The sequence below is a fragment of the Mastigoproctus giganteus genome, chromosome 5, assembly GCF_048544385.1.
Source record: "Mastigoproctus giganteus isolate SK-2022 chromosome 5, ASM4854438v1, whole genome shotgun sequence".
Taxonomy (NCBI): domain Eukaryota; kingdom Metazoa; phylum Arthropoda; class Arachnida; order Uropygi; family Thelyphonidae; genus Mastigoproctus; species Mastigoproctus giganteus.
Genome location: NC_143579.1, coordinates 212,284,622 through 213,438,054, shown reverse-complemented (window position 1 = coordinate 213,438,054; position 1,153,433 = coordinate 212,284,622). Strand labels below are relative to the sequence as shown.

Here is a 1,153,433-nt window from a genome sequence, read left to right as displayed (position 1 = left end):
TAAATCCAAAGCCTTCCCTCTTATCTCCATACTACTAAAAACTTCGTGGATATCCAACCTAAAAAAGTTGATGAATCCTCCCAAACCGAAAAATCTTCAACATCAAAGAAATTAACCTAATTGTATGATCTTTTCTCACTTACAAAAACCGATATCTCTTAAAAAATCAACTGATTTAAGGTGGCGCCACCATCAAAATGGACAAAGGCAAGATATGAGTCAAATGAAGAATATTCTTTGATATCTTATAAAGATGAGTTATATAGACACAATATTTATTATATGAATATTGTGTCTTTATATTTTTCTTAATGTTCCTAAACCTCTCCAACTTCTGGATTGTGACTTACCAAGTTCTTCATCAACGAATCAACTCAAAACAACGAGGATTTTTCAAATATGCAAAAACGTGCATACCTGACAGGTCTTTTTCTAAGTCTTGCAGGAAGGATCCAACAGATTCTAATCTTTTCAATGAGATGCCAGAACTCTGCATTGGATTTGGTTAAACCCACTTCCCTCACTAAATTATCTAATTCTTTCTGATTAGAGAAGTGGCGTTTTACTTAGATTGTGAAGAAGTGTAATCCAAGTTATCCTGTTCACCCAGATTCATCATCGAATTCCGAAGATTCGTCTCTAGAAGATGGGTTGGGAATTATTAGGCCTTGATCTGTTGATTTATTATATAAATATTGCTGTTTCTTATATCCAACGATGCTGTTGGTTCATCTTACATATAAGAAACAGTTAAATTATACTCAACTGTTTCTTATAAACATAACATTTTAGCTACATAGCGTTATCTATAGCTAAAAAAGCAGTACTTACATCCACAACCATCCTACCCATTTCAACAACATGCATGGTTTGTCTCATGACTGTTGACTTCTATCTCCATATTCATGACAAGCGATTATCAAATAAACATTAAAATATAATTTAAATCATATCTGAAACATTTTGCTGAGATTTCGATTTTAAATGCAGTAATTTTTACTTCAAAAGCATTTCGGTAACATTAATTTCCAATGAGATCTGCATTATTTTATTTTTGAAATTAATTTCAATTTTTGTACTATTATTCTTTGTCGCTAGAGGGCATTACAGTTCTGTAATGGTATTATATAGCAATCAAAAATTCTTTTTTTGAAAAAAAGGTTGTAAATGTATATTTGGAAAAATAATCTCCCCTGCTAAAGTAAAATTTAAAAAAAATAATTAAAAAATACAGCAAAATAAAATATATATAACTAAATTATTAAATAAATAAATATGCAATGTTTCTGATAATTCTCATAGGATAATTAATCAACAATTAAAATATAATTTTTATTGAAGCATGAAACTGACAATTGAAGAAATTTATGGAAGCATGAAACTGACAATTTTATTGAAGCATGAAACTGACAATTTTATTGAAGCATGAAACTGACAGGCACGTGAACAAAAATGATTGACAAGGCACATGAACAAAAATGATTGACAAGGCACGTGAACAACAATGAAATTTTCGCTCGCGTGCATGCTGTCAACAATTAAAACAATCATTGAAGTATAAAATCAACAATTTAATGGATTTTCATTCAAGATCGCTCATTTTACATGCCAGAAATTAGCAATTCTTGTGTTGCTAAATTAAATGTGATTTTTTAAACAAAAACCGAATTAATTTGTGATCTAAAATACTCTTAAATTTGTACGAATTGAAACGATGTTGTAAATTTAAAAACAAAAAAAAAAAGCTGTCTTTAACGGTTTAAGCCTATCTTTTGGCATGAACGCGCAAACTGCTGTGATCGTTCAAAGTGAAATAAATATTCAACAGTTTTAACTAGGAGATAAGAGACTTAAAATGGAGAGGGGAAAAAAGAAAAAAAAAAAGAAATTTCCTTAGAAAACTTCACGGCTACCGGCTTGTCATCCTCTTCTAATAAAATGTTTTCGGCAGACAGATTCGGGATTATGAAAAACGCCAAAATTAATGCCGTGCTAAAGGATTGGAGGAAGGGTGTGTGTGTGTGTGTGTGTGTGTGTGTGCCGGCGCGTACTCGCGCCAGTTTCCCAGGCCCTAAAGTGAAAATGAGAGCTGGCTTTAATCAACTAGGCCTAGCATGCTATTAAAGCGGACGTCAGGCTTCCTAGGAACGATCAATCCAGTAGAGGAAGAAAATGAACTCTCTATTCTCTCGTCTTTAGATATTCAGTGACGTTATTTGTGATTGCCCAATCTCGCGCTCTTCAAATGTACATTACGGGCTTCGTTTTATCGCAGCCTATTAAAGTAGAAATACCGAACCACTCGCTTTTTTTTTTTATTTTCTCCCTTCAAGTAGCCAACATCGATGCATTCCAGCTAATACTCCCAGAGAAAGCTAAGCATGGAATAGAAACTAGGTAGGGGGTGTGGGGGGATAGAACGCTGGGGGGGAAGGGCGTATGAGTGAAGTGAGAAACAGCGGAATTAAAGTCATGTAGGGTTTTTCTTTATACATCACTCAGAGGCGTTGATAAACTGGGGACACTGCGGAAAAAGCAAGCTAAAAGAATCCCATTAAGATGGCAATGGAAGGATTCCTAGAGGCACTTTTACGAAAAGGGAGAGAAAGAAAAAAGCGATTCTACTTCGTTTTCAATTATTTCAATACTGTTTTCACTGAGCGTTTTGAAAAGAAGGTGAGATAAGTTTACGGACTGGGAGACTTTAATCCAAACCCATTTTCCCTTCATTAAAAGCCTTAATACAGTCCACGCCGTCTCTTAAGTTGGTAATGGTATAATTAAGCAGATTTAGCGATGGAGAGAAAAATGAAATGGTTAATTTTAAAATGAATTTTAACATGTGTACGAGAGTGGGATGTTTCGGTTATTAAGACGTAATTGTAAAAAAAGAAAAATTGAAAGATTTTATAACAGTGATAATCCTTAAATACTTTAATTATAAAATAAACCTGAATTGTGCCCGGGACCCTGGAATGACCAAATTCCCTGCAACTCGAATATTAAACTGTTGGCAATAAACAAACCCTTTAACCTTTGGTTCTTTCAATGATTTTAAGGGGACTACCCAGCAGCTAATTACTGAGATAAAAAACGCTACTGCAAAGCTAAAATGGATCACTGTTTGTTGTTTATATTCAACCAAACTGACACATCGCGCCATCTATTAAACAAGTTTTAAACTATATTGCGCAAACTCTGTCGAGAAATGAAATTAAAATTCTGGATTTTCGTACTTTTGTGCCACACTGTATATTTACTTAAATTAGAAGCACTGCTTTCTGTATCCATTATTTTAAACACCCACTGGATCTTTACTGACATATCAACATCCCTTAATCATTTAAAAACTATTTCAAGCAAACCATTTTCTGGTATGAATGTGGTGTCCAAGACAATGCTCCACTGCATTTTTAAACATTTTTCCTTAGCTCCATTACCAACACGATCCAGTAATTAAAATCAGTTGGTGAATTAAACCATTTCTTTAGTGGAACTTTGGAAAAATGTTCTAAATTTAGCTGATAAATCCCTCAAAGAGATGACACGGTCCATCTTTGTTAGTAGTCAACAAGGAGCTTAAAATAAGTTGATGTGCCTAGATGAGTAATGCGAAAATTTTCAACTACCAACATTGCATACGTTCGTTTCATGGCCAAGCTTGGTTGTATTTCCTTCCTACAAGATCCACACAATTAACCGTTCCCTTTGTTTTCATCAAGATGACTAATAGATAGTGTCTTGTATAATTTGTTTAATTATCATCTGCGCATAAAGCGACACCGGACAGTATGTTTAATAACCTGTATTAACTCAGTTCCTCGCTTTAATTTGCTGTGGCTGGAAAGCATTTATGAGAAAATAAACGTTTCTTATAATTGTTGGTACGCGAAAGCAATAATACAGATTTAAATAGTACATCGCGTGCTGGTTAAATCCCCTAGAAAGTAGTCAAAGGTGATAAACACTGTTCATTAATAACGTTTTTAAAAAGTGCGAAGCAGAAATCTTTTAATATTCAGAACATTTTCAGTTTATAGTCAACTGTTAATTAAATGTTGTTTGGGTCGTCATTGCAGTACTTTTGTAATTGCAATCTGTATTAAATTCCAGTATAAATGAAACTGCGCTCAGAATTGTCAAGTGATCTGAAGTATTCATGATGTCACTAGGTGATTGGCTTCTGGTTTCGGTGCTCCAATGCTTCTTTGTACATATAAATTAGTCAAAATATCTTTATACCATCAATTTTGCAATGATTACTTTAAAAAAAACTTGCAGGACAGCCAGTTCGTGGCAAAATTGTCAAAACGAGCGTATATCTCTTAGTATTAAAGAGAAAGTGGAGTTGTTGTTGGATTTTAAGAGCATCGGCAACTAAGGCCATATCGCTCCGTGTAGATTGGGTGTTTGTGGTCGATTTTCTGTTTGCTGGATGAAAAACCATGTTCCCCTCTACTGAGACCGACTAAATGAGCCACAATTTGAAAAAGGCCCACAGAAATTCCTCACCTCATCAACCGGACTCGAACTCCGGTCTTTTCCACCCGATGTGGGGAGGACAGCGATTCTGCCGACTGTACTACCAAGAAACAAAGAAAACCTTAATTTTTTTTATGGTGAGAGTCATTTACCCAAGTTAATGGAACACATTACACCAGACATAGACAAGGTGTTAATGGAGTGGATACGACAGCGCCAAAGCGAAGGATACTCACCTACTCGCTCTCTCATCATGTCATAAGCAAAAATATAATGGTCTTCGTATCCGAGCATTTGCTGGTGAAAAGTCATTGGCTGATTATGAAGCGGCAGAAGCATATTTGGATGAATTCGCAAAATTATTTGATGAGGCAAAATTGACTTCACAGCAGTTATATAATGCTGACGAGACTTCTTTATATTGGAGGTTCATTCCTAGAAAGCTGTTGTAGCACCAGAAGAATCAGCGCCCAGTTGGTTCAAGAAATCCAAAGAGAGGTTAACAGTATTAGAGTGTGCAAATTCTGCAGGATCATATAAAACCAAATTGCTCGTTTTTGGAAAAAACAAAAATCCAAGAGCTTTAAAAGGAGTTAAAGTCTTCACAGTAAACAAATAAATCTTCATTGATTGGTTTGAAAACCAATTTGTCTGCTGGGCTTCTCAGTGACAGCAACATAACGTTAATTCTCGATAATCGTTCAGCACACCTTGCTCCTGAGCAGCTGAGCTCCTGGAATGATGAAATTTCAAAGAGATTTTAATATCAAGAATGCAATTTGGATTGCTCAAGGCACTGAATCATGATTAGCCTTATCTATGGACAGCCATCGATGTTTTTGATGAAGAACCTGATTTACTGGATTTAGGATATCTAAAGAGAAGAAAATTGTTGCTGAACTTGATGAATTATGCTACAGATTTCTCATGCCCTGACGCCCAGCTGTTGGATGAAAGTGAAGTGGAAGAGTGCCTCCGTATTAATGATGATCATGCTTCATTTACCCTTCAGCTAACAGACAGTGAAATCTATGATATTGTAATGAAAGAAATAATAGATAATGAGAGTGATTATGGTAATGAGAATGATGCTACTGTTGAAGAAACAATCTCTATTGATCTAATGAAGAACTGATTCGGGGAATAGAGCAGAGAATTGTTGCTACAGAGCATCAAGTAATGTCTCTCTCTATAAAATTCAGGAATTGCTTATAAAAGAAAGATCAAAACATCGAAACAAACTTAGCTTACAAGAAATGATTCAGAAACTGACTTCGAAGCAAACCTATGCAGGCACTTGGACAACATTTATCCCTGAGCTCCAGACATCAACATCTGGTGTGTGTCTATCCCATCAACTGCATCTTTCTCAATCAGTCAAGATATTCTCTCTGATGATGGAGCCATACAACTGATGTCAATAAATTTAGGATACGTTCGTTCCGAAAGCAGAACAAGAGCATAAAGATTCGTTATTTTTTATATACATCAATTTTTTCTTATATTGTTTGTCCATTTTAAGCTTGGCTATTAAAAACCCCATATCCGGCAACTCTCAGATCCCAAGAATACCGGATAAAATGTTGGACGGGATTTGGTTAGTGTCTTTGTACGCAGGAAACCTTCAGTTACCCAAAAAGTTTCCACAAAGCTATTTGAAAGCCTGCCATGCCTTTAGTTCTAATACATTTTTTAAAGCGTTTATCCTGCAGCAGCTCTCTGATTCGAGGCTCCAAAGGATGATTCCGTCTTTCACTTTCGCTGCACTGGTCAATAGAAAATTCTCACTCGCGCAATGAAAATCTCTCGAATTCACCTTATCCATTGCGTTCACAAAAGCTCTTAATTAGGCCATGTTTACTGTGGAGAGGTGGAAGGAAAATCTTCGTTGGATCCATAAAGGAACATACTTCACAATACTCATTCTTAGCTTATATGGACTTAATTGAGACCAATCATGTTGATGTAATCATTTGCGGTAGAAATGCTGTCCCATATGCATAGGAAACAACAATGAACCCTTCTTGTATGCCCATTAACATACCAATGAATTTGAGGTAACGTCAATATTCCATTGACTAGTGATGTGTTTAGTTGCTTCGAGTAGTGGCACTTCGTTTAATGGTATGTCTTCTTTAGATGAACAGAATGGACAATGAGGATTGACGGATTTATGCTACCCTCTCCTGAGACCGATTAACTCAGCCACGTTGTGAAAAAGGCCCATAAAAATTCTTCGCGTTATTCACAGGATTCGAACTCTGGTCTTTTCCACCCAGTGTGTGGATGATGATGATGATTATACTAAGTGCGCAACTGACACGGAACATGGAGAATATATTCCTTGAAAAACAGCTTTCTAAGAAAATTAAAACAGCATCCACACAACGCATAGGGTCCTAAAATCATTCGTGCTCTTCTATTAAAAATGAAGGAGCATCGCACCATTCTTAACGATTTAAAATCGTACGTGTCTTCCACTATCGTTAATCTTCCCTTGGTGTCATTAGAGACAATTTCTTGGGTTTTGCAATTATTTTGCTAGTGCAGTGTACATGGAATTCTAGAAGACAGATGGCTGTCTCGTGCAATGCCTGACACGCCGGAATACGAATTCACTGACTCAAAAACACGACTGCACCCTCAGTTCGTGAATTCTAAAGAATTTAGTGTCGGATGACGTCTACATGAACACCCTAGATCCAAAGGGGGAGGTGATAAATTGCTTCCCCTAGTAAAGCACTGTAAAGCCAATGGTAATTGGCACTTCATCACCCCTCACTTCAAGGATTCTACTTGGAAGTCTTCAGGTAACCTCCACAATCCAATTTCTTTTGAGACAAATTGTATTGTCACCTAGCTTCGTGCTTCTAGCCTCTCCATCACTTCGCATAGATAATGTAATTTGTAGGAGAACAGGCTTCAAGACACGCGCACACACATTAGAATAGGCTACCAACAGACTCCTCTCTTAAACTTACACACTCGATAGTGTATATTATTATTTCCTTCTTTTTTTAATTCGTGTCTGGCAACGCTAACGACCTGGAATGAAGTTAAAAAGAGAAAAAAAATCGAATTAAATATTCTTCTTTTACTTTCTGAGTCATCTGAAGGCTTTACTCCCACAGTTCTCCCATTTAGGTTAATTTATATTTGGAGTAGGAGTTCAATCAGCGCTATGGGCATCTAACGAACCTTTATTTCATAGTTGATGTATTTCTCCCAACTATTACTAATGAATACACAAACATCCAAGATATGTGGGTGTTCGCAAATATTAGCTCTTTCCAAAATGAAGAGATAAATCAGACAAATGTATCTTAGTTAAATCCAGGAGAGTGGACACACTTGAGTCATTCTAGAATCTCTTTAACACAATGGTAATGGTTCTATTACTGAAAGAGCACTCCATTTCAAGAAAAGGGTAGGTGTACCTAATAAAGTAGCCACTCAGTGTATTACAAAAACAAGATTTGGTTAAAAAATACTAAAATATGAAAGCAGGATCTTATTAAGGTTAAAAGTCTTTCTTATTAAGTCACCGGAACTTCTTATATTTGGCAAGTTCAAAGATTCCCATGGCCTTCAGAAGCAATTCAATATTCGTTGCTTTTCGCATCTTTCTCTTCTGAAACTCTAGAAAATCATGAAGCAGGTTAATACATCCACAACCTGTGATTACCTAAAAATTCTAATTTCGATCAATCATCCCCATCTGCCACCTTCATAGTTATTGCTTTTGAGAAAACAGCTCTTGCAGGAAAATGATTTATTAGTGGCCAACTAGAAGAAGTATTTCGTGTTTTTTTCCCCTTTTTCCCAGCGCTTAAAATGAAGTTAAAACAAATTCAGGAAAAGTTTTACAATATTTTTAATAAACAATCAATCAAAATTATCCAAAATTGAAAGGAAATGGTTCTAAACTCGAAAAATATTTTATATAATTTATTTCCTCATTTTTAGTTTCTCTAGAATAACTGCGCATACTCAACAATGATGTATTTTTTCCATGACGTCATTTCCTTTGTTACTTTTCACTTGAAGACATCCTGTTTTATGTTTAGTGGAGAAAGAAGTGGTGTCTAAAAGAAAACTTATATTTTAAAACTAAATATCTTAAAAATATAGAAAATTAATTAATTAACCAAAACTTAAATTCTCTTGTCAAATAGTTTATTAAAAATAATTATCATCAGTAAATAATAAGTATATATTGTATTATTATTACACTAAACAAATGTATTTTTTAAAAGTAAATTAAAATGGCCATTTTTAGCTATTTTGAAAAGGCTGTTAAATTTCGAAACTGGAAAGAGATAAAAGGTAGGAATTACGAGGTGTAGAAATAAAGTTTCAGTACTGGTTCTGCTGGGGCCATGTTCGATGAGTTTAAAAATAATCGGATGTGTAGGTTGTAGTTCAAACTTCCTCAAGCAGATGGTGGCTCAGAGGTTGACAGAGTTGAGGACAGAGTTGCAAAAGTTCAGGGAATTGCAGAAAGAGATCGTCCTTTGACCCTGAGAATTATGGCTGATGAGTTGAATATCAATACGGAGACAATTCGTCTAATTCTGAATATTTAGGGAAAAGATGGACTGGGGAAAATTTCGAGACAGTCCTAATTTCCTGGACTGAATTGCCATTGGAAATGAATGTTGGGTTTTCAATACGACCCACAGACAAAGCGTCAGAGCATGAATTGGACTTTATAATCATTACCCAAGCCCAAAAAGTGTCGTTTACAGAAGTTCAGAATCAAGATGATGTTAATCATGTTTTTCGAAAAACGGGATGTGATTCACAAGGAATTTGTACCTGAAGGGAAAAGAGTGATGCTGCGTTCTACGTATAGGCGCTTCAGAGACTGTTGAAGTTCATTTCCGGGATGAGGCCGCAATTTTGAGAGAGAGAGAGAAAGAGAGAGAGAGGACACTGGTTCTTGTTGCACGACAAAGCTGCCACCCATTGCGCACTTGTGACGCTTTCTGACGAAACATGGCATTGTACAGGTCAACCATCCACCCCAATCTCCTGAGTTACCGCCAACCGACCTTCTCCTCTTTCCCAATATGAAAACTGCCTTCAAAGGAAAGAGATTTAATGTTTAAAAATATACGCAATTCCATTTCCACTCGGAGCGCAGAACTGAACCCAACTGAAGACCTTTGGATAGTTTTAGAATCATTGAGGATCAGAACATGACGTCAGAACAGCAGTCTGTAGTTTATTTTCTTTTGGACCAAAGATCTACCATAAGTGGATGAGGTGATTCTTGTGGAGTCACAGAATGTTTTTATTGGTTTCTGTTTTGCTTCTGTGCTTTCTCCAAAACAGAGGAATATTGGACTTTCCTTTATCTCTGGTTTCGTGAAGGAGAAACAGAAAGTTGAAGAGGAGCGTGAGAAATAAAAATTAGAGTAGAAAGCCAGTCTCCATTTTATTGTTTTAGAAGGAACAGTCGCATTTCTTAATAAGCAATTAACAGAATAAATTTCTTCATCAACACTTAAATAGTTTGCAGTTTTATGTATTTAATCGGTAGTATTTGCTGGACCAAGAAATAGCTCGAACAGCGTCTTATGCGAGACATTTTTAAGAAAGTTTACTTGCCTATAAATATTTCTCCCATGTCTTAAGAAAGCACGCTCCCATACAGAAAGGTTTGCATTTTCGACGCGATTCAAATTCCTCAAGAATAAATACAAAACAGGGCGGGGAGTTCGAGATGGCACGTGGAATGAGAGGTCCGCGGGTTATATTGTTGGTAATTAATTTTCCGCATGAGTCATATCCGCGGCCATTGGAAGTGCTGTGTTTCTTCACACAATCTTCCTTTCGACTGAGGCGTGCAATGGATTATCCCCGTGACTACATCGGAAATAACTGGCTCCCAGAATTCCAGCAAAAGATGAACACAACATTGTGCTCACAATTTTTAATTAAGAATTTTCTTGGCAAAGGCTACAGGGTCCAGGGCGTCTAAGAACTGGGACTTACGATCACGTGAGACGAACATTAATAAGAGCTGAAAAGAAAGAAATGTGTTGGATGCCGAAAAGGTTATTATTGTCCTGTCCTCAATATCAATTGCATTTTTTATGACTGGTGGTGTGTACTTAATAATTACAAATGCGTAATTAATGTTCAAAAGTTTGAGCCTATTAAAATTAAAGTACATTTCCAACGTGGAGTTGTACATTCATTTATTTTGATCCCGCTGTTTTCGAAATGTGCATATTTTTCAGATCACGCGGCTAATAAAATGTACACATTTTTTTGTAATGAGGCCTCATCACTAAAATATGAACGCTGGTTTTGAAATGTGCATGTTTCGAGAAAATGTACTTACATTTTTAAATATAAGTACATCTTTTTGTGTTGATCACACAAAAAGATGTACATTTCCAAACCAGATGTGCCCATCTCAAAACATGCGTGATCACAAAAACTTGTACATTTCAAAACATGCACATTTCCAAACGAGAATGATCTCATACAGATGTATATTTTAAAACCAGCGTAACTTTAAAAAGCATATACATCTCAAACCATGCGTGATCTCAAAAACTCGTACATTTTAAAACCAGCATAATCTCAAAAACTTATACATTTCAAAACCAACCTGATCACACAAACAAGTACATTTCAAAACCAACCTGATCACACAAACAAGTACATTTCAAAACCAACCTGATCACACAAAACATTTCCAAACCAGAATGATCTCAGAAAGATGTACATCTCAAAACATCCGGGGTTTGATAAAACTTTTGTACATTTCAAAACCTGTGTGATCTCGAAAACTTGTACATTATAAAACCAGCATGACCTGAAAACATGCACATTTCATAACCATCATGGTCTCAAACACTTGTTCATTTCAAAACCAGAATGATCTCAAAAGATGCACATTTAAATCCAGCGTGGTCTCAAAAACTAGTTAATTTCAAAACCAGGGTGATCAAAAAACTTTTACGTCTCAAAACCACAATTATCTCAAAAACTTGTGAATTTCAAAATCGGGCTTTATCCCAAAAATTTGTGCATTTCAAAATCGGACTTTATCTCAAAAATTTTACAAGTCAAATCCAGCGTGATCTGAAAAAGATGTACATTTCAAAAGTGGCGTAATTTTAAAGTGTATATCTCAAAACATTTCAAAACCAGCGTAATTTTAAAGTGTACATCTCAAAACCAACGTTAACTCAAAAATATCTACATCTCAAAACCAGCGTTTTCTCAAACACATGTCATCTCAAAACCAGTGAGATCTCAAAAACATGTAAAGCTCAAACCCAGCATAATCTCAAACACATGAACATTTAAAATCCAGCATAATCTCAAAATATGCACATTTCATAACCAGTATGACATCAAAAACTTGAACATTTCAAACCAGCCTAATCACACAAAACAATGTACATTTCCAAACCAGAATTATCTCAGAAAGGTATACTTCTCAAAACACGCATGAGTTGAAAAAACTTCTACATCTCAAAACCTGTGTGATCTCAAAAATTTGTACATTTCAAAACCAGTGATCTCAAAAACTTGTACATTTTAATACCAGCATGATCTCAAAATATGCACATTTCAAAACCAGCGTGGGCTCAAAAACTTGTACATTTCAAAACCTGTGTGATCTCAAAAACTTGTACATTTTAAAACCAGCATTATCTCAAAACACACATTTAAAAACCAGAGTGATCAAAAAACATTTACGTTTCAAAACCACAATTATCTCAAAATCTTTTGCATTTCAAAAACCAGCTTGATCACAAAAACGTTTACATTTCAAATCCCACATGATCTGGAAAATATGTACATCTCAAAACCAGCGTTATCTAAAAATATGTACATCTCAAAACTTGCACATTTCATAACCAGTATGATCTCAAAAACTTATACATTTCAAAACCAGCGTGAACAGAAAAATATGTACATGTCAAAACCAGCGTGAACAGAAAACTATGTACATGTCAAAACCAGCGTGAACAGAAGAACATGTACATTTCAAAGCCCGCTTTATCTCAAAACATGTTCAGTTTGAAACCAGTGCCATCTCAAAAAGATGTACATTTCAAAATCAGCATGATCTTAAAAACTACATTTGAAAAGCAATGTAATCGAAAAAAAAATGTATATTTCTAAACTAGCTCGATCACGCAAAAATATATACATTTCAAACCAGCATGATTTTAAGAAACATGTACATCTCAATACCAACATAATCTCATAAACTTGTACATTTCAAAACCTGTATTATCTCAAAAACTTTTTCATTTCAAAACCAGCATTATCTTACAATCTTGTAAATATTAATACAAGCATGATCTCAAAAAGATCTACATTTCAAAGCCATAATTACCACACAATCTTGTACACCTCAAAACCAGCGTTATCTAAAAATATGTATTTATCAAAACCAGCATTTTCTCAAAAATATGTACATATCAAAACCAGCGTTATCTGAAAAAATATGTACATCTCAAAACCAGTGTGATCTCAAACAAATTTACATTTAAAATCCAGCATAATATCAAAACCTGCACATTTCAAAACCAGCCTGATCACACAAAATTATGTATATTTCCAAACCAGAATTATCTCAAAAAGATGTGCATTTTAAAACTTGGTGATTTCAAAAAACTTGAACATTTCAAAACCTCTTGAGCTCAAAAACTTGTACATTTTAAAACCAGCAATATCTGAAAACATGCACACTTCAAAACCAGTTTGGTCTCAAAAACATGTACATTTAAAAATCATTTACATTTTGGTCTCAAAAACTTGTACATTTGAAAACCAGCGTGATATCAAAACATGCACATTTACAAACCAGCATTATATCAAAACATACACATATAAAAACCACAGTGATCAAAAAACTTTTACATTTTAAAATCACAATTATCTTAAAAACTTGGCCATTTCCAAGCCAGCTTCATCTCAAAAACCTATACATTTCAAGTCCAGCTTGATCTGAAAAATCAATGTAATTTTAAAAGTTTATATTTCAAAATATTTCAAAACCAACATGATCTCAAAATTATCTCAAAAATATGTACATCTCAAAACCAGCGTTATCTCAAAAATTTGTACCTCTCAAAACCAGTGTGATCTCAAAAACTTGTATATTTCAAAACCAACATGAACAGAAAAATATGTACATTTCAAAACAAGCTTGATTTCAAATATGCTCAGTTCAAAACCAGTGCTATCTCAAAAATATGTACATTGCACAATCAGCATGATCTCAAAAATTTGTAAATTTCACAATCATCATGATCTTAAAAACATTTGAAAAGAGATGTAATTAGAAAAAATGTACATTGCTAAACCAGCCTGATTACCCAAAACATTTCCAAATCAGAATGACCTCAGAAAGATGTACATCTCAAAACATCCGGGGTTTGATGAAACCTTTGTACATTTCAAAACCTGTGTGATCTCAAAAACTTGTACATTTTAAAACTAGCATTATCTCAAAACACACATTTAAAAACCAGAGTGATCAAAAAACATTTACGTTTCAAAACCACAATTATCTCAAAATCTTTTGCATTTCAAAAACCAGCTTGATCACAAAAACGTTTACATTTCAAATCCCACATGATCTGGAAAATATGTACATCTCAAAACCAGCGTTATCTAAAAATATGTACATCTCAAAACTTGCACATTTCATAACCAGTATGATCTCAAAAACTTATACATTTCAAAACCAGCGTGAACAGAAAAATATGTACATGTCAAAACCAGCGTGAACAGAAAAATATGTACATGTCAAAACCAGCGTGAACAGAAAACTATGTACATGTCAAAACCAGCGTGAACAGAAGAACATGTACATTTCAAAGCCCGCTTTATCTCAAAACATGTTCAGTTTGAAACCAGTGCCATCTCAAAAAGATGTACATTTCAAAATCAGCATGATCTTAAAAACTACATTTGAAAAGCAATGTAATCGAAAAAAAAATGTATATTTCTAAACTAGCTCGATCACGCAAAAATATATACATTTCAAACCAGCATGATTTTAAGAAACATGTACATCTCAATACCAACATAATCTCATAAACTTGTACATTTCAAAACCTGTATTATCTCAAAAACTTTTTCATTTCAAAACCAGCATTATCTTACAATCTTGTAAATATTAATACAAGCATGATCTCAAAAAGATCTACATTTCAAAGCCATAATTACCACACAATCTTGTACACCTCAAAACCAGCGTTATCTAAAAATATGTATTTATCAAAACCAGCATTTTCTCAAAAATATGTACATATCAAAACCAGCGTTATCTGAAAAAATATGTACATCTCAAAACCAGTGTGATCTCAAACAAATTTACATTTAAAATCCAGCATAATATCAAAACCTGCACATTTCAAAACCAGCCTGATCACACAAAATTATGTATATTTCCAAACCAGAATTATCTCAAAAAGATGTGCATTTTAAAACTTGGTGATTTCAAAAAACTTGAACATTTCAAAACCTCTTGAGCTCAAAAACTTGTACATTTTAAAACCAGCAATATCTGAAAACATGCACACTTCAAAACCAGTTTGGTCTCAAAAACATGTACATTTAAAAATCATTTACATTTTGGTCTCAAAAACTTGTACATTTGAAAACCAGCGTGATATCAAAACATGCACATTTACAAACCAGCATTATATCAAAACATACACATATAAAAACCACAGTGATCAAAAAACTTTTACATTTTAAAATCACAATTATCTTAAAAACTTGGCCATTTCCAAGCCAGCTTCATCTCAAAAACCTATACATTTCAAGTCCAGCTTGATCTGAAAAATCAATGTAATTTTAAAAGTTTATATTTCAAAATATTTCAAAACCAACATGATCTCAAAATTATCTCAAAAATATGTACATCTCAAAACCAGCGTTATCTCAAAAATTTGTACCTCTCAAAACCAGTGTGATCTCAAAAACTTGTATATTTCAAAACCAACATGAACAGAAAAATATGTACATTTCAAAACAAGCTTGATTTCAAATATGCTCAGTTCAAAACTAGTGCTATCTCAAAAATATGTACATTGCACAATCAGCATGATCTCAAAAATTTGTAAATTTCACAATCATCATGATCTTAAAAACATTTGAAAAGAGATGTAATTAGAAAAAATGTACATTGCTAAACCAGCCTGATTACCCAAAACATTTCCAAATCAGAATGACCTCAGAAAGATGTACATCTCAAAACATCCGGGGTTTGATGAAACCTTTGTACATTTCAAAACCTGTGTGATCTCGAAAACTTGTACATTTTAAAACCAGCATGACCTGAAAACATGCATATTTCATAACCATCATGGTCTCAAACACTTGTTCATTTCAAAACCAGAATGATCTCAAAACATGCACATTTAAATCCAGCGTGGTCTCAAAAACTAGTTTATTTCAAAACCAGGGTAATAAAAAAACTTTTACGTTTCAAAACCACAATTATCTCAAAAACCTGTGCATTTCAAAATCGGACTTGATCTCAAAAATTTTACATGTTAAATCCAACGTGATCTGAAAAAGATGTACATTTCAAAAGTGGCGTAATTTTAAAGTGTACATCTCAAAACCAACGTTAACACAAAAATATCTACATCTCAAAACCAGCGATTTCTCAAACACATGTCATCTCAAAACCAACGTTAACTCAAAAATATCTACATCTCAAAACCAGCGATTTCTCAAACACGTCATCTCAAAACCAGTGAGATCTCAAAACCATGTAAAGCTCAAACCCAGCATAAGCTCAAACGCATGAACATTTAAAATCCAGCATAATCTCAAAATATGCATATTTCATAACCATTATGACATCAAAAACTTAAACATTTCAAAACCAGCCTGATCACACAAAACTATGTACATTTCCAAACCGGAATTAATCTCAGAAAAGCATACTTCTCAAAACATGCATGAGTTGAAAAAATTTCTACATCTCAAAACCTGTGTGATCTCAAAAATTTGTATATTTCAAAACCAGTGATCTCAAAAACTTGTATATTTTAATACCAGCATGATCTGAAAATATGCACATTTCAAAACCAGCGTGGTCTGAAAAACTTGTACATTTCAAAACCTGTGTGATCTCAAAAACTTGTACATTTTAAAACCAGCTTTGTCTCAAAACACACATTTAAAAACCAGTGATCAAAAACGTTTCAAAACCAGAATTATCTCAAAATCTTGTGCATTTCAAAAACCAGCTTGATCACAAAAACGTTTACGTTTCAAATCCCACATGATCTGGAAAATATGTACATCTCAAAACCAGCGTTATCTAAAAATATTTACATCTGTACATTTAAAATTTACCATAATCTCAAAACTTGCACATTTCATAACCAGTATGATCTCAAAAACTTATACATTTCAAAACCAGCGTGAACAGAAAAATATGTACATGTCAAAATCAGCGTGAACAGAAGAAGTACATTTCAAAGCCCGCTTTATCTCAAAACATGTTCAGTTTGAAACCAGTGCTATCTCAAAAAGATGTACATTTCAAAATCAGCATGATCTTAAAAACTACATTTAAAAAGCAATGTGATCGAAAAAAAAGTACATTTCTAAGCTAGCTCGATCACACAAAAATATGTACATTTCAAACCAGCATGATTTTAAGAAACATGGACATCTCACAACAAGCATGATCTCAAAAACTTGTACATTTCAAAACCTGTATTACTCAAAAACATTCATTTCAAAACCGTGATCTGAAAATATTTTACATTTCAAAACCAGCATGATATCAAAACTGGAAAACTTACAAAAACCAGCATTATCTTACAATGTTGTAAATTTCAATATCAGCATGATCTCAGAAAAATGTACATTTCAATATCAGCATGATCTCAAAAAGTTGTACATTTCAAATCCATAATTATCTCACAATCTTGTACATTTCAAAATCTGCATGATCACAAAACTGGAAGATTTCAAAACCAGAATAATTTTAAAGTGTACATATCCAAAAATTTCAAAACCAGCATTCTCAATATATATTCATCTCAAAACCAGCGTTAATTAAAAAATATGTACATATCAAAACCAGCGTTAATTAAAAAATATGTACATATCAAAACCAGCATTATCTCAAAAGTATGTACATCTCAAAACCAGGGAGATCTCAACAACATGCACATTTAAAATTTAGCATAATCTCAAAACATGCACATTTAATAACCAGTATGAACTCAACAAATTGTATATTTCAAAACCAGCCTGATCACAATGATCTCAGAAAAATGTACATCTCAAAACATACATGATTAGAAAAAAACTTGCACATTTAAAAACCAGTGTGATCTCAAAATATGCACATTTGAAAACCAGCAGTGTATCAAAAAATGCACATTTAAAAACCAGCATTATATCAAAAAATGCACATTTAAAAACCAATGTGACCAAAAAACGTTTAGATTTCAAAACCACCGTTATCTCGAAAACATGTACATCTCACAACCAACATGATCTCAAACACATGTAAATTTAATATCTAGCATAATCTCAATATATGCATATTTCATAACCAGTATGATCTCAAAAAGTAGTACATTTCAAAACCAGCATGAACAGAAAAATATCTATATTTCAAAACACTCTTGATCTCAAAACATGTTCAGTTCAAAACCAGTGCTATCTCAAAAATATGTACATTTCAAAATCAGCATGATCTTAAAAACTACATTTTAAAAGCAATGTAATCAGAAAAAATGTACATTTTTATAACCAGCCTGAACACACAAATATATGTATATTTTTAAGCCAGCATGGTTTTAAGAAACAGGTACATTTCAAAACCAACATAATCTCATAACCTTGTACATTTCAAAACCTGTATTATCTAAAAAAACTTTTTCATTTCAAAACCAGCATGATCTCAAACATTTTAAATTTAAAAATTAGCATGATCTCAAAACTGGAACATTTCAAAACCAGCATGATCTCAAAAACTTGTTCATTTCAAAACCAGCATTATCTTACAATCTTGTAAATTTTAATACAAGCATGATCTCAAAAAGGTCTACATTTCAAAGCCATAATTACCACACAATCTTGTACATTTCAAAATCAGCATGATCTCAAAACCAGAGTAATTTTAAGTGTACATCTCAAAACCAGCGTTATCTAAGAATATGTGCATCTCAAAACCAGCATTATCTCAAAAATATGTACTTATCAAAACCAGCATTTTCTCAAAAATATGTACATATCAAACCAGTGAGATCTCAAAAACATATAGAGCTCAAAACCAGTGTGATCTCAGACAAATTTACATTTAAAATCAAGCATAATATCAAAACATGCACATTCCAAAACCAGCCTGATCACACAAAATTATGTATATTTCCAAACCAGAATTATCTCAAAAAGATGTACATTTTAAAACTTGCGTGATTTCAAAAAACTTGAACATTTGAAAACCTCTTGATCTCAAAAACTTGTACATTTTAAAACCAGCAATACGTGCGCACTTCAAAACCAGTTTGGTCTCAAAAACATGTACATTTAAAAACCATTTACATTTTGGTCTCAAAAACTTGTACATTTAAAAACCAGCATATCAAAACATGCACATTTAAAAACCAGCATTATATCAAAACGTACACATATAAAAACCAGGGTGATCAAAAAACTTTTACATTTTAAAATCACAATTATCTTAAAAAATTGGGCATTTCCAGGCCAGCTTCATCTCAAAAACATTTACATTTGAAATCCAGCATGATCTGAAAAATCAATGTAATTTTAAGTTTATATTTCAAAATATTTCAAAACCCACATGATCTCAAAATTATCTCAAAAATATGTACATCTCAAAACCAGTGTGATCTCAAAAAATGTAAATCGCAAAACCAGCATGATCTCAAACACGTACCTTTAAAATCTAGCATAATCTCAAAACATGTTAAATTCATAACCATATGATCTCAAAAACTTGTACATTTCAAAACCAGCATGAATAGAAAAATATGTACATTTCAAAACATGCTTCATTTCAAAACATACTCAGTTCAAAACCTGTGCTATCTCAAAAATACGTGCATTTCACAATCAGCATGATCTTAAAAACATTTGAAAAGAGGTGTAATTAGAAAAAATGTACATTTCTATACCAGCCCGATCACACAAAAATATGTATATTTCCAATCCAGCATGATTTTAAGAAACATGTACATCCCAAAACCAGCATGATCTCAAAAACTTCTACATTTCAAAACCTGTATTATCTCAAAAATGTTTTCATTTAAAAACCCTGTACATTTCATGACCTGTATGATCTCAAAAACTTGTACATTTTAAAATCAAAGTGATCTCAAAAATTTTAAGTTTAAAAAGCAGCATGATCTCAAAACATGCAGATTTGAAAACCAGCATTATATCAAAACACATAAAAACCAGTGTGATCAAAAAATTTTTACGTTTTAAAACCACAATTATCTCAAAAACTTGGGCATTTCAAAGCCAGCTTGATCTCAAAAACTTTTACATTTCAAATCCAGCGTGATCTGAAAAACCAGTGTAATTTTAAAGTGTATTCTCAAAATATTTCAAAACAAACATGATCTCACAATTATCTCAAAAATATGTACTTCTCAAAACCAGCGTTATCTCAAAAATATGTACATCTCAAAACCAGTGTGATTTCAAAAATATGTAAATCTCAAAACCAGCATGATCTCAAACACATGTAAATTTAAAATCCAACATAATCTCAAAACATGCACATTTCATAACCAGAATGATCTCAAAAACTTGTACATTTCAAAACCAGTGTGAACAGAAAAAGAGGTACATTTCAAAACCAGATTGATCTCAAAACCTGTTCTGTTCAAAACCAGTGCTATCTCTAAAAGTCTCTATCTCTTAAAATATGTACATCTCCAAACCAGTGTTATCTCAAAAACATGTACATCTCAAAACCCGCGTTTTCTAAAAATATCTACATCTCAATACGAGTGTGATCTCAATCACATGTACATTTAAATTCTAGCATAATCTCAAAATATGCACATTTCATAACCAGTAGGATCTCAAAAACTTCTATATTCCAAAACCAGCATGAAAAAAAAATATGTACTTTTCAAAACCAGCCTGATCTCAAAACATGTTCGGTTTAAAACCAGTGCTATCTAAAAAGATGTATATTTCAAAATCAGCATGATCTTGAAAACTGCATTTGAAAAACAATGAAACAGAAAAAATGTACATTTATAAACTAGCCTGATCACACAAAAATATGTACACTTCCAAACCAGCATGATTTTAAGAAACACGTACATCTCACAACCAGCATGATCTCAAAACTTGTACATTTCAAAACCTGTATTATCTCAAAAACTTCTTCATTTCAAAACCAGCATATCTTACAATATTCTGAATTTCAATATCTGCATGAACACAAAACTGAAACATTTGAAAACCAGAGTAATTTTAGAGTGCATCTCAAAACATTTAAAAACCAGCATTATCTCAATATATATACATCTAAAAACCACAGTTATCTCAAAATATGTACATTCCAAAACCAGCGTTATCTCAAGATCAGCTTTATCTCAAAAATATGTACATATCAAAACCAGCATTTTCTCAAAAACATGTACATATCAAAACCAGCGTTATCTGAAAAAATATGTACATCTCAAAACCAGTGAGATCTCAAACGTAAAGCTCAAAACCAGCATGATCTCAAACACATGTACATTTAAAATCCAGCATAATATCAAACCTGCAAATTTCATAACCAGTATGATCTCATAAACTTGAATATTTCCAAACCAGCATTTTCGCACAAAATTATGTATATTTCGAAACCAGAATGATCTCAGAAAGAGGTACATTTTAACACATGTGTGATTTGAATAAACTTCTACATTTCAAAACCTGTTTATCTCAAAAACTTCTACATTTTAAAACCAGCAAAACCTGAAAACATGCACATTTCAAAACCAGTGTGGTCTCAAAACCTTGTACATTTCGAACCTGTGTTTTCTCAAAATCTTGTACATTTTAAAATCAGCGTGATCTCAAAACATGCACAATTAAAACCAGCATTACATCAAAACATACTCATATAAGAACCAGTGTGATCAAAAAACTTTTACGTTTAAAAATCACAATTATGTCAAAACCTTGGGCATTTCAAAGCCAGTTTGATCTCAAAACTATTACATTTCAAATCCAGCGTGATCTGAAAAACTAGCGTAATTGTAAAAAGTGTATATCTCAAAATATTTCAAAACCAACATGATCTCAAAATTATCTCAAAACCAACATGATCTCAAAAATATGTTCATCTCAAAACCAGTGTGATTTCAAAAATATGTAAATCTCAAAACCAGCATGATCTCAAACACATGTAAATTTAAAATCCAACATAATCTCAAAACATGCACATTTCATAACCAGAATGTTCTCAAAAACTTTACATTTCAAAACGAGTGTGAACAGAAAAATATGTACATTTCAAAACCAGATTGATCTCAAAACCAGTGCTATCTCAAAAAGTTATATATTTCAATTTCCTCGTGATCTTAAAAACTACATTTCAAAAGAATGTAACGAAAAAATGTACATTTCTAAACCAGCTAGATCACACAAAATTATGTACATTTTCACAGCAGCATTATTTAAGAAACATGTACATCGAACAACCAGCATGATCACAAAAACTGATCACAAAATCTTTTAAAACCCAAATCAGCATGACCTCAAAACTGGAATATTTTAAAACCAACATGATCTCAAAAACTTGTTCATTTCAAAATCAGCATTACTTACAATCTTGTAAATTTCAATAGCAGCATGACCTCAAAACTGGAACATTTTTGAGCATGACCTCAAAACTGGAGTACATATCAAAACATTTCAAAACCAGCATTAATATATGTACATCTTAAAACCAGTGTTATCTCAAAAGCATGTTCATCTTAAACCAGCGTAATCTCAAAAATATGTACATATCAAAACCAGCATTTTCTCAAAAATATGTACATAACAATACCAGCGTTATCTGAAAAAAATTTCATAACCTCTCAAACCCAGTGAGATCTCAAAAACATGAAGCTCAAAACCAGCGTGATCTCAAACACATGTACATTTAAAATCCAGAATAATATCAAACCATGCACATTTCATAACCAGTATGATCTCAAAAACTGTTACATTTCAAAACCAGCCTGATCACACAAAATTATGTATATTTCCAAACCAGAATGATTTCAGAAAGATGTACATTTTAACACATGTGTGATTTGAAAAAACGTCTACATTTCAAAACCTGTTTATCTCAAAAACTTCTACATGTTAAAACCAGCAATATCTCAAAACATGCACATTTCAAAACCAGTTTGGTCTCAACAACTCGTATATTTCGAAAAACCTGTATGATTTCAAAAACTTGTACATTTTAAAACCAAAGTGATCTCAAAAATTTGTAAATTTAAAAGCAGCATGATCTCAAAACATGCAGATTTGAAAACCAGCATTATATCAAAACACACATAAAAACCAGTGTGATCAAAAAACTTTTACGTTTTAAAACCACTATTATCTCAAATACTTGGGCATTTCAAAGCCAGCTTGATCTCAAAATCTTTTACATTTCAAATCCAGCATGATCTGAAAAACTAGTGCAATTTTAAAGTGTATTCTCAAAATATTCAAAACCAACATGATCTCAAATTTATCTCAAAAATATGTACCTCTCAAAACCAGCGTTATCTCAAAAATATGTACATCTCAAAACCAGTGTGATTTCAAAAATATGTAAATCTCAAACCAGCATGATCTCAAACACATGTAAATTTAAAATCCAACATAATCTCAGAACATGCACATTTCATAACCAGAATGGTCTCAAAAACGTGTACATTTCAAAACCAGTGTGAACAGAAAAAGAGGTACATTTCAAAACCAGATTGATCTCAAAACCTGTTCTATTCAAAACCAATGCTATCTCTAAAAGTTATACATTTCAATTTCAGCATGATCTTAAAAACCAAATTTAAAAAGAATGTAATCGAAAAAAATTTACATTTCTGAACTAGCTCGATCACACAAAAATATGTACATTTCCACACCAGCATTAATTTAAGAAACATGTACCTTGCACAACCAGCATGATCACAAAAACTTGAACATTTCAAAACCTGTATTAACTCAAAAACTTGTTCAATTAAAAACCGTGATCTCAAAAGCTTTTACATTTCAAGACCTGTGTGATCACAAATTCTTTTAAATAACCAAATCAGCATGACCTCAAAACCAACATGATCTCAAAAACTTGTTCATTTCAAAACCAGCATTATCTTACAATCTTTTAAATTTCAATAGCAGCATGATCTCAAAACTGGAACATTTCAAAACCAGAGTAATTTTAAAGAGTATATCTCAAAATATCTCAAAACCAGTGTTATCTAAAAATATGTACATCTCAATACCAGTGTGATCTCAAACACATATACATTTAAAATCTCGCATAATCTCAAAATATGCACATTTCGTAACTAGTATGATCTCAAAAACTTGTATAATTCAAACCAGTGTGAACAGAGAAATATGTACATTTCAAAACAGCTTGATCTCAAAACATGTTCAGTTCAAAACCAGTGCTACCAAAAAAGATGTGCATTCCAAATCAGCATGATTCCAAAACTGGAATATTTGAAAACCAGCATGATATCAAAAACTTGTTCATTTAAAATCTGTGATCTCAATAGCTTTTACATTTCCAGACATGTGTGATCTCAAAAACCTTTATATTTCAAAATCAGCATGATCTCAAAACTGGAACATTTGAAAACCAGCATGATCTCAAAAACCTATTCATTTCAAAACCAGCAATATCTTAAAATCTTGTAAATTTCAATATCAGTATGATCTCAAAAAACTGGGACATTTCAAATCCAGAGTAAGTTTAAAGAGTACATCTCAAAACATTTCAAAACAAAAATTATCTTAGTATAAGTACATATCAAATCAATGTTATCTCAAAATATGTATATCTCAAAATATGTATATCTCAAAACCAGCGTTATCTAAAAATATGTATATGTACACATGTTCATTTAAAGTCTAGCATAATCCCAAAATATGCACATTTCATAACGACTATGATCTCAAAAACTTGTATATTCCAAAACCTGAATGAACAGAAAAATATGTACATTTCAAAACCGTGAGCACAAAATCTTTTACATTTGAAGACCTCTGTGATCTCAAAAACTTTTATATTTCAAAGCCAGCATGATCTCAAAATTGGAACATTTCAAAACCAGCATGATCTCAAAAACATGTTCATTCCAAAACCAACATTATCTTACAATCTTGTAAATTTCAATATCTGGATGATCTCAAAAAGATATACTTTACAAAGCCATAATTAACTCACCTTCTTGTACATTTCAAAATCAGCATGATCTCAACACTGAAACATTTCAAAACCAGAGTATTCTCAAAACAAGAGTACATCTCAAAACAAGCATTATCTCAAAATTATTTACATCATAAAACCAGTCAGATCTCAAAAACATGTAAACCCCAAATCCAGCATGATCTCAAACGCATGTACATTTAAAATCCAACAATCTCAAAACATGCACATTTCATAACCAGAATAATCTCAAAAACTTTTACATTTCAAAACGAGCGTGAAAAGAAAAATATATATATTTCAAAACCAGATTGACCTCAAAACATGTTCAGTTCAAAACCAGTGCTATCTCAAAAAGATATATATTTCAATATCAGCATGATCTTAAAAACTACATTTTAAAACAATGTAATCGAAAAAATGCACATTTTGAAACCAGTTCGATCACAAAAAATATGTACATTTCCACACCAGCATTATTTTAAGAAACATGTACATCCCACAACCAGCATGATCACAGAAACTTGTACATTTTAAAACCTGTACTAACTCAAAAACTTCTTCATTTAAACAACGTAATCTCAAGAACATTTCAAGTACATTTCAAGAACTGTGATCTCAAAAACTTTTCTATTTCCAAATCAGAATGATCTCAAAACTGGAATATTTGAAAACCAGCATGATCTCAAAAACTTGTTCATTTCAAAACCAGCATTATCTTACAATCTTGTAAATTTCAATATCAGCATGATCTCAAAACTGGAACATTTCAAAATCAAAGTAATTTTAAAGGGTACATCTCAAAACATTTCAAAACCAGCATTATCTTAAAATATGTACATCTCCAAACCAGTGTTATCTCAAAATATGTAAATCTCAAAACCAGTGTTATCTCAAAAACATGTACATCACAAAACCAGCGTTTTCTAAAAATATGTACATCTAAATACGAGTGTGATCTCAACCACATGTACATTTAAAATCTAGCATAATCTCAAAATATGCACATTTCATAACCAGTATGATCTCAAAAACTTCTATATTCCAAAACCAGCTTGAAAAAAAATATGTACATTTTAAAACCAGCTTCATCTCAAAACATGTTCGGTTTAAAACCAGTGCTATCTAAAAAGATGTATATTTCAAAATCAGCATGATCTTGAAAACTACATTTGAAAAACAATGTAATCAGAAAAAATGTACATTTATAAACCAGCCTGATCACACAAAAATATGTACACTTCCAAACCAGCATGATTTTAAGAAACATGTACATCTCACAACCAGCATGATCTCAAAACTTGTACATTTCAAAACTATTATCTCAAAAACTTGTTCATTTCAAAACCAGCATATCTTACAATCTTCTGAATTTCAATATCTGCATGAACACAAAACTGGAACATTTGAAAACCAGAGTAATTTTAGAGTGCATCTCAAAACATTTAAAAACCAGCATTTTCTCAAAATATGTACATCCCAAAACCAGTGTTATCTCAAAATATGTACATCTCAACACCAGCATAATCTCAAAAATATGTACATATCAAAACTAATATTTTCTCAAAAATATGTACATCTCAAAACCAGTGAGATCTCAAAAACGTAAAGCTCAAAACCAGCATGATCTCAAACATGTACATTTAAAATCCAGCATAATATCAAACCTGCACATTTGATAACCAGTATGATCTCAAAAATTTGAATATTTCAAAACCAGCATTATCACACAAAACTATGTATATTTCGATACCAGAATGATCTCACAAAGATGTACATTTTAACAGATGCGTGATTTGAAAAAACTTGTACATTTCAAAACCTGTGTGACCTCAAATATTTGTACATTTTAAAACCAGCAAAACCTGAAAACATGCACATTTCAAAACCAGTGTAGTCTCAAAAACTTGTACATTTCAAACCTGTGTTCTCTCAAAATCTTGAGAGAACACATTTTAAACCCGAGTGATCTCAAAAATTTGTACATTTAAAAATCTGTGATCTCAAAACATGCACAATGAAAAACCAGCATACATCAAAACATACTCATATAAGAACCTGTGTGATCAAAAACTTTTACGTTTTAAAATCACAATTATCTCAAAAACTTGGGGATTTTGAAAGAGCCAGTTTGATCTCAAAACTTTTACATTTCAAATCCAGCGTGATCTGAAAAGTCAGCATAATTGTAAAAAGTGTATATCTCAAAATATTTCAAACCAACATGATCTCAAAATTATCTCAAAAATATGTACTTCTCAAAACCAGCGTTATCTCAAAAATATGTACTTCTCAAAACCAGCGTTATCTCAAAAATATGTACATCTCAAAACCAGTGTGATTTCAAAAAGTTGTAAATCTCAAAACCAGATGTAGATCTCAAACACATGTAAATTTAAAATCCAACATAATCTCAAAACATGCACATTTCATAACCAGAATGATCTCAAAAACTTTACATTTCAAAACCTGTGTGAACAGAAAAATATGTACATTTCAAAACCAGATTGATCTCAAAACCTGTTCAGTTCAAAACCAGTGCTATCTCAAAAAGTTATACATTTCAATTTCAGCGTGATCTTAAAAACTACATTTCAAAAGAATGTAACGAAAAAATGTACATTTCTAAACTAGCTGGATCACACAAAAATATGTACATTTCCACACCAGCATTATTTTAAGAAACATGTACATCGAACAGCCAGCATGATCACAAAAACTTGTACATTTCAAAACCTGTATTAACTCAAAAACTTGTTCAATTAAAAACCGTGATCTCAAAAGCTTTTACATTTCAAGACCTGTGTGATCACAAAATCTTTTAAATAACCAAATCAGCATGACCTCAAAACTGGAATATTTGAAAACCAACATTTGAAATGGAATATTTGAAAACCGGAACATTTCAAAACCAGAGTAATTTTAAAGAGTATATCCCAAAACATTTCAAAAGCAGAGTAATTTTAAAGAGTATATCTCAAAACATTTCAAAACCAGCATTATATTAATATATGTACATCTCAAAGCCAGTGTTATCTCAAAAACATGTACATCTCAAAACCAGTGTTATCTAAAAATATGTACATCTCAATACCAGTGTGATCTCAAACACACATACATTTAAAATCTAGCATAATAGCAAATTATGCACATTTCGTAACTAGTATGATCTCAAAGACTTGTATATTACAAACCAGTGTGAACAGAGAAATATGTACATTTCCAACCAGCTTGATCTCAAAACATGTTCAGTTCAAAACCAGTGCTATCTAAAAAAGTTGTACATTTCCAAATTAGCATGATCTCAAAACTGGAATATTTGAAAACCAGTATGATCTCAAAAACTTGTTCATTTCAAAACCAGCATTATCTTACAATTTTTGTAAATTTCAAAATCAGCATGATCTCAAAACTGGAACATTTCAAAACCAGAGTAATCTCAAAACCAGCATTATCTAAAAATTATTTACATCTTAAAACCAGTGAGATCTCAAAAACATGTAAATCTCAAATCCAGGATGATCTCAAACGCATATACATTTAAAATCCAACATAATCTCAAAATATGCACATTTCATAACCAGCATGATCTCAAAAACTTGTTAATTCGAAAACCAGCATTATCTTACTCTTGTAAATTTCAATATCTGATCTCAAAAAGATGTAAAGCCATAATTATCTCACCATCTTGTACATTTCAAAATGAGCATGATCTCAACACTGAAACATTTCGAAACCAGAGTAATCTGAAAAGAAAAGAGCACATCTCAAAACAAGCGTTATCTCAAAATTATTTACATCTTAAAACCAGCTTGATCTCAAAACATGTTCAGTTTAAAACCAGTGCTTTCTAAAAAGATGTATATTTCAAAATCAGCATGATCTTAAAAACTACATTTGAAAAACAATGTAAACAGAAAAAATGTACATTTATAAACCAGCCTGATCACACAAAAATATGTACATTTCCAAACCAGCATGATTTTAAGAAACATGTACATCTCACAACCAGCATGATCTCAAAAACTTGTTCATTTCAAAACCAGCATTATCTTACAATCTTGTGAATTTCAATATCTCCATGAACTCAAAACTGGAACATTTGAAATCCAGAGTAATTTTAGAGTACATCTCCAAACATTTAAAAACCAGCATTATCTCAATATATATATATACATCTCAAAACCAGTTATCTCAAAATATGTACATGTCAAAACCAGTGTTATCTCAAAATATCTACATCTCAAAACCAGCGTTATCTCAAAAATATTTACATCTCAAAACCAGCATTATCTTACAATCTTGTAAATTTCAATATCTGCATGATCTCAAAACTGAAACATTTCAAAACCAGAGTAATTTTAAAGAGTACATCTCAAAACATTTCAATACCATCATTATCTAAAAATATGTACATCTCAAAACCAGTGTGATCTCAGTAAAATCTAGCATAATCGGAAAATATGCACTTTCATAACCAGTATGATCTCAAACACGTACATTTCAAGACCAGCATTTACAGAAAAATATGTAAATTTCAAAACCAGCTTGATCTCAAAACATGTTCAGTTCAAAACCAGTGCTATCTAAAAAAGATGTACATTTCAAAATCAGCATGATCTTAAAAACTACATTTGAAAAGCAATGTAATCAGAAAATATGTACATTTATAAACTAGACTGATTACACAAAAATATGTACATTTCCAAACCAGCATGATTTTAAGAAACATGTACATCTCACAACCAGCATGATCTCAAATTCTTTTACATTTCAAAACCTGTATTATCTCAAAAACTTGTTCAATTCAAAACCTTGATCTCAAAAGCTTTTACCTTCCAAGACCTGTGTGATCTCAAAACTTTTATATGTCAAAACCTGCATCAAAAGCATCAGATCTCAAAACATGCACATTTCAAAATCAGCATGATCTCATAATATGTAAATTTCAATATCAGCATGATCTCGAAACTGAAATATTTCAAAACCAGAGTAATTTTAAAGGGTACATTTCAAAAGATTTTGACACCATCATTATCATAATATATATACATCTCAAAACCAGCGTTATCTAAAAATATGTACAATTCTGAACCAGTGTAATCTCAGTAAATCTAGCATAATCTAAAAATATGTACATCTCAAAACCAGTGTGAGGTCAAACACATGTACATTTAAAATCTAGCATTATCTCAAAATATGCACATTTCATAACCAGCTAAAAAAGATGTACATTTAAAAATCAGCATGATCTTAAAAACTACAATCGAAAAGCAATGTATTCAGAAAATATGTACATTTCTAAACTAGCCTGATCACACAAAAATATGTACATTTCCAAACCAGCATGATTTTAAGAAACATGTACGTCTCACAAACCATTATGATCTCAAAAATTTTACATACCAAAACCTGTAATATCTCAAAAACTTGTTCAATTATTTCAAGAATTCAAAGAACTTGTTTCAAGACCTGTGTGATTTCAAAAACTTTTATATTTCAAAACCAGGTTGATCTCAAAACATGTAAATTCCAAAATCAGCATGATATCAAAACTGGAACATTTCAAAACCAGCATGATCTCAAAATCTTGTTTATTTCCAAACTAGCCTTATCTTACAATCTTGTAAATTTCAATATCTGCATGATCTCAAAAAGATGTACATTTCAAAGCCATAATTATCTCACAATCTACATTTCAAAATCAGCATGATCTCAAAACTGGAATATTTCAAAACCAGAGTAATTTTAAAGTGTACATCTCAAAACATTTCAAAACCAGCATTCTCAATATATGTACATCTCAAAACGAGTGTTATCTCAAAAATATATACGTATCAAAACCAGCATTATCTCAAAAATATGTACATCTCAAATCCAGTGAGATCCCAAAGTCATGTAAAGCTCAAAACCTGCACGATCTCAAAAACATCTAAAACTCATAATCTCAAACTCATGAGATTATGATAATCTCAAAACATGCCAATATGATCCTAAAAACTGTATATTTCAAATCCAGTGTGATCAAAAACTTTTCGTTCAAAAACCCCAATTATCTCAAAAACTTCTGCATTTAAAAACCAGCTTGATCTCAAGAACTTTTACATTTAAAATCCAGCGTGAACTGAAAAATATCTAAATTTAAAAACCAGCATAATTTTAAAAAGTTTACATATCAAAACATTTCAAAACCAGCATTATCTCAATATATGTACATTTGAGAACAAGCGTTATATCAGTAATATGTACATCTAAAAACCAGCGTTATCTCAAAAATATGTACATTTCAAAACCAGTGTGATCTCAAAAATATATACATCTCAAAACCAGCATGATGTCAAACATGTACATTTAAAATCTAGCATAATTTCAAAACATGCACCTTTCATAACCAGTATCATCTCAAAAACTTACATTTCAAAACCAGCCTGAACAGAAATATATGTACATTTCAAAACCAGCTCGATCTGAAAACATGATCGGTTCCAAGAATTATCTCAGCAACATTTACATTTCAAAATTACTGTGATCTCAAGATGTACATTTTAAACCAGCTTTATCTCAAAACATGCGCATTTGAAAACCACCGTGATCTCAAAAACTTGTTCATTGCAAAACCAGCATTATCTCACAATCTTTTACATTTCAAAACCATATTTATCTTTAAACATTCATATTTCAAACCACCATTAAGTCAAAACATGCACATTTCAAACCCAGAATTGTCAAAACATGCACATTTCCAAACGAGAATGATCTCAAAAGGTTGTAAAATTCAAATCCAGAGTGAAGTCAAAACATGCACATTTCAAAACAGCGTGATCTTAAAAACATGCACATTTGAAAACCAGCGATATCTCAAAAACTTGTACATTTCAAAACAAGCATGATCAAAAATATTTACATTTCAAAACAAGTCTGATCAAAAATATTTACATTTCAAAACAAGTCTGATCAAAAATATTTACATTTCAAAACCATAGTGATCACACTGAAATGTACATATTTTTGTGATCCTGCTGGTTTTGAAATGTGCATGTTTTGAGATAATGCTGGTTTTGAAATCTGCATATTTTATTTTGGTGTTGAAATGTGCATATTTTGAGATTATGCTGGTTTTGAAATGTGCATATTTTGAGTTTATGCTGGTTTTGAAATCTGTATATTTTGAGATTATGCTGGTTTTGAAATCTGTATATTTTGAGATTATGCTGGTTTTGAAATCTGTATATTTTGAGATTATGCTGGTTTTGAAATGTGTATGTTTTGAGATTATACTGGTTTGGAAATGTACATATTTTTGAGATTATGCTGGTTTTAAAATGTACATATTTTTGAGATCATGCTGGTTTTGAAATGTAAAAGGTTTTTTAGATAACGCTGGTTTTGAAATGTGCATGTTTTGAGATGAAGCTGGATTTGAAATGCACAACTTTTTGAGATAATTCTGGTTTTGAAATATATATAATTTTACAATCACGCTGGTTTTGAAATGTACAACTTTTTGAGATAATTCTGGTTTTGAAATATACATAATTTTACAATCACGCTGGTTTTGAAATGTACAACTTTTTGAGATCATTCTGGTTTTGAAATGTACAGTTTGAACAAGTCACGCATGGTTTGAGATGTACATGCTTTTTAAAATTATACTGGTTTTGAAATGTGCACCTTTTTGAGATCATTCTGGTTTGGAAATATGCATGTTTTATCATAATGCTGGTTTTGAAATGTACAAGTTTTTGAGATCACAATGGTTTTGAAATGTGCATGTTTTGGCATAATGCTGGTTTTGAAAAGTGCATGTTTTGAGATGAGATCATTCCAGCTTGAAAATGTTCATCGTTTTGAGATCATTCAGGTTTGGTACATCTTTTCGTGTGAACAAGCTGGTTTTCAAATGTGCATGTTTTGAGATAACGCCGGTTTTGAAATGTATATATTTTTGTGATCACACTGGTTTTGAAATGTGCATGTTTTGAGATTATGCTTGATTTTAAATGTACGTTTTTGTGATCAAGCTGGTTTTGAAATGTGCATGTTTTGAGATAATTTCTGGTTTTCAAATGTCCATATTTTTGAGATTATGCTGGTTTTGGAATCTACCTCATTTTGAGGTTATGCTTGTTTTGAATTGTACAACTTGAAATACCACTGGTATTGAAATGTACAAGTTTTTGAGGTAATTCTTGTTTTGAAATGTACATATTTTGGTGATCACACTGGTTTTGAAATGTACAATTTTTTGAGAAAATTCTGCTTTTGAAATGTTCATATTTTTGGTGATCACACTGGTTTTGAAATATTCATATTTTTGTGATCAGGCTGGTTTTTAAATATGCATGTTTTGTGTTTATTCTGGTTTTGAAATATGCATGTTTTGAAATGTACATCTCTTTGAGATTATGCTGGTTTTTAGATAATGCTAGTTTTTAAATGTTCATCTTTTCTAGATCTTGCTGGTTTTGAAATGTACATGTTTTTCAGATCTTGCTGATTTTGTGATGTAAATAATTTAGATCATTCTGGTTTTGAAATGTACATATTTTAGAGATTATACTTCTTTTGAAATGTACATCTCTTCGAGATCATTCTGGTTTTGAAATGTAAATGTTTCGAAATCATGCTGGTTTTGAAATGTACAAGTTTTTGGGATCACGCTGGTTTTGAAATGTAAACGTTTTTGAGAACATGCTGGTTTTGAGATGTACATATTTTAAGATCACGCTTGTTTTGAGATGTACATCTTTTTTGGCTCAGTCTGGTTTGGAAATGTACATATTTTTGTGTGATCAAGCTGGTTTTAAAAAATAAGTGTTTTTTAGATTACATTGCTTTTGAAATGTACATGTTTTTGAGATCCACCTTGTTTTGAAATATACCACCAATGTTTTTAGCTTAATCTCAAAACTAAACTTATTTCTGACAAGAATTATTAAGAACAGATATCAAAATACATTTTTTAATTATTAAGATAAATTGAAACCTGCACTTCCAGACAAAAAACATTCGGTTAAAATATTTTAGAGTTCAAAAACATGTATAAACTCCCTGCGAATCAGGATTTATTGTTTCCCCAAAGAAAACACAATCTTAAGAAAAGTTTTAAGCCTAAATATCGATAAAAAAATTTGCATTGTTTTCAGTTCGAATCTTCTGCAGCCTGTAGTGCCCTCTATACTATCCCATTAACTTATTTTTGTGTTCCGGAAGAAGGAACTCATTATTCACTACACATTGGCCGGCCAATGGGAACTCTCCTTTGTACTTATCACAACACAAACGACTTTTGGTGAACAGAGCCGAAATCCCAAAGATAACGAACAGAAGCTGCTATTTAAGACGTCTGGGGGCACACACTTTGATCCCCCAGCACTTCTTTCCGGGTTGGAATTAATAGACCATGTTTACTTAACAAGTTTCAGGAAAAAAAGATGGAGTACCGGACGTTTCTCCTTCGGGAAAAGGCGCGCTTCGGTCTTGACGGATGGTCCCGAACTGACCTGTACACAACTCTGTAACGAACTTCCTTCCGGAGATGATGGGGTCATGTTTCAGTGACTCCGAATGACCATCGCTGCAGAAAGCATCGCCCATGGTGGAGGTCGACTCTCTTTACGATCAATGAAGACTGCTCGGTGCCCTAATAAAGTACCCTGTCGCTACACGACCCTTTTAAAATACGCATCATTGACTTTGCAATGACATGAAGTCGGAAACAAAGTATTCGCTCTTCTCCTTCAATCGATTGATTTAGCAGTTATTGTCTACAGAGTTCCCAACTTTTGGAATGTAGTGTACACTTTCTCAAATTTTATTAACTTAAGAGCTAATAATATTTATAAACAGAAAGGTTAGAAGAATTTTATTATTATTGCTGAACAACTGCTTTGAAAATTCAGTGTCTTCTTTATTATTCGGATACAGTGAAATCCGCTTAAGTTGTTTTGGGAAGAATGTTCTTTAGTTTCTTAAGAGGAAAAAGAAAATTGAAAACGGTGGAGCCAACTAGTTTTTGAAGTCCCTTTGATTTGCAAATTACGTTGGAATTGGAACATTTTAAATAAATAAATAAATGAAAGCTAACTTTTAGAAAAGAAAATCAGAAAGATTCTTATGTACGTTTCTTCCATTTCCTCATATATGGAACTCCTTCGCCTGGGACCGACTAACTCAGCCATATTATGAAAAAGACCCATAAAAATTCCTTGCGTTATTGACGAGATTCAAACCCAGATCTTTTCCACCTGGTATGGGGAGTATCGTGATTCTACCAACTGTGCTACCCACGAGGTCATATTATAAAAAGAAGTACTGTTTAAAGTATGCAATACTAAGGCAACTCGTTGTGAAGATAGAGCATTTATTGTCTAGAGAATTACTATTTAACTAGTTCAACCCTAGCAAAACGAGTTGTAAAGGTGTTGGGTGAGCCATAGCGAAATGCGTCTCAATAGGGAAGGGTTGTATAAAGATTAGAAGAGTTATATAAAGTAGTGCAACATCAAGGCAACTCGTTGTGAAGTTTGAGAGTTCATTATGGAGAAGTACCGTTTAAAGTACTGCAATACTTAAGCTACTCGTGGTGAAGCTGGACAGCCCACCGTATGAGAAAGATTTAGAAATAAAAATCTTTTTTAATAGTTTCAATATATTATGGATAGAATAGAGAATAAATATCCATAAATAAATGTTAAAAAACCGGAGACTCAGAGATACTTTTCGACAATTTAAAATATGTTTTTAGTTTATTTTCTTAACAAAGTCAGACATAAAAACAAATACGTCTTCTTTGTGTAAAAACAAATTGTTCTCAGGCAATTTTTACTTAATAAACAATCCAATACACGAGCTTTCAGCCATATTGGATTTTCTATTCGTTAACTAGGAAACTGTACACCTAATGAGCGTTCGCAGATCGATAGCTTCATAATATTTGCGCGTAATATTTACCAGCACATCCTTGCTGATTAAATTTTAATTTCTTTTGCGATTTCAGCAATCCAATAGATCCAGGTGGTGGTGGGTCTTTTTAATCAGCGATTTTAACTTTCTTTACGCCCCTAAGCGCTTCAGATAATGATCTGCAGTTAAAATATGATTTCTCATAATCTTCGTGTTCCTGGCTAACGCCGAAGATGCTACCATAGAGGTGTGATTTAGAGTCGCTTTTCCTTGACTTTTATTGTTTCTAGCCACCCCATCACATACCTCCTGGCACCAATTCTTAATAACTAGAAAATATCACGCAGATACAAATTACAACATATTTCTAGTCAGCTAGAAACGTTCCCAAATGAGATTTCTACTACTCAATTATTTTTTCCTTCTTTTTTTTATATAAAAAAAATATCTATAAAGCAGAAAAGTTGAGTTTGAAAGAATCTTCCGTCAAACATCAGATGGAAGAGGCTAATGGCAGCACACTAACTTGGCAAAATAATGGAAAAACACGAGCATATACTGCCCTACCAAAACGTTAGTGACTTTATATACGAGGGGCGTTCAATTGATTGTCTGCCTACCTATGAAGAAAATGAGACAGACTTTAGTTCATTATCATCAGCAAAGCGATGCTCACAACGTTTTTCTTTAGGTGTCGAAAAGGGAAATAGTCAATGGGGGCCAGATCCGGTCTGTAAAATGGATGGGTAAGTTCTGTAAATTCACAGTCTCTCAAAGTAGCAGCAACAGTGACCTGTGCACTGGTGCGTTGTCGTGAAGAAGCAGCAGCACGCCTCTGGAAAGTTTCCCACGGCGTTTTTCCTTTATGACATTCAATAGGTTGTAGAGTAGGGATGCATATGGCTCTCTAGAGACTGTCTTCTTTGTTTCAAGTAGTGAGTGTACAAAATTTCCTCAGCATCCCAAAAAAGGTGGCCATAATCTTGACAGCCGAAGGTCGTATCAGAAATTTTTTTGGGTGGCGAGCATCCTTGTGCTTCCATTGCATTGGTTTTTGCTTAATCTCAGGATCCCAGTGATGAACCCATGTTTCATCACCCGTACCAATTCTGCAGATGAAAGTTTCAGGATCTCTTCTATTAAGCTCTAAATTCTCCTCACAACACCGTACTCTGAATTGCTTCTGCAGAGGGGTCAGAAATCTGGGAACCCACCTTGCACTGACCTTATCATCCCCAAATGGCACATATCTGGAGTGGTTGCTGTCACAGGCCTTCCTGGACGTGGATTGTCTACGATGGACTCTCTATTCCACTTAAATTGTTTAGACCAGAATTTCACTTGAAGATACACTGTTGCCATAAAGAGCTACCATCCTTTCATGAATGGTCTTTGGCCCATTTCCTTCTTTGGTGAGCAGCTTGATGACTGAACAATGCTCCAATTTCAGCAAATCCATAATTTGATACAATTGTCTGTGTCCCTTCTTTCTGTTACAGCAGCACAATCTTTGATCCCACATAGTGGTATCAAAATTAGTACGATTCAAGTTGAGACATGTAGGAACATGATGAATCATGAATCATTGAAATATAACTATGGGAAGTACCAAATATAGATAATTCGTTGAATGTCCTCTTATGGTGTTTATTGGAACTGGATTGACTGGATTCAAATCTTTCGAATATGGGGCCAAAAATCATTCTTCTTTTTGCACGGTGGCATGACGTTGGTGTGTTGGAACATTCCATTGACCTCTACGACCATCACCACTGTTACCATTCACTACACCACAACAAATTGGTATCAGACACGAAACACGAAGTATCTATGGAGACTTATGGACTTATTAGTGCTCCGGTGGGCAGGCAGAAACCTTAGCTCCCTGGGTGGGCCAAGTTGTTTACAATTTTCCCGAGGCAAATAAGGATACGAGGCATTACTATATGGCATATGTACATTTGCACGTATTCCATAGTCAGTTCACCTGAGGAACTAACCAATCATCTCGCATACTTGTATCCTGGGAGTATAGAGGGCCCTATACTCTGGGGACAGAGAGCGCATTCTATTCTTAGATCTCTTCCTTCACCTGTTTCAAGGTTCATTTCTTTTAATGTATGGAAGATAATCGATCAATTTTCATCTTTCCTCCTTATGATTCTTTAACTTTCTTAATTTTGAGTGCTTTCTTATAGTAAAGAGGAAAGAAGAATGAAAGAGTTAAGTAGGCACCAAAGTGAAGTAAAAGAAAGACTTCACCATATTTCACCTACAAACTATTTCGGATAGTAAGAGAATATTTAAAAAAACACGCTAAGATCTTCTTCACTCTGTCGTGGAGATTTAAGTAAGTTCTAGAGAGTTTTTTAATGTTTTGATTCTCTCGCTGGTCGGTCCATTTTTTAAAAAGAATACTTCTGGAAGTTGTCAGAAATACTGGACTAACTCAGCTTTATACTAAATCTGGAAAAAGGAAGAAAAAAAAAAAACACTGAACTTCTTATTTTTAACTTTTCGCTGGCCAAAGTCTGACTTGTAAGATTTTTATTTCTTATCTGTGAGAGCTGTAAGTGTGTCGCAAAGATTTTTATTTCTGCCACTACTTTTCAAAGAATTGATAGTCTCATTGGCAGTTCCTGACGTGGTGTTTTTCAGATTCTGTTCGTTGATGTCAAGAAATTCGACTGTCTGTGGTACAGTTCGCTTTCCGTAGCATTAATAAACGTTAACCCCCCCCCTCGATATATTTATATTGAGGGGGGGTTAACGTTTATAGTTTATATTCTATATTTAGGGTAATTGGATCCGGTTGTTGCTAAATATGCAATTTAGCGATAACTGGTTAAATCCTTCACCATAGATCAAATCTATGGCCATAAGAGAAATTCCAGACATTGAGACCTTTCTATCTCAGCTACCATTTTCTCATAAATAAAATTAATCTTTCAAAATTGCCAACCGTCATGTTTATATGTGCGGTGAGATTCGTTTTTGTCACTGCAATTTGTTCCAGTTGAATCTCATTAAATCTTGCTGACAGAACACACCCCCAAGAGATTATCTCCACCCACCCCGATCCCCGTCAGTTGATATCCAACAATTTATAGAAGTCGACATTGTTACGCTGTTCTCCACCAAGTTGAACCCCGGGTCACTGCCGAGCAGGGAGATTCATGTACATATCACAGATTACCGATTTGTTAACCCTCTCTGTCTTTTTCTCTCCAATCCCCCTTCTTTCCCCATTCGTCCCTGGACTACTGGCGATCAGCTCATGACTCATCTGTCTGACTCATCGCAACTGTAAACCACAGTTTTCTTACCCTCCTCTCCCCCACAGATCCCCTAATAAAAAAAATATCAAAATTCAGAGGACCTAATTTTAACTCCAGCTTCCCAAGTGCTCCTAACACAAATCAAAGAACTTTAGAAGACCAACAAAGATCAACAAAGAACAGCCCGCATACCAACATTGAGTTGCGCTGTTTGTCTTGGGTAGATAAAGATCAATCTATTTTCTCTCTTGTTTTGTTACAGACTTGGTAAATAAACATTTTTCTGACCAAACTTAATATATTGACATATCGACGAAAAGGTCAAACAAGTAGAGAATTGATTACACCTTCTGTAGCTATCCCCGGTGTTGATAATAATTTCATAAACTCTGCAGCTGGCTGAGTTGCTGATGACCCTAACCTTGTAAACAGCTTCGTTAGTGGACTCGCCAGGTTTCTTTGATCGTCTGATCGATTATCCTACGGCAAGTTTTCGCCACACTCCTAAATAGCTATCAGAAGACGAACGAAGCCGTGTAATAAAACGGGGAGTAATGTACGGCCCCCTCCATATAAAAGAGGCCCAAACATCGTTTATTCTAACCTCAAAGCCAATTGCAGACCTCCACGTCTGTTGCTGGAGAACTTTCTTTGATGGTCACTTGTCTGTTGCCACTACGCTAACAGACTGCCCTAGACGTTGTTCAAGAACACGCAAAGAACGAATATAACGAAGAAACGTGCTTCTAAGACTCTTTCCTTGAAGTGTAACCTTAGCAACAAGCCAGTGATACACACCCCGAAAATCCTATTATCTCTGACTCTTCTGTATCCGAGATATTCGGTTTTGGGCGTTATAAATGTCATGGCAAAGATCACTTTCGCGGTAACAATAATTGAGGGAGTGCGGGGAAGTTGGTGTTATTTTTTTATCCACCCTCTTGGTCTTTAAAACAAACCACCCATCCACGATTGAAGTCTGAAACTTCTCTATAATAACCGGCAATTTTAAGCACAATCTTCGTGCTACAAATGCAAATAAAAACGATTTATTGAAATTAATGATCTCTGTAGTCGTTAGAGGGCGCGGTGATGTACATAGATTTTTAAAAAAGCTTTTATAAGAACCAACCACCTTATCAGTTATGAAGGAATAATATTGTACAGCACCCTCTGCCGTCAGCTCTGCATTTCATTTGTGACGTCATATATTATAAATAAATTAAATTGACATTTTTTTCTCATATTAGTCCGGTAATTTTAAGTACAATCTTCTTACTAAAAACCCAAATAAAATGATTTATTGAATTTAATGAGCACTGTCGTCGCCAGATGGCGCAGCCATCTATGATTAAAAAAAAATTTTTTAAAGATTTATCTATAAAAATTTATGATATAACAACCACGTTCAGTTTTGAAGGAATATTATAGTACAGCGCCCTCTGCCGTCAGCTCTGCATTTCATTTGTGACGTCATGTATTATAAATAAAATAAATTGACATTTTTTCTCATATTAGTCCTGCAATTTTAAATAGTCTTCGTACTACAAATGTAAACGAAAACGATTTATTGAAACTAATTGACATCCCCAGAGGGCGCAGCGATCTAACATATATTAAAAAATACAGTATTTATTCAACTGAAACATAAGCACCACCTATGAGTCTACCAGATTTAAAAAAAGGCAGGATTTATTAAACCAAAGGATAATATAAGATCCATGAAAAAACACTATAGTACAGCGCCCTCTGCCGTCAGCTCTGCATTTGATTTGTGACGTCATATATTATAAATAAAATAAATTGACATATTTTTTCTCGTATTAGTCCAACGTTGTAGATATATCCGAGACTACTTGGGGTCGAAGATATTCTTGCGTGATGGTAGTTTTATCTGTTAAACTGCAGTATTTGTGAAGAAAAAAAAATTAACGCCATGGTTCCTGTTTGCTATTTTATGTACCAAAGATTTTTTTTGACATTTCCTTGTTCGCGATAGTTTTCAGTAATAGTTTATCAATAGTGTCTCCATGGTTATTTTCAAAAGCGTTCCACATCAGCCTACAAAGATTATGATCATCCGAGTTCTATTACCTCTCTGTCAGCCAGAAGGCATACACATTCTTCGATGGTCAATCACAGACAGCTTTAAAATTTGAGTCTGTATGGACTAAAGGTAGTCTGCGGGTCTGTCAGATATTTTCTACCAAAAGTTCGTTTCTAACTACAAACTTTTCTACGGGTTCGGGTGGTAGTAAAAATAGGTAATGTAAGACATCTTTTTACTTTATAGTTGAGAAATACCTCCTTCAGACTCGTTTTTCTAGTAGGAGGTCTTCTCCTACTTGGAGAAGCTAAAAGTCGAATTCCAGGCGATTGTGCCATCAAATTTAAAACTGTAAACAATATTATTATTGCTAACCCATAAAGAAACTGACGTTGTATGCACTAGATGCCAAAAGTATAGGAGCATCACATTTTTCGTTCATGTAGCGAGCCCTCAGAAATGACCGATTTCCACCATTTCTTAAAATGGTAATTTTTTAATTAGGGGGTGCTCCTGTGCCACAAATAGCGGTTCTTTAGATTTAGCATTGCTTGAAGATAGGTAGTTGTTGCTCAGAACTTATCCTAGGTGTTGTTTTTGGATTAAAATCCCAAATCCAGTGGTGTTTCTCGTAGTTATTAGAACCAGGTGTTATTCAATTATTTTTCGTTAACAATTTAATTATTTGTAATGGTGGATCAATAATAGACTTTATTGACCAAATGAGCAAAGTTAGCAGGGATGGCAGCGTTTCCCTTTTGAAATAACCGAGCACAAATCTTACTCGGTTAATGGCCCACATGTTTCTCCCATTTTTGTTAGAAATAAAGTTTTACATCGTGTACGAGCTACGTGGGAACACGCACCTGTCAGAAGCACGCCCTCTGGTGAGAGGGAGCTATTAAAGGATTTGTACGGCGGCGTGTTTTATTCAGCATCATTTTTAGAGCCTTTCCCACTGCACAGTGGTGCATGATGGACCACCCATTCCGTGTTTTAGTACCGGTTTGGGAGATAAAACTCCAAGTTTCAAAATAGGAATTTCGCATGCACTCGCTGAAGGGAGGCGCTGCGATCTGTTGCTGCCCTCAGACGAAATCTACAACGTGTTTAAATCTGTTGTTGGAAATTTACATTTGTCTCTAAATGTCCGTCGTCCACAAAATGGCCGTCACAAATGAAAATTGCAAATAGGGAATGCTTAATGTTTACATTTATTCATGATAGATGGCGCTTTTTCCTGTAATATGAGATTTCCACCCCCTCCTCCTCGTCCTCCTCTTTCCGTATTACAATTTCGTCCAAAATTTAATCTTCGAAATAAAAATAAGAGGCAGAAATGAGATTCTGGAGATCATCTTCTTAATGTATTGAAAAAAATGTAAAGTTAATTCGCATCAAAAAATAATTCCGTTGTTATTTTATATCAATAAATGCGTGCGTCGCATAATGTGGATAGGTACCGCCCCTTTACTATTCTGTGGAAATACTTTTTCTGTTTTGCTTGAATGTAATGAGCCAGAGAATTTGTCTTGTTGGATGTATGACCATTGCTTAAAATTGGTAGTTACAAATTCGAGCATCAATTTCTTCTCTTCAAATTTTATTATTATTTTTTTTTAATTCGTTTTATGTTAACTGTACTGGGTTCGCTTGTTCTACTTTTGTCCAATGACGTCCATAGATTTAATGATGCAATTTTATTTACTTAGATATTTTATTAGTTCATACAGTTTAAAAATAGCATGGAATTCTAAGGTGTGTGTCTTCCCAAGAGGAGTTTTCTGGAGGTAACTTGGAGGTGTATTATGCGAGGCACTTTGCATTCATTTGCTGTAAGAAGTTATTTAAAATACTTCTTAATGGCAACTTGATTTTTTATATAAATTACTGCGTGACGCCCTCAGAATGAAATACAACATGAATATACATTATTCACAGAGAGAGAGAGAAGGGGGGTGGAGGAAAAGAGAGGAAGAGACAGAGAATTAAAGAGAAAAAGACAGAGAGGGAATGATAAAAACAGTAAGGTTCGTGTGAGTGAGAAAGAAGGAAGAAAAGATAAATATAGTGAGAGAAAAAAGAAAGAAAGGAAAACAGATAAATATCAAGAGAAAAAAGAGAAGGAAGGAAACAGAAAAAAGGAAGAGAGAGAGAGAGAGAGAGGAAACAGAAAGAACAGAAACAGAGGAAAGAGAGAAAAATGCAGAGACAGAAAATGAAAGCTAAAGAAAGATGATAAGAGAGAGAGGCTTCGTGTGATTGAGAATAAGAATAATAAAGAATAAGAGACTTCGTGTGATTGAGAAAGACAAAAAGAAAGAAAGGAAAATGGATAAACGTTCGGAGAGAAAAACAGAATGAAGTAAACAGAGAAAGAAAAAAGGAAAAGGGGAGAAATAAAGAAAGGGAGAGAGAGCGAAGAGAGAAAGAGGCAGAGACAGAAAATGAAAGCGAAAAAATAAAAGGTGATAAGAGAGAAAGGCACTGAGAGAGAGAGGCTGAGAGAAAGAGTGAAAAGCTTCGTGTGATTGCGAAAGAATGATAGATAAATATAGAGGGTTTGGAAAATAAATAAAGAAAGAAAGAGAAGGAAGAAGAGAAAGGAAAATCAATAATAGAGAGAGAGAGAGATAGAGAAGATATGCAGACAAAAAGTGAGAAAATTAAACAGAAAGAAAGATGATGAGAGAAAGACAGAGGAAAAGAAAGAAAGAATGGAAGAGGAGGAAAGAAAGGAAATGAAGAAAAAAGCAGAGGTAAACAGAGAAAAATAAAGACAGAGAGAAGAAAAGAAAGAGGCGGAAAGGAAAGGAAAAGAGAGAGAGAGAGAAGAAAGGAAAGAGGAAAAAAGAGAGAGAGATAAAAAAGATAAATAGTGAGAGAAGGAAAGAAAGAAAGAGGAAAAGAGATGAGAAAGAAAGAAAACGAAAGAAGGAAAAGATAAATGTGTTCAATCTTTGGAAAAAGCAATTTAAGACTGTCCATATTTTAATATGATTACGAAGTGGCAGGCTGTACCATTTAAACACCAAGGGTTAAACACAAAATTAAACATCAATAAACAAATCTACCCCGTAAATATTGTTTGTATCCAGTAAGGGAATATTGAGGTTGGATATCAGGAGTCTCCGGTGGCAAACCTGTTGGCCAAAAATTCTCTCGAGTCAGCTTCAAGTCAACCTAGTACCCAAGGACCATTGAAGTTTTTCTCTTCCACCTGATACGCTCCAGAAACATTGAGTTGGGCTCAATAATTATTCGACTGTTATCTGATTTAAAACGAAACAGTTGGTTGTCGACCAGTCTACTCCTTAGAGAATTGTGATAATATCAAAGATCTGTTTTCCCTTCTAGATCCAGGGATCCCTTCTAGATTCTGTCTACTGAATATTGAAAGAACTGAATCAAGATATCAAGTTTTTTTGTGTTTTTTTTTTTTGCGTGAATATGTTTTGGCATTGGCACAATGAAAGCTCTTGCCACCACCATTTCTGCTACTGGATTTAGAGTTTAAGGTTTACTACCCACAGAGATCATATCTCGAATCTGTTGAAGTCTGAGATGGAAGGTATACGAAGACAAATCTGCTTGTTTTTACATTGGCAAAAGTAATTCACAAGACCCAAAAATTTAGAGTCTGAGAGTCATTTGTAAATGCTGTTCTGTACAGAATCATGGTTGCTCCTTTCCCCTTCTTTCAACTCATCCAATCTCTACAAAATTTGTATTCAATGAGTTGGCCAGTATATGCAGTTGAAGAGCCAAATGAAATCTAAGTCTGTAATCATCCGGAAAACGCCTCTAGAAGATTCTGGGGGGAAAAAAGCACGCTGTCCAAGTTATTCCCTGCCCTAAATCGGGGGTTGATTCCTGTTGTGTATTTGTACAATAAGTTCCAGTGCTCTCTTCTGCCTATCTTTATATAGTTTACAAAGCGATCCTGGCAGCCAGATTGAATTTTACAACAAATAAGACTTACCCTTGGCCATGGGAAAACCAAAGTTGAGCAAGATGGACGCGCTTTTTTTTTTTTTAATTAGTGAACTCCAACCTTCAACTAGGAGTCCAGCTTCAGCGTTCTCTCTCCCTCTCCCTTCCCTGGCTAATTACTATTTTATTTCGATCGGAAGGGATAATTACTCAGCTACTTATATATTTATGGGGTTTCAGAGGCCAAGGGTCCTCACAGTGGAGTCGCTTAAACATTTACCACATACGAGCGGAAAAGTGCTTGTTAAGGAAGTGAGAGATAAGACACTAAAAACTTCGGACGTCTCGTTTCCAAAGAGCTAATAGGAGAATACGGCTCTGTAGAGGACAATTAAAAATTGCATTAAAATTTCAAATGGTGCTCCGGAACCGAGAAAACTTTCGCAAAGCGTAGCCGTGATGTCATTCCACCAAGTTATTTACACCGTGTAGTAATTAGAAGGGAACTAGCATGGGGAGAGAGAGAGAGGGTGGAAAGTAAAGGTTTCTCATCAATAAATTGTTTCCTCAGCGCCCCCCCCTCCCCCACTGTTTGCTATTCGCAATAAAGGGAAAATAATTAAGCTGACAGGAGAACTGTTTTCGGTCCTGTTGTCCGTCTGCTCCAATTAATTCCCGACATTACTTCACCTCTTCTGTCTTGGTTAAGCTTCGAGCAGTACAAATTCAAATTATCAAACGAATTACGTGTACACATAATTCATTTGTCCTTTTTCATTTTCTCACTTTTTTTTTGCAAATTCGGTCAATTAAGACTAAAAAATTAAGTTTTTATATAAGAAAAAAAATAAAGAAATCGTAAGCGGTGTTCTGGAAGACGAACCATCCGTAAACATTTTATCGAATTGGCAAAGTCGCTTCCTCAGTTAACGCTTCTGTTGATTAGCTGCGAAGATATTAAGTTACCAAAAGTCGAATTCACTTTGCTTTCTGAATTTTAGCAATATATACAAATACAGCAGAAGCTGAAAGAAAGAAAAAAAAATAGATAATTCCGTTCACGTGCAAAATTACTGCTTTTGAAGCACGTGCACTTATTGTTGCCAGCGAAAAAAAGAAATTTAAAAAATATTCTGTCATTCACGTATACGATTTTTTATTGCCCAGTGAAAAACGTGCGGTTATTTTTGTCAGTTAAAAAATAAAATGGAAAGTTCATTCATGGGCAAAAGTTCTGTTGCCTTGGAAACGCCCGTGAATAAAAAAAGTTCATTTCAGTCGTGCGCAAAATTTAATTTCTGTTGCCTTAGCAATGCACGTGAACAAAAAAAGTTCATTTCACTCGTGCCTAAAATTTCTGTTGCCTTAGCAACGCACGTGAATAAGAAAGTTCATTTCACTCGTGCTCAAAATTTAATTTCTGTTGCCTTAGTAACACACGTGAATAGAAATGTTCATTTCAGTCGCGCGCAAAATTTAATTTCTGTTACCATAGCAATGCACGTGAACAAAAAAGTTCATTTCACTCGTGCCTTATGTTGCCTCAGCAGCGCACGTGAATAAAAAAAAAGTTCATTTCACTCGTGCCTTATGTTGCCTCAGCAGCGCACGTGAATAAAAAAAAAAGTTCATTTCACTCGTGCCTTATGTTGCCTCAGCAGCGCACGTGAATAAAAAAAAAAGTTCATTTCACTCGTGTGCAAAATTTCTGTTGCCTTAGCAGCGCACGTGGGTAAAAAAAGTTAATTTCACTCGTACACAAATTTCCTGTTGCCTTAGCTGCGCATGCGGTAATCGTGAATTTCTGTTGCCACATTCCCATGATAAATGCGTTGTTGCCGCGTACAGTTCATTACCACACCAAACTTTCTAAACTCGTCGCCTCCCCAAATAGTTGTAACTATCCGTCTTGTCGCCCAAACAGGGGATAATTGCAAGGCTCTAGTTATCTGTCTACTGAGGTCTTCATAGTATGAGCAATCGGCCCCAACTGCAAGTAACCCCGCATTTCATTCTGTTTAGAGGATATGGCCGAGCTTAAAATGACAAAGTGATGTCGTAGATGGCTGTGTCGTTTAATTTTCTGCAAGGTGGGGTGTAATTAGCCACATAATGGTGATGAGTACGACTAGTCTTGGAAACCTTTTGCTGACTTTGCTTTCGAGAGAGGGAAATATGGCAAACCATCGCGTCAACTCGTGTCTCCGATATATGACTCAGCTATGGTAATGAGCCTGCAGCTAAGAAGTGGGATTTCGAGCGTGGACAACTGCTAATCGTCCAGTTGCCACCTTGACATTTAACATTTCACTAAATAAAACTTACACCATTTAGTTCTGCGATAGTCAGGTTTTAAAATTTTTCAAAACTTGACTGAAATTAAATATTTGAAAAATGTGTACTCTCGTATACATCGGGTTCAAAATTGACATCAGTTTCTGTCCATCTTAAAGATTTTCGAAAAGTGACATATTTTTCTAATTTATTGAATACAAGATGCAAAAACCATATTGTGTTTTCCACTGATTGCTGGTTTATTTGTAGTCAGACGCGAACAGAGAACCCTCCAAGTCATGGCTCTTGATCATGGATCCCTCCATCATAGCTCTCAAGTCCATAAAGGTAGTGGACTTCCTTGAATAACTTCTTTTTCCCAACCTCCAAAATTCCCTGTGGTTGAAGTCTGGACGTAATTCGCTAAAGTCATATGGGTTGAGTTAGTAGAAGTAGTTAATCTTCCTGCCATTAACTACTGACGGGAAGATAACAGACAAAGACCTAGATTTTCCTAGAAGATCTTGGCTCTGTTATCGTGGGACGAAAAGAAGAAACCAGAAAAGGTTGAATCCAAACATAATGGCAAATTACTGCTGGATTTTTGAAAAGGAACACACCTGGCTTAATTCATGAAGGAAAAAAAAGAACACAAATCATTTTGGAGAACAAAAGACTTGAAACTTAATCCAAGAAATTAAATTTTTCCGCATGAATATTTCTCTTTTTTCTTCACTGAAGTTTTCCATTATATTACAAAAAAAATCAGCGTATCAAATTTAGGGAATGGAACATTACAACGCAAACTGCATCTTCAAGTTCAAATTTACTTAGGTCTTCGTTTTAAGAGAGTGATTCTGCAATCTACAAACGAAGTGACAGAAGATGTTGTCTAAGATTAATGGACCTTTATAACGACCCACAAAATTGGTATGGCATGCTTCAGATAAGAGTAGATTATATTAAGCATTCCCACCCCTTTCCAAAACTTGTCATTCCGTGGGAAGATTAATAACATTTCTCTTGAACACACACACACACACAACTTCGGCCATCTTGGACTTCTTTCACTCCTTCCGTGACGCCCGATCGTGAAACCAATATCTGCACAAACATATGACTGAAATTTGACCTCTAATCCAACAGTCGTGATTGCCCTAAATGTGTACAGGATTAGGGGGTCTAAACATTAAGCCCCCGATCATTTACCTCGTCACGTATTCTGGAGATGTTTCAATATAACCGGTAATTCCTCACATTAAACAAGACCCGTTGCACATGTTGGTTCTTCTGGTAGCTTCTGCCCGGATTTTTGAATTTATTTAGTTTCCGTGGATGTTTCTAAAGAATCCTGTTGTGGTAACTTCGTCTTCTTCGTCTTATGTCAGCCAAAACAATGAGAAAAATTGAAAAAAAGCGAGCAAAATGATAAATGGCGTTATAGAAGGCATCGCAGAACATTTTTGGTTCACCAGCATCCCATTACGTCGCTTGTCGGAGGACCTGTAAATTATAAATGTGACACATCTACAAGTACTCAGGTGTGGCTGTCTTCCTCCACTACCAGCATTTGCCCTCTTTTCCTCATCTGTCATTGCTTGGTGCACTACCAGAACATTCGAAAGAGCCAAGATAAATTTGGTGCGCTGCTTGGAATAGAAAACTTCTGCCTTGTAAAACTGTCACAGAAACAAAAGACTGATGGGCATTTGAGGGAAATACTTTTACTGTTTTTTTTTTTCCCCCTCTTTCTTTCTTTTTCATTCTCTCTGCAGAAACCGTTACACTTATGGACATGCTTGTAATTCTTCAATGTTACGTTTATGCACTCACAGATGGTTTTGATGAAAAAAAAGGGGCATTTACATATATTTAAAAAAAAACAAGAACATTTAATATTCTTTGATTTATAGCGAGTTAGCGTGGAATTCAAAAGTGACAGTTTCTGTAAAAAAAAAAAAAAAAAATAGTGAAAATTTTAAAAATTGCGGGAAATTGTAAATTTCAACAAACGAAACAAGAATGTAACGTCAACAATGAGAAGTGAGTGATGATTTCAACAATGAAACAAAAGGTCATTGTTGTTTAATTATTAAAACAACAATGTAATATCAGCAATTGTTTAATTATTAAAACAACAATGTAATCATTGATCACTTGAAATAACAATGCACGATTGAACAAAGAAACATTATAAGTTGTAACAATGAAACAACATTATAAGTTGTAACAATGAAACAACGTTGCAAGTTGAAACAGTAAAGCAAGTGTGCGTGTCAGAAATGAAAGAACAGTATGTTGAAACAGTGAAACAAGAGTGTGTGTGTGTGTGTGTGTGTGTGTGTGTGTGTGTGTGTGTGTGTGTGTGTGTGTGTGTTTGAACAATATGTGTAAGTTGAAACAATGAAGCAAGAGTATAAGTCAGAAATGCAACAACGTTGTAAGTTGAAACATTTAAGCACAAGTGTATCCGAAATGAAACAGTATAAGTTGAAACAGTGAAACAAGTGTGTGTGTGTTAGCCGTGTGTATGTGTGTGTGTTTGTTTGTTTGTACGATGTATGTAAGTTTAAACAGTGCGTGCAAGTTGAAACAATGAAACAAGGGTGTACAAACAGTGATACGAGAGTGCGTTAGCAGTGAGACAACAGTATAAGTTTAAATAATGAAACAAGAATGTCGACAGTTGAACAACTGGACATTTCGAAAATGGAACATTTTGAAGATGCACTTCCAAAAATAAATTACAGTGAGCTAGATCTGGTTAGTATGGAGGGTCGGCTCCCCGAGGCTTCCCTATTTTCATCAGATCTAACTAAAATCTTGGCTAAAAATCATTTATTATTGACTAAAATTTATAACATAGAGGGGTTGAAAAGAAAAGGAAGAGAAATCAATTTTATCTTAATTGTACATAGAATGTACAATTAAGATAAAATAAAGAGACTTTCGAGAGAAACATTTCCACTTCGGGAAATTAAGACAATTTCTTGGTATTTGATCGCTCTTCTTAATATCACACTTTAAAGGTGATTGACTCTTCAATGATGGTGAAAAGGTGCCCGGCACTGTTCCATTCCCTGTTAAGACGTTTTGAAAAATCCTGGCCTGTGATGGTGGAGTTCGAGAAGAATTTTGCTTTCTCCGTTGGCTCCATTTGCTGATGTGTCAACAGGAGGCATGGCATCCCTGCGTCTTGTGCATTATCCTGCTGCTTGTGTATTTCAAGTTGTCAATGAAAGTCTTCGCGGCAATGAATAAGAAGTTGTACTTGGTGTGGGTTGTCTGCTCAGAGTGAAGCAGGTGCCAGTAGTCCTTCCGAGTGTGGGCGTAGTTGCAGGCAAGCCTTGCAGCATCCAATGCGCACTCGAGCAGTTTGTTGTTCACAGGACAAGCTAGGTGTGTGTTCCAGAGTACCTGGAGTGTTGCAAAAAAAAGATAGAACCAAGTACAAAAAGGTAGTTCGGAATTTTTGCAACCAAAACAGGTTGAAAAAAATCCGAACCTATGTAGTTTGATTGGGGTGGGAAGGATGTTGTGCCACAGTCTCCACTGGATGTCTGATTCAGATCTGGAACATTTCGTCCTCTACGGAAGGTTCCACTGAAAGTTGGATGTCGGCTTGTGGTTTATGGAGGAGGGCGGAGGAAGAGTTTGGCTAGCGGATGCGGAAAAATCGTGACTGTCTGGCGTGACATAATTAGCTGATATACACCGATGAGCCAAAACATTATGACCAAAGATGATGTTGGTCCTCCAGGTGCAGCCAAAACGGCGCGTACCCGGCGAGGCATGGACACCACAAGATTTATAAATGTGTCTTGTGGTATCTGGTACCAACACGTAACCAGCAGATCCTTTAACTCCTGTAAGGTCTGTGGTTAAGACGCCGCAGATCGGAGTTGCTGTTCCAACACAAACCACAGATACTGGATGGGATTGATGTCTGCGGAATTTGGAGGCCAGGGCAATACCTGGAAATCTTCCTCATGTTCCGCGAACCAGTCTCGAACAATCCGGGTGGTGTGGCATGGCGCATTATCCTGCTGAAAGACGGAAATGCCAGAGGGGAAGACTGTTGCCATGAAAGGGTGTACCTGGTCAGCAATGATGTTTAGGTAGGTGGTAGACGTCAGAGTGCCCTGCACATGGATGACTGGACCCAGTGTATCCCAGCAGAAGTTGGCACAAAGCATGACACCGGCTTGTTTTCGTCCCACGGTGCAACCAAGCGCCATCACTTCCCCAGGTAAACGAAGCGCACGTACCCGGCCGTCCACATAGTGCAAAAAATTATGATATTAGGGTGCCCTGTAAACGATTACATCTACCCATATATTTATTTTGTCTGTAAATTGCATGTGTTCTCTAGTCGATTTGTCTGTTAGCTAAATGAAAAAAACCCCAGTTTCTGAGGAATAAAACCTGCCTGAGACCGACTAACTTAGTCACCGAGTGATAAAAGCCCACTAAAGTTCCTCGCGTTATCGACGGGATTCGAACCCGGGACTTTTTCCACTCAGTGTGGAGAGAACGGTGACAATACCACTGTGCTACCCGCGCAGAGCCACATGGTGCAGCAGGAAACGTGATTCTTCAGACCAGACGACCTTCTTCCCATGCTCGCTTGCCCATTGTAGGCGCTGTCGCTGGTCAACCGTGGTTAGCATGGGCACTCGGAGTGGCCTGCGGCTACATAGCCCCATTTTCATCAGGGTCCGATGTACTATGTGTTGTGACACATTACTCCCGTCACCAGCATTCCAATTACCAGCGAGTTGTGCCATAGTCGCCCTTCTGCTGCCACGTGCCATCCGGGAGAGCCTTCGCTCAATTCGGGCATCGATGAGCCGTGGTCGTCCAACACCCTGCAGGCAGTTCTTGGGTTTCCCCTTCTCGGACCACTTTCGGTAGGTACTAACCACGGTTGACTGTGAGCATCCCACCAGCCATTCCGTTTCGGATATACTCTGACCCAGTCGTCTGGCCATTACAATTTGGATTTTGGAAATTGCTTAAGTCCGCTGCCTTTCCCATCTGAGGAACAAGAGTAGCACTGATTAACAGAACTCAGTACCAGGTGTTTTTTATACCGTGTCCCGACTCGTGTCGTAGTCCATCTGCAGTTGCTTCGATTTGCATAACGACTTTCTTGTCATGATATTTTGGCCCATCGGTGTATAGTGTAGGCGACAGAAGTACCTTGGCTTCTTGCGATGTGATAACATACATTGGTACAGGTGAGGATCCGGTGATATTTTCAAGCCCTTTTCTTGTTGTGCTGTCTGGAAACGCATGTGCGATTGCTAATTTTAGAAGTCTGTGTTGCTGCTTTGCTCTTATGGTTTCAATGGGCAAAATCTTCTGATCCTTTCCATTCGAGGCGTGGTGTCAGGAGGTCGTCTATGATCCTTATTCATGCCCTGTCCCACGTAGGAAAAATGAGATGGTCATCTGTTGTAGCGTCCATTATCTTTTTATTACAGAAGAGGGGTTCTGAAAGTACGGCAGGAAGTGATGTTCCCTCGAAGGTGTGATGAAGGTTTAACATCTTCCAGCGATGCAGTGCGTCTTTAGAGAAGAAGGATAATTTGAGTGGTGCTGGCGCCACATCCATTCTTGATATTGTTGATAGAATTTGCCCTCTGGTGGCTGTTGCTATTAGTTTATCCGCAGTGAAAGAATATGAAGGCTTTATTTGCAGTTTTAGAAGAAAAGTGATCCTGAAAGTTGTGATTTTGTCTTCAAGAGAGACCAACCACTTTCCCCCCCACCCGAGTGAGCGGCTGGCAGAATTTCAAGAAGGATATCCAGTTGGTTTTGTTCCATAGGAAACTTCAGATAGATGCTTGGATTTTCTGGAGGAAGTCAATAAGCGAAGTTAGAACTTTATGGGTGTGCCAAAGAACATTTACTAGATAGAACGCTATCTGGTTGACAACTTGCATTCACCCTCTCAGTGAAGATATAGCGGACGCTCTTCTCCATTTCCCTAGTACTCTATTGAAGCGAATCAGCAATTCGGGCCAGTTCTTTTGGGCGAAGTTTGGTGCGTTGTCTAGATACACTCTCATATATTTCTGTCCCTCGCTGGACCAGGTGCATTCAATGGGGGAGTCGGTTCTGAGTTTCCATTTGCCAGCCCATAAACCGCTGGTAATTGGAAAGTGGTTTACTTCTGCACCTGATGCTTCAGCTTAGAGATTGCCTTTTTGGATGTCTTCAAAATCACTCTCGTTGCGTATAACGATTGTGACGTCATATGCTTATGCTGAATGGGTTATTTTTAGGTGAGGATCTGGTAGCAGCGTTTGTTGACATCGTAGACTTGTGACGACCTTTTTCGAGAATTTGTCTATGACTAGTATATAAAGTTGCCCAGAGAGCGCGCAACCTTGTTTTATCCCTATGGAGAATGGCAAAGTGCGAGTGAGCTGGTTATTCTTTTTATAGCAGATGGATTGGATGATGTATGGTCCATATCCGAACGCTTTCAGGATTTCAAAAAGGTGGCTGTGCTCTACTCTATCGAAAGCCAATTTTCGGTAGGTATTCCTGTTTGCTATTTGCAGTGGTCACGGATCACATGAAGATTGTTGTGTATCGATCTTTCCTGGTACCGAGTATGTTTGTTGGTGATCGGCGATATCAGGGAGAGTGGATTTCAATGGACTGGCGAAGTCTTTGGAAATTATTTTGCAATCTGTATTCATTAAGGTTATTGAATGCGATCTCCTTTCTCGTTGATTAATCGTACTGGTATTGGCATGGGTGTTTAAGAACACAAGGACAGCTGAGGCCAAAATGCGCCATTTCCTATATTAAGGATTAGTCGTGCCACAGAGGCAGTGACTGAACCTGGTAGTCCATGGGCTTGTGCTTCTTCAAGCATTCGTAAGAGTAGCACTCCGAGTTGATCTCAAAAGAATCGGAAAAATTCAGAAGTCAGTCCGTCCAGACCCGGAGATTTGTTCTTTGGAAGGGCTTTGCACGCTGCTGTCAGTTCTTGTTGAGTGATTGGTTTTTCCATACTCCATTGAACCATAAGGAAGATTTTTTAAATTCCTAAAAGGATTTCCTCGGTTGCCTTTGTAAAAACTTTGGAACTGTATATTTCTTGATAAAATCTGGTTACTTCAGAGAAGATTTCCTTTGGGTCTTCAGTGATGTTTCCATCTTGCAGCTGAATGGCAGTGGTGGTATAGATAGATAGATATAGACAGTAAGAAAGAGAGAGAAAGAGAGGAGAGAATGAATTATGGAAATAGAATGCGAGAAATAAGCACTCAGAGAAGATTATTATAAAATTGTTGAAAACAGAGATTTAGAAATAGAAAGAGAGAGAGAGAGGGATAGGCAGAATGGGACGGAATAGGCAGAAAGAGAGAGAGATTGGCAAAAAGAGACAGAAATAGATGGATAGAAGAGAATAATGATAGAAATAGCAGACTGGCCAGTGTAGAAGCATTTGAACAGAGCACAGAACCCATCTTACTTAGCTGTCACCATAACAACAACTTTATGACGCCATCTATTGTGTAATTAGCTAAGTCGCAGCCACGCGACAGTTGCGAGCCCTCGTATGTGGCTATTTGAATTATGTTCACGTCGAAATCCTGCCAGTGCGAAAACCCCCTCTCTCTCCTCGCCAATAAAAACCCTCGTTAGAGCAGAAACCCGTGAAAGCGTATTTGCAATGCCAGAGAAGACGTCAACCAATCCAGTGTGTTTAGGCCTAACGTTATGATCTCAATCAAGCTAATCGCACGCTAATAATCGCCCAAATCTGGACTTTAATGATGCACGACGTAAACCGGGGCTTCATAAACTGCGTAACACCTTGTGGAAATAGCCGTTGGGTAGTTAAAACACCCTTTATCGACCCCCTTAAACTCACATTCACGAACTCAGTCGTAATGTTTCCCGTTTGTCAATGCAACTGATAACAGGGCCGGTGCAGTGGTTGAAAGAGGGTACTAATGGACGTGCCAAGGGACAAACACGTCCCCTAATGGAATCACACATAACGGAGCATTCCGTATGTGCGATAGTAGATGCCACCCAAGCCACAGACCTCCGCGGGTGCTGACAGGTGAGGGGTGTCCGCCTTAGTGAGCACGAAAACCTCCGGGCCGGCTGTCTGCTTCTTCAAGAATTGGTACACAGCTTAATGCACGCAGTCTCGTTGTGCCTTTCAACGTTTTGTGCCCGTCGATGAATGGGGTTGGCGTCGCAAGGTGGTGAATCAAAGCGGTCGACAATTCTCTTTCACTGCGCCCCATCGTGGTCATTAAGTGAGCCATGAGATGTCGCTTAACAGTTCTATTGACGGTGTCAAGGGTGAATGCTGTGCCTCGCCAGTCCACCCCTGCTGTCATTGGAGGAAGAAGAAATTCTCCATCTTTCTGTCGGTTGTTTTCTTTTTTTCACCTTTCGCGGGGCGATAATCTCTTCGCACAATGAGTGTCATTATTTCCGGTGACGTCACCCACAACCACTTTTTCCTCTCCATCTTCCCCAATAAAACCATCTTTTGTTTTTACCACTCCGGCTGCTTTTTGTTTTCTTTTTTCAGGACAATTTCAATTCTCTTTGGCAATTATCCTTAATTTTATTATCTGGCTGTAATTGATTTACCATTCCCTTGTGGATTTGAAGGACTTCAACGTGCGTCCACCTGAACAAAGTTTAATCTAGTTAGCCAATTAACATATTTTAGCTAATAGGAATTCGGTTGAGTTACAGTCAATTGCTGATGTCGATAATGCATTTTTTGCGTTCCTTCCATTTTGTATAAGGAAAATCGAATCATAATGGTGGATTCGATGGAGTAAACCCAATCCCACATTTCGAGTTCGACCCACTTTCAAAATGGCGCCCCAAGATTATTTAAGGGTGTAATTTCAAAATGACTTTTCAATTTCCACAAATGTGGCTCCCCTTTGGAAATATCCCGGGTTCACAACTGGGTTAGATCCAAATTTAGACACATATCTTCAAACTCAAACTGGATTCACATTTGAAGCTCACTCGATTCCTAAACAAGTGTCGTCATTTCTTTACGTTATTTTTTCTTAACTCACCTTTAACACCCTTAAGAACCCCTCCCCCGACAGACATTCTACATCTTACAAGATCAAACCCGGGTTTACATTTTTCAACGTACTGCGTCACATACATTTCATTCTATATTTTTTATTCCAGGATGAAACCCGAATTCACACCCGGGTTCACCCTATTTCTAAACAAGAGTCTTCATTTCTTTACATTACATTTCTTAACTTCCATCCTTAACTCCCTTAAGTAATTTCCCCTCCATTTTCTACAAGGTCGAACCCGGTTTCATATTTCTCAACATGCTGTTTTATACATTTTGATGAGGTATCGTTCATCGTGATAACCTTTATCTTCGGATATTTCTAATGCCAATTCCATGTTACTATAGTAACGCATCTCTGCGTTGCCATAGTAACCAGAGAAATTCCAATACGTAAGAATCATATTTACAGTATATGTCAATGTGAATCTCAACTGATACCCTAAGATGTCTGAGATTTAATAAAATCAATAATCGATTTTAATAGTCAATTATCGTCAAAAACTATGCGCATTCGCAAGATTGATAGAAAGAAAAAGGATTAGATGGATAGTTCTTCCAACAATATTTTTTAAAACAATTAATGCGATTTGGTTTGAAAAAATTAAAATTTCGCCACTTCCTGCAGTGGGTTGGTTTAGTTTTGGTAATCCCTTTATTTTCCCACCTCAGTCAGTCTGCGTTCTCGTGCAATATTCTGCCACAGGACTTCCCCATTCACTAATTACTCGCAAATTAAAAATTTCTTAAACTTTTCGTTAATTAGTGGGATTTAGTGAACTCTACCACGGACGTATAAATAACACTTTGGCTCGTTTTGCCGCCTTCTTTCCCTTTTGATTTTTAATTACTTTGCGCTTTTCATTAGAAAACTTTTTCCCAAAAGACAGAATTTTCAGTTTTTAAATTTTGTTTTAAAGGCGAACAGAAAATGGGTTTTTAAAAACAAAGATAAACCTATTGAGTTAACTCAAATCCTGGCTTAACCCCTTCCCTCCCGAGGGGATTTAAGAATTGCAGGAGACTAAAAGAGAAAAGGTTGGACAAAATGTGAAAAATAGCGGTCGGTTAATAATTTTAAATTTCCCTGACTTAATCCAAAAAAAGGAACTTCATTAAAAACACTGTTGCGCAGAATCGGTGAAAAGTGCAACAAAGTGGAATTTTTATTTGTAGTCATTTAATCTAACAATACCGACCAAACGAATGACTGAAGTAAACGCATCTCTGTTATTTCATTGTTGAAATTAACACTCCTGTCTCATTGGTGAACTTTAGTCGGCCTTATTCCATTGTTGAAATGTAAATGATTGTTTCATTGCTGAAACGAACAGTGTCGTTCGCTTTCGAAATGAAAAACTTGTTTCATTATTGAAATCAACGCTTGTCATTGACTGTCTTTAATTGTTGACATTAAATTGTTGTTTCATTATTGAAATGCGCATTCTCGTTTGTTTTTTATTTTTGACGTATGCATTCTTTGATTGTTGTTTCACAGCTAAAATTAACATTCTTGTTTAATTGGTGATATTAACATTCTTGATTCATTGTTGAAATGAACGTTCTTATTTAATTATTGATATTAACATTGTTGTTTCATTGTTCAAATGTAATTCTTGTTTAATTGCTGATATTAACATTTCTGTTTCATTGTTAAAATGTGCATTCTTGTTTAATTATTAACGTTAACATTGTTGTTTCGTTGTTTAAATGTGCATTCTTGCGTCACTGTTGAAATTGACTTCATTGTTGATATTAACATTATTGTTTCGTTCTTTAAATGAACATTCTTGTTTAATTATTGATATTAATATTATTGTTTCATTGTTTAAATGTATATTCTCTAATTGTTGTTTCATTCTTGAAATGAACATTCTTGTTTAAATAAATAATTGAATAAATTTTCTGTTCATAGTTAGTTAGTTATTTGGTTTTTAGGAGCATTAGCAACTAAGGCCATATTGCTCCGGGATATGCGGTGGTCATTCCCTGACCTTTCCGTATCCTCCGTATTTGGTGGTGACGGGCTCGAACCCCGGTCTAATCAAGAAGCGTGTGCTACGCACTGCTGCTCCTTCCCACCTGGCTACGGAGGCGCCTTTCTGTTCATACTGTGGGACGACCAAACGGTCAGAGGAGTTCACAAGATAGACAGAATACAAGAAACAGCACCGTATTCAGCAGTCACGGGCTTGAACCCCGGTCACTCAAGGCACGTGTACTTATGCACCCGTGCGCCTGACCACTAGGCTACGGCGGCATTGCTGACATTAACATTATTGTTTCATTGTTGAAATGTACATTCCTGGTTAATTATTGACGTTAACACTGCTGTTTCGTTGTTTAAATGTGCATTCTTGTTTAATTGTTGTGTCACTGTTGAAATGAACATTCTTCATTGTTGATATTAACATTGTTTCGTTCTTTAAATGTACATTCTTGTCTAATTGCTATTTCATTCTCGAAATGAACATTCTTGTTTAATTAGTTTCATTGTTGAAATGAACAGTTTTGTTTAATTGTTGACATTAGCAGTGTTGTTTAATTGCTAACATAACAGTGTTGTTTCATTATCGGAATGTACATTCCTGTTTCATTGTTGAAATGTACATTCTTGGTTAATTATTGACGTTAATATTGTTGTTTCTTTCTTGAAATGCGCATTCTTGTTTAATTGTTGATATTAATATTATCGTTTCATTGTTTAAATGAACATTCTTGTTTAATTGTTCACATTAGCATTGTTTAAATGAACATTCTTGTTTAATTGTTGACATTAGCATTGTTGTTACATTGTTGAAATGAACATTCTTGTTTAATTGTTGGCATTAGCATTGTTGTTACATTGTTGGAATGAACATTCTTGTTTAATTGTTGACATTAGCATTGTTGTTACATTGTTGAAATGAACATTCTTGTTTAATTGTTGGCATTAGCATTGTTGTTACATTGTTGGAATGAACATTCTTGTTTAATTGTTGACATTAGCATTGTTGTTACATTGTTGAAATGAACATTCTTGTTTAATTGTTGACATTGGCGTTGTTTCATTATTCGAATGTACATTCCTATTTAATTGTTTACATTAACATTATTTCATTGTTGAAATTCTCACTTTTGTTTCATTATCAAAATGTAGTCTTGTTTCAATTTTGGAAACGTTTCATTGTCAAATCTAACAATGTCGTTTCGCTGCTGAAATATACCCGCGTTGAACTTTTAACATCAGTATTTTTATTTCATTTCGAATTACAGTATGTACTATTGCTTCATTGTTGAAATTAATCGTTGTTCCATTGTTGAAATTACAGAATCATTTCATTGTTGAAATTAACAAAGTCGTTCCATTGTTGAAAATTAACACCTTTTTTTCTCTGCCGAAATGTATGCTATTATTTCATACACTATTAACCAAAAAAAAAAACTTGACTACGTTCCAGTTTTATCAGAAAATTTTGGGTTTTAAAAAGAACTTCTTGGCACGTAAATACATGCCGAGAGTTTCATTTACATGCGTTTGTATTTACAAAGGGGAAAAAAAGGAAAAGTAGTTGGATTAGGACCAGAGTCACCATTTCACATTATTCTCTGCCAATTATGCAAGGCTTTTGTTCTGTGCGCTGTGATGTTCATTTACTGACGTTGTGGGAGTGACAACTGGCGGCTGCGAGCATTTTCACGGCCAGACTATCCTCATCCTTTTTCTCTGTTTCTATCGTTGGCGTAATGGATCGCGTGACGTGACCAGACAGGTTGAAATTTAAATTTCGACATAAGAGTTGGTAGAATTTTAAATTGCTGTCAAAATAAATACCTTAAAAATCCTGTAGAATTGTAATTTTCCGTCTGTTTCCAAACTCGATGTACTCATGATTCTCGAATCATTTGCATACGTTGACAATTACTTACACGCTTCGTAAATGGTAAAATTTTAAAAACCGCCAACTATCACTCCCCTTTTGAAGTTCAAACATACTGCAGGCGTCTATCGGATCATATTCACGGCTGCATTGCCATTCGTCTGGTAATTCGTCGCTGTTCAAACATACCAGACGTCAAAATATTAAAGCCGCTCTGATTTATTTAAATATTCCTCTCTTATAAACCACGGACATTCCAAATCTCGCCGCCCGTGAACGAGAATACAATGCGTTCTCGAATATCAGCACGTCTCCGCTTACACGAGCAGATGGCCAAGACCAAACGGCCTCATTTGATTACTGGCAGTTCGTCGCCACCCTCGGACCCACTTAAGCTCAGGAGGATCAAGGGTTTTGCCGTTTGTCAACTGTTGAAGTACCTAAACGGATCCGCGCGTTTATTACTAAAGACAAAAACTCAATTGAATTGAGATGGAAATTTACGGTGGAGACCTGCGAGGGAAGGGGAAGATTGGGTGGGTGAAAGAAGCGCCAGGAATGTTACGAGGGGGAGTTTATAGCCCTTGTTTATTTATTTATCTCATATTCGGAGCACATGCTGAGATTGGTAAAGAGGGAGACGCATCAGAGTCGATTGACGTCAATTTACGCGAGATATACGACTTTGGAGAGCTGCTGGAATAGGGACAAGGGGTTGAGAACACTAGTGGGTGGATGGTTTAATGTTCGCAATTAACTGGAACGTCCCCAGCACGTTTTACCTATCCGATGTCAACCTGCGGGCGTTTGGTGTAGTAAGAGAGACCAATAATCGACACATCACGTCCGGCCATTTTCTTCTGTTCGAAAAGTGTGTCAAAACAGCGGGAGCCGCACGCGCGCCTGGAGACATGTGGATCCAATGAGACGCGCGTGCCTCGCCTGTAAATGCATCCGCGCTCACCTCATCAGTAGCGAGTTTGTTAAATTTTAATCAGACGAGCGGCAAAGCGAAGGCCCGAAAACTTTACGTTGGACGCCATTAAAGCCCAACTGGTGTCTCTGGGAGCGAGATTATTAAAAATACGTGACGTATATCTGACAGGCCGAGACTATAAAGAGACCCCAAGTGTTTTCTTGGATCTTTACGACTGCCAAAGAGCCCTACACCACTCCCTCGATAATCCTCTCCTCTTCCATCCCGCCCCCCCGATTCACATTTATCTCCACAGCTTACCATACCTCCCCGGACCCCCTAAAATGTGACCTCTCCCCATCTTGAGACAGCTGCTGCAGCGCGGCCACGATTGCTGATCTGAATTACACTCACGCAAAGAAAATATTTTACCCGTCATCCCCTGGGCGTCTGGCCTACAGCTGCCCCATAATTCTGTAATCTTGTTACGTACACTACTAAACCTCTTGGCACTACAAATAGATTTTTTCCCCTACGCCATGGCCCCCAACAAGAAATGGCCGCATTTGACTTGTGCTCTATCGCTTTTATGTGTCTGCAGTGTTCCAAGATGTATAGGTGGCGTGCGTGTTTGCTTCTTAATGGCTTCATTTCTCGTTGATAGACGCGAACACTCTGGGTCTTCATTTCGGGGTTTGTAACGGCTTGTTTTTATACCGGACTTCTGTTTTATAGGCTGGGATGGTTAGAAGGAAGAATGGTTGATCCGCTATTGTCACGTGCTACTGCTCTTCGGATGATTTAAGACAGATAAACGACTATAAACACGAGCGGTAACTGTTTTCAACGGTACAAGTGTCAGGTGAGTAAGGGCCCCCTCCAAAAAGGCAGACGAATTCGCTTAAAAAGGAAATTTTCTGTTCTTTCTCTCATTGGACACATTTTTTTTTTTAAATTCTATTCCATAATAAAATGAATAATTTCGTAGAAAAATATATTTAGAAATTGTTCTTACCTTTTTTTTTTTTTTTTAAATGTTTGCTTTCAGTTTCATAAATGACCGACAGAGGGCGGCTATTCACCATAAGGCGTTCATTATATTTCATTTTCAACTCAGAATACGCAACTTGTTTTTTGTGCTCATAAGAGGGTTTAACGTCTGTCTTTCCTTTCTTCTTCTGTTCTGCAGCAAAAGAAATGTGAAATTGCGTGTAAATGAGATCGTTCACTTTGTTTTTAACATGAATGAACATTTTTTGAAAACGCAAACTGCATTGATTTCTTTACAAATGGACATTAATTAGGCGAGAGACAGAGAGAGAGAGAGAAAGAAATGCACAGAAAGAAACACAAAAATAGAGAAATATACGCAGAAAAACAAAAGTATAGAAAGAAATAGAGGCACAGAGAAAAATACAGAGCGAAAGAGACACAGAAAAGAGAGAAATATACAGAGAAATAGACACACGAAAAAAAGACACAGAAAAAGAGAAAGAGACACAGAAAGAGAGGAGATACAGAGAAAGAGAAATATAGAAAGAGGAGACAGAAAACAAAAGGGAGACAAAGATAAAGAGAAAGAAAGAAAGAAAGAAGCAGAAAAGAAAAGACAGACAGGCGTAGAGACAGAAATGTACATAGAGAAATAGACAGAAAAACAAAATATACACAGAAAACGAAAGAGAGACAAAGATAAGGAGGAAAAATGACAGAAAAGGAAACAGACAGAAGTAGAGACAGAAGGAGAGAAATATACAGGGAGAAAGAGACACAAAAAGAGAAATTGACCCAAAGAGAAATATACACAGGGAAATAGACATAAAAAAGAGAAATATATATACACAGAAAATGAAAGAGAAACAAAGATAAGGAGAAAGAAAGAGACATAAAAGCAAACAAAGACGTAGAAACAGAAAGAGAATAAGCACAGTGAAAGAGATAGAGAAAAAGAGAAATTTACAAAGTGAAAAAGACAGAATATACACAGAGATATACGGAGAAATATACACATGAGAAGGCGACACAGGAAAAGAGAAATATACACAGAGAAGGAAATATAGAAAAAAATAAAAATATATACACAGAGAAAAAGACACAGAAAAAGAGAAGGCGACAAAGAAAATGAAATATACAGATAAAGAGATGAAAAAGAGAAATATACAAAGAGGAGACACAGAAAACGAAAGCGAGACAAAGATAAACAGGAAGAAAGAGGCAGAAAAGGAAAGACAGACAGACAGACTCAGAGTGAGAAAGAGAGAAATATACAAAAAAAACAGAAATATACACAGAAAATGAAAGAGAGACAAAGATAAGGAAGAAAAAAGACAGAAAAGGAAATACAGACAGAAACAGAGAAATATACACAGGGAAAGAGACACAAAAAAGAGAAACGTATACACACAGAAAACGAAAGAGAAACAAAGATAAGGAGAAAGAAAGAGATAGAGAAAAAGAGAAATTTACAGAGAGAAAGAGACACAAAATATACACAGAGATACACGGAGAAATATACACACGAGAAGGCGACACAGGAAAAGAGAAATATGCACAGAGAAAGAAACATATAAAAATATATATATCGAGAAAAAGACACAGAAAAAGAGAAGGAATACAGAAAATGAAATATATAGAGAAAGAGGTGAAAAAGAGAAATAGACACAGAGGTGAAAAAGAGAAATAGACACAGAAAAAGGTAAATATACACAGAGAAGGAAACAGAAAAATATATATACACAGAAAAGACACAGAAAAAGAGAAGGCAACACAGAAAATGAAATATACAGAGAAAGAGATGAAAAAGAGAAATAGACACAGAAAAAGAGAAATATACACAGAGGAGACACAGGAAACGAGAGAGAGAGAGAGAGAGACAAAGATAAAGAGGAAAAAAGAGGCAGAAATGGAAAGACAGTCAGATTTAGAGACATAAAGAGAAAAATATACACAGAAAACGAAAGAGAGACAAAGATAAGGAGGAAAAAAGACAGAAAAGGAAATACAGGCCGAAGTAGAGACGCGGAAAGAGAGAAAATGAAATACAGACAGAAGTAGAGACAGAACGAGAGAAAATGAAATACAGACAGAAGTAGAGACAGAAAGAGAGAAAATGAAATACAGACAGAAGTAGAGACAGAAAGAGAGAAAATGAAATACAGACAGAAGTAGAGACAGAAAGAGAGAAAATGAAATACAGACAGAAGTAGAGACAGAAAGAGAGAAAAGGAAATACAGGCAGGGATAGAGACGGAAAGAGAGAAATATATAGAAAAGAGAAATAGACAGAAAAAGAGAAATAAACCCAAAGAGAAATATACGCAGGGAAAGAGACACAAAAAAGAGAAATATATACACACAGAAAACGAAAGAGAAAAAGATAAGGAGAAAGAAAGAGACAGAAAAGGAAAGACAGACGTAGAGGTAGAAAGCGAGCATATACACAGTGACAGAAATACAGAAAAGGAGAAATTTACAGAGAGAAGGAGACACAAAAATAAGAAATATACACAGAAAAGATAATTATATACCCAGTGAAAGAGACACAGAAGAGAAATATGCACAGAGTGAAAGACAGAGAAAAAGAGAAATATTCACAGAAAACGAAAGAGACAAAGATGAGGAAGAAAGAGACAGAAAAGGAATAAGGATACAGAGGAAAGACAGACAGACAGACGTAGAGACAGAAGAATGAAGACATCGAAATAGAGAGACAGTCAAACAGAAAGGGGAATACACACAGAGACACAGAAAATGACAGAGAGAAGAGACATGCAGGAAAAGAGAAAGAATCACAACTGAAGATAGAGAGATACAGTAAGTGACAGGCACAGAAAATAAAGACCAAAGAACGGCAAACAGACACAGAGAAAGAAGAGTCACAGAGAGGAGGGACCGAGATAGGAAAGAAAAGACAAGGTAGACGCAAAGAAGGATTGGGAAACATCAACATAAAGAATGAAGAGACACAGACATATTTCGACAGAAGAAAAGAAAAACGCCAGACGTAGAGAAGAAACAGGGGGAAAGAGAGAGATGCAGAAAAGAGAAAAAGACACAGACTAAGACATTGAGAGAAATCAATTCAACAAGAGGAAAGACACACCAAAGATAAGGAAACACAGGAACGGAGGGGCACAGCTGAAGAGAAAGAGAGACGCAGAGGAAAAGATAGTGAGAAGAACATAGAGGGTTTAGCGGGCTTTATTTAAGAAAAATTAAAAGAAAAGAAATAAATAAAGTGGCCCTAATCACCTTCTCAAAAAATTAAACAATCAACAACAATTTTCCAGCCATTTTTTTTCCTAATTATAATAAAACGACATAATAAGGAGTTCACAGAAGAGAAATTAAACCTCAGTGCCCATTTAAAACGCCACCACTTTATTCTATTTTAATTTTTTTCCGCAATTTCAATTCCTTGCAGAAACTGAATTTCCCCGCGTAATTGTGCCCTGTTAATCACTAGTATTGTTGCGCTGCTATTTCGCGCCTATTTTGGGGCTCCCCATTGTTGCAATAAACATTAGGACAGCGTTTCATTAGTACACAAATTCGTCTGCTTTTTCTTATTGTTGAAACCAAAGTCGAAACGTCTTTACAACACCAACAGTTGAAAAGCCATTCCGATGTTATTAATTGTTACATTCTTTCTTTCAAAACGTCCCCTTTTGTTTAACGCATAATAACAATTTATTCTAGGCGCCATTGTTAAATACAAAATGGGAATTAAATTCACAGTTGCCTTATTGCGCAAACTAATTTCACTTTGTTAAGCCGACTACAAAGAAAACACAAACGCCGCGTTAATTTTAAACTCTTAAAAGTTACCAAACGATCCAAGTAAAAAGACGAGTGAAAGAAGAGCGTATTTACGCCTACGTTTCTTATTTTAACGCGGTCAGCGTCCTAAAAGCAGTTTTTCCTTTGTTCTGATACTTTTCGTCCGGTCCTATACGTATAATCGAGAAGTTGTGACGTCACGCAGAAATTAAAGAAAACGCAGACGAATATGAAATCTACAAATATGGATGGCGCATGCGCAGACGTTGCCCTGATGGGCAGATCGCGTTTCATGGTCATAAACTATAATATCTGAAAGCAATATTTCGTTGTAAGGAGTGCAGATTCGGGATCAAGATGGTTTAAATATGATCCTGAAGTCTTGAGTAATGTAATTCAATATTTGATGAGTCTTCGATGAGATGTTATGGAATACAGAAGTCTTTCGTTTGTCAAGAAAGCGCCTGGTTTATTGGGACCGATCAATACCAACTCTCTCTTTCATCCCCCCCTTGGAAGACTCCTTCATCGTCTGACATCTGGATTTCCAGTAAATTGAGCAACGAGTAGAGTTCGCTCAAGAAGACCCTGCTGTCGTTAGCAGACGATTCCATCTTTATTACATCCATATCTTCCTTTTCCATCGAAATTCCGACAACATGCGACACTATTTTACGATCAAGCAATTCGCCTTGTCGTCTGCCATAAGCCATTTTTATGACAGAATAAAAATTCGCTTTACATCAAACGAATCTTTAATTTCTTTACGGTTTCTCAAGTTAATCGTCTGTTTATGAATCAAAGTTTATTATACGCACGCTCATCTATGTTTTCAGTGCTACGTGCACCGAGTTTCCGAAATATTAGGAGTTTTACGTTAATACTCCCATTCGAAGAGTATTGCTCCCAATATTTTGACTACGCAATATATATTTTGACTTAGTCCTATGGGAGGTGTACTTGTTTATCGAATAAATAAATACACAAGCTCATTATTGGTCGTGTCGTTTGGCCTGTTTTACGTGAAAAGTACATACAGTTTCCCAAATATTAGGAGTCTTACCTTAATACTTAAAGAGTGTTTCTTCTAATATTTTGGCTACGCAGTATATATTTCGTCTTGTTTATGGAATAAATAATCATTATTCCTGTGGTGTCGTTTGGAGGTAACTGAGATGTTGTAATTGTAGTACGCGCAGCGTTTTCTTTCCTTTTTTTTTTTTTAAGCGAAAAGTACACAGAGTTTCCCAAATATTAGGAGTCTTACCTTAATACTACCATTCCAAGAATGCTGCTTCCAATATTTTGACTATGCAGTATATATTTTGACTTTGTCCTATGGGAGGTGTACTTGTTTATCGAATAAATAAATACACGCAAGTTCATTATTCTTGTAGTGTCGTTTGGCAGTAATTAGAGATGTTCTAATTATAGTGCACGCGCTGTTTTTTTTTTACGCGGGAAGAATTTCCAAGTATTTTTCTGTAATGTTTCCAGCATTAGTTTGTGCCCCTGCCAGTTTGCGTTAGCATAATTTGCCCGGCCAACGCTAATGGCAAAAGGGCTCATCAAAGACGGTACGCCACCACGAGAATACCAATGAGGAGTTGTTAACATGACACAAGATGAAGGAAGGATTATACCTGTACAACGCGCACCATTCCTACGACACTTTAACTACATCTTAATCCACTGATTTGCGTCTAAGAAAGTTAGCGTCTGCTCTTTTTCTGACAGCGTCGTTTATATTCAAGGCTTTGCGCAACTTCCTAGAATATATTAATATGTGTGAGTATTATATACGATGGCAGGAAGAAAGTTTCAGTTTGATGTAAATTGTTTGTTGTGAAATCAGACGCTTTCCATACAGCAAAGCATCCGTAATGATAACTGAAGTAAGAAGCAGCATGTCAGCCGAAGCTTGTGGTCTAAATTAGAAGCTTTATTGTATGGAAGGAGACGAAAAGGATGCTTTGCTGTATGGGAAGCTTGTAAAATTAAGCGATTTCCATACAGCAAAGCATCCATAACAAACAATTTACATCAAACTGAAACTTTCTAGCCACAGCTTTTGGGATATTTTTTGTTTTGAAGAATAATGTGATAAATCCGATATCATAATGATATGGGATTTCTGCTTCCTCTGGAAAAGGATGCTTTGCTGTATGGAAAACTTCTGAAATTAGACGATTTCTTATAGCAAAGCATTCATGATGATATCAGAGGATAGAAGCAAGGAGTAGCATGTTGGCCGAAGTTTGTGGTTTGACTAGGATGGTTTATTGAATGGAAAGAGACGAAAATGATGCGTTGCTGTATGGCAAACTTGTGAACTTAGACGATTTCCATACAGCAAAGCATCCATAATGATATCGGAAGTTAGAAGAGAGAAAGAGCCTGTTAGTCGAATTTGTGGTTTGACCAGTATGGTCTTAGGATGGTTTATTGAAAGAAAAGAGACGAAATTGATGCTTTGCTGTATGGAAAATTTGTGAAATTGGACGATTTCCATACAGTAAAGCATCCATAATGATATGGGAAGTTAGAAGCGAGAAGTAATATGTTAATCGAAGTTTGTGGTTTGACTACGACGATTTATTGAAAGGAAAGAGACGAAAAGGATGCTTTGCTGTACGGAAAACTTGTGAAATCAGACGATTTCCATACAGCAAAGCATCCATAAAGACATCAGAAGTTAGAAGCAAGAAGTAGTATATTAGCCAAAGCTTGTGGTTTAGCTAGGATGATTTTTGTATGAAAAGAGACGAAGATTATTGCTTTCTCTGGTAAAGGATGCTTTGCTGTATGGCAAACTTGTGAAATTAGACGATTTCCATACAGCCAAGCATCCATAAAGAGATTGGAAGTTAGAAGAAAGAGGTAGCATGTTGGCCGAAGTTTGTGGTTTGACTAGGATTTCATTGTATGGAAAGAGACGAAGATTGCTGCTTTGTCTGGAAAATGATGCTTTGCTGTATGGAAAACTTGTGAAGTTGTGTATTTCCAATATATTAAAGCATCCATATGGCAATAGAGCGTGTTTATATAAGCGGCGAATAGTATATTAGATCACGTGACCAAGGTCTGGAACCCTGCCGACTGGGAAGGCTGGGAGGGCATCAAACAATGGAGGTTCACCCAGCAGACAATTAGTTTCTGTTGTCAATAACTTGGCCACGAAGGTACATGTTAATCGGTCACATACTTCAATGAATCACACGTTGATTGATATTTTAAGATGATAAGCGATAAACAACGTGGGGGGAGGTCGGCAGACAGATGCTGGCAATTTTCCCAGGGATATAAACACACCTACTTCACCCCCCCCCCATGTATGCGCCGCTTAGACCTACAGTTGGTTAACTCTCTTGCATGAATGCGATAGCGAAATGTAATTACAAACACGGAACGCGGTCGATATGGACAGTTCGCCCACAATATTCGGCCGCTGTTCCAACAGATCATCAAACGTGGGAACCGCTCTCCGTCTGACTCATTCGGATCTTGTCGTAGCGCATGACGTCGTCTGCTACCCATCTATTCAGCACCGAAGGATTACCTCGTTCGTTCAGGGACGGAGCAGTCCCGAGGGTGTGCAAAAGAGCACTTTTGCCCCCCCCTTTCGCTCCCTCTATTAACGACAAAAAAAAAACGTAATGAATGCACTGACTTAAACGCCACCTGGCGTGAAACGCGAGAATTATTTCAAGATCATCTTAAAGAAAAGCATCGGGGGAAGAGTTTACTCGAGTTGCCACTTAAGGGGGAGTCCCACAAGGGTGGTATTTCAAGGACTTCTGCATAAATGCACCCATTCAGAGCCGCGTTCCACTTTAAAATGCTGAGAGCCGGCTTGGGGGGCTTCTTAATTCGCTTACTCTCCTCTCCTCTCCCTCTGTCTCGTGAGCTCCTTCGTTCCAAACCCCCTAGGAGATCCGGTGACATCTTGAATGTCGCTAAGGAGGGAATGTCTGACAGCACGTGCTGACAGGACTTTCTGTTTCCGCAGTGGCTATTTCACTAATGTAACGAAAGATTTATATATTTTGTGTGGCCGGAAAAGTACCCCCAACCTCCAGGGGATGGTGTGGGTCCCTCGTGAGTGGCACAACCCAGTCCCAGTATCTCTCTCTCTGTCATTTGTATGGTGCTTCTCAGGAAATGAATGTCTCCACTGGAAGTTGAAAAATATTTCTTCTTTCTTTCATTCCAGATCGGGGTCTGTCCCCACTCTTAAACACAAATTTAACAAATTGCTGTCTGCTTAAATTAAGCAGTCTTAGTTTCATCCCATCAATAAATCAGCTTTGATTTATTTATCACGTAATTATCATTATTTTAAATCGATATCAATTAGGCACTGATTTGTTTAACCGAATATCAATGTACAATTATAAATAAAATAAACGTAATTAATTATTTTGATTTATCTCATTAAATCAAGAATATATCAATTGCTATTGCTAAAGTGGTCTTATACTTAAAGAACATCTTTTTGATTTATGATTTCATCTTTTTGACTTATGATTTTTGATTTTTTTTTTTTCTACACTGAAAAAGAAGAGTTTATTTCATTTATAAGTCACACCTGTGATTGTTTTTGATTTATTAAGAATAAACATCACCCACATATAGAATTAGTCGTATACTTAAAGACCACTCTTTGATTTATGATTTTCAAATTTAATTTAAGATTATGAAATACGCCTATCATTTTTATGTTTTCAATGACTTCCTTTGAGTTATCATTATACACAGCCATCAGTAAATCAAATAATACACATATTTTTTTTATTTATAACAAGAATACAGAAATTAATTATTATGAATTGTTTGAATTAATCGTTTAATGAGCGTTTCAATAAGAGTGCATTTGATTTATCAATCACATCTTTTGATGTCACGTTAATATCGAAAACTAGTATTATCCATCTACTTAAAACCACCTTTTGAATTACGATTTCCACCTTTACCTTATAGATTTGATCTATGATTACTTTTGAGGGAATACAATAATCATTCTCACGTAGCACGTCTTCATTTAATTTCATTGGCTTGAAATGTGCGCCAAGTCACGTGTGACACATTTTGATTTATTTATTATAGTCAACTTTATAGAATTAAGTATATCCTTCGGGATTTTTGATTTATGCATTTCGATTGGCATTTAAGATTTTTTGAGTTATTCTTTCCGACTATTGATTTTTACCATTTCAACTCTCATTTAGGATTTTTGATTTATGCATTTCATACTTTGGATAGAATACAGCTATTTGCCATTTCCACGTTCCCAATGACTTCCTTTGATTTATCATGATATCTGGCAATCAACTACATTTCACTTTTAACGAGCCTTAATTAATTGAGTTAATGAATTCCTTGATTTATATTAGTTAATCCTTGATGTATTTTACTTTTTAATAATCTGATCAATAGGGAGCTCTGGGGATAACCAAGAGCACTCATTTCCAACAGGTGAATTGCAGCATCCTTAAGAAATCTCTCTTTGGGGTTAAAAAGCAACGAGTGGGGAAACAAATCCTACCCATAATTCTCCCTTACTTGCCTTGCAGTGGTTATACATCTTAAGTGGACTGAGACCGGGGTTCCTTTAAGCGCTCCCCAGCCAAATTAAAAGTTTGTTCGAACAAGACGCATATTTAAATAGACGCTATTCGAAGATTACTCTGTTTCCTTAGCAACGCACGTGCTCCAACTTTAAAACGACTCCTTTTAAGCAGTGCCCCCTCACTCCCTCCCCTCCACCCCGTCGTCTTACCTTCGTTATCCCCCAGCGAGTTCACAGATATATAAATTAGAGGCCGTACACATGACGAGGGTGGGGTGAGGTACTTGGTGGGGGGGGGGAGTTTGCTCAGAGAGAAAAAAAAAAAAAAATCCGTTGAAAATGCTGACGAATGTGAAGTATCAGAAGTGGCGCAAATCAGATTGCAGTCAATAACCTCGGCTGGCACGTGCAGGGTGCCTCCGGGGATATGATTGCCGCATTAAAACACGAATAAAATTTCCATGCGCTTTTATATTCAATCCATAAGGAAAATGGGTTGTTCGTGCGGCCAACCAAAGACCAGTAGCCAAACGATTTTCATAACTGCTTCTCGATTGATCCCAGATGCGATCTCATTCCGCCCGCGGTTAGTGCCACGTGATATTCCATCGGAAAAATATCGAATGACGGCGAAATATGCTCCGGCAACCTAACAGCGCTGTTGTTTCGAACGCCGGAAATTATCGACTAATCAGGCATTGCTGAAATATTTTGTGATGTTCAGTAACAGAGAAGACCTAGCACAGAACCCTCCCCACCCACTCTAATCCACTAACAAAACTCCAGTGGCCCTTAAACAATTCAACTTTTCATCAATCTATATCTTCTGCCATTTATCCCATCTCTTCTCTAACAATGCGCAGTGGTCGACTAACTCTTCCTTCATCTGTCCATCCACCTGCTGATGTGCGCTCGTGTCTTCTGTAATGAAACAATCGTCTGCTTCATATGATGTTTCGAGCATTTTTCTTCAAACCGGAACGAATTCTTGACATGACAAACCAAAAGACAGCCGCCACTTCTACCAAACGACTGTCTGCCACGTGTCAAAACACGTTATCTGAAGACGCTGTCCCAAGAACGTATTGATAAGGAAAGGTGAGTGCACGGCGCTTAAGAAGCCAATACACACCGTGGTGACGTTATTTTTTAAAAATTTCCGACCCCTTTAGTGGCTAGTCTACCTGCGCGCGCAGTGTGGTAGCCCCTTTATCCTCCACAAATACTCCTCTATCTTCGTCTTTTATCACGTATATGTATCTCGCTCTTTATGTGTTCATAAGGGCCTTGAGGTTGTCACAGACATTCTCTCAGATATGCCAAACAAGCTGTACTTGCTATCTGGGAGTCCAAAACGATGATGGAACTAATATTCGGGTGACACTCAAGTCAAGTGGACCTAATTTTGGCAATGTCCGGACGGTCTGTGACAGCCAAATCCTCTGCTTCAATCTTCACGATGGTGGGACTGTTAGTAATCCTGGGTATAACCTCCATGCACATGTACATGGTTGGTGACCACCCAGGTGTGAACCAACGTAAGCAGGGGTTGAGGTGTGGTGTCCACATCACATGGAAGAATGCCACCCCTCTATGTTACCAGGCAGTACTAGGTGGTAGATGACTCTCATCAACCGGTGAAATACCACCACTTTGCTTATTGGAGGCTTGAAGTGGTGGAACCCATGTTTAGTGTCTAGAGCTAGGTTCCGGTCAACCCTTCCCCATCTCTTCCATCATGCAGTATGATCGATGACTTTTGAGGTTATGATGAACATCATGGCAAGATCCAATCTTCCTTACATTTCGAGGGTACAGCTTTAAAACGGTGTTCGTAGGCCGCTAGTTAGTACACCGGACCAAACATATTGGTAACTCTCTAGGAGGCTTCCAGACCAGCTAGTGTATAATATTGCTACCTCTACTCTGCCAGATAGTGACTGGAGAGAGTTCGGGGTAAAAAGGTCTAAATGCTCCCCCCATACACATGGGGTGTGTTGTCCATGCAACGTTACGTCAAGGATCTGGTTATATTCTTACCATGTGTACGCCATATCGAAAAATTTCATTACTTCATACAGCATGTCCCACCCACTTTTTCTTACTATTCAATACACCATGAATTGTCAAAATAATAGAGCAAGCTTATCTGCGAAAAGATCTAAACCTCCCATGGACTTCCTATTTCATTTCACAAATATACGTGGTCTCAATTCTAATCTCAACGATGTCCATTTCCACTTGCAGTCTTCCAAACCCCATGTACTTTTTCTGACAGAATCTCAGTTATCGGTTGATTCAACTACTGCTCATCTCAGAGGCCCAAATTATTCGCTGTATGATTCCTCTCGCCTCAAAGGTGGTACTTGTGCATATGTCCATTCTGATATTCCCTGTTGCAGATTTGGCAATTTGGAATCTCCTCTTTTCGATCTTCTCTGGCTTAAAATCGCTCTAACTTATTCTGTCAAATTCATCTGTTGTCTCTACCGTTCTCCCAACTCCACTAATCACTTGGAGATCTTTGACTTCCTCTCTTTACAACTTGACTTTCTCCAGTCCAATTTTCCTTGGTGATTTTAATGTTCACAACTCCAGCTGGATTCCGTTTTCTAGTCACACCGACCCAGCTGGTCGAGATGCTGAGGCTTTTGCACTTACTAATGACCTAGCACAGATTGTTCATTTACCTACAAGAATACCGGATAATCCTAATCATACAGCCAATACGCTTGATCTTTTTCTCACAAACAACCTTTCAAAGTACACGGTCGAAGGGAGTGGTCCTTTATTCAACTCAGATCACAACTTGGTGATTGTCTCTTCTCCAATGGCGCCTCTGACTCATGGCCATTTCCAAAAGCGTGTTGTTTTGGCATTACAAAATGGAATGACCCGTGAGATTTCTTTTCCTTGGTCGAATTACTGCTTCAAAACTTCTGATGTCAACGTTTGCTCAGATCGTGTCAGTGAAATTATTCTTGCAGGAATGGAATCCCACACTCCACTTTAAAATCTCGTACTTTAAATAAACCTTGGTTTTCCAATCAATGTGCTAAGGCTGTTCATGAGAAGAATGTTGCATATCGTAACTGGCTTGTTTCTAATTCTTCAGTTTCATTTTCTGCCTACACCAAAGCTCGCAACAATTGTAAAGCAGTTATTAATCAGTCCAAACTAGAGTTTGAACAGGCTAAGAGTAGAAAACTTGCTTCTTGCCCTAATGGTAGCCGAGCATTCTGGTCTCTTGCCAAAGCTATTGGCCGCAACTTTTGCCCATCTCTGCTCCCACCTCTGTCCAAACCAGATGGTTCTGTTGTCACTTCAGCCAAGGATAAAACTGATCTTCTAGCATCCCATTTTTCTTCCAGCTCATGTATTAATGATCTTGGTAAAACACCTCCCACCATTCCCAACACGTTCCATTCATTGCCTCCTGTGGTCTTCCGTCAAAAGGAGGTCAGGAGGATTTTCATGAATCTTGATGCTAAGAAAGCTCCAGGTCCTGAAGGTATTTCTCCACTTGTTCTCAAAACCTGTGCTCCTGGACTTACTCCTATTCTTGCCGCCTTTTTTCACTTTCTTATTCCAAAGGTGTTTTTCCTTCTGCTTGGAAATTTTCTCATATCCAGCCAGTTCCTAAAAAGGGTGACAAATCCCTCCCATCCAATTATAGTGCCATTGCAATTACTTCTACTCTTTCTAAAGTAATGGAGAAATCAATTAACCGCCAACTCTTAAACTACCTAGAAACCTTCCGTCTGATCAACGATCGCCAGTATGGATTCCGTCAGTGTCGATCCACTGGTGATATTCTGGCTTATGTTACCCATTTATGGACTAACTCAATGGAAAGGTGCGGTGAAACACAAATAGTTGCTCTTGACATCTCAAAGGCTTTTGATCGTGTTTGGCATAAAGGTCTTCTAAACAAGCTTCCATCTTATGGTTTGCCAACTGTTTTTAGTAATTGGTTATCCAGTTTTCTCTCTGATCGCTCACTGAGGGTGATGGTAGATGGCTCTCTGTCTTCTAACTTCTCCACTAATGCCGGTGTCCCCCAAGGTCAGTTCTTTCCCCCACTCCTTTCCTCTTGTATATCAATGACCTTCTTCCATTGACTGGAAATCCTATCCATAGTTTTGCCGATGATCGCACATTGCATTCAACTTTCCATTTTGAGAAATTTTGTCCTGCCCAATCAGCTTCAACTTCTCGAAAATCTGCTACCAATTCCTTAAATGCCGATCTTCAGGTAATTCTCCAGTGGGGCAAAGACAACTTAGTTGATTCCAACCCTTCTAAAACTCAATCTTGTCTTATATCTCGCAAAAAGGATTCTTCTGCTCCTATGCTTATCTTTAGTGACACTCCAATTTCTAGGCAAAATGATATATCTCTTTTGGGGATTACCCTGACTTCTAATCTCTCTTGGCACAAGCACATTACAAATATTGCTTCCTCTGCATCCAAAAAACTTGGTTTTCTCTTTCGCTCTCGGCGTTACTTTTCTTCCAAACAGCTGCTCACTCTGTATAAATCGCAAATCCGCCCTGCCATGGAATATTGTTCCTACATCTGGGGTGGTGCCCCCAAAACCTCTCTCAGGCTTCTTGATTCCATTCAGAAGAGGGCAGTTAGGTTAATTAATGATTCATCTCTAACAGAGTCTCTCCACTCGCTGTCTCATAGACGTACTGTTTCTGTTGCATGCCTCTTCTACAGATACTTCCATGGGCACTGTTCTTCTGAATTGGCTTCTATAATTCCCGCTCTCTCTTTCAAAACAGTCCGAACATGTCCCGCCACCAGCCAACATCCATTTACCGTCCAACTTCAAACCCACAGAACCAACTTTTCATCTTCCTCATTTATTCATTCAACTGCCGTTTTCTGGAACAACCTTCCTTCATATGTATTTCCTGAAAATTACAATCTACAGAAGTTCAAGTCCAATATCAACAAATATCTTCTTTCTTCTTTTCAACCTCCAACCCAAAGTACGGTACTAAGTACTGTTAGTTCTAATAGCTCTCGTGTTTGGGGTTCACATAAAAAAAAAAAAAAAAAAAAACATTCGTCTGCTTCATATGAAGCAGACGACGCCACATTTACTCGATAAACAATTAAAAAGACAACAAAGCCAGAAATAAACGCTGTCCAGTAATTACTAACGATAAGTAATTTACTAAATGAAAGACAAATTACAACAATACAAAACGAAATTAACAATTTCCGGTAATTGAAGAAGCAGACGAAGATGCGGTGACTGAGAAAGGAACTCACACAGCGTTTCGAACGCCGGAAATTATCGACTAATCAGGCATCACTGAAATATTTAGTGATGTTTGGTAACAGAGAAGACCTAGCACAGAAACCTCCCCCCACCCACTCTAATCCACAAACAAAACTCCACTGGCCCTTAAACAATTCAACTTTGCATCAATCTATATCTTCTGCCATTTATCCCATCACTTCTCTTACAATGCTCAGTGGTCGACTAACTCTTCCTTCATCTGTCCATCCACCTGCTGATGTGCGCTCGTGTCTTCTGTAATGAAACAATCCCTGACACGCGGAATCGGGTTTGATGTTTCCAGCATTTTTCTTCAAACCGGAACGAATTCTTGACATGACAAACCAAAAGACAGCCGCCACTTCTACCAAACGACTGTCTGCCACGTGTCAAAACACGTTATCTGAAGACGCTGTCCGAAGAACGTATTGATAAGGAAGAGGTGTGTGCACGGCGCTTAAGAAGCCAATACACACCGTGGTGACGTTATTTTTTAAAAATTTCCGGCCCCCTTAGTGGCTAGTCTACCTGCGCGCGCAGTTTGGCAGTCCCTTTATCCTCCACAAATATTCCCCTACCTTCTTCTTTTATCACGTATATGTATCTCGCTCTTTATGTGTTCATTACTTAAAATAAACATATTCGTCTGCTTCATATGAAGCAGACGACGCCATATTTACTCGATAAACAATTAAAAAGACAACAAAGCCAGAAATAAACGCTAACGATAAATAATTCACTAAATGAAAGACGAATTACAACAATACGAAGCGAAATTAACAATTTCCGGTAATTTAAGAAGCAGACGAAGATACGGTGACTGAGAAAGGAACTCAAACGACCCAGCGTCCAACAATATAAAGCTTGAAATGAACAATGTGCAGTAATTTACGAAGCAGACGACACTACGTCTGATGGATTTATTCAAAAAAAAAGATTTATGACTTTCAACAATGAATCCATTATGGACATGCGCTCACCTACAGACGTTCCCCCCCCCCACCAATACGCGTGTACTCGAAGTGTATCTCGCGCATCGAAGCTCATCATTAATAAAACTATTAGCCGGCCCTTATGAGCAGACAGCACACCGCAACTGGGTTATCTGCATCTTCTGCAGCATCCCTCTACCCTGATTAATTAGCCTCAATTTCTGGAGGACATGTCATGTTTCTGATGCGGCCAGAGGTCTCCTGGGTACGAGTCTCGTGGCGTCACTTCGCCATGTCGTACAGCGGAGTAGACAAGTGTAACGTTGTAGCGAAATGGACACACGACACTAAGCAAAAGCGAGACGGATGGATCAGCGGATATTTTCCGCTCCCCGTCACACCAAACGACTTATTGATGTAGGCCATGTGGAAACTCTCGAATCTCTGCTACTCCAACTTAATCAACCCATAGATCTACCTTCCCCCCTACATTTCTGGTGTCATCTAATTCCTCCCCATCTGTTCCGGTAACATCCAACAGAAGCATTTCTGGTACCGATTGTGACAGTACTTGCAACAGTGACCACCCCCCTCCCCTACTCCTATACCACCGCAAGGATCGAATTACCTAGGAGAAGCCTAACTTGGGCACAATCTGGGTAATCTCCCCTCTTATACACTAACATTGAGATAATGGCCGAATTTTGGCTATTGTCCTCCACTAAGGGGGTCCTCCTCAATTTTTAGTATCATCTTCCACCTTCTTTATTCCCTAACAAAGAATGCTCGCCGACAGACGGCAGCACCAGTGCTCTTTAAAATCCTTAACAAACTTCCATTATAATTTGTACCAATTTTTACCCGAGGAGATCCTCCTCAATTTTTAGTATCATCTTCCACCATCTTTCTTCTCCAACAAAAAATGCTCGCCGATAGACGGCAGCACCAGTGCTCTTTAAAATGCTTAAAAATACACACTTCCAATGTATAATTGACTGTTGCTCATTTTGGGCCAATTTTTACCCGATGGATTCTTATTGGTTTCAAATTAATTGTGCGTTCCCTTTCCCCCCCTCCCTTCCTCCCTCCCTCCCCCTTGTTTTTATTTCTTTTAAGGTAACTTTGTTTACTTTAAGTGCGCGTTTATAATTAAGTTGTTAATTAATGTACTGTTGTCATCTAATATTTTAAAGCTCCCGTTTTGTATGACTTTTTGTCGATGATAGCTTGTTTAAGTAGACAGGTTAATTAGATTTTATAAGTCTAATCATTAATCATTTACTGTTAATAATTCACACCTTGACGCTTTAAGCCACACTGGCCAATATCTCCGGGCGCTCATTGACAAGAGCCGTACCTTGTTATAAAACAGATTTTTTTTTTTTTTTTTTTTTGTTTCTTTCTAGCACCAGGATTCGTAGAAGAAATTAATAACGCTCCTTATTACGCACAACTTTAAGCATTATTTATTTTTTTTTTATTACTATTACCAAGCGCAATTTAAAGACTTTAACCTCAGCCTCATTAAACTGCGAGTTCGAGAAAACTGTTAAAATAGTTTACAATTTATCATAAAAGGTAATTTAAAGTTAAATGCCGGTAGAGGGCGTTAAATACAGTAATTTGTAAAATAAGTGATTTATGTTGTTTGCTAAAGCGAATGCGCTGGTTGGTAACGCGAGTTTAGGTTTAATTATATCGAGTAATTAATCGGGTGGATAATTATTTAATATATTATCGCTTAGAATTGATAAAAATGTCAATCTTTGCTTATTTTAAAGAATTTATAATTGATAAAAATATCGATTTTTGCGTGCTTTAAAGAATGCGAAATAGGGCTATTTTTATCGATTATTTCGATTAAATTCATATTATTTGAATGATTTATTCGATTATATTATTATTATTAGCTATATCATTCGATTACGAAAAATTATTCTATTTTATTCCTGGATTATTTCATTCGATTATATCGTTGGAATGATTAAAATTTTCCATGATTCAATAATTGAAAATATTTTGATTAGTTTACTATATTTTACTCAATCATTCAAATGATTCATTTGATTATGAAAAATTATTCCATTATTTTCCTCGATCATATAATTGGAAAGATTTTAATTTCCCATGATTCGATTATATCATTCTAATGATTCTAATTTTTCATGATTCCATCCACGATTAGAATTTTCATAATCGAAGGAATCATTCGATTATTTGGCTCAATAATAGCACTGAAATTATTCATTATATTACTCGATTATTCCAATTGAATGATTCCAATTTTTCAGGATTCGATAATGGAAAATTATTCAATTATTTCATTCAATTATATCATTCAAACGATTCATTTGATTATGAAATTCCATTATATTCCTCGATTATATTATTCGAATGAGTCCAAATTTCCCATGATTTGGATTTTCTCTGATTCCATCCATGATTAGAATTTTCATAATCGAAAGAATCATTCCCGTTACATCATTCGATTATTTCCCTCAATTATATCACTGAAATTGTTTCATTATATTCCTCGATTGTGTCATTCGAATGATTGCTAATTAGTAACCAATAATCGTCCCATTATTGAAATTTATCAGTTATGTTCATCACTAGCTAAGAGTAATATTGTGATTGGACCATTACAGAGCATCCACTGTTGGAACGAAAAACAAATTTGAAGCAATAAAATGCAGTGGTGGTAAAAAATATAAATAATGAAAATCAGCAGCCCTGACAGGGAGCAGTAAGGGGAGATTTGTCTGAGGCGAAAAGGCTTTGTGAGGAAAACCGCAGAAGCAGATTGTATCCATATGGATGAGGTGCTCTCTGCTTTCCCCGGTTTCGTGACAAGGTGTCGAAATCCATTCTCACGTTGTGCTGCCCTTAAGGTACACTACAAAAGGGGTGGCGATTCAATTCTTAAACCCGGGCAATGGAGAATTGATCCACGCTGCATTCGGTACACTCTTGTAGTTCTATTCGAATTGCTTTTTGTAATTCATATAAAAACGTAACAGAGTAAGTTGGCAAAAATATGTTATGACTTTAAAATTTACATATTTCGTTAACATTTAAGAGTGAAACACTACCTGAGTTCTTAAGATTCAGAAAATATGAACAACAATTGTCTTTCAGCCGCTTTCATCTTAATATACATGGTCCATAACTCTTGAAGACTCCTACTCCCTCCACCCTAGATCAGATAACTAGCCCCATTGAAGAGGCCCTTAAAATTTCTTCCGGTATCCGTTAGAGCACAGAATTCTAAGCGAATGATCAGTGGTGGGAACATTTTATTGTTATTAAGGACTTCCTTTGTCCTTAATACTCTTTGTGGTTGTCCTATACCTTTAATACTTTTTGTACTAAATTCATAAAGCATTGAACCTTCATTAACCACTTTAAAAAGTAAATCAACGCCCTCCAAGCTTCTTCAAACTTTGGCAGAAGGTTGTTGAATTAGAAACCCTTGACTATAAAGCCCAGCCAGACATCTTTCTAGATATTAATCCGCTTATAGCAACCTCTTGAAGTTTTCTTAGAAGTTTAGCGGCAATTCACCTTAATCACCATGGTTCTGAACCACATGGGTCCCATATGTAATATTTTTGTACGTGTTACTAGTAGTTTGCTGTTCAGGGACGAGTCCATAATCCTGGATATAAAGTAGATGGACCATAGTGACGTTTGAGAATATTAAGTCATTCAGAGCTGTGTATCCATCAACAGAGTAGAACACGGTGTCAATTGACCAAGCGTCCAGTACAGTGACCTTTAGAGGTCATTAATTACAGAGTATCGGACTCAGCTGCTGAGCAGACAAACTCGCAGATGTATTCAATATTCTAGCCATGAGTGTTAAGGATATGTTTGTTCCTCTGCAGATATTCCAGGACGTATCTACAGTATGTCTTTTTCTCCTTTAATTCTCCTGCATCAAAAATTCTGAATAAAAATAAATCAAAGCACGTTAGGGTTGCAGCGATTGCACGGATATAACGGTTATTTTAATAGTGCGTACTTGAAGAGCGTCGCTCCATGAGCTAACCAGCTGTCTAAATACCTGCAAGGTCTCGTTGAATAGATCACTATAAATGTACAATAACATCCCCTAACTGTTCGTGTTTTTCTCTTGCGTGTTATGAATATATTTAATATATTGTGACGTCACAGTACTCCTTTCTGGAAGGGTGCGTGATAGAATGAGAAAATTTAGTTGCAAATTACCAGTTGTTTCTCCATCTCCATGCTCAGGAAATTCTCATCGATCCGAGTAATTTCTTTGATGAGGTTATAGACATCTTTTTTTTTTTAAACGATCTGGATGCTGGCCCATTTGTTCATACATTAGAGCTTTAAAAGGAGGCTAGTAGCCTCTTGCATGCAAATCAAACACCGAAAAAAATAGTAACTCAGAATAAAGAATCTAAATTACACCAAATATTTTTAAAATATTCCACGCCTGATTATTTTCCCCTCATTTCTTATCTATTCTGCAGTCATTTATACGAGTAATAGCCTACAAAACTAGCTGGATGTCTAATCTAACAAAAGCAAACGCATATGAAAGAAAATAAAATCAATTCCCGGTTCTGCAAGTACATAAAGGACTGTCCTAAATCTCCAACATTAATAACAAAGGATATTATTGACAACCACTACACTTTCCTTCGAAAATATTAGTGTCTGGATGGAACGGCTCATTTATGAGCAGTGGTGCTGTGAACGGCAGCAGTGGTCATTGTAACAGTGTATACAGGAACCTAAAAAAGGACTTTATCTTTTAGATTATGGGTAAAGGTCTTTTATCCTCAAATCTCCACATATTAAGGATAATTAATTTTTTTTTTTATCCTGCGTATTTCTACAGAATCAGATATTTCGATTCTAAGATCAAGCGAAATCTTTGGCCCTGTCTACATTTCCTGAAAAAAAAAGGAATGACAGGCTGAGTGGACACAATTCTTTCTTTTTTTAAGTGTTTCTAGCACCTAAAATAAAATAAATAAAGAAAGAAAACTAACCCTACTTAGAAAATATTTATTATAAATTCTGCATATTAAAATTAATTCCTCTAGATGGCGCTGATAACTGTTGCACAACTAAAATGGTCTCTGCGGTTATGTAAACACACACAAAGTCTAGTATTAGCTGCATAGATTATCCTTTCAGCGTACTAATCCAGCAAAAGCACTCGGTGAGCTTGCTTTACTTCATCAGCGTTAATTAAATTACTTAAGATTGGGAATTAAGAGATTATACCTGTAACCTCTAACCAAAGTTTGTGGGCGATAGATGAACACCATTGTTTCATCGATGCGAAATTTCTAAAGGAAACTGGTAGTGGATTTTGAAAAAGAGTCCCGTTAGCTTAAGGTATTTGGTTTCCTCTTCATCCCATTGTGATGTTGTAGTGATGTGGGCGATGCCTGCACCATTCGAAAGCTCTTTGATAAGCGACTTCCTTTAAAAATCAACAAGTTGAAGGTGATTCTTCAACTTGTTCTTCAATCTTGAAAGTGATTCGCCTCCAGAAATTAATTTATTTTTACCCATTTTAAATTACACTGCACGTAAGGATTTATCAATTTCTCTTTCTTATGATGTTTTAAAAATATAATTTCTTTTTATCATGCTTGTAAACAGATGGTTTACCTTAATCAATTCCTAATATTCCTACATAAAAATAAAATAGTTTTCCAGGTGTCATTGATTTATAAATCTAGCTGAAGTGGGATTGCTAATCACTGCTTTTTTTTTTTACTGCTTACAGAAAAATTAAATTTTCGTTTAATTTATTCCGAGTGAAATTGGAATAAATTAAATAAAAAAGTCATCCCCAATTGATATTTTTACCTATTGGCAGTTTCAAAACTTCATTTTAGTATAAAAAGGTGTATAAAGAAATTTGCATTTTATTAATGAAATTTTAAAAATATCTTCTTTCGATTTCAAATATCAAAATTAACTTTAAGTTTACTAAACTTTTATATTAAATAAAGTAAGAAAGGTTTAAAATAATATCTGTTATTAGCTTTAATACTGTAACTTCCTCTATTTCTTTAGTAACAATTCATTTTAATACTTCGTGCGAACTGCATGATGGGAGAGTTATTTTCGTATTTGCTATATATATACAGAATTGTTGTTCTAAATAAATTAAAGAATAAAACGCATTATTCTTCCTAAAAACATTTAATTTTATATTTCATTTTCTTCTAGCAATTATAATACTACAAAATATTTTTTTTATTTTCACTTTTAATAATAAATTCTAGCAACAGAAGACACAGCCATTACCTCTTTACTTAAAGCCGGATGAGATAGTATTCTGCCGCTGAAGAGGTGTACAAATGCCTAGCAGTTGTGCATTAATTTTTAAAATTGGGTGAAAATTTTTAAAATTTTTTACCGTTTATGAATAAAGGTGATTATTCCAAGGTACTGCAGAAAAAAATACGGCATATTTCTGGACATTTCCTAAGTTTACATCGCAAAATCAGACGGACTATTTTAATCAGGAAATTTATACGCAGAAGGTTTAAATAATGGATTTTTTTATGACTAAGAAAAATCATTTCTTATGGTTGGAGATTTGTAATCATTTTAAGGTAAAAATAAATGGAAAAAAGAAAGACGCCGTGTCTATAAAGATAAAAGAAAAAACCTCGAATTGGAAAATATGTTTTTAAGGCAAGAACTAATATTTAAAGTGTATCCGCGTGATGTGGCCATGGTCCAGCGTGCAAGCATCATCCGAAGAGTTCATGGTCGGATGGAGTGGAAGAAGAGGAGCCCATCTGGGTGTCACGAGATGCTCCGACTGCTGTATATATATTACCACCCAACATCTGGATAATGTCAATCAAATTGCTCGTAGATGCAAAGAGGAGCTGCTTGGGTGTGGGGGGTGTTCTGTTTTTGCTCGATCCTATATAAGAAAGAACATCGGAGCCCCGAGATACAACGGAAGCCGCGCAGCATCCAGATAAAGATTAAATGTAAGGCGACTTCTGCTAAAGAATGTGTCATTTATCATTGTCACGGTGGAATGCATTATAAGTTTCCGGAGGTGGAAGACATCTCATAAAATATTAATACGGAGGAAACCTTCCGAACGCTGTTCATGCTGATTAGGGCTGCGAGGGAGGACACCTGCCTAATCAGAGCGTGATGCAGCTACTAGAGGTGGTTAATGTATTATGTAAATGACGCCATTGATGGGATTCCCTTTATCAGCATCTCTCTCTCTCTCCTTATTTTCCCTCCTGCATTCTCTTTCTCTCTTTGTCTTGTATCTCTTTCTTTTCTTTCTCTCTCTCTTTCCTTTCTCGCTTTTACGACTCTTTCTCTCACTTTTTCTGTCTCTTTTTCTCTCTCTCCTTTCATTTCCTTCTACCTCTCTCTTTTTCCTTTGTTTTCTCTTTCTTTTCTTTCTCCCGCTCTCTTTGTTTCTTTCTTTTCTCTCTTTATCTTTTCTTTCTTTTTTTATCCCTCTCTGGATCTCATTATTTCATTTCCTTTTTCTCTCTCTCTGTCTTTGTCTCTTTCTTTTCTTTCTCTCTCTCTCTCCTTTCTCGCTTTCACGACTCTTTCTCTCTCTTTTTCTGTCTCTTTTTCTCTCTCTCCTTTCATTTCCTTCTACCTCTCTCTTTTTCCTTTGTTTTCTCTTTCTTTTCTTTCTCCCGCTCTCTTTGTTTCTTTCTTTTCTCTCTATCTTTTCTTTCTCTTTTTTTATCCATCTCTGGATCTCATTATTTCATTTCCTTTTTCTCTCTCTGTCTTTTTGTCTTTCTTTTCTTTCCCTCTCTCTTACTTTTCTTTCATTCTGTCGCTCTTTCTCTTTATCCCTCGCTTTCTTTTCTTCTTCTCTTTCTCACCTCTGTTTGCCTTTCTCACGTGTCTATTATTCTTTCTCAATAACCCTTATTTATTTTCAATCTATTTTTCCTTTTTATATTTCTCTTTCTCTCTCTTTGTACCTTTCCTTTTTATTTTTCTGAAAACACCAAGCAAGAGAGCTACACTGCTCGACAAAATTAACAGACCACGTAGTTAAAACTTGCGATAAAGCTGGATAAAATTTGTTATGGTGGTGTACCATAGAATAACGATGGAATGAGGAGACAGCAAGAAACTTCGAAGAGATATAAGGGACATTTACAGGTGTTATACAAGAATTGCCAAAAGGTCGCATTACAGAAGTCGATACAAGATGCTTGAAAATATGGTCACGACATCAGTACGGCGTGCGATCCCCTCTAACGGCTAATAATGTCTGACAACTGTGTATCATGCTCAATTTAAGGGCGTCTATAAGATTCTGTGCCAACAAATACCATTCTTCCATCAGCGCAGACCTTAACTCACCTTAGTTTACTGACCGAGGAGTTGGCTGTGGCCGTGCAATGCGATTCCCAAGGGTGTCCGATACATGTTCAATCGGATTTAAACCTGGCGATCGGGCTGGCCAGGGCAGTCATTGGATATCCTCAATTTCAAGACAGTCCTCCACCACTTGAGCTCAATGTGCAGTGGTTGTCGTGAATTAAAAGAAAATCTGGACCAACCGCGCCCCTAAAAAGTTGTACGTAGGATTCGAGGATCTGTTCTAGGTACCTCTGCGTAGTTACGGTACCGCTATCAGAAACATGAAGAGGAGTGCGGCCGTTGATCATTATTCCGCCCCACACGAAAACATCACTCCCACTGTAAGTGTCCCTTTCTCTGATGGGGGGATGGTTCCACATTCCTCGTTGTCTCCACGTCAAATAACGTCTAGAATCTGTGTAGGCTGAAACGGGAATCATCAAAGAACAGAACTGTACTAAATTTGTCAGGGCTCCAATTCACATGTTCATCACACCAGTTTTCACAAGCTCTGCAGTGGTTTGGCGTTAATGGGATACAAACTAATGGCTTCCTTGAATCCACTTGAATTGAGCCTTCTGAACACAGACCGGTTGGAAATGTTTCGCCTGTGGGCAGCAACAACTTCAAGAGATAGTTCATGACAGGACATCGCAGGGTTCTCTCTTACTGTTAGACACAGATAGCGGTCTGTTCTGGTTGACGTAGCCATCGCAGGGTTCTGTCTTACTGTTAGATCCAGATAGCGGTCTGTTCTGGTTGACGCAGCCCTCCGGAGAACTTGACCAACTCTGCTTGTAATGATTCCTGTCTCCCGAATATGATCCCATAGTGCCAAGACAACACTGCGTGACACATTAAGCCAACGTGGCCCCTCCGCCTGGGTGGTAGATCGATTCTATCGGATACTTGGAATTTGCATTCCAGGATGCCTATTATATCAAATATTCGCCTTAGGCAACACTGTTCATAATAAAATATTCATGAAAAACATTTTTTTTCTCTATTAATTTTGTCGAGTAGTATATTAGAACGTATAGTACTTAGTACCATGTACGAGAAAGAAAATAATTGTTAACATTAGACTTGAATTTCTGCAGATTGAAAGTTTTCTGGAACAACCTACATTCACTTTACAGAAGCCAATTTAGAAGAACAGTGCCCATGGAAGTATCTACAGAAAAGCATGCAGAAGAAACAAAATGTTTATGACACACAGAGTGGAGAGACTTTTAAAAGATGGGTCATTAATTAAACTAGCTGCCCTCTTTTGAACGGAGTCCAGAAGTTTGAGAGAGGTTTTGGGGCCACTGCCCCAGATGTGGGAACAATATTCCATGGTATGGCGGATTTGAGATTTCTAGAGTGAGCAGATGATTAGAAGAAAAGTAATGCAGAGAACAAAAGAGAAAACCCAGTTTTTTTAGATGCAGAGGAAGCAATATTTGTAATGTGCTTTGTTCAAGGGAGATTAGAAGTCAGAGTAATCTCTAAAGAGATGTGTGATCTTGTCTAGAAATCTGAGTGTCGTCTAAGATAAGCATAGCAGCAGAAGAATCTTTTTGCACGGTATAAGAGAGGATTCAAATTAACGGAGTTATCTTTGATTCACTTGAAATTTGCATGGATATTAGCATTTAAGGAATTGATAGTGGACAGTCCAGAAGTTGAAGCCGTTCGAGCAGGACAAGGTTTCTCAAAATGGAAAGTTGAATGCAATGTGCTGTCATCAGCAAAACTTTGGATAGAATTCCTAGTGAACGGAAAAAGGTCATTAAAATACAAGAGGAAAAGAGTGGGAGAAAAAACTGAACTTTAGGGAACACCAGCATTAGTGAAAAGGTTAGAAGACAGTGAGCCATCTACCATCACCCGCAGTGAGCGGTCAGAGAGAAAACCAGATACCCAATTATAAAAAAAAGTTGGCAAACCATAAGATGGAAGCTTGTTTAGAAGACTTTTATGCAAGACACGATCAAAAGTCTTTGAAATGTCAAGAGCAACTGCTTGAGTTTTGCCAAACTTTTACATTGAATTTTCCACAGATGGGTAAGTAAGCCAATTGATTGACACTGACGTTAATCCACATTGGCGATCATCACTGATTACATGGAAGGTTTCTAAATAGTTTAGGAATTGGTGGTTAATGGATTTTTCCATTACGTTCGAGAGAGTAGAGGTAAGTGCAATGGGACGATAAGTGGATAAGTAACTGGATGTGTTAACCTTTTCAGGAACTGTCTGGATATGGACATGCAGAAGAAAAAACACCACGGAATAAGAAAGTGCAAAATGCCAACACAGAACAGGAGTAAACTCACAGGTTTTGAGAACAAGGGGAGAAATACCATCAGGACGTGCAGCTTTCATGGCATGAAGATTGTTCAAAATTCTTCTGGCATCCTTTTGACGGAAGAACAAGGAGGCATTGAATGAAGTGTTCTGGGAATGGTAGGAGATGGTTCACTAAGATCAATCAATACAAGAGTTAGAGGAAAAGTAGATTGTAAGCAAATCGGCTTTATATTTAGCTGAAGTGGCAACAGAACCATCAGGCTTTGACAGAGGTGGAAGTACAAATGGTAAAATGCCATGGCCAATAGCTTTGGCAAGAGACCAGAATGCTCGACTACTGTTTGGACAAGGAGCAAGTTTTCTATTCTTAGCCTGTTCAAAATCTCTTTTTGTCTGATTAATAACGGCTTTACAATTGTTGCGATCTTTGGTCTATGTAGAATATGAACCTGGAGTTTGGATGCACGCCAATTACGATATTCAAAATTCTTATCTTGAACAGAATGCAAAATGGGATGACCTGCGTGATTTCTATTCTTCTTTTTCTTGGTTGGATTTTAAATCTTTTGATGTCAGTGTTTGCTCAGATCATGTCAGCGAAATTATTCTTGTAGGGACAGTAAAATAATAGCACAGCAAAAACATAGCACTACTCACATTTCTGGCTTTTCTGCAGAGTTTCTTTATCATCACAGTGTGTTGAACTAGCTTTTGGTAGCCACCTTATATAAGATACTAAACATATTTATTCTTGTAGAGATGAAATCCTTTCTTCTACCCTCCACCTTAAAATCTTCCTTTATCGAAAACTTGGTTTTCCAATTCAACCACAGTTTAAATGTAAAAGGCGATTCCATTGGAGAAGAGACATCACTAAGTTCTAATCTTGTGCCTGGAGAACCACGCACTTCAACCCTGTACTTGGAAACGTTGGTAAGAAAAAGATCAAGAGTATTGGCTGTGTTGTTAGGATTGTGTGGATTCTGGTAGGTAAATAAATAACCTGTGCGAGGCCATTAGTAATTGCAAAAGCCTTAGCATCTCGACTAGTTGAGTCTGTGTGACTAGAAAAGAAAACGGAAGACAGCTGGAATTTTTGGACATGAAAATCTCAAAGGAAAATTACCTGACTGTTAGGAAAGTTGGATTGGAGAAAATCAAGTTTCAAAGAGAGGAAGTCAAAGAGTTCCAAGTGATTAGAGGACTTCGGAGGATGACAGAGGCAACAAATGAATTTGACAGAACGGGAAAGAGATTTTAAGCTAGAGGAGATTCCAAATTACTAAGTCCCTGAGAAGCGAAAGGACTCATATAGCGAATAATTAGATCAACTGAGACGAGTAGTGTAGAATCAACCGATAACTGGGATTCTGTCAGAAAAAGTGAGCAGGGCTTGGCAGACTGTAAGTGGAAATGGATTAAGACCACGTACATTTGTGAAATGAACGAGGAAGTGTTTGGGAGGTTTAGATCTGTTCGCGGTGCATTCAGAAGATAATGTTGAAGTGGGGAGGACACATTGTGGGAATTAATGAACAGTTTGGATGTAGCGTACACACAGCAAGAATATATTCATATCCTTGATAATGCCCCCCACCACATACACACTACTCGGACTCCTTCCAGTCACTATCTGGCAGGGTAAAAGCAACAAGATTATACACTATCTGATCCGAATGCCTCCAGGCCAGCTAGTATATAAGCTTGTTTACCAATAGATTCGGTACAGTGGACTATCTAGCGGCCTGCTTGCGAACATCCCCTTTAGAGATGTAACCACGAAATGTAAGGAAGATTTGATCTCGCCATGATGACCATCGTAAAGTGAATCATACTGCACGATGGAAGAAATGGAGGGTTGCCGCAGCTTTGCTCTAGAAACTAAACGTGGCTTTCACCACTTCAAGCCTCTAATAAGCAAAGTGGTGGTATTTCATCGGTTGATGAGAGTCATCTTCCACCTGGTAACACAGAGGGATGGCATTTCTCTGTGTGGTGTGGACGCCACACCTGAACCCCTGCTTACGTTGGTTCAGAGCTGGATGGGCACCTACAATGTGCTAGGTGCTGTATTTCAGGATTTGCATACGGGGGATTTGGTTGTTGCAGAACAACCGGACTTGAGTCAGCTAGACCAAAATGTGGTTAAGATGACCCAAATTTTACCCGAATATCAGTTCCATCAGGGTTTTAGACTCCAAGGTAGCAAGCTTAGCTTTTTCATACCTGAGAGAATGTCTCTGACGCCTCAAGGACCATTCATTTCTCTTTATTTTGTCTCACTCTCTCTTTCCCCCCCTCTCTCTTGTCTGTCTATCATTCATTCTCGATCTCTTATTTTCAATCTGTTTTTTCTTATTTCTTTCACTCTTTCTCTCTCCCATCTATTTCCATTATTATTTTTTCAAATTTTACTCTCCGAAGCTCTCCTTTCTGGTTATCTGTCTCTCCTATTTTTCTGTTTCATTCTCACGTTTTTGTTTCTCTTTCTCTCTATTTTCGATCTCTTTGTCTCTTTTATTCTCTCTCAATCTTTCTCTTTTTTTACCGTCTGTTTTTTTTTTCTTTTCTCTTTGTCTCCATTCTTTTTCTCTTCCATCTGTTCCCATTTCTCTCTCTCTCTCTCTCTCTCTCTCTCTCTCTCTCTCTCTCTCTCTCTCTCTCTCTCTCTCTCTCTCTGTATGTGCACTTCTCTTTCACTGTGCTTCTAACAAAATCTGAATTATTTATCGAGCTGTCTAAATTGATAACTTCCCCTTTTACTTTCCATAGAAAATGTCCTTTGCCTTTCGTGTGTGTGTGCGTGTGTACGAACCACCAGAAAAATATTTATCTATGGTCGGTCCATCGACTTGTTGCCTATAGCGTTGTGAAGCTAAACATTTAGCTACTGGTGGTTCCTCACGTGAAGACCAGCAGCAGCAGCAGGAGCGCAACGTACGTGTTTTCTGTAAATAAAAAGCATTTCTGGCAAAATTTATTGGCACAGAAAGCATTGGAAGGGTGTGTGCAGAAGAGAAAAGATATCTTTAGGGTTTCAGCTGGTGTAGGATCATCCAATCTGTGCACCTGACGAAAATAAACATTGAAAAGAAGCGAAAATGCTATGGGATGTACACCCGGCCACGCACTCCTCCTACAAACCCATTGCTTTCCATTCCGTTTCTTTTCCTCTTTGTAAAATTGTTGTTTATCATGGATAAGAGAGACTCATGTGGAGAGAAACGCACACAGAGAAGAAGGCCAGCCATGTTTTGTGGCATCTGTCAAACACTATTACCTGTCCGAGATGGTGCGCCAAATACGATCTTCTTACTATCGAAACTGTGACGTGAGTTTGCCTCGGGCAACATTCTAAGTATGTGGATGTGGGCCAGAAAACATATTTCTTGAGAAATGTAGCGACCTACGTGGATGTCTTGCAGGAAATGTCAGTCAAAGATGACACCGTATCGTGGCAGATAAGGATACCACTCTCGATGGTGCACTGGGGTAGTTTATCAGCCATCTTTCGATCGATTTTTTTTCTTTTTTTATGGTTGTTATCATCCAACAATTCATTCCAGACTTACACGAGGGTGTCAAACACCAAGAGATAAGCCAAACCTCGGATATTACATGTCATTCTCATTTCTGCCTGGATGTCGAACAAAGACACGCTCCCTCAGTGTGAACACTCAAAACCAAAAGTCACAAATAATTCTCTGCATGTGTCGGCTGTAGCTGCCCGGCCCTCGTGTTTGTTCTGAGAAGAGTGGGAGGTAAGAAAGCACGCGACAAAACAATGGATTATATTTTTCGTGACATCTACTGGTTGTTGAACTAATGCCAGTATCGTTCATTTTTCCGAAAAGCCAGGGGTGTCCGGATATTTTTGGCAACAGTGTATACAAGGAATTTACATGTTTTCAACTATTTCAAACAAATCAAGTATAAATTTTCTCTTTCTCTTTCAAGAAATCGAAATAAAATTGCCTAAATTGAAGAAGACACCATCTGGATGATTGCAAGCGACTGGAAAGTTATTGGATGGATAAATATGGTCCCATCGCATTAATCGTTCAATGGAAGTTAACGACTGTTAAAAAAAAACTGACTTCCTTTTCTTTTGCCCATCAGTGTAGTCAACAACCAGCATACCTTCAACAGATGCCACGCCTATGAGCTTGAAAGAAGGCCATGGATAAAATCAGTCGAGAGCACTCTACTAAACAAAACAACACAGCTATTCAATCGAAATCTGGATGGATATACACTCACCTGCCAAATTAATAGAATCATCCGGTCTGAAAACCAGAAGCGTGCTTAAATCCAACAATATTCATTTGTATCACGTAGAAAACATCAAAAATCTTTTATTATACTTTCTATTACAATCCTTTGCAAAGTTTTAGATGAAAGACGGGTCTTCTATCCCAGACGAATACACTAATGAAGTCCCGCTGTTCATTGATTTATGCTAAGTACACTGGCTTTTATTTCTCGAGCAACCATGATTTTCTGTTCTTTAGAGGATCTTCTATATTTGCATCTCTATACCTCAGTTACATATATGTCAACAACGGATTTTGCATGTCTGGCTCGCAATGAGCCACCCTATTTTATTCTCCGTAGTAATTTTCTTGCGCACAAAAATGAAAACGCTGAATGGATTCTTCATCTGCAGACTAAATATGAAACAAGGCGATACAATAGCCAACTGGGATTAGGCTATTCAGAGATCCCTCAACTATAATTCATATTATAGTAATTGGAAAAACAGAAAATAAGAAATAAATCCATCTATTTTTACGTCCCCATTAACGTTGAAAGAAAAATGTTTTTGTTTGCGCATCATCCTCAGATGGAGTTCACTTTCTGGTAGATATTTCCTAACGGTTCATTTATAGTAATTTTTTTGTATTTTCTAATATTTTGATAACGACTGTATATTTGCCCACAGTCTAACTTTGTTGTAGCTCATTAGTCTAAACTGTCAGCTTCCATTCGTATCTTATAGAGGTGGCAGCTCTTATCGATTTTAGGATCTAGCTAATATCCTATTAATCATCTTCTTGCCAGCCAATATCAGGAGTGTTTTGTCTTCTTAAAGATTTTTTCCTCAACCAGTGGTTGAGCAATTAGGGGAAAAGTTAATCATATTACCTACTTATGCCTGAAGATTCATCACGGTGAAGATTTAGGGCAAATTAGATTCATTCTACGTCCAGACAAAAAGGTATCAAACCGAAATTTACTGAAAAATTTAATCGAAAATACTTTCGCTCACTAGATGGCGCTTTACTCGACCTGTGGGTATAATTATGATGTCCCATAGGTAGTGTTCAAGCTTACAAATTCATAATTTACTTTGCTGCCATCAGATGGCGCTGCCTTTAGAGAGATAATAACTCTGTCGGGTTTAAAAGTTTAAGAAGCCCTTAAGGTTTGATACGTCCTGTTTCTGAACTGCAAGTCTGGATTTCAAATGAGAGCCGATAGTTGGTGTCACACAGAAATGCCATGTTAGAATTTGTATCTTTCTTACTTACAGTTTTAATTTAAAATTCAAAGTAAAATAAAAAATATATATGTACAGTGTGTACTAAAAGATTTGCGACATGGGAAATAACCAATGTTCAGTTTTTTGCAGGTTCCAACCATAGTAATTCAACAGCTTGGAGTCTAACAAGATGAAATGGAATCAGTTCCTTTCCCTTAAGCCAAAACTTGGTGATTTTCAAAGCTTCACATAGAATGCAAGAACATAGCCGAATTTAGCAGTCACGTGGGCGTGTACCACTCTACACTCTCGTTTTACCATTCGTCTATGGCTCCATCGACCTGCAGCTTCATAATGGAAAATTCTACCAAATGCAAATATTTTGAACTTTGAAGTCTTTGAACTGTGGATCACGTTTTCGTTACATTCCAGGAAAAGGTTTTTCAAATTGTAAAACTTCTATGCCATGTTACTCTTTGCCTTTCACTTACTTATATTGAATTTTCAAAATAAATTTAAAAATATGTACAGTGTGTCCCAAAAGATTTTCAACATGGGATTATAGATGTTTCAAAAAAATCTCTTTGCCTGTTTCTTACAGGTACACACGCGCAAGAAACAGGCCTGGTCTGGACCAGGAAGAGAGAAAGGGATATTTTTGATGTGAAAACATCTATAGCGGCGCATAACAATGGAATGTAACGAAAACGTGAAACGAAGAACACAATTGTTGACAAATATTTGTATTGTTACAATTCTACTTGCGGTAGTAATAACTGCAGGAAGTATGACTGTGAGGCCATACTATTCAACAAATGGCTGCAATCATGCTTTCAAAGTCACTAACGTTGATTCGGTAGAGTAAGTATCGGGTGTGAGCATAAAACGTTACATCGTTCATGCTAAATATTTCTGACTGAAGCAAAAACTGATTGGTAACGAAAATGCGAGACGGAAATGAGTACGTCACTTCCGTTGAGTCACTAACTTGATTCGGTAGAGTAAGCAGCGGCCATTAGAATAAAACGTTACATCGTTGATAACTTCGGTTCTAACTGTTCGATTTTAAAAATTTAAACGATTTTGATTTTTGTCAAAGGTGTTTTAATACAAAAACAGCACCGAATCTAGCAGTCACGTGATTGTCTACTTCATTCGCCTATACTCCATCGACCTACATCTTCATAATGGAAAATGCTACCAAGACGAACATTTTGAACTTTAATAGTTCTAAAAGACAACTAAGACATCTAGTCATTTGTTGAAGTGAAGAGCAATCCCTGTACCTCCTTTGTTCGGAATCTGTTTCATTTATTTTGTTAAACACATGAAATTCAAATTTATTATTAAGGAAGAAATCTTGGTATGATCAAGAGTCACTGATTTTAGAATCCAGTATAGAATATCTTCAACATAAGTAACTGTCGAAGTTAATCCACAACCTCATATCCCGGATGTAAAAACAAAATTTCCACTCACACGCTGAGAACAAATAGCTAAGAAATAAAATCGAGACGTAACTTCTAGCTGAAGAAAATTTTTCCCATTTGACATCCTTCGAAGATGCTTCGTGTTCTTCCATAATATGCAGGCTGGATGAAAAGTACCTTTTTCCTCTGCAAGACCAGCTAATCAAAAAAAGTCTCGAATTGCCTGTTAAAGCCCGCGTCAAGTCTAGATAGAGATAATCTAATGGAATGTACCCCATAGATGCAAGGCTGCAGCTGGAACTAGTGGACATAATGAACTCCAGTCGCCAGATCAATATTCACATTCCACAGAGAGTTAACTAATAGTTCGTATGTCGTTGGATTGTCCTTTCTTAGCAGTAAATACTTATTTCTTGAAGACTCCTTTCTACGATCTTGTCTTTGGCGTGCGGGTGAAGTCGCTAAGTAAATCACACTGATGTCGATGTACAAATAACACTGAGCGCAGATTTAACGTCTTCGTCCTAGAAGCGTATGTGGAATTAGCATTTTGGGACCACATGAGCAACCTCCGAATATCTTATAGATTCAAGATTCTGTGAACGAGAAAAAAGGTTAAGGTGTGTTTTGGAGATTGGGGTTGACACTAAGTTCCCGTCTATGGTGAATACGAAAACAGCAAAGTTTTTGATTATCTTTCCGAGTTGAATTGACCTTTCTACTTTTTTTTTTCCTCCGTTAAAGCAACCATTCTTTTACATTCCATCTTTTGTTTTAAGTCCAGTTTACCATCAAAATGGTAAACTAGTGGTTTGTCTTTAAAATGAATACATTATTTAGTATTTCTAAAATTTTAATGTTCTTTTTCCAAACTAATCAAAAATATAATTTAAATTTCCATAAAATATTTATTTTACTTCAAATTAAATAATTTTATGATTTAATTAAAAATAAATTATAAAATATGACCAGAACAATATTCCCTAAGCAATTTTTATTATCGAAAATATTTATTTTCAATTCATTAAAGTTCTCTGGAGGTAGGTGGCGCGTCGATAGCTACGTTCTACTTTATCCTTGAAATTATGGACATTTACGCAGTAATTTTCACTCTTTAATACGAATTTAATATAGTTTAAACCAAATTATTTCACTTTAAACTTTAACTTTAAATTAAATTAAGCTAAATTATAAAATGTACCCTGAATTAGCAATTTTTACTGTCGAGAAATATTTATTTTCAAGTTGGACGATTAATTATGATATAAATTCATTAAAGCTTTCTGGAGATAGGTGGCGCGTCTATAGCTACGTTCTACTTATCCTTGAATTATTATGTAGATTTTCGAAATAATTTTCACTCTTTAATACAAATCTGATTCAGTTTAAACTTCAACTTTAATTTAGTTTAAGCTAAATTATAAAATGTGGTCAAATAATATCGGCAAAGCAATTTTTATTATCAAAAAATATCTTTTTTCAAATTTGACGTTTAATTATGATATGAATTCATTAAATATCTCTGGGGATAGGTGGCGCGTCGATAGCTACGTTCTAATTATCTTTGAAATTATCTAATTTTATGAAGTAATTTTCACTCTTCAATGCGAATTTAATTTAGTTTAAACTTTAACTTAGGTTAAACTAAATTATAAAATGAGGCCAGAATAATGCTTAAGTAATTTTTAGCATCGAAAAATATTTATTTTCAAGTTTGACGTTTAATTATGATAAATACAATTATTATATAAATTCATTAAAGCTCTTTGAGGATAGGTGGCGCGTCGATAGCTATGTTCTACTTATCCTTGAAATTATTATGTAGATTTTCGAAGTAATTTTCACTCTTTAATACGAATTGAATTTTGTTTAAACTAATTTCTAAAATGTGGACAGAATAATATTACCTAAGCAATATTTTTCTAAAAATATCTATGTTCAAGTTGGACGTTTAATTAAGATATATATTCATTAATGCTCTCTGGATATAGGTGGCGCGTCGATAGCTACGTTCTACTTATTCTTGAAATTATTATGGAGATTTTCGAAGTAATTTTCACTCTTTAATACGTACTTTAATTTTCATTCCGCTTTTTTTTTTCTTTTTTTTATCATTACACTCATTTTCGTGTCGTTCGAAATAGATGTTATTTTAATTAGGAGCAAATGCTGTTAAGCGTTTTGAAAATGTCTCCCTCATTACACGCAAAATATTCATTTCCTGCGTCTTAACCGGGAATTTACTGCTAGACAGATGCGAAGAAAAGATGGAAAATGTTGCAAATCTGAATTAATAAGTGCAGGAAAGTACGACTTGCCACGTGCAGCTCTTTAAAACATTAGCTACCATAAATTAATGCGTAGGACTGTAATGGTTGAAATTGGGGGTGGGTGGAGTGGGTGGGGGGTGAGTGCTACCTACAGCGCTTTACATGCAATGGACTTCTGCCAATGCTACTGCTGATTTAGAATCTGTGTTTTGGTTTGTTTGTTTTTCTTCTAATTATATTATTCTGTATTTCTAAAAGATACTAAATTATCAAGTAATATAGGTATCGGTTTTACCTATTGCAGTTTTTAGGCCTGTAATTTCGTTGTTAAAAGTTACAATAATAATATTAATATTTATTAAATAATTTTCAGTTAATCGAGATATGTAAATTTTCACTTACAGAATCATGTAACGCAAAAAAATTGTAAATTTCCTCTTGCCAAATCATGTAACGCGAAAAAAAGTGTAAATTTCCACTTACCAAATCATGTAACGCGAAAAAAAGTGTAAATTCGCACTTACCAAATCATGTAACGCGAAAAAAAGTGTAAATTTCCGCTTGCCAAATCATGTCACGCGAAAAAAAGTGTAAATTTACAAATGCCAAATCATGTAACGCGAAAAAAAGTGTAAATTTCCACTTACCAAATCATGTAACGCGAAAAAAAAGTGTAAATTTACACTTACCAAATCATGTAACGCTAAAAAGTGTAAATTTCCACTTACCAAATCATAAATTTCCGCTTGCCAAATCATGTAACGCGAAAAAAGTGTAAATTTCCACTCATGTAACGCCAAAAAATGCTTAAATTTCCACATACCGAATCATGTAACAAAAAATATGTAAGTTTTTATCCTACTGATCAACTTGTAAAATGATTTTTAGATAGCAATTTATAGTTCTGAATATAATTTCTAATTGAAAATTTACAAGCTGAAACAGCAATTTATAAAGATACCAAATCATAAGCTTACTATAAAAAAATAAAAGCATTTTAGCACCCGCTTTTATACCAGATGTGGTAAAACAGTGGATGAGTGTTCAGATTCCACTCCTTAAGTTCTAGCTCAAAATTTCTAAGAATACCTCTTGTCGAAGGCAGTTGACTTTTATGCTTATTAATCTATTATAGTTTATCATTTTTGCTGATTTTACTTCGATGTGGGATTACTTTTGTCAGGAAGCTTTATTAAGAAACTTATTATATGCTAATAAGCTATTTGCGTGTAAATTCCCCTCCTCGGATGATGTCTCTTCATTTATCACGCGGCCACCTTCTTCTACCAGATAACGAGACCTAAATGGAAGGTGCAGATGGGGTGCAGTTGAACAAATTTCCCTTTTACGATCAAATGTAGCGCTAAATACGGTCATAAGAGTTCACTTTGACTTCATAAGAATAAGATCAGGGTTTTCGCGGACACAGCGACAAATAAACAGCAAAAAGGAAAGAGGTTAACTTGGCACTAGTGAAACTCTAAGAACAGGTGATTATCAGCAAGGAGATTTCGTGACTTGTCGCTATTTCCAGGAAAGACGTGTTCACCATTAAATTTACAGGAACCTGTGTACTTACACGCGTCTTCTTAATGCTTGATCTTCACATTACCGGGTCTATTTCTATCCAATAATCCTCGCGATTGGTTCGTTGGTCCCCGACCGCTTCTAAACTCCTTCTACTAATCAATAATGGAAAGTACTTGATCAATAATATAGACGGCACGCAGATGGGGGCTACCGGGGGTGGAAGAAGGTTCCAAAATTGAATTAGAAGTAGAGTTGCGATCAAAATCTTTAAGGACACATTAATCAGGGAAATTGCGTGCGTGTTGCGCCCATTACGATTTGAAGAATCCCCTTCTGCAAAATAATTAATTCACAAAAAAATGTTGTTATCCAAATCCATAGACTCGCATATATTCGTAGCTACTGACCTCATTACTCATATCACCTCCGAGGCCAAACTACTTTGCAGTAAGAAGCGAAAGAGGAAGAAAAAAAGCCTTAAAAGACAGACAATCCCTCCTCCCCAGTCTCCTAACCTACCGATGGAAAATTAAATGGGAATTGTTTCGTCTTTTGCATTTTGACCCACTTCCGACTTCTTAAAATATCCGTGAACTTTTCGTTCTTTGTATAATTTATCTCCGAAAATTAAATTTTTCTCTTCCTTTGTAAAATAAATTAAAAGAACCCCATTTAGTTTAACTATGACCTGTTTCCCCCTCACCCCCGTGCCCTTTTCTACTAACTGCAAATGAAGTTCTGGAGTTACGCCAATAATAGCTTAAACAAACGACTGTGCACTGCACTGGTGGTGTTAATTTGAGTGAGCATTTTTCTCAATGTCTGGAGTACACCGGGACTTGGAACAAAGAATTTTTTCTTCTGACCACTCTTTTGTCGGAAAGGGCCGGAACATCTATATTCAACGAAGACTTTAGGTTAAGTACATTTGCCACTTTTCTTTAACTTGAAGATTTAGAAACATTTCTGTGTTAGTTCTATCGATTGACTGGTGAACGGATGGATTGGTACACTAAGTTAAAAAGTAAGGATTGATGTGAGCAATACGAGTAGAACTGTGATTAATTTTCACGTTTTAGCAGTCACTGTGATTTTAGTAATAAGAACAGGGCCAGAAGTCTAATCAGAAAAGGAAAAAAAATGTCGAAATTATTTTTATTTCGAATCGAGGGATTTGATGAAAACTTTCACATTCTGCTTTTGTTCTTGGCTGAATTTTTTGGATGGAGAGAACGGAACGCTGTTCGCACGATGACAGGACTACGCATATTCCTTAGCAGAGACAACCAAGAGCACCTGCAGCACGCATTTATACTTATCCACCTACTATAACAATTTATTCATTTACATACGCATGAAGCCGCTGCTGCTGCTGTTCTAATAATTGTAATGGTCCCAAGTAATTCTTGCTGATGAGAGAGAGAGAGAGAGATAAATAGAAGAAAGAAAAAGAGACAAAGAGAAATAGAGAATGAAAAGAGAGAAAGAAGATAATGAAAATCAGTAGGAATGAAATAAAATGGCAGAAGAAGAGATAGACAGAATGGCTGTAATGAATGACAGAAATACAGAGAGAAAAGAAATAGAGGGACAGAGCAAAGAAAGAAAGAAAATATGGAGAGAAAGAAATAGGATAGAGAAAGACAGAACAAAGAAAGAGGATAGAGAGACAAAGAAATGAAAGAAAGAAAAAAGAGGATAGAGAAATAGACAGAGAAAAGAACGAGGATAGAGAAAAGAAAAAGAAGGATAGAGAAAGAGACAGAGAAAATAAAGAAAGAGGACAGAGAGAGAGAGAGAGAGAGAGAGAGAGAGAAATGAAAGAGAGAAAGAAAGAGGACAGAGAGACAGAGAAATGAAAGAGAGAAAGAAAGAGGACAGAGAAAAGAAAGAGCAAGAGAGAGAAGAGAGTAGGAAGAGAGAGGCTGACAGAAGAAAGAAAAGAGAGAAAGAAATGAAAAATAAATAGAGAATGAAAGGAAAGAAAGAAGGGAAAAAAACAGAGGGGAGGAGAGGGAAAAGCAGTAATGAATGGCAGAGAAATAGAGATAAACAGAAAAAAAGAAAGAAACTAAAGAAGTGAGAATAAAGAAATAGAAACGATATCTATAAAAGACAGAGAGAGAGAGAGAGAGAGGAAAGAAAAGAAAGACATGAGAAAAAAGGAACAAAGAAAGATAGAATGAAGCAAGAGAGAAGAAATCAAGAGAGAGACAAGGAAAAATGAACACAACGCGACAGACAGAAGAATGAAAAGATAAAGTGAAAGAAGATAATGAGACAGGAAGAGAGAAAGAGAGCGAAATAGAGAGAGAGAGGGGGAGAAAGAGAAAAAGACAATGAAAGACAGAAATAGAGTGAGAGAGAGAGAGAAACAATGAAAACGAGAGAGAAGAATAAAGGAAAAGAGAAGAAAACGTGAAGCAGAGAGGATAGAGAGAGAGAGAGAGGAAAAAACTATGAAAGACATAGATATAGAGAGAAGAGAAAAAGATGATGATGATGATTTGGTTTTTCATGGCGCATCGGCAGCTGTGGAGAGAAAAAGAGACCAAAAAAATGGGAGCGAAAAAAGAAAAGAAGGGAGGGAGAGAGGGAGTAAGAGAGAGAAAATTTGTGAAAGATACGAAGGTTGGAAATGCGAAAAGCTGTCCATTTAGTTTCGAGAGAATGGCCACGTGACAACTTTGAACACAGAACTGCAGGCGCACACACTTAAAAATGATCGGTAATAGAAAGAATAAATTATAACGAGCGAGAACTGTGAGATGGACGCATTTTGCAAATTGTACATTTCAGCCCAAAATATGCGCGGGAAACGAAAATCCCACCCTTTATTGCCACCCTTCATCTGGTCATCGGGGGTTCTTCTCCGTTTCCTTTCGCCATTACCTGCGACAGCCGACGAAATACGCTCGACGCAAAAGAAGAAAAATCCCATTTAAAGGCATTGCCGTAATTCGCATCGTTACCAACATCTAAAGACGACAGGAATGGCGAGCAGACGATACATACATCATTCTTAAACCTTTGTCGGAACTCGTCTAAGTTCCGTCATAAGAGGTGGCTGAAAATCTCGTGATGCCGCTGTCCACAAGATGGAGATTTATGAGGGGTCGATTTCGCCGTCCGCAACAAGAAAAACTTCAATAAAACTCTAAGTCCCCCAGTTTACTGGAAAGAGAGGGGCGCCGAGCCGAGGGGGGCGCAACAGAAGGAGGAGGATATCGGTCTTATTCATATGTTCCTCATAAACAGCTGTCTCCATCGATCAGAGACTTGTGGGTAAGGAGTGTGACCCGGAGAAGCGCATCACGTTTTTGTACGGGGGTGAAACGGGGGACACGTTTAAAATGGGGGACGCTACTGTCGTACAACGCCACCGTGATTTATCAAGGACGTGTGAATTTTTCATCAACTTCGCCCGCAGGCTTAGAGCAGCGTAGAACTTTCGCCCGCAGCCATACATCGATCCGAAGGTAGGCTGCTCTGAGGAGGGGGGGGCGGTCACTGACCGGGACTATTGATCCGGAGGATCAGCGTCACAAAACTGTTGCACTCGTCAAGCTTGCCGGCCACTAGAGCTGGGGGGAAGAAGCTCGGGGGCGGATGATCTTGTTGATGACACGATTGGAAATGGGAGCTCGCGTTTAATGTATGCATAGCGTTGGAGAAATGCAACAGGTCGCTGCGAAAGGGGTCTCTTCTGGGAGGGGGAAAAAGTTTATTCACTACTGTCGATAAAAATGCAACTGCAGACGATTGCATTCTGCGTTAGTACATCCGAAATTATACGTGTAAAGGAGTAGAACGTTTCGGAGATCCCTTCATTACCCTTCTTCAAGTAAAAGTTACGTTTAATTCAACGCATGGTTGCAGACGACAATTGCTTCACTCGATGCTATTTTTCGCAACTGTTATTGATTGTCGTTTGCATTTTATTTGAATATCTTAATCTAGTCCGGGTTCGAACCGAATAAAATTGGAACTCGCTACGTTTCAGAAAAGGTGAGGTGTTTGTGGAGAAGCCGGTATGAATTGTAAGCAATATTCTCATATTTCTAATACACTCATCTGTTTAGGAATCCGGGTCAAGCAGATCAAGTACTGAACAATCAGCCAAACGCAGAGAGAGAGAGAGAGAGAGAGAGAGAGAAGGGGGGAAATCTTTCATAACCACGTGATAGAGTGATATTAGTTGAAAGGTTAAGAAGAGCACAAAAAACAGTTTGAGCACGGGAGATTAGAGCCCTCCACAATTAGCACTGATGAAACGAGATGGGTCTAATTAGAAACAGTGCAAAAAACCGTGCGTTCAAAAACACGCACATGCGCTGAAGTAGGTGACACCAGGAACGAGGCATTTCGGTCTAATTACTCACGAAACAAAGAAACTTGAATGGCAGAGAGAGAGAGAGAGAAAAAAGGAAATTGGAATCACTCTCCGATGTTCTTGTGTTTTTCTTTCTCTCTCTTTTTATTCTCTTTCTCTTTTTACCTTTGCCTATGTGTCTCTCTTCCCCTTTCTCTCTTTTTCTTTTCTATTTCTCTTTCTGCCTATCTCTCTTCCCTTTTCTCAGTCTCTTTTTCTTTATCCATCTGTCTTTTCCCTTTCTCTCTTCCCCTCTCTTTTTCTTTATCTCTCTCTTCCTCTTCCCCTTTCCTCTCTTCCCCTCTCTTTTTCTTTATCTCTCTCTTCCTCTGCCCCTTTCCTCTCTCCCTCTTTTTCTTTATCATTCTCTCTTTTCCTCTCTATCACATTCTTGTTCTGTCTGTGTCGCTCTCTTCGTTCTATCTTCCTTTCCTTCTGTGTCTTAAAGAAAAGACAAAGTTCATATTTTTCTTACTCTCTCTTTTTCATTATATATCTCTCTTTCTTTCCGTGTCTCTTTCTCTCTCTCCTTTTCCATTTTGTGTCTCTCCATTTCTTCGCTTCTCTCCTTCTATTTTGTCTTTTTATTTTCTGTTTATTTTGATCTCTCTCTATTTTTCTTTTCTTTCTCAGCCGTCCTTTATCTTTCTACTTCTCTCTCTCTCTCTCGTTCTGTCACCCTCTTCTCTCGATTTTTCTTTTTGAATTTTTTTTCTGTCTCCCACTTCTTTATTTTTAACTCTGCCTTTCTCTTTATTCACTTATTTCTTTCTCCTTTCCCCTTTCTCTCTTTTTCTTTCTCTCTCTCTCTCTCTCTCTCTCTCTCTCTCTCTCTCTCTCTCTCTCTCTCTCCCCCTTTCTCACTCTTTTTCTTTATCTATCTCTGTTTTTTCTCTTTCTCCCTCTTTTCTCTCTTTCCCTTCTGTTTTTCTTTATCTCGCTCTTCCCCCTCTCCTTCCTCTTTATCTCTATCTTCTTCTTTCTCTCTCTCGCCGTGCTCCTCTACTCTCTTTATTATTCTCTGTTTTCCTGTCTATCACATTCTTGTTCTGTCTGTGTCGCGCTCTTCGTTCTATCTTCCTTTCCATTTGTGTCATAAAAAAAGAAAGTTTGTATTTTTCGTACTCTCGCTTTTTCATCATTATCTCTCTTTTCTTTGTATGTTTTCTCTATCTTTCTCTCTCTCTCTCTCCCCTTTTCCATCTCTCCGTTTCTTCGCTTCTCTCGTTCTATATGTCTCTTTATTTTCTGTCTCTTTTGGTCTCTCTCTATTTTTCTTTTCTGTCACCGATCTTTCTCCTTCTCTCTCTCTCTCTGTCTGTCTGTCTCTGTCTCTCTCTCTCTCTCTCTCTCTGTCACCCTCTTTTCTCGATTTATCTTTTTGAATTTCTTTTTTCTTCTGTCTCCCACTTCTTTTTCTTTATTTTTCACTCTGCCTTTCTCTTTCTTTCTCTTATTTCTCTCTCTTTTTCAAAAAAAAAAAAAAGAAAAAGAAAACAAGAGAATGAAAATGAGACAAAATGGAATGCTGGATAGAGAGAGAGATGTACAGAAACAATAGAAAAATGGCGAACTCAGAAAGAATAATCGCAACACACATGAAATATCGAGATTGAAAAACAGAAAAGAAAACGAATGAGAAAATAAGACTGTGAAAAAAAAAAAAAAAAAGGAAAAGACGATAGAGTAAAAAGTCGAGTGGATAGTGTGAAAGAAAAGGGGCAAACAAGGAAAAGGAGAGAAGGAAAATGGGAAAAACAAGAGAGAGAGACTATCTGACGAAAAACAAAACGAAAGAGAGAAAACAGAACGAAGAAGACAAGCGTGGTACAGCATGGTGGAGAGGTTGGGCCCAAATACAGCTGTGAGAGTAACACTTGTATTAGCGAGACCATTTGTCTGGCGGGTGATGTGCCAGCACGTGGATCACAATCTCTCATCAATCCCCCAGAGGAGAACCAACAACTGGCAGGCAATGCTACACGAACAGTGATATATGTGAGATCTCCCACCTTTCCTTCACCTCCAATGGCGGCTATATTGCTAAGCAAGCTATGCATTACCTTCTTCCCCCCCCAGCTGCCCCCGAACAGGTAGATCAAGGGAAAATCCTCCATTTGGACAGCCAGTAGGCAAACATTATCAGCGGGAGAATCGATATGCCACCGCGCATTTACAGAAGTACCAGGAAAAAGCGGCGCTATTGATCTCTGCTACTTTTCACCTCTCCCTCTCAAACCATCCCCCGACTGCACCACTCTCCCGATAACTGAATAATTCCAGCTTATCGTCTGGTTGCCGTTTCCCCAGAAATTGTTTCTCAGTTACGCTTTAATTGTATTTCACGCTTTCTTTACGTTATTTTAGCTTTTTATCCAAAGTTAAAATTAGAAAAGAAACTGCATAATTATCACTTCGTTGCAGACGTTAAATATTAGCTAAATTCGTCTGTCACGTAGTTCAGAAATCGACAGTCCCTTTTACAGCTCCTTTAACTTTTTCCCCTAAGTTAAAAAAGCAGACGAATTTAAAACAGCAGACGAACCCTCAAAAGTTCAATTCACTGTAGAGGTATGGAAATTGACGATGTAACCATGACAACCTAATCGCGTGAGAATCAAAATCGTCAATTTCCATTTTTTACGTGACATCAAAAAAAATAAAAAAGTATTTGTTTGCTTATTTACTTTTTCAAGTTGTTTATTACCCACTTCCGGAAGATTTTTATTTATTTATCATGGAGCAGACGATTGTAAGTGTGTGCGTAGATTCTTCTGCACCAAAACGCTCACGTCATGATGGAGCATTACTTAATTACTCACATTATTAATCATGCTTAGCATTTGTACAACAGCATATTAACATCTCATTACGTAATTACCTACTTGGTAGCCATTTTTCTTTTAGCTGCCATTGCTGGCTGATTAGAAGCTTACCAGAAGAAAAGTTGCATTGCTCGCCATGATAAGAGACGCTAATGTTTGTGATGAAACAATACGCCGATCATTTGTTAGAAGGAAATTTGACAAATAATTAATAACTCGTGACCGCCATTATAGTGTTTGTTGGCAAAACAGTTGCGTGCCACGGGCCTGATCAGCACCTCTCCGGAATTGAACTTTAGTGCAATGCCGAATCGTCCAATACAGACATCTCTATGCGCACCAATCAACGGTTTAAATACAGCGATAATGAGAAAGAGAAAACAGTCGTCTGAAAATAGGCTAATAATCGAATTCAGCTTGCGTTCTATTTGTAATTCGGTATATTTGCAAAGAATTTTAAGTAACAGCTACGCAGAAGAAATAAATTGATCTCGTTAATTTTTAGTTTCGTTAGAAAAGCGCGCAAAAAAATTTTGATCCCGTTGATTTCTACTCTTAATTGATAGAAAAGCGCGCGCTCAAAAATCTTCATCGCATTAATTTTTAGTGTTAAATGTTAGAAAAGCGCGCCCAAAAAAAATTTTGATCGGGTTATTTTGTAATTATAATCATTGGAAAAGCACGCGAAACGATTTTGATCTCGTTAATTTCTAGTCTTAATTGTTAGAAATGCGCGCGCAAACAGTTTTTGATCGAGTTCATTTTTAGACTTAATTCTCAGTAAACGCTGTCAAAAATTTTAATCGCATTAATTTGTAGTCTTAAATGTTATAAAAGTGCGCGCAAAAATTTTGTTCTCTTTAACTTTTAGTTTTGTTAGAAAAGCGTGCCAAAACAATTTGAACGACTTAATTTGTAATTGTATAATTCTTAAGCACACAATTTTGATCGGGCAAACAAAATTGTGTGCACGCGCACACAATTTTGATCGGGATAATTTCTAGTCTAAATTGTTAGAAAAGCGCGCGCAAACAATTTTTTTTTTATCGGGTTCATTTTCGATCTTAATTGTTCTTAAAGCGCGCGCAAAAATTTTGATCTCATTAATTTTTTGTTAAAAAAATTTGATCGGGTTAATTTCTAGGCATAATTGCTAGAAAAGTGCGCGCAAACAATTTTTGATGGAGTTCATTATTAGTCTTTAAGTGTTAGTAAAGCGCACTCAAACATTTTGATCGCATTAATTTTTAGTTTTATATGTTAGAAAATCGCACTCAACAATTTTCATTTTTAGTGTTTCTAGAATTGCGCTCCAAAATTTGATCTACTTAATTAGTAATTATATTTCTTAAAAAAGCATGCGCAAACAATTTTGATCACGTTAATTTCTAGTTTTAATTTACAGAAAAGCACGCAAACAGTTTTAGAACGAGTTCATTTTTAGTCCTTATTGTCAGTAAAGCGAGCTCAAAAATTTTGATCCCATTAATTTTTGGTTTTAAATGTTAGAAAATCACTCAAAAATTTTGACCGCGTTAATTTCGACTCTAAATTGTTAGAAAAGCGCGCGCAAATAGATATTGATCGAGTTCACTTTTAGCCTTAATTGCTAGTAAAGCGCTCTGAAAAACTTTCATCGCATTAATTTTTAGTTTTAAATGTTAAAAAAGCGCGCTCAAAAATTTTGATCGCGTTAATTTTTAGTCTTATTAGAAAAGCGCGCCAAATATAAATTTGATCGGGTTAATTTGTAATTATAATTCTTGGAAGAGCATGCGCAGAGTTTTTATCGCGTTAATTTCTAGTGTCAATTGTTAGAAAATTGCGCGCAAACAGATTTTGACGAGTTAATTTTTAATCAATTGTTAGAAAAGCGCGCGCAAAGAAATTTGCGCGCATTAATTTCTATCTTAATTGTTAGAACAGCTCGTGAGGAAAGGCGATTATGTCAATTTCGTGTGATCTCATAGATACGTCATCATAATCACATCATTATACGCTTGCGCAGAACGATTCTGCGCTGCTTTCACGCGCTAATTGTTAGAAATTGCAAATTATGTTTATTTCTTGTTTGATACTTACACTTGATGTGGAAAAACACCGAATTTTGACCAATTGCATTAATTGCAAATACTGAAAGAAATTTTTAAATGTTTTCCTCGACATTCTGAATTTGCTTTTTCTGTGTTCATTCATCAGATTAAACTTAAATGTTCGCTTCCATCTTTCCAAAGCAATGTAAACAGAAATGATGTATTTCGATGACAAAGAAAAATAAAAACAATCTACCGAATGGAATTTCATTTATATAATATCAACAACGAACGAAAACACATTGAGGCAGAGAGAGAGAGAGAGAGAGAGAGAGAGCGAAATTCATCAGAGAATACAGCGATGCCGTTGTTCCAGCAAACGGACACTGGAACCATGATGAACGACTCGCCCATTACCAGCTTTGTGTCATCCCAGTTAGACTAGTGAACTGAAAAGGGAGAAAGATTTAAAAATATCCGATTTGTTTCATTGTATAGATTACAAATTCCTATGAGTCGCCTTTCTTTCGTCTGGTTCGCGTGGCGCCATTGTTGGGTTGACGGTTATAAATCACTGGCGGAGGGGGTCATCTTCGCTTTTGCATAGACAGTAATTAATTACAAAGCCAGCGGGGAATTGGGAGGAGGGGGTTAGAAACGCCAAGAGGTTTACGTGCAGTCCGAGAACTTTTGATATCTTTTGGACCTCTTCATGGTTTGACCGACTTTACAAGCCATAGAATTAAGAATTCTAAATTGCTCTGAACTAAAAGTTCTAAAAACTGTTCTACATTAAAAAAAATTAAGGATTATTTAGCTAAAAATAGTTAGAACTGTTGTGTCCAGAAATTGCAAAACTTATTCTAGTTGAAATTCTAAAATAATTCTAATTATGAAAACTGAAAATTTTTCTAACTAAAAATTTTAAAAAACTGTTCAGAATAACTAAAATGTTCATATCTGTCAAATTTAAAAGTTATTCAATTAAAAATCCTAATAAATTCCCAACAATAAGGGTATCAGCAGAATGAACGAGGGAGGTATATTTTCACTAGTGCATAGCAGAAAGTACAGTAGTACAAGCATTTGAGTACAGTAAACTCAAATGCATGTACATGCAGTTGGGTCGTGTACAGGAGATATAGAAAAAATATTTTATTTTATTAAAGTGATAAGCACCAGAGGGCACGAATATGGTCTTAGGGAGTGACAGAAAACTGGAACTCGTGATGTTTTAACTTTTGGCAGAGATGGAGAGTTTGGTAAAGTCCAAAACGTAGAAATAATGAATGATTGTGTTTATAAAGCGGTTGCAACTACAAATTCTATAACCTGTTCACGTTTTACTCAATTTAAATTGTTGAATTTAATTTTTTCATTTGTTGACTTTAAATTGCTGAGTTCTTGTTCAATTAAAATTTTTCAATTGTTGATTTTCAATTGTTTTGAGTTTTTGTTGAATTTAAATTTTTCCATTATTGAATTTTGTTGAATTTAAATGTCATTCGTTGATTTCAAATTGTTGATATTTTGTTGAATTTAATTTTTTCAATTGACTTAAAATTGTTGAGTTTTTGTTTAATTTACAATTTTCAGTGCTTGATCTGAAATTTAGTTTTTGTTGAATTAAAATTTTTCAATTGTTCAATTTTTGATTTTCAATTGTTTTGAGTTTTTGTTGAATTTAATTTTTTCCATCGTTGAATTTTGTTGAATTTAATTTTTTCAATTGACTTCAAATTGTTGAGTTTTCGTTGAATTTAAAATTTGCAGTGCTTGATCTAAAATTTAATTTTTGTTGAATTAAAATTTTTAAAATGTCTAATTTAAATATTTACTTTTTTGAATTTAATTTTTTTTTTCGTCTGAAAGTCAGAAACTTATTGAAATTCTAATGGCTTCACAATTTCTAAATGAAATGAAACAAATGTATATCGATAGTCGAAAAAAATTGTGTTTCGTAATAGGGGTTGAATGGCTTCTTGTTTATTTACATAGTTGGAAAAACTTGCTATCGACTACTCACACCATGCGTGCATGCTAGATCATGCACGCATATTGTGGCACACCTGAATTCTGTGTTTGTGTGTGTTACTATGGTTGATTTAAATCGACACCCCCCTCTTGAAGAGACATCTCCGAAAACTACTGTTAAGTGCATCGTTGGTATTAGGTAAACAAAGTTGAAAACACGAATAGGAAAGTATATGATTGACTCTTTTGTTGCATCACGGATCCATCTCCTTAATGGAAGAAAACGGGATTAAATATCTTCAAAATAAGTCCCGGGTACGTCATTTATCAAGGCAACACGGTAATGAGATAGAATTTAATGCAGATAGACTTGGGGAACCAGCGATATCAAAAAATTGCTTGCAGTAATAAGTATTAGAGTTCATCGCTGAATAGATCTTCTGATAAAACACCATTCCAAAACGTCAATGATATCGGGCTGTTAGAGGATGTGGGCTGACCATGTCATGTCGAACACAAACCGAAATAATTAGTATAAAAGCACGAAGAGACCATTAGAAGTATTAACAATATTCTGAAAGCAGGCTCTGAGAATACATCTTCAGATATTGACTCAATGCTTTCTTCAACCTAGATTGTGTATAAACAGCAAATGTCCAAAAATTCTAAAAGTGTCATCACCTAGGATGAATTTTAATCTCCTTTATGGCGATTAAAATTAATGAAAAAGCAGTTTTAAAAAAGTTGGATTTTTAAACAACCACTATTGCCAACTTTATAGCGCAGAAAATAAAAAATACACGTTAAGATGCACCTTATTAAGAATAAGTGGTCGTAGGCGTATAACAGGCACTTATGATGGTAAAAAAAAATTAAAATTCGCTTTATTTAATAACTCCTCCTTGCGTATTTTGATTCAACTTCAGCCGTTATTCCAACTGAAGACGATATTTCAACGTAGATGGAAAGAACATGGAAGCAAACTTCCGTTTCGCTGTTTACCATAGGGTTTATTGACTTTTTTTTTAAAAAGTAAATTGTATTGAAAGGGTGTGCGACAGAGAGGAACTTTAAGGGAGAGATACACAGAGGAGCGAAGATATGGAGAGACCAATATACCCCGTCTGACAAGATATCGACTTCAGATTCAAGAGTAAAAAAGAAAGAAGTTGCTTGCTTTTGAACACATCTTGACGTGTGCCATCTCTGCAAAGAAGCCCATGATTTCCGAAGTGAGCTACCTCTTATCCCTCACCGCTGACTATCCATCGATACAACTAAGTGACATTTATTTGCTTCTATGTCACATTCCAAAAAGGAATCATGTCAACCAATGGACGTTCGCGATAGACAGCTCGTAGAAGATAGAACGAAAAGTTCTGATTTGTTGTACTGTGCAGTTTCTGTAAAGTGACGTGTATATATCTGCATCCATCCACCTCCCCTTCTGTAGCTACCCTCCTTCCCCCAGCTCCCGTTCACTTTCTGGTATAAAGAGGGAGTGTGTTGCTTGGAGAGGTAGATCAACATTGCTTAAAATGATGTGTGTAGGAGACACAGTTTATCTTGCTTGTCCCAGTAGGACTAGATGCATATTGGACATTTTTTCACTATCTCTGCAGGCGGGCATAAAACATCATTTAGATCATGGAGAGGATGAAAAAGGAGGTGTGGAGGAGAGGGATCGCCATCGGAGATATCGAATGTCTTTGACACATTTGAATAGTTTGAAGGGAAATCCTGGGCGAAGATTTTTTCTTTTTTTTTTTTTTTCCTCTTGAGGATCGATTCTTGGTTATGTGTGAGATGGGAAAAATATTTGCCAGTTCAGTAAGAGGGGAGAAAGTTTCAATTTCCATCTCTGTTTTGTATGGTTATTACGTTCGATCCTCTGATACCGTAGCAGTTATAGAAAGTCGGTTAGAAAGTACAGGACCTCGAAAAAAAAATTGGAACAAAACAAATATTGAATGAAGGTAAAAATAGAAATAGGCAGATACTGTTCTATGATATTTCAGCTTTTTGGTTGTAAACTTATACTGATAGACAAGAGTTGATGATTTGAGAAGAATGAATGAACAGAAATATTTGTTGAAGTTTCACTATGGTTTCAAATCTAACTACAAGATGGTTTTACTTGGGGTGATGAATCAAGAATGAATGTGTAGTTAGATTTGAAACTGTAGTTAGACATCGTTGTGGTTTCAAATGAGAGCAAATTAAAGATAGAGAAATAGAGAAGCGCACAGATGTAAAAAAGAGATAGACGAAGACAGAGAGTTGGAGAAAGTTATACAAAATGTAGAACGATAGAAGGAGACAGAAAAAATGCAGAGAGATACAAAAGAAGGGGATACAGAGAAAAAAGAGAGGGAGAAGGAACAGAGGCAATATTCAGAAAAAGCGATGAAAGAATAAGAAAGAGAAAGACAGAGGTAAAAAAGAGAGAGAAATATTAAAGAGCAAAGAGAGACATAAAACAGAAAGAGAGAAGAGAATGAGGAAAGACTTAAAAAGAGACAGTGGGGAATAAACGGAGGAAGAGAAAGAGAAAGAAAGAAAATGTCTGAGAAGAGAGAGAAAGAAAGGTAAAAAAACAGACAGAAGACAAAGAGTAAGAAAGAGAGAAGAATAGACAGAAGGCAAAGAGTAAAAACGAGAGAAAAAACAGACACAAGACAAAGAGTAAGAAAGAGAGAAAAACAGACAGAAGACAGAGCAAGAAAGGGAGAAAACAAAGAGAAAGAAAGAAAATGTCTGAGAAGAGAGAGAAAGAAACGTAAAAAAACAGACAGAAGACAAAGAGTAAGAAAGAGAGAAGAATAGACAGAAGGCAAAGAGTAAAAACGAGAGAAAAAACAGACACAAGACAAAGAGTAAGAAAGAGAGAAAAACAGACAGAAGACAGAGCAAGAAAGGGAGAAAACAAAGAGAAAGAAAGAAAATGTCTGAGAAGAGAGAGAAAGAAACGTAAAAAAACAGACAGAAGACAAAGAGTAAGAAAGAGAGAAGAATAGACAGAAGGCAAAGAGTAAAAACGAGAGAAAAAACAGACACAAGACAAAGAGTAAGAAAGAGAGAAAAACAGACAGAAGACAGAGCAAGAAAGGGAGAAAACAAAGACAGAAGACACAATAAAAAAGGGAGAAAACGAAGACAGAAGACAGAGTAAGAGGGAATAGACACACAAAAGGAAAAAGAAAGACAGAGAGCAGGATAAAGAGTAAAGCAATGAGAGGCACAAAGAAATAGTACGAGACATTAAAATCATGAGAGTAAGAAAAAAGATAAACAGAAAGAACCCGAGAGAGAGATGAACAGGAACAAACAGGGGAGAAAGAGACAGAAAAACAGACGCAGAGAGAGAGAGAGAGAGACACAAACAGACAAGGTTAGGCAGTGAGCACAAAAGAAAAGACAGAAAGAGTGCAACAGGAATTGGGAGAGTGAAACAGAACACAGGGAAAAGAGGGAAATATACATAGAGAGAAAGAGGAAGTAAGAGAGAAAAAAGAAAAGTAAAATGAGAGAAAGAGAGCGTGAGGAAATCAGAGGGAAAACAGAAAGTAAAAATATAGAGAAAATAAAGAGTAAAAAGGAGAGACAAGCGAAGGAAAAAACAGGCTGAGGAAGAGCCAGAAAAGAGAAAGAACCAAGAAAGAAAAACAGACAGAGAAAGAGAACGAGGAAAGAAAAACAGACAGAGAAATGGAAAAAGAGAAATTAACAGAGCCAGGCAGAAAAATATAGAAGGGAGAAAATGAGACAGAGCAAAATACAAAGAAGAAAAGTAAAGGAGGGGCACAGAGGAGATAGTGTGTGTGAGAGAGAGAGAGAGAGAATGAAAACAGAAATAAAGTGGATCAAAACAGAAAGAGAGAAGTCACAGAAAGTCAGAAACAAGGCGAAAGAAATACAGATAGAAAAAGACAGAGAAGGAAACAGAGAGAGAAAGAAGAGGTTGTTGTGGGTAAATTTCTGAACCCAGTGTGGGTGGAAATGTGTGCACATTTCGACTCGGTGTCCATCTATTTCTTTTTTTAGTGTTAACTTAATAAAGTGAGAGGAATGGACAGAAAAATAGATTTACAGCGAAGGAAAAGCGGGATAAATAATAAAAACAGCCAAAACTCTTGGCGCGAAGTCGGAAGCAGAAGAAGGAAGGAAGGAAGAAGGCAACCATCTAACAAAGCCATAGAAACGAAGCCCAACATGGTCGTTTCTGAGAAAAGATAAGAAAATAAACCATTAGATTTTATAGTTCATTCCGATGATTTATGTGTTATTACCACACTTGTAAGGCAGACCCCTTCCTTCTAGCTATTTCTGTGATCTTTAACTGTTTCCTTTATGCTTCCTACAGAGGTCGTTACAATCACAAACATCTAATGGCCGCGTTATTCGCATTGTAAAGACCCCCAAAACAAACCCCCCAACTTCAATATCGATAAGGTCTCGCCCGAAAAACAAAGAAACAGTTGGGATGAAATTCGTTGATTTTGCAATAGAAAACGTGCTGGTAATCTCAAAACTGTGACACATTGTAAGCCAGTCGACGAAAACTTGATTGGTTATGGACGATGTTTACATCAAAAAAGACGAACCCTCTCGCTCTGGAAACAACGCTCGGCACGCTTCACAAATCTAGTAGGTCTTAAGAGAGATTCGGAAAACGGAACAAAATAGTAATTTGTAGCGAAATGACATTGCTAAAAAGAGTTCATTAATATTGATGAAAAACCGGCTGCAGCTCACAGTTCGCATCTTATTATACCTTCTTTCTATTTACTGTTGGTAATTTCAGTCGGCAGGAGATGAACCGAACTAAATGTAGTCGAACAAAGAGAACATTGTAGAAGCCATAATTAGAAACTCACAGAAAATCCCATTAACAAAGTCTCCAAAACCAAGTGTCCCGAAATTGCTTTCATAAGTAATTGCAGCTTCGAGAAAAGCGAGTCAAACATTGTTAGCCAGGACTGTAAACAGGATTCATCAAAAGAAACAGTATTTGAAAACCCAAATAGACATTGCTCTTTCCAATGTTTTTGTCCTTACCACGCTCGCGTGCTCCTCAAAAGTATGGAACCGTACACAAAGCATTTCAAAACCATTTCGAAATTGAACAAAAGAGACTGATCCAGTACCTGAGCTCTTTGGAATCGATGTTTTACCACAGGGAATACTATACGACCATCTTTGATGGTCGTATAATTCAATTTACATTTCCAGAATAACTTGATCAACAGGGAATCAAGTAGTGCGAACAGCTCTGGACTTAAACTTTATCTACATCCAAATCATTTCCATACCGAAACTGTATTCAATATTATCTGGAGAGCCTGGACTTAGCAGACTCGGGCACTAAACCTTGCTCTATTCTTTCGACATTGAGAGCATATATTTCTTTTAAAATGAGTCTCTTTTTTTATTATTCTTGATACAATGGAGTCTCAGAGTAGCAGTAGTAATTTCTATGTTCAGTTTCATGTATATTATGCCATTCCCGATATCTACCATATACAGTTTTCTTTAATTATGAATATATAATACTTCATATCCTTGTATACACTCAGATGGCTTTGCATTAGCCACACCTAGCAATACTTCATGGGCCATTATACGAGTAAGACCGCCCATACACGTATTTCCGTTGATTCCAAAAAGTGTTACAGGATGTCCTGTGGTAGTGCTACCCATGCGTTGCTCAATGAGTCCAGTAATGCATACACATTGTCAGGGACGTGGTCGTAGAATCGAATATCCTTTTCCAATAGATCCCAAACAGTTCCCAAAGCCGAGTTCCATCCTCGCAGAAACTGAAAAACTGCGATTATCACCTATGCAAACTACAGTCTTGCACCAGCCGTTCTTGACTTGAGTCTTCATCAGGTCACAGAGTAGTCCATTCCAACAAGGGGATGTTGTTAATGTAACGCCAATTCAGTATGTGAATCTTGCATATTTGTTTTACAACATCCTGCACATATAGCCACACTCCATAATCTCAATCTCAATTAGGTGTTTATAGCACAGTCCTAGTGGGCAACTCTCCTGGTACCAAATACTAAACAATTAGAAGTAATTACAGGGACAATAATATCATACAAGAGCCTCCTGCAACTTGGAGTCTACACGATGGCTTTATTTACGGGGCTGAACCTGGATTGAAAAGGAATATTTATGACCAGGCCAGACCCTAAAACAACAATTTCAGACCTTCAAATTGTTATACCCGAAAGAACTGGACTAGCATCATACATAACGCAGCTGCGCAACAAACAATCATCATACCCTCATTCGAAGTCAAAGCAATCCTCAGCATTGTAGCACCATAAAGCACCCCAAATATGGCCTTTTGGATATAGAGCAAAAACATTCCAAGACGTAGATACTCATGACAAACATCAGCAAAAGATAGCAACGGAAAAACATGGCGTCGTGCACAAATTCAGCAGATGTCCTAATGGTTTTCGTGTAGAACGTTAGAAGTATTAAAAAGAAGCTTCATTCACTGCATTCATTTCTATTGGATATCGGCTGCTCTCGATCCCTTCATGTTCGTGGAGTACATATCTGTCAGGCTGCAACACGCCAGATTCAGACCTTGCAACTCACCTCAAATCTATTGGCTTAGAATTAAATCCCATCAAGTCCGCCCAGATTATTTTTTTCAAACAAAAAGAATAAAAATGGCATCATAATCCTTCTAGATGGTTTTCCTGTCAACAGAGCCACGCATCACACAGATTTAGAAGTCATCTGGGATGGGAAAGTGCAAATCTCGCGGTACGTCTCAAACGCCAAGAAGAAGTCCGTTGCAGCTCTCTAGAGAGCAAAGAAAAAACGCATCGGTGTTTACCATCTTAGCCTCATAATGCACAATGTCCTGAGATGTGTCTCCCCTTGCATCTATTGTTGTTTGATCCTCTGCATTGTCTACTTGACTCAAGAGCTTCCTTAACATAAAATACGGGATCCTAAAGTGGCTAGACAGGACACTTGGGAAACCTTTCACAATCTCAAGAAGCATCCTATATACCACCTTTAACTGGACCCTGCCTGGAATTAATCGTAGTCAGGACCAATATCATCACCCTGGAAAAACTGCTTGTATTCAGAATAGATGCACCAAACATTTCGGAAATTATTTCTTAGCCAGAAGACCAGCTCAGAAGCCTACAATGGATTGTCGAATACAGTAAATCTTGTGAATCTGGTCAGAACTGTTATTTTCAGTAAATTTACCAGCTGATGGAGACTCTCATGACAGTCGTAGTTGTGTACTTCAAATAGAGTAAATAAAGAAATAAAACACTCCTGGATTGGTATTCATAGTGATCCCACCGTATCTTTCTCTGGACTTTGGTCATTCCTGTACTCATTTGCATAATTGCTAATTTTTTGCTTAACTGTCTATATTTGCTTATTTCGAGTTAGCGATTCTTGCTGCATAATCACAGTTCTATGATTACCTGTTGTGGTATTTTCCTACTCTTCAGGTCTTCGATACCTTTTTTCCTTCATAAATCCTTTAATTCTCCACCCTCTTTTGCTCACTCCCCAATCAAATCTGACTTTCCTGGGAGCTTTAAAGCCGTCCAGATTCGTGAAAAGCGTACGAAATGGTCCCACCAACTTGTTCATTCCAGACCATCTATATTTGATCACCTTTTAAAGTGCGCTGAATTTTTAGACGGAGTAGGTAAAAGCAATTTCTTCTCTGAACCATTAGCATCTTCGTCTCCTCCAGAGACAAATTCTCTCGTCATTATTGCAAGAGAAATATTCACAAGCGATTGGCTATAAAAAGCCTACGTGAGAGGATTACGCACAAGTGCAGTGGAACGTGACCCAACAAGAACGCAGTTCCCGTCCACTGCCCTTTTCAATAATTAAACTTCCAGAAGTTCGCTTTAGATTGGATAGAAGTGCTTGATATCGAAGTTAGAAGTGAGTTTTTGGAGTCTTACTTTCCTTCTGTCATTTTCACTTCCAATTTCTATTTCCTTTCTCCAAACAGACATAATAGCATCCATCTTTTTTAATATCTCCTCTGCACATGCAACCAATCTGTCGGATTGTTGAGTTTTTCACAATATTTCACTTCTAAAATCATATTTTAGAAGAATGATCCAGAAAATATCAAGATTCAAAGAAATGTTGACCTATCAGGCGGGATCGTTATATCAGAGATTTAGAATTAGCCTTGGTCATTGTAGCCAAGGTTTTCTGCAGAATCACATTAAGATCAGAAAGACCAGTAAGTGTGGCTTCGTTCAACATAAATTCAACCAGCCTATAAAACGGCTTTGGATACCATAAGTTAGGGTTTTAATAGCGTTGGTATAATCCTAAGAATTAAAAGGTCACAGAGTATGACAATCCTTCTTAAAGATAGCCAATCCAATTGCCTTGATCAGTATAAACACTGACCAGAGATCAGACAGTGAAGAAATTGGAATTTATGAAATTGTAAGACGGTTAGAATTTCCCGAGACATCAATCTTTAGATCATGGAAGCCCACGTGCCCCCAAAATGTAGCCTTTCACTGGGATGGTCTTCCACCATCTTCAAAAAACGAATGAACTTTTGTTTTCACTGGAATGATCGACATAGATTTAACCTGCGTTATAAAACTGAAAATACACTCGCCCCGGGGTTTTCTACCCCTACTCGAAATACCGAGGCTGATCTAAAAGTATTCAGGCTGAATCCGTGAGCCCAAATTTTGAGTGCATCTTGTGTTGTTATAATTTAATTGACTAATGACATCAGAAAGTGCTTGTTCATGCGTAAAAGTCTGTTTGCGCGAAACTTGTACAAGAAAAATTCTGCTGCTGTGGGAACTTGGGACATATGTCTATCACTTCATAAGGACTGCAGTCCTATGGTTTCATTTGAAGTTTAGAAGCCATTGTTAGCAAGAAAGTTTCTATGAGAACTGATATAATAGTATTCCATGGTCGGTTTGAATATTTTGCTGGATGAAAAACTCATTCTTCAAGAACCACTCCCTCAACAAATTCTGGTGATAATAACCACTTCGTTAGCCACGAAGGGACAACCGGGACTTGCATAAATCCCAGAGGATTGGCAGCCAGAAGTGAATAAAAATATTCCGGAAGTGAATCGAAACTGGAAGTGCAATAACCTAAAGAGGAAATTAAACTGGATAAACTTAAACAGGAATTTAAGCAATTTAAACTGGGAGTTTGTTTTGTAGTTTATTGGCGCGTGAGCAACAGAGGCTATAATTCCCCAAAAATGGGAGTGAAATGACCTAAACAATAAGTGAATCGAATTGAACCATCACTTCGTTTAATAAGTGAATCGTTTCGATTGGAAGTGAAACAATTTAAAACGGAAATGAAACGGCCTGAACAAGAAGTGTATAACTTAAACAGGAAGTAAAGCAATTTAAACTGAAAGTGAAACGACCTAAACAGAAAGTGAAACGTTTTGAACCGAAAGTGATGCAATTCAAACTGGAAGTGAAACGGCCTAAAGGGGAAGTGAAACGATCCAATCTGGAAGTAAAACGGACTAAACAGGAGTTGGATTTTTGAGTGGACATGATCCCGCCAAGACAGAAAGTATATCAGGTTGAACTGGAAGTTGAAAAATTTAAACTGGAAGTGCAACCTGCTAAACAGGGAGTGAAGCAATTTAAACTGATAGTGAAACGATCTAAACAGGAAGTGAATCATTTTGAACCGCACGTGATGCAATTTAAACTGAAACGACCTAAACAGGAAGTGGTTTTTTATTTTATTATTTTTTTTATTTTTTTTTATTTTTATTTTTATTTTTTTTTTTTTTTTTTTTTTATTGCATTACTTTCGGTTCAAAACCGAAAGTAATGCAATTCAAACTGGAAGTGAAACGATCCAATCTGGAAGTAAAACGGCCTAAACAGGAAGTGAATCATTTTGAACCGAATGTGATGCAATTTAAACAGGAAGTGACACGGCCTAAACAGGAAGTGGATTTTTTTTATTGGAAGTGAAACGACCAAAACATAAAGCAGATCATGTTGATCCGGAAGTTGAGAAATTTAAACTGGAAGTGACTCATTTCAAATCGGAAATGAATCTTCCAAACCAGATGTAAAGCGTTTTAAACTGAAAGTGAAACGACCTAAACAGGAAGTGATGCAATTTAAACTGGAAATGAAACGGCCTAAACAGGAAGTGGATCCTGATGAACTAGAAGACATGAAATTTAAACTGGAAGTGAATCGTTTTGAACCAAAAGTGAAAAGCTGAACTGGAATTGAACTAGATAAAACAATTCATATTTGAAGAATGGCTTCAGTTAGTATGGTCATCCTTACAGCTTCCATTGACCTACTCTGTACATGACTACTGAAAAGTGACTTTAGTAAATTTCTTTATAAAAACTTTCCTTCCTTCCATTCATTCATCTTCTCGTAACGATAAACTGTCTCCTCACAAATTTTCATTTATGTACCTTGTGGACTTAAGACGTTACTGTTGCTTTTGCGAGCACCTTAATTCTGTCGGCCAGTGTAGCAGCAAAAGTTACATTTTCACGAGGAACTGAGTATCTTTGTTGCTACGGGCATCCGATTAAGGACCCCACTATTCCGACGTTGTTTGAGTCATGGGGTGCATTATGTAATACGATGCATATATATCGGTGGACGTAGGCGGTCTGATAAGCTAAGCACACTTGAATATGCACAAACATCGTGGAAAAAATTGCCAAAAGAAAGAAGTTACACATTGTATTTTGTGATTCGCTTGAAGTAGTGGTGGCTGCAGGAATCTCCTGGAGAGATCGATGTGTGCCTCTCTGACTCTCATACACACGCCGCCGTACGAATCCCTCCTTTCCACCCCCACCGGCCACCCTCACCTTACTTTGCATGTATTAGATAGAGTGTAAGAGCATTTTTAAGGTAGCTCATTCTGTTCTTGGAGGACGGAAATTGTTGAAAAGATTCTTTTTCTTTTTTTGGGCGGGTGGAAGATAAGTTCACAGAGAGAGAGAGAGAGAGAGAAAGCGAAGGAGAGTACTCTAAAATAACGAGCCACAAAAATACTCCATTGTTGTCTGAATGTTAATGTTTTGCATACTTAGGCACACAGAAAGCTCCTTAGACGGGCTCCACATGCAACGGGAAATTCTTGTCTGCAACCACTTTGCATTTCATTCTGCAGATCAATCACTTTTTCCACCTTTCATTGGATGCCTCAAAACACGACAGAGTTTTTAAAAGTGTCCGAACTGGTACATTTTATTACTGCCCTGTAAGTTTTTTGATTATTGGTCTACTTCCGGTGTGTGCAGACCTACCTGCATAAATCTCTATCAAAATCAGTTTTACTTCCGGTGAATGTAGCCTTACTTCTTATGTAGCTGGTTTAACTTCAGATATGAGACTTTAGCTTCCATTGCTAATATATTTTGGGTTTACTTCCAGTGTGATTGGTATACTTCCGGTATTTTATGAACAATCGATATAACGCCCTTCACATATAAAAACCGTTTTCTCATTCCCTGGGGCGTAGTTATATAGAGCTTCAACTGTACAAGTTTACCACCATTGGGATGGTTTTATTACCGGTATGTACAAGCCTTACCACCAGTATGATGATTTTACTTCCGATATGATTCGCCTCAGTTTCAAAATATTTCTATTTTTTTCCATTGCTTCCATGATTTTGGTATACTTTCGGTATGTACAGCCTTACTTCTACTTTCATTGAATTTACTTCCGGTATGTACTCCTTACCATCAATGTTGTTTGGTGATAAAGCTGATGATTTTACTCCCGGTGTGCATAGCCTTACCACAAATATGATGTATTCTCTATACTTCTGGTGTGACTGTTATACTTGCAGTCTGTACAACCTCATCACCAGGGCGATTGATTTTATTTCCGGTGTTATTGGCTTATTTCTGTGTACAGACTTACTACCAATGTGATTGATGGTAAAGCTCATAATTTTCTCCCATTGTGTACAGCCTTACCACAAATATGATTCTACTTCCGGTGTGCACTTTACTTCCGGTTTGGTTTTACTTCCGATATGATTAATTTACACCAATAATTAGTGTTAATTCTGATATGATCAGCCTCACTTCCAACATATTTGTATTTACTTCTTTTGCTACTATATTTTTGGCATATTTAGTACACTTCCGGTGTGCACATTACTTCCGATTTGGTTTTACTTCCGATATGATTAATTTACACCAATGATTAGTGTTCCTTCTCATATGATCAGCCTCACTTCCAACATATTTGTATTTACTTCTTTTGCTGCTATATTTTTGGCATATTTAGTACACTTCCGGTTGGACCAGTCTTATTTCTAAGGCGAAAACTATATACAGGAAGTTCGGTTTACTTCCTGATCTTTGTTCTGCTTGAAACATCACATAAAATGATTACTGTTGTTCGCGCACGATGAAACATGTCAAAACATGTCTGAACATGACTACAGACGACCTGCTCAATGAAATCTCTCCTATTTCCTGAGCAGATGCGGTTCTAAAACCCATACTTGATGGCATAAAATCTGAAAAATACGTTGTATCTATTCAAATGATTATCCAATTCTAGTGATGCGATTTTCAGCTATTACTGAGATGTAAGAAGCTTAACCTTAAAAAAAAAAAAAAAGAAAATTTGCCGAGATAGTGAAATATTCGACAAAAAAAGGCTTAAATAGTCTTTAATTCGATTTACTCCTAATGTACCAAAGTAGACACTTAATAGTTGGTATATTTCGATCCAATTCTTCTCCTATCTCCATGAATGACTTTCAGATGTCATTAGTAATCTCCTACCCAGACTCACCACTTTTCCACTGATATGCAACATTCCGTTCTAGTAATTGATTACACGATATCCACATGTCTGCAGTCATCTCTTTAGCGCTTTTGTCTGTCATTAGAAGGGCTGGCATCTGGTTTCTTTAAAAATGAGACGCTCCTATGAACATCTAATAGGAGAACATTCTAATTTTGAACGTCTTCACACCAGCTGACGCATAAAGATTTTATTCTGGATAACTGATTCCCAACATGTGTCGTTTGTAATATGTAATCCAATAGCCAAACTGAGAGGTATAATTATCGAAGAAAAATATACGCTGAGTGTCCAGAATATTAGGAAACAACTCACTGAGAGCCGTACGTTTATTCATTGGTATTATTTTTCTCACTCCTATAGCTCCTATTTCGTAGGCGATTGTAGCGCACTGATTACGTCTAAAAATAAACTAGAAATAGAGGGAAGGCCCCAAACAGAGGGTTGTAAACAACTTTTCCGATGACCCAACGAGGTACATTAGTCGAAGACGCATTCGAGTGTCGCGTTTCGAGGAACGCTGCGTGCTAGGAGATATGAAAGACACCTCGGTTCTCTATTCAGTAGCAAAGAAGTGCAGAATCGCCCCGTTAGGAGGCCTTGTAATTAAAATGCCAAACAAGTGGGCACATTCGCTAAATGCGGAGCGGAGGATAAAATCGATAGGAGAGAGTCAATCACGGCTCCGCAGCTGAACGCAGCGACAGGGCTTTGTGAACACCTCCCAGGATCATTATTTAACTGCGTTCTAACAGTTGCTGGCGTCTCTTCTAATAAAAATCCTTGTGTTTCGGCTCGGTGTGAGCCCTCGTGTTACACGGTCGGGCACCATTGTCGTGCACCACCTTGCCAATGTGCTAATGGGGTCTTGTTTTCGGGGAGCTGCGTGTAAGCTGTGCCAATTTGTGAAGTCGTTAACCTGGATTGGGTTTCCCCAAACTCTTTTCTTTCTTTCTTTCTTTCCTTCCCCCGAGAAATTCTTTAATTCTTCACGCCTTTCAAGTATTTGACAGCATCTCATACGTTGGCCACGCTAATCACAAAGCAGATTCATTTAAGAGCGTTGCTTGCCAGCCTGCCTGCGAGTCCACACCAACCTCTCTTCAATCTTCACATTCTTTCAAATAATCTCTTTTTCATCTATCTATCCTGCCACTTTCTCTCAGTCTCTTACGGGTTTATCTCTCTCTTTTCTTTCTCTATTTCTTTCTCTCTCACTCTCTCTCTCTCTCCCTCCCCCTTTCTTTCTTTTCTTCCTCCCATCTATTTGTCTTTACATCTTCCCCTCTCTCTCTCTCTCTCTCTCTCTCTCTCTCTCTCTCTCTCTTTCCCATTTCTTTCTTTTCTTCCTCCCATCTATTTATCTTTACATCTTCCCCTCTCTCTCTCTCTCTCTCTCTTCCCCCTTTCTTTCTTTTCTTCCTCCCATCTATTTATCTTTACATCTTCCACTCAGTCTCTTTCGGGTTTATCTCTCTCTTTTCTTTCTCTCTCACTCTCTCTCTCTCTCTCTCCCCCCTTTCTTTCTTTTCTTCCTCCCATCTATTTATCTTTACATCCCCCCCCTCTCTCTCTCTTTTCTTCCTCCCATCTATTTATCTTTACATCTTCTCCCTCTCTCTCCCCCTTCTTTCTGTTTCCCTTCTTTCTTTCTCTCGTTCTATTTCCCTCTCCGTTTATTTTCCTTCTGTCTTTCTCTTTTTATTTCCTTCTTTCTGTCCATCTCTATTTGCCTCTGACTTTCTCTTTCTGTAGCTCCCTTTTCTCTCTCTCCCAGTCTGTCTCCTTTCTATTTCCCTTCTTTTTTCTCTTTTGCAATCTCCCTTTCTTGCTTGTTGTATTTCTCTCTCTCTCTCTCTCTCTCTCTCTCTCTCTCTCTCATTTCTCTCTCGAGCCTTTTCTCGCGGTCCAGAGAAGAAAGAGAAAAGAGATGTCTTTTCTCTTTCTTCTCTTCTTGCTTTCTCTTTCTATCTCTCACTTTCCTTTTCATCTTTCTTTCTCTCTCTCCGTCTGTCACCATTCTCTTTCTATTTCCCAACTTTTTTCTCTTGCGTTCTCTCCCTTTCTTGCTTGTTGAATTTCACTCTCTTTAGCCCTTTCTTGCAGTCCATCTCTTTTCTTTTTCTTCTCCTCTTACTTTTTCTTTCTGTCTCTCATTTTCTTTTTCTATCTATTTCACCTTTTCCATTTCTCTCCATGATTAATTTGATCATGGGCCTGGAACACAACCCGAATGAATTGCATCTTCTCTGATCATAATCAATCGATCGTAAAATGGTGATCATTCGCACCAGTTTGCGCACCAGTTTGCACCTTAGCAGACTTCCTTAATGTACCACAAAAGTCACGAAAAAAAAATGGAAGTCGAATGCGACAGCCTCATCAGCCATGAATTTCTTCCCTAATAGACGTCGCCCCACTAGTCCAAATCGGTTTTTTATCGAAGAGAAAAGGTCTGGACTATGCACCTAAACCTTCCACCGATACCACTGCAAGGTGTGCATGTGTGTGTGGCGCTGTCATTGAGAAAAACAATATATTTGTACAGAAATATACACAGGACTTCCGGTCACGCGTGAATATGCTTCCTCCCACATACAAAAGCTGTACCCCGATCGTACTTCAATGAATTCTTCAATTTTCACGTTGCCATAAACAACTGAGATCGCAAGCGCAGCAATAAAGGAATCCTTATACCAGCTGCTACCGCACAGACCGTTAATTGGTTATAATATTAGGAAATGACGCTTTCTATTGTGCGCACCAGTTTGCACCTTAGCAGACTCCTTAATGTACCACAAAAGTCACGAAAAAAAAAAGTCCAGTGGTGGCCATACCCTCAGTAACATGTTTTTCTTAAAAAAAAAAATTGTACACTTGTGAAGGAGAAGCCAGTTTCCTGCTACCCACCAACTCGTCCCCTAACCGCCCTTGCGTTTCAAAAAATTTAACGAACCTCGACAGCATATTCAACGTTTCTCCAATAAGTAACAGTAATCCAACACAGAAACCTTCCAACTATCTCCCGAAAACTAGTTTTCAAAAGCAGATCAAGATTTAATGACACGGGGCATTGTCATGATGCAAAAACCATCTACCAAAATCGTTCTTACTGTTTCTTCGTCAATGTAACTGTTCTGCGATTAGTCGGATGCTCATCAGATGGTCCTGGCGCACATCTCCATCTGTTCTGCACCATTTTTACCGCGTTTCACTAAAAATTCAATAACAATTCTTCGCTTTAAATTACAATCACCCATTTTTCCACCAAAGGATTCAAACACTTAAAGAGGCACAGTTCAATCAAAACTTACCCGATTGCAACAAAATAAAAATAGATCTGAACAGGAATAAACACGCTACAACATGATATGAATGTTGACATGCGCAGTAGTTTCTTTTTTTTTACTGATGTGAAAACATCCTACTAAAAATTTATGCGGACTGAAGTAACACCAATTGGTAACGAAAATGCGAGAGGGAAATAACGTCACATCCTAGACGCTAATTCAGTCACTAATGTTGATTTGGTAGAGTAAGTAGCGGGTGCGAGCATGCAGCATTACATCATTCATACTAAATATTTCGAACTGAAGTATGCAGTAACTCAGTCACTAACGTTGTAGTGACTGAGTAACTGTATTCGGTAGAATAAGTAACTAGTGTGAGCGTAAAACGTTACATAGTTCATACTAAATATTTCTGATGAAGTAAAACAGGTAACGAAAATACGAGACGGAAATGACTAAATAAAGCTAATGACGCTAACTGAGTCACTAACGTTGATTCGTTACAAAACCGATTGGTAACGAAATTGCGAGACGGAAATTTCACAAATTACACCACTTACTAAATGAATGACAGGCGCTAACTCAGTCACTAACGTTGATTCGGTCGAGTAAGTAGCAGGCGTGAGCATGAAACGTTACCAATCTGTTACACTTCTTTTCATTCCTAAACCCCTTTAACCTCGTCCAAGCGAAGGATATTTTAATTTTTTTACCCCTTCATTCTTCCACCAACAAAAAAATAATTTTAGAAACAGCAGAAAACAAATTTATTTCTCTTTCGTCTTATTTTATAACAGATTAAGCTGTCAAAATAACCTAATTTATTCAATCTACGTGTATTTTAATTCTTTTTCTACTATCTATATTTTATCTGCATCTATATTTACCAGTCCCTTCCAATATTTGTGTCTGTATTGAGCATTTCTCCGATTTTCCTTTTTTTTTATTTCAGATTTTTCTCGCCTTATTTTCCTTCCTTCTGGCCGGTCATTCATGCCTGCAGTCTTTCTTTGAAGCCATGTTCGGTACTTTTTGCTGCATGTTTTTCGCTCTGACAGCAAAATTTTAATAATTCAGTCTTCTGTCGAAAGTCTCCTTCTTACTTCTGCTTGGGAGAATTGCTGACAACCAAGTATTGCGTCCCTGCTGCTCCATACCATTACTTATTCGGGATCTTAATAAAACATGCCACTGATTTTTAGTTTTTTTTTTTCCTTCCTTACGTCTTTCCTAGTGTCATCTCCGTGTCACACTGTCAAACTGGTGCTTATTCGTGCAGAAATATTTGTTTCATTCTGCGCTACATCACATTTCTCAGAAGTTCCGGGGGGGGGGGGATAACTGGCTGATAGTAATTACAGCTATTGTCAGTAGGTAGCGACACTGATTTCAAATCCTCGTTTTAAATTTTGATTTGCTTTTGCAAACTAGTTTGGAGAAAAACTGGTATTGATATGAGTATCGATTGTGTAGTCACCGAGTTACCATTCGTATATTTCCAAGCTAAGGCTGCACGCAACCGATATGGGAGATCCTCGCATAGTTCGAAAGTTAACGTTAATGATTAAGCGTTTTAGGTAATATAGCGTTTGAAATTCTTGAATTGTTTTGAGAGCCCGTTGAAATATAACAGCGCATCTACTGTGTAGATGTCCTCAGACTGTCCCTCAAACCAACACTCGACAGCAGAAATCACCTCATGAAAAATGGACTTCAGGGCAGGAAAGAGGAAGATATCTGAGGGTGCAAGGTCAGAGGAATAAGCAGGTTGAGGAAATATTTCAAACCCATATTCATAGGTACACCTCACTGCAGCATGCGAGGAATGAGCAGGCGCACACCTTTTAATCTATAGTTCCATTTAGAACAGCACGTAGTTTTGTAAGGAGGTATACTGTCCATGATATTTATGGACAGTATTCCCTTTGGACGCCAAGATATTCCACCCTCTTAGGAAGGATTTCTACCAATCAACAAGCGCAGCAGGTGTACTCCACCATTTCTCGTGCACAACAGTGACCAATCAAGATACCAATAAGGGTGTACTAGTATGCTCTCACCCAACGTTCCAGTTCCATTGGGTAAAAACCTTAATTCTGGCAAGTCATTCCAACTTTGGTAGATTCATGTGGTACGGTATGGAACATGGATCTGTACTAAAGACTGCCACACCATATGCAGCATATAGTTGTCCAAAATGTTAAGGAAGACATTGACGTTCATGGTCCTCTGCACAACCAACAAAGGTGATAGAATATATCATAAGAAAGAGCTTCACACCATAAACGCACTTGCTCCTGACTCCATTGTTGGCACAATGCACTCCAATAGTAGATGTTATCCAGACATCATCCACACCAGCCTATCTGATCAAATAGGGCGTATAGAAATTCGCCACTCGATAGAACCAGCTTCTACTACTCAATGGATCAATTACAAGTACTTTGCACCAGGCGATACCACTGAATGCAGTTGGTGATATTTGGCTTATCCGCCACAGCTCTTCCATGAAAACCGAGGCTGTTGAACTCCGTACCTAACGAATTCATACTGACCAGGACCCTATAGATACCCTAAAATCCTAGATTATATTTTGCTGGGATATCTGGATTGAGCTTCCGAATCTTCACTCTTCCATTTCATGATAACATCAGAACAGTCGAATTTGGATGAAAAAGACTGAGGAATTACGCGAATCGACACCCCAGCAATGTGGCATCCCTCTCCAAACCAACAAAACGATTCAATGGACTATGAAAACTGGGGTGTTCCATACTTTTGGAGGGTAGTATATATAAAGTTTTGGTAGAACATTCGGACAGCAACTGCTCATTGAAAGACAAATCTGAGTATTAACTGAGCAGTACTCAGGCTTGTTAGTCCTGTAAGTTTTCCAGACCTAATGACAACTTTTCCAGTTGTCATTAGACAACAGGAAAAGAATCGAATCTACGCTTCGATTCTTTTCAGTTCTCTCTCTCTCTTTTTGTTTTCTTCAAAGAAAAAGCCTCGAATTCTAAGAATCTTCGAAAATATACGATGATTTGAGAAAGGTCAATAAATCTCTTGTCTAATGACCACCATCACGAACTGGGTTACATGATAGCTGGATAAACATCTGAGAATGGTAAAGAAACATCCTGTGGTTTGATCTAAGTAGAAGATGTTACTTCCGTGTGTCTTATTGCATTTTTTAACAATGTAGCGGAAGCGAAAAGAATGGAGATAAAAGGGAAATTTCTTCTTTAAAAGAAGTTCGGTATAAACGATTTAGTTGGGTAGCAGTGACCCCTATTGGGTAAATTGAAACAACTGAGTGAACAATTTTGAAGAATTGCTTAGATAACAGAATTTTGTTGTCCCTTATTTAAGGAGATTGCAAGGAGCTTGACGTTGGACTTAAATTTCTACAGATTGATAGTTTAGGAAATACATATGAAGGAGTTTTATCTTTTAAATAAATGGCAGAACTTTTCAGAAATTATTTTATTTAAGTGTAGTGCAATATCAAGGCAACTTGTGGCAAAGACAAAGTTCGTTATACTGTGAATATGATAACAAAAAGGGGGGGGGGAAGACACCACCCTACCATTCATATCAGGACGCTCCTCCTTAGATAGTTGGTCAGAGGTTGTCATAAAGGCTAATGATATTAGTTTGTTTTCTTGTAAATAAAGGATATTGAGTAAGGCATATTGAGTAAATCAAACATTTGGCATCTGCATGTAGACAGATGGGGAAAAATTTTCCTGAAAGCTCCTTTAAGAAATATTGAATTTAAACAGAGTTAAACAAACTGTTATCAAAAATCAAGGAACACTCCTTTGGTCCTTTCTTCATCTTCATTAATAAATCGTCAATGGTGTGCGTCCTGCATTCATGTCTTTTTCTGTGTGCCAGACTGTTTTCTGCCTCTTTGCCCTTCCACACGGCCGTGATCGGTTCTACGAAGCAAGGATTATACAAGGGAAAAAAAACCCATCGGAACACTGCAGAGGCCAGCACTAATCATAGATCTCAGCCCAAATGGCGTTTTTGGGATGAACGCAGAATTAGGGTAAGAATATATCAGCCATCTTCGTTACAAATGTATTAATGAAGTGTTAGAGCAGCAAAGCATCAGCTTTCTACCACAAAGGACGTGTCCCATTACTTTTCGTAGAATAGTAATTAAACTCCATTGCTTCCATAAGGTCCATCCTCCTTATGTACGGCTTGTTTCATCTCTCTCTCATTTTCCTCTCTCCTGACTTCTTTTTCTTTCCTTGTCGTGACAAAGACTTTGGCCAGCAACACCTTCTCTTCAGTTATTCTTCGTGATTCATTACCAAGTTAATCAATGATGGAGGCTATCTACTTGTACTCATCCCCCTCCCCCCACATCCCTACATAGATGCTCAGACACCCTCGTGCTATAGTCTCGCATATTTGTAATATGTCCCTTTAATGAGAAGTGTCACGTTAGAAGCACATTTTCATCCAAGAGGGGACGATTTATCTTAAGTTTCTGCCAATAGATCAATTCGCTCTTCCATGGAAGATCTACGTATGCCAGCGTCACTCCATAAAAATAATCAGGTAGAGAGAAAGAACGAAATCAATTTTCTTCTCATACTTTCTTTATCTTGTACAGAGAATCATTCCAGCATTTTCACCTTCCAATATACGTGGCTCTTTGGAACCCAGGGCATCCCTATCAGCAAGAAATGATCCAACTCAAAAGAGCTTCATGTACCTCAAATTATGGAATATCTATCATGTCTAAGCAATTATTTAAATCAGATAATCAATATCACTGCATTAAATAAAAGTAGTATTTTACCTAATCTAATATTTATTATAAGTATAAAAATATTTACATATTAAAAAGTTTTGGCTACCTGTTCCTTTGGGCATTCCCTGCCCTCCAAAAACATTTCAAGCTCTCCATGGGCAACGTTTAGATTCAAATTTTGGACTCCCCAAATGTACTTTTCATTGCTATATAACGACAATTAGCAGAAAACGAATGAGAACCATGAAATAAAAAATAGTAATAAAAAAATTGGTAATCAAAATCAAAATTTTAAAAAATTAAGCAAAATAAAAAAAATATATAATCAAAATAAAAATATAAAAATCAAAAAATATGTAATGAAATTTTAAAAAATCATAAGCAAAATCAAAAATATATATAAGCAAAATCAAAAATATATATAAGCAAAATAAAGTCATAAAAATCAAAAAGTCATCGAAATAAAAAATATATATAATCAAAATAAAAAAATTATAATCAAAATCAAAAAAAATACCCAAAATAAAAAAATTGGTAATCAAAATCAATTTTAAAAAATTAAGCAAAATCAAAAATATATATAATCAAAATAAGTCATCAAAATCAAATATATATATATATATATATATATATATATATATAATCAAAATAAAAAAGTTATCAAAATTAAAAAATTATAACCAAAAATAATAATAAAAACCGACATTTTAAAAATTCACAATAAAAACCAAAATTTCAAAAATTCATAATAAAATTTAAAGAATTTAATTTTAAAAAATCAAAAATCGACACATTTTTAATTTTACATTTGCTGATTTTTGGTTAACAAGAAAATGAAAACTTAAATGAACAAAAATCGAAAATAAAAAAGGAACAAAATGGAAGACTTAAAATAAAGGACCAAAAATTGCAAAACAATTGAAAATAAAATAAAAATAAAATTTTAAAATCAAATATTTTTTTAAGAAATAGCAATTCTTAAAAAATAAAATTCTTTAAAAGAATAAATTTTTAAAAATAAAAAAATTAAAATAACAGCAAAATAACGATTAGAAATTTATTAGGCACACCTAATAATATGGCGAGTCATTGCAAAAATCGCGAAGTAAGTTTTCTTACATAAATATGGCCTCTCCCACACATTTGTCCAGGGAGTGTATATGCTTCTATAAGTTTTCACATCTTGTAGCCAGCAATAATTTTTATATCTAACTGTGAAATCCATTCGAAGTTTGGAGATGGTCAGCTCCAATTTTTCACATATTTCTCCTGACAGGGCCGGGGCTTAAAAGGCAGTTTGCCATCAGAGAATGTTTGATTGCTATCTGTATGCATAACGTGGCAGGCCCATCAAGTTTCGTACTCCCTCTGCTTAATGCTAACACTAGACCTTCGTCTTTTTGTCTCCTCTTAATCCTCTGTAGCCTTCATAAGTCTCCCATATCACAGGATGCAATAAACATAAAGTCTCCTAGGCCGTAACATTAAGATTATGAACACCCTGCTAGGAGAAAAGGGGGTCTCTTAATCCCTATTGGGATGGTGGTAGCCATTTCTTTCCCCTCGGTGAGATACGGATGTGACTACCACATCCGTATCTTATAGTGGATGTGGTCTGCACATTGAAAAAAAATCGTAAAAGAAATACATATCTTGCACTTAACAATTGTATGCTCTTGACTTAAGTAGATTTTTTATTGTTATGTTTTTCTTATGGAGTTTTCCAAGACAAGTTTCCCTCGATAGGAAGAAGTTGAAGGAAAAAGAAAAAAAATAAATAACAGACGCCAAAAGGGGGACAACGCTGGCTTGTTTGATTGATTATCCTCGTGCTCTTTCACGCCCTACCTTCTATGGACCCCCTAATGGCAACCATTCCAGAAGTCTGAAAGTACTGCAACCAGGAAACTAGAGAAATAAGGACACAGAAGGAATATTCTTGTTTATTTTATAGAGATCTCCAATCTATATTACGCTAGCAAACCACAACAAAGTTGTCTTTCTCTCTTCAGCCTGTAAACAAATTAATTTTTAAGCAGAACAGATTTTTTTTTTTGTCGTTTGATTAGCAGGTACTACTTTTCCCAACCATGAAATTAACTTTTTACTTTAAATTTTGTAAATATTTTGTCTTTTGATGTTTTCTTTTGTTTAATGCAAGTTTTGTCAACCGTTTTCTTTTTCCTTTAACAAGTTTTTATTTTTTTTTTGTCATTTTATGTTGTGAACCGATGTTTTTTGTTGTCCTTTAATGTTTTTTTGTCTTTTGATGTTTTCTGTTGTTTGACGTAATTAACTTCATAAAAGAAGAAGCAACAGAAACTTGTCGATTCATGAATTTTAGTGGTTTTTAATGTTTCACTTTTCTTTTAATTTGTTTTAGGTTCTGCTACCTTTTCTTTTAAAATTTGTCTTCTTATTTTTTCCTTTGTTTCATATCTGAAGTTGTTTTGTTCTTTATACAGTTTTTCCTTCTGTTTTTCTTCTTTAAATTAACACTCATCTTGTTAAATTTTGTGACTATGAATATTGTTTTGTCCTTTGTTTCTTGTTATTCAATATTTTTATTTTTTTGTCATTTAGTGTTTTGTCCTTTAATGCTTTTTTGTGTTCTGATGTTGTTTGTTGAAATTAACACTTTTTCGCTTATTAAAATTTGTCACCACAAATAATATTTTGTTTTTGATATTTTCTTTTGTTTTTGATATTTTCTTTTGTTTAATATAATTAACTTTTTAAAAACACGCAATAGAAACCAGTCGATTAACGGATTTTAGTGTTTTTTTATGTTTCTCTTTTCTTTCAATGTTTTCTTTAGCTTCTGCTACATTTCCTTTTTAAATTTGTCTTCTGATTTTTTCCTTTAATGTTTCATGTCTTCTTATGTAATGTTTTGTCCTTTATACAGTTTTTTTTATATTTTTTTCCTTCTTTAAATTAATACTCCAGCTTATTGGATTTTCCAACTATGAATAGTTTTTTGTCATTCGATATTTTATTTATTTATTTATTTATTTTTGTCAACCGACGTTTTGATTTTTCCTTTAACATGCTTTTATTTAGTTTCTGTCTTTTCATGTTGTCAACAGATGTGTTGTCCTTTAATGTTTTCTTGGCTTCTGGTGTTTTGCTTGTTGAAATGAACACATTTAGCTTATTAAATTTTGTCACTGTAATTAATATTTTGTCTTTTGATATTTAATTTAATTAACTTCTTTAAAAAGAAACAACAGAAACTTGTCGATTCAAGAATTTTAATGGTTTTTAATGTTTCACTTTTCATTTAATTTGTTTTAGCTTTTGTGGCCTTTTCTTTTAAAATTTGTCTTCAGATTTTTTCCTTTAAATGTTTCATGTCTGCTGATGTTATGTTTTGTCCTTTATACAGTTTTTTTTTTCTTTCTGATGTTTTTCATGTTTAAATTAATACTCATTAACTTGTTGGATTTTGTGACCATGAATAGTTTTTTGTCCTTTATTTTTTTTTGTCATTTCATGTTTTGTCAACCGATGTTTTTTTTTTGTCTTCTGTTTTTCTTGTTGAAATTGACACGTTTTAGCTTATCGAATTTACTAAAACTTTTCAATTTCTAGAGCAGTTTTTCTTTTCTTTTTTATCCTTTGTTCATTTTTTCCCCCAAACGAAAGGAAACTGACTTATCCTGAAGAATCCTAAAAATTCTCTATCACTGAAAAAACCGAAGTTATTTCTGTGTGGCCAACCAACTTTCTCAGAGTACGTTTAAAGAAATCGTTCCCAACATTTCTCAAGTGTTCCTCTTTGGAGCAATATTTTACTACTGTGGCAGTTATGTCAGACGCGTGGACCTCAATTTCCCTTTATAACCTGTGGATATCAGGCCCGACTTCATTCTGTTTTCGTTGCCGCTCCTTTGTGTAAGAGTCAGCGCATTTCTGTACTCCTCAAATTGTGATGTGTTTCACAATTTTAATAGGAAACCTGTCCACGCTTTCTTCTGAAATAAAAGCCATAGAGCGAATTCTAACATATACACGTTCAAACATAAGCACATCACCATATTGATTTTCGATAACGCAACAGACCTGCCACATGTAGCTAACTTCGAAGAAACAACTCTACACGTAGAATGTGATTATGTGGGGTGTAAACAGTTTTCTTTCCAACTGGATTTTTTCCTTTCTTTTAGGAGAGAAGATTTTTGAGTTCCTCGAAAGAATTCAAGTGATCATTGTGGGGAACAGAGGAAGATATTGTGTAATGAGTTTATGAATAAGTGATCCAGTTAATAAAGAAATAAATTTGCTGTGGAAATCGGGAAAAAAAATTCTTAAGAAAACGAGTGGGGGAGGTCACGTGATAGGATATCTTAGCAACAGCTAATCGTTACAATCCCGGTAGTCCCCGAAATCAATTATTTTTATTACGTTAGAGACATAACTGTGGTACAATTCCAGTTCCTTGATTAGCTAATCTCGTTCAATTTTAATAACATTGTCCTGCGCATGCGCAACTTTGAGATTTCTATCGCGCGTATTGCCGAATAACGATCTTTCCTTTCGTTTGTTTTCTTTTCTTTTTTTTTTTTAAATACAATAACTAGAAATTGAAAATCTGAGGGACAGACCATGGCCTCGTGCAACTACCAATAATCGATTGTCCTGCAGGCTGTAATACAGTGTGTAAACTCATCTTTCTCTCTCTACTTTTCTCTGCACACAGAGATCTTGTTACATGGAATTGGGTGCCCGTCCGCTAGCGATCGCAGTTAAAGACACCAGACACTTCCGCTCAGCTTCAACGGAACTTGACAATGAATTCGGAAACCAAAGACGCACACACAAACACGCTCGTGTCTTTAATGTCCAAAAATACGCTCATTACTTCATATCCAATAATGAGCACACTTGATGAAGCCCGAAGACTGGAAAGGTTCCAATTAAATCCCACATCGCTCGCCCAGGAAAGGACAAATACTGTAATTTTCCAGGGATAGTCAGTAATAAAATAAAATGCCATCATCACGTGTGCGTACATTTCAAAGGAAAGAGTTTAGAAAACTTCTACACTGCCTGGAAAAAGCATAGGAGTTGCTGACCACAAAGACTGATTTCATTGTGAGTTAATTGATGGACTGGACTTTTACAAATTCCATAACCTCTGAGATTGCTTTTTCTGATTGCAAATTCTGTTAGTGTCCTTGAGGAGGAAACTCCTTAGCCGTAAGACTGGCCAGAACATAGTCAAAAAGAGCAGATTCTATTCTAGTCGTGGGAGGTTTTCAGAGATTTTACTCCAGTAAATTGGGATTTTTTTTTTCGTCATGAAAATTAAAAAGAAATAGACCATGGAGTAATGCAATTAGGAGACAATATGCGGATACTTCACGGCCTTAGCTACCTTAGCATTCTCTGAATATCCCATAATTCAAAATTTTGAAGTAAACATTGAAAATTTGGATGGTGAATCCATTTTATTCACTGCAGGTGAACTAGATCGAATGATACTTATAGTTTCCTTCTGCCTGCAATCAATTCCAAATAACCTCAAAGATCCAATGCAGTTTCTATTTTCTTTCCATCTTCGATAAACTCCAAGAAACTTTGAAGATTGAATAAGGTTTCCATTTTCATGCCATCTAAAAATATCCCCAAATCAAAGAATCCTTAGGATTCTTTTCCGAGAAATCCTTTGTGGCTTCTTGGAAGAGGTACCCGTGTGTACTGACTATTGCTTCCAACAGTTTGCTTCACTTTCTTTTCCCCAATTTCGTGATGTTCCTATTTCTTCTTTTATCTCTTCTTCTACTGTCTTCTCTGTCAAAGCATCAATAAACAGTGAATTCTTACCTGACAGTCGCCATGATTTTCTGCTGGCCAACGCTACAGTGAATGTGCCTACATACATCACTCGGTAACCGAAGAACCAGTGGCAATTTTCCTATGCTACCATAGTAACGAAGCTGACACTCAGATCTCTGCAATCCGATTAGGCTGGTTTATCTGCCACCGCGTTGGTAATCATGATAGTCTCCCCCTCTTGAACGTGGCTCGTGATGTAATCAGATCAAAGCGGGCCAACGTCAGGAGGAGGCAGAAGAAGAAACCAACTGACACAGAACGCCTTCTGCCTCTCATTTATACACCCTGTCGCCAGTCACACATCGGACTTATTTTTTCGCCTTTCTTTTAGGATAAGGCAGCAAGCTTCTTTTTATCTGGTGTTTGGGGGATAGACATCTCGTCTGTTGTTGATAATATCGTGCATACTGAAGGAGGCCATGGATAAGACAACCATCTATTGATTGACACCAACTTTTTGCAGCCTATGAGACAGCCGATGCCTTTTGTTTTCTGACAAACAAAAGGCAATCGTTCATTTCCCATTCTAACCTAATGCATGCATAATGGCCAATTGCTTATTCCAGATCTCAACTAATATATTGCGTTTCCAGAGCGAACCAAATTAAATTTAGCTTCCTGTATACAGTACATATATTAGACCGAATCCCTTTTTTTGGAATAATAAGTAGCATTATGCATTTGAATGTAATATGCATCTCCTTCCATTCTCTACGCATTGTAACTCTGCAGATTGCAGACATAAATTGTTCTAGCTGAACACGTTTTAGCGGGGGCCCCGGAAACGAATAAAACTTACCATTAAAATTATTTAGACTGTTCGAGAGAAGACGCATGGCCGTTCAGGGGAGGAGGAAGCAGTTAAAAAAATGATTTATTGCATTCTACACGAAGATGCAAGCACATCTAAATATGCATAATAAAACGATTTATGTCTTGCAAGACCACTCCAAGATAAGCACCTCAGGGAGTTCTATCACTGCAAATTAATCACTGGGCCATCCGCAAAGGTGTATACGTGAACGAAGGTCTCCGTGTTCCAATCGTCAAGAAATACAGCGGGGTGGTCTACGCGTAAGATTTCTATAGATTTATGTGGGAAAGAATTTAATATATTTCCACCCTGCCGATGTGTTGGAAAAAAAATGAACAACAAATGGGGATGAGAATGAGAAAGAGAGAGAATGGGCAGCAGCAGTAGACGTAGAGAGAGAAGAAAGAGAGAAATTTCCACCTACTGTATTCATCTATCTAAAGCATTTGAGAAAGATTCTAAAGCATTCGAAAACAGGTCCATGTCTAAATCATTTAAAAAAAAGAATCTTCACTCTCCATCTAAAGCTCCTGAAAACAGTCTCGATCTAGAAAATTTGGAAAAAAGTCACTGAAGCATTTGAAAAAGATTTCTCTATCGAAAGCACTTGGAAAAACGCCTATAACGAATTTGAAAAGTCTATAAAGCACATTAAAAAAGGTCTCGATCTAGGGAATTTGAAAAAGTCTATCTTAGATAGCACCTGAAAAAAAGCATCTAAAATATTTGAAAAAAAGAAGTGTATATCTGAACATTTTTAAAAAGTGTCCATCTAAAGCACTTGAAAGTCTCGTTCTAGAGAATCCGAAAGTCTAAAAGGTTTGAAAAAGAAGTCTATCTAAGAAACTTGGAAAAAAATATCTCGACTTAGAGAATTTGAAAAAACGTTGTCTCGATTTAGAGAGGTTGAAAAATGTCTTTAAAGCATTTGAAAAAGAAGTATATATCTAAAGAATTTGAAGAAAAAAAGAATCTATCTTAAGCACTTCAAAAGTGGCTCGCTCTAGAGGATGAAAATCTGGAAAAGATTTGAAAAAGTCTATGTAAAGCACTTGAAAAAAATTGTCTCGATTTAGAGCATTTGAAAGAAGTCTCATTCTAGAGAATTTGAATAAGGCGTATATATCTAAAGAATTTGAAAAATCTATCTAAAGCACCTGAAAATGAATTTTTGAAAGTTTCTCGCTCTAGAGAATCAGAAAGTCTCTAAAAGATCTGAAAAACAAGTCTATCTTAAGCACTTTGTATAAAGGTCTTCATTTAGAGATTTGAAAACGTGTCTAAAGCACTTGAAAAAGAAGTACATATCTAAAGAATTTGAAAAAAATCTGTCTAAAGCACTTGAAAAAATGTCTCACTCTGGAGAATTAGAAAGTCTCTAAAAGATTTGAAAACGAAATCGCGATTTAGAACATTTGAAAAAAGTCGTCTTGATTTAGAGAGGTTGATAAAGTCTCTAAAGCATTTGAAATAGAAGTATATACACTGTGCCACTTTATTAGGCACACCTACTTATTAGCGTATTGAGCCTCCTTTAGCTTTCAAAACAGCCTGAATCCGTCTAGGCATGGATTGAACAAGAGGCTGAAAACGTTCTGCAGGAATGGAGTACCATACAGACATGAGTGTGTCACGCAGTTCTTTGAGATTCGGCGGAGGTGTAGGCCTGCAGCGAACAGCCCTTTCCAGCTCATCCCAAAGATGTTCAATAGGATTGAGATTCAGGGACTGAGCGGGCCACTGCAGCAAAGAAAAGTCATTGTCATGTTCCTGGAACCATTCCATAGTTCTTCGGGCTTTGTGCTAGAAGTAACCATCTGATTGAGGATAAACTGTGAACATGAACGGATGCATTTGATTAGCAACGATGTGCCATTCAGACGTGAATCTATGGGTATCAATGGACCCATCGTATGCCAAGAAAACGTTCCCCACACCATAACACTGCCCCCACCACCTTGTACAGTAGTCGTCAGACATGATAGGTCCATGGATTCATGTTTTTTTCGCCAAATTCTGAGCCTTCCATCAACATGATGCACCAGGAACTCTGACTGGTCAGACCAAGCAACTGTTTTCCAATCCTCGATAGTTTAGTGCCGGTGTTGCTGCGCCCACAGGAGGCGCGCTCTCTTCTTCTTCATTGATAACAAAGGTAGGCGATATTTGAAAAAGTCAATCTCTTTGAAAAGAATACGGCTGTTGTAGCCCATTCACGACAAAGTGCGACTAGTGGTCCATTGCGATATTTTGTTCTGCGCACCAAGGTTGTATTCTGACGTCATGTGCGATATTGTGACCCGTCTCTTTGCTTGCACAATTCTAGCCATCCTCCTCTGACCTCTCTCATCAACAAGCGATTTTCTTCCACAGGAGTGCCTTTGAGAAGATGTTTTCAGTTCGTTGCACCATTCTCGCTACACCCTTGAAACTGTGGTGCGTGAAAAATTCAAGAGAACTGCCGTTTCAGAGATGCTTTGTCCAGCACGTCTTACACCTACTACCATGCCACGTTCGAAGTGCGTTAGATCACTCCTTTTCCACATTCTTGCTACGGTTTGTACGCTTAACTGATACTAGAAAGGTTGTTCTGCTGCATTTATATCCACAACTGTGGTCATGTGACTTGCAACGTTGTGGGACAAACCATTTGTTTGTATAGCAGGAGTACCTAATAAAGTGGCAGCACAGTGCACATTTGAAAAAATCTAAAGCATTTGAAAAGTGGCTCGCTCTAGAAAATAAGAAAGTCTCTATCTAAAGAAAAAATATCTTGATTTAGAGCATTTGATATGTTTCAATCTAGATTCAAATAAATCGTATATATCTAAAGAATTTGAAAAATCTATCTAAAGCACTCGAAAAGTGTCGCGCTCTACAGTCTAGAGAATCAGAAAGTCTCTAAAAGAGTTGAAAAACAAGTCTATCTTAAGCATTTGGTATAAAAGGTCTCGATTTAGAGCATTTGAAAAAGATGTACATATCTAAAGAATTTGAAAAAACAAAAATCTATCTAAAGTACTTGAAAAAGTGTCTCGCTCAAGAGAATCAGAAAGTCTAAAATATTTTTAAAAAATAAGTCTCTACAAAAGGCACTTGGGGAAAAAAGCGAGATGTAGAGAATTTGAACAAAGTGTCTAAATCACTTGGAAAAAAGCATATAAAGTGTTTGGAAAATAGGTGTACATCTAAAGCACTTGGAAAAGTCTAGCTAGAGCATTTGAGAAAAGTCTCTAATGCATTTAGAAAAAAAAACATTCTCCATCCAGATCATTTGAACACAGTCTGTGTACAGTATGGGTCAGAAATCGGACTCATTTTGTAAGTTAAATAAAATTAAAAATATCAAGTATTTTCTCTTAATCATTGATGTAATTAAGCACTAATAACACAATAAAAATGCATACGGTATACAACCTCTGTCGGGTTTATTCTTTTTGAACAATCCTCTATTTTTTGCTACTTCAAAAGTTTACCTTTTTGTTCGTTTTTTTCTAATTTGACTCTCTTATCGACAAAAAAAGAGAAACCGTTCTCGATACCCGACCTATAAAAAAAAGTTTGACAAAACTTTATTTGAAAAAGTCAATCTCTTTGAAATATTTTAAAAGGCCCCCCTCTCTCTCTTTATATGTATCTTAAAAGATTTGGATAAAAGCTGTCTGTACCTATTTAAAATGAATCTATCAAAAGATTCAGTTCCATCTATGTATCAAAATTAGAAAAAAATTGTACACATTTCCTTTAATTTTTCTATATATATATATATACGTTGGGCATTCAGTTTTCCTTTTTTTCCTTTCCATTTTCCTCCCTAACATTGTTTATCTTGTTCTTCTATCCATGATAATGTTATCTATTCGGGCAAGCGCTAACAGAATGACTCGCTGTACATTTGTGTACGTATATACACAGATGTACCCATCAGACGTCTGACATACCGGCTACTTGCCACTCCTAACGAATAGCCTCGCTATTGAAGAGTCTCCGCAGGATTTCTGTTCAATGTGCATGGACACACACCACCTCTTTTTTTTTCACGTCTGATCGATGAAGGCTTTCATCTTGGCTTTTCACACAACCTCCCTTTTCAGATTCACTTCGCCGATCTCACCATCTTAGCCCATGGGTTATAGCTTTCTTGGAGCTGATTGATTTGTCGACAGGAAGAATAATGATAGCAGAACCACACTCTCAAATATTCTTGCCCTAGCAGAAATATGTCTTCCGTTATGCGTTCGAGGCGCATTCCATGTATTGAACAGCCGACTGCTTGTATTTGAACTCATGGAAGTTGGTATTTCTTCGCGGCTCTACTGCTAAGTTTTATTACAAGAGTGGCCATTACATTTACCGATTCAGAATACACATTTAGATAAAATAAAAAGGCAAATATCTTCTAAATACAAGGGTTCTTCAGCCCTAATGACACAAACCCCCCCCAGTGATGAAAATAAGGAGTAGATGGGCAATATCGACTTTTTTTCGCCACCCATCCAGTACGACAATGGCCTAATGAATCCCTGGTGAAAATCCTTTCTAATCAGCTAATGATGCAATTACAATAGCTGTATTTTGAAATCGATGAATACCAATGGATGCACAATGTCACACCTGGCATTTTTTTTGAAAAGAATACTTTTTTTTTTGAAAAAAATCAGTTTTTCTTATAACAATTATAAAATGCTCAACTGTAAGGAAGAGACATTCTAAATACGCCTTTGGGATAATCTTTTCATGTTTTTTTTTTTTTAGAGGAGTGTTTGTTCCGCCCCTTAAAACATAATTATCAAGAAGAACAGTTGGTTCTCCTCTAGCGCTAATCATCTAAGATATCCCATCGTGGATTCGTAGATATCCGAGTGATAACCCTTCCGCACTACATTCAGAGTCACCTCTGATATCTCCCCCATCTAAATCACGAATACCTATTTGGGATTTCAGCTGAGTATAATTCCAAACGAAAAAAAGAAATGCAGCCGAATTCACCATTAATAAGAACTGCAAAGCAATCAGAAGTCCATGCTGTTATTACAGACGAGCGGTCCACAGACAACTTCTCCTAATTATGTACCATTGAGCCAGCAGTCACGAGAATAAAATTAATATCGATTTGAGCAGACAAGTACTGCTCATAAGCAATCATTCCTGTTGCTCGCAAAGAGAAGTTCGTAAAAATGCCGCTAGGGGGAAATTCGAAGTGTTTCTGACATTGAAAGGCTGTGGGTTTGCTCTCCAAAAGGAGGTAACGCCAACTTTAGAGATTAAGCCTAGTAGTTGGAGAAGAAAAAATACATAATCTGCTTACTGCTAATTTATTTGAATATTTTATATTTTTTTTTGTATTTTAAGACATTGCCTTGTATTAATGCAATCTTTAGACACCACTCAATTTTTTTTTTACCGATACCTATAGGAAAAATTTGAGATTAGATATTTTTTGAATAAAAGTCATATTTCCATGAAAAACCAAGATTTTTTGAAAAACTCTCTAAACAAGGATAGAAAAGAAACAAGGAAAGGAAAAGCTCAAAACTTTCAGTTTTTGAGATTTAATTTATACATAAAAATATATTTGTAGAGAAAAATCGAGCTCAAAATTCGAAAGGAACATCTATTTTGGGAAAAAGATATTTTGTGGAGAAAAATTGAACTCAAAATTCGAAAGCTCATTTTTTCTCGTGAGAGAAAAAATGTTCAGCTCAAAATCTTTGATTTTGAGCTGAACAATTTTGAATTTTCGAATTAAAAATTATCCGGAGGAAAAACATTAAGATTTTTTTGATATTTCGGCGATTTTTTGAAAGTCTGATATGTGATAGTAAAAAATCAGTCGGTTATTTGTCTAATTTGTAAAAATCTTCAGCTTTTAGAGTGAAAAAAAGTGCAATCTAAAAAAAGCTCATGATCTTATTTTTGAGTTTTATCTATGTACAAAAATATATTTGCAGAGAAAAAGTCGAGCTCAAAATTCGAAGGGAAAAATCTATTTTGAGAAACATTATTTTGCAGAGAAAAATCTTCAGCTCAATCGAAAGAAGACATTTCTCTCACAAGAAAAAAAATGTTCAGGTCAACATCAAAGATTTTGAGCTCGCATAGCTTCCGAATTTTGAGTTTTCGAATTAAAAAATATCCGTAGGAAAAAAAATTGAAATTTTTAAGAAAGTCCGACATATGATAGTAAAAATAAGTCAGTTATTTGTCTAATAAAGAAAAAAAATCGATGTTTAGAGAGATATTATATGCAAAATGCTTTCTAATATGAAATGCATGATCGTTTCAAGAGTTAATATGGAGTTACTTATAATGAATATGACAAAATGAAGATAAGAAAGGCACCTTATGAATAAACCTCTTCAATGGCTCCCAAACTCTTGCGATCAATAGCTAAGGTAGAGAACGGGAGAAAAAACGAAAGAAAAAAAAGGAGACCACGAGGGGGTTTTGTAGAAAAACGCAACACTGTCTGACGTCGGTGGAAAACTTCGATTAACCTTGTAAAAGGCGAAAAATGAATGGGGCGTGTCTTTGCAGCGGGCATCTTTAAAATCGGAAATATGACGTTACAGCTTGCTCTGACACGTGGTCTACGCTCGAACTTATGTCTACCACCTTAATTAAGTGTTGGATGGCTTCCACACCACTACCCATAAGGCGATCACATCTGAAGAACCTGTAGTAGCTGCTTTCCATTAATCTTCTTTGTATGTGTGGGGGTACGTGCGTGCATGCTCGAACAGAGGGAGCGAAGATGGGAGAAGAACAAGTGTGTGTAATTAGCATATTAACAGAGCACTTGTAGCATGAAAATCTAATTTATTTTTGCACTGTCATGCCGAAAACGAAAAGTTCTATTAAAAGTGCACCCAGCAATTTGCTAAAGTTGCCTCCATGAGTATTGGCACATTTCTGATAATTCTCTGCTCTTTTCAGCTTCCATCCAAATGCGCAGAACTTGAAGCCTTCTCGGATGCCTATTAAACGAAAGAAGGGATGTTAATGTTGGAGTTAATGACAAGTCTTCGTCTTTCTTTATCTTATAATAGATAGAAGAAAAGATGTAGTGGCTCAGAAGCAGAGTCTATAGGTCTTATGATGTTATAACCAAATTTTCACTAAAATGTTGAAATTCCCGCCACTTTTACTCTACTTATTTTCAATGTGTTTATAACAGATGGACAGTCATACAAAGTAGTGGTCAAAAGAACTCACAAAGGAAACAAAAATCCGAACGCTCTCCTTTCCAGTACTCTTTCTCCAGAAATTAATGTACGTCTTATATTCCATAAAATACGGTAAAGAATATTTCACTATTAACAACACTAAACACGACCTCTGGTGTTCTATATTTGAACTAATGAAAAACTATCGATTTAATCAACTGTTTATTTTCAGTAAACTTCGTAGCTCTTTTTCTGTTTTCCTTTCATCCTATATATTAAGAAAAGAAAGAAAGAAACGAAGTAAAAACCATTATAAGAATTACTTCCATATTCTTAGGGTTTTTTTTTTTTTTTTAACAACTTCTCTTTCTCTTTCGACTTGGCTAAGCTGAAGGCTGCAATGTTTGTCTTCAAAGTTTCTTGCTGGGTGGGAAAAACGTACGATATTTCTGTCACGGTCCGTTAGTCTGTAGGCCGTGAAATGAGGCGTCCATTAGAAACACCAGAAGATTTCAGTACCCAAGGGAAGTTGAACGTGAAATGTTAGAGAGTTTGTGACCCACAAGAGACTTTCGAAGATAAACGGTTCGCAGTTGATTTCTGTATCAACTCCTCAGCAAATGTGCAGACGCATTTGTAAAACAGAGGTTAAAAGGATTCCATCGACTTTGGCATGGATACGTTGATGGCAACTTATGGTAGTTTAGCTTCGATACTTGCAGGATCACAACCACTGAAGAGAGATTTATTATCTCCCCAAAATTGCATCATACCCAACTGTCAAGACAATCTGGAAGACTTTCGCTCTTCAGTTATCATTTTAGAGAGAAAACACTTTAAAACTTGGTTTTAATAATTAAAGAAACTATTTTAATTTACAGATGCATCTTGTAAGATTGGCTCTAATTCTAAACAACTCAATCCTCTTCAAAAGAAAGACTTCTTTCTGAAGAACAATCCCACATCCAATGCGCTACTTTTTATGTATTTGGTCTTTGTTTCTCAAGAGTTTCTCTAACTGAACATTATCAAACTGTCAGATGAGGCTGCCATGGCAGCCTCATCTCCAACCTCATTAGGAAGTGTAATTACACGTGCGTTTCTGTATACAAACACAGATGTTTATAAACAAAAGTACTTTTTGTAGGATTAGCACGAAAGCTACTCGCAGATACTAGACCATCTGAGAGACAGAAAAATAATGGCTGTCAATTTGGCATGACAGATGATGTCTACAGTTCGCTGCAGTGGTTTCTTTTTGGGTTGCATCGTAGTATCGGTGTATTTTTACCTCTTAAGACAAGGAGTTTAGCCCATAAATAAATTACACATTTCAGGATGTATTCGTGGATGAGAGAAACACCATACAATCGATAGATCATTACCTAATTGTATGTCCTTTGTGTCTCTGTGCATGTGTTGCAGATGTTAGGCCACGAATGATGGATTACAAAAAGATGATGTATAAGTGGCTACTGGAAGTCATTATTACAACAGTAAACAGCTGATCTGTCACTCTAGGCGAGAAGGTTTTCATCCGAGAGACTAATAAAGAAGTACATAGGAAGTGATAGAACGAAGAGAGCAGACAGAAGCAAATTCGAGAAGTGGAGCATCATTTATTCCAATATTTTCGATTATTAGTTGCTGATGAGGCCGTTAGGTCGCGCCACCTGAACATATTAAAACAGTTTGGTGAGTAGAATATGTGACGTCATCTGCAGAGGTGGGGGACACAACCAAGGGATGATAGACGAGTTTCCTTTGAGCCAGCATAGACTTCTCCATGATACTATGTTCCAGGTTGTAAAAACACACTTACGCTATTGTCTGCTTTGATCCGGTAGGGTGAAGTCCCCCTGTGCATGTGACAGATGTCTTTTTTCATCCAGACTGTAGCCAGTAAGGGTTGCTAGGCATGTCTCATTAAACTGCCGCGCGCCCTATAATGGTCGGTGCTTTATGACTCTCTATTGTGTCATTTCTACAACATAGGGGAACCTGCAACAGAACACTGAGGCTTATGACAACATTAAACAATCTTTTCACAAGAGCCCAGAGGAGCTGTATGTGTTGTAAGAGTGTCCAGCTGGGCTACATCATTAAACGATGCCTACATAAACGTGAGCTGGATCAACATTACTTGTGGATTGGGTGAATGCCAGTGTGGTTAGGTTATAATACGTCGCTCTGGGGAAAAATAAGTCTTTGGGGTTACAAATTAAACCACATTCTAAACTGCACGCGAAGCGAACAAGATGGAACCCAATAAAATTATGCTTTGGTCATACAAACCCTTAATAAACATAAAATTTACCATCAGGTGTACCGATATTAATATTCAAGACGACTACAATTAATAGTAATTCTTCAAACACTAAAAATCTGACATTTAACACTAGTCCCATTAATAATTCATTGTTCATGTTGACATTGGAAGAAGTTATTCAAAATTGCTTCTAATCATTTGGTGCGTCAGTGTATACTAGTTAACTTACGTATTTGAGGAGCAAAGTTACCAAGTGGTCTGCCAAGTTGTTTCATTTCTTGAAGGAAACATGCTCAGAGAAATCAATGATACTTGAAACAGGGCATCAGAGATTCTCCATGACACCCTGTTTCAGGTTGAAAAAAACCTTGAGTCATCTGCCCTGGTCAGTTAACACCATTGTAATATCTGATGCCTATTACACTGTATCTTTAACAAAGTACTTCAAAAGAAAGCAAGTCATACGTTTCGGGGATTTTTTCTCTACTCTTTCTTCAGTGATTGTAATCCTGCTATTAACGCCTCAAAGAACACCAAAAGACGAATCTAGCAAACTATTTGTCAGTTTTGTTTCTTTTCAGATTGCCAGTTTGGTCTTTTGGTGTTATTTTGTGCCTATGTAACATCAGGATTAGAATCATGATGTTACATTATCGCCAAATTGTTCAGACAGTTAATACCAGCTTGCAAATCTACTGTTAAATTGTTATTAACAATGCCAAAATGTTTCTAACTGAGATAAATTAACAATTGTAAACAGATGTCGATTCCTTAGCACTGTTAACAGGGAAACGTTTTATGATTGATAGATATTGTTCTTTTAGCATTGTTAATAGCATTAACAATGTTAAAACATTCCACTTAACAGTGCTAAGGAATCGACATCTGTTAACAATTGTTAATTTAAATCAGTTAGAAATTGATTTAACATTGATAAATATCGTTCTTTTAGCATTGCTAATAACATTAACAATGTTAAATACCTTTATAGCTGAGTTAGATTAACAATTAACAGATGCCGATTCCTTGGCACTCTTAACAGCTAACGTTTTATCATTGTTAAATGTTATTAACAATGCTAAAAGAACAATATTTATCTTATTAGCAAATCCATTTCTAGTTGTTAACAGATATCGATTCCTTAACATTGTTAACAGGAAAAACTTTGTGAAATGGTAATATTATGGTTTACAACAATAACATTGATAATTACAGTTTTCTTTATGAAAAATTGTTAATGTTACTGTTGTAAACTATAATATTACCATTTCACAAAGTTTTGACTGTTAACAATGTTAAGGAATCGATATCTGTTAACTTTTAACATCAACTCAACTAGAAATGGATTTAACAATGATACATATTATTCTTTTAGTATCGTTAAGAACATTAACAATGATAAAATGCCCCCTGTTAAGTCTTAAGGAATTGATATGTGTTAATAATTAACAGACATCGAATGTTAACAGATAAACATTAGCTCAACTAGAAATGGATTTGTTAACATTAATAATTAGTTTAACAATTATACATAAACAAAACTGAAACTATCAATGTTAACAAATCCATTTCTACTTGAGCTAATATTTATCTGTTAATTATCCGTTAACATTCGATGTCTGTTAATTATTAACCGATATCAATTCTTAAGAGTTGACAGGGGAACATTTCATTGTTAATGTTATTGGTAAATATTGCTCTTACCATTGTTAATAATATTAACAAATTAGCAATAATATTAGCATCATTTGTTAATGTTATTGGTAAATATTGCTCTTAGCAATATTTAACAAATGATAAAGTGTTCCCCTGTTAAGTCTTAAGGAATTGATATCTGCTAATAATTAATAGACATCGAATGTTAACAGATAAATATTAGCACAACTAGAAATGGATTTCTTAACATTAATAATTAGTTTTATTTATGTATAATTGTTAATGTTATTAACAATAATATTACCATTTTACAAAGTTCTCCTGTTAACAATGTTAAGGAATCGATATCTGTTAACAGAAATGGATTTAACAATGATACATATTATTCTTTCAGCATCGTTAAGAACATTAAACACTGATAAAATGCTCCCTGTTGTCTTAAGAAATCGATATGTTAATAGTTAACAGATAATTAATAGATAAATATTAGCTCAACTAAAAATGGATTTGTTAATATTAACAATTATGCATAAAAAACTATCAATGTTAACAAATCCATTTCTAGTTGAGCTAATATTTATCTGTTAATTATCTATTAACATTCGATGTCTTTTAATTATTAACATATCGATTCCTTAAGAATTAATAGGGGAACATTTCATCATTTGTTAAATGTTAACAATGCTAAGAGAGCAATATTTACCATTGTTTAATCCATTTCTAGCTGAGTTAAATTAACAATTGTTAACAACTTAATATTATTATATTTCACAATCTTAACTTATTATATTGTTAATAACGGCGTCTTAAAGCGTCTTCTTCGGCGTCTCTTCTTCTTAAGACTAACATAATTCGGCCATTTTCTGTTAATGTTAATTACTAGATTCGAAACGAAATGGGATACAAATGGAAAATCGTGTTCTCTGTTTCCACTTGTCATGGCGCAACCCACGCAAGTGTTGAGACAATTGATAGAAAGAAAGAATGTGCCCATCTAGCAGGAGTTGGGGGGAAAATTAATGGGTGTTGGAACACCAGTTTACTGTCCATTCTTTCTTGCTATCTAATAACAGGGTGCTATAGTCTTTGGCTAGGAAACTTCAATCTACGAAAGTGGGGTGTTTTTGGAAATTCCCAGTACTGCGAAATTGTTTGTTAAAGATTCCCTGTTTGTCTTTGCTTGAAAGCATCCACAGAATAGCTCCCCAGGGATGATAGATGGTAGCCCATCTGCTTTGTACGTACGGATATAGGTTCGCTACAGTCTTTGGATTTCTCTACTTTGTTCAATTTAATCTAAGATGGCTAAAGGGGAAAAAAACGGTTTAGTTTTTCACAGAAGGCAGGCAGTCGTAGGGATGCTTCAGAATTCACAATTAAGGAAACAACTCCATTAAGGTCTTTGGACGTTGGCAAAGTTACGACCACATCTTACGTTTAACACAAAAATAGGCAGTTGACTCTCGATTATCCCAGAGTAGATTGTTTGGTTCACGAATTAATCATGCTGGTCAACCAGGGAATCGCACCTGGTGTGCTATTTGAGTTGACCTTTGAACTACATTCCTGTGGTTCTCAATCTTGTACATATATCTTAATTTAATTATAATTCACCTTCTTGCTGCTGAGAAAATCTTGTTGTGTTTATCATAAAAAAAAATTGAACAACAAATGAGCTTTGGACTTTTAAATCTGGAAATATAGTACATCTCGTAGATTCTGATGAGCCCAGCACCCACAGATAGCTAATTCTTTTTAGTTTCGTTTTTCTTTGTAATCATCAGGTGTCTTCTGGTCAATACCTGGCAATAGGCATGGTAGCAATATCTTGATGAAGATGTTTACCATGTTCAAGGCCATCTGGGCAAAAGTCCATAGCAAAATGTTAAACAAGCTGTGCACTACATCCAAAAACTCTGCCTTAGATTTAAATCACTCGAGTTGTGGCACTGGTATGGACTGTTTCCTTTGAATATCTGTGTTTGCTCTTCAAATTACCAGGTTTCTGAAAGAACAAGAACAGATAGTTGTTCACTGTGACTCACTGGTCTGGCTGTTGTAATATTGGGATTTTTTTCTGTCTTTCCTTTTACATCCTTCAGTTTGAGTTATGCAAAAACAGACGACTGCTCCCGGTTTAGATATTCACTGGAAGTAAAATGACCTAACGGATGAGCGGACCCAGTCCAATAGAACATGTCCCACACCAGTCTGGATGCATATCTTCATGAAGTTTATGCTTCATTTTCATCCCACCAGGTGGTACAAAAGTGTTAATCGAGACTCGTCAGACCCTATGATCCTTTACCACTGTTCCAGTCTGGAGGTTGGCGGCACCATTCCAGTCGAAATTTTTTGATTTTTTACAGAAATAAGTGGGTTAAACACACGACTATCAAATCCCAGATTCTTCTGTTCCCGCCTCAGAGTTTGGTTGGAAATGGGTCTTTCTTTACCTAAATTTGATTTTTCAGTGGTCTCATTCTTGAAGTACCGAATTTCTGCTGCATTGCTTCCATTTAGAGCTGAATTCTCCTTTCGTTTTCCCCTCAGTGTATACTTTTGAGATGGTTGCTTTCAATCCACCAGCGATTTCCTTTGTTTTCTCAATTGTGCTTCTGCTAAACGGGCTCCAAGAATAACACCATTTTGAAAATCGGAAAGATCACTTATCTTCCCAATTACCGGATTGAAGAAGCTCCAAGTAAACGTATACTATCTGATACGAAGGAATTTATGAACATACCATGGCACAGCTTAGATTTGCATGCCTTCCATTTAATTATCCGTTGATGCGTATGCAAAAGTTTCTAATTTTTTGGCCAGTGAGCGTAAAATGCAACAATGCTAACTCATGCATTTATAACTGCGGCTGATTGATCTGTCTGGGAATTTGCTTTGGATATCCATCAAAAGAGCAAGTGGAGAGAGAAGAGTCTGGAAGATTCTGGAACTGGCCATTGCTGCAAGATCTAGAAAACTGCCGACTCCAGAACTTCCCAATGAGCAGTCCAACTTATGCCAACTCTTGTTACCAAACTCTAACTGAAAACTAAAACATAGAATATCTTACCAAGTGAGGGCCCTTGGGAAAAAAAAAAAATAAAATACTAAGCCCATATTTTTATTGAAAAATTTGCGAATTACATGGAAATTGGACTCTCCCAAAACAAAAATTTGGATCACCTACACCTCACTGGTCACGAGCGACACCTAGCAACAATCATATGAACTCTGCTCATTGGACAACCTACAGTTAACAAAAAAGAAACAAAGGCGAGTTGTACTAGAGCGTGTTAAACGAAGCTGTTCATTGTGAATACAGGTTGATCCACCTGGTTCCTTCGCATCGCCTGTTCGTTAACCGCTTGCCATATTGTACTATATTGTTTTATCAGTTGGGTGGAAAGAGCTTCGCTTTGTGACTTTAATGAGCTCGGCAGAACACCTGCCACCTTTCAATGAGAACATGGATGGCAATTAGAGCTCCTATAGCAAGTACTGCACCAAATCAAAGCAATTAGTTAACCACTCGCTCTCAATTTCAGAGATAGTTAAAAGAAAAATGATAGACAACATCCATTTACATCCAAATTCCCTTATCTATCTCACAGGAATGGCTTTTGTGACAAACTATTGTCAATTCATGAAGTGCTGCGCTTCCTAAACTGGCCACCAGGTGGATCCACTCCAAAAGTTCAAACTTGAAGACTGACGATAAAAAAAATCATTTACAGTGACGTCACACCCCATATTTCTAACCATCAAAATCCACGGTTTCAACCACACAATTAATTCTGGCATTCCGATCATAGCTCCACCTGGCGGCTGCCTTAAGTGACTGTAAACTCGGGCATAAATTAGTAGATTCCTGCTATAAAGATCAGAATAATGCTAACCTTTAATAATTATGCACGCATAAGGCATACGTGCGTATAAAATGCGTTGCACAAAAGCAGGAGACGAAGCCATGGCATTGGAGGAGTGCCAAGGACCCAAACACGCCTCTTGTCGTCTGAAAGTTTCGAAACTGACAGTGCGTAGTCATCTTTAGATTGCTATGTTTACTGTGTATATGTAATAGGTAAACGACACGTGAAAGGGATTCGCCATTATAGGTGAGCGCGTGCACCGGTGGTACCACGGTCGGTAGTCTGTCATGACAATGTGTGTGGGCGCGTGCGGCAGCCGATCACGAGGCTGCGGGAACTGCGCCAGCTGTACCATGCACCACTTTCATATCTTGGCTATTGATGATGCGTCGTAAATCTATTCAGTCATGTTGGGACAAACGACAAGTTTGCATGCACGGGGAAAAAAAAAAAGAGGGAGGGAAATGGGGGCCCCGCACCACGATGATCGGTTGTAGGATACTTAGCCTACATGAACGAATGTACGGTTGTTTGGCAGTGAAGCATCTTTGGCTTCCGTGTGTCTCTGATGAATATTGAATGCTTCCAAACCCAGTAGTGAACTGTTGCATGTGATACCGAACGGGTCATGGGAGGAACGGATGGAAAATCTTTCTTCTTTCTTTTTTTTTTTCCATGCATATGACAATGCACGTGCTTATTAGTAATGGAAAACAAGGGCTAATATTTTACATCGCAATTTTGAGTAAGAAGATGGAAGTTGCACTTTATTAATTAACATGCTTATTTGAATTTCTTGTTAGACGATTTTATTGATAGTATTAATTACAGTGAACAAAAAAGAAACATTTGACGAATATTTGTCCTTTGTTTTCAATGTCAGATAAAGGGCAAACGTGTCAATTCTTGTCAATGTCAAAAAAGTGCAAACGTGTCAATTCTTGTCAATGTCAAAAAAGGGCAAACGTGTCAATTTCTCTTCAATGTTAAGTAAAGGACAAACGTGCCAATTTCTCTTCAAATGTTAAATAAAGGACAAATGTTTTTTTTTAGATCTAGAGCATTGGAAAAATTCGTCTCCATGTTTTCAATGTCAGATAAAGGGCAAACGTGTCAATTTCTAGTCAATGTCAAATAAAGGGCAAGCGTGGCAATGTCAAATAAAGGGCAAACGTGTCAATATATTTCACTGTCAGGTGAAGGAGAGGGGTGTCAAGTTCTTTTAAATGTCAAGTGAATGACAGCTGAGTCAATTTCTTTTCAATGTCAAATGAAGGTCGTGACTGCTAATTTCATATCAACTGGTGGAAAAGAAATGCCAGTTTCAACTCGCTTTAAAGGATACATGGTTTCAAATCAAATCCGTAACCTATAGAGGATACAAAAAAACAATAATTTCACCTTCTTTATAAAGTACCATTTGTCCGTGGTCTTTTAACTAACTGCTTGTGGACACCAAACAAAATGGCTTCCTATATTTACGTTAATTTCCTTTATTTTGTATGTTTAATTCTAATCTTTCTCGACCACAATCCCTACTGGTCCTACATCGAACAATGCCACAGTATCAACAACCACGGACATTGTTAGACCCCTTACATCAATTATAAGATATTTCTAACACAAATTCGGGTCTCATAATTCAGAATGAATACCATCTTTAGACTTGTGGCAAGTTATCAATTTTTCCTTTCTGTGTGTGGCTTAATCGGTGGAAGTTCTCTTCGCTCTCTCTCTCTCTCTCTCTCTCTCTCTCTCTCTCTCTCTCTCATTGTTGGCAGTAAGCCTTTATGAGTCCCAACAGGAAATCATGTCTCCACTTATTGTTAACTGTGGCCATGGATCATTCTACAGCTTCGTTTAATTGTGCTTATGTGAGTTCTGACTTTCTTTCTCTTCTTTACATGCCTTTCCAACCCCCACCTCTTCCCCACCATTTTCTGTGCGTTCTTGTATGGTGTTTTGTCGTCTGTACAACAGCAAACAATTGGCATTATATGTTTTTATTGCAAGACCTTTCTTAATCCATCAATTCTGGCCATTTCGGCTCTCTTCTCCGTATCTTTTCACTCTCAAGATATATTGTGTCTCCTTTGTGAGTTTGGTAGACTCGTCTGCTGCAAAGAATATCCCCCAATTGTAGCTTTTCTGTGCTTCATTGCTCCAATAATGTTTTCTTTGCTTGTATCCTAAACAAAAGAAACGTTGTGTACACACTGTCATCAGCGTATCCAATTGTCGCCAGTTGTTTCTAGTTTAGAATTTTTCTCCTTCAGTACGATAACAAGATGGCGGCTGTTTATATCATATTTTCGAGGGCCCAATGATGTCCTTCAAGTTCGTGTGCAAATCGTCTGTTATTCTACTACAGATTCTCGATAATAACTAAAGTTATTCTTTTTATTACCATTTTCTTTTATTTTTGTTTCTTAGAAACCATTTTCATCTGTCTTACTAAGAACTGTGCATGACCCATTTTAATATTTTCGATATCTTTGCCTACATTATTGATCAGCAGATGAAGCACAACTGTGTTTTCTTCATTCGACCCACCACACACTGAATAATTACGAAACTTCGGCCTGCCTTATCGAGTCTTTCATCTCATCCCCTCCCACCGACCCCTTCGTAACATATTATTTCTTCGAATATCTGTTGAGAATAACGTTGGCCGTATTTTAATGTTAAAGGGTCCTGTCAACTGGCATCTCCACCCCAATAATGTCGTATTGTAAAGACGTCACAGATATTTGTGTGCTAAAGCGACACACAGATCTGCTTATAAAGAGGGGAAAACTGATGGACATTTTCCAACTGAAGTAGAGCATATCTGTTTCTTTCTAAGTGGACAAAAATATCCTCCTGAATACCCAACCACATCAAAGTAAAAATCCTCAAGAAGTATTAGTGAGATTATTTATTCTAATAAAGGAATTCCTTGAGGTTCAATCAATTAAAATATTTGCTGAAAAAAATCGATACATACACCCGTTAATATTCAGACACCCCTCCATGGATGGGGAAACAGGTCATATGCACACTGGGCTTCGAACAGACAATTGAAAAAGTGGGCATGCAAGATGACACATTCAATTGATCACCTCAGCAAATGCTGGACGCCTATTAACATGGTGTAAGGAGCGCGAATCCTTGACTGTAGAGCAGTGAAAAACAGACGAGTCGAGGTTCGCACTCTACCAGTCTGATGAACTTTCCTGGGTGTGGAAAACGTCAGGGGAACAGTTCTTTCCTGATTGTGTCCTCCCAACAATGAAGTTTGGTAGAGGCAGTGTCATTGTATGAGGCTCCTTTCATGGTTTGGCTTGGTCCCATTAGTCGTTATCTACAAAACCATAAATGTTGTGCAATACCAGGACAGTCTGGACAATTATGCACTTCCAACATTATGGCAATACTTCAGGGAAGGCCCATACCTGTATCAACAAGAAAACGCGCCACGCAATACTGCTCGGGTCGTAACAGAGTGGTTTGAGGACATTGGTGTGGAAAAGTTGAATTCCCGAATACTGATCTGAATCCTAACGAGCATCTTTGAGATGTATTGGATCGTCGGGTATGCACGTCGATATCGCCCAAAGGACAAGGACAAACTGGTGGCTGCGTTAAAGAGTGGAGGAACATACCACCTGACATTTATAAAAAGCTGGTTGAGAGTATGCCTTGAAGATTGAAGGCCGTCATAGAAGCAAAAGGTTTCAGCACAAAATATTAAATGACAGAATAAAAGTTCTTTTTATGTCTAAAGGCAAGTGTCCGGATAATAATGGTAGGGCAGTGTATATCCATCCCTTCCAGAAGAGAGAGAATTTATGATTATCATCATAAAAACTCAACTATTTCTAAATTGCGGGATAACCACCCAGTAGCTAGAAGAGTTTACAACTTCATTGTTATGGCATGTTAATACAAGACCTCAATTCAAAGAATGGGGCATTTTGTGATGTTAAAAAAAAATGTGTAGGATCCTAAGAATAGCTTATCAAAGCTGGACCCATTTTCATTTTAAAAATACCTTTTTTGCGTGCATAATTTAAGAGAAACGGCTCACGAGTTTGTCTTGGCCTAAGAGAAAAAAAAGATTGCATTCCGATTTCATCGGTAAGTTCATGTCGAGATCAAACACTTAATTCTGAGACTTTTCCAAGTTTGTTCAGGTGAGTGGAAACGTAAGCTCATATAAACCTATGTGTTGTGTTGAGTCTTTGGAAATTCCAAAGTTGTAATCCTGAGATCTGCTTCCAGAAAAGGTAGCAGTCATTTAACAACGATCTCGATGAGTGTAACAGACAGATTAATTAGGTTGAAAAGTTCCCAAATTGAAAACCACTGCTGACACCATTGGAGATTCACGTTTGGCTCTTGCTTGCATTAAGTTCCAGTGCAGCTAATACCATGTTGTGTAAGTGTCTATAATTGTGCGTGTTCTATGGTATAGTTGGCTGTTTTTAGGGATGAAAAACACCCATTTCCTGTAGAAAAACATAGAACCATTACTAATACTAGTAATAAAGATATAAATCCAAGTTCTCACCATCAAGAATGGTATCAAACCCGGTTGCTTTCCTCCAAGTAAATTGTAAATTTACACTGCGTAGAGTTTGATAGTAGCTCTGCAGTTCATTTTTGAACTCAGAACATGAGGTAAAGCGTATGAATTTTATCCAAGGTTACGAAAGAGTGCCCGACTTTGTCCTCGCTCACTTCTCTTTAGGGAAACATAAAAATACGAATTCATCAACGTACGTTTTTAAAGTTGCTGAAGACGCCATTTGAAAATATGAATTAAAGCAGGGAGGAAAATGTTACTTTCCAATTTTTTTTCTTTCTCTTTTTGCTTTGTGAAGTTCAGGATATGAAATTGCAAACTTTCATATTTCAAAAAGTTCAGGTGAAGGACAAAATGGATCGGTTTCGATTCAAAGTCAGTTGCCCCCGTGGGAAACACAGTTGGTAGACTGACCGTCCTCCCACACTGGGTGGAAAAGGCCTCAGTTCGAGTCCCGTCGATGAAGTGAGGAATTTTTATGGACCTTTTTCATAAAATTTCGGTCTCAGCGAAGATAGCATGGTTTTTCCTCCCAAAAATTTGAGTTTATTGTCCAGAAAACAGAAAATCCACCACAGAATGCACGCAATTTACAAACAGTATACGCACAGCAATATGGCCATGGCTGCTGATGCTCCTTAAAAAAACCTTACTACAACAACGTCGGTTGAAGGACAAAAAAAAGTGTTGATTTCGATTCAATGTCAGTTGAAGGACAAAAAAAGTGTTGATTTCGTTTCAATGTCAGTTGAAGGACAAAAAAAGTGTTGATTTCGATTCAATGTCGGTTGAAGGACAAAAAAAAAGTGTTGATTTCGATTCAATGTCGGTTGAAGGACAAAAAAAAAAGTGTTGATTTCGATTCAATGTCGGTTGAAGGACAAAAAAAAAGTGTTTGTTGATTTCGATTCAATGTCGGTTGAAGGACAAAAAAAAAGTGTTTGTTGATTTCGATTCAATGTCGGTTGAAGGACAAAAAAAAAGTGTTGATTTCGATTCAATGTCGGTTGAAGGACAAAAAAAAAAGTGTTGATTTCGATTCAATGTCGGTTGAAGGACAAAAAAAAGTGTTGATTTCGATTCAATATCGGTTGAAGGACAAAAAAAGTGTTGATTTCGATTCAATGTCGGTTGAAGGACAAAAAAAAGTGTTGATTTCGATTCAATGTCGGTTGAAGGACAAAAAAAAAGTGTTGATTTCGATTCAATGTCGGTTGAAGGACAAAAAAAATGTGTTGATTTCGATTCAATGTCGGTTGAAGGACAAAAAAAATGTGTTGATTTCGATTCAATGTCGGTTGAAGGACAAAAAAAGTGTTGATTTCGATTCAATGTCGGTTGAAGGACAAAAAAAGTGTTGATTTCGATTCAATGTCGGTTGAAGGACAAAAAAAAGTGTTGATTTCGATTCAATGTCGGTTGAAGGACAAAAAAAGTGTTGATTTCGATTCAATGTCGGTTGAAGGACAAAAAAAGCGCTGATTTCGATTCAACTCTGTTTAAGAACAAACATGTCCAGTTGACTGCACACTTATCGGCACTATAAGTAGCTGTTAATTTACCAATAAGATGTTAATGGAACTGTTAATGAGTGTTAATTATTGCAACTTGGTAGCCCTGCAGTCCCCGTGAATTCATAAGTCGTCCATTTCCACAGCCCAACCCTTTTTTTAACGCACTTTTATTTCAGTAATGCTTTATTGCATTCCATCTTTACTTGTTTTGCTCCACAAAAACGCATTTAGCAAATGAAACTCGGGCAGGTTTCTCCACGTCTTTGTAACGACGCATGCGCCTTGGATTCCGCACCGAGTACGCTCTCATTTCTCCCCACTTCACTTAAAATTTTCTGTATATATTGCGCTCCTTACGGCTACTTTATTTAGATCAATACTCCGCCAGAGCGAGGCAGCCCCGAGCAGGTCGTGGATATCAGTAAAGATACACGTCACCATGTAGGTAGCCGCCTTATTTCCTCGCTAGTTTAATATATCTCACGATTTCAGCAAGTTCCCATCGTATCCTATATTAAACTGCAGCCTTCGCACTCACACAAACACTAGATTACATGAATAAATTCTGACACTAGCTTTCACCTCTAACTAGGTGGTTAAAGCTGCAGGAAATGCAGAAAAGTAGACTGGAATTGAGGATAAGGCGTGAACTCACAAAACGTACTGGCACTTGAAGGGTGACTAGTGGAAGTTCGACCGTAAATTCACCTTAAAGTTTGAGACCATCTGTTGAAGAATTATCGTTGGAGTATATTAGAGTTTTCCTGTGACCGGAACTGTTGCTAAAGTTACTCTTCTCGCTGCTGGATTACGTGTACAAACTTATTGAGCTTTTGTACACCAGCATGTTGCGTCTTTCGAAAATGAAAACGTTCTGTGCTCGGTCGAACCACAGCAGTCAAAATGAAAATGTATAATTTGTAGACGAACGCATCCCAACTACGTAAATGAAATGTTCTATTTATTACGTGACGCAACAATGGGAATGAAATTTACAATTTTAGTGCATAAACCAACAATGGGAATGAAATTTACAATTTTAGTGCATAAACCAACAATGGCAAATGAAATTTACAATTTTAGTGCATAAACCAACAATGAAAAGGATATTTACAATTTTTGTGCATAAACCAACAATGAATAAGAAATTTACAATTTTTGTGCATAAACCAACAATGAATAAGAAATTTACAATTTTAGTGCATAAACCAACAATGAATAAGAAATTTACAATTTTAGTGCATAAACCAACAATGAATAAGAAATTTACAATTTTAGTGCATAAACCAACAATGAATAAGAAATTTACAATTTTAGTGCATAAACCAACAATAAAACCGAAATTGACAATTTATTATCGCGTAAAACAACAATAAAAATGAAATACAATTTATTTTGCCTAATACAACAATTTAAATGTAGATTAGCATTTTGTTGCTAATTATGCAAAAAAATGTGCGCAGTTCTGTTTATTAATTATTCTATTTTAATGAACGTTGAATAATTTAAATGTATTAATTTAAGTGTTTATATAAGTGTTTTTTCGAATTAAAATAGTCTTTTCCATTTTCTGTTATGCTAAAATATCTTTTGCAATTGACATTCTCCAGCTTATCCCTATCTTACACTGATAAAAGAAGCAAATAAACAGAATTAAGCAGTTCCAGCTAATAAATAATTGTCAGGGCCAATTACCACTGATCCTTTATCATCTTGCCTACTTAAGGGTAGCACGGTAAAGCGTCGCCTTTGCAATAGCGAAAACTCTTTAATTGCAGAACAACAGCTTATCAAATGTCACCAGGAACATGTCCCATCAGGGAACTTTGCCTCATCATTTTCTGCTACTTTAAAATTAATTAAGTCAGAAACAAGAAACTATTTAATCCCGGACTGTCAGTCTATCCCTTAAACCGCTCATAAGGTTGTCTGTTGAAAGTCCCTGTGGAGCTAGTGACGAAACAAAGAGACAAATACCATCTCATATGAGATAGCTAAATACGACAGAATAATTAAAAGTTCTCTCGACATTACCATCATACAGATTATCTCTGCGACTGAATAGAAGGGGGAGTTCAAAATGTCTTCGCATACATTTCGAAAGAAGGAAAAGAGCTTTATTAGAGTTAACAGTGGGTGATGGAAGTACCAAGACTGTAATTACTTATTTTAACAAATGGGTTTCAAATATGAATGGGAAAAGCGTGTTAGTATGGTAGGAGATATACAAGGCGCGTGGATGCCCACGTCATGTATCATACATTGCTGGCACGTGATGGGAGTATCAAATGTACGTTTTTCTTTCTTTCTACGAGCCTATTAAGTGCAGGGGAAGGTCCAGATATGTTATTTCCCCCGTGAACTGCATGGGGTGCGGAGAAACCGGGGGATTTTTCACGTAACTCATATAATAGACCGGAGATATTTATTGTGGGTTTTTTGAAAATGCTTCAGGGAAAGAAGCAGACTAGAGATGATTTTTTTTAGCATTTGATTAAGGTTTTGATGAAATTCGGAAGATGTGGGATAAAACTTGCCACGTGATCCTAATAAAGATGGCGTTTTCTTTGCCCTACTCAAACTAACAAATTCGAAAACCTGATATTTGTAATATTAGTTTATCGTTCTAGAATTGACAAATGCATATATAGAAACATAAAAAGTAGAAAAGATGCACCCACGTTAGATATCACTCATGTTGTCATGGTTACATACATTTTAACAGCATTAAATGTTCTTATTACCTTCAGACACTGTTTTCCTTGGAAACAAGAAAAGCAAATATTTCCCGAACACGGGGGTTAAAAAATTAAACCTCTCTGAATCCCCAGGCAAAACTTCTCCCATTTCAGTTCATCCGAGACCTAAACATTATCATATTACACTAAAGATAATATCACATTCTGATTTCTTCTTAATTTAAGAAAGCGTAAGAAGGTATGGTGGGGGAGGGAAAGCAAACAAGTTATTCTTTGGAGGCAAGGCGATGCTACATTATTTATACATCTGAAAGGGGAAATTACTATTGCCCCAAACACCGCAAAAAAAATATTAGCTCCAGGAAGCGCTGTTTTGAATTATTCATCATTACTGCAAGCGTTTTTTTTTTTTGTTTTTTTTTAGCAATCGAATTCTCCTGGGTGTGTAAAGAAATGAAGCTTTAATTAAACCTAATTTCATTTTTATTCGAACTGTGAATGTGCCGGGGAATATTTTTCATTTGCCTTCATTGGTCTCATTTTACTCAGATGGAAGTTTGAACTGTACATGCGGGTTTATTAAAATTTTAATACTCCTTTGCTGATTTAGGAGGGTATTTAGCTTAGATGTGTCTGTTTATTTGTCTTAATGAGAAAGAATTGATTTCTTTAAGTAATTTAGAACACAAGAGCGAACAGGATGGTTTACATTGAGAGAGAGATTCACACCGGAGGCCACAGTTTTGCTTTATTTCCATAAATAATAGTTTTTATGGCGATGAAGAATTTATTTAAAGTATTCCAGGAGATCGAGAAAGACACATTTATGTAAATAAAGGTAGACTACACAAGTCTTCGTTCTGTAATTGCGTCGAGACATTTTAAAAGATCAAATTCAAAGATTTAAGGCTTTGAACCCAAAACCACACTAAAATAAATATTTCTAAATATTTTGGGATTTTTAAGTCGCTAGTCTGCGCCGATACAAGTGTCAACTCCCTTGTTGTTCCACTTTCAACATTTTTTGAAAAGATCCTTTAATCTTCCTACAAAAAAAAAAAAAAAAAAGAAAGAAAAACAGCACGTAAGAAAGGTGAAGATTATAATTACCAGATACCTGACAAAAGCATTTTTTTAAAAATACTTGCAGTGTGTATACAAATATTAGCTTTTGATCGGACACTTTTAAAGCAGTCTTGTGTTAGCCGACCAATCACAATTCGCGCGTCGAAGATAAACCCTGGCGTTTGATGCCTTTGCTGACAATGCCCTCATCTAATCAACAGCCACGTCGCTGGAGTTCAGTTGACCGTGCACATTATCTGGATACGTTATCAAAACAAGACAGTCCAGAACCAGAATGCAGCAGGTAAAAGAGGTCAGAGCAGTGCAAAAAGTCAACAGCGGCAACTTGCCTCGACACTGCCTCTTTGACATCCGTAACGTGATTAGCAAACCGCGGGGGAGGAACAGGGGTGAGGGTAGCCGTCAAACAAGAGGTGCTCGTCAACAATCTCGATGAGTTAGGCAGAGGAAAAATAAAGGTTTAAAATGTCAGGAGTTGAGGGGGTTACCATGACGACGGGCAGGTAAAAACTTTCTCTTCTCATTGAAGCGGCAAAGGTGTCACGTTCCCTTAGTGTCCAAAATTATGACTTGAATTGCTTAGATGGTGCCCAGCTTTACTAAGAACTAGTCCCTTGAGAAACCAGAGAAAGAATCTGTAAAAATCCATTTCCACAGGAACCAGATTTCGAAAAGCATTTATAGCTAATTATTAAAATTGTACAATATTGATTTTATGCCATAGGAGAAGCGTAAGTAATTAATTAAACCGGTTAATTACAGTTATTTTAAATTTTTTATAGATAGATTTAAATTTGTTGCAATCGGCTGCAAAACCAACTGTCCAATTATTGTAAATATTTCCAACTTGTGATTAAAACCATACATTCATTAAAGTTTACGTTTCGTGTCCTCTTCTGCGCTGCCTTTTGTAATAGTTTGCTGTCTGTCCGTTCACGTATAAGTGTCGTTCCAGCTGAAATGATTTTGATGTATCGTATATACTCTTAGGAAGTCTGACAAAGTGGGCCAACTTTTTTTGTGACGTCAGCATGAGTCAGCGGTATTGTGATATACGAGTCGTGCGGATTCGGTTTGTTTTGTGGTGGCAGTAAGTGTTTTATCGAAGCAGGATTTTGTTTCTAGTCAAAAAATGGTTGATGAATCGTTAAAGAGAGAGAAAGTGAAAAACCAACTTCAGACTTTTAGTGAAATTAGAGAAAAATATAACCGGTTAATGCAGACTTTTATTTTCTTTCATTTATTGTATTAAGCGGTACCTACCAACCTTTCTCACCAAGAATAGTCAGATTGGTTCCAATATGCAAAACATGGACAGAGATTATGGTCCATTGACTGTTCAAAAATTAGCAGAAGGGAACATTAGAGAAACTTGGAGAGAGATTTTCGATGGCATCATATTGGTACCAAGGAGTAACAGTACCAACTTGGTACAGACAATATGGACACAGACCTTCTGGCCAGATGTTTGGTCAAAATCATCTCGAAAAGAAAACATTTAGTCCTTTTAGAAAGGACTGAACATTTTGGGAAAATATTTAATCAGGAACTCTTTTTCAATACCAAATATTGAAAAAAAGAGATTGATAATACTCACTCTTTTTCGATTCTTCTTGCCCTCGTGAAAGTTAGAACAGAAAAATTAAGAAAACCAAGAAAGGGGAAATTAAGGGAACTAATCTCGAAGAAGTGATACCTGTGTGGGAGTTTACTAAACTGACCAAAGAGCAAGTTACAGCTAAGTGGCACGCGCGTAGGACAGAGATCCTTAATGGGATAAGTGCAAGTACCATTAGGGATGCTGGAACTTCCTCCATATCTAAACGGAAAGTTTCATCTCGCGATAAACCTCAAAACGTTATTAAAACCTGAGAGGACGTTATTTTTCCCAGCATAAATCACCCGCAAATCTCCCTCCCCAGTCTCGCATTAAGAAGGTGATTTATGCAAATCGGGCTTTTCACTAAGTAGAGCAGACCAAAGCAGGCTACCAGTCGAAGATAGCCACAGGCAGTCATGCACGGCGATCGCCGGGTCCTACACCGAGACGCTACCGTCGCAAGACGATAAGTACTCTGTAGGGACAGGGTTTCTGCACGCAAGTTCACAAGGTGTTGTTTAACATCATTACTTGTGCCTTATGACAGCTAGATGCGTGGTAAGATCACATGGGCTGCTTTTTTTCCTCCTCCCTCTTCGCGCTTTCTGTGTCTTCTTATCCCTCTCTCTGTTGACGTTCAATAGATGTACAGCCCAGAAGAATTAATAGGATGACGCAAACATCTTGTTGGAATCCTTCGAGTACTGCCCTTCCAATTAAGGAAGATTCTGTTAACCTGCAGGCTATGTAGTTTTCATTTCTCGGTTGATTTTGTGAAGCTTCATATTTTTTTCCTTAGTGTTTACATTAACTGGACTGCCTTGTTTTCTTTTTTCTTTATTTTATATTTACTTTGCATTGACCTGATAGCTTTTACCCACCTCTTCAGTTGGTTTTCATTTCAGAGAAGATTCTAATTCACGTATTCTGTTTATAGCTTCAAAACAGATTTTTTTTCTATATTTTATGTTTACATTTCCAAAAAAAAAGTTTATTTTTTACATCTCGTGTAGTTTTAGTTTACATAACTTTGCGCAAATAGATACAAAAAAATTTAATTTTTACAGCTTGTGTTTACATAACTTCACATAAACATTAACTCCAAATGAAGTTATCATTTTCAGTTAATAACACGGAATAAAAATTAATTGATTTTTTATACTATGTTTACAAAATTTCATATAAATATTAATTAAAAATTAAGCTATCGTTTGAAGCATAAAACTTGCCATCTTAATGTTTATATTTCTGTTCGCATAACTTTGTGCAAATAGACAAAAAAAATATTTAATTTTTACAGCTCGTGTTTACCTAACTTCATATAAACATTAACTCAAAATGGAGTTAGCATTTTCAGATAATACAAGATAAAAATTTAAATAGATCTTTTTTATACTATGTTTACACAGTTCATGTAAATATTAACTAAAAATGAAGTTATTGTTTATAATTAAAGTAAACTCAAAAAGTAGTATAATTAATGTAATGTAAAATTTATAATTAATGTAAACTCAAAATATTGTTAGTAACAAACTAAAAAAAAGAGAAAAGGTTATAATCTTTCTAACCCATGTTTACTTCCTATGAACATTAACTTAATCATTTTTAGTAAATAGCCTCGTAATGTAAACATTCAATAAAAATAGTGAAAATTTATTTTTTATATATTTTTGTGTATATATAATTTCGTATAAATATTAACTTATTTTTTTAATTAATGTAAACAGGAAAGGGAAAAAATACAGTACTTATAGCTAAAGTTTACCTAATAATTTCGTATACACTAACTGAAAATTAAATTATAATTTTAGTTAATAATACAAGATATTTAAAAATAATCTTTTTAATCTCATGATTATGTAACTTCGTGTTTATCTCGAGTTAATGTAAATAAAAGACATCAAACGTTGTCAGTTTTTGAAATTATCTGTTGTATTTATTAACTTTAAAAGAAGTTATGTATAAGAAATGATTTTTCAAAGAGTTAAGTTTCAACAAGTAAAAAGAAAAGTTGTTTACATATCTTCATAAACACATTGACTGAAGATTATAATTTTTAAACAATAAATATCTAAAAGTAACCTTTTTTATATCTCATGATTATATAACTTCATGTTTATCTTGAGTTAATGTTAACGTAAGTCATCAAATGTAAGTTTTAGCAATTTTATCTGTTATATTAATTAACTTAAGAAGTTATATTTATGAAGTTATGTTTACGTATCTTCATATGCACATTAAGAATTAAATTATAATTTTTGACTTAATATGATAGCATAGCTTAATTAATTATGGTGCTCACTTTTTTTTTATAATCTGCAATTGATGTTTGAATAGGGTGGATGATAATTTTAATTTAAATTAGGAGTAAGTAATTTGGGGTTTAAAAACAGAAGTTAATATATGCGCAAGGAAGTAGAAGTGCACGTCTTCGTCCTTGGTTGTCAATATTAAAGTTGAAAATAAATGGTTAATACTGGAGGCCAATACTGGATTTTAATTTGATAATGGAAATGGCTGAGTCTACTAAGGGGGTGTGATTGTGAGATTGAGCATGTGATGCTAGTTCTGTGTTGGTTTGGCCTGTCTTAAAACTATTGTAGTGGTAGTACGCACGTGTGTTTGATATTTTAATAGAACCATATTTTGAAGTTGTTCTACCAATGTAACATGCATTGCAGTTAGTTTGACATTTTATTAGGTAAATAATATTGTTCATATCGCTGATATGATATTTTTGTGTGTCTTTGTATGAATTAAATAATGAGCCAAGTTTATTATAAGTTGAGAATGTGAGGGTGATGTCGGTACCTTTGAATATGCGGTGGAACTGATTGTAAAAATTACTATGGTATGGTAGGATAATACGTAGATTATTATTAGAGGTGTGTTTGGGTGGATTGTTAATATTGTTCTGGACGGTGAAAATGGTTTGTTGAATAAATTGAGTAGGGTACCTTCTAGATATGAATTTTGTTGTAAGATATTGAAGTTCATGATTGAGATCGTTTTGTGTAGAACTGTATCTTATAGCATTGTAAATCTGATTATAAAGAACGGCTTTTTTTTTAAGTTAAGGGGGGTGGTGCGAATCAAAAATGTAAGTACTTGCCAGTATGGGTATTTTTTCTAAAAATTCTTGTTCCTAGTTTGGTGTCATTCCTATATATGGCGAGATTCAGAAAATTAATTTGCCCGTTTACTTCAAGTTCTAGGGTGTATTTTAATCTATCGTGTACTGAATTGAATTTAATGAAAAGATCGTCTATTATGGATTTTGGTCCTATTAAAAGAATGTATTATCTATGGGATTGGGGATCTCAGCCCCCCCTTCTGAAATTTACCTAGCTTCAATAGAAAACTATGTACTACAACCATACCCCCTCAGATATAAAATTATTTATAAGATATGCAGATGACATTCTTAAAAATGATTTAATTTAAATATTTTAAATTTATTTTACATTAATGTAAAAGCGATAAAAAAACTATGTAAATATTAATTATAATTAATGTAAACGAGAGATAAATGATGTGAGTTTTACCATGATAAACAAGAAATTAATGTTTCTTATTTTTAATAAGAATCCAAAAAGTGTAAAACAGTTTTAAATCATTTAGTCTTCATGTAAATCGAACTGGGAAAAAAAAAAAAAAAAAAAAAAAAATATATATATGTTTATATTTCGTCAGCTGTTTGACTTAAAAAGAATTTAAAGTTTCTTAAAAATAAAATTAAAAATTATATTAAAAAATAATTAAAAAATAAATTGAAATTAAATTTAAAATAAAATTTTAAAATATTAATTTAATTAATTAGAATAAAATTTTAAAATATTAATTTTCAATTAATTAAAATAAATTGAAAAATATTAAAAATTATTTTAATTAATTAAAAATATCATTACCATATTAAAAATATTAATTTTAATTAAAAATTAAAAATAAATAAAATTAATTAAAATAAATAAATAAAAAATTTAAATAAAATATTAAAAATTTAATATTTTAGCCAGCGAATTATAAATTACTGGAATAAGTTACCTACATGGGTGGTAGAGGCTGACAATTTGGGGAAATTCAAAGGTCAGCTGGATAATTACTACGGGAGGGGAAAACAGTTGTCTATTTCCTTTTTGTTTATTATTTATTTTATTTAATTTTTTATTAATATTGTTTTATTCTTTAGGCTTGTGCAGCATAAGCCTTAGGCCTCCTTGCACCATGTGAACATTACTAATACTAATAAGAAAAGGAATTTTATAGGTTAAATCCAAGTTGCTGAACAATGAGGATTCTTGGAAGAGACAGGGTTTTGGGGAAATCCCTGTTTGTTAAAAGGAAAGATGCATAACAATCTCTCTCTCTCTCTCTCTCTCTCTCTCTCTCTCTCTCTCTCTCTCTCAGAGAGCGCAGTGTCGCAGCTCTTCTCTGGTAACTCTTTATCATGAACTCAGTCATGCAAGAACAAAGAGGAGGACATAATTACATCTTGGAAAAGAGCAACTAGACATGGAAAAAAGCATTGCTTTCATAAGACAGGTTAAAGTTGAGAGCACATAGTGTATCTTAATAACGACAGAGCAGCGTCTGTCGGCTCTTTACCGAGAACCTTTCTTAATGCTCGCTAATAATGAGAGTTCTTTAAATGTGTCCACTTGGTTAGGCGTCGTATTCACAAGATTCAAGCTGCACGCAGCTTATTTTTAATAATACGCTCGTGGATAATGAAGTATATAGCACTGACAGTAAACAGTCCACCATTGTTTAAAGACACGCGCCATTTGTTACAAACGTTTGCTGTGACATCACAAGAACATGCTTGTCGCGTGCTTTGCTCGAGATGGTTCGCCTAATGAAATGAACATTATGCGTCATGAACATCAATCCTCGAGCTTGTGAAAGGAAAGCGCATGCTTGGTTTTTCTTTTAATGGTACATTTCTGAGATAGTGTACCGGCTAAGCCTAATGCTACGGAAAATTAACAAAAAAAAAAAACCCAAGTTTTTTCACAAACTTTTCTAGACTTTAGTTCATCTCTTTTATGTGATTTTAAAAAAAAGTTGTCTCTTCGAAGAGATTTAGTTCACCTTTCTTGTATTAAAAGTATATTTAATCTGCCTATTTGACCTAAAAGCAAACATTAAACAATCTTCGGTGAAGCGTTTCTTTACCTGCAAGACAGTGCTATGGTTTTATCCTAATTAAAAGTTCTCCAATAGCTGTGTCATTGCAACCATATCATTAAACAAAGTCCGGACACCAAGGCACAATTACAATACTTCCAGTGGCACTTAATAATTTTCGCCTGTAAATTGTGTTGATTATATGTTAATAGCCACTCTTGGTTGGGGATATCATTAACCGAGTCGTTCCTAAATCTAGACCTATTTTCGTTACTTTTAATATGTGTAATGAGTTTGCCGCGATGAAAAGAAGATTGGAATCAATGAAAAACAATCAACTGGGTTATCTCTCACTGCTACACTTTCATTAATGACTCCATGATTACTGCTTACATAAATTAAGCTCAGAAACAGGAAGGTTGATACGTTTGAGAAGATTCGTTTCCTCAAATAACGCGAGCCTTGTTTTTTAATTTATGTAGTTTTGGAAAATTACTGTTTATAATCGTACGAAATTGTGAATTTTTTTAATTATCGATTGCACTTTTCAATTTTGGTTTACTTTCATTTTGAATTATGCACCAACAATTTTGTTTTCGTTTTGTTATCTTTCGTTCATGGCACGGATGGATAATTTCGTGTAATATATACGCTGGCTGGCCATCTTATTAAAAACACGCCTGGATAATTTTTCACCATTTTTGACTGGGTGGACCACGTTATTAGAAACACGCACTGACAGAGAGTGTTGGGTTACCACTCGCCTGAATAGAATCAACAAGGTTGTCAGGAGGAATATTACAGCAGAAAGGTAAATAAGAGATGGATGTTTATGAACACCATGGTTTTGGTTAATTTTGTACATGTTCAACTAGAACTTGTTTTTCTTTTTATAATTAATAAATACAATGCTGTTGTTCGGTGGAAACAGTGTGCAAGGTTTGGGCATGCATCTGTTGTCTGCAACTGCAGTCATGAAAATTGCATCAATTTTGCCTCTGAAATTATTCGTTCATTTGTGGACCTGTCAACTCTGGAGAATACACTTGTGACTAGTGTTCCGTCAAGCCCCCACTGCTACTGACCAAGAAAACTCATTAACCAAACGCAAGACAACAGGCCACCTAGTGAGCCGAAGCAGTCAGTGGACCATGGTCTCCGACCGCAACGCTGCTCACTAACCTAGGAAATCATTTGAAAATTAACAGCGGCACACGAATTTACATGAATCATTGGAACGTGGAGGGGAAGTAGGAACGCCAGTAATGTATTTGTGGAACGGATTAGCCAAGAGAAACAAAAAGCTAGGATTATATTGGAAGGCAAGATTCGGAGGAGGTAAAACAGAGTCTGGTTATGAAATTAAAGCAAAAGAACATAATCAGGATCCATGCCATGTATATACTGTATCTGCAATGATTCTTGATATCATTTAATGTATGTTCTTTTAAGAATTCGGAGCATTTATACATTGCCCTAACAGAATATTAGACAACCTCTGATTATTCTTGTTCTCGAATCAATATAGAATTTACCGTGAGTTCATTATTTATGCAAATGAGCTTGAAGTTGCATGGTCTCGGTTAAATCGTTCGCTTTAATAAACGCAGGCGACATCAATGAGACTACGAGTCGCATAACTGTTGGCGCCGGCGCAATGGTAGAATCTCTAAACGCAAGAAGATAACACAAGTATCGGGGTAGTCTATGTCGAGAATCTTTAATCAGTGGCTACAAGTTGTAAACACCTCTGTGCTTGCAGCTGACATTTTCATCTGCAAGCATGAGGCTGGAAGGAAGTTCTCCACAACTGGAATTTTTTTAGTTCCGTCTCACTGGGGAATCACTAAGAAGACTGTATAAAATCACGGAGGCGTCCACATCAATCAGAGCTGCAAATTGAGGACTGAATTCAATGGATCAACCGTGATGCACTCTAAGCCTCCTATGATGAGAGAGGTGGTTAAGGCCTTGAGTTAGTATATTTTCTACAAATTACGTGTATTCTACGATATATTTGCTTGCAGTACGAAAACCTGACATTTTTGTTGGTGTAACTTTCAGTCCTCCTCTCACAGAAGGATTTCATAAAAGTTCCTCCCATCCTGATCAAGGTCAGTGATATATGTGCCTTGTAGAACTAATACCAACAAGGATTGGCGCTTTCATCGCTTCTAAAAAAAAGACTACTTGGTTAGTAACTCGATCTATTCTGTGATATTTTGGTAGGTCAGTGTACGCTGACCAGCCACTCCCAAGTACGCGTGATCCAGGATATTAATCAAGAATTCAGAATACTGTATATCAAAAGAAATCGTAATTAATGCAAATTGCAGAGTTACTATTAATACCCCTAGATGTCACTTCATTGAAAGTCAGCACTGACCGGCGTTTCGGTCATAAAATATTGGTCCAGGGAAGTGAATGACAACTGGAGTTATGAGCGAATTCATGAGGGAAAAAAATCGCCATAAAAAATGGCCGATTGTACTTTCAGATAAGGCGTTATTGTTCAAATTATACGAAACATCAGTAGCACCACAGAGAGATGAAAAATGACCCTCCCCTGTTCCCCCTTATCTAAAGCAATGCCTTCAGAAGCGAAAGACAAAACAAAGAAGAATGATACGGCCATTGTTCACACCACTTCTCTATCGGCATCCCGAATGGATAAAGGTAACCTCTCGCAGTTCCCGGCGAAGCCAAGAAAACCGAGTATATTAACGACCCTTTTTTTTTTTAGGGGTAGGGGGCGGCGAAGGGATGATCCGGCGCAAGACGGCTACACACAGGGATGATGGTAGAGTCACTCTTCTTTATGCGGCGCTCATCATTTTGCCATCTCTCCACACCCGACCCATCTATGGGCAGACGTTTCAGTGTGCAGCTATCTTCCATCCATCACCCACACGTCACGAGCCTCTTCATCTTTTCATCAACGTCCAATTGCGAAATCACGTGAAAATATCGACTTTTTATTGTTTTTTTATTCGTAGCGCCGGTCCGAAGTTATTTCGCGATTTTTCATCCCAATTCCAATAATGTAAATCCATCCAACCTTCTTTCGCTGGACAGAAATGAATATAAAACGAAATGAAGTGAAGATTTTAATTTCTTTATTTTTGTGCCGGATTAAAAAAAACTTTTTGGCACGAATTATCCGGCGAAGAAACACATGGAAAAATAATAAGCAATTTCCAACAGAATGATAAATGAATTTTCTTCTCTTGCTTTTCTGATCTACTCTCCTAACATAAATTTTCCCAAGAAAATCGTTAATATTTAAAACTGGATTTTTCTCTGCAGAAAGCCATCATCTGTCACCGCTCCCAAAACGAATTTGGATGAAGGAGAAAGGAGTTTTCTTAAACAAAATGTTTCTCGAGGAGGGCACAGCATAAAAATGAGTAAGTATCCCATACGAACTAATCAGGGTCAACCAGTTGTATTGTGGTACAGTATATATTAAATATCCATCTTATAATCGCTTATTTCTTCACACTACACCGGCGAAGGAGGCTCCACTTGTCCTGATTAGAAGAAACGATAGGTTAAGACGCCACTGGCAGCTTTTAATACTTATCTATTAACCCTAACAAGAAGTTACGACATACCACTGTTTTCTTAAGCCCTCACTGTCTTTGTATGTCAAGTCTTTATACCCTCTATTCCGGCAGACATGATATGTTCTCCAACCTGTAACACAACTTCTTTTTAAATTGGTAAAAAAAAGAATCTCCACTAGAAACTTTACTCTGTAGCCGCAAGGGAGCGCTAGTGATCAGAGCAGATCTGAAAAACTACATATATACTGAGTGGTCACTGAATTATGACCACCAACCCAATACCACAAGGATAGCAGCATCCATTCGCCTAGGCATTGATTCCACTAGATGACGTCTGCAGCCATACCTGCAAGGCTTTCCACAGTGGTCAATTGGATTGAGATCAGGCGAATTTGGAGGGGATATGTTCACTGTGTTCGTCGAAACCACTCGTGCCAATGACACGCGCATTGTCTTGGAAGATTCTGTTTCTGTCCGGGAAAAATTCCATCATGGTCTTCTACGACCTGCCGGTAGACCTTACCAGTGAAACGTTGATCAATACACACCAGAGGTCTTAGTTCTTGCCAGCAAAACGAGCCCCATATTAAGCGACCACTTCCCTGGATAGTGGGCACCGTACACGATGGGACCATGGACTCTTGTTGCTAGAACACACGAAGTCGTCCATCGATGTGTTCTACCAGGTATTTGGACTCATCCAACCAGCGACACCTCGGCACTCACCGTCGACGATGATCAGCAATGAGGAGAGGGTCGTCTGCTGTGGAACCCCATACGTTTGAGTGGGCGGTTCACCACCATTTAGGATCCTGTCCTTCCATTGTGGCATAGTCCATTACGGATGAGGTGGTCATAATTCAGTGGTCACTGAGTGTATATATACACATTAAAATTGATCATAAACGATTGAGACAGTTGAATTTAAAAACGCAAAATATACGAGTTAAGTAGCCCACGCCATCTATAACTGCCGCAGGGCCTGTGATAGCGCCATCTGGTGGGCAAAATTAAAAACTTTTTTTTTAAATACATTATTTCACGTAATAATCAAGAATATTACTGAGAAGTATACGAAAGAGAAACCGAATTAGTAGTTATTCTTTCAACTGATAATGGAACCTCTCTCTCGCTCTCTCTTTTTTCTTTTTCTCTTTATGCATCACCAGAGTTCCATTATCAAGTGTGTAGTTGCACAATATCCTAACTTCCTGCCATTTTACAGAAAGTGGCAAAGAGGAGGAGGATCAGACAGGGAATTCCATTTACCGGGATCTTTATCTAGAAATAGGTTTTGGGTAAAACGATCATTTTCTTTTTCTCTCTCTTCTTTTTCTTCCTCCAGTGACGACAGATAATTTGCTTCGACTATACATTGTGGATAATTAGAGAGGACGCACTTTACACATTGGTAAAAGACTTGATTATGTTTTTTTGGGAGAAAAACATACACATGTGATAGAAAGAACGTAGCAGAAGTCATTAAAAGCAAGAGGACTCGCGCCAAAAGAGTTTTTTTTGCTCTTCTCTTCCCCTTCACTCCAAAGATCCAATTAGAACAGTCACTGGACCAGAGGGGTGTTCAATTTGGGTTTTATAGAGACAGATAAACAAAATGTATGCGTTTTAAAATAACTAATGACCCCCCAACGACGCCCCCTCAGCTCCCCCTAAAGAAATATGAGACACTAGCTTATTTTTGTTGCAGTAGATATTCAGGAAGACACTTTGCATTAATTATATCCTAAGAAACCACTTTGGAGGGGATTTCTCATTAACTTACAACTGGCTGTAACCAAGTTGCACACACTCTGCTATGATTAAACCTCCCTCACCTTAAATCTGCTTCGCGTCGTAGAACGCGCCGAGCGCGCACCGAAGCTAATTTGCTTCAGTTAACCATCGTAATGATAAATACGGAGGTCATTAATAAGTAACTGAGGGTCTCACAGCATCGGAGTTAGCTAAGATATTTATCCTGGAAGATACAAATTTTTCAAGATGTTTCGAAGCATCTTCATCAGGGAATGTATCAGTCTGGAAGAAAAACTAGTTATTTTAGGGGGAATATATACATGTATGTCACTTTCAAAGGTAGTTAGTATTCTAACCAGTAGATGGCAGTGGTGTACGTGTTGTTTATTTAATTGCTGCTAATAGTCTCCTTCTATAAATTATGTTGATCAAATTACAGTGTCCAAACACTATGTGCAGAGAGACTTTGTACTAAGAGGATATATAAAGCAGGGGCAATTGTCCATGCTAATGGAAGTTGTTCTAATAAGCAGTGGTCATTATTTCAGCAATTTAGTGGTGGTTTAGTTAACTTGGGTTCGGTTTTATGTACTGTGTTCTCAAGAAAGGAGAAATATAATCAAATCATTTGTTTAAGTAGTCGTTTTGGTTTTCTTAGGCCTTTGAGGACACTGGTAAGATTTGTAAATGCAAAAATATAAAATTTACATAATCGTCCGCTTGGAAAACAGGTCGACGTTGTCGCAGTATATACAGTGAGATGACTAGGAAATGTTAGCAACGGTAGGGTGTTCAGGATGGTGCATGATATAGGTTACCGAGGTCTTCATAAACCACTAATCACGCCGACTAATGCCAGACTGTCCCCCCCCTCAAAAGAATAGAACTGAATGGTGGAAAATATGGTCGAATTTTTTGGTAGGAATTTTCCCAGCCATAAAGTGTGGTTCAAGGTGTCTTGGTCAGTTAAACCTCGGGCTGTCATGCACCCCAGTACTCCATCCATGTCCTCCTAGGTCTTCCTCTTCTCCTTTTTCCTGGAATGGAATAGATACCTCCAGGTATCCATTCCATATTAGTTTCCCCACCCCTAAATAAAAGCTTTTTGTAAATATGCTGGTGTCCTGGTATTAATATAGGATAGTGTAGTCTGGAAGTCATTCAGATCCACTCTAACGTCACTTCGGACTTTATTTAAGCACTCCACATTTTGCAGCTTGACTAGATTTTGCAATACAGATCTTGAAGTCTAAACTTCAGGTTGAACCATCTATAGATTCAAATTTGTTATTTCCAATCCTTGATGAAGTACAATCGTTACACTGGGGACTTTTAACCACCCCCTTATAGAAAATGAACTACTTTATGAGGACACGTGACTTTTTTAAATTCAGATACTCCTTAATGGGGTTTCCCGAGTCTATGACCTTTAAATCAAATGAAGCAATTGTAATAAGAGCTCTCTCTCTCTCTCTGAGACTACAGCAATGAACAAGAAATACAACCCGCCTTGGTTGTAAATACAGAATTATTACTCGGGCCTTGGGAAAGTAGGGGCCGACGGCCGGACACAATCAAACGCTCCAATCTGGTTCCGAAAGCTGTAAGATTCGAATGACCTCCGCTTTTACCGGGGGTCATCCGATCCTTTAATACATTTTCTTAGAGCAAAGAGAAAGTCTATCCCACGCATGAATTCAAACGATAATAAGAAGGCGAACGCGATTTCATTGCCCATTTTATAGGCACTTTAACTGCCACCAGAGTGCGCCCTCGTTCTAAGAACTGTCATTGTTCCAGTGGTGAAGACAAAAGCCTTTTTCCATGCCCTTAATTGGTTGCACCGATGAACTTATGGAGAATAGCACGTTGGGATGAGATGGAGAAGGGGGGGTTAATGGTATAGCCCCCTAAATTTCTCGGAATACGTGTCATATATGTTTCTCATCGAACATTACTGTAAAGATGACAGTTTCTGTCCCATCCAGCCTAACAAGATGCTATAAAAAGGTAGTCGCGCGCAATTAGATAGGAACACAATTAGTTCCCACCCAGGAACCAGTCTACGTGGCGTAGAACACACCCAGAAGGAACACCGTAAGTATCAATTATCTCTATTGGTCCTATGGCGGCATAGTTGTTTAAACAATCAATAGCTACACCGTGAGAAAATCAGGGGATACCAATTACCCTCACAATGAGGAGAAACCTATCAAAATGCCACAGGGAATAGGGCTATGGCCTTTGAATCTGCACAATGTCCCAACTGTAAATAGATCAGCCATGCTATCGTGTTTTCATTCTTCTGAGATGAAGGGGAAGGGGGGGGGTATGTTTCATTGACATAAAGATACACACGCACTCAGTTTCAGAAGGGAAGTATTTAAATCGAAAGGTGATGTTTCGCGGTTAATGGGGAAATTTCAAGAGAGATTCAAGTATTTACAACTTTGTTTCTTATCACTGCAAAAATGCAGTGCAGAGTGTTGACTATCCAGACAGGGCAGAGCGTTAATTATCCAGAATCATTGGGGGAATTGATAAGAACTGAAAAAAAAAGTTCCAGTCAATCTCCAGCGAAATTCCATTATTGGACACGCCCGATATTTCGTATAATCGAAGTTTCGGATAATCGAATTCTCACTAAGTCTAGTCTATCAGAATAGATCATCTACTTTCTCTTTATAAAATTGGAATATTTAAATAAACAAAACATTTGGATACAGAAAGAAATAAATAAAATCGATAGTCATAAATATAATCGATAGTTATACAAAAATCCATATAAAAAATCGACTGTTAAACTTAAAAGAAAATCACTTTTAAGAAATCGATAAATAAAATCAAGTGCAAAATTGAAAAACATTTGACAGACTTTTAAATCGATATAAAAAACTCGATATTCCAATTTAGCACTTGATTTTAATCAACTAAAAATGGGTGAAGATCATCGACTAAAAATGGGTGAAGATCTTCATCGACTAAAAATGGGTGATCTTCATCGACTAAAAATGGGTGAAGATCTTCATCGACTAAACTCGAAACTGATAAATAAAATTATTAAAATCTTAAATTGATAAATAAAATCGATAGTCATCGTTAAGAAATCTATAAATAAAAATAGAAGAAATTAAAAAATCGATAATTATATTTAAAAAAAAATAATAAAGAAAACTAGATAAGAAATAAAATCGACCATTAAATAATAATCGATTAAATTTTTAACTATCGATAGTTAAAGTTCAAAACATCGATTAATCGAAATAAATTTAGTCCAAGGTTAAATTTCAAAAATATATACATAAAATTTAAAGAAAATTTAAACAAACAGATGGAAATAGAGAGCGAAGGGGAGAAATGAATAATAAGTAATTTGAGTGACAGAATAATGGAGAAACACAGACTAAGAAACCAATAGATGTATACCGAAGCAAACGTGACTTCTTGAAAAGCAAGTGTGTGGTATCGAATCATAAATTATTTCGCTCGACGATTTTCCGTGTAGAGTTACTCAACAATTCACAAGGTCGAAATCAATATTTGCTACAAACCTAATTACAATCGGGAACGGCTATTGAAAATCCTTTGCAGCAAGATGATAGATTGAAGCACAAAAATAGATTCATTAGGCATTCCATCCGGTTGGATGCGCTGTGGACAGACGTCAGTACTTGCTAATACCAAACAGACCTAATCCGGTCACTACAATGCTCCCGATTGAGTTAAGAACACAGATACAAGCGGGAATTTATTTAAAAGCAAAAGTATTGATAGATATCGCGAGTGGAATCAAAAGATAACTCTTCGGCATTAGTTTCTCAACTACTCGTTTTGGAGTTCCCAGAGTAAAACTACCAATAAACAGTTTAAGATGTAAATTGGGGAACTAGAGAACGAAGTCACCCGGTAAAACACTTCGTGCCATTAAACTATTAATGGACTTCTCCCCAATATCCGCGCCTGGGGCTTCAGGGCCCGTCCAACTTGTCCTCAAGGTACCCACCACTAATTGTCTTTCACAATTTCTGCTCATTTGTTTGTGTATTTTTAATCCGTCCGATCTTTGATGTGTTTCTGTAGTCATTAGAGTTTTTAACTTCGACTTGACCCGGTGTTTTCACTTTTTTTTCCTTTCTTTCCCTGACAGACTTTTAATGGGTTTCTTAATGGTATGCTAATGCTGTTTCCCTGTAGTTTACGTCATCAGAAAAGACAACTTTGCTCGCCTCTTTTGCAAGCTCCAAATAACACTTAATCTGCAAGTAGTATTCCAGAATCGATCTTGTAGCCATTTTCTGATCGCTGCCGAAATTATTACTCTTTTCAGCGACATCTATTGGATGGATTGAGTCAAGAAACCGCAGGTGGGTTCGATTCACTTATTGATCTCTCAGGCCGATATTCATCCTCCTTATATTGTAGGATTTTTAGAATAATACTGTGTCGTAATTAGTGTTTAATGGAAACTGATGTCAGCGAAGATTTCCTTAACTGACTCATCCTCAGAGTGATAAATGGCCCAACTCACCTTGGAAAGAGAGATGCGAATTACTCGTTTTTGCAAGGACGAATTTCTATAAAAATGAGGTTGCGAAACGGCTTCTTATTCTCCGGAAGTGAATGTTGTTATGCAAGTGTTTATGTAGGTCGACAACATTGGTATTGGTGACAAAAAAAAATAAATAATAATGCAAAACCATGTTATTCTCAATGCCAGTAATGAGGTCCCACAGCGAGACAATGTAAATGTCTCTGGACCGGATCAAGCCAAAGATAGGAAGGATTAGGCGAAACAGATAGAAGCTGTTAGTTCTCTTTGATATAGAAGTGTTAGATACAAAAGTATTCGCATAATAAAGAAGGGCAGAGATAAAAGAATGAGAGGTCAACAAAAAAAGATTGTAGCTCCACCTGTATTTCCAAGTAGCAAATACTGTACTCGTTGCACAAACTAAAATAATGAATCAAACTGAATTTACGTTGGATATTCATTTACTTTGATGTAACTGAAATTTTTTTGGCTTACGAGGGCTGTTCTTAAAGTAATGGCACCCTGCATTGATATGGATAAATGTAAGTGGATGCTGCTGGTGTAAGTTTGAAGAAATGTATGATGTACGTCAAGAAGTGTAATTATTTATTGTTTGACGCGAAAACGTACTGAAACTCAGAATTAAGGAATTAAATTAAACAGAGTTAAATTGAAAATAAACAGTAACATGTCAATTTTTTATTACTTTTACCCTCATAGATGCACAACTTGTCCTATAACGCAGTTTAATTTCAATCATGGGTTTCAGTTTAATTACAATTGTAAGTTTTCGATGGAAACTTGCAGTTTTCAATTTCAGTTTTCAAGGGTAAGTTTCAGTTCAATTTCAGTTGTAAGTTTCAATTTTCGAGGGTAAGTTTCGGTTCAATTTCAGTTGTAAGTTTCAGTTTTCGAGGGTAAGTTTCGGTTCAATTTCAGTTGTAAGTTTCAATTTTCGAGGGTAAGTTTCGGTTCAATTTCAGTTGTAAGTTTCAATTTTCGAGGGTAAGTTTCGGTTCAATTTCAGTTGTACGTTTCAATTGCAGCTGCAATTTAAGTTTATTTCAATTTGCTCGCGTTGAAATGCACCTACACTTCAACACGAGCATGCGCAAACACTTCTTAGAATGCATTTCCTCATAAAAATGGCTCCGGTTTTTATTTTTTGCGAAATTCAAAAGTGCCACCGGTACATTATAACGGTCGCGCACATTTTGGACAAATATTACGCGGATAATATTTGCATAAACATATCCTTTTAGTTTATTATAAAAGTTATTTTGACCATAAGAGTGCTCTTTATGGATACTTTAATGGGTTTTGTAATGGCGGCGATAATGGTAGACTGTGACGTGTGCTAACCTCTGGCGAGAGTGTCGCGCAAGCATCAACAGGGGCATTAAAAGGGCCTTACTCAAACAGAAGCGCCACAAACGAAATAAGCTTCCATTTGATATAATTGTTGCATTATCTTAACAGAAGAGATTAAGGCGGGTTTAATGGGATAAACCGCTATTAAAACGAACGTGGAAAAAACATCGTTCAGGAAGGGTCCATTAAACTCGCGTCACACACGAGGCAGTTTGTATTGTACATATGCAGCAGATCAATCTTCATTCTTTCGTCTTGCCAGCGACTTCGCGCGCACATACACACACGCAGGGTCCGGCGTCGCTGTGGAACAGCACGTGTTTAGAGTGTCGTATATTCGAAAGCGAACTTTAATTTGTATCACCTTTTGCGTCCAAGCATCTCTGGTTTCTCACTAGGTGGCGCTACGGTAGCTCTGTCCGGCATTCCTTCCCGCAAACAGACCGCTATAGAGTGACAAATAAATGTGCCCCCTCCAGCTTTCGTTTTGACTGAGGTGGTTCCCCTCCCCCTAGTGGTGCAGTTGGGAAACTGCGTGTGTTTATGGATGCTTCAGCAGTTTTTTTTTTTTTTTTCGCGGCTGTGGTTTTGTATACAGAGAGACTTGCATCTGTCGAGTGATGGGGCTGGGAAACTTTAAAATAGATTCCTTTATTGGGGATGGGACAGGGGTAGGTAAAGTTGAGTGTGGAGGCCCACGAGTGAGGTAGCTCTTTGTGCGACTGTCCACTCCCATTAGGAGCCAGCACCGAGTGAAAACGGAGATAATAGTTGCTATTGAGAAGTGAGTACCCATATCCAACTCTACTCTCCCCCACCCCTTCGTTCAATAGCGGTTACGTCTCCCTTGTGTGTGTGTGTGTGTGTGTGTGTGTGTGTGTGTGTGTGTGTGTTTTGGGATCTCTGCCTTCGAGTCCACTCCCCCTCAAACGTCTCAGCTGCCTCGATTTCCCCTCAAAAGGAATCCAGGTAATTAATTAGAAATCGAACCACTAATGGTTGTAGATTGGCCCACTGTTAAATGCTTCCGCCATTTTACTGTCTGTCTGTTCATTATTCTATCTTTCTTTCTCCTTCTGTTCGTGTTTCTTTTTCATTATCGCTCACCCACTCTCTTCATCTATTTTTTTTCTATTTCTGTCTGTTTCTCTCTCTATCAATTTTTTCTTGCATTTTCTTCCCTTTCAGCCTCTCTCCTTTCTCTTTATCATTCGTTGTCTCTCTTTATCAGCATTTTTGTCTTCATCAGTCTTTTTCTTCATCTTTTCGCTCCTTCCGTCTGTGTGTGTGCGCGCGCGTGTCTCTCTCACTATATTCCTTTGTCTTTATCAGTCTTTTTTCTCTATCTTTCTCTTTATCAGTCTTTTTTTCTCTTTATTATTCTTTTTCTCTATCTTTTTACTCCGTGTGTGTATATCTTTCTTTTTATCAGTCTTTTTTCCTCTGTCTTTTTCTCCTTATTAATCTTTTCTCTTTATCAGTCAAAAAGACTGTTTATCAGTATTTTTTACTCTTTATCCGTCTTGTTCTCTTTATTAATCTTTTGTCTTTATCAGTCTTTTTCTATATTTTTTTCTCTTTATCAGTGTTTCTTCATCTTTTCGCTCCTTCTGTCTGTGTGTCTCTTTCTCACCATCTTTCTTTCTCTCTGTCTCTCTTGCTCATGCTTTCCTTTTCTCTCTATCACTTTCTCTTTGAGTCTCTATCAGTCTTTTTCTTTATCATCTTTTTCTGTCTCTCCCGCTGTATTAGTCTTTTTCTCTATAGTTTTTTATTCTCTTATTGTCTCCATCAGTCCTTTTTTTTTTTTTTCTTTTTGTCTCTCTGTAATTACACTCTCTCCCCCCTCAGCCCCCCTCTTGATAAGTATCAAATAATTGAACTCGGAATGTGTATGTGTGCACAAATGTTTCCTGAATCCGGGTTCGTTGTCGTTCTGCTATAGACTTGGGCCACAAAGTGGAGCATTAGACAAACTGTTCAAACATCTGGTAACTCCTGAGGGACATGGTCAGTTGGTCGTTTCCACCGAGAATGGTGTTTACAGAGCTTTTTTCAGCGAGTGATCCACAATTCAGCGATAGAATAATTTTCACTTATTCAATCACCCCAAAACGAATGGGATTATTTTTTAAAAAAAATAATAAAAATGTTTAAATAAAACGTTTTTAATTAAGTAATACAGACAGGTAGCGCGACTTTGATAAATAGATTAACATAAAAATAAATTGAGAGAGAGAGAGAGAGAGAGAGAAGAGAAGAGAGTAAATAGGTTGCAAGACAGATGTGCGCTCTGTGAAGCTCACGAGAGGGATTTCGTTTCATACTGGAAAACCACACTTTTTCACTGTCAGGATCTTCTAAACAAGAGGTGGCTTGGAAGCACGCACTTTAATGCCAGTTGCAACACAATCTCCGGTTGCCGAGGGGAGGGGATAATAGGGGGAGACGCTCTTGAACGCTAAAGAGGGTTTCCGATCACCCGGCACAAAAGTATTGGAGATTTGTTTTCAACATTTTCATGCTATGCCACGCGACACCACCCCTCCCAATCACGTACGCATCAAAGAATTAACATCGCGTCTGTGCATCGCACCCGCTTGTCTTCATCTTCTCTTCATAAACCGAGGTATTCGCTTAGCACGCGACTGTTGTCTCGTACACGCATAAGGTGTGCGAAAACAGCTCGCCCTCCGTTCCCGAGCACACAGCTGTGGCCTTCGAGGCGATTCTTGCGCCAGGAGAGGAGGGACTCGCGAAGTCTACCCATCCGGCGCTGTGCACCAAGCAGTCTGACCTCCGGAGGCCCGGCATTCCACCTTGCTGCAGCAAGACGACTCCAAGAGGTCAGTCGACTCGTAAGGCATAAAAGGGTTAGGGCAAAAGGCGCAAGGACATATATCCTTATTTCTGGGAAAAATCTTGGCACACATACGAGAGGTTTTCGTCATTAATAATAATACTGTAGGCAGCTGGCGGGATTTCTTTTATTATAAGGCAAGCGGCCCTTTATTTCTACTGCCTGATGTAAGGTGGACCCTTAAATCCTCATAAACGACCCTTGTCAGTTGCCTCTTTGACCACTTTATTTCTCACATTAAAACTACCCCTTTGCTGAGTGTTCTCTATAAAAAAAAAAAAAAAAAAAAAAAATTTAGTTTGTCGGTCGGATACATGAAAGAATTTACAGTTTTTTTTTTATTCAGGAATTGTTTTTGAATTATTTCCTGGATTAAAAGGAATATAGATAAATATGAATTTATACAAAATTTTGTGTACAAATATATACAAAAAGAAAATGTATATATTGATTAATAAGACCTTGCTACTCTCAAAAAGTAGCATTTTTAATAATTTTCGTATGAAATCTGCATTTTTTTTTCTTTTTTTCTCGATTGTCTGCAATGAAATCTACATTTTTTGAGGATCGCCTGCAATAAATGTACAAAATAGTTTGTAAAAAATCGTTTGCAGGAAATTTACAAGTTTTTGAGTCAGCGGTTGCCACGCAATTAAACAATTAAAATAATTCATTACGCGCGCTGCTCAAAAAATATATACCTGTCGATTTCATCTAAAAAAAATGCAGCAGATATTGTTTTACTTCGTGGCACGAGCTGTCCCAAAAAAAAAAATTGAAATACTCAAAAAAAAAAACAACAATTGGAGTTCGTTTGCAGGAAGTCTCCAAAAAAGTTTTTAATCAGCCGTTGTAAAAAAAATTCAGACCTCACTGTTTACTACTTGGAGTGAGCTACATAAAAAAAAAAAAAAAAATTTAAATACTAAAAAAAAAACTGCATCTTTTGCATAAAATCTACAAGTTTTTGAGTGAGCGGTTGCCATGCAACTAAACAATTAAATTTAATTAATTGCACGTGCTGCTCAAAAAATATATACTTGTCGATTTCAGCTAAAAAAAAATGCAGATCTCATTGTACTTCTGGCACGAGCTATCTCAAAAAATAAATAAATACTCAAAAAAATTCCATCGTTTGCACAAATCTACAAGTTTATGCGTGAGTGGTTGCCACGCAACTAAACAATTAAATTTAATTCATTGCGCGTACTGTTAAAAAAATATATACCTGTCGATTTCATCTCAAACAATGCAGTAGATCTCATTGTTTACTTCGTGGCACGAGCTGTCTCAAAAAAAAAACAACAATTGTAGATTTTATTGCTGGAATTATATATGATTTTGTTTCTTCATCATCTGATACATTTGTGGGAATTGTTTTTGAGCAAACTACTCTTGTCCCTTGCAGTAATATCGTTTTCCCGCTGAAAAAGCGCCCACAGCATTCTGCTTTGTGACTTTAAATCTTCTTTTTTTGAATGTGGTTCCCCAACTGCGCACACAACCTTCAGAGTCTTTCAAAGTATTTTTTTTTTGTTACGTTCACAGAGAGGGGCGTTCTACTAACGGACACACCTATTACTGAGCATTTTTCTCCTTCCGTCCACCTTCCTCAGAGGCATTTTTCTCTTCGGCTTTCTATACCATCTTACAAATACCAAAACGTCTTAATCTTCCTAAGGTGACGCGGGAAAACTACAGTCATGTAATCTCTCTCTCTCTCTCTCTCTCTCTCTCTCTCTCTCTCTCTCTCTCTCTCTCTCTCTCTCTCACATTCTTTTTTCTCTTTTGCGTGCGTCCTGCACTTCTCTTCGATGTGACCGTGATTGATCTTCGCCTTTCACCGGTTACACTCTTCGTAAAAATGAAGTCTGCAGCTGGCTATTTCTCGGCCTATGAGTCTTTCTCAAAAGGTGACACCGGGCGCACGCTCCGAAGGGGAGGGAGAGTGCAGACATGCACACACCGAGGTGGCCATTCAGACATGCCTAAATCGAGAACAATGAGCCTAATAACACGTACAGTCCTCACCTTAAAATATTGACTGCTAGCCTCGTTACCAGTATTAAATATGCGCTCCACACAACTTTATTGAACTCGTTCAATTGTTGTGCTCGAGAGGAAACATGCTTCAGCATTATGACGTCCATTTCTAGCATGATGTGTTTGTTCAAGTTGCCTAGTAACAGCAACAATGCTCCGAAAGAAAAGTTGTTTGTCCTGAGAGTTTTATTAGGACAGATCTATGCAAATGGTAATTTGCATAAATACGTTATACGTGCCAGAGCATGGCGCAACTGGAATTTGGAGAATGGTCCAGTATAAGTTTTTACACTTTGTCTTGTAGGGAATATTCCAGTGAGAGTTAAATGTGGTCTTAGTAGAGGAACTGTTGCTTCTGCTAATGTGAATTCAGAGGTCGATGATGGTCAAATTCTGGTAATATTTTCAATTCATTATGCTGCTGTGATATCTGGAAGAGCATTTGTTTCGGCTGATTTCTGAGGATGGTGTTGGGGTCTTTCCTTCAGGATTAATTTAGCAATCCTTCTAAAGCTTTTCATCCCAGGTGTGGTTTCAGACTCCTTATTTCTGTCCATTTCCTGCAAAGTTCGCTTCTTGTTATGAAACAGGGCTCTGAAAGTTATGTCTCATCAAATGTATTGAATTTCAGCTTCTTCCAGAACTATAGTACATTTTTATAGATGGACAGTTGGAGTGTTGTTAGCGCCATGCTCATTCTTGGGAGAGTAGATTTGAGTAGAGCATAGGTTCGTCAGCAGTGTTTTTAAAAGGAAAATTATCCCAAATTTTTGTAATTTAGTTAGAGTTTTGGAGAAGGAAATCCAGTTTGTTTTGTTCCAGAGAAAGGATCGGATGGATGCTTGCATTTCATGGAAGATGTCGGCAGGTGGGAATAGTACTTCGAGAGTGTGCCAGAGCACACCTTTTGCAATTGATTAGCAATGAAACTAACGCTTTCAGTGGCACATGCTCTTCTCCATTTTCCAAGTAAAAGTTTGAAGAAGTTGAACAATTTGGACCAGCTCTTTCGAAAGAAGTTCAGGAAAAAGCCGAACTACACATCTAGATACGTCTGTCCTACCACGAACTATCTGCACTGGGTGGGACAGTCGGAACTGGGGCTTCAATAATGTATCTCATAGGTCACGCGCCCTTTGAATGTCTTCGAAATCTGTATTATACATAACAATCACAACATCGTCTGCATACGCTAAATGGATTATGGGTTGGTGCGTAGAATTGCATTGAGAACGGACGTCCTTGTTTTTGTATATTTTGAGTACGATAAGGTATTGGTAAGCTGACTGTTAAGAGGAATTTGCATCTTTGTATAACACGTGGATTTTCCAGTTTATACAGGAGCCACATCTGAAAGCTTTCAGGGTTCCAAACAGGTTGCTCTCTACTCTGTCAAAGGCCTTTGCTGATTAGCCCTGCTACTGGCTGTTTGCAGTGTACTGGATTCACTAATTAAACAACCATTGTCGTGTATGGATGCAGCTGAAGGTATTAGACGCCAGTTTGAGGTACGTGTGATTCAACTTTTTGGAAATAATCGCGCACCACAGGTTGTGTTTGATTCTCTAGCAAATCTTTTCAAGAGAGAGAATTGCTTCCAATCTCTAATTTCTTACTTTCTCTTGTGTCTGTCCTTCCCATGACTTCTTTCTCTCTGTCTATATATATCTATCTCTTTCCTTCCCTCTCTCTCTGTTGCTTACTCTTTATGCGTATGGGCGGGTTTCACGTGTTCCTTTTATGAAGCACTTTCATTGTAAAAGCAATCCATCGTGCTGCGTACATTTGTATGCTGATGCAAGTCTGGAGGCATGCAAAATTCATGCTCGAGTGCGGCTACAAAATGAAGATCTTTCTCTTTGCCTGTGTCGCGGGATGAAAGCATGACATTTTTCATGGCATATTTTAGCATTCACCTCTTCCACATACACTGAGGCGAAAGTGAAGACGTCTCTCGTTAAATAAGCATTGCAAGATGTGGTTTGGTTTTCTTTGAGGTACGAGCGCACAGATAGAGATCCGTATCAGCCAACAGGCACGCGCTCTACCAATTGAGATGCGAAATTAAATTTTAGGTGTGTGTGCCTACTGTTGGACGGTTGCGAAGAAGGTAACGCGTTCAGGTAGATGGTTATTTGCCCACTTTCGGTACAAGAATTAGCTGGAGCAGATCTCACAAAAAGGACAGTAGAGCAGTTTTTAATTTGTGAACGTTGTCACTGCGAATAGCCTACTTCTAAAGTTCAGGTACAAATCGAGTAAAAGAAGAATATTTCTTAAATTTATTTGTTTAATTAATAAAAGCAGTTGCCTATTGGATAAATGATCACATAAATATTGTATAACAGTAAATAAAATTAATTTTATTATAAACATTTACGCAGGATAACTTCAAACCAGTTTTTGGCTACACTGCTTGAACACGGAGTCAAATTTAACGGAAAATAAATCGAAAAATTAACTAAAAAGGGAAATATGGGAAAATACAATCATAAAAGAATGAAGTTTCAAAAAAAATTAAAGATGATGAAAAAATAGTCAAAAAGATTGAAAAAAAGCTTTTAAGATTTATGAAGAAAATAAATTTTAAAACCGTAATAACAACGAAATGGAAAAATAAAGCTCAATTCCTAAGAAAATGATTAAAAATAATAAGAAAAAAAAGTAGCCAAAAACTACTTTTTGACTTCTTTTTTTTTTTTTTTTTTTTTTTTTTAATAACGAAGTCAAATTTCTAACGAAAAATTCAAAAATTGAAAAATATTCAAAGAAAGTAAAATTTCTCAGAAAAAGTTGGTAAAAAATAGCCGAATATCAATAAATACCGAAATTTCAGCAGATTAGTCAAAAAATTTGGAAAAAATAATCAAATTTCTAACGGGAAAATGCTTAAAAATAATGAAACGAGACTAAAAAATAACAAATAAGAAAGAAAAAAACAAACTAAAAATAATTACACGAAATTAAAAAAAAAAAAAAAAAAATTATCGAAGTTTCAGAAAAATAGTAAATAAATTTATAAAGAAAATAAATTTTAAAAAGCAATAAAAACGAAACGGAAAAATAAAGCTTAATTTCGAATAAGAAAAAAGTAGTCAAAAATAATAAATAAATATCCAGACATCGAAAAAATTCTAGATACAAAAAAAAAAAAAGGTCAAATTTCTAACGAAAAAAAAATTCAAAAAATAGTAAATAAAAAAAAATTCAAAAAAGTAAAATTTCTAAAGAAAAATTAATCAAAATTAGCTTTATATTTAAATAAAATAAAAAAAATCGATATTTCAGTAGAACAGTCAAACAATATGAAAAAAAAAAAAAAATTGTAATCAAATTTCTAGCAGAAAAATGTTTAAATAATGAAATGAGTCAAAAATAACAAATAAGAAAGCCAAAACAAAAATTCTAAAAATATCGAAATAAAAAAAAAAGCTTAAAAAAACAATCTATTTTTCTAACGAAAAAAAAAGTCATATTATAAAAAAAATCTATTTTTCTAACGAAAAAAAAAAAGTCATATTATAAAAAAATAATTCACCAACAAAAAAAAATGAAAAAAAAATTTTAAAAAAAACGAAAATTAATTTAACAACGAACCAAGTGATCAAAAATTATGAAAATTTAATTATCAAAAAAAATAAATTAAAAGGATATCGAAATATCAAAAAACTGTGGGCTCCTTTTAAAGAGCACCCAGTTTTGTAAAGCGAAGTTTGAAGTTTTTGGCATTTTGCCAAGTTCGTCTAAAACAAGGAATTTTTAATTATCCGATGGTTGATGTGCAGTTTCCTCTGTGCCAGTCGATGGAGTAAAGCTATGGCCAAGTTACTGCAGACCTTTTTCCACTTACCTTCTGCAGCCCTTATACGATGTTGGAAGATTTATATGGCTGCCCAGATAAGTAATATTCTTGGCGCCGACTCGAATGAAAGGAAAGGTAGTGTTTACCTCGAAAATGGTCCTCCAGAAACTGCGTGGTCTTTTCTGAATCGCGCAATAATCAAACTGAAAGCGCAACGGCAACGTTTAAAGAGCGTGGAATCCAAACTTGTCTCAATGAAAGTGATTTACACACCGGACAGACTACGTACAGAAAATATCTCCCCCTCCCTCCCTGAATTCAACGCTGCATCTAAATTGTCTGCATATATTGCGGACATAATACCCACGAGCGTAAATGATTTCTTAGATATAGTTAGCTATATATCCTTGACCAGGATACTCTCGACCCAAGGTGGATAGATTAAAAATAGGGTTAGGAAATTTGAAGGTATCAGACCACGTTGTTTGCATTCGAAAATTAAAGCCGAAGCTAAAAATTAATAATTAAATTAAAATTAAGCAAATAGACGATTTGAACAAATTTATTTCAGTTTTGTAGTTACTGAAGAAGCGGAAGGAAAATAAATCCACGAAACGTATGGAATTCTACGTTAAGAATTAATTTTTAAAGAGTTGCAAATCTAAAGTGCGTTTTAGGAGCATTATGGATACACGTATAGTGCGCCTATTGCCTTCATCGTGTCCGTTCGTTCGTCCGCATGTAATAACTCGACTCAACGTGGACGGATTTTCATAAAATTTTATATTTAGGCTTTTTAAAAAAATGTCGATTCATTACATATTTCATTAAAATGGGACCAATAGAAATCTAGCAATTATTATTATTTATTTATTTTGTTATGGTTTTTTTTTTTTTTTTTTCATACATATCACATAGGCTCTCCACGTATATCGTAACTGAAACTGGACAGTTTATTGCGGTGGTTAGACAAATGAATGGGCAATATGGCAGAAACGAAATTTTCTGGGTTCACGCATAAAATTCGTTGCTGTTTTTTTCTGCCTTTCAAATATTATATCAGCTGGTTTTGTGAATGTTACCATCAAAGGACAAATCCAATCCACTCTTAACTTGGGAAATGACTTCATTACTAGATGAGATCAGAACGTCTCTTTCTCTGCATGCCTCCGAACAGCCACAGGAGATGAGATGCATCAGCTGTTTTAGCTAAATCGTGAGCAGCTCTCATTAATCCAATTAAAAATCCACATATCTGTATACAGGACCTCTGAAAAAGTATGAACAGCTCAATAGCTACACGGAGATAACAGTGACAAAATATAAATTTAAGATTACCCAAAAGAGAAGATTCAAATTAGGGAAGGATGATCTCGTAGACTGTACATTATTGCTTTTAATCAAAGGATTGTCAAGTATTGGAGCAAGTAACCATCTATACTTGTACAGTCAAAGAACTTATCTAGATACAGAAAAAATAAAAATCTGAAGTGTTATAGACCACGCCTCACCACTCAGGTTAGTGTCGAGTTGATAACCTCAGTCACCTTTGCGAACTTTGAAACTTCGAACATTAAAACTAATCAACCAACTCTTCGTCCTCCTGTCCCCTCACGTTTTCATTTTATATCTTACGTCTCTAATCTCTCTGCGCCTGTACGCTAAACACCATTAGCTGATAATGCATTCCTATAAAGGTCCAATATCAGATCCCCGATCATTCCATTCGTAACTTGGATAACTGCTGTTCAATCGATCCGCTAGTGGCGGTAGTTGTATAGTCGACAGCACCCAAACACGTGGCACAATCCAACACTCCAAAAGGCAGATTACTTGTGACAGACTGACAGGGTCTACCGTTGTAAGCGCCACTGGTGCCAGGCTGTGGCTAATTGATTGGGCAGGAAACCTGTCAAAAGCAACCCGTATTGGAAGTCTGGTTCACGCGCCAACCTCCACACTTCCGTCAATAATTGGATAACTGGCGAGGCAGGATTGTGGAGAAATTTTACACCTTCCGATGTAAAAATTATGCACCCGCAAATGTCGCCCAGTTTAAGAGAGGAAAGTCAAAAGGAGAGAGGCGCTGTTTCACGCCTTCCGTGTAAATATGTTCGCCACCACCTGCTCGCTGTAAACAAGATTCCCAGCTGGCTTCCTACACGATGGATTAAGTGCGAGCTGAAAATTCCAGAGTAAACAAGCGATCCAAAGAAAGCAACACGAGGAGTGCTCGCATTTTTGTACCCAACTTAATAGCTTTGGCAAGCACGCTGCAGAAAACACTTGGGGGACAAATGTTGCGGGAAAACACTGCCCTTTGAGCTATCTGCTTCTCCAAGGCACAGTTTGGAGGTGACTGGTGAGAAACAGAATTAACAAGTTCGCCTTTTTAATGTCTTCTGCCGTAACTAGAATTAATTTTGGACTCTGATTGGCTGAAATCCAAGAGTCTTCTTTTCATTGAGGTCTCAATAAAACAGTCAATAGTTCATCACTAGACCTTATGTATCAAAGGTTCTTTGAAAACAGCAAGTGTCTCGTGGCGCATTTGCCTTTTCCAAATTCCTGGTTGAATTCGTAATTTTGGTAAACCCATAGCCTCTTTTAACCATCTTTCCTTTATTTAGAACCACTCTTGTTCCTGAGTTTCTTGGATGATAGTGATATGATCCAAGAAACTTAGAAACAAGAGTGGTTTTAGGTCTGATTAGATTTGAGCTGTCGGTTTACCAAACTTGTGAATTCAACCAGGAAATAAAGTTTTAATGTTGAAATTTTTCGGATAAAGATTGGAAAAAGAGGGACATATATACAAATTATTCAGAAAAACTACTAGACTGTACCTAAGAAAAATCTGTTTGATCAGACTATCTACCATCGGAATAATCTGTCTTACTGAGGTTGACACTGGGATGAAATTTAAAAGCTCGATCGGTATCTTCTACTTCTGCACACAATTAGGTCTTAAATTTTACCCAAAACGAGTTGATACTATATCCAAATTGCCCTTCATATTCACCGGGTCTCACAAGGCTCATCCCTGGGCCCACTCATCTTTATTCAACTCTCATAAATGACAAAGTATCTGTTAGTTGCTTTGGATTTACACCAAGGCAGCCAAGATGGCGTAAATCGAGATAGAAAAGAAAAACTCCAATTTTTGTGGTTTTATGTAGTGGACTTGAATTTTGAAAAACGCGTGCCTCCACTTTTTTCTCTCTTCTTTCTTTTTTTTTAATTGCACGTGAGCGGTGAAAAACTTTGGCTGCATAACCCCAGACGCTGCGCACTATTAATAATCAAGCCAGAGTCAATTAAGAAATGTTTGATTAAATGTTATACTGTTAATGGCTTCGACACGTTTTCCAAGCGAGGCTCAGATTTTTAACGTGTACAGTGCACTACGGCTGACCTTAGGGGTCCTTTGGAGAAAAGGGATTATTGAAAAATTACATAGAGCTGAAAGCGCAAAAGGTGTTGGGACAACGGCTTCTTGAAGATGAAGTTCACAACAGGTCAGCCGCGTGAAAACAGGTTAAATCCTTTTTTAATTAGGGAACGGTGGAAAAAAGAAGTTGTCAGGGTATTCGGGTGACGTAATATGAAGCCACACGAGGCTTAGATTTACCTAAAGCACCGTCTCTCCATGTGGTCTGAAGTCGCTTTTATTTTAGGCTTAATAGAAGACAGCCAGGTAGATGGATGGAAGAGATGAGTACAAAAAAAAAAGGAGCAATTTTGTATACCCTGTGGGAGCTTGCAGGTGCTGAAGAGAGAAAATCACTTTCTATTAGTTTTGCCTAAAATATGTGCATACCATCTACATATTCAGATTGCCTTCGACTGAAATCATTTCGAAGATGGCCCCGCGTTTGCTTTTTACCCATTTAAAATCTTCAGGTAGGATTTTGAATTTCTAAAGTGAAGTTTTTTCATTTTTGGTTTTATTTTATTTCTTTAAGTCGCAATGAGGTCTCCAATGTCTTAAGAAAATATGACAGCGTCTTTGAGTTTTAGCAAATGGACTTGTTGCTGGGAATCGACTCAAAAATTGCTTGCAGGGGCATATTATAAACCCACTCTTATTACATCAATGCAATGTCGATTATCTTCGCTCCTCGGGAGTCTCCTCCCCTTCAAATAACCCCCAAGTTATCTACTACAATGTCCTTAAACATTCCTCTGGTGGGTGGGACAGTTCGATTAGAAGGGGAGAGTCAGGTGGGTTTTTTTCTTCTTCTTTTCCAAGGCATCATTAGAATCCGATATCGCTCGAGCGATAAATTGCATCGCTTGAGTTTCGTGTTGGATAGAAGTGAAATAGCGCACTTTGAAGAGACGAATGTAGTAAAAGAGGATATGCAGTGTGATAGTGTTTTCGGCTACCGAAGCCCGGGAATCCTATCTCCAGAAAGAATCCCGATCAATAGTCGAATTGACACTAAGCCTACTTCTTATAGCAATACATTAGCAAACGAACTTAAAAATCAGAATAAAATTTTCTGTCCTCTTTAGCTTTACTTTTACTGCCTCCAGCTCTTTCTCTCGCCTTTTCCGTTTTCTTGACAACACTCCCCTTTTCCTCCTCCCTACTTCCCCCCCCCCCAAGAAGGAGGTTTTCCTTTACTGAAACTGGCACTAATGGTCTATGATTACCTAAAGTGCTTTTTCTCTCTTTCTCTGGGTAATTAAGTTTCAAATAAAGATCTGGATGTTTGGTAGTTGTGGTAAAAGCCAGGCAAAAGTAATCGCTCTGTATACTTTGTGGAAAGCATTATCAGCAGACCTCCCGGAACATTTAATGAACGTTTCAACTTTAGAAAATGGACTATTCCTTTTCGCCATCATCTGTTCTCCACCCCCAACTGGAAAGGGAGCAAACTATCAGCTACTAGTTGTGTCTGTTTTACCTTGTGGGAGTCCTATCGGACACACCTTCCTGTACACCCTCCCACAGTAGAGCAGATATCGTGGAAGCCTTATCGTTAAGACACTTTCAATGTACACTGTGTCACCAAAAGTTGGGACACTATGAATAAGCGCATTTTATGCAAATATTGTAAAAAGGGACTGGGGCAGTATTATGGCCGTTTAGAATATTGAGATTGTGTTACTGGGATGTTATTCCACCGGGGAACATCACCTGTGACCTAACATGTTATGTCCATGTTGCTGTACTCCTATAAAGACATTCGAATTAGAATACTCATTGGACAAAAAATTAGTATCTAGTACAAGCCGTATATGTCATGGCATGGATTCTACTAGCTATCTGAGAGAGAGTCTAGCTCCAGATTTGGTCATTCTTCCATCAGAAGATTTGTCAGCTGCTGTATCATGGTAGGTAAAGGAATGCAAAGCAGAACTGCTCTTTCTAACCTATATCAAACATTCTAAAATGCAGTTAAATCTTGGAGATTTAGGTGGCCACATTGGACGTTGGAAATCTTATGAATGTTCCTCGAATCAATAAAATGCAATTTTTGCTCGATAGATAGTTGCGTTGTCGTCTTCAATCTTAATCTTTAAAAATTAAGCACTGAAGAGTGAAGTTGGTCTGATACTACAAAAGGTATTCATTAGAAATAACACGACCTTCTGATGGAATTTTGAAAATCACTCCACACGTTCATCCTACCATCGGTGCAAAAAAATTAAAAATCGAGATTCATCGGACCACATGCCCTTTTCCATTGTTCCATAGTCCAGTCAGCGTTGATAGCATCACCCCAATCGAATTGCCCTCTTGGGTAACACAGTTGGTATAATCGTGATCCTCCCCACATTGGGTAGAAGAAACCGGAGTTAATCCTGACGATGACGTGCGGAATTTTTTCACAACGTGGCTGAGTTAGTCTGTCTCAGGCGAGACAGACCAACTCAGAAAGGGAGGCACTCCACTAACAAATCCCAGATTCTTTAATTCCCGTAGCATAGTTTGGTTAGAAACGGGTTGGGTCTTTCTTTGCCTAAATCTTTCAGTCATTTGCTGTATATTATACCTTCTATTTGACGCCCAACCGCTTTAAATTCCCGCTGTCTTGTTCTTGGAGTATCGACTTCACCCTGCTGCATTTCTTCCTTTTAGAGTTGCAGTCTCTTTTCATCTTCCATTCATTGCATACTTTTCAGATGGTTGCTTTCGATAGCAACCTCATAGCTAGTTATGAGGAAGACCACCTGTCTTCCTCATAACTAGCTAGTCTAAGAAGTCCCAGAAAAGCGTGCAGTATTTATCAGAGAGTACCAGTAATAGTTGCACTACCACACTCACCGACCAAAAAAATAAGAACCGAGGTGCTCTCTGAAAGACGAGGTACTCAAGTTTCTTGAGCACCACAACTGCAGACAGGAGTGTTACATAATGCTAATAAGAACAATTTAGAGTTACGACTGCCATGATTCAATCCTCGTAAGCCAGGATTAAACCAGTCCATTTTCTTATCATAATCAGCAACTCATTTCTCATTCGTTTAATGTCTACATTTTGTTGTAAGTCAGTATTACAAATAAAACCATTTACAACAACAGGAATATTTTTTCTTCTACAATATAAAAGATAGTGTAACATTACTTCATATTGAATTGGCAATCAATGACTGGGGACCTGGAGAGCAGCTGTAGAGACCAAAAGTACTTTTGGTAATTTTGAAGGTTATAGCTTTTATTTTCTGAAGTACATGTTTTGCATGATAATTAAGATGGTCATCCAAATAAATTCTTAAGTATTTATGCTGCCAAGTACTCCTAATCATTTCTCCATTTAGCTTAATAACAGGTGGTCTATTCACGTCAAGGAAGCCCTTTAGCAATATTTGTTTTGTTTTATTAGTCGAGATTTGAAGTTTGTGTGTTTGACACCAGATATTCAAGTCCTCGAGAACTTCATTTGTTCTGTGCTCAAGCTCCAGCCGGGAATTACCAAAAATCAGAATAAAAAGGTCCTCTGCGTAAGCAAGCTGAAGGATGTGGTCTCGATCAACCGAGAGCCACCCATCAAGGACCATGTTCCAGCACACAGGGCCAAGAACAGAGCCCTATGTGCTGGAACGGAACCCCTAGAAACAGATCTGGAGACAGAGCAGAATCCTGAGGAAATTGATTCTGCGAGAATCAAAATAATTCGAAAGGAGACGGTAAATAGGAGCAGAGACCCCCCCGCCTCTCTGGACTTCGCCAGGACACTCTGCCACCATACAGCATCGAATGCCCCTTTGAAGCCAACAAAGAGACAGATGACATATTTAGAAGTGGAATTTTGAACAGTATTCAAAACTTGACAAATAGCATCGACAGAAGACCTTTCACGGGTAAAGCCGAATTGAAGTGGGGAACTTAGATTTCTATCTAAATGGAAATGTAGAAAACGAGAAACAATTTTTCTAGAACTTTGCCAGGGATGGGCAGCAGAGAAATGGGCCTGTAAGAGGCCGGATCATTGGAAGGTTTGTCAAAGGACTGAAGCAGAAGTCAAAGTCTAGCCTGTTTCCAAGGCAACGGGAGTAACCCCAAAGACAGACAAGCATTCGTAAGATTCAATATTATTAATGGGCAATTTTTCCAAAGTTTAACAGAAACCTCAAGGAGGTCCTGTCCAGGACACTTTTCATCTCTTAAGGTTGAGATAGCAGATTCCAGCTCAATGTTCAATTACTTTATTTTCTCAATTGTGGCTTCTCCTACACGTGATCCAACAATAACAGCTTTCTGAAAATCAGAAAGGTCACCCAGAGAAGTATACAGTATTTATCTGATACCAAGAAGCTTTAAATCATATCATACAACTTACATTTGCCTACTGTACATCTAATTACCTGTTAACCCTGGTGGGTAGCACACTTGATAGAATTTGGCTTTTTTTAACAAGGTGGCCGAGTTAATCGGTCTCATGCGAAGGTGGCATAGTTTTTTCTCCTGGGAATTGTTTTTTAGTTAACAAACAGAAAATCTACCACAGAACACACGCAATTTAGAAACAATATACACAGAACAATCCTTCGTTGCTGGTGATCTTAAAATCCTACTGCAACAGCACCACCTGTTAACACCACCAATTTCAAAAGCTCTCAATTTTTTGACCACTGACAGTAGTTTCCTTAAACAGAAAATCCTATATTTATTTAAATTAATATGAATTTTAATTAAATTTTGCTTCTTCGGTATAATAATTATTCGTGTTCGAACTAGATAACCACGTGATCTGTTACTAATACCTTAAAAACTCTGGTTTCTGGATACGTTTGATAGGCGGTCTCACATAATCCCATTTTAAATGAACTTGGTAAAATAAACAAGACAAGACAGAGCAAGAAGCAAAATTATTAATCATAAACAGACAAATTCCAGTTTATGGTTTCTTCAAAAAGCAACCGATGACTTATTATAAACATCCACACTCCTCTGTTCAAGGAGCTAAGTACCCCAGCCTCTTATCACACCAGAACATTAAATTATCTCCAGAGATCCGTAAGTGGAAACTTTTTATAAAAAAAAAAATAAAAACTACTTTAATCAGCTTAAAGGCATTTCAACCAAAAGAACGGCAACTTCCATCTTAAAAGAGCGAAAAATAAATTAGATTCTAAATATTTCTCCAGTTATGTTTTCTTTTTTACCTCGCTATAATTAACTCGGTTTTTAACCAATATTTTTTAAAGTGTGACGTCACTATCACAGCTAAAATAATCTTGTTATAATTAATTACTTATCTGGTGACAAAATATTTTATTTTTCAACAATTTCCAAGGATTAGCGTTCAGAGTTTGTTGAGAAAACTGAAAAATCCAGCTTGCATTCAAGACTCCAAAATGTGGGGATACGTTTTGGATTCTTGAAGCTCTGAATAATGTCTTTTGTGCTGGTGTCATTACTAAAAAAAAGGGAGTTGATGGAATTCTCCCCCCTAGTCCATCCGGTGTCTTCCCATAACCACAAAAAAACATGGAACACAGAAGCCTGGAGGGGAGAAAGATCCGTTTTGTTGAAAACAGTATATTTCTATGGAAGCATTAAAATTACAGTCCTTGCCACACCCCTGCCGATAGCAGAACACAGTGACGTTGAAACCAAAGACGACACCTCCCAAAGGGACTGCAGAAGACAACCAAACTAGTCGCCCTCTCATCCATATGGATGCATCTATTTAGTGGTGTACGAATCTAGCCGACAGCCGCGGGCGACTGTCGGGACTCTTGATCTGCATGCATATGACTGTAGCCAACTTCTTTTCTGTCCTTTCCTCCCCATTTATCCCTGTCTGCTTCTCCCTCTTCTTTCTCCCTCAACGAATTTGTTTGATTTCGTTTTTTTCTGTTGTTGTTTTTGTCTAGGCGGGTTTCCTAAAGCAGTTGGGCAATCCGCGGAGTTCGTATTTCTAATGTTGTTATCAAGGTGACCCCCGTCAACAGGATTAATTTAGGGACGTGTTGAGATTACCACGAAAAGTGGTCGCCTACGCGTGCCTCTAGTTAGGGCGTAAAGCAACTCCACCTGGCAGTTAATGATAGAATTACATTGAAGGTGACAAATGGTCCGCTGGTTAGGACAGCAACACATGTTTAGAAGACTTTTAACCCTCAGGTGTGGCTTACAGTTCGTAGGTGTCAGAGGTGTCTACACGTCACGGGTTTCATTGGCAACGCACTAATTGTGGCAAAGAAACTTGTTTAAAATTTAAGATATGCCGAAACTCGGTTTATGTATAAACATCTTGGATGATTTTGTTTTATTGCCCAAATTGTTGAGGAGAAGTCCCTGTCCGAAGCCGATTAAGCAGGCCATCGTAATAAAATAAGAAATTATTAACTACTGACCTATCAAAAAAATGAAAGGGGTAGTCTGACTCTCAGCCAGATATTTTAGACTCAAAATTCATTCATTGGTATGCGTAGGGCCGGCTCGCCCTCATTTCTAACTATCCACAGATCAAATAACATTAATTCATTATAATTTATATAGAATTATTATAAATGATACAAAAATAGAGCATCAAAATGAGGAATGGACATAAAATCGCTTTGATAGCGAAGTAGTGTAGTATTTAGGGTCGGGCGCCACCGGTGGTTTCCCACATCTGCGCCTTGATAGTAAAGTATTAGACGTTAGTTGTGTTGATATAAAATTTCCCTTGAAACAGAAAAAAACTGACACTACAAGCGTGATTGTATCAATTCTTCTAAACGCCTGGATGCAAACAGACAACTGCCGTTGTTCACTACACTCAGGGCCGGCTTTAGTGGGAAGTGACGGGGGCGATACTAATTTGATCCATTTTTACCACACACCTATGGGTAAAATGGATCTGGTCTTGGCAAGACCGTTAGAAAAAATAAAACCTCTTTATATTATTATACAATAATGTAAAGGGGTTTTCTATTTATAAAAGTTGACAATTTCAAATCAAAATAAACCTCAGTGGATATTGAAATTAGGTTATGATATTTTGAATGTCTTCAAGATTTATGGTACAGTTGGACAACGTCCAATTCTGTTCCCAAATCTTTCCAAGTACAGTTTGAGAAGAAGAAAGAAGACTTCAAGCATCTGCTCTAGCTAGCTCAATCTTCGGATACCAATCCCATTGAATGAACTGAAAAGGTGGGTTCGTTGACCAATCCCCTCCCCACAACAGTAATTGAGGAAAATTTTCTCATCCAAAAAAAAAAGGTCCAATATTCTTTGTGTTACTTTTCACCACCTTGACTCAATTCCACGTAGTGTTAGAGCAGTGATTCAAACCAACGGGAATGAAGCATGCCATTAGCTAGTGATGGACATAATCCAGAGGTCCAAATCGACTATACTAGTATCATCTGAGTGATTCATTCGATTATGGAAATCTCTTGATTATTAAACATTTGATTATGCCCATCAATACTAACTCATGGTCCTATTAAAGTAGACAGGTAGTGTACATAATTATCAGCGTTTGTTGTTCTGCGCGCAATGTCCCCATCATGCCTTTCGCTTACCAAGTTAGTAAAGGCATACCCTTTTACCTTTATGCTCCTAGAAATAAAAATTCGGAGAAGTGACTGAAATTTAAAATAGTGTACTCTTCTTCTCCAATGGCCAAAGATCGCGTGGATTCATTTTACGTTTCAAATGAAGTGTGCACAGACTACCACTTCTGTGGTGCATTGTTCCTTGGTGCTAATTCTCTTAATATTTATGCTGCACTGTGCGCAGAATTTTCTAGCGTGATCCGCTCTTTTTTGGAAGATAAACGGTTCACGGCCGACTCAAATGCCGTGCTTAAAAAGAAAAAGAAAAGAAAAAGTGGGGGAGGTTGGGGGGTATGCAACCCTATAATCATAAAAGACGTCGCGAAAACGCTAGACAATAGTTGTTACAGCTGCTATGATAAATTAGAGAATGGAAAGTACCGCTGGACTCGCACTCATACACAACCAGAGGGGAGGGGGGGTTAAGATAGGTATTAGCTAGTCACGCGACAGTCAACTCCGAAGAGGCCGTGACAAAAAGGCCCAAATGAAAACAATATTTTGCAATAGTCTCGGCTTAATTATGGTAATCCTGGGATGGAAGAGAAACTGTTAACGTAAACCAGGACCATGGTATCATTTGTTACAATACTTTGGAGTTTGTGTATATAAATCATCGTGCCAAACACGAAATGTTAACCCTCAACCATTTTTTAATCCTTAGAAATGAGGTTAGAAAGGAAAGTATCGATCTGGCAGCGAAACAGAAGTTTAAAGAATAAACCTATGACGTCATTGACCTTAGATTATGGCCAGCTGTTAAGCATGGAAACAATATTTAACAGAAGATACTTGCGAAGATTCGCAGGTCAGTTTGGAAGCAGCTTTCTTTTATAAGATTGATTTGCTTTTATTTTGTCCAAATATTCCATCGCATCTCAGTCGGCATCAACGGTTGTCATCTGTTCACATGGACCACATGTCCAGCAGGGTAGACAGCTGTTTTCAGTCGCTGTGTCCTACTATAGCGATTGCTTTTGGTTGGAGAAAGTTACGAAGTCAATATTTGCTGACAGCATACGTCTTGGAAATTCTAGCCCCAATAGGGCAATCTTTCAGAGTGAGATTTTTCTTATGCTTTTTTATTTGTGCGTCTGTATGTGTGTAGTGTCGACACGGAAGGTTCTTGAAGACGAAGAAAAGAAAGAAAAAAGGAGAGTGTTCGGGTTTTATTGTACCACGCTTGCGAGTTAAAGATTTTACGAAGTTTATAACTTAAGAAATAAAATCTGTGGTTATACCACAAGATTAGGAGCTTATAAAATTTTAAAACTAAAATTATTTTGTAAATTTTAATAGCCCGGGCATCACAGAGATGCTTGGAGATTCTTGAGACAATGTAAAAGAAGTATGCAGAAATCTAGACTATTCTCCACCAGCGGACATGGATCGCGGTAAATGAGAATCTATGATTGGGTAATTCCAACTCCAGAATCTTGTTTTTTAGATGATTCTGGTTTCCAGATCTCCATACTGTGTCCATCGACATACAGAATGATGGCACTCTTCATCTTTGGTTAAAGCACCTATTGATGAACTTTGTCTACCATACAACTACCTCTGCTAACCTATGACCCTTTTGCATCTGTCATGCAGTCTAACGCAACTGGAAATAGCTTCTTTAGCGAAAGAACCCCCACCCTCGTTTCTAAATGATCCCACTTAATGTTTTAAGTCTGAATAATGATCTTTGTTATCTCCACCGAACTCTTGAGTCTCATCATCAGTTGATAACCCTCAGACAATATCTGGAAAAGACTCCTAACTTTTAGAAATGTCGGCAATTCTAATAACGCCGTTGCCTGTCTACACACAATAATGGACCCTTGTTGGAGATGACGTTCAAGTAATAATGAGCTCACTACGAGATGGAAAAAAGAAAAAAAGAAAATTGGCAAAAATTCCTACAAGAGAAAAATGCTCGCCAACGGAAGGCATCTTTGAATAGGGCATTCCGAAGCACGCTAATTTAGCGTAATATTACAGAGAGATTGACAAAGGCAAATCTTTGTCACCAGGGGAATAAAGTGAAGAAATTAACTCCAAGATTTGAAGAATGGCAAAAATTTTAAAAATGCATTACCTTAGAAGCCATAGATAATGAATAGCGAAGTCTCGTTTTTTTTTAATCATTCAAAAATTTTTGGAACAAAAGAATAAGGGTTGTTAAAAATTAATACAGTAAAGTCCTGTACTTGTTAAAATATTCTTTCTCTTTAGTTACTCCCTTTTTTTCTCCTTCTTAAGATGTAGTCAAATAAATTTAAAAAGATGCCCAAGAAAAGTGATTTTAAATGTTTATCTAGAGAGGGAAAAAATGGTCTATACCGAAATTTTACATTATCTTTCTATCCACCATTCATTCATAAAGTACAATCAAGATGACTGTGGTTTATGAACGAAAAAATGCGGTTTATGAATGAAGCTCAGAAAATAAAAAAAATTCTACTAAACTACGTGCAGGAATGAACAAAATAGAATTTTTTTTTTTTAATTCTGGTTAAATTTATTTGGACTGCAGCCCACAGTTTATAGTCACTGGTCTTCCAACTCTTAATATATTACATCTGCCATCTTCATCTCTAAAGAGTTGCGTTAGCAGAACACCAGACGGCGCTGCAAAGAAAGATTAACAGTGACAAACATTCATTCGTCTGCTCTGTTGCTGATGCGACCCCACAAAGATTGAAATTACAGATAAGAACAATCCCACAATTTAAAGTAGCTGGATTTCTTACATTTTCCATAGAAAGACAAGAGAATTAAAAAATAAGAAATTTTTTAAAATTCGGAAGATTAAACTGACTACACTTCCCTTTGAGGTAAGACGCATTAGCACTTTTTCCTTGAATACCCTGCCCGGTGTTTACCATACAATTGATCATCCAGACGTCGGATGCTTTATACAAACAGCATAAATTATAACAGCATGCAAATAAGACGTTGGTCACATCCATTTCACCACAGTATAAGAAGAGGGCCGGGTATAGTGCCTCAGGGTCTAAGACAAGATAATTGTAAATGGTTTTTTTTCTTTATTATTTATTTTTCTTACATAAGGAAACATTTTTGGTTTATTTAGAAGACGATATATGATGTTGAACGTGCGGATTTATTTCCACACTTTGTTCCCGCGAGAATGGGATAAGAATTAATAAAGATATAAATAAAAACGGAGCAAATTAAGTTTCTCATAGAAAAAAGGAAACGAATAAACACTTCATTGTAATTTGGTGTTCGTGGCTGACAGTACGGTTTGAATGTAGAAATTGTGTTAGAAATTATTTGTTTGAATACAGAAATTGCATGGCGCAAAATATTAAAAATCTTTATCTATCAACAGCTTGTATTTGTGAGAAACCAGAGGCAATCCCTGGGGGCGTGGCCTCCTTGGCAATGCTCAGATTAAACCCCAATCATGCAGCTCTCCCGACGATAGAGAGAATCATCCTATGAGGTGCTATTAAACCCCAACATCTGCACAATTGGGGCTTAACAGTACCCCAAAACAATGATTTTAAGTGGGGTTTAATACATTATTAAACCCCAATTAAAATAGGGGAGTACTGGGAACCTCTGGATCATAGGATGATCTGCATAATTGGGGTTTAATATGCTATTAAACCCCAATTAATTGCATATTAAACCCCAATTAAAATAGGGTAAATGGCTTTCTCCTGGTCTTAACTAGGAGAAAGCCGAACAAGCAAACAATTCATGCATGCTGTAATAAGTAAATTACTATCTTTGTTTTATGGTGTTTCTTCTAATTTTGCCATTCATTCTTTTTGTACTAAAATTTCTTTCTAAACTACGTTATTTTGCTTTATTCTATTTCTTTCTTAATTGTTATATAGCCTTTTTTTCTTATTTTTATTGGTTATATTGTGAATGTTTGAAAAATACAACTTCACCCTTCAAATTGTGCCTATCTGTCATAATGAGTGTAACCGAGAAGAAATATTCTGAAATTCTTAAAAAAGCATGGTAAAAATGGAAATGCAGTATTGATAAATGAAAATAATAGAATTTCAGCCGTTTGAAACCACCACAGAATAGCCCATGTAGGAATAGATAAGTGAAGCTTTTGAAATAGCAAATCTTAATCTTGCATGATTTGATATTTGACACACACACACACACACACTGCCAACAAATATGGGGAATTTTGGCGGTGACTCATCGGGCTGAAAAATGATCATGAGCTTTCCTGTTCCAGTTCATTGGGCGCCATATCTGTTGTCACAGAAAGCTGTCAAATATTCAAAATGATTTTTTTTTTTTCTGCAATTTCGATTTTCCTCAACAATTGGGATCACTCCTTGGATTTCTCTTATTTTGAGCACCCTAAATTCTGAAGTTACTCGCGTTTGGTCCCAATATTCGTTCGAAGTGAGTTGGGCTAGTTGCAGTACAGGTTCTAAGACGACCTATAGAATACGAACAACAGACAAGCCTTAATACACTCTGGCCTCCATATAATTAAAAATGAACCACGTAACCACCCCTGTTAGTCTGTCTTAAGGGTTGAAGTAAATAAGAAAAGAGCGGCAAAAATCTAAAAATTAAAAAACCTCTTAAGCCACCCCCACATCGACAAAAAGTACTCCTCACCCACTAATAGCAACATTACTTACCGGCAGACTTCTCACAGGGAAAGAAAATGGGATGTTATTTCTTCCCCCTCCCCTTTCTCTTCCCCTGGCGTCCGTCAGGCGCTAAGTACTAGCAGCATCCAAGCCGTGTTGTGTTACTTAACATCACAAGGTGCACTGCTAGATATCCACAGTCATAATAACGCGTCCTCTTATAAGTACCCCGCGTGAGTCATAAAAACACGCTCTCTGCAACGATACTGAAAGTTTCCGGGAACTTCAACATGAGGTGTGTGGCTTGGCGTCGTTAAAAATATCCTCAACCCCATACAAACCTTAAAAGAAAAACGCAGCAAAGATTTGAGCATCATTTTTAGGCTTAATATTTAGGCTTAACAGAAACTTAATAATTTAGGCTTAACATCTATGGAAGAAGGGCTGGGGCGTCTGGGATGCAGGATTTACAGCATTACTGGTGATTTATTGATATATTCACTGCAGATCCCCTCTTTATCTTCTTTCTTAAAAAAAGAAAAATTAGCAATAAAGAATTTAAATTAGAAAAATGGATATTCCTTTTTAAATAAGTGGACCAAACGATCAAGTTGCAACTGCATGTTATTCTGCTTGCAAGTACAGATGTTCGCTTTCGGAGCATATAATGACCCCCGCTTCCCGCCTTCTAACTCCCGCTGCGTCTTGCATTCACGGGAAAAATGGAAAAGATGTACATCTGCCTCTCCCCTCATTCTCTGATCTGTACTTAGAAGGCAGATATTGGAAATCTTGCAGTGTATGCAGCACTTCTATCTCGGCAAGTAATTATACTTACAAACGCAACCCCTCCTCACACCTTCCGCTGCACGAGCACACAGCCAAGCACAACACTAGTTTTTCTACGTGGCTGCGTTCTCACAGTTCGAGGTGGTACATTCGTTTCTTTTACAGCAAACCAAGTGAGGCGTTCAGGCAGTCTGAGAAAGTGTGCGCAAAATGAGAGCAGAAGAAAAAAAAGTGTCATTCACATATGGGACCGGCAGTTCCACAAGACTGCGTATTACTATCAGTTCTTATTGGCTGACTTATCTTAATATGCTCTCGGGTCTGCCTTTTCCGTTTCTTCTCCGAAATCTATTTAAATTTTCGTGTGAATAACGATTAGGTGGCCACCAGACGAATGAAAACGCAAACGAACCCAGTGAACAAAGAGAAAACTTGTCAATGCGCAGGAAATGTACCTCTGTCCCTCATAAATCTCGCGCTTTTGTCGACATTTCCTTTTCACAGTTACCTGTAAGGGCCCTCGTGAAACGCCTACTTGTAATAACAAGCGAAATGATCGTCTTTCTACACCCAGAAGACTGCAATCGTCTGCTTAAAGCAAACGATTAAAACGGGGAAATTAATTGTTTGTCATTGGCTAATACGGAAACAACATTGTTGGCCACGCCCACTCGCGAGCATGTAATTTTCAAATCATGCCATCTCGTGAGCATGAAGCACGTTCTTTCACTCACTAATTGTCAATTTCACCTCTAGCTATACGCAAAAAAAAGAAGAAAAAAAAAATTCTATTTTCCTGTCAATTTCACTTTTTTGCTGAACTCAAAAAAAAAAAATAGAATTTTTTTTGTAAATTTCACCTTCAACTGCCCTCTAGAAAAAAAAAAAAAAAAAAAAAAAACCTAGTTTCGTTTATAATCGCACAAAACAAAAATTTTATGATTTTTTTCTTTCCTTTTAATATTTTATTTATTCTGAAAAAAAAGAGGCAATATGGAAATGGCTTAAAATCTAGTATTGCAACAATAAAAGCGCAAAGGTGGCAAACAATTCTAGACATTTTTGGACGTTTACCCGTGCCTTTTTGACCTTACAATCGTGACCTGTAGGTTAAGATCTGTCATCGCTAGATGAAAGACGCTGCGTTCCCTGACACAACACCACAGTTTGAGAATGGCCTCTGGACCACATAGGCTAAATGGAGACAGACGATAGAACTCCAGGCAGGACACGGATGCTCCATTAATCTTACGTCCTAGCAAAAGGTTGGTGCGGGGTCACAAAGCTCCGGAGGTGGAATTGTGGTACGAATGCCGAGGAAAGCCCGAACAAGTTTGCTCATTGGAGGAGTGTCATGGGACAGACACATGCTACGAAACATGAAAGGAAGTGGGCGGGTCCAGATGCCACGAAAAAACTGGAAGGACCGCTATGCGGTGTACTCCTTCGGCTGTTAGGTGCCCCTTCTAGAACGCGGAGGTAATTGTTGGGCCCTCGTGGTGACGACCCACTGGCCTTCCAGCTATTAGTGACCGGGTGATGTTTTAGTGTTTTTTAATCATCTGAGACATCCGAGTCTCCTATTCAGCCGTCAGACCTTCATTAAGCGCGCAAAAAAAGAAACATGGAAAGTGAGAGTGGACGAAGGGTTTTGGCACGCACTTTGAACCAACCAAAAAAAAAAAAAAGAAAAAAAAAAAGGCAGCACATTGTCAGCGCACATGCGGTCGAAATTACAGGAGCATGTTATAACGCACGAATGACAAATTGTACTCTTTATCCCTCTAATTTATTTCGGAAGATCTGGCACCGCTACCTCCAGTCGAAATTGGAATCCGGGGTCCCGTCACTTGACACCACACGGCGCACAGAGGACAGAAAAATTACTACGCAGGTGGCAAATAAGATGATCACGTAGTTTCCAACGATTCCAAGAAGGTCAGAACCTACTGCTTGAAATTCTATATCTCGAAATGCGTATTATTTTGCAGGAATAATATATTCGACAGTTATCATAAGAGCTGAACATACATTCGACAGTTATCATAAGAGCTGAACATAGCTCATTACAATGAGCCTTCCCACAATTAATTTTTGACACAAAAAAGCGACGTGTACTATACTTGCCTGATCTTGCCCCATCAGCTTTCTTTTTATTAATAAAACCGTAAAACTTGGAATTCGTTTTAAATCAGCCAAAGACATTAAAAACAGTTACTACTAAAAGAACCAGAAAAGTCCTACCAACAAAGTCAAACAGGGGTGAAGTGGCCCAAGCAACTATCCTCTCCGCGACCAAAATCTGCTGGTGGAGAGTTGGTAACTCTCTCGTGTGCAAAGTCTAAAAATACTACGAGTGCTTAAAGTTTCATGTTTAGCTCCACAACAATGCTCCAACAATCCCCATCTCTTCTGAAATGGGTCATATCTTTTGAGGTAATGGACAGCGTGGTCATCACTGGACAGAAACTACCGTATTGGTTTCTTGCTTTGCATGAAACTACCCAGTTCTTGCTTTGCAAGTTCAAGAATTCCATCAATCGTTTTCCCCTTCTTCAACTTCTTTCGTCTTAATCAAGGATTTGAATAGTCAAATTGATGGAAGTTCATTCGTGAAAGATCAACTTTCCAAAAACTTTCTCATCCATTTGTACCCTACACAAATGCATTTGATCCCAACATTGTCTAATGCTTTTCCATCCTCCACATAAAAGCGGTACGTGTATATATGTGTCCTATGACCTAAAATCTTTACCCCCATTCACCTGTTCCCTCTATCATTCTCCCAAATCTACATACTCTAAACTTTGACTTACTTTAGAAATTGGAGTCTTTCCAATCTAACAACTAAGTAATTTTCCTTCTTGATTTTAAATGGACCAATCTGGAAGCGATGCTGAGGCTTCTGCCATTACTCGTAACTTCGCACAACTTATTCCTTTAATTAGTAGAATAACAAAAACGATCCTGACCTCACACCTAGCCCTCTTTATCCTTTGTCACCAAAAAATCCCATAAAGTACGCAGTCAATGTCAGTGCTCCTCTAGGCACTTAAGTTCAAAACTTGGTGAGAGCCTCTTCTCCAATGGAGCCATTCTCAGCCTCGTGTTTGGCATTACAAGAATGTAAAATGGGATGATCTGCGGGAATCAACTCTGTTTTAAATCTTCTGATCTCGGTGTTTGTCCAGATTGTGTCAGTGAAATTATTCTTGAAGGGATGAAAATCTTATCCTGTATTCCACCCTGAAATCTCTTCCTTTATCTGAGCAGGTTCATTTTCTGCTTATACTAAAGCTCATAGCAATTGAAAAAGTTATTAACCGAGTTGGAACCACTTACTGTCCAAATGACAGCTGAGTCTTCTGGTCAGAGTTATTGGCCTCAACTTCTGTTCATCAATGCTCCGTTACATCGCGGTGGTTCGATTGCATATTTCGTGCCAATGCAACCGGGCCGGGGAGCAGCTATTCAGAAGTGCACTCGCCTCTCTTCAAGAAGTAATCCAATCCATAATAAACTTACACCATTGACTCTCTCGTCAGAGACTCTGAGCGCTATCCATCCATGGTAAAACTAATATTGAATGTTGAAAAAGAATGGAACATGGAAATCAAAACATCTCGAAGAAGCGTCATTTTAAAACTGCCAGTTCGGATAACTGAACTGGTCAATCCATAATTCTTTCTGATAATCAAAGTCCTTAAAATGGTAAAAGTCCATAGATTAAGTTGATAACGAGGACTGTATTTAAAGAATTTAATCGGAAAATCAAGGATTCGTGTCACTATTCAAGCGAGAACCATCACCCATTCATTACCCACACGTTAGCCAACAGATGGAACATTTTCACTAGATGTACTCCTCTGAATCAAGTACGTTAAATCTTCGAGATCAAATCGCATCTATATTTCCGGGCACCCTGTACAACTGCTCCTGTAGTAGCGGCCAAGTGGTCTTCTGATTGTTTTAATGTCTTGCCTTGATGGCCGACCAGTGGCAAGGAGCATTTAGCGAAACAAGGAGGGCTCGCTGAAGTGTACTCCATTAAACTCGTGTCACGTCACATCGTTAGGAAGTTAAGAATAACTCTCGGGCGTGCCCGCTACCACTCCTTCTGTCATCTACGAACTGTCGGAGTTCAGTGAAAAGAACGACCTCAAATGGTCCGCTGCCGTGTCAAGCGTCCATATCAAACCGACACTGAAGTGTGAGGGGTCATAATTATCCCCGTTATAAATAATACGTTGTGTATTGTTAGAGTGGTGGGGGAGGGGAGTTAAGGGGTGGAATCGCAGGAAGTTAACTAACAGCTGTTATTTAGAACAATCATGACTCTCGAAATGATCTCGTAAAATCTCGCGCTTTAGAGGCCCAAGAATCTAACTCCCCCAATACCCTTCGTCTGCTGCGCGCGCGCTCTGAATTCCCGCCATTTAGTATGCAAGCAAACCATCGCGGTTCATCTCCGAGTCATTTCTTCGACCTCCCGTTGCGCGTTGTCAATCAGAAGAGAGGCCGAGCCATGATTAGTTTCGTCTGTCAGTTTCTCTCATCTCCCTCGATGACCAAACCCATTCTGATTTCAAGCCTTGGTGTCCTTTAATTATATCCGTTTTTTTCCTTGTCCAGTTTCTGATACGACAGCTAATTTTTCCATCTCTCTAACTGGCATCTGACAGCATTCTTCTCTCTCTCCCTCTTAGGAAGCTGTTTCTGTTCGTGTCATCATTGCAATCAAATAAATCCATCGCGGCTGATGGTCACAAATAATCGATGAACTTCACGTAATAATATATCTTTTTTAAATAGAAGAAATTTACCAGATGCAGAGTTCACTCGCTGGAAAAGCTGACAGCCGGCAGGTGGCGCTAAAATCGTTGTCATGGTTACTGCTCGTGTCTGAACAGTAAATTTTACTCTTTTGGAGTGTTCATTGTTGTCAGTTTCGTAACAGTTAACTCACAATTAATGCACGTGCGATTTTCCTATCCCCCCCCAAGGCCAGAGCTAAACGCATGCGCAGTGTAATATCAATCACAGGTGACCTCGACCATCAGCAGTTTGATTTTTTTTTTTTTTTTTGATTTGATAGTTGTTGGCGCATCGGCTTCTGTGGCCATATTGCACCTCCCAAGGTTTTTGCAGTACGTTGATCCAAGCCCGAGGCGGGAATCGAACCCGCGACCTTTGGGTTGCCGGGCAGGTACTTTACCCACTCGGCTAGCCCGGTCGGCTCAGCAGTTTGCAGTGGGTTACTGAATCCATTAAATGCCATTTTCAGTACTAAACTAAATGATGTCTTCATGGCCCCTGTCAGTGGGGTCTTCGCCCTCCCCTTTGTAACCAGTGGGCTTTTCTTTATAATTAAGCCTCTAAAACAACTGCTGCTAATATCGTGTCCCGTGAAAGGTTACGAGAATCCAAACAGTTCGAAAGAGTCACGCGAATTCGGGGTAAGAATCCTTCTCTTCCCCACTCACCCCTTTCCGGAACCCCTTTTCTCTTATCCCATGTTCTATTTTAAATCGATTGCCAATTAAATGGAGATGTAAACCTCTTGGGAAAGTCCATAGGGCAAAGTTGGCGTTTTATTTATTTTTTTTTGTTTTTTCAGATAATGATGTGTATAGATCGGACGCCTTCAGGGATCCAAAGCTTTCCCCTCTGACCTTCGACACCCAGTAGAGTCTCCTAAAAGTCTAGACCACCAACATGTAAAATTAAGAAAAAAAAAAAAGAAAAAAGGCCCAGCAGGATATTATTTATAACAATTGGCAAATATGATCAGAGTTTTTGGTTGAGTTAATTTCAGGTTCTGAATTTAAAAAAATAGGCAAGTAGATTAGGGACTGTGTGTCATCTAAGATCAGAAGTCTATAAAAAAAAAATAGGCAGGTAGATTAGGGACTGTGTGTCATCTAAGATCAGAAGTCTATAAAAAAAAATAGGCAGGTAGATTAAGGACTGTGTGTCATCTAAGATCAGAAGTCTATAAAAAAAAATAGGCAGGTAGATTAGGGACTGTGTGTCATCTAAGACAGGAAGTCTTTTTAAAAAAAATAGGCCGGTAAATTAGAGCCTGTGTGTTATCTAAGATAAGTTTTAAAAAATAGGCAGGTAGATTACGGACTGCATTATCTAAGATAGAAAGTCTTAGAAAAAATAGGCAGGATATGTTGAAAGCCTATATATTGAGCGATTGAAATCAGCATTTGCGTTATGATAAGACCATTCTTTCTGGCAGGAATATTTGATTTTGCGTAGAGAGATAAAGGCAATTTTTTTAATAATTTTTGATTCGACAGGGGTACAAAAAAAAAAAAAAAAAAAAAACTTCAGGAAACCGACGAACGGTATCCCTTATTTGTCAACACAGACAAATAAGGGATTTGATATGTTCCACTGGAAAATTCAACAGTCAAATCCCATAGCTTAATCATGGTCCTTGCATCCGGGATGCCTTTGTGCTCATCGCTACTGTTAATTAAGTACCTCGTGGGGGACGGCGGGGGTCAGTAGGAGGAATAGCACCAGTCAGGGGGCACTCAGCTGCGTCGCAAAAGTATTTCCAACAGAAGGAGGTAAAAAAAAGAAAAAGCGCTTATGAAATTTTAATATGGAAACCCAGAGTAGGTAGAGAGGGTGACTTTTTCGGATGGGGTGGAGGCATAATAGGAGCCCGCTGATTACGGCACGTGGCGCGTATGAGTAGATTGATTCCAAAACAGAAGGCTTGGAGGGAGAGGGTGGGGGGGTTAGATAAAGAATGAAGATTTTGCATAGTCGGTGAAGGGGGGGGGGTAGGAGTAACAATTGAAATGGTCGTATCGTAGCGGGCAGACGAGCTGCTGACGGTCCGGACCGGCAGATCACGTGATATCAGTCGGGGATTAAGAGAGTATTGCGCGCTTTGGCTCCGATAAATTAGCATTTGTTTTATTAATATCTCGCAAGAACGAAGAATAAATCGGAATGTTTAACAAAAGAAGCAAAGTGTCCCAGCGGACAATTGTTTATTTGCATTAGTTCGTGGCTAATTGGAACAGTGCGATCCATCAGTCCCTTATTGTGTCTGACTCGAGCGACACCGATAACTGCGATATCAGACGGTACCAGGCCCCACTGGACTTTGTCACTGTGTGTACAGTAAATGGGAGACACAACATACGGGGAATTGACGACGCGTTGCTCATTTACTTAAACAAACATTGTCGCGCGCACGGTGGGAAAGACGCCAAACGAATCAGCCAAGGACGAACGCACGTTTTATTACCGCCAGTGTACTGCGACTTGTTTTTGGAGTTAAATATTGAGATGTTGAAGTGGAGGAAGAAACGATTGTCAAACAGTGGTTACAATACTCATAAAGACAACTAAGGAGTCATTAGATCGTCTTTGGAAATCGTGTGTAGCCAATGTTCGCTTTGCGGGATGAAAAACCAGGCATTCATTTGCCTGAGCTCAACTAACTCGGCCACGTGCAAAAAAGTCCATTAGCTGGTCTCTCTTCTTTTCTTCCCCATCCTCTTTTATGAAACTCCAATCACGAAAGGATTAGAACCTGTAGTATTAGTACCACGCGTGGGTTAAAGGTTGAGAAGACAGAAGATACTGACTGCTTTATGAATAGTCAGGAAGCTTGAGGTTTTGGGAGCACCACCCCAGATGTGGGAACAATATTCCGTGGTAAGGTGGATTCAAGATTTCTACAGAACCAGTAGCCGTTTACAAGATAAGTAACGGTGATTGAGTAAAAGTAAACCAAGTTTTTCTTATTATTATTCAGCAGAAGCAGAATTTGTGATGTCCTTGTATCAAGAGGGATTGGAAATCGGGTAATCCATGATAGAGATATGCAATCTAATCTAGAAATCCGAGTATCGTCGAATATAAATAAATTCGAATTACGTATTTGAAAAATTTTATTTATTTTTAAATAATTATTTAAAAAATGATTGGATTCAACAGAATCAGCAATGTTAAATGAATACCGATAGAATTTGTTGCCCAGAAGACACCAAGTACCCGGAAAAAATCCAACCAACTCGCAATGTAGACACAAAAATGAGAGAGTATGTGCGCGTGCGTATCAGAGACACTTCTTACAAGTTAGGGCGAACCCTCTTCCAAGGCCATGCGAAATAATAAGTAATCAAATGTCCCGAAGACACAAAAAAACACAAAGCCCCAAGCGTCAACTACCGACACAGCCATGATCTCAATCATCACCTTTACGCACGCAACCTCTTCAAGATGTCGCCAGCGTCTGAAATATTAAAAAAGAACATTGAAAAAAAAATTGGATGAAAAATTAAAGCCTGTTCATTACTTTAGATCTCAGAGATGATAAGAAGCAGCAGACAGTATTCTTAATATTATGCGTCCTACCCAGAGGACCGATTGGTTAGATATTTTCCCCTCCTTTAGTTAATTTGCCGCTTAATCTTCAGCAATTCAATCCAAATGAATAGCTTCTCCGGCCCTGAATAACAAACAAAGCCAATTTGACTTTCATCCCGGCTATGAATTATCAGTGCCATACACTAAGCCTGAATTTCGATAAACATGGAACACAATTTGAAAGGAAAGCCTCTGTCTCTCTTTGGGAGGAAATAAGAGAATAAAAGATCCAGCGAAGTAATTTCAAGGATTCTTCGAGGTCTAGCGCCAGCATTGGCAACACAATCTTCCGCTAAGCTTCTCAGAATAACTGTATACATAAAACCTTGTCGCTGTTTATAATACAGAAAGGCAGAGGAGAGTCGAATGTACGTAAGAAGGATAGCAGTCTCTAAAATCCCCTGCCGGTCTGATTTCCTGCAGCCTCCAGAACACAATAGAAACTGTGCGCCCACCTTTCGTCCATAGAATATTCATGGAAAGGTCATTCTAAGAATCATCGAATATAAGATGCACGGAAATAATTCTTCTTCAAGGTATAAGCATTTCTACAAACTCTTTAGGTGAATGTTAAGGTACTTTCGATTCGAAATGGGCTTTCTTGTCAGAGAGGTTCAGTTTATTGTATATGTTTTCGTGTTGTTGGACAAACAGAGATTAGAAGAATCTGTTTGTCATTGGATACCGTGCCAATGCATTTAAGCCCAGTTAGGCTTTGCCTGCTTAAGGTGACCCACTTTAGCGAAGTGGTTTGTTAGTTACGTTATTTTGCCAAAAAGGTATCCCCCCTTGAGATTTGGGATAAATGAATCTTCTGCCATCCACGTGTCAGGATGAAAAAAGGAAGGCCCTTTTCTCTGGTAATGAGTCTGAAGACATGGGCATGAAAAAGCTTTATTGGCCTTTGACTAGCCTGTCCACTGAACACCTTTTGATAAACTGGAATGTCATCTTGGGACCAGGCCAACAACCAGTAGCTGAAACATTCAGATGGCCAGTAATTTTGGCAATAGAGTATACTTCATTTAGGAAAAACGCGTCTAAAATAAGAAACTGGAAAACAGGGCTAGACCGACAAGTTATTGAGACATCCCTAACACGATACTTCGCAACTTCTCCATTCCTTACAAATACGAACCTCTCCTACATGCACTTTAATCCACGAGTCTGTTAGTTTTATTCCTCTGCATATAAGTGCACCCGACTGTACTCATGAATTGCAAATAAATTCACCAATTGTCAGAGATGCTGGTGCTGATTACAGATGCTATGCATCTCTTGTAATTTTTCTACCAAATATCATTATGCAACTGTACACGTGCAATCAATACGCCCAACCACTCTTGTAGCGTTAATATTTTGTCTGCCCGGTATGCTAATTTAAATAGCTACATCTATAACCAGCAGCCATTTACTCAATGCTGTTTATGCAGGATCCTAATAATTACCAATGGGACAAGATTAGCAATTCCAGAGGATTAGCGTCACGGACTGGAGAGGATTATAGAACTGTTAAGCTTAGCTAATTAACCAAGGCTTCCAGTTAATTAATCATCTTTCGTTAGCCGATTGTTAATCACGAAACAGCCATTTCTAACATTCTTGCAAACCCAATACAAGCGCAGGAACTACGTTGTATTTCAGATTAAACAAACTGATAAAGAGCCGATTGTCGCGCCACCTGTACTCTGAAAGTTTATTCTCCAACGAGTTAGAGAATAAACATATACAATGTTGGTTGATTATTCGTGGTAGTTTTGTATAAACCACAGAATTCATTTCGAATATATTTGTTTATATTTATTGGAATAATTTAAGTAGTTCCAGGGGGACTGGGCTGGCCATGAAGATTTCAATGTCTTTCCAACAGTTTCTTGGACAACTTCAGGAAGAAAATGAAGTTTGTTGATTTGAAATAAGGGTTGTTCATTTGCAAACTGAAATCATGTGGTAAGGTTGATATGATCCGTAGAAATTGGAGATTCTTTGTGGAGAGCTCGATGAGTTTAAAAGGGGTTCTGCTACAAAACGGGGAGATGTCACCCTCAATTCCAGTTTCCTGTTCTATACACTTAAAGAAAACTTATGACAGTTTGAAATTCTTGTGGATGAGAGGAAACATTTTGATGATGAGTTTTGAAGAAGGCAATGAACACAAGAAAGCACAAATCCATCCATGTGACAGTGAAACACCTGTCATCTACTAAAGTACTGATTTAGTGAGATCATTGAGTACCTGTTTGCACAACCAGCAACAAAAAACTTCTACAAGTTCACTTATCTGAATTAAAAAACAGAAAATGTTTTAATAAATGACCAGATGGATCATATTTCCTTTGCTGGTCACAGAAGCGAGTTTAGGATGGGAAAACAAACCCTAAAATACTTTAGAATAATTAATTGGCATAGTGTTTCTGGTCCGAAAATAGTTGTACAAGTGCTGGGCGTGGTTTCTCAATAATGGGTACCCTGTTATACACTACACCCAAGTGACGTAAGGGTTGCTAAAGAATTGAAGGTCGAGACCAAAGTGGCACGACTCATTTGAAAAAGGTTTAATTATTTGGGCATTTTGAAAGTCTGACGTACTGCCCTTCGCACCCCAAACGGACTCTCCTGGTCGATGGGAATCACCTCGCTTTTATAGCCTTCTTTCCGATGCCCTGAAGAGCTCACTATCTCCATTAGGTTGGGGAAATATTAAAAGCTTCGGGAGAACTTGGGCTAAATACACACATAAATGGCAAGCAGGACTTCGTTGGTTGAATATTTATGTCTGATCGCCTATGGTCGGGTGTGCGCTATCATGTGGGAAACATTACCGTCTCTAAGGGGTTAATGCACCTCGTATTACCCCTCGTGAACTTAAGTCTGAGGGGGGGAAAAAAGGATGAAAATTCTGAATTTAGAAGCTTTAGGAGTTCAAAGTTTCCGACTAGAAACACATCTAAATTCGATTCTTCTAAAAAAAGAAGGAAAATGGAGAGAGCTTGGCTGTTATTATTCCATTATTCAATCCCAACCCCTATTTATATCCCCCCCAAGCACAGGCGACTTCTACTTTCATGGATTATACATTTCTATCTCTCTCTCTCTCTCTCTAACAAGTGATACAAAAACGTCCGTTTACAATAGCCCTGTCAAAACCTGTATCGGGACCTACGCTTTCAGGCACATGTCATTAAACAGATCCTGACAATCGCTGAACCTTCAGTAAGGAGACAGATAACCCCCCTCCCACTGACCTCCCCTTAATCCTCTTGCAATGTGTGTGTAGACGTACTTTCTGCGCAAATTAATATTACAATTAAAATTAGCATAAAAAAGGTCCTAACTCTGTTCCTTCCCCCTTCAGCAGCTCCCCGTGGGTTCCTGCAAAGAAAGCTATGAGTCATAGAGGCTCTCACCACCACCACCAGCCCCTTTTCTCTGCGAACGTCGCATATTGTATCTCTCTCTCCTACATAGTCCTATTGGCATCTGTCTCCTCCAATAGCGAATACCGTTGATTGTGTGAAAGTCTGAAGGGTAGTTGCACTGCAGGTCCAAAGTAAATGGGCTATTATTTGATTCTTTTTAATCCTAATAGAGATTGTACCATGGTTACCTAACTGGAAGTTTAAGAAACGTAATAAAATTACTTTATAATCAGCTCCTTGGAAAATTTTTTCCAAGGAGCTGATTATAAAGTAATTTTATTACACAACAATCTTATCTAGGAGTGGATTCATTAGCTTGTTTTGGCCTCCAGACAAAAGGAGAGTCCACAGAAAACTAATCGAATAGAACTTAGCGACAAATAGAAGATGTTAACTATTTCATTCTCAAAACAAACAAACTCCTTTTTTTTATTTTTAATCTTAAAAGCAAATCGAAGTCGGCGAATTTTACGCTTAATGACATCGATAGAATTACGAAGTTCTCGCTGGTGACTTCGCCAAGAAAAAGATATTCAAAGTATCTTCTGTCATTCGAAATTCCTGCGAGTCTCCAACAGTTTTAGCACATAATAGACATTGGAAAAATCTGAATTTCTACGCTTGCAGGGCTCCTTCACTTCCTGTCCACCCCTCCTGCGTCTTTCCCCCACACACAACATTGTGATCTACTAATTATTTCTTTCTCCCCAAGCACAAATTACTGAAACTTAACTCCAGCAATCTCAATCACCAAGTTGGCCCACGACAAACTCCTCCCAGTTCATTTGCATAATTAAAATGCAAATATCGTTGTTACTGCTGATTGCTGTATCGAAACAGCGTTCATCGCTTGGCACATATGCATACCAGGTGCAGTAAGTCTAATACAATAGAATTAAGGGGGAGGGGGGGTATAAGTAAGCTAAAACAAGTTTTTGCTTTGTTTTTTGTGTTCATCTATTATAAATTCTTGGTTGGCAATATGCTTCCGTATTTGAACTGCCCATCCAAAGGATTTCAGCAAAGATTAGCAAAATTGGTGCCTCTATTTTTTTTCATCTTCTTATATTCACATTTCGGAAGAAAATCTGCCTTCCAGGATGGGCTATACCCACTGATTATCAACAAAAAACAAAGGAAAACATCCTAGTGTGCCAACCACAATATTTGAGGATTATCGGATTTTGGAGAAGGGATAATTCTTATCCTCAGCTTAAAAAAACTTTAAGAAGTTTCTGGGTCAAAAAAATTTCTTATGTAGAATAGTTAAAGAAGAAACTTCTAAAGAAAATACTTGGGAAAAAGAGTTCTAAATGGAGATGAAGGTAAACAAAAACATTCCTCTAAAATTAACCCAATTTATGATGGGTAGATTTGATAGACTAATTCGATTGGATAATAATACAAACTATGGTCTTCTCAGGATTCATACTATTTTAGCTATTGGAGTTAGATTATCTTCCTCTGGAACCTACAAACCTCAAAGTACATCTTAATCAAAGCCTCAAAAACTATAGTTCTTATTAAATCTGATAAAATTCTAACCACCTCTAACTTCAGGACAATAACCACTGCAATTTCAATCAGGGCGGTCCAGCTAGCGAAGCTTTGGTCTATGAGCAAATATACCATGGTCCCAGAAGAGGCTGAAATCCGATGGGAGTTCTCTGAATATCTTTCCAGTAATCAGCCCTCTTGAACTAAGTACAACTGTAACCAACGTCGATTATCCAAACGAAAATTTCGAGACCATCACCTTTAGTTGGGATGGATTTCGATCTGCAAGTCATGTACCATGGTCCCAGAAGAGGCGGAAATGAAAGGATTCATAGGATCCCAAAATGCTAATTTGAGATCCTATGAACCCTTTACATTCTCCAAATGTTTATTTATAAAGATCTGAAGGTATTCTCGAATTGTAGCCATTTTGAGAAGAATTTTTATTCTACTTCGCAAAAGTGGAAGCCAATAAATTTCATATTTTTCGTCTGAATTTCAAACACCTCCTGCATCCAAGGGAGTTTAGTGACAAGAGACTGTAATTTAATACAACGAATCAGATGATTTTATGGCTTGTCCAATATTTTAATCCCAACTATAATTTTATTGTGGCCCGTTGCGAGTTCCAGTATTCTATCTGTCTTAACATAACTTATACGCATGTCGCTTTGCAAAAAGCCAATAATAGTTTGCATCTCGCGGAAAACAATTTTTGGTGCATAGTATAAATCACGTAGCAGACGATACACAAGTATCGTCTGCTGTCGTTTTATTTGTTTTGAAGACTAATGCAATTGCAAATTGGTCGCTGACTGAATATTCTTTTTAAAAAAACATGAAATTGCTTGAGAAAACCGATGAAACTAAGTTGAAGAATGAATATTTTATTAAGATCAATCATTTATAAGAAATAAAGAATATTTTATTTCTTTTTATATTTTGAATTTAAAATTTTCAAACATCAGAAATTATTTCAAAAATAGAGAGCAGACGACAAATGTTTATAACGTCTGCTTTCATATAAACTCTTGCAACGGACTCCAATGCCTCCACGTGACGTAATACATGGATGGTCCTTTACTGAATTCAACGATAATTGACATCACCTTTCGTCTGCTGTCTTGCATTACAACAGACTCCGATATCCTTAAGCTATTAATTATTGTAATTTGGCATGACATCTAACAAAACGGAAAGCAAGCAGGAATTTTCTCAGGGTTGTTACCCCCGACGGGTACACTACCCCGCTGTACATACTTTGGGGGTGGGGAAGGACCAGTCTTCGCAGTGCTATTCATCATCTGAGAAACCTTCCGGGTGTACTTGAGTAGACCAGTGCGGGCCTTTGATATTCAAGTTCCGTCTGCTTCGAACTGTACGCCTGCTACTCTTCTTATAAACTCAGAAGTGGGCGAATGCTGTTCTTCTAATGCTTGGAGTAACAATTAATATATAGCAATGATCAATTCTAAAAGCTCATCTCAAGGAGTTAATGATACGTTATAATTAATGTAAAGTTCATAATTGCATGGTAGAGTGTCTTCGGGGACTGTCTAATGAGTTTAGAGTAGGGAAGGACGTTTATTCATTGGAGCATTTGCGTTTTTCATCGTGGATACCTACAATTACCCCAGAAGATTTGTGTATCAGCATCTCATGTTTTTATAAAATAACCTTTATTCCTTTTCTCATGAACTATGGAGTTCATCTTGATGACAACTGATTCCAATAAGATGGCGCAAGTCCTCATACCCAGACATTGTAAACAATCTGGGGCTCGTTCTTTAAAAGGACAATGTTCTAAAGTATATGCAAAACAATTCATTGAAATTATTCGATTTAAGGGTGTTCAGTATACATTCTGTCTCAGAGAATACCATGGTTGTTTTGGTATCTTAGGATTCATTTTATTTAAAAATGATCTAAAATTTTGTGGTACTACACCCTTACAATGCTCTCCTGCAGCTGAATCTTACTTGTTGGCTTCTTCTGAGCAATTGTAGACTACATTATGTACCAGCAATTTGCAATAGGGTTCAAATTTGGATTGTTGCCGGGCCAGTCCCACACTGTAATGCCAGCATTTCTGAGGTATGACTGCACCTTGAGAGAGAAAAGCATTGGTGTAAGTATGTTTCAAGCCTTGTGAGACAAGAGAAGGCAGCGACCCTACCAACTGTGCTACCCACGAGGGAACTATTAAAGTAAAATTAAAGTACCGTAATGTGTTTGATAGCAGTAGACGTAACCATTGTGTTAGAACCCCTCTAACTGTTAGGAATTGAGATATAAGATGGTAGCGAATAAAAGTGCATTACGAAATCGTCCCTAGATAGTGGAGGGAGAAAAGTTCTCTAGGTGTGTGTGAAATTTGCGTGTATACTGTGGTCGGTTTGCCTGAAAAATCACGATATTCTCCCGAGACCGACTACATCGGCCACGTTGTGAAAAGCCTGTAAAATATCCTCGTGTCATTGATGGAATTCGAACTTGGTCTGGTCTACCTAGTGTGGAGAGGATAGTGATTATAAAACCACTACTCTTCTTATAATTCAGACATGGGAAAGTTATTTTTTTCATACTATTACGTTAATCCTTGGAGTAACTTAAAAATGGTAATATTTAGATATGGTAGTAATTTGCTCCATTTCTAATAACTCCTTCCTTGGGCAGATCCCCCACTTCCCTACTCCTTTTATTCATCTTCCATATTCGTTTTCTTTTCTCCTTTTTCCATAGTCTATTAATCTTCCACCCATGCCCACCCATATACTTAGACACTATTAACCACCCCAGTTTTGCTTATATCGTTCAATGCCCTCTATTTTGATGTTGAAATTTATGCTCACAGCTTGCCTCAGTACTTTATTAGCAGAGGACTGCTTTCTATCTTAATTAGAAAGTCTGTCATAACATTATTCTTTGCCTTTTCTCACTTTGGCTTTCAGTCCCTCCAAGTAATTTAAATTAAAATTACATAGCGTCGAGACTGCTCACCAAACAACTGTTTCTAATTTTAACTGTACTACATCGCCAGATGCCATATATTTGTTTTTACTGGTTTTGTCTTTGGTATGGAGGAAAGAAACAGTTATCCCAGATAGATTTTTTACAGATGTAGTCTCCTGATGATGTACCTTCAATAATAACATTTTCTCTCGATTTATATTGATGTTTATATTATTTATGAATAACACAGTTGATATATCACCACTTTATACGGGAAGGAATCATTTAAGTATTTTGAAAAAGATGCTGACCGAGCGAACTACTTGAGAATAGATACATCAAAATCTTGCATCTCGTGCTAACCCAAGATTCATAGATTGCAACGTATACCAGAAAATTTGTTTTCCCACTCTGAAATAGAAAAAAAGAAGAGGTTTAATAGATTATGGACTTAGGAGATAAATGTAAAAGGCAAAAGAAGTTAGTGCAGTGCGTTATCAAAATGGTTCCCCCGAGATTAATTGAGCTGGCTAAATACAGTAAATCCGCCACCAACGATAAATGAAACCCTAAAAGACAATGCCAATAATAAATCTCAAAAGATAGCATAGGGGTAAATGGAACATAGGTAAAAGACTTCCTGCAAATTTGAACTTCACAGGTATTATTCCCTTCTTTTAAATTATACCATCTTTTAATTATATTTTCTGCTTGCTGGATGAAAACCCGAGTTACCGGGAGACAAAACCATGCTACCTTCGCCTGAGTCCACTCAACCACGTTGTGAAAAAGCCCCATAAAAATTCATCCCGCCACCAACGGGATTCGAACTGAGGTCTTTCCCACACCGGGTGGGAAAGACCTTGTACAAAATCACAAGTGACCATCTCCAAAAATTCAAGACATTTACAGCACACAACCAACCGGACATTGAGAAATGGGATTGGTAATTTTTGATTTATGGACTGTAGATGGAAGATTGTGACAATACCATCTAAGGATTCTGATGAAAGGCACCTGGAAATGATTGTATCAACGAATGAATCTTTAAAGATTGTAGAGGGGGAGAAGGATCCCTAAAGATCGTATAACACATTACTAAACATCTCGAGAGATTGTAGATTGAAAACACTTCCCGACGATCGTATCGCGCGCGCATTACGAAGCATCTCCGAAGATTGTAGCAATTATTAAACGCATCCGAGGGACCTTAGCCGTGATAAAGGCGTTCTTTAATGATCTCCCATAAACCCCAAGCGTCACAATGTCAGTGAACGGTGAAATTAAAAGCGCATGAAGTCCATCACACAAATTAACCACCAGACACAGAACGGGTTTCTATCGTCAGCGATACCCTCGGACCAGTCACGCTCCGTGTCCAGATTACGATCATCCCCCTCAACAAACGTGGGGGGAAAGCGCCCAATTCGGATGCCGATATCAACTAACGGCACCAGGTCACTCGAGCCTTCCTCGGATTGTGGCACGTTCGAGACGCGATTCTGATTGATTTCTCTGTGTGGAGAAGGGGGGGGGGGTGATGTCGTACACGCGCGTCTTGGATGTACCCACCCTCGCAAACTGTTGCACACTTCGGGACAGCTTTTTACGGCACCTAAGATGTATTTTTTTACCTTCGTTCTGTTCATCTCCACGCGAACATACACAAAGCAGCTCGCGTAGCTGTGGGAGAGGGTTGTTCCCATTTCGCGCAGGGGGTGGGGAGGGTGGTTGACTCGGAGGGGGAACTGTGAGTCAGTTCAAGCGGCACGAGCTCTACGTTTGGAAATAACGCTGTCAACGCGGCGAATAATGACATCGGGGGATGTGCAAACCACGTGGTCGGGGTTTAATTGTGTTCGTTTGTGAATGGGCGCGTTATTTTAGGAGTTCGTAGTGGGTCTGGTCGCGTGAGGGAAGAGTTCGAAGCGGGAACCAAAAGGAGGACACGTGACTTCGTTGCTCTTTTTTTTTTTTTGTTGTTGTACTCTCGATTTTAAATTAAACACGTGGTGGGGAATTTGGCAGACAGCAGCGGGAGCGCGTCGGAAATTCGCCAGACCCAGAGGTGAGTACGTACGGTTTCTCCACCTGGGGTTGCTTTATTAAGCGCTTGGCTGTTTTGTTTCGCGCTCAGAAGCGGTGGCTCGATGCTTCGGGAGCGGATGTCACGTGTCGATGGTAGTGAAATAAATCGGACGGCAAATTTCATTACTCGTCTCACGCGACCGCCATATAGAGAATTATGGTTGGCTTCCCCCATCCCCTTTCCCCTTGCAATACTCCAAAGATGTTTTATTCGTGGAGGGGGAGGAGATGGTCTCTTCTCAGCGCGTATCTTTGGAGAAAACAAGAGCAACATTGTTTCCCTTCATCAGAGCAAACTAACGTTCGTTCATTTCATCATTACAAGTGCCCACACTGTTTCACAACGATTCGGTACACTCTCACTCTCTCTCCTGCATTCCCTCTTTCCCATCATTCACTCTCTTGCATTTCTCCCTCCATCCTCATCATTCTGCGTCTTCCTCTCCTTCGTTACCTTTTTGTCCATCATTCTCTGTGTCTTTCACACACAGCCTGTAATTGTGCCTTTCTTTTTGAACCACTCTGCACCTAGCAAACCCCACACAGCAAAGAAGAGGCAACAGATTCTTCATCCTTTTTAAGAAAAAAACTATCCGTACCCATCACACCAACAGTTTTTCAGCCAACTTTGGCGTTACTTTCCCAACCTTCAACCCCAGCCAAAATCTGAGGCACAACAACTCGCTTCCAAGGAGAAGACCTGATCAGGAACACAGTGACCCATCGTTGCCGATATACACAAAAAAAATTCTTGTAACATTATTGCGCGTGACTTAAACATGTCACGCCCTTATATATGATCTACAGAAAAGAGAGACTTAAACCTCGAAGCAACCCCTCAGGCAGGAAACAACTTCCTTTCCCCGATCCTCCATTTCGCAACCTGTGGGTCTTAAAGTTGACCGAAAAAAAGTTAACATTTTAACTAAATCTTCAACCCCAGACTTCACCTGAAGGTAGATACCAATTCGAAGAAGGATGTAAAATGGCTTACACACTCAACTACAAGTAGATGGAACGAGAAGGAGGAGACCATCAGTCATCCATGGGGCAAGTTTATAGAATTGTAATGTGATGGCACAGGCTTGTTTTAATTGTTTCCACTTGGTCCACCAGTTATGGCCGATGAAACCAAAGTGAGCTTTCCACTGTGGAAACCTCTGCCCTTGTTGGTGCACAGTGGATATAATGTTAATGTTTTGTCATTTCACTGAGGTTTTGTTGAACAATTGAAAACACTGCATCTTACATGGCAGAAATATTTGAAGTTAAGACTGTACTAAATATTACACTTCTTCAAAGAGTCCTTAAGAATCAACGTCAAAATAAAAAACAAGAAATAAGTTTTTGGCAACGTTTTAAAAATGGTCTTTAGTGGATATTTGCTTCTAGTTTGATTCCTCAAAAAGAAGACCAGAACACCTCTTTTGGGACTCGCTCTCTTCAGACTGGCAAACTCCTTTTATGGAAGATCGAAACCCAATTGAATGATATTGGTTAAGTGTAGCACAAAACTGCCGGTGACCGAATCTATAAAATTGGCCTACGGGTTTTCAATGTTTTGTGGCCCCAAGAAATTGAAATATACATTCAAATACACAAAATCGTACAACGCCTTAGGGCCCCCAAAAGATTTAAATACGCCATTTATATCTTGGACAATACTGCATAATAGAGATTCCAAACCTTGCAGATAAAGTATGATTGATCAGGTAATAAGAAGGGGGAACCTATTGGTTCAAATACTAGAAACTCCCTTTACCGGGAGATTATTATGTTTGTTACAATCATTAAACGCTTAAATGATTTGACTTGGGAATTCACAGAATGATCACAGTTCTTTGCGTATTTAGAAACCCAAGGTCCTTGCTATCTGCCTAAGAGTTGGAACCAGGATTCGTGAGGTCATGGACTCATTACTGGTGTCCAGATCTGATCCACCAGGAGCGCGAAGTAAATGGTACAGGAAAGGGACCTTCTGCTATTGTGTCCAAGAAATGTTTCTGGGAGAAAGCCAAAGACTGTGACAACAACCCATACAATTCTTTCCACCTGTGATGGGATTCGAACCCAGATCTTTTCCATCGAGTTCTGAACCACGGTGAACTCAGCCTTTGCTACTCACCTGCAACGGTACCCCTGGACCATAGCTAGACTTCCGAACTGACTTTTGCTCTTTCGTATATGTACCATAAACGCTGCAAGTACGTTGCATTCCTCGAGAAGAAGCAAAAAAGCGTTCCTAATAAATTACCCAGAATACATATACTGTACAGTCAACATCCCTAACGCGCCAGCAACCTTATATAAAAACCGATGTGGGGGTTGATAAGACTTCCTACAGCAGAAGGCATGCTTCCAAGCCAAACGATAATTTGTTAAAAATTAACATTGTAAAATGAGGCAGGGACACGAGATATTTGTTAAATGTTCACTCACCCCTTTCACACACTGCTCTTACTCATTTTATTCCGCCCCCCCAACTTCCTTCCAATTTAGCTGAGGAACATTGTGAAAGTTTTTTTTGGCAGCATTTAAGAGCAACGATCGTGTGTTGAACTGGGGGGGCGGGGGTCTATCTAAATAGCAAAACGAGGCAGACAGGCGTTCAATTAGGCACTTGACAAAGAGTAATCATAATTAGCCAAAGAGAAAAGATATGATACGTCAGTAGCCGTCCTAGCAAAAGCTACCCAATTATGGCGTCCCCATTATGATTAACTGGGCACAGGGTATGAGAGAGAGAGAGAGAGAAAGAAAAAAAAAACTTGTGTGAAGTCGAATATTTGAAATTCACGGATACGAGTGTTAGCACGGTAATTAAAATGGAAAATAGAAGGCCCTCATTAACCTGCCTTAACTGAAATATATGCTGCGTTTGGCTTTATAGGAACCTGGAGAGCTGCAGATGAATGCGTTAATTGCCAATTTGAAGCACCCCTGAGATTTCTGGAAGTGTTGTGCGCCTTCAATAAAGCCACTGGCTTCTTAACAGCCCTCTAAATCATGTCAAATTAAACAAAAAAAAAAAAAAATCCACGCTCATGGAATCCATTATATTAGTTCAGTAAATATCGGCCAGCATATTTTCCAATCATTCAGTAAACATAAATCTCCCCCCTACTCCCATCTACCCCCCCAATTTTCTTAGCGCAAAGTGAGAATCCATTTCTATTTTTGCTTTGTGCACCGCGCCTTATTTATATTTTTGTTTTGATTATTAATGCAGTTCGTGTCGATTTCCTGAGCAAACACGATTCTCAACCACGCATGCGTATTACATTCTCTCCCACAATCACCATCGCAACGAGTGAATTGTAGATTTCCTTTTAACAAATGTTCATGAAAATAACGTTTTTTTTTTTTTTGTTTCTTTTGCTACATCATTTCCGGTAATGAGATTTTCATCCTAAAGATGGTGTACATCTTCAGGAAATTCTATAACCGAGTTGTTTTTTTTATTTATTTCTTTTTCAGCGCACTAAAAGTGCTTCTGCTTGATTGGGTTTTTTTTTTAGGTAAGGGCCATTTCGCCTTCTCGCTTCTGGTTTTTCTGCTGAACCACCTAAATTAAAGCATACAACCTTTTATGGTATTTTTATCTCAAAATTCAATAATATAGAAAAAACTATAAGCATTTCAATGGAGGCCCTGGCTCGTTCTTTTAGTATTCAAATTGGTCTACATTATTCTCGTGTAAGTAGCAATAACAGACAATGGATTGGTTAAAAATTTATTCTTCCTCTACCCCATCCGTGCCAATAGCCATTTATGGCGTATACTAGAAAGAATATCAAAAACGAAAATATAAGATTAGTTTCTAAACTACATTCCATCAACTAGATCGGTTCAAGAATTACAGTAATTAACCATAATCTGAAATTCGCGCATGCGTATTACAAGTCTACGTGTGTAAGATTGGAAACTGTACACTTAATGCGTTCTTTACCAATGATAGCTTAAAATTAACGCGATTACCTCCTTGCGGAGAAGCGACATTTACAGGAGAAGCAGGATACCAACAAAACCGATTCTACTATCCTACGTTTCAAGAGATGGTTCTGCCATCCTTCTTCAGGAAAATCGGAGTAGGTTATCAAAGATATTAATATTTATTAAATAATAAAAACCGAATCTTAATATTTGATTTTCCAGAAGAAGGATTGGACAATATATCCGAAACGTATCATTTTATTGGGTGCAACGTAAGTCAGTGGCCTTTCTTCTCTCAACCTCTATGAAATTAAGAAGTTCACGAGGGCATTAAAAGAACTGAACTCTATTCTTCGTGACGTCATGCAGCCATCCTAAATCCGATAAAAAATAAAACAAGCATGAACAAAGAATGCAGGAAGAAAGAAAATAAGCTGCAGAAAGTCAAAAAGGCTATCGGCTGGAAATTTAAAAAAAATGGAGCTAGAAGATAAACCGGAAGAAGAGATACTCCACGATGGAAAAAGGTTTTCAACGGGAGGGAAGCATAAAGGTGTACTCTAAATAAACAAAACAGATGCTTACAGTGGCATGGTAAACGGCAGCAGTGGTAGCAGCGACTGTGGAAGTTCTCAATGAAATAGTTTCATGTTTACTTTAAAGGGGTGTATATTGAAAGGAAGCAATCGATCCACGGGTATACGTGTTCTCCTCTAGCCCTTGGTGGTGGAAAAATGTAGACCAAGATGTATATCTCAAAATTGTAGGTATTTATATAGGTACTTTCCTTTTTTAAAAATAAAAAAAAAAAAAAGGTAGATAACTGCTGTTGTATATTATCCAATGAAATTTCCCCATCAGCTGTATTATTCTACATAACTTCCTTAATTATCTATTCTTATCTACAGAGTTTTCATCAAAGGCCACTTAATAAACAGAAAATATCCTTGACGATTTCCTGAGAACTCTTTTATATAAAACTCAAAGGCTCGCTGGGGCCGGTAAATTCCAAAGGGTCCCTTGTAAACAAGCAGTAGACGGAACTAAAAAAAAAGTACCAGTTTGTTGGCTTGTACTTTTTAAAAGTCTTTTACCTTGTGAGCAAGGCAAACTGCTTATCTATCTTGTCCCAATGAAATCCTATCTAAGCAATACATTTGCAATTTTCCTCTTTTCTTTTTTTCCATTCCTCCGAATGTATTGTGACAAGTAGCTTGCTCATCGAACCGAGTCGGCAGGTGTCTCAGAGACTGTTCCACACAACCGGACCTACAGGCGCACCAAACATGTTTCTGCCTCGAGCCAATCGTATCCCTTCTCTGTGATCAAAGCCAGCGCCTAGACGTCATTACCCACAAATACTTCATGTCAGCATTGCCTGTAGCTGGAGGCTGTTTGAATACCTATCTGGACAGAACTGGTTATTTGGCCACTACGTATGCTAGTTAAGCACCCCTCTCTTCTCCATAACTCCTCCCCCAGTTCCAATAACCTCCCCCCCCCACCAAATATACCAGTTTTCACCAAAAACTGACATTAGAGATGAAATTGCTTAACAGCATCTCTAGATTTCATCCTACTCCTCCGTGCATCATTAACCCTACGACAGCCTGATGATTACCATAGCAACCAGGTAAAATTTAGAATCTACAGAAAATTGCGCGCAGAATTTTTAAAAACGAAAAATTAAAAAAAAGTCGGATTTCCAACAATGGGTAATGTCTTTCTATTGTTGCGTCACAATGATCGTACGATTGTGACGCAACAATAGAAAGATTACTATTGTTGCGTCACAATTGTACTATCATTGTTAAAACTCTGCATTAAAAAATAACGCCGATATTTACAATCTTTTGCGTTTAAATTTCAGTTATAAAATGGGGAAAAATAAACAAGTTCCATTGATAAATCGGATACAATTATGTTAGAAAAAAAAGGAAAGAGAAAATGAAAAACGCTTAACAAGAAGCTATCCTTAAGTATATGAGGGTGCAAGGGCAGTGCTTTCGCCGTCAAGCAAGATATATCCCAGGCCTCTCTCTCTTTCTCTCTCTCTCCAATGGAGTGGTCACGCTCTGCAAAGCAACGCTACACAGACAGAAGCAGTTCCACACGCATTGCCTGTCTAACGAGCAGCTTTTGTGTTCCTCATTTCTTCTAAATCTCACATGGGGCGCTGGTGCAGCTGTGGCCAAACAAGGTAGCCAATGAAAAGCTAGCCTTGAAAAGCTATTCATCTCAGTCACCCTAAGCCACTTAGAATGTTCTGTCGCTAAGGGAAGCAACATCAGACGGTAGAACAGACGAGTTAGCGTGTATATGTGTGTGTGAGAGACACCTATGCGCCAACGTACCATTACTGAGAGATATCTTGTTGCTATCGCACGCGTCGCTGTGGCCGACCCTTCATATAATCCACGTCTGTCGGCACGGCCTAGAAATCCAAATGTCCGAGGAACTTAATACAAAAGTCGTACCTGTGAGAAGTTTCATTTCGTCTTGATAAAAAGGAACTTCGTGAGAATCGGCGAGGGCCCTTCCCGCTCTGTCGGCGAGCTCTTCGTACTTATGAGAGCTTTTGAAAAAGAAACCGTTGAATATAGCGAAGGACTCCGTCAATGAAATGAACGTGCTTGACTAATCGGCCCTTTTTCATGTGTGGATTTAGAGGTACTTAGAAGTGACAGAAGAAGCTATACCCTGATTAAAAGGGGGTAAATTTTTTTGTCACCAACGATCCACAAAAGACACCGAAGACTCCTTTAAGTCAATGTGGTAAGTGGTTTTCTTTTAAAAAGTTCTTAGCTTTAATTGGTTTCCTATATAGCGATAATATTACAGTTCTATTTGAACTGTTTCATTGTCCAATAAGAACTCTTATAAAGCGACACCTGAGGTGAAAAATGAGAACTACAGAATTAATTAAAATTTGCACTGGGAAGGTCATCCATAGACGGTGCGTGGTTATCGTTTTCTAAACTAATCTTCAGCTCGCGTTAGTTTGATGATCACGTGACACTGGGTCAATGAAAATTAGGCCAGCTTTTATATTTTTTTAAAGTTGTGGAATACAGTTCTTTCTCACGGTCTTTTCTGCTGTAAATGGGGTTTCCAGTTGGGTTCAAAAGGCACTAAGTTTTATAGACACATGATTAGACCAGAACTTCCCAGAACAAATCGAATCTGTTTTCGGCACCTGTAAAGCGACTTGATGTCATTATTGTTTAAGGGCACCGAGGGGTCGGGACCATCCACCAAAGAAACGAAGCCACCACCCAATAAAACCATAAAAAGGGTGATTTAGGACCATTCAGTAAAGAGAAAACAAAAAAAGTCGGGATGAAACAAAGGCTTTTGTCTTTTCGTTATTCGATCTTTTTGTTTCTCTTTCCCACACATGCATCCGTGTTTCATAGTCACCCCTCACTAACGACCCACCTGTAATTATTCAGCTATTTTTCCTCGTCATCTACCACGATTAGTTCCCAATGCTTATATCGCTATCTCTCATGCAAATAACCTTCCTGATACTCCTATCGCCGGGTCATTACTGAAACCCGTTGACAATACTAACCAGTCCAGTTTTGTATTGTCAAACAGCTGAGCTTCGAATTAACACACAGTGCTAATTGCAAACACAATTTAGTATTCGCTTGCGTGGCGAGTTTAGCAGATAGTGAGCCCATGCGTCTCAGGTGCAGTTAGGTCACCTTCTCACATTCAACCGGTATTAATAAAGCTAAGAAAAAACTAGCAGGTTCGCTTAGTGGCGTACAAATGTCGTGAGAACCCAATCCTACTTTCTATAGATAAACTAACTGGATTCAGGAGCCTTTTTTTTTTCTGTTTTAATCTCCATTAGGAAGGGATCTTGCATGGCACACATCAGAAATAATCAGATTTCCAAACTTCCTCGTCTACAGTCAGAGGGACTTTAAGAAGCGACTTCTATATTTCTCAGGGAAGAAATTAAGCACCTGCAATGATCAGGTAATTAATAACCGTTTAATGTTTGTTCCCTATGCTTATATCGCTCAACGAAATACGTCCAGAAGGTTATTCGACCTTTTGATGGTTGCCCACAACATTTTGAAATGTTCAGGAAGCTAAAATATCCTATCTGTTCTCTTCAAAAAGGATGTCAAAAACACCCTCACAGATTCTGAATTTAGGGACGGTTAAGCGTTACAAAATACCTTAAGCTAGGTCAGACCAAGCTTCCTTGGAATTTAAATATCTATTTTCTTTCTTTGAGTTACAATTTTTGGTAACCCGACCCTACCAGAGTTAAACAAGGTTTGATAAAGCTGCATATTCAAATATTCGAAGTGTTTCGGCCTCAGATATTCAAATTGAATACCGAGTTTTTGTTTTCACACGAAAAATTTTGGAGAGCTCGTTGGATAAATAAGAACCAGTCATTTCCAATTCCCAAAAACAAATAAGAGAATCACATATAAGTTTCCTCGAAGGCCCCTGATGTGGTGCACCTATTTTAATTCATTTCCAATTTATATTCCAAGTTAGCTGTGTAAGAGACATTGTTCAAACATCTACGTAGAACTATCTTCCTCTTTATTTACCCTATACATCGAGAGGTACTCGTACCATAAATTTTAGAGGCGACAGTTTCCATAGCAACAATACCGAAATATGTTGCATAATTTTTAAGTTTAATATAAACTTTTTGAAAATTTATATTTAAAAAAAGCGGCGGATCTTTGGAGAATTTGAAAGGGAGAATTCGTATTTCGCTGTTTGCCCTCCTATAAATGGAAAAGTCCTGAGCAAAGCTACCACCGTTATTTATTCATAAGAGATAAAAGAGGCAGTGGAGACATTAAAAACTTTACTTGCTCCAAGCACGCTATTTAAATTAATCAGAAAATGAAAACTGAAAAACATTGGCCTGGCAAAGAAACAGAAACGCAACCTCTTTTGACGATGTCTCCAGGGACTGGTTACTGGAATATTGCGGCAGTGCGACCGTTTTATTTTAGAGCCCCAAGCATGACCCTTTGGCAAGGGTTACCAATGCTATCCTGGGTGTTCAATGCCACCAACGTCCCATACGTTCATCCTAGAAGATACATCATTGGTTTTTTCTTTCTGAATTTATAATTAAGAACATCCGATGTTTGTGTCTTGGGGACAGAATCTGTAATGGAGTCTAATAATTATTCTCTTACCGGTCCTCAAGTATGTATTCATTTAGCCCGCCCGACTAATCATTTGTAATCCGCTTGGAGACATGTGCATATTACGTCTTTCTTCACGCTCAAATATTATCTTCAACCCTGGTACCTCTCCAGCGAGAGGGATAAAAAAGGAGAGAGAAAAGGTTACTGACATTTTTGCTGATTCGGATTCTCTCTAAAGCTTCCGTATAGCGCGATGCTCACTGGGGTATTGCCGACAGACAAGCAGCTAGTTGCGTCCAGAAACGCGCTACGAATATCAAAAGGAGTGCGTGTGTGTGTATGCCGTAGATGAGCTGCCGCAAAGGACACTACTCAGCCAAAAGATATTCAATATTTCATGGGTCTGCAAGAATTCTCCTGAAATTCTACTGAAACATTACTAATCGACGCTAGCGGCCATCTTTTTATATTCTGTCGCTCTTTCTCAAGATGCCTGCTCCTAGATATTGGACTGTTGTATCCTGCTGGATGTGCTAAGAATACTTGATGACCACAGACAGGGCAGGAAGAGAGTTTTATCTACGTCAAAGATCTTTGTATACATCTCAAAGCGAAAAGAATACCAGAGAAGGAAATCGCCAAAAAAAAAAAAAAAAAAAAAATCTCCCAGCTTCCCTCAGTATGGTCTCTGTTAAAAATGCAGGAAAGACAAAAATGCCACTGAGGTTTCTGCAGGTAGAAGATCCGTCCATTTTGGAAATATTTTAAGATACGAATAAGGAGTCGAATTGGAGAATGCCAACACTGTTTTGCCACAGTGATTTCTCTAATCCTACACAAGCACAAGCGAGTATTACGAACCAACCAGAATGTTGCCAAATACATTATTGCTGACAGTGGAAGTGGCAAGCAAATCTTGTTCACTGGAAATTATATAAGTGTTCTCGGTAAGAGAGAGTTGTGAACTGGTACCGTGTCTTGTACAAGCACGTAGCGGAGTTCATTTAGCGTTGTATTACGAGTTAATTACTATACAATCGTTGCTGTAAACTTTAGTAGATTCAAACGAACTCAATAATGAAGAGAACGAAGCATGAAGGCAAGCGATTAATGTGATTGGTTGCGCCATCCCACATAAGTATTTGATTGCTTACAATATAAAGGTACATTGTACCGCGATAATATAAATATCACTTATCCGAATTAATCTAGAATATTCTAGATTACTGGAAACAAAAGATAGAACAGCGATGTGAAATATTTTAAAAGCACCAGAAGTTGATTTAGAAGTGGACATCCAAATTTACTACAGATAAGAATGTCTATAAACAGTATGATATTTTTGTTTCATCTTTCAGAGTGCTGCCCTATATTCCTGACACGAATACCAAAATAAAAATGAATATTTGAAGTGGTTTTCGTTCATATCAACAGAAGGGCCACTTCTACGCAGTCTTAAGTTAGCATTAGATGGGGAAAGCTGATCTATGTGGTTCAATCTCTTTTGTAAACAGGATACAGATAGAAACGCAAGTTGACAATTGTCAAGGTTAACTTGGAGATTAACTTCAGGAAAGGTAAACATACCTGCATATCATTGCTAAATGGAAACGCAAAAGACAAGCCAGTATATTCCAAGATATAGTAGTGGTTTATTCTAAATTAAAACATACGTTTCAGACAGGATGTTTTACAGGCCTTCTTCATTATATTAAATGTTAATCAAGTTCCCTAGAATCCACCTAAAACATCTTAAAAGCATTATGTCATTGACATCAACCATGGGGGGTGGGGAAAAAGTTGATTCTCCTGCAAAATTATCATTCATCTTGAGCGATTACTAGTTTTCCTATTTGCACTATTGGCTTCCTCTTCCACTCCCCCCAACGAAAATCGCGGAGACCCACTCCCGCGATGACAAAATCATGATTTAAAGTTCATTAAAATTTATGAGATTAAAAAAAAAGAGCCAATTTTCAAACATTGATCTCTGAAGAAAGGGATGGAAAACACTAGCGACATCTGTTGACAATTTTCGATGCATAAATACGATTCTACACGCTTTATCTCCACTCTCCCTTCGCTTGTCTTCCAGATTTGGTGCAGTGTAAGAAGATGGATTACCTGCCCCCTCGTCTGTTCAAGCAAGAGACTGGGTGGCTAAAATTACACTTGCAAGTCTAGCGTGGTTTGGGATTAAGATTTTCAACACGGACAAAGAAAGGTCAGGCCCCTTCGATATTTCTTCACCGAGTCTTCCACTCTGCTTCTTTTGTCACGTAGGCATTCTTTGGCGTCTGGTTTACCCTTGCAGAAAAATTGCAACGCTTCTAACTTCTCCTATTCTTGACAGCCTATAAGTGATTTGGCTAATTCCATCCCCTCCTCCCTAAAAAAAAAAACTGCGAAAAGATCAGTGGTGCATAAGCGTCGGTGTTAACAGCAGAAAACAGATGTCTTTTGCGAAACCCCATTAGGGCGGTAAGAAGATGAGGAATGACTCCACTTACTGCAATTACATTTAAATGTAATAAAGATGGAAGAGCAAATGTGCTTAACTTCATAAAAAGAATCCCACATAATCGTTTTTGATGGCTGCTTATATAAATGTCTCTTTACCATTTACACTGATGCGTTTATGATTTGCATTATTGGTTTGCATAAGTCACCATAGAAACTAGTTCTTCACCTTCACAAACAGTTGATGTTAGCTAACAGTCCAACTGACAATATAACAAGTCGTTGCTATGGTGATTAACATAGCGGCAATCTTGAATGGTTCAATAATGAATAATGCAATGAATGTTCCCATTTTTGTAGATCAACAACAGAATTGTCAAATATGCATAAACGCCTACAGACAAATTAGCCGCCTTTAGTTCAAATGCTTTTCAGAAGTTTAACTTAGATTTGTTTACCTGGTAAACAAATTTTGGAAATGTCCGGCTTTATTCTTCTCTGGACTGCCTTCCGGCGGTTTAATTTTGGTCCTGTTGTTAGTGCCGCCCAGTTCCTGGCCAGTTTTATTAAGAGGAATAATCCTATTCGGCACAGAAAGGAAATTTCTCTTCCCCGCCTTAAACTTTGAGATGAGTTGATTGGTTCTGCGGATTATGTTGTTTGTGGGGACTTGGGTTTAGTGCGGTTGGCTATTGACTGGGCCACTTGGGATTTAGAACGAATTCAAGTGGGGGTTACAGTGAGAAAGAATCTTTGTTCACATCTTTGGTGGGTTTAAAATGGATTTCTGAATACTTCGGCATATTTGCGGTAAAATATTTAAGGGACTGCTTTGTCCATTTGGGAAAGCAAAGGAACCAAGAAAGCAGGAAGGGGAGAAACTCCCCCATCAAGTTTCTACAAAGATGTAAACCGCGTTGCTCAAATCATGCCCGATACACAAACAGCTATACTCCATCCATAGAATTTTTGGGACAAAATTAATGAAATTAAAATACAATTAATAGTAGTTATTAGCAAATTGTTATAAAATATCACGCCTATTTTAATATAGATTTAAAAATAATTTAAACTTTTTTATTCTAAAACTAGGATTTTAAAATTTGTTCCTACTTTATAGTTCTAAATAAACCAATTTCTAAAAGCAGACGTTTAATCGAACAAGAAATAAAATAACTGTTTAGTTCCAACAACTGAACAAAAATTGTAGGTGGCACAGTAGACTGTCCTTGATTTTCATTAATAGTACAGATATTCATTATTAGTACTGCAAAAGCAATTTAAACTTTTTAAAAATCTAAAATAATGATTTTTAAAATTTGTTCGTAATTTATAGTTCTAAATAATTAACCGATTTCTAATAGTACAGCGAGATTTAATCGAACAAGAAATAAAATACTGTTTAGTTCCAAGAAGTGAATAAAAATTGTAGGTGGCACACCTACAATTTTTATTCACCGCCCTTGATTTTCATTAAATAGTAAATTACTGCAAAATAAATAATATTTAACTCTTTTAAAATCTAAAATAATGATTTAAATTTATTCGTAATTTATAGTTCTAAATAATAAACCAATTTCTAAAAGCAGACGTTTAATTAAACAAGAAATAAAATACTGTTTAGTTCCAACAACTGAACAAAAATTGTAGGTGGCACAGTAGACCGTCCTTGATTTTCATTAAATAGTAAATTACTGCAAAAGAAATAATATTTAAACTCTTAAAATCTAAAATAATGATTTAAATTTATTCGTAATTTATAGTTCTAAATAATTAAGCAATTTCTAAAAGCACAACGAGGTTTAATCGAACAAGATAAATAAATAAAATAAAGAAATAAAATATTATTTAGTTCCAAAAACTGAACAAAAATTGTAGGTGGCACATTGTACCGCCCTTGATTTTCATTAATAGTAAATTACAGGTACTGTTGTATAAACTGCAGTCTTATGACATGACTGTGATATACGAACAAAACGTTATTGGTTTGCTAAGTGGCCAGTAAAATGGCTATTATTTAACTGACTTCCTCTACTACCATTAGATACAACCTCCAAAGACATGCGAAACGGCTGTTCGGAATAATTTATTGCTTTGGCCGGTTTTCTTGAAAGAAAAGCCACATTTGAAAGGTGCACAATGAATTTAATCCTCCTATTCATTATACACCAGGATAATTTGGAATTCAAATAAAGCTAAAAAGGATTCTTCACTTTAAATACTTTTTATTTTTACTTTGTGCTTTTTATTTCTTGTCTCGAACAAATGAGGAGGTCGGTTATTAAAAGCCACCAAGAAAGACAAAAACAGTTTATGTACAGTATTAAGGAATAAACAAAAAATAAATTGTCCTCATTTGAATTAAGCTATTAGCAATACGTATATTTTCCCGAAATTATTTGCGCGCGTGTGTTATATAAGAATGTTAATCTTACACTAATAAATAATACTTTTATGATGAATGCTGATTATACGCGAGTTTTTTTAATCTTTGCTTTATTATATGGCTGTTTGCGTAACGCAGATAGTAGAAACGTAATCTCTCGTCTTATGAGATGACGTAGGGAATGTCATGTGACTTTAGTTACTTCCGGTAAGAAATATGATTAAACTTTACTTTTCTCTTTATGATGAATATGAATCCAATAAGAGATTTTTCTGATTTTATTTTTTATAATAAACACTCGCAATATAAAAAGAGTTGAGTTACAATATTTTAGATGATATTTAATAAATTGAGATTCTCAGACACCTTTTTAAAAAAATCCTAACTTTAATACACCCAAAATCACGTGACGTTGGCTACTAAAATGGGTGTGTTGAATGTTGCTTGGGTTGACTGCAGGAAAAATAAATAAATAAAAATCACGTGCTCTCTACGAATAATATCTATAAGACGGGATATGCAATTCTCCTCACGTTAGCTCACAAACACCAATTATTTATTCTAAACCTATACCACACACACAGGGACACCAACTGCTATACTTGAATAGCACAGGGATTGCTGACTAGTGGAACTTGTTCTCAAGGTTTCTCGGATAAAAACAGGTCACCACTCTTACGTCAACACACGTTTGCTGGCATTAGTCGGCGTAATAATAGTCAGCTCCATGCAGTGACATCGCTGGGCGACCAACTATGACCGGCTTGACCCTCGATGGGGAAGTTTTTTTTTTTGCACTTAACGGAACAAGTACCTGGTCACTGTTACTTTCTTTCATTCAAAGCAAGATGAGATGTCTGTAGGTAGAAATGTTCGTTGTTACTTCCTACGAGAAGGGTGAATAACCTTAGAAGACCCATAGGTGACAGCACGTGTATGTAATTTATATAATACTGTGGGCTAGGATGGGGGGAAAAAGTGCTGACTGTTTTCTGAACCGTATCCTCCAAGACAACAAGCTTACAGTCTTTGTTCAGTGATTTTAACCACCCACAATGGCAAAGTATCGTAGAAAATAAAGAATAAATATCACACGAAAATTAAATATTTAGATTAAAAACAGAATTTGAGTACGTTTATGTTTTACAAACTTCGTGACTGTTGACTAAATAATTGTAAAGTTTTTAATTTCAATAATGACTTCCTTCTATCAGCTACGTGGTTTTAATTTCGATTTTTTCAGCTTTTTAATACCCATTTGCGTCAAGTTTGTTTGAAAATCATAAAACTCAGTAGGCCATCTTTAAAAACATCACTGTAAATAATTCTTAGAATTCGGAGTTGGCGTGTACAATCTCTTTCCTATCCATGTACCCATAAACCAGTTAGAGTGCTTGCCGTTTTTTTGCTAGAAGTGATTTATAGCGTACTTCTGTAAGGCCCGACGATCTTGAAAATCTTTCTCTGAGGAATATTTTAGATCTCTTCTTTGCTGCAGACTAACTTTATATGGGTGATCGACAAACTCGAAGTTTTGTTTTGTTTTTTTGGAAGAACAGCAAAGTGTGGCCATAAAGAATTACAGGGATTGGAGTATGGATATTTTGAGAAGTATTTCAGGGACATCTAACCTCGTATTGTAGAAATTCTTAGACATGTCCAAACTGGTATATTATTAGATGCTTGATTCTTTCATTTTCAACTACTCTCTCTGTCTCCTGACCAGAGAAGGATATTGGAACAAGATCTCTTTCTCCCTTTTACTGCTATTAGCAAGAAATATCCCTCGTAATTAGGGTTAATGACAATCCATCTTCGTGGTTGCCACTCGCATATCAGTAATGAGTTTTGCATCGAAACTGATGCAGTGAATTATTTTAATAACATCCTATTTTTTAGAAGATTTTAAACCTATTTGGCTTAAACATCAGCTGAAAGCAATTGCCTTGATTGGTGTGTGGGTGGCATCTTTTTTCCGGCTACGTTAAACAAGCCATGGTTCGTTGAACACTTTAATTACGATCTATTCAAAACGTACTGATATCTAAGCCTTCCTCATTCCAGATAATTCTTTAATAATACTGACCAAGGAGACTTAGTTAAAAGAAGAAAAAAAAATCGGTCTCCTTTTCTGTCTGTTTAGGTCCGAGATTTACGATGCTGACCTCATTCTACCGATGCTGAGGAAGTTATTTAAGCTTTTTCTATCTTTCATGATCAGACCAAGATTGTCGTGTGTTGTTAAGAGTAGATCGCAAGTAATAACCAAGACACGAAAGTTGTAGTCCGTTCCCATAAGGGGAGTAGGTAATAAAAGAGGTTAACAACAAGAAGAAAAGTAGACTGTAAGGACAGGGTATTACCGCTATCAGAATTCACCCATTAATTTGCAATGTCTAACTTACTATACTTGTTGATAATGGCTGTACATCGATCTACAAAATTTTGTGAAACAAGAAAAAACCGGCCTTCTACAAGTTACACGACAGGGCAGACAGTAGCAAAAATCCCCTTGTCTAAAGAGGGGTTGGGACAAGGGGATTTTAGTAGTAGTATGCCCACTTAAACGTGATGGAAAAAGCAGATACGAAGGTAGGAAAGTTATTTCAACGACCACTTCCTTTGCTTCGAAATTTCTGTAAAAGATATATCAACCATTGAGGGTCTAATCCTAATTAAATGGTGGGCATAGACAGTGATTGACCATCTTTCTTTTCGTTTAAATTCGCGATTATTAAGTGAATGTACTCGAGCTATCCCTTGCCATCAACTGGCGTGCATCATGATAATATAACATACACTGAGTGATCAGTGTATGTTATATCATCATGATGCACGCCTCAGTACACCAACTATCCGACGTGGCATTGTGATAAAAATGTGGGAGTATGGCCAACCAAGCTGTGTGTAATGCGGTCAGCAATGCAGGTATGGTGTATCCAGACGGCTCATATGCCTTTCCATAGTGTCCCACAAGTGCTCTATGGGATTGATATCGGATGCCAATCGATATGCTGGAAGTCAGAACTGAGTTCCTCAAACTATTCCTGCACAACAAGTGCAAGATGGCTCGGCGCATTGTCATCTTGGAAGACACATTCGTCATTTGGGAAAAAGTGTAACATAGCGGGGTGTACACAGTCAGCTAGCATTTGAACATAGCGGAAACCAGTGATACGTTGTTCCACATGACACCAAGTTCCTTCCAGTGAAACATGCCCCACACCATACAACCACCCCCACCGGCCTGCACTTTTGATACCATGCATGATGGATGAAGAGCCTCATGTTGTTGACGCCAAATGCGTACACAACCATCCACGGTGTGGAGTAAATAACGTGACTCATGCGACCAGCACACCTTCTTCCAGTCTTCTAACGTCCAACTTGCATGCTCTTTGCACCAGGCGAGTCTTTTACTCCGAAGAACCTTGGTTAGGAGAGGATGCTGTAGGGGTCTTCTGCTGGGATAGCCCATACGTGCGACGCATGGTCATGCCAGATATTGTTCCAGGTTGGCCCATGCTGTATTGGGTAGTCAACTCTTCAACAATGCTGCGCCTGTTCGCCTTGTACGAGTCGTCGGACCCGGCGCTCACCTCTAACATCAAACTTTCGCTGACCATTGCAGTTTTGCCGTCGGGTCCTTGTTTGATCTTTTTGATGCCAGTTCTGGTACGCTTTAAACTACGGCGGCTCTCAAACACTCCACCAGTTCAGCCCTTCGGGAAATTGAGGCACAAGCTCGTCGAGCACCTACAATCTGTCCTTTATCAAAGTCCGATAAATCCTTCTTTTTACCCATCACGCTACCTAGTGAGCCGTTGACACCTTCTCTATGCCACGTAGGTCAACTAACTCCGCACTCTCGTACCTCACGAGGTCAACGGGTCGCATTCAGTTTTCATAGGGGTGGTCATAATTCAGTGATCACGCAGTGTATATCCCAATGATATATGTTAAACGGAAAGAAAAACAAAGAATTTAATGTTTATTACTCTCAGTAATTGTCTGAAATTTCCATCTTGGATTTCTCCTTTTTTAACCTCTGCTATCCCCACTAAACAGATGGATATATAAAGCTTGTAGCTGTGGCAGAGGGTAACATGGAGATGAATCATCCACAACAATCCAACGCATTGGATAAACGTAAGATCCAGTTTCGCCTAAACCAGGACTGCGCATACAATCATGGATTCTAATGGCTTGCCGCAACATCCTGGACAATTCTGTGAAGGGGAAGTACATTCGTCCACCCTGTAATTCCAAGCGGATTAAAAACAACCCAGAATTTTTCGGACTTAGGATAGTGGCAAATCGTGTAGTTTTAAATAGATTTCCTGGATATAAAAGAGTTTTCTATAATCCTAAAATTAATTAAGATTGTACTATTTTCTTTTAATCCTTTCTATCTCAACACGTAAACATCTTAGTGTTGGTACGAAGGAAATAGGCGCATTTGAAGAATGCTCTCTGATGGTTTATTCGTTTCCGGAAACCACCATCCAAATACTTCCGGTTGGTAGTGAAGTTGAAAGCAAATGCTATTCTCACAGATATCTACGTTAAACTAATTTGTCACTCTCCCTATAGAACAGGCAGTTTTGCAAGAACGTATATTGTCTATTTTTCTTAGAGCCTCCAATACAGAGTGCCTAACATGTAAGAAAAGACTTCTAGTAGGAGTCTTTCCATTATCTTTTGGCCTGGACACCAAATCAAATCAGAAATAAAAACATCTGCTAGAACCAGGCTTTGATGCGTTTCTAGAGAGGGGAGTGTTGGGTAATGTAGACTTCCACGCAATTTGTTTGTCCATAGACTTGGTTATCTTCTCGGGGACGGGGGTGGGAGTAGAAGAAGGGGTGGAAATAAACCTAGCGAGCCTGATGTAGAAATAAATTGAGTTTTCCCCGAGTTCCCATAGTTGTGGGTGACTCTTATTGCCCAGAATAGAGGTACGCTTCGCTTCATCACCTAAGTACCGATGTTGTAGCGTTCGTTTGACAGAACAAAGGTTGTCGTAATTTCCTGCGGAGCGAGCGACGGAACAGCATCCTGTTTCTTGTTCCGTTCTCGTCCGCTTCTAGGGGCCGTAATGAAGGAAATTAGCAGAAGCCTTTATTTATATGTACGGTGTATGTATTAGCTATTCGCTGGGAAGAAGATGGGAAGGTGGATAAAAAAAGATAAGAATCAACTGAGATAGACCGATCTATTTCTTCAAATTTTCGGATCGGATTTTCATCATGTCACCCGTATAATGATTGCATCCAGTCCATCGGTAATGATGAAGTTTGATCTTTACGATTCGCCCCAGTTAATCTTCTTTGAGCAACGTTTCAGTCTCATTAAACTGTAAAACAAGAAAGAGAAAAATGGTAGTTTTTAAGCAACCTTTTGATTATGGACTTTGAGGACATTAGAACCAAACAATAAAGAAATGTGGTTGTAGGTTAAAGTAAATAAGAAATGTTTTGTGCAATGTTTTTTTTTTGGAAATGGTTATTTAGGGTTAATAGACCCATGCAGAGCATAAGAATTGTCAATGGCGCTAGTAATGATCGTCCATTGGTGTCTTGTGGTACCATGGATTTTCAATTTATATAAAAAAAGAAGCAAAGTTAAAATTTTGATAAATAGGAGAAAAATTGCAGACATTTTTCTAAGATTAGATATTTTTTTATGTAATCTTCGCTTATGGTTTCTATGGAGACCATTTCATTGTTTGATTGACATGGGTAGTGACGAATCGGTGACTATCAGAAATGTTTCCACCAATGAATGAGCATTATTCATTGGTGGAAACTTTCAATCTTTAATAAATTCTGGATCTATTTTACCAATAATCTAACAATAGATCAATATGTCTTCCATGACAGTTTTGCCAATTCTTTGGAAAGAGCTAGATTCAAAACTAGTCTGCTATCCCCATAAAAGTTACTCAATCATGGATTCAAACCCAGGACTTTTTCACCCGATTTGGGAAGGACTGATTATAACCACTGAGCTAGCCGTGCAGACAAAGGAGGTTGGAAAGTTTGGGAAACCACGCAAGTTGTGAGGGGAGGAAAATCATAATAGGTTCAGAAGCTGTTAATAAGAAAAGTAACCCAAGAGCCAACCTAGTTTTTTGAAGCAGAAAAAGCAATATTTCAAATATTGCTTCTGCCAAGAGAGGTAAGAAATTGGAGTTCTCTCTAATAAAGAGATCTTGTCTTAAAATGTGCAGGACTGAGTTTTGGAAAGATTGAAGTTAACCAAGTTTTATGTTCCCCATTGGAGAACCATATAATGCAATGAAGCCATAGCCTTTTCTGCACCATCAAAAAATAAAGAAAAAGTAGATAAGAAAATACAAAGCAAATTATGCGCTTCCCTCCTCACCTACGCGAGGAGGGAAGATCCCGTTCACCTCTGAGTTCATTCAGAGCTGTCAGCCTCAACTACCTGAGAGGGCAATTTGTTCCAGCAATCAACGACTCGCTGGCTAAAAGGAAACTTCCTACAATCTAGTCTAAACCTCTTCCCCTGTAATTTGAATTTATGCCCCCGCATTCTGGAATTCTCTAGAACAGTGAAAAATGCACGTTATTGGTCCCTCTCAGTGCCTTATAAACCTCAATCAGGTCACCTCTGAGGAGTCTAGTTGCCATGCTCTATTGGCCACATAATCAAAATCTTGCTTCCTACTGTCGCCCTTTTGCCGATCTCCCCATGCGAGTTGCCAGTCTTTGGACCCTTTCAAGAAGCTCTTTTTTTTTTTTTTTTTTTTTTCATATGAGGTCCTCATACTTGGACAGTGTTCCAAATATGGTCTCACAATTGCCTTGTCCAGTGGGATTATGACCTATCTGTACAGGATATTGTTCGATAAATCATCAGGACCAAGGGATTTCCTACTTATGTTGCTCAGAAAACTTCATATCTGCCCGTAACTCCCAGATCCCTTTCTTCCTCTGCTATTTTTAATTTAACCCCACCAAATAGGTAATTTATTTTGGGGTTGTTATTCCCCAAGTGTATTTTGCTGCATTAAAACATAGCTGCCACTTTTCTGACCAATTTTTGAAGCCTGTTCAAGTCCTCCTGCAATAGTGCTGCTTGGCACTAATGATTAACGATTTTTCTTGTCTTTACATAGTCTGCAAATTTTGAAATGACCTTTATCCCTTCTCGATGTCGTTTATGAAAATCAGAGACAATAGCACCCCAAAAAACTGACCACTTCTGATTGCACCAATCTGAAGAATATTCGATACGTTAAGGCTGATTTGTGTAATGTTTATCCCCCTTCAAAGTACTCTCCATCCGCGCCTATGCAGCGCTCCATTTGTGATTTTCAGGATTTAAAACAGCAGCGGAAGTCCTCAGAAGGTACCGCCTTTAATTGCTGCATTCTAACAAGGGTTAGATAGTTTTCCAACTCTAGAACACAAAATGGAGAAATGCTGTCAAGAGCTGGAAACTTCTTAGTAACAAAATTGTTCAGGATTCTATTGTCGTGCTGTTGGAAAGCCAAAGGAGGCATTGAATGGAATGTGACCAGTTAGGAATAATTTAGAGGAAAGAGGATTTAGCAAGAATATCGGTGCAAGAGACCACAAGGTTTGACTGCTACTTGGACAACAGACAAGTTTCCTATTCTTAGATCTTTACAAAATGGAGCTGGAAATTTAGTTAGAAGACAATTCTTTGGCACATTTATTGCAGAAGCAAGGTTTAGATAAAAGACAAGATTCCAGGAAAGAGTGGGGAATAAAGGATTTCATCCCCACAAGAAAAATTTCACTGACAACACGATTTGAAAAGCAAATGCAGATTATTTCGCATTCGTGTAATGACAAACAACCTAAAACTGAGAATGGTCTTGGGAGAGAACGGTTCCATTGGAAAAGAGAGGATCACCAAGTTGTGATCCGAGGTACCTACCGGGAGGATCGCTGACATTAAGGAAACCGATATTTGAGATACTTTCACAAATAACTTGAGCTTGGCAGATTGAAGGTGTAAAGGAACGTCATTGGGTCTGGAAATGACAGCCCGCCTAAAAGGTTGGAATAACGTTTCATTTTTCTTAATTTTCAAAAAGTTTTTATTAAAAAAAAAGGACCAACTTGTTCACCAATTTTTATTAAAATATTTCTGTTATGCATAAAAATAAAAAAAAATAAAAAAAAAATGATAATTTGCAGAAAGGAATATTCCCCCGAAAGATTCCTAAATGTGATGGAACGTTGGAATAATTCTATACGGGATGGTGGGGGAAGACTGTTTGAATATTATAGAAAGTTGTAGATGATTTTAGAGTATTTTTCAATAATATAAACTGTTTATAGTGTAACTTATAAAATTGAATTAAGCTGGGAAAAAAAAAGAAAAAAAACTAGGTATTTCATTGAAAAAGAGTACAAACTACCATTCCACGATTCAAGGAGACTGGCAGTTTAAAGAACAAACCACGATCAGGACCACCGCCCATAACAACCAAAGCACAAGATGAGACCACAACACTGATTTCTAAACGCAATGGGCGACTTACAACACCAGAAATCCAAGCTGAGTTCAACAGGAACAGAAATTCTCCGTCTAAATCCATTGTAAAACTTGGTCTTAAAAGAAGCTGGACTTCATGGTCGTGTAGCTGTCCGAAAAACCCTAATTAAAACCGAAAGAAATGATTGGTTTGGGGTAAGAGCCATCAACATTTGACAATTAAAGAGTGGAAAAACGTACCATGGACTGATGAATGAAATTTGAAATTTTTGGATCCAAGCGTAGAGTTTACGCGAGGCGATCAACTGAAGAAAAAAGTGATGTCACATTGTTTAGTGGCTACAGTCAGGCAGGTTGGTGGTTCCATCATGATTTGCGGTTTCTTCTGTTTTTTTGGAGTGGGTGACATTGCTAGAATTAAAGGAATTAAGAAAAGAAGGCTATAAACACTGTTGAACATAATAGAAAAAATGTGGACTTGGACTTCGTGGATCGAATACGAATACGTGGATCGAATCAAAAACGCTTTGGATACCCTCATTTACCTCTTCCTAATAAACCAGTGAAACACCAATCTACGCAATGAATATATTAATCATGGAATTTTCTTTTAAGTTATTCAAACGTGATGATAACCGACAGTCTAATACTGTATAACATTGGTAACATCTGCAATTAATTTTCCTCTTTGGTGTACCCGGTTGCGCGTCTGTGACGTAATTTGTGTAGCTATTGCATTACGTGACCTCGAGCGCAGATGTATAATATTTGTTTTATTTAAATCTCATTGGATATGCTCTAATTTAAAAAAGGTTAGACAAACGGAGCATTTATAGTTATGTTGTATTCGTCATGAATATTTAGGGATACGAAAGCGTGGACAGCAAGTTTACGTTTGCCACGAAGACGTTGGATTTGTAAACCAGGGAAAAGGAGGCGAATATCGATAACCCCAAAGGAACTGGGAACTCTGGAAACTTCTGGTTCACTGGTTAGGAATAATTAGCACGTTAATGTAGTCTCAGTATTGCTGGGAAAACTCTACCCAAGAGGCATAGCTAGCCATGCGAAAGAGATTTTCACACTTCACCTAGAATGAACCGAACTTCTCTGCATTGTGATGTACTGTGGCGTCCGAAAATGGGAGGGGAGGAGGGGGTAAAGCGCTGACGACATCGTTACAAAGCATTGTAAATGCGTATTTAGTTTCAAAAAGTACATGTTTATCAAACAAGGCGCCAAAGGAGTTAAGGAAGAATTCTTTGTCGTTTGAAATCTCTTCTGAGAATACTTGGAGGTATTTGTTGTTGCAGTTTTAAGCAGAACAGCTATCCAAGCTAATCACACTCCCACGATGAAAAGGATGAACACCCAGTGTGGTGCTAGAAGCGATCGTTTCAATCGTCTGCCAAGTAGAATCGCCATTATCGACGGCAAAGCGCCAACGCAAAACTGTGAGAACCTCCCACAGTGTCCCCAGGGAAAGAAATGTCTTAATTCTCACAAGAAGGAACACAATTCATGTTTCTGATTTTTTATAATTCATTTTTTAAGCATTCAACTCAACAGATTCACGTAATATTCGAGATTTATTTACTCGAAAGAAATCGGGAAGTTTTCTTGAATCGATTTGTACACAAGTTTATTTTATTCTCCTAGAAAATTGTTTATCAACATTCACTTTTAGATTTGTGTATATAAATAAACGAGAATGGCTCAGTCCTCCTGTTCTTCTTTACCAGATCCCATAACACTGATGTTCAGACATGCGCGCTGAGTGAAATAATTTAATATATTTACTGAGTGTCAACACTTTCTCGTGTAAATAAACTTCAATCTTTTTGTACATCAAACGAACCAATTAATCCAAATAACTGGTAGCAGAGAAGATATTTGCTCAACTCCAGAATTGGTCAAGGAGCAATTCTATTGAGTAATTCTCAGTAGGATTGCTCCTTGAGCCATATTCTAGGGTTGCATATCTTGATTTTCGTTGCAAGACATAACTCTTGTGTTCAACTCGGTTTGGTTACTCCAAAATGAACTTGATGGGACATTTCTCATTTGAGATCCTTTGAACGTACGCGAGAAAACAACATTATCAGAAAAAACCGTTTGATATTTCCACGTGCCCCTCAAAAGGACTCGCGTTCTTTTGAGGGGTTCGCATACTGACGACTGACACTGCCCTAAACCACACACCACAATTTAAGGACCATTGTCCTAGTATAATGACAGCAAATGACCCGTGCCCTTAATGAATTATGCATTTTGTAATACTTAGACCACAAATATAGCCAAGGGTAGAAAGACGTGATGTACATAATAGGAAAAAGTAGAGGGGCAATATCAACTTCCGCGTACCAATGCCTGTCAATATAATTTTACTTTGGAGAAAGAATATGGTACCTTCTTCTCGCTTAGGGCTAGCAGTATTCAGTGTCCCCGCTTACCTGACTGGAGTTGTTAAGGATAAGATGGCCCTACGCTAATTGCACGAACCACCCTGTACGACCTATATCCTCCCTACCAAATTTTTAATTATGTTTTTGTAACAAAGTCCATGATGGCATTTGTCTTTCAAGATGTTTGTAGAATTATCTTTTCCTTTAATGTGTTTCCGTGGTCAACAGGATTTAAATTGCGCTGGCAATCAATGGTCTTAATTCTCACAGCAGAAGAAAGTTGCCCGTTTAAGGAGTTGCATTGGTATTGAGCTACTTTCAAACAGATGGCCGCTCCAAAAAGGTTAAGTACGTTTGTTCAAGATGAGATTGCTGTGACAGCCAGCTTCAGGATTAACGAGCTAATCTCTTTAGATAGCAGATGGTCTTGGCAAACACTCAGACGAAACAATTGTAAAGAAATTGTTTCATATGAACTTCCATTCCGTATACGAAATCAATTTTAAAAGTTGTAATGTCTGTGGAAATTAGTGCATTACCACGCAACTGGTTACACAAGCAGTTTGTTCTTCTGTGAGAATTAAGACCATTACATTATCCATGTAGTTTAAATCCTGCTAGTCGCAAAGAGTGCAAGATAATCTTATAAAGATTTACAGATGTGCCTCCCCAAAACTACTCCAACACCAAATATACTTCTCTAAAATTGGGCATTTTTCGATCCCAGAAGATGCTGGATTTTATAGAGTATTTAAAAGAGAATGTTATTGCTTATCTGCATGCTTTGCCTATGCACCACTTGCATACGACAGTTGAATGTGTACATCAAATGCACACAGTTCGAACTAGTGCAGAATGGTATCTTAAGTAGATCTCAGCAATGATTTGTTAAGGGGCGGTCATGCCTAACCAGTTTGGTAAATAACTGTGATGTAATCATTAAATAGTTGGATGCAGGTAAAAAATGTTGACATATAGCCTTTGTTACTCGCCCTCATGGAAGGCTGTTGTATAAACTTAGAACATATTGGGATTGGTGGATCCATTAATGATGAGGATAAATGGCTGCACGTATGAAGAACGGCTAGACATCTAAAGGGAGATCTACACGAGGTGTTTAAAATGAATGAGGAAGGTGTGTTTTCTCTTGTAGATGAGACAAGAACCAGGGAAGAAAATTTATAGAATCTCAAGTTCACTGATGGACAGCGGGTTGAATAATGGAATAAGTTGCCTTCCCATGTGGCAGAGTGAGTGACTCTGGCTAAGTTCGAGTTGTGTGGACACATTGAGAAGTTGCTGTTGTACGTATATGAAGCACGGCCTCATGACGTCACTGCATCAGCGCCCCCATCCGGTGACACTTAGAACTAACATTTTGATTGCAGAAACCATGGAAATTATATCCACAGTTTTTGTTTGATGAGAATGCCCTCAATTTTCATTTGACCAACAATCGCTACAGAAACTTAACTTATATAAATCGAATCGGGAACCCATCAAAAGTGATATTTCAGGATCGCTCTGGAACCAATGAATTTTTGAAATTGAGTTAACGAAACCCTCTGCTGTTACTTATCGAAACTGGGTGCACTCAGAGGGAAAGCAGGGATTTTCGAAATACACTTAGGGAGTCTTCGCTTCGAAATTAAATTGAAAAACGGGCACGCCTGTCTGTCTTTAAGTCGACCTTCGCAGCAACCATGTTGGGATGGTTAACGAAACATTGTGGTGAAGCCATTCTGAGAAATCCCGAGTACCGCCTATAGCACTAACGCTGTAGGTTGTCAACCCCATTCTGAAATATCCACCAGTCCCTTAACAACATCCTTTTTCCGGCTAGGAGGTGGCATAAACTGATTGCAATAAATGTCTACTTCTGTTTTCAGTGATCTTTAATGTGTTTTACCATCTGCAAAACTCGGAGAGTCGCTTCCATTCCTCGCCCCACCCCTACGTAAGATTATGAAACTCATTAAAAGGAGGGTATTGAAAATTTAAAACAACTTCTTTTAAAAGCTATAAAAGGATAATTTAGTTCTATTTTTAGCCCTTTCTATCTCCAAATTAAAAAAAAAAAATCTTGCCAAGGCGCCTTTCCATGAATGCTGCAGTGGCTGAAATCTGACCCCCAAGTCCCCTGTTCTATTTATTTATTTTATTATTTTTTTTCACCTAAAATTACTTCCTGAGTTTCTACACGAACTTGTTTTCTTCGTGCTGAGAAAATGTCCTACGAAAGTGTGTAATTCTATAACCTTCGCTTCGTTCCAGACACCCGATCTTTCGTCCACTTTTGCCACTTGACATTAAGTTTTCTTTTTTTTTTTTGTGTCTTGTGTTTGAGGAAGAGGACGTGTCGAGTTTACGACATTGTTATCCGTGTAACTTCTGGGTTCTTGGAATGCCTTCGTATGAATCCTTCTTAAGTAGCGCTGTTGGTATCTGTAACATATTCCTCTTCGTGGGCGGATGGAGGCAGAGCAGAGTCGCCGATGACTTTTTTTTTCTCTTCTTTTTGTTAAACGTTTCGCTAAAACCGCAATGAGACGGTGGTAAACCAAAAACCAAGGCGACACTACTGCTCGAATCTGCCTAGGGACTAGATTTTAGTGGACTCCCAAACATGAGCAGAGTTCTGAGTGAGTTTCAAAACAATGTTTCAATTCAGAGGGAAAGAGATGGTGGAACAACATCCAGATTTAAGATCAGTCAATGTTAGAAGATGGTATGACCCCGAAAAGTCTTTAAAGTTTTAGAAGCAGTTGGTGAATAGGGAAAGGAAAGCTTTTGATAAATCTAAGGAGAGTAGTCAAGCCAGAGACATTCAGAAGCTGTAGTTGAACTAACAACAGATTCCAAAAGGTTTTTTAGATAAATCTTTGAGGGAGAAGACAACACAAAGAGGGTTGGCATTAGAAACTAAGGCACCACATATAATATATACGTAAATAATTGCGCGTGTTCTGTGGTCGATTTGCTGTTTTACTGGACGAAAAACAGTTTCAGGGAGGAAAAACCATACTGTCCTCATCTGAGACCGAATAACTCAGTCATGTCATTAAAAAAAAAAAAAGTCCATAAAAATCCCTAGTGTCATTGATGGGATTCGAACCGGGGCCTTTTTTTTTTCCACTCGTTGTGGGAAGGATGGTGTTGATACAAGCTGTTCTACTGGAGAGAGAGCGGGTAAGAGTTTCGGAGAGGAATGATAGTTGGATTGATAATGTGGGAAAGATGTCTGTGAGTGACACTGAACATTCCCAAGAGGACAGTTAACAAGTTTTCAAAAGAATTGGATGTCCAGAAATGACACTAAACCACGAATCCATCAGCTATTATAAACCATCAGCTTAGTCAAGTTTCATTGGATCCTGATGGTGAGGAACCAATGGCCCTTGGAAATGGACCTTGATAATGCTCCATGTCACAAAGCAAGGACTGGGAACGAGTGATCAGAAGAAAATAACATTGGAACATTTGACACTCAGCCAATAAGCAATATCCAGTGCCTTTAATGCAATGTACTGTATATGGATAGCCTATGTGAGATGTGTCAAAAAATAAATAGTAAATTTACAGATTTCTATTGGTCCTATTTTAATGAAGTTTGGGATGGCTCGATAGCGTTTTAAAAAGCCCAAATATAAAATTTAATGAAAATCAATCCACTAGTAGTCGAAGTACTACATGTGAACGGACAGACGGATGGACATTAGACGCACATACGCCTAAAAATTAAAAGCTACAGAAATTTCCATCCCGTATTTTAGAATCCATCCACGCTGCTGGGTTTAACAACCCTTCTTGTTTGCGTTGTGTCCACTAAGAAACAGCAACACTGCTCACGGGCTACGAATTTAATTTTTTCATAGCGGCCCCGATTACTAATTTAAATAAGAAGAAACGGCTTCCAAAAAACTAGAATTACTGACAGCGCTCAGAACAACTCGGGTGTGATAGCTTGTTTATTATCTTCCCCCCCCCCTTCTTTTAATTTTCCAACTGTTTTTTTTTTTTTATTATATCTTCCCCCATTTTTGAGAGCATGTACTGCCTAGGAATATACAGAACAGCCGGTCCCCAAACACTATCTTTTTATGTGCAAGTAAAATCTCGCATAAAATTGCAGCGTGCCCTGGTTTGGCATCGTTGGCAGCCATCTCTGAACAGCCTTAGGGACAACAAAGTCCCAATTTTATTGTTATTACTCATATCCTCCCATGCTTCATTTGCCATGTTTGTTATATTACTTTTTCTTTTATAACGTTCTTTTCGGATATGGGGATGCGAAGTTTATGTATCTCGGCACGTTTATACTTGAGCGCAATGGTTACAGCTTTCGGGACAAAGATTGTGTTAACCACTTACGCTAATTTCGCCTACAGAATAATTTTTCAAAGGATTCATTCTTGCAATTAGAATTGTCAACAAATATTTTGTTATACACCCACTGGACAAAACAATTAAACATTTATTCAATATACAACAGGGCCACCTAACCGAATAACAAATCTTATACGTCGTGGTACAGATTCCACTAGGGAGTCTGGTTCCAGATTGGACCATTCTTCCATCTGGATGTTTGTCAGCCGCTATTTCCAACATCTAGGACATTTAAGTGGATTTGGAGAATTATTAAGACAGGGTAGAGCTAGGAATCTTTGAAACGTACCTCGAACCACTCAAATATAATTGCATGGTAGATGGCCAGTTCCGTTTTCGTTTTGAAAGAATCCATTGCAATACCGTTGGAGGGAACACGACATTCTAACGGTATTTTCACCATATCGATTTCCATTGGAAACTAATGTACATTAATATTTTAATGTACACCAGGAGGCCCATTGTAACTTATGGATCCATTTGCATAGTATGCCCATTAAAGACATTATCTTAACACAATGTCCGACTATTAAAAGTCGGATAGGGCGTCCCTGTAATAGGACTTTCGGTCCTATTACAGGGGCTGTTTGTGTTGATTGGAGAACTTCTAGCACCCGAAGAGTAGCTCGTCACTAGTTCAGATTACGTCACCTTAAATAGGTATCCTATCCCGTTAGAAGTTCAACAACACAAGGGTCTTGGCATGATGGCAATGAAAAGCTGAACAGCTCACATACAAAAACGAAAATCCTATGGGACACTGGCGTATCTGATGAGCTCCTGTGAGCTCATCAGATATGGTATTCCACATCATGTTCCAGTATCTCTTACTGAAGGTTAATCTCGGGGGAAAATTATTGAAACGAAACCTTGGAAAATCGTTGGCCATCTAAAAGGTTTCTTGAGATGGTTAAATTCATGCTAGCTTTGATTAGAACCCTCTGCTATTATCAAACATTCCATTATTGAAAAGCTCATCACAAATGAATGAGAGAAGAGTCTCAGTCGAATTTTCCATTCGAACCTTCCCATCTTGGACCATTTTTGCAAAGACAATGGCTTACCAGTCTGAAAGAGTATTCAAATTACGTATATTCCCGTTTCGAAGGATGCGGAAGAGAATTAAAGTTCCATAAGTTACCACCACAGTGCCTCGTATGTTAATGAATTAATACATGGGATACTCCTATGCAGGGAACATAAGGAATATTAAATGGTGGATGCTCTTCTGTTCTTTATGGAACACCAAAGAGATGTTTTCCACTGGTCTCACCGAGAGTGGCTACTGCGAGCATTTATCAGAAGTACTTCCTTCTGTGTACAGCAACCACTTCTTTCGAATTTAAGACAAATGGTCTTGTATGTAAATTTGTCTTACAAGAATCAAATCATTGGAACCGAAGCACTGAAGTTTCGATGGATAACGAGTTGAGACAAGTTCCGAAATTACACCGATAGTGTGGATATATTTAGACTACAGTTTCCCAAATTTAGGAAATATTTCAGGGGGACGCAAGATGGAAGTTTGAGAATTTTTACTTTAAGACTAAATTTTTAAGAAAGGTGACATTCCTCTTTACATCTTTTAAGATTTTTCGGGAATGCTGAAGACCCCCCAATCTATCATTGGTTGAGGGACTTCTGCATTCCCGAAAAACAAAATTCGGGACTGATAAACATTTTTTTAAGTCTCGTTTTCTGTTGTTTCCCTCCCCCTTGGTATAACAAGCCGAAGTGGAGATTCAATGGGTTGAATCAATGGAGTGGTGCCACAACCCACTCATGGTGTTGTGGCATCACTCCATTCATGATTTAGAGCTTCCAATCAAAAAATGCTCCATGGTACCTTTCCCATTAAATAACATACTTGCAGAATGAGGCAATTCCCTGCTTTTACAATAACAAAAAGAAAAGCAAATTTAATTTATATTTTCTGTACTTTTGGACCCGGGCGGTTTCGTGGGCCTCATCATATGTTATAACAAATTAAAACTCTTAGGGGTTCCTTTGTGTCTTGGCCCTGAGTGCATCCTACTCCATTTCAAAGACTGATCATCATACAACCCAACTAATGATCTGTGGTGTCTTCCATTAAAATTTTAAATTAAAAAATCACCCACAAAATGGCGGCTTACATCCCCAAAACAAACTGTACAGCCCTATCCCATTCCATTGTCATTTGAATGGTTTGACTACTCCCATAGGCGGTGGTAGGTTTTTGAGATATCACGTCCTCCCCCCTCCACATCCCTTTATTCAAGTAGAATTTCTCAGATCGTCACGAGATCAAATACCAAATCTTAAGAAAAAAATAAACGAGCATAATATTATAATACAGACAAAAAAAGGACAATAGAAAATCCCACATTTAAGACCTCTGGCCCGGCCCTACTCATTTCCGTCTTTCATTATTGCAGCGAAACGTGTCTTGTATGGGCAGGTCCAGGAACATCTAAGCCTAACCTACGATTTCGTGGGGAGCAGAAGCTTAAAACGTCTATTGTGCAGACGCCTGTCTGTCTGTCTCCAACATTACTGCGCACGTCCACCCTGGGTAATTTTGTCGCTACTGTTCCTTCGTTAACCTTGAAAGCGTCTATCATCCCAACACTCAAAGAAAAGCAACTGGTACACAATGGAAGTAACTCCCAATGATGGGAGCAACAACAACAAAAAAAGAAGATTACCACCATCGCTAAATAGTTTGGGGATACCACCGTAATTAGAATACAAGAGTCTGATTAGGCACGCTAAATGAAGATAACAATCACGTGATAGCTAACCTCATTGAACTAGAGAAACCAGGATCACAGAAAGAAAGAAAAAGACACAGGCGATTTTTTCTATTTCTCTTTTTTCCCAAATACTGACAAAATGATCATTAATTGGAGACTGTCAGGAACACCCTGTGTAGGTGTACCACAATAATGGTAGAGGATTGGTATAAATACCCTTAATGCGCGCATAAGACACTGGATTATTAACTGTGGTTTGCAGAAGATCGTGTCCTTCCCAATTCTTTTTTTTTTTTAATTAATTAAAGCCTTGTTTATAAATTAAATTTAGATTAAAATTCTTAAAAATCTGAACAAACAATAGCAATAATCATCGTGTTAAAAAAAAATAATTTAATTGACAGCGTTCTGAGATCGTTTGGTACTTTTAGTGTACCAAACGAACTCAGTACACTATTTTTAGTGTACCAAACGACTAAAAATAATATATAATAAAATGTAAAAAAATTCACTTGCCTGGTTTGAATTATCGGCAAGGTAACTAAGGCCATGAAGCGTCAGTTTGTCTCTAAATTGACGTGATCTAAATGCGGTGGTACTTTTATTTTTTGCAGCTACTGTTTCTGTTATGTAACGATTTTTTCTACAAAGAATTTTATTTTCTTAATTTGGCTTTTAATTTGGAATCACAGCAAACTAATTGCAAATGCTGTTTTCGAGTGTTTACCGATTGTAAGTTTTTGAACATAAAATATATTAGCTGAAATGTCAAAGAATATTTTATTTTTAAACTTTATAATGACAGCTTGCGATTTTGTTGTTTTTGTAAAAAAAAAAAAAATTAAAAATTGGGCATTTCCTTCTTTTATATTTTGCATCCATGAGCATTACTGACAGATTTTTTATTAAATTTTGTTCACGTTTATATCGAAACAAATCTTTTGCTAAAGATTCATTAAAATCTATTTATCACAACAGACATATTTTGAGATTTTTAACTCTCATACAGTACTGAGATTTATGCGCCATTTTTTTTTTTTTTTTTTTGCCACAAGACCACGTTAATTTCCAAACGATCTCAGAACGCTGTCAATTAAATCATCAGATTTTTTTACGTCTGCCTTTGGAAATTCTGCGTAACCATAGCAACCGAAAAAGCAACAGACTGCCAAGTTGTCCGTTTCAGTCATAAAAATCAATATGCTAGTCTTCCAACAAATTCGGGTTTTTTTTTTTTTATATAAAAAAAAAAAAAAAATGGATCTGCCCATCTGCTTACTGTAATAAATAATTTTAAAAAATCGATACCCTCGTTATCACTTCAAATATGATCGTTGCACCCATTAGCTATCCCGATAGCCTACAGACGATACGAATGTTTAGAGAAGCCAAACGATGTTTACACTAAGGTTTTTATACGTCTTCCTTCTTCGTAGTGCGTGTTACAGGTGTTGGTAGAAAAGCTTCTTGGAAAAAAACTTCATCTTCTTGAGCGTTTGTATACACAGAAAGCGATAACGAGAAATGATGGGGTGAAAGGCTGTCTTAGGAGGAAATAATACACGAAATGAAGGAGAATTTCAATGTTTGCGCAGCTTTTTTTTTTTTTTATATATCGTCTGTTGACCATTATGATCTTTTTTGGCCCTTGGAAACCACTTGAGATCAGTCCAGAAAATGCGAAAGATGCTTTAGTAATGATTCAAGTTCACATCGTTAAAGTGCTATGAATTTTTCGAACGCCGAAAAGTTCTCAACTCGCTGATCTAAGGAAAAGTTCTTTGACTTCTGTCCACTTATGTATTTTTGCAACCAGCAGATTTTAAACTTGCAGCGAATATCGCTTTGGTTTTAGTATTCGCGCTCAAACAGCTCCTTTACCACGAGCTGCCTAGGTATTGCACTTTCAAGGAGCCAACATATGTTAATAATTTAAATAGAATATTAAAAAAAATTATTCAGTTTATAAAGTCACGAGATTAGTTTATAACAATTCTTAAACCATCCTTTTCGTAGGTAGAACTGAAAAGATGGCTTTAATTATTTACCGTATTTTTCCGACTATACGACTCACTTACATAGAAAATATTGCCAAAATCCCCCTTTGTCTTATGGTCCAGATGTATATTAGGTGCACGCACTGATTTGAATACCTTAAATATAATTAAAATATTCTTAAATAGTAATTAAATTCTTAATTCAATTTTTTTTAAAAATTGATAGAATATTTTAATATTCTATTTAAGGAATTTTGAAGATATGTAATAAACAGCACAATTTTTTATAAGTTGTACTTCTTAAATAATCATAATTAGAATTATGATAATTATTTTATAATAGTACGAAAGAGGGCGCTAACAACGCTAATTAAAAGCAAAATTTGAAATATCCTCATCAGTTCGCCTAATTTAGTTTGACTACTTGGACAAGATGTAGTCGTTTCTAAAGAGTAATTCCTAACACGGTCACTGGAGGGACGCATACTCCCTTGGGAAGTATGCCCCAATATTCATAAAGTCATGAGGTTAGTGTATAACAATTCTTAAGCCATCCTTTTCGTAGGTAGAAAGAAATGAATGGCTTTTATTTACCGTATTTTTCGGACTATATGACTCCTTTTTATGGTGGAGAAGATTTCCTAAAATTCTCCTTCGTCTTATGGTCCAGATGTATATTAGGTGCACGCATTGATAGTTCTTCCCTATCTTCTTTTGCAGATCAGACTATATTGTTACCTATCATATCCTAGAGAAGCCTTTTGCATGTCTCACTAGAACTTACCCTTTATAGCCAAGAAAAAGCTCAGTAAAACCGTACTTTCTTTTTAGTAACTTCAAATCTCTCGGGAAATCTGTAATGAGCAATGCCTTCTTTGAAGAAATTGCAGATCATAACATAGATAATGACGAGTAACTGTGCAGAGCTTCAGATTCTACGAGTAAAAGTTGATAGTTTTTCAATAAGCACTTCCGAATTTGTACTTCAGACATATGCAATAAATTATATTTTTGCGAAAGTTTATTTTCTAAAATCTGGGTTCTTCCTATAGTCTGAAACATACGGTAATTATTAATCAACAAAATCTTTCTTAAAGATTTTTGTGTTATGAGAGACTTGAAACTGGGCTGATAGATGCACGCCCTGTCTTCTGCTTATACGATAGCCAAGTGTCAATACCCCAAAGCTGCAACCCTCTCATAATAAACATGAAATATAAAAATAACACTTGCCAACGAATCCTCATTCTTCTGAAAATCTATATCGTAAAAGTGCGTGCTTTCAGGCAGTAAATTTTCTGCCTACTTTTTATTATTGAGTTTCTATCTCCTTCCTCTTCTCGCATTGTTCAATTTTTTTTCTCTCTCAGTCACTTTTATTAGTTCCTTAAAATCGGCTGCAGCCGTATTTAGTACGTGAACATCCTTCGAAGATATATTCGGCCCGTTTACCAAAAATACAACACATATTGAGGGCCCTGTGGCGCCACACTTTCTTCGTAATAACTCAAAAAATCCACTTTTTGACGACAGTAATTTCGTTAAAACTTTTCTGCGTTAACGCGTTCACTCGGGGAACCACTGGTTGACTATATTTATATCTCCACTTAAATTTTAAATCCTGAATAAACAGCAAATTTTGCATAAACAGAATTCTTAAATCTTTGACAGTAAACTCTTGCTTCAATATCTCTTATTATTTATCTTTAAGATAGATTTTGTTGGTTTTTAGTAATACCGTATGTTTCAGACTATAAGAAGAACCCAGATTTTAGGAAGTTTTCGGAAAAATAATCTTATTATCACACACACAAAAAAAAAAAAAAAAACCGCACTTGCTAGCACTGACATGTTATACTATTGTGTATAGTTTTTCTGTATATTCAAAACAATTTCCCTGCAGATTTAATCCGCTTCTTCGAGAGTACACAATTGTGTACTTTGAAGGCTTTCATATACCACCGAATTAAAAAGCAAAATTAATTACTTATAACTATTCCAGTAGCGTGCGTGTAAAACGTGCTTCATCGCACGCGTTTGTAACAACGGCTAAGGTTTATTGTCGTATGTTTAGCGGCAACAGCGGACCACACGTAACAGCTAAAGTCCGTATTAGTAAGCAGACGACAATTTTTTCTTTTGGAACTTCTAATACAACTCACGCACCGACAAGAGCGTCTATGCGTGACATTTATTTATGTATTTCTTATAAAAAGGTATATTGTAAGGTGCTCTGTTTAGGATTTAAACCCTTAAATATTAATTAGTTATAGTTAAAACCCTAGGTCGAATTAGTTCAAAAAGAATTACAGTTCCAGTTATCGAGTGAAAGAATTCGGTCACATGACTTATTTCAACTGTTGATTTAAAATTCCAGCAGTTATAATCCATTCTGAGATTATATTTGGGCATGCGCCCAGTGTAGGGTATTCTATTTAGGAATTAAAAACCCTTAATATTACTTATTAAAAAATATTACTTATAGCTAAAACCCCAATCCGAATTAGTTCATCGAAAAGAATAACTAACTCACTTCCAGTCCTTATCGATTGAAAGAATTCGGTCACATGACTTATTTCAACTCTTGATTGAAACTACAGTTATAATCCACTGAGATTTAGGGCTGCTCTAGTTAGGATTTAAAAACCCTTAAATATCAATTACTTATAGTTAAACCCCAGGTCGAATTAGTTCATTGATTTGGTCACATGACTTATTTCAGCTCTTAATTTAAACTACAGTTATAATCCATTCTGAGATTATATTTGGGCATGCGCCCAGTGTAGGGTGCTCTATTTAGGAAATAAAACCCCTTAATCATGATTATAGTTAAAACTTAAAACCCCAGGGCGTATTAGTTCATCAAAAACATGACTAACCCAGTTTTATCGATTGAAAGAATTCGGTCACATGACTCATTTCAATTTTTGATTGAAACTACGGTTATAACCCATTGTGAAATTTAGGGGTGTTCTATTTAGGGTTTAAAAACCCTTAAATATTAATAAAAGCATAATTAAAACCCCAGGTCGAATTAGTTAATCGAAAACAGTTCGACTAACTCAATGGATAAATAACAGATTGTAAGAAATCAGTCACATGATTTATTTCAACTCTTGATTGAAACTAGTTACAATCCATTCTGAGATTATATTTGAGCATGCGCCAGACAGGAATTAAAAACCTTAAATATTAATAAAAATTTAATTACTTGTAGTTAAAACCCCAGATCGAATTAGTTCATCGAAAAGAACTTTACTAACTCAGTTCCAGTTATCTATCGAGTGAAAGATGTCGGTCACATGACTTATTTCAATTCTTGATTGAAACTACGGTTATAATCCATTATGAGATTTAGGAGTGCTCTATTTAGGATTTAAAAAACCCTAAAATATCAATAAAAGCATAATTAGTTATAGTTAAAACCCCGGGTCGAATTAGCTATTCGAAACGAATTCGACTAACTCAGTTTATCGATTGAAAGACCTCTTGAAACCACAATTATAATCGATTCTGAGATTATATTTGAGCATGCGCCAAGTGTATGGTGTTCTATTCAGGATTTAAAAACCCTTAAATATTAACAAGAGCATAATCAGTTATAGTTAACTCCAGGTAGAATTATTTAATCGAAAAGAATGACTAATTCAGTTCCAGTCCGTTATTTATCGATTGTAAGAAATCGGTCACAAGACACCTCCTGAAAGAACAGTTCCATTCTGAGGTTATATTTGAGCATGCGCCAAACATGAATAAAAACAATTATCCTTGGGTGAAGCTTGTCATTACAAAACCTGAAAATGAGCTTTAATATTCAAATAAATGAATAAAAATGTTATATAAAAAATTTTATTCATTATTTCTTCATTTATAGATTTATTTTAATTTCAAAATTTCCCGTTTTTATTTGTAAATTAAACGTTTTTTAAAATACCATTTTTCATAAATAATATCACTTCTATTTTATCTATAGTCAAAGAGTGCACCATTTTGCATCTTTTTTCTCGCATTTTTTATTACTTTCAGTATGACTAAACTTTCAAAGCAAATTGTGGATGGGTATTGTTGATAATTTCAAGATGGCTGCTAGGAGTTAACTTATACCAAAGGATTTATTCTTTCTCTATTCTATGCTTTTAAGTTCTTTTTCTCTGACCCTCATATCCGGGTATTTACTGGTCGCATTTTTATTTTATTTACTGGCTGTTTTTTTAAGTTATTACGCAATCCCAGGTGAATAGCTGTTGATACAAAGGACACGATGAGTCACATGCTGCTTCTGTGGTAACTTGTAGCCTAGCTGCCATCTGCTGTTTGCTAACTATTTTCATTGTGGGATCAGCAGGCATCTGTTCAAGTTTATAGATCATTTTATGTGGCCAGTGTACGTTTTTTCCTCTCTGTACCAGTCAGTGAGCCGAATTAAAATTATTTTAATCATAAGGAGGAGAAGGTTAGTGCCCCTTCAGCCCATACTTGAGACCGCCCCTATAACTGATTAATTTTAATTAATAAGGAAACTACGACCAACACTTAAAACAGTTTTGGGTATGTCCTATGTTAATAAAATAAAGTGTTTACAATTTAAAGTAAGCAGAACCAAATTTAGAATAAAATCAATATTGACTGTTAGAACATCAGCATTGCGAATGTTTACAGGCTTGTTTGGTGTGCAGTTAATTTAAGACGCGATGACTTTTCCGATTGAAAATTCCTTTTCTCTCCTTCCCCTCTGAAAGAATTTTTAAATAGCTTACATTTCTTTTCAATCTAAGCGAAATCTTGTAAACTGGATGGAATGTACGCGTGCTAATACTGTATACTGGCATTCAGTAGCAGCGTTTCGTTTATACTTTTAAGGAATAAGTCTTAAACTATTCGCTAAGTACTCGATTTACATATATATTGCACAGTCAGCTCAATCGTGAACTTGCCAACACTGATTATTTCCATTCAAAGAAGTCATTTTCCCCCCAAACGTTTTAAAAATACTGTAAATAAGCATCTATTAGATTCGAGACTCATTTTAAATTTTGCGTCGAAGGTTTAAGAGATGATCCTTGTAATTCTTTGTCTCTGACATCCTTCAAAAGGCGTTAACAACTCCTAAAATAGCTGAGGAAACTCGAATGGAAAAGTGATTTGAATCGAGCAAGAAAACATCCAATAGGAATGGATTTCTGTAGAACAGTCATAAGGTAAGGTAGACCCCGTGTAGTGTTTTCGCACTTCAATAGTCCAATATTCTTCTAATACCAGAAATAATCCCCAAAGAGTGCTCTCGACCCGATTGCAACAACATGGCCTTCGTGCCACAACAATCTAACTACTGTTATTAAAATTAAGAGCCACAAAAGTGATTTCCCTCACCCCCAAAGTGAATGTGCATATGAAGTTTAATAAATAAGAGGCAGGAAGGTTGCTACAAGCATGTAATCCCGGTGCATTATGAATATTTTTCTCGCGATGATACAAAGGAAAGGTAATTGCTTTTGGTTCTGTTTCTGCAATGGGTAGAAAGATGGAGAGCAGAGAGGGGTGTGTGTGTGGGGAGGAGGTCGTGTACTGAGAAGGTGGGAGATTTCTGTGAGAGGTCATTAGCGACCACTCTTTCCATAAGTAGCCGTTCCTTCGCTCCAGCACTTCCATTACTGCCAGATTAACTGTCGACCTAAGCTACCGCTAGCACATCCCAAACACCCAACACTATGGGGAATTGGTGATTCAGTCCACTTTAGAATATCGACAAGTTCGTCCGTTTTATCGATCTGTGCTCTCTTCGCCACAGCCAGCAATGTTATTGCCATCAAGTTAGCCTCATCTTTTCTGTTTATTTTCTTTGTTTCGTTTTTAGAGAGGGTTTTAATGCGCGTGTGTTCTTTTTTCTTTCTGTACGCGTTGGCGTGATGAATGCCTAAAAATAGGTTACCTTCAGGCATTTAGCTATTTCTTATAGCTATTTATCCAGTGCTGCGATGCAAATTATGTTAATCCATGGTAACATCCTCAAAAAACTTGAATCCGCGTTTTGATTTCTGTTTACTAATTAATGTTTGGGTACAGACAGCCTCTGACAACGATCCATCCATCCTCTGGTGTATCTCAAATGATTGGTACGGTTTTTATTGAAATATGAACGCGTATGTTGCATATTAACGTTGCATTGCTTTTTCTGCAAGTACAGGAACTCCTTAAAAAACTGATTTTTCCGTTGTCCTTTTTATTTCCTATTATTTATTTTACAAAGTTTTCCAATCGAATTGCATTTAAAGTGATCAAACCATCCATAATTCACATTAAACTTTAAATACCAGGCGTTACTGCTCGACTACAGGCGTTATTGCAAAAGTCAGAAAGAAGAGCGTAGCCGTATCAGTTTCTTCCTGGACATCTAAATCCTTCCTCGACTAGCTGTCAACCGCATCAGCATCTGTGAGGAAGCTAAGATTGCCCTTCGTTCATGTCTGCTGATTTTAGGTGACAGTTGGCCCCACCGTATGTCAACGGGGATATTTTTCCATCAAGGCCAAAGCAATGACCGACACAAGTGCGGTGACCCGCACTTATTTGGATTCTTACGATACAATGAAGAGGATAATAAACAACATTTTCGTTTAGTGTTGGAATAAAACAAAGATTCTATATGAGATTTATTATTAATCCCACAGACATGAAATCGTAATTTAATCTAATGTAAAAACAATATAAAAATAAAAAAACTGTGCACTTTAAGTATTGAGATTTTAAAGTGGTTCAATTTTTTTCCTTCTGCATCACAAGACATCAAAAACAATTTGCACCATAATTACAATTTTATTATTATAGTCATTTTTATGATTTGAAAAATATATTAAGGCCCAAATAAAGGTAGCACTTTAAGTTAATTTCGTGAAATATCACAAAGATTTTGTTCAAATCCTTTAAAATTTCACAAGTTTCTAAAAGATGAGAGAATCTTTCAAGTACTCAATCAGAAAAACTCTCCGATCAAGAGATTTTAGAGTCAGGGAATCAGTTGAAAGAAAAGGGAGCCCTGGCTTTGATGAAATATCTCCTTCTTTGCTGAAAAAGTCCCTTAGTTCAATTCTTACGCCACTGAAGTATATATTCAATCTCTCCTTTCAATCTGGTAAATTCCCTTCTCAATTCAAAAAAGCAACAATCATCCCTGTTCCAAAGGGAATCCGTTGGAACTCTATCAATAACTTTCGCCCAATAGCTTTACTCTTCAGTTTTTGCAAAATTATTCGAAAAAAATTCTTCATAGCAGACTCATGGGTTTTCTTGAAGGAAATCAGCTCATCCAGTAACAACAGTATGCTTATCGCTCTAAAAGATCCACTGATCTTGCAATTGTTGACTTCTGCTCAAGGATCATTGATAGTCTTGAAAAGGGTCACTATGCTATAGCACCTGTTTCTTGACTTATCTAAAGGTTTTGATTGCATAAACCATAATATTCTACATAACAAACTCAATAACCTTGGATTGAGAGGGAAAATTAACCTTCTCCTTAACATCTGCTATTTCTCCAGAGGAGTACCTCAAGGCTCACTTCTTGGACCTATCCTATTTGTTCTTTACATTGACGAATTTCTCTCTTCTTCCATCTTCTCACCTAGTAGCGCATGCCGATGATATTTCCATCCTGATCACAGATAAAGACCCTAATGAGCTTCAACTCAAAATCTCTGCCTTGCTCTGTGATGCGTAGTTTGCTTCAAAAGAATCAGGTTATACTGCATCCAGAAAAATCAAAATACATGGTGTTTAGAACGAAAAACAAACCACTAAATATTGATTTAGACGTAACCTCGCTGTAAAGCCGGCCCTGGGTATATTTAATTCGAATGATAAAATTTACCTTTTTTTCAGCGATATAATAGAACAAAAATTGGGAAGGCAGAAAGGAATTTGCGAATAGTTCAAAATGAACTGAAAAACCACACAAATCAGTATTCTATTTTTATCCAATTGTAGTCTTAACACACCGCACCATAAAACATCATTTGGGCTGCCCATCTAAGACGGTTAAGCTGCACGCGTTCTACTGTTTATTGCTTTGTAATTTGTGATCTTACTGATTACCTCGCGACTTCTTTTTACCTTCGCGAGTTTTCGTTCGGCGCTCCCATCTTTCGACAAGTCCTAACTGGATGGAATCAAAGCCAATGGTCTATATAAAGTTGTTTTCCAGCAAGCATGGTACCTACAGGCTAAACAGGTACACTAAGGCAGGTTTACTTACCTGCCGCCGCTCCTTTCGCTGACCTGCGTCTCTGTAATTACTTAATTGGGGGTCTTCCAACGAGGGGACCTGTGATTTGCAACAGGGATAACGTAGGATAGCGTACCCTGCTATTACCGTTACACCCCGCTATCACCTAAGGACTATACCGCCACTGTTAATGGCTGCAATCCCCCACCCCTTTTACCAAGGGCTAGATGGGTACTTTCTATAGAGTATAAAAGTGTTGGCTTTTCTATCCGTGTTCGTTATTACCGGACTTACCTATTTATCGAGTTTTATGGTTTGACGATGGTCGTTATTGGGACATGGATTGATGATGTAACTTTACGACAATCCAATAGATTAATCCACGATATTAAAGGACTTGCTATGAGGGGAATATAAATATATTTTGGAGAAGCAGGGCCAAATAAATTGTATACAGATTGTAGGACCATGTGACCCTGACGTAATTCTGATAAGCAATTCTAGGGTTTAGCAGTAAAGATCTGATTCTATTGATGTATAGGGTTCGCTTCTTTTAGATATTCTCTGACCGATCTTCTGTTGGGCAAGATTATTTCCATAGCTTATGATGGAGTGAAGAGAAAAAGAGGGGAGGTGTATGGTTTAGTAATTGAAAGAAATGGGATTTTTATGCCATCGTGTGCCCCTCGTGGTAGAATCGCTGTCTTACCCACAACAATGAAATACGGAAAAGATGGTTGAGGATACTCCAGTAGAACCAAAATGATTCTTCATGAGAAATAACATCCAGCTTGTTAAGCACATACGAACATCCTGGTTAAACATAGCTGTAATTAGCTTGTTGAAATAGAAAGAATGAACTTTATTTACTGCATGTTTTGTGATTATTTTGCTCTATTCACGTCTACTACATGGGTGGTCCTGCATCCACTAAATTGATAGTTCTTTTCACAAAATGCCGTCTATATTTTTTGAGAATTTGAGCGATTATCCGAGGAAAGATTAATTGAGATTAGCTGTATTTTCTCCATGGGTTTCAGTCATTACAGAAAGGATATTTTGATATTAATGATCTAATGATGCGCGCTTTTCTTTTATATAGCAGTTGTTCTGCATGTTTTTTGAGCATCTGAGCACATAGTAATTTGTAGTCCCTCATGTGAGCTCAAACACCTGATTAATCGAATAACCTCACCCCCTTCCCCTCAAGCCCTTCAGTTTTGTCGAAGTCTGTTTTAGATAATTTTTCTATCCAAATAAAAAACCTCGAAGAGCAACTTTAGTTTAATCGTTTACATTCACCTGGTGGCGAGATACGCAAATTCAAAATTTCTTGTTGACTATTAATCAAGAGGAAATCATGGCTTAAGGTGGATGTACCAGAAACAAATCCACTTTAATAAGGTAAACTTGCATAAATTTACTAAATGGATTTGTTATTCCGAATATAAGAACGTTGCTGTTAAGTTTTCCCAAAAATTTAAACATCTCCCAAGATCTTCCCAATTCATTTCACAAATAAGTGGTTTCAGCTCAGACCTCAATGATGCCCATTTCTATCTCCAATCTGCCAAGCCCAACTTATTAATTCTGGCACGATCTCCATTATCGGTTGCCTCAGTCACCACTCAACCCATATTATGGTGGGATTTTTTACTTCAGAAGGTTGGGCATGTTGCCTCTCCGATATTCGTTAATGGAGACTTCGTAATGTTGCATTTCATCTAAAGATAAATAGTTGTCTTATTAGCGCCTCATCTTTCTTCTAACTCCTTCATCGATGATCTTAGTAATCTTCTGCTATCACTCAGGCCAGGGGTGGCATTCCATTCGATGCCTTCCTTGTCTTTCCAGCAGAAAGAAAGAATCCTGACAGCCTTGATGCCGAGGAGTCTCCAGATCCTGAAGAAATCCTGTCCATAGTATCGATGTTGATGGTGCACTACATCCAACATTATGCTCTACATGGCTCCAACTTCTCTAGTATCTGCCACCACAAGTTTAAAATGCCATTTGCCAACTTTTGGTGAGCAGAAGAAACCTAACAACAGTCCTCCTAACTGGAGATTATCCTATAAATTTCCCATGTAATCATTTCCCAAATATTGCTGGGAAACTGGGTTCTTTCTCTCCTGGCGTTGCTTCTCTTTAAAAGAATTACTGACTACAAATGACATCCGCCCTGCCATTGAATATTGTGCCCTCCTGGAGAGGGTCCCCGTAGCCCTCTCAGTACCTACACTCTCCAAAAGAGAAAAACTTTACGAGGGGTAACGATCTTTTATTTCAGGAAAGAAAAAGAAATTCCAAATTAAAGATTTAATTTATTTCATAATTGAGATTTAATAATTCAATTTAAAAGCATTTATGTTTTGGATATAATTCGATGTTCTACTTGAACTAACGACCGCATTTGTATATACAGCAGATCAACTGTTGGAAATCAGAGGATGGTTTTTAATTTTCTAAAGGTGTTATTAGATGAGGACTTCGTTTGTCTCCACTCAGGCAATTTAATTTGGATTTGAATATCTCAGGAAGGATAAGGGCGTGCTGAGAAAGCTACAGAGAAGAATGCGATGAGTAGTAATGGGCAGAGGATATTCGTACAGAATTGCCTTTACAGCAGAACTAGCTTACAAAATAAATAAAAAAATACAAATCATGCACTTCCCCTTCATGTAGGTAACCATGCAATTCACCTTTGAATTTCTTCAAACCGTCAACCATCTGAGAAGAAAACTTTGTTCCTACAATCAACAATTCTGTGGTTAAAAGGAAACGACCTACAGTCTAGTCTAAATCTCTTCCCCTGTAATTTGAATTTATGGCCCCTAGTTCTGGAACTCTATAACAGTGAAAATTCTGCCTTCATTTTACTAACCCCTCTCAGAGCCTTATAAACGTCAGTCAGGTCCCCTCTAAGGTGCCAGATTGCCATGCTCTATTGCTTATAAAGTCTTTCCTCGTACGGTCGCCCTATTGCCGATCTTACCATGCGAGTTATCCATCTTTGGACCCTTTCAAGACGCTCCAAAGTAGAGGGTTTTTTTTTTTTTTTTTTTCAGATGACGCTTCATACTTGTACACAGTATTTCAAATGCGGTCTTACAATTGACTTGTACAGTGGAATTATGACCTCTTATCTCTACAGCATCTTGCTCGATGTCATCTCCTGTTTACATTGCTTAGAAAACTTCATATCTGCTCGTATCGTAACTCCCAGATCCCTTTCTTCCTCTGTTTTTAATTCGATCCCAACAAGTAGGCAAGTTATTTTGGGGTTGCTATTTTGCCAACTGTAAGACCTTGCATTTTGCCACATTAAAGCATAGATGCCACTTTTCTGACCATTCTTGAAACCTGTTCAAGTCATCCTGAAGGAGCGCTGCTTGGCACTTATCATTAACGACTCTCCCAACCTTTACATCTGCAAATTTTTTCATCATGCCCTCTACCCCTTCGTCGATGTCGTTTATGAAAATCTGAAACAGTGATTCAAGAAACAAATTTTTGGAGACACCAAATCTGAAGAATGCCCATTAATGACAACCCTCTGCCTTCTGCCCTGCAATCCATTTTAGAATCTTTCTAGTAATCCTAACGTGTTCCATCTTATACACTCGCCTCTCATTAGGGATTGAGCCAAATGCCTTGCTGAAATCCAAAAAACCAGATCGAAATTGTTCCCTACGTCTAGCTCATGAGTAACTGTCTCAAAATAGCTTATCAGGTTAGTTAAACATGATTTTCTCTCAACAAAACCGTCTTATGTGCTCCTGCCATTTCTATCTAAATGTCCTTGGACTGCACTCTTGATCATTGGATTCAAAGGAATCTCTCCCAAGTCCAAAGATTCCCTCATAATTAACCCAAATGCTTCAATACACTGTTTGGTCGCCTCCCCCAGAACTACAGAGTATATGCCATCAACTCCAGGAGGCTTAATTGCCTATAAGATCGAAAGTCTTTCTAACAGATCTGTAATTTCGAAAGCACTAATTTCAAATGCCTCAGCCTCTCCTCTGTATAAAGGATCTTTTGTCAGTAAAGGCAGATGCAAAGAGCCCATTCAATTCATCAACGATTCAATTCTGGAGTTCTGCTCAAGATATTTGATTGAGTAAACTCACCAGGGAGGTATAGTTTCTCTTTTTTTCAGGCCACGAACTAGAGGGGACAAGCAAATTTGTGTTTAGTACAACAGTAATGAGGTACTGGACAAAAACAAACGCACGTATGTGGAACTGGAAAGCTTATGCAAATTTAAAAGAGGATTAAAATCATACTTGGATGACATAAATAATAGTTAATTAGGTAGTTCTTACCATTATAGAGAAGAATTATTATGTTTTAAGCTGATACTACATACGATTTTCATTTTTGCATCAGTTTGCTAATACCAATACTTAAATACGCATAGTTTACCAGAGCTTGAACAAATTTGGAGAAAAAAAAAAGAGTCAAGGAATGAAGTAGGGGACTTCATGTAAGTTTATTTATGGATTTCAAGTAGCCTTTCTAGCTCTTATTTAATTATGAATTGTGTATTCTATAGTCCTGCCCTACCTGCGTGTCAGTTTTTCTATCTGCCATCTGCGAGACTTATAAAGTCATTATGTGTGTGCGGTCCTGAAGATTAACGGTTCACGGAAACTTCTGACCTTTTTGACCTAACTGCACGGACTACCGTTAATGGTGGGATAGACGAGAATGCTCATTAAGAGTTAACTGTTCAGTGGTGGTGGGGGAGTTCGTCTTAATGGCGAACACAGCCACACCTTCCGGTCTTAAATGCTCTTCTTCACCTGCCATCGGTAGCTGAATCTCATTTGCAATGTGGGTCACTCGACTCTTCTTTCCTCGCCCACCTACCCTGTCCCCTAAGTGGTTAACGATCGTCACAAGAGACCGCTGTTCTACCAATTCCGCTGTCTCCTCGAAACAGAATTTTTCTTGTAAGCGATCGCGTCTTTCGGTGGGTCATTTGTCACAGTGACAACACTGCTTAACGTGGCATTGGTGGGATAACTCATTAACGGTCAGTTGGTGATCTTTGGTGGACGGCCGGAAGGGATCGGGCGAAGTGATGCTGTTGCTGCTTCGTCCCGCTACTGTGAACTCCGACTCCGCCCACAACGTTGGAGTTCGGGGCCATCTGGTGGTGAGTGTGTCAGAGCGCACATTTTGGCGTGCTGTAGTTTCATTCGGGTTAGTGACAGTCAGAGAGAGACGGCAATACACGGTGAACTGACGGATAGGAGTTCGGATAATACACTGGCTGGCTTCTAGTGGCGTATCTCACAGAGTTCGCTGGCTTTTGGTGTAAGTACCAGTTATCCTTCTTAGATCAAAAACAGTACTGTAATTCGAATGTAAGATTTGATCAAGGACCAGACGAAACCGTAGATAAATATGCGCAACACATACCTTAAAAATCTAAGTTTATTGAACTAAAGCATGCAAATAATTTAATTTATAGTGTATTTAACTATTTTAAAAATAAATCTAAACAAAATCAAATATTTTATATTAATCCTATCTATTTTCTTTCATGTTTAATACGTTTTAAACATTTTATCATATTAGCGTTTATCATTTAAGCATTTTATCAAAAAAAAATACGAATTTTTTTTGTACGTTCTTAGTGACAACGACAGGGGGCGCTCAGGTGCTTCCGGAATAGGAATACTTAATTTCTTTTTGTGTTAAATCAGAAAGTGACAGCTTTATGGTGAACTTTGTTTTGTTTGTAATACAAAATTTTGTGGAATCTGTTTAATTTTGAGGAAATTAATTATTTTAGAGGAATTCCATTGTATAGACATTCCTAATTTTTCCCCGAGTATAAATAAATGTTTTATGATTTCTAGCTAAAAAGAAAAAAAAAAAAAAAAAACAATTTTAAACTCACTTTTTTTTAAAAAATATAAAATGAAATGTTAAATTTCTTAATTGTTAAAGCTTATGATTTTAGTGTATTTAATTCAAGTCTTGAAGTCATAACAGCATTAAGTATATAAAATCTATCAATGCATCGCTAATATTTCCTTGCCAAATTAATTTACACTTCAGCAGTTCTCCAAAGTGTGGGGTGCGCTCCCTGGGGACACATTTGCTTTCATGAAGCACTTTTTTAAATAAATATGAATAAACCATTCTACTAATCCAGGTACGAAGCGATTTTTTTTTATTTCCATTATTCGTATTTTATTTATTTGAGATTAAATGTTTTGAATTACGTTAATTAATACAAGTATGTATATTCATAGCTTAAGACTTTATTTGCGCTTATTCTGGAACTTGGTGGGCGCTTGAAATTTATGAAAAATTAAGGCATAAAAGATTGGGAACTAGAGCGATTAAAAAATAAATTTACATAAATATTGCTAAGCTTAAAATATAATTATCAGGTTTGTTACTTAGATAACCACAAATGATCGAAGATAATTAAACATAAAGCTGCCTTTTGGCCTTTATTTATTATTACCAATATTCCAGATCTTCAATGCCCTAAAATTTTGAATTCTGTACAAAACCTTTATGTTCACTTGTGGATGTGACCTTGTATATTTGTAGATGTCACTATGTACATTAGGGAAGATACAAATATGCATATTTGCAGCTCTCCTAACTAGATGGCTGTATTAAGTGCAGCCTTTGAAGTAATAAACCGATTTAATAACGATATTATTAATGAATTTTATTTATTTATTTTTTGCTGTTAATATAGCGAAAGGTTGGCTTCCAACATTAAGGGCAAATACTTTAACGGTGTTCCTTTTTGAATGTAATTTCAAAGGAGAATAAATTTGAATATTTATTATCCGAGAATTATCGGTAATAAATTTATCCCTAGGATTTAAAACCAGTTAATTATCTTCCGGATATTCAGAAAACCGAAGATATACTCATTTAAAAATAAACAAGGCGTGTGGGAGATGGGTACTCGACATTCCTTCTCTTACAAAACAACCAAAGTTCCCGGATATAGACATCATCAGTTATTCACACCGCATCTCATTCCATCGTCTAAAGCTCAGAAAGCGGATGCCAAAATATTAACATTTGAACAGACAGAGCAATGAGGAGGTAGTTTATCCCCCGCCCTCCCCCCAACTTTATCACGGACCTTAATGGCCTCCATTCCAAATTATAATTTCAGTAACAGTTGCACCGTGACAAAATGACATCACCACGAATAAACCCGACGCCATGATGTCGGCCGAATTCCCTAATTAAAAGAGCTATACACTTCCGAGCCATTATGACTAAACGTGAAATTCTGCCATAAATATTCACCTTTTTTCCCCCCGCGCGCGCACACATTGATGGTGGGTTTAGGGTTATGTTCCGAACAACGTGATTGCATGCCTGGAGGGGTGAGGGGGAAGTAATTTTAGTGTACGATAATTTTGTCGATATTAAGAAGTGTTTGGGACATTGCCCATTTCGTATTCATTATTTAAAAAATAGAGGAAATATTATTACTGTATCAGCCAATCTTTTAGCAAATTAAAAACTAAATTCTAATCGGTGTTAACTAGACTCCATGAGTCTAGTTAGTGGAGCAACTGGTAGCGATGACAGCCAATCTAAGAGTAATAGAACCACGGATTGCCACCACGTATCAGCTGTTTGGGTAGAACTTTGGCTAAAATATAAAGGACATTCACATCGCTTTAAGAGCTGTGCAAATAGTTAGATTAGTTAAGAGATTTCCCTTTGAACTGTACGCTTCCGATTTTAAGGTAAACCGATAAGACACTTATCACAAGATTCCTAAGCTGTTTTCGCCCAAATCTAGTTGAATACGAAACTAAGCAGAAACACAAACTTAAAGGTTAAGTAGAGGACACTGTATCAATTTCTCAAGTGAATATCTCCCATTAGGGGTGGATCCGATACGTTGTACTTGGCTTTGCAACCCCGTACCTCCCTAAGTCTGGCTATAGCGTTCGATCTTTCATTTCATTTTTTCCTTCAACTACCCTCTAATCACGCTGCTCAGCCTACTAGAGGGGTGAGGAGTTTTGTGCATCTTCATGATAAACTACACCATAATTTGAACATCAAGGTAGATGCTGGGGGGATTATTTATGACCTCCTGCTACATCTCGGTGGCGTGCTGGAGGTCAGGTTCGCTGTAGATATGAAAAGCAACAGTGCAAAGTTTGAAAAACAAATGGATGTAAAGAGATAATGATGGAAATATCTTTATGTATTCTACTTTAATCCGGTATGTATACATCGATGCAAATGAAGGTTTGCAATGTTGGTGCTGGGCTTTGCTTAATGAAAACAGAAAGAACTCGAATACCTGCGGACGTCGTAATTACTGAGTAGCATTATAAGATTAATGCGTAGTAAATCGAATGTCAGTTGATATAATTTCTCAATATGTCTGGCCACACTGTATTGGACATGAATGCCGCGAAATCAAGGCCAGATGGACAAAAGCGTATTGGACAAAAAGGGAATTTCAACTTTGATTCAAGTTACAAATGCGGTTTTTTCGAACTTTGATTTCTTTTATAAAAATTGAGACAATAGGAAGTATTTCGCACCAAATCTGGTCTCTAACAAAGATTAAAAATTCAATTAAAAATTGAATTTTTAAAAAATTAAAGAGCAGACTCCACTTCTGATAATATATATATGAATTTACACTATTTTCGAGGTGCCTTTTCCTCCCTAGAGGAAATTTATTCCAACATAACGGGGATTGCCATTCTAATTTTAAAAAAAGTCGCTTAACATCGACAATCTTAGAACTAGAATTTTTGCCTCATCATTCGACCTGGATTTTCTTCTCTTCTAAGCATTGAGGTTTTTCTTTTCAAAGCAGAACCCCGGGAGGGGAGGAGTTATCGGGGAAACCGCCTCCTTCAGTCAGTGTATTCATAGTCAGATGAACCATATGTGGAATGTTTTGTCCTGAAGATAAGTATCTTTGGTCAGAAGACCTGGCTGCTTCTTTTCTAGAACTAGTGTCGGAGAGGTTTAGGCAGATCCCAATATTCGCCTCTTATTCTATGAAAAGTAACGCCTTTAGTAACCCCAAATATGATGGCCATGACCTTGTTTGAGGAAGCCACTCTTGAATTTTTTTCTGTGAAGGTGAAAATGTCTCCAATCGATACGGGAACGTTTCCTTAAGGGAATAAGTTGATGGCCCATCCGGAGTTTGCGATGGGAGTCCCTTTCTTTTCCCTCCCTGAAATCGCTCAATCAGAACCGATTAAATGCGAACTGGAATCGCCAACTCTCAATATGGACTGCAATTACCTAGTGCATCACTTTGTATGCGTTCTGGACCTTCCCTGGGTGTTTGAACTTCGAAAACCAGATTGACACGATTCCCTATATCCCATACTTTACTTGAAGCCACTTAAGAATTTCCAACCGTTTCACTATGGCCAGTACTCCTAATGGGTCATAAAACCCTCCAAAACAATAACCCTTTCGCACTTTTCTTGGAAAAAGACAATGCCTTGTTCCATCGAACTGGAAATGCGTACAGACACCATCTTGTTTCGTACTGCCATGGATTGCTTTGACAACCAAGCGATAGCTGTTGAGTAGAGATCGAATTATTTGAAAAGAGTAGAGATCGAATTATTTGAACTTCCACAACCCTATAATCGTAGATAGGAAGTCAAATGGGGAATCTATCGAAGATAATTTGTCCCGATACGTTCCTGAAGTCTACAAGGACAATATTTACTGGGAAAACTGTATGAGCGCGAGTTTTTTTGCACCCTATATAAATCTGGGGAAATGAAAAATGGTAGTTTTTCACAGGTAGTTCCAAGTGAGCTCGAAAGCACAGGAAGCGATAATAAGCTGATTGCCTCTGGACCTCAACCCAAACAATGGGGAAGATAGTTGAACACGCTTCGATATCTAAAGTGCAAAGTTGAAGGATATCTCTCGTTACGCGCTGTCTGTACTTATTTCCGGTGGGGAGGGGGGAACAGAGGCGGGGAGTTGCACGAAAATAACCTCTAGTAGCAACACACGCTACCTCTTAAGTAGTTAATGATTATTCATATGTCTGAACACTGTGCACATGACCTGCGTGTCATCCTCAGAAAGTATCCAGTAATTAATGGACATAGAACTTCGATCAGAAATAATTACTTGCGCTGCAGCATTTAATTAGGTAGCCTGGGCTAGCTAAGTAAGCGTAGTATGAATTTTGATGGTACTTACTTTTATTTATTAACTCCCAGTAAGATTTAACTTATTCAAAATTTCTTATAGAATCTAGGTTGCATTAGGACTAACTTTCAGAAATCCATCAGGCTGTCCCAAGGTCTTGATAACCATGGATAGTGGTAGATTCATTCATCCGCAAATTTTAAGGGCCGGTGCCCCTATTGTTGAATAGGTATTCATTATGACATCTACATGGACTTGCACTCTTATATCCAAATATATTATTAGGATAGTTGGAATGAGGTCCCCCAGGATGTCAACCAGTGCCAATTTTAGGTAATCTAGTGCACATATTTGCTCTGCATCGATTGCAATTCCGGACCCTTCGCCGCCTTAAGATTCTCGAGCAATTTTGCCCTGCACCGCAGTAAATCCAGCCTTGACCGCCATAGATATTCGATGGGATTTAGTCCAGCGACCTCTGTCCACTCCATTCTTTTGATTTCAAGTGTCCCTACATTAGGTAAGTTCTGTGTGGAGAGGTGTCCTTTATAAGCCTGGGAGACTGTTGAACAAATTGGAGCAATGTGGCATTGGAGGCAAATTGCTGCTATGGATAAAGGGATGGTTGAGTGGGAGAAGACAGAGTGGTAATCAATGGACGCTGCTCTTCGTCGACTAATGTTATTAGTGGAGTCCTTCAGGGATCAGTGTTGGGTCCATTGTTTTCTGTACTGTATTTATAAATAATATTGATGATGGTATATCAGGCTTAATGTCCAAGTTTGCAGACGATACGAAGGTTGGCAGGGTTGTTAATGACAGTAAAGAATCTATGCTACTGCAACAGGATCTAGAAAATTTGAGCAGATAGGCTGAGAGGTGGAAAATGAAGTTTAACATTGACAAACGTAAAGTGACAAACATATGGGAAGCAGCAACCCCAGAGTACCGTATCGACTCTGTGGTACAACACTGACAGTGGTAGAGAATGAAAAGGATCTGGGGGTAATTGTGCAGGCAGATATGAAGTTTTCTGAGCAGTGCAGATGGTCTGCAACAGTAACTCATGGTGTCTTGTCAATGATATACAGGAATTTTTCTAGCAGGGATAAAGAAGTGATTATCCCCTTGTATAAGGCATTGGTCAGGCCACACCTTGAGTACTGTATACAGGTCTGGAGGTCTCATTTCAAGAAGGATGTAGAGCTGCTGGAACGAGTACAGAGAAGGGCAACAAGATTAGTGAATGGAACCAAGGGTTGCTTTTACGAAGAAAGGCAGATTACAATGTCTGGAGACTAGGCACCTGCGAGGTGATCTGATTGAGGTGTATAACGTCTTGAATGCCGATGGGATTCTTCCTCTTTCTCAGAATCGCCTGAGAGGGCATAAATTCAAATTGAAGAAAGATGTAGGATAGATGTGCGGAAGTTTGCCTTTAGCCAGCGGGTAGTTGATTGGTGGAACAGACTTCCATCTTTTGTTGTGGAAGTTGATAGCCTAAATAAATTTAAGGCTCAGCTGGACAGGTATTTTGAATGAACGGAGGGGTGAAATGTGAGCGTTTTTTTTTTTTTTTTTTTGGCTGATGCTGCAAAAATTTGCTTTCTTGCATCATATGCCTCTACTAATGAAAAAAAAAAAATAAATGTAATATAATGCAATCATTTAAATTTCTGATCAATATCATATGTTTTTCATTTTGCTTTACAATTAACAAAAACAAACAGGAAATTAGGACCAATAACACTCCTAAAGACTCCCTCAGGGCTCATGTTCCTCTTATCGTACCTATGGTCAGTCAAAAAGTTGCAAATACATGATGGGACAACGGCCTTTGAAAGTGATACCAACCTGAAGACATTCTCCACCGGCACTGGAGCTCACCGATTCCTTGATAGTCAAGGAATGGTGTTTTTTTTTGTATCGAGATAATGACATGGAATACAGCTGTAGAACGAATCTATTCACTGGACAGTGAATGCAATTGAAACACACTGTCCACCAAGTAGAGGCAAACAGGATGCAGGCTACTTACTGGCTTCAGTCACAAATGTGTCCTTTTTCGCCTTCCTGTCATTCTGAACTGTTGGAATGGCTGAATTTAGGAACGATACCGTGTTTCTAAGCACTTGAACCAAATAATCAGAATACTAAGAGGTCAAAATTAATGTAAAAAAAATTGTGTAAACTCGTTTGCACCTTACAGTCTAAAAGTTAAGATTTTAAAATGCTACTCCTCGTGAACTGAAATCTGATTCACAAAAATTAAACGAACATGAAGCTGTCTCGTTTAAGACAAATCCAAAGTCCATCGTACTAGTTGAGGCTAAGGTGCATAAGTTTAAGGCTAACCGAATTATTAAACTAGGACAGCATCGTTATCTTTAAACCGCTTTTATTTTTAAATGGATGGACCTCGGCTTAGCAAGGCAAAACCAAGGCCCATCCTGCGAATTTAAAACTATCCCAGTGTGCACAGCTTTGCGATTTTATTAAAGGCTAAATTGCTTGTTTTCGTTGATTAAAGGGTGCATCTTATTCGATATATTTTTGTTTTCTTCTGTGGAATGGATTGTCCTCTGTGCCGGTGACATTTAATTGCCAATCGTATCCTATTTCAATGCATAGATTATCTTCAAAATTAATTCTATTGTTTTGTAAAACAGCTCCGCACGAGAAAAAGAAAAAACAAGAGACAATTTATTTATATTTCCCGATGCGAAATAATGTAAATGTAACGGAGTAATTTTCTTCGATTTTTTTTCCACATTTGATTCATTTTCTAATCCAAAAATGCGTGTTTTTTTGTTTTTTTTTTAAACTAATACAAAAATTATTCATTATAGCCTTTATCTGAATTGGTTACCAAAGTGCTTTTTGCGCATTGTCTGACAGCTGAGGTAAATTTGAATTACAAATACATTTTTTATCTTCTCTTAATTTGTTTATGTTCGTTTAGTTTTACGTCTAATGTGAAGCAGGTTCGTAATTATGTGTATATACTCCATTTTTTCTCTTTTTTTTTGCTCTCCATCGGCTTTAAATCACTAGATTTTAATAACATTCTTGGAAGTGTTGATTTTATTACCTTTATTAGAGTTCGATGTTAAAAAAAAGTGAATAAATACATCCATTGAAGTGCATGTTTTCTTATCTTTGCGTTTATCGATCCATTTGTGTCTTCAGTTGTTCCAGATTTCCCCCGTTAGGGTTTGTTTTTTAAAGCTTCTGCAAAAGGATAGATTTGTAGCAACCGGCAGACGGCGCCACATGCCTACCTTCAATCTGGCCACAGTTAGAAAAGAAGCTTGATCCAAATGAAATTAATACCAGTAATTTCAATTTTGACTGCAAATCCAGTGTTTGATTTTCGATCATTCCTAATAATGTCCACATTTCTGAAATCTGTCCTCTCTGGAGAGATTCTACTGCCATTTTTTGTCCTAAAAAAAAACTCGTCTGTAAAAAAATATTACACCACCAGGGGGCGTTACTGTCTGTCCTCTACCGGCCAATCAAGGAAGAATCCTTTGAGATTGTGTTTCACTCATTTTGTATAATCGTTTGGCAAAATTAACATTTTACCAAACGATTTTTGACCAAATACTTACTCAGGAGTAAACTGGAAAGAAATCTCGAGCTATTCCCCATCATATCACTGGAAATCAAGGGTTTTGATAAAAAAAAAAAATTATTCTTCTGTTCCCTTAATGTCGCGTTTTATCTTTCAAAAAGGGCAGACGAATATCCTAAAAACAATTGTTACCTCGTTCTTAATAAGGTAAGTGTGCCGACTGAGTAGCACATTAGGTCATACTTATACCCCTATTTTACTTCCCAGATTTTTCTCTTTTTTTTTTTTTTGTAATTGAACTGTTGTCTCCTTTCTTCCCCCTTCGCTTGCTCCTTGAAACTATCGCGAAAAAAACCTGTCGTGATTTTAACGATCTGTTATCTTTATTCCAGTTCTAAAGGAACACCTGCCTCTGAATAACTACTGTTTTTAAAAAAAAAGAAAGAATCGCTTTTGTTAACATTTCCAGGAAAATGGCGCCCTATAATTTAAGCTGATAATTTTAGCTTATAATGCCAGTGCTTGAATATTACCTTCCCCCTCCCCTCTTTAATACCTTTTTAACATCTGCTCCGATATTTCATCATCAACAAAGGTGCATTGTACTGGCCAATGGAATTAGCACAACTAGCAAATTAACATTTTACCAAACGATATGAAATGAACAATTTTCTAGCACGCGACATGAAATGAACATTTAACAATTAGAACGCAATTTAAGCGGATTTTTTCACGTGCTGGAAAAAAAAAATAAAAATTCAGCACGTGATATGAAATTAACAATGATATGCGTACTTTTCTAGCAAATTAACATTTTGCCAAACGATACGAAATTAACAACTTTTTTAGCACGCGACCTGAAATCAACATTTAACAATGAGTATGCAATTTACGCATTTTTCATTTCAGCACGTGACATGAAATTAACATTTTAACAATGGTACGAATATTTTTATAGCAAATTAACATTTTTACCAAACGATTCGAAATTAACAAAATTTTTTCAGCACGTGACATGAAAGTAGCATTTAACAACACATTTTTTAATTAAAGGCCAGTTTTATTTTAATGAAAGTGACATTACGGCCCTTAAAATGTCAATTCCTTTATAAAATTGGCCTTTCAAAGATCTTTAACGACTAATACGTAATAATGTTACTATCCTTTATTGATCGATCTCTCTTCCAGAACACTTTCCAGAGATCCGTATGTATATATTTATCTTCCTAGAATTTCTAGGGTTCCTTACCGGCGTTCATATCGATCGGTATAAAGTTAACTTCTCCATTTCCGAAATGTCATATTGCCTGCCTAGTTTTAGATCCCCCCCTCCTCATTGAAACAACGTTTGTAAACATCCATCTGCTATTTGTTAATGTCAGGCGTGTTTAAACTGCCTCTTAGTTCCTACCTTGCTTCGCTACCAAGTGTGTTAACCTAATTTTGTATAATTAGCAGGTAAGCTAAGTGCAGCCATCTCTGTACTCGTACCGTTGCAACATTTGCAAGCTCCGCGAAGCGAAAGGTCGGAAAACGCTACGGCAGAACAGTTAGGTCAACACGTCAGTAGACGAAGTAGTGATGCAAGTGGGGTTAGAAATGTTGGGGTTTTTTTTAAGTGTTTTTTTTTTTTTTTTTGTTAATTACGTTACGCACTGTACTGTTCTTAATTATTGGAAGTTTCAGAGATTTCTTCTTCTTCTTATCCTGACAAGAAATGTTATTTTTAACATTTAAAGAAGGAACCATCCCCTCCCCTCGACGAAGAGATTCCCTTCACCTCGTACATCCACGTGGGAAAGTTATCGTGGCCACGGGCAATGATGGATCGCTGTTCAGCGCCACCTGCCGTGAGAGTTTCGAGTTATTCAAAAACAATCATTACGGAATCAATGCAGCGTTACTACGTGTTTGCGTCAGCTGCTACCCTGGCCCCGGGACAGGAGCAGATGTTATAATCTGCCATTTTCGATAAACACGCTTCTATAAAATATCGGTAAACGTTAAAGGGGGCACAAAAAAATTGTGGAGGAAGCGTGGAACGCCAGGTGCATCTATTTGATCGGGTTCAGATCTGGCACAACACGAAAACCTTATAAAAGTTCCAATGCAAAGTCTTCCACTTCCATTTGCAACATCCCGTCTGGACTTCTGCTTTGGAACTTTCGGTCCAACATAAAAAGAGGTATCGTGGGGGTGCCCAGGCGCACGAATTAAGTAACAACTTTGCTTCTCATTCCATTTCTGTCAACAAAGTGAAGTTAAATGCATTTTAATGTTTTATACTTTATAGATGAATATTTATCGTTTTTTTTCTTATTTTTTCCAGCTGTATGGTAGCATCCATTATGGGACAGTGGCGACATCTACTGAGTATCAGCGTAATCTATAGTCTGCTACTAATAGCTGCCAGTCGGAGAGGAGGTAAGATATTTGCATTCTTAAGTACACTGCGCTACCAAAATATTAGAGGACTTACCTAAATCTGTAATGATGGGTCATTTTGTCCCATAGTAACCACCGAATGACCTTGGAGGCTGCATCGATACTTGGGTGAACTCCATGATTAAACTCCAACTTTCGACACGCATTTGATGCCATGCACAGGTGTTTACTGTTATGGCTTTGAAGCTACCAAAACTTCTTATAGAGCTGCCATGCCACGTGCATGGGATGATTCATTTGCCTACAGGGGGGGGGGAGGAGCATATTGGATCTCAAATAAATTGGTAGCGCAGTGTGAAATAGGACAAATATAACTATGCAGTGCTTCATTTTATGAAAACTGTTGAAGATTAAAATCCACGCGCGATTTCTTTGAATTCTAAAGACCATTAGAAACCGTTTCTACGCAGCATTTACCATCGTGCCCCGTTTATTAATTATTTACCGTTATCGAATGTGCAGAGTTTTAACTGGCATTGTTCCCGAGAATAATAAACTAACTGCATTTAATCCAAAGCATTTTAAACTATACCGAAGGCCTCCATTGGGAACTGCACCATGACACAGTAAATAATCAAATTCATAGCGCGGATGTCTGTGAATACCACACACGGCCCGAGACGCTGTAAAGTGGATCGGTTACTGTTAGCAGAAATAATTAAAAGCAGTTAAACATTATTGAAATGGGAGCGGTTGTTTATCCAAGTGGGTGCATTTCCTTACCGAACAACTGTGATCCTATGTCAGTGCAGTTGGCCAAGCTTAAATGACATCGATTGCTTTGAATAATTTATAATCTTCGCAAAGCGTGGATGCTTACGAATGCTAAGTTGCCAATAATGCTATTTATTCAACCGTAGTTCGTTGTAAACATGTTCGCTATAATAACCACCCGAAACTTTTCTTCAACCTCTAAAACTGTGATCATATATTTCCTACCATCATTTGGTTATTTTCGAGCTATGGCTTGGAATTGTGGGGTTTTGGAACATTGCTGAATTCGATTTCTGGAAAGGTCACGTGGAAAATATACTGCCTTCCCCAAATGTTAGAATAATACGTCTCGTGTGAAACAGACGAATTATGAGAAACAGACGATATCAGTGGTGGATCTGTCTGTTTGTGGGAGCAAAATAACCACGAGTTGCCGAAAGAAGTAAAATAAACCGTCCCAGAAAATTCTGATTTCTAGTTGGTGTGAGAGCATCCTTAAGAATGAAGGTGACAGGTGTATCGGCGCAGACTGTAGCTGTTAAAGTCGCGATCGGAATGCTCACGACCTCTTTACCATGCTTTGTAACTAAGAACCCCCCCTCACTATTTTTCCAGCAGAAGAGTTCCATAGAGGATCCAAAACGTAGCGCATAGTTGTAAATTGAGATTGCGTAGTCAAGAGCATTGTACCTTCTAATATGCTTCAATAGAATTAAAATTTTGTTACCAGCACGTAGGTTCTTCATTATTAAAAATACTTTAAAAGCTACAACGTAATGTCCTTTAGTAATTACACTACCAATAGGCAACAGTCTATAAAATCACGGACACCTTCACAGCTGGACGTAAGTACCCATATCAAATTGGGCAGTATGGCTCGCTGAAAGCAACGAGGTGTACTGAACTCCAAGAATCCCTCTTGTCTGAGAAGATTCTTTTACAATGGCTTCGTTGAGAGTGGTCAATGGAGTTGAAACTTATAATGGGTCTGAATTCCGTTCGCACTGTTTGCCACTGACGAAGAAATGAAGATGTAAGATGCACTGTCAACTTCTGAGTCTATGGTAGGGACACTCAGTAGTAACCATGAAAAGTACCCTGGAAAGAGGAATAAATTTTCTGTTCATAGCCAAGGATGACCACACGGTCAGATGGGTTCACAGGATCGAAAGAATACAACAAACAGCACCGTATCTAGCAATCACGGGCTTTAATCTCGGTTATTCAAAGCACCTGTACTCATACCCTTCACTCGGCTATAACGACCAATTAGTAACGCTATTAACTGTATTCTCTGATATTCTGATAGTTCACTGTAGGTGGATCAATATGTAGACATCGGTATTGCCTCCACAACTTTTGGGAGATTAGTGTAGTCGATCATTATGGTCCATAGCCATCAGATGAGCGTCTTAACAACAATCATATACTTATGATACACGGGGGTCTGCCCCTGCCCATTATCGCACTGCTCCATCGGATTTCTAACGCAAACATTTTGATGAGAAACCCACAGGCAATTTAGGAAGCACGATAACTTAACCGGGTTTCGAAGCGGGATTCAACTTAAGCTTGACAACGTACTTCCTGTTCCTTGATTGCCCCATTCCTTCACCAGCACAATATAGTTGTCGGTCAACCATAGATAGCCTGTCCATTGTTGAACTGTTCATTGTGGCAACCATTTTTTTAAGCTTACCGAGGCGTATTCGCCAATCTTATGAAGTCGAAACCGGAAAGATTTCTTAATGTACATTCCCTTGGGCGTACGTGCTTCTAGTTGACACACCATCTCAAGCACTTCCTCAGTTATTAGATTGCCTGCTTGGTTGGAAAGTCATCCACCCACACGGTTGAGAACACACCTCCCCGAGACTAACGCACTATGTGATTTGTGCTATAATCCACCCCCATTTCCCTTTACATTTAACACACGCCGAGCCATGTGCGCCCTCCACGGCGCAGTCTTCTGCCGTACGAACCAAAAGAAACTAAAGAAACATGTAAGGAGAGAGAGAGAGAGAGCTGAAGAAAAGCAAAAGCCCTATAGGCAAGTTCACCTTAATGGCCACATTCCAGCGACTGGTGATTGCCTACCACCACCTTGCGTGCCCTGTTCTTTCCCAAGGCGGTTTGAGCTCTGCTTTAATGTGAACCTTTCCCGTATTCCCCAGACTTCATAAATCTTCGGGGCCATCCGCAACAAATGACCTGTTTCCGTACGTTCAAAATACATCTCCCATAGCCCGAAAAGGGCTAAGGATATTGCCTCTTAAAGATATGATACCGTTGTTCGTGTACGAGGTAGATACCGCACTGCCGTGGTATTTATTATACCTGCCTCCCTCCCCCTCTCTACATGGGGTGCAGAGTACTCACTTATTAGAAACGTAGGGGGCTGTGCTCACCTGCAGACTAGCAGTTCGCGATTTATCACCGACATACACAGGTAACCTAGCAAGTCTCCGTATGCTCATTCGACTGTTAATTAATAAAGTCAGGTGCATCGGATGGATCTGCCCATTTCTTGTGTGTTCAGGCATGCCTTACTTGCCCCTTGCCGATTATGTTAAATACTGTGCTCAAAAAACATGGTTAAGTGAATTTATAAAAGGGTTAAAAATATCCTACGCAGTGAAAATGCGATTATCTTTCATCGTGACGTGTTTTATGGAATAAAGACCTGTTTGACGTATCGTTTAGCAAAAAAAATCCCATCTGTGACGTATCGTTTGGTAAAAAAGAAAAAAATCCCATCTGTGACGTATCGTTTGGCAAAAAATTTTAAATCCCATCTGTGATGTATATTTCACAAGAATAATCCGGTCTGACGTATCGTTTGGCCAAAAAAAATCCCATCTGTGATGTATATTTCACAAGAATAGTCGAGTCTGACGTATCGTTTGGCAAAAAAAAAATCAGTCGGCAGCAGAAATATGACGTGATGGTTTGCGTATTTAAAAATCTATTAATAATTTAAAACTGAATAATTAGAAAATAATTGCGAATTAAATAAATGTTTATTTAATTAAATAGTAATGTTAATTTTAAGTTTTAAGAAGCTAAGCAACAGTTTAAGCTACTGATCGAATAAATGTAGCGATGACTGTTGAGGAAACTAAGGCCATGAGCTGTCAGTATATTGCCTAAATTTTATCTAGGTGTTGCTCGAGTGGGTAGCATAGTGGTTATAATCACCGTCTTTCCTTACACCCGGTGGAAGAGAGTGTGGGTGGGGGAAGACGTCAACAGGGGGAATTTTTATCGGATTTTTTTCACATTGTGGCTGAGTTAGTCTGTCTCAGATGTCAGTTGCATGGTTTTTCTCCCCGTTGGTCATAGAAGTTACATGCATTTTAATGACCCCTTAGTTGAGTTCGCTCTTAATGCACACCTCTGGGTATTTTGCGAGATGGAAACCAGAATGTTCAAGAGATAACCCATACAACCCTTCATCGAGGCCGGCAAACTTGGCCACGATGTTTCTTCCATCTAAACAGAACCCAAACTTGGAAGTGTTCTCTGTTGTCCACCACAGAACCCTGAAATTTCGAGTGGGAAACTTTGAATTCTCACTTACTCTCATTGGATTATTATTTTTTTTTCTAGTTTTGAAATTTCTTTTTCGCAATAGCATGAAAATAAGCAAAATTACTTTGAAAAATATTTTTCCTTAACTTTTTCCTCTCAGAATCATTGATTATAAACTCTCAACATTCCTGAACAGAGAGAAATCAGATACTACGTAACCCTATATTCACGTTGCCTTTGATCGCAAAAATCGCTCTGAAAATGTCTCGAACGACCTTGATAGAGGCTACCAGCAACCGATGACCTTGTCCTTAATATGTGAAGAATTCAGTCCCTTGCTGGAGCGAACCTGCAACAAGTAGACGTGTTATGAGAGTAATACAGGTGATAATTTAAAATAAAAACCCATGAAAATGCGAATAACTTCGAGTAAAAGAGTGATAGAGACCACTAAGACTGGCTGACACCCTTCTGGTCAGTTATTCAAAATTAAAGACGGTATTATTTTTCCTGATGGTAAGTTTGACGACAGGAAGTTTTTCCTTTACTTCTGCCAGCACAGTGTACACACACACACAATCGAAGGGTGCCAAGCTCTCCAAAGAGGCACGACCTAAAAGGTACGTTCAAGAATGTTTGAAGATGGAACGCGAGCTTGGACGCTCACATATACTCTTTTTTAAAATAAAATCTTCTTTGGTAAACAGTCAATTCCGGGTAACTTTAAGTGCGTGTCATTCTGCCATTGATGTCTGTTGCATGCATTTTTGGTTCATCTTTCAAGAGTAATGGAAAGTCATGCATTGGTAACCAAGCAGATTTGCGTGCAATAAGAACGCGCTTCCAGAGCTGCCATGAAAACGGAGTTATTTTACAAAACAGAAGAGGAGATTCGTTTGCTTAAAAATAAGTTTTAGGATTCGTTTACGTAAAAGTCTTAACATGCTAAACGACCTAATACAGCGTTCAGAATAGGAAAACTTTAAGAAAAATTGCAGCCATTTAATGCATTTATTTTCTAAAGTTACATACCTGTTGTAATGTATCTAATATCACTGCGCGAAAGGATACAGTGCTACACCCTAGCGGGAGAATAACACATTGAATGATTCCTGTACATTTATTTCAATGATTGTTATCGCTGTAAAAGTCGTAGGAAATTTTCTATAGGGGGCGGTAGTATGTTTTTCCTTTTCGACTTCCTTTCTTCTATTTTTTGGTGCATAATGGCCTATTGTCTTCACCATGTCCGTCCGTCCGTCTGCCTGTCTGCATCTAACAGCTCGACTCCCTGTAGATGGATTTTCATAAAATTTTACATTTGGCCTTTAAGATTTGATATTTGGGTTTTTTAGGAAGATCTAAGAAGCCATTCCAAATTTAATTTAAATCGGACCAATTATTGGTCTGAAACCCGGCGATTATTATTTCTTTGTCCGTCCATCTGTCCGTCCGCATGTAATAACTCGACTGCCAGTGAATGAATTTTCATGAAATTTTATGTTTGAGTATTTTAATTAGCTATTCCAAAATTTCACCAAATGAACAGAAACCTGGCTATTATTATTATTATTATTATTATTATTTCGTTCTCATTTAATAACACCACTCCTAGTATATGGATTTTTATGAAATTTGTGTCTTTTAGGAAGATTTTAGGAGTCATTCCAAATTCCAGTATGGATTTTCACACCGATAGAAATCAGGTATTATTATTTTTGTCCGTCCGTCCGTCTGCAAGTAATAACTCGGCTCCCATTAAATGAATTTTCGTGAAATTTTATATTTTAGTCTTTTAGAAAGATTTGATTAGCTATTCCAAATTTAATTAAAATCTGAGCAGAAACCTGTCAATTATTATTTTATATATATATATATATATATATATATTATTTTTTTTTTCGTTCTCATTTAATAACACTGCTCCTATTATACGAATTTTTATGAAATTTGATATTTGGGTCTTTTAGCAATATTTTAGGAACCATTCCAAATTTCATTAAAATTGGACCAATATAAATCCGGCAATTATTATTATTTATTTATTTTTATTTATTTATTTACTTTTTTTACTTTTTTTTTTTTTTTTGCCCATCAGTCCGTCCGTCTGTCCGCATGTAATAACTCGACTTCCACTGAATGGATTTTCATGAAATTTTATATTTGAGTCTTTCAGCAAAATTAGATTAGCCATTCCAAATTTCATTAAAATCTGAACAGAAACCTGACGATTATTATTTATTTATTTTATTATTATTATTATTAATTTATTTCGTTCTCATTTATTCACACTACTCCTATTATATCGATTTTTATGAAATTTTATATTTGGGTCTTTTAGGGAGATTTTAGGAGCCACGCTAAATTTCATTAAAATCGGACCGATAGAAATTCAACAGTGATCATTTTTTGTCCGTCCGTCCGCATGTAATAACTCGACTTCCACTGAATGAATTTTCATGAAATTTTATATTTGAGTCTTTGAGAAAGATTTGATTGGCCATTCCAAATTTCATTAAAATCTGAGCAGAAATCTGACGATTATTATTATATATTTTTTTTTTTCATTCATATCACCTAAGCTATTCATATATAAATAATGAATTGTTAATATCTAAAGTGCCTGAAATGTAACGCACATTTCAGGACCTGTCCTTTATTTTATATTTTTTTCTTTCTGTTTCTTACTAGTTCCATCTGCAGTGGCCACACTCAGAATAAAATAGACAATAGCAGTGCAGCGAACTTACATTATTATCCCTCCATCTTTTCTCCCCAGTGAAATGCTAGCAATCAGCAGTAAAAAGGCTTGCTTGCTGTTACGAGTTTTTCCTGTTGGGTAATTCTGTGTCACAATGCCCAAGGTCTGTTGTATCAGTACGTGATCTCTCTCAGAGCCCTCTATGTTTTACGTGAATATAAAGAAATTACCCACAGGAAAAATTTCCCTAAATGAGTTTATTACAACAAAAAAGCATTTATAAGTAGGCCATGTTTTTATGTAACCTCAAAACACCGATTTTTGCCAAGTTCAGATTTTAAACTATTTTCTTTGTCGCTGTTACTGAGATTAGGTTTAAAGTATGTTGGGTTGAACTGTCTCACATCCGTTTCCTTTCTAAATAGCTTTCTGGGAAATCCTGTACAGACGAAAATTATTTGTACGATTTGGTAATCTCTTCGAGTAGGTGACGATAACTTTGTCTGCTTACCTTCTGCAGATGCGTATCTCTTCGTGTTTATTGAAAATATTACCTCACTGCAAATTAAATTATTGTAAAAGTGAACTGGAGTTTTTCCAGCCAGTTCGACGACTTCATTTCCGAATGAGTTCCAACCTCAATTATGTTTTTGGGGGGCATCAGCGACTAAGGCCATATTGCTCCATGTATATCTTTAAATTGAGTGTGTTTTGAGATAGATTTTCTGTTTGCGTGATGAAAAGCCCAAGTTTCCGGGATAAAAAGCCACGCTACCTCGACTGGGACCGACTAACTCAGCCACGTTATGAAAAGGTCCCATTAAAATTGCTCCCGTCATCGACGAGACTCGAATTCAGGTCTTTCCACCCCGTGTGGAGGACGCCGATTCTACCAACTGATGTTCATTTCCATCTGCAATCTACCAATCTGATTCAATTATTCGCTGTATGATTCCTTTCGCCTCAAGGGTGGAACTTGTGAATATGTCCATTCCGATATTCCCTGTCAGAGACTTGGTAATTTGGACTCTCCTCTTTTCGATCTTCTCTGGCTTAAAATCTCTCTACCTCATTGTGTCAAATTCATCTGTTGTCTCTACCGTTCTCCCAACTCCACTAATCACTTGGAGCTCTTTGACTTCCTCTCTTTGCAACTTGACTTTCTCCAGTCCAACTTTCCTAACAGTGAGGTAATTTTCCTTGGTGATTTGAAGGTTCACAACTCCAGCTGGCTTCCGTTTTCTAGTCACACGGACCCGACTGGTCGAGATGCTGAGGCTTTTGCAATTACTAATGACTTTGCACAGATTGTTCATTTACCTACAAGAATACCGGACAATCCTAACCATAGAGCCAACACTTGATTTTTTTCAAACAAACCCTTCTACGTACATGGTCTAGATGAGTGGTCCTCTAGGCACCTCAGATCACAACTTTGTGGTGGCCCTTCTCTCGTGGCCACTCAACCTCGTGTTTGGGGTTACAAGAATGCAAAATGGGATGACCTGCGAGATTTCTTTTCCTTGGTTGGATTACAATTTCAGTATTCTGATATCAACGTTTGCTCAGATCATGTCAGTGAAATTATTGTTGTAGGAATGTAATCCTTTATTCCATACTCCACCTTAAAATTTCGTCCTTTATCTTGGTTTTCAAATAAATAATCAACATAAGAATGTTGCATATCTTAATTGGCGTGCATGGTTCTATTACATCCTCAGCTAATGACGTCAACTGTCATTAGTATCAACTGTCATAATATTGACTTATTAGTATCCTACTTTTTTTCTAACTCTTATATATTCGATGTGTTTGTGATTTTTGGAATTAATTTTGATTTGAGTAATTCTCGTCAACAGTCGTCAGAGTGCCTACCAAACGCCATCCTTTCCTTACTTTCCTCAGCAGTTGCAGCAGATAAACAATCTCTACCTTCTCCCATTTACGCAAGTGTATATTTCAACAATCAAGATGAAATAGCCACCAGTGTATCAACAATAACTCCGCGCCACATTGTTTAGATGTACTTTTCGAAAACTACATTTGTTTTAGTGTGTATTGTTTCAGCCATAAGCAGACGAACTGAAAGTTTCCAAAGAAGTTTCGTAACAACTGCAACTGCTTCTGCTCTCAAGGGCTCAGAGGACGGAGTTTAAACTCGGATTTATCGCATCGTCAGAGTTAGAAGTTTTCTCGTATCTGCAAACTGCGTGTCTCTCCTGTCCAACAAACAATCTCCCGGATTACCAACAATAGCAGACGATCTCCGTGAAATTAGAGATTTCGTTCGAAACCTCGAGGCAACAGTACACCGGAACTGATTAGGAGCCAATGAAGAGGCGAGCAATAACGTTTATCAGAATTACAAGCTATCATAGGGTGACATTATGAAACTATCAGTTAGGTGGTATTGACGTTTACACTTCTGATAATGGCTTGTCGTTGATTAACCATACTCTTTAATACCCTCTGTATTCACCAGCCATTGCGCGTTATCGACACTCTAATTGAACAGTCACAGGGGGATGACACGGGGAACAACATATCGTATCTACGACCGAATCTCGCCGCCGTTCTATCATAAAATGTTCCACTAAAGTGATTATACGATGTGTCGATTTTATCTGTTATTTTCAGGTTAGCTTTGCTGGTTTCTGCTGAACTGCTTTAACGAGGTTAAGCAGAAAGCATTAAAAAAAAGAAAAAAAGAAGTAAAAGTATCGTGTAATATTGGATGTAATCTGTGCACTACATTTGGATTAATTTATCTATTAATAAATTTATATTTAAATAATGAAATACACATTATTTTCTTGGCGTGTGGTGCAATATTCGTGTAAGTTATTGAAACGTACACGTCTCGTGGCGCGTGAATGCCATAATCGGGTAAGTTAAACAATGAAATGTACGCTTCTCGCGGTGGCACGTGCCACTTGTGTAACTTTAATGAAATGTACACGTCTCGTGGCGCGTGAGTGCCATAATAGGGTAAGTTAAACAATGAAATGTATGCTTCTCGCGGTGGCACGTGCCACCCGTGTAACTTTAATGAAATGTACACTTCTCGTGGTGGCGCGTGCTGTGCCATGTTCGTGTAAGTTAAACAATGAAATGTACGCTTCTCGCGGTGGCACGTGCCACCCGTGTAACTTAATGAAACGTACACTTCTCGTGCTGCCACGAGAAGTTTATCGCGTTCTGCAAACGTGTTCATTTCTGTGTTTAAGTTGTTCGTTCTCTTTGCTTATCACTCATAAAGTTAAGCTTTATTATAAAATTTTTTTCACTATCTCTGGGTTTCAACCTTGACACTACTTTTATGTACACAGTGCCTCAGTAGGTGTGACCCTGACATCAAGTTTTATGTCGGTTCCAAGGGTCCTCAGTCTATTCCATACCATCAAATCAAAAGTGCAAAATTTTAGTGTTGCTAAATTCAGTAAGCAGGTTTCATTTTAAAAATAAATATTCTTCAAATTTCTAATTCTGGACAATATTCTCTTTAATCTTTGTATAATTCTGGAGAATGTTCTCTAGAATTTACTTGTCGGAGGAGAGCTTCAGAAAGTCCGTGACCTTTCCTGGCATTACTAACGAACGCGTCAAATTTCTAATTAAGATAGTGTGCATTTTCGTTTAGCCATCTATAAAGAAATTGTTGGACTTATTATATGCGGAAATAATTGTTGAGATCTGCTATTTGCCTAAGTTGGTTCTAATCCTTTATTTCAGCGTTCACTTCGCTGGCTAACTTCGAAACTTTTCGGATTCAGTGGCGAGGAATAGTCGATAATTCCATCCCTTTGTCAGAAGATTAGTAGTGTTCTCCAGAGAGAGAGAAGAGTGTACGCTAAAAGAGATGACTGTGATTATTAGAGGGTGTAAGTGTTTCTAATCTCCCGAAGCCTTTCTTTAGGGTTGTATACACACATACGCTGCTAGTTGAATCGCACGTACTCCCACTGCTAAACACCACCGCAAAAATAAATGTCACACACTTGCTTGAGTCTTGTCACTACCCAAACACAAGACCGGGCTGCTCATTAGTCAACATTAAAGCCTTACTCGGATAGGAAGAAAGTATAACAACGTCTGGCTGATGTTAAGTGTTTACGAAGAGGAGGGAACGAAGGGGGATGCCGCAGATAATTGCGCGATCCTAGGTCTCAGCGGTGAAGCTTTAGTGTACCGCTCATTTCGCTGGCTCATTATTATACCCTATCCAATGTAATTGAAGTCAAGACTGGAGGAGTGGATACGCTATGATGTTGTGATGCGGAACGAAGAGATGCGCATCTCTTTCACCAGGGAATAGGGGGGACATTTTGCGAGCCTTCCACAATAACTCAACTCTTTCTCCCTGACTCTGTAATAAGACTGTTTATCCGGATTGCCACTTTGTGGTGTTTCCTTGACGCTTCGCTGAATTTCGTTTTCGTCCGCAGTTCATCCATTATTGTGTCGGTTGAACATCGCTTTCTTGTTCGTCTCTTGTGGCCCATCCGACATGCCGGGAACTTCAGGTAGCCCTGATAGGTACACGCTTTCATCCTCGTTCGTACAGGGGTTAATTGGGAAGGGATTTGTCTTTCCGCTAGTGATGGACTTCCCAGTGAGAAGCCATCTATCAAGCCTTTTTAAATACGTACGTTCTAGCATTTATTACAAACCAGATGGTTGGTGCAATATTCGTAATAAATTTATGCGCGTGCCTTCCCAAACAATCTCCAGTTCAGGTGAGGGAAAACCACCAACTGTTTCGTTAGTGGAATATTAATCTCGAACACATTTTGGTCATACCCTTCGATTAATCGTAATCGAAGGACATAAAATGTTTAAGCAATTGTGGAATTAATGCCTCTCAAGGTATTTACACACTACCTGGCCACTTTATTAGTATCATTAACTAGCGATTTAGCTCGAATCACTCGGACTGAGTTAACAAGGTGTTGAAATAGGTAGTTTGTCATCTTTGTACCTCTGATCTTAAGGAAAGGGCACTTTCAAGATAACATTACGCCTTCTCCAGCAGACTTTATTTAAATGCAGCCGTATTTTCCAATTGGCTGAGATCAATGGATCCGTGCGACTCTGTCCATTCCCGATGAATTGATTTGGGCACTATTGGGTCATACTGCTTTATAGAGCTTTCCTACATGCAATGAAACCGCTTCAATTTGCATATTTTTGAATAGATTGTTGTTTATAGCAGAAACCTTCATAATCCTAACAAAGAGATGTTTCAGGCAGCGTATGAACTATTCAGGAACTGTGCATATTTTATATCTGAGAAGATTCGTATTATTGTGGTTAAAAATGCATAAATTGAGTTGGAAATGGGATGAATCGAAATATTTTCGACTGCCAATTGCTTTAATACAAAAATAACCTAAAGCTTTTACACTGGATTCGTGAAAACCCATTAATCAGTGTAAATACGCGACATCCTTTCTTTATTAACTTAGCTCTTAACGATATCAGTTACCAAGAAATACCCGGCTGGGTCTTAGTCAACAGGTGTGCTATTGGAGTGACTAAGAAATTGGAACACCTAAGACAACCAGTGGTACTTTCTTATTCAGACAGGTGTGTTCTGTTGAGTCAAAGCAGGTGTCAAGTTACGTCTGTCTCTCCCTCTGTAAGCCTGCCAGCTTTTCCTACTAATGTACTATTAGGCAATTTTTGTAGAATACAAAGGTGACCTACTTCCCCGTACGCTATTTACAAGAGGGGTAGAGTTTTGGGGTGGAGGAGTATCGTATTGTAGTTACCAAGGCCTTGTTAAATATGACATGAATTCTCCTGAATTTAATAAGATCGCGTACACTAGGAGTCATAAAATTTATACTTTGAAGGCAGTGAACCTTTTGTTCTCAAGAGAAAGCTACATTTGCCTTTATCATCCATCTTACAGCAGCCAATGCGGAGATTTCAGTAACAGGCAACGTTGTATTCCATGGGGAAAGAATGGTTAATATATTTCCAGGGGCGTAGTAGAGATCGAGAGCCTTGTCTAAACAGCCACATTGTACAATACATTTCCCACTTTTTCCTATCCGTCCTTCTACCACCGCACATCACACTTCCTGTCATGTAAGGTGATAATATATATGTAACATCCAAAGAGGTCGAACTTCGCCGTCGGATGAAGAACGCTGGGTCATTTCATATTGACATCATCCAAGCGTTTCGCCCGTCTCCGACCCCTCATGTGTTTATGATATCCCCCCGAAGAAGAGTTACGGCCGTTGTCTCTTATTTCCGAAATAGCCATTTCACGGCTGAGGGACCTTCAGAATGGAGGGACTCTCCTTTAGCGGTACGCAACGATAGTACTAGGTGGGTTGCCAATGCGGGAGTGTCATGGACGGTAGCACTCGAACTAAGAAGTTTCTTAGGTAGATGAGGAGGGGAGAGGATAGGAAGTACCCCAGTGGTGGAGGGCAAAGAGCATTTTGAGGGCTCACTTCAGTCAGCTTATGTTGGTACTAGGAGTCGGTAACTCTTAATTATTGTTTTGGAAAAGAAGGGGGACTTGTATGACTTGCCATAAGCCTTTCTGCACCAGTGATTTCTTCTCGGATTACAAGCAGTTTTTGTAGGTCTGGGAAATGTTCATGTGCCCTGTATAATTCTAAGAAAGAATGAGAAAACAGGAAATAATATTTCAAAGTAATTTTCACCAGAAAACCAACTGCAAAAATTAGCATTCTTCAAACAGTTTCGTTAAAAAAAGGATCCATTTAGAGTTATATATATCAGAAAAAAAGGTGTCCTTTAAATTCTTTAAAAAATATAAGATTTAAAGAAAATATTTAAATCTTCGAAAAGTTTCTTAACTTGCAAATAGATAATATCCAATTTTTATATTTTTATTCTTCTAATATAATAACAGATCAATTTCTGTCTTTAATAACTGTTCTATCTGTCACGAGGTGGCACTACTAAGTGAATTATATGCATTTATCACCAAGTTACAGCCCAAAATTCGCTAAACAAAATCGCATTTGAGTTTGCCACTGGGTTGCCCTTGAGGAAACTAGTTGTTAACATTGTACGCTTCTCTAGGTTATGTGTTAACTTTTGAAGCTGGCAGAGCTCCACTTGTAGATGACATTTTAGATGTAAGAATTTCTTATTTACTTCTCGTATCTTCTTTCTTTCTATCCCATCAAGCCCTAATAATTGTAGACACCTGTTCAAGTATGCAGTGCGTGCTTATTTCTTTAAGCCCCTGCTTGTATTTTTCTTTGATGTGATCACCCATCTCCGATAGAATCACCCTTGTAGCAAACCCATCTTTGAAGAGGGGAGCCTGGAGACGCGGAAAGTGGTTTGATAACCAATCACAGACGAGCGATAAGTTGGGTAGACTTCATTATCAAACGCTATCTTGCTGTTCTTAGTAGAAACATTGATGGTCGGCTAGTCAGCATGCCCCCTGGCGGTGGCTGATGATTATACACTAAGCCACACAATCAGGTGGAATAGACAGATCAAGGGAGGGTTATAGCGAAAGGGGGATAAGAGAAGGGAATTAGCGAAACATGCAGAACCCTAACAGCTACACCTGCTTAGATATATTTGCATCTGCTGCTGCAAGCAGTTAGGCGTATTAGCTGGCATGAACTCAATTTCTCTCAGATGTAGGATGTTAACGTCTGACTGAGAAATTGCTCTCCAGTTGGCATCCAATAGACATTGAAGCTGTCATCTATCTTTGCGTGTATTGGTCTATTTTTTAATTTTTCTTTTTAGATTAAACAGATCAAAGGATTGATTGTTCTATTTTGGTTCGATTAACGTGTAAATTAAACATGACTGGAGAATAAATATGCAATTTCTGGTTCAGGTATTTACAACTTTGTTCCCAAAATAACTGCATTTCTGTCTACAGTGATCCAAGAAAGTTGAACTATATGTTCAAGTAAATGCACTAAGAAACTTAAATAAAAAAATGATAATAAATTAAAAAGCTGAGTAGCCTTCCATTATTTTAAAATTTCTTGACTTGCGAACTTTATATCTTGCTATCACTCTGCTTTTGAAGTCTTTTCGCTAAAGCAAAGCCATCCACTAGATGCGTATATTTTTACTTTTAAAATTCAAACCCTGTAAATATTGTTAGGAAATCCTAACCCAGCAGAGACAAGTTTAGCTCTTCACATATCCTAACTGCGATTCGCTGTTCTAACTTCGGATGCATTGGATTTTAATATACACGGAACATGCAGCGCACCAACATCAAATATTTACCACAACTCTATTGAGATTCCAGTTTTGACCGTGCGATGGTCAACAATTTATGACTGAAGTGCTTCCTATCTATCGCTAACGATTAAGTACCTTTCTAGAATTAAGGCAGCGAGGCATCTTTGAATGGTGGTACGTTAGCATTTCCTTACTCAAGCTAACGCAAAAAGAATTCTAAATAATCCTGCAGTCCTTCTTGAAAAGAAAGAAAATGGTCTCCGTGTTTATGTACTTGTAATGAATCTTTAAGCTGAAGGATGGAGCGAGCACTGGGTATTTCGAGCTGGTTTAACTGTCCTTCTTATATTAGGTGTTCCATGGTGTTCCACCGAGATCAGTTGTATAATCAAGTGTTCGCTTTCGTGGCTACTCGGTAATCTCTGTAAAATGAAGAGGTTGTAGTTAGAGTAAATAGTCAGCATTTTCCAGACTGAGATTGTCCTGGAATGTCCGCGGTGTAGCGTTATTAGAGTGAAAATGCCACCCACCTTATTTCTGCAGCGAATGTCACGATGTGACATTGATTACAGAAATTACAGCCATTTTCCTCTGTTCTATTGTTCTGTTTTGATTATTACAATTAAAAGAACAAAATTGTTGACAATTTTAAGTATAAAATTACAGTATTTGTTTTTACTTGTACACCCACGTGTATAATTTGAAAGTTCGTGACTTGTAGATTTGCACAAATGTCAATCGTGAATAATTTTTAAATTGGCTGACAGCAGCTGGATCCTGGATATATATAACTGCCCATGAGTCTAAGTAAAACACCGAGCCAAGAACTTCAAGTTGAAGTTCTGTAAAAAATATTCTAGTTCCAGACGGAATTTTTTATGTATACACAATATATTCACTGGCCAGAAAATTAGAAATCTTTACTCAATATCTAGTAAGATCACCTTTTCCCAAATTATAGATCTAGACAACGCGGAATAGATTCCACAGGGAGGCTGAGGAAGTCTAGCTCGAGATTTGACCATTCTTCCATCAGGATATTTGTCAGCTGCTGTATTGTGGCCGATGAGAACTGCAAAGCCGAACTGCCCTTTCCAACATATCCCAGACATTCTTAATTGTATTGAGATCTAGAGAATTACATAGCCAGGATAGATGTGGAAATATTGGGAATATTTCTGGAACCATTCAGATATAATTTTTACACGGCGGAAAATGAAGCATTGCAGGGTGATGATGGTCCGATAAGACAAAAGGGATATTCATGGGAGGTAACACCATGTTCGAACAGTACGAGTGGATCCAGTCCATACCAACAGAATATATCCCATACCACGATGCCATCACCAGTCGCTTGAGTGGTGGACACAAAGTCTGAATGCATGAAGTTCATGGCTTCATGAAGTTCACGCCACAAAAAAGTGTAAATCGAGTCTCATCAGACCACATGATCTTTTCCCACAGTCTAGTCTTGCAGTTGACGGCACCATTCCAGTCAAATATCTAGATTTTTTATAGAGAGAAGTGGCTTTCACATACGACATGACCCAGGTTCTTCAACTTCTGCCGCATAGTTCTGTTGGAAGTGGACCTTGCTTTGCCTAAGTTGAATTATATATCACTGTTCCACATTGTACCATCTATTCTGACACTCAATTCGCTTTGTTTACTCAGTCGTTACTCCTGGTAAACGTACGTACTCTAACAATAGCACCTTTCTAAAAATCGAAAATATCACGTCTTTCTCATGACCGTATCAACTGAGAAATTCCAGCAAAGCTTGCAACATTTATCCGCCATCAAGAAACTTGTGATCCTACCACGTGACAACTTCTATTTGCGTACCCTACGTTTAATTATCTGTTGAAACTGCAAAGGGTTGCTAATTTTTTTGCTCAGTCAGTGTAGTTCTAGATGCAGTAGGTCGCGTATTTTTTCAGCTGAAGTATTGGGCCCCTCAAAACGGCGGGAGCTCTGAATAACCGCCTTGTTTGCCCTACTCTTTCCACCCAATTACTGAAAAGGGTCCTAGCAACAAACTAATTTCAATTTCTTTGATATCTACGCATGCGCATTGATCGTCAACCTTCAGAAAGTGATTTCTTCTGTTCCAGCTGGCGTGTTTTTCGTCCCACTCCTCAAACAAATAATAGGTCACTGCTATTCGGATCCAAACTGCCGTGACCGTGCTGATTGCTATTAATTGGGAAGGTGCTTCCGGATCTGCTTCAACGACCTTCAACAACCCTTGGAACCAAATCAACGAAAAGGAAAGACGTACTTTTAAGAGAATTCAAACCGTTGCACACGATTCTGGAATAGATGAGAGATTTCTTCGCGTTTACTTCGTTTTCCTTTCGATGTCCAAACCATGCGGACGTGTGATCTTCCAGGACTGCAAAATACCTTGCAGGGAATGTAGGACACAGTTTTGATGCCTCTCTATCTTCTTCCATTGTTAGCTACTTAATGCTTGTATATGTACATGACGAGTTACTTGATGCAAAGAGAGAGAGGCAGCGTTGCCTTGGAAACATGTGACAAACGTGTGATGCAACTGCACCCTGTCTGAATGTCGCTTATCATGGGTGACCCACCACCAGCGCTGCTCAACTCGAGTTATCGTGAGATGACAAAAGCTCTTTTGTCATCCACCGGATGGCTATTGTAGCATCCCTGTCAGCGTCTTTATCGCTACGGGTTACGCCTATTGTCCGAGCTACGTCGGGTGAACGTACTACTTCAACCTAATACCTAACTTCCCGACGCCCACAATATGTAACACACAGTTGTAGAAACAGCGGAACAAAGTGACACTCTTTGGGCTGATATTGGGCTCCACTGGACTTTTATTAGTTCCGCCTGCATATTCTTTCTCTTTCACTCCGACATCAGTTCGTTCCGCTTCCTGCACCAAACAGAACTCGGATTGCATTCTCCCAACTGGCAACAGTGCAGAAAATAAAACCAAGTTCAACAATATTCATTAAGTGTGGATTAGACTTCAAGAAGTGCAAAGATTGTACGATAAAAAGTGAGAGAGAGAAAAATCCACAGTCACTGGTGTGTAAAACTGCCAATACAGTCTTATTTCAATCTACTAATACAACAGATTCGCAACAATGGTTTCTTTTTTGTAACAATAGTCGTCTTCTGCTCTTCAACAATGTATTCACGCTACTGTAACCTTTCCATAGTTGATTTTTAGCGTGAAATCCTAAACAATACTTTTAAATGAGCCAGAAAATCGTCTGCCTACTAGCTTTATTACGTTTGTCACACTTCCTGTCGTCTGTCGGGTGTAAATTATCCTATCATACAAAAAATTAATAACTTCTGTTTTTTTTTAACATTTCCGGTATGGTTGTTAAAACTGCCCAAGGTAAAACGGTAAGATGGTGTCAGGCATAAAATTCTCTTCCTTTATTAATAATAATAGAATTCTAAAGCCTGAACATAAACTATTTTCTTTACATTTATAGTAATCTTCGACTATTAGATAATTGTTAATCAGAGTCGTCTTGAGCAATTTGTTCCGCGTAAAAATCTTCTTTTATATTTTATTGCTCTAGCTAGGAGAAATTCCAAACTTTTCTACAGCAATGGGGGAACTGGTTGCCTGTTCTTTTTGCCAGCGGGTGGTTAGTGTAGTCCATTCAACAGCGGGGACTGTGATTATGGCCTGCAGTGTGTAATCACTGGTGAGGTATATCAGGAATTTTATGCCCCTCTTTCCCCTGCTGTTCCAAGGAAAGTGGTTGGTTTTTTTTATATATAATCCCTTCGCAGTCTTTTCTTCCAATTCCCCCTTTTGTGTCCCCCTAACTCTTAGAAGCCTTTTAACAATTGGTGAGAATGTATTGTTTGACTGGGCACTTTCCCTACCTGTTGGTAGACTCTTAAATACGTCTTACAGCTCTCCATCTGAAACTTGAATTTTGTATTTCGTTGCAAGTTGATAAGAAGATTATTCGTGTTTGTAACATTTCCTTTTTTTATGGCACGAAGCAAGCCAACGTTTTCAGTCTTCTTCTCCACCCTTGAGGGCAAAAAAACAAACAAACTATAATGGCTTTTATGTTTGGTATAAGAAAGCGAAAAGGGTGCTCTTTGTTTACGATTGCTGTTTGCATCTGATGCATCCATAAAAATTGAGATTTTTTAGAGGTGTGCAACCGCAGATATAAACAAGTCGGCTCTAAGGTTTTAAGACACGGAAAACAAAAGAATTTGAAATCCGTCTTGAAAATAACTGAATTCTAATACATCTTCGTGGTTGTATCTTTTGACAGCGATGACTCTGCTTACTGAGTTTTTATGCCAAAAATTGTACTTTGGATTGTTTTATGAAACATATATGAATACGAAAGGTTTATGAAATTTTAATGTGGTTCTCTTTCTTGTTGGAGAAACTTTAAATTTCCCAGGTAAGGAGACTGAAATTTAGAGAAGATAAGTCTCCTTAGTGTTCAGAAATCAACAAAATTTAAAAAAATCTTTTCCATACGCTGTTACATTGTGACTCTCCCTCTGTACAAGACCATAGTCCATATTTGGAATATCGTATTCATGTCTGAAGATCATCCACAATAGACCGTCATAGAGTGCAAATCAATACACATATAATACATGTTGCTGTTGTTGTAGTAGGATTTTAGGAGTATCAGCGACTAAGGCCATATTGCTCAACTGTCTGTAAATTGCCTGTGTTCTTTGGTCGATTTTCTGTTTGCGGGATGAAAAACCCAAGTTTCCGGAGGGGGAAACCATGCTACCCTCCCCTAAGACCGACTAACTCCAGCCATTGAAAAAAGCCCATAAAAATTCCTCGGGTCATCGATGGGACGCGAACTCAGGTCTTTTCCACTCGGCGTGGGGAGGACGGTGATTATACCAACTGTCCTACCCAGGAGGACTTATAATACAACACGGAAAATTCATCCCATCTGTTGATCTCCTTCTTCTTTTGACTGAAGACAGTGGTTCGTCCATAATTGGAATGTCGTATTCAGGTCTTGAAATCACCTACAATAGATAGGAATTCTGTAGATGGGGTGTATAGATTGGTAACGAGTGCAAATCGATGCACCTATAATACAGGACAGAAAATTCATCCCACCTGTCGATTTTCTTCTTTTGACTGAAGACAATGGTTAGTCCTTATTTGGAATGTCGTATTCGGGTCTGGTGATCATCTACAATAGACAGAACTTCTGTAGAAGGGGGTGCTTAGATTGGTAACAAGTGCAAATCCATGCACATATAATATAGGACAAAAAATTCAACCCATCTGTCGATTTTCTTTTTCTTTTTTTGCAATTACCGTTTAACAATGGGATATCTATTCATGCCCATCATTTGCCCATTCATTTGGTGTAATCACTTGTGGGTGTTGTCCCGAAAACACCTTCAGACTTAAATAACAAAAGAAATTGACGTCCCATCTTTGTTAAGTAGTCTTTTCTTCCAAGAGGTTTTCAATCTCAATCCGTTGTGTTCTTATAATCCTCCACTCTTTTATGACACCAAATTTTAAACAATAACTTTAAAAAAAAATTTAAAAAAAAAGAGACACGAAAGGTCAGAAAACTTGTTTAATTCTCAACTGTTTACCCATTTCTCTTGTTGCCCGCACCTAAAGAAAGCCGGGTGGTAGGGGGTTGACTAAAGACCGGTCCCACGAGTAAAGCAGGGGTCATACACCCTAATTTGCTTATCAAAAGGTGAAGAGCCTTTATATTCCTTCGATGGCTAAGCAAAGGCGCCATCTGTGTCTATACCTCGGCATCAGCCCAACGATGCTTACATTAATTAACGCTTGTTAAAAATGAGTTCAGATTTTTCCACTCTGATTTTTTTGTATGCATTTATAATGAGGTGTTTCCCGTCTGTCATCGCCAGTTTAATTAGGAAGATGCTTATTTTGATAAATGTTAGACTCCGGCCCTCTTTGCAGCCGAAAAAGCCGAACACTCAGTTGACTGACTCTGTCACGATTACCTGTGGAAGTGATTTTTGACCCCTTTAACCTTCCTTGAGGTAGAAAGTTGCGTCTAATGCAAACGGACGAGTTAAGGTTATTTCCAGCTAACGTAACCTCAAAAGTAAATTCGTGTTCGGTGACATTTTAGTAAAACAGAGACGGAAATTTTACGCTTCGCCTATTTGTTTAAAAACCACATCCGTCTGCTTTAATGACTCATTGTAAATGTAGGTTAGACGCGTGACGCACGTCATAGAAATGAAACCACCACTGAAATCTAATGTAGGCTGGACGTGTGACGTCATGTCATAGAATAAACGAAATCTACCATTTAAATCTAATGTAGGCTGGACGTGTGACGTCACGTCATCGAATAAACGAAATCTACCATTTCTAACAATATAAAATTCAAGCGCGTGCATTGTTGCAGAAGACTGAAATGGACATTGTACATTGCTAATCAGCTGTCCACTGGAAATTTTTTTTTTTAATCTCTAACTAGGCTTATTATGAGCGCATTTTTTTCTTTCTCTCTTCAAATTGGAATGTTTTAACGTGAAAAAAAAAAAAACTGAAAATGGAGTTATTTACTGAAGACCGGTCGTAGATGAGAAGGGAGAGTGCTAGTGAACTATGTAAATCACATTGGCTAGCTTTCTCCAGTTCTAAATCCACTAGATTTACATTCCAGTTTGCTCAACCAAGGAGAGACGAGAATCTTTGCCTGTGTCTTTGTGAAAATTTACGTTTATTACCATTCGCTGATCAGTTTGTTTTGCTGGATGTCTGTGGGAAGGCTCTGCTATTGGTTGCGCTTGGGCGATAACGCGGAAACACTGCAGTTTATCCTTCTCTTGTGTTTCTATCCCCTACCATCTTCTCGAGTTTCTACAGAATTACCCTTCTCTCTCTCTATTTCTCTATCCTCCTCTCTTCTGCCATTGTTCATAGCTGATAAGATAAATGATGGCTATTCTAAGTTCGGTAAACTTCTATGGAAATAACTTGATGGGATTTTTTTTTTTTTTTAAGAATTTTTGTAATTTAACAGAGATCGGGTATAGAGATGAACCTAGAAAGAAGTGCTTTGTTAATAATTAGGGAGGGGGAAAAACTCGTGATATGCAGAGTTTGGTTATTACACCATTTATAGTGCTTCATTTAAAAAAAAAAAGAAAATAAAACAGAAAAATAAAGAGTGGATTTAATAGGAAATTTTTCGAACTTTGCCAAATTCGCCCTCCTTTCTCTACCCTATAAGGAGCAGGGGGGGGGATAGTAGAAGAAAAAAGCGGAATTTCTTTGGTCCAATTTTAATGAAATTTTGAAATGATTCGACAAATCATTCTAAGGAGGAAACAGCAACACATTAATTCCATCCTTGACGCTTTCATCTTGACTGATGTGTATATTACTTTATCTAATTATTACAATTATTAATACCAAGAAAATGTAATAGTTTTTGCAATATCATTACGTGGCCAATCTGCCAATTACTCAGCCCCAAAACCAACGTGTTTTCCAGTAGCGCAATACTAAGGCAACTCGTTGTGCAGACGAAGTTTGTTCTACTGTGAGCGTTAAACTATACAAAAAAGAAGGGCAGTTCTCCTAACCCCATACGATTTTAATAAGACTAAACATTAAGCGAATTAATATAGTAATACCATTTTAGAAGAGAAAAATGATGTAAACAAAAAATAACAAGAATCCTGCTTTTATTGAGATCTCTGACATCACCGACGTCATATAATGCTTAAACACCTTTCTCCTTGTTTTAAAAATATTACATTTGTTCCGATTCAATTTAAAAATGTTTTTAGAATACCTCTGGTAATTGTAGCTAACTCATTAAATGACGCTGTTGCGATTGAAACAACTTCTTTGTCTAGTTGGCCTATATAGAAGCTAGTGGTCTGGTAGCCCAAATAAACGTGGACCCGAGAATCAGTTGGAGTAGAGCGACATTTATCCCAACCGCAAGGAAATAAGTTTCGTAATTACAGGAACTAAAATTCCGCAAAGGGTTCATTTGGCATACGTGAGGTAGCGTTTAACCATTCTCCTGGTGCATCCAAATGTTTCAAAGTGAGCCTCATTCTACACACTACGTAGGTGTCGTAATGTGTGGCAAATAACCTTTTCTTTTGTTATTAGGTCAGCCGCACCTTGCTATTATCCTGCCAAGACCCGATCTCTGGCCCCGTCGCCAAAATAGAGACGTCAGGGACCGTTGTCAAAAGACCAAAAAAGAAAAAAAGGAGGAGAGAAAAAGTCCCGCGCAGAACAGCCATTATGACTGCCAGCCGACAGCAAATGATAAACCTTACTGAGCACAGTTGGAAGTTGGTTCCGCAGTGGCTGTTGGCAAACAGTTGGCGGGTCGTTTGAGTGTCTTCTACCATAACGTCCCTTCTCTTCCCTCCTCCCCCTTCTCCTGGTCCTACCCCCAACATTTGTGAAGTAGGGTTCGGTGTGTGAAGGCTGCTCATAAGCACATCCCATCCTCTTACCGGCGGGAGGTGGAAAGTCTTTGGTCTCCACCATATGGACGCTGAAAAAAAACCATTGCCGAAGTGACAGAGGCTATAAAATATGAGCCGCCAACCGTACGATGGTTAGGTAACCTGCTGGCGATGACAGATGGATTGCCAGGGATTTCTGCGCGGGAATGGACTCCCGTGCAGAATTTCCACCCACTGATAACGTTTCATGCTCGTCCCACCCTGCAGTAATGACCTGTCTCTTTAAAATTAATCTCGTCACACATTGTAATGATTGGGACATAAAAGAAATCCTGTTTTTCAAACTACTTTCTTTGAAATGCCAGCCTTACAATATTTTCTCAGTTGTGATTATTGGAAGTTAATGCGATATTCTCCAACAGCATTTCAAAATGAATACATTTATTTATTTGTTACCAGTTGACCAATCTCAGTCACATACTGTATTGCCAAAAATCTCAGCCTTCCTCCCTAGTTTCTACTTTCCTCATCTTTCCGGCTGTATAAAATGCTATAGGTTAGAAACTGTTGCTAACATAAATAATGCATTGAGAAAAAAACTTACATTTTCAATATTTCATTACTGTTAATTAAAAAAAAAAACACTGAATAAAAAATAAATAAAACACGTTTTTTTAACTTTTCGATTCAAGCCCGAGTCCAGTGGAGAGCTAGTTTATTACACTTCATTTTTCAGTACAATTTTAAAATTTATTCATTATTTTTAATATAATATTAATATTTAAAAAAAAACGATTAAAATTAAAAATAATTACCATAAAAATTAAATTACTATATGTAAAAATGAGACTGAAATACAACATGCGCACGCACGTCACTTACAAAAACTAAACCACTTCCTTATAAACATGACGTACACACCTCACCATCACAAAATCTAAATCCCTCCCTCATAAACATGACGTACGCACGTCACTATCACAAAATCTAAATCCCTCGCTCATAAACATGACGTATTCACGTGCGTCACACACGCACGTGAACTATCCAACAACTGTCCATTTCATCGGATCATGCACAAAATCTAAAGATCATAATTAATAATTTGTACAATTCCTCTTAGTTTTAATAATCAGTCGATATAAAGCAATCGATTGAATTAAAAGGAATTGTGAATCATCCGGTTGTCCCCAGCTGTATTTGTTCAACAAAGAATGTCTTCACTTACCATGTTAACATGTTGATAACACAGTACATTAAATAGCACTAATGAACTTCGTTTGGCTTCATTCGTTTTAAACGTACGTGAGAGAAATATTCATGGTTTCTGTGACCTAAATGAAGATTCATTTCCATTCTCCTTATATAGCTTCTTGCAGCTGTAATTTTGTTTCCGAAATGAACTTGTATGCATCCAGAGAGAAAGAATCCGTGCAAATAAGGCATACACGTCTCTCTCTCTCTCTCTCTCTCTCTCTCTCTCTCTCTCTCTCTCTCTCTCTCTCTCTCTTTCTCTCTCTTTTTAACAGCCAAAGTAATGCCGCAATCAGGTGAACCATAATTGGTTCTGCGAAGCTTGGCAAATAAACCATACTTGCAATGTCCGGGAAACACCATAGAGCAAATTTGGATTGCCTTCTGCTCTGGCTTCTTCTGAAACAATTGAATTAGCTACTACTTCATTATAGGGCTGAAATTTTCATTCTAGCGGAGGGATTTTTCTCCCCTGCTTACAAATAATCGTAGTCACAATGATTACGTTTTTTTGTAATAAAAAACTATGTGAAAAATAAGAACACAGAGCCATATGCTACTTGATTCTAAGTGCTAGAATTCTAAGTGAAAGAACGGGTTCAAGAACGTTACGAAGCTGATTTCCTAATCAAATAAAAAAGAAGGATATATATATATATATATATATACACACACACACACACACACACACACACACACACACACACACACACACAATAATAAAGAAGTTATTTCTTGCATTTCATACAGAACTGTGAGCCACCCGATGCTTTAATTTGAAAATATTGTGTTTAGACTTTGATCTGCGTTTTAAAAATTGTTGAAATTGTTGATCAAGTAATAGAAGTCCGCTTAACTTCTTGTACCGCACTTAGAGCTGTGATAGGACTTAAACACTTGGATGTAGACAAGAAAATGATGCTGTGATCATGACACGAAAGATTCCAGTAAGATCTATCTCTGGCCCACTATATAAATAGGTCCCGTTGAAAATAAGCCTTTTTTTTTTTCCATCATGACAGCTGACGCCTAGATGCTCGCTTTCAAACTTCCATCTTTAACATCACTCTACAGTGTGTGTTTAAAAATTCCCCATTTTCTACTATATTTTCAGTGTAGTTTCTGTTTCTCTTGATTCTGGGTTTGGTACAATATTTCAGCAATGTTTGAAGATGGTAGATCAATCGAGGTACAGCGTTGATGAGCGAATAGTACTGAACACATGGATATTTTTTTGAACATACATTTATAATAATATTCTTGTTTATACTTCGGTACAATCACCAACTCAGTGGAGTTTACAATAAATCATCGATACAAATGTTAATCGTATTTAGCAGTCCGGTCCACTCAAACAGCGCGTGCTACTGCACTCACGCTCTTGACCACTCGGCTACTGTCAGGCCTAAATAAATACGTTGCTCGATTAAATTAACAGAACACGTAGAAAACGTGGTGTAATTCGTGCAGCTTACGATGAAGTGGAACAAAATTTGGTATGGTGGTGTACCATAGAATAACAATGAAATGAGGAGACAGCGAGAAACTGCAGACAGGTATATAAGACATTTATAGGGGTCGCATTACAGAAGTCGATACAAGATGCTCGAAAATATGGTCATATGACATCACTACAGCGTATGACCCCCCTGCTACGTCTACGCAGGCCTAACAACGGTGAACCATGCTCGATATAACGGTGTCTATAAGATTCTATAGCAACAAATCCCGTTCTCCCATCAGCGCAGACCTTAACCTACCAAATGATCGAGGAGTTGACTGTCGGCATAGAATGCGACGCTCAAGGGCACCGTGTTCGATTAGATTTAAGTGTGGTGATGACCACAGCAATCATTGGATATCTTTTCAGTTTCAAGATATTCCTCCACTACTTGTGCTCTAGGTACAGTGATGTTGTCGTGTATGAAAAGAAAATCTGGGCCAACCGCACTACTAAAATGTTGCACATAGGTTGGAGGACGTGTTCTCAGTACCCCTATCAAAAACATAAAAAGGGTCCGCCTCCACCGTAAGTGACTCTTTCTCTGATGTTGGAGGGATGGTACCGCATTCCTCGTCTCCAGATGGAATAACGTCTAGAAACTGTTTGTAGATTAAAAAGGGACTCATCAGAGAACTGTACCCATTTCTTAGGCCCCCAAGTCACATGTTTATGGCACCAGTTTCGACGAGCTCCGCGGTGGTTTGTGGTTAATGCGATACAAACCACTGGCTTCCTGCGTACAATCCACTTGAACTGATCATTCTTAACATAGTCTGGTTGGAAATGTTTTCACCTGTAGCCGCAGCAACCTCAAGAGATAATTGATGACGGGACAGCGCAGGGTTCTAACTCTTCTTGTAATGGTTCCTATCTCCCGAAACTGCTTCCACAGTGCCGAGACGACACTGTTTGATACATTAAGTGCCATCTCAAAGAATCATCTAAAGTTCTAAACAACGATGACTTGCTATCCTGAGTACTGGAGATGGGGCTATCCCACTGGACAAGCTTGGATATTCAGAATTTGCATGCCAGGGTGCCTATTATATCAAATATTAAGGGAAATGTATTTATCTAATTCTTATAAATAGCATTTGATGTAACAGTGACTTTAATTTTTTTAAATAACTTTAGTATTCTCCATTTAATAATGCTATTGAAATAAATTAATATGAATTAATAAGTAAATTATTATTAGTTAAAGAAATATTATTTATTCACATTTATTATTAATTATTAACAGTATAGATATCAATTTATAATTGTAGTTGGTTTCGTTCTTAGTTCCATTCACACCACGTGGGGGCAGTGCTGTGCAGTATTTAAAGAAAAATATAAATTGACTATTTTAAAAATAAATATACTTCGCTGGTTTTATTATCAATGTTTGGAGGAATATTTTACTTTAAAAAAACAAAAGATATAGCCTCCTTATGTTAATTAAAATCAACCAAAAATAATAAATAATAGGTGGGCGTGATTTAATTAAATTTTATTTTAAATTACGTTAATTTCTATAAATTTGCAAATATCGCCAATTGTGCTGCCATCTGGTGGCTTGCTATATTTATCGATAGAAAATCGAAAATTTTCTGGAGAATGTTTTCAAAACCATTTTGGCTATTATTAATGAATGCCAATAATGCATTTTTATTCTTCAATACATTTTTCCTACTCCTTTGTTATAATTTTTTTTATTTTATTTTAAATTCTACTTAAACGCAGCTGGAATCACTAGATATTGTCTCATGGGATAACAGGTATTATTTAAAGTAAACAAAAGACATCGCAATTATACATTCTCTTTATATCAGAGATGAGAACCGAATAAATCAGAGTAGTCAGCATCGCATAATATTGTCAAGGGAAATGGGCACTGTTTCTCATTTATTACATATCTTAATAATTAAGGGAACAAAAGCATCACCTGGAGACTTTAAATTACACATTGAACACATTATAGATTCTGTTGTTAATGGTTCTTTATCACAGTATTTATTGCTTCTGAAAACCAGTTTTTTTTCGCATCGTTCGCTTTTCTTTCTTTCATTCTCTATAAACTGTACACTGAAACACAATTAAGGGAGAAAAAAATGTTCTATAGGATCTTCCCGTGTCTAATTACCTACAAATTTTATATATAACGTGGTTATGGCTGAAAAGCAAACATTGCCGGGAGGTAACACTTGATAACAAAGAACCAGTTAAAAATATAGCTACTTTAGGTGCATAATCCTTAAGCAGGAACGATGAGGCTATTTCGTTCTCAACCCTTCTGAAATGGTGCTGTACAGGTCTAAATGGGTTATTCTACATGCTTGTGACCAGTTAATTAGGGATGAATACCTCAAGAAGAGTGGAAATTATACGTTAACGATGCTAAGTATTTGTTTTGGATATGCAAATATCAAAGAAAAGAATGAAAATTAGGTTATTAGTTTCTTCTCGAATACTGTATATCTGACAACTCAAGAATGTCAGAGGTGTATGAGTAGGGAAATTTTTGCATGGAGACAAAATCGTCCTTGGACCATATTTAAATAAATGAATCACGCTTTATATTTCTGTAATTATAATTTTATTTTCATGTTTTTAGTGAAATACATAGCTACAGCTACAAAAGGGTGTTTTTTCTATTACAAGGTTGAACTTTTCGATAGGTTTTGTAAACATCGATTGGTGTGCTCATAAATATTGTTTTATAGCTGCAGTCTTGATCTAAATGGTTGGTCCATGCTGTTCATTATTAGTCTGGGGTGTAGCCACGTGCAAGTGAAACTAATTCCAAACAAATAAGGCACACTGTTTTTCTGTTCACTTTAACTAATTGCATTAATTATTTTTAACAAATCTTGTGTTTGATTCAGCATTCACACACTGGCCAAAAAAATACGAATCATTGTATTAAGATAGTCACAGAGAGGAGAATAAATGCAAATAGATGCAAAGAAAACCGACGTGGGGTGATGACGCGTTGTCTCGTTGAGTATAAAGATTGCACAGGCTGTTCGACTGCAGTAATCTAAAGTCAAAATGGGGAAAACACGTGATCTATATCAGGCTTTGAAAAAGGTCTCATTGCAGGTTTAACAGGAGCCACGATTCAAGAAAAGAAAGGCATAGCTGGTTTCTCAAAAGTTTTTAATGATTGGAAAGCAAGCGGTTCTTTCACAACCCAAAGGCGTTAATGTGGTAGAAAAACAATACTTCAAGAGCGAATCCTTCGCACTCTAAGGAGGACTTTACGGAAAAATAGGACATCCAGTGTGCAGCAAATTACATCTGAATTCAACCAAGCCCAGAACTGCCCTACTTCAACACGTGCCATGCGCAGGGAATTGAAGAAATTGGGTATTAGCAATCGCCTGCCCGTTTGGAAGCCACTTGTTCCAGAGAGAGAGAGAGAGATGGGGGGAACCAGAAAAATCCGCTTCAAGTGGTGCTGAGAACGTCAGCAATGAAAGAAAGTCATGCAGTCAGACGAATTACGATAAACTTTGTTTTTCACTGATGGTAAGCAGAGAGTGTAATCAAATCAGGAGCAAGCGGATATGCACTTTATGTACGGTTTGGCGGACGGCAATGCTCTGGAGGCTCGTCGTGTACCACGAAAGGTTCCCAGAATGAAGATGTCCAGACAGAAAAACGTTTGAAGGTATCCATTGCCGCCTTTGTGAACATGGGACCTTTACACCTCGTGCTGCCGATAGAGGACGACCAAGATCTACGACTCCTGAAGTAGAGGAGGAGATTTTGGACGTTGCCCATGCCACTCCTGGAATCAGCACACGCAGAATAGCAATGCAACTGGCTGTTCAACGTTCGACTATTTGGAGAGTGGTGCGAGAACACCAACTGTATCCTTACCATCTGTAACGGGTACAGGCCTTGTCACCAGCAGATTACCCTGCGCGAGTAATGATCTGCCAGTGGTTCTTGCAGCAGTGCGGTACAACTCCCCACTTTCCTGCCTTAGTGATATTCACAGATGAAGCACAGTTCACACCAGACGGAATCCAAAACTTTCACAATCAGCATGTATGGGCTGAGGAAAACCCACATGCAATTCTTCCATCACATCACCAACAGCAGTTCAGCCTCAACGTCTGGGCGGATGTTTTTGGTGATAAGTTATTTGGGCCCCATGTACTGCCAAACAAACTCACAGGCGTACAGAAACTTTCTGGAAAGCAACATGCCTGATTTCTTGGACGACACCGCCGCTGATCATTCATCAACAAGCACACTTCATGCACGATGGCGTTCCTGCACATTTCAGCCACCTAGCCCGCAATTACCTGAATCGAAGGTTTCCTGGTCGGTGGATAGGTAGAGGTGGACCAACTGCCTGGCCTCCACGCTCACTGATTTAAACCCGCTAGATTTCTTCTTATGGGGCCATTTAAAGTCATTGGTGTATTCGACTCCAGTAGCTGATGTGGAAACTCTCCGCAATCGAATTGTGGCAGGTTGTGAGACAATACGAAAAATGCCAGGAATTTGGCATCGTCTTCGTGAGTCAATGAGATGTCGATGTGAGGCCTGTATTCAGGTAGAACGTGGACATTTTGAACAATTACTATAAGGTAATATGAACAGTTAAGTGTCATAGACAGACCTTCAAAACTCGGAAACCAAGCATTTCCGGAACTATGTTGATATAAAATATTTTTATTGTCTACATATGAGGAACTCATTCCTGAAGTTATGCCGTGTATTTTTGAGACACCCTGTAGAAAGGCACGCTTGCTGCTATTCGAAACAAAGGCGGTCTGATTCGATACTGAATAAAGGTTCGTGTTTTTTTGGTCGGTGTTTATACCTATTAACTCTTACAATTCATATGTGTGTACATTCTTAGATAAGAAAGAAAATATTTGTTGTGTTGTAGTAAGCATGAGATGTACTGCCCACATCTAATCCATGTACAAATAGATACAACGTGCATCCGCCATGGTTAGGAGACCAGGGACCTGACAAAAGTTAAAGGAAGAGTAAAAACATGTATAAAACATGAATAAGGATTGTATGTGACGACAATGTACGTGATCATTTAAATAAACGTATATAAACATAAAAATATAGTTGGGATATATACAAATTAGGAGATGGATAGGACACACAAATATTTAGATATATATTAGAGTAAAATTTTCACAAACACATCTAAGCTCATCAATCAGCATATTTCTCTGATCCTACATGTCACAGACGCATCGTTAGAGGTGCTGTTTGTGGCCTCAGATGACAGGTGGGAACATCATTTGGATAAAGACATAAGAACGGAATTAGCTCAACTAGTGAAAACCTGTAATTGTCCTGCGAATTCTTGGAGGTCTATTATTTTGATCCTAAGAAAGGATCAAAATAATGAAAATAAAATAATAAAAAAAATAATAAAAGGATGAAATCTGTAGCAGATTTTAAACCTGTTATTCTTTACCTGAAGAGTAGGAGTACCTTTAAGGGTGTTGGGATGTGCCGTTGGTAAATGCCCCAAAAGTCGGACATTTGTCATCAACAACTGATATCAGATGCGACTCTGACAGTATCGTTCTAAACATTTTCTTCTGTTCATTCTTAATTTATACGTGCTTCTGCTTTCATTTTTAAAAATATTTTCCCTTTTTTTTAGCCTGTTTATCACTCTAAATAAACAGACTGTTTGCAGCCACCTAAAGTCAGACTGCGAATAGAGGTACTCGGACCTCACTTGCCAATCTCTGCCTTAGAACGCCTCGCATGACATCGACTCTTAGTAAAGGAGAATTTGCTAGGAAAGACCGATATTAAATCGGTGTACCTTCAAACTGGTGCACTTCCTCCCCTCGCGTTTGAACCCTTAAAGCGTATTCGCGAACGTCACTAAGTAATTGAGCTCCGGCGATATTCATATCGATGATATGCCATCTTTGCATAGTGGTATCCTCACCAAAGCTATCTTGAAAGCAGCCCAGAGAGGTATAAGTCACTTACGTGACGGAGCTGTTGTTCCTGTTTCTACAGATCAAAGGTGTTGAATATCTCTATTGACAGCTCCCAGCATATTCCCTTCACATCTTTTTCGATATCCTCTAAATGCGTCAGCACTTTAGATCCATTGTAGTCTCTCTTCCCCCTCTCTCTCTCTATTTCTCTCCCCTACCCCTTTTCCTGATGTCATCTACGACTGTTGAGGAAGGAATGCAAATTAATAAACCTTTCTTAGGATAATTTTAAAATTTATTACAAACAACCATGGCATAGTCATAGAGATTCACGATTAGTTAAATTCACTGCATGCAAATATAGTTATTTTATTAAATATATTCATTCGAGAAACTTGCTGGGTATGGGCGTAATAAAACGCAGATTTTTTTTTTCATTTTTTTTTCATTTTTCGGAATCAAAAAGTGTTAACTTTTGACTGCTATCAGATGAATCTAAGTAGATTCACCTTCAGTGTGTGGGTATGCGCATACACGCAAAAGGACTAAACATTACATTTAAAATACAATGTTTAGCAACTTACTTAAACCGAATATTTAGATTTTAAAAAGCCTAGCAATTTTGGTCTTGAAATCTTTTAAATTATTAATTATTTCTTCCTGGATGCCTTAACAAAACTACGCAGTAGCTGTAGTTTTTAGCTTTGACTGGCAATATCGTTCATTGCATCAGAGCTGAAAATAGTACATTTGATAATTCTTAGTCTTTTTATAAGAAAACATTTTCAATATGGGACCATCCTATTTCTACCATCCTTTGTGAACGAATAGCAGAGCTCTCCACTATTGCAGACAGCGTCTTCATCAATATCTTTGATGACAGCTTCAATTTCCGCTTATAACTGTTGAAAGGCACATGGAAGACATGGTCCTTCAGAAATTCCTACAGAACGCAATCACAAGGAATAAAGTCCAAGCGAATACGGTGGCCACAATCATTCGAACAGAAAGCGTTTCTGGAAGGCGATTTCACAATACACGTTTGCCAAAATTTTCGTGAAGGAAATGCAATAAATGCAACACTTGTTGAAAGAATGATTGGACTAAATTTCCTGATCTTGAAGAGCAGGTATGATGTCATCACAAGTAAGACGTAAACAATGAAGACGTCAGCAACAGTTCGGTGGAGCCCATGTTTTTTTTTAGATAACAACAAAACTATAAATTATGCTACCCTTGTGTCTTTTTGTAAAGATTTCGTATGTCAGAGATTGACTTAACATGAGGTAGCTGTCCAAATACTCGTTAAAGTCGGAAGAAAAACTCATCTTCAGAATATTTACATATTTTCTGAAGTTCATCCGTTGATGATTGTGCACTGTGTGCGTCCACGTGCATGAATGATACTCTAAACCTTAAAAAAAATCTGTTTAAGAATAGATAATTGGAGAAAGTGTGAGGCAATGGTGTAACTGAAAATTCTGCTCCCTCCCCGGTGTCTTGTAAAAACCATGCAGAAACAGAAGCTGGGTCCCTCTCGCTGTGGTCTTATTGACAGTTTGGTAGTTTTAGTTTCATGAGTGGTATGAGGATAGTTCTTATGCTCCGGCCTTTCTCTGGACAGCATTCTATAGAGCTGATATAGGATAGATATTTACGCATCTGACTGTATCTATGATAATTAATTGCGCAAAAACTGAACTTATTACATTGCATTGTGCAGGATGAATAACAAAGCAGACCCATTTTGGCTAACTTTGTTTCAAAAGAGGGAAAAAAAAAAGATTATTGCCTAAAGGGGAAACTTTTGTCGACTGGATTCATTTTAATCCAAATATGTGGTTACGATCCGTGATTAGGATTGACGCGTAGATAAAAACTTTTCTTCTTATTAATTTGAATAATAGACTATACTTTCTCCGAAATTTGATTTGGTAGTAGTAGGTTTTTTATTTTTTATTTTTAGGAGCATCAGCTACTAAGGCCATACTGCTCCATGTATATTGTCTGTAAATTGCATGTATTCTGAAGTCAATATTCTGTTTGCTGGACCGAAAACCCAAGTTTCCAGTAGAAAAAAAAATCTATGCTACTCTCGCGTGAGACCGACTAACTCGCCAAGTTGTGAAAAAGTCTCATAAAAATTCCTTTCGTCATCAACGACGAACTCGAGTCTTTTCTACCCGGTGTGGGGAGCACGACGGACCTACCAATTGTGTTACCCACGAGGGCCTTTGATTTGGGAGGCGACCATAATTTGGGTCTGCTGAAATTGCCATCCCTGCCAAAGGTCCCAATTGGAAGGAGGAGGGTCATCATTATAGATTAGTTTCTCAAACCATTGTATAAATTGATTTCCCAAACTAATGAATAATTTCGTTTTATTATTCATTTATTTTACACAGTATACAACCAGTGCCGATCGTCAAGTTCTAAGTCTTTTATGACAGTAAAGTGGTTTCGCCACTTGTAATTGGTTTGGAGGTGTTTGAATTCGACTCTCGTTTGAGAGTGAGATTCCACAAGTCTCTTCAATTAGGGTAGTCAGCCGATCTCAGGCAGCAGCAGTAGTGTATGTTATTTCGGATTTCTCAGTCCACACTGCCCATAACAACACTCTTGTACAGACATGATAAAACACTAGCGCCTTATGACCTAAATTTCTAATACACCGTAATATCAACAAACAAACAATGCTCTAATGAATTTTTCATTCAAAAAGCTGAGTTTGTTAGAACTTCGCCTATTGACTACCTGTTTAGATTTCGGTGTTTGTCTTCTACCTTTTCATATAATAATAAAATAGTATCCATAGGGAATCTGAGATAGTTTCATCTCAGGCGAGGAATCTGAAATCCTCTTTCTAGCTTAATTCTTTAGGGCTTTACCTTTGCAATATGGCTGTTTACGCATAAATTTCAGCAACGTTCTATTTGTACTATTTCTATTTAAAACTGCTTTTTTAATTCTATATTGAGATGATATTATCTGTTTATTTAATTATTCTCTTGATTACATATTATTTGAATAAAGATAATCTCAAAAGGCTAACCTAATTGAATATTAGCCATCAGTGGAATGATGAGTTTGGTAGCGTGGAAAATAAAAACTTCTAATTGTATCCGGTCGCCGAGACCTTACTATACAATATAAGGCATTGTTCTTTGTTGAATTTCAATGTAGGAAGCTTATTAATACAATGAATACTCATTTCATTTGGTCCGCACAGCCGAACCAAGAAGTTAAACTTGACTATCCCGCAAGTTTTTGTGTAGAACGATGTTTTATGACCACTTCTGTCATTTGACTATCCTGTTTAATATTTTAAATGGAAGCATAAAAAGTTAAAACATTTTCTTTTGTCATAAGGGTAATGCAGTGTGACTGCTGACTCACTATAGCACTACTGCCACTTCGCATAGCGCACTTACGTTTCTCTCCGATCTGCCTCATTTAATCTTTCTCCCACTTTCTCTCTCTCCCCTTTTCTCTCCACAAAATAAAAAAAAAATGTTATCGTTGCTTAAAAATGCAGCCTGTCCAACTGTTTTTGTTTTATTTCTCATTTAATCCACTGACATCAATCAACTTTCCCCCAGCCGCAGTGCGGAGAACCCATTAATCTAAAAGCACGTGACACTTCAAGACACCCTCATGTCAGGACGAACTAAATAAAAATTATCACATTAGGTTAAATGTAATGCATACTTATCGGCCTACCGCTTGTTTTCTTTTATTGTTTTTTTTTTTTAAAGTACATTGAAAACACCCCAACTTTTCTTTCTTTCTTTCTCTCCGTTAACTGAAAATACAGCATTTGTCTTTAAAACTATTTAATTCAAACTGTATACAAACATAAATTGCTTGAGATGCGAAATCTTCGACCTTAACCATTTAAACATATTGCAAATTAATGTTTTCCTTTAGAAATAAGGCACAAAAGCACTTCGTTTCGTTATTTTAAATCCAATTTTTTAAAAGTCTTAGAAATTTTTTCTCCCTTTAAATTGCATTCAATGCAAAAGTCGCATTACCATTACCGTAAGTCATTCCACTCCGATAGACCCCATCCAACGCAACTTTTCTAATTTCCCATTTTACAATGACGCGAATTATTTGATTTCTTGGAATTTTAATATCCCTGTTAACCTTGATTAAAAATATAACGCAATCTCTGAAGCTATTTGTGGCCATTTGTACATTAAATTTCCAAATATGTGTTAAGGGCATTTGCAAAGGATAAGAAGAAGAAAGTTTTATCGAATAAACGAAAGATATTGCCTTCTTTAAAAGGGTCGGACTTTTTTCCGAGGGTAATTAGTGGCAATTTCTCAAAGGCTTCACTTTGTTTGCGAGCTATTTTTGATTTTTTTAAAGGATATATTTTATGATAATTTCTTTACACTCCACAGACCTCACAATTTCAGCAAGAACGGTTTTGTTGTAAGAAGGTACACACATGAGATCTCGTGTCCACAGACATTTTTGTATTTTATTTATTTATTAATTTTTTTTTTACTTAATCAGTAAATTCTCTTATCGATGATGTTTTTTTTTTTTTTAATTTGCATCTCTCATTTATATAATTTCGCTCAATTTTTCTGTTAAAAAATCTAGAATGGTTAGGGAGAAAAAACCTTTCAAAGCAGAATGAATCTTGTTAGAGTATATTAATCATAAACACTTTTAAACAGCTTATTCTAAAATTATTTTCTTACAAGAGGTCAGTGCATAGAGTGAGTCTGTGGTTTCTTTAATGATTTCTTTTCAGAGTAGAATAATTTATTTTAATGAAATCATGAGATTCCTATGAAAGATTGGACGTGGAACTCTTTGAACACTCAACGGCTCGGATCATTAAATTATTTAGTTACATTAGTCGATTTATTGAATCGAATCACTAGCCGTTACCGAAGACTTATAAAACTGGCAAGCTTCATAAAATCAGAAACAAATTATAAAAATTCCAAATATAAATAAAAACAACAAACAAGATATTTGTAATTATTCAGTTCTTCCGTACTAGTTCAAACAAATTTTATTAGCATTAGTAGAGGCATACGATGCAAGAAAGCAAGCTTATGCATCAGCCTTAAAAAAAAAAAAAAAAACCTCCCAATTCATCCCTCCATTCGTTCCAAATGCCTGTCCAGCTCAGCCTTAAATTTATTTAGGCTATTTTATTCATTTTATTATGTATAGAGTGATAGTAAAGCAAGGCCCCTAACTGTCCACATCTCATTTAATGATGGAGACTAAGCTATTTTTTGAATAATGAGTACGGCATTAATGTTTTAATGTCCATACTAGTTTTTATATTATCTACATATCAATAATATTTTCACATTTATTAGTTATGTAATGATAGTAAAGTGTTAAGTTTTCAGGAAAGCTTAGAACGTTTCGCTTTAACGACTGGTTTCCTAGGAACTCAACTTGGTTATTAAGCGGAGGTACAATTACTAACTAACTTAGGTATTAACTTTGTTAGTACCTAATTTAGGTACTAGCAAAGTTAATCCACATTCGTGGATAAGACCATATTGCGCCATATATATAAGACAACGGCTAAAACTCTACAACTACGACAGCCTGTAGAATTAACACACAAAATCAAAAATAATAACGCTTTTCCACTACTTGGCAGTCTCACATTTCTACTGCAATTATAAGGAACTCACTGATGATCTAAACTTACCCTTTGCTGAGTCATATTACAAACAGAAAGGTTCAACAAATAAACCAAACTCCCCTACTAGCTCCAGAAAATACAGTAAGAACCACCCATGATTTCCAAGATCGACTAAATTATATTTAACTATGTGCTGTATTAAGTTATGCCGATCGTGTGCTATGAGAACGGGCGCCATACATCAGCAAAATTCGGTGATAGGGCTGAATTCCTTTTAAATTTTTGAAGGGTACCGGTTAGGCATGACTGATATAGACAGCAGCACAAGGACATTACCGTATTAATCATGATCTCAAAGTACGGTCAACTCAATGATGTCTGATTTCTAATATTTTCACAAAAAAAGTGAAAATACGAAATCTGACGCTCACTAGAGTCTGTTGCTCTTTTGCGATCGTGTGCAGTGGTAAGCTGTTATTTTTTGACCAACAGGTTAGTTGATTTTAGAAAAAAACGACTTAGCAACAACAAAAAAAAATGTAATTTTTATTTCTCCTCCAAACAAAAGTGTGTGAATCTGGCATGGTATCAACGGGGTTGTCAAACCCACGATTTCTTACCAACGATATACCGAACCTCATGCTGTCCTACATTGATCTTGTGTGTCACTGAAAGAGAAATTATTTGTAATGCGATTTCGAATTAGAATCGAGGCCTGTTTGACAGGTGCTAGAGGAGTATCGCGTACTCGCGTTCGCATTGAATTCAGAGTTTCATGTTTTTTTAGGCTGAACATAAAACATATCAAAGAACCATAATTGTATCTAATTAGTATCATAATGTGTCTATTATGATACTAATTGTCCCTTTATTTAATTTTTATAAAATAGATACTTTCAATATTAATCATCGGCCAAGCGCCAGCTATTTTACATCTGGTCTACCATATACAGGCATACCTCGAATAACGAATAGGATGCGTTCCACGAAATTACTTCGTTAAGCGAAACTTCGTTTTCAGAGGTAAAAATACTATGGCCAGAATAGGGATACGTTCCCACTTAAAGAAAATGAAAAGCTTTTTTTTCGAACAAAGAAAAGTTTTATTAAATAAACAGTCAACTTACATACAAAGTGAAATCTCATTTTAAAATATGAGTCTAAAGTTGATTGCTTATGCTTTTTTTTTTTCATTTAACAATTACCTATACGGAGTTACTGCATTTAACACTGATCGCTTAACAATAAAACTTCTTCCTAAATCAGGATCATTTTCACTAAAAAAATTTAAAACCTTTTCAATGTCATTTAAGCACCTTTTTAAATCTTTGGTTGTTAACACTTTTTCGGCAGGAACTTCTTTAACTTCGTCTTCATTATCTTTGTCTTCGTTGCTAACAAGATTTTCTAAATCTTCCACTGAAAAACCATCATCTTCTGCATTCAATAAATTTCTAACATCCTCTTCATCGACATTTTCGAAACCTATTGATTGAGCCATCTGGATAACTTCATTTCTAATTTCTTGGATGTTATTTTCTTCTTCTAGTACAACTTCTGGACATATTTTGCGCTAAACTCCATTTAAGCATTTCTTAGTGACTTCTTTCCAATAACTATCAATTTTTTCAATTGCGTTTTTAATGGTGTAGTTTTTCCAAAAAGTTTTAACTGTCATTTCCTCTTTATCCTCTAGTTCAGTTAAATTGCTTAATGTTCGACGCAGATAATAAGCTTTAAATGATGCTATTACTCCCTGATCCAATGGCTGAATCAGGGAAGTTGTGTTTGCTGGAAGAAACACAACTTTGACAGGAATGCATGTGTCCAACGTGTGAAGATCAGTAGGATGTCCCGGAGCATTGTCTAACAACAAAAGAGCTTTTTCTTCAAAGTTGTTTTTTTGACAATACCGTTTTACTTCAGGACAAAAGTGGTTAACAAACCAATCAGTAAATAACTCTTGGTAACCCAAGCTTTTCTATTTGCTTTCCATATTACAGGTAAATTCATTTTTATGTTACCTTTTAACGCCCTCGGATTTTCTGAATGGTAAACTAATAACAATTTTAATTTATAATCGCCAGAGGCATTTGATCCAAAGAGTAACGTTAAACGGTCTTTGGCTGCTTTGAACCCAGCAGCTGATTTTTCTTCAATAGAAATAAAGCTTTTTGTTGGTAGCCGTTTCCAGAACAAACCGTTTTCGTCAACACTGAACACCGAATTTGGTGGAAAATTTTCACGTTCAGTTATTTCCTTTAGTTTTTCTGGAAACTTATTTGCAGTTTCTCCTGTTAATTTTACACTATGAATCCTGGCCCGTTTTTTAAATTTCTCGAACCAACCACGAGAAGCCCCAAAGGTTTCCGTAATTTCTTCAGTTTGTTTAGATTTCAGGTGATTAAACTGGAATATTTTTTTTTTATGTTAAATGGGGCTTGAAATTGCGGACTTCGTTATATCGAAGCTTCGTTATCAGAGGTAACGTTAACCGAGGTATGCCTGTATATATATATATATTTTTTTTTTTTTTTTTTTTACTCTGTATTGTAAACTGCCCTGGAACCAGAACTGTATAATTGGATGGTAAAACTGCTCCAACGAAATTAAGAAAAGAATATTGGGCATTTCCTTCTGAAAGCAAAATAATAGAAATGCATTTTGCACCCACGATGTACAAAATGCCCTGGTTATTCTTTGTTATCTTTATCTTTCTGTTATCAAAACTGAGTTTTTGTTGCTCGTATACCTTTTGGTTTCATCCAATTGCAAAATGAATTTTTGTTACTTCAGGTTTTGGTTTTTAATTTCTTTTATAATTGCTTGTTTTTCTTAAGCACAGGGTTCTCAAAAATGAGCAGTTCTTTGTACTATGAGGACTACATTTTTGTATTTTTCGAAATCCTGTTCTATTAACAAAAGGATCAAAGATGTACGCTGAACATAGGCCATTACTAAGAATGAAATGAAATTACATCATAAGTTGATTTCTTGGTAAAAAAGTTAAAGCAGCCTTTTTCTTGGACTATTGCGTTGGCTTCAAAAAAAGTGGAGGTAGTTCATAATTGAGAATATGATAGCTAATATAAAATGTAGGTAGGCGGAAAACAAGAACACTCTGGAATAACTCTTCCCAAAGAAATAATAAATGAAAACTGTAATTATAATATTATGATGTATAATATAAATAAATTCCGTTCTGCTTGTAATACAACTTATGACATGTTGTTTATACTCTAATACATGTATACAGTACTAATAAATGTAACTTTATGACAGCACTGAAATCATATGTTAAATTAATATCATTCATATACAACTATTTAACACATTAAATACATTTGTGCATAATTTTATAACCTTCAAACAATAATTATAAGGACAAAAATGTAAAATATTATAATGCAAACATCGAAAAGTACCGTTAACACAGAAATTCAAAACTTTTCTTTATAATAATTAAAATTTTCATTTATTATTTCTTCGAGAAGAATTTTTCCCGAGGGTATATTTTTCAGAGGTATTTTTTTGTATTATTTTTTCCGGGATTCAAAATGTTATACTTGAAACAAATTTTCCTTGAAATAAAAGGGAATTAAAACAGTGATGAACAGAATACATTTTGTGTTGTACCATTTTTCTTTTTTCTTTTTATTTTTTATTTTTTTATTTTTTTTGACTTATAGTATGTTTACGTTGTATTTCAACAAAACATTTATTTTGTCTTGTTGAAATGCAACTTTAAAAATTCAAGTACAGTATATGTTGCTTTATAAATATAAATACATAAGGACCGAACCAAGATTAACAAATTTTCGGTTTATACTCCGGGATGACCACACGGTCAAGGGAGTTCACAAAATAGAAAGAATACAACGAACAGCACCTTATTTAGCAGTCACATAATTGAATCCTGGACACTCAAGGAACGTGTGCTTATGCACCCTCGTTACTCACCACTCGTACGGCGGCTATCTGAGATAATAAAAGGCAGAGGTTCGACTATCCGTTGTGAAGTACATACTAGATTCCCCTCTGACAAATAACTCATAGAATTTCCATTCTTGATCGATGGGTTGTAGTGAACAATAATTACCCTGGGATGAGTGTAACGCCTAAATTCACCTAAACTTGTCTCTACTCACTACTGCACGAAATGAAATTGCTGTATTTCAATTTTTATAAATTCATTTAAAATAGTGTCTTGTTTTCATTTCAGATAATTTTTCGGATTGTCAGTCTTCTCTTAGGAATTTTTCGCTTTCAGTGTTGTACTATATTTATTTTATCAGCGATAATTTTGAAAACAAAAGTAATATCAAGGCCAATGCTAGTCTGATTGGTATCCCGGGAGAGACGCTATCTTTAGTGACTCCCGAGCTGAGCTCTGACACATCGATGCGCGAATATCCGCCCGTAACTCTGGCCCAGTTTACTTTGAACGATGCTTTTGCTTCTCCAAAGTTTACAATCAAAACTGCTTATTGTCTACAATTTGGAACATGATTAGGACCATCTCCACCCTTTCAACTGTAAACTACTTTTTTATAAGCAGACGACTGTTGTGCGTCCTTACGCACAATACAAGTGTGGTATTTTTAACAGATTGTTCACCAAGTATATCATTTTAAAATAATTGCATATAACAAGGGTGTAAAACTACAGAGAGGCTGTTTAAACGTAATGCTGTTAATGAAATTGATTATATATTTAAGTTGCTCACTATACAACTATATCTACATAAATTAAATTATAAATTAAATTAAATGTGTAAATACATTATTTTTATTTTTTGTCACATTTAGGACGCAAGTTCCAAAATTAATACAATACACTGTGTTGTTATCTATTAGAAACGAGGGAAAAAAAAATTGGATAATACCAGTTTAGAACGATCGAATTAACACTTGAACAAATAGGGCAACTAGGGCCAATAACTTGGTTGAGCCATGATTAGTGGATCTCAACTCAAAAAATATATTGTGAATCAGTGGATTTTATATATGGATTGGCAAAATAAATAATTTTATAGGTTTAATAATAATAATAAAGAATAGTTAGAGAGTTCCTTGCCCAATAATAGTAACCGGGTTTCCCGTGTAAGTCTATAGAGAACAATGAGGGGGCCCTCGTCTCTGTCTAACGAAAATGCTGTTTTTTTTTTTAAAGGCATTCGGTTACGGGTGCTGACCAACTGCAAAATGTCGTCATCATTAGTATCAAAAAGAGTGGAATTTCCATTAAAACTATTCATGCGTTATTGACTACCATGTCGTCATGCACTGATCTAATTTTTTTGATTTAACGACATTTAACATTTGAGCAAGTTAACCATTACCATAAACTTCATTTTAAAGGAAGTTTATCGATTACTGGCATTATAATTTAGGACTCGATAGAAATTCTCATAATCAGACGAAATGAATAACTCTAAGAAGACTTCTTTTTTAATAATTTTCTGAACGATTCTAAAAGACTTTGATGACTGTGGAATCAGCCGATAATTAAATTTTAGTAAACTTAAAAAAAATGTCAACATGTAAATAAATAAAAGCAACACAAAGTTTGAAGGAGAGAGAGAAAGAGAAAAAAAAAAATCCAGATTTCAGAAAATATTTTATTTTTAGGGGAGAGGATGAAAATTCGCTCCAAGCGGCAATATAGTGCTGCATATATTTAAACTGTCGCTCCATCTACTGGCTTTCTGGCGAACTATATGAATGAAAATGGAATAAATGGGTAGTTATTGACATCCAATATGCTAAATGGAGCTAAGTATGGCATTTATTATTTTTTTCTTTCTATATCGCATCAGGTAATAATTTAGCATGTTAATGACCTCAAAAATGCTATGTGCACTAGCGACGCTTTCAAAATTTCTTTGCCTTTGCAAAGTTTGAGCGCAACAAAATTTGCTCTTCCAAGTTTTCTCAAAATCTAAATTTTCTCTATAGAAATTTTCTGTTTGCAATTGTTTTTCATAGAAAAAAAAATCAGATTTCCCTTTACATCTATTGTGATAGTATTAAATATCAAATTTAATACATGATTATTATCTGCGGTAAGCGACTGTAAGTGAAACTCAATTTTTTATTTTATATTTGTTTCCTGTTTGAATGATTTGCGTATTCAAAAATATTTATGAAAATAAAATAAACAAAAACTCCTCGATGTCTTCAAAATCGAAAGCTATAATCAAAGTGATGGGTAGAGAAATGAGAAGAGAAGGGTAAGCAGCTTTTCAACTTTCATTTTTTGACAGGACTAGGCCGATTGCTGCTGTACTAGGTGCTGCCAACAGCGGCTCCGAAATAAAAGACCGGATTCGCACGTTGACCCGTTGCCGACGTAGTGAAAGCAGGCTGACAGTCCCAGGGGCGATCTGTTGTCTCGCTGCACCCTCCTGAGTTCCGAAATAATGGTTGAGTAATGGCCACTGCCGTGAATACGGCGTACATGGGTCTTCTACGGGACCGCCAAGAGCGGAGCGTGCTTTGTGGCTGCCCTGTAGGGGGGCCAGGGTTGGGGCCAAGATAAAGCGGCGTGTTTTCGTGACATTCTATTTTTATGGCTAGCGCACTTAGTTGAAGTGTACTTCACGTTCTCGTAGCTGTCAGGATTGCGCGGGGGTGGCAACAGTCCAGCAGCACTGATGGGAGGCGGTAAGTGGCACTGATTGACATTTACAGAAGGCATTATGTCCTGCGGTAACAAAACAAAGCAATTGCCTTAAGGGATGTAATATAATGGTCGTCTCTCAATGCCACATGATTTTGGAGCCTTAATTTCAATATTGGAGATAATGGAGATTTTAAATTAAGATTACACGACCTTTTTTGGGGATGATTGATCAGCCCATTCAGCCAATGCATGTAATCAGAATATTGAAAGTATACCAGATTTTAATAGAATGGATAGAGGGGATTTTTTTTTTTTTAAAGAAATTCCATCTGTTGAGGATGGAGTAAAATAGAGACATAAAAGGGAAAAGTAAAAATGATGCATGCTTCACAAAATCAGTTATGATGCAAAATATTCACAGAACATATTATATTTGACAATTTACAGTGTTGACAGACATAGAATATAATTAATATCCCATTATGTGTATGCATACAGATGTTAGAATTTGTCCAAAGGCATATTTTTAAATTAGTGGGGACCTAGACATACTAATCTTAATTTCCTTTAATCTGGAAGGCAGTTTAATACTGTAGATTAAAAAAAAAAAAACAACAACTTGCATAGATTTAGTAGTCCTTTACAAGTATATTTAAATTTGATTTCTCTCTCTTTTTTTTTTAAAACTAAACAAAAATGAGAAAACATGATTCATTACATTTTATATTTCGTACAGAATTAAATTTTATTTGTATGCTTGAATTAGAATTATTTTATGCTGGACAAGTGGGTCATCTGTCCTGGGCCAAGGCATTGCTTTTTTTGGGGGAGGGGGGCAGGACAACTGTCATAAGTTAGAGAAAGGAGAATTGGAAGGAGAAGGCAGGCATGATGAGGCTTTTTTCCCAGAAAACCTCATATGTGAAAGTTCATTGTTCCCAAAGATACTTCTGTCTTAGGGGCAAAAAAAAAAAAAAAAAAAAATAGTCTGCTCTCAGTCCACTGGTGGAGGGTACAATGTGGAAGTCCAAAGTATTCTAGTACCCTAAATTCTACAAAAGAATAATTTGGAGCAGAACTGAAGGGAACAGTACAGCATTGTATCCTTTATGGCAAAGTGTACTTAAATCGTTGATAATTTTCATATAGAACTTGTTTTCCCGAGAGCTGTTTGGGTGGGATTCATAGAAAGCTTGATGATGATTGCTATCCTATTAGCTGGAAACAGTCTGCCAATGCAGGGATTTCTAACCTTTTTATGACTCGAGGGGACAAAACAGATAAACCACTAAAGGACTGCTTGGATTCTTGTGGGAAGAGGATAATGGCTATTCCTTACCACTAATTATGCATTTTTTGAAACATACCATATTTGACAGCATATAAGACACATGGGCATATAGAATGCACCCCCATTTTAGAAAGGAAAATTAAGGGGAAAAAGTTTTAGTATATTTAGGTATTTAATATTTATTCTAATGTGTATAGTAGAAAAAAGCTCATCCTAAACATATGATCAGAACAGCAAGAAAAATACTAATACTGTATAATAATATATTATTTAATTATTATTATTAATTTACCAATACAGCAATATAAAAGAGAAATAAACAAATCTTAGCTACATTAGAAAATATTTTATATGAAGCAAACTAAGACTAGAATTGAAAATGAACAAAAAGACAGTGAGGAATGGTAAAAAACATTAGTGTTCTGCAAACGGAAAGTTCAGTCATTTTGAAAACCAAAAAAATCATTGCCTTCAAATCCCAAAAACTCTTCCTCGCTAATGTTGGTATCACTATCATCAAATAATGCAATGTCTTAGTGCCATCAAGGGCATTACTAATTCCGGTCTTCTTGAAAGACTTTATAATTATTTTACCACTTATATTTCTCCAAGATTCCTTAACCCATTCACACACCTGTGCAGTGGTGGGCTTCTTCATTTTTCCTGTGGGTGCGAGGTCATGGTCAGGTTCTCCCATCCATTTGTTCAACTGTTCTCTCATATTTTGCTTAAATGGCTTGTTTATGGACACATCCAAAGACAAGCCGATTGCAGGCTTGTCAGTCCACCGGGAATGACAACTACCTGTGTATTCAATTTCCTCACCCTCTTTTTAATGACTTCAGTTTTATGGGCTCTGAATTGGTCCCAAATGAGAAGAGATGGTTCCCTTAAGATGGACCAGCACCACCATTTATTACGTGAGAAAATTTCCTTGATCACACATTCATATTTTCCACTATCATGGAAAAACTATTGCAATTTTCAGAGGTTTGAAAGTTTTTCCTCTAGTATAGAGCTAAGATGAAGCTCCGTGCAAAATTTCATTAAATTTGGTCCAGTAGAAGATAAATTAAACTGGAATAAATTTTCTTAACGCTTTTCTCATGGCAGTTTTCATTACAAACTTTTTAGGAATAATGCCAGTAAAAACGTTTTTAACGGCAAAAATGGTGGTAGTTTTGTGCCATCAGCACAACAGGCCAAAACTGGTATACTAATAACACCGATCTTTTTTTTTTTTTTTTTTTAGTCACCCACAATGATAACAATTCATTGTCATGATTATAGTCACATCACACACAACTAAAGTACACTACCATACACAGAGACACTCAACATCACGAACGACTTCACAGAACTAACTGGCCCGCCGATCAGCAAACTATTGAGAAACCTGAAGAAGAATCTTGAAGCCTCCATTGCCTTCTAAAGCTTTTCCTGCATTTTCCTGGCTTTTGAAACTTCTTTGAACTGATTCCAAACAACTCTGCGAATACAAAAGTATCCTAGGATGTCTCGTTATCCTCCAGAAATGAAAATATTCTGACCAAACGGCAAAATACAGCCTGTCCACTCACCTCGATGCCAATGAGAGAGGGCTGACTTCCGCGTATAGGACACAGGGTTATTTTTCTAGGCATTTTTTTGGAAAAAAAGTGCCTCTTATATGCCATCAAATACAGTAATTGAATTTGTTAAATTTAGATATTATTTAATATGAAAATCCAATTAATTCTTAACATTAATAACATTCTTACTACAGTGAACTCCCATTATAGTGCTTTTGAAAGGACTAGCCCGAAAGAGCACTAATAAGCAGGACATTCCACACTTCACAGGATTGATCATGGGACCAGAAGAAAGGAGTGCTCTAAGTGGGAGTGTTATAATGGAAGTTTATAGTTATAAACTATATAGTTATACTGTTAAATACCAAAGATATTTTTAAAAGTCAGTGTGAAACTGTATTTTGTGACATTGTAGTTTTAAACTTGGTGTGAGGGGGCACTTATGCCTACATGGCAGTGAGCTGGGATTAGATACCCTGTGCCAGTGCATCCAATGATGTATTTAAAAGTTAAGATGCTGATTATATCTTATGATTGATATTTTTGTGTCATTTTAAGAGCTGTAGACCAGGAGTGAAAGGGTAGGCAACCATTTTGCCTAGAATTTGGATTTTTGAGATATTTCCACGGAGGGCTGCTGATAGTGCATGAAGGGCACCTTTTAAACTTTATTCTGTTACCTTAAGATCTAGTACTCCATACCAAGAAGCCTCTGAATATTCAAAGTTGGGGCAGCAGACCAGATGATGTATTTAAGAGTGAAAAGTAATGGAATCTTGAAAATGAATTACAACAGTTTTAATAGAAAAGTATGAGCTGCCAAGTTATAAACTCTAAAAATCAATATTAAGCTAATAAAACAGACAGACACCAGAGCACAAGATTCAACAGTTTGTCTGACTTAGCACATGCACAGTCTATATATTATCAGTATGTGCAATGTAGCAACTATATTATTGAGCCATATTGCATAATAATAAAAATATTCCTTAGCTTTGTGGATATTTTATATTAATGAGTAATTTATTTCTTTAACAGAAAGACCAAGGTATCGAACAGCTTACGAATGCGAGGGTGGGACATTACATATATCTTGTGAAGAGGGCCATCTAATACATTTGATCCGTGCTAATTATGGACGATTCAGTATTAGTATTTGTAATGAACACGGTGTCTTGGATTGGAGTGTGGATTGTATGTCTCATCGCTCCTTTCGAGTGATGCAACAAAGGTAAGGTTCAGTGGTAATTATTGAGTATTCACAAATTACATGTTTTGTATTTAAATGTTAAAACTCATACTTATCTTTATATTGTATTCCTCAAACTAAATGAGTATATAAACAAGATCATAATTTGACATACTCTTCCCACTTCCACAAGCTCCTCACTATTTGTATTATCAATTCAATTATTCATATTTATTTGGTGGATTCAGAGTTTCGGAACTTTTGAAATAGACACCAAAGGATGTAGTACTTGTATGCATCTTCATATCTGTCTGTGTGCAGATACACGCAATATACATTGTAATGAGTGACTCAGATAAAGGATGCTCAGCTTGTGAAGCCAGTAAAGGTATGCAAGATTTGTTTAATTTTAAACATAGCGTTCCTGTTCCTTTACAGCTGCTCTGCTCTCCAGATTTAGATCCTACTGATTACTTCCTGTTTCCCAGAATGAAACAGCTCCTTAAGGGATGCAGGTTTAAGTCTGCAGAGGAGGCAGAATATTCAGGGATGGCTTGAGGCTGTAATTGAAGTGAGCACTGCACCTGTAATAAGTAGGTGCTATAGTGACTGCTTATTATAGGTGTCGTAGCAGAGGTGTGCTTCAAATGGAAATTGCTTAGGGAAGATAGCATACCTGTACTTGAGGTAGAGTTATCCTGATTTTGAAAGTCTATAGAAAGCCATGCACCATCGCAAACAATACAGTTCCAACATAACTCACTTAAGATTAATTTCAAATACAATGTTTTGCATTAATATTTTACTAAAAGTCGGAAAAAATACTTTAAATATTTCAAGTGAATACATTTAATAACTCATTTTTTCATCATATTATTTTACAAAAACACTGTCATCACTACAGTAACTTCATATTTCATAGAGCCAGTGTTAGAAATATGCTGTGATGGAGTTATTGACTGAAAAATTATAGTATTTGAAGGACTGCTTCCAAAAAGTAGCACTTCTGATAGAAGTACAATGAGAAGAGAACTACTTCAAAGGTGGTGTGCATTAAAGCATCCCCATCACAACAGCTAACTTTATACCAACATGTGTTCTGTAATACTTTGTACTATATATGATACCGAAGTGAGTGACTATATACATAAGGGGCTACGGTCAGTGGTATCAACTGATTATAAATCATTGATACCTGCTGCTGTGTTTATCTCTGCTTTTGCCCTTAACCCTGCATTGGCCCCAATTGCAATTAAGGAGATACTGCAGCACCTGTAAGGTGACAAAAACTTTTTTTTCAGTTTCTGAGAAAAGTTTTTTTTTTTTTTTTTTTTTTTCCTTCTTTAATTCTGTTCAGAATATACCAACATTTTATCTTTCCTTGGATTGCAATACTTATATTTATTAAAGTTATTTATTATTATATGTTATACTTATTTTATTAAAAATAAAAAAATATTTTTTATTAAATTAAATATTTAAAAAATGAAGTGTTTTTTAACATTGTTTTATTCTAATTTAATTATAAATTATTAATTCTGCTGAAAATTAAAAAAAAGGATATTATCGAAAAAAACTGTAAACATAACTATTAATCTCTTCTGTTTTTCAATTTAAAAAACCATTAATTGCATGACATTTCGAACGTATACCTGTATATATATTTCTGCTTATTGTGATCTTGAGTAATGTCATCTCTTTTATGAAATCCCAGTAAGATGTATTCATGTACAAATTACAATAAAACAACCGATTACAATATAAAAACACTGAATGAAACAAATTTTATTGTAATCAGTGCTTTGGTTTTTGTTATTGCCCTTTTGTTTTATTGCAGTTTTACTCACATGCAGTGGATGATTACATAACATCCCAATTTGTTCTTAAACTCTGACACGTTGCATGTTTAGTTACTGCTGTTGTTTTGTCTAGTTTATGTAGTTGTCAGTGTAATTACTCCATGAAACAAAGTACTGTATTCTGTACCACTTTGATTGTTTTGCAGTAGAGCATTGCCCTTTTCTAATTCTTAATTTTAATACTTTATTTGTTTTTAATGGTTCGTATGAATTTACAGAAACATTTCGACAGTGTAATTTTTATTGATAACATTCATGAAGAAATAGTGTACAGTGAAATTAAGCTGTTTTATGTTGTTTGATTTCACTGTTTTTTTTTCTCTCTACTTCCACCTTTATATACACATTTCCACTCTGCATCAATAAACAATTCTAAACCACTGCATCCTTGTTTCATTTGTTATTGTTATTAAGTGTCCCAAAGTGATCACAATAAGTGATGTCCACTGCAATTTTTAAAAAAAAATGTAAAAAAGAAAATATATGTATTAGATATTATTATCCACTTCCATTTTCAAATTTATTTAAAAATTTCTGTCAAATTTGGCATGCCGTGAAGTGTGCAAAATCTGAATGTTGTGCATGTTGCTAACTCATTATTCCAAGTAAATATCTCCTTCCACATTTCCATCTTTATTATTCAAAAATAATAAAGATACAGTAGATATTTAATGATAAATAACATCAGAATTCCGTCATGGAAGAGTAAAAATAAATAACTTTAAACTAAAAATAAACACACAATTCCAAGTTTCCTAAAAACTTCGTAACAGTTGATACCTGAATGGGTCTCATGTGTAATTACTCTGGGAAAACCATTAAAATCACTTAACAAACCACACAAAGAAATTCTGGAATGTACAAAAAAATTGCAGATTTTTATCTTCAACCAGCGGTTATCATGAAATTGATATTTTTGAGCAGAGCCTGTCAGGTCCGGTGCTACCACCAGAAGGTTAAGAATGCTCCCACTTCGTGGGTACTGACAATCATGCATCTTGTTAGTTTTGGATATCACCAACTTTTTCTATAGCAAAATATTAATGCTGACACCAAAACTATGTTAGCCCTACTTATAGTAAGCTGGTTTCCATGCTTTACTAAGTGATGGGCTATTCTACACAGACTTGCCAATCAGAATATTAGATTTTGTAATATTTCAATTACAATGTAGATGAGGATGCTTTTGGCTTAAAACACAACTTACAGTAAATTACATAAATAAATGGCTTTTGGAATAGAGGGAGATATAAATGGATTAAATTAAAACACACAATAAAAAATTGTAGTTTAGCAAAAAAAAAAAAAAAAAAAATTTCTGAAATATTAATTTACCACTTATATTTAAGTTGTATTTGTTGAAATACAGGGTGCAGCACTGCAAACTAGTGATTTTATTTTGCAATATCAATGAGCAAATTGATATATTTTGTGAAAAAACTTTATTTAAAAATATAAATATGAATAAATGTGCTTTCTTTTTAGTTAAGTACTTTCTAATCTATGCTGAAAATTTTCTGTTACATAACAACATTTTTATCAGTTTCTCAGATTTCTTGTGGAATTTTCTCTTTTAATTCAATGGACACTGAATGTTGCTTATATCAAAGGGCAATTATGAAAAACTTTCCTTTAGACATCCCCACAGGGAAGAGTCATTTGCAGGACCATGGAAGCTATGCAGTTTTGAAAAATTCTGAAACATGATTCAGAAAAACATGTCCTTAAGATTTGCATAGTGTCACAGGTTGTCTGGATTGTGCCATCTTACTTGATAAAACTGCTCTGTTCCGTACAGATAGCACAATGCATATAAGCATCATTCTTCCCACACCAGGTTAAAAAGGCCTGGGATTGAATTCCATCTGTCTCAGACAAGGGTTGCATGGTTTTTTCTCCTGGAAACTCTGATTTTTCATCCAGCAAACAGGCAAATCAGCCACAGAATACATGCAGTTTGCAAATATAATTATATATACAGTAGAGTGTATATATAATAATTTTGTATATATAATTATATATGCAGTTATCTGGAATAATTAATGTCAGATCTCTTCCGGATAGCCAAATTTTCTGGATAAATTGAACATAAGGTAAGATTAAATAAATTCTGTTATAATGTATTAAAGTAAAAGAAAAAGACTTTGTTCGATTGTTTTTTGGTTTGTTTGTTGTGACTTTTTTTTTTTGCTACTAAATCTCTCAAGTTCCTTAATATCATCACTTTGAGATTATATTGCATTTTTTCTGTGTTTTTCTGCCTATTTTAGTGCTATTTCTTTTCATTGACATTTTACTGTAAAAAAAGAGAGAAAAATGATAAATTGCACAGTTTCAAGCTCATATTATTCTTACTAAATCTGGAGCTAAACTAAACATAATATGAAATGAAGAGAACAAAATATGCCATGGAAAATTGGGTTCACGGAAGCGAATGAAAAAACTATCACTCATGGTTTGCTAATTCAACATTTTATCAGATATGCGAAGTAAAATAACAGACAGAAATACTTTCGTAACATAATAAACATTTGTCTCAAATACCACCATTAATAAAAATTAAAAAAAAAAGAAAAGAAAAATCAACCTTACAAATTATTCTGGATAACTGACATTCCAGATAACCAACGTTCTACTGTGTGTATATGTATGTATATATATATACACACACACACAGTAGAACCATATACAGTAGTCAGCATATATATAGTACCATATATATATATATATATATATATATATATATATATATATATATATATATATATATATATATATATATTATTCTTTTGTCTTATCTTTGTGGTTTGTTATTCTTTTGTATTAATTTTGTTAATTACGGGTGTTTTTAACACATAGGTATTTTAGTAAATACACAACTGTTCTTTACGATAGCCTAATCTCGGTTATCTTAATTTACCATGGCCTATACATTTATGATTTTACAACTTGTTACGTATTGCTAAAGAAATTGTCAAACAATTATTAATGAAAAACTGTAGCAATAAGGAAATTATCAATACTACTTTATAATATTATATTAAACATTCTTATACATTTCAGTATTACATCACATGTACGTCAATCCCCTACTTCATCGGGGGCTTTGAGAGGATTGACAGTCCATTCGATGTAATGCATTTCTTACTTACCCGTTTCTGTTTGTATCTATCACAGCTTTGCTATTTTTTCAGTACTAAATTCTAATTTTTGAACCCCTGTTTATATTATTCCTAATTGTTATTAGTTAAATTCGTTTTTTATAATTAACCAAATTAATTTCCCATCATCTACCCAGCAACTGTGATAGAATACACAAAGCCCAACGGGTAAGTTTTTTAATAAAAATATTGCAATAACTTTACTCACTTGATGTGTTTAAGTGGAGGTCGTAGTGTCGAAAAAGGAAAGTTTCCCATCCTACTTGATGTGTTTCTGTGGAGGTCGTAGAGTCGAAATAAGGAAAATTTCCTACTTTTAACTGGTTTTATGGATGGCCATCCCTATGGCGCTGTTTTTATGGCCCTGTCGCGTTAACGTTTCACATATGTGCAGATGGTGTGTTGGCCGAAGTCCCCGATATTAAGGCCAAGGTCTATTATTGTGTTTTGGTGGTTGGTTCAATGAATTTACTTTACTTAACTTAGTTGTGTATTTACATTATTGTAAAAATAAATGTAAAAATAATGTAAATACACAACTAAGTTAAGTAAAGTAAATTCATTGAACCAACCACCAAAACACAATAATAGACCTTGGCCTTAATATCGGGGACTTCGGCCAACACACCATCTGCACATATGTGAAACGTTAACGCGACAGGGCCATAAAAACAGCGCCATAGGGATGGCCATCCATAAAACCAGTTAAAAGTAGGAAATTTTCCTTATTTCGACTCTACGACCTCCACAGAAACACATCAAGTAGGATGGGAAACTTTCCTTTTTCGACACTACGACCTCCACTTAAACACATCAAGTGAGTAAAGTTATTGCAATATTTTTATTAAAAAACTTACCCGTTGGGCTTTGTGTATTCTATCACAGTTGCTGGGTAGATGATGGGAAATTAATTTGGTTAATTATAAAAAACGAATTTAACTAATAACAATTAGGAATAATATAAACAGGGGTTCAAAAATTAGAATTTAGTACTGAAAAAATAGCAAAGCTGTGATAGATACAAACAGAAACGGGTAAGTAAGAAATGCATTACATCGAATGGACTGTCAATCCTCTCAAAGCCCCCGATGAAGTAGGGGATTGACGTACATGTGATGTAATACTGAAATGTATAAGAATGTTTAATATAATATTATAAAGTAGTATTGATAATTTGCTTATTGCTATAGTTTTTCATTAATAATTGTTTGACAATTTCTTTAGCAATACGTAACAAGTTGTAAAATCATAAATGTATAGGCCATGGTAAATTAAGATAACCGAGATTAGGCTATCGTAAAGAACAGTTGTGTATTTACTAAAATACCTATGTGTTAAAAACACCCGTAATTAACAAAATTAATACAAAAGAATAACAAACCACAAAGATAAGACAAAAGAATAACAAACCACAAAGATAAGACAAAAGAATAATAATATGTACTCTGTTTGTACCCATGCATTGCTAAAACAGCTACTGGGACAACAGAAAAAGCTAGTAAGAAATTAAAATAAATAAAACTACTATAATTATAAATAAAATACGGCATGAACTATCATATTACAAAAGAATAATATATATATATATATATATATAGCATTAGCATTAGCATTAGTAGAGGCATACGATGCAAGAAAGCAAGCTTATTCAGCATCAGCCCAAAAAAAAAAAAAAAAAACCCTCTCCCATTTCACCCCTCCGTTCGTTCGAAATACCTGTCCAGTTGAGCTTTAAATTTGTTTAGGCTATCAACTTCAACAACAAGTGATGGAAGTCGGTTCCACCAACCAACCACCCGCTGGCCAAAGGCAAATTTCCGCACATCTATCCGACATCCGTCCTTCCTCAATTTGAATTTATGCCCTCTGAGGTGATTATTCTGAGAAAGATGAAGAATCCCATTGGCATTGAGCATGCTCAAACCATTCAAGGCCTTATACACCTCTATCAGATCACCTCGCCGGTGCCTAGTCTCCAGACTCTGTAATTTGCAAAACTTAAGCCTTTCTTCGTAAGAGCAACCCTTTGTTCCATTTACTAATCTTGTTGCCCTTCTCTGTACCCGTTCCAGCAGCTCTACATCCTTCTTGAAATGAGGCCTCCAGACCTGTATACAGTACTCAAGATGTGGCCTAACCATTGCCTTATACAAGGGAATAATCACCTCCTTATCCCTGCTAGAAAAATTCCTGTATATCATTGACAAGACACCATGAGCTACTCTTGCAGCTCGTCTGCACTGCTCAGAGAACTTCATATCTCCCTGCACAATTACCCCCAGGTCCTTTTCATTCTCCACCACTGTCAGTGTGGTACCGCAGAGTTGATACGTTGCTCTGGGGTTACTGTTTCCCATATGCAGTACTTTACATTTGTCAATGTTAAACTTCATTTGCCACCTCTCAGCCCATCTGTTCAACCTTTCCAGATCCTGTTGCAGCAGCATAGCGTCAGTAGTGTCCTTGACGACCCTGCCAACCTTTGTATCATCTGCAAACTTGGACATTAAACTTGATATCCCATCATCAATATCATTCATAAACACCGAAAACAACAACGGACCCAACACTGAACCTTGAGGAACTCCACTAATAACATTAGTCCACGTTGAGCAGTGTCCATTGATTACCACTCTCTGTCTTCTGCCACTCAACCATCCCCTTATCCATAGCAGCAATTTGCCTCCAATGCCACACTGCTCCAATTTGTGCAGCAGTCTTCCATGTGCAACAGTATCAAAAGCCTTTCTAAGATCCAAATATATAATATCAAAGTTATTCCCTGCATCCAGTTCTTTTGTGACTACATCATAGTATCCAATCAAATTGGTCAGGCAAGACCTGCCCTTAACAAAACCATGCTGCGTCTGAGCTATAACTGAATTCTTGTCTAGATGATCCTGCAGTGCTTCTTTAACCAGTGCCTCCATTAATTTACCTGGAACAGAAGTTAAACTAACAGGTCTATAATTACTTGTGTCAGCCTTTGATCCTCCTTTGTGAATTGGGGTTACATTTGCACATCTCCAGTCTATGGGTACCTCCCCTGAGTCCAAAGAAGCTCTCATAATTATGGCTAGGGGTTTGCATACTTCCTTTGCTGCCTCCTTTAATATAACTGGATAGATCCCATCCACCCCAGGTGCCTTTTTTATGTTTATCCTCAACAATCTCTCCTCCACTTTCCTCTCAGTTATTACAAAATCATCCAGCTCACTGCCAATGTTTACTTTACCTACATCATTCTCCTTCCTGAATAACTCCTCATGCGTGAATGTAGATGCAAAATACTCGTTTAGATTGTTAGCCACCTGAGCAGGATCCTCAACTGTTGAACCATCAATATCCAGTGGACCAATCTGATTCATCCCTTTCCTTCTCGAGTTCAAGTATGTAAAGAACTCTTTTCTGTTTTTCTTTGCATCCTTTGCCAAGGATTTTTCGTAGGCTGCCTTTGCCTGCCTAATCTCCTTTGTGACTTGGTTACAGACCAACTTATATCTATCATAGGCTTCCATGTCACCCATTAATTTATATGTATCCCATGCATTTTTCTTCTCTGCCACATGTCTCATTAGTTCATCTGACAACCATTTAGGCCTAAACCTTGAACAATATTTCTTAGTTGGTATGTAAAGCCTGGTAGCCTCCAAGATTAGTTCCTTGAATGCTTCCCATTTTGAGTTTGCTGTTGGTAACATCATCAGTTGGTCCCACTGTATAGAATTTAAATACTGTCTCAGACCATCATAGTCGCCTTTACGAAAACAAAAACCCTTCCCTTTACCTCTGATGGTAGTTACCTCCTTGAGTAAATCCCACTTCAACACACTGTGATCACTGCCACCTAGTGGTTCATTTATCTGCAGGTTCTTAATGCATGAAGAGTCACTACTGATAATCAGATCAAGAGTATTGCTCCCTCTTGTTGCCTCACGAACATGCTGGTGTAGAAAACAATCATCCAATAAATCCACAAAAGCCTTGCTAGTGTGCGAGTGACCAACCCACAAATTCCAGTCAATATCTGGGAAATTAAAATCCCCCATTATAAGACTCTCTGATTTACTGGCCCACTCTATTTCCCTGTACAATATCTTATTATACTCATCAGAGTCATTAGGCCTATAGCACACTCCTACTCTCAATTTTGATTTCCCTATGCTTATGTCACACCAAACTGATTCGGCACTGCCCTGTCCATCGATGTCGACTGGCTTCACTTCCTTGGACTTTATGTGTTTCTTAATTAATAGCATAACCCCTCCTCCCCTCCTGTCCTGTCTATCCTTTCTATACACATTGTATTCCCCAAATTCCAGTTCCGCATTACTTATATCTGTGTGACACCACGTCTCTGATATCCCAACAATAATATATATATATATACAACAACATATATATATATATATATATATATATATATATGGTACTATATGGGCTAAGTTGCTTATATGCCTAAAACCCCATAACAAAGACTGTTCCTAGTCTTGAACCTTATTTTGTGAAAAAAACTGCGATAAATGAATGTATTTTTCTGCATATTCTCCGTTACCATTTGATATTTCTTCAAAAAATATATATATAGCTTATAATTGAATGTTGTAATTTTGCAGCATTTGGACTGTGCAGTGTTTTTTTTTTTTTTTTTTTTTTTCTTCATTTTTTTCTATGATTTCTCTGAGACCAATTGGAACAGTGGGGATATCTGAAGAAAACAGTTTTTCATAAGAAATCAGAGTGATTGATAAAAGTTTGTTATACTGTGTTATGAAAAGTTTTCAACATAGATTCGAAAGCTGCATAACAAACAAGAGATCAGGTTACCCAACTTGGTGTTTAATAATGCAGATTTAAGAATGAAATCTGCATTATTAAGTAAGTTGATGAGTAACAAAGTTTTGTTACTCATCAACTGATATTGCAAAATGAAAAACCACTAATTCACAGTGCCACAACTTGTATTACTGTATTTTTAATGCCTGCATTATTATGAATTATTAATTTATGTAAAATAAATTTGGATTCAAAAGTTTGTAAGTTAGTATCTTTCCACTTTCTATTTTTCATTTAGAAATGAAATATATATAAATCATTTTAAAGTTTTTAAAGGCACTTAGAGCTGCTTTAATTAAACATGCTATTACGGAACCACCTTACATCATCTTGTGGTTGTCTTGGTGTATTGTCTGTATGTTTGCAGTGGACATGGATGTTGTTAAGTTGCATGTTTATTAATGTATGTATATATATTCATGATGGAAATTTAAATTCTTCCCAGTGACTGTATGATATAATATATATTCCTGCATATATGGTACACGAATACAAAGTAATACAAATTTATTTTGTGATATATAATATTATTCATATTTACAACTTTGCTTTATAACCAAAACACACAGTTATATGGAGAAAGTCAACTTCTTGAACTAACTTCAACTTCTAGTCCTCTATAAGGTGTAGTGTCTTTTCCACCTTTCAATCATTTCAAAAGGTTTGTGCTTGATTCCTGTCTTTATCACTCGAAGCTGTAGTTAGTCAGCATTAAGCTTAGATGTACTCCCCCTCCAAATCCCATGGTTTACTGTGAATTTTTCATTTCACAAATATGCAATGTGAAGATGCTTCTACAGAGATAATATACACAGGCTCCTTGCAGTTTGTGGTTTTATTGCTGTTTGTGCTATTGATTAAATAATAACAGCTGTCAGTAAGATTATTAGAAAGAAATGAGGGACATATCACAAAAGGTTTATCAGTAAATCATCCAGTCATATCATAGCATGAGTTTGATTTTCATTGAAACACTTTATAGTTTGGAGAGTTGCAGCAGGTTTCCTGTGACCACATTATTATTAATATGGTTTGATTTAATCTAAATGCCACTGTGACAGTTTTTTTTTTTTTTTTTCTTAACTTAAGGCTAAGAAAAACTGGCATTCAAGAATGTTCTGAGAGAGAGATACAATAATTGTCAAAATGGCAACATTACTTTGGCATTGGAATGTCTTATCTTTTTTTCAGTAGGTGATGATTGCACTTTACTTGGTACTAGCAGAGCCATATAGAACTAAATTTCAAACATGTGGAATTTAAAAAAGAAATCCAGCAAGGGTCATCTTAATTTTGCTGAATATGAGGTTTTCTTTATTTTCCAACTACCTTGCTTCCAACATGTACTGTAGTCATGCAGGTACGAGAACCGAAAAACTGAAACCAAAACTCAATAAGAAAATAATATATGGGTGGATTGTGCATTTTGTATACCAACATGAATTCTTTATGGATTTTTTTTTTTTTTTTTTTAGTAGTGGTAGATGACTCTCATCAACCAGCACTTTGCTTATTGGAGGCTTGAAATGGTGAAATCCATGTTGTCTCCAGAGTAAAGTTTCCAGCCTCTCATGCACAGTACTAATACCTTTCGTGTTTGGCATTTTCATAAAACAATTAATTAATTAGTGATGCAAATTGAAATAGCCCATACTCAAACCATGTTTAAATTTATACTGGCATTTAAATAAATACAGTAAACCCCTGCTATTCGCGTATTCGCGATCGCTGATTTAATATAAAATGAAACCTAAAAAAATGTGAATTTTAAAGCGCCGGGAATATTTTTCGCCATAAAAAAACATGGGGGTGGCTAAAATTATCTTTCCCGGTCAAAACAGTGCTCAGTGGGTGGGGGGAGAGGGGTGACAAAATCGCGAGCGTGGATGTTTCTCGCTAATCCTTGTTCAGTATGTGTTATGCGCTTGTCATGGAAGGTTTCGTCATTTGCTTTTAATTTATATGCTTATAATTTGAATAAATTTATCAATTTATAAATTGATATGCTTACAAAAGTGATAAATCTACCATTTTGCAGTGTAAAACAGACTTTTTCGAGTGTGTTAACGGAAGAAAGTGACTTTATTGTGGAGAAGTTCTTTCTGACTCGTACAAAAATATGGCTACGAATAACAAGAGAAATGTGAAAATATCAAAGAAGGTGATTACATTAGCGAATATAATTGAGTTATTAGACAAAATTTCTAATGGTGAAAGTGTCTCCTCAGTGGCAAAACATTATAAAATCAATGAGTCAACGGTACGATCAATCAAAAAATCGGAAGAAAAAATCCACCGTAGTGTCCGTGAATTCGCGCTAATTGCTTCAAAAATTTGCTCTGTAACTCGTGATGTTAATTTAGAAAAAATGGAAAAAGCTTTAAATCTGTGGATGGAAGACCGAACTCAAAATAAAATTCCGTTAAGTTCACTCATCATTCGTGAAAAGGCAAAATTCCTTTATCAACACTTTAGCGAAACTGATGATAGCACTGGCGGGATAAGTTTTTTAGCTATAGTAAAGGCGTAGATTGAAAGATTTGTTCGAAATTTCTAATAAATATTACATTTAATATTAAATTGTTTCTTATTTTCATTTCGATGCTATATGCTTGCATTTAACTATGTACTGTCTATGTACATAGTCATATTATGAAGGTACATATAATACATACATAGACAAAATTTTAGACTAGTTTTTCTTATATACTGTATTTCATACTTTGGAACGGAACCCCTTTATTACTATGGGAGCCATAACTCAGTATTCGTGTTTTCGGTATTCGCGACATTTCTCAGGAACGTAACCCCCGCGAATAGCGGGGGTTTACTGTACTTTAAGATTTATTTAAATTTAAGTGGTTGTGGTGAACTGGGTTTGACAGTATGTCCATCGCTGGATTAAAAGTTTATATAAAGTAGAAGTGAATATAGGCAGCCCTCAATTCATATGATAGATTAGTTACTGTACTTTGTTGGGCCATCCTTGATAGATTTGTTGTTTAGTCATTCCATAGTGAAGATCTGAGGTGAAATTTCATACATTTTTATTAACATAGATTTGTAAACTGAATATACTGATTATTTATAATTTGAAATGCATTTTTATAGACATCATAAAGTAATTTATAAAAACACGAATATATGCATGTTGACACATACAGTTATAATATTCACAACAAATTATAAACCCTTCCTGCACCTTTTATTTTGTATTTATTATTTTTATTAATTTTTATTTTTACAAATAATATAGAGGACTAAATAAAACACTTGCAAATTTAAATTTTTTTAAGTAAGCATTAAAATAGAAAAGTTTTTTTATTTAATTTTTGTACCCTGTTTTTTTTTTTTTTTTTTTTTTTTAGACAACATATAGTTACAGATACTCATTTTTATTTTTCCTTGGGATGTCAATTTTATTTCAGATGTTATCTCATGTCCACCTGCAACATCAGCATCACCAGCAACAATTTCGGTGATCCCTGTCCAGGGACTTTTAAATACTTAGAAGTGCAATACAGATGTGTACTAGGTTGGTTCCAGCTCTTTGTGTTATACCATGTGCCAACCCACATGTTGTATGTGGCTGTCCTTTTAGTTTCCAGTTAGCTCGAAGTAAATTTTTTAGATTGTTAGCTTAATTATAAAAAGTGTAATTCCTATCTCTTCTAGCTTTCTGGAACTAAATTAATATTAAAAAAAAAGTTTAAAAGTTTGAAGCAAATTTTTGAAATATTTGACATTCTGTCACCGAGACTAAGATTATGGAAATAGCCACTTAGATTTCTCTGTAAATCTTATATTTCGATTGGCATAAGATATTATTTTTCTAACAGTTTATTGGATGAAGATATAATATAAATCCCATGCATGGAACTCAGGAAGGATTAAAAAATTAAGTATGGCTGTTATTGAAGTCACTGTGGAAATTTAACAACCCTTAAAAAGGGTTATCAAATTTTTTCTGTCATACTTATGTATTAGATCATATTTCAGACAGATATTGGCACTATTTTTCCACATTCAAGTCAAAGATTAGATATCTTCAGTGTGAAAAATTCTAGGAATTCTTAAAAGCTAAGTGATTTCCTTCAATTTCAGTTGTTTAATTTACAGTTTACATTAAAATATACTTTGTAAATTAAAGAAATAAAATGCAAAATTTGCTTCAAATTTTTTTATTTAAAATTGTGGTTTTAGAAATATAAAATAGTTTGCATTCTTTTTAAAGCTGTGATAGGAAGAAAAGCTGCAGTCTTCCTGCCTCAAGTACTGTATTTGGGGATGCCTGTCCTAGTACACTGAAATACTTGGAAGCCCATTACCAGTGTGTTCCAGGTATATGATAAAATATCACTTATGTGTAAGAGTACAAAAAATAGTGTGTGTGTGTGTGTGTGTGTGTGTGTGTGTGTGTGTGTGTGTGTGTGTGTGTGTGTGTGTGTGTGTGTGATAACATTTTTCACAGTGGCAGCTCGTGGTATAAGAAAGTGGTGTTTAGAACATGTGCTTTGATTTTTGAAATTTTTTAGTTTCAAAAATCATTAGTTATTATAGGTAATGTTTTTAAATTTAAAACTAAACTATATTCATAAAGCTGCAATGATCATATAAATTTCACTTGTCTCATCTGCATGAAGGCACAGCAAAACAATGTCTTTTCCGAGCCAATGAGTTACAGATGTTCTGCAGCTCACCCAAACCAATTACTGTGTGGCTCTGACATAATGTAGTTGGTCTCCTGCATGCATGGAAACGACATTGAACATAGGTCTCCGTGCTCATTTGCTGGCTGAGCAAAGAACCCTGTCCATGCTGGCTGACTTCAACCTTTTGCACCAATAGTATGAGATTGCAAAATTACATTATTGCCATGTTGGTGTGTTGTACTGTTGTGTATTAGTAAACAGTATTGTTTAATTAAAATTATTTATAATTATACCTGCAGCATCAAGGGCAGGTATAATTTGAATTAATGAAGTTAATTATAACTTCATTGGCGCCTCCGTAGCCAGGTGGGCAGGAGCAGCCGTGCATAGCACGTGCTCCTTGATTAAACGGGCTCAAGCCCATGACCACCAAATACCGAGGATGTGGAAAGGTCAGGGAATGACCACTGCATATCCCCAGAGCAATATGGCCTTAGTTGCTAATGCTCCTAAAAACCAAATAACAACAACATATAACTTCATTAATTCAAAAAAAAGAAAGAAACATTATTACATAAATTTGTGAATTGGCCATGAGCTTTCAATGATTTATAATGATTAAACTCTAAAATAATAAATATGAAAAATATAAAATAAAGATTAATATATTTTCCCTTTTTGACTTTAAATGTTATATCCTACTTAATTTCTCTTTTTGTATATTAATTAGTTTCCTCAGCTAGAGAAGTTCTTTTTCAGTGATACTAATGTTTTATAAATATGACTTGAGTACTGAGTCTTTCAGGGGGATGCAGAAAATAAATTTTCATCAAAATTGTTTAAGTTGACAAATCATTTTTGTGCTACATATCAGAATGGGTGGCAACTGTTTCTTCATTCCCTCCCTGTTATAATGACTTGCTACTTTGCTTTGTATGGGCATTATAAATTGCTTATATATACAGTTGGACAGTTGCTCCCATGGTCTACTAGCTTGGGGAGTAGTAGTGGTAGTAGTAGGGACAAATGAAACCAAAAGAAGCAAGCTTGTATATCATTAGCCAAAACACACACACACACACACACACACACACACACACCACCAATCCCTACCCTCCAAGAATTTGCCCAGTTCTTCCTTTAATTTATTTAAACCATCCACTTCAACAACAGCTCTCTCACTAAAGGCAAACTTCCACGCATCTATCCAGCAATATCCTTCCTCGACTTAAATTTATGCCTCCTGATGTGTGTGTAGTCTTACCAAGAGGAAGAATTCCATTCACAATCAACATACTCAATCCATTCAAGGCTTTAAACACCTCAATCAGATCACCCCACAGGTGCCTAGTTTCCAGATGCTGCAATTTTCAGAACTGAAGCCTTTCTAGGTAAGAGCACCATTTTGTTCCCTTCATTAATCTGGTTGCCCTTCTCTGCATTTGTTCCAACAGATCTACATCCTTCCTAAAGTGAGGCCTCCAGACCTGTATACCATACTCTAGATGTGGCCATGGCCAAAAGAACTATTTTAGACTGCATTTCACCTTCTTGCTGATACTTATTCCTCTAGATAAGCAGTTCCCAACCTTCTTTTACTCACGAACCACTTTCAACATAATATTTTTATTGCAAACCACTAAGCCTATATTCTCTGAAATCTTATAATAGTTCTGAATTTTTATTATAAAATATTTCAAGTACATTGAAACTTCTCTTTAACGGACAGCCATGGGGAACGAGATTTGTCCGTTAGAGAGAAGTGTCCGCTAACAAGAAGTCTTGGGGAGAAAAAAAAAGAAAGAAAGAAAAATCGTTAAACATTTAATGTAAAATTAAATTAATTTATATACAGATTTTGCACAATATTTTTGTAAATAATATACATACAATTGTGCTATGCATATTATGACTTTATTTTAAGTAAAATACATACAGTAATCACTTATTTTCTTCTGCACCTTCTTCCAGCTGATAATTTTGTTTTCAACATTTGTTTGAAATGTTGAAAGAAACCATCGAAAGTCCTTCAGTATCTTCTTCAGTGGCGAAAATCATTTTTAAATGATTGATTTGTATGAGCGCTTCTTCCATTTTCATCAGTGGTTCGTCATTAATATGTTCTTCAACAGAAGAACATATTAACCTCCTTCCATTTCTTCATCGTCATGAGGAACTTCTTGAACAATATCGATGATAATGTCGTTGATATCTAGAGCACCATCTTCTGTAGTGAGGTTCGAGTCTATATCTTTGTAGCCTGGGTCACTTGTAGCTGAAGTATCGTACATTATCAATAGATGTTGAAGTTCTTGTTCTTCTTGTTGCTCCACATTGCTGTTCACAACTTCAATTTTTGCGTTTGAGAAGCCAGACTTTACAAAACAGTTCATGAAAGTTTGTTTTCTAATTGCATTTACTGAAGAGGAAATCCACTGAATCGCATCTAGGATGCTGATTTTCTTTTCAAGGTCACTCACACATGTTACATCGTTCATATTTGCAATGAGATGTCTTAAAACACGTTTTCTATAGTGAAGTTTAAAATTTTTTATTATCCCTTGATCCAAGGGCTGACACTCTGCAGTTGTGTTTGGTGGCAGAAAAACAATTTGAATGTTGGACAATTCAATGTGTGGGTGAGATGCAGCATTATCCATGAAAAGAATAATTTTTCTGTTTTGATGAATCATGTTTTGGTTAAAGTGACTTATCCATTCACTCATGATATCTTGTGTCATCCACGCTTTTTTATTAGACTTCCAGTCAACATTCAAAAGATTCAACTTTATGCCCTTGAAATAACGAGGATTTTGTGGTTTTCCAATAACAAGAGGTTGTTCAAAGTCTCCCAGCATATTTGTACACAATAGTACAGTCAAGCGTTCCTTAGAAATTTTTCCGCCCTGGCACTTTTCGTTTTTTAGACTCATTGTTTTTTCAGGAAGAGCTTTAAAACACAACCCTGTTTCGTCACAGTTGTAAATATCCTTAGCTTCAAAATCACGACATAAATCTTCCAATTTGACGGTCCACTCTGTTACAACTCCAATATCAACAAATCCACCTTCACCACTTATGGTTTTCCAAGAAATTTTATGCCGAGTTTTGAACTTGTCTAGCCATCCCACAGAAGCTTTGAACTCATTTACTCCCATAGATTTCGCAACCTCCAAAGCCTTTTCCCTAATAATAGGCCCATTAATGGGAATTTTTTTTTAGCATGTGCGCGACAAAACCACTCATACGTAACATTGTCAATTTGAAGTCCAACAGTTTTTGGGAATGATTTTTGAACCTGATCATTTCCGTGTTGCCAAATTGTTTGAGCAGTTCATTTTTTTCCCTTTAGGATGTCGCTTACCTGCGTCTTCCCGATTTTGAATTTTGCAGCGAGATTTCGAACACTATTTTTTTGCCGATCATACGCATTAATGAGTTCGACTTTATCTTTTAAAGTTAAATGTTTACAAGAAGACATTGTACACTTCACACGACACTGAAAACTGAAACTCAAAAGACGAAAGGCCGACCAAATTCCCCCCCCCCCTGCACACACCAAATTCATCAGAAGTTTTACACGTGCCTTAAAATTCTTGAAAAAGAGTTTAGAACTGCGACGTAAACCTTGATAAAATTCAGAGAAGCGGAAATAGAAAATAAACACACGATTGAGGCAATACGTGGAAGAAAAGTTCCTAGAAAAAGGGCCGTGAGCTCGCCCGCTGTCCGTTATGGGGAGAACAAATTAAGTGCTAATCTAAACGAAACAGTGCAGATTGCCTGTCCGCATCCGTTACAGAGAATGTCTGCTAGACAGAAGCTGAAAACACGTTAAACCAATAGAGGAGAGTTGGGGAATTTGAAAATGTCCGTTGTAGAGAGATGTCCGTTAGGAGATGTTTCACTGTATTATGTTTTTTTAAGTGATATTGCGTAATAATATAAAATTATTATTAACTACCTATACATAACAGTGGTCTTTGAGAATGAAAAAAAATTTAGAATGGAAAACATATTTTTTTAACACGATATACTGTAATATAGTAAACTGATTATAAGGAATTGTGGGATATGTCATTTATTTCGTTGCTAGCTATGTAAGAGTGCATTACCCAAACCATAACTAATTATAAATTTTGAATCGAACCACATAAAGCATAAATTAATATTAAACTATCTTGTAGTTTATAAAAATATACTATGTAAATTTAAGCAGATGCCATTACAGAATTTTTAGTGCTAACCCACTGGAACACTTTCACAAACCCCTGGGGGTTCATGAACCACCAGTTGGGAACCACTGGTCAAGATGAAATTTCCACTGCAGCTGGACCATCCACAGCATTGCTTATCATCTCCCCCCCTCCCAATACATGATTTTCAATCTGTCTTAATTTGCAATCTGTCTTTCTACAATTTTACGTCAAAGCATCATGGCTTTCAAAGAGAAAAGTTGACTAGCAACAAGGCCAGGCAGTTGGGAAAGGCAAAGAGGCAACTGTCTTAGAGTGCCACATGCACAAGATGTAGAGCATTTAATGTTTATTTAGAAGCAATGTATATATACATATATATAAGGGATATATCCATATACATATACACTATGCTGCAACTTTATTAGGTACACCCCTATTGCAAACACAAACGGTTTGTCCCACAACATTGCAAGTCACATGACCACAGTTGTGGATATAAATGCAGCAAAACAACCTTTCTAGTATCAGTTAAGCATATAAACTGTAGCAAGAATGGGAAAAGGAGTGATCTAACAGACTTCAAACATGGCATGGTAGTAGGTGCAAGACGTGCTGGACAAAGCATCTCTGAAACAGCAGTTCTCCTGAACTTTTCATGCACCACAGTTTCAAGGGTGTATCGAGAATGGTGCAACGAACAGAAACCATCCTCTCAATGGCATTCCTGTGGAAGAAAATCACTTGTTGATGAGAGAGGTCAGAGGAGGATGGCTAGAATTGTGCAAGCAGATGGGCCACAATTTCGCACATCATGTCAGATTACAACCTTGGTGCGCAGAACAAAATATCGCAACGGACCACTAGTCACACTTTGTCGCAAATGGGCTACAACAGCTGACAGCCACATCATGTACCTTTGTTATCAATAAAGAACAAGAGAGCATGCCTCCTGTGGGCACAGCAACACCAGCACTGCAGTATTGAGGATTGGAAAACAGTTGCTTAGTCTGACGACTCGAAGTTCCTGGTGCATCATGTTGATGGAAGGCTCAGAATTTGGCAAAAACAACATGGATCTGTCATGTCTGATGACTACTGTGCAAGGTGGTGGGGGTAGTGTTGTGGTGTGGGGAATATTTTCTTGGCACACGTTGGATCCATTGATACCCATAGATTCATGTCTGAATGCCACACCTAAACATCGTTGCTGACCAAGTGCATTCATTCATGTTGACAGTTTATCCTCAGATGATTACTTCCAGCAGGATAATGCACCAATGCACAAAGCCTGAATCACTATGGAATGGTTCCAGGAACATGACAATGACTTTTCTTTGCTGCAGTGGCCCGCTCAGTACCTGGATCTCAATTCTATTGAACATCTTTGGGATGAGCTGGAAAGGGCTGTTCGCTGCAGGTTGCATGGTACTCCATTCCTGCACAACTTTTTGAACATCTTGTTCAATCTATACCTAGACGAATTCAGGCTGTTTTGAAGGCTAAAGGAGGCTCATCACGCTACTAGGTAGGTATACCTAATAAAGTGGCAGCACAGTGTATATAAGGGATATATCCTTCAGGTAGAAAAATATTTTGGCTTGGCCCTGATGACCAGTTTTCTTCCTGCATAGGCTTGTGTCAGTATTAGTGTATTTCATCTATGGAACTTGATCAAGTATTGCCATTGCAGTGACTTTTGAAATCATTTATATTTCTATTAGCATTAGCAGAGGCATATGATGCAAGAAAGCAAACATATACAGCATCAGCCAAAAAAAAAAAAAAAAAAACCCTTCCCATTTTATCCATCCATTCCTCCAAAAGTTTGCCACTTCTTCCTTGAATTTATTTAAGCTATCAACTTTGAAAACAACAGATGGAAGTTTGTTCTAACTATCAACCACCCACTGACTAAAGGCAAATTTCCGCACATATATTCTACAATTGTCTTTCCTCAATTTGAGGCATCAATGCTGATGAGCATTGAACCAACTCAAACCATTCAAGGCCAAATCATAAGATTCTGTTTTAAAGTCTTCTCAGCTACAAACAAAACTGATGTAATATTAACACCATGCTCTCAGTACATGACAATAGTGATTATTTGTGTGCACATTGGGCGTTTTTGTTTTTTGACACCATACTTTCATATTTTAATGGTTCTCTAGATGTTATAAATGAAACATCAATAGGGCTATATATTGATGTCGTATAGCCAAATACTGATTAAAAATCCTTTTCATTGCCTTGTATTTTCCAATAGAACAACTCAAGTTATACTCAGATTTAATGATATGTGACTTAGATTTATTTGTGCAAATCAGTAAATCTGGACTTCAAAACATAATTGATCTTGTCAATCGAACTGCAGCAGATTTAGCTGAACCATTTGAATATGGCAATGAATGCACATGATAAAACAAAAGTTTCTTTTAATAGTCTAATTTTAGCCCTCCAAGGGTCAGAGGAATTTACATTTTCATTGTATCTCTTTATGGCTGCTGATAAGCTAGCACCACAGTTAACAATGGGTCTTGCATGTTTTGTGGCAGTTTATGAATTTGATTATGCAGTATGCTCATTAGTGATCATGTACATTACCCCAGCACTATAGCTACTCCAGAAGGCATGATTTTATAGACAGTTACCTTTGTCCCCAGTTTGTCATCAGAAATTTGTTGATTATGGTCATTGTGCTACCATGCATAATTTACTAGTATCCTCAGTATAGCTTTTTTTCTGTTGGTTTTCAGATTATTTAATTTTGTTTGCTTTGGGCTATATCTACACCATTGTCTCCACCAAGACAGTGCTTTTTCACAAGTTTTATATTAAAATAATTTTTCTCACAATAAATAACATTGCAAATTTTTAAAAAATATACAGGCGGGCCTCGATTAACGTGATTAATTCGTCCCATGAGCGCATCACGCAAAACGGAAACGCATTAATTGAATATAATAACCAATAGGAAAAATTATAATTGGTTCTTGACCTTCTGGAATTTCCATAAAGAATTTTAAAAATACCTTTTAAATAACATTTTTAACTGTATAAATGTAAAAGATAACTTTTAAATGTAAAAGATAATCAAAATAATTATGGAAATAAATGTTTATTGCATAAAACAGCGGTTCTTAAACTGTGCGCCGCGGAATATTTTAAATTTTCGAGGGAAACACAGCGATACTCGACATCTGTTGGACACCGCGCGAACTACTAGCTCGAGGTAGTTCACAGTTTCAGCATTTCTTATTAAGTTGTTTGGACCTAACTACTAAACGAAACTGTTAGGTATTTCTTTTGGTCTGGGCGCACCTTGAAAAAATTACTGAGACATTAAAGGCACCGTGAACCGAGAAACTTTGGGAACCTCTGACATAAAATACACAATGAAGAAATTACTGTTGCGGAATATTTGAACAGTGTTGACTTTCTCTTTTCATCAATCAATTTCCGATAGCCGACAACAATCTTCTCTGGGCCCTGGCGAAATAAATATCGCGGAGAACATCAAACCTTTTGTTTGAGGTTCTATGTGATACGTAAGATTTCATCTAATTCTTTTACCGTTATCTCCTTCGCAGTAACATTTTCATCTGGCTCATTTAAAAATTTGAATTTTTAAATGCAAGTCGGCATTGATTTTATTAGCAGGAGACAAACACGTCTTCTTCCGATGGTTGATGGAACATACCGAGGCGGGCAGCAGGCAAACATTTGTTTATTGACCGTACAACTCGCGGTAAGCTTAACACACGATTCAAATCTTTTTCAACTATAGCATAAAAAAAAAAAAAGATCACGTTAACTGGAAATTTGCATCGTGTAAAGTGAAAAGTGGTATCATTTTTCAAATAGTGTTGAATATCATGTTAATCGAACTCGCGTTATGTGAGGCCTAGCTGTACACACATAAGATTTACTATATTTTCAGTGGTGACTCTTAGTATAAGCAAGCAATGTTTCCACTTGGAGCTGCACACTATATAGAATTGTAAATCATATAACGTTTTTAGCAACTTGATGTTAGAAAATTAAGAAAATAATTTAATGTAAGTGCCATATTACTATTATTATTAAGTCAGAGGCATAAGTCAGGAATCATATTGATTTCAGTGCCATAATCTTGCTTAGGATCACACAGGCTAAAGCCACCTCTGTGTATATTTAATATCGGTCATACAATATTGTTCAGAGTTTCTCAATTCAGTGTCACTTAAAACGATGATAATCATTAAATATCAAAGAAATAGTTAATTTAATTCCCTGCATCATTTAACAAAATGTTAAATTTTACTGTAAATATTACTGTTATTAAACCAATATGAATTTATAAGTGCTTTAAAATGAACTTTAAAAATTTAGTTTAATCATTTACTTTAAAATTAGATTATAAAAGCACCGAATTACTTTCCAGAGTCAACAACATCCTCTGTTCGTCAGCCACCACCTATCATAATTCCTTCTCCTATGCCACCATCTTCCAGTAGCACATCATCTACAACACCAGTAAATAGGCGATTGACTCCTGCCTCCACTACATCAACAACAACCACTACTACTACTTCCAGCACCACTTCCTCCTCAACTACCACATCAGCAACTACATCTGTCTCTCAGGCAATTTATACTCCAGAAGCAGTATCAGTTTCTAACGTTATCTTTGTATCTGAAACTTCAGAAAAACCTACAAATAAAGATGACAGCATTCCTCCAGGTATGTGTTATTGGTTTTTAATCTTATTTATTTATTTATTATTTTTTTTACTACATTAAAATAATATTTATAAAATAACTCTGACACATACTAATCATTCCAAGCTCATTCTTCTTTTTTTGGTGGAACGGGGTGGGGAGGGGACTTAACTGGATGATTTAGATCTGGGTTTTGGAATCATATTGATAACAAGAAAAACTTCTTGAAGACTTTTTAAGCAAACTGGTTTATTTTGAAAATATAGGATTTTCCCAAATTTTTTCATAACATAGATGCTTGCTTTATATTCAGGAAAATATAAAGAAACTATTGATGTATTATAGCTTTTTTTTAAAAAAATTTTTAAAATTATCTTGTCCAACTGAGCCCAACCCATTTCTCAAGGTACCACACAGAACCATAGAGTTTGAATCCTTTCAGAGTGAATAGCAAGTGATATAGAGCATATTAACTACAGTAGCACAAGCCTCAAGTAGAAGTAGAAATGCAGCATTTTTCCATCCTGTAAACAGATAAACTGTTTTCCTTAAAATTTGCAATTTGCAGACTGGAGGGTATTATAGCTAACCAGCCAATAATACATGGAGGAGGAGGAGGTATTGGATTTTGTACATAAGTGATTACACAATGTGAAAAATCAATTTAAAAAGTGTAAAGTTTTATGATTGTGAAATTAAGAATACAGTGATTATAATTTTTTTTCTTAACAATAAGTTTAAATAAATTTAAACATATGTAGTAAACTCTGTAAAATCCAGCACTTTAGAGTCTGGAATACTTTAAAACCCGACACATTTTAGATTAAAAAAAAAAAAAAAAAAAAAAAAGGAAATTTAACAATCTGGAAAAAATTAGGAAAGTAATCTAGCACTAATATCAATGATTGCATTTATCTTTAAAAATTCATGCAGAAGGGAGAAAAAAATTGACATCTTTTTTTATAAGATTCTTGCAAGACTTCTCATCCTTTAATCTGTTTTTGCAGGATTTACGCTGCATGGATAATGCAGTGGTCTTAATTCTCACAGCTGAACAAACTTGCATTTACAATTAGTTGCCCTGGTATTGCACTGCTTTTAAAAGATGGCTTTCCAATAGCTTAATTGCTAATTTGTTTAAAAGATCAGATTGCTATGATAGCCTATTTCAGGACTAACTGGTCCCTCATCAGATAGTAGGTACTCCAGTAATAATACTCAGGCAGAACAGTTGTTCGATGTGAGCAAGAAGTTGTTCGATGTGAGCTGTCGTAAGGTATATGAGTTTTCAAAATTATAATGTAGCTAAATCTATCTGTTGAAGGTAGTGCAATACACTAATATCAACTACCCTAACTTTCCCAGAACAACCCATTAAAAAGGCAAGTTTGCTCCATTGTGAGAATATTCAACATATTAGAATATTCAACATTCAGAACTTCTGTTTTTAATCTTAATATTTTTTTTGCTGTCAGAAAATCCTGTCATTCTTAGTTAACTGATATGATATCGTAATAAAGTAGTTCATAACATTTAAGCAGCTGCAGACCCTCCTTTAGTTGTAAAACATGGCAAGCTCATCCAAGCATATTGATATTGTTTGTAATTTAAACTTTGAATTGAAAAATTTCTAAATTTTTAAAAATTTCAGGCAGTTTGATAAATTTTCAATTTAAAGTTTAAGTTTTAACCAGCATGTTCTTCATTTTTTCAGTTGAACTTTTTCTGTAAAATGATTTTATGCAATGAAATTGCATAGTAATGCTTGAAATCATTTCATGAAATGATTTTGTGCAGTATCAAAAAATGCTTTTTGTAATTTTTCTGTAGGAATTCATTGACTCCCAGAAGCACATTAGGATTCTCTACAGCAGTGTTTCTCAACATTTTTTATAGTGATCCACCTAAACTAAAAAAAAAAAAAAGTGTGGCCTACCTAACTGTAAAGGAACTGTACCCCATCATTTTAGAAGTTGTATTTACAGATTTAGAAAAATTCATCGTTATATATTATGTTTTATTCTATTTTTAATGTTGATCCTTGTGTTTTATAAAAAATTTTGCAACCTGCTCAGCTTTTTCTATGACCCTACCAGTGAGTGGGTTACGACACACAGGTTGAGAAATGCTCCTCTGTGATATTCTATTTTTGAGTTGTATATAGCTGTAAACTCTAGTTTTTTCCTGTTTATAATTATTGCCATAATTGTAAATTGGTTACAGTTAATTTTACATGTTATTGGGATAATCATTCTATTAATAGCATATTAAATGGGTTCTGAAGAAAATTAAATAATGGAAGTTATGCATTATTATCAATTCCTGTACATTACAGGTATTGTATTCTAAAAATAACTCATGCTTTCAAAATTTTCATTAACAGTTTTAGAGAAGTAACTGTGTTAAGTAATATTCACAGTATATTTTATATCTGTGAGATTATCTGCGATCCTTAAATAATTTATTTTGCTAATTTAATTTAATTTAATTTTGCTAATTTAATTTAATTTAATTTTGCTAATTTAACATTAGAACAATTCTAGTGTTCTACAGAAGATAATAATTAGTTATCTTTTTGACTATTAATTTGTTTCCAATAAACAAGTACAGGATATTTTTATATTTTAAAATCTTATTTTAATTTTATTTTAAAGTTTATATTTTAAAATCTTATTTTAATTAAAAAAAAAAGGCTACCAGCCGGAAATGCGAAGACTTCAGGCTGATCAGTCTAATGAGCCAGGTGCTAAAAGTCTTCCTCAAGGTGATTCAGCAAAGGATAAGATGTAAGTGCGAAAGTGCACTAGGAAACACACAGTTCGGATTCTGCAGGGGACTAGGCACCAGAGAAGCAATTTTCTGTTTACAAATATTGCTACAAAGGTGCTATGAACATCAAAAAGACGTGTATATATGTTTTATTGACTACGAGAAAGCCTTCGATTCAGTAGACCACGACCGCCTAATTGACCGACTGAGAAAACTTGGGCTTGAAAACAATGATATCAACTTTATTACAACTCTCTACTGGAATCAAACAGCCCGGCTTCGCTATGACAACGACCTGACAGACCCAATTCCAATAAAAAAAGGCGTCCGGCAAGGCTGTCCATTATCTCCCATTCTTTTTAACATCTATTCGGAAATGATCTTCGACCAAACACTGGCTGACAAGAACATCGGCATAAAAGTTAATGGACACTAGATCAATAACTTAAGATATGCCGATGACACAGCACTAATAGCGGATTCAGAACAAGATTTACAGACCATCTTGAACGAAGTGGACATAGAAAGCCAAGCATGGGGGCTACGAATCAACAAAAAGAAACAAAGGTGATGAAGGTCAGCAGGACTGCAAGCAATATCACGATCAAACTAAACAACGAAAAATTAGAGCAAATACACCACTTCAAGTATCTCGGAGTACTCATTGATGACCAGCTGAACCATGAGGCCGAAATCAAAAGCAGAATTGAACAAGCCAGGCAGGCATTCACCAAATGGAGAACCCTCCTCACCGACAGAAGCTTGAACATCATGCTCAAATTACGCACATTGAAATGCTACATCTGGCCAATACTGCTCTACGGTGTAGAAACCTGGACTCTAACATCAGCCACTACAAAAAAGCTCCAGGCCTTCGAAATGTGGCTCTACCGAAGAATGCTGAAAATTCCGTGGACAGCCAAGATAACCAACGCACAGGTCCTGCAGGACATGCACACGGAACGGGACCTGCTCAAAACCATCATCAGCAGGAAATGCAAATACCTAGGTCACATCGCTAGGAACCAACAAAAATATCACCTACTACCACTCATCCTGGAGGGAAAGATCGAAGGCAAGAAACGCCCAGGCAGACCGAAAATGGTATGGCTAGATAACATCAACACCTGGCTTCACATGACAACAGCACAAATTCTACATGCAGCGCTAGACAGAGAACAATATCAAAACGAAGTCGCAAACGCCATTCGGCAGCATTAAAGAAGAAGAAGAGAAGATTTTAATTTTATTTTAAAGTTTATATTTTAAAATCTATTTTAATTTTATTTTAAAGTTTATATTTTTAAAATATGAAACTTTAATACTACTCATTTTTTATATGTTTCATATTATTAAAATGTTTATTTAGCAATTTTGCCAACCAAAGAATCAAGCATCCAGACTACAACAGCACAGAACCTAGACTTCTTTTGCAAACCTATTAGGTTTCGTAACATGATGTGGAACTGGACGAAAAATGGGGAAGTTTCAAGACAGAATTGTCCTGGTGGATCTAAAGGTAAAGCACTGTTTTTCATATAAGATCATCCTCTTGTACAATTTTGTTCAGTGAAGCAATTAAAAATTTGTAATTTAGCATGTAAGTGGTTTTGTTGGAGGTTTGATATGTCTCCATTAACACAGAGCATTCCTACTTCCCAACCACCATTGCTCTTCCAGCTGTAACTCATAGCATCTTTTAGAAGTACTCCAATTTTAGTTTCTCTATTAAAAATGAAATAACTATTGGGCACATAGGTTGAAAGTTTGATATGCTTGTAGACATACTTGTGGCAATGAGTCAAATTGCTGTTCTAATGGTTTAATTAATTTATGGCCTGAGTAAGTATTTATTATTAATTACTTTTGGAGCCATTTCCTATTGGGAATTAACTGTTCTTTGTTTATTGTGTCACAGCTGTGTATAGCATAAAGAGCTTTGGCCACATTACTAGTATGCTCATGAGTGGCATTATATTTCATTGTAAACATGGATCAAAATGTGCACTTTTTTGTTTTATTTAAATAAATTTTAGAAAACTACATTATCATAGCATTCTTCTTTTATTTGCTTTTGATTAGAAAATGAGAGCAAATATTTCAATGTGAAATATTTGTTCACAGCTGCATTAATATCTATTTGTTAATGGGTCAGAAAATCAGCCCTGTCCAACTAATATGCCTACATTTTGTAAAATGTTTTAAAAATAACTGTTGCCAATATGAATATGATCATTTTAATTTTGACATACTTCATCATCAGCCATTTGACATACTTATAGTATTCTAAACAGGAAAAAAAAATCAAATGCATGCACATGCTCTTAAATTTTATGGATCATCTAAATTAGTATTTCTCCTTTGAGAAATGCTGTTTTTTTTTTTTTTTTTTCTTGAGGACCAGTCCTCAGGCCAGGTCTCAAGGGAAAAAAAATATACAAATAATTGCATGATCCTATTATTATAGGATCATGCAATTATTTGTTCATGAATGTGGCAAGTCATGACATAGTGAAACTAGTTTCTTGTCTTTGGTTTTCTTCAAAAACAAGTGTAGAAATAAATTGATCATTGAACTAGTTTTAAAGAAAAAATTGTCTTCCTCTGCTCCCAACATGATGTTATAAGATTAAATAGAGTGAAAATTTATTCATTTTTTATTTTATTTTATTTTTTATATATACATTTATATTTTTGGGCTGCAAAAAAAAAAAAAAAATACTGAAAAAGAAAATCTTTCTATATAAAGTTTGAGAAACACTATGATCTGAATCATCATTGTGTGCCACCAGTATTCCACAATATGTGACTACTATCAGGTTAAACTGTACAAAGATTTAAAACATTAGACAGTATTTATATTGTATAAATTTGCATCACAGTGGTTTTTCTTCTTCCCTCTACCATAATTCATAGTACAAATTTAAGTAATTTTATTTAAGTAAAGAAGCTGGGTACAATTTCAACTCAGTAGTATAAGAAAATAGTGCTACTCTGCATTATCTTTTTTTTTTTTTTTTTTTTTTTTTACTGCTTGGAAACCATTGTCCCTCCTCTGACAGTGACAAAGCTTGAGCCCTTTAGAAATGATTACATTTATCCATAAGTCAACCTAAAGATTACTAATATCATTCTTAACTGAATAGTATCACCCAGAAGGTGAACCTGTTAGTTTTTAATGGATTCATCTTCTGGGTGGTGCTATTCAATTCCACAGTTTGCCACAGTCATCCTTGGGCCACTAAACACATATACAACAACACCAGTGTATTCTTATATCCTCCATGACAGTATAGTGGTTTCTCCACTTGTTACTCAGCTGCTGGAGACTAGGCACCTGCAAGGTGATCTGACTGAGGTATATAAGGCCTTGAATGGGTTGAGCATGCTGAATTCTGATGGGATGCTTGCTCAGATTATGAACCCGAGGGGGCATAAATTCAATTGAAGAAAGACAGTTGTAGAATAGATGTGTGGAAATTTGCCTTTAGTCAGCGGGTGGTTAATTGCTGGAACAAACTTCCATCTGTCATTGTGGAAGGAAGTTGATAGCTTAAATAAATTCAAGCAGGAAATGGACAAATTTTTAGAGGGAATGGTTGTTTGAAATTTTTTTTTTTTTTTTTAGCTGATGCTCATCTGCTTGCTTTCTTGCATCATATGCCTCTATTATTACTACTACTGCTATATTTGGAGGAGTTTGGGTGTGAATCTCATCATAGACTGGAGAAATTTCTGAAATCCTCTTCAATCAAGACTGTAGTTACCTGATTTCAGATATTGGGGGAGTAGGTTGTTGTTGTTATTTGGTTTTTAGGAGCATTAGCAACTAGGGCCATATTGCTCCAGGATATGCGGTGGTCATTTCCTGACCTTTCCGCATCCTCCGTATTTGGTGGTGACGGGCTCGAACCCCGGTCTAATCAAGAAGCGTGTGCTACTCACTGCTGCTCCTTCCCACCTGGCTACAGAGGCGCCGGGGGAGTAGGGATCTTCTCCTGAGTTATTCTTGGTTTTTCAACCTGCACAACATGCAAATTGGCCCATGAACATATATTTGTGCAGACATAATATACAATGATGCCTTATGGTCTAATAAGTTGCTGATATACCTAAAACCTAACACCAATACTAGCATGCTCTCACTGCTTTGCTTGAAATTATTGATTATATGCAACCAATCCCCAGGAGCTACACCTCTCTCTCTCTCTCTCTCTCTCTCTCTCTCTCTCTCTCTCTCTCTCTCTCTCTCTCTCTCTCTCTCTCTTTTGTGTGCAAAGGATCAATGTGAAGTACTTTGGCGGTGTGAATTTTTTTTTTTTTTTTTTGGCTTATGCTGCATAAGCTCATACACTACTTTCTTGCATCACATGTCACTACTACTACTACTGCTTGTTCAATTCATCAATGTTGATTGGGTTATCTGCAACTTTCCCATATCCATTATGTGATGATCCAGTCTTCATATTTTTTTTTTTTTTTATTCACATACCTGAAAAACCTGTTCCCATTCTTTGCTATTTTGGTGATTTCTCACAATCAGCCTAACTCTTTCTCTGGTACTCTTACTGATCAACTTATATGCTGTTATAGGCTTCAGTACTTTTTGCCTCTCTATTACTCACCCATCTTCTGTTAAATTGGCCAGCTCTTTTCACTCATCTTGGCATCCTCCCTGTGCTATATTTTCTTAATGGTATACATACATTCACAACATGGCTATTTATTTAAAGGTATTCATAGTTCCCATGTATTTACCCTCCATGTGCTGTCGAGTTTTTCAGCATGAAAGGGAGAACTAGACAAACTATTGGAGGCAATGGATAGGTGAAATGGGAAGTGCTTTTCTTATTTATTTATTATGTTTTTTTTAACTGATGCTGTGTAAGCTTGCTTTCTTGCATCATATGCCACTACTAATGCTAATGAAGCTGTTATTAGCATTAATCCATTAAAAAGAAGCTTTTTAATTAAAAAAAGGTATTTAATAAAAGAAAAACATTTGTTCATATGACTTAAATTTTTCCTCTTATTAATTACTGGCAGAAGATCCCATGTAATAATGAGGTTGAGGAGAATGCTATGTAGTTTGGAAGTTAATTGAAAAATAAACATTTGCTAAGTGTGAAGTTGTATAAGTTGCTTATTAACATGTAATCATATCAAGATATTTCATAAAATAATCATAATCATAATATTTCATAATCATAAAAGATATTTTAGCGACATTTGAGATTTCAACTAAAACCTGTCTAATATTAAGTGCTGCCTAATAAAGTGCTGGTGAAGGGAATGTAGTCCAAGAAATCAGTTTCTGCATCTTAGTCCTGTCACTTCATTTACAAGTATGGATGTGAGCATTTGTACAGTGCATAAAGTGTGCCACCACTCACATAACACTTTAGAATTTGGCCTATTTAGGCTTAAAATAATTTTTGTCATTGCTTTTAAGGAGAAATACGTCTGCTCATGTAAGTCTTTTATGTGCCTTCTGAAGAATTAATACAAAGTTCTGTGCATAACCTTTTATCTAAACTTTTTTTCTGTTATAAAAAAAGGATGATTATTATGAAAAGGGGGAAATTCATTTTTATGACTTTGAATTTTTAGGCTGTCTTTCTGTAATGGATACTTTTTATGCAATCATCTTCAAATATCTTGTGACTAAAATTGATTATTGAAATACTTGTTAAATTAGGATTTTAGAAATGGTAGTTTTTGATTAAATAAAAAGAAAATTAATTTTTTAATAGTTTGATATTGTTTAATCTTTCAGGAGAGGCAAAATGGAGGTGTGATCCAATTCGTGTTCAGTGGGAACCAGATCATCCTGATCTAAGTAATTGTAAATCCCTTTGGGTTACCAGCTTAGAAAACAGAGTAAGTAATGAAAAGGAAATTTTTGTAGCTGTCAGCTTAATTCTGGACCTAAGCATAAGCTCATTTGCAGCTAAATGAACACATAAGTGAAAAAGACAAAGTGATCATGGTAGGCATTAATCTCTTATGTTGCAGTGATTTGCCCTAATATATAACCTTCTAATAGGAAGTTGTTTTAACAGAAATTATTTTAAAATTTATACTTCACATCATTTGGCATCTCTCATTTTGCAGTTTAAATTATCAGCAGGTTGCCAAGTGCTACATTGTATGGAGCGCCTGGTAAATTCACCAAAGAGATGGCAGTTACGATCTCATTGGTAGGTGAAGGCATTGCCACCATGCATATTGCCATATGCAAGGTGGAAGTGCATTATAAAAAAAAGTTATACTTCTCATATGGAAGGTGTTATTCATTTATAGGGCAGTATCATGACAACTTCTTGAAATTTGATCAGCTTCTGAGAGATGAAAGCGGTGTTTTTTTTTTTTTTTTAAGGTAAGGCAATCTGACTTTAATTGAAGAGTAGTATGGATTCATTTTGAGTCAGCTTTTTATTAAAGTCTGAACTTTTTTTTTTTTGATTTTGTCTGCAACACTAGAAAACAATTTATTTTTTAAAATAATTGTAATTTAAAAAAAATCAAATATTAAATAAAACCTTTTATTATAACATATAATTTTGCTTCCATTTGAGCATAAATTAATTTTTATATTGTAAAACAAACTTGCATGTTGCAAATAGTATAAATTAATTTTTATATTCTAAAATTAAACTTCAACATGTTGCAGACAAAATCAAAAAATGTGTTGAATGTGAATTGTAAATAATTAACACTTGCTAATTCATTTTATGTTGAATCAGTTCTAAGGATTCATATAGAAAGTAATATCATACCAGTAAAAACAGCTAAATTTGGAGAATTAATGAATTGTTCCAAAAAAAAAGTGACCAAATTTACATTATTCACTATGTTGAACATAAAACTACAAGTATTTAAGAATCTTTATTGTTTATTTTTGAATCTTTTAAGAAATAATTGCAAATTCCCATTATCAAAGCAAGAGATTTCAGCACTATGTCTGTTTATATAAAGTCTTTAACTAAACAGATATAACTGACAATAGGAATTTGCATTGTAATTCTTCTGTTTATTTTAGTTTAAAAATTCTTTAGGCAGTATCATCCATCGTATACTCATTGAGCAATTATAATTGAAGTATTTTTCCATCACATTCTCAGCATAATATGTGTGAAATATTAGTGCAATGAAAGAGGATTCTAATCAGTATTTAAGAACTTATATTATATTAATGATTCTTAATATATAAATTTTCTTGTCTATTTAGCTCCAACATGGAGATTCTGTTGTCAGTATTGGTGCTGAGCTTGAATTGATGGCTAGAGCCAAGACATTATATGGAGGTGATATTTTGCCAATTATAAGTATATTGAGCAGATTAGTTGAGCAGATGGGACAAAGAATAATAGAATTTCACCATAACAAACAAAGGCATCAAGTTGTTAAAGAACTAGTCCAGGTTAGTTGATTTATAATGTTATGCACAACAGATGCATAGTTTTAATCCTCTTTTTAATTAAAGCACACATATTCCTTATTTCTTGATTTTTCCTGCTTGGGTTTTTAAGGAAAGGAAAGTTTTTTTTTTCTCTAATTTTCTGTTTATTTTAGTTTAAAAATTCTTCAGGAAGTGTCATCCATCGTATACTCATTGAGCAATTATAGTTTAAGTATTTTTCCAGCATTATCTATTATTTACATTCTGAGCATTATATGAATGAATTCATACCGGAAAGCTAAATTAAGATTTGCAATGATAGTTTTTCTGAGGAATTCTGTACACTGTACACATTGTTAATGATTTTGTGATTTGTTGCCTTAGGCTTTCTTATTTATGCATTCAGACTCAAAGACCTTTATCATTGTCTCTTCCAAATAGTTTAAGACAATGCAAAAGTAGCTACTTTTAAGGATCTAAAGAATATCCTCAAAGAATATTAAAGAGTTATAGATTTAAGAGAGGCCCAGAAGTGTAAGAGGCTGTCACAAAGTGTTAAAAGATATTAGATATTGTATACCTTTTAGTGTCATGGTAACACTTGTTATAGGTGTACACGAGGCCAGGGACAAAATTCTTCTCCTACTGTAGTACTGCTACAGTAGGAGAAGCTGAGACAAAATAATCTTGTCAGTAGTTTTGTATTTAAAAGTTATGCTATTATATATTATTTGTTTTATTGTACTTAGTTTTGAAATAAAATAATCTTGTGTCAATATAAAATTATTCTGTGAATTTTTCATTAATTGCTTAAATATTCCACGTTCAAGAATTATATTAGGAAGCGTGCACGTGTGTGTGTTAATGGAAGGTAGGTAAAAACGTATGTCCTTTTCTATTATTGTACAAGAAAAATTTGACCCTTTATGTTGCAGTCACTTCTGGACCTCTTACAATGAGAGAGATTTTTTTCTGTAAACTGATATTATATATGTGTATGATTTTTATAATAAAAAAAAAAAAAAAAAAATTGCTGTTGTTTATTGATCATTTTATTCTTGTAGTCTGTGATTGATGTTGGTAGCAGCCTTCTGGATGATTTCCAAAATGAAGCATGGAATGATCTCTCCCATTCCCAGAAATGGTCGGCAGCATCAGCTTTATTGTTCAGCCTTGAGCAAAATGCATTACTTATGGCAGATACTACAAATCAAGAAAGTCATTTCCTTAGAGTTCACCGACAAATGTGTAAGAAATGTTATATAATAAATTCTGAACATTAGTGATGCTTTTGAATTTTAAATTTGGCAGAATTACTATTAGCATTTAGTAATATTTAATATATTTCATATACATTAACACAGTATAAATTATTGATATAATTAACAAAAATTAGCATTAGTAATATATAAAATAAATTATATATTACTAATCCGTCTTCCCCACTGTTGGCATATTAAATAAAATTATCATTTTATTTAATAATAAGTGTTAATATGCAGTTATATATACTATAATGTTATTACTAGTGCATATTATATCATATTTTTGCTGGCAAATATAAAAGGAATTTTCTAACCATATAATGATTACAATGATTATTTTTCATTCTTGGATTAAAGTTATCTTTATAGCATTATTTATTTTTTAGCAATTACTTTTCTTCTTTAAAGTCAGGGTTTTGATTGTATACTGTATGTAATATGAAAACTGATTGTTTGATGTTGAAACTATGTGGCTGAATATCAATACCATCTGCTGTGTTAGTAAATAATGATACTGTTTAATTTTTCAAAATAGGAAAGATGCAGTTAAAATCTGAGAAGCTTTCTAGGTACCTTAAACAGCAATTTTCAGTTATCGTTTAGCAGAATCTCCTGCTTTCCTCTTGGTTTTTTTTTTGCAAAGAACCCCTCTGCTTTTTTTGAGAAGCCTTTTCACAAAAAAAAAAAAAAAAATCAGTTTTATTTTTTGCCTGTTTTGGAAAAAATCAGTTTTCCATCCTGTTTACAGTTATCTGATCTCTAGATTTTTGAAAGTCAAAAGTCTGCAGCTGTGGCTTCTATCATTACTTTGTGAACCCTACCCCCAGCAGGTCTTGGATGCCCTTCTTGCTTTTCAAGCCACTGTATATCACAATAGAAGGAGAGGTGAAAACCAAATTAACAGTTTTTTTGACTGACTTAATGCTGCTTTAATACCATCAGCAAATATCCTTGCACCTCTTGTAATCAAGTGTTTCCCATCTCTATAAAAATAGCTGGTATTTGTTAACCTTCTGCTAACCATCCAAGCACCAGCCATACCAAGTAAAATTCTATCCCGTGAGTCTTTCGGCACCTCCGTAGCCAGGTGGGAAGGAGCAGCAGTGCGTAGCACGCGCTTCTTGATTAGACCGGGGTTTGAGCCCGTCACCACCAAATACGGAGGATGCGGGAAGGTCATGGAATGATCACCGCATATCCCGTAGCAATATGGCCTTAGTTGCTAATGCTCCTAAACAACAAACAAAACAAAACAAACATGAGTCTTTCACAGTATCTCCAGAGACAAATTGATTGACGAGGCCCTCACCATAAACTCCTTATGTCTTGGCAGAATTCCAGACACTTTCAAATTCAATTATAACTTGCAACTTTTTCTCAACATCACCTTGTACTTGTTAAGTAAAGCCCCAGATTGTCTATACTTAACATCGTTTGTACCAACATATACCTCGCCTTTTGTACTTAAAAGATGATAATTGTTCTATATTATCACTAACTTTTGCTTATGGCAGACATACTGTGGACTTATTTTACCTTTCCTTATTGCACAAAATATTCTCTGTTTCCCTGAAAAGCATCTCCAAGAATAACTACCTCCTGTGGTGATCGTGCCATGCAGTCAGATACATGACGGCTTGCTCTAATGTTAAGGTGGGCAACTGAGTACCCTGATTTAATTCCTTTGAGGAAAATGGCACTTTACTTCAGGCAATCAGATTCACCCAACAGAATTCTGAAATTTCATTTAATTTTCTCTCTCTCTCTCTCTCTCTCTCTCTGAACCTAGCATGTGCAAAGGCATCAGCTGTGACATTATGTCTAGCTAGTCAGGTCTGCCATTACATTTGCAAACCAGTGGATGCAGTAAGGCCCTAATTCATAGTAGAACTACATTTAGCAGATTATGGGATTCTTGTTCTGCAGTCTTAAATTTACACAAATCAAGTTTTGCATAAATTTAAGATTATAGAACAAGACCTTGGTAAAAGCAATCATGAAATTTTCAAGAGATGCGATAATAACATAATATTCCTTTTGAATAATTTTTGATTAAAATAATTAAAATGAAGATGTGCATTAAAAATAACTGTGCTGTTAGAGATCAGATAATCATAACAATTGTATAAATAGTATGAAATTCGTTGTTTTCAGTGGTTGCAGTGCACATTTATCAAATGAATAGAGTTAGTGATGTGAGACTACCTCGTCCAAATGATGTTAGTGGGACTCCTTGGATGAAAATGGATGACTCCATTTTACTTCCTGCACAAGTGCTTCTTATGAATGCTAGAAATGGTAACTATTCGTGTGCTTAATCCACTTATTAAATTTTTAGAATAATTGTTATCATAAATAGAGTACCCAATAGTTTAAAAGGTCTTCCTTGAATTTATTCAAACTGCCCACTTCCATAGCACCAGATGGAAATGTTACTACAGTCAACCACCTACTGGCTAAAGGCCAACTTCCACACATCTGTCTTGTAACTACCCTTTCTCAAATTGAATTTGTCCTCATGTGTGTAGTCTGAGCAGGAGGAAGAATGCCACCAGCATTGAGCTTGCTCATTCCATTCAAAGCCTTAAACACCTCAATCAGATCACCTCACAAGTGCATATTCTCCAGACTGCAATTTGCAGAACTGAAGCCTGTCTTGGTAAGACTACCCTTTCATTCCAATGGTCAAATTTTTATACTTTTTTACATCAAAATTAAATTTTATGCACTCTGTTAGCTGACCCTGACCACCATGTACCAAGAACCAATGTATGGATGTAAGCTATGGTTGTGATCCTGTGGTATTGTACATGATCACTGGTATACATATTGAGTCTGAATCTGTATGGTGCCATCAAAAATGTACAACCCATTGTTAAACTGTGTCTATGATATACTGTTTGCTTACAATGAATTTGTGAACTCTTTTGGCTGCAGACAGCTATGCCAAGTATAAAAAGAAATTTATTTATTACTTTGACTGAGAAAGATAACTGAAGTGGATATTTGAATATTTTTGTATTTATGTTTAAAAGTATGAATATTAAATGTTTATATTATATTCATCATCAGCCATTTTCAATCCACTGCAGGATGAAGGCCTTTCCAGCAAATTTCCAGTTTGTTCTGTTTTGTGCAATGGCCATCCATTTACTACCCACAAACTCATGAATTTCATCTAACCATCTCCGCCATTGTCTTCCAGGTTTTCTTCTAGCTCCTCTTGGGTACCATTCTGTTATTTTCTTAGGCCATCTGTCATCATGTGTTCGACTGTGTGTCCTGCCCAAGACCATTTTAGTTCTTTAGTTTTGATAAGAATGTCCTTTACTTGAGTTTGCTGCCTAATCCATGTGTTTTTCTTCTTATCTAATAGTCTGATTCCCAATATAATTCATTCCATTCTTCGCCATGTAGTTCTCAGCTTCTCTTCCATTCTTTTGGTGAGTGCCCAAGTTTCACTTCCATAAGTCATGGTGGGGGGTATACATTGGTTCATTATTTTACGTTTCAGACAAACTGGGATATTGCTCTTCAGTATGTGACTATATTTCCTGAATGCTATCCATCCAAAATTTATTCTTCTCTTGACTTCCAGCCATTTATCATTATTACAGCTAATAACTTGTCCCAGATAAGTATATGACTCCACCTTTTCAATTACTGCTCCTTCAATCATTATGTCCCTTTCTGTGGCATACTTGTTCATTATTACTTTTGTTTTAGCCATATTCATCTTTAGTCCAAAATCCTTACTAACTGTGCATAACTGATTAAGTTTTTCCTGATTCTTTGGGATCATGGCTTATGACCACAATATCATCTGCAAATCGTAAATGGTTTAGGTACTCTCCATTCACATTGACTCCTTTCTGCAACCAGTCTAATATTCTGAAAGCTTCCTCAAGGGCAGCAGTAAACAGTTTCGGAGATATTGTGTCTCCTTGTCGAACTCCTTTCTCGATTTTAAATTTGCTACTGTCTTTGTCTAGTCTAATAAAGGAGGTAGCATTCTTATATATTTTCTTCAAAATCATAATATATGGGGTATCTATGCCTTGTCTTTCCAGTGCCCGAAACATTGCTTTATGCTGTATGGAGTCAAATGCCAGGCATAATGGTCTTTTATATTCATTTGCTTTCTTCATTAGCTGTGATATTACGTGAAGGTGATCCATAGTTGAGAATCCTGTCCTAAAGCCAGCTTGCTCTTTCGGTTGATTTTCATCAAGTATTCTTACTAATCTGTTAGTAATGACCCCTTGTGAACAATTTGTAGATGTGGGATAACAAGCTATTTGGTCTATAATTTCCAATTTCTGGTTTATCTCCTTTCTTATGCAGCAAAACTATGATTGCATTATTCCACTGCTTAGGCATCACACCTTTTCTAATACATCTTGTGAAAAGCCTTGCCAGTTTGTTGTCTCTTCCTCCCAATTTTAACAATTCTACAGTAACTTTATCTTCCCCCGGGGCTTTCTGATTCTTCATTTTCTTCAACACATGTTCTACCTCATCAGGAAGAATATCGGGTATGTCGCATGAGTTGCTAATTTGCAATCCGTCTTCCCCACTGTTGGCATCATTCCCTTGCTCCTTGTATAATTCTCTATAGTAGTCTTCTGCTATTTGAATTATGCCTTCTCTGCTATTTATAAGTATAAATGATACTGAAACTTCAGTTTCAGTATCATTTGCTTTTCTGTATTACTGCTCATGGCTGCTAATTTAAGTCCTTTGTTTTCCCTTAATGCTTGTTTTACTTCTCTTGTGTTAAATCTTATGTCCTCTCTGAGTCTCTTTCTAATGGCTTTGCATAACTCAGTATACTCAATTTTCTCCTTGTCAGTGTTTATCTTGCTCTTCATTTGTTGCCTTCAGTTCATCATAACAAGTGTTTCTTGACTAATTTTTTCTTCTTTGGATTTCTTTTTCCTTATAGGTTTCTTGGGCTTTATCACTTTCAGAAAGTTGCAATATTCCTCATCGATATCTTGGTCCTGAGCACTCTGCAGAAACTTAAACCTGTTCTTAAGTTCCAGTACATACTGCTTTTTCTCCTCTTCTGTTATCTCAAAGATCTTCGTATATTATGTTAAATAATATAATATAATATTAAACGATTCTCTGTTATATAAAATATATACCTTAAAATGCATCACTTTATTAATCATAAAACTATGTCGTTTCAGTGAGTTTCATCTCTTTTTGAATAAACTCTATATAATCCTCATAACTCGAGAATTTATTTCAAATCAATTAAAGTAGATTCTGCCACTTACTGATTACTGATTATTTTTATTTTTTTAACAACAGCATGTGAAAATAATATAATCCTTGTTTTCTGCTATATAATATTGAATGAATAAACTATGATGTCTTATTCTAAATAACAAGACTGGAATAGTAAAACAAAAAAAAAAAAAAAAAATAGGGAGAGTATTTATATTTTTTATAATAACAGTAACATATTTTTATGATAATCATCATCCAAATCTGTCATTTCAGTGTGTGTGTGTGTGTGTGTGTGTGTGTGTGTGTGTGTGTGTGTGTGTGTCACTATGCAAATCAGTCATCCTGGATTACTTTTATTCTTACTATCCTATTTCCCATTAGATCTATAGCTTCAGCCAGAGTAAGCTTAGCCCTCGTTCTTTTAATGCTTGCTTGACACCCCTATCTCTTGTTCCATCTCTGTGCCTATTTCATTTTTGTTTGAAATATCTGTTTAGTTAATCTCCCTTCTCCCATCATTTCTAATATGCCCATATCTTAAGTTTACTTCACTTACCTTTGATTATATTCTACCCAAAGGTTTTTTCTTGTTTCCTCATTCATAATTCCATTGGCTTTCCATTGTCCCTGTTTCCATGCATCAACATCCCTGCTTCAGCAGGGATGTTGACTCATGCAGCATCTGAGATGGTATGAGTGTCAGTTGCTTTGTCCCACCATAGTGATAAATTTTTATGCAGCTTAATTGAAATTAAGAAAGCAAAAGGGTTGAAATTGGAATATTTTAATTCTAAAGAAATGCATCATTGGTGTTAATAAAATCTGTAACTAGCTTTTAGCTGGTAATAGCATAATTTAATTTTTTTTTTTCCAATGGACTGTGCATTCCCCCCCTCCCTACCCAAATTCATAATGTCTCTAAGATCATGTTTGCAAGCTGTTTTGTATCTTTTGCAGTTTGAAACATCTGATATGCCTGGTGAGGGTGGGGGGGAGAACCCACACCTCTGCCTGAAATCAGCTGATTACAGTCCTAAGTGAAAAATTATATACATCTGCAAATAATTCTCATTACTTGAAGTCATCCCAAAAATATATTAACTGAATATATAATAAATTTTCAGCATTTTATTTTTCAAGTTATTTGCATTAAAATTGACAGGCCTACATTAAATATAAATACATTAGGGTTAAAAAATATGATATTTAAAAAGTGCAAAGACATGTTTCTACAATGTGGAAATTTTAAAGATTTTACTAGAAATTTTTTTTTTTTTTACAAAACAAGTTATTTAGTGAAATAATGTATATTGATATTTAATTGCCTCTTTGATCAAGATTTTATCCAAACTTTCTTTTGTATATATTGCTGTAGGTCTTGCAAAGGTAGTTTTCTTAGCATACAACAAAATAGATGATTTACTAGATCCAGAAGTTATTACAGATTCAGAAAGTAACAGGGAATGGAAAGGAATACAGCAAATTATTAATTCTCGAGTTCTCACTGTTTCGCTAGGCAACCAACACATCTTGAGATTGACAGAACCTGTAGTAGTAACTTTGAAGAATATACAGGTTAGTAAAGCTCTAATATGTTAAACTAGAATTATTTAATTTCAGATTAGTCTGGACAAAAGATTATCGGAGTGAAATGACTAATAAAATGCAACTACTATATCATTCTGATCAATCACTAAATTAATTTCTCCAGTATGCACCGAAAATTCTGATAATGAAAGTAGCACCCTAAATTTTGATATGCTGATTTCAGTTTTGACAATCTTACCCTTTTCTCATTTTTGTTTTATTTTATAAATGCATAAACGTCTCTTAACTAATCAAAATTGGGTTCTTAATACTCAATTATTAAAAACAAAATTAAAGAGGAGAATTAAAATTAAAGGTATTATAGATTCATTTAAATCTAGTGGTAAGAGAGAGAATTCAGTTATGCATATTTCATATTAATTCAAAGAATGAAATTAAGCAATTTGTGTCTAATTTTATTTCTGGTATAACAATTGGATCAATAGTGTTAATTCTTTTTGAAATTTAATATATAAAATTTATTAGTCAGTCAAATTATTACACTCGCTGAATATAATTGAATTTTGTATGAATATAATATTCCTGTATACAAATGGAATATAGCATAGTAGGCACCATTTAATGTGATCACATTTGTAATTGTATTCTGTTTCTACTACGTGCCAATTCTGTTAACCACAAATTTAGGGAATAGTATAAAGGTGAAAGATGATAATAGTGTACATTATAAATTTAGTGCATATGATCCAATGTGTGAAACACCCTTGGTGTTTTGTGCATGGGTATGAAAGTGGAAATAATTTTCTGTGCTGATTTTAAACCTTTTGGATTTGCAAAATCTAAGAGGAAGAATGAAGGAGAAAACAGCATGTGTGTACATAAAAATAAGTTGTATGATGTGCAAAAATTCATCACAACAAAGCTTTATTCTTCCAGCAGAATTTATGGTAAGAGTTGATGGCACTGTATAACAGAAATTCCAGCTCAGCTTGAGACCCCCCCCCTCCAGGACTGGAACAGAAATTAGTAGAGTAATGTCTCCAACCTACAGCCATCTCATCCAGTGAATCCATTTGCAACTTTTTCTAAAATGTTTTCCTACCAACTGCAAGACAATGCAACTGCATATCATCAGGTACAAAGGAAGATTTTTGGAAGATTTCATGTCTGAAATTCATTTCATAACCTAAACTCATTCCCAACTTTAGCTTCCTGGTACTGTATTTCCAACTTATTTTACTTGCTTTAATATATGAGTGCTAGAAGAAAAGCAGTGATAGACAAACACGTTTAATTCTTATAACTGAAAATCTGATTCACTAAGTAATGAAAATGGAGTGCAGTTTAATAATTTCAATCTGTTCTCTGAAATCTGATTTGAAAATAATACTAATTGTAATAACTAGTGATCATGTTAAGCAGCAACTGTTTTTCAAAAAAATAATATTTTAATAGTTTAATTTTTTTAAATTTTTTATAGGAAGAAAATGTTACTAATCCAAGGTGTGTTTTTTGGAACTTTCAGATAAAGTAAGTATTCGGTATCAGTTCAGTATTGGTATATATATATTAATAAAGTAGTAATAGTTGAAGGGTATTATTGAAGAGTTGTACACAATTTTCAGATTCATTTTTAATAACTTTTATTGTCAAAAAAAAAAAAAAAATTCAAAATTAGGAGCATGTAATGTAACCATACATTATTACTTTTTTGTTTCTAATCACTGTTATTATAATGAATGAGTGGTAGAATACCCAAATTTATATACTATGGTGGTACTTATTATTATTATTTTTTATTTTTTTTCACATTTTATAACCTAAACTCATTCCCAACTTTAGCTTATAATTGGTCATATGTGAATATTTCTCATTGATTTTTCAGTTTAAAGATTTTGCAATGTCTTCCAAAAATTGCTAAAATAAGTTAGCAATTAATTGCTTAAAAAAATTAGCAAAAATAAGTAAGTCTAGAACAGGGGTCAATAACATTTTAGAGGTGCTGAATTTACTCACATGTTTATGTGGGTGCAAGTTCATTCTATTCTGAAGCCTATAATTCCAGCAAAGAACTTTTGAAATGAGAGAGTCTCTGTGTATGGATATTTGAATGCATTTAGAAGACTTCAGTTGTTGGAAATTAAAATGAAACACAGGCACATTTGTCTTTGTCGTGACTTTTGTGGTTATGCCTTGTTTGGAATGATTAATGTAATTAGTTATCTTCTGGTGCCATTTGGAATGATCTCCAGTTTCCCTCCTTTGGCATCAGTACTATAGATTGCTGATGCTTGATTTAGAAAAGTAATTTTGGAATTGTTCTGTGTAATTTTTCAACTAGTATTCTAAATTTAATGTAATTGGATACCATGTATTCAATTACCTATACCTAAAAGCTTGTGGAATGCAGTCTTATGCCTGCAGTAACATTATCAACAATTTGTTAGGAAGCATAATTGGCTATACTTTGAGTACTTTAATCATTGAGTGGCAAGTACTTTAAGTACTTGCCACTCAGTGGAAATAATTTTCTGTGTTGATTTTAAACCTTTTGGATTTGCAAAATCTAAGAGGAAGAATGAAGGAGAAAACAGCATGTGTGTAAAAGCTGCCAGTACTAAAAGTAAAGTGCAGTCAATATCAACCCACTGCAGGACGGAAGCCTCCTCAGCAATTCATGCTGAGGGAAATGGACCACAGTCTGCCAAGCCGGTCCAGTGCAGGTTGGCAGATCGATCGTATACAGCAGTCAGGGGCTTGACCCCGGTCTACTCAGAGCGTGTGCTACTGCACTCCCGCTCATGATCACTCGGCTACGGGTGCCAGTACTACTGAATTATTATTGATTTCAGCAGTAATACTTTTGAACAAAGTATTTTCATCTTCTTTTGTTCTTATAAAATATTAATAATTTAATGTACTAATGAATTACTCACTTTCTGAATTTTCCTAGGGATTGGTCTGATAATGGATGTTGGGTTCGATCATTCAACAGAAGTCACACAGTTTGCTCTTGTAATCACCTCACCAATTTTGCTGTTCTCATGGATGTGCAAGTTACAGAGGTAATTCTAACATGAATGGTTTTTTGTCAAACTTGGCTATAAAACAGAACTTACTTTTTTTTTTTTTTTTTTTTTTCCTTTTGAGAATTAAAATTTTGTATGTTACTGTTACGGAAATACTTTGCTGCTGAAAGTAACCTCAGTTCTGTAACAGTTTTTTCCTGAATTGTGGTATTATATAAATGTGATTGATCAGGGTTCTCTGACAACAGATAACTAGTTTTAAACAGTAACTAAGTAATTTGTTTAATTTAGTAATTGATTAAAGTGTTAATAGCCTACTTGGTGTGAATAGGGTTAATAGTGTCAGTTTGAATAGGGCATTCGTCACTTTAAGAGGCTATTTGAATCATAAAAGAAAAGTTAGAAAATCATTAATTCAAAGATAATAGGTCTGCTTCACTGTTGTATAAATCATTTAGACTATTGCACAATTACTTATACATGCTGAAAATTTTCTTCCCCCCTCATACTACTTGAGCCAAAGCAAACATGTCAACTTAGTCGTGTAATTTAAGTCTCATCTTTTCATTTCAAAATTAATGTCTGCTAGACTAAGTGCTATAATTTAGAATACATTTTATCTGCTCTTCATTACATAATCTGTTGTTATAATAAATGCAAAGTGTTTTTCAATAATTTTGTTTATTTCAGCTGTCATTTGAACATGAAGTTGCACTGCGTGTTATTACATATGTGGGATGTATTGTGTCCATTGCTTGTCTCTTTCTTACCATCATAACCTTCCAGTGCTTTAGGTAATCTATTTTCATACTGCTATGAATTTGCATGTTTTGCTTTATATCTTTAAATAAAAGGAAATACAAGGTTTTATCAAAAAAAATTGTTAGTGAATGTTGCAAAAAATAAATTTCATTCAGTGCTAAATGCTTACATTGTTAGTATTCTCCAATATAATCTCCTTCTGTAGCCAAAAAACTCATTTCATCATGTCTGCCACTGAATAAAACCCAAAAGATGTTTGAAAGTCTTCTTTTGTGAAAAAATTCGCACAAGATTTCCAAAATGGAAGTCTTCTTTTTGTAAATGTTTTTATATAGCCAGCCATATTTGATTGGATTAGTTGAATCAACCGAAATCATTTTCCTTAAGTGTCCTATTTTAATTTTGGGCGTAGCCAAAAGTTGCATGGTGCCAAAAGATGAATAAGGTGGATGCAGAATGATGGGAATGTTTTTGTTGGCCAAAAATTGCTAATTGCTAGATGATAAATGATGTGTGACCAGCATATTGTTATAGGAGAGGAGCCAACCATTTTACAATATTTTGGATCATTTATGGTGGATAGCATCTCTTAATCATTTTAAAACTTCTCGGCAGTAGGTTGCACTAATAAGGAAACCTGTCAAAAAATGCAACCAGCATGATCTTCACATGCAGTTTTGACTGTCACAACTCTTTTTGCCTCTGAAACCATTTGAAGCCTTTTTTTTTTTTTTTTTTAATCAATTTAATCTGTAAATTGAAAAAAAAAAGGGGTTCGCCTGACACTTTCCAAGTTTAAAACAAAATATGTTTTCACATTGTCCAGATTTTGTCATTTTCAGTACACACAACAAATATGAAAGACAGCTATTCACTCAAAGCAGCTTTCTGTTAGACAACGATATAGCAACAAGTTAATTTGTGTGCACTTGTTCAGAAGGTGTCATTGTAAGTCCCACTCACAATCTTTTAACTACCGCTATGCATTCAGGAATTATAAGATCATTCACTGAACTTTTTGATCAACCACTGTACCTCTCTTCAAATGCGATATGAATTAATGATATTAAAAGTTTTTTTACTGATATGCTGTTTGAATGAAATCAAAGATTTAGCTGTTCTTTTTAAATTTAATCTATATGGAATTATTAATTTATTTGTTGGCTTGACTTGTCTGTAAAACAAAAATTGGGCTATCAGTTCTTTCATGTTTTGATCTTAGACAGTTATGATCATAAAATGTGCTAGAAGTCTGATAATCTAGCTTAAACAGGACTCAATGGTTACTGGTTAAAACAGATGTGTGATATAGATCAGTAATACAAGGTGAATGGTGTTAGCATTAGTAGAGGCATATGATGCAAGAAAGCAAGCTTATGCAGCATCAGCCAAAAAAAAAAAAACACTCCCATTTCACCCCTCCATTCGTTCCAAATGCCTGTCCAGCTCAGCCTTAAATTTATTTAGGCTATCAACTTCCACAACAAAGGATGGAAGTCTGTTCCACCAACCAACTACCTGCACATCTATCCTGAATCTGTCTTTCCTCAGTTTGAATTTATGCTCTCTCAGGTGATTATTCTGAGCAAGAGGAAAAATCCCATCAGCATTGAGCATGCTCAAACCATTCAAGGCTTTATACACCTCAATCAGGTCACCTCGCAGGTGCCTAGTCTCCAGACACTGTAATTTGCAAATTACAGTGTCTAGAGAAGACTTTCTTCTCCAGCTGTAAGAGCTCTTACGAAGACTTTTTCTTCGTAAGAGCAACCCTTTGTTCCATTCATTAATCTTGTTGCTCTTCTCTGTACTCGTTCCAACAGCTCTACATCCTTCTTAAAATGAGGCCTCCACACCTGTATACAGTACCCAAGGTGTAGCCTGACCATTGCCTTATACAAGGGGATAATCACCTCCTTATCCCTGCTAGAAAAATTCCTGTATATCATTAACAAGACACCATGAGCTACTCATGGTGTCTGTGTCAGTCAGAGGTTCTTAACAAAGGAAGCTTGTCTCTCTAGAGGAGATGAGAAAACCTCCCAAAACTTAATTTTATTATTGTGCATGTCATTTACGAGTTCTGAAACTAGAATAAGGGAGGTGAGGTGGCAGAGAAAAATTTGAAGTGAAGTATTTGTATAAAAAGGTTAAGAATTCCTGGTATATATATAATAAAAATTAAAATTTACCCTAAGTGAGCAAAGTATCCCTATGTTTTAGACAGTTTTTAGTGTATATTTAGTATAATATGGCCCATGACATTGCACTATTTAACTGTTGTTAAATCATTGCATTAACTATTGGAGATGATGATGTGCAGCTTGTGAAAATGTGAGAATTTCTGCATTCTCACAGATAAACAAAACCTCAAAGGAAGCATTCTGACAATAGTGAGTCAGGTAAAAATGTTGTAGAGATTACATGATTAATTGTTTAGCTTAAACTACATAAGTTTGTGATTTGATTAGTAAATAGTAGATATTCATAACCTTTTTGGTGAAAAATAGCTATAGTTGTATTACAGTGCAATTAATAACTTCCCAATATATCTGTAATATTATTAATAGCATGTGTAATTCTCACTGCTGCTAATAGTTCTTTATTTATAATTTTATTTTATTAATATGATGAGGGTGGTAGTTCTATATTGATTAGTTTAATTTCTTCATAAGAATTCAATATGCATAGAAAACAATATCAGAAGGAATAATTTTTTGTTTTCTTTTAAATTTCAGGAGTCTGAAGAGTGACCGTACTACGATCCACAAGAACCTCTGCATTTGTTTATTGATAGCTGAGGTTGTATTTGTTGCAGGAATTGATCAAACTCATTTGCGAATTGTGTGTGGAGTTGTGGCAGGACTTCTCCATTACTTTTTCTTAGCAGCATTCATATGGATGTTTCTTGAAGGCTTCCAGCTCTATGTTATGCTCATTGAAGTGTTTGAATCAGAAAAGTCAAGAATTGGCTGGTATTATGCTCTGGCATATGCTGTTCCAGCAGTAATTGTGGGTATAGCTGCTGCTGTTGATCCTAGAAGCTATGGGACTGAACGCTACTGTTGGCTGAGAGCTGACAATTATTTCATCTTTAGTTTTGTGGGACCAGTTATAGCTATCCTTTTGGTAAGTGACCTATGAGCATCTGAAATGTAATTTTTGAATTTAATATTTAGATTGTTATTGTTGTGTTAGTATTTGAAATTGTAATAACTCTGTTTGTGTTTCATTCTTCATTTTAAATTTGCTTGTTTCATAAATTAAAGTATTTCAGTATAAATAAACGGTGTGAAAACCACTGGAGACAAGGAAAATATGCTGGCGATTCTTTGCTCTTTCAGAAATTCTTTGACTGCATCAGCTCTTTGTGGAAGAGCATTATCATTCATGAAAATGAAAATATTTCCAGTAGTACTCTATAAGTTTGTGTACAGTGATTTATTCATGTATGTCAAATCATCAATGATTCTCGTGGACACATGGAGATGGAGATCAGTGCACACATGTTCTGAGATTCAGTGTACAAAAATATTTCATAGCTGGTTCTTGGTTTCTCTGAATGACATATCACTTTATAGACTTTAAACTGCATGATCTTAGTTGAATTGGCACTTACTTTAAAAAACCGATTCTCTCCCAAACAGAATAAATGTGGTTATGAGTTAAAGGGGGTAAAATTTGGTCACAGCATTAAGCACTATTGATTTCCATTGATGCTAAGTCCAGGTGGCATTATTTCAGTTCCAAATGAAACATTGCTATGTATGTTCATAAAAATCAAGCTGTATTTGTTAGAGGAGCTCTTAATAGCTTTCCATAACTGGTCAATCTGTCATCCCTGTTTTAGATTGTTGCAGAGGTGTCACCTCTAGGACATTCTCAAATATGAGTCATAATATAAAATAAATTTAATGATTACATTAGTCTGTCAGTATTTCTGATTTTGATGGCATACTGTGGTGTTAGCATGACATAATAATGATTGACAAAGTTGCTCAGCTACATTGGGAGAAGTGTAGACTGCATTGCATTTTAAACCTCCACAAGTACTGTTGAAAAATCTATTTCTGTTGTGTAAATGGTGTCTTTCAAATAGCCCCACAACATATGGTTTAGATCTGGTGAGAGGTAGCCAGACAACAAACTGCCTTAACCTATCTATTGTCAAGAATATGTAGTATCCAAAAAAAACTTAACTGTGTCACTAAAATTGCTAGAGCCACTTGCTAACAGCATGTTTTTTAAGTGATTCAGGAAAAGGTGTCTTGAGAAACTAGTATGAAACTCCTACAAGTTGCATGGGAAAGAGATATGGCCAAGGGGACACTCTCTGAATTTATTCTGCCTACACGTTGACTGGAAAACACTGCTTACCACAGCTTGTGGTATGGAATCTAGATTTTCCTGGGCATGCAGTGTGTATGAGTATGTTATTGAAAATCCATTAGCAGAATCTGTTACTGGGATGTAATTTTCTAGGAAAGATTGCACCTGTTGTGTTGTAGGAATGCAGCAGATATTCACAAAGCATTCTCCACAAGAAGTAAACTGTCACAAAACAGCAGATGTTCTTTGAATTCTAGTTCTAAGATCTGCTTCAGCTGAATTCAGGTTATTCTCTTTCATCAGTTACGTGTGACTGAAATATGCTCTTTCAATGTCCAAATGACAAATACAACTGAATCTTTCCCCATTCATCATCTTTTACACAGTTAATGTTTTGTAGTTAAGGGTTTGATAGTGAGGATAGTTTTCTGCATAAAGCCATTGAATTGCAGCTAAATTTCCTTTAGCTGCATCCAGAATGAGATGAACACCTACCATTTTGATGAAAATTAACATCACATTGTATAATATGCTGTCATCTCACAGTTAAAATCAAATGTTTATTGAAAGAAAGTGTTCAGAATAAGAATTATATTATTCCACTTTTATCACTTGCTTATTACTTTATCATTATTACCATTACTTAAGTACACTCATGTTGTTTTCTGTCATAAACTTAAAGATTTAAGCACAAACAACCTGAAGCTACCACATATCAGTAACAGAAAGGCTTATATTTGACTGCTGAATAGTCACTCTTACTGTGCTGCAGTATCAAAACATCCTGTAATGCAGTTTAAATTTGACATTTACAGGTGAAACACAATTTTAACTTTAGAAATGAAATGCAAGATACATTTGTGTTTCAAATGTAACAGTGAACATCCCATGAAAAATGCTTGGCCACTAGTTAACTAAGTTTTGCTGTGTAGTTACCACAAAAAAATGAAAAGAATTTGTAAATTCTTGTCACTGGAATATAAAAATGGACACTTCTTGAATTTATTATTCATTTACAAATGAGTTAGGCTTAATAGCTGAATGTTTAAATAAACTGCACGTGCATGCATGCTGAGCATTTTTCATCTACATATAGAACATAATTTAACAAACATCCCTCTTTCAGAAACGGAATTTTACTAATTGAATTGGTAAAATATTGGCTGTTATAGTTTTAAATGGAAGCTATCATTCGTTGATGCTTTATTATTTAATTATTACATACAAAATTTTCAAAAATCTTTTAATATCCTTAAAAGCTTTTGATTTTCAAACTTTTTTATTTTGTCTGATACATTTAATAAAGATTTCATTGATTTGTTTTTGTAGGCTAATACTGTTTTTCTTGGTATGGCCATTTACATGATGTGTCGTCATGCTAGCCTAACCAGTGCCATGAAGAGCAAGGAACAGACTAAACTGACGAGCCTCAAGTATGTATTTTTAAAAATATAAAGTTTATGAATTTTCAATTATAAAATCAAATTTTACAATTTGCTGTATTTTGTGGATTTGGAAAAAGAAATAGCATTTATTTATTATTATTATTTTTTTCCATCTAAGCTAAGAGTTTCCAATATTCTTATACCATACGCAGTATTACTAAGCATGCTTAGACAAGGGCTAATTGGGTGGCTACCCTGTGTTTTGTCAATCTTGGAATAATTATTTCATAATTTATTTTAAATGGAAAAAACCAACATATGTTGGTCATCCATAAACTAAGAGGCTGAATGGACATTGATTGAACACCCATTATATCAGTTTAAAGTGAAATTGTAAAAGATGCAAATATTGAGATATGATTTTTATAACTATAAAGTGCTATATGTGGACATCAAATGAAAATTAGCAAATTTTATTTTTGTATTATCTATTTTAATTTGTTAATTTGTACATATTTCTTAAACACATTAGTAACACTTGCTCCTTTTGCAATATGTTTTTTCAAAAGTTTTTAATGAAACATTAATTTGCATATTACAGATTTCAAATTACATTTACGAATTTCAGTGAAAATTATCTAAGTTATTTACTGTATTAATTGTTATAAGTGCCGTGTTCAGTTTTATTTTTTCTATGGAGTGTAGAAAATACATTAAACTATTCATGCACCACTTTCTTGGAAATCATCATCAAAGCAGAAGTAGATAGTAAGGGTAGATGTTCACCCTTAATGTCTCTTGAGTGGTTTGTCAACTGGGGCCATGTTATGGGAATAAAGAGAGTGTAGTATCATTGCAAAATGCAGATCTTGAATTGTGCCAGTGTGGGTGCTGTCATATTATAAACAAACCTTTTTTTTTTTTTTTTGACATCAGTCATAGACGTTTGGTCTGGACTGCAGACTTACATAGCAGCATGAAATGCTGTTGACAGTTATCCCCTTCTTAATGTAATTCAAAAATACAGTTATCATCACCTCTCCTGCAGATGGCATGGCTTAGAATTTCTTTGAGGTTGGGGAACTGGAATGATAATTCTCTTCACCTTTGGGCTGAAAATAATGCACCCATAACTTGCCCAAATCATTATATGAGCTAGAAAAGCTTCATTCTGAGCCAGCAGCACAGAACATGCATCAACTTTTCATTGTGTCAGCAGGGAATCAATCTTGTGCACAATTTACTGAATTGTACTTCAGTGTAGACAATTATGAACAAATCCAATGCTCATTGAGTTCTTCACTCACATTTTCATTTTGTGATCACAATCAGAAATGTTATTTGGTTTGACAACATGATTTACCTGGCCAGGTTGAGCAGACTTACAGATCATGGATGCCATTTTAAAATTTTTGGACCCTTTATATATGCTTCCTTGTGACAAACAGTTCTCACCATATACACTAACCATCCTACGATAAATTTCAATGGGTTTTACCACTTATGCATTCAAAATTCATATAACTGATCTCATCACATTCTTTGTACAACTTTCCAAGCATGAAATTATTTTTGGTTGTGTGGCTGCAGGGGTGCATGCTGTGAAAATAGTTGTGCTTGGGATGCGAATACAAAACTTCTGCATCGATAATTACGATAAATGCATAGTTGCAAATATGACCCAATTTTACCGTTTTCATCTGAATTACCTTCAGCACTAGTATTTTTGTATGCTCATTATTTTTTTGGGGGAAGGGGTAAAAACCAAAAATAGATAGCTGCACATTGCTGCTATCTATTTGATTTTCTCTCCTTGTCACTTAACAAGCACTAACCAGGCATGAAGACGTGTGTGTGTGTGTGTGTGTGTGTGTGTGTGTGTGTGTGTGTGTGTGTGTGTGTGTGTGTGTGTGTGTGTGTGTGTGTGTGTGTGTGTGTGTGTGTGTGTGTGTGTGTGGATTTATTATTAGTGCATTTTTGCAAAGAGAACTAATTGTATAAAGCACTGACCACTAGTCATAGTCATATTTTATTTTAATCATTAGTGTACGTACATAAGAATAAGTCATAACTTCTTTAAAATTGCAATAAAAGGAAAAATTTTAAGCATTTTCTGAAAAGACTAATTTTGTTTTTAGTAATGTGCTCTTTTTATGCTTTCTTCCATGCTCACTGTTGTCTGCAGTGATGAAGATGCTTACTCACACCATAGAATTCTTGTTATGTAAGGATGCATCCATTTTTACCTTTTGCTTAACATTAAAATTGCATGTAATGGTGAAGGACTATCATAATAAACTATTCTTAACTAATATTCTGAATGCTTATTGCTACTTTCTATATAACTGGGGCTGATAAAATGAATATTTCAGTTTAATTAATGCATATAATTATGCTTCTAAAATTTTAACGATTATTTTCTGCTTTTTTTTTTTATCTGGCTATTTTAACTGTCTTGCTTTGCATATGAAATTTGCATTCATTTGATTGGTAATAAATATTTATATAACATTATTTTACCTTTGAGACTAACAGCATTGCTCTAATATTCCAAAAAAGGGGAAAAAAATGGACTGCCTATTATTATATTTATACTGAACCAAGTAGTGGTGTAAATCATGTATAGTTAGGAAATAAGTAGCTTTTGTCCAATCCAAATGTAAAGTGTATCCGGATATAATATCTTTTATTTAAATTCTGCATGTTATATAAAATAATTGCTAATAACATTTCTAAAAGAAGCTTATAGTTCATATTATCTATGCTTGAAGTAAATATGGAACATAGACTTTTGCTTCTGCTTTTCCTGCACTTTCCAGTGTCAGCAGGAAATGGAAAATTACTAAATTACTGTAGCATTAATTTTTCTTGAAGAAAAAATTCTATTTAATAACTTATTTTTCTTTAACCCATGGAATATGGATTAATGCTTGAAAAATTTTGTATGGACAAGTAAGGTTTGGAAACTTGTACTTTTTATATTAAATTAGTGTGAACAAGCTAACAGTGATATATAAAAGTCAAGAATTATAAAGCTGCATTTGAAGATTATCCAACATGGGGGTGTAGAGATGAGAAAAAAGTCAAGATTGGCTTAATTGTATTTACAGTTACACTACACACGATGTGTGGAATAGTAGCATCGCTCAGCCTTGATGAGAGCTGGTTTCTGTGGTGCTTTATTGTAGCCAGATTAGTCTGTATGATGGTTAAGATTTTTGAAGTCCTAATATAGGGGTTAAAATAGTTGCAGGTATGAAGTTGATAAGGTCACCACCTTGCAGTAAACAGTCATGGATTCAAATTGTGCCAAAGGATTGAATTGATATTCAGACAGGGTAATAGCTGTGGATTTAAGGCTATATTTGAAATAAAATAAATAATAGGTAAATAACCATATTTGTGCTCATAATAGCAGAGGCTGACCGGGCTAGCCAGGTGGGTAAAGTGCCTGCTTGGCAACCCAAAGGTCGCGGGTTCAAATCCCACCTCGGGCTTGGATCAAAATACTGCAAAAACCTTGGGAGGTGCATTATGGCCACAGAAGCCGATGCGCCAACTACCAAAAAAAAAAAAAATAATAATAGCAGAGTGTGAAAGTTATCATCCAGTTCCTATTTAAATCTATAATTAATAAGGCTGCTAAAAGCAACCTTTGTTCAGGATATATTCTTATTAAATATACAAACTGATAAATAGCTGAACCAAATTTTTATCATAAATATTTTATCTATTTGAGGTATACATACCATAAAATAAGCCTTATATAATTATACAACTTTTCTTATAAAAATAAATTTTATATTTTATGAAGGGTTTGGATCAGAGGAGCAACAGTATTAGTTTTCCTGCTTGGACTAACTTGGGCCTTTGGTTTATTATATTTAAATGAAGAATCTGTGGTTATGGCCTATGTGTTTACTGTATTGAATAGTTTCCAGGGACTGTTCATATTCATATTCCACTGCATAAGGAATGAAAAGGTACTTATTATTTATTTTATTATAAATACAATTGAAAAATGAAATGCTATATAGTCTTTTTTTTTTTTTATTAAATTCATTTCTGTTAATCAGTAGACCTTCCCCCTCCCCCGCATATCTTCTTAAACATTTGGCTCTTTTATCACATAGTGGTCAAAATGAAAGCAGACTAAATTATGTAAAAGACGATAGTGAGATCACTCACTATTGTCTTTTATATCATGCAGATGGGTCAAGTGCATCATATTCACATCGTTGGACCCACCTTGTATGTTGAGGATATGACCTGCCAACAGCAACACTTGCAGTCTTGGGCTGATTTGTTGGGAATCCACTGTATTTCTCATGTGTAAAAAGTGAGATGTCTTTGTGGAGTATCTAAACATCATTCCAGATTGGTAACCCAGTTAGTAGTTCTAACTTTTCATATCTTTATCATAACTTTCCATAACTAAATCTTTATCTCATCAGATGAAATGTATAAAAAGTCATATACATATTATTTGACATCAAATTATTTTCAAAGTCCACCTATACCTAAAATGTACAAATGTACGTTTGTGTGAAAATTGCGAATGACAATATATAATGTAAATATGGGTATGGGAGGATGTGATCGAAGTGAAAAACTGAAGGTTTTTAAAAGATGCAGCAAGAGAACTGAGTTTTCTACATTTTTTAAATAATTATAATTAAGTCCAATTTGGTGCAACTGGTACCGGTACCTTTTACCCCCCAAGTAAATGATGTGAGTAGGCAATCTGTGAGTTACAAATTCCATAACTATACTAGGTTTTTTTCTTTCCTTTCTTTTTTTTTTTTTTTTTTAAGCAGGAGAATAAAAGATGTCAAGATATGCTCAACTCGTTTGTTGAAAAAATGATTTAGAAATAGTAATCTAATTTAACTTAATGAATTTGAATATACATTTCTGATTGCACTAAAGCAGAATTTTCACATTAATTCCCAGAAAAAAAAATTTGAATATTAAAAATAATAACCTTCCCATTTCATCCATCCATTCACTCCAAATGTTTGTCTAGTTCTGCCTTGAACTTATTTAAAGTTGTTGATCTCCACTACAACAGATGGAAGTTTGTTCCAACTCTCAACCACCTGCTGGCTAAAGTCAAATTTCTGCACAGCTATTCTACAATTGTCTTTCCTCAATTTGAATTTATGCCCCCTCAGGTGAGTAATTTGAACACGAGGAAGAATTCCATCAGCATTGAGCTTGTTCAAACCATTCAAGGTGTTATACGCCTCAATCAGATCACCTCACAGGCACTTAGTCTCCAGACATTGCAGTTTGCAGAACTTAAGCCTTTCTTGGTAACAGCTACCCTTCGTTCCACTTACCAATCTTATTGCCCTCCTCCATACTCATTCCAGCAGCTTTACATCCTTCCTAAAATGAGGCCTGGCCTCCAGACTTGAGTATACATTACTCAAGGTGTGGTCTGACTATTGCCTTATACAAGTGGACAACCACCTCCTTATCATTACTAGCAAAATTGCTGTATTTCATTGACAAGACACCATGAGCTACTCTTGCAGCCTGTCTGCACTGCCAGAAAACTTCATATCTGACTGCACAATTACCCCCAGGTCCTTTTCGTTCTCCACCACCCTGAGTGTAGTACCACACAGTTGATATGTTACTCTGGGGTTACTGCTACCCATATGCAGCACTTTACATTTGCCAATATTAAACTTCAGTTGCCATCTCTCAGCACATCTGCTTAATTTTTCTAGATCCTGTTGCAGTAGTGTACTATCATTAACAACTATACCTTCGTATCGTCTGAAACCTTAGACATTAATCCTAATATACCTTTATCAATATCATTGATAAATACAGAAAACAACAATGGGCCTAACACTGAACCCTGGAGGACTCCACTAATAACATTAGTCCACAAAGAATAGTGTCCATTGAACCACTCTGTGTTCTCCCACTCAACCATCCTTTTATCCATTGTAGCAACTTGCCCTTAATGCCATACTGCTCCAATTTGTACAGTAGTCTTTCATGTGCAACAGTGGCAAAAGCTTTCCTAAAATCCAAGTATATGATATCATTATTTTTTGAATTCACTTCCTTTGTGTTCACATCATAGTATCCAATCAAATTTGTAAGACAAGACTTCCCATTAACAAACCCATGTTGTGTCTGAACTGTAACTGTGGTCTTGTCTAGACGATCCTGCATTGCTTCTTTAACCAGTGAGCCCATTATTTTCCCTGGCACAGAAGTTAAACTAACAGGTCTGTAAATTACTTCACCTTTTGATCCCCCTTTGTGAATTGGGGATATGTTTGCACATCTCCATTCCATGGGGACCTCACTGAATCCATAGAAGCTTTCATAATCATGGCTAATGGTTTGCTTACTTTCTTTGCTGCCTCCTTTAATATAACTGGATAGATCCCTTCCACCCCAGGTGCCTTTCTTATGTTCAATTTCAACAATTTCTCCTCCATGTTGCTCTCAGTTATTACAAAATCATTTAGCTCCCTTTCAGAGTTGGCGCCTCCATAGCCAGGTGGGCTGGAGCAGCAGTGCGTAGCACACGCTTATTGATTAGACTGTGGTTCGAGCCCGCAACCACCAAATACGGAGGATGCGGAAATGTCAGGGAATGACCACCGCATATCCCTGGAGCAATGTGGCCTTAGTTGCTAATGCTCCTAAAAACCAAACAAACTTTCAGAGTTTGATAAACTTCTGGCATTCTCTCCCTGAATAACTCCTCATCTGTGAATGTATATGCAAAATACTCATTCAATTTGTTAGCTACCTGAGCAGGATCACCAACAGTCAAACCATCGATATCAAGTGGACAAATCTGATTCATCCCCTTCCTAAAGACGTCTTTGCATTCTTTGCCACAGATTTCTCATGATCTGCCTTTACTTGCCTAGCCTCCTTTGTAACTTGATTACAGAAAAGCTTATATCTACCACAGTCTTCTTTGTCACCTGATAATTTATATGCATCCAATGCATTTTTATTCTCTGCCACGAGTCTTATTATCTGCCATCTATTTAGGACTAAACCGTGAACAGTATTTCTTAGTTGGTATGAAAAGCCCAGTAGCCTTCACTTATAACTTTGCACATATTAATAAGTTACATTCACTCTACCATATTTTTGGAACCGTGGTTATTAAAATTTTATATGATACAGTTTCTTTTAAATATGATAAGATTTCAAAGTGATGATCCCCGAACAAATATTTTTACTTTTGTAGTGTGTATTTTGTCCATATATTATTGATTTTAAAGTCAATAATTGTTACATCTTTGTAGCAGAATTTATTTGAACAAATATAAATAATCCATTTTAACAAAATTTTTCAAAATTCAACATTCAATTTTGTTAAAATGAAATTTTAACAAAATTAATTTTTCCAATTATTTTATAATGAATTTCAGTGAAATTTGTTATAATGAAATTTTGGTAAAACAAAATAATTCCTGAATCTGCTAGAAGGTTCATTGTAATGGGGTGGAAGGGAGTGGAGTAAATTTTTTCCTCTGTGTACAATTTAATAAGTATTTTACAATAAAAAAAAAATATATATATATATATATATATATATATATATATATATATATATTTATACAGTCAAACTTCCCTATAACAATTCAATAAATCCAGTGAAAAAATTCATTATAGAGAAATTTCGTTATACAGAGAATATCTTTTTTATTGGAAATTGTTATCTAATTAGAAAATGAAAACGAATCTACATTTATTTTTAATTTTTTTTAATTTCAAAAATGCAGTTATTTAAATTACGTTTACACAATTTTCGCCGATAAATATCACAAATTAAAAAAAAAAAAAAAATCGGTATTTTTAAAAAATGCCTCATTCTCAAAGAAAACCTCACATTTATTCAGAGCATTAAAATTTCTATAAAACTGTAGACCCAGACGAACTGCTTTAAAAGCATGAATCATTTCTTCACAAGCTGGCTTTTGTACAGGTTCTAATGCGTCTTCAGCATCATCATTAACTTCTTCATGATCATGTCGCGTTTAACTGTTCAGCAGTATTTCATCTTCATTTGGATGTTCTGTTTTAGCCAGATCTTGATCTACATAACCATCCAGTGTTATATCATTTTCGATGTTTCCGGACAATTCTAATAATGTCCAAAAGTTTTTCAGTTGTGAAATGGGCAGTTCATCTTGTTCGTCCAACTTCTGTATTCAATGCAAATCCCGTTTTCGAAAAACAATTTTGAATGGTGTATTCACTGACACCGTTTGTCCAAACTTTTGCCAGTTCAGAGATGCAGTCTCTAAGGTTAATTGTAACCTCCAAGTTTCTATTTTCTTGTAACACATTGACAATCTTCTTTATTATTCTCTTTCAATAATGAAATTTAAAATTTTTAATAATACCTTGGTCCATTGGCTGGAGTTTTGAGGTTTGGTGGTAAAAACAACAACTTCACACTTTTAGTTTGGCAGAAATACTGGCATGATGTGCCGGGCAATTTTTTTCTTTTGTTATTCGCTTGTCTAGTTTTAATATCCATTCTTCAAAAATATCACTTGTAATCCATCCCTTTTTTTTTTTATTAAAGGTGTAGTCAACTTCCAATGATTTTGTGCCTCTAAAACATCTTGGGCTTTTTGATTTTCCGATGACTAAAAGTCTTAATTTTTCACTTCCTTGCTTTCTGCCAAAACATTATTATCCTTAAAAGAAAGTGTTCTATTAGTTAAACATTTAAAGAATAAACCCATTTTGTCAACATTAAAAACATCCTTAGATTCTTATTCTTCCAAAATCTTTAAGGTGTTGTTCCTCCAACTGTTGCAATCTTCTTCACTTACATTAACACTTTCTCCACAATTCTGTGGCACTTCTTAAATTTACCTAACCACCCAGTGCCCGTATTAAATTCTGTATGTCCAAGGGACTGTGCAAATTTCAGAGCTTGTTGCTTAATTATTGGACCTGATATTGGTATATTCTTTTCACGTATTATTTGCACCCATTTTAGAACAGCTTTATCAACATCTTCGTATATACACACCTTAATTCGCTTCATGTCTGCTCCTCCTTCAATTGCATTTAAAATTGATTCCCGATTTTTTAAAATCGTAGATAAACTGCTTGCAGACATACTAAATTTCTCCACAATATCTTTTTTCTTAAAACCCTGGTCAACATCATGAAGAATCTTGACTTTATCATTAATACTTAAACACTTTCTTTTTGACGTTGTTTCCGCAATAGTGAAAATTACTCGGCTGCAGCTTACGCCAATACATACACCGTGTAGCCACTGCAAACTTCGCTACACTGGCTATATAGCAAATCGTTAGTACTGCCTACTCAATGATGATCACTTGTCCTTTCCTATCAATCACCTTGGAGAAATATACGACTGTGAATTCCTTTTATTCTGCTTTCATACACGAAAGAAAATTTATGGTTAATGTATGTTACTTTTCAGGAAAAAATAACATAAGCATATAGTCTGTGATTCAAGACAAATCGTTCTAAAAGAATGAAATTTAAAAAAATTTCATGAAAACCATCTACTGTGAATCGAGATAGATGAGAACAGATATACAAAAACAATCATATAATGATTGAGAGGAAAGTCGTGATATGGTTGAAGTGAGAAGTGAATGTCACTAAAAACTGACTATCGAAGCATTCTATGTATTGCTGCTGCAGCGCGCTAGAGGTTTACCCGCAGCGAATTTTGTTTTTCAACATCAATTTACAAATCTACCCTATTTATTACAAAGTTTATGACCACTTTTAAGAAACCCATTTGGTTTTATAACTGTAACAAAAATGAAACAAAGACCCTCCTACGTCAATAGCCACAAGTGTTCGTTAAAAAGATGATTAATTCTAGATGCCAATGAGCAATTTCGGAGGGAAGAAGGCCGTATTATATTTGAGCGGCTGTTTAGCAGTAAATGCTTGAAAATCTTTAAAAATGCTTTTGCTAATTTTTTTTAAAAATTCGTTATAGAGAGACTAACACTTCACTATATGGGGTTAATTTTACATGTAATTTCATTTCAAGGTGCAATGTTTTGCGAAAAAATTCGTAAGATAGAGAAATTCATTAAATAGAAGTTTGCAATACAGACATTCCACCGTATGTATGTGTGTGTGTGGCAATAATGTTCCCAGACTGGTGCATTATTAGGTTGTGGCAAATGATGCAAGAAAGAAAGCTCACACCATCAGCAAAAAAAAAAAAAATCAACACTTTTCATTTCACCTGAACATCTTTGCATTAGAGTTTATCTAGTTCATCTTTGAATTTATTCAAACTACCCACTTCCACAACAGATGGAAGTTTGTTCCTACGATCACCCACCCTCTGGCTGAAGGCAAATTTCCACCCATCTGACCTGAAACCATCCATCCTCAATTTGAATTTATACCTCCCCCCATTGTGTTTTATCTGAACAAGAGAAAAGATTCCATCAGCATTGCGATTTTCAATCCATTCAAAGCCTTAAACACCTCAATCAGATCTCACAGGTGCCTACACACCAACTTTTCTCTGTTTCATACATGCATTTAAATTAAAGGTTAACCAATCTAATTTGTTGTCTTATGTTAAATTATGTATTTCAACTTCCAATTCTCAATAAATGGAACTCATAATTTCATATTTACAAATTCTTACAGCTTTACTGAATTTGATGCACTTATTAAGCAAATAAATCTTTTTTTTTTTTTTTTTTCCAATCCATATAAATATTTCATATGTAATAATAATTTTTCTACATGAAAATCCTTGACATAATTCTATCCATAGTCTGCATTTTTTTATAATTTTTGGGATTAATGATTAAATACTGCTGAAAACAAATATCTTCTTTTTATTTAAAGTTAAAACTTATTCATGCTGAATCTGTTTTAACAACCAAATTTTCATTCTAGCATTGAAGTTCGAATCCATCTCATTTTAGCCAAATAAATTGAATTTTGGCATCATTTTAATTAATTTGACCTATAGCCTTATTTATTCTATGTTGTCTTGTCTATCTCATGCCTGTTTTATTTGAAGTCCTGGGAAAAACATGTTGGTCAACATTTTCATAGGTATAGGTTTCTATGAAGTTTTAAATAATACCTATTTTCATAGGTATAGTTTTACCTTTCCCCCATTCTTTTGCTTCCATCTTTCCATACAGCCATGAACAATAACAAAGTCCTGCTAGTCCAGAATAAAATAAACTTTGGCTCAAATTTATAGTTAATGTAGAACTCATTAACTGTTATTAAATGATTGAGAAAAAAGTGAATATTAAGTACTGTAGTTGTTTGTGGTACATAAAGGTGACATCTAATTTGTTGTCTAGTTATCATTTCTGCTGCAGTCTATCTTACTTTACCACCATTACTGATCCTTACCTCTTGGCTGTGGCACTTCATTGAACATTTTTTTTTTTTTTTTTTTAAAGCAACAGATCGAATGATTCACAATCTAGGAATTGGAGTATCAGCAACATCAGACTTTTGTTTTACTTTGAGGATCTAAAATTATCCACCTACCCAGGACTCCACTACAAGTTTTAAATATCTGCAGTTTTATTAGTGATCTTTTGAACTGTTTTTCTATTATTATTACTTCTTGAGTACATACTGCTATGGTTATATGTATAAAGAAAAAGTACCTAAAAAAACAAATTTGATTACTTTCAATTATATATAGCAAATGGATTTTGTGATTATTCCATTTAGCTTTATAAGGAATACTCAAGTTGCATCTAAAACAAAATGTAATTACATATTTCAGTTAGTTCAGCATTATGAGAATTTTGGGTACAGTGAAAGACAATATTTAATATGTGTGAAAATTAAATGTTTACCTTTGCCTTTGTGCAGGTTCAAAAAGAATACCACAAGCTTCTCAGCAGGAGTCCATGGATACCAAACTGTTTTCGGCATCACAAGGGTGGAGACCGTAGATCCAGTTTCTATGTCCACTCCAATGGAACATCTTCTGCACCTCATTCTTCAGGCCAACACAGTGTGGGTACTTCCTGCCCTCTGCCTTCTTCCTCTATTTGTTCTCTTTGGCCAGGTATTGCACTCTGTGTTTGCACTTTTGTGTTTCGAGCACATATTCTGTTTTCTGAATTTTTTTTTTTTTAATCCTGTATGCTCTACCAACCCTGCACAGTTTACTTTTCTGTCTTTCTCTGCACTATCTTTGGCTGAAGCTTTGGTGTTCCTCTTGATATTACTTTTAACTTATTTGCTTTGGTGCTTTTTGTGGCTTTTGCTTTACTGGCAACCTTTTTTTTTTTCCCCTCCCCTTCCTAGTCAAAGCGTCTGAAGTATTAAATTTCTGAAATATTAATTACTATCTGAATAGGTTATACAATGCTAAAATTACTCCATTAAAATTAGAGCTAAATTTATCATATCTTTATTAATGTTATTTTGTGCTAACCCATTGGATTCTACAGCTTATAAATATTCATTGAATGATACCTTTTTTTAAATAAGCTCTTAACTTCCTTTCTACACTCATATTAAAAATAAGTATAAAGGCAGAATGCTTTCTTTAAGTGCTGGAGTATAGTTTTCATTCATTCTAACAAAACTTTAATACACATTGAAATATTCACTTTTACTTTCATAATGATTTCTCCAATCTGTAGGCTCTTAACTTCCATAAGGGAAACACAAAAATTATAAACATGATATCATTTTAAATAATATTCAGTTGTCTGTAATTTCTTGTAATATGATAGTTCAATTTTATGTATAAATTACTTTTTTTGACACATTTTTAAACTTAAGTTAATATAGCATCATTAAAAAATCAAATTTTCTTCAGCTAAGAATATTCGAGGAAAAGTTTAAATTTCTGTTCTTCGTTTTGATGATTAAAGCATGTTTATTCAGAACATGTAAATCTCATAGTCTAGTTTCTATATTAAAATAGCATTATTAACCTAATATTAAAAGGGATAGCTTAAAATTTTTATTAAATCAATATTTTAACTGCAAGTTATACTGTTGTGCAGTTGGAAAGATGCATTAAAGTTAGGACATAAATGAGTGTGAGGAAATGTTATTATATAGTATATTACTGGATTAGACTCTGACAATGTTTGTAACTGAGTTCAAATCCTATCCATGACTTGGTTTTTTTTTTTTTTTTACTAACTTTTTCACTTGGAGTTGTAGTTAACTGGTTTCCATTGGAAGTGTATTATTTCTAATGCGATGTTTCAGGTTTCTCATTCTGAAAAACCAGCTTGTGAATAGGAACTTAAATATTGATATGTAAATTTGATTAAATGCAGAGGATGTATATATTCCAGATTCTTTTATAATTTTTCAGTTTAAGTCAAAATTTCATTAGAATAATTTTGTTCGCTTTAAATGTTATTCTGATCATCATGATTATTTTTTGATACAAAAACTAGGGTCCAAGATGCAAAGAAACTCTACTGACAAACTTGAACAGGTGATAGATAGTACCAAACGAAACATTTTTTGTCAAGTAAACATAGGTCATAAATGAGTCGTTATAGCAGCAGAAGCTATTAAAGGGTTGTAAAAATCGGAACTCATTTAATGCATACAAATAATTTGCCGTTGCACACAAAATAGAAAAAACAATCCATAACATAGTGCTCGAACATACGACTACCATCAACATTAACGTATGCATGCATTGAGAGGTCCTCTGAGTGGTGCATATTTGCAGATTTGCTGCCGCTAATAGCATAAAAGTGTAATGTCATTATGATCAGTACGGGTACAGATATGGAGCATTTCACTGTTGCAGAAATGGCAGATATCCATTTAATGTACGGCACAGCAAATGGAAACGGAAGAGAGGCTCGCAGGATTTATCAAGAACGCTTCCCAGACAGAAGGTTGTCTCACCATACATTTGCTGCGATACACCAAAGATTGCGGGACAGTGGCTCTTTTGGTGTGAATATGCATGATACTGGAAGTCGATGCACTGCTAGGACACCTCGGTTTGAGGAATAGGTTTTGCAGAGCTTCACTAATACTCCTTCTACCAGCACAAGAGCTTTTGCACACAGATTGGATGTGCAGCATTGTTTGGTGTGGCTCACGAAGCCAGACTACATCCTTTCCAATGCCAGAAAGTGCATGCACTAGATTCTGTTGACTTTGCCTACAGTGTCCAGTTCTTCCACTGGTTTTTTACGGGGAACCAACATGCAGCCTGATTTTGCCAATAATATGCTTTACACTGATGAGGCATGTTTCACCCAAGAGAGAGATTGTTCAACAGCTGCAACAGTCATGTGCGTGTGCAGAGAATAATCCCCATGCAGTGGTTGAACATGGCTACCAACACAGGTTTAGTGTCAATGTATGAGCTGGCATTGTGGGAAACGTTTTAGTTGGATCATACATGTTGCCTGCATGTTTAGATGGATGACTTTATTTGCGTTTTCTAGAGCACACACTTCCACAGTTGTCAGAGGATGTTCCTCTGATTGTCCGAACACAAATGTGGTTCCAACATGATGGCGCACCACCACATTTTGACAGACGTGTATGCGCACACTTACATACAACCTTTCTAGGCAGATGGATTGGCCGAGGTGGACCTGTAGCCTGGCCAGCAAGGTCGCCTGATCTGACTTGTTTGGACTTTTTCTTTTGGGGATACATGAAGACTATTAGTAGTAGTGGCATGTGATGCAAGAAAGCAAGTGTATGAGCTTATGCAGCATCAGCCAAAAAAAAAAAAATCACACCATTCCCTCCAAATGCCTGTCCAGTTCCTCCTTAAATTTATTCAACCTATCAACTTCCACGACAGATGGAAGTTTGTTCCAGCAATTAACCACCCGCTGGCTAAAGGCAAATTTCTGCACATCTATTCTACATGTCCTTTTTTAATTTGAATTTATGCCCCCTTAGGTTTTTAATCTGAACAAGTGGAAGGATCCCATCAGAATTCAGCGTGCTCAACCCATTCAAGGCCTTATACACCTCAATCAGATCACTGCGCAGGATTAGTCTCCAGCCACTGCAATTTGCAGAACGTAAGCCTCTCTTGGTAAGAGGATCCTTTCATTCCCCTCACCAATCTTGTTGCCCTTCTCTGTACACGCTCAAATAAATCTTCATCTTTCCTAAAATGAGGCCTTCAGATTTGGACGCAGTACTCAAGGCGTGGCCTGACCATTGCCTTATACAGAGGGACAATCACCTCCTTCTCCCTGCTAACAAAATTCCTATATATCATTGACAAAACCCCATGACCTGCCCTGGTAGCCTGTCTGCATTGCTCAGAAAAGTTCATATCTGACTGCGCAATTACTCCCAGGTCTTTTTCATTTTCTACCAACTTAAGTGTAGTACCACACAGTTGGTACATTTCTCTGGGGTTACTTCTACCCATATGCAGTACTTTGCATTTGTCAAGGTTAAACTTCAGTTGCCACTTCTTAGCCCATTTGCCCAAATTATCTAGATCCTGTTGCAGTAGCACACTGCCATTACTGTCATTAACAACCCTGCCAACCTTTGTATCATCTGCAAACTTCAACATTAAGCCTGATATACCTTCATCAATATCATTGATAAATATACAAAACAACAGAGGACCCAACACCGAACCCTGTGGGACTCCACTAACAACATTAGTCCACGAAGAGCAGCACCCATTGATTACCACCCTGTCTTCTCCCACTTAACCATCCTTTTATCCATTGTAGCAATTTACCCTTAATACCATTCTGCTCCAATGGTATTAAGGGTAAGTTGCTACAATGTGTATGAAACGCCAGTTGACACAGTGGAGGAACTTATAGCACGGCAAGATTGTGTTGTATCTATGCAGCAAGTGCAGAGATACAAGACAATCCTAGGAGCTTCCAATGATGCGTCAGTGTGAGTTATGCATTGAACATCACGGTCACCAGTTCGAGCACTTCTTATGAATTGTTTTTTCTATTTTGTGTGGAACAGCAAATGGTTTGTATACATTAAATGACATTAAATTGCTGAATGTGTTGTTCTGATTTTTACAACCCTTTAATAGCTAGCTTCTGCTGCTACAACAACTCATTTACGAACTGTGTTAACTTGACAAAAAAATGTTCCTTTTGGTACCATCTATCACCTGTTCAAGTTTGTCGATAGAGTTTCTCTGCGCCCTGTATATACATACATTTTCTGAATAAATACGTGCGCTTGAAAATGAATAACGACAAATTTTGCTCAGTCCTCAATTTTTTTTGTTTTTTTGAACAAGCGATATGAATGCAAGCTGAGTTAAAATATTAAAAATTAAATGTGGATTAACACGATTTCTTTTTTTGTTTTATCGTATGAATTTTAAACTTCCAGATACAAGGTACAGTCACTGTGAAATTAGTAGTGTACTATATACCCGATTCAAATGTTTTATATTAGAAAAGTATGTAATATTTTCATGAAAACATTGATCAAAAGAAATGATTTCTCCAATCTGAAGGCTCATAACTTCCATAAGGGAAACACAAAAATTATAAACAGGATATCATTTTAAATAATGTTCAGTTGTCTGTAATTTCTTGAATTATTGCCCTAGTATATATTTTTTTATTTATAAAAGAAATTGTCAATCTGTAATATTCTGATATTTTCAATTTAAGCTTAATTAAGTCACTGCTTGCAGATGTCATTATCTTTGTTTATTTTACAATTTATAATGGTGTAATAATACTTCTGTCTAGAAAAAATTGTCCCTCTTTCATTTCTTTGATATGCTACCAATGGACATTTTTACACCTTCTTTGCATACATTACTCTGTTTGGTTCAGCAAATTTAAAATGACTAAATGATTCCTTCTGAACTCATTTAGTCTACCACTTGTGTTATTTATTTTAATATCCAACCTTTTTCCTAGCATTCAGGGTTAATATCATTTATAACTTGTTTACATTTGGGTTGCTACCAGATTGTTCGTTTGCTTTTCTCTCTCTCATTCAAAAAAAAAAAAAAAAAAATATATATATATATATATATTTTTGTATCTATATTAGAAATTGGGAGAAGGATCTCTTTTGATTTTTATCAAAATTGGGTTGCTGGTTGTTAAAGACATTTCATAGGCAGTGATTATCTACTTAACAGCTTTCCAAATCATACTAATTGTATTAATTGAGAACAGACAAAGTTGCATCTTTGTCTAATTGATTATGCTAGACAAATATGCAACTTGACCTTTAAGAAGTAGCTTAAAGATCAATGGGTTGTATATTTGTATCACTTCTTGTCGTCATTGGTTTAATTTATCCAAATGAAACTTCAGCTGTACAGTATGAAAGATGCTATAACAACCAGTTGAAACTTGGCTTTGTTGGTGAGATGATAAATATATTAGAGTTTGTCTTTCAGTTCAGAAGGAGAAAATTGCTAAATTGGAAAAGGTCTGGGTTGAAATTCTATTCATGACTGAACGAGTTTTTTTTTTTTTTTTTTTTTTTAACTAGCCATTGTTTCATTTTTGCTAATAATTGCAAAAATGCAGTGAAATGCAAATAGTATAGGACCTGGATTTGATACCCTGAATTTTGCTCTTTACGTTAGCCATGTAAATTTTGCTGTTGAAAATTTCTTCTGTTTCTTTCATTACAAGTATCTCCATATAAGCTCCTCATCAGTTCCACAAGGCTATCTGTGACTCATTTGTCCTGGTAGTAAATTTCACATCAGATATGTTGCAGACATTAATTCTTGGGAACATGCTTTAATTCTCATCATACATATGCAAAAACTGAAACCCCAGAAAAGGTTTAAATCTTGACCCTAGACTTGACTGTCTATTTTTTCTTACTGCACTATCTTGTATCTCATATTGTGGATATATCTTGTCACTGGGTTGCTCAGATCTTCACATTGCCTACTGATGAGACTCCAATCAGATTTGTTGGAATTCCAGTCTGGCTAGTGGCATGCACTTTAAATAAAAAGCAATATACTTCTCCACTGGAGTTGCCCCTTTTATTTAGAGTAGTACAATATCAAGGCAGCTTGTGATAAAGTGCCTCATATGAGATCAATGCACTAAGTGCAAACTCAGTTTTCTCAGAGCTATTTACAGAAAGAGTCTATTCTTGTTGCGCATATGGGAACCTGTTTTAAAATATATAGTAGACAACAGAATGAACATTTACATTTCACACATTTCTCCAGTAGATTCTGCATTTATAGTTATTTGGGTAATATAAAAATTATGATGCATTTTAAACTGTTAAATATATTTACTTATTTTACGGCAAGCAACTCATAAAAACTTTTTTAACAGTTAACTTTTATTATTTCAAATATAGTGCTCCAGTTAAATATAATTGGTATGAGGTTTTTTTTTTTAATTGACATTTGAACTGCTCTATGGTTCTAACTAAATAACATATTGTGAGTTAAAAACAAGAACTAAAGAATAGTGTCATTTCATTAAAAGTTAATGTGATTTGCTTTTTCCTAGAAAGTTCATAAAATTCTGTTAGAAGTTGGATATTGTTCCATGCTATCAAAGCACACATTTCAGGAGAAAGGGTAATTTCTTCTCTAGATATTTGAATGGCATCCTTTTTCTCCCTTGACTGCATAAGTACTTTTAATGCAGGTATTAATGACTGTGTGGTTGCATATTTGTTTTTAAATTTATTATCTTTAAATGTTCATTTTTACTTCTATTTAACTGCAGTCTCATCTTCAGTCTTGGAATTCTCAAAAGAAACAGAATCCATCGACAAGCAGTTCATCTCTTCTGAGATCCAGCACACAAGGTCAGTTTTACTGTATACATTCCTACTACCAGTAATGTGAAGTAGCTCATAATGTGTACGTAATAGTATTTACTATATTGACTGGTGATAGCAGAAACTTTTCCAAAAAATACACACAATTTATAGACATTACATACCAGTGTTTCATGGGCATAACTGTCTAATTCGTTATTTCAAATAACTAACCAATCTTTTTTAACTTAGATGTTTGTCAGATATAAAGATTCACTAAAAAGAGTTGTGGAAACCCTAAACAACTACATTCCTCCCCCCAACCATATCTTTATTGTAAAACATATTAAACTAATTTCATACCATGCTAGACAGGATTGAGACATTAGACCGGTGGTTTTCAACCTTTTGTTTCAATTTTCTGCCTGTTAGATCCGATTCTCTCCCTCTGTGTGTGTGTGTGTGTTATAATAATTATATGATAATTTTATTCTTTAATAAAATAGAGGTACTAAGTAAACATCAATTATAGATCACCACAAAAGTAAAAAGTTACTGTACACCTTTTTATAATGAAATAAACATATAAATTTTAAAAAATAAGTTTATGTAACTTAAACCCAAATTATATGGCACCCCTGGAATGTTGTTGCGTTGCGGCACCCTAAGGTGCCGTGGCATCCCGGTTGAAAACCACTGCATTAGACCATTATCGGTACTCAGATGTATAATAGTGAGCAAAAAATCAGTCCATCACAGAACTTTAAAAATGTGTAAACAAATTTCTAACAACATAATAAGATAAGATAATTCAAATAACATAATAAGAATAGCCCCTTTTTTTACACAGTACTGTACGAAATATGCTTTTCCTAACAGCAGCTTGATGACATCACAAAAGTTTAGTGCAGGACACAGGCTTACACGATCATATTTGAAAGTGTCTGCAATTATGCCCAGACACGATAGGAGCGAATACATGATGAGAGCCTTGTCAGTCAATTCAGCCCTGGAGGGAATGTGCAAGGCTCAAGGGGTAGAATTGTTTTCAGCGTGGTCTGTGCTTGTTAACAGGAGAGACTGCTTCTACAGGGATGGGATACACTTAAATAGAAAGGGTGCAAGAATATTTGCTGATGCTATCCAGGCAGTGTTAGGTGGGTCGGAACACTGCTAGCTTGGGGGGATTCACAGACTACAAGGTTAAAAGTAGCTGCAGGCAGAGGTGAAGGTGATTCTTCCACAATTTCTATTAGAATAAGTAGCGACCTGGAGTGAGGGGTGCTGGGGGTTTCAGGGACTGATGACAGTCATCGTGAAACAGGTGGGTATATGGGATGTGTTAGGATAACTAATAATAAGGATAGGTACATTAGCATTAGCAGAGGCATTTGATGCAAGAAAGCAAGCTTATGCAGCATCAGCCAAAAAAAAAAAAAAAAAAACCACTTCCACTTCACCCCTCTGTTCGTTCAAAATACCTGTCCAGCTGAGCCTTAAACTTATTTAGGCTATCAACTTCCACGACAAGGGATGGAAGTCTGTTCCACCAACCAACCACCCGCTGGCTAAAGGCAAATTTCTGCACGTCTATCCTACATGTGTCATTCCTCAATTTGAATTTATGCCCTCTCAGGCGATTATTCGGAGCGAGAGGAAGAATCCCATCAGCATTGAGCATGCTCAAACCATTCAAGGCTTTATACACCTCTATCAGATCACCTCGCTGGTGCCTAGTCTCCAGACACTGTAATTTGCAAAACTTAAGCCTTTCTTCGTAAGGGCACCCCTTTGTTCCATTCACTAATCTTGTTGCCCTTCTCTGTACTCGTTCCAGCAGCTCTACATCCTCCTTGAAATGAGGCCTCCAGACCTGTATACAGTACTCTAGGTGTGGCTTGACCATTGCCTTATACAAGGGAATAATCACCTCCTTATCCCTGCTAGAAAAATTCCTATATATCATTGACAATACACCATGAGCTACCCTTGCAGCCCGTCTGCACTGCTCAGAGAACTTCATATCTGCCTGCACAACCACCCCGAGGTCCCTTTCATTCTCTACCACTGTCAGTGTAGTACCACAGAGTTGATATGTTGCTCTGGGGTTGCTGTTTCCCATGTGTAGTACTTTACATTTGTCAATGTTAAACTTCATTTGCCACCTCTCAGCCCATCTGCTCAACCTTTCCAGATCCTTTTGCAGCAGCATAGTGTCAGTAGTGTCCTTGACAACCCTGCCTACCTTTGTATCATCTGCAAACTTCGATATTAAGCTTGATATACCATCATCAATATCATTTATGAATACAGAAAACATAATGGACCCAACACTGAGCCCTGAGGGACTCCACTAATAACATTAGTCCACGATGAGCAGTGTCCATTGATTACCACTCTCTGTCTTCTCCCCCTCAGCCACCCCTTTATCCACAGCAGCAATTTGCCTCCAATGTCACACTGCTCCAATTTGTGCAGCAGTCTTCCATGTGCAACAGTATCAAAAGCCTTTCTAAAATCCAAGTATATAATATTAAAGTTATTCCCTGCATCCAGTTCTTTTGTGACTGCATCATAGTATCCAATCAAATTGGTCAGGCAAGACTTCCCCTTAACAAAACCATGCTGTGTCCGAGCTATAACTGAAGTCTTGTCTAAATGATCCTGCAGTGCTTCTTTAACTAGTGCCTCCATTAATTTTCCTGGAACAGAAGTTAAACTCACAGGTCTATAATTGCTTGTGTCAGCCTTTGATCCTCCTTTGTGAATTGGGGTCACATTTGCACATCTCCAGTCTGTGGGTACCTCCCCTGAGTCCAAGGAAGCTCTCATAATTATGTCCACCCAGGGTGCCTTTCTTGTGTTTATCTTCAACAGTTTCTCCTCCACTTTACTCTCAGTTATTACAAGATTCTCTAGCTTACTGCTAGAGTTGCATACACCTCTGCCTTTTCCCTCGCTAAATAACTCCTCGTGTGTGAATGTCGATGCAAAATGTTCATTTAGTTTGTTAGCTACCTGAGCAGGATCATAAACAGTTGACCCATCGATATCAAGTGGACCAATCTGATTCATCCCCTTCCTTCTAGAGTTTACATAAGTAAAGAACTCTTTGCTGTTTTTCTTTGCATCCCTTGCCAAAGATTTCTCATACTCTGCCTTCGTCTGCCTAACCTCCTTTGTAACTTGGTTACAGATCAACTTGTATCTATCATAGGCTTCTGTGTCATGTGTTAATTTGTATGTATCCCATGCATGTTTCTTCTCTGCCATATGCCTCATCAGTTCATCTGACCTCCATTTAGGCCTAAACCCTGAACAATATTTCTTAGTTGGTATGTAAAGCCTAGTAGCTTCCAAGATAAGTTCTTTGAATGCTTCCCATTTTGCATTTGCTGTTGGTAACATCATCAGTTGGTCCCACTGTATAGAATTTAAATACTGTCTCAGTCCATCGTAGTCACCTTTACGAAAGCAATAACCCTTCCCTTTACCCCTAATGGTAGTTACCTCTTTGAGTAAATCCCACTTCAGCACACTGTGATCACTGCCACCTAGTGATTCATTTATCTGCAGATTCTTAATGCATGAAGAATCACTGCTGATAATCAAATCAAGAGTATTCCTCCCTCTAGTTGCCTGCCAAACATGCTGATGTAGAAAAACAATCATCCAATAAATCCACAAAAGCCTTGCTAGTGTGTGAGTGACCAGCCCCCAAACTCCAGTCAATATCTTTGAAATTAAAATCTCCCATTATAAGACTCTCTGATTTACTGGCCCACTCTATTTCCCTGTACAGTTTCTTATTATACTCATCAGAGTCGTTACTCCTACTCTCAATTTTGATCTCCCAATGCTTATGTCACACCAAACTGACTCGACACTGCACTGTCCAGCGATGTCCACTGGCTTCACTTCCTTGGATTTTATGTATTTCTTAACTAATAGCATAACCCCTCCTCCCTTCCTATCCAATCTATCCTTTCTGTAGACGTTATACTCCCCAAATTCCAGTTCTGCATTCCTTATATCTGTGTGACACCAAGTCTCTGATATCCCAACAATATCTGCCTTTGATGTTTTGAGCAATACCTCAAATTCATCAAATTTATTTACTAAACTCCTAGCATTGGTGTACACGCAAGTATACATGCACCTATTTCTATTCTTAGCTACCCTAACACAACCCATGTGTTTACTTGTACCGCCGCAATGACTCCCAGCAGTCTCTGAAATATCCTGAATCTTGTTTTTCAGGCTACTGCTCATTCCAGTAGAAGCAGTGCAAGAATCTCTTTTCACCTCTACCAGTGGCTACTGTTAATCTATTCGTCTTTGTATCCCCCCAAGCTAGCAGTTTTCCGACCCACCTAACACTGCCTCGATAGCATCAGCAAATATTCTTGCACCCTTTCAATTTAAGTGTATCCCATCCCTGTAGAAGCAATCTCTCCTGTTAACAAGTACAGTCCAGGCTGAAAAAAATTCTACCCCTTGAGCCTTGCACAATCTTTCCAGGGCCGAATTGATCGACAAGGCTCTCATCATATACTCCCTCCTATCGTGTCTGGGCAGAATTGCAGACACTTTCAAATTCAACCCTATTTCACGGCTTTTTTTCAACAGTGACCTGTACTTGTTAAGCAATTCTGCCGGTCTCCTACTCTTGATATCATTAGTGCCAACGTGTACAACTATATCACCTTTTGTGCCCTTAAAAGATGATATCTGCTCTACAACGTCATCAACCTTTGCCCCTGGCAGACATACCCTGGTTCTGTTCCATCTATCCTTTTTTACATGTAAGGATAGGTGGTCCTGTTCCACCTATCCTTACATGTATACCAATGCTAGAAGTATAGAAAATAAATTTGAATTTGAAGTGTTGGTCAAGACACCAAAGGCAAATATTGTTGGGATAGCAGAGACATGGTGTCACACAGATATAAGGAATGCAGAACTGGAATTTGGGGAGTACAGTGTGTACAGAAAGGATAGACAGGGTAGGAAGGGAGGAGGTGTTATGCTGTTAATTAAGAAAACCTGAAAATCAAAAGAAGTGCATCCAGTTGATATAGATGAACAGTGCACTGTTGAGTCAGTTTGGTGCGACATAAGCACTGTGAAAGCAAAAATAAGAGTAGGAGTGTGTTATAGGCCTAATGACTCGAATGAGTACAATGAACAATTGTACAGAGAAATAGTGGGCTAGTAAGTCGGAATGTCTTATAATGGGGGATTTTAACTTCCCAGATATTGACTGGAATGTGGGTTGGTCACTCACACACTAGTCAGACTTTTGTGGATTTATTGGATGATTGTTTTCTGCAGCAGCATGTTCAGGAGGCAACCAGAGAGAGTAATACTCTTGATCTCGTTATCGGCAGTGATCACTTGTGTATTAAGAATTTGCAGATAAAGGAACCACTAGGTGGCAGTGATCACAGTATACTGATGTCAGATTTACTTAAAGGTTTAATTACTATCAGGGATAAAGGAAAGGGTTTTAGCTTCCGTAAATGTGAGTACAGTGGTCTCAGACAGTTTTTAAATTCTGTACAGTGGGATCAACTGACGATGTTACCAACAGTAAATTCTAAGTGGGAAGCATTCAAGGAATTAATCATGGATGCTACTAAAAGTTTCATACCTATTAAGAAATATTGTTCAAGGTTTAGGCTTAAATGGTTATCAAATGAACTGATGAGACTCGTGACGGAGAAGAAAAATGCATGGGACGTATATAAATTATCAAGTGACTCAGAAGCCTATGGCAGATATAAGCTAATCTGTAATCAGCTCACAAAGGAGGTTAGGGAGATTACGAGAAATCTTTGGCAAAAGATGCTAAGAAAAACAGCAAGGATTTCTTTACTTATATAAACTCTAAAAGGAAGAGGATGAATCTGATTGGTCCACTTGATAGCGATGGTTCAACTGTTGATGATCCTGCTCAGATAGAAAACAAACTGAATGAGTATTTTGCATCTACATTCACACATGAGGAGTTAAGGTTTGAAAATGGCAGAAGGTTATCAAATTTTAGCAGGGTGCTTAATGATTTTCTAATAACTGAGAGCAAAGTGGAGGAGAAATTTTTGAAGTTAAACATAAGAAAGGCACCTGGGCTGGATGGGATCTATCCAATTATATTAAAGGAGGCGGCAAAGCAACTAAGCAAATCCTTAGCCATAATTATGAGAGCATCCTTGGACTCAGGTTAGGTCCCCACGAACTGGAGATGTGCAAATGTATCCCCAATTCACAAAGGGGGAATCGAAGTGTGACACGAATAATTACAGACCAGTTAGTTTAACTTCTGTTCCGGGTAAAATAATGGAGTCACTGGTTAAAGATGCATTGCAGGATCATCTAGACAAGACTGCAGCAATAATTCAGACAGCATGGGTTTGTTAAGGGAAAGTCTTGTCTGACAAATTTGATAGGATATTATGATGTGGTTACAAAGGAACTGGATGCAAAAAATAATTTTTATATCATATGCTTGGATTTCAGGAAGGCTTTTGACACTGTTGCTCATGGAAGACTAATGTATAAATTAGAGCAGAATGGTATTAAGGGTAAGTTGCTACAATGGATAAAAGGATATTGAGTGGGAAAAGACAGAGGGTGGTAATCAATGGGTGCTGCTCTTTGTGGACTAAAGTTATTAGTGGAGTCCCACACGGTTCGGTGTTGGTTCATCTGTTGTTTTGTATGTTTATCAATGATATTGATGAAGGTATATCAGGCTCAGGCTTAGTGTTGAAGTTTGCAGATGATACAAAGGTTGGCAGGGTTGTTAATGACAGTAATGGCAGTGTGCTACTGCAACAGGATCTAGATAATTTGGGCTGATGGGCTAAGAAGTGGCAACTGAAGTTTAACCTTGACAAATGCAAAGTACTGCATATGGGTAGAAGTAACCCCAGAGAAACATACCAACTGAGTGGGACTACACTTAAGGTGGTAGAAAATGAAAAAGACCTGGGAGTAATCGTGTAGTAAGATATGAAGTTTTCTGAGCAATGCAGACAGGCTGCCAGGGCAGGTCATGGGGTTTGTCAATGATATATAGGAATTTTGTTCGCAGGGAGAAGGAGGTGATTGTCCCTCTGTATAAGGCAATGGTCAGGCCACACCTTGAGTACTGCGTACAGGTCTGGAGGCCTCATTTTAGGAAGGATGTAGATTTATTTGAGCATGTACAGAGATGGGCAACAAGATTGATGAAGGGAATGAACGGATCCTCTTACCAAGAGAGGCTTAAGTTCTGCAAATTGCAGTGTCTGAAACTAAGCACCTGCGCAGTGATCTAATTGAGGTGTATAAAGCCTTGAATGGGTTGAGCACACTGAATTCTGATGGGATCCTTCTACTTGTTCAGATTACGAACCTAAGGGGGCATAAATTCAAATGAAGAAAGGACAGATGTCGAATAGATGTGCGGAAATTTGCCTTTAGCCAGCGGGTGGTTAATTGCTGGAACAAACTTCCATCAGTCATTGTGGAAGTTGATAGGTTAAATAAATTTAAGGAGAAACTGGACAGGCATTCAGAGGGAATGGCGTGATTTTTTTTTTTGGCTGATGCTGCATAAGCTCATACACTTGCTTTCTTGCATCACATGCCACTACTACATCACTCAGTTTTTATATTTAAATTCTGTAACAGATTTGTTTATTTTTTTTGCTATTAATGGATAAACATTTAAAATTAATATCATGTAAAAAAGGGCACCAGTTTCTCTTTATGAGGAAGGTTAATTGCTTTAAAAAAAAAAAAAGCAACCTACAATTTTACCATTTGCAACTAAATTTCAAGCAGTGCAAAGAAAGTGGTAGTAGTAGGGGGGATTAAAAACATCCACTCCAAATCAGGATGTTTATATAAACTTCTACTTAAAAATCATGGCACAAGCACCAAGAATTCCATGAAACATTTTATCTGAAGAGCTTTTGCGATACTTTCTTCTAAATCCCATTTTCCTTATTTTATATTACAGTATCTCTTTTGCACTACATGAAATGGCTCTAAGGAACATACCCATGCAGACTGCTTTGTAGAATCACAAAAATGCCAAATTGTAGTAGTAGTGGCATGTGATGCAAGAAAGCAAGTGTATGAGCTTATGCAGCATCAGCCAAAAAAAAAAAAAAAAAAAAAAAAAAATATCACACCGTTCCCTCCAAATGCCTGTCCAGTTCCTCCTTAAATTTATTCAACCTATCAACTTCCACAACGGCAGATGGAAGTTTGTTCCAGCAATTAACCACCCGCTGGCTAAAGGCAAATTTCCGCACATCTATTCTACATCTGTCTTTTCTTAATTTGTATTTATGCCCCCTTAGGTTCGTAATCTGAACAAGTGGAAGGATCCCATCAGAATTCAGCATGCTCAATCCATTCAAGGCCTTATACACCTTAATCAGATCACTGCGCAAGTGCCTAGTTTCCAGCCACTGCAATTTGCAGAACTTAAGCCTCTCTTGGTAAGAGGATCCCTTCATTCCCCTCACCAATCTTGTTGCCCTTCTCTGTACACGCTCAAGCAAATCGACATCCTTCCTAAAATTCAGATATATAAAATAAATACTAAAGTACTTTATCAAGAGGTTAAGAAACTGATGCCTCCAATGTCCAAACTTATCCATGAGAAGCTAAAGACACTGTAACACAGTTATTCAGTCAGATATTTCTGTCCCACCCGAAGATGTAATCAACCATACAGTAAAATGAGATAGAGCCATAAGTACCCCACTCATCAGTTGATGAATCCTATAAATATGGGTTCATTACTAAAAACACCTTAAAATGCACTTAATTTTGAAAAAGTGAAAAGACAGATGCTTCCTTAAATATAGATGTGCAAACACCTCAAGATGACTTGATACTGGAAATACATGCAAAAGATGACGACACAGACTTAGCTAGGCTTCCAAAAACAATGGAAACAAATCAGTTGCATATCAGAAATATGGAGAAGCTTCTACCAAATCTGAATAATGCATACAATAATTTTCTTGGAATTGTCCTACATGGTAATCTTAGTGATGTAAAATATTTCTTGAACCCCATAAACATCTACCTACAGGAAATAAAATCTCACTTCCCATATTCCATTTTGGAACATAATTATGATAATGATGAAAGCATAATGCATTTTAATGATTTGAATTGGTAACTAATACAATTTACATTTTAAAACGACATTTTAGAGAGATAAACAGCTTAGTTATATAGAGAAAATTTCACTTTCGAGGTCTTGGAACGAATTACCCAAAAAAAAAAAAAAAAAAAAAAACGTATGTTATTGGGTTCATATTATGATAATTTCACGATACAACGGTGTCTCTGGAACCGATTAATATCGTAAAGTGGGGTGCACTGTATTGTATAGTTACAAACATGGTTTGAAATGCGGTATTCATGAACGTTTAATATTCATTTCTTGCAATTAATCTTTATATTTTCGATTTTGTTGATACTTTGGGGGGGGGGGACTCGTAAACCTGGGAACTGCCTGTATATATAAACGTGTAAAATGCTGTGCAACTGTGGTGCACAGTTCACTGGTATGAGTACAGGTGATTTATTCTTCATACTTCAAAATAAAAATAAAAAAAGCAAGTGTTTGGTACTATTAGATTTCAAAAGACCAGACAAACAGTAAATTGTGTGTGGGGGGGGGTACATTTCATTGATAAAAAAATAAGTGAAAGTTGTGGTATCTGAAAGTTTAAAGTATCAGATACCAAATGAGGGAATTTTAAGACAATTAGTGTGGCTGGCTTGCCCTACCTATCACTAATTCTGTATTTAATAAAATCCAGTTTTTAATGCAAATAAGTAAGTTTTATATAATGTGGAAATGAAAGTAAATTATTTCTGTGAATATTAAAAAAAAAAATTTTTTTTTTAGGTCCCCCATCTATGACATGCCAACAGAAACAGGGACATGAAGGAAAACTTCCTATGAATATAAACACATCTCATACTAAAGGATCAGAAGAACCTCCTGACCGTGGAGATATTAAAGGTGATCTTTCCATTGCTGACTGTTCGGTCATTGATTCTGATTGCGTAACAGAATACTGCTGTGAAAAACTTGCACATTCCACTGTTCCTGTGCCTCAAGACCCTCGACATCCTCCTTATGGCCATTTAAGAGGAAGTTCACCTTACATTGACCATATTTATGAAACAATTGATGATGAACCTGTGGTGAGAGCTCCTATTAAGTACCCAACTCTTGGTCGTCATACTTCAGCCCTTGAAGGTCATATGCGAAATCATTCAGATGTCAGCCACCAGTCATCTTCAAGTTTCACCTGTGATCATCGCCCTCTCATTCCTCCAGCTCTACCTCAGAGAAATGATGTGGTACTTAGCTGTACTCCTAGGCATTCCTCTTTGCCTACAGCTAGAGACCTACACTGCCAGCATAGCCCTAGACTTCACACAATACACAGGTCAACAGATACTGGACGAGGTGCTAGCAGTCTTACTAACTTAGAAAGGCCAGGTTTGTGTTCCACACTCCCGCTTAGAAATCCAGTTATCTGGGATCCACAAAGTGGAGATGTAGCAGTGCAAGGTATGGTATGGAACTCTTGCAATAGTCATCTTGTTCCTGACAGTGCTGTCATGATGGCAGTTTTAGATGGTGAACGTGTTGTGTGTAGACTGCAGCCTGAAAATACTTCACCCCCTAGAAATCAGCATTGTCATGGCTCAGGTCATCTTAGTACAGACTGCTGATTCCTTAGTGTACAAGGGACCAAGGACCATCAGATATTCTCCTGCTCAAGTTGAGCTGCTTTACAGAACATTGTTTATACGTGATTGTACCGACCCTTCTGAATAATGCAGCTTATTGAGGCAAACTTTGCTTGTGTTCAGCATCTGTACAGGTCATAAATGTGCTACACAATCGCTTTAACATTCGCTACATTAGCAGGGGGGAAAAAAAGCTATTTTTGTGTTAACTTTCGAGTTTGTTTATATTTTTTGCCGTTAAGAGTTGAAATTCCTATTCCATCACTTAGCAACAACGAGGAGCCAAGTGATATTGTATATTTCCAAAGATAAAAGATTTAGTGTAATAAATTAGATTTCTGTTCCATAAAACAAAAACATTGCACTAAAAGTTTTGCCTTGCATATTTGGATACATCTGAATTCCTGCAGTCAGTTTTATCGTGTGCTGTTAAGAACTGCATCCCTCCTGTGAATTATATTTATTGCCTCTAAGTGCATTGGTGTTGAAGTGAAACTAATGATCAAAGACATCTGTATCCACAAATTTATTCTCAAGTATTGTTTATATTTGTGAGGAACTTGTAAAATAATCCACCATGCTGGTGTAGTATGTTTCTAAGAACTAGACTAGCACCATTTTGAATATAATGTTCAGTGAGCTTACGAGATACCGAGAAATGGGTTCAAGTATGGTCAGAAAAAAAGAAGTCTGATTTCCTTGAAAAAAAAAATTTTGTTAACCTGCTTATTAGGATACCTGCAATTTTTTTAAAATTGAATCTACATTACTAATGCAATTCTTGTTATATATGAGGATCTTAACTACTTGAAATTTGAGGATAAAAATATCCAAAATGAACTTCCAGTTACAAAAAAAAAAAGTTTTCTACAATATTTAATATAATGTGAATATGTATTTAAAAAATATTGGCATTTCCAGTGTTAAATATATATATGTAAAAACTGCAAAGTTCACAATTGATTGGTAATTGCTCAAAGGAAAGAGGCAATTTCTGGTGCTATAAGCTGTTTTTTTGTTTTGTTCTCGTTTTTGCGAACATGACATGCTCACTCCCTAATATTAGTCAGTGGGGAATGTAATGGAACACAGAAATCAATCACCACCTACATAATGTCTGTTTTTTTACAGCAGTTTCTATTCTTGGCACATTGTAGATTTAATGTCATATTGATGTTTCGAGTTCGTGCATTTGTATATCATATTTAAGTATGTACGTCCACAGTCATCTCGTTTCGTGTTCTTAAAATAGAAACACTTCATAATTTGCACCTGATGTTGACAAATTTATTCACTTGAAGGTAAAAATTGCCATCTATTCATTAAGAGATTCATTTAAATATAGAGGCCAAAGCAGCTTGTGTAAGTAGCTCATTTGCATAACAAGCTATATATATATATATATATTTTTTTTTTTTTTTTTTTTTTTAAATAGATCATAAATGTTTTGGTGCCAAGAATAGATGGTATAATAAACACACAATGTAATTCAGTCAGATGCTTGTGATTCAATTTTGACTGCATCTGGAGAAATTACTTTTTTTTAAAACCCTTTGACTTTTTTTATGGTCAAGTCTGAGGCAGTCTTGTGCTTCACATTTCCTGCATTCTAGTCCAGGTCAGATAAAGGACTGATGGAGTTTTTTACCCATTTAAAAATGATAATAGCCAACGTTTTTTACCTTTTACATAACATGGACACAGTGCCATTGCTACTGTTATTTTTTTATTTGTTGTGAATATCCTGAAGGTGTGGCAAACCTCAGAGTCCTGTTCATTATGTTCAAAAAAAATTTTTTTTTTCTAGAATACGACATAAGATCTGTTTCTGCTCAAGTTACATTTTCCCACATTGAACTTCTGTAATAATATGTATATTTGTGATATCCAGACTTGTGATAAGGTGGAAGTTAGTTATGTACAGCTATTTTGTTTCCTATAAGGCCTACAATGTGTTCCACCTTCCTCACCATGCATGTTAATGTCACGTGCTAATGTATGTCATGTACATAAATTTGCTAAACCTATTTTGAAAATAAAACATACATTCCAAGTTGGACTTTATAAAATTTTGTTGATGCCTTTTTGAATCTGTGACTTACAAACATAAATCTCAAAAACAATGATTCAATTTCCATATAAACATGTGCATCTACAAAGGGTCACTTAGTGGATTTACCAGTAATACTGTTATTTTTTTTTATTTTAAATTTTTAAATATTTGAATGAATATTTGTGATATTGAAAAAGCCAGTGCAGAAATGTGGAACAATTATAATGCATTTGGTACAAAATGAGCACAAAATTGTCCTATGAAATACTGGAATGGATGTGCTGAATGCATAATTTAGCAATTATAATTTTATATAAGCAAATAATCCATTACTAATGCATTGAATCATATCATTTGCTTCAAATCAGTTAAAGATCCATCTTGAGAATATGTTTTGGTGCAGTTTAATTTTTCACAGAAATAAAATGTGCATGCTAATTTATAATTTACAATTTGACTTCCAAAACTTGGATAAATGGGTGTTTTGTAATGATAATAAAAAAAGTATATCATTCACTGTTATAATATTAGTAGTAGTAATGGCAAATGACATAATAAGGCAAGCTTATACAGTTGGTCGTCGACTTACGACCGACTTCTGTTCTGACTGACAGGTCGTAAGTTGATCTGGTCGTATGTCGGCCATATATTTATTAACAGTATTTTTTAACCTTTCTATCATCTTTATAATTTATTTTTATAATCTTTTAAATTTTTATCATCTTTTATTTTTCATTTTAAATACAGTAATGTTTTCATCTTTTACTTAGCAATACTGTACATACCTTCGTTTCTACGCCTAGGCTATATCTCTCTCTCTCTCTCTCTCTCTCTCTGAGGTTAAATTCAAATGTTCTCTACATTTTAATTGGTTTATTATTCATACTGTTTATAAAAAAACAAAACTACAATCTATAATTATATTGTACATAATGTGAAAAATAATACTGTACATAATGTACTGTAAACACAAAAGTACAATCTAAAATTAATGTAAAAATTAATACAAATGAAATTTACAAAATCAATTTTTAATCTTTGCTTGTGCTGGGTTGTGCATCGTCAGGGTCATGTTCTTGGGTTGAGGTAGGAGTTGTTTATTTATAAGAGACATTATGCAAAGCAAATCTTTTTTTAAAACGCTTAAACCACCCAGTACTAGCCTGAAAATCTTCTGCGTAATCGTCTCCGGCACGTGATTTTAAACTCTGAAACAAACTTCTAGCCTTTGCTTGCACTGTGTGAAGACTCATGGGTGTAGTTTTTTGTATTAAATCTTCCATCCACACAAACAACAATTTCTTCATTTCATGGATGGGTTCCTGTCATTGTTTGGTTAAAATTGTAGACTTAATAGGTGCAGAACCCTTAACAGCTTCCCGAATTCTTTCTTTGTCCTTAAGTATCGTCGATACCGTGGAATGTGATAACTTCAAGTCACGTGCTATCGTATTCACTTTCTTTTCGTCTTCATACTGCTGGATAATTTTCATTTTACACTCTAAATCAATAGTTTTCCTTGACTTCTTAGCTGGCGTATATGTAGATGAAGGCATTTTCCTTTTACTAAACATTTTATGCGTATTTCAGCAGAACTTTAATTAATACACCACACGCAACAGATGCTTGAAAGCGACTGGGTGTATGTGAGAGAGAGAGAGAGAGAGCGACTGAGTGTATGTGCCTGGTGCTGTCCTCAGGCCTCCCGTCATCAATGTGCCTCCTCACCTGGGTTATGGGTGTTCTCAGTAGTGACTTCCTGATTTATTATTATTATTTTTTTGTCGTCATAAGTGCGGCCGGTCGTAAGTTGCATAGGTCGTAAGTCGATGACCAAGTGTATAACATCAGCCAAAAAAAAAAAAAAAAAAAGTTCACCAATCTATACCCTCCAAGAATTTGTCTATTCCCAACTTGAATTTATGCCCTCTCATGTGTGTATAGTCTCAGCAAGTGGAAGAATACCATTATCATTAAGCTTATTCAAGGCTTAAAACATCTCAATCAGATCTCCCCACATGTGCCTGGTTTCAAGACGCTGCAATTTGCAAAACTGAAGCCTTTTTAGGTAAGAGCAGTGTTTTGTCCCCTTCACCAACCTGACTGCCCTTCTCTGCACCTGTTCCAGCAGATCTACATCCTTCCTAAAGTGAGGACTCCAGATCTGTATACAGTACTCAAGATGTGGCCTAACCATGGCCTTATACAAAGGGATAATCACCCCCTTATCCATGCTAGCAAAATTTCTGTTTCTATCATTGACAAAACCCCACGAGCTGTCCCGGCAGCATGTCTGACCTGCTCAGAGAATTTCATATCTGACTGCACAATTACCTTCTTTTTCTTTCTCAACTACCCTGAAGGTAATACCACACAGTTGGTAAGTTACTGTGGGGTTTTAACATTGACAAGTGCTGTACCTGCATTTGTCAGTGTTAAAACTTTAACTGCCATTTCTCAGCCCCTCGACCCAATTTTCCTAGATCTTGTTTCAGTAGCTCACCTTGATGACTGTTGTTAACGGCCCTGCCAACCTTTGTATCATTTGCAAACTTAAGACATTAAGCCTCATATACCTTCATCAATATCATTGATAAATATTGAAAACAACAATGGACCCAGCAGTGAACCCTGGAGAACTCCACTAATAGCATTAGTCCACAAAGAGCAGTGTCCATTGATAACCACACTGTCTTCTTCCACTTAACCATCCCTTTATCCATAGCAGTAACTTGCCCTTAATGCCAAATTGCTCCAGTTTGTACAGCAGTCTTTTATGTGCAACAGTATCAAAAGCCTTCCTGAAACCTAAGTATATGATATCAAAATTATTTTTTACATCTAGTTCCTTGGTCACTGCATCATAGTAACCTATCTGATTGGTTAGACAAGACTACCCCTTGACAAATCCATGCTGTGATTGCATACCTGTCCAATATATCCTGCATTACTTCTTTAACCACTGATTCTAGATTATTTTCCATGGAATAGACATCAAGCTAACAGGTCTGTAATTACTCATGTTGCATTTTGATCCTCCTTTATGAATTGGAGATATATTTGCACTTCTCCAGTCCACATGAACCTCCTCTGAATCCAAGGATGCTCTCATAATTATGGCTAAGGATTTGCTTACCTCCTTTGCTGCCTTCCTTAATATAATTGGATATATACCATCTGCCCCAGGTGTCTTTTTTATGTTCATCCCCAACAATTTCTCCTCCACTTTCCCTTCAGTTATCAAAGTCATTAAGCTCCTTGTTACAGTTTAATAAACTTCTGGCATCCCCTTCCCTTCCCTAAAGAATTCCCCACGTGTGAATGTAGATGCAAAATATCTATTCAATTTGTTCACAACCTGAGAAGTGTCATCAACAGTTAACCTATAGGCATCAAGTGGCTCAATGTGATTCAACCCTTCCTTGTACTGTTAATATAAGCATAGAAGTCTTTGCTTTTTTTTTTTTTTTTTTTTTTTTTGCCAGAGACTTCTCATAATCTGTCTTAGCTTGCCTAACCTCCTTTGTGATTTGATTACAGGCTAATTTATATCTACCATAGGCTTCTGTATCATCCTTGATATGCATTGCATGCACTTTTCTTCTTTGCCAAATGTCTCCATAGTTCATCTGTTCAAGGCTTAGACCATTTAGGTCTAAGCCTTGAACAGTATTTATTTTTTTTTGTTGGTATGATAAGCTTAGTAGCTTCTTTGATTGCTTCCCTGAAGGGAAATAATATACAGGAGAGAAAATTTTGGATTGTCCATATATCAAGTAATAATATTAATGCATATACTGTATATGGGATAGTGATTGTGAGGCTAGAATCCACATTTGGTGCATGCGGGCACATAATATGATATGCAAGTTTGCACATGCTGTGGGATGAAAAACCTATAATAATTCATGAAGAAAACACGCTTGTGAGACAGGCTAATTACATCCTCAAGTAATGAAGGCTTAAAAAAAATCTTCCCTCTTATAAATGTCAACATGACTGAAAGCTCAATGCAATGGAACTGAAATCAGACCTTTCTAAACAAGTGATAAGCAGTAAAGCCACGATGCCATCACAGGACCCCCAACATTAATACATAATAATCACTGCCTACTAGTGCTACCTTTATAAAATTTAATGTCCTTTGAATATTTGGTAGTAGCCTAGTCAAGAAGAATATTTTTTTCTTATAACATTTGTAATTTCCTGTTCATCTCTAGAAAATTAAAGTTCTGATATTGAAACACTCTTATCTACATAAAGAATGATTATTAAAATAGTGTAAAACTAATTGGACATTTTCTGCTGTATTATGGGTGTTTTGTTTTTTTTTTTTTTTGCTTAGATCTTATAATTATTAGCCTACAAGTGGTTGCTTTAAAGCAGAGAGGCAAATTTCTTTTTAGTGATGTGAAAAAATATAAATTCATGGACATTAAAAGTATAGGCCCAGCTTTGGCCCCAATGACAGCACTGATCCACCTCTGAACACCACTTGTGTGTTCATTTGTTGTTCCAGGTGAATTACTGTACTTTGCAGTAATCCCAGAGATGTGATGGAATATTGTGCTGGACCACAGAGGATGGCACCCATTTCCACAGAACTGTTAGAGTGTGCGCTTACACCAGAGAATTGTCCAACATAGGAGTTGGTTTAGAATTGATGATTGTTGGCACTACAACAGATGGGCCAAGTCTGAACTAAATCACCAAAAACAACCTCCTACAAACTTCATTGTTGTCACAACATGCTGTGTAGAAAATGACACTTCCCAGGTCCTCTCTCACTTCAGAGCCTTCTAATTTAAAGACTCCGAAGCTTCACAGGACCTCATTACCACTGTTCTGTGGTCCAAGAAAGATGACATGTCTGCCAATCACTGGCATGGTGTAGAGCTCAAAAGAAGAAGCTCTATTATGAAAATCCATGCTATGTAGCTACCTATGGGCTGTTCATGGAGCTTTGATATGACTTTTCCAAGGATATATTGGAAGAATTGGAGGTTTACTTTTATCACTTTCTCAAGGCTCTATTAGTTATTTTGGCCTACCTTGCCAATTTCACAGACTTACATAACCCTCATTCTTCCATATTTTCACTACAATGGCCATGGTTGACTTTGCAAGATTCAAATCTATGGCTGTAGCACACGGTGACATTATGCTGATATGGTATCTGATGATTAAGCCTCTGCATCTCCATAGCTTGCCACATTAAAACCCTGTTTTTGCTTTGTATATATCTTTTAAGTGCACCATTCACAACATTGGGAGGGACATCCAAATACTCTTTTGATAGGGTAGTGTATTATTACTGAAGTTGGTCAAAAAATTGAAGGTTTACTCATTTTTTTGTCTAAACATAATGCAAACTTGCAAGCTACATAAGGTCTGCAAGTTGGACAGCCCTATTAGATAATCTCTCAATGCTTATGTCACACTAGACTGATTCAATAATATACTAATATGCTTTTTCATATATATATCTTTTTTCATCAAAAAGTATCACATGTCTTTTCTGTGCACATGTACATATTATATTCAGATTCTGCTTCCCTTGTATCAGAAGAATGCATGTTTAACATTCTTATTACATCAGCATCTGCTAATATCAACCAACTTTATGCATGATATTGGATGGCCTGTTGATAATTAAACTCTGTGAAAATTAAAAGCTTTTAAAATCCTCTTGAAAACAAATTGTAAAAGCACAAATGAAAAAGAAAAAACCTATCCATCCCCTCCAAAAAATTATCTAGTTCTTCCTTGAATTTATTCAAACTACCCACTTCCACAACAACAAATGTAAGTTTGTTACAACAATCAACCACCCACTGGCTGAAGACAAACTTCTGAATGCCTCTCCTACAACCATCCTTCCTCAATTTGAATTTATGCTCCCTGAAGTGTGTAATCTCAGCATGAGGAAGAATGCCATTAACATGAGCTTACTCAATCCATTCAAGACCTTAAAACACCTCAGTGAGATCTCGCAGGTGCCTAGTTTCCAAAAGCAGCAATTTACAGAACTGAAGGCTTTCTTAGTAAGAGCACCCTTTTGTTCCCTTTGCCAATCTTGTTGGCTTATCTACATCCTTCCTAAAGTGAGGCTTCCAGATATACAGTACTCAAGATGCAACCTAACCATGGCCTTTACAAAGGGATAATCATTCCATATCCCTGTTAGCAAAGCACTTGTATATCACTGACAAAACCGTGTGAGCCGTTATAGCATACTGTCTGCACTGCTCAGTGAATTTCATATCTGACTGCACAATTATTCACAGACTTTCTCATTTTGCACTATGCTGAGTGTAGTACCACACAGTTGATATGTTAATCTGGGATTACTGCTATTTATATGCAGTATCTTGTATTGCATATGAAATGTCATGGTGTGGCACAGCCCATGGATGCATATAGTAACACTAAATTATAAAGCCAAATATACAGGCACCTGATTTCAGGAGAATGAATCAGTGGAGTAACTTTAGGATGAGCTGAAAGTTGAATCAGGCCAAGAGAAACATATCCTCTTCAATCTACTGAAAAAAAGGAGCAAAATATCAGTTTTTTGCTATTGTAAACTAGTCAAAAAAATATTCCCAGATGGATCACAGTTGTCATTAAGGATTGCACATCAGCAAACAATGGTGACCCCAAATTCTTTCGTGCACTGCTATTTTAAGAAAAAAAAGGTGGTGCTGGACCTGATGTCAATTTTCTTTTTAATTCTACTAAGTGTATACTATACCAATATTTCAACCCTTTCTTAATGAGTTATAATAATGTAATTTTTTAAAAATTTTTAGTAAAAAACTTAAATATTTAAAAACACACAACTATTAATTCTGCAAATTAAAAAAAGTTAGACAAAAAATATGAACACTGAAAGTTAAGCATGCTGCTACTTATCTATTCAAGAGTGAATATTGCATTTTGTGCTTATTATGAAAATAATAATAAATCCTTTAAAAATAACTCACGTAAGACAGTAAATATTTGTGGAACTAGTGGAGAAGTACCTTGACCTATAAAAACACAAAATTTGAAACACAGCATCCTACCGGTCAGGTTCCTGTGCCACTACTCAGGAAAAATAATTGCAACAACTTTGGCACAGCACCTTGTGTGCAGTTACTCTGCAAAAACTAAAAATCCATTTAGAATTTAGGTTTTAATAATTAATTTAAAATTGAATCAACAGTTGACAAGGGATTTTTATTTTGGAGAGGCATCTCACAGGTCTGGTACCTCAGAGTGGTAGCACTGCTAGGTTAATAATAATATTATTAACATTCATTTTTTTGAAAAGTATGAGTCTGAATACAGTGAAACTTGCTCATAATGAATGTATATGGACAGCTAATATTTTATTGGTAATTCGTAATTCCAAGAATTATATGCAACATGGGGAGGAAAAAGGGAAATGAAAAAACTACCCATGTCAATTGTGATCTTGCAAAATTTATTAAATGGCAGGCAATTTAATTGCATTCAAGAAGAGTTACAATCATGCTGTCATTAGACTTTCATGATGAGTATTGAATTAATGTATTAAAACATGCTACCCACAGACTGCCATTTATTTTTATTTAAAGTTTCTGAAAGCAACATTGTTACCACATCTTGTTTTGATTTGTGTTTGAGTGAGAGCAACAAAAACAGCAAAAAAGTAACTGCAGTAAAGAACAGATATAAAAATAATTTTAATATTTGGTAATAATTTAATAAATTAAATGCTATTTTGATTGTAAAATATTGGAAACATTGTTAAAACCAATTAAACAGTGCTGTTGTGTAAAGGACTAAACAAAAGCACTCTGTCACTGCTAAATATGAAACCATGAGGTTTGCTACACACACACACACACACACACACGCACACACACACACACACACACACACACACACACACACACACAGTGTTACACCGAGAGGAACTGGTTTGAAAAGATCAGTGTGTGGCCACCAATGGTTTTAACAACTGCAGTAATCCTGCAGGGAAGGGTTTCAAAACTGGCAGGAAGCAGCCTCTGAAGGAGATTTAGGTGGGTTGTTTTAAGATTGGTTAAAAATATTTAAAAATAATTATTAATAAATAAAATGATTAAAATATATGCAAGTAAATTGCCATATTGATTTTTAATTATACATATATTAGAACCTCAAGAATATGACAACATTAGGACGTAATCCTTGCTGGAATAATGGAAAAAATGTAACACTAAACCGAAGTGCTAGAAGTAAAGTGCAGAGGTCATTATCTATTGTAGAAAGATTGCAATGTTCCAATTGATCAGCAGAATAATGCTGCCACTGTAGCAATTATAGCATACCACGCTACAAAAACACATCTTTGAAGGAGTCTTATTTATTTTCCTCATTTTATCATTCTTCCATTTTCTGCTCCTAATTAATCTAGTGTCCACTTATATTACCTTTGATTTATTCAAAAGTACTGCTAGGATTGAAATCAGTAAGACAAATATTGCAACTGATTATAACATTACAACTCCTAAAACACTGCTCCACCATCTCGGCTTAACACTACTGTCAACGTCTCTATCATTAAAATGTGTGCCATTTCTTGAAAAATAAACCACAGTAATCTGATATAACCAATTATAAACAAATACAAGAGCAATTTGTGTATGGACTTTAGTTGTTAACAATAGTTTTTAACATAAAAACAACCTTTTTGAAACTGATTTGGAGTTTTAACTCTATCAAAGCAAGGATATACAACAAATAGGAAGACTATCAGAACTGTTGTATAATATACCAAATAGACACCTCCATTTACCCACTGGGTGTAGTGGATATTAAAAGTTGACATTATTGATAAGTTCCACAAATTAGATATGATAAATGGCCAATGAATATTAACTTGTAATTAAGCTGATAAATACTAAAGTTTATGAACTGTAATTGTTCTATTATATTTACTGTCTTCTAACATATCCCTCAAAATCAGTATTCTCAGCAATCTAAACTAACATTTCATAATAATACATGTTGGAGGACAGCGTATGTGTATGTATGTATGCATATATAGATATTCAATTCTGCAGCAAAATACAGTAAACTCTATAACACTTTTTAGACACTCTAAAGAGCACTATAAGCAGGACTCCTTTTTTTGGAAACTATTTTTTATATTTCACCAATATTTTGATAGATAACAGTGATATTTCAGTTTTGTTTTTTGCAGTGCTTAAGGTGAAGCAATGGTTTACTCATTAAGCTACCTGAACACAATGTACTATACTTTGGGGTTATTTTTTTTCCAATTCTTAGGAAAACAGTTTTCTCAGAGAGAGAGAGAAATATAACTGTAGTCTCACCCTGTGAATATTACTATCTTTTTTATATGCAATTAATATAAACTGTGATTAATAATTAATCATAATCAAGAAAAATAACTTTTCCTTGATTATGATTTGATAAAAATATTGGGGCAAAATATAAATTTATCCTAGATAAGAACATGTCTAAATATTACTTTTAGCTTTCCATAGAAAATTCTGATGTGAGAATTGATTATCACTAACAGTATTCACTACGTGCTAACATATGCAATATTTGTAAGCTAGTAACTATACTAAGTATAGAAAAATATGCCATACTAGCTAATGGTGATGCCAATCCACATGTTTTGTTTGTTTGTTTATTTGATTTTATAGGAGCATTAGCAACTAAGGCCATATTGCTCCGGGATATGCGGTGGTCATTCCCTGACCTTTCCGCATCCTCCGTATTTGGTGGTGATGGGCTTGAACCCCGGTCTAAATCAAGAAGCATATGCTACGCACTGCTGCTCCTTCCCACCTGGCTTCGGAGGCGCCCACATGTTTTGTAAAAATTTCAAAGAGATAATTGCAATTATGCAAAGGTAGCAAGCCCCCAACCCCTTCAAATACAGTGTCTAATGAGCTGCTGCAAAGCTGCTGTCAGCAAGGCATTTATAGATTGGTAAATTGAGAGAAAAACAATTAGCCATCACAGGAAGATGAAAAGTGATGTATTAAGTGAGAAAATTAGTTGCAATTACATAGGTCAGTGATAATGTAAATACACCTCCAAATACAATGCATTGTATTTACAACACAATAATGCAATGTATCCTTCACCAGTTTGAATATAATATGTGCTCAAGTTGATATGCTGGCTTACAGCTGTCAGTGATGTCACTAATAATTGTGAATTATGTAGTGCCAGGAACAATGCAAATAATAATTGGAAAAAGGTGTGTTTTCTGTCAAATTAGATTTTATTTTGTACAATATAAAGATAAGCACTGGTTGTGAAGAAAAACCTCACGAGACTACGGGCTCAACATAGACAGTTCAAACATGGGATGCTGGAATGCAGTGGTGTGCATAATCTGAAGAATGTTTTGTGGGTGGTGGACACCAGTATACCTATCAATGTGACCCAGTGGAGATGGCATCTTTCAGTAATGCAATGTACCATGATAAATGCATACAGATAAGGTTTGCAGAATATTTTTAAAAAACTCCAATCCCACTGAACATTTCTGGGACGGGATGGAATGGGCTGCACAATTTGTGGATGTGCATCACCATTAGCTAGTGTGCCAGAATTGCAGGACACTAGAGAACTTTACAGACCATACAACCAGACATGTTTTGTAATCGTATTATATCTATGCCACATGTTCCAAGCCATAACTGTTGAAGGGGAAGCTCAAAACACTATTAGGCAGGTGATTATATTTCAGTAGCCACTAAGTATAAAAAATATTGTTATCAAGCTAACATTTTTTTTCCAAGTCATTCACGTGAATCATATTAATGGTGTTGTATTAATATCATATTAATGAAGGAGGGTGGAAAGATGTCCTCAATGCCATGGTAGAGCAAAAACCTGTATGAAATGCAATCTAACATACATGCAACAGACATTAAGGAAATATGGTCTAGCTTACTGAACTGTTAAGTGGTGTTCCAAGTTTAAACATGTCAAAGCTTTATGTAAAAGATACTGACCAAAATAAGCACCAATCAATCTTTGAGGAAACTGTAGGGAAAGTATGTGATTATATCATAAAATTTACTGATTGAATACCTGTTGACATATTAATATAAATTAAAAATTTCTGACCTTTATTACAAAATCCATTGTGTACAAGAAAACATACAATATACAGAGGTGAATCATTAAATTAGAGTGAGACTTAATCCTTTCAGAGATCATTTAATATTCTGACTAATTCTAAAGCTTTATCTTTATTCTGGGGGCTATCAGCTGACAGAGATAGTAATGCCTCTTTCAAGTGTGAAGTCTCAACTGCTGATAAAACATGTTCCTTGTTTGCATCTAAAATGAAAAGAACAGAATTTTATTCTATTTGTATAACACAAATACTTCATGCTGAATTACAACAGTAAATGAAAAAGAATATTAAATTCTAGTTTATTAGCTCATATAAACTAATTGAATAAAAATTTTTAAGAAACAAATAGAAATGATAAAATATAGCTGTGTGGATAAAAATTGAATTATGCCATTATTCTGATTGAAAACTGAAATAATCAAACATATTGAGACATTTCAATCAGTTCCACATCACGTTTAGCATCCAGTAAAATATGTAGTTAGATTGAAATAACACATTTGAATAGATATGCAGCAATTTGCCTTTAGCCAGCGGGTGGTTGATTGCCGAAACAAACTTTCATCTGTCATTGTAGCAGTTGACGGCTTAAATAAATTCAAGGCTAAACTAGACAAACATCTGGAGTTAATGGATGGGTGAAATGGGAAGAGGGTTTTTTTTTTTTTTTTTTTTTTTTTGCTGATGTTATAAAGGGTTTTCCAATAGTAACGCTCGATGTTTGGCAACAGCGCATGACGAAGTCGACAGTCACACAGGTGGTATCTTTGGTAGCCGTATTCAGTTAGTCTCTGCATTTTATTATGGAGCGTTACACGACTGAGCAACGAGTCGAAATTGTAAAAAATTATTATCAAAACCAATGTTCTATTCGTCAAACGTTTCGTGCACTCCGTGCAGTTTATGGTGTCGACGAACGTCCTTCAGAATCCACAATTCGCCGTTTAATAAACAAATTCGAAGCAACTGGGTCTGTGGCAAATCTGAAAGTGCCTGTACGTCAGCGAAACGCAAGATCCGTTGAAAATATTGCTGCAGTCCGGGAAAGTGTGCGTGAGAATCCGCAACAGTCCATTCCGCGTCGGGCTCAAGAACTTGGCCTGTCTTCGACGACAACTTGGCGAATCCTGCATAAGGACTTAGGGCTTCACCCTTATAAAGTGCAATTAACCCAACAACTAAAGCCCAACGATCATGCGCAGCGGCGTGCATTCGCTGATTGGGCGCTAGAGCAGTTGGAGGTCGATCCTGATTTTGGGCGAAAAATAATGTTTAGTGACGAGGCTCATTTCTGGTTAAGTGGCTTTGTTAACAAGCAAAATTGCCGAATTTGGAGCGACGAAAACCCACGGGAGATTCATGAGGTCCCACTACATTCCGAAAAAGTTACGGTATGGTGTACACTTTGGTCCGGCGGAATAATCGGTCCGTATTTTTTCGAAAACGAAGAAGAAGTGGCACTTACGGTCAACGGTGAGCGATACAGGGCTATGATAAGAGATTTTTTTTGGCCTGCAGTGGATGGAATCGATCTAACAAACATTTGGTTTCAGCAAGACGGTGCTACGTGCCATACGGCACGTGATACAGTAACACTATTGCATGAGAAATTTGAAGGTTCCGTTATATCGCGAAATGGTGACGTTAATTGGCCGCCCAGATCCTGCGACCAAACGCCACTGGATTTTTTTCTCTGGGGCTTTCTAAAATCCAAAGTCTATGCTAACAAACCACGGACGGTTGCCGCCTTAAAGGCCAACATTAGGCGCGTTATTGCTGAAATTGAGCCACTTTTATGCGATAACGTCATCACCAATTGGGTATCCAGGATTAACCAAACCAGACAAAGCCGCGGCGGACATTTATCTGATATAATTTTTAAAACATAATGTTAACACATATACTTCATAATAAAAATAAAAATAGATCACTATCACTCTCACAATTTGTTTTATTGCGTTACAAAAATCGAGCGTTACTAGTGGAAAGCCCTGTATAAGCTTGCTTTCTTGCATCACATGTCTCTACTAATGCTAATGGTGACTGCTCATATGACTTGGCAGGAACTTTGTAAATTTCATTCGGTAGCTTAAATTTAACTTCTTAGTGATTTAAGTTTCGTCAACAGTTTCATTTCTGTAATATTTTGGTAATTTAAATTCCTGTAATATATTGTAAATTTAAATTCTGCAATCTTTCTGAAGTTAAATTTTACCTTAATAATGGTTACTACAAGATCCACTTACAATATAAAGTACAAGAATATAATGACCCACACAGAAATTCATGTGGGCATTTCCGATGTGAGTCACGAGTTTGTCATTTATATAGCCTGTAGCATGTATTCTGAGGTTGGTCTAGTGAACAACTCTAGCTCAACTGACAACTGTTATCTTTGCACCTGATGTCAGGAGCATACCAATCTCAAATTAAAACTTGTGCATTATGAGAAGAATTTGAGTCACTGAAGAAACAAGTGTAACTGGGAGCTCGTCAATGACTCAAGTATCTTGTGAACTGTCAAGTGATGCATCTCCAATTTGGGTCCCAGATAAGAATAGTCAAGTGCATACTACTCTGGTTGAAGGTGATCTAGTTTTATTGAGAGAATATTGCCAGGGAAATGGGTGATGATTTTTTTTGTAATAAAGATAGCTGGACCAGAACCAGGTGTATGTTGGGAGCAACAATCGACAACATCACAATGCTTAAAATACAGGAACCACTGACAGGTAGTGATCATGAAGTTGTCAGTTGGAAGATGAAGAAAGATGTTGCAGTAGTTAAAGGTAGAGGATAATGGGTTTTAATTTCAGAAGAAGGGACTTTGACAGTTTAAGGTACTATATGGCATTCAGTAATTGGGTAGATTGCAGAGCGAGGGAAAATACACTTAAATTATGGAATAGCTTTAAAGCAAAAAGAAACTATTAACGTATACATACCATTAAGAAAATATTGCAGGAGAGAGATGCAGAAATGGATGAATGCGGAATGGGCCAGTCACATAGAGCAGAAAAAGATAGCATGGGATAGTTACAGAGTGATAAAAAGTACTGAAGCCCACAACAGCTACAAGATGATTTGTAATAGTACCACACATAAGGTTAGGAAGGCCAATGCTGCAATGAAAAAGCACTAGCTAAAAGAGCAAAGAATGGGGACAAGGAAATTTTTATGTATTGAATACAAGGAAGAAAAAGGTGAATCAGATTGGACCCTTGTGCACCAGGTGTGGGAAAGTCTTAGACAACCCAGCTGATTTTGCAGATGAATTGAACAGGTACTTTGCATCTGTCTCTACTGAAGAAACCCTTCATGCTAAGAAAAGGCTGTGCAAATGAGGCTGAATCATACGAAATCAGTTATTTTGAAATTACAGATGACTGCTTATTAGAAAAACTTTTGAGCATAAAGGTAGGTAAGGCTTCTGGAGTTGATGGCATATACCCAATAATTTTGAGGGAGGCTGCTAGCAAATGCATTGAACCATTGAAGTTAATTATGAGGGCATCTTTGGATTGGAAAAGTTCCAATGTATCACCAATACATAAAGGCGGTTCTAAGAGCGAAGTTAGTAACTACAGAGTGGTTATTCTGACCTCAGTAGCAGGGAAAATCTTAGATGCAATGATTAAAAGTCCAATTTAGGGACATCTAGATAGGCATGGCACTCTGTATAACAACAGTTCTGTTCAGGGGAAAATCATGTTTAACTAACTTAGTAAACTATCTTGACATAGTTACTCATCAGCTGGATGTAGGAAACAATTTCTACATAGTTTATTTGGATTTTAGCAAGTCATTTGACTCAGTCCCTCATGAGAGGTTACTGTATAAGCTTGAACATGTTCGGATAACTGGAAAAATTCTAAGATAGATTGCTGTGTGGTTGCAGGGCAGAAGGTAGAGGGTTGTGATTAATGGATATTCGTCAGATTGGTGTAAAGCCAGAAGTGGAGTCCCCCAAGGTTCAATTCCTGGACCATTGTTGCTTTTCATAAACAACATTAATGAAGGGAAAGAAGGCATAATATCAAAATTTGTAGACAATATAAAGATTGGTAGAGTGGTTAATAATCAGTGCCAAGCAGCGCTCCTTCAGGATGACTTGAATGGGCTGCAAGAATGGTCATAAAAGTGGCAGCTATGTTTTAATGGTTTTAATGCAGAAAAATGCAATGCACTTGGGGAATAACAATGCCAAAATAAATTATATGCTTGGTGGGGTTGAATTAAAAACAGTAGAAGAAAGGAATCTGGAAGTTACGATATGAGCAGATATGAAGTTTTCTAGCATTATATCAGCCTATGGTCCTATCAATGATTTATCAAACAATACCCTGTAGAGACTGGAAGGTCACAGTCACTGCATAAGGCAATTGTAAGACCACATCTGGAAACTGTGTTCAAGTATGGAGAGCTCATTTGAAAAAAGACATTCAGCTCCTTGAAAGGGTCCAAAGACAAGCAATTCGCATGGTGAGGTCAACAAAAGGGCAACCATATGAGGAAAGACTCCTATTATGTGGGCTACAGAGCTTTGCAACCAAGCACCTCAGAGGTGACCTGATTGAGGTTCATAAGGCTTTGAGAGGGGTTAGTAAAATGAATGAAGGCAAAATTTCACTGTTATAAATAATTCCACAACTGGAGATCATAAATTCAAATTACAGGGGAAGAAGTTTAGAATAGATTGTAGGAACACGTTACCTTTGCAGGTAGGTGAGGCTGAGAGTTTGAATAAATTCAAGGGTCAACTGGGCAGTTACCTATGCAAGGAGAGAAGTAAATAATTTTTATTTTCTTATCTACTCAGGTTTTTTTTTTTTTTTTTTTCCAATGTAGCAAAAGCCTGTGACTTCCTTGCACTACATGGCTATTGCTATTACTAAACACGATCTTTTTTTAAAACCACATGAATTGTTATGAAGTGACTTTTACTCTACACAGTGGAGTTTATCATCAGTGAAATAAAACTTCCCCAAAGTCCAACCACTTAACAACTGGCAACTACTTACCAACTATTTAACAACCTTAAAAACTGTTTTTAGATTTATAATGCATTTTTTCATTAGGCCCAATCAAACAGGAATGAAAGCTGGAACAATGTGTGTATGGGAGGGTGATCCCCCTCCATACACACACACACACAGTTCCATTCTCCACTCCCATACACAGCCAACAAAGAGGAAATGAGAAAATTCAGCATGGAATTCAAAAGCTTAAATCATTTAATTAATTTAATAATTTATCTTTTTAAATAGTTTCCACAGAAAGAGAAGTATACTGCTATTTATTTTTAGTAAGTGCCATTACCAAGATAATTGTTTAAAGGATTATTGTTCCTTTATTGGTGGATAGCTAGACACCCTCAGCATGCCAAAATTGGTTTTATCATTTGTAAATTAACTAAAATAATTTTAAATTTCATAAAGGCTCCTCTGAAACCACAGATTTCCTTCACTTAATAATTTGCATTTTTCACAAACTTCTAAATCAAATATCTATTTTAATCTATTATTTATTTGCTAATTTATTATTCTTTTTGTCTTTTCATTGCAGTATAAATGAGTTATAAGCTATTTATTGAAATGCAAAAATCATGCAACTCATTCTTATATTACTTTACAATATAAGATATATAATGCTAAAAAGCATTATATATCTCATATGATTAAATTACCTCATATTATGTGGAAAAATTAGTTTTACCATTAAAGTTATACACAAAACTTTTGCAAGCACTTGTACTTAATGCATTATTTCAAATCATCTGTCCTCTCATTTGTTTTGATCGCATTAGCATTATTAGAGGCATATGATGCAAGAAAGCAAGCTTATGCAGCATCAGTCAAAAAAAAAAAAAAAAAAAACACTCCCATTTCACCCGTCTGTTCATTCCAAATACCTGTCCAGCTCAGCTTTAAATTTATTTAAGCTATCAACTTCCACACTTACTACCCAACTACCCGCTGGCTAATGGCAAACTTCTGCACATCTATCCTACATCTGTCTTTCCTCAATTTGAATTTATGCCCTCTCAGGTGATTATTCTGAGCAAGAGGAAGAATCCCATGAGCATTGAGCAAGCATGCACAAACCATTCAAGGCTTTATACACCTCAATCAGATCAACTCGCAGGTGCCTAGTGTCCAGACATTGTATTTGCGAAACTTAAGCCTTTCTTCATAAGAGAAACCCTTTGTTCCATTCACTGATCTTGTTGCCCTTCTCTGTACTCGTTCCAACAGCTCTACATCCTTCTTGAAATGAGGCCTCCAGACCTGTATACAGTACTCAAGGTGTGGCTTGACCATTGCCTTATACAAGGGGATAATCACCTCCTTATCCCTGCTAGAAAAATTCCTGTATATCATTGACAAGACACCATGAACTACTCTTGCAGACCGTCTGCACTGCTCATAAAACTTCATATCTGTCTGCACAATTACCCCCAGGTCCTTTTCATTCTCTACCACTGTCAGTGTAGTACCATAGAGTTGATACGTTACTCTGGGGTTACTGCTTCCCATATGTAGTGCTTTACATTTTCCAATGTTAAACTTCATTTGCCACCTCTCAGCTCATCTGCTCAACTTTTCTAGATCCTGATGCAGCATCGTACTGTTAAGGACATTAATGACCTTGCCAACCTTCGTATTGTCTGCAAACTTGGACATTAAGCTTGATATACCATCGTCAATATCATTTATAAATACAGAAAACAACAATGGACTCAACACTGAACCCTGAGGGACTCCATTAATAACATTAGTCCACGATAAGCAGTGTCCATTGATTACCACTCTGTCTTCTCCCCCTCAACCATCCCTTTATCCATAGCAGCAATTTGCCTCCAATGCCACACTGCTCCAATTTGTTCAACAGTCTTCCATGTGCAACAGTATCAAAAGCCTTTCTAAGATCCAAATATATAATATCAAAGTTATTCCCTGCATCCAGTTCCTTTGTGACCACATCATAGTATCCAATCAAATTGGTCAGGCAAGACGTTCCCTTAACAAAACTATGCTGAGTTCAAGCTATAACTGAAGCCTTGTCTAGATGATCTTGCAGTGTTTCTTTAACCAGTGCCTCCATTCATTTTTCTGGAACAGAAGTTAAACTAACAGGTCTATAATTACTTGTGTTGCCCTTTGATCCTCCTTTGGGAATTGGGGTCACATTTGTACCTTTCCAGTCCATGGATACCTCCCCTGAGTCCAAAGAAGCTCTCATAATTATGGCTAAGGGTTTGCTTACTTCCTTTGCTGCCTCCTTTAATATAACTGGATAGATCCCATCCATCCCGGGTGCCTTTGTTATGTTTATCATGTAGCTCACTGCCACACCACCGAATGCATTCTCATAAGGCTGAAATCCTTTAAATAAGCACTTTACATTAAAATGTTTTGTTAATTTTTAGCATTAAAAGACTATTATACCAACACGTTTCATTTATTTGATTTCTAGTATAAATTAAAGACATAAGTAAGGTACAGATGAATTTATAATACATTTTTAATAATCAGTTTTTTTCCCTCACTTGAATATTTTGCACAATTTCTAACTCAAATATCTTTTTTTAACCTATTTTAGCTAATTTCTTATTCTTTTTAACTTTTCATTGCAGAATATAAAAAACCATGTTGGCTTTTCCACATTGGGAAATTAAAAAATTGTGGAAATTTAGGCTAATAAGCATAAACCCCATAAAAAATTCTATGCACCACAGATCAGGGTTAGACAACCTTTTACTACACAGACACCAAACATGCCATGGACCTACAAAAAAAAAGCAGGTAAAAAGCAACTAAGATTTCCTTAATCAACCAACATGTTAACCATGCCATTTGAAAAAAGTGTTATCTAAATGATAAATTTCAATACCTTTGAGCTTCCTGAGGATTTTATCAGCAACCAGTAATGCTTCACACCTTAAGGATATATACTTCTTCATTTCTGAAAAGCATCAAAATTTAATAAATAAATTCTTTGTGCAAAATATAATAAAGTAAGATAAGAAATTTTGCAGGATTACTAATAACAAGAAACTCTGCACTTAATATTTTTAAGAAACAGAATTAGGGATATACCTAATTAAAGTTAACAACACATAACAGCTTTTACACTAAATATCAATTAATAGATACAAGACAAATTGATACGTTTTTAAAAAATGAAAGCTATTAAGTCGTGTGTACTACTAGGTTCAAACTGCCAGGTTCAAATGGCCTGACTCATTAGTGCTTTTACCAAAATCTCTCTATCCCAAATAAAGAAAAATATGACAATTTGATAAGAAATTAAAGATTTATTAACTAAGATATCAAACTGTGCCATTTAATTTGGTAAATGAATGAACACTATTCTGTTTAAATCTTAAATTAGCCTTTTCATTAGAATGGTAGAATGTGAGAGTTAAATCCAAAAAAGAGCAAAAAGTCTTTCAACAATTGCGATTGATCTTTCCATTTTTTAAAACAAATAACTCTTCTGTAAGCAGTATTATCACGCAAAAAAAATATTTACAATGTAGAGAATTGAAAACAATTTAACATCCTCAATATTTATTATAATGCAATTTTTTTTATGCTGACCTACAATGATCCAATAATTCCTGCATCACTCATATGTTCAGTGAGCAGAGAGCTTACTAAACATATGGCAATGCAGGAATAAAAAAAATAACTAGATTCCTCAACTCCTAAAATATAAGGCAAATGTTGAAAGAACTTAATGTTTCATCCATGGTTCCAATACCAGAAAATCCAAAAAAAAACCTTAATTCTTTCAAAAATATTACAATGTGAAAAATTAGGAACACAGTTCACTGAATCATACAAGCAAAATTCTGCTATGACATTTGAATATAATCAATAAGAAATCTGAGGAAACAATCAGGACCAAACAACTGAATTTTGTTCAGAGCTGGAGTAGGTCCCCTTCAGAGGTCTCAAATAGCAGAAAAGGCAATGGAAATGAACAATTTTAGCTGTTTCTCTGTTTGGCAGATTTTGAAAGGCATTTTATAGGATAAAAGATAGCAAACCAAGGAAGATAATCAAAAAAATCAGATCAGCATCAATTCAACTTTTATAATAGAAGCCTATTTGAATCAAAGCAAAAGCATAAGCAGGAAAGATTAGACTGAAATAAAAAGGGGAACAAGAAGAGGAGCTGTACACTTTCATTAATTCTATACAATATCGATTATAAAAAATTGTCAAAGGACCTATAAAAAATAGAAAAGAAATCAAAATTAACAGAATGGCAATAAAAAATCTAAGACATACTGTGCTACCATTAATATTCGGACACCTGCATATCTACAAATATGCCTTTATTTACAGGAACACTCCCCACCAAATTTTGTAAATGCCCTCTGATATTTTCTGCCATTGGATCTTCAAAGCAGTGGCCATTTCAGCCCAGAGGTTCTCCATAGGATGGAGGTCAGAACTCTGAGCTGGCCAGTCTGACTTTTTGATGTTCACGTGCTCAGACCAGTCTGTCACAATGAGCAGTATGACATGGAGCATTGTCCTGCTGATACAAGTTACAGCTGTGCTCCATGTGCTGTCACAACATAAATAATGCATTATTGTCCAGGACATCTAGACAGACCTCAGCATTCATGGTTTTGTCCAAAACAACCAATGACCCCAGGCCAAACCATGAAAACAGCCCCAGACCATTTTTTTTAAATTCAACATTCAGTGCAAATTATTTTTACACTAAATATTGATTATGCCGTTTATTCTATTTACTCAAATTACTTTGGTTTTTATTTTGGCCTCTGCCAAACTTCACTGTTGGAATGGTAAAGATGGCAAGTAGCTTTCTCTGGACATCCACCATATCCAGGCACTACCATCATCATATGTACCATAGCTCTTTACTCTAAAGCACAGCTTACACTGGTTTACGGTCCAAGAACAGTGGGCCTTATACCAAGCTAGACAGTGTCTGGCATTAGTTGGGGTGATTAGTAGCTAGTAGATGGCTGCACAACTATGTAACCCACAACATGAAGCATCCCGTGCAGTGTACTAATGCTGACATTCCCAATTGTCTAACCAAGGGCCTGTGTGTGTGTCATAACAATATTGACCTGCTTTCCAAGTGGATGATTCTCTGCAGGGCTCCTGTCACTTTTCATCAGCTTCTGAGGATTTTTAGGTTGTTTTGTGACAGTTTCAGCACCAGTCTGTCTGTTTGCAAATGGCATCATCAATTGGTGATCTAGAGATATTTAGTGCCGTTGAAATTATCACATACAAATCTATTGTTTATGCAGCATACCAATAACATTCGGTGATGGAAGTCTGTAAACCCCACTGATTGTGGCATTGAAAATTTGTCATTTGAAATCACACTTACTATATCTTCAAAGCCAAAGAAGCATATTTATAGTTGTGTCTGACACATGGTGCCTGGGTAGGACATAACCAACTATCAGCAGAGGAGTGTTAGGACATTAATGGTAGCACAGCGTACATGCAGGATATGATTCTGATTGTAACTACGAGGGTGGTTCAATAAAGAATCGCCCTGACCTAGCTGCAGAGGTGCTAGCCTGTTGATTCTTGGCACAGGTTTTAGTCCTCCTCTACATAGCCACCATGCAGATTTACACATTTTTCCCATCAATGGATGAGGCCATGGATACCATTTTTGTAGAAGTGGTGAGTTGGTCTTTGAACCGTGACTGTTGCAGAAATGAGTGTCTTGTCATCAGGAAAGTGGGTCCCCCAAAGAAATGATTTGAGGGAAAGAAACAAGAAGAAATCCGATGGTGCAAGATCGGGTGAATAGGCTGGATGGGGCAGTATTTCATATCCACAAGTGGTCACTTGTGTTGTTGTAATTTCAGAAGTGTGAACTGGGGCATTGTCTTGAAGCATTCTCACACCTTTGGACAGCATGCCACGCCTACATGTTTTGATTTTCTCCCATAATTTTGTGAGTAAGTTGGCATAATAGGCACCTGTAATCGAAATGGTGTATCCAACTTTCATCTTGAGTGATTAGACGAGAGAAAAAGTCTTCTTCATTTTTTTGGCACAGGGCTAACAACCCTTGTGATTTCTGTTGTCAATCAGCCTTCTGGAAACCAGTCAATAATCAGGGAATCCATCTTGCACTCAATTTCCGTAAATGAAGTTGGTCATGAAGGACTGTTTCAACAGAGCCCACACTAATCTTCATCTCCTGGGACAATTCATGCACAAATATCCAGCAATCTTCCATGATTAACGACTACACTTTTCTGATCGTGCTGTCATCAATGGCTGAATGGGGGCGACCTGGAATGGTCTCAGATTCTACTGATGTCCAACCACACCTAAGCTGTCTACACCAATGCTTCACAATGCCATAGGATGGGGCTTCATCTTTATATACAGCAGTCATCTCCTTGTGGATTTCTTTAGGAGATTTCCCCTTCAAGAACAGATACCAGATTACAGTTCTGGCTTCAATTTTGTCCATGATGCTACTTCAACACACGTTCAGCTCTGTAAGAGAAAAATAAATTAAGATACAGGGCTAAAATTTTACACCTCTAGTAAAGAGATATGTATGATGCTACACACAAAATATCATGACTCTGCAATATGTGGAAGTAGATGAGGGCGATTCTTTATTGAGCCACCCTCGTACATGAAAAAAACTACAAAAACTAGTAGAGGAAGAGAAAAAGAGAAAGGAAAAAATTGGACTAGTTTTAAATGTCAAGCTTGTTTGTTTGTTTGTTTTTTAGAATTTTACTAGTGCATCAGCAACTATGACTATACTGCACCATACTTATGGTGGAAAATGTCAAGAAAACCAAAATAATGTGAGTAAATAGAATAAACAGCATAATAAATATTCAGTGTAAAAATAATTTGCACTGAATGTTAAATAAAAAAAAAAATTAAGTTTGGAATAGATACACAATTGCTGCTATTGGGAGGGGGAGAAAACTTTTACTAAGAAATTAACCAGACCAGATGTGAGAAATGGAATGAGCAAAGCATGCTACAGCAAAATGAAATTAAACCTACAATTCCATCTTATTTATAACCTTACTTCAGCCCTTTAAAATATTTAAAGATCCCTTTAAGGAAGAGACAGAACAGACATAGTTAAGTCTGGGAAAAAGCCTCAAGCTATAAAGGCTATAAAAAGTCATCGTACACACCAAGCATAGCCTTTTTCAGTACACAGCTGTGAGCAAATTGGGTTTGCTACTTAATGCATTGATCTCATATCGTGGAGGCACTTTCCACGAGTTTCCTTGGCCTTCAACATCATCATCAGCCATTTTAAATTTACTACAGGATGAAGGCCTCTCCAGCAACCTTCCAGTTCCTTCTATTTAGTGCAATGACCATCCATTTACTGCCCATGAACTCTTGAATTTCATCTGTCCATCTCCATTGTTGTCTGCCAGATTTACTTTTAACTCCTCTTGGGAACCATTGTTATTTTCTTAGTCCATCTGTTATCATGTCTTCCAGCTTTGTGTCCTGCCCAAATCCATTTCAGTTCTTTAGTTTTGATAAGAATGTCCTTTGCTTGAGTTTGCTGCATAAATCATGTTTCTCTTCTTATCCATCACTCTGATTCCTAATATAATTCGTTACATTCTTCGCTGTGTAGTTTTCAGCTTTTCCATTCTTTTAGTGAGTGCCCAAGTTTCACTTCCATAAGTCATGGTAGGGAGTATACATTGGTTCATTATTTTATGTTTCAGACAAATTGGGATATTGCTCTTCAATATGTAACTATATTTCATGAATGCTATCCATCCAAAATTTATTTCTTGGCCTTATGCTACCCTAAATACCTGTTCCAGTTCCAATATAAAATTATATTGCTTTTTATTTAAAGTGTATGCTACTATCTAAAAAAGTTGGTAGGCATTGTGAAGACCTGGACAACCTTGTGTAGCTGTTTGTAGCCGAAATATAGATCACAAAGGTTTTTGTGAAAGACAATTTGCCAATCTGTACTATGGCTGTTTTTTGTATGTTCACAGAAAATGTCAGGTTTGCAACTATATTCTTCTCTTTTACAGAGGGTATTGAAGTATATCAGATACCCAAATTATTTGCTGTATGATTCCTATCACCTCAAAGGTAGTACTTGTGCATATGTCCATTCCGATATTCGCTGTCAGAGACTTGGTAATTTGGAATCTCCTCTCTTTGATATTCTATGGCTTAAAATCTCTCTACCTCATTGTGTCAAATTCATCTGTTGTCTCTACCGTTCTCCCAACTCCACTAATCACTTGGAGCTCTTTGACTTCCTCTCTTTGCAACTTGACTTTCTCCAGTCCAACTTTCCTAACAGTGAGGTAATTTTCCTTGGTGATTTTAATGTTCACAACTCCAGCTGGCTTCCATTTTCTAGTCACACCGACCCAGTTGGTCGAGATGCTGAGGCTTTTGCAATTACCAACGACCTTGCACAGATTGTTCATTTACCTACAAGAATACTGGACAATCCTAACCATACAGCCAACATGCTTGATCTTTTTTTCACAAATAACCCTTCTAAGTACACGGTCGAAGTGAGAGGTCCTTTAGGCACTTCAGATTGCAACTTGGTGATTGTCTCTTCTCCAATGGAGCCTTTATCTCATGGCTATTCCCAACCTTGTGTTGTTTGGCATTACAAGAATGCAAAATGGGATGACCTGCGAGATTTCTTTTCTTCTTTTCCTTGTTTGGATTACTGTTTCAAAACTTCTGATGTCAACGTCTGCTCAGATCGTGTCAGTGAAATTATTCTTGCAGGAATGGAATCCTTTATCCCACACTCCACTTTAAAATCTCGTCCTTTATCTAAACCTTGGTTTTCCAATAAATGTGCTAAGGCTTTTCAAGAGAAGAATGTTGCATATCGTAATCAGAGGGCGCTGACTCTATTTAAAAGTTACAGCTGACAGTTACAGGCTCAGCAAAAACGATAAGTGTTTGCCTTTTATTTACATGATTGTTGTTTTATATTGTACTTAATACGTAGTCATATAGTTATAGTTACGCTGGTTATTTTTTATTTTAATTTAGATAAAGAGTTTTTGTGGATTTTACTTACGATAGGTAAAACCGTTATTTTTGTTCGATTTTTGTAGCCATTGTTTTTGTATATAGGGAATTCAAAGTTTTTGTAGGGAATTCAAATTTTTTAATTGAGGTAGCTCTAACGCATAATTATATAGTAATACGCTTCACTGTTTCTATTTCATAGTTTCTATTCAAATACTACTGACATTTAATTTATTGATTTTATTAATTTAAACTACCATGCCCGAACTAGAGCAGCAAAGCAACGGGCACAAAGTGGCAGGAGTGTTGTGACTCGGGGGAGAACTGAGGGGGGCGATTCTCCAACGCGTCACAGCCTAAAAAAATGTGCAACTTGTGAAATGTTTGCCGAACTCTCTGGAACGGAACATGATATTGCCATGGGGGATGTCTTTGTGTGTGCGCGATGTAAGGAGTGTAAGGAAATCAGGCGACAACTCAGCGTTGTTATGGGCCTATATGAGAGTTTGAAGGACAGGGTGGATGCCCTCGAAGGAAATAAATTGAGGGGCCCATCAAGCTCTCAGCTGCCCACATCAACGCCAGAGCTTGCACTTGGTCATCACGCAACACAGCGGCAACCCCCAAGGCAGAATGCGCTGGTCCCACAGGAACTATTAGTTGTTGGTGATTCTATTGTCAGGGAAACGGGGAACATGCTATGTAAAAAGGATAGGTGGAACAGGACCAGGGTATATCTGCCAGGGGCAAAGGTTGATGACGTTGTAGAGCGGATATCATCTTTCAAGGGCACAAAAGGTGATATAGTTGTACACGTTGGCACTAATGATATTAAGAGTAGGAGACCGGCAGAATTACTCAACAAGTACAGGTCACTGTTGAAAAAAAGCCGAGAATTAGGGTTGAATTTGAAAGTGTCTGCAATTCTGCCCAGACACGATAGGAGGGAGTATATGATGAGAGCCTTGTCAATCAATTCGGCCCTGGAAAGATTGTGCAAGGCTCAAGGGGTAGAATTTTTTTCAGCCTGGACTGTACTTGTTAACAGGAGAGATTGCTTCTACAGGGATGGGATACACTTAAATAGAAAGGGTGCAAGAATATTTGCTGATGCTATCGAGGCAGTGTTAGGTGGGTCGGAAAACTGCTAGCTTGGGGGGATACAAAGACTAATAGTTTAACAGTAACCGCAGGCAGAGGTGAAGGTGATTCTTGCACAACTTCTATTAGAATAAGAAGCGACCTGGAGCGAGGGGTGTTGGGGGTTTCAGGGACGGATGGCAGTCATCCTGGAATAGTTGGGTATATGGGATGTGTTAGGGTAACAAGGAATAGGCATAGGAGCATGTATGCTTGCATGTATACAAATGCTAGAAGTATAGTAAATAAATTTGATGAATTTGAAGTGTTGGTCAAGACATCAAAGGCGGATATTGTTGGGATAGCAGAGACGTGGTGTCACAAAGATATAAGGAATGCAGAACTGGAATTTGGGGAGTACAATGTGTACAGAAAGGATAGACAGGACAGAAAGGGAGGAGGTGTTATGCTGTTAATTAAGAAAAACATAAAATCAAAATAAGTGCATCCAGTTGATATAGATGGACAGTGCACTGTTGAGTCAGTTTGGTGTGACATAAGCACTGCAAAAGCAAAGATAAGAGTAGGAGTGTGTTATAGGCCTAATGACTCGAATGAGTACAATGAACAATTGTACAGAGAAATAGAGTGGGCCAGTAAATCAGAATGTCTTATAATGGGGGATTTTAACTTCCCAGATATTGACTGGAACTTGTGGGTTGGTCACTCACACACTAGTCAGACTTTTGTGGATTTATTGGATGATTGTTTTCTGCAGCAGCATGTTCGAGAGGCAACCAGAGAAAGTAATACTCTTGATCTGGTTATCAGCAGTGATCATTCGTGTATTAAGAATTTGCAGATAAAGGAACCACTAGGTGGCAGTGATCACAGTGTGCTGAAGTGGGATTTACTCAAAGAGGTAACTACCGTCAGGGGTAAAGGAAAGGGTTTTTGCTTCCGTAAAGGGGAGTACAGTGGTCTCAGACAGTTTTTAAATTCTATACAGTGGGATCGACTGACGATGTTACAAACAGTAAATTCTAAGTGGGAAGCATTCAAGGAATTAATCGTGGAAGCTACTAGACTTTTCATACCGATGAAGAAATATTGTTCAAGGTTTAGGCCTAAATGGTTATCAAATGAACTAATGAGACTCGTGACAGAGAAGAAAAATGCATGGGATGCATATAAATTATCAGGCGACGCAGAAGCCTGTAGCAGATATAAGCTAGTCTGTAATCAGGTCACAAAGGAGGTTCGGCAGGCAAAGGCGGATTACGAGAAATCTTTGGCAAAAGATGCTAAGAAAAACAGCAAGGATTTCTTTACTTATATAAACTCTAAAAGGAAGGGGCTGAATATGATTGGTCCACTTGACATCGATGGTTCGACTGTTGATGATCCTGCTCAGATAGCAAACAAACTGAATGAGTATTTTGCATCTACATTCACACATGAGGAGTTAAGGTTTGAAAATGGCAGAAGGTTATCAAATTGTAGCAGGGTGCTTAATGATTTTCTAATAACTGAGAGCAAAGTGGAGGAGAAATTTTTGAAGTTAAGCATAAGAAAGGCACCTGGGCTGGATGGGATCTATCCAATTATATTAAAGGAGGCGGCAAAGCAACTAAGCAAATCCTTAGCCATAATTATGAGAGCATCCTTGGACTCAGGTTAGGTCCCCACGAACTGGAGATGTGCAAATGTATCCCCAATTCACAAAGGGGGATCGAAGGGTGACACGAGTAATTACAGACAAGTTAGTTTAACTTCTGTTCCGGGTAAAATAATGGAGTCACTGGTTAAAGATGAATAGCAGGATCATCTAGACAAGACTGCAGCAATAATTCAGACACAGCATGGGTTTGTTAAGGGAAAGTCTTGTCTGACAAATTTGATTGGTTATTATGATGTGGTCACAAAGGAACTGGATGCAAAAAATAATTTTGATATCATATACTTGGATTTCAGGAAAGCTTTTGACACTGTTGCGCATGGAAGACTACTGTACAAATTGGAGCAGAATGGTATTAAGGGTAAGTTGCTACAATGGATAAAAGGATGGTTAAGTGGGAGAAGACAGAGGGTGGTAATCAATGGGTGCTGCTCTTCGTGGACTAATGTTATTAGTGGAGTCCCACAGGGTTCGGTGTTGGGTCCACTGTTGTTTTGTATATTTATCAATGATATCGATGAAGGTATATCAGGCTTAATGTCGAAGTTTGCAGATGACACGAAGGTTGGCAGGGTTGTTAATGACAGTAATGGCAGTGTGCTACTGAAACAGGATCTAGATAATTTGGGCAGATGGGCTAAGAAGTGGCAACTGAAGTTTAACCTTGACAAATGCAAAGTACTGCATATGGGTAGAAGTAACCCCAGAGAAACGTACCAACTGTGTGGTACTACACTTAAGGTGGTAGAAAATGAAAAAGACCTGGGAGTAATTGTGCAGTCAGATATGAAGTTTTCTGAGCAATGTAGACAGGCTGCTAGGGCAGGTCATGGGGTTTTGTCAATGATATATAGGAATTTTGCTAGCAGGGAAAAGGAGGTGATTGTCCCTCTGTATAAGGCAATGGTCAGGCCACGCCTTGAGTACTGCTGTTGTTGTTGTTGTTATTTGGCTTAACGACACAAGGGCTACTGAGGCCAAATTGTGTCTGCTGATAGTTTATTTAGTCGAAATAGAACACTGTTGATGTTAAATTAAATACTCCTATATAGGCCAATACGTTTTAAAAATATTACAAGTTCATTTATGTTTGCTTCATTTCCCAGGATATGAGTTAAATCATGTGAGAGGTTCAACCTAGAGACCGACTGAAAAGTGTTTGACCGTATGGTTGAATATAGGGGACAATCAAAGAGGAAATGCCTAACAGTAAGTTGACTGTCACAGGTTGAACACTGGGGTGGATCTTCTCCCAGTAGCAGGAACAGATGAGTATGATGAGTGTGTCCAATTCTGAGTCTTGCCAGTACTACTTCCTCTCGTCTGTTTTGTCGAAAGCCTGAGAGCCACAGCTTTGGTTCTTGTTTTATCTGGTAAAGTTTATTGTTGGTGTTACGTTTCCAGATCTGTGACCAGTTATCGTAACTTGCTTTGCGAATAACAGGCTTATAATCAGTGTAAGGAACCTGAGGATGTTCTGGGACAGCTGGTTGAGGATGTTTAGCTGCAAGATCCGCACTTTCATTTCCCGAAATACCAGAATGGCCAGGGATCCAGCAAAAACTGATTGATTGATTAGACACACTGCAAGAAAATAGCTGAGAATGAATGTGTTTCAAGGTAGGATGAGAAGATGAAAAATTCTTCCTTATGGCAGAAACAGCACTGAGCGAGTCAGTGTAAATTATGACAGGTGAGATGGAAAGTTCAATAATTTTACTGAGTGCTAATTTGATGGCATATAATTCGGCTGTGAAGACGCTGCAGACTAATGGTAGTGAGGCAGTAACCGTTAGAGAAGGAAAAACTGCAGCTGCACCAACCGCAGTAGCTGTTTTGGATCCGTCAGTATAGACTTTACAGGCTTGGGAGTTCTGAGTAGTGTGAGCTAAGTGCAACTGCCTGATATTAAAGGAAGGTACATTATTCTTTCCCCACTCCAAAAAATGTGTATCGTGGGAGGAAGAAACGTATGTCCAAGGTGGAACAGGTGCAGTTGTGTTCTGAAAAATATCGCTTAAATTGATATTCCAACTCTGAGAAAGCTCTTTAATCCTGAGTGAAGCAGGTCTGTTTTCATTTGGCTTGCTGTCATATAACAAATCCCACCGAGTATTATAAAGATACTCCCAACTGGGGTGAGATGGAAGACTCTGGATCTTAGCAGCATAGTGGAGCAGTAATGATTTCCTACGAAGATGTAATGGAGGATCATGTGCTTCGATATAGAGACTCTGGATTGGAGAAGTCCTAAAAGCGCCCAACGCAGTCCTGAGAGCACTGTGCTGGACAATATTTAGACGTTGTAAAGTAGTGCTCCTGGCAGAGTCATACACCTGACAACAATAATCTAGCCGTGACCGGATTAAAGTTCTATAAAGATGCAATAGTGTATACCGATCAGCACCCCATGACATAGCCGAGACTGATCGCAGTATATTCAGATGCTTTAGACATGTATTTCTTAAATGAGAGATGTGAGCTTGAAAATTCAGCTTGCTATCTAATATCACTCCAAGGAATTTAACGGTACTTACAAGCGGGATTGGAATATTGTTTATTTGTAATTCCGGATCGGGATGGAGAGCTCGTTTCTTGCAAAAGTGGGTGAGAGTGCATTTCTTTTCTGATAGTCTGTAGCCATTCCGTGAAGTCCACGATTGTATTTTGGTAATGGCAAGTTGGAGCTGCCGTTCGATGGTGTTCATACTTTGAGATTGACAAGAAATTGTAAGGTCATCTGCATACATGTAAGTTTCAACAGTTTTTGGGATGTCTCGTGTTATGCTGCTAACTCGGATTGAAAATAGTGTTGGACTAAGTATGGATCCCTGCGGGACTCCTTCTTCCTGAATGTGGGATGCAGAGAGTACATTTTTATATCGGACCTGAAAAGAACGCAATTGCAGAAAATTTTGAATTATTTTCGGCAAATGGCCCCTAAACCCCAAGTGGTAAAGGTCCATAATAATCCCATGACGCCATGTAGTGTCAAATGCCTTTTCAAGATCTAGGTTGACCATGACTAGATGTTGTTTCATGATAAAGGCATTGCGTATATGAGATTCGGCTTTGATAAGCACGTCCAGCGTTGATCTATTCTTCCGAAAGCCATACTGATGATCTGGAAGGAGATTTTGTGACTCCAGGATGTAAATAAGCCTAGTGTGAACCATCCTTTCAAAAATTTTACCCAGGCAGCTCGTAAGAGATATTGGCCTATAGTTTTCAACACAGGAATGATCTTTTCCTGGTTTTGGTAAAGCAATAATGAAAGAATGACGCCAGGAAGAAGGATAGGCATTTTCGGAGAATATCCGATTATAAAAGATTAACATGGTTCTCAAATCTTCTTGAATTAAATGCTTCAGCATAACATAATGAACTCCATCTGGGCCTGCAGCACTGTTTGAAGATCTGTTTAACGATTCTTGAAGTTCTATGAATGTAAAGGGTTGGTTGTACGGGAAAGAGCGGTGCATGAAAAAGTTGATTTTATATCGTTCTGCACTAGCTTTGATGTTCTGAAATGTGGACCCATAGGAGGCAGAAGCAGAGATTGTAGCAAATGATTCAGCAAGTGCATTAGCAACTTCTTCAGCTGTAGATAGGTCTTTCCCTTTCCAATGAAGTATAGGAGAGGGCATACGAGCGAATTTCCCATTTAGTGCCTGTATTTTTTTCCAGATGAGGCGTGTGTCGGTGTCTTTTGTGATTGTTGAGGCAAAAGCGATCCACGAGTCTCGTTTCGCTTTCCGTCTAATTTGCCTTGCTTTTGCTTTAAACCTTTTATAAATAATGAGGTTATTAGTGGTGGGATTCTTACGGAAATTATTCCAAGCTCGGTTTTTTTCCTGTTTGGCAGTGAAGCAATCTGCATTCCACCAGTGATTTCGGTGATTGTGATATGTCTTGGATTTTGGAATGTAGGTATTTGCTGCAGTCAGAATCTGATTGGTGATGTAAGTATTTACATCATCAATAGGTTCTTTTTTAACGTAAAGTCTGTCTAAAAGTATTTGAGCAGAATAGCCATCCCAGTTCGCCTTTTTAAACTTCCAAGAGGATCGTTTATCAGGATTTGGTGTTACTCCTGTTTGTAAGGAGCAAATGATCGGAAAGTGATCACTGCTAAAAGGATCAGTTAATACAGACCATGTCATGATTGGAAAGATGGAAGGTGAGCAAACTGACAAGTCAATTTGAGAAGTAGATCCTGTAGGTAGGTGGATGTAGGTAGGAGATCCAGAGTTTAATAAATTTAGGTCATTATTATTTATAAATTCCTCGATCAACTTGCCTCTTCTGTCCATTGTAGCTGATCCCCACAATGGATTGTGTCCATTAAAGTCACCGAAAAGACAAATTGGAGTTGGAAGTTGTGCAATGAGGTTGTCAAGTTCTGATTGGGCAAGTGATAGAGATGGTGGAATATAAATCGAAACAATGGTAACTGAAATACCAACTGCAATCCGAGCTGCCACAGCTTCTAGGCTGGTTCTTAATTGGATCGGTCTGGACGGTATGTTAGTATTTACAAGAATGGCTACTCCTCCACGGGCAGGAGACTCTGAGCTTCTGTCTCGTCTGTATATCATAAAATTTGAGAATTTCGGCGAAACTTGGGGTGACAAGAATGTTTCCTGTAGGCATATACCTATGGGATTAAACTGAAAGATTAAATCCCTTATGTCATCAGAATGGCTGCTTAGTCCTCTACAATTCCACTGTATGATGTTAGGCATTATTTTGGTTTGGCTGAAGATGATTCATCTGACTGTTTTTTATGTGCAGGGCATTTTTTTCGGTCTTTTTTTGGGAATAATGGACGTCCAGTATCCATAGTATCATTGGCATGGAGTTCTAGGATAGGGTCTTCATAATTTTGGTGTATATCCACTTCCATAGTGTTGGTTGGTGGATCAGTTTCCTTAGAGTCTTTATTGGGTTTCAATCTTTCTGCGTCATTTGAGACTGTCAGAGTATCAGTTGGGATACTAATTGGGGTGTTGGTGGCATGGCTGGTTTTAGAATTTTCTTTTCCAGTGGTTGATAGGGTTGTTTTAACCCAATTAGCTAGCGAGACGTTGGGCGGTATTGAGACATCTGTTTGAATTGCAGTTGTATGAAAACTGCGGGTTCGAGAGGCGTATGATGGACTTGGCATGGTCAACATTATTTGTCTGCGTGCCTCAGGATATGTGACTTTATGTTCTACTTTGTATTTTTGTATTGTCCTACCTGTTTTCCACATCTCACATGATTTAGAAAAGGCGGGGTGATTGCCTTTGCAGTTGGGGCAAATGGGAATTGCGGCTGGACAATCTGCCTGTGTATGATCTTTTGCTCCACAAATAGGACAGATGGCGTCACCTCTGCATGCCTGCTGTGAATGGCCATATTTCTGGCATTTAAAACAGCGAAGTGGATTTGGGATGTATGGACGAATTCGGCAGTTTAAATATCCAGCTTTTACTGAGGATGGCAAATCAGGAGTACTAAAAGTTAAAATGATGGAACGAGTTGGAATGAGATTTCCATATTTTTTTGTCATAATTCTTTTAGCAGCGATTACCTTTTGATGGCTAAGTTCTTGGACTAATTCCTCCTCAGACACTGTAATTAAGTCCCATTCTGTAATGACTCCTTTAGATGAATTTAAGGTATTGTGAGGAGTAACAGACACTGGTAATCCACCAAACGTAGTTGTTTTTAATAGCCACTCAGAATGTTTGGATGTGGCTGTTTCAACCAGGAGATCTCCTGATTGTAGTCGCTTCACCATTTTTGGTGATCCTGCAATAGATTCTAGATGTCTTTGAATCATAAATGGTGATAACTTGCCCACGGGCTGCGTGGACAGAGAGTGTATCACAAGAAAATTAGGGATGTCTGGACGCTGTGCTTCAGTTCGAAGCCTTTTTGGTTGATTAATATCATGAGAGGATTCATGTCTTGAGCTTGAAGGCTCTAAGGGTGGAAAATTGTTTGAATCCATGATAGCTCCTTTTGGCCCTGGGGGTTTATCTTTACCGCCCAGGTTTCCGGCCCCGCCACGGGGAGGCAGGAGCAGTGCCACGAGGTGACCAAGCGGCTGAGTTAGTAAGTTAGTACTAATAGAAAAAAACAGAAAGGTGGTTTCCCTTTCTGGGCTTCTGCCTACTTCTTGTAGTGCGAGAGAGCTACTATGCTATAGAAATCAAGAAAACGGTTTTTCAAACTAAAATAGAAACTGTTCGCTCAAATGTTCTTTGTAGAACTTGAGTACTGCGTACAGGTCTGGAGGCCTCATTTTAGGAAGGATGTAGATTTGCTTGAGCGTGTACAGAGAAGAGCAACACGATTGGTGAGGGGAATGAAGGGATCCTCTTATCAAGAGAGGCTTAAGTTCTGCAAATTGCAGTGGCTGGAGACTAGGCACCTGCGCGGTGATCTGATTGAGGTCTATAAGGCCTTGAATGGGTTGAGCACGCTGAATTCTGATGGGATCCTCCCACTTGTTCAGAATACGAACCTACGGGGACATAAGTTCAAATTAAGAAAGGATAGATGTAGAATAGATGTGCGGAAATTTGCCTTTAGCCAGCGGGTGGTTAATTGCTGGAACAAACTTCCATCTGTCGTTGTGGAAGTTGATAGGTTAAATAAATTTAAGGAGGAACTGGACAGGCAATTGGAGGGTATGGTGTGATTTTTTTTTTTTTTTTTTTGGCTGATGCTGCATAAGCTCCTACACTTGCTTTCTTGCATCAAGTGCCACTACTACTACTACTACTACTACTATTGGCTTGTTTCTAACCCTTCAGTTTCATTTTCTGCCTACACCAAACCTCGCAACAATTGTAAAGCAGTTATTAATCAGTCCAAACTAGAGTTTGAACAGGCTAAGAGTAGAAAATTTGCTTCTTGCTCTAATGGTAGCCGAGCATTCTGGTCTCTTGCCAAAGCTATTGGCCGCAACTCTTGGCCATCTCTGCTCTCACCTCTGTCCAAACCATATGGTTCTGTTGTCACTTCAGCCAAGGATAAAGCTGATCTGCTAGCATCCCATTTTTCATCTAATTCATGTATTAATGATCTTGGTAAAACACCTCCCACCATTTCCAACCCCCTCCATTTAATGCCTCCTGTGGTTTTCCATCAAAAGGATGTCAGAAGGATTTTGACGAATCTAGAGGCTAAAAAAGCTCCAGGTCCCGATGGTATTAGTATTAGTAACGGCCGCATGGTGCAAGAAAGCCTATGGCTTATGCTGCACCAGCCAAAAAAAAAAATAAATAAATAAAAAAAAAAAATAAAATAAAAAAAAATATAAATCCGAACAAAACAATGATAAAAACAAAAAAAAAAAAAATAAATAAATAAATAACTAAATAATAATAATTAATAAAATAAAAAATAAATAAAAAGGAAATTAAACCTATCATCCTATGTGCTTCCCTTACCCGAAAGTACTATCCAGATGACCTTTGAATTTCCCCAAACTGTCGGCCTCTACCACCCATGAAGGCAACTTATTCTAGTAATTTATAACTCGCTGGCTAAAATAGAACTTCCTGCAATCCAATCTAAACATTTCCCCCCGTAACTTGAATTTATGTCCCCTAGTTCTAGCATCATTTGTAATCTTGAAAATTTTGTCCTCATTCATTTTACTGATGCCTCTCAGAGCCTTAAACACCTCAATCAAATCTCCTCTAAGGTGTCTAGTTTCCAAACTCTGCAACCCACATATTCGAAGTCTTTCTTCATAAGGACGCCCTTTTGCCGATCTCACCAGGCGAGTTACCCTTCTTTGCACCCTTTCAAGAAGCTCGATGTCTTTCTTCAGGTGCGGTCTCCATACTTGAACACAGTATTCCAAGTGTGGTCTAACATAAGCCTTATATAATGGGATTATCACGTCCCTATCTCTACTTGCAAAAGTTCGATAGATCATTGATAGGACACCATGGGCCTTCCTTGCAACCTGTTTACAATGCTCAGAGAATTTCATGTCTGACCGTATCGTAACACCCAAGTCCCTTTCCTCCAGTACTGGCTTTAGTTGAACTCCACCAAGTGAATAAGTTATTTTGGGATTACTGTTTCCCAGGTGTAATACCTTACACTTTGTTGGATTAAAGCACAGCTGCCATTTTTCTGACCATTCCTGAAGTCTATCTAGGTCTCTCTGAAGAAGCTCAGCTTGACAGTGATCATTAACTTTCTCCACTTGTTCTCAAAACCTGTGCTCCTGAACTCACTCCTATTCTTTGCCGCCTTTTTCACTTTCTTATTCCAAAGGTGTTTTTCCTTCTGCTCGGAAATTTGCTCATATCCAGCCAATTCCTAAAACGGGTGACAAATCCCTCCCATCCAATTATCGTCCCATTGCAATTACTTCTACTCTTTCTAAAGTAATGGAGAAATCAATTAACCGCCAACTCTTAAACTACCTAGAAACCTTCCGTCTGATCAGCAATCGCCAGTATGGATTCCATCAGTGTCGATCCACTGGTGATATTCTGGCTTATGTTACCCATTTATGGACTAATTCAATGGAAAGGTTCGGTGAAACACAAGTAGTTGCTCTTGACATCTCAAAGGCTTTCAATTGTGTTTGGCATAAAGGTCTTCTAAACAAGCTTCCATCTTATGGTTTGCCAACTGTTTTTTGTAATTGGTTATCCAGTTTTCTCTCTGAACGCTCACTGAGGGTGATGGTAGATGGCTCTCTGTCTTCTAACTTCTCCACTAATGCCAGTGTCCCCCAAGGTTCAGTTCTTTCCCCCACTCTTTTCCTCTTGTATATTAATGACCTTCTTCCATTGACTGGAAATCCTATCCGCAGTTTTGCCAATGATAGCACATTGCATTCCACTTTCCATTTTGAGAAACCTTGTCCTGCTCAATCAGCTTCAACTTCTCGAAAATCTGCTACCAATTCCTTAAATGCCGATCTTCAGCTAATTCTCCAGTGGGGCAAAGACAACTTAGTTGATTTCAACCCTTCAAAACTCAGTCTTGTCTTATATCTCGCAAAAAGGATTCTTCTGCTCCTATGCTTATCTTCGGTGACACTCTGATTTCTACACAAAATGATATATCTCTTTTGGGGATTACCCTGACTTCTAATCTCTCTTGGCAAAAGCACATTACAAATATTGCTTCTTCTGCATCTAAAAAACTTGGTTTTCTTTCACTCTCAGTATTACTCTTCTTCCAAAACAGCTGTTCACTCTGTACAAATCACAAATCTGCTCTACCATGGAATATTGTTCCCGCATCTGGGGTGGTGCCCCCAAAACATCTCTCAGGCTTCTTGATTCCATTCAGAAGAGGGCAGTTAGGTTAATTAATGATTCCTCTCTAACAGAGTCTCTCCTCTCGCTGTCTCATAGACATACTGTTTCTGCTGCATGCCTTTTCTACAGATACTTCCATGGGCACTGTTCTTCTGAATTGGCTTTTATAATTCCCGCTCACTCTTTCAAAACAGTCCGAAAACGTGCAGCCACCAGCCAACATCCATTTACTGTCCAACTTCAAACTCACAGAACCAACTTTTCATCTTCCTCGTTTATTCATTCAACTGCCGTTTTCTGGAACAACCTTCCTTCTTACGTATTTCCTGAAAATTACAGTCTACAGAAGTTCAAGTCCAATGTCAACAAATACCTTCTTTCGTCTTCAACCTCCAACCCAAGCATGGTACTAAGTACTATAGGTTCTAATACCTCTCATGTTTGGGGTTTACATAAAAAAAAAATATATATGTATATATAGTGCATAGTGTTAATTGTAATGTGGCTCCGGAGGTCCCCTCCAACTCCGCGAGAGGGTACTGAAGTGTGGAAGATGAAAGATGGCAACTGTTGAGAGAATCAAGCACCATGCAGTCATTGAGTATCTTCTTCATTTAAAGGGAATGTTGCCAAAACAAATTCATGAAGACATGCAGCAAACATTAAGGAAATTTTGTCCTTCATACATCACAGTCAAAAACCTAGCTGCAGAATTTAAATGTGAATGAGAGAGCATTGAAGATTCACCCCACAGTGTGAAGCCTGTTACAGTGTTAACACATGCAAATGTGAATGCCATTCATGACCTGATCATGCAAAACTGCAGAATAACACTGAAGTACTCTGAGACAACATTCAACAACTCCCACAAGCAAGCTCATAATATTGAGGTGAATGTTTTAGGAATGTAGGTTTCTTCGAGGTGGGTCCCTAAAGCACTGAATGTAGATCAGAAGTGGGAAAGAGTGATGTGTTGTCATGAGATTGTGCAGCACTTAAAAGCTAATGAAGCTCAGTTTTGGATGGTTGGTGTGGGAGAAGGTATATCACTATGGACAACACATGGGTGCACCACTTTGACTATGAAACAAAAGGACAATCGAAACAGTGGAAGCATTCCTCTTCTCCCGTTCCTAAAACATATTGTGTGCAGAAGTCAGCTAACCATGACATCTGTCTTCTGGGAGAAAGAAAGAGTGATCACGGTTGATTTCCTGGAACAAGGTGCTACTATCAGTACCAAGCATTATTCTAAACTATTGAGATGTTTCCAAAGTAATTGATGCTCAAGAGGCATGGGAAATTGGCCAAAGGAGTCATTTTGCATCAAGCCCAGCAACAAAGAAACTGGATGCAAAAAGTAATTTTCATATTATACACTTGGATTTCAGGAAGGCTTTTGATACTGTTGCACATAAAAGACTGCTGTACAAACTGGAGAATGTGGCATGAAGGGTGAGTTACTGTTACAGATAAAGGGACGATTGAGTGGGAGAAGACAGAGAGTGGTTATCAATGGGCACTGCTCTTCATGGACTAATGTTATTATTGGTGTCCCCTCAAGGTTTCAGTGCTGGGCTCGTTGTTTTTAATATTTATTAATGATACTGATGAAGGTATATCATCTGCAAATTAATGTTTAAGTTTGCAGATGATACAAAGATTGACAGGGTGGTTAATGACAGTAATTGGGGTAAGCTACTGCAACAAGATCTAGAAAAATTAGGCTGGTGGGCTGAGAAATGGCAGTTGAAGTTTAACGCTGACAAATGCAAGGTACTGCATATGAGTAGCACTAATCCAAGATTAATGTATACCAACTGTGTGGTACTACATATGGGTAGCAGTAATCCAAGATTAACATATACCAACTGTGTGGTACTACTATGGGTAGCAGTAATCCAAGATTAACATGTACCAACTGTGTGGTACTACACTCAGGGTAATGGAAAATTAAAAAGACCTGAGGGTTATTGTGCAGTCAGATATGAAGTTCCCTGAGCAGGGCAGACAAACTGCCAGGACAGCTCATGGGGTTTAGTCAACGATATACAGGAACTTTGCTAGCAGGGATAAGGGGGTGATTATCCCTTTGTACAAGGTCATCATTAGGCTGCATCTTGTGTACTATGTACAGGTCTGGAGGCCTCACTTTAGAAAGGATACAGATCTGCTGGAATGGGTGCAGAGAAGGGCAATGAGATTGGTGAAGGGAAAAAAAGGGTGCGCTTACCAAGAAAGACTTCAGTTCTGCAAATTGCAGCATTTGGGATTAGGCACCTGCGAGGAGACCTCACTGAGGTGTTTAAGGGCTTGAATGGATTGAGTAAGCTCAATGTTGATGACATTCTTCCTCTTGCTGAGATTACTCACGAGGGGGCATAAATTCAAATTGAGGAAGGATGGTTGTAGGATAGATGTGCAGAAGTTTGCCTTCAGCCAATGGTTGGTTGATTGTTGGAACAAACTTCCATCTATTGTTGTGGAAGTAGGTGGTCTGGATAAATTAAAGGAAGAACTGGACAAATTCTGGGACGGTATAGATGGGTGAAAAGTATAGGGTTTTTTTTTTTTTTTTTTTGGCTAATGCTTTATATGCTTGCTTTCTAAGTACCAACAGCATTGGCAAATGATAAGCTTGCTTATCATTTGCCACTATTAATACTAAGACACTGCACTGGTGCAAACGCGATTTGTGACTCAGGCAGCACTGTGTGAACGTGGGTTCAAGCTATTACAACATCCACCCTACCACCAGATTTGGCTCCATTGGACTACTTACTATTTCCAAATCTCAAAAAGGACGTGGAAGGACAGAAATATAAAAGTGATAATGCTATGATGGATGCAGTCAACAACTGGATTGTGCCAGAAAATGTGTTGATTTAAGGGGGGGGGGGACCATATTGAAAAATAAATGGGTTTTCACAACTTTCCAGCATTACTTCTATGAAAGGCTAGAAACTTTTCAACCTTCTCTTGTATGTGAGGTGGTGCACTAAATGAAACACACACAATTAAGTTCAGAGCAAAAGAAGCAGGCTATGAAAGCTACAGAAAGTCACTGTACAATGGCTTTTTTATAGCTTTAGTCATTGAACTTTTTATAGATTATAGTTATTGCACAACTTGTGATGAAGTATGTCCACAATATGAGATCAATTTACTAAACAGCAAACACAGTTTGTTTGCTCACAAACTTTTGCTGTAGTATTAGTAGTGGCATGTGATGCAAGAAAGCAAATGTATGAGCTTATGCAGCATCAGCCAAAAAAAAAAAAAAAAATCACACCAGTCCCTCCAAATGCCTGTCCAGTTTCTCCTTAAATTTATTTAACCTATCAACTTCCACCACAACAACAGATGGAAGTTTGTTCCAGCAATTAACCACCCGCTGGCTAAAGGCAAATTTCCGCACATCTATTCTACATCTGTCTTTTCTTAATTTGAATTTATGCCCCCTTAGGTTCGTAATCCGAACAAGTGGAAGGATCCCATCAGAATTCAGCATGCTCAACCCATTCAAGGCTTTATACACCTCAATCAGATCGCCGTGCAGGTGCTTAGTCTCAGACACTGCAATTTGCAGAACTTGAGCCTCTCTTGGTAAGAGGATCCATTCATTCCCTTCACCAATCTTGTTGCCCTTCTCTGTACACGCTCAAGCAAATCTATATCCTTCCTAAAATGAGGCCTCCAGACCTGTATGCAGTACTCAAGGTGTGGCCTAACCATTGCCTTATACAGAGGGACAATCACCTCCTTTTCCCTGCTAGCAAAATTCCTATATATCATTGACAAAACCCCATGACCTACCCTGGAAGCCTGTCTGCATTGCTCAGAAAACTTCATATCTGACTGCACAATTACTCCCAGGTCTTTTTCATTTTCTACCACCTTAAGTGTAGTACCACACAGTTGATACGTTTCTCTGGCATTACTTCTACCCATATGCAATACTTTGTATTTGTCACGGTTAAACTTCAGTTGCCACTTCTTAGCCCATCTGCCCAAATTATCTAGATCTTGTTGCAGTAGCACACTGCCATTACTGTCATTAACAACCCTGCCAACCTTTGTATCATCTGCAAACTTCGACACTAAGCCTGATATACCTTCATCAATATCACTGATAAATATACAAAACAACGGAGGACCTAACACCGAACCCTGTGGGACTCCACTAATAACATTAGTCCACGAAGAGCAGCACCCATTAATTACCACCCTGTTTTCTCCCACTCAACCATCCTTTTATCCATTGTAGCAACTTACCCTTAATACCATTCTGCTCCAATTTGTACAAGTCTTCCATGCGCAACAGTGTCAAAAGCTTTCCTGAAATCCAAATATGATATCAAAATTATTTTTTTGCATCCAGTTCCTTTGTAACCACATCATAATATCCTATCAAATTTGTCAGACAAGACTTTCCCTTAACAAACCCATGCTGTGTCTGAATTATTGCTGCAGTCTTGTCTAGATGATCCTGCAATGCATCTTTAACCAGTGACTCCATTATTTTACCTGGAAACATCCATCCGGGATGCTTTACTAAAACGCGAACACTTGGTGTCAGTGTTCTTTGACATGGAGAAGGCGTATGACACAACTTGGAGATTTGGCATTTTAAAAGATTTGCATAGCCTTGGTCTTAGAGGGCAACTCCCCATTTTTATAAAAAACTTTTTAGCCAATCGATTTTTCCAAGTTCGTGTGGGATCCTCACTCTCTCGTCCCTTCTGCCAAGAGGAGGGAGTACCACAAGGATCAGTTTTAAGTGTCACGCTTTTTGCCATCAAAATAAATTCCATCACTGAACAACTTCCTCCAACTGTAAACAGTGCCCTCTATGTTGATGACTTTAGCATATTTTGTCAGTCATGCAACATGAGGGTTATTGAAAGACAACTGCAACAAGCCATCAATCGCCTTAATTCCTGGGCACTTGCAAATGGCTTCAGGTTCTCGCCGGAGAAGGCCATTTGCATACACTTTTGTCGTAAGCGTAATATTCATCCTGAACCTGAATTAAGGCTCGGACAAAATGCTATTCCAGTAGTGTCAGACACAAAATTCTTGGGACTTGTGTTTGATAAAAAGTTTACCTTTCTCGAACATATTCGTCAACTTCGTACAAAATGCACGAGGGGACTAAATATTCTTCGCTCTCTCTCCTCCATGCGTTGGGGAGCAGACAGGTGCACCCTACTACGTATTTACCATGCACTTGTACGATCCAAATTAGACTACGGGGCCCAGGTATACTCCTCAGCTAGAGATAGTGTCCTTCGATGGCTGGACCCTGTCCACCATCAGGCTATCCGTATCGCTACTGGAGCTTTTCGAACATCTCCTGTCCAGAGCTTATACGTCGAAGCAAACGAACCATCGTTATCCCTTCGACGTAAGCAGTTGTCTTTAAACTATGCTTTAAAGTTGAAATCCCTGCCAGACCATCCTACGTGGACATCCGTTTTTGAGCCACGTTGGGAAAACTTGTACAATACCCGTCAGACTGCCAACCGACCTTTTGGTATTCGTGTCCAAGAGCTAATCAGAGAGTTTAACATCATGGTAGACAATGTTGCACAAACACCAAAAGAAACTCTTCCACCCTGGCATGCTCATACCCCATCGTGCGACTTTCCCCTTAAGAAATGGGCAAAGCCTGAGACCTCATCATCTGTCTACCAGCAGCTCTATTCTGCACACCGAGCTTAGTACTCAGACTTCCTTCCCGTTTACACAGACAGCTCGAAGTCTGAATCGTGCGTAGGATCTGCTGTTGTGTTTTCGGACACTATAATATCTCAGCAGATTCTTCCTGAATCCAGCATATACACTGCAGAGCTGTACGCTATAGAGCTAGCCTTGGATCACATTCGAACTTGTCAAAGCCAAAGTTCAATAATATATTCTGACTCTTTGAGTGTATTACAGGCTTTATTATCTCTGAGACACAACTCTCATCCAGTTCTCTGTCGGGTTCAGCAGAAGATACATTCTCTTCATGAATACAAGTTTGATATCCGCTTCTGCTGGATTCCTAGCCACATTGGGATAAAGGGAAATGATTTGGCTGACACCGCAGCCAAATCAGCAACACCCACTAATAATCGTTGCCTGTCAGTCCCCTATACAGACTACAAGCAAATAATACGCAACAAGATGTATTTCCAATGGCAAGAACTATGGCATAGAGAGAGAACAAATAAATTATACCAAATAAAGCCTGTAATAGAAACATGGCAGTCTAGTCTACGCAGGAATCGGAGCGAGGAAGTTGTTCTTGCTCGACTCCGCATAGGACACAGTCATCTGACACATTCTTTTCTGCTGAGGGCGGATGACCTTCCAATGTGCGAGTCTTGCGACACCGTTTTAACTTTAAAGCATATTTTAATAGATTGCGTTCATTTTACCCATGTTCGCAATATACATTTTACCGCTTTTACTCATCCAACTGAGCCTTATGCACTCAGTCAGATTTTATCAGACAACGACCACGTGTCGGCAGTTTTTAAGTTTTTACAAGCTATTAATATATACATACATACATATATAAATAACAATTTGACGAGGTAACCTTTTTAAAGGTTACCAGAATTTATCTTTGATGATATTTTAATCGTTTCCTGGCGCAGTATAACCTTAGTTGTTTTTGCGCCAATAAAACCAAAATCAAATCAAATCAAATCAAATCAACCATTATTTTACCCGAAACAGAAGTTAAACTAACTGGTCTGTAATTACTCGTATCACCCTTCGATCCCCCTTTGTGAATTGGGGATACATTTGCAATTCTCCAGTCCGTGGGGACCTCCCCCGAGTCCAAGGATGCTCTCATAATTATGGCTAAGGGTTTGCTCAGTTGCTTTGCCGCCTCCTTTAATATAACTGGATAGATCCCATCCACCCCAGGTGCCTTTCTGTGTACAGAAAGAGGCTTTGCCCAACATGTAAAATGACTTTTTGTAGCTTTCATAGCTTGGATTTTTGCCCTTTATTTAACTATGTGTACAATGATTACTGCACTATCTCACATATTGTAGACATATCTCATGGGTTGTTCAGGTCTTCACAATATCTACCTGCTCACTGATGAGACCCGCCAAAAAAAAAAAAAAAAAAAACGATCAAAACCTGGGTTGGGTTGTGGCATGTCCTTTAAATAAAATAAAAAACAATATACTTCACCACTGCAGTAATGCCTCCAGAATATGAGGTCAGTGCACTAAGTAGAAAATTCACTTTGCTCATTTGCTCACAGCTATGTACAGAGACTATGCCCACAAACCAAACAAACAGATTTGCGGTTACTGGATACATACCAAGAAGAATGAAGAAGATTATATGGGGGGAAAATACAAATAAGGTAGGTATTAGAATAGCTAAATGATATAAATTCTCTGCCTTGGTTGCCTCACCAGATAATTTATTCCAATGATCCACAATAATATGCTGATGCTGCATGAAGGTAAACTTCTTGAGATCTAGCCTTCTGTTACTCCTAATAATTTTACATTTGTGCCTCCCAGTTCTTGTCTTTCCTACCAGTGAGCATTTGTCTCCCTCATTTATTTTACTGATCCCTTTCAGGGCTTATACGATTCAATTTTTCTTAGCCTACGGAATTGAAATTGCATAGAAAAAGCTATGTTCTTGATACTTACAGCAAAACAAACTTAATATAACCCAGAAAGGGTAATTCGCTATTTAAAATACAAGACGACCTGTTTTTACATTTAGTGGTTTCTAATAAGAATTCTCAACAAGTCACTTGGATTCAATCAACTTCAATCTCACTGGCCTGTCACTGGAGCCTGCCTGCCTGCTATCTGATGACAGATTGCTTAGTCCTGAAACAAAGTAACACAGCAGTGGCTCATCATTTAAATAAATGACAGATTACCCTTTTGGGGGACACATTATCAAAGCAACTCATGAAAATCTGAAATCTGTTCATGAAATTTGTTCTGTTGAGAACTAAGACTTTTTTCCTATGCATTTTAAACTCTACAGGCTGAAAACGCTGGAGCACAATGGAACTATGGACAAGATCCTAAGGTATACTGAGGGATGGTTGAAGGACAAGTGAAAGAAGGTTTTAAATGCTTATTCTCAAAAGTGGACTAAGGTTAAAAGTAGGGTCCTTCAATGCTCAGTGTTGGACCACTCTTGATTCTGATTTTATTAAATGATACTGATGAGGGAATAAGGAAATGATGTAAAGGTTTGGTTAATAGCACAAGTCAGGTTAAACAAACATTTGGAGTGAATGGATGGGTGAAATGAGAAGGGTTTTTTTTTTTTTTTTTTTTTTTTGCTGATTCTGTATAAGCTTGCTTTCTTCCGTCAATATGCCTCACTAATGCTAAATGCTAATACTAAAAAAAGGTTTTTTGGATTATTTGGACAAGTTTTGCGGATGGTTGGAGAAATGGCAGTTATGTTTTTATGCTGCCAAATTTAAGGTTTCTACATTTTGGAAATAACAACCAGTGATTAACTTATGTATATTGAGGGAAAGAAGCTGAAAAATGTAAATGAAGAGAGACAGACTAGGGTGTTACAATACAATCAGACATGGTTACCATACAGTGTAAGCTTGTTTTTTTTTAGGAGCATTAGTAACTAAGGCCATATTGCTCCGGGATATGCAGTGGTCATTCCCTGACCTTTCCGCATCCTCCGTATTTGGTGGTGACGGGCTCAAACCCAGGTCTAATCAAGAAGCGTGTGCTACGCACTCTGCTCCTTCCCACCTGGCTACGGAGGCGCCTTACAGTGTAAGCAGATGGCCAAGAAAGCGTTCAGCGTCTTATCAATGATTTACTGAACCTTTGCTTCCTGCAAAGGTTCAGTAAATACAAGTCCATAGTGAGAACACATTTCGAATATTGTATTCAGGTCTGAAAGCTGCATCCAAAGTGTGATACTGAGTTCCTTGAAAGGGTCCAAAGATGGGTGACTCATCTGGCAAGACAATTAAGGGATGTCCATATGAGCAGACTGTGAAGATGGGTTACAGAGCTTAAGCATCTCTGAGGATAATTTTTCTGAAGGGTATAAGGCAATATGGGAGGAAAACAAAATGAACGGTGGTGGAATTTCACATTGAAATGGAATGTAAATCCATAGATCAAAAATACAAACTACTAGAATAAACAAGTAGACAGGACTTCAAGAATAATTTCATCAGATTGTCAAAGGTTGTGATGAGACAAGGAGATGATTATCCCTTTGTATAAGGCAATGGTCAGGCCACACCTCGAGTACTGCATACAGGTCTGGAGGCCTCATTTTAGGAAGGATGTAGAGTTGCTAGAACAGGTACAGAGAAGGACAACAAGATTGGTGAGAGGAACAAAGGGGTGCACTTACAAAGAAAGGCAAGTTCTGAAAATTGCAGCATCTGGAGACTAGGCACCTGCGAGGTGATCTGACTGAGGTGTATAAGGGCCCTGAATGGTTTGAGCAGGCTCAATGCTGGCACGATACTTCCGCTGGCTCCTCAGACTAAGAACCTGAGGGAGCAGAGATTCAAATTGAGGAAAGACAGTTGTAGAATAGATGTGTGGAAGTTTGCCTTAAGCCAGCAGGTAGTTGATTGCTGGAACAGACTTCCATCTGTTGTTGAAGTTGATAGCTTAAATAAATTTAAGGCTAAACCAGACAAACATTTGGAGTGACCGGATGGGCAAAATGGGAAGGCTTTTTTGGCTGATGCTGTATAAGCGTGCTTTCTTGCATCATATGCCTCTGCTAATGCAAATGAAATTTATTTAAAGGGCAAGTTTTTTTTTTTTTTTTTTTTTTAATTTTGGCTGATACAGCAAAAGCCAGGTTTCTCAGCATTTTTTGGCTTATACTAATACTAATAAAATATACAAGGATAAGGTAGGTAGTTTCTGCTTTTGATTATTTTAAATAGGTCAAATAGTTTAATTATTTTATAATTTTGTAAGTTTTTTCTTTTTATTTCATAATCAGGAATAAGTAGGCAAAATAAAGAAAATGTAATAATCCCGAATAAGAATTTTGTAACTTACCACAAGCCTGAGAAACAATGGTAAGTAGTTGACTACAAATTGAAATTAACATCCTGTCATCTATGCCATCTCCTTCTTCATTATCTGTTATCTGTAGCCTTGAAAACGTGAAAACAATTTTATAGTTTTTCTTTAACTAATGACTGAAAACAGAATTCATTTCAAACAAATAAAAAAAAAAAAAAAAAAACACACCAGTTTGACTCATCAATATCAGTAAATTTATGGAAGCTTACAAAACATTATTCCATCAGTTTTATCCAAGTTAAAAGCAACTCATGGTAGAGCTTCAAAATTAAAAGACAGCATTTGTTAATGTTAACTACATTTTATATTACTGGTGGCATCACTAGCATTTTATGTTAATGGTGCTTCCTAGTTTAATGAAATTTTGATTGTATCCCAGTTATTCATGCTAAATAATTTTTGCAATTATACTTGTGTGATTTAAAGGACAGACAGGAAACTGCTAGTTGTCAGTTGTTGATTTTTAGGTGCATCATCAACTTTGGGCCATATTACACGATCATGTATTACTTCTGAATGTAGTAGGTGCTCATTGACAGATTTGCATGTTATGCAGGATGAAAAACCAGGAGTAGCTGTCAGGGGAACTCTACATCTTCTGCTTGAGACTGACCAACTACAGGCCTGACTGACAAAGCTTTTAGAAAGCATTAGCATTAAATTAAAGCATTAAATTAAAATCCCCCATTATAAGACACAATGATTTACTGGCCCATTCTATTTCCCTGTATAGGTTCTTATTATACTCATCAGAGTCATTAGGCCTATAGCACACTCCTACTCTCAATTTTGATCTCCCAATGCTTATGTCACACCAAATTGACTCGACATTGCACTGTCCAGCGATGTCGACTGGCTTCACTTCCTTGGATTTTGTGTGTTTCTTAACCAATAGCATAACCCCTCCTCCCTTCCTATCCTGTCTATCCTTTCTGTATACATTGTACTCCCCAAATTCCAGTTCTGCATTCCTTATATCTGTGTGACACCACGTTTCTGATATCCCAACAATATCTGCCTTTGATGTTTTGAGCAATACCTCAAATTCATCAAATTTATTTACCAAACTCCTAGCATTGGGGTACACGCAAGTATACATGCACCTGTTCCTATTCTTAGCTACCCTAACACAATCCATGTGTTTACTTGTACCCCAATGACTCCCAGCAGTCTCTGAATTACCCTGCATCTTGTTTTCCAGGCTGCTGCTCATTCCAATAGAAGCAGTGCAAGAATCACTTTCACCTCTGCCAATCTATTAGTCCTTGTATCCCCCCCCCAAGCTAGCAGTTTTCCGACCCACCTAACACTGCCTCGATAGCATCAGCAAATATTCTTGCACCCTTCCTATTTAAGTGCATCCCATCCCTGTAGAAGCAGTCTCTCCTGTTAACAGCTGTCCATCTATGACAGGATTTGAACCTAAACCTCCAAACAAATGACAAAACTTGATATACTGCCACAGATGAGTGCCTAGTGGTAAGAAAGAAGAAATCCTGCAGCCATGCACAGAGAAAACATTTTTCTTCCTCTAGAATGAAAAGGAACAATACACAACAGTCAGAGCTACTAACTGACATGTAAATTGAAGATATCCATAAGGCACAAACAAAGTGATGCAACTATATCATATACTGTATTATGTACTCCATCAATAAAGATGAAATTTACATAAAATAGGGTTAAAATTACCCACATAAAGTTATAAATGTACACACAGTATGACAAACAAACAACTGTAGCAAGGAACAAAAATAGTTTTCAGGAGAGTTAGGGAACAGCATGATGAGGGGTTGTCAAGTTACTGTTTTATGTATACTGCATACATCATCACTTTCCAGTGATGATATATGCTATACAATATTCTTTTTTTCTTTTTTTTTTCATTTATTCATTTGTTGATTGGCAGAATCCAGGGTTCTCCCCCCATTAGCTGCTGTTTAATATCATGTGGAGAGAGCAGAGTAACTATGTTACTACACAAAATTATCTACAGAACAATCAGCAATATCTGTAGTTCTATATAAAATTTCTAATAGGTTAACACATAAAATAAAAGATCATCTTAAGCGAACAACTTAACTAGCCAGATGACCAGAAAAATGGCTAAAATATATTTAAATACATCTTCAGGTCGAACACAAGGTAGAGCAAGAAGTTAAAAATAGAGTATATTACTCAAATCTCAATAACAACTTTATCACAACAATCTCAGTGTGATCAGAGCTAATTAAACATAACCATCAAATATTATCGAAGCATATACAGCACAATTAATTAGTACTCTATAAGACTTGGTACAAAGTCCTTGAATGTTGAATGTTAATTTCTTACTTTGTACTTGGAAACAGCTGTATAAATAGAGAAAATATATTTATAAATTCATTTACAAAAAAGCTCATTTACTCATCTGTGATGATCTGATGATCTGACTGAGACATATACACTCAGTCAGATTTTATCCGACAATGACAATGTGTCTGCTGTTTTTAGCTATTTTAAATCAATAAAGGTTTTTAGTTGTATTTAAAATTTACATGTTATTGTTATTTCTTTATCGATTTATCTTTTCTACATTTTATACCTTTGTTATTTAATATCTTGACATGGTGACCTATGTAATTAGGTCAGTGAAAGTTTAAATTTTTTATATATCACCTGGTTTTGGCGCATTATAGCCTTAGTTGCTAATGCGCCAATAAAACCCAACAACCAACCAACCAACCATCTGTGATGAGCAAAAAAAAAAAACACATTTGGTGGAAAATATGTTATGTGATGTCTAAGTATTTATGCAGATTAACTTAAAATAGACATTTTCACAAAAAAAAAAGTTATATATATATGTATATATATAACGATATAATTAAATCTATTATGCCATTGAAATTATTTGAGTAATAACCTATAATATATGCCAGAGATAAATTATAAATTGCGTTCATGTACTACCAATTACTAATACACATCTAAGGGTAATAGTAATAGGGATATTAACATATTGAACACAATAAATATTTGTGTTCAATTATAGAATTAACCCAAAGACATCCTTATCATAGGTAAGGACATATTTGGATTAATTAAAAATAACTAAATTAATAAATAATTAATTTCTTATAATTAATATGTATTATTATTTCATTTTTAGACTATTCCATTCTAATTTTCCAAGTATCTTCAACCTTTCTGTCTACAGAATTTAGTTATTCTAAATATAGCTTCCAGCTTTCTATTTTCCCCTATATAATTCCACTGTATATTACTTGCTCCTTGTCTATGTTTCACTTGTGTATCTCTACACACATTTTATCAAAAACAACTATAGAGGTCATCAATTCTATCCCTTTTTGCAGCTTTATTTTAAGCCCACTTTTCAATATAAATTATTATGAGTTCCAGGCACTCTTTTTAATGTCTTACAGCTTTAGTTTCAGTTATACGAATCGATTCAACTGGATATTTTCCTGCCTCAACTATTTACTATGCATTACTTGAAACTTCCAAGTATCTATTTTATACTCTATATTAGCAACTATCTACTTTTTCATGTCTTTCGGTTTTTATTTTCGGCTTCTTACAACACAAGCATTTGGTATTGGTCTCTTTTTTCCTACTAACTCTCAGTCCAGGGCCCCTTACTAAAACGATGGGCTTTACGATCCCAGCTAGCTCCAGTAATCTTTATTATAATCTTTATTATTATTTTCTTAGCTTTTTATCTTTATACTTTCTTCTACTTCTTTTTTCTTGTTCATAAAGCTAAAAGTGCAATACAAAGGTGATACGAATGTTCCCACTGTCCTTGATCTCTCACTAGCTTTGCCTTTTTTAACTCCACTTTCATCCCTTCCCTCTCCTAAATTCACTTCCTTGCCTTATACCATTTGCTTGCACTAACTTCATATACATAGTCTCCTTAAATTTATTCTAAATTGCATAATCTGCTTTTAACCACTTATTTTTGCATCAAGATTACACTGTAAGCACTTATTTCAATTTTAATTTAATTTAAATAGAATTTTATTTTATTTTACAACATGCATGCATTGGGACTGTCTTGACCATACTTTTGTGAAAGTTCTACTGCTTTATCCCCCTATTTGATCTCAGTTTTATTCTTAAATTTGCTTTTCTTCCACAGGTATGGACAAGTATAGAAATGCAGTCTTTGATACATAATCAGGTGTAGTCTCCTGATGAAATACCCAATTATGTATCAATATTTATTTTTAGCTAACATCAGATTTTAATTTTATACTTTCTCTACCCTCTTCTTGGACTTATAACCAAAATTGCCCACCCATATCTGATGCTGGCCATTACTCCATATATTAATTTAATCATTTTTTATTTATAGTTTTTTTGTTTTACAGTTCCCTTCTCTCTAATTGGCTATCCAATTCAGCTTATAATTTTGCTTGATTCATTATATCATATAGGATATTCACATTCTTTCTCTCTTTCTCATGCCTTCAACATCTTCAATTTCTGCTATCCTTCTCCTATTAGTTTTGGCATTTTGTATAATTTACACATCCATCTTCACACTCTATATTAGCAACTATCTAAAATTTTAACCACGGTTCTGCATTATCCAAGGTGAACTGTCAAAAAGTTGTATACACTTTGCCATCAAAGACGAGTGCATAGTTCAACACAGAGCAGGAACTCACACCAGTTGACTGTTAAGCCATGCTGATCTTTTGTTTGTTGATTTCATGACTTTTTACTCTCTAATTTTAAAGATTTAATAAAAAAGATTTCAAAATTTTACTCTATTTTTTTTTTTTTTTTTTATTTGTCATGTTTCATCTGTTATTAGGATTAGTGTAAACACTATGAGTGGAAAATGGAAGCATATTGTGTCTTTAGATATGAAGTTGAATGCAATCAAACGCTTGGATCATGGAGAAATAATAATAAAAAAAAAAAAGTGACTAGTGACTTATGTGTTGGTGAAGTGACTGTAGGGGACTGGAGGAGAAAGAGAGCAAAAATTGAAAAATGGTGTTCACAAAGAGCATCTGTATGTCATAGAAAAAATTTGAATAGAAAACCAATAAAGAAAGGAGAATTTGAACAAACTTCTGAAGCTCTTTTTTTGAAGTTCACACAGATGAGAGACAAAGGAAGCCCGATTTCTGGACCGATTTTACAGGCTTAGGCTTAGAATTTCATATGCATTTTAATAAAGGGGAAGAACAATTTACCACAAGTATTGGTTGGTTGGAAAAAAAGATTTGCAGTTAGAACATTAATTGGGGAAAAATTATCAGCTAATTGGCAAAATTATTCAAGAAGAAAATCTGAATTTGGATCAAATGGAAGCATGAAAGCATTCAATTATGACAAAACAGGCATGAATTATAAAATTCTCCCATCCAAAACACTCGCAGCCGGAAAATAAAAATCAGTTCCTGATTATAAACAAAGAGAGAGAGAATGATGGTACTACTGGCATGTTCAAATTTATTGGTTCATAAGCTTAAATTAACTCTCATTGGAAAGTCAAAGAACCCCCAAGCTTTAAAAAATGCAAAATGTTTGCCTGTTAACTACACAAATCAAAAGAAAATGCGTGGATGGATTCAAGTTTGTTTAAAATATGGTTTCATGAAGAATTTGTCCCTAGCACAAAAAAAGATTTGAATGAAAAGAAAACTTGCCCATAAAGCATTTTTAATTTTAGATCCAATCCAGACAAAGTGAACTAGTTTTTGGGGACATCAGAGCTCTGTTTTTGCCACCTAATGTGACATCCCTTCTTCAAACTCTAGGTCAAGGTGTTTTGGAGACTTTGAAATGCAACTATAGGAGACGTCTCTTAAAACATCTGCTTCAAAATCTTGAAACAGGAACCAGTGTTGTTGAGAATCTTAAAAAAATAAACATCAAAGATGTTATTTACTGGTTGCCTGAAGCACAGAACAATGTTAAAACATCTATTCATTAAATCTTTCATTTCCCAAAATGAAGCCAACAAGAACGAGATGATAAATGAAGATGAAAGAGGTGAGGAAACCCTTTTAGAACTAGCCAATAACCTTCCTGTTTCAGACACTCTTACTACAGAGGATATTAAAGAGTGGATGAATTCTGATGAGCAGTTGGAAATGACTGATGACATGATTGTAAAGCTTGTTGATGAACTAAAAGATGAAAGTGAAGATGACGATGAAGCGTGCACAGAAACTACAAAAAAAAATGACACACACACAGAAGGTCTAAATGCTATTGAGTCAGCTTTACATTATATTGTACAGAAGAAGGATACCATGCCCACAAATGTTTTGTTACTTAGGTGCGTACAAAATATAGCAGCTAAAAAGCAAAGAGCTTCTATGAAACAGAAGCAGATTAAGGAAATTTTTATATTAAGGTTTAGTACTAATGACTGTAACAAGTGCACATTTTTCTTATCTATGACTTGTAATTTTTATATATGTACTATTTTTTTTTTTTTTATAATTTTTGTAATAAAACAGTTGTAAATAAAAGTTTTTATTGTATAATTTAAACATCATTATGTTCAATAAGTAGGTTTAACCTGAAGGTAGAGTGTACATAATCATGTTAATATATTTAAATCCAGTTTATTTATTAATAATTTACCAAACCTTCCCTGTTATTCGAGGTTCCCTTGGTCCACGTTACCTCAGATAATTGGGACTCTACTGTATACTACTGTATAATAAAAAATATACTAACCTTGATATAAATTTACTAGAACACTTTAAGATTGAAAGTCGAATTTTCCAAGTGCTCATTCTAAAGCCTGCCATTAGCAGTTCACACATCAGCATTCTATATTTTTCTGGAAAACAAAAAGGTTTTGAAATAAAAATTTATTATCTTAATATCAACAAAAATATAATGAGTTACAAATGGGTTCAAAAAATACCTATTTATTATAGGCCTAGGGTTATTTCAGTCCATGAGTAGGAAAGCTTATTGTGAAGGAATTTACAATGTAAGATCCAGTCCAGTCCAGTTGTTGTTAGGTTTCAGGCACATCTGTGGCTTAGACCACATTGCACCATAATATGAGACATAAAATAAAGTCTTGTACATAAGCTTTTATTTTTGTTTCATTTACATAGCTAAGTACAACATTATGCTTAATGTACTAACGGTATTTCAGATGCACAGGGAAGTGGTTCTTGACTTTTCCAAAGCAGTGCACTACTTTTCAGTTGAACAAATTTGACAGATTGAACAGATTATCAATCTTTTAAACCTCTAATTATATTAATGTAATAGAAATAACCTTAATTTATTGTTATTGAAATAAAATATTATTAACATGAATGTGGACAGATATTGACCAAAGAAAATATCTTCATTATAAAAATAAAGTTATATCTATTTTCTTTTAAAAAACAGAATCAATTTACTGATCTCTAATCAATGCACAAACCACCAGGCCAGTGTTCAAAGGCTACAGGTTAAAAAACACCGATCTAAAGTAGCTGTTATTGGTTCTTCACGTGCAGTTGTTCATATTCTTTAGGCAGCATCAGTGTCTTCCCCCCCCCCCCAAAGGATGAACTAATGAATATTAAACTTGGTTCTAAACTTGGAAAATATATTGATGCTGTTTATATTCAGCTTTAGGTAATCCCAAGGATACTGCTATTGTTTAAAATTATTTAACCTTTATCTAAAAAAAAGTTGAAATATTGGAAGTATTGTTGAAATTATGGAAAAACATTAATAATATAATTTTATTTTGCAAAATACAGACTATATTGACACTTACTTATATAAAATGCTAGTCTTGTCTGGCTGACAGAAGTTTATGAATGTATGTTTCAATGCTGCAAAGTTATATCATGAAATCTTGTTCTATGTACCTCTTTTTCCTATATTTAGATTTCACAACTCAAAATCAACTTTATCAGATACACCAAAATGTTAGATGCAAATGGCTTATAAATCATGTGACTGTAACTCATAACTCAGGCTATATATATCCCAGAAGAATCAAATCATCCATTAGCAGCTACAGAAAAGACATTGTAGGTAACATATTACGAGAAACCAACATGACCTCGGAACGTGGAATGCTTGTAGTGCAGAAATGCCCAGATGGTATTTCAGCAACAAATACAATCATGGAATATGTGAGAACAACATTTGGTAAGGGTATAAAGGAAAGACAGATAAACCAAAAAACAATAAGCAACATATGTTGAAAAATCAGTATGTGATATCCAAGGAGAGCAGAGATATTTCTAAGATTATACAAGCTAACAAAATTCTACCAAAAAGGAAAGAACAGCCCAGTTCAATCAGGGAACACAGCAGCAGATCGGTGTGTATTTAATTGTCCAGACAATGCACTGCTTAAATTACAGCAATATACAACCTCACTGAACACAATTAGTTTCAGATCTACAAAATGAAATGCCTACAGTGAGCTTTTGAGCATTAGAACTAGATGCTAGTGGAGCAAAAAGGAGGTTGATGGCCCAATAAATTTCAGTTTCTAATAAAATTGTGCTGGCAGCAAGATTAGGGTATGGCAGCAGCATGTTATCGACTGGTGGTGAAAGTGTGTATATGACCACACAGTCTGCAAATATATTGCAGACTGTACGTCACATCATCATCATGTCGACTGCCTACTGCCTCGGGTAATGTAGAATAACAACTGTATCACTGCACTTGCATCATGGCAGATTGGTTCAAGGAACGTAATGGCAGACTTCTTCCATATTCAGTGACTCTTCAGTGGCTGAACCTTAATAACAGTGATAGGGCCATCTGGCATCAGGACCACTGCTATCCACTCTACAGGAATTGTAATATGCCATCCAGCATTCAAGGGCCAGTATTACTATCAGAATGAAAGATAATGAAATTCATAACAAAATAGCTCACTGCTGTGTTATAAGCAAGAAGTCCTATAAAATATTAGATAGGTGTACTTAAAGTGAGCATTGAGTGTATGTATAGAAGCCACTATAAAGCTTTTACACATGAGATGCAAGAACCAGCATTAAAATCTTCCATGCTTTATTTGACAGTCTGCACAATTAATTTATTTTTATATGTAACCAAAAAAATCAACATAATGAGGTTTTAAAATTGATTTCAGGGAACAACTGCAAGAAACCTCTACAAGGTTATTTTTCCAAAGCTACTGACATCAAAGTTAAATAAATATTAATGCAATTTTTATTTGAATCAGGAATAGGAAAATAGTTGTAGAAACTGATTGTCTTTTTGTTTGCAGGTGCTGGATAAAAATATTACACTTTGTCAAGTAGCATTCAAGAATTTTTTCCAGAAATTTCAAAAGTGCTGGAAATGAATCATATTTTTTGGTTTGAAATATGATTAGTCCAAAACTCAAGTTTAGTCTTCTACATGAATGCAGTTACAAACTTTGTATTATTCTTGTAAGCTGAAATTTAGTACATTTAAATGTGTGAAATTATCAGCAATATGTGCTACCAAAACTGCAAAAAGTTGCTCCCTTTACGGAAATGGTATATTCATGAAAAATATTTGTATTTCTCTTCACAGCTAAAACAAGCATGTAAACACTTTTCCACATTTTGCTCTTGGCACTTCTCTTCAAACAGATACTTACTCTAAACAAATCACAAATCTGTCCACATCAGAGTAGTGTCTCCAAAACCTCTTTTATTAACTCCTAGACTCTATTCACAAGAGGGCACCCAAGTTAATTAATGGCCCATCTCTTAGAAACTCTTTCACATAGGCATTCAGTTTCTGCTGCATGCATTTTCCAAAAATATTTTTATGGGCACTGTTGTTCTGAATTAGTATCTGATTCCATCTCTTTCTTCCATGCACTTCAACTAGTCAACATCCATTCAGGCTTCAACTCCAAACTTACTGAACTAACTCTCTCGTTCTTCATTTTTATCTTCTATTTCTGCTCTTTCGAACACCTTTCCCTCATATGTATGCCTGGATTATACAATAATTTTCAACTGATAATCAATTGACAGTGATACCAGATTAACTGTTTCTTGTTGCTTTATCTACCAACACTGAACATGACACCCTTTTTGAAGTTTGTAAAATAAATTCTTCTGCTAAGTGTAAGGCTTCCTCCTCTTTTGGTATCAGTGGAGTCAGTATAAAGCAAACAGAATTTTTGTTGTTGCTGGTGGCATTTTCTTGCATCATTATTACAGAAAGTAGATAGCATATGCCTCAAGTTTTTAGATACTTTAAATTTTTAAGTAGATAATTTTGCACACTATAAAATATACATTTTACATAAAATATACAAATTACATTGACAAATGTAAGGTACTGCATATGGGTAGCAGTAACCCCAGAGTAACATATCAACTGTGTGGTACTACACTCAAGGTGGTATAGAATGAAAAGGACCTGAGGGTAACTGTGCAGTCAGATATGAAGTTTTCTAAGCAGTGCAGACAGTCTGCAAGAGTAGCTCATGGGGCTTTGTCAATGACATACAGGAATTTTTCTAGCAGGGATAAGGAGGTGATTATCTCCTTGTATAAGGCCACGCCTTGAGTACTGTATACAGGTCTGGAGGCCTCATTTTACGAAGAATGTAGAGCTGCTGGACCGATTACAGAGAATGGCAACAAGATTAGTGAATGGAACAAAGGGTTGCTTTTAAGAAGAAAGGCTTAGGATTTACAAATTACAGTGTCTGGTGACTAAGCACCTGCGAGGCAATCTGATTGAGGTGTATAAGGCCTGGAATGGTTTGGGCATGCTCAATGCTGATGGGATTCTTCCTCTTGCTCAGAATAATCGCCTGAGAGGGCATAAATTCAAATTGAGGAAAGACAGTTGTAGGATATATGTGCGGAAGTTTGCCTTTAGCCAGCGTGTGGTTGACTGCTGGAACAAACTTCTATCTGTTGTTGCAGAAGTTGACAACTTAAATAAATTCAAGGAAGAACTAGACAAACATTTGGAGTGAATGAATAGGTGAAATTGGAAGGTTTTTTTTTTTTTTTTTTTTGGCTGATACTGTATAAGCTTGCTTTCTTGCATCATATGCCTCTACTAATGTTATCTGAGACTTCTATAGGATTTCACAGTGTTCTGCTATACATTTGGTGACTGCTCTTATCATTCTTGAGTGCATAGTAGTAGCTAAAAGATTTTGAGTGGGGCGTAACACCTTTTGGGCATTCACTCACCACGTTTTGACTTGCTTTTAAGTGCCAGTCTAGTGGAAAGTTGCTTTATTGGACATTTGTTTTTCTCATTTGTCACATGTAATAAAAATGAGAAAATCTGAATTAATAAACATTAAACTTTCTTAACTTGGAAAATAAGCCTGAAATGCTCATTATAATTTACAGAGAAAATACTACAATGAAAAAAGGTTTTGAAAGGTTTCACGAGGAAAATCTTTGACTTAATGATGAAGAAATAAATAACCCTGAAATGATCAAAAAATCAATGAAGTCCACACCATCTTTTTTTTTTTTTTTTTTTTTAAATGAAAACCTCAAACATGAGAGGTATTATAACCTATAGTACTTGGTACCGTGCTTGGGTTGGAGGTTGAGAAGATGAAAGAAGATATTTGTTGACATTAGACTTGAACTTCTGTAGACTGTAATTTTCAGGAAATACGTTCCAGAAAACAGCAGATTAATGAACAAACGAGGAAGATGAAAAGTTGGTTCTGTGAGTTTGAAGTTGGACAGTAAATGGATGTTGGCTGGTGGTGGCATGTGTTCGGACTGTTTTGAAAGAGAGAGGAAGAATAATAGAAGCCAATTCAGAAGAACAGTGCCCATGGAAGTATCTGTAGAAAAGGCATGCAGCAGAAACAGTATGTCTATGAGACAGCGAGTGGAGAGACTCTGTTAGAGAGGAATCATTAATTAACCTAACTGCCCTCTTCTGAATGGAATCTAGAAGCTATTTGATCAGACCAACAAGTGACCACTCAAGAAATTGTCGAAGAGAAATTTCTTTCATTTGGTTTAGTTCACCTTTTTTGACTGAGGATTTGGTCATGAGATGAGCAAGCAAAGTTTATTCTATGAATTTTCACTTTAAATCAAAAATAGCATCGAGTCTTCATTTCATCTGCGTTGTTCAAACAAGATGTATTGGTTCCTGCATTGTTAATAAAAAAAATTATAAAATGTTCATGGATATAGCCAGAAACCAAGGTTCAGAGCTTCCAATGGAAAATGTTATCAAGGCGAAAAAAGTGCACCAGTCAAAATCATGTGAAGGCTATGCTTCTGACTGTATTTTTTGTCAACAAGGGGCTAGCATCATCAAAATTGCTTCTTCAAGGTGTCACGTTAATGCAGCCTACTACTAAAAAGTTTAACACTGTGTGATCAACAAGTTCAGGAACTAAATAATATTTGAGAAATGATGAAGCTTCCCAGCTATTTAGTTGGATTGTCTTCGAAGTAGTCTACTTAATACCATATGCACCAAATCTAATGCTTCTGCAACTTCTGGAAGTATTCCTGATAGGGTTTTTTTTTAAATTGCTAATAGCTTCTGTGTCACATTCTAAATATAATTTGCTCAGTCAATGCAAATCTGTCCTTCTGGGGGGGGGGGGTTAAGCTTGGAGGAACAAAACATAGGGAGCTAAATCCAGTTAGTATGTCATTTGTGGATCCCAGTGATGGAATGCTTTGCAAGAAATTTTTCAACGGAAAGCACAGAGTGTGCAGAGGTACAGTCATGATGCAAGCACCAATTCCCTAATGTTTACTTTTCTGGCTGTTTTCTATGAACAGCATCACAGTTTCTGTAGAAATGTTTTGTAGTATTTCTGGTTCACTGTTTGACTATGCAGGGAAAATTCATAGTGAATAATGAATTTGAATTTCACAATTATTCAAGATTGTCTTGTATTTTTTAAGCCTCAGAGAAGAGAGAGCCTTCCAATGGGAGGTACTGAGCCTTTTTACTGCTCACTCTGGTCATCAGTAAGAATGCTAGGCATAAACCTGGCTGAAATGCATGGCATTCCCAAATATTGTGTTACAATGATTGACATGTTCCCAAAGAAATAAAAACCTCACTAGCAAATTCACAGATAGTTAAATATCACTCATTCCTGATCAGATCACAAATGCAAGTGACTGAATCATTGGTTTTTGAAGTTGAAGGTGGCCAGAGTAAAGATCATATTCAACACACAAACAACTCTCTTTTAAACTTTTCATATCCCTAAAAAAGTCTTCAAATGACACACATCTTCTCTGAAAGCCATTTTTAACATTTTGTGGGTTTCTGCTGCACTTTCCCTAATTTGAAACAAAATTTCTCTGATCAGTAAAATCATTCATTTCAAAATGTGAAAAAACACATACAACCTATTAAACAAGCATTAATTCAGACTGACAGATAGATAGATTGGTGATTCACACATTACTAAACAGGAATGCAATTATATTGCAGTCAGAGCATGCATTTGTTAAGGGGTGGGTCTTATCTAACCAATCTGATAGGTTACTATGATGCAGTGACCAAGGAACTGTTTGCAAAAAATAATTTTGATATCAGGAAGGCTTTTGATACTGTTGCACATAAAAGACTGCTTTATAAACTGGAGCAATGTGACATTAAGCGAAAGTTACTGCTATGGATAAAGGGATGGTTAATTGGAAGAAGAAGACAGCGAGTGGTTATCAATGGCACTACCCTTCAGTGGAGTCCCCCAAGTGTTCAGTGCTGGGCCCATTGCGGTTTTCAATATTTATCAATGATATTGATGAAGATATATCAGGCTTAATTTTAAAGTTTGCAGATGATACAAAGGTTGGCAGGGTGGTTAACGACAGTAATCAGGGTGAGCTACTGCAACAAGATCTAGGAAAATTGATTCAATGGGCTGAGAAATGGCAGTTGAAGTTTAACTGGGATTACTGCATATAGGTAGAAGTAATTCCAGAGTGCGTGGTGCTACACTCAGGGTAGTGGAAAATTAAAACAACCTGGAGGTAATCATGCAGTCAGATATGAAATTCTCTGAGCAGTGCAGGTTGCCAGGACAGCTGATGGGGTTTTGTCAACGATATACTGAAACTTTGCTAGCAGGGATAAGGAAGTGATTATCCCTTTGTACAAAGCCATGGTTAGGCCACATCTTGAGTACTGTATACAGTTCTAGTTGTTGTTGTTGGTATTGGGCTTAATGACACAAGGGCTACTGAGGCCAAATTGTGTCTGTTCATAGTTTATTCACAAGCAGCATATTGTTAGAGATGCCACCACAAACAATCTGAAATATGGCACAATGGTTGGCTCCTTTGCTACAACAGTGCACTGTGTCACATGTCACTTGCCATCTGGAAATTTTAAATTGATGAAACATTTCTGCTATGCTGCTTCTAACCTATAACCTGATGTGATACCATGTGAATTATGGCTATTCCCAAAATTAAAACATGACAGGAAAGGAAGATGATCTGAGTTGATTCAAGAAACTGAATCAAACACGAAAAACCACTTTAAATACCTAACACAAAAATACTCTCAAAAATGTTTGGGAGGCATGCTGTGTGGTTGCAGAAGGACATTATATTGAAGAATATTAATGATACAAATATTAATCATTGAATAAAGTAAATTTTTTGCAACATTTGCTGAACTCTGATCAAATTTTGTATAGAAATCTGCTTTATAATATCTTATTATGCTTTGCATTTTTTAACAAAGTTTATTTTTAATGGAAAATATATACAATGCTTACCCTGGGTGCTATAAACTGATGGCCAAGCTTGTCCTAGTGTTTCATATGCAATTCCTCGAAACTCTAGAAATTCCGTTAAATCTGTAGTTTCATTTTCACTTTCATTTTCTTCACCATTTCCATTTGGATCCTATATATATGATAAACATGAAAATTTGCATGCAAAAAGTTTGAGAATATCTTATTACAATATTTCCCAAACTGTGGTGTGCACACTCCCAGAGATATGGAAGGTGAGAAAAATAAGTAATTAAAAATAATAATAAAACATTCACACATAAGTATAAGGATGAAGAATCCAGTGATGTTTGCCTCTGTAGTTTTGTGCAAGCAGATACTGTCTTGCACAAAACTACAGAGGCAAACATCACTGGAACATATAATGTATTTCCTGGACAATAAGATGCACTCATGCTTTAGAAAGCAAATTCTGAGAAATTTTTTTTTTTTTATTGCATATGCCTGAAACAAAAATTCACAAGTACTTACTAAACAAAATATCAGTGTAAAACGAAGCTTTTACCCATCCTATAACCCAATAATGCATCATAGCTACTGTCACACTCATCATTGTGAATGCTATCTATGGCGATCTAAACTTTCAACTTTCTTCAAAGACATCATCTTCAGGCTATCAAAATCATTGCTGATTCCATCTTTCTTGAAAAACATGCCAACTGACTTGTGTTTACTAACTCACACTAATTTTTCTTCCATTTACAACACCTGGGAAATGGTTGGTCACTTCATTCATCCTGATGGTATCAAATCATGCTTTGGTGCATCCATTTATTTAGTCCACTCATCACATATGAATACCGTAAAGAGTTTGTTAATTGGGGTGTTCAATTACTTGCAGCTGGCTAAGGCTTCCTAGAATTACAGCTAACTCCATGTTAAATTCAGAAATCATCCTTTCTGCTGCATCTCTTATGTGATCTTAAATGATAAGACAATAAAAGAGAAAGCTTTTTTTTCCAAAGGCTACCTGTACCTTTTGGCCATACAGTCTCTAGTCACAGCTAAAGATAACATCACTGTGTGCACTTAGTATAACTTTAGAAAATTTTAGCAACATTTTCCAAGATATGGTCCAGAAAATATGGTAATTCAAAATAAACAAACAAATGGTAAAAGTCAGTGTTCAAGAGTAAGAATAAGGGTGGATCACCATGGATATAACAACAGTACAGCATAGAAACAGAAACAAAAAGAATTATAATAAATTTTATAAAAAGATTAGAAGTCCAATATGAATGTCTAACCTTTAAGCCATGGAGGAGAATGGCTAAGGTGAAATACTACACAGGTGTGATGGAAAATTGGTTAGAATGACAAAGTGTGGGAAGTCAAGAACACACAGAAAATAAAGTTAAAACAAAAATTGTAAATAAGCTGGGAAAAAAAGGGAACAACAGTGAAAATAAACCAAGCAAAGGTATGACCAGATAAATATTTTAAATTAATTTATAATGTAAATATGCTAAGGGCACATAGTGGTCATGGTCAAAAGTCAAAAAGTAAATAGAAATAAATCAACTCCTGCTGTGAGCCAAAGCCAGAAAGTGAAATGTTGCAATATGGAAATCCAATGGTAAATAACATCCAAAGTAAAAGAGCCAGGTTATAACAAGAAATATAGATTGAATGCAGAAGGTTGTTGTTATTTGGTTTTTAGGAGCATTAGCAACTAAGGCCATATTGCTCCGGGATATGCGTGATCATTCTCTGATCTTTCCGCATCCTCCATATTTGGTGGTGACGGGCCCGAACCCCGGTCTAATCAAGCGTGTGCTACGCACTGCTGCTCCTTCCCACCTGGCTACGGAGGCGCCAGAAGGTTGTGAGGAGATAAATAAAAACAGATCACCATGGATATAACAATATAGCAAGAAAAAGAATAAAGCCCATCGTAATTATAATAAATGCCAAAATAAAATCAAAGGACTTCGATGGCCACTAGCAATAGACATCAGAGAAAGTGTGAAATATCACTACAATAATCATCCAATAGTAAAAGGAAAAGAAAAAGAAAGCCAGCAATGAATCTATTCGTCTCAGAAAACTACTAGATCCATAACTGATAACGCAATATTTCAAAAACCAGAGAACTAAGCAGAAATTCTACTTGTTTTAATGTCTATATCTTCTACGCTGCATATAAAGGAAAGGAAAGGAAAGAACCTATACTACAACTGGAAACAAGAATACCATACCATATAGATTAAATGTAAATACTGAAAATATTAACATCATTCAGTTTTAACCTAAGCAGAATCTCAGTAGGTAATGATATGCATAAAATTATATCAAATGCAGGAACTCCCTGACTTACGTAAGGGTTGTGTTCCGCAGAACGCTATCTAAGTTGGATTTTATGTAAGTCAGAATTTCCCTAAATAAGCATTTACGGAAATTCCACACTCGCAACTATGCACACTGAATTTGATAGAAGAAAAAAAGAAATATTCGATGAACATTTAAATAGAATTTTTCAATTTTTTTATATCTCATGTGCAGGAAAAATTACAGAAGTGTACAAAATTACAAAATTTTCAAAATTATAAAATTACAAAAAGAGAGAGGAGACAGGCATAATATCAGCAAGTTTTACCTTTCGAACATCATTGCGAGAATTAATTCTCAAGCTGATAAGTACGTCGCTGCGGAAGTTGAGGGCTGCGGAGATTTAGAAGGGGTTTTTTCCAACACACCAAATCTTCTCTGCAGCTGCAGAATATCGGCACTGGCGACTTCACCGCATAATTTAATGTTTTCGAAACCAGTGTGATGCTTAAACCTATTAAATCACCCATTGCTTGCCACGAACTTGGCTTGGGGGTTTGCCGTACTTATCGTACCTTCATAAATACTTCTTGCTTGAATGCCCGTTACATTCAGGGGCACTTGCTTCTGAATCTGATTTTCCATCCATATTATTAATAGCTTTTCCATCTTCGATATAGCACCTGAACGCTGTTCCGTGATCACTGTTGATCTTAAATGCATTGATCCTTTAACATGTTCTTTTATACGTGCACTGTCTCTTAAAATAGTATTCACTGTTGAAGCAGTGAGACCTAATTCCATGCAATATACGACAAACTTTGTCCTGCTTCATACTTCTTAATTAATCATCTTCATTTCTAAATCAATTTTGTTTCATTTCCTTGCACTGCCAGCACTTGCACTTTCTGCTGGTCCCTTTCCCTTCACCATTGTAATAAGTAAATAGGAATGACAAGATGATTCTGAAATTTTATTTATGTTTTTTATATGACTGAAAATTTCAGTGAAGGGGAACTCATTTCATCATAACAGCGTAACATAAAAACTCACACATTTCCAGTTATCGGTATTATTGCAAATACAATAAGATTGAGTTTACTACCCGTTTATAACAGATTGCACTAGCAGAAAAGCCCAATAAACTGGAAAGTGCAAATTGTTTTTATTGTTTTATGGTCGTGACCTCCAGAAACGTGTTTTAGAAAAATATCACAAAGGCATTCAAAATTGATTCTTATAATGGAATATATGATAACAATGAAAGTATAGCACAATTTCCATTACAAAAATTACCTTTTAGAGAGATAAATAGCTTAGTTATATAGCGAAAATTTCAACTTCCGAGGTCTTGGAATGAATTAACAAAAAAAAAAAAAAAAAACGTGTTATTGGGTTCACAATACCTCCATTTATTCCTACGGGATGTAAAATATGTTTCCACGATTTTTTTAAGTTTGCACTGGCTGGCAAAAACTTATGTAAAGCCGAATTTGCATAAGTTCGAGTATTATGTAAGTCGGGGAGTTCCTGTACCATCGAATACATTTTTTTCACTCTGACTTTCGACCATGGCCACTATGGATCCTCAATTAGGATTCTAAATTAATTTAAAAAAAAAAAAATATACCATGATCATATTTTTGCTTTGTTTGTTTTCACTATTGTTTCCTTTCTTATTTCCCCAAGTCCTATAGACATTTTATAATATTTTACGAGAAGCACAGAACTAGGGCATTTTGAATAGATCATCAACCAAGTAGCATTCAACACCACAAAAAAAAAAAGAAAACAATAGTAAAAGGAAGAGAAAACAAAGTGAGTCAGCCGTGAATCTATTCTTCTCAGAAAACTGCTAGAACCATAACTGATCCAGAAAAAAGAACCAGAATTCCACATAAGCTGCATCTCATTTTTATTTATTTCTTTAAGTATAATACTATTCTTTTTTTAAATCCTTACTCTCTTGACTGCCTCTGATATTTTGTAAACAAAGAATTTAGCTTGACTCTGAAGCAACTTGTCACACAGCTGCCAACAAAGGAAAAAGTTGGGCACTGAATAGGTTAGCAAAGTTCATTTGTATTTTGAAATCTCTTACATTTTTTGGTTTTGGCTATTCTTTGGGTCAATCTACTGTTGTTCTAACCTTCGCATAGATTGAACATATACAAAAATCACCTAAATCAACTAATAATTCATAACAAAAAGTGTTTATTTTTTTATAATCTTCATTACATTAATTTTATTTTTAATTAATTATGCAAAAAGGTTTCTTTGACCACAGTTTTAAAAGTTAAAGTGAAATATTAATATTTGAAATGTTTAAAAATGAAATTTATTTTACAAGTGGGCTAATCAATTCTAAGCAAAAATAAAGATACAGTGGAATCTTGATTATTCATGCTGGGTTTTTTTATTTTTCATTATTTAACTTGTTTTTTGTCTTAATAGCGTCATTATTTATTTATTTTTCTTATAAACTAGTGAACAGCTGAATATCAGATTACACAATGAATATCGGGTCCACAATGCACAAACTTCTCTTCCCTGATTGTTTTCATTAAAACAGCAGTAACATGTCACACTGTTTTTGTTTTTTACTCTGCATGGATCTTTAAATTACAAAATTTTGGCTAAACATAAACATTACATTTCATATTAAGAGAAAATTACAAACAATATATGTGTAGGGAATTGTTGCCTTAGGAAACAACAAAAGTTCCCACAACAACTGTTGTGCCTTATTCACACTATGTTTTACTGTTCAGAAAGACAAGATTTGTCTCCAAAATATCTGTTAGTTTATTTTTTGAACAGACTTCATAGTTTAAGTAGCCCCTAATGAAGACTGTATATGAAAATTATCATAAAAATTCAACTATAGTTATTTATTTATTTTTTTAATTTTCAGTATTTTCCCTGTCACTTTACAACAGGTTATATGACAGTATTTTTATAAAAATACTATTGTATAACCTGTTATAAAACGACAATATGCTACACATATTGGCCAAAAAAATATGAACCTTTATTCAAGATTAAATCGAGCTGCTTGATTTAATTCAAGATTAAATCAAGCAGGTATGGATTCTATAAGGTGTTTTAGTGCATTTTGGTCGCATTAAAACCATTCTTCCAGCAAAATATTGTATATTTGCAACAAAGTCAAATACAGAGTAGTAGGCCTCCAGTAGCCGAGTGGTCAGGAGCGGGAGTGTAATAGCACACGTTCCTTGAGTAGACCGGGGTTCAAGCCCCTGACTGCTAAATACGGTCAATCTGCCAACCCGCACTGGACCAGCATGGCAGATTATGGTCCATTTCCCTCAACATGAATTGTTGAGGTTTCCATCCTGCAGTGGGTTGATAATGGCTGCAGTTTACTCCCCCCCCTTTTTTTTTTACCAAACAAAGAGGACTTTGTTGCCAAATAGCTCTCTCCAGCATATCCCACACATTCTCAATAGGATTGAGATCAGGTGAGAGTGGGGCCAGCGAAGATGGTGGAAATCCATGTCATGTTCTCCGAACCATTCTTTCATGATTCTGGCACGATGTGCTGTTGCACTCATCCATAAAATGGCCATCATCTTCGGGATAAAAGTGTAACATTGCAGGTTGCAGTAGATCTCCGATAAAAAATTCAGGTAATCCCTGCATGACATTCGACCTTCCACAGGTATCAACAGATCTGGTCTGTAACAACAAAACATTCCCCATACTATGATACCATCTCCAGATGCTTGGGTTGTCTTAACCAGGCAAGTAGGGTCCATCGCTCTGGGAGGTTCTCACCACACACTCTGCCTATGATCAGTGTAAAATAAAGTGTATCGTGATTTGTCTGACCACGACTCTGTTTCATTGTGCCACTGTTCAATCACGATGTTCTTGGCACTACTGGAAGTGGATTTTTCTGTTTTCTTCTGAAACAAGTAGTTTCCAAGTGCAGCAAATAACATTGGGTATTGGCAACTGCCAATACCCAATGTTATTTGCTGCACACTGTACGTCCTATTTTTCAGTACTGTCTTCCTTAGAGTATGACAACTTCACTCTTTTCCTTAGAGTATGACAACTTCGCACTTGAAGTATTGCTTTTCTACCACATTTATGTCTTTGAGATGTGGAAGAACAGCCTGGATTCCACTCATTAAAAACCTTTGAGATGAATACTTTTCAGAAACCTGTGATGTCCTTTGTTTCTTGAATCATGGCTTCTGCTAAATATGCACCCATGACAACACCTTTTTTCCAAAGTTTCATAGATCACACATTTTTCCAATTCTGGCTTCAGATTACTGCAGTCAAACAGCCTGTGCAGTCTTTATACTCAAGGCTACATATTATCACTCCACTTCACAGTTTTATTTTCAGCTATTTGCATTTCTTCTGTTTATGACTGTCTTAATACAAAGGATCATATTTCAATTGATTTTGAAATGATTAATTTGAAAATAAATTTTTATCACATACAGGAATGTAAATTTTATTTAATAAAATTCACATATGTAATTCAAAAGACTATGGCTCTGAAGCCTTCAAAAGATTATCTTGTGCAACTCTCATGCCTCAGAAGCATATCTTGTGTGGCTCTCAAGTTTACAAAGCTTGACAATCCCTGATATAGATATTATTATACATACAAACTGTGCATTGTATTTTTTTGATTAATTGGCACCTGCACCCTGTTATTAGCATTATATAATTAAGGTTCCATTTTATATATATAAAAAACATCATACTTACTTTTCTTAAAGAAGGTTCCAAAATTTCATACAAAACAGAAAATTTATCTAGTTCATACTTTTCTAAAACTGAACCAGTTCCTTTAAGAGCGTCTTTCTTGTATTGCAGTTGTTCTTTTTTACATTCTCTAAGAAAGACTTGAACTATCTGAAATATTTTCAGACCACTACTTATTATATAGTACTACTTAAAAAACATTTAATTATATTTTAACACAAAAATATTTAAATTATTTTATTATATTTCATTTTACAAACAAAACATTTAACAAAATATCAAAATATATTTATTTCATAATGGTTGAAGAGCTGGTCACAAATATAGCAAGTTCATGTTCTTAATGCAGCATTACGACAAAATTTTGATATTCAGTGTTAATTAAATAAAAATGCTAATTCCTCCATCCAAAAACATACACTGCTCAACGTTTCAGAATACAGTTTTTTTTTGTTTTTTTATTTTGACAAACACAGCTGGTATTTAATGCATAAGTGGATATCAAAATTTTAAAAGTAGGGCAACAACAGTCACCTTCTAGATGTCCAATAAAAAAACTTTTAAAATAGTATTATATCAAAAAATTACAAAACAACCAATTACAAATGGGCACAGAAACAAAAGGTGGTAGATGACTCTCATCAACCGGTGCAATACCACCACTTTGCTTATTGGAGGCTTGAAGTGGTGAAACCCATGTTTAGTCTCTAGAGCAAAGTTTCCAGCATCCCCCTTCCCCCAAACTTCTCTTTCAACCCATGCATGGTACTAAGTACTATAGGTTTTAATACCTTTCGTGTTTGGGGTTTTCATTAAAAAAAAAAAAAAAAAAAATGGACTTCTAATTTTCTACAAAAGAATGACATTTGAGAGGACTCCACAAATTTATAAATAGGTTTTTATTACTCAACGTTTTTTTTTTTTGCAAAAATAACGAAAACTAACATACATTTTAACAAAGCCTTACCAAATTAAGTTTATTGTATTTTTTCCAAATATATTTTTATTCGGATGACAATTATAATTTTAAGGGGTGATGCACTTTCTTTGAACACCAGTGTATATACATATACATTGATGAAAAGTGTTACAATAGGAACATTGGGACGATGAATGGAAAGAGTAGAGAGATTGTGGATTTGATGCAAAGAAGAAGAGTGAAGATCCTATGCCTACAAGAGACAAGGTGGAAGGGAAATAAAGCAAAAGAGCTCAGTGAAGGGTACAAGTTGTTCTTTAGGGGAGCGGATGAGAGAGGAAGAGATGGAGTAGGTATTGTAGTTGATAAGGAGTTAAAAGATAGAGTGTGTGAGGTTAACAGAAGGAGTGACAGGATTATGAGCATCAAACTGGAAGTGGGTGGACACTTGACCACAATTTTATGTGCGTATGCCCTGCAAGTAGGATGCGGGGAAGAAGTAAAGGACAGTTTTTGGATGGAAATGGATCAAGTGGCCATGGAAATACCTGAGAAAGAGAGGTTGATTGTTGGGGGTGATTTAAATGGACATTTAGGAAGAAGCAAGAAACAGAGAAGGGGGGGGATTGTTATTTTTTGGTTTTTTTTTTTTTTTTTGAAGCATTAGCAACTAAGGCCATATTGCTCCGTGGATATATGGTGGTCATTCCCTGACCTTTCCGCATCCTCCGTATTTTGGTGGTCAAGGGCTTGAACCCCGGTCTAATCAAGCAGTGTGTGCTATGCACTGTTGCTCCCGTCCACCTGGCTAGGGAGGCACTGGGAGGGGGGGGGGGAAGAGAGTAGAACATGCAGTGGCATTCGACCTGGCGATAGTTAACTACTTCGAAAAGAAAGAAAGCAAGCTAATAACATACAAGAGTGGGGAAAGGACAAGCCAGATTGACTATATCATGTGCCGTAGGAGGCATCTAAAGGAAATGAGGAACAGCAAGGTGATAAACGGAGAAAGTGTGTCTGCACAACATAGATTGCTTGTGGTCGATTGGAAGGTTGCAGCAGACAAAAGTAAGAAATATTCAAGACAGAGGGAGAAAAGGATAAAATGGTGAAGATTGAAAGAGAAGGGTTTGAGGAAGGAGTTTAGGGAAAAGGTGCTAAAAGGAATAAAGTTACTGGAAGATGTGCAAGAGTGGTGAAAGTTAAATAGTTGTATTATAAGGAAAGTTTGAGAAGGGGAAAACATCAGGAAAGGGGGTGCCAAAGGGAAAGGAGGCTTGGTGGTGGAATGAGGAAGTGCAATCGGTGATAAAACAAAAGAAGGAGATGAAGAAAAGATGGGATTTAACAGGTAGCCAGGAAGATAAAGAAGCATATAAATTAGCAAATAAGGAGGCAAAAAGGGCTGTGGCAATAGCAAAGGTGAAGGCAGTGGATGAGGCCTATGGGGAACTGGAAAGGAAAGATGGAGATAGGCAAGGCAATTGATGAGAATAACCAAAGCGAGAGACAAGGCATCAAAGGACTTCTCATCAATAAAACAGATAAAAGATGAGAGGGGAGTGGTTATACAGGACCAGGAGAAGGTTAAGGAAAGGTGGAAAAACTATTTTAAGAAATTATTAAATGAGGAAAACCCAAGAGCATTATGCGAGGATGGAGAGACAAATGAAAGAGTAGTGGAAGGCATAAGCAGGAAAGAAGTGGAAAGCGCACTCAGAAAAATGAAGAGGGGGAAAGCAGTAGGTGTTGATCAGATACCAGTAAAGGTACGGAGAAGAAGGGATCGATATCTTATGGGACTTTATGGAAAAACTGTGGCAGCTGGAGAGGATACCCAATGAGTGGAGGGAAAGTATACTAATGCCAATCTATAAAAGAAAGGGTGATGTGCAGGAATATGGGAACTACAGGGGAATAAAGTTAATGTCTCATTCGATGAAGATCTGGGAAAGAATTGTGGAAGGAAGGATAAGGCAGGAGAGGAACAGTTTGGTTTCATGCCGGAAAGAGGAACAACAGATGCAGTTTTTGCTTTAAGGCAGGTGATGGAAAGATACAGGGAGATGCAAGTAGAGTTGCACATGGTGTTCATAGACCTGGAAAAAGCATATGATAGGGTGCCCAGACAAGAGGTATGGGGATGCATGAGGGAGAAGGGTGCATCAGAAAAGTAAGACTTGTGAAGGAAATGTACGAGGGAGCGGTGACTAAGGTTAAGAGTAGTGCATGTATGACTGAGCGGTTCTCTGTAGAAGTTGGACTGCACCAGGGATCAACTCTCAGCCCATATCTGTTTTATTTGGTAATGGACGTGTTGGTGAGAGAAGTGAAGAGTAGAGCACCATGGAGTATGCTGTTCACAAATGATATCGTACTGTGCGACCCATCCCAAGGAAAGGTAGAGAAGAAATTGGAGGAATGGAGGAAATCATTGGAAGAGAGAGGCATGAGGATAAGTAGAACAAAGACAGAATATATGAAAGACGATTACAAGGGCCCAGGAGAAGAAGATGGAAGTGGCGGAGATGAGGATGCTAAGATGGATGTGTGGTGTCACAAATGATATCGTACTGTGCGAACCATCCCAAGACAGGATAAGAAATGACATCAGAGGTACGGTTAAGGTAGGGCCTCTGAGTAAAAAAATGCAGGAATCTAGGTTGAGGTGGCTTGGACATGTGGAACAAAAAAGTGAGGAGTATGTGGGGAAGAGGTGTGAAAAGTTGGAGGTGATAGGGAAGAGGGGAAGACCTAAGCTGAGATGGAAGGACAAGGTGGCAGATGATTTAAAAGAGAGAGGATGGAGGAGAGAGGAAGCCCAGGATAGAGAGGAATGGAGGAAAAGAATTAAGGATGGAAATGCCAACCCCATATAAACGTGGGAAGAAGGCAAAGATAAAGAAGAAGTATATACATATATATGAAGTAAAAGTAATGATTTTTTTTTTTTTTGATTTGGTAGTTGTTGGCGCATCGGCTTCTGTGGCCATATTGCACCTCCCAAGGTTTTTGCAGTACTTTGATCCAAGCCCGAGGCGGGAATCGAACCCGCGACCTTTGGGTTGCCGGGCAGGTACTTTACCCACTCGGCTAGCCCGGTCGGCGAAGTAAAAGTAATAAATCTATTGAAAAGTGCAAAGATGGAGGCGTAAATTACATAAAATGCCAAAACTAATAGGAGAAGAATAGCAGAAATTGGAGATATTGAGAAAGAATATCTCCAATTTCTGCCGTGAGAAAGAATGTGAATATCCTATATGATATAATGAATTAAACAAAATTATAGGCTGAATTGGATAGCCAATTAGAGAGAAGGGAAGTAATAGTAATAGTGGCATGTGATGCAAGAAAGCAAGCATATGCTTATGTAGCATCAACAAAAAAAAAAAAAAAAAAATTCACACAACCATTCCCTCTCAAAGATTGTCCAGTTCCTCCTTGAATTTATTTAAGCTACCAACTTCCACAACGACAGATGGAAGTTTGTTCCAGCAATTAACCACCCGCTGGCTAAAGGCAAATTTCCACACATCTATTCTGCAACTGACTTTCCTCAATTTGAATTTATGTCCCCCTTAGGTTTGTAATCTGAGCTAGCAGAGGAATCCTATCAGAATTGAGCATGCTCAACCCATTCAAGAATTTATGCACCTCAATCAGATCACCTCGCAGGTGCCTAGTCTCCATGGTCTTGATGGAAATGTTTCTGGCACCTCCCTCATTGAAGTCGGTGGTGATTCATGCCACTGTCACTCTCCGGTTGGCTGAAATAATGCAAGACAGACGGTGATGGCCACGTTCATCCACCACCTCTCTCTGCCCATAGCACCGTACACGATGAGATGATATTCAGGAAATAGCATATTCCTGATACACTCTTGATACTATCAAATGGGATAGTGCAATTTCTGTACCATCTCCGCGATAGAGTGACCCATGCATCAGGCACCCACTATCATCCCTTTTTCAAAGTCGGTTAACTCATGACATTTATCCATACTGACATCGAATTACCATCTACATGAATGCAGTGATGTGGTGTACCTATATACTTGCCAAGCGGTGGGTTCATCCACTAGCGAGAGGGTGACAGCATCGCATGCATTGCCCAGAAACCAGATATCCCATGAATTCTGTCCTTTCAATGTATGTTCACAAGCTAATCTGTATGTTGTGCATGCTGAAAAATCTAGAATTGAAAAAAAAAAAAAAAAAATATATATATATCTGATAATTAAAATAAATATGATATTTAAAATAAAAACATCAGCCAGTAGTACGGCAATAATGCAGAGCGAAACGAAACGCAAAATAATATAAAATAAACAAACAGGGAAGGGAAAGTTGAGATAATAGGACAAAAAGGTAGTCGATAATCCCCTGTATAATTTAGTCAATTAAGTCATTAAACCCAATTAATAAAATGATGTAAATTTAAAATAATGCCAATTATAAATAATTTAGCGGTACCCCCCTCAAAGGTACCAGTTCCAAAAGACGTGAAATATCACCAAAAAAGGGTTAAAGAAACTACCAAAAAACTAAAATATCAAAATGATAGACTGACCATCATGCCCCATATCGACAGAGGACCACGAGGCCAATATTCTATGACCATTATTCCATGACCATTATTGGTCATGGAATAATGACCAAGGTTCAAGACCAATGGTCAAGATTCCACGACCATTATTGGCCTCGTGGTCCTCTGTCGATATGGGGCATGATGGTCAGTCTATCATTTTGATATTTTAGTTTTTTGGTAGTTTCTTTAACCCTTTTTTGGTGATATTTCACGTCTTTTGGAACTGGTACCTTTGAGGGGGGTACCGCTAAATTATTTATAATTGGCATTATTTTAAATTTACATCATTTTATTAATTGGGTTTAATGACTTAATTGACTAAATTATAGAGGGGATTATCGACTACCTTTTTGTCCTATTATCTCTACTTTCCCTTCCCTGTTTGTTTATTTTATATTATTTTGCGTTTCGTTTCGCTCTGCATTATTGCCGTACTACTGGCTGATGTTTTTATTTTAAATATCATATTTATTTTAATTATCAGATATAATTAGGCATCATGTGGAGGATGTGCATTTGCTGCCTCTAATGATAGCTACATAGCTATACTTATTTATTTATTTTTATTACTTTTGCCTAACTTTTACCTCACATAATATATATATATATATAAAAAATACAGTAGAACGTCTGTTATCCAAAATAATTTGAAAGACTGATTTTTTTTATTATTATTTTTTTAATTAATGGTAGTATTTGAGACAAGTGTTTATTATGCTACGAGAGTATTTCTGTCTGTTTTTTTATGTCGTATATCTGGTGAAATGTTGGATTAGGACTGATGTGTTTTCTGAGAAACAATGAGTGATAGAGTTTAGTCATTCGCTTCCATGAACCCAATTTTCCATGACATTTTGTTCTCTTCATTTCATATTATGTTTAGCATTAGCATTAGTAGAGGCATTTGATGCAAGAAAGCAAGCTCATGCAGCATCAGCCAAAAAAAAAAACCACTTCCGCTTCACCCCTCTGTTCATTCGAAATACCTGTCCAGCTAAGCCTTAAACTTATTTAGGCTATCAACTTCCACGACAAGTTTAGTTTAGCTCCAGATTCAGTAAGAATAATACTGGCCCGAAACTGTGCGATTTATTATTTTTCTCGGTTTTTTTTTTTTTTTTATTGTAAAATGTAAAAAAATGTCAAGGAAAAGAAACAGCACTGAAATGGGCAGAAAACTAGAAAGAATGTGATGATATAATCAAATTGATATTATTAAGGACCTGAGAGATTTAGCAGCAAAAACATAAGTCACAACTACAAACGAAACAAAGAACGATCAAACATTATTTAAAAAAATTACTTTAAATTTTTTCCACATAAAATTTGTTGTAAAATACCTATTCGAATATACATACATTTGTACATATGTAAATGTGCAAATTTTATGTATAAGTTATTATTATTTTAATTAAATAAATTTGTTTTTTTCACACCATTTAAAATCTTCTTTTACCTTAGTATATCATAACAGAATTTATTTAATTTTACCTTACATTCGATCATTCAGAAAATTTTGCTATCCGGAAGAGGCCTGACATTAATTATTCTGGATAACCAATGATCTTCTGTACATATATATAAAAAATCCAGAGTTGAAAAAACCAGTTCAGGGTTGGATAACCACAGCTATGAGTGAAATGTTAACGTTGTTTTGAATTTTTTTTTTTTTTTTTCCATGAAGCCTTGTTGTGAATGCACTAAACTGTTTGTAACAAAGGTGAATGCATTATACTCACATGCAAACATGGTGCCACGGGTCTAAGAATAACTTACTTTTTCCAAATTTGGTTGTTCCAAATCACTGCTTTCTCGTATTAAAGACCTGAATTGAAAGTAAATATGATAAAAAGTAAGACAAATGTATTTATTTTTAATACATTTATTTTTTCCATTACAAAGTTATATATTAGTATAAAACAAATACCAATTTGTGTAAATAAGTAAAAATTTTAATTCAATGAAGTTTTCAAAATATATTTTATCAAACTATTAGAAAATGCTTTGCTCTTTGTTTATTATGCAGTACAGTACCTCAATACAACTACAACCAGGAAGGTTCAGAAAAGAAATAAATTTTAAATATATGAATAAATACAGTACAAACTCCTAAATCAGGCAAATTTGGGTCCTAGAACACTGCAAGATTTCAGAATGAAACCTTCCAACACCCGCATCACCTTGTTTATCAGTATAACATATGAGGGTTTTTTTTTTTTTTTGTAGTTGTTGGCGCATCGGCTTCTGTGGCCATAGTGCCCCTCCCAAGGTTTTTGCAGTACTTTGATCCAAGCCCAAGGCTGGATTCGAACCCGCGACCTTTGGGTTGCCAGACAGGCAAACAACATATGAGGTGTGGCAATCAATTCCATGGACTGGTGCTGTTGTGGTCATGTTCGATGGGTTCAAAAATAAATGGAAGTGGTATGCTATAGTTCAAACTTCCTCCAACAGATGGTGGTATAGAGATTGTCCAATAGGCTGCCAAGTTGCAAATAACACCCAGTTTTGTTAGTAGCATTAACGTTCTGTGTCACAATTTTGTGATGGAACAATGAACGAATATCAAATTTTGCTTTAAATTAGAAACATATGAAATGTTAAAAACATAAATTTATGGTAATGAAGAAATGTTAAGTTTTACCAGTGTGTTTGAACAGTATAAGCAGTTCAAAGATAGATGTGAGGATGTTCGCAATGACCCAAGAAGCAGACATCTATCAACTATGTATTGCAGTGGTTGATGATAATCAACCAGTGCAATACTGCTTTGTTTATTAGTGGTGAAACCCATATTTAGTCTCCAGAGCAAAGTTTCCAGCATCTTCTCCCTCAACTTCTTAAACCCACGCATGGTACTAAGTACTATAGGTTTTAATAGCATTCGTGTTTGGGGTTTTAGTAAAAAATAAAAACTTCTCGAAATGAGGACAGAGTTGCAAAAGTTTGGGAAACTGTTGCAAGAGAACATCATTTGACCCTCAGAATGATGGATTGGTTATGAACAAGGAGACAATCTGTCAAATTCTGCGTGAAGATTTAAGGGAAAAGGAAATTCTATATAAAATTTGTGCAGCACAGCCTCATGAATGAGCAGAAGCAACAAAGAATGTCATCATGCAGACTTCATTCAGACAGTCCTAATTTCCTTAACTGTACTGTCACTGGAGATTACTGTTGGGTATTTCAGTATGACTCAGAGATGAAGTGCCAGAGCATGCAGTGGATTTCAAAATCATCACCAGGACCCAAAATGTTTTGTTTACAGAAGTCCAGGATCAAACCAATGCTGATCACATTTTTTGAAAAACAGAGTGTGATTCACAACAAATTTGTACCTGAAAGGGAGAGAGTCAATGTTGTGTTCTATGGACAGGTGATTCAAAGATTATTGAAGTGCATTTCCTGGGTGAGGCCGCAATTCTGAGAGAAAGGCAGCTGATCTCGTTGCATGAAAATTTTCCCCACCTATTCTGCAATTGTTGTGAAGATATTTAACCCCGGGGGCTCACATCTGGTGAGTATGGGCTTGGCAAACCCAGGGTCCTGAGCTGGATATCATCATTCTTCTCTTTCTTGGTGATTCCTTTCTACTTCTCTCTCTCTCTCTCTCATGGTAACTCAGGATTTTTTTTGGCTGGTGCAGCATAAGCCTCAGGTTTCCTTGTACCATATGGCTAATAATAATAATTTCTGACAAAACGTTTCACTGTACAGATCAACCATCCATCCTACTCTGCTGATCTAGCACCAGTAGACTTCTTCCTCTTTCCCAAGGTGAAAACTACCCTCAGAGGAAAGACATTTCAGGATGTTGAAGATATAAAGAAAATCATCTTTGGATGCTGACTCTTTGCAGAAACTTTTAGAACAGTATAATAAGTACATTCAATCAATATGATTACTTTTGAATAAAAATAAAACCATTTTTGAACTCTCTCGCTTTGTGTTCCTTTTATTGCACCAGTCTGGGAACTTTGCCATACCTGGTATCAGTATACTGTATTTTGTTTTTACTCTGATAAAATGCTGTAGTATTCATAGAAAATAAAGCAATTCTTTAATCTATGCATTAAATAAAGAATGCACCAGCAAAAAGCTTCCTGCATTATTTGTCCATCCTAACAGTAACCATACTGTAATAACAAGGATGAAAAAAAAAAAAAACAAAATTGCATGCACCCTCCCATAATATGTACATAAATTGAGAGATTTTTCTCTCACTTTTGACTTAGGAACTTTACTTAGGAATATGCAGTGTTTGTAAATCATAAGATTACTGTATATTCCTTCCTTCTTCAGTACTAACCTTTCATTAGGATTTGAATTAGGATAACATTAGCCCAACTAGCTCCAACGAAGAGCACATACACCCTGGAGTCTAGCCTATTAGATGACCCTAAGGTGATTTTGGAAATGAGTTTAAAGCACAAAATAAAATAATGTTAAAACTTACGTCATTAACACATTTATTTTATTTCACTTTAATAATTAAAAATCTGGTAACAATGTTTCGTAGTTAATTTTGAAAATGTCTACACATGGCACAAATAGTTTATTTACTGCACCAAGATTAAACAATACTTAGTAATTCATTTTTGAAATGTGTAAGAAAAACTTTCAAAAATCTAGAAAGATAAAAGCATTTTGATCCAGAAAAAAAGAGAAATCATCAATGAAATGGAGATAATCACAATCACCATTATCTAAAACAGCATGAACTCGGCAATCTGTATGTAAAGTTTTAATCACAATTTTTGGAATAATTCTGGTCATATTATAACTATAAATTTTTTTTTAAAACAAAATAAAAGAATTAACTTTATCATAATATTTTTTTAACTGAACTAGATTAGTAGTATCACAATACTTAGTGGTATCAAAATAAAAAGATATGCAGATGTGATATGCAGAGTAAAGGAAATTTATTTCACCACAAAAATGTTAGGTCAATATGTATGTCTTGTAACATAATAATACCATTGTAAAAAACTTGGACTTTAAAACTTAGAATATCCCATTTATATATATATATATATATATATATATTTTTTTTTTAAGACTTAAAAAGCATTTCAAGAATTTGTCCTTTTTTTTTTTTTTTTTGTATTCAACAATTCATTAGCTTAACCATAATAAAATAAATTCTTATTTCTATTATAGTCTTCTTAGATGTTAATTTATTTTTGAAATTTCATAAGTATTATAGTAGCTTGAATTAAAGCTTTAGTATGGTTTGAATTAAGGCCATAAAAAATAATATATTATTATTATTAGCTATATAGTGCAAGGAAGCCTGAGGCCTATGCTGCACCAGCCAAAAAAAAAAAAATATACTAGTCATATTACTTTATAGTTCATGTTACTTTATAGTTCACTGTATTTCCACACAACATAAAAACATTTTATTGAATTCATAAATATTATTTTTCATTAATAATTTTTATTTGAATGACAATGTTTTTCAAAAAATTTTCTTTCCTGAAACATGGATATCATTACACAATTCTGAATGTGTGCTCATTATTTTCACTCAATAAAACTACAATTTAAAAATACTAATTACTTCGGTAGGATAGCACATATCAAATTCACTATTAAATTAAAAAGGAAAGAAAATTTATATACTTACACACAACTAATGCAAACAGAAGTTAGGGCTTGCAAAAGTGATTCCTAAAAATTCAAAAATTTAATTAGTTTTAAGAAAAGAATAAAGTGTCGATTAATAATCTAAATATTTGCAATAAATAAATGGGCATCCCTCACTAGTTACCACTTCAATTAACAGTTGTATATCCAATATTTGTTAACTGCTACAGATCAATCATCATTTTGTGCAATAAATCAGGAACCAGTTTTGGATGAATGAATGAGAAGCTTATATGCATTTTCATCTTTAGACTATTTTTAAGTGATGCTACTATAATGGCAGTTAAATTTGAATGCTATTTGCATGTATGTATATTAAACTTAAAGCCAGCCCCAAAAGTGAATCCTAACGTAAGCAAAAATAATGTAGCTAACTAGCCAAGAGTAGCCACCACTCTATACGTAAAATTGAAAATGATTAAGTTATTTGAGAAATACAAAACAACTAACGTTATTAGAGAGTTTGGAATTCTTGCAATCACAAATAGGAAAATTGTTGGTGATGCTAAGAAATAAAAAGAAGTGGGAAAAAAAGATTATTCCTGTATCTTTAAAACTAAGAGGACATTGTGGTGAACACAGAGAATCTGTTACTACTGACTAAATCTGAGGATGAAAAAAATAAATGAAATCCCCCCCCCCCCCTAATAAGTGCATAATTCAAACTAGGGTCAAGAAAACTTGACGACTTTAAAAGTAAGGAGAAGGGTTTCAGGAGGGAAAATCATTTAATCCTAGAAAGGAATGGTTTGCAAGATTCAAGGCTAGGACTGGTCTGCAAAACATTAGGCTGCCAATGCAGATCACTAAGCTGTTTGTTAGCATCTAGTTACTTTCAAGATCATTATTGTGTGTGTGTGTGGGGGGGGGGTTAACACTTCTAAACAAGTTTTTAATGTTGATGACACTAGTTTGTTTGAAAGAAAATGTCTAAAGAAAGCTTCTTAACCACAAAGAAAAATTCAAGTTAGATTTAAACCATCCTAAGATCAACTAATTCTTTTGTTTGCAAGAAATGCTGTTGGCAAACTATATTTCATTTCACCTCCCACTTCAACATTCATGTCGAGGGCTACCTATATCCAACACTCAAGCAGATAATGAATGACTCAACTCACCTCAAGAATTCTTGTTTGGTGGTGCAACAGTCAAGACTGGCAAGATGTTCTGAGAATAACAATGTTTCAAATGACTGGGATGACAAAGGTAGGGAAACAAGCCTAAATAGCTTCAAGGGGTGTGTCAGGGTAGTAAACTATAGAAGAATATTTAGTCTTAACTGTGTCTACAATAATGTCAGGAACGTTGTCAATAAAATGGCTGAATTTGAACTACTGGTTAAGACAACTAATGATGACATAACAGGGCTACCACCCAGAAACATGGTACCACCTGGAAATTGGGGAGGAGGGGTTCCATTATGATATGTATAATGTATTTAGGAAAGACAGGGAAGACAGATGGGTGGTGGTGTCATGATTCTTATCAAAAGCAGCCTGAGTGTAAAAAAGAGCTTTTGCTGAGTCTGAAGCCACATCTACCAGCATAGAATCTGTGTAGTGTGAGTTAACTGGAAGCAAAATTATAATGAGAGTGGGAATAATCTACAAAGCAGAAGATCATGAAGAGTATGATGAAAGTCTCTATATGCAGATGGAATGGGCAAGCAAGCATGAACGTCTTATTATAGGTGACTTCAATCTGTCCCAGATTGATTGGAATAAGTGGGATGGAAACTAATCTTGTGGAAAAATTTTTTTAAAGTAAACTAGATTATTATTATTTGTAGTAGCATGTTACAGAAAATACTAGGAGTAAAAATATTCGTGACCTCATCATTACACATGAATTAGATGACATCACAGGGCTCAAAATACAGGAACCATTGACAGGTAGTGATCATGCAGTCATCAATTGAAAGATGAAGAAAGATGCTGCAGTAGTCAAAGGTAAAGGTTTTAATTCAGAAGAGGAGACTGACAGTTTAAGGGGTTATATGACATCTATTAATTAGATGGATTGCAGATTTGAGGACAAATACACTTGAATTATGGAATACCTTTACAGCAAAAATTACAGAAAATATTGCAGTAGAATGGATGAATGTGGAGCTGGTCAGTTGACTGATTGATTTTGGATTTTATGGTGCATGAGTGACTATGACAATAATGCGGCAAGTCCAGTGGAGCTGGCTGGTCAAATAGTGCAGAAAAAGATAACATTGGATAGTTACAGAGCAATAAAAATACTTTTTCATGTATGTGAATACAAGGAAGATAAAAGTTAATCATATTGGACCCTTGTGCACTGGGTATGGGAAAGTCTTAGACAACCCAGCTGATTTTGCAGATGAACTGAATAGGTACTTTGCATCTGTCTCTACCGAAGAAACCCTTCATGCTAAGAAAAGGTTGTACAAATGAGGCTGAATCATGAAATCAGTGATTTTGAAATTACAGATGACCGTTTATTAGAAAAACTTTTGAGCATAAAGGCTCCTGGGAGTTTATGGTGTATACCCAATAATTTTGAGGGAGGGAGGTTGCCAGCAAATGCACTGAACCATTGAAGTTAATCAAGGGCATCTTTGGACTCAGGATAGATTCCTTTGGATTGGAAAATTTCCGACGTATCACCAAAACAAAAAGGCAGTTCTAAGGGTGAAGTTGGTAACTACAGACCAGTTAGTCTGACCTCAGTGGTAGGGAAAACCTTAGAGGCAATGATTAACAGTGCAATCCAGGGATGTTTAGATAGACATGGCACTCTGGATAAGACACAACATGGTTTTGTTAAGGGAAACCATGTTTAACTAAATTAATAGGATATAAGAAACAATTTCTACATAGTTTATTTGGATTTTAGCAAGGCATTTGACTCAGTCCCTCATGAGAGGTTACTGTATAAGCTTCAACATGTTGAGATTACTGGAAAATTCTAAGAGAGAGGAGATTGATGTATGGCTGCAGGGTAAAAGGCAGAAGGTTGTGATTAATGGATATTCTTCAGACTGGATATAAGTCCTCCAAGGATCAGTTCTTGAACCACTGTCATTTCTGATTTTCATACTGAAAAAATTATAAATTGGATTGCTGGGTGGCTGCAGGGCAGAAGGCAAACAGTTGTGATTAACTGATATTCTTCAGACTGGTGTAAAGTCAGAAGTGGGGTTCCCAAAGGATCAGTTCTTGGATCACTGTTATTTCTCATTTTCAAAAGACATTGACGATGAGACAGAATGTGTGATATCAAAATTTGCAGATGATGTAAATATTGGCAGAGTAGTTACTGATCAGTACCAAGCATCACTCAATGATATGATCACCTGAACTGACTGCAAGAATGGTCAGAGAAGTGGCAGCTGTGTTTTAATGCAACAAAATGCAAGATCTTACACTTGGGGAATAGCAAACTCAAAATTAATTATACACTTGGTGGGGTTGAATTAAAAACAGTAGAGGAAGAAAGGGATCTGGGAGTTATAATACAGGCAGATATGAAGTTTTCTGAGCAGTGTAATCAGGCAGCCATGAAAGCCCATGGTGTCCTATTGATGATTTATCAAATGTTATCCTGTAGAGATAGGGAGGTTACAGTCCCACTGTATAAGGCAATCGTAAGACCACATCTGGAATACCATGTTCAAGTATGGAGAGCTCATCTGAAAAAAGAGACACTGAGCTCCTTGAATGAAAAGGGCGACCAAACGAGGAAAGACTAATAATTTGGGTTAGAGAGCTTGGCAACCAGGCAACTCAGAGGTGACCTGATCTGATTGAGGTTCATAATTCTCTTAACGGGGATTATAAAATGAATTAAGGCAGAATTTTTACTATTATAAAGAATTAAAGAACTAGGGGGCAAACAATCAAATTACAGGGAAAGAGGTTTAGACTAGATTGTAGGAAGTTTTCATTTCTGAAATTCATTGATTACTGGAATGGGTTAGTCATGTTTGCAGGTAGTTGAGGCTCCCAGTTTGAATAAATTCAAAGATCAGCTGGATAGTTACCCATATGAAGAGGCAAGCAAGTAATTTTTATTTTCTTATTTACTCAGTTTTTGTTTTTTTTTTTTAATGAGTACAGGAAAAGCCTGTAGTTTCCTTATACTATGTGGCTCTTACTGTTACTATAACATACTTTTGTTGAGCATTTTGTATGTAGCCTTTTGTCCTGCAGTCAGCAATTATCAGAAGAGGGAAAATTTAACCAAGAAGCTGGATAATGCATCCAGATGCCCTACTAACTTTAACAGCATTTCTAATCGTCAATGTTGTGTGTGCTTTCCAATACCATCCCCATTTTGTAGCCATGTATAAGGAACAATAAGTCAACTTCATCCAAAGCCACTGAAGCAACTTAGGGAGATACACAATCCAACAGCAATTTCAAAGGATTATCATATCAAAAAAAGCTATCAAACACATTGTGGATTGCAACACATGAAATGAGCTCCAACTGCATGAATGGTGTGTTGAAAATTGAATGGCCAAAATGCATTTGTACATTCAACTGAACTGAATTTGAAGAAGCTTTCAAGAAATGGAAAGAACTGTGACTTAAAATGGTCTTTAAAGATAAAAAAAAGTCCATGGCATTCAAGATCTCTTTAAATCCAAAGAGCAACCTTTATCTAATGAGAGCCAGAGCAGCTAGATAAAGTAAGACATATCCCACAAGAGGAAGAAGAGAAGACTCTGAAATGACAACCAAAGCATAGTATTAGGTCCCCTTGAAAAAGAATTTCAAAACCCGGGAACCTTCAAGAAAAATTTGATTTAAATAGGTCCTAATGAAGAAAAGAGCTCTAAAGTCATCAGTGATTTGAAAAATGAAATGAAAAGCTATAAGGAGATCATAAAGGAAAGATGAAGTAAACCAAGCAGATCAAGCAGGAATAATTTAACTCCAGGAAAACAGCCACCTTTTAAATTCCATCATTAATTTCTCCCCAAGGCAGAAATTTTAGTCTTATTAATTTCATACACTATTTATATTGTTGATATATTTTAATTTTTGTTTCATATGATGTTGGGTAGATCACATTAACAGGTTTTGATTTAAGTCCTTAATTAGGACTTAAATCAATGAAGTAATATAAAATCCATTTCATATGTTGCAAATTTAGTCACCTGTAACTTACAATTTTTATCAACATTTCTGGAAAAAATGGTTTTGCTTTGCTAACTATTGCTATACTCAAGGCTGCATTAATTGTTTAATGCACTCTAGAATTATTTAGTGAGGTGTGTGTCCTCAAAAAAAAAAAAAAAAAAGTGCATTTGGCAGGTATTTATATGCAGTCAATAATCACATTGGATCAATAACCATATTTATTTCTCAAGAAAATTAAATATGGTTATTGATCCAATTAAGTACATAAATTTGAATGAGCCCCCCAGCAGGTTTTAAAAGCAGACTCAATAAATAAACACCATTACTCTCAGAATGTACTATACATGCCATATACTCGCATATCAGAAAGGGAAATATGCAATACACACACATTTCTGTAATATACCTCAATGTCAAGTTAAAAAAAAAAAAATTATACCTCCAATAAAGTTTATTATATTACAGAAATTTCTTAAAATATTCTGTTTAAAAGTATCTCAGCATAAAAATATTCCAAATGAAGGACTTTAAATAACATTTAATTGTGCTCTTGGTAACAATTACAGTTAAATTTAATTATTCAATCATTAAGTTACAATTTTTTATTATTATGTCTGGCATCATTTTTTTTCCCCTCTGATAAGGTACACAAATGACATTGGCATAAATTAACAAGACATCTGTTACATTATAAATTCTGATCATTTGTAAAAAAAAAAGCAATATAACTAACATAGTGCAGTGGACCCCCCTGCTTTATGATTGGTTCACACTATACGATCAAATCATCTCTCCATTCACTATATATTGTGGTAAGCACCAGTTATTGTGATCACATTTGTGAATTGAATTTAATTCTATTAAACGACAATTCTAATAAGCGAAAATAGGAGAAATATTATTCACAGGCTATAAAAGTAAAGATATAAAGCACAAATTTATGCTTTATTACCTTGCCAATTAACAAAATTAAACGATACATGAAAATCTGAAAAATATTTTCCACAGGTTAGCAAAATAAAAATAAATTTACACTTACATAAATAGTTTAATTACTATTGTAATATATACATGCTAACTAATTGATATTTCTGTTCAATGACATTTTTTTGTTGTTGTAAAATTTAACAGTTGTAAAATGCACAAATTTAAACTAACAGGATAGGTGCAAGTGAGATACAGAGTAATAAGTTTATGAAGCTTAAAAAGTAGGAATGAAGAGAAGATTCTGAAAATGTTTTTTATTTGATTGAAGAGGAAGGGGAAACATTCATTATAATAACGTAAAAACCCACAGAATTCCAGCTATAGGTATTATCGCAAATGCAATAAGATCGAGCTTGCTACCCATTTATAATAGATTGCACTAACAGAAAAGGCCAATAAATCGGAAACTGCAAATTGTTTTTATTGTTTTATGGTAGTGACCTCCAGAAATGTGCTTTAGAAAAATATCACAAAGGTGTTCAAAATTAATTCTTATAACTGAACATATGATAACGATGAAAGTGTAGTGCATTTTAATGATTTGAACTGGTTTTCTGAAATTTGATTCTAGTAAAGGGGATAATCCTACTAACCAGTGACCATGTTAAGAGGCACCTAACTTATTTCACTTTATGATGGGCTTGGCTTACAATTGTCTCCAGCTGAACCACATGATCCTTCCTTTCAGCCAATAGCAGCCTTTGTAAATGTGTTGCCCAGTGTTCGGTTTTTGCATCCTTTAGTTGAAGTGATTTTTTGTGTTGTGCGATTAATCAATTTTTTTAATCAATATGTACAAGTTCCATTATAAAAATCCCCTTTTAGAGAGATAAATAGCTTAGTTATATAGCGAAAATTTTAACTTCCAAGGTCTTGGAACGAATTACCAAAAAAACAATGTGTTAATTGGTTCACATTATGATATTTTGACAATACGATGGTGTGTCTGGAATGGATTAATATCATAAAGCAGGGGTCCACTGTATTAGCAATGGCAAAATGATCAACTCATCTCGCTGCTTCTGCTAACATTTCTAGAGTCATGTATGCAAACTCTCTACCACATCAGAACACTCCTTTAAACACAGTTTGCTAATGTGTTGTATACCCTGTTAACAAGTGGCTACATGTACCTCTCTGAAGTTTTTGTAGCAAGCAACTTTGGGTATGGGTCTTTTGCCATTTTGTCTATGGTCTGCTATTTTTACTACTTTGTTTATATTTATATTTCATACCTTTTCCATAACTTTATGTGTGGTTTCAATTACTGTCCTAATTTTCACTCTGAAGAGAATGAAAGGACAGTTCATCAGAAACATCAGCTAGTTATTTGATAATTTGGGATACTTTTAAACCAGCAAGTGGCTTTTTAAAATTTTTTTGGGCATTTTAATTAAGATATTTAGAACTTTTAATGAATTTTAATGAGGTAAACTACCAACTCGAATGTAGATTATTCCATGGTCTACATTCAAGTTGGTAGTTTCCCTTATTAAATAATTTTATAACAATAAGGCATGTCCATCTGTTTCTCTTCAAATTTAAAATATCTTCCTATGGTATCCCATTTAAAGAACATACAGTCAGTCCTCGTATAACACGTGTTTACATTACACGAATTCGATCATACACGATTTATAAATAGGGGAACGATATCTTATATAACACGAACCGAATTCGCTTATGCACGATCCGCCTTTGTGTTTACAAGAAATGGCAGTCGAACGCAGCACGATAGGAATGAAGAGAAGATTCTGAAAATGTATTTATGTTTCTTATATCAGTGAAGGGGAAACACATTTCACCATAATAATGTAAAAACCCACACAATTCCAGCTATCGGTATTATCGCAAATGCAATTAGATCGAGTTTACTACCAGTTTATAACAGATTCCACTAGCAGAAACGCAACTGGAAATTGTTTTATGGTAGTAACCCCCAGAAATGTGCTTTAGTAAAATGTGAGGTGTTAATAGTGTATCTCTGCCTTTACGGTGTTGTTTATTCAGTTGCTACACGCGCGCAGCTTTGTTTATGTGTATCAAGCGTGCCTCCTCGTTCTGTAATTTTGCTTTATTCCCTAAAAATGAGTGAAATACTTAAAAGGTGTGAAAAGGAAGCATCCTGGTGAAGACACTGCAGATTCAGAGAGAAAAAGAAAAACAATATCGATAAACAGAGGCAGACTGGGTCAAAAATTCTTACCCAGGAAAATTTATAGTGGCCTCATACTATGGTTTATGGCCAAAATCACACCGGCCTCCGGCCCACCGGGGTTTCCCCAGTAAGGCTTATGGCCAGTCTGCCTCTGTCGATAGAGAAAAAATATGAAATTGTGAAACGCTTTGAGCAAAATGAAAGACCATGTGATATTGCCCATGCTACAGACCTAAATGAGGCAACGCCGAGAATTACAAAGAATGCAGAGAAAATAAAAACAACTTTCATAGCAGGAACAACTCAAAGTGTAATTAAAATCCATTAGATCAAGACACAAAGAATTGGAAGAGATGGAACGGCTGTCATCTGTTTGGATAGAAAATCAAACAAAAAACAAGTTTGCTTATGATAGAAGCAAAAGCATTAGCAATATTTTATTACGTAATAAAATACTTACGTATTTTATTACGATTATTTATTGTGTTTGGTAATGTTTTGGTTACAAATGTGTGTTCAATCTTGGGTGGTCGGCACCTAACCCTATTTTTCCCATAGGGCCTGTTGTTCATATTGCACGATTTTGCATTGCACGAGGGTTTCTAGGAACACAACTATCGTGCTATACGAGGACTGACTGAATAAGATAAAGAACATTTAAGTGTAACAGACTTTTTGTACTCCAAAAGAGAGGAAAAGTAGTGCTTACAGAAGAATGGAAAGAAAATATATAGATAAACTGTAATTAGGCAATTAAACTTTATTCTTTGTAATCCTTGTGACTTTTCTAAAAATGTGCGAACTTAATTTTGCTTACCTTCCCAGTCCAAATTCTTCCTGACAACCCAGATAGAAGAGAATTCAAAACTGTTCCAAGGTGAGGAGGACCAAGCCCATCACCTAGAGTTTCTGCTATTGTTGCCATGGCTACAGCAGCTTGCTTCTTTATATGCCAAAACTGGGAATCCAAACCTTGTTGAGTTAAGCTTAAAATCTCAGTAAGGTAGGTTTTTATACCAGATTCTGTTCCTGCAAGAAAACAAAAGCATCTTCTATACCATAGTTATAATTAAACTGAATCATTTTGGAAACCTCTAAATGGAAAAATAATCATATAGAACTGAAATTTAGAATGGATAATTTCCATATCAGGGGAAAATTAAAGGCATAAAATATAAAATTTATTCTGTTACAACAGGGTGAAAGTGTAAATGTTCTCTGCTTTTTAACAGGTTTATTCAGATTGCTATATGGTATGGTACATGCCACAAGTTATTTTCATCTATAGAAAAATGGCTTAAAGAAAATTAATTTCTCTAGTAAATAAAAAAAATGCACTGTAATATGCGCAGGCATATTCAGTTAGTCTAAGGAGATACATTTTATAAATTTCATATAGTGATTGTGAACATTAATATATGTGTAACAATTACTTGTAAGTCTAAAAGGTTGTATTGCTAAGATTACTGATATTAAAACAAAAGAAAAATGTCATACCAATAATTTACTATTCCTTGTAATACTCGTGACTTGTCTAAGAAAATTGGATTGCAAACTTAATTTTGTAAAAAGAAATATCAAAAAGAAAAGAAATTAAGTCATCTGTAGCTCAGTCACAAAACTATCATAACTAGTGCACTTGATGATGCTGTTTTCCAGTTATTTACATAATTCACATGATGCACATCACCAAGTGACTTAACAAGTACTGTGTTAATTTAGAACAGCTGGTGACCAGAGAAAGAAGTAAAAATGAAGTCTTATATGCTTATAGCAGTGAATTTAAAAGTTGCAAATACAGTAAATCCTTGCTGATCCAGATTAACTGGGAGAGAGGTCATCCAAATTAAGTGATAATCTGGATTAGTGAAGAAAAAAATTGCCCTAAAAGACAAAAAAAACTTAGAACACAAATAAATAGAAAATTTAATGATAGTGCTGATGAAAATAAAGAAAAAAATATCACTGTAGAGTCTTTATTTAAAAATTATAAAAAGACAATACATTTATCCATCGATAGAAGACTCAGAAGTTGTACAGCAGACTCAATTAACCAGGACACTTCAAGATTCCAAAGTTAAAAAAAAAAAAAAAAAATATCCACCACAATAATAAAATTCAAGTAATAAATAGAAAGGTATAAACAGATGTTTTGCAAGTCATAAATAAGCAACAATAAGCAGCATTATAAGTAGTGATTGTGAGATGAATGTATTATCCCGCAACAACTGCTGTCTTCACACCAGCCACTCAAAAAAAACGATGGAAAGAGAACAAATGTTTAGTTTGTTTTAGTGCGTCGCATGGATTGTTGTGCTCCATCAGATCAAAAAAAAAAAAATTGTTTCATTATTTGTCAGGAATGTCGAATTTTTAAAAATTTTTATAGTAAATATTTTTTTTGTTTAAAAATCACAAAAATGATGAGTAGACACAAAAGATTTGTACTTTCAATTGAACAAAAACTTGAAATTATTCAAAAGTTTGAAAATGGTGCATCTGTTAAATCTTTAATGAACTATTATAATGTTGATAACCAAACCATACATGACATCGTAACAAATAAAGGGAAACTATTAGATTTTGAAGGCACATCTGATAGCATGACTATCAGAAAAATGATTAAACCGTCTACATACAAGGACCTTGACAAGGCAACGATGTTGTGGTTTAGCCAACAATTACATAAACCCATAATATATAAAATACGTTAACTTATGTACATATATACGTAAGTGAAGCGATATAAGCAATTACACCCGTCCGACTCAGTGTCAATAACAATACTGAACAACACACAAGACAATGTGATGTATGTTCCGTCTCTCTCTCTCTGTGCAGTCAGAGTGACTCATCTATCTTCCTAAATCCCGTGTGTCTTTCAAAAGTACAGTACAGCTAGGCCTCGCATAATGTGAGTTTGATTAACGCGATATTCAGTTAATGCTATTTGAAAAATGATACCACTTTTCACTTTACATGATGCAAATTTCCAGTTAACGCGATCCTTTTTTTTTTTTATGCGATAGTTGAAAAAGATTTGAATCGCACGTTAAGCTTACGGCGAGTCGTACGGTCAATAAACAAACGTTTGCCTGCTGCCCGCCTTGGTGTGTTCCATCAACCATCGGAAGAAGACGTGTTTGTCTCCTGCTAATAAAGTCAATGCAGACTTGCATTTAAAAATTCAAATTTTTAAATGAGCCAGTTGAAAATGTTACCGCGAAGGAGATAACAGTAAAAGAATTAGATGAAATCTTTCGTATCGCATAGAACCTCAAACAAAAGGTTTGATGTTCTCTGCGATATTTATTTCGCCAGGGCCCAGAGAAGATTGTTGTCGGCTATCGGAAATTGATTGATGAAAAGAGAAAGTCACCACTGTTCAAATATTTCCGCAACAGTAATTTCTTCATTGTGTATTTTATGTCAGAGGTTCCCAAAGTTTCTCGGTTCACGGTGCCTTTAATGTTTCAGTAATTTTTTCAAGGTGCACCCAGACCAAAAGAAATACCTAACAGTTTCGTTTAGTAGTTAGGTCCAAACAACTTAATAAGAAATGCTGAAACTGTGAACTACCTCGAGCTAGTAGTTCGCGCGGTGTCCAACAGATGTCGAGTATCGCTGCGGTGCACAGTTTAAGAACCGCTGTTTTATGCAATAAACATTTATTTCCATAATTATTTTTATTATCTTTTACATTATATACAGTTAAAAAGTTATTTAAAAGGTATTTTTAAAATTCTTTATGGACATTCCAGAAGGTCAAGGACCAATTATAATTTTTCCTATTGGTTATGATATTCGATTAATGCGTTTCCGTTTTGTGCGATGCGCTCGCAGGATGAATTAATCACATTAATCGAGGCCCACCTGTACTCAACTGTAAAAGAATTTTCATATTTTGATTCGGATTATCTGACATCTGGATTAACTGTAATCAGATTAGTGAGGGCTTACTATATTAGTATTAGCAAGGGCACATGATGTAAGAAAGCAAGCTTATATAGCATCAGCCAAAAAAAAAACAACAACACACAGACCCTTCTCATTTCACCTATCCACTTGCTCCAAATGTTTGTCCAGTTCTGCCATGAATCTGTTTAAGCTATCAACTTCCACAATGACAGATGGAAGTTTGTTCCAGCAATTAACCACCCACTGGCTAAAGGCAAGTTTCCGCACATCTATTCTACAGCTGTCTTTCCTCAGCTAAATGAAATCACCATAATTTTCCGGTTCTGCTGTCTTTACAGTCACTGAAGAAGTGGTACAGGGTGTATTACGAAACATCTGTAAATAATCAGCAATTATTTAAAAAATTAAAGCCAGATTACACTCCACGCAGGCTTAAGTGCTCACTATTTCACCAATTTCCAATTTAAGAGTGTGTGTGGTATGGGTGTTTAATGGCGCACAAGCTGCTGTGGCTATATTGCGCCTATTCATAGGTATGTTGAAAAGATAAAATAAATAATTAATGTGAAGACGGTTCAATCTCATTTCATTCCAGAAACTAATCACAGTCGCTTATACATTCCTATTTGTTTTAAATAACAGAAAAGTTCATTAATATTGGCATTTTCACCAATGATATCATTTAATGTTATTCGTTCACGGAAATTAGCCAGAGATTGAAATATTGAAGTTCGATGTTGTTGAAAATGTGGACAGTCAATCAAAATATGTTTGACTGTTAGATGCTCAGAGCACTGTGAACAAAGAGGAGGATCATCGCCTGTGAGTAGATGGAGGTGCGTTAGATGGGTATGACCTATTCTAATCCGCGCGAGTACCACTTCTTCTCGCCGAACTGTCTGAATGCATGAGTGCCAAAATTTTGGGTCCTGTTTTATCTGGAACAGTTTGTTATTTGTTTGTTTATGCCATAGCTCTGTCCATTGTGCATGAAAAGCTGTTTTAATTATAATATTATAATCAGAAACCGGAATAAAGGCAGAGGTTAAATCTGCTGTTGATGGATTTTTAGCCGAAATATCAGCCAACTCGTTCCCTTTGATGCCTGAATGTGCTGGGATCCAGCAGAAGTTCACTCGTTGCTGGCGATCTTCAATTTTCAACAGTAAATACTTGATTTGATTTAGTATAGGGTGATCCTTATAAGAGAAATTCTGCATTGCTCTAATTGAGCTGAGAGAGTCGGTGTAAATTAAATATTTTGCAGATGAGTGAAGACTCAAATTTTCTAGAGCTAATTGAATTGCATATAATTCCGCTGAAAAGCTGCTGTACTCAGGTGGAAGAGAGGCTGATATGATAGCAGAGGGAAACACTGCTGCTGCTCCAACAGTTGAATGAGATTTGGAACCATCAGTATATATCGGTAAGAAGTCAAAACAGTTTTGAATATGGCTAGCATGGAGTTGTTGCACATTCAGAGTTGGTAGACGATTCTTTCCCCATTGGAGAAAATAATTATCACAGGCTGGTTGAGGAAATGGGGTCCATGGTGGGCAAGAATCATTCTTTCTGTGCTGCCTACTCTGGAGAGGAACATTCCAATTTTGTGCTATTTCAAGGAGCCGTAGGCCTGCTGGGCGTATTTTATTTGGTTTATTTCTATAGAGATTGTGAAATGATGGATTAAAGAGATATGGTTGGATGGGGTGCGAAGAACAGTTTCGTATTCTGACTGCATATTTAAGTAGTAACATTTTTCTGCGGAGGTAAAGAGGGGGCTCATGGGCTTCAATATATAGACTATAGGTTGGTGATGTCCTATAAGCACCAAGAGCAATCCTCAGTGCATTGTGTTGTACAGGATCGAGCCAGCGTAATACACTCTTTCGAGCAGAATCATAAACTGGGGCACCGTAATCTAACCGAGATCTAATCAGTGCTCTATATAAGAGCAGCAAAGTTGTACGATCTGCTCCCCAAGACTGGGCAGATAGAGCTCTAAGCATGTTCAGCTTTTTCAGACAGGTAGTACGTATTACTTTAATGCGCTCAAGGAAATTTAACTTGCTGTCTAATATTAATCCCAAGAATCTAATACTGTTGGTAATCGGGATGCTGGAATTTGATATCCGGAGTTTGGGGTCTAAATGTAATTTGCGTTGGTTACAAAAGTGGATAGCAACTGTTTTCTGATGGGAAAGCCGATATCCATTGAACTCAGCCGATTTTTCAATTTTATTGAGGGACATTTGCAATTGCCGTTCAATAGATCTCATGTTCTGAGAGTGGCAAGAAATGGAGAGATCGTCAGCATAAAGATAGGCTTCTACAGTATTTGGAAGTTCTTTGGAAATGGAATCAATTCTAAGGGCAAATAGGGTTGCACTCAAAACCAACCCCTGTGGTACTCCTTCTTCCTGCAAGAAAGTAGAAGAAAGGGAGTTTTGGTATCGAACCTGGAAAGAGCGGATCTGGAGAAAGTTCCTAATGAATATAGGCAGGTTGCCTCGTAGACCAAAATTATGTAGGTCACTGAGAATGCCATACCGCCAGGTTGTATCGAATGCCTTTTCTATGTCAATGGAGACCATGACATGGTGTTCATTTTTCACAAAGGCATTGCGAATTTCAGATTCGGCCTTGATCATCAGATCTAGAGAGGACCTATTTTTGCGAAAGCCATGTTGACAATTACTCAATAGTTGTTCAGTTTCAATGATCCAGCTGAGTCGACTGTGGATCATTTTTTCAAGAATTTTACCAAGGCAACTTGACAGAGAGATTGGCCTGTAACTATTAGGACTGGAAGGATCTTTTCCAGGTTTCAAAAAGGGCAAAACTGTAGCATGGTGCCAAGATGTTGGATAAGTATTTTCCAGGAAGATCCGATTAAAGAAAACTAGCAGCATTTGTAAGTTTTGCTCATTGAGATGCTGCAGCATGACATAATATATGCCATCTGGCCCAGCTGCACTGTTTCTCGTTGTTTTTATGGCTTGTAGAAGTTCACAATATTCAAGGGGCTGATTATACGGAAGTGATAGCGAGGTTCTAAAGTTAATGGGCCTCTGTTCGGTGGAGGTCTTAATTTTTTGGAATTTCGGAGTGTAATTTGATACAGCAGAGACTTCGGCAAAGGTTTTACCCAAGGCATTCGCTATTTCTAGAGGACCAGAGAGTTCTTGTCTATTGTATGAAAGAATTGGGGAAGAGATGATTGGAAACTTCCCAGAAAGCTGTCTAATTTTCTTCCATATTATTCTGGAGTCGGTATTTCTGTTGATAGTACATGCAAACCGAGTCCAAGAATCTTTCTTGGCTTGCCTGTGAATGAACCGCGCTTTTGCCCTTAGCTTCTTGTAGCTAATTAAATTAGCTGTTGTCGGAAATCGACGGAATAAGTTGAATGCTTTATTTTTTTCCTTCTTTGCTTTTGTGCACTCTTCGTTCCACCAGTAGTTGAAGTGCCGTCGGGTTGGGGGGTTTGATAATGGAATTGAGTATTTTGCTGCATCTAAAAGACTGGATGTGATATAATCGGTTACTTTATCTATAGGTTGTAGCTGAATAGTTTCTTTGTCCAGAATGATTGCTGATTGAAATTTGGCCCATTTGGCTTTAGAAAATTTCCATTTTCTGCAGGGTTGGTCTAATGGTAGTTGTGCAGTGAGCAGGTTACAGACAATTGGAAAATGGTCACTTCCCATTGGATCATCCATGGCGGACCACTGAATTACTGGAAACAGTATCGGAGAACAAATTGAGAGGTCAATTGCAGAGGTCTGTCCAGTAGGTAACTGTATGTGGGTGTGTGTACCAGTATTAAGAATGGTAAGGTTTTGTTTATCTAGTATAGTTTCAATCAGTCGGCCCTGTCTATCTAATTTAGAGGATCCCCATAAAGGGTGGTGGCCATTGAAATCCCCTAGCAAGCACACTGGTGACGGCAGCTGTACTAAAAGTTCTTCAATATCTTTGAAAGAGTAGGAATTGTTTGGTGGGAGATAGACTGAGACTAGCGTAAATGCAATCTCAGCAATCAGACGCACAGCAACGGCTTCAATTTTGGTTTGAAGAATGATTTGACTAGCAGGGATCTTTGAGTTAATCAAAATGGCTACACCACCACGAGCAGAGTCAGATGTATTCCGATCTCTTCGGTAGACTGAGTAGTTATTTATAGAAACAGAAATTTTAGCAGTTAAATAGGTTTCCTGCAGACAGAAACCCACTGGAGAGTAGCGTCTAATTAAGTACTGAATGTCATCAATGTTGCATCTAAAGCCTCTACAATTCCACTGTAAAATATAAGGCATTATTTGAGTTTAGAAGAAGCTGTACCTGACGTGGCTGTCTTGTGGCGTTCTGGCTTTGGTTTATTTCTTTTTGGAAAGGTGGGGCGACCTGTGTCCATATCTTCTTCTTCTTCTTCTTCTGCAAATATTTCAAGAATTGGATCTTCCTGTTTAGAGGGGTACTCTTGATCGAGTGATGTTTCCTGAATACTCTGTTTTGAAGTTGAACTGGGATTATTTGGTGTGGTAGCAATCATTGGCGAAGGAGGAGATTTTGCTGGAATCGTAAGAGGCGTATTACTTGCTTGATCTGAGTGCTTCTGGATATTGGACTGTTGCTGAGAAAGAACAGCTCGGGCCCAGTCGGAGATTGATATGTTGGATGGAACAGTAACATCAGTTTGTGTGGCTATTGTTTGATATTTTTTTGCAATACTGGCATAGCTACGGTTAGATATACTGGGTGCAATTCATTTTCTTGCTTCCTGATAAGTAACTTTGTTTTCGACTTTATATTTTACAATTTTTTTCTCCATTTTCCACTTCTCACATGTTTTAGAGTAAGCAGGATGGTTACCCTTGCAATTAGGACAAGTCATTTCTTTTGCCGAACATTCGTTTTGACTGTGATCAGAAGATCCACAGTTGGGACAAGCTGGGTTCCCTCTGCATGCCGTCTGAGAATGGCCATACTTTTGGCATTTGTAGCATCTCAGCGGATTAGGAATATAAGGACGAATGCGACAGAGTAGATATCCTGCTTTTACTGTTGAGGGTAGATTTGGACTGTTAAAGGTGAGAATGATACTTCTGGTGGGTGTGAGTATATTGTCCCTTTTAGTCATGATTCTTTTGACAGCAATTACATTTTGTTCATTTAGCTCTTCTTTAATTTCTTCTTCTGTCACATTCAAAAGGTCCCAACTAGATATAACACCCTTAGATGTATTTAGGGTTGCATGGGCAGTTACCTTTACTGGAATTTTTGCGAAGTTTGTCACTTTCAGGAGTTTTCAGAATGCCTACAGTTGACAGTTTCTACTAGTAAGTCCCCCGATTGCAATCTCTTAACCATCTTGGGAGACCCTGCAATACTTTCCAAGTGTTTTTGGATAAGAAAGGGGGATAGCTTACTAAGAGGCTGTTCTGATAATGAATGCATTAATAAAAATGCAGGAAACTCGGTCGCAGAGGAAATGGTTTTTAACCTCTTTGCTTGCGAAGAGTCATGCTCATGCTCTGTGTTTAGCCGACTGCTTGTCGGTTCTAAACAAGGAAACATATTTTGTTCCATCTTGGCTCCTTTTAGCCCCTGGCAGATGAACTTTTCTGCCAAGGTTACCGGCCCCGCCACGGGGAGGCAGGAGCAGTGCCTGGAGTGACCAAGCGAAATTAGTAGGAGTAAGTCTATTAGATATGAAAAATAAAGAAAGGTTACTTTCCTTCCTTGCTCTATACCAGTACTTTTGATACAAGAGCTACTAAATTAAAGGATTTCTCAAAGAGAGGAACGTAAAAGAGAACGCAGAATTCACCTATCAAAAAGTCGCAGTGAAAGCACAAATAGAAATCGCTCAGTCAATCGCTTGGCACCCGGGGCCTCCAATTTAAGAGTATGTGTGTGCAATGCAAAAAGGTAAATCATTCAGTCAAAAAAAAAAAAAAAAAAGAGAGAGAGAAAATCCATGATTATAGAAGTTTTTCCAGTCAAGCAGAAGTCCGAAATCAGTAAGTAATGAAGTACACAACCAATTAAAGGTGCACATACACATTAAATACACATATTCTGCAAAGTCAAATAAGAGAAGCTTTACATACCTTAACAGGTATGTAAAACCTTTCTATGTGTGCAATTGATATGGATGAGCTGTATTGTCTGATATTTTTGTTCAAATTATTGAAGTTGTTTATTAGTAAATGCCTACCTTGTCTTGTCTATCCATCAGTTTCAATAAATCACATTATGCAATGTAGATGAAATTTTCTTCCAGATTTTTGTCATTACTGAAGTTCTGTTTAGATATTTGTACAAGGATTTAACAGTGCACAACAGATAAATAAACCAGCTTATTTTAAGTTGAAAAGTGTCTTTCAGAAAGGCACAGAGTAACTGGTAACAGGACAGTTCAGCTAATTAGTTTTCTGAAAGACAGGCATTTATTGCAGTTATGAAAATAAGAAGAATATATGTCAATAACTGAGGTTGAATTTTTTAAGGTAGTTTGTTGTCTTAAGTATATTTGTGGACGATGCCACTACAAGCTACAGGCTTGTTTTAAGTTGCAAAGTGTCTTTCAGAAAATCTATTTCTTTTGAAATTAGCTCAGAATCTGAATAAGAGGAAAGAAAATAAAAATTTATTGCTGTATTAGGTGTGCATACATCAAATAATTCAATGTAATGATCACTGATACCAACCAACAATATGCTGGAGGAGCAGAACTACATTGTTAATCATTGCTTACAGAATTTCCTATGGTATATTCATAACACACCTTGTAATGCTATCCTTGAAGTCTACAAGGTTTTGAATGTTTTTCTAATGAACTCTGTCCTTGAGATACTCCTGCTACTCAGTGAGATGTATTCAAAGAACAGTTATTTCCTAAACATATGAGGAAACAAATATAGTCATTGAGAAATGTGACATGAAGCATGTGTGTTACATAAGGGCAGACAGTATGTGTGGTATCCCATTCTGCATGAAAACAGTTGTATCTAAGAAATCTCTCGTTTGAAGATTACAAATAACATACTGGGTTATGAGTTAACAATAACATGTCATGGGATCACAAGTTTGACCTTCCTCAAAAAAAAGTTGAGCCCAGGACAAAATTAGTGATAAAACAGAACTATAAAGTAACACTTCAAAGAAAGCACAGGAATTCTGTGGATGACATGTGGATAAATGGATGTGGGGGAGGGAACCATCTTTCACAAACTTCAATTTCATATCACCAATGAACCATATGCTTTGCCAGTCTACATAATGTTTCATAGCTACATATCAACCTTTATCCTTGCAAGGAATTGGCAAACCAAAATCATGTTTATGGGAATCAGAAGCTCTGTCACTAAATGAAGAGAAAATAATGTCTCCTGTCACTAAAGATAAAAAAAACATAACACGGAGTAGCATTATTTTCTCAAAATATTTCCACTTTTTTAAAGAATAATTGTATATTCTCATAATCAGATATTTGCATTTACAGGTCTTTTGAAATAATAAACAGTTTATTTTATTGTTATTCTTATTGGACCAAGTTCTGGAGCCTACTCCAGAACTTGGTACAATAAAATACATTAAGTCTTAGAATACATATATTAAGTTTAACTGGAATACAAAATAAATATTTACCTGGAACAAATTCAAGCCATATTTCTTCCCATGATTTTGCATTAGTATTACTGGCATTATCTGTAAATCAAGATTGTAAGCAAACATATAAATAATAGGTAATAAATTATGTGCATGTATTATTTAGAGAAACTGCACAAAATGTTAAGTATCACAATCAACTTATCAGTTATTCCATCACTATCTTTTTTAGATTAGCTCAACAAATAAAGAATACTACTGCTGAACCCACTATAGTTTAATAGATAAACCATTAATTAGGGCAAGTTACTTCTTAAAAGAAATGTAAAATTACCAAAAAAAAAAAAAAAAGCAGTAGAATACATTTTTTTACCTGAACTAGATTTTGAATGCATTGCAAAAAAAACCAGTGGCAAAATCTTATCCGAATGAGCTCTACAAACATCAGGGCAGTGGGTGGAAATAGCATGCATTGTATATGCACAGACAGACTGGACTGTTTCATCTGTTGAAAGAAATACAGAATGTATGCCTTTTTAAAAACTAATTTATACATTTTTGAAAAATTAATCACACCTTTGTGGTGTAGGAATAAACTAAGTTTAAAAACAATTGTAATATACCTTCATTTTCCATGTACCACTTTTGCAATTTTGCTATAAGTTTTTCAACACTGCTATCTTTTGCAACCTATAAGAGAAAAGAAAAAACACTGAAAGCAGAAGTAAAATATATCTGCATATCCCATTTAAATATGTATAAAAATTACAAATTACCTGATATAATATTATAAACATCAGCTAGTTTTACAATATTTTACTTGTAATTAATAGATATATTTATATATAATTTTTTTTCAGTCTTGTCTATCCATCAGTCACAATAAATCACATCATGCAATGTAAATGAAAGCACAAACAATGTTTGTTGGCTCTGTGTCCATTATTTATTTAATAACACAAAACATGCAACATTTAGGGAGGCCTAGAGCACTACCCTCAGAATAACAAAGCCTAAAAACTGGATTCAGCTTTGTTTCTGACACCATCGCTATTCATATAGGTTCATGTACGTATAAGTGTTTTTCATCAATAATGGTTAGAAAGTATTGCATTCCTAGGTGTCAAGGTAACAACAAAAGGACTAAGGTGCACATTTTTAAATTTCCTAACAACAAAATTTACAAGAAAATGGATATCAGCAATTCACAGATGAATTTTTTTTTTAACTTCAAAGCATTCAGTGGTAAGTTCCACACAAAACATTTTGTCACTTGAAGTTATTTAAGTGGTTCCCTTGTAATTTTATAATGATTACTTACTGGAATATAGGATCATAAACAAAATATAATTTATTCAGTAATAATTTCAGATAATGCAGATTTTTATTTGTGATAAATAATGAAGTACATTATCTGAAATTATTACTGAATAAATTTTCAAAGAAACAATATCCATTATCAAATTTTAAAATGCAAATGGCCAAAAAGAAATGCAGGTGGTTAAAAAATAATCTAACAGAGAAACTTAAAATTAAGATTTTTCGATTATATTTCAAGCTACTGACAGAAATTAATATTGTTGAATACTGAGATAAATTAATAACAAGCATTTAAAATATCTTCCAAGAAATGCTCTAACCATACTATATTTAAACTTTAAATTCTAAATATGCCATATCTAAACTCTATGTTTTTTTTTTAATCTTATTATCACATTTGAATAAATTGACTGTAGATTTTAAGTTGCAGATTTACTCTATAGCAGAGGATGATTCAAAATTTGCCCAATCAAAATACTAGTAATTAAAAATCTGTTACTATCAATTTCATTATCTGATAGTAACAGAATTAACTATCAGATTATAAAATGAAGTAATCATAATAAAAAAAAATATTTCTATATTTCTATTTGGAAACATTTGGAAAATGTTTCAGAATCTTAATAGAAGTTTCAGTTGCTTCTTTTGGACTGCACATGCATTACCACATAAGTAACTGTATTCCTGTTTGAGAATCATCAATCCACATAATTTAACTGATATATGCATTAATTGGTATTTAAATATACAAAAGTGGAACAGACAGAAATAAAAGGTGTAATATATTGAGATTTTTGCTTGGTGTCATTTTTGACACAAAGTTGAGTTTATAGTTGTAGTGTGCTAAAGTTAGACTTTCCCTACCGCGTCCCTTTTCTTTAACGAAGGTTGACCTTCCTGTCTCCAGCACTGAGTATTATGAGAAACTTCTAGATATATATATATATATATAACTCCTCTTGGTTTTATCCTTATTTTATTTGGTCAGTGGCCAGCAAGGCCAAACATTAAACAAATCCATGCTACTGAATGAATTTACAATATATAATATTTTGAAGTGGATCAACTATAAAATGAAGAAAGCTCCTGTTTTTTTGCAACACTCATTATATTGGATTCTCAATGTTACATCGCTGATACTGATTGAACATCGAGATCACTGTTCTTCTTGTCAACTAACTGGCAATTTGGATTTTGGCTTCTGTGAATAGTTTGTGTCCTGAAGAACTTTTTGACCAAGCTCAAGGTCTGTGCCTCAGATGGCTCCTTCTGTTATACAGAATTAATAAGATGGACTCATTTTTCTTAATTTGGAAATCAAGGTCATTAACAATCTTAAGACTGACTCAGTGTTATGGTGCAAGTTCTCTTCATACTGTCAAGACTTTTTACATCAACTGGAACTGTAGTGCTGTTTTAATTTTGTAATACTGTTAATCACACTACCAAATGCAATGTGTAAAATTTTGTAAACTCCTCTAGTTTATTATGTAACATGATAATGCTTTTTTTTTTATATTTTGGCAATAAAGGATTTTGTGTGTGTTTAATCTTTTATTAATTATATATATATAATTAACAAAAATAAAAATATAACTTTTTTTTATTTGAGTCACTGAGCTACTTGACACATTAATCCCATTTTCTGAAATAAGGTAAGACAACTAAAAAAATGCACAAATCATATAAGTATTCATATGTGTCAAAATAAAATATAAAACTCATATCAAATAATAATTTTTCAAGATTATTACCTTTACAATATGTCCTATGGCAGTTGCATAGCTTTTTCTAACTGCTGAATTTCTGTCATTTAAACAGCTAACAAAGGCACTAAGTAATTTTCCTATAAATAAATTTTTAAAAATTTAAATATGCAAAGAAATTATTATATATAGGGATACAAAAACTTACCAAAAGTGCTCAATCTTAAATTAACTTCATTCAGTTTAACATTATTATATATTTTTTAAATTATTATATTTCTTAAAAACTACATTCATTATCTCCTAGTCATATTTTTCTTTTTCAAATTATGTACAATGTACAGAGGATTCAGGTTATAAATTTCTAGTTACCAATATTTTAAATCATCATACATATATACAGTAGTACTGTACATCTTAACTATTCAGAATGGAGATGAAAAAAATTTTTAAAAAACACGGGTTATCATCACAGATATAAATAAAAGTAAAAATGGTATAGGCAGTTTAAGGAGGTAAAATATTCACAAGTGTAAATGACAATTTCCTTACATTAGTCTGAGGTGGAGTGCATTTCCTGCTACTGTACTGATGGAAAATTTTCAGGGACATTTCCATTCAGTTTCAAGTTATGTGGACCATGGTCTTGAACGAGACTGCTCCAGTTTTCCCTTGAAATTTTATGAATGGTTATATAGCTATGATTAGATTATTTACACAGAAGGGACACCTAATAAGAAAACTTTTGTTCAGTTCCAGTCATTCATCAGATCCCATGAAGTCTACAAGAAATATCAGAGCAGCACATTGATTTAGAAAACCAATGTAGATAAAATAAGTATATGACCTTTCTGATTTTTAAAAGTATAAGGAAAATTTTTCCTTTGACTAAAATACAAGAAGGCTGGCAGTACAAACAACAGTGTGGATAAAAAGATCCAATAAAAGCCATTTTTATCCGTAATATAAAAAAAGTAAAAATAAAGTGGTAACATCTCTGATGCACCCATATTAGAAGGATATATAACTGCTTGAAACATTTGAGCACAAAGCTATTCTATGCTTCTACATGCTTCTAGTGAAGAACAGTTCAGATTGCTTTTCTTTCTTCCATTTTTGGGATGGTTTTCATAAATTTGATGTTCAGAAATTGAAAAAAATAATAATGCATCAAAACAGCCAACAGAACTGGGAATCTTATTTTAAATAAACAGAACTATATTTCTCACATGAGATGTGATATTTATTTATAATGCACCACTAAAGCAACTCAGAGCTGCTATACAAAATGAGATCAGTGCTTCTGCAAAAACATCAACTAGAAACTATTAATTAACTCTTTTAACTTTATAAGTTCTCAGTACTTAAATAAAATACAGTAGAAACTCAAAATCTGGCATTTTTTGAATATTTTTCTGAGGGTAGTCAACTATACAAAGACAGAGAGGAAATAGGCTAGCCAGACTTGCAAAAAAAAAAAAAAAAAGCACCACAGGTGCCAGATTTATGCATTATGATCGATTACTAATTTACAAATGCCAATTTCTTTCTGTCTTACATATTTCCTAGACTGTATGCCATTGTTACTGTGTAATGTATACAATCATTTATTTCCAAGACATAGATTAGTTCACAAGTAAAATACTTAATAGTACAGTAGCATATATTTAGTTTTAAGGTGAGTCATTATTGCAATCATAACACATTTTTGAGGTTCTCCTGTAATAACAAAAAATTTCTCATAGAACAATTACACTGTATGATCAAAATTGGACATAAGCAAGTAGCTGCAGAGAAGGCTTTTAATTTAAAAGTTGTTTGGTTTTTAGGAGCATTAGCAACTAAGGCCATATTGCTCCGGGATATGCGGTGGTCATTCCCTGACCTTTCCGCATCCTTCATATTTGGTGGCGACGGGCTCGAACCCCGGTCTAATCAAGAAGCGTGTGCTATGCACTGCTGCTCCTTCCCACCTGGCTACGGAGGCGCCCCCTTAATTTAAAAGGATAACACACAGGAGGCCTACCTTTAGCCTGTACAATAGCCTCAACCTTCCTGGGAATATTTTCTATCAACTCTTAGTGAGAATTTATCATTTATCCCATTCTCCTGCAAAGTGGCTGACAGATCCAGTTCAGAAGGCAGCTTTGTAAGCAGCTTAATTCAGTGGACCACTTCCTATGGGGGTTCAATGGAGTTAACATCTAGACTCCAGTCTGGCCAGTCCAACTTTTTCAATGTCATTGATTGTACAAAAACAAATAGCAAACAACAGAACAATGCTGTATGACATTAACCACTGTTGTGCTGATACTGACAGATTCCATTTCCTTATTACTTCCACAGTGAAGATAGCAAATAACTGTCCAAGCAGGTCATGAACTTCATAGTTTGAGGCATTACCACTAGCTGAATGGAGCAGATTTGAATTAACTCAAACAGTCCCATACCACCAGAACAAAAAGTTCTACCAAACTTCATGGTAGAGATGATACATGCTCAGAGGAAGCACTTTCCAGGCAATCTCCACACCCAAACACATCCATTGGAAAGAAACACTGTGTAGTGAGATTTTTCACTCCATAATACTTTCTGCCACTGTTCTGCCACATCCATAAATGTCAGGAATGACACAACTCCGAGCAGCTTACCACTGAATACAAGGTTGTACAGCTCTCTGTATGGACAGCTGACATACTGATGAATGTTCCCATTGTGTCTTGCATCTGCTCTGTGAATTGTCTCCAGGTGATGTGTAAGGCACAAATCTCATTTAATGGTTTTTTGTCAAATGTGTTCCATGAGTTTCTGAGACTTCAGATCTTTTTTCATTCCAGTGTCACCTACTGCCTCCTTGCTTTGAGCAGTATCCACTACAGTGGATTTTTGAAAGGCTCAGATTAGTTACAGTGGCTGACACAGGAAATTACCATCCCATGTTGAATGTCTGTAAGTTCTGATCCATGCTAGCTTCTAATGTACTGCTACTACACCAGCAGACTCACAAGTGGGAGACTTCTGGCACAGTACACAATATCTGTGGAGGGGTGTCCAAGTACCTTGGGTCATTTAGTAAAATATTTATAGTAATATTATTATTTGTATATCAGATAATATACAGATATTAATTTTACAAATAAAAAATTAAAGCACATAATAAAATGATATGTAACATTACAGCATATATTAAAATGCATATACAAATGAACTACTGTTAATAGATATTTTCAACCAGCAGTATAAGAATTATATTTCCTAATAAAATCTGAAGTTTTCATTTCCACTCACCTGAAAATGGCTGTAAATCTTTGGAACATTGGTGACTTAGAATAATCACTAAGTGAGAACAACCAGCCTTCAAATAAAATTAATGATAAATCATATATATATATATATATATATATACACACACACACAGAAATTCACTGAAATAATGTGACAGAAATCTTAAGAAAGTAAAATGTGAGAAAATCAAGTTGCATTCTCTGCAAGTATATTTATTAAACATAATACAAAGATTAGAATTTGATATACTTGTGATATATACTTGAGTCTTTTGTTACCACTGTAGTCACATGAGTTGCTTTCGTATAAAATGTAACATTGTGGCTGTTGCTAGATTTGATTCTGATTTATTCAAAGCAGCAGCAAAGTGGTCCCTTGTTTAAAATAATCATTATTGACATATTGATGAAGACATAATAGGTATGTTAGGATGTTTTGAGTTATGAATTTTTGAGTTGATATCAAAGTTTGCTAATGATTAAAGAACAATATTCTGATTAGGCAGGTAGTTAATGGTAGCAACATAACCACCAAGACTTGGTTGGAAAAATGCCAAAGTGCAATATTGGTAAATGGTTCTAGATTGCAGTAATAGTAATTGCAAATTATCTTATTATTTGTGGAGTAACCAACTTTAGTAGGTTGACAATGAAAAGCACTAAAGAGTAACTGAATAAGTTGAAAAATTTAAAAAAAAAGTTCTCAACAATGCAGACAGACTGTCAGGACAACACATGGTGTTTCATCTGCAATGTACAGAAATTCTGTTAGTATGGACAAAGAGCTATTTATATTATATAAATTATATAATATGAGGATTACTCAAAAGTAATGTACAAAGGCAATTAATTGAAAATTAATTTATTTTAATTTTAAAACATGGTTTACATTAAAAATCTTCAATGTAGTCTCCATCACACCTTATAAGTGCTGCTGAACATTTGGCTAATTTTTGAATTCTGTTTAACTGTTTGCTGAAGTTAAGCTACATGATGCATTGGGTCATGGCTGGCACTCAATATTTCTGGAAACAGAAATCTTTACCCAAACAACAGTTCTCTGAGTTTGGAGAATAGATCATACTCTCATATCAGGACTGGGGGGGGGGGGATGAGATAGTGCTTACTTGTAACTGATGAAAACAAGCTGTACAGACTGTGATATCAGGCATTACATTGCCATGAAGTATGAGCACCCACCAGCTTCAAACATCAAGCTCAGCAAGCTCAATGCTGATGAGATTTTTCCTCTTGCTCAAACTATGCACATGAGGGGGCATAAATTCAAATTGAGGAAGAATGGGTGCAGAATAGATGTGCAGAAGTCTGCCTTTAGCCAATGGGTGGTTGATTGTTGGAACAAACTTCCATCTGTTGTTGTTGTGGAAGTTGATGGAGGGAATGAATAGGCAAAATAAGGGTGGGTTTTTTTTTTTTTTTTTTTTTTCTTCTTTTTGCTAACATTATTATAAGCTTGTTTTCTTGTATCATATGTCACTACTAATGCTAATGCTAAAAAGCATAGGTCATGATGACTATTTGTTTCATCTTTGATTGTTGCTGACAACGTTTAGAAGGGTATGGCAAAGATGGCTGCTTCCACTGAGCTGATTGTGACTTCAGTTCAGGTTCAAAGTCCATGTCTCATCATGGCAACAATGCATTTTGAAAACTCTTCAACTTCTTGTCAGTAATATGTGAGTAACTGCATTGCAACTACTTTACACTTTGCTCATTGTTCATCTGAGAGTAAATGCCGAACTCATCAGGTAGCAACCTCTTGTTTTGTTTTTGTGACACCTCGGTTGAAATTCAGTGAACAGGTAATTTTTGTATTCCAGATTTGTTGGCTAATTCTTCACAAGTCATATGCCTGTTTTCCTCCAAAATGGTGTTAATAATGACTTCTGAAGTGTTTGTTGTTCGTAGATGTTCTCATTCTACCTGAGCAGTGCTTATTTTCAACACTAGAATGACCTTGATGAAAAATTTGAGACCAACATGAAATCAAGCTACAATCTGTTGACTCACCACACACTTCCCACAACAATTCACAAATTTGTGTCAGCAATGATGATATGTAAATTACATCATATATTAAAACTAAACCACGTAAACTTTTGATTTTGATAAAAGATCAGATCTTTGATCTGAAACTTTGATCTGACTTGCAGCAATATCACCATCCATTTTTAAAAGCTTTTACATTTATTCAACATGGGAACTGTTTCAAACCCAGTAATGTCGAAGTTAAACTTCAAATCATTATCCTGATAAATGTCAGTCACAGAGATGTATGGAGTAAGGAGCATGGGTGAAGTGCACATTACATTTTGGGACAACCTTATATTCCATTACATAAAGCCATGGTTAGGTCAAACCTTGAGTATTGTATGAAGGCTTGGAATCCCCATTTCATGAAGGATGTGTCCTGCTGTAAAAAAAAAAAACCATTAACAAGAGAACCATTTCTTATATATTGAAAGAGTGACTTTTCAAATTTGAGTTGAAAAAGCCTTGAGACCAGATGTCTGTGTGGGAATTTGATTGAGGTATTTATACCTCTGAAAGGCCAGAGTAAATGAAATAACAGCAATTTCTTTTCTTCTCCAGGCAGCAGCACAAAATAGATGACATGTACTTAAATTAAGGAAGGATAGTTGTAGATTTAGATATTAAAAATTTTTGTTTAACTAAAATTCATTAACTGGTGGAACAACTTACCACCAAATATTACAGAAATAAAGCTTATACAAATTTAAGGAAGGGTTGAAAAAAAATAATACCTGCCGTCTTTTGAACAGTCTAGGCATCAAGATTGTTCAAATTTTTCCCACATCCTTCTGTCAGAAGACTGCAGTAGGAATTGAATGGTGTGTATTGGGTATGGTTAGAGGTGATTTACCAAGAACATAAATATAAGAGTTAGAAGAAAAATAGGATTTTAGAAGTCAGCTTTATCTTCATCTGAGGATGCAACAGAACCATCAGGTTGTAACAATGGTGGGAGTATAGGTGGACAAAAGTTGTGGCCAACAGCTTTGGCAAGTTACCAAAATGTTCGACTATCTTTTGGACAAGAAGAAAGTTTGCTACTCGTAGCCTGTTCAAATTGAGTTTGAATCGATTAACAATTGTTTTACAATTGTTGGGTGTTTACATATTATGCATAGTGTAGGCAAAAAATGAAAACACTAGAGCACTTACAGTAAACATCTAGAAGTTGATGCAAATCAGAGACTGATTTCATCAATCTCATATTGCTTTGAGATTGTGGCATTCTGTAGCAACTTAGATTTCTTTTTGCTATATTCACAACCAAGACTTTTTCCAACTCATTTACAGTAACTATCATAAAGTCTTAAAGAAAGTTTCTAAGATAGTGACAACAATAACATGAATGAAATAATTTAGGTTTCTCACACATTTTTTTCCCTATACTATGATAAATATGAGTATTAGCTCGCTCAAAAGTTCATACATGAGAGATGAAAAAAAGTTAGTGGTGGTTGGGGGAAGCACATCTGCTCCCAATCAATGAAAGTTCCATTTCCATCTGTATGCTTGAGCTATCTCTATTACACATAGTGGTAATGCATTTTTAATATAACAGGCATTTGTGATAGTTAATATATAAAAATGTCCTCATGACTAAAAAAAATTAGTATAAACAATTTATTTGTCATATATGCACTTATAACATTAATATTACAACAGAAAAATGTCATTAGTATCTTAAGATATCAAGGTTTGTTGGTTTTGTTTTTTTAGGAATTTATTAGGCGCACTGGCAACTATGGCCATAGTGCACCAAGACAACAAGGTAATAGTGAATTATATTTCACATTTTAAGAGTTTAGCATGATCCACACTAAATGATGGAACATTATTTAGTGTGGGTCAGGCATTATTTAACAGAATTAAAAGAACATGTGAAAGCTATAGCAAAAAATAAATGTTCTACTATGCATTCTCATAAACAGCAAATTGCAGTTTAATGCAAGAATTGATATTTGAAAAATCATAAAGATAATATTCATTCAGTTCTTACCTTTGTTCCAAGGCCAATAGAACTACGAATAAGATCAATCAGACGTGGTACTAGCTCCCGAAGGACTTCTTCATCCATATATTGCACACACTACAGTAAGATATGTCAATTTAATTAAGCTACTTATTTTGGAGTATGTAAAAAGTGATAAAATATATAAATAATAAATGATAATAATTTTGTTCATGCTTAGATTATGTAATGCAGTGAATAAACAAATTTTTGCTCTATTTAAAAAGAAAGTGCTAGTCAAAAAATTTTCAGCTGCCAGGAATAAGTATTTTAATAATCCTGTCATTTTATTGACCTAATTGTCATATCGACTTAATTGCCATATCTATAAATAGCTTTATAGTCCTAGTCATGCTTGTTAGTTAATTTTTAAATTTAGCTAGAGATTTTGTAGGTTACTACTTAATATACGTAGAATCTTTGTATTGTTTGAATTTTTTGCTACTGTTATAGTATTATAGAGTGAGTAGTAGAGGAACTTCTGGTGTTTTAATTGTGGTAATAGGTAACTTGAAAGTTCAAAACATGTAGATTGGTATTAGTTAGATAATTTTTTTTTAAATATTATAATTAACTCATAACTTTCAAGCAGAACGTTATAGTCTGATACTTATGGCATAAAATTGGTATCATGGTAGTATTATTGCTGCGTAACTGGTGAATTGGAGTAGGATTATTATTGCATTTAACTTTCGATTTAAAACTAGAAGTGTATTTATTCTTTGTGATTCTCTAATTACATTAGTGAATTTGTTTGTTACTTATCACCGGCATTGTTTTGTATCAACAAGAACATCTGAATTTTGCCACCATTATTAGTATTGTAATAGTATTGAGTGAGTGATAGGAGCATTCTGATTTTTTAATTGTGGCAAATAGGTACTTGTAAGTTTGAATCACATAGGTTAATGCTAGTTAGATAAATTTATTATCTGTTATAACTGCTTAGAACTCATAAATGTAATGGTATAGTGTAATACATATAACTTACATCAGATAGGAGATACGAAATACATATGATATAAGCTCAATATTGCAATATGTGTATATATATATAATTAATAACGTCAACTTTACAGCATAACCGGTGCACAGTGTTATTACTGCATTAAGTATATTAGTTTAGCGTAGTATTTTTAATTATATTGAATCTGAAAGAAAGTCATGTCTCAGACAAGAGTAGCAACAGAGCAAAGGGCTCAGGGGAGCACCCAGTTGAAAAGTGAGGTGGAGGGGCAGTGTCCTCCAAATCACAGCTTTATGAAATGTACTGTTTGTTTGAAGTTTACGGATTATCTGGAATAGAACATGACATTGCCAAAGGAATAGAACATGATATTGCGTGTTTGATGTAAGGAGTGTGAAGATATTAGGCACCAACCCAGCATTGTTATGGGCCTTTATGAGAGCTTGAAGAACAGAGTGGATGCCTTCTAAGGTTTTAAATTGGGGGGGGGGAGGTCCCACCAAGTTCTCAGTGAAATATATCAACGTCAGAGCTTGCACTTGATCATCTGGCACTAACACAGTGGCAACTCCCAAAGCAGAATGCACTGGTCCCACAAGAGCTAGTTGTTGTCAATGTCTCTATTATCAGGAACATGGGAAATATATTATGCAAAAAAGATAAGTGGAATAGAACCAGAGTATGTATGTATACATTGTTTCGGTGGCACCTAGAATGTTAGTTCATCTCCGCCTCATTTCATTGTACAGATATAGAGCACTGTAAAATGCCAGGCAAGTGAGAATTTGTATGTGCCAAATGTGCGAGCTGAGAAGCAGAGCAAAGCCGGCTGAAATGCGAAATCCCCTAGGGATGAAAGCCCAATTGCCCCAAGAGGGACAAAAACCAACAAGCTAGGGCAAAAAAAAAAAAAAGCCATAGAATATACATAGTAACTTAGCAGGAACATTTAACTAATTAGTGTTAACAAAATTATATGCAACAAGCTATTTTTGTATGAGTGAGCACAAAAGGTAATGATACATAAATGTAGAGCCCCAAAAATTTATAATTCACATACCCAAATCATATGTATATGTTGTTGTTTTGGTTTTTAGGAGCATTAGCAACTAAGGCCATATTGCTCCGGAATATGCGGTGGTCATTCCATAACCTTTCCGCATCCTCCGTATTTGGTGGTCCAGGCTCGAACCCCGGCCTAATCAAGGAGCGTGTGCTACGCACTGCTGCTCCTTCCAACCTGGCTACGGAGGCGCCTCATATGTATATGCACCAATGCAAGATAACAGACAGCAAAAGGTCAAATTATCATAAATGAACTATTACATATATTTCAACTTCACTCCCATAACTTATTGACATAAAGGATTTTTCTTTTGTAAATATCGATGCAAAGTAACTGTTGAGTTCATCTGTAACATCAGTTGAGGTATCTAATACTATCCCATGTCGATTACATAAGGGTCTAGTAGTATAGTATATGTGTCTGATGAATATGGCAGCACCTGGAACTTCATCCAACTCTGTTATCATAAATGGACTAATTGCATTTAAGGGCAAAGCCTCAAGTTATGTGGTAGTAAGACTAACGTATAGGTTAGTGCAAGTGCATAAGATTAACACATGGCCATCTACCAAAGTAGATGGCTGCGAGTGAATCAATAAATTCAATCAATAAAGCCTAGTCAATGAATTTTGCACTAGAGAGATTGTGCAAGGCTCGTAGGGTAGAATTTTTCTCAGGTGGTCTGTGCTTGTTAACTGGAGATGCTGCTTCTACAGGTATGGGATATGCTTAAACAGAAAGGGTGCAAGAATATTTGCCGATGCTATCAAGGCAGTGTTAGGTGTGTCAGTAAACTGCTAGCTTGGGGGATACATACAGTTAGATCAACAATAGCCACAGGCAAAGGTGAAAATGGTTCTTGCACTGCTTCAACTGGAACTAGCAACAGCCTGGAAAGCAAGGTGCTGGGAATTTCAAGGACCATTGCGAGTCATTATGGAACAAGTAAATACATGAGCTGTGTTAAGGTAACTAAGAGTAAAATAAAGTGCAGGTATACTTGCATATACACCAATGCTAGGAGGATAGTAAATAAATTTGATGAATTTGACGTGCTGGCAAAGACATCAAATGCAAACAATGTTGAGATATCAGAGGTGTGGTGTCACTCAGCTATAAGGGATGCAGAATTTGGGTATGGACATTACAATGCATACAGAAAGGACAGACAGGGTAGTGGGGGGGTTATGCTTTTAGTAACTCTTAGTTAAGATCACATAAAATGGCCAGTGCAATGTTGAATCAGTCTGGTGTGACATAAGCAATGGGAGAGCAAAAATGAGAGTATGGGCGTGTTATAGGTCTAATGACTGAAATGAGTACAATGAACAAGTGTACAGAGAAATAGAGCGGACCAGTATATCAAAACATCTTATAATGAGGAGTTTTAACTTTCAGATATTGACCGGAACTTGTGGGGTGGTTACTTGCATGCTAGCAAGATTTTCGGAGATTCATTGGATAACTGTTTTCTACAGCAGCATGTTAGAGAGCCAAAAAGAGGAAGTAATACTATTCATATGATTATCAGCAGTGATTATTCATGCATTAAGAATCTGCAGATAAAAGAACCACTAAGTGGCAATGATAACATGTACTGATGTGGGAATTACTTAAATGTGTAACTACCATCAAGGTAAAGGGAAGGGTTTTTTGCTTTTGTAAAGATAACTACAGTTGTCACAGAGTTTTTAAATTCTATACAGAGGAATCATCTGATGACATTTCTATCAGAAAATTCAAAATGGGAAGCATTCAAGGAATTAATCATAGAATCATAGAAATACCCTTCAAGGTAATAAATGGATTTGCCTAAATGAATGTCAGATGAAGTATTGAGACCAGTAGTAGAGAAGAAAATTGCATCGGATGCATATAAATTATCAGGCAATACAGAAGCTTATGGTAGATATAACCTAGTCTGTAAACAGTGTCACAAAGGAGGTTAGGCAAGCAAAGGATGCAAAGAAAAACAGCAAAGACTTCTTTACTTATGTAAACACTAAAAGGAAGAGGATAAATCAAATTGCTCCACTTGATATTGATGGTTTGACTGTTGATGATCCTGCTCACGTAGCTGACAAACTGAATGAGTATTTTTCATCTACAATCACACAAGGAATTCTTTAGAGGAGAGGAGGCCAAAAGTTCATCAAACGCTAACAGAGTGCTAAATGAATTTGTAATAACTGAGAGGAAAGTGGAAAAGAAATTGTTGAAGTTAAACATAAGAAAGGCACCTGGGATGGATGGGATATATCCAATCATATTAAGAGAGACAGAAAGGAAGTAGGCAAATCCTAAGTGATAATTATGAGAGCATTCTTGGATTCAGGGGAAGTCCTTGCAGACTGGAGATATGCAAATGTTTCCCCAATTCCCAAAGGGAATCAAAGGGTGACATGAGTAATTACAAACCTGTTAGTTTAACTTCTGTTTCAAAGAAAATAATGGAGTTACTAGTTAAAGAAGTAATGCAGAATCGTCTAGACAAGGTTGCAATTATACTTCAGACAAGCAGGATGGTTGAGTGGGAGACAGCAGAGAGTGGTAATAAATGGACACTGCTCTATATAGACTAATGTTATTAGTGGAGTCTCCCAGGGTTCGCTGCAGGGCCCATTATTGTTTTGTGTATTTATTAATGATATCAATGAAGGTACATCAGGCTAAATGTCCAAGTCTGTAGATGATACAAAGGTTGACAGGGTGGTTAATGGCAGTAAGCTACTACAATGGATTTAGAAAGTTAGGCACATGGGCTGAGAAATGGCAATTGAAGTTTAACATTGACATATGCAAAGTACTGCATATGGGTAGCAGTAACCCTAGAGTAATGTACCAACTATGTGGTAATGTAATCAGTGAATTAGAAAATGAAAACCGCCTAGGATAATTGTAGTAGTAGTAGTAGTAGTGGCATGTGATGAAAGAAAGCAAGTGTATGAGCTTATGCAGCATCAGCCAAAAAAAAAAAAAAAAAAAAAATCACACCATTCCCTCCAAATGCTTGTCCAGTTCCTCCTTAAATTTATTTAACCTATCAACTTCCACAACGACAGATGGAAGTTTGTTCCAGCAATTAACCACCCGCAAGCTAAAGGAAAATTTCCGCAGATCTATTCTACATCTGTCTTTTCTTAATTTGAATTTATGCTGCCTTAGGTTCTTAATCTGAACAAGTGGAAGGATTCCATCAGAATTCAGCGTGCTCAACCCATTCAAGGCCTTATACACCTCAATCAGATCACCTCGCAGGTGCCTAGTCTCCAGCCACTGCAATTTGCAGAACTTAAGCTTCTCTCGGTAAGAGGATCCCTTCATTCCCCTCACCAATCTTGTTGCCCTTCTCTGTACACGCTCAAGCAAATCTACATCCTTCCTAAAATGAGGCCTCCAGACCTGTATGCAGTACTCAAGGCATGGCCTGACCATTGCCTTATACAGAGGGACAATCACCTCCTTTTCCCTGCTAGCAAAATTCCTATATATCATTGACAACACCCCATGACCTGCCCTGACAGCCTGTCTGCATTGCTCAGAAAACTTCATATCTGACTGCACAATTACTCCCAGGTCTTTTTCATTTTCTACCACCTTAAGTGTAGTACCACACAGTTGGTACGTTTCTCTGGGGTTACTTCTACCCATATGCAGTACTTTGCATTTGTCAAGGTTAAACTTCAGTTGCCACTTCTTAGCCCATCTGCCCAAATTATCTAGATCCTGTTGCAGTAGCACACTGCCATTACTGTCATTAACAACCCTGCCAACCTTTGTGTTATCTGCAAACTTCGACACTAAGCCTGATATACCTTCATCAATATTATTGATAAATATACAAAACAACAGAGGACCCAACACCGAACGGCGTGAGACTCCACTAATAACATTAGTCCATGAAGAGCAGCACTCATTAATTATCACCCTCTGTCTTCTCCCACTCAACCATCCTTTTATCCATTGTAGCAACTTACCCTTAATACCATTCTGCTCCAATTTGTACAAGTCTTCCATGCGCAACAGTGTCAAAAGCTTTCCTGAAATCCAAATATGATATCAAAATTATTTTTTGCATCCAGTTCCTTTGTAACCACATCATAATATCCTATCAAATTTGTCAGACAAGACTTTCCCTTAGCAAACCTATGCTGTGTCTGAATTATTGCTGCAGTCTTGTCTAGATGATCCTGCAATGCATCTTTAACCAGTGACTCCATTATTTTACCTGGAACAGAAGTTAAACTAACTGGTCTGTAATTACTCGTGTCACCCTTCGATCCCCCTTTGTGAACTGGGGATACATTTGCACATCTCCAGTCCATGGGGTCCTCCCCTGAGTCCAAGGATGCTCTCATAATTATGGCTAAGGGTTTGCTTAGTTGCTTTGCTGCCTCCTTTAATATAACTGGATAGATCCCATCCAGCCCAGGTGCCTTTCTTATGTTTAACTTCAACAATTTCTCCTCCACTTTGCTCTCAGTTATTACAAAATCATTAAGCACCCTGCTACAATTTGATAACCTTCTGCCATTTTCAAACCTTAATAACTCCTCATGTGTGAATGTAGATGCAAAATACTCATTCAGTTTGTTTGCTATCTGAGCAGGATCATTAACAGTCAAACCATCGATATCAAGTGGACCAATCAGATTCGTCTCCTTCCTTTTAGCGTAAAGAAATCCTTGCTGTTTTTCTTAGCATCTTTTGCCAAAGATTTCTCGTAATCTGCCTTCACCTGCCTAACCTCCTTTGTGACCTGATTACAGACTAGTTTATATCTGCCATAGGCTTCTGAGTCACTTGATAATTTATATGCATCCCATGCATTTTTCTTCTCTGTCACGAGTCTCATTAGTTCATTTGATAACCATTTAGGCCTAAACCTTGAACAATATTTCTTAATAGGTATGAAACTTTTAGTAGCATCCACGATTCCTTGAATGCTTCCCACTTAGAATTTACTGTTGGTAACATCGTCAGTTGATCCCACTATACAGAATTTAAAAACTGTCTGAGACCACTATACTCACCTTTATGGAAACCAAAACCCTTTCCTTTACCCCTGATGGTAATTATATCTTTAAGTAAATCCCACATCAGTACACTGTGATCACTGCCACCTAGTGGTTCCTTTATCTGCAAATTCTTAATACACGAATGATCACTGCTGATAACTAGATCAAGAGTATTACCCTCTCTCGTTTCCTCTCGAACATGCTACTGCAGAAAACAATCATCCAATAAATTGTGTAGATATAAAGTTCTCTAAGCAGTACAGACAGATTGCCAAGACAGCTCACCGAGCTTTTCAGTGATAGGCAGAAATTTTTTTAATAGAGATAAGGATATCCCATTGTATAAGGCAATGGTCAGGCTACATCTTGAGTACTGCATATAGAAGGTCTGGAAGCCTCATTTTAGGAAGGATGTAGAGCTGCTGGAATGAGTACAGAGAGGGGCAACAAAATTGGTGAACAAAACGAAAGGGGTGCTCCTACCAAGAAAGTCTTCAGTTTTACAAACTGCAGTGTCTGAATACTAGGCACCTGGAAAGTGATCTGACTGAGGTATTTAAGCAGATGACTTTCTACATCTTTCTCAGGCTATGCATACGAGGGGCAGCATAAATTCAAACTAAGGAAGGACAGTTGCAGTACAGACATACAGAAGTTTGCCTTTAGCCAGTGAGTCTCACAAAATTTCCATTTGTTGTTGTGGAAGTTGATAGCTTAAATAAATTCAAGGAAGAATTAGACAGACTACTGGAGGGGTTGGGTAGATGAAATGGATTCTTTTTTTTGGCTGATGCTGTATAAGCTTGCTTTCTTGCATCATTTGCCTTTAATATATTAAACTATGCATTTAAACTATATTAATATATTAAATATATTTAATATATTAATATTAAATTTAATAATTAATATATTTAATATATTAAACTATGCATTTAATATATTAAATGCATACGATCTTTTATTGGTATTTTTAAGGGTACTTAGAAAAGGTTATTTGCGTAAGGGTGAAAAACTGGGAAGGAAGCAGATCAGAGGAACAATATCAGCACTATCTGTAGTAAAAGATTAATTAACCTCAAGAAAAAAATCTTACAAAGATTAAATAAGTAAATTTTCCTGGATGTAAAAAAAAAAAGTAAAGCCGAGTGGGCAGGAGCGGGAGTGCAGTAGCACACGCTCTTTGAGTAGACCGGGGTTCAAGCCCCTGACTGCTGAATACGGTCGATGTATACAACTTCAATGCAAGAAAAAAGAAATTAGTTTAATATGATTAAATAGAATGTTAATCACGTCTCAAATCTTTTGTATCAGTTTATTACAAATCAGTTAACTACAAATTTTATTATGTAGAATTTTTGTATTATACTTACAATAATCATTTTATTACTCTCTTATGAAAATTCACCTCAAAATAACTTGAAATGATAGAAGAGGAAGACCATCTTTTCTTCTAGAATTTAAAGTTATTATTTTATAAAAAAATAATTTAACTTGTAAATAATTAATATACAGCTGGTCCTCAGATATACAACAGGTTATGTACCTAAGAAAAAAACTACGCCATTAGAAATCAATTTTCCCATAGAAACAATGATATAATTGAGGATTACCTTCCTGTCCAAGGGCCAGAGACAAATTTTTATAGATATAAATACAACTTTTACCAAAACAACCAAAGTATACAATAGTGCTCATTATATTATAAGTATTATAATTAATTTGATAATCCGCTTAACTAAGTTAAATGAATATTCTTTAAAACACAATGTCACTTGGGCATTCCCTTTTTAAAAATGCAATAAATCAGAAATGCTTAGAAATCGCTTTTACAGCACCTCAAGAAGAAAATTGACTGTGTGATATACATCTCTGTATGCAGAACTAGTCAGAAACATACCATAAGTGTGAGTCAGCCTGCAGTAAGTACATTTTTAAAAACTTTAAAAAATTCTTTTTGTTCGTTTAATAATATTAAGGTCTGATTTTGTAAATGATTTTTTGTGCATATAAATTTTATTCTTAATATATATAATTTTTTCCTTATTTGTCTGGTTGGTGACAAACAAACTGCACACTGGTCTGTTAAGGGTGCAGCACAATGACAAGTGTTTAAAAAATAGTGTAAAATAAAATGCCTCCAGAAATACTGCAGGCTAAGAAATATTGCTTGATTGTTATATCAACTAGAAACAGTGAATTTTTTTTTTTTAGGGAAACAATCTTATTGTATAAAAACATTAAATATAAAAAAAAATAGATAAATTTAACACCAAGACTTTCTGGGAGTTAAATTTATAATCATCTTACAGTATTAATACCATTTATTCATTACTTATATCCTTAACAACTTAAAATATGCACCTACTAGAGTAATTGTTTCCATCATTGAAGATGATTTTGTAGCAGCTATCCTTGCAGCATCAAGCTAAAAATAAATATAATCAAACAAGTGTCATAACTTGAAACCATTAAACAAGATTAATTATACTTTTCTTTTACTTTTAACATCAATTATTAGAAAACTTATTTACATATCAGTTATGTAAACATCATGTGACACATAAATAGTACCATATCAATACACTTTTTCATAGAACCAAAAAAATTGAGCATATTATGAAGGAAAAGAAGCAATAAGAAATGTTAATTACCCTTAACCTGATATTTTAAATGCACATTCTTCAGACAGAAAGTGAGAAAACAAATCATGCACATAATCTCATTAGAAAATTTATCAGGTACTATTTTTGGATACAAAGTAATACCATTATATAATTTAGGTTAAATTAAATGAAGTCAACATTTCAAAAAGCCATCTTACCATCTTCTTCTTCTAGGCTGGGGTGCATGAATACACAGAAAGATATCACTGGCCTACTACACAAGACACAAATTTAAAATAATTAAAGGACCACATTAGTTTTGCCCCTAATATAGGTCAGTAGATAATATCTTTCTGTAACCTATTTAACCCAGTCCAGAAGGCAAAGTGACCTTTGAAATGTAAGCGTCACTTAACCTAAATTACTTAAGTAAAATTATTTTGTATGTAAAAACTACATAACAAACTTCCTAACAACATTATATGCAGTGGTGTGTTTCCTCACTTTCTCTCAGATAACCTGCATAACTCAAAATATGCTCAAAATATAAATAACTTTACCTGCATATTCTTCTGTTTGCAGATGAAAAAAAATTGCGAGTTACTGCTAAATTTTTACACCTTATTGCTAAATTTCTAGCAGTATGGTATGTGAAGCATTATGATACAAATGAATATGACATGTCCAGGCATTAAGTACATGTCTGTTATGCACTAAATATCTGAAAAACACCAAGTATTCAATGTGATATACACTGAGCGATCACTGAATTATGACCACCCCTATGAAAACTGAACGCAACCTGTTGACCACGTGAGGTACGAGAGTGCGGAGTTACTTGACCTACATAGCATAGATAAGGTATCAGTGATTCAGTAGGTAGTAAAATTCTGAGCATGATGGTTAAAAGGAAGGATTTATCAGACTTTGATAAAGGACAGATTGTGGGTGTTTGATGAGCTGGTGCCTCAATTTCCCACACGGCTGAACTGGTGAGGTGTTCAAGAGCTGCCGTAGTTAAAGTGTACCAGGACTGATGTCAAAATGGTCAAGTAAAGACCCGACGGCAAAACTGCAAAAGGTCAGCAAAAGGTTGATGTTAGAGGTGAGCGCTGGTTCTGATGACTCATACAGGCAAACAGGCACAGCACTGTTAAAGAGTTGACTACCCAATACAACATGGGCCAACCCGGAACAATATCTGGCATGACCATGCATCACACGTATGGGTTGTTATTTTACTTGACATTGTTATTTTTTTTTTTTTTTTTAGGAGCATTAGCAACTAAGACCATATTGCTCCAGGGATATGCGGTGGTCATTCCCTGACCTTTCCGCATCCTCTGTATTTGGTGGTCACAGGCTCGAACCCTGGTCTAATCAAGAAGCGTGTGCTACGCACTGCTGCTCCTTCCCACCTGGCTACGGAAGCGCCCACGTATGGGCTATACCAGCAGGCGACTCCTACGGCATTCTCTCCTAACCAAGGTTCATTGGCGTAAAAGACTCGCCTGGTGCAAAGAGCATGCAAGTTGGATGTTAGAAGACTGGAAGAAGGTGCGCTGGTCGGATGAGTCATATTATTTACTCCACACCGTGGATGGTCATGTATGGATTTGGTGTCAACAACATGAGGCTTTTGATCCATCATACATGGTATCAAAAGTGGAGGCCGGTGGAGGCAGTCATATTAGTATTAGCTGCATGGTGAAAGAAAGCCTATGGCTTATGCTGCACCAGCCAAAAAAAAAAAACCCGAATAAAACAATGATAAAAAATAAAAAAAAATAAAATAATAATAATAATTAATAAAAGAAAAGGAAATTAAACATATCATCCTATGTGCTTCCCTCACCCGAAGATACTATCCAGATGACCTTTGAATTTCCCCAAACTGTCAGCCTCTACCACCCATGTAGGCAACTTATTCCAGTAATTTATAACTCGCTGGCTAAAATAAAACTTCCTGCAGTCCAATCTAAACATTTCCCCCATACCTCCCAAATGCTTCAGACATCTTGTCGAATCAATGCACTGACTACGAAGTATTAGGTAGGTGGTCATAATTCAGTGATCAGTCAGTGTATTTTAAACATAGAAAAATAATGATTGGTAGTTCAAATTGTGACATTACATCTCAACTTTATGCCTCATGGATCCACAGATAACTGTAAAATAAGGAAAAATTTAGGAAGTCTGTCAATGGCAATGAGTGGCATTAAGGGTTAAAAAAAAAAAGTGTAATCTGCAGCCATTATCAATCTACTGCAGGATGGAAGCCTCCACAAAAATTCATGTTGAGGGAAATGAACCATAATCTGCCACGCTAGTCCAGTGCAGGTTGGCAGATCAACTGCATTTAGCAGTTGGGCTTGAACCCCAGTCTACTCAAAGAGTGTGTGCTACTGCACTCCCGCTCCTGACCACTTGGCTATGGAGCCCTCTTTGCCACTAACGGTACTAAGTTTAGAGTAGCAAAGCAACATGCAAAAAGTAGCAAGAGTGCTGTGGCACGGGGAGAACTGAACGTGGGCAAATTCTCCAACACACCACAGCTTAAAAAAAATGTGCAACTTGTGAAATGTTTGCAGACTTTCTGGAACAAGGCATGATCTTGCCAAGGAGAATGTCTGTGTGCTAGGTGCAGAGAGTGTACCTAGAGACCAGAGGATATTCAGAAGGATAACACAACTATCTCATCAGAAAGCTCTGAAAAACATCAACAGGAGTTGAGGTCTACATAAACATAATATGCACGGAGCTCCACAGCCTTGGTTTTCATGGGTGAGCAGTAACTTTTATGTACTACAACTCTCCCATGAAAACCAAGCTCAATCAGAAGTCTCGTCTGGTTATTGGGTGGGGAAACTACAAACAGCAATGCCTACTTTAACAATTTGGACAATTCCATGCTCCCTACTATGTGGCAGCTCTTTGATATAGCCCCAAGTTTGTTTCAACAGGAAAATGTGCTTTTTTGAGAATGCTTCATGCATGAATATTCAAAAGTTGGAATAGCCAGCACAGAGTCCTGATTTGACCCTATGGGACTTTCTGGAACAGTGGGTGAAGGCCAAACCAACACATTTCGCATCAGTAGATCAAATGGTCACAGTTATGCAGGAGGAATGGAGGACGATTCCTATTCCTGCTGCAGCTTATTGTTCACTGGTGGAGTGGAGTAGGTCAGAGCAGCCAAAGAAAAGCTGATATGCTAATGAAGTTAGTGGTAGTAATGTCAGTATGAACTGGATGTTTGTGTTTGGATATATTTGGAGAGCAGTGTATATAGCTCTCTACAGTGCAATAATTACATGAATTTAACTTACATTTAATCTAACACAAGTTGGTTGGTTGATATGTTGTTTAATGGCACAAGGGCTGCTAAGGCCATATTGTGCCTGATTCTATTTGGTAGTGCAATTACCAGTTAAAATCTGTAAAATAATCCAGTCTGCTTTAAGAAATAAAAGAACTCAGCTAGATTTGCATTCTCTCCAATCAGATGAGGTAATGTCAAAGGTTCTTGCAGATGTATATAGCTCTCTACAGTGCAATAATTACATGAATTTAACTTACATTTAATCTAACACAAGTTGGTTGGTTGATATGTTGTTTAATGGCACAAGGGCTGCTAAGGCCATATTGTGCCTGATTCTATTTGGTAGTGCAATTACCAGTTAAAATCTGTAAAATAATCCAGTCTGCTTTAAGAAATAAAAGAACTCAGCTAGATTTGCATTCTCTCCAATCAGATGAGGTAATGTCAAAGGTTCTTGCAGATGTGAAAGCGATTTGAAAATTTTGTTTCGATAATTATTATAATGATTGCAATTTATTAGAATATGCCTCACTGTAAGTGTAGTCTGACAAAATGTACAAATAGGCGGATCTTCCCCCTTGAGTAGATAAATATGGGTTAGATACATATGCCCAATACGCATCCTAGCCAGGATCACCTCCTCTTGCCTATTTGATCGCATGCTTGATGGCCACAACTTAGGTTCCTGTTTAAATTGAAGCAGTTTATTGCCGCACCGAGCCTGCCAGATTTGCAACCATTGCTCTTCACACACGTTTTTTATGACTGATTTCATAAAAAACAGTGTTTGTTTTAAACATAGCAATTTCAAATTTAAATGAAAGGTGGTCAGGTAAAAAAATAAAAAAAATATATATATATATAAATAAATTCACAGAATTTAATAAATTACTGTAAATGCCTTACAGAGAGCATCGAAAATCCAAATGACAATAATTCAAAACGTCAATAATCCGAACAAGCCAACATTTATTTTTTTTTTTTTATGCTAGTGCCATAAAATAATTGCCGTAAGTGCCAGTTATTGTGATCACATTTGCAAATTGAATTTTGATTCTATTAAATGGCAATTTGTAATAAGCAAAAATTGGAGGAATATTATCCATGGGCTATAACAATGAAGATATAAAGCACAAATTCATACTTTTATTTTTCCTTACCAATTAACAAAATTAAATGATATGTGAAAATAGGAAGAATATTATCACAGGTTAGCAAAATAAAAATAAATTTTTGCTTATATACATATTTTAATTAATATACATACAGTACTAGCTAAACATAACACTTTGTAATCTGATATTTCTGATCACTGACATTTTTTTGGAGGTTGTAAAATCTAAAACAAAAAAAGATAAGGGTAAGTCAATAATAAAGAAAATGGCAAGCAGAAATTGCAACTAACACAATATGCGCCAGTGAGATACGGAGTACAAAGTTTACAAAGTTTAGATATAGAACTGAAGAGATTATAAACATTCACAGTTTTATTTTACCGTACTGCAGTTATGGTCTTCTTTGTCTTTTAAAAGGAAGCAGAACTTTTTGCCAATTAAATCGAAGATTGAGATTTTAAACAGCCTTTCAAAAGAAAATATCAAGTCTTCATTAGCTAACAGCCCATCCCGAGAAGATGCTGTTCACTGTTGTTGAGGTTGGGTTTTGAGAGCATCAGCAACTAAGGCCATATTCAAAAGTTGAAATAGCCTTCATGTATATCGTCTGTAAATTGCATGTGTTTGCTGGTCGACTTTCTTCTTTCCTGGACAAAAAAAAAACCCAGAGTTTCCAGAAGAAAAAAAATGCTGACTTCACCTGAGACCAACTAACTCAGCCACAATGTGAAAAAGACCATTTAAAATTCTTACTGTCATCGACAGAGCTTGAACCCGGGTCTTTTCCACCTGGCGTAGGGAGGACAGCGATCCTACTATTTGTTCAACACACAAGGGCGAAGATGTAGTAGTAGTTGTAGTAGTGGCATGTGATGCAAGAAAGCAAGTATATGAGCTTATGCAGCATCAGCCAAAAAAAAAAAAAAAAATTCACACAACCATTCCCTCTAAATGTTTGTCCAGTTCCTTAAATTTATTTAACTTATCAACTTCCACAACGACAGATGGAAGTTTGTTCCAGCAATTAACCACCAGCTGGCTAAAGGCAAATTTCCACACTTCTATTCTACATCCGTCTTTCCTTAATTTGAATTTATGCCCCCTTAGGTTCGTAATCTGAACAAGTGGAAGAATCCCATCAGAATTCAGCATGCTCAACCCACTCAAGGCCTTATACACCTCAATCAGATCACCGCACAGGTGCCTAGTCTCCAGCCACTGCAATTTGCAGAACTTAAGCCTCTCTTGGTAAGAGGATCCTTTCATACCCCTCACCAATTTTGTTGCCCTTCTCTGTATACGCTCAAGCAAATCTACATCCTTCCTAAAATGAGGTCTCCAGACCTGTACGCAGTACTCAAGGCGTGGCCTGACCATTGCCTCATATAGAGGGACAATCACCTCCTTTTCCCTGCTAGCAAAATTCCTATATATCATTGACAAAACCCCATGACCTGCCCTGGCAGCCTGTCTGCATTGCTCAGAAAACTTCATATCTGACTGCAAAATTACTCCCAGATCTTTTTCATTTTCTACCACCTTAAGTGTAGTATCACACAGTTGGTACGTTTCTCTGGGGTTACTTCTACCCATATGCAGTAATTTGCATTTTTCAATGTTAAACTTCAGTTGCCACTTCTAAGCCCATCTGCCCAAATTTTCTACATCCTGTTGCAGTAACACACTGCCATTACTGTCATTAACAACCCTGTCAACCTTTGTATCATCTGCAAACTTTTGATACTAAGCCTGATATACTTTCATCAATATCATTGATAAATATACAAAACAACAGTGGACCCAACAGCGAAACCTGTGGGAATCCACTAATAACATTAGTCCATGAAGAGCAGCACCCATTGATTACCACTCTCTGTCTTCTCCAACTCAACCATCCTTTTATCCAATGTAGCAATTTACCCTTAATACCATTCTGCTCCAATTTGTACAGTAGTCTTCCATGTGCAACAGTGTCAAAAGCCTTCCTGAAATCCAAGTAAATGATATCAAAATTATTTTTTGCATCCAGTTCCTTTATAACCACATCATAATAACCAATCAAATTTGTCAGACAAGACTTTCCCTTAACAAACCCATGCTGTGCCTGAATTATTGCTGCAGTCTTCTCTAGATGATCCTGCAATGCATCTTTAACCAGTGACTCCATTATTTTACCCGGAACAGAAGTTAAACTAACTGGTCTGTAATTACTCGTGTCACCCTTCAATCCCCCTTTGTGAACTGGGGATACATTTGCACATCTCCAGTCAGTGGGGACCTCCCCTGAGTCCAAGGATGCTCTCATAATTATGGCTAAGGGTTTGCTTACTTCCTTTGCGGCCTCCTTTAATATAATAGGGATAGATCCCATCCACCCCAGGTGTCTTTCTTATGTTTAACTTCAACAATTTCTCCTCCACTTTGTTCTCAGTTATTACAAAATCATTAAGCACTCTGCTACAATTTGATAACCTTCTGGCATTTTCAAACCTTAACTCCTCATGTGTGAATGTAGATGCAAAATACTCATTCAGTTTGTTTGCTATCTGAGCAGGATCATCAACAGTCAAACCATCAATATCAAGTGGACCAATCAGATTCATCTCCTTCCTTTTAGAGTTTATATAAGTAAAGAAATCCTTGCTGTTTTTCTTAGCATCCTTTACCAAAGAATTCTCATAATCTGCCTGTCTGTTTATTTGTGGGTCACACAGATGAAGTTTAGGAGCACCCATATCTGGACTTTTATTGTGTGAAAAGGCACTGGATTTTAACAAAAAATTAGGCGAGATTGGAATATACTGAAAGTCACTGCCGCAAAAATCTCTTGCATGTCACCGTGAAACAGCTGCTCCCGGGTTTAAAGTGAGTAAATAGAGAGTTACAGCTATGGTTTGCACTAATGCCAAAGATACTCATACATTGTCATTGATGTTGATAGGAAAATCAAAGACACCTTGTTGTCTTAAAAATGTCTCCTGCCTCTCTGTGTGCCCTCATGCGTAAAACGGTTGGTAGAATCACAGTCCTCCCCACACCAGGTGGAAAAGACTTGGGCTCGAGTTCCATCGATGATGAGAGGAATTCTTATGGGCCTTTATCACAACGTAGCCAAGGTAGTCAGTCTCAATAGAGGGTAACATGGTTTTTCTCCCGGAAATTCGGTTTTTCGTCCACCAAACAGAAAATCGACTACAGAACACACGCAACTACAGACAGCATATATAGAGCAATATGGCCTTAGACATTAATCTACCTAAAACCAAATAACAACCACAACAACAACAGCCTTCCTGTGAGTTATGAAGCACAAAAAAATGCATGGATGAACTCAGAAGTGTTTATCGATTGGTTTACCAACGATTTTATTACAAATATCAAAAAGTATTGTGAAAGAGAATGCAATATGGGCAAGGTCTTGCTTATCCTAGACAACACAGCATCACATCCTTCAGTGTAAACATTAAACAAAATATATGATGGACTCAAGGTCATGTTTCTTCCACCAAACGTTACCACTCTTCGAATTGATGGACCACGGAGTCATCGAAAAGAATCTACAAAAAATAAGTCTTGCATTATTTAATTTTAGCAGAAGCAACGAAGAAATCATTGTAGGTTTTTGTAAAAAAATCCAGTCTCAAGGACAGCTGCTACATGGGAATCACTCACTGCACAGAATTTAAAAAATGCTTGGAAGAAACCATAGGAGATGAGCAGAATTGAACTGAAGGAGATGAAGGACAAATACTGAATGAGATGTCAACTTGTTTCAGTTGATCCCTGGGTTTAAAGATTGCAATGAAGGTGATGCAAGGGTGTGGTTGGAAAATGATATTGATGCTACAGGGTTTCCTATTTTAAATAGAAATGAAATTGTGAGTTGAAAGCTTCTGTAAATGACATTAATACCAGGCCTATGCATGCCGAGGCATTCGCCGTGCTAGAGACGGTGATGGCTTGGTACGAGTTGTTCTAGTAGGGTTTTAGAAGCATCGGTGACTAAGGCCATATTGCTCCGTGCATACTGTTTGTAAATTGCATGTTCTGTGGTTGGCTTTTTGTTTGATGGATGTAGAAACCACAGTTTCTGGAAGAAAAACCAAGCTACCGTCGCCTGAAACCAACTAATTCAGTCAACGTTGTGAAAAAGGTCCATAAATTTCCAACCGTCATTCACAGGATTCAAACTCAGGTCTTTTCCATCCAGGTGGGGAGGACCATGATTCTACCAAGCTGTGCTACAAACTAAATGCTGTCCAACTCAACTACTCTTGCTGAAAAGAGAGAGAGATCTGGGTGCAAAGAAATGAAGTTCAAAAATGTGCAGCAAAAAAATAAGTAATTATTTTTGTTAAATTCCTATAAACGTGTTATTGTGGCTGAAAGTTCCATTTGTTTTAACTATGAATAAAAATACTTATGTACAACTTAATCTTTTTATTTCTAAACTTATTAAACCTTTTTTTAGTCTCCAGAACAGTATTTTTGATAAGTTCGAAAATCCGAACAAAGCAGAAGTCCAAACTACCCCCCTGGTTCCAATTAGTTTGGATTTTCAATGCTTTATTGTACTGACAATCAAGATTCAGGCCAAAACAACCTTTAGGAGCAGGTATTTAGACTTCTATGAAAAAAACTCCAATTGGAAATTTTAGGGAACTTCAATTCATTCATAAGTTGAATATGGTTAGTGCTTAGGAAAATCATGTTTTAATAATAATTTTATGCTTTGATTAAGTATTACAAACCGTTTCATTACTTGTTGAGGCCTCCTTATCATTTATCTTTCAACAACTGACAAATTAAAATTATTGATCTTGATATATAGTTGTCAAAAGTGCTATAATAATACTTGATTAGTAAGTAGTCATAAAAAAAAAAAAAAAAAATTGTATTCCTAGGACCCTCCCACCAGAAATGTGTTTCTGATGGAACACTAGGTTCAGAGGTGCTATTTAGCTAAAAAATCGAAACAACAACAAAAAAAAAATAATAATAATAAATGGCTATAAAACATTATTACAAACTCACCCTCTCCTGGGATTCCTGATTAGATTCTAAACGTACACTTAGATAGCTCAACATTTGGGGTTCAAGACCACTAAGGGCTTCAAGAAGAGCTACAATCAAAAGTGGCAAATGAGGTTTCAGCATACGCCCTGCATTTTTGCTTATCTGTACAATAGTTGACAAGCTGTAAAAATGTATCAAGCAATTTTAATTGAATTATAAAATAATATAGCTTGAAAATGAATTATAACACGATATTTAAATGTGACAATGTTTGCAAATACATTTTAAAATAATGTGTTTCAAGACTAGAGCCTGATTAAATTCACTTTGTTTTATACAATAAAGATTTCATGTGATGACGCTTACTACTTATGAGGTGTGGAAATAAAAAGAGCACAAAGAGAAGGAGCTCAAAAATAGTTTTATTTTTATTCAAAGTAATCATCAGTGGCAGCTCGTGATGTATGGGGGTGCTGCTTCTTAAAGTTACATTAAATTGCCTTGGTTATAAGACATGTAGACATAGATGGTAATAATAATAATAATAAGCAAGTTAAAAATACTACAAAACATTAACTGGACACTTATCATTAACAGACTTGGGTGATCTCGAAATTTTATTTAAAAATAAAATTCATTTTCGGTTTTTATTTGTTGAAAATAGATTAATGACTTTTTCATTCGAGTTTGGTGCACTGTTCAAATCGGCACTGCTCGCTCCGCAGTTCCTTTGACTCATTTTATCACCTCTAAATTTGTGTATTGGCAACCGGTCAACTAAGCATTGACTCAACCACTGGGGCCTAAACGTGGAACTGCATGGCGCACAGTTCCAGCTACGGTTAAACTTCAAAGTTGAAAACGATCTTTTGTGTTTTTATTTGTTTATTATTGAAATGATTATTGGAAATAGAGGATGGGTATACTATATGCAGGACCTGTTAATAAAAATATTCATTGCATTGCTTCTTCACACAATTTCATATAACTCTGTTGACTGTATATTTGGATTTAAAAAGCTGGGATGCTGCAGTTTTGCAGTGACTACCAACTAATCGCCACCTGATTGAATGTACTTTTATTATTATTAGTCATATGGTGCAAGGAAGTCTTGCACCATATGACTTATGCTGCACCAGAAAAAAAAGAAAATTTTGGTCAGACACGATTGCCCCTGCATTACTTCTTTAATCAGTGACAATTCCATTATTTTCCCTGGAACAGAAGTCAAGCTAACAGGTCTATAATGCTCATTTCTCCCTTTGATCCCCCATTTTTAAATTGGGGATATATGTACACATCTCCAGTCTGTAGGGACCTCCCTTGAATCTAGGGATGCTCTCACATAATTATTGCTAAAGGTTTGCATACCTCTTTTGCTGCCTCCTTTAATATAAATGGATAGATCTCATCCAATCCAGGTATCTATTTTACATTTAGCTTCTACAATTTTTCCTCCAATTTCCTCTCAGTTCTCACAAAATCATTCAGCTACCCACTAGAATTTGTCCACTTCTATCATTCTCCATCCCTAAAAAAAAGTCTTAATTTGTGAATGTAGATGCAAAATACCCATTCAATTTATCTGTAACCTGAGCAGGATCATCAACAGTTAATCCATTCATATCTAGTGGACCAATGTGATTCAACAAATTCCTTCTTTGTTTACATAATTAAAAAAAATCTTTGCTGCATGTTTTTTTTCATTACCACAAGTCTCATCAGTTCATCTGATATCCACTTAGGTCTATGCTTTGAACTGTATTTCATAGTCAGGTCAGTATAAAAAGCCTAGTAAATATGATAACTTCCCAGAATGCTTCACATTTAGAAATTTCTCTTGAGAACTTCATCAATTGGTTCCACTGTATGGAATTTAAAAAATCTGTGAGACTGTTGTGCTCTATGAAAGAAAAAGCCCTTTCCTTTGCCTTTAATATAGTTACATCTTTAAGTAAATCCCACATAGATATATTGTGATAAATGCTAGCTAGCTAGTGGGCCTTGTATCTGCAGGTTATTAATATATGAAGGGTCACTGCTTAATAATCAGATACTTATCACATCATTCTAAAAATTTCTGAAAAGAGTCAGTGAAGGTGTCCAAAGGGATGATGTTCAGTTCAGTGGTTATATTTTTGTTTACCCCCTCAACATACTGAAATCTCTTTCTTTCGAGGGCAGTTTTCACCATGGAAAAGAGGAAGAAGTCCACTGGCACTAAATCAGGGGAGTGGGGTGGATGGTTGATCTGTACAATTCCACGTTTGTCAAAAATATCTTCATAAGAAGTATGGAATGGGCAGGGGCATATCATGCAACAAGAACCAGCTACCTTTCTCTTGAAATTGCAGTCTCACAAGAAAATGTAATTCAATAGTCTTTGAAGCACCTGTACATAACACATAGCAGTGACTCTCTCTGTCAGGTACAAATTCCTTGTGAATTACACTGTTTGTCAAAGAACATAACAAGCATCGTCTTCATCCTGGACTTTTGTAAGCAAAACTTTTTCATCCTTGGTGATGATTTTGAAGTCCACTGCATGCTCTGACACTTCTTTTCTGGGTAGTACTGAAACACCCAACAGTCATCTCTAGTGACAATACAGTCAAGGAAATTAGAATTGTCTTGACAAGTCTGGATGAAGCCTTCACTGCTTCTGCTCATCTATGAAGCTGTGCTGCTCAAATTTTGCACAGACTTTCTTTTTCCTTAAATCTTCATGCAGAATTTGACAAATCGTCTAATTCAAATCCAACTCATCATTTTCACAATCAAACAATGATCCCTTGTCACAATTTCCCAAACTTTTGCAACTCTGTCTTTATTTAAAGAGGTTGACAGATTTCAAGAGGTTGACACCTACTCCTTGGGACACTGCAAACATCTTCACATCTGTCTTTGAACCATTTCATTTATTCATTTGATCCAAATACACTGGTAGAACTTAATGTTTCATCAGCATAAACAGTTTTTAATGTTTTATAAGTTTCTGTTGCAGACTTTCCCAGTTTAAAGCGAAATTTGTTATTTCGTTCATTACTCCATTGCAAACTCATGACATGGAAAGTTAATGCTACTAACGAAACTGATTGTCACTTGCAATCTGTCGGCCTACTGGGCAATTTCTGTAGGAAGTGTGAACTACAATGTACCACTTCCATTTATTTTCAAATTCATCAAAGATGACTGCAACATCACCCGTCTGGGAATTTATTTCCATGCCTCATAAATAACAAATGTGTGCATTAAAAAATAAGAAAAATATTAATTTTTTGGAACTTAAGTTCACAACAAATCTTTACCAATGAAAGTTAATAGGAATTCTTTACCGATATTTTAAATAGTCACTGGTTCAACGTTGTGCCATTTATAAACAAACTGCATCCTACAGAGTGGGGAAAAAGTCAGGCACCATAGAGAATTTTACTAACAATATTTGTTTTTTTTCAGGTACAAATGGTGACTAAATTAAGTATTAAAGAAAAAGTTAAGTTGATTTTAATGTATGGAAGAGAAAGATCCTCAATTCATTCATTTTAACAGTCAGAGCCAATATATATATATATATATATATATATATATATATATATACATAACAAACACATTATAGCATGATATAATGATCTATAAAAACATTATAGATCATTATATATATCGTGATTGTACAGGTAACACATAGCTTTATTTTATATCTACCATTGAACAAACTAGGTTTGTTACTAAATGAAATGTATCAATCTCATGTTGTGGAGGCATGCAAGTCCACATTCAGGGACGTGCATGTTAAGTCTAAGAGCATCCTTTTAACAAGAATTATCTAAGTTATGCACACACAGCTGCAAATAAAATTAAATCATACTATATCATATCATTCATTCAATAAAAAACTGCATGCACTGTCAGAGGTTTCTAATGCTTTGACCAACATTTGTAGCTTTAATATATACACTTATTATACAATAATTCTAATATATACAATATATACAATAATTCTAATAACTTTAGTTATTAGAATTATTTATTTACTATAAATGTATATAATAGAATTATTATAGCTGGTTAATCTTTATAAAAACCTGGCAATAATTTACATAAATTATGTTATCATCTTGTTAAAATTGATTTCTTATCATCTGAAATTACAAGACCCAAATAATGGCAAATGGGCATAGAAAATTTACTATAGTAGCAATTGTAAATAGTAACAGATATAAAAGTATAATTTATTCAAATTTTAAACAATAATTTAAATATTCTGAACTACCTGTTGTTTTTAAAATGATTTAATTTTTGAATTTAATTGCTTTCTCTTCGTAAAGTAAGGTTTCTTACCTGATAGCTCGTACTTCACTTACAGTACTACCTAAACCTGACTTCACTAAACAGGGTAGAACAATACTCAGAGCATGTTCTCCACTTTTTCCAGAATTGACATCACATAACCGCACAGAAACCTAATTTAACAACAGGATATATACAATGCTTTAAGTTGTATGAAGAAAATAATTATGTGAACTAAGTGTAGAGTTTGCTGTTTTATCAATTAAAAATACAGATAGCTCTTGATTTATGCCAGGGTTAGGTTCCAGGGGGGAGAAACAGGTGCAAATGGAACCCTTTATATCATGGAGTCAATGGGAAATCACAGGGTTCAGTTCCAAGCACCAAAAATTTTACCTACCACTTTGCATCGATTGTTTTATTTTATCAGCATTCTTCTTCATAATTGCAGTAACAGTCAATGGAGGCATATTCATAGCTCTACACACATTAGGATAGCTTTCACCAGCTTCCATTCTCCGAATAACCTCCATCTTATTTGCCAATGTGATAGATCGAAGTGCATTTCATGCTTTCATTTGCACTAGGATTCATTGAACTTCTTTTACCAGACATGGCATCTCTTTATTCTATTAAATTAAAAACTGTATAATATGATTGGCAAAAACTGCACACAACTATCACTATTATATCACTTAAATAAACAATTAATAAAAAAAAAGTTAGTGTAATAAATTTCCAACACATGTAAATGGCATAAACAACAACCAACTGAATGCTTCACTGCATGGACCTTTACCACCCGCATCCATGAGTGGCTACTTTGAGGGTGGGAAGCTTTCTAGTCTCTGATTGGATATGATATGAATGCGCTAATTGCTGATTGGCTCTGATTGTCCTTGATCAGGTGAACAATGCATGATACATAGTACAGTATGATGCCAATAAAATTTGTCTGATGATTTTATAAATAAAAATGGCCTTGTGGCCATGTCGCTATTGAGAATCGGCACAAAACAAGGGCTACCTGTATGCCAAAACATATGGAACTCAATTTTGTTAAATTCTCAGAAAACAGGTAAAAAAAAAAAAAAAAAAAAAAATTAAGTTTCATGTAAGCATAAGAATGAACCTTACAACTAAGGAATATTATAAAATGCTAGAAAGCTGTAAAGTAATATGCAAATTACTTTATGTCTAACCATTCTAGTTGTAATGAATTTCCTTGCATATTAATGCATGAAAACTCATTATAACTATAACATTATGCCTCAAGCAATCATGATAACATTATTAAGAAGCATATATATAATTGTACATAAGTATACATATCAGATCTTACAATCAAGTGATATTTATTATTATGAAAATATAATAATCAAGGTTCACATATAAATCTCGGAAAATGCATAAGAAAAAAAACATGAAATACTGAAAAAAAAAAAAACCAAATAAAAAATAAAACAAATTCGCAATCATTCTAAATTACATATTTTTGACTCAGAACAATTGATTAACAAGACCACGATCTTGAATGGAACATTGTTTTACTGATGGCTGGAGGCAGCAGTAATCAGATATAGTGGAGAACAAAAGCTAAGGTATCAAAAAAAAAGTGTGACAATTTGCAAAATAACTGATACAAGTCAATGAAATCTGAATTAGAGTACATTATGTTATGACAAAACAGTACTGTGCATGAAACAGGTAAAGCATGCTGTTCCTGAAATATGAAAATTAGCTCATGTGCATATGAAAATGAATATCCAGCAGAGGAAGTTACAGCCATTACTAGAGCAAGGGGAAGAAGATAATTACCCCTGAGAGCTCCAACACTCTGAATGCACTCTCATGTTGTTAATGAGCATGTTCAAGAGCCCTGGTATTGAAATATTTTCTACAAAGAGAGAAGTTCATAAATAATATAAAGTTCTGGAGAAGAGAAACATTCATGAGAATAAGACTTTATATCCAAGTGGCCACTCCATTTAGAAAATATCCTCATTCTGAAGAAAGTCTTCCACCATTTGAGACTCTTAAATGAAGCCAGCAATTATATGGGGGTGTTTCTAAATTATACCAATGAAATTATTTATACATATTAAAAGAAGTAGAAAAGTCTATATGAACATGTATTCAAAAATAAGTGAAAATGTTCTTAATAGATATGATCTGAGATAAAGGAAGGATGGAAATGCATGTCTTTAATGTGGGTTTTCAAGTGCCCTTTCATCATGTTCAACAATCACAGAAGCTGATTGAAGTGGTGACTCAATCTTGGCAACACACTGCCATGTCACTGATTGGACTGTAACTCAGAAAGGAAAAATTTCTGTTTGTAAAGTTTATATAAATGAACACATTTATATGAACTTTATTTATTTTCATAAGTAGAACTATCCTACAATTTTATCGGCATAATTTAGAAACACCCTGTACACAAGTAAAACACTTTACACTACATTTCACAGCAAATAATTAGTTTATGGGTATTTCATTAAATTCATACAAAATTTCAAATTATCCAGATCACTTACCTGCTTTGGCAATCGAAAATAGGCAGGTTAATGTACAAGAAATTTTCACAGTACTCTGGGAGTAGGTTATCTATATAAGAAATTTTCACAGTACTCTACAAAAAATTTTTAAGGTATGTTGTGACTGAAAAGTGATGAACTGTAAATTGAAATATTGTGTGCTACATATGTCATCAAACAGCAGATACTCAGGGAACTAATTCATCAGTGAAGAGCTAATCATAAGAGGTCTGGCACCAAATTTAAAATAATTTATTTGGTGCTACCTGACCAGTATTTTATAATTATAATTAAATATTCTTAAAAAATGCCTAATTATTGAACAGCCAGTTTTGAGATACCATAACACATGTGCTCAAGCAAATATGTAGACAAACTTTTTTGTTTTTATAATTTTGAATACACTGATTTCTTTCATTTCTACTTTCACATTGCACATTGATCTTCGCAATTATTGTTTGGAAATCACTGCTACAAATTATTCTTTATAATTTTTTTCTATAAATTTTTCTATTTTTTTTAATGTATGCAAAATATCTGCTTTATTTACATTTGAATTAAAATTTATATGCATGATGTTTTGCAATTTAAAGGTACCCAATGCTTTCCCTCGGTCCTTGCCTGTTCCAGAACTAATTCCTTATTAGATGAATATTTTCAAAAATAAGGTTGTTGATAACCTCCCAAGGCCGAAGTTAATTTAATTTCAAAGCTAAGGTCCCTAAGGTCCCTTATAATAATATTTCATACAAAATAGGTTTTTCCTGTCTAATATCATTTAAGCTTCAGATGAGAATACTTTGCATTCATCTCATTCTAGTTTCCTGCTAATGCCACTGATGACATACACCCACTCACTGACAGCCTATGTCCACGTCTAATCCGAATTCAAGCACTGGATTCCTTGACTATCCAGGTCACTTACCTTTGACATCAGTAGATCATCAGCATAAAAGGAGGTTCACGGCTCTGCTATTCTCTGGTTTGCTTACTCATGGTGTTAAGTTTCTAAAACCCTATTTTCCAGATCATGAGCAGCTTCTTTGTCTACTTGTGGCACTCGCTTTGATCATACTCTGCCCATCAGTCAGGTGTGTTCACTATTCTAACCTTGAGTAGAAATTGTCAGTTATATGCAAACATAAGAAACTTTGTTGCAGCTATGCATACATTGGTCTGGAAGACCAGTCAATCAATCACTTTCCCAAGTGATTTTACTGTTTTGTAAAAAAAAATTTTTTTTTCACAACTAAAATCAAAATTTGCAGATGGCCACAGAACCATTGACCAATGAAAAAAAACAGATCTTATAGTTTTAAAATTACACGTATGTGAAGAAAAGGCTTTTGCTTTTGACCTGCTATTGAGTCAATCTGGATTGGGGAGGGCAGAGATATTTTTGGGTTTTCTTCTCACTATGACTGGATTATTCAGCCTCTGGTGAAGGTTGAATGACAAAGTATCCAGTTTTATTTCTGTAAAATTGGAAGAAAAAGTTCAAGTCAGGTGGTTTTCCCCTCCGAGGGGATTAAAAACCTGATGCAGTGAATGTGTTAGAGTGATTTATAATTACACTTTTATTCCTATAAGCAGGGCATCACCTTGAATTGTTGGTCAAATTTTGCAAAACTGCTCTGGTTTTCTTACATGCTGGGTGAGCACAGTGTCTAACATTTCTAGACGATGGAGTTTTTGGGTAGGTTAAGTTAATTTATATCAAAAACTCCATACTCAGATAATTTATATATTTCTATTCAGTATACACTTGGAAGAATCAATAACTAATCAATATGTATAAATTATATTAATCTTCTTCTTCCTCACGTTTGTCCCACATTGGAGCAGGTTTCGCTTGTCTGAACTTCGTTCTCCACTTCATGCGATCTGCCCCATCTCTTGGTTGATATTAGTAGTGCACATATCCTCCTTCAGTCGGTCAAGCCATCGCTTCCTTGACCATCCACGTGGTTGCCAGACTTCTGGGCTTATGTTTAGTGCCATCTTTGCTATTGAGTCATCGTTGCTATGCAGCACGTGACTGTACCATCTCAGGCATGCTTCATGCATCTTTTCATGTATAAGTGCAATGCCAAGAATTCTTCATACATCTAAGTTTGTGGTGTGGTCCAGTCTAGTCAGGCCGAGTGACCACCTGAGCATTCGCATTTCCATGACATGCAAGGTCTGTTCATGCTTCTTTGTTGTTGGCCAGCATTCTACCCTACAATGCCACTGGTCCAATGATCGTCTTGTAAACTTTTGATTTTAAATATGTTGGGATTTTCCGCCACTTCAGCCAGGTGCACATTGACCCACATCTGAGAGGCTTGTAATGTGTCACAATCAGAGGAAACATATGAGCCCAGGTATTTGAACTGAGTGACCTTATTTATTGTCTGGCTATCGATTGTAATTGAGCCATCTGTCTGGGCACCACATTCTAGGTATTTTGTCTTCTTGATGTTCAGTTGCAGTCTGAACTTATCCATATGTGCTTTCCATTCCTGTGTCTGCTGTTCAAGGCATGTTTCATCTGCCAAGACAACATCGTTGGCATAAAGTAGGGTCCACGGGTGGAGAGTCTGGATGTCCATTGTCATTGTGTCTATGCAAAGAATGAAGAGAAGCGGTGATAGGTCCTGGTGTACGCCAACACGGATGGCAAATGGTAGCAAAGTGCCAGCAGCACAGCAGACTGTGCTGGTAACATGTTAGTACAACAGCTGGATACAGTGGACATAGATTTCAGACACTACATGGGATCGTAGTGCATACCATATGAGCTCATGTGGCACCCTGTCAAAGGCATTTTCTAGGTCTAAAAACACCATGTGAACCACTTTTCTCTTTTCATAGTGTCTTTTCATCAGCAAACGAGCAGCACGAATAGCATCTGTTGTTCTGTATCCCTTTATGAAGCCACACTGGTTTTGCAAGATTGTGATGTGTTGCAGATGTGTGCATAGAGTATGTGCTCAAAGATCTTCATTGTATGGCATAGCAGACGTATTGGCCTGTAGTTCGAGCAGTCATTAATGTCGCCTTTTCTCTTCCAAACTGGGATTGTGATGCTTGTTTTCCAGCTTGATGGCACTTCATTTTTCTCAGTGATCCTATTAAAAAGTTCTGCTAAGAATTATCAATTGTGTAATTAGTAACATATCAAGTGTGTGGCACTAGACTCTGGGTGGTAGAGAATGAAAAGGACCTGGGGTTATTATGCAGTCAGATATGAAATTTTTGAGAAGCTCTTACGAAGAAAGGCTTAAGTTTTGCAAATTACAGTGTCTGGAGACTAGGCACCTGCAAGGTGATCTGATTGAGGTGTATAAGGTCTTGAATGGTTTGAGCAAGCTCAATGCTGATGAGATTCTTCTTCTTGCCCAGTTTAATCGCCTGAGGGGACATAAATTCAAATTGAGGAAAGACAGTTGTAGAATAGATATGTGGAAATTTGCCTTTAGCCAGCGGGCGGTTGATTTCTGGAACAAACATCCATCTGTCGCAGAGGTGGACAGCTTAAATAAATTCAAGGCAGAACTAGACAACCATTTGTAGCGAATGGATGGGTGAAATGAGAAGGGTTTTTTTTTTTTTTTTTTTTTGCTGATGCTGTATAAGCTTGCTTTCTTACATCATATGCCTCTACTAATGCTAATGTCCTGGGTTGAGCAGTGGCGTGATGCAGCTAATTGGTAAATCTTGTTCGTGACTCCAGGTGTGTCAAGTTCATCATACAGGTTCCTGTAACATGCAGTTTTGGCTTGCAACTTCTCATTTTGCTGCAGCTTTCAGCTCCTTGTATCATTTGAAGTCATCACCATTTCTTGCCTTTAACCATGTTTTGGATGCACATTTCTTCACTTTAATCACTTGCTGTACATGGTCATTCCACCACCCGACTTGTTTGTCAATGTAGCATCGGCCAGGTTTTGTAGTTCCTAGGAAGTTGCAGTGCAAGTGCTGATGTATGCAGCCATGTTGTTCCATATGACCAGGCGCCCCCATAGCCAGGTGGGCAGGAGCAGCAGTGCATAGCACACGCTTCTTGATTAGACCGGGGTTTGAGCCCATGACCCACCAAATACAGAGGATGCAGCAAGGTCAGGGAATGACCACTGCATATTCCCGGAGCAATATGGCCTTAGTTGCTAATGCTCCTAAAAACCAAATAACAAACAAACAACAACCATATGACCATGGGCATTTTGCAAGGGTGCATTTGCAATGTGCTTAGCATTGTTCTCATCTGGGCTTGGTGCTCAGGTAGCTTTCACCACTTCATGCACTCTATCATTTTTGAGAATAAGCTGGGTTGCAGCTGGAAGTCAAGGACCAGGAGTTGGTGTTGGATGGCAATGATGGCATGACTTTTCCATTAGTCATTAACTTTAGATCTTGCAGTTGCACAAGCCAGTAATCAATTTGTATGATATGACCACCACTGCTGTAGGTGATGAGGTGTGATGCTGCTTCTTGAAAAAGATGTTTGCAATTGCCAAACTGTGGGCTTCTGCACACTCTAAAATGCGGGTGCCATCATCACTACACACACCATACCCATGTCCGCCGCCAGGGGCTCATTCGAAGCCATATCTGGTGTGGCCTACATGTTCATTTAAATCTCAACCTATAAGGAGGGTCTCATTGTTGGCAAATGTTTGGAGGTGTGTCTAAAATTGTTCCAGAATTCTTCTTTTTCCTCGTCTGGGCACCCTGTGTTTGGCGCATAACATGAGATGATTTGTAGGAAGCTGGATCCAGCACTGAACTTGACTGACATCAGGCAATCTGAAATCCGCTTGACTTCAGTGATGTTGTCACTAGCCATCTACAGAAGAAGATAAAAAAAAAAAAAAAAAAAAAAAAAGGAGACACAGAACACGCGTGGAGATGACTCAAGGAGAACCTCGCCCAGGAACCTGCTTACTACTAATCATCTAAAACCAGCGATCGCAAGAATAACCCCATGGAGCTGCGGATCTTTCCATGATGAAGAGAACCACAGCCATAGCTAACAGACCAACAATGGACCCGACCAGTGTTCCTAGCTGAGGAAAAATATGGCTATCAATGACAGAGAAGACCAACGAAGATAGAGAAACTCCAAGTTGCTGCCTCAACGGAGCCATATTGGCTCTATGCTCTGCACTCTCTTGTGCAGTGCAATTCTTTTACTCCCACTCCCGGCAGGGGAGGGAGGTGACGGCTTGCTGTCGCCTCTCTTCCCTGCCACACCATTTCTTCCCTCTGGTGGGGCATGGGCATGCCTCACTGAAAAATTGGGGGTCACCTACCCTATCGACCCTCTTCTTCCTATTTCACCCCCCAGCCTTCACTCTCCCCTCCCAGCACTTTTTCTTGCACAGCGTATAGCCCTACACGTCCAAATTTAAAATACACCAAAAATTTTCGCCCAACCTTTTAGGCACTTTAGAAACAGGCTTTCAGCGTCAAACCCCATATTAGTGCTTTAATGTAAGTGATTTAAAATCAACCGCGGTCGTTCCAATTTTATTTTAGGTCCTAGCCACTAAAATCCCAGGAAAGTAAGTGGCAGGACCTGCCAGAGTACAATTGACTCAATGGTAACACCCGGCTAGCCTCCACGTGGCGAGGTATGGGCAACGTCTGGTCCCATTAGGGGCCTGGCGGCCAATAAGCCGGATAAACAATGGGCACAACATATAACACTACTCATGACCCACACACTTCTAAATCTCTGGCTTTGACAGGGTACTGTCACCGATACATAGAACATTCGCGGAGATGGGAGAAATCCCAGGAGCCGCTAGACCCTCAATACCTCATACCTGATGTTGTCACAGTATTTTCTGACCGATGATCACAGCAATGCCATTTTAACTGGCTTTTCTTCCATAATGTAGCACTTTATATCCTTCTCCGACATCTCTAGCTTTCAATCCAGTCCACTTTGTCTCTTGCACACAAGCGATGCAGATGCAGTGTTTTATCAAGGCATCGGCTAATTCGCAGCTGCGGCTGGTAAGTGTGCCAATGTTGATTGTTGCTAGCCAGATAGGGTGAACTTGCTTCTTTAACCTACTCTATTCCTGAGCGGGTAACCCTTGCCCACTGTTTGCACTACTTGGGCAGCACGCATCGTCTATTGGGGACGACTTAGCATTTTGCATAAAGGTTTGTGATTTCAGTGCTTGAGATGCAACGTAGGTTTTCTTCAATTGGCATGTCGCATTGCCTGACTTGAGAAGGCCATATTGCTCCGGGGATGTGCGGTGGTCATTCCCTGACATTGAAGGACATCACCGTTAGCCGAGAGCCCTTGCCCGGCCGGCACCATGTGGAGGTGGTGATGGGACTCAGCCAGCCCCGTAAAAAATGTATAAATTATATTAATACTATACTAAATTATACTTTATCCAAAATTATCTTGAGAGAAGAGGACCTAACCCCACTTTTCCCACACACCTTTGATCTTGCTGTTCATGAATATGTTTCAGGGATATCTTTGGGAATGTAACCCTATGAATAAAAAGTCTCTACTGTATAACCAAAATTACCCAACAGCTTGTTCTAATCCTGATATATTACCAGGTTATAATAATTTATTTGCATAGAACAAGTATCTATATTTAATTATGGTGTTATTATTATAGTGTTGGATGTTCATAAACACAAAACATTAGCAAAGGCACATGATGCAAGAAAGCAAGCTTATATAGCATCAGCCAAAAAAAGAAACCCCTTATTTCACCCATCCACTCGCTCCAAATGTTTGTCAAGTTCTGCCTTGAATCTATTTAAGTTATTAACTTCTACAATAACAGATGGAAGTTTGTTCCAGTGATCAACCACTCGCTGGCTAAAAGCAAACTTCCGCACATCTATCCCACAACCGTCTTTCTAGATTTGAATTTATGCCCTCTCAGACGATTATTCTGAACAAGAGGAAGAATCCCATCAGCATTGAGCATGCCCAAACCATTCAAGGCTTTATACACCTCAATCACATCACCTCGCTGGTGCCTAGTCTACAGACACTGTAATTTGCAAAACTTAAGCCTTTCTTCGTTATTTGGTTGTTTTTTTTAGGTGCATTAGCAACTAAGGCCATATTGCTCCGGGGATGTGTGGTGGTCATTCCCTGACCTTTCCGCATCTTCCGTATTTGGTGGTCATGGGCTCGAACCCTGGTCTAATCAAGAAGCGTGTGCTACGCACTGCTGCTCCTGCCCACCTGGCTATGAAGGCGCCTCCTTTCTTCGTAAGAGCAACCCTTTGTTCCATTCACTAATCTTGTTGCCCTTCTCTGTACTCATTCCAACAGCTCTACATTCTTCTTAAAATCAGGCCTCCAGATCTGTATACAGTACTCAAGGTGTGGCCTGACCATTGCCTTATACAAGGGGATAATCACCTCCTTATCACTGCTAGAAAAATTCCTGTATATCATTGACAAGACACCATGAGCTACTCTTGCAGACTGTCTGCACTGCTCAGAAACCTCCATATCTGCCTGCACAATTACCCCCAGGTCCTTTTCATTCTCTACCACTGTCAGTGTAGTACCACAGAGTTGATACGTTACTCTGGGGGTTACTGCTTCCCATATGTAGTACTTTACATTTGTCAATGTTAAACTTCATTTGCCACCTCTCAGGCCATCTGCTCAACTTTTCTGGATCCTGTTGCAGCAGCATACTGTCATTAGTGTCATTAACAACCTGGCAACCTTCATATTGTCTCCAAACTTGGACATTAAGCCTGATATACCATCATCAATATCATTTATAAATACAGAAAACAACAATGGACCCAACATTGACACCCTGAGAGACTCCACTAATAACATTAGTCCACGAAGAGCAGTGTCCATTGATTACCACTCTGTCTTCTCCCACTCAACCATCCCTTTATCCATAGCAGCAATTTGCCTCCAATGCCACACTGCTCCAATTTGTGTAGCAGTCTTCCATGTGCAACAGAATCAAAGGCCTTTCTAGGATCTAAATATATGATATCAAAGTAATTCTATGCATCCAGTTCCTTTGTGACTACATCATAGTATCCAATCAAATTTGTCAGACAAAACTTCCCCTTAACAAACCCATGCTGTGTCTGAGCTGTAACTGAAGTCTTGTAGAGATGATCCTGCAATGCTTCTTTAACCATTAATTTCCCTGAAACAGAAGTTAAACTAACAGTTCGGTAATTACCTGTCTCCCTTTGATCCTCCTTTGTGGATTGTGGTCACATTTGCACATCTTCAATTCATGGGTACCTCTCCTGGGTCCAGGGAAGCTCTCATAATTATGACTAAGGGTTTGCTTTCTTCTTTTGCTGCCTGCTTTAATATAACTGAATAGATTCCATTCACCACAGGTGTCTTTCTTATGCTTATCTTCAACAATATCTCCTCCACTTTACTCTCAGTTATTACAAGATTATTTAGCATACTGCCAGAGTTTACATAAGAAAAGAAATCTTTGCTGTTTTTCTTTGCATCCTTTGCCAAAGAGTTCTCGTAATTTGCCTTCGCCTACCTAACCTCCTTTGTGACTTGGTTACAGACCAGCTTATATCTATCATAGGCTTCTGTGTCACCTGCTATTTTATATGTATCCCATGCATTTTTCTTCTCTGTCACATGTCTAATTAGTTCATCTGACATCCATTTAGGCTCAAATCTTGAACAATATTTCTTAGTTGGTATGAAAAGCCTAGTAGCTTCCAAGATTAATTCTTTGAATTTGCTGTTGGTAACATCTTCAGTTGGTCCCACCGTACAGAATTTAAATACTGTAACAGACCACCATAGTCACCTTCACGAAAGCAAAAACCCTTCCCTTTACTCCTGATGGTAGACTGACTTGGCGCATTATGGCCTTAGCTGCCAATGCGCCATTAAAAATCAAATCAAATCAAAATCAAATCAAAACCTGATGGTAGTTACCTCTTTGAGTAAATCCCACTTCAGCACACTGTGATCACTGCTACCTAGTGGTTCCTTTCTCTGCAGATTCTTAATGCATGAAGAATCACTACTGATAATCAGATCAAGAGTATTACTCTCTCTAGTTGCCTCCCGAACATGCTGCTGTAGAAAACAATCATCCAATAAATCCACAAAGACCTTGCAAGTGTGTGAGTGACCAACCCACAAATTCCAGTCAACTCTGGGAAATTAAAATCCCCCATTATAAGACACTCTGATTTACTGGCCTACTCTGTTTCTCTGCACAATTGCTCATTATACTCATCAGATTCATTAGGCCTATAACACACACCTACTCTCATTTTTCCTTTCCCAGTGCTTATGTCACACCAAACAGACTCAACATTGCATTGTCCACCAACATCAACTGGATGTACTTCCTTAGATTTTGTGTTTTTTAACTAACAGCATAACCCCTCCTCGCTTCCTGTCCTGTCTATCGTTTCTGTACACATTGTACTCCCCAAATTCCAATTCTGCACTGCTTATGTCTGTGTGACACCAAGTCTCTGATATCCCAACAATACCTGCCTTTGATGTCTTGACTAGCACTTGAAGCTCATCAAATTTATTAACTATACTCCTAGCATTGGTATACATGCACCTTTTTCTACTCTTAGTTACCCTAACACAGCCTGTGTATTTACTTGTTCCACTATGACTCCCAGCAGTCCTAGAAATCCCCTTTGCCTTGCTTTCCAGGCTGCTGCTCAATTGCATTTCAATAGAAGCAGTGCAAGAATCACTTTCACCTCTGCCAGCGGCTACTGTTAATCTATTAGTTCATGTATCCCCCCCCCCAAGATAGCAGTTTTTCGACCCACCTAATTCTGCCTCGATAGCATCAGCAAATATTCTTGCCCCTTTCTATTTAAGTGTATCTGATCCCTGTAGAAGCAGTCTCTTCTGTTAACAAGCACAGACCAGGCTGAGAAAAATTCTACCCCTTGAGCCTTGCACAATCTCTCCAGGGCCGAATTGATCGACAAGGCTCTCATCATATACTCCCTCCTATCATGTCTGGGCAGAATTGCAGACACTTTCAAATTCAACCCTAACTCACGGCTTTTTTTCAGCACTGACTTGTGCTTGTTAAGTAATTCCGTTGGTCTCCTACTCTTAATATCATTTGTGCCAGCGTGTACAACAATATCACCCTTTGTGCCCTTAAAAGATGATATCTGCTCTACAATGTCATCAACCTTTGCCCCTGGCAGACATACCCTGGTCCTGTTCCATCTATCCTTTTTGCACAATATGTTCCCCGTTTCACTGACAATAGAGTTACCTACAACAACTAGTTCCTCTGGGACCAGCACATTCTGACTTGGGGGTTGCTGCTGTGTTGCGTGATGTTCAAGGGCAGCTGACAGCTTGATGGGCCCCCTCAATTTAAATCCTTCAAGGACATCCACCCTGTCCTTCAAGCTCTCATATAAGCCCATAACATCCAACTCCTAAAGCTTCTTGAGAAAATATACTAATAGTTATACTGCATATCTACTTCCATCACAGCCACCACAGATTCACTATACTAAAAAATAGGTCCATTATAACTAATCAACTCTATACCATCATCAGAGTAATAGAAGGCTTGGATGGTTTATTTAAGTTTCCAGAGGGCTTATTTAATTTTTCTGACCTACACAACAACAGATGGAAGTTTGTTCCAACCATCAACCACCTGCTGGCTAAAGGCAAATTTCCACACATCTATTCTACAATTCTTTTTCCTCAAATCTGAATTTATGCCTCCTCAGGGGAGTAATCTGAGCAAGAGGAATAATCCCATCAGCATTGAGCTTGTTCAAACCATTCAAAGCCTTATACATCTCAATTAGATCACCTCACAAGTGCCTAGTCTCCAGAGGCTGCGATTTGCAGAACTTAAGTCTTTCTTGGTAAGGGCAACCCTTTGTTCCACTCACCAATCTAGTTGCCCTTCTCTGTACCCATTCCAGCAGCTCTATCAGTATGCAGTACTCAAGGCGTGGCCTGACCATTGCCTTATACAATGGGACAATCACCTCTATATCCCTGCTAGTAAAATTACTCTATATAATTGAAAAGACACCATGAACTACTTTTGTAGCCTGCATGCACTGCTGAAAAAACTTCATATCTGACTGCACAATTATCCCCAGATACTGCATTCTCTACTACTCTGAGTGTAGTACCACACAGTTGGTACGTTACTCTGGGGTTACTGTAACCCATATGCAGTACTTTACATTTGTCAATGTTAAATTTCAGTTGCCACCTCTCAGCCCAGCTGTTCAACTTTTCTAGATCCTTTTGCAGTAGTATACTATAATTACTGTCATTAACAACCCCGTCAACCTTCATATCATCTGCAAACTTAGACATTAACCCCGATATACCTTCATCAGTATCATTGATAAACACAGAAAACAATACTGTGCCCAACACCGAATCCTAGGGGACTCCACTAATAACATTAGTCCATGGATAGCAGTGTCCATTGATTACTACTCTCTGTCACTAAACCATCCTTTTAAACATTGCAGCAACTTGCCCTTAATGTCATACTGCTCCAATTTGTACAGTAGTCTTCCATGTGCAACAGTATCAAAAGCTTTCCTAAAATTCAAGTATATGATATCAAAATTATTTTTTGATTCCAGTTCCTTTGTGACCACATCATAGTATCCAATCGAATTTTTCACACAAGACTTTCCCTTAAAAAATCCATGCTGTGTCTGAACTATAACTGCAGTCTTGTCTAGATGATCCTCCAGTGCTTCTTTAACCAGTGACTTCATTATTTTTGCTTGGAACAGAAGTTAAACTAACAGGTCTGAAATTATTTGTTCTTTGATCCCCCTTTGTGAATGGGGACACATTTGCACATCTCCAATCCATGGGGACCTATCCCGAGTCCAAGGACGCTTTCATAATTATGGCTAAAGGTTTGCTCACTTCCTATGCTGCCTCCTTTAATATAAATGGATATATTCCATCGACCTCAGGTGCCTATTTTATGTTCAATTTCAACAATTTCTCCTACAATTTGCTCTCAGTTATTACAAAATCATTTATCTCCCTACTAGAGTTTGATAAAATTCTGGCCTTTCCCTCCCTGCATAACTCCTCATGTGTGAATGTAGATGCAAAATAATCATTCAGTTTGTCAACTACCACAGCAGGTTCATCAACAATTGAACCATCAATATCAAGTGGACCAATCTGATTCATCCCCTTCCTTCTAGAGCTTACATAAGTAAAGAAGTTTTTGCTGTTTTTCTTTGTATCCTTTGCCAAAGATTTCTCATAATCTGCCTTCACTTGCCTAAGCTCCTTTGTGATTTGATTACAGACTAGCTTATATCTACCATAGTCTTCTCTGCCACGAGTCTCATTATTTCATCTTTTTTTTTTTTTTTTTATGAAAACCCCAAACACGAGAGGTATTAGAACCTATAATACTTAGTACCGTGCTTGGGTTGGAGGTTGAGAAGATGAAAGAAGATATTTGTTGACATTAGACTAACTTCTGTAGACTGTAATCTTCAGGAAATACGTATGAAGGAAGGTTGTTCCAGAAAATGGCAGTTGAATGAATAAATGAGGAAGATGAAAAGTTTGAAGTTGGACAGTAAATGGATGTTGGCTGGTGGCTGCACGTTTTCGGACTGTTTTGAAAGAGTGAGCGGGAATTATAAAAGCCAATTCAGAAGAACAGTGCCCATGGAAGTATCTGTAGAAAAGGCATGCAGCAGAAACAGTATGTCTATGAGGCAGTGAGTGGAGAGACTCTGTTAGAGAGGAGTCATTAATTAACCTAATTGCCCTCTTCTGAATGTAATCTAGAAGCCTGAGAGAGGTTTTGGGGGCACCACTCCAGATGTGGGAACAATATTCCATGGTAGGGCGGATTTGCGATTTGTACAGAGTGAACAGCTGTTTGGAAGAAGAGTAATGCCGAGAATGAAAGAGAAAACCAAGTTTTTTAGATGCAGAAGAAGCAATATTTGTAATGTGCTTTTGCCAAGAGAGATTAGAAGTCAGGGTAATCCCCAAAAGAGATATATCATCTTGCCTAGAAATCAGAGTGTCACCAAAGATAAGCATAGGATAAGCATAAGAAGAATCCTTTTTGCAAGATATAAGGCAAGACTGAGTTTTAGAAGGGTTGAAATCAACTAAGTTGTCTTCGCCCCACTCGAGAATTACCTGGAGACCAGCATTTAAGGAATTGGTAGCGGATATTTGAGAAGTTGAAGCTGAGCAGGGCAAGGTTTCTCAAAACAGAAAGTGGAATGCAATGTGCTATCATCGGCAAAACTATGGATAGGATTTCCAGTCAATGGAAGAAAGTCATTAATATTCCTTGGGGGTCACTAAACCTTGGGGGACACCAGCATTAGTGGAGAAGCTAGAAGACAGAGAACCATCTACCATCACCCTCAGTGAGCGATCAGAGAGAAAACTGGATAACCAATTACAAAAAACAGTTGGAAAACCATAAGATGGAAGCTTGTTTAGAAGACCTTTATGCCAAACACGATCGAAAGCCTCTGAGATGTCAAGAGCAACTGCTTGTGTTTCGCCAAACTTTTCCATTGAGTTTGTCCATAAATAAGTAACATAAGCCAGAATATCACCAGTGGCTCGGAATCCATACTGGCGATCATTGATCAGACGGAAGGTTTCTAGGTAGTTTAAGAGTTGGCGGTTAATCGATTTCTCCATTACTTTAGAAAGAGTAGAAGTAATTGCAATGGGACGATAATTGGATGGGTGGGATTTGTCACCCTTTTTAGGAACTGGCTGGATATGAACAAATTTCCAAGCAGAAGAAAAACACCTTTGGAATAAAAAGTGAGAAAAGGCAGCAAAGAACAGGAGTAACTATTTCATTTAGGTTTAAACCTTGAACAGTATTTGCCGACCGGGCTAGCCATGTGGGTAAAGTACCTGCCTAGCAACCCAAAGGTCACGGGTTCGAATCCCGCCTCGGGCTTGGATCAAAGTACTGAAAAAACCTTGGGAGATGCATTATGGCCACAGAAGCCGACGCGCCAACAACTACCAAAAAAAAAAAAAAAAAAAATTAACAGTATTTCTTAATTGGGACAAAAAGCCTAGTAGTTTTCATGATTACCTCCTTGAATAATTCCCATTTAGAATTTGCTGTTGGTAACATCAGCTGATCCCATTGTATAGAATTTAAAAACTGTCTGAGATTACTGTAGTCACCTTTACGAATTTTACCTTTACATGGTTTTGTTAAGGGAAAATCATGTTTAACAAATTTAGTAGGCTATTTTGACAGTTACTCATGAGCTGGATGTAGGGAACAATTTCAACACATTATTCAAAATTTAGCAAAGCTTTGACTTGGTCCCTCATGAGGGTTTACTGTATAAGCTTGAACAAGTTGAGATTACTGGTAGATTCTAAGATGGAGTGTTTGGTGGCTGCAGGACAAAAGGCAGAGGGTTGTGATTAATGGATATTCTTCAAATCAGTGTAACATTTGGAGTGGCTCCCCCAAGGATCAGTTCTTGGACCACTGTTGTTTATAATTTTCATAAATGACACAGACAAAGGGATTAAAGGTGTGATGTCAAAATTTTCACGATGTAAATATTTGTAGAGTCGTAAATGATCAGTGCCAAGCAGCGTACCTTCAGGATGACTTGAATAGGCTTCAGGAATGGTCAGAAAAGTGGCAGCTAAGTTTTAATGCAGCAAAATGCAAGGTCTTACTTTTGGGGAATAGCAATCCCAAAATAAATTATGCACTTGATGTGGTTGAATTAAAAACAGTAGAGGAAGAAAGGGATCTGGGAGTTATGATATGGGCAAATATGAAATTTTTCTGAACAGTGTAAACAGGCATTCAGGAAAACCCATGGTGTCCTATCGATGATTTATCAAATGTTATCCTGTAGAGATACAGCAATCATTTAAGACCACATTTAGAATACTGTGTTGAAGTATGGAGATCTCATGTGAAAAATGACATCGAGCTTCCCGACAGGGTCCAAAGACAAGCAACTCAAATGGTGAGATCAGCAAAAGGAAGGCCGTACAAGGGTACTCTGATTTTGTGAGCTGCAGAACTTGGTAACCCGGCACCTCAGAGGTTTATAAGACACTGAAAGAAATTAGTAAAATGAATGAAGATGGAAATTTCACTGTTATAAAGAATTCCAGAGCTAGGGGCCATAAATTCAAATCGCAGGGATTGAGGTTTAGATTAGATTGTAGGAAGTTTTCTTTTAGCCAGCAAGTTGTTGTTGTTATTTGGTTTTTAGGAGCATTAGCAACTAAGGCCATATTGCTCCGGGAATATGCGGTGGTCATTCCCTGACCTTTCCAGCGAGTCATTGATTGCTGGAATAAGTTGCCCTCATAAGTAGTTGAGGCTGACAGTATTAACAAATTCAAAGGTCAACTTGATCAACTGAACCTGTATAAGGAGCCAAGTAAATAATTTGAATTTTCTTATCTACTTGGTGGTTTTTTTTTTGTTTTTTTTGCCAGTGCAGCAAAACGCTGTGGCTTCCTTACACTATATGGTGAATACTATTAAAACCTAAACATTATTTCATTTGGAAACAGAATTAACCAACCCAGACTGAATACTATAATTAAGATGATATAAGGCATCACACAGACACCTCCCTCTGGGAAACTTGCAATTGGATGATCCCAATTCCAGCACTGAGGCAACTCCTCTGGGAATCAGCAAGATGCTACTAGAAAAACTCAAAGGTTCATCTCATACTAGTTGTTGCACAAGTTCAGGAAACTGACACTGATCATCGCAGATATGTGATTTTGATACCTTTCCAGAAACATAAGAACAGTGTTAAGATCAAGCTGAATAAATAGGAATACACTATCCATCACTTTTGTTAATAAAATATTTGATTAGTGCAAATCTTAAATAATAATAATAAATAATAGCAGTGTTATATTTAGACAATATATGAATTATGTCCAATATCAATTATTTAACCAAATATCTCCATATCTCGATTGGAGATATAAAAAGTGTAGCCCCTCAAAGCAAGTCCCTGACCAGTAGGCCATAAGTAGTAAATGTATAACCAAATGATGTAAAATAAAGATTATAAATATATAACAAAATTAAAATTGCTAAATAAACAACTCTAATAATTAAAGTCATAAATTACCTTATTTAGTGACTTTAATGCAGACTCTGCAGCTTTTCTTACAGTTTCCTTAAAAAAAAACGAAAATGGAGATAAATAATTATCACTTAACCAACAATAAATTAAAACTTCTCACACAAAAAAATACTATACAATTCACAGATAAATTTATTTAACAATTTTCTTTTTTGACCAAAGTTTATATTTAATTTTTTCGAATCTAAGACCACTAGAACTACAAAATGATCTCTGAATTTGGTACTTAACCAAAAAAAACTCTGAACTAATATTACAATCTGTTAATGATTACTATTAGTTCTATAAATGTAGAACTCGTGCTACTATATAACATGCAAAAGCCTGAAAACTAGACACCTTGAAGTAATCTGATAGATGTATATAAGACCATTAAAGAAATAAACATAATGAATTACTGTAGTTGTATAGGGTAATTGCATCACAATTACAATTGACTGTTTGTTTAGGCATAGGAAATTACAAAGTGGCCAGGCTAGAATAATTACTGTGAATGTTTATAAATATCTGAAGGAGAAAAAATGTGGAGAGAAGAAAGATGCTCTCCCAAAGTACTTCCAACAACGGGTATGAAGTCATCACGAAGAGTTATTTTAAACTGATGTTGATGCTTTTGATCTCTGTTATTTGAATGACTGTATATGAAATTTTTAGAGAAGATAAAATATTCAAGTATGATATTTTAAGAAGACTGAGAGAAAAAATAAATTTTGAAGGCAGTGAAATATCATTTGATTGGATAATAAAAGACAAAAACTTTATGTGAGCTATGAAAAGAATTATTAGGACAAAACTTAAGTGCCACCTATATACTGTATTACCTGCACCATAAAGCTGAGGATGTGGCTAACTGGAAAAATTAAAAGTATGCATTTTGCTGTTCCTATGGTATGGCAAGAACTGGGCAACAACACCGACAATTGCTGTTTCTAAGTAACAAAAATATCAACATTCAGAAAAAGTAAGCACAGCATTAAACACAGTAATATACCATCTGTAGTAAGGCCTGTTCCACATAATGAAGACCTGCCAATACCAGACCCCCCCCCCCAAATCATGGGATAAATGAAGCAGTGATGAATATAGTGAGGATTCTTGTGTTGCAGACTTTGCTGGACTATCAGCCAGAAAATTATGATGCGGCACACTTAATTAAGCAAGAGCTAAATGTCTTAGCTCGTGATTTTAAAAATATCTAAGGAGCAAGTGGCACTTCTTTTGTTTTAGGTTCTATAACAGTGGAGGTTACTTAAAGCATGAACTAAAATTACAGTATATCGAAAACATCACAAAATATTTAATTTTGGAAGACAGTATGTGCTTCTATAAAGATATCATTCGTCTTCTGAATGAACTGAACATTGAACACAATCCTAATAAAGGGCATATATTTAATGATGCCTCAAAATTAAGCTTAAAAGCAGTTCTGTTTTAAACTTAATTGTAATTTTAATTTACATCTCATTCCTCTGCTTCATGCTGTTGACTTGAAAGAAATGTATGTCCAAGATTCTGAGTGCAATAAAGTACCATGACTTTGCTTGGGATCTGTGCAGTGATCTCAACATGATTCACTAGTCTAGAAAGATTTCACAAAATACTGCTGTTTCCTATGTTTGTGGGACAGCTGTACAACAGAAAATCATTATATTGTACAGCAGTGGGAAAAGAGGAAGGAATTTTTACCAGGGAGAAATAATATAGAATAAGCTTCACCTGTTGAACCAAAGAGAAATTCTTCTTCTACCTTCACAATTTTTGCACTCTGCTTGAAGTACAGTAGAACTTCGATTGTCCATCACCCTATTTACCATCAGTCTCTGTTAACCATCACTTAATCCCACTACACTGTAATGCATTGTGATATTAGCACCATATGTCATTCAGTCTTTGTTTACAACTCACTGTATATGGTTGTACTTTAACCTCTTGTTTCATATTTTAGTAATTTTTATTTAGTAAACCCATTGGAATGACAGAGAAACATAAGTGGGTAGCATTAGGATTATCACAAGAAATTGAAATAATCAATTATCTAAGAAAAGTGAAAGTGCTACAAGTATAGCATCGGTTTATGGACTAGGAAGAACAACAGTAAATGATATAAAGCATGATGCAGATAAAATTGAAAACCACTTGTCTGAAATGGAAATCACTGACGATAATGTTAAAAGTTGAAGAAACAATGAAGCTTGCTAAAATGAACAATTGGATACTGCAATTTTTCAATGGTTTGTTCAAAAACGTAGCCAAGGAATTCCATTGTTGGGACCTATAATAATCGAAAAAGCCATTGAAATCAATAAAAAACTAGGCAGAAATCCTTCATTCAAGGCTAGCATTGGATGGTTGAACAAATTTAAGTTTCGCTATGGTATTCGACAGTTGTCAATCCAGGGTGAGAAGCTAAGTGCAGATAGCGCAACAATTTTTGTTTATCGTGAAAAACTACAGAAGGAAACAGCTGATCAAAGTTTGGTTAAAGACCAAATATACAACTGCGATGAGACTGGCCTTAAATGGAAGGCACTACCACAAAATACACTGGCCTCAATGACTGAACATATGGCACCAGGATATAAGATGCAAAAAGATCGCATCACTATAATGGTATGTGCTAATGCCAGCAGTAATCATAAATTTCTTTTGATTGTTAGAGGAAAACCAAAAAAAGCCTAGATCGTAAAAATTTAAAAATATTAATTTAAATGCTTTGCCAGTTAAATATTTCTTACAAAACAATGCATGGATGAGCCAAGATATAGTTCATGATTGGTTTCATAAAATATTTGTACCATGTGTAAGATCACATTTGGCATCAAAAGGTTTACCACAATATGCAATGCTACTGATGGACAATGCACCTACTCATCCCATACATGTGTGTGATTTAAAAAGCAATGATGGCAAAATATCATGCCACTTTCTGCCAGTAAACACAACATCTACAGATATACAGGAATTTTTTTTAGCAGGGATAAGGAGGTGATTATTGTCTTGTATAAGGCAATGGTCAGGCCACACCTTGAATAATGTATACAGGTCTGGAGGCCTCATTTTAGAAAGGATGTAGAGCTGCTGGAGCGAGTGCAGAGAAAGGCAACAAGATTAGTGAATGGAACAAAGGGTTGCTCTTACGAAGAAAGGCTTAAGTTTGGCAAATTACAGTGTCTGGAGACTAGGCACCTGCGAGATGATCTGATTGAGGTGTATAAAGCCTTGAATGGTTTGAGCATGCTCAATGCTGATGAGATTCTTCCTCTTGCTCAGAATAATCGCCTGAGAGGGAATAAATTCAAATTGAGGAAAGACACTTTGTAAGATAGATGTGAGAAAGTTTGCCTTTAGCCAGCATGTTGTTGACTGCTGGAACAAACTTCCATTTGTCATTGTAGAAGTTGATAGCTTAAACAGATTCAAGGCAGAACTAGACAAACATTTGGAGCAAGTGGATGGGTGAAATTAGATTTTTTTTTTTTTTTTTGGCTGATGCTTGCTTTCTTGCATCATATGCCTTTACTAATGCTAATCTCTCATTCAACCGATGGACCAAGGCATGATTGAGAGTGTGAAATGTTGTTATCACAAAACCTTCATACATTCAAAAACTTGTTTCGGCAGAAAATAAATTAAATGTGACAGAGTTTTGGAAAGGTTACACTATAAGATGCAATTTTCAATGTTTCTGATGTCTGGAATGATGTTCCAGTTCAAACAATACAAAGAAGCTGGAATAAGTTGTGGCCAGAAATATATTCAACTGATACAGAAACCATTTCAAAAGAAACTGAAATTTTGCAGTTATGTTTGAATATTCCTGGTTTTAAAAATATTTCGATGGAGGAAGTAAATGACTGACTGGATAGGGACAAAACGGATGTCACATCTGAAATTTTAGACAATAATGAAATTGTGCGAAGAGCGATGGCAATTTCGGATGATTCTGAAACTGAAAAAGATTCTGAAGAATAAAAAACTGCTGCTGCTGGTGGAACAACAAACATAATTAGCTGCGTGAAGCTGAACAATGCGCTTTGACAACACTATGTTGTCGAAGAGCATTGAGTGGTTCGAGGTACAAGAAGAAGCAGATGCTATGCAATTATTACTTTTGCGCAAAATTCGTAACGTTGCCTCCCAAAAGGCTTGAGGGGTAATGAAGCAAAAGAAATTGACTGACTTTTTTTAAAAAAGAAATTTAATTATGTAATATTGTTTTCTTTTAAATTTCTTTAATGACATTAGAACAATGTTGTATGTAATATTTTTTCTTTTAAATTATTTTATGACATTACTAAACCAATGTAAGTCAAAATATTAAAAATAGGTTATGTATGTATGTAGATATCTGTATAGACAGTTCTCGCTTTACGAGTTCTCAGGTTTACAAGTTTTTTTTTCCCAAGTATCAAGCATCAACAAAATCGAAAATATGAACATTAATTGCAAAAAATGAATGTTAAACATTCATAAATACCGCATTTCAAACCACGTGTGTAGCTATACAATACAGTGTACCCAGCTTTACAATATTAATCCATTCCAGAGACACCATCGTATCGTTAAAATATCTTAATGTGAACCCAATAACACACTGTTTTTTTGGTAATTCGTTTCAAGAGCTCGGAAGTTGAAATTTTTGCTGTATAACTAAGCTATTTATCTTTCTAAAATGTCATTTTTAAAGTCACGAGCGTGACCTTAAGGCCATATAAAAGATCGTGAGTGCAGTTTGTACATTATATTAGTTACCAATTCAAATCATTAAAATGCACTACACTTTCATCGTTATCATATGTTCCATTATAAGAATCGATTTTAAACACCTTTGTGATATTTTTCTAAAGCACATTTCTGGAGGTCATGACCATAAAACAATAAGAACAATTTGCACTTTCTGGCTTATTGGGTTTTTCTGTTAGTGGAAGCAATTATAAACAGGTAGTAAACTTGATCTTCTTGCATATGCGAAAATACCGATAGCTGGAATTGTGTGGTTTTTTACGTTATTATGGTGAAATGTGTTTCCCTTTTACTGAAATCTTCAATCATATAAAAAACAAATAAATTTTCAGAATCTTCTCTTCATTCCTTTTTTTTTAAGATTTGTAAACTTGTTACTCCATGTGAATTGTGTTAGTTGCAATTTGTGTGTGCCATTAAAAAATGCTTATGCATGCAATCGTGAAATTTATAATTAAAAGAGATTGTCTTGGAAACAAATGCCTCTTGAAACATTTCTGAAGAAGATGACTGCTTGTGCAACAAACCCAACAAGTGCCAAGCCAATAACGAGTGATCAACGAGTGTGCATCTAGTCTATGATGATGACGAAGAATAAACATTCTTTAACATTTGTAAATCATAAATAATTTCTCTATTATTATAATTTGCTTGATTTTACAGGCTACGTTTTCATTTCTTTGGATAAATCAATCATTGTTTAAACAAACTAATTAGCTAACTAATTTCATTGTTGAGAGCGTAACCGCTATTTTTAACCTTATATCTATGTGAAATAAATTCCCACTTTACGAGTGCGCGCTAGGAATGAATTAACTCGTAAAGTTGAGAACTACCTGTACTATGATTTTCTGATGACCTGGTAAAAAATAAATACTAATTAAAGTTTAATTAAATTTCATTAGGTTATGTATTACGTAATAAAATAAGCAAGTTAGATGACCTGGTCTATTGTATCTATAATGTTTTTAATGTACACATTCTATTATCTGTCTATTTGATTATACATCATGGTCTCAGTTCCATTCCCTAATGCATAATTGAAGTTCTAAATTTTAAGCTAAATGATGTTCTAAATGATGTATATCAATACATCATTTCTTAATTGAGTTTCAAAATTAATTTATCTAAGTTTTTATTTTTTAATAAGAAAATTAAATATTTAAAAAATGTTGTATTTCTTACATGTTACTTAAATATGAACAGGAATTAGGCACTTCCATTTTAGAGCTGATAGGTCATTCAGCAGTATTCACACTTCAGTTTGGTGCAATGGGGTTGCACTACCCCTGTCAAGTGACCAACTTTGTTTTTAATTTATAGGAGAAGCTTTTGGTTTTTGAATTCTGCTTGCAGTATACCAGTATATCATCTTTTCTTAGTTGACTTCCATACTTTATTTTATTTCAATTTTTATTTTTTAATAAGAAAATTAAATATTTATAAATGCTTTTTTTTAAACATTATTTTAAAAAAAAACAAACAAAAATATTAATTCTATTAAAGACAAAAAAAATGTTACAGCCATGATGGTTTCAAATTATGTGACATTAAATTAACAATCTCTTCCATTTTCCAGTACATACAATAATAGTAGTTAGTGTTAAATTTCAATTTTGCACATGTCCATATACATTTCTGCTTAAAAAGAAAAAAAACATTAGTGTCATAAAATATAAACATGAAACTATTAGGCACTTTGATTTTTAAGTTGATAAAATCATTCAAGGAAAATTCAAATTTACACAAGCACACATATTTCTGCCTTGCAATCATGCTTGAGCTTTTTTTGCACTTAGTATTCTGTTTGGAAGATTATCTATGATATATATTTTACAAAATAAATAAATAAATCATAAATAAAAACCTTTTATATAATAAATGAAATATAAAATGACTAGAATCTGATTTACGAATATAAAAATATTATTTTCAATCAATCAAAGCACTCATCACAAAACTAATTAAAAGAACGATTGCAGCAAAAGAGCAATTGTTTTCTGGAAAGATTATTCTACCAAGGATGCTTTATTTAGAAATTCCAAAAGATTAGAGCAGAGCATGACTGGTATGTCTGAAAAATTTTTGAGAAAAACTTTTGAGCTTAAAAAAACTTTTTTTTATTTTTTTAGAAAAACTTTTGAGCTTAAAGGCAAAGTAAGGCTCCTGGAGTAATGGTGCATATCCAGTAATTTTGAGGGAAGTGGTTAGAGAGTGTATCAAATCACTGAGGTTAATTATAGGGCATCTTTGGAATAAAGAAAGATTCCTTTGGATTGGAGAAGTGCCATCATATCACCCATACATAAAGGAGGTTCTCAGAGTGAAGTTGGTAACTACAGACTACAATTGTATCTACAGTTGATCTGACTAAGTGGTGGAGAAAATCTTAGAATCAATGATTAAGGTGCAATCCAGGACATTTACTTAGAAGTGGCATACTGAAGTATACACAACATGGTTTTGTTAAGAGAAAATATCATGTTTAACCAAATTGATAAACTATTTTAACATAATTATTATGAGTTGGATGTAGAGAACAATTTCAACATAATTTATTTGGATTTTAGCAAGACATTTAACTGAGTCCCTTATGAGAGGTTACTGTATAAACTGGAATACGTTGGGATTACTGGCAAGATTCTAAGATGGATCACAGGGTGGTGGCAGTACATAAGGAAGAGGATTTTGATTAATACAGTCTTCAGTTTGGTGTAATGTCAGAAGTGAGGTCTTGCATCAAGGATCAGTTCTTGGACCACTGTTCTTTCTGATTTTCACAAAGAACATCAACGAAGGGATAGAGAATATGAGTTCAAAATTTTCAGATGATGTAAAGATTTGGAGAGTCATTTATGATCAGTATCAAGCAGTGCTCCTTCAGGATGACTTGAATAGGCTTCAAGAATGGTCAGAAAAGTGGCAATTATGTTTTAATGCAGCAAAATGCAAGATTTGTTTTATCTTGCATTTTGAGTAATACACTTCCTCAGGAATAGCAACCCCCAAAATAGCATTAGCATTACTACAGGCATTTGATGCAAGAAAGCAAGCTTATGCAGCATCAGCCAAAAAAAAAAAAAAAAACCCACTACTTCACCCCTCTGTTCATTCAAAATACCTGTCCAGCTGAGCCTCAAACTTATTTAGGCTATCAACTTCCACGACAAGGGATGGAAGTCTGTTCCAGCAACCAACCACCCGCTGGCTAAAGGCAAATTTCCGCACGTCTATCCTACATCTGTCTTTCCTCAATTTGAATTTATGCCCTCTCAGGTGATTATTCTGAGCAAGAGGAAGAATCCCATCAGCATTGAGCATGCTCAAACCATTCAAGGCTTTATACACCTCGATCAGATCACCTCGCTGGTGCCTAATCTCCAGACACTGTAATTTGCAAAACTTAAGCCTTTCTTCGTAAGGGCACCCCTTTGTTCCATCACTAATCTTGTTGCCCTTCTCTGTACTCATTCCAGAAGCTCTACATCCTTCTTGAAATGAGGCCTCCAGACCTGTATACAGTACTCTAGGTGTGGCTTGACCATTGCCTTATACAAGGGAATAATCACCTCCTTATCCTTGCTAGAAAAATTCCTATATATCATTGACAATACACCATGAGCTACTCTTGCAGCCCGTCTGCACTGCTCAGAGAACTTCATATCTGCCTGCACAACCACCCCCAGGTCCCTTTCATTCTCTACCACTGTCAGTGTAGTACCACAGAGTTGATACGTTGCTCTGGGGTTGCTGTTTCCCATATGTAGTACTTTACATTTGACAATTTAAACTTCATTTGCCACCTCTCAGCCCATCTGCTCAACCTGTCCAGATCCTGTTGCACCAGCATAGTGTCAGTAGTGTCCTTGACAACCCTGCCTACCTTTGTATCGTCTGCAAACTTGGACATTAAGCTTGATATACCATCATCAATATCATTTATGAATACAGAAAACAATAATGGACCCAACACTGAGCCCTGAGGGACTCCACTAATAACATTAGTCCACGACGAGCAGTGTCCATTGATTACCACTCTGTCTTCTCCCCCTCAGCCACCCCTTTATCCACAGCAGCAATTTGCCTCCAATGTCACACTGCTCCAATTTGTGCAGCAGTCTTCCATGTGCAACAGTATCAAAAGCCTTTCTAAGATCCAAGTATATAATATCAAAGTTATTCCCTGCATCCAGTTCCTTTGTGACTGCATCATAGTATCCAATCAAATTGGTCAGGCAAGACTTCCCCTTAACAAAACCATGCTGTGTCCGTGCTATAACTGAAGTCTTGTCTAAATGATCCTGCAGTGCTTCTTTAACTAGTGCCTCCATTAATTTTCCTGGAACAGAAGTTAAACTCACAGGTCTATAATTACTTGTGTCAGCCTTTGATCCTCCTTTGTGAATTGGGGTCACATTTGCACATCTCCAGTCTGTGGGTACCTCCCCTGAGTCCAAGGAAGATCTCATAATTATGGCTAAGCGTTTGCTTACTTCCTCTGCTGCCTCCTTTAATATAACTGGATAGATCCCATCCACCCCGGGTGCCTTTCTTGTGTTTATCTTCAACAATTTCTCCTCCACTTTACTCTCAGTTATTACAAGATTCTCTAGCCTACTGCTAGAGTTGAATACACCTCTGGATTTCCCCTCGCTAAATAACTCCTCATGTGTGAATGTCGATGCAAAATATTCATTTAGTTTGTTAGCCACCTGAGCAGGATCATCAATAGTTGACCCATCGATATCAAGTGGACCAATCTGATTCATGCCCTTCCTTCTAGAGTTTACATAAGTAAAGAACTCTTTGCTGTTTTTCTTTGCATCCCTTGCCAAAGATTTCTCGTAATCTGCCTTCGCCTGCCTAACCTCCTTTGTAACTTGGTTACAGATCAACTTGTATCTATCATAGGCTTCTGTGTCATGTGTTAATTTGTATGTATCCCATGCATGTTTCTTCTTTGCCATATGCCTCATCAGTTCATCTGACATCCATTTAGGCCTAAAACTTGAACAATATTTCTTAGTTGGTATGTAAAGCCTAGTAGCTTCCAAGATAAGTTCTTTGAATACTTCCCATTTTGCATTTGCTGTTGGTAACATCATCAGTTGGTCCCACTGTATAGAATTTAAATACTGTCTCAGTCTATCGTAGTCGCCTTTACGAAAGCAATAACCCTTCCCTTTACCCCTAATGGTAGTTACCTCTTTGAGTAATTCCCACTTCAGCACACTGTGATCACTGCCACCTAGTGGTTCATTTATCTGAAGATTCTTAATGCATGAAGAATCACTGCTGATAATCAAATCAAGAGTATTCCTCCCTCTAGTTGCCACCCGAACATGCTGATGTAGAAAACAATCATCCAATAAATCCACAAAAGCCTTGCGCTAGTGTGTGAGTGACCAGCCCCCAAATTCCAGTCAATATCTGGAAAATTAAAATCTCCCATTATAAGACTCTCTGATTTACTGGCCCACTCTATTTCCCTGTACAGTTTCTTATTGTACTCATCAGAGTCATTAGGTCTATAGCACACTCCTACTCTCAATTTTGATCTCCCAATGCTTATGTCACACCAAACTGACTCAACACTGCACTGTCCAGCGATGTCCACTGGCTTCACTTCCTTGGATTTTATGTATTTCTTAACTAATAGCATAACCCCTCCTCCCTTCCTATCCAGTCTATCCTTTCTGTAGACGTTGTACTCCCCAAATTCCAGTTCTGCATTCCTTATATCTGTGTGACACCACGTCTCTGATATCCCAACAATATCTGCCTTTGATGTTTTGAGCAATACCTCAAATTCATCAAATTTATTTATTAAACTCCTAGCATTGGTGTACATGCAAGTATACATGCACCTATTTCTATTCTTAGCTACCCTAACACAACCCATGTGTTTACTTGTACCCCAATGACTCCCAGCAGTCTCTGAAATATCCTGCATCTTGTTTTTCAGGCTTCTGCTTATTCCAATAGAAGCAGTGCAAGAATCTCTTTCACCTCTGCCAGTGACTACTGTTAATCTATTCGTCTTTGTCTCCCCCCCAAGCTAGCAGTTTTCCGACCCACCTAACACTGCCTCGATAGCATCAGCAAATATTCTTGCACCCTTTCTATATTTAAGTCTATCCCATCCCTGTAGAAGCAATCTCTCCTGTTAACAAGTACAGTCCAGGCTGAAAAAAATTCTACCCCTTGAGCCTTGCACAATCTTTCCAGGGCCGAATTGATCGACAAGGCTCTCATCATATACTCCCTCCTATCGTGTCTGGGCAGAATTGCAGACACTTTCAAATTCAACCCTATTTCACGGCTTTTTTTCAACAGTGACCTGTACTTGTTAAGCAATTCTGCCGGTCTCCTACTCTTGATATCATTAGTGCCAACATGTACAACTATATCACCTTTTGTGCCCTTAAAAGATGATATCTGCTCTACAACGTCATCAACCTTTGCCCCTGGCAAACATACCCTGGTCCTGTTCCAAATAACTTATATACTTGGTCGGGTTGAATTAAAAACAGTAGAAAAAGAAAGGGATCTTGGGTTTATGATACAGATGGGTATGAAGTTCTCAGAGCAGTGCCCGGAAAGCCCATGGTGTCCTATTGATGAATGTTATCCTGTAGAGATAAGGATGTCATAATCCCACTGTATAAGGCAATTGTAAGGCCACACTTGAAATATCCAAGTATGGAGACCACATCTAAAAAAGGGCATTGAACTTCTTGAAAGTGTCCGAAGCACAGATTGGCATTTCACATAGCGAGATCAGCAAAAGGGTGACTGTACTAGGAAAGATTGATTATGTGGGCTGCTGAGTCGGGAAACCAGGTACCTTAGAGGGGACCTGACTGAAGTTTATAAGGCTCTGAGAGGGGTTAGTAAAATGAATGAAGGTGAAATTTTCACTCTTATAAAGAATTCCAGAACTAGAGGGCATAAATTCAAATTACAGAAAAGGTGCTCAGATTAGGCTGTTGGTAGTTTTCTTATAACCAGCAAGCTGTTGATTACTGAACAAGTTGCTTCTGCAGGTAGCCGAGGCTGCCAATTTGAAGAAATTCAAAGGTTAGTGGTTGTTATATACATGAGGAGGAAAGTGCATAATTCATCTATTTTCTTATCTATATTTCATTTTTTTTTTTTTTTCTATTGGTCAGTGTAACAAATGCCTGTGGCTTCCTTGCACTATATGGCTAATACTATGCAAAGACACAATTCAAAATTACATAGCAGCATTGGCACCTGTCTAGTCTGGTGTCACTCTTCAAATAAAACACCAAATTGTTGCAAACACAGTGATAGGTCACCTGACAAGTTTTTGTAATGATTTTTTAATAGTGCAAAAAATATTAGAATAAAAACTTTACCTATATTTAGGGAGCTAGAAAAATTTTCAGATTTCTAATCATTAAGGAATAGAGTGTGTCATTTTCAAGGGTCAATTGTCAGGTGACCAGCACTGCTACCAGATTAAAAAAATAAATGGAACTAACAGCAAGATCATAAGAAAGAAAACATGGGATACCAGATATCCATTCAGAGGTGAGTGAAGCAAAGAAGATTGTATGGGCATGTAAAAAGAATGGGATAAGAAGATTACATGAAAAGATGTGTGAAACAAAAATGAATGGTGAGTAACAGGCCTAGAGAAGGCCAAGAGGAGACATATTTATGATGTTGTGCAAGCAATAGAAGAAAAAGCACTTACTCCAGCTAGGGCTAAACATCCAACAGGATATAATATAGCATGGAAGAAAATGGTGAACAGAAGGCTGATAGTCAAGAAGGGTTTGTTTTTGCTGCCATAATGGCACCATTTGGATGATGATGATCTCTTGCAGAAAATTTGCAAATTTTTAACTCTATGCAATAAGTACTATAGTTAAAGAGACAGAAAACCATATAACTTTATAATCACATGGTTAACAGAGATGAACACATCTAATCTAATTTATAATTTCCTTATTTACTGTATTACAGTCAATTACACAAATCTTTTCACCAAATAAATAAAGCAAAGAGTCTGATTGAACTAAATTAAATAAAAATTAATTGCAAGGTTTCACTATGCATAACAAGGAATTTAAATACTGGCTTTCCAATGACAAATGAATCACTCAACTGCTATCAAACCCACACACACACACACACACACACACCCAATACCTTTATGTCATCTCTAACACGGAAACATGTCTCCCATAACACTGGCAAATACTCGACAAGGTCTGCAGCATTTCGTCCTCTTAAAAGGTCACTAAGAGCCAAACAGCTAAGGAGGAAATAAATATTAATTTCAGTTTCAACCATATTTCAGATTTAACAATAACTTTCAGATTATTAATATAGACAGCCATTATTCATCAGAGAGAATTATTTGGCCACACAGAGTTCAGTATATAAAATACATTAATGCAGAGAAAATTCAATAAATAGAAAAGAATGTTTAACTAAAAGAGGTTAAGAAACTTGAAGCTCAGAATAGCTCAAGAATATTGATAATTCAACTTATATCCTTTAACTATTTTCAGCTAATTGTTGTACCTCTCGTATTGCGGGTTTCATTATTACTGTTTTATAAATGTATACTTCTATGGTGTGTGTGCTGTACCCTCTAATGATATAGCAATACCATCAGAAAAGCTATATGGATAGTGGCATTTATTACTTAGAAAGTCTGCTCTGAGCAGACAGCTGAATTATAATAAAATTTTAAAATGACAACTGGCATTTTAAAAACATTCTTTAATATAGGGTACACCCTATGTCAATTTACCATGAAATTATTTACATAATTTAAATCTCAATGAACAAACCATTTTTGGTAATTTACTTCTTGGTTAATTGGAAATTTTCTTGGCAAAGAGGCATATATGGATTAAAAATATATGCAAAAACATTAAAATACTATTTACAGGCCGAAAAAGTTAGTGCAAAGCATCATATTAGTTCGTAGTAAATCGCCGAAGTAGGTGAAATGGCACTGTTTTTGTTATATCTCATATTGTGAATGCCTTCACAATGGGTGTCCCTGATATTGCACTACGTTGAATAAATAATGCTTTGCCCGTGAAAAGACTAATGTTACTTATTCTCGTTGGATACCACCACTCAGATGGAACCGTTTCGAAGCTTGTTGGCCTCTCATCAGTGGATGGGTAGGTACCCTGGTAATACAATGAGTGACAACCCAGATATTCATAACTGGTTTGTCACTCATTGTACCACAAGGATACCCACCCTCCCACTCACCGATGAGAGACCAACAATCTTCGAAAGGGTACCATCAGAGTGGTGGTATCCGCCAAGAATAAGTAACATTAGTCTTCTCTACTGGCGAAGCGCTACTTATTCGAAGTAGTGAAATATCAGGGCAACTCATTGTAAAGATGTTCACAATATGAGATATAACAAAAATGATGCCATTTCACCTATTCTGATGATTTACTACAAACTACTATGACACTTTGCACTAACTTGTTCATCTAGTAATTTCCCATAGTCTGAGGCTTTCAAGCCCTAAACCCCTTTTTAGTAATACTATTTACAATAAAATATATATAGTTAAAATTTTCTAAAATGTTATTAAAATGACTAAATGAAATTAAAATTGGCTGGATAAAATACAGTACATGAAACTTTCAACAGCTGCATACCATCTTTCTCAACATAGATCTTAAAATATGGATGGCCTTTAAACAACAGAGCATTACCCAGACATGCATAGAGGGAGATTGATCCCTGATGAGCAACTCATGTAATGGTGGGCAAATTTATGGTTATTATTAGAGCTATGCAAATACTTATCATCTGAAGTTGATATAATTCTTGTACAACTTTGTCACAGTCTCTTAACAATAGTTAGGCCAATAGCCTAACTTGGCCAATAGCCTTGAAACATGTCTGGGTGGTGGTGGTACTCACCGAGAATAAGTAACAATAGTCTTCTCTATTAGTGAAGCGTTACTTATTCAAGGTAGTGCAACATCATGGCAACTCGTCGTGAAGGCAGAGCACAATATGAGAAAGAGCAAATGATGCCTACAACAACTACTTTGTAGTTTTTAAGAGTTGTCTATGGTGTATCTACACACCGATATTATAAAGACTTAACAATAGTATCCATTTCTTGAAACTGTAACATTTCAACACACTGTCATCTCTTAGAATCAGCCCCCGCAAGTGATAGCCTTGAAATTGCTTCAGTAATTTTCATAAAAAAATATGGAGAATAATTATTTTCTGCTTCATGATTATTAGAGTTAATATAATACTGATTAAAATGTTACCTAGTGAACAGCACAGTTTTGTAAGGTAATATAATTATTTATCTTATATTCCAAGTAATAATAATCCAACTGACTGATCAAGTTAGTATTAGCCATGTAGTGCAAGGAAACCACAACCTTTTGCTGCACTGGCTGAAGGAGGAAAAAAAAAAAAAAAAAGAAGACAAGAAAATACAAATTATGTGCTTCCTCCTTGCACAGATAACTCTCCAGTTAACCACTGAATTTCTTCAAGTTGTGAGCCTTGACTACCTGTGGAGGCAACTTGTTACAATAATCAACAACTCACTAGCTAAAAGAAAATTTTTTACAATCTAGTCTAAATCTCTTCCCCTGCAATGCGAATTTATGGCCCCTATTGGAATTCTTTATAGCAGTGAAAATTCCACCTTCATCCATTTTGCTAACCCCCTCTCAGAGCCTTATAAACCTTAATCAGGTACTCTCTAAGGTGCCTGGGTGTCAAACTCAAGGGTGTCCACCCTCAAATGAAGTGGTGCCCACACAAATGAAGTTTTTCCTCATATGGTCACCATTTTACTGATCTCACCATGCAAGTTGCTTGTCTTTGGACCCTTTCAAGAAGCTCTGTCTTTTTTCAGAAGAGGTCGCCAACACTTCAACAGAGAATTCCAAATGTTGTCTTACAATTGCCTTATACAGTGGGACTGTAACCTCTCTATCTCTATAGGATAATGTTTAATAAATTATCGATAGAACACCGTGGGCTTTCCTGGCTGCCTGATTACACTGCTCAGAAAACTTTATATCTGTCTGTATTATAACTCCCAGATCCCTTTCTTCCTGTACTGTTCAGCCCCCACCAAGTGCATAAGTTATTTTGGGGTTGCTATTACCAAAGTGTGATACCTTGCATTTTGCTGCATTAAAACATAGATGCCACTTTTCAGACCATTCCTGCTGTTCAAGTCATCCTAAAGGAGCTCTGCTTGGCATTGATCATTAACGACTCTCCCAATTTTTACATTGTCCACAAATTTTGTTATCATGCCCTTTATCCCTTTGTCAATGTCATTTTTGAAAATCAGAAACAATAGTGGTACAAGAAACAATCCTTGGGGGACCCCACTTCTGACGTTACACCAATCTGAGGGCCTTCTGCCCTGTAGCCACCCTGCAATCCATTTTAGAATCTTTCCAGTAATCCCAACATGTTCCAGCTTATAGAGTAACTTCTCACGAGGGACTGAGTCAAATGCCTTGCTGAAATCAAAATAAACTATTTCACAATTGTTCCCTTCATCTAGCTCATAGGTTCCCAAACTTTTTTGGGCCACCACCTACTTTGCAAGACAAATTTTGTAACGCCCCCCCCCCATTATAACAGTTTTCCGCGTTCAAGCCATTTGATATTTTCAACATAAATAGCAACTAATGATACATTACTGCTTATGCTGTTAAATTATTGAAAAAGTAGTGGCCAATATGTGCTTCATCTTGAACAGTTATTGCTATTCCGATTTTGATGAAACATAGCCATATGTAAAGACTGTAAAGTGCATGCTCGAACAACATTATGCAGTTTCATACAATGGTTTAAATATGAAAATTCGGAATACATATTAGGAGATTGTATTACATTAGTAAGAATCTTATTGTAATAATTAAAACACCATCAAATGTATTAGAAAATTGTTTATTTCGAACTTACAAAGTAAAAATACAAAGAAAAAATAACAAATTAATGTGAAGGATGAGCCTGATGCATTTTTAAAAGTTTGTTAATATCGGGTTTAACTTTCGTTAAAAACAGTTGTAAATCGCCACGCTCAGTTATATGCAATTGGTTCCTTTTCTTAGATAGTAAATTCGCTACAGCACTAAACCCACGCTCAGCCAAATAAGAAGATGGAAATGCAATTAAAAATTTCTGCACTATTTCCCATAATCCAGAGTACAGTGTCGGTATTGATTTCTGAAGCCAGAACTCTTGGTATCCACTTTTGAATTTTATTTTTAGTTCTTCATTTGTTGTGAGTTCTATGAGTTCCTCTTCTAAATTTGATGATCCTGCTGTGTTTACATGTGAGAAAGGATCTAGAACCCAATTTGGTATATTCATGTTTAGAATATCCTTGAATCGCTCATTAAAATCAGCATGGAGAACCTCCAAGTGTTGGCAGTATGTAAGTAAATCTTCCTTTTTGAGAGAAACTGCTGATAAATTTGAAAAGTGGCTATATTCCCCTCGGCCTAGATTCCACTTTAACAGAAGAAGTTTCCCCACAAAAGTGGCAATAATGTTTTTTGTTTTAAAAAAATTCCATTCAGCACCTTGTAATTGTAGATTGACTTCATTAAATATTTCATAGAGGTCTGTCAAATAAGCGATGTCATTTTTGGATGTAATCAGGTCGGCCCGCAATCCATCGTCTCTGTTTTCTAGGAACTCTAGTACTGAATCAAACAAATTGTAAAATCGATTCAGACAAATACCTTTTGAAAGCCAACGAACTTCTGTGTGAAGCAGCAAACGATTCAAATTTTCATCGTTTTCACTACAAAGTTGGCTAAACAATCTGTCACTCAATGAATTTCTTCTAATCTTGTTGACTGCTCTAATAACATAATGGAGCGACATATGCAGGCGTTCACTTAAATTCTTCACAACCAAATGTTGATGATGAAGAACACAATGTATAGTGAGTGCATTTGGTACTGCTTGTTTCAAATGCGCTATGAAACCCTTGTGGTGCTCAGTCATTGCTGGAGCACCTTCAGTAGCAGCAGACAAAATATTACGAATAGGAATGTTTTTCTCTTGAAAAAAACTTATTCATGGTATTAAATATAGATTCTCCCTTTGTATCCGCTTCCAAATTTTTAGCAAATAATAATTCTTGACAAACTTTTTCTTCTTTTATGAATCGTATGTATGATAAGAGTAGTGCTTCATTATTTGGGAGAGTTGATTCATTGAGTTGAATGGAAAATTGGCATGTCTTCAAATAATTGCACAATGATTTCCAACATCTTCAGCCATTTCATCGATTCTTCTTTGCACTGAATTATTGCTCAAAGGAATTTTCCTGATGATATCTGACACTGGCTTATGAAGCACAGTGTTTATTACTTCTTTTAATGCTGGCAAGATTAATTCCTCGCCAATTGTGTGTGGTTTTCCCGCTTTTGCAATTAATAATGAAATATTATAAGAAGCTTGTAATCCATCATTATCTTGTTTAGTGGACGACACAAAAAGTTTTGATATAATTGGACGTTTAAAATATTTTTCTTCTATTACTTGAAAATAGGACAAATCTTTATCCTTTTCATCGTCATGCATTTTAGTCAAATGCTCTTGTAGCCTTCAGAAGGCTTCATTTGAAAATACTTTTTGGCAAATCAAGCACATAGGTAATAATTGGTTTGTAGGAGACTGAATAAAGCCATATTTCAAATACTCAATACTGTACTGTCGACATTTCTTCTTAGATTCAGACATAATGAAGTAATAAAATTTGCAACAATATTCACAAAATAAAAGATTTAATTTACACTTTGTATGACTCCACTTATCTATCACACTTTCGACTGATGATTGTAATGAAACTTATTCCTAAACAGCAAAAATGTACGATCACATATCAATTTATGAATTATTACGTCGGCAAAACGGCCTTGGAAGCTTTGAAGATGAAACGCGCTACAGCATTAATTAAAAATTCGCGCCTAATCTGTCTCAAACGAATCAACAGACGCGGAGATATAATTGACTGGTCAAGCTTACGTCATTAGCATTACCAGGGTGATCCAAGGAGAAAATAAAACTGTAAACAATTTTCGTGGAAAACAAACAGTTGAGCATCATTACTTGCGAACGATATTTTGCATTGTCGCTCTGTCACAACATTTTGCTTTTACTGCTTTTCGTAATTGTTGTACAAATGAATTGCAACGAATTGGTTTTGAAAAACAAAAATATCGCATTTCCTTTCTTCAGTATGTATTGTATCTATTAACAAAAAATATAGAAAATTCATCTATTGGAAGCCATACTGGAAATAGAAGGAAAAAAATAAACTGTCGTAAAACTGATCACTACAATGCCCATTTCATAAAAAAAAATTTCACTTTATTGTAATTGTTTCTAGAGGACTAAATCGGAACAGCAGTTTCATGGATGTATATTTGATCTTCTTACGAACGTTCAAGAAAATATTTCTATTCATAGCTGCATTATAAACTTCAAAAACTGATGTCGAAGGAACTTTGCATGCATCTTACCTGGTGTGCAAACGAAAAAAAAAAAAAAAAAAAATATATATATATATATGCTACGAGTAATGGATTGTTTTATATGCATTTAATACCATCAAAGAATTTGAGGGAAAAATTGAATTTTCATTATCACACACACACGCCCGAAAAATTCACCATAAAGTGTCATATGTTTGCTTGCTTGAATTCCATTCTGAGCTGCAAATGTAATTTCACTTCTCTTGCGCCGACAGAGCTGCTGTTTGCCGAATGAAGGAAAACAGGGTTCATTTTAATGAAATTTCCACTTCCTTTCATTCACTTGGGGAGAAAAAACTCCTTAGGGGAGGCAGTTCACCCTTTCTAGTCTGATCCTAAGGGAAAGAGACAGAGAGAAAGAAATAAAAATACTCTTTTGGTGGGAGGAAGGCCAGGAGATTGTCAAAGGTCCACAACTGTAACTTTCATCACAGATGCTGAAGTTCTAGTACGTCAGTTTCATCGTGGATTCAAAAGTATATCTTTATTGCATTCAGTTTCACAACAGATGCTAAAGTTCTAAAAAGTCGGCTTCATCATAGGATGCTTAAGTTCAGATTAGTCCGATTTTTGTCCGGTGTGCATTCGATAAAAAACCCTCTTTGCTTTATTGTAATTGTTTTTCAGAACAATATTTTGAAATAATCCCCCTGGAAATATTAGCCAGTGAACTGCATTATACATTTCAAACATCCGTATAGCTTGTCCTTGAATACAAATAACTACAGTTACTTTCCTTTGAGTGACCACCTTGTACAGTTGTGGACACTTCCTTCCAGTCAGTAAAATCATCAGTAGTCATCCTTTACTGTACGTAAAGTAATTCGTTACGTTGGGGAAAACTGTTTTTGCTCCTAATTGAAGTAGCACTTTTGAATTTTGCCCAAGTCGATTATCTGCACATATTGAAAATTAGAAGGACAGTAAAAGAGTTGATAATTGGTGCCATTCGTGGGCAGCATTCTGACTAACAAATTTTCTGTTTATACTCCAGGATGACCACACGGTCAGAGATCCCAAGAGAGAGAGAGAGAGAGAGAGAGAGAGAGAGAGAGAGAGAGAGAGAATACAAGAAACCACATCGCATTTAGCAGTCACCGACTTGATTGTGTGAAATTGCTCGCCAAAAACCACAGCAAAGCAAGAGAAATGATGGGGAGAAAAATCTATTTTTCAGCGGGGTTTATCTGTTTATTGCAGTTCAGAACAGCATTATGACCGCGGATAGTGAATTTATTCGGCTTCTGTACTAAAACAGAATTTCTTCCTTTGCGATGACATCAAAGCGTAACAAGCAAATATCTTCAAAGAATACTTTTTGAGCAACCGTTAGTCACAATCTGTTAGCTTTGTACTGTTAGAAAATATTGCAGTGTTGTGAAGAATACATATTTCAAGAAACAATCCGTTATTCATAGCAGATGATTTTTTTTTTCTTCTTTTGCAAACCAGTTTTCGAAGTTTATAACGCAGCTACAAATAGAAATATTTTCTCAAAATTTCGTTAGAAGATCAAACCCAGGAAACTGCTGTTCCAATATTGTTTACTAAAAACAATTACAATAAAGCAACCTTTTTTTTTTTTTTTTTTATCAAATACGCATTGCAGTGTTATCAGTTTTACACCAGTTTTTCTCGTTTCTAAAAGATGAATTTCCCTGATTTTCTGTTCGTAGGAGCAATACACGTTGAAGAAAGGAAATACGATCTGTTCACCTTTCAAAAACAGTTGTTGCTACTGTTTCGCTTTATTGCTTCTTATGTCAACTCACAGTAGCTCGTGTTGTCGCATTTCAAAGGTCCTAGGCTAATTAGGGTGGGTTTTGAAAAATAACAGAAAAAGGCCTAAAAAAATGCACACTTGATGTCACATTTTTGTCATTTGCGTGAAATTCAATAGAAGGTTTTGAAAATTGAAGTGGGAAAATTAAAGAAAACAGTTTTGGCTTCACCTATAGCGAATTTCAGCTGTGACCATAGAGTAAAAATGATAGAATTTATTAGTTGACCTTTGAACTGGGTCCACTGGACCCGAGGAGATAAAAATACGGATAAGGAGTCACCAACCCCAAGACCGCCTGAACGCCCCCCAATTGCTTCTGAACCCACTATCGTCCCCCTAGAAGGCTTCAGCGCCCACTGGGGAGGGGCAGTACCGCCCACTTTGGGAACCTATGATCTAGCTCATGAGTAACTGTATTAAAATAGCTTACCAAGTTAGCTAAATATGATTTTCCCATAATAAAACCATGTTGTGCTTCAAAATGCCAATTGTATCTAAATATCCCTGGATTGCACTCTTAATCATTGCTTATAAGATTTTCCCTACCACAGAAGTCAGACTAACAGGTTTGTAGTTACCAACTTCACTCTCTGGACTGCCTTTATGTAGTGGCAATACGTCGACACCTCAAATCCAAAGGAATCTCTCCAGAGTCCAATAATGCCCTCATAATTAACCACAATGGTGTGATACACTCTCTAGCTACCGCTCTCAAAACTACCGGGTGTATACCACGAACTCCAGGTTCCTTACTTGCCTTTAGGTTGAAAAGTTTTTCTAATAAACAATGATCACTAATTTCGAATACCAAAGCCAATGTTTTTCAGCATTACTCACAGCTTTTCTAAATTAAATTTATTTATTTTTTTTTTTGCATTTTACTACAACAAATAATATTTCAGCATTTTTAAAAAAATTAATATTGATAATAAAAACAGAATCTGAGAATATAAGTTCAAATTAATTCCATAACTAAGTGTAAAAAAAACTAAACTCTTAATTAAGTAACTTGAATTTCTTCTTACTTAAACTGCTACTCTCATACCTATTTATGTATTTACTGATGCTATATAATAAAATTTCTCTATTTTTAATAGAAAAATAAGATTGCTAACTTACGAAGATTCTCTTACTCTCCACTGGGGATTTGTTAAGTTTTGAATTAGATCACCAATAATTTCTTTTAAATATTTGTCAACCTATAAAACAAATGAAAATAATAAGTAATATAAGCAGTTTTTAGTTAAATATCCTATATTTATGTTTCAAAAAAAAAACAAAAAAAAAACTAGAATCAACTGAGCCTGCCGACAGTATAGGTAAATACTGACTATATAACAGTTGATTTAGGGATTTATCAGGCGCATCAGTAACTATGGCCATAGTGCGTCGCCAACTATATAACAGTGAAGTCTTATTACTATGATTAAAATCTGCACAAAATAATTTGATATAAATCAATTAATTTCCCTACAATATGAATAGCTATGAGTATTTTAATTTTAAATAGACTTATTAACTTTTCAACAATTTAAAATATGCAAATACACAGCTCTTTTGTTCAATGCCTTCGGATTTTTTTCAAGAAAAACTTGACAGGAAAGATTTTTTTATCATGACAGTATTTTCCAGTCATCCTCAAAACTACCTTGAGTTATATTCTCTTATTCTACTATAAGTTTATCTGTGGCATAGCAATTTACCCATAAGAAGAGAAAAAATTGCAATATAACTGCCATTCTGCATTCAATTTACAAATTATTTTAATGCTTGTATTTAAATATAATCATCCAATCTTTACTTTAACTGAATTTCCTTTAACGATTTTAAATGAAATTGAGAAATCGTTCATAAACCACTTTTTACACAACTCTGAAACCACCTACATAATTAAATGCCAATAAAGATTTCAAACAATCAATTCATGTGAGGTTTTCCTGTCTATAAAATACTCAAACAGGCAAACAAGAGAGTGATCAGAAAGTAAGGTTACAGAGTTATGTGCAAAGAAATTTTTATTGAAAAATTTAAAATGTTTTATACAACTTTTCACACATTCATCAAAGCAATGCAGGCATTTAATTTAATCAAACTGTTTATACCAATGTTAAAGAAACTTATGATCTGTGCACATAACCAGTTGCAAACTGCTCACTGAACATCAACATTACTTAAAATTGCACAGAACAAACACAGAAGTATATATTCTACAGCAAAAATAAGGAAAACAATTCTTAAAAACATGTCACAAAAGTCTTTATTTCTGGGATATTAAGTATTAATCATAAATTATAAAAATGAAGTGAAATAAACCTCTAAAGGGAAATCATCTAGAGCAGTTCAAAGTGATTTGCAATTTTTTCAATATTTCTTCTGGCATGTCTTACTGTTAGAGACCTAATGCTTCCAAATGCTTCCAAAATGCAATTTTTCAGTTCAGCTTGTGTGGTAATATGCATAGAATAAACAGATTCATAGATTTCATGTGACTCCACCACAACACAGACTATCTTAAAGATATTTAAAATAAAGCTGAAGACTTAAAAAAAACACTACAAGAGGATAATTAAATAAACATGCACCAAATAAAAAATAATTCATTACTGTTTTTTGGGTGTCTTGTACAATGGCATGCCATATAGAGGTAAAAGAGTTTCTAACTGCTGCACTTGGATCATACTGGTAGCGATACAGTTTGGGAACAATAACAGGCAAATGTTCAGACAGCTGTTCTCCAGCTTGCTGTACTATGCTTCCAAATCCGTATGCAGCTCCCTTAAAGAAAAAATAAATAAATAAAATGAATGCTTATTTCAGATATCAAAAACTATAAATGTATAACTAAATTTTAGTCAAAGCTTCTAATGAAACAAAAAATGAAAATGGTATATACATATACATGTATATAAGAATGTATATATATATATATATATATATATATATATATATATATATATATATATATATATATAAATATATGGTATGTAGAAAGTGTGAAGAAGAAGTTTTTTTTGTTTAGACCTATTGAATCTACGGTAACGAATGGGCCTGGTGTACTGGGTTAAGAAAAATATATACATACAATGATAACCCAGTTTAATATAATATAATAAAAATATATAATAAGTAGGAGTAGCTTTCAAGACTAACGATAGTCTTGAAAGCTACTGCTACTTATTATATATTTTTATTATATTATATTAAACTGGGTTATCATTGTATGTATATATTTTTCTGAATCTACAGTATATACCAAAAGTGAACTCAACTAAATGGATAAGGAATGTAGACAGGTTGTAGGCAAGAAATTAAAAATAAAAATAAGAAATGAAAAGGCGACCAAAATAAGATTACATTGCAGTGTTTTTCACAATTTTAGTGTCTTCATCAGAGGCAATGTCCTTGCTTCTGTTTCTGACATGTTCTGTTTGCTATGGTACACGTGTGCTGTTGCCACGTATTGAGAACAAAATTTTAAAATTTTGCGGTAAGAATAAGGTCTAATAAATTGTGCCAATAAATTTAATTATATTACATAGGGCATACAGGTCATGGATGACCTTACAGAAGCAAGTAAAAAGAATTGAAAAAACTAAAGTAATGAATATTGGAATGTAGGAATAGATGGAAAGAAAGGGACCGTTACCTTGTAAGACTGAAACTGACCAAACGACCAAGATGGCAGCGTGCCAGTATATTTATGTGTAGGTACACTAGCAGCTCCTAGCACTAGAAAATGGTGTGGGGAAAAAAAAAAAAAAAAAAAAATTATGGTATGGTGTCTGTATAAATTGAAATGAAATATGTGGTGATGAACATTGTTAAATACATGGTGCCCAAACTGCCCAGGATAGTTGAGAGATATAATAGCAATCAAAGTAGCAGTGAAAAGCAGCTAAACTTTGTTAAGGCGAAAAATAGATTGGGTAAAGTAAGAAGGTAGTATCCCGCATACTGCGTTCGGTAAACTAATGGCTCACAGGACATAAGAAGTAGGGGCAAGTAAAGCAGAAAGATGAATGAAGTAGAGATAAGCAGTTGGACTCGGGTAGTTCGGGGTTGCAAACCCGTTCCTATAGTTAGGACCCTGAACGAATGTCTGGGAGTGAGTGCATCATGTATTTAAGGTCAGTTGTGTGAGTGACAAAAATATATGGTAGGTATATAATGAAATGAAAATAAAAATAAAATTAAATTAAATTATATACATGGTCAATACACTGTGTTAGGCCAATTGGTGGGTACAGGTTTTCTAATGCTGTAAGACACCACAGAGGCCTAGTGTATTGTATACACACTATTTACAAACTTGGTGTATATGGGTTTTTTTGTTATCAATTATTGATTATGCTGTCTACATTGATGTCCCATAGTTTTTTATGCTTCACGATGTTGAAGGCTTTACAGAAGTGGTAGAGAAGTTATGCTGTAGGAAAATGGTTGTTTGTCAGTTTTTTGTATAGCATCTTGATGTTATTGATAGTTATTTCCTTATTGCTGCAGATGGTTGCTATTCTGATGCTTTGCGCTAGTATAACGTTGGCATGCACTCCTCTAGATATACTGGAATGCCACTGTGTGAGGTTGACCATATTAAAATTAAATGCATCACATTTGTTGTACAGGTTGATGGTAGCTTTGTTGTTTATTATTGTAATTTCAAGATCCAGGAAATAGTCTGTAGTATCATTGTTGTTTGTTTTTTCTAGTTTCAGTTCATTGGGGTATAAGTGTCCATATTCCTTGATGAAGTTTGGGCAGTTAATAACTATGAGGTCATCTTTATATCTGTAGAAGTTAAGGTCCTGTGGAAATAAGTTTTCAGACAAATATAGATTAGAAAACCTGTACCCACCAATTGGCCTAATACAGTGTATTAACCATGTATATAATTTAATTAAATTTTAATTTTATTTTCATTTCATTATATACCTACCATATATTTTTCTCACTCACACAACTAACCTTACACCAAATACGGAGGACATGGAAAGGTCAGGGAATGACCACCGCATATCCCCAGAGCAATATGGCCTTAGTTGCTAATGCTCCTAAAAAAAAAAAAAAAAAAAAAACAACTAACCTTAAATACATGATGCACTCACTCCCAGACATTCGTTCAGGGTCCTAACTATAGGAACGGGTTTGCAACCTTGAACTACCTGAGCCCAACTACTTATCTCTACTTCATTCATCTTTCTGCTTTACTTGCACCTACTTCTTATGTCCTGCGAGCCATTAGTTTACCGAACGCAATATGCGGGATGCTACCTTCTTACTTTACCCAATCTATTTTTCGCCTTAACAAAGTTTAGCTGCTTTTCACTGCTACTTTGAATGCTATTATATCTCTCAACTATCCTGGACAGTTTGGGCATCATGTATTTAACAGCATTCATCACCACATATTTCATTTCAATTTATACAGACACCACACCATAATTTGTTTTTTTTTTTTCACACCATTTCTAACGCTAGGAGCCGCTAGCATACCTACACATAAATATACTGGCATGCTGGCATCTTGGTAATTTGGTCAGTTTCAGTCTTACAAGGTAACAGTAAGTCCCTTTCTTTCTGCCTATTCCTATATTCTAATATTTATTACTTTAGTTTTTTCAATTATTTTTACTTGCTTCTGTAAGGTCATCCATGATCTGTATGCCCTACGTAATATAATTAAATTTATTGGCACAATTTATTAGACCTTATTCTTAAAGCAAAATTTTAAAATTTCGTTCTCAACACGTGGCCACAGCACACATGTACCATAGCATACACAACACATCAGAAAGAGAAGCAAGAACATTGCCGTCTTTCTCATAATTTCAGTGGATGGCCTCTGATGAAGACACAGACATTGTGAAAAACACTGCAATGTAATCTTATTTTGATCACCTTTTCATTTCTTATTTTTATTTTTAATTTCTTGCCTACAACCTGTGTACATTCCTTATCCATTTAGTCAAGTTCACTTCTGGTGTATACTGTAGATTCAATAGGTTTAAACAAAAATCTTCTTCTTCACACTTCCTACATATGATATATTTATATATATATATATACACACACACATTATGGCTGTAGGGTACGTTTTGCTAATACAGTGTCCCTGATCCCTAATCAACGTTATCTTCCTTTTCGTACTGTTACACTCCACCCTCCATGATTACTTAGCTTCTTAATACTATTATTCTTTTATTAAGTATTTATATACTATACAAAAATTTTAAAGAGGGGAAACTATTAGCTAATAACTATACAATAAAGTATCAAACAAGATCAATTCTGTCAAGAATCAACTGAACATTAAAAAAGTAGAAACAAGCTGGAATGCAGGAATAAACTTTCCAGATAAAAAAAAAAAATACAAATGGCTATTTCTCCCTAGGGCATTACACTTGATTTTGACCATATTAGATTTAAAATACAAATTATAGCTGGAATAGCCTCTTGCTTTCCTTCAAATTGCTCTAATAGAGTGTAAGGTATAAAATAGAAACAAGACAGTAATCAACACATTAAAAAAGAAACAACCAGAGATATAACTGCTTGACCCATAAGATGAGGTCATGGTATTATAATATATAGTCACAGATAATAATTTTCTCCTTAAAGTGGTTGGAAAGTCATTCTGACTGAAGGCACATATACTTAGCATTTGATTTTTTAGCCAAAAAGTTATTCCTTCCTTCCAGCTGAAGAAAATGTGTTTGTGCATGCACACGCGCACAGAGGATATTTCATAATATGTGTGTTGCAGTTCCAGGATTAATTCAAGATGCGAGAACAGTAAAAATAAAAAAGAGTGTGTGTGTGTGTGTGTGTGTACATTGAATAGAATAACAACAAGAAATGGTAAACAAGAAAGCAGAAAAATGGAAAAAAAGAGAAAGCATCAAGGATTTTGGCCATTTGTATCCATGTGAACTTACTCTAGAAAAACTAATTATTTGGACTTTAACATTAGTATTGTTAATGATCATATTTCAATTGATCTTTACAATAAAAGAGAGACTTTCAAGTTATTAATTTTCTCCCATTGGTTTTCTAATATTTCTAATAGTGTCCACACTCTAATGTCATTACTTCCAGTGGTGAGCTGCGAATATTTTAACAATGGGCTCGCACTTTTGCCGACTTTTTGATGTGAAACATCCTTTGGGGTTGGGGGGAGGGTACCAACCGAGTAAATCTGATTGGTCACAGAAGTGACGACACCCATGGTGTCTGCCAGAGGCGCTTCCCACACTCAAACCACTAGTCTGTGTGGAGCACTCACTAGTAGTATGATTAGATTAGAGCGCATGATGCATTTTTCGTGACCAGTATGATATCTCGAGTTCTAACTTTTTGGAATTTTTGAATAGTATGACATCACAATCGTACTTCCTGCAGTAGTAACTGCAGGTAGTATGATTGCAAGTATTTGTCATATGACTGCAACAATACAAAGATTTGCCAACAATTTCTTATTTTTGCCTCGCATACGCAGCTGTTCGCCTCACATTTAATAACTTGTCATGAGGTAATTTTGCTGTTCTCACTTTCATTCTTACAATGGAATGCTAGGTGTCGGGGCACCTAACATTCCATTGTTAGGTGCCCCGACATTTAGATATGTTGCAATAGCAAATATACGTCTCTTACTTTAGTTATCATAAATCCATTGTATATTGTCTTCCAGAAATTATGGAAATTTGCGAATGATCAATAAAATATTTACAATACAAAGACTTTTTTTTATTTCGTAATCAATATATACAGGGTGGCCACTGAAAGACTGAAGAGTTTGAAAAAGTCATAACTTGTTCATTTTCAATCTTTTTTTTTTTTTTTTTTACAGGTTATAGAGGATCCCTTGGAGATTAAAATGGCTACGTACGATGTCCAGCAACGAGTAAAACTCATTGGGTTTTTCTATTCCAGTGAAAGATCAATTATTGAAACTCAGAGAAAATACCGGCAACATTTTAAAGTAAGAGTATCTCCTAGCGATAACATGATTCGGAACCTAATCGCCCGGTTTGAAAGAACTGGATCAGTCGGCGATCTTCCAGGAAGAGGTCCTAAGCGCACTGACGCAGCAGTGGAAGCTGTACAGCAGAATGTCCTTGAAGATCCATCTGCCTCTACCCATCATCGCTCTGCTCAACTAGGCATCACCAGAACATCGCTTCAGAAGATTCTGAAACTGGATTTAAAAATATTTCCATACAAGATCCAAATGGTCCAAGCTTTACTACCCCAAGATACTCAGCAGTGCCGCAGTATGCCATTCGATTTCAACACCTAGCCAGAGATAGCAACAACTTTTTGAATAACTTGATAATGAGTGATGAGGCCCATTTTCATTTAAATGGGTACATCAACAAACAAACTGCAGATTTTGGGGTACTGAGAATCCCAGGGAATTACATCAGCATCAGTTGAATCCCCAAAAATGCACTGTTTGGTGCAGTGTTATGGCTGAAAGAGTTATCAGCCCCTATTTCTTTGAAAATGAGGAAGGTCAGCCAGAAAGAATCAACGGGGCCTATATAGGACAATGCTTGAAAATTTTTTATGCCCAGCGGTCGAAGATAATCAGGAGGTATGGTTCCAACAGGATGGAGCTACTGCGCACATTGCGAGGGCGACGATGGAGCTCCTGCGAGAAATTTTCGGTGAAGAATAATTTCAAAAAATGCTGAATTTGTTTGGCCTCCACATTCACCTGATTCGACAGCTCCAGACTTCTTTTTGTGGGGCTACTTGAAAGAACGGGTTTACGTAAATAAACCTTGAACAATTCAAGAACTTAAGGAGAACATTCGAGCCAAAATCCGACACTTATGACTTGAAACCTTGCGTACGGTCATGGAAAATGCTGTGGAAAGAGCCTGTATTTGTGAGCAGGAAAATGGTGGTCATTTGAGGGATGTTGTTTTTCACACATAATACTAAAAAAAAATCCATTAATTATATTTCCAAATAAAATAATAAAAAAAAACGTGTTTGTAAAAGTTATTTTTGTTTCATATCATTCAGTCTTTCAGTGGCCATCATGTACGAATCAAAATAACTAAAAGAAACGTGAAGGATGTTTCACATAAAACCATCTACTGCGCGTGCTCGGCAGATGCGCGACTTTTTTATTTTTTTTTTTTTTACAACTAGGGAAATAAAACGGATACTTTTTTTTCATGATCAAATTTTAATATTGCGAATAAAAAATAGCAAAAATATTTCCCATATTACAAATAACGAATTATCACAAAACATTCTACAATATAAAAACAAATATTACATAAAGAACAAACTGTTCTAGAAAAGGTACACAAAAATCACAGATTACATGAAAAAAATATTGCACAAATATTCAAGAAAATTTCATTCCAAAAATTGCCATATGCAATTTACTTCTTTATTAATATTTGTTTTCGATCTTCTTCTTTGCTCAATAGCTGAGCTATTATTATGGAGCAATGATTTGACATAACAATCTGGATCAAATTGAAGCGATAGTTTTCCATTTAGATGTATGGTCATACATAATATGCAATGGGTTTAACTGTCAACATTATTCATTCATTCTCATGATATTATTCATTATGCTGAAAGCTCGCCCAGCTTCAGCACTGCTAATCACAGTGGTTTCAAAGATATTTCTGGCTTTCTTAATTGAAAAGGGAATTTCACTCGATTTTAAAGATAAATTGTCTTCGACAAAATATCTAAAATCATTAATTTTTATTTCATATTTTATCATAAAACAAATTTCTTATTCGGTTTTTGCAGTCTTGCCACCGAGAAGAAAGTTCTTTCATATTCCACGATTTCCAGTAGCATATGTTTAAAATTTCTTTCAATGGTATCATTATTTTCTTTCTTTAATTTAAAATCACTCTGTTGCATTAATATTTTATCTTATCCTTTAAGGATAAAACATAGATTTAATGACTTGTCACGAGGTAATTTTACTGTTCTTACTTTTGATTTTGATTCCTTCAGATTCATCCCACTTCAACATGCTGTCAATTTTAGCTTCATAATTTCTTTCAGAATTTTTCAAATTAGCGATAGCACTGATAGTTCGAATAATTGATTTATATGCTTTTACCATATCAAATCTCTAAAGCTTCTGAAATGTAAGAAAGCTCCTGCAGGATTCGATCATTAGTGCTAAATGGTTAATAAATTCCAGATTTAAAAGTCGATTTAACAATCCCGAATATTTAACTTCTGATTCAAAATGTTTGCACAATGCAGGATCCATAAAAGCTATTCCCTTAACCCGCAATTACCATCCGCAAGCTGCTCTTCGTAGCCCGAACACACGACCGATCTTTGTAGTTTCCACATCAAGTTCTTTAGCAATCATCTTTAATTCGCACTGGTTTTTTGGAGATTGGTGATATGATGGACACAGTTTTTTTTTTTTTTTTTTTTAATTATTGCCCCTATTCATTATATTTTAGAACATTTTCTACACAGTGAAAGCCTTGACAAAATTTCAAAATCTGCCAACATTTCATCTTCGTAAAGTTTATATAATATCTTAGTTGCCTCAATCCTCCCCACACACTACGTTGCTACTGTCACTAGTTCTTTCTTTGAATACTGTGCAAAATATCGGAATCACTCAGATATTCAGCTACTGTGACCGTGTAAAAATATACGGAGAAATTTACTGAAACGCGTGGATCAGTCACTTTTCCAAAAAACATACGCCCATTTGTCGGAGTAAAGGGGAACCACAACACAGGTTGACCAGAGGCTATATCAATGTCAGGAATCTTCTTAATCCTCTGACTGGCTATGGAAAGCGTATTGACTAGGGAGACTTCTCGGAATGTGGCTGCATAGGTTTTACAGACACCACTAACAACATCACTTAATTTGTGCTTTCTAATTACGTAAAGGCCAGAGGTGAGAACAATACATACAAAGTTGTCTCTCCTAATCCATTTGTTACATGGAAATTATTTTCATTCAACGGAAACTACTGTATTTTAAATGTAATTACCAAGAGGAATTTTAAAAAATTCGGTATAAAGAAGTTGGTTAAACAGAGGTACAACTGTAATTAAATCAAAAATTAAGCAATTTTAAAATACATAACTGATCGAATGCACCGTTAAAATGCTGGGAATGGGGCCCCGCTTGCCCCACCATACTTTTGGCTCTGGATACTCAATAATTGCATCAAGGATTTCACTTGTAAAATAAATGATCGTCTCAACAGTGGGCTCATAAATTTTCAAAAAAAAATAATAATGGGCTCTTGCGAGCCCACTATAGCTCACCACTGATTACTTCCCAATGTGTTAGAATTGCTACCGTATGTAATAAGTACAATATTCCTATTTCAAACTTTGAAAATTTTTTCTTAAACTAACTGGAAATTCTTTTCCTTTATCTTATTTAAATTATCATTTTCATAAAGCTCTTAATATAATTAAGAGTTTTATATTTCATAAAGCTCTTAATTAATATAAGCCTAATCTTAATATAACCATAAATTTTTTTTTTTTTTTCAAAATTCACTAACTTACTTCAGATTTCTCATTATTTTTATTTTTGTGTGGTTTGCATTGTATCTTATTGTGATTTTTCACACACTTTTGGCCTAAGCATTACTGCCAGGCACCACTCTAAATTTCATGCTTTTTGACTTAATTTGTAACTTTATTTATTTCAAAAGACATACAAACCAAAGTTCTTGATTTAGTATATACATGGGTAGAACTGCAACATCACAAGGAAGCTTTACCATTCAATAAGAGCTACCACACCTATATGGCTGCGACAGGTTTGGCAGATTGGAGGCTTAAATTTATTGCCTTCATAACTTATAATTATGCAAATAACTTACGTTATTTGCATAATTATAAGTTATTGCCACAGCACTACTACTCAGCTCTACTGTACTGAAGCAGTCTCTTCGAAATCATACAGTAGATATTTGCCTGCACTACAGCAGGAATGCCTATAACATTGCAGGAAAAGGCACTATTAGTGAAGCTGTACTATCAGAACAACAACAATGCAGCTGCGGCTATCAGAGAATTTTGGCATCAGAAGCACATAAGGCGTGGACCTATGACTGTTTGTGCTATCTGCAAAATGATTGCAAAATTTGAAGCGACAGGACATCTTGGTGTTCAACCAGGTAGAGGTCGAAAACGAGTGGACTCCTCTCATGTTGAAGATATGGCAATGGCTGTCGTGGATTTATCAAGTCAATCTCCATGTGGTAGCGCAAGTGTGGCAGCTGTTTCTCGTGAAGTGGACATGCCGTATTCCACTGTAAGGCTAGTAATGTGTTAGGTGTTGCGGTACTATCCTTACAAGATGCACATGCTACAGCAGCATGGTGATACAGATATTCGTTTCACATACGCACTTCAGTTTCTGGAGCGAATGACAGTGGATATCACTGTCATTCGGCCACTGGCCATGGAACATCTTTTGGAGTGATGAAGCCCACTTCTGCTTAAATGGACAAGTGAATGCGCACAACTGTCATATTTGGGCAACAGAAAACCCTTGAGTTATCCAAGAGGTCCTGTTGAATTCTCCAAAAGTAACAGGGTGGTGTGAATTTACAGCCACATTCATGATTGGCCCATATTTTTTTGAACAGGTAACACTGACTGGACCCCGCACCTGTTCCGTCACTGGACAGCGATAATACGAAATGTTGGCAAATTTTGCAATACCAGAGCTGCAACAACATGGGTGCCTTCAGGATACCATATTCATGCAAGATGGTGTGCCACCCCACCACTGTGTCCAAAGTTTGCTAAGGCAACACTTTACAGACAAATGGGTCATCAGCCATTGTTTCCAGACATATTGGCCACTCACCGGACCTCACCCCATGCGACTTCTGGTTGTGGGGTTTTTTGAAGAACCAAGTGCATCAGGAAGGATGCCAAACTCTGGCAGATCTGAAGGACAGTATTAGATGTCATGTGCTGGCGATTCCAGTTGACATGTTACGTTCTGCTGTAGAAAATGCTGTTATTCAAATGGAAACTGTTGTTGACCAAAACGGAGGGCACATTGAACAATTGTAATGCTGTTCAAGTGATTTGTATTTGCCACAGCACCATATAGTGACAAATTTTGTAACTATTTTTTTTCCCAATAAATGGCGAGCACAATCTTTATTGTACCTGTTGTCCAAATTTCTCTTCAGTACAAGCCTTAGAACTCCAGAGCTCTCTACATAGAGATACTTTAATTTTAACAGCCCTGTACATAAATAGGAATGAAGAGAAGTTTCTGAAAATTTGTTTTTTATATGATTGAAGATTTCAGGAAGGGGAAACACATTTCACCATAATAGCATAAAAACCGATATAATTGCAGTTATCGGTATTATCGCAAATGCAATAAGATCGAGTTTACTACTCATTTATAATTAGATGCACTAACAGAAAAGCCCAGTTAAACCATAAAGTGCAAATTGTTTTTATTGTTTTTTGGTTGTAATCTCCAGAAACATGCTTTAGAAAAATATCACAAAGGTATTCAAAATTGATTCTTATAACGGGAACATATAATAACAATGAAAGGGTAGTGCAATTTCCATTATAAATATGAGAGAGATAAATAGAGAGATAAATAGCTTAGTAATATAGCAAAATTTTCCAACTTCCAAGGACTTGGAACAAATTACAAAAAAAAAAAAAAAAAAAGAAAAGTGTTATTGGGTTCACATTACGATATTTTCACGATACCTCCATTTATTCTTACAGGAGGCAAAACACGTTTCCATGATTTTTTTAAGTTTGCACCGGCCAGCAAAAATTTACGTAAAGTTAAATTTCCATAAGTCAAGTATTACTTAAGTCAGGGAGTTCCTTTATTTTGCAGCATGATGAAAGATCGCAAGCTTATAATATGGAAAATGTACATCAGCCTACTTCCACAGAATCCGACAGCTGATGTTTTGTCTCCCCTCCCTTCGCAATCTGCATTGGTTTGTTGTGTATTCTAACAAACCTATTAATGTATGTCATACTACTCGTCTTCTAAGTTGGCAAAGGGACATATCACTCCGAAAGCTTCTTAATATATATTTGTTCTTATTGCTTTTAGTACTTTTATCATTTAACTGTATATATTTTTATTTCTATTTTTAATAATCTTCTATATATTGTATTTTATTTTTACTATATTTTTAATAAAGTTTTATTTTATATGTTTACATTTTGTTGGTAGCAACAAGATTTGTTTCAGTATTATTTTGTACTGTTGCATTAGTCATCTAATGCAACAGTACAAAATAATAACTTTGCTAATGATCAAACATGTTTCCCCATCACTATTTTCATTGTCAAGAAAATTCCCCCAACCCACTAATGCATAACTATCGATGAAAAATGTTACATAATATTGTAAATAATGCAATCTGTAAATAAATAAACAAATAATATTGTAAATAAATAAACAATAATATTGTAAAATATTATATTAACCATCTAGCTGACACAGTATTTGACACATCAAAAAATAAATGAATAAAACTTACGAATCTAAATATTTACTAGAATCATGTGTGACTTCTAGTATTCCTCCAGCATGCAATCACTTTTGATCTCCATTAATAGTTTTTAATTGGAAAATTTTAGTCCTCAAAAAAAATTCTTTATGAAACTACATACATTTAAAAACACTGATGCTATGGTAACTTAATGTAAGTTTCGTTTTTTTTTTTAATAACAAGGTTGCTGTTCTTTGACCTTATGATAACCATATATTGTCAGAATTAAGAATAACTTTAAAATTTCCCATTTAAAACTATTTCTTATCATTTTTCCCAAAAAAAACTGAGTGGTGAAGTAAAAACAACCATGTGCCCGCTTTTATGTTATTATTATTATTTTTTCTGTATGTTCCTTAGAGGGTTAACATTTATTTATAACAGTAGCTAATCAACTCTAGTGATAGAAATAGGGATTCTGGTTAATCTAACATAGAACAATCAAAAATGAAAACAGCCTGTTTTTATTTTTGCCTTATTTGTCTATGGCAATTTGAACAAAAAAATTTTTTGAATATTTTTTGCAACAAACGTTTCAAAAAGAAATTTTAAGAAAAAGGTTTAAAAAATATTCACAATCCACAAGGCAGTTCCATTTACAGAAGCACCCCTTACACTCTTACAAAGGAATAGTATTATAACAAGATAAACAAATATGATACTGGTGACTTTACCTTTCGAGAGTTCCAAATAGCATGGTGATTTGCTAAATGCATAAATTTATAAACCAAATCTGGTTGATTGAGATCAGATGCCAATGAACACAATTCTTTATATGTTGTAAGGCTTCCTCTGAAATATAAGCAATTAAATGAACAATAATCAACAAAAGATAATATTTAAAATATTATTAAAGTACATATTCCATAACACATGTTTGTAAATAAGTTTGGTGCAATACATCCTTCTTTTATGACGGCTGTTCAATAAAGCATGATCATAATTTTTTTTTTTTCACAACATACCCTTATTAATGATCCATATTTTGATGGTCCTTTTCAAAGTAGCTCCCAATTCATGAAATGCACTTACTCCAGCTTCTGACATTCTTCAAAAACATGATGGAAACAATTTTTTGACATGCATTTGAGAATCGCCTCCAATGTCTTTACAATTTCTGATGACAGGAAACATTTTTCTCACAGCTACTTCTTTAACTGGAAAAATAAAAAAAATAATAAAATAAAAATTCTATGCGGGGGGGGGACTGTAGGGGTAGGGTAGATGAGAAACATAAATTTGACATTAATGCTGGCTAAGTACTACTTGATGATAGTATGAGCAATTCAAAGTCTCGCAACATTGTGATGCAATGCAGCATCCATCCACCTGCATGCAGTTATGGTCGTCTGCAATGAATGTGATCCCACAAAGTGTGCAGTCAAGTTCTGTAGTAAGGTCCTGTAACAGTCATATGACATAACACAATGTGCTGGTAAACCATTCCTTGAATGTAAAAAAAAAAAAAAAAAAAAAAGATGACCATAACCTTTCCTGCATAAGCCAAAATTTTACTTTTTTCAGTGTTGGTGATGATGTAGACATCCAAACAGAGCTTTGTTGCTTACTCTCTGAGTTGAAACGATGAAACCACATCTTATCCACCATTATTACCTTGTGCAGAACCTCACCACCTTCAGTAACCATCTGTTACAGCTCCTGGAAGACCTCCATGTGAACTTGCTGTCGCTCAGGTGTGAACAGTCTAGGAACCCAGCATGCATACACACACAGTGTGATATGCAAATGGCCGTGAAGAATATTGTGCATGCTTCCTACTGATATTCTCAACATCTCTGGCAGTTGCCTTACTATTATAAGATGATCTTCTCTCACGATTACAGAAGCAGTGTTTATGGTTTCTGTGCAAGCAATGGCTAGAATTCCAGGACCACCGACTTTTGTGATTGAATCACACCCATCTTTAAACATTCTAAACCATCTGCAAGATGTGCTATATGAAAGCATAGATTCATGATAAGCCTCTTAACATTTCATACACTTCAGCTGTTTTATTGAGACAAAAACAAAATTTAAGAGCAGCATACTGTTCCTTGCTTGTCATGTCCATTATTAAGTAGGTGAAACTGAACAGGATAAACTTGACCAACCATCAAGGTCACACAGTGTGCACAAGTCAACTGTGCAGTTACTATGCGATGCAGCTTGGTATTAAATTCTGCAGCTTAGCTAGTAATAGTAAGCAGTATGGTTGTTCACGAAAAATTATGATCATTCTTTATTGAACAGCCCTCATATCTATCTTTTAGATCTTCAAAAATTCCACAACTCAATTATTGCTAACATTTTTAATTTTTTTGCTGTTTGTTTGAAAGTTATTAATATCTTCAAATGTGGATCATTCAATAAAGATTTTACTCTGGGATATGTCATTAGTTTGCCAAACACAGTGAGGTAATGCTGTAGCTTCACATCAACCCTTCAAAAAATACACAGTTAATGTTACTGGACCCTTAGCACCTTATGGTGCCAGTCATCCCCCCACCATCATTTCTCTCACACACATGGCTATTCTCAGCCTCACGTTGTTCAGGATTACAAGAGTGCGATAATCAGATTATTTGCATTTTTTTCCATTCCCCTTTTCCTCCACTGGATTACTGTTTTTAATCTTCTGTTCCCAATGTTTGCACAGATCATGTAATTATCTTTGCAGGTACACAGGGGCACAAAGGTGATATAGTTGTACACGTTGGCACTAATGATATTAAGAGTAGGAGACCGGCGGAATTACTTAACAAGTACAGGTCACTGTTGAAAAAAAGCCGTGAATTAGGGTTGAATTTGAAAGTGTCTGCAATTCTGCCCAGACACGATAGGAGGGAGTATATGATGAGAGCCCTGTCGATCAATTCGGCCCTGGAAAGATTGTGCAAGGCTCAAGGGGTAGAATTTTTTTCAGCCTGGTCTGTACTTGTTAACAGGAGAGACTGCTTCTACAGGGATGGGATACACTTAAATAGAAAGGGTGCAAGAATGTTTGCTAATGCTATCAAGGCAGTGTTAGGTGGGTTGGAAAACTGCTAGATTGGGGGGATACAAGGACTAATAGATTAACAGTAATCACTGGCAGAGGTGAAAGTGATTCTTGCATTGCTTCTATTGGAATGAGCCGCAGCCTGGAAAATAAGATGCAGGATATTTCAGAGACTGCTAGGAATCATTGGGGTACAAGTAAACACATGGGTTGTGTTAGGGTAGCTAAGAAAAAGAACAGGTGCATGTATACTTGCGTGTACACCAATGCTAGGAGTTTAGTAAATAAATTTGATGAATTTGAGGTATTGCTCAAAACATCAAAGGCAGATATTGTGGGGATTTCAGAGACGTAGTGTCACACAGATATAAGGAATGCAGAACTGGAATTTGGGGAGTACAATGTCTACAGAAGGGATAGACAGGATAGGAAGGGAGGAGTGGTTATGCTATTAGTTAAGAAATACATAAAATCCAAGGAAGTGAAGCCAGTCGACATTGCTGGACAGTGCAGTGTCGAGTCAGTTTGGTGTGACATAAGCATTGGGAGATCAAAATTGAGAGTAGGAGTGTGCTATAGGCCTAATGACTCTGATGAGTATAATAAGAAATTGTACAGGGAAATAGAGTGGGCCAGTAAATCAGAGAGTCTTATAATGGGGGATTTTAATTTCCCAGATACTGACTGGAATTTGGGGGCTGGTCACTCACACACTAGCAAAGCTTTTGTGGATTTATTGGATGATTGTTTTCTACATCAGCATGTTCAGGAGGCAACTAGAGGGAGTAATACTCTTGATTTGATTATCAGTAGTGATTCTTCATGCATTAAGAATCTGCAGGTAAATGAACCACTAGGTGGCAGTGATCACAGTGTGCTGAAGTGGGATTTACTCAAAGAGGTAACTACCATTAGGGGTAAAGGGAAGGGTTACTGCTTCCGTAAAGGCGACTACGATGGACTGAGACAGTATTTAAATTCTATACAGTGGGACCAACTGATGACGTTACCAACAGCAAATGCAAAATGGGAAGCATTCAAAGAACTCATCTTGGAAGCTATTAGGCTTTACATACCAACTAAGAAATATTGTTCAAGGTTTAGGCCTAAGTGGATGTCCAATGAACTAATGAGACATATGGTAGAGAAGAAAAATGCATGGGATACATACAAATTAACACATGACACAGAAGCCTATGATAGATACAAGTTGATCTGTAACCAAGTTACAAAGGAGGTTAGGCAGGCGAAGGCAGATTACGAGAAATCTTTGGCAAGGGATGCAAAAAAAAAAACAGCAAAGAGTTCTTTACTTATGTAAACTCTAGAAGGAAGGGGTTGAATCATATTGGTCCACTTGATATCGATGGGTTAACTGTTGATGATCCTGCTCAGGTAGCTAACAAACTAAATGAATATTTTGCATCGACATTCACACATGAGGATTTATTCAACGAGGGGAATGCCAGAGGTGTATTCAACTCTGGCAGTAAGCTAGAGAATCTTGTAATAACTGAGAGTAAAGTGGAGGAGAAATTGTTGAAGATAAATACAAGAAAGGCACCTGGGGTGGATGGGATCTATCTAGTTATATTAAAGGAGGCAGCAAAGTAAGCAAACGCTTAGCCATAATTATGAGAGCTTCCTTGGACTCAGGGGAAGTACCCATGGACTGGAGATGTGCAAATGTGACCCCAATTCACAAAGGAGGATCAAAAGGCGACACAAGTAATTATAGACCTGTTAGTTTAACTTCTGTTCCCGGAAAATTAATGGAGGCACTAGTTAAAGAAGCACTGCAGGATCAATTAGACAAGACTTCAGTTATAGCACGGACACAGCATGGTTTTGTTAAGGGTCTTGCCTGACCAATTTGATTGGATACTATGATGCAGTCAAAAAAGAACTGGATGCAGGGAGCACAAATGGGAGCAGTGTGGCATTGGAGGCAAATTGCTGCTATGGATAAAGGGGTGGTTGAGGGGGAGAAGACAGAGTGGTAATCAATGGACACTGCTCATCGTGGACTAATGTTATTAGTGGAGTCCCTCAGGGTTCAGTATTGGGACCATTATTGTTTTCTGTATTTATAAATGATATTGATGATGGTATATCAAGCTTAATGTCCAAGTTTGCAGACGATACGAAGGTTGGCAGGGTTGTCAAGGACACTACTGACACTATGCTACTGCAACAGGATCTGGAAAGGTTGAGCAGATGGGCTGAGAGGTGGCAAATGAAGTTTAACATTGACAAATGTAAAGTACTACATATGGGAAACAGCAACCCCAGAGCAACGTATCAACTCTGTGGTACTACACTGACAGTGGTAGAGAATGAAAGGGACCTGGGGGTGGTTGTGCAGGCAGATATGAAGTTTTCTGAGCAGTGCAGACGGGCTGCAAGAGTAGCTCATGGTGTATTGTCGATGATATATAGGAATTTTTCTAGCAGGAATAAGGAGGTGATTATTCCCTTGTATAAGGCAATGGTCAGGCCACACCTAGAGTACTGTATACAGGTCTGGAGGCCTCATTTCAAGAAGGATGTAGGGATGCTGGAACAAATACAGAGAAGTGCAACAAGATTGGTGAATAGAACAAAGGGGTGCTCTTACGAAGAAAGGCTTAAGTTTTGCAAATTACAGTGTCTGGAGACTAGGCACCAGCGAGGTGATGTGATTGAGGTGTATAAAGCCTTGAATGGTTTGAGCATGCTCAATGCTGATGGGATTCTTCCTCTTGCTCAGAAAAATCACCTGAGAGGGCATAAATTCAAATTGAGGAAAGACAGATGTAGGATAGACGTGAGGAAATTTGCCTTTAGCCAGCGGGTGGTTGGTTGGTGGAACAGACTTCCATCCCTTGTAGTGGAAGTTGATAGTCTAAATAAGTTTAAGGCTCAGCTGGACAGGTATTTCGAACGAACAGAGGGGTGAAGTGGAAGTGGTTATTTTTTATTTATTTATTTTATTTTTTTTTTTGGCTGATACTGCATAAGCTTGCTTTCTTGCATCAAATGCCTCTACTAATGCTAATGCTAAAAAAGGTATGAAATCATTTATTTCTCATTCTGCTCTAAAATCTCACCCTTTACCTAAACCTTAGTTTTCCAATAAATGTGCTAAGGCTGTTCAAAATAAGAAAGCAGCTTGTATCCTAACCTCCAAATTTGGATACAAGCTTTTTCAACACAATTTCTGGAAACTCCAGACACTGACAATTTAAAGAAGTCTTGATTTATGTTTGGCATCATGAATTGTCAGCAGATTATAACCAGAAACTACTTATTCATACTCAGTTAAAAATAACTTTATTGAAGCACCATTTTATTGAAAACCAATAATTTTATTAGTTTCAGTTAATTTTTCAAAATAAAAAAAATTATTTTATATTTAAATATATGGCTTTATACCTTTACCAACTAAATACTTTGTGTACTAGCATTTTATTATACTAATTTCAATAAGCAAACAGCCTGAAAATATCAAAACACACTGAAAATTTCAGTATCATAGTAGCATTTGACACTACTAAAAATGAACATTTTTTGTGTTGTAAACCATAGCAAGATAGTCAATTAGTTTTGTGAATTGTACTAGGTGTTGGGATATATATAAATATTTTTTCTCTATTTCAATCAATCAGTGCACAATAAATTAATTACATAAACAAACATGGTGTACAGATGTTTCTATTATTTACTTTTTGAATTTCTTTTGTTAATTTTTTCACTAGTGTCTATCTTTATCAATAAGCCAGAGTTTATTCCAGTATACAATAAAATCAGAAACAAAAAGAGCATTCAGAAATAAATAATATTTAAGTTAATACACTAGACAGAACTTGAAGATCTAATGCAATTTTTTTTGATTTCATTTCTTTAATTCAAATTAATGACCAAAATAATTTAGCTGAAACAATTTTTACTATATTAAAATGCGATTTACCAAGCACAGCAAGTAAAATCATACCCCAATGGAGATTCTCCTAGTTCTCCTTGAAATAACTGTGTTTCACTTGTGACTTCAACACCTTGCCTAGATAGATTTAAAAAGCAGAATTAGATAAATAAAATTTCAGTAAATTTTGTATTAAAGTATATGGCATATTAAGGTAAGAAGGACATATGAGAACTGAACCTCGATTAACACAAACCCTATGTATTCCAAAACTGCAATCTGCCAAAACAGAAAAAATCTTTGTAAAGAGCAGCAAAGACCAGAGATGATGATGATGGACACATTTCAGCACATGAAATATTTTGCAAGCTATGATGCATTAACATTTCACATGCTTTAAACAATATAAAACTTTTTGGAGATACTGGTCTTTGACAATCTTTACAAAAACATTGTTTCAGCAAATTTTAATTCTGAGGGACATAGGGTTAGACTTAAGTGAGCTTTGGTCCTCTTATTTACTGAATTAGATATAAAAGGAGGCAAAATAACAAATTTAATTCAATAAATTTTGTATCAAAGCATTATGTATATTAAGACATGAAGAGAAGTTTACTGTACTCTAAAACTATTTCCTTTGAGGAAGGTTATTGAAGAGAATGACCAATGCATTTGTGATGGCATGTGATATCCTAGTTCTATTCTTAAGATAAAATTGAGCTGTTCTCATATTCTAATGTAGGGTCAATCATGAAATAAAATCTCAGAAACCTTTCAAAAATGAGTAAACAATTTTCAGAGACAAGCTAATTCACTTACTTGTTCTTATTCAAAATCCAATTTGAATAACAGAGGAGAATAACATACGATTATTCTAAAGATGACACGGAATGGGATGATGTCATAAGTTTAAAAAATAGCACAATATTTTATTTTTGTCAAAACTTACAATACTGCTGATTAGGAAAAAAGTATTCCTGTCAGAAATATCTATTCACTGCCACATTATAAGTTTCTAAATTTTAGATAGCATGATTTTAGGAAAAAAATGTTTTTTTTTTTAAACTAATTATTGCTATTATGAATATGGCATTTTATTTTGGAGTTCTTATAGCAATACTAGCCTGAAAAAATAAAAAATAAATAAAAAGATTATTCAGAAATATGAAAATACAACTGCATTATAAACCTTTAAAAATTGGATTAAAACATCTTGCAACCACTGTTCAATGAAAGTTACATTTTTTTAAACAACTTTTTCCACTAAAAATGTTATAGCTTGTAAAAGGACTGGTATGCAAAAATCAGGATTTAAGCTATGGAAATTTTATATGTAGAGCAATTATTGTATTGTTCACTTAAAAGAATGAATGAGAACTATTCATAATGCTAATAAGGAGCATGCAAATACAACTATGAAGTTGAAGCACTGCAGGATCATCAAGACAAGACTTCAGTTATAGCTCAGACACAGCATGGTTTTGTTAAGGGAAAGTCTTGCTTGACCAATTTGATCAGATACTATGATGCAGTCACAAAAGAACTGGATGCAGGGAATAACTTTGATATTATATATTTGGATCTTAGAAAGGCTTTTGATACTGTTGCACATGGAAGACTGCTGCACAAATTGGAGCAGTGTGGCATTAGAGGCAAATTGCTGCTTTGGATAAAGGGATGGTTGAGGGGGAGAAGACAGAGAATGGTAATCAATGGACACTGCTCATCGTGGACTAATGTTATTGGTGGAGTCTCTCAGGGTTCAGTGTTGGGTTCATTATTGTTTTTATTTATAAATGATACTGATCATGGTATATCAAGCTTAATGTCCAAGTTTGCAGATGGTTGGCAGGGTTGTTAAGGACACTACTGACACTATGCTGCTGCAACAGGATCTGGAAAGGTTGAGCAGATGGGCTGAGAGGTGGCAAATGAAGTTTAACATTGACAAATGTAAAGAACTACATATGGAAAACAGTAACCAGAGCAACATATCAACTCTGTGGTACTACACTGACAGTGGTAGAGAATGAAAAGGACCTGGGGTAATTGTGCAGGCAGATATGAAGTTCTCTGAGCAGTGCAGACGGGTGCAAAAGTAGCTCATGGTGTCTTGTCAATGATATACAGGAATTTTTCTAGCAGGGATAAGGAGGTGATTATTCCCTTGTATAAGGCAATGGTCAGGTCACACCTTGAGTACTGTATACAGATCTGGAGGCCTCATTTCAAGAAGGATGTAGAGCTGCTGGAACGAGTACAGAGAAGGGCAACAAGATTAGTGAATGGAACAAAGGGTTGCTCTTACGAAGAAAGGCTTAAGTTTTGCAAATTACAGTGTCTGGAGACTAGGCACCAGCGAAGTGATCTGAGAGAGATGCATAAAGCCTTGAATGTTTTGAGCATGTTCAATGCCGATGGGATTCTTCCTCTTGCTCAGAATAATCACCTGAGAGGGCATAAATTCAGATTGAGGAAAGACAGATGTAGGATAGATGTGCGGAAATTTGCCTTTAGCCAGCAGATAGTTGGTTGGTGGAACAGACTTACATCCCTTGTTGTGGAAGTTGATAGCCTAAATAAATTTAAGGCTCAGCTGGACAGGTATTTCAAATGAATGGAGGGGTGAAATGGGAGTGGGTTTTTTTTTTTTTTTTTGGGTGATGCTGCATAACTTGTTTTCTTGCATCATATCATATGCCTTTACTAATGCTAATAAGGAGCATGCAATATAAGCAGTTAAACTTTTGATAAAATCCATGTCATATGTCCAATCACATGTTATGAGAGCTATGCCTGCTGAGTTAAATATATGATTATACAGAATTCCACTGAGGTGATACAACCTATTTTGAGTATTTTACTATTTAAATGGGAGAGTTTAAGCAATGAACTTTTTTTTTTTTTTTTTTTCATTGCATCTTATTTTATAGTTAATGTGATATCAGAGCAACCAGAATATTATATTCAGTAAACAAGAAATTCATGCCAAGAGTGTCATTTATGATTTGAAATTTGGTTTCTGTAATCAACTCCAAAAATTTGGGTTGGGTTTTTAATTATTTAAATTAATGCAAATACAACTAATGTCATCGGAATATGTCTTTTTGTCAGCAAATTAGTGATGTTCTAAGTGTATTGTGCATTTTAGGGAATAGAAATAAAAAATGAAAAATAAACTAATAAAAAACTGGTGTTCCCCAGCAAAAAAAAAGCTATGCCATTTTCACTTGAGATCAAGTAACTCAACCATAAGCTACTGCTCTCCACTGGAAGCGGATGTCCAAAGGATGTCCCAGTACATGATAGTAAATTAACACCACCATGACAGTTGTCAAGACTTACTGGTCTCTCACCATGATAAAAGACCAGTAAGTTTTGAAACAACTGTCATGGAAGTGCCTTGAATTTTATATAAATAGTGGAGTCATATCTTTTGATGAAACTCTTTATATTAAAAAGACATCATAATTTAAGCTCACATGTGGATAACTCCCATCTCTTCGTGAATATAAGGCCAAGAAGCCAAAGTTTACCTCAGTCACAAAAGAAATCAGAATAGTCCCAAGACAGAAATTAAATGCAGAGAATGCATACAATTTTCAGATTATTTCAGTTAGTCGGTCGGTTGAGATCAAGTAACTCATGATTGAGTTACTTGTTCTAAACCAACTGACTGACAAATTGATTGATTTTTTTTTATGGTGCATCAGGAATTATAATCAGTAACTGGGTAAACTCCGTAAAACTCTCTTTGGTACAATCTGCCTAGCACAACACCTACACATAGAATAGATAAAAGACTACTTCAGTTCTACATTATTTTATGTTTCTCAAAACCATATAAAAACATGTTTCGATAATGTCCATTTAAAGGGTAATCTGCCCAGATCTAACAATTTGCCTCGTAACGAATAGATTTTTGTGAAATGTTATATTTGGCTCTTTAGAAAGATTTGTTGAGATGCTGCAAATTTCATTAATATCAGAAAAATATAAAAATTTTTTTCCCATAGATAAGAGTTATTCATATACAGGGTGTTTCAGTTAAACGTTTCAGAACTTCTAAGAGGGGTAGGGTACATCCTGACAACTCGAAATCATATAGCAATGTGGGGTCGGAAATGCTTTCCTGAAGCGGTGTTTTACACAGAAGCACCATAAAGAAAAGAGACCGTAAATGAGAAATCGTTTTAATATAATACATGAAAAGAAGCAAAAGGTACATGGATTATCAAGTAGATAGGTCTAACCGGACCTATCTACTTGATCTTTCTGCAGCAAGTATTGCCACAACTTTTGAGAGATGAACAGATTTCTGCATCGACACAACAGACAATGTGGTTCCAACACGATGGAGCCCCTGCCCATTATAGCGGAGATGTTCGTAACTACCTGGATGTCACATTTGGTCAACAGTGGATCGGACGTGGTGGTCCCGTGCGTTGGCCTGCTCGGTCACCTGACCTATCATGTCTTGATTTTTATTTCTGGGGTCATATGAAATCGCTAGTTTATGACACCCCTGTTGACAATGCTGAGGAGCTGGTTGCAAGAATCGCAGTAGCTGCCGAAGAAATTCGAAATTCGCCTGGAGTATTCCAGAATGTTCGGATGTCCATGCGTCGGAGATGTGAGGCGTGCATTGTAGCCCGTGGAAGAAACTTCGAACACTTACTTTAATCCATGTACCTTTTGCTTCTTTTCATGTATTATTAAAACGATTTCTCACTTACGGTCTCTTTTCTTTATGGTGCTTCTGTGTACAACACCGCTTCAGGAGAGCATTTCCGACCCCACATTGCTATATGATTTCGAGTTGTCAGGATGTACCCTACCCCTCTTAGAAGTTCAGAAACGTTTAACTGAAACACCCTGTATAATTAGCTGAATGCTAAAAATTTTGTATGCAGCAGAGGTGCAAAAAATAAAATATCTTAATTCAAGCACAGTACACCTACTAGAAAGATGCTTTTTTGTTATTAATTTACTGAATTACTGGATTAAAAGTAATGAATTATCAGTATTTATTTAATCTATTAATCAGAAAAAAGTCTGAAATATGTACTGTATTTCAATTTTTATTAAAATCTAAAAGAATATAAGTAATGTACATTATAAAATGTTGAGTGAATATTATACTGTGAGGTACGTGCAAAGAAATGAAAGCAATTATTTTTTAACATAGTATTAAATTTGTGAAGTCTGCTGTCCATTGAAGAGGCTCCCTCCAGAGAGGGGTTAATATATGTGGTTTAGGCACATCCGTAACCAGGTGGGCAGGAGCAGCAGCAGCAGTGCGTAGCACACACTTCTTGATTAGACCGGGATTCGAGCCCGTGCCCACCAAATACGGAGGATGCGGAAAGGCCAGGGAATGACCACCGCATATCCCCCGGAGCAATATGGCCTTAGTTGCTAATGCTCCTAAAAACCAAATAAAAAACATAACAACATGTGGTTTAATAAAATGCTCAGCCTGTGTGTGTTTGGATTCTATAATAATTGATTGTTAAAGTAATTAATTATAAACTCTTTTGATTAATAGTAGTCATGCAGGAGTATAAACAGGAACATTATTTATGTAGCGAAGTGTAATTTTTCTCCATTCTAACAATTAAAAAAATAAGTTATTTTATATTAAAAAAAACTTTTAATATAAAATAACTTATTTTTGTATTATATTTAAAGTTAAAAATAAATAGAGCAATGTACTAATAGCTATGCAAAATCAAATAAAAGTAAAGTCGCAAAACATATTAGAAGATAATCTAAAGCTGTGCCATGAAACTACAAACTGAATTTTACTCTACATATAAGTGACAGCTTTTCTTCATTTCACATGAAATGTGTCATTAACTGTCAAATATCCATAACTTATTTGCAGTGTCATTGGTACACTGCAAAAATTATAAAGTATTATTTTTAAATAAGATGAACACATCAGATTTACCTTCGTCCTACTGTTAGAGTCTCAACAAGTAAGGAAACAAGTTCTTTTTTATCTGCTTCATCACATAATTCATAAAGTAAACTTAATCCTTTGGATGCTATATCCTGAGTTACATCTGAAAAGATACATAAACAGAAATAATGTAGGTGTGTATATGTCAATCAATTCGGCCCTGGAGAGATTGCGCAGGGCTCATGGAATAGAATTTTTCTCAGAATAATCTGTGCTTGTTAACAGGAGAGATTGCTTCTACGGGGATGGGATACACTTAAATAGAAAGGGTGCAAGAATATTTGCTGATGCTATCGAGGCAATGTTAGGTGGGTCGGAAAACTGCTAGCTTAGGGGGATTCGCAGACTAATAGATTAACAGTAGCTGCAGGCAGCTTCTATTGGAATGAGCAGCAGCCCAGAAAACCAATTGCTGGGAGTCACGAAACAAGTAAATACATCGGCTGTGTTAGAGTAACTAAGAGTAAGGACAGGTGCATGTATACTTGCATGTACACCAATGCTAGGAGTATAGTAAATAAATTTCATGAAATTGAGTTGCTGGTCAAAACATCAAAGGCAGATATTGTTGAGATATCAGAGACTGGTATCACACAGATATAAGGAATGCAGAATTGGAATTTGGGAAGTAAATGTATGCAGAAAGGATAGGAAGGGAGGAGTTTGGGAGGAGAAAGGATAGGAATTTGGGAAGTAAATGTATGCAGAAAGGATAGGAAGGGAGGAGGGGTTATGCTGTTAGTTAAAAAACACAAAATCTTAAGGCAGTGCATCTATTTGACATTGGGGGACAGTACAATGTTGAGTCAGTCTGGAGTGACATAAGCACTGGGAAAGCAAAAATGAGGGAAGGAGTTTGTTATAGGCCTAATGACTCTGATGAGTACAATGAACAATTATATAGAGAAATACACTAGGCCAGTAAATCAGAGTGTCTAAATAATGGGGGATTTTAACTTCTCAGATATAGACTGGAACTTGTGTTTGGTCGCTCGAACACTAGGAAGGCTTTTGTGAATTTTGTGAATTTTGTAAGGAAACAAGTTCTTTTTTATCTGCTTCATCACATAATTCATAAAGTAAACTTAATCCTTAAGTTTAATCCTTAATCCTGGATGATTGTTTTCAATAGCAGCATGTTAGAGAGGCAACAAGAGTGAGTAACACTCTTGATCTGATTATCAGCAGTGATTATTCATACATTAAGAACTTACAGAAAAAGGAACCACTAGGAGGCAGTGATCACATCAGTGTACTGATGTGATCACTGTTGTGGGATTAAGTAAATTAAGTAAGTAATCCCACTTACTTAATTTACTTAATCCCACAACAGTGATGTAAAGGGAAGGGTTTTTGCTTTCATAAAGGTGACTATAGTGGTTTCAGAGATTTTTTTAGGTTCTATACAGTGGGACCAACTGATGATGTTACCAACAGCAAATTCTAAATGGGAAGCATTCAAGGAAGTAATTTTGGAAGCTACTAGGCTTTTTGTTCCAACTAAGAAATACTGCTCTAGGTTTAGACCCAAATGGATGTCAGATGAACTAATGAGACTCGTGGCAGAGAAGAAATGCATGGGATGCACATAAATTGTCGACGCAGAAGCCTATGGTAGATACAAGCTAGTCTGTAATCAAGTCACAAAGGACGTTAGGCAAGCGAAGGCAGATTATGGAAAATCTTTGAAAAAGGATGCAAAGAAAGAGAGCAAAGATTTCTTTACTTATATAAACTCTAAAAGGAAAGGGATGAATCAGATTGGTCTACTTTGATATCAATAGTTTGACTATATGATCATTCTAAGATAGCTGCTGAACTAAATGAGTATTTTGTATCTACATTCACACATCAGGAGTTATACAAGGAGAGGGCCAGATGATTATCATACTCTAACAGGGAGTTAAATGATTTTGTAATAACTGAGAAAAAAATGGAGGAGAAATTGTTGAAGTTAAACATAAGAAAGGCACCTGCGATAGATGGGATCTATCCAGTTATATTAAAGGAGGTGGCAAAGGTTAATGGAGTCACTTAGCCATAATTATGAGAGCATCCTTTAACTCGGTAGGAAGTCCCCATGGACTAGAGATGTGCAAATGTATTTCCAATTCACAAATGGGGATCAGAGGGTAACAGGAGTAATCACAGACCTGTTAGTTTGACTTCTGTTCCAGAGAAAATAATGGAGTCACTGGTTAAAGAAGCATTGCAGGATCATCTAGACAAGATAGCTGTAATAATTCAGACACAGCATGGGTTTGTCAAGGGGAAAGTCTTGTCTGACCAATATAATTGGATACTAATGATGTGGTCAGAAAGGAACTGGATGCAAAAATAATTTTAATATCATATATTTGGATTTCAGGAAAGCTTTTGATACTGTTGTACATGGAAGATTGCCATACAAATTGGAATGGTATAGCATTAAGGGCAAGTTGTTGCAATAGATAAAGGGATGGTTGAGTGGGAGATGGCAGAGAGTGGTAATAAATGGACACTACTCTACATGGACTAATATTATTAGTGGAGTCTCCCAGGGTTCTCTGCTGGGACCATTGTTGTTTTGTGTATTTATTAATGATATCAATGAAGGTATATCAGGCTAAATGTCCAAGTTTGCAGATGATATAAAGGTGGGCAAGGTTGTTAATGGTAGTAAAGGCAGTATGCTACTGCAACAGGATCTAGAAAAGTTAGGCAGATGGGCTGAGAAGTGGCAACTGAAGTTTAAGATTGACAAATGCTTTGATTGCATATGGGTAGCAGTAACCCCAGAGAAATATTACAACTGGGTGGTGCTATACTCAGGGTAGTAGGGAATAAAAGAGACCTGGGCGTAATTGTATCAGATATGAAGTTTTCTGAGCAGGCTGTCAGAGTAGGTCATGGAGTCTTGTCAATGATATACAGTAAACCCCCGCTATTCGCGGTATCTGTATTCACGGTTTCGCGATCGCTGATTTAATATAAAATGAAACCTAAAAAAATGTGAATTTTAAAGTGCTGTGAATATTATCCGCCATAAAAAAACATGGGCGTGGCTAAAATTATCTTTCCCGGTCAAAACAGCGCTCAGTGGGTGGGGGGAGAGGGGTGACATAATAGCGAGCGTGGATGTTTTTCGCTAATCCTTGTTCAGTATGTGTTATGCGCTTGTAATGGAAGTTTTCGTCATTTACTTTTAATTTATATGCTTATAAATTGAATAATTTATAAATTGATATGCTTACAAAAGTGATAAATCTACCGTTTTGCAGTGTAAAACAGACTTTTTCAAGTGTGTTAACGGACAAAAGTGACTTTATTGTGGACAAGTTCTTTCTAACCCGTACAAAAATAGGGCTACGAATAACAAGAGAAATGTGAAAATATCAAAGAAGGTGATGACGTTAGCGAATAAAATTGAGTTATTAGACAAAATTTCTAATGGTGAAAGTGTCTCTCAGTGGCAAAACATTATAAAATCAATGAGTCAACAGTACGATCAATCAAAAAATCGGAAGAAAAAATCCGCCGTAGTGTCCGGGAAAACGCGCTAATTGCTTCAAAAATTTGCTCTGTAACTCATGATGTTAAATTAGAAAAAAATGGAAAACGCTTTAAATCTGTGGATAGAAGACTGAACTCAAAATAAAATTCCGTTAAGTTCACTCATTATTCGTGAAAAGGCAAAACTCCTTTATCAACACTTTAGCGAAATTGGTGATAGCACTGGCGGGATAAGATTTTTAGCTAGCAAAGGCGCTGGTTTGAAATTTCTAATAAATATTACATTTAATATTAAATTGTTTCTTATTTTCATTTCGATGCCATATGCTTGCATTTCACTATGTACTGTCTATGTACATAGTCATATTATGAAGGTACATATAATACATACATAGACAAAATTTTAGACTAGTTTTTCTTATATATTTCATACTTTGGAACGGAACCCCTTTATTACTATGGGTCCATAACTCAGTATTCGCGTTTTCGGTATTCACGACATTTCTCAGGAACGTAACCCCCACGAATAGCAGGGGGTTTACTGTACAGGAATTTTGCAAGCAGAGAGGAGGAGGTGATAAGAATGGTTAGGCCACACCTTGAGTACTAACTGCATACAGGTCTGGAAGTCTCATTTTAGGAAGGATGTAGAGTTGCTCGAATTAGTACAAAGAAGGGCAACAAGACTGGTGAAGGAAACGAGGAAGTGCTATTATGAAGAAAGGCTTAAGTTCTGCAAATTGCAGCACCTGGATAGTAGGCAACTGTGAGGTGATCTGATTGAGGTGTATAAGGTCTTGAATGGATTGAGCAGGCTCAATGCTGATGGGACTCTTCCTCTTGCTCAGACTACAAAACTGAGGGGGCACAGCGTCAAACTAAGGAAAGACAGTTGTAGAACAGATGTGCAGAAGTTTACCTTTAGCCAGTGGGTAGTTGATTGCTGGATTCAAGGCAGAACTAGACAAACATTTGAAACAAATGGATCAGTGAAATGGGAAGGGGTGTTTTTTCTTTTTGGCTGATGCTGTATAAGCTTGCTTTCTTGCATCATGTGCCTCTACTAATGCTAATGCATGTATGTGCATGCATGCATATGTAAATTTAATAATGTACTGGAAAAAGGTTTGGTGTTATGTAAGTAAATTGCAAAGCCTATAAGGTAATAGAAAAGTAAGAAGGATGAAAAAGGAAGTAGATAGAGAGAACAGAATAGTAAATTATTTCAAATGCAGAGTTAAAGACAAATAATAGGTAATAATTAAATTCCATAAATGAGGCATGAATTAGCATTAGTCAAGGCATATGATGCAAGAAAGCAAGCTTATAGAGCATCAGCCAAAAAAAAAAAAAAAAAAAATCCTTTACATTTCAGCCATCCGGTCACTCCAGTGTCTAGTTCAGCCTTAAATTCATTTAAGCTATCAACTTCCACAACAACAGATGGAAGTCTGCTCCAGCAATCAACTACCCGCTGATTAAAGGCAAAAACTTCACACATCTATTTTACAACTGCCTTTTCTCAATTTGAAACTATGCCCCCTCAGGTTCTTAATCTGAGTAAGCTGAAGTATCCCAACAACATTGAGCCTGCTCAAACCATTCAGGGCCTTGTACACCTCAATCAGATCAACTTGCAGGTGCCCAGTCTCCACATCTACAATTTGCAGAAATTAAGCCTCTCTTGGGAAGAGGATCCCTTCATTCCCCTCACCAATCTTATTGCCCTTCTCTGTACACGTTCAAGCAAATCTACATCCTTCCTAAAATGAGGCCTCCAGACCTGCATGCAGTACTCAAGGTGTGGCCTCACCATTGCCTTATACAGAGGGACAATCACCTCCTTTTCCCTGCTAGCAAAATTGCTGTATATCATTGACAACACCCAATGACCTGCCCTGGCAGCCTGTCTGCATTGCTCAGAAAACTTCATATCTGACTGCACAATTACCCCCATGTCTTTTTCATTCTCCACCTCCCTGAGTGTAGTACCACACAGTTGATATGCTTCTCTTGGGTTACTGCTACCCATATGCTTTGCATTTGTCGATATTAAACTTCAGTTGCCACTTCTCAGCCCGTGTGCCTAACTTTTCTAGATTCTGTTGCAGTAGCATACTGTCTTTACTACCATTAACAACCCTGCCAACCTTTGTATCATCTGCAAACTTGGACATTAAGCCTGATATATTTTCACAAATATCATTAATAAATACACAAAACAAGAATGGGCCCAGCAGTGAACCCTGGGGGCTCCACTAATAACATTAGTCCATGTAGAGCAGTGTCCATTTATTACCACTCTCTGCCATCTCCCACTCAACCATCCCTTTACCCATTGCAGCAACTTGCCCTTAATGCCATACCACTTCAATTTGTACAGCAGTCTTCCATGTGCAACAGTATCAAAAGCTATTTTTAAATCCAAGTATGTGATATCAAAATAATTTTTTGCATCCAGTTCCTTTGTGACCACATCATAGGTCCAATCAAATTGGTCAGACAAGATGTCCCCTGAACAAACCCATGCAGTGTCTGAACTATTGCTGCAGTCTTGTCTAGGTGATACTGCATCACTTTGATAACCAGTGACTCCATTATTTTCTCCATAACAAAAGTTAACCTAACAGATCTATAATTATGTGTATCACCCTTTGAATCCCCTTTGTGAATTGGAGATACATTTGCACATCTCCAGTCCATGGGGACTTCCCCTGAATCTAAGGATGCTTTTAATGGTTGGCTATACATTAATTTACCAGGAGGAGTAGGATTTTCATGTAACTATCAAATATCACAGAAATAAAGATTTAGTCGCATCTAGAGAATAGAAATGTATTAAAACAAAATATATTAATACAACATGTCATAAGATAGATTAGTGTACTTTATTGTTTTAATACATGTTCCCTTCTTTATACCTGACTAAATCTTTATTTCTAAGATATTTGGCATTCATATGCAAATCCTAACCATCCGTGAGTCTGTTCATCCAGTTGGGGAAGACAGTCTTCCCCAACTGGACCAAGAGACTCCATGCCCAGATCACATTAACAAGCCTGAAGATGGGAAACAACGAATTTCCAAAATGTAGCCATAATAGTTTAAGGGTATGGCATTAAGATGGCTCAATTCCTTTAAAACTGCATCATTTTGATAATAAAATACTTAATCTACTACATGATATAAGTGTAGTGTCTATCGATTCATTAACATAATGAGTAATCATGTAGATCCCATCTTCCAAGTAATTAATAATTATTAAATTATAATATAATTAGTTTATTATAATAATTACATAATTACATATATAACATTTAATTATTAATATGTTATTACTTAATTAAATAATTAAATTTTAAACAGGCACTCAGTATTCTTCCAGAGATTCTTGTTCCGGTTAGCAGATAATGCCACTGAAAGCATCCATAAATTGCCAGTTCTAAAATCAACCAAATTTACCATAATAGTAAGCAAAGAATACTTTGCTTGCTATTTTTTTTTTATAAATTATAATGACATAACAATATGGAATTTATTCAATTTTTTCTTCTTAATTATTTTCACTTTGTGACTGCTCATAATATTATATTTCATTTTACAGTGTTTTCACACCACAGTATCTCATTTCCAAATAAGAACCAAAATGAGGTATAAAAATGACAACAATAACCACATATTTTAATAAATATTTTTTTACACAAGAGAGAGAGAGATACATCACATATATAGCTTGAAAGTACATGTCATGCCATATTGTGTTACTGTAATCTATAATACATGATAACTTGCACACCATTCACAAGTCTGGGTTGATAGGAGCTCTGAAAAGGCTAAGTTAATCAACTTTGTTAAATAATATTCTAATTGAGTGATTTAATTTCTCAAGTTTGTTAGGTTGGAAAAGACCAATCACCTTCTAAATTTTTTTTTGATAATGGATAACTACTGTTGAATATCATTATTAAGTATACTTAATAATATTACAGTATACTTCATATTATTTATATTATGAAGTATAATATATTATGATTTATATTACAGGTAACCCTCGTATAACACAGTAATTTGGTTCTACAAAAGCTCGTGTATTGCGAAACCATGTTATATGGGACTAAGAACCAGTACAAAAAGGGGAATTACGTTCTAAAAGCTAACAAAAAATATGTCATTTTGTTTTTTATAACTATCGGAAACTTAATTTTTATAGCAGGAGTAACTTAAATAGTAATAACTGAACAAACAACTTACCTTACAAACTGTGATATTTATATGTGAGATAATGTGCGTTCATTTAATTTTCTTCTTCTTCTTCACTGCTAAGCACAATCTCTTCTGCAGCATCTAGATTTTGTGTACTGTCTGCTCTCTTTAAAAGTCACAATTATTTTTTATGGTCTCAAATAAGCACAAGTTCAATAGCACAGAACCTAACCCAGGGATCTCTTTAAATGATATGTGAATATGCGAAGAATATTTTCCAGTTAGCAAAATAAAAATAAATTTATGCTTACATGCATAGCTTAATTAATATGTTGTGTAATATGCATTAAAAAGTCAGTGAACAGAAATATAAATACTAATTGATATTTCTGTTCACTGACTTTTTTTTTTTTTTTTTGTTGTTGTAAAATTTAAAACAGTAAAAATGATAAGAAATTAATAACAAAGAACACAGCACGCACAAGTTGCAACAAACACGATACGGAGTAATGAGTTTCTGAAAATTTATTTATGTTTTTTATATGATTGAATATTTCATGGATGGGGAAACACTTTTCACCATAATAATGTGAAAACCAACAGAATTCCAGCTATCAACGCTATACCAAATGCAAGAAGGTCACGTTTACTACCCATTTATAACTGATTACACTAACAAAAAAGACCAATAAACCAGAAACTGCAAATTGTTTTATGGTAGTGACCTGCAGAAATGTGCTTTAGAAAAATACCATGAAGGTGATAATGACTACAAGTCAACAGCAGGGATTCACAAAAAGGAATGGAAATGTTGAAAATTACATAATAGCCGGGTTTTCCCAGCACAAAAGCTCAAAAATACTGTGTTATGCAAGATTTCCAGCAATTCTCAAACTGTGTTGTGTAAGGATTGCCGCAATTTATCAATCATGTTAGAGCGAAACCGTGTTGTAGAAGTACCATGTTATATGGGGGTTGTCTGTATATTAATATTATTTCTATTTTTCAGACTCAATAAATCATTTAAAACTGCAAAGAATATAATTTATTTGATTATTATTAAATTAAATATAATTATATATAATATATAAAATTTAACTCCCTTTCACACTGCTCTCTCTCTCTCTCTCTCTCTCTCTCTCTCTCTCTCTCTCTCTCTCTCTCTCTCTCTCTCTCTCTCTCTCTACCCTAGCTTTAAACACAAATGCTCAAAGTTATTTCAAAATTCAAAAGATAAGAGCGATGAAGCCAAATTCTTCCTACTTTAAGTAATATTGTTAAAATATAAGATAGATTATCATACTTTTTGTAGGAAATTTCTTCACCTGACACTCACATCAAATTGATCCGGTTAATATAATAAAATATAAAAGATCTAAGTTTATAACACGAAAATATCCTTATTAAAAAATTGTAAAATTATATGGTTTTTTATAAAATTAATCTTGTCTTCAATTCCCATTGTCTACTTACAACTTACCAAGGAAGAGCAAAGCATAGCCAATGTACATCAATCTACCCCAAACTAAACCCAACAGCAATGACAGACTAGAAACAGAAGACAATTGTCAAACTATATTAAAAAACTATTAAAAATGTATTAAAATATTTTAGACTAAACTTCTTTATACATGACGAGGTATTTCGGTTATGAACCATTCTCACAAGAAGTAAAGTGAAAATTTAAACAATATCCACTCCCTTATACTTTAAACTTCTGTTTCTAGTCTATCACTGCTGTTGAATTTAGTTTGGGATAGATTGATGTACATCGGCTACGCTTTGCTTTTCCTTGGTAGCAGCAAGTAGATAATTTTATTTATCTACTTGCTGGAATTTTACATATAATTATAATATTACAATTTTTAATTTAATTTTACATATAATTTTACAATTTTTTAATAAGGATATTTTCACATTATAAACTTGGATCTTTTATATTATATTAACCGGATCAGTTTGATGCGAGCGTCAGGTGAAGAAATTTCCTACAACAAGGTATGATAATCTATCTTATATTTTAACAATCATAAAGTTATAAAAAGACATGCAAAAAAAATAATAAATTAAATAAAGCATCAATTTTATTTTATTTTTTTTGCTATAATACACCAGTTTCATTAAAATAGAAATTTCAATACCAACTTACCATTATTGTCTCCTAATAAATTCAAAAAGGACTTTTGAATGAGTCTGAGCTTTGTTTTAACAGCTTCTTGGCAGCCACATTTCTTCAAAATTGCCAACACCCATATACAAGCAGCCTGCATAAAAAACACACTTTAACCTATTGCTGGTTGCATGATATCATACACAACATAATGAAGATAAAAAGACTACTTGGCATGTTTTCAACCTATTGAACAAAGACCTTCAATTTTTAATAGGAACTGTAGTGAAAAAATTACCTTGGAAAGCACTTGGAAATTACTAACCCAAAACCATGACACATTCATGCCATGTCATCAAATTGTAGATGTTCTAATTGATTTGCTGGTTTTGGATGGTAAAAATAAATGGAATAACGATACTAAATCATTGACCAAACTTGGTAAAAGAATAACTAAAAAACAGTTTCCAATCATTGATGGAATTTAATTTTATACCCTTCCACTGAATCATATCATCTTTAACCCTAGAACAGGCATGTCAATTTCCTTCTAACTGATAAGCACACCCTGTGATAAAGTGTACCATTTTATAACTTTAAAATCGGCAAGAAATAATTCAGGACTGTTGACTTTTTTGATACCATCCATTATTGTAAAACTACAGTAGACCCAGCCATGAATAAAGCATTTTTAATATCAAAAACATATATTTTAAAATAATTTTTTGATGTGAAAACACCTTTGGCGGCACCTACTAAATTTTGGATTGAAGTAAAACCAATCTGTCACAAAATGATAATGTAAATGATGCAAAATAAGTGACACTAATAATGCTACTCAGTCACCAGCATTGATTCAACATGGAAATGATACGTCACTGCTGCCATTTCTGTATCATTACATCACTTCTGCATCAAAATGCAATACGAAATGATGGAATTTACGTGACTTCCTAAATGAAAACTACTTCTAGGTCTTTGTGGGCTTCGTGTCAATATGCCTCTCTATCAACATCATCAACAGTCAATGGTTCGACTGTTAACAATCCTGTTCAGACAGCTGAAAAACTGAATGAGTATTTTGCATCTACATTCACACGTGAGGAATTCTTTAGGGAAGTGGAGAACATTAGTTTATTAAACTCTAAAAGGGACCTTAATGATTTTGTAATAACTGAGAGCAAAGTAGAAGAGATATCATTGAAGTTAAACATAAGAAAGGCACCTGGGGTGGATGGGATCTATCCAGTTATATTAAAGGAGGAGGCAAAGGAAGTAAGCAAACCCTTAGCCATAATTATGAGAGCATCCTTGGACTCATGGGAAGTCCCCACAGACCGGAGATGTGCAAATGTATCCCCAATTCACAAAGAGGATCAAAGGATGACACAAGTAATTACAGACCTGTTAGTTTAACTTCTGTTCCGGGGAAAATAATGGGTCACTGGTTAAATAAGCACTGCAGGATCATCTAGACAAGATTGCAGTTATAGTTCAGACAGAGCACAGATTTGTTAAGGGAAGTCTTGTTGTCAAATCTGATTGGATACTATGATGTGGTTCCAAAGAACTGGATGTAAAAAAATAATTTTGATATCATATTCTTGGATTTCAGGAAATCTTTTGATAATGTTGTGCATGGAAGGCTACTGTAAAATTGGAGCAGTATGATATAAATGGCAAGTTTCTACAATGGATAAAAGGGTGGTTGAGTGGGAGAAGACAAAGTGATAATCAGTGAATGCTGCTCTTCATGGACTAATATTATTAGTGGAGTCCCCTAGGTTTGGTGTTGGGTCCACTGTTGTTTTGTATATTTATCAATGATATTGATGAAGGAATATCAGGCTTAATGTCCAAGTATGCAGATGATACAAAGTTGGCAGGGTTGTTAATGACAGTATGCTACTGCAAAAGGATCTAAAAAAGTTGGGCAGATGTGCTGAGAAGTGGTAACTGAAGTTTAACATTGATAAATGAAAAGTACTGCATATGGGTAAAAATAACCCCAGAGAAACTCACCAACTACACTACACTTAGGTTGGTAGAAAATGAAAAAGACCTGGGAGTAATTGTGCAGTCAGATATGAAGCTTTCTGAGCAGTGTAGACAGGCTGGCAAAGCAGGTCATGGGGTATTGTCAATGGTATACAGGAATTTTGCTAGTAGGGAAAAGAAGGTGATTATCCCTTTGTATAATGCATTGGTCAGGCCAAGCCTTGAGTACTGTGTACAGGTCTGGAGGCCTCATTTTAGGAAGGATATAGAGTTGTTGAGCAAGTACAGAGAAGGGCACTAGGTATCTGTGAGGTGATCTGACTGAGGTGTATAAGGCCTTGAATGGGTTAAGCAGGCTCAATTCTGATGAGATTCTTCCTCTTGCTCAGATTATGAACCTGAGGATATAAATTCAAATTGAGGAAAAGCAGTTGTAGAAAAGTTGTGCAGAAATTTGCCTTTAGCCAGTGGGTAGTTGATTGCTGGAACAAACTTCCATCTGTCATTATGGAAGTTAATAGCTTAAATAAATTCAAGAAAGAACTGGACAAACGTTTAGAGGGAATGGATATTCAAATTTTTTTTTTTTTTTTTTTGGATGATGCTACATAAGCTCGCTTTCTTGCATCACATGCCTTTACTACTACTACTGCTACTCTATCATGATTTGATACAATTGAGATAGAGACGTATCGACCAAATATTGAAGCCATGTTCTAACCACTCGCTTTCTTACTAAGTCATGAAAGAGCTGGACTTTCGTGAATATTTCTGCATTTTCTTGCATTGCGTTTTATATGAACCTTTATACAACGATTGTTGACAATCTCCCTTGGCAAGCAATGGACATTGTGTTGACGGAAACAGGCACAGAATCTTGGAGAGGAGAAATAAGCCTCTGTCACTATATCTAACTTCAGCAATTGTGATGGAAATTCTGGGTAGACAAAGATAGTTGACTTAGATAGTGCTGGAATGTTGTTGTTGTTCTTAAGTGATCGTCTACAGCTATTACACACAGGGATCCCGTCGACTTCAACATCGAGAAATGCAGAGCGTATCAATGGTGTATCTTTAGCAGCTGTTTTCTTTGTGTCATTTTTGAACCATAGACGATCATCGATGTACAGAACAGAAATCATTTTTCATAACCATCCATTCAAACTCTTGATGTGCATTCTTACGTAAATAGTAGTCAGTGTAAGGAAAAGGAGGTTGATCGTTTAAACTCATCTGCTTCACAATTGGAGAAATGTTCCATTGCACAAAATTAATACTCACTTCGGGTATATCATTGTTAGGTGGAGCTGCATTGCTGGTTGAAGGCACTACTAAATCTAATGCTTGATTTTCTGTTTGTCTTTTACACAATCTCGAGAGTCTGTTGTTCTCACGCACTTGTTGTTAGATCTTCTTTATTTTCTTAGGTTGGCTTGCTCGATACTTTCGACAACACTCTGCATTTGACTTCAGCATCGTTGAATGCTCAGTCACAGCAGTGTGGCATCCAGTCCCTTTCACTAATCATAAAATTAATGATGTGAAAACATCTATAATGGCACCTAATGATGGAATGTAATGAAAATGTGGATTGCAACAATACAAATACTGGAATTGTTGCAACCATACTTCCTGCAGTTACTACTGTAGGAAGTATAGTAGTAGTAATAGTAGTAGTGGCATGTGATGCAAGAAAGCAAATGTATGAGCTTATGCAGCATCAGCCAAAAAAAAAAAAAAAAAAAAAAAAAACACACCATTCCCTCCAAATGCCTGTCCAGATCCTCCTTAAATTTATTCAACCTATCAACTTCCACAACGACAGATGGAAGTTTGTTCCAGCAATTAACCACCCGCTGGCTAAAGGCAAATTTCCGCATATCTATTCTACATCTGTCTTTTCTTAATTTGAATTTATGTCCCCCCTTAGGTTAGTAATCTGAACAAGTGGAAGGATCCCATCAGAATTCAGCGTGCTCAACCCATTCAAGGCCTTATATACCTCAATCAGATCACCGCGCAGGTGCCTAGTCTCCAGCCACTGCAATTTGCAGAACTTAAGCCTCTCTTGGTAAGAGGATCCCTTCATTCCCCTCACCAATCTTGTTGCCCTTCTCTGTACATGCTCAAGTAAATCTACATCCTTCCTAAAATGAGGCCTCCAGACCTGTACACAGTACTCAAGGCATGGCCTGACCATTGCCTTATACAGAGGGACAATCACCTCCTTTTCCCTGCTAGCAAAATTCCTATATATCATTGACAAAACCCCATGACCTGCCCTGGCAGCCTGTCTGCATTGCTCAGAGAACTTCATATCTGACTGCACAATTACTCCCAGGTCTTTTTCATTTTCTACCACCTTAAGTGTAGAACCACACAGTTGGTACGTTTCTCTGGGGTTACTTCTACCCATATGCAGTACTTTGCATTTGTCAAGGTTAAACTTCAGTTGCCACTTCTTAGCCCATCTGCCCAAATTATCTAGATCTTGTTGCAGTAGCACACTGCCATTACTGCCATTAACAACCCTGCCAACCTTTGTATCATCTGCAAACTTCGACATTAAGCCTGATATACCTTCATCAATATCATTGATAAATATACAAAACAACAGTGGACCTAACACCGAACCCTGTGGGACTCCACTAATAACATTAGTCCCAGAAGAGCAGCACCCATTGATTACCACCCTCTGTCTTCTTGCACTTAACCATCCTTTTATCCATTGTAGCAACTTACCCTTAATACCATTCTGCTCCAATTTGTACAATAGTCTTCCATGCGCAACAGTGTCAAAAGCTTTCCTGAAATCCAAATATATGATATCAAAATTATTTTTTGCATCCAGTTCCTTTGTAACCACATCATAATATCCTATCAAATTTATCAGACAAGACTTTCCCTTAGCAAACCTATGCTGTGTCTGAATTATTGCTGCAGTCTTGTCTAGATGATCCTGCAATGCATCTTTAACCAGAGACTCCATTATTTTACCCGGAACAGAAGTTAAACTAACTGGTCTGTAATTACTCGTGTCACCCTTCGATCCCCCTTTGTGAATTGGGGATACATTTGCACATCTCCAGTCCGTGGGAACCTCCCCCGAGTCCAAGGATGCTCTCATAATTATGGCTAAGGGTTTGCTTAGTTGCTTTGCCGCCTCCTTTAATATAACTGGATAGATCCCATCCACCCCAGGTGCTTTTCTTACATTTAACTTCAACAATTTCTCTTCCACTTTGCTCTCAGTTATTACAAGATCATTAAGCACCCTGCTACAATTTGATAACCTTCTGCCATTTTCAAACCTTAATAATTCCTCACGTGATTGTGATGTCACTATTCAACAAATGTCTACAATCAAATGGGTAATTAGGCTACTGTCTTGGATTTTGTTAACATCTTCCAAACTTTGATCCGGTAGAGTAAGTAGCTGGCGTGAGCATAAAACGATACATTGTTCATAACTTTGATTCTAGCTGTTCGATTTTAAAAAGGTTCTGATTTTAATCAAAGATGTTTTCACATAAAACATCTTTTGTGCTTACAGGGTACACATGAGGTTTTATAATCTATACTTCAACTGCATACTTTATACATAGACGCATGACTTTTTGTGAAACAAAATTAACGGACTTCACTCATAAACAAGCACATGCATACTTTGGATAATGGATGGAGTGAATAGGATGTAAAGGAAGAGAATATTTTTAAACATGTATATATTTCTTTTATTTTCATATATACATTAAATACAAACCTCCTCCTGGCTGTAATATACTAATGTAACAGTGAAGGACTGCAGTTACAAACAGAATAATAAAATGATAACGTCTAAAATAAATGATGTCAAAATAAAAAAAGTGGGCTTAATTAAAAAGCTTAAACAAAATGCATGTAAAAAAAAAAAACACCCTTCTAGCCTGGATGCCATTTAGAGAGCTAGTTTGTAACTCTAAATTGAATAAATAATAATAAAAGCTTTTACAATAATATTGTTTCATTATACATATTTTTCATCAAATGAGACACTAAGGGAACAGCTAAGTGACATATATGAGAAGTTAGGATGATTTTTATACTGTAGATGTATAAGCATGCGATCTTTCTACATCACAAGATGGAGGTTCATTGCATGTAGTTTTGCTATTAAATATAGCAAAAGTTGACCAATGCCATGGAATATAGATTTTAAAAAAAGTTTTTTTCATGAATATAAACTTATCTTTTGTATACCATGGTGAAAGCAAACGATATATATAAAACGTATTGTTTCCTAGTTAACACAGTCAGTTTTCATCGTTTTGTTTCCATTTGCTAGCCATAAAGCGATATGCACTCATCACTCCACACCTAGGCACTCTAAACCATGAGAAGAGAAGGAGGATGACGAGAATCACGAAATACAAAATTGCTGAGAACTTTAATTTCGGCTGCCTCCCTGCTGTGTGTCAGCAGATTTCACTACTGTCAATAGGAAGTTCAAAATTTAATTTGAAGGTATTGGGGATTTCATATTAGCCGATTCAAACCAGCCAAAATGTTTTTCGTTTTAAAGGGAGGGACTAAAGCAGTATCCAGGTGGAATCATTAAAATTTAATCATGTAACAGTAAAAAAAAATCACATTATTTTAATCATATGGAGGGAGGCTATAGCCCCTTTAGTCCCTACCTGGAAACACCACTCTAAATACATATAAAATGGTTTACTCGTGGCCAGCAACCAAGCTGTTGTCTGGTTTGCATAGTAATATCTCATTCATAATCCTTAATTCTTTTATTCAAATAATATGTGCAGCACACAGACAATTTTTTCTACAAATTCTGAAAACATTTTACTGAGAGTTGCACCAGAAATCCCCACATGCCTATGAAAAAAAGCGAATGTGTTGCTACACAATGACTAGTTCAGCTGGGCAAAGCAATGCAATGGGAATGTAGTGAGAGATAATTCATATTTCGTTTGCTATTTAAATTCATATTTCATTTACTATGGAAATGTGGTGAGCATTAGGAAACATCTTAGGAAAATATGAAAATAATTCATATTTTCCTAAGATGTTTATGTGAAAATCAGCTTTACAGCCACAAGTGCACCTTTGTACAACATATGCCAAACTGAAATTAAGCCTGAAATTAACTTATCTGGGATAAAACTACTTCAATTCCAACACAATTAATAATGCAGATCATTAATTGTGTTGGAACAATTAATTGTAATGCCACAAGCTTAGTCTATCACCCCAGCTCCGGACCACCACTATGACCAACACACTCAACATCCCAAGACTCACGTGGCTCATCAATGAAAGGAGACTCGTCATAATGGTCAAACTCATGACTGACCTCATCTCCTCTCCCTATTTCTGGGATAACTGTGCATGAAGGATCCCAGAAGCACATCTGCAAGCAACTCTGCAGCTATGCCCTCTTCAAACATGCCTTCACCTGTCAAACTGGTTTCTTCTTCCAGAGATATTATCACACATCCAGGATCTAGATGTCGACTTCAAAAAGTTGTCACAATCGACAATATAGAAAAAGAATACTTCGTGGTGGGTGGCCAAGGCCACCACTATTGTAACCCAAGTTTCAATCAATGTATACTCTTACTCAATTCAATTCAATGTATATAATTATACAATTCAATTCAATGTATATAATTATACAATTCAATTCAATGTATATAATTATACAATTCAATGTACAGTAGACTGTCAAAATAACAGCACCCCAAATAATGGAACATTCGAGCTAACAGCAAATTGAGATTGAATGTTTACATACACTGCAGATGTCTTGCAGTGCTGAAAAAAGAAAACGGCTAGTCATGTGATTACTCTATTTGTTTATGTTCACAATTTTGAAAGTGAATTCTGTACTGATACACTGATTATACCACTGTTTTACATTTATTTTAAATTACAAACCCTCACTAAAGTTAATAGAGTTAATAGTAACTTTAGCTCCTAAAGTTAATAAACCTCATACAGAGAAGAAAAGAAGAACGACATTAAAGCTAAGTGACAAACTTGATATAATCCAAACTATTACATTAGGGTCACCCGGAAAGTTAATTCATAAATCCCATGTGTATTTGTCTGTAAATTGCATGTGTTCTCTGGTCAATTTGCTTGCTTTGCTGGACGAAAAAACCCTGGTTTCTGGTGAAAAAACTTTGCTATATGTGCCTGAGACAGACTAACTCAGCCACGGAGTGAAAAACGCCATAAAAGTTCCTCTCGTTCAAGTGTGGGGAGGACAGTGACAATACCACTGTGCTACCCATGCAGCCTAAACTTGATATCATAAAGAAAATAGAACAGGGCGTAAGCAGGAGTGTATTAATGGCAGAATATAACATTGGATCGTAAACATGTTTATGTTATTTTATGTTCGATTAATAAAATTGCATTCTTAATCACTCTGTTTCTTATTTAGCCTCATTATTTCTGCATTAAATATATTAAAAAGAAAACTTTCCAGATAACGGAAAAATCAAAATAATGGCACCTTGAATCCCCGAAGGCACTATTATTCTGAAAGTCTATAATTATGCAATTCAATGTATATTCTTATGTTATGTATCTTGTAACTTATGTTCTGTACATTCACCTAATGTTTTCCATATATTGGTATACTCGATTTGTTTCTTTATTTTCTATTACTTTATTTTATTTATATATTATTATTTTATTTTATTATTTTTGGTTTATTCAGGCAACCTTGTCTTTGTATTACATTATTAACCCCTGGCCACTGTGCTATGACGGGCAGTTGCAACTACATTACTACGTAAAATATCATCTCTGCATTGCAATAAAGATTCTTCTTCTTAATTGAGTAATACTAAAATTGACATTGATGTCAATCTGACAGATTTTTTGTTTTTTATATTTTAACAGCTCTGCCATACTTTATACAAGGGATGCACCTTGTTGGGTTATCAATATTTAGGTTTTAATTACAATCATGATTTTAATATATGGTAAATAATAAAGCACAACATATATATGTTATATTAACATATGTCAATATAATATAAAGAAATCTTGTACTTTATAATAAAATAACATATTATGGATACATATTAGTCATAATGATGGCAATAATTCAGAGCAACCTATTATGGATATATAGTAAGCTACCAATTATCCAGGCATTTCCCTACCCACCATATAAAATGGTGGGTAGGGAAAGCACTGATAACTTAAAATTATTTTTAATTTTTCTTTTTAGTTTTGATAAAACTAAAAAGAAAGAAATAAGAGCAACAGCAATTATAACTTAAGTATATATGTGAATAAAGTATATGTGAATAACTATAAATTATCAATTTCAAATAGATAAAATTAGAGAAATTAGCATCGGTTTTCTCCTTACTTTCATTATATTTTCTCATGGTATTGATATTTTTAAATACAATTCTAAAAATCGATTACAAATTATCATTCTGATTACTGTAATTTCAGCCAAAGTACAGTAAAGCTCGTTGCATCCCAGAGCGGCGCCTCCGTAGCCAGGTGGGCAGGAGCAGCAGTGCGTAGCACACGCTTCTTGATTAGACCGGGGTTCGAGCCCATGACCACCAAATATGGAGGATGCAGAAAGGTCAGGAGATGACCACCGCATATTCCTGGAGCAATATGGCCTTAGTTGCTAATGCTCCTAAAAACCAAATAACAACAACATCCCAGAGCAATTGATAGTAGAAAGTATTTCCCCTCCATTATAAATAAATACATTTTCTGTATTACACTGTTAGAAGGTTACATAGGATTAGAGAAGTTTTCAAGACAGATACTGCAAGAAAATATTACAGTATTGCATGGATTTGAACTGCTGCATGCTAACTCTGTATGAAATGTAGCATGCTGATGACTTGGCTACTAAAAACTTGAAAGAAACCATAAAACTAGCCTTTTATGAATTAAATGGGTGGAAAGAAATCATAACCACCTGTGCCAGTGCATTTTCAGAACCCTTCAATTCTTCAAGCAATGATTAAAAAATGATGATTAAATAATGAAATACAGTAATCAAATGTTGATTTTAAAAAAAAAGCAAAATAGTGAACTAATAATCCCTCTTACTCTCTGTTACTTGGAAAGAACCATAAAATTTAAAAATTGTTGGAAATAGAAAACTAGAAGTGTGAGAAATGAAAAAAAGAGAGGTGAAAACTTAGTTGTTTATAGACAATATAATGTTTCATAAAGATTCAATAAATTTATTAAGTAATGAAAATTAAAATGAATTTGAAAGATCATATATCTTCCATAACAGAAAAATTGAGTAATTTGTTTGAATGCATTTATACATTAAAATTATAAAAGATCCACATATTATATGTGTAAAATAGATACCTGTCTAATAGTAGATTTGCTGTGGAGAATGTAGTTGTCTAATATTTCAGTAAGTAACCAGTCTAGGTCCTTCTCATTTGGTTTCATTATAGGTGGCTGTAAAGATATTAGCAAATTAAAGCAAACACTAATGAGCCTTAACAGATGGTGTTTATATAACTTTAACTTCCATCATATCGAATCAGACATTCAAATAAATTTCTCTTCCCGATATTGATTATTTTCGGAAAATTATACTATTCATACCTACAACCATAACACTAATTATCAAAAATTTTCTTATTTTTGCCCTAAGTACTGTTTGCAAACAACTTTTAAAAAATAGATTTTATTCTTTATATGGCTGTTTGTTCTCTTGACAGCCATGTTAATTTTGTTTACTTTAAAGTTTTTATTTACTTACCCTTTTAAAGAAGTTAATTTTGTTCACTTTAATATCATCAAGAATTGAGAGTGTATATAAAATATTATTTGTAAAATAATAAGAGGAGTTTACCTCAATATAATACCTAGAACACTTCTGTATGATACTCTCCAGAAATTAAAACGAAAAAATCGAAAACTTACATTAGAGTAAAAAATAAATAATTAAAAACCAATTTTTAACACAATTTAAATCAATTTAACACAATTAAAAATTAAAAAGAATCTAACGAAAATATTCAAAACGATTTTCCTTCCTGAAGCTGACAACGCTTTTCGACCGTATGTCGTGATCACAGGAATGAAAATTACCGAATAAGATTGAACCTGAAACTGAAATAGTGATTATTTGTCCAATGCATGGACCTTTGCGCATGCGCGTAAATTGGAGATCAAATATGGCCGCCGAACATTAAAGTACAGAATTCTCGTGTAATTTAACTTCTACGGTTTCTGAAATTACGTTGAACATTAAATATTTTGGCGTCGTTAAATAAAAAAGTATGTTTTTCGTTAAGGGCATGAAAGGCTAACTCTGACGCTGCTGAACGAGAAGCACGAACTGAGGCTTCATGTTGATTTACATGAATATTCAGAGAAAATCGTGTCGAACCTTGGTTAGATGAGTCGCAATCACCGCAAGAAATGTTGTATACCAGATGATTAATTTGTGTTGCAAATGAGGAAAGATAATGTTCGGTGGCCATATTTGATCTCCGATGTGTGGACCTTTACACACATGCGCGAAGACAAATAATCACTATTTAAGTTTCAGGTTCAACCCTATTCGGCAATTTTCATTCCTGTGATCACGACATACAGTCGAAAAGCGTTGTCAGCTTCAGGCAGGAAAACCGTTTTGAATATTTTCATTAGATTCTTTTTAATTTTTAATTGCATTAAATTGATTTTTAATTGCGTTAAATTGATTTAAATTGTGTTAAATTGGTTTTTAATTATTTATTTTTTACTCTAATGTAAGTTTTCAATTTTTTCATTTTAATTTCTGGAGAGTATCATAAGGAAGCGTTCTACGTACTATATTGAGATAAACTCCTCTTATTATTTTACAAATATTAATATCAACGTAGAACGTATTGAGTATTACAGCTCTGATTCATACTATCTAATAAAATATTATTATATTTTAATAGTAAAATTTAAATTATAAACATAAAATCATTCTAATTAAAGTGTTCATATAGACTACTATTTTTAATGAATAAAATTCTAAATACATGAAACAAGAAAAAAAATGTTTGTAAAGAATGACATCAGAGTGAAAATGACACACTATAAGTAGATAATTGGAATCTACACAACAGAACAACAAAATAGAGTTTAGTAAATGAAGCTTGACATTTATTCCAAATGCAAAGATATTCCATTTGTCAACTGCAATGGAGTGACCAGCATGGCAACCATTAGTGTCTGCACAATATGCTGAATGTGAAGAATGCTGTCAATGTCTGCTCACAGTATATATATCCTGTAAAATGTTGAAAATAGGTTGTGTAATACCTTATGTATAGCTATCCTTTAAGCCATCCAGAAGTTGAACATTTTTTGATATATACACTGAGTGGACAGAAATCACAGGATACCTACCTAGTAACAGGTAGCCCCACCTTTCATCCGGATAATGGCAGTCACATGGCGAGGCATCGAGTCCACTAGTTCACAAACACGTTCCACAGGTAATTCCATTCCATGCTTGCTGCACCACTGTCCATAATTCTGTCGCATTCCTGGGTGGAGGATCCAAAGCTTGAACAGACCTTTCCACAGCATCCGAAAGATGCTCCACAGGGTTCATGTCCAGTGAACAGGGAGGCCATTCCATGTTGGTAAAAATCTTCTAGTCACCAAAGCTCTGTGGGGAGGCGTACTGTCCTGCTGGAAGAGTCCATTGCCCTGTGGGTGCATAACGACCATGAAGGGATGCAGATGGTCTGCAAGAATGGACATGTAACGCGGACTATTCAGAAAAGCATCCAGACATAGCAAAGGTCCCAATGTGTGCCAGCTGAACACACCCCAGACCATTACCGACCATCCACCTGCCCGAACAGTACCTTGCTGACACGACGGGTACATAGCTTTGTGCAGTTTCCACCAGATAAGCACCCTTTCATTCGCTCAAAATAACTGGAAATGGAACTCATTGGACCAGGAGACCTGTCTCCAATCAACTAAGGTCCAGTGCCAATATTCTTTTGCCAAGTTGAAGCGTAGAGTCCTGCATCATGGTGTTAGCAGCGAGACTCTGGTGGGTCTGTGGCTCCCATAACCTACTGCAGCTAACGATCGCCTGATGGCCTTGGTGGAGACATTTCTGGCACCTCCCTCATTGAAGTCGGTGATTTGTTACACCGTTGCTCTCTGGTTGGCTGAAACAATGCAAGACAGATGTTGATGGCCACGTTCATCCACCCACAGCGCTGTCCACAATGAGATGTTATTCTGGAAATGGCATATTCCTGATACCCTCTTGATGCTGTTGAATGGGGATAGTGCAATTTCTGTACCACCTTCACAATAGAATGACCCATGCATCGGGCACCCACTATCACCCACTATCACCTCTCTTTCAAAGTCTGTTAACTCAGAATATTTATCAACACTGACATCGAATTACCGTCTACATGAATGCAGTGATGCAGCGTACCTATATACCTGCACCGCGGTGGGGTTCATCCACTAGGGAGAAGGGTGACAGCATCAACATTGCCCAGGAACCAGGTAACCCATGAATTCTGTCCTTTCAGTGTACTGTCCTTCAGTGCTTTTCTCATACATCACCCCACATTGCTTGATCAGCAAGATTTGCTTTGTGCAATGTGAGCCATAATTTACATAATTTCTCAAACATGTCATCTCATTCACCTGGCCACAGTCCATGTGATTTTATATATAAGAATACTGCATGAAGTTGGTTGCACCAAGGCACCCTTGCTCTTGTTCTTGAAGAGCAGAATAACATGGGTCCACATCAATTCATTGCAAGGCCATCTGATGTTCAACAGTTCAGTGTACAAGACAATTTGCTTAATTACATTTCATTGTATGTGACAAATGAGTGTATGACAATTTGGTAAAAAAAAAAACAATTGGTGGCTATGACAATTCAGTGAGTACAACTATTTGGTGTTGCACAGAGATCAGAAATTAACCAAATTAGTGAAGTAAAACCTTTAGGAAACAAGAGAAATTCTTGTCACTTAGAAAGGGGGAATGCAGAAATTTAGAAAAAAATAAAATAACATATTTTTATCCATTTATTTTGTACAAAAGGATTCAAGTTAATTCCTCTCATGGCTGTCAGGTTGGAAAGTGAGCACATGCCTATTTCAGTATGACTCCATGCATATTTTAAGACCTTTCATACAGATAAGATTATTTATTAATTTTTTTCTTATCATACCTACTCAGTTGAAACCTATGCTTTTCCAGAAGCATGAACTGGTTGAGGATTGGGAAGCTAGAAAAAATTATGGGTGCATAAACCAAGTAAAAGGAACAGAAATGAAGATTATCACTATGAAAGTTGTTAAAACCATATGTTGCTTTAGTAACATGAACTGGTTGAGGGTCGCAAAGCCAGAAGAAAACACAGAAATCACAGGAAAGGAAAGTTAATAAAGGTAGGTTCCTTTTTCTTTTACAGAGAACTCTAAATCCTGCTCTATTCTAGCAACATGGAATTGTGAGGGATGGGAAGTTGAAAGGAATTTACTGAGTGACACAGAAAAAAAAAAAAAAAAGGAAGGTTATTAGGCTGCTATTTTTTAATTAATTTTTTTTTTTTGCGGCTGACAGAGCCTGTGCTGTTCTAGCAGGTAGAGAATCCAGAAGAAAAACCAAAAGGTTCTCTTGTATCCCAATCTTTAACCTGTCCCTGGCACTCTTTTTAACAGGATCCCCTAAAAAATAATAGCATGTGCATTAAAAACCAAAAGTGGATAGCAAACTCCATCAAAAATATAAAATATCAACAAGGTATCATCACTAAATTTATCATTATTTAGAGCACATCGTGTTAAAAATTTGCAATTTCTATCTTGCTTTGCCACACACTGAATTCTCCCAAAGAATTCACAAAATCGTTGTACTAATCGAATTGTTGTAGCCACCAGCTGTCTTTCACCAAATTGTCACATACAGCGAAATGTCATTCACCAAACTGTTTTGCACCAAACTTAATGCCACAAATTATCTCCCACACTGAATTGTAATGCACCAAACTGTCATGCACAGAATTGCTGCATATAGTGAACTGTATGCAGCATATGCACCAAACTTTCTTGCAACAAAATGAAGTGATCCCAAATAACACAATTACTGAACAAAACTTCATAATGTTTCTGATGTGGAAACTGTCACCAGCCTATTGCTGATTATGTGAACTTTTTTTTTTTTTTTTTTTTTTTTTTATTTCCTTATCTAATTCTCTTTCACATTTAGTTGTAATTTCCACATTCTGAATATCATTACTTAAGAGAGATTATTCTGTGTACTGTCTGGAGTAGGCCACTCCCAATTCTGTTCATCCTGAACCATACATATTTTCTAAATATATGTTCAGAACTAGAAGAGCCATGAAAATAAATAACTGGAGCATAAAATCATCTTTAAATTACCATAACTTTGTGAATGCAGAACTATAAGAAATTCGGTAAAAGATTTCCATTGCATATAAGAAAAAAGCATCTTACAGTAAAGCTGTCTTCATTAGCAGTCCATATATCTCTTGCAGAAGATGAAGTAGGTCCAAGGGCAGCATTACAGAGAGCATCACCAATCACAAAACTAATTTCAATATCTGTAATCTACAAAATAACAAAATAAATTTAAATTAGATGATGCAAAGAAAATGGTTTTGTCAAATTAAAAAATAGTTTAACTTTCTCAACAAGGGTGTAAAGCCTTCCGATTCGTTCATATAAGGAAATCGGTTGCATTAATTAATTTCATTTAGTTTAACACCTCTTTCAGACAACAAATATAAACAGATATTTAAAAGTACCATCAGACAGAAATTTCACTCTAACAGTATCATTCTCATTAGTTATTTCATGTGCATAATAAATATGCACATTAAATATACTAAAATGTGTATACCTATACTAAAATGTGTATAAGTCACAAAGCAGTTACTAAAAAAATCAAATAAAAAAAAATTGTCTGATACAAGGCAGGTATATGTTCACTAGTTTATTGTTAATGTTATCGGTTGTTCTGTTCATTCTTTTTTTCTTTCATTTGTTTTGAAATATTGTTAAAAAAAATTAACTTACTAATCTTTTCATTTTTCACTCCAGTTCTTGAATTTGTTATCTTGTCAAATCATTTATTAGCTTACCATAAGTTCCACTTAAATATCTTTCTTTCTAATTTTTTTTTTTTTTTTAATCCAGAAAGGGATCAGAACATTTTTGACAATCCTGGGATCATTTTTTTTATTTATTTATTAATAAAACTACTCCAGATTTAATTTTATCTTGTATTGCCTTTTACATTTGCTCCACTATACTTTCAGCCCATTTACAGGAGAATTATAACCAATACCTGAGACAGTGTCCTTATTTTGCCCATTTTTTAAAATGATAGGTTTCCTACCTATTCTCAGCTTTACTTTCCACTAGAATAACTATTAAATAAATACACATAAAAAATTACTCAGTTAATTCTTCTCCATTAGACAAAGTGCTTCTATATGCTTCCAAAAATCAACTTTAATCAGTAAAAAGCAATTAGATTAAATTAATGATTCCTTTCCCTTTCATCAATTTTTCAACTGGGTGCACGTCCTGATAATATCAGACATCAAGTAGGATTAAACAGTATAATAATTAATATTAATAGAGGTAAAGCATTTAAAAATGATTTTAGTTTATTAAATTTAAAGTAGAGTCAGAGGTTCTTTATTAAATAATAAATATTTATTTTATTATATAATTCATTCATTAAATAATAAAATTTAACCATTAAATTAAAAATTAAATTATTAAAAAAAAATGGTAAAAATGGTAAAAGAATGGTAACAACTCCCAAAACTGGCAATCCATTTTCCGGCACCACAGGAGAATGGCAAATTTATTCTCAGATTAACCATTTGCCAAACAATACACAGAAATGAATGTGATGAATGGAAGTTTCATCTCAGAGCCATGAAAAATTTTACCATACATCAACCAAATGGAAAAATTTGTTAGAAGGCTATGGGATTGTCTACTGCTATTTGTGAACAAAGTTAGCAACTTGTCTAACAATTAGTCATGGAGAACTCAGTTCCTGGATCCTGCAATTTATATATACATGAAGCATTAGGCTGGTGAAATGTATTCACCAAGCACTAAACCTCTGAACTGTTATAGTTCTGAAATGACAGCAATATCATCCATTGGCATTTGAAAAGAAAAAAAAAAAAGATTTCATTTGTATACAATATTTTGAAGTTGTCCTATAATAAAATTGCATAACAAAATAATAGCAGTGTAAAGGAAGTTTTTTCACTGTTCACATGCTATGAATACTTCAGGAAATACCTATATATTCAACCCATATTTAAATATGCTGACTAAAAGAAAAGTAGCCAGCCTAAAATTGTAGCAGTTCAAAATGCAAACACCGGTCATTATCTATTGCATAAAACACCCATTTGGAAAGGAAAATAAAATATTTTTACTTTACTGTACAATATTCTATGTAATATATGCTATTTTTCTTTCAACATAGCATACATTTGAAAAGTAATAAGTTCGATGAGGTGTGGTATACAAATGCAGTATTTTTATTTTGTTTTTAAGAAATTCCAAAACTTGGTAAATCCCAAGGTTGCTAAATTTGGGAGATTTGAATGTACAGGTAGTTCTCGACTTTAGGAGTTAATTCGTTCCTAGTGTGTGTGCTCGAACTACAAGCACACACACTAGGAACGAATTAACTTCTCACAAATGCAAGAAGATCAAGTTTACCACTCGTTTATAATTGCTTCTTGCAGTAACAGAAAAGCACAATAAACCGAAAAGTGCAAATTGTTTTCATTGTTTTATGGTTGTGATCTCCAGAAATGTGCTTCAGAATAATGTCACAAAGGCATTCAAAATTGGTTCTTATAACAGAACATATGATAACGATGAAAGTGTAGTGCATTTTACTGATTTAAATTGGTAACTACAATTCAAATTTTAAAAACGACCTTTTAGAGAGTTATATAGCGAAAATTTCAACTTCCATGGTCATGGAATGAATTACAAAAAAAACAATCTGTTATTGGGTTCACATTACAATATTTTCACAATATGATGGTATCTCTGGAACGGATTAATATCGTAAAGCTGAGTACACTATATTGTATAGCTATGAACGTGGTTTGAAATGCAGTATTTATGAATGTTTAACATTCATTTTTTGCAATTAATGTTCATATTTTCAATTTTGTTGATTTTTGATACTTTGAAAATAAAAATAAAAAACTTGTAAACCCGGTAACTCATAAAGCGAGAACTGCCTGTACTTGAAAAAAACCGTAAAATAAAATATACTTCATAATTTCAGGATATGACATCAAATAAATTTCAATATTTCACATGAAACTTACCTCCTTTACAAAATTCAGCATTCCCTCCATAATTACCTTACAGCGAGGAAACTGAGGGTCTCCAACACAAAGAAATCCTGAGGCAGTGGCTGCCCTTTCACGACACTGAAAAACAAAAAAGTTTTCTTCAAAAGATTATTCACAAATAATAGCTGATAAAAACAGATAGTACAAGTAGTACAGAAATGCATTATATAAATCAATCTGATATAACAGCAAAAATTTGCCTAGCAAAATGTCACTGAATGAATATTAAATGAATACCATCATACTTCTTAGAAAACAACTTATAGACAATAAATTAATATGACAACAAAATTATCAAAAACTATCCATTTGCTGGAGCTGAAAAATCTCCCACACATGCTTGGCCCTCATACCAAGGTATATCAATCATGTTCTGAGAATTTTTTTTTTAATTTTCATGTAAAAGGATGTCTTCTTTTCTTTATATTTAAAGAAAGGATGTCTTCTTTTCTTTATATTTAAAGAAAAGAAGACATCCTTTTACATGAAAATTAAAAAAAAATTCTCAGAACATGATTGATATACCTTGGTATGAGGGCCAAGCACGTGTGGGAGATTTTTCAGCTCCAGCAAATGGATAGTTTTTGATAATTTTTTGTTGTCATATTAATTTATTGTCTATAAGTTGTTTTATAGTTCTCATCATGCTCCTTAGTTTATTTTGGATTTAGATAGAGATTTTGTAGGCTACTACTTAATATACGTAGCACCTTTATCAGTTTGAAACTTGCTGTCATTATAGTACATTAGATCGTATGGTATAGCACAGCGTTTATCTCGAACTTGATAGCATAATGTAAGTGCAAAACTAGATGGCAAAACATGTATTACTGCATTTTGGAATCTGGTAGCTTAGTGTAGTGTTGTCAATTGATCAATTAAATTTATTAATTTCATTGTCAATCAGTTAAATTGAATTTAAACAAATATTATGTCCAGACCAGACAGCAAAGCAACGGGCACAAAGTAGCTGAGTTCTACCCTGAGTGCTATGGTTCAGGGGACAACCGAAGGGAGAGATTCTCCACTGCATCACAGTCAAAAAAAAATGTACAACTTGTGAAATGTATGTAGACCTTTCTGGACCAGCACATGATCTAGGACATGACAAGGAGAATGTCTTTGTGTGTCTGTGTGTGCCAGGTGCAGAGAGTGTCAAGAATTAAGTGCCAACTCAATGTTCTGATGGGCATCTATGAGAGTTTGAAGAGTAGAGCAGATGCCTTTGAAGGAATTAAATTGGGGGGGGGGGGGGACATTAAACTCTCAGCTGCCCAACTCAATGCTACAACTCACTCTTGTGCAACAGGCAACACAGAAGCAACCTTCAAGGAAGAATGTGCTGGTCCCACAGGAGCTAGTTATTGTAGGTGACTCAATTGTCAGGGAAACAGGAAATATACTGTGCAAAAAGGACAGGTGGAATAGGACCAGGGTAAGTCTGCAAGAGCCAAAACACCACTTTCCTGTTATATAGGCCTAATGACTCTGATGAATATAATAAACAACTATATAGAGAAATAGAGTGGGCCAGGAAATCAGAATGTCATATAATGGGAGATTTTAACTTCCCAGATATTGACTGGAACTTGTGGGTTGGTCACTCACATGCTAGCAAGATTTTTTTATTGGATGATCATTTTCTATGGAAGCACGTTTGAGAGGCAACCAGAGGAAGTAATACTCTTGATCTGATTATCACCAGTGATTATTCATGCGTTAAGAATTTGCAGATAAAGGAACCACTAGGTGGCAGTGATCACAGTGTACTGATGTGTGACTTACTTAAAGATGTACATTATTAATTTCATTAAATTTCATTGTCAATCAATTAAAGGGAAGGGTTTTTGCTATTGTAAAGGTGAATACAGTGGTCTCAGGCAGTTTTTAAATTCTATACAGCGAAACCAACTGATGATTTTATCAATAGCAAATTCTAAATGGGAAGCATTCAAAGAAGTAACCTTGGCAACTACTAAGCTTTTTGTTCCAACTAAGAAATACCGTTCAAGGTTTACACCTAAATGGATGTCTGATGAACTAATGAGAGGCGAGGCAGAGAAGAAAAATGCATGGGATGCATACAAATTATCAGGCAACACAGAGGCCTATGGTATACATAAGCAAGCCTGTAATCAAGTCGTAAAGCAGGTTACACAAGCAAAGACAGAGTACAAGAAAGCTTTGGTAAAGAATGCAAAGAAAAACAGCAAAAACTTCTTTACTTATATAAACTCTAGAAGGAAGGGGATGAATCAGATTGGTCTACTTGATATTGATGGTTCGACTGTTGATGATCCTGTTCAGATAGTTGGTAATCTGAATGAGTATTCCGCATTTACATTCACACACGAGGAATTCTGTAGGGAGGTGGAGGACAAAAGCTTATTAAACTCATAACAGGGAGCAAAATGATTCTGTAATAACAGAGAGCAAAGTGGAGGAGAAATTGAAGTTAAACATAAGAAAGGCAAATGGGATGGATTGGATCTATCCAGTTAGCATTAGTAGAGGCACATGATGCAAAAAAGCAAGCTTATACAGCATCAGCCAAAAAAAAAAAAAAAAAACCCTTCCCATTTCACTGATCCATTCATTCCGAATGTTTGTCTAGTTCTGCCTTGAATTTATTTAAGCTATCAACTTCCACAACAACAACAAATGTAAGTTTGTTCAAGCAATCAACTGCCTGCTGACAAACTTCCACACATCTATTCTACAACTGTCTTTCCTCGGTTTGAATCTATGCCCTCTCAGGTTTGTAATCTGAGCAAGAATCTCCTCAGCATTAAGTCTGCTCAATCCATTCAAGGCCTTATGCACCTCAATCAGATCGCCTCACAGGTGCCTAGACTCCAGAAGCTGCAATTTGCAGAACTTAAGCCTTTCTTCATAAGATCATCCCTTTGTTAAGAGTAAGTCTTAGTTAGTTAGTTATTTGGGTTTTTAGGAGCATTAGCAACTAAGGCCATATTGCTCCGGGATATGCGGTGGTCATTCCCTGACCTTTCCGCATCCTCTGTATTTGGTGGTGACGGGCTCGAACCCCAGTCTAATCAAGAAGCGTGTGCTACGCACTGCTGCTCCTTCCCACCTGGCTACAGGGGCGCCAAGAGTAAGTCTTGTCTGACCAATTAGGCTGGATACTATGATGTGGTTACAAAAGAACTGGCTGCAAAAAATAATTGTGATATCATATACTTGGATTTCATGAACGCTTTTGATACTGTTGCATATGGAAGACTACTGTACAAATTGAATCAGTATGACAATAAGGACAAGTTGCTACAATGGATAAAAGGATAGTTGAGAGGGAGAAGACAGAGAAGAGAGAGTGGTAATCAATGGACTCTGCTCTTCATGGACTAATGTTATTAGTGGAGTCCTCAGGGTTTAGTGTTGGGGCCATTGTTGTTTTGTATATTTATCAATGGTATTGTTGAAGGTATATCACGCTTAATGTCAAAGTTTGCAGATGATACAAACGTTGGCAGGGCTGTTAATGACAGTAATGAGTATGTTACTGCAAAAGTATCTAGAAAAGTTGGGAAGATGGGCTGAGAAGTGGCTACTGAAGTTTAATGATCGTTTTCTACGGAAGCATGTTTGACAAATGCAAAGTACTGCATATGGGTATAAGTAACCCCAGAAAAATGTACAAACTGTATGGTACTACACTCAAGGAAGTGGAGAATAAAAAAGACCTGGGGGTAATCGTGCAGTCACATTATTATTTATTTTTTATTATTATTATTATTAGTCATGGCACCTCCGTAGCCAGGTGGGCAGGAGCAGTAGTGCGTAGCACACGCTTCTTGATTAGACAGGGGTTCGGGCCTTGATCACCAAATACGGAGGATGCAGAAGTTCAGGGAATAACCACCGCATATATCCAGCCCAGATAAAGAGTGAGGGTTGGCATCAAGAAGGGCATTCAGCCATAAAAATTTCATGCCAAAACAATAAAAAAAAAAAAAAAAAATGCTGACCCTATATATATAATGGGAAAAAGGAGAGAACAAAAAAAAAAAAAAAAAATAGATATTATTCGCCATATGGTGCAAGGAAGCCTGAGGCTTATGCTGCACCAGCCAAAAAAAATTCCCAAGTTACCCTGAGAGAGAGAGAAGTAGAAAGGAATCACCAAGAAAGAGAATGATGATGTTATATCCAGCTCAGGACCATGTGTGTGTATGCCAAGCCCATACTCACAAGATGTGATCCCCCTGGGGTAAATATGAAGTTTTCTGACAGTGCAGACAGGCTAGCAGAGCAGGTCATGGGGTCTTGTCAATGATATATACAGGAATTTTGCTACCAGGGATAAGAAGGTGATTATCTGTTTGTATACAGCAATGGCCAGGCCACACCTTGAGTACTGTGTACAGGTCTGGAGGTCTCATTTTAGGAAGGATGTAGAGTTGCTAGAGCGAGTACAGAGAAGAGCAACAAGATTAGTGAGGGGAACAAAGGGTTTCTCTTAGCAAGAAAGGCTTAAGTCCTGCAAAATGCAATGTCTGGAGGCTAGGCATCTGCAAAGTGATCTGATTGAGGTGTACAAGGCCATGAATGGTTTGAACAGGCTCAATGCCGATGTGATTCTTCCTCTTGCTCAGATTACGAATCAGAGGGGGCATAAACCCAAACTGAGGAAAAACAGTTGTAGAATAGACGTGCAGAAGTTTTTCTTTAGCCAGCAGGTAGTTGACTGCTGGAATAGACTTCCATCTGTTGTTGTGGAAGTTGATAGCTGAAATAAATTCAAGGAAGAATTGGACAAACTTTTGGAGCGAATGGATGGATGAAATGGGAAGTGTGTGCACGTATTTTTTAAAATTTTTTATTTTGTTTTGGCTGATTGCTGTATAATATTGCTCTCTTGCATCATATGCCTCTACTAATGCTAATCACTAAATATACTCATAATTATGAAAGGTTATCATAAGCACACAGCTAAGTCTATTACATTAATATACAGAATGGCACTTTTAAGTACATTCAGACATCATTTTAAGTACATTCAGACATTATTTTAAGTACATTCAGACACTATTTTAAGTACATTCAGACACTATTTTAAGTACATTCAGACACTTATCTTCTAAACAGCAATCATTAAAATCTCTGATTGGTTGTTATGTGTTTTTTTTTTTTTTACACCAACTACTTTTGTCATAGTAAAACAATTTGTGGTCTTTTTCATATATTTCTGTATAAGTGCATGTCTGAATCTAGAATAACTCAAACTGGAATCACAAGGGGAACCTGACTCTCGCTACCTGAGATTATCAAACTATAGCCTAGATTGATGATGAATTTCAAGACTGCCGCAGTTTCCAAAAAGAGCTGAGCGCAGACTTCTCCAAATGAGTGATATGTGATGAACATTGGAATTATGGTGATTATGAATGATATTATTAAAGGGAGGATGTTCTTTCCAATGGTGAACCCTAATGGTTGGCATATTTTCAATCTCTCTCTCTCTCTCTCTCTCTCTCTCCCTCCATCCATCCCTCCCTCCACCTTGGGCGCCTCCGTAGCCAGATGGGAAGGAGCAGCAGTGCGTAGCACACGCTTCTTGATTAGACCAGGGTTCGAGCCCGTCACCACCAAATATGGAGGATGCGGAAAGGTCAAGGAATGACCACTGCATATCCCGGAGCAATATGGCCTTAGTTGCTAATGCTCCTAAAAACCAAATAACAACAACAACAACCCTCCACCTTCCTCCACTCAAAATCTGTAGAAGAAAGAAGAAAAGTATCAGTTTTGAAAACCTATCGATCTCAATCAAATAAACATTTTCTGCACAAATTAATCTGATGTAAAATTAATGGTATCAATATTATAGGAACTGCAGGCATTTTTCAATACAGAAGCTGAAATAAAATCAAAATTTATAAGCGTTACCTGAGTTTCATTTTGATTATGAAGTGACATTCTGCTCTCACAGAAGATCAACTGGTGGTAAGGTGTGAGCTTACATTCAAATTAGACAAACAATTATCCAAGGTTCTGCCTAAGTTGCTAATATCTTTTTTTAATTGTGTAGCATCATCTGAATAGGTTAATCTGCAACACATTTAAAAATCTAAGATACTGCCACACTGTTGTTTCAAAGCTTACTGACTTTTCTTCAACTGGTGGGTAGTCTTTATTAATGAATGTATTACGAATCGATCTTCATTGAGTGGAGAATCTCTCTCTCCATGACTGCAATCAAGTGATGGTAATTTATACAAATTCTGATTTTATTTCAATTATTGCATTAAAATATCCCTGCAAATGACTTATTCATGATATACTGTACATTATTCAATAAAGACAAGTTACAGTATTAAAAATACTGTAACTTGTCTTTATTGTAACTTGTCTTTTTTTAACCTGAAAGGTTTTTCTTTCAGGTTAAAAAAAAACCTTAAAGGTTTTTTTTAAACCTGAAATTTCCATTTATTTAATGTTAGAATGACCTTGTATAGGCTGTTTCATTTAGCACTTCATTTTCTAGGAACATATCCTGAGTGTTAACCGGGGTATGCAGGTATATTACAAGTATATAAAATAAATTTCATTTTCAGTTTGCTGAACAAATTTAAAACATAAATGAGTGCCGCATTTATCTCTGCAGGGCCAATTGTTGTTGGTATCGTTAAATTGGACTTTTTGGTGCAAGAACTTTTTTGGCTATTTTCCCCTTTTACATTGGCATTATTTGCTACTCGTTCAAATTTTATCTTTAAATGCTATATTATATTTGGTGATAGAAGTTTATCAATTTTAAGTAAAGAGCTTACTGGAGGCAGCTGAGTTTGTAAGTATAATTTGCATGATGCAATGGGAACCGAATGATATGACATATTATAGGAAAGATGGAAAGATGATTAGTCTTAAATGATAAAAGCCACATTTAAAAGTGATAAAAAAATACTCACATCATATATGCTAAAAACTAGTCTATCTAAGGAAAGGAGACAAAAGCAATAAATAACAACAGTGCATGGTTACCACATTTTCACTTCATTCACAATTCTTCACAATCATTCGAATGAATGAAGACAAGTTTAATTTGAATCTTTTGCACTTGTCATTTTTCTCAGATGTTCAAGTATTTTTGTTTACACACACACACACACACACACACACACACACACACACACACACACACACACACTTCCATGAATATAGGCCAAGTAAAATTTCAGTACAGGTGCTTTAATTTCATATAACTGAAATATGAAAAAAAAATTGAAAGAAAATATTTTCTTAGTAAACCGCAAGTTTTCTTATGTATGTATGGTTGCCTGCTAAATTAATTTAGCAGAAGCCAGACAACTGTATCAACTGTTAACAGTACATGTACATTTTTTTTTTGTTTTTTCTTAAAATTTAGCTAATACATAATTTACCTTCAGCTATGAGCAAAAGAAACAGTGAAGTGATCGTATAAAGAAGAGTTGAAAAGCTATTTCCTTAGAAGAAAAACTAGAAATAATAAAAAAACCATGAACGCGGTGATCATAGAGTAAAAAGAAAAAGGTAAGGTTGCGCCAAGTTCCAAATGTATGCAAACAACTCGAAACAGAAGCCTTACAATGACTGAAATGGAGCGACTGTTGTCTATTTGGACCAAAAACGAATCCCGCTAAGTACCGATATTATTAAATCAAAAGCATTAAGTCTCTTCTCGTCTTTGAAAGAAAAGGCCACAGAAGATGAAAAAGGGGACAATAAAGAATTCAGGCTAGTTCTGGATGGTTTGAGAGGTTAAAAAAAGAACCAGCTTGCATAATGTTCAAATCACAGGTGAAGCTACAAGTGCAGATAAAAAGGCAGCTCAAAAATATCCAGACACTTTGAAGGAAATTGTGAAAGACAGAGGGTATAGTGATCAACAAATATTTAATGTTGGTGAAATCAGATTGTTCTGGAAGCGAATGCCTTCTAAGACTTTCTTGGCTAAAACAGAAAAATCACAACCTGGTTATAAAGTCGCCAAAGATAGATTTATATTTTTATTAGAGGATAATGCTGAGGGAGATTTAAAATTAAAACCCATGCTCATTTATAGCACACAGAATCCTAGGACTCTTAAAGGCTTAAATCAAGGATAACACTCAAAATTTGGAGATCTAACAAGAAAGTGTGGATAATCAAAGCTCTATTCAAAACAAATTTGTTCACAGGCTATTTTTGCCCAACAGTTGAAAATTATTGCAGAAAAAATAATCTTGATTTTAATGATTTATTAATTTTGGACAATGCTCCTGGTATGGAGTATTGTTCTTGATTCCTTGTGTGAAAATATCAAATATATATATTTTTACCACCCAATACAACTTCCTTGCTGCAACCAATGGATCAAGGGCCTATCGCAAATTTTAAAGCTTACTACCTGAGGACTTTTAAAAAGGTAATTCAAGCCACATCTGGAGAGAATGCAATTTCATTGATAGAATTCTGGAAAAAGCATAGCATCAAAGATGCCATTGAAAACATTCATCAGTCATGGCTTGAACTTACATCAAGCAATATGAGAGCCATGTGGAAACAACTTCTTCCTCACTGTGCAAATGAATTTAAAGGCTTTCCAAAAGAAATGGAAGGAGTTGTTGAAGAAACAACTTGCATCGGAAAGGACATTAGTTTTAATGAGTTAGACAACCAAAATGTTCAAGAATTAATTGAATCCCATTCCAAAGAACTGAGCAATAGTGCTCTTCTAAATTTAGATAGCCAATGAGCGTACAAAGTTGCCAATGATTGTCAAGGTGATGCAACTCCTACCCACATGGAAGAGGTCACTCGAAAGGAGTTTGATGAGAATTTTCACACTATTGATGTTTTTAAGCAGCAATGCTTAGATGCTGACCCTGATGTAGAATGTAGCAGTCAAATTTGTCAAAAAGTGGAAGTTTTAATTCCTTATTGAGATGTGCAAAATTGGAATGAGAATACACATCAAACTACACATTAAATTTTTTTTAAAAAGTCAAATATTTTCCTTTATTTAACTTTTAATTTTGTTTAATTTTTATTGTGCTTTGTAATTATAATTTGTTGAAAAAAATTTTTTAAATACAGTATTGTATATTTTTGACAATAAATAAAAAAGTCACGGAACCAATTACATTATTTTCCACAGGTTATTAAGTTCAATTAGTGTGGCACTTTTGTGAGACGCATTAAGTGCACTAATCGAGGAATTACTGAAATTCCGACTTACATAGCGTTCTGCAGAATGCTACGCAAATTGGAATTTCCCCCATGCTTGTGCAGCACTTGCAACTGTGCTCGCTGAATTGATTGAATCAAAAAAGAATGTTCAACGAACATGTAAACAGAATTATTTATTCAATTTTTTTATCTCATGCGCAAGAAAAATTACAAAGCTTGCAATTTAAAAAATTTAACAATTATAAAATTACAAAAAAAAGAGAGGAGACAAGCATAACGTTGGTAAGTTTTACCTCTCAAGCACCATTGCCAGAATCGACGTCATCAGCTGATAAGTAAGGTGCTGTGGAGATTTAGAAGCGGTCGGCCGCTCAATCTTACGAAAGAACATATTACTGGATGACTGGACGGTGGCTTTCTTCTTTTCATCGTAGATTTCTTTCTAGTAAGCAAGCATATCATTCACCCCTCTGTTAACTTTTAAGAATTGTTCGCTGTCAGGATTCATCTTCTCAAACCTCGCCATTACCAATGCAATTTCACAAAATGCCATTGCCATCTCTCTGGTGATGAAATGTCTCTGCTCATTTAGTTCATCTTGAGCTTCATAAGCATTTTCTTCTTTCACTATCACTGCCTGCAAGTCAGTAAGTTCTTTGTTAGATTATTCCTTCTCTTCTTCCTCTGTTAACTCCCCCATGTCTTTGGCAAAACCTCCAACTGAAGTTGCTCTGCAACCTTTACAATCTTATCTGTAACCTCTTCATATGATTCATATTTTTCAAATCCTTCGAAGCCTTTTACGTGCCGTGGGCATATTTTCTTCCATGTGCCATTTAAACAACTTTTAGTAATTTCCGTCCAGGCCTTATTAATGTTTAAGATGGTGTGGTAAATGTTGTAAGATTTCCAAAAGTCTCTTAACATAAAATTTTTCTCATTGTCTACTGCAGACAATGCCTGAGCAAATGTTGTACGTAAATAGTATGTTTTTAAATTCGAAATAACATCCTGATCCATAGGTCGTGTTTGGCAGTAGAAATATGACACTCATATTCAAATTGAAATCATCTAGATGCATAGGATGTCCGGGAGCATTATCTAATAGAAGCAAAATCTTGAAAGGAACGTCGTTGTCTTTACAAGATTTTTCAACCTTGGGAATGAAGCAGCATTTAAACCAATCCTCAAAGAGAGATATTGTTGTCCATCCTCTCTGGTTCGATTGGAAATGCACGTGTAGGGTGGCTTTATTGATGCCCTTAAATGCACGAGGATTTCCAGAATGGTACACAAGCAGTGGTTTTAATACGTAATCTCCCACTACATTACCCCCAAGCAAGAGCGTCGCCCTATCTTTTGATGCCTTGAAACCTGGCATTGTATTTTCCTCTTTGGCAAGGTATGTTTGATTCGGCATTTTTTTTTTTTCAATACAAAGCAGTCTTGTCAACGTTTAAAATTTGCTGTGTTGAATTTTGTCACTCAAAATTGCCGCCTTCATCAATATTTTTTTCCAACATATCACAAAATTTCTCTGCAGCTGCAGAATCGGCAAAGCAACTTCACCACATACTTTAATGTTTTGGAACCAGCGCGATGCTTGAACCTATTAAACCACCCGTTGTTTGCCACAAAACTGGCTCGGGGTTCGCCATACTTATCCTTAATATCTGTATAAATATTTGTTGCTTTTGCTTGAATGGTCATTAAACTCAGGGGCACTCGTTCTGAATCTGATTTTCCATCCATATTATTAACAGCTGTTCCATCTTCGATATAGCACCTGAACATTGTTTTGTGATAACTTTTGTTGATCTGAAGTGCATCGATCCTTTGACGTGTTCTTTTATACAAATGCTGTACTTTAAAATAGTATTCACTGTTGAAGCAACGAGACCTAATTCCCATGCAATAGATGACAAACTTTGTCCTGCTTCATACTTCTTAATCATGTTCATCTTCATTTCTAAATCAATTTTGTTTCGTTTCCTACCACTGCCACAACTTGTACTTTTCATTGGTCGCTTCCCTTCACCATTCTAATACGCAAATAGGAGCGAAATGAAGTTTCTGAAAATTTGTTTTTTATATGATTGAAGTGTGAAGTGGAACACATTTCACATATTAACAGTGTAAAAACTCACACAATTGCAGTTATCAGTATTATCGAAAATGCAATAAGATCGAGTTTACTACCCATTTATAATTAGATGCACTAACAGAAAAGCCCAATAAACCAGAAAGTGCAAATCGTTTTTGTTTTTTGGTCGTGACCTCCAGAAATGTGCTTTAGAAAAATATCACAAAGGCGACAAAGGCATTCAAAATTGATTCTTATAACGGGAACATATGATAACATATGAATGGGTAGTGCAATTTCCATTATAAAAATGACCTTTTAGAGAGATAAATAGCTTAGTAATATAGCAAAGTTTTCAACTTCCAAGGACTTGGAATGAATTACAAAAAAAAAAGAAAGAAAAAAGTGTTAATACCTCCTACGGGATGCAAAATATGTTTCCACGATTTTTTAAGTTTGCACCGGCTGGCAAAAACTTACGTAAAGTCGAATTTCTGTAAGTCAATTCTGTAAGTCTGTAATACGTACAAGTATTACGTAAGTCGGGAATTTCCTGCATTTGTATTGAAATGATTACTCTGTATAAATAAATAAATAAAAAAGAACATTTAATTTTATACCATTATTTTTATCTTAAAATGCCAATGTCAATATACCTTTATGGGCATTTTACTATTTTCTACAACAGATCTTAGAGTTGCAACAACTTCTTCTTTGCTGAATGGTTTTCCACTATTGGGTAATGGAAGAGGACCATTTCGAGCTACTTCACCAAGAGAAAGACAGGCAGCACTACAGAAAAGTGGTTCTTTGCTTGAAATATGAGATACTAAACGGAATAAAAATAAATTTAGAATATTTTAACAGAATTAAAATATTCATACACATAAAACTTCAAATGGAACAATTATGAAAAAATTTATCAAAATCCAGCTTTGTAACCCTTTTTATTAATACAAGAATATGCAATATTGTATAATACAGTGGTGCAATACACCCTTAGATGCTAATGCTCCATAAAATACAGTAAAACATCATTAAATTGAAGTTCAAGGGACCAAAATACAAATTTCTATTTAAGTGAGTTCAAAGTAGATACAAGATAAGAATGTCAGTATAAAGAGAAAATTTTAAGCAGATACACTCATTAACACTTAATGAATTTTCCTAATTCTCATTTAAAATGTTAAGAATCTTTTAGTTTCATTTTGATAGATGTCTGTGTCTTGGCAATTAATGTGTTTATTTATCAAATATAAGAAAGATAATTTGTACCATAGGGAAATTCAATCAATTTCTTGCATGTAATAACACACTACTCAGTTCTGTTTTCATTGCCAATCATACAGCCTAATGCATACAAGCTGTATGTTAAATTGCTTGTAATCCATACAAAAAATGGTAATATTCTTTTTTTAGTACTGTCGCTTATTCAGTGAACTTCATTAACTTAGTGTTAGTGTGCACTGCTTTTGCAAATGACAGCTAAATAACTTGTCATACAGAGTTTGCAGCAGCCAGTGTCATTTAACACAATATTAGAACAGCAGGAAAAATTACAGTTACTTACAGCTGAAAATTTTTACCTTGGTTGTGTAAATTAAATGTATTTATTAAATGCATAAACCAAAAATAAATAATAATTAAGTTTTGACGCCTTTCATGTTTTAACTTGGCTTAGCCACGTAATATTGAAAACAAGAGGAAAATTTCTTGAGCAGCTTCCAAGGGCCACTCTCCTCTTAATCTCTTCTGTAAATAGCGACTTAATTTACATGCACAAAATATGAGGGCTGTTCAATTAAGTGATCATAATTTTTTTTCACAATATACCTTTATTAATCATCCATATTTTGATGGTCCTTTTCAAAGTAGTCCCCATTTCATAAAAGGCGCTTACTGAAAAATTTCTACCATTCTTCAAAAACATGACGGAAATAATTTTTTGATACGTGTTTGTGAATTGCCTCCGATGGCTTTACCATTACTTCTGATGAATGGAAATGTTTTCCTCATAGCTCCTTTAAAGTTGGGAAAAAAAAAATATATATATAGCAGGGTGTCAGGGCTGTAGAGCAGATAAGGAGCATATCTGACAATAATGTTAGCTAAGTACTCAATGACAGTATGAGCAACGCGAGCTCTTGCACTGTCACGATGCAGTATCCATCCACAAACACGTGTCACGTGCAAATGGTCAGGGAGAATACCATGCATGCTTCCTACTGATACTCTCTCTCATCTCTGCCAGTTGCCTTACTATTATACAACGATCTTCTCTCACAATTACAAAAGCAGTGTTTATGGTTTCTGTGGTGAGCAGTGGTTGGAGCTCCAAGACCACCGATTTTTGTGATTGAATCACATCCAACTTTAAACATTCTAAACCACTTGCCAGATGTGCTATATGAAAGCATAGATTCACCATAAGCCTCTTTTAGCCTTTCATATGTTTCAGCTGATGTTTTCTTGAGCCTGAAACAAAATTTTAGAGCAGCATACTGTTCTCCACATGTCACATCCATAGTTATGTAGGTGAAACCAAAGAGGCATAAACTTGACCGACCTCTAAGGTCACAACCATGCATGCATATGAATCAGCTTGAATGGCCTTTGTATAATTTAATTCCACATAACCAAAGAAAAATTCACACTGTAATCAAAAGTACATTTTTCTGGCTGTACCCCAAAACAAGGCATTTTCTATACTCTCAACCATTTATTTAAGTCGAATAAGTCACCAGATCATAAAGCTGTAGTTTGTAATAGCTGCCCACGATTAACAGAGTAAACAACAGTGGTAAAAAAGGGGAATGTCACTTTTTTGCATGGATTCCAAGCATTAAAAGATAAATAATATTCCAAAATAGGATATTCTCTCTTTAGCAGGTAAGAACAATATATACAGGGTGATTCAAAAGAATTGAACACTTTCAAAAATTTCTTACTCAGTAACTAGGTTATATATGAATATGTAGTCAAAATCAATTTGTAAAGGAACTATCACAATTATTTCTATAATCTTACAAATGCTCTGAGGATCTGAGTGGCCACTGTTCCAGAGGCAGGTCAATATTTTGAATGGAATACCCAATCCAGTGCCACAGAAGATGTTCATTAAGGATCCACCAGACTGCATGATGGAAGGGAGATGGAGCCCCATCCTGCTGGAAAATGAAGTTGTCAGAGACTTCCTGTAGCTGTGGAAAAGCCACTCCATCAGCATGTCCAGATATGTGATTGCTGTCACTGTGTAATTCAATTATTTTTGAATCACCCTATATAATAAACAACACAGCTCTTTTTTTTTTTTTTTTTTTAAATGTACAGCTTGTATACATTGAGTTTCATGACTATTATTGTGGCAAAAGAATGAAACTCAGAAATCTTTGTTATTATATGCAAGTAACTGAGAAATCACTTGTATATAATAACAAAATTTAATTTAAAATTTAAAGGTGACTATACAGTAGTATATTTTCATTATAGTTACATTCAACTTTTTCATAACAACACTTGACTGGAGTTAGTTTTGGCAGTCTTTTTAGAAAAGCTATTCACAAGTTGCAGGGAAGCCCAATTCAGATTTTAAATTTCATTGTAGATGTATTTCAAATTATCCATAATAAAATGCATATAAAACTATACTGTTAGTTGGGAGAGAATGGTAGTAACTTTGAAATACATTATGTTTTGAATAATCCAATATATAGTAAAACATCAGTTATCCAGAAGTCAGTTAACCAGAATAATTTGAAAGGCTGATTTTTCTTCTCTTTTTTTATTAATGGCAGTATAATAATTTGAAAGGCTGATTTTTCTTCTTTTTTTTTTTATTAATGGTAGTATTTGAGACAAATGTTTATTATGTTATGAGTATTTCAGTCTGTTTTTTTTACGTCGTACATTTGGTGAAATGGATTACGACAAATGGGTTTTCTCGGAAACCATGAGTGATAGTTTAGTCATTCGCTTCTGTGAACCCAATTTTCCATGACATATTTTGTTCTCTACATTTCATATTATGTTTAGTTTAGTCTAGCTCAGATTCGATAAGAACAACATCAGCCCGAAACTGTGTGATTTTTTATTTTTCCCAGTTTTTTTTTAACCGTGAAATGTCAGTGAAAAGAAACAGCACTGAAATGGGCAGAAAACCAGGAAGAATTCAATATAATCAAATTGATATTATTAAGGAACTTGAGAGATTTTGCAGCAAAAAAAAAAAAAAAAAGGTCACAATAAATAATCGAACATTATTTTAAAAAATTACTTTATTATCCGGAAGAGGTCTGACATTAATTATTCCGGATAACTGATGCTCTACCGTATTATAGTTGTTTCCATTAGTGGGTTTTAGGCACATCAGCTATTCAGGTTATGTTGTGCAATTTATATCTGTAAGTGTAAAATATATCTGCAAGTTCACAGGCCAATGTTAGCACACACACACTCACATATATATTTCACATCTTGAACCAACACACAGTGTAGGTTCAAGATTTGCAATAACTCATGGGGAAGGCCCCTACTTTTTCCAGTTGAGATTGGTTTAGTATCAGTAAATAATTCAGGAAAGCAAACTTAAACAGCATCAGCCAAAAAAAAAAAAACCCACCCACCCTGTCTTCCATCTCCTCTATTAATTTGTCTAATCCTTCCTTAAATTTAATCAAAATACTCACTTCCATCCACAAAAATCAATTACTCTGGCTGAAGGCAAATTTTCACACATCTCCTTTTTCAATTCATGTCTCCTTGTGTGTGTGTGTGTGTGTGTGTGTGTGTGTGTGTGTGTGTGTGTGTGTGTGTGTGTGTGTGTGTGTGTGTGTGTGGTCAGAGAAAGAGCAAAGTTTCCACTAGCATTTAGTTTACTCAACCCATTTAAAGTCTTAAACACTTTAATCCGGTCTCATAACTATAGCCTCAAATGAAAAGGGATTTAGAAATTCTTCCAGTCAGTGACAGATGTTGAATCCAGGCCTCTCCTAATAGGGGACAAGTGACAAAATCACTATACAATCATGGAGGATATTAGATATCCATTAACAAGGATATACAGCCACTCCTTGGCTAACATAATACTGGACTTACGGAAATTCGACTTCGCAAGTTTTTGCCGGCCGGTGCAAACTTAAAAAAATCATGGAAACATATTTTGCATCCCCGTAAGAATAAATGGAGGCATCATGAAAATATCGTAATGTGAACCCAATAACACACTGTGGGTTTTTTTTTTTTTTTTTTTTTCAGTAATTCATTCTAAGACGTTCCACTGCTTTTTTTTTTTTTTTTTTTTTTTTTAGTAATTCGGAAGTTGAAATTTTCACTATTTAACTAAAGCTATTTATCTCTCTAAAAGGTCATTTTTATAATGGAAATTGCACTACACTTTCATCGTTATCATATGTTCCATTATAAGAATCAATTTTGAACACCTTTGTGATATTTTTCTAAAACACATTTCTGGAGGTCACTATCATAAAACAATAAAAACAATTTGCACTTTCCAGTTTATTGGGCTTTTCTGTTAGCGCAATCTATTATAAACGGGGAATGTATACTCCCCACCACGACTTATGATGTTATTGTTATTTGGTTTTTAGGCGCATTTGATACTAAGGCCATATTATATTGCTCCAGGGATATGCGGTGGTCATTCCCTGACCATTCTGCATCCTCCGCATTTAGTGGTCAGGGGCTCGAACCCCGGTCTAATCAAGAAGCATGTGCTACACATTGCTGCTCCTGCCCACCTGGCTACGGAGGCATCCCATGACTTATGGAAGTGAAACTTGGGCACTCACCAAAAGAATGGAAGAGAAGCTGAGAACTACACAGCGAAGAATGGAATGAATTATATTGGGAATCAGACTGTTAGATAAGAAGAGAAACACATGGATTAGGCAGAAAACTCAAGTAAAGGACATTCTTATCAAAACTAAAGAACTAAAATGGTCTTGGGCAGGACACATAGCTCGAAGACATGATGACAGATGGACTAAGAAAATACAAGAATGGTACCCAAGAGGAGCTAGAAGAAAACCTGGAAGACAGCGGCAGAGATGGATAGATGAAATTCATGAGTTTGTGGATAGTAAATGGATGGCCATTGCACAAAACAGAAGGAACTGGAAAGTTGCTGGAGAGGCCTTCATCCTGCAAGTGAATTGAAAATGGCTGATGATGATGATTATAAATGGGTAGTAAACTCAATCGTATTGCATTTGCGATAATACCAATAACTGGAATTCTGTGGGTTTTTACTTCACTGAAATCTTCAATTATATAAAAAACAAATAAATTTTCAAATTTATTTGAAAATTTATTTGTTTTTTGGTGAAAGGAAAGGGACCAACGGAAAGTGCAAGTGCTGGCAGTACTAGGAAACAAAACAAAATTGATTTAGAAATGAAGATGATTAATTAAGAATTACGAAGCAGGACAAAGTTTGTCATCTATTGCATGGAATTAAGTCTCGCTGCTTCAACAGTGAATACTATTTTAAGTGACAGTGCACGTATAAAAGAGCATGTTAAAGGATCGACGCATTTAAAATCAACAGTGATCAAAAAACAGCATTCAGGTGCTATATCAAAGATAGAAAAACAATTACTAATATGGATGGAAAATCAGATTCAGAAGCAAATGCTCCTTAGTCCAATGGCCATTCAAGCAAAAGCAAAAAGTATTTATGAAGATATTAAAGGATAAGTATGGTGAACCCCAAGCCAAGTTTGCAGCAAGCAATGGGTGGTTTAATAGGTTCAAACATCGCACTGGTTTCCAAAATATTAAAGTATGCTTGAAGTCTCCAGTGCCAATTCTGCAGCTGCAGAGAAAAACCTCTTCTAAATCTCCACAGCTCTCAACTTCTGCAGCAGCGTGCTTATCAGCTGGAGAGTTAATTCTGGTAACGATGCTTGAAAGGTAAAACTTGCTGATGTTATGCCTGTATCTCTGTCTCCTCTCTCTTTTTGTAATTTTGTACACTTTTGTAATTTTTCCTGCACAAGATAAAAAAAAAAATTGAATAAATAATTCTATCTACATGTTTGCCAAACATTTATTTTTTGCTTCAATCAAATTTGCGAGTGCTGCATAAGTATTTAGGGAAATTCCGACTTATGTAGAGTTCCACAGAATGCAATCCTTACATAAGTCTGGAGTGGCTGTACTGTAAAAAGAATGCAAACATCAATTTTTATGGAACAGAATAAAATATCTACTATATATATTTTTTATCCTATTCCATTCAAAAATGATAGAAGTCACATAACAAAATAGTCAAAAACCATCATTAATTTTTACCTATTAAAACCATATTTCTTCAAACTTTCATGGGAAGAAAAGTACCATTTATTCACTTAAAGATTTTACAAATTGAGTAAGTTTTTAATTAAAAATCTGCTAATCAAGGATTTAAAAACCTGATTTTATATTATCTGTTTTTGGTAATTGGCAATTTACACAAATAAATAAATCAACCTAAAAAATCAAATTCTGACAATATAATTAAATACAGTTAATTACTAACTTCATAAATTATTTTCTCTTCAAACAGTAAAATTTTGACTTTCCAAAGGAAGGTTAACTAATATTTGTCAACAGTGTGATAATCTGGTTTCTAGTTTGAAGTAAGTAGTCCTGGCAGTAAGTGGGAATATAATATATATTATGCATTATATTTATAAGTTGTGTGTAATTAAGATAAGCCTGCTTCGCAGGATGAAAATTTTATAATCTTCAATTAACCAGCAGGTGGTAGATGACTTTCATCAACCGGTGAAATACCACCACTTTGCTTATTGGAGACTTGAAGTGGTGAAACCCATGTTTAGTCTTTAGAGCAAAGTTTCCGGCATCCCCCTCCCCCCATACGTTTCCTTCAACCCATGCACGGTACTAAGTACTATAGGTTTTGATACCTTTCGTGTTTGGGGTTTTCATAAAAAAAAAAAAAAAAAAAATTCAGCATCAAGTAGAAAACCTACAAAAAATTCCTCTAGTCATTAGTAAGAGTTAAAATCCTAAACTTTTCCATGATAGCATAATGTGTCGTTAGAACTAAATCAAAGTGCTTGAATGCAATGAAAATTTTCAACTGCATGTGAATTTCAATCGATCAAATATCTGCCTTTCTCAGGTGTATACACAGAATATGTTAAACACCCTTTTACATAATCCACTGTTGCACCTATTTATGCATCTCTAACACATGCACATAGAATATCTGCACAATTCAAACCAGCTTTGAGGTCAGATGTTCATACGAACAAAAATTATGCAATCAAATTAAAATAGGAATGTTTGAAAGGTTGATGTCATGTGTAAGCTTTGTATCCTTTTAAATCAAAATGCCTTATCTTTAAGGTGTGTGATTTGTCAAATACTAATTCTGAGTTTACTAGTTCTATACTAATATAATTCAGACACTTACTAATTAACTTTATAGCTTCTAGAAACCACCCTTCCTTAAAGAGTAGATCACTTTCTATGCCAGAAATTTTCAAGAGATATAACTTCCTTCCTAAAGTAAAGCCCAGTGCCAACAGAGATCCATGTTGAGCTTCAAAATGCTGGGAGAGGAGAGGTGGGAAAAAAAAATAATAATAAATAAAATAAAAATGAAAATTTAAACAAGGGAAAAAAAACCTACAAGACAAAGATGGCAATCACTGTTTTAAACACATTTATATAACACAATTACTTTCTTAACAGCTCCAGTTGTTCCATTAAATTACTATATTATTCTTAAAATACACTGCCCGGCCATTTTATTAGGACCATGGAGGTTTATGCATATTTAAATATGCAGCTATCTATGTTTTTGCATAAATAGTTGCATATGTAAATAAGAGTTCACACAGTTAAGTCATGTGACGACTAGTGCCCAAATCAGTTTACCAGCAATGGGGAATGGACAAGATGTCAAAGACTTCCAGAGAGGTATGATTGTCAACACACATTTAGCAGGTGCCACAGCAAAGAAGACAGTTGTATTTGTTGAGTGTTCAAAGACTATTGTCACTCAAGTTGTTAATGAATGTACAAACACCCAAAAAACATCAGTGAACAGATTTCCTACGTGAAAAAAACCCTACAAAAAATACTATTGAAGCACTGACCTTCATATCTCATCTTGAACTAGAAAATACAGATGCACTGGACAGGAACACAAAGGATGAATGTAGGAGGACAGAGGATAATCATATGGTACAATGAGTCCAGAGTTGAGGTTATCATAACTGATAGAAGAGTACACATAAGAAGAACATCAAATGAGGCACAGGAACTATCTTGATGTCTATTGACAGTACAGGTTGCTGGAGAAGGTGCAATGGTGTGGGGGATATTTCAGTGGCATGCCATTATTCCCCTGATCTCACTGGAGGGCACTGTCAATGCAACCACCCTTCAAGCCAAATCTGTAAATATGGTTTGAGGAACACGAGGAAGACTTCAAACATCTGTACGGGCCAGCATAATCCTTGGATCTCAATCCTTGAGCATCTGTTGAAAGTCATGTTGAAGCAGTGATTCAGACTATAGACTAGTAGTGATTCTAATAAAATGAACATGCAGTGTTCATTTTATTAGAATTTATTATCTTCAGGATTAATATTTAAGAAAACACATCTTAACCTAAACATAAATCAAGCTGATTGCCTCTTTGGAAATCCGAAACTATTGCAAAGGAATAGTATTTAAAGATCAATTCATATTAATCATGCCAGGATTTGAATATATGTATTTTTTAGTTGTAGGACACTGCTTTAGTTATTACAACTTCCATCTAACTTTTATATGCTTCTCAAAACCATCAAATGAAGACTTCCCTTTTAACCCAAATGTAAGCCAGTCTATAGTTCTGATTACCTCTGACATTATCCTGTATTTGTTGAAATACAAAATAGTTTACTTTTTTAAAATGACCCTTACTGGTAGATATTAACAGTAAGTAACATTTTTCAGTGTGGTTTATAGGTTTATATTTTACTGCTGGAAAGACTCCCAGAAAGGAGTTGCTGAATATAGTTTATTCCATTTGTAATGCAACAAGTGTCATTTTTAAATATTACTCATCCTACATAAAAATGGCTTTTAATATATTAGAGAATAGATTACCTTTTGAGTGATGGAAGTCATAAGTAAATTTAACTCTTGTAAAAACAGTGCATCTTCAAGGCCACAGGCTAGCAGAAGAGCAGCCAACTGAGCTGCATTTTCTCTAACTTCTTCAACACTTGATATCATTAAATTCTATGTAAAAGATAAAGAATCATCAATTCAGGGAATATTCAAAATATATCTTCTAGAAATCTAAAAGAACTAAATTTTAAAAGTTCATTAGCCTGAAGATTTATCAATTCTTTTTCGCATAATCTTTGTATCACACTTTTTTTAATTTATTTTCTAATTATTATATACGAGGGTGTACCAAAAAGTTCATACCCTGACCTAGACAAAATATTAGTAGGAAGATGCCGTTTTTAATATAAGTTGTCTGCATATTCAATAACTAACATGTGAAATTTCATTCCCGTAGGTACACCAGAGGTGGAGCCCGAAATCTGAGGAAGGACACTAGGGTTAACAAAGTGGAGTATTGAGAAGTGATCAAGTTCCTGCATTTGAAGGGCAAGAAAGCTCAGGAAATTGACGAAGAAATGAAAGCTGTGTATGGACAAAATTGTCCATCCTATGACGCTGTAAAAAAGTGGAAACAGGAGTTCCAGTGCGATCAGACAAGTGTCTTTGACGAGCCAAGAGAAGGAAGGCCATCAACATCCACAGACAGTGAGATGGTTGCAATGGTTGAGCAGCTGATGTTGAGTGAATGTGTGACAATTCATTTCATCGCAAATGCAGTGGGAATTAGTTATGGGTCTGCCCACAGCATTTTACATGACCATTTGCACATGGCTAAGTTCTCTGCATGATGGGTTCCAAGCTTGCTGACACCTTTGCAGAAACAATGTCAAATGCAATGTTCTTGTCAACTGTTGGATTTGTGTAATGCAGATGTTGAGAACTTTTTTGATTGGTTGGTGACAAATGATGAATGCTGGGTGTACTAGTACGATCCGGAGACTAAAGACATATAAAAGCAGTGGAAGCACACCTCCTCCCCACCTCCGAAAAAGGCAAAGGCCACTCCATCTGCAAAGAAGGTGATGTTGTCAGTCTGTGTTTTGGGACAGAAAAGGGGTTATCCTGACAGATTACTTACCTCACGGTTCCACACTTACTGGAGAATACTACAGAAATCTTTTGAAAAAGTTATGCAATGCCTTAAAGGTGAAAAGGTGTGGAATGTTAACCAAAGGTGTCCGTCTTCTGTCAGACAATGCACCAGCTCACACGGCCATTGCCACCACCAATTTTGTTGCCCAGTGTGGCTATGAACTACTGCAGCACCCACTCTATTCTCCTGACCCAGCACAGTCAGACTTCTTCTTGTTTCGAAAAATGAAGAAACCAATGCATGGATGCCGCTTTGATTCATCTCAGGAAGTCATCAACGAAATTGATCATAGAAGTAGGGACTTCTATTATCAAAGCATTAAACAACTGATCCATAGATGGGAGAAATGTGTTGCTATACATGGAGAGTACACAGAAAAGGATTAAAGTTCCTGTGAAGTCTCACCTTTCTAGGGCTATTATTTCTAGGTAAAGGTACAAACTCTTTGATACCCCCTCGTATCTTTTAACATATGATTCTTCATGGTTTATATTGATGGTTTATCATGTATGTATTTCACATACAATGTGAAATACATACATGAAACTAAAACATATTACTAAATAGATAAATGACATACACCAACTAACATAATTTTTGACTAATTAGGTTAACTGAACCTTAAAGTGAAAATAAATTGTAGGCCCTAAATGAAATCAATTCAACTAAATCAATGTATTCAGGCATGAGTGATTAGGTTTAAGGCCTTGCATCTTGCAACATATTTTCACTTAAGTTCATTAAACTTAATTAGACAAAAATCGTGCAAGTTAGACTTCATTTATTTAGACATTAGTTAGAAATTAATGTCTTCCAAAGACACAGCTGCACTAGAATAAGTATATTTACTATGGGGTAATTACTACAAACTAACAATCCCATGTGAATCTCACTCTATCTATAAAAATAGGCAGATACAAGGTTGGTTGTTTTAGGATTTTATGGTGCATTAGAATGAAGGTACAAGGAATAAACTTCCATGTATATATATAATTTATTTTCATAATACTTATGTATCATGACCAATGTGTATTATGAACTTTTGTATCAAGAACAAAATGCTTATTTTTATACTAAAAAATGATGAGAGTGTTCAAAGCATATATGATATAGGGCTCAGCATTCAGCTTCTTTGACCTCCACAAAATACACTATAACTTAAATGAAAATTTTAATATAGGTGACATAACAAAATTGTAATTTAAAATATTTCATCCTTACCTTAATTACTGGAAGGTAATTTAAAAGATATTGGGGAAGAACATCAGGTGCCACAGCAGTAATTTCAAGCAAATTGTAAACAACACTTGAATCTGTATACATAAAAAATATTTATATTTAATAAATTTAATTTAAAATAAATTATTTAAAACAAATATACTGAAAATGTAAAAATAATTCCACAACTAAAAGAACACAGATTTCACATTTTCATCGAAAGATCGTTCACTTTTTTACCTTTTTTTTTTTTTTTTGTAAAAAATCAATTAGTCCCTTCATATGGTAAAAGTTTTTTTGTCAAATAAATATAAGAAAAATTAGGGCAAACATGTAGAGTGAAAAGACAAAAAAAAAAAAAAAAAAAAAACCAAAACAGAGAGGAATGCTACTATTTAGGCAGTTATATTATTACTTAGAAAATCAAGTCAATACCATGGTCACTGGTTTCATAATAACTACAGAGTTAATTCCTCCACTATTTTCTTCCTGTTGGTCTGAACAATACAGCCTTCCATTTCCCAATCACACTACATATGATTGCAGCACATTTTGTCATTAGTCTGCTAGCCTTTGTACACCATGAAAATTTAAATGGTAGCTTATCATTCATACTGTGTCATTATTGGTGGCACCTGTTCTCCTAGCCACCCATGATCATACCCATTTAAAGTCTGATTAGCACTCACTAGTACGTACCATGTTTTAGTGATGCTTACCAATTACTGTTATATCTCACACCGCACAATGTAGTTAGGTATGCCTACTGCCAAATCTTGTCCATGGTAATACAGTTATTCAAAGAGGCAGGGTGTTCAATATATAATTTTAAGTTCTCAGGTCAGTTTATCCATTTTTGAATATAAAAAAATTAGAAGTTTTTAGATGGAAAAACTCTACAGTAGCAGATTACTTTAAGGCACAGAAATCCAGTCCCATTTGAAAAAATGGCCAGAAAATCTTCCTCCTTCAAAATCAAATTAGTGATGACAGTCAAACCTGGTCTTTTTTTTTTAATGAGTGGAAAAATAACATCTAGAGCCACTGAAATTATGACAAAGAATGCCAATGGGACTAAGAAGCTCGTATGAAAGCCATGGTTTTCAGCCCAATCACTTAATGTGCATCATTCCCTAACAAGTAGTTTCATAGCTCAAGCTTCTATACACTGCTCGCTAAAAATTTATAAATGTCTGTTCAATTCATACATGACTGGATATTTTATCATCTGTCTTTCTTCAATGAGCATGAGTTGCTTGCTACCTTTGAGATATACTTATACTCTTCTGAGCACCACAATTAATAAAAAACAATGATCAGAAAGAAAAGGCTCACCTTAAGTGAGTGAATAATACAAAGGTCATTCAAATGGAAACCATAAAAATTGTACTTTGCAAACAATAAGAAAACTGTGAATGTCAATCTTCAATGCAGTCGCTATTACATTTGACACACTTCCTCCAAAGCTACATTACCGCCTGTCTTCCTCAAGACAAGTTTTGTAATTGGTATTGAAACCAGTCATGCACTGCAGTCTTGACCTCGTCATCTGATAAGTGACATCCTCTTACTCCAGCTTTTAGAGGACAAAAAAGGTGATAATCAAACAGCGCAAAGTCTAATCAGTGAAGGATAGTTGAAACAACACTAACCTTACATGCCATGGCAATTTCTTTGATGGTACTGAAAGAAAGTTTCCTTGCATGAGTTCTTCCACTGCCATGACTTCCGGTACCACAACACAATGTGCTTGTCCCAGCTAAGGGGGTACCCTCAACACTTTCAATGCTATTCTTATGCTTATTCACCTACTCACAGACTTGCTGTTGACTCATACAAGCTTCACCACACTGAGCCAACATTCTGAAATTAATTTAAGTAGATTTTATTCCTTCTTCAATCAAAATCAGATTAAAGATTACCTTGGTGCATGATACCAGGGGTGTCATGTGAGCTCAGCATTGTTAAAAGACTTCAATCAATAACCTGACACAGAATTATCATTGCAAAATATGCATTTTGTGTTAATTTTACAGTTTTAATTTGAATGATCTTTGTACAATGGATTTCTTGCACGAACTATTTAAATTACTTTCAAATAGAGGAAATGATCAGGAGGACATTCTACCTTCAGATTACTCACACTCACCTCCAAATATACAAGAACAAAAACAAATTTCTGCCAGAAACATTAATTTTTCTTCATGTGCAATGTTGAATACATATTAAAAAAGGTAAATTTATTAAACAAACTATTATTTAATAAATATTTTACATTTAAGAAGTTTCTAATAAACAATATAAAAAAAAAAAAAAGATAAATAAATTATACATACCAGTGTATGCAGGAAGAAGTTGAATATGGAAGTTAATATAGTGGTGAACTGAAGAAGGATCTAGTTTCTCAGTACATAATAACAAATGCTTTACATAACTAGATATTGCTGGAGCCTGATCTTGACGTCGTTCAGATTCCAGTAAATCCACAGGAACTGCAGCACTGTCTAGTAAACATCTCCTCATATAATACAGCATCTAGAAAAGAGTAAGTACTGTATTACTTTACAAATGCAATTACCAATTGTTGAGATCATCAAGCATAAAAATAATGAGCATGTTTTTGTACCATAATAATTAAAGAACAAAAAATATATATAATTACAGATTATCTTGTATGTGCATTCTATGCACTGTGAATTTTAATCTGTGCTGCTGAATTTATTTCCTATAATATAAATAATACCATATCACAAAGCCTAATAATTTGACTAACAGTTATTCTACAACCTTTAGCTTGAAATTATCCATAAATGTGTTAACCTGATATAATCCATGTGTTATCTCTATTTTTGAACATTATTATCCTAAATAACTGACTGTATTTCATTTTTCAAAATTTTCTGACTTCAGATGCAGAAATCGAAGGACCTTTCCTTCCATGCAATGTCTTTGGGGCTCCTCCGTAGCCAGGTGGGCACGAGCAGCAGTGCATAGCACACGCTTCTTGATTAGACCGGGGTTCGAGCCCGTGACCACCAATTACGGAGGATGCGGAAAGGTCAGGGAATGACCACCGCATATCCCCGGAGCAATGTGGCCTTAGTTGCTAATGCTCCTAAAAACCAAATAACAAACATCTTTGGTAATACAATAAATGTTATTCTACATTAAATTTAGTGCTATACACTTCTTATATTATAATATATTTTCCACATTTGTCCAAATATTAATATTTTACCATGATACACTATTAAAGATTAGATAATAAAAAATGGAGTAACAAATCAATTAGGCATAATATCTTTTTCCATATTTATGAAAATTAAGTAAATAAGTTTAAAGTGATGTATGCTAGGACTGTGCACCACTTTAATTATATTATTTACTCCTCTCCAATACTCATCTTGCATATAGCAATTGTCAACAAATCTGGCAATTTTTTTTTTTAATGGTAACCACAAACATGAAAGCAATTGGAACTTACAGTACTCTAGTCCAATATGGTCTTAGGGTTGAGAAAACAGAAAATACTTGTTCGTGGTGAGCTTTAATTTCTGTAGATCATAATTTTCAGGAAATACATATGAAGAAAGATTGTCAGAAAAGATAAGTGAAGAGGATTACTTTTCTGAGTTGAGGTGAACTGTGAATGGATGTAATTATAAGTACACATTCAGACTTGTTTGGAAGAAAGAGGTGGGAATTACAAATTCCAATTCACAAGAACAGCACTGATGGAAATATCTGTAGAAAAAGGAATGAAGTAGAAAGAGAGTGAACAATGTGTAACAAGAAGTGAAGTGAGCTTGTAAATTGAAAATCATCAATTAACCTCAGTGCTCTCTTTTGGATAGAGTACAGGAGTTTAAGAGAAATTTTAAGAGTGTCACAACCCAGGTGGAAACATAACATGGTAGCGAATATTTGTGATTTATACAGAGCCAGAAGCTGTTTAGAGGAAGTGCAAAATAGAAAATTTAGCTTTTTTCAAAGGAAGCAATACCTGTGATATGTTTAAGCAAAGAAAGGTGAGAAGCCAGGGTAATTTCAGTAAAGATATGTGATCTTATCTAGAAACCTGAGTGTTAACGTTCGTCGTCCATATCTAATCTCCGATTCGTGATCTTTTGTGTTCATGTGTGAAGACAAATAATCATGGCATTTCACGAGCATGCGCAAGGATAAATAATCTCTCTATTTAAGATTCAACCTCGCACACTCCGTAATTTCCATTCCTGTGATCATGACGCAGTCAAAAAGCATTGTTTGCTTCAGGAAGGAAAATCGTTTTTCAAAATTTGTTTAACTCCACTTGATTTTTTAATTAATTTTTTAAAATTCTATTTTGAATTTTAGTTAATTTTTGAATTGTGTTCAATTAATTCTTTAAGGTAATCATTTTGCGTTAATCTTTTATTCGTTTTAATTTCTAGAGAGTATCATCCAGAAGTGTCCTACATATCTGAGGTAAATTTCTCTTATTCTTCTACAAATATTGATATCAATGTAGAATGTATTGAGCACCATAGCTCTGTTATATATTATCAAATTCATATTTTAAACTCTTGTTGACCATTTCATTCACCTCCTTAAGATACTAGGCCCAAATTTACCATGTTTCTTTTCTAAAATATTGCCTTCAAAACAATATCGTTCTGAAATTTGCCAAGGACAAATTAAATCATAAAATTTTGAGCATAAAGCAACTAGCACTTGACACATCGCATAATGTAGTTAAACTTGCCTTAAAATCTCGGTATTCGAATAAACAAAAATAACTTCCCCAGGTTAGGAAACTTCACGGCAAATTAAAAAATTATCTACATCCAAACGATTGGTCTGTATTGAAGACCTCCACAGATTTGTGACGTGAAACACAAGCCACAGAAATAAAAAACAGACACACCAACAAATTGAATACATTATCACAGGTATTCATACATGTTCATACAAGTTCAAACACATGCTCACAAGCTTTTGGCCAAGTGCATATGAGTTCGTATCAGAATGCTTCAGTTGGTGCTCAAATGCCCCCTTGCCCAATGTGTAATGTATCTGCATATCAACAGGTTACAAATCTTTCCTCGTATACACTATTGCAGGACCAAATTGCACTTTTATCCACAGGATTAAATTATAATTTACCACCTCGCAAGCTACCTAAAAAACAGTTCATAACAGATACTGAATTTGATCTTCGTAATGGTCCACAAAAAGAGTTATTTATTCAACAAGTTAATCAAGTGGTGAATAACATAAAAGACACGCGACTGCCTAAATTGAATACACATGAAAGTACAGCTTTACGTGAACTTCAGGAAAATAAAGACATTATTATTCAGAGAGCAGATAAAGGAGATACAGTTGTAATACTCAATAAAACTGATTATATAAATAAGTTAGATTCAATTATATCAGATACCTTTACTTATCTTAGGGTAGACCTGGTACTATTACCAATCTGGCCAATCAGTACAATATTAACCACGTACCGAAAAAAATGACTACATTACCATGTCTCAGTTAAAGGAATTGAAGGCCAGAACAACATTCCTGCACTTTGTTTCTTACATTATTTGTAAAATAATAAGAGGAGTTTACCTCGATACAGTACGCAGAACACTTCCGTATGATACTCTCCAGAAATTAAAACGAAAAAAATCAAAAACTTACATTAGAGTAACAAATAGTTTAAAAAATAATTAACAATCAATTTAATGCAATTAAAAATAAGAAAATTAAAAGAATTTTAACGAAAAAAATTGCAAAACGATGTTCCTTCCTGAAGCTGACAACGCTTTTTGACCGTATGTCGTGATCCCAGGAATGAAAATTACCGGATAGGGGTGAGTATGAAACTTAAATAGGAATTATTTGTCTTCATGCATGCGCTTACAAGCCCACGAATCGGAGATGAGATATGGCCAACGAACATTAACAGAATTTTCGTGTAATTTAATTTCTATGGTTTCTGCAATTAATAGTCGTGTATAATTACGTTAGACACTAAGTATTTTAGCCTCATTAAATAAAAACATACGTTAATGAAAAACACTTTTTTTATTTAACGAGGCCAAAATACTTAAGTGTCCAACATAATTATACGCGACTATTAATTGCAGAAACCGTAGAAATTAAATTACACGAAAATTCTGTTAATGTTCGTTGGCCGTATCTCATCTCCGATTCGTGGGCTTGTAAGCGCATGTGCGAAGACAAATAATCCCTATTTATTTCATACTCACCACTATCCGGTAATTTTCATTCCTATGATCATGACATATGGGCGAAAAGCATTCAGCTTCAGGAAGGAAAATCGTTTTGCAATTTTTTTCGTTAAAATTCTTTTAATTAATATTCTTATTTTAATTGTGTTAAATTGATTTTTAATTATTTTTTAAACTATTTGTTACTCTAATGCAAGTTTTTCGATTTTTTCGTTTTAATTTCTGGAGAGTATCATACGGAAGTGTTCTACATACTATATTGAGGTAAACTCCTCTTATTATTTTACAAACATTGTTATCAACGTAGAACATATTGAGCATTACAGCTCTGGTTCTTACTATTGTTTCTTACAGAAACTCAGCATTTTCATTCTTAGCCACATGTTTATAATATTATAAAACCCTTTACACAGGCAATACAATTTGGGTAAAAAACTACAATACATTATTTAATAAACTTAAGGACTGTAGACTCGGCGATAATGATAATTTATTCTCACTGGATGTAACTTCCTTATATACAAATGCAAACGTTGAATACACATTAGATATTCTTTGGGATATATTAAACAATAACTCTATACAAAGCTTTCTATTAGAGAAATTTTTCATCAATTAAACTTTTAATTGAAGCCAACTTTATCACCTTTTGAGACAAAATATATAAACAAATTTTTGGTTTGCCAATGGGATTGAGTCTAAGCGGCTTAATATCGGAGGTCTATCTCTCAAAGATTGAGTGTATACACTTGACGCCTTTTCTACCCCATGTCACATACTACAGGAGGTATTTAGATGATGTTCTGGTTAGTAGCACTATTCAAGACATTTTACATTTGTTTAATAATATTCATCCTAGATGCAATTTTACATTGGAAAGGAAATATACAGATACTAAGTCATTTAATTTTCTAAATTTCATGCTTACTTGGGACACAAATAAAATCCAATTTAACATCTGTCGTAAACCAACAAACACCGGTATGCTTCTACATTATAACAGCTATCACCCATTCACCTACAAAAGGACTATTATCTTTAATCAGTGCCTATAAATATCTGCCTATAAATATCTATAAATATCTGCCTATAAATTTCTCAATGCCTATAAATATCTGCTTTAGACTCAGAAATGCAAAAATATTAACCAGCAGATTCTTAAACAGGGGTTACCTCCTTGCTACAATAAACCGAATTGGGGTACAAGCTAAGGATAGTAACATCCAACAATAGTAACATCAAAAAATACTTTATTTCTGTCCCATACATTTAACAGTGGCTCAAGCAGCTTGACAGATTCTTTAAAGATACCAAATTTAAGATTGTGGCCAGGCCACTATGGAAATTACATGCTATACTGAACAATCGCTCAGTCCTTTCCTCTTTTGCAACACAAACAAATGACTTGGTATACATTTCTTGCAGTGATTGTGACTTGTCTTACCAAGGATCTACACAATTTCTGCTCATTGTTCATGTAAAACAGCATGCATCCTGAGTTTGTGATTCTCATTCAGCAGCGTCAGAATTGGCCTTTCATGCCATTAACGAAAAACATACATTTTTATTTAATAAGGCCAAAATACTTAGTGTCCAATGTAATTATATGAGACTATTAATTGCAGAAACCATCAAAATTAAATTACACAGGAATTCTATTAGCGTTCGTTGTTCATATTTAATCTCTGATTCATGATCTTTTGTGCACATGTGCAAAGACAAAACAATCGTGCCGTTTCACACATATGTGTGAGGACAAATAATCTCTCTATTCAAGATTCAATCTCTCACACTCTGTAATTTTCATTCCCGTGATAACAACACATGGTCAAAAAGCATTGTCTGCTTCAGGAAGGAAAGTCGTTTTTCAAAATTTACGTTTAACTTTATATGATTTTTTAATAAATTTTTAAAAATTGTTTTTTGAATTTTAGTTAATTTTTGAATCGTGTTCAATTGATTTTTAACGGTAATCATTTTGCGTTAATCTTTTATTCGTTTTAATTTTTGGAGAGTATCATACAGAAGTGTTCTACATATCATACTGAGGTAAATTTCTTTTATTCTTCTACAAATGTCTTTTGGAATAGAAAATTTATGTGAATTTAAAAAGGGAGAAATAAAGGAAGAATAAGTAGATTACATTTATCAGATGCATCACACATCAACAAATTTAGTTACCAATACAAAATCGAGGCTATTTCTTTAATTTGTACAATAACAATGATCAAGAGTTAATTGTATATACAATTTTATTCAATCAAATGATATTTATTTCATTTTGACTGATTTTTTAAAATCATTTTTATTCATTATTTGGGTTGATAAAACCCTGTTGTGTGTGTATTAAAGAAATGTATTTTTAATAAACTTAGTAACAAAAGCCAATTTTATGATTAATGCACAAATTAAAATGTCTGATATTAAAATTCAAATATAGCAGTGGTTCAGCAAATCAGTGTTTCAGCAATATTCTGAAATTATATTTAAATTATGTTGTGGAAACAACAACAAAATTACCAGGACAAACTAAAAAGAGGTTAATGGCAAATTTTAGAATATGTATATATATATATATTAAAAAAAATGTCAATTATGAATTAACATAATGGAACACTATTCTGACATGGCTTAATATTAACACAAGTTAGGATAGTATTCCTTTATCTTATCTTCATTCATTTATAATGAATAATCATGTAATGTCCTTCTTTCAACAAATTATGTAAATTATCAGGGGGAGAAACATCACTTCTTTTTCAAAATTAATTTTTATCATTCATCAAGCTTACTAAAAATAAAAAAAACTCAAAAGATTAGAATGCAATCCAATAATGTTATCAATTAAAATTAAGCAAATCATTCAGCTTGTGTCCTCCATGGCAGTATAATGATTATTCCAGTTGCCAATCATTTGGAAAGGTCCAATTGATTCTTGTCACCAATCAGTAAAATTTCTAATGGTGTTTTTTTTTTTTCCATTCAGGGCTGATTTAAGTGATCACAGGAGGAGGAGGAGAGCTTTCTCTGGGATTTCTTTCCAACCATCCTGCAAATAGCCATGAAGATACACACAGGAAAAGCAGGAAATAGCTGCACAAAAGAATGCTTATTATTTTTTTCAGAGGTAGAGGGGTAACATATGTGCAGTAAAAGCCAGCAGTTTTCCATATGTACTGATAATTATGTGATGTTAGTAAAAAGTATTAAATATTTATATATAAGTTAAATAAATTTGCAGCCATTGTCAATCCAATGCAGAACAGAGGCCTCCTCAACAAGTCATGTTGGGGGTATGGACCATAATCTACCTCACTAGTCCAGTCAATGGCTTGAATCTCAGTCTACTCAAAGAGTGTATGCACTCCCACTCCTGACCACTCAGCTACTGTGGCCTCATATAAATTAAATATTTAAATAAAAAAAGATTTATTATAATAATAAAAAGCATTACATTAGCAATGGCAAATGATGAAAGGGAGCCAACTTATACAGCATCAGCAAAAAAAAAAAAAAAAATTCCTTAAATTTCATGTTGTGGAAGTTTGTTCCAACATTCAATTACTCTCTGGCTGAAAGCAAATTTTCACTCATTTATCCTACAGCCATCCTTCCTCAATTTAAATTTATGTTTGTCATCTGAGAAAGAGTAAGGATGCCATCAGCTCAAACATGGCATCAGTAAAAGAAATGGGGTCAAACACTGAAGTACAAAGTCATCCATACTGGATAAAGCAAAGGACTGTTCAGTGAGACCAAGAACCACTGTTATTAAAATGCATGCTCCATGACAATGCCACAATAAACACAATTATCAGACCTGGTAATGGATTATCGTTATTCAGTCAGGACTAAGTCATGCAGTGCATGTTTCAGAGCTTCCCGAACTGACATTGACATAAAGTTATGAAACTGTTTGTTGTTTATTTGGTTTTTAGGAGTATTAGCAACTAAAGCCATATTGCTCCAGGGATATTCGGTGGTCATTCCCTGACCTTTCTGCATACTCCATATTTGGTGGTCACGGGCTCAAACCCCGGTCTAAAGTTATGAAACATCCACTGCACAGAACAAGACTTTTTTCTTTAAGCCTATCACCTCTTTGAGCCACCAAAAAAACATCTGCGGTAAGAAATTAACAAATAACAAGAATGTCATACAGGTCTAATTGCAGTTGTTTGACTCTAGTTTCTCTGAAGCAGGTATCCATGCATTCATACAGTGCAAATGACTAGACTGCGGTGGCACTTACATAGGAATATAATGTTATGATGCCTCTATTATCTATGATTTCTCAACATCATAAATACTACTAAACTGAAATGACAAAACAAAAAATTAAGCATTAAGTAATAATTTTAAGTGGCACTCACCTCTTGAAATGTTAATACACTGAAAGGCAGTATTGTATTTCCAATTACATACTTTGCTTGGCTTTTAATTCTATCCTCAGCCTATCAAAGTTAAACATAACAAATACATTATTGCTGTAAAACAAATTTTTGTAAACAATTACAAAAATTAGCAAATGAAATATTTTGTAACCAAGTTTTCAAAATGTGTGTTCAGCACACCAGATATACTGCAATAATTTTCCTGTAAAAGAAACAAATGACAATACCACAAAATAATCAATGACAACCATACTACACTGCTTCTCATCACATTTGGAGATCTTGGTTCAAATCCTGTTGATGATGAGAAGAACTTTCCTTTGTATTTGGGATTGCAATTAGCTTGTCTCAGGTGGAGGTGTATGTTTACCGCCTGTCAAATATTCCAAGAAAATTTTTCATTCATAGAAACATGAAACTGGACCATAAATACATGCTCCTACAGTTATAATACTAATAATAATCTCAATTAGCTTACTTTACAAAAACAAAAAATAAACCAATGAGACCACCATGTGTGTGCACATTCCTAATAACTTCTGTATTTGCGGTCCAATCCAAGCTAAGTTTACAGTTCACAATGGCAGAGAGTAAGAATTTGGAATTGAACGAATTGCTGGTGCATTTAGGCCCAAAGTATCCTCTATCTGTTGGTAGGTCACTCGCCTGTTTTCGTCAAGCATTTTCCTCACAGCAGTAACGTTTTCCTCCGTAACTGACATTCGTGGCCTTCCCGGCCTCTCAGAATCCTCCAGAGTGAAATTTCCCCTTTGGAATTCTCTATACCACCTGAATATCGTTGTACGATGTGGACAATCATCATCTAGTGCAAGAGTCATTTCTTCTAAGCACTGGTCTATGGTTAAACCACGCACGAAATTATACCGTAAAACTGTCCTTATCTCATTTCGTGACCACGATGCCATCGCAAGCACTTTACACTCTCACTACTAATGAATAACTGAGCCCATCGACTTGGCGCAGCGGCTACTATGCACATATGAACATGTCTCAACACGCAGCAACAAGCAGCTTCCTGTGATTCATTGTTGCGTCATATTGCAAAACTTTCCTAGTACCCTTTATACTTTATACGTAGTCTTATAGTAACGCTGGTTATTTTTATTTTTAATTTAGATAAAAGGTTTTTGTAGATTATTTCTTAATATACGTAAAACCGTTATTTCGTTCGAATCTTGCAGCCATTGTTTTTGTATAGAGTAGTAGGGAATTCAAATTTTTAATTGTGGTAACTAGGTAGCTCTAACGTATAATTATATAGCGTAATATGCATCACTGCATTTAGGATTCTATTAGATAGCGTAGTATTGACAATTAATTAATTGAATTTATTGATCTTATTAATTTAAAATATCATGCCCCAGACTAAAGCAGCAAAGCAATGGGCACAAAGTGGCAGACGTGATGCGACTCGGGGGAGAACTGAGGGGGGCGATTCTCCAACGCATCACAACCTAAAAAAATGTGCAACTTGTGAAATGTTTGCCGAACTCTCTGGAACAGAACATGTCTTGAGTTAGGGTTAAATTTGAAAGTGTCTGCAATTCTGCCCAGACACGACAGGAGGGAGTACATGATGAGAGCCTAGTCAATCAATTCGGCCATGGAGGGAATGTGCAAGGCTCAAGGGGGTAGAATTTTTTTCAGCGTGGTCTGTGCTTGTTAACAGGAGAGACTGCTTCTACAGGGATGGAATACACTTAAATAGAAAGGATGCAAGAATATTTGATGATGCTATTGAGGCAGTGTCAGGTGAGTCGGAAAACTACTAGCTTGGGGGGGGATTCACAGACTAAAAGGTTAAAAGTAGCCGCAAGCAGAGGTGAAGGTGATTCTTGCAGAACTTCTATTAGAATAAGTAGCGACCTGGAGTGCGGTGTGCTGGGGGTTTCAGGGACCGATGGCAGTCATCGTGAAACAGATGGGTATATGGGATGTGTCGGGGTAACTAGGAATAGGTGCATGTATACCAATGCTAGAAGTATAGTAAATAAATTTGATGAATTTGAAGTGTTGGTCAAGACATTAGAGGCAGATATTGTTGGGATATCAGAGATGTGGCGTCACACTGATATTAGGAATGCAGAATTCGAATTTGGGGAGTACAATGTGTACAGAAAGGATAGACAGGATAGGAAGGGAGGTGGTGTCATGCTGTTATTAAAAAAAAAACATAAAATCAAAAAGAAGTGCATCCAGTTGATACAGATGAACAGTGCACTGTTCAGTTCAGTTTGTTGTGACATAAGCACTGTGAAAGCAAAAAATAAAAGTAGGAGTGTGTTATAGGGCCTAATGACTCGAATGAGTACAATTGAACAATTTGTATAGAGAAATAGAGTGAGCTAGTAAAATCAGAATGTCTTATAATGGGGGATTTTAACTTCCCAGATATTGACTGGAACTTGTGGGTTGGTCACTCACACACACTAGTAAGAGACTTTTGTGCATTTATTGGATTGTTTTTCTGCAGCATCATGTTCGAGAGGCAAGCAGAGAGGGTAATATTCTTGATCTGGTTATCAGCAGTGATCATTTGTGTATTAAGAATTTGCAGATAAAGGAAACCACTAGGTGGCAGGGATCACAGTGTACTGAGGTCAGATTTACTGAAAGATATAATTAGAATCAGGGGTAAAGGAAAGGGTTTTTTGCTTCCGTAAAAGGTGAGTACAGTGGTCTCAGACAGTTTTTAAATTTTGTACAGTGGGATCAACTGACGATGTTACCAACAGTAAATTCTAAGTGGAAGCATTCAAGGAATTAATCGTGGACGCAACTAAAAGTTTTCATATACCTATTAAGAAATATTGTTCAAGATTTAGGCCTCAATGGTTATCAAATGAACTAATGAGACTCGTGACAGAGAATAAAAATGCATGGGATGCATATAAATTATCAAGCGACTCAGAAGCCTATGGCAGATATAAGCTAGTCTGTAATCAGGTCACAAAAGGAGGTTAGGCAGGCGAAGGCAGATTACGAGAAATCTTTGGCAAAGGATGCTAAGAAACACAGCAAGGATTTTCTTTACTTATATAAACTCTAAAAGGAAGGGAATGAATCTAATTGGTCCACTTGATGACATCGATGGTTCGACTGTTGATGATCCTGCTCAGATAGCAAACAAACTGAATGAGTATTTTGCATCTACATTCACACGTGAGGAATTATTAAGGTTTGAAAATGGCAGAAGGGTTATCAAATTGTAGCAAGATACTTAATGATTTTGTAATAACTGAGAGCAAAGTGGAAGAGAAAACTGTTGATGTTAAATGTAAGAAAAAGCACCTGGGGTGGATGGGATCTATCCAGTTATATTAAGGGAGGCGGCAAAGCAACTAAGCAAACCCTTAGCCATAATTATGAGAGCATCCTTGGGACTCAGGGGAGGTCCCCACAGACTGGAAATGTGCAAATGTATCCCCAATTCACAAAGGGGGATCGATCAAAGGGTGACACGAGTAATTACAAAACCAGTTAGTTTAACTTCTGTTCTGGGTAAAATAATGGAGTCACTGGTTAAAGATGCATTGCAGGATCATCTAGACCAAGACTGCAGCAATAATTCAGACACAGCATGGGTTTGTTAAGGAAAAGTCTCGTCTGACAAATCTGATAGGATATTATGATGTGGTTACAAAGGAACTGGATGCAAAAAATATTTTTGATATCATATATTTGGATTTCAGGAAAGCTTTTGACACTGTTGCACATGGAAGACTATTGTACAAATTGGAGCAGAATGGTATTAAGGGTAAGTTGCTACAATGGATAAGAGGATGGTTGAGTGGGAGAAGACAGAGGGTGTGGTAATCAATGGGTGCTGCTCTTAGTGGACTAATGTTATTAGTGGAGTCCCACAGGGTTCAGTGTTGGGTCCACTGTTGTTTTGTATATTTATCGATGATATTGATGAAGGTATATCAGGCTTAGTGTCGAAGTTTGCAGATGATAAAAAAGGTTCGCAGGGTTGTTAATGACAGTAATGGCAGTTTGCTACTGCAAAAGGATCTAGCAAATTTTGGAAGATGGGCTAAGAAGTGGCAACTAAAGTTTAACCTTGACAAATGCTGTTTGTTTGTTGTTTGTTATTTTGGTTTTTTAGGAGCATTAGCAACTAAGGCCATATTGCTCCGAGGATATGCAGTGGTCATTCCCTGTCCTTTCCACATCCTCCGTATTTGGTGGTCACGGGCTCGAACCCCCGGTCTAATCAAGAAGCATGTGCTATGCACTGCCACTCCTGCCTACCTGGCTACAGAGGCACCATTGACAAATGCAAAGTACTGCATATGACACCAGAGAAAACGTACCAATTGTGTGGTACTACATTTAAGGTGGTAGAAAAATGATAAAGACCTGGGAGTAATTGTGCAGTCAGATATGAAGTTTTCTGAGCAATGTAGACAGGCTGCCAGGGCAGGTCATGGGGTGTTGTCAATGATATACAGGAATTTTACTACCAGGGAAAAAGGAGGTGATTGTCCCACTGTATAAGGTCAAGCCACGCCTCGAGTACTGCGTACAGGTCTGGAGGCCTAATTTTAGGGAAGGATGTTGATTTGCTTGAGCGTGTACAGAGAAGGGGCAACAAGATTGGCGAGGGGAATGAAGCGATCCTCTTACCAGGAGAGGGCTTAAGTTCTGCAAATTGCAGCAGCTGGAGACTAGGCACCTGCGAGGTGACCTGATTGAGGTGTATAAGGCCTTGAATGGGTTGAGCACGCTGAATTCTGATGGGATTCTTCCACTTGTTCAGATTACAAACCTAAGGGGGACATAAATTGAAATCGAGGAAGGGACAGATGTAAAATAGATGTGCAGAAATTTTGCCTTCAGCCAGCGGGTGATTAATTGCTGGAACAAACTTCCATCTGTCGTTGTGGAAGTTGATAGGTTAAATAAATTTAAGGAGGAACTGGACAAAACATTTAGAGGGAATGGTTGTGTGAATTTTTTTTTTTTTTTTTTTTTGGCTGATGCTGTATCTCATACACTTGCTTTCTTGCATCACATTCCACTACCAATACTAAATCACCTGCTATGTGAGAGAAACCAGTAAGTCCTGAAACTGGCTGCCATCTTTTAAACAAATCTTCGAAAAGCAGTGCAATACCAAGATAATGTATTATAGTGGAAAAAGTCTGTTCTGTAGTGTGAGCAATATCATTTTTTTTCACAAGTCATTTTTTTCTTATTAGATGTAAAAAACACATGAAAAACCCAAATTAGTCCTTTCACTAGCTATTATTTTATTGCATAAAATAATTGATACATGAAATATAAAAATAAATAGAATGATGAGATGTATATGCAGAAAAGCTGAATGCCATGACAAAATGGTTGGCAGTGCTACTGCAGAGTTGAAGCAAATATTTTTAAGCTTTATTGTGGATGTCATTTGCTGAACAACCAACAAATCCCAAAACAGGTTGTCGTAACGGTGTAACTTTTCAAATAATTTTCAGATTAACTTTTTTGTGATCCAATTTGTTTGTCTAAGCATTAAGACCATTGCAACAGTTTAAATCTTGCTGGCAACAAAAACATAGGATATGATAGCCCTCCTAACTATATATCATTGCAATGAAATCAAAAAAAAAACATTAGTTATTATAATTTGAACCCTTTAAAGCTTTTTAAATGAACTTACATTTAAAACATATACCTCACTTTCATAGTATTCAGATTTCTTAACCATTCAGTACATCTCTCTCTTGTTTGGCTTGTGAAAACTTTTTTTTTTTTTTTTTTTTTAATGAAGACAACTATTTGAAAAGAAATTACTTTGAGGTCATTCGGTTTTCACCTATTGACAAATTATAATGGAATGAACAACCCTTCACCACTCCCATCTTGTTTTTAACTAATTGTACAGTACAACTATGACTGTTCAGAAAATGTACATTTGCTCCCCATTCCAACCAAGCAGGATGTTGACAGCCATGCTAAGTTTATGGTCCAATGTTTCTGAAAATAAATGGTTGTATTTGTGGGCTGTGCAGATAAAACATGGGATGGCACAATGAAATTTTTATTTTCACCACACAAAATTTGAAATTGGCATCCTTTGCCACAGTAACATATATCAATCACGTGATTAGCAACCAAAAACGTTGTAGGATTATGCAGTAACCAAAAACGTTTTAGGATCATGCAGCACTAGTGGTTCCCCACAACTATATTCAGACATTGAGCATTTTCCATCTAGAGAAAAATGGTATCTTTTCAAAATATTATCATACCTGGATTATAAGGATTAAATAGCAAATAATATAGCAAAATATAGACACTCTCTCTCTCTCTCTCTCTCTCTCTAGAAAGTATGCACAATTATACCTAATAAAGAACATAGCAATTGTTTAATGTACAGTTCATATAAATCAAACTGTGTGACTGTTATAGGGACAAAAAAAAAACAAAAAAAAAAAAACTTGGCAATCCTGTTATTGCATGCAGGAAATTTAATAAATTTCTCCACAGTGCAAATGTTGCCTTTTACATTTACTAAATTAATGCATAAACTGTCTAGTCACAAATGTCTACAACAATTAAACTAAAAGATTAGCTAATATATTTAATGAGAATTACAAAAATTCTGCACAGTATTAATAAGAGTATCTGATTAAAAATTTCTCTTGATTAATTAATACTGGCATGTTCTGAACTTGTAGCAGATACCATAACCAAGTTTAAATCGAAACATATTTTGGTCCTTTGAACTCAAATTAACCAGATATTACTGTATATGCTTTGGTATATGTTAAATCTAATCGTCAAAATGCATTATATGAATAGAGAAATTTAAAAACAATAGGAGAGAAGATAATTTAATCTACTACTTGCCTGCAGTATTAAAAGCAGATAAAATTAAATCCATGTCTCTGTCAAGTGATTAATATTATCATAGCTGATCAATATACTACTTCAGTTTAACACGGATGTGTTAAAAATGCAATAACATCTATAACAATGGAACTAAAAAATGAGAATCTACAGTGGCAGACAAAAAACTGCATCATCTTAAAAAAAAGTAACATTTGTAGTGAAACGTATAAGATATTGTTTGATTACAGTCATTTTGTTTGTCCCAAAGCAAAGGTTTGCAACAAACAATAGAAGTGTTATCTGATTGCATCAGATAACACTTCTATTGCATCAGACAGTAATTGCAAGGTATTGCATTAGCCATTTCTATAAATACGGAGTTGGAAGGGTATACATGCTCATCAGTATCCTATTTTATGAAAGTGTAAACACGACTACATATGTTCAGTTGACACCAAGAAAAAAAAAAAAAAGTCTAGCTATTGCTCTTTCCCAGGGGAGGGCTTTCTACGTGTGCTACACTGATAAAATAGGCTGCCACCAGTCAACAGTATCTCGGGTTCTGAAATTAAAGCGTCAAACCAGTGATGTGAAGAGAAGACTTGGATCAGGCTGTAAGAGAGTAACTATGCCTTCCCAAGATCGATATTTGAAATGGCTATGCCTTCATAATCGCCATGCTAGTGTTCCTGATCTAAAACTGGACTTTGAGATGGCCTCTGATGTTGAAACAAGTGCACGAACTATCCAAAGACTGCTTTTGGAATGCGGTCTGCATGCCTATCGGCCCAAGAAGAAGCTTTTGTTGACCCAACAAATGAGGAAGAAGCGACTTGCTTGGCCTAAAACACATGTTTCATGGACAAAAGAGCAATGGGACCTGTAATATTTTCTGACGAATCGAAATTCAACCTACATGGCTCGGATAGGAAGCAATATGTCAGAAGACAAAAATCGGAGACATACCATCCTGAATGCATAACACTGACTGTAAAGTTCCCCAGCCAGTCAGATGGTCTGGGGGATGCATAACAAGCAAAGGGGTGGGGTGAATTAAGTTTAACTGCATTCCAAAACTGCATTTTTCAACAGGACTCAGCACCTTGCCACACAGCAAAATTGGTAAGTTTTATGCTATTTAGATTTAATGATGAGTTTGTCTTCTTGTCTCACAAGGCTTAAAACATGCTTACACCAAATTTTTCCCTCATTTTTCTCCCTTAAGGGAGAAAAATGAGGGAAAAATTTGGTGTAAAGGGTTCAAAGGGATTTGAACCCTATTGAAAATTTTTGATACAAAATGTCATCTAAATTTGCTCATAAGAAGCCAACAAGTAAGATTCAGCTGCAGGAGAGCATTGTAAGGGTGTGGTACCACGAAATTGAGAAACCGTATATCCAGAAGTTGATTAACTCTATGCCAGATCATTGCAAGGCTGTAATTGCAGCTCGAGAAGGAACAACAAAATATTGAGGACTTATTTTGCTGATTTACAGTACATAATACTGTTACATTAACTTGTCGTTTCAGTTTGTACACATAAATGGAATAAAATGTATGTTTGGTTGTCATGATTACCATTTGCATGATTTCTCATATTTTCATTAATTACGCATTTTTACCCTATGGGAAGATATTTATGGCAATTAGGTATATCAGGTGGAGTCTTTCACAGAGATATATATCTTAGGTAACCATATTTTCTTGGAGAAAATAAAGGAAAAACCTGAGAAAATAAAGGGCAAATCTTCATAAGGATAAAAAAATAAAAAAAATAATAATGAATAGTTTATTTTTATTACTTTGTTTTGCAAAGGAAAGTTCAAGAGAAAAACTAAGAAAAATTTTTTAAAAATATCAAAACACATATATTCTAATAAAAATATCTAACATCAAATGATATATGTAAATTTATTTAAAAAAGACAACTCAATTTTCATATTTTTCACATGAATGTTTTTTTTAAAATATCGCACTCATCTTTAAAAAGTCATAAAACTGCATGCAACTCATATCAAAATTGCATTTAGTAAAAATACATGCTTCCACTGTTTCAACTTTTAGTTGTGTTTTCCGCTGGTCCACATATTGTTTATTACTGAAAATATTCTCTCAAATGGAGAATTTGATCCCGTGAGGCAAAGGCAAAATTCTATGATTTTTTAAATATTTTTAAAAGATATTTGTTTATCAATAAAATATCTAAATATTTGAACCCATTTATGATGGCAAAAAAAAAAAAAAAAACACACTATAATTTTTAGGCCATCCGAATAATTAAATTCATCTGCCGTGCTGTGTGTCTTATGTCTGTTAATTGCATGTGTTCTAGGGTAAATTTGTTTGTTTTGCTGGATGAAAAACCTCGGTTTTTGGGGGGAAAACTTTAATCATTTTGAAGTGCAGTCGTTTGAACGAAATGAATGGTTATATTGCACTGAATGATAACACCAAGTTGCTTCTTTAAAGGCCAAGTGTTTCACTTTGCATCAAAATTTTGTTTCTGAAGAATGAGGTTATCAGTTTACTTGATGAAGCCCTAACATCAGCTTCTTTGTGTTTTGTTGTCTGTAAATGCTGTGTAATTGCTGCTTTGCCACTATTTCCGATAATACTAGCTTTTTTAATGAAAGGAAACTCTTCCTGCAACTTTTCGTTGAAAACACATTTTCTTTTAGGTGCCATGGAGAAAAAATAAAAATTAATTTAATCAAATCTCGTGATAAGAGTATCACATTCCAAAAGAACCTAATTATACATTGCACTATTACCCCAAATCCAAATTGTTAAAGCTTTGTATGTACTTTTTACAACAGCAAAAGCTGAATAGATATTTTCAGCAGCAGATAACTAGTGCAAAATTAATGATACCAGTACACTGTGCAAGCCTTTTTCCATGCAAAGTATACTCACTACATTGGGTCTTTCCTGAAACACATGCATAATACTGAAAAACACTAATACATTTTAAGTGAGCCATGACATTATAAGAAGCAAGTATTAGAAAAGGATTTCGCTCAAAAGTTCGCTCTTGAACATTCATCATGAATTATGAGTCTGAAAAGAAAATGTTAAAAAAATTAATAAAAATTATAATAACATCTCTAATTACAAATACTAACGTTTTATGTAAAAAAGAATAAATATACTTGTCGTAATGAAATTTATTTGAAAATCACTCTGTTTAACCAAACTACGCAGTGCAATAAAACCGTGTGGTTCCATTTGTACAATAACATTTAATGACTAAACAAAAATAAAGGACAGAAGTGGGTTTTTGAAAAATAAATAAATCTAAAGGATAGCTTCCTGAAATAAAGGACGTATGGTCACCGTATATATATCCCACCTAACAAATGCATTTCGAACGTTTCTGTAACCCATAATGCAGCACAAAACACATTACAGGTGACCCCTGCTTAACGCCGACAATTCGTTCCAGAAAAACAGAGCGCTAAGTGAATCCGCACTAAGCGAGTGCCTCATTCCCATAAGGTAACATATGTATTTGTAAGTTGCAGTCGGTACCATAGGATATTTCCTAATCAATAATAGTGAAAAGATGCACAAATGTCGGTCAAAATATTTAATATTCAAATATTTGTACATATAAAATATTCTGCATTACATACGTATATAATTATGTGGTAACTACTTACATATCAAAATTAAACTTAAAATTTCAATTAAAATCATGAATTTAATTGATCTAAATTGATTTTAATTGATTTAATTTAATTGATGAATTTAATCATGAAAAATGTGTCGATTTTGGGTTGAACTTTGGCCCTCTTCCAAATAAACTAAAAGGGATTTAAATTCCCTGCAGTGTTACCACCCAACAATAAAGTCAACCGATCCTTCACTGCTTTGAAACCTGGCATGTTTTTTCTTCTTTCAATATGAAACTTCTTTTAGGCATTCGTTTCCAAAAAAGTCCTGCTTCATCTATGTTAAAAACTTGTTGAGAAGTATAACACATACTTATAATACCCCTCTTCAATAATTTTAACAAGTTCTTTTTTGAAAGTTTCAGCTCCTTGATCTGCACTTGCAGCTTCTCCCTGGATTTTAAATCTATTCAACCAGCCCTTACTAGTTTTAAATGGTTCCACATTTTTTTTTTTTTTCAGGTGCGTTTTCTTCAGATCATCATATAGGCTAATCTCTCTCTCTCTCTCTCTCTCTCTCTCTCTCTCTCTCTCTCTCTCTCTCTTTTTTTATAATATTTAACTTAATTCTGCATTGGATATTATGTTCAATAAAATTAGTTAAAACGTCTCCATTTCAATCCTATAATTTTTTATTTTTTATAATTGTTCTTACAGTTAAACTTGCATGTCCTAAATTATAGTAGTAGTAGTGGCATGTGATGCAAGAAAGCAAGTGTATGAGCTTATGCAGCATCAGCCAAAAAAAAAAAAAAAAAAAATCACACCATTCCCTCCAAATGCCTGTCCAGATCCTCCTTAAATTTATTCAACCTATCAACTTCCACAACGACAGATGGAAGTTTGTTCCAGCAATTAACCACCCGTTGGCTAAAGGCAAATTTCAGGCAATTTTATGGCAAACATCCGCTTGTCGTTGACCGGAATCGATTTGCTTCAAAACATCTAATTTAATTTTCAAATTCAGTCTTTTTCTTACATTTATAGTCTTCGTACTGTTATTATTATTGTTATTATTATTATGTGCCCCACTGAATATGCTTATTACAAATCCGTTAAACCACGTGACCACTCTTGTCGCCGCACAGCCGCTAGGCTTGTCTAGTGAAAATTCACACAGTTACTTTGAGGAGAGCATAGCGTATGTGTCGAATTCTTATTTAGCTTACTTAATATTAATAACTGGACAGTGCTTATACGTTAATTTAATACCCTTTGATTTAAAATGAGTACTATGAAAAAGAGTAAAACGTATCATTTTCATCAAGAGTGGGAACTAGAATATTTTTTTTGTAATGGTAAAAGAAAAATGTTGTTATTCGATTTGCAATAGTGACCTTGTTATTCGCCTAATAGTGACCTTAGAAAAAATAAATTAAAAGAACTTAAATCCAGATTATTCGCACTACAAAATTTCTTCGTGACACCTAATTTACAATCTAAAGCAGTAACCGTAGCATCATTTAAAGTGAGTCATTTCTTGCCAAAAAGTGCAAACTATTTTCTGATGGTCAATTCATCCAAGACACATTTTTAGAAATAACAGATTCTCTTTTTGAAAATTTTAAGAACAAAAATGGAATTAAAAGTGCCCTTCAAGATCTGCAATTATCTTGAAATACTGTGATGAAATGAGTAAAAATGTGAGTGAACAATTGTGTGAACTTTTCTTTACAACAGACGTCAGTGATATAGATCAATTTCTTGTTGTTATTCGTATGGTTTTTGATGATTCTACCACTAGAGAAGAACTGGTGGGTATGGTTTCGTTAAAAGAAAGAACTAGAAGTCTTGATGCATTTAATGCATTCAAAAATTTTATTGAAAAAATTAAATTAAAAAAATTAAAGCTCGTATCAAGAACAACAGATGGAGCTAAAGCAATGAGAGGGCATCTTAACGGATTCATTGCATTGTGCCAAAAGGAAGATGAATTCCCAGATTTTTTGAGTTACCACTGTATCATCCACCAAAAAGTGTTAGCCAGAAAAGGATTAAATACTAAAAGTGTTATGGACATAGCTTTCAAAATCATGAATTCCATCAGAGGACAATCTCTTAAAAGATAATCTCTGTTCAAAATCTACCTCGATGAAAATGAACCAGATCTGATATTACACACATATGTGAAGTGGATGAGTCGGAGTAAGTTTCTACAAATTTTGAAATTTGCTGAATGAAATTTTAAAAAATTTGTCGATCAAAGTGGAGATGATTATCGGCAGCTGCAAGGTACGGTGTGGTTGTGTGATTTGGCTTTTTTGGCAGATTTTACCAGTAAATTAAGTGATCTGAATTTGGAATTATAAGGAAAAAATAAAAATGTGGGTGACATGATTAGTAGTATTTCTGCACATAAATATCAATTTTTGGCAATGGCTAAGGATCTAAAAGGAAAAAAATTCGATCATTTTGCAAATATGCAAGATCATTTGCAAAAGTATCCTGTTTTTGAATTTAATAGTGAGAAATATGTTTCTGAAATTAAGAAAGTTTTGGATGATTTTGAAACCAGATTCAGTGATTTTAAAACAATTGAAGACATTGTTCAATATATTTCTTGTCCACTTAAGGTCGACTGAGATATGAAACAAATTGCAGAAAAAAAAAAAAAAAAAAAAAACGCTGAGATTTTTCACACGGAGAATATATTACTTGAAAATGAAATTATTACATTGCGAAACGATATCTTCCTAAAAGCCAGGTCATCAGAAAAAGACTTTTGGAAATATGTTTGCCATGAAATATGTAAAAAAATGCAGTGAATTTTTAAATTCCTGTTTTGGTTCCACATATCTATATGAATCAGCCTTTTCATATTTGAAACAAAAAAAAAAGACGAAGAATCACTCAACTCTTACGGACTTGCATACAGAACATTCTTTAAGGTTGGTCTTATCACAGTATATCCCCAATTTTGAAAGCTTGGCAGATGACATTAAGACACAAACTTCGCATAAATTAAAAATTTAAATACATATGAATTTAAAATAAGAATTCTGAATTGTATTTAATTTTAAAATTTATAAACAACATTTTCCAATGTGTTGATTAACCTTTTTAACCATGTGCAATGAACTTCTTGAGATGGTAGATCGCAGCACATTTTGAAGAAAAAAAGTCGGTCGCATCACAAATTAAGTTGGCCACAACTGATATAAAGGAATTTCCATACTATGTTCAAGTATGGAGACTGCACCTAAGGAAAGACATTGAGCTTCTTGAAAGGGTCCAGAGATGGGTAACTAGTCTTATGAGATCTGAAAAAGGGTGTCCATATCTAGAAAAACATTGAATATGTGAGTTGAAGAGCTTGGAAACTAGGCACCTTAGAGGAGACTTGATTGAGGTGTTTAAGGCTCTGAGAGGCATAAGTAAAATGAATGAAGACAAAATTTTCATGGTTATAAATGATTCTAGAACTAGGGCCTATAAATTCAAGTTACAGGGGGAGATGTTTAGACTGGATTGCAGAAAGTTTTATTTTAGCCAGCAAGTTAATATAAATTACTGGAATAAGTTATCTACATGGGTGGCAGAGACTGACAGTTTCGGAAAATTCAAAGGTCAGCTGGATAGTTAAATAATTAATAAAAGAAAAGGAAATAGACAACCTATGCATTTCCCTTCTACCTATGGTAGAAGGGAAATGCATAGGTTGTCTATTTCCTTTTCTTTTATTAATTATTTATTTTTTAAAATTTGCTGGTGCAGCATAAGCCATAGGCTTCCTGGAACCATTACTAATACTATTATATCTCAAAGAGAAACCTGTGTTGAGTATAAATTTCAACTGTAAATTACTGAAAATAGTACACCATTTAAGTTTAATAATAATCTACTGGCAAGTTGCATTACATATGTGGATCATCATACCTTTTCTTTTAAATAGAGCACTAATTCTGGAAACGGTGGGAACATTTTACCTTGGACTGCATTTAAAGACTCTTTGTTTACTGTAAGATGTAAAGCTTTTACAGCCTCCCTTCTAATATCCTCCTCCCTAGAGGAATTTTCAAAAAGTTATCAGATATTAGAAAAATATAAAATGAAAAGTTCTATCTAAATCAGTTACACATTAGATAAATGGGATTAATTTACTTTTAATATTCTGCATCATATAAATACCTAATTTTGGAGTGGGAAAGGGATTTAGTTTTAAATTATGAAATTACTTTACTAAATTAATGTAACCATTAATTTAGTAAAAATTAATTCATGTATAAAATTACAAAGTAATGACCAAACATTAATTCCATTTGTTGCTGCTGTTTTATTTGTAACTGATTTCAAATAATGAGAGAGAAAAACACTCATAATGCATAATTATGAAGCAAAAAGGCTTCTAATGCATGACTAACCAACATCAACTAAATTTTGACGAAAAACAGTTCATTTGAGGTACTGTTGACATAAAGATTTCCAATATCCACTTGAAATCAGTACCTTGATTTTTCATTTCTCAGAAAAAATAAAAAATAAAAAATAAAAAAAAATAAAAAAAAAAATATATATATATATATAAAATGTTATATTTTGAAGTCTCTTCATAGTAAACATATTGAATTAAGTGTAATCAGTTTGTAATCCATTATATTTTACTGCATGATTTAACTGAAATTTTGTAGAAAGTTACTTATGTAATTTTTTTTTTTTCAAAATAAAAGGAATGTAATTTGTTTATTAAAACCTGATTAGAAAGAAGTAATCATACAAATAATTTATATTCTAGCAGATAAAAAGCATCTTTACTCTTTCCTAGATGGCTATGAATAAATATTTATCTAAATATTTATTCCTCAATGTCTATCTTCTTCGTCCTCTTTCATTCTAACAGCCCTTAGTGTGTATTATGTAAATCATTATTTTCCTACATACACATTAAATCATAGAAGTAACATAATTCAGCACATTTTTGTAAACTGTTATTATGAGTTTCCTTCATAAGTATTTGTGCTTGTTATGTTTTTCTATACAAATGTCAGATGGTATGAATTGATGATGGTATTAGTAGTGGCATGATGATGCAAAGAAGTAATTTTTTCCCTCATGCTAATACAACATGAGGGAGAAGGAAAAAAAAAAACAAACTAACATCATTTGCTATTCCCTTATAATTTGTCCAATCCTCCTTTAATTTATTCCAACCATCAATTTCAACAGCAACACCATGTAGAAGTTTATTCCAATGATCAATTTGATCAATTACCCTCTGATTGAAGGCAATTTTCTAATATTCTGCGGCGCCTCGGTAGCCAGGTGGGAAGGAGCAGCAGTGCGTAGCACATGCTTCTTGATTAGACCGGGGTTCGAGCCCGTCACCACCAAATATGGAGGATGCAGAAAGGTCATGGAATGACCACCGCATATCCCGGAGCAATATGGCCTTAGTTGCTAATGCTCCTAAAAACCAAATAACAATAACATAACTAACATTCTGCAACCATCCTTTTCCGATTTCAATTTATGTCCCCTTACATACATGTGTTATCCAAGAAAGGGTAAAGATGACCCTTATCTGCTAGAATATAATTTATTTGTATGATTACTTCTTTCTAATCAGGTTTTAATAAACAAATTACATTCCTTTTATTTGAAAAAAAAAAAAAAAAAAATCACATAAGTAACTTTGTACATAACTTTAGTAAATCATGCAGTAAAATATAATGGTAAAAAAACTGATTACACTGATTGAAACTTTTTTTCAGAATGCAGATGGTAAACTCTGACTTTTACTATTTTTGAATGTACAACAGGGGTGTCCAACCTATTTTGGTAAGGGCCAAAAGAGGATAAAATGCTAGAAAAAGATGGATAGATTTTTTTTTTTTTTTACTTTAAACATGAGCAACAAATACATTTTCTAAACATAATAATCTATTTACATTCTATGTACAATTAAGATAAAATAAGGGGACTTTTGAGAGAAACATTTCCACTTCAGGAATTTACAACAGTTTCTAGGGATTTAATCATCCTCTTCTTAAGGTCACATGTTGAAGGTGATGGACTCTTCAGTGATGGGCGAAGAGATGAGTGGCACTGTTCCATTCGCTGTTAAGATAATTGAAAAATTTGGGTCTGTGATGGTGGAGTTTGTGCAGAATTCTGCTCTGCAATTTTTCCCATAGGCCCCACCTGAGATGTTGTGCTGTGTCAACAGGAGGTATAGTGTCTCAGCTTCTTCTGTATTTTCAAGTAAAAGTTATAAATGATGGCTTTCACAGCAATGAATAAGTTGCACCTGGTGTGTGTTGTCTGCTCAGAGTGAAGCAGGTACCAGTAGTACTCCCATGCATGGGCATGGTTGCAGGCAAGCCTTGGAGCATCCAGTGCATATTTGATCAGGTTTGTTGTTCACAGGACAGGCCTGGTGCATGTGTTCCAGGGTACCTGGAGTGGCACAGAAGAGGCAGTAGTTTGAGGCACGATGTCTGCATCTGAATGTCTACATCCACTTGCCAAGCTTTCCCTGTGCCCTCTCCACACACCACAAGCCACCATCAACTTTCAGTGGAATCTTCTGTACAGGACAATGTTCCAAATCAGATGCAGACATGTGGAGACCGTGGCACAACATCCTTCCCCACCCCAATCAAATGGCAGAAAAATCGTGACTGCGTGGCATGACACACTTTTTTGGAGGGTGTAGGCAACAGAAGTACCATGGCTTCTGGTAATGTGATAACAAAGGTTAGTGCAGGTGAGGATCTGGTGACATTTTCAATCCCTTTTGTTGTTGTGATATCTGGAAATGTTTGTGCGATTGCTGATTTTAGAAGTTTGTGTTGCTGCATTTCATTTATAGAGAGAGAGAGAGAGAGAGAGAGAGAAGTCGGAATCTACAGCATACTTGGCAAGTTATTTATGAAGAAAACATCTACGATTTTAACTATTATAACTACTTAGTATTCCAGTAAGTAAGTGAATAAATGTATGTTTCATCATTAGTAGAAATGAACAATATGGCATATCTTGCAGCTAGGTAGAGTTTATGACCTATAAGTAAAAATTTATAGGCCAAACACCAGTATCAGTGAAAAAAAAAAAATAAAATAAACCAAGTCAATCACAATCTACCTATTTCTGAAAAATAATCCAATTCTGCCTTGAGTGTTTATCAGACTGTCTACCTCAATTACCTTGGGAGGCAATTATACTTCAATGATCAACAACACAATGTCCAAAGGTGAACTTCATGAGAACCAATTTCACCTTCCAATGTGGAAATACCTCCCTCATTTATTCTGTTTGTTCCTTTAAGGACCTTAAAACACCTCTATCAGTCCACCTCCCTGAAGAGTCTATTCCCCAAGACTCTGAAGTCCATATCTTCTAAGACTAATTAGAAGGACAACCCTTAGCACTCTCAACCAATCTAGCTGCCCTCCTTTAGACCCTCTATAGGGGTTCTATGTCCTTTTTTCTGGTGGGGGCCTGCAGACCCATATACAATATTCCAAATGAGGTCTCATCATAATTTTATAAAGAGGAATAATAATATCCTTTCCACTGCTGGCAAAGGTCCTACCGATCATTGATAGTATACCCTGAGCCATCCTGGTCACCTGCTTATATGGCAAGGAATAATTCATATCCGTGTACTGTAACTCCTAAATCCTTCTCATCCTGAAGCAGTTTTAATCCAATGTCCCTTAATCTGCATGTCACCCCCAGATTTTTTTCTTCAAATGTAAGTTAGTTAGTTAGTTATTTGGTTTTTAGGAGCATTAGCAACTAAGGCCATATTGCTCCGGGATATGTGGTGGTCATTCCCTGACCTTTCCGCATCCTCCGTATTTGGTGGTGACGGGCTCGAACTTCAAATGTAAAACCTGACATTTAGCCCAATTAAACTTTAGTTGCAATCTTTTAGACCAGGAGTGGCTAACTTAATATGTGATGCGATCTACTTTTTTCCTTCAAAATGTGCCACGATCTACCATCTCAAAAATTTCATTGCACAAGGTGCACAAATTGAGGGATGACTGTATATTTAAAATTTTCGTCGTGATCGACCGAAATTAAATCCGTGATCGACTCGTTGGCCACCCCTGTTTTAGACCATATGTGTAACCAATATAAGCACAGCCTAATTGTAAACCATCCTACTTGCCTTTAAATCATTAGCAAACTTTGAAAACTGACATATACCTTGTATGCCCTCATCAATATCACTGAGGAAAATAAGAATCAAGGGAACATTGAGGGACCCACTGTTATATCACTCCGATCTCAAGAATGGCCATTAATTACTATCCTCTGTCTGCCAGTCCCTGATCAACTTAGGGATTATTCTGGTAATCCCAACGCACTCTGGTTTGTACAGTACCCTCTCATGGGGAACAGAATTAAAAGAGTCACTAAAATCTAGATATATTACACTGAAATTGTTTCCAGTTTCTAAATGCTTTGACTTCATCATAGTAATTAACCAAGTGTGTTCGGCAAGGCTTCAGGACTTCATCTATGAATGAAAATGTTTCTGTACTGCATCCTTAGTCATCAATTCCATTACCATACTTGCTACAGAAGTTAAACTCACTGGTCTGTAATTACTCAATTCCAACTTAGTCTGTCCCTTATGAATAGGTAAAACATTTTCACTTCTCCAGCCCAATGGAATCATCCCAGAGTCTGGTGATCTCAACAGAAATTCTAATGGTATAATGTACTCCCTTTCTATATTCTTTAATATAACTGGATGTATTCCATCTACCCCAGGAACCTTACTTTCTTTCAAAACAATGTTTTTTTAAATGGCTTTCTCTGTTCAAATCCCCTTTGTTCAAATTTGCTTTCAATTTTAAGATTGAATGCAAAATACCTTTTAAACACATTTGAATTCTGGCTGGACTGTCTAAGACCTCACTATTTCAAACACAGAAGGAAATATACGATTCTCTCTCCTTTTTTTTTTTTTTTTTTTTTTTTTTTTTTGCATTAACATACAAGAAACACTCTTTATCCCTGTTGTTAGCTTTTTTTTTTTTTTACCAGTTTCTCATGCTCAGTTTTTACTTTTCTTATCTGATCTACAGTATTGTTATATACCTTCGTACAGTTCTCACATGTGGCAGCATTGTGATAATCTTTAATCATCCCATGCTTCCTTCTTAAGATACATAAGATCTGTCAGTTTTCATGTCATCCATTTTTGCATCCTTCTTTTGTGATATTTTACCACCAGAATTTTACAAGGACCAAATCAAGGATATTTGGGCATCTTGTACTTTCTCTGAAACACAGAAATAACTAACAGTAATCAGATGGTTCAAAATACTGATTTTTTAGGTGTAATATGTGACTACAAATTCCAATTGATAAGCAGTAAGTTAAAGTCACCCATAATGAGGCATAAACCACTGCTTGCCCATTCAAGTTGCCTAAACAGATTTTTATCATATTCTCCATAATCATTAGGCCTCTAGTATACTACAACTATTAACTTTACATTATCATCAGATAAGTCATGTCATACAAATTTTACATTGCCTAGGTTTGATCAGACACTAATAACAGTTTGACTGCCTTCAATTCATTTTTGATAGGAAGCATCACCCCTTCTTCACTAAACCACTCACCCTCCCCCCTCCCAAACACATTAAATTCATCATAGTGAAATTACTGATCATCAATTTGCTGACAACACATCTCAGTGAACCCTACAATATCAGCTTTAGAAGACATGACCAGCAACTGAAATTCAATCAATTTGTTAACTGTACTACTGGTATTATTATATAGACAGGTAAAAAATTTTTATTACTGTTACACATCCATTATAGCTGCTTAAGTCGGTTTTCTTGGATGATGTCTCTCTTCCCCTTTACATGTTATGCCGAACTCTCTAATTATGTTTCCAATGGATCCACTATTCCTTCCTCCTCCTCCCCCGCCCTCAAAGTTAGCAGTTTCTCTAAACCCTTAATACTTGCTCTATGATTTCAAAAGATTCCTGCACCTTTGATGTTCAAATAAACACCATCTCTTTTAAACAAATTAACTTTAGCAATTAGGGCTTGCCAAGCTGAGAAAAACTGCGGCCCCATAAGCCCTGTAGGGTCCCTCAATCTGGAGTTAATCAAGAAGACTCATTATAAGATCCCTCCTATCATGTCTGGACAAAACTGCAAACATAAAAACATTCTGACCCAACTTGCAGCATTTTTGCAGCATGGCCTTTTACTACTGAATCAGACCTGCAGTTTGTTTATGCTCCAAATCATTAGTGTCTGCATGTATAATTGTACTCCCTGTAGTTCCCTTAAGAACTGGCAACTGATTTGTAACATCCTCAACTTTAGTACCAGGCAGATGTACACTAGTTCTACTCCATCTGTCTTTGTTTAGAGAAAATATTCCCAGTTTCCTTCACATTAGAATCACTCAGTAAAATTACCTCATTATGAACACGAACATTCAGTACTTCATGATCCATGCTTTAAGATAATATCAGTCAGGAGTGCTTGACTTGACAAAATGAATGTCATTATCCACTGTCTTCTACTTCCCTCCTGTTCCTTTCTTAGCAATCTTATTTCTAACTAGAATTTTTGATTTATCTAGATACTTTTAATCTGTTAAATCATGTTGTGATTTAAGATAAATTGTGATTTAAGATATTAGTTAAGCAAAAGAACATTAGGACAATTAATAAACACAGAGGTAAAATGTAAAACATTAAATATGCTAGAAATAAAATGCTAATTATACCACAGAAGCCCTAAATGGAGCATTAGCTTATACTTGGCAAGGTGCAATTCTGCTACCTGACTTCCAGTTTAATGAACAATAAAATAAAATAAAACTACGAAAATAAAAAGTTCATTCATTATGAAGGTACATCCTCGGGCAGGTAGTTGTGTTCGCACTACAGAGGGCAACTGTCACCTTCCCTGCTTTTATTTTCATGATTTAATCATTAGATAACTTGGAAGACAGGAAGCACCTTGCTAAGTATAACCTAATGTTACACTTTGTTTAACTCTGTGATATAACTGATGTTTTTATTCTCAACACAGTCCTGGAGACATAGCCACATTTGTTTTAGTGATAAAGTATTAAATTAAACAATGCCACACTGAAAATAAGTGTGAAGATAAGGTTTATCATACTAACAAACAACAAGATCAATCATGTGAATCATTCAATTTAGATCACATTTCCTGTTAGTAAGATAACATTATATCATTAATCATATCATATAATGAATGGGAAAAGGTCATATTTAAGAAAAATAAATATGATAGTTATCGACCTCATTTAACTGAACTTTTTTTTTTTTTTCAGCGAATTTAAAATAATTGCAACAATCATGAAAAAAAAAAAAATATATATATATATATATATATGATGTATACATTAAAAATTACATCTTCTGGCTTTACCACTGTGTATCTCATGTGCAAATTTAGAACTGTTACATATTAATAAACTTAAAAAAAAACTCATTTTCAAATAAATCCTTGAAAGCATTTCCAAAAGTTTTACTAGCAAGCAATTTTATTTAGCAACTCACGAATCTCCAGCTGCCAACAATATAATGTATCTAGATCGAATATGACTTGCTGGAAAAACAGATACTGCATAATGAAGAGCCATTTGTCTCACTTGTGTTTCAGGACTTTCAATCCTGCTCATAATTAAAGCTTCCATTAAATAACGAGTGCTCTCATCCATTGTTGAGAAAGCTTTTGCCAATAATGACAAAGATTCTTGGACAGCTAACCGTGTGTCATGATCTTCCTAAATTGGTACATAAAAAAAAAAAAAAAACCTGATTAATTTATAGCTAATTATTTATTTTTAAAACCATTTTCATCCATATATTTAAATCTGAATAATAAAATAATATACACTGAGTGGACAGAAATCAAGGGATAGCTAGCTAGTAATGGGTAGGCATACCTTTCTCCCGAAAAAGGGCAGTCACACAGCGAGGCATTGAGTCCACTAGTTCATGAAAGCATTCCACAGGAATTTCCATCCATGTTTGCTGCACCACTGTCCATAATTCCGTCGCATTCCTGGGTGGAGGATCCAAAGCTTGAATAGCCGACCGGGCTAGCCGAGTGGGTAAAGTACCTGCCCGGCAACCCAAAGGTCGCGGGTTCGATTCCCGCCTCGGGCTTGGATCAAAGTACTGCAAAAAAAACTTTTGGGAGGTGCAATATGGTCACAGAAGCCGATGCGCCAACAACTACCAAATCAAAAAAAAAAAAAAAAAAAAAAAAAAAAAAAAAGCTTGAATAGACCTTTTCACAGCATCCCAAAGATGATCCACAGGGTCCATGTCTGGTGAACAGAGAGCCATTCCATGTTGGTAAAACCTGTGGAATGCTCTTTGAACCATGTTCTAGTCACCACAGCTATGTGCGGAGGCACATTGTCCCTGAAAGTGTTCATTGCCCTGTGGGTGCACGATGACTATGAAGGAATGTAGATGGCATGCAAGGATGGACACATAACCTGGACTGTTCAGAGATGTGTCTAGACGTACTGGAGGTCCCAACGTGTGCCAGTTGAACACATCCCCAGACCATTACCAACCGTCCAACTGCCTGAACAGTTCCTTGTTGACATGATGGGTGCATAGCTTCATGCGGTTTCCACCAGATACATGCCCTCGTGTCTGCTCAAAATAACTGGAAATGGGACTCACTGGACCAGGACACTGTCTCTAATCATTCAAGGTGAAGTGTCAATGTTCTTTCACCCAGTTGAGGCGTAGAATCCTGTGCCATGGTGTTAGCAATGAGACTCTGGTGGGTCGGCGGCTCCTATAATTTATTGCAGTTAATGATTGCCCAATTTCGGCAGAGAATTATGCCACTGTCACTCTCTGGTTAGTTGAAACAATGCAAGACACACATCAAAGGCAAAGTTCATCCACCATCTTTCTCCACCCATGGTGTTGTCCGCGATAAGATGTTATTCCAGAAATGTCATATTCCCAATACATGCTTGATACTGTCGAACAAGGCTAATGCAATTTCTGTACCACCTCTGCTATAGAGTGACCCATGCATCAGGCACGTGTTAACATCCCTCTTTCAAAGTTGGTTAACTCATGATGTTTATCCATACTGACATCGAATTACCATCTACGTGAATGCAGTGATGCAGTGTACCTATATACCTGCCAAGCAGTGGATTTGTCCACCTGCAAGAAGGGTGACAGCATCGCGTTGCCCAGGAACCACATATCCCACGAATTCTGTCCTTTCAGTGTACTGTAATAATACCTAAATTTTTGTACATTATAGACAATAGATATTATTCCAAAACAAAGATATTGCATAAAACAATTATCAGAAAATAAATTTAATTAAATTCAAAATATTAAATTACATGAAGGAGCAAAAGCCTTATTTTTGTACATAGACCGCAAGTTTAAAACAAAACGAACCAAATATCTCATTTTCTGAAGCAAATCACAAATTGCTTTGGTCTTACACTATATTTAGTGTATAAGACCAAAGCAATTTGTGAACAGTTATGGCTGTTTGAAGTTTATAAAATGAATATGGATTTTTCAGTGGTTAAAAAATAATAAAAAATATATATGTATAAGAATAAGCAAACATGTACCTAGTATGAATAAACATTTTACTAGGTATGTCTCAGCCTATTCTTATTTATTATTTTTTTTAACTATTGAGGGGAGACAGTAAAATGAACTTTCTCCCCTCAACAGTTTCTCACTTTATAACTTTTTTCACTGTTTTCAGGTTCTGAATCAATCCTGAAAGTATGGCCACATGTTATCAAACACCTGTATACTTAATACAATAAAATGTAAAACACAAATATACAAGTATACAATCTAATACACCTTAAAAAGGATTTTCCCTTTTAACCCTCTAGTGAGTACATTGTAGTATTTAAAAAAAAAAAAATAAATAAATAAATAAATATATATATATATTTATTTTTTTGACATTTCTGGAATAACATCTTATCGCGGACAACACCGTGGGTGGAGAAAGGAAATTAAGATAACCGAGATAAGGCTAGCTTAAAGACCAGTATTGTATTAACAATAATACCTATATGTAAAAAAACACCAGTATTTAAGAAAATCGAACTATTGGAAACGAATATACACTGGCACGTATAATGTTCAATTGGCCAACATGGTGAAAAACAATGGCATTAACGATGCACAAAAGACGGATTAAACCACAATAGAATGATAATACAAAAGAATAATATATATATATATATATATATATATATATATAACAATTAAATATAACTTTTATATTTAATTTATTTATCCTGATTATCCAATACAGTATCAGAATAAAGAATAAAATTATAGAGTACACCATTTTAAAAGCATTTGTTGCCTTTTTTCCCCAAAAAATATCAAATGCCGATCTATGCACACACTGATCAGAATTTGGTGCACACACACATGCTGATCAGTGTGTGCAGCTGCTGACTAGTTTTTCTGCATCCACTAGGTAACTAGGCACATTAGAAAATCATTTTAACGTTTATTAACAAAATGAAATATTGTAATGTGACAACAATGACATGTGAAATTAAATTATTATATATATACAATAATTAATAGATAAATTAATTATATATAATTTATAATTAATTTTTAATACTTCTCACCTTGACAAGGGCATCAAAAAATGAGACCAGAACAGTCATATCATTAGCAACAATCTGTGGTAACCTTAAAGCAAGTTTTCCTACAGCAACATATGCCAAGGCACGTAGTTTAGGTTCCTGAAATGGAGATAGTGACAAGTTAATCTGGTAATTTTCTCAGTTATTATGATCACACTGCTGTCACAAAAGTTAAGCAACAAATCAAAATTTATCAACAAATTGATGATTTAAGCAACTAAAAATCATGATACAAAACTCTTCTGTCATGCAATAAGAGCAATGTCATTTGAGGTTATAATGGGCATCACAGCAAGATCCTATATTAGAGCCTACACTTTGAAGATAGAACTTAAATGGTTTTTGCAGGTCAGAGGGTAGACAGCCAACTGGAGTGAACCTACTGTTAACTCTCTGGGGGGGGGGGGTCCAGATCAGCTATTCAGGATCCTGGGATCAAGACTATAGCATGTGGCTGTGTATTTCCAAAGCTTTTAATTGCAGGTTACTTTTTGAAATAAATTTTATTTATTTTTATTATTTTTTTTTATTTTAATATACTAAACTGTAGTTAATACATAGTTTGAATTCCTATAGTCACGTAGGTTAGTTTATTTTTGTATTTAGATAAGTATTTGGAAAGCTACAGTTTAATATTCAGATAGCCTTTGTTATCGACATTTTGCTGGGGAATTTGGTAACTTTAGTTTAGCAGCTTAAATTTAACTTCTTTAGTGATTTAAGTTTTGTCAACATAAATTCTGTAATATATTGTAAATTTTAATTTCATAATCTTTGTAAAGTTAAATTTTTACTTAAATTATGGTTGCTACAAGATCCACTTACAATACAAAGTCCAGGGACATCGGGACTCAAACAGAAATACCTGCAGGCATTTCTGATGTGAATCATGACTTCAATTTGGATAGCCTGTGGTATGTATTCTAAGGTTAGTCTAGTAGACAGACCTAGCTCATCTGGGGATTCTTTTCTTTACAACCAATGTAAGGAGTGTGCCGATCTCAAATTACAACTTGGTGCATTACAAGAAGGATTTGAGTCACTGAAGAAACGAGTGCTTGCCCTAGAAACAAATGTAACTGAGAGCTTATTCAGGGACTCGAGTATCTTCTGACCTGTCAAGTGATACACCCCTGATTCAGAAGAAAAGAATAGTAAAGCGCAGAATGCTCTGGTCAAAGGTGACCTAGTTTTATTGGGTGACTCTATTGTCAAGGAAATGGATAACATTTTTTGTAATAAAGATAGGTGGTCTAGAACCAGAGTGTATTTACCAGAAGCAAAAATTGATGATATTACTTAAAATCTACCAGTATGTTACCAACATACTGGCAGATTTTAAGGGAGGTAAAAAGAGAATTATTATTCATGTGGAGAATAACAATATTAAGCATACACGACCTGACCATCTGTTGGAGATATATAGGACTATGCTGAAAAAATGCTGCAAGTTAGGTCAGAATGTGTGCAATTCTGCCCAGACACAATAGGAGGGATTATATGCTGAAAGCATTGTGGATTAATTCGAAACTTGAGAGAATCTGCAAGGCTCTAGGGGGGAAAATTTTTTCAACATGGCCAAATTATTTGAAAGTAGTAGGAATCTATTTTGTAGAGATGGTATTCATTTGAACAAAGGTGGTGCAAGGATTTTTTCCAGTATCATTGAGGATATCCTAAGGGTTCAGGGGACCTACTAGTTAGGGGAGAAAAGGGTAATTTAGATCCCAAACGATATGGGTCAAAGTAATGCTTGCACTCACCACATGAATTCTTGTTTGTTGTCACAACAGCTGACATTAATAAGATGTTCTGAGAATAGCAATGTTTCAAATGAGAGGGAATATAGCTTGGGATACAAACCTAAATAACTTCAAGGGGTGTATCAGGGTAAGTAAACTAAAGATTACTTAGTCTTAACTATGTCTACTACAGTAACGTCAGGATTGTTGTCAATAAAATGGCTGAAATTGAACTCCTGGTTAGGACAACTAGTGCTGATATAACAGGGCTAACGGAAATGTGGTGCCACCTAGAAATTGGTGACGAGTTCCACTACGGTATGTATAATGTATTTAGGAAAGTTAGGGAAGATAGAAGGGATGGAGAGGGTCATGCTTCTCATCAAAATCATGCTTAACTGAGTAGGCTATTTTGACACAGTTACTCATGAGTTCGATTTAGGGAATAATTTCAACATAGTTTAATTGGACTTTAGCAAAGCATTTGGCTCCGTCCCTCATCAGAGGTTACTGTATAAGCGTAAATAGGTTGGGATTTTTGGTAAGATTCTAAGGTGTTGTTGTTTGTTGGATTTATTGGTGCAAGAGCTACTAAAGGATTCTAAGGTGGATTGCTTGGTGCTGTAGGACAGAAAGCAGAGGGTTGTGATTAATGGATATTCTTCAGATTGGTGTAGAGTCAGGAGTGGTGTCCCTCAAAGATCGGTTCTTGGACCACTGTTGTTTCTCGTTTTCATAAATGACATCGACGAAGGAATAAAGGCATGATGTCAAAATTTGCAGTTGATGTAAAGGTTGGCAGAGTCATTAATGATCAGTGCCAAGCAGCACTCCTTCAGGATGACTTGAATAGACTTCAAAGATGGTCAGAGAAGTGGCAGTTATGTTTCAATGCTGCTAAATGCAGGTCTTATGCTTGGTGAATAGTAATCCAAAAATAAATTATACACTTTGTGTGGCTGAATTAAAAACAGCAGAGAAGGAAAGGGATCTGAGAGTTACAATACGGGCAGATATGAAGTTTTCTAATAGTGTAAACAGGCAGACAAGAAAGCCCATGGTGTCCTATCAATGATTTATCAAATGCTATCCTGTAGATTTTTGGTTTTTGGTTTTTTTTTTTTTTTTTTTTTAGGAGCATTAGCAACTAAGGCCATATTGCCCCGGGATATGCGGTGGTCATTCTCTGACCTTTCCGCATCCTCCGTATTTGGTGGTGACGGGCTCGAACCCCGGTCTAATCAAGAAGCGTGTGCTACGCACTGCTGCGCCTTCCCACCTGGCTACAGAGGCGCCTATCCTGTAGAGATAGGGAGGTCTTGATCCCACTGTACAAGGCAACCATAAGACTGGAATATTGTGTTCAAGTATGGAGCCCTCATCTGTGAAAAGTCTTCGAGCTTCTTCAAAGGATCCAAAGATGGGAAACTCAAATGGTGAGATCAGCAGGACAACCGTACGAGTAAAGACTGATTATGTGGGCTGCAAAGCTTGGTACCAGGCGCCTGAGAGGTGACCTGATTGAGATTTATAAGGCTCTAAGAGGGATTAGTAAAATGAATGAAGGTGGAATTCTCACTAGAACTGCAGAACTAGGGGTCATAAATTCAAATTAGGAGGGTTTGATATTTAGATTAGATTGTAGGAAGTTTTCTTTTAGGCAGCGGGTTGTTGATAGCTGGAAAAAAATGCCCTCACAGGTAGTTGAGGCTGACAGTTTGAATAAATTCAAAAGGTCAACTGGATGTGTAAGGTGTGAGGAGGGAAGCATATAATTTGTGTTTTCTTATCTACTTGGTTGGGTTTTTTTTTTTTTTTTTTTTGTTAGTGCAGCAAAAGTCTGTGTCTTCCTTGCACTATATAGCGAACACTATTACTATCACACAATCTTGCTACTTCTATTAACAACTAATGATTGGAGGAAGTCCAAGTAGTATGTAGGGGAAGGCTTGTCAAGTAGCTTGGTAAATCCTTATTGTGTGTTTATGCAATATCAAAAATTTCATTAATTCATGCATACTCACTTCTATATTATCAAATGAATGCACCATAAATAGTCAAAATAACAGAACAAACTCATCCCAAAAAAAGATCTTTACTCGTTTCACAAATATACATGGTCTCAGTTCCATCTTCAATGATGTCCATTTCCACCTACAATCTGCCAAGCACACTTATGTTTTTGACATGGTCTCAATTTTCAATTGCTTCAACCACTACTCATCTCAGTTACCATAATTATTTATTTGATGATTCCTTTCACTTTAAAGGTGGTACTTGTGCATAGGGCTCCTCTGATATTCGTTTTCAGAGATCTTGCTAAATTTGAATCTCCTCTCTTTGATCTCCTACAGTTTAAATTCTGTTATCCCATTCTGATGCAGCCTAACCACTAATTTATACAATGTGATTATCCCATTGTATGAGGGCCAGTCAATAAGTTATTTATCCTCACCTAGAAATGCTTCAGTTAGGGATTTGAAACAGGCTGGCAATTTTAACCTTCTCTATGTAACTATCTTATAGTGCTCTGCGGATGATAAGCTCTTAAATTACATTCAGAAACACCTTCAGCACATCCACCTCCTAAGCCATAGCTTATATGTGGATAATGCTACTTCAGTATTATTCTATTGCCGTAATTAAACATTATGTGCAGAAGTTTGCCTTTAGCTAGCGGGTGGTTGATTGCTGGAACAAACTTCCATCTGTTGTTGTAGAAGTTGATAGCTTAAATAGATTCAAGGCAGAACCTGACAAACATTTGGAGCGAATGGATGGGTAAAATAAGGGTGGTTTTTTTTTTGGCTGATGCTATATAAGCTCGCTTTCTTGCATCATGTGCCTTTGCTAATGCTAATTATTTTATAAACATCAACTATTAAAAATACAAAACTCAATTCAACTTAAAGAGAGTACTATACCTCTTAGCCATAGCTAAGAATAATATAGCATTGGCTACCTCAGTCCCACTTATCCTAATGAACTATGTTACCGTCCCCAGCCACGGGGAGGTGGTTACTACGATCTAGCCGTAATCTTGCTCTCCATTTAAAAACCAAACTCACAAATTTATTAAAACTTCCAAAAAAGCTTCTATCCATGAACATGATCCATAGATTTCTTTGCTCAAGTCTGCCCAAGCAGATCTCCAACTCATTCCTGAGATCAAGATAACAATTACAGTGCAACATGACATGTACACTGGTTTCTTGCTGTCCACAGGAACATAAATCACTTACTGCAAGCCCCAACTCGTGCAACCTTCTTGCTAATCCATGTCCTGTGATTAAAAATGTAGCACAGAGTCCAAACTGCTGCCAAGGATTTTTTTGTACATTCAGTATGTCTACTCGTGGCAGATACATATGAGTAACTCAGCCTTGCTCACTCAAATCCCATCTTTGTTGCCATACAGCCATTAACTCGCCTTTTGTCCTAATCTTTTCATCCTTCACATTAGACCTCATATATATCCTTTCGGGGTCTGAACAAGAAACTATGTCCAACACCGATTTTCTAATATTACAGCACCACCACCCAGACAGCCTTGAAACGGTGCTGTCTGGGTGGTGGTGCCCACTGAGAATAAGTAACAATAGTCTTCTCTTTTAGTGAAGCATTACTTATTCGAGGTAGTGCAATACATGGCAACTCGTTGTGAAGGAGGAGCACAATATGAGATACAGATAAAATGATGCCCTTTCACACCACAAACAGTTTTTTTTTTTTTTTTTGTTTAAGAATTTTCTATGGTGTATTTACACCAATATTATACAGATCATTTATACTCTTAAACATATGATGCCTTGTTGCATTGACTTTCACTCAAACATTATAAAAAGATGTACAGTATCCATTGTACCGTATCTTTTTAATTTTGTGGTGATCTTTATTTAGTACCTCTATGTAAAGAATAAAATTATTATATAGGTATATATTAAAAGGTCGAAAACCACTGTGTTAGGTATTTCTTTTGGCCTAGGGGTGCCGTGAAAAAATTACTGGGACACTAAGAGCACCATGAACCGAGAAAGTTTGGGAACCTCTGTAGTAATGGATTGTGCTATAAACTCAAATTTCACTGGGTTTGGAGAATCTGATGAGTTCGGAACCCTTTCATGTTCCAGAAATGCTCAATAATAATGCACATAAAGCTAGGAAATGTGTATGACTCAGCCTGTATTTCTTTTCAACAATATTTATGATGTAAAGTAATCTTACCTCAGTTGATTCTGTGATAACCTTCAGCATACCAGATAAAAGAACTGATCCAAGTGAAGACAGGCGTGCCTCACTACAACTGGGGGAAAAAAAAAAGATAAGCAAATAAATTAAGTGTATTTTCACCCAAATTCTAATTGCTAATAAGAACAAATTAAACTACTACTGCTTACTTTGCACAGATATTGTGCACAAATTGTGCTGCCATGGTCTTCAGTTTTATATTAGTGTTCTGTCCATATAATGATTCAAATACTATCTGAAAATAGAGAAAGAATTAATTATTCAATTTTTTTATGCGATTTAATGTCCACAAGGTAATAAATGATCAATAAAAAAATCAGTGTAATTCAAAGCGTATTCAATACACCAGCAAAAGTTAAAAATGAATTCAATAAAAATGTAGTTTTTCTCCTTGCATAGAAAAAAAAAAAGAAGCACATCCTTTATTTTCTGCATTTTTCACATGGTAGAACAAATCTGGGTTCAACCTTGGGGGGGGGGTATGTACTTAAAAAATATAATTCATACATACATTTCACACACTTGGTGAAATCCAGAATAAAATAAACTTTCCATAAAACCATAGAAAGGCAAACATGGTTTTATTCTGGGAAAACTATTGGAAATATAATGTGTGTGCAATCCCCACAAAAATGTAAAAGTGTTTTTGTTTTATCTTAGTCTTCAATATAATGAAATCTGCATATACAGAAAAATCATACTATTATATTACAAATATAAAGATAGTCACCTAAAAAGTAACATGCGCATTCAGAGAAATTTTTATCTTAACTCTTTAGATAGTATGAATCAGAGCTGTAATACTCAATATGTATTACAGCTCAATATGTATTATTAATTTATTAATTTATTAATTTACTAATATCTTAACTCTTATATATCTATACCTCTCTTATATGTATCATTCAACTATTTAACACAATTAATTTCAATAACAAGTCAAATTGCATACACTGAAAAAAAATAAAAGTTTTGACTATCTGAAAGAATAAGGTTGGTTGATTTTTAATTTAATTTAAATTTAAGGTTGGTTGATTTTTATATTTCACAGCAAAGGCAAAGACCAAGAGGTATCAGTACAATTTATAAATTGCAAGTATTCTGCAAGTATATTGCACACATTCAATTTTTCCTGTTTCTCAGGATTAGAAATCTGAAATTTTGGGAGGAAAACCATGAAACCCTCACCTGAAACTAACTTAGCCACAGTGTGAAAAAACTCTATAAACATTACTAACATATAAATAAAGGTTCAAAACCTGGGTCTCTTCTAAATTGTATAGAAAAACAATCATAACTAGAGTGCTATTCATGAGAACTGAATATTTAAGGATTGCTTCCTATATGCTAAAAGACATGACAAAATTTACACTATATGACCAATATTAGTAAAATAACAAGAGGAGTATACTTCAATATAGTATGTAGAACACTTCCGTATGATACTCTCCAGAAATTAAAATGGAAAAAACGAAAAAAATCGACAACTTACCGGTACATTAGAGTAAAATATAAATAATTAAATAATCAATTTAACACAATTCAAATCAATTTAAAACAATTAAAAATCAAATTAACGCAATTAAAAGAATCTAACGAAAATATTCAAAACGATTTTCCTTCCTGAAGCTGACAACGCTTTTCGACCATATGTCGTGATCATAGGAATGAAAATTACCGAGTCGGGTTAACCCTGACACTTAAATAGAGATTATTTGTCTTCGCGCATGCAGGTCCACGCATCGGAGATCAAATATGGCCGCCGAACATTAACAGAATTCTCGTGTAATTTAATTTCAACGGTTTCTGCAATTAATAGTCGCGTATAATTATGTTGAACATTAAGTATTTTGGCCTCGTTAAATAAAAAAGTATGTTTTTCGTTAATGGCATGAAAGGCTAATTCTGACGCTGCTGAACGAGAAGCACGAACTGAGGCTTCATGTTGATTTACACGAATATTAAGAGAAAATCAGGTCGAACCTTGGTAAGACGAGTCGCAATCACAGCAAGAAATGTTGTATACCAGATCATTAATTTGTGTTGCGAACGCTGAAAGAACCGAGCGATTGTTCAGTATAGTGTGTAACTTCCGTATTGGCCTAGCTACAATTTTAAATTCGGTATCTTTAAAGAATCTGTTAAGCTGTTTGTGCCACTGTTCAACATATGGGACAGAAATAAAGTATTTTTTGATATTACTATTGTTGATTGGTATAGTATAGGATACAAAATACTACCTCTGTAGTAATGTATAGTAACAACATACAGTCGAAAAGCGTAGTATAGGATACAAAATACTACACCAATCAACAATAGTAATATCAAAAAATACTTTATTTCTGTCCCATATGTTGAACAGTGGCACAAACAGCTTAACAGATTCTTTAAAGATACCGAATTTAAAATTGTAGCTAGGCCAATACGGAAGTTACACATTATACTGAACAATCGCTCGGTTCTTTCAGCGTTCGCAACACAAATTAATGATCTGGTATACAACATTTCTTGTGGTGATTGCGACTCGTCTTACCAAGGTTCGACCCGATTTTCTCTTAATATTCGTGTAAATCAACATGAAGCCTCAGTTCGTGCTTCTCGTTCAGCAGCGTCAGAATTAGCCTTTCATGCCATTAATGAAAAACATACTTTTTTATTTAACGAGGCCAAAATACTTAACGTTCAACATAATTATACGCGACTATTAATTGCAGAAACCGTTGAAATTAAATTACACGAGAATTCTGTTAATGTTCGGCGGCCATATTTGATCTCCGATGCATGGACCTGCATGCGTGAAGACAAATAATCTCTATTTAAGTGTCAGGGTTAACCCGACTCGGTAATTTTTATTCCTATGATCACGACATATGGTCGAAAAGCGTTGTCAGCTTCAGGAAGGAAAATCGTTTCGAATATTTTCGTTAGATTCTTTTAATTGCGTTAATTTGATTTTTAATTGTTTTAAATTGTGTTAAATTGATTATTTAATTATTTATATTTTACTCTAATGTACCGGTAAATTGTCGATTTTTTCGTTTTTTCCGTTTTAATTTCTGGAGGGTATCATACGGAAGTGTTCTACGTACTATATTGAGGTATACTCCTCTTATTATTTTACTAATATTATTATCAACGTAGAACATATTGAGTAGTACAGCTCTGATTCATACTAACTATATGACCAATGTATTCTCTCTCTCACACGCGCGCAAAAAGGCTTTTAATTCAAAAACCTAATACACAACAGTCACCTTTGGCCTGCATAACAGGTTTGGTCCTCCTAAGCATACTTTCTATCAACTTCCAATAGATGTTAGCAATAATTCGCCTCCATTCCTCCTGTAATGCAGCCGCCATAACCACTCTGGAAAATGGCCATTTAAACTAGCCCGTCCAACTTCTCATTGCCATTGTCCACATACCAGCCCTGTATGGCCCTTGCTAATGACACATAGCACTGTCATGCTGATAGTAACAGGGTCTGTTTCTGTAGTATTTTCACAGCAGACAGCACATAACTGTCCATGTAGATCATGGACTTCATGGTTTTAGGCAGGCAATATCACCAATGGACCAAGTCAGAACCAGCTGAGATAGCTCCATATTATCAGAGCAGAGAATGTTACTTTATGGTAGAGATGACACAACAATCTCTGGATAATCTCTACAGCTAAACACATACATCCTAACAAAGCACCATGTAGTGGTATTCATCATTTCATAGCCTTCTTCCACTATTCTAGAAGCCACAAATAATAAGAACACCACCACAAAATCCCGTTCTGCATTGGTAACCATGGTAATGGACTTATCCACAGCTGACAACTAGAGAACCCAAAGCAGCTGTTCAGCTCTCTACAAATGGCTGATTCATTGAAATAATCTTTCTGTGCAGATGCATGCACAGGTAGGTTATCTGCACTCATGTAACATCCAATGACTATTCCCTGTTCCACGTCTAAGTTCCAAATCCACAACTCATATTGGCTTCTAATGTCAGCTCAGATGTAGCAAGATTTATGTCTGAGCTGATATGCATGCAGAGGGGGGCTTTCTGGCATAGTACAAAATATTTGCAGGGATAGGTCCAAATACTTCTGGTAATATATTGTATATCAGATATAATCAGCATAATACAATTTTTTTAAAATTTGTATCATACCCAATGATTTAATTTAAAAAGCTTCAAGTATATCTCTGTGAAAATTCCCATGATTAATACCTGTATTGAAAAAGGAAACATTACAGATGCCTCTCTTGACTTCAACAAATATGGAAATATTTTCAATCGTATTCTCGTATTTGCAGGTGCACGCTTGTTCTCAGGTTTCACAGGAGGATTCTATAATGAAAACCAATTATAAAAAATTTGAAATCAGGAATAATTTAATTACTTCAAATTTTTTTCATATTACATTTTCAAAAACAAAAAATATGGATATCCATTTTGAAAGCTACAAGAATCACAATCAATTTCTCTGAAATTATGATTAGGTTTTTCCACATTTTATTAATATTATAAAAAGAAAAATACAGCATCTCAAATTTTCATAAGAAAATATAATGGTTTCAGTTTTGGCAAAAAACTTAAATGTGTAATTCTTAAATAGAAAGTGCTACTAAAGAAAAGCTGCCACCTGAAAGTCAAGTGATTAATTAGAAGATGTATAAATATTTACATGAACCAAATGTACTAGTAAGGGGAAGGGAGAAAAGAATGTTAATTAGTTAACTTTTATAAATTAGTTTTAATATAAAAATTATTTTGTAAGAAGTTTAAAGGACTATCTTCTGCAAAAATTATTTTCTTAAATATTTCTTACAGATTTTTTGTTAATCATTGCTTTCGTTGTTTAAAATTATACAAAAACATACTGTTTATTAAAACTAAGTAGATATACAAACCTGGTCTTTTACAAATCCTGTGCCCAAAAATATAGTAAACAGCTTAGAAAGAAGCTGTCGATTATTCCAGTCAATTGTACTGAAAAAAAAAAAAAAAAAAATCAGAAAATTTTATGGAGCTCTTACTTTTTGCCATTATTAAAATAAAACACATATAGACAATATGGGTATGATCATGATAACTCTTCCTCAATGTCGAAATAATGAATTAACACGGAACAACAGAATTAAGTGGAATAAGAATTAAGAGGGGTTATTTATGCACAAATCTCTACACCCAAACACATTCATCATAACAAAGCACTATGTAGTAGTAGTGACACGTGATGCAAGAAAGCAAGTGTACGCTTTTGCTTATGCAGCATCAAACAAAAAAAATATATATATATATATATATATATATTTTTTTTTTTTTTTTTAAGTGATATGTAGTGATATAATGTTTAAGTGATGATTATGAGTATTCATCACTTCGTAGCCTTCTTCCACCATCTTAAAGGCCATGAATGTTAGGAACAACACCAATCCAAATCCTGTTCTGCACTGGTAATCATGGTATTGAGCTTAACATAATTGCCCTTTCTTTTTTTTTTTTGTTTCTTTCTTTCCATCAGAATTAATAGAAAAATTTTTGTTAAAAATAACAAACATCTTTAAATTTTCATTAAAAATGCATTTAATGTTTAAGTTATAATTATTTTGTAATATGTGACTATTGTATTGATATTTTTTATTGCATTTCACTGTAATGAAATTTCATTATAAACAAATATATTTTGTCACTGCACAAATTCCTTTATACTAACATTCTACTGCATTTTTCTTCTTTCCATATTACTGGAAAGAAGAAAAATGCAGTAGAATATCAAGGCATAGGAACAGAATCTTGAATATCAAGGTTTGTTGATATTGAAGTTGATAGCCTAAATAAATTTAAGGCTCAGCTGGACAGGTATTTTGAACGAACGGAGGGGTGAAATGGAAGTGTTTTTTGTTTTTTTTTGGCCGATGCTGCATAAGCTTGCTTTCTTGCATCATATGCCTCTACTAATGCTAATGAAGGTTCTATTCCTACATACTGCTAGAGAAAAAAGCATTAATCATAATTATAACAGCATTTTCAATGAAACTGCTAAACTAAGGAATTGCCATCCTGTGGGGAAAGAAACATTTCTGTGGTGAAAACAGATAATTGACCTTATTAGAAATCTGATGAGTGGTTAAAATTAATAAATAAAAAAGCTTAAGAAATTAATAAAAGATAAAATTTAAAATAATGATATTACATATCAAACTTAATCAAAATGCAAAGTGTAAATATTTTTAAATGAAAATCATGTAAAAGAAACAAAACAATCTGTAAAATTTGAATCATTCTTACCCAATTATTTTTTTCAACTCAAGGTCAGCAACACTTGCAACACTGGAATCATAATACAAAGTTTATTGAAAATGATATTGTTAAAAAAAAAAAGTTAAGTTTCTCAGAATATAATGCTAATTACTTAGCTATTAGTTATTAAAATGATTAGCTATTAAATGCTACTAAAATTTCATTTTCCCACTTATTTAACACATTTCTGTATATTCAATTATGATTAACTAAGTTCCAACCTATATATATATATATATATATATATATATATATATATATATATATATATATACACACACGTTTAATTGTAGATTGTTACCGATTATTGGTGCTTTTCATATAAGTATTAGTGTTCATACAAATTTGTAATCAAGTTATGTATGAACACTAATACTTATATGAAAAGCACCAATAATCGGTAACAATCTACAATTAAATGAATATATACTGGCACGTATAATGTACAATTGGCCTATGGCAAAAATACAATGGCATTAACGCAGCACAGAAGAACACGCAAATCTAAAAGAATACATACATCTAAACGTAATAACCACATAATATATATATATATATATTCCTTTACTGCCTTAAATTTAAACAATATAAAGGACTTGCCTATTTTTTTTTTTTTTTCCCCCAAAGTACCAATAAATATAAGACAAAAAATTAAAATTTCTTATGGCATCACAAATTTTGGCACTCAAGGTATTAATACCACATCACTTCGTCTAGCAGTCTTAAACAATGAATGGGCAATCTATTATTGTAAAAAAGTTGAACATGATTTTTGACCAATGTCAGTTCACAAAATGGCTAAACTTCATACATACCTAATGGAAACTTTAAATAGTTTGCAATGCATCAGGTGAGTGATTTGGATGCATGCACTCATATATTCAAAAATACAATTTTGGTTATATGAGTTTAACACATTTCTGAATATTCAACTATGATTAACTAACTTCCCACCTAGAAAAGAGAAAACTGTCAAGAGGTGAGACTAACATTAATGCCTAACATTAATGGAATTGCAATGTGATTTCACATCCACAGTTTCAGAGATTAATAATTTTATGTAGTTATGTTGGATATCCATCACTAATCTCAACCAACATAACTATATAAAATTATTAATCTCTGAAACTGTGGAAATGAAAACATGCCATAATGGGTGTTAATAGCTGCAAATGACAAGAAAGCAAGCCTATATAGCCTGTCCAAAAAAAAAAAAAAATCATTTCACCTATCCATCGCTTTCAAAACTCTGTCTAATTCTTTCTTGGATTTATTCAAACTATCCACTTCCACAACAATGGATGGAAGCGTGTTCCAGAAATCAACCATCCATTGGCTGAAGAAAACTTCTACACATTATTCTGCAACCAACCTTCCTCAATTTCAATTTGTCTCCTCATGTGAAAAGTCTAGGCAAGAGATAGAATCCTATCAGCATTGAGTTTGCTCAAGCCATTCAAAGCATTAAACACCTCAAGAAGATCCCCCTCACAGGTGCCTAGTTTTTAAAACTGAAGCCGTTCTTGATAAGAGCACAAACCCCTTTTTTCCTCTAACCAGTCTCATTGCCTTCCCCCGTACAAATTCCAGCAGCTCCACACCCTTCTTAAAATGAGGTCACCAGACCTGTATACAGTACTCAAATGTAGCCTGACCATTGCTTTATACAATGGGAAAATCACCTCCTTATCCCTGCTAGCAAAATTCCTGTACATAACTGACAAAACCCCACAAGCTATCCTGGCAGCCTGCATGCACTGCTCAGAGAACTTCATTCTGACAGCACAATTACACGTAGGTCCTTTTCATTTTCCACTACCCTGAGTGTAGTACCATACAGTGGATACATTACTCTGGGATTACTGCTAGCCATATGTGATACCTTGCATTTGTCAATGTTAAACTTCAATTGATATTTCTCAGCCCATTTGCCTAATTTTTCTAGATCTTGTTACAGCAGCAAACCTTCATTACTGTCAATAACCACCTGCCAACTTTTGTTTCATCTAACTCAGATATTAAGCCTGATATAACTTCATCAATACCATTAATAAATACATAAAACAATGGGCTCAGCACCGAACCCTGTGCAACCCCAATAATAACACTGATCGATGAAGAGCAGTGTCCATTGATAACTAACCATCCCTCTTTACATTGCAGTAACTTGCTCTTAATGCCACACTGCTCCAATCTGTAGAGCAGTCTTATGTTTTGAATACAGTTCCTTTGTCACTGCATCATAGTATACAATCAAAGTAGTCAGATAAGATTTACCCTTAACAAAACTGGGGAAAATAATGGAATCACTGGTTAAAGAAGCATTGCAGAATCATCTAGACAAGACTGCAGTAATAGTTAAAATACAGCATGGGTTTGTTAAAGGGAGGTCTTGTCTGACCAATTTGATTGGATAGTGTGATGTGGTCACAAAGGAATTGAATGCCAAAAATAATTTTGATATCATATACTTAGATTTCAGGAAAGCTTTTGATACTGTTGTACATGGAAGACTGCTGTACAAATTGGAGTGTAATGGCATTAAGGGTAAGTTGCTACATGGATAAAGGGATGGTTGAATTTTGAGATGACAGAGAGTGGTAATCAATGGACACTGCTCTTTGTGGAGTAATGTTATTAGTGGAGTTCCCCAGGGTTCGGTGTTGGGCCCATTGTTGTTTTGTATATTTATCAATGATATTGATGAAGGAATATCAGGTTTAATGTCCAAGTTTGAAGATGATACAAAGATTGACAGGGTAGTTAATGACAGTAAAGACAGTATGCTACTCCAACTGGATCTAGATAAGTTGGGCAAATGGGCTGAGAAGTGGTAACTGAAGTTTAACATTGACAAATGCAAAGTACTGCATATGGGTAGCAATAACCAAAGAGAAACGTACCAACTGTGTGGTACTACACTCAGGGAAGTGGAAAGTGAAAGAGACCTGGGGATAATTGGGCAGTAAAATATGAAGCTCACTGAGCAGTGCAGATGGGCTGCCAGGGCAGATCATGGAGTCTTGTCAATGATATATAGGAATTTTGCTAGTAGGGACAGGGAGGTGATTATCCTATTATACAAGGCAATAGTCAGGCAACACCTAGAGTACTGTGTACAGGTCTGGAGGCCTTATTTTAGGAAGGATGTAGAGTTGCTAGAATGAGTACAAAGAAGGGCAACAAGATTGGTGAGGGGAACAAAGGGATGCTCTTACCAAGAAAGGCTTAAGTTCTGCAAATTGCAGCACCTGGAAAGTAGGCACCTTTGAGGTGATCTGATTGAGGTGTATAAGGCCTTGAATGAGCAAGGAATTTGAGCAAGCTGAATGCTGATGGGATTCTTCCTCTTGTTCAGATTAAGAACCTGAGGGGACACAGATTCAAATTAAGGAAAGACAGTTGTAGAATAGATGTGCAGAAATTTGCCTTTAGTCAGTGGGTAGTTGATTGGTGGAACAGAATTCCATCTTTTGTGGTGGAAGTTGATAGACTAAATAAATTTAAGGCTGAGCTGGACAGGCATTTGGAACGAATGAAGGGGTGAAATGGGAGGTTTTTTTGCTGATATTGTATCAGCTTGCTTTCTTGCATCGTATGCCTCTACTAATGCTAATGCTCTGACTGAAGTATAACTGTACTACTGTTTAGATGGCACCACATCACTTCTTTAACTACAGACACCATTATTTTCGCTGGAAAAGAAGTTAAGCTAACAGGTCTGTAATTACTCATTTAATCCTTTGATCCTTTTGTGAAGTGGGGATACATTTTCATATCACCAGTCCACAGGGACCTCCAAAGAATCCAAAGATGCTCTCATAATTATGACTAAGTGTGTGCTTAGCCATAATTGTATTTTCTCTTCCTGTGTCCCATTAGATCATCTGGCATCCATTTAGGTCTAAGCCTCAAACAATATTTCTTAGTTAATATGAAAATTTTAGTAGCTTCTATGAATATTTCCATGAATGCTTCCCATTTAAAATTTGTTGTTGGTAACATCATCAGTTGGTTCCACTGTACCAAATTAAAAAGTATCTGAGACCACTTTTGTCTCCTTTACAAAAGCAAAAACCCTTCCCTTTACCCTTGATGGTAGTTACAAGGAAGTAAGCAAACCCTTAGCCATAATTATGAGAGCATCCTTGGACTCAGGGGAGGTCCCCACAGACTGGAGATGTGCAAATGTATCCCAACTTCACAAAGGGGGATCGAAGGGTGACACGAGTAATTACAGACCAGTTAGTTTAACTTCTGTTCCAGGTAAAATAATGGAGTAACTGGTTAAAGATGCATTGCAGGATCATCTAGACAAGACTGCAGCAATAATTCAGACAGCATGGGTTTGTAAAGTGAAAGTTTTGTCTGACAAATTTGATTGGTTATTATGATGTGGTTACAAAGGAACTGGATGGAAAAAATAATTTTGTTATCATATACTTGGATTTCAGGAAAGCCTTTGACACTGTTGTGCATGGAAGACTACTGTACAAATTGGAGCAGAATGGTATTAAGGGTAAGTTGCTACAATGGATAAAAGGATTGTTAAGTGGGAGAAGACAGAGGGTGGTAATCAATGGGTGCTGCTCTCCTTGGACTAATGTTATTAGTGGAGTCCCACAGGGTTCTGTGTTGGGTCCACTGTTGTTTTGTATATAACAAAGGTTGGCAGGGTTGTTAATGACAGTAATGGCAGTGTGCTACTGCAACAGGATCTAGATAATTTGGGCAGATGGGCTAAGAAGTGGCAACTGAAGTTTAACCTTGACAAATGCAAAGTACTGCATATGGGTAGAAGTAACCCCAGAGAAACGTACCAACTGTGTGGTACTACACTTAAGGTGGTAGAAAATGAAAAAGACCTGGGAGTAATTGTGCTGGCAGATATGAAGTTTTCTGAGCAATGCAGACAGGCTGCCAGGGCAGGTCATGGGGTTTTGTCAATGATATATAGGAATTTTGCTGGCAGGGAAAAGGAGGTGATTATCCCTCTGTATAAGGCAATGGTCAGGCCACGCCTTGAGTACTGCGTACAGGTCTGGAGGCCTCATTTTAGGAAGGATGTAGATTTACTTGAGCGTGTACAGAGAAGGGCAACAAGATTGGTGAGGGAAATGAAGGGATCCTCTTATCAAGAGAGGCTTAAGTTCTGCAAATTGCAGTGGCTGGAGACTAGGCACCTGCGTGGTGATCTGATTGAGGTGTATAAGGCCTTGAATGGGTTCAGCACGCTGAATTCTGATGGGATCCTTCCACTTGTTCAGATTACGAACCTAAGGGGGTATAAATTCAAATTAAGAAAAGACAGATGTAGATTAGATGTGCAGAAATTTGCCTTTAGCCAGCGGGTGGTTAATTGCTGGAACAAACTTCCATCTGTCGTTGTGGAAGTTGATAGATTGAATAAATTTAAGGAGGAACTGGACAGGCATTTGGACGGAATGGTGTGATTTTTTTTTTTTTTTTTTTTTGGCTGATGCTGCATAAGCTCATACATTTGCTTTCTTGCATCACATGCCACTACTACTACTACTCGGCGCCTCCGTAGCCAGGTGGGAAGGAGCAGCAGTGCATAGCACACGCTTCTTGATTAGACTAGGGTTCGAGCCCGTCACCACCAAATGCGGAGGATGCGGAAAGGTTAAGGAATGACCACCGCATATCCTGGAGCAATATGGCCTTAGTTGCTAATGCTCCTAAAAACCAAAACAACAACAACAACTACTACTACTACTACCTCAATTAAAAATTTGAATTCCCAACCACTCTATACAAAAACAATGGCTGCAAGATTCGAACGAAATAACGGTTTTACATATATTAAGTAGTAATCCACAAAAACTCTTTATCTAAATTAAAATAACCAGAGTAACTATAACTATAAGACTACGTATTAAGTACAATATAAAATAACAATTATGTAAATAAAAAGGCAAAAACTTATCGCTTTTTCGGAACCTGTAACTCACAGCTGTAATTTTTAAAGAGAGTCAGCACCCTCAAAAAGGACCTGGGGGTAATTGTGCAGGCAGATATGAAGTTTTCTGAGCAGTGCACACGGGCTGCAAGAGTAGCTCATGATGTCTTGTCGATATAAAGTAATTTTTCTAGCAGGGATAAGGAGGTGATTATTCCCTTGTATAAGGCAATGGTCAGGCCACACCTTGAGTACTGTATACAGGTCTGGAGGCCTCATTTCAAGAAGGATGTAGAACTGCTGGAATGAGTACAGAGAAGGGCAACAAGATTAGTGAATGGAACAAAGGGATGCTCTTACGAAGAAAGGCTTAAGTTTTGCAAATTACAGTGTCTGGAGACTAGGCACCGGCGAGGTGATCTGATAGAGGTGCATAAAGCCTTGAATGGTTTGAGCATGTTCAATGCCGATGGGATTCTTCCTCTTGCTCAGAATAATCACTTGAGAGGGCATAAATTCAAATTGAGGAAAGACAGATGTAGGAGAGATGTGTGGAAATTTGCCTTTAGCCAGTGGGTAGTTGGTTGGTGGAACAGACTTCCATCCCTTGTTGTGGAAGTTGATAGCCTAAATAAATTTAAGGCTCAACTGGACAGGTATTTTGAAAGAATGGAGGGGTGAAATGGGAGTGGTTTTTTTTTTTTTTTTTGGCTGATGCTGCATAAGCTTGCTTTCTTACATCATATGCCTCTACCAATGCTAATGCTAAACAGGATCTAGAAAATTCGGGCAGATGGGCTGAGAAGTGACAACTGAAGTTTAACATTGAAAAATGCAAAGTACTGCATATGGGTAGAAGTAACCCCAGAGAAATGTACCAACTGTGTGGTACTACATTTAAGGTGGTAGAAAATGAAAAAGACCTGGGAGTAATTGTGCAGTTAGATATGAAGTTTTCTGAGCAATGCAGACACGCTGCCAGGGCAGATCATGGGGTGTTGTCAATGATATACAGCAATTTTGCCAGCAGGGAAAAGGAGGTGATTGTCCCTCTGTATAAGGCAATGGTCAGGCCACACCTTGAGTACTGCTTACAGGTCTGGAGGCCTCATTTTAGGAAGGATGTAGAACTGTTTGAGCGTGTACAGAGAAGGGCAACAAGATTGGTGAGGGGAATGAATGAATCATCTTACCAGGAGAGGCTTAAGTTCTGCAAATTGTTGCAGCTGGAGACTAGGCATCTGCAAGGCGATCTGATTGAGATGTATAAGGCCTTTAATGGATTGAGCATGCTCAATGGTGATGGGATTCTTCCTCTTACTCAGATTAACATGAGGGGGGCATAGAATCAAACTGAGGAAAGACAGTTGTCGAATAGATGTACAGAAATTTGCCTTTAGCCAGTGGATAGTTGATTGCTTAAAATAAATTCAAGGCAGAATTACACAAACGTTCAGAACAAATGGATCAGTGAAATGGGAAGGGGTTTTTTTTTTTTTTTTTGCTGATGCTGTATAATCTTGCTTTCTTGTACCATCTACCCCAGGGGCTCACATCTGGTGAGTATGGGCTTGGCAAACCCAGGGTCCTGAGCTGGATATCATCATTCTTCTCTTTCTTGCTTTCTTAGTGATTCCCTTCTACTTCTCATTCTCTCTCTCTCTCTCACAGGGTAATACGGAAATTTTTTTTTTTTTTTTTGGCTGGTGCACCATAAGCCTCAGGCTTCCTTGCACCATATGGCTAATAATAATAATATGCCTCTACTAATGCTAAATGCTATTATTTTCAATAATCAAATTCAAAATGGTTAGAAAAGCACAACTCATCTTTCTCTTTGATCCTACAGGGTAACTCAAGGTGCGAGCTGGAATCCAGAGCAAAAGAGGCCCTGGAAGATCTAATGTCCTGGTGCACAATAAATAAACTGGAAATATCAGCAGAAAAAACAAAACAAGTCCTATTCAAGGGAAAGCTAAATAGAAATAGACCTCCATTAATTAAAATCAATGAACAGAGCATAGGCAGGGAATCCAAATACAAGTATCTAGGAATAATATTAGATGAAAATTTAACTTTCATAGAGCATGCAAAATACTTAAAGAAAAAAACTCAAAAATTAACCGGAAAATTACTAAGAATTGCAAGGAAAAAATGGAACATAAAACCATCCACACTGGCATTGTATTATACAAGCCTCTTCCTCCCCATTATATGCTATGGAGCGGGTGCCTGGGCACCTGGCATCAAACGCAGCCTAGTAAACAAATACCTATTACAGGCACAAAGAATCTCTTTTGGCCACCTCCAGAGCATGTCGAACCATCTCAACTTCAGCCCTCCAGATAATGTGGAAAGCTACCCATAAAATATGAAATCATACAAGCATATCTAAATTACTACAGGAGACAAAGAATCCCACATGCCTTTGAAGAATATGCAATAAATCTTAATGGAACAGACAAAGAAGATCAAAGAAGACTAAGAGAAATGTTTACTACACAATGGCAAAGAGAATGGAGGGAAGAGACCAAGGGGAGGACAACGTATCAGTTCTTCCCCCTTGCACAAGAAATAAGCAAGACAAACAAACCTTGGCTGCAACCAGGATTATACACTACTTTCCTCATGTCGGGCCACGGAAGCTTAAGCTCAAGACTACATGCTCTGAGGCTGGCCGATTCTCCTGACTGCAAATGCGGGTCGCACGAAACAGTGCAACACATAATGCTGGACTGCATTAACTACACGGACCTGAGGCAACCGTTCCAGCTAATAACAGAGGTGTACCACACGGAGGATTTCTTCAAAGTGACGGAATCACTGGAAACCTTCCAAGCACTGGCGAACTTTGCAGAGAGAGCATTCCAGAGAAGAAGGACTCTCCTAGGCCTGCCAGACTAGCAGGTAACCGTGTCCTGTGACAACACTACACTGTGAAGGTAACGCGTGTTGTATTGTCAATAATTACCAAGTGAAAGGAAGAAGGGCAGGACAAGGAAAACACAGTCTGCCATGGACCTATGGCTTGAAAAGTAAGATAGTATACCTGCTGACCACATGAAAAGGTCAGGGAACACACAAACTTGTACGTGACACACAAAAACTCACCTAGCACATAAGAAAACAACAGTGATTATAAGAGACTGATTGACTTTTATGCCTATGTAAATGATAAAGAATTGAAATGGATATAAAATAACCTAGAATGCCTGATTGACTTTTATGCCTATGTAAGACTGACTTACTATATGCCTATGTAAATGATAAAGAATTGAAATAGATATAAAATAACCTAGAATGCCGGGCTTCTCCACAAGGACATGATTGGGCCCTGCGTGTGCAGGGGTCCGGCTACTAAAAACATCCTAAAACGCCCGCCCTAGGTCAGGACTGAGCCCTGCGAGAGCCAGGGTACTACCAAAATATTGTTTAATAAGGAAATGATTAAGAGTGCAAGAGAAACTGGCTGCCTCCACGTGGCAAGTGACGGGAGTGGGGGGTCGGGACACTACAAGTCCGCGACTCCCTGCTGCTAAATGCCAGTTGCCAGCCACAAACAACGAGAACAACACACTACATACACTAAAATACAAATTAAAGGGTAAAATAAGTGTTTTTTTTTTATATAACATAAGCATAACTAGACCTAAGTAAATATATATATAGATATATATATACATACTTTTTTTTTTTCTTTTTCTTTTTTTTTTTTTTTTTTATTAGTCAAAATTCAAAATTGTATACGTTATCATTAGAGAAATTGTTAAAAAATTTTATGCTGGCAAAGATAAACGCTTAAACAACGGCGGATATAGGGGAAACCCTGGATACCGCTAGTAACCTACCAAAACACTATGTCACTTTCTCTTTTTAGCATTTGAAGGATGACCAAACTGCTTAGTATACACAATAAAATATTTAGATTAATATTGCCAAGAACATGAAAAAAAATGAAGAATGATATATAAAAAAAGGAAGAAAGATTGCAGAAAGCAACAAGGTAGAATGAGAACTGCCATACAAAATTCTCACAGACATGGTCCAATAAAATAATATCCCCCTTAAGTAATTTTGGGTAACTAGAAATATAAAAATAATCCTTAAGTAACAGAAGCAGAACACTGATTCTAACAGAGTCAAATATTAAAATAACAAATTTTTTTTTTTTACTTCTGCATTGCTGGGAGCACTTCATATCAGACTACAGACCATTACTCCCAACTCGTTATCAACCACTTCATATATACTGCTCCCCAAGTAGTATGTTAATCTAGAATTAATATCACCTAAACATAAGATTTTATTTACTAATGTCATACTTTAACGGCTATTTTTCAGATACAAATACAGGCAACCCCCATATACTTCTACAACACGGTTTCGCTCTAACACGATTGATAAACTGGGCAATCCTCGCACAACACAGCACTTATAAAACAGGGTTTCACTCTACCACAGTTAGAGAATGTCAGTAAATCTCACATAACAGGGTATTGAACTTTTGTGCGGGGAAACCCTACTATTATGTTGAATGTAATTTTTCAACATTTCCACTTTTTGAATCCCCACTGTTGACTTGCTAGTCAAAAAAAAAAATATATATATATATATACTGAGAAATCCCTGTATTTTTGGGAAATCGCCTTTATTACTATTGAATAGCACACCGGGCCATCCAAAAGATTTAAGTCATCCAAACGTTGATGAAGTTTTGTTCCTACCACCACAGTTCTACTAGGTTAATACAACTTCTTTCATTCAATTAGATCAAGGCATTATATCCACCTTTAAAACTCATTCCATCAGAAAATCGTTACAATGGATTTTGGAAACAGACTGATTCCGAATCTACTGAAGTAATGGAGGCATGGAAATATTTCTGAATTGTGGACTGTATCAGAATCATAGCTTTATCGCTGAAGAAGTAAAACTGTCAATGTTAAATGCATGTGATAAAATGTATGGCCAGGGTTAGTTCATTCAGGAAATATGGTCGAACTTGCAGAAAAGGGAATCGTTGCGATAGTAGAGTTGCTTCATCAGTAGGAGGGGAAGGTTTTGATGAAATGACTACTGAAGCCCTCGTGTGTAGCACAGTTGATAGAATCGCCCTCCTCCCTACACCGGGTGTAAAAGACTGGAGTTCGAATCCTGTCGATGATGGGAGGAATTTTTATGGGTCTTTTTGACAATGTGGCTAAATTAGTTGGGCTCAGGTGAGGGTAGCATGGCTTTTTTTCCCTCCCAGAATTTCAGGTTTTTCATCCAGAAAAACAGAAAATCGACCTCAGAACACATGCAATTTATAGAAAATATACACAGAGTAACATGGCCATGGTTGCCTATGCGCCTAAAATAATTTAAAAAGATATGATTACTTCAGTAGAGGCTTACTGAAGAAGTAAGAATTAATGGTAAAAAAGAGGCTAGCGAAGCAGATTTAGTGAAAATGGCATCGGAGGTAAAACCAAATCAATGCAGAGGATGACAAATAGCGCAGATGAAAATTCTAAACTTCTAAATTTTACCCCAAAAAGCATACAGGAAGGCATAAAGTCAGCCGAGCAATTAGAATCTTATTTTTTTGAATGCAGATTCTTGAATGAAAGGAGCCCAAAGTTCAAAAGGGAGCTTCAAAAACTGCTTAGTTCCATATGATGAAATTTGCAAAGATTTATCAAGCAAAAGCAAAAAAACCCAGATTACTGATTTTTTAAAGAGAGTAGAAGATACATGAAATCTAGAATGGTGTATTTTTGTTAACGAAATAGTGTATTTTTGTTAACATTTTGTTAGCTTTTGGAACGTAACCCCCTTTTTTGTACTTTTTCTTAGTCCCATATAACACTGTTTCACACAACACGACATTTTACAGGAACCTAACTACTGTGTTATACGAGGGTTACATTTAATTGTTCATACACAGAATAATGACAGATTTATAAAAATATACATAGTGGCATAGTATTTAGGTTCAGGCGCCACCGATGGTTTCCCATATCTGCACTATATGTACTCTGTGATGAAATGCAGAACTACTGCACAGCCAGAAAAAAAGTGTAATATGTCTGGTTAATGTAGTATTGTGCTTTGTTCTGTTGTTGTGTCTGGCTGCTTGGCCCCTACGTTGCCCACCACAACCACTGGGAGGTGAGCCAGGCTGCCCATTATACTCTGGCTGCCTCTGCCAGGGTTGCCTGAGCTTCCTGACAGAGGCCATAAAAAAAAAAAAAAAAAAATGAAAAGAGAGAAAAAATGAAAAGAGAGGGAAAAAAATAATTAAGAGCAGGGGGAAAAAAATTGAAAAGAAAAAAAAAAGTTGAGGTGTTTTTTTTTTTTTTTTTTTTTTTTCCTTTCTGAAGAGAGCATATGGGGGAGTAAGAGAAGAAGAGGTCAAAATGTGGGGAACAGTAGTTGGAGTGGACCAAAAGGGAAGGCAGTCCACTCTAAGGTAAAGGATGGAGAAGGAAGTTGAAAATCACAGGAGCAGGTGCTCCTGTGTAACCTGCACCCAGGGTGAATTGCATTATCCTACCCCAATCGGGGATCGCAGGGGTGGCACGTTATTCTGTTCTGCCCTGAGTTCCGCAAGTCTTGCTCTTCTAGAATTGAAAACAGCCTGGGTGTAGCGTGTTAAGGCTGGGTATGTGGCCTCTTCTTGAAGTAAAGTTGACTCCTGATTGCGGGGGTTTCCTTGAATCTCTGTGAGGAATTGAAGTCTGGCGTTGTCGTAAGTGAGACACTCGTACATAACATGTTCCCAAGACTTCTTCACTACATGGGTCATTTTCTATTCCCATGGCTGTTAATTTTTGCTGGAACAGCCCATGGCCTGTAAGCAGGAAGGTAACTTGCAATCCAGGGAGGAGGCTTTGGGGAAGTCTGACTTATTGAGGGAATAAACCTTTTGGTGATTGCTCCTTTCAGCATTGTGTCCAATGTTTCTTGCCAGAGGTTTTGTAGGTGATCTGCAATTTTTCTTCTTTCCTTCTTAGGGTCATTTGCATGGTTCAACTGCAGATTTAACAATTGCATTGGGATTCCCTTCTTCAGGTGCTGGAAGAGACCCCTCTTGACAACTTCCAGATAGAGAGGTAAGTAACCTGCAATGACTTGTAATGCAGGGGTGCTGACAGTACAGCACCCCCTGGTAACCATAGTAACATAAATCTTTGAATTCAAGCTTGCACTTGTTCCTTTCCAGGATTGCCTTTTCACACCAGATGGAGGCTCCATAGCACGCAATCGGGACATATACTGCCTTATATATTAATATATACAGTAGAACATCAGTTATCCAGAATAATTTGAAAGGCTGATCTTTCTTCTTTTTTTTTATTAAGTTAATGGTAATACAGTAAGCACCAGTTATATTGATCATGTTTGCAAATTGAATTTTGATTATAATAAGCGAAAGATCGAGTTTACTACCCGTTTATAACAGATTGTACAAACAAAAAGCCCAATAAACCGAAAACTGCAAATTTTTTTTATTGTTTTATGGCTGTGACCTCTAGAATTCTATGTGACCTTCAGAAGTTGGTAGATGACTCTCATCAACCGATGCAATACCACCACTTTGCTTATTGGAGTCTTAAAAGTGGTGAAACCCATGTTTAATCTCTAGAGCAAAGTTTCCGGCATCCCCCCTACCCCCCATACTTCTCCCTCAATCCATGCACGGTACTAAGTACTATAGGTTTTGATACCTTTCGTGTTTGGGGATTTCATAAATAAAGAAGTGTGATTAAGAAAAATATCACGGAGGCTACTGTGTTTTCTCAGAAACCATGAGTGAATTTCAGATTCGGTAAGAATAATATTGGCCCGAAACTGTGCGATTTATTATTTTTCTCAATTTTTTACTGTAAAATGTGAATGAAAAGAAAATACATAGTTTTAACATTGCAACAAAAAATGGAAATTATTAATAGAATTTGAAAATGTGAAAATTTAGGAAATCTCTCCAAAGAGTTTGATGTGGGAACTTCAACAATTTATGATATGAAGAAAAATTCCAATGCTATAACAGAATTTGTGTCGATTATGAATAGTGAAGGAGGATCTATCAGTAAAAAGACAATGTTGAAACCTGAAAATGCCACTTTAGAGAGTGCACTTTATTTTTTATTATTATTTTATTTTATTTTTTTTTTTAGAAGTGAAGTTTTGGTGAACCTGGCCCAATGTTGTGCAAAAAAAATTGGATTTTAATGAAAATTAAGAGGTAATGAAGATTTTAAGGCAAGCACAGGTTGGCTGAAAAATTTTAAACTGCGACATGGTATACATGAACTAGATATTTAAGGAGAGAAACTTTCTGCAGACGAATTGGCAGCGGTGTCCTTTGAAAGGTAAGTTTGTTTCAGTTATAGCAAATTACGAGAAAGAAAACGTTTATAATGTTGATGAGACAGGCTTATTATGGAAAGCATTACCGAGAGAAAAACCCTAGCCACTAAAAGAGAAATGCCTGCACCAAGTTTTAAGATGAGAAAAGAGCGAGTTACAATTGCTATGTATGCAAATATCACTGGGATCACTTTTTCCATACTGTCTCTACATATATATCTGTATATGTATATACATACACAGATATATTTATTATAGCTCAACTCCCCTACCATATACACAAATATACTGATTTTTACCTTTTTGTCTATATATATATATATATACACATACACACACACACAGGGTGTCTCAAAAATATTGGTACAAACGTTTCGAGGAGGTAGGTAACATCTAAAGGAATGTGAATCGCACAGGAACCCATAACCAGAAACGTCACTGTAAGTCAGTACACGGTGTTGTTCATCAGTTCGCGAGAGGGAAAATTTCTGGTTTACTCATTCAATCAAGTCGCAGTACGAAGAGCATGCATCGATATACGAACTGTGAGTTGGCAGACATGCACCTAGTGTATGGATTAGCAGAGGGCAATGGACGAGCCACTCAACGAATTTATGGAGAACGCTTCCCAGACAGACATATACAGGACCACCATTTGTTTGCACATGTGCATCAAAATTTGTGCGATTATGGGTCATTTAGAGGTAACAGGAGTAGTGCGGGCAGACCACGTTCGACACGAACTCCCGCCATGGAATAAAGTGTGTTGAATGCCGTTGCCCCTGCCTTAGGAGTGTCTCGTTGCAGTGTACAGCGTGTCTGGCACGACGATTCCTTACACCCCATTCATCTCCAAAGGGTTCAGTTACTGCTCCCCCAAGATCATCCTGCACATGTGGCTTTTGCGCAGTGGTTTCTCCAAGAAAGTGTTCAAGACTTGAATTTTCCAGCCTATGTCAGCACAATGCTCATTGTGGGCTCACAACAACCCACACGGTGTGTGCCCCCATGCGGCACAACATCGCTTAGCAATAAATGTGTGGGCAGGTATGGTCGGTGACTACTTAGTCGGCCCATACCTGTTACCATCCCGCATAAACTCTGCTAAATATCGTATCTTTCTTGAACAAGTTCTACCAGAGTTACTTGACGATGTTCCAGCAAATGTGAGACGCAACATTTTGTTTCAACATGACGGGGCGCCTGCCCATTATGGAAGGTGTGTTCGTGACCATTTGAACAGGCGTTTTGGGCATCGATGGATTGGCTGTGGTGGACCTATTGCCTGGCCCCCAAGCTCACCTGATTTATCGAGCCTTGATTTCTTTCTGTGGGGGGCCCTCAAATCTATCGTGTATGAATCGCCTGTGGAGATGGAAATGGATCTCGTGGCGAGACTCGTCTGCACTGCTGCTACTGCCAAAGAAACTCCAGGTGTGTTCGACCGTGTCCGCCAATCCATGCTGCGGCGGTGTCATGTATGCATCGTGTCTCATGGTGGAACCTTCGAGCATCTGTTGTAACATCATGAAATGCATCCATCTCGTACTCCATTGTTAATATTATGTCAAATAAACGTTTGCCACTAATTACTGTCTTGTGTCATTTCTGCTTCTTGTGCCTCTGATACTACTTTCCCGTGACGTTTCCGGTTATGGGTTCCTATACGATTCACATTCCTTTAGATGTTACCTACCTCCCCTAAACATCTGTACCAATATTTTTGAGACACCCTGTATATATATATATATATATATATATATATATATATATATATATATATATATATTTAAGATATTAGTTGTAGAGCTAAGTTCTAATAGTGCAATAATAGACAAAGTTAAGCCGGCTATAATGTATATTACGAAAGCTAGTAAGTTAGCATCTCAAGCAACCCAACGCCTTATGCAAGTGCCCAACGCAAACTGGAAAAAAATATATATATGCCAAATACAGTAAGGAAAACCTTACATATCAATAACATTAAAAGAAAAATTAAATGTTAATTATAGGCAATTAGATACATTGAAAGGGACTTTTTCAAGGGCTAACCCTTTCAATGTATCAACCATAATTAATGAGCTATCCGTTTCTGTAGTCATCGTCCAGCATAACTGTGTCCAAATGATAGTCAGTTAGTATAAGATAACAAGGTAGAATAAAATAACATTAAAGATGTATAACCACCATACAAAGGAAGTATCCATCCCTTACAATACCATATTTAAGTTGATATATCCCAATTTAGTAGTAAACTGGCAAGATGACTGTTAGCCCAACGGATAGCCTAAAAAATGGATTCCCACACTATATAATTGCACGATATCTACATAAGGCCATTTTGATAGCTAATAACAAAGGGCACTATAACCTAAACCCACATCGTATTATGGATAAAGTCTTAAAACTGCACTGATACAGCATAGATTTGGTAGGTTTTTTTGTGGAAGTTACTTTGGCATAGGTAGCCATTGTTGGCCATATATATATGTACATAGTAGGCACTGCCCATGGAGTTAGTTTTATATAGCTTACTCGCATTGAAAACGTTGTACCTATATTTATGCTATGGGTAGGAAATTATTCTATTAACCTCTACAGCTACTTCGAGAGATATCTATTTGTTGGCATTTCTATATTTAAGAAGCATATAAAAAATGGCAGAGGGCGCTATATATATTAGAATTAATTATAGCGATTTAGTGATATTAACCACTTTTCCTAGGGGGGGCTTCGGTCGGCAAGCATATATTCAACAAGTGCCGATTTATTCGGTCTTTTGTACTTTTGCTTTACGGTGGTAAGCAGTTTTCTTATATTTTAGCTTATACTAAAGGACTTTACCTTGCTTATCTTGCTTGCCATAACCAGGATCCCTTACTATAAGGGACGAGAATTTACGCTCCCGGTTAAATCTGAAGTTAATTTATGATTTAACTTTTTCTATTCTGTTTAACTTTTGCTGTAAGATCCCTATTTTTCATACCTCATGAATATTAGAGAGTAATTCGAGGGGGATTGAGGTACTATATCTATACTTTGACCTTTTCCGTTCGCCTTGGTTAGCTTATGCTTCTACTGTTACTTGGCAATTACTGATTCTACCATGATTATATATTATATACTACATACGTATAATTCTAACTATAGATGGATCTCTTTCTATAATTTAAAATTTGGCTATCCGTCGGGCTAACGGTCATCTTGCCAGTTTACTACTAAATTGGGATATATCAACTTAAATATGGTATTGTAAGGGATGGATACTTCCTTTGTATGGTGGTTATACATCTTTAATGTTATTTTATTCTACCTGGTTATCTTATACTAACTGACTATCATTTGGACACAGTTATGCTGGACGATGACTACAGAAACGGATAGCTCGTTAATTATGGTTGATACATTGAAAGGGTTAGCCCTCGAAAAAGTCCTTTTCAATGTATCTAATTGCCTATAATTAACATTTAATTTTTCTTTTAATGTTATTGATATGTAAGGTTTTCCTTACTGTATTTGGCATATATATATTTTTTTTCCAGTTTGCGTTGGGCACTTGCATAAGGCGTTGGGTTGCTTGAGATGCTGTAACTTACTAGCTTTCGGGCCGACCGGGCTAGCCGAGTGGGTAAAGTACCTACCCGGCAACCCAAAGGTCGCGGGTTCGATTCCCGCCTCGGGCTTGGATCAAAGTACTGCAAAAACCTTGGGAGGTGCAATATGGCCACAGAAGCCGATGCGCCAACAACTACCAAATCAATCAATCAAACTAGCTTTCGTAATATACATTATAGCCGGCTTAACTTTGTCTATTATTGCACTATTAGAACTTACCTCTACAACTAATATCTTAAATAATATACAAACGGATGTAATGTTTAATCTTGTAAGATGGCATTAATTGGATCTGTGACGATTAAAATATATATGTATTAAATTTGATATATTTATTATAATTGAGCTATTAATTAACTATGCATTTATGCATTTTACATACTTGGGATATATATATATATATATAGACAAAAAGGTAAAAATCAGTATATTTGTGTATATGGTTGGGGAGTTGAGCTATAATGTGTAGTAACCATGGAAGAATAAGAACTTGTAAGTAAAAAATCAATTTACCTGAAATAAAATGCAATTGATAAGGGCATAATAATTGTAAGAACCAAAAGCTGTTGGTCCTAGGACTTTAACTACTACTTCAAGGGGGTCAGCAGCAAAAATCATAGGAGCCACACCAATAGTCCAGGTCTCTGTTATGATGTACACATAAGCGGTATACGTATACATCATAGCCGACCCAACAGAAGAATAAAATAATAAATAAACTATAAAATAAAAATAAAAATGATAAATAAAAAACTGTAAAAGAAAAGTATAAAATTTAAACTCAAAAATATCTAAGAGATGGGGCAAAAACAAGAGAACTTACTGTCTGTATGGACCAGAAGACGTTATTGTCAATGGTGATTGAAATATATATATATATATCAGTTGAAGTAGCCCCGAGTAGGAGGGGGGTGTAAAATTGTAATCCGGCACTGTACCCATGTGACAGGGAAGTGAGCAATTAAACAGATGAGGCAAAAAGCCAGCAGAAGGAGAAACAAAAATTAGTAGTCTAGGACCCACAGCTTTTAGTTCTTACAATTATTATGCCCTTATTTTATTTTTATTTCAGGTAAATTGATTTTTTACTTACAGGTTCTCCTTATTCTTCCATGGTTATTACACCTAATAGCTCAACTCCCTTATCGGTGTGTGTATATATGTATGTATATATATATATATATATATATATGGAAGCTCCCTTATCATATACATAAATATACTGATTTTTACCTTTTTGTCTATTATTCATTATGGTTGCCGGTCCTTTCTGCATCTACCATAGTTCCCGGATCCATAACTTGGTCTTATATACATTTTATAAATTTTGCATAAACTCTTATAGCCCATTCCTGTTTGATAAGACTTTCTTAATTTCATTGCATCTTTATCTTTTTATATATATATATATATATATACAGGGTGTCTCAAAAATACATGGCATAACTTCAGCAATAAGTTCCTCATATGTAGACAATAAAAATATTTTTTATCAACATAGTTCTGGAAATGCTTGGTTCCCGAGTTATTAACCGGAATGTCTTATCTCCTGCAGGTGATTTCCTTCATCACAAGGTACTCCATTTTGGCATCCATTTGAGAATCCACTCCCTAGGCCTATCCGTGGCAATATTCTAAAATGGGTATAGTGTCCTAATATGAAATTCAAAATCTATTTTGTTAATAATAAAAACGAACAACAACATTAATTTTAAACAAAAATTTAAACTTTTCACGTTTGCCACTTAGCCTCGTGCAAGAAAGAATTTATCTAGATATTAGTCCATAAATCTTAATTGCACGAGTTACCATCCCTACCTCGTGGAGGTGTGGCTCTACCATCAGTCATTTGAATTTGACATCTCCTTTTAAAAACTCTTTCTACAAATCTGTTAAAGTATGAGAATGAACGTTTATCAGTGAACAAAACATAGAGGGCCTCTCTCTCCAGGAAGCCTATAGAGAGTTCTAATTCAGTTCTTATATCAACATATAGACCACATTCAAGCATTATGTGTTCTGAGGTTTCTAGCCCTCCACATGGACACATACCAGTATCTCGCAATCCCAGCTGAAATAGCCTCAGTGCCAAGCCATGCCCCGTCATTAAAAACATGGCCTGCAGTCCAAACTGTAGCCATGTTTTCCTGTTAGGATTGACTATCTCTACATTTGGTAGAAACATATAAGTCTGTCTACCTTTTCCGGTGTTATCCCAACTTTCTTGCCACATGATCTTAATCTCATCATAAAATCTTTTCTTCTCATTTCTCACGTCAGCCCCAGAATATATCCTATTTTCATCTTGACATGTACTGACACCAAGTACAGTTTTCCTTATATCTCTTTTAGTTAGATAAGACAGTCCAGAAACTAAGACCTCGTAATACGCAGGGATTCTCCCAGATACCACCTGCAAGGCCTCAGTGGACACTGTCCGACATGCCCTCGTAATTCCTAAAAGAGCGAACCTTTGCGCTTGTAACAAATATTTTTGCACAATCACTTTATCAACTCTATGCACCCAAGCTCCAGCACCGTAACTTATAATCGGTACAAAAAGACATTGATATAATAAATTAAGGGATCTTCCTTTGATTTCCCAGTCTCTCCTAATTACTCGCCGGAGCTTGGCGTACAAAGTTCTAACTTTATTTTTTAAATATTTCACGTGCTCTACAAAAAAGAGACGTTCCTCTATCATTATTCCCAAATATTTTGTTACTCTGGCATATCGGACAGCACCCCCATCCAGCCTTACGGTCGGGGCCCTATTCCTACTCAGTCTTCCTTTCAACAGCATCTGAACTGTCTTCTCCTTAGAAATCTGTAACTTATGTTTTCTCGTCCACTCTTCCAGCATTCTTAAAGCTTCTTCAGCCTTACTCTCTATATTTGATCTAGCATTACCTTGTACTATTATAGCTAAATCATCCGCATATGCTATCCTTATTATGCCAGGCATATCCATATTTAAAAATTCATTGAATACCATATTCCAGGCAAAGGGGCTGATCACCGAACCTTGAGGACATCCTCTTGTTACTATTTTGACAACCTGATTATACTTATTTTTAACAACTACCTTCCTTTCAGAAAAATAAATCTCTGAACACATTATATAATGTTGTATTACTAATTTTATAAATTCTAGACAAAATACTTTCCCAGCAAAGATGGTCGAATGCTCCCTTAAAGTCTATAAAAATTCCCAAGACATATTTATCATTACTTAATTCAGCCGTTTGTACCATTTTATAAATAGCATCTTCAGTTGAAACCCCTTTTTTGAAACCATACTGGTTTTCTGAGGTCATATTCTTATATTGATCCTTCATCATTAGACGATTCATGCACAATCTCTCATAGGTTTTCCCTATCACTGATAAGAGTGCTATCGGCCGATATGAATTAGCTTCGTTTAAAAGTCTATCAGTATTTTTAATCAATAACTTTATCCGAGCACTCTTCCATCCCGCCGGGAATACTCCTTCCTCTAAACACTTATTAAACATATTTAAATACAAATCAGGTATCATTCTATATGTCCTTTTCAAAACTGATACTTCTATCTTATCAAGGCCCGGTGATTTACCATCCTTCGCCTGGTTTACTGCCTGTTCTATCTCATTCAATGAAAATTTTTCTTCTGGCTCAACATTATAATTTTGATTCCTTTGTAACCAATCTTGTTCACTAGTTTCCGGAAAAAGGCCGTCCAATATTTTGTTCACCGAATCTTCCCAATTCAGAGTTTGTACATTCTCATCGCCGATAGTACACGTGACCTCGTTTAAATCTTTTTTATTAGTTATAATTTTAAAAACTGAATTCCAGGGATCTCTGGATCCTTGCTCACTAACATACTTTTTCCACATACTTCCTTTAGTTTTACTAATCGCTCTAACATACACTTTCCTATTATTCCTATAGATATCCTTATAAATAGCACTAAGTTCTGCATCACCTCTCCTCCTCACTTGTTGAAACTTCCTTCTACTGTCAAATGTTACTTTTCTCAAAGATGTTAGTTCTGCGTTCCACCAAAATACAGGCCTATTTACACTTCGTCTTAACTTCATACTCTTTACACATGCTTTATTTAATATTTCAGTAAGTTGTTCTACATACCTGGGGGACGTTAAACTATCCCATTCTATTACATTAACACAACTAAGAAACACTTCATCAAACTTTGACCACCTTGCACCTTTATCATTATATCTATCAGTATCATAAGTATAAATCCTTATACAATCATCATTTCTATAAACAAAAGAGACAGCGTTGTGGTCACTAGTGTAATTTTCGTGGACTTGCCATTCTTTTATTTTAGCTACAATTGAAGTATTTGCCAATGTGACATCTATGAAAGACTGCCCATGGACCATGGAATAAGTCGGAACGTGTCCAGAAACATTTAGCACTTCCATTTCAGCATCACAAGGTACTGACAGAATCTGGTGGTTTTCCATTCCGACCATGTACTCAAATCAGGAGCAAGCGGATATGCATTTTATGTATGGTTTGGCAGACAGCAATGCTCTGGAGACTCATCTTTTGTACCACGAAAGGTTCCCAGAACGAAGATGTCCACACAGGAAAATGTTTGAAGGTATCCATCGCCGCCTTCGTGAACATGGAACCTTTACACCTCGTGCTGCCGACAGAGGACGACCAAGATCTACGACTCCTGAAGTAGAGAAGGAGATTTTGGATGTTGTGCGTGCCACTCCTAGAATCAGCACACGCAGAACAGCAATGCAACTGGCTGTTCAACGTTCGACTATTTGGAGAGTGTTGCGAGAACACCAACTGTATCCTTACCATCTGCAACAGATACAGGCCTTGTCACCAGCAGATTACCCTGTGCGAGTAACGTTCTACCAGTGGTTCTTGCAGCAATGTGGTACAACTCTTCACTTTCCTGCCTTAGTGATATTCAGAGATGAAGCACAGTTCACACGGGACAGAATCCAAAACTTTCACAATCAGCATGTATGGGCTGAGGAAAATCCACATGCAATTCTTCCATCACATCAACAGCAGTTCAGTCTCAACATCTGGGCGGGTGTTTTTGGTGATAAGTTATTTGGGCCCCATGTACTTCCAAACAAACTCAAAGGGAAGACGTACAGAAACTTTCTGGAAAACAACATGCCTGATTTCTTGGATGACACACCACTGATCATTCGTCAACAAGCATACTTCATGCACGATGGCGTTCCCGCACATTTCAGCCACCTAGCCCGCAATTACCTGAATCGAAGGTTTCCTGATCGGTGGGCAACTGCCTGGCCTCCACGCTCAACTGATTTAAACCCACTAGATTTCTCCTTGTGGGAGAAATCTAGTGGGTTTAAATTTAAATCCACTAGATTTCTCCATTTAAAGTCATTGGTGTATTCGACTCCGGTAGCTGATGTGGAAACTCTCCGCAATCGAATTGTGGCAGGTTGTGAGACAATACGAAAAACTTTCTGGAAAACAACATGCCCGATTTCTTGGACGACACACCACTGATCATTCATCAACAAGCACACTTCATGCATGATGGCGTGCATGAAGCGTGCATCCATGAAACGTCAATGTGAGGCCTGTATTCAGGCAGAAGGTGGATATTTTGAACAATTACTATAAGGTGATGTGAACAGTTAAGTGTCGTAGACAGTCCTTCAAAACTCGGAAACCAAGCATTTCTGGAACTACGTTGATATAAAATATTTTTATTGTCTACATATGAGGAACTCATTCCTGAAGTTCTGCAGTGTATTTTTGCGACACCTTGTACATATATTCAAGTGGTTTGTAAGCTATTATTTTATATTTATTCTAATTGTAATTGTTTGCACATTTAAATTTTTAAAATTTAAAAAATTGAGCTCTTAAGGCTAGTGAGGCTATTATTGTTAATAGCTGATGGTGATCAGTTTAAAATTTAGAGTAGACATAAATTTTCCGATATAGAAAGAGACAAAGATAACTCTTTCCAAATTGCGAATACCTACCTAATCCAGGGCTGATACTAATATGGACGGGAACTTGCAAACCCGGATTTCCTCAGCACCAACTGTATTTTCTACAATCATCCTCTATTTACTATCCTTCCCCTTAAATCTTTAACACTCTGAGCTATTAGTGCAATACGAGGGCAGGAGTGTCTATTGCTATCCTAAGTACTTTCCTAACTTCACCTCCCGCTAGCTTTATAGCCAGACATGGAATGCGTGCGGAAACTAGCCACACTTAGAAATGTCAATACAAAAAAAAAATATATATATATAAAAATTTGTCATTATTCTGTGTGTGATGAACATATATATATATATATATATATATATATATATACACATAATTTTATGATATTTTGTAAATAATATATTTCTTTCATATTAATTATATATAAAGTTTGGCAAAAACTCAATAGCGCAAATTAGAAAAGACATTTACAGTTATTACAATTTAATAATATACATCAAATTATTTATGTTAATCTCCTCGGTGTTTGAAAAATGATGTCCCTTAAATCACCAGCAACCATTATGAATACAATCCTCAACTCATATTATCTTTGTGTAATGTTACTGGTGCTATTCTTTCAATTTCCCAAGGGTCCATGGATAATTTACAAAAACCTCTACATTTTAAGAAACCCCATAAAAAGAAATCACAAACAAATAAGTCTGGTGATTTAGCATGGCAGCCAATTTATGTTACCAAAAGAAGGCAATGTAATTTGGAAAAATTTTCCTTTAAAGTGTCCACAGAAAGTCTTGCAGGATGTGGCATCGCATTGTCCTGTAGAAACCACACATTTCATAAGTTGAAAGCTCTTCGGTAAAGATATCTTACAAATTCTTGAAGAATGACAAAAGCAGACACCTCACACCAAATGCTAACTTTTTTGGCTGTGAAGTGGTTTTTCGTGAAGGTGATGTGAAGTTTAGGCTGCCCAATATCTAAAATTTAATTTTTTTTATATACCCATTCAAATGAAAGTGGGCCTAGTCACTCACAATTAAATGACTGATTAAGTCTGGATCGTGTTCACCTTCTGTTGGAATAGACTGCAGAAATTCAAATGTGCATCCAAATCGCAAACAAATAGTAGTTGAGCCATTTGCATTTCACAGTATGGAACTTTAAATCGATATTCAATATACAGTGTACACTTCATTCCAATTAATTTAATTCTCTTGACTGACAACTAACAAAAGTTTGAAGACGGCATTGTAATGCTGCTCTAATTCTGTCAACGTTTTCTGGAGTACACTGTATGCACTTGGAGTACACTGTATGCACTTGTTGGAAGTTTCATATCAGTCACTGTTGCTCTAAATTTGTATATTCAATGTGTTATGGTCTTTCGACTAAGAACACTACCACTTATTCCAATGTTAAAGTGGCATCTAAATTTGTCTTAAGTACTCACAACAGAGTCACCTGATTTAAAAAATGTTTTTCCAGCAAATGCATGATGTTTATTCAACCACTGCTCCATTTTTACTGAATGCTTTTTTAGCATATGTACTCTACTCCAAGACACAAACCACAGTGCCCCACTACATCAACATACAGTATAACTGCCACAAATGGCACCACTTTTAAAAGAGTTAATTATTTTTGCTTAACTCTGTACTTGATCAGCAGTATTTTTCACTTTATTTCTGTTTTTAAACCACTTCTCTTATTTTTCTACTTTTCTTTCTTTCATGAAAAATCAGTATCTTGCACCATGAAACCTCAACCTTCCATGCCTACTTGCTTATACTTTAATCTCAATAAAATGTAACTTAACTCGCACTCTTCTTTAGCAGTGTAGCACACTGAAGGTATCTGTTCACATTACATTTACTCAAGAATCATTATGTATCTGCCTACACAGCAATTCTTTTCATAAATATCAGCTCTACTCTCATTTACCAATAACCAAAGCAAGACTTTTTATAAATTTTTAACATAAAATATAGTTAATACCATAAGAAAAACTGTAATCAAATTTCATACCAATAAAGTTTGATAAATCTATTTCTTCATCTATTTTAAGAGAACAAATCTGCTTTAGCCAATATTTAAATAGTGATAAATAATATATATTTTACTGATGCATAATTTTAATAGTCTGCAGTGTTGAACCTGCTATGTTAACTAACAATGAATAGCAAAGTGAATTAAACTTAACATTCATATGGATAAAATTCTAAAATAAAATTTGAAAATTCTGTATAAGGGAAGTAGCAACTGTCTTACCTATGTCTAGTATCAGAGGATGCTACAATCAAATGAGGAACAATATCAATTTCTCCATATACACCACAACTTATGAATTTTACAACACCTAATTTTACTTGTTCTAGTTGATCTGGAGGAAGTGGTTGTTCTCCAAGTACTCTTTTAAAAGTGTGCTCGCTTAAACCAGGAGGTGGTGGAGTTGATAACGGTAAAGAACTGCTTTCAGAAGTTGCTGTCTTGGATTGAGTGGACTTTGTGATTCTATAAATACAAAAAAGCTAGAATCTTTTATATGATCTATTTGATAACACCTTAACGTATTTTTATAATAAAGGGTTGAATTAAACTAAGTTAGTATCAAAGAAAAACCTAGGAAGAAACACACAGCTCTGCCCAAGGAAAATCCTAGGAAGAAACACAGCTCTGCCCAAGGAAAATCCTAGGAAAAACTAGTTAAACCTGTTTCTTAATTCTGTGTGCTAAATTCCATGTTTCTTGAAAGAAAATTCTGCATTAATGTCTGCAGTTCTATCTAGTTTAAGACAATATTAAAAATTAACAAGTTTTTGTTTGACCTGGGACAAAAAAATAAACACTAGATTTAGACCAAGAGGCAAAAATTATACGTTTAGATTGTTCTTTATTTTACTACATACAAGTTTTTGAATATAGCATTATTACAGCATCATTTGATAATTCATATTTCATCAAAAAAAAAAAAAAAAAAAAACATATCCATGAGTAATATCTACTCATGGCTGCATTATAAGATTCTAATGCTGGGATGATGATGCAAATTAAAAATAAATATAAATATTAAAAAAATAAATAAATCTATTGCTTATTTCAGAAACATAGCATAAATTACTAAGTAAAAGACACTAACTTCACAGGGAACACTACCACATATTCCAATTCTTATTATTCATCTTAAGTACTCAACAACAGTCACCTGATTTAAAAAATGTTTTGCCAGCAATGGTTAGAAACCAATGTCTCCCAATACCTGAATTATGCTAATTCAGACATTCAGACTGCAGAGAATTCTGAATTCATCCATACCAAAGATTTTAAGGAATTAGCCCTTACCTAGCATTTTGATGGAAGTCTTCTTCCCACATAGAACAAAATGCAATCTCTGCTATTGACATTTTGCAGAGATATTGAGAAAAATGTTTGGAAGCTCTGCACTTTTAGGAGGCATGGCCACATCCTATTTTAGAAACAATAATCTTTCAGCAATATTATTGATGGTGGAAAGCCAGAATGTTTGTTTCTTCAGAATAACAAATGAAGAATTAGATAACTCTTTAAGATAATGATGCAGTGGGAAAGAATAACTGATATAGATATAGGAAGTACTGCCAATGCATCATGTACAGGTGGTTTATCTATAACAATCTGTACAATGTTGGTTGGTTATTATAAAAGAGGTTAATTCATATAAATAGCATAAGACATTTTTTATAATCAGTTTGAATAATTAATTTCTCTGAGTGATAAAATGTATTTTTTATTTAATGACTAGAAATACTAATCAACAGTATGCCATGAGCTATTTTGCTACATAATGTATGTACTTTTCTTTCTGTTTATTTCACTGTATAATTTACAAAAAAAAAAATGTCAAGAAATTAAACCAGGTGTTATATATCTAGGGATAACTTAATGAAAAGAGCATTTGGAAGTTATCAGATATATGAGGGGGTATCAAAAGGTTCGTACCCTGACCTACATAAAACATCAGTAGGAAGATGTCATTTTTAATATAAGTTGTTTGTTTGTTATTTGGTTTTTAGGAGCATTAGCAACTAAGGCCATACTGCTCTGGGGATATGCAGTGGTCATTCCCTGACCTTTCCGCATCCTCCGTATTTGGAATATAAGTTGTCTACATATTCAATAACTAACATGTGAAATTTCATTCCCATAGGTACACCAGAGGTGGAGCCCGGAATCTGAGGAAGGATGCTGTGGTTGACAAAGTGGAGTATCGAGCAGGGATAAAGTTCCTGCATTTGCAGGGCAAGAACGCTCAGGATATTGATGAAGAAATAAGAGCTGTATAAGAGCAGAACTGTCCATCCTATAACACTGCAAAAAAAAGTGGAACCAGGAGTTCCAGTGCGGTCATACAAGTGTCTTTGATGAACCAAGAGAAGGAAGGCCATCAACATCCACAAACAGTGAGATTGTCACAAAGATTGGGCAGCTGGTGCTGAGTAACAGCCATGTGATAATTAATTTTGTCGCAAATGCATTGGGAATTAGTTATGGGTCTGCCCACAGCATTTTACTTGTCCATATGTAATACTTAACTTATTATTTTGTTCTGTTATACTTAGATTTAAATTTAGAATTGCTTTTGATTCGGTTAACTAATTTATTTGTACAGTATTTATTGGTTTTGCCTTTGGCATATATTTGCCTTGGGTGAGTTCTGTTTGTCTCTTTGTGTTTTGTATATATGTTTCTGCATTTCTTCTGGTTGACTATTTCTGTTAATTTCTTGGTTGACTAATTTTTCAGCCAAGATTTTAATTACTTTGTAAATATTGTATATTTTACTCTCTGCTTATGCAGTGTAATTTGTTAATATGTTTACTGCTATGTTTCATATCGGTGACATAAGTATTTATTATTTATCTTAATTTATTCTTTTTTTTTTTAAGTGGCTATCTAATAGCCACTTGTACATTACCTATGTTCTTTCCTTGAGACTTTTCTTTTTCCCCTTGTCGGTGCAAGTTGGGCTTCCTTCCCGGCTAGGGGAATTTTTCTTTCAAATGTACAAGCCTTCAGGCTTCAAAATTTTACCTCTTCAAGCTCTCTCGCTTGTTAGATTTTCCAACTAGTGTTTTCCTCTTTCCTGTTTCTTCTTTTTCCTGAGAGAGTGTTTTGCTCTCATTTCTTCTTCTACTTTCTTTTCTCCTACTTTATCCTTCCTATTCATTATTTACTATAACCGGGATTCCACTTGTTGGAATCCCACTAAGTGTAATTTAGATAGTTCCTGGAGCGCCTCCACGTGGCTAGGGACGGGAGTCGGGACGCAGGTAGCTTGCTCCCTGCCTCCCGGCTGCTAAGACTCCAGGGCCGGCAAACAACAACCATCACAACACACATATATACTTACACACACACACACTTACACACACTTGCCGGCTATAAATAACCTACAGATGCTACAGCGGTATATAGGGGTAACCCTGGAGGCCGCAATCAATACAAGAATACCTTGTCCCTTGTCCATCTGTACATGTCTAAGGTCTCCGCACAATGGGTTCCAAGATTGCTGACGCCTTTGCAGAAGCAATGTCGAATGCAACGTTCTCGCCAACTGTTGGATTTGTGTAATGCGGATGTTGCGAACTTTTTTGATCAGTTGATGACAAACAATGACTACTGGGTGTACCAGTATGATCCGGAGACTAAAGACTTGTCAAAGTAGTGGAGGGAAGTCATCTCAAGAAGTCATCAATGAAGTGGAAGCGTGATTTCAGGCAAAAAATGCGGACTTCTATGATCAAGGCATTAAACAACTGATCCATAGATGGGAGAAATGTGTTACTATACATGGAGAGTACACAGAAGAGGATTAAGGTTGCTGTGAAGTTTAACCTTTCTAGGGCTATTATTTCTAGATAAGGGTATGAACTTTTTGATACCTCCTCATACATAAAGAACTTTAATCACAAGATTGTCACAAAAACATAATAAATACTTACCCGTAGATAAAGAATTTTGAAGTTATACGTTTTAATACTTTTACCAGTTACCTTTATCAATAATTTCATTAAGATAGAATGCTAACACACACAGAACAGCATAATATACAAACTGACACTAAATTCTATAGAAATGTCAAATCCAAAACAAAAAAGCAAAACTGAAACCAAATATTCCCAGAAGCACAAATATCACCTCCCCCTGCCGACACCGCTCTTCTCTAACACATAGGCACACACTACATTTCAAGGCATGAATACCCATTTGTGGCTAACAACAAGGTGAACTGCAGAAGTGGTGAAAAGTTGAAGTTGTTGGACAAAAACCATCCACTCCACCTTACTGCCAACTATGAATGCCAATTTGTGTCCTGAGATGTAGTGCAAGCTTATGTAACTGGGAGAAGAGGAGAGACATCAGCAAGATGACACTGTGCTTCCAGACACATTAAACTTTTGAGATTGTGCAACTCTATAGCACTTGGCAGTATTAGTCTGCATTTTGTGTTGTGTCTTTGTGTTAGCACCCATCTTAATGGAGTTATCAAAAAAGTACTAGTAAAAGTAATGAAATATAACTTTTAAAACTCTCTAATGTATTTGTAATTTTCTTGTAATTAAAGTTCACTTCCCAAGCCGATTTCCATTGATCCTCATTCCAGGTTCAGTATGTCTTGAACCATGCCAACTGATGATGTTAAATGTTTTTATTATTATTATTATCTTTCTATACATTAAAATCATTTTCCTCCTAGTGATATTTATTCAGCCAATGGGAGAAGAGAGATGCAGGTTATGTGGTAATACATAACAAATACTAAAATACGTAACAGAAGTTTTACTGTGGTAAAACAAGCTTCTGTTTAAGCATGGTCACGTGCTATGTTTATCTAACATGACCACACGGTACCACGCTTGATTTCCATATGTAACATATTCATTTGAAGATTCAATGCGCAAGGGGCATAATATGATATGGGCTTAAATTAACTATATAATATCGGTGTAGATACACCATAGTTTACACATAAATTAAACTATACGTAGTGCGAGGCATTTTTAATTGTATCTCATATTGTGGCTACCTTCACAACGAGATAACAGGTATTGCACTACTTCGAATAAGTAATGCTTCTCCAGTAGAGAAGACTACTGTTATTTATTCTCAGTGGATACCACCACCCAGACGGTCAAAGCTTTGAAAATGATGCCTTCACACTATGTACATAGTTTAATTTATGAGTAAATTATGGTGTATCTACACCAATATTATATAGTAACGTATTTATGTATTCATAGCAGAGGAAGAGACACACACACACACAGTGTTGAAAGCTTCTGTATTTTATTTTACTTTATCAAAAGAAGCGAGTGCAGCAAACAGGGGGGTGAAGCCCCCTAGTTACTATTAATTTTATTATCAAATGCTGATGGGCTGTAGTTCTTTAATGAAGATTTGTGGTATTTAACACTTTACATGTTTGGTGAAAAACTCAAGTTTTCCAGTAAGAGTTATATTACAATAACTATGAGTCATGTCATATGCTCTCCTAGTGTAACAGACATGTTTATAGAGTCACTACCTGAGTGTGTTGTTCCAACTATGAAATTGGGAAGGAATTTTGCAGTTATGAGGGGAAAGGGGTGTTTCTTGTGTTATGGATTAAGACCACTGATCAGAGAGCATAGAATCATGCCACAAATCCTGCATTCTACATTAACATTCTGGACAACTGTGTGTGCTCTACATCGTGTAAATTTTATGGGAACAGCTCTTAGGCCTTCTAACATGGCAATAATCCATGTCATAACATAAGGATTGTTGAATGCATGATTTGAAAGGTACAACAATCAGAATATTGCAGTAGCAAGCACAGATCACGTACAGACACAGATACAAGCACAGACCTCAAACCAACTGAACATCTGGATGAAATGCAATTACAACAGTGTGCTTTGTTAGTGGACTGGACTATTAGATTACTACCAGAAATTCGTAGAAACTCTTCCACAATGCACTGAAGCAGTCAATGAAGTCAAAGGTAGACACTATCAATTTCTTTGAATAAGTGTTTTGTTCATAGCAACAAGCTTTGACCTTTTGGAAACATACTGCAGACACCTGATGTCCATACAATTACACATCACACAAATCTCATATATTTCAACTAACTGTGATGAAACGATACCATGTTACCAGATGCCTGATGACAAACTTTATTAATTTTATATATTGGGCATTAACTATTGGATACATAATTAGAGAAAGATTCAAGTTAAATCACTTGATTAAACTTGAATAATATTTTCTCAAATTTTATTGTTCACAATATATGTACAAAATATGACTTGAAAAAAAAAAAAAAAAAAACCATGTAATGTCAGAATTTAAAGAAATAAAATAAAAAAATGAAGAAAATAGCAAAAATTCAAAGTTTTAAAAAAATGTTTCTTTCATTATAAAATAATGTGATATGTAAAATAATATAATAGGCATTAAACTTTTAATGTACATCCATAGTTTTCAGAATGGATGTACATAAATGGATAAAATAAAATATTTAGCTTTTTCAGCAATAATAAATATTTAAATCATTACTTACGCATATGGTAACAACAGGAAATCAAGAATAAAATCACTGAGTAATTTTGCTACATGATGTTTTTCATTTAGACCAAATAACATTTTACAGGATGCTGGATCAGGTGGTATTTTAGCATGAGCAATGACTGGTAACAATAAGGATAAGAGGCTAGAAGAGAAAATTATTACTCAGAAATACATAATTAATAATTTTTTTTATATTGGACAAAGCCAATAATAATGCATAAAGTCTGTGTGTATAGGTGATTGTGTGTATACATACAGCATGCATGCACAAGTCCAATATCAACAGATGCTATGTGTATGGGCCAGCTTTCTAAAAGATAGAAAATGTAAAGCATCACAATTTATATATTACAAAATACTAGTGTGAGACTGCCCAATTTAGTAATTTGTGTTGCAGTTAATGTAGCATAACAGTTTTGCAGTACCTTTGGTAGATTCAATTCCCACACCGAAACAGTTCTAACTTCTTTGACATGCCCTCAACTTTACCAAATGGGCTCAGAGGGGGGAGGAGGGTTCTAGACATCCTACCATTACAATCAGAATTTCCTCTCACAGATCATCAAATTTATTTGGGATAGGAGGAACTGATACATTCGTGTCATATGGGACAGTACCAATAATAGATTTTGGTACTGTATTCTAATTTTTTTTCCCTTAGTGTTGTATTCTTTAATGTTGCATGTGGAAAAAACAATAATCAGCTATTTAATCTATGCAAACAGGTATTACTCGCATTAGTGCTTGTATTCAGGGTGTGGCGAGGGTAAAGAAAGCCAACATGAGAACCACGGGAAACTTACCAAGCAAACTCGTTTCCGCTACTGCAATTTTGCCCTGCATTCTCGGTAAACAGATGGTGCGTGTTATCAGTAGTGGCAATAGAAGTCAATAACAATGTATTGATTAGTTTTTTTCTCATTATTAAAAGCAGATTATTGAAGTTCATGAGTGTAATGCCTTCGTGGCTGAAATTTACTTAAGGGTACCCCCCCCCCCAGGACTGCCTCAGTCTTAGGGCGTTTATCCCCACCCCTTCCTACTGTTTTAAAATAGGAAAACGACTTCTACAAACAGTGTGTTATTGGTAGTGGCAGTAGAAGTTGTTTTCCTATTTTAAAACAGTGGGAAGTGGGGATAAACATCCCAAACTCTTTTTCTGCTACTGCAATTTCTCCCTGCATTCTCGGTAAACAGACGGTGCATGTTATCGGTAGTGGCAGTAGAAGTCAATAACAATGTATTGATTATTTTTTTCTCATTATTAAAAACAGATTATTGAAGTTCATGAGTGTAATGCCTTCGCAGCTGAAATTTACTTATGGGTACACCCACCAGACTGCCTCAGTCTTAGGGTCTTTATCCTCCCTTGCCACAGTTTTAAAATAGGAAAATGACTTCTACAAACAGTGTGTGTTATTGGTAGGGGCAGTAGAAGTCATTTACCTATTTTAAAACAGTGAGAAGGGAGGATAAACATCCTAAGACTGAGGCAGTCTGGAGGATGTACCCATAAGTAAATTTCAGCCCACTCATGAACTGCAATAATCTGCTTTTAAAAATGAGAAAAAACTAATCGATACATTGTTATCAACTTCTACTGCCACTACCGATAACACGCGCCATCTGTTTACCGAGAATGCAGGGAGAAACTGCAGTAGCGGGAAATGGGTTTGCCCGGTAATTTTTCTGAAGTTTCTCATGGTTCTCATGTTGGCTTTCTTTACCTTAGCCCAAAATGTTGCCATTTTAGATTTCACAAAATCATAACATTTGTTATCTATTTAATCAATTTGTAACATTTTAATAAACTCACATATATAAGTTCACTGATATGGCAAAAACATCAGCATACCAAATAAAAGGAATTTTTGTTTTTGAATGGGCCACAACTAAAAATTTTTAATGCAGGAATGGTAGACATAATGAGGGTTCCATTTGTCTTGGTCATTTCAACATGATACGCTTTTCTGAAGAAGTGTGTAATAACACCTACTTTAATGGTGTTAAAAATTGACTGCTGCTGTTAAATAGTAACAAAAGATGGTTCACAATCTTTGATGATGAGACATAAAAAAAAAAAAAAAAGAGGCAAAAATAGTAATTATACACATACATTACACATGATATTACTATTAGATTATTATTCAACAATAAAACTAATTACAATGCATTTTAACTAACAGCAAAAATAGCAGTCCACCTTTATCATGGGTTATCAGGTGCACTACAACAAATGTGATGCCTTGATTGTGAAAAAGGTAAAATGCAGGATAAAATGAAATTTATTTTTAATAATTACAGAGGATTGGGAAACATTAATAGTTTTCAGTCTGCAAAAATCATATATATCAGGTGTATAATTTACCTTCATCTTGTTGAAGTAGCAAACTTTAGTTGTCAATGGCCAATTCTGATATCAAACTCATAACACCATCAATGGCAGTAGCAAATGAAAAAAGGCATATGCTAACAACTTGGAGTGGTTGTACAATATACTCTTAAAATGTTGCGATTTCCTTATAAATCATTCCTGCAAAATTAACATACACTACATGGTCACTAATTTTAAGCCAAATGAAAATTAAGGAAATAAATGGAGCAGAAGGATCATTTTTTTTATCTGTATTTTAGCCTGTCATGAGCCTTTTTAACATGATCTTATTTCTCCTGCTTGGCACTAACTTCACCTTTTTAATAAGCTTTCATGTGATGCATTACTTTTCAAATAAATATGCTCCTTAGCAATTAGTACACTGATAATTAGTGGTCAGGAGAGGGAGTGCAGTAGCACACACCCTTTGAGTAGACCAGGGTTCAAGCCCCTGACCACTAAATACAGTCGATCTGCCAACCCACACTGGACCAGCATGGCAGATTATGGTCCATTTCCCTCAACATGAATTGTTGAGGAGGCTTCCATCCTGCAGTGGATTGATAATGGCTGCAGTTTACCTTTATTTAAAGTAAGTACTGTATTTAAGTACTAACTTTGTACTGCATTTCAAGTAAAAGTTCAACTATTCTGAAAAGAAAAATATTTAATTTTATTTATATTTGCACTTTTATAAAACAGCTTAAGGAAAATTAGAAATAAAACGTGTTGATTTATTTGTAATAAGGCTATTCACTGTTTCTTTTTTAGTTACTTATTTTATAAAAAGCAAATTAATATACATAAATTTCTTACCTATCTTGATGTTGCTGTGGTTTACCTTCTATAGATGAAAAAAGACTAGGAACAAGTTCAAGTTTTTTTTCTAAATTTAATCTAGGATATCCCAATTTGATATAAATTATTGTAAAATTAATGAGAAACGATGTAGCAGCAGGATCTTGGTACTGCAGCAGTAATGCATCGACTGGAAGCTGTAGCTGTGGCCGAGATTTCAGCCTTTTATTTATATGAACTAACAGTTCCATAACCTAATGAAAAAACAAATTAATAATCTGTTTTTAATATGAATAAAAATGTATTAATTTATATGAAACTATGCTATTTGTTTAATATTCAGTCTAACATCGATTTAATATTCCCTTCAAACAAACATTAAACATGTATGGGTGAAAGATTTAAGTTTTGCAAAATTACTTTTCTTTAATACAATAAACAAACTAATACACATTTTGTATGTGACTCAGCAAAATTCTTCCAAGCAAGGACTGAAAAACATCTTGCTATCAAAGCACAATACAAATTTTCAGACGGTATATATGGTGCTCCATTATAACTGCAGAAAACTATGTCACAGATCCCTGCAAAGTGCCATCTGATTTAGCTTTCAATTCTTTTTGGTTCTCACTAATCATGACTGACAATCACAGACAACTCTGAATGAACTATCTACTGGATGGACTCTCTATCCACAAATGACACCACCAGAACTGACTCTATTCTGGATTGAGACAACTTGCAGCCTCGCTGCTAAGTCGCCATTTGGCGATCTGAACTAGGTACGCTAACCCAGTTTGCTTTTAATCCCCACCCTCCCTGCCTCCCCTTTTCTCCTAGTGGGACTTGCCCTCACTGATCTCCTATTAATCCTATAACCCCCATTCTGACTAAATATACATTTTTTTTTTTAGACCCTTACCACTGAAATCTTTGGAAATTAGGTGGCAGAGTCTGCCAGAATTCCTCATGCAATCCCTCTGTGCATGACTTGCCTCCTCGAGGCAAAGTGTGAGCAAAGGGGGGGGGGGTCCCACTAGGGCCCCAACAGCTAAAAGGTCAGAGGAACAACACAACAAGACATTACACAATACAAACACACACAATACACTTTTTAAAATCTCTGGCCTTCACAGAGTTCTGTGTTACACAGAGTACACAACGCGGAGATGGGGGAAACCCATGGAGCCATTAGACAACGAACACTTTTTTTTTAATCATGACTGACAATCAAGTCTTACCTCTCACAGAAAAGAATCAACATCGTTGAACCGTATAAAATGCTAACTAGACATGTCCACAGGGGCTGCCCCGAGGGTTCTGTCCTGGGGGACATTTCTATGGAACATGATTTTGGATGAATTCCTGCCATGGATCTTGAAGACGTCGGCTCTCAGGCTTTTGCCAATGACTTGGCCTTGACAATAGCTGTGGATAGTAGGGCTGAGCTGGAAACCAAGGCAAACCAGGCATTGACTATCCTGAAAGTTTGGGCATGAACCCACTTCAACAAAAATGTCCTCTATTTTACTCACGGGAATGAACTCTCAACCTGCAGAGGCTACCTCAGATAAAAGTTGACAATATGACAATCAAACTGGTGGATCAGCTAAAATACCTGGGCATCATCCTCAACTGCAACCTCTCCTTTCAACACCACTTGAAATACATAAGAGCCAAGATCAAGAGGTACTCTGCCTTGGTCACTGGGGTCACTAAACACATCTGGGGGTTTAATAAACTTGTCCTGTCAATCTATTACAAGACAATATTCCTGCCCGTGATCCCATATGCCTCTCCCGTTTGGTTCTGCAAGGCTGCAATCGCAGTAAACAGAAGAATCTTGGATTCAATTCATCGGCCAACACTGCTCACTATCACCTGTGCCTGCTGTACAACCAGCACACATGCCCTCCAGGTACTGGCGGGGCCCTCTCTCTCTCTCTCTCTCTCTGGACCTTCAGATAATCCGCTGTGGTACGGCATACAATATCACCAAAGGACTGCTCTGCACCTTCGCAAACCAAAAGGTCAAGAAATCCAGACTACAACGGCATCTACAACAGGGCATGGCAGGATCGCTGGACTGCATCGACAAAAGGTGAGATTACTAAGAAGTTCCTGCTTAGCACTGACTGAGTATACCCGGAGACCCCAACCAGGTTCCATCCTGGACTGTACGTAACATACCTCCTGACCGGCCATGGAGCATTTAATGCAAAACTAAACCATCTTGGAATTACGGAAGACCCAAGCTGCACACGTGGGGAGGCCAAGACCTGGTAACCCATAATGTTCGACAGTACACATTACGAGGACCTTTACTGCCGGCTAATGACCTCAATCACCTACTTCCCAAGGAACCTCAAATCGCATCTCCCTGACTCGAAGAAAAAAATGCAAGGCTTTTACCAGGTATGCACAGGAGCTTTTCACCTAAAGCAGGACACTAATAGCTATCAACACAGAATAACAGCATCGACAGACTTCACTTATGCATGCCAAGATCTCTATGACTAAACAGAACAGCAATGGACAAACCACTTTGATGAACTGATCCAGTATAATTAAGGAACACATAATTATCTATGATGAAGACGACCAAAAGTGACAGCACCGAATGTGACAACTCTGGACTTGAATCTCCGCCCTGAAGACAGCAATGCCTCCTAGATTTCAATATCCTTGGGACACCTTGGGAACAGACCCAAGTTCTATGTAAGCCTCACCACCGGAGTCTAGCTTACGAGATCACAAGCACCAGCAAGGACAAGCTGCTGCCAATTTGCCATCTGGCAACCTGAGTCAGGTGCCCTAACCCAACTCACTTTAATCCCTCTTCCCCAGCATGGGGGAGGAGACGGGTTGCTTTCTCTACCACCCCCTGCCACCCCTACTTCCTGCTGGGGTTGCCTTCCCTATCATCCCCATACTTTTATCTGTTACCCCTCAGTCTTCAGTCTCCCCTCCCTCCACTAAACTAACTGTGTACGTCCCAAACAATGCTGCTAAATTCCTAAATTCTTACATTCAAAATTCAACCTAACCATTGTTTAAATCCCATCCAGCCTTATTCCAATTATAGCGTTTATCCCATTTTTTTTTTTTTTTTTTTTTTCACAATAGGTCTTTGCCACTGAAATTAGAAAATCTTCGGAAATTAGGTGGCAGGGCTTGCCAGAGTACAAAATAAACTACTGGGTACCTGACCGTCCTCCTTGGGGCAAAGAGTGGGCAATGGGAGATCCCACTAGGAGCCCCACGGCTAAAAGGTCAGAGAAACAACATACCATGACATTATGCATCATACAAAACCCCTTACACATTTGTAAAAATCTCTGACCTTCACAGAGTTCTGTGTCACACAAACAGAGTATACAACCACAGAGATAGGGGGACCCCCCCCCCCCCGGTGCCATTGGACATCAAATACTTTACACTTTAATCATGACTGACAGCTGGGTATGTCCTGTCTGCCCTAGCTGGCTTTCACTAATAATGCTTTACAGCTAGTATCTTCCTTTCTATCTGCATTTAAGCAGAATATGATGCACTTTGCCAAAAATTAAAACTCTTTCCATGCATTAAATGGGTTGGTAGAGTTCATTAAGTGGCTTTTAGAACATTTTTAAAATCTTACTAAAATGATATACCTTAATATCAAGAAAAAATAACAATAAAAAAAAATAAAAAAAAAAGCTGAACTCTCAGAAAATAAATAAAATAAAGGGCAGGGCTGGCCAAGTTTATTAACAGCAATAAAGGTAGTGGAAAGAGGCACACCATCTTTCCCATTTGAGAATCAGATCAGAATGAGAGTGATTAGTCAAATAGGTCCTTATCAGTTGTAAATAGTTTCACTGACAGTGGGCCTTAAAAACAATTCTACAATTGTCTGAAACTTTTAATGTCAGCTCATCAACTGTGTACAGTACATTTCTGAAGGCAAAATATTTTATTTTATTTTTATTGTACTGTACACTGTTTTCTCTTGAAATAAGCTATACTTTTACAGTACAAACAACAAGCTGCAGTACAGAAATGAAGGGTTTGGTGTTATGTGCGTGCACATAACACCAAACCCTGCATTTCTGTACTGCTGCATGTGCATGATAATAACTTAACATCTGCATGTGCATGATAATAACATGATTACCCAAAATTAGATCAACTTCAAGATCTGACAAGAATCAAGTCCCAAGATCTTAAATTTGGGAGGTTTGATTTGGCTGTATTTAAATTTAAAATAAAATTACTAAGAAGGTATCACTTTTCTCACAACATAAAAAAAAAAAAAAGATTCCTCTCATGCAAACAACATTTTCATGCCAAGTTTATGGAATAAAACCTTGATGACCATTATCATTTATTCCGATATATATTTTAAAAAACAGCCATATATATATAAAGAAAAATAATAAATGTGATCAAAGTATTCATGCATATGAGTTGTGGCAATAAAGTTCCTGAACAGGTAAAAAAGAACACAAAGTGGAAGAACTCAAAAATTGTTTTATTTTTATTCAAAGTAATGACCACCTGATTGAATCCACTTATTATACCATTCTAAAAGTTTCTGAAAAAGAGCCAGTGAAGGCATCCAAAGAGATGATGTTCAGTTCAGAGGTTATGTTTTTCTTTATGTCCTGAACATCCTGAAATCTCTTTCCTTTGAGGGTAGTTTTCCACCTTTGGAGAGAGGAAGTCCACTGGTGCTAGATTAGGAGAGAAAGGTGGATGGTTGATCCATGTTTCATCAGAAATGTCTTCACAACAAGTGCAAAATGAGTGGGACTTTGTACATATAGGTGCACATTTTCATGCACCTATACGTACAAAGCAGCATTGGCTCTCTCCCCTTCAAGTACAAATTGTTTGTCAAAAAACATGCTCAGCATTGTCTTGATCCTGGAAATACCCCTTGATACATGTTAGCATCAGTACAGTGCACAGGATGCTGCTTGATATGGGTTACCATGGTCATGCAGCTGTCCACAAGCTACTAATCATCCCAACTAATGCAAGACATCTAACTTGGTGCAAACCCCCCCCCCCCATTCCAACAATGAAGTTTGGCAAAGCAGCAAGTCTGGGGCTGTTTTTCACGGCCTGAGACCATTGGCCATTTTGAACAAAACCATGAATTTCTGAGGTCTATCTAGACATCCTGGGCAAAAATGCATTGCCTACTTGTGGCAGCATGTCAGAAAAGACCCATACCACCAGCAGCAGGACAACGTTCCACGTCATACACTGTGATAACTAATTTGAGGACATGAACATCAAAAAGATGGGCTGACCAGTCCAGAGCCCTGACACCTCAATTCTATAGAGACCCTACGGAATGAACTGAATCTTCAGGTACATGTGAGGAGAAACTGCCTAAAAACAGACCTGAACTGGTCACTGATTTGAAGACCAAATCAAGAAAATATTGGAAGACATTTACAAAAAACTAGTGGAGAGCATTCCACAGAAACTAGAGGCTATCATAGAGGTTTCAGTCCACACTATTAGTTTTCCATGTAAATAAAGGTTATTTGTAGACATTGACATGCAGTTGCCTGGATAGTAATGGTGTGTGTTTTAATGAATTCATATACTGAATTCATATATTTTATCTTTATGGATCAACCATGTTTTTCAGTTTTCATTTCCAGTTTTCTGATCAATAATTATAAACAACCAGAATTCCTGCAACAATGAAATTTTAAACCTGGAAAAATGAAGGGATGGAAAGATAATTTAGCATAAAAAAAACCACCTCTAAAAATTTAACCATGTCAGAGGAGACCAAAGGAAAAAAATTAATTACAACCTAAAGCCTAAATAACATAGCAGTCACATAAAATGGAACATTTTTACATGGCTTATTAACCAAAAGACTAACCTGAACAATATAAGAAATAAAGGAAGTTAACAAACAACAATAAAACGGATAAATTCACCTTGCAGATGTGAAAAAAAAAAAAAAAAACTTTTCTTTGACTGAAAGAAAGGAAATAAAATTACAGATAATTGAAACGCAGATAAGGATCTGCCCTGAAGTAAACCAATACTGGCAATATGTTGCTTACATTTGGAGTTAAAACAAAGAAGCTCTCTACAATAATAAAAAGGGTATTAAATGAAATAACTAACCATCTACAGAAAAATAAATCTTCAACAATTTTAACAGAGCTGACATGACCACCACATCAAAAGCTGCAGAAATGTATTTAAAAAATACACAAAACATCTGTTTTTTATTTGAAGGGTGAAAAATTAATGAAATAAAATAAGCAAGACAAGTATTGTGAAACTTTGGCTTTAATGAATATGGCTTTAACAGAACACAATGTGGAATAAGGACAGTAAGTAAAATTCTATCAATTATTTTTAAAAGGAGGATAAATAGATATAGGATGGAAAATGCAGAGACTAACATCTGTTGATGTAGATCTCTGCACTTTAGGTACTGAAATTACTCTATATGGCTTCAACTGCATTTTGTATAAATAAAATAATAAATGAAATACATAATAGCTGGAAATTTTTAACTCAAAACCACAAATAAAGCTAGGACCAATTGAGAGATCGTGCTTTCAATAAGTTTATTATGGATTTCAACTTTGTTTCGGTAACATCTAAATACATAAGGAATAATACTGATCACTATTTCAAATCATTTATAATTAAGATTTATTATAGCTTTTACACCTTTATATATTAAAGAATTAACTAAATTCTACCTTTTTTCTGACTCCTTCTTGGGGACTAGAGAGTTTAAGAAGAATTGGAAGTAAAAATTTTGAAAGAATGCTTTGGAGCTGTTCATCATTTTCAGCTGAGCCAATCCTTAAGAAGACCCGTTCTAGCAACACTAAAAAAAAAAAAAAAAAAAATTTTAAATAAATAGTTAAACACAAAATATTTATATACTCAATAATAGTACTATAGGATTACTACAAATGATGGTAACAATTTTGAAATTGATTGTAGGGAAACATATATTTCCCTACAATCAAAGAGAGGAGATTCCAAATTGCCAAGTCTCTGACAGGGAATATCAGAACGGACATATGCACAAGTACCACCTTTGAGGCGAAAGGAATCATACAGCGAATAATTTGAGCATCTGAGATGAGCAGTAGTTGAATCAATCGATAACTGAGATTTTGTCAGAAAAAGTACATGGGGTTTGACAGACTGCAAGTGGAAATGGACATCGTTGAGATTAGAATTGAGACCACATATATTTGTGAAATGAATTAGGAAGTGCTTGGGAGGTTTAGATCTTTTCGCAGATAAGCTTGCTCTATTAGTTTGACAATTAGCTTGCTCTATTAGATTAGACCAGGGTTCGAGCCCGTGACCACCAAATACAGAGGATGCAGAAAGGTCAGGGAATGACCACTGCATATCCCTGGAGCAATATGGCCTTAGTTGCTAATGCTCCTAAAAACCAAATAACTCTAACCCTAGTTACAACAATTGTAGGGCATATCCTGAGAGGTCTAAACTTTCTTTTTTATTTATGGAAAAAGTTGTTTTTTTTAATTCTGCCTGCACACCAATATTTTATCTTTTCTTAATAATCTAAAACACTCATATGCATTTTTTTTTGTTTTTAATTAAAAAATTAAATATTTAAAAAAAATATATATATATTTTGCAGAAAATTTAAAAAATTAAGTCATAGCCATAAGACATAAAGATGTAACTATTAGTCCCTTCTCTCAATCAAAAAACCATTATACATGTAAAATGCATATTTCTACTTATTTATGTGTCTAAATACATTTTAAAAATTTGAACATTGCTAACACTTATTCCAAGTGAATATCACTTTGTGTTTCTGTAGCCCATGAAAAAAATTATTGTATGCACATTGGACATTGCAAAGTATATTTTCTGTCACTTTATATGAAACAGTTTACACACATACATATATTAGTTACTTATATCTAACCTCTTGCATTATCATATATTATTATTATTAGCCATATGGTGCAAGGAAGCCTGAGGCTTCCTTGCACCATATCCTTGCATGATATCCAGCTCAGGATCCAAGCCCATACTCATCAGATATGAGCCCCTGTGGTTAAATATATATCCTTAATTCTTGGCATTCTCTGTGTTCATACAATGTGACTGAAGAGATCATCCAAAAACAATACATATTTTTTCAAATGTATAAATAAATAATAACAAAGAAGAGAAGAAAACATAGTGTGTAACTTAGCAGAGATAAACATCCAGCCATCTAAACAGAAATCACCAAAATAAAAATAGGAATAGAAAAACAAAAATAGGAGATACATTTGCATACCTCCAATCTATAGGAACTTCTCTTGAATCCAAGTATACTCTCATAATTATAGCGAAAGGTGCATAACTGTTTTTCTGCTTCTCTTAATATATCTGGATAGATCCCATCAGCATCAGGGGTCTTATTTACTTTTAGTTTCAGCAATTTCTCTTCTACTTTGTTCTCAGTTATAACAAAATCATTTTGCACTCTTCTCAGTTATAACTTGGTGTACTTCCGGCATTCCCATTCTTTGAGGGTGAATGTAGATGCAAAATATTAATTTAGTTTGTCAGTAACCAGAACAGGATCATCAATAGCTATGCTTTTCCTTCTTCATATCTAATGGTCACTGTTGTTTAGTCCTTTCCTTCTCGGGTACAGCATACAGATGTGAAAGTCTCATTTTAGGAAAGATGTGAATCTCTTGAATACAGAAAGGAACAACAAAGTTTGTCAGAGCCAAAAAAGAGTACACTTACCAAGAAAGACTTCAATTCTACAAATTGTAGCATCTGGAAACTAGGCAGCTGCAATTAGCTCTGATTATACAGATTATAGAGTAAGGATTATATCCTTACTCTATTTTCCGATGGCACACATATGGGAACATAAATTTAAAAGTATGGTTGCAGGATAGATGTATAAAAATTTGCTTTTGGCCAAAGAGTGGTTTTTATTTTTTTTTTTCTTTATGAAAACCTCAAACATGAAAGATATTAGAACCCATTGTACTTAATACCATGCATGAGGTTGAATGGTTTGAGCAGGCTCAATGCTGACAGGATACTTCTGCTTGCTCAGACTAAGAACCTGAGTGGGCATGGCATAGATTCACATTGATGTAAGACAGTTGTAGAATAGATGTGCGAAAGTTGGCATTTAGCCAAAAGGGAAGTTTATGGCTGGAACAGATTTCCATCTGTTGTTGTGGAAGTTAATAGATTAAATAAATTTAAGGCTGAACTAGACAAACATATGAAGGGACTAAATGGGTGAAATGGGAAGATTTTTTTTTTTTTTTTTTTTTTTGCTTGATGCTGTATAAGCTTGCTTTCTTGCATCATATGCCTCAACTAATGCTAATTTATCACTAATAATACTAACTTCACTGAAATGAACCCACTTTGGATCTTTCAATAAAGGCCCAACAGCCATCATTGAAGGAAATAAAATCACAATCAGTACACAAGTTTTAGAACTGCTTCCAGTAAATAAATCGGGTTATAATTATGATTCTTTTTTCATGTTTCCTGAGTAATTTCAGAAATTTATAAGTATTTACAAAACGGATTAAAGTTGACTGAGCTGAGTAGATTGTTTTTAAATTATTTTTGTTCATTAGCATTAGTTGAGGCATATGACACAAGAAAGCAAGCTTATACAGCATCAGCCAGGAAAAAAAAAAAAAAAAAAACCCTTCCATTTCACCCATCCGGTCACTCCAAATGATTGTCTAGTTCAGCCTTAAATTTATTCAAGCTATCAACTTCCACAACAACAACATATAGAAGTCTGTTCTAGCAATCAACCAACCAAATGGCCAAAGGCAAACTTCCACACATCTACTCTACAACTGTCTTTCCTCAATGTGAATCTGTGCCCCCTCAGGTTCTTAATCTGAGCAAGCGGAAGTACCCCGTCAGCACTGAGCCTACACACACAAACCATTCAAGGCCTTATACACCTCGATCAGATCACCTCACAGGTGCCTAGTCTCCAGATGCTGCAAATTGCAGAACTTAAGTCTTTCTTTGCAAGCACACCCCTTTTTACTTTGCACCAATTTTGTTGCTGTTCTCTGTACTCGTTCTAGCAACTCTACATCCTTCCTAAAATAAGGCCTCCAGACCTATATACAGTACTCAAAGTGCCTGACCATTGCCTTATACAAAAGGATAATCGCCTCCTTGTCTCTGCTACCAAAATTCCTATATATCATTGACAAAATTCCATGGCCTGCTCTGGCATCCCACCTGCATCGTTCAGAGAACTTCATATCTGACTGCACAATTACCCCAGGCTTTTTCATTCTCCACCTCCGTAAGTGTAGTACCACACAGTTGGCACGTTTCTCTTGGGTTACTGCTACCCATATGGAGTACTTTGCATTTGTCAATGTTAAACTTCAGTTGCCATTTCTCAGTCCATCTGTCTAACTTTTCTAGATCTGTTTTCAGTAGCAAAATGTCTTTACTGTCATTAACACCCTGCCAACCTTTGCATCATCTGCAAACTTGAACATTAAGCCTGATATACCTTCATCGATACCATTGATAAATACACAAACCAACAATGGACCCAGCAACCGAACCCTTGGGGACTCTGCTAATAACATTTGTCTACATAGAGCAGTGTCCATTTATTACCACTCTCTGCCATCTCTCACTCAACCATCCCTTTATCCATTGCAGTAACTTGCCCTTAATGCCATACCGCTCCAATCTGTACAGCAGTCTTCCATGTGCAACAGTATCAAAAGCTTTCCTCAAATCCAAGTATATGATATCAAAATTATTTTATTTGCATCCAGTTCATTTGCAACCACATCAGCCTGATATATAGTATCCTCCTTCAATATAGTATCCAATCAAATGGGTCAGACAAGACCTCCCCTTAACAAACCCATTCTGTGTTTGAACTATTACTGCAGTCTTGTCTATATGATCCTGCAATGCTTCTTTAACCAGTAACTCAATTATTTTCCCAGGAATAGAAGTTAAACTAGCAGGTCTATAATTATTTGTATCACCCTTTGAACCCCCTTTGTGTATTGGGGATGCATTTGCACATCTGTAGTCCATGGGGTCCTTCCCTGAATCTAAGGATGCTCTCATAATTATGGCTAAGAGTTTGCTTGCTTCCCTCGCTGCCTCCTTCAATATAACTGGATAGATTCCATCCACCCCAGGTGCTTTTTTATGTTTAACTTCAACAATTTCTCCTCCACTTTGCTCTCAGTTATTACAAAATCACTTAGCCCCCTGTTAGAGTTTGATAAACTTCTGGCACTCCCCTCATTTAATGAATAACTCCTCATGTGTGAATGTTGATGCAAAATACTCATTCAGTTTATCAGCTACCTGAGCATGATCATCAATAGTCGAACCATCTATATTAAGTGGTCCAATCTGATTCATCTCTTTTCTTCTAGAGTTTACATAAGTAAAGAACTCTTTTCTGTTTTTCTTTGCATCCTTTGCCAAAGATTTCTTGTACTCTGTCTTCGCCTGCCTAACCTCCCACTGTATAGAATGTAGTTGATCCCACTGTATAGAATTTAAAAACTGTCTGAAACCTCTGAAGTCACCTTTGCGAAAGCAAAAGCCCTTCCCTTTAGCCTTGATGGTAATTACATCTTTAAGTAAATCCCACATCAGTACACTGTAATTACTGTCACCTAGTGGATCCTTTATCTGCAAATTCTTAATGCATGAATAATCGCTGCTGATAATCAGATCAATGGTATTACTCCCTCTGGTTGCCCCTTGAACATGTTTCTGTAGAAAACTATCCTCCAATAAAAGTCTTGCTAGCATGCAAGTGACCAACCCACAAATTCCGGTCAATATCTGGAAAGTTAAAATCCCCCATTACAAGACATTTTGATTTACTGGCCCATTCTATTTCTCTGTACAACTGTTCATCGTACTCATCAGTCATTAGGCCTATAACATACTCCTACTCTCATTTTCCCTTTCCCAGTGTTTATGTCACACCAAACTGACTCAACATTGCACTGTCCATCTATTATAGATGAACAGTGCACTGCTGAGTCAGTTTGGTGTGACATAAGCACTGCGAAAGCAAAAATAAGAGTAGGAGTGTGTTAGCATTAGCATTAGTAGAGGCATTTGATGCAAGAAAGCAAGCTTATGCAGCATCAGCCAAAAAAAAAAAAAAAAAACCCACTTCCACTTCACCCCTCTGTTCGTTCAAAATACCTGTCCAGCTGAGCCTTAAACTTATTTAGGCTATCAACCTCCACCACAAGGGATGGCAGTCTGTTCCACCAACCAACCACCCGCTGGCTAAAGGCAAATTTCCGCACGTCTATCCTACATCTGTCTTTCCTCAATTTGAATTTATGCCCTCTCAGGTGATTTTTCTGAGCTAGAGGAAGAATCCCATCAGCATTGAGCATGCTTAAACCATTCAAGGCTTTATACACCTCTATCAGATCACCTCGCTGGTGCCTAGTCTCCAGATACTGTAATTTGCAAAACTTAAGCCTTTCTTCGTAAGAGCACCCCTTTGTTCCATTCACTAATCTTGTTGCCCTCCTCTGTACTCGTTCCAGCAGCTCTACATCCTTCTTGAAATGAGGCCTCCAGACCTGTATACAGTACTCTAGGTGTGGCCTGACCATTGCCTTATACAATGGAATAATCACCTCCTTATTCCTGCTGGAAAAATTCCTGTATATCATTGACAATACTCCATGAGCTACTCTTGCAGCCCGTCTGCACTGCTCAGAGAACTTCATATCTGCCTGCACAATCACCCCCAAGTCCCTTTCATTCTCTACCACTGTCAGTGTAGTACCACAGAGTTGATACGTTGCTCTGGGGTTGCTGTTTCCCATGTGTAGTACTTTACATTTGTCAATGTTAAACTTCATTTGCCACCTCTCAGCCCATCTGCTCAACCTTTCCAGATCCTGTTGCAGCAGCATAGTGTCAGTAGTGTCCTTGACAACCCTGCCAACCTTTGTATCATCTGCAAACTTGGACATTAAGCTTGATACACCATCATCAATATCATTTATAAATACAGAAAACAATAATGGACCCAACACTGAGCCCTGAGGGATTCCACTAATAACATTAGTCCAAGATGAGCAGTGTCCATTGATTACCACTCTCTGTCTTCTCCCCCTCAACCACCCCTTTATCCATAGCAGCAATTTGCCTACAATGTCACACTGCTCCAATTTGTGTAGCAGTCTTCCATGTGCAACAGTATCAAAAGCCTTTCTAAGATCCAAGTATATAATATCAAAGTTATTCCCTGCATCCAGTTCTTTTGTGACTGCATCATAGTATCCAATCAAGTTGGTCAGGCAAGACTTCCCCTTAACAAAACCATGCTGTGTCTGAGCTATAACTGAAGTCTTGTCTAAATGATCCTGCAGTGCTTCTTTAACCAGTGCCTCCATTAATTTTCCTGGAACAGAAGTTAAGCTCACAGGTCTATAATTACTTGTGTCAGCCTTTGATCCTCCTTTGTGAATTGGGGTCACATTTGCACATTTCCAGTCTATGGGTACCTCCCCTGAGTCCAAGGAAGCTCTCATAATTATGGCTAAGGGTTTGCTTACTTCCTTTGCTGCCTCCTTTAATATAACTGGATAGATCCCGTCCACCCCGGGTGCCTTTCTTGTGTTTATCTTCAACAGTTTCTCCTCCACTTTACTTCCAGTTATTTCAAGATTCTGTAGCTTACTGCTAGAGTTGAATACACCTCTGGCATTCCCCTTGCTAAATAACTCCTCATGTGTGAATGTCGATGCAAAATATTCATTTAGTTTGTTAGCTACCTGAGCAGGATCATCAACAGTTGACCCATCAATATCAAGTGGACCAATCTGATTCATCCCCTTCCTTCTAGAGTTTACATAAGTAAAGAACTCTTTGCTGTTTTTCTTTGCATCCCTTGCCAAAGATTTCTCGTAATCTGCCTTCGCCTGCCTAACCTCTTTGTAACTTGGTTGCATATCAACTTGTATCTATCATAGGCTTCTGTGTCATGTGTTAATTTGTAAGTATCCCATGCATTTTTCTTCTCTGCCATATGCCTCATTAATTCATCTGACATCCATTTTGGCCTAAACCTTGAACAATATTTCTTAGTTGGTATGTAAAGCCTAGTAGCTTCCAAGATAAGTTCTTTGAATGCTTCCCATTTTGAATTTGCTGTTGGTAACATCATCAGTTGGTCCCACTGTATAGAATTTAAATACTGTCTCAGTCCATCGTAGTCGCCTTTACGGAAGCAATAACCCTTCCCTTTACCCCTAATGGTAGTTACCTCTTTGAGTAAATCCCACTTCAGCACACTGTGATCACTGCAACCTAGTGGTGCATTTATCTGCAGATTCTTAATGCATGAAGAATCACTGCTGATAATCAAATCAAGAGTATTACTCCCTCTAGTTGCCTCCCAAACATGCTGATGTAGAAAACAATCATCCAATAAATCCACAAAAGCCCTGCTAGTGTGTGAGTAACCAGCCCCCAAATTCCAGTCAATATCTGGGAAATTAAAATCTCCCATTATAAGACTCTCTGATTTACTGGCCCACTCTATTTCCCTGTACAGTTCCTTATTATACTCATCAGAGTCATTAGGCCTATAGCACACTCCTACTCTCAATTTTGATCTCCCAATGCTTATGTCACACCAAACTGACTCAACACTGCACTGTCCAGCGATGTTGACTGGCTTCACTTCCTTGGTTTTTATGTGTTTCTTAACTAATAGCATAACCCCTCCCCCCTTCCTATCCTGTCTATCCTTTCTGTAGACGTTGTACTCCCCAAATTCCAGTTCTGCATCCCTTATATCTGTGTGACACCACGTCTCTGATATCCCAACAATATCTGCCTTTGATGTTTTGAGCAATACCTCACATTCATCAAATTTATTTACTAAACTCCTAGCATTGGTGTACACGCAAGTATACCTGCACCTGTTTCTATTCTTAGCTACCCTAACACAACCCATGTGTTTACTTGTACCGCAATGGCTCCCAGCAGTCTCTGAAATACCATGCATCTTGTTTTTCAGGCTTCTGCTCATTCTAATAGAAGCAGTGCAAAAATCTCTTTCACCTCTGCCAGTGGCTACTGTCAATCTATTGGTCTTTGTCTCCCCCCAAGCTAGCAGTTTTCCGACCCACCTAACACTGCCTCGATAGCATCAGCAAATATTCTTGCACCCTTTCTATTTAAGTGTATCCCATCCCTGTAGAAGCAATCTCTCCTGTTAACAAGTACAGTCCAGGCTGAAAAAAATTCTACCCCTTGAGCCTTGCACAATCTTTCCAGGGCCGAATTGATCGACAAGGCTCTCATCATATACTCCCTCCTATCGTGTCTGGGCAGAATTGCAGACACTTTCAAATTCAACCCTAATTCTCGGCTTTTGTTCAACAGTGACCTGTACTTGTTAAGTAATTCTGCCGGTCTCCTACTCTTAATATTATTAGTGCCAACGTGTACAACTAATATAGTGTTATAGGCCTAATGACTCGAATGAGTACAATGAACAATTGTACAGAGAAATAGAGTGGGCTAGTAAATCGGAATGTCTTATAATGGGGGATTTCAACTTTCCAGATATTGACTGTAACTTGTGGGTTGGGCACTAACACACTAGTCAGACATTTATGGATTTATTGGATGATTGTTTTCTGCAGCAGCATGTTCGACCAGAGAAAGTAATACTCTTGATCTGGTTATCAGCAGTGATCATTCATGTATTAGGAATTTGCAGATAAAAGAACCACTAGGTGGCAGTGATCACAGTATACTGACGTGGGATTTACTTAAAGATTTAATTACCATCAGTGGTAAAGGAAAGGGTTTTTGCTTCCGTAAAGGCGAGTACAGTGGTCTCCGACAGTTTTTAAATTCTGTACAGTGGGATCAACTGACGATGTTACCCACAGTAAATTCTAAGTGGGAAGCATTCAAGGAATTAATCATGGATGCTACTAAAAGTTTCATACCTATTAAGAAATATTGTTCAAGGTTTAGGCCTAAATGGTTGTCAAATGAACTAATGAGACTCGTAACAGAGAAGAAAAATGCATGGGATGCATACAAATTAACACGTGACACAGAAGCCTATGATAGCTACAAGTTGATCTGTAACCAAGTTACAAAGGAGGTTAGGCAGGCGAAGGCAGATTACGAGAAATTCTTGTCAAAAGATGCTAAGAAAAACAGCAAGGATTTCTTTACTTATATAAACTCTGAAAGGAAGGGAATGAATCTGATTGGTCCACTTGACATCGATGGTTCGACTGTTGATGATCCTGCTCAGATAGCAAACAAACTGAATGAGTATTTTGCATCTACATTCACACGTGAGGAATTATTAAGGTTTGAAAATGGCAGAAGGTTATCAAATTGTAGCAAGATACTTAATGATTTTGTAATAACTGAGAGCAAAGTGGAAGAGAAACTGTTGAAGTTAAATGTAAGAAAAGCACCTGGGGTGGATGGGATCTATCCAGTTATATTAAAGGAGGCGACAAAGCAACTAAGCAAACCTTTAGCCATAATTATGAGAGCATCCTTGGACTCGGGGGGAGATCCCCACAGACTGGAGATGTGCAAATGTATCCCCAATTCACAAAGGGGGATCGATCAAAGGGTGACACGAGTAATTACAAACCAGTTAGTTTAACTTCTGTTCCGGGTAAAATAATGGAGTCGCTGGTTAAAGATGCATTGCAGGATCATCCAGACAAGACTGCAGCAATAATTCAGACACAAAATGGGTTTGTTAAGGGAAAGTCTTGTCTGACAAATTCGATTGGTTATTATGATGTGGTTACAAAGGAACTGGATGCAAAAAATAATTTTGATATCATATATTTGGATTTCAGGAAAGCTTTTGACACTGTTGCGCATGGAAGACTATTGTACAAATTGGAGCAGAATGGTATTAAGGGTAAGTTGCTACAATGGATAAAAAGATGGTTAAGTGGGAGAAGACAGAGGGTGGTAATCAATGGGTGCTGCTCTTCTTGGACTAATGTTATTAGTGGAGTCCCACAGGGTTCGGTGTTGGGTCCACTGTTGTTTTGTATATTTATCAATGATATTGATGAAGGTATATCAGGCTTAGTGTCGAAGTTTGCAGATGATACAAAGGTTGGCAGGGTTGTTAATGACAGTAATGGCAGTGTGCTACTGCAACAGGATCTAGATAATTTGGGCAGATGGGCTAAGAAGTGGCAACTGAAGTTTAACCTTGACAAATGCAAAGTACTGCATATGGGTAGAAGTAACCCCAGAGAAACGTACCAACTGTGTGGTTCTACACTTAAGGTGGTAGAAAATGAAAAAGACCTGGGAGTAATTGTGCAGGCAGATATGAAGTTTTCTGAGCAATGCAGACAGGCTGCCAGGGCAGGTCATGGGGTTTTGTCAATGATATATAGGAATTTTGCTAGCAGGGAAAAGGAGGTGATTATCCCTCTGTATAAGGTAATGGTCAGGCCATGCCTTGAGTACTGCGTACAGGTCTGGAGGCCTCATTTTAAGAAGGATGTAGATTTACTTGAGCGTGTACAGAGAAGGGCAACAAGATTGGTGAGGGGAATGAAGGGATCCTCTTATCAAGAGAGGCTTAAGTTCTGCATATTGCAGTGGCTGGAGACTAGGCACCTGCGCGGTGATCTGATTGAGGTGTATAAGGCCTTGAATGGGTTCAGCATGCTGAATTCTGATGGGATCCTTCCACTTGTTCAGATTACGAACCTAACGGGGCATAAATTCAAATTAAGAAAAGACAGATGTAGATTAGATGTGCGGAAATTTGCCTTTAGCCAGCGGGTGGTTAATTGCTGGAACAAACTTCCATCTGTCGTTGTGGAAGTTGATAGGTTGACTAAATTTAAGGAGGAACTGGACAGGCATTTGGAGGGAATGGTGTGATTTTTTTTTTTTTTTTTTGGCTGATGCTGCAAAAGCTTATACATTTGCTTTCTTGCATCACATGCCACTACTACTACTACTCAACTGGATGCACTTCGTTAAATTTTGTCTGTTTCTTAACTAACAGCATAACCCTTCGTATCCTGTCTACCCTTTCTGTACACATTGTACTCCCCAAATTCCAATTCTGTATTCCTTACATCTGTGTGACACCACGTCTCTGATATCCCAACAATATTTGCCTTTGATGTCTTGATCAGCACTTCAAATTCATCAATTTTATTTACTATACTTCTAGCATTAATGTACATGCAAGTATACATGCACTTGTTCTTACTCTTAGTTACCCTAAAACGGCCCATGTATTTACTTGTTCCATGATGACTCCCAGCAGCTCTTGAAGTCCTCAGAAACTTGCTCCCTAGGCTGCTGCTCATTACAATAGAAGCAGTGCAAGCATCACTTTCGCCTCAGCCTGTGGCTACCATTAATCTTTTAGTCTGTGAATCCCCCAATCTAGCAGTTTTCCAACCCGCCTAACACAGCCTCGATAGCATCAGCAAATATTCTTGCACCCTTTCTATTTAAGTGTATCCCCATCCCTATAGAAGCAGTCACTCCTGTTAGCAAGCAGAGACCACGCTGAAAAAAATTCTACCACGTGAGCCTTAACACAGTCTCTCCATGGCCGAAGTGATTGACAACGCTCTCATCATATACTCCCTCCTATTGTGTCTGGGCAGAATTGCAGACACTTTCAAATTTAACCCTAACTCGTGACTTTTTTCCAGCATTGACCTGTACTTGTTAAGTAAATCTGCAGATCTCTTACTCTTAAAGTCATTAATGACAACGTGTACAACAATATCACCTTTTGTACCCTTAAAAGATGATATCTGCTCTACAATGTCATCAACTTTTGCTCCTGGCAGACATACCCCTAGTCCTGTTCCACCTATCGTTTTTTCATAATATATTCCCCGTCTCCCTGACGATAGAGTCACCGACAATATCCAGTTCCTGTGGGACCAGTGCATTCTGCCTTGGAGATTGTTTCTGTGTTGCCTCATGCCCAGGAATGAGCTCTGGCATTAGGTTGGGCAGTTGAGAGCTTGATGGGCCCTTATAATTTCTTCGAGGGCATTTACCCTGCACCTCAGACTCTCATAGATTCCCATCAGAATGCTGAGTTGGCACCTAATTTCTTCACAGTCTCTGCACCTAGACATCCTCCTTGGCTAGATCATGTCGTGTTCTAGACAGGTCTGCAAACATTTCACAATACATGCATTGTTTTAGACTGATGCATTGGAGAATCGCTGCCTTCAGTTCTCCCATGAGCCACAGCACTCCATCTTTTCTGTGAATGCTTCTTTGCTGCTCTAGTCTGTGTCATTATTCCATTAAGTATAATTTAATTAATGATGAACTTTAATAAGATTAATAAATTTTACTGATTAATTGATAATACTATACTAATCTAACAGATTTCTAATACAGGGCTAAGTTTTTCGCTATCTAGTTTTATGTTAAACCTTACACTATTCTGTATTGTATAACAATGGCAGCAAGTTAAAAATCTACGGACACTACGTATTAACTTTCAAACTAAATTCAAAAATAAACCACGGAGCTTGGCTAGAACTATAAAGTTACTTATAGAAAATAATTTAGTATAACAATTAAGTCAATAAAAAGACTAAATATAAATTAGTTGAAGCATATGATGCACGAAAGAAAGCTCACAACATCAGCCCAAAAAAAAAAAAAAAAACCTTCTCATTTCACGTTTCCAGTTACTCAAAATGTTTGTCTAGTTGAGCCTCAAATTTATTTAAGCTATCAACTTCCACAATAACAAATGAAAGTTTGTTCCAGCAATCAACTACCTGCTGGCTAAAGGCAAACTTCTGCACATCTATTCTGCAACTGACTGTCTTTCCTCAATTTGAATCTATGCGACCTCAGGTTCATAGGGTGATCTGATTGAGGTGTATAACTTGATGGTTTGAGCAGGCTCAATGCTGATAGGATTCGTTCCCTTACTCAGTTTATGAACGTGAGGGTGATGCAACTTGCAGACTTAAGCCTTTCTTGTTAAGAGCACCCCTTAGTTCCTTTCACCAATCTTATTGCCCTTCTTTGTACTCATTCTAGCAACTCTACATCTTTCCTAAAATGAGGCTTCGAGACCTTTACGCAGTACTCAAGGTGTGGCCTCACCATTGCCTTATATAAGGGGATAATCACCTCTCTGTCTCTGCTAGCAAAATTCCTATATACCACTGACAAGACTCCATGACCTGCTCTGGCAGCCTATCTGCACTGCTCAGAGAACTCCATATCTGGCTGCAAAATTACCCCTAGATCTTTTTCATTCTCCACTTCCCTGAGGGTAGTACCACACAGTTGGTACGATTCTCTGAAACTACTGCTACGCATATGCAGTACTTTGCATTTGTCAGTTTAAACTTCTCAACCCATTTGCCTAACTTTTCTAGATCCTGTTTCAGTAGCATACTGTCTTTACTGCCATTAACAACTATGCCAACCTTTGTATCATCTGCAAACTTGGACATTAAGTCTGATATCAATATCATTGATAAATACACAAAACAACAATGGGCCCAGCATGGAACCCTGCGAGACTCCACTAATAACATTACTGCATGAAGAGCAGTGTCCATTTATTACCTCTCTGCTGTCTCCCACTCAACCATCCCTTTATCCATTGTAGCAATTTGCCCTTAACGCCATACCACTCCAATTTGTACAGCAGTCTTCCACGTGCAACATTATCAAAAATTTCCTGAAATCTAAGTATATGATATCAAAATTATTTTATTTGCATCCAGTTATGGTGAATGAGTGACCACATCATAGTATCCAATCAAATTGGTCAGACAAGGCCTCCCCTTAACAAACCCCATTCTGTGTCTGAACTATTACTGCAGTCTTATCTATATAATCCTGCAATGCTTCTTTAACCAGTAACCCCATTATTTTCCCAGGAACAAAAGTTAAACTAACAGATCTATAATTATTTGTGTCACCCTTTGAACCCCCTTTGTGTATTGGGGATACATCATCACATCTCTAGTCCATGGGGACCTCCCCTGAATCTAAGGATTCTCTCGTAATTATGGCTGTGGGTTTGTTTACTTCCCTCGCTACCTCCTTCAATATAACCGAATAGATTCCATTCACCTCAGGTGCCTTTTTATGTTTAACTTCAACAATTTCTCCTCCACTTTGCTCTCAGTTATTAAAAAATCATTTCGCTCCCTGTTACAGTTTAGTAAACTTTTTGTCCTCTCCTTCCTTACAGAATTCCTCATGCGTGAATGTAAATGCAAAATACTCATTAATTTTGTTAGCTATCTGAGCAGGATCATCAACAGTCGAACCATCAATATCAAGTGGACCAATCTGATTCATCCCCTTCCTTCTAGAGTTTACATAAGTAAAGTAGTCTTTGTTTTGTTTTTTTTTGCATCCTTTGCCAAAGATTTCTCACAATCAGCCTTCACTTGCCTAACCTCCTTTGTGACTTGATTACAGATCTACCTGATTATATCTACCATAGACTTCTGTGTCGCCAGATAATTTTATGCATCCCATGCATTTTTCTTCTCTGCCATGATCCTTATTAGTTCATCTTATATGCATTTAGGTCTAAATCTTGAACAGTATTTCTTAGTTGGTATGAAAAGCCTAGTAGCGTCCAAGCATTCCTTGAATGCTTCCCATTTAGAATTTGCTGTTTTTAACATCATCAGTTCATCCAACTACATTGAATTTAAAAACTGACTGAGACCACTCTAGTCACCTTTACGAAAGCAAAAACCCTTTCCTTTACCTTTGATTACATCTTTAAGTAAATCACCCATCAGTACACTGTGATCACTGTCACCTAGTGGTTCCTTTATCTGCAAATTCTTAATGCATGAATAATCACTGCTGATAATCAGATCAAGAGTACCGTGCAAGGGAATGTGATACAGATGGCCAGATGGCGCTGGCAAGCAGAGCTGCACATTATCAGGTGGGAGAGACACACATTTACTTCAATCATAATTTGCATTCTCACTCTACCTGCATTCTATTTTTATACTTCCCCCCCCAACATTTTACCATTTTTTTTTTCTGTTAGGTTATATTTTTTTTTTCTCAATCACTCATTCATCTTTTTTTTTTCGCACACACCAGGGGGGGATGCAATGGTGTGTGTAGTGTTAATTTAAATACTGATGCATAATAATTAAGTTAAATAAGTAAAGATATAAAATATTAAAACTAGGGCTGGTGTGTACTTATGTGTGCATTTATGGTTTGTGTTCTTTCTCTCACCTTCTCATTCATTCTTCTAGCTTTCATTTCATTTGTTTGAATCTTGCTTTTGGCACTGCACTCTCTGGGCACCTCAACTTACTGTTATTCTTCAGTTGTGGTGCAAGCCTAACCACTAGTTTTTGCAGGCCAGGAGAGAATGCAGTTATAGTATTTGTGCTGTTAGACCCAACCCCAGGTCTATCAGCACCCTGTGCGAGATATTTGGTGCACCATCTCCGACTTGAGGTTTACAACAAATCAATGAATTTGCAGGGCATTTCGCGGCCCCCTAAATTCTGGTGCCCTGTGCGGCTGCACTGCTCAATCACCCCAGAAGCTGGCCCAGTGTGCTGTTATTAAATGTTTGTTAGTATATATAAAGTAATGTAAGTTATTATTAACTTTGTATTCTTTCGGCCAATTACAATTGCTTTTCAGTCATTCTCATTCACCATAACACCCATTCACTCTCTCTCTTTCCCTCATGCTCAGTCACTCTCTTTCACCAAAACTGACATTTATTCCCTTTTATCATAATTCCTAATTCACTCTTCCACTCAGTGCCCAGCCCATTCATTGTCTTTCATTCTCGTTCTCCTCATTTATTCTTCTTTCATTCTACATTGCATCCCCTTCCTACTAGCTTGCTAATATTTTTCAGATAATCTGCTTCCCTGGCTGCCTGTACATCTCCTTCCCCTACATGGTTATTTGGTTTGGGGCCCCAGGTTCCTACACATGGCAGGGTAGTCCTGGGGGGGGGGGTACCCAGGTCATAATAGTTTTGCCATGTCAGGTTTCTGTCAGGGCACAGAGCACTGCTATCTTGACAGTTTTTAAGACATTGTCTGGCATGGGTCGAGACGTCGGCAGTTTTAACTATTGATTATTGTTTAATTGCTGGGGGATTGAATTGCTCTTCTTTGGATATTTCTGTGCATTTCAAATACTTTCTGTGTGAAGGTTGTAAAGGCTTTATAATTTTCTTCTCCTGTGATGAATAGATGTTCTTCTCCCCTGGGAAGGGGGCCAATCTGTGCTATTAGCTGTTCTGAGGGTGTCCTAAATTATACATTCATATTGAATGTATGCCCAGTCTTTACTCTCGCCACAAGTGCAGTTTGGGTCATCAGTCAGCCCCAAGGAGGTTAGTTTCACCTTTAGGGAGCTGTGACCTGTCAATATAAATGTAAAATGTCCAGGGGCATACCACTTAGGTGGCTTTGGGCTAGCCATTGCCACCCATGGCAGAAACCTTTTGGTAACCAAACCTCTGATTTCCTGTACTATAGCTCATGGAGCTTTGTGGCAATTCTTTTTCTTTCAAACTTGATGGTGTTGGCTGTGTCAAGGGCTATCCCCAGAAAATCTATAATACAAGCCTCTTTTGGCTACTTCTAGGTAAAGTGGGAGAGCACAGGCCAGCACCTATAGTGCAGGTGTGCTAACTGTGCGACATGCTCTGGTAATAGTGAGAAGTATTATCCTTTGTACTGATTCTAATTTATTCCTGTTTCTTACTATGGGAAAGTAGGCTTGTCCGTTGGCTTGTGTATATGTGCTAATATAGTGCTCCTAACATTGTGCTTATTACTGTGGATACTCTTGGATTAATTATGTAAATAGGATACCATTGGATATATCTATGAAGGGTTGATGAGTACATAGAGATAGGTTTCACTGTGATTCTTGCAGGGATTAGTAAGAAATTTACGGTTTTCTGAACATTATTGAAAACAAACATTGTGCCATAGACTACAATGGAAAACTTCTTCCAAAGGTTTACATAGGGTAGCCATTATTAGACTGTTTGTAATGGCTGACAGTTTTTGAATAAATATTATTTCAAACTTAGGGGTGTTACAAACCCCTGACTGTACAGTAGAAAAAAAAAAATATATATATATATAGAAGACTACTGAGAAAATAATTTTCTCTTTCTTGTCGTATACTGGGTTCCAAAATTAGTTTAACCATTGAGAAGCTATCAGTGAATGTTGTAAATATTTTTAATTATGCTTATTAGATCGAGTATTATGGCAGCCATAGCTTCTTCACTCCAAAAGAGTTGGAGGGAAAATTGATTGTCGCCAGTTTGGAACACAGTGTCACCTAGGATTTAGGTAATTGTTTTTCAGCTTAGAAATAAAAACAAAAAAAAAAAATATATATATATATATATATATATATTAGAGCATAGTTTGAGCAGTTATTAAACGTGCAATTTATTAAAGGCAAGTATATATAAGCTGGTGGCAACTAAACGCTATAATAGTTATAACTAGTCCATGGTTCTAGCTTGGTAAGGATACACATAAATAATGGAAATAACAAATATTGAAAAAACAAAATAATCAATAAAGCATAAATGTAGAAAATAATAACTAAGTACATATGTCATGCCAATTATAGGAAAATGGTGACACATTGAAAGGGACTTTATCAAGGGCTAACCCCTTCAATGTGTCCTCCTACAATTAGCGAGCTATCAGTTTCTGATATCATCTGCCTGTTAATCCATGCCGAATGGTAATAAAAGATATCAAAAAGAAGGATAGCTATAATAATGGTAACTATTACCATTATTATAGCTATCAGAAACTATCGGAACTATAGCTATCGGATGATATCAGAAACTGATAGCTCGCTAATTGTAGGAGGACCCATTGAAGGGGTTAGCCCTTGATAAAGTCCCTTTCAATGTGTCACCATTTTCCTATAATTGGCATGACATATGTATTTAGTTATTATTTTCTACATTTATGCTTTATTGATTATTTTGTTTTTTCAATATTTGTTATTTCCATTATTTATGTGTATCCTTACCAAGCTAGAACCATGGACTAGTTATAACTATTATAGCGTTTAGTTGCCACCAGCTTATATATACTCCGTAGCCGAGTGGGCAGGAGCGGGAGTGCAGTAGCACACGCTCTTTGAGTAGACCGGGGTTCAAGCCCCTGACTGCTGAATACGGTCGATCTGCCAACCCGCACTGGACCAGCGTGGCAGATTATGGTCCATTTCCCTCAGCATGAATTGTTGAGGAGGCTTCCATCCTGCAGTGGGTTGATAATAGCTGCACTTTACTTTTTATATATACTTGCCTTTAATAAATTGCACGTTTAATAACTGCTCAAACTATGTTCTAACATAATAAGACTGATGTAATGTTCTATCTAGACATTCATTGATGGCATTAATCAGTTCTTCTCCTCCTTTCAGTGTTTAGTTTTTATTGTATAATTTGCTATAATAATTGTTTATCTTGCCATAATAATTGTTAATTTATTTGTTATATTCATTATATATATATATATATATATCTGATAATTAAAATAAATATGATATTTAAAATAAAAAACATCAGCCAGTAGTACGGCAAAAATGCAGAGCGAAACGAAACACAAAAAAAAAAATATATATATATATATATATATATATAAAATAAACAAACAGGGAAGGGAAAGTAGAGATAAGACAAAAAGGTAGTCGATAATCCCCTGTATAATTTAGTAATTAAACCCAATTAATAAAACGATGTAAATTTAAAATAATGCCAATTATATATAATTTAGCGGTACCCTCCTCGAAGGTACCAGTTCCAAAAGACATGAAATATCACCAAAAAGGGGGTTAAAGAAACTACAAAAACTAAAATATCAAAATAATAGACTGACCATTATGCCCCATATCGACAGAGGACCACGAGGCCAATAATGGTCATGGAATCGCTGCATTTCAATCGTCATACAAATCATCGCAAAGGCGGAAATATCGAAGAACCGAACCACCCTTCCATTCTCCGATAGATCAACCAATGCAGAGGATTTGCATGGCGGTGTGCCGCCATCTATTCTTCTCCTTTCTATTCTATTATATAAGCTGGTTAAGCTTGCATTATGTCAGTGGTGTGGCTCTGATCAAGAGTGCTGTCTGTTCTATAGATTATTTCTCGCTGCATAAGGACCACCGCCATGCAAATCCTCTGCATTGGTTGATCTATCGGAGAATGGAAGGGTGGTTCGGTTCTTCGATATTTCCGCCTTTGCGATGATTTGTATGACGATTGAAATGCAGCGATTCCATGACCATTATTGGCCTCGTGGTCCTCTGTCGATATGGGGCATAATGGTCAGTCTATTATTTTGATATTTTAGTTTTTGTAGTTTCTTTAACCCCCTTTTTGGTGATATTTCACGTCTTTTGGAACTGGTACCTTCGAGGGGGGTACCGCTAAATTATATATAATTGGCATTATTTTAAATTTACATCGTTTTTATTAATTGGGTTTAATTACTAAATTATACAGGGGATTATCGACTACCTTTTTGTCTTATCTCTACTTTCCCTTCCCTGTTTGTTTATTTATTTTTTATTTTTTTTTTGTGTTTCGTTTCGCTCTGCATTTTTGCCGTACTACTGGCCGATGTTTTTTATTTTAAATATCATATTTATTTTAATTATCAGATATAATTAGGCTTCATGTGGAGGATGTGCATTTGCTGCCTCTAATGATAGCTTCATATTCATATTTATTTATTTTTATTACTTTTGCCTAACTTTTACATCACATTATATATATATATATATATATATATATATATACATATATATATATATATATATATATATATATATATATATTGAAAATCTTAAAATTAGATGAATAATAAGAATAAAATGGATTCAGATGATTTAGTCAACTTGGTGAACAATTTTCCACCATTACCTTCACAAGTTGTTGAAGGTAGAGTTGAGGACACAGATTGTTCCTCAGAATTGGGTGTTAGGGTGGAGTTGCCCAGATTGGAACCCAGTGATATTCCAGTGGTCACAAACATGATTTCAACTAGGTCTCAGGATTCCCTGGATGCTACAACAGCCAGACTCTGTAAGTACATTAGACCAATCTCAATCATCACAATATCTTGGATCATATACAGACCAGGTTTTTACATTACATTCAATATTTGTTTGAGGTTATTTCTGATGGTGATAGATTGACTAAGACGGTTACGACAGACATTCAAACAACTTGGACAGCAATGGAGCAATTATTGACCAAAGTTATCAGAATGAGCGGCTAAAGGCCAAACTTGAGGAAAGAGAATATCAACTTAGCAAGATACAAGGAACTCCAGCTGGACCTTCAGTGTCTTTGCCAACTACCTTGGCTGCTCCTAATTTATCATACACACAAGCGGCAAAAATCTACACTCCATTACATGTTGCTACACCAAGGACTGGATCAGTGAAGCCTGTGCCAAAGCAACACATTATACTTATTAAGATTCAGGAAGGCAATTCCTTTTCTACCAGTGAAGACGTTAGGCAGGAGGTTAAAACTAAATTGGCGTCGGACATCAAGGATGTAAAAATCAAATACATAAGAAAGATTCAATCTAATGGGATACTTATTGAGACTGCAACTTCACAGGAGCTTGATAAGATAAGAAAGTGTTCAAAATTGCAAGAGTGTGGTCTCAAATCTGAGACACCCAAGAAACTAGGTCCCACAATTGTTATGTATGACATACACAAGGAGGTTAAAATTGAAGATATATTAGATGATTTATTTCACAAAAATCTAAAGGATTATCGATTTACCTCAGAGGACGTACAGGTGCAAGTAAAACCTAGGTTTTCAACACTTCCTAAACCAAATCGGTCAATGGTAAATTGGATATTTAAGATTTCCAGTGATATTAGAAAAGCTTTGCTTTCAACTCAGAGTTTACATAGGGTGGACATCGCACACAGTTAAGGATTATACTATAGTACCACGTTGCTTTAAATGCCTTGGCTACGGCCATTCAGTTAGGACGTGTACTCAATAAGGTCAAACGTGTGGTCACTGTGGTTGTTCAGGTCATAATATTGCAGATTGCCAGAATAAAGACAAACCCCCAGAATGTCCGAACTGTAAGCGGAGAAAAAAGAACTATGCTCATTCATATAAAGATGCTAAATGCCAAGAATATTTAAAGGTGCTGGAGATTATCAGATCTAAAACAAGTTATGAATAATACACCTCCAATCAGTTCCAACACAAGCAGTACAAATTTAAAACAATTAAATTTTCTCCAACTTAACTGTCAACGTGCGATTGCAGTTATGAATGACCTCACCACAACTGTTCTTGATCACTCTATTACAATCTGACCCGGACATTACTGGTACTGGCGGAATACAAGGAGGAGAATTTGGGCAGCTATTGTCATTGCTGACCCTAATTTAACTGTTACCCCGGATTTCAAGTCTTTGCTCTGCACACGCAGTCTGTGCCTGCATTGAAGGCCAGTCCAGGAAGTTTTATCTTATCTCGATTTATTATCAATGTGCCCAACATAATGATTCTATTCAACCATTTGTGAACTATATTGATTCCGCTGTGAGAGCTTTACAGGATCAACCAATATTCCTGTTAATGAATGTAATGCCATTCGGCATTGCAGAATACTCAACAAACAAATGAAGGGGAACTTTTGGAGGAAATAATCATGTCACATCGTTTAAAAATTTTCAACATACGTGGACATCCACCGACTTTTGTTACCACATGTGGGCAATCATTTATAGATGTCTCCTTGGCAACACTATCTTTGGCCCAAAGGATCTCGGATTGGCAGTTTAAAACTGATTGGGTAGCCAGTGACCATAACGTTATCAAGTTTATTATGACAGATGTCGTTTCTCGTTCTAGATAGGATCCTTTTGATGTGCCTCGTTTTCACACTAGGTCTGCAAAGTGGCAGGTCTTTGGCAAGGTAATAAAAGAAATGCTTACTCATGAGCAGATGGGTATTGTGGAATCTCTTCCTTTGGATAATCAAGTTAAATTTATACAGAACACTATTATACAGGCTTGTGAAGCCTCAATGAAATTTAGAAAGTGCAAACCATATCACATTCCATAGTGGTCATCTACATTAACTGATTTAAAACAGCTTACTAGGACTAGGCATGAATTCCAGAGGGCAAAGAGAAATCTATCGCGTACGGTACTTGAATTGACAGTTTTACAAAGTAGATACAAACAAGCAAGACGAAATTATCATAATGAGATTTGCAAACAAAAAAGGACTTCTTGGGAGAGTTTAATTAGCACCCAGGGAAACAGTGATCCCCGGGGACTTATTTACAAGCTTGTGACCAAAAAGATTCCGCCAGAGGAGAATTTCACGTCTGTCACAACTGCAGAAGGTCAAAGTACACTATCTTGGTCTTCTACTATAGATAGAATATTAGATGTAATTATACATCAAGACTCTGATACTAATATGTCAATGGAACAAATTGACATCATACATTTAAATTCTAATTACACAGGATTGACTGAAGAACCTCCATTCTCTCTGGAAGAGGTCGAATGCGCAATAAAATCCATGCACTCAGGTAAATTTCCTGGGTATGATAAAATTGAAGTAAATGTTATGGAATCTGGAAAATTGTATATATATAGGAAAATTGTGTATATATTGTATATATAGTCTGGAAAATTGTACCAGCTTCAATACTAATTTTGTTTAATTCATGCCTACGTAGTGGTGAATTCCCTTAGAGTGTGGAAAAGAACTTTCCTCAAAATCTTGCTTAAGAATCCTAAAAAACCGGCTAAGGATCCATCATCAAATAGGCCTATAGCCCTTCTCCCAGTTCTGGGAAGGGTGCTAGAGAAGGTTGTTGTCAGTAGATTAATTGCAGCATATGACGACAAAGGACTTGCTTCTGAAGACCAGTATGGATTCACCAAAGGACAAGGGACAGCAGATGCTTTAGTTAGACTTTAACTTTTCAGGCTGAAACAGATTACAAGTATTTGCTCGGCCTCTTTGTGGACTTCAAAGGGGCCTCTGACACCCTTTGGTGGCACAGTGCCCTGACGAGGTTCCGGGAGGCCGAAGTGTCCATAAATATATATAAGCTTTTAAAGAGCTATTTTTCTGATGGTACCATTTCTGTCAAATCTGGACTGGAAGAGATCTCTCGCAGAGTTACAAGAGGATGTCCACAGGGGTTAATTCTTGGTCCCTTATGCTGGAATCTGGTTTTTGATTCCTGGTTAAGAGTTTTTCAGCTATTCATATGATTGCATACGCTGACGATCTTACAATATTAATCCAGTGTAATTCTAGGAAAAGCCTTGAAAATTCAGCAAATGCTGTGCCGTTGGAACTCTCCAACTGGTCTTCACAACACATAAATTGCAGGTATCTATTGCAAAAATGTCTCAGAGTTGCTTAAGAGAAAACTTGACCATGGAAGACCTCCAGTTATTAAATATAGGGAACAAGTCATTAAGTACTTATCGAAGACGATACTTAGGCATTTATATTGATGATGCTCTCAGTTTTCTACCACATGTTCAGTATTTAAAGAAAAGGCTAAACTGTTCCTGAACCGAATTAAACAGATAACAAGAAAAGATTGGGGTCTTAGAGGTCAGACCTTACGACTCCACTATAATTGTGTGTTTTTGCCGATAATTTCTTATGGAGCTGGTGCATGGGGATTTAGAGCCAATAAAGTCGCTGTAGTAAAACAACTGTTACAAGCACAGAGGGCTGCCCTCCTGACCATGTCAAGAACTTGCTGAACTACCTCCACCATGGCTCTTCAGGCTTTGCTTGGGAAACTACCTGTCCATTTTGAAGTTCAGTACCACTACCTTAAGTATCACCTAATGAAGAAAATACCATTGACCTATGATGATATCCAATTAGATCTGTGCTCTTTTTTTTTATTTGGTAGTTGTTGGCACATCGGCTTCTGTGGCCATATTGCACCTCCCAAGGTTTTTGCAGTATCTGTGCTCTCATTAAGACTAAGACAAGATTAAGGCAACTTTTTGTTGCAAAATGGCAGCAGGAGTGGTCTTCATCTGTTATCGGTGCAGTCACAAGGGACGTTCTGCCTATAGCAAGGGAAATTAAAAAGGAGGAGTCAATGTGGTTTTAGCCGGGCTTATATGGTATGTTTATATTAACTGGACATGGAAGTATAAACACTAAACTTCACAAACTGGGACTTTCACCAACAACATTTTGTTTGTGTGGCCAGGAAGAAACTGTTAACCATATTCTTCATCAATGTCATTATTATAATGATCTCCGACGTGACCTACTTAGTGTAGTTCCTAACTTAGACTCCAGCAACAATAAAATTCTGGTTGAATCTCAGACAGCTTTTAATGTGTTTGCTTCTCGTGCATTTAAAAGAAGAAATGAAATTAGGTCTTAGTTTTGCTGTTCCTGTGATTTCTTGGATCCTTTATTGGATTAGGAAAGAAATATCTCTCATCTTTGATTGGATTCTATAGTTGCAACTGATTAGTATCATTAAGTGCTACACTTTTCTGGATTTTATAATAGACTTGTTCATGATGTGGAATTGTGTTCAGCAGAATAGGTATTTACTGTACAAGGAATTTTGTTCTACTCATCAAGATACTATTTGGCCTTTAGTGTTTTAGAGTTTTTGGAATTAATATTTCTTTGTGAGTGACATTTCATATTAGAGACATTTCCTAGTAACTCTGTTATTAACTGTCTTGGATGATTATCTTAGATTTTTTGGGCTCTCTTAGAGCTTGTATTTAGGCAAGAACTTTTTAAAACATCATAATTTAGAACCCTGCCTAATGTGATCTCATCTAGAATTTGGACATGTATATTACTTTTGTGTTAACCCTGAAACCTTTTATTTATTGGGCCAGGTTATGGCATTACCCTGGCATTACACCAGATGTATCTGTACATAGTGTATATTCTGCTGTGTTACTGAAGAGGATATTGTATATATTGCACATAGTGTCTTTCTGTGGAGCTTTTCAGAATTCGTGGAATTTGCTTTCACTGTGTTTCTTGTTAGAAGATCAATTATTTCTTCAACAACTGAAGAAGTTCTGCCTACAAGGGGTTAAGCAAAATGTAAATTAAGAAGTTTTGCTGATCCTAGTTCCTAGGATGGGATAGGTTCCCATGGAAAATCCCCCTAGGAACTTCTCTAACTATCCCAGCTAGTTACCATCCTAGGAACTAGTGGGGATGGTTAAAGAAGTTAGTCCACTTCTCCCTACTTTATTCTTGCTTTACTTCTTCTCACTTCTAATTATTGGAGAGTCCCTCTGTTGATTCTCCTCTTTTCTATCCATTTACCTCCCCAGCTCCCAAACTTCTCCCTCTGTATTCCTCCTTTTCCACTTCATTCTTTTTCGGGAACTCTCAGGTCTTATGTCCTGGGCTTGCCTAATAGGAGATAGTTGATCCTGGCCGCCTCCACATGGCGGGGATGGGGAGTGGGATGTAGTGACCAGGTGTTACTGCTTCCCACCTGCTAAGAGCCAGGCACCAGCCGAAAACACAACAGAACACATCATAACACTTACACGCCCAACACACTACATACAAATGGCCGGTTTTGGCATAAGCTTCAACACAAGATTGTTGTTATTGGTTTTTAGGAGCATTAGCAACTAAGGCCATATTGCTCCAAGATATGTGGTGGTCATTCCCTGACCACCTGGCCGGTGGTGACGGGCTCGAACCCCGGTCTAATCAAGAAGCGTGTGCTATGCACTGCTGCTCCTTCCCACCTGGCTACGGAAGCACCTTTCAACACAAGAAGTACAATAAAAGCTCATGGAGGAAACCCTGGGGTCTGCCACAACAACGAATATCCCTGAATATCCCACCTGTTTCTTACTATGGCCGAGTGGGTAAACCATACACTAGCTCCATAAGTGATAACAAGTAGGAACATTGCACGGTGTATGATTGCCAGGGTCTTTCTTTTGAGCCCCCAATCTGCTCAACTGATCCTGGCAATCACACCTGCATAATTTCTCACTTTCCTCACCAAGTAGGTCAAATGGGGATAAAAAATAAATTTTGAATCAAAGACTACTCCAAGATATTTTAGTTCTGTTACTATTTTTATAGTGGTTGTGTTAATTTTGATTTGTGGATGTCTTCTTATGTCCAAATTGCCTTTTAGAAGTATTTGTTTGGTTTTGTCAGACAATATTTTGAGCATATGCATTTGTGCCCATTTTTGCAACTGCAAGAGGGCGGCATTTGATCTTTGCTCTACAACCACTCACGTTACCTTTAACAAGGAAAGTCATGTCATCTGCAAAGGTCAGGCTTTCCACAGGCCCAGATCCAAGGCCAGAAATTCATCCAGAACAATGTTTATGGCGATCATTATGAGGTGAAGTGAGTAATTCGGATTTCAACACAGTACCAACTTGCCCTGTCTGTTGGCCCATTCAAAGGCCTAGAGCTTGAGCAAAATTTAGTAAGAGTTCACATTTGTGCAGATCAATTCCCAACCACACCTTATGGGCCTTTGAATATAGAAAGAATGTATGGTATCTGACAGATAAATGAGCTCTGACATGACTCCTAGGAATTTCACCAACCTGCAAGGAATTTATGGCCAAGTAGCTGCAATCATAGTAAAGAGGAGCAGTCTTCATTAGTCGCACTCTTCCTTTAAAAACTAAACATTATTAAAAAAATGTAAAAATTAAATGTAGTGTAATCAAATAACGAATTACTAAATTTAGCACTACTGTACACACAAAGGAATTATCTCACATTGAAGGAGTGTTAACAGCCACCCAAATACAAGCAAAAAATTAAAAAATCAATTCAAACCGCCAAATGAAAAAATAAATTTAAAAATTCGGAACAGACAAACAAGAATAAATGCTCACCACGGAAGCACAGTGGCATAGTATTATGTAAAAAATATGCCACAGTTGCTGCCTGAAACATGTAAGGAAACTCAACAGATAACTATAAATGCACACTCTCACTTAAGAAAAATAATACAAAAAGATAGGACTGTCAAACTCAAAAGTGGTTTCAGCCACGCAAATGGTTTTTTGGGGGGTTGGGGAAGGAGTCACATTAGTTTACCACACCATACCAGTAGCATTACTGAGAAAAATATATTGTGTATGTGTGTATCTTTTTTTTTTCATAAAAAATATGCACAATGGTCATGATAACAAAACCACTAGGTAGCAGTGATCACAGTGTACTGATGTGGGATTTACTCAACGATGTACCTACCATCAATGGTAAAGGGAAGGGTTTTTGGTTTTTGCTTTCGTAAAGGTGACAACTGTACAGTGGTCTCAGACAGTTTTTTAATTCTATACAGTGGGACAAACAGATGTGTTACCAACAGCAAATTCTAAAGCGGATGTATTCAAGAAATTAATCTTGGAAGATACTAGGCTTTTCATACCAACTAAGAAATACTGTTCAAGGTTTAGACCTAAATGGATGTCAGATGAACTAAGGACTCATGGCAGAGAAGAAAAATGCATGGGATGCATAAAATTATCAGGTGACACAGAAGTCTATGGTAGATATAAACTAGGCTAATCCAGTCACAAAGGAGGTTAAGCAAGTAAAGGCAGATTACAAGAAATTTTTGCCAGAGGATGCAAAGAAAAACAGTAAGGACTTCTTTACTTATGTAAACTCTAGAAGGAAGGGGGATGAATCAGATTGGTCCACTTGATATCAATGGTTCAATTGTTGATGATTCTGCTCAGGTAGCTGGCAAACTGAATAAGTACTTTGCATCTACATTCACACATGAGCAATTCTTTAGGGAAATGGAAGCCAGAAGCATATCAAACTCTAACAGGGAATTGAATGATTTTGTAATAACTGAGAGCAAAGAGGAGGAGAAATTGTTGAAGTTAAACATAAGAAAGTAATCAGGGGTGGATGGGATCTATCCAATTATATTAAAGGAGGCAGCAAAGAAAATAAGCAGGCCCTTAGCCATGATTACAAGGGCATCCTTGGAAGCAGGTGGGGTCCCCACTGCCTGGAGATGTGAAAATATATCCTCAGTTCACAAAGGTGACAGGTAATTACAGACATGTTAGTTTAACTTCTGTTAGAAGAAAAATAATGGAATCGCTGGTTAAAGAGGTACTGCAAGATCATCTAGACAAGACTACAGTTATAGTTCACACACAGCACGGGTTTATTAAGAGGGAGTCTTGTCTCACCAGTTTGGTTGGATACTACAATGTGGTCACAAAGGAACTGGATGCAAAAAATAATTTTGATATTATATACTTGGATTTCAGGAAAGCGTTTGATACTGTTGTACATGGAAGATTGCTGCACAAATTGGGTCAGTGTGGCATTGGAGACAAATTGCTGCTATGGATAAAGGGATGGTTGAGTGGGAGACAGCAGAGAGTGGTAATTAATGGAAACTGCTCTTCGTGGACTAATGTTATTCATGGTGTCCCCCAGGAGTCCGTGTTGGGCCCATTGTTTTCTGTATTTATCAGTCATATTGATCAAGGTATATCAGACTTAATGTCCAAGTTCGCAGACGATACAAGGGTTGGTAGAGTTGTTAATCACAGTAAGGATGGTAAGCTACTGCAACAGGATCTTGAAAAGTTGAGCAGATGGGCTGAGAGGTGGCAACTGAAGTTAAACATTGACAAATGCGAAGTGCTGCATATGGATAGCAGCAACCCCAGAGTAGCATACCAACTGTGCGGTACTACACTCAGGGTAGTGGAGCATGAAAATTACCTGGGGATATTTCTGCAGTCAGATTTAAAGTTTTCTGAGTAGTGCAGACAGTTTGCAAGAGTAGCTCATGGGGTCTTGTAAATGATATATAGGAATTTTGCTAGCAGGGATAAGGAGGTGATTATCCACTAGAATTAGGCAATGGTCAGGCCACACGGTGAGTACTGCATTCAGATTGGGAGGCGTCATTTTAGGAGAGATGTAGAGCTGCTGGAATGAGTACAGAGAAGGGCAATAAGATTAGTGAGTGGAACTAAGGGTTGCTGTTACCAAGAAAGGTTTTTTTTATGTAAACCCCAAACACGAGACGTATTAGAACCTATAGTACTCAGTACCGTGCTTGGGTTGGAGGTTGAGAAGACGAAAGAAGACATTTGTTGACATTGGACTTGAATTCTGTAGACTGTAATTTTCAGGAAATACGTATGATGGAAGGTTGGTCCAAGAAACGGCAGTTGAATAAATAAACGAGGAAGATGTAAAGTTTGTTCTGTGAGTTTGAAGTTGGATAGTAAATGGATGTTGGCTGGTCCCTGCACGTGGTCGGACTGTTTTGAAAGAGAAAGTGGGAATTATAGAAGCCAATTCAGAAGAACAGCCCATGGAAGTATCTGTAGAAGAGGCATGCAGCAGAAACAGTATATCTAAGAGACAGCGAGTGAAGAGACTCTGTCACAGACGAATCATTAATTAACCTAACAGCCGTCATCTGAATAGAATCAAGATGCCTGAGAGAGGTTTTGGGGGGCACCACCCCAGATGTGGGAACGATATTCCATGGTAGGGCAGATTTGCGATTTATACAGCGTGAGCAGCTGTTTGGAAGAAAAGTAACGCCGAGAGCAAAAGAGAAAACCAAGTTTTTTAGATGCAGAGGAAGCAATATTTGTAATGTGCTTGTGCCAAGAGAGATTAGAAGTCAGGGTAATCCCAAAAAGAGATATATCATTTTGCCTAGAAATCGGAGTGTCATCAAAGATAAGCATAGGAGCAGAAGAATCCTTTTTGTGAGATATAAGACAAGACTCAGTTTTAGAATGGTTGAAATCAACTAAGTTGTCTTTGCCCCACTGGAGAATTAGCTGAAGATCGGAATTTAAGGAATTGGTAGCAGATTTTCGAGAAGTTGAAGCTGATTGAGCAGGGCAAGGTTTCTCAAAATGGAAAGTAATGTGCTATCATCGGCAAAACTATGGATAGGATTTCCAGTCAATGGAAGAAGGTCATTAAAATACAAGAGGAAAAGAGTGGGGGAAAGAAGTGAACCTTGTGGGACAACAGCATTAGTTGAGAAGTTAGAAGACAGAAAGCCATCTACCATCACCCTCAGTAAGCGATCAGAGAGAAAACTGGATAACCAATTACAAAAAACAGTTGGCAAACAATAAGATGGAAGCTTCTTTAGAAGACCTTTATGCAAAACACGATCGAATGTCTTTGAGATGTCAAGAGCAACTACTTGTGTTTCACCAAACCTTTCCATTGAATTAGTCCATAAATGGGTAACATAAGCCAGAATATCACCAGTGGATCGCTAGCATGGATTCTATCCACTGACAGAATCCATACTAGCAATTGTTGATCAGACAGAAGGTTTCTAGGTAGTTTAAGAGTTGACGGTTAATTGATTTCTCCATTACTTTAGATAGAGTAGAAATAATTGCAATGGGACGATAATTGGATGGCAGGGGTTTGTCACCCTTTTTAAGAACTGGCTGGATAGGAGCAAATTTCCAAGCTGAAAGAAAAACAATTTTGGAATAAGAAAGTGAAAAAAGGCGGCAAACAATAGGAGTAAGTTCAGAAACACAGGCTTTGAGAACAAGTGGAGAAATACCATCGGGACCTGGAGCTTTCTTAGCATCAAGATTTGTCAAAATCCTTCTGACATCCTTTTGACGGAAGACCACAGGAGGCATTGAATGGAGTGTTTTGGGAACAGTGGAAGGTGTTTTACCAAGATGATTAATACACGAGTTGGAAGAAAAATGGGATACTAGCAGGTCAGCTTTATCCTTGGCTGAAGTGACAACAGAACCATCTGGTTTGGACAGAAGTGGGAGCAGAGATGGGCAAAAGTTGGGGCCAATAGCTTTGGCAAGAGACCAGAATGCTCGGCTACCATTAGGGCAAGAAGCAAGTTTTCTACTCTTAGCCTGTTCAAACTCTAGTTTGGACTGATTAATAACTGCTTTACAATTGTTGCGAGCTTTGGTGTACGCAGAAAATGAAACTGAAGAATTGTAAACAAGCCAATTACGATATGCAACATTCTTATCTTGAACAGCTTTAGCACATTTATTGGAAAACCAAGGTTTAGATAAAGGACGAGATTTTAAAGTGGAGAGTGGGATAAAGGATTCCATTCCTGCAAGAATAATTTCACTGACACAATCTGAGCAAACGTTGACATCAGAAGCTTTTAAACAGTAATCCAACCAAGGAAAAGAAGAAAAGAAATCTTGCGGGTCATCCCATTTTGCATTCTTGTAATGCCAAACAACACGAGGTTGGGAATAGCCATGAGATAAAGGCTCCATTGGAGAAGAGACAATCACCAAGTTGTGATCTGAGGAGCCTAAAGGACCTCTCACTTTGACCGAGTACTTAGAAGGGTTGTTTGGAAGAAAAAGATCAAGCGTGCTGGCTGTATGGTTGGGATTGTCCGGTATTCTTGTAGGTAAATAAACAATCTGTGCAAGGTCATTAGTAATTGCAAAAGCCTCAGCATCTCGACCAGCTGGTTCGGTGTGACTAGAAAACGGAAGCCAGCTGGAGTTGTGAACATTAAAATCACCAAGGAAAATTACCTCACTGTTAGGAAAGTTGGACGGGAGAGAGTCAAGTTGCAAAGAAAGGAAGTCAAAGAGCTCCGAGTGATTAGTGGAATTGGGAGAACAGTAGAGACAACAGATGAATTTGACACAATGAGGTAGAGAGATTTTAAGCCAGAAAAGATCAAAGAGAGGAGATTCCAAATTGCCAAGTCTCTGACAGGGAATATCAGAACAGACATATGCACAAGTACCACCTTTGAAGCGAAAGGAATCGTACAGTAAATAATTTGAGCATCTGAGATGAGCAGTAGTTGAATCAAAGGATAACTGAGAATCTGTCAGAAAAAGTACATGGGGTTTGGCAGACTGCAAGTGGAAATGGACATCGGTGAGGTTAGAATTGAGACCACATATATTTGTGAAATGAATTAGGAAGTGTTTGAGAGGTTTAGATCTTCTCGCAGATAAGCTTACCCTAATAGTTTGACAATTCATGGTGTATTCAATAGTAAGAATAGGTGGCGGGGGGCATGCTGTATGAAATAATGAACTTTTTGGATATGGCATACATGTGGTAAGAATATACCCAGATCCTTGACATAACATGGCCTCAACAAAGTCCCCCCCCCCTTGCATACACACTACTCTGACTCCCTCCAGTCACTATCTGGCAGAGTAGAGGTAGCAAGATTATACACTAGCTGATCCGGAAGCCTCCTAGAGAGTTACCAATAGGTTCAGGCCGGTGTACTAACTAGCGGCCAGCCTGCGAACACCGTTTTAGAGATGTACCCTCGAAATGTAAGGAATATTAGATCTCACCAAGATGTTCATCATAACCTCAAAAGTCATCAATCGTGCTGCATGATGGAAGAGGTAGGGAAGGGTTAACCGGAACTTAGCTCTAGAGACTAAACATGGGTTTCACCACTTCAAGCCTCCAATAAGCAAAGTGGTGGTATTGCACCGGTTGATGAGAGAGAGTCTGAAGACTAGGCACCTGCAAGGTGATCTGAATGACATGTATATATGGCATTGAATAGTTTGAGCAAGCTCAACACTGATAGGATTCTTCCTCTTGCTCAATTCTGCACCTGAGGGTGGGCATACATTCAAATTGAGAAAAGACACTTGTAGATTAGATATATGGAAATTTGCCTTTAGCCAGCAGGTGGTTAATTGCTGGAACAAACTTCCATATGTTTTTATAAAAGGTAGAATCATGTGAAAATCCCATCACTTTTGATGAAAATTTATTCTAATGTAGAACTACCATTAAAATGGAAACCCCTATGCTAAATAACTATTTAAAAAATAACCAAATGTATGTAAAAAAAGAAAAAAGAGCAGTTGCAAATAAAAGAATATAATGTGGTCAAAAGAATTAATTTATATTGTAATTATCATCTTGTAATCACCTTAACAAAAATTATGGTAACATCCATGTTCAGAAGTCTTAATTTTTCTCTACATTTTTGAAGTAATTTTTTCCTAATCTAACATTACCAACTTGCAAGCCATTAATTCTATACATAGGATACTACTTCCAGTCCCCAATACTACAATTTTTTTCCAATTTATCTATAATTGTATATAACATAAACAGCATTGGTGCACCCAGGCTCCAACTGAAAAGGGTCTCAAATCAAAACAAAGGGAGCCTCCCCTGAGTACCCAAAAAAGGACTGAATAGCTTCAACCTTAATTCAGTCTCTGAATGAACATGTAATTCAAGTATATGCTACACAGTAATTACATAAACTTCCAGTCTCTCTAAGCATTCTAATATATTATTGTTGAAAATAGGTTGTACGCCTGGACAGGTCCAAAATTTTCACTTGACAAGTATTTATTATAGAGACATTAATTCATTATATTTTTCACTTTAAATCAGTGGTGTAACTATATAAAATTTGTTTTAATAAAAATAAATAAATAAATAATTAATGGCTCCTTGTATGCATCTTAGGAAGCAAGAAGCAAAATTAATTTTAATTAAACTTGAGAGACATTACACAGAAATACACAATAAGAAAGTTTAATGAAAGACACTTTACTAGATGAAATATTTAATTAGTTTATTGGAATAAAAAGAACACATTGATACAATTAAACACATACAATCCCAATTATTATATAAAATTTGCTGTTTCTAATTTCTACGTTGGAATCAGTCTTTGCACTAGGATTTTAGGTTTAGGAGAAATCTATAACTTGGTCAACTGAAAATTTTTTCAGCAGCTAGAGTTCTACAGTGGTAGTTTTGTATTTCTGATAATGAGGTTAGACTTTACCTAAACCCAAATCCAAGCCCAAAAAAAGTATTTCAATATAGATCAAAACAAAGTCAATTTTATTTAACTATTTGGACCTCACTGTATCAATCTGTCCTTTTCATACTAATAAACTAATTAAATATGGTAATGTGTATACTTATTAAAAATAATATTTATAGTCATGCCTCTTCATTTGCCTCCATTTAAAAGGTCTCTTTTGTAGTACATTTACCAATAATGGAGCAAGTATGGCTCCATTATTTTATATTTGTAATATATAATTTACATGAACTTTTTCCTTATTTTTTTGTCAGGTGACTGACAGTTCAGTCCAGGATACTTGCTGTGCTGCATCACAAGTACACAGACATTTTGTAAACTGCTAATGGCTACATATTATATATTCAAGCAGGTATATATTTATGAACATCAGAAGGGAAGTCAGGGAAGAGTACTTGCCCCTCCAATTTTAGACAATTTTTACACTGCTTTGAATATTTAGCTATGGTTTCTTATAAATTCAAGCAGAAATATTTTCTGAAATGGATGGGTAAGTGAAGTACCAAACCCAGAGTGTCAAGATAATATGTCAATCTGGCCACTAGTCTTTGGCTCATGACTAAAAACAGGATGGGTGGAAACTCCATTGTTTTCATGAGCATCAACTCACCAGATCTCTGCAAATCTGAGTAGTGCGGAGCGAACTTTTTCCTAAAATCAGTACTCGCTATGCAAGTGGATTTACGTGTAACTACATAACTTTTTAACACCGATTCGCTTCTTTACACACCTAATTTATTTTCTGTCAAACAACTGGGCTAGGCCAAATCCTACTATCATCACCTTAAACTTTACTAGTTCTTGATGCTGAACACGTTCACTGGAGATACTAACTTTGCTTTGTAATGTATTGATTAAGTCCATTTATTGTATTATAATAATTTATATTCTGTGTATGCTAAATATTTAATGCATGATATGTACCGTTGGTGAATATATCACGACGTTATGCAACCCACACACTTCGCCCGGTAATTTTGGGCGAATTTCGCAGTTCCAGTATTATACACTATCATGAAAATATGCAGTAGTCTATTATTGCAATAAATTGAAAAATTTATTTGGCTATAGACATAAAAACTGAGCGCTACTAGAGTGAAAAAATGTTAATAACACCACATTATTTCTTGTTGCTTGAACCTGCATGGGATACAAACCAATAAACATTTTCTTAGAAAATATCAAGATCAAATGAACCAACAGGAAAAAACAACTAAATTTTAATCTTATTTTCGTAGGTCAGTCAATAAATGTGAGAGGAAACAAGATTTAAGCACAAATCTTAAGCAAAGCTACATGTATAACAGCTGATGCAACTCAGGTAAACAAATAAAACATACCCATTTCATCCTGAGCAGCCATCATATATCTGACTTTAATAAAATAAAAAAAAGCCGGAACTACCCTACGTATTAACCACGTGATCCAAATTTGTAAATACAACTCATTAAAAATAAAATAAAAGCAACTGTCACTCGCTTTCCTTTGTAAATTTGTAGGCTTGAAGAATTTTTTCTTAATAAAACTGAAGATAGCATTGACGCAACGGGAAACTATAGCAAACAGACCCGACAAGATGACAGTGACGTTGCGACGTTAAATGGCACGAAGAGAAGGCTGTTTTCACTCCTTATTTTATTTCAAAGTAGAAATTTTATATCAAAATTTAAGTTTCAAACAGCTGCACCTACATCAGTCTTCCCCTACAAATCCCAATCATCACGATGCCCCTGGGCCATATTCTAGAATATGTCCCAGAATTTTCAAAAATGTTTATGAAACACTCTGTGTATGTAAGGCTTCAACAAGAATCTGGATTACATGGGTGAAAATTGACAATTGAGATGCAATGTTTAGAGCAGAAACCTCGACATTGAATAGGCTAGTGGAAAACAAATTGCTCTCCACAGGAATGGATTTTTGGAGACGCTCAGCAGGAACTTCTAGAAGAGACAGAAACCTGGTATTGACACCAACAAAGAAAAGCATCTAACATGGTATGGACAGGTAAAACGGATACAAGAAAAGAGATATCCAAAGACTATCCTGGAATGGATACCTCCTGGAAGAAGGAAGAGGAAGACCTAGGAGGATATGGATGAATGGAGCACGGGAGTGTATGACAGCTGAAGGCTTAACCGACCAAGACACCCTGAACTGCACTTTATGGCGGGAAAAAATTCCCAACAAGAAATAACTTGTAGGCTCAGGAAACCCATTTTAAATGGAAACACTCCTCTTGAAGAAGATGCAATGCTGATAAATGTAGGTAACTCCAGTAGTCCTGAATAAATATTCCATTTGATTTGCGTAATCCAAATTCATGACAACAGACAATGAAAAACCTACAGTTCAACATGAGGTTCTCTGAGAAGTATACACAAGCAGCTGTGATAACTCATGGATTTCAGTGATATACTGACACATAGCTAATATGAATAAAGAGGTCATCATTCCAGTGTATAAATCAACCATAAACACTGCGTACAGGGTTGGAAACCCCATTTTAGGAAGGTTGTTGATTTATTGTGAATAAATCGAGTAACAATCGAGTAACAAATAAATCGAGTAATATCGAGTAACAAATTACATGGAGGCATATAAGGCTGTTCTTATGAAGAGGGCCTTCGGTGGGTGAACTGAACGCCATTATTTTAAAGCCAGCTTTAAAATAGTTGAGTAAACTAAATGACGATGGCACCTTTACAGTTTCTCAGAAAGCGCCCGCGCCCGCGCACACACACACACACACTTGTAAACATAAATTTAAATTAAAGAAACATGGTTTCAGAGTGGATGCGAAAATGAAGAGGATAATTTTGAATTTTGGCCGATTTGTATTTGTAGCCAAAACTGTGGCTTGCGCACCGCATGCGGCTCTTTGACGCTTGAATTCGGCTCTCCGGGAAATATCAAATGAAAAAAAAAAAAAAAAACATGTCTTATAAAAACACACTGTCTTAAAAAGTCTAAGTGTGGGCAACGTTGGGGCTCAGTAGGGGTCCAGCGGCTAAATGACCAGATGAACAACGGTATACGACAGTACACATGTACAATATCCATACACTTTAAATCTCTGGCCTCAATAGTGTTCTGTTTCACATGACAATGTATACTACGCGGAGATGGGAGAAAACCCCTGGTGCCGTTTGACATTTAACACTTCACACTTGTCTTAAAATGTCTGCGCGTGTAGCACAGTTGTATCGTCACCGTCCACCCCACACCGGGTGAAAAAGCCTCTGTTCGCATCCCGTTCATGACGCGAGGACCTTTAATGGTATTTTTTCACTCCATGGCTGAGTTAGCCGGTTTCAGGAGTAGGTGACAGTTTTTTCATCCTGCAAACAGGTAAACCCACCAGAGAACACACGCAATTTACAGACAAAATAAATATATGGGTAGATGTAATCATTTATGGGGGATCCTAACATCATTATTTGTTTGTCTTAAAATAATATTAATAAGGGGTTAAAAATCGCGCATAGCAACAGAATGTCTAATGATTCTAACACCAGTTGGTATTTTTTAAAGAAATTCGCACAATTTCTAATGTTATTCATTTTATACAAATAGATAAGTGCAGAGGCATTTCCAGATAGGGCTATAGTGCCCCTTATTCCCTTGTACAAGGAAAAGGTCAGGCCACACCTTGAGTACTATATACAGGTCTGGAGGAGGCCCTCATTTCAAAAAGAAGGATGTAGAGCTGCTGAAACGAGTACAGGGAAGGGCAACAAGATTAGTGAATGGAACAAAGGGTTGCTCTTATGATGAAAGGCTTAAGTTTTGCTAATTACAATGTCTGGAACTAGGCACTGGCGAGGTGATCTGATAAAGGTGCATAAAGCCTTGAATGGTTTCAGCATGCTCAATGCACATATGGTTCTTCCCCTTGCTCAGAATAATCACCTGAGAGGGCATAAATTCAAATTGAAGAAAGATAGATGTAGGATAGGTGTGCGGAAATTTGCCTTTAGCCAGCGGGTCGTTGGTTCGTGGAACAGACTTCCATCCCTTGTTGTGGAAGTTGATAGCCTAAATAAATTTAAGGATCAGCTGGACAGGTATTTCGAACGAACGGAGGGGTGAAGTGGAAGGGTTTTTTTTTTTTTGGTTTTTTTTGGCTGATGCTGCATAAGCCTGCTTTCTTGCATCATATGCCTCTAATAATTCTAATGCTAATGCTCACTCAATTTTGCTTCATACAGGTTTCCTCCCAACATTCTGTCCTTCAGCTCAAAATGTTTTGTTGCGAGATTCATAAAGTAATTCATGAAAGTAATTTTGATTATTTAATTGCTTTACAGGAACCCTGGGCTAGTGAGATATCTCACTGGGCTAGTGAGATATCTACTTATTAAGGGTAAGTTGCTACAATGGATAAAAGGATGGTTAAGTGGGAGAAGACAGAGGGTGGTAATCAATGGGTGCTGCTCTTGGTGGACTAATGTTATTAGTGGAGTCCCACAGGGTTCGGTGTTGGGTCCACTGTTGTTTTGTATATTTATCAATGATATTGATGAAAGTATATCAGGCTTAATGTCGAAGTTTGCAGATGATACAAATGTTGGCAGGGTTGTTAATGACAGTAATGGCAGTGTGCCACTGCAACAGGATCTAGATAATTTGGGCAGATGGGCTAAGAAGTGGCAACTGAAGTTTAACCTTGACAAATGCAAAGTACTGCATATGTGTACAAGTAACCCCAGAGAAACGTACCAACTGTGTGGTACTACACTTAAGGTGGTAGAAAATGAAAAAGACCTGGGAGTAATTGTGCAGTCAGATATGAAGTTTTCTGAGCAATGCAGACAGGCTGCCAGGGCAGGTCATGGGGTTTTGTTAATGATATATAGGAATTTTGCTAGCAGGGAAAAGGAGGTGATTATCCCTTGGTATAAGGCAATGGTCAGGCCACGCCTTGAGTACTGCGTACAGGTCTGGAGGCCTCATTTTAGGAAGGATGTAGATTTACTTGAGCGTGTACAGAGAAGGGCAAAAAGATTGGTGAGGGGAATGAAGGGATCCTCTTACCAAGAGAGGCTTAAATTCTGCAAATTGCAGTGGCTGGAGACTAGGCACCTGCGCGGTGAGCTGATTGAGGTATATAAGACCTTGAATGGGTTCAGCACGCTGAATTCTGATGGGATCTTTCCACTTGTTCAGATTACGAACCTAAGGGGGCATGAATTAAAATTAAGAAAAGACAGATGTAGAATAGATGTGTGGAAATTTGCCTTTAGCCAGTGGGTGGTTAATTGCTGGAACAAACTTCCATCTGTCGTTGGAAGAGTTAGCATGTGTATGAGCTTATGCAGCATGTGATGCTGCATAAGCTCATACACATGCTTTCTTGCATCACATGCCACTATTACTACTACTACTACTTAATCTCTGCGAGGAGCGTCTTGATCATATTAAAACAGCATTTATAATCGTTAATAATAACTCAAATTCTCCAGCTTTTCAAATTAGTGTGCTGCATGAATTTCATTTCCTGTTCTGCTGATAACTCCTTTTTGGTTTCTCTTTAATGCCCTCATCTATCAGATACAATGCAATATCTGAATTATGTGAACAGTGTCATCCCCATCGTTGGAACTGTGAAGGTAAAACCGCGGCCACACTTGTAACAGTAGCTCGTAACGTAACCTTCTCGCGTAACTTCAACGCGTTGGTGTGGATTGGATCCTGTGACTCCAATGCGAACATCAGAGCGTATCAAAGGATATTACAGAGTTACGGGCATGCCTTGACGTGCACCGACGAGTGTCTTGTTTTGCCAGTTCAGTACGTTCAGTACAGTGCAATGGAGTGGACCGAGAAGAGCGCTCTTCAGTTAATTGAACTGTTTCAACAAAAACATTGTTATAGACTGCAAAACACCCCCAGCATTTTAAAGAAATTCGATTCAATGATGATTTCAAAGAAATAGCTTGAAAAATGAAAGGCTGAAGTAGAATCTGCTCTGGCTAATATAAAGAATTCTAGCTATCCTGGACTCAATTTACTTGAGGGTGTATTTATTAAAATATTCCTCCAACTCCAACCCTTAGTTCTGTGAGATTTTTTAGACTATTCTTCTTATTAAGGTATTAAAAAAGAAACCTTATTAATGCCATAATAAGAGGAATTTCACTATTATCCAGGAAATGGCAATTTTGAAGGTTGTTCCTGTACCCGCAAAAAAATTTATTTCGTGACAATTTACCTCTGGAAAATTTCTACTGGACAATCTTTTAAACCCATTACCCTTTTTAATCTAGTCAGACCCTTGAGAGGTCAATGACTTCAACGATCATTGATCTTTTTCTGATTAAACTCTAATTTCTAATGAAAAATACAGCTTTCGGTCTTTAAGTTGAACTGAAGAGATTCTAGTTGAATTGTCTTCCAGGTGTCATTGTATACATCTGATCATCGCTTGGTAATTTAAGTAGTTATTATTAGCCCCTTCGGCTTGTTATTTTGGTTCAATCAGTTTGCTTGCTTCCGTATTGCTGGTTGATCATATTCTTTGTATAATCTTTCAAAAGTTATTAAACAACCATATTGTTTGAGTACTTTCTGGCTTCACCTCTGTTAGATGTATTGTGTTTAGATGCTTCTGTTTCTGGTACCTTGTTTTGCAATAAACTTTAAATTTTTTCCAAAATTCTTCCAACGTATCCAATGCTGTTGATCTAACCCTTCCGGTTCATGGACCCTTACGCTGTTCTCTTAAGGTCTCTGCTCGTTTCGTTGATGATAAACAAATAAAGCGAGTCACTCGACTGAGTGATTTTTTTTTTGTTTACTGTCAACAAGCCGTCCATTTTTTCAACTAAGACAACAATGATGCTTCTAAAGGGATCGTTTGTGATTTGTCGCCCGCCTACTATAAAGTTAACCCCAGGGGCTCACACCTGGAGAACATGGGCTTGGCACATCCAGGATCCTGAGCTGAATATCATCATTCTTCTCTCTCTCTCTCTAATAATAATTACAGAATAAATCTCTGACTTCAACTGAAATCAATGACTTCAACGATCATTGATCTTTTTCTGATTAAACTCTAATTTCTAATGAAAAATACAGCTTTCGGTCTTTAAGTTGAACTGAAGAGATTCTAGTTGAATTGTCTTCTAGGTGTCATTGTATACATCTGATCATCGCTTGGTAATTTAAGTAGTTATTATTAGCCCCTTCGGCTTGTTATTTTGGTTCAATCAGTTTGCTTGCTTCCGTATTGCTGGTTGATCATATTCTTTGTATAATCTTTCAAAAGTTATTAAACAACCATATTGTTTGAGTACTTTCTGGCTTCACCTCTGTTAGATGTATTGTGTTTAGATGCTTCTGTTTCTGGTACCTTGTTTTGCAATAAACTTTAAATTTTTTCCAAAATTCTTCCAACGTATCCAATGCTGTTGATCTAACCCTTCCGGTTCATGGACCCTTACGCTGTTCTCTTAAGGTCTCTGCTCGTTTCGTTGATGATAAACAAATAAAGCGAGTCACTCGACTGAGTGATTTTTTTTTTGTTTACTGTCAACAAGCCGTCCATTTTTTCAACTAAGACAACAATGATGCTTCTAAAGGGATCGTTTGTGATTTGTCGCCCGCCTACTATAAAGTTAACCCCAGGGGCTCACACCTGGAGAACATGGGCTTGGCACATCCAGGATCCTGAGCTGAATATCATCATTCTTCTCTCTCTCTCTCTAATAATAATTACAGAATAAATCTCTGTCTTAACTGTCTCCTTTCATGAATTTGTGGGTCTAATTATTGATGCAAAAATTTCTTTCTCCAAACATTTAGGGCATCTTTAGGCTGACTTTGGTCAAAAGATAACCAAAATGTTTACAACATCCTTTTACCGAATTTATGCCCATACTTTCTTATTCCTATCTGTCTAAGCAGTTCCTGGGACTGAAACACCGCACTTTGCAATTACTTTCTATCAGTTTTCTATCGGTTTGTACCTATAGCCCTGATGTCTGGTTTTGGCATATCAATAAAGTTATTATGTAGGTCAAAGTTCATCGTCATATACTTATAGTTATATGTCGGTCCAACTGGACTGTGTCTTTACCTATCTTGCAAGTTCTTAATGTTTGTCTTTCACTATATTTCTTCATTCTTTTTTAAGCTCTCTGGGTTTACATCTGATGTAGCATTTCTGTTAATTTTTTGGAGGTCAGTATTAATGCATTTTCTTATCCAAAGTATTTGAACAGAATCATTTAGAAGCCTACTCATAAATGGTTCGGTTCAAATTTTTACTCTCTGTACCTTTCGTCTGTCCACGGTTCCCTTAATGTAAAATTGGCTAGCTTCAACCTTGTACAGTCATCACTAGGCTTTTATGGTGGCCTCCCTGGATGCTAAGAATGTGTCATATTTACCAAGATATTTGTGTCACTCTTGTCTTCATTGGTGCTACTCCTGGAATTGAAATATGCTCCTTAAGGTCCAATGGAGACGCCCATCTAGTTTAGTACTTCACCTATTAAGTGTTTGAGCCTTGTAATTATCTCCTAACTACGCCTTCCGCCACCTACTTAAGGAGTCACTGCTGGTCAGCTTGCGATTTTCTTCTAATTTTATCTTTTACCTGTTCGGTTTTTTTTTTTTTTTTTTTGTTTCAGTCTTTTTGTGTTTGTCTGCTGGCACTGGATTTTTTGTTGGCTACGTTTAAAGGCGGCTTTTATTTTATTTTAGGAATTGTAATTGCGGTTGTTGTTATAGTTAGGACTTGTCATTATAGTGTTAGTTAGAACTTGTTTATATAGTTTTGTAGTGTTAGTTAGAACTTGTTTATATAATGTTGTAGCGTTAGTTTGAACTTGTTTATATAAAGTTGTAGCATTAGTTAGGACTTGTTTATATAGTGTTGTTGCTGTTTTTATAGGATTTTAGCTGTATCAGCAACTTAGACTATATTAGGCTATATACAACATGTCTGCAAATTTCGTGTTTTGTTTTTGTTGTTTTAGAGTTTTGAAGCACATCAGCGACTTATGCCATATTGCTCCGTATATAATGTCTGTAAATTGTGTTTTGTGGTCTATTTGTCTGTTTGCTGGACGAAAAATTCGAGTTTCCGGGAGAATAATTCTGCCCTAGTCTAGGACCATCCGCATTATGAAAACGCCCATACAAATTCATTGATAGGTTTTGAATTCAGGTTTTTTCCACCCGATGTGAGGAGAACGATGATAATACTAACTGTTCTGCCCACAAGGGCTCATAGGACTACCTATGATTGTCTACGAAGCAGCACAATGGTTATAATCGCAGTCCGCCCCGTAACGAGTTGAAAAAGCCTGGATTTGAATCCCGTCAACCTGGGGACTTTTATGGGCTTTTTTCATTCTTTAGCTGGGTTACTTAGACTCAATCGTGGACAGTAAGCTTTTCTCACCTTAAACTCCGGTTGTTCGTCCAGTAAAGGAGACAAATCAAGCAGAGAACACACACACACACACACACACACACACACACACACACACACACACACACACACACACACACACACACACACACACACACACACACACACACACACACACACACACACACACACACACACACACACACACACACACACACACACACACAATTCCTTGACTCATGGGCTGATAAGAAAGGTATTGAGAGGCACTAATATGACATTTTTTTTTTAATACTTATAGTTTATGGACGTAACACACATGAATATATGAGATCGTTCCCGGGTCGGCCTATTATACAGTTTTTTTTACACGAGTGAACCATTAGAGTATCTTACGTCATATACAATATGTGTGCAAATATTGCGTTTCTTTCTTATTGTTTTGTTGTGTGTTTTTTAAGCGTATCAGCGATTTCGGCCATATTGTGCCTTGTATAATGTCGATATATAGTTTTACTCGTACTTATAGCTGTGGGATTTAGTCCACTAAGGAACAATACAGGAATAATTGTGGCTCACCTCCGCGACTTACGTCACTCCGCTCACCTCCTCGCAGCTCAGACGGGTACGGGAAAGTAGGCTTTCTGATGACTGCTACTTCCTGGTAGCAAAATGGCCAGAAGCAAATAAATGACACGAAGAGAGATGCAAACTACACAAACATAAATAATTTTTGACCATTTTACAGTCACCACAGTCCAGAATAGCGAATTTAAACCAGCAGTAGCTGCCCCACGTAAGACACACACATGTTCACATACCCCAAAATGTGCAGTGAAAGATTTTCATATTTACAAATGACACGCGCCACATCCTCTTTGATAAACAGAGTCTCTAATAGTGGAATATTTGGCTTTTGCCTAAATACAGCAACAATTGGTTCCTCAACTTTTTCTGGATGAGAAATGATATAGATATATATATATATATATATATATATATATATATATATACATATATATATATTTATTTTTTTTTAATAAAAAATCATGCAACACTTCCTGAAGCAAGCCAACCTAGTCATGTTTTGAAAGTGACCATAAAATTTCTTTCCATCCAGGTTGGATTTGAACTGATTCCTTTTCCACTTAGTGCAAAAGAACAGCGATTATAGCTACCGTGCTGTCCGTTCCTTGGATGGTCAACCTTCAGGCTAACAAACATCGCCTCCGTCACTTTTTTTCTCTTTCCCAAATTTAAAAACCTGTAATGCAAGAGATTGGATGGTATGGAATATACCTTCCACAATGTTTCACCTGGAGTTATTTTATACTATATCGCTGTGGTTGAACTCATGTATGCAATTTATTACTGCAAATATTGTAGTTATACGGTTTTAGATGCATCAACGGTTTAGACCATATTCCGTGGCATATATTATGCCTGTAAATTGCGTGTGTTGTGTGGTCAATTTTCATGTTTACTGGCCGAAAATCCCGAGTTTACGTGGGAAAGAACTGTGAAAAACGCCTACAATACTGCATATAGGTCTGAAGGCCTCGTTTTTAGGAAGGAAGCGGAGTTACTAGAACGAGTACAGAGAAGGGTAACAAGATCGGTGAGAGGAACGAAGGGGTGCTATTGCCAAGAAATGTTTAAATTCTGCAAATTGCAGCATCTGGAGACGAGGAATCTGCGAGGTGATCTGATTGAGGTCTATAAGGCCTTGAATGGGTTGAGCACGCTGAATTCTGATGGGATTCTTCCACTTTAGCATTAGCATTAGCATTAGTAGAGGCATTTGATGCAAGAAAGCAAGCTTATGCAGCATCAACCAAAAAAAAAAAAAAAACCCACTTCCATTTCACCCCTCTGTTCGTTCAAAATACCTGTCCAGCTGAGCCTTAAACTTATTTAGGCTATCAACCTCCACTACAAAGGATGGAAGTCTGTTCCACCAACCAACCACCCGCTGGCTAAAGGCAAATTTCCGCACGTCTATCCTACATCTGTCTTTCCTCAATTGAATTTATGCCCTCTCAGGTGAGTTTTCTGAGCTAGAGGAAGAATCCCATCAGCATTGAGCATGCTCAAACCATTCAAGGCTTTATACACCTCTATCAGATCACCTCGCTGGTGCCTAGTCTCCAGACACTATAATTTGCAAAACTTAAGCCTTTCTTCGTAAGAGCACCCCTTTGTTCCATTCACTAATCTTGTTGCCCTTCTCTGTACTCGTTCCAGCAGCTCTACATCCTTCTTGAAATGAGGCCTCCAGACCTGTATACAGTACTCTAGGTGTGGCTGACCATTGCCTTATACAAGGGAATAATCACTTCCTTATCCCTGCTGAAAAAGTCCTGTATATCATCGACAATACTCCATGAGCTACTCTTGCAGCCCGTCTGCACTGCTCAGAGAACTTCATATCTGCCTGCACAACCACTCCCAAGTCCCTTTCATTCTCTACCACTGTCAGTGTAGTACCACAGAGTTGATACGTTGCTCTGGGGTTGCTGTTTCCCCATGTGTAGTACTTTACATTTGTCAATGTTAAACTTCATTTGCCACCTCTCAGCCCATCTGCTCAACCTTTCCAGATCCTGTTGCAGTAGCATAGTGTCAGTAGTGTCCTTGACAACCCTGCCAACCTTTGTATCGTCTGCAAACTTGGACATTAAGCTTGATATACCATCATCAATATCATTTATAAATACAGAAAACAATAATGGACCCAACACTGAGCCCTGAGGGACTCCACTAATAACATTAGTCCACGATGAGCAGTGTCCATTGATTACCACTCTCTGTCTTCTCCCCCTCAACCACCCCTTTATCCATAGCAGCAATTTGCCTCCAATGTCACACTGCTCCAATTTGTGTAGCAGTGTTCCATGTGCAACAGTATCAAAAGCCTTTCTAAGATCCAAGTATATAATATCAAAGCTATTCCCTGCATCCAGTTCTTTTGTGACTGCATCATAGTATCCAATCAAATTGGTCAGCAAGACTTCCCCTTAACAAAACCATGCGGTGTCCGAGCTATAACTGAAGTCTTGTCTAAATGATCCTGCAGTGCCTCCATTAATTTTCCTGGAACAGAAGTTAAGCTCACAGGTCTATAATTACTTGTGTCAGCCTTTGATCCTCCTTTGTGAATTGGGGTCACATTTGCACATTTCCAGTCTATGGGTACCTCCCCTGAGTCCAAGGAAGCTCTCATAATTATGGCTAAGGGTTTGCTTACTTCCTTTGCTGCCTCCTTTAATATAACTGGATAGATCCCATCCACCCCGGGTGCCTTTCTTGTGTTTATCTTCAACAGTTTCTCCTCCACTTTACTCCCAGTTATTTCAAGATTCTGTAGCTTACTGCTACAGTTGAATACACCGCTGGCATTCCCCTCGCTGAATAACTCCTCATGTGTGAATGTCGATGCAAAATATTCATTTAGTTTGTTAGCTACCTGAGCAGGATCATCAACAGTTGACCCATCAATATCAAGTGGACCAATCTGATTCATGCCCTTCCTTCTAGAGTTTACATAAGTAAAGAACTCTTTGCTGTTTTTCTTTGCATCCCTTGCCAAGGATTTCTCGTAATCTGCCTTCGCCTGCCTAATCTCCTCTGTAACTTGGTTGCATATCAACTTGTATCTATCATAGGCTTCTGTGTCATGTGTTAATTTGTAAGTATCCCATGCATTTTTCTTCTCTGCCATATGCCTCATTAGTTCATCTGACATCCATTTTGGCCTAAACCTTGAACAATATTTCTTAGTTGGTATGTAAAGCCTAGTAGCTTCCATGATAAGTTCTTTGAATGCTTCCCATTTTGAATTTGCTGTTGGTAACATCATCAGTTGGTCCCACTGTATAGAATTTAAATACTGTCTCAGTCCATCGTAGTCGCCTTTACGGAAGCAATAACCCTTCCCTTTTCCCCTAATGGTAGTTACCTCTTTGAGTAAATCCCACTTCAGCACACTGTGATCACTGCCACCTAGTGGTTCATTTATCTGCAGATTCTTAATGCATGAAGAATCACTGCTGATAATCAAATCAAGAGTATTACTCCCTCTAGTTGCCTCCCGAACATGCTGATGTAGAAAACAATCATCCAATAAATCCACAAAAGCCTTGCTAGTGTGTGAGTGACCAACCCACAAATTCCAGTCAATATCCAGGAAATTAAAATCCCCCATAATAAGACTCTCTGATTTACTGGCCCACTCTATTTCCCTGTACAGTTTCTTATTATACTCATCAGAGTCATTAGGCCTATAGCACACTCCTACTCTCAATTTTGATCTCCCAATGCTTATGTCACACCAAACTGACTCAACACTGCACTGTCCACCGATGTCGACTGGCTTCACTTCCTTGGTTTTTATGTGTTTTTTAACTAATAGCATAACCCCTCCCCCTTCCTATCCTGTCTATCCTTTCTGTAGACGATGTACTCCCTAAATTGCAGTTCTGCATCCCTTATATCTGTGTGACACCACGTCTCTGATATCCCAACAATATCTGCCTTTGATGTTTTGAGCAATACCTCAAATTCATCAAATTTATTTACTAAACTCCTAGCATTGGTGTACACGCAAGTATACCTGCACCTGTTTCTATTCTTAGCTACCCTAACACACCCATGTGTTTACTTGTACCGCAATGGCTTCCAGTAGTCTCTGAAATATCATGCATCTTGTTTTTCAGGCTTCTGCTCATTCTAATAGAAGCAGTGCAAGAATCTCTTTCACCTCTGCCAGTGGCTACTGTCAATCTATTGGTCAGCTAGCAGTTTTCCAGATTAGTACTTGCTCAGATTACGAACCTGAGGGGGGGGGGGTATTGATTCAAATTGAGGAAAGGCAGTTGTAGAATAGATGTGCGGAAATTTGCCTTTAGCCAGCGGGTAGTTTTTTTGGCTGATGCTACACAAGCTCATATGCTTTCTTTCTTGCATCACATGCCTCTGTTACTATTACCAATTTTATCCGAGCCCTTTCTACCCAGTGTGGGAGAACATAGATTGCATACACTTGCTACCCGTCGGGGCTTCCTGTAAATGGCGTGTAACATGAAATTAGCGGTTGGTGTGTGGGATGAAAAATGAAAGATTCCTGGGAAAAAAAAATACGTGACCGAAGAACAACTAACTCAGTTATGATGGAAATGTAGTTAAAAAAAAAAAAAAGTTACTCTCGTCTGATGGAAGTTTCTACAACTACTTTCTGACCCAGAAAAAAAAAAAAAAAAAAAAAGCGGCGTTTATAACAGTGACTGGATAGTAATCTGTATACGTTTTTGAAAGAATGTTTTGTTTTTTTATTAAACGTCCAGGAATATATGATTAAAAATAATAGAATCTGAAAAGAAATTATTTTATTTTGTTTATTTATTTTTCTCAGTACTTGAAATCTGAAGTACTTTTCGAACTTCAAATCTGAATTGTTCGTGAAAAAAGTACTTCCCCTACTACGCTATTAGAGACACGAATTTGAAATGAAGCTGTCTTCAGGAGAATAGTGATCTGCGTCAACTTTCTCATGGGTGAAAATTGGAAAAACGATAATCCTTTACAAACTTCTTAAAATGGACTTTTGGAAGAAATATGTATTTAGTTTGCCCCTAAATAACGAAGGTTACCATTGACTTCGTGTTGTTTCCATTTTTAACGTAGGACTGCGACATTTGGCGGTAAGGTAAGAAATTGATAATTCGGGTTCGTAGTTATAAATTTGCAACTCTTGCATAATTACCCCCTGTAACAACATAAAAATATCGATTCATTGAAACACCAATTTGAAGCTGGCCTTTGTGTTTTTAATTTAAAAAGTAATGGCTTTAATGTACTGTATTCTAAGGCAACCGTTACACAAGCCTACTACAAACTAATATACAGTAAACCTATGTACTATATGTACCTTCATAATATGACTATGTACATAGACAGTACATAGTGAAATACAAGCATATGGCATCGAAATGAAAATAAACAATTTAATATATTAAATGTAATATTTATTAGAAATTTCAAGCAAATCTTTCAAACCAGCGCCTTTGCTAGCTAAAAAACTTATCCCGCCAGTGCTAGCACCAATTTCTCTAAAGTGTTGATAAAGGAGTTTTGCTTTTTCACGAATGATGAGTGAACTTAACGGAATTTTATTTTGAGTTCGGTCTTCTATCCATAGATTTAAAGCCTTTTCCATTTTTTCTAATTTAACATCACGTGTTACAGAGCAAATTTTTGAAGCAATTAGCGCGTTTTCACGGACACTACGGCGGATTTTTTCTTCCAATTTTTTGATTGATCGTACTGTTGACTCATTGATTTTATAATGTTATGCCACTGACGAGACACTTTCACCATTAGAAAATTTGTCTAATAACTCAATTATTCGTATATTCGTAGCCATATTTTTGTGTACGGGTTAGAACGAACTTGTCCACAATAAAGTCATTTTCTTCCGTCAACACACTCGAAAAAGTCTGTTTTACACTGCAAAACGGTAGATTTATCACTTTTGTAAGCATATCAATTTATAAATTGATAAATTTATTCAATTTATAAACATATAAATTAAAAGAACGACGAAACCTTTAACAAGGTGGTGTTGTACCATCTTGTTACAGGGTAGCTGTTGCCTTGAGACCTCTCTCACACAATTGTAGAACAAACCACATCTGAAGTATGTTCAAATAAGCAGTGTGAGTGACACTAGTATCACAAAAATATGGCCTTATCACGTGATCTGAATTTTCTTCCTATATCATGATATTATTATTAGCTATATGGTGCAAGGAAGCTTGAGGCTTATGCTGCACCAGCCAAAAAAAAAAATTCCCAAGTTATCCCGAGAGAGAGAGAGAGAAAAGTAGAAGGAAATCACCAAGAAAGAGAAGAATGATGATATCCAGCTCAGGACCCTGGCTGTGCCAAGCCCATACTCACCAGATGTGAGCCCTAGGGATGATGGATGATATATGAGGAGTATGCTGCTCAATTTCCTCATAAAAATTAGGATTTTCATTGCAACAAAAATAAACATCCCTAGATCGATTATTAAGTTAAATAGCACACTCATCTGAAAAAAAAAAAAAAAAACTCTTTGTCTTGATTCAATTGTGGGAAATTGCTTCAAAAGAGCCATGCAAGCAAGCAAGCAACCTCAAGAGTGGCCATATCTCTCTAAGAAAGTTCATTAACACATCCAGGCTTAATGGTTATAATCCTAAATCCTTTTTCATTATTTTTGGACTGTGGAATGCCTAACTAATATCATCATTCTTTTTCTTGGTGATTCCCTTCTACTTCTCTCTCTCAGGGTAACTCAAATTGTTTTTGGCTGGTGCAGCATAAGCCTCAGGCTTCCTTGTGCCATATGGCTAATAATAATAATAAAAAAAAAACTCAGAAGATCTTTTTTGGGGATGATTTCAGTCATGATCTTGAGCAGGTCTCTTCAATGTCTACGTGGTGTTGATGTGCTACCGGACAACCAGAATGCTTTAAGTCAAGGAAGCTTCCTGTGGAAAAAGCCTCCTGCTCCTATGCTTACATAGTTTCACATGTACGAGCTGGCTTATTGAACCTCTGCAAAAATCTTACCCTTACTTCTTCAAAACTTGCTCCTCTTACACATTTGAACATGCAAAAAACAAGTAGTCAGTCTCTCTTCTGTTGTGTACTCGTGTCTATCATACTGAAGCCCTACCTAAAAAATATATAAAAGAAATAATTAACAGAGGGCACAATCTCATGCATAGGGATTTTTGCATTAGCATTAATAGAGACATATGATGCAAGAAAACAAGCTTATACAGCATCAGCCAAAAAAAAAAAAAAATCCCATTTCACACAACTATTCACTCCAAAATTATTTATTATTTTTTTATTTTTGTGTTTTTGTATGGGCGGCTCCTAGAACAGAAGTTCATCTCCGCCTCATTGCTCTGTTCAGTTTTTATACACTCTGTAAGGGTAAGGCCGGTGTGTGTCTTATAAAAATAAATATTTTTTTTTTTTTTTTTTTTTTTTTTCCAAACCGAATCCACACAGGAATATCCCAGATTGCATGAAGATAGATGAAAAGGAAGGGGAGAGAGGGAAAAAGAAAAAAAAAAAAAAAAAAAAAAAGCTTTTCATCCCGCACGGGAGAAAGTGATAGGAAAGAAAAACTGTGTTTGTGAGCTTATGTGTGTGTGTTCTGTAGCGTGATGTTGTGTTTTGGCCTATTGGCTACCTGGAAGGAGTGAGCACCTGGACGATTCCTCCAGGTACTCGTCCCTAGCAGAAGAAAGGCAAGGCCTCCCCTACTATCTGCACGCCCTCCTCCCTGGGGAAGAGTTCCCAGGGAAGAAAGAAAAACTTGTATAAGATGAAGAGAGGGAAGGAGTAAAGAGGAGAAGGACTGTTCCGGCCCAGGAAAGTCCCAGTCCAGGATGGATAGCTAGAACAACAACGCAAACAAATAAATAAATAAATAAATAATAATAATAAAAAAAAAAAAAAAAAAAATTTTTTAGTGTGAGAGAGGAGCTTTCCTGGTCTGGGGAGCCCCAGCCCAGGTCAGAACGCGAAAAAAAAAAAAAAAAAAAAAGATTTAATCCCACAACCTGGTCAAGGAAAGGAATAGAGCCAGGATGTCAGCAAGCAGAATGATGTTAAAGGGGAAAAAAATAACAAATAAATAAGAAAGAAAAGAAAGAGGGTTTTTTTTTTTTTTTTCCAAATTATCCCACACGGGGTGGATAGGAAAAGGCTATCAGGAGAGTGCTAGGGCTACTAGTGCTAGCTGATTATGAGAAGAAGAGAGAGAGAGTAAAAAAAAAAAATAATAAAAATAAATAACTAGTTATTGAATTGCAGAAGCTTCTAGGATGATCCTCCTCCTACGCTTGAATACGTCTGCCGCAAAGTGCTGTAGTGCACCTAAGTTCCTTTTGGAATGGACAAGGAGTTCTACTTGGTCAGGAGAAAATCCCAAAATTGCTGCCTGCAGTTGTTGTCTATGGTCCTCGTAGATAGTGCATTCAAATAGTAGATGTTCCCAACTCTCGACAGACCCACAGAAACAGAGGTCAGTATTTAGCAGACCTAGTTGGTGGAGTTTCTGGTTGAGAGATCCATGTCCAGTGACCAGAAAGGATGTTTCCATGCTGATTGAGAACCACTTGTTGACCGCTTTGCTGGTTGCGAATGTGACATCCGGTATAAATTTTTTCCCACTCCAAAAGTTTTCCCAGTTCTTCCTTGAATTTATTTAAGCTATTAAGTTTCACAATGACAGATGGAAGTTTATTCCAGCAATTAACCACCCGCTGACTAAAGGCAAGTTTCTGCACATCTATTCTACTACTGTCTTTCCTCAGTTGAATCTATGCCCCCTCAGGTTTGTAATCTGAGCAAGTGGAAGAATGCCACCAGAATTCAGCGTGCTCGCCCATTCAAGGCCTTATACACCTCGATCAGATCACCTCGCAGGTGCCTAGTCTCTAGATGCTGCAATTTGCAGAATTTAAGCCTTTCTTGGTAAGAGCACCCCTTTGTTCCTCTCACTGATCTTGTTGCCCTTCTCTGTACTCGTTCTTGCAACTCCACATCCTTCCTAAAACGAGGCCTCCAGACCCGTACACAGTATTCAAGGTGTGGCCTGACCATTGCTTTATACAAAGGAATAATATATTTGTACTGTATATTTTTTATCTGATATTAATTAAATTCATTCAATAGTTTATATACAAATCATAACTGACCTAATTTTAAATAGAACATGCTGAACAACAGTGCATTATAAAAACATAAATAGTAGACATGCAGTAGACTTCAAGCTCAATACCAATTAAGAATACAACATTTCTTCAGAGAAAATCTCTGAAATAATTGTAGAGTAGTATTTGTCTATATAAAAGAGAAAACTAGTGTTGTTATTTACTAAGTTGGATGAGGGTCAAAATCAATCGATAGCTTTTATTCTGTTGTGTAAAGGATATAAGGAACACCTAGATCTGATGTTTTTCAGAGAGATTCTTATGCCAGTTTTATCCCACATGAATCAAATTGAAGCTAAAAGTAAATAAGAATAAGGTACTGGAGGCTGATTTGATTTAATCAGTTATATTAAAAGAAGCTGCATGAGAGGTAGCCAAACTTTTTGCTGTAATTATGAGGTCATCTGTGGATTTAGGGAAAATCCCTATCGATTGTCAAAGTAATTACAGACCTATAAGCTTGACTTCTCTTGCAGAGAAAATAATGGAGTCAGTGGTTAAAGAAGTATTGCAAAATGATCTGGACAGAATTATGGTTATATGGTAAGCACAACATGGCTTTGTTAAGGGGAAATCTTGTCTGACTAATCTTATTAGCTACTGTGATGCAGTAACAAAGGAACTCAATGCAAAGATTTTCACACCATATACTTAGATTTCAGAAAAGCTTTTGATACTGTTCCATATTAAGTTCAAATATTTCACTGTTAGTAATGTAATTATTAACATTGCTAGGAGACTCTATATACTGACTATATACTCTCCTAGCATTGTAATGCTAGGAGTATATAGTCATAGCTATGATGCTGTTAAGAAAATCATGGTCTTGTACATTCGGCCAAATTTCATGAGTTCCTCAAAAACTGTCAGCATTTTGAATCAGAACTAATGTAAAACAAACTTCGTTTTGAAAAACAGTAATAAACAATCAGTTTCATACATTGAATAGCTACTGTTATAATACTTAAAAATGTATTGATTGGATGTTTGTTGTATTGTATTGTACAAATCAAAATGCATATCAGTAACTACATAAACATTTTACAACTTAATTAATATTAGATTGAGATTTTTGATTTTAAAATAATCAGTAGCAGAAATCTACAAATCTTCTTCCCAGATGTTTTGATTACATGTGGGTAGAGTTGCCAGCCAAATATAAAAATACCGTATTTCCCCATGTATAAGACGCACCTTAATTTTGGGGCCCGAAATTTGAAAAAAAAATGTATTACATAAAGTTATTGAACTCAAGTTTTATTCATCATAAAATTCATACAACTCCTCATTACTTGCAACACTGTACGAAAATCTTTTCTGAGCCATTTCCGGGCAGAACGTGGCAAACCGTAACCTAATATACTGGTAACAAGTGCGAAACAATGAGCGCAACGACAACAAGCGCGAAAAAGCGGGAAATGCAAGTAAAAAAATCTACAACCATTGTATAAGACCCGCCCAGGTTTTAGACCCCAATTTTTTCGAAAAAAGGTGCGTCTTATACATGGGGAAATACGGTAATATTTTATGATATATACAAGTAACACTTCCAGTCTCCTTTGTTTTGTTTATTGATATTTGTTGTGTGTGTGTGTGTGTGTGTGTACAAAGATTTGTATTGATATGTTAAAAAAATTGACATATTTTTGTATTATAAATTTTGTATTTACTATCAACTTTTTCTTTTTAGGTTTTTGGCTGATGTCTAATTGAAGGAAAGAAATATCTTAAATGTAATTGCATTTTATGTGTTCTAAATCTGGGGTTTTATATACCAATTTTTGAAAGAAAATCAAGTAAGTATTTATGAAATATACTTATCGAACTTATCAAAAATACTCTTCTGGAGATTAAAAAAAATGTTTAGTAAGTTTAGAAATAAAAACACTGGCTTTAGAATTTGAGAACTGCCTAATTTTTAATTAAAATCCAGTGCCTTTTCACACAACAAAGATTCAGATATGGGTTCTCCTAAACTTCATCTCTGTGCAAACCACAAATAAATGGCATCTTTGAGGGATCGTGAGCTGTCCACGAGGGGTCATTATGAGGGATCATTGTTTGAGGGGTCATTAGCTTTCCTCATAGGTTTTTTTTTTTTTTTTTTTTTGCACCACCTGAATCAAGTTTCGATGCAAAATTTAAAATTTTTTCATTGTTGTTTTTAATGTCTGTTATGGTTGATTTTCCAACCTCATAAACTTTTGCTAATGAAGACCCGCTTTCTCCCTTTGAAAGTCTGTTTAAAATCTCAATTTTTGAATCATTTATTAAAAATTTCTGCTTCCTTTTAAAAGACGAAGAAAACTACAGTACGGTAAAATAAACCTCTATTCAGAATCTTTTTTACTCTGTATCTCACTTGTGCATATTGTGTTAGTTGCAATTTCTGCTTACTGTGTTCTTTGTTATTGACTGACACATCTTTTTTTACTGTTTTATATCTTACAATCCCCAAAAAAATGTAAACTATGTATGTAAGTTTAGCTTAAATTTATTTTTATTTTGCTAACCTGTGGATAATATTCTTCCGATTTTCACGTATTTTTGTTTAATTTGTAAGGGGAAAAGAAAGGTGTAAATTTGTGCTTTATGTCTACATTTTTATAGCCTGTGGATAATATTCTTCCGATTTTCATTTATTAGAATTGCGGCTTAATAGAATCAAAATTTAATTTGCAAATGTGATCACAGTAACCGGTGCTTACTGTAATTATTTTATGGCACCAGCATAAAAAAAATATATAAATAAATGTTGGCATTTTGGATTATTGACGTTTGGATTTTCGCCGCTCTACTGTACTTTGCATTTTCTACAATGGATACTCAAGCCTTTAGATGGATTTGAATTTGAAATTACCTAATAATTATGATGATATGAAATTTATTTATGTTTATTTATTTTATGATTATGATATTTTATTGTTTGCTATTCTGCATTCTTAGATAACCTAACTTATCAAGTTAAGTTATTTATTAATTCACTTTGAAATGTCAGAAAATGCAAAGTGCAACTATGCTTTAGGTATTAACCTTCATAAAGAAACATTTAGTTTAAGAAATGTTTCTTTAAGAAGTGAACGGCACCACCGGCTCTGTATGAGTTTTCTCAGTTATTTTCTTTGGAACACAACATTATTGATAGGTACAAAGAGGTGATTATTCCATTGTACGAAGCCTTAAATAGGGCCACATGCCGAGGATTGTGAGAAGGTTTGGAATTATTATTTCAGAACATGTGAATCCACTTGAAAATGTGTAGTGAAGGTTAGTAGTAAAAAGGTTAGTAGTTTTTGATAATAAAAAAGTATTTCTACAGAATGAAAGAGAGAGAGACTTCAGTTTTGTGAAGTCTAAAAGGTCATTTTTATAATGGAAATTGCACTACATTTTCATCGTTATCATATGTTCCTTTATAAGGATCAATTTTTGAACGCCTTTGTGATATTTTTCTAAAACACGTTTCTGGAGGTCACTACCATAAAACAATAAAAACAATTTGCACTTTCTGGTTTATTGGGCTTTTCTGTTAGTGCAATCTATTATAAACAGGTAGTAAACTCGATCTTATTGCATTTGTGATAATACTGATAACTGGAATTCTGTGGGTTTATACATTACAGTATTATGGTGAAATGAGTTCCCCTTCACTGAAATCTTCAATCATATAAAAAACAAAAATAAATTTTCAGAATATTCTCTTCATACTTATTACAATGGTCAAGGGAAAGGGACCAATGGAAAGTGCAAGTGCTGGCAGTGCTACGAAACGAAACAAAATTGATTTAGAAATGAAGATGATTAATTAAGAAGTATGAAGCAGGACAAAGTTTGTCATCTGTTGCATGGAATTAAGTCTCACTGCTTCAACAGTGAATGTTGTTTTAAGGGACAGTGTGCATATGAAAAAGCGTGTTAAACGATCAACGAGTTTAAGATCAACAGTGATCACAAAACAGCGTTCAGGGTGCTATATTGAAGATGGATGGAAAATCAGATTCAGAAGCAACTGCTCCTTGAGTCCAATGGCCAGCCAAGCAAAAGCAAGAAGTATTTATGAAGATATTAAGGATAAGTATGGCAAACCCCAAGCTAAGTTTGTGGCAAGCAATGAGTGGTTTAATAGGTTCAAGCATCCCGCTGGTTCCCAAAACATTAAAGTATGCGGTGAAGTTGCCAGTGCTGATTCTGCAGCTGCAGAGAAATTTTGTGATGTGTTGGAAAAAACCCTTTCTAAATCTCCACAGCCCTCAACTTGAGGTTGTCACAGACATTCTCTCAGATATGCCATGCCAGACAAGCTGTACTTGCTACCTGGGAGTCTAAAACGCTGATGGAACTGATATTCGGGTGACACTCAAGTCAAGTGGACCCAATTTCAGCGAATTCCGGACGGTCTGTGACAGCCAAATCCTCTGCTTGCACCTTCACGATGGTGGGACTGTTAGTAATCCTGGGTATAACCTCCATGCACAAGTACATGGTGGGTGACCACCCAGGTGTGAACCAACGTAAGCAGGGGTCGAGGTGTGGCGCCCACACCACATGAAGGAACGCCGCCCCTTCTATGTTACCAGGAAGTACTAGGTGGAAGATGACTCTTATCAACCAGTGCAATACCACCACTTTGCTTATTGGAGGATTGAAGTGGTGGAACCCATGTTTAGTCTCTAGAGCTAAGTTCCGGTCAACCCTTCCCTACCTCTTCCATCATGCAGTACGATTGATGACTTTTGAGGTTATGATGAACATCGTGGCGAGATCCAATATTCCTTACATCTCGAGAGTACATCTCTGAAACGGTGTTCGCAGGCCGGCCGCTAGTTAGTACACCAGACCGAACCTATTGGTAACTCTCTAGGAGGCTTCCGGATCAGCTAGTGTATAATCTTGCTACCTCTACTCTGGCAGATAGTGACTGGAGGGAGTTCAAGTAGTGTGTATGCGGGGAGCATTGTCGAGGTCACGTTATGTCAAGGATCTGGGTATATTCTTACTATGTGTATGCCATATCCAAAAATTTCATTACTTCCTACAGCATGTCCCACCCACTTTTTCTTACTATTGAATACACCACGAATTGTCAAACTAATAGAGCAAGCTTATCTGTGAAAAGATCTAAACCTCCCAAGCACTTCCTAATTCATTTCACAAATATACGTGGTCTCAATTCTAATCTCAATGATGTCTATTTGCAGTCTGCCAAACCCCATGTACTTTTTCTGACAGAATCTCAGTTATCGGTTGATTCAATTCTGCTCATCTCAGTTGCCCAAATTATTCGCCGAATGATTCCTTTCTCTTCAAAGGTGGTACTTGTGCATATGTCCGTTCCGATATTCCCTGTCAGGGACTTGGTACTTTGGAATCTCCTCTTTTCGATCTTCTCTGGCTTAATATCTCTCTACCTCATTGTGTCAAATTCATCTGTTGTCTCTTCCGTTCTCCCAATTCGACTAATCACTTGGAGCTCTTTGATTTCCTCTCTTTGCAACTTGACTTTCTCCAGTGCAACTATCCTAACAGTGAGGTAATTTTCCTTGGTGATTTTAATGTTCACTCCAGCTGGCTTCTGTTTTATGGTCACACCGACCCAGCTGGTCGAGATGCTAAGGTTTTGCAATTACTAATGACATTGCACAGATTGTTCATTTACCTACAAGAATACCGGACAATCCTAATCATACAGCCAATACGCTTGATCTTTTTCTCACAAACAACCCTTCTAAGTACACGGTCAAAGTGAGAGGTCCTTTAGGCACTTCAGATGACAACTTGGTGATTTTCTCTTCTCCAATGGAACCTTTATCTCATGGCTATTCCCAACCTCGTGTTGTTTGGCATTACAAGAATGCAACATGGGATGACCTGCAAGACTTCTTTTCTTCTTTTCCTTGGTCGGATTACTGTTTCAAAACTTCTGATGTCAACGTTTGCTCAGATTGTGTCAGTGAAATTATTCTTGCAGGAATGGAATCCTTTATCCCACACTCCACTTTAAAATCTCGTTCTTTATCTAAACCTTGGTTTTCCAATAAATGTGCTAAGGCTGTTCAAGAGAATAATGTTGCATATTGTAATTGGCTTGTTTCTAATTCTCCAGTTTCATTTTCTGCCTACACCAAAGCTCGCAACAATTGTAAAGCAGTTATTAATCAGTCCAAACTAGAGTTTGAACAGGCTAAGAGTAGAAAACTTGTTTCTTGCCCTAATAGTAGCCGAGCATTCTGGTCTCTTGTCAAAGCTATTGGCCGCAACTTTTGCCCATCTCAGGTCCCACCTCTGTCCAAACCAGATGGTTCTGTTGTCACTTCAGCCAAGGATAAAGCTGACCTGCTAGCATCCCATTTTTCTTCAAGCTCATGTATTAATGATCTTGGTAAAACACCTCCCACCATTCCCAACACACTCCACTCAATGCCTCTTGTTGTCTTCCGTCAAAAGGATGTCAGAAGGATTTTGACGAATCTTGATGAATCTTGATGCAAAGAAAGCTCCAGGTCCTGATGGTATTTCTCCACTTATTCTCAAAACCTGTGCTCCTGAACTTACTCCTATTCTTTGCCGCCTTTTTTCACTTTCTTATTTCAAAGGTGTTTTTCCTTCTTCTTGGAAATTTGCTCACATCCAGCCAGTTCCTAAAAAGGGTGACAAATCCCTCCCATCCAATTATCGTCCCATTGCAATTACTTCTACTCTTTCTAAAGTAATGGAGAAATCAATTAACCGCCAACTCTTAAACTAACTAGAAACCTTCCGTCTGATCAACGATTTCCAGTATGGATTCTGTCAGTGTCGATCCACTGGTGATATTCTGGCTTATGTTACCCATTTATGGACTAATTCAATGGAAAGGTTTGGTGAAACACAAGTAGTTGCTCTTGACATCCCAAAGGCTTTCGATCGTGTTTGGCATAAAGGTCTTCTAAAGAAGCTTCCATCTTATGGTTTGCCAACTGTTTTTAGTAATTGGTTATCCAGTTTTCTCTCTGATCGCTCACTGAGGGTGATGGTAGATGGCTCTCTGTCTTCTAACTTCTCCACTAATGCTGGTTTCCCCCAAGGTTCAGTTCTTTCCCCCACTCTTTTCCTCTTGTATATTAATGACCTTCTTCCATTGACTGGAAATCCTATCCATAGTTTTGCCGATGATAGCACATTCCATTCCACTTTCCATTTTGAGAAACCTTGTCCTGCTCAATCAGCTTCAAATTCTTGAAAATCTGTTACCAATTCCTTAAACACCGATCTTCAGGTAATTCTCCAGTGGGGCAAAGACAACTTAGTTGATTTTCAACCCTTCTAAAACTCAGTCTTGTCTTATATCTTGCAAAAAGGATTCTTCTGCTCCTATGCTTATCTTTAGTGACAATCCGATTTCTAGGCAAAATGATATATCTCTTTTGGGGAATTATCCTGACTTCTAATCTCTCTTGGCACAAGCATATTACAAATATTGCTTCCTCTGCATCTAAAAAACTTGGTTTTCTCTTTCGCTCTCGGCGTTACTTTTCTTCCAAACAGCTGCTCACTCTGTATAAATCGCAAATCCGCCCTGCCATGGAATATTGTTCCCACATCTGGGGTGGTGCCCCCAAAACCTCTCTCAGGCTTCTTGATTCCATTCAGAAGAGGGAAGTTAGGTTAATTAACGATTCATCTCTAACAGAGTCTCTCCACTCGCTCTCACATAGACGTACTGTTTCTGCTGCATGCCTTTTCTACAGATGCTTCCACTTTTCTTCTGAATTGGCTTCTATAATTCCCACTCTCTCTCTCTCTCTTTCTTTCAAAACAGTCCAAACACGTGCTGCCAACATCCATTTATCGCCCAACTTCAAACTCAGAGAACGAACTTTTCATCTTCCTCGTTTATTCATTCAACTGCCATTTTCTGGAACAACCTTCCTTCATACGTATTTCCTGAAAATTACAGTCTACCGAAGTTGAAGTCCAATGTCAACAAATATCTTCTTTCGTCTTCTCAACCTCCAGCCCAAGCATGGTACTAAGTACTATAGGTTTTAATACCTCTCGTGTTTGGGGTTTACATAAAAAAAAAAAAAAAAACTTCTGCAGCAGTGTGCTTATCAGCTGGAGAGTTAATTCTGGCAACGATGCTCGAAAGGTAAAACTTGCTGATGTTATTCCTGTCTCCTTTCTTTTTTAATTTTCTAATTTTGAAATTTTTGTAATTTTATACACTTTTGTAATTTTTGCTGCTCATGAGATAAAAAAAAATTGAATAAATAATTCTGTTTACATGTTCGTCGAACATTTCTTTTTTGTTTCAATCAAATTCAATCGAATTTGTGAGTACTGCATGAGCATTTAGGGAAATTCCGACTTACGTAGCGTTCTGCTGAATGCAACCCTTACGTAAGTAGGGGAGTGGCTGTATAGATATGTCAAAAATGTGAAAATTTTTGAACATTGTTCTCAAGTTTCTTATAACTGTATCTTTTATATTAAAAAGAAATCAGCTCTGGCCTGGCACACACGTTACATTAACAAAACAAAGCATGTGGTTACAAAAGCAATATGTGCAATTACTTGTGTGCCGGTGTATGCAAAGTGATTAAAAAAAATTTTTTGTCTTATGAAATTCATTTTGTTACAGAAGTGACACTGAAGTATGAAGAGGTCCAGTGTAAGGGCTTTATGGAACAACCCAGGATACGGAATGTAAGCGATTGTAATACTGACTGTCTGTGAATTGATATACAAAAGGGTATTACAGATATATATACACTGGTGTTCGAAGAAAGCACATCACCCCTTAAAATTGTAATTGTCATCTGAATAACGTAAGTATATGGCAATATTTCTTACAGATTTCATCAGATAAGATTGACACACGTAGGTGATGACGTAATATTGCATGAGCTGTTACTTTCAGCTATATAAGCATGCTCTGCAAGAGTTCCGTCATTCCTTGCTTGCTTCAGGATGGCGAGTTATGTGCAGTTGACACCACAAAGATAGAGCGCTATTGTTGCTTTAAGTGAGCAAGGATGTTCTTCCCGTCATGTTGCTTATAGAGTGTCTTGTAATCATTCAACAGTGAGTAGATTTCTTTCCAAACTCGAATACTGGTTCTGCCAATAGGAAAAAAGGAGCCGTACGCAAACGAGTCTCCATGCAAAAGCAGGCCCACGTTTTGGGCCTGCTTTTGCATGGAGTAAGCTGCTTTGTCTGAGCTGAAAAGAGAATGGGAAGAACATACAGGAGTGGTAGCAAGTGCAATAGCAGTCAGAAGACGCCTCTTCAAAAATGGACTTGTAGCCCGTCGTCCTAAGAAGAAGCCCCTCCTTGCACAAAGAATGAAAAAGACCCGATTAATTTGGTGTAAGGAGCATGTCAATTGGACCCCCGAGCAGTGGAAGTCAGTTATTTTCACAGATGAGAAGAAATTCAACCTGCATGGCTCTGATGGGAGACAAACGATTTGCCGTAGACGTGGTGAAGAATACTATCCAGACTGTATGGTGTCTATAGTGAATTCCCTACCAGCCAAATGATATGGGGGTGCATTTCATATCACCTGCAGTTTATAAAAGGTTCCGTAAATGCCAATGGATACCGTGGAAGGCAAATTGCTGCCAACCATTAGAGACCATTTCAGCCTGCCAAGTAACTGCATCTTTCAGGACGATCCTGCTCCTTGTCATCGGGCAAAAAGTGTAAGTAGGCACTTCTGTAGTTACTTTAGCTTCATTTCTGCATTAGAGGTTCGACAGTAATGTGTTTACATTTGTTACAGGTGAAAAAAATGATTGGAAGAACGGTCCAATACAACTCTAAGCTGGCTAGGAAACAGCCCGGACATGAATCCTATAGAGAACTGTTGACATTGTGTGGAATCCTCAGTTTCCCTAAAAGAAATCAAAGATCCTTGGCGAACTTCAGGAATCCATAATTCATGTTTGGAACCACAAACTATCAGTTGATTATCTTCAGAAATTGATCTTGTCAATGCGTCGACGGTGTGCTGCTGTTATCAGTGCTAGAGGCGGTTCAACTAAATATTAGTTTGCACCTGGTGAACTTTTCATTTCATTTTCCATTTAAAATGATAAACTGAAGCAAATTGAGGGCTTCTGGTGTTTACCAAAACTGTTGGATAAAGGTTGCAAATGCTCATTTTTGAATATTTTGAGAGCACCTGTCAAATATTACTTAGCTTTGCCTTAAATATTAATAAATATCTTTTGTTTATATTTTTATTTGTGATGCTAGTCATTAATAATGCAACGTACCATTGTGAAAAAGAGTTAGAAATGTGAAATTCCTAGGTGATGCACTTTCTTTGAACACCAGTATATATATTTATTTTTTTTTTGTTTTTCAGTTTATATATATATATATATATATATATTTTTTTTTTTTTGTTTTTCAGTTTTTATATATATATATATATATATTTTTTTGTTTTTCAGTTTTTATATATATATATATATATATATATATATTTTTTTTTTTTTTTTTTTGTTTTTTTAAGAGGAAACAAGTAAAGTAATATAGCATTCATCGATTCTGTGAATCATTGATTTTCACCATTATTTTCAGTACTACTAACAAGGAAAAAATTAAATGCTAAAATCAATTGACAAAATAAAATTATTTCAACAGAATAAAATTTACTGACATTTTATTGTATATTATACTTCATTTGCTTCTGTAGCATCAGTGTAAAACTTCACATTCAGAGTAATTTTTCTGAATCACTTTTCTACTTAGTCTGTTTTCCCACACAATATCATCCACTGTGCCATCTAAAGTGTTGGTGATGCAGCATTTCTTAAAACAGTTCTCCACTATTGTCTCCAGTATTTTCTTCCAAACTGCTGACACTCATTTTGTAAGTTTTGATGCCAGTGCTTTCTTTATCTTACCAAAAGGTATCAACGGAAGGGTTCAGTCAAAAACCAAGACTTATATTCCTTCTTCAAATAGTCCTTAAATGGTTTGTTGACTGAAATTTCACGGGATTGCAGTTGGCTAGTTGTGCCACCACGAATAGCCACCAAGTCACTATACTTTTCAGCCAGCTTATTCTTTAACTGTTCAGATGAATGTCTGCAAAACGCATCAAGAACTAACATACTAGGTGGGCTATGTAGAGCACCTATATGTTTATTTCAGATGCCTTTTAGACAGTCATGCCTTTTAGACAGTCAAAGCTCAGCTTTCATCCATCCATTTTTTTTTGTCCATGTACAATAACATCTTTGGGGAAGATATCATTCTTTGGTATCATTTTGTGGTTTAAAATTATATATGGCGGCAACCTTCTGCCATCAACAATTATGCATAGCATCACCGTGATATGCTGCTTTTCATAACTCATACTAATCTTGATTTCTTTAGCATTGACAGTATAGTTTTGAGGCATATTGAAGAATACTGGGGTTTCGTCAGCATTTCCTATTTGACTAATATCATAGTTTTGTTTTCTCCTCAATTGAATTACATGTTGTTGGACTTAAGCAACTTCTGATGAAAGTCAGCAGGAAGTTTTTGAAAAATCAATGTTTGATGCCTTAACGATAGTCCTACATGATGTATGAATTGGTTGCACCAGCCTATTGTTGCTTTAAATTTTTTTTCATCTATTCCAAGGGATTTGGCAATTTCTCCTGCCTTCAGTTGCATTGCTTGGCATGTAATAGCCAATCCTTTTGTACGTATCTCTGTAACAAAACATAATACAACTTCATCTATTTGTAGGTATCTGTATTTTTTTTTTGCAAGAAAATGTGAAGTTGCAGTCATTTCTCCAATGACTAATATTTGGTTCATTAATATCAAATTTATGCCTCGCTGCTCCATTTCCATTATTTTTCACATGCACAATAAGTTTTTGTTTCAATGTGACATCATAGGAAATATTTTTGAAGACATTGTAAATGGCTATTAGGGACCCAAATTTTAGTTACACATGTGCTAGCACCAGTGAACAGAACTGAACTGAAGTGACAACAGGCACTCCCACACACTGGCAATCTTTCTCCTGCCTGATAACTACCCCTTCTGCAACTTTCTTTTGACTGCGATTGTAAGACACCATTGATTGTAAGATGCACCCCAATTTCAAAGACGTTAAAGTGTGAAAAAATGTGCATCTTAGAATCGATGAAATACTGTATGTAGATAAACAGAGAAAGATAATGATAATAAAAACAGGCCCAATTAGCCCAGTGGTTACAACATCTGCAATCTTCCTCCTGCCCAATAACTTCCCCTTCTGCAACTTTCTTTTGACTGCGATTATAAGACACCATCAATTGTAATATGCACCCCAATTTCAAAGACTTAATGTCTTTGAAATGCGAAAAAATGTGCATCTTAGAATCGATGAAATACTTATGTAGATAAACAGAGAAAGATAATGATAATAAAAACAGGCCCAATTAGCCCAGTGGCAACACCTGACCACTAATGTGATGGACCTGAGTTTGAATCCGGAGTGGAAAAAAAAAAAAAAAAATGACGAAAGTCGCTTCATTGAACCTACTTCCCCCAAGGTCAAAGTGATGACTGAGGCAGAGAGTGATGCCATCTGGTGTCACTTCCAGTAACTACCACCACCACTCCATGGAGCCAAAGCTAAACAGGTGCACTCCATAGCTGAAGATGAGAAGTAGAAATATTGAACATACTGCATTGAGTGTGGCACACGATAGTCACTTGCATTGTAGCTTTAGGCAGAGGGATCAGTTCGAAAAGTTATGAGACAGTCTACCAAGGAAGAGAGTGGCAAAAGTGGCACTGGCCCCCATGATGTGACTACCACAAGGGAAGGGCAAGACCATCCTGCACAACTCTTCCAGTGACCACCCAGGAAGGAAGAAAAAGCCAATGCATGAAATGGAGCATTGGAATGAATATATTCATCTTGTGAGCATACTATGAAGTAATGAAGCTAGAGATCGAAATGAATGTGTAAAGGACAAAACTACACACCAGGTGGTTGGAATGGTTCCTGACTGTTCAGGTTATCAAACAGCAAATAACAGACCAGAGATGGACCATCGTCATTAAGAACCTGACAGTGCCAGGTTCTTAGTGTTGGCTTGGAATCTTGGAAAAAATCAAGCAATATCTGAGTGATCAACTACAAAGAACAAAGAATACAGACACAACCAAACCAGAACTGGAGGAGCAACAGCAAGTACAAGAACTACAGCCTGTAGCAGCTGAAGTGGAAACAGATGCTTGGAATATCCAGAATGGAAGAAGGCCACAACAGAATTTGAAGAAATGGACACCACAAAGCCTCACACCATACGGAAGCAGAGACACAACAAAATCCTGTGGCAAGTCACAGACCATCAGATTACCTCAACAACAACGTAACACTAGACACTATGCGCCAGCCATTTACTTTGCCACTTTAGCATCTACCAGGATGAATGGAAGAGAAACCAGAGACCAATAGAAAAGACAAGGAATCATCACCTGGGAAAGGCGGCTACAGCAGAAGATAGAAGAACAGCCAGCTGAAGATAGGTCAACTGACCTAGTACCAATGGGGTAAGAGAAGCAAGAAGCTGATCAGGAAAGTGAAGGCCATTCTCAAGAAAAACATAATCCATAGCAAACATGAGACCTATAATCAGAGGATTGAAGAATACCTGACACCCTAAAGCAGAACCTCTTTGTACTCAGTAAGAAACTTAGCTGATAAAGGCAGATTGCCCATATGAAAACAGATAACTGGATATTTGATGAACACCAGAGAGTCTTGAAGGAGGGCAAGAAACCTCCTGACCAAAAGATATTTGAGTTTTTCATAAACTGTGAAGCAGCGAAGTTAGCCATAATGGCCATGTTCCCAGGATGGACTTAGAATGGAAGAAAACCAGGACATACATGAGATGACAGATTGGGAGATTCAGGTGGAAGTACAACAGTCTATCAGAAAATCCCACAACTGGAGAACTCCAGGAATAGATAGCATCCACAGCTACTGGTAAAAGAAGTTCAGCTACCTACACAGACATATAATGGGGCAGTTCACCCAGATTATAAGGCACCCTGGCATAGTCCCAGAGTCTCTGATTCAAGGAATTACCTATCTGAAGGCTAACGACAAAGACATCACAAAGCCGGCAAAGTACAGACCAATCACCTGTTTCCCAACAATATAATATCGGTGTAAATACACCATAGTTAGCTCATTCTCAGTGGGCACCACCACCCAGATGGCACAGTTGGCCTATTGTTGGTAGTTGGGCAGGTACCCTGATGTTGCAATCATGCCAACCCAGTTGTGAAGTTAATTCCACAATATGAGAGATGCCAACAGGTGTACAGAATATTACTATAATAATAATGTAGATGTACAAGGCATAATACGATATGAGCGTGAAATAACTATATAATATTGGTGTAAATACATTGTAGTTAGCTCATAATAATAAACTACAATTGTAGTGTAAAGGCATCGGTTGAATTCTATCTCATATTGTGACTACCTTCAAAAAGAGTTACCATAATAAGTAACGCTTCACTAATAGAGAGAACTGTTGTTACTTATTCTCAGTGGGTACCACCACCCAGACAGCATCGTTTTAAGGCGCTTATTGGCCTATCATCGGTGGGTGGGCTGGTACCCTGGCATTGCAATAAAGCCGACCCAGTTATGAAGTTAATTCAACAATATGAGAGATGCCAATATGAGAGATGCAAATAGGTGGTTGTGCTCACTGATAATAAGTAATATTAGTCTTCTCTATTAAATCAATGCCTTTACCCTATGATTGTAGTTTATTTTTATGAGCTAAGTATGGTGTATTTACACCAATATTATATACAGTAATACCCCGACTTACGCGAACTCTGAGTTACGCAGTTCTTGATTTTTTCGTTTGGTATATATCTAAAATTAGCTTACCAGTGATTTGGAAGTCAAATCATAAAGCTTGGGTGACAGCTTCCGTTTTTGGGGACTGGTTTGGTTACCACTTCATACCCAAAGTCGAATGTTATTGCAAGTCTAAACAGATTCCATTTAAAGTGATGCTTCTTATTGACAATGCACCCGGTCACCCTCCTGCAACCCTAATTAATTTCGACCCACATGTGAAAGTTGTGTTTTTGCCTCCAAACATAACTAACTTGCTTCAACCGATGGACCAGGGAGTCATAAAACATTCAAGGCTTACTACACAAGGCGTTCGTTTGCACGTCTGAATGAAGCTATGAGACAAAATAATGAGATATCTGTTAAAGACTTTTGGAAACAATTCAATGTTTTAGATGCCATAAGACATTGAAGAATCTAGGGATGAAATTTACAAAAAAACATTGAATGGTGTCTGGAAGAAACTTTGTCCATTTTTTTTCAAAAACGAGATGAAAACAACGCCAGAAACTGATCATGTCGCTCATGTGATAGAAGTTGTTAATCTTGCCAGGCAATTAGATTTGGAAGTCAATGGTGATGATGTCAACGACAATGAATGAGCTCAGAGATGCGTGAGCAAAACGTCACTAAAGTATCCAACACTTCAGATCCCAGTTCCACCAGAAAAGCACATGACAATTGCAAGCTTGACAGAAGGTCTCAGCTCAGTTGAAAAGAGCTTAAAAATTTTAGAAAACATAGACTCCAACGAAGAATGCATTATAGCTACAAATCAAGGAATAAAAAAATTATTAGCTTGCTACGAAGAAATTCTGTGTGAAAAAAAAGGCGGTGCTGTGTCGTCAGACGAATTTGTTAGATTTTATGAAGCCATCAACATCTAAAAAACTTTTTTACGTAACTAAGTTATTTTTTTAATACATATTTTGTATTAATGTGTATAAATAACTGAAATTTTATTAAATATTTTTCTTCTAAACTAGTGTTTCTGTTAGTCCTTGGTCCCAATTAAACAAAATTTATATGTATTTATATGCAAAGTTGTACCCCGACTTATGCGAATTTGACTTAAGCGATTTTCGTCGGACCCACCTATCGCGTAACTTCGGGGTATTACTGTACTTATTTCATGTTCATATCGTATTATGTCTTGTCCATTTACATTATTATTACAGTATTATTTTGTACACCTGTTGGCATCTCTCATATTGTGGAATAACTTCACAACTGTGTGGCATTGGAGGCAATTGCTGCTATGGATAAAGGGATGGTTGAGTGGGAGAAGACAGAGTGCGCTAATCAAAAGTGGTAAACCATGAAGAGCAGTGGACTAATGTTATTAGTGGTCCCTCAGGGTTCAGTGTTGGGTCCATTGTTGTTTTCTGTATTTATAAATGATAATGATGATGGTATATCAGGCTTATGTCCAAGTTTGCAGACAATACGAAGGTTGGTAGGGTTGTTAAGGACACTAATGACAGTATGCTGCTGCAACAGGATCTAGAAAAGTTGAGCAGATGCGCTGAGAGGTGGCAAATGAAGTTTAACATTGACAAATGTAAAGTACTACATATGAGAATCAGTAATCCCAGAGTAACGTATCAACTCTGGTACTACACTGACAGTGGTAGAGAATGAAAAGCACCTGGGGTTAATTGTGCAGGCAGATATGAAGTTTTCTGAGCAGTGCAGACAGTCTGCAAGAGGAGCTCATGGTATCTTGTCAATGATATACAGGAATTTTTCTAGCAGGGATAAGGAGGTGATTATCCCCTTGTATAAGGCAATGGTCAGGCCACACCTTGAGTACTGTTTACAGATCTGGAGGCCTCATTTTATGAAGGATGTAGAACTGTTGGAATGAGTACAGAGAAGGGCAACAAGATTAGTGAATGGAACGAAGAGTTGCTCTTACGAAGAAAGGCTTAAGTTTTGCAGATTACAGTGTCTGGCACCTGCGAGGTGATCTGATTGAGGTGTATAAAGCCTTGAATGGTTTGAGCATGCTCAATGCTAATGGGCATTATTCTGAGCATTGAGCATGCTCAATGCTCAGAATAATTACATGAGAGGGCATAAATTCAAATTGAGGAAAGACAGTTGAAGGATAGATGTGTGGAAGTTTGCCTTTAGCCAGCGGGTAGTTAATTGGTGGAACAGACTTCCATCTTTTGTTGTTGAAGTTGATAGCCTAAATGAATTTAAGGCTGAGCTGGACAGGTATTTGGAACGAACGGAGGGGTGAAATGGGTGCGTTTTTTTTTTTTTTTTTGGTTGATGCTGCATAAGCTTGCTTTCTTGCATCATATGCCTCTACTAATGCTAATGTTAACTGGGTTGGCATGATTGCATTGCAACACCAGAGCACCTGCCCACCCACCAAGGCTAACAAGCCTTAAAACTGTGCCATCTGGGTGGTGGTGGTGCCCACTGAGAATAAGTAATAGTATTCTCCATTATTGAAGCCTTACTTATTCGAGGTAGTGCAATTCATGATAACTCGTGAAGGTAGTCACAATATGATACAATTAAATCAGTGCCTTTACACTCAATTGTAGTTTATTTTTATGAGCTAACTATGGTGTATTTACACCCATATTATATAGTTATTTCATGCTCATATCGTATTGTGCATTTACATTGTTGTTTCCCAACAATGTACAAGATCCTGATCAGATGCATAACTAAGAAGATATCAGACCACTTGGAGAGCCAGGAAATCATGGCCAAGCAGAAGGGATGTAAGCAGATAAGCAAACGATGCAAGGAGCAGTTAACCGTTGATATGGCAGTATTATGGAGTCAGCCTACAAGAAGCACCACAATCTGTACACAGCGTATATCAACTACCACATGGCCTTCAACTCTGTACCTCATAGCTGGCTGATAGAGATACTGAGGATCTACGAAGTCGACCCAACACTGGCACTCTTCTGAGAACGAACCATCATAATGGTGAACCACCATCAAGGTTAAAAACATCATGAACAGACTGATCGTTGTCAGAAGAGGAATCTTTCAGGGAGATGCCTTGAGCCCACCATGGTTCTGTCTAGCACTCAACCCACCACAATAACAGCAAGTACAGATATCCCCTATAGAAGGGAGGAAGAACCTGTACACCCTCTCTCACCCGATGTACATGGATGACATCAAACTCTATTCTACAACCGAGAATCATCTCCAACAGCTACTTTGGATCACTGAAAAATTCAGCACTGGCATCAGAATACAATGTAGCCTTGACAAATGCAAGACCCATGGATTGCATTAAGGTAATCCAATCAGCCAAAACTACCAGCTGACGACCAGTGAAGAGATTGAAGCAATGACAAAGAGAGACCTACAAATATCTGGGGATGACACAGGCTCACCAGTTACAATACAGGGAGATCAAGGTCCACCTGACTGAGAAATACCATTGGAGACTGAGGAGCCTACTAAAATCAAAGCTGAATTGTAAGAACATGGTCAGAGCCATAAACACCTGCGCACTACTTGTACTCCTTTCGGATCATAGGAGTATATTACTAGATAGGAGATCAAAGGAGTACATTAGTACCAGTAGTAACGTACTCCTTTGCGATCATAGATTGGTCCAACACCAAGCTGGAGGAGATGATGAATTCAACCAGGATAATGATGACCAAGAGCCACCAACACCACCTGAAGTTAGCCATCGAGAAACTGACCATAGCCCAGGAAGAAGGAGGGAAAGGTTTGACTGACCTCATTGAACAAAAGAATAAAGTGATTAAGAACTTGCAGGATTACTTCCAAGAAAATGCAGCACCAATCTATCAAGCCATAAGAAAGATAGACAAATGCCACACATTGCCCTCACCCTTAACAAGAAGACCCACCTCACACAGCAGAAGAAACAAAGACAGAAAGAAGGCACTCCATGGCAGACACAAAAATATCATTTGATCAAAGAAAGTGTATCATATTACAAGTATGAACTTCATGCCATACTAGAGACCTACTCACAAACAATTCTGGGACCATACCGTAATAACAGACAAGATGATCCTGCACAGTAGACCAGATATAACATTGAATGTTAATGTTATTCTTCCACTTGCCAAGACTACACACATGAGGGGGCATAAATTAAAGTTGAGGAGGTATGGTTGCAGGATAGATATGCCGAAGATTGCCGTTACCCAGTGAGTGGTTGATTGTTGGAATAGGCTTGCATCTGTTATTGTGGAAGTGGATGGATTGAATAAATTCAGGGGAAGACTAGACAAATTCTTGGAGGGTACAGATGGGTGAACTGTGTGTGTGTGTGTGTGTGTGTGTGTGTGTGTGTGTGTGTGTGTGTGTGTGTGTGTGTGTGTGTGTGTGTGTGTGTGTGTGTGTGTGTGTGTGTGTTGGCTGATGCTGTATAAGCTTGCTTTCTTGCATTATTTGCCATTACTACTGCTACTGCCACAGCCTCTGTAGTCGAGTGGTCAGGAGCGGGGAGTGCAGTAGCACACGTTCTTTCAGTAGACCGGGGTTTGAGTCCCTGACTGCTAAATACAGTCAATCTGCCAACTCGCACTGGACCAGCGTGGCAGATTGTGGTCCATTTCCCTCACCATGAATTGTTGAGGAGGCTTCCATCCTGCAGTGGGTTGATAATGGCTGCAGTTTACCTTTTACTGCTACTGTAACCCTCATCGACAAGAAGGAAATGGCTATCTGCCTGATCGACATACCAGTGCCTACCACTAGCAATCGCCAGAAAGTCTACAAGGAAAAGATCAGGAAATATGCAGACCTAAGACAAGAAGTTAAAGAAATGTGTCATAAGTAATGATCATCCCAATTGCCGTGCCAACCACCAGCATTGTGCAAAGAGCCTCCATAAGAACCTAACAGCAATAGGCCTCCTAGAGAATACCTACATGGAACTACAGAAAGCCGCAATCCTAAACGCCTGCAGGATAGTAAGAGAATTCCTGAACCAACAGTAATAATAATAACAGTCACCGGACACAGCCAACCATCCCCATGCACTTGGTAGCACCAAAAATAATGAAGAATCTTTATTGCAAAAAAATTATTGCTGTATCCCATTACAGCCATAGACTAGGGATTTTTCTGAGTACATTGTAGACATAATAACTCTGGTAAAAAGAAATAATATAAATAAAATATATGAGAAAGTAAGGTGGAGAGAATGAGATAAAAAGAAAAATTAATTAAAATCAAACAAGAAAAATTAAAGTTGAAGGCCAACATTGAGATGTCTGGCCATAGTAGAATACTGTGGTAGTTTCATAAATATACACCTGATGGCAAACAGGTTTACAAAAATACTGAGTGCAATGCAAACTAATCAAGGATTAATTTACAGGGGGATATGGGTAAGACCATTTGAAGGGACCTGGTTGGCCTTTGTCTTTATTTTTGCACATTTTTTCTTGTTAAATTCCAAGCACCAAATGAGATATATTGAGACACTTTATGGAGAGCAGCACTGAAGGGGTGGATGTAGCATAATATTATCTCCAGTGTTAATAGTTGTCATCTGCACATAGTTGTGATCTTTATGTCATCTTCATAATAGACATTATAAGGAACAGAACATTGGGTGGGGTATGGCAATAAAAAGGAGGCTAAAACTCTGGTTACTGATTAAGATGACCAAACAGGCTGTTTGGCCTGGAATGTAAGGTTTGGTTGGCAGAAGTGCCCACTGTCCAGTACTTTTATAATTTAATGTAATTGTGAACAGGGAACTCTGGAGGAAACTAGTTCTGATGTGTTGGCACTAAAGTGAACATAGCCATGTTCCATGTGGTATTGCAGTAATCTTTTTGAAATAAGCAAGAAATGCCCTCTCCTTCAAAAGACATTGATGTTCTTATGATTATTAATTATCACACTAGCATCTTGATACACTTAAAAAAGAAATTCTGAAGAAAGCTGTAGATTTTCTTTTAAATAGTGATGTTTATGTTTTTTGATAAAGCTTTATTTTTTTATATGTATATAGAAGAACTGGACTAGATGTTAAAGCAGGGAAGAATATTCGCCTACTTGAAGATGGGACAGAAAACTTTAATGATTATTGGACAGACTCAGGTATCTTTCACCCACTTCATTGGTTTATCTGTTTCTTCTAAGTGTTTGTTCCTGTTTGCTTCTAGTTCTATCTTGTGTTTGGCGGCTAGCACAGTTTCCACTGTCTGGTAAATGCAATGGTATTATAGCTCATTAGCCTGGCCACAACCTGGTAGAACCTGTAGTCAGTACTATCTATGGTTGAACCAACTATTCCACTATTGCTTCGTGTGAATGTAGTTTATCATATTACTTGCCCGGATTGTGGGGTGTGTTATATCAGTCAAACAGAGCACAGATTATGCAAACAAGTCTGTGAGCATGAGGGATCTATCTGGCATGCTGATTTAGCCATTTCTGAACATTATTGGAGTGAGCAGCACTTCAACTATAATCCCTGCCCCACTGTTGAGATAATGGATTAGGCATATAATCCTCACCATCTCTCATGGTTGGAGCTCCTCCATATAGCTGTGGTGGGTTTCATTATTAATCATAATTCTGGAACCTACGTACATCCTATCATGGAACTGTATTTTACATCGGGATGACAGGTGGCAAACTGATATGCCTGATATACTTTGCAACACAATAACATAGAGTTGGACTGTTGATATCCTCTGCCCCCCCCCCCCCACTTTTTTACTGACCATCTTTGCACTGTATTTTGACCTGCTGTCGTGAACATCATTAAGTTGACAAAGAGGCAAATTACCTTGAAAGCTACTTATCTTGTCTGTGTTTATTTATCACTTCCTTGTATAATAGTCTATTTTTTTTTTATTTGTAGTAATTTATTTTAATAAACTTTTGTTTATCTGTTCATCAGTCAATGCAATATTATTTCAATATGTCTCCCCCCCCCCTGGCACTCTAGGCCTTTTTTCCAATAAAACAACCTGCCATCTGAAGAGAGACTAGTAGTTCTCACAACAGTCTGGCATAATATTGCCTTATCTTTTAAATAAGTGAAAATTACCCATTTTGAGGATGCTATTTAAAAGTAGAAGTACCAAGTCAATTTTCAGAAATACAAAGCTTATTCTTCAGTAAGCAATAAGATGGTACATTTACATGGGCAATGGTAGGCCTCATACGTGTCATTTTAAAAAGGCTAAATAGCATTAGTTATTTTATTAATTTTGAAATTTAACATTGTATATGCATGGCAGCTCACATTGAACAACTTCATTGTTACTGTTTTGCCAAGGAATTTCTCTAGAGGCTGCTTACTGTTTTAGTGAGACACCAGTTAGTCTTGAAATAGGCTGTCATAGAAGTATCTCACCTTTTAAAAAAATGGCAGAATACCGTTTTGGGAATGGCATTTATATAAAATTAGTCCAATACTAAGACAACTTATGAAAAAACATGGAATTCATTTTGTTATGAGCTATAAGACCATTATTGCCTTGTAAAGTAGGTAGTGGAACCTCTGTGTGACTGCTAAACATAAAGAGGAAGGATAAGTTCTTGTGCTTTCTGTAAGTAGCACTAGGTATTTGATAAATATTTTATTAACTAGAAAATGTAAGCAGGATAGTGTATATGTGAGCAGTGAGCATGGGTGACCATTATTATATTTATTTCAAATTTTTAAATCTACTTAAGTTAGTAACATTCAAAAAAAGGTTTCAATTATTATTGTACTAGTTTTAGTATTTTCTTTGTTTCTGCAACTGCAAAGCTTCATTTTCTTTTACATTTGTGATTAAATAGCATTCTTTTATAGATTCAGCTGAAGAGAAAGAATTTTCAACATCATGGGCAGGAACTTTTAGAACGAAGGCAAGTAGTAATATAATACAGCTAATATTTGTTTTTATTGCTAATTACCGACACAGTTCTCTGCTTGTAGTTGCTGTACTTATACGCTTCTTTATATCAAATTCAGGTTCTTTATAGGATTTTATATTTTGGGTGACTAGCTGGAGTCCTGAAGCATTATGAAACATTGCTAATGAAAAATTTTAAATTTAATTCACTGTAGAAAATGCCTCATAAATATATACCTGGCTCTTGAAATCAAACTTTCTGGTTGAAACTTATAGAATGGTAAGAGTAATCTTTGGATTTTTTTTTTAGTAATAATTATGTCTAGCCTCTCTTTCATGTCTAAAGAATTTTCCATAACTTTTGCACCAGTGATATAGAAATTATCCTAAACTGTGTAAGTGATGTAGTCATCTGAGGATTAAGTATATGGTGAAAATTCTCATTGACAAATCTTCTCACATATGTGTGACTATTAGAATCTCAATGCTGATGGGATTCTTCCTCTTGCTCAGATTACAAACCTGAGGGGGCATAAACTGAAATTGAGGAAAGACAGTTGTTGAATAGATGTGCGGAAATTTTCCTTTAGCCAGCAGGTAGTTGATTGCAGGAACAAACTTCCATTTGTCATGAAAGTTGATAGCTTAAATAAATTCAAGGAAGAAGTGAATAAACATTTGGAGCAAATGGATGGGTGAAATGGAAGTTTTTTTTTTTTTTTTTTTAGCCGATGCTGTATAATCTTGCGTCGTATGTCTCTACTAATGCTAATCTGATTGAGAGGCCTTAAAGGCTTGTCTGACACTTGTGTCTTTGTGGCTTGCAATTAAAAGAATAACCCCCCTTGCCTTCTGTCATATCTGATTTTCTAACACATTGTACATACCATATTTATCTTCTGTATCCCATATGTCAGAGTGATACCATGTTTTTGATAATCCTCTTATGTCAGCTGTAACAAATCCTGTGTAATTACTTATGGTAGTGCTTTGTCCTCTTCAGTAATTATGATTAAACTCTTACTCATTGGACAAGTGTTTATCAATTTCCTGTTAGTTATACTTAGTTCTCATATCATGCCTGTTAATGTTTCTTGACCTTCTTCACACCAATTTCATTGTGATTCCTTTCATTGTTTTTACTATAATTTCCATATAGAGCAGCTCTGTAATAACTCAAAAATGCCAGATTTCCTTCCCTCCCAGAACAACCAAAGAAGTATCATTTTTATTCCTAACACAATCACAACAAAAATTCCATATCATTAGCATTCACAATTTTATCTTAAAAAGGTGACAATTCCCTTCATTTTAGTTATTGTCCTATTGCACTTATTTCAACTCATTACAAATTAATTGAAAAATCCATCAATTTTTATGCTGTTGCAATACCTTCCATTTGATTAATGATCACTAGCATGAATTCTATCAGTGTCAATTCACCAGCAGATCCTATCAGTGTTGATCCACCAGTGATATCTTTTAACAAATTTGAAAGAAATATCCAAGCATTTGCTTTCAGCATTTTTAAAGCTTTTGATCATGTTTGGCACAGAGAACTTAAAAAACTTCTAACTTATAATCTGCCAGTACCCCCACCCACACACAAATTAAGCTTTCTTTTTTGCTTTTTAGCTTTACTTTTTTTCTGAACAGCTACTCACTGCACACATTTACTCTGCTATGGAATATTGTTTCCATATCTCAGGTAATGCTCTCCAGAATTACTCTTAAACTCCTAGACTATCCAAAGGTGAGTAGCCAGGCATAAATTGAATGATTCCTCATTGACAAATTTTCTCCACTCTATCACATAGTCAGTTTCGACTGCATGCTTTTTTTTACATAGTTCCATGGAAATATGTATAGAAAACACGTATAGCAGAAATTCTTCTGAGTTAACATATATATGCCACCTCTTCCTTCCAAACCAGTTTAAACACATGCCTGAATTAATCAATGTCCATCACAGTTCAACTTCTAAGCTAACTTTTTCACTCCCTCTTATATCCCTTCTACTTCTTTTCTTCGGAAAACCTTCATGTTTTTCCTAAAAATTATAAGCTATAGAAATTCAGTTCCATCATCAACAAGTGTATTCTTTCTTCCTAGTTCATACTTGGTATTAGAGTGCTCTGTTTGGGATCATTTAAAAAAAAAAAGGGAGAGAGAGGGGGAGAAGGGGATGATTCTCTTAGGCATGTATTAAACAAGGAGATCCAGTGAATCTAGAAGACAAAACTCATAAGTTTAATAACAGAATTACAAACATTGTCAAGCTCAGTGCAGTAGAAAAGGCAGTGAATTGAAGATTGTTTACAACTTCTTAGCCTTACAAGTAAAATTAAGTAATCAGCTCTCAAAGAACAAGTCCTGGAGAGAGACAGTATTATGTAGTAGGACATCATCATTCTCAAATCTCCTTACATCTTGCAACATTTAGTAAATTAGTGGGATAAGGAGTGGCTTGGGTAAAGTTGGTTATAGAACAGCAAAATCAAATGAAATTTCTGGCTTCATTCAGTTTCGAATATGGGATTGTTCCACTCCCAATGAAGTTTAAGGCTGAGTACGGGAGGTGTGCGAAAAGTTCTTATGCAAATTTCTTATACAATTTGTTCTTATACAAATATCGTGGCCTGAGTATGAAGGGTTTTATTTAAGGAGTCTAGTGACATGTTAATTACTTTTAAACATGGTCCCCTTTGGAGTCAATACATTTTTTCTGCCAATTCTTTAATGCATTGATTCCAGCTGCAAAGAAAGTTTTCTCTTGGGCCTCCAAGAATGCATCTGCTGCAGCAATAAAGTTGGCGGGAAAATGGATTCCAGGTAAGAATAGTGTGGCGAATATGGGAGGAAGGTCCAAGATTTCAAAGGTGCACTCATGCAGTGTAGCCATAGCAATGACAGATGCGAGCAGGTGCATTATCCTGGTGGAACAAGACTCCTTTGCTGTGTTTTCTTCTGTGTTTGTCTTTAATGTTTTCACACAAATACCTCACAAGGTCTGTGTAATATGTCCGTGTGATTGTTGAGCCTTTCTGATGGTAAACCTTTAGCAACACTCCATTAGCATTTCAAAGATCCAATGCTATCACTTTGTCAGCAGAAGGAATCGGCTTGGCTTTTTTGGAGGGGGAAGAGCAGTGTTTCTACTGTTTGAAGTGCTTCTTTGTCTTTGACTGAATGTGATGGACCCATGTTCACTTGTGGTCACAAATTGTACAAGGAAATTGTGATCTGCTTGAAAATTGTGAAATTGTGATTTGCTGGATCTGCTTGAAAACGATGCAGATGTTCACTTGACTTAAACTTTTGTGCATGTTTGATCTGCTGTAAACAACTTTGGAACCTATCATGTTGATATCTTTTTCATAGCGAGAAACTCTGTTTTTATGTGGTAGATGAGATGCCCAAGATCCCGGCAATGTACTGAACTGTCACTTGTCGATCACTCAACACCAGATCATGCATGCTGTCAACAACTCCTGGAGTGATGAACATTGCAGGTCTTCTACAGCATGGGTCATCTTCCAGGCCTTTTCTCCCTTGTTTAAATTCTGCTGCCCACTTCTTAACCATGGACTAGGACAGGGCAACCTCCCCTAGTATTGTAACCATATCCTCATGAATTGCCTTTGGTGTTAGGCCTTTTTTTTTTTTTTTTACCAAATATTGGATTACTGCACAGTGACTGGTTTTATCCATTTTTCCTCTTTCGCACAACTTTGTTGACTTCAATACCTGTAAATAAAAAGAAGACTATTGAAACTGCATGAAACTTGGTGGGTTGCTATTTGAAGCTATGCATTAAGTACACAAATTTTTAACACTACCACTACCTTTTCATACTCGGGCCATGAATTTTCAAATCTCCCTCATATTTCACCTTAAGGTTTAGTCTTACATTCAGTTTAGAGACAAATATCATCATCCATGTTCTGCCTGTGTTGCTAATTTAAATTATATATAGCATCACTTGAAAAGGTGAATCTGGTATTACTAGGACAGCTGTTTTGAAGCTAACTGTGTTCTCATTAGCTGGCATGCGGACTCTGTTAATGAATATATGCTGCGCTGTAGACAGTATTTTTGTCCAAGTGAGAAACCCTGCAGTGTATGGAAGTAAAACTTCCATTTAAACATAACAACTGTGCTCTCATTAGCTGGCATGTGGACTCTGTTAATGAATATATGCTGCACTGTAGACAGTGTATTTTTGTCTAAGTGAGAAATCCTGCAGTGTATGGAAGTAAAACTTCCATTTAAACATAACAATCATCATGTGTACCTTACTGGGCTACATTTTCCCTGTACAGTACAGATACTGTACATTTTCTGTACATGATTGAAACTGAATATAGTTGAAACTATATTCAGTTTCAATCATGGGGATCTACTCCCACTGAAGGCCCAAGGCTGAGTATCTGACCTTAAGGCTTCTGCTTATGTTTGCCTAAAAGACAAATACTCTAAGAAACAAATTCCCATGATTGAAACTGAAATCAGTAAAGCACATGAATTTTATTCAGTTTCAACTACTGTGTTTAAATATCCTCCTGCAGTCCTATAATTCATATTTTTTACAACCTGCTTTACAGTTGGGTGTCATACTGTATCATGGAACTGACCTTTTTTTATAAATCCATATGATTTGTTGAAGACAGACTAGATGGGATTAAAAGTAGAAATTGGGAGCACTGGAGGAAATGCCAGTGTTGTAAACTATATTGGCCTGTTAAATTTTCATATTATTGCCATTTCCCTCCAGTACTTTTAATCTTTGTTTTTGACCAGCATTAGTAAACCATGCAGACTTATAGGACAAGTTTCTATAATTTTTTGAAAGCAAGGTTTTAACTGTCAAGTATCGTTAGTTAATGAGGAAAAAACTTTAGGTTTTAGTGCTGTAAAACATGTTATTTAGTTGAATTACATAAATTAATTGCAGCTTTCTCTGCATCCAAAAAACACTAGGTAAACTATATTGGCCTGTTAAATTTTCATATTATTGCCATTTCCCTCCAGTACTTTTAATCTTTGTTTTTGACCAGCATTAGTAAACCATGCAGACTTATAGGACAAGTTTCTATAATTTTTTGAAAGCAAGGTTTTAACTGTCAAGTATCGTTAGTTAATGAGGAAAAAACTTTAGGTTTTAGTGCTGTAAAACATGTTATTTAGTTGAATTACATAAATTAATTGCAGCTTTCTCTGCATCCAAAAAACACTAGGTTCTCTTTCACTTCTGGTGTAAATATACCAAAGGTCTACCTCTGTTCTCTGGTACAGTTTTCCTCTGTATATAGTATTATAGCTTACAGAAATTCCAGTCTAATGTTAACAAATTTCTTCTGACTGCACCTAAATCCTTCTATGATAGTTTAGTACTATAAATGTTGAAAACCTTTCAGTATTTTGAATTACTATTTAAAAAAAAAGTAATTAAGTTCACAACAGGCCATTGTGTTATAAATTACCTCCTATGTGGTATAAATTTTTGAATACAAAATGTAAAATATTCTTATATATTAATTCCAAACTGTTTTTTTTTTGTGTACAGAATTTTCACATCTTTATTAGAATTTGATCAGAACATCATATACACGTATATATCTTTTGACAGCCTTAAGACCTCTACTTATGAAAACCATCAACATTCAAATTTAGGAAAATTAACAGTTATTAAAAAATATTCCTAATTCTCTGTTCTGCGATTGTACTTTATCAGTATCCCTCTCCTGCAATTAGGATGATATTTATTGGGTTAGTAACTTTTTTTTTTTTTTACTCAGAGGCCTTGGTTCATTGCCTGTTTGCTCATGAAAGTTGAAAAATACTTTCTGTTGAGATGGGCGGAATTTTAATGGGGTTTTTTTGCCATGCTATAGTAGAATCACTTAAATCCATCATCCTCAGCAATCCACCAGTAGCACATGTCAAATTTTTGAAATTATGGTTTTTTGAAAGTTATGCACATATCCTTAGCATTTAGGCAGAATTCATTATTTTTGTTGGATAATACAGTAGTTCTAATCCCAATAATCTCCACAGAACAATAGCTGCCAGCATTTAGCCAAAAGTTAACTTGTACTGGTGGATTGTCCAGTGGGTAACATACTTGGCTAAGAAATAAAGGTTGTTGGTTTAAATGCTGCCTTCAGTATGGATTTTACAATTATCCAATTTTTTTTAATATGATATCTGAATAGTGCCATATGATTTCAAGAATTGAATTGTATTAAAAACTAAATAGATTCTACTGTACTGTTAAGTGCAATATATTTTGGACTAATATTGAATATCTTGCAAAATGAATGATGTTTTGCAAATATATAGTCACAATGACATACAATCTAGAGAATATGCAAAACAGAAATAAATTGTTGTTTGAAAATTATTAATGGAACATAGTGCTTAAAATTTGGCACCTGTATTGATTTTTTTGAAGTCTGACTAAAATATCCCCCCCTCTCACCATTGTATGGCTGACTCCACTCAAAGAAACATTTCAAAAGTGCCAGATTTTTGAGGTTCTGCTGTATTTGATATTTATCCAGCACAAATGTTTTTTGTATAATGGATACAAGAGTAATGCACACTGCACATGTGTTCCTCACTCCATATGCTTGCACGACTGACCTTAGAATAATAATTTGAAGTTTAACTTTGACATTAGTGTGTTCTTAAAACAGCCCCCTGCATTAACTGTTTGTGTAGAGGCTTTTAAAAGTGGATGACGATGTTTCTTCAGATCAAAGGTTATTTTATCAAAATTGAAACTTTGTGCCCAAATGCCAACACAAATGTATGAATTGTTGCAGGAAGTGTGTGGTGCATCAACAGTAGATTGTGGTACGATGTGCATGGTCTCAAAGGATTTGGCACGATTACATCAGTGTTAAAAACAAGCAGTGCTCAAATAGACCAAGAATGTCAATGGACAACACATTGGTAGTCATTATTACCAGCATTTTGAAGGAAGATGGTTGTATGACTTGTGAAGAAATAGCCTAATGAATGTGGAATGATGAAATTATCTGTTCACTGAATTTTAGCTGCAGCGTTACAAAAACAAAAGGTTTTTGATGGGTCCCACATTTGCTGTCAGATGAACAACAAGCAAAACATAAAGAAATTGCAATGCAGTTACTTGCATATTACCAACAGGGAGATGAAGAGGTTTTGAAACACGTTGCCATTGAGGAGACGACATGCTTTCACTGAGCTCATATCACAATCGGCTCAGTGAAAACGTCCATCTTTGCTAAACCCCTGGCAACAGTCAAAGGTGAAACAAATGGTCATCATATAGCCTACAATTATGAGGGTGTTATTGCTGCCAATCACATGGCACTTGGAAGACCGTCACCACCAAATACGGAGGATGCGGAAAGGTCAAGGAATGACCACTGCATATCCCGGAGCAATATGGCCTTAGTTGCTAATGCTCCTAAAAACCAAATAACAAACAAACAAAACAAAACAAGCACTTGGAAGATCAGTAACTGAGGGCTACTATGGACTACTATATTTTTCTGTCAGAAGTTATACTTGAAAATTCATTAGAAGCATAGATGTTTCTTCAAGCTGGTGCATTCACAGTCACAGTCTCTACAGCTTGTTTTCATCGATTATAAGTGGAAAGCACTACCTCAATCCTCTTATAGGCCTGATATGAGTCCTTGTGATTAATTTATTCCCCAAGCTCAAGGAACCATTGCATGGACAACATAGATTTTTGTTTAGAAGTGTTGAGTGCAGTAGTGACCCAACCCTGTCAAACAGCTTAACTTCGACAGAGAGTTAAACAGCATTCAAAAACTACCCAGCCATTGGGAAGCAGTCATAAGGCATGAACAAGACAAAATTTAAGGTTTTTGTTGTAAATTATGTTATAAAATAAATTCATTTTAAATCAAATGCTTTTGTGCATGGGATAACCCTCATATAAACTGTTTATCCAGTAATGCATTGTTTACATGTATAAATGTTGTGGTGATGATAGGAATAGTATTTATAATTTACAGAAATGATCATACCTAATGGGTTTTGTGGTTAGTACTAAATAAAATAGGCATATAATATAGATGTAAGATATTGTTTTTAATTCAATTTTTAATAGTTGAGAATGAAATTTTGAAAATTTAAAAATCAGAATTTTTCCCTTTTTATCAGGTTTCCCTTTCTAAAGATGCTACAGAGAAAAATATCAGTTCCTTGCAGATTATCGTTGATGATGTAACAAATTCACTGAGAAGGAGGTACTCTTCTAACAAAGTTAATCAAAGCAATAATCTCTCACATGCTAACATTCCACCACATTTAAAGGGTATTTTCTATTCTTTATTTTGCTTGTTTTTTTCAAAAAATATAAATTAAAAAAAAAAAAAAGTTTTATGTTTGCATATTCATGAAGTCCTAAGAGATGTTCTTCATAGTGTAATGAATGCTGAAGTAAGGAAGTATTAAAGACAAACTTTTTTGATATTGAAGAGAGAGTGAGATTCATAGTCATATGAGCAATGGATTCTGCCAAAATGGCACACACAACTCATTAAATGACCTGAATATCAGTTCCACATGCCAGCTTGGTTGAACGTTCTGTCATATGCTCACCTCATTTGCTGTCAGTATTGGTTGTGGAAGAATATCCACATCAGCCTGAAGATCAGTTAAATTGTACTGCTGTGATAGTGAAGATTAATCTTATGTCAGATCAACATAACAGAATAGACATTAACACTTAATAGGCATATAAGTCATGCACAGTGCCAACAAAATTATAAGTAAAAAAATGAGTGATACCTATGACTGTAAGGTATAACTCTGAAGGGCTACACACCACAATTTATGGTGGGGTCAAGGGGAAACTCAGATAATGCATGACAGTATACATACAGTGCACAATTCTGTAGTTCTAGGTTGGATATTTACTGATCCCTGATTTCACTGAGTTCAATGCGAAGTAGAAGGAAAAACATAACTTTCTATTTCACTCACAGATCAGGATGTGAAGCTCCAGAGAACACAAGTTAAGTTTAGTAGGACAAGGTGATTTAACAGTGTGATATTAGTGAAAATGCTGACTTGACAGTAATGACTGGATAAAGGGCGCCTCCATAGCCAGGTGGGAAGGAGCAGCAGTGTGTAGCACACGCTTCTTGATTAGACTGGGGTTCGAGCCCATCACCACCAAATACGGAGGATGTGGAAAGGTCAGGGAATGACCAACGCATATCCCTAAGCAATATGGCCTTAGTTGCTAATGCTCCTAAAAACCAAATAACAAACAAGAAACAAACAAACTGGATAAAGCTGAAAGTATCGATTAACAAATTCTAAAAGTATTAATCGGTCTGATGTTGAGACTATCTCTTGGATCTTGGTTATTTCTATACTGCAGAAATCTCTTTACAGAGATTTCTTTGGTATTGACATTCTCACTGATTTTGTAATAAACTATCAGAGGCTGGAAGTCAGTATTATGGGCCTTATTTTAGAAAAGACTCATGATAATAAAAAAAAAAAGGAAACACAATAAGTTATTGCTTATTCACCTCTTGTGTGTGAGAGAGAGAGCAAGAGAGAGAGAGCGCCTCAATATTAAGAAACTATACCAAAATAAACTCATCTTGCTACACAACTTCAATATGAATATTGAACTCATAATTCTCATAGAATGCCAAAACAGTAATTTGAGAGCTACATAGGTTCTAATAGGTAAAGAAATATTACTAGGGAAATCTATTGTCATGTATGTAACAGTTGCACTAACTTCTTCCTCTACTTAGCCACCATCCATTTAACATGATTATAGATGACAGATTTGTTTAATTACAATAATGAACACTTAGGCTATCTAACTAGGAGTAAATTACCCCATCTTCTAAGCTAGGCTAAGCCTTTGGGAACCTGGAGTTCTGACCTATTATCCACTTCTCACCTTGGGATGCAACTTGATAGCAGGGAGCTAGTTGTTTGGCTACTGAAGCAACCACAAATTATGATTAATACATCAATCATAATTTGGGACTGCTCTGTAGAGACTGGAATCTGTCATTGTGAGTTCATCATAAATTAGGAAAACAACTTCTACAAATGGTGCGTGTTATCGGTAGTGGCAGTAGAAGTTGTTTTCCTATCGGGTTAAAACAGCGGGAAGGGAGAATAAACACCCTAAGACTGAGGCAGTCTGGAGGGTGTACCCGTAAGTAAATTTCAGCCCACTCATGAACTCCAATAATGTGCTTTTAATAATGAGAAAAAACTAATCAATACATCGTTATCAACTTCTATTGCCACTACCGATAACACGCACTATCTGTTTACTGAGAATGCAGAGAGAAACTGCGGTTGCAGGAAACAAGTTTGCCGGTATAAGTTTCCCGCGATTCTCATGTTGGCTTTTTTTTTACCTTAGCCACAGCTGTTTCTGGCAGTGATTTTTGGCAACAAAGCCTGGCATTGTAGTTAAAAAATTTTGTGTAATTATAAATAATACATTTAATCAAATATAAACAGTATTATAAATAACATTGACATTGTAGATATTTTGTAGTTTGGTAGTTTAGAAGTACTCTGTATGGTAATTGAAACTGTTAGATCATGGTAGATAGTGTTACCTTACAGTATATTAATAATGGGAGATTCTGATTGTTATTAAAAATTTTAGAACTTTTGTAACGAACCTCTGTTGTTCAGTGAACAAAATGTAAAGTAGGATATCATGTGTAAGGTAATTCATTAAGAGTACAGTAAACCCCTGTTATTCACAGTATCTGCGAATAACGGTGGTTTCACTTATTTGCAGTCGCTAATTTAATATAAAATGAAACCTAAAAAAATGTGACCTTTCCGTGAACATTTTCCACCATAAAAAATATGGGCATGGCTAAAATCATCTTGCCTGGTCAAAACAGTGCTCAGTCAGTGGGGGGAGGGGGGTGACACAATCGCAAGCACAGATGTTTCCCCGCTAAATCCTCGTTCAATATGTGTTACGCGCTTGTCATGGAAGGTTTTGTCTTTTGTTTTTAATTGATATGCTTCTGAAAGTGAAAAATCTACCATTTTGCAGTGTGTTAGTATAAATAGACTTTTTCAAGTGTGTTAATGGTTAAAAAAAAGTGACTTTATTGTGGACGTGGGCGCCGGCCAAAATCCACTGTAGTGTCCATGAAAACGTGCTAATTGCTTCAAAAATTTGCTCTGTAACTCGTGATGTTAAATTAGAAAAATTGGAAAAACTTTAAATCTGTGGATAGAAGACTAAACTCAAAATTCCGTTAAGTTCACTCATCATTTGTGACAAGGCAAAACACCTTTATCAACACTTTAGTGAAACTAGTGATAGCACTGGTGGGATAAATTTTTTAGCTAGCAAAGGCTGGTTTGAAAGGTTTAAAAATCGATATGAGACCTAGAACAATTACTCTTGCTTTACAGGAAAATCCAAAAGGAGCTCAATAAAAAAACAGAGAAACTTTGATTACGAGTTATTTTTCGCTCAGCAACCTTCTTGATATGTTTTTGAAAGATTTGTTTGAAATTTCTAATAAATGTTACATTTAATATTAAATTGTTTCCTATTTTCATTTCAATACCTTATGCTTTTATTTCACTATATTATATGTAGGTACATATTAGAGCTTGCATAAAACCGAGAAAGTTCAAAACCGAGTTTAACCGAAGTTTACTTTTAAAACCGATTTTCTTAAGCTTAGGGAAAATAATTAAAAGCTTATAACACAGGTATTTATTTTATCTTGGGTAGATTGTACAAATCATAATCAAATCTTTTAAACAAAGTCTATCACCTCATATAGTCAAAAAAATAAAAAAAATTAAAATGCTCCAAAAAAAGTAACCAGCTTGAGATTATACAAAATTACAAATTGTATTCAAATCCTTTAAATAAAAACTATCTTTTCATATAGTAAACAAAAAAATAATAAGCCCTATAATAATAATAATAATAATAATAATAATAATAAATAAATAAAAATAATGTGAAAAAAACAGCTTGGGGAAATTACTTTACTATTTATTGCTTAGCTTTTTTCTGAAAATGATCCTTTAAAAAACACAGTATATTAAGCATTTTTCCTGATGGACTTGACCTTATTTTTGTGTTAAAGAGACCAGTGATCGAAAACACTCTCAGATTGGACACTTGTTGGTTTAATGGTCAGCAGTGCTCTATAAACTTTCTCCAGCTTTTCACTTCTACTGCTAGTTGCCTCCAAAATTTTAAATTCTTTGCTGATTTCCAATTCACTCGGATATTTTGAAGGCTCTTCAGTTAATCTCTTTATTACACTATCATACTCTCGCATGAGTGTATCTCCAACATCGGAACTGGACGAGTCTTTGTTTTCTTCTAAAAGAACAGTTCGTTTATTTTCAGTTTCTTTATTCAACGCTAAGACTCCTTCGGAATGTTTTGCAAATAATCTCTGATAAATCTCTTCAACATGCTTTTTCAAAACTTGCTTACTTGGAAAATCAAAAGTTCTTGAACTTGAATCTTCTTTCCTAAACTTTTTGGGGTTGTGTAGATAGCTCAGCAAAGCCACAGTTTGGCAATTTCGTCTTACATTGTAACGCTGCAAAAGACTTTGGTGAAACTTTAAAGCAAATGGGTTTTCTGCTGTATCAAGCTTAGCAAGCAGAAATTCTGTTGAAGACTGCTTTAAGTAAGTCTGTATCTTCTGAGGTTATAGCCTTCAGAATCATTTCAACTGGTCGCAAAGTTTCACATAGCAATTCAAGTGTTTTCCAGGCATCGTCAGACACAGCTTCAGTTGACATTACTGCACATAGAGCATTTGAAATGCAATTTTTCAATTTCAAAAATCTCAATAATATAGAATGTGCTATCCCATCTAGTCTTGCAATCTAATATAAGTTTATATTCTTTCCCATTAAATTTTGCTTTAACAAAATTTTGTAATATGTCATTTTTGGTAGGTGATTTTCGAAAAAGCTTGCAAATTTTTCTGACTTTGTTAATAGTTTGTGCAATATTAGCCATTGGATTGAAGAAATAAATGAGCTCATCGGTAAAGTCGGTTTGATAAGGCATGCCTTGCTGTCTTTCTTCAACTTTTTCATTGTCTTTGGAAGACTCAGACTGTGGCACCATAATTGATTGCTTTTTCATAAAGTACATCTATAACTGACAGATGTATACAATGGGCTATACATTGTTGATGATTAGGCGTAATTTGCTTGCCAAACTTAATCATCATTGCTGCTCCATTGGTGGTGCAGGCAACAATATCCTCATCCAAGTTCAAACCAAATTCCTTCAAGTATCCTTGACGTATTCCTTCAAGTATCCATTCACAATTTGCTCAGTTCTTCTGCTATCAAGTGAACCATTAATTTTGAATGCACATTTATATTCATATACCTTTTATTTTGTATATTCGTCTAGTGTCAATGAATACCATGCACCCAAAACCAATGAATTTTTGAAATGCTGAATGAGTTCTTCTTTCTTAGTTTTATAATAATTCAGAACCATATTTTTAATTCCATTCACTGAGGCTGGTGGTAATTTATCGTATTTATTTCTCTGAAGGTGAAGGCTTGATTGTACAAAGGGTACTAGGAAAGTTTTGCAATATGACGCAACAATGAATCACAGGAAGCTGCTTGTTGCTGCATGTTGAGACATGTTCATACGTGCATAGTAGCCGCCGCGCCAAGTCGATGGGCTCAGTTATTCATTAGTAGTGAGAGTGTAAAGTGTTTGCGATGGCATCGTGGTCACGAAATGAGATAAGGACAGTTTTGCGGTATAATTTCGTGCGTGGTTTAACCATAGACCAGTGCTTAGAAGAAATGACTCTTGCACTAGATGATGATTGTCCACATCGTACAACGATATTCAGGTGGTATAGAGAATTCCAAAGGGGAAATTTCACTCTGGAGGATTCTGAGAGGCTGGGAAGGCCACGAACGTCAGTTACGGAGGAAAACGATACTGCTGTGAGGAAAATGCTTGACGAAAACAGGCAAGTGACCTACCAACAGATAGAGGATACTTTGGGCCTAAATGCACCAGCAATTCGTTCGATTCTGCAAGATCATTTGCACGTGAAGAAACTTTGTTCTCTCTGGGTGCTGCATCAACTGACTGAAGAGCAGATGACACGACGTGTGACTTGGTGCCGGGAGATGTTAAAAAAGTTTGATAAGGGACAATCTCGGTATGTGAACAACATCGTGACAGGTGACGAGACTTGGCTGTACTATTACGATCTGCCGACCAAGGCTCAAAACAAAGTTTGGGTCTTTGATGATGACGACACACCCGTAATTGTCAGAAAATCCCGATCTGTAAAGAAGAAAATGATAGCTGTATTTTTCAAATCGAGTGGAATTGTGGAACGTGTCGTTTTGGACACGCAGAAGACAGTCACAGCTAAGTGGTATACTGAACAATGCCTGCCTAAAGTCATTGGATCTATGAAGAACCTGCGGCCAAAGTCAAGAATGGGCACCTGGTACCTCCATCACGATAATGCTCCAGCTCACCGCGCCAAAGCCTGCACCGAATATTTGACCACGACAGGACTGAAACTTCTCGAGCACCCTCCCTACAGTCCAGACCTTGCTCCCTGCGACTTTACACTGTTCCCGCATGTGAAAATGAAGCTAAAAGGGAGGCGGTTTTCCAGTGATGAGGACCTTCTACGGGCTTGGGACAACGAGTGTGCTTTACTCCCTAGTGAAACTTGGCAGAACTGGTTTAAAGATTGGTTTCGGAGGATGGAGAGGTGTATTGAATGTAGAGGAAATTAGTTTGAAAAAATTAAATAAACAAAGCTGTATTGCAAAACTTTCCTAGTAACCTTTGTATAAACTCACTCTTGGCAATTGAATTAAAAGAAAATCCATCTAAAGCAGCTAATTTTGAAATCTCTTCTTCCATACATTTTTTAACGATAAAGTTTTCTAATGTTCTTACCATTTTTACGGGAGGTTCACTGTTATTGTGTTTAATGTCAATCTGATGCATTTTCTTTAAATGCAACATCAAAGATGGTGTAGATCCTCCAGATGACTTCATTATCTGCTGACATTTCGAACATTGTGCTTCATCTTTGCTTTTTCAAGCAAAATAATTCCATACATTTGATTTCATCTTAGACATATTAAGAGTAATAAATATTAATTAGTAGGAATTTATATCACTGGCAGTTTTAAATAAAAATATTAAAGATAACAAAGGCATAATACTATGCGTCTCTCCCGCAAGCACTGAATGAAGTCTAAACGAGGCAAGTTTCAAAATTTTCACGAAAGAAATTTTCAATTTATTTACTTGCAATTTTTTTTCCCCCCAATTAAATCTATTGTATTTTCAAAATTACATAAAAGCTAAATTTGGTGAAGCTGCTTTTTGGAGAACATTTGATCACAAATTTAATAGGAATAAAGAAACAAAAAACTTTCTATGATTGAAATTTGATGCAATATTCAGCGAATCTGTTTCTAGTGGGTAACCATCAATAAGGCGCGTTCCATAACTTGCTTGGCGAACAAGATAGATGGAACGGAGAAACGTTGAGCATTTTCTTTTACGCTATCGCTCTGACTCACTCAGTCGTAAATGAGTACACCTGCATCGAGCCATGATACAGGTGGGAAGATAAAAGGTATCCCTCCTAGATTTGGGCCACTTGCCCATGAGATTCATACCTAAACATAAAATAAAATAAAAAACATGTTTAAAAGATAAAGCAGTTGAACAATCCAGACAAACGAATAAACAAAAGAAAATGTGCGTAACAAAAAACTATATTCAAGGGCTAACTAAAAAAAATATTCGAATCCGGTTTTAGAAGCTCGGTTTCGGTTTTAACAACTCAGTATGAAAACCTGATTTAACCGGTTTATAAAACCAGTTTGCAAGCCCTAGTACATGTATTATTATACATACATAGACAAGGAAATTTTAAGATTAGTTTTTCTTATTTATTGATAATTTGATAGTTCAGTCAAATTTTGTTGTCTAGTTGTTTTAACAGAAAACATTGCATGTCTCTAGTGAGAACTACTAGCAATTTTCCTGTGAGTTATTGACTGTTTCCATGCACAAACTGTTACATGTATGCTAAATTATCACTAGCTTTTTTTTTTTTTTTTTTTTAGGAGCATTAGCAGCTAAGGTCATATTGCTCCGGGAAATGTGGTGGTCATTCCCTGACCTTTCTGCATCCTCCGTATTTGGTGGTGACGGGCTTGAACCCCGGTCTAACTGGGCAGTGGTACATGTGCTCAAGGTGTAAGAAATACAGTGGTCTTAAATCAAAACTTGTCTTACTAATGGACCAGTTTGAGTCTCTGAGATATCAAGTTGTTGCTCCAGAAAGTAATAAATGTAGGGGCTAGGCAGTTACTCAAGTGTACTAAGCCAAGGAATGCTCGCCTGAAAAATTGAGCATCACGAATGGATCATCAGGTGGGGGAGTTGGAAATGAAGTAGTGTGTAATTCAGTTGTTAGAGAAACCTGGAAAACAGAACAACAGTTTCTGTTCTTCATAGCATAAATTTTAGGGGAGAAGAATTAATGTTCATATAGTTTCTTGTCCTCAGCATATATGTTTAAAATATGTAAATTATGTGTGCTGAGTTGCATCGCTATGCAGGCTACAAGGCAAAAACCACTAGGGATCAAAGCCCAACTGTCATAAGAGGGATGAAAACCAACAAGACAGGAGAAAAAAAAAAAAAAAAAAAAAAGGAAAAGGAAAAGATCACAGAACAATATCGAAAGGCCATTGAAAATACTTAGTAAACAAGCAAGGTCGCCCAAAAAGCTTAGAGGACCGTAAAATCATACAATTCACAAACCCAAATCATATGTATATACACCTATGCAAGATAAGAAAATAGACAGCAAAAATGGTCCAATTATCATAGATGTTAACATTAGTCGATTTCATCCCATAAGGGAGCATTATAAGATTTGTTGGTCTTAAAAATAGTTAATACACTACACTCTTAATAGATAGTTAAATCCATGCAGATACATAAAAATTGACCTTGTAACCATGTACAAAAACAATGTATCACCTTTAAACCCTTAAGAACCCTCCCCTCTCTGCAGCCTATGGCATGGAGCCTCAGGAAAGGTGACAGATTCCTGCCCATGGAGATGCTCCACAATGTCCAGGAGATAGATGTCGACTACAAAAAGTTCATAGAGGACAAATCCTACAGAAGACGCATCATGAGCGAACAGCTTTTGTCTTCATCTGAGTGACTGCCATCGTTTTTTCATCATGCTGTGTGTAGCACAAAAAAAAAAAGTTCTTTCATTTCCCGTTTTAATATATAATCTTATATATGTAATATATGTAATTATACATTTTATGTTTTCATATACACTGAGTGATCACTGAATTATGGCCACCTACCTAATACTGCGTAGTCCTCCTTTCGTCCTCAGTACAGTATGCCACGTTGTTGAACCAACGTGATGTTGATTCAACAAAATGTCGGAAGCGTTCTGGAAGTATGGCCAACCAAGCTGTGTGTAATGTGGTCAGCAGTGCAAGTATGGAGGTGATTGTTGTATCCAGATGCCTGATATGCCTTTCCATAGTGTCCCACAAGTGCTCTATGGGATTGATAACGGAGGAAGTTCAGAGGCCAATCGATATGCTGGAAGTCAGAACTGTGTTCCTCAAACCATTCCTGTACAACAAGAGCCTGATGTCTCAGTGCACTGTCATCTTGGAAGACACAATCGGCATTCGGGAAAAAGTGTAACATAGCGTGGTGTACACAGTCAGCAGGCAGTTGACAGTAGCAGAGACCAGTGATACGTTGTTCCACATGCACCAGGGGTCCAAGTTCCTGCCAGTGAAACATGCCCCACACCATACAACCACCTCCACCGGCCTGCACTTTTAATACCATGCATGATAGACCAAGAGCCTCATGTTGTTGATGCCAAATCCATACACGACCATCCACAGTGTGCAGTAAATAACATGACTCATCCGACCAGCACACCTTTTTCCAGTCTTCTAATGTCCAACTTGCATGTTCTTTGCACCAGGCGAGTCTTTTATGCCGATGAACCTTGGTTAGGAGAGGATGCTGTAGGGGTTGTCTGCTGGTATAGCCCATATATGTAAGCGTGTGACGCATGGTCATGCCAGATATTGTTCCAGGTTGGCTCATGTTGTATTGGGTAGTCAACTCTTTAACAGTGCTGCACCTGTTCGCCTGTACGAGTCGTCAGACCCGGCACTCACCTCTAACATCAACGTTCATGTATTAGGAATTTGCAGATAAAAGAACCACTAGGTGGCAGTGATCACAGTGTACTGACGTGGGATTTACTTAAAGATTTAATTACCATCAGGGGTAAAGGAAAGGGTTTTTGCTTCCGTAAAGGCGAGTACAGTGGTCTCCGACAGTTTTTAAATTCTGTACAGTGGAATCAACTGATGATGTTACCAACAGTAAATTCTAAGTGGGAAGCATTCAAGGAATTAATCGTGGATGCTACTAAAAGTTTCATACCTATTAAGAAATATTGTTCAAGGTTTAGGCCTAAATGGTTGTCAAATGAACTAATGAGACTTGTAACAGAGAAGAAAAATGCATGAGATGCATACAAATTAACACGTGACACAGAAGCCTATGATAGCTACAAGTTGATCTGTAACCAAGTTACAAAGGAGGTTAGGCAGGCGAAGGCAGATTACGAGAAATCCTTGGCAAAGGATGCTAAGAAAAACAGCAAGGATTTCTTTACTTATATAAACTCTAAAAGGAAGGGGATGAATCTGATTGGTCCACTTGACATCGATGGGTCGACTGTTGATGATCCTGCTCAGATAGCAAACAAACTGAATGAGTATTTTGTATCTACATTCACACGTGAGGAATTATTAAGGTTTGAAAATGGCAGAAGGTTATCAAATTGTAGCAGGATACTTAATGATTTTGTAATAACTGAGAGCAAAGTGGAAGAGAAATTGTTGAAGTTAAACGTAAGAAAAGCACCTGGGGTGGATGGGATCTATCCAGTTATATTAAAGGAGGCGGAAAAGCAACTAAGCAAACCATTAGCCATAATTATGAGAGCATCCTTGGACTCAGGGGAGGTTCCTACGGACTGGAGATGTGCAAATGTATCCCCAATTCACAAAGGGGGATCGAAGGGTGACACGGGGAATTACAGACCAGTTAGTTTAACTTCTGTTCCGGGTAAAATAATGGAGTCGCTGGTTAAAGATGCATTGCAGGATCATCTAGACAAGACTGCAGCAATAATTCAGACACAGCATGGGTTTGTTAAGGGAAAGTCTTGTCTGACAAATTTGATAGGATATTATGATGTGGTTACAAAGGAACTGGATGCAAAAAATAATTTTGATATCATATATTTGGATTTCAGGAAAGCTTTTGACACTGTTGCACATGGAAGACTATTGTACAAATTGGAGCAGAATGGTATTAAGGGTAAGTTGCTACAATGGATAAAAGGATGGTTAAGTGGGAGAAGACAGAGGGTAGTAATCAATGGGTGCTGCTCTTCTTGGACTAATGTTATTAGTGGAGTCCCACAGGGTTCGGTGTTGGGTCCACTGTTGTTTTGTATATTTATCAATGATATTGATGAAGGTATATCAGGCTTAGTGTCGAAGTTTGCAGATAATACAAAGGTTGGCAGGGTTGTTAATGACAGTAATGGCAGTGTGCTACTGCAACAGGATCTAGATAATTTGGGCAGATGAGCTAAGAAGTGGCAACTGAAGTTTAACCTTGATAAATGCAAAGTACTGCACATGGGTAGAAGTAACCCCGGAGAAACGTACCAACTGTGTGGTACTATACTTAAGGTGGTAGAAAATGAAAAAGACCTGGGAGTAATTGTGCAGGCAGATATGAAGTTTTCTGAGCAATGCAGACAGGCTGCCAGGGCAGGTCATGGGGTTTTGTCAATGATATGTAGGAATTTTGCTAGCAGGGAAAAGGAGGTGATTATCCCTCTGTATAAGGCAATGGTCAGTCCACGCCTTGAGTACTGCATACAGGTCTGGAGGCCTCATTTTAGGAAGGATGTAGATTTACTTGAGCGTGTACAGAGAAGGGCAACAAGATTGGTGAGGAGAATGAAGGGATCCTCTTATCAAGAGAGGCTTAAGGTGCGATTTTTTTTTTTTTTTTTTGGCTGATGCATAAGCTCATACATTTGCTTTCTTGCATCACATGCCACTACTACTACTTTCACTGACCTTTGCAGTCTTCTAATCTTCTTAGTCTTCTAATGTCCAACTTGCATGTTCTTTGCGCCAGGCGAGTCTTTTATGCCGATGAACCTTGGTTAGGAGAGGATGCTGTAGGGGTCGTCTGCTGGTATAGCCCATATGTGCAAGCATGTGATGCATGGTCATGCCAGATATTGTTCCAGGTTGGCTCATGTTGTATTGGGTAGTCAACTCTTTAACAGTGCTGCACCTGTTCGCCTGTACGAGTCGTCAGACCCGGCACTCACCTCTAACATCAACCTTTCACTGACCTTTGCAGTTTTGCCGTTGGGTCGTTGTTTGACCATTTTGACGCCAGTTCTGGTACACTTTTACTACAGCGACTCTCGAACATCCCACCAGCTCGTCAAGCTCTCACAATCTGTCCTTTTTTAAAGTCCGATAAATCCTTTTACCCATCATGCTCGGAATTTTACTGCCTACTGAACAAAGACACCTTATCTTTTTTACATAGGTCAACTAATTCCGCACTCTCGTACCTCATGTGGTCAATGGGTCACATTCAGTTTTCATAGGGGTGATCATAATTCAGTGATCACTTAGTGTATGTTTTTTGTAATTTTTTAACTCGTCAAGCTCTCACAATCTGTCCTTTATCAAAGTCCGATAAATCCTTTTATTCATCATGCTCGGAATTTTACTACCTACTGAACAACTGACACCTTATCTTTTTTACATAGGTCAATTAATTTCGCACTCTCGTACCTCACGTGGTCAACGGGTTACATTCAGTTTTCATAGGGGTGGTCATAATTCAGTGATCACTTAGTGTATGTTTTATGTAATTTTTCCTGTATTGATTAATTTTATGTTAAACCTGTATTGATTAATTTTATGTTTTAACATTATGTTAAAATTATGTTAACATAATTTTATGTTAATTATTGATTAAGTTTATGTTAAACATTGTAGCTGTTATGGGTGTTGCATCAGGCATCCATGTAACAATTCACTTTATGCAATAAAGACATATATATATCCCACAAGCAAACTTTTCCTAATAGTTCTCAGAATTTTGAAGGTCTTTCTATATATTTCTGTTTCTATATACAGTGAAACTTCTCCTAACGGACATCTCTCTACAACGGACATTTTCAAATTCCCCAACTCACCTCCATTGGTTTTAACGTGTTTGCAGCTTCTGTCTAGCGGCCATTCTCTGTAACGGACGTGGACAGGCAATCTGCACTGTTTCGTTTAGATTAGCACTTAATTTGATCTCCCCATAATGGACAGCGGGCGAGCTCACGGCCCTTTTTGTAGGAACGTTTCTTCCACGTATTGCCTCAATCATGTGTTTATTTTCTATTTCCGATTCTCTGAATTTTATCAAGGTTTACGTCGCGATTCTAAACCCTTCTTCAAGAATTTTAAGGCACGTGTAAAACTTCTGATGAATTCAGTGTGTGCAGGGGGGGGGGAATATGGTCGGCCTTTCGTCTTTTCAGTTTCAGTTTTCAGTTTTGTTCAGTGTCGTGTGAATTGCACAATGTCTTCTCGTAAACATTTAATTTTAAAAGATAAAGTCGAACTCATTAATGCGTATGATCGGCAAAAAAATAGTGTTCGCAATCTCGCTGCAAAATTCAAAATCGGGAAGACGCAGGTAAGCGACATCCTAAAGAAAAAAAATGAACTGCTCAAACAATTTTAGCAACACGGAAATGATCAGGTTCAAAAATCATTCCCGAAAACTGTTGGACTTCAAATTTGTCGCGCACGTGCTAAAAAAATTCCCATTAATGGGCCTATTATTAGGGAAAAAGCTTTGGAGGTTGCGAAATCTATGGGAGTAAATGAGTTCAAAGCTTCTGTGGGATGGCTAGACAAGTTCAAAACTTGGCATAAAATTTCTTGGAAAACCGTAAGTGGTGAAGGTGGATCTATTGATACTGGGGTTGTAACAGAGTGGATAGTCAAATTGGAAGATTTATGTCGTGATTTTGAAGCTAAGGATATTTATAACTGTGACGAAACAGGGTTGTTTTTTTAAAGCTCTTCCTGAAAAAACAATGAGTCTAAAAAATGAAAAGTGCCAGGGTGGAAAAATTTCTAAGGAACGCTTGACTGTACTATTGTGTACAAATATGCTGGGAGACTTTGAACAACCTCTTGTTATAGGAAACCCACAAAATCCTTGTTGTTTCAAGGGCATAAAGTTGAATCTTTTGGATGTTGACTGGAAGTCTAATAAAAAGGCGTGGATCACACGAGATATCATGAGCGAATGGATAAGTCACTTTGACCAAAACACGATTCGTCAAAACAGAAAAATTATTCTTTTCATGGATAATGCTGGATCTCACCCGCACATTGAATTGTCCAACATTCAAATCATTTTTCTGCCACCAAACACATCTGCCGAGTGTCAGCCCTTGGATCAAGGGATAATAAAAAATTTTAAACTTCACTACAGAAAACGTGTTTTAAGACATCTCATTGCAAACACGAACGATGTAACATGTGCGAGTGACCTTGCAAAGAAAATCAGCATCCTAGATGCGATTCAATGGATTTCCTCTTCAGTAAACGCAATTAGAAAACAAACTGTCGTGAACTGTTTTGTAAAGTCTGGCTTCTCAAACGCAAAAATTGAAGTTGTGAACAGCAATGTGGAGCACCAAGAAAAATAAGAACTTCAACATCTATTGATAATGTACGATTCTTCTGCTACAAGTGACCCTGGCTAAAAAGATATAGACTCAAACCTCGCTACAGAAGATGGTGCTCTAGATATCAACGACATTATCATCGATATTTTTCAAGAAGTTTCTCATGAGGATGAAGAAATGGAAGGAGGTCATTCTGTCGAAGAACATATTAACGACGAACCACCGATGAAAATAGAAGAAGCGCTCATACAAATCAATCGTTTAAAAATGATTTTCGCCGCTGAAGAAGATACTGAAGGACTTTCGATGGGTTCTTCACTCCAAACAAATGTTGAAAACAAAATTATCAGCCGGAAGAAGGTGCAGAAGAAAATAAGTGATTACTGTATGTATTTTTCTTAAGATAAAGTCATAATATGCATAGCACAATTGTATGTATATTATTTACAAAAATATTGTGCAAAATCTGTATATAATTTAATTTAATTTTACATTAAACGTTTAATGATTTTTCTTTCTTTCTTTTTTTTTTTTTTTTTTCTCCCTCAGACTTCTTGTTAGCGGACACTTCTCATTCTCTATAACGGACACATTTTCGTTCCCCATGGCTGTCCGTTAAAGGGAAGTTTCACTGTATATATATATATATATATATATATATATATATATACCATTATTAAACAAAGCCATGTGTGTATAAAACATATAATTCTTTAATAATTGTACCTGGAGATGTGTTGACCCAATGTCTTTGCCATATATTGAAAAGTTCCTTCCGACACCTAGCTCTTTCACGTTTAATGTCTGTTTGAGGATTTATGGTGATATTCAAAAACTCAGTTGGAATCTGTCTCTTAATACGAAGTAGAAGCCTCTATATTAGATGTAGGTCCAAGGACAACGTGCTAGCGATAATGTGTAATGGCAGTGTAGATATGGTTCTGCTTAGTATGCTAAAAGTATGCCTCATAATTCTCAGTAAACAAGCTAGTTTAGCTTGAAATTTAACTCTCCCTTCCCTGTGGAACCATGTGCCAGCAGTATAAGTTGCTGAAGGGAGGAAGACGCCATTGTAGTAAACCTGCATGGTCTGACACGATAGACCCCCAATCAGTTCTGGAGATCTTCATAATGCCACCATTAAAGTTTCTAATTTTAGCAGTTACATGATTAAGGTGTGAGAAAAAATTTAATCTACAGTCAACAATCACACCCAAATATTTCGTTTCTGTGACAATTGGGAGTCAAAAATTGTTAATTTTGACTTGTGGTGGGCGTTGAATATTTAATTTGGAGCCATAAATCATCGTTTTAGTCTTTGAAGCACTGATGGATAGTTTGTTGTCTAGAGCACAGGTTCTTAAAACTTTTTTTTATCTGTGACCCCTTTCATAAGACAAACTTATTAGTAACCCCAGATTCTTTTCCCTGACCCCCGGAGGGATCGCAACCCACATTTTAAGAATGGCTGGTATATAATAATTTCAATAGTTCTATGATAAATATTTAATTTAATCACGTTTATCAATGTTTTCTGCGACCTCCAGAATTTTTTTAATCACATTTATCAATGTTTGCTACAACCCCCAGAATATTTTTCACAACCCCTCTGGGGGGGGTCACGACCCACAGTTTAAGAACCCCCTGGTCTAGAGTCTGACCATAAAGATCTGCAAGCAGTGTTAGCAGAGACTTCAATTGCCGCATGAGAGTTATCACTGATGAAAATGGTTCCATCATCAGCATAGGCAATTATTTTGTTGTTGTCAAAAGGTCTGGAAATCCACTCCTGAAGACAGTGTTCCAGATGAGAGGCCCCAAGGTAGACCTCTGGTGACATCCTCAATACACCTGCCTGGAAACCTGACAGAATTTTAGTTTCACAGGCACATGCTGGTTGTTGAAGTAACTTCTGAAGAGAAGATAAAGTTGTTGAGAACAGTGGCCGGTGCGGAGATGTTCATGGGCACTTTCCCACTAGAGGGAAGCAAAAGCGCCCTCAAAGTCAACAAAAATCGCAAGGTATGTGTAGACAACGAATTTTCAATATGAGTGATAAAATCAACCAGGGCATTCTCACAGGACCTGCCAGCCATAAAACCATATTGATTGAATGACAATAAATTCTGTAACTGTAGGATATTCATAAGGTGCAAAGCCTCGAGTCATTCTAACAGTTTCCCTAGATTTGCCAGATGGGCCTATAGGACTTTGCTTAGACAACAGATTAGATGTAGAGCACAAGACATTTTGGAAAGTGATGGACAAGTACCAGCATCATGCTAGTGGCCATCTGCAATATGTAAGATTTAAATACTGCTAAGTTTGCATAATGCTGTATTATAATTTTGAATTAATTTTTACCAGTATACCTTTTCCTAGAAGTTGGCATGTTATTTAATACATAATTCTCTCAAAAAAAAATAATTTTAATTGTTTTGTAGATACTGACCAGGATGTAGAAAATTTGCCCCCGGTAAGTTGATGAAAAAACAGTTTAGTTGTTTGTACTTGTCCTTAAATATTAAATTAAATAAATCACAATATTCTCCTAAATATATTTTATTATATATAAATATAATATATAACAAAATGCAATTGTATAGAGACACTGGAACTAGACAATAACTAACATCTACTTAGCATTGAATGTAACATAGCAAGGACAATCACTGCTAGCATGAAATTATTGAATATCTACTGAGTATCAAGACAAATTGGTTAAACTTTGTGAAAGTATGGTTGACACGTTCAAAACACACGTAGTTTGCTATAATTGGTATAAAGCTTGAAACAAAGGTGCTAATTATATATTGCATAATTCTGAATGGTAGCTCTTAGCATTAGTATTAGTAGAGGCATACGATGCAAGAAAGCAAGCTTATGCAGCATCAGCCAAAAAAAAAAGACAAAAAGGGCTCCGATTTCACCCCTCCGTTCATTCCAAATACTTGTCCAGCTCAGCCTTAAATTTATTTAGGCTATCAACTTCCACAACAAAATATGGCAGTCTATTCCACCAATGAACTACCTGCTGGCTAAAGGGATCCGCACATCTATCCCACAATTGTCTTTCCTCAATTTGAATTTATGCCCTCTCAGGCGATTATTCTGTGCAAGAGGAAGGATCCCATCAGCATTGAGCATGCTCAAACCATTCAAGGCTTTATACATCTCTATCGTATGGTCCTTGAGGTTGTAGTAGATGTAGTAGTGGTATGTGATGCAAGAAAGCAAGTGTATGAGCTTATGCAGCATCAGCCAAAAAAAAAAAAAAAAAAAAAATCACACCATTTCCTCCAAATGCCTGTCCAGTTCCTCTTTAAATTTATTCAAACTATCAACTTCTACGACAGATGGAAGTTTGTTCCAGCAATTAACCACCCGCTGGCTAAAGGCAAATTTCTGCACATCTATTCTACATCTGTCTTTTCTTAATTTGAATTTATGCCCCCTTAGGTTCGTAATCTGAACAAGTGGAAGGATCCCATCAGAATTCAGCATGCTCAACCCATTCAAGGCCTTCTACACTTCAATCAGATCACCGCTCAGGTGCCTAGTCTCCAGCCATTGCAATTTGCAGTACTTAAGCCTCTCTTGGTAAGAGGATCTCTTCATTCCCCTCACCAATCTTGTTGCCCTTCTCTGTACACGCTTAACCAAATCAACATCCTTCCTAAATGAGGTTCCAGACCTGTACACAGTACTCAAGGCATGGCCAGACCATTGCCTTATACAGAGGGAAAATACCTCCTTTTCCCTGCTAGCAAAATTCCTATATATATCATTGACAAAACCCCATGACCTGCCCTGGCAGCCTGTCTGCATTGCTCAGAAAGCTTCATATCTGCCTGCACAATTACTCCCAGGTCTTTTTCATTTTCTACCACCTTAAGTGTAGTACCACAGGGTTGGTGCTTTTCTGTTGGGTTACTTCTACCCATGTGCAGTACTTTGCATTTGTCAAGGTTAAACTTCAGTTGCCACTTCTTAGCCCATCTTCTAAAATTATCTAGATCCTGTTGCAGTAGCACACTGCCATTACTGTCATTAACAACCCTGCCAATCTTTGTGTCATCTGCAAACTTCGACATAAGCCTGATATACCTTCATCAATATCATTGATAAATATACAAAACAACAGTGGATCCAACACCGAACCCTGTGGGACTCCACTAATAACATTAGTCCACGAAGAGCAGCACCCATTAATTACCACCTTCTGTCTTCTCCCATTCAACCATCCTTTTATCCATTGTAGCAACTTACCCTTAATACCATTCTGCTCCAATTTGTACAAGTCTTCCATGTGCAACTCAGGAAAGCGCAAAAGCTTTCCTGAAATCCAAATATGATATCAAAATTATTTTTTGCATCCAGTTCCTTTGTAACCACATCATAATATCCTATCAAATTTGTCAGACGAGACTTTCCCTTAACAAACCCATGCTGTGTCTGAATTATTGCTGTAGTCTTGTCTAGATGATCCTGCAATGCATCTTTAACCAGTGACTTCATTATTTTACCCGGAACAGAAGTTAAACTAACTGGGCTGTAATTACTTGTCACCCTTCGATCCCCCTTTGTAAATTGGGGATACATTTGCACATCTCCAGTCCGTGGGAACCTCCCCTGAGTCCAAGGATGCTCTCATAATTATGGCTAAGGGTTTGCTTAGTTGCTTTGCCACCTCCTTTAATATAACTGGATAGATCCCATCCACCCAGGTGCTTTTCTTATGTTTAACTTCAACAATTTCTCCACTTTGCTCTCAGTTAACCTTCTGCCATTTTCAAACCTTAATAATTCCTCACGTGTGAATGTAGATGCAAAATACTCATTTAGTTTGTTTGCTATCTGAAGAGGATCATCAACAGCCGAACCATCGGTGTCAAGTGGACCAATCAGATTCAACCCCTACCTTTTAGAGTTTATATAAGTAAAGAAATCCTTGCTCTTTTTCTTATCACCTTTTGCCAAAGATTTCTCGTAATCTGCCTTCACCTGCCTAACCTCCTTTGTGACCTGATTACAGACTAGCTTATATCTGCCATAGACTTCTGAGTCGCTTGATAATTTATGTGAATCCCATGCATTTTTCTTCTCTGTTACGAGTCTCATTAGTTCATTTGATAACAATTTAGGCCTAAACCTTGAACAATATTTCTTAATAGGTATAAAATTTTCAGTAGCATCCACGATTAATTCCATTGAATGCTTCCCAGCTAGAATTTACCGTTGGTAACATCGTCAGTTGATCCTACTGTACAGAATTTAAAAACTGTCTGAGACCACTGTACTCACATTTACGGAAGCAAAAACCCTTTCCTTTACCCCTGATGGTAATTAAATCTTTAAGTAAATCCCTCATCAGTACACTGTGATCACTGCCACCTAGTGGTTCCTTTATCTGCAAATTCATAATACACGAATGATCACTGCCGATAACCAGATCAAGAGTATTACTCTCTCTGGTTGCCTCTCGAACACGCTGCTGCAGAAAACAGTCATCCAATAAATCCACAAAAGTCTGAGTAGTGTGTGAGTGACCAACCCACAAGTTGCAGTCATCTCGGAATTTAAAATCCCCCATTATAAGACATTCTGATTTACTGGCCCACTCTATCTCTCTGTACAATTGTTCATTGAAGTCATTAGGTCTATAACACACTCCTACTCTTATTTTTGCTTTCACAGTGCTTATGTCACACCAAACTGACTCAACAGTGCACTGTTCATCTATATCAACTGGATGTACTTCTTTTGATTTTATGTTTTTCTTAATTAACAGCATAACACCTCCTCCCTTCCTATCCTGTCTATCCTTTCTGTACACATTGTACTCCCCAAATTCCAGTTCTGCATTCCTTATATCTGGGTGACACCACGTCTCTGCTATCCCAACAATATCCGCCTTTAATGTCTTGACCAACACTTCAAATTTATTTGCTATACTTCTAGCATTGGTATACCTGTTCCTATTCTTATTCCTAGTTACCCTAACACATCCTATATACCCACCAATTTCGATGACTGCCACCCGTCCCTGAAACCCTCAACACCTCTCGCTCCAGGTCGCTGCTTATTCTAATAGAAGTTGTGCAAGAATCACCTTCACCTCTGCCTGCGGCTACTGTTAAACTATTAGTCCTTGTGGCGGCGCCTCTGTAGCCAGGTGGGAAGGAGTAGCAGTGCGTAGCACACGCTTCTTGATTAGACTGGGGTTCAAGCCCGTCACCACCAAATACGGAGGATGCGGAAAGGTCAAGGAATGACCACCGAATATCTCGGAGCAATATGGCCTTAGTTGCTAATGCTCCTAAAAACTAAAATAACAACAATAAAATTAGTCCTTGTATCCCCCAAGCTAGCAGTTTTCCGACCCACCTAACATTGCCTCGATAGCATCAGCAAATATTCTTGCACCCTTTCTATCACAGACATTTTCTCAGATATGCCAGACAAGCTGTACTTGCTACCTGGGAGTCTAAAACGCTGATGGAACTGATATTCGGGTGATATTCAAGCCAAGTGAACCCACTTTCGGTGAAGTCTGGACGGTCTGTGATAGCCAAACCCTCCTTGCACCTTCATGATGGTGGTACTGTTAGTAATACTGGGTATAACCTCCATGCACACTGTGGGTGACCACCCAGGTGTGAACCAATGTAAGCAGGGGTGGAGGTGTGGCATCCACACCACATGGAGGAATTCTGCCCCTCTGTGTTAACAGGCAATACTAGGTGGTAGATGACTCTCATCAACTGGTGCAGTACCACCACTTTGTTTATTGGAGGCTTGAAGTGGTGGAACCCATGTTTAGTCTCCAGAGTTAAGTTCCAGTCAACCCTTCCCTATCTCTTCCATCATGCAGTATGACCGATGACTTTTGCAGTTATGATGACTATCATGGTGAGATCCAATCTTCCTTACATTTCGAGGGTACAGCTCTAAAACGGTGTTCGCAGGCCAGCCACTATTTAGTACCCCGGACCTAAAAAAAAAAAAAAAGTAAAGTGCAGCCATTATCAACCCACTGTAGGATGGAAGCCTCCTCAACAATTCATGCTGAGAGAAATGGACCATAATCTGCCACGCTGGTCCAGTGCGGGTTGGCAGATCGACCGTATTCAGTAGTCAGGGGCTTGAACCCCGGTCTACTCAAAGAGCGTGTGCTACTGCACTCCCGCTCCTGCCCACTCGGCTATGGAGGCCGGACCTAACCTATTGGTAACTCTTTAGGAGGCTTCCGGTCAGCTAGTGTATAGTATAATCCTGCTACCTCTACTCTGCCAGATAGTGACTGGAGGGAGTCAGAGTAGTGTGTATGCGAAGGGGCATTGTCGAGGCCACATTATGTCAAGGATCTGGGTATATTCTTACCATGTGTACGCCATATCCAAAAATTTCATTACTTCATATAGCATGTCCCCTCCCCACTTTTTCTTACTATTGAATACACCATGAATTGTTCAACTAATAGAGTAAGCTTATCTGCGAAAAGATCTAAACCTCCCAAACAATACCTAGTTCATTTTACAAATATACATGGTCTCAATTCTAATCTCAACGATGTCCATATCCACTTGCAGTCTGCCAAACGCCATGTACTTGTTCTGACAGAATCTCAGTTATCGGTTGATTCAATTCTGCTCATCTCAGTTGCCCAAATTATTCACCAAATGATTCCTTTCACTTCAAAGGTGGTACTTGTGCATATGTCCGTTCCGATATTCCCTGTCAGAGATTTGGTACTTTGGAATCTCCTCTTTTCGATCTTCTCTGGCTTAAAATCTCTCTACCTCATTGTGTCAAATTCATCTGTTGTCTCTAGTGTCCTCCCAATTCCACTAATCACTTAGAGCTCTTTGATTTCCTCTCTTTGCAACTTTCCTAACAATGAGGTAATTTTCCTTGGTGATTTAATGTTCACAACTCCAGCTGGCTTCTATTTTCTAGTCACACCGACCCAGCTGGTCGAGATGCTGAGGCTTTTGTAATTACTAACGATCTTGCACAGATTGTTCATTTACCTACAAGGATACCAGACAATCCCAACCCTACAGCCAACATGCTTGATCTTTTTCTCACAAACAACCCTTCTAAGTACACGGTCAAAGTGAGTGGTCCTTTAGGCACCTCAGATCACAACTTGGTGATTGTCTCTTCTCCAATGGAGCAGTTATCTCATGACTATTCCCAACCTCATATTGTTTGGCACCAAAAGAATGCAAAATGGGATGAACTGCAAGATTTCTTTTCTTCTTTTCCTCGGTTGGATTATTGATTCAAAACTTCTGATGTCAACGTTTGCTCAGATAGCGTTGGTGAAATTATTCTTGTAGGAATGGAATCCTTTAATCCACACAAATCTTTAAACAAATCTTTAAAATCTCGTCCTTTATCTATACCTTGGTTTTCCAATAAATGTGCTAAGGCTCTTCAAGAGAAGAACGTTGCATAACGTATTTGGCTTGTTTCCAATTCTTCAGTTTCATTTTCTGCCTACACCAAAGCTTACAACAATTGTAAAGCAGTTATTAATCAGTTCAAACTAGATTTTGAACAGACTAAGAATAGAAAACTTGCTTCTTGCCCTAATGATAGCCGAGCATTCTGCTCCCTAGCCAAAGCTATTGGCTGCAACTTTTGCCCATCTCTGCTCCCACCTCTGTCAAAACCAGATTGTTCTGTTGTCACTTCAGCCAAGAATAAAGCTGACTTGCTAGCATCCCATTTTTCTTCCAACTTGTGTATTAATGATCTTGGTAAAACACCTCCCACCATTCCCAACACACTCCATTCAATGCCTCCTGTGGTCTTCTGTCAAAAGGATGTCAGAAGTATTTTAACGAATCGCAATGCAAAGAAAATTCCAGGTCATGATGGTATTTCTCCACTTGTTCTTAAAACCTGTGCTCCTGAACTTACTCCTGTTCATTGCCACCTTTTTTCACTTCCTTATTCCAAAGGCATTTTTTTCCTTCTGCTTGGAAATTTGCTCATATCCAGCCAGTTCCTAAAAAGGGCGACAAATCCCTCCTATCCAGTTATCATCCCATTGCAATTACTTCTACTCTTTCTAAAGTAATGGAGAAATCAATTAACCACCAACTCTTAAACTACCTAGAAACCTTCCGCCAGTATGGATTCCGTCAGTGTCAATCCACTGTGATATTCTGGCTTATATTACTCATTTATAGACAAATTCAATGGAAAAGTTTGGTGAAACACAAGCAGTTGCTCTTTACATATCAAAGGCTTTTGATCGTGTTTGGCATAAAGGTCTTCTAAACAAGCTTCCATCTTAAGGTTTTCCAACTGTTTTTTGTAATTGGTTATCCAGTTTTCTTTCTGATTGCTCACTGAGGGTGATGGTAGATGGCTCTCTGTCTTCTAATTTCTCCACTAATGCTGGTGTCCCCCAAGATTCAGTTCTTTCCTCTAGTCTTTTCCTCTTGTATATTAATGACCTTTTTCCATCGACTGGAAATCCTATTCATAGTTTTGTCGATGATAGCACATTGCATTCCACTTTCCATTTTGAGAAACCTTGTCCTGCTCAATCAGCTTCAACTTCTCAAATATCCACTACGAATTGCTTAAATGCCGATCTCCAGTGGGGCAAAGACAACTTAGTTGATTTCAATCCTTCTAAAACTCAGTCTTGTCTTATATCTCACAAAAAGAATTCTTCTGCTCCTATGCTTATCTTTGGTGACATTTTGATTTCTAGGCAAAATGATATATCTCTTTTGGTGATTAACTTGACTTCGAATCTTTCTTGGCACAAGCACATTACAAATAATACTTCCTCTGCATCTAAAAAACTTGGTTTTCTCTTTTGTTCTCAGCGTTTCTTTTCTTCCAAACAGCTGTTCACTCTACAAATCGCAAATCCGCCCTACCATGGAATATTGTTCCCACATCTGGGGTGGTACCCCCAAAACCTCTTCTAGATTCCAATCAGAAGAGGGCAGTTAGGTTAATTAATGACTCCTCTCTAACAGAGTCTCACCACTCACTGTCTCATAGACTTACTGTTTCTATTGCATGCCTTTTCGACAGATATTTCCATGGGCACTGTTCTTCTAAATTGGCTTCTATAATTCCATCTCTCTTTCAAAAGAGTTCAAACACGTGCTGCCAACATCCATTTACTGTTGAACTTCAAACTCACAGACCAAGTTTTCATCTTCCTTCTTTATTCATTCAACTGCCGTTTCTGGAACAACCTTCCTTCTTACGTATTTCCTGAAAATTACAGTCTACAGAAGTTCAAGTCTAATGTCAACAAATATCTTCTTTCATCTTCTCAACCTCCAACCCAAACACGGTACTAAGTACTATAGGTTCTAATACCTCTCGTGTTTGGGGTTTTCTTAAAAAAAAAAAATCATATCACCTCACAGGTGCCTAGTCACCAACACTGTAATCTGCAAAACTTAATCCTTTCTTCGTAAGAGCAACCCTTTGTTCCATTCACTAATCTTGTTGCCCTTCTCCGTACCCATTCCAACAACTCTATATCCTTCTTAAAATGAGGGCTCCAGACCTGTATACAGTACTCAAGGTGTGGCCTGACCATTGCCTTATACAAGGGGTAATCACCTCCTTATACCTGCAGAAAAATTCCTGTATATCATTGACAAGACACCATGAGCTACTCTTGCAGACCGTCTGCACGGCTCAAAAAACTTCATATCTAGCTGCACAGTTACCCCCAGGTCCTTTTTCATTCTCTACCACTGTCAGTGTAGTACCACAGAATTGATACATTACTCTGGGGTTACTGCTTCCCATATGTAGTATTTTACATTTGTGAATGTTAAACTTCATTTGCCACCTCTCAGCCTATCTGTTCAACTTTTCTAGATTATGTTGCAGCGTACTGTCATTAGTGTCATTAACAACCTTGCCAACCTTTGTATTGTCTGCAAAATTGTACATTAAGCTTGATATACCATCATCAATATCATTTATAAATACAGAAAACAACAATGGACCCAACACTGAACCCTGAGTGATTCCACGAAGAGCAGTGTCCATTGATTACCACTCTCTGTCTTCTCCCGCTCAACCATGCCTTTATCCATAGCAGCAGTTTGCCTCCAATGCCACACTACTTCAATTTGTGCAGCAGTCTTCCTTGTGCAACAGTATCAAAAGCCTTTCTAAGATCGAAATATATGTTATCAAAGTTATTCCCTGCATCGAGTTGCTTTGTGACTACATCATAGTATCCAATCAAAGTGGTCAGACAAGACTTCCCCTTAACAAACCCATGCTGTGTCCGAGGTATAACTGAAGTCTTGTCTAGTTGATCCTGCAGTGCTTCTTTAACCAGTGCCTCCATTAATTTCCCTGGAACAGAAGTTAAACTAACAGGTCTATAATTACTTTTGTAACCCTTTGATCCTCCTTTGTGAATTGGGGTCACATTTGCGCATCTACAGTCTGTGCCCCCGTAGCCAGGTGGGCAGGAGCAGCAGTGCATAGCATGCATTTCTTGATTAGACCTGGGTTCGAGCCCATGACCATCAAATACGGAGGATGCGGAGAGGTCGGGGAATGACCACCGCATATCCTTGGACCAATATGGCTTTGTTGCTAATGCTTCTAAAAACAAATAACAACAACATCTCCAGTCCATGGATACCACTCCCTTAGTCCAAGGACACTCTCATGATTATGGCTAAGGGTTTGCTTATTTCCTTTGCTGCCTCCTTTAATATAACTGAATAGATCCCATCCACCCCAGGTGCCTTTCTTATGTTTATCTTCAACAACTCCTCCTCCACTTTGCTCTCAGTTATTACAAAATCATCTAGCTCACTGCCAGAGTTTAGTTCACCTCTGGCATTCCCCTCCTGAATAACTCGTCATGTGTGAATGTAGATGCAAAATACTCATTTATAATGTATTTTCAAACCGTTGATGATCCTGAGCAGGATCATCAACGGTTGAACCATCAATATCCATTGGACCAATCTGATTCATCTCCTTCCTTCTAGCATCTACATACTTATAAAGAATTCTTGGTAATTTACCTTGTATCTGCATGAAGTGTGTAATTGACTATGGTCTTCGTTTACTCCTTTGTGTTCCTTCTTTCATCCGTTATGTCTGATATCATTATTTTCAGATCTTATCCTTAATATTACAGAACCATTGTCTATTGGTTTTTGGCAGCTTCCTGTGTCCCTATATAATAGAATAGGATATTGATTATGGGACCAAGATTTCTTCAGATAAGAGAAATACAGGTTGGCTTTGATTAATGCAATTAATTTGTCCCACCAGCACAAAACAGAAATGCATTTATCGAATATAATAGTCAGTTAATCGAATATAATATAAATGGGAAAAATTATAATTGGTCCGTGATCCTCAGGAATGTCTATAGATAATTTTAAAAATACCTTTAGAAATATTTTTAAAAATATTTATTGCATAAAATACACAATTAAGATACTATTTGTTACAGAAATATTTGAACAAAGTCGTTTGAACGGTGTTGGCTTTCTTCTTTTTCCATTGATCAATTTCCGATAGCAGACAATCTTCTCTAGGCCCTGACGAAATAAATATCACAGATAATCTGAAACTTTTTGTTTGAGGTTCTCTGCGATGTGAACAATTTCATCTAGTTCTTTTACTGTTATCTCCTTTGCAGTAAAATTTTCATCTGGCTCATTTAAAAATAAAAAAATTTTTTTGCATTTTAAAATTAGAATTTTTAAATGCAAGTCAGCACATGACTATTAGCAGGAGAAAAACAAGTAACACATTTGCTTCCAGTGGTTGATGGAACACACTGAGGTGGGCAGGGGTACCCTAAGCTTATCGTGCGTCGGACTGTAAGCTTAGCACACGATTCAAATCATTTTAAACTATCACATAAAAAATTATCATGTTAACTGGAAATTTGCATCGTGTGAAGTGAAAAGTGATATAATTTTTTCAAATAGCGGTAACTGTAAAACGTGTTATGCGAGGCCTGACTGTATCAGATAATAGAAACCCATCTTTTTCATTTTTTTTTATAGAGGTGTGTAATAAATTTTATATTATTTATTACATGTAGTAATTGCAATAAAAAGTATGTATAGAGTAATTTAACAAAAAAAAGCATTTTATTAAACAAAACACAGCACAGTGGCACGTGTCAGATGTGCTTTTTATGTAGGATGGACTAAATTATAAAAATAGCTGTTTAAAAAATATAAAGTTCTAAATTCATAGGCTGATAAGTTTACTTTTTTGTATTACGTTACTGTTATTATTTATATAGCAAATTAGCATCTAAGGCCAAATTGCACTATTATATTATGTGCAAAGTTTCCAGTTGGTACATTTCCAGAGCAGTTTTCAAAAAGATTTAGATAGTCATTGTCAATTACAACGCATAATTTATAAAACATAATTAATCTTAGTATCCTGACGTAAACATTCCCATTTGCCAGTTCTGGTTCATTCACTATTTACTGTCACTTAAACAATTTAAAAGTTTGTACTGTACTACTCTTTACTTCTTTTCTTCTTCTTTCTTCTCTTTCCAGGCCATCCAGCTCAGTTAACAGAGTCTGTTGTTAATAAAAGCTCAGATAATTAAAGTCGTACTGTATTTGCATTTTGCTTATATGAATCTGACTAAAATATAATTATATTATAACAGTTTTAGAAGTTCACTCTCTATTCCACCGTTCTTTCGTCTAATTCAACTGCTTGCTATACATGGTTTTACATATTATATATACAAGGTGTTTCAACAGAATGTGCAACATACTTTGGGATATATTCCAAGCTCCAAAATAAGAAGAGAAAAAAAATCATATACACAGAGTACTTGTCATTCATTATCCTGTTGTTTGCCACTTCATTAATTCATTACCACTCATAGATCAAGGTGTGTGAGGGGGCCATATATCCCCATCACAGTGATATCTATTGCCTGTGCAAAACTGTCTGTGCCAGCTCAGATTGGATCACATTGCTGTTGAAGTTATAACAGTTATGTTTCATGTACTTGTTGAGTTACTTTATATCAGAGTGAAAATGAAACTCTGTTTAATTATGACATGTAAATAACCTGCAATGGCAAGTGATAGTTTTGTGTTAGAAAAGGAAAAGGCTAAGAATAAAAATGTGACATTGAACATTATGAACATTATTTTCATGTTTGAAGCAGCAAACATGTAGTGGACATTGCTTGAGGTTTATTCTTGCCACCGACTATAGTGAAAGCTGGTTGAAAAATGTGCTATTTTGAAGTATTGTACAAACTGTTTGGTTGCTCCATGGGTGCAACCAAAGGAACAAGAAGCAAGCAATGTTATGGAAATAATTGAAACCTTTTAACCATCTGGATTGAGGATATGAATCAGCAACATATGCCCATTAGTATGAGAATAATTATGGACAAGGAATTGAGTTTACATATGTGCACAAAGCAGTAGCATAGTTAGAATTTTTGAGTCCCTATGTTGAACCACTGATGACACCCTACCCTCTCTTTATTTTTATTAATATGAAATGCCAATGCCATACTTGTCAAAAATATTATTTATATAGGCATTTTTGAGTCCCTATGTCGAACCACTGATAACACCCTACCCTCTCTTTATTTTTATTAATATGAAATGCCAATGCCATACTTGTCAAAAATATTATTTATATAGGCATTTTTGAGTCCCTATGTCGAACCACTGATAACACCCTACCCTCTCTTTATTTTTATTAATATGAAATGCCAATGCCATACTTGTGAAAAATATTATTTATATGGGCATTTTTGAGTCCCTATGTCGAACCACTGATAACACCCTATCCTCTCTCTATTTTTATTAATATGAAATGCCAATGCCATACTTGTGAAAAATATTATTTATATAGGCATTTTAAGTAATATTCAACAAATCTAAACTATAATGAACTGTGAATAAAGTTGGTACATCAAAATATGCAATTTAGTAGACTGTAATATTAAAATTGAGATTAATTTATAAATTTGTTTCTTATTTAAAAATTCATCTTCCCTGATCTTATGTTTGCATAAATTAGTTCTTTAAGCTTCATTTTGGCAGGTTTTTTTTTTTTACACTCAATAGCTAGTATAGAGAATTCATTTAATCTGGTTGTGTTCACGATTAGAAAATTGCAGAAAACCTTGCATAACACGATATTTTTGAGCTTTTGTGCAAGGAAAACCCTGCTATTATGTTTTTTAATTTTTCAACATTTCCATTCTTTTTTGTGAATCCCCACTGCTGACTCGCTAGTCATTATGCAAAAAAATTATTGGGAAATCTCTGTATTTTATTTTTTTGGGAAATCTTCATGTTAGGTTCAGTGCTGTTGAATTTGTGCTTGTTTCATACCATAAAAAACTGTCTTTGAAGCGTTCAGTTTGTGACTTTTAATGTTTTTGTAAGGTTATTTTCATTTTTATTTGATTGTTTGTAAATTTTTCCAGGTATGCATTACTAAACTTTGTTCTTAAGAACCGTATTGGAATAATTTCTTTGTTGTGAATTAAATTCCAGCCCTAAATTATGCCTAAGGAAAGTTAAAAAGCATGGCTCAAAAGAAACTTTATTTCTCTAGAATCAAAGATACAAATTTTAGATCGCCTTAAAAAGAGGAAAAGGTATCATATGTTACAAAAAGTTTAAATTTGAACAAAGCAACAATCCAGACCATAAAGGGGAAAAAATGAACAGAAAATTGGAACTGCTGTTGCTGCTGCTGGATCTTTCATTTCTGCAAATATGACAACTCATCCCCAAGTGCCAATAACTGAAAAATGGAAAAAGCACTCAGTATTTGGATTGATGATAGCAGTAAAAACAGATCCTATTAGATGGCAATGTAATTAAACAAATTGCACTAAAAATTTATAACCATTTAAAAGAAAATGGAGAATCTTCTGTTAACCCAGAGTTTGTTGCCATTAAAGGTTGGTTTGAGCTATTTAAAAACCACTTCGAATTACATAACATAAGAATTCGAGGGGAAAGTGCATCAGCTGATAAAGAAGCTGCCAAGAAGTATGCAGAGGAATTTCAAAAAATTATTGAAGAGTGCGGATACCCACCACATGAAGCTTTCAATGCCGATGAGACAGGTCTTTGGGGGGGGGGGGAATGCCCAACAGAACATTTATTTCGAAAAAAAGAGAAAACTACACCAGGTTTTAAGTCATCAAAAGATCTTGTAACATTACTTATGTGCAGTAACACATCAGGAGATTACATGATAAAACCTATACTAGTTTATAGATCCTCTAATCCTCGTGCAGTGAAAGGTGTAAATAAAAACACATTACCAGTGTATTGGAAAACAAATAAAAAAGCTTGGGTAACTGCCAATTTATTTTAAGAATGCTTTATAAATTGTTTTGTGCCATCTGTGGAAAACTTTAAAGCAGAAAAAAATTGGCACATTATCCAATAGTACTAAAATTGGCAGTTATCTAATAGTAAAACTAAACAAAACTAAATTTAGTAGTTTTATTATTATTGGATAACGTGCCAGGCCATCCAAAAGAATAAAGTTGTGCTAATGTTGAAGTAATGTTCCTACCACCTAATGCAACTTCTTTAATTCAGCCATTAGATCAAGGCATTATATCTACCTTAAACTCATTATATCTACCTATAAAACTCATTACATCAGAAAATTGTTACAGTGGATTTTGTTAAAAATTGATTCCGAATCTGTTGAAGTGATGGAGGCATGGAAACATTTTTCAATTGTGGACTATATTGGAATCATAGCTTTATCACTCAAAAAAGTAAAACCATCAACATTAAATGCATGTTGGAAAAATGTATAGCCAGAGTCAGTTCATTCAGGAAATATGGTCAAATCGGCAGAAGGAATTGGTGCAATAGTAGAACTTTCTAAGTCAGTAGGAGGGGAAGGTTTTGATGATATGACTACTGAAGACATTCAAGAATTACTGGTAGAAAAGGAGGCTGGCAAAGTGGATTTGGTGGAAATGGCATCGGAGGTAAACCAAATCAATTCAGAGGATAATAGTTCAGATTAAAATTCTGAAGTTCCAAATTTTACACTTAAAAGCATATAGGAAGACATAAACTTAGCCAAGCAATTAGAATCTTATTTATTTTTTGAATGCATATCCTTCGACTGAAAGGAGCACAGAGTTCAAAAGTGAGCTTCAAAAATGCTTAGCTCCATACCATAAAATTTACAAAGATCTATCAAGCAAAAACAAACAACCCAGATTACTGATTTTTTAAAGAGAGCAAAAGATACATAATCTATCTAGATGTTGCAGAAGAAAATTCAGAAGGTGAAGATATTCTGCAGTAGAGAAAACATTCTCATTTGATTGTGCTTAGCAGCGAAGAAAAGGAAGAAAATTAAATGAACGTACATTATCTGACATATATGTATCACAGTTTATAAGATGTTTGTTCAGTTATTACTATTTTTAATAAAAATTAAGTTTCTGATAGTTATAAAAAAATGGTGTATTTTTGTTAGCTTCTGGAACATAACTGCCCCTTTTTGTACTGGTTCTTAGTCCCATATCACACGGTTTTGTGCTACACGAAATTTTATGGGAACCTAACTACCGTGTTATACAAAGGTTACGTGTATTATTAAAGTTGCCTTTCATTCACACCGTACCATATCATTTTTATGCTGTGATGTTATAGAACTTATGGTTTACTTAATGCTTGTACACACACAAAGCTGTACCTGTCCCCTAATTAATCATTGTGAATTGAATGAAATATTTGATACTGAAAAAATTTTCTTATTTTAATAGGAAAGTACATTGGAAAATATTTTAAATGAGAAACTTGATGTTATAAAGAACGTTTCAGTCAAACATGGGACAAGGAATGGGAACTCTGTGAAAACTTACAAAAGAAAAGAGCCTGATTTTAGTGAAACAGTGAAAAATGTAGCACCAAAAAGTTAATAATTCTCTTTTTATATTTTTGAATAGTATTGATGTTATATATATAGTTATTTTTATTTAGATATGTTGTTTTTGTATAGTTTTCTCAAAAGACATCGTTTTCTTTTCAGTAACCAATTGAGATGATTATATTATGTGCACTGTTTGTTATTAAAATTATCCTACCTAAAAGTAGCACATTGTTTGAACTCAAAATAAGTGGAGTGACAGATATCAATGTAAACAAGAAATAATTAAGTTTTGTTTATCAATTCAACGGTATGTACTTACAAAAATGCAGTACACATTAGTATGAAGTATGGCCTCTTTGAACACTGCAAGTGGACAAACATCCTGGACAGGGAGTCTGAAAGTGACAAGTGTCATATTGAGCCATGCCTGCTGTGCTTGTGTTTTGATTTGAGCAACACAGGTAAGTAGCTGGGAGGCAAAAGTCAGTGATGTCCCATCATGCCTAGATGTGTTTGATGGACAATATATCTGTTGAACACACAGGCCAAGGAAGCATGTCCATATCATATAGTCAGTGTTAGGATATAAGAGCCATATGTGAGTAGACATTATTATTATAGAAAATAGTGTTTGGGATGAAACTCAGAAAGGCAAAAATGCTGAGCTTAGAATGGTTTCAGCATAGCAAACAGGTGTATAGCTGTTGTAACTGATGGCTCTCCATACAATGATTCCAGGTGTTGGCCCTCTGTGTCTGTTCCCTACTGCAGACTGGATTACCTTTGTCCCTGGCATGTCTCCACGTGAACATATGGCTGTCACTGGTTCTTGGACAGGAATATAATGCATCACTAACGATGACACAATACCATTCTCATTCCCAAGCAGCTCTCCCTGCACCACCACAGATGCTGACAGTGATGAGATGATATCATGTGGAAGAGGCAATGTTTTTACAGCACCTTCAGATTCTTATATTAGAGCAATAACCAACACATTATTAGACATTTTCCTATGCTAGTCAGCTTGACATGCCAGTCATTTAAATTCATATATTTCACAGTTATGCATGCACCATGATTCCAGGTATTGGTCTGGTATGCCTTCTTGATATGGGCTGGATTACAGCTCTACTTGACATGTCTCCACATGTACATCTAATCATCACTGGATTTTTCAAAGAGAATTGTGATTCATTATTAAAAACAATGTGATGCCATTCTTATCCTAAGCAACTCTTTCTGTGTGCTACTACAGATGCTAACAACGATAGGATGTCATCAGAGGCAGATGGGGCAACATTTTTATAGCACTTTCAGATTCCGAGAAATAATAGATATCATTGGATTTTCCCTGAAAATCAGCTGGACATGCTAATTGTTACATCCATATACATCACAGTTGTGCATACAGATTTTCAAGTAAATCCATCCATACTTACTAAATTTGCAAAATTTCAGTGATGAGCAGTGTATTTTGCATATGATGAGATAATCTTGTTTCATTGTTTATAATCAAATACATCTGTTTACTAGGACATATAAAAGTATTTATATGAATGGTCATTTTATAGTAATTAACTAATATACAGTAACCTCTTTAAATACTAGCAGCCTTGGGGATTGAGAGGTGACAGATTTAAAAATTTTCCAGATTTTAGAGAGGTATATTTAGTGGCTGAGCATTTTAGAGGAGCCATTTCAATGCGTATTAAGCTTGGTTTTTTTTTTTTTTTTTTTAGGAGCATTAGCAATTAAGGCCATATTGCTCCGGGATATGCGGTGATCATTCTCTGACCTTTCCGCATCCTTCGTATTTGGTGGTGACGGGCTCGAACCCCGGTCTAATCAAGAAGCGTGTGCTATGCACTGCTGCTCCTTCCCACCTGGCTACGGAGGCGCCTGTATATTAAGCACAGAAAGCTGAACTGATTTACATCTCTAACCATTTATAATGCCTGTCTTATTCTTTCATGTGTTTTTGTGAGCAGGATTTAAACTGCATGGATAATACAGGTAATACAGTGGTTGTAATTTTCACGAGTTTTCCTTGTATTGAACTACTTTCAACAGATAGCTTCAGCTATATTAAAAATTTGCAAACAGATTTTGTATAGCACATGAGATACACTTCAAACAACTTTTTATAACTGTTTTGGCTGTGTTGTCACTAGAGACTTCCTGCTATCTGATGAGAGTCCAGTTAATCCTGAAACAGGCTGTAATAATAGTCTCATCTTTAAAACAAATGGCCAATTAACATTTTGGAGAAGCAATCTATTTAAAAGTAGTGCAATATCAGAATAATACAATGGTTTTAATTCTGTGAGAATTAAAACCATTGTATTATCTGTGCAGTTAAAATTCTACTGGCCGCAGAAACAAATTAAAGGACAAGACAGTCCTGCGAGCATCTTATAAAGAAAGAAATGCCATTTTTTTTTGCATAAATTCTTAAAGACAAATGTGATCATCGATTATAGCACTGGATTATTTTCTTAATGTGTCCAAATTGTAAAATGCTGATTAAAATGTTCCCAGTTTTACATAGTTACTGCAAATCCACATACCCTTGGATGAATTTATGTGAGTTTTGAAGTAATAATAACACTAGCCAACAAAAAATATTTTTTGTCATACCTCCACAATGAAAACATGATTCTGGAGGAATAAATGTGCTATTTGCGAAAATCACCATAAAAGTCTATCACATCTGCATCAAAACGTTTAATGTTAAAATAAATCGATATATACGTATAATTCAAGTTTGTAATACAAGTGTAAAAAAATATTATACATTCTATATAACTCGTGTAACTTCTGAAAACATCATATATCATAGCAAAATATATTTCAATAATATATAAATCAGCATACCTGTAATTGTCCTTAAAAATGTTTGATACTAAGAGATTTTCTCTTGTATTCTTGCTTACTCTCCCTGACAAGGAATCAACAGTAATCCCCCATCATTACAGGATCCCAGCAACCTTGGTACCGCTTTTCCATTGTGGAAATATCTTGATGAAACCGCTCCCCTTGTTCATCACTCACATCTCCCAGACTTTCAGGGAAAAATTCGAGAATGGAATGAAGAAAACGAATTTTCAACAAAATTCGATAGCCCATGTTTTTGTAGCATTTGAGTAAATTCGACACCAAACATTTCATAGTTTTCTTCTTTCCTATTACCCAAAAAACCATGTACTACCTCCTTAAATGATCGCCACGCTGTCAATTCAACCTCCTTTAACTGGGTTTCAAACACATCGTCTTTTGGGGGTTTCATAATTTGAGGTCCTACGAAAATTCCTTCCTTAAGTTTGGCATATGTTAAATTAGGAACAGATTTAGATAATCTGTTACCTTCTTTATCTAATCCCTTCACTTTCATGAAGGGATTAGATAAAGAAGGTAAAATTATATAAAAATAGGTAAAATTAGATAAAGAAGGTAACAGATTTTTCATCAATCCAAGTTTGATGTGCAGGGGGTGGAAGAAGAACATTGTTTGTAAAAGAAGAACCTTTTATGAATTTGTCCCAGTATTGGACAACATAATGTTCTTCTGTCGCATGGCTGTCTCACAACACAAAAAAACGTTTTTTGATCCCCCCCCTGCAAACCAATAACCTTAAGATCACTGTAATGTTCCAACCATAATCCTGGTATTTTATAGCATGTAGAATCTTAGACATGCTTTCATGACTTCTTTAAGTCCAACTGAATGAAACACAGTAACTGATGAAAATTTATTGCCATTATGAAGCAAAACTGCTTTTAAACTTAATTTTGAGGCATCTATGAATAAACACCATTCATCTGACTTATGGACTAGTTCTTTCATAAGTCTAATAATGTCTTTGCAAAAACACATACTATCCTCCATAACAAAATATTTCGAAAACTTTTCATGTCTTTTTCGAAACACTGAAATCTTTGTTCCTGCTGTAAGTATGTTCCACTGCTGTAACCTGGAACCTAACAGTTCAGCTTGTTCTTGTGGCAAATTTAAGTCTTGAACCAAATCATTTAACTCATCTTGTTTGATTAAATGTACCTCACTACCTGAACTTACTGGCTAATAGTTGACATTTTGTGAAGTGGAGGCTTCTGGGGAATCCTTAACTTGAACTTGATCACTGTTATCTTCCCCACTACTGTTAACCCTCCTACACTTGAGAGGCTGTTTATGTTTGGAGGATAGATTTACAATCCTGAGAACATGTCACGATCAGTTAATACTTGGAAAATCTTGGCACAGCCTACAAAAACCTCACCAAAAATGTTGAGTGTGCTGTCTTCAAATTGTAAATTGTTGCATTGGAATTTGAACCTAAGAACCATAGGTAGAAGTCTGATTATGTTTATCACAAGAAAACTGAACCCAGAATCGATTGCTAAAATTAAGAGAATTAGCTTATATCTGTCAAAATAAATCAGTATGTCGTACATTACTTGCTAGATTATGCAAAATTGGCATATTTTGGTAAAATGTAACTCCCTTTTTATTTAAAAACTGTGATGTGATGTGAAACTATTAAGGTGATTTTCGAAATCTGGGCATAAAAATTGGTTAAAAACAGCATTTAAGTTCTTGGAGGTAAAAATGTTGGCTGGTGTAATTGTTGTGCATAATAAAATATATTAAAATCACAATAAACAAGGTCATTGAGAAAATAGACAACGCTTTTGAATATCTATATATTTTTTAATGCATTACACTGGCATTTGTGACTTGTGTTATTAAACCTATAAGGAATGGGAGTTTATTATTAAAGCAAAAACATATTCAATATATGACCCTTATACATGTATGTCTGAGACTATTGATTCTATTAAATAATCTAAGATTATCAATTTGTGATTCTGATGTTATTAAACAGATAAGACATGCAAGTTTTTTAACCAGTTAATGATGTATCCTACCAAGACATAAATTGAGGTTTCCCATAACTGCAGCCACTGTTTTCTCAGAGGTGCCCTCCACAGCAGTTGTGATTTCACATTTTAACTTCTCAGCAGGATAGGGATTATTCCTGTAGCCATTGTTCTTTTGGACTCTCCACAGGAAAATCACAGAGGTTTCAATCTAGCAAGTGTGGTAGTCAAGACTATCAAGTCCTGTGTTGTCCAGGATTTCTGTAAGAGATGACCCTATTATTAAAATGTACCTTCAGGAAATAAAGAACCACATTTGCCATGCCCCATCTTGTTGGAAAAATGTTTCTTCCCTGTTTATTTCCATGCCTTGAAGAGTTGGAATAAAGAGTGGTCCTGAAAGATTTTCAGGTAACATTCTGCATTGAGTCTTCCAGGAAGACTGGTCTGACAATTCAGTTGAAATTTCAGGATACTATGTTTTTTGGGATGTAAAGCAGTCTCCATGATTTGGGGGGGGGGTGTTCTTATCACCTCGTATGTGCATTTTTGTTTATTGATATAAAGATGTTAGTCTTAAATCCAGCTTTGTTACCTAAGGAAATTGTTTCACAGATTTTCTTGAGTTAGAAATAATCACATAATATACATGTGTAATATTTTTGGACAACCTCATGGATCCTTCTGCCAACAACACACTTGTTATTGTTTATTGCAGACCCAGATTGTTCTCTACAAGACAGATCAGAACTGTTCAGACTTGTTGACCAACCTCAGAATTGTGAATCTTTCTAGACATTGTCTTCAGCCAAATTTTATTTTAAAATCCTGCTGCATTGCAATAAAGCTGCCAGTTTGATAAAACTTTGTCACGCACAAAAAAAAAAAAAAATAAATAAATGACACCACACTCAGGAGCATACTCTGTCCTGTTTACAGAATTTCTTGGTAGGATACATCATTAACTGGTTAAAAAACTTGCATGTCTTATCTGTTTAATAGCATCAGAATCACAAATTGATAATCTTAGATTATTTAATAGATTCAAAGAAAATAAATTTTTGTAATAAGAAATATAATTCAAAAAAAATTCAAAAAATAGTTTTGTAATCACTAAAAGCAGCCACCTAAGATTAAAAAAAAAAAAAAATATATATATATATATAGTTGGAGAAGGTTCAGTTGGAATTGAGATATTTGGCAAGCAGGAGGCTAGTAACAGCAGCCTATGTATGGTCTGAGGATGGGTTCGGGCATGATTCCCAAAACATTACCATAATATATAGTGATTTATATATTAATAGCTAAATAAACTATCTTAATATTGATGTGGTATAAGAGTAGTCATTATAGAAATCTAGATTCCATTTTTTAAAAAAAACCAAAGAACAACAAAAAAAGGTCATCTGTCGAAAATATACCTTAATTTTACCGTATATATAGTGCTGTTAACCAAAAAAAAAAAATTAATGAGAAAATTTCATGTGCAGCTATGTTATAAGCTACTAAAAAGGAAATGCTTAGAGAAGTTTTGGGTATTATGAAAACTTTTTAAATAATAAATTTCTGTTTATTCTTTGAGACAGAAATAAATAAAAAAATTACTGTTTATTCTTTGAGACAAATAAATAAATTTCTGTTTATGCTTGAGACAGCTGAGATCAGAAAAGTTTTTTTAAATTTTTATTAATTGAAACTGAACTACTGCACATATCATTATTATAATTTAGATTTACAAATATGTAATGTGCTACCCAGAAAAAAAAAAACATTGATAAATGAATGATGGCCATGTTATGAATTTCTAAAGGTTCAGCATGAAAATCAGCATGGGTGGTCATGCAGTTTACAAAGGAGTTAAGACCATTGCATTATCTATATAGTTGAAATCCTGATGGCTGTGAAAACAGATTAAAGAACAAGATAGTCCTGCATGGATCTTATAAAAAAAAAATGTCACTTTTTTTTTTTTTTTTTTTGCATGGATTCTTGAAGACAAATTCAGTTGTTAATACAAGTGCTGTATTGTGAAATGTTAGTATTAGTATTTTCTATATAGTGCAGGGTAGCCCTAGTCTTTTGTTGTACCAGCCAAAAAAAAAAAATAATAATAAATAAATAAAAATAATAGTTACAATAATAAAATAAAGTAAGCGTATTTGACTCCCTCCTCATGTGTTGTATTTTACAGAGTTTACTTACACGTGCCAGATGTGTTATTAAGCTTTTCAATTTGAGGAAATTTATGTATGTACTTATTGCTTTTGGTATGAAAAATCAAGCATCTTATGTATGGGTTAAAGTGGAAAGAATTTTAGAAAGATCAATGATAGTACTTAATACTTTTGAGAAAACTAATAACTGATATTTCACTGGAAGCATGAGTGCATGTTTAGACGTCTGTAAATGCAACTGAACTTTGCATTTACAGACGCATTTTGAATTGTAGTGTTCGATTGTGTTAAATTTAAATCTTTGACTTATATTTGAGAGCTATCTGTAGCATCAACTGCATTCCTCCCCTTCTCTAAATTACAATAAAAGTTCAATAATTCAGCATCAAATAGTCTGGAAAATCCACTCTTGCAGAGATCTCATCACATGCTTGACACTATGCACACAAACCCCAATTGGATGTGCAAAAATTTTGATCAAATTAAACAATGACTATATATTATGCACTATGAAAGCACTGGACGTTACCAAATACAAATCAGATTACCCACGCATACTAAATGGCCGACCGGGCTAGCCGAGTGGGTAAAGTACCTGCCCGGCAACCCAAAGGTCGCGGGTTCGATTCCCGTCTCGGGCTTGGATCAAAGTACTGCAAAAACCGTGGGAGGTGCAATATGGCCACAGAAGCCGATGCGCCAACAACTACCAAATCAAAAAAATCAAAAAGCATACTGAATGCGAGACTCTCCCCATCCTGCAGTGAATTTTTTAGCATTAGAGAAAATTAAGTTCATCAGTGAACCAACCCATTGTGGGCTCTCCTCCTCCCACATGACAACTACAAGCCTTTAAAAGTCCTTGTTATTCCATGAGAATTCTTATTTGGTGATGACGTTGAAAAGATTTGTGCTCTTTCACCTTTTTTATTTTAAATTCTTTCCCCTTTTTTATTATTATTTATTAATATATTTTATTATTATTTATTTTTATTTTTTCAAACAATGTCAGGTACACTCTTCTTTTATGTGCACATCATGAAAGTCATACTTTAACTTGACATAGAATTTTCTTCTTCCAGTCACAGTCCTTGAGGTTGTCACAGACATTCTCTCAGATATGCCAGACAAGCTGTACTTGCTACCTGGGAGTCTAAAACCCTGATGGAACTAATATTCGGGTGAAACTCAAGTCAAGTGGACCCAATTTCGGCGAAGTCCGGACGGTCTGTGACAGCCAAATCCTCTGCTTGCACCTTCACGATGGTGGGACTGTTAGTAATCCTGGGTATAACCTCCATGCACAAGTACATGGTGGGTGACCACCCAGGTGTGAACCAACGTAAGCAGGGGTCGAGGTGTGGCACCCAAACCACATGGAGGAATGCCGCCCCTCTATGTTACCAGGCAGTACTAGGTGGAAGATGACTCTCATCAACCGGTGAAATACCACCACTTTGCTTATTGGAGGCTTGAAGTGGTGGAACCCATGTTTAGTCTCTAGAGCTAAGTTCCGGTCAACCCTTCCCTATCTCTTCCATCATGCAGTATGATTGATGACTTTTGATGTTATGATGAACGTCGTGGCGAAGATCCAATATTCCTTACATTTCGAGAGTACATCTCTAAAAAGGTTTTCGCAGGCCGGCCATAGTTAGTACATCGGACCGAACCTATTGGTAACTCTCTAGGAGGCTTCCGGATCAGCTAGTGTATAATCTTGCTACCTCTACTCTGCCAGATAGTGACTGGAGGGAGTCCGAGTAGTGTGTATGCGGGAAGCATTGTCGAGGCCACGTTATGTCAAGAATCTGGGTATATTCTTACCACATGTACGCCATATCCAAAAATTTCATTACTTCATACAGCATGTCCCACTCACTTTTTCTTACTATTGAATACACCATGAATTGTCAAAGTAATAGAGCAAGCTTATCTGTGAAAAGATCTAAACCTCCCAAGGACTTCCTAATTCATTTCACAAATATACGTGGTCTCAATTCTAATGTCAATGATGTCCATTTCCACTTGCAGTCTGCCAAACCTCATGTACTTTTTCTGACAGAATCTCAGTTATCGGTTGATTCAACTACTGCTCATCTCAGATGTCCAAATTATTCGCTGTATGATTCCTTTCACCCCAAAGGTGGTACTTGTGCATATGTCCGTTCTGATATTCCCTGTCAGAGACTTGGCAATTTGGAATCTCCTCTCTTTGATCTTCTCTGGCTTAAAATCTCTCTACCTCATTGTGTCAAATTCATCTGTTGTCTCTAGTGTTCTCCCAATTCCACTAATCACTTGGAGCTCTTTGACTTTCTCCAGTCCAACTTTCCTCACAGTGAGGTAATTTTTCTTGGTGATTTTAATGTTCACAACTCCAGCTGGCTTCCGTTTTCTAGTCACACCGACCCAGCAGGTCGAGATGTTGAGGCTTTTGCAATTACTAATGACCTAGCACAGATTGTTCATTTACCTACAAGAATACCGGACAATCCTAATCATACAGCCAATACGCTTGATCTTTTTCTCACAAACAACCCTTCTAAGTACACGGTCAAAGTGAGAGGTCCTTTAGGCACTTCAGATCACAACTTGGTGATTGTCTCTTCTCCAATGGAACCTTTATCTCATGGCTATTCCCAACCTCATGTTGTTTGTTTGGCATTAGAAGAATGCAAAATGGGATGACCTGCGAGACTTCTTTTCTTCGTTTCCTTGGTCGGATTACTGTTTCAAAACTTCTGATGTCAACATTTGCTCAGATTGTGTCAGTGAAATTATTCTTGCAGGAATGGAATCCTTTATCCCACATTCCACTTTAAAATCTCGTCCTTTATCTAAACCTTGGTTTTCCAATAAATGTGCTAAGGCTGTCCAAGAGAAGAATGTTGCATATCGTAATTGGCTTGTTTCTAATTCTTCAGTTTCATTTTCTGCCTACACCAAAGCTCGCAACAATTGTAAAGCAGTTATTAATCAGTCCAAACTAGAGTTTGAACAGGCTAAGAGTAGAAAACTTGCTTCTTGCCCTAATGGCAGCCGAGCATTCTGGTCTCTTGTCAAAGCTATTGGCCGCAACTTTTGCCCATCTCTGCTCCCACCTCTGTCCAAACCAGATGGTTCTGTTGTCACTTCAGCCAAGGATAAAGCTGACCTGCTAGCATCCCATTTTTCTTCCAGCTCATGTATTAATGATCTTGGTAAAACACCTCCCACCATTCCCAACACACTCCATTCAATGCCTCCTGTGGTCTTCCATCAAAAGGATATCAGAAGGATTTTGATGAATCTCGATGCTAAGAAAGCTCCAGGTCCTGATGGTATTTCTCCACTTGTTCTCAAAACCTGTGCCCCTGAACTTACTCCTATTCTTTGCCGCCTTTTTTCACTTTTTATTCCAAAGGTGTTTTTCCTTCTGCTTGGAAATTTGCTCATATCCAGCCAGTTCCTAAAAAGGGTGACAAATCCCTCCCATCCAATTATTGTACCATTGCAATTACTTCTACTCTTACTAAAGTAATGGAGAAATCAATTAATCGCCAACTCTTAAACTACCTAGAAACCTTCCGTCTGATCAATGATCACCATTATGGATTCCGTTAGTGTCGATCCACTGGTGATATTCTGGCTTATGTTACCCATTTATGGACTAATTCAGTGGAAAGGTTCGGTGAAACACAAGTAGTTGCTCTTGACATCTCAAAGGCTTTTGATCGTGTTTGGCATAATGGTCTTCTAAACAAGCTTCCATCTTATGGTTTGCCAACTGTTTTTAGTAATTGGTTATCCAGTTTTCTCTCTGATCGCTCACTGAGGGTGATGGCTCTCTGTCTTCTAACTTCTCCACTAATGAAGGTGTCCCCCAAGGTTCAGTTCTTTCCTCCACTGTTTTCCTCTTGTATATCAATGAACTTCTTCCATTGACACTGGAAATCCTATCCATAGTTTTGCCGATGATAACACATTGCATTCAACTTTCCATTTTGAGAAACCTTGTCCTGCTCAATCAGCTTCAACTTCTTGAAAATCTGCTACCAATTCCTTAAATGCCGATCTTCAGGTAATTCTCCAGTGGGGCAAAGACAACTTAGTTGATTTCAACCCTTCTAAAATTCAGTCTTGTCTTATATCTCGCAAAAAGGATTCTTCTGCTACTATGCTTATCTTTAGTGACACTCCAATTTCTAGGCAAAAGGATATATCTCTTTTGCGGATTACCCCGACTTCTAATCTCTCTTGGCACAAGCACATTACAAATATTGCTTCCTCTGCATCTAAAAAACTTGGTTTTCTCTTTCGCTCTCGGCGTTACTTTTCTTCCAAACAGCTGCTCACTCTGTATAAATCGCAAATCCGCCCTGCCATGGAATATTATTCCCACATCTGGGGTGGTGCCCCCAAAACCTCTCTCAGGCTTCTTGATTCCATTCAGAAGAGGGCAGTTAGGTTAATTAATGATTCATCTCTAACAGAGTCTCTCCACTCGCTGTCTCATAGACGCACTGTTTCTGCTGCATGCAGCAGAAACAGTGCGTCTATGACCGGGCCAGCCGAGTGGGTAAAGTACCTGCCCGGCAACCCAAAGGTCGCGGGTTCGATTCCCGCCTCGGGCTTGGATCAAAGTACTGCAAAAAAACCTTGGGAGGTGCAATATGGCCATTGAAGCCGATGCACCAACAACTACCAAATCAAAAAAAAAAAAAAAAAAAAAAATCTGCTGCATGCCTCTTCTACAGATACTTCCACGGTCACTGTTCTTCTGGATTAGTTTCTATAATTCCCGCTCTCTCTTTCAAAACAGTCCGAACACGTGCCGCCATCAGCCAACATCCATTTACAGTCCAACTTCAAACCCACAGAAAAATTTGGTTTAATTTACTGCTAAATTAACATGTAATTGGCATTATTCTAAATTTTATATATGTCATGTTAATTGGATTTGAAGTTCGAAATTATAAAGGGGTTTCTGGGCTATTATTTATGTCTAACTTTTATTCTTCTTTTTCGTTCGTTTGTTTATTTGGTTATTTTTATGTTAATTTTCGCTCTACAGTTTTTGCCATACTACAGGCTTATGTTTTATTTTATTTAATTTAAAATATATTTTGGCTTCATATGGAGGAATTGCAAGTCGCTGCCTCTAATGAATGCTCAATTATTTATTTTATTATAATGTAACTTTTGTCAATATTTAATGGTAGTGTATATATATATATGTCTCATCATCCAATATAAGCATGCTTCGAAATTGGTGATGTCTTAAAGCATTTACTCGAATAAAGTTAACATTTGCAATAATTTTGTCCAAAGTATTGCTCACTGTGGAGTATTTAGCACAAAGATTTTGTTGGTGTAATATACAGTGGAACGAAATTAACTTTTTCTAAATTGGGCTTTTCTTTTTTTAACAATGAAACGAATCCTTCTCGCTTTCCTCTCATAGAAGGTGCACCATCCTTCATAAACTTGGTAACATTCACCAGGTTACCAAGGTTTATTCCTCTCTCAAGACACATTTCTTTAAAGTTGTTAAAAATGTCAATTCCACGAGTCCTTCCAGTGAGCGTACCCAAAGCCAGTAGTTCCTCGTAACAATGAAAATCTTCAGTTATAGCACGAATAAAATATAATATTTGAGCAGAGTTATTTCTATCAGGGATTTCATCTAACACTATTGAAAAATATACATCTTTAGAGTGAATTATTACCTGAAGTTGTTTTCCTACATTCTGAGCTAATTCATGTTGTCTATTAGTTATAGTTTTTCTTGAGAGAGGTAATTGTTTGTATTTGTCAACTTTTTCCAAATCTAAACATCCTACTGCTTCAACAATACATTCTTTTATCATTTCGATGTCACTAAATGGTTTGCCTTTTTTTCCAAGTACATGTGCTGTTTTGTATGTAACGTCAGTTGCAGAAGTTCCTTGCTTAATAAAAGCACCAAAAGCCTTTTCCTTGTGCTGTTTTTCTTTCTTCATTTTTTGAAGTGCAGATTTACGAGCTTCTTCTAATTTTACATATTTATGGTCCTTGTAAGATAGATAATGTTGATTTGCATTGTATTTTTTTAATGTTGTTAGTGCTGTATTACATATCAAACAAACCATTTTGTCTTTCACAGAAATAAGAAAATACTGCATCTCCCAATCTTGTTTAAATGTTCTGTTTTCTTCATTCAACTTCCTTTTAACTTTTTTGGACATGATGGGCAATCTAAAAATTAAGCAATTGTGAAATGAAACATAAGAAATTACAGGATTACAAAATTCAAGACAAGAGTACATACGGTTGTCAAAATATTCACAGTTACAAATATGCACATAAAAGCAACAGATAAAAAATCACGATGTCACAATTTAAATTTTAAAATAAAAAACTATTTTCATCAAATTATTAACTTTGTTAAAATATTTTTTTTTTTTTAACAAATTTAACAGAGGATTAGAATTTGTCTTTTATTAAATAGCTTTCATTTTTTATCGTTTGTGGTACATAAGAATGATATTTAAATAAACAGAAAAAGTTAAACGTGATATATTTTACTTTTTAGATAAAAAAATTTGTATTTTCCTTTTTTAATTATCTGAATAATGTTTCTGTATTGTGAAAAAAAAAATATATAAAGCATTTTATTATTCAAACGTTTTGAATATTTAATTTTAAAAAAATATTAGTTTAAAAGTAGTAGGATTATTTAATGATTTTTATTTCATCTTTGTGTGACAAAGGCCGCACATAAGATCTTAGAAGGCCACGGGTTGCCCACCCCTGACATAGAGGGTAATTGTGCAGTCAGATATGAAATTTTCTGACCAATGGGACAAGCTGCCAGGACAGCTCATGGGGTTTTTTGTCAATGATACATAGGAATTTTGCTAACAGGGATAAGGAGGTGATTATCTGATTGTATAAGACAATGGCCAGGCCACATCTTGAGAACTACATACTGGTCTGCAGGCTTCATTTTAGGAAGGACGTAGAGCTGCTGGAACGAGTACAGAGAAGGGCAATGAGATTAGTGAGGAGAACAAAGGAATGCCCCTTACCAAGAAAGGCTTCAGTTCTGCAAATTGTGGCATCTGGAGACTAAGCACTTGCAAGGTGATCTGATTGAGGTGTTTAATGCTTTGAATGGATTAAACAAGCTCAATGCTGATGGGATTTTTTTCTCTTGCTCAGACTACACACGAGAGGGGTGCAAATTCGAATTGAAAAACTGCAATTTATCATGAAGGCAATGAACAGTGTGTTGCACTGTCCGAGGCATTCAGTTACTGTCCAAAACTTTGTGGAGGTGTGCCATTCATTGATAGAATTCTAGCTCTTCTTTTAAAAATATTGTATATAAAATCTAGAAATAATTTAAAATAATAATGTCCAAAAAGAACTCTGGAAGAGAATTCTCATAACAAAAGTGCTTCAGATCTACTCAGATCTACTGTCCTCATAGATCCAAGTTATAAAAAAGCTAATAAAAGACAATAAAGAGCAACATGAAGACCCATCTCCATCACCCTGCACTCGAACAAATCAGACAGGATCAAACCAAACCAGTTCAACCTGGACCTCAAGTCATGTCCCATAAGGAGAAAGCATTCACTCATACTAAACTGTAGCCAAGGCTGCAATTTAAAATTTACTGTTGAGACGGAGGGCAGGAACACAAATATCTCATTGCCATTCTCAGAACAATTCTATCTGCCTTGCCAACTGTTCATAAGTTCATGTATTATCTGCCTCTCAGCAGCTATCTGATAAGAATTGAGCGTGGTCCCACCGGGCACTACCAGATATCCAAAATCTCAGTGGAAATGCCTCTTCCCAGACAATATGTTAATCTTGCTCTTATTACTAACAGGTCAGGTGGCAATTTGCCCGCAATGACCTGCAGGGTGTCTGTTCCCACTGTGCAACAGGCCCTGGTCACCCCCAGAAGATGGAATCTCTGAGCAGAAAATGAATGCTATTTTATTATTTTGACATTCACTACCTGCTCTAACCAAGCCCCAGAGACGTATGTCAGAATGGGCATGAATACACATTCAAATACCATATTTGGGGTGAATCCAATCATGCCACACTTAACCTTGAGTCCCTCCAAAGTTGGAATATAATGATTTAATTTTAAGCTTCAAATATTTAACATGCTCTGTTAAAAATAAACACTCCTCCAGTTGTAAACCAAGGCACCTGACATCAGAAACATTCCTTAACAAGTCACCTCCACTTGTAATAGCAGGTGGCCTAGTATGACAGTATGGCCTACCTCACAATAATATAGTAACTGTTTTTTTTTTTTTTCTTTAGAAATGGCAAGTTTGTGAAGCGTCCACTCTAATAACTTGTCTAAAACTAAACTACCTTTATCTTTGATTTTTCTTCTAGAGTCACCTGACACAATCAAAACCAAATCGTCCATGTAAGCGATGGCCACAGAGTCCTCCAAGTCACCCTCAAGAAACTTGTCCAGAACCATTGTCCCCATATATGGGCCAAGTGTGGATTCCTGAGGACAATCACACTGAACTTCATAAACTACTTGCTCAAATTTCGATCTCACTATAATGCTGCGGTCCGAAAAGTAATCCTTCAAGACATATAGATCTCTGGTGCATAGAGTGGCTCTAGCCCTGTGAAGGATACTCCCCCACCACAGGGCATTGAACATGCCCTTAAAGTCCACAAACAAATCGAGGACATATCACTGCGAGTCATTATTAACAATGATATTATTTCTTTATAATATCTTCTGTGGACATAGCTTTTTAAATCTGAACTGTTTATCGGAAGCCAAGTCATAATGGGCTGTGCATTTTTTGTGGCAGCATATGGGATCAAACCCATAACCTCCTTACATGTGGCCATACACATTAATCACTGAACCATGACGAGCCCAAATTTTTATCTTATTTGTGTTTTTTGGTCTGTGTTGATTGACATGCTGATTGCAGCTGAAGCCGTGTTGTATTTTAATTAATTTAGGATATAGAAATAAACTTTAATCACTAAAGAAATTTAAAGCCCTTTAATTTTCACAAAGTTTAATAATCATATCATGGAACATCCAGTCATATAATAAGAAAAGTTTGATTGGAATCAGCAAACATGCTACTTAGTTAATTTTATAACAACTGAGTGTCGTTTTATTGTTAATTTTGTCACTGAACTTTGCAGTTTTATGTATGTTTTATTATTATTTTTTACATGAAATAATGCTAGATGAATTATAAAATAAATAGTGTACAGCCAGATGAGTCCATATATACCAAAAATTTTAGATTATCTGAAGACTTCGTATTTATTATTAGGTAAACATTCAGATATTTGAGATATATAATAATATGTTGCTGCTGAAATCCCATGGATGCCAGATTGTGACTTATACTTTATATCTAAAAACCAAAAGAGATTTATAGTATATACTAATAAACTGTATTATTACTGTGTTGAATATGCTTTCATGGACTAGTCTGTAATTTAATTTCAAATAAGGCTATGAAATTTCATATGGAGATTTTGTGTTTGTTGATATTATCTTATCTCACAGAGATAAGATAATATCAACTGTATTATTACTGTGTTGAATATGTTTTCATGGACTAGTCTGTAATTTAATTTCAAATAAGGCTATGAAATTTCATATGGAGATTTTGTGTTTGTTGATATTATCTTATCTCACAGAGATTTTTAGTAGTTATTTTCTTTTCTTAGGCATTTCTTTTGAAGCTGAATCATTTGTGACCTCACATCCAGATGACAGGTATAAATTTCATTTTCTTTAATGAAGAAACAGACTTTGTAGCATTGAAAGGCCATGATTTAATATTTAATTTTAACTGTATATTTTGATCTCGATACGTTTCAATACACTGTAGTTCCTGCTATGGAAAATGATTAAATTATAAAGAGAATATATTTAAAATCTACATTCTGATAAAATTATATATCCACTGTCCCTCCCATTAAGACTTCCTGGACACAAAGAAACCAAGATAAAGGGCTGTCTTGAAGGAGAGGCCGAGACAAAAAAGTCAGGTGATCAGCACTCGTGATTCTTATTGGATTTTGGAGCATGGGTTTCTAGTATCTGTCTGCTCCTCCTCATTGCATGACACACTGATCAGTGGAGAGTGCTGGGAGGCTGGTCATTGTACAGTAAACCCCCGCTATTCGCGGTATCTGTATTCGCTGTTTCGCGTATTCGCGGTCGCTGATTTAAACCTAAAAAAATGTGAATTTTAAAGCGCCGGAACATTTTCCGCCATGAAAAAAACATGGGTGTGGCTAAAATCATTTTGCCCAGTCCACAGAGTAGTACAGTCAGTCGTCTTATAACACGTGTTTACACTACACTAATTCAATCTTACACAATTTAGGGGAACGATATTGTATATAACACGAACTGAATTCGCATATGCACGATTCGCCTTTGTGTTTACAAGAAATGGCAGTCGAACGCGGAATCACCCCAACTGAACGCAACACGATAGAAATGAAGAGAAGATTCTGAAAATGTATTTATTTTTTTATAGCAGTGAAGGGGAAACACATTTCACCATAATAACTTAAAAACCAACACAATTACAGCTATCAGTATTATCACAAATGCAATTAGATAGAGTTCACTACCAGTTTATAACAGATTCCACTAGCAGGAACGCAACTGGAAATTGTTTTTATTGTTTTATGGTAGTAACCCCCAGAAATGTAAAATGTGAGCTAGTGAGGTGTTAATAGAGTTGTCTCTGCCTTTATGGTGTTGTTTATTCGTTTTGCTACACGCTCACAGCTTTATGTGTATCAAATGTGCCTCCTCATTTTGTAATTGTGCTTTATTCTCTAAAAATGAGTAAAAATAACTTAAAAGGTGTAAAAAGGAAGTGTCCTGCGCTCAATGGGTGGGGGGTGACAAAATCGCGAGCGCGGATGTTTCAAGCTAATCCTTGTTCAGTATGTGTAATGCGCTTGTCATAGAAGGTTTCATCTCTTGCTTTTAATTGATACGTTTACAAAAGTGAAAAATCTACCATTTTGCAGTGTGTTGATGTAAACAGACTTTTTCGAGCGTGTTAAAGTTAAAAGAAAGTGATTTTATTGTGGACAAGTTCTTTTCTAATCCTACAAAAATATGGCCGCGAATAAAAAGGGAACTGTGAAAAGATCAAAGAAGGTGATGACATTAGCGAGTAAAATTGAATTGTTAGACAAAATTTCTAATGGTGAAAGTGTCTCCTCAGTGGCAAAACATTATAAAATCAATGAGTCAACGGTACGATCAATCAAGAAATCGGAAGAAAAAATCCGCCGTAGTGTCCGTGAAAACGCGCCAATTGCATCAAAAATTTGCTCTGTAACTCGTGATGTTAAATTAGAAAAAATGGAAAAGGCTTTAAATCTGTGGATAGAAGACCGAACTCAAAATAAAATTCCGTTAAGTTCACTTATCATTCGTGAAAAGGCAAAACACCTTTATCAACACTACACTTTAGTGAAACTGGTGATAGCACTCGCGGGATAAGTTTTTTAGCCAGCAAAGGCTGGTTTGAAAGATTTAAAAATCGATATGGTTATTTTTCGCCCAGCAACCCATGTTCTTGATATGTTTTTGAAAGGTTTCTTTAAAATGTCTAATAAATATGTACAGTATTACATTTAATAAATTGTTTCTTATTTTCATTTTGATGCCTTATGCTTTTTTTTTTTATGTACTTACTCTCTACGTTTGTCTATGTACATAGTCATATTATGTAGGTAAATACACATAATACGTACAGACAAAATTTTAGACTAATTTTTGTTATATATTTCATACTTTGGAACGGAACCCTTTTATTACCATGGGCGCCATAACTCAGTATTCGCGTTTTCAGTATTCGCGGAATTTCTCAGGAACGTAACCCCCGCGAATAGCGGGGGTTTACTGTATTATATTCCCAGTTGAGTCATCAATGCCACAGGCTGAAGTTCGAGCCAGGGGAGGTTGGAACTTTGTGTTTCATGAATTGACCTTTCCTTTATTGATTGATATTGTATCTGACTTGAACTCTGTTGAATAAAGTTATTCAGGATGGGGAAATGGTGATTCTACCACTGTTTCTGTTAATTTTTTTGTTGTAATCTTTTTGTACATGAAAGCCTCTAGAAAGTCATTCCTTTTTTTATGGTGGATGATATTCAGCACTTTGAGATCTGTGACCTGGAAGGAATGATCTTCAGAAAAGGTGTGATGCACTGCATTGCTTTAGGTGATGTTTCCTCACTTTGTGTTGCAGGTGCTCATTTATCTCTGTTTGAAGTTTTGGAAGTGTTTGTCCTATGGAGTATTTGCTGCAGCTGCAGTCATGTTTGTAGACTACTCTCTCATCAGTTTCTATTTTATTGATGGTCTCTCCTGTCTGTAGGTGAAAGGGACATGAATTGTAACTGATCTGAAGGATATTTGACTATGGTAGCATGAAAATTATCTATCACCCCTCTAATGGTTTTGTTAACCATATCTGCTCATATTGGTTATGATAAAGCATGAGTTTTATACTGTTAAGTTCTTACTATAGACCATCTGTTGTGCAGATTCTGAGCTCAGGGTCATGCTTTTTATTATTCCTGTTTTTATTGACACGGGATGGTTAGACTGAAAGTTTAAAACTGGGAACATAGCAGTGGGTTTCCTGCTGATAGCAGGTTTATTGTTTTTAATGCAAAGAGCTGGAAACAGTGCTTAAAAACAGTAAAAATCAAAAATGTCCAGGCAATGATGGAATTAACATAGAGCTCATCAAATATTCAGAAAAAATTTTGAAATTAAGCTACTTGAACTAATGGATATGATTTTTGCAGGCCACCAGACAGCTGGCAAAATGCTCTGGTAGTCCCAATTTTCAAAAAAAAGGTAATATAAATGACTGCAATAACTACCGAGGAATCAGCCTCCTAAACTCGAGATATAAAATATACTCAAGCTTCTTAAAACTGAAACTTAGTAAATACTATGAAAACATCTTTGGAGAAGAACAAAACAGGTTCAGGAGGGGAAGATCATGGGCTGATGCTTACTTCACACTCAAGCTCCAGATAGAAAAAAGAACAGAGTTTAATTTGGAAACCCATCTCTTATTCATAGATTACAAAAAAGCCATTGACAGGGTGAACCGAACAAAATTATTCGAAATCTTAAAAGAAGACAATATACCAAACCAGTTGATTTAGGCCCTCCTCAATATCTATAAAAATAATAGAATAAAAATTAAGATTGAATCACAAACAACTGAATTGGAGACAATAAATACAGGGGTGCAACAAGGATGTGGACTGTCCCACTTCTATTCGACATATATATAAATCATATTATAAGACAATGGAGGAAAATCTCCAAGACAGGTATCGAAATTAGCTGCAAAGCAAGAATGGACACACTGCTTTTTGCTGATGACCAGGTCCTAATAGAAGACAATGAGAACTCATTGCAGAAAGCCATCTTCTCATTAAACAAAATAGCAAAATCATTTAATATGGAAATTTCATCTTCAAAGACAAAAGTGATGGCATTTAAAGGAAGAGATCCAATAAGAAGCAAGATCTGCATTGACAAAAATATTATCGAACAAGTTAACACTTTCAAATACCTAGGATACTACCTGTCATAAAAGAAAAGAAAAATATATTGAGCAAAAAATAAATAATTACATAGGAATTACTAAAACTATAACTATAAACCATATTTTAAAATCTAATCTGGTGTATAAGAAAACAAGGACACGAATACATAACACCCTCGCATGACCTATCCTAACCTATGACTCTGAGGCATGGACAGTGAGCAAAGGGGACAGGAGGAGGTTGACTAATGTAGAAATGCATTTCATGCACAGAACCGCAGGCTATACCAGACTTGGCAGGAAATGAAACCAAGACATCCTGTCAGAACTGCAGACAACCTCAGTACTGAATTATATAGACTCATACAGAAACAGATGGATACAACATGTAGAGAGAATGGAAGTTGTCCGAAAGAGATATTAGCATTAGTAGAGGCATTTGATGCAAGAAAGCAAGCTTATGCAGCATCAGCCAAAAAAAAAAAAAAAAAACCCCACTTCCACTTCACCCCTCTGTTCGTTCAAAATACCTGTCCAGCTGAGCCTTAAACTTATTTAGGCTATCAACCTCCACGACAAGGGATGGAAGTCTGTTCCACCAACCAACCACCCACTGGCTAAAGGCAAATTTCCGCACGTCTATCCTACATCTGTCTTTCCTCAATTTGAATTTATGCCCTCTCAGGTGATTATTCTGAGCTAGAGGAAGAATCCCATCAGCATTGAGCATGCTCAAACCATTCAAGGCTTTATACACCTCTATCAGATCACCTCGCTGGTGCCTAGTCTCCAGACACTGTAATTTGCAAAACTTAAGCCTTTCTTCATAAGAGCACCCCTTTGTTCCATTCACTAATCTTGTTGCCCTTCTCTGTACTCGTTCCAGCAGCTCTACATCCTTCTTGAAATGAGGCCTCCAGACCTGTATACAGTACTCTAGGTGTGGCCTGACCATTGCCTTATACAAGGGAATAATCACCTCCTTATCCCTGCTGGAAAAATCCCTGTATATCATTGACAATACTCCATGAGCTACTTTTGCACCCGTCTACACTGCTCAGAGAACTTCATATCTGCCTGCACAACCACCCCCAAGTCCCTTTCATTCTCTACCACTGTCAGTGTAGTACCACAGAGTTGATACGTTGCTCTGGGGTTGCTGTTTCCCATGTATAGTACTTTACATTTGTCAATGTTAAACTTCATTTGCCACCTCTCAGCCCATCTGCTCAACCTTTCCAGATCCTGTTGCAGCAGCATAGTGTCAGTAGTGTCCTTGACAACCCTGCCAACCTTTGTATCGTCTGCAAACTTGGACATTAAGCTTGATATACCATCATCAATATCATTTATAAATACAGAAAACAATAATGGACCCAACACTGAGCCCTGAGGGACTCCACTAATAACATTAGTCCACGATGAGCAGTGTCCATTGATTACCACTCTCTGTCTTCTCCCCCTCAACCACCCCTTTATCCATAGCAGCAATTTGCCTCCAATGTCACACTGCTCCAATTTGTGTAGCAGTCTTCCATGTGCAACAGTATCAAAAGCCTTTCTAAGATCCAAGTATATAATATCAAAGCTATTCCCTGCATCCAGTTCTTTTGTGACTGCATCATAGTATCCAATCAAATTGGTCAGGCAAGACTTCCCCTTAACAAAACCATGCTGTGTCCGAGCTATAACTGAAGTCTTGTCTAAATGATCCTGCAGTGCTTCTTTAACCAGTGCCTCCATTAATTTTCCTGGAACAGAAGTTAAGCTCACAGGTCTATAATTACTTGTGTCAGCCTTTGATCCTCCTTTGTGAATTGGGGTCACATTTGCACATTTCCAGTCTATGGGTACCTCCCCTGAGTCCAAGGAAGCTCTCATAATTATGGCTAAGGGTTTGCTTACTTCCTTTGCTGCCTCCTTTAATATAACTGGATAGATCCCATCCACCCCAGGTGCCTTTCTTGTGTTTATCTTCAACAGTTTCTCCTCCACTTTACTCCCAGTTATTTCAAGATTCTGTAGCTTACTGCTAGAGTTGAATACACCTCTGACATTCCCCTCGCTGAATAACTCCTCATGTGTGAATGTCGATGCAAAATATTCATTTAGTTTGTTAGCTACTTGAGCAGGATCATCAACAGTTGACCCATCAATATCAAGTGGACCAATCTGATTCATCCCCTTCCTTCTAGAGTTTACATAAGTAAAGAACTCTTTGCTGTTTTTCTTTGCATCCCTTCCCAAGGATTTCTCGTAATCTGTCTTCGCCTGCCTAACCTCCTTTGTAACTTGGTTGCATATCAACTTGTATCTATCATAGGCTTCTGTGTCATGTGTTAATTTGTAAGTATCCCATGCATTTTTCTTCTCTGCCATATGCCTCATTAGTTCATCTGACATCCATTTTGGCCTAAACCTTGAACAATATTTCTTAGTTGGTATGTAAAGCCTAGTAGTTTCCAAGATAAGTTCTTTGAATGCTTCCCATTTTGAATTTGCTGTTGGTAACATCATCAGTTGGTCCCACTGTATAGAATTTAAATACTGTCTCAGTCCATCGTAGTCGCCTTTACGGAAGCAATAACCCTTCCCTTTACCCCTAATGGTAGTTACCTCTTTGAGTAAATCCCACTTGAGCACACTGTGATCACTGCCACCTAGTGGTTCATTTATCTGCAGATTCTTAATGCATGAAGAATCACTGCTGATAATCAAATCAAGAGTATTACTCCCTCTAGTTACCTCCCGGACATGCTGATGTAGAAAACAATCATCCAATAAATCCACAAAAGCCCTGCTAGTGTGTGAGTGACCAGCCCCAAATTCCAGTCAGTATCTGGGAAATTAAAATCTCCCATTATAAGACTCTCTGATTTACTGGCCCACTCTATTTCCCTGTACAGTTTCTTATTATACTCATCAGAGTCATTAGGCCTATAGCACACTCCTACTCTCAATTTTGATCTCCCAATGCTTATGTCACACCAAACTGACTCAACACTGCACTGTCCACCGATGTCGACTGGCTTCACTTCCTTGGTTTTTATGCGTTTCTTAACTAATAGCATAACCCCTCCCCTCTTCCTATCCTGTCTATCCTTTCTGTAGACGTACTCCCCAAATTCCAGTTCTGCATCCCTTATATCTGTGTGACACCACGTCTCTGATATCCCAACAATATTTGCCTTTGATGTTTTGAGCAATACCTCAAATTCATCAAATTTGTTTACTAAACTCCTAGCATTGGTGTACACGCAAGTATACCTGCACCTGTTTCTATTCTTAGCTACCCTAACACAACCCATGTGTTTACTTGTACTACAATGACTCCCAGCAGTCTCTGAAATATCCTGCATCTTTTTTTTTTCAGGCTTCTGCTCATTCTAATAGAAGCAGTGCAAGAATCTCTTTCACCTCTGCCAGTGGCTACTGTCAATCTATTGGTCTTTGTCTCCCCCCAAGCTAGCAGTTTTCCGACCCACCTAACACTGCCTCGATAGCATCAGCAAATATTCTTGCACCCTTTCTATTTAAGTGTATCCCATCCCTGTAGAAACAATCTCTCCTGTTAACAACCATCATCAATAGATGATGGTTGCACTTCCTTATGCCTTACTTCCCATTCCAAACATCCCACAGGTGTTTGCTTGGATTGAGGTTAGACAAATTTGGAGGCCAATTGAGATGGTCGATATCTTCACTGTATTCCTCAAACCACTTATGCACAGTGCACACTTGATTGATGGCCCGTTTTCATCTTGAAAAGTCCCATTTCTGTCCAAGAAAAAATGCAACATTGCAGGATGCATATTGTTTCCTAAAAGCTGCCAGTAAGCCTCACCAGTGAAACATTGGTCCATGTCTCTTGGATCATCTACTATGGAACTTTAGGACAGTGGTTCTCAAACTACTGAGATCTATGGACCTTTTCAAAAATCAAAAAAAGTTTGCAGACCCCATATATCTATATATACAGGGTGTCTCAAAAATATTGGTACAAACGTTTAGGGGAGGTAGGTAACATCTAAAGGAATGTGAATCGCCTAGGAACCCATAACCGGAAATGTCACGGGAAAGTAGTAGCAGAGGCACAAGAAGCAGAAATGACACAACACAGTAATTAGTGGCAAACATTTATCTGACATAATATTAACAATGGAGTACGGGATGGATGCAATTCATGATGTTCCAACAGATGCTGGAAGGTTCCACCATGAGATGCGATTCATGCGTGACACCAACGCAGCATGGATTGGCGGACACGGTCGAACACACCTGGAGTTTCTTTGACAGTAGCAGCAGTGCAGACGAGTCTTGCCACGAGATCCATTTCTGTCTCCACAGGCGATTCATACACGATAGATTTGAGGGGCCCACAGAAAGAAATCAATGCTCGATAAATCAGGTGAGTGTGGGGGTCAGGCAACGGGTTCACCATGGCCAATCCATTGACGTCCAAAACGCCTGTTCAAATGGTCACGAACACACCTTCCATAATGGGCAAGCACCCCATCATGTTGAAACCAAATGTTGCGTCTCACGTTTGCTGGAACATCGTCAAGTAACCCTGGTAGAACTTGTTCAAGAAAGATCCGATATTTAGCGGAGTTCATGCGGGATGGTAACATGTATGGGCCGACTAAGCAGTCACCGACCATATCTGCCCACACATTTATTGCGAAGCGATGTTGTGCCACAAGGGGGCACACACCGTGTGGGTTGTTGTGAGCCCACACATGAGCATTGTGCTGATTGAATAAGCCTTTCCGAGTGAAATAAGCCTCATCCATGAACAAAACATAGGCTGTGAAATTCAAGTCTTGTTGAACACTTTCTTGGAGAAACCACTGTGCAAAAGCCACACGTGCAGGATGATCTTGGGGGAGCAGTAACTGAACCCTTTGGAGATGAAAGGGGTGTAAGGAATCGTCGTGCCAGACACGCTGAACACTGCAACGAGACACTCCTAAGGCAGAGGCAACGGCACGTGTGCTGGTAGTAGGATTATTCTGGATGGCATTCAGCACACTTCCTTCCATGGTGGGAGTTCACTTCGAAAGTGGTCTGCCCTTCGCTCATTACAAACATCCACCCAGCGTAACCTTTACAGTTCAGTTGGCAGGAGGTGGTTTGACCAGTTAGACATCATTCTTTGTACCTCTTAACCACAGTGGGCCATGAGCACCTGATACAAAGCTCTCCCACAATAACATCCTTATGAAACTCCCTGATATCTTGCCACATCTCATATTTGCTACTTTATCACTTTAACTTGCACAACCAGAAACAAATTACCACTGCTCTAGCATATGAAGCTGTTTAGCTTTTTGTACTGACAGCTATGCAGCATAGCCCATTATAGATGGGGTGGTCATAATTCAGTGATCACTGAGTGTATACGAAGAGTGAAATTTGTAAACATAATAACATTACTTAAAGAGTTTTGTATCATCGTTATTAGCTTGCTGAGTAACCATGCAACCAGGTTGTAAGGAAGAATATGTCTTTTTCTGTCTGGCAAGGATTTAAGACAATAATTTGAGCCCTGGAAGGTGGAGACTGGATAAAATAGTGATTTTATCAGATTATATTGGATGGCCGGTGACTATTGAAGTAAAATAAAATATAAGGAAACCATGGAAGAAATGGTTAGAACATCCTATGTTGAGATAGAAAATGCAGGTGTAAAACTGATTGTTGAAATCATAAAACCAGTTGTACTTAATCTTTCAGCCTAGGTAGACTCTGATGGTACTTTTTATGGCATTGTGGATATCTCCTTTAAATGATGTGATCTGGTGGTGAACAAATACCCATATTCATATGTATTATATTATTTTATCTTATTGTGCTGTGTTTTATAAAGCATTTGTACAGTGTTCTATATAGGTGGTGGGGTTGCCAGAGAAGCTGGCCAAGACTGTCAAGTTTAATTAATAAATAAATAAATAACGTACATTCTCTGGTCTCTTATTTTAATTTTACTACAAAAGTTACCTGCTATTCAACACATTTAGTGCAATCATATTTTTGCTAATCTCTACTCCACTAGGGGATGATTTATTTGTCTTAACTCTGTGCCACACAGGCAGAATAACCATGTTTTTCCTTGCAGCTTTGGCTGTGTGGTTACTTGGATGGCCATTTACATCATTTATAGATCCGTACACTAGTTGTTCTGATGATGGGAATTTGTGTTATTAATTCTTAAAATGGCTGTGCATTAAAATTTTTATTTCTATTCAGTGTAGTCTGTTCATTCTTAAGTTACAAAAGTTGAATAAACAGTTTTTTATTGAAAATTGTAACAAACTTCATTTTTCAGCATAGTTTTATCTTCTTACAGTATGCTCCCTCCATCCCAAAACTATTCTTAGATACCATCAGAGAAGATTTCTGATGGTTGCTTGCTGGGCCCCTCTTGTACTGCTCTTTGTATATCATTATTACTATTGAACCAGCAGCACAGTGTATATATTAACTCTTCGTTGTTTCAGGTGCTTGTTTCAGCAAACTATGAAAGAAATCCTTCTCTGACAGTTTCTAGATATTACTTTCATGATAGCTGTGCACTGCAAGAAGAGGAGCAGGTTGTTGTAAAATAATGAGCTGCATTGTCACAAGTTTGAATAAAGAGTGAATTATTTAAATATTTGTCATTTTCATTTACACTACCTTTTAGTGTTAAGAACTTATATCAGTTGTAAATGTGAATAGCTATTTTTTACTCTCATGTGCAGAACTAACAGGAATATTGGTGAGCCAGGAAGCACACAAGTAAGTGAAAAAGAAACATTTCATGAAAGAAAAAGTGAAAATGAAAAAGTGCCTAATGATCAAGATGATAAGGATTTATGTGAAACTTTACCCATATCTTTTTCCACAAAAACATCGGAAAACCAAAGGAAAAGGACTTTCAAGAAACCAGTGAGTCGTCAGATTTTAAATTCATCAGAAAAAGAAAAACAATTGCCAAAAAAGAAAGAAATTTATGAAGATAATAAGACTGAAGGCGGACATCACAACTCCAAAGGTTCACAAATAGATAGACAACCTGAAGCAGACATAAATAAACAGACAGGTAGTGATTCATTTAATCATCAGAATATTTCTCCAAAGAAAGCCATTAATAAAAAGACTCCTAATCAGCAGGATTTGCTTGAAGAAGAAGAAGAGCCATTTCATGAAATACCAAATCATGGTGAGAGCCTTATTTGTCATTTTAAAATAGTAAATTATTATTCAGTTAACAATTATGTCATGAAATTATATTTTAAATTATATGAAAAAAATATAATTTAAAAGATCTGCTCATATATTTTCAGCAGCCACATTTGATTGTAATTATTATTCTCTTAGTGCTAAACCAAAACTGATTCTTTAGTCATTAAAACTTTTAATCATGCATGCAAGCTATTATTTATTTATTTCATTTGTAGACCCTTTCACTAGCCAATCTGATGATGGGAATTTGTGTTATAATTCTTGAAATGGCTGTGCATTAAAACTTTTGTTTGTATTCGATGTAGTCTGTTAATTCTTAAGTTACAAAAGTTGAATAAACAGTTCTTTACCTGCACATAGTTTACATACTGAGTCATAGTGCTGTTTAATGGTGAACTGGGTTATCCAAGTTCCTAGTTCCCTCTTTATAATTCGTTGAAACTGTTCTGTGAGTTTATGTGGCTGTCCAGACCATTTTTCTTTCAGGTATCGCCTGTGGTCTTCCATCTTTGAATAACAGTTGCTACAGTGGATTTTGGGAGGTTCAGATAAGTTGTAGTTGTGCACACATAAAGCTTGATGTGGTGCCCACCCACTATCCTGTGCTAAATGTTTGTAAATTCCAATCTGCAACCCATACTACTAGTTGCTGTTCTACTGCTGCTGCTACTGCACAGGGAGACCCATGAGATATTACCCACCAGCTGTGCCATATCCAAAATGGCATGGCTGGTGAGATGCTCATGGTCAGCTGTGGTTAGTACCTACCGAAAGTGGTCAGAGGATGGGAAACCCACGAACCATTCACAAGGTATTGGACGCCCACGGCTCATTGATGCTCGAGGTAAGTGAAAGCTCTCCCGAGTGGTAAGCAACAGAAGGGCAGCTGTGGTGCAACTCGCCAGTAATTGGAATGCTGGTGACAGGAGTAATGTAGTAGTAGTAGTAGTGGCATGTGATGCAAGACAGCAAGTATATGAGCTTATGCAGCATCAGACAAAAAAAAATTTACAAAACAATTCCCTCTAAATGCCTGTCCAGTTCCTCCTTAAATTTATTTAACCTATCAACTTTCACAACGACAGATGGAAGTTTGTTCCAGCAGTTAACCACCCGCTGGCTAAAGACAAATTTCCGCACTTCTATTCTACATCTGTCTTTCCTCAATTTGAATTTATGCCCTTAGGTTCATAATCTGAACAAGTGGAAGAATCCCACTTGTTTCAGAATTCAGTGTGCTCAACACATTCAAGGCCTTATACCCCTCAATCAGATCACTTTGCAGGTGCCTAGTCTCCAGCTGCCGCAATTTGCAGAACTTAAGCCTCTCTTCATTCCCCTCACCAATCTTGTTGCCCTTCTCTGTACATGCTCAAGCAAATCTACATCCTTCCTAAAATGAGGCCTCCAGTATGCAGTACTCAAGGCGTGGCCTGACCATTGCCTTATACAGAGGGACAATCACCTCTTTTTCCCTGCTAGAAAAATTCCTGTATATCATTGACAAAATCCCATGACCTACCCCGGCAGCCTGTCTGCATTGCTCAGAAAACTTCATATCTGACTGCACAATTACTCCCAAATCCCCATCAGAAGAGGAATCTTTCAGAGAGATGCTCTGAGCCCATTGCGGTTCTGTCTAGCACTCAACCCGCTATCCACCATGCTTAGCGACAGCAAGTATGGATATAACCTCACAGAAGGAAGAAAGAACCTGTACACCCACGCCCACCTGATGTACATGGATGACATCAAGCTCTACGCGGCAACCAAGAAGCAACTCTAGCAACTACTCCGGATCACGAAGAATTCAGCAAAGACATCAGGATGGAATTTGGTCTGGACATGCAAGACCCACACACTGCACCAGGGAAAATTAGTTGGCTGAAACTACCAGCTGCTGACTGGTAAAATGATCGAAGCTATGACAGAAGGAGGAGACCTACAACTACATAGGGATGATGCAGGCTCAGCAGTTAGAGCACAAGGAAATCAAAAAGTGCCTCACCGAAAAATATCATCAGAGACTCAGAAGCCTGCTGAAAGCAAAATTGAACGGAGAGAACACAGTTACAGCCATAAACACCTATGCAGCTCCAGTACTAATATACGCCTTTGGAGTCATAGATTGGACTAACACCGAGCTAGAGGATATCATGTGAAAGACATGGATAATGATGACAAAGAGCCGCCAACACCACCCGAAGTCAACAATGGAAAAAACTAACAATAGCTCAGAAAGAGGGTGGAAGGGGCCGGATAGAGCAACAGAAAACAGCAATGTTTAACCTGAAGGATTACTTCGAGAACAACACAGCACCACTCCACCAGGCCATAAGGAAGTTAGATAAGTGTTCAAGCGTTCCAGACGTGTTCAAAGCCGCTAAGTGGATTTTTCTTATTTATTGATTTGAAATTATTGTTTTTCTAAAACTTTTGATTTAAATTTAGTAGTATAGCATTATTTTGTGATTTTCTGATTAATTTGGTGTATTTATTCTTTACTCGGCCTTGCAATTGCATAAAAGTATCGGTAAGGGTATCCACGTGTTACAAGTCACAACTCCGCTGAACAAAAAGTTTTTTTTAGCCATATTTAGCCGCTTATTGAATATTTTTTACATCAAATTATTTTTTGTAAGTAACTTATAGACCTATTAAGGATTGTTAGTTTATTCTGAATTGAGACAGCGAGATTGGAAAGTTAATTGATACTTAAGTGTCCATAGATTTACCGTTGTAACTTCCCGCCTTTGTCTTGTCATACGATCGTTATATATAGAACCTAGATAGCGTTAGTATAGTATAGGTTATAATATTTTCAGTGATCGGTAAAATCTATTAAACTTGTTGAACTTCGTTGGCATTTAAATTGTACTTTTAACTAAATACATATACCGACTTAGATTACAAACGTAACATAATTAATTAATACATAACTGATACGGAAGTTATATAAAGGGAACTCGGAGATAATTAATACTTGACACTAAAAAATATATATCCCGTTATAACTGTGTTGGGAGATAAGTTAGGGTTATAAACTGAAATTGAAATTTTATTTAAATTTAAATTATTTAAATTATTATTTATTTATTTAAATTAAAAGAAATCATGACTTAGACCAGAGCAGCAAAACAAAAGGCTCAGGCTAATGGAAGTGCTGTGGCTCAGAGGAGAACTGAGGGGGGCAGTTGCCTTCTGAATCACAGCCTTCTAAAATGCACAGCTTGCATGATGTTTGTGGAGCATTCAGGTACGGGACATGATGTTGCCATGGGGGATGTCTTTGCGTGTGCGGGATGCAAGGAGTGTATCGAAATCAGGCAACAACACAGCGTTCTTATGGGCCTATATGAGAGCTTGAAGGACAGGGTGGATGCCCTCGAAGGAACTAAATTGAGAGGCCCATCAAGCTCTCAGCTGCCCACATCAATGCCAGAGCTTGCACTTGGTCATCGCGCAACACAGCGGCAACCCCCAAGGCAGAATGCGCTGGTCCCAAAGGAACTAGTGGTTGTTGGTGACTCTATTGTCAGGGAAACGGGGAACATGCTTTGTAAAAAGGATAGGTGGAACAGGACCAGGGTATGTCTGCCAGGGGCAAAGGTTGATGACATTGTAGAGCAGATATCATCTTTTAAGGGCACAAAAGGTGATATAGTTGTACACATTAACACTAATGATATCAAGAGTAGGAGACCGGCAGAATTGCTTAACAAGTACAGGTCACTGTTGAGAAAAAGCCGTGAAATAGGGTTGAATTTGAAAGTGTCTGCAATTCTGCCCAGACACGATAGGAGGAAGTATATGATGAGAGCCTTGTCGATCAATTCGGCCCTGGAAAGAATGTGCAAGGCTCAAGGGGTAGAATTTTTTTCAGCCTGGACTGTACTTGTTAACAGGAGAGATTGCTTCTACAGGGATGGGATACACTTAAATAGAAAGGGTGCAAAAATATTTGCTGATGCTATCGAGGCAGTGTTAGGTGGGTCGGAAAACTGTTAGCTTGGGGGAGACAAAGACGAATAGATTAACAGTAGCCACTGGCAGAGGTGAAAGAGATTCTTACACTGCTTCTATTTGAATGAGCAGAAGCCTGAAAAACAAGATGCAGGATATTTCAGAGACTGCCGGGAGTCATTGTAGTACAAGTAAACACATGGGTTGTGTTAGGGTAGCTAACAATAGAAATAGGTGCATGTATACATGTGTGTACACCAATGCTAGGAGTTTAGTAAATAAATTTGATGAATTTGAGGTATTGCTCAAAACATCAAAGGCAGATATTGTTGGAATATCAGAGACGTGGTGTCACACAGATATAAGGAATGCAGAACTGGAATTTGGGGAGTACAACGTCTACAGAAAGGATAGACTGGATAGGAAGGGAGGAGGGGTTATGCTATTAGTTAAGAAATACATAAAATCCAAGGAAGTGAAGCCAGTGAACATCGCTGGACAGTACAGTGTCGAGTCAGTTTGGTGTGACATAAGCATCGGGAGATCAAAATTGAGAGTAGGAGTGTGCTATAGGCCTAATGACTCTGATGAGTATAATAAGAAACTGTACAGGGAAATAGAGTGGGCCAGTAAATCAGAGAGTCTTATAATGGGAGATTTTAATTTCCCAGATATTGACTGGAATTTGGGGGCTGGTCACTCACACACTTGCAAGGCTTTTGTGGATTTATTGGATGATTGTTTTTCTACATCAGCATGTTCGGGAGGCAACTAGAGGGAGTAATACTCTTGATTTGATTATCAGCAGTGATTCTTCATGCATTAAGAATCTGCAGATAAATGAACCACTAGGTGGCAGTGATCACAGTGTGCTGAAGTGGGATTTACTCAAAGAGGTAACTACCATTAGGGGTAAAGGGAAGGGTTATTGCTTCCTTAAAGGCAACTACGATGGACTGAGACAGTATTTAAATTCTATACAGTGGGACCAACTGATGATGTTACCAACAGTAAATTCAAAATGGGAAGCATTCAAAGAACTAATCTTGGAAGCTACTAGGCTTTACATACCAACTAAGAAATATTGTTCAAGGTTTAGGCCTAAATGGATGTCAGATGAACTGATAAGGCATATGGCAAAGAAGAAAAATGCATGGGATACTTACAAATTAACACATGACACAGAAGCCTATGATAGATACAAGTTGATCTGTAACCAAGTTACAAAGGAGGTTAGGCAGGCGAAGGCAGATTACGAGAAATCCTTGGCAAGGGATGCAAAGAAAAACAGCAAAGAGTTCTTTACTTATGTAAACTCTAGAAGGAAGGGGATGAATCAGATTGGTCCACTTGATATCGATGGGTCAACTGTTGAGGATCCTGCTCAGGTAGCTAACAAACTAAATGAATATTTTGCATCGACATTCACACATGAGGAGTTATTTAGCGAGGGTAAAGCCAGAGGTGTATTCAACTCTAGCAGTAAGCTAGAGAATCTTGTAATAACTGAGAGTAAAGTGGAGGAGAAATTGTTGAAGATAAACACAAGAAAGGCACCCGGGGTGGATGGGATCTATCCAGTTATATTAAAGGAGGCAGCAAAGGAAGTAAGCAAACCCTTAGCCATAATTATGAGAGCTTCCTTGGACTCAGGGGAGGTACCCACAGACTGGAGATGTGCAAATGTGACCCCAATTCACAAAGGAGGATCAAAGGCTGACACAAGTAATTATAGACCTGTGAGTTTGACTTCTGTTCCAGGGAAATTAATGGAGGCACTAGTTAAAGAAGCACTGCAGGATCATTTAGACAAGACTTCAGCTATAGCTCGGACACAGCATGGTTTTGTTAAGGGGAAGTCTTGCCTGACCAATTGGATACTATGATGCAGTCACAAAAGAACTGGATGCAGGGAATAACTTTGATATTATATAGCTGGATCTTAGAAAGGCTTTTGATACTGTTGCACATGGAAGACTGCTGCACAAATTAGAGCAGTGTGACATTGGAGGCAAATTGCTGCTGTGGATAAAGGGGTGGCTGAGGGGAAGAAGACAGAGAGTGGTAATCAATGGACACTGCTCGTCGTGGACTAATGTTATTAGTGGAGTCCCTCAGGGCTCAGTGTTGGGTCCATTATTGTTTTCTGTATTCATAAATGATATTGATGAGGGTATATCAAGCTTAATGTTCAAGTTTGCAGAAGATACAAAAGTAGGCAGGGTTGTCAAGGACACTACTGACACTATGCTGCTGCAACAGGATCTGGAAAGGTTGAGCAGATGGGCTGAGAGGTGGCAAATGAAGTTTAACATTGACAAATGTAAAGTACTACACATGGGAAACAGCAACCCTGGAGCAACGTATCAACTCTGTGGTACTACACTGACAGTGGTAGAGAATGAAAGGGACCTGGGGGTGGTTGTGTAGGCAGGTATGAAGTTCTCTGACAGTGCAGACGGGCTGCAAGAGTAGCTCATGGTGTATTGTCAATGATATATAGGAATTTTTCTAGCAGGGATAAGGAGGTGATTATTCCCTTGTATAAGGCAATGGTCAGGCCACACCTAGAGTACTGTATACAGGTCTGGAGGCCTCATTTCAAGAAGGATGTAGAGCTGCTGGAACGAGTACAGAGAAGGGCAACAAGATTAGTGAATGGAACAAAGGGGTGCTCTTATGAAGAAAGGCTTAAGTTTTGCAAATTACAGTGTCTGGAGACTAGGCACCAGCGAGGTGATCTGATAGAGGTGTATAAAACCTTGAATGGTTTGAGCATGCTCAATGCTGATGGGATTCTTCCTCTCGCTCAGAATAATCACCTGAGAGGGCATAAATTCAAATTGAGGATAGCCGTGCGGAAATTTGCCTTTAGTCAGCGGGTGGTTGGTTGGTGGAACAGACTTCCATCCCTTGTGGTGGAGGTTGATAGCCTAAATAAGTTTAAGGCTCAGCTGGACAGGTATTTTGAACGAACAGAGGGGTGAAGTGGAAGTGGGGTTTTTTTTTTTTTTTTTTGGCTGATGCTGCATAAGCTTGCTTTCTTGCATCAAATGCCTCTACTAATGCTAAAGTGATGTAACTTCCATAAGGAAGTTAGATAAGTGATATACCCCGCCCAACATAAGTGAGGAACCCCCTCCCGACTAGACGGCACAAGAAACAAAGCTAGAGAGGTGGGCAAAGAAGACACTCCATGGCAGACACTAACAATGACCTCCATCGAGATCACATCGATAACACTGCTTCCAATGCATGGCTCACAAGCGGGACACTCTTCCCCGAGACTGAAGGATTCGTGCTGGCCATCCAAGACCAGGTAATCAACGCCAGAAACTATAGAAAATACATCACAAAGGAGCCTGGAATCTCAGATGACACATGTCAACGCTGCCACTTGGCCTCAGAAATGATCCAACACATCACCGCAGGGTGCAAGGTGATCATCCAGACTGAGTACACTCATAGACATGACCAAGTAGCAAGGATAATACATCAGAAGCTAGCGAGGAAATACCAGTTGACCAAAGAAAGTGTACCCTACTACAAGTATGAACTCCAGGCAGTACTAGAGACCTGAGCCCACAAGCTGTACTGTGACCACTCCATAATAACAGATAAGACCATCCTGCACAACAGACTGGACATAACCCTTGTGAACAAGATAGAAAAAGCTACCTACCTGATTGACATAGCAGTGCCAAACACTAGCAATGTCCAGAAAACCCATGAGGAAAAAATTAGGAAGTACACGAACCTGAGACATGAGGTCAAGGAGATGTGGCATATGCAAGAAGTAACGACCATCCCGATCATCATGTCAACCACTGATAAGGTGCCAAAGACTCTACATAGCAGCCTAGCAGCAATAGATCTCCCAGAGAACAAAGCAAAATTCAGGTGTTCAGGATTGCAACCAGAAAGTCGCAATCCTTGAACACCTGTAGGATAGTCAGAGAGTTCCTTGACCAACAGTAACACCAGACATTACAACCACCCTGTGTACTTGGTAGCAGTACCTGTCATGAAGGGGAATCCCCCAATCAGGGAGAAATAATATAAGAGTAATAATAATTCTTCATTCCTTTTTCAGGTTGCTGCACGTCCCGATAGAAGCAGTGTAAGAATCAATTTCACCTCTTCTTGGGGCTGTTATTAAACTGTTAATCTGTGTATCCCCTTAAAAAATAACTAGTAGTTTTCCAACTCACTAACCACTGCTTTGATAACATTATCAGTTATTCTTGCATCCCATCTGTTTAAGTAAATCGCATTCCTGTAAAAAGTCTCCTCTCTTAACAAGCATAGTTCATGCTGAAAAAAATTCTTCATAACCTGCCTTTGCACACACTCTCCAGGGCAGAATTGATTGACATGGCTCTTATCTTGTGCTCCTATCTTGTGCTCCCTCCTATCATGCCTGGACAGTATTACACTTTCAAATTTAACCCTAACTTGCAACTTCTCAACGTTGTCTTGTACATGTTAAGTTCCTTAGACCTTAGATCCCTTCTTCGATCATTAGTACCAACATATACATCACCTTTTGTGCCCTTAAATGGTTGTGATTCTGTTTTTTTAGTTTTATTTTATTTGTTTATTTTATTTTATTTTATTATTATTATTATTATTTTTTTTTTTTTTGCAGTATATTTTCTATTTCTCTTACAATAGAATCACTGACGGTAGCTGTCTCTTCTGGGATCAGCATATTCTGCATTCGGAGATGCTGCATTTTGTATAATGCAAGTGTGTGGGCTTGAATATTGAACTTGGTAGTTGATTGCTTGATGAGAACCTCATTTTATATCATGGAGGACATTAACTGTTTTTCAAGCTCTCTATTTGCCTGTTAGGAAGCTTAATTTACTCTTAATTTTATTGCACTCTGCAATGAAAACACTCAATGCATCCCCTTGGTGGTATCATAGCCTGCTACAAAAAAAAAAAAAAAAAAAAACCTGTTGTATTAGGTCTACCCGAGAATCAGCTCATTTTCTCATTTATATTACATCCATAAATTGAGTATGTTCTCTAGTCAATTTGCCTGTTTTTCTTGATAAAATCCAATTTCCTGGTGAAAAATCTTGCTTGCCATGATTTTCTGGAGAACTGCTCTTGATAGTTGTCCCCTGAGCCAAAGAATTCTCAGTACTTTGAGATTTTTGTTTCTCGAGTCTAGTGTAATGCACGATTTTAGCTTAAATTTAAATACCACACTAAACTGAGATATGTAAGTACAATTGTAACACTACACACTGTCCAAACAATGCAATAATAGTATATACTATGCTTTAAGATTGTTTAACAGTTACAGAAACAAATCACTTTTGTATTGTTATAAATTTACAGTTTATAAACTTGATAAAACAGTTCTAATATTAATTAGAACTGTTTGGCAGACTGTAAGTGGAAATGCACATCGTTGAGATTACAACTGAGAACACATATATTTGTGAAATGAACAATAAAATGTTTGCAAGGTTTAGATCTCTTGAATAAGTTTGCTCTATTAGTTTGACAATTCGTGGTGTTTTGGTGGTAAGAAAAAGTGGGGGGATGGAACATGTTTTATGAACTAATGAAATTTTTGAATATGGTGTACACATTGGTAAGAATATACCCAACTCGTTGACATAACTTCACTTAGACAATGCCCCTGCACACACACTACTCGGACTCCCTTCAGTCACTATTTAGCAGAGTACAGGCAGTGAGATTATGCACTTGCTGATCCAGAAGCCTCCTGGAGAGTTACCAATAGGTTTGTTTGGTCCAGTGTACTAACTAGTGGCTGGCTCGTGAACACCGTTTTAGAGCTGTATCCTCAAAATGTAAGGAAGATTGGATCTTGCCATGGTGTCCATCATAACCTCAAAAGACATCAATCATACTGCATGATGGAAGAGATGGGGGAGAGTTTACTGGAACTTTGCTCTGGAGGCTGAACATAGTTTCCACCACTTCAAGGCTCCAATAAGTAAAGTTGTGGTATTGCACCAATTGAGTGTTATCTACCACCTAGTATTGCCTGGTAACACAGAGGAGTGGCATTCCTCCGTGTGGTATTGGTGCCACACCGTGACTCCTCCTTATGTTGATTCACACCTGGGTAGTCACCCAGTGTGCTAGGTTCTGTATTTCAGAACTTGCACATGGGGGTTATATTCAGGGTTACTAACAGTCCCACTATCGTGAAGGTGAAAGCAGAGGATTTGGCTGTCACAGGCTGGCAGCACTTCGCCAAAATTACAGTGGCGGATAAAAAACTGCATCACTTGTGAATTTTGAAAATAACGTGTTTTGCGTTGCATTGTGGGTTACAGAAATGTTCGAAATGCATTTGTTAGATGGGATATATATCTCTGTGAATGAAATCTAATAAAAAGACTCCACCCGATATACCTAATTGCCATAATTATCTTTCCAAAGGGTGAAATGCATAATTAATGGAATATGAGAAATCGTGCAAATGGCAATCACGACAACCAAACATACATTTTGTTGCATTTACGTGTACAAACTGAAATGACAAGTTAACAGTAATAGTATTGTGTACTGTAAATCAGCAAAATAAGTCCTCAATATTTTGTTGTTCCTCCTCGAGCTGCAATTACAGCCTTGCAACGATCTAGCATAGAGTTATTATTATTCTCAGGGTAATTCAGAAAAAAAATTTCTGAATTACCCTGAGAGAGAGTGAGAGAGTAGAAGGGAATCACCAAGAAAAAGAATGATGATAATATCCAGCTCAGGACCCTGGGTGTGCCAAGCCCATACTCACCAGATTTGAGCCCCTGAGTTAATCAACTTCTGGATTCACAGTTGCCCAATTTTGTGGTAGTACACTTTTACAATGCTCTCCTGCAGCTGAATCTTACTTGTTGGCTTCTTCTGAGCAATTTTAGATGACATTATGTACTAGCAATTTTCAATAGGGTTCAGATATGCATGGGCCAGTCCAACACTGTAATGCCAGCATTTCTGAGGTATGACTGCACCTTAAGGGAGAAAAATGAAGGAAAACATTGGTGTAAGTATGTTTTAAGCCTTGTGAGACAAGAAGACAAACTCATCATTAAATCTAAATAGAATAAAACTTACCAATTTTGCTGTGTGGCAAGGTGCTGCATCCTGTTGAAAGATGCAGTTTTGGATGTGTGTGTGGTGATCCCTAATAACAGGTTTCAGGCATTCCTCCAAGATAGCAGTGTAGGTTTCTGCATTCACCATTCCGTTAATAAACTTAATTTACTCTACCCCTTTGCTTGTTATGCATCCCCAGACCGTCTGACCAATGGGGAACTTTACAGTCGGTGTTATGTAGTCAGGATGGTATGCCTCCAATTTTTGGCTTCTGACATATCGCTTCCCATCCGAGTCATGCAGGTTGAATTTTGATTCGTCAGAAAAGATAACGGTGTCCCATTGCTCTTTTGTCCATGAAACATGCATTTTAGCCCAAGCAAGTCGCTTCTTCCTCGAAATGGAGCCTCCATGGTCCACTTTCAAACCTTTATCTGATGAATTTTTTCAAAAGTGGAGAAAACAGGCATTGGACAATCCAAATATACAGCAACTACATTCAACTCATGCATCAGCATACACACACTGTCTGCAAATATATACCGATGGATCCAAATCTGATACAGATGTAGGTGCTGCAGTAGTTCTTCCCACTTGTGCAATCTCTGAAAAACTTTTCCCAAGTTGCAGTATTTACACCGCTGAACTCCATGCAATAAAAATGGCTATCGAACATATCAACAACAGGTCTAATTAGGGGATAATAATCTATGCCGATTCCTTGAGTGCAGTAACTTTTTTACAACATAAATGTCCGAACTGTTATCCTATTCTGAAAGAAATCAGAGCACAGTTAATTAATCTCACAGAGCATAACACAGAGGCAAGGTTCTGCTGGATTCCTGGGCATGCTGGAATCCAGGGAAATGAGAAAGCAGATCAAGCAGCGAAAAATCCAGTCAACCCTGTGTCTTCACTTGCCTCGATTCCTTATATGGACTGCAAACTCATTATAAAACAGTTATGTATTGACCAATGGGCATCACTATGGCAGCAACAGACCCATAATAAACTTTTCCAAATAAAGAAAAAGCCACGATACTGGAAATCTAGTTCATGATTAAACAGACGAGAAGAGGTTGTCCTTGCAAGGACACGCATTGGGCATTCCCATCTCACCCACCTCCATTTGTTGACAGGTGATGAACCTACTCACTGTCATCATTGTTCCGCCCTACTTACAGTGAAACACATTCTCCTTGAGTGTCCCTACAATCATGCTGCTCGATTAATAAATTTTAAATCGGTTTTAACCCAAAACATTTCGTTAGAGATGAACCATATTCTCAGTGATGACGCAAATTTATCCGATTTATTTAATTTTTTAAAACAAATTAATTTATATGAACTTATCTGACATATGACTAAAAAAAAAATCATATGCAGAATTACTGACATGCACAATTTGGCCTTATTTGCCCTTGTACCAATAAACTTCCATTTAAACCAACCAATTGCCTCTTCCTCATTTTTTGGATCAACAAAGGTTTCTTCTTGGATATTAGGCATGCAGACCACTTTCCAAAAGCCGTCTTTGGATAGTTCGTGCACTTGTTTCAACATCAGAGGCTATCTCAAAGTCCAGTTTTAGATCAGGAGCATTAGCGTGCCAATTACGAAGGCATAGCCATTTCAAATATCGATCTTGGGAAGGTGTACCTCTCTCTCTTCACAAGCCCATACCTAAAATTGGGAAAGAGGACACAGCATGGATGGAGACTAACCTACGGAAAGGGACTGATATATATTCTCAGTACCCATGCTAAAAATACCACAATAAAAAGGAATACATGCTGACTGCAGCACTGTCATTTCAGATAGTCATAACAATGGACATAAACTGTACATGTACCATAATAAACAGTACCAGGAACAAAAGACCAGTCAACCCCAACATGGCAAAAGTCTAAGACACAACAAGTGAGTAAGGGAAATGGAGAGTATACCCTATGCCACAGAAATATGACAATAACAAGAAGTAATGATTGCAACATGGAAAACAACAAAAATAAATTCACTTACCACACAAGTAGTTTAGCACCATTAAGAAAATACATGTTGACTACAATAGTACCTTCTTAGGGAACCTCAACAACGGTCATAAACCTTATATGTACCACAAATTATCAGTACCAGGCTCACTCAGACCAGTTAACCCTGTCAGTGCCTGGGCCTAGGGCACATCTGGTAGGTATAGGTAGCAGTGAATAATTGTCCTAGATCATGGTAGTAGTGAATAAGTGTCCTAGATCACAGTGTGAACCACAAACTATTAGTGCCAAGCTCACTAAGACCAGTTAACCCTGCCAGTGCCTGGGCCCAAGGCTCATCTGGTAGGTATAGGAAGTAGTGAATATTTGTCCCAGATCACAGTAGCACTGCAAGAACAAGAAGGAATGATTGAGGCATAGAAGACAACAAGAAGGGAGGAAAGGGAAGGAAAGAGAGTAGAAGGAAAAGGGGAAGAAGAGAGACAGAATAAAATCAAGGGGCAGGTCACTGAATCACATTCCCAGTGCCCATGCCTCAGACATCTCACCCTGCAAGCAGTTAAGTGCCAATGAGAACAAAGCAGGTTGACGACTGCAACACTGACATCACAAATTATACCAAGGGCCAAAAACTTTGTACCTCACATCAACAGTACCAGGCACAATAAGGCCAGTTAACCCTAACATTGCCAAAGCCAAAGGCACATCAAGTGAGCAGAGGTAATTGGGTGAAATTCCCAGGTCACAATAGTATGACATGGACAACAAGCAAAGATTGAGACATGAACAACAACAAAGAAGAAGGGAAGGGGAAGAGAAGGAGAAAAGAGGAAGAAGGGAAGAGAAGGAAGAAGGGGAAAGGAGGGAAAGGGAAAGAAGAGGAAAAGGGAAAGAAAAGACTAATACCAAGGGGCACAACACTGAACAACATACCCAGTGCCCATGCTTAAGACTTCATAGTATACTCACCCTACAAGCAATTAAGAATCATTGGGAACAAAGCAGGTAGCCTACAGTGCAGTTATCACAGATAATCATACCAAAGGCCATAAATTTTGCATGTGCCATAAATTAACAGCCTTGGGCACAACAAGACCAACTAACCCTGACATTGCCTAAGCCTAAGGCACAACAAGTGAGTACAGGTAATGGTGTGTACCTATTAGATCACAACAGTAAAACATGAACCAGAAATATTGATCGTGATATGGAAGACAACAAAAATAAAATCAAGGGGCATGGTATTGAACCACACTCCCAGTGTACGTGTTCCAGGCAACACAGTGCTTTTACTATAAGTAGTTAAGTAATATAAAGACACACAAAGGCCAGTTAACCCGGTCTTTACTAAGCCTAAGGCACAACAAGAAAGTATAGGTAATGGTGAGTACCTATCCTAGATCATAATAATATTGCTTAAACAAAAGGAATGATAGTAACATCAAAAATAATAAAAATGAAGTCAAGGGGCATGGTACTGAGCTAAACTCTCAGTGCCCATGTTACAGACATCACAGTACTCTCACCATACAAGAAGTTAAGTGTCATTAAAGAACTACATGTTGACCTCAGCCTAATCCTCTCAGAGTACCACTCCAATGGGCATAAACCATGGATGTACTATTATTTAACAGTGCCGGGCCCACCAAGAACAATTACCCTGTCATTGCCTAAGCCCAAGACACATCTAGTAGATATAGGTAGTGGTAAGTAACCATCCTGGACCATAGTAGTTCTGAATGAACAAAAGGAATGATGTGACAATGAAACAACAAAGATAATACTGAGGGACAAGATACAGACCCAAACTCTCAATGACCAGATCCCAGACATCACAGTATGCATACCTTGCAAACAATATGAGCCATAAGAAGAAGATGAAGAAGGAGAGGAAGAGAAAGCGAAGTGAGCAGAAGAAGGAAGAAAGAGAAAAAGGAAAGAAAGAGGAGGAAAACCACCGATGAACGTGGCCAAACTACTGCACCTGTGCCAGCACACTACGGCAAAACAATGGGTGTTGGGTCACACAAGATTATGCCCAAGAGGAAGGAAGAGAAGAGAAAGATGATGGAACATGGAAGAGTGGGGAGAAGGAAGTAAAGAAGAAATGGACAATGCCGTATCCTGATAGAACAATACCGTCCAGACTCCAGCCTTCCCACTCTTGGACAGGATTAAGCCCTGCAGGAGCTGGGGTACCACATCACATCCCCCACTCTTGGACAGGATTAAGCCCTGTGAGAGTTTTTTTTTTTTTTTTTTTTTTAGGAAAGAAAACAATGCTATATGTGTGGCCTGGTGATTCCCGGGGGGATCTTCCCCGGGGAATTGCCCGGCAACACAGAGTCTACCAGTAGGACTGACAGGCCTAGTCCGCGTCCTCATAAGTTTATAAATAGAAAGTAGATCCTGGCTGCCTCCACGTGGCTAGGGATGGGAGTGGGGGGCTGGGACACAACTCTGCCCGCAGCCCCTTACTGCTAAATGCCAGGTGCCGGCTAACACACAACGCAAACACAACACTACTGCACACCTAACTCAAAATTTCATCTATTAGATGCAAAATTTTTCTTTTTTTTTTTTTTTTTTCCTTCAAAATTCAAAAATTTAAAATTAAAATTTTTTTTTTTTTTTTTTTTTCCCCAAAATTCAAATTTGAACCGTTTTTTTTTTTTTTTTTTTTTTTTTTCAGCCGGCAATTGGCGAAAAAGCCTAACAAACGGCGGATATAGGGGACACCCTGGAAGCCGCCATTAACTTACAAATACACTTTGATACTTTGTACCTCTCTCTCTTATGGCCTGATCCAGTTCTTCTCTTCACATCACCAGTTTCATGCTTTAATTTCAGCACCCGGGATACAGTTGACTGGTGGCAGCCTATTTTATCAGTGATAGCATGTGTCAAAAGCCCTTCCTGGGACAGAGCAACAGCTACACTTTTTTTTTTCTTGGTGTCAACTGAACATATGGAACCATGCTTACACCGCTGCAAAACAGGATACTAATGAATGTGTATACCCTTCCAACGCCGTATTTATAGAAACGATTGCAATTACTGTCTGATGCAATAGAAGCATTATCTGACACAATACCTTTGCTTTGTGACAAACATACTGACTGTAATCAAACAATATCTTATACGTTTCACTACAAATGTTACTTTTTTTAAGGTGATGCAGTTTTTTGTCTGCCACTGTAGGTCCACTTGACTTGAGTGTCGCCCAAATATCAGTTCCATCAGCATTTTAGACTCCTGGGTAGCAAGCACAGCTTGGCATATCTCAGAGAATGTCTGCGACACCCTCAAGGACCAAAGCTCTATTAGACAATATGTAGAAATGGTATCATAATATGAAAGATCAATGCTTCATAAAAGCCTTGTATTTTCTAACAGCAAACTTTGGTTTCATGTAGTCTGTTTTTTTGAAAAGAGCATAATGATAATTCATTTTGATTTTGTAGATATTTAATTTCTAGAAGATATTAAACCTTTTGGAATACTCGTGAAAGTATTTTGTCATAATTGCTGGTTAAGTAGTTCCAGTAATTAAGTAGTACAATTATTTCATTATAATTACACTGCCTACTTGATTATTGGAAAAGTAAATAACAAATGTTTTTCCAGAACTTAGTTCAATAAGATTGCATGTTGTTATTGTTGTGTGTTTCGGTTTATGTAAGAAAAATTCAGGATGGACAATATATGTAGTATTCTCTCGAACCATTAGCTGAACTAAATTATAGGAATTGTAATTGTTAGCTGAATGTTAGCAATATGCTGTTCTACAACATATGCATTTCTTGAAGTGAACTGGGAGAACTGTTCTTTTGAAAAAATCTTGGGCATAGTTAGTAAAAGAATCATTATCCCACTACTGATTTTAGCACTAACAACAAATACAGCACTCTCGATTTAGCAGGATCAGATTAACTGGGACACTTCAAGATTCCAATTTAAAAAAAAAAAAAAAAATCAACCAGAAATCATAAAATTCAAGTAATAACTAGAATAGGTATAAACAGATGATTTGCAGAAAAGTCGTAAACAAGGGACAAGAAGCAGCATTGAGTCGGCATTGAGAGATTTGTGTGCCTATTATCTTGCAACCCCACTGTCTTCACACCTGCCCCTCAAAAAAAAAGAAAAGAAAAAAAAGAGACCAAATGTTTAGTTTGTTTTAGTGCATTGCGTCGATTGTTGTGTTCTGTCGCACCGCAAAAGGACAAATTTTGTTTCGTTATTTATGTCGGGAATGTGGAATTTTTTTTATAGTAATTTTTTTTTTTTGTTTTGTTTTGTTTAGATCACGAAAATGATGGGCAAACACAAGAGCTATGCTTTCAAAAACTTGAAATTATTCAAAAGTTAAAAATGGTGTATCTGTTAAATCTCCAATGAGACATTATAATGTTGGTGACCAACCCATACACGAAATTGTAAAAAATAAAGGCAAGCTATTCAATTTAAAATCAAGATTGTAAAAAATAAATGCATGTCCAATACGCACTACTCACGTATTGGACACGCAAGTAGTGCGTGTGTGATAAGTTTTTTCATTTTTTATCTATCACCATACTTTTTACATAGGTTGCTGAACATTTTTTAATACTGCAAGTCCCCGACTTACGTAGCTTCGAACTTACGTTATGTTATTTATATTTTTTTTTTATATGACTGATTTCAGTGAAGGGGACACACATTTCACCATAATAACGTAAAAACCCACAGAATTCCAGCTATCAGTATCATCGCAAATGCAAGAAGAAAGAGTTTACTACCCGTTTATAATGAATTGCACTAACAGAAAAGCCCAGTAACCCAGAAAGTGCAAATTGTTTTATTGTTTTATGGCAGTGACCTCCAGAAATGTGCTTTAGTAAAATGTGAGCTCGCGTGGGGTCTAATAGTGAGTTTTCGCTTTAACCTTGTGCAGTTATTATTAGCCATATAGTGCAAGGAAGCCTGAGGCTTTTGCTGCACCAGCCAAAAAAAAATTTCTGAGTTACCCTGAGAGAGAGAGAGAGAGAGAGAGAGAGAGAAAGAGAGAAGGGAATCACCAAGGAAGAGAACAATAATGATATCCATCTCAGGACCCTGGGTGCACCAAGCCCATACTCACCAGATGTGAGCCCCCTCTTCTCAGAAAATTTAATTTTGACTGTTATTATTGTTAGCCATATGGTGCAAGGAAGCCTGAGGCTTTTGCTGCACCAGCCAAAAAAAAAATTTCTGAGTTACCCTGAGAGAGAGAGAGAGAGAGAGTAGAAGAAAATCACCAAGAAAGAGAAGAATGATGATATCCAGCTCAGGACCCTGGGTGTCAGTATGGGACTCAGGCCCATACTCACCAGATGGGAGCCCCTGGGATTAATCATGGTGCCGACTAAGAGAATAAGTGACAGCGATACTAGTAAATCTATCAAGAAAGGAAAGGGAGCAATCGATTTGGATCAGAAAATTAAAATAATAAGGATGTATGAAAATGGCCAAACATTAACAATTATAGTGCGGAATTCAGATTTGTCAGTGGCAACGGTGAACACAATAAAGGAGAAAAACAGAATATGAGAAGCAGTCGGCACCAATGAAGTTCAACTATAATAACCAAGGCTACGAAATACAAATCGGTTTTTACAGTACAAAAACTATATAATATCGCTGTAAAAACACCATAGACAAAATACAGTACAAAATCATGCATTTTTTCTTCCTTTTATGTTTTATTTTCTTATGTGCCACTCTGGCTACTTCACCACTGTCCCCAGATAAAGTTTTTAATTGAACTAATTAAAAATATATAACTATTTTGTCATATCAGGGATATAGTAGCAATATTTTATTTCGCATTCCCGAGTTACGTAAAACTCGACTACATAAGAATTCCTGGAACATATCTCTTTCGTATGTTGGGGACTTGCTGTATTTTTGGATTAACCGGGAATTTTTTTTTTTTTTTTACCATCTATCCCGGAAAATCAAGAGTCTACTGTAACTAAAATTACACCGTGATAATTCTTTCAGTGTTATCATATCATCATGCTTATTCAAAAAATATCTATTATTTAATAAGGCTTAGTAGAAGTATTCACTCCACTATTTTATTCTATATTTATGAACTTTTTTTTTTCTTCCTCCCCTTTTAAATATTGATTTTTGTTGTTATCCTGGACATCCACCTTAATGTTTTCTTTTTCCTTATACAGTACTAGACATGCATGCTGATACCTGTGAAAAAACTTCTGTGACAGCACATCCAATTGAGAGGTATTGCATTTTTTTTAAAAGCGTGCTAAAGCACATTTCACTTAAATATTTAACCTAGTAATGTGTTTTCATTCATTTTACTTGTTTTTTCCAATCCCATTGATAAAATAATATAAAAATTGTATAATAATCTAAATAGTCTTGATATGAATAACATAATTTAAATGCTGAAATTCTTTGGAAAAAAAATAGTAATAGCAATAATTGCTTTAAATAGTATATTATATATATATAAAATTTTTTTGCATTAAATGTTTCTTCATGTATGTGACATAACCAAAAAGTGTTAATTTCATTTGCTGATTTTTTGATAGCAGTAAATATTAACTTTGATATTCTTCACTGATTGTGTGGAGTAGAAAGAGCTTGAAATTTTGCTGTGCTGTATAGTGGCAGTGAAAACTGACTTGAAGCTTATTGAGTCTTGAAAAGTTTTCAAGTACTCAGATAATTCATTTTTGATATCTGACACACTAGGCAAGCTGATGGAAGATAATGATGAGAAATGAGATGAGAAAAATCCTGGCTACCTCACATTATGCTTTATTGTAAAAATATTTTAACTGATAGTAAATGCCATGACTGAAAAAGTTACATCCCCAAGTTTTGTACTAACAAAATGTCTGATTCTGATGATTTTGAAGTACACTGTGCACGCTGACACTTTGTCTCTGGGTTGTACTGAAATACCTTACACTCATCTCCAGTGACAGTACAGTCACAGAAATTAGAATTGGCTTGACAAAGTCTTTTTTTTTTTTTTTTTTTAATTTAAATTCCAAACATGAGAGGTATTAGAACTGATAGTACTTAATACCTTGTATGGATTGAAGGTTGAGAAGATGAAAGCCTGGATGAAGTTTTCACATGATGACACTCTTTGTTACTTCTGCTCATCCATTATACTGTGTGGTACAAATTTTGAACAGACCTACTTTTTTCCTAAATCTTCATGCAGAATTTTACGAATTGTCTCGTTCAACTCATAAGCTGTCATTTATTTATTTTATTTTATTTATTTATTTTTTTTTTTTTTTGATTTGTGATAGTTTCAAAAATCAAAGTAGGAAAACAAAGGAGTTCTCTGAAATTCATAATTTCAAAATTAAAGAAATTTTTTTAAATTCAAATCCACAAGTTGATGAAACTGAATCAAATAACACATATTTAAACATAGAGGATTTCACTGCAAAGAAAATCAACAACGGAAACATGCAGATGGTCAAATATATAATTTTTTTCCACCAATTCATGTGCACGAACAAGGAATAGTACATTTAGCATCCACCCATCATTTGCCCATCATTTTTTCCCTCTTGCATGTCGACAATATACAAGACAGAACCTGAATGGATGTTACACTTTTTTTCTTTTTCTTTTTTTTGTTAACATTGCACATAGCATTCACTGGCCATCCGAGGTTTACACACAAGGCCCCTCATTTTGCTCTACAGGTACACATCTTAGCCTGCCAATAAATAGGAATGGAAAAGGGGACCATGTTTAAAAATAGGTTTAGTCTAATGGAGGTCTGTTTTCATGAAGTTTGGTTTTGGTGGGTAGCCACCAGTTCCCCATCCCAGTCCCAGTGGAGAGGACCATCCGGTATAACCATAGGTTAGTGTGGAACCGGAGGCCGTGGGAATGGTGGGAGGGAAGAACAACTTTAGGTTTAATTAGTATTGGAAGCCCCTTCCCAGAAGTCAGAGGCAATTTGGTTTCTCTAATCAGGCAGCCTCACAAGGCACCCCCAAAAGACCTCCCATGAACTGGCATGGGGTCAGGGGCCATCACCTGTGGCAGGAGAATGGTGGGTATGTTGGAATCCATCTCTATGGATAATATTTTGCACTCTGGGGGGAACCCAATGGTTCCCCTTATCGTAAGAAAGAGGCCATATTTCCAAAAATAACCTGGTAGGTTATTTTTGGACTCCAGCCAAGGCAAGGCACGGCACCAATTACTCAACCATTGCTCAACAGAACTTCTACACACATAAACTTCGGGGTTTTCTTCATGACCCATTCCCTCACACACTGAGCGCCTCCAACAGGAAACATCAAAGTCCAAAGCACTCACTCGAAAACTACTCTCATAATTAGTCATACACACTTACAACACATAACAGATACACATACATATAGTCACCTGCTCCCCCCCATTGCGCGCTCTCTCTCTCTCTCTCTCTCTCTCTCTCTCTCTCTCTCTCTCTCTCTCTCTCTCTCTCTCTCTCTCTCTCTCTCTCTCTCTCACACACACACACACAGAGGCTCTGTCAGCAAGCTCATGCAACCCTGGACAGCATGCCGCAACTACACACATACAGAGTCCGGTGCCAGATATGGAGTCAAAGCTGGGGGGGTTAAGATATATTAGCAGGTTGGAACTGCACAGGGAGTGGCCTTATGACAGGTGGGGTGTTATGTCTTAGGTGTTTCTCAATTCAAAAACAGTTTGAGCAAACTTGGTGAGAGCTTTGTAATACTCTGTTTCTGTGATGAAAAAATGTTCTTGGTTTCTAGATAATGGGCTGATACTTGTAATAAGTAGATTTTGGGAAGTGTCATAGAATGGGCACTCATATAATAAGTGCTGCCAATCTTCAGGAGCACCACAGATACAAAGTGGCTCATTAGTGAAGTCAAATTGATGCAGCTTAGCCTTAAAAGACCCATGTCCAGTTAAAAAAATAAAAGGTCACAAATAGTCCTGGGACATACCAGGAAGGTGATTGGGAGAGATCAGAGCCACATTGAGGAGGAATCTCTTTTCACATCACCCTTGGTCATCTGTTCCCAGTCTGTTTGCCAACACTGAGTAAGCACAGTAGCAGTCCTTTTCCTCTATTAATTTGGTTGGCTGAAACTGGAAAAACACACTTGATGCTATAACCATCCATCTGTGAAGGAATTACTGAATATATTGTGCAATGCATGGGTGGCACTAGCACAGTGTGTCCTGCAACACCTTGTAGAATCCATGCCAAGGCACATATGGGCTTTACTACAACAGTCAAAAGGTAACCCCCATGTGGTATTAGGTAGGTGTTGCTAATGCAAAGCCAATTCAATGTATATAGTATGTTTCAAGAAATGCGATGATGAGTAATATTAGTAAATGTTAATGCATTTATTAACTTCTGATTTTGGATTCAAATAGAGCATATGGATAATTTGGCTTACATTTTTACAAAGCATGTATGCTAGTTGTCATTCTTGTGGCTTCTGAGAGCTCAAGAAAGAGAGCTACTTGGCTGTTATCTCCATTTTCCTGTGACAGACATTCTCAGTGTTAGTGTCAGTTAGCGTTTGTTCTGGCACTTCTGAAACCCTTGACAGTTTTCTTCTGACCTAATGTTGTCATAACTGATACTTATATTAAAAACTGAGGTGGCCAAGTGACTTCAGCTTGTGAGTGCCGGTGCCTCCGTAGCCAGGTGGGCAGGGGCAGCAGCGCGTAGCATATGCTTCTTGATTAGACTGGGGTTCGATCTCTTGACCACCAAATACCGTGGATGCAGAAAGGTCAGGGAATGACCACCGCATATCCCTGGAGTAATATGGCCTTCGTTGCTAATGCTCCTAAAAAAAACAAATAACAAACAAATTTGTGAGTGCCCTACCCATCATCCTGCTGGCAGGACCAATAGCAGGGCATTTTCCCTTTGTTCCAAACCTAAACATCTCCTGTTGCATTCTGCAGAAACAAAAACTTAATTAGCTGTATTCTGTACTAATTTACAATATAAATAAGTGGTGCTGTTGTAGTGCACACTTTTATGGCCTGTCTTATTGGCCTTTCTTGTTCTAGATTCATCATGCTGAATCACATTAGGATATAAAATTTCATGATGAATCTAATTATTACAAAAGATTTACATAATTAACAAAAGATTATTTAAAACTAAATGTAGTGATGACAAACACTGAATGTGGTTATGACAGTTTTCTTCTTGAGAACCACTTGAAGGTCATGCTCACTGTTGGGAATCTATTGACTTAAGGCATATTCATTTTGTGGCACTTTTCAGTAATTCGTCTAACTCTTAATGTAATAGATCAGTGTTTCTTAGACTGCCAGTCTGGAAATAACATCCAAAATTACACTTTCAGCATTATTTCTTTTGGGAATTTTCCCATATAGGAACAATTTTATTAAGGTTGGAGGGGTGTTCTTAAATCATTAAAATGCGAGAATCTCTGTAGAGAACATTTTTTGAAAGCGTTAATAATTAATATTATGAATGAAAATGTTTTAATATTAAGTTATAGATGCATTATGTGCACTTACTGCATCTAAAAGTACAAAGGTGTGCCAGAAAGAATTTTAAAAAATAATGTCAGTTTATGGCCACAGATTGTCGGGGGGGGGGGGGTAAAATATACCAGTGTCCAAATACTTGGAGAATATAATTATATATTGAGTTATCCTGTAAAACTCCAAGACATAATAATAACTTCGAATAAATTCATAAAATTAGTATATATTTTATAAAAATAACATAGTTTCATACTATTTTATTTTTTTTTTCTTTTTAACGTGTATCTGGGAAAATTTATAAATCTTAATCAATTAATTTTCACTGTTTAATATAATTTTCCTTTATTTATAAATACAATAGGAGAATTAGTGAAACTGGAGGCAGAAATGAGAATGAAAGACTGAAGTCATCTGATAAAAGGTTACCTTGCATTGAAAAAATTCAAGAGTTGCTTAATATTTCACCAATACCTTTTCCAAACCAAACAAAGGCCCACCAGAGGAAAAAGAATTTCAAGAGCAAGCAGAAACATGAGAATATAAATAGCTCTGAAAAAGCAAAAAACCAACAGAAAAATACAAATGATGTTAAAAATGATGATGAACAGCATGAATTAGATGTTATTCACAGAAACAGAAATAAATCAATTAATTATGAGCATCTTCCACCAAAGAAAAGAATTAACACTATTCCAAGTCAACATGAGTGCCATGAAGATGGAAAGCCACAGTATCAACTACTAAGTATTCAAGGTAATGATACTTTTTTGAAATAATATATTGCGGCTAGTTGTTATTAGTAGTAATGAATAATTTCATATAAATTTTAAGAACATTTATGCACAAAAGAATTTAAATGTGGGTCTTACACATAACCAGTTTTATTCATATAGTTAGGGTATTCTTATATTAGTTTACTAGAAAACTCAATCTGCTCCACACATAAATGAACCATGGCCAGCCATTAGCATATTCTTGAATAGCAGTATTTGGAGGTGGGGAGGAGAATTAGTGATACTAAATTATAACTTCAGTGATTGAAATTACACATCAGAATAATCAATTGACAGGTGAACCACGTCAAAGTAGCCCGTGAGCAGATATCAGAAAATATATCTGCTCCTGGAAAGTTCAGTTTCCTAGTAAAAATAAACTATCTGTTTCTCCAACACAGACATTATGAATAAATCATTTATTTACAAAAATTTCGTTACCCTGCACTAAAACTGACAAATCAAACATTTGCACGGATTTAGAAGATAAAAGAAAAAAATAAAATGCCATTACAATAAACTTCTTGGAAGTGGGTAAATAATTTTGTAGTATCAAAATTTCATTCTAACTAACATTGCTGAAAATTATTTCAAAATAATCATTATTTGTTCAAATAAATTCTGCTACACTTTTCTAATATATAGAAGTGGCAATTTCTGCTTTGCTTTACTTAAATAATGACTTCAAAATTAATAATAAATAAATAAAGAAAATATATAGTACAAAAGTAAAAATATTTTTTCAGAGATCATCATTTTAAAAGCTTATTGTATATATGAGAAATACTGTATCATATATCATATCATATATACAGAGTGTTTCAAAAGTGATGGTCAATAATTTAAAGGTGAACTGTACAGACTACAATATGCAAAAAAGTCTAGTAAACCTTAAGTGAATCGTTTTTGAGATATTGCACATTTCTAGTTAGGATCCACCACTGACTTGTTTATTTAGATTAGGTTATGCTCATTCTCTCCCTTTCCCTTCTCTCAATGCTCTGAGATGTAGCAGGCATACTAGTACTTGTCAAAGGATAGTCAACATAGAAAGAGGTTACAGCAACGAAAAGTATGTGGACATGCGCTTCATATATGGTAAAACCAATGGCAGTGCACTCGAGGCTGCACGTTTCTATCAAGAAGCATTTCCCTGCCGAAGGCAGCTCAACAGGTGCACATTCATCAGTTTACATTGTAGCAGGGTGCTTAATGATTTTGTAATAACTGAGAGCAAAGTGGAGGAGAAATTGTTGAAGTTAAACATAAGAAAGGCAACTGGGGTGAATGGGATCTATCTACTTATGTTAAAGGAGGCGGCAAAGCAACTAAGCAAACCCTTAGACATAATTATGAGAGCATCCATGGACTCAGGGGAGGTCCCTACGGACTGGAGATGTGCAAATGTATCCCCAATTCACAAAGGGGGAATCGAAGTGTGACACGAATAATTACAGACCAGTTAGTTTAACTTCTGTTCCGGGTAAAATAATGGAGTCACTGGTTAAAGATGCATTGCAGGATCATCTAGACAAGACTGCAGCAATAATTCAGACAGCGTGGGTTTGTTAAGGGAAAGTCTTGTCTGATAAATTTGATTGGTTATTATGATTTGGTTACAAAGGAACTGGATGCAAAAAATAATTTTGATATCATATATTTGGATTTCAGGAAAGCTTTTGACACTGTTGTGCATGGAAGACTATTGTACAAATTGGAGCAGAATGGTATTAAGGGTAAGTTGCTACAATGGATAAAAGGATGGTTGAGTGGGAGAAGACAGAGGGTGGTAAATAATGGGTGCTGCTGTTCGTGGACCAATGTTATTAGTGGAGTCCCACAAGGTTCGGTGTTGGGTCCTCTGTTGTTTTGTATATTTATCAATGATATTGATGAAAGTATATCAGGCTTAGTGTCAAGGTTTGCAGATGATACAAAGGTTGGTAGGGTTGTTAATGACAGTAATCGCAGTGTGCTACTGCAACAGGATCTAGATAATTTGGGCAGATGGACTGAGAAGTGGCAAATGAAGTTGAACCTTGACAAATGCAAAGTACTGCATTTGGGTAGAAGTAACCCCAGAGAAACGTACCAACTGTGTGGTACTATACTTAAGGTGGTAGAAAATGAAAAAGACGTGGGAATAATTGTGCAGTCAGATATGAAGTTTTCTGAGCAATGCAGACAGGCTGCCAGGGCAGGTCATGGGGTTTTGTCAATGATATATATAGGAATTTTGCTAGCAGGGAAAAGGAGGTGATTGTCCCTCTGTATAAGGCAATGGTCAGGCCACGCCTTGAGTACTGCGTACAGGTCTGGAGGCCTCATTTTAGGAAGGATGTAGATTTGCTTGAGCGTGTACAGAGAAGGGCAACAAGATTGGTGAGCGGAATGAAGGGATCCTCTTACCAAGAGAGGCTTAAGTTCTGCAAATTGCAGTGGCTGGAGACTAGGCACCTGTGCGGTGATCTGATTGAGGTGTATAAGGCCTTGAATGGGTTGAGCATGCTGAATTCTGATGGGATCCTTCCACTTGTTCAGATTAAGAACCTAAGGCGGCATAAATTCAAATTAAGAAAAGACAGATGTAGAATAGATCTGCGGAAATTTGCCTTTAGCCAGCGGGTGGTTAATTGCTGGAACAAACTTCCATCTGTCGTTGTGGAAGTTGATAGGTTGAATAAATTTAAGGAGGAACTGGACAGGCATTTGTTGGGAATGGTGTGATTTTTTTTTTTTTTTTTTTTTTTTGGCTGATGCTGCATAAGCTCATACACTTGCTTTCTTGTATCACATGCCCCTACCACTACTACTACTACTACTACATCAACGCCTTAGAGAACATGGACTCTTCACACATGGTGTACGAGCAAGTATGCCCAGAACCATAACACATACCTGATGTTGAGAAAAAGGTGTTAGAAAGAATAGAACAAAATCCAGGAATTTCAACAAGGAGGGTTGCTCAGCAAAACATTGTACTGAGTCATAGCAGTGCATGGCAAATTTTACATCGTCAGTTACTGTACCCCTACCATATCCAGCGTGTACAAGGTCTCAGCAATACAGACTACCCTCCCAGAGTGAACTTCTGCCAGTAGATGCAACAACAGTATGTACTGAACCCCGAATTTTTAAACAACATTTTGTTCACTGATGAAGCTGGGTTTACTCGTGATGGTATTTTTAATTTTCATAACTGTCACGTTTGGTCCGACGAAAATCCTAATGAATTTACGAGTCTACATCAACAATGTTTCTCGTTGAATGTCTGGGCAGAACTACTAGTAGACCATCTAATTTGACCACATTTTCTGCCAAACAGGCTAACGGGGGAGCTGTACCTTCAGTTCCTGCAGAATGTTCTTCCTGACCTCCTTGATGAAAATTTTCCACTAAAATTAAAATTACGACATACTCGCATGATGTTGAGAGACTAGCTCAAGAAGTTCATCAGCAAAAGTCACATTAATTTATATCTAGCAATAGCAAAAGCAATAGCAATAGATGAGCAATAGCAAAACATGGGGTTTATGCATGATGGTGCAACAGTACATTTTGCTTGAGTTGTGACTCGGTGTCTAACTAGAAGGTATGGTCAATGGTGGATAGGTAGAGGTGGCCTCCCAGATCACCAGACTTAAATCCTATGGATTTTTGTATCTGGAGTCATGTAAAAAGCTTGGTGTACACTTCTGACATTAACACAGTTGAGGAATTGCAGTGTCAGGTTGAAAGAGCCTTTCAGCAAATCTAAAATTACCCAGGAATGCCTGAGAGGATTCGCAACTCAATGCAGAGAAGACTAAAGCTGCGTATGGATGCAAGGACAGCATTTTGAACACCTTTTGTACTGTAAAATCTTGTGGTGTTGAAACCAAAAATTAAAAATGTATTATCTTATGTTTAATAAAACCACTCTTAGCAAAGGATTCACAGCTTTTTGCTAAACTAGTGCTCCCATGGTCAATGGCGGATCTTAACAGAAAATGTGCATTATCTCGAAAACGGTTCATTTGCGACCCGATGTTCACTGAGACTTTTTTGCTTATTTTAGTTTGTACTTTTCACCTTTAAATTATTGACCATCGTTTTTGAAACATCCTGTATCAATGTTAATAAACCGCTTTCAAAATACAGTATAATAAATGTAATCACTCATTACTTTGCACGCATTAATGTGTAAATTTTTATTTTTAATATTTAGCTTTTTTTGCATTAATATGAATTAATTTTAGTGCAGGCAAAAATATGTGAATTCAAATTGCACTAAATTAAATTAGATTACTAATTTTTAGACATTTTTAATGAGAAAAGAATGAACTGTGTTCTTCAATAAGAAAGTTTTTTTTCTTTTCTGTTGGGAAAAAAAAAATGCAACTAGTAAAAGTATGCAGGTACACAAATTCATCATCTGACTAATTCATTATTTTTTTGATGGAAGGGGGTGAAAAGGTGTATCATATAGTGTGTTAGTTGTCTGAAGGCACCAGGGGTTTCTCCCATCCCGCGTTGTATTTTTTGTAAGTGACACAGAACTCTGTGGAGGCCAGAGATTTAAAAAAATGTGTGGGGAGTAGTTTGTTGTGTAGTGTATTGCTGCGAGGAGGCAGGTCAGGCACCCAGTAGATTATTTAAGTACTCTGGCAGGTCCCATCATCTATTTTCCAAGGATTTCAGTGGCAAGGCCTAAAAAAGGAGGGGAGGGGTGAACACTAGAATTTGGAAAGGCCAAAAGAGGTTTACGAGAAAGCGGTTGAATTTTTTGACACTAATTAGAATTTGGCGGCATTGTTAGAGGTGTGCTCAGTTGGTTTAGTTTGAGTGGTGGGGAGACTGGAGACTGGGGAAAAAAATTGAAGGATGGGGACAATAGAGTAGGCATCCCCAAAGATGTCAGTAGGGACGAGCCCCACCAGGAAAGTATGGGGAAGGCAGGGAGGAGAGGAGACTCTTCCCTCCCCTGCCTGGGGATGGGGTTTTAAAGGGAACCAGGTTAGAGTACCGAGTTAAGTTCGCTAAATGGCATGCTGGCAGCAAAGCCAAAGTATGTCTTCATTGGTGATGGTTGTCAGGTTCATGTCTTGTCAAATCCCATAGGAAGATCAAACTGCCCATCCCACTCTGGCTGTGGGATATGTTAGCTGGCAGTGCAGAACCCACCAGGTGGGGGGGAGACACATTTACTTCATTCATAATCTGCATTCTCATTCTAGTTGCATTCTATTTTTATACTTTTTTTTTTCTGTTAGGTTATATACATATATATATATTTTCACTCATTCATTCATCTCTTTCTCACCCACCAGGGGGGGGATGCAATGGTGTATAATGTAATTTAAATACTGATTCTTAATAATTAAGCTAAATAAGAAAGAATATAGAAGATTAAAACTAGGGTTAGTGTGAACTTAACTTTAAAACATTTATGGCTTGTGTTCTTTTTCTCACACACTTACACTGTCATTCATTCTTCTGGCTTTCATTTCAGTTGTTCAACTCTTGCTTTCTGCACTGCACTCTCTGGGCACCTCAACTTACTATTATTCTTCAGTTGTGGTGCAGGCCTAGCCTCAAGTTTTTTGCAGGCCAGGGGAGAATGCATCCCCTTGCTACCAGCTTACTGATTTTTTTTCAGCTAATCTGCTTCCCTGGCTGCCTGTACATGTCTCTCCCCCACATAGTTACTTATTTGGTGTAGAGCCCTAGGTTCCTACACATGGTAGGGTAATCCTAGTGGGTACCCAGGTCAATCCGGTTTTGTCATGTCAGGGCACAGACATGACAAACATGCTGTCCTGACAGTTATTAGGTCATCGTCTGAGCGTGGTAGGAGACATGGGCAATTTTAACTATTGATTATTATTTAATTTCCGGGGCACTGAATTGGCATTCTTTGGATAGTTCTGTGCATTTCAAATACTTTCTGTGTGACGGTTGTAAAGGCTTTATAATTTTCCTCTTCTATAATAAATAGATGTTCTTCTCCCCTTGGAAGGGGGCCAATCTGTGCTATTAGCTGTGTTCTGGGGATGTCATAAATTATACATTCTTATAGAATGTGTGCCCAGTCTTCACTCTCGCCACAGGTACAATTTGGGTCATCAGTCAGCCCTAGGGAGGTTAGTTTTGCCTTTAGGGAGCTGTGACCTGTCAATATGAATGTTGTAAAAAGTCCAGGGACATACTACTTAGGCGGCTGTGGGCTGATCATTGCCACTCATGGCAGAAACCTTTTGGTAACTAGACCTCTGGTTTCCTGCTCCCATTTTGTCTGCCATAGTTCATGGAGCTTTGTGGCTATTCTTTTTCTTTCAACATTGAAGGTGCTGGCTGTATCAAGGGCTATCCCCAGAAATTCTATGGGTATGCCCTTTTTAAGTCTATAATACAATCTATTTCTTTTGGCTATTTCCAGGTAAAGTGGGAGAGTCTGGCCAACAAATGTATCGCAGGTGTGCTCACTTTGCGACATGCTCTGGTAATGGTGAGAAGTATTGTCCTGTGTATTGATTATAATGTGTATTAATTCTAATTCCTATGGCCGAGCGGGTGAACCATGCACCGGCTCCATAGGTGATAACAGGTAAGAACATTGCACAGTATATGATTGCCAGGGTCTTTCTTTTGAGCCCCAGTCTGATCAACTGATCCTGGCAATCATACCTGCATAATTTCTCACTTTCTTCGCCAAGTAAGTCAAATGGGGATAAAAAGTTAATTTAGAATCAAAGACCACTCCAAGATATTTTAGTTCTGTAACTATTTTTATAGTAGTTGTGTTAGGTGTATCATATACTGTGCCGAGTCACATACTGTACATTGTGCTACATGGGATTTAAACATAATAATTTAAAAATGTGAATACCTAGAGGGTGTGAAACCAAATTATTTTGCTCCATATTTTAAAACTTCCATTTTATTTTTTCATTGAGATCCTCCTGTACCTGTATTTAAATATGAGTCACTCATATTGTCATTTATAGTTTTTACATGTGTAAACCAATACATTAAAATTTAGGCATAGATGGACTTTGAAATTAATTCATTTTTTATAAAAATTTTCATCAGACCCATGTTGTTCAAATGAGATTTACAAGGTGTTATTAATAACCAAAGCCAACAAGGACCTGGAAATAGTTTTGTTATAGTGAAATTTTTGTTAAATTGATAGTCATTCTAATGGTCTTACTGTTACTTGTTACATGAATGAATAAAATATATTCAAACATTACTTTAGTTTTCCGTCTTATGCTTAGCATAAATTAAAAGAAAATGAAAAATTCTTAGATATGCACTAATGTCCATGCAAAACTGAAACAACAGGAGGTACAGAGATTTTATATATAGAAAGAAATATTCCATTAGCAAATGAAAGGGAACATTGTTTAAAAGAACAGTGCAGTGACTTAATACTAATAAATTTTGTCATGAGCACATGATTATATATGTGGAACCTTACAGCTGTATATAAAACAGCTAATGAAAATGCTTAATGGGGCTTTGAGATTGTGATTGTAGCATACAAAAAAGTAAGGTGAGCCAAGAAAACTTTAAACTATGGAATTTTGTTGCCCAGTTTATTGCACAGTTTTAAAATCTTTTGAAACATCATTATATAATTTTTGCATGTTCCAACAAATGAACACTAAATGTTTCTGTTCAGTACTCATTTAAAGAATTGGTGCAAAAAACTTAATAAAATATAAGCTTCTACTAAAACTCAAAAATAGTAAAAACAAATAAAATAATATTTTACAAACAAATAGTAAATATAATAAACGAATTAAAATTACATGAAATAAAATCAAAGTTTTCAAGAAAAAGCATTATACCTTTCTCAGTGTAGCAATTCACACTAATCTGGATTGCTTATAAATGGAGATATCTATTGATGCTTTCACACTATACTTATACAAATGGAGATATCATAACTATCATATTCTGGCATTGACTATAAGGAATCCAAATTATTATCTGAAGCACACTATCAGCACTCATCTCACATCCATGTGGTTTTGATTACTAGCCACATCCTCAGACTCTATTGCAAAATGGGAAGCATTCAAAGAACTTATCTTGGAAGCTACTAGGCTTTACATACCAACTAAGAAATATTGTTCAAGGTTTAGGCCTAAATGGATGTCAGATGAACTGATGAGGCATATGGCAGAGAAGAAACATGCATGGGATACATACAAATTAACACATGACACAGAAGCCTATGATAGATACAAGTTGATCTGTAACCAAGTTACAAAGGAGGTAAGGCAGGCGAAGGCAGATTACGAGAAATCTTTGGCAAGGGATGCAAAGAAAAACAGCAAAGAGTTCTTTACTTATGTAAACTCTAGAAGGAAGGGGATGAATCAGATTGGTCCACTTGATATCGATGGGTCAACTGTTGATGATCCTGCTCAGGTAGCTAACAAACTAAATGAATATTTTGCATCGACATTCACACATGAGGAGTTATTTAGCGAGGGGAAAGCCAGAGGTGTATTCAGCTCTAGCAGTAAGCCAGAGAATCTTGTAATAACTGAGAGTAAAGTGGAGGAGAAATTGTTGAAGATAAACACAAGAAAGGCACCCGGGGTGGATGGGATCTATCCAGTTATATTAAAGGAGGCAGCAAAGGAAGTAAGCAAACCCTTAGCCATAATTACGAGAGCTTCCTTGGACTTAGGGGAGGTACCCACAGACTGGAGATGTGCAAATGTGACCCCAATTCACAAAGGAGGATCAAAGGCTGACACAAGTAATTATAGACCTGTGAGTTTAACTTCTGTTCCAGGAAAATTAATGGAGGCACTAGTTAAAGAAGCACTGCAGGATCATTTAGACCAGTGTTTCTCAAAGGGTGTGCCGCAAGATTTTCCAAGTGTGCCGCGAAATCTTAAAAAAAAACTAGCGTCGTTTTTATTTTAACATCATTGTCCGAATATTTTATTTTGGTTGTTAGAATTGTTTGCATAACACAAATATAATATAAGTATAAATAAAAAAATTGTTAATATTATTTTTCATTCTATTTATTTAATTTAGAAATTTCTTCTTCTATGACTACGTAGGTGTGCCGCAAAATTTTTCTTCTTTGGAAAATGTGCCACGAGAGTAAAAAGATTGAGAAATACTGATTTAGACAAGACTTCAGTTATAGCTTGGACACAGCATGGTTTTGTTAAGGGGAAGTCTTGCCTGGCCAATTTGATTGGATACTATGATGCAGTCACAAAGGAACTGGATGCAGGGAATAACTTTGATATTATATACTTGGATCTTAGAAAGGCTTTTGATACTGTTCCACATGGAAGACTGCTGCACAAATTGGAGCAGTGTGACATTAGAGGCAAATTGCTGCTGTGGATAAAGGGGTGGCTGAGGGCGAGAAGACAGAGAGTGGTAATCAGTGGACACTGCTCGTCGTGGACTAATGTTATTAGTGGAGTCCCTCAGGGCTGTGTTGGGTCCATTATTGTTTTCTGTATTCATAAATGATATTGATGATGGTATATCAAGCTTAATGTCGAAGTTTGCAGACGATACAAAAGTAGGCAGGGTTGTCAAGGACACTACTGACACTATGCTGCTGCAACAGGATCTGGAAAGGTTGGGCTGAGAGGTGGCAAATGAAGTTTAACATTGACAAATGTAAAGTACTACACATGGGAAACAGCAACCCCAGAGCAACATATCAGCTCTGTGGTACTACACTGACAGTGGTAGAGAATGAAAGGGACCTGTGGGTGGTTGTGCAGGCAGATATGAGGTTCTCTGAGCAGTGCAGACGGGCTGCAAGAGTAGCTCATGATGTATTGTCAATGATATATAGGAATTTTTCTAGCAGGGATAAGGAGGTGATTATTCCCTTGTATAAGGCAATGGTCAGGCCACACCTTGAGTACTGTATACAGGTCTGGAGGCCTCATTTCAAGAAGGATGTAGAGTTTCTGGAATGAGTACAGAGAAGGGCAACAAGATTAGTGAATGAAACAAAGGGGTGCTCTTATGAAGAAAGGCTTATGTTTTGCAAATTACAGTGTCTGGAGACTAGGCACCAGCGAGGTGATCTGATAGAGGTGTATAAAGCCTGGAATGGTTTGAGCATGCTCAATGCTGATGGGATTCTTCCTCTTGCTCAGAATAATCACCTGAGAGGGCATAAATTCAAATTGAGGAAAGACAGATGTAGGATAGACGTGCGGCAATTTGCCTTTAGCCAGCGGATGGTTGGTTGGTGGAACAGACTTCCATCCCTTGTCGTGGAAGTTGATAGCCTAAATATGTTTAAGGCTCAGCTGGACAGGTATTTTGAACGAACAGAGGGGTGAAGTGGAAGTGGTTTTTTTTTTTTTTTTTGGCTGATGCTGCATAAGCTTGCTTTCTTGCATCAAATGCCTCTACTAATGCTAATGCTAATTGCAATTGAAACTTGTGTTGTTAAATTTTATTTAACACTTTTTTATATTTTCAGTCATACCTGAATTTAGGTTAGGCATTTATTTTATCATCTGATTTAGTGATCATATTCCCAAAATGTATTGATTATTTAATTTTTTTTTCATAATCATAATTTATTATAATAATTTTGCTATATAATGAAAATACTGAATTGTGCAATGCCATTCTAGGTGCTAAAGTAAGGAAAGTTGAAAAATCAGAGAACATATGTACTGAATCCCATTTCTTTAATGAAAAAAGGTTTGTCCATTAATTTTTAATTTTAATGGTTATTTATTTATTTATTTATATTTATTTATATTTTAATTGTAATCATAGTCAAAATGTTTTGATGTGAACACAAACTAAAATAAAAATGACAATAAAAGTGATATATAATTGGGAAAAGACGCTACATGGTTTCTATGCATATGGTAAAATTTATACAATATATATACAGTGGTTTTTTTTTTGGGACGGTACGCAGCGGTACAGCTTACCGGCACCTTTATTAACAGTGACGTATGACATTTGGATGCAATACACTTCGAAATTTGTAATATTCCATAAATTTTTTTCACGTGTTTGCCTACTATTCAAATAAGCTTAAAATTATTTAACTAAATTTGCATTTTTTACTATCTATTGTTAAGATATTTTCTATATAAAACTGTATAACCGTTTTTATAATTCTAAATTACTCAGTCGGACCTCCGTTTAACGAAGTGCTTTTATAGCGAATTATTTTGAATTCCCCTTGGAGGTTGCATTTAAAATAGTTTCCATTGAGCAAAGAAAATTTTCATATAGCGAACGGATTAGGAGAGAATTAACTCGGTATGAACTGTTTGCATTTCTCGCCTTCAGGCAATTAGTGTTGCTGCGCAAATTAAGAGAGCTAAAGCATTCTACAACTTAATGGTACCTGGTAAAACCTATCAGGTGGTCGACCTGTCCCACATAAAGAGGAGTCGCGCTAGTCAAGAGTGAGCAGATCAAGGTGTATTCCCAATGGGCTCTGCCCACCTTCTACTGCAGTGGTGTCCAACCTTTTCCCATACAGGGGCCATATTCAAAAAAATTCAAAGTCAGATTTCTTTAGTGTGTTACATTTTTGACATCTTATTATTATTGTTATTTTTTGGTTTTTAGGAGCATTAGCAACTAAGGCCATATTGCTCCGGGATATGTGGTGGTCATTCCCTGACCTTTCCGCATCCTCCGTATTTGGTGGTGATGGGCTTGAACCCCGGTCTAATCAAGAAGCGTGTGCTACGCACTACTGCTCCTTCCCACCTAGCTACGGAGGCGCCTTCAATATCTTGTTGCATGTAAAAGTAAAATTGAAAATATTCGAAAATTTTATTAAGTACAATACACAATTACATTTACTGAACAAAACATTTATTGAGAATTTTTTAGATAATTAACAAATTTTAAAATGCTGGTTTTGTTCATTTTGCTCAGTTTGGACACCTTTGTGAATCAACTGTAAGCACCCCGTTCGAGAATTAGAAAAGTGATTTTCTTTTACCCTAACAAATAATCATCTGTTGTTTCGCGAAAGTGCGTTATCCACATTTTTCCTTAAATTTTCCTAATCTTTGTTTACATGATCACAGTACCTGAATATCCAAATGACACTGACATTTTGGATGGTTTCAAAAAAAAGAAAAGAAAAAAATTCAAATTTAAGAACTAGTGACAATACCAATGATGAGGGAAGGAAAACGAGGACTACAAAGGTATTAATTCTTCTAAACATGAATTGTTGTCATTTGGTGAAAGTGAAGTTAGAAAATTGTCAATTAGGTTACAGTTAAATGAAAGAGATGCAATTCGTGGATTTCGGGGATACCTAATTCATAAGAAGGTTTCAGAAGAATTGAAGCATTTGATGAACTCTCTGAGTACGATACCAATTTCATCGAGTGAATGTGAATGACAATTTTCACAAATGAATCTGATTGCCAGCCCAACCAGTGCTTTGTTGATGATAAAAACAGTTTCTTCACTACTGTTTATTAAAATTGTAGGCCCATGGCTGACCCGCTTTGATCCAGCAAAATATGTCGATTCGTGGCTGCTTCAGAAACGTCATTCAGCAACTGACATACAAAGAGGAAGAAAAGAAGTCGTCATAGGCAGGAGTCGACAACCTGCGGCATGCAGCTCTTTTAACATGTAACTGCAGTTCTTTAACTTTACAGCTCACGACACACAATTTTAAATGGAGTTAAGAGGACTTAAAAATCAAGGACATGTGGAGTGCAAGACTAAAATGCCTTAAAACTGAAATTGAGGATTTGGAGAGGCAAAAGGCTGCCCTTGCAATTCTACACAAATGGACGGCAATAGATGAGTTTAAAATACAGACAAAATTGTGTTCGATGCATGGAATAGCTTACCGGACCCATATATAAATTTGAAAATATTTGCGTTTCGACTTCTCTCAGTTTTTGGTTCAACGTATTTCTGCGAGCAAATATTTTTGAACATGAACTATATTAAAAATAAATCAAGAAACCGTTGTCTGAACAATGCGAGCATGTTTAAAATTACGACATACTCGCATGATGTTGAGAGACTAGCTCAAGAAGTTCATCAGCAAAAGTCACATTAATTTATATCTAATTGGATGTTTGTTACGTTTTTTCAATATTAATAAATAATATTTCAATATATATAGGGGAACAGGTATCCTGTGTGTTATCAGACGCTCAGCCTAAAACACTGATGGATCGAATATCTCTCTATTACAGAAGATTTAGGAGAAGTCCGGTTGGCCTGCCTCCCTAAAATCCACTCATGCACACCTTCTCAATGGTAAGCCCTGTTATGTCACTTAGGTGGCAACGAACGTGTAGAGTGGTTCTCTTCAAGACGCCTGGTCAGCGTGAAGAGGAAAAGACCAAACCCTCCAGCAATGAGAGCACAACAATATATATATATATGTTTTTTAATAAACACTTTCCCACTCTATTCCATTTCTTAAAAAACTCTCGCCTTTCCCTCCTCCTCCCAGCTCGAGCTGAGGTGCGGCTCTTTGGATTCTCTTTTTTTTTTAACCTTTCCCTCCTCCTCCCAGCTCGAGCTGAGGTGCGGCCCTTCGGATTCTCTTTTTTAAAAATTTTTTTTTTTAATTAGATCAAAAATGGCTCTTCACTCAAAAAAGGTTGCCAGCCCCTGGCATAGGGTGTCGGATGAGAACTTAATAAAAATTTGAAATATTCTACAAAAACTTTTATTACGAAATTATTTTTACTAATGTTATTATTTTTTACTTATTTTATTCACATTTTACTTATTTTTTTATATACTTGAATAATAAATTTATGCTTAATAGACAACAACTTAATTTGTTGTTCTTATTCTAAAAACATTACTACAAAAGTAACAATATCAGGAGAAAAAAAAATTTTAGAGTACTTTTCATATCCTTTTAATTTTCAATTTTTCCTGATAGCAAAGAATGAGTACTGGCACCTATTTTTTTATGAAAAAAAGCACTGTGTATATATATATATAATAATAAAATAACACTATTATGCCATGTGAAAATTCTTCACAAGTTACATTATATAATTTTTTATATAATATAACTAATATATTATTTATTAATGGTTTGTGTGCATGCTAAATATTTTTCTTTAATATACAGTTCCCAAGAATCTTCTGGATGTGTTAATGGGGAAAGAGAGGGACAAAAAGATGGAGAAAGCTCATTATTAAACTCATGTATAATACAAGCTCAATACTATACTAATTTGTTAGCAGGTAACATTTCAGGATTCTTGCCAAACCCCATCTTAAAACCATTAATGTTATGGGGGGATATAAGAACATTTTCACAACATGAAAATTACTGTGAAATTAATTATAAATTATAACTAATGTTAAGGAATGTATGTGCTTGCATTAATATAATGTTGAGAATACAGAAGATTTAGAATTCTATAGTCAGATTAAACCACAAGTTAAATATTAAATAGAAACATGACAAATTATAACTATATACACTTGGGAGGAACTGGACTTCTTACTTCCTGCACTGTAATACAAACAACAAAAAACTTGCTTCGTGCAGGGATATATAAAAAGAACTAGGTGAGATATGGTTCAGGTTTATCAAGGCCAGATGGAATGTCAAATAACCTTCGGGTGAATGTCAAATGCAGTGGGCTGGTTCCAAGCCACTGACTTGAGCTGGGGATTCTGTTGGAGTTCCAGATGTCTGGGTGGTGTACCGTCTCAAAGGGTCTGATTCTGTTCTGCTGTTCACCAGTTAGTATTTCTTGTTATGTGTTATGGACTGGGTATGGAATGTACAGCAGGCCCCCGTTATAACGCGGTTCGCTTTACGCTGATTCGCTATAACGCTGTTCTTATATTATAACCCGTATCTGACTATAACGCTGTCACAGATCACTATAACGCTCTTTTACAGATTACATTTTTGACATATTTAACGAAATCGTTTCATTTGATGGAGTCGATAACTTGAAAATGAATAGCAAAACAGCATTAAAATGTTTCCCATGCCGACTTGAGCAATTTTCCCACGCTCGGTGAAATTTTCTCTCACACTAATTTAAGTACAGTCACTTGTTACGTAGTTCCGAGATCAACATTTTAAAAAATGATCAAATATATTGCTTGTAATATTTGCGTTATATGCATTTATCCGAAGTCTAGTCATCACTCAATACAGTATTAGACATCGTGCGTAACGAACAGTTTACTTGAACATTGTATCGTAATTAATTCAACCAACGCAGTTATATTTTCGAAGATCTAATAATGACCGACAGGAATGAAAATGCAACAACGTCTGGGCGCAGTACGAAGACTATAAATGTAAGAAAAAGACTGAATTTGAAAATTAAATTAGACGTTTTGAAGCGAATCGATTCCGGTCAACGACAAGCGAATGTGTGCCATAATTTAGGACTCGCAAATTTAACTGTAAGAACAATTATGAAAAAATAAAGAATTAATTTTAGCAGCGGGAAAGACAGCTGTTCCACTGCAAGCAACTAGGACTAGACCGGCTATTAGGATTGAAATGGAAAGACTAATATTTTTGAAGATAATATTCCAATGCAGAATTCAGTTAAGTTAAATATTAAAAAGAGAGAGAGAGAGAGAAAGAGATTAGCCAATACGATGATCTGAAGAAAACTCGCCTAAAAAAAAAAATGTGGAACCATTTAAAACTGGTAGAATAGATTTAAAATCCCGGGAGAAGCCGCTAGTGCAGATTAAGGAGCCGAAACTTTCAAAAAAGAACTTGTTAAAATTATTGAAGAGGGGTATTATGTGTTATACTTCTCAACAAGTTTTTAACATAGATGAAGCAGGACTTTTGTGGAAACGAATGCCTAAAAGAAGTTTCATATTGAAAGAACAAAAAACATGCCAAGTTTCAAAGCGGCGAAGGATCGGTTGACTTTATTGTTGGGTGGTAACGCTGCGGGCCATTTAAAATTAATACCCCTTTTAGTTTATTTGGAAGAGGGCCAAAGTTCAACTCAAAATCCACACATTTTTCATGATTAAATTCATCCATTAAATTAAATCAATTAAATTCATTATTTTAATTGGAATTTTGTTTACTTTTGAGACGCAAGTAGTTACCACATAATTATACGTATGTAATGCAGAATATTTTATATGTGCAAATATTTGAATATTAAATATTTTGACCGACATTTGTGCATCTTTTCATTACCGTTTATTATTGATTAGGAAATATCCTATGGCACCGACCGCAGCCCACAAATACATATGTTACCTTATGGGAAAGCGGCGCTCGCTTAGCGCGGATTCACTTAGCGCTCTGTTTTTCCGGAACGAATGATCAGCGTTAAGCGGGGGTCACCTGTAACTGTTTCTTTGTTTCTTTTTCTATTGTTTTGAAAATGTTGAAATATAGGCTGTCAAAATTTTATCCTTGTTTTTTGTTAAGGAAAGTCACTGAAGAGCTTAATAAAAAAGCTTCCTTAAAGGGTCTTATGTTGTAGTTTTGATCTATGGAGAATACAGATGTGTCCTTGAATTCCCAGAGATTACCACATTGTAAAGCATGTTAGTCTGTATCTGATCATCGGGCCTATCATACTGCACATCCTTCCTCTGTTCTTCCTGTCTTGACTGAAGACACCTGTAGGATTCTTCAATGTACATGGCTCTACAGCCACACCTTATATGGTATATTGGTCCCCTTGGATTATATTCTGGTAATTTTAGCTATTGTGCAAGGGACAATGAGCTGCTGAAGAAGGCAGCTACTGCTTGTGTTCTGGACACTTTCACTATCTTTTCATTGATGCCTGGGACTTATAGGATACATATATAGGGGAGATATTTCATTTTTCTTATGGATTCATTGACTTTTTTTTTGGTCTGGCCTATTACTTTGTTTATCATGTGGAGCAGGTAACCATTGTAGAGTTCCATTTGGACTGTAGTTGAAAGATCTTTTTGCAGAAGTTGGTGGTCACTACATATCTTGAGGGCTCAAAGTACATATAATTTTACTATTCCTATTTTTGTGCAGTGGGAGGCTGAGTCATACTGGATGATGAAACCTGTATCAGTAGGTTCTCTGTATACTGAAGTTTCTGTACTGTTAGATCTTCTCTGCAGGAGAATATCCAGGAAAAGCAGGGAGTCTTCCTGGAACCCTTCAACCTCTCAGTAGGATCTGCCTACTTCTTCTTTAATGTAAATTTCTTCTCACAGAAATCTGGTCTCAGCATGGGCAGCTCACTCTCACCACATTTTGCTAATGTATTCAGTAAACTAAATGCTCATGGAAATTTTTCCACTTTCTCAGACCACACATAAAGGGGCATAAATTCAAACTGAGGAAGGATGGTTGCAGGTCATATGCATATAAATTTGCCCTCAGCCCTCTGGCTTGATTGTTGATTGTTGGAAAAAACTGCCATCTGGTGTTGTAGAGGTGTGTAGTCTGAATAAATTCAAGGAAAAACTAGATAATCTGTTAAAAGGGATGGACAGGTGAAATGGAGTGTTGACTTTTTCTCTTTTTTTTCGGCTGATGCTGTATAAGCTTGCTTTCTTGCATTGTTTACCGCTACTACTACAACTTTTTTTTTTTTTTTTTTTTGTCCTTGCCTTTTCCCATTATTATATGGGGTCGGTGCTTTTATTGTTCTGGCATGCAATTTTTACGGCCGGATGCCCTTCATGATGCCAACCCTCACCCTTTATCTGGGCTGGGGATATGCAATGGTCATTCCCTGACCTTCTGCGTCCCCTGTATTTGGTGGTCACGGGCCCGAACCCCAGTCTAATCAAGAAGCGTGTGCTTCGCACCACTTCTCCTGCCCACCTGGCTATGGAGGCACCACCACTACTACTACAACTAATTGCTATAAATTTAAAGTTTATAGTTCTAAAAAAATGCTTCTGATACTAATTACACTGCTGAAAAACTACATAAAAATATGAGAGATGGCTGCATATTCTTGGTTCTATACAAAGTTCTCACTCTGTCTCACTTTTAATAATTTTTTATATAATGTAACTAATATATTACAGTGAAACTTCTCCTAACGGACACCTCTCTACAATGGACATTTTCAAATTCCCCAACTCTCCTCTATTGGTTTTAACGTGTTTTCAGTTTCTGTCTAGCGGACATTCTCTGTAATGGACGTGGACAGGCAATCTGCACTGTTTCGTTTAGATTAGCACTTAATTTGATCTCCCCATAACGGACAGCAGGCGAGCTCACGGCCCTTTTTCTAGGAACGTTTCTTCCACGTATTGCCTCAATCGTGTGTTTATTTTATTTTTCCGATTCTCTGAATTTTATCGAAGTTTATGTCGCGGTTCTAAACCCTTTTTCAAGAATTTTAAAGCACGTGAACTTCTGATGAATTTGGTGTGTGCAGGGGGGGGAACTTTGTCGGCCTTTCGTCTTTTGAGTTTCAGTTTTCAGTTTTGTTCAGTGCCGTGTGAAGTGCACAATGTCTTCTCGTAAAAACATTTAACTTTAAAAGATAAAGTCAAACTCATTAATGCGTATGATCGGCAAAAAAATAGTGTTCGCAATCTCGCTGCAAAATTCAAAATCGGGAAGACGCAGGTAAGCGACATCCTAAAGAAAAAAAATTAACTGCTCAAACAATTTTGGCAACACGTAAATGATCAGGTTCAAAAATAATTCCCGAAAACTGTTGGACTTCAAATTGACAATGTTACATATGAGTGGTTTTTGTCGCGCACCTGCTAAAAAAATTCCCATTAATGGGCCTATTATTAGGGAAAAGGTTTTCGGAGGTTGTGAAATCTATGGGAGTAAATGAGTTCAAAGCTTCTGTGGGATGGCTAGACAAGTTCGAAACTCGGCATAAAATTTTTTAGAAAACCGTAATTGGTGTTGTTGATGTTGATGTTGTTTGTTTTTTAGGAGCATTAGCAACTAAGGCCATATTGCTCCGTGAACATGCGGTGGTCATTCCTGACCTTTCCGCATCCTCCGTAACCGTAATTGGTGAAGGTGGATCTGTTGATACTGGGGTTGTAACAGAGTGGACTGTCAAATTGGAAGATTTATGTCGTGATTTTGAAGCTAAGGATATTTACAACTGTGACGAAACAGGGTTGTTTTTTAAAGCTCTTCCTGAAAAAACAATGAGTCTAAAAATGAAAAGTGCCAGGGTGGAAAAATTTCTAAGGAATGCTTGACTGTACTGTTGTGTACAAATATGCTGGGAGACTTTGAACAACCTCTTGTTATAGGAAAACCACAAAATCCTCGTTGTTTCAAGGGCATAAAGTTAAATCTTTTGAATGTTGACTGGAAGTCTAATAAAAAGGCGTGGATGACATGAGATATCATCAGCGAATGGATAAGTCACTTTAACCAAAACACGATTCGTCAAAACAGAAAAATTATTCTTTTCATGGATAATGCTGCATCTCACCTGCACATTGAATTGTCCAACATTCAAATCGTTTTTCTGCCACCAAACACATCTGCAGAGTGTCAGCCCTTGGATCAAGGGATAATAAAAAATTTTAAACTTCACTACAGAAAACGTGTTTTAAGACATCTCATTGCAAACATGAACAATGTAACACGTGCGAGTGACCTTGCAAAGAAACTCAGCATCCTAGATGCGATTCAATGGATTTCCTCTTCAGTAAACGCCATTAGAAAACAAACTGTCGTGAACTGTTTTGTAAAGTCTGGCTTCTCAAACTCAAAAATTGAAGTTGAAGTTGTGAACAGCAATATGGAGCACCAAGAAGAACTAGAACTTCAACATCTATTGATAATGTACAATACTTCCGCTAAAAGTGACCCTGGCTACAAAGATATAGACTCGAACCTCACTACAGAAGATGGTGCTCTCGATATCAACGACATTATCATCGATATTTTTCAAGAAGTTCCTCATGAGGGTGAAGAAATGAAAGGCTGTCATTCTGGCAAAGAACATATTAACGACGAACCACCGATGAAAATAGAAGAAGTGCTCATACAAATCAATCGTTTAAAAATGTTTTTCGCCACTGAAGAAGATACTGAAGGACTTTCGATGGTTTCTTCACTCCAAACAAATGTTGAAAACAAAATTATCAGCCAGAAGAAGGTGCAGAAGAAAATAAGTGATTACTGTATGTATTTTTCTTAAGATAAAGTCATAATATGCATAGCACAATTGTATGTATATTATTTAGAAAAATATTGTGCAAAATCTGTATATAATTTAATTTAATTTTACATTAAACGTTTAACGATTTTTCTTTATCTCTTGTGTATGTAATTGTATATTATTTACAAAAATATTGTTCAAAATCTGTATATATTTTAATTTAATTTTACATTAAACATTTAACGATTTTTCTTTCTTTCTTTTTTTTTTCTCCCTCAGACTTCTTGTTAGCGGACACTTCTCTCTAACGGACAAATTTTCGTTCCCCATGGCTGTCTGTTAAAGGGAAGTTTCACTCTATTTATTAATGGTTTGTGTGCATGTTTGTACTAAATATTTTTCTTCAATGTACAGTTGCCAAGAATCTTCTGGATGTGTTAATGGGGAAAGAGAGGGACAAAAAGATGGAGAAAGCTCATTATCCAAGAATATTGAAATCTTATCACAGAAAGATGAAGATGATAACCTACTATATTCTACTTTACCCATCTCCATTACCACAAAAACAAATGAAAAACAGAAGCCAAGAACTGAAAAACAAATAAGAAGAACTGTTTTTTCTCAGAAAGTACCTAAAGGAAATAGCTTGGCTAATAGCAACATTTTAAAAGATAGTCAGACTGTAGATAAAACTGATAGGCAAGTAATAGTAACAAGAGGAAGGAGGAGGAAAACTCCTAAAGAAACAACTACGTCTTTGGGAGGTAAGGATAAGTACACTTTATTCACTATACTTCCTCATTAGATTACTGTGATATTGTTGAAAGTTTAAATAGTTTTACTATTTTCTTAATTTTATAAAATTTATTTTATGATATCAACAAAGAAATAAACTGTTTCAGTTTATTTTATTTTTTAATTTTATGAGAAGTAGTAAATTTTATATGAATAATTTTAGTATTTTCAGAAAAATGCTTTTTTTTTTATTGCAGTCCCATGCTATTACTATTATATTAAAAAATATAATAATCACAGAAAAGCCTTACAATTAAGGTTGTTATGTGGTTTTTTTTTTTTTTTTTTTTTTTTTTTTTTAGGAGCATTAGCAACTAAGGCCATATTGCTCCGGGATATGCGGTGGTCATTCCCTGACCTTTCCGCATCCACCGTATTTGGTGGTGATGGGCTCGAACCCTGGTCCAATCAAGAAGCGTGTGCTATGCACCGCTGCTCCTTCCCACCTGGCTACGGAGGCGCCTACAATTAAGGTAAATCCTTGCTACTGAAGTGTATTCAACAAAAATACATTAACCATGCAAATATGACACTTTGTTGCATGGTCATTTTTTTTTTAAATGAAAACACACACACACATATATATATATATATATATATATATATATATATATATATATCTGTGTGTGTTTTGGCTGTTTACTTCACAGTTTGCACCTTGTAAAATAGTTAAAATAAGAAAAAGTTGCAAAAACTAATTTGAAATAAAATTAACCCATATTTATATTACAAGTTTTCCTGTGCATTTTTCATGCCTTTAACCCTTTAATGAGTGAGTTTCTGGCCAGTATATAATCCACCTAAAGCCAGTTTTTTTTTTTGGGGAATTTGAAAGTTTTTTTTAAAATTGAAAAATAGTGTATGTAAATGCTTTTTAAATACTGCTTTTATTTTATGGCTGAACAGTTGAATCAGATTATTGTCAAAAATAAAATAAAAATTTTGATTTTTTACATTGTCATAGATATAAAAATTGCTGCTTATAAAACACGATAGGTGGAAGCACATCCCTATGGAGTTTCAGGACAATGTTGTATGTATACAGGAATAATTTGTTGGTATCATTCTGAAACAACCTTCACAATGTATATACAGTGAAACTTCTATAAATCAAACATCAAGAAAAAAACTAAAAATATTGAGAGTGAAGTTATGGAAATATGTTTTTCTTGTTTTCCATTTAGTCAAAATTACATCAGGTTTATTTTCTTTAGCAAAAAACTCATTTACTCAAGTATAGTATCTGCAACATTAACAAAATCTAGAACATTATCTTTATGAATAATTCTGTACATTATCTTTATAAATAATTTATTTAAAAATTCACTAATTTTTACACGTGTCATGTTATTCTTTAACATGAAGAACAAATGTTTTCAAGACTGTGAATACAATAAAGAATATCACCATTGTTTAATATTTCTTTTGCTAATATCTATAATTTAACAGATATTACAGCAGGGAGAAAAATCATAGGAAGCTCAAGGTTTAAGCACTTGGCTTCCCTTTTCACATTAATTTTAGAATTGAAGGCCTAATGTGTGACCTTCAACATCTGTTGTTTTTCTCCCAGCTGTAGCAGTGGTTAGATATTCAACCACGATCTACATCCACATAATCATTGAATTTGGCTTCAAAATTTATCCATTCTTTAAATTAGTGCCAATCAAGTTATGAACTTCATCTTCTTCCCAAGTTTTCTCTTCTTCTTCCTTCACCTTCATGTATTCCTAGCACATACTTAAGTCACATAACTGGAACATCTGAGTCCTTCCGGATACCATGGAAATGTTTTAAATAAAGGTAGTAATTTAAAATTGAGCACTTAATGCATTCATTATCTTGACAGTACAGTGAATATAATAGTGAAAACATATATAATTTTTAATTAATTAATTTTTTTAAAAAATAACATTAAACCAAGATTAAAAATCATGATGACAGCTAATATATTTTCTCATAAACATATAAACATATATATTTTCATATAAAATCACGTAGAGATATCCCATGTAATAGCTTTTAATCATGCGGAAAAAATGTATTTTTAAAAATTTTAATAATTTGAGAGCCATATTTGCTTCCACCACTTTCCATGTTTAATTGAATTTATACAATCAAACATAATACAGTAAACCCCCGCTATTCGCGGTTTCGCGTATTCGCGATCGCTGATTTAATACAAAATGAAACCTAAAAAAATGTGAATTTTAAAGCGCCGTGAATATTATCCGCCATAAAAAAACATGGGCGTGACTACAATTATCTTTCCCGGTCAAAACAGCGCTCAGTGGGTGGGGGGAGAGGGGTGACAAAATCGCGAGCGTGGATGTTTCTCGCTAATCCTTGTTCAGTATGTTATGCGCTTGTAATGGAAGTTTTTGTCGTTTGCTTTTAATTTATATGCTTATAAATTAAATAAATTTATCAATTTATAAATTGATATGCTTACAAAAGTGATAAATCTACCGTTTTGCAGTGTAAAACAGACTTTTTCGAGTGTGTTAACGGACGAAAGTGACTTTATTGTGGACAAGTTCTTTCTAACCCGTACAAAGCTACGAATAACAAGAGAAATGTGAAAATATCAAAGAAGGTGATGACATTAGCGAATAAAATTGAGTTATTAGACAAAATTTCTAATGGTCAAAGTGTCTCCTCAGTGGCAAAACATTATAAAATCAATGAGTCAACGTTACGATCAATCAAAAAATCAAAATCGAAGAAAAAATCCGCCGTAGTGTTCGTGAAAACGCGCTAATTGTTTCAAAAATTTGCTCTGTAACTCGTGATGTTAAATTAGGAAATATGGAAAAGGCTTTAAATCTGTGGATAGAAGACCGAACTCAAAATAAAATTCCGTTAGGTTCACTCATCATTCGTGAAGAGGCAAAACTCCTTTATCAACACTTTAGCGAAACTGGTGATAGCTCTGGCGGGATAAGTTTTTTAGCCAGCAAAGGTGCTGGTTTGAAAGATTTGTTTGAAATTTCTAATAAATATTACATTTAATATTAAATTGTTTCTTATTTTCATTTCGATGCCATATGCTTGCATTTCACTATGTACTGTCTATGTACATAATCATATTATGAAGGTACATATAACACATACATAGACAAAATTTTAGACTAGTTTTTCTTATATATTTCATACTTTGGAACGGAACCCCTTTATTACTATGGGAGCCATAACTCAGTATTCGCGTTTTCGGTATTCGCGACATTTCTCAGGAACGTAACCCCCGCGAATAGCGGGGGTTTACTGTATTGAATCAGATTACAGATAAAAGAAATCAATAATATTGACAATAAATATGCAAATGAAATCGATAATATTGTAGACTAGTGTAATTATAAAGGTTTACTATTTTATTTTTTAGTATTGTGGACAGTAACAAGTCTCATCTGGAATTGAAGTGCTGATGTGTTCGTAAATTTCATATCATATCAGTGGTCCACTAATGACTGCAGTATTTTGTGTGTCAAGCTGTGCTAGCTAAACACTAGCAGTAAAAATATGGCAAGACTTAGAAAAATTAAAATAAGAATTCCACTTATGTGATCAGCTGTGCAGAATGTAAAGTTGAGTCCATGAATTCTAAGAAAATCAAGTTAAACATTTACTAACAAGGCTTAATATGGCTGTAAATTAATATAATGTCAATAGGATCAAATTTAGGATTGCTCTCTCTGATGTAAGTTGCCAAAGTCTGAATTCCATGTAATCTCATATTTTAATCTTGTGGTATTGAATTCATTGTTATCAGAAAGCTATGCCAAGCATCAATGTGACTGACAAAGAATAGCATTTGAAAACCAGACAAACCAATCCAAAAGACAATTGATCTGAATAGCTGTAGCTTTGATGCTATGTAGACAAAAGACAGGAAACTAAAATTTCTGTAACTTTACTTTTCTTTAAATCAAAGGAGAAAACTTTACCAGTTTCAACTTCTCAAATATCCACTACCAATTCCTTAAATACTGATCTCCAGGTAATTCTCCAGTGAAGCTAAGATAACTTAATTGATTTCAATCCTTCTAAAACTCAATCCTGTCTTATATCTTGCAAAAGGGATTCTTCTGCTCCTATGCTTATCTTTGATGACACACTGATATCTAGGCAAGATCATATATCTCTATTAGGTATTACCCTGACTTCTAATCTCTCTTAACATAAGCACATTACATATATTACTTCCTCTGCATCTAAAAAACTGTGTTTTCTCTTTTGCTCTCAGCATTACTTTTCTTCCAAGCAGCTGTTCACTCTATGCAAATCACGAATCCACTGTACCATGGAATATTGTACGATTCCCCAAAACCTCTCTCAGGCTTCTAGATCCCATTCAAAAGAGGGCAGTTCGGTTAATTAATGACTCATCTCTAACAGAGTCTCTCCACTCTCTGTCTCATAGATATTCTGTTTCTGCCGTTCTGCTGCATGCCTTTGAATTGGCTTCTACAATTCCCACTCTCTCTTCCAAAGCAGTCCAGACATGTGCCACAACTAGTCAACATCCTTTTATTGTCCAACTTCAAACTCACAGAACCAACTTTTCTTCTTCCTCACTATTCATTCAACTTCCGTTTGCTGGAACAACCTTCCTTCATATGTATTTCCTGAAAATTACAATATACTGAAATTCAAGTTTAATGCCAACAAATATCTTCTTTTATCTTCTCAAATTTCAGCCCATGCATAGCACTAAGTACTATAGGTTCTAATACTTCTTGTGTTTGGGTTAGGTTGTCATAAAAAAAAAAAACCTGCATTATTAAACAGTGAATCCATTGTAACAAAAGGTAAAAGGAGTAGAAGACCAAATGACTGATGCATAAAACATTACTGAATTAATGCATCTAGTGTCATAATTCATAAACATATTCTGAACTGAAATTTCAATGAGTTCTTGCTTCATGTGCCTTATTAGAGAGAAGTGCTTAGCCCTAAGATGATTGAGATGATACACTAAGTTTAGTTTTGTGTCTTAAATGAGACCAAGATCTTTGTTTGTCAACTTTGATAATTGGAGATCCAAGAAGAACTTGAACATGTCTAACAGGTTCTTTTGGCAAAAGCCACATGTGCACATTTGTCCTTGCTAATGGATAGACCTATGATATCAAGATAGGTCTGCAACTGCATTATGAGTGTTTGTGACTGATACCAATGTAAATCAGTATCAAACACTGGGTCATACTAGAACAGCGAACTTTCATCTTTTTTTTCTCATACAAAATTAAACATCAGTGTGGATGTTTAATGTTGTCTGGTTTAAACCTGTAAATCTTGGTATATTGTCAGAAAAGGGTTCAATGCAGTAGCAAAAAAGTGATCCCAAAAGAATACTCCCCTGTGGAATACCACTTATGACCTCAAAATGCTGGTAGAAACTATAATGAGAAATGAAAACATTACATCTATGTATAGATATAGTTAAATTGTGTAAATTTTGTTTATTCTTAATTGACCCTGTGCACCTGTAGTTCTCTCACTTAACTTATACTTTTGTATTTATGGATTTTTGTACATTTGGCTTTACCTGTATTGATTTCTATGATTTATATCATGGTATAATTATAAAATAATTTAATTAATTTTATAACAGTAACTAAATGTTTAATCAAAGTAATCACCACTGATTCCATTGCTTGAGTTATTGTTGGCATTCTGCTGAGCATAATAGCCCATATTATTGATCTCATGTTCAGTCTTATTGAGATGCTTATTTCTTTATTTTTAATTCAGTTCCTTATTTAACTATTTTGATACTCCGAAAAAGACTAGTAAGAAATTCCAGTGGAAATTAGATGCAATTATAATTATTCTGTTTCCTGTGTAGTTAAAAGGCTAATTTTCCTAATGTGGTGTAAGTTTGTATTTCTTTAATTACACTTCCCTGCATGATGTATAATTAAAGAAATGAAATTAAATATGAAACAATTACATATATAACATTCTTTTATCTCATTTCATTCTGTGTTTATTAAAATTTCTTTATGTTATGAAGACCAAGATAATGCAGAAATACTTCAAAATGAAAATAAAGAAGTTTCCATTGGAGTACGTCGTTCTTCCCGAGCTCGTGTGCGTCCCTTGGAGTTCTGGAGGAACGAACGCATTAAGTATAAACCTATACCAGGAGGTAAAAGAATTTAATTTTTTTTTTCTTTCTTAAATAGTTATTTATTCATTGTGACACTTTTCTGGACATTCATGTTTACAATAGTTAGACATATCTAGGAATTAATTTTTTACTATATTATTTCCATAATATGAAGTGTGGCTCTTAGATAACAAGACTATTGCAATAAAATAAATATAATGAAATATTTCATACCTTACAAGTTATCCACTTCAGAATGTGTGCAACCATGCATTTCTTCCAAGCACAGAAACATTTGGGCACCTCCGTAGCCAGGTGGGAAGGAGCAGTAGTGCGTATCACATGCTTCTTGATTAGACCGGGGTTCGAGCTCGTCACCACCAAATACGGAAGATGCAGAAAGGTCAGGGAATGACCACCGCATATCCCGGAGCAATATGGCCTTAGTTGCTAATGCTCCTAAAAACCAAAACAACAACAACAACAGAAACACATCTGGAAGGTTGTTTTTTTCTGAATGTCTTCAGTGGACTGAAAGTGGATTCCCTTAAGTACACTTCTCAATTAAGGAAGAGAAAAAAAGTCACAAGGGGCTAGGTCTGGAAAGTAAGGTGCATCTTCAAACACAGGGATTTGTTTTTGGACCAGAAACTAGTGGACAGAGAGAACATTGTGTGCTGGAGTATTGTCATGATGGAACATCCAACTGTCCTTCCACAATTCGTCTCTTCCTTCGAATTTTTTTGCGCAGCCTTGTCAGAACTTTAATGTAGTATGTTTGATTGATAGTCTGAGTCAGTGGGACATATTCTACCATAATAATTTCTTTAATATTGAAGAAAACAAGAAGCCTTTGATTTTGACATTCTTGCTCTTTTTTTTTTTTTTTTTTTTTTTTTGTCTGGGGATTTTTTTTTTTTTTTTTTTCCATTGCATTGACTTTTAGTTTCTGGGTCATGCTAGAATAGCTAACTTTCATCTTTTTTTTTTTTCTCTCATAGACCTCTTCTCTAGTCTTCATTCAGAATTTTTGGTACCATCTTGGCAGACACTTTTCTCATGCCTAATTTTGAATTAAAATTTGTCTAACTGTTTCTTAGTCTGTATTGAGTTCTGATGCAACCATTCTAATGTTTAAAATATGATCATGTCGTTACCACATTTTCATCACTTTTCATGGATACCAGACAGGCTGGTCACTCATTATCATCCACATTCTTTTCCTTCTAAAAATCTTTTATGGCATTGAAACATGTGAGCTCTTGAAATAGTATCTTCCCTATAGACTTGATGAAGTAACTCATAACTTTCATTTGGTGTTTTCTTTAGTTTTGTTAAAAATTTGAGGTCAATTCATTGTTTGATTCTTTTGAATGTCATTTTTCTAGCAAACTGTAAAAACACAAGATAATGTAAACTGTCTCGTTGCAAAGCAAATGAGCAATGTTGTAATGTGACTTGGCAGACAACTAGAGAAAGGTTCAAGGTCAGCTGCTCTGCTTTTGGTTCACAGGTGGGACTTTGTGTGTAGCTGCATTCTCAGTCTCATTATTTAATAGCTACATCTTGTATATTACAAGATTCTATTTTACTTATATGAAAATTGCACTCAATAAATATCTTAAAAATCTGAAAAAATTTGGAAAATTTTAAACTTTTAAATAAGTGCAACTGTTAATAGCCGTGTAGTATTGTAACAAGAACCATGAAGTTATTTTTTTATTTAATATAATACATACAAAATTAAACCAATAAATTGTGTTTAACAGAACCCTACACAGTTTTGCTATTTTAAATGCCCATCTAGCTTACTAGGAAAGAAAAAAAATGAAATTAAGAAAAATAAATAGATGAAAAATTAAAAGAAATAATATAATTTTCAACTAGACAAAGGCTGCTGGCTGCACTGCAGATAGAACTGGCATATTCCCCAGTTGAGACTTGGACTGCTTTCTGGATTGTTAAAAGAAATTTATGTTGGATGAGTTGGCAATTCTGAACCACTGGTTTAGGGGGCTTTGCTTTATAATATCATAATTTGAAGAGGAGACGTGAAATGTAGTTTTTTGAATGTTTCTTGAGGGCACCTGGAAGTTTACTTTATGGAGGATTTAAGGGGCATCATACATTCCTGATAATTCTTTTGCCCAAAGTTTGACAGCAGCTATTGTCCTTCTAATGCAGAGAGATTTTAGACTAAAGTAATTGCAAAGTGGGTAGAAGATCAAGTGGTAGATAAACAGATTCCTGAAGATGAGATGTTGAACATGGTTCTTTTGTACCACTTTTGATTTTGTTGGTAGGTCTTCCATTAGAGGTGCCGGACAGTGGAGCCAAACTCAAGGATTGGTGGTAGTTACCTTCTAGTGAATGTGTCAGTAAACCAGAATATGTTCTTCTTGATAAAACAAATAGTTTTAAAGGCATCTTTAAAACTATTTGATAAAACGAATAGTTTTAAAGTTGTTAGCAATTTAAAAAAGTTTTAAATTGCTAACAACTTGTTCTTAGCACATGCACATCAAAACATCCAATTGCTTGAGAAAATAATTTAGAGATCACCATCTTGGTTTCACTTCATTATAGTTGTGGAGTTCATTGTATATGAAAGGTTAATTCCTTGAGTACGACCAGAGGGAGGAGAACAAGTTCTGTTGACATTTTGTTGGATTTATTATGAGCTTGTTGATTTGAATCCACAGATAGATAAAGTTTGCTGAGAGTTGTTTGTAGGCTAATATTTATCAAACTGCTCATAGAATTGATTTTGACATCCTTTTAAAAAACGGCTACATTTACATGAAGAGTGCTAATAAAGTTTGATAGATTGTTAATGAAATGTTAAACAGTAAGGATCCAAGGGAAGAACATTGCTGGACTCCCACTTAGTGGTGTGAATTACTTTCATAAAGTAATTCAAGTACTTGCATAATTACATAAAGTAATTGCCAACCAAGTTGCCAATTACTTTATGCATACATAGGATAAAATAGGGTCTCTTGGATTCCATAGTGTCCAGATTAGTAATACATATAGCACTTTATCAAAGGCTCATGAGATGTCAGTGTAAATGGAGTCATCTAGCTGTCAATTACTCAAGAACTCCAAAACAAACTGTCAAAAAGATATTAGTATGGTTGAGACCACTCTACCAACACCGAAACCATGCTGTTGTTGGCCTAGGAGTGGACTGAGGTCAGCTGGAACAAAAATTTTTGCAGTGTAATTAGCCTGTAGCTGTTTACAGTCATTATCACCTTTCTTAAAGAGAGGCTTAATATTTACTTGCTTAAGGTGGGTAGAATACTTCCTGGTTTTAAGAGACAATTTTACAGGACAGCGTTTGGACCACAGATTGGAAATTGTCTTCTTCTAAAAGATTATTGGTGTGAGTGTGGTGTCAAGGTCATAATCGTATTTCACATTTATACTGACAACTAAGAAACAAGAGGCTACACATACTCCTGTACAGGAGTATATGTAGGTCATCAGAAAGTGAAGTAAAGTTTTTGACAGCTGTGAAAATGTTATTGTCATTTGGTGAAAATAATTTAAAGTTTGTCTTATCAGGTTTATCTTCCTGATATTTTAAAATGAATTTCACAGATAAGGTCAAAATTTAAAAACTACTATTTTTGAAGGTTAAATTGTCTCAAAAATGCATTTTTTATTCTGTAATCGGGTTTTTAGAAATGGATAATGTGCATGAAATTCAGCAATGGCTTTAACTTCCAGTATCATTAATTATTCTTAAAAACCATAAGGAAACCACAAATTAATTCAGAACTGAATGAGAGAAAAGAGCTGGACCATCTGATCTGTATGAAGCAGTGATGAACATTTACACTAGTTTTAATAATAAAATCATTTTGAAGTATTATATGCTTAATACATTAAGAAATAAAAAATTTAAACATGTTGATCATTCTCTAAAGATCCAGTATGTGTTATGAAATACAATAAGTGACACTAATCTACTGCATGTATATATTAAGCTGTTTTGTTGTTGTGTGTTGTTATTTTGGTTTTTAGGAGCATTAGCAACTAAGGCCATATTACTCGGGGATATGCGGTGGTCATTCCCTGACCTTTCCGCATCCTCCATATTTGGTGGTCACGGGCTTGAACCCCGGTCTAATCAAGAAGCGTGTGCTATGCACTGCTGCTCCTGCCCACCTGGCTACGGAGGTGCCTTTAAGCTGTTTTATTGAAAAGGTTACAAAGTTAATTGAACACACCTCAAAAGAAACATTTAAACAGTTTGGTGATATTTCAAGAAGTCACTGTTTCTCATCATCTGGCACCTGTTAGAATGTTCCTGGATTGATGTGGATTGAAAAGTACTGTAATTCTTCTAGTAGTTTTCATTCCAGATATGTTCAGGAATGAAAACTACTGGAAGAGTTCCAGTAAAGTAAACCCTTAATTTTATGTACTAATAGGGGGAGGGAGGTGTCCATTATTGCCAAATGTCCATTAAAGAAAAAGGATTTTTTTTTTTTTTTTTTTTTTCAAGACTATTTGTATCCCACATAATTGACAATTTAAACAGTTACCTATATACATATGTATTAGAAACACTGAAATAATGTTGAACAAGCTTTTATTTGTCTCAACGTTATTGGTTGATGCAAAGTATAGAGTTAGAAGATAATTTATCATGACTGTATAGTAGTGACTTGTAAAACTTTATTCAGAATCAGAGCTAAGAAGTCAAGGTTGAGAGAGTGGTGAATCTTCAGTCAAACTGCTTAAACTCATCACAATGTCTGACACATTTTGTTTTTTCATGTCACATTCCTCACAGAACAGGCACACCAGAGTAACTTCTCTAATAGCTTTAATTTCTATGCAACACTTAGATCCATGTCCTTTCTCTTTTTACCAGTTTTCCCAGGGGCCCATGATGATCAGTAGTGTTCTGGAGCCAGCTTATATGAGCTGATTGTTAAATTTTCAAGAATTTTGCAAGCTGGTTGTTAAACCAACAATAGCTATAAGCTGTAGAGCGGCATGCACTTCAATCCACAATGGCTAGCAGCATTTGGGCGATAAGCTTGTACAGTATCCAGTGACATGGAAAATCTAGCCAGGGCACGCTTATTTCGGCAGCCTTTTTGCTTCCTTTCCTCTCCCTTCTTGCCTACGCGGCAGCCTGTATAGGGATTATCTCCACTAGCAATTTTACAGGAATATTATTTCCAACAAACAAGGTGAGAAATAGTTTAGCAATAGATCACATATTGAATTTAATGGCAATAAATTTATTGGGAAAAGAATTAGTGGATTGGGATGCAACTCCATTTGTCAAAACATGGTTGAATTGCAACCATAAATTGGCTACAGATACAAGAGCTTGGCTTAAATCAACAAAAACATTTTGTGAGAATAAATTAGTTATATGGAAATCACAATAAAAAAATTAATATTTTATTATTGTTTGAAATTTTCATATTCCTAATTGTTGTAAATCAGTTTGTTTGTTATTTGGTTTTTAGGAGCATTAGCAACTAAGACTATGTTGCTCCGGGTGTATGCGGTGGTCATTCCCTGACCTCTCCACATCCTCCGTATTTGGCGGTCACGGGCTCGAACCCCGGTCTAATCAAGATGCGTGTGCTATACACTGCTGCTCCTGCCCACCTGGCTACGGAGGCGCCTTGTAAATCAGTAAAACTTACAATAAATATATACACACATATTCTTGGTCTTGTTTTTTTTTTTTTTTTTTTTGTTTTTAGCGAGATGGTTAAAAATTTACCAGTGCACCACTGATGATGATATACTGTAATTGAAGTTATAATAAAGAAAAAGGCACAAACGAGCACTTAATGTGAACATATCCATAAACAGATTGAAGTGCTTGCTAGTGGCTATCCTGAATCATTAGTTTCCAGTTTTCTCTATCTCATGGACGCATTCAGAATATGCTCCGGTGCCAGTCAAATTCTTTTCATCCATTAGTACCCCATCAGAGGAGATGAGAGGTTGATTTTATCCATCATTTTGAAACAAGGGGGCCACCATTTAAAATTCCATCTGTTTATAACTATTTATTTACAATCTGATCCAAACCAAATTTACAATACGTTTGTTGGGGAGTGTGCACCTTGATGGGAATACTTCTATTTCAGTCTGCCACCTTGAAACAAGACGTGACCATCTTATTTGAAGATGTGAAATATAGGTCCAATTTGAACATTTACACCAGTTTTAATAAAAGCATTTTGGATAAGCATTATATGCTTAATACATTAAGAAATAAAAAATGACCAAGTGACATTGGAAAGCCAATGACTATAAACTCCTCTGTTTACAGTGCAACAAACAAATTTGCAATAAAAAATTGTTTGGCTGCACTGAAATTATTTTTCAAATAGTATTATCCAATAAATTGAAAATATATGTTGACCCTGATTCAGTAAGAGAAATTTAAATTTCTGTTATCCATCAGTTTTGGTTAAGAAAAGAATTGTAATTACGGTACTTACTCTCAAGAAGAAAAGTTAAAACATGGGTTTTTTTTTTTTTTTTTTTTTGTTATATATGTTAATAAAAAAAAATGACAAAAGCAGACACCCCCAACACCAGTCAAAGAAGCTGTCACATGTGCACTCATGCAAAAAGTAGCATGCATGTTGATGTCATTGAATTGATGATAGTAGAACCATCCAATATGAACTATATGATTATATCCAGTATGATTATAGAAGAAAAACAATTTTGCTTTATGGACAAATCACACAATGGTATGATGGGTAAACAAATATTTGCACTCTAAACAAAACTAAGACACTGAAACATTATCCATAATGTATATGGGCAAGTCAGGCAAATGGATAAGTGGTGTTGAAACTTAGTCACTTTTTTTTCCTACTTTACATAAGTAAAGAGCACTAGCTAAAACCCATGAAACTTTTATGGAGAAATTATTTCTTCTCATTGTATTCTTTATAACTCTGTGTATTTTACTAAACTCAATATAGTAATATTTAGTTTAGTAAAATACAATAAGAATAAATAAAACAAAAAAGGATGGCTCTAATAGGACCCCAATTTACATTATGCCATGATAATGCCACCCATACACTGTCCATATGACTCAGATTAAAATTGCAGACCTAGGGTGGTGAGTTTTGCTTGATCCTACATATAGTTAGGACCTGGCTGAGTTTGAATTTTTTTTTATTTGGTTATATTTCATGAAAAACTTTAAGTGATGAGGAGCTGAAAAAGACAGTGATAGGCTGGCTTCAACAGCAAGGTCCATCATTTTACCACAGTGCATATATCAGTTGGAAAGAACAATGGGAAAATGCATTGCTAAACACTGCATTTTTCTCATACATGCTTCTTGGTATTTTTTAATAAATGATATAAAATTCACCTTTGTATCTGTTGTCTTTATAGTTTTATAATGTCTCATTACTTATGTACCAACCCTTGCAAATATAGTGCATGCTGCATAATTTGTTACTATTGAATATTAAAATTGTATTTTGTTCATTTATTTATTATTATTTACATCTATTTTTATAGAATTTCATTTACCATTATATGAATTTGATGGAATTGTTGAAGGCTGTGAAAAACAGAAAAAAATAGCAAACAGAAAAACAGAGAAAGGTATTTAATGTGTGCCTACTTTATTTTTTTGCCATTTACAAACTAACATTTTGATATTGTAGTATATAATATAAACTTTGTAAATGCAATTTGTATTATATAGTCAGACTTCTACAACTCAAAGTAAATTTATTTTACCAACCAAAATCTCCCCCCCCACTCCCTATTGTTTATTTTTGATAGTTCAAATTTTGTGTAACTCAAAGGGGAACTACTCCTGAGAGATTTATTTTTCTTTTAAGTTGAAGTTTCTAAAGGAATATATACAGTAGACTCAAAGGTGTATTGCTAAAAAAAATAGTACCAGAACGCTCGTCGATTAACTACAAATAGTTACCTACACTTTTTTCATTTGCAAAAATAAATAAGTCAAAGATTAGAACATTTGTTCAGTATTTATTTATAACTATTAAATAAAAATTTCAAAAGTGAAAAACAAAGACAAAAAATTTTAAAAATCAGAAAAGAAAAAAACAAAAACTCCAAATAATATAAAAAATACTATTCAGAAGAATCATAGCAATTCCCATACTGGATCGATTACTTATTCTTGTGTGACTGCCCTTTTTGTTTGTTGGTCAACAGCAGAACGATGAGACCGCAACCAAGTTCGGACATAAATTGTGGATTCCATAATTCTAATGGCGGACCGTGTGGTTTAATAAACAACAAACATTTAGAAAAAAGTACCGGAATGTTGTTCCGGTGCGTTCCCGCCCGAATACACCACTGAGTAGCCCCCCCTCCATGTATGTGAGGATTCCATTTTCCAGACAGCTTCCACACTCACTATTTGCACAAACAATAGAAAATAGGGGGATTAGGTTTCTAAGATCTATTTCAAACTTCTGTACAAGTTTTTTTATAAGTTCTAATATTAATATTAATTGCATAAGGTAATATGTAAGGCTTTTGTGGATTTATTGGATGATTGTTTTCTGAAGCAGCATGTTCGAGAGGCAACCAGGGAGGGTAATACTCTTGATCTGGTTATCAGCAGTGATCATTCGTGTATTAAGAATTTTCAGATAAAGGAACCACTAGGTGGCAGTGATCACAGTGTACTGATGTGGGATTTTCTTAAAGATATAATTTACCATTAGGGGTAAAGGAAACGGTTTTTGCTTCCGTAAAGGTGACTACAGTGGTCACAGACAGTTTTTAAATTCTGTACAGTAGGATCAATTGATGATGTTACCAACAACAAATTCTAAGTGGTAAGCATTCAAGGAATTAATCGTGGAAGTTACTAACGTTTCATACCTATTAAGAAATATTGTTCAAGGTTTAGGCCTAAATGGTTGTGAAATGAACTAATGAGACTCGTGGCAGAGAAGAAAAATGCATGGGATGCATATATATTATCATGCGACACAGAAGCCTATGGCAGATATAAGCTAGTCGTCTGTAATCAAGTCACAAAGGAGGTTAGGCAGGCAAAGGCAGATTATGAGAAATCTTTGGCAAAGGATGCTAAGAAAAACAGCAAGGATTTCTTTACTTATATAAACTCTAAAAGGAAGGGGATGTATCAGATTGGTCCACTTGATATCAATGGTTGGACTGTTGATGATCCTGCTCAGATAACAAACAAACTGAATGAGTATTTTCCATCTACATTCACAGATGAGGAGTTATTAAGGATTGAAAATGCCAGAAGGTTATCAAATTGTAGCAGGGTGCTTAATGATTTTCTAATAACTGAGAGCAAAGTGGAGGAGAAATTGTTGAAGTTAAACATAAGAAAGGCACCTGGTGTGGATGGGATCTATCCAGTTATTAAAGGAGCCGGCGCAAAGGAAGTAAGCAAACCCTTAGCCATAATTATGAGAGCATCTTGGACTCAGGGGAGGTCCCCACCGACTGGAGATGTGCAAATGTATCCCCAATTCACAAAGGGGGATCGAAGGGTGACAGGAGTAATTATAGACCAGTTAGTTTAATTTCTGTTGTGGGTAAAATAATGGAGTCTGGTTAAAGATGCATTGCAAGATCATCTAGACAAGTCTGCAGCAATAATTCAGACACAGCATGGATTTGTTAAAGGAAAATCATGTCTGACAAATTTGATTAGATTTTATATATGTGGTTACAAAGGAACTGGATGCAAAAAATAATTTTGATATCATATACTTGGATTTTAGGAAAGCTTTTGACACTTGCGCTTGGAAGAATACTGTACAAATTGGAGCAGAATGGTATTAAGGGTAAGTTGCTACAATGGATAAAAGGATGGTTGAGTGGGAGAAGACAAAGGGTCGTAATCAATGGGTGCTGCTTTTTGTGGACTAATATTATTAGTGGAGTCCCATAGGGTTCGGTGTTGGTCCACTGTTGTTTTGTATATTTATCAATGATATTGATGAAGGTATATCAGGCTTAGTGTCGAAGTTTGCAGATGATTCAAAGGTTGGCAGGGTTGTTAATGACAGTAATGGCAGTGTGCTAGAAAATTTGGGAAGATGGGCCGAGAAGTGGCAAGTGAAGTTTAACATTGACAAATGCAAAGTACTGCACTGCATATGGGTAGAAGTAACACCAGAAGAATGTACCAACTGTGTGGTACTACACTTAGGGTGGTAGAAAATGAAAAAGACCTTGGAGTAACTGTGCAGTCAGATATGAAGTTTTCTGAGCAATGCAGACAGGCTGCCAGAGCTGGTCATGGGGATTTGTCAATGATATACGTGAATTTTCCTAGCAGGGAAAAGGAGGTGATTGTCCCTCCGTATAACGCAATGGTCAGGTCAGGCCACACCTTGAGTACTGCGTATAGGTCTGGAGGCCTCATTTTAGGAAGGATGTAGATTTGCTTGTGCATGTACAGAGAAGATTGGTGAGGTGAATGAAGGGATCCTCTTACCAAGAGAGACTTAAGTTCTGCAAATTGCAGAACTTAAGCCTCTCTTGGTAAGCAGGTGCTTAATTGCTTAAGTAATTAAGCACCTGCTGGCTAAAGGCAAATTTACGCACATCTATTTTACATCTGTCCTTCCTCAATTTGAATTTATGCCCCCTTAGGTTTGAAATCTGAACAAGTGGAAGAATCTCATCAGAATTCAGCGTGCTCAACCCATTCAAGGCCTTATACACCTCAATCAGATTACCTCGCAGGTGCCTAGTCTCCAGCACCTGCTTACAAGTTGCTGCATTCAAAAGAGTTAAGAGACTTCCAATATGGAATGATAATAGAGAGTGCTACATAAGCAATCAATATGTATATGAATGATATTTCGATGGTACTGAAGATCTCTAGGTCGATGGTTGGTGATGTGATCTGCATATTGATACTAAATCCATCAAGACATGACCCAAAAACCTCCAAAGCTGATGGAACATAACAGGAGGGGCCTGCAAAGGATCATCCACTTAGAACACAGGTCAACTTTGTCCAGCACACACACACATACCCTCAGTGATATGATTAGGACACTTGTCAGCACCAGTACTCTAACAATGCACAGAATGCTGCGTGAAATGGGTTACCACAGTCTTACAGCCATCCACAAGCCAGTAATCACCCCAATTAATGCCAGATGCCATCTAGCTTGTTGAAAGGTCTGCCATTCTTGGACTGTAGCCCAATGGAAGGCTGTGCTTTGAGTGATGTCATAGTACATGGTCTACTAGTTTGGCCTGGAACCTTTGGCTGTTTTGGACAACACCACAAATGGCGAGGTCTGTCTAGGTGTCCTGATCAATAATGCATTACCTATGTTGTGGCATGCCCATACCTGTATTAATAGGACAGTGCTCTTTGTCATACTGCTCATGTTTGATGGACTGCTTTCAGGACATGAGCATCAAAAAGTTGGACTTGCCATCCCAGAATCCTGACCTCAGTCCTATGTAGAACCTCTAGGATGAATTGGATCATTGGGTGCATGTGAGAGGAAACTGTCCAAAAAAACAAAGCTGAACTGGTTGCTGCTTTGAAAGCCAAATAATAGGACATTTTTACAAAATTGTTGAAGTGTTCCACAGAGACTAGTGGCTGAACAGAGGCTAAAGGTTCCAGCACACATTAGTAGTTATTTCTTGTAAATAAAAGTTATTTATAGATATGCAGGTGTCTGGATATTAATAGTAGGGCAGTGTATTTTTAATAGCCAACACAGTACAGGAGAACCTTGAAGTCTGCAGCTTTGTCATTTGTGGTTGAGGTCCCTGGATTGTAAGCAGCTGCTTTGACAGTTAATGCATTGATCATGTTTGTACCCATCAGGCTGGATTTGATGCCTAGGCTTGGCAGTTGTTAGTTATATGCACTCACCAGAAACTTTGCTATAGCTAGAACTAGTGTTAGGCATGTGCAACAGGTGGAACTGCACCACACCTTGTGCTTTCAGGATGGGGCTCATGCTGGGGCTTTACAATAAAATATCTTTTTGTTCTTTGTTGCGTAGAGGAATACAAGCATCCCTGAGTGACACGCATCTGTACATATAAACAGTCCTGCATAAGGTATTTTATTACAGTACAGCTTTTTTTTTTTTTTTTTTTCCTGATCAAATACAAATGAATGAGAGCTCTATTGATGATTAATGACAAGCTAAAAAATGACATTGCATTCTTAAAGATATGCATTGGGCCATCTTATTTCTTCATGTCAGAACTGCTGGGCTGTGACCAAAGTGAGAGCTGAAAGAAGTTCCTCAAAACTGAAAATTCAGTAAAAGTAAATTCTAAACTGAATAAATAAAAATAAAAAAAACTAGGTCTTCCATAAGGCAAGAATGATCAAGCAGGCTGGGCACTGTTTTCAGTTAAACATAATACAAGATTTTGCAATAAAACTTAGGAAGGTAATTTTAATGCAAAGTGATGTATCACAGTATTTCACATAAAAGAGGTCCATCCTGACTTCTATTTGACAAGAAGTGGCTTCCTTTTAGCATTTTAGTGGCCAATAAAAGTGATAATCACATGTAGCTATATCTGGTGGATGTGGCAAGTGGGGTAATCTGCAAACTTCATCTCTTGTGTCTGATTCAATGTGGAATGCCAGTGTGAGAACAGTAAAACAAGGTGTTTGTTTCAAATTTCCAGATTTAATTGGTTCAGAAGCTCTTCACAGTATTTGCCACACATCTCTGTTTCTCCTCTGTCTTCAGATGTTCCAGGCTCACTGTTTTATGATCCCAGAATGCAATGAATAACACTTTTCTAGTTGATACTTGGATACAGACTTTTTTTTTTTGATGATGAGCTTATGTGAACACCCCTCTCTGAACTTGCACATTTTCTTTCTGGTGGGTAATAGTGTCTAGTCACTATGTATTCTTAGAACAAATCTCCATTGCGTGCATACTATCCAAATAAGGAATTCAGATTAAGTTGTTACTCTTTCAGTTCTGACCATTAAGTGCTGAGGAATTCATTACATAATTTTCAAAAGTTCAACTCCTGCTAATAATAGTATGTGCTGAGCCAACACTAATATTGCATGCCATGGCAACTTCTTTAATAGTAATGTGGCAATTTCCTTGTATGAATTCTTCTAGTGTCATAGCACTGTATACTTCATAATATTGATCCAACGTTCTGCGATATATTTCAACAGATTTTATTCCTTCTGCATTCAAAAATGAGATTACCAATCGCATTTCTACCTTGTTTCATGACTGCAAGGGTGCTGCTATCTTGAAAATTGACTGTTTCCAGATGATGCCAGCAGCAGATTGTGCACTCAGTGGTTCCAATAAGCTGACACAAGATTATCATCAGATTTTGCACAATATGCATTTTATGATGGTCTTGCAATTTTCATTTGGATGATCTTGTATAAATTAAATAAAATAAAAATCCTAATGCAGAAATTATTTAAGCTATACTGAATATCATGGGCTTTCATGTTGGCTCTGGCCAGAGCCATGTGTTCATTGGCTTGGATTGACGTTGGAAACATGAAAGGGTTCTACTTTAGCAAACATCACAGGTGGTAACCATGTAAATTATCAAAACAAAGTAAATGCTACTACTGGCAGTTGTGTTTTTTTTTTTTTTTTTTTTTTGTTTCAAATCTAATCTTGAAATTAAATGTTAAAAAAACAAACATTTAATTAGATTCTTATTTCATAATCCATTTGATGATTAATTCTTTCATTTCTTGTGTTTATTATTTAATTTTTCACCTTTTCTAGATTTAACCAGAGAAAAAGTTTATATATGTAAAATGAGAAGTTCTGATTACTTTTAGCAGAATTTTCCAGAAAAATATATAAGAAAAAACAAACCTTGAAAGAAAACCTTCCAAAAACGAAGTCCAGTAGACGTCATAATGATGAGATTGGCCCAAAGGAGTTTGTACAGGACAGAGAAGTGGAAGTTGAGACTGGTTAGTTTATCTTTCATCATTACATGTTAAGACTCTAACAGATTTGTGTGTTGTGCATTTTATTCACCATTCTTCATTCATATCTTAATCTACTCCATCTTAAAATGATGAAAATTTTGAATATTTTTCACTGAATTTTAAATTGTGCATACCAATTTTCACATGCCACCATTCATGTTACATTGCAAATATTTCCGATTGAATTATTTTTTCTCCTAGTCATTAATGTTGTGACTGTTTTAAAAATAAATAGCCACATTTTGTAGTTATGGAAAAAAAAAAAAGCAAGCAGTATTTTTGTCATTTTTATCACTCTTCTAATCACTTTCCCAAAACAATAACTTTCAAATAAAACAAGCAGCATACTCAACCTCTGACATTTTATAATGCTAAAATTTAGCATTTCACTGCTACAACTAAGAAATAAAACCCCCTCTGGGTTTATATTTCTCTACCATCGCAGCAGGAAGTAGTGAGTACTACTGCCACAAATGATCAGCTGCAGTGTAGAAAATAAGGTAAGCTACCATCTCCCCACAGAGTTTTTGACCATGACTGTGTCAACAGTCACTGAAAAGGTACTGAAGGTTTCAGCACGATCAGAATATATATATTAGCATTAGCATTAGTAGAGGCATTTGATGCAAGAAAGCAAGCTTATGCAGCATCAGCCAAAAAACAAAAAAAAAAAAAAAAACCCACTTCCACTTCACCCCTCTGTTCGTTCAAAATACCTGTCCAGCTGAGCCTTAAACTTATTTAGGCTATCAACCTCCACCACAAGGGATGGAAGTCTGAAAAATGAATATATACATATTCATTTTTATTTTTTTTTGTGTCAGAGGGTTAAATAACTGTAGTTTTTCAGAAGTATTTTTGATTTCCAAGTCAGATTATAGAACTAAACTGTGGATGTGCTGTATTATTATTATTATTATCTCAAAAAAAAAAAAAAAGCAAAAAAGCAATGACTTTACTGTGCTAACTGAAAACATTTTGTTTCAGCATATCCATATTGTCCATTCATTCCTTCAATGAGTGCATGGTAAGAAATGTAATATTTGGTGCCTCAGCTACAATATACAGTATGTAGATAGATAGCCAATGTGGCATGTAAGAAAGGAAAAAAAAACAAAAAAAAAAAAAAAAAACAGTAATAATAAATGCCAGATTTCTATTGTTCTGATTTTAATGAAATTTGGGAAGACTTGACAAATCGTTCTGAAAGATATAAATTAGCATTAGCAAGGGCACATGATGCAAGAAAGCAAGCTTATCAGCCAAGCACACACACACCTCCTTCTCATTTCACCCATCCACTCGCTCCAAATGTTTGTCTAGTTCTGCCTTGAATCTGTTTAAGCTATCAACTTCTACGACAGATGGAAGATTGTTCCAGCAATCAACCACCCGCTGGCTAAAGGCAAACTTTCGTACATCTATCCTACTACTGTTTTTCATCAATTTGAATTTATGCCCTCTCAGGCGATTATTCTGAGCAAGAGGAAGAATCCCATCAACATTGAACATGCTCAAACCATTCAAGGTATTATACATGTCAATCAGATCACCTCACAGGTGCCTAGTCTCCAGACACTGTAATTTGCAAAACTTAAGCCTTTGTTCCATTCACTAATCTTGTTGCCCTTCTCTGTACTCGTTCCAACAGCTCTACATCCTTCTTAAAATGATGCCTCCAGACCTGTATACAGTACTCTAGGTGTGGCCTGACCATTGCCTTATACAAAGGGATAATCACATTCTTTTCCCTACTCGCAAAATTCCTGTATATCATTGACACGGCATCATGAGCTACTCTTGCACACCGTCTGCACTGCTCAGAAAACTTCATATCTGCCTGCACAATTACCCCCAGGTCCTTTTCATTCTCTACCACTGTCAGTGTAGTACCACAAAGTTGATACGTTGCTCTGGGGTTGCTGTTTCCCATATGTAGTACTTTACATTTGTCAATGTTAAACTTCATTTACCACCTCTCAGCTCATCTGCTCAACCTTTCCAGATCCTGTTGCAGCAGGATGGGTTTGTTATAAAGGGAAGTCAGTAGTGTCCTTTAACAACCCTGCCAGCTTTTGTATTGCTGCAAACTTGAACATTAAGCCTGATATACCATCATCAATATCATTAATGAATACAGAAAACAATGATGGACCCAACACTGAACCCTGTGGGACTAATAAAATTTTAGTCCATAAAGAGCAGTGTCCATTGATTACCACTCTCTGTCATCTCCCATTCAACCATCCCTTTATCCATAGCAGCAATTTGTCTCCAATGCCCCACTGCTCCAGTTTGCGTAGCAGTCTTCCGTGTGCAACAATATCAAAAGTCTTTCTAAGATCCAAATATATGATATCAAAATTATTCTTTGCATCCAGTTCCTTTGTGACTACATCATAGTATCCAATCAAATTGGTCAGACAAGACTTCCCCTTAACAAACCCATGCTGTGTCTGAGCTATAACTCAAGTCTTGTCTAGCCGACCGGGCTAGCCGAGTGGGTAAAGTACCTGCCCGGCAACCCAAAGGTCGCGGGTTCGATTCCCGCCTCGGGCTTGGATCAAAGTACTGCAAAAACCTTGGGAGGTGCATTATGGCCACAGAAGCCGATGTGCCAACAACTACCAAATCAAAAAAAAAAAAAAAAAAGTCTTGTCTAGATGATCCTGCAGTGCTTCTTTAACCAATGCCTCCATTAATTTCCCTGGAACAGAAGTTAAACTAACAGGTCTGTAATTACCTGTGTCTTCCTTTGATCCTCCTTTGTGGATTGGGGTTACATTTGCACATCTCCAGTCCATGGGTACCTCCCCTGAGTCCAAGGAATCTCTCATAATTATGGCTAAAGGTTTGCTTACTTCCTTTTCTGCCTCCTTTAATATAACTGGATAGATTCCATCCACTCCAGGTATCTTTATGTTTATCCTCAGCAATTTTTCCTCCACTATACTTTCATTTATTACAAGAATATCTAGCTTACTGCCAAAGTTTAATACACATCTGGTATTCCCTACCCTTTATAATTCCTCATGTGTGAATGCAGATGCAAAATATTCATTTAGTTTGTTAGCTACATGAGCAGGATCATCAACAGTTGAACCATCGATATCAAGTGGACCAATCTAATTCATCCCTTTCCTTCTAGAGTTTACATAAGTAAAGAACTCTTTGCTGTTTTTCTTTGCCATCCTTTGTCAAAGATTTCTCGTAATCTGCCTTTGCATGTCTAACCTTTGTGACTTGGTTACAGACTAGCTTATATCTATCATAGGCTTCTGTGTCACGTGTTAATTTATATGTATCCCCTGCATTTTTCTTCTCTGCCACATGTCTAATTAGTTCATCTGACATCCATTTAGGCCTAAATCTTGAACAATATTTTTTAGTGCATCTACAATATTTCTTAATGCATGAAGGATCACTACTGATAATCAGATCAAGGGTATTACTCCCTCTATATGCCTCCCGAACATGCTGCTGTAGAAAACAATCATCTAATAAATCCACGAAAGCCTTGCTAGCATGTGAGTGACCAACCCACAAATTCCAGTCAATATCTAGAGAGTTAAAATCCCCTATTATAATACATTCTGATTTACTGGCCCACTCTATTTCTCTGCACAATTGCTCTTTATACTCATGACATTCATTAGGCCTATAACACACGCCTACTCTCATTTTTCCTTTCCCAGTGCTTATGTCACACCAGACTCAACTCATTAACTCATCTTTTCATTTACTATCTGATATGCAATGTTTCAGAAGTTTAATATTAATCTCATTAGTCAAAATGCCTAAAACAAAATTTTGGGTTAATTTTTTCACCGACATCAATTGGATGCACTTCCTTAGATTTTGTCTTTCTTAACTAATAGCATAATCTGTATATCCTTTCTGTACACATTGTACTCCCCAAAATTCCAATTCTGCACTGCTTATGTCTGTGTGACACCACATCTCTGATATCCCAACAGTATTTGCCTTTGATGTCTTGACTAGCACTTCAAGCTCATCAAATTTATTAACTATACTCCTAGCATTATATACTTGCATACATGCAAGTATATATGCACCTGTTTCTACTCTTAGTTACCTTAACACAGCCCATGTATTTACTTATTCCACAATGACTCCCAGCAGACCAGGAAATTCCCATTGCCTTGCTTTCCAGGCTGCTGCCGAATTGAATTTCAATAGAAGCAGTGGAAGAATCACTTTCACCTCTGCCAGCGGCTACTGTTAATCTATTAGTCCGTGTATCCCCCCTAAGCTAGCAGTTTTCCGACCCACCTAACTCTGCCTCTATAGCATCAGCAAATATTCTTGCACCCTTTCTATTTAAGTGTATCCCATCTCTGTAGAAGCACTCTCCTGTTAACAAGCACAGACCAGGCTGAGAAAAATTCTACCCCTTGAGCCTTGCACAATCTCTCCAGGGCTGAATTGATCAACAAGGCTCTCATCATATACTCCCTCCTATCGTGTTTGGGTAGAATTGCAGACACTTTCAAATTCAACCCTAAGTCATGGCTTTTTTTCAACATTGACCTGTACTTGTTCAGTAATTCTGTCGGTCTCCTACTCTTAATATCCTAAATAATAACTCTAAATTAAATGTAAAATTTCATGAAAATTCATCTGCTGGGAGAGGGATTATTACATGCACACGGATGCTGGACAAATAAATAATAATTACATAATTTCTGTTGCTTCAGTTTTAGTCAAATTTGGGATGGCTTGTTAAATCTTTCTAAAAGGTTCAAATATAAAATTTCATGAAAATCCATCCACTAGGAATTGAGTTATTACATGCAGATGGGCATGGTGAAGGGCAATATACATATATGCTAACACACCAGAAAATATAAAAATTGTTGTTTCCATGAATATTTTACTTACATAGGTTGGTGTAATATTCACACTAGAGGATTCTGGTACAAGATAAGCTTTAATGCTTTCTGTTTATATGCTAGCTTTCTGGACACTTATTAGCAATGCTTTTATAGCTGATTGTTGTAATTGTGAGGTCTTATGATTTTTCATACTGCATGAGATATATATGCTGGTGATAAATTCCTGGCACTCTATTTTAGCTCTGCTTAGGAATTGAGGTACTTATTTAATTTTATTACATGTTATTTATTTTCTTTTGTTACATGTGTTAGTGTCTTTTTAGCTACTCTAAGAGTATAGTGGTTAAAGTTTGTTAAGGATATTTCATCACTAGACAGATCAAGCCAATCCTTCTTCAGTAAGCTAATATCAAAGCAAAATTCTAGAAATGTTTAAATAACAAGGATACCACTTGCAAAAAAAAAAAAAAAAGAAGGGTTAATGTGATTTTAAATTCTTTGTATTGAATACTTCTGACATTCCAAGTGTATACTGCAACATCCTGTGATAAACATTAGAGTAAAAAATATATATATACAGGGTGTCTGAAAAATATTGGTACAAACGTTTAGGGGAGGTAGGTAACATCTAAAGTAATGTGAATCGCATAGGAACCCATAACCAAGAACGTCACCATAAGTCGGTAGACGGCGCTGTTCATCAGTTTGCGAGAGGGAAAATTTCTAGTTTACTCATTCAAGCAGTAGTCGCCGCACGAAGTGCATGCATCGATATACGAACTGTGAGCTGGCAGACATGCACCTAGTGTATGGATTAGCAGAGGGCAATGGATGACCCGCTCAATGAATTTATGGAGAACACTTCCCAGACAGACATGTACCAGACCACCACTTGTTTGCATGTGTGCATCAAAATTTGTGCGGTTATGGGTCATCTAGAGGTAACAGGAGTAGTGTGGGCAGACGACGTTCAACGCAAACTCCCGCCATGGAAGAAAGTATGTTGAATGCCATCCAGAATAATCCTACTACCAGTACATGTGCCATTGCCTCTGCCTTAGGAGTGCCTCGTTGCAGTGTACAGCGTGTCTGGCACGACGATTCCTTACACCCCTTTCATCTCCAAAGGGTTCAGTTACTGCTCCCCCCAAGATCACCTAGGCACCTCCATAGCCAGGTGGGAAAGAGCAGAAGTGCATAGCACACACTTCTTGATTAAACCTGGATTCGAGCCCGTCACCACCAAATACGGAGGATGCGGAAAGGTCAGGGAATGACCACCACATATCCCGGAACAATATGGCCTTAGTTGCTAATGCTCCTAAAAACCAAACAACAAACAAACCAAGATCATCCTGCACATGTGGCTTTTGCGCAGTGGTTTCTCCAAGAAAGTGTTCAAGACTTGAATTTTCCAGCCTATGTTTTGTTCACGGATGAGGCTTATTTCACTCGGGAAGGCTTATTCAATCAGCACAATGCTCATTTGCTGATTGAATAATCAGCACATGAGCATTGTGTGCTGATTATTCACTGACTAAGCAGTCGGTGACTGCCTAGTTGGCACATACCTGTTACCATCCCGCATGAACTCCACTAAATATCGGATCTTTCTTGAACAAGTTCTACCAGGGTTACTTGACGATGTTCCAGCAAATGTGAGACGCAACATTTGGTTTCAACATGACAGGACGCCTGCCCATTATGGAAGGTGTGTTCTTGACCATTTGAACAGGCGTTTTGAGCGTCGATGGATTGGCTGTGGTGGACTCGTTGCCTGGCCCCCACGCTCACCTGATTTATCGAGCCTTGATGTCTTTCTGTGGGGCCCTCAAATCTATCGTGTATGAATTGCCTGTGGAGACGGAAATGGATCTTGTGGCGAGACTCGTCTGTGCTGCTGCTGCTACTGTCAAAGAAACTCCTGGTGTGTTCAACTGTGTCTGCCAATCTATGCTGCGTCGGTGTCATGCATGCATCGCATCTCATGGTGGAACCTTCGAGCATCTGTTGTAACATCATGAAAGGCATCCATCTCGTACTCCATTGTTAATATTATGTCAAATAAATGTTTGCCGCTAATTACTGTGTTGTGTTATTTCTGCTTCTTGTGCCTCTGCTACTACTTTCCCATGACGTTTCCGGTTATGGGTTCCTATGCGATTCACATTCCTTTAGATGTTACCTACCTCCCCTAAATGTTTGTACCAATATTTTTGAGACACCCTGTATATATGTCTTTATGTTTTTTTTCTTTCCTAACATTTATAAACCTGTCACTTCAATATTCTGATTCCCATCCAAGTCCTTTTTTTGATAGCCTGTCTAAGTGTTTTTCCCATCTGTGTAGCAAAAATTCAACTGAATTGGCTGCTGGCCATCAAACATTTAGGTGGGTGGCATAGTTTCTTTCTAACTTTCTATCATAGTTTCTATCTTTCGTTGTCTTCATTTAACTGAGTATAATGTAGGACTTCATTCCTAAGATGGCATTACCAAGAGCTAATACTTATGACATGCTTAGAGGAATGGATTGAGGAAAATAAATAAAGGTACACAAAAGTAGTCTGGCTGAGAAAGAAACAGTTTAGAAGTAGCACTTATAATTAAAGATTTCATTAACTCATCTTTTCATTTACTATCTGATATGCAATGTTTCAGAAGTTTAATATTAATCTCATTAGTCAAAATGCCTAAAACAAAATTTTGGCTTAATTTTTTCAGCATCTCATACAAAAACAAGTGAAAGTAATACTGCAGATGACATCAAAGATACTACAGCTATTGTTATGTCAGCCGATGGGAAAACAGAACTGAGTGCACGTAAGTATGCATTTCTTTTTATTTGTAATAAATTCAGTATTTTCTTTTTGTTTGAATTTCATATTTATTTCATTTGCTGTTCCAGATCATTCCATAAGTAATGTTACTGTTTTTTCCTTTTTAAATATAAAAATATATTGTGCTGTTGCTCTGGCCATTGTAAATTATTACGTGACCACTGGAAACTTTGCAGCAGCTTTCAAAAATCCACATATTTCCAAATGTCAACAAAATTGTGATGTGTGTCCCTCATTGATTGCTCCTAATTAATGAAAGCTGACAGCTACTATCATTAAAACTGTATGGCATATAACATTGTGAGATATTGCTGTTCAAAACACTTACAACAAAGTTATCAGAATAATTACCATCAAAAACTTCTTGATTTTCAATTTTATGATATGTGCTCTGAATGGCAGTAGCTGTCATTTTTTCCACTAAGAGCAGTTAATGAAAGACATACAAAAGTTTGATTGACATTGGCAAACGTGCTGCTTCAGGAAGCTACAGCATGTTTATATGGGAAATGCCCTAACTTGCCTTGGCACCGATTTGAGCATATCTATCCATTCACATGGGCTATCCTTACACCTCTAAAGAAAACCTCTTAGATCTGATTGACTGCTTGATGGAGCAGGCTGATTTCCATTTCCAAGGGGAATTTGTTCTCTGAACCAATATCGGAAGCCCCCCCCCCCCTCATCTGCTTCTTGCAGAGGGCTTCATGGCAGATATAGAACAGACTGCTATTTCTTCCTTCCCATACACTTCCAAGCTGTGGGCCAAATAGATCAATGCCATATCTCATGTTTAGGATCATAGCCGGCGAATTAAGAATCTTAATCTACATTAAGAATCTTTCATGCTAGAACTGAGCAACACAACACCCTCACCTTCCTTAATGATTTTTTTTTTTTTTTTTCCAATCAAATCATTAAGGAAGAGATTTTTAAGGGCTTGAATATATGTAACCCTCAGGAATTGGATCAAAAGCTCACCTGGTCAAGAATATTCTTCTCATTAACAGCTACACCACCTTCATCAATTGCATAGTGAACAAAATCAGCAACAAATTCACGATACTACTGTGCACTTGTGTGATCTAAACTTGATTATGGCCTCAGGTTTATGCATCAGCCAGAAACAATGTACTTTTCCCTATCCATCATCAGGCTATCCGTATTGCTACTGGAGCATTCCAAACATTTCCTGTCCAAAGCCTCTCTATGTAGAGGCAACCGTTATTGCTTTGATGTAAGCAGTTGTCTCTAGAGTATGCTTTAAAACTGAAATCCCTGCCAGCCCATCCTATTTTTGAGCCATAATGGGAAAGTTTGGGCAATGTCCGTCAGACTGCGAATCATCCTTTTGTTTGGTATTCGTCTCCAAGAGCTACTCTGAGAACTTAACATCAAGGTAGAAAAGGTTGCCCAATCAACAAAGCAGCCCATTTCCAACCTGCCATGCACACCAACAATAAACTTTACCAGATAAAACAAGATCCAAAGCTGTAGTTCTCTAGCTTCCGATGAAACAGAAGAGAGGAAGTGGTATTGGCAAGGCTCAGAATTGGACACACTCATTATACACATCTCTTCCTACTATTGGGAGAAAACCCACCTCATCATTCTGTCTAATGCAACTTACAGTCCATCGTTTTCTGGTGATTGTCCTTTACATTCAATCATCTGCTCTAACACTTTTCAATCTATCTCCACATTGAACATCTCTCAAATTTATCTCACTTCATAGGAAATGAAGAAAACATAGAACTTTTGATGTACCTAAAATATATTGACCTGTACAGGAGCATATAATTTAACATCTATAGCTATATGTTGCCTGTAAATAAACAACAAACAGACACAATTTGGCCTCAATAGCCCTTGTGTCATTAAGCCCAATGCCAACAACAACAACTACGGTGGCATACAACTTTTCCCTTAAAAACTGAGAAAGCCAGATACTGTCCACCTGCAGCTCTATTCGGCACACCAAGCTGAACATTCTTACTTCACACTAGTTTACACAGACGGCTTAAAGTTGGAAATATATGTAAGATCTGCTGCTGTCTTTCTGGACACCATTATATCCCAGCAGATTCTCCCTGAATGCAGCATATTTATTGCTGAGCTGCATGATATAGAGTTGGCCTTGGATCACATTAGTAATTGCTAGTACCAACAGTTCATTTTATATTCCAATTCTTTGAGTTTCTTACAACTGGAGAAACTCAAAGGAGAAAATTGCTGATTTGGCTGACACTGCAGCCAAATCAGCAATTCCCACCATATTTGACCAGGTAACCTATTTAAAAGGTTACCAGAATCTATTTTTACCTTGTCTTGGCACATAATAGCCATTAAACATGGCACATAATGTGCCAGTAAAATTGTACACCCACTTAAAAATTAGTCCACTTAAATACATATTATAAAATATAAAAAAAAAAAAAAAGTAAGTATGACAGATGTGCAATTAGGCTGAGTGAGTGAGTCTGACAGGCTCTCCCAAATTAGACTGCAGTGGAGGCAGCATATCAGGAAACCTCCCCCTGCCTTGCTGATGTCATATTCTCTCTTCTGAGTCATTATGCTCGATTTGCTGACACTGGCTTTAGCTGGCCTTTCCAGTGTGGGATTACTAACAGGGAAGCACTGCATGCCCACAGTGCAATCTCCTACCCCCCCATCATAGGGCACCCTGGCCCTATGACTTTAATCCCATACAATCCCTGTCTCCCATCCCAATCTTTTCGCCTGGACTCTGCTACCACCAGTCTTTTCCTGCTCTTAATAACTCCCCTGTGGAGAATGGGCACCTTCCACAGGGGTGCCTCTCTATCTTCATCTGTTTCCCCCTGCTCTTTTTCACTTTACAGAATTGTTGTTGGGTTTTTTTTTCCTTCTTCTTCTCCCTGGGGCCCTTCCTGGCAAGTTCAGGTGTCATCCAGGGTTTGCCTCTGCCAGAAACCTTTCTTTTCCCTACTACACCTGGCCTGCCTTCCTAGGGCAGAGGATGGACAATGTAGGATCCCACTAGGGGCCCTGTGGCTAAATGGCCAGAGGAACAACAGACCAACACAACCCAGCACTACTACACAGACCAGTGCTAAAACTCACATTAGCTCAGGCCTTTACAGAGTTTGTACTACAACACAGAGTATACAAATGCAGAGTTGGCGGGGGGGGGGGAATCTTGGTGCCGCTTGATTCTCTTGATATCACTTCCCATTCCAAAACCTGTGGGAGGTTTTGGAATGGGAAGTGAAGCGTGTGGACATGCAACCATCATCTATTCCGACACTGTGGAAAGCCTTGCAGATCCAGTAGTCAGTGCCTAGGTGAACAGAGGCTGTTATCTGCGTGAACAATGAACGGCCCAACATTAGGTATGTAGCATAATTCAGTGATCACTGAGTGTATATAAATAAAATAGTCTTTTTTTCTTTTTTTTTTTTTTTTTTTTTTGTTATAATAAACCTCTACATTTATATGTGTATTAATTGGTTGTTTCATCAACTACGTATCTGAATTGAAGTATCCTTCAATTTTGGTTTATAAGTCTACAGTCTTTCAATTCTCATTGAAAGCTTTAGCTCTTTTACATCAATTTTTGAAAATATCCTAAATATAAAGACATTTATATTTATGATATTTATAAAGACTTACTTGTGAACACAGCTAATATATGGCACTGTGTTCCTGTAGAGTTTCAAGATAATCTGTACATGTACAGACATAATTTGTTGACAGCATACTGAAATGACCTTCAAAAGGGGTGCCGCATTGTCAAAAGCATTAACAAGCTGTTTTTATTTCAACATATGGAAGTAAAGCATCTGGTGTTAACTGCTTGCTGTTATTCCCAACATTTTCACCAATTGAGGAACACTTTTATCATTATCATTTTTCTTTGCTGATCCATGTGTTTATAAAGATTTATTTTACTCATCAAACTGTTTTTATTAACTAATATTTAACTAATTTCCCCATGTTTCACTATCAAAGATTCAAATTTGTTAAATTAACAAAAATTAAAAGAAAATGACACTGAAAAATCATGCATGGATATTCAATAATCTGTGTTTACCCTATAAAAAATAACTTTTGCATACTCCCTATATTGCAGAACTTTGAAATGAACGTTGTTATACATGTGCTAATGCAAATTAAAATCATGAATTTTTTTATTTTAATTTAAAGAAACGTCACAGATGCAACATTTTTTTCACATTCCTTAGTATGACGTTAATTTGCATTAACACACGATATACAGTGTTCATATCACCAAAGCTTTGAAGATATAACAATATTTTTCTTTTTAATTTACCCATCCATGAACCTTTATAAAAATAGTAAACTATTTTTATAAAGGTTCATCATTAACATTGAAAGATAATTTAATGATTTATCTCTTCCAAATTACGATTAGATGCTCCCACATAGTAAATCGGCATTTTTTTTATTTTTAATCATACTTCTGATCAAAGATAATTAATTAATAATAAATCAGATAATTAATACCTTTTATTTTCCACAACATAAAATTATTATTTTGCTCTCAATATAGAAATAGATTTATGTTTGTGAATTAAAAAGAGTTTAAGCTGAGAGACTTTTAACTTAATGTCACTATGAAATGTGTGATTGCTGGACATATATTTATTTTATGTTTTTTTTTTTTTTTTTTTTTTTTTTTTTTGGTTTTTTTTATATAAAGATGTGCTCCGGAAATTCAGCTCACTGACTTGGAATGGGCATTCGGGAATACCAGTCACTCGAGATGATCCTGTCTGCATTGCCAAGTCTTATATGCTGCCTGAAGTCCATGTAGGTTTCTTAAAAATTCAACCCTTTCAAGAAAAGCCCATGATGATTATTTCAAGTGATGTGGTATGACCTTTTATTATTATTATTATTATTATTAATATCATAAAAAATTCTGAGAGTAACAATTTCCATTTATTTAATTTAAATTTTTTTTTTTTTTTTTACAATAATATATCAGCCCATTCCAAAATCTCTAAATCCAGTTCACTAAACAAACTGTAATGATACCTTCAGAATTAAATGACAGTTTAATGGTCCCTTGTGGTTATAACATTATTCCATTGCTCTTGCAGTTTTCATTTGAATGAAAAAATAAACAAAATTATAGTAATAACAGTAATACAATGTACTTGTTTAATGGATTGAATACTATCTTGCTCTTCTAAATGTGTAATGGTCATCAGACTTTTACTTCTCTAAGTAAGTTTTGGTGATGTTGTAATCATTTAAGAGTAGTGCTTTTAAGGTGACTTGAGACCTATTCATTTATTAAGACTATCAAAGTAGTCAAAAGTCTTCTGGTTGTCAAACATAGAGGACAAGATGGTCCTCAAATTAGTAAATTTATTTCTAAGACCATGTAGTTTCTGCTGTACTAAATACTAAAGGTTTTAATTACTTGCTTTTGAACTGCCTTTCAGCACCGTTCATTCCAGTTTACGCAAAAATTCATTACAACATTTGCCAACATTGAGCACTCTTCTTGGTTTACAGTTGCAAACCATGACACAAAGAGTATCAAGAAATAAATATATACAGGAAAGCCACATTTAATATTGTTTTGAAGTTATGTCGAAGAATTATATCCAGGCTTCAGTTAATTTGATTGAACATAGAGTTGCATCCTTTAATTAATTGCATATGGGGGGGGGGGTATTTTGACTTTTATCTTTCTATCTCTTTTACACTCAAAAACCACTCTGTTAATCCAACTGTAACTGGTATCATCTTTTTCAGAAAACAATATTTTCTTTGGTTTTCTATTAAAAATATAAGTACCATGTATTGAATAGGATTAAAATGCTCCTCACATGCTTAAGTTTTAGCATAGCTAGCGAAAGGATTCACTGGCCAATATGAAATGCTATTATTTCACACTGGTCAGCAAATTTGAAGGAATGAACTAGTGGATAGGTGAGACAGATAGGTATTTTGAGATACATCTATGAAATTCAAAGTCTGATTTGGGACCTGCAACTTTTGAATAGTTTGTCTTAACAAAACAAATTCTGAAAACGACTAGTCAAACACCATTACAATGAAATGAATGAAAGAAGCTGTAATGAAAATTTGCTATTGCATAGGGCATACAGTATATATTATGTCTGTAGAAGTGTGTTCTAAGGCTGATTTGCATGTTATGCAGGCTGACAAACCCTACACCCCTCTGCTTGAAATGAGCTATACACAGCTTCAAATGAAATTTCTCCAGGCTTTAATAGGAATTGAATCTAAACTTTTCTAAATGAGTGGCATAGAGCAGTGGCTCCAAACCTTTTTTTGACTCGCAAACCATTTTCAATGTAATATTTTTTTATCGCAAACCCCTTTCAACATAATAATTTTATTGCGAACCACTAAGCTTATATTCTCTGAAATTGTATAATAGATCTGGATTTTATTATAAAATATTTCCAGTACTATGTTTTTATAAGCAATAGTGCATAATAATAAAAATTATTATTAAGTACCTATACATAACAATGGTTTTTGAGAATTAAAAAAAATTCAGTATGAAAAACATATTTATTTAACATGATATGCAGTAAGTTAGTAAACTAATTACAATATATGGAATTGTGGGAGATGTGGTTTCTTTCATTGGAAACTCTTTACTTTATATTTAATTTTATTTTACATTATTGTTTATTATTAGTTATATTTTGTTGTTTACAAAAATTTACTTATGTTGTTTACAAAAATTTATTAAAATTTAAATCTAAGCAGATGCCGTTACAGAATTTTTAGTGCAAACCCCCTGGAACACTTTTGCAAACTACTAGTTGGGAACTGCTGGTATAGAGTAATGCATCATGCCAGATAGGCTGCCATGGAAGACATATACAGTTCACACGTCACCTTTAAATTTTTTTATTTTTATTTACTTCTTCAAAATTACTTTCAGAATCATGGGGAATTCACTTTACTCAAAGTAGTGTTATACGTGCACATATAATCCATTTTGTTCATACCACTGACACCAAAATATGCTGAACACTAATAATACAGAATTTTTTTTTTTTTTTATGAAAATCCCAAACATGACAGGTATTAGAACCTATAGTACTTAGTACCGTGCTTGGGTTGGAGGTTGAGAAGATGAAAGAAGATATTTGTTGACATTAGACTCGAACTTCTGTAGACTGTAATTTTCAGCAAATACATAAGAAGGAAGGTTGTTCCAGAAAACGGCAGTTGAATGAATAAACAAGGAAGATGAAAAGTTGGTTCTGTGATTTTGAAGTTGGACAGTAAATGGATGTTGGCTGGTGGCAGCACGTGTTTGGACTGTTTTGAAAGAGAGAGCGGGAATTATAGAAGCCAATTCAGAAGAACAGTGCACATGGAAGTATCTGTAGAAGAGGCATGCAACAGAAACAGTATGTCTATGAGACAGCGAGTGGAGAGACTGTTCGAGATGAATCATTAATTAACCTAACTGCCCTCTTCTGAATGGAATCTAGCAGCCTGAGAGAGGTTTTGGGGCACCACCCCAGATGTGGGAACAATATTATATGGCAGGGCGGATTTGCGATTTATAGAGTGAGCAGCTGTTTGGAAGAAAAGTAACGCCAAGAGCGAAAGAGAAAACCAAGTTTTTTAGATGCAGAGGAAGCAATATTTGTAATGTGCTTGTGCCAAGAGAGATTAGAAGCCAGGGTAATCCCTAAAAGAGATATATCATTTTGCTTAGAAATCGGAGTGTCACTAAAGATAAGCATAGGAGGAAGAATCCTTTTTGTGAGATATAAGACAAGACTGAGTTTTAGAAGGATTGAAATCAACTAGGTTGTCTTTTCCCCACTGGAGAATTACCTGAAGATAAGCATTTAAGGAATTGGTAGCAGATTTTCATGGCAAGGTTTCTCAAAATGGAAAGTGGAATGCAATGTGCTATCATCGGCAAAACTATGGATAGGATTTCCAGTCAATGGAAGAAGGTCATTAATATACAAGAGGAAAAGAGTGGGGGAAAGAACTGAACCTTGGGGGACACCGGCATTACTGGAGAAGTTAGAAGACAGAGAGCCATCTACCATCACCCTCAGTGAGCGATCAGAGAGAAAACTGGATAACCAATTACAAAATACAGTTGGAAAACCATAAGATGGAAGCTTGTTTAGAAGACCTTTATGCCAAACACAATCGAAAGCCTTTGAGATGTCAAGAGCAACAGCTTGTGTTTTACCGAACCTTTCCATTGAATTAGTCCATAAATGGGTAACATAAGCCAGAATATCACCAGTGGATCGACACTGACGGAATCCATACTGGCGATCATTGATCAGTTTAAGAGTTGGCGGTTAATTGATTTCTGCATTATGTTGAAAGAGTAGAAGTAATTGCAATGAGACAATAATTGGATAGGAGGGATTTGTCACCCTTTTTAGGAACTGGCTGGATATGAGCAAATTTCCAAACAGAAGGAAAAAACACCTTTGGAATTAGAAAATGAAAAAAGACAGCAAAGAATAGGAGTAAGTTCAGGAGCACAGGTTTTGAGAATAAGTGGAGAAATACCATCGGGACCTAGAGCTTTCTTAGCATCAAGATTTGTCAAAATCCTTCTGACATCCTTTTGATGGAAGACCACAGGAGGCATTGAATGGAGTGTGTTGGGAATGGTGGGAGGTGTTTTACCAAGATCATTAATACATGAGTTGGAATAAAAATGGGATGCTAGCAGGTCAGCTATATCCTTGGCTAAAGTGACAACAAAACCATCTGATTTGGACAGAGGTGGGAGCAGAGATGGGGAAAAAGTTGCGGCCAATTGCTTTGGGAAGAGACCAGAATGCTTGGCTACCATTAGGGCAAGAAGCCAGTTTCCTACTCTTAGCCTGTTCAAAAACTAGTTTGGACTGATTAATGACCGCTTTACAATTATTGCGAGCTTTCGTGTAGGCAGAAAATGAAAGTGAAGAATTAGAAACAAGCCAATTACGATATGCAACATTCTCTTGAACAGCATTAGCACATTTATTGGAAAACCAAGGTTTAGATAAAGGACGAGATTTTAAAGTGGAGTGTGGGATAAAGGATTCCATTCCTGCAAGAATAATTTCACTGAGACGATCTGAGCAAACGTTGACATCAGAAGTTTTGAAACAGTAATCTGACCAAGAAAAAGAAGAAAAGAAATCTCGCAGGTCATCCCATTTTGCATTCTTGTAATGCCAAACAATATAAGGTTGGGAATAGCCATGAGATAAAGGCTCCATTGGAGAAGAGACAGTCACCAAGTTGTGATCTGAGGTGGCTAAAGGACCACTCACTTCAACCGTGTACTTAGAAGGGTTTTTTGGGAGAAAAAGGTCAAGCGTGTTGACTGTATGGTTAGGATTGTCCGATATTGTTGTAGGTAAATAAACAATCTGTGCAAATCATTGGTAATTGCAAAAGCCTCAACATCTTGACCAGCTGGGTTGGTGTAACTAGAAAACGGAAGCCAGCTGGAGTTGCAAACATTAAAATCAACAAGGAAAATTACCTCACTGTTAAGAAAGTTGGACTGGAGAAAGTCAAGTTGCAAAGAGAGAGGAAGTCAAAGAGCTCCAAGTGATTAGTGGAGTGGGAGAACGGTAGAGACAACAGATGAATTTGGCACAGTGATGTAGAGAGATTTTAAGATATAGAAGATCAAAGAGAGGAGATTCCAAATTGCCAAGTCTCTGACAGGGAATATCAGAACGGACATATGCACAAGTACCACCTTTGAGGCAAAAAGAATCATACAGTGAATAATTTGGGCATCTGAGATGAGTAGTAGTTGAATAAACCGATAACTGAGATTCTGTCAGAAAAAGTACATGGGGTTTGGCAGACTGCATGTGGAAATGGACATCGTTGAGATTAGAATTGAGACCACGTATATTTGTGAAATGAATTAGGAAGTGTTTGGGAGGTTTACATCTTTTCGCAGATAAGTTTACTCTAATAGTTTTACAATTTGTGGTGTATTCAATAGTAAGAAAAAGTTGGTGGGACATGCTGTATGAAAATAATGAAATTTTTGGATACGGCATACACATGATAAGAATATACCCAGATCCCTGATATAACGTGGCCTCGACAATGCCCCTTCCCCGCATACACACTACTCGGACTCCCCCCAGTCACTATCTGGCAGAGTAGAGGTAGCAAGATTATACACTAGCTGATCCACAAGCCTCCTAAAGAGTTACCAATAGGTTCGGTCTGGTGTACTAACTAGCAGGCCAGCCTGCGAACACCATTTTAGAGCTGTACCCTCGAAATGTAAGGAAGATTGGATCTCTCCACGATGTTCATCATAACCTCGAAAGTCATCAGTCATACTGCATAATGGAAGAGATAGGGAAGAGTTGACTGGAACTTAGTTCTGGAGACTGAGCATGGGTTCCACCACTTCAAGCCTCCAATAAGCAAAGTCGTGGTATTGCACTGGTTGATGAGAGTCATCCACCACCTAGTATTGCCTGGTAACACAGAGGGGCAGCATTCCTCCATGAAATTGGGTCCACTTGACTTGAATGTCACCCGAATATCAGTTCCATCAGCATTTTAGACTCCCAGGTAGCAAGTACACCTTGTCTTTCATATCTGAGAGAATGTCTGTGACAACCTTAAGGACGATAATAACCAAGTTCGACTGTATTTGAATATGTCAGTTCCCAAGGAAGATGCTGTACATCTTCCTTGTATCTTCCACTCCATGTATGTGCTCAATATAAGAGAAAGAGAGAGTAATAGTAAATGTCACAATGGGAGATTAAAAACAATTAACTATTGGGTTATGTGAAATATTTTTCAATTTCTCCATAATAACAAAGATTGCTGAGTTTCGTTTATGCTGTTGTAAAAGTCATCATAAAAGTTTAATGTATATCTTGTACACGTCGTGTACAAGATATACATTAAAGAGAGAGGGTATTAATATTTTGGGATATTATTTGCTGTTTAATGCTTGTAGTCCATACAAAAAGGTGACATTCATCTCTTTTAGCATTGTCACTTACTCAGTGTGCTTTCTAACTTAGTGCAGCCTGCTCTTTCAAATTGAAGCTACATAAGCTGGTCATAGACTAGCTTATGTAGGAACCAGCAACCAGTTTGACTTACATAAATGGCTGAGTGAAGAGGTAGGAAATTGCCCAGCATGTGGGTATTTTTCATAAATGTAAAAAAGGTACATTTGATTACAGTTGTAAAATTTATCTTGGCTGTGTGGAATTAAATTATGTTTTGTGTGCATAAACCAAGTCACTATTTATGGAAGATATTAACTATGGAATCTGCTTGAGTTTTCTTCTCATTTTCAATACTACTTGGTCAAACCATTTAAAAGACAAAAGACATAAAAATTTGATCACAGACTTCTAATCTAAATGAAAAATGTAACAGGAAACACTAACATTCTGCAAGTCATAGTATGTATATTTTATTTTGTATAGTTGTATGTAATGTTTTCCTTTCAAGCAGTTACCATGGTTTTTTTTTTTTTTTTTTGTTAATAGCATCTTATGAAGGTTAAATTTTTCCAGCTCTTCTAAAATGTCTTAAAACTAATCACTGCCATACATAAATGGTGATTAACAAGCCATAGCTGTAATTTTCATGAGCAGTTCACATTGAGTGACAAAGTTCACTGAATAAATGACAGTACTGAAAAAAAAATAGAAATGTCATATTTTGCATGGATTATAGCAAATTCCCAAAATATGGGTACTCTCTCTTTAGCAGGTATTTACAATTATACAAAATAAACAACATAGCAATGCACAGCTTGTATACATCAAACTATATGATTAGTGGTGAAAACAAAACTTAGCAATATGTTGTTATATGCAAGAAATTGATTGAATTTCTACAATTGTTATCTTTTTCATATTGACTAAATTAATATGTTAGTCATCTATTCACAAATGTGTACCACAGTGAAACAGTTCCCATTTTAAAGATAATTGTGAGAATTCATTGGTGTTAATAAGAGTATCCAACTAGAAATTTATCTTTAATACACTTAATTCCAATAATTTGCTTAATTAAGTACTGTATGCAAAGCCAGATTATTACCCATACCTTCTTTTAATTGTTCTTGTGCAGATATTTCAAATGTGCTTAAATTGAAACAGAGGTATTTTTTCCCCTCAAACTTTGAATTAACAAGTTTTTATTTTACCTTTAAATTTGCTGATGTAACAAATTTGAATAACTTTTCTTTTGAACACTTGATATTTTGAATTTGAAGTATTTATTTTCAGTACAAAGATAAAAAATCTTGTTTTGTTTTTATTTTATTAAACTTTTAGAATTTAAATTTCAAATTCATGCCCTCTTTTAATTGTTTGTATTTTATGGTTGGGAGACCAACCATCATCTCCTAAGCTGCATATTGATCTTTTATGGAGAAACTTGGCTCTTGAAACATATTTAAAATTAAATAAAATGATTAAATTAAATGTAATGCTATGTATATTGTTATTATCATAGGAGCAGTATTTTCTAATTAGCAAGATTTTTCTTTTAAGTCTTTGGTTTTATTTTGAATCTGTTCTGTTGATTGGCAATAATCATTTATTTTCTTTTTTAAGATATTTATTGTTCTTGAGGGCCAAATAGAAGTTCAAGTACATAAAACAACATGGAATTTAGAAAAACATGACAGCTTCATTGTGCCTTGTGGTAAGGAATCTGTTTTGTTGAATTTCTGATAGTTCTAACTGTATAGTTTTCCTAGACAAATGAACATAATGAAGATTGTAATTCCCATCATTTACATATTCAGATTTTATATAAGATTTGTTAATTGAGCCATATCAATGATCGTGGCTGATTCAATATTTTAATTCATAAATCTTATTCACTTGCATTCAAGAAGCACTTATACAAAGGGTACTAGGAAAGTTTTGCAATATGACGCAACAATGAATCACAGGAAGCTGCATGTTGAGACATGTTCATACGTGCATAGTAGCCGCCGCGCCAAGTCGATGGGCTCAGTTATTCATTAGTAGTGAGAGTGTAAAGTGCTTGCGATGGCATCGTGGTCACGAAATGAGATAAGGACAGTTTTGCGGTATAATTTCGTGCGTGATTTAACCATAGACCAGTGCTTAGAAGAAATGACTCTTGCACTAGATGATGATTGTCCACATCGTACAACGATATTCAGGTGGTATAGAGAATTCCAAAGGGGAAATTTCACTCTGGAGGATTCTGAGAGGCCGGGAAGGCCACGAACGTCAGTTACGGAGGAAAACGTTACTGCTGTGAGGAAAATGCTTGACGAAAACAGGCGAGTGACCTACCAACAAATAGAGGATACTTTAGGTCTAAATGCACCAGCAATTCGTTCGATTCTGCAAGATCATTTGCACGTGAAGAAACTTTGTTCTCTCTGGGTGCCGCATCAACTGACTAAAGAGCAGATGACACGACGTGTGACTTGGTGCCGGGAGATGTTAAAAAAGTTTGATAAGGGACAATCTCGGTATGTGAACAACATCGTGACAGGTGACGAGACTTGGCTGTACTATTACGATCTGCCGACCAAGGCTCAAAACAAAGTTTGGGTCTTTGATGATGACGACACACCCATAATTGTCAGAAAATCCCGATCTGTAAAGAAGAAAATGATAGCTGTATTTTTCAAATCGAGTGGAATTGTGGAACATGTCGTTTCGGACACGCAGAAGACAGTCACAGCTAAGTGGTATACTGAACAATGCCTGCCTAAAGTCATTGGATCTATGAAGAACCTGCGGCCAAAGTCAAGAATGGACACCTGGTACCTCCATCACGATAATGCTGCAGCTCACCGCGCCAAAGCCTGCACCGAATATTTGACCACGACAGGACTGAAACTTCTCGAGCACCCTCCCTACAGTCCAGACCTTGCTCCCTGCGACTTTGCACTGTTCCCGCATGTGAAAATGAAGCTAAAAGGGAGGCGGTTTTCCAGTGATGAGGACCTTCTACGGGCTTGGGACAACGAGTGTGCTTTACTCCCTAGTGAAACTTGGCAGAACTGGTTTAAAGATTGGTTTTGGAGGATGGAGAGGTGTATTGAATGTAGAGGAAATTACTTTGAAAAAATTAAATAAACAAAGCTGTATTGCAAAACTTTCCTAGTACCCTTTGTATTCTTATACATTAATTGTTTAAGAGTAGTTCTGTTTAGGAGTCGAAAAGAGTAGATGTTTATTGCCAAACAGAATATATATGTTTCTTATGTGGCAACTTGCAATAATTTCATTACCAAGAATAATTAATCATAAGTGACTACTCTCAAATAATACATGTAATACTTTTTTTTTCCATATTTAATATATGTTCTATTGATTTACCATGTAACTTTAGAAGTTAACCTTTAACCATGTAACTTTCATTATTTAGGAGGCAATTTTAGGTGCAAACCTGGCCATTTTTTACTCTTACTATGAAGCTTATTTTTAGATAATCATGCTTAAAGTTTTGCAAAGTCACTTCCACCTTGTCAGAGATGATTTTATAAATTATAAAAAAAAGTATAGGTATTACTGCAAATTCTGATAACAAAAATGATCATGTAAATAAATGAATAAAGATTTTCAAAAAATTATATTAATTATTTTTAATACACTTTTTTGGAAAAATAGTTTTGAAATGTAGATAATGAAAATTGGAAAATCTATTTGGTACATGTTTGAGAAAGTAGTTTTTCACACTCCTAAGCAGCCTGTAACAAATTTTCATAGTGACTACTTTAAGCTTAAAAAATGCCCTGTAACATTGTGAAACAAATCAGAGACTTGCCCTGGGTGGTAGTAGTAGTAGCAGTGGCATTTGATGCAAGAAAGCAAGTGTATGAGCTTATGCAGCATCAGCCAAAAAAAAAAAAAAAAAAAATCACACCATTCCCTCCAAATGCCTGTCCAGTTCCTCCATAAATTTATTCAACCTATCAACTTCCACAACGACAGATGGAAGTTTGTTCCAGCAATTAACCACCCGCTGGCTAAAGGCAAATTTCCGCACATCTAATCTACATATGTCTTTTCTTAATTTGAATTTATGTCCCCTTAGGTTCGTAATCTGAACAAGTGGAAGGATCCCATCAGAATTCAGCGTGCTCAACCCATTCAAGGCCTTATATACCTCAATCAGATCACCGCGCAGGTGCCTAGTCTCCAGCCACTGCAATTTGCAGAACTTAAGCCTCTCTTGATAAGAGGATCCCTTCATTCCCCTCACCAATCTTGTTGCCCGCTCAAGTAAATCTACATCCTTCCTAAAATGAAGCCACCAGACCTGTACGCAGTACTCAAGGCGTGGCCTGACCATTGCCTTATACAGAGGGATAATCACCTCCTTTTCCCTGCTAGCAAAATTCCTATATATCATTGACAAAACCCCATGACCTGCCCTGGCAGCCTGTCTGCATTGCTCAGAAAACTTCATATCTGACTGCACAATTACTCCCAGGTCTTTTTCATTTTCTACCACCTTAAGTGTAGTACCACACAGTTGGTACGTTTCTCTGGGGTTACTTCTACCCATATGCAGTACTTTGCATTTGTCAAGGTTAAACTTCAGTTGCCACTTCTTAGCCCATCTGCCCAAATTATCTAGATCCTGTTGCAGTAGCACACTGCCATTACTGTCATTAACAACCCTGCCAACCTTTGTATCATCTGCAAACTTCGATATTAAGCCTGATATACCTTCATCAATATCATTGATAAATATACAAAACAACAGTGGACCTAACACCGAACCCTGTGGGACTCGTCCAAGAAGAGCAGCACCCATTGATTACCACCATCTGTCTTCTCCCACTTAACCATCCTTTTATCCATTGTAGCAACTTACCCTTAATACCATTCTGCTCCAATTTGTACAATAGTCTTACATGCGCAACAGTGCCAAAAGCTTTCCTGAAATCCAAATATATGATATCAAAATTATTTTTTGCATCCAGTTCCTTTGTAACCACATCATAATATCCTATCAAATTTGTCAGACAAGACTTTCCCTTAACAAACCCATGCTGTGTCTGAATTATTGCTGCAGTCTTGTCTAGATGATCCTGCAATGCATCTTTAACCAGTGACTCCATTATTTTACCCGGAACAGAAGGTAAACTAACTGGTCTGTAATTACTCGTGTCACCCTTCGATCCCCCCTTTGTGAATTGGGGATACATTTGCACATCTCCAGTCCGTGGGAACCTCCCCTGAGTCCAAGGACGCTTTCATAATTATGGCTAAGGGTTTGCTTAGTCGCTTTGCCGCCTCCTTTAATATAACTGGATAGATCCCATCCACCCCAGGTGCTTTTCTGATCTTTAACTTTAACAATTTCTCCTCCACTTTTCTTTCAGTTATTATAAAATCATTAAGTATCCTGCTACAATTTGATAACCTTCTGCCATTTTCAAACCTTAATAATTCCTCATGTGTGAATGTAGATGCAAAATACTCATTCAGTTTGTTTGCTATCTGAGCAGGATCATCAACAAGTCGAACCATCAATGTCAAGTGGACCAATCGGATTCATCCCCTTCCTTTTAGAGTTTAAATAAGTAAAGAAATCCTTGCTGTTTTTCTTAGCATCTTTTGCCAAGGATTTCTCATAATCGGCCTTCGCCTGCCTAACCACCTTTGTCACCTGATTACAGACTAGCTAATATCTGCCATAGGCTTCTGAGTCGCTTGATAATTTATATGCATCCAATGCATTTTTCTTCTCTATTACGAGTCTCATTAGTTCATTAGATAACCATTTAGGCCTAAACCTTGAACAGTATTTCTTAATAGGTATGACACTTTTAGTAGCTTCCACGATTAATTCCTTGAATGCTTCCCACTTAGAATTTACTGTTGGTAACATCGTCAGTTGATCCCCCTGTACAGAATTTAAAAACTGTCGGAGACCACTGTACTCACCTTTACGGAAGAAAAAACCCTTTCCTTTACCCCTGATGGTAATTAAATCTTTAAGTAAATCCCACATCAGTACACTGTGATCACTGCCACCTAGTGGTTCCTTTATCTGCAAATTCTTAATACACGAATGATCACTGCCGATAACCAGATCAAGAGTATTACTTTCTCTGGTTGCCTCTCGAACATGCTGCTGCAGAAAACAATCATCCAGTAAATCCACAAAAGTCTGAGTAGTGTGTGAGTGACCAACCCACAAGTTCCAGTCAATATCTGGGAAGTTAAAATCCCCCATTATAAGAAATTCCGATTTACTAGCCCACTCTATTTCTCTGTACAATTGTTCATTGTACTCATTCGAGTCATTAGGCCTATAACACACTCCTACTCTTATTTTTGCTTTCGCAATGCTTATGTCACACCAAACTGACTCAACAATGCACTGTTCATCTATATCAACTGGATGCACTTCTTTTGATTTTATGTTTTTCTTAATTAACAGCATAACACCTCCTCCCTTTCTATCCTGCCTATCCTTTCTGTACACATTGTACTCCCCAAATTCCAGTTCAGCATTCCTTATATCTGTGTGACACCACGTCTCTGCTATCCCAACAATATCCCCCTTTGATGTCTTGACCAACACTTCAAATTCATCAAATTTATTTACTGTACTTCTAGCATTGGTATACATGCAAGCAAACATGCTCCTACTCCTATTCTTAGTTACCCTAACACATCCCATATACCCACCTATTTCAGGATGACTGCCATCTGTCCCTGAAACCCCCAACACCCCGCGCTCCAGGTCGCTACTTATTCTAATAGAAGTTGTACAAGAATCACCTTCACCTCTGCCTACGGCTACTGTTAAACTATTAGTCCTTGTATCCCCCCAAGCTAGCAGTTTTCCGACCCACCTAACACTGCCTCGATAGCATCAGCAAATATTCTTGCACCCTTTCTATTTAAGTGTATCCCATCCCTATAGAAGCAGTCTCTCTCCTGTTAACAAGTACAGTCCAGGCTGAAAAAAATTCTACCCTTTGAGCCTTGCACATTCTTTCCAGGGCCGAATTGATCGACAAGGCTCTCATCATATACTCTCTTCTATCGTGTCTGGGTAGAATTGCAGACACTTTCAAATTCAACCCTAATTCTCGACTTTTGTTCAACAGTGACCTGTACTTGTTAAGTAATTCTGCCGGTCTCCTACTCCTAATATCATTAGTGCCAATGTGTACAACTATATCACCTTTTGTGCCCTTAAAAGATGATATCCGCTCTACAACGTCATCAACCTTTTCCCCTGGCAGACATACCCTGGTCCTGTTCCACCTAGCCTTTTTACAAAGCATGTTTCTCGTTTCCCTGACAATAGTCTCCAACAATTACTAGTTCCTGAGGGACCAGCGCATTCTGCCTTGGGGACTGCCGCTGTGTTGCGTGATGACCAAGTGCAAGCTCTGGCATTGATGTGGGCAGCTGAGAACCTGATGGGCCCTTCAATTTAGATCTTTCGAGGGCATCCACCCTGTTCCTTCAAACTCTCATATAGGCCCATAACAACGCTGAGTTGTCGCCTGATTTTCTTACATCGCGCACACACAAAGACATTCCCCATGGCAATGTAATGTTCCGTTCCAGAGAGTTCGGCAAACATTTCACAAGTTGCACATTTTTTTAGGCTGTGATGCGTTGGAGAATCGCCCCCCCTCAGTTCTCCCCCAAATCACAACACTCCTGCCACTTTGAGCCCGTTGCTTTGCTGCTCTAGTTTGGGGCATGATACTTTAAATTAATAAAATCAATAAATTAAATTAATTAAATGTCGATACTACGCTATCTAATAGAAACAGTGAAGCGTAATACTCTGTAAATTATACGTTAGAGCTACCTAACTAATTCAATTAAAAATTTGAATTCCCTACCACTATATACAAAAACAATGGCTGCAAGATTCAAACGAAATAACGGTTATTAAGTATTACGTATATCTACAAAAACTGTTTATCTAAATTAAAATAAAAATAACCAGCGTAACTATAACTATAAGACTACGTATTAAATACAATATAAAATAACAATTATGTAAATAAAAAGGCAAACACTTATCGTTTTTTTCGGAGCCTGCAACTGACAGCTGGTGATGGAACTTGTTATGAATTTCAGCAATGGCTTTGTGAATGTGTTCTATTACTGGTCTTGTGTTACAGTTTCTTCAGCAAAAGTCATTTTAACTGTCTAACGATTTACATAATTACATGATAAGTGTTAGACTTATTTGATCCAGAACTAGTAGACTCAATCTCCAACACTTGGAAATGAATTTGTATTTTTTCGAGGTCTAAGCTAAAGTTATTAATTTTTTTACATTTCCTTTCTGTCACCGTTCCAATGATTTGCTATAATTAAGTAGTGTATGCAAGACCAGATTACTACCCAACATTCCACTGAACTGCTTTCCACTAGTATTTGGCATCTTGCTAAAAATCTAATTACTAATGCTTATTGCTATAAAACAGAATAAAGTTCCAGTTGTATTTTCTGGCATTTACCATTCATGTATGACTCATATTTAAATACAGTAAGATTTTCTAAATCATATACAAATGCCAATGGATTTGATGCCTAACATTCAAACTTCAGTTTATCTTAAAATTCAGCTATGTAGTAATAATGCAGTTGCACTAAACTGTGTCAACATAGTTTGAGCTTTACATAATATGAGGCTTTCTGCCTTAAAGTTTTACTAGTCTAAGAAGTACACCTTTCGACAGCTCTCATATTTGCTTAAATAAGTCAAAATTTAGTCGGCAACCCTTATTCCTCTGGGTGTGTACTTGCCCACTGACAAGAGGACAAGTAGTTTTGAAACAGTGCCATCTGGATGGCACCCAGATGGCAGTACCCAAGTGAAAAAAAATAACAGTAGACTTCTAATAGGGAGGTGTTACTTATTCAAAGTATAAGAGGAAGGCAACTCTTGTGAAGGATGTCAAAATATGAGATATTATAATAGTGATGCCTAACACCAGTTTGTCTTAAAATTCAATTATGTAGTAATGATACTAAACAGCATCATAATTATTCTGTATTTAATTAGTTTATAACTGTTATTCACTTTTATTCAAGAAACAGTTCTGTTTTTATTTACTAACTAATTAATTTTATTCAAGAAAAACACTTTTTATGATATGGGCAAACTCAGTTATTATTAAAAATTATGGAATAGCATATATTTTTTCATGTGTTCAGCACAGGCTCTTTTGAAATTGATTTTAGGTGGCACTACTATGGTTTAACTGGTGGTATGAGTAAATATAGGGACTGCCATGGATTCTGTTGTTAGTGTTACTGATCTAATAAAACAGTTAATGATTGTATTCATTGTCAAAAATAATTAATTGTAAATTCCTTTGACCTAGTGATCATGCTAGAGTATAAACAAGAATGTTATTATGGAGGAATTATAAACTAGGATTTTCAGTAATCTTTGTGTTTTTTTTTTTTTTTTTTTTTTTTTCCAAATGAGACAGAATGCTACCCCATCTTTTTGCCAATAAAGTAAATCTACATATATATATATATATATATATATATATTATTCTTTTGTAATATGATAATTCATGTTGTATTTTATTTTTAATATGCTTTTATAGTAGTTTTACTTAATTTTTTTCTATCTCTAGCTTTTTCTGTTGTCCCAGTAGCTGTTTTAGCAATGCATGGGTACGAACAGAGTACATATCGTTATTTCTTTTTGTATTATCATTCTATTGTGGTTTATTCCGTCTTTGTTCATTTTCTTAATTACAGGTATTTTCTACACATAGGTATTATAGTTAATACATTACTGGTCTTTAAGCTAGCCTAATCTCGGTTATCTTAATTTCCCATGGCCTATACATTCAGGATTTTTCAACTTGTTACGTATTGCTAAAAAATTATATCAATTATTGATGAAAAACTGTAGCAATACTATTTTAAAACAATATGATATAATATTAAACATATTTATACATTTTTGTATTACATCACATGGACGTCAATCCCCTACTTCATCGGGAGCTTTGAGCGGATTGACGGTCCATTCGATGTAATGCATTTCTTACATACCCGTTTCTGTTTGTATCTATCACAGCTTTGCTATTTTATCCAATTACTAAATTCTAAGTTTCTATTTTTAATTTTTTGGTCCCATGTTTATCTTAATTGTTATTAGTTAAATCAGTACTATTTATTATAAATATATTATGAACCAAATTAATTTCCCATAATTTCTACAGCAACTGTGATAGAATACACAAAGCCCAACGGGTAAGTTTATTTAATATATTGCAATAACATTACTTACTTGATGTGTTTCAATGGAGGTCGTAGATTCGAAGAGTCGAAAAAGGGGAAGTTTCCCACCCTTAACTTGCTTTAAGGATGGTTATTTTTATTGCGCAGTCGCATTGACGTTTCAATGTGTTACTTCCATTAGGTTTCACGTTTCACTTCCATTAGGTTTCACGTTTCACTTCCATTAGGTTGTGTGCCGATGGTGTATTGGCCGAAGTCCCCGATCTTCAGGCCAATGTCTATTATGGTGGTTTTGTAGTTGGATTTCGATGAATTTACTTAGTTGTGTATTTACATAATTTTTACATTTATTTTTAATAAATGTAAAAATAAAAATAAATGTAAAAAAAAAAATAAATGTAAAAATTATGTAAATACACAACTAAGTAAATTCATCGAAATCCAACTACAAAACCACCATAATAGACATTGGCCTGAAGATCGGGGACTTCGGCCAATACACCATCGGCACACAACCTAATGGAAGTAACACATTGAAACGTCAATGCGACTGCGCAATAAAAATAACCATCCTTAAAGCAAGTTAAGGGCGGGAAACTTCCCCTTTTTCGACTCTTCGAATCTACGACCTCCATTGTAACACATCAAGTAAGTAATGTTATTGCAATATATTAAATAAACTTACCCGTTGGGCTTTGTGTATTCTATCACAGTTGCTGTAGAAATTATGGGGAATTAATTTGGTTCATAATATATTTATAATAAATAGTACTGATTTAACTAATAACAATTAAGATAAACATGGGACCAAAAAATTAAAAATAGAAACTTAGAATTTAGTAATTGGATAAAATAGCAAAGCTGTGATAGATACAAACAGAAACGGGTATGTAAGAAATGCATTACATCGAATGGACCGTCAATCCGCTCAAAGCTCCCGATGAAGTAGGGGATTGACGTCCATGTGATGTAATACAAAAATGTATAAATATGTTTAATATTATATCATATTGTTTTAAAATAGTATTGCTACAGTTTTTCATCAATAATTGATATAATTTTTTAGCAATACGTAACAAGTTGAAAAATCCTGAATGTATAGGCCATGGGAAATTAAGATAACCGAGATTAGGCTAGCTTAAAGACCAGTAATGTATTAACTATAATACCTATGTGTAGAAAATACCTGTAATGAAGAAAATGAACAAAGACGGAATAAACCACAATAGAATGATAATACAAAAAGAAATAAAAATAAATGTAAAAATTATGTAAATACACAACTAAGTAAATTCATCGAAATCCAACTACAAAACCACCATAATAGACATTGGCCTGAAGATCGGGGACTTCGGCCAATACACCATCGGCACACAACCTAATGGAAGTGAAACGTGAAACCTAATGGAAGTGAAACGTGAAACCTAATGGAAGTAACACATTGAAACGTCAATGCGACTGCGCAATAAAAATAACCATCCTTAAAGCAAGTTAAGGGTGGGAAACTTCCCCTTTTTCGACTCTTCGAATCTACGACCTCCATTGAAACACATCAAGTAAGTAATGTTATTGCAATATATTAAATAAACTTACCCGTTGGGCTTTGTGTATTCTATCACAGTTGCTGTAGAAATTATGGGAAATTAATTTGGTTCATAATATATTTATAATAAATAGTACTGATTTAACTAATAACAATTAAGATAAACATGGGACCAAAAAATTAAAAATAGAAACTTAGAATTTAGTAATTGGATAAAATAGCAAAGCTGTGATAGATACAAACAGAAACGGGTATGTAAGAAATGCATTACATCGAATGGACCGTCAATCCGCTCAAAGCTCCCGATGAAGTAGGGGATTGACGTCCATGTGATGTAATACAAAAATGTATAAATATGTTTAATATTATATCATATTGTTTTAAAATAGTATTGCTACAGTTTTTCATCAATAATTGATATAATTTTTTAGCAATACGTAACAAGTTGAAAAATCCTGAATGTATAGGCCATGGGAAATTAAGATAACCGAGATTAGGCTAGCTTAAAGACCAGTAATGTATTAACTATAATACCTATGTGTAGAAAATACCTGTAATTAAGAAAATGAACAAAGACGGAATAAACCACAATAGAATGATAATACAAAAAGAAATAACTATATATATATATATAGAAAATTATTTTAATGTTATGTGTAAATCTTTAATTTAACCTATGCCAATAATGAAAATACCGTGTACCCTGGGAGCGATGTATGTTGAATAAAGGGGGGAAAGAACGGAAAAGAGTAACGTTATAAACAAAGTGCGAATTTGGAAAAATGCAAAATTTGAAAAGAACGACCAAGGTAGAAATAGCAGATTTTTGAAAAGAAATAGCATTGCAGTATCTTTCATAATTTCTGTGTCTTCTTCAGAGGTCATCCACCTAAATTATGAAAAAGAACAGCAATACTCTTACTTCTGTTTCTGACATGTTCTGTATGTCAAAAAACACGTGTACGCGAACACGTTGTAAAAAATAATTTAGAATATAAATTTTGAATAAATAAAATACAAGTTAAGCCAAAATATTATGCCAAAGTATAACATACAGAACATGGATGACCTTACAGAAGTAAGTAGCCCGCCAAAAAGAGAAGACAAAGGAAGCGAGTGTCCGAATGACAAGAATGCCAATAACTTACCGCTACGTGACCGGTCGACAAAAAAGAAAGAGCCGAAGGCTAAACCGTGTATATATGTGAAGAAACTCTAGCGGCACCTAGCGTTAGACGAATTTTGGTGTATGTATATTTTGTAATTTACGTAAGCGGTGGAGCAACGCTAGGTTCAAGTTAAGTACATGATACTCAAACAACCGGGATAGCAAAGAAATATAATTGCTTACAAAGTAGCATTAGAGTAGCTAAACTTTGTTAAGGCGAAAAATTATGATTGGGTATAGTTAGAAAAATAGTACTCTGATATTGCTTTCGTTACACTAATCGCTCACAGAGCATAAAATGTAGAATTTAGTAAAGCAAAAAGATGATGAAATTAGGGATATGAAGTTGGGCTAGGGTAGTTCGGGGGTTGCAAACCCGTTCCTATAGTTAGGACCCTGAACGACTGTCCGAGAGTAGGTGCATCATGTACTTAAGTCAGTTGTGTTAAAGTGTAAGATATATATAAGTTACAATTAACAAATAAATAGATAAATAAATTAAGATATAATCAAAATTAATTAAGATATAATTAAAATTAATTACAAGATAATTACAAGGTAATACACTATGTTAGACCAACTTGTACCCACCGATTGGTCTAACATAGTGTATTACCTTGTAATTATCTTGTAACCAACTTGTACCCACCGATTGGTCTAACATAGTGTATTACCTTGTAATTATCTTGTAATTAATTTTAATTATATCTTAATTAATTTTGATTATATCTTAATTTATTTATCTATTTATTTGTTAATTGTAACTTATATATATCTTACACTTTAACACAACTGACTTAAGTACATGATGCACCTACTCTCGGACAGTCGTTCAGGGTCCTAACTATAGGAACGGGTTTGCAACCCCCGAACTACCCTAGCCCAACTTCATATCCCTAATTTCATCATCTTTTTGCTTTACTAAATTCTACATTTTATGCTCTGTGAGCGATTAGTGTAACGAAAGCAATATCAGAGTACTATTTTTCTAACTATACCCAATCATAATTTTTCGCCTTAACAAAGTTTAGCTACTCTAATGCTACTTTGTAAGCAATTATATTTCTTTGCTATCCCGGTTGTTTGAGTATCATGTACTTAACTTGAACCTAGCGTTGCTCCACCGCTTACGTAAATTACAAAATATACATACACCAAAATTCGTCTAACGCTAGGTGCTGCTAGAGTTTCTTCACATATATACACGGTTTAGCCTCCGGCTCTTTCTTTTTTGTCGACCGGTCACGTAGCGGTAAGTTATTGGCATTCTTGTCATTCGGACACTCGCTTCCTTTGTCTTCTCTTTTTGGCGGGCTACTTACTTCTGTAAGGTCATCCATGTTCTGTATGTTATACTTTGGCATAATATTTTGGCTTAACTTGTATTTTATTTATTCAAAATTTATATTCTAAATTATTTTTTACAACGTGTTCGCGTACACGTGTTTTTTGACATACAGAACATGTCAGAAACAGAAGTAAGAGTATTGCTGTTCTTTTTCATAATTTAGGTGGATGACCTCTGAAGAAGACACAGAAATTATGAAAGATACTGCAATGCTATTTCTTTTCAAAAATCTGCTATTTCTACCTTGGTCGTTCTTTTCAAATTTTGCATTTTTCCAAATTCGCACTTTGTTTATAACGTTACTCTTTTCCGTTCTTTCCCCCCTTTATTCAACATACATCGCTCCCAGGGTACACAGTATTTTCATTATTGGCATAGGTTAAATTAAAGATTTACACATAACATTAAAATAATTTTCTATATATACATTATGGTTGTAGGGTACCTTTGCTCTTGCAGTGTCCCTGATCCATAATTCATATTATTGATATTTCATTTTATCTCTATTCAAATTCAAATCCATTTTCTTTATTAACTTAATTTTAATTTTTTATTCATAATTATATATATATATATATATATATATATATATATTCATGAGTAGCACATTTTCTGTAATTCAAAAGAAGCCATAAAGATGAGTTACTCAATTTTTTTTAATAAAATGTTTTCATGTATTCGATGTATTCTTGGAGATTTAAATTACCAGCATCGACACCCTGCAAATGCTGAAAGTTGGTGCAGATCTTCTGTTGGGAGAAAAGCTAATAGGCTAGCAGGGAGTGTCTTTCCAATTTTTAATGGTATTCTTTCGTTACTATCCAAGCATCACAAAAAAAATGCATAACTAGGATATTTCATGCTTTTCAGGTACATGCAATGCCATACAACTTCCTATTACGAACTGCAGATCATGTTAAAGCAGTGTGAAAGTATGCATTCATAATTCACTTGGCTCTCCTACAATACCAATTTGCTACAGCATAGTTTGTTTTCTAATACTAAACACGCATATTATATGGATTACGGCAGTTCCTATTAAAATAGTTTGATCTCAGTCAAATGTAAGATGTTTCCAAATTGCAGAACAAGGAAGAGCTGCATAAGAGGGTTTTAATACTTTTATGGGTGGGTTAGAGGCAATAACATCCTCTCACGAGATGGAGGCTGTATAGTAGAATAGTCCAGTGGTATTAGTAGCATTATAAATTAAATTAAATTATGAATATCTTTGTCAGTGACAGGGGTTCTCAAAATGAGCATTGCAGAATCCCAGTAATTATCAAATAATATATATATATATATATATATATATATATAAAAAGACTAGGGGAGAATGTGGTGGAGTGGGTGGGGGGAGGTGGAGATGTAATTCTCCAAAAGAAGAAACTGACACTTTTAAGCTTTAGAAACCAAAAGATACCCTTTCTCTTATGAAGTCAGTTGAGGTCTTCATCATCCAAGCATGAAAGGTGTTAGAACCTATAGTACACTGAGCTTGTTTGTTATGTTTGTTATTTTGTTTTTAGGAGCATTAGCAACTAAGGCCATATTGCTCCGGAATATGCGGTGGTCATTCCCTGACCTTTCCGCATCCTCCGTATTTGGTGGTGACGGGCTCGAACCCCGGTCTAATCAAGAAGCATGTGCTATGCACTGCTGCTCCTTCCCACCTGGCTACGGAGGCGCCAAGTACACTGAGCAGACAGAATCATGGGATACCTACCTAGTAATGGGTAGGCTCACCTTTTGCTCGGATAAGGGCAGTCACACTTCCAGGCATTGAGTCCACTAGTTCACAAAAGCATTCCACAGGTATTTCCATCCACGATTGCTGCATTGCTGTCCATAATTCTGTCGCATTTCTGGGTGGAAGGTCAAAAGGTCGATTGGACCTTTTCACAGCATCCCAAAGATATGCCCCACAGGGTTCATGTCCGGTGAACAGGGTGGCCATTCCATAGTGGCAAAATCTGCAGAATGCTCTTCTAACCATATTCTAGTTACCATGGCTCGGTGAGAAGGTGCATTGCCCTGTGGGTGCACGATAACCATGAAGGGATGCAGATGGTCTGCAAGGATGGACATGTAACCTGGACCGTTCAGATCTAGACATACCAGAGTTCCCAACATGTGCCAGTTGAACACGCCCCAGACCATTATGACTGTCCACCTGCCTGAACAGTTCCTTGTTGACATGACAGGTACATAGCTTCGTGTGGTTTCCGCCAGATATACACTCTCCCGTCCACTTGAAATAACTGGAAATGGGACTCATCGGACCAGGAGACCCATCTCCAATCATCCAAGGTCCAGTGCAGATGTTCTTTTACCCAGTTGAGTCGTAGAGTCCTGTGTCATGGTTGTTAGCAATGGGATTCTCATGGGTCGGCAGCTCCCATAACCTGTGCAGCTAATGATCGCCCGATTGTCTTGGTGGAGATGTTTCTGGCACCTCCCTCATTGAAGTCAGCGGTTATTTGTGCCACTGTCGCTCTCCAGTTGGCTGAAACAATGCAAGACAGATTTCAACGGCCAAGTTCATCCACCACCTTTCTCCGCCCACAGCACTATCCATGTTGAGATGTTATTCCGGAAATGGCATATTCCCGGTACACTCTTGATACTGTCAAATGGGGATAGTGCAATTTCTGTACCACTCACCTCTGCAATAGAGTGACCCATGTGTCAGGCATTCACTATCATCCCTATTATCCATACGAACATTGAATTACCATCTATGTGATTGCAGTGTACCTGTATACCTGCCAAGCAGTGGGTTTGTTCGCTAGCAAGAGGGGTGACAGCATTTCCTTGCCCAGGAACCAGGTATCCCACAAATTCTGTCCTTTCGGTGTAGTGTGTATGGGTTAAAGCCAAAAAAGATAGTTGTTGCTTATTGACTTAATTTTTTGTACATTGTAATTTAGAAGGAATAAATGAGGAATAGGAAATGTTAGTTCTGTAAGTTTAGTGGTGAACAGTGAATGAATGCTGACTACTGGAGGCTCATGTTCAGACTAGTTTTGAAGAGAGAAGCAGAATTACAAATTTCTTTTCAGAAGAACAGTGCTCATAGAAATGTCCATAGAAAAGGAATGTAGCAGAAACAAAATGCATGCAATAGAGAGGTCATAAGAGAATTACAAACTCTCTGTTACACATTAATTTACCTGACTGTGCACCTTTAGATAGAGTCCAGGAACTTCAGAGAAGTCTTAGAAGCACCATCCCCAGAAGTTAAATTGGTATTCCATAGTAGGAGCGATTTCAGTTTGGATAGGGTCAGTAGTCGTTTAGGAGAAAAGTAACAAAGAGAGAGAAAAACAAAATACAGTTATTTTGATTCAGAGGAACAATATTTGTGATGTGCCTATGCCAAGAGAAATAAGAGAATTCTCGCTAAAGATACGTGATCATCTTGTCTAGAAATTCGATTGTTATCGAAGATTAACAAGAGAACAGTAGACTTTCTTGAAAGGAATAACACAGCACCATTTTAGAAAGATCGACACTAACTAATTTTTCCTCATCCCATTACAGAATTACCTAGAGATCATCACTTAAACAGTTGGTTGTGGATTCAATAGTTGAAGCTGATTCTGCTGAGCAAAGTTACTCAAACTGAAAGAAACATGGAGTACTATTATTGACAAAACTAAGGACAGGATTTCTGGTCAGTGGAAGAAAGGCATTAATATAATAAGAGTCGAAGGAAGACTGAATCTTGGAGAACGCTACCATTAGTTACAATATTGGGACTGAAGTGAATATAACTAAATTTCTTTATGCATTTATGAAAACTGATTTATTTTTTTATTTTTTTTATTCATTCATTCACAATAAACTGAACAACTAATTATTATTAGTTATAATTATTGTATATGATGTATGTTACTATATAAGAAATGTTACTTTTTAATGGAGTGAAATCAACTATTAGTACATATGAGGATTTGCATGATTGTGCAAATCTTCATATGAAAAAATACTTTCATCAAGTATTTTTTCAGTGTATATATATTAAGTATGAAAAAATACTTGATATATATATACACTGCCCTACCATTTATATCCAGACATCCCTCTGTTAATAGTTGGTCACATCCTATCCAGGTGTGCATTATAGCCTTAGTTGCTAATGCGCCAATAAAACCCAACAGCATCCTATCCAGGCACCACTATAAATATGTTCATAGGCCTTCGAGGAGACAGTATTATGATCATAAATTCAAGGTGCTATAATCGACAGAGTTAACAGTGCAGAATAATAATAGGGTGCCACAATTATACAACAGTCGGTCTGTGTGTGACATTTCACCAGCCCTAAAGATCCCTAGGGCAAAACAATTGGCGATGTGATCTGCAAGTGGAAGTAGACTGATGCTAAAACTGCCATGAAATAACCCGGAAAATCTCCAAAACTGATGGAATAAGACAGGAGAGCCCAGCACAGAATCATCCACTCAGAGTGCAGGTCAACATTGTCACAGCACACACAGGCCTTCAGTGAGACAATTGGGACACATCAGCACCAGTACAGTGCACAGGATGCCACATGATATGGATTACCATGGTCGTGCAACCATCCACAAGCTACTGACCACCCTGACTAATGCCTGATGCTGTCTAACTTGGTGTATTCTTGGAGCACACAGACAAATGGAAAGCAGTGATTTGGTGTCTCGAGTCACTGTACGTGGTCTGACTGTCGTGACCAGATCTGGCAGATGCCTGGAGAAAGAGACCTGCTGAACTGTATCATCCGAACAATAAAGTTTAGCAGAGTCAGTGTGATGGTCTGGGACTGTTTATCATGGTAGGTTTGACAAAACCACAGATGCTAAGACCTAACCAGATGTCCTAATGCATTATGTATTGTGGAAGCATGCCATAGGGAAGGTCTGTATCAGCAAGACAATGCTCCGTATCATACTGCTCACATTGTGATGGACTGGTTTGAGGACATGAGCTTCAAAAAGTTGACTGGGTGCCCAAAGCCCACACTTCAATCTTATAAAGAACCTCTAGATAAATTAGCTATTCAGGTGTGTGTGTTTGTGAGGAGGGAGTAACTAAAACAGAGCTGGGCTGATCTCTGCTTTGAAGGCTGAGTGGCAAAAAATATCAGAGGATACTTACAAAAAATGGTGGATAGTGTTCCACGGAGACTAAAGGCAGTCATAAAAGCTAAAACTTTCAGCACAATTTATTATTTTGTCCTGTAAATCAAAGTAATTTGTATATATGGAGATGGCTGGATGCTGATGGTAGAGCAGTGTGTATATATATATATATATATATATATAACAAGTGAAAATATCTATTTTAATGTACATTATTTTTCTTTTTATTTTTTAGGAAATGGGTACAGGCTAAAAAACTTGGAGGGTACTGAGGCTACCCTGTCATTTTACAAAGCAAAGACAGATGGCATTAAAAAAAAAAAATCTTAGAATGGCTTATTAAATTTGTTATTTCCTGTTGTACATATCTCTGTATAATTAATATTGTTAATCAAAGTTAAGTAAACAGTCCTCCTGGACAGTAAATTATACTTTCTGAGGACTGTTGGAATCCGGTTCACTTTTGCGGTAGCTTGCAGCTAGACCAGGATGTTTAGAAATTATAACCAGCATCCAGTAGCACAGCTGAAGGCTAAATCTTGAGCTCTAACTATTTTTATTTCCTACTTAGTGTTTTTCGAATACAACTATTATAAAAATTTTATGTACAAACAAACTAAAAATACTATTAATGAAGATGTGTTTCAAAAAAGTTTGTATTATTAAAGTTTACTGTTTATGGTAGATGTATGGTAACTATCTAATATCTATGATTTCATGGAATTTATAAAATTCGAAATAAGGATTACACATTTGTCTTCCATTAAACATTATTATACATTATATGAAATGTAATAGTTAAGTTCATATGTAATTATCATTCATCTTGCATTATTGTGTGTTGAGTTTTTGAGGCAACCAACTGCAGTTGGGAAAATAAAACTTTAATAAGTAAATACAAATAAAATATGTAAAGCAAAAAACATGGATATGTTTTTTGCTTTATATATGTGGCCATTTTTGTTGGCTGTCTCAAAAATGTTTATAATATGAAAGATGTAAAACAATATTTTTTAATTTAATTTAAAGTTACAACACAATTTATTAATACTGTGAAAAGAATGTCACACATATCAGTGGTAAAATAAACTAAACATCAGGGGCATACAACCTTTTTTGGGCTATTAATCAAATAAGATAAAATGCTGAAGATCATGGGCTGTATAGGTTCTCACAGACAGCAGTTGCAGGCTGCAAGTTCCTTACCACTAATAATGCATTTTTCAAAGTGGTATTTAATTTTTGTTATCAACTTTCATATCTACAATTAAATTTTTTACATCTAATAATTAAATAAAAAAAAACGAATACAGAAAATCAAATATTACCGAAAATTGATATGTTTAAAAAGTTAGTGTAAAACTGTAATTTGTAATACATTAGTTTTAATCTTGGGAGACAAGTAAACCTTAAGACTGCCACATGGCCAGACCGCACAAGCAAAGGAATGCAGCCGAAGACAATGTCCACTGAAATATTTGTAGAAAAGGCATGCAGCAGAAACAGAATGTGTTCAGAAGAAATAACTCTAGAAGTGAAAGAAAAAGCATAATTTTTTTGATATAGAAGAAGCAGTTTCTGATATGATTATACCTAGAAAGGTTGAAATTAAAGTTAATCTAAGTAAGGAAATGTGTTTTTGAGAAATCTGAGTGCTATTGAATATCAGATAAGGTGAAGCAATTTATTTTTTGCTAAAAATGAGGCAAGATTTTGAAGATAAAAAACAGCCTGAAGATTAGTATCTAATACACCATTGGTAGATATTCGGTATGTTTGGTTGTTTGTGCAGAGCAAGATCAATCAAACTTAAATTGTTTTGCACTTGTTTTTCATATGCAAATCAGTGGATAAGATTTTTTATCAGAAAAAAAAAGCCCAAGAGAAAAAGAATACATTATGAACAGAACCTTTTATAAGTAGTGATTGACGAGTTCAAAGATAGGATATCACACATAGTGAACAGCAGACTATAGGATGGAAGAAACTTTTTTTTTTGCCAAGTACAAGTTTATTAAACGTTTAAAGCAATGGTTTGAATTTTATGTGGGTAAACTTCCATGCAGAGGGAAAGCGCCAGTAAAAAACTGTTCAAAAAATAATAAAAAATAGTAGTCAGGTCTGACTTAAAAATTTTAAGAAAAGTAGAGGAATGCTGCAGGATCTGGAGACTTGTTGGCATAAGATGATTAGGATTCTTTTTTTTTTTTTCATGGAAAACTAAAGAAGTAATTTAATCAACAAATGCTGTGATACAGATTGGAATGATATATGAAATAAAGATAAATAATCCTATGTGAATTCAGTGAGATAACATTTAATGCACTGCAGTTCAACTTCAGCAAAACTAATATGATGAAATATGACATATCAGTAACTATCCCTTTAGCTTTATGATTAATTTATATGTTGTTTTACAAAAAGGTCTGTAGAAATTGGTCAGAATAATATTAAAGATGTAGCTATTTGATGAAGAATGCTACTAAGAGTGGATAAGACAATGAACTGTGTATCATTTTCCATCATAGTGTTGCCAAATTTAAGTTGTGCATTAAATGTGTTTTCACTGCTAAATTTGTACAGGATCATATTTGATTTTGTATACAAAAAAAAAAAAAATTAAAAATAGGCATTAGAGTTGGAGGGTGTATGTGTGTGATAATGTAGGATATACGCAGTATGCATCATATTCAAAGCTTATGTGGCATAATATAACACAACATAATAGCTGCCTACATTACTTTCAATAACTCTTTTGTCCTAGCAAGGGAATAAAATTATGCAAATTGCACAAGATACTAAATATGGTGGTTAAAATAAGATATTTGCAATTGAACATAAAATTAAGGGGAAAACTATTTTAAATAAATCTGAAAAAAATTCTGCTTTAAAAAAATAAAATTAACTGTATTTTTTATTTAATGTCATTTTTATCTTCCTATAACCATTTTTTTTTTTTTTTTTTTTTTTAACTTTTGGTTAAGAAATTTTGGGCATTTGTGGACTCCCTATATCAGTGTTTCTCAAACTGTTTGAGAAACACTGATATAGGGAGTTGACCACAGTTTGAGAAACACTGATATAGAATGAAGCAGCAGTATGACAGGCAACTAGTACCTACAGTATTTCCTAAGATCTTATACAGCATGCAGATGGTATTTATGGCAAAAATGTATATTTTAAACATTTGTTGCATTTTTTTTTTTGCCATAGCTAAAGTCCAGAGAAACTATTTTAGTTGTTTTGATCTGATCTAATTTAAAAACAAATAAAAATCACAGATTCTTTGCAATTACAAAGTATGACCAATCACCAGTGTTCTTACCAGTCGCAGTAATTTTTAGTATGCAAATAGGCCAGAAAGACCTATGAATATTCCCATAATAATCGTATAATTTTTATTGAAATTTGGTAAAAAAATTAGTGTATCCCTTTTAAGTATTATAAGTATTTATTTAGTAATTATAAGTATTTTCTTATACATTTCTTGACAGCATTTTGGCATGGTTAGTTGAGAGCCATATACAGAACACAGATCAAGTGTTTGTCTTATTAACGATTCATCATTTATTGGATCAGGAAAATATTTTTGGAAAGAGAGCCTACATTTGTAGAAATTTGTAAAAATACTATTATATAATGCCTTCTATATTTCTTGATGTTATTAACCACTGTGACTGTTATTCCTTCTTTTCATAATTACAGTAGACTCTCGATTTTCCGGGATAGATGGTAAAAAACAAATCCCGGATAATTGATTTCCCAGTTAATCCAAAAATACAGAAGTCCCCGACATACATAGGAATATGTATTGTTCCAGGGCTTCTTACTTCGTTGACTTTTACGTAACTCAGGAATGACTAGTAACATATTGCTAATATATTATAATTGACAAATCTGAATTCATTGTTTGACCATTTTCATACATTCTTATTAGTTTAATTTTCTGATCCAAATCGATCACTTTCCTTTTCTTGGTAGATTTACTAGTATTGCTGTCACTTATTTTCTTAGTCGGCACCATGATAACAGTCAAAACGAAATTTTCTGTAGAGAACTTCACAGAGTTAAGGCAAAAACTCACTATTACCACCCCACTGAGCTCACATTTTACTAAAACACATTTCTGGAGGTCACGGCCATAAAACAATAAAAACAATTTGCACTTTCTGGTTTATTGGGCTTTTCTGTTAGTGCATCTAATTATAAATGGGGAGTAAACTCGATCTTATTGCATTTGCAAAAATACTGATAGCTGGAATTCTATAGGTTTTTACGTTATTATGGTGAAATGTGTGTCCCCTTCACTGAAATCTTCAGCCATAAATAAATTGTAAGAATCTTCTCCTCTTTTTTGCTTGTTATTCCGAACTCACTTCTGCAATTTTTGCATGCCGTGATCGTCGTTATTGATTGTTTATTATTATTATTTTTTTTGTTGTTTTAAATTTTACAATCCTAAAAAAAAAATTTGAGCGAAAAAAAATTTACGTATATCCGTAGTTGCATAAATCGAAGACTTAACTGTATCGAAAAATGTTCAGCAACCTACGTAAAAATTATGATGATAGATAAAAAAACTTACCGTGTACTACTCGCGTGTCCAATACAATGCTTCCATTTATTTTTTTCCAATGTCGATTTTAAATCTAATAGCTTCCCTTTCTTTTTTACAATGTTGCATATGGTTTGGTCACCAACATTATAATGGTTCATTAAAGATTTAACGGATGCACCGTTTTCAAACTTTTGAATAATTTCAGCTTTTCGTTTAACTGAAAGTGCAACTGTTTTGCTTTTGCCCATCATTTTCACAATTTCTAAACAAAAAATTATATATATATATTTACTATGAAAAAAATTTTTGACATCCCTGACTAAATAATGAAACAAAATTTGTCTTTTTGCAGTGCTACCGAACACAACAATCGACTCAACGCACTAAAACAAACTAAACATTTAGTCTTTTTTTTTTTTTTTTTTTTTTTTGAGTGGCGGGTGTGAAGACAGCAGGGGTTGCAAGATAATAGGCACATTAAACTCCCAATGACGACTTATAATACCGGTTATTTACGACTTGCAAAACATCTGTTTATACCTATTCTAGTTATTACTTGAATTTTATAATTTTTTGTTGATTTTTTTTTTTTTTTTTTTAATTTGGAGTCTTGAAGTGTCCCGGTTAATCCACTTCCCGGTAAATCAAGAGTCTGCTGTATTTTATTTTCTTTTTACATATTCTGCCTCATTTTTTGCAGTAAATGTTGTTTTTTTATCTGAACTGAAGCATTGTAATAATTAAAGCATTCCAACTTTCATTATACTTAATTTAAATTTTTTTCCTTCATAAATCAAAAATATTGATTTAAACTGGATTACTTCTATATACACCAATGTAATGGTATTTATAAAATAATGTTTAACTATACTAATACAGAATGTAAACAATGTAAATAAAGTACTTATATATTTTTACAGTTTTTAACTTTGATATGTCAACAATTCTTCTGACAGCTGTGATTTCCCTTCTTTTTTTATTTTTTTTTAAATTCTAGTGATTACTTTTAACAATATTAGAATGAGAGACAAAAATATGAGGAATACATTAAAAAGGTTCTGTGGAGTGAATCAAATTTAGATAAAGGAATGGTTCATTTCAAACTCGGTACTCTCACCCTCACCCCACAACAGTAAAACAAGAAATGAAATGTATAAAACTACATAAGATTGAATACAGTACAATATTCACTACTATAGACCAGAGCTTGTTATGATTAATCTTTCAATTAATTAGTCAATTAAGAAACATTTTTAGAAAATTTATTAATTTCCCAGTAATTCTGACATCACTTTATTATAAGTTTTATAAGTTAAATTTGGGCTTCTATCAACAATTTTCCCAGTATACTTTTCACAGTTCCCTCACTTATTTGATATCTGATTGAAAAGTTACAATATTGAATTTATTTTTAAAAAATATATCATTTGTATAAATCTGTCTCCCTCAAAATACTATCCTAAATGAATACAGTTATTCCACCATTCACACCACTTTTGGAAGCAGACTTTTGAGATACAGCTTAACTGCAGCTTTTGTTTTCAATTATGCTCACTGCATCCACAAATCCTTACTTAACTGTGGAGTCAGTAGTGCATTATACCTTCATGGGGGCCCAAGGCAAAATGGAATTCGGGCCCCCATCTAAAGAAAAAACTAATAAAGAACATTTTCAATCTCAATTTATTGTGATAACAAAAATTATATCACATAAGAACTAAATATAAATTTTCATCAAAATCAGTTAAACCATTTTTGAAAAAAAAATTTTCAAATTAATCTTCAAATAAAGTTCATTGACCTTGGCAGGTAGAAAGTTCAGTTTCCAATAAAAAATCACTTAAAAAAAATAGCAAGTTTTTGAAATGATTTTGGGGCCCCCCCTCTGATTGGGCCCTATGCGAATATCTTTTTTGCCTATAGGAGAATGCACCACTGTGGAGTGCAATATTCAAAAAATAGCAGCAATTAACTTCCCAAATAAAAGTTCCAGAGATTGTGGAGACACTGAAATCACTATATTCATTCAGGAGAAAAGTATTTTAAGGTTAGTGTTTTCATTAATTTATGTGATCTTATTTTTAAATAGTCAGTCTCGGAACTTTTTGATCAGATCTCATACTTTTTTTGAATATTAGCTTGCATCGTATTCCACACCAAATGACAGTGGCCTATGCATTTGATTTCCATTCTGATAACCTAAATGCCACTGCACATACACAACTGCACGCACAGTGAGAAGAATTAACACATAACTGATTAATTAATCTCTGTAATATGGTCAATTAATTTTCCCAGTTATCAAGGTAGCTGAGATCATTACTAAGAGGATTGTTTAAGATATCTGAGCCTTACCGTGGAATACTGTCCCCACATTTGGGTAGTTACCCCAAAACTTCTCAAGCTTTTGAACTCCAAAAGAAAGCAACCGGGTTAAGTAATGATCCATCTGTCTCGTAGACATTCAGTTTCTGGTGCATGCCTTTTCTATAGATACTTCCATGAATTGTCATCTGCAATTCCCCTGCTGTTTTATCCAAAGCAGTCCAAACACATGCATCAACCAGTCAGCATCCAATAATTATTTTCTTGTTTTCATTTATCTCTTCTACTTCTATTAGCATTAGCATTAGTAGAGGCATTTGATGCAAGAAAGCAAGCTTATGCAGCATCAGCCAAAAAAAAAAAATAAATAAAAAAATAACCACTTCCACTTCACCCCTCTGTTCGTTCAAAATACCTGTCCAGCTGAGCCTTAAACTTATTTAGGCTATCAATTTCCACGACAAGGGATTTAAGTCTATTCCAGCAACCAACCACCCGCCCGCTGGCTAAAGGCAAATTTCCTCACGTCTGTCCTACATCTGTCTACTCAATTTGAATTTATGCCCTCTCAGGTGATTATTCTGAGCAAGAGGAAGAATCCCATCAGCATTGAGCATGCTCAAACCATTCAAGGCTTAATACACCTCTATCAGATTACCTCGCCGGTGCCTAGTCTCCAGACACTGTAATTTGCAAAACGTAAGCCTTTCTTCGTAAGAGCACCCCTTCGTTCCATTCACTAATCTTGTTGCCCTTCTCTGTACTCGTTCCAGCATCTCTACATCCTTCTTGAAATGAGGCCTCCAGACCTGTATACAGTACTGTACTCTAGGTGCGGTCTGACCATTGCCTTATACAAGGGAATAATCACCTCCTTATCCATGCTAGAAAAATTCCTATATATCATCGACAATACACCATTAGCTACTCTTGCAGCCCGTCTGCACTGCTCAGAAAACTTCATATCTGCCTGCACAACCACCCCCAGGTCCCTTTCATTCTCTACCACTGTCAGTGTAGTACCACAGAGTTGATACGTTGCTGTTTCGCATATGTAGTACTTTACATTTGTCAATGTTAAACTTCATTTGCCACCTCTCAGCCCATCTGCTCAACCTTTCCAGATCCTGTTGCAGTAGCATAGTGTCAGTAGTGTCCTTGACAACCCTGCCAACCTTCGTATCATCTGCAAACTTGGACATTAAAACTTGATATACCATCATCAATATCATTTATAAATACAGAAAACAATAATGGACCCAATACTAAACCCTGAGGGACTCCACTAATAACATTAGTCCACGACGAGCAGTGTCCATTGATTACCACTCTCTGTCTTCTTCCCCTCAACCACCCCTTTATCCATAGCAGCAATTTGCCTCCAATGTCACACTGCTCCAATTTGTGTAGCAGTCTTCCATGTGCAACAGTATCAAAAGCCTTTCTAAGATCCAAGTATATAATATCAAAGTTATTCCCTGCATCCAGTTCTTTTGTGACTGCATCATAGTATCCAATCAAATTGGTCAGGCAAGACTTCCCCTTAACAAAACCATACTGTGTCTGAACTATAACTGAAGTCTTGTCTAGATGATCCTGCAGTGCTTCTTTAACAAGTGCCTCCATTAATTTTCCAGGAACAGAAGTTAAACTAACAGGTCTATAATTACTTGTGTCGCCCTTTGATCCTCCTTTGTGAATTTGGGTCACATTTGCACATCTCCAGTCCATGGGTACTTCCCCTGAGTCCAAGGAAGCTCTCATAATTATGGCTAAGGGTTTGCTTACTTCCTTTAATATAACTGGATAGATCCCATCCACCCCAGGTGCCTTTCTTGTGTTTATCTTCAACAATTTCTCCACTTTACTCTCAGTTATTACAAGATTCTCTAGCTTACTGCCAGAGTTGAATACACCTCTGGCATTCCCCTCACTGAATAACTCCTCATGTGTGAATGTCGATGCAAAATATTCATTTAGTTTGTTAGCTACCTGAGCAGGATCATCAACAGTTGACCCATCAATATCAAGTGGACCAATCTGATTCATCCCCTTCCTTCTAGAGTTTACATAAGTAAAGAACTCTTTGCTGTTTTTCTTTGCATCCCTTGCCAAAGATTTCTCGTAATCTGCCTAACCTCCTTTGTAGCTTGGTTACAGATCAACTTGTATCTATCATAGGCTTCTGTGTCACGTGTTAATTTATATGTATCCCATGCATTTTTCTTCTCTGCTATATGTCTCATTAGTTCATCTGACATCCATTTTGGCCTAAACCTTGAACAATATTTCTTGGTATGTAAAGCCTAGTAGCTTCCAAGATAAGTTCTTTGAATGCTTCCCATTTTGAATTTGCTGTTGGTAACATCATCAGTTGGTCCCACAGTATAGAATTTAAATACTGTCTCAGTCCATCGTAGTTGCCTTTACGAAAGCAATAACCCTTCCCTTTACCCCTAATGGTAGTTACCTCTTTGAGTAAATCCCACTTCAGCACACTGTGATCACTGCCACCTAGTGGTTCATTTACCTGCAGATTCTTAATGCATGAAGAATCACTACTGATAATCAAATCAAGAGTATTACTCCCTCTAATTGCCTCCTGAACATGCTGATGTAGAAAACAATTATCCAATAAATCCACAAAAGCCTTGGATAGATGTGCGGAAATTTGCCTTTGGCCAGCGGGTGGTTGGTTGGTGGAACCGACTTCCATCACTTGTTGTTGAAGTTGATAGCCTAAACAAATTTAAAGCTCAACTGGACAGGTATTTCGAACAAACGGAGGGGTGAAATGGGAGTGGTGTGTGTTTTTTTTTTTTTTTTTTGGCTGATGCTGAATAAGCTTGCTTTCTTGCATCATATGCCTCTACTAATGCTAGTGTGTGAGTGACCAGCCCCCAAATTCCAGTCAATATCTGGGAAATTAAAATCCCCCATTATAAGACTCTGATTTACTGGCCAACTCTATTTCCCCGTACAGTTTCTTATTATACTCATCAGAGTCATTAGGCTTATACCACACTCCTACTCTCAATTTTGATCTTCCAATACTTATGTCACACCAAACTGACTCGACACTGCACTGTCCAGCAATGTTGACTGGCTTCGCTTCCTTGGAGTTTATGTATTTCTTAACTAATAGCATAACCCCTCCTCCCTTCCTATCCTGTCTATCTGTAGACATTGTACTTACCAAATTCCAGTTCTGCATTCCTTATTTCTGTGTGACACCATGTCTCTGAAATCCCCACAATATCTGCCTTTGATGTTTTGAGCAATACCTCAAATTCATCAAATTTATTTACTAAACTCCTAGCATTGGTGTACACGCAAGTACATGCACCTGTTCTTTTTCTTAGCTACCCTAACACAACCTATGGGTTTATTTGTACCCCAATGATTCCCAGCAGTCTCTGAAATATCCTGCATCTTATTTTCCAGGCTGCGGCTCACTCCAATAGAAGCAGTGCAAGAATCACTTTCACCTCTGCCAGTGGCTACTGTTAATCTATTAGTCTTTGTATCCACCCAATCTAGCAGTTTTCCGACCCACCTAACACTGCCTCGATAGCATCAGCAAATATTCTTGCACCCTTTCTATTTAAGTGTATCCCATCCCTGTAGAAGCAGTCTCTCCTGTTAACAAGTACAGACCAGGCTGAAAAAAATTCTACCCCTTGAGCCTTGCACAATCCTTCCAGGGCCGAATTGATCGACAAGGCTCTCATCATATACTCTCTTCTATCGTGTCTGGGTAGAATCGCAGACACTTTCAAATTCAACCCTAATTCTCGACTTTTGTTCAACAGTGACCTGTACTTGTTAAGTAATTCTGCCGGTCTCCTACTCTTAATATCATTAGTTCCAACGTGTACAACTATATCACCTTTTGTGCCCTTAAAAGATGATATCCGCTCTACAACGTCATCAACCTTTGCCCCTGGCAGACATTTTCTGGAACGACTATTTTCTGGAACAATTTTCCTTCACATGTATTTCTTGAAAATTACAAACTACAGAAATTAAAGTCTAATGTTGATAAGTACCTTTTGCCTTCTGAACCTTCAATCCATGCACAATAATAAATAATATAGGTTCTTGTACTTTTTTTTGTGTTTGGGGTTTTGATTTAAAAAAAAGTATCAATGAAACAAGGGCATTGAGGCAATACAGATTAGTATTAGTCATGGTGCAAGGAAACACTATTTCTGCAGTTTATTTAACAGGCACATCAAATTTTTTTATGTTAAATAAATAAACTATGTGTTTGTCAAATGAAAATAAAGCACTTCAATCTATGTTTGAATATCTTTATTTCCATTTGAAAATTACATAAGCTGGGAATCAGAAATTTTGTGGTACATTCTCACGACTTCAATGAATTTTTCCAAGCTCAACTACCCATAAAGATAACTTATTTCAATAATTTACAAATTGCTGGCTAAAAACACCTATACTTCTGGCTAAACCACATAATTTGAATATATGGCACCTAGTTCTGAAATCATAAAAAAATTTAGTTTCATTTTACTGTCCCCATCAGAAAAATTGTCTTTCAACCTTTTCAAAATGTCTTTTATGTGTGATCTCCATACTTAGACAGTATTCCAAGGGCAGTCTTACAATTGGCTAATACAATGGGATTATGAACTCCCTATCTCTAAAAGCAAATCTTCAATAAATTGCCATAGGACACCATTGACCTTTGCTGCTTATCTACAATAAATGCAGAACTTAATGTCCACACATGTGGTAAATCTCAAATCCATATTTTCCTTTACTGTTATTAATTCAACCCGACCAATCATGTTTTTTGTTGGTTGCTATTTCCCAATTGTAAGAAAATGGAAAGAGAATTTTAATGCAGCAAAATCCATTTTACTGCGTTAAAACATGCTGCTTTTCAAACCATCCTTGCAGGCTATCCGAATCATCCTGAAGGAGTGCTGCTTGGCAGTGATCATTAACTGCTCTTCCACATCTGCAAATTTTGACACATGCTGTCTGTCCCAGGGCTGGCCACAAAATGTACGGGGTCCTGTTCAAGAATTACTTGCTAGGGTCCTGTGCAAAATAATATGGGGCATTTTTGAAATAGTCATTTTTTTAATGTTTTATTTTTTTCAAATTTTACAATAACAAAGAAATACTTTTCGGTCCTTGAGGTTGTCACACACATTCTCTCATATATGCCAGACAAGCTGTACTTGCTACCTGGGAGTCTAAAACGCTGATGGAACTGATGTTCGGGTGACACTCAAGTCAAGTGGACCCAATTTCGGCGAAGTCCGTGCGGTTTGTGACAGCCAAATCCTCTGCTTGCACCTTCATGATGGTGGGACTGTTAGTAGTTCTGGATATAACCTCCAGGCACAAGTACATGGTGGGTGACCACCCAAGGTGTGAACCAACGTAAGCAGAGGTCGAGGTGTGGCACCCACACCACATGGAGGAATGCCGCCCCTCTATTTAAACAGGCAGTACTAGGTGGTAGATGACTCTCATCGACCAGTGCAATACCACTACTTTGCTTATTGGAGGCTTGAAGTGTCGGAACTCATGTTTAGTCTACAGCTCAGTTCCGGTCAACCCTTCCCAATCTCTTGCATCATGCAGTATGACTGATGACTTTTGAGGTTATGATGAACATCGTGGCGAGATCTAATATTCCTTACATTTTGAGGATACAGCTCTAAAACGGTGTTTCCAGGCCGGCCGCTAGTTAGTACACCGGACCGGACCTATTGGTAACTCTCTAGGAGGCTTCCGGATCAGCTAGTGTATAATCTTGCTACCTCTACTCTGCCAGATAGTGACTGGAGGGAGTCGAGTAGTGTGTATGCGGGGAGCATTGTCAAGGCCACGTTATGTCAAGGATCTGGGTATATTCTTATCATATGTACGCCATATCCAAAAATTTCATTGTTTTCCTACAGCATGTCCCACCCACTTTTTCTCACTATTGAATACACCACGAATTGTCAAACTATTAGGGTAAGCTTATTTGCGAAAAGATCTTAACCTCCCAAACACTTCCTAGTTCACACAAATATGCATGGTCTCAATTCTAACCTCAACGATGTCCATTTCCACTTGCAGTTTGCCAAACCCCATGTACTTTTACTGACAGAATCTCAGTTATCGGTTTATTCAACTACTACTCATCTCAGATGCCCAAATTATTCCCTGTATGATTCCTTTTGCCTCAAAGGTGGTACTTGTGCATATGTCCGTTCTGATATTCCCTCTCAGAGACTTGGCAATTTGGAATCTCCTCTCTTTGCTCTTCTATGTTTTAAAATCTCTCTGCATCATTGTGTCAAATTCATCTGTTCTCTCTACCGTTCTCCCAACTCCATTAATCACTTGGAGCTCTTTGACTTCCCCGCTCTTTGCAACTTGACTTTCTCCAGTCCAACTTTCCTAACAGAGAGGTAATTTTCCTTGTTTATTTTAATGTTTACAACTCTAGTTGGCTTCGGTTTTCTAGTTACACCAACCCAGCTGGTCAAGATGTTGAGGCTTTTGCAATTACTAATGACTTGCACAGATTGTTTATTTACCTACAACAATACTGGACAATCCAGACCATACAGTCAACACTCTTGATCTTTTTCTCCCAAACAACCCTTCTAAGAACATGGTCAAAGTTAGTGGTCCTTTAGCCACCTCAGATCACAACTTGGTGATTGTCTCTTCTCCAATGGAGCCTTTATCTCTTGGCTATTCCCAACCTGGTATTGTTTGGCATTACAAGAATGCAAAATGGGATGACCTGCGAGATTTCTTTTCTTCTTTTTCTTGGATTACTGTTTGAAAATTGATGTCAACGTTTGCTCAGATTGTGTCAGTGAAATTATTCTTGCAGGAATGGAATCCTTTATCCCACACTCCACTTTAAAATCTGGCGCCTCCGTAGCCAGGTGGGCAAGGGCAGCAGTGCGTAGCACACGCTTCTTGATTAGACCGGGGTTCGAGCCCGTGCCCACCAAATACGGAGGATGCGGAAAGGTCAGGAAATGACCACCGCATATCATCGGAGCAATATGGCCTTAGTTGCTAATGCTCCAAAAAACCAAATAATAACAATAACAAAAACTTTAAAATCTCATCCTTCATCTAAACCTTGGTTTTCCAATAAATGTGCTAAGGCTGTTCAAGAGAAGAATGTTGCATATCGTAATTGGCTTGTTCCTATTTCTTCAGTTTCATTTTCTGCCTACACCAAAGCTCGCAACAATTGTAAAGCGGTCATTAATCAGTCCAAACTAGTTTTTGAACAGGCTAAGAGTAGGAAACGCTTCTTGCCCTAATGGTAGCCGGGCATTCTGGTCTCTTGCCAAAGCTACTGGCCGCAACTTTTTCCCATCTCAGGTCCCGCCTCTGTCCAAACCAGATGGTTCTGTTGTCACTTCAGCCAAGGATAAAGCTGACCTGCTAGCATCTCATTTTCCTTCCAACTCATGTATTAATGATCTTGGTAAAACACCTCCCACCATTCCCAACACACTACATTCAATGCGTCTTGTGGTCTTCCGTCAAAAAGGACGTCAGAAGGATATTGACGAATCTTGATGCTAAGAAAGCTCCAGGTCCCGATGGTATTTCTCCAATTGTTTTCAAAACTGTGCTCCTGAACTTACTCCTATTCTTTGCAGCCTTTTTTCACTTTCTTATTCCAAAGGTATTTTCCTTTTGTTTGTAAATTTGCTCATACCCAACCAGTTCATAAAAAGGGGGACAAATCCCTCCCATCCAATTATCGTCCTATTGCAATTACTTCTACTCTTTCTAAAGTAATGGAAAAATCAATTAACCACCAACTCTTAAACTACCTAGAAACCTTCCGTCTGATCAATGATCGCCAGTATGGAATCCGTTAGTGTCGATCCACTGGGGATATTCTGGCTTATGTTACCCATTTATGGACTAATTCACTGGAAAGGTTCGGTGAAATACAAGTAGTTGCTCTTGACATCTCAAAAGCTTTCGATCGTCTTTGGCATAAAGGTCTTCTAAACAAGCCTCCATCTTATAGTTTGCCAACTGTTTTTAGTAATTGGTTATCCAGTTTTCTCTCTGATCGCTCACTGAGGGTGATGGTAGATGGCTCTCTGTCTTCTAACTTCTCTAATGCCGGTGTCCCCAAAGTTTCAGTTCTTTCCCCCCACTCTTTTCCTCTTGTATATCAATGACCTTCTTCCATTGACTGGAAATCCTATCCATAGTTTTGCCGATGATAGCACATTGCATTCAACTTTCCATTTTGAGAAACCTTGTCCTGCTCAATCAGCTTCAACTTCTCGAAAATCTGCTACCATTTCCTTAAATGCCGATCTTCGGGTAATTCTCCAGTGGGGCAAAGTCAACTTAGTTGATTTCAACCCTTCTAGAACTCAATCTTGTCTTATATCTCGCAAAAAAAGGACTCTTCTGCTCCTATGCTTATCTTTAGTGACACTCCGATTTCTAGGCAAAATGATATATCTCTTTTGGGGATTACCCTGACTTCTGATCACTCTTGGCACAAGCACATTACAAATATTGCTTCTTCTGCATCTAAAAAAATTTGGTTTTCTCTTTCGCTCTTGGCGTTACTTTTCTTCCAAACAGCTGTTCACTCTGTATAAATCGCAAATCCGCCCTGCCATGGAACATTGTTCCCACATCTGGGGCGGTGCCCCCAAAACCTCTCTCTCAGGCTTCTTGATTCCATTCACAAGAGGGCCGTTAGGTTAATTAATGATTCATCTCTAACAGAGTCTCTCCACTCGCTGTCTCATAGACGTTCTGTTTCTGCTGCATCCTCTTCTTCAGATACTTCCATGGGCACTGTTCTTCTGAATTGGCTTCTATAACACCCGCTCTCTCTTTCCAAACAGTCCGAACACGTGCTGCCACCAGCCAACATCCATTTACTGTCCAACTTCAAACTCACAGAACCAACTTTTCATCTTCCTCGTTTATTCATTCAACTACCGTTTTCTGGAACAACCTTCCTTCATACGTATTTCCTGAAAATTACAATCTACAGAAGTTCAAGTCCAATGTCAACAAATATCTTCTTTCGTCTTCTCAACCTCCAACCCAAGCACGGTACTAAGTACTATAGGTTCTAATACCTCTTGTGTTTGGGCTTTACATAAAAAAAAAAAATTATATTATACTGAACAAAAATTAAAATATGAATAGTATTTAATACCTTAATCAACAATATTGTTTAACAATTGCAATCATCTCGTAAAATAGGAACCAATAATCACACAAACAATACACTGACAGTGGTACAGAATGAAAAGGACGTGGGGGTAATTGTGCAGGCAGATATGAAGTTCTCTGAGCAGTGCAGACGAGCTGCAAGAGTAGCTCATGATGTCTTGACAATGCTATACAGGAATTTTTCTAGCAAGGATAAGGAGGTGATTATTCCCTTGTATAAGGCAATGGTCAGGCCACACCTTGAGTACTGTATACAGGTCTGGAGGCCTCATTTCAAGAAGGATGTAGAGCTGCTGGAACGAGTACAGAGAAGGGCAACAAGATTAGTGAATGGAACAAAGGAGTACTCTTACGAAGAAAGGCTTAAGTTTTGCGAATTACAATGTCTGGAGACTAGACACCAGCGAGGTGATCTGACAGAGGTGTACAAAGCCTTGAATGGTTTGAGCATGCTCAATGCTGATGGGATTCTTCCTCTTGCTCAGGATAATCAACTGAGAGGGCATAAATTCAGTTTGAGGAAAGAGAGATGTAGGATAGATGTGCGGAAATTTGCCTTTAGCCAGCAGGTAGTTGGTTGGTGGAAGACTTCCATCCCTTGTTGTGGAAGTTGGTAGCCTAAATAAATTTAAGGCTCAGATGGACAGGTATTTCGAACGAACGGGCTGCATTAGCTTGCTTTCTTGCATCGTATGCCTCTACTAATACAGATATTATTGAAGGCGAGTATAACATAAAAATTACATTTTCAAATAACATCCTATGTTCGATAACAAATAACATACACATCGAGGATGAAGTATACCCTAGTACCAATTTTCAAGTCAACTCGTGAAAGGTAATGATCATGCCGTAGGATCATTGATAGAAATGCTGAAAAGACATGAATGATATTTAGATCATTTGAGTACAGGGCGCTGTTTGACCGAACTGGTTGAACATGCTTGTGGGCAGCTGTGCTCCGTTCCTTTGTTGATGTCATATTAAAATCAGAAACAGCAGTCCCAAAACAACTGTAGGGAAACCCCACTTCTAACTTTAGCCCAGTCTGAGTAGTATTTATTAATTACAGTAAACCCTCGATATTTCGGATTCAAATAATAATACAGTAATGTACATGTTAATCTCGGACGTATTTTTTTAGGTTATACAAAACTTCAGTGTTATTATTAATTAAAAATTAATAATAATTACCTATTTCCATTATTGTTTTGGTGATTATCTACTTTTATTTTTGTAATCAAATTCAGGAAATTGTTTTTAATTCTTTCTGAAAACGTGTTCAAATAGCTGTTTTCCTAAATAACAGATAAGAGCAGACAGTGACTTGAGAGCTGAACGTGACTCAGGTACACTGAACTGCAGGTCTACCGACTTGCTTTGTTTCGGTCTGTCTGCCTCAACCTATCGTGCGGTCAGGTTGTATACAGAGTGTTTCTGTGATTTCTGAATTGTGACTTTATTTATTAAATACTTTTGCAATCCTTACAATTTAAAATGGCTTTAAGTGATAGAGAAGTTAAAAGAAAGCGTGTGAACTTCAAAATGTGGCACAGAAATTAGCTAATTGAGAAATTAGAACAAGGCGTCTCAGTATCGCGTGTTTGTGAAATTTACGGCGTAAAAAAACAAACTTTCTGATATCCGTAAATCAAAGGCCAAATTGCAACATAATTTTATATTGTGCAGTACTGTATATTGTCATAAATTTTTTTTTTTTACATTAAGAACGATAAAAAATGACCCCCAGTTTACATTCGATTTAACGGACACCCCTTCTCCCCTATTAGTCCATTAAATCGGGGGTTACGCTATAGCCACCCTATGGGGAAATCATATCCATGCAGTGATTCATAAAGCCATTCCTATCAAGGTGGCCCTGTATTGTTAAGGGTATGATATATCCTTAACCATAGACCAGTGAATTCAACACCACTGAAGTAAAACTTGCTGGTCTTTAGTAGCCCATCACTATTGTGATTAGGGAGATAGCACTTCTCCAGTTCAGGATGGCCATCCGAGAATAATGATCCCATTAACATGTCCGATCAGCCAATGTGATTACTTGCAGTCCTTTTTCGTATAACTATACAGTGATCACTGAATTATGATCACCTACCTAATACCACAGCGAGGCACCGTCCGCATGGATAACAGTTGCTATTTACATAGGTATTGACCCCACAAGATGTCTGAAAATATTCTTAGGCATCTGCAGCCATAATGCCTCCAAGTGGTTTCACAGTGTCGGAATAGATGACAGTCCATATGCCTCACTTCCCGTTCCAAAACATCCTACAGGGATTCAACTGGATTAAGGTCAGGCAAATTTCGAGCCCAATCGAGGTGGGTGATATCTTCACTGCTTTTTCCCCTCAAACCACTCATGCACAGTGTGGGCCTGGTGACCCAGCAACATCATCAGGTGATCACTGAGCGATATATACATAGTGCCATAGTGACATAGTGTTTTTTGACAAGCGGCACCGGTGCTTTCGCACAACTCCGCATTTGAATATCTTGTGAAGTAAGACAGTACTGTCAAGGCCAGATAGCATATGTTAGTGTATGTTCATGTTTGCTTAGTGCGGGTTATGTTGTTCATCTGGACGCTTAGCCTAGGGTCTGTGGAACACCACAGACCACTAGTCACCGTCACTGGCACTGGGAGCCGGACCAGGTAAGTGGGAAGAGAACTCTGGCTGGCCGACCCTGGGGTTAGCCTGAGCTTCCTAGGGAGGGTCAAAAAAAATTTCTTTTTTGAAACAGAAGAAGGGGTGAGAGATTGAGGAGAAGAAAGAAGGTAAACAGAAGAAAGAGGGCGAAGTATGGTGGGCTCCCCCCTTTGTGGGGAGCCCACCCTACCTCGCCCTCTTTCTTGGTGATTCCTTTCTACTTCTTGGTGATTCCTTTCTACTTCTGACACTCTCTCTCTCTCAGGGTATTTCAGAAATTTTTTTGGCTGGTGCAGCATAAGTCTCGGGCTTCCTTGTACCATATGGCTAATAATAATAATAATGATAATAATGGTCATCATGCATCCACATGTATTGGGAATATGCCATTTCTGGAATATCTCATCGTGGACAGCGCTGTGGGTGGAGAAAGGTGGTGAATGAATGTGACCGTCGACATGTCTCACATTGTTTCAGCCCAACCGGAGAGCGATAGTGGCACAAATCACCACTGACTTCAATGAGGGAGCTGCCAGAAATGCCTCCACTAAGACCATCAGACGATTATTAGCCACAGTAGGTTATGGGACCCACCAGAGTCCTATTGCTAACACCACGACACAGGACTCTACGCCTCAACTGGGCAAAAGAACGAGTCTCCTGGTCTGATGAGTCCTATTTCCAGTTATTTTGAGCGGACAGGAGGGTGCATATCTCGCGGAAACCGCACGAAGCTATACACCCATCATGTCAACAAGGAACTGTTCAGGCAGGTGGATGTCGGTAATGGTCCGGGGTGTGTTCAACTGGTACAGTGGGACATCTGGTACGTCTAGATGCATCTCTGAATGGTCCTGATTACATATCCATCCTTGCGAACCATCTGTTTCCATTCATGGTCATCATACACCAAGAGAAATGGACTATTAAAGCAAGACAATGCGTCTCGCCACAGAGCCATGGTAACTAGAACATGGTTCTAAGAACATTCCACAGATTTTACTACCATGGAATGGCCTCCCCATTCTTTAGAGATGAACCTTGTACAGCATCTTTGGGATGCTGTGGAAAGGTACATTCGCCTTTGAATCCCCCACCAAGGAACGCGCGACATAATTGTGGACAGCGGTGCAGCAAGTGTTGATGAAAATACTGTACCTGTGGAATGCTTTTGTGAACTAGCGGACTCAATGCCTCGTCGTGTGGCTGCCCTTAACCGGGTGAAAGGTGGGCCTTCCTGTTACTAGGTAGGTATCCCAAGATTTCTGTCCACTCAGTGTACAGACCAACGTTTCACTGATGAGGTCTAGTGCTATCTCTTCGGAGGCCATGCACAGCCTGCCATGTAGTCATTTTTATCTTGATAGAAATGTAATCTTCCAAGATGATAATGTGCTGTGTTATCGGGCCTGCCCTGATAACACAGCTAACGGACATGCAACTGTCATCTATTTCGACGGTGCAAAGCCTTGCAGGTAGCATGGCTGCAAATTAGCATTAGCATTAATAGAGGCATATGATGCAAGAAAGCAAGCTTATGCAACATGAACCAAAAAAAAAAAAAAAAACCCTCCCATTTCACCCCTCCATTCGTTCGAAATGACTGTCCAGCTCAACCTTAAATTCATTTAGGCGATCAACTTGCACAACAAAAGATCCACCAATCAACTACCCGTTGGCTAAAGGCAAATTTGCGCACATCTATTCTACAACTGTCTTTCCTCAACTGGATGATTTGAATCTCTGCCCCCTCAGGTTCTTAATCTGAGCAAGTGCAATTAACCCCCCCCCCAGATCTTTTTCACTTTCCACTTCCCTGAGTGTAGTACCACACAGTTGGTACGTTTCTCTTCGGTTATTGCTACCCATATGTATTACTTTGCATTTCTCAATATTAAACTTCAGTTGCCACTTTTCAGCCCATTTGCCCAACTTATCTAGATCCAGTTGGAGTAGCAACTGTCTTTACTGTCGTTAACAACCGTGCCAACCTTTGTATCATCTGCAAACTTGGACATTAAACCTGATATATACCTTCATTAATAGCATTGATAAACATACAAAACAACAGTGGGCCGAAAACCGAACCCTGGGGAACTCCACTAATAACATTTGTCCATGAAGAGCAGTGTCCATTGATTACCACTCTCTGTCGTCTCTCTTTGATTACCACTCTCTGTCATCGCTTTATCCATTGTAACAACTTACCCTTAATGCCATACCTCTTCAATTTGTACAGCAATCTTCCATGTGTAACAATATCAAAAGCTTTCCTGAAATACAAGTATATGATATCAAAATTATTTTTGGCATTCAGTTCCTTTGTGACCACATCATAGTATCCAATCAAATTTGTCAGACAAGACCTCCCTTTAACAAACCCATGCTGTGTCTTAAATATTACTGCAGTCCTGTCTACATGATCCTGCAAAGCATCTTTAACCAGCGATTCCATTATTTTCCCCGGAACACAAGTTAAACTAACAGGTCTGTAATTACTTGTGTCACCTTTCGTGAATTGGTGATACATTTTCACACTTCCAGTCCATGGGGACTTCCCCTGAGTCGAAGCTCTCATAATTATGGCTAAGGGTTTGCTTACTTCCTTTGCTGCCTCCTTTAATATAATTGGATAGATACTGTCCAGTGCAGGTGCCTTTTTATGTTTAACTTCAACAATTTCCCCTCCACTTTGCTCTCAGTTATTACAAAATCACTTAGCTCCCTCTTAGAGTTTGATAATCTTCTGGCACTCTTCTCATTGAATAACTGCTCGTGTGAATGTAGATGCAAAATACTCATTCAGTTTATCAGCTACCTGAGCATGATCATCAGTTGTCAACCCAATTATGTTAAATGATCCAATCTGGTTCATCCTTTTCCTTCTAGAGTTTGCATAAGTAAAGAACACTTTCCTGTTTTTCTTTGCATCCTTTGCCAAGGATTTCTCGTAATCTGTCTTCGCCTGCCTAACATTAGCATTAGCAGAGGCGCATGATGCAAGAAAGCAAGCTTATATAGCATCAGCCAAAAAAAAACATAATTTCACCCATCCACTTGCTCCAGATGTTTGTCAAATTCTGCCTTGAATCTATTTAACTATCAACTTCTAGACAGATGGAAGTTTGTTCCACCAATCAACCACCCGCTGGCTAAAGGCAAACTTCCGCACATCTATCGTACAACCGGCTTTCCTCAATTTGAATTTATGCCCTCTCAGGTGATTATTCTGAGCAAGAGGAAGAATTCCATCCGCATTGAGCATGCTGAAACCATTCAAGGCTTTATACGCCTCAATCAGATCACCTCGCAGGTGCCTAGTCTCAAGACACTGTAATTTGCAAAACTTAAGCCTTTCTTCGTAAGAGCACCCCTTAGTTCCATTCACTAATCTTGTTGCCTTTCTCTGTACTCGTTCCAACAGCCCTACATCTTTCTTAAAATGAGGCCTCCAGACCTGTATACCGTACTCAAGGTGTGGCCTGACCTTGAGTACGGTATACATTGCCTTATACAAGGGGATAATCACCTCTTTATCCCTGCTTGAAAAATTCCTGTATATCATTGACAAGACACCATGAGCTACTCTTGCAGACCGTCTGCACTGCTCAGAAAACTTCATATCTGCCTACACAATTACCCCCAGGTCCTTTTCATTCTCTATCACTGTCAGTGTGGTACCACAGAGTTCATACGTTAATCTGGGATTACTGCTTCCCATATGTAGTATTTTACATCTGTCAATGTTAAACTTCATTTGCCACCTCTCAGCCCATCTGCTCAACTATTCTAGATCATGTTCCAGAAGTGTACAGGCACCTCCGTAGCCAGGTGGGAAGCAGCAGCAGTGCGTAGCACACGCTTCTTGATTAGACCGGGGTTCGAGCCCATCACCACCAAATACGGAGGAAGCGGAAAGGTCAAGGAATGACCACCGCATATTCCCCGAGCAATATGGCCTTAGTTGCTAATACTCCTAAAAACCAAACAACAACAAGCAGAAGTGTACTGTCATTAGTGTCATTAACAACCCTGAAAACCTTCATATCGGCTGCAAACTTGGACATTAAACCTGATATACCATCATCAATATCATTTATAAATACAGAAAACAACAATGAACCCAACACTGAACCCTGAGGGACTCCACTAATAACATTAATCCACGAAGTGCAGTGTCCATTGTTTACCACTCTCTGTCTTCTCCCATTCAACCAACCCTTTATCCATAGCAGGAATTTGCCTCCAATGCCACACTGCTCCAATTTGGGCAGCAGTCTTCCATGTTCAACAGTATCAAAGGCTTTTCTAAGATCCAAATATATGATATCAAAGCATCCAGTTCCTTTGTGACTACATCATAGTATCCAGTCAAATCAGTCAGACAAGACTTGCCCTTAACAAACCCATGCTGTGTCCGAGCTATAACTGAAGTCTTGTCTACATGATCCTGCAATGCTTCTTTAACCAGTGCCTCCATTAATTTCCCTGGATCAGAAGTTAAACTAACAGGTCTGTAATTACCTGTGTCTCCCTTTGTGGATTGGGATCACATTTGCATATCTTCAGTCCATGGGGACCTTCCCCTAGTTCAGGGAAGCTCTCATAATAATGGCTAAGGGTTTGCTTACTTCCTTTGCCGCCTCCTTTAATATAACTGGATAGATTCCATCCAACCCAGGTGCCATTCTTGTATTTATCTTCAACAATTTCTCTTCCACTTTACTCTCAGTTATTAGAAGATTATCTAGCTTACTGCCAGAGTTGAATACACCTCTGGCATTCCTCTCCCTGAATAACTCCTCATTTGTGAATGTCGATGCCAAATATTCATTTAGTTTGTTAGCTACCTGAGCCGGATCATCAACAGTTGAACCATTGATATCAAGTGGACCAATCTGATTCATTCCTTTCCTTCTAGAGTTTACATAAGTAAAGAACTCTTTGCTGTTTTTCTTTGCATCCTTTGCCAGAGATTTCTCGTAATCTGCCTTCGCTTGCCTAACCTCCTTTGTGACTTGTTTACAGACCAGCTTGTATCTATCATAGGCTTCTGTGCCACATGTTAATATATATGTATCCCATGCATTTTTCTTCTCTGTCACATGTCTAATTAGTTCATCTGACATCCATTTAGGCCTAAATTTTGAACATTTCTTTGTTGGTAGGAAAAACCTACTAGCTTCCAAGATTAATTCTTTGAATGCTTCCCATTTTGAATTTGCTGTTGGTAACATCATCAGTTGGTTCCACCGTATAGAATTTAAATACTGTCTCAGACCACCGTAGTCACCTTTAAGAAAGCAAAAACGCTTCCCTTTACCCTTGATGGTAGTTACCTCTTTGAGTAAATCCCACTTCAGCGCACTGTGATCACTGCCGCCTTGTGGTTCCTTTATCTGCAGATTCTTGATGCATGAAGAATCTCTACTGATAATCAGATCAAGAGTTGCATCCCAAACATGCTGCTGTAGAAAACAATCATCCAATAAATCCCCAAAAGCTTTGTGTGAGTGACCAAACCACAAATTCCAGTCAATATCTGGGAAATTAAAATCCCCCATTATAAGACACTCTAATTTACTGGCCCACTCTATTTCTCTGCACAATTGCTCATTATACTCATCAGATTCATTGGGTCTATAACACACACCTACTCTCATTTTTCCTTTCCCAGTGCTTAAGTCACACCAAACAGACTGAACCAAACATTGTCCACTCGTATCAACTGGATGCACTTCCTTAGATTTTATGTGTTTTTTAACTAACAGTATAACCCCTCCTCCCTTCCTGTCCTGTCTATCCTTTCTGTACACATTGTACTCCCAAAATTCCAGTTCTGCACAACTTATGTCTGTGGGACACGTCTCTGATATACCCACAATATCTGCCTATGATGTCTTGATTAGCACTTCAAGCTCATCGAATTTATTAACTATACTCCTAGCATGGTGTACATGCAAGTATACATGCACCTGTTTCTACTCTTAGTTACCCCTAACACAGCCCATGTATTTACTTGTTCCACTATGACTCCCACCAGTCCTGGAAATTCCCATTGCCTTGTTTTCCAGGCTGCTCCTCAATTGCATTCAATAGAAGTAGTGCAAGAATCACTTTTACCTCTGCCAGCAGCTACTGTTAATCTATTAGTCCGTGTATCCCCCCGTCCTTTGTGACTTGATTACAGACTAGTTTATATATACCAGAGGCTTCTGTATCACTTGATACTTTATATGCACCCTATACATTTATGTTCTCTACCACGAGCCTCATTAGTTCATCTGACACCCAATTAGGCCTAAACCTTTAACAATGTTTCTTGGAATGAAAAGCCCAGTGACCTCCAAAATTAAGTCTCAGAAAGCTTGCCATTTAAAATTCAACATTCAACGTTGGTAACATGATCAGTTGATCCCACTGCATGGAATTTAAAAACCGTCTGAGACCCCTATAGTCACCGTTATAAGAGCAAATGCCTTTCCCTTTAACCTTGATGGTAGTTACATCTTTAAGTAATTCCCACATCAGTAAATTGTGATCACTGTCACCCAGTGGTTCCTTTATCTGCAATTTATTAATGCATGAATAATCACTTCTGATAATCAGATCAACATATTACTCCCTCTTGTTGCCTCTCGAACATGTTACTGTAGAAAACAGTCATCCAATAAATCCACAAAAGTCTTGCTAGTGTGCGAGTGACCAACCACGAGTTCCAGTCAATATCTGGAAATTTAAAATCCCTCATTATAAGACATTCTGATTTACTGGCCCACTCTACACTGTGCTGCCACTTTATTAGGTACACCTACCTAGTAGCGTGTTGAGCCTCCTTTAACATCCAAAACATCCTGAATTCGTCTAGACAAGGATTGAACAAGATGCTGAAAACGTTGTGCAGGAATGGAGTACCGTGGAGACATGATTGTGTCATCCAGTTCCTTGAGATTCGACGGAGGTGTAGGCCTGCAGCGAACAGCCCTTTCCAGCTCATCCCAAAGATGTTCAATAGTATTGAGATCCACGGACTGAGCGGGCCATTGCAGCAAAAAAATATCATTTTCATATTCCTGGAACCATTCCATAGTTATTCGGGCTTTGTTCACCGGCGCATTATCCTGCTGGAAGTAACTATCTGACCGAGGATAAATTGTCAACATGAACGGATGCTCTTGGTCAGCAACGAGGTTTAGGTACGATGTGGCATTCAGACGTGAATCTATGAGTATCAATGGACCCAACGTGTGCCAAGAAAACATTCCCTACACCATAACACGGCCCCCGCCACCTTGCACAGTAGTCGTCAGACATGACGGGTCCATGGATTCACATTGTTTTCGCCAAATTCTAAGCCTTCCATCAACAATGCACCAGGAACTTCGACTTGTCAGACCAAGCAACTGTTTTCCAATCCCCGATAGTCCAGTGCTGGTGTTGCTGTGCCCACAAGAGGTGTGCTCTCTTGTTCTTCATTAATAACAAAGGTATGCAATGTGGCCGTCGGTTGTAGCCGATTCGCGACAAAGTGCGACTAGTGGTCCGTTGCGATATTTTTTTCTGCGCACCAAGGTTGTATTCTAACGTGATGTGCGACGTTGTGGCCCGTCTGTTTGCTTGCACAATTCTAGCCATCCTGCTCTCACCTCTCTCTTCAACAAGTTATTTTCTTCCACAAGAGTGCCGTTGAGAGGATGTTTTCTGTTCGTTGCACCATTCTCGATACACCCTTGAAACTATGATGCTTGAAAAGTTCAGGAGAACTGCCGTTTCAGAGATGCTTCGTCCAGCACGCTTTGCACCTACTACCATGCCATGTTCGAAGTCCGTTAGATCACTCCTTTTCACCATTCTTGCTACGGTTTATACGCTTAACTGATACTGGAACGGTTGTTCTGCTGCATTTATATCTACAACTGTGGTCATATGACTTGCAAAGTTGTGGAGCAAACCATTTATGTGCACAGCAGGGGTGTACCTAATAAAGTGGCAGCACAGTGTATTTCTCTGCACAATTGCTCATTATACTCATCAGATTCGTTAGGCCTATAACACACACACACACACACACACACACACACACACACACACACACACACACACACACACACACACACACACACACACACACCTACTCCCATATTTCCTTTCCCAGTGCATATGTCACACCAAACAACATGGCATTGTCCACCAACATCAATTGGATGCACTTCCTTAGATTTTTTGTTTCTTAACTAACATCATAACCCCTCCTCCTTTCCTATCCTGTCTATCCTTTCTGTACACATTGTACTCCCCAAATTCCAATTCCGCACTGATTATATCTGTGTGACACCACGTCTCTGATATCCCAACAATATCTGCCTTTGATGTCTTGACTAGCACTTCAAGCTCATCAAATTTATTAACTATACTCCTAGCATGGTGTAAATGCAAGTATACATGCACCTGTTTCTACTCTTAGTTGCCCTAACACAGCCCATGTATTTCTTTGTTCCACTATGACTCACAGCAGTCCTGGAAATCACCATTGCCTTGTTTTCCAGGCTGCTGCTCATTATAATAGCAGTGCAAGAATCACTTTTGACTCTGCCTGCGGCCACTGTTAACCTTTTAGCCTGTGTATCCCCTATGAATAACTATGAATGTCTTCAGACATCTAGTGGAGTCGATGCGTAGGCGAATAGCGGCTATTTGTGCGAGTGGTGGCCCAATGCAGTATCACCGTCACAGGTAAGTGGTAATAATTCAGTGATCACTCAGTATATATACACTGTCTTCCCCTCAGCAATTTGCTCTATGAAAAAGGGGATGGTTGAGTGGGAGAAGACAGAGAGTGGTAATCAATGGACACTGCTCTTCGTGGACAAATGTTACTAATTGAGTCAACTAGGGGGTCGGTGTTGGGACCATTTTTGATTTTTATACTTATCAATGATATTGATGAAGGTATATCAAGCTGAATGTCCAAGTTTGCAGATGATACAAAGCTTGACAGGGCGGTTAATGGCAGTAATGACAATATATTACCGCAACAGGATCTAGAAAAGTTAGGCAGAAGGGCAACTGAAGTTTAACATTGACAAATGCAAAGTATTGTATGTGGGGTACCCCAGAGAAATGTATCACTGTGTGATACTAACTCAGGGTAGTGGAGAATGAAAAAGATCTGGGGGTAATTGTGCAGTCCGATATGAAGTTTTTTGAGCAGTGCAGATCGGCTGTCAGGACAACTCATTGGGTTTTGCCAATGATATGCAGAAATTTTTCTAGCGAGGTTAAGGTGGTGATTATCCCATTGTATAAGGCAATGGTTAGGCCACATCTTCAGTACTACATATAGGTCTATAGGCTTCATTTTAGGTAGGATGTAGAGCTGCTGGAACGAGTACAGAGAAGGGCAACGAGATTGGTGAGTGGAACAACGGGGTGCTCTTACCAAAAAAGTCTTCAATTCTGCAAATTGCAGCGTCTGGAGACTAGGCACCTGCCAGGTCTAATTGAGGTATTTAGGTTCTGAATGGATTGAGCAAACTCAATGCTGATGGGATTCTTCCTCTTGCTCAGGCTATGCACATGAGGGAGAATAAATTCAAACTGAGGTAAGACGGTTGCAGAATAGATGTAAGGAACTTTGCCTTTAGGCACCGGGTAGCTGATTGTTGGAACAAATTTACATCTGTTGGTGTGAATTACTGTAAGAAGTTGATACTTTAAATAAATTCAAGAAAGAACTACACAAAATATTGGAGGGAATGGATAGGTGAAATAGAAATTGTTTTTTTGGCCGTATAAGCCTGATTTCTTGCATCATTTGCCACTACTAATGCTAAATTTGGTTCCTAGTATACTAAAAATACGTGTAATTAAAGCTAACGGTCGAGCACTGTTCTTTCAGAGATTAAAGAATGTTATAAAAAAAAAACAACATCGGCCGCCTCACTCGAACCTCAATCACCCCTACAAGACATCCAAAAGACCCAATCGTTCGGATCGCGTTTGTGAACAACCTTTGACATCCGGGCATTAGTTTATCGTGCTAATCCTAACAGGCTATAATAGAACACTGGGACTTTTCTAACTTATTCTTAGTCCTTTGCTGTCTAGCAAAGGCCCAAGAATACTGGAATTTCTAGTACATAAGTAAAATACATTTTGTTTATATTTTGGGACGATCGCATAAGGTCTGATGTGCCTTTAGCGATGACCTTTTGATATAAAACTGAATTTGTTGAGGATCGATTCATTGGTGCAATGCCGACAGTTATTATTGGCTGGCTTGCAAATTTGTTAAAAGCTACAGTAAGTTCGAAAATGTGAATATTATTATTATTATTATTATTATTATTATCTGTTTATTTCCATAAGGAAACCACCCCGGGACGGCAAAGTGCCAGGAGGGTGCTAAGTACATATCAGGGTACGAGATACTACGTGCAGTGGGTTACATATACTGAACACGTAGTCTCGTCCCGAAATATTATATACACATTTTATGTTTAATATATACGGTATTTACACATTAATGATTCTGTACATACATTATACAGCTCATATATTTACAATTCACTAATAATTCCACATATAACTTACATATTAACATAACTGTTACACAAGGTATATTTTTACAGTCAACAGATTATTATTGTTCTTAAAGCAGAAAGCTTCACTTTTATTCACAATTCTTTAGTACTTTGCAGCCGATTCATATTTCAGTAAGTCTGTACGAATCCTGGAAGATCTCTTTCCGGTATGCTGCATCCTCACACAGTTTTTCGGCATCTATCTGTAGTGAGTTAAATATTCTCGCTGCATTTGATGGGAAGAATCTTTGCAGGCTACTAAGATTGTTCAGGACTGAACGCAGTGGATTATTTAGTTCTCCGCAACGTCTAGCAGTGGCACGCGGTTTAACTAGAATATTATCCAGGACTGGAGCATCCACTCTGCCTGTGAGCATTTGTGCGAGAGTGTGTATGTTCCTGTTAATTGTCCGCTGCATCCAGGGTGTGATGTTAAGGTTTGAGTAGAGAATGGCCCTTAAGATAGTAAAAGGGTGGCCAGCAACTCTGTTAAGCCATCGCAAGAACCAGTACTCGATCCCAAGGACGGACTTATAATGTGAATCTGGAGCTGAAGACCAGATTTTCGAGGCATACATTGCAATTGGCAGGACACACATTAAAATGTACTTGGTCGCTAGCTGAGGATCCCTAATTCCTACCAGTTCCTGCCTAGTAGCCCATAAAGCGGCGAATATTTTTGTCTTCATATGGGCGAAGTGTTGAGCAAAGGTGAGTCTGTCATCCCACTTAAGACCCAGGTCCAGGTGAGAGTGCACTTTTTCCACACTAGACCCGTTCACAGAGATTGAGATGTCATTTTTATTCTGCTTGTAACTTATGGTCATTTGGGCAGACTTCTGTGCATTAATACGGAGCCCGATGCAATCCAGGTAGCTCTCAAATTCTCGGATTGTGCTATTTGCCATCTGGCAAATACTTTCTGCTGATTCATGGTCTTTGGAAGTGATGAAGAATTTTACATCGTCAGCATATGTTATAAAATTGTAGTACCGTGCAAGAAACGGCTCCAGGACGGCCGCGAAGAGAGTAGCCGAAAGAACTCCCCCTTGAGGCACTCCTTGCGAGATGGTAAAGCAAGATTGTAGCTTTTGGTGCTTAACAATAAGTTTCCTATGTTCTAGCAGGCTGGTTATTATAGTTAACAGATTTCCTCTTACATTAAAATAATTCTTTAAAATCGCAATGAGCGCTGGAATTGCGACGTTGTCGTAGGCTGCGGAGATATCCAAAAAAATAATATCAATTTGCTTTTTCGCATTTAGTGCTTTCTGCACGCGAAAAAGGGTTTCCAGTAAGTTTGTTATTGTTGATCTACCCGAAATAACTGAGTGCAAATGTGGTGGTCTATGGCTGAAGCAGTGTTGATTGATGGTGGGAAGAAGCGCTTTTTCAAATACCTTCTGTAGGGTGCAACTAACAGAAATTGGTCTGTAATCCTTAGCCAATTTTGGGTGTTTAATCTTTGGTATTGGGGTTACAATGTAATTTTTCCAAGCTTGCGGGAAAGCTCCTGACCTGATGATTTTCTGATAGATGTGCAGTAATAGATCTATTATAAATGGGCTACTTATTTTAAGGATGAACATTGGAAATTTGTCTGGTCCAACAGTGGCCTTATTGGGCAGATCGTTGATTGCTTTCATTACGCTCTCTTTGGTGATTAGTATTTCACTCAATGGAGGTCTTGTTGGTTCCTCTCTTGCCGAATAGTTTCGCTTGTTTAAATCTTTCAGGAATTCCGAAATTTTGTTACCATTATCAGTGTTCTCAATTTGATTCAGTCCATGCAGGTTACTAAAAGTGTTATTAGCCCATTCCTTGAAAATGCATTCTGTCATATTCTCTGTGCTATTTCTATTGCTAGTAATTCTTTTTGCTCGCTTTAGTTTGTTATGAATAACACTGCAGTGTGCCTGTCGTTTTGCTTTGATGAAATGTGCTCTTTCTTTCTTATAACGAATGTGATCGGCAGGATGACCCGTTCTTTGCCATTTTCTATACAGTTTTTGCTTCCTGAGGAAACTTGCTTTCAGTTGTGGGTTAAATCATTCTTTTGTTCTCTCAGATATTTTGATTTCTTTTGCTGCTCCTTCCAATGCTGTTTGGTATAGCTTTTTAGTGATCATTTCTAAAGCTTCGTCTACTGGCTTTTCTTGCAGGTCATTCCAGTTGTAACTAGTCAGGTGACTGAGAATGACCTCTGCATTAATATACTTCACGGAGAAAAGATACTTACTTTGCTTTTCCCAGTTCGTGTGGTTACCCTGCATGTATTTGTGTATCTTCAGTGCTGCTTCTATTTCAATAGGATTGTGGTCCGACTTAAATTTTATGCAGTTTTGCGTTAGCCTTATGTCTAAGGAACTATGGTACAACAGGTCAAGTTGCTGCATTCCCCTTGTTACTGGTGTCGGAAGCTGCGTTAAGTGCAGTGCACCCAATGTAGCATCCAGCTCTTTCTTGGCCTCCCTGTGTTTCGGAAGAGGCAAATTAAAATCTCCCGCTATTATTGTGTCGACTGATGGCTTTAGATTTGCAGCAAGCCAAGCATAGAGTTCGTTTCTTGTCTCCTTTGTGTGCTCAGGTGGGAGGTATATGATGCATATCTGTATTTTCACGTGCTCTTTTGAAAAGGTAACGCAAATCCCTTCAAAATTATTTGAATTGGTTTTTCGTTCTCTTATAGACTGGTATTTATTTTGATAGCAAATTATAACTCCCCCTCCTCGCCTATCTGTTCTTCCGGTTCCCACACATTTGCAGTTTGCTGCCGCAGTTAGCCGATCTAACTGTTTTCCATTTCCCAACCAGGTTTCGATTAGGCAAATGAAATCCAGGTCCCCGTACATCATTACCGTTTGTAGGGTGTGGAGCTTATTTGAGATGCTCCTCACGTTTTGTGCAAACAGGTGGATGTGATGTTCTGCATCCCCAGCTGGGGGTAGTTTTCTTGATTGCTATTGAGCCCGATTCCTTGCATCATTTTTAACCAGTGGTCTGGCCCATCTGTCTCTGTAGGGCTTGACTAAGGTACCTACTGGCCAGGCGCTTACGTCTTGTAGGCGAGTTGCCTTATCTGGTGGACAAGAGATTATAAAGGAGGAGTAGGCTGGGTGTCGTGTTTTCACTTGCTTTACTTCCACAGTTATCCCATGTTCGCCCTCACACATGGCTTTAATATTTTTGGGCTGTGTTGTGGGTCCCAGCCTTGATACAAAAATTTGCTCTCTGGTTGCAACGGAAGTAATGTTGTACATTTCAGAAAACCGTTTGTTTGTTTCTGGTGTGTTACAGGAAGACACATTAATACTTTCTCTGTGAACTGGATTATGTCGTCGGCTGTCCTCGGCAAGACTAGGCATGAAATTTTGGGATGGGCGGGTTTTTCTACCCTCAAAAGTGTTATGCTTTTTAGGTAGCATAGTGATGTGCGCATAAGTGAGTGGGTTTGCAGGAACATGATTTGAGGGGGAAGATGTAACTCTCGCGATCGTACTCTTGGAATACATGGATGCCCCAATCATTTCAGTTGATTCCTGTTGTCCTAATATTTCTGAGACTTCTTTATTTTGGTTTCGACTTTTCCTAGTGGAATGTGTGGAGCCATTTCCTTGTGCTGCCCCTAAAGTTTCACTGGATTTGGTGCTATTGCTTGCGAGGTCCTGCTGCAAACAGACAGTTCCCGGCTGGGCTTGAAATTCACATATTATTTGGCTGTCTTGTAGTTTTGCAATTCGTTCTGATATGTTTTCCCCCGAATTAAATTCTTTTCTTGTCTTCTGTTTCTGATTTTGAATGCTTTCTGTCCTCCTGTACAATCCATGCATACCACTTCTACTTTTCTTTGGGTAGCTCTGCCTCGCATAGCAAGTTTCGTCGGTTACGGGGGCCGCTGAGCCACCTTGTGCAACGAGGACTGATTCAAAGCATCCTAGCTTTTCCTCCAGTCGTTTAAGGGTGTGCAATATTTTACTGTTTTGTTCTTTGAGAAGAAAATTCTCTTCCTGCAGTTCCTGTAGCATTTTATGTACAGGGATGAAATTGCTCGCGAGGTTTTCAGCGTATTCCACAGCCTGCATCGAAAAGGGGCTGATGCAGTCTGCAAGGATATCCTTTAATTCCGTACGCGAGACATATTCTTTACGGTTCTCCTCCTGCCTTTCATCCGGGCTATGATTGCTCCTCTGTCTAGCGAAAGCCCCTTCAGAGTGCTCGCAGTCTTCCGGGCAAATATCGCATCCCAAGGTTTCAAAAATTGATCCTTCAGGATGGCCCAAGATGCCATTTCCAAGGTCAGTCTGAGAGAGGATTTCTCTTGTTGCTTGTTCAAGGTCATTAATCTGTTCTGTGCATGAATCTTCACAAATGACTTCATTAGGTAATTCTTCATTATTTTTCCCTGTTTGTTGCTTACAAGCGTTACATTCAAACTTGCGTTTTCTAGTTTTATTTAATCTCTTAATATCTACAGAAGTACAATCAGGCTTATTGCAATAGGTTTTGTGACAAGTAACGCATTTAATTATGAAGTCATCATTGGTCAGACATATGCAGCAAGTAAGCGGCACGGCTGATGCGCTGAAATCTGTCATTCTGAAATGCAAATGGGAGCCGGAATTTCAGTAATTTCGAGGCAGGTAGTCTTTAGTACAACAAGATAGGGCACTTCTATCGTTCGATGACTAGCCTATGAAATATGCAGGTGGAAATGGGGGAGGTTTTAATCCCTAACTTTGTCACAGTTTGACCTTGTCCAGAGCTAAGTGCCGTATTGCCTTAAGCAGAATATTGCTATGTTCCGCTGCACTGAATCGCTATAAACCAACCGTTCCTTTCAACTATTACACGAAGTATGAATGCTTAAAATCAAAATTAGACATATTACCTGTTCAGGATTCCATTAGTAGACACTATATCCAGATTCCACTTCTCATAAGCTCTCTGTCAATATGCAGTTCATTTATGATTCTTTCAGATTAACTTAGGTATTTGAGTATTTTTAGGAACACATAATTCAGTAACTCACTGACCTTCGCCTCCTAGCGGCCATGTCTTAGCCAGAATACTTGGCCAGAATAAGACAATGCTAAGAATGAATGTGACCGGATGGTTGAGAGAGTGAGGAGGATGTATAAATGCATTTTTTTTTTTTTTTTTTTTGTAAATTTAAAAATATGTGAAATTTGTTTTAAATATGAATAAAGAGAGATTAAGTCGTTAATGATTTTATTACTATTACCAGCCCTCGTGGGTAGCAGTTGGTAGAATAGCTGTAGTCCCCACACCTGGTGGAAAAGAACTGAGGTCGAATCCCGTCAATGATGCGAGGAATTTTTATGGGCCTTTTTCGCAACGTGGCTGAGTTAGTCGCTCTCAGGCGAGGGTTGCATTGTTTTTTCTCCCTGAAACTTGGGTTTTTCGTCCAGCAATCAGAAACTCGACCACAGAACACACGCAACTTACAACCAGTATATACCGAGCAATATGGCCTTAGTCGCTAATGCTCCTAAAACCCTACAACAACAACAACAACAGTGGCAAATCTAAGGGTTTGCCGTCAATGATAAATCCTTCAAGACATAGCCACCCTGTTAGGAGTTACAAAGAAGGGTTTGTTGAAATAAAAACAACTGCAATTTGGTTATTATGATTCGTAGTTTTTTTTAGAAAGGCCATAGGATCTACAATAACGATAGATAATCTGAATGGTCATGCAATATTATTTATTAAAAAAAATTACCTGGAAACTAGATTTTGGCGAACTTAACTAAACAATTGGCGTGATAAAAAGTTCGAATGAATTGAAATTAATCACTAGAGAATGTTATTTGTTTTAATTAAAATAAAAAATAATTTTCGTTCAAAAGTGTGTCAGAATGAGTTATCAAATCTAGTAGTAACATCTGCAGAAAATGCAGAATTATTCTACAATTTTCATTGGCCGAAGCTAAGAAACGATCTTTAAATTTAAGTGCTATAGTATAAATTTAATCAATTTTCATTTTTATATTCTAATATATTTTATTAATAAATATTCTTCGTTTGTTTTTTTTTTTTTTCCTGAAATGGAAAACGTCGAGTATCAGTCTGTGTTGCCAGTTTTCTAAGGGTTTGTAAACTCTTTGTGAACTGATTTCTCATCTTTAATATGTTCCATCAAAATATTAGGCTTACCGCTACGTCAACGATAATCCTGTCTCCTTAAATACGTTTACCAACTCGATAATAAGCTTTCTTCCTATTGCCTTTGACTTGTGAGATTCATGTTTTTTTAAACTGCTTTTGAATGAATGAATACAATTGATTTAAAATAACACACCGGTTAAAGCAGTACCACAAATCAGGACATAAATATACGCTCTACTGTAGCGCCACCTCTACCTCAGTCGTGAATGTAACCATACAAAAATTAAATTAAAATATTATATTATATATTAAATAAAAAATATATATTTTATAATTTATATATTATATATTAAATATCATATATAAAATATACTATATATTAAATTTCATGTTCCTGTGTCCGTTCATTTCGGATTTATAGCAAATATTTGAGGTTACTCAGCGAAAGAGGAGATTACATTTTAAAACTGAGTCGACTAATATCCAACACCTAGTGCCGTATCAAGGATTTTAAGAGACCAGGTGCATTTTTGCTGTGTAGAGATCTGACATGTAGATGCTGTGGCTTCCACGATGCCATTTAACATGACCTGCCTACATCTGATCTCCTTTCTGTAGCACAACAAAGGAACGTTGACTTTGTAATATCTGATTAGATCAACTCTAGATCCCTTAACAAAGCTATATATCATCGGCATCTTTGGTTTGGGAGATTAGACAAGTTTTTTTCACATACGAGGATTTATTATGAATATCAACAACGAGAAAACAGGTTAAATTTCGTAGTAGAGTAGGAATTTGGAAGTAGTTCGGTGCTTTTAGTTTTGTTCAACGTAGGTAACTTAGAAATTTGGCCTAAAATGATAAGCAATAGATTCGGAAAACTGATGACGCTAAACACATCGCTATCTGCAGGTTTGTAATAACCAAAACACCTCGCAGGAGGTATAAAAAGGTACACACTGACTTATTAATCCAGTCTTATTCACTAGTATTAAACTCTTTTATGAAATTAATGATATCTTCTGAAGATTTAACAGAAGTATCGTGAGAGAAATGGGTAGATCTACATTAAGTTTTCGGATCTTAGCTGCGTCTGTTTCCATTTCAGGTAAGGATAATAGGCCTGTTGTTACTGCGAAGATGTTGCTTAAGCTGAATTTGTACTCCGATACACTTTTACCAAAGGAAAATAATAAATAAACTAATTAATTAGAAATATTGCTAAAATTTATTATTGTTTCAGAGCACTGAATTAAATTTTTTTGCAATTACTATGAAAAATGTGAAAAATATTGGTATAAGTACTTAGATAATCAAATATGATACCTTTTATGGTTTATATAAGGAGAGATACAGGTTTTGTGGGCCTGAAGATTATAAAATTTTTAGGGCCCACTTTAAGAAAAATAATACAAAATTACGAATAAAAAATAAGTAATATTTATTTAGAAAAGAAAAGAAATCACAACAAAATTTTAAAAAGCTGACAAATCGAGAAAAATAACATTTTTATTAATTAACTGCCTGACACACCTCTATAATATTTTTTTTGCCTACATTGTTTGGCTGCATACTCTTTGATCGCCTCTTCATATGACAACGATTTTGTAATATCATTTTCTATACAGAGAATAGACAGATAATTTAGTCTTTCCTCCAGCATGGTCGATTGAAATTTGTTTTTCATTTTTTATAGTTTGAAAAAGTTTCTTTCAGCTTCACAATTCGTTATTGGTAAAAGCATGTAAAATTTTTTCAGCTGTTGTCAAATTTGAGAAAACCTCTATCATATTTCTTTCATGTAAGGTTTCAGGGCATTTCAAGTTTCCTTGTGTAGTGACTAATCTTAAATACTCTCTTAATTGACGACACTCATTACCCAGTTTGCCGTCGATGTCCTCGTCGTAGTGGTATATTATGAATTTTATGTTATCTTCGTTGATGTCAGTATTTTGTGGCAAATCAGGCAAGAAATTTAAATCTTTTTCCAATGTGTTCATACGATTCACTCCTCTTCATTCATTGGATTATCAAACAACCCAAAAGCCTATTCATTACTTCTATTCGAAATTTATCTCTTCCTCTTAATGAATTACTATTTTTGGTATGATTTGAAATTTTTTTCGTTACAATTCGCTTCTCGACGTCAAAACAATTTCTTTAAAATAATTCATGGCTCGTTACATTTCTTCTTCTTCCATTCACATAGTTCCCGAGGAGCTGTTGTGGCCACTAATAAATTCCTCCAACTGCATCGATTATGTGCTATACGAGTGGCATCGCCAAATGTTACGCCCAAAAGTTCACTGATCCCATCCTTCCACCAAGTTGCAGGTCTTATTTTAACAGTAGTTTTTGGAGTTGGTTTTGTTATGGTCTCTATGGCATCAGATAATAAATAAATAAATAAATAAATCTTTATTGTGAAGTAGAATTACAGCACAATATCCCATCACGGCGACGAGCGCCAGGGGTTCACATATAGATAACATAAGTACAAATTCAAATGGCTACAAAATATAGCGAACACATACAAAAGGCTACAAAATACAGATTACAAATGCAAAAAGAAATACAAATACATCATAAAAACAAGGAGCTGAACACAAATAAAGAAAAACAAATACAACTTGGCAGTGATTCAGGTTTCAAGAGCTTTGATAAAGTTGTGTCTGTCCTTCTTTTTACTTATTATGGTGTCGATGTCGGCGTCCACACGGTTGAGGGCAACGAGCATCTGCTTGGGCAGAAATCTTTCGGTGAGTACAAGCCTGTTGTGGTGAGCCACAAGTGCTGGTACCGACCTTAGGCTTGGCTGTGGAATCCTCCAAGAGCAAGCATTCCAAATATTTGGAGATGATATTTGGCCTGAGATGAGTTTGGCTGTGAAAACCAGCCTCTTTTCAACGATCAGGAACTTCAACCTCGGGATGTCGAGTGCTTGTGCCATCATGGTAGTTGTGGTAGCGGGAGGTAGCCGAAGCTTGTTATTCGCCCATTCAGTAGCCAGTACTCAGCAGTGTACACCCGCTTAAGGTTTGTATGTGCAGCAGAGGCCCATATTTCTGCACCATAGAGAATGGCAGGGTAGACGGTGGAGGTGATGAACCTTTTAACAGTGGCAGGATGTCGGGCGTGTAGCAGCTGCTGCTTTGAGATCCACCGTAGACGAGAAAATCTGGTACTGAGTTTGTTGATCTCACCCTTTGTCCTCACCTTTCATAACACCTGCGTTGTCATATGACTGACCGAGAATATTATTCAATGGCAGGTTACAATCGTCCAGAACTTGTTTCATTTTGTTGAATGAAATCACAGAAGTATGACGGAGGGAAGTCGGAGTGAAAAGAGACAGCGGTCTTAACCGATTGTGGTTGAAATATCTTACTTTTGCAAATTTTACAAAAACATATGACCATGTGAACACATTGCTAGAGCCCTCTCCCAGCTCCTTGGTGGGGGCCCGTGCAAGTGAAGGGTCCTGAAGCTTAAGCTTCACGGTAAATCCGCCTCTGGTTTTATAGTGTCGCCTCGGCACCATAGAAGAAGTTTCAGGAGACAGGAACCCATTACAAGAAGAGCTGACCAAGGTCGCTCGAGGGCTACGTCAACCAGAACAGGCCGCTGTCTGGCTCTAACAACAAGATGGAACCATTTATGTCCTGCCATCAACTATCTCTTGAGGTCGCTGTGACCACAGATGAAAACATTTCCAACCAGAGTGTGTTAAGAAGACCCAATTCAACTGTACTCCATGCAGGGAATCCAGTGGTTTGTATCCCATTAATCCCAAACCTTGTTCTAAGCCTGATTTATGTCTTCTTCAGGGGAATTTTATCCAATGATTAAGGCAGGAAAGAAATCTCTGCATCTCTACCGGAGAGTACTCTGTTAATCCAATTCTAAAATATGTGTTAATATCTTAGCATTTAAGCTCTTTCTTTCCATAATTTTCAGTGTAACTAGTGAATAGAATATTTCTTAATTAACGAACGTACTTCCATTTTCCACAGCTGTTTGGATTGCCAATATTATGATCGAGGCAATGCCCTGCGAATCTCAACAACTTTTGCGTGCCACTTCCCTTGAAGGAAATATTAGCAGCCCTGGCTATGATGGTTCAAGTTCGTATCCGAGGGACACAACATGTTCGTGGACTGTCTTAGCCCCTAGCAACAAAGTGAGCATTATACACATGGTTTCTTAAATAGTATATTTCCACGGTTGATCAAATTAACAGACCAAACACAGCTGATCTGTTGATGTAATGTAGTCAATGTTAAGCACATTAACATTGACTGCATTGCATTAACAGATTTTGAAAATGGATTTCATTTGTATTATTAATGCTAATCCCAAAAGATTGTTTTTAATGCTAATCCCAAATACCTGAAATCCATTACTACCAGTAATTACTAGAAAAAACAAGAAGCTCCTAACGCATTCATAATGGAAAACAGAGTTTAAATGTTTTTGGTTATATAACGTTTATGACATTTAATAAAAATGTGATGGATTTAAAAAAAAAACACGTGGGTATGCTTGTTAGATGAATTTAAATATGTTACAGTAAAAACCCGATATCTGTTATTACCAATTCTTACTAGTAAAAACAAGAATCTCCTCATTATGTGGATAGTCAATTTACAATCTTCAACGTAACAAATAGAATCAGTCACTTATTTTATTGTACTGTCTTGCATTTTCCACCCCTAATTAATTGGATAAATATGTATTTGAATTTATTGGTATGCAAAGGCTTATTCGCTCATAATTTATACACTTTTTCTTTAACTTTATTATTTCTGTTAATTTCGATATTTAAACGTGAATCACTTGTAAGACCTCTTAAGAGGTCTTACAAGTGATTCACGTGTGTTTTTTTCAAGTGTGTTTTTTGAGTAGTCTCTCCTCAGACGCACCCAGCAATCCAATTAATTCCTGAGATTCTCTGTAGGATTGAGATCAAACTCTGTGCTGGCCAGTCTAACTTTTCGATGCTCATGGCCTCAGGCCAGTCCGTTGCAATGTGAGCTAAATGTTTATAAGACTGTTACACCCATGACTGTGGTGTAATTGGGGAGAGACCTGTTATTGGCCGCTCTTGTTGGGGCATAAGCTCGTGTTGTTAGTATATAAAATGCTTGTTAAATTTTTTATACAAGAGCATAATTCTATACATATAAAAATTGTTATTCTTAACTTTTAATGGATTTTAGATGTCTTCCTTTCTATGTTTAATAAAATAACAAATTTCATGATGTAATGCAATGTTCTTTTCTATTCTATATTATAGTTTTATTCTCAATTTGAATTATATCTTATTTACCATTGCCTACTTTGTATATTGTAAATATAACATTATACTTTGTAATCCAGTTGATCCTGTAATGTATAAATGAAGAAATACACCATTTCCAGTCCTACCCCTTTTCTTTGACGAGGAGTTAAAATATATATGTGTGTGTGTGTACAGTAATTAGTAATTTCTTTCATCCATGCTGTTTATTAACTAATTATTATAAAATTTACTTTAAGGAATAATATTCGTTTACATTTAGCCATCAATAACTATATATTTTCTGTTTTAAACAAAAAAAGAGAGAGAGAGAGCCGGAAGTTGAAGGGAATCATCAAGAAAGATGATATCCAGCTCAGGACCCTGATTGTGCCAAGCCCATACTCACCAGATGTGAGCCCCTAGGGTAAAATATAAGGACTCTTAAAAGGAAGTGTTAATCATTTTTAAATATAAATTTCAAAATATTTTAATGAAACATCATTATTGTGAACAATGGAAATATCATTGTTGTGCACTATGGAAACCAGTTAAGGTGTTTTCAACTTTTTTTTTTGGCACTGCCCTGTTTACATTACTGTCTCATATTTTTCATAACTACATTTTTGCTCTTCCCCAAGGATCGGTCCTGGACCAAGAGATACTGTTGGTTCTTTTGTTTTCCCGACAAACACTTATTATTAATCAATGAAAATTAAGATTAACCATTAAGATGAGCCTGGGTTCAAGAACCAGTTTGGCCCGTCCGGTCAGTGTTCTTTGCTGGGACCGAGGGATTCTCTTTGTTGGGATTTTTCGTCCTTTCAAAGTATGCCCCAGGCGCATTGTACCCTTAGCATCTCTCCCTTTCCTCAAGTGTCCACCTGGGACCAAGCGATAATGGTGGTTCATTGTGTCCCCAAAAAACACTCATTACTATACAATGAAAATGAGATCAACCAATATGAAAATCTGTTGTACGTTATCATGTGATATATAAATAAAAAGCAAGTCGCTCGGAAGAAAATTTAATGATTAAACTAAAATCTTATCTTTGACCTTTATATTGCTCATATCTTTAATATTGGTAATATATATTTTTTTGAAATTTAACTTTATCGAAAGACATTTGAGAATGTGTGCTGGTAAATATTAGGAGTTAAGTACTATAGTTATAAGTTTAGTATTCGTAGTGGCAAATGATGTAAGAACGCTAGTTTATACAGCATCAGCCAAAATCCCATTTCACCTACCATCCCATCAACAGTTTGTCTAGTTCTTCCATGAATTTATTCAAACTATTTACTTTCAGATGCTCAAAATCCCTTTATAAAGAATTGGATACTTTGAATAAATTCAAACTGTCCACTTCTGTATAAAAAAATCTATCTGAAAGGCAGAATTTTAAATCTTAGGACGGATTAGATCAAATTGTATAACTTGATTTCTCTTTCAGTTTGTGCGTCTCACATTTCTGGATGTATCCCTTTTTCCATCGTTTAACTGTGTCTTTGATGGTCTTACGATTTTTGATGGCAACACAACATCGGCACCACTCTTGGGTACATACTGTGGTAATCGGCAGCCCTCAGACATCCAGTCCGCTGGTTCTGCTCTTCACATATTGTTTTACAGTAGCGAAATCAACAAACTCCGATATCGAGGATTCTATTTACATTTTGTTACTGCAGATCCACCCAGTAAGTAATCCTGTTACTAACAAGATTTGCTTCTTCTGCTTGATAATATTTACTAACTATGCTAACTATAATAACTTCCATCTATACTGGAAATGTGATCAACTCAGGTTGCATATCATATGCGTTTACACTGTGACAGGTGAACGTCAGAGCGTTAGCCAATATCCTATGTTGCAAACAGTTGGCACAGTGCCAACTTCACAAAGATGCACAGAAATGTTTGAGCTTTTATACTAATAATAACCATGGGGAAGCTACCCCTTATAGTAATAATCACTAGAGAAACCTACCTTTTATAGCAATAATAACTAAGTGAATATACCTGACCAGTGCCCAATTCCTCTTATTTAGTGGTCGTGCAGGATTCTAAACAGAACTTAATGTGACGCAGTAGTACAATACAGTATCTCGATGGTCAGGGAAGCCCATTATTATAATGAAATTAAGCAAAAATAATGACCATTTTTAAAATAAACAGCAAACATTCAGTAACAATAATTTAAAAGTGTAAACGCAAACTGGTGACAGTGAATTATGCTTGTAAAGTGTATGTAGTCTATGGCTGGTTGTCTGTTTGCAGTTGCAAAAGTAAAATAAAACAAAAGATAGCCTCATTTTCTTAAGTTTACTTTGAAATCTTGGTGTTAGAGCCAGCAGCTGTCAGCTTGGGATGCAACCCTAGGCTGACCCTGAACTTGCCTTTGAGATACTTCTCCTATAGAAATATTTTGTTGTTATTTTCATTTTCCGATTAAGAGAATTTCATTTGCTCTGATAACAATTATAATAAAAATGTCAGAAGTATGAGTGGGATCTGCGAAAAACGGTTCACCAAAGAATCCTCCTTCCAAGTCCAGCCTTGCTAAAAACACTTTTCAGTTTTAATATTATTTTGCTACATCATAAGGACCACCTCTTTAACTTGACTTCTCTTTAATGGATTTGGCCCTTTTTGTTTCATCTATATTGAAATCTTTTAAATGAAAATTGAAGATTTTAACATAAATCCAGGCAATAAAATAATTTTTAAATATTCGTTTTTCTTAGCCACATGTAGTCCAGAGGAAGTAACTTGTCACAACGGTCGCTGCGTTGGAAAAGGGAGCGTCTGTAATGGCAGAGACGACTGTGTTGATGGTACCGATGAAGAAAATTGTGGTGAGTACTGGTAGAACACCGCCACCTTGTGATACCAATGTTATCTTTAATGTATTTGAAGTGGATTCAGATTGGAATGGTTCCTGAATATTTGAAATTAGAAGGGAGGGAATTGAACAGTAGGTACATTTACATTTATTAATAATAAAACAATGCTTTTGTTATCAAACTGTACTCAAAATTTAAGCCCATTTAAGAGACGGTTTGTTATTTTTATAGGATATTCTATTCGCACTGTCAAATGTGGACAAACTCCAATTCCACCTGAACTAGGGAATGATAGAATTGTCGGCGGTACAGAGGCTGTTCCTGGTAGCTGGCCATGGCAAGGGGCACTTCGCCTTAGGTCTGCAGAACCTAATGGACATAAATGTGGTGTAGTACTGATAAATGATCAGTGGGTACTCACTGCTGCACACTGCTTTCGAGGGTAAGTGTAATCTGCTTGATAAATTTACTGTGATGGTTTTTCAACAGTTTTTCGCTAGATATCTTGCATGCATAATGATTATTTACTGTTCTGTATGTTACATCGTTCACTTGCCTGTTTTCTTTTCTTTTTTTTTATTTCAGTGTTCGGGAATCCGCTGCTTGGACAGTGCACTTAGGAAAATTCAATAAGAACACAGTAGATGAAACGGAACAGATACGTTATATTAAGCAAGTTATCATCCATCCGGAATACCTTGGTTTCTCTAGCAATTATGTAAGCAGCATTTGATTATCTTCTGATTAAAGCAAACTAGAGCAAAACCCGTTTTCCAAAGACTTCGATTATTCTAACTTCAGTCGTATCGTTTTATCGAAAAAAACCGAATTGGAGTCTGCATTATGAAACGGGACACGCACCCTGCTTTGCTACCATGCCTCACATGCAGTGGAGTAACTAGAGACTGGATATCGCATGTTGAACGTGGAGAAAATACCACTATGGGACATAGCTAGTAAAGGGTCTTCCTGCATCACCTCGTGGGTTACACCGTTTTTACGAGGGGTGATCATTTAATTCGCGGACTGGTGCAAGATTTTATGTTTACCGTGCGAATTCTCCATAACTGCCGCTAGAGGCGCTCTCCCTGATCACTACTGAGCAGACTGTGTGCGCATGCCAGTACTTGTTAAGCTAGTGTTACACAAAGAGTTTCTGTCACTGACAATCGTTTTGGAGCAAGTATCGTGTCGGACATACAGATTGAACATCGATATGTGATTCGTTATTGTATAAGACTGGGCTTAAATGCATCGGAAACAGTTAAAGAGATGAATGGGGCATATGGTAATGAGAGGTAGGTCGGCCATAATCCGGTGTGACCCAACTTTCCGGTGTGAAGTGGTTTCTCCATCAAGACAATGCTAGGTCCCATACGGCTAATATTGTGCAGGCAGTGATCACTGCTGAGATTCTGCAACATCCCCCTTATTTATCGGACTTAGCCCCCCGTGTGATTTCTTCCTGTTTTGACGTCTGAGTCTGGGCGGTAGCACAGTGGTATCGTCACCGTCTTCCCCACACCGGAAGGAAAATGCCCGGGTTCGAATCTCGTCGAATGCTAGGTCCCATACGGCTAATATTGTGCAGGCAGTGATCACTGCTGAGATTCTGCCACATCCCCCTTATTTATCGGACTTAGCCCCCGTGTGATTTCTTCCTGTTTTGACGTCTGAGTCTGGGCGGTAGCACAGTGGTATCGTCACCGTCTTCCCCACACCGGGAGGAAAATGCCCGGGTTCGAATCTCGTCGATGATGCGAGGAACTTTAATGGGCTTTTTTCACTCCGTGGCTGAGTTAGTCGGTCTCAAACGTAGATAGCAAGGTTTTTTCCTCGGATACTGGGTTTTTCGTCCAACAAAACAGGCAAATCGACCAGAGAACACACGCAATTTTCACACACAAAACACATGTGTAGATGTAATAAATTACTGGCGACCCTAATAAATATATTTTTTTGTTTTTGTTTTCACGTCTGAAGAAAGCTCTAAAAGGCCAGGGTTTCACGTCCGGCACAGAATGTAGAATGTAGAATGTAGAGTATGTTTAGTATCAAATAGCACCAGGGGTTTCCCTCATCTCCGTGTAGTATACATTGTGGGTGTGAAACAGAACACTGTTAATGCAGAGGTTTAAAGGTATATGGATTTTTTTTTTTTGTGTAGTGCCATTGTTTCTTTGGTCATTTAGCTGCTGGGCCTCTAATGGGGCCACAAGTTGCCCACACTCTACCCCGTGGAGGCAGACCAGGTACATCAGTATTATAGTTATTTACTCTGGCAGGTCCTGTCACCTAATTTCCTGAGATTTCAGTGGCTAGGACCTAAAAAAAAAAAAAACTTTGTCTCCTCCCCGCTTTTTTGAAAAAGAACCACGCAAGGGTTCTTTGTGGCAAGGAAAGCTTAATGGCAGCAGCTAGTCTGTGCGGGTAGCACAATGGTATCGTCGCCGTCCTCCCCACACCGGATGGGAAAGGCCAGGGTTCGAATCCTGTCGATGACGCACGGAATTTTAATTAAAATCTTTTTTCACTCCGTGGCTGAGTTAGTCGGTCTCAGACGTAGATAGCAAGGATTTTCCCCCAGAAATTGGGGTTGTTTCGTCCAGCAAAACAGGCAAATCGACCATAGAACACACGCAATTAACAGACATAAGACACAGCACGGCAGATGAATTTAATTATTAGAGTGGCCTAAATATAATAGTTTAATGGCAGCAGCTGAGCTGTGCTGGTGGAATTTCATACCTGGGAGGAAAGTCCCATCCTGTCTTCTTTTTCAGAGTCTGGCGAGTCTGATAGGTCAGTTCTTGTGGTCACACTTGGGACTATACATCATGTGTCCCGTCCGAGGTATACTGGTCACTACGAGTTCGGAGCTTTCAGGTCTGGTCGTTAGGTGTGCGGTTATCACTGGACCGTGTCACTAGTAGCGGTCTCTCCTGGGATTTTTTCCCGTTTGATAAGTCAAAATTAGAGATGGTCGTTCACTGCAGTCTGACTTGGGAGCGGTTTCAGGGATCCTATCCATTAAGTCACTGGGTCGGCAGAGCTGCATAATATCAGAGTTAGCGAAGAGTCTAAATCAGGAAGATCCAAATCAGTGTTAAATGATTCATGGAACAGATGACCCATCCAAATATTATTTGGTAGTCAGGTTTACTGTCCTACTTGAATTTGGGCAAGACGAGTTAGTCAGGTGTAGTTGTCGTTCCAGTGGTAGGAATCTTCTTGTGAAGAGCTCCTGGCAGTATTGCGAGAAGGCCTTGTACTCTCTGTCGCTGTCCAACAAGTAATGCTTCTGGTGTTTTGGATTGAAGTTAATTCTGGTAATCAGAATGCAGCGATGGTCCTCATACAAAGGGCAGTCATACAATAGGTGACTCCAACTCTCCAGCTCTCCTCAGTGGCAGAGGGGATCATCAATAATTCTAAGACTTGAGACCTTGGCTCTGATGGATCCGTGACCTGTTAGTATGAAAGTTGCGTGCAGGCTGGCGGAGAACCATGAAGGAGACTTGGGATGTACCTTGTTGATATGTGAAATAAATTTCCTAGTGATATCTCCTTTAGTGGAGTTAGCCCATCTATCTTGCCAAGTCTGCTGTAAATGGAGGCTAAGGCGCTTCTTTTCAGTCTTCAAGTTATTAGTGGGATCAATGGTATGGTTCATGAAGGTCACCAATGTGCCTTTTGATAGTTTGTAGAGGAACCCGCATCGTATCTCCTCCAAGTCCAAAGGGAGGGCGCCTGCCAGCACCTGAAGGACATGAGTGCTAACAGTACGGCAGGCTCTGGTAATGGTAAGGAGGATAAATCTTTGAATAGTTTCGAGCTTCTTTCTGTTTACTACTATTTTTACTCTCGTATACCATACCCTGCAGCGTATGTAATCGCCGGTAGAAATACTGCTCTGTAGAACAATGAGAGAGTGAGGCGGTTGAGGCCCCAATCCCGCCGCGTAACTCTGGCAACCAAGCCAGTATAGTTCCTTAATTTTGTCTGCAAGTGTTTAAAATGTGGGAGGAATGTAAGTTCTGAGTCCAGGATTATTCCTAAATATTTAATTCAGTAGTGAAACGTGTTGTGGTGTTGTCTATCTTAATTTGTGGACGTCTTCTGAGGAAGTGTTTCAGTAAGATAAATCATTTCAGTAAGATAAATGGAATTATCTTCATTGGAAAGATTTGAAGGTTATGGTACCTTGCCCAATTTTGTAATATCGAGAGAGCCTGATTTGCAGAATTTTCTAGTTGTGGTCTGCAGACACAGCCAGGATCAGATCATCTGCATAGGCCTGGGGGATAACTTCATTCAGGTTAGTGGTGAGGAAGTCACCAACTACGACATTCCAAAGGAGCAGCCCCAGTACCAAGCCTTGGGGACAGTCCCTGTAAACCTGGCGTTTTACTCTACAGTACGGTGCACTGGCATTTATTTCTCTGGCTGTGAGGTAGCTTCTTATGGTGTTATAGAGGTTTCCGGGAAGACAGGCACGTCGTAGTCGGCTGAGGACGGTCGGCCACCAGAGTGAGTCGAACGCCCCAGCAAAGTCTATGGCAATAATGAGGAAAATATTTTCTACTGGAGTTTGTGGCAGTTGTAAGGATATTCTGGATTGCATCAACTGTTGAGCATCCTTGTTTGAAACCATATTAAATTTGCTGCATTATAATGTACTGTAATTCTGCTGTGTAGGAGGTATTCGAAAAGCTTGCTTAGCACAGATAACAGGGCAATCGATCTATATGAAGATGGTATTTCTGGAGGCTTGGTTGGTTGGGTTTTTCAGAATCAGGCATATGTTAGCTGTTTTCCAATCAGAGGGAAAGACTCCTGTCTGCAGGCAGTGATTGAACAGGTCGAGGATGAGGTATGGGATATGCTCCACAGTTTTCCTTATGATTTCTGGTCCATGTAGGTCTAGTCCTGGATATTTGTTGTTGCGGAGTCGATTAGTTGCGGTGTGCAGCTCCTCAATGGTGAAGAGCGGCTCTTGATGTTCTGGACTGTATATATTGTTGTCCTGGCAGAGCTGCTGTTGTTGACTTGTATTACGATCCATTGCTGGTTGGATAATTGTATCCAATATGTTATTGATGGATCTATCTCATGAGATTGTTATGTTACCTTGAGGGGTTATGGTTGCTGTCATTACCTCCCCTCTTGGGAGTTTGATTTTATAGACTACACCCCAGGGATGTAGTCTTCCCATAATGTTTGCCTGCGTTTCCTGATGGTAGCCGTGTATATATTTCTGGTCTCTCTGTATTGGTGGCGGAGGGCCTCTATATCTTCGCGGCTGGCCAGGACCATCACGCTCGTTAGAAGGCTCTTCTTCAGGAGTTGACCTCCCGCTGGAATTCTGGGCACCACCACGGGACAGCACCAGGAATGGGTTTCTTCCTAGGAATGGCGCAGTTGCTAGCTTCTATAATTATATTTGTGACTTTTCTCTGGTAGGCATCAGGATCAATGGGATGGTAATTATTAACTTTCAGTGCTGTGCTAAGGAACGCAGCTTCTCCGCGAAAAGGTCCCATTTTGCTCTGGAGATGGCATACCTTTGAGGGGTGAACCTTGGAGTTGGGATTCTATCCAAGGATCTTGTTATCTGGTATGTTATGGCCCTGTTGTCTGAGGTGGTCCAGGAATCCTGGACCGCCCAGCCCACGATGAAGTTTAATGTTTCTTGTTGCCAAAGTGACATTAATTGTGAATTCTCACAGGGTATTACAAAAGGTGGGAAGGTTGTTTGGCTTGTTTAGAACGGTAAGCTGAGAATTTGCGAGATCTTCAAGTTTTTGGCTGTTCCTACAGCCATGCCTATCAGCAGTAGTGCTGAACCAGGCAGGTGACCTGCAGTTGGCGTCAGCACCGATGATGATCTTCTCATTTGGGAGAGTTGTGAGGACGATCTCCAGTATACACGATCTCATGTATGGAAGTATATCCAACCCCGGCCTGCAGTATAATGAGACTATATAAAAACTTCCCAGGGAGCTGATGATGGGGCACACGCCGCCCAAGCTGTGCATAAATGGGGCATTTTGGTGATAGTTATGTCAAAGTTCCTAGTTGCTATTGCAGCCCAGGGGGGGGCCTCTTCATCAACTTGAGTAATTTTATAGGTGAGGTGGTACCCCTTGATCTGATTTGCATAGGTATACGACTGCTGTAAGATTAAAATATCGAAGTTGTCTTCATCTGCTTTTATTTTGGAGTATTTTCAGGATGTTGGTGTTCTACGGTTTAAGACGATGGGCCATAATCGGTCTTTGATTGGTGTAATTTCTTTACCTTTAAATAGATAGCACATTTAAATAGATAGTGTTCGTGAGGCATCTTTTGTCCTTTGCAATTTGTACAGACGGGCGGTTATTCTTTGTTAGTGCACGTATTATACTCGTGGTCCTTTTCAGCACAATGGCAACAAGTAGCAGCAGCAGCCTGAGTGCGGGTGTGAATGATGTGCCCAAATTTGCAGCATTTAAAGCATTTGGTACAGCCAAGTGCTCCCTGAAGCGGTGGCTGCCCCAAGTTATAAAAACTCTGTCTTGGTGAATGATTGTTTGCCAAGAAATAGGGGCAATTTCAAAAATTCAGTTTACATTGTTTCCGTTCCTGGACTTTGTATGATACTTTGGGGTGATAATTTCCTCCAGGTTGACTTCTGGGAGAGTTCTCTGGATATTTCTTCCATATAGCTCGCCCCCCAAACTGAGTCGGGGTGAGATCTTTGTCAACGTCAAAGACAATAATGGAGAGTCCTTTTTTCTTTGGTGGCGCGGCTATGAGCCCGAGCATTGTGTCCGCACAACGATGCTCGCAGAGCCACAACAGAAGCACTTCGCAGTCTTTAAATAAATTGCTTGCAAGAAGCATTTAATGCGTGGGTATGATGGCGAAAGTGTGTAAAGTTCAAGGGAGAGTATTTCGAGAAGGACAAATAAACAGAAGATTCAGATGGAGACAATTAAGATAAGATCTTGCACCAGTCCGCGAATTAAATGATCACCGTTCATTCCGGGTTTGAATCCTGTCAATGATGCGAAGAACTTTTATGTGCTTTTTTTCGCATCGTGGCAGAGTCAGACGTTATCGGCAAGGGTAGAAAAGTTTTTCTCCTTGAGAAAACTTTCGTTACCAGAGCAAACCGAACCAGTGAACATCCACCTTTACAGATATATATACACTGGACGTATGAGCTACCAACCGAGTAACCTGTAAAGTTACTTTTGTTTTTGCATTATGCCATTCATCCTAAAACTCATAAGTTTTAATATAATTAGGAAATAAGGTTACGTGGAGATTTTCTATAAAATTTTTCTGTCTAAATAACCGATCTTATACCACGTAGGTTTTTAAAAGTTATTTTATTTAGCCTTATTGACAAATTGTACTAAATTTAATCTATTTCTGTTCCAACGATGCCCAGCGATATGAAATATAGTGTTCAACAGCTGTTATCCTATCTATAACAACTTGTTCCATCCAAAAATGGAAACATTTAAGTCGACGCTATTGGGCAGGATTTACTGTACTCTTTTTATAAATAGTGCAGCTAAAGTATGAAGACACCAGTACGATACACGCTGCAGGGAATCAAATTATTTTGTGGACAGTGTTCTAATAGCGTACTCGAGGCATGTCAAACGAGTCCTCGTGGGTAGTGCAATTAGCATAATCACCTTCCTCTCCCCCACCGGGTGTGAAAAGACCTGGGTCTCAATCCCGTCAATGATGTGGGGAATTTTTATCGGACTTTTCACAACGTCGTGTCTGAGTTAGTCAGGCTCAGGCAAGGTAGCATGGTGTTTCTCTCGGAATCTCGGGTTTTTCATCCAGTAAATCGACCAGAGCACACATGCAATTTACAGAATTATATACGGCGGAATATGGCCTAAATTGTTGGCCATATTCCAACAATTTAGGCCATATTAATCCTACAACAAAAGCAAACATTTTTGTTTTTTTTTGTAGGATATGTCAAACTGACGAACATTTGACATTATACAAAGCCCTAAGCGTTGTTGACTTTCATCTATCTGTCTGTCTGTCCCCATACCCCATATCCCCTACATTTCATTCACTGATAGTTGTCTTTATATCCCTTAGGCGTTCTCTAACAGGAAGGATAACGACATTGCTCTGGTCCGTTTAAATGCACCTATTACATTCAGTGACACCGTGCAACCAATATGTATCGCTCCTTGGCAGTCAAAACTAAAAAAGGGTACTATGTGCCACGTGACTGGATGGGGAGAAACGCATGGTAAATAATTCTCTTATTCTGATTCTCATTTTCCTTCAGAATCATTTGCGTCTTAATTTATGATACTGATATATTTTAAATTTAACCCCAGGGGCTCACATCTAGTGAGTATGGGCCTGGCAAACCCAGGGTCCTGAGCTGGATATCAATGTTCTTCTCTTTCTTGGTGATTATCTCTCTCTCTCTCTCTCTCTCCCTCTCAGGGTAACTCGGGGAATTTTTTTTTTTTTTTTTGACTGGTGCAGCATAAACCTCAGGCTTCCTTTCACCATATGGCTAATAATAATAATACTTAGAGAATTACAGTCGAAAGGCTCTTACTTATCAAGACAATAATCAGATAAGCTAGAAAGTTCATTATAAAGATAAATGACTTCAGAAGTCCCTAAAGGGGTACTTTAACTTATTTGTGATTGCTGATATGATAACTATAAAAACCTTTTAGGTTGGTAATTTCCTGAGTATTAACAATCCGATAAATCTTATGATGGTCACACAAAATATATCATAAAACATTATGAAAAAAAGGGAACGCTAAACTCCATTACAAATAGAACAAATTTCCGCTATTTTTTGAGGCCATGCTTCGTAAGCTGTTATCCTGCTTAAGCTATCCTAAAAACAAAATGAAATTAACTGAAACGATGTATTTTTTGCTTATCATCAGATAGAGTAACAGTAAAGTATATTAGAACATTAATCTGAGCAAAGAGCTGACCGAATGAGAAGTTAATTTTAAATTAACTCCTCATTGACTTACTCTCCAAATTGAAACGAGTTAAGGTGCGGTAAGGTGCTTACACTCACCTGTTTTGTATGGATCCTTTGAGCAATTTCCCAAGTTGTAGTTCGAAAATCCGCTTCCACGAATGCTCAGTTTTTTTAATATTGATTTCAATCGGTACCAGTGCGAAGTGAATGAGACTGATCAAAATTTCGAAATAGGAACTGAAATAATCTGCAAACTGCAACATATTGTTTCTAAATACTGGTTATAACCTTAAACAAGAAAATTACAAATTTTGTTTTCCAGTGATTAACCTGTAGCAAGCTATTAAAAAATCTAAAATTATTTACTTTTTGTTTGAAGTTCTGTAATATTTTTATGACGATGTTATTTGTCATTAGTTATATGATCTGAGGAGTTTCTCTTTTCAAAACAAAAATTAGTAACTTTTGAAATCTGTTTATCAACTCGAATGTTAATGAGTTAGTTTTATGGTTTTCTGTAGGGTATGTTGAATTAATATATATCTCATGATTAAAGAAGTTTCTCCTCAATCATAATGAAACTTTGTGTATTTCAGGAACTGGAAACCATAACGTTCTTAAGCAAGCCGCTGTGCCTGCACTTGATGTAGCAGAATGTCAAAATCTCTACAAAGATCGATTTTTAATCAATGAGAAAATGATCTGTTGTGGGTACAAACTAGGAGGACATGATTCCTGCCAGGTCAGTCATCATTTTATTTTAAATCATCATTTATGTTAAAGGTAGAAAATAGAATGTCGTTAGTAAGTCTTCTTGTATTGTCATCTTAGATGCTATATTATGACATCTCATTGCTTCTTTTTTTCCCATAGGGAGACAGTGGTGGACCTCTTGTAGTGAAGAAAGGAAGCAAATGGTATTTAGTGGGAATTGTATCTGCTGGAGGACACTGTGCTGCAGCTATGCAGCCAGGAATCTACACCAAAGTATCAAATTATCGTTGGTGGATAAACAAAACAATTAGATGAAATTAATAATTTATGTATATAGTAGGAAGTCACATTGACTGTATATTAAAAACGATTAAAAATTTGTAATATTTTGTATCACAATTTTATTTTATTTACTTAGGTAATCCTTTAATTCATTTTGAACACTGAGTATTATTTAAGATAGTATTATTTAAGGCTGTGAAACGCCGAGAACCAAAACCAATAAAAGTATCTGTGCCTAACGTGCTGAGACAATGACAAAACAAAAACTAGTACAAATAACTTGTGTATTACATTTAATGTACCATACAGACAGAAATTATCTACAAGACGTCTAATAGAGTAGTTTAAGATAAATATATATTAATATACAAGAAAGAAAACATGATAATGAAGTCGTATTGTGGCACTTTAATTTATATGATTACAAATGTTAAAAACGTTGTCATCTTGAATTAATAATAGCTCCGATTCGAGAACTAAGATTATTAACAGAGAAAGAAAACTGATTTCCAGACACGTTATCTCTGTATCTGTTGTCCTATTTAGTTGTTGTACAGTTTTAGCAACATCAGCGACTAAGGTGATATTGCCCCATGTATAGTTCTTCAATTAGGCCTCTGGGGTTGGATATACTCATACTATGATTTTTAGTGTTTCTCACCAACCATGGAATAAAACGAAAGACGAAAAACCCAAATTTTTAAAATATTTAATATTTACAATAAATTTATTTACAAACAAAATACCATATTACTGATTTTAAAATAATACAACTGTGATATACAGGATAATAAACAGTGTCACTGTTGAGAAAGAAGGCAGAAGCCTTTGAAAGCTTCAGTTAGTATTTTAGCGCTTTTAACCTAGTATATTTTATTGCATTTTAAATTCGGTATTTTATTATCCTGTATATCACAGTTGTCTTATTTTAAAATCAGTAATATGGTATTTTGTTTGTAAATAGATTTATTGTAAATATTAAATATTTTAAAAATTTGGGTTTTTCGTCTTTCGTTTTATTCCATGGTTGGTGAGAAACACTAAAAATCATAGTATGCCCCATGTATACTCTGTAAATTGCATGTGTTCTGAGGTCGATTGTCTGTTCGCTGGACGAAAAACGGAATTTACGGGAGAAAACCATGATACCCACGACTGAGACTGACTAATTCAGCCACGTTGTGAAAAAATATTCTAAAAATTCCTCACGCCATCGACGAGACTCGAACTCAGGTTTCTTCCAACAGGTGTGGGGAAGGACAGCGATTCTACCGAATGTGCTTCCCACGAGGACCCAATTGAGTTGTATGACGTCTTTTTGGCTATGTCTGCAGATATAAGCTTCTAGCTAACTCAATAACCAGTAATCAGCTAGGTCCAATTCTGGGCTGTATGGCGGCCACTTTTTTTCTGGGAGTTAAAACCAATACAACCTATCCTAGGCCGATTGACTCGGCCACCGTGTGAATAGACGCCTAAAATTCATCCCATCTTGATAGTTTTCGAATTCAAACCTTTTCCACGTGGCGTGGAAGAATGATCCTAATTACTGTGCTAGCTACGAGAACGAGAAATGGAAAGCGTGCTTAAATACTAAGGTGACTTTGTTTTAATTCGAAAAATACAAATTTTTAAGAACCTTAAACATGTGTTAATTGCGCAACCGTTATAATAGCTTTTGTTTATATTAAACGCCAAAACAATTAAGGCCATGAGAAGTCAATATATCGTATTTGCTTGTTAGTTTCCTGGAGGTAAAAACTATGTAACTCTTGCTTGAGACTGACCAGCTAACTCAGCCACGTTGTGGAAAAAGCTCTCCCGTCATAGGTGGGATTTGAACTCAGGCCTTTTCGACCTGGTGTTGGGAGGATCATGAGTAACACTAGTCTTGGCCCCTTACCAAGTAGTCATGACTCAAATTCAATTATTTACATCTGATGAATCTCCGTATTTTACTTATTTATCGTATGGAAATTCTTACATCTCACAATACCGCTCCATCAATCAAGAAGAAAAGAGAGAGAGAGAGAGAGAGAGAGAGAGAAATATTTCCATTATTATTGAAATAATCTATTTTGTTCATCACTAGTCCTGGATGGAATATTTTTGTTAAAGTAAAATTTTTGTGAGAGTGCAATTTTTTCCAAAATAGTGTTCATCATAGTATTTGATTTTGTATTTACGTGTGGTGCCCTCTATAATTATTCGCTCGATAATTTTAACTTAACGTGGTGGGGACTTGAGCTAACAAAATCAAAAATGGGTGATAGATCTGTTTCTGAACCTCCAATTCCTGCCCGAAACATTTCACAAATTAAAAATAAATTACGGCGACAAGAGGAATATCACAAATTAAAGAAAGAGAAGCAGAAGGTAAGATTTCCCTTTTTGTAGGTGATGCGGTTTTCAACTGGTATGCATGTGTTTTGTGCCGTGGCAATATATAAGGAATTACCTCGGGTGTAGGGCATGTGTTAATTAAGCATGCGTCTTTCGTTTAAAAACATGGGAGTGAAAAAAAAAAATGGGAAAGGGAATACAAGATTTAATGCTAGCTTCTGGCACTAATGTTATTGCCTTCTACCCCTGCGGTTTTTAGTGTTGAATCAATAGTTTCAGTCAATTCCTTTCGGTATGTGAATTACTAGAATCAGTTTTTGTTTGACATTTAATAGACGCCACGCGAGCAAAATTATTATTATTATTAGCCATATGGTGCAAGGAAGCTTGAGATTTATGCTGCACCAGCCAAAAAAATTTTCTGAGTTATCCTGAGAGAGAGAAAGAAAGAAATAGAAGTAGAAGGGAATCATCAAGAAAAAGAATGATGATATCCAGCTCAGGACTCTGTGCCAAGCCCATACTCACCAAATGTGAGCCCCTGGGTTTAAGCTTGTGCTTTTTTTGCATTCAAGTTCCATTCTCACTTGCCATCTGTGAAATACCAGTGAGAACTGTCTAATCTTGCCTTAAAGTTTTTGTTTCACATTCTTTACAGAAACAATGCAAACAGCTTACAAAAATACACATTCACATTGCACCCGTGTTTCAATTCTTCAATTTGGGGGATGAACGACCTTGAAATTCTAAAAAAATAAATAAACATTGGTTTCTCTTGTTTTTTGTTTTTGTTTGACATTTTGTAAGTGAGTTTAACAAATAATAATAATTAATAGAACACTGCTTTTGATTAAGTAAAAAAAAATTATTAAAATGAAGTGACTTCTCACAGACACCACACTTACAAAGCTGCTAGGTTAATGAATAAATGGAGGCTTAAATTTATGCTCATATGTGTTTTATCCAGAAAGAGTAAAGATGACATTAGCATTTAGTTTGCTTGCTCTTAAAGCATTATATAGTTAATTATAGGTCATCACACAGATACCTAGTTTCAGACTGCAATTCACAGAACATCGGTCTTTCTTGATAAGAATATCCTTTCCTTCCCCTTCTCTGCTCCCTTTCCAATAGACCTATATTCTTCCAAAGTTGAGGTTTCCAAACTTGTATCCAGGGTTAGCCTTCAGTATACGGTTATTACCTATGGATCTTTGTGACAATGAGTGATAAGCAAGTCTAGCTCTGCCCACTGCTTAACAATGATTAAATCTAGTCCTGGGAGGAAAATCTTTTCCCAATTGTAAACCAGTGGCAAAGAGGGGAAAATTGATTTTAAACCATTGCCAAAAGAGGATAATTGGGAAAATTTTTCTCCCTTTGCCACTGGTTTTAAATCAAGAAACAAAATTTTGCACAGGAATATGTAATAATATGGTTTACTCTAATCTAAAATTGTGGTGATTAACAGCCAGTCATGTGAAGAAGTGGGAGATGCTAGATCTTCCTATCACTGGTGTTAAAGATCTGAGTAAGAACTTTGTGCTGACGACTAACCTATTTCAGGTGTGCCATAACCATTGCTTTATACAAATGGATAATCATTGATTATACCTTGGTTATTGTCATTAACCACTGTGCTCACCTTTGTTTCATCATTAAATACATAAATTTAAATAAATTTTCTGTTTATACTCCGGGACAACCAAACGGTCAGAGGAGTTCACAAGATAGATAGAATACAAGAAACCGCACCGTATTCAGTAGTCACGGGCTTGAACCCCGGTCACTCAAGGCACGTGTACTTACGCACCCGCGCGCCTGACCACTAGGCTACGGCAGCCTCAAACTTAGAGATCAATATCATTAATAAATATTAAAAACAGTAAGGTGCCAACACTGATACCTGTAGAACTCTGCTCATTACATTAGTCCATAAAGAGCAGTGGCCATTTATAACTATTCTTTGTTAATTTTTATTTTTTATTAAAACAGAACATGCACTGCATAGCACCCAGTTACATTGCACATGTAACAGAATAAAAGTAATTATAACAATAAGAATATAATAATAATAAATTAGGAACTTACCAGGATTAAAAAAAAAAATGAGTCTAATTAGACTATATCACTTATTGCACCAATGGAAGGCACAAGGACATTACTGTGTTAAAGATATTAACTAAGTTGAAAAGAAATCTAAATTGAAATTATTTGCATAGCTTACTTGCCTCTAATTGCCACATTTCTCCAGTTTAAATCATATATATCTTGCAGTATCAATGGTTTTACTGAAATCTAAGTATATGATGTGAAAATTATTTTTTGCATCCAGTTCCTTTTTGACAACATCACAATAGTTAATCAGTTGGTGAGACATTATCTGTCTTTAACAAACCCATGCTGCAATTGCCTTGTGGCTTTATGCCTATGAAAATGATCTTGCATTACTTCATTGCACATTTCCAGTCTGTAGGTACTTCTCTTGAATTTAAGAATGCCCTCATTATTATGGCTAAAGGTTTAGCTACTCCTTTTGCAGCTACTTTTAATATAGTTGAATAGATTCTGTCAGCCTTAGGCAGGTGCATAATGGCCTTTAGCTGCTGTTGTGCCATAAAACCAACAACAGCCTCAGGCTGAGAGATTTTATCTAATATCTGCTTTCTGTTAATATAAAGTCAGTTAAAGAATTAAACTTCTGCTAGCCCCATCTGTAAAAACTTCATGTTTGAATGTAGATGCAAGATGGGAGGTCCCAGTCAGAATTAGACTTCTGCTAGTATCTGTAAAAAACTGTAAAAAACTTCATGTTTGAATGTAGATGCAAAATGTTTATAGAGTTTTAGCATTCTTCCCCCTTCCCGTGGGGGACCCCCTTCCCATGATGCTATTGGCCTTCCAGATAAGCATCACTGGGATCCAGTGCCCATACCTTGGTTCCAGGATTACATAGTTGGAATTCGGCATGTGCAACCATGCACTGCACCCATTTCACCCAGAAAGGGAGATCTTGATGGGTGATGGGCCCAGCCCTAATCCACCACTTTGGCCCCTGCTTCAACAAGATGGGAGGTCCCAGACCAGCCTTACTGATCAATCAGCAGGGAGCTCTTACAACTAGGGTCATCTGTATTCTAATAGGTCTCCTTCCTTTTGGTCATGAGACACAGTCAAGGCTATTTGGGAATGTGGGTGTGATGCTCTAAGTGAACTTGGCGTTCCATTCACATATGCAGTACCTTCTAATTCATGAGTGGGCATCTCCTTGTAGGGCTCTGTGATGGGTGAGGTGCACTCACCACTGCATCTTGAGTACTGTATACAGATCTGGAGGGAGGCGCCTCCGTAGCCAGGTGGGAAGGAGCAGCAGCAGTGCGTAGCACGCTTCTTGATTAGACCGGGGTTCGAGCCCGTCACCACCAAATACGAAGGACGCGGAAAGGTCAGAGAATGACCACCGCATATCCCGGAGCAATATGGCCTTAGTTGCTAATGCTCCTAATAACAACAATCTACAGATCTGGAGGAAGGATGTAGGTCTGCTGGAATGGGTGCAGAGAAAGCAACTAGACTGGTGAAGGGAACAAAAGGGTGCTCTTACCTAGAAAGGTTTCAGTTCTGCAAATTGCAGCATTTTGAGACTAGGCACCTGCAAGGAGATCTGATTGAGGTGTTTAAAGCCTTGAATAGATAGAGTAAGCTGAATGTTAATGGCATTCCACTTGCTGAGACTACACACGAGGGGGCATAAATTCAAGTTGGAGGATGGTTGCAGAATAGATGTGCTGAAGTTTGCCAGCAGGTGGTTGATGCTTCCAACTATTGTTTTGAAAATGAATGGGTTGAATAAATTCAAGGACGACCTAGACAAATTCTTAAAGGTACAGATGGGTGAACTATGTAGGTTATTTCTTTTTTTTTTTTTTTTTTTTGGCTATATAAGCTTGCTTTATTGTATCGTTTGCTATTACTATTACTACTACTAACTCCTCTGATGAGGAGCATGTATCACTAACAGCAGCTTATTGCATGAAACGTGAATTGTGTGTGTGAACAGTTTGATTCCAGATGATTCATCAGTATCATGAAGTCTAGAGAGCTAAATAATTATACCAATTGGAGGATAGCGTGTGTGCAGCAGTAAATCAAAATTGCCATCGATATCTCTTCACGACATTTGTCAGTCAACACATGCATATAATTATTTTACTTAATCATGAAATTTTACTAATTGTGCAATAATTAACAGACATTTCTAGAATTTTCTATGACCAATTCAAATAAACCATTTTTAACATCAGGTGTTTTGGCTGTGTGGACAGAGTAGGTGAAGTAAAATTGCTGTTAGTCATTTGGGTTTAATTTAACCCTGCACGACATATGCAGGTTTAATAAATATTTCTCATAATAAACTCTTATATTTAATGTCGTTGAAGTGTGAAGATATAATAAAACATCAGTGGAACTTCATATTTGCTTGCTTGTGCATTACTTTTTGACATCATGTTATGCTTATTGACTGAACTGTGGAACTTAATAATTATAGCTTGTTTTTGTATAAGGGATATAGGTAATTTACTACAAAGAAATGTGATTAGACAGTTCAGTTATGTGTGTTTTATCTAAATTTTGTGGTTCATTATGAAATAAACTGTGGGCGATACCTTGAAATGGTAGTATGTGAAATCATATGTATAGCAGTGAGTAACCTTTTGTCTCTTCCTGTTGGATCATGCACTTATTACTTATTGTCTACATATACAGGGCATCTCAAAAATATTGGTACAAACATTTAGGGGAGGTAGGTAACATCTAAAGGAATGTGAATCGCATAGGAACCCATAACCGGAAACGTCACGGGAAAGTAGTAGCAGAGGCACAAGAAGCAGAAATGACACAAGACAGTACGGTAATTAGTGGCAAAATTTATTTGACATAATATTAACAATGGAGTACTAGATGGATGCATTTCATGATGTTACAACAGATGCTCGAAGGTTTCACCATGAGACGCGATGCATGCGTGACACCAACGCAGCATGGATTGGCTGACACGGTCGAACACACCTGGAGTTTCTTTGACAGTAGCAGCAGTGCAGACGAGTCTTGCCATGAGATCCATTTCTGTTTCCACAGGTAATTCATACACGATAAATTTGAGGGGCCCCCCAAAGAAAGAAATCAAGGCTCGATAAATCAGGTGAGTGTGGGGGCCAGGCAACGGCCAATCCATCGATGCCCAAAAAGCCTGTTCAAATGGTCACGAACACACCTTCCATAATGGGCAGGCGCCCCGTCATGTTGAAACCAAATGTTGCGTCTCATTTGCTGGAGCATCGTCAAGTAACCCTGGTAGAACTTGTTCAAGAAAGATCCGATATTTAGTGGAGTTCATGCGGGATGGTAACAGGTATGGGCCGACTAAGCAGTCACCGACCACACCTGCCCACGCATTTATTGCGAAGCGATATTGTGCCGCATGGGGGCGCACACCGTGTGGGTTGTCGTGAGCCCACACATGAGCATTGTGCTGATTGAATAAGCCTCCCCGAGTGAAATAAGCCTCATCCGTGAACATAGGCTGGAAAATTCACATCTTGAACACTTTCTTGGAGAAACCACTGTGCAAAAGCCACACATGCAGGATGATCTTGGGGGAGCAATAACTGAATCCTTTGGAGATGAAAGGGGTGTAAGGAATCGTTGTGCCAGACACGCTGTACACTGCATAAGGTATAAGGTATGTTTGTGTCAAACAGCACTTGGGATTTCTCCCAATTCCGCATGTGTTTCACTGTATCTTGGACAGTACACTGTCAAGCCAGAGACTTGAAGATGTGTGGACCGTGTCTGTGCAGTGTGATATGTTGTGCCCATTGTTTGACTGGCTTATTGGCCGCCAGGCCCTAGTGGGGCCTGATGTTGCCCATACCCTGCCACATGGAGGCTAGCCGGGTGTATCCAGTATTACAACAAACTGCTCTAGCAGGTCCTGCCACCTAGTTTCCTGGGATTTCAGTGGTTAGGACCTTAAAAAAAAAAAAATTTATGCATTTGGCATTAGTGCTTAATGGGATTGCTGGTTGGTGTTGAATGCTAAAGAGATGTGTTAAAGGCCTAATAGGTCGGGCAAAATTTTGATGTTATTAAATTTAGACGTGAGGCTATACGCTAGATAAAAGCTAATAGTGTTTGTTGTCTTAGAGATTTAGATGAAACCGGTGGAATTTAGACGTTGATTAGAATTTGGCGGCATTGTTAAGGGTGTACCTTGGTCGATTTAGTGAGAGGGGTGAGAGACTGAAGACTGGGGGGGAAATGTTGCCACTTTATTAGCATAAAATGAATGTACATTACCTCATGTTCCAAGTAGTGATGATATTTGCTTCACGTAGTCTAGCACAACCTGAAAAACTGAATAAAGGCATAGTCGTCTGCAGAATGTAACATAAGATATTTCTTGCGTGCTGTGCTATCCTTCAGGGCTGCTAAGGCCAGGAATGTTACAACTGTACACATTAAGTGGTAGATGACTTTCATCAACTGGTGAAATACCACCACTTTGCTTATTGGAGGCTTGAAGTGGTGAAACCCATGTTTAGTCTCTAGAGCAAAGTTTCCAGCATCCCCCTCCCCCCCATACTTCTCCTTCAACCCATGCACGTACTAAGTACTATAGGTTTCAATACCTTTCGTGTTTGGGGTTTTCATAAAAAAAAAAAAAAAGGCATCCCCAAAGAGGTCAGTGGAGACGAGCCCCACCAGGCAAAGTATGGGGGGGGGGCAGGGAGGAGAGGAGACAGAGATCCGTCCCCCCCTGCCTGGGGATGGGGTTTTAAAGGGAACCAGGTTAGAGTACCCAGTTCAGATCGCCAATGGCGTGTTGGCAGCAAAGCTGCAGAATGTCTTCGTCAGTGTCATGTCCAAGCAGTGTCGAATTCGGTATGGTCAAGCTGCCCGTCCCGCTCCGGGGGTGGGATATGTTAGCTGGCAGTGGGGAACCCACCAGGCAATGGGGTGGAAGAGAGAGACATTTATAATCTGCATTCTCACTCTACTTGCATTTTTTTTTTTTTTTTTCCCACTCAACTCATTCATCTTTTTCTCACACACCAGGAGGGGATGCAATGATGTGTAGTGTAAATTTAAATGCTAATTAAAACGAGTTAGTGTATACTTAACTGTAGCATTTATGGTTTGTGTTTTTTTTATCACACGCTTACACTTTTATTCATTCTTCTAGATCTCATCTGATTTATTCGACTCTTACTTTCTGCACTGCACTTTCTGGGCACCTCAACTTACTGTTATTCTTCAGTTGTGGTGCAGGCCTAGCCGCAAGGTTTTTTTTTTTTTTTTTTTTGTAGGCCAGGGGAGAATGCAGTGATAGTGTTTATGTGGTTAGTAAATGTTTGTTGGTACAGTATATGTAAAGTAATGTAAGTTATTTTTAACTTTGTATTCTTTCGGCCAATTACATTTGCTCTTCCACTCATTCACTCTCTCTTTCCCTCATGCTAGGTCACTCTTTCTTTCACCAAAACTGCTGCAACGAGACACTCCTAAGGCAGAAGCAACGGCATGTGTGCCAGTAGTAGGATTGTTCTGGACAGCATTCAACACACTTTGTTCCCTGGCAGGAGTTCGCATCGAACGTGGTCTGCCTGCACTACTCCTGTTACCTCTAAATGACCCATAATCGCACAAATTTTGATGTACAAGCGCAAGCAAATGGTGGTCCGGTACATGTATGTCTGGGAAGCGTTCTCCATAAATTCATTGAGCGGCTCATCCATTGCCCTCTGCTAATCCATACACTAGGTGCATGTCTGCCAGCTCACAGGTCATATATCGATGCATGCTCTTCGTGCGGCGACTACTGCTTGAATGAGTAAACCAGAAATTTTCCCTCTAGCGAACTGATGAACAGCGCCATCTACCAACTTACAGTGACGTTTCCGGTTATGTGTTCCTATGCAATTCACATTCCTTTAGATGTTACCTACCTCCCCTAAAAGTTTGTACCAATATTTTTGAGACACCCTGTATAAATAGAAGAAATCAAAACACCTGTACATTGTGCAGCAGGACTTGTGCTGTCTTTGATTGCAGCTTTCACATTATTTTATTTTAGCCTCAAATGCATTTAGTGCAGTAACCCTGGAGTAACTTATCACTCTACCTTCTACTTGCATTTACCTAAAAGTTTCTGAACTGATGCAATTGTAGTATAGAGTGCAATTGAAAACATATTTCATACTGAAGTATTATTTCCTTAATTTCTGTGCATGCTTCCTTCTTCTGGCAATGTGTAACAAAACACATTTTTACCAATTGGTGCAGAATAAAAGAAATGCATCTTTAATATAACTACTATAAGTATCTTACCACTTCGTGTGTAGCATGTTCTAAGTTGCACATATAAACCACACAAAGAATACTTAGCTCACCATTGGCGTGAAGAAGAATCTTGCAGAGGAATTGAAATATTGCCAAAATGTTTTAGTAGTTGAGAGTACTGAGTCAAGCAAGGGTTTGTGTACCTTGCATATAGCTGTCAAACAAAAGTTTAATGTGGTAAAATTGCCTTCAGTTTTTTAAAAAACTTCTAAATATGTAATTATTACCATGCTTTTTTTTTTAAAATAAATTATAAAGTGAAATAGGGTATAATTCACCGGTTTCAAAATTATATTTGCTGATTCAGCTTTTTTTATTCATGTTGTATTTATACAGAAATGTGAGATGGATAAATATTGCATAAATAAAAATGCTGCTGGTACAGAAAATGATTTGCATGCTATACCATTAATTTCTTTATTTATTGTTATTTTCTGTTCATTGCTATGAATATACTACAATGTCTATAAGGATTGAATTTATGATATACTTATTCCTTTTTTGCTTACATAGGTGTTATAAGTTTGTTATTTACCTGAGTTTCTAAAAATATATATTTTTAACATTCATAAAACTTTTTCTTAAATTCTAAGATTGAATAGTTCTTCAACCTGCTTATTTTATATCCTTCCTTTTATAAGTTTCTAAATCATTGTGAAAATGAATAAATAATAAATTTGATTTTTTAAAATTTTTAGGCAAAACTGTTAGCAAGAAAGAAAAGACTAAAAGAAGCCAAAGCACTTGGAGATGCCGTAAGTACATTTCAAACACAGTTCATTTCCTTAATGTTTTCAAATAATGGCATTATTAGTTTAAAAAATAAATTATAAAATGAATTGAAGTACATATTGTGAAAACATTTAGTATTATGTAAAATTCATATGACTGAAAATTTATTAGCTATAAAGGACTTATAGATAAAATGAATTAATAAATCCTATGTTGAAATCAAACTATAATTTTATATATGAACTTGCTGTCGTTTAAAATTAGTAAATGAAATTTTAAATGAGATAAAATTTGATATAAAGATATAAACATGTATTGGACCCTCACTGGAGTCCATGCTTGTCAACTAAAATGCAACTATATGTGCAGTGTACACAGGAACACTGAACATTTGAAGAGTAGGAAGAGGTCACCTGAAATTTAGTCTGACAAATCCCAATTGCAGCTGTTCCATGTGTTTGTGTGCGGGATCACAACAACACCACAAATTATTGTTCCTGTCATGCCAAGTATCAGCACTGCAGGCTAGTGATGTAAGTGTTATGGTGTAAAGTGTGTTTTTAGTTTTCGTGGTACTTGTTAGTATCTATCAATGGATATTAACAAGTCAATATATATAATTTAGAAAGGGTTTCAGGAGCATGAGGTCCATTCTTCATTGGCCACCTTAAGCACTGAATCGCCACCTGATTGAGCATTTGTGGAATGAATTGTCCATGAATCCGGTCTGAGGCAACTGCAGGATGTAGTCAAGGGTGCATGGGCTATCATCCTTGTGGATTGTGTCCCTCTGACTTGAGGCCGTTCTGATGGCTTAAGAAGATGCTACTCACTGTTAGGTTGGTGCACCTAATAAATTTGCCACTTATATATTTATTTTTTTATAAGGTGTTTACAGATTGTGGAAAACACCTAGAAATTTATTTTGATCCTGAATATTGTGGAATTTAACAACCAGTTAGAGATCCCAGGAACAACTGTGATAACTCGATAACTACAAATTTTTTATGCTTTAGTTAATAACTGGCGCCTCCGTAGCCAGGTGGGAAGGAGCAGCAGTGCGTAGCACACGTTTCTTGTTTAGACCGGGGTTCGAGCCCGTCACCACCAAATACGGAGGATGCGGAAAGGTCAGGGAATGTCCACCGCATATCCCGGAGCAATATGGCCTTAGTTGCTAATGCTCCTAAAAACCAAATAACAAACAACAACAAACAGTTAATAACTGAGAGGTTGAAGGTAAAATTATGCTTGTGGCTGTGGTAGCATTTTGGTATTTTCATCTCTGAAAATATTTAAAGAAAGTTAGCATCTTGTCTCTAAAGCTAATGTTGGTTATAATACTATATGCCAGTGGTAGTTGAAGTTTTTTATGATCAGTTGTGACTAAAATGTTCATAATAGAAACAATATTTTATTATCTGTAAAGAAGTAAGAAAAAATTAATATCTTTTCTGGCACACTGTGTTAGGTTAAAATTCTTCTGAAACTCAGTCCTCTCTTATATCTTGCAAAAAGGATTCTTCTGCTCCTATGCCTATCTTCAAAGGCACTCTATGATGTAGGCAAGATCATATATCTCTGTTGGGGATTACCCTGACTTCTAATCTCTCTCTCTCTCTCTTTCTTGGCATAAGCACATTACAAATATTTCTTCCACTGCATCTAAAAAACTTGGTTTACTCTTTTGCTCTCGACATTACTTTTCTTCCAAACAGCTGTTCACTCTGTGGAATATTGTTCTCACATCTGGGCAGTGCCCCCAAAATCTCTCTCTCGGGCTTCTAGATTCCATTCAAAAGAGACAGTTAGGCTAATTAATGAATCATTGCTAACAGAGTCTCTCCACTCTCTGTATCATAAACATTCTGTTTCTGCTCCATGCCGTTTCTACAGATACTTCTTCTGAATTGGCTTCTATAATTCTCGCTCTCTTCCAAAGCAGTCAGGAGATGTGCCACAACCAGTCAACATCCTTTTACTATCCAACTTCAAACTCACAGAACCAACTTTTCTTCTTCCTCGTTTATTCATTCAACTTCTATTTTCTGGAACAACCTCCTTTCATACGTATTTCCTGAAAATTTAAATCTACAGAAATTCAAGTCAAATGTCAACAAGTATCTTCTTTCATTTCTCAATCTTCAGCCCATTCATGATACTAAGTACTACAGGTCCTAATACCTCTTGTATTTGGGGTTTTCATTATAAAAAAAAAGGATATAAAATATAAAGAATATAACTGCATACATTTTCATTGATTGATTGAAAAAAGGATCTAAAATCATTGTTTTATTATTTAAGAGCATAAAGAAGGAAAACTGTTGGTGACTGTACTTTAGAATTCATGCTGTATGAGTGTCCAAGCTCAGTTAACACTGGGAGCCGCAGAAAATATTCTTGAAAGGTTGGAAAGCAGCATAAGATATTCTTCAAACCTTGAAAACCATGTCTTCAAAGCACATTTACAAATGTATAAACTTTATTTAAAGAAATAAAAATGCTGTTGATCTGAAATGTAAATTTCAGATCAACTCTTTCAAAATTGCTGTTACTAGCTCTGTGTAACGATATTTAACATGGCCTTTGGAAAAAAAACTATCATACATCCTGTCATAAAATTAAAAGGAAATGCTATATAAAAAAAAGAGTTGGGAGTTGAATTGTGTATTCTTATACAGTTCTCATTAATGGCAGTTGAAACCATGGAGCCTGTTTAAAAAGTACGGTAACAGATCTTTTAGAGAAAAAACAATGTCTCTTCATAAGAATTTTTGGTATTTTCCTAAGGCAAGACTTTGCTGTCTATATTTTGTATGTATTTATTGAATAGAAGCTAGAAACAGTGCACAAATTACCTGAAAAACGCTATCTGGTATTAAAATCTAATCTGGTAATAAAATCTTGAAAAATGCTATTTGATATTAGATATTTGGTTGCTGCTTCTGAGTATTTTCAAATATTTTTTCACTTCCTGCTAATCAGTGTTATTTTGAGGTATGAGTTTTCCCAGTCATATCTTTGAGGACTGTAGTTCAGATGTAAAAAAAGTCAAGTGCAGCTTAGCAATGTCTACTATATACAATAAAGAGAAAATGTGGTTACCTGACAGGCAGATGGATGAGTTTGCATTGTGGATAGTTTGTTAAAAGTGCAATAAATAGAGTTGTTGCTAGAACGAGTACAGAGAAGGGCAACAAGATTGGTGAGGGGAACGAAGGGGTCCTCTTACCAAGAGAGGCTCAAATTCTGAAAATTTCAGTGTCTGGAGACTAGGCACCTGCGAGGTGTATGAGATGGCCTTGAATGAGTTGAGCAGGCTGAATGCCGATGGCATTTTTTCCTCTTGCTTAGATTATGTACCTGAGGGGCCATAAATTCAAATTGAGGAAAGACATTGTAGAATAGATTGGAAATTTTCCTTTAGCCAGCAGGTAGTTGGTTGCTGGAATATACTTCCATCTGTTGTTGTGGAAGTTGATAGCTTAAATAAATTCAAGGAAGAACTGGACAAACTTTTAAAGCAAGTGGATGTGAAATGGGTTTTTTATTTTTTGGCTGATGCTGTATAAGCTTGCTTTCTTGCATCATATACCTCTATTAATGCTAATGCTTATTACGTGGCATTGTACATTTTACATAATACAATATTTGATGTTAGGGATATGGGATGATCTCATATCATTTGCACAATAAAGGCAATATATGTATTGTTTGTGACCCTCCTTACAAACCAGAGTTCAAGGAAAAGTTCAAGTACAGAGTTGTTAAAATTAAAGTATCCCTATGTAGAGGGCTCTGGGATGAGTTCTAAGGCTTGTACTGAAGAGAAATTTGGACAGCAGGTACTATAAAGAATGCACTCTCCATTTATTGGGGGAAAAAAAATTTGAAGTTACAAAATTTGTCACTATATGGTGCTGTGGCAATACAAATCACTTGAACAGTGCTACAGTTGTTCAATATGTCCTCCATTTTGGTCAACAACAGTTTCCATTTGAAGAACAGCATTTTCTACAGCAGAATGTAACATGTCAACTGGGATATCCAGCACATGACATTTAATGCTGTCCTTCAGATCTGCCAGAGTTTGACATTCTTCCCGATACACCTGGTTCTTCAAAAAACCCCACAACCAGAAGTCACATGGGGTTGAGGTCCAGTGATCAGGTGGCCAAGATGTCTGGAAACAATGGCTGATGGCCCGTTTGTCTGTAAAGTGTTTCCTTAGCAATCTTTGGACACAACAGTGGATGTGAGTGGCGCACCATCTTGCATGAATATGGTATCCTGAAGGCACCCATGTTGCACCTGTTCCGTCGCTGTCCAGTGACAGAACAGGTGCGGGGTCCAGTCAGTGTTACCTGTTCAAAAAAAAAAAAAAAAAATGGCCCAATCATGAATGTGGCCGTAAATCCACCCATGCTTCTGATGCCAGAATTCTCTGATAGCCGCAGGTGCATTGTTGTTGTTCTGATAGTACAGCTTCACTAATGGCACCTTTTCCTGCAACGTTGTTGGCATTGCTGCTGTGGTGCGGGCAAACATCTACTGTATGATTTTGAAGAGACTGCTTTGCTTTTATACAGTACAGTAGAACTGAGTAGTGGCACTATGGCAATAACTTACAATTATGCCAATAACGTAAGTTATTTGCATAATCATAACTAAGATAGTTACGTGCCATACAGTGACAAATTTTGTAACTAATTTTTTTTTCCAATAAATGGCAAGCACATTCTTTATTGTACCTGTTATCCAAATTTCTCTTCAGTATGAGCCTTAGAACTCGCTCCAGCGCCCTCTACATGGGATACTTTAATTTTAACAACCCTGTGTATTAATATAGAAGCGACGACCTTAAAAATAAATTTTGTAGGCTGTGAACCACCTTGTTCTTTTATGTTTGGTGACCAGCATCAATGACAATCTGTGCCAGGACTTACTGGTCCATTATCAAATAGTATGTGGTCTCAGTTAACATTTCTCTGACAAATTATGAATAGTGTAGCAGTTCTGCATGAGTTTCCATGTGGATAAATTAAGTCTATTTATAAACTTTGACATCAAAAATAATTCTGTAGCCAAGGACAATCTTGTCCTTTGTGTTGGGGAGCACTGACCTGTAAGCAAATGCAGTAAATGTAAGTGAAATTGTCAGTGGTCTTAGAATTTACAATAGATCAGACTTTGCCCTTAAGTTACCCTGAAATACACTGCTTTTAAACAAATAGCATCCCAAAGCAGGTTACTCTTTTGATGTTACTTGTTGAAAAGTAGGAAAACTTGGGAAACTTGGATGCACAAACTTCATTCTTCTCAAGTACTAAAACCATTGTTTATTTATGGTAGTTGAAATTTTAATGAAAACTAAGACTGTGAATAACAGATGCTTTTATAGCCACTTCTGTTGATGCCTAAATCTCTTGCTGGACTTTGCAGAGATGGCTCTTAGACTGATTGGACCATTTTCTTGCTTGCACTCTCTCTCTCTCTCTCTCTCTCTCTCTCTCTCTCTCTCTCTCTCTCTCTCTCTCTCACTCACTCACTCACACACACACACACACACACACACACACACACACACACACACACACAGTAGATATTCTGAATCATTTTGTGATTATGTCAGGCCTATTCTTCCAGCTACTATTGACATTCAGGCTAATTACAATGGTGTATACCAGCAAATTTGGTGTATAACAGCAAATGACTGATAATGCTACATTCAGCAATTTAAGCTCTTGAAAACTATAGGCTCTGGACTGCCACACATACTGGTTACTGCTGATATCTATGATACTCCCTTCATTTTGGTGTTGTGTAAAAGTGTCTTTAATATTTTTATTAGCACTATTACCTCTTAATATCAAATAATTGATATTGGGTAGCTCCATCAAAAAAAAACTCAAGATTTGTATTAATATACTTATAAATCCATTGACTTCACATTGCTGAAGGAAGCAGATTAATATTTTATAATTCATTTGAGTTATATTTTAGAAATGTTATTTTTAAAATTAATAGTCTAGCTGTTGTGTTTTTTTCTTAGGCTCCACCAAAACCAGTTCCTAAAACATTGGAAAACACAAGAGAGCCAGATGAGACTATGGTGGATCCAGAAGATGATGAGGTATATAGTATAATATATTTTTTTTATTATGGATTACCATATATTAAATTCTAATATCATAACAGAAACCCAAATAATTCTCCATTTTGGTTCTTACTACTCCAAACAATGTAAGAATAAATTTTTATATAAATTTTAATACAGTGGATGCCACTTATTGTGATCACTTCAGGACTCGGCTAAAGTGATAATAATAACTGAAGAAATAAGAAAAGAGCTGTTCAATGTTGTTTCTTGATGTGGCACTGAAATGTGTACATAACAATGTAGAAGAGGAAGAAAGAAAACCCTGAAATCAAACAATATAAAATACTTTAATTTGACTGCCCACTATTTCTCCAAGAAAGTTATTGATAAAAATGAAATTGTCTTAATGTTTCTCTAAATCTCTACAAACCATTAAAAACAAAGAAAATATTAAAATCAAGAAAAGGATTAGAAGAGTGTTAATACTGTACTGTTAGTCATATTGGTAGGAGTACAGATATGGTACTTTCTTTTCATGGACTAACGACAGTGACAGCCATAACTGTATGAAGAAAATTCAGTAACCAGCCATACAATATGTCAGAGGTCAAGAAAAAATCTGGACGTTACGTAATCACTTCCCCTGCATATGCATAACCATGATAACATAAACCAAAGTCTGATTATGATAAATGGCATTTTTATTTGTGTATATCTGATCAGGATTTCATAAAAGTGATAACATTATCCGTGATTACAATAAGCAGCATGCACTTACATCAATAAAACAGTAAACAATTTTGTATTTAATATTAAATACAAATAATAAACATTATAGCAAAAAAAAAAAAAAAGTGTGTGTGTAAAGAAGCAGGGTGCTATTTCAGTACAGGCATTAAAGTAGCTTGAGAAAATAATGCTATTCTCCGTATTATTTTTTTTTGGGTCTTTATTTGCTGGGAGGACACTATTCTCCTTATAGTGACAGGGCTTGGGTTTACACTCTTTAGAAATGACTACATTTAACCACAAGGCGACTTAAAAGTAAATATCATTTTTAACTAAATAACATCACCCAAAAGGTGAATCTACTATTCATTGAAACTCAGTGGCACTATTGTGGCCAGTTTCAGGACTATTTGATTTGATTTCATCATCAGATAACTGGTATCCTCAAATGGCATCTTAGACTAAATGTATTGAATCTAAACATACCAAGATGTGTCAAATATATTTTCTCAAACTAAAAAAAAAATTATGATGTTTTAATCAAGTTTTTTATTATTATTATTATTATTCAGATATACATTAGTGGCCAAAATTGTGGAAACTTAAAAATATAGCTGTTTTTAAGGCAAGTAGGAGAAAGTTTTTCAAGAAAAATACACACAAAGGTGCATGCTATTTTGAAATTCACTTTATTCTATACTAAATACAATAAACAATATGGAAATTCATAAGCAATTATACTGTTAAAGTGTAACTTAAACCTTGCAGTAGCATCGCAATAAGTATTTTGTTAGATACCCTTTACTCTTGATTACTCCCTGGCATCTTCGAGGTGTGGAATATACCAATTTCTCCAGTTCTTCTTTTGTGATTACATGGAACCGTGACTGAATAATACATTCTGTTCTTGTTTATTGCTTGGTTAAGAAGCATGCACAAGCCATTTCAAGTCTGGACTATTTCCAGGCCATTCCATTACTTTAATATATCTTTGTCGTGTGACTTGGTGCTCCACCTTGTTGGAAAATGAAGTTAGTTGGATCAGGAAAAAGGTCATCAGCAGACTGCAGTAGCTTTCTCTCAAGGATGCATTCAGTGTGCTTTCTTGCATTGATTATACCCTGCAACACTTCAATTCTGCTGACTCCAGCATATGACATGTATCCCCTCATAACACTGTGGGTGTTGCATTGAGGTGCTCTGGCATCAAATCATCTAATAGTCTTCTTCTGATATATCTAAATCCATCACTGTCAAATATTGAAATTTTGGTCTCATCACTCCATAGCACACACTGCCATCGTTCAGAAGTCCAAACAACATGCTTTTTGGCCTGGTAAGTCTCATCTGTCTGCTTTAAACTCAAGAATAGCTTTTTCTTGGAATTCTAGCTTTAATTCCATTGTCAAAAGGCCAACATCAGATTTTCCTTTCACTCACTCTCAAGTCAGAGGTCATCAATATACTTCTTATTTTAGATGTTATCTTCTGTCTGCAATTGCAAGTCTTGAAATTCTTCAGTCATCCTGCAAAGAAGTACATCTTTTCCAGCCTATTCTCTGCTTGGTTGAAATGGTTTCAGTATTCGTATGCCAGGTACACAGCTTTTGGACTCTAATTTTGTTGCACCCTCACTAAGTAGTTTTGCAGTCTATTCATATGTGCCGCTTCTGTAGCCAGGTGGGCAGGAGCAGCAGTGCGTAGCACACGCTTCTTGATTAGACCGGGGTTTGAGTCAGTAACCACCAAATACAGAGGGTGCGGAAAGGTCAAGGAATGACCACCACATATCCCCGGAACAATATGGCCTTAGTTGTTAATCTCCTAAAAACCAAATAACAAACAACATATTCACATGTGTAGCCCTCATTATGCAAAGTAATGGCTTTAGATCTCTTCTCTATCGACCAGTCCCATCTCAAAGATACCATAATGCTTATTTTGCAAAATTTAAGTTGAATTGAAGTTACCTAAACAATGTTCAGTAACTACACCGTACTTCACTTTGTGCTCACCAGAGACAGAAATGTCTAGAATCACTGTATAATCAGCTATTAATGCTGTGCAGCATGTTGCACATGTAGCCAATGACAGTCATTGTTCATTTGTACGATTGTAAGTTTTTTCAAAGTTTCTGGAATCATTTTGTGTTTGTGGTAATTACATTTGACAGCATAACTTTTTTTTCCACTTCATTGGATTTGAATGAAATTTATTGCATTAACATCAGAACAAAAAGAAATATAACACTGTCATAAATATTAGTGGTTAAAACCTTTACATTATTTTTAATTTTAACTTAAATGTAGAAAAATTGAATTTTTTCAAAAGTTTCCATACTTTTAGTTACTAGTGTATGCCAGCATTGTAGGCCTCTACAGTTGGGGTGTTGCTGATGCATTGAGCCATCACTTGTACTAAATAAAAATATATATAAAACTGCTGTGATGAAATATTTCCTAATGTATCTTCATGGCAGTTTTATGTATTTATTGCTTATTTATTGTGTTGGCTATATATAGTAAAAGTATGATAAATATACCTGTATTATGCATTTAAAGTAGCAAAACAAAAATGTAAACTTAAGGGCTACAAATGAAAAAAATTGCTTAACAATCACTGCAGTGTATCAGTAGTTCCATACCACAGCACTATGAAAGGCTAACTGTTTGGGCAATATTGTCTTTGTCTGTTTGAAACAGTGGTGATTTCATATGAGAAATAGTTAAATAGATAATGGCAGTTAAAAGTGTCACCATGGGTCTTAGGAAGTAACAAAACAAGAATTCTGGGTAGAATTTAAATTTAATATTTCATAAGCAAAAATTAGTGAATTTTTTAAAACCAAATAACATTTGAATAAATATTTATACAAATTTCTGATTAATTTCAGTTGATGAAGTGTGTTCATATTTTAAAAATTTAGGTGCGGTTTGATGAAGCTACAGATGAGATGGCAGCATATTTCAACAGAGAAACCCTTCCTAAAATACTAATTACGACTAGTGACAATCCACATTCAGTGAGTAGATTTCAGAATAACAAGAATTGCTATTAGGTTGCAGAAAAATCGTATAGTATATTTATTCCAGAACTATGTATTCTGGAATAACCGCATTGTTTTTTTTTTCACCCTTTAAGATTTAAGAACATACAAAGTGATTAAATAAAGAATTTTAACAAAATAATAATTTAAATTAATAAAAAAGTTCCATACCTGCCTTTTGTATAAAAATTATGAGAGTAGATAACATTAGATACCACTTAATTCTCTCTTGAATGAATTTATTCCACTTTGATTTTAACTAGTATTAGTAATGGCCTTATGGTGCAAGGAAGCCTAAGGCTTACGCTGCACCAGCCAAAAAAAAAAAAAAAAAAATAGTAGTAAAATAATAATGATAAAATATAAAATAAATAATTAATAAATAATAAAAGAAAAAGAAATAGACAACCTATGCATTTCCCTCCTCCTATGGGCAACTATCCAGCTGACCTTTGAATTCCCCTAAACTGTCAGCCTCTACCACCCATGTAGGTAACTTATTCCAGTAATTTATAACTTGCTAGCGAAAATAAAACTTCTGCAATTCTAAACATCTCTCATAATTTGAATTTATGATCCCTTGTCTAGTCATTTATAGCTGTGAAAATTTCGTCCTCATTCATTTTATTTTTTTTTCCCTCTCAGAGCCTTAAAGACCTGAATCATGTCTCATCTAAGGTGCCTAGTTTCCAATCTGTGCAACCCACATATTTGAAGTCTTTCCTTATATGGACACTCTTTTGCCGATCTCACCAGGCGAGTTACCTGTTTTTGGACCCTTTCAAGAAACTCAGTGTCTTTTTTAGGTGTGGTTTCCACATGTGAACACAGTACTCCATGTGTGGTCTAATAATAGCCTTATATAATGGGATTATGATGTCCTTACTAGCAATAGTAGTAGTAGTAGTGGCATGTGATGCAAGAAAGCAAATGTATGAGCTTATGCAGCATCAGCCAAAAAAAAAATCACACCATTTCCTCCAAATGCCTGTCCAGTTCATCCTTAAATTTATTTAACCTATCATTTCCACAACAACAGATGGAAGTTTGTTCCAGCAATTAACCACCCGCTGGCTAAAGGCAAATTTCCACACATCTGTTCTACCTCTGTCTTTTCTTAATTCGAATTTATGCCCCCTTAGGTTCGTAATCTGAACAAGTGGAAGGATCTCATCAGAATTCAGCATGCTCAACCCATTCAAGGCCTTATACACCTCAAAAAGTGTTCGGCAAATCATCGATAGGACACCATGGGCCTTCCTTGCAACTTATCTGCAGTGCTCAGATAACTTCCCAAGTTTGTTTCTTCCATTACTGACTTTAGTTCAACTCCACCAAGTGTTTAAGTTATTTTGGGGTTACTGTTCCCCAAGTGTAAGACCTTACACTTTGCTGGATTAAAGAAAAGCTGCCACTTTTCTGACCATCCCTGAATTCTACCTAGGTCACTCTGAAGAAGCTCTGCTTGGCAGTGATTATTAACTACTCTACCAATCTTTACATCAGCAAATTTAGACGCCACACCCTCTATCCCTTCATCGATGTCATTTAAGAAAATCAAAAACAACAGTGGTCCTAGTACTGATCTCTGGGGAACCCCACTTAAGTTAACTCAGTCTGAGGAATAACCATTTATCACAACCCTCTACCTCCTGCCCTGAAGCCATCATGCTATCCATCTAAGGGTTTTCCTTCTGATTCCAACCTGTTCCAGTTTATAAAGTAACTGCTCATGTGGGACTGAGTTGAATGCTTTGCTGAAATCTAAATAAACAATGTCAAAATTATTCCTTAAATCCAGCTCATGAGTGACCCTGTCAAAATAACTAATTAGATTTGTTAAACATGATTTTCCCTTTACAAAACTATGCTGCATATCCTTCAGAATTTCATTTCTATCTAAATGATCCTGAATTCCATTCTTGATCATTGTCTCCATGATTTTCGTTACTACTGACCGGTCGGTAATTTCCCACTACACTCTTAGAACAAATGTATTGGAGATACATTGTCACTTTCCAATCCAACGGAATCTCTTCTGAGTCCAGTGTTGCTCTCATAATTAGCCCCAATGGTTCTATGCACTCACTTGTCATCTCCCTTAAAATTATAGGGTATATGCCATCAATCTGATAGCATATACCCTATCTCAATCAATCTGGAGGCCTCATTTTAAGAAGGATGTAGAGCTGTTGTAACGAGTACAGAGAAGGGCAACAAGACTAGTGAATGGAACAAAGGGTTGCTGTTACGAAGAAAGGCTTAAGTTTTGCAAATTACAGTGTCTGGAGACTATGCACCTGCGAGGTGATCTGATTGAGGTGTATAAAGCCTTGAATGGTTTGAGCATGCTCAATGCTGATGGGATTCTTCCTCTTGCTCAGAATAATCACCTGAGAGAGCATAAATTCAAATTGAGGAAAGACAGTTGTAGGATAGATGTGCGGAAGTTTGCCTTTAGCCAGCGGGTGGTTGATTGCTGGAACAAACCCCTATCTGTTGAAGTGATAGCTTAAATAGATTCAAGGAAGAACTTGACAAACATTTGGAGCAAGTGAATGGATGAAATATGGGTGGTTTTTTTTTTTTTTTTTTTTTTTCGGCTGATGCTATATAAGCTTGCTTTTTTTCATTGTGTGCCTATGCTAATGCTAATCCCTAGGAACCTTACTCAACTGTAGGCTCGAAAGATTTTTTTCATTAAAAAAATCCTGAAATTTCAATATCATTGATTTCATATTTTTTAACTTCACTTCTATAATTTCTTATTGACAAAGGGTTTTTCTTTTGTAAATATTGATGCAAAATAACTGTTGAGTTCATCTGCAACATCAGCTGGGGTATCTAATACTATTCTGTGTCCATTACATAAGGGGCCGATCTGGTTTGTCCTTTTTCTCTTTGCATTTATAAATGTGAAAAATTCCTTATCCCCATTGCTCTCTTTGCCAGCGATTTCTCATAATCTGCCTTTGCCCATCTAACCTTTTCTGTGGCACTATTACAGATCAATTTGTAGCTGCTATAATTGCAATGGTGTGACGCCTTGTATTACACCCTTTTTTTTTTTAGGATAGAGAATTTGCAGAAATAGTGCTAAACAATGTCATAAGCGATATATATAAATGATATTGGACAGCTTCCTTTGGTAACAGTATCATATTACTGTATACAGATGTTATAGTGGTGTTATAAATATGATTATACAAAGCAATAGTTAACAACTAAACCAGAATGTGAGCACTTGGATTTAGTTGCAGATGCTGATTTGTGTTCCTAATTAAGCAAACATAGTGACTAACCGGATAAAAATTTTTTGAATTTGAGCATATGGTTATGGCGACACAAATTCCGATTGGCAAGTAACATGTAAAGAACCAGTGACATACTTGGGTATTGGTATTTATCGTGCAATTTGTATTTTAAAGGGTTTATTAATTGAGATATCCAATGGTTGCAGTCGGCTAAGACCTGAAATCATAAAACAAAAACAAAAAGGATGGCTGCCAGATTAAACACAGAATTAGCTAAAAATAAATGTTAGTTTGTGCATGTTACACCATCCTTCCTTGGAAAAGGTTGGTGTTCAACCTTTGGACATATCACTAATGAAAATTCTTCATGTTTCTGTTTGCAACTGCCTTCAGTGCTGCCAATGAAGCACACTGTACCCCTGTTGAGCTGAACTACTCTCTCCCCAACGTTGCTTTGTCTTTTGATAAATCTGCACAGAACTTCTACCTTTTTTACAGAGATGGAAATTTTCAGTAAGATGTTTCAGTGGTGAAATTATCTTATCAGTTGCATATTATAAAAGTAACATGTTTTAATTTTCTCATTTGTGGTGATAAATCTCTTGAGCAAAACTAGATGCTCACCTATATGATGTACATTGAACTTGATTGGTTCAATAACTGCATTACAAAATGCCAATTACCTTATCAGCTTCATTGGTTAGCCTACTGTCAAACCTGTCATTTGCCTACTGTTAACCTGACCTCCCAAACATAGTTAATGGAGTCTTCACTGCAAACTGTTGTTGGCCTACTAACAGGATAATTTTCAGCAATGGTCGTCTTGTCTTGAAGTGCTGAAACTTGTAGTACTTTTAGGTTCTTTAGATGACATGCTTGATTAATCATGCACATTTTTCTAAAACTTCTCTATCTGCAAAAAAAGCTTAATGTTTGTTAAATGCTTAAAATTATTTTTTACATGGGGCTGTATCTGATGAAATACAGTCAGATCTCAGCCTTAACTGACTTAACATTACTGAAGAGGTATATATTCACAAATGAAACATGGACATGAAACATCTGTATAGTCTTGTGTAACTCCCCAAGTGCTTATCACTTATGCATGGTAGTGCACAGTGAATTTTATGTTTGAAAACCTTTTTGACTCTACCTTATGTTTATACATTATACTATAAAGTATAAAACAGTAAATTTGTATTATTATATACATTCTCTCAATGTTCTGCATAGCCCTGCATGTATTTTTTACATGCAGGGATAAAAGTTTGCTAAAAGTTTTTTTAACTATTGAATTTTTATTTTTTGCAGAGAACAATTAAGTTCTGCAGAGAACTAAAGCAAACTATTCCGAATGCAGAATTTTATTTTAGACACAGATCAAGTGTAAAGAAAATGGTGAAACAAGCTGCTGCTAGAAATTTTACAGATATCATTATCATAAATGAAAATAGACGACATCCAAATATCCTTTTTTTTGTTGTTGACTTATTACACACGTTTGCATATGCTTTTTTAAAATTTTTAATCCTGCCTTGTTATAGTTTTTGTTTAAAAATTTATTATGATATCTGAACTTTAAACAGGTGGTGGTACTACTACTAGTGTGGCGCCTCCGTAGCCAGGTGGGCAGGAGCAGCAGTGCGTAGCACATGCTTCTTGATTAGATCGAGCCCATGACCACCAAATATGGAGGATGCAGAAAGGTCAGGGAATGACCACTGCATATCCCTGGAGCAATATATGGTCTTAGTTGCTAATGCTCCTAAAAACCAAATAACAACAAACAAACTACTACTAGTGTGCCCCTAGAAATGAACCCTTGAAGTAGATTTGAAGGTGTAGAAATATTAAAACATAAGAAGACAAATGTTTTGTTTTGAATTAACTAGAATAGTAAAAATCAATTAAATCAATATACCCAAACAATTCTTTCTGTTTTCTCAGCGCTCCTTATGCTAAAGTTTTTAATACAGCACTTGGGTTCTGATTTTGAACTCATTTCCTCATTTTAAGATTATTTGATGGCGTGTTATGACCCACATAGTCCATGCACCACTAAACCCCACTACAAACCAAACTCAGATTATTTAAAAGATGACCTCCCATATTTTCTTCTTTTACTCTGCTCCTTTGCCATTTCTATCCTTTTTCCAAAATTTCTTCCCTTATTTTATCTGAAATTTGACTTGGAGATTGTGTTAAATGTGCATGACACAATCTATAATGGCTTTGGAAATGTTTTTGGTTATTGCTTTGGGATCTGTGCCGGGGCCTAACTTGTTCTTTACTCTTATTGAAACTATTTTTAGATCTGTCTCTACTTCTTGGATAATTCCGGCTTCTGTCCCAACTTATAGAACAGCTTGTTCCTTGACTATCAGTACTTTTCCTTGTTTTCTGTGTCTTGCCTTCCTTCATTGCCTGTTTTTTTTCTGTAGTTATCTTGTAACTTGTTTTTCAATCCTTTGTTCCCTTCATCCCTCTACTTTTCCTAATCCCCCCTTTCTTTTTCTCATTATGCTATTTCCCCTACTGCACTCCTCAGTCTAGCCGAATCAACATGCTGCTTTCCCATTAAATGATAATCAGCTCTGTTGAGCATCTCCCACAATAAGAAAAGCACCACACACACACACACACACACACACACACACACACTGCAAGCATCCATCTGTTTTTTTCCCTGGGCTGCTGCAATCTCTAGGTTGTAGTCATTGACTTGATTTTATGCCTTTCTGAAGCATTTCCTTATCCTCTTTCAACTTTTCATGAAGTTTCATAATGCCTTGAGCTTCTTTAAAGCTTGGTATAGAAAAATTACATAGTATGTTCAGATGGGAATTAATATATACTGATATGTTCATGTGCAGTCCAGTATTGGTATTAGTGTTTTTTGGGCACAAGGGCAACTGGGGCCAAAATGTGCCTGTTCCTATGACATGTTTTTATATAAAAAAAATCATCCAATTTGTGCAGTCCAGTAAAAATCTTATTAGGCAAGAAATAGTATTTTAAGGGGGAATATTTTAAATGGGTGAAAGAAATACACTAAACTCATGGGGAATTGTTCATGACCTTCATCTCCTTAGATAAGATCTGAAACTCCCAAAGAGGATTCAGTTTAAGCCTTAGATCTTAAACTAAATCCTCTTAAACAGATTCCATTGCATGTATGATTTCATTAAAAAACTCTAAAGAGCATGTAATTTTAACCAAGATTCTATACCTACATTTCATCATTCAAGGATTATATCAGACTACAGTGTTATCATTCCACTACTCCAACTCTTTTCCACATGTGTATGGGATGAAAATTTATTTCTCTGAGTTATTTTTTATAGTGCTTATAAACTTTCTGTTATTATTCAATTCATTCATTTCTACAGCGCATTCATACAAAAAATTGTTTTAAATCGTCATAGGTAGACTGACACAGCCAAGTGAGTGATGTTGGAGCAATAGCACTCATTTGAGTTGACCACGGTCATAGCCCACATAACTGCAAAATATGATTAATGATTATATTCATTGTCAAAATGATCAATTGAAACTCTTCTGACTTATGTGGTCATGCCAGAGTATAAACAGAATATTTATAAGTTACTACAATTTTAATGCAGTAAACTTAACTGATATTTTTTCACATATAAACTGACTAATTTCCTTAATGAAGAGCATATGCATTACTCTTGATACACTTACCTGATGGTCCAACAGCATATTTCAGGTTGAGCAGTGTGAAATTCTGCAAAGATATAAAGGTAACTTTTCCTATATTTATGATTATTTGTATTAACTCTTAAAATTTATAAAATATAATATTGCTTTCCCTGCCCATAGCTGCAGTAGTGATTGCTCACAACTGCAGCTATGGGTAGGGAAGCAATTCCATTTCCTTTCATAGTTGTCTTCCACTTCATTCCTCTCCCATATTGAGTGACTAATTCTAATATAGGCCATATGTTGTTTGTCTGAACTGTGTGTTCTCAGTCTAATTTGAATATTGTGCAAATGGAAAAACCAGGAATAACTTACAGGGAAAAACCCCCTATGCCCCCTGTGATCAGCTAATTACAGTCCTGATTAAAGAGGCTTGAAGAATTCCTCCAGTCACGGATGGGAATTGAACCCGGACCACTCCAAACAAATGACAAGCAGCAATGTGTCATGCTAACTAAACTACCACAGAAGACATAAAGGCTTTTTTTTTTTAATGACATAAACCTGGTATGAAATGCCACTTGCTTAACAAACATTTTATGATTAAGTTATCAGGTAGGTAGTCTGTGGCATTTGCTTCATAATTCGTGTGTGATGCAGAGTTGTGTTTGATTTGCATGTAACAACTTTTCGTTATATGTTTATTTTGTAATTGCATTATCCGATCATAGTTTGATTGAAAAGAAATAAATTAATTTATTTTCAATCCATGTTAATATGAATTTTATCTTGTATGTATGTAACTGTAAAATCTCTCTCTCTCACAAAAAGTAAAGTAGCTCACTTAACATTGTATATCTGTGATCGTGTGTTATGTGAGAAGTAGAAAACTGGAATTATAGCAGTGAACAAGACTTACTCTGAATATCATCATAAGAGAGCTCAAAAGATAGAAAAAAGAAATGAACTTAACAGACTAAATTAGAATGGGAGTAACCATATCAAAGAACACAGCATAAAGGGGGTAGAAAACACAGGAAAACAAAAATGGAATATAAAATAAATATGGTGTAATGAAATAATGGTTTACAAAGTGAAACCCTGTTTTACCATGTATGAGAATTGCTGCAAACAACAATAAGTCATGTTGAAGAGGGTGGTGTATGATACCTGTATACAAGAAAAAAAAAATTCAAACTACCTAATGAAAATAAAAACACCAAAATATACAATCAAGAGCTTGACTCATCTAGGGAAGTACAACAATATGGTATTCTATAGATAATATTGGTGCAACCACTGCCTGGAAACATGCAACAAAGCTCACTGCACCAACCAGATGTACAAATATAGACACCCACTAAGAAGAAAAATAACACAAAAGAAAGGATTTAGTAATAGCTTCATTCTCTTGCGTTGTTTTTCTTTTTAGTGAGTATATGTATTCACTGGTCAATTTGGTGCAGTGAATGGGTTTCCAGGCAGCAGTTGTGCCAGCAGTATTTGCAGTATACCATTCTTACCTGGGTGAATGCTTGTTTGTTCATTTTGTTTGGTCTTGCATGTTTATTTGGTTTTCATTAGGTAGTTTTAATACATTTTTTGCTTGTATGCAGGTAGCATTTATTCAGCATTACTTGTTGCAGGCTTCCATTCTCTTGCATTGTAAACTAGTATTTCATTTTGTAAATCATAACGAAAAACAATATTTTGTGACAGAATGCTGCTGTTTAAAAATATAAGCCAAATAATGTTTCCAGCTTTGTTTTATTATTTATTTATTTTTTCTCTGGAGGGATGTGTTTTTACTCTACGTTTATATACCTATCTTCCTGTCTTGTGTTACATTACTTACCACTGAAGGAGAAGGAAGAAAATTGTTGACAATGGCATCAGATTTTGGTTTTGTTAAGCAGCATATCTGTCCTTTGTCACTAACTACTGTTTTTATTTCATTTTAATATTTTATTGGTGTGTTTTTCTATATCAAGCCATGTGCCATTTATTTCCAACTGCTAAATTTTGTCTTCTAGTAAACTTTAAATACCCCTTCATACCCCTTCTCTTTTCTGTATTACCATTCTCACTGTTATAGATGCTTCAAGTCTTGTATATTCTTCCCATAGGGTGTTTTGTGTTGACCTAACTTGCATTAATATCTACACCGTATTGATCAAAAAGCATTCAGACACCCCTTGGCAAATATTGTGTACTGTACCAAAAAGTCCACCCCATGCAACTGTGACCCATCTGAACCTCCCACAGATGTTCAGCAGAGCAAAGTGAAATGGCTGCAGCAAAAACTACACATCCCTGCAGCTGCAGGGATGTGTAGCTTTTGGTTGTACATAAAGTTAGCTGCATAGTCAGTGGTAAGGCAGTTGTGCATAAGCCCAATATCACAGTCATGAGAAATGGTGTTTGGAGTAATGTTGTTCCTGACATTCGGGGGCTCTAGAACAGAGGCAGAGGGTACTATAAAGTGGAAAAACTGTGTTCATTCCAGTGAATGTTCTTAAGGTGTAGAGATGCCTGATGAGTGCTTCCTGTCTGAATGTATCTCAGCCATGATGTTGGATGGAGCCATTCTGATGGTATGGGGCTCTTTCTATTGGTTGGGACTTGGTCCATGGCAGTACTGCAGAAATGGGCTCTGTCAATATCATCACAACAGTGCTCCATGTTGTAAAGTAGGGGTCATGGAAAACTGGTTTGTGGACAGTGACATTGAAAAGTTGGACTGGCTGGCTCAGAACCCAGACCTCAACTCCACTGAACACCTGGATCATTGGTGATCCAGCAGCCAAATGCTCTTCTTCCAAATGAGCTCTGGTGAACATTTGCAGAAAGTACATCCAAGACGTTTGAGGCTCTCATATACAGTTGAACTTGGTTGTAACAAACATGGAAATAACGAGATCATGGCTGTAATGAGCAGAAAGCCATAATAATTTTAATTTACCCGTATTCCCATACAATAGATTACTGTTATAATGAGCGTACTACACAGATATACCATACAAATTTTGGTAACTATGCAAACATTCTTAATTGCTCGGTTGTCAAAAAAACCCAATTCTTGGAATAGACAAAAATGAAAAGGGCAACTTAGCTTTTATGACCACCCGCATCGTACTGGATTAGTGGCCAATGCGATGTGTGGGTGGGATTTTGGGAACGGGGACTATACAATAGTGCAAGGGTGGCCAACTTAATTTGTCATGCAATCTACTTTTTTTCTTTAAAATGTGCCGTGATCTACCATCTCAAGAATTTCATTGCACAAGAATTTCATTGCAAAAGTTAACACGTATTGAAAATTGTTTATAAATTTTAAAATTAAATACAATTCAGAATTCTTATTTTAAATTAACATATATTTAAAATTTTAATTTATGTGAAGTTTGTGTCTTCATGTTATCTGCCAAGCTTTCAAAATCAGGAATATAATGTGATAAGTCCAACAGTAAAGAATATTCTGTATGCAAGTCTGTAAGAGTAGAGCCGTTCTTTGTCTTTGTTTGTTTCAAATATGAAAAGGCCGATTCACTTAGATATGTGGAACCAAAACAGAAATTTAAAAATTCACTTCATTTTTTTTACATTTGGGTACTTCTCATGGCAAACATATTTCCAAAAATCTTTTTCTGATGATCATTTCATTTTCAAGTAATATTTTCTCCATGTGAAAAATCTCAGCGATTTTTTTTTTTTTTTTTTTTTTCTGCAGTATGTTTTGTATCTAAGTCAACATTAAATGGATAAGAAATATATTGAACAATGTCTTCAATTGTTTTAAAATCACTGAATCTGCTTTCAAAATCTTCCACAACTTTCTCAATTTCAGAAATATATTTCTCACTATTAAATTCAAAAGCAGGATTTCACATCTGGTGAGTATGAGCTTGGCACACCCAGGGTCCTGCGCTGGATATCATCATTCTTCTCTTTCTTGGTGATTTCCTTCTACTTCTGACTCTCTCTCTCAGAGTAACTCAAAAAATTTTTATTATTTATTATTTTATTTTATTTTTTTGAGATCCTTAGCCATTGCCAAAAATTGATTTTTATATGCAGAAATACTACTAATCATGTCACCCACATTTTTATTTTTTCCTTATAATTCCAAATTCAGATCACTCTAATTTACTGGTGAAATCTGACAAAAAAGCCAGATCACACAACCACTCCGTATCTTGTAGCTACTGATAATCATCTCCCCTTTGATCAACAAATTTCATTCAGCAAATTTCGAAATCTCTGTAGCCGACTCAGCCACCTCACATCTGTGTTAATATCAGATCTGGTTCATTTTCATCAAGTTACATTTTGAAATGTCTCCTTTGAAGAGATTGTCCTCTGGTATTCACGATTTCAAAAGCTATATCCATAACACTTTTAGTATTTAATCTTTTGCTGGCTAACACTTGTTAGTGGATGATACAGTGGTAACTCAAAAAATCCTGGAATTTGTCATCCTTTTGGCGCAATGCGATAAATCCATTAAGATGCCCCATCACTGCTTTAGCTCCATCTTTTGTTATTTATACAAGCTTAAATAGTGGTAATTTAATATTTTCAATAAAATTTTTGAATGCATTAAATATATCGATCTCTAGTTCTTTCTTTTAACGAAACCATACCCAGCAGAATCATCGAAAACCATACGAATAAAAATGAGCAATTGAGTTGCATCACTGACGTCTGTAGATTCATCCAGTTGTAAAGAAAAGGACATACAGTTAGCAGTATGAGCATGCAATTGTTCACTCACATTTTTATCCATTTTTTTCGATGTGTCGCATCACAGCATTTCAAGAAAATTGCAGATCTCGAAAAGCACTTTTAAGCCACGGAAGTATTGCAAATCAAACAACATTTTTCTTTTACCATTACAAAAAAGTATTCTAGTTATTGAGAATTAAAAAAAAATAGGAGGTAGATTTACTTCACTAATGAAGTGAGTAATGGTTATAACAAGGAAATTTTGTTGGTCTCTTGATGCTCATTATAACCAAGTAATTGACTGTATATAAAAGTTGACCCTACCGTGTATTGTTTTTCAGTTAAATGTCCTTTTCAAAAGTTACTTTGTGTGCGTGCGTGTGTGTGTGTGTGTGTGTGTGTGTGTGTGTGTGTGTGTGTGTGTGTGTGTGTGTGTGTGTGTGCGTGCGTGCGTGCACACACTTTTGGCTGTGTATTGCATGTTAATACATTTGTGGACTGTGTTAAATGATTTGTTTATGGTAATCCTTTCTCGTAATCTCACTATTTTTAATTTTTTGTAATCAGCACCATGCATCGTGGAGTGCCCACCGACCAGAAGTAATCTTAAATAATTTCAACACTCGTCTGGGTCATTCAGTAGCTCGTATGGTTGCCTCAATTTTCCATTATGATCCTCAGTTTCATGGTCGACGAGTGGTCACCCTCCATAATCAACGTGATTATATATTTTTCCGTCATCACAGGTGAGGCACAGTTTGAATTGAATCTTTCTTGTTTATTTTATATCAGCTAAAAATAGTGTTATGGGCACATATATAAAATTAATTGCATTTGCTGTTTATTTATTTATTTGATAAATTTTAATTTATATACCTTAGTGTATCTCAAGCCATGTTTTCAAGGTTTTTGTAAAAATCTAAAAGGGCTTGTCTTTTTCTAATTTTCCACACTTCAGGCTCTCCCCATCTCTGTCTCAAAAGTTTTCGGTAGTTTTTACGACTTCCCCTTTATTGCAGCTTTAGGTGCTAACACAACTCATTATTTTGGAATAAGTTTTACTTTTTTTGTGATTTCCTTTGATTATATTGATTTCAGAGAGAGAGAGAGAGAGAGAGAGAGAGTAAAAACAATCCAAATGACATAGAAACTAAGTTAATTGAGTGGTAGCTACTACTTCTGAAAGTTTACAAGAAAAGTAAGGCCAAAAGAACAAAACAGAACTAAATATAATGCTTGACTGAGTTAGGTTGGTAAATGAAGGTGAATTAGTAATAGAGTAATAAATAAAATAGTCCTGAACCAGTGATTAACAACTTATAAAGTGGGGTGAGGGAATTGCTATATGTTATAGCCTTCAACAGTAGATTTGAGAAGAGAGGGTTGAACAAAGGAAGGAAAGCAGGGGACACAAGCACACCTACAAACTAAAGTGATGGCAGTGGCAGCAGACAGGGCTGATGTTGTTAGAAGGAAGTTGACACTTGATTTCTGCTCTGTTCCTGACTTGGGAGAGAGCTGTATGCTTTTGTGCATCTGGGAAATTTCTACTTCTGTGACTGTGGTAAGTTACTGGCCATGAGAGTCAGAAAGCATCTGCCTGGACAGCTAACCAGATTTTTTTTATTTCTTTATTTACTGTATTAGTCAGTCCTTGCCAACCTCACTGCATGTACGTGGAATCATTCAAATAAAAACTATTTAAAAAAAAAAGTTTCTGATCAGAAATGTATTACCCAAATCATAGAGTCCAGTAAATCCCAAGAAACTCCTCAAGCTGCTTTTTTGATATAGTCACTGTTGTAGCTCAAGGAGCTACCATTAGGTTAATTATAAACAAGTTATGAACATAATCTTTGTCATGACAAACCTCAGCTCCATCCACTGACTGACACATCTCCTTCTAGATGAATAGGAGCCACAGCCAGTCAGCCATCTCCAGTTTCCTCTCACAGCCATTAGTTCCAACAACCAAGAACTGAAAACTCCCAACTGAGATCAGTCCATCTGAAGTGTACAGTACTTCTTCCATTTTGTAAACCTATTAGTCACTAACTTAGTGTTTTATATTATTTATTTTAATTATTTGTCCATTCATCTGTACTTTTTTAGTTTCTGGACTTAAGTTTTTTTGGAAAAATATTTTCAGAAGCCATGGCCTGTTCAATAAACTTAACTTCTACATGATGCAGAGTAGTGTTTCTCAATAATCATTCAGTATTATATTTCCTCCTCTTTGTGAAAGATTGTGCTTGACTCCTGTGTTAAGTTATAATGATTTCATTTTATCTATAAAAGATTAAGACAGCTCTAATTTTGGTAAATCTCATTACAGTTAGGTTGCTTTCTTAAATTATATGAAGCTAATTTGGAATACTTGATATTCCAAATTCATATGAAAACATATGAATTTTGATAATTCATATGAAAACAGCTATTTTGCTATAAACCTCAAATTAATTTGTATCTTTTTGTGTGGAGGTATTTATAGTTCAATAGAGGGCTCTTCTAAAATAATATCTTTAGACCTGAAAAGATAAAATTATTTTATAATTGAGGCCAGCAAGGATAAATAAGAAATCCTTATATAAAGAAAATGAAATTTCATGGTAACAAATTAGAAATACGCTATAATGTCAAAAGCATCTGATCACCATAGGGATTTAACAAAAATAAATTGCCACCATCCACATGTCAGATATAGATATAAAAGCAACTGTGCTGATAAATGTGTCTGCTTATTTTTGTTTATTATTTTTATCATTTAGAACTCCAACTATTTTTTTAAAATTGAAAAAGCCATAGTTCCATAACCATTCAAACATCTTTATATGTATTTGAAACATCAGTTGGCAGTTTTTGATACAGAATACAAGTACTTCATCTCACTAAATCATTACAGTATTTACTGGTTCAACATTATATGAATTAAAGGTGTACAGTTGCTTTGGTATAGCCCATATGAACATCATTGTGATATCACACAATTTTATTATTAGCAGCTGTAATGTGCTATACCTGTTTTTCACCATGATCAAATCATTTTTCATCCAGGAAGCAGGCAAACTGATCATAGCATTCGCACAATTAAAGATAGCACCACTTCATGGCCTTAGTTGCCATGGTTCAAAAATTAAAAACAGCAACAATGGTAATGTACGCAGGTGCTGGCTCACGAATTGTATGACTGAGTCCATATGCATAAAATATGCAGAGCTTGTTGTTAACCATTGCATTGGCTTATATGCTGCAATAAAGCAGTTACAATGAAATTGTGAATTCCTGTGATTGTATAAGGTATAAATGGAAATGTGTTTATTTTATGGAGTTATAGATCGTCACAGTGAATTAATTGCTATTAAACTTGCCACTTTTTTTCTGTAGGTATGAATTTAAAGATGATAAGAAAGTTGCCTTACAAGAGATTGGTCCTAGATTTACTCTGAAGTTGAGGTCATTACAGAAAGGCACATTTGATTCAAAGTATGGAGAATATGAATGGGTAATGAAGGTAAGTGGGCAGAATTAATTTATTTTATCAGTATCTTTTATTCAAAAGCCTGCTCAGATTAGAAAGCATTGAACATTGGAATAGGAAGAACATACCATATTTCACTTAAGTTGTTTTGTATGTTTTTTTATTTTTGTGTGAATACTGAGTTCTTTCAGCAACATCTTTTGATCTTTAACCCATTGGCAGTATATAGGTAAAGGGAGGGGAATATAACTAGGAACTGTTTACTCTAAGAGAATGGCTATGGTTGTTCATGTCGAGACTTTCAGAAGCAGGCTGAAATGTTATTTTGCGAATTAAAATTTCCAGTTTAAAGACTATCAAATGAGTGACAGAAATGTTTGTTGGTACAGTATTACTGGATTCCAACATATCCACAGATATCGCATTTTCAAAAAAATAATAATAAATTGATTTACTGTTCTGTTGTTATATGCTGTTTCAAATTTTATAGCACTTGTCATAGCCTATACAGCTGCAGTTGTGATTCAGCAGCTGTTAGACTATTGTGATGTATTGGATTATGTTCTGGACAAGACCAAAAATTGACTCTTGTATGCAATGGCCACAAGAAATGTTCAAAGAGGTAATCATAACTCTTAATCTTCAGTGAGAGGCTGAATGTCTCCCCATGATTGAAATTGAATGCAGGTAGTTGTGCAGTCTGACATGAAATTCTCTGAGCAGTGCAAACAGACTGCTATAACTGCTCATAGGGGTCTGCCAATGATGTACAGGTACTCTGCCAGCAAGGAACAGAGGTGAACAGTTGCCTTGTATAAGGCAGTTGTTAGGCCACATCTGGAGTACTGCATACAGGTCTGGTAACCTCATTTTAAGAAGGACATAGATTGCTTAGAAAAGGTGCAGAGATGAGCAACAGGATTAGTTGTGGGTGCAAAGGATATTGTTACCAAGAAAGACTGGAGGTCTGTAAATTACAGTTTCTGGGAAATAGACATCTGCATAGTGACTTAACTGAAATGTATAAGGCTTTAAAAGGGTTAAGTAAACTAAATGCTTGCCGGCTTCTCTACTCTTTCTCAGATCACATACGCAAGAGGACCTAAATAAAAATTGAGAAAAGGCTGTTGCAGGGCAGCTGTATGGAAATTTGTATTCAGCCAAACAATAGACTGTTGGAATAAACTTCCACCTAGCATTGTGAAAGTTTGAATAAAATTCAAAAGTTTAGACAAATTATTGAAATAAAGTGTGCATGCATGTGTGTGTGCCTGCTGGTTCAAAGATTTGCTTCTGTGTATCATGTTGCAAATACTAACACCCCTTTGCAGTGAAATTACATGTTTCTGCTGTCCTCCATTCTCCAAATATCATTTGATCCTTCTCATGCTTTGTTAGACTGCAGTTGAGTTGAGAAATCCATTGCTTTAGAATGCCCCCATAGTACACTGTCACATTTATCAAGTTGGGGGGCTTTGAGTTGGCTATACAAATCTGTTCCTGGCCATTATCTATTGAATGTGCTAATGGGATATTCTGAAACCATGAATTTTTCTTTTCCAAAAATTTATTTTGTCCTTTGCAGAACTTTCTTGAAAAATCAATATGTACTTTCATTTGACTCTTGATTTTTTTAAGGAGTCCTGAGTCCTTATGTGCTGTAATGTAATAACTAGATCGTATGTATAGCTTAGCTTAATTTTCAGCACTCACCTCATGAGGTGAGTGCTGAAAATTAAGCTAAGCTATACATACGATCTAGTACTTTCATTTATGAAAACATTTATTTTTACAGTGCTTCTGATATTGTTCTCCAAAAAAAATTATGAAAAAGCTTTCATAAACAGCTATGTTTTAACACTTTTTTTTTATGATTGATTATCATAAGATCCCCACATCCTATTTTTTAATACACACACTTACTACAACTGGGATATTTAATTTGAATATAATTTGAAGCTTTCCTTATAACAAAACAAAAACAATTAAAGATGGGGAAACAAGTTTGATTTGCAGGGTTTTGCATTGACAGTACAGCATGTGTGTCTGCATATCATGTATTTAATTTAATGCCAGTTAAAGGTGGAATCAGTGTGTTTAGAAATGAAATAAGTTTTCTCTCTTCCAGAAATTTCACGAGTGCAGGCAAATAACTGTATGATCAACAGTTTTTTGAAAGTTGTATATGAGAAATGAAACAACCGGATAGCTTTTTGCCTGTTTTCATCACTTCTCATTATGGTTAGTTAAAAGGTTCATTTCATACACAACATAAATTACTTGAGATGTCCACAGTAGGCCAGCTGTGTTGTTTTATCACTTGTATGTATATAAGGATTTGACAGATATGTTGCAGTCACCCTTTGTATCCATCAGTTGGTAATTCAGATTGATATGGAACATACCTTCTATAAATAATCTCATACTGCTAAACTACAGTAATAAATAATTGCCAAGAACTGATGTTGGTTCTGAAAAAAAAAAAAAAAAAAAAAAGGGAAGAAGTTGTATAGATATCAAGTTACAGTGGTAGCATGATTATGGCACATTAAATTCATGGAAAAGATATAATAGAAATTAGTAATCTCAGACATCCTCATCTCTGTTCAAAAGAGTATAGTTCATTTAATTGATAATTCCTTTCTCAGTAAACACCTGTGTCATCCCTTATTACTTATAGAGATGTTTAGGTTTTGTGTTGCATGCCTTTCTGTAGATATTTGGCTGCTCATTGTCTTCCAAACTTGCAACCATAATTCTGCTACTTTCTTTATAGTATTCAGCCTCAACCATTCATGATTTAACTCCAAAGTTGCCAAACCAATTTTTATTTAATCAGTCATTCTTTTTTTTTTCTCTCTGCTTCCATTCTATGGAATCATCTTCCTTTGCATGCATTTCTCTGAAAATTACAATTAACAGATTCAATCTAATGGTAGCAACTTTCTTTCTCTCCCCCCCTCCTCTCAGCTCATTCATGGTACCAGAAGATATATTTCAACTTCGAGCCCGTCACCACCAAATACGGAGGATGCGAAAAGGTCAGGGAATGACCACCGCATATTCCCAGAGCAATATTGCCTTAGTTGCTAATGTTCCTAAAAACCAAATAACAACAACATATTTCAACAACCTTAACTGGTCTTTATGGGTCCCTTGTGGTTAATGCAGTGATTACAGTTTCTGTTCTTCCACTTTATTGTCTTTGACCAAAGAATACATTCTTAGAGACACAATATACTAACACCCCATAGCCTTACTTAATTCGGCATTTAGCACACCACACCACACCACCACTTAGTCTCTACAAAAGTTTGTGGGTTTATTGGCATGAGCGATTCTTTGACCATGTAACTTCTCTGAAGGATAGTTGACTGCTATGGTATGATGCATTATGAAAGTTGTGCTTTATCCTTAAAAAAGGGTCACTTTTCAGCCATTCTTCCAAAAACTAGTTGATATGGCATGCTAAATCATCTTGGCAAATGTTTGAGTATGAAACCAACATAACTTTCACTTTGACATATGAAATGGCACTTGTAGGTCAAAGAACAGCATGATCCCTGATTATTAAAAGCTGAACTTTTAATAATCAGGGATCATGCTGTTTTTTGGCTGTGGTATTGATGTGTTGCTACTGCATAATGCATCAGGTGCTACAGTCAATCCCATTTGAATTTTGAGACAACAGATCTTCCTATACTGTGTATCAGTCAATTTCTAGTAAAAATAAGTATATTGTTATATACATACATAGGGAAATGCTACCTTCCACAGTAGTATTCACCCATGGCAGCACAATTCATATATTGCCAATCAGCAAACAACTTAATCTGTAATCTAGCTTCCATAAGAAAATTGTTTGATTTTCTCTTGATTTAATCTTTCTAGAGTTGTTTTGTTAATTAAGGATTTTATTTATTTATTTTTATTTTTTTACAGCGACATGAAATGGAAACCAGTCGACGCCGATTCTTCTTATGAGAGCTGTTTTTTGTAGAGCTCCTAAACTGTAATTATCTTACTGTAAAATAAAATCATGTTCATCAGGAAAGTAAAATATTTTTGTAAAGATTTTCTCCAGTATATAGGTTGAAATTATATATTAGTTCTGTTACCAAATATTCATTCCAAATTAATGTCATATTCTTGTATTTATGGAGGAATTTCTAATCAGTGTAGCTGAATATAACATATTAATGTTATATAGCTGTCAAAACATTGTTTTAATATGTAGTGAATATATTTTCAAATTTTATGCTAAGGACATTTCTTTAAAAACTTCTACTTTTTGTTACTTTGGAGTCATCGTCATTCTTAAAATCATGTATTAATTTTTATGCTATTATTCCGGAGATGTGAATTCCGCTATTTAAAGCATTTTTTACAGCTAATAGTTGATAGAAGGTGACACTAAAATATTAAACTTTTGGGGTGGGTGGGGGAGGCGTGAAATAACTCTTTTTCAGGAATAAATATAATGAGCTTTACCAAATTGTACAAGTAAATGTTAAAAAAATTTTAAGCAAAATTGTTTATACTGAAGGACAGCTGTATACGGTAAGAGTTTACAGTTATAATAAGCAGAATGCTAACAAAATTACTGTTGGCATAATTCTGTAGATCCCAGAGATAGTATTTAGTTTTTTCATAGCATAAGTCATTAAGTGAGATAAGCAATTAAGCCTGAATATTTCTGTAGAACGGTCCTCCCAACCTTTGGAAACCAAATTACATTTTATATACATACAAATAGTACATCAAGTTCCTACCCAATGGGGAAATCTCAGAAACGTGTGATGCTACACATGTATATAGAAAAAAGGATCTTAGGGCATATCAGGCTCAAGTTTGGATGTTTGGAAAGGCAGTCATGGTATGATTTGAGGCCAATTTGCATTATACTGTGCTTTTCACTATCCTATATATTAATTTAGATAAACAGTAAAATATCTGCCTGTTAAGTGACTTCTTTTTTTAATGTTTTTTTTTTTGTTGTTCATTTGGCTTGTGTGCTTTATTTTATATTCTGTATCTTTCTATGTTATATATTATCATATATGTTTGAGTACTATGTCCTATTTTTCTGCAACAGGTTGTCTTTTTTTCCTTTTTTTTTTTTTTATCATAAGGCTGATAGAGGCACCTGCTGGCATGACTAAATGCTAAAGCTGTTAGTCTATAGAGCTGAAGCAGAACAATGTGACTTGGTACACTGCCGTACAGTAATTTATTTCAACAATATCAAAACACTGGTTGTGAAAAGGCATTTTATAATACAGATTTCAGAAATTGGGAAAATTTAATAACACTTATTAAATTTTTTAAGATGGTTTTAATGCAACAAGGGACATTCAGTAAGTCTTGACTGTAAATATGCCTGATATATCAAAAACCTAGTTTTACTATACTGAAAAGTCTGTAGTCTGTATCTTATTTGCACGGGTACAATTCAGTATGAAGTACAATAGAACAAGAGATTTAAAATAGCCAATCCAATGGATGTCATGTTTTTTGGAGCATTGGACCATCTATTTTTTTTTTTTTTTTTTTTTAAACAAAAAAAAGGGAGTGGACCAAAAGTTACTCACAAATGCATGAAATTTGTATATGATGGTTCTGCTCCTGAATACCAGAATCCACAGTAGGTGATCCCTGCATGGGATGACTTGTGGAAATGACAACTCCAGAAATGTGCCAAAAAATTGAAGTGTTAGGCAGGATATACACATTAAAGTGTCTATGATTGCTAAAGAATGTAATATTTCTGAGGCGTAAGTGCTGACCATACTCTATGAACACTTGGCCATGTGAAAGGTCATTTCCCTTCAGAAAGAGTGCATGGCTCAAAATTGTGAAAATTTACACATGCATAATGCAGATCCAAAGGTTTCTTTCATGAATTGTAACTAGTTGTGAAATGTGGATTCAACACCAGGATCTGGAAACAAAACCTACATGTAATGAAAACATCATAGATCACCATTCAAAAAATTTAGGGCACAGCTCTCTGCCTGAAAAATCATGGTCACCATTTTTTTGGGTTATGGAAGAAACTGTTTTGATAGACCAGATAAGAAAACTATTGCTAGAAATAGTTTTCTTATATTGTCGATTGTTTTCCTGTGTGATGAAAACAATTAATGGATATGCCTATGCCACTCTTCTCAAAAATTTTAGAGGGGCCATAAAGGAACAGAGAAGGGGCAGTTGCAAATAACTTTGAGAGGAGTTTCAAAATTTTTAAAAAATTTTCATGTTTTAAATTTTATTGTTATTTGTTTATATCCAATGAAACAGTTTTATTTCACTAGACATAACAGAATCTTACAACTTACAAAGTTTTAAGATTCTATTATTATGTTATTTGATATGTGGATTAAAATTTAATTATTAAAAGTAGTGGTATATTTATTTCTTGCCCAATTCTAACCCAAAATGAAATCATTACTTTTATTTATGCAGCACAGGGGGTTGCACCAGTTCATATATCATTTTAGGGGTCACGCTATCTCCAAGTTTGAGAACCCCTGCACTAACTGAAATGACTGCCTTTTTTTTTTTTTTTTTTTTGTGCTTTGGATGGTAGTTTTTATGTAAATTTTAGCAGTTTTTCAATTCTTGCCACTTTAGATTTGTGGTGATGTTATAGTTTTTTAATTTGTCATATAGGGTGGGTTTATTTTTCTGGATGATTATTTCAAAAGTTGCAGACCAGCTTATCAAACCGACAAGCCCTTGAGATTTAGAGTTCTGGGTAGACTGAGTATATTTCACTGAATTCACCAAGCGAGTTCCAATTCCAATAAATATCATTTTTTTTTATGGAGCCTAGGCTTGGTTAATATTGGTTAATATCAACATAGGAAGCATTTCATACAATAAATAGTTTTGAAAAATTGATTTCCATTTCTATTTGGATACAGGATGCAAACTAGATCACCATATTGTGAATATTTTCAAATATTTTATGTAAAATTTAAATCCATAAGCTATATAAGTTTTACCCATTGCTAATACTATCATAGTAAACTATAATATACAAATGTATAACATTTGCCGCCCAAATACTGGGATTAGTGAATGTTTGAAATGGTTTCTAATGGTACCAAAGCAGTAGCTAGCAACTTTTCAAGTGGGGTAAGCATTCACCCTAATTAGTACCTAGTGTGTCATTAATAAACTTTAAAATAAAAAGATCTGTATATTAAAAAAAAAAAAAAAAAAAAATTGACAGTATTTTACAAGAATAAGTATACACAATGTGTGTGCTGTACTGTGCATGTGTTACAAATTTTAGAATGGCACCTTATTGAAATAATTAAACAAAAGACATTTGATTAGTGTTTTTCAACCAGTATTCCACAAGCATTGTCCAGCTGTTACACAAAATGTTCCACCAAATATCAAATATTTAGCAATTACCTGGATTTCAATATTTTTATGCACTTCCAAATAAAAAGAAAATATATTTGATATATCTCTACTAAAACAAATTCTCCTGAAGTAATCAAAATTTCATTTCTGAAAATTATTTATTTTGCCGATGAAGGCATGGCAAAGGATTTTTTTTTTTTATGCTGGAAGTGAATGAATGAAATAGTTTATGTAAATATGATTTCCTACCAGCACTGAATACTTTATATAGTGTTTCACGAAGTTCTTACTTTTTTCCAAATTGTTGAAATGGGTAAGACATTCCATTTTGGGCAATGGAATTTCATTCTCTTAATTCAAAAAAAGGCTGTAAAGCACTGCTTTAGATCATTATTTTACCTACTTTCCAAAAATAAAAAGCTAGCTTATAAGATCACTGCATTTGTCTGTGTGCATCCATATATAATAACTTTTGTGTTTACATTATAGCATGATCTAATACTAAAAATAGCAAGAACTTTTAAATATTGGATTAATAAGACACTAAATAGAAGTCATGAGCTCTAATTATAATCAGTACTTTTTAATGAGTTATTCAAATTACAGAAAAGGCAAGGAAATAGGATACCTTGACAGGGATGTTTTTATTTTGTCTACCATCTTGAACAAGATGATATTATCAAAATCAAATATATAGTTTTTCTTTTGTATCATTCTATTATTAGTCCCACTCATTTAGACTCTTAATGCTTGCATTTATTGTCCATTCCAAACCAATTTACAATGTTGTTAGGGAATCTGGTGGGTATTTTTATTTCGAGCAGACATTTCAGAATACCAAAATAGTTTCCATTACTGACCCCATGAAAAAAATTGCAAAATATGCTCCTTTATTTTTAGTTAGAACTTGATTTATTATAAGTTCAATTTCAAGTGTTTAACTTTTTTTTTCAAATATCTTGTCATTTTAACTATATTTAGCACTTAGTTATATCAGACATAATATACAGGGTGTTTCAATTAACACTTGCTGTTTGCTTTTTATGGAGGGCAGAGACATTTTTCAGCCATCTTTTAACCATGGCTGAATTAGTCAGCTGCAGGCAAATGTTGCTTGACAAAAAAAAAAAAAAAAATGCACTTTTTATTCTGTCAACTTGAAAGAAATTTGTTCTCAAGTCAGATGGTTTTCCTTCCATGTGAATTAAAAACCCCATGATGCACATATGTGTGTTATGATCAGTTAACATGTTAAAAAGCGCCAAGGTCTATTCCACTCATTTTTAGATTTAGGCTATTTGTCATCTGAACCTTTTTTGTCATAATTGGGATAAAATTTTTAAATTTGGAATAAGTATTCCCATTTAGTCTTCATGTTCCTAAATTAAAATTTTACCTAATCAGATGTTTTTTTTTTTTTCTAATTGGGAGAGTTGTTTTCCATTCTTGGTTTATTCTAGAAACATTGTCAGTGTACTTCTAAAAAGAGTGTAAACCATTTTATTTTAAGAACAAAAAAATATTATAACACAATGGTCATAGCATACAGAGACATGATGAAAACACATGTGTACTGAAGAGTGAACATTGCATACAATCATTATTCTAGCTGATTTGTTCTTCAAATCAAATTGGTTGTCATTTCTTTTAGAAGTGCAGCAATGATATTTTTAGGCTAACTAGGGACGGAAAACTTTTGCACTGATAAAAAAAAATCAGTTGATTAGGCAGAATATCTTAAAATCTAAAGAGTAATATCTAGTCCAATTTTAAACACAAATCCAAAAATTTCAGCCCAATTATGACAAGAAATTCAAAAAAAATTCAAATAGCCATAGCTCTGTGACCATTCATAATCAGGCACATTTATATAAATTTTTGCATTGCTTTGAAATCCTTATATTTCACATGTTATGAAATATCTGTGTGAATTGAGCACTATTAAAATTTACTGGAAATGGTGATTGTGAAATTTGAAATCAACAAGTGTTATTGTTTTTTTAAAAGTGTTTATATAATATTTATTCTTTAGAAAGATCCTCTGTGGTCAGTACTTTTATATTTGGTTGTGCCTTCCAGTTCTTTGATCACATATGTAATGTGTAACAAGAAGTTTGAAGGGGGTGTATTTTACTAATTGCAATCACATTAGAAGTAAAATTTTATTAATTACCACCAAATTTTTTTTTTTCTCTCTTTAAATACAAAAGTGGAAGTGAAATAAGAGATTCTAATTACAGTACATAGAATAAGTACAGATTTTTATGTTGTACTTGCCAGTAGACATATGCTGTACTTAGTATTACACAACTCTTAAAATACACATACTAATATTTAATATATTTAGACTACATGACAACGTACATTTAAATCAAAATGAACACAAGAGGAATAAAGTAAACTAAACTTTGAAATTTTTACATAACATTAATGCAGGTAATGAAGAAAAAATTGGTAATCCACATGTTATGTGGGATCTTGATGCACACACAATCTGCACAAGATGCTCAATCAAGTGTCAAGTTGTATGTAAATTTTAGAATTCTGGCTGTAACATTTTTCAAAATAGATTTTCCCTGTTTTAAACAAATTTATTGGAGATGGTGTTTTATAAGTATGTTTTTCATATTAATCATCAATTTTGTTATTTTAAAAATATATATTAATTAGTTTAAAAAGTAAATATAATTATATAAAATTGAAAGAAACAGACCAGAATCCCAAAATGATTATGAGGGAAACCATTTTGTGAAGGCAGGGTGACAAAAGGCAAAGAATTAGATTATGAGGTATTCTGGAATAGTGATTCATCTTACATTTTTTTTTGAATAATTTCTTAAAATCCATATATATACAGTTATAATCTATATGTACAGTTGACTACAGGAACATTGTGGGTGGCATAGAATGGGAAATAGCACTTTTTTTTTTTCTTTTTAGCATTTAGGATTATATTGGATACATGATGTATGATTATGTCCCACTTCAGCTCTTTACCATGGCATCCTCTCAGAAGTGATGCTGTAAGAGAAGAGCAAAAAAAAAATCATTAAAAAGCACACTCTTAAGTTTATTTTGAGCCTTAACCAATTTAAAAAAAAAATAGGTTAGAGCCAAAATAAACTTACATCAATTTTCAAAGTATTTTTATTATTAGATATTTACAGGCTTTTGTGTTTAACTGGAAAATGGAAGTTTTTTTGTTTTTTTTTTTTACCCCAAATTGAACTGATTTGTGAAGGGTACCTCTTTAAGCTTTTCTTATATATATTTTTTCTTTTTCTGTTATTATTGCTTCATCCATTACACTGCAGAAGTTTAAGTTTTCTTGGTTTCATTTCATCTCCCCAAAACACTTTCACCTCCACAATGATCTGCAAATGAAATTCACTATATTTCAGTATAATGAATTTAAAGACACAAGATCTCGTTTAAGCAGTGGTTGGTATCTAGATAACTGATCCACTGCCTCACTGCAATAGACATAAGCACTTTTGCTGTTTAATTGATATTTTGTTTTTATGAAGTCAGTGGGGGGGAGTAAAAAAGGAAACTGACCTGAATACAGCATTTATTTTTCAGCATTCTGAAACCTGTATAAAAAGATGTCAGTTGTTCACGTAGCTGTAATGTATATAGTTTTCAAACTTCACATTATTAGGAAACCTTTGCCTCCATGTTTAAATGGAACAAACAAATGGAAATTGCTAGGTGTTAGGTCAGGATTGCAGGCAGAATGAACAAGGAGTCTCCAACTCATTAATAGTCTCTAAGGTTAAACATGCTCCTTGCACTTTCAAAAACAGCAGTATTCCATTTGTTGATTAGACTGTTTTCTATGAATTGAGGCACTAGGTCTTTCAGACATGTGCAGTATGATACAGTATTTATTGTACCTCCTGGCTTTTGCAAATGCAGATGAAAAATGTCATGACAGTCCCATAAAAGTCACAGCACCATTACCTTTTCTGCTGAAAGCATAGCCTTTTTTATTAGGTGTAAAACAGGGTGCTTAAGGCATTGATGCATGAACTAGGTTTTAAAATGGTAAAACTACTGTTCTATTTCTATGTGGAAGCTGAAAATGATATATGTCACTGGTATGTACCCACTGTTTTATTATTATTTTTTTTTTTATGCAGAAGGTGGACAATTGAAGCAGTGGGATAAGTGTATAAAAGTTTTAGTTGATTATAAAAATAAGTGAGTTTCCTTTTCCCCCCCCCCCACCTTGTTACTGACTTTTCATTATATTTCAGCCAAATTATTGCTTGCTTGAACTTCCATTTAGTTTAATATAAAAAAAAAAAAACTGCATTATTTTTCTATCTGGGAAATTGGGTTTCCTCCTCTGGCAGCAGACTTTGGTATCTGCTCACTTATGGCATCATTATCTATGAGTAATTAAAATGACTAAAACAGAATATTTAATTGCAATATAAAATATATGGTGGTGCCAGGGATTTAAAAATATATATTTACATACATGTATGCATACAAATACAACTACATATATAATTAAATCATTACATTACACTGATACATAAACACATAAGGCATTGAGGTTTTCCTGTAGTGGCAGGGCAGGACAAGCTTGGTCAACCAATTGCATTTGGATTGATTCATCTGCATCAGTTTTCTTCCCAGAACATTGACTCAGATGAGTGGTCGGTGATAAAAATGATATCACTTTTAATTGTGAATAACATCATGAAGAAGGCAAATCCATTATTCATTGAAAACTCAAATCATCATTATTACTGCTGTTTCAGGTTTTACTGGATGTGGTGAAAGGACAAAATTTTTAAATAAACTAGATTATTTGTATCAGAATGTTAGAGAAAACACTATGGGTAAGAATATTCTAGAAGTGATCACACAGTCCTTAGAAGATGAAGAAAGGTTGCATTTGTTTAAGGTAAAGGCCTGGGTCTTAATTTCAGTGAAGGGGAGAATGACAGTACTACATACAACACTATGTACCACATACAACATTTACCTTCCCTCTGCAAATAGCAGAGGGAAGGTGAATGCATTAGAATTATAGAATATTTTTAAAGCAACAGTCAATGATGAAGTCATAAGTGCATGAAGTGCACCCAACAGATGAAACCATAAGTGCATATGCAGGTGACCTCTGCTTAATGCTGATAATTTCCGGAAAAACAGAACGCTAAGTGAATCCATGCTAAGTGAGCGCCACATTTCCATAAGGTAACATATGTATCTGTGAGTTGCAGTCAGTGCCATAGGATATTTCCTAATCAATAATAAACGGTAGTGAAAAGATGCACAAATGTTGGTCAAAATATTTAATATTCAAATATTTGTGCATATAAAATATTCTGCATTACGTGCATATATAATTATGTGGTAACTACTTATGTATCAAAATTAAACTTAAAATTCCAATTAAAATCATGAATTTAATTGATCTAAATTGATTTAATTTAATTGATGAATTTAATCATGAAAAATGTGTCTATTTTGGGTTGTACTTTGGCCCTCTTCCTGGTAAACTAAAAGGGGTTTAAATTTTAAATCCTCTGCAGTGTTACCACCCAACAATAAAGTCAACCGATCCTTCGCTGCTTTGAAACCTGCCATGTTTTTTTCTTCTTTCAATATGAAACTTCTTTTAGGCATTCATTTTCACAAAAGTCCTGCTTCATCTATGTTAAAACTTGTTGAGAAGTATAACACATAATAACCCTCTTCAATAAAACAAGTTCTTTTTTGAAAGTTTCAGCTCCTTGATCTGCACTTGCAGCCTCTCCCTGGATTTTAAATCTATTCAACCAGCCCTTACTAGTTTTAAATGGTTACACATTTTTTTAGGTGAGTTTTCTTCAGATCATCATATAGGCTAATCTCTCTCTCTCTTTTTTTTTAATAATATTTAACTTAACTTAATTCTGCATTTGGATATTATGTTCAATAAAATTAGTTTAAATGTCTCCATTTCAATCCTAATAGCTGGCCTAGCCCTAGTTGCTTGCAGTGGAACAGCTGTCTTTCCTGCTGCTAAAATTAAATAATTGTTCTTACAGTTAAACTTGCGAGTCCTAAATTATGGCAGACATCTGCTTGTTGTTGACCAGAATCGATTCGCTTCAAAACGTCTAATTTAATTTTCAAATTCAGTCTTAGTTTTCGTAACGTGTCCAGATGTTGCTTTTTTAATTCTTATCTGCCATTATTAACTCTTCGAAAATGTAACTGCGTTGGCTGCATTAATTATGATACAATGTTCGAGTAAACTGTCTGTTACGCACAATGTCTAATACTGTACTGAATGATGACTAGACTTCGGATAAATGCATATAACGCAAATATACAAGCAATATACTTGATCATTTTTTAAAACGTTGATCTTGGAACTACATAACAAGTCACTGTATTGCAATTAAATTAGCATGCAAGAAAATTTCACTGAGTGTGGGAAAATTTCTTAAGTCAGCGTGGGAAACATTTTAATGCTGTTTTGCTATTCATTTTCGAGCTATCAACTCCATCAAATGAAACGTTTTCGTTAAATATAACAAAAATGCAATCTGTACACTGGTAAAAGAGCATTATAGTAATTTATGACAGCATTATAGCGAATCAGTGTAAAGTGAAGCTTTTTTTTAAACAAGGGCCTGCTGTATATCCAAGGTTCCCAAACTTTTATAGCTTTTCCCCCTAACATATTTCACCTTCCCCTTCCAGGACAAGTGCAGCAAAATAAACTGTCATAAAATTTACCTATATGTATATACTTTGAAAAATTAATATGTGCTTCCATACATATATTCTTGAATATACTGAAATAGCTTCATACCTGGACTACTGGAATGGTTTGTCTGTATTTTATTAAAAATGAAAAAAAAATTTTTGTAAAAACATGTACAGCCTCAAAAAAACTAAGTGTCCCTGTGGCATGGCACTTATTTTTTTGAGAGTGATTGCATGTTATTTGAGAGGGTATGCTACTACACTTTGGCATATATTAGAGGTTTCCAAAGAACCTCTGATATACACCATTAAGAAAATATAGTCTCCTCAGTCTTCAACCCGTACATGATATTAAATACTATAGGTTTTTGCATTTTGTGTTTTCATTAAAAAAAAAAATGGCATGAGGAGAGTGCCGAAATAGATGAATAGTCTGATAAGAGTAGAAAAAGATGCCATGGGAAAGTTACAGAGCAACACAAAGCACCAAAGTCTATAATAGTTACAAATTGATTTGTAACAGTACCACTGAAAAGGTTAGGCTGGCAAAGACTAAGTATGAGAGAAATTACTGGCTAAGAAAGCAAAGGACATGGATAAGGGGTTTTTTGTATGTACAAATACAAAAGAAAAATCTCTATCTGATCTTTATGTAATGGGTATGGAAAAGTCTTAGATAACCCAACTGATGAACATGTACTTTGCTTTGATCTTTAACTGAAAGACCTTCACAGTGGGAGAGGCTGTGCAAATGAGACTAAACAGTACGAAATTAAATACTGTACTGAAATTAAAAAGGATTGAACCATTGAGGTTATGAAGGCACCATTGGACTTGAAAGATAGAGATTCCTTCAGATTGATTTTTTTTTTTTTATAAATGCATCAAACCTGCATTTAAATATAATAGCTTCTTTACTTGATTTTTAACTTACTTATTTTGTGATTGCATAACATTTTTTAAATGGTGTTTTATATAATGTTAAATTTTAAGTGCATGGTCACCATTTGAAAAGTATATTCAGCAACTTTCATAACCACTAGATGACGTTCACTGTTAACTCTGACCTGTGAGCCACTTTTTCTTAATACTAATTTAAAGAATCTAGTTAGAGATTCAAATTATGCTTGGTTTCTCAGGATGTACTGAATACACACTGTGAACCATTTAGAAATACATACTGCTTAGTGCATTTTTTATGACCTCCATTTGCTTTACAAGTTGCACAAGATTATGGTAACATTTTTTTCAGTAATACAGCCACACAGGCTGGACAGCATACTTCAATTTCTTGGTTGTGGATTGATATGCCCAGAGACACAAAAGTAGCATTGCTGCCTTCTCTCATACCATATGGAAAAGATGGGGAATTTGATTCCTTTCACTGGATTAAATTGAATTTATGGCCACGACAGTCTGTCTTGGGTAAGGGTTATATGGTTTTTCTCCCAGAAACTTGTTTTTCATCATCCAGAACAAACTGACCATAGAAGACACAAAATTTACAGACATCTTATGACCTTAGTTGCAGCACAAATTCCAGAAAACTCAATGCAGTAAAAGTCTGCAGTAATCAGTAAACCCACTGGCTTACAGATAACTTGCATACCATAACACTTCTAAGCTGGCCTACAATGGGTCTGCAGCTTCATTGTACTAGATTCTTGGTACCCTGCAGGTGTGTCTGTCACCTGTTGACAATGGTGATGTGATAGAGTGCTTATCACATCACCTGTAGGAAACCCTAGTTAATGGATTATAGTGCAAACACTAATAAAAGTTATAATAGTGATAATAGATAGCAAATGACAATTAGAATAATCAAAAAATTGGTTTAAAATATGCAAAATTAAATGAAAAGACTAATGCAGTATAATAGATTAATTTAAGGAAAAATTCATGATAAAAAAACTTAAGACAATGAAAATTCATAAAACACAATCAGCCAGATTTAGCATATAGCATCAAAATATAAAATAAATACAGGTAAAGATCAAAACATTAAATAAAAAAATTTAATTATTTGGGCTTGGGATTGCAATCAATGAATACCCAAATCTTAATTGGTATTGTGCTAGTAATTATACTGCAGAACTTTCTCTGTTTCAAGGTAAATGAAAGTACTTCCCCACGTGATTTATATTCAGAGTGGAGGTAAAGATGTATAGACCTCAATGATTGTAACTGAAAGTTATGAGCTCAATCAGTAATCTCAAGTAAAGTTTTCCATCCAAACTGAACTTTTCATGTTCAGATATATGATACTTGGGTCTTCTATGAATGTCTCTTCTGTAGCAGTGTCTCATAGTTCAGTTGTGCCCTAGAGTACTGTGGAATTTTGGGGCCCTTCTTGCTACAAAATTTTGTGTATTTCCCTTTTTTGGGCACAGCCTATGTGTAAATGTGCTACCCTCATGCAAGTCTCACCTGACATGCACTAGTGTCTGGTGAGGGTTGCATGACCTTTATCTCTTAAAAAAAACTAGCAAAAACAGGAAACTGACCAAATGAATATATTCTGTTATGTTACCTTGTAGCTTTAATGCCCACTCCACAGTCTGAGCATCTCACATAGTAGATTAATCCTCTGCATAAAAAAGATAATGAAATCAAACATGTAATAATGTACTGGAACTTTATGTCCAGACATTGCACACATTGAAAATATGGTAATTGCGTGATATCTTGGCAGGACACTACGAGACACCAGCTTCCAGCAGCCAATATACTGTGGCTATAAATTTATCAACCCAAGAAGAGGAAATAGCCTGGATGAATTGCATCAAAGATATGGCAAGGATAACCAAACCTGCTTGGTCCAACCTCATCTTATTAATTACAGCATCTCTCTCAGAATGTGCACTCGCATGTGCCAGATACTATGCTATGCTACTGTAGTCCACGTGTGTTGAAATAACATTAAGCAGCTTTGAGCTGCCATACATTTTGCACTGACTGCATTTTCTCAGCCATTGAACTAATTTTGATACATTTTGATGTTGTGCATGACCATACCAACATGACTACTATTTTGTATTGGTATTAGTAGTAGCAAATAATATAAGAAAGCAAGCTTATACAGTATCAGCCAAAAAAAATTGACATTTTGTCTAGTTCTTCATAGAATTTATTCAAGCTACTCATTTCCACAACACCAGATGGAAGTTTATTTCAACAATCAGCAACCGACTGGCTAAAGGCAACTTTCCACACATCTATCCTGCAACCATCCTCAATTTGAATTTATGCCCACCTTGTGTATAGTCTGAGCAAGAGGAAGGATGCAATCAGCATTGATATTGCCACTCACCCTCTAAATAACGTAAGCTCTCTGTCACACTATGTGGGAAAGGACTGGATTTAATACCTGTTGCTTACTGGCCAAAGTTGAAAAAATACTTCCTAACAAGATGGTAGGAAGTTGTATTTTTTTTTTTTTGTGACATTGTGTCTGTATCAGATGAGAATCGCATAGCTTTTTCTACCATGCCAGAAACGGTGATTTTCCCAACCCACAAAACAGAAAAGCTGACCGTAGAATAGCAGAAATTTACAGACATATATCTCAAGACCTGAGCCACCTTGGCATAAACTCTAAAGAATCAATCATCTCATTGGCATTCATATCATACAGTATTCAGAATCATTTGGCGATGCGGCTTGAATGTTCTAGCCCAGTTTCTTATTTGTTTTAACAAACAAGAAATTGTAAATGAATTGCCACAGAAATCTGTAAGCATATATAAGCAGCCAAGAACACATCAGTATTTAGTAGAACATTTGATTTTTCTTGCACAGGAGTAATATAAATTATCTAGTGAGGGTAGCAGCAGATATCTGTAAGAGTAAGTTACAACAGATTAGCACAATGAAATATTTAAGTCACTTATTTAAGGAGCATAAATTTATTTAACCAGATTTGAATATTTCTTGAAAAAAATTTTTTATACTCACATAGTTGGCTTTCTTCTCTTTTTTTACATCTATAAAATAGAAAGTGGTATTACATATTACAAAGAATTTTTATTGGTTGAGTAATAAGTGTTTAGTTGAGTAATTAACAGTTTTTAAGAAAATATAAATGTACAGGTTAGTGTGAATGCATCATATTAGTACACAGCAAAAACTCTAAATTTGCAAGAACGGCATCATTTAAGTTAAGTCTCATATTGTGAATTCCTTCACAAGTTACCATGATAAGGAGAAGACATTGTTACTGAGTTGACAGCAAAAATTGGATTCCTATCACAGTTTAGGTGTGTGTATGATGTTCAGAATTATTATAATAAAAGGGCGAAGTAAGCCAAGTGCATAACTAAATTCATGTGAGTACGGATGTAGCAACCTGTGGAGATAGCATGGTGCTGGAGTTCTTTCTGGGTTTGTAAGGTGGTTTTGCTAATTTCCCTTGCTTTCTCTGACTGTTATAACAGGGAAGTAGATCAGCACTACAGAAAGGAGAATAATCTGCCAGATTGAGTTACAGCTGGCTTCATACAATGTTGCAAACACTCCCTTGGGTTTAAGAAACAAAGTTATGCTTCATCCATTCCATATCAAATTGGGATATAAAACAATTTGTTAAAGCATTGGATCCTCAAGGTGAGGCCTTCAAGCACATAATATCTGTTTCAAAACTTGGTAGATGCAAAAAGGGAAAGGTATATTTATTAGTCTACAAATTAAGCAGATGTTAGCTTTGTAAGAACTGGAAAACAAAGTGACTGATGCTGAGTGAAATGCCCAGCAATCATTTCACCTTGTAGTGAATCTCCTGCTTGGTAATATTAAGAGTGAAAATTACAAAGAACATGTTGGCAAGTTGATTGAAAATTATAGGAAACTGTGATGCACAATGCCAATCAAGTTCCATTATTTATACTCTCATCTGGATTTCTTCAGAGAAAATCTTGGCAATGTTAGTGAAGAGTAGGGGAAAAGACACCACCAGGGCATACAGTCAATGGAGAAGAGGTAACAAGGAAGGTGGGATGAAGCTGTAATGAGTAATTATATCTGGTTCTTCGTTTGAGATGTACTATTGCATATTTACTTTTATTTAATTTCAGGACAAAATATTCAAAATCAACATACTCAAATTCATAAAGAAATGCCATGAAGTGTAGGTAAACAGAATCATTTTGAAATGTTGTTACATGGTGTAATCATCCAAATTTCATGTAAAGTGTCCACCTCATGCTTTTTTTAGAAGCCTTCAAGTGCACAGGCTGATTGTAAATAGCTATACCTATAATCCTCCCTCTCAGTGTGGAATCCAGAGCGTTTACACTGGGGGGGGGGGGGGGGGGGGGAAGATGTAAACTTTGGGGGATACATGTAGTATATGTGTATATTTTTATTATTATTTAATATTTACAATATATGTATATGTTACAAACAAATCTGTATATTTATGCATAAATATAAATATATAGATTATGCATATTTATACATATTTATGAATGTTATAATAAGAATATGAGAAAACAAAAGGAAATACTTATTATTTAACATCTAATTACTAATAGTTCACAAAAACCACATTACTGATAATAATCACAGTTTAATATGAAAATCAACGATTAAAATTCACAAAAAAAAAAAAAAAAAATATATATATATATACAAATTATAATCAAACATGCAAGTACTGTATTGTAATAATCTTATTCTTCTTTGCTTTTTCTTTGCGTGTGTATCAATCACTTCATTTATTAATTTTTCCAATAACTCATTCGGGCCCTCTAAGCTTATCTTCATGCAGTCTTGCAATCTTAAGATTATAAAATGTATTGTTTATAAGCTGCGACCAAACCGTCTTGTTTGTGGTATACAAAGGGTGAATAGCCACAAGTAGACTCTTGCTGTGAAAAAAAATAAATAAATAAAGGGAATGTGAAAACAATAAGGCGAAACTGCTGACGATTGAATTAGTGGCTGCAATAGACTCCCCTCTCTGCCCAGACATTTAGCCTTTCCCTGAAAGCCGCAGGACACTTTATAATTACAATAGCATCTGTCAAGAACCAATTCAGGCGAACCTATTTGTGGCCTGTGATCTTGTTAGCAATATGCAAACAAAGAATTAGTCGCAAGTAGACCGTTTGTGCAAAACATTATCAAGAGATGGTTTGTGTGAAAATAAAGGGAACCTGAAAACCATAAAACGAAAATGTGGACACTTGAAATAGCGGCTTTTAGTTACAATTAGTGCAGTCAGAAATATTGCCGATTTAATTATTTTGATAATTTCGTGTCTTTTGAATTTTTGCGATTTATTTTCGCCGTGTACCACACTTAGTTGATGTGATTTTTCGTGTTGTGATTTTTGACATAAATTTATTGAATTAGTGTTTTATAATTACAACATTGTGTAAACTGATAATATGGCCCCTAAAGAGTGCAGTAAGAATAAAATTTCAATTAAAAATAAACAAAAAATGTGCCAAAAATTTCAACGTCTACGGTCTTTTAACCGAATATTAAAATAAAAATTACTGTTTTTCACCGGGGGGGGGGTGTTTTATTCCATCGGGGATGAAACTCACCCCCCTGGATTCAACATTGCTTCCTCTACACTGCCTTTTACCTCGGTATAATTTTGCGCTTGCCTTAGCACTTGTTTCACAAAAAAATAAGGAAAATAAAGAAGCAACACTAATTTGCTAAAAAAAAAAAAAAAAAAAAGTTGTGTACTGCACAGTATTAGTCAACAGCACCGTTTCCTATTTTTAGAAAATTTATGATAAATTCCGGGCCAGTAAATAATGCCAACTGCTATTTATTAATATCGCATTTACAGTCACTTGTAATATGACACAGTTTTCGCTTCAGAACACACGTTTCTCATGGCCGCGTGATCATTTAAATCGGTCGACCAAATGTTTTGCTTTATTTTATTCATAAACCTTTCTTTCGCTCTAGTCTCACTATTTATTATAATTTCATGTTACAGCATAGTAATGATAATATCACAAAAGTGTCCGAAAGTACTACTAAGAATAGCTGCTAAAGCATCTGTGTCCTGTTTCAGAGAAAATGGAGCTGTGCACTCCACGTGTGTCAAGTCACCTCATTTTGTGATGCATTCCTGGCGCCTTCTGGTGCTACAAATTTAGAAACTTTGAAGCACTGCGTTCCTCATATGCCGCCTACTACTTGTACAGAAAGATTTTCCGAGGAAAGAGTTATAACCTTTATTTACAAAGATTAACACCCTACAGAAGATTTATGGCTTGCCCAAATAAAAAATAAAAAAACGAAAAGAAAAGAAACTTTAACAAGGATAGCAAATAAAAGCAAAATTCTACGCCTTTCGTTTCAAAGTTTTATTCGTGTCTGATATTTCCGATTATTAATTACCTGAAGTCGTAACGTAATAAATAGCAAATATATATAATTTTGTTAATAATTTTTTCCACTTTCTATAGTTTATTCTGTAAAGTTATGGAATTTGACAATTAAAATAATTTTCGATTTTTTAATTCCCGTTTTGTGAAAGTTGCAATTTCAGCATCTATCATTTATTTGCTTTCAAAAGGGGATAAAGTTACTACGTTACTTTGTTAAACACACTTGCAGAATTCTGTTGTTATTTATTATTAATAAAAATATTAAAATTTTTACGATAACTACTAATTAATGGAAAACTTTCTGATATTTTTTACTACAATATATCTCTATAGTGTTTGAGTAGTGCTTCCAAAGCGAAGTTGCTAAGTCACTCTAAATGTTCTGATTAATATGCACATACTCCAACTTGTATATATACATAAATATGAAAAGATTTAAAGAATTCAAGGTAGATTAATAAATGATAAGTATAACTGAGCATCTCAGCACAACTGAGAGGAGATTGATCATCTGAAGTTTCTGCTTAATAAGTTTGGAAAAGCTTCTTTTCTACTAAGGAAACTATCATTGGAGCCATAGGTCTATTGAAAAGTTCTTTCTTATATAGAAACTGAAGGATTCCGAGATTATCGCTATTCAGATTAAAATCTTAACGCAGTTGTTCCCAATCTTTTGTCACTCAAGTCACACTTTAAGTTAAAAGACGAATATTAACGGCACATCGGAATAGTGATTACCATTGAACTCAATCGAATTTTTCATAACCTTGAGGCACACTTGAAAAAGGTTGCGGCACCCAATATGCCGAGGGACACTGTTTGTTAATAACTGCCTTAACGAAATAAATTCCTGCTATAGCTTGGCCATTTGTTTACTTTTAGTTGGGATTCCGTACATGATGTGCAAATGCTGCCCTATTCAAATTCTTTTCTAAGCAGTCGAACTGTTAAAATATAAGTGCATTAATCTTACAATTTTTGGCCTTTCACATGGGACATCCTCGTGTATTCAGAGGTAGCAAAAGGGGATAGTGCTCATTTGTAAATCCTCAGTTCGAAAGATATTGCAATTTACAGCATCTGTTTAAGGATTTTAGACTAAATGGATTGAGATTAAATTCTCATTGCAATGGGGAATCCAATGTGCCTTTTGCTAAGTGCTCGGGGCCTGAGCTTGTTCATTTAATGCGAACTAAATAGTAACTTCCTGCATATAGTTTGTGGTGGAAATTTTAATTTTTTTATATACAAGTAATTACAATGGTTAAGATCATAAGTAAATATAGATGTGACCTTGATTCTTTCAATGAGTGGATAAATACGATGAGTCTAATCTTCAGAGAAATCGTTGTACAAAATAAAATTTCGCTGTGAATTATATTTCCGGGGTGCTGACATGATGTCATATGGCTGATGAGTATTTTGGAAAAGAGCAACGAAGTCCTTACATGACAGGTAACGTTTTTGGCACGTATCCAAACGACTAAGTCAGAAGGAAATGCAATACGGGCATAAGTGTGACACAGTCCACTGCATGTACATAATGAGGTACGTACGGAAGAGATAATCCAAACTCAAAGCTTTCATGTACTCGGCAGCCAATCCACTTAAACTGCTGTCGTCATCTTGAACGCAGGCTGAAAACAAAATACAGAAAGGAAGAAAAACTTCTAAAGAAACACTGCTTTAAGACATAACTGAAGCTTTTAATAGATACAGAGGAAATTCGCTCCTCGAATTTTTTGATGACTCACATGAAGCAGAAAACAAATGCTATTGCTGACAGGTTGAAGAAACTTTGCCATGATCACTCATCGATGTCTGAAACTATTTATGGGATGTTTCCAAGAGCAGTTAAAAATGTATCGGGACTTGCATAGCTGGTGGCCACTCAGAAAAGCCGACAATTTCTAGAACTGTAAAAATTTGCAAAATTACACCTTAATATTTACTGTTTAAGAAAATTATGATAACTAATTAATCATACAAAATCTTTACACACCGACATTCTGGCTGATTGAGTGGGTCAAGAATTTTGCAAAGTAGAAAGGAAATAAATAATATTAAAAAAAAAAAAAAAACAGTCTACTTCAAGTCAAACTTTCCAATTTTATTTACATTTGCTTTTCATGACAGAAAGATAGCCGTACAGAATATACAATATTAACAACGACAACAACAAAACATCTTTATTTAATACGGAAATGGCTAAACGACTTTTAGACATACAAGTGTATTGCATAAAGTCTATACATAGTAAGTCAACCGAAGTTAATTGCATGACATTTTACTTATATCTTATATTGTGAATGCCTTCATAACTAGATAATTTCACAACTGGATTGTCAGTCGTTATACCACCAGGCAACTACCCACCCACAGATCAAGGCCATTTCAGAGCTATCTGGCCCTAAAATGGCCGTCTGGGTGGTGGTATCCAGTGAAAATAAGTAACAACAATTTTCTCTATTGGGGAAGCGTTACAAGTATAAGGAACAGGCAACTCGTTGTGAAGGCATTCACATATGAGATGTGTATATGTATAGGTCGGCACCTAGAACGTCTGTTCAACTCCACCTAGTGATAGTAACAGTAATCGTGGCATGTGATGCAAGAAAGCAAACGTATGAGCTTATGTAGCATCGGCCAAAAAATATATATATATTTCACACAACCATTCCTTCTAAATGTTTGTCCAGTTCCTCCTTAAATTTATTTAACCTATCAACTTCCACAACGACAGATGGACTTTTGTTCCAGCAATTAACCACCCGCTGGCTAAAGGCAAATTTCCGCACATCTATTCTACAGCTGTCTTTCCTTAATTTGAATTTATGCCTCCTTAGGTTCGTAATCTGAACAAGTGGAAGAATTTCATCAGAATTCAGCGTGCTGAACCCATTCAACGCTTTAAACACCTCAATCAAATCACCGCGCAGGTGCCTAGTCTCCAGCCACTGCAATTTGCAGAACTTAAGCCTCTCTTGGTAAGAGGATCTCCTCATTCTCCTCACTAATCTTCTCTGTATAAGCTCAAGCAAGTCTACATCGTTCCTAAAATGAGGCCTCCAGACCTGTGCGCAGTACTCAAGGCGTGACCTGACCTGACCATTGCCTTATACAGACAGACAATCACCTCATTTTCCCTTTTTTGTGTCTTTGTGAAGAGCAGAATCAACTGTAAATGGGCCAGAAATGTGTTAGTGTAGGTTTGTGTGTGTGTTCTGTTGTTATGTTCTGGCCACTTGTCTACCCAGAAGCATCAGTCACCTGGACAGATGATTCTGGATACTCGTCCACACCACGGGAAGGTGGGCCAGTTCCAGTACGGCAAGTAATGTCTCAAAAGAGACTCTGACCCACCTAGTGATGCCAAAAGGTGGGCCAGGATCATCTGGGGCCCATTCCAGAGGAAAAGAAAGGGATATGAGATATAAATAAAATGATGCCATGTAATTAACTTCGGGAATGGCAAGACTAGATTCGATGTACTAATTTGTATGTCTAGTAAATTTCCGCGATCTGAGACTTTTAGCCCTAAATTTTTATTCAGCCCTAAACGACTTTTTTTAAAACCCTACAGAGAACTTTCCCGTAACATTCATATGATAGGTCAATCGCTTGATAATCTCACTGTATGATATTCGTCTCTTATTGGTTTATATTGATTGTGACTGATAGCTGTTGTCGATCAAGTTGTCATTACTAATATCCACCGTAAATTAAACTTTGAGTAACAACTTCTAAGATTTTTAAACCATTTTGGATAAATTAACTACATCTAACCTTACGTTTCCTAATAAAATTCTTGTTTAAGAGCTAACCATTAATTTTCTTATTTTGGGTAACCTAACTGTATCTAATATAGTTATGTTACCTTAATAAGGTTAAGTAACAACGGCAAATCCTTATGGTATCTACTTTACTTCATAGCGAAGTGTATGCACTATTACGTTTCCAAAATGTTCATTAAAAAATAACTTCTAATTATCCTATATTAGGTAACCTCACCTTAATAAGGTTAGGTCTAGAATAGGAGTTAGTTTTTAATTTACTGTTTATGAAACTTAATGTTATTGAATAACATTAGTTTACTTAAAATGGATTAAAGAAAAATAATTGGAAGTTTACCCTATATGGGTGGTAAATTTCCAAATATACTGTCAGTAACAAGAAAACTTTACCGTACCTGTCATATCAAAAGGTATGGTAAAATTCTCTGTAGTGCTATATAAAAGTCATTTAGTTAACCCTTGCCATGGCAACATAGTGACGAAACATCTTGTTGTTGTTGTTGTTGTTGTTATGGAGTTTTAATGGCACATAAGCTGCTATGGCTATAATGTGCCTAACGAAACATCTGTTACCTGACTAGCCCACACATGATCTTTAATAACCATACCAAAATAGCCGTGAAGCTTCTCCCATAGTGGCGGTATGGTATGATAGTTTCGCCAATCAGCTTATATAAGTATGACCATTAACCCAACCACGCAGCGATTCAATTTGTTTTGTCCCGCCACCGGACAAAAAGGGTGCCATATATCCTCTTGAGGACTATGCCATGCTGACTAACTGTTCCCTTAAAATTGGCCTCCCTGAGAGCGTGGTCGAAAAGATACATCACCGTTTGGAGAAAGCCTTTAGATTTCTGTCGATGATTGAAGGAATTTCTAAAGTCCTCTTTTATCGGGGCTGCAGTTAGCTAAACTTGAGAGGAGGCAGTAAGTACCCCCTTGAGTTATTTCTGATTTTTCAAGTCCTACAACATGCAAAGCAGTCCGCGAACAGACACTTCTGCAGGTAAATTTAGGGTTGTTGTTGTTGTTGTTTTGGTTTTTAGGAGCATTAGCAACTAAGGCTATATTGCTTGGGGATATGCGGTGGTCATTCCCTGACCTTTCCGCATCCTCCGTATTTGGTTGTGACATGCTCGAACCCCGGTGTAATCAAGAAGCGTGTGCTACGCACTGCTGCTCCTGCCCACCTGGCTACAGAGGCGCCAAATTCAGGGTATTTACTAGCATGTTGGCTGTACTTTCAGGATAGATTTATCATCCAGGACTAAAAACAGGCCTTAGTCGCCCTTGCGCTATAAAAAACCAAAATCAACTTAAAAACGGCGAAAATTTTTCATAAAAACATATGTCCGATTCTAAACGGTTACGGAGCTATAACTGTTTGAATTTTTAACAGTTTGCATAAACTTTTTTTCATTGAAGTGGTGAAACCCGTTTTTAAGTCTCTAAAGCAGTTTCTGGTTACTTCCCCCCACACCTTTACCTTCAACCCATGCACGTTACTAGTACTAATACTAACTAACTAGTACTAATGCTAGTATAAAATAATACAATACAATACTATAATGTAATACTAATATTTACTAGTACTAATACTAACACCAGATGGTAGATGACTCTCACCAACTGATGCAATACCACCACTTTGCTTGTTGGAGGCTTGAGGTCGTGAAACCCATGTTTAGTTTCTGGATCTTCTTCAAACCATGCAAGGTACTACTAGCACCAATACTAATATTAACTAATACCACAACTAACACTAATAATATAATACTAACACTAGATAGTATATGACTCTCATCAACCGGTGCAATAATACCCATTTACTTATTGGATGCTTGAAGTGGTGAAACCTATGTTTATCGAAAGAGCAAAGTTTAAGCGTCCCCTCCCTCCCCATCTCCTTCAACCCATACACGGTACTAAGTGCTACAGGTTTTGGCACATTTCGTGTTTCGGGTTTTCATTAAAAAAAAAAAAAAAAAAAAAAGTTCTCTACCAAACTCCGTATATCTAAAACTTGTCTCTCATTGAAAGTAATACATATAGTTTCGCATGTTACATTGCAGTTTCTATCTTATACTTTTTCTCTGCAGTAATGTTATTTTTATAATGAAACTGAATTTTATATTTAATTAATATATTAATTAAAATAAAAATACAAATAAAAATTTAAAAATGTCAAATTTGTGAAAAAAAGTAATAGATATATGATAAAAAATATATATAGGACACCTTTTCTGAAATCAATAGATTTCGATACATCATTATGGCAGAATAAGTGTCTATTCCGAATGAGTTATTTGGCCTAATAACTATCTTTGAAGGCGTTCCATATGTCTACACATCGATGAAAAGCAAATAAGCTTCAAAACGGTCACCAGGGGAGCTTGATGCTGCCCAGAGTTACCGAGAATATAACGGTCACGAGGAAGAGCCTGATGCTGCCCACAGTTACCGAGAAAAGATAACAACAGTCTTCTCTAATGGAGAAGAGTTGCCTATTCGAGGAGTTCAGTGTTTATGTTTTTCTACGGCTTTTTATATCTTCGTTTTAAACACGACACCAATTTATATTAATCGAAAATCGCGATTTCAGCCAGAAAAAAATACAATTCAACTGCTATTCATTATTAACAATTCTTTCTGTAAGTTGTCTCTCCACTGTTGTGTTGATCTGGTACTCGTCGAATTTGAAAGTATTCCATAATATCAGTTTAAGTATAACGCTTGAAACCTGAAACTCAAGTAACAAATGCATTGACGTAGTAGTATGCACTTTGCCACAGTGGTTTATAATTGGTGTGCTTTGTATAATAGAACACCAACATTAATGTTGGTACTTATGTTTTGTATTGTTTAAAGTCCGTTTTACCTAGTCATAGTTTTAAGACTGAAATCTGAAAATATTTTGCCTTTTTACAAGGTTTTGTAATTTATGATTCATGTTCAGTATCTAGCAAATAAAGACTTTTGAGATTTTTTTTTTTTTTTTTGATAAAGAATATATCCTACATCTGTTCCGCGCAATTTTGAAACACTCGTTATTTAAAAAAAAATTCTGCTACTCAGTCTCATCGCTTGATCATTTTTTTTTTTTTTTTTTTTGTAGTTTATACCTTTATTAACATCCTAATTTCTACGTTTGTTCGATAATTAGTTATGTGAGTTGAATCTGTTTGACACCTTTGTGGGTTAATCAAGGCTGTGTATCAGGCGCTGCACTGAGTGGGTGGCTAGTTCCCAGTGGCGTAGCCAGAGTAGGGTCAGCAGGCTTCAGGGGGTACATTGTACCCCCTGAAGCCGAAATCGGGTATTCTGACGCTTTTTAGCATTAGGCAATTGGCGCCTTTTTTAGTGAATGTACCTGCTGACTACATAAAATAGTCATAATCCTGGCTACATAAAACTAGTTCCCCGCCACTGAAGTGACAATAATCACAGAAATGACCAATCTGGGCATTAGCACCACAATGAAAATAAACATACCTCGGAGAAATATTGCCTATTTGTAGTGTAACAATGAGGCAACTCGTGATAGACTTAATTTGAGAAATTAGCGTCTTGTAAAAAGACTTGGTTTTGCATACAAACTTTCAGACCCTTGTCTTTTCAAATAGACTATACAGAAGTACTACTATGATGATTATGTTATTTACATATAAATGCAAACACCGTAGTGATCGATCCATCCTTCAGAGATTGTTTTATTTAAAAAAACTTCCACCATTGGTAAAATGAGTGGGTACCAGTCCCATAAGAAAAATACAACTTTTAAGTTAACAACACCTCCTGATCAAATTTTGGCCTATACAGTAATTGCTGCTACATTTAACTCCTTTGATATCGTTACATGTAGATTCTAAGATATTCAAGAAATTTATGTATTTAATTTGAATGTGGCCTCATCAGACCATTCTGACCAACCATTCCAAGCTGTTCTTTGCAATATTTTCCCTTCACTCTGACCACAAATTACAATCTGCGATCAGGCTCACCTTCGTTAAGGGCCTGTGCTTATGTGCAATAGTAAACCTTGAATCTTCCTAAGAGGGCATCTTATTTGGGGCTTTCGGGAATTTTTCTCCACGCTTTCCTTCATTCTGCTCTCATTAGGTGAAGAAGACTCAAATTAGATCTGCTGACCTTGGAAAATGGCAGACATTTCCAGTTGCATCAAAGTTTAGTGCAATTATGAAAACAGTTTTCTTTTGGATTAATTTTCCAGAAATTTTTCTTAAATTGAAAAGCAGTCTTTGTATTTTCGAATTTTGCATACCATTTGATTATCTGGATTTTTCTTCAGTTATTAGCTTAGATGAGGAACTCGTTGTTTTCAGAACAAACGAATAGACTATTAGTAAACTAGTGATAAACTAAAATGAATAAACTATTGGTAAACTAAACCGAATATACTAAAACAAATGAATGAAACGAACACTAAGTTTATAAATATTTTCATTTTGCATATTTTTCATGCAGAACAGGGTAAAATATTTTTTACCCTGTTCTGCACTTTTAACTAAAATAAAATATTAAACATATTTAATAACACTCATCATAAATTCTATCTAAAAAAAAAAAAAAAAACTATTGTAGTAACAATAACAGCAAACCGCTTGACAAGCTGGAATTCTTTAAGAATATATAAATGTCCCACGAGTTTATTTATTTTCGCGAATTTATTTATTTGTATATTGTTTATTTTTCACGAATATATATATATATATTTGTATTTTATTTATTTTTACCGAATTTATTATTATTATTTTTTTCATGAATTTCTTTATTTTATAAATTTATTTACATTATTTACAGTAATTTATGAATTTATTTATATGTATTTATTTTTCAATCAAATTGGCTCCAATACAGCCCTGAATGTTACTTCACTGAGATGTCACTTTGGTTCCAACCTGCAAGCAGAGTTTAACAAAAATAGCAGAAATGCCCTCCGCGCCCTATAAAGCGAACGTCAGACCTCCTGTAGCGACAGTATACAATAACGCTCTTTGAAAATCGAGGGGGCGTTTTGTGCTGGGTGTTCTGGGGCATAATTTCAACTCTTCTGAAAGAATGCGTGTTTAAGAAGGAATTTTATTTTCAGTATTTATCTATTTACGTTGAAATGAAAATCGCAAATGTTTATTTTTTCTATAACTTACTTTTACAGTAGTGTTTGTGACTAACATAAATTCAAATATGTAATTTTCTATCTATTATTATTTATTTCTGTTTATACTCTGTGTCAACCACACAGTCAAAGGAGTTCACGAGATACAGAGAATACCAGAAACAGCACCGTGTTTAGCAGTCACGGGCTTGAAACGCGGTCACTCAAAGCACGTGTATTTATGCACTATGGCGCTGACCACTCGGCTGGGACAGTCATCAAGAAGTGACTTTTTGATAAAATTAGATATACGAAATGGAAGTTGAAAACTAATAGCCGAAGCTATATATAGACGAAAATATATACAGTAAAGTCCCGATAAATAAATAAAATAAAGGGTTTGATTAATAAAAGCCATCTGGACAGGAAGTAAAATTATTCTCAACATAGCTGATGCTGAGGAACACGACAATTAATACATTGCAAATACAATATAAAAGAAGTCTTTTACACTTTAAGCACAAGGGCTAGCTTAAAAAATGAAATGGTGTCTAAATAAATTTATATTTAATGATTACTCAATTCAGGAAAGCAAATTTATATTAAATTATTTACCATTAACTTTAATATTTTAAACCTTTTATATAATAATTTTATAAATAGGTTGAGGTTCTCACTTAGGAGACGCGACGACGCATCAATTTAGAATGCAGTGGCATAGGACGAATTTTTTGATCCCCTATTCAGAGACCACCGAAGGGTGGTCTCAGAATTGGGGATCTACTTTTACATGAATCACAAATGCCTTACTCGTAAAAATATTATTTATAATGTGCATTTTATTTCGATGTGCATTCAAGAAATGTAAACTATAAAAAATTGTTAAAATGGTACATCAAAATAAGCAATTTAATAATGTATAATACTATAATTAAACAAATTTATAAATTTGGTTCTTGGAAGTCATTTTACATGTCGGGTATAGCCTCTTTCTGTACTGTACATATCTACTTCTCTCTCTCTCTCTCTCTCTCTCTCTCTCTCTCTCTCTCTCTCTCTCTCTCTCTCTCAGGGTAACTCTCAGAAAATTTTTTTGTTGGTGCAGCATAAGTCTCAGGCTTCCTTGCACCATATGGCTAATAATAATTAAAAAATAATACCTTTGAAAAAACTAATGCATCGATCTCAAATTGTGGAGGAACTTCTCAACAGTGCCTTGGTACTGCACTTCCTCTAAATAAAAGCAAAAAGTTGAAAGAAATGAAAGAAGAACAAACATAAGACGTGAATTACTACAGTGAAAGAGAAGAAGCCACTACAAAGACATGTCCACACAAACACGATTTCGATTCTGATCGTCGGTGAGCAGGTAGGCATTGTGAAACTTGAGTAAACCAGTGAGGAAATATTGTATATCCACAATATGTGAGATATGACGTGGTGCAGTAAGTAAAGCAGATTTTTAGTATTAGTATTAATAGTGGTGAATGATGCAAGAAAGCAAGCTTATACAGCACCAGCAAAAAAAAAAAAAAAAAAAACTTCCTATTTCACTTATCCGTTCTCTCCAATAGTTTGTCTAGTTCTTCCTTGAACAAATGGAAGTTTGTTCTAGCTCAATCACTCGTTAGCTTCGGCACATCTATTCTGCAACCATCCTTCCTCAATTTGAATTTATGCCCCCTCGTGCACGTAATCTGAGCAAGAGGAAGAATCCCATTGTCACTGAGCTTGCTTAATCCATTCAAAGTCTTAAACACATCAATCATATCACCTCGTAGATGCCTAGTCTCCAGACACTGCAATTTGCAGAACTGAAGCTTTTTTGGTAAGCGCAAAAGCCTGAAGCCTTTGTTTCCCTTCGCTCTCTCTCTCTCTCTCTCTCTCTCTCTCTCTCTCTCTCTCTCTCTCTCTCTCTCTCTCTCTCTCTCTACCCACTCCAACAGCTCTACATCTTTTCTAAAATGAGGCCTCTAGACCTGCATGCCGTACTCAAGATGTGGTCCGACCAATGCTTATACAATGGGATAATCACCTCCCTGAATGTAGTAAGTACCACACAGTTGGTACGCTACTCTTGGGTTACTTTATATTTGTCAATGTTGAACTTCAAATGCCATTTCTCAGCCCATCTGCCTAATTTTTATAGATCCTGTGGCAGTACCATACCATCATTACTATCATTAACCACACTGCCAACCTTTTAGGTCTAACCTTCGAACACTACTCATTTGGTATGAAAAGCGTAGTAGCTTCTATGGTTATTTCCTTGACTGCTTCCCATTTAGAATTTGCTCATGGTAACATCATCAGTTGGTCACACAGTATAGAATTCAGAAACTATCTGAGACCACACTGAAACCCCTTCCCTTTACCCTTGATGGTAGTTACATCTTTAACTAAACCCACATCAATACACTGTGATCACTGCCACCTATTGGTTCTTTTATCTGTAGATTCTTAATGCTTGAATTATCACGTGATAATCAGATCAAGAGTATTACTCCCTCTGGTTGCCTCTCGAACATACTACTGTAAAAAACAGTCATCCAATAACTCCACAAAAGCCTTGCTAGTATGTGAGTGACCAACCCACAAGTTCCAGTCATTATCTGGGAAGTTAAAATCCCCAATTATAAGACATTCTGATTTACTGCCCTATTCTATTTCTCTGTATAGTTGTTCATTTTTCCCTGTACTTCAACTAAGGTGTATTTTACTTTCTGCACCAACTCTCATTTCACAATACCTACATGCCAACGATGAGACTCCAATCACAGTCGAAGCCTGGGTCTGGGTAGTAGCATGCACTTTAAATAAAAGAATATACTTCTCCATTGAGTAATGCCTTTTATTATTTTGAGTAGTGCAATACCAAGGCAACTCGTGGCGGAGTTCCTCCACAATATGAGATCGATGCACTAAGTAACAAACCTAGCAATATCCGACGTGTACAATGACTTATTATAAGAGAGAGAGAAAGAGACCAAGAAAAAGAAGAATGATGATATCCAGCTCAGGACTCTGGATATGCCAAGGACATACTCACCAGTGTGAGGCCTGGACTTTATATATCTTTGATAGCTTGAGGCTTTTGCCCTATAGAATTTCTTTTATTATTTTTAATTTATTAACTGACTGCAACTGACCTACCTTACTGGAATAACGTATGGTGGCTCTCTACTATTACATAATAATATTATTATTTGATATAGTTTGCTTTCTATAATATTTATAAAAATTTTATTAACTTATTAATAACTGTTTATCGAGACAGACCCATGGGTCCCTTACGCTTTGCTCAGTGGTAGCTACATGCTTCTGTTAAAAAATGATACAAAACAGTTTAGAATTAGGAAGATCAATGCTTTTCAGTTACAGAGAGTAAATATACAAGCTTTGTCAGATATTTCTAGGTTTCAAATCAAAGCTGATCTACTATTAATTTTGGAGCGAGTAGGTTAACAGATCAGATTGAAAAATAAGAGATTTCATTAGGACATAAATAAACATAACTGTCCTTCTGTTTACCTCTGTTTAGACTTCTTGATGTTAAATAAAATAGTTTTGTTGTTCAACTTATAACTATTCTAAGTCGCATTTAACATGCGTCACGTTCACTATCTTTGTGCCAAGTAGCTGACACTGTCATTAACCCTGACTTAATGAAACACCATTGGTGTATTTAAGAACAATGCCAAGGGATGAAAAAAAAAACTTTCTGCAAAAATAAACCGAAAAACAATGAGGTGCACGTGGTCTGCGTAATAATAGACCAACTTGTTTTTAAATGCGGCACTCCATTCATTCAATTTGTTTTGTAAACAACGCTGAGGTAGTTTTTATAGTTTACTCAGTGTCGAGTTGATGGTTGCATAATCAAGGAAGCAGATCGCCATGTGACTCAAGAGGCCGCAAGTAATTTTTTCTTCTTCTTGAGGAAAGAATCCCAGTGTACAATTAAGTAGATGGGGAGGGCAGTTGATCATTAGATATACTCCGGAGAAATTACGTTAGATCACCAGCTATATCACTTAATTTTAGAAAAGACATTAACTCTTTAATAAACGCATGTATACTTAAAGGCTATTTGGTGACTTGCATTCTTAAAATATCTACATTATTTTTATCTTGTATCGTTATTACGCTACTTTTATGGATGGTTTGAGTTGGCTAATTACGAAATTGAGACAAAGTGTAAAAAGAACACCAACGCCATCATGCCTCCCTTCTCTTTTTTTGCAATCCTCGAAGGTGACACTGGTATTGAAAAGTCACCTTCTGTGTTGATCATTCCTATTTTTATGTCTTCGGAAAGTTATCCGCAGTTAAAGACCAAGGGGTAGAAAAGAGGAGAACATGCCAGACTTGTGTACAACCTTCAAACGTACAGGAGGCAATACACCTAACGAGATACTTTTCTTTAATACGCAAACAACTAATGAAATGAATAGAAAAGATAACTATGCTGGCACGACAAAACATTTATTAACATATTATAATATACAATAGAACCCGGATAAGAATATTCCCCCTGTACTAGGTTTGGATGCCCTGAGGAGGCGTATAGCATTATTTTAGTTCGTAGTAAACCACCACAGTAGGTGAAATGGCATCGTTATTTACATCTCATATTGGGAATGACTTTACAACGAGGTGCCCTGATATTGCACCACCTCCAATAAGCAACGGTTCGCCACTGGAGAAGACTAATGCTACTTATTCTAGGCGGATACCACCCCTGGGTGGAGGTATCATTTTCCCTTCTAAGAAGTTCTAAACCTCCACTCCTTTGGAAAACTTATCTGGGTTCTACCGTATTATTAACATTATTTAATATATTATTAACCATATTATATTAATGTAATACGATAATAGCGGTAGGCACTTCATCAACACATTACACTAAACACTTAGTGCCCTGAAACGTAAAATACAAAATAATAATAAAGAACAGAAACATTAAAATTTTCTGTAGAAAATTAATTGAAATGTTGTCTGCGGTTGGCTACACAAAATATAGAATACACTAACTGAAAGATGAATAACTTCAAAAAGTACTGGCTATTTGTTAATAAAAGCCAACAAATATCTATAAAAACGTTAACACGATTATAAAATTATTTCATAAAATATTTTAGATCATTTTCAGATAATCCTCTCAAATAATTAAATATTTTAGACTAAAACAAAAGTTCTGATGTTTGTCTAAAATCATAAACTTACAATAGATTTAGTAATCTCATTCCCAAGTCACCAGACGGTCTCTGCAGCTTACAAGAGGAAAATTAGTGAAAACCAAGTTAGTATGTTGGTCACTACTGTGTGGCAAACATACTGCCTTGGTTTTCACTTATTTTTCTCTTATTTACCACCTCGACACCCGAGGGTGCCGTATTTTAAAAATTTCCAGATTTTACAGAGATATAGCTAGTGGTTCAGATGTAAATAAGTCCAGTTGTTTATGCTTAATATTTATTAAGAGACATACATTTCAATAAATATTAAGCACAACCAGCTGGATTTATTTACATCTGTAAATATTACGATGATTATCTTGTCCTTTCACCTGTTTTTTGGGGCGGCAAGATTTAAACCGCATCGATAACGCAATAATCTTAATTTCTACAGAAGAACAAACGCCTTCGCAACGAGTTGTCCCGATATTGCACTGCTTTCAACGGTTATCTTCAGTTATTTTATAACTTTTTTGTCTGCATGTTATCCCTAGAGAACGCCTGTTATCTAATAAAAGGAATAAGGAACCAATTAGTTCTGAGAGAGGCTGACATAGCAATGTCTCATCTTTCAAACAAATGGCTAAATTAACCCATCCGTTTGAAAGTAGTGCAATTCCAGGGAAACTCGTTGCAAAGGCAAGTTTGTTTTGCTGTGATACTTAAAACGTTGCATTACGTAAAGGTAAACTGCAGCCATTATCAACCCACTGCAGGATGGAAGCCTCCTCAACAATGGACTGTAATCTACCACGCTAGTCCAGTGCGGGTTGGCAGATCGACTGTATTTAGCAGTCAAGGACTTGAACCCCGGTGTACTCAAAGACCGTGTGCTACTGCGCTCTCGCTCATGACCACTAGGTTAAGGAGGCCGAGTTGCATTACATATGCAGTGTAAATCCTGCTGGCCACAAAAACAGATTAAAGAACAAGATCGGATCTTATAAGGAAAGAAATCGCGTCTTCTTTTTTTTTTTTTTTTTTTTTTTTTTTGCATGGATTTTTAAAGACAAATATGATCGTTGATACGAGTGCTGGGGATTGTAAAATGTTGATTTTTTTTTTTTTTTTTTGCCAAAATTTACAAAAAAAAAAAAAAAAAAAAAATCAACATGCAGAGTTCAATGCTAGATACTCAGGTATTAATTAATATACAGTAAATTAGCGAACTTAGGTTAAATTATATTATGAGTTAGGGAAAAAACAAAAAAAAAAAAACACAGACTGTAGCAACGTTATCCATAACGTTATCCGTTATCCAACGGATCTTGAATGGAAGTTTGTTGGGTATCATTCAATTAGATCTAAGAAGCAGTTATTTTTATTCTGGTTTTCTCTCCTCTAGCCAAACACGTCACCCAGCTTAAGAATCTAATTTCTAAGATTAAAAAAATTAAAAAAAAAAAAAGTTGTCCTATCAAATTATAGATACGACAACTGGCAGCTGTCATACTTGAGAACTGCTGCTATACTAATGAATAAAATTTAAGATGTAGTACATATATACTGCTTTACATTAACATTATAATATAACTTAGTAAATTTGATAAAAATTCGAAATATTTATGTTTATTATTTGTTCCTTGTAATATTTACATTTAAATAAATTATAAAATAAACGTCGTATACACTATTCCCTAAACAGAAGATAAAGTAAGATTTTAAAAATCTTACCCCTAAATACAATACCCAGAGAATTAACAGGAGAAGAATTAAGACGACATAGTTCATTATCAAACTCTGGGTTTCCCTGTCTCCAAACATTCTTGAGAATAAGCAGAAAATGGCAAACTAGAAGTTTTCAGAATCATGCACCTTTACAAACGTATCTCACTAACAGAATTCTCAATAACTTCTATTCACTGCACTTCACATCCAACACCTTAACAAAAAAATAAAAAATAAAAATAAGAAAAAAGAAAAAAAAATCTTCTGCATATCGACCAATCAAAATCAGTCTTACAGAATGTGGCGTTAAACATAATATCCGGTCGTGGTATCTGCGATTAGCAAGAAACGTTGTAAAATGTCGATCTCAGCCTGTCCAAAATAGAAGCAAACTTTTTCCTTCAAGACACAACCAGAAGGGCTGTCGAGTTTAAACGTATGTTGTGGGGGAGGTTATCTTTCGTCGAGAAGTGCCAGAAATAATATTAGATAAATTAGGGATTTTTGCCTTATGTCAGCAGAATTTTTTGGGACTTAAGAAGAAAATGTAAGAAATTGGGTCACAGCAAGGAATTTGAAAAAAGGAAGGGCAAAAAGAATTGTAACCACAAGTATTTCAGTTTTTTTTTTTTTAAACTACTGAGGACCAATGAAAAACAACGCCTCCAAGAGCACCAGAACACTCAAATAAAGTTAAAATAAAAGTGTCAAACATGAATCCAGAATCTCATAAGAAGTTTCACAGCACTGATTGTATTGAATATGAAGACTCCATAATTATGATCAACAATCAATATGATATATATATTTTTTTCTTTCAAAGTTAATTGTAACTCATAAAATGGTAAAAATGCAGAGGTAAATATAATATCATGAATAAGGGAATATATTGCAGGTGGTAAGTTTTAATTATCTTTTAATTTATATTTAAATAGCTTATTTTGATTTACATTCTCTTGAATACTATAAATATCAATTGTACAGTTCTGTTAAAATATTTTCTCACTAACATTTTCTGGATGTGGTCACCTTCAGAGTACTCTCCTGAATTCGAACACATATCCCAGTTTCTTTTCCATACCTGGAAACTTTGCTGGGCATTATTTTATGGAAGTCCTTTCAGCAGCGCCGGAGCAAGTGTCAATTAGATCCTTTCATAGGTTAATTTTTGGAACATGAAAAATATGCATGAGAAAACAATGTTGCAGCACTTGTGAAGGAAAATAGATGTCGCAAAAAATAAGAGATTAACATATTTTCAGGCACGGCACGGCACGGCACGGCAAAGACGTTGGGATCTGCGCATAAGGTCGGAAAGAGAGTAATTTGAATATGATTACATACACTGAAAGTTAACAGTGTACAACTCGTATACAAAGTGATAAAATGTCTTTACAGAATTAGCCTGGCTACTTTATTATCAGACTTCGTACAAATTTGATATCAATGTCTAAATTCTTTTTAAACTTAAAAGGAATTTGGACATCAATTTGAAGCAACTGCAATAAAAAGGTGCTGGCCACTCCCTGATCCAGAATACCAGCTCATTCGAAAGCTGTAGAGACATAAATTAGGGCTCTCGCCAGCTAGAGACATTGTGCAAAGTTATTCTCCTCAATGCAGGTGTCAACAAGCGTCTCTTTATGGTTCAGCCCAATACTCCAGCCACTCTCCAAATCTACAAGTGACAATATGAACAATGTAGAAAGAAGAACTGCATGAAAAGAGCTGGGCACAGTGGATATAATCATAGTCCTCCCACACCAAGTGGAAAAGGCATGAGTTCAAATCCCGTCAATAATGCAAGTAATTTTTATGGAGTTTTTTTTAACAAAGTTCTGAGTCCTTCGTTCTCGGGCAAGGTTGCATAATTTTTCTCTCCGAAACTCGAGTTTTCCATACAGCGATCAACGAAACGACCAAAGAACACACGTAATCACAGATACAATATACTGATGCCGCAAAGGCTTAGTTTCTATGGCGCTTAACAAGTAATCACAGCACCTAAAATGAAAAACCCTTTTTCATTTTAGGCTCTGCAGGGTTAGAACGGGGCACTCGCCATTCCAAACAGGGTATGGTGTGAGTTGTTATATTGGGTTTATGAGCTCAGTATAACAACAGCATTGTCGTTTTGTTGTTATATTGTGCTTCTGAGCTCAATATAACATGTTCTTGTTATATATTGAGCTTCTGAGTTCAATATAACAACAAAACCAAAAGCCCTACCATAAAAACCAAATTACGCAACTCCTATGTACGGTGGATGAGGTACTTATGATCACTTCATGGACCTTTGAATTCTGTTTACAGAGACGACTATCAGGATGACGTAACCATTCTCTTCTGAAATCACCGATCCTTCTGTATTCAATAGGCCAACCAAATCTCTCCGGAACTTCGTAAGCGCTTGGTAATAGCTGCTCCTACTTTGCATTAAGTAGGAGCAGCTATTACGAAATACCATACGACCAAGTGGGATTAGGTGCGTTGGGAGTAAAAAAAAAAAAATCAAATTATTATTTTAGGGTTGCCCATAATTAAATACATTAACCCGTATTTGTGTCTGTAAATTGCGTATGTTCTATGATTGATTTGCCTGTTTTGCTGGACGAAGAAACCCGTTACTGCGGAGAAAAACCTTGCTATCTACGCCTGAGACCAACTAACTCAGCCACGGAGTGAAAAAAGCCCATTAAAGTTCCTCGCGTCATCGACGGGATTCGAACCCAGGCCTTTTTCCACCCGGTGTGGGGAGGACGGTGACTATACCACTGTGCTACCCGCGCAGAAAGGTGCGTTGGGAGTGGGATAGATTAGTCAGCTTCCACGGGTCCAAACATTGTAAAGGGGACTGGGAAGTGGAGTCTGGATCTCCTATCGAGAAAGGCACGCCAGTTCGGCGAGGTTGTTTCCCCTAGGACTGTGCTGGTGCTCGATGCCCTTATTTGAGGTGTCCTGATACTTTCAAAGTTTACAGGGTGGGTGGGAAATCACTCCCTATATCGGTGAACGATACTTAGAAATGTTGCAAAATTTTGTGTGGCCTACAATTTCTGCATGGGGAAACGCTCAACAGTGGATGTTTATGCAAGATGGTGCTTCCTCCACGCATTTTGCCTTGACTGTTAAGGGAGTGGCTCAATGAGCATTTCCCAGGACGCTGGATAGGCTGTCGGAGACCCACAGAATGGCCTGCACGCAGTTCAGACCTAACCCCATGTGATTACTTTTTATGGGGATGGGCCAAGGAAGAAGTGTAAAAGAGTAAACCTAAGAATATTGATGAACTTGAAAACAAGATCCGTCAGGTCATCTCCGGTGTTCCTATCCAATTTTTAAGGAAAGCCGCAGAAAATGTACCTGCCCGTTTAAAAAAATGTGTGGAAAATGCTGGGGATCCTATCGAATTGTAACTTTCAGGGAACTAATGGCAAACAATAAGCTACAAATCAGAAAAAAATTTGCAGTGCTATTTTGTATATTTTAGGAAATATAACATTTTTAAAATAGGGAGTGACTTCCCACTCACCCTGTATATAGTAAACAAGCACCATTTTAACGCAATTATTTACTAATGTGAAGAATCATGAACTTGTAAATCGCTATCCATTCATTTCAACTGGCCCAAAGATTGAAATAATTATCCACTTTTGATCTAGATCAGGGCTATACAACTTTTTTTTTTTTAATTTGGGTAACTGTGTCCAAAAATGCATATTTTTTGTACAGATGTTTCTTTAAATTTGAAATAGAACAATGGTAAGAATCCGTGTAATTTTTAATTAACAATCTATAAATCTTCCTTTACAAGGCATCACTTCATGAATTCTCGGTGGTAGGGATTCAAGCAGGCCTCTGAAATACTCGTAGAAAGGTCTAATATATCAATGTTAGCCATTCTGATATTGAATTACCACTTGGCCAATTTAAATGCCTTACTATTCCTGCGTGCCAGTTTAAAGTAGCAGAACCACTGTGAACCGGACAGTTCATCCCAGTATTTGAAATCATTAGTGCCCATCAGATGTTCAACAAAAGGCACAATCCGATCATCCAGATTTGTCTAGCAGCATGATTCATCCTAGTTGGTATTTCAAATAGGAGACACACTTCATAATAGTTAAAACATAAAGCATCACTGACCCACCACCAGCTTGTACAAAGTCTAAGAAATGCCTAATTGCTTCTCCTCGGTGAACTCCGTGCCTGGCATCATTAGAGTATAAGCAAAATTTTGATTCGTGATCACATCACAACTTTCCAATCATCAGTCCAGTATTTATGCCTTTCAGCCCATATTACGGGCTTTTTTTATGTGCAGCTGTTAACATTGGTCTTTTTTACTGGGACCGTACTCCAGACGTCCATATTATGTAATTCCCTTAGCAGTGTTCTCTTAGAAATGGGCCGATGATGTCCTTGATTAACTGTTTACAGCAGTTCTTGTCTTGTTTGAAATCGTTTTTCATTTAATAGACACGATATTCGTTGCCGATCACAATACCTTAGCACAGGTTTTCAATTTATTCTACAGTACTGATACTTGCACATCAATACTGTAGGTACGTCCTTATTGCTTCTTATGATGTAAATAATATAATCTTCTTGCGGATGGCGTTTCCATAGCAGTCGTCAAACATGACTGCCTCCGTTAGAAGCAGAATATTCTTATTGAATTCTAAGCATGTGAGAAGGAAACTATTGTAAACATATATAAATGACTACAGAATGTGTGTGTGCGGAGATGATGCTATTGACCACAGCAATGTTAGTCGTTGGGTCAAGAGAATAACGCTTGCAGAAGACAGACAGACAGACAGACCTCGCAGTTTGGTGGTTATAATCAGCAGGGACGGTTGCCAATATTAAGAAGGTGAACGGTGTTATTACGGAAGACACGTGTGGAGGTGACGGAATTCGTGGCATGAAATGGCGAGCTATGATCTTCTCCACCCCCACAGGAAGGATCAGATGGCACGAAGGAAAAAAAAAAGAATTATTATCGCTAATTATCACCAGCATAAAAAGGAAACAGGAGTTCATCATTTTGACTCAGAGACAATCGTGGCACCCATCTTGCATACCCTTTCGTACAAATACTTATAAAATACAGCGTTATCTCAAAAATATTCGGACCCATTCGAAGATAGTGAAAGATTCCACAACAGACCATTTTTAGTCTTTCTTATGATCAATGGTGATACTGTATGTATCACCTTTTGGTAATTTGGCAGTCCATAAATTGGGATCGACGAACCCTGAAGTGATTATAATCCAGGATGATAATGCCCCATCCCATAAGGAAACGTTTGGACGCATTTGGGTTGAAAAAATCAAGGTTCCACAACTGGCTTAGCCGTTCCAGAGTCCGGAAACTTGCCGAACACGTTCTGGACAGACTGGAACATATATCCACATTGATTGCTGCAATGGCAATAGTACTAAAGAAGAAATAACACCAAGTTCCAGCCTACTATCGTGCACCAGCCGAAAATATTCTATGAAGGAAACAACACTGTCATTTTTTAATATTTCTGACTTAGAATATTTTCAAAGCACACCGTAGAGTAAAGAGGAAATACACATAATTACTTTGGTTTTTGTTCCTTGTATTTTTATATCACATAAACTATGTGTTTTCGTTCGCTTCTTTAAGTTAGCATTAGTAGAGGCACATGATGCAAGAAAGTAAGCTTATGCAGCATCAGCCAAAAAAAAAAAAAAAAAAACATTCTCATTTCACTGATCCATTCATTCCAATGAATTTATTTAAGTTATCAACTTCCACAACAACAGATGGAAGTTTGTTCCAGCAATCAACTAACCGCTGGCTAAAGGCAAACTTCCGCACATCTATTCTACAACTGTCTTTCCTCAGTTTGAATGTAAGCCCCCTCAGGTTTGTAATTTGAGCAAGAGAATGAGTCCCATCAGCACTGAGCCTGCTCAATCCATTCAAGGCTTTATACACCTCAATCAGATCGCCTCGCAGGTGCCTAGTCTCCAGAAGCCGCAATTTTCAGAACTTAAACCTTTCTTCACAAGAGCACCCCTTTGTTCCCTTCATCAGTCTTGTTGTCCTTCTCTGTACTCGTTCTAGCAACTCTACATCCTTCCTAAAATAAGGCCTCCAGACCTGTACGCAGTACTCAAGGTGTGGCCTGACCATTGCTTTATACAAGGGGATAGTCACCTCCTTTTCCGTACTAGCAAAATTCCTATATATCATCGACAAAACCCCATGACCTACTCTGATAGCCGGTCTGCACTGCTCAGAAAACTTCATATCTGACTGCACATTTACTCCAAGGTCTCTTTCATTCTCAATTACCCTGAGTGTAACACCACATAGTTTGTACATTTCTCTGGGGTTACTGCTACCCATATGCAGTACTTTGCATTTGTCAATATTAAACTTTAGTTGCCACTTCTCAGCCCATCTACCCAACTTTTCCAGATCCTGTTGCAGCAGCATGCTATCATTACTGTTATTAACAACCCTGCCAACCTTTGTATCATCTGCAAACTTTGACATTAAGCTTGATATCATCAATATCATTGATAAACATACAAAACAACAATGGGCCCAACACCGAACTCTGAGGGACACCACTAATAACATTAATCCACGTAGAGCAGTACCCATTGATCACCACTCTCTGTCTTCTCCCACTAAACCATCCTTTTATCCATGCCCTTAGTGCCCTTTTATCTATGCCCTTAATGCCATCCTGCTCCAACTTGTATAGCAGTCTTCGATGTGCAACAGTGTCAAAAGCTTTCCTGAATTCCAAGTATATGATATCAAAATTATTTTTTGCATCCAGTTCCTTTGTGACCACATCATAGTATCCAATAAAATTGATCAGACAAGACTTCCCCTCGACAAACCCAAAAAAATCATCAATACAACTGTTAATCGTATTTAGCAATCACGGGCTTGAACTTCGGTCCACTCAAACAGCACATACGGCTGTCATGCCTAAGTTGTGTTGACGTTTGGGTCGAACCAAGACTAAGTTTTCGTTCTGAACAATTTCTGTCATCAGGGATATACATCCTTCCCAGGAAAATGGATCGGCATCGTGATCTTTCGACTTTTAACGTGGGTCAAGAAGTGCAGGTGCGAGTATTTTGCAAGTGCCTCCGTTCTGTGGTGTCACGAGTCTACTGTGACCTGCTCAACAGCAGTCGAACAATCAGCCAAATGTCATACACATGGGATAGCCACTTGTGGTCGATGCCCATGGTGAGCGTCGTGTGTCTCATCTCGTAACACACCAGCGTCGCAGCACAGTGGCCAGATTACCACCCAGTACAACGTAGACAAAGCAAATCCAATATCCACATGGACTATGCACAGAACATTAGCTCGTACAGGATATGGCAGTCGACGACAGTCACGGGTACCCATTCTCACTGCGAGATACAAGAAACGGCGCCTTGACGACCACAATCTGCCGCAGAAATCATCAGACTGGGCAATAGATTGTTGCCTGGTCTGATGGCAAATCCCATCATGCTGATGGGCATATCCGCATTTGATAAAAACAACATGAGGCCAGGCACCTGGATGCACTGTTGGTGTTCGGCAAGTTGGAGACAGTTATTATGGTTTGGGGACTGTTTTCCTGATATGTCCTGGGTCCTCTGATCACTGTTAATCAACGGCTCGAAGGGAATGCTTACCTTTCTATCACCGCCCACCAACTTTCATGATGACCGACAGCTTATCTAGACAACTACGGCGTCAGGTTGCTAACTGGTTTCAAGAACATCGCAACGAATTCTCCGTCCTCCCATGGCCGCCCAGCCAAATTGAGCATGTTTGGGACCTACTGGAAAAGGACGTTCAATGCTACGACCATCCACCTTGTCAATGTGCGGCATTACTGGACACATTATAAAACACATAAGCCGACCGGGTGGGTAAAGTGCCTGCCTGGCAACCCAAAGGTCGCGGGTTCGAATCCCGCCTCGGGGTTGGATCAAAGTACTGCAAAAACCTTGGGAGGTGCACTATGGCCACAGAAGCCGATGCGCCAACAACTACAAAAAAAAAAAAAAAAAAAAATACAACACATGGGTACTGCTACCACAGGACACCTTGTGCCAAGACATACGGGCTGTATTAGGGGCAAAAGGTGGCCCCACGAGGGTAGGCGTTGTTAATGCAAATCCAACTCGATGCACATTAATTAATGCATATCCTTCAGTCTCCCTTAAGCTGTAATGGAGTAAAGTCTTGTTAATCTGTATATTAAAATTCGTAAGTGTCTAGCCATCCATCATTATTTTGTTAAAAGGTGTTTATAGTTCGATGTAAACCTGATGTGCTAGAAAAGGAATTTATCACCAACTGTCTTGAAATTCAGCAAAGATTTACCTCCTTCCTTTCAAATCCCCCCCCCACGAAATTAAAAGTTGAGAATTAGTGGTGGAATAATTCATCACATAAATATTTTCAACAATTTAAATAAACATATTTCAGTTGTTAAATAAATTATATTTAAATATTTATTGATCAGAAAAATATATTTTTTTTAACTTAACCACGAAAAAAAAAAAAAGCTTCGCCGTTCATGTCAAAATACTCTAGAGGTAACTTTTTCCGGCGTGGCGTTGTGACAACAACAACATCTGTTAAAGTTGTCTTTATGAGCATTCTCTGCACTTGAAAGCATCAACGTCTTGCATTCAAATTAGTTTCTTGAAAAAAAAGCAAAAACACTAGAATAGGATAATCCCTTTATTTCATCGTAAACAATGATACTGTCTATCTATCCTAGAATTATTAGAAATTATGTAAAAATAAAAGAAAGGTGTTTGAGAACATTTGCATTTACTACAAATAACGATTAAAAGCAAAGTTTTACATGCATTATCTTTTAACTAACTTAAAGATTGCAACTTTTTTTATATAAAATTAATTATATATTAGAGGCGGAAATGATATTTATTATTAGAAATGACCTTCAAATGTTTACATGTTTGAAAATCCACCATAAACAGGAAAATGAAAATGCAGTATAAGAATATTAAAAAAAGGTTGCATACAAACATAAAAGTGTATCTTACCCCTAAATATAAGATCCAGAGGATCAAGAGAAGTATGATAAGAACAACATAATTCATTACTAAGCTCTGAGCTTCCCTATCAACAACAACCATCTTTGCAACTTAAGTGTTGTTTGTAGCTCCGAGAAAAATGCTCTATACCTCCTTAGAGTAACTTATAAACGAAACTAAAGCTTCCAAAACTCTTTCTACTTCTTTTGTATATTCTTTACAGAAGACGACTGTCTTTTATTCTCAGCCAATGAGAACCTCTATTACAAAGCACGAGTGTAATTAGCATACCCACTCATAGAACGTGTTGCACTTATTAATGGAAATGTACGAATATCAGTTTCCGAGCCAATTAAAAAAAAGCAGATTTTTTTTTTATTACTGGTTCTGTTTTTTAGTACACGGCGCCCGGGTTTGTCTTTCTTGTTGGGAACTTGCCATCTGTCATCCAAGGCTTGTGTAGAGATCAGAGGTGAATGATGCTCCATTCTTTGAAACATCCACGTGTTTGAGACTTCTTCAGTTGTTAAAGATAACAAAAGCGATCCAAAGTAAATGGATGAACAGTTGAGATGTATAATTGAAATCAAAGATATGTGGATTCAAGATTTTTCTTTTTAACTCCTGTTAAAATATATAACTTCCCAGAAATATGAGATAATAGAATAAAATAAATGAGCACTTGACCCAGCTAAAATTATTTTGTTCTGTTTGAAAATTATAAATTACCTAAATTGTTTCTTCTTTCCTGAAAATTATTTTCTACGTCAACAGATGTTGGAAGATCAAGAACTAATTATCATACCAAAACGCAGTTAACTATAAGTACCATTTAGAAAAATAAATAAATAATAAAGAATAAAAGAAATATATATATTTAATATTTACAAATTATTTTTAAAAATACAAAGTTATATTTATAAAATAAACAATAATAAATGCATCATAAATATTTCTGTGTAAAAACGAACTTTTTTATATCAGCATATAAATATATGTGAATTACACAGTTTTTCGCAGCTTTGTTTTTAAAAAAAATCATATTAGGGTTACAGAGAAAACAAATTCCTCCGCCCATATGTATATGTCTGTAAATTGCGTGCGTTCTCTGGTAGGTTTGTCTGTTTTGCTGGACGAAAAAACCCGAGAATCCGGCAAGCGGGAAAAAACTTGCTACTCTCCCATAAGGCCGACTAACTCAGTCACGGATGATTCGGCCCATAAAAGCTCACCCTTCATTGACGAGATTCAAACTGGACCTTTTCCTTTGTTTCACAAAACGTAATTAGCTATTTCTTGTCTTCAGTAATCCAAGACCGAAGATTTGCAATAGAGTCTCGATAATCCGAACTAGAGCCAGCTAGAACTATACTGAATTATAAAATAAAATAAAAATAAACCTAGCTAAAGTAAATTATTTTGTTTTATCTAATGCAGTAATGTAAATCTAATCTGTCAGATAACACTAGCTGTTGTATAATTTATAGATATATATAACTTCCAATATTTCCACGAGTGGTCTCAGATTAAGTGAAATCGTTGTTAATGACACCCTATTGTGTATAAAATTAATATAATTAAGATGTTGTAAAAAATAGGTAAATGTAATCATGAAAGCGTTATCGTTTCATATAAAAATATTATTTTTCATTCATTATCTTGCTGTATGGGATGGAGTGTTATCATGCTGAAACATGGCATGGTTTGCCCATGTTTCAGCATGGTTGTTATTTACGTAGAACTTCTACAGTGGACTGCGTCCAAGATGCTATACACTGATATCCTGGACGTGGTAACTGGGCATTGATAGTTTTTGTCACTACTACCAACGGATCGAGCCCAAACCAAGAGAAGCGACATCATGACACCTCCACCGAACTTCACTGCAGGCACGATATAACCTGTAGATTACGTTCCCCTAGTATTCTCCAGAATGTGGACACAGATCCTACAGATCCTATAGAACAGTGGACACAGATCCTACAGAGCGGCGGATCATGCGACCCGCCGCTCTGTAGGATCTGTGTCCACTGTTTTATAGCTCAGAAACGATGGGCGTAAGATGTCTTTCATTCGTTACTGTAATGTAGAGCTTTTGAGTGGTGGGTCTGCCACGGAAATCCATGCTATGCTGATCCCTACGGATCATGGACGCACTTTTGAACTTTCTTCAGAGATCAGCCATTCCTTTTATTTTTATAATTTTTTCTAGTCTATCTGGCTGTTTGTGCACACCTACGTGGTCCTCGTTATGGTCCGATGTGTTTTGTGCTTTACGTACATTTGTTCGCTCTATTCGCTACATTGGAAGAAGTGTCCTAATTATTTTCGCAGGGTAGTATATTTATTTAAGTGTAGTTAGTTGCCTTGAAGAGATCTGAAGTAATTTACCAATTCCGAACTGTTAAGCACAATGCATATAATAAGATCTATATCTCAAAACAGTTATAATACCTCGAAATTCACAATTATATAATTGCTGTACTATGTGGATGGATTATTGGTGTCAGGATCTCATCTCCGCACCTCTGACCTCTCAAAAATCCATTCTTATTGATATCAATTTCCATATCGCCTTTGTAGGTTCAACGTTCATCCCACATAAAGATTCGTTGAGAATAAAATTGTATTCTGAATATGGATTTGTCAATGATGAGTACTTTGTTTAATTGGTCATCGGTCCAACCACAACATTGTTGATGAGTGCAATCCCTGTGGGAGTTTTACGGCGACGGAACACAAATCATTGATCGGTGGGCTTAAAGCCCCTTTGGAGAAGATAATTTCGTATAATGCCATGAGTTTAGAATCTCAATGATACAAATCATTGTTCGATGGGCTTAAAGAGAAGATGAAATCTTCTTCTTCTTCTTCTTCTTTGGAGAAGATGATTTTGTGCAACACCATGAGTTTAGAATCTCAATGATAAGAAATTCGAAAAACATTACAGTAATTAATTTAAAACAAGTTCAACTTTCATGTCATTATGAATTATCGCCATGATATTATTCGTGGTAGGATGAAGTTGGGAACACATATTAGCATAGTAACGAACTTTTAGTTCGGGTAAGAACAACATCGTTCTTATGACAAAGATGCTATCTGCTGTGGTGACACATGATAAAGGATGACAAGCAGCATGATACCCCAAAACTCGTCCGCCTTGAATCATCCATGAGTAAAGTGCCAAGAAAAGCGTACGTGGGCTTTTTTGGCACCCTCACATAGAATATCGGAACCGCAGAAATTTTAACAACGACGTCTTGCTGGCCAAACAAATAATGTGATCAATCGGGAGAGACAAGTTCCTTGAAATGAATGAACGGATTTAGCTCTTAGCGATTAAGTTCGGTTCGCCATCTGTCAGCAATGCTGTGCGTACTTCTTAAATTAGAGATGGGCAAAGAGAATGGTCTGTAAATAGAATTCCTGAAGGAAAAAATGCATCTGCAGATTTTGCTGATTTAACTTGACAAAAAAGAAAAAGAGAGAAAAGAATTGCAGATCAATATTTGACAATAACTGCTAACACTGCTTAAAAGAATCGGCAGGTCCGTGAAATTCTATTTCATTCAATATCATTAAGCTCTGATGGAAATAAGTCCTTTGTAAAAAAAAAAAAAAAAAAAAAAAAAAATGAAAAAGAAAAAAATCCTGCTAGAATATTCCTGTCCAATATACATATATATTGGACAGGACACTTCACTTTCAGAAGTAGTTGGACACTAGCGAAATACGTCTGAATACCAGCTTCACAGATGGAAGAAGGAGGGCAGCCACGATAGTTCATATTTTACACAACGAAGTTGAGCGAAATAAGCTCAAATATTGGCCAGTATGTATTATGAGAACTGTTCGAAGCGATAATCCTGAGAAGGGTGGGGTGGAGGAAAGCAGTCACCCCGACACTTAAACCAGTATATCAACGTCGTGCCAGTCCATAACAAGACCTATTCCGTTTCGTTTTTTTTTGCTCATTGTTACTGTTGTATATGTTATTTATTTATTTTTTGTTTCCTATGGTATTTCCAATAAATGACCAGTCCAAAACAGATCAACATGCAACGTTTCAATTTTTAACAGTTGAAGAACAAGAACAATAAGAAATTCAGAACAATATATTGATTGTATGATCGAGGTTGCTACTCAAAGCCAGTATCGTAGAGTGGTCCAGAAAGTTTCGGGAAGGAAGAGTCTCCAAGAGTAAGGAAATATATATTCTGGATTTCTAAGTGGAAAAGTTATGTCAAACTTCAGCCACAATGGTTTTTTCTATTATACTCTAAGAAGTCAGATGCCCACATTAACTCAATGAAATTCTGAAACTTGGAACCGCCTACGCCTCAGCATCAACTGACAGAAACGATCAATGGAAGTATCATTTGACATTATTTAGAGTATGGTGTCCCGATTCAGTGCCTGAATCGGTGGACCATGCTTTGAATGAATTTGAAAATATTCAAAAATTCAAGCACAGTCCAGGTCTGTCACCATGTGACTTTCGTATTTTTAGTCTGTTGAAAGAAGGCTCAACTGGTATAAAGGGGACCAATATGTACCAGGAAAACACTCCCCCTAGTATTACACCGCCACCAACAAACAGCTTGCAGCATCGTTCATCTGGCAGGAAGTGGGCATAGTCCCATGCCCTCGTGGGTAGCACAGTTGGTATAATCACCACCCTTCCCTCACCGGGCAAAAAAAGGACCTGAATTCGACTCCCATCAATGACGCGAGGAAATTTTATGGGTCTTTTTCACAACATGGATGAGTTAGTCGGTCTCAGACGAGAATAGCATGGTTTTTCTCCCAGAAACTACGGTTTTTCGTCCACAGAACACATACAATTTACAAATATACACTGCTCGACAAAATTAACGGAACAAAAAAAAAAGATTTTGCATAAATATTTTATTGTGAACAGTGTTGCCAAAGGCGAATATTTGATATTCGGCATGCAAATTCCGGGTATCCAATAGAAATCGATCTAACACCTTACAGAGCCACACGTTATGCAAATTATTCATGTCTATAAAAACACGCAGTGTTTTATTATACACAGAGCAATATGTAATAAAACCCCACAAAAACTAATCAACCTATCTCCCACCTGCTTTATATCACATGTTACGAACACGTGATGCTGTTCCTGAAGGAGCGATCCATTTTATGAAAAATATTATTGGAAATTCTCCAGGTAGCATTACTACGCTATTTTAAAATTACATTATGACAAGCCATCACTTTTATATATTTTTCATTATATCAGAAGCATAAATTGAAGATTTATTATTTTAAAAAAATACTTCACTGTACTTCTTACATCTCCGTTATTTTAGATATGAAAAATATAGTCTCTCTTTTTCTTTTTTTTTTTTCCTCACTCTTCATAGTTTCGTTATGAAGAATTTTATCAGATCTATTTGTCTTAAATGCTAACTTCGACTCTTTCTTCATCAACACTGTGCTACATTGCTTTTAAATGCAACACAAAAGGTTTTTCCACTTATTTCAAGATATTGCTTCAAAGCGAAACATTTCTCTTCTTTCTTCGTTCGTAAATTTGGAGGTGACATTTCTAGGTAGGTGGAACAGTGTCCTATTTGTGCCATAGTTTTAAAATGAGCTCAGAAAGCAGAAACATGGCGTCAAAGGTTTCGTAACTGTTCTTGGTAAGTAACCAAGACAAACAAACATTTATGTTGTTTCCTAAAAAGTAATTGAAGTTTACTAAATACCGTTATGCATGTTTGACTCCATAAACATTTTCCCTTGTGTGACGATTTGTTCTTTACTAAAGGGGAAAAAAGGGGGGGAAATGAGAATTTTTCACTTTAAATGCACAGAATGTTTCGTGAACATTACATATCATTATATGAACGAATCAACTCTTATGCCAAGTGAAATACAGTAAAATATAAAGAATATAAAAGATAAAATATTAATACAAACTAATGCTAAAAAAAATAAAAATTATTATTTAATTTCATTTAATTAATTAATTTATTTATTTTGGGGAATATAACAAATATACACAGTCCAATCAAAATATTATTTTCGTGTTTTAGCAATCGGCCATTTTTTCAAGCACCCGTGTCACGGTGAGAACCGGTAAGTGTAATACTACAGGTTCGTGGAATGTAGTCCACAGTACTTGATCGACATGGGCAAGGGATGTGATCTGACTGACTTCGAAAATGGCATAATTGTTGGGTATCGGTTGAAGGGTGGTAGTATTACGGGGGAAAAAACAGTGAATCTTGTGGGCTGTTCGCGAAGTGCTATAGTTAAGGTTCCAAGAGCGGACGGATAGTGAAGAGAGCAGGAATCGCCGAGCCAATTGCGGGTGCTCACGCCTCATCGATGATCGTGGGGAACATAGGCTGTTCCGCCTTGTGCGAGCCGATAGACGGAAAGTGGTGGAACGGTGACCACGGACTTTAACCAGAGATGACTACCGATGTTTCCAAGACCACAATCCAATGAACCCCTCTCCGTGTGGGCCTGCAGTGTAGACGCCCGGTACCCATGCTAAAGGTACCTGGTAAAGTTACCGAAGCCTAAAGTTTTCATCTGAACGGCGTCATCCATTGGATCATTGACGACTGGAGAAAAAGTTGCCTTTTCTGACGAATCCCGTTTCCTGCTACGCGGGTTGGACTATAGATGGAGGGTACGACGACAAACTGGGGCAAGGAATCACTCCGATGTCCAGGTGCAACAGAAACAGGTGAATTGGGTAGTATTTTGGTATGGGGAATGTTTTTCTAGGAATCTTTTGGAGACTTCATACCTCTAGACTGCTCTGAATGCTAAAAGCTACCTATCCATTGTGGCTGATCAGGTACATTCCTTCATGGTGACTGTCTTCTCGGATGGCACAGGGTGTGTTCCAGCTGGATAAGGCGCCTGCGTCGGATATGAATTCCGTAGAACATCTCTGGGACAATGTAGATCAACAGATTCGGCGTTTGGTCCTCCACCACGGGTTATCGTATATCGGTGGGACGCAACATGGTACAACATATCTCCTGCAAAGTTCAGAGGCCTTATAGAGTCCATACTTTGCCGTGTGGCTGCGGTATTGACAGAAAGAGGAAGATATACCCACTATTGGGTAGGTGGTCATAATGTTTTGGCTGGACAGTGTATCTGGAAATTTTAGGACATCTTTTCTTAATCTGATTCATTGATATTATTATTAAATGATCCCGTTTTGTTCATTTTTTATTGGAACTATTTTTTGTATGAACCGTTGATATTGTTTCGCTCCATAGTCCATCTCATTTATCTTTTGGCGCTCCTTTCGCAAAATGGAGTTCTACATTAATTGTGAAGCCTTTAACTTATTATTTTGCCTTGAGACATGTAAAAATCTAAAAATCAAAAGCACTAAATTAAAAATATTCTTTAATTATATATATATAAATATTCTTATGTATAGAAAAATTTAAAGACTGTAAAATATTAAGAGTTCGTAAAAGTTTTTGAGACAGGCCTGTCAATCACTTTGTTGTAGTAAGACGCAATAGCAGTTAGCCCGAGTTGCGGAAAGCAAAAAGTGTGCACGTAAAAAAAGCACTATTTTCCAAAATATTCTTTTATATATAGATATAGATAAAACAAACGACAATAAAATAATTTTTTCTTTAAAAAATGTACACTAGTCGTAGTTTAAATGGTTCACTCCAGAAAATTTTCTTTAACCTGGGTTTAAACAGATAATAATAATAAGAAGAAGAAGAAGAAGAAGAAGAAATTAATTGGAAAAGTGAAGAGCATCCTCAAGAGAGACAGCGTCCACAGCAAACATGAGCAAAAAATCAGAGAATAGGAGAGTACTTGGGCACATTGAAGCAGAACCTCCTTGCACTCAGCAACAGACTACGCCGATACAAAGAGAGTTCCAAGAGGAAAATAAACAACCGAATCTTCGATGAGGACCAAAGAGGTTTCTACAGGAATCTCGGAGAAGACGGGAAACAAGGGAACGGACCACCCCAGAAGAAGACGATTGAGGATTTCTGGGGAAACATATGGAGCAGAGAAGTAAAACATAACAGCCGAGCCACCTAGATAGAACTAGAACGCAAGAAAACCAAGGACGTACAAGAAATGAGAGGATGGGAGATTCGGGAAGAAAAAGAAGTAAAACAGACGATCAAGAACTCTAACAACTGGCGAACTCCAGGAATAGATAACGTCCACAACTACTGGTACAAGAAGCTCACTTGCACACACACAAGCACCTGGCAGAGCAGTTTACCCAAATGATAAGGCACCCAGAGATAATCCCAAAGTTTCTCACTCAAGGAATCACATATCTGAAGCCTAGAGACGAAGATACAAGAAACCCGGCGAAATATACGCCAATCACCTGCCTCCCAACAATGTACAAGATCCTGACCAGCTGCATAACCAAGAAGATAACCAGAGCATGCTGACCGGGCTAGCCGGGTGGGTAAAGTGCCTGCCTGGCAACCCAAAGGTCGCGGGTTCGAATCCCGCCTCGGGCTTGGATCAAAGTACTGCAAAAACCTTGGGAGGTGCATTATGGCCACGGAAGCTAATGCGCCAACAACTACAAACAAAAAAAAAAAAAAAAAAACCAGAGCATAATGGCCGAACAGCAGAAAGGATGCAAGCGGCTGAGCAAAGGATGCAAGGAGCAATTAACCATAGATGCTGCGGTTATGGAGCAAGCATACAAGAAGCGCCGCAACATGTACACAGCCTACATCGATTACCGCAAGGCCTTCGACTCCGTGCCTCATAGCTGGCTAATAGAGGCGCTGAACATCTACAAAGTCAATCCGATAGTGATAAACTTCCTAGAATAAACGATGGCGAAATGGAGTACCACCATTAAGGTCGAAAACATCACAACCAGGCTAATCACCATCAGGAAAGGAATCTTTCAGGGGGGAGATGCCCCGAGCCCATTGTGGTTCTGTCTAGCACTTAATCCGCTATCTACTATGCTCAACAGTAGCAAGTACGGATATAACCTCAAAGAAGGAAGGAAGAACCCGTACACCCACCCACCTGATGTACATGGATGACATCAAGCTCTACGCGGGAACCCAGAAGCACCTTCAGCAACTACTCCAGATCACCGAAGAATTCAGCAATGATATTAGGAGAATTTGGTCTACACAAATGCAATACCCACGGATTGCATCAGGGAAAATTAGTCAACCGAAACTACCAGCTGCAGAGTGGTAAAGAGATCGAAGCCATGGCAGAGGGAGAGGCCTTAGAAATACCTGGGGATGATGCGGGCTCAGCAGTTACAGCACAAGGAAATTAAGGCCTGCCTGACCGAAAAATACCATCCGAGACTCAGAAGCCTGCTGAAAGCAAAGCTGAACGGAGGAAACACAGTTAAAGCCATAAACATGTATGTAGTCCCAGTGCTAACATACTCCTTCCGGGTCATAGATTGGACTAACACCGAGCTGGAGGATATCATAAGAAAGACAAGGACAATGATGACCAAGAGCCGCCAACACCACCCGAAATCTGCCGTGGAGAGACTGACAATTGCCAGGGAAGAAGGAGGAAGGGGCCTGATAGACCTCATTGAGCAACAGAAGACAGCGATAGTTAACCCGAAGGATTACTTCTAGAAACACACAGCAGCACTCCACCAGGCCATAAGGAAGATAGATAAGCGGTATACCCCACTCAACCTAAGCGAGGAGTTCCCCCCAACCAGGAGATACAAACGAAGCTAAAAAGATGGGCAGAGAAGACACTCCATGGCAGACACTACAATGATCTCCATCAAGATCACATAGATAAAATTTCTTCCAATGCATGGCTCACGAGCGGGACGCTCTTCCCAGAGACTGAAGGATTCATGCTCGCCATCCAAGACCAGGTAATCAACACCAGGAACTATAGAAAATACATCGCCAAGGAACCCGGACTGTCCGATGATACATGTCGACGATGCCACCTGGCCTCAGAAACGATCCAACACATCACCGCGGGATACAAGGTGATCACCCAGACTGAGTACACTCACACACGACCAGGTAGCCAGGATAATACATCAGAAGCTAGCAAGGAAATACCAGTTTGTCGAAGAAAGTGTACCGTACAAGTACGAACCCTAGGCAGTAATAGAGACCACAGGAAGTACACGAACAGGAAGTACACGAAGACAAGAGATCAAAGAGATGTGGCATATGCAACAAGTAACGACCATCCCGATCATCGTGTCAACCACAGGTATGGTGCCAAAGACCCTACACAACAGCCTAGCAGCAATAGGTCTCCCAGCGAACACCTACAAGGACAGAAAGTAGCAATCCTGAACACCTGTAGGATAGTCAGAGAGTTCCTCGACCAACAGTAACACCAGACATAACAACAACCACCCTGTGTACTTGGTAACAATACCCGTCACGAGGTGGAACCCCCAATCAGGGAGAGATAATATAAGAGCAATAATAATAATAATAATAATAATAATAATAATAATAATAATAATAAAGTCTGGTATACATATTTTTGTTTTTAAACCTATGAGAATCTATAATTTATAGTTTCCTCTTTTTCACTTGGTGTGAACTCGGATTAACGGGATTCGGATTATCGAGATCATAGTATACTTATGTTCTGTCTTCAGATAATCTTGGACAGTTTTAATTACTATTTAACGGAGTTGAACTTTCGTTCAGGTGCCGTCCTACATAAGATACATACCATACTATTTAGAGAATATATTATCCTCTAAACAGTCATTTGAAGCTACTTTTTTTAAATTTAAAATTAATTTAATTTAATTGTAATTTAAAATTAAAAATATCCAAGCCATTATACTAGCATCATCTGTTGCTGTTACGATATGTGCTACCTTATTATTTCTTAAATTAATTTGATTATTTTTTCTGTCATTATTCTGAAAGTCAGCCATTCCCAAATTCGCGCAAGTAAAGTGCATGTCATCTAACTTCTGACTGTTTGGAAGTTGTTATTTGGGAATTGTATCACCATGTCAGCTGGCGTTGTATCCATCCGCCAAGTGTTCTCCATTAGAAACTGCACAGATATCATAAAAATTTTGCAGTACCTTCCAGCGTATTTAAAAATACACATAGTTTAATTTAATACCATTTAAAATTTTTGTGGTACCATTCTCTATATTTAATTAAAATTTACATAGTTTAATGCCATTTTTAATTAAACTTTTATTCGTTCCTTGTATTTCATATACAATTCAGATTTTAGAAGTTTTTTTGTTTTTTTTTTCATGTCAGTTGCCCACAATTCCCATCTTTTGGGAATGTTTGGTTGTGAACACGTCACAGGTGACAGAGCTGGATCGAAAGCATATATTCTCTGTTGAGAAGAACGGTCGCAAGCCAATTGAGCTGTGTGCAAATATTGATATTTAAAACATTTAATTGGATTTTTCCTAACTTCAGAAACTTTCTTGCTCTGTTAGGATATGTTAGGATTATTAAGCTTTGCTATTCGAACTTGAGTCTGTTATGATCTTCAATTCTTTTTAGTAAACATTTCCAACACTGCTGACCAAGTTAGCTCTGACACTGATGAAGGATGGAGCACGCATATACG

At 36.4% G+C, this 1,153,433-nt stretch overlaps 5 protein-coding genes and 1 long non-coding RNA gene across 7 annotated transcripts; 4 read left to right on the top strand and 2 right to left on the bottom strand.

The window, feature by feature from the left end:
• Positions 1–280,199: 280,199 nt before the first annotated feature.
• On the top strand, positions 280,200–412,658 carry LOC150086084 (latrophilin Cirl-like). Its single transcript, XM_090374791.1, has 21 exons — positions 280,200–280,270; positions 282,393–282,487; positions 330,955–331,147; positions 345,196–345,302; positions 354,233–354,532; positions 358,649–358,798; positions 363,056–363,159; positions 364,511–364,702; positions 365,746–365,929; positions 368,101–368,244; positions 372,560–372,759; positions 374,213–374,262; positions 375,686–375,797; positions 376,452–376,555; positions 379,262–379,652; positions 382,182–382,285; positions 384,423–384,461; positions 386,052–386,220; positions 394,109–394,255; positions 400,930–401,011; positions 410,889–412,658. The coding sequence occupies exons 1-21, from the start codon at positions 280,200–280,202 to the stop codon at positions 411,725–411,727; spliced, it is 3,777 nt and encodes a 1,258-aa protein (XP_090230917.1). The 3' UTR covers positions 411,728–412,658.
• Positions 412,659–424,931: 12,273 nt separating this feature from the next.
• On the bottom strand, positions 424,932–792,853 carry LOC150086083 (proteasome adapter and scaffold protein ECM29). Its single transcript, XM_090374364.1, has 48 exons — positions 792,766–792,853; positions 757,165–757,295; positions 750,452–750,687; positions 747,254–747,403; positions 740,941–741,183; positions 714,789–714,830; positions 713,408–713,486; positions 712,725–712,844; positions 708,649–708,734; positions 708,476–708,554; positions 702,492–702,608; positions 699,382–699,608; positions 691,737–691,863; positions 677,316–677,396; positions 669,052–669,250; positions 666,719–666,810; positions 664,378–664,512; positions 662,690–662,828; positions 654,906–655,078; positions 642,966–643,070; positions 640,078–640,191; positions 634,940–635,035; positions 624,611–624,725; positions 614,755–614,869; positions 608,874–608,939; positions 602,577–602,694; positions 589,971–590,141; positions 588,486–588,565; positions 579,201–579,306; positions 566,262–566,309; positions 547,630–547,751; positions 543,310–543,472; positions 533,601–533,660; positions 524,173–524,262; positions 520,126–520,192; positions 516,886–516,977; positions 514,435–514,501; positions 514,185–514,316; positions 513,851–513,910; positions 503,094–503,305; positions 493,995–494,038; positions 490,139–490,187; positions 482,859–483,005; positions 475,821–475,950; positions 467,822–467,927; positions 461,084–461,181; positions 432,832–432,903; positions 424,932–425,141 (listed from the first exon to the last, which is right to left on the bottom strand). The coding sequence occupies exons 1-48, from the start codon at positions 792,788–792,790 to the stop codon at positions 425,008–425,010; spliced, it is 5,460 nt and encodes a 1,819-aa protein (XP_090230490.1). The 5' UTR covers positions 792,791–792,853; the 3' UTR covers positions 424,932–425,007.
• Positions 792,854–812,272: 19,419 nt separating this feature from the next.
• On the top strand, positions 812,273–1,005,770 carry LOC150086082 (uncharacterized). Its single transcript, XM_090374790.1, has 20 exons — positions 812,273–812,379; positions 819,204–819,268; positions 831,445–831,533; positions 833,245–833,300; positions 841,469–841,622; positions 858,654–858,685; positions 874,013–874,163; positions 890,892–890,940; positions 901,519–901,979; positions 921,249–921,309; positions 925,931–926,322; positions 936,974–937,043; positions 946,832–947,181; positions 953,229–953,363; positions 960,864–960,950; positions 967,150–967,287; positions 974,886–974,984; positions 979,707–979,879; positions 987,610–987,700; positions 1,005,670–1,005,770. Exons 2-20 carry the CDS (start codon positions 819,219–819,221, stop codon positions 1,005,762–1,005,764), a joined length of 2,733 nt encoding a protein of 910 aa, XP_090230916.1. The 5' UTR covers positions 812,273–812,379; positions 819,204–819,218; the 3' UTR covers positions 1,005,765–1,005,770.
• A 39,204-nt stretch (positions 1,005,771–1,044,974) lies between these two features.
• Positions 1,044,975–1,059,068, top strand: LOC150086081 (chymotrypsinogen B-like). Its single transcript, XM_090374789.1, has 8 exons — positions 1,044,975–1,045,109; positions 1,047,664–1,047,907; positions 1,048,955–1,049,065; positions 1,049,285–1,049,495; positions 1,049,639–1,049,771; positions 1,057,172–1,057,328; positions 1,058,636–1,058,781; positions 1,058,913–1,059,068. Exons 1-8 carry the CDS (start codon positions 1,044,975–1,044,977, stop codon positions 1,059,066–1,059,068), a joined length of 1,293 nt encoding a protein of 430 aa, XP_090230915.1.
• Positions 1,059,069–1,061,260: 2,192 nt separating this feature from the next.
• Positions 1,061,261–1,099,576, top strand: LOC150086080 (ribosome production factor 1). The gene is made up of 9 exons (XM_090373694.1): positions 1,061,261–1,061,411; positions 1,070,480–1,070,536; positions 1,076,566–1,076,646; positions 1,080,269–1,080,364; positions 1,084,954–1,085,107; positions 1,087,324–1,087,406; positions 1,092,598–1,092,776; positions 1,095,415–1,095,541; positions 1,099,451–1,099,576. The coding sequence occupies exons 1-9, from the start codon at positions 1,061,298–1,061,300 to the stop codon at positions 1,099,490–1,099,492; spliced, it is 933 nt and encodes a 310-aa protein (XP_090229820.1). The 5' UTR covers positions 1,061,261–1,061,297; the 3' UTR covers positions 1,099,493–1,099,576.
• Positions 1,099,577–1,105,028: 5,452 nt separating this feature from the next.
• On the bottom strand, positions 1,105,029–1,142,035 carry LOC150086079 (uncharacterized). 2 transcript variants are annotated; one of them, XR_016546989.1, is made up of 4 exons: positions 1,141,854–1,142,035; positions 1,118,709–1,118,870; positions 1,113,557–1,113,585; positions 1,105,029–1,105,906 (listed from the first exon to the last, which is right to left on the bottom strand). It is a non-coding gene; the product is annotated as an uncharacterized LOC150086079 (long non-coding RNA). The 2 variants fall into 2 exon arrangements; XR_016546990.1 differs by lacking the exon at positions 1,118,709–1,118,870.
• Positions 1,142,036–1,153,433: the final 11,398 nt, after the last annotated feature.

Bases quoted from the DNA above. Each gene is read 5' to 3' on its own strand.
- LOC150086084 (XM_090374791.1), top strand. From the start codon at position 280,200: ATGTCGCGTTTTATCTTTCAAAAAGGGCAGACGAATATCCTAAAAACA. The intron at 368,245-372,559 runs GTAACTATTCGT...ATATTGCTGTAG, and splicing joins TCTTATGAATGCTAGAAATG to GTCTTGCAAAGGTAGTTTTC. The intron at 384,462-386,051 runs GTAAGGATGCAT...TATTTTATGAAG, and splicing joins CACCATAGAATTCTTGTTAT to GGTTTGGATCAGAGGAGCAA.
- LOC150086083 (XM_090374364.1), bottom strand. From the start codon at position 792,790: ATGATGGCTGCTCAGGATGAAATGG. The intron at 708,555-708,648 runs GTAAGCAGTAGT...TTTTTCCCCCAG, and splicing joins GTGCACAATATCTGTGCAAA to TTGTAGTGAGGCACGCCTGT. The intron at 543,473-547,629 runs GTAAGAAACCTT...ACATTTTTACAG, and splicing joins AGTGAAGTACGAGCTATCAG to CTTGTCAACTATTGTACAGA.
- LOC150086082 (XM_090374790.1), top strand. From the start codon at position 819,219: ATGAAGAGGTCCAGTGTAAGGGCTTTATGGAACAACCCAGGATACGGA. The intron at 831,534-833,244 runs GTATCTTTCACC...ATTCTTTTATAG, and splicing joins TGATTATTGGACAGACTCAG to ATTCAGCTGAAGAGAAAGAA. The intron at 974,985-979,706 runs GTAAGTATGCAT...TTTTATATAAAG, and splicing joins GAAAACAGAACTGAGTGCAC to ATGTGCTCCGGAAATTCAGC.
- LOC150086081 (XM_090374789.1), top strand. From the start codon at position 1,044,975: ATGCCCTGCGAATCTCAACAACTTTTGCGTGCCACTTCCCTTGAAGGA. The intron at 1,049,496-1,049,638 runs GTAAGTGTAATC...TTTTTATTTCAG, and splicing joins GCTGCACACTGCTTTCGAGG to TGTTCGGGAATCCGCTGCTT. The intron at 1,058,782-1,058,912 runs GTCAGTCATCAT...TTTTTCCCATAG, and splicing joins GAGGACATGATTCCTGCCAG to GGAGACAGTGGTGGACCTCT.
- LOC150086080 (XM_090373694.1), top strand. From the start codon at position 1,061,298: ATGGGTGATAGATCTGTTTCTGAACCTCCAATTCCTGCCCGAAACATT. The intron at 1,070,537-1,076,565 runs GTAAGTACATTT...TTTTTTTCTTAG, and splicing joins CCAAAGCACTTGGAGATGCC to GCTCCACCAAAACCAGTTCC. The intron at 1,080,365-1,084,953 runs GTGAGTAGATTT...TATTTTTTGCAG, and splicing joins CTAGTGACAATCCACATTCA to AGAACAATTAAGTTCTGCAG.